The sequence below is a fragment of the Erpetoichthys calabaricus genome, chromosome 3 (genome assembly GCF_900747795.2).
Source record: "Erpetoichthys calabaricus chromosome 3, fErpCal1.3, whole genome shotgun sequence".
In the NCBI taxonomy this organism is placed as follows: Eukaryota; Metazoa; Chordata; class Cladistia; order Polypteriformes; family Polypteridae; genus Erpetoichthys; species Erpetoichthys calabaricus.
The window spans coordinates 15,429,329-16,582,761 of record NC_041396.2 but is presented as its reverse complement, the minus strand read 5'-3'; the positions used below and the strand labels follow the sequence as shown (position 1 = coordinate 16,582,761).

Here is a 1,153,433-nt window from a genome sequence, read left to right as displayed (position 1 = left end):
TTCTTGTGTTTTATAAATATGTTTAGTGAAATTGACGCTTTATTTATGGGTTTTTGTTACCGGATTGCACTCTTTTTTTTTTTTTTTTTTTTCTTGGCTGTGCGGTTCAGCCCTGCTTTACACCCAATACTACTGAAACATTAGCACATTTGTTTTACTTCAATTGGATAAGTATTGAGATAGATTACACATTACTTTAAAAAAATAATCAGACTACATTACTTTTAACGTGTTAACCTGTGTTTGAGATTGTGTTGCTGACCTTAATGCTGTAAGTTTAGCTCATCAGCACAAATTTAAGAATTTCTGAAATTATTTCAGACAGGAGAAACGAATAGTGTGATTGTCCAAACATTTACCTGTAGCAATTTATTTTGTGGGCACTTCTGGCCATGGCTACCGAAAGAGTTTGCAAAGCAAATGCATGCACAGGCTGACAGAGAGCAATTGACATACACAGACTGCAAAATCCTTAAGAGTAACTGGTTTAAGGGTATGTATGAACACATAATCAGATTATACACGAAGAAATTAAGTTTCTCAGAGGCCAATAGCCCGATTTCTCTAATTACACACCTTTCCCGTACTCCCACAGGAACATCGTCTTCTTTATCCGCCACAACGACACATACAAGGTGCTTCCACGCTCTGTGACAGAACTCTGAAGAATATGGCAGTCCTGCCGCCAGTTTACACACTCCGATGTACGCCATTCTCAAACATCTGCATGGTATTCCCATGTGTGCCTCCCTGAAAGAGAAACTGGGACAGTCTTGTTACTTTCCAGTCAGCCCTTATAGTCTGTGAGAGGAATGAACCCCACCTTACAGTTCATGTTGCATCATTCGTAGTGAATACCATCCCACATGACTTCACTGGTTCTTCTAGGGCTGTTTCCATATTTTTACAGAAGTAGTAGTAAATTCGCGTGACACAAAATGAGTCTCTGCAGGCTTGTGGTCAGTATAGCACCATTTGCAGTGAACATCATCCTAAGGTGCTTTGCTGGCACAACTTAGGTTTCCTTATTTCTACAGTGTGGGCAAATGCAGCTGAGGTGGCACATTTAGGGTCATACAGCCAATCAATGCCAAAGGTTGTTTCATAAGGGTTAACACGTAGCAAATTTTCAAGATGAACATCACCCTTTACACATTTCTTTACCAATATAGAATTTGTTTTTCATTTTTTTCTGCATTCTGAATACTAGAAGGTGTATGGACAAGATACAAGTAACAAGGGGTCAGTGTGGGGCAAATAAATGTGGCTTATACTACCACTTTCATAGTGAATTCCATTCCAAGACTGGTGCTTTACTGATAAAGCCCAGTTGTTTTCATATTTCACAATTGGGTCAGTGGTGAATAAAGTGAATCACTACAGGGGACAGTTCTTTAAAACTTGCGTATACACAAAAAGTGGCCCTTAATGTGCATAATCCACAAGTCAAGATTTGTTAAAGAAAACCTGATGTGAGCCCTTGCATATACACCACTCGGAAAAATTAAGAGAACATGTAGTCATCCCAGTCTAACACCAAGTCAGTGGAGCTTCATGGATATCAGTCTGTCCACTTAGGAAGCATAAGCAACTGTGAATCAACTTCACCTGCTTTGGTGCAAATGAAAGTGACAACAGATGAGGCAACAGTAAGACAGACCCCTAAAAAAAGGAATGGTGGACACAGACAGTTGCTCTCTCCTTACCCTTCCTGACTGATTATTCTCAAGTTTTGTGTTTTGCTGGTGTCCTTGTCACTACTGGTAGCATGAGGTGGTACCTGCAGCCGATTCAGGTTGCATCAGTATTCCATCTCCTCCAGGACTACCGCGTACACAACATTACATAGAGACTGGAAGACGACGACACCCTTGATAAAGTAAGGAAACCTGCAAAGTGACCATTCATGTGCACAACCATTCATATCACTGTGCTGTTATTAGACTGGGCATTGATGTTACAAACATTTTACACCTAAAAAGTGATGATTATAATGCACAGACTGTATGTCAGTTCCCTTTTAAGAGGACCAATGTGGCGTATTTGCACCGAAAAAATTATTTTTTTGCCAGGTTATTTCGGCTGCCTGTTGTCACTTTTCAGGGAACTGGCTGAAATGTCAACAATATTTCAGCCAAGCTTCACTCCATCATGCCCACTCAAAACCATTTACTGACCATCGAGGCACTACATCCCGTCTTCATATGACATGACATGTTTTTGTCAACCTAAAACAGCAATTTGCAGCCGTGTCCGGTCCTCCTAATGTAATTGGTGCAATCAGCTGCACTTGTATATCAATAGGGGCACCTAGCAGGAATGAAACTGCTTTTGTTGACTGCAAGCAGTGACATTCCATTACACACAAGCCATCCGTGATGACATGATGAGACTGACAAATGTTGCGGATCGATGGCCTTGGTCAACCCGTGATTCATTTACTTTGAGGCAAAGGACTTTCGACAGACATGAAGGTGCTCTAAGTAGCGAATGGCCTGTTTGTACAGTAACTGGCTAAACACTATGCCCCATGCTATTCATTGTAACAGCACATCACGTCATTACATGTGCCAGGTGATAGTGGCCCCTTATGCCTATCCCCCTACTTCCAGAGCACAGAGTAGAGCAGGAGTGTCCAAACTTTTTTCACTGGGGGCCGCATACAGAGAAATATACAAAGGGCTGGGCCACCCACTAGAGTTGAGGTATATTGCCTCGCCTCCTGTGTATTAAGCTAGCAAAATCAATCAAATATTGGTAAATTTTGCTTCATATTTGAATATGCTTAAAGAAAATACAGCATCACAGCTCTCCATTAATGGGTTTTCATTTATTGTATTACAAAGTGCTCTCATCTCATGCAATCGAATAAAAATCAAAAGCACAAGCTTTATCTGACACTTGATGTTTTAAGTTCGTTAGCTGACACATCTCCAATTTGCCGCACAACTGCGTTTCTGGACTTTGTTGAATTCCTGCATTTTCTCTGGCACTTTAGTGAGGCACTGTTTTATGAAATCACCATCTGAGAAAGGTGTCCCATGTTGGGCAGTGAGTTGTTCTACCTCGTAACTGGTTTATGTGGCATTTTGTTGTGTTTTGTTAGCACAGAAAAAATCCTGTTGTTGAGCTAGCAGACTAGCTGCCATTTGCTTAACCTTCTGTACTTGCTCGGCACCAGTGTGGGACGTGTAGGTCGAATGTTTGGTTTGGTAGTGTCGACGCACATTATACTCTTTCATCGCTGCAATAGTTTCATTGCAAATCAAATAGACACACTTGCCCTTGACTTCTAGGAAGAAATATTCATTTTTCCACCATGTCTGAAATTTTCTGTACTCACTTGCTAGACTGCGTTTCTTTCATTCTGCTAATTTTTGGTCACCCGTAGCAAAATTGTTCTTTGGTTGTGCTTGTTTATGAAGAGGCTGTCTTGATCAAGACAATATCTCCACCTATGTTAAACCTAAGAAGTACAATACAGTTAAGAGCAAGTTTCATGTGTGTGGGCTATATTTCATTATACTTTTAGAATTTGCTGCGGGCCAATTAAAAATGGACCGCGGGCTGTAGTTTGAACACCCCTGGAGTAGAGACTGTATAATGTTGTGCATGCCCTTGCGGGCTCAGCTGTATGGCGCAGTATAAGACTCGTTGTGTCAGGTGGGGGAGGCTGCTCTACCAGCACCGTCACTGCATATTAATAAGTTCAATAGCATAGTCCATACAGTGGAACCTCGGTTCATGAACGTCTCGGTACACGTACAATTCGGTTTACGAACAAAACGTTCGCCAAACTTTTGCCTCGGTTCATGACCACACACTCGGTATACGAACAAGCCAGGTCCCCTTTCAGTTTGTACATGTTCAGTCTCTCCCTGTGCATTTTCCTGTTTTCCAAAAAAAACATTTGCACAGTATTGAAGGTTCCCAAGAGCAGAGTGTCCTCCATAATTCTTAAATGGAATAAATTCAGAACTACAATGATACTCTTTCTAGAACTAGTCACCCAGTAAAACAGAACAATCGTGGGAAAAGATGTAATGATAGAAGAGCGGGCCAAGAACCCGATAGTAACTTTGGCGAAGCTCCTGAAAACCTTTGTGGAAATGGGAGAAACTTTTAGAAGGACAACCATCCCTGCAACACTCCAGCTATCTGGGCTTTATGGCAGAGTGGCCAGACAGATGGCTGTACATAGTAAAATACACATGGAAGGCCATTTGGTGTTTGCAGAAAGACTACTAAAGAAATAAGATTAATTGATCTGATGAACGTAAGATTAGTGTCATGTCTGGAGGACCCCTGGCGTCACTCATCGTCAGTGAAATACCAGTTCATTGGTTTAGCATGACGGTGGGAGCAATCATGCTGTGAGGTTGGGGGCTGGTGATTCTGTCAAGCAACAGATATGGAGAAGATTTTTGTTCCCAAGAGCACAGTGTCCTCCATTAATTCTTAAATGGAGTAAGCTGAGAACAACAATGATACTCTTCCTAGAACTGGTCATCTATTGAAACTGAGAAATCATGGGAGAAGGTGTCATCGGTAACAGAGGTGGCCAAGAACCTGATATTCACTTTGGTGGAGCTCCTAAGAACCTGTGTGGAGATGTGAGAAACTTCCAGAACGGCAACCATCCCTGCAACACTCCACCTCTCTGGGCTTTATGGCAGAGTTGCCAGACAGAAGCCTCTCCTTAGTGAAAGACATATGGAGGCTTTCTTGGAGTTTGCAGAAAGACTACTAAAGGTCTCTCAGACTGTGATAAATAAGATTCACTGGTGTGATGAAGATTAGTGTCATATCTGGAGGACCCCTGTTGTCGCTCATCACCAGTGAAATACCAATTCAATGGTTTAGCATGGTGGTGGAAGCATCAGGCTGTGAGGTTGGGGACTGGTGATGCTGTCAAGGAAAAAGTGTGGGGAAAGCCACACCAAAACTTTCGCCTTCATTGACGGTTCTCAAGAACAAAGTGCACTCCATAATTCTTAAATGGAGTAAGTTGAGAACAACAATGATACTCTTCCTAGAGATGGTCACCCGAGGAGAAGGTGCCATCGGTGAGAGGTGGCCGAGATCCCTAATAGTCACTTTGGCTGAACTCCTGAGAACCTGTGTGGAAACATCCAGAAGGACAACCATCCCTGCACCGCTACCAAGTTGGGGTTTATGCCGAGTGGCTGAACAGAGGCCTGTCCTCCATAACAGACAATGGAGTTTGCAAAAAAAAATGCACCTAAAGGAATGGCAGACTGAGAGAAACCAAGTTTGAACTGTTTGCCCTCAATTCTAAAAGATCATGACTGGAAGGAAACCAGGCACCTCTCATGACCTGTATGATGCTCTTCCATGGTGGTAGTGGCAGCAGCATGCTGTGTGGTTGGAGACTAGAAAGGGTCGAAGGAAAGCTGAATGGAGCAAAGTCAAGAAATACTCTTAATGAAAACCTGCTGTGGAGCACTCTGGACATCATACTGGGCTCATGGGTTACTTTCCAATAGGACAAAGGAAATCAGAGGGACAACTCTGTGAATGTCCCTGGGTAGCTCAGACTTGAACACAATCAAACATTTCTGGGGAGACCTGACAATAACTGTCCACCGGTGGTCTCCATCCAAGCTGACAGAGCCTGTGAGGAATCTGGAGAGAAGAATGGCAGAAAAATCCCCATATCCAAGTGTGCAAAGCTTGTTGTGTCATAACCAAGAAGACTCCAAAAGTGCTTGGACTAAACACTAAGTTAAAAGGGTCTGAACACTTGTGTCGATGTGACATTTTAAAGGTTTGTTTTTTAAGAAATTTGCAAAAAGCCTTAAAATCCTGTCTTCACTTCATCAAGCAACACTTGATACCCTTGACAAAGGAGAAAATGAACTGAAATGCACAAGGCAGAACCCTAATATCACTTCTCAATTGATTCTGGAAGGGGATGGTAGTGGGTGTTCCCCTCAAGAGGAGAATACACCAACTTGCCCATACCCAAGCACTAACCTTAAGGTCCGCGGGGAAGGACAGCGGGTGGAATTTGGGAGCCATGAGTTAGATAAGGGCCCTGATGTTAATATTGCAAACCCTAACCCTGAGGTTAATAGCGGGAACCCCAACCCTGATGTTAATGATCTGAACCCCGACCCTGATGTTAATGGCCTGAATTCTGACCAGTGGTTAATATTTTGAACCCCAATTTTAATATTAGAAGACCCCCCTTAAATCCTTATCTTAAAATTTATGGAGTAGGGCATGGTGTAAAAAGGAGCAATCAGACATACCTATATAGGGATAAGTCTTGGGTTTTTCAAGGTATTAGAAGTATTTGGTTGTCCAAAGGTTAAATGAGGAAAATGAAAGAAAGGGGAGAAAAGGTGATGATGGTGTTCAAGGACTGGGAGGTGTGGAAAATAAGACAAGATTTTTATCAGGATATGTGGAGAAGGATGATGATGGTAGAAGGATGATGGGAAATGTGGGATATAACTAAGGAGTTGGAGTATATGCAGATGGGGCAGGAACGGATCAGGGAAGGGATTAGTGTTGGAACAGTGGAATAGGCAACAGAATGGACGGGTACAGGAGGAGGAGGTGAGACAGGATGAGGAACAAAAAACAGAGCAGGTTATCCCTTTAGTATTTACATTTTCAACAAAAGCATGTGAGATAGTAAGGGTGTTGAAGCAAAATTTTGGAGAAGCACAGGACGAAGATGAGGATTTGAAAAAATGTAAAATGGTGGCAGCCTATCGTAAAAATAAAAATTTGAGAGACCTTTTGGGCATCATGCACAATTAGAAAAAAGAATAAGTGCGCATGGAAAATATCATATAAAAATAAAAAAAATGATATGGAATCCGGTGTCAGGGAAGGAAAAGCCTACCTTGCAAGAAATGTCGTTAACAACTAAAAATTGTATATATGTGCAATCTAGTGTAGGAGATGCAATCTGTTGTATATTGGTGAAACAAAAAATACAGTATGAGCAAGGTTTGTTCAACCCTTACGTTTAATAGAGAACTAAGAGAAACAAACGGTTCTATATAGACATTTGGCACAACAGGATCACAGTCCAATTATGTTTCCAATTGAACATCAATCATATTGGAACAAGACCCTGCGTTCAAGAAAAGAGAACGAGTGGATTGAAACTTTACAAACTAAGTTTCCGGGGGGTCTAAATGAGAAATAAATGTTAGAAAAGATAATATTCTTGACAATGGAATGAGTTAATATTTAATTATAAAAAAATACTTGGGGCAGTGAACCAGAGTGCGCCAGTATCGCTGACATCCCCTACCCTAACGCCCAACCCTAACCAGACGCTGTTCCTAAGAAACTATAACACTGACTACAACTGCTATGCTGACGACACCCAAATCTATCTTCCTTTAAAATCTGGCGACCAGGCGTCAATAACTCCTCTTTTCCAGTGCATTATGCATATTAAATGCTCTCCGACTAAATGACTCCAAGACAGATGTTATTCTTTTCCGGTCCTTCCAAATCTACCAATGTAGTTGCAAATAATCTTATAGCAGTGCTACCGTAGGAAGAACTCCACTTCCCAGCAGCCCAAGGGGGATTACCCGCATAGGATGACTAGAACAGAAGTAGGGGCTGCTGGGGACAAAAGAGGCTAGCGGGAAAGTTAAAAAGGGGGGCCTAACGGAACAACAGGAGATCAGTTTTTTTGTGTATCCTGTCCAACATGTCGTCTGAAAAGTTAATTGTGCCCTGGATCATTTCCCGTTTGGATGAATGGACTGTCTCGTGCCTGCATGTCGTATGTATACATATGTGTCTTGATTTCTTATTTTTTTTGCATGTTTGTCACACTTAAATGTTTCAGATCATAAAACAAATTTAAATATTAGACAAAGATAACCCAAGTAAATACAAAATGCAGTTTTTAAGTGATGATTTTATTTATTAAGGAAAAAAATCTATCCAAACCTACATGGCCCTATGTGGAAAAAGTAATTGTCCCTTAAACCTAATAACTGGTTGTGCCACCCTCAGCAGTAACAACTGCAATCAAGCGTTTGTGATAACTGGCAATGAGTCTTTCACATCGCTGTGGAGGAATTGTGGACCACTCTTCTTTGCAGAATTGTTTTAATTCAGCCACATTGGAGAGTTTCCGAGCATGAACCACTTGTTTAAGGTCATGCCACAGCATCTCAATTGGATTCAAGTCCGGACTTTGACTAGGCCACTCCAAAACCTTCATTTTGTTTTTTGTTTTTTTCTAAGCCATTCAGATATGGACTTATTGGTGTGTTTTGAATCATTGTCCTGCTGCAGAACCGAAGTGTGCTTCAGTTTGAGGTCACAAACTGATGGCCGGACATTCTTCTTCGGGAGAGCAGAATTCATGGTTCCATCAATCACAAGTCGCCCAGGTCCTAAAGCAGCCCCAGACCATCACACTACCACCACCATGTTTCACTGTTGGTATGATAATCTTTTTCTGAAATGCCGTGTTACTTTTACACCAGATGTAATGGGACACACACCTTCCAAAAAGTTCAACTTTTGTTTTGTCACTCCACAGAATATTTTCCCAAAAGTCTTGGGGATTCCCAAGATGTTTTTTGGCAAAAGTGAGATGTGCCTTTATGGTCTTTTTGGTCAGCAGTGCTTTTTGCCTTGGAACTCTGCCATGCGTGTCATTTTTGCCCAGTCTCTTTCTTATGGTTGAACACTGATTTTAACTGAGGCAAGTGAGGCCTGCAGTTCTTTAGATGTTGTCCTGGGTTCTTTTGTGACCTCTTGGGTGAGTTGTCTCTGCTTTGTTGGGGTAATTTTTGTAGGCCGTTCACCCCTGGGAAGGTTCACCACTGTTCCATGTTTTCTCCATTTGTGGATGATTGCTGTCACCTTTAGAAATGATAGATAAGATAGATGCCAATTATTTTGTTTCTCATCTTTTCCTGCATTTCTTTAGATCGCAGCATGGTGTCTTCGTTTTTGGGACCTTTTGTCCTACTTCACTTTGTCTGACAGGTTATATTGAAGTGATTGCTTGATTCAACAAGTCTGGCAGTAATCAGGGCTAGTGAAATTGAACTCAGTTCTCCAAAAAATGTAATTAATCACAGTTACTTCATGGTTAGACAAGGGGGGCAATTACTTTTTCACATAGGGCCATATAGGTTTGGATAGTTTTTTTTCCTTAAGTAAAATCACTTAAAAACTGCATTTTGTGCACTTTGTCTATGTTTTGTCTTGGTAGAGTAATATATATTGCTCTACTTTCCCCTATTGTATTATTAATATGTAGCCTTAGAATGCCTAATCTCACAGACTTACCACTGTTTATAAGGTACTATTGTATATAAATTATCCCCACCTTCCCTACTATATCTATAACCTTAGGCAATTAGATGCAGTAAAAGACAAGCAGAAGTTAAGTTACAGTTTAAACAATGTATTAGTATTATTGATAATATTCATAAATAATAACAAAATGCAAAGTACATTTGAATATTGGCAACCATGCAACCTGATTAAACGATGATATGTAGTTCAGGTGGCACACAATCTTCTGGTTACTTAAATGTCTCTAGTTAAGGCATCATTGATGCTCAGCTTTCAGCCACATGTCTGTTCAAAATGGCTGCTGAGCTGTGCTGTTCATTGTGTTCTCTTCATCATCACAGGTTAGCAAGAGAGATGCTTCTTCATCATATGTTGGTTGGTAAGAGAGAGATACTGAGGTTAAACACATACATTTATAGATGTTCTGTCCAACCTCAAGAGCCAATAGCACATCATGGTACTTAAAGGCTTCTGAACCAAGCCAATTCCAAACAGCCATACTTCAGACCAATGGGGGAAATAGAACATCTTAACACCTGCCCCCAAACCATATGTTAAAGTACACCTTAGCCCATTTGCGGGGGTAGAAATGACTTTAGCAAAGAAACACTTGCCAAACTGGTTTAAAACACACATCCCCCAAATCCTGTCGTAAAATTCAAACAGACCCATTCCTAAAGGGGGGGGAGGGGTAAACACTAAATTACACTGCTTTGTCTAAATTACAAATAAAGATATACAGTACAAAATATTCATCAAGTTATATGTAAAATCTCACATCACAACAGTCTAATATTTAAATTTGTTTGATGATCTGAAACAAACATGCAAAAAAAAAAAAAGAAATCAGGAAGGGGGCAAATACTTTTTCACAGCATTATAGTGGTGGATTAATCGTTGTGCATCTTCAAAAGGAGCACTCCTTGAAATCTCACCCTTCGCCACTCTGGAATACCGGTAGGACTGTTTCACTCATTTTTTACCGAAGCTGTTCTCGGGATTTTCATCTTCACACCAAACCATTGCTTTTAGATAGATAGATAGAGAGATAGATGTGAAAGGTACTATATGATAGATAGATAGATAGATAGATAGATAGATAGATAGATAGATAGATAGATAGATAGATAGATAGATAGATAGATAGATAGATAGATAGATAGATAGAGTGAAAGGCACTATATGATAGATAGATAGATTATTAATCCCAAGGGTTTTGCTGTATTGGGCTATATGAGGACATTGTTGTGAGTGTTTATTGTTGTTCATTGTTATGTTACAATTCTATCGCCGTAGGGGAAAGGGGGGGGTTTGTCTGATTGTTGTTGTTGTGTATTGGGTTTTCATTTAATATATTATTTATTAATTTGTTGGTTTTGTGTCTGTGGTTGTGTGTGAGGGTCGGGCCAAGGCTGGGTGTGTCCCTGGAATCTCCACCAAAAAAATTAATAAATCACCCCCTCTTCGACAGTATGAATCTTAGCGGCACTGGACCACTACACACTGACCCCATATATTAGGTCACGTGTGAGAAATCTTGGTGTAATTTTTGCTTCCAAACTTAAATTTGACAAACAGATAAATGCTGGTGTAAAGAGCTGCTGCTAAACTCAATCCTTTTTTGTCATACAATGACTTGCTTTTGTCTCCTCACGCCTGGATTATTGCAATTCTTTTCATGTTGGTGTCTCTCAAGCGTCTTTGTCTCCCCTACAGTTAGAGCATATTACACCTATTCTGGCTTCCCTGCACTGGCTTCCAGTAAAGTTTAGGGTGAGTCTGAAGTATAAGGCACTGCGCGCGTCTGCTCTTTCATATATTGCTGAGCTTCTTACCCCATATCTACCAACCAGGGCGTGCAGGTCCTCAGATCAGTTATTATTACGCATTGCGCAGACACGTCGGAAGCTAACGGGTGACGGTGCTTTCACAGCAGTGGTCTCGAGGCTTTGGAAAACCGTGCTACAGCTGTTCCCCCAATTTATAGTTTGAAATCTAAACTTAAAGCATGTTTTTATTCACTGGCTTTTTGCACAGAGTATGGGCTTATTCTTAAAATGCATCTAGACTTATATACCAATGCTGTGTGTAGCCTTTTAGTTATTTACTTATTTGTTTTTAGCTTCTGTGAACTGTATCTTACTAGATATTTCTTTTTATTGTACAGCACTTTGGTCACCTTGTAGTTGTGTTAAATGTGCTCTATAAATAAAGCTGCCTTGACTTGTACAGATCAGGTTGGGGACCATGCACTGGAACAGCGTGTTGGCACATCCATCAGCTCGTGGTCCCGGTCAGCAACCCCCCAGGCAGACACGCGGTCCAGTCCCACCCTCCAGAAATGACCATTTATCTGCCACATCCAGGTGTTACATGGGCGTCCCTTGGCCTGGTTCAGCCACTCTTCAATAATGAGGGTCCTGCAAGTCGGGTCACCCTCTGGGAATCGCGCCTCATGGCTGTAGTGCCGTAACTCACAATGCAGGTAATGCGCCTCATTTGTGACTCTGTGAGCAACACAAAGTCAAACCACTGGTACTCAAGGATTCTCTGAAGAGACACAGTACCTAGGGAGTCCAGCCTTTATCTTGGGTCACTGGATAGCGTCCATGTCTCGCAAACAGGATGCACCAGGACTCTAAAGACTTGGACCTTCAACCTGTTGCAAAGATTTTGGGAGCGCCACACACCCCTTTCCAGCAACTTCATGACTCCTCCATGTTCTCCCAATCCGACTACTGACTTCATAGGTCACTGGAGACATGAATGTCACTGCTGAGGTAAGTAAACCTTTCAATGAGGTCAACGCTGTCTCCACAGACACACTGCTGATGGCTGTGCCCAAGAGGCCATTAAAGCGCTTTGGTTTTTTATCCAGGACACACAAGCCCAGACACTCAGACCCCTCATTCAGTCTCTTGAGCACCCCAATCAGAGCCTCCATTGACTCCACAACGATCACAGCATCGTCTGCAAAGTCAAGATCAATGAATCTTTCTTCACCAACAGATGCCCCACAGCTGCTGGACCCCACGACCTTGTCCAACACCCAGTCCATACAAGCATTGAACAGAGTAGGAGTAAAAAAAACACACGGCTGACGGACCCCAGAATCAACTGGAAAAAACGCAGAAGTTCTGCTTCCACTCTGCTCAGCACTCACAGTAACAGGGTAGAGACCGGCCATGATATCCAGCAACCTTGAGGGGATCCCGCAAAGTCTCAGGATGTCTCATGTTGCGGCGTGATCAACTGAGTCAAACACTTTATGAAAATCAACAAAGGCTGCAAAGAAACTCTGCCGATATTCGCGTTTGTGCTCCACAAGAGCCCTCAGTGCCAGGATGCGGTCAATGGTGGACTTCTTAGGTGTAAAACCAGACTGCTCTAGTCGCTGGTAAGTGAGCAAGTGATCACGGATCCTATTGAGGACGACCCAAGCAAGGACCTTACCAGGCACTGAGAGGAGTGTTACTGTATACCCCTGTAGCTTTACCATGGCTGAGAAGCAGAGCAGAACACTCCGGAAAATAGCTGGGGTACCAACCAGGTCACTCTGTTTAGTTGGAACAAAAAAAGACTGCCATTAAGGCCCAAAAAATAAACGTGATAGAAAAGGCACAATGTAGTATATACTCATGTATATATTATATATATATATATATATATATATATATATATATATATATATATATATATATACACACATACACGAGGGTTGTCTGGGTTCCGCGCGGAATCACTTGAAATAAGTAGCCAAGGATTTTTTTTTCTATTTTTCTCATGTACTTCGATCCTTTTTAAACTTTTTCCAAGTATTCACCGCCAACATCAATGCACTTTTGGGCTCTTCTGACCCACGCCGCAAAACACTCGCGAAAGGCTGTCTTTGGGAGGTTGTCCAGCTGTTCTTTGACAGCTGCAGTCAGTTCCTCTCGAGTTTCGAAGTTGTGGCCTCGCAGGGGTTCTGTCACCTTCGGGAAGAGCCAAAAGTCACATGGTGCAAGATCAGGCGAGTAGGGTGGCGGGTTCAAAACGTTGACACCACTGTCTTCAATGACATGCTTCGTCGCATTAGCCGTGTGGGCTGGCGCATTGTCATGGTGCAAAAAGTGCCTTCGCAAATTCTTGGACCGGCCTCTAGCCATCGCAGAAAAAATGTCAGGCACACACTGAGTGGTGTACCTCTCAGATGTCACAGTTTTCCTCTCTATCAGCGGAATTGACGCGACAATGCCATCGATGTTGAAAAAGATGGCAAACATGGTGCGTTCCACCGAGCGGATTAAACCATCAGAAAAGTTGTAAAAAATCATCACTCGAAAGTCACGCAAGCACGGAGTCGGTGGCTTCGCTGCTAGTGCCGGCTGCGCACTCTCAGTTCGTTTGCTTCTCGTGTTCATTCTGAAGGAAGAGAGGGAGCAAAACATCTGAACAATAACATGCAACCACTTGAATAATCCCTCAACACAGCAGAACAGGTTTCGACAGGCTGACCTCGACAAACGATAAAATTCCGCGCGGAACCCAGACAACCCTCGTATATGTATATGGTTGCAATAGTTTACTGTCAAATAATGCAAAGAGTACGCGACACGTGTTTCGCCCTAATTCTGGGCTCATCAGGCGTATACACTCACTGCACTCCCTTATGGGAATCGAACCTCGGACATCAGCGCTAGAGTCGAAGCCCCTAGCATTGCGCCACGGCGTGTAGTTCGTTTATTTGACAGCATGTAGATCGGGGTAATTACATTCACGGCATTCATAATTTGACAGTAAACTATTTCAACCATTCTATGATCTGCTTCTCACAACTGAGGGCACCGTGGCGGATGTTAGCTGACTTGCTGACCAAGCACAAGCGTTACCTGGTAGGTAACCACCCATATAATCAGATTGTGATTCAGACTACGAATGCCGTGAATAATATATATACAGTGCATCTGGAAAGTATTCACAGCGCATCACTTTTTCCACATTTTGTTATGTTGCAGCCTTATTCCAAAATGGATTAAATTCATTTTTTTCCTCAGAATTCTACACACAACACCCCATAATGACAACGTGAAAAAAGTTTACTTGAGGTTTTTGCAAATTTATTAAAAATAAAAAAACTGAGAAATCCCATGTCCATAAGTATTCACAGCCTTTGCTCAATACTTTGTCGATGCCCCTTTGCCAGCAATTACAGCCTCAAATCTTGTTGAATATGATGCCACAAGCTTGGCACACCTATCCTTGGCCAGTTTCGCCCATTCCTCTTTGCAGCACCTCTCAAGCTCCATCAGGTTGGATGGGAAGCGTCGGTGCACAGCCATTTTAAGATCTCTCCAGAGATGTTCAATCGGATTCAAGTCTGGGCTCTGGCTGGGCCACTCAAGGACATTCACAGAGTTGTCCTGAAGCCACTCCTTTGATATCTTGGCTGTGTGCTTAGGGTCGTTGTCCTGCTGAAAGATGAACCGTCGCCCCAGTCTGAGGTCAAGAGCGCTCTGGAGCAGGTTTTCATCCAGGACGTCTCTGTACATTGCTGCAGTCATCTTTCCCTTTATCCTGACTAGTCTCCCAGTCCCTGCTGCTGAGAAACATCCCCACAGCATGATGCTGCCACCACCATGCTTCACTGTAGGGATGGTATTGGCCTGGTGATGAGCAGTGCCTGGTTTCCTCCAAACGTGACACCTGGCATTCACACCAAAGAGTTCAATCTTTGTCTCATCAGACCAGAGAATTTCCTTTCTCATGGTCTGAGAGTCCTTCAGGTGCCTTTTGGCAAACTCCAGGTGGGCTGCCATGTGCCTTTTACTAAGGAGTGGCTTCCGTCTGGCCACTCTACCATACAGGCCTGATTGGTGGATTGCTGCAGAGATGGTTGTCCTTCTGGAAGGTTCTCCTCTCTCCACAGAGGACCTCTGGAGCTCTGACAGAGTGACCATTGGGTTCTTGGTCACCTCCCTGACTAAGGCCCTTCTCCCCCGATCGCTCAGTTTAGATGGCCGACCAGCTCTAGGAAGAGTCCTGGTGGTTTCGAACTTCTTCCACTTATGGATGATGGCGGCCACTGTGCTCATTGGGACCTTCAAAGCAGCAGAAATTTTTCTGTAACCTTCCCCAGATTTGTGCCTCGAGACAATCCTGTCTCAGAGGTCTACAGACAATTCCTTTGACTTCATGCTTGGTTTGTGCTCTGACATGAACTGTCAACAGTGGGACCTTATATAGACAGGTGTGTGCCTTTCCAAATCATGTCCAGTCAACTGAATTTACCACAGGTGGACTCCAATGAAGCTGCAGAAACATCTCAAGGATGATCAGGGGAAACAGGATGCACCTGAGCTCAATTTTGAGCTTCATGGCAAAGGCTGTGAATACTTATGTACATGTGCTTTCTCAGTTTTTTTATTTTTAATAAATTTGCAAAAACCTCAAGTAAACTTTTTTCATGTTGTCATTATGGGGTGTTGTGTGTAGAATTCTGAGGAAAAAAATGAATTTAATCCATTTTGGAATAAGGCTGTAACATAACAAAATGTGGAAAAAGTGATGCGCTGTGAATACTTTCCAGATGCACTGTATGTACTGTATATATATATTATATGATGGGTCTTGAAACCCAAAAAATCGATCATAAAATCATACCCCGACTTATAAGCTCGTTCAAAAATACGACACTTAAATTATTTTTTCTTTTTTACATCTTCTTGCCTCCTCCAATCTCTCATCAGTTTCTCAGACACATCAAATTTTGTTTCAACAGCGCAGTTACCAATTTCTTTCGCCACTTCAACAACTTTTAATTTAAAACCAGCTTCATATTTTCTTCTGATCGAATGCTCCATCGTAGATAAGAGATGCTCTTACGATATAGATGTATGAGGGGGTGAGATACAAAAAAAACAAAACAGTGGAAACGTCGATTCAGAATAGTTCAGGTATTACCATGTGGTCACGTAGGCACAATACATAGAAACCAAAGGCCGTGTGCTCCGTGGTTACTCTCTCAGGTGGGCGTTAGCATATCATAATCTCTTAGACCAATAGCATGAGTTTACCGCATTCGACTTATATGACCGACATTATAAAATACCAGAAATTATACGGTAAAATCAAGTCCCGACTTATCCGTGGGGAGTGTATACGGTAGATAGATAGACAGATAGATAAAACATTATTTATCCCCTGGGGGAAATGTGGCTTTTTACCAAAGCTATTTAAATAAATCAGTAGATTAGTAAATAAATCAACAATACTATAAGGCTGGAGCTCTGTCCTTGTTGACCGTCCTGCTAGAATGTGACGTCACCTTCCGGAAGCGGCTCCTTTTCATATTGTTGGTCGTGTAGGGGGCGGAGCCTTCTCTAAGCTTTGTGGGTGTGGCAAGGCATCCCCTTTGGGTGGCTGTTCAAAGCTGCTTTTAGAGGTAAAGTTATCTCTCATCCCAGGCTCAGAGCCTGAAAAGGTGGTCTCCAGGCACGCATGAAAACACGAAAGGGGTCCAAATACTTTCTGAAGGCTCTTTATATTATTGCTCAATTCACTTCAGGGTCAGCCTGGTGAAAAGTAGGAAGCAACACTGGATGGGGTGCCAGTCCATCCCATACTTCACACAATGTTCTTAAGCCGACTTTGACCAGTTGCAGGGTGAGATGGGATTGGGGGGGTGGAGCCTATCTGGCAGCACTGGGTGCAAAGCAGGAAACAGCCCTGGACAGGGGAATCAGTCCATCTCAGGGCCCATTACAGCATATTGTATTATGTTATATTTTAATCAGTCCATTTGGTAAAACAAAGGAAATTAAATCAAAATAAACATCTTTTCAATATAAAAGTTAATAGATTTTTAATAAAAAAAAGATTTTTCATTCATCACTTTAAGTCAACATGAGCTGCACTTTCTTCCCCTAATAGGAAAATTGTTCCCGGCTCACCCAGTGAATGGCTGTCATTAAGTCAAATTATTTCCTTTCCTTTCCTTTGCAGAAACAAAAAAAAAAAAATCTTTTGGCCAACTGCCCCGTTGGTTTGGCCCGGCTCTCGCATGTGGGATTTAAAGCGCCACTAGAAATTGTCACTTTATTTTAAAGGCGGTCACATTTACAGGTTCAACATTTCTGGAAAACAAATCAGTGCGAAGCTCGGCGAGATAGCGAGGATTGGCCGCGGTCAACCAGATTGTTATCGTGTGCTTGTCAGGCCCATTAAAAAGCCTCCCCGCACTCACCCAGAGGAACATTTACAAAGTCTGACTTTGCATGACACGTCTAAATAATGCGATGGCTCGGCGTCGCTCGTCTGTCTGCTGTGTAAAGCCATTTTACTGAGACGCTATACGCTGGGTGGTGTCTCCCTCAACCCAAAACTTTCCCCATGGTCTTGTGATGATGATTGTGAAAGATGCTATATCCAATAAGAGTCTGATCGATGATTGGGGGGGGTCCTAGGGCTTCACACAAGCTGTCACATGGCCTGGCGTGGCCCACAGCTCTCCTTGATCTCGGTAGCAGGGAAGTTGTGTTAATTATGGCATTAAGGAGGCCGGCTGGCCCGTGCCACAGTGAAGAAAGGAAGGCTAACTTATTAAAGGTGTAATGAGACGGCCTAATGACGAACAGCTGCGAGGCGGCCCCCCGAAAAAAACGCACACGCTGAATGTCTCTCCCCGCTTCCGGGTCTGCACATGTCAAGAGACTTCCTAGGGAGTGAAAACTTAAATCAATTGGTAGCACGTTGGTCGCACCGGTGCCAACTTTCAAGTTATTGATAACCGTATATTAGATTAAAAGAAATCCATCCATCCATCCATTTTCCAACCCGCTGAATCCGAACACAGGGTCACGGGGGGTCTGCTGGAGCCAATCCCAGCCAACACAGGGCACAAGGCAGGAACCAATCCCGGGCAGGGTGCCAACCCACCGCAGGATTAAAAGAAATGCACAATGGAATTTTCAGTTTACTAATATACAGAAGCAAGTAACAGGATTGACAGAACACACCATTGAGTTAATTTGTAGAGAACATGTCTGGGACCATCTGTCATAAGACTTTATTATTAGGCTGGCGCCTTATTCCAAGGTGGCACACCACATTTGAGAGACAATTGGTTGCATTTGTTGTGTTTTTTCAAGTTGGAGCCGAGGCAGCTGAAGTGACCCCATAGTGGTGGGATTTGAACAGACTGACCCTCATGGCTTGAAGTGCAAAGGCTTTACTACAACATCACACGGCACTGCACTGCCGGCCTCTCACATCTGTCCATACCTGCCCATGTTTCCTCACACTTTTCTATTTATGTCTGTGCATGATTGAGATGCCTACGTAGGTTTACCATCCTAAATAGATTTGAAAAGCACAATGGACAAATGTGCTGGTAACCCTTCATGAATTAATGAGGACCCCACAATCGTCTCTGAAATAGCTTGAAACTGACCAACATCATTGGCACCCACCATTTGTTTATTCTGTATTAACAAAAATCCGACACTTGCTTTCGAGTTTTAATTCAACAGAATATTTCAAATAATAAAACAAATGAAATAGGTGTGGAAAAAAATGATGGGAGTTTTAACATATTATGTTGCAAAACCTCTAGAGGACATCACTGCTAACATGTGATTCCTAAAGCTCTCCAGAGTGACACATTATGAAGTGCAAAATATGGAGGAATGTGGGGAAAATTCAACTGGCTAAACTTAAGCATTATTCTTTTTATATTACTCTTATTTGTTTTTAGCGTATGTGAACTGTATTTTACTAGATATTTGTTTTTATTGTTAATCACTTTGGTCACCTTGTAGTTGTGTTAAATGTGCTCTATAAATAAAGCTGGCTGGACTTGACTGGTACAGGTCAGGTTGGGGAGCATGCACTGGTAAAGCGCGTTGGCACACACACCACACAGCAAAACAGCTTGAGATCCTGGTTGGTAACCCCCCGAGGCAGACACTTGGTCCAGTCCCACCCTCCGGAAATGATCCACCTATCTGGCAGAGCCAGGTGTTACATGGTCTGGTCCAGCCACTCTTCAACAATGAGGGTCCTACAAGCCAAATCACCCTCGGGTAATCATATTCAAATGGCCGTAGTGCAAAACTGATGCTCCCTCACAGTGCAGGTGATGTGCCTCATTCGGGACTCCGTTAGCAACATAAAGTCAAACCAGCGGTACCCCAAGGATTCTCCAAAGAGACACCGTACCGAAAGAGTATATGTATATATGCCAAAGGAGTGTGATATATATGCTGTATATATATACAGTGCATCCGGAAAGTATTCACAGCGCATCACTTTTTCCACATTTTGTTATGTTACAGCCAAAATGGATTAAATTCATTTTTTTTCACACAACACCCCATAATGACAACATGAAAAAAGTTTACTTGAGGTTTTTGCAAATTTATTAAAAATAAAAAAATGGAGAAAGCACATGTACATAAGTATTCACAGCCTTTGCCATGAAGCTCAAAATTGAGCTCAGGTGTATCCTGTTTCCCCTGATCATCCTTGAGATGTTTCTGCAGCTTCATTGGAGTCCACCTGTGGTAAATTCAGTTGACTGGACATGATTTGGAAAGGCACACACCTGTCTATAGAAGGTCCCACAGTTGACAGTTCATGTCAGAGCACAAACCAAGCATGAAGTCAAAGGAATTGTCTGTAGACCTCCGAGACAGGATTGTCTCGAGGCACAAATCTGGGGAAGGTTACAGAAACATTTCTGCTGCATTGAAGGTCCCAATGAGCACAGTGGCCTCCATCATCCATAAGTGGAAGAAGTTCGAAACCACCAGGACTCTTCCTAGAGCTGGCCGGCCATCTAAACTGAGCAATCGGGGGAGAAGGGCCTTAGTCAGGGAGGTGACCAAGAACCCAATGGTCATTCTGTCAGAGCTCCAGAGGTCCTCTGTGGAGAGAGGAGAACCTTCCAGAAGGACAACCATCTCTGCAGCAATCCACCAATCAGGCCTGTATGGTAGAGTGGCCAGATGGAAGCCACTCCTTAGTAAAAGGCACATGGCAGCCCGCCTGGAGTTTGCCAAAAGGCACCTGAAGGACTCTCAGACCATGAGAAAGAAAATTCTCTGGTCTGATGAGACAAAGATTGAACTCTTTGGTGTGAATGCCAGGCGTCACATTTGGAGGAAACCTGGCACCATCCCTACAGTGAAGCATGGTGGTGGCAGCATCATGCTGTGGGGATGTTTTTCAGCGGCAGGGACTGGGAGACTAGTCAGGATAAAGGGAAAGATGACTGCAGCAATGTACAGAGACATCCTGGATGAAAACCTGCTCCAGAGCGCTCTTGACCTCAGACTGGGGCGACGGTTCATCTTTCAGCAGGACAACGACCCTAAGCACACAGCCAAGATATCAAAGGAGTGGCTTCAGGACAACTCTGTGAATGTCCTTGAGTGGCCCAGCCAGAGCCCAGACTTGAATCTGATTGAACATCTCTGGAGAGATCTTAAAATGGCTGTGCACCGACGCTTCCCATCCAACCTGATGGAGCTTGAGAGGTGCTGCAAAGAGGAATGGGCGACACTGGCCAAGGATAGGTGTGCCAAGCTTGTGGCATCATATTCAAAAAGACTTGAGGCTGTAATTTGTGCCAAAGGTGCATCGACAAAGTATTGAGCAAAGGCTGTGAATACTTATGGACATGGGATTTCTCAGTTTTTTTTATTTTTAATAAATTTGCAAAAACCTCAAGTAAACTTTTTTCACGTTGTCATTATGGGGTGTTGTGTGTAGAATTCTGAGGAATAAAATGAATTTAATCCATTTTGGAATATGGCTGTAACATAACAAAATGTGGAAAAAGTGATGCGCTGTGAATACTTTCTGGATGCACTGTATATATATATATATATATATATATATATATATATATATATATATATATACACACTAGCCGTCCCCCGTGACTCCGCCCACATAGTAGTGAAAGAGGAGAAACTTTAAAAATCAATAAACAAATCAGTATTACTAGCTAAGTGGAGGTAAAGTACACTCCAACACGTGGCCAGAGGTAAACTGACTTGAACGGAGGCTGGCGCGTGAGCGTGAGCTCCCTTCGGCCCACAGCCTCTGTCTCAGATTAGCACCAATATATCACTCCTGCAAGCAAAGTATGATTCTTAGCACAATGAGAGAAGTCGCAAAATCAACTGGAATGTTAATGTAAATTATAGAAAAAAACCCGATCTAAATCCATTAAATAGTTCTCTCGTGAAAAGTGGACAGACAGACAGATGTTGGATTTTATATGCTTGCCCACCCCTGGGTATGGTTAACTGAATATACAATTTAAAGAGATTATTTTCATGGGAATTGTTACCTACTCTTTCGATTCTATGTCATAAATATTCACCTCACCGAATCGTGGTTTCTTCAAAATTAAACTTGTCGTAGCTTTAATTGTTGCGGGACCACAGATCCTCATAGCGTATGGTCCATTTCTGTTTAAATCTACGTTTTGAACATTGAATGATGCGAACGCGAAAAGATTATTGTAGACTCAGATATTTTGCCTGCAGTGTTTGTGGATTTCACTTTCACCAAACAACAAATCTTTTAATTCTCGCGGATACGCCCTTTTCCCTGAAGGCAACACGAATTAGATGATCTACAAGTCTCTGATTTAAACTTTAAAGCCTTACAATATCTACATACTTCTGTCCTATCACCTATGTCCATATATTCGATCTCTTTTTGCTGTTCCGTTATTTCACCGAGTAATAATTTCCGTTTGTTTGTGCTAATGCGATCTTTATTATCTTTTTTTTTTGATAATTTCGAATTTTCCTACTTTCATATTCTTTAACTCGATCTGCATGTGTATCGCTCCAACGTTTCTGAACGTCTTCATAAAGTCTTTTATTTCTGTCCTCGATTGGACCTATGAGCTTTTCAATTCCACTTGGTCCGGGCTGATTATTACTTTCCTTATTTTATGAATTTGCACACAGATTATTATTATTCTTATTTGCCTTCTTTTCTCTCCCACACTTTTGTATCTCTTTTCAATGCGCTGCTCTTTCTTCTTTGCTTTGTCGTTGACGTGCCATCTAGAACGTATAAAATTTTTAAGAGCTAAGAGCACATGAAGTGTGTCTGCCAAACGCATTCCAACAACTGAGATGTTAGATGTCCATGATCTTGTTTTAAATTGTTTGTAATTAGGGTGTGACGTGCAAAAGTCACCGTCTCACGGGTCTTGCTTCCAAAGGTTGTAAAGTCTAGTCTTGCAAGACATCAAAGTGTCTTTCCAAGATGATCACATCTCGACCCAAGATTTTTTTATTATAATGGAGATTTTATATATATATACAGTTGTGTTTGAAAGTTTCTGAACCCTTTAGAATTTTCTGCATAAATATGACCTAAGACATCATCAGATTTTCACTCAAGTCCTAAAAGTAGATAAAGAGAAACCAGTTAAACAAATGAGACAAAAATATTATACTTGGTCATTTATTTATTAAGGAAAATGATTGAATATTACATATTTGTGAGTGGCAAAAGTATGTGAACCTTTGCTTTCAGTATCTGGTGTGACCCCCTTTGTAGCAATAACTGCAACTAAACGTTTCCGGTAACTGTTGATCAGTCCTGCACACTGGCTTGGAGGAATTTTCGCCCATTCCTCCGTACAGAAGAGCTTCAACTCTGGGATGTTGGTGGGTTTCCTCACATTAACTGCTCACTTCAGGTCCTTCCACAACATTTCGATTGGATTAAGGTCAGGACTTTGACTTGGCCATTCCAGAACATTAACTTTATTCTTCTTTAACCATTCTTTGGTAGAACGACTTGTGTGCTTAGGGTTGTTGTCTTGCTGCATGACCCACCTTCTCTTGACATTCAGTTCATGGACAGATGTCCTGACATTCTCCTTTAGAATTCTCTGATATAATTCAGAATTAATTTTTCCATCAATGAAGACAAGCCATCCTGGCCCAGATGCAGCAAAACAGGCCCAAACCATGATACTACCACCACCATGTTTCACAGATGGGATAAGGTTCTTACACTGGAATGCAGTGTTTTCCTTTCTCCAAACATAACGCTTTTCATTTAAACCAAAAAGTTCTATTTTGGTCTCATCTGTCCACAAAACATTCTTCCAATAGCCTTCTGGTTTGTCCACGTGATCTTTAGCAAACTGCAGACGAGCAGCCATGTTTTTTTTGGAGAACAGTGGCTTTCTCCTTGCAACCCTGCCATGCACACCATTGTTGTTGAGTGTTCTCCTGATGGTGGACTCATGAACATGAACATTAGCCAATGTGAGAGAGGCCTTCAGTTGCTTAGAAGTTACCCTGGGGTCCCTTTGTGACCTCGCCGACTATTACACGCCTTGCTCTTGGAGTGATCTTTGTTGGTCGATCACTCCTGGGGAGGGTAACAATGGTCTTGAATTTCCTCCATTTGTACACAATCTGTCTGACTGTGGATTGGTGGAGTCCAAACTCTTTAGAGATGGTTTTGTAACCTTTTCCAGCCAGATGATCAACATCAACTCTTTTCTGAGGTCTTCAGAAATCTCCTTTGTTCATGCCATGATACATTTCCACAAACGTATTGTGAAGAGCAGACTTTGATAGATCAAAACTCAGGGTGCCCACTCACACCTGATTGTCATCCCATTGATTGAAAACACCGGACTCGAATTTCACCTTCAAACTCACTGCTGATCCTAGAGGTTCACATACTTTTGCTATACACAAATATGTAATATTTGATCATTTTCCTCAATAAATAAATGACCAAGTATAATATTTTTGTCTCATTTGTTTAACTGGTTTCTCTTTATCTACTTTTAGGACTTGAGTGAAAATCTGATGATGTTTTAGGTCATATTTATGCAGAAATATAGAAAATTCTAAAGGGTTCACAAACTTTCAAGCACAACTGTATATGAGGGGAGAACCAAAAATCAGGAGAATGTTTTTCAAAAAACTCGTATACTTCTCAGAACATTTCCAAAACTTAATTATCCTCAAAATACTCCCCCTGAGACACGATACACTTGTCCCACCACTTTTTCTATTGTTCAAAACTGTTGTGAAGCTCTTGCAAAGTGATAACCTTCAGTGCTTCTGTCGTTTGCTTCTTGACCTCCTCTACATCCTGAAAATGCTTTCCTTTAAGGTCCCTCTTCATTCTTGGAGACCGCAGGGTGCAAGTTCTGGGGAGTAGGGGTGGTTGGAAACCGTTGTCATCCTCGTTTTTCATGCAAAACTGCCACACACTCAATGCTGTTCCCACTTGAATCCCGAAAGGGGACCACATCAAGCTCTATGCTTTGCTGTATGCATATCCTGCCGCTCAGAACGCCCAGGTGGGGACAAACCCCCACCAAAACCCTATTAAGAAATCCATCTTAAACACTTGCAGTATGTGTCTCTCTACTTCAGGGACTGGTGACGAGGGCTTGAGGATTTTGGACCTTGCAAACTGAATTACTATGCGCAGCAGCAACTTTCACTCAAGAATTCACAATTAGATGTCTGCATCTGAGGGTAGCATGGTGGCACGCTGGTACCGCTGCTGCCTCGTAGTAAGGAGGAGACCAGGGGTTCACATCCGGAGTCCTCCCTGCATGTCTGCATGTGTTTCCTCCAGGTGGTCCGGTTTCTGTCCTTAGCCATGCAGGTTAGGTGGATTGGCAATACTAAACTGGTCCATGTGTGTGTGTGTCCTTTAATGGACTGGCACCCCGTCCAGGGTTTGTTCCTGCCTTGCGCCTTATGCTAGCTGGGATAGGCTCCAGCAGACCCCCACACACCCCATTCAGGACTAAGTGGGTTACAGAATGACTGACTGATCACTCCTCCTTATTAGAGAGGCTGATCAGCCTAACGCGGACACTTTTCAAGTTATATGAAGAAGCTGAAGTACCACAGAGAAGCCCGTGAAGACTCAGTAATGGAGACCGAAATGAAAATTGAACAAATATTTCCTAAAGCTGTATAAAAAAAAATGCAGCCCTCACCTTCTGTGCCCCATTTTAGCCCCAATACAAACAAACAAAACAAAATCAACTTTTAATTTATATAGCACAAAATAAAAACAGAACTCTCACCTACAGAAAGAAACGGTGAACTAGCAGAATGAGTCACATCTAAATGTAATGAATTATTATTATTATTATCTGGGAGCAACAGTCGGTGCAACAGGTACCGTGCATCCGGAAAGTATTCACAGCACATCACTTTTTCCACATTTTGTTATGTTGCAGCCTTATTCCAAAATGGATTAAATTCATTTTTATCCTCAGAATTCTACACACAACACCCCATAATGACAACATGAAAAAGTTTACTTGAGGTTTTTGCAAATTTATTAAAAATAAAACAACTGAGAAATCCCATGTCCATAAGTATTCACAGCCTTTGCTCAACACTTTGTCGATGCTCCTTTGGCAGCAATTCCAGCCTCAAGTCTTGTTGAATATGATGCCACAAGCTTGGCACACCTATCCTTGGCCAGTTTCGCCCATTCCTCTTTGCAGCACCTCTCAAGCTCCATCAGGCTGGATGGGAAGCGTCGGTGCACAGCCATTTTAAGATCTCTCCAGAGATGTTCAATTGGATTCAAGTCTGGGCTCTGGCTGGGCCACTCAAGGACATTCACAGAGTTGTCCTGAAGCCACTCCTTTGATATCTTGGCTGTGTGCTTAGGGTCGTTGTCCTGCTGAAAGATGAACCGTCGCCCCAGTCTGAGGTCAAGAGCGCTCTGGAGCAGATTTTCATCCAGGATGTCTCTGTACATTACTGCAGTCATCTTTCCCTTTATCCTGACGAGTCTCCCCGTCCCTGCCGCTGAAAAACATCCTCACAGCATGATGCTGCCACCACCATGCTTCACTGTAGGGATGGTATTGGCCTGGTGATGAGCAGTGCCAGGTTTCCTCCAAACGTCACGCCTGGCATTCACACCAAAGAGTTCAATCTTTGTCTCATCAGACCAGAGAATTTTCTTTCTCATGGTCTGAGAGTCCATCAGGTGCCTTTTGGCAAACTCCAGGCAGGCTGCCATGTGCCTTTAATTAAGGAGTGGCTTCCGTCTGGCCACTCTACCATACAGGTCTGATTGGTGGAATGCCACAGAGATGGTTGTCCTTCTGGAAGGTTCTCCTCTCTCCACAGAGGACCTCTGGAGCTCTGACAGAGTGACCATCGGGTTCTTGGTCACCTCCCTGACTAAGGCCCTTCTCCCCCGATCACTCAGTTTAGATGGCCGGCCAGCTCTAGGAAGAGTCCTGGTGGTTTCGAACTTCTTCCACTTATGGATGATGGAGGCCACTGTGCTCATTGGGACCTTCCAAGCGGCAGAAATTTTTCTGTAACCCTCCCCAGATTTGTGTCTCGAGACAATCCTGTCTCGGAGGTCCACAGACAATTCCTTTGACTTCATGCTTGGTTTGTGCTCCGACATGAACAGTCAACTGTGGGACCTTTATATAGACAGGTGTGTGCCTTTCCAAATCATGTCCAGTCAACTGAATTTACCACAGGTGGACTCCAATGAAGCTGCAGAAACATCTCAAGGATGATCAGGGGAAACAGGATGCACCTGAGCTCAATTTTGAGATTCATGCAAAGGCTGTGAATACTTATGTACATGTGCTTTCTCAATTTTTTTATTTTTAATAAATTTGCAAAAACCTCAAGTAAACTTTTTTCACGTTGTCATTATGGGGTGTTGTGTGTAGAATTCTGAGGAAAAAAATGAATTTAATGCATTTTGGAATAAGGCTGTAACATAACAAAATATGGAAAAAGTGATGCGCTGGGAATACTTTCCAGATGCACTGTATGTGAAGGTCAGGGGCCTCGTTTATAAAAGTTTGCATGGATTTGAGCCTCAAGATACGCGCACAGCAAATATACAGGAAAATGCATATGCCAAAAAAAAATAAATCGGAATCATAAAGTATAAGGCAGTATATATCACCTCATAAATATGCAAACGTGAACACGTGTCAAACTCCGCCCTGAAGCATCCATTTATGGAGCATGCTAATCAACCTCATACATTGCTGTAGAACTTCACTGGCTGACTGACATGGCAAGACTCCGGGGGGGTGGGGGGGGATTGAGGGCGGCTCAGGGTAAGGAATAAGGCACCAAAATCTGAGTGGGTGGCCACTATCACATGGCACAGGTAACTTAACTATATGAAGCAGTGAGGGTCCAGCTAGTTACTTTACCAACAAGCCAGCCAACGCACACAGCACCATCACATCTGTCAAAGCTACTCTGCCTCAAATTGAATGAATCACGAGCAGACCCAGGGCACGGGGACACATCTTGGCATCACAGATGACTTGTCCTTTAATGAAATATCACTGCTTACAGTTAACAAAAGGAGCTTCATTCTCGCTAGGTGACCTCATTGCAATATGAGTGCCGTACAGTGATCCGATGACATTAGGAAAACCGGACACGGCTGTAAGTTGTCTTTTTTTTATGCTGTCAAAAAATGCATGTTGTGCACCTACACCATCCCGGCCCGCACCTAGGGGGGGACAACCATGACACTTGTCAGGGACCCGCCCTTTTTCGAGGTTTTTTTTTTTTCTCGAAAGTTCCTTTATTATCAAGAAGGGGTGCGTCGACGTCATACAGCGGTCGCCCGTGGGTACGATCTCGGATCTAGCTGCTTTGAGTTTGAACTCCATTTCCATCGTCCGTCGAACCGTGGGAAAATGCAAGACCGAAAGCTTCAGCGGCATTCTCATAAAGGCTGTCCCGTGTCCGTCATCAAGATAACATACGCAAGTCGGAATGAGTGCCGGTGGCGGTGCGGCAACTTTTGCCTTCGCGAATCGCGGAAGTTACTCATTCAATGCTGGATAGTCGCACTCGCAGTCGTGTGAGTATTAAGAGTTAGGGCCTACTGTTCCGTGCACGCTTAGAGTTAGACTTTACAAAAGCTTATAATTTGGCATTATTTCATTATTATGTGAACAGTGAAGAGAAGCGCCTATCTGCGTTAATTTTGTATTTGGACTTTTGGTCTTAACAGCGGCTGTCATCAGACTCACTCAGCATTCAGAGACAGGTACGCGCGCTATTGTACAATACATGCATTGTAATTTAATTTTGTTTAGTTCACCAGTCCAGTAACACGGACATGATATAAATTGAACTAGCGTGTTTTGTTTACAATATATTTCTAATACCGCCATTGCTTATCGTTATTTTACATATCCGAGTCCTGCGGAATTTTGATTGCCAAATACCCAAGTGATCTGACTACTGACTTGAAAGGAGAGTTGCTTCACATCAAAAATGTGTATGATGCGACTTTCAAAGATTGTGGTAACAGTTGTCTTGATTTACTAAACTCGATATTTGAGCTTGGACTTGAAGGCATATATCCAGAACTATGCGTAGCGTTGAGGATATTTTGTTGTCTCCCTGTCTCTGTGGCACAAGAGGAAAGATCATTCAGCAAACTTGCAATTATAAATAATCATTTGCTTTCGACTATGACCCAGCAGAGGCTGAATGGTCTCGCAACGTTATCCATTGAACATGAACTTGCAAATACCATAAGCTTTGATAAAGTCATTGATGATTTTTCAAATATTAAAATTAGAAAATGGTCAGCAAAGCGTTAAGCGATTAACCCACCAGCCAGTAACTGCTGATTACCATGATGTTTACACAATATGGAGAGATATTTTATATTCAGAATGAGTTTTTCAGAATAAACTATTCCTAGTTAACCATTGACTTTCAAAACCCTTTGTCAAAAACCAGGTTTTCGAAATTAAGTGGCGTTCTAAAATATACGCACATATTTGAAACACGAAAGGGGCCCGAACTCTGTCAGCTGCCTGGGGCCCAGAATTTCCTAGGTGCGGGCCTGCCATGCCAAATGTGGATATAGCACCTTGTCAGTTGGTTAATGGCTTCCAGCACAGCACACATGATGGAGTGAAGCTTGGAAAAGATGCTCCTGACCTGTCAATCATTTCAAAGGGAGGTGACAACAGGTGGCTGATATACACGTGAAAAAAAAAAAAAAAAAACGTTCTTCAGTGCAAATACGCAGCATTGGCCCTCTTAAAAGGGAACTAAAATGCAGTCCGTGCGTCAGCATCATTACTTCTGAGCTTTAATATGTTTGCCACATCAACTCAAATCAGAACAACAGTTCAGTGGTATGAATTACAGTAATCCCTCCTCCATCGTGGGGGTTGCGTTCCAGAGCCACCCGCGAAATAAGAAAATCCGCGAAGTAGAAACCATATGTTTATATGGTTATTTTTATATTGTCATGCTTGGGTCACAGATTTGCGCAGAAACACAGGAGGTTGTAGAGAGACAGGAACGTTATTCAAACACTGCAAACAAACATTTGTCTCTTTTTCAAAAGTTTAAACTGTGCTCCATGACAAGACAGAGATGACAGTTCCATCTCACAATTAAAAGAATGCAAACATATCCATCCATCCATCCATTTTCCAACCCGCTGAATCCGAACACAGGGTTACGGGGGTCTGCCGGAGCCAATCCCAGCCAACACAGGGCACAAGGCAGGAACCAATCCCGGGCAGGGTGCCAACCCACCGCAGGACGCAAACATATCTTCCTCTTCAAAGGAGTGCGCGTCAGAGAGAGAGAGGAAAGCAAACAAATCAATAGGGCTGTTTGGCTTTTAAGTATGCGAAGCACCGCCGGTACAAAGCTGTTGAAGGCGGCAGCTCACACCCCCTCCGTCAGGCGCAGGGAGAGAGAGAGAGAGAAAGAAAAACAAACAATCGAAAATCAATACGTGCCCTTCGTGCTTTTAAGTATGCGAAGCACCGTGCAGCATGTCGCTTCAGGAAGCAGCTGCACAGAAGGTAGCAACGTGAAGATAATCTTTCAGCATTTTTAGACGAGCGTCCGTATCGTCTAGGTGTGCAAACAGCCCCCCTGCTCAATCCCCCTACGTCAGGATCAGAGAAAGTCAGCGCAAGAGAGAGATAGAGAGAGAGAGAAGTAAGTTGGGTAGCTTCTCAGCCATCTGCCAATAGCGTCCCTTGTATGAAATCAACTGGGCAAACCAACTGAGGAAGCATGTACCAGAAATTAAAAGACCCATTGTCCGCAGAAATCCGCAAACCAGCAAAAAATCCGCGATATATATTTAAATATGCTTACATATAAAATCCGCGATAGAGTGAAGCCGCGAAAGGCGAAGCGCGATATATAGCGTGGGATTACTGTATTATGAGCCGCTATTTAACTGGTTTGGCTGCAGTTCCCTACTTGATCAAGGGTGTCGCCATTTCCTAGTTTCTCTCAAATGTTGCAAACACATCAGCCGGAGTTGCCATAAATATCCATGTTTTCTTTTACAAATCTCGACAGTTGCATGTTAAGTTGCATTCACACATTTCAAGACTCTTTCTGAGCAGACTTTATAAAGAAAACCTCAATCAGGTCCTCAGTGGTCCTACACACCTACTACATTGTAAATGTAATTTCAGCTCTGTGGCTCTAAACAGATTCTTACAATGTCGAATAAAAACTTTTGAGATTCATCACATCATTTGTACCCTTTGCAATTGGGCTGTTTAATGAGCGCATGTAACTGGAATTCATGTCCTTCACTGACATGGCAGAGTCATTGTGTTGATAGACTTAAAGTTTTTGTGCATTAATATATGAATTTGCATATATGTTTAATTTAAGCAAGCATGTTGGTGTTCGGGGGCGGCACAGTGGCGCAGCGGTAGCGCAGTTAGGAGACCCGGGTTCACTTCCCGGATCCTCCCTATGTGGAGTTTGCATGTTCTCCCCGTGTCTGCGTGGGTTTCCTCCGGGCGCTCCGGTTTCCTCCCACAGTCCAAAGACATGCAGGTTAGGTGGATTGGCGATTATAAATTGGCCCTAGTGTGTGCTTGGTGTGTTTGTGTGTGTTTCCTTCGGTGGGTTGGCACCCTGCCCGGGATTGGTTCCTGCCTTGTGCCCTATGTTGGCTGGGATTGGCTCCAGCAGACCCCCGTGACCCTGTGTTCGGATTCAGCGGGTTGGACAATGGATGGATGGATGGATGTTGGTGTTCAGATATGAGGTTTCCTTATTCTGTGTTTTCTCCTTCCTTGTCTTTTTATATTTTAAACCCTTGTCTATGTAAGGTTATTGCTGATACACAAACCTCTGTGGCATAATAAAGTCAAAGTTGACTTTTATTGATAACAGAGTCAGCTAGCAAGTCCACAACATAACGTGGCCGACCAAACCCGCTTCATTACGGGGCGCTGCGTTTTTTCGGTTGACGCCATTTCAAGCTTCGGCTGTCAGAATGTCGCCCAGGAACACCCTGAGGTTGGACCCAACAAGCTAACAAACCTAGAAATGGAGGAAATGTGTGACCCCAAATCTAAAAGCGTGCTGTCCGCCCCGAGGGATCGCGCTGCACAGGCCGCACTCGAGACAAAATAAAAACAGCGCCACCCACAGTCGGCTGCTTGATTTGAAAACCTCATCTTTAATCAGATTTTTTTTCCCCGAAGCAGGAAATTCCATCGGCTGCATTTTTGGAGGTTTCATTGAGAGCTTCTTGGTGCCCAGTGGTGGCGAAGGGCTCTCTTGGGTGTTAGAAAAAACACGAGCGGCAGGTGGACGGGCGCCATCGCGTTTAAGCTTGGACCATCCACAGAGCGGTTAGGGTGGCCTTGCAACATGTTTAATAATAATAACAAAAAATACTCAAAAATGTACAAAACTGAAAGAATGAATCTAAACAGAAATCTGCGGAATAATTAGCAAAGCAAGGACAGGCCTGAACGTGCACAACCGACTCGTTCAGCAGTGCCCGAGTCCGCAGCGATGTGTGCGCGCACGCGCGCCCCGGCTCTCGTCGTCTTCTGGAGAGCGTCGCCCGCTGACCGCGGCAGCAAACACTGCGGCTTTTGTGGGGATCTCTCAGGATTGGAAAAGCCGTCGGAGGCCGAGGTGTTGTTGTGTGGTCTCTGGCTGGCATTTGAAGCACATTCACCGCCTTCTTAACACACACAGGCGTCTCACCTCACCTGCGGCACGCGGAGATGTGGAAAATGGGAGAAGACCAAGCGGCACCTTCTTCTCCAGGTTCACCCGGCGGAATTTTGAACCCGCGCAGTTAAACAGTGGGTGTTTTTTTTTTTCAAAGGTTACATTTATATAGCATCATTCATCTTGAAGCAGGTTATATGAGGAGTAAGAAAATGTGAATTACGGGACAATGAACCGTTATTTTTTATAGTGCCTCACACAGAAAGAGCTACCACGGATAAGCAAGCAAGACAGTGCAGTCTTCTTATACTTATAGCGCCTTTTACATCGAACACCACCAGAAAGCGTTTTATACATGATAGCAGTAAACGTACTTGATCTGCCATTACATGTAATTTTTAATAATGAGTAACACATAGTGTTATTGTGCACCTCAACAAGAACAGAAGTCAAGAAAATCGACCTTTGTTTTATAGATAGATAGACGTGAAAGGCACTATAAGATAGATAGACGTGAAAGGCACTATAAGATAGATAGATAGATAGATAGATAGATAGATAGATAGATAGATAGATAGATAGATAGATAGATAGATAGATGATACTTTATTAATCCCAAGTGGAAATTCACATACTCCAGCAGCACCTTACTGATACAAAAAACAATATTAAATTAAAGATTGATAATAATGCAGGTAGAAAACAGGCAATATCTTTGTATAATGTTAATGTTTACCCACCCCGGGTGGAATTGAAGAGTCGCATAGTTTAGGGAAGGAAACGATCTCCTCAGTCTGTCAGTGGAGCAGGACGGTGACAGCAGTCTGTCGCTGAAGCTGCTCCTCTGTCTGGAGATGATCCTGTTTAATGGATGCAGTGGATTTTCTCCATAATTGAGAGGAGCCTGCTCAGCGCCCGTCGCTCTGCCACAGATGTCAAACTGTCCAGCTCCGTGCCTACAATAGAGCCAACAATAGATATATAATAATATATAATATAATATATAGCGCCTTTAACAAAACCACGAAAGAAAGACGCATTACGATACCAAACAGACTTTGGTTTGATACACTGCCTTCAGTGCAGAGCTTCACCTCTAGTTACAGTACACTGTAAACAAGAATACACAATAATCAACCTTTGTTCACTCTCTTTCTCCCTCATATACAGTACTGTGCAAAAGTTTTAGGCAGGTGTGAAAAAATGCTGTAAACAAAGAATGCTTTCAGAAATATAAATAATGATTGTTTATTGTTATCAATTTACAAAATGAAAAGTGAGCGAACAAAAGACAAATCTAAATCAAATCAGTATTTGGTGTTCCTACCTTTTGCCTTCAAACCAGCATCAATTCTTATAGGTCCACTTGCACAAAGTCAAGGATTTTGTAGGATTCTAGTCAGGTGTCTGATCAACCAATTCTACCAAACAGGTGCTAATGATCATCAATGTCACACGTAGGTTGAAACACAGTCATGAACTGAAACAGAAACAGCTTCAAACTGGGTGAGGAACAGCCAAACTCTGCTACCAAGGTGAGGTTGTGGTAGACAGTTTCATGTCATGGCAAGATTGAGCACAGCAACAAGACACAAGGTAGTTCTACTGCATCAGCAAGGTCTCTCCCAGACAAAGATTTCAAAGCAGACTGGGGTTTCAAGATGTGCTGTTCAAGCTCTTTGAAGAAGCACAAAGAAACGGGCAACACTGAGGATCGTAGACGCAGTGGTCGGCCAAGGAAACTTAGTGCAGCAGATGAAAGACACATCAAGCTTATTACCCTTCGAAATCAGAAGATGTCCAGCAGTGCCATCAGCTCAGAACTGGCAGAAACCAGAGGGACCCAGGTACACCCATCTACTGTCCGGAGAAGTCTGGCCATCAGTGGTCTTCATGGAAGAGTTGCAGCCAAAGAAGCCATACCTCCGACGTGGAAACAAGGCCAAGCGACTCGAGTATGAGTCACGAAAACATAGGAACTGGGGTGCAGAAAAATGGCAGCAGGTGCTCTGGACTGATGAGTCAAAATTTGAAATATTTGGCTGTAGCAGAAGGCAGTTTGTTCGTCGAAGGGCTGGAGAGCGGTACAATAATGAGTGTCTGCAGGCAACAGTGAAGCATGGTGGAGGTTCCTTGAACGTTTGGGGCTGCATTTCTGCAAATGGAGTTGGAGATTTGGTCAGGATTAATGGTGTTCTCAATGCTGAGAAATACAGGCAGATACTTATCCATCATGCAATACCATCAGGGAGGCGTATGATTGGCCCCAAATTTATTCTGCAGCAGGACAACGACCCCAAACGTACAGCCAAAGTCATTAAGAACTATCTTCAGCGTAAAGAAGAACAAGAAGTCCTGGAAGTGATGGTATGGCCCCCACAGAGCCCTGATCTCAACATCATCGAGTGTGTCTGGGATTACATGAAGAGACAGAAGGATGTGAGGAAGCCTACATCTACAGAAGATCTGTGGTTAGTTCTCCAAGATGTTTGGAACAACCTACCAGCCGAGTTCCTTCAAAAACTGTGTGCAAGTGTACCTAGAAGAATTGATGCTGTTTTGAAGGCAAAGGGTGGTCACACCAAATATTGATTTGATTTAGATTTCTCTTTTGTTCATTCACTGCATTTTGTTGATTGATGAAAATAAATGATTAACACTTCCATCTTTGAAAGCATTCTTTGTTTACAGCATTTTTTCACACCTGCCTAAAACTTTTGCACAGTACTGTATATATATACAGTATACACCTTATATACTCCCGTTTAAGTTCTCCCACAATAAGTCAGGACTTGATTTTATTGTATAATTTCTGGTATTTTATAATGTCAGTCCTTTAAGTTGAATGTGGTAAACTCACACTATTGGTCTAAGAGATTACGATATACTAACGCCCACCTGAGAGAGTAACCACAGGGCACACGGCCTTGTTTTCTGTGTCTTGTGCCTACGTGACCACACGGTAATACCCAAACTATTCCAAAGACAAAGTTTTGTATTTTTAAGTATCTCACACACCTTTATCTTAAGAGCATCCCTTATCTACGATGGAGAGTTCGATCAGAAGAAAATATGAAGCTGGATTTAAATTAAAAGTCATTGAAGTGGCGAAAGAAATTGGTAACTGTGCTGCTGAAACAAAATTAGATGTGTCTGAGAAACTGATGTGAGATTGGAGGAGGCAAGAAGATGTAAAAAAAAAAATTAAAGTGTCGTATTTTTGAACGGGCGTATAAGTTGGGGTCTGATTTTATGATCAATTTTTCGGGTTTAAAGACACGACTTATACGCGACGATATACGGTACTATATACTGTGGGCGCTAGGGGTCGCTGTTGCCCCGTGAAACCCACCAGCCAGACGTCCAAGACACACTTGTAAAAAGCACCAAGAAGAATTTTAATATTTTTCTTCAAATACAGTGCACAAAGCACCACACTCGCCACAATTCTCCAATGATAATACAATAAACAATAATCAATAATCCTGCGGTGGGCTGGCACCCTGCCCAGGCTTTGTTTCCTGCCTTGTGCCCTGTGTTGGCTGGGATTGGCTCCTGCAGACCCCTGTGACCCTGTAGTTAGGATATAGCGGGTTGGCTACTGGATGGATAATCAATAATCACAATAATCCTCCGCTCCTCCCAGCAGCTCCGTCACTTTACCACCCAACTCCAGCTCAGCTTGCTGGGTCTGCACCAGTCCTTTAAATAGTCCATGACCCGGAAGTGCTCCTTCTCTTCTTCTGGGTCAAACACCACATCATCCGCCCTCAAGTAGCCCAGAAGTACTGCGGGCTTCCATCCTCGTGACTCCGAAGTACTTCCGGGTTGTAGCAACAGTAGGAGCTTTATGAGTTCCCCCTGGCGGCACCCACGGCACCCAACAGGGCTGAGGAAACAGACTCCATGTCCCAGGATGCCCTGAGGGAATCCGGGGAACCGTTGCCGTACAGGGGAGCTGCCACCTAGCGTCCCGGGGAAGGCAGTGTCCTGAAAAGGCTGCTGTTCTCCCTTCTTCCCGTTCTAGGACGTCCCGACCGGACTGAACCGCCGGCCGTCCTTCACAATATACAGTGCATCCAGAAAGTATTCACAGCGCATCACTTTGTCCACATTTTGTTATGTTACAGCCTTATTCCAACATGGATTAAATTCATTTTTTTCCTCAGAATTCTACACACAACACCCCATAATGACAACGTGAAAAAAGTTTACTTGAGGTTTTTGCAAATTTATTAAAAATAAAAAAATTGAGAACGCACATGTCCATAAGTATTCACAGCCTTTGCCATGAAGCTCAAAATTGATCTCAGGTGCATCCTGTTTCCCCTGATCATCCTTGAGATGTTTCTGCAGCTTCATTGGAGTCCACCTGTGGTAAATTCAGTTGACTGGACATGATTTGGAAAGGCACACATCTGTCTATAGAAGGTCCCACAGTTGACAGTTCATGTCAGAGCACAAACCAAGCATGAAGTCAAAGGAATTGTCTGTAGACCTCTGAGACAGGATTGTCTCGAGGCACAAATCTGGGGAAGGTTACAGAAAAATTTCAGCTGCTTTGAAGGTCCCAATGAGCACAGTGGCCTCCATCATCCGTAACTGGAAGAAGTTCGAAACCACCAGGACTCTTCCTAGAGCTGGCCGGCCATCTAAACTGAGCGATCGGGGGAGAAGGACCTTAGTCAGGGAGGTGACCAAGAACACCGATGGTCACTTAGTCAGAGCTCCACAGGTCCTCTGTGGAGAGAGGAGAACCTTCCAAAAGGACAACCATCTCTGCAGCAATCCACCAATCAGGCCTGTATGGTAGAGTGGCCAGACGGAAGCCACTCCATAGTAAAAGGCACATGGCAGCCCACCGGGAGTTTGCCAAAAGGCACCTGAAGGACTCTCAGACCATGAGAAAGAAAATTCTCTGGTCTGATGAGACAAAGATTGAACTCTTTGGTGTGAATGCCAGGCGTCACGTTTGGAGGAAACCAGGCACCGCTCATCACCAGGCCAATACCATCCCTACAGTGAAGCATGGTGGTGGCAGCATCATGCTGTGGGGATGTTTTTCAGTGGCAGGAACTGAGAGACTAATCAGGATAAAGGGAAAGATGACTGCAGCAATGTACAGAGACATCCTGGGTGAAAACCTGCTCCAGAGCGCTCTTGACCTCAGACTGGGGCGACGGTTCATCTTTCAGCAGGACAACGACCCTAAGCACACAGCCAAGATATCAAAGGAGTGGCTTCAGGACAACTCTGTGAATGTCCTTGAGTGGCCCAGCCAGAGCCCAGACTTGAATCCGATTGAACATCTCTGGAGAGATCTTAAAATGGCTGTGCACCGACGCTTCCCATCCAACCTGATGGAGCTTGAGAGGTGCTGCAAAGAGGAATGGGCGAAACTGGCCAAGGATAGGTGTGCCAAGCTTGTGGCATCATATTCAAAAAGACTTGAGGCTGGAATTGCTGCCAAAGGGGCATCGACAAAGTATTGAGCAAAGGCTGTGAATACTTATGTACATGGGATTTCTCAGTTTTTTTATTTTTAATAAATTTGCAAAAACCTCAAGTAAACTTTTTTCACGTTGTCATTATGGGGTGTTGTGTGTAGAATTCTGAGGAAAAAAATGAATTTAATCCATTTTGGAATAAGGCTGTAACATAAGAAAATGTGGAAAAAGTGATGTGTTGTGAATACTTTCTGGATGCACTGTAGATACTATATACGCTTAGATCTGAGAAAACCAAGAAAGTACAAGTTTGAGTACAGGAGCAACATATTTTATCAAAGACAGATTTGTTGGAGTAGTGCAGTATGTTCACTAAGGAATATCTGCTGAGTGCCCGTCTGGTACAGGACTTGATGTGACGGAAATGAGTAAAGACGGGAATGCAGTGAGGTGAAGGTTTAAATCACAGGAAACACATTAAGTCATTAACTTCATATAGAGCAGTGTTTCTTAAACTAGGGCTCACGACCTATGTTGGGTCACGTGATGTCTGAACTTGGGTCGTGTTTGAGCCGTGAAAGGCATTATATAAATAAAATTTATTATTATTATTATTATTATTATTGTGAAACCCAATAGCACTGAATGGGAAAAGGTTGTGAACAGTTTGCGGAATGCCTTGCGATGGGTCACTGCAGGGAACCGACACAATCCAAACAGGATGATGATCGATGATGATTCACCAAGGGGGAGACCCCACCCCAAAACCCAAAGAGATGACAATCAGCGATGATTCACCAAAGCAGACAATAAGGGTGGCAATGAACAAGTGTTTCTCCAAACTGGATGGATCCCCTTGATGACACTCCATAGAAATTGTGAGTCGCAAAGACACAAAACTGGCAAAAATTGGGTCACAAGAAGAAAAAAGTTTCAAAACCACCGGTTTAGAGTGACCAGGGGTGTCGAACTCCAGGCCTGGAGGGCTGCAGTGGCTGCAGGTTTTCATTCTCACCCTTTTCTTAATCAATGAGTAGTTTTCACTGCTAATTAACTTCTTTTCCTTTCATTTCAATAGTCCCGTTTTTAAGGAGTCAGTCCTCTGAACTGATTCCTTTCTTCATTAAATGGCAGCCAAACAGAAATGAGACGTGAAACGAGCCGACAGATGAGCAGCTAAACTGGGATTTCAAACTCCAACCAATTTCATTCCAACCAGTCCCTTAATGAGAAGCTGATTCTTGCTGTTAATTAAGCCCGTTATTTAATTCAATGGCTTGTTGCTGCTGCTCTCATTTCCAAATCTGTTGACTTTTCTGTTTTTTTCTAAGAACATTTTCAAAATGTTTTGGTGACCTGAGAGATCAGCCTTACTGAGTCCTTCACCTTTATTTATTTTCAGATATTGTGTGATGGGCACAGGTGAGCTGGTTATATGGTGGCTTGTTTGAAGTCTCATTATTGTTTGGCTACTAATTAAGGAAATGAGACAATTAAGGGTCCCGAGTCAAGTTAATGAAAACTAAAGCAAAAAGAAGTTAATTAGCAGAAAAAACGGCTCACTATTGAAGAAGATGGTTAGAATGAAAACATGCAGCCACTGTGGTCCTCCAGGACCGGAGTTCAACACCTGTGGTTTAGACAATACGCAGCGGGGGGCATCTCTTCGGTGGGCACACTTACAAACACCACACCAGTTTAGAGGTGCCAGCCAATCAGGCTAATTTTGGTTATGAGAGGAGAATCAGGGGTATCTGAGTAAAACCTTTAACATGACATGACATTCCATGTGCTGGTAGCCATGCCAGGGCCGTGGAGCTGCTGCTGTACTCACCAATAGGTTGCCAGCTGTTATGATTTTCCCGCACTGCACTCCTTAAACTAAAGAGGTACAAATCCTCTAAATGGCTTTCAGGAATTCTTAGCAATCCAGGCCAGTTTTCTTTTCCACGTTTGGTGACTTTGAGAACCACGGCACAGATAGAAGATCCAGTGGGAATGTCTTTCTCTCCGTTTCTTCATCCCTCATTTTTCTTTTCAGGCTTTGAGTTTCTAATTGGCGGCCTCTCCCAGCAGCAGGGCACACAGTGGAGTGGGATTCCGTGCCAAATGCTAATCCTCCCTCAACCGCCACCCATCCCTGGAATCCAAAAGTTAAACATGAGGACACAAGGAAAAATAAATAAATAAATGTGGAGAATCAAACATGGTGATGAAAAGCGACAAGCTCTGGGGTCTGCTTTTGGTGCCTAGGGGTCATCAGGATCTCGTTGGAGACGCGTAGCCATCAGTCAGAGAGGCAAAGGAATCTTTTCCAGGAACTGGATGCCAGTCCCTGTTGAGTGATGTGCCCATCATCTAGTAAAGCTGACAAATGAGCAATCTGTCACTGTGACTGACGTGAAAGGAGCTATATGAAATAAACAACTAGGGGGCAGGGGGCTTATGTTATTGAGGGGCCTCACGTAAAATAAGAAACAATGGGGGTTTCCCACTTTAAAGAGGTTTAATAGAGCGAGAGACGCACCCCTCACGTTAACATAGCATGACGAGATGATGGAGGCTCACTTTAATAATTTTCCACCCGGAAAGCAACTTATGATCGCAAGCACTGTGAAAGGAGCTTTATAAAAAACAATCATTTGATTAAAGATATTGTGAGGAAACGCTTCCCAGTGTAGTAATTTACAAGTACTTTGATCCGTTTTTGTTTGTTTGCATGCACCATCCTTTTGTTACTTACTGGTTTGTTCTTCGGGTGCACAAGTGGAGCGGCCGCGGGTTGTTGGTTTTGGAACGGACGGGGTGGTGCGTGTTTCCATGCGAAGGGCCTTTGGGTGGCCTGTCATGCTTCGTTCTGGTGTTCGTCTGGTGCCACCATGGTGTTTGGTGGCTGCGGAGTAAATGGCAGATGTCAGTCACATGCATAAGAGAAGGGTATGGTACGGAGTGTTGGCAACGTAGGCGCAGTTGGCTCAGATAACGTTTAGGCGAGGCGCGTGATTATGAAGTGTGAGCAGGGACGTGTGGTCAGGGGAGGCAGGTGAGATGATGAAAAGTAAAAAAACTAATAAAGATAACATACACAACATGTGTCCACTGGTCTGTGCTATAAATTTGTTTTCTGTATAATTCCAATAATTGTGATCGGTTTTATAGTCAAAATCACTGAATTGGCACACTTTCTGTTCAAATACTGAGAAGAAACACGAAGGTGCTACAGACCCGAGCCGAGCCTCACTTAGACTGCGCTCTCCTCACACACTGGGCTGATGCCTAATTGGTGCGTGCCTGTCGCAGTCTCTCCGTACGTCGCCAGTGTTTGCAGACACGTTTATTATGCACCCTGACTTTCCACAGTCTGGCTAATATCTTTAATGAATGTGTGTGACATATTTAGCCTTGCTGATCGGACATAAAACCGCAGTGAAAAGGCACAAGGTGAGGCTGACAGTACCGTGCCGTCCTGAAGGGGGCGCATGTGAGCCCAGTAGGTGCCTGTTGCTGCTGTTCTTCTACGCAGAGGCGCCAATAAGTCAGAGACCTCAGAAAGTCAAGGGCACTGCAGCGCTCCGTTTATTTTTATTTTTTGTTCCAAATGACTGAAAAAATGGAAGATTAAGATTTTTTAAAACTAAAGGAAAATAAGGAGGACTTTTACCAAAAAGTGACGGAGATTTTCGTGGAGAAGGACAGGCGCATGGACTTCACTTACAAATAAAGGTAAGTCCTACAACGGTTTTCAATTTTATAAAAAAAAATGGGATCAGACTAAGAAAAAAAAAAACAATCCAATATTAAAAACTAAATTTTGACCTTAAATAAAATATCCCTTTGTTTTTCTTGTTATCCTTTTGTTGAACAGTCTGTATTAAAATTGATTAAAGCATCAGAATTAAAAGCTTTTAAAAACAGCTAAATATTCCAGGTCCGTGTACCTTTTAGTATTTGAAATTTCGTTTCAGAAAATATCATTTAAAAAAGAAAAAGACACACTTACTTGATTTTCAGCTTAAAAGGGAAAAATGAAAAACTCAATTACTTTTGTTCTTTCGCACATCAGAAAAGAAAAATGCAAGAAACGAGAACAAGAAAACGGCCTCTGTTTATTTCGCAGTAAGTAACAACGATAACGTTCGTTAAAGAACTGCTACATCAATGAAGCAAAGTTTGCAAAGCTCATATTTTTACCTGAAAGATGCGACTCAGTTTTTCTGCAGTCATGTCCTCGTTCCCGGAGTGTCGCTCTTTTACTGTTCCGAAAAACAATGTACAGGTACAGTAATCCCTCCTCGATCGCGTGGGTTGAGTTCCAGAACCCCCTTTGAAAGGTGAAAATCCGCAAAGTAAAAGCCATATGTTTATATGGTTATTTTTATATATTTTAAGCCCTTATAAACTCTCCCACACTATTATAAACATTTCCCGCACAATTATACAGCATAAACCCTTTGTATTCTCTTAGATATTAGGTAAGATTCATTGAAATTATGTATGTAAACACACTGTTTATATACAGTAAAACCTAAATGTTATTTTAAAGATATCGAGCGTCTCCAATATCACATATGTTACAGCCATTACGATAGACAGGCCACCAGCAATAAATACGTACAATGCAAGAAAAATTGTATACAGTAAAATGTGTGTACAGTGACACTAAACGTATGTACATGTACTAAGTACGTAGAAAATTAATTATGTTACTCACCAACAACGACACGACGACTAAAGGAGCCTCTTCAGGCGACTGTGTAGCACCGCCGTTGTTCTTCAATCCAGATCCCTAAAGCAGATTCCATCCAGACTACCGCCTTATCACGTCCACTTACAACTCGTTTTGCGCCCTGGTTAAAGGACACTGCGGCCGTAGATCTTATATTCTTTTCCTCCTTTTTAAATAAAAAAGAATCGTGGACTCATTGATGCCGTAATGGCGTCCTGCAGCGGTGTAGCTGTTCCCTTCCTTCAACATATCCAAAACTTTTACCTTTTCGGAAATCGTTAGCATCTTCCATTGGCACTTAGGCAGGGCCCCTGAAGCAGTAGCAGGAGCACGTTGATGCTGAATGAGCGAGACGAGACTTCCTGGTTAACGCAGCGGAATTGAATTCTGTGCTCCATCGCTGAGCCAATCAGCACACAGGAACTTAACTGCATGCTCTGATTGGGTAGCTTCTCAGCCATCCGCCAATAGCGTCCCTTGTATGAAATCAACTGGGCAAACCAACTGAGGATGCATGTATCAGAAGTAAAAAGACGCATTGTCCGCAGAATCCAACGAAGCAGTGAAAAATCCGCGTTATATATTTAGATATGCTTACATAAAAAATCCGCGATAGAGTGAAGCCCTGAAAGTCGAAGCGCGATATAGCGAGGGATTACTGTAGTCCCCTGATTATGGACACTCGACCTGTGACACATGCACCTCATTAACTGCTGCTCTGTCATCTTTGGTCGGAGGACGCTGCAAGTAGTGGCTGGAAGGGTGCGATTTCGCTGCTCGTGCAGTGTAGTGTCCCTGTGTCCCTCGGGCGGCTCCCGGCAGCAAGCGAGCGGTGACTCGTGGTCCATAGTCACTGGGGCCACAGCTATCACTCGTGTGCAGGACGAAGGCTTAATGGGGCGGTTCGCTGTCTGCCCACTACACACGGCTCCCCCCTTGAATTGTTTTCGGTGGGCGGCTGGTAATGCTGCAAGCGGTGACCCGGTTGTGGCTGAACGGAGGGCATTGAGGGTGAACGGGGCGGTGGGGGGCAGCATTGTAATGTGCTTCGGGTGGCTGCCTTTTGAATGGGGGCGGTGGTGGGAGATTCACTACCCGTCTTTGGCCGCACCGTGTTCATTCTCGGTGGGCGGATGCTGCAGACAGCATACTGTAGTGGAGGTGACTGTGTGGTGGGTGAGTGGTGAATCACCCCTTGCTACTCCCATTCATTCTCAATAGCAAGCCTGCTTGTACTGTTACACACATAGCAGGAAGTTGTCTCTTGTCAGTACATCAGACGTGTTGATGACGGGTGCCTTCCAGTGCTGTGCAGAAGAGCTCATCGTAGCCTTTTGTCTTCACCCTTCAAGAATGTCTCTGAAACACAAATCTGATTTGATGCAAGTCCTGGTGATACAGTAAAGAAGAGAAAAACCATCACCATGGAAAATAAAGTAGAAATAATCAAAAGTTCAGAGAGAGGTGAAACTCCATCATTCATTGGCAGAGCACTTGGTTACGGTCAATAATAACATTTATTAAAATAATGTACCTGTTCCGCCTTACATATAAACTCAACTTGAGTATGTGAAAGATGAATGTTCTCTTCGTTCCCTTGTACTAATCCTTGTCTAAGAAGTTAAGCAGAAGTAAGCTTTAAAAACAGGCTTTGCTGAGCAAACAGAAAAATATTTGTCAAAAGGACTCAAGGTCTAAGCATTCCACACTGAGACTGCCTTATCACGTTTTCCCTTAGTTTACATCTGAACGCCATAACAAAGGAGCCAAGAAATCAAGTTGCAAAAGGGGTGTTGAAGGGGCTCAAGGATTATGTATAATAAAGTGTCAACTGTTGCATTTCATAATGATATTAAATCACGCATTCTAGGGGTATAAAACTTTGCCCCACCCAACAGACGGGGTTCAGAAGAGCCCTGACGCTGTCAAGTAATATTGATTGCCTGCTTTTCTGAAACTCTGCTCACTGTGACAATGAGAAAATAAAGCTGCTATATGACCACACCTGCTGTCTTGTCTGGTGTCTTCGTCCACAGTTACAACCCTACAGTCCCTATTTCGTACGTAACCTGGGGACTGTCTTGTATGGTCCATCCTCTGCTGATGCCAGTGTAACTTTAAGGCCGTTGGTCGATGTGTTGTGAGGAGGACTGTTCGCACGTGTTGTCAAAAATCTTGCAGAAGAAGAAGTACTTCCGGTCTCAGACAACGAAAATGCGTCTGTTTTGTTGTTTTTGAGTTATTACAATTTTATTATTTGAATCACAAATAACTCCAGGAAAGTATGTGTAATTTTAAGTTTATGACTACTATTTGTTACCATAGAATTAAAAAATACCTCATTTTCCCTCATTGTATTCTTTAAGCAAAAATCAAAATCTGAAAATTCCTTTCATTTTCGATTTTTCGTTTTTGCTTCTAAAATGGAATTTCAAATACCAAAAAGTACGCGGACCATTTCAGATTTTGATTTTGATTTTTGATCAAAGAATGAAATGAGGGAAAATAAGGTATTTTTTAATTCTGTGGTAACAAATAGCAGTGATAAACATAAATTTACACATACTTTTCTTGATTATTTTGTGATTCAAATAATGAAAGTGTTATAGCTCAAAAACAACAAAACAGACGCATTTTCGTTGTCTGAAACCGGAAGTACTTCTTCTTCTTCTGCGCGATTTTTGACAACATGTGCGAACAGTCCTCCTCACAACACATCAGCCTACGGCCTTGAAGTTACACTGCATGGCATCAGCAGAGGATGGACCATTACGTTGTTTTTCGGAACAGTGAAAGAGTGACACTCCGGGACGAGGACATGACTGCAGAGTCGCATCTTTCAGGTAAAACTACAAGCTTTGCACACTTTACTTCATTGATGTGGCAGTTCTTTTATGAACGTTACCGTTATTACTTACTGTGAAACAGCTAACATTTGGTGATTTCATTTACTAACACTAAGTCTGGCAATTTTTATAGTGCTAGCATTTTGAATGTGTGTAAATGTGTTACACTTGTCAATGAGCAACCATTCACACATGTTAAGAAAACTTTCTGTAAATCACGTTGCTCTCCTAACATGTTGTTATATTTGTGCGCACTGTTAATACTCGAAACGTTTACTGTATAGTAGCCGGTAAAAGTCAATGAGCAACCATTCAAAATGCTAGCACTATAAAAATTGCCAGACTTAGTGTTAGTAAATGAAATCACCAAATCACCATACTTGTCATCAAAAATCGCGCAGAAGAAGAAGAAGTACCTCTGGTTTCAGACAACGAAAATGGTCCGTGTACTTTTTGGTAGCTTGTATTTTTACCTGAAAGATGCGACTCAGTTTTTTTGCAGTCATGTCCTCGTCCCGGAGTGTCACTCTTTTACTGTTCCGAAAAACAGTGTAATGGTCCATCCTCTACTGATGCCATGTAGTGTAACTTCAAGGTCGTCGGCCGATGTGTTGTGAGGAGGAGGACTGTTCGTACGTGTCATCAAAAATCGCACAGAAGAAGAAGTACCTCCGGTTTCAGACAATGAAAATGCGTCTGTTTTGTTGTTTTTGAGCTATTACACTTTCATTATTTGAATCACAAATAAATCGAGAAAAGTATGTGTAATTTTAAGTTTATCACTGCTATTTGCTACCACAGAATTAAAAAATACCTTATTTTCCCTCATTTCATTCTTTGATCAAAAATCAAAATCTGAAAATTCCTTTCATTTTTGTTTTTTCATTTTTGCTTCTAAAATGAAATTTCAAATACCAAAAAGTACACGGACCATTTCATTTCACTTAAGGTCAAAATTGAAATCCGTTTTTTTTTTGTACACCACTCTATACTTTCATTTGTATTGAATGAGTGTGAATTGTGGAATTGCAACGGCAGGTTTGGAACACATGGAGGGTGAGGAGCAAATGCGCTCTCTCCGCTCTCACTCTCGTCGCTATAAACGTAACGTTCTTTCTTATCCAGATATGAACCTTACCTGTGTGTGTGTGTGTGTAAAGAATGCCGATGAGATATGAAACATAACCAGTAGTCAAGGTGCATACTGGCTGCCAGTTGAACAGCCAATAAGCGACTCCGTGGGGTTCATCTATTTGTAAATCTGACTCTGAAGGACTCACCAGCCATGAACCTCACGGCACGTCACTGAGCGCGAGGGGCGTTAGAGCCCAGTCAGGTGATGCTTGACCCAGAATTAAAGCCACTCCACAAACAGAGGAGTTCAGTTCAGACCAGGAGAAGGTCAAGACGTGAGCTGCAGGGCGAGTGATGTACCAGTAGGGAATAGGCTGGTATGCCGATTTGCCAGGACAAGTCACCCTGAGTTTTTCGATACAGGAGAAAGCAGGCTTTTTTTTTACTGCAGAGCTTATTACAAAGGGGGTCGATCCTTGGTTTTTTTTTTTGATTTTGGAACATTTTTGTGGTGTGTGCCGTGTGTTGAATGCCATTTTTGGAACGCTCTTTTTTTCATCTTAATTCATCATTGCAGTATTTGTGTGCCTTTTTATAATTTCTTTATGGACTTTTTTCAATAAATACACCTTTTTAGATGTTACATCAGCTGTGTCTGCCTCCCTTATGGTCCCACTGCCTCTCTGTCCTGATACTTCATGTCCCCAGGTTCCTGATATGACTGGGACTGTGGGGCATGACAGACATGTCAGAGCTGAAAGGCTGCTTTGGGGGTGTAATAAAAAATAAGCAGCAGACAGAAAAAGGTTTGTGGATGGCCACCCCGTATACTGAGAAATCAGAAAAATAAAGCAAACACGTCTTAAAAAGGCCGAGTTCAAAACCAAACTGACTAACAGGATGAGTCTCGGCACTTAATATGGTGGATTAGAGGAAGAGGTGGAGTCATGGAGGCCAAAACAGGAACTGATGTGGCAGGGAGATGAATTCTGGGTACTGGAAGTGATGTCATCAAAAGGTGCAGGATGTGCTGTCATGAGCAGGTGGAGCAGTGATGATGTCATTAAGAGGCAGAGTCTTTGGCTGGTCTGCAAGAGAACAAAGGATCAGATGACAGCGCCAACCACTGGTCTGGCTGAGAAATAACACTCTTTGAGCCTGTAAACCGCCCCCCATGTGCACGTGTGTGACAGGGGCACCGCCACAAAATACGCAGGTAAGGAGGCACAATGAGGAGCAGTATAAACAAGATGTCCCGGATTGGAGGAGTGAACACGACTCCATGAACGCTACTGGGATCCCAGCTAGCCAAGTGCTGTGCGGACCCCACCAGGCCACCCCACATGTCTTTACCAAATGTCGGATGTGTGGCATGTCTGTTACTCGCCTATGACAGTTAAGCCGTTCCCATCTGTTCATTTTCAGAAACAGACTTACAAGGGGGGGTGTCCATCTATTCATTTTATAGCGTCTTCCTTCACTGTTTTACACATTATGTGATGTTGCAGCCTTGTGCTAAAATCACTTCAGCTCATTTTTTTCTTCTCATCCAACAACAGTCAGTACCCCCAGAGTGACAAAATGACAACAGGATTTTAAGACATTTTTGCAAATTTAATAAAAACCCTGAATTGTCACACGGACACATTCAGAGCCATTACTCCATATTTCGTTGAAGCTCCTTTGGAGTCTTCTGGTGTCCGATGTGACGAGCTTCACACACCTGGATCTGGGTGCCATTCTTCTCTGCAGATATTTACAGGCCCCAGGCGGACCATCGGTGGACCCCATTCAGATCAGACTGTTTTTTTCTAAGCTTCCATTTCTTTCCAGAGGTCTTGCAGCAGCTCCAAGGGTACCTTGATGCAAATGGCATCGGCGACGTTTCACAGTCTGGCTGTAAAGTTCATCACAGCACCGAAACAGCACTTCTCCTTATAACAGATACAGGCCAATGGGGGGGTGGGGGGAGTGGCTTTTATTTCTCCTTGACGTCTCTGTAGCATTAAACACGGCAGATCGCCAGGTTCTTATTTCTCGTTTAGAACTATACGTTGGGAATTTGGGGTGGTGCACTTGATTGGTTCAAATCTCATCTGCCTGGTAGAACGTTCTCTGTGAGTTGTTATGACCTGCTCTACATCTATAACTTGGTAAGCTAAGGTTGTTTTCTTTAATTTGGTGCAGATGACTTAATTGAGGCCTGCCCTTACCCACCTATTGAGTTGCCCACTGTTATTCAGTCACCTGGGTTTGTGGGTGGGGTCCATCCATCCATCCTCTTCCGCTTATCCGAGGTCGGGTAGCGGGGGCAGCAGCTTGAGCAGAGATGCCCAGACTTCCCTCTCCCCAGCCACTTCTTCTAGCTCTTCCGGGAGAATCCCGAGACATTCCCAGGCCAGCCGGGAGACATAGTCCCTCCAGCGTGTCCTGGGTCTTCCCCGGGGCCTCCTCCCGGTTGAACATGCCCAGAACACCTCACCAGTTAGGCGTCCAGGAGGCATCCTGATCAGATGCCCGAGCCACCTCATCTGACTCCTCTCGATGCGGAGGAGCAGCGGCTCTACTCTGAGCCCCTCCCGGATGACTGAGCTTCTCACCCTATCTTTAAGGGAAAGCCCACACACCCTGCGGAGGAAACTCATTTCAGCCGCTTGTATTCGCGATCTCGTTCTTTCGGTCACTACCCATAGCTCATGACCATAGGTGAGGGTAGGAACATAGATCTACTGGTAAATTGAGAGCTTTGCCTTACGGCTCAGCTCCTTTTTCACCACGACAGACCGATGCAGAGCCCGCATCACTGTAGATGCCGCACCGATCCACCTGTCAATCTCCCACTCCATTCTTCCCTCACTTGTGAACAAGACCCCAAGATACTTGAACTCCTCCACTTGGGGCAGGATCTCGCTCCCAACCCTGAGAGGGCACTCCACCCTTTTCCGGCTGAGGACCATGGTCTCGGATTTGGAGGTGCTGATTCTCATCCCAGCCGCTTCACACTCAGCTGCGAACCGATCCAGAGAGAGCTGAAGATCATGGCCTGATGAAGCAAACAGGGCAACATCATCTGCAAAAAGCAGTGACCCAATCCTAAGCCCACCAAACCGGACCCCCTCAACGCCCTGGCTACGCCTAGAAATTCTGTCCATAAAAGTGAGTGGGGTGTAAGTTATAAAAAGAAGAGAGAGAGCGAGCAAGCGAGTGTGTGTGTGCGCAAGTCACAGGAGGAGGATTTGGGTTGAACAGAGCGAGCTATGGAGAGTTAGGGTGGGATGGTCTGGCTTTGGGTTGTTTTTTTTTTTGTTGTTTCTTCCTAAAACAAATGTAATTGTTATAAGCCAGCCATCCTGGTGATAAATGTGGAGGAAGAGTGTCCCGCTGTGTAAACTGGGATTAGCTAGATAGCTAAGTTAGTGTTGTGCTCCTGCCTTGCTTCTGTTTTGTGTGTATCTGTCTCCGTACTTTGTGAGGTTTTCTTTTTACTTTCTTGTATACAAAGTATAGAGAAAGTATAGGAATCGTGAAAAAAAAATTAGACATCGAGCTTTTAATGAATCTCGACGTTTTAGACCTTCTTGAGTCCGAAAATACCATTTTTACTTTCTTGTGTAGGAAGTATAGGGAAGATATTGTAATCGTCCAAAAACTCAACCTCGAGATTTTGATTAACCTTGACGTTTTAGACCTTCCCAAGTCCAGAAATGCCATTTTTACTTTCTCGTATATGAAGTATAAGGAAAGTATTGTAATCGTCCAAAAGTTTGACCTCGAAATTTTGATGAATCTTGATGTTTTACACCTTCCTCAGTCAGAAAATACTATTTTTACTTTCTTGTGTATGAAGTATAAGGAAAGTATTGCAATCATCCAAAAATTTGATGTCAACATTTTGATGAATCTTAACATTTTAGAACTTCCAGAGTCCAAAAATACCATTTTTACTTTCTCATGTACAAAGTATAAGGACTGCCAATACTGATGCTCTGTGCAAGAGAGGACAGAGCCGACTATACTTCCTTAGAAGGCTGGCGTCCTTCAACATCTGCAATAAGATGCTGCAGATGTTCTATCAGACGGTTGTGGCGAGTGCCCTCTTCTACGCGGTGGTGTGCTGGGGAGGCAGCATAAAGAAGAGGGACGCCTCACGCCTGGACAAACTGGTGAGGAACGCAGGCTCTATTGTAGGCACGGAGCTGGACAGTTTGACATCAGTGGCAGAGCGACGGGCGCTGAGCAGGCTCCTGTCAATCACGGAGAATCCACTGCATCCACTGAACAGGATCATCTCCAGACAGAGGAGCAGCTTCAGCGACAGACTGCTGTCACTGTCCTGCTCCACTGACAGACTGAGGAGATCGTTCCTCCCCCATACTATGTGACTCTTCAATTACACCAGGGGGGGTAAACGTTAACATTATACAAAGTTATTGTCTGCTATACCTGCATTGTTATCACTCTTTAATTTAATATTGTTTTTTATCAGTATGCTGCTGCTGGACTATGTGAATTTCCCCTTGGGATTAATAAAGTATCTATCTATCTATCTATCTATCTATCTATCTATCTATCTATCTATCTATCTATCTATCTATCTATCTATCTATCTATCTATCTATCTATCTATCTATCCTGTTAGTGCCTTATCTATCTATCTATCTATCTACCTACTTCAGTCTGGTCACTCTATCATAAATCCCAGATAGGTGGTGTATCACATTGATGATTCTCCTTCTGGAAATTTCTCTCATCTTCACACAGCTCCTCTGGAGCTCGGTCAGAGTGACCATCACCTCTCTCACTGTGGTTCTTCTCTCCCCAGATTGCTCAGTCTGACCTGACAGCCAGCTCCAGGAAGTGTCATGGTTGATCCAAACTCCTTCCATTTAAGAACTATGGAGACCACTGTGTTCTTGGGAATTAGCAATACTGCTCAAAGTTGTTGTGGCCTTCCCTAGATCTGTGCACTTGACACAATCATGTCCCGAAGTTCTGCAGGAAATCCCTTGAACCTCATGACTTGGTCTTTGCTCAACTGTGGGACCCTCTATAGACAGGTGTGTGTCTTTCCTATTCATGTCCGGTCAACAGAATTGACCACAGATGGACTCCAAACAAGGTGTAGAAACATTGCAACGATGATCAATATGATTGATGCACCTGAGACAAATTTCAAGTGTCATAGTAAATGGTCTTCATACTTGTGTCATTGTGATTTTTAATTTTTGTTTATTCAATAGATTTCAAAAATCCTACTCTGGAGGTCAGAGAATTATGGGTTCTTGGTCACCTCTCTTTCCATGGTCCTTCTCGTGTGATGGCTCAGTTTGGCTAGACTTCCAGCTCTGAGAAGAGTCATGGTGGTCCTGAACTTGTTTTTGACAATCAGAGAGTCTTTAGGTGCCTTTTTCCAAACTCCAAGTGAGCTTCCGTGATATTTGTTTTACTTAGGAGGAGAGACTTCTGTCTGGTCACTCTATCACAAATCCCTGATCGGTGGTGTCTCACAGTGATGATTCTCCTTCTGAAAGTTTCTCTCATCTTCACACAAGTTTTCTGGAGCAAAGTCACCATCACCTCTCTTACTGTGGTCCTTCTCGCCCCAGAATGCTCAATTTGATCAGGCAGCCAACTTCAGGAAGTGTCATGGTTGATCCAAACTCCTTCCATTTAAGAACTATGGAGACCACTGTGTTCTTGGAAACTGTCAATACTGCTTGGATTTTTTGTGGCCTTCAACAGATCTGTGTACTTGACACAATCCCGTCCCGAAGCTCTGCAGGAAACCCCTTCAACCTCATGACTTGGTCTTTGCTCATCTGTGGGACCTTCTGTAGACATGTGTGTGTCTTTGTTATTCATGCCCGGTCAACTGAATTGACCACAGATGGACTCCAAACAAGGTGTAGAAACATCTCACTACAATGATCAACAGAATGGAATGTACCTGAGACAAAGCAAAGGGTCTGCATACTTGTGTCACTGAGATTTTCCATTTTTATTTTATTCAATAGATTTCCAAAAAATCCCAAACCCCAGTTCTTGATTTGTCATTTTGCGGTATTGAGTGTTGCTTGATAAGCGAAGAATTAATTTAAGCAATTTGAGTAGAAGGCTGCAACATAACAAGAAAAAGTGAAGGGTCTGGACACTTTCTGAAGGCTCTCTAAGCAAAGTGAGTCCAGCATTTTCTGTCAACAACAAAGTTAAAGGGCACTGATAGAGACCATTGGTACTAATAAGAAATAGGGGTCATCTTGAACAGAATGTAATGACCATGGACCAGTCAGGAGAGACAGACGCATCACTCAGGTATCTGCAGTCTGTCACCAAGATGAAGTAACCTGGAGAACTTGAACATCAAAGAAGCCCATGCAGAATATGGCAGAGAAGTCTGGGTAGACAACACTTACCTGCGAGAATTTCTGAGGTCCACTGCTAAAATTCACTGACCTGGGCGTGTGGCCTCTGGTGAATTTCTGGAAGGGTCCTGGCTTGGATCGGCTCACAGAGTTGGGGAACATGAGGCAGATGGTCTTGGCTCTGAGCCCAGACATGCATGGAAAAGCTGGCAGCAGGAAAAGAGGAGGATGAGGCAACATGGAATCACCTGGAAGAAGCTAAGACAAAATCAGGCAATTGGCAGCAGCATTGCACAGTGGCTGAGGAAGGACATAGGAGACAGCAGTTAGAATGTGCCCTGCTACACCCACCCAGACCACCGCTCTTTGTCATCCCTACTTGTTACAACACATATCCATATTTCTCCTGTGTTGTCTACGACCCCAAAGTGAGTGACGAGAGCTGGAGCCGGTGGTGTGATTGTGCAGGTATGGAATGAGGCAGACAACAGCATGTGGGCAGAACTGTGAAATATTAGAGCAGCTGCCCCCAAGGACCCAAAACTGTTGAAGTAGGCTGACCACCAACACTCGACCCCCCCAATCCTATTACTATATTAATTGCTTATTACAATGGATGGTTGCATTTTTATCTGATAAAGCAGACACTGTGCATATTTATGAAGCCATGAAAAACTTGACAGCAGGGACAAAATTATGGACCTCAGAAAGGGAGGTGTAGAATTTTGAACACCATACTGTTATGATGAGGTTGAGCAAATGATGATGATGATGATGATGATGAAGGTTGAGCAAATTTGTCAGAATTGTAACTTAATTTATGTTGTTCTGCAGCCTTCCTTTGGTTATGTCTTGTCATGTAGCAGTGACCTCCATAATGCGTGGGACCCAGCAATGTCAGAATGTCAGAATGCAAATGGTCGGTGAATCCTTCCTTTTCTATCTTCCTCTCCCAACTCCTCTGCCTCCTGACTGCAACTCCCTTTTTTAAGCGGACCCCCAGCAGTACTTCCGTTGTCTACCCTGAGTCCAAGGGAAGTACTGCTGGGTCAGGCGGAAGTCTCTAGAAGGCTGGGATGGTTACTTCCTACACTATGGTACACCATAGGGGCTGTAGAATGGGACTACAATTCCCAGCATGCCTGTGGGTTGAAAAATAAGGGCAGCGACACAAGAACGCTGCCCTCCAGTGTTTTGGAGGAGTATAGACTCCGGGAAAGCCAACTTTCATCCTTTGGGCCTCCATCCTGGCAAGTGATCAGTTCTTGACCTGGTCGGGTTATCAGGCAATCCCTGACGACACTTTCAATATTTATAACGTATATCAGCAGTCCCCAACCACTGGACCGCAGACCGGTATCAGGGTCGCACAGAAAAATTTTAAAACTTTTTTTTTGTTGTTTTATTGCCATGCTATTGACTATTGGAGTGTGCAGGGTCTTTTGTTTTGAAACGTGACCCATTCATCTCCGTTAGAGCGGTGACTACAGAACGTTCAGTTGTTTTTGTGCCTTGACAGCCACTGTAGTTAAGGAAGTAGGAGGGTCGGTGGTTTGGTTGTGCGTGCAGATGGATTTGTTTGTGGTGCACAATAAACTGTTGATGGCTTTCAATAAGTGCGACCACTCGTCCATCATTCATCCATCTCCCCAGCACTTCCGTCTCTTCCCGTTTCCCACACTCATCTCCTTCACGGTTTTGATGCCTGACAAATTAAGGCCAGAAGCCAACCCGTCTAAAATGAGGAAAAAAAAACAAAACAAACCGAACAAACATCTCTGGAGAGCGTCTTTGAAAATGGGGAGAGACCCAATGATGAGACAGCAGAAGAGTCTAAGACTTCCAACAAAATGAGAGCTGCATTTCAAAAGAAAACACAGAGGGTCCTAATTCAATTATGGGTTCATCACGACAGATGCCCGCTCAGAAAGAAAACAAAATGTGAACATGTAGGACAGAAGTATTGTAATTATCAAAGACCATGACATCCACAAATGTGAGCGTCACACTTAGCGCCTAACCGCTGTCACACACGGCAGCTAAAGGGCTCAGAAGAAGGTAATTCCCAGTGAGACCAGGGGGTGGCAGAGTGCACTAATCCTTTCTCTTATCTCTCCACAGACCAAATGCGGGAAATTCCACCTGAGCCCTATGATGTCACTTCCTGTTCCGTCCCAGCAGACATCACTTCCGGTCCAAGAGAAGAGCTCACCTCCTAAGAAGTCGCAGTTGATGACCTCATTTCCAGTTCCAGTCCCAAGATCCCTCCTCTTCCTGCTTTTTCAACTGTATATCCACCATGTTTCCTAACCTGTTCAGCTCTGTTGTGGACTCTTGTCTGTGAAGGCCTTTGCATCAACCCTTTTTCTTGCAATCAGCAGCCAAATCCCATTTTTATGGGAGGCTGTCCCAAACCTCTTTATCGTGTCAAGGCTTGATGATTACCACACCGCATTGCCATTTACTGTCGGTGAAGAGCTGATTCTGCCTGGTGAAGTTTTAGGAGAGAGTGCAGTCACAAAGGTAACACAGGTTCCTCTTTCGGCAAGCACCATCACTAGATGAAGTTAGGACATAGCAGAGGACCCCGAGGATTAACGCATCACCGTGTTACACAGTCCAGGATGATGATAAGGCAATAACGTGCGTTTCTGTGAGACCTCCCTACCTTTCAGGAGGGAGTGCATGAGGATACGTTCTGGGGCATGGTCAGTGCCAACCAACACCACGGCTGCAGAACAATAGATAGATATAATAGATTGATAGAAATGAAAGGCACTATATGATAGATAAATAAATAGATAATATGAAAGGCACTATATAATAGCTAAATAGATAGATGGTATGAAAGGTACTATATAATAGATAGATAATATGAAAGACAGCATATAATAGATAGATAGATATGAAAGGCACTATATAATAGATAAATAAATAGATAATATGAAAGGCACTATATAATAGCTAAATAGAAAGATGGTATGAAAGGTACTATATAATAGATAGATAGATAGATATGAAAGGCACTATATAATAGATAGATAGATAATATGAAAGACAGCATATAATAGATAGATAGATATGAAAGGCACTATATAATAGATAAATAAATAGATAATATGAAAGGTACTATATAATAGCTAAATAGAAAGATGGTATGAAAGGTATTATATAATAGATAGATAGATAGATAGATATGAAAGGCACTATATAATAGATAGATAATATGAAAGACAGCATATAATAGATAGATAGATATGAAAGGCACTATATAATAGATAGATAATATGAAAGACAGCATATAATAGATAGATAGATATGAAAGGCACTATATAATAGATAAATAAATAGATAATATAAAAGGCACTATATAATAGCTAAATAGAAAGATGGTATGAAAGGTACTATATAATAGATAGATAGATAGATAGATAGATAGATAGATAGATAGATAGATAGATAGATAGATATGAAAGGCACTATATAATAGATAGATAGATAATATGAAAGACAGCATATAATAGATAGATACAGTGGTGTGAAAAACTATTTGCCCCCTTCCTGATTTCTTATTCTTTTGCATGTTTGTCACACAAAATGTTTCTGATCATCAAACACATTTAACCATTAGTCAAATATAACACAAGTAAACACAAAATGCAGTTTTTCAATGATGGTGTTTATTATTTAGGGAGAAAAAAAATCCAAACCTACATGGCCCTGTGTGAAAAAGTAATTGCCCCCTTGTTAAAAAATAACCTAACTGTGGTGTATCACACCTGAGTTCAATTTCCGTAGCCACCCCCAGGCCTGATTACTGCCACACCTGTTTCAATCAAGAAATCACTTAAATAGGAGCTGCCTGACACAGAGAAGTAGACCAAAAGCACCTCAAAAGCTAGACATCATGCCAAGATCCAAAGAAATTCAGGAACAAATGAGAACAGCAGTAATTGAGATCTATCAGTCTGGTAAAGGTTATAAAGCCATTTCTAAAGCTTTGGGACTCCAGCGAACCACAGTGAGAGCCATTATCCACAAATGGCAAAAACATGGAACAGTGGTGAACCTTCCCAGGAGTGGCCGGCCGACCAAAATTACCCCAAGAGCGCAGAGATGACTCATCCAAGAGGTCACAAAAGACCCCAGGACAACGTCTAAAGAACTGCAGGCCTCACTTGCCTCAATTAAGGTCAGTGTTCACGACTCCACCATAAGAAAGAGACTGGGCAAAAACGGCCTGCATGGCAGATTTCCAAGATGCAAACCACTGTTAAGCAAAAAGAACATTAGGGCTCGTCTCAATTTTGCTAAGAAACATCTCAATGATTGCCAAGACTTTTGGGAAAATACCTTGTGGACTGATGAGTCAAAAGTTGAACTTTTTGGAAGGCAAATGTCCCGTTACATCTGGCGTAAAAGGAACACAGCATTTCAGAAAAAGAACATCATACCAACAGTAAAATATGGTGGTGGTAGTGTGATGGTCTGGGGTTGTTTTGCTGCTTCAGGACCTGGAAGGCTTACTGTGATAGATGGAACCATGAATTCTACTGTGTACCAAAAAATCCTGAAGGAGAATGTCCGGCCATCTGTTCGTCAACTCAAGCTGAAGCGATCTTGGGTGCTGCAACAGGACAATAACCCAAAACACACCAGCAAATCCACCTCTGAATGGCTGAAGAAAAACAAAATGAAGACTTTGGAGTGGCCTAGTCAAAGTCCTGACCTGAATCCAATTGAGATGCTATGGCATGACCTTAAAAAGGCGGTTCATGCTAGAAAACCCTCAAATAAAGCTGAATTACAACAATTTTGCAAAGATGAGTGGGCCAAAATTCCTCCAGAGCGCTGTAAAAGACTCATTGCAAGTTATCGCAAAACGCTTGATTGCAGTTATTACTGCTAAGGGTGGCCCAACCAGTTATTAGGTTCAGGGGGCAATTACTTTTTCACACAGGGCCATGTAGGTTTGGATTTTTTTTTCTCCCTAAATAATAAAAACCACCATTTACAAACTGCATTTTGTGTTTACTTGTGTTATATTTGACTAATGGTTAAATGTGTTTGATGATCAGAAACATTTTGTGTGACAAACATGCAAAAGAATAAGAAATCAGGAAGGGGGCAAATAGTTTTTCACACCACTGTAGATATGAAAGGCACTATATAATAGATAAATAAATAGATAATATGAAAGGTACTATATAATAGCTAAATAGAAAGATGGTATGAAAGGTACTATATAATAGATAGATAGATAGATATGAAAGGCACTATATAATAGATAGATAATATGAAAGACAGCATATAATAGATAGATAGATATGAAAGGCACTATATAATAGATAGATAGATAGATGTGAAAGGCACTATATAATAGATAGATAGATAGATAGATAGATAGATAGATAGATAGATAGATAGATAGATAGATAGATAGATAGATAGATAGATAGATAGATGTGAAAGGCACTATATCATAGATAGATAGATAGATAGATAGATAGATAGATAGATAGATAGATAGATAGATAGATAGATAGATAGATAGATAGATAGATAGATAGATAGATGTGAAAGGCACTATATCATAGATAGATAGATAGATAGATAGATAGATAGATAGATAGATAGATAGATAGATAGATAGATAGATAGATAGATAGATAGATATGAAAGGCACTATATAATAGATAGATAGATAGATAGATAGATAGATAGATAGATAGATAGATAGATAGATAGATAGATAGATAGATAGATAGATAGATATGAAAGGCACTATATAATAGATAGATAGATAGATAGATAGATAGATAGATAGATAGATAGATAGATAGATAGATAGATAGATAGATAGATAGATAGATAGATAGATGTGAAAGGCACTATATAAAAGATTATTTGTGCCAGAATGAACTTCGTGATCACTGCATTGCAATACAAACACCCACACGTGGGCTATTCAGGGCTCCATTCCGTGTTTTACGGGGTCATCATTTAAATCAGTGACTGATTCTTTGTCACTACGTCATGCAGTGTTTGTTTCGATTTAAAATGCAATAGAAAAGTGCACTGCATTCTGACGCATGTCCACAGATCGCGTGTCGTAACTAGATAACTAGATGTAAATGTATGGCAGTTCACTCTTCACAGGAATACTTCCATTACTTTGTGTTATAATATTTGGAATTAATGTGGAAAACTTTTCAGAGATCAGTTTTCACTTTGACTCTCTTACTGCTGATGGGGGTCAAAAAAGCCAAATGAAACCCACCGGGACTCAATGTTGTCTAACAAGAAGCTGTTAGAAACGTCCAGGTGGGGGGGCTGAACACATTTCACAGCCGCTGTGCCATTTCACCCTGGGAAAGCATGGAGCCCAAGTGCCATGAGAAGTTCATTCCCGTTACATCATCCCTCATTAGAAAACACAGGAAGGAAGCAATTCCCTGGCAGACGGAGATCGGGCCGACTTATCGGAGGAAACGATCAGCTCCACGCTTCCGGCCATCCTGTCGTGTCTGCAGCAACAGACGGCAAAAAACTCCCACCGCCACAGCTGAGCCACACGCAGGGTCCCCAGGACTCCAGAGCCACTCCAATGCAGCTAACGCAACGAGCGGACGCACAAGTGATGCGGGGAACTTGTCTCCCAGGAAAAGAAAAATAAGAGAGAAACAAAGAAGGTCAGGTTACCAGCAACCTCCTGGAGATGAGATGTTAATTTTTTCAAAACAGATTCCCAGTGCGAATTATGAACTTCATTGGTCTAAAGCCAAAGTCAGCAGATTCTTCTTCTTCTTCTTCATCTTCTTCTTATTATTATTATTACTTGGCTTGTCCTTATCCAAGGTGACTTACAATGTTTGAGATACATTTGCTTACACTTCTTTTGTTCTTCCAATTGCAGCACAGGTAGGTGGAGAGACCTGCTAATTGCTTTCATGGTGTCAGTAGTGGGATTTGAACACACAACCTCAGGGTGGGGATTAAAGTGGATGCTACTGCACCTTCGTAAAACATCTTATAAATGTCAAAGGTTTTAAATCTGTAAGTGAAGACCACATAGAGGTTGAAGTAAATTAAAGTGTCACAGAGCTGCATGACATTAAGAGCATAAGAAATGTGACAAATGAGGGAAGACCCTCCAGTCCATTAGGCTCGTTTGTTTAGCTAACAGCTCACTTGCCCCAACACCTCATCCAATCCCCATCTTAAAAGCTGTCAAGCTTTCTGCTTCAAACTCCATGTCTCTGTTATCTGTTCCAGAGTTCCATATCCAGTGCTTTCTGCCTTCTGTCCTAATTAAACTTTTTCCGTAATTTCAACTGATGTCCTCAAGTACGTGATCTACCTGTACTGGGGTTGGAGCAAAGGCAGGAGACATGACTTACGTTTGGTCACATGGTGTCAATAGTGGGATTTAAACACACAACATCAGAGGTCTTTAGGTCTTAACCACTACGCCACAACACACATCTTAAAACTTGACTTGATCTTGACACCTGGCATGGGGGCTTCCCATCTGACAACCTTCATGTTCTCTCTGTGCTCGCTCTGAGATGCCCACAGTCCAAAGCACGCATGCCAGGTTCTAAACTCATGTGGTGTAACTGAGAGGAGAGTCCATTAATGGAGGGACATTCCCTACAGGGCCGATTCCTGCTGGACTTTGCTACCCAAGACACAGAAAGCCGGTCAGAAAATAAATGAAGAAACTGATTAGGACATCAAAGTGAAAAAGAGGCTCTCCATTATTTCTAACATAGAGCTTACTTTATAAATTAGTTACAATAGCAGCTCCATATCTCGAGAGGAGTTGTGGTATTGTATGAGGAAGTCGGGAGTGGCAGAGAAGTACGTAAGAGTGGTACAGGATATGTATGAGGGAACTGTGACCGTGGTGAGGTCTGCGGTGGGAGTGACGGAGGTGGGATTACATCAGGAATCGGCTCTGAGCTCTTTCTTATTTGCAGTGGTGATGGACAGGTTGACAGACGAGATTAGACAGGAGTCCCCGTGGACTATGATGTTTGCTGATGACATTGTGATCTGTGGTTGAGGAGACCCTGGAGAGGTGGAGATCTGCTCTAGGGAGGAGAGGAAAGGAATGAAGGTCAGTAGGACCACCAAGACAGAATACATGTGTGAATGAGAAGGAGGTCAGTGGAATGGTGAGGATGAGGGGAGTAGAGTTGGTGAAGGTGGATGAGTTTAAATACTTGGGATCAACACTACAGAGTAATGGAATTGTGGAAGAGAAGTGAAAAAGAGAGTGCAGGCAAGTTGGAGTGGGTGGAGAAGAATGTCAGGAGTGATTTGTGACAGATGGGTATCAGCTAGAGTGAAAGGGAAGGTCTACAGGACGGTAGTGAGACCAGCTATGTTATATGGGCTGGAGACGGTGGCACTGACCAGAAAGCAGGAGACAGAGCTGGAGGTGGCAGAGTTAAAGATGATAAGATTTATATTGGGTGTGATGAGGATGAACAGGATTAGAAATGAGGACATTAGGGGGTCAGCTCAAGTTGGACGGTTGGGAGACAAAGTCAGAGAGGCGAGATTGCGTTGGTTTGGACATGTGCAGAGGAGAGATGCTGGGTATACTGGGAGAAGGGTACTAAGGATAGAGCTGACAGGCAAGAGGAGAAGAGGAAGGTCTAAGAGAAGGTTTATGGATGTGGTGAGAGAGGACATGCAGGTGATGGGGGTAACAGAACAAGATGAAGAGGATAGGAAGATATGGAAGAAGATAATCCGCTGTGGCCACCCTTAAAGGGAGCAGCCGAGAGAAGAAGAAGAGCAGCTCCATGTCTTACATCAAGTTGACTGTTCATTTCCAAAACCTGAGGATTTATATTAAAGAATGAGAGAACAATGAAGCTGACAGCAGACAAAGTAAGAGCAGGGCAGAAAACAAAGGCTGTATGGGACTGCAGGCGACTGGAGATTCTGTTATAATTATTATGATATTTATTACATAACATCGCTGTTGTAACAAAGGAGATAGATAGATAGATAGATAGATAGATAGATAGATAGATAGATAGATAGATAGATAGATAGATAGATAGATAGATAGATATGAGAGGCACTATATAATAGATAGATAGATAGTGTCACAGGAGGCTGGAGGACAGACCCAGCCAGGCCACGAGGGGGCAACCGCCCTGGATCCTGAGGGGACCACGGGAAAGGAGCAAGGAGGCTCAAGCCCATTGGGGCCCATGGCCACCACCAGGGGGCACCCCAAGCCTCATGGAGCCCGGGAAACAGGTACTCCGCCACACCTGGGAAGGTAGAAGAAGATCCTTCCTGGGACACCGGGAGTGCTTCCAGGTGCAAGCACTTCCGCCACACCAGGAAGTTCTGCCAGAAGAATGTCATCAGGCATCTGAAGCACGTCCTGGTGGGAATAAAAGGGGCTGCCTCCCTGCAATCGGGGAGCTAGAGTCGGGAGTGGGAGCAGGATGCAGCTCCGTGAAGAGAAGAAAGGCGGCCCACGGACCACTGTGTGCTGTGCGGGACTGTGTTACAGTAATAAATGTGTGCTTTTTTATAAAGAAGCAGTGTCTGTCTGGTGGTGTTCGGACCAGGGTCTCACAATAGATAGATAGATAGATAGATAGATAGATAGATAGATAGATAGATAGATAGATAGATAGATAGATAGATAGATAGATAGATAGATAGATAGATAGATACGAAAGGCACTATATAATAGATAGACAGATAGACAGATGGATGACATGGCTGAACATTTTGACTGTCTTGTTTGTAGACGACGACTCGAGGACTTGTTGTCATGATGGTTCTGACATAATGATGACAAACATTTTCTTTTGAGAGATAAATTCAGGATTTTGAGCACTTTTGCAATCCAACAAGTGGCGCTGGTTGTACAAGCTGTGTCGAGGAATGTTCTACAGATGCTATGGATGATTTGAGAAATGTTCCAAAGTGACCGAGAAAAACTTTAATTGGAGCAGTTGAGGGAGAAGGGCCTTGGGAAGTGAGAGGTGACCTAAGACCCCAGTGGTCAGTCTGGCTGAACTCCAGAGAAGATGTGAGGAGATAAGAGGAACTTCCAGCAGGACCACCAAAACTGTAACATTTCACAGATGTCGACTTCCAGCATGGAAGCTCACTTGGAGTTTGCCAACAGGGCAACTGTGACTGAAACAAGATTCTCTGGACAGAAGAAACCAAGATTGCACTATTTGGCCTCAGTTCTAAACGTCATGTCTGGGGGAATCCAGCGGCGCTCATCACTTGAGCAGTTCCATTCCATGGGTGAAGCTGATGCTTGAAGTCTGTGGTGGCGACCGCAGCAGGCTGTGGAGTTGTTTTTCAGAAGCAGACTTTGGGAGACTAGACGGGGCAGAGGGAAAGCTGAATGGTGCAAAGTACAGAGATAGTCTTCATGAAAACCTTCGTCAGCCTCAAAACAAGAGGGGCACTTGTAGCAACATGTGTGATGCCACCTTGGTTGAAATTATCCTGAAAGCAACAAAATGGGCTTGAAATATAAATAAAAATTAACTTAAACATTAAGGATAATAAAACAAATCCATGGTAGGCTTCAATAGCTGATCATCATCATGACAATGTAATGTAGAAACAACACTAACCGTGTAGAGCAGTAAGCAGCCACAGGTCTGAGCACTGAGAACAAAATGTCACCTCTCTTAACAGACGGTCTGTCAAAGCCACTAAACAGCCACAAAGTCCACACACAGAAATTCATCAGCTCATCACTGCAAGGTCACAGGGAGCTCAACCCAGCCACCACTCCAAAGTGCCAACCCATTGTTAAGGAAAGAAACCAACAAATAAAATCAAAGGGAAAGGACGTGAAGATTGCACAGCACTCAACACTAGGAGGCGACGCAGCCTGTCAGCCAATTAATTCAGCACGGCGCCCTTGGAACTCCGTCTTTATTTACTTGAGCCAAGATGGTCGACGTAAAACGTCAAAGAGTCTGCTTTATTAAACTCCTCACTTCTGAAGTTGTCGAGGGCTCCAGCATGAAAGTTTGAAGGAAGCTAACAAAAACAACATGAAAGGGAAATCACAAAAAAAGTGGCACATCAGTTTCACGAGAGAACGTCTGTAGGGACGCTAATAAAAACAGCTATATTCTGGATCACAGCTTTGAAGCGAAGAATAATAAAAACAGAACTTCATTCCAGTTTTCCACAACCAAGAGCTGTCAGACAGCACAAAACTGACTTGGTGGGGAAAGGAATGGAAGGAAGGTGAAGGTGCAGAAACGGACCGCTCTCTGCTCTGGCGCTGGCTGGGATGGATAGGCATAACGGGGGGCTTCACAGTCCTGGTAGATAGATAGATAGATAGATAGATAGATAGATAGATAGATAGATAGATAGATAGATAGATAGATAGATAGATAGATAGATAGATAGATAGATAGATAGATAGATAGATAGATAGATTGGTTTAGTCTTTGTAGCCTAATTGTGTCTTATCACCATACTGAAGTCAAAAGAGGTCTCTGAGGCCCACAGGAAAAAGGTGACAGATGTCTTTTAGTCCTGTAAGGAATTTAAAAGCAAATCAAATTAACCAGTCCATTGTCTTGGAGATTATCTGCAAGTGAAGATTTCAAAGAACTGCCAACTTGTCCAAGCCAGGCAACACCAACAATTTTGCCCAAGAGCAGAACACGATGTTGACAGAAGTCTCTTTAAGAAGTTCAGAATTTTATTGTATGACCTATTCTTTCTATCTATCTTCTATATAGTGCCTTTCATATCTATCTATCTATCTATCTATCTATCTACTATATAGTACCTTTCACATCTATCTGTCTATCTACTATATTGTGCCTTTCATATCTATCTGCCTATTATATAGTGCCTTTCATATTTATCTATGTACTATATAGTGCCTTTCACATCTATCTGTCTATCTACTATATAGTGCCTTTCACATCTATCTGTCTATCTATTATATAGTGCCTTTCATATCTATCTATCTACTGTATAGTGCCTTTCATATCTATCTGCCTATCTATTATATAGTGCCTTTCATATTTATCTATCTACTATATAGTGCCTTTCACATCTATCTGTCTATCTTCTATATAGTGCCTTTCATATCTATCTATCTATCTATCTATTATATAGTGCCTTTCATATTTATCTATGTACTATATAGTGCCTTTCACATCTACCTGTCTATCTACTATATAGTGCCTTTCATATCTATCTGTCTATCTATTATATAGTGCCTTTCATATTTATCTATCTACTATATAGTGCCTTTCACATCTATCTGTCTATCTTCTATATAGTGCCTTTCATATCTATCTATCTACTGTATAGTGCCTTTCATATCTATCTGTCTATCTATTATATAGTGCCTTTCATATTTATCTATGTACTATATAGTGCCTTTCACATCTACCTGTCTATCTACTATATAGTGCCTTTCATATCTATCTGTCTATCTATTATATAGTGCCTTTCATATTTATATATCTACTATATAGTGCCTTTCACATCTATCTGTCTATCTACTATATAGTGCCTTTCATATCTATCAGTCTATCTATTATATAGTGCCTTTCATATCTATCTATCTACTGTATAGTGCCTTTCATATCTATCTGCCTATCTATTATATAGTGCCTTTCAAATTTATCTATCTACTATATAGTGCCTTTCACATCTATCTGTCTATCTACTATATAGTGCCTTTCATATCTATCTGTCTATCTATTATATAGTGCCTTACATATCTATCTATCGACTATACAGTGCCTTTCACATCTATCTATCTACTGTAGAGTGCCTTTCATATCTATCTGTCTACTGTATAGTGCCTTTCATATCCATCTGTCTATCTATTATATAGTGCCTTTCATATTTATCTAGCTACTATATAGTGCCTTTCACATCTATCTGTCTATTATATAGTGCCTTTCCTATCTATCTGTCTATCTACTATATAGTGCCTTTCATATTTATCTATCTACTATATAGTGCTTTTCATTTCTATCTACCTTTCCACTTAGTTTCAAAAGACAGCATCAGATGGGGTCCTCTCTAATGAGGCTGTCATCACGTCCACCTGCTTCTAGTTTGAGATGTATGAGTTAGATGATAAATAGAGGGGTACACTTGTGCTGTTGTGAAGAGGGGGGCTAAACGCACCCCAAGGAGACACGGTTGTTCCTCAGAAACCCCCTCTTAACTGGTGATGCAATAGGAAACAAATACGTGTTTTTAATCTCCTCTTTGCTCAATCAGCTTCTGGCTTGCTGCTGCTGCCCTGTTATGTGATCTGCATCTCGCGTGGCGCTTCGAACATTTAAAAGCCTGAAGAGCAGCTGTCCTTTTGTCTCACTGCCTTGTCTCTCTCTTCTCCCCTGGCATCCTCAAAAATTATTCGATCTATTTTCGCTGTTCCGTTATTGAACCGAGTTTGCTTGCACTAATGCGATCTTTACTCTCATTTTTCTGAGACTTTCACATTTTCCTACTTCCATTGTGTCTAACCGGCTCTGCGTGTGTATCACAGGACGCTTCCAAAGGCTGTAAGTATGACGTGACTTGACGTCTCTCTGTCTCTTCAAGAGATCGTCTCCTCGCTGGAAAAAAGTCTCGTATCGTCGCAAGATTTGTTTTTATAATAGATATGATGGACTACAAAATGTAAATGTTAGGTGATGTTTGTTATATCATCTTTATCTTTAGATACGTAAATGAAGATCAAAGTGTGGCATGTCCACAGATGTTACATTTCATGGGGTGACTCTCCAGACTGTACTGTATCTGCGGATCACATAAAACATCAGCAAGCTAAATGTCTCAGTTGACACTCATGGGCAGACACTGGCACATTTCTGGATGCTAATGGTAGCAGGGGTCCTGCTGGTGTGCTGTAACCCGGCGGGTGGCACTGCCCACACTTAATGACCAGTGGGACTCACTTGTCAACAGAGAGTCACTGAGGAGACCTGCTGAGGCAACCGAGACATTTGAGGTAGCAGCAGCAGCGCCTTTTGGAAGTGACGGAGACTTTTGGGGTCGCAGTGGCTCCTGCAGGGACGACCGAGTCTTTTGGGATAAGAGCAGCAGTCAGGACCACTGAAAACCCGTGTGACCCTAAAATGTGTTTGCGGATTAAATCCCCCATTCAAGCGTCACGCCCTACTCCTGTTTCTTATTTTTCACTGTCCGCCATCCCCCCCCCACCTCTTCCCCCTCGTCTGTGTGTAAATGGCAGACGGGACTCCTCGGCAGCGGCTCCCTTCCTGGGAGGTCAGCCTGCAAGCGCCGGCACTCATCATCCAAGGCTCCGCTCGCTGCGCTCCCACACAAATCGGTCACGATGTGGGCCCCCGAGTGCGCTGCTCATGCGTGTCATAATTTCAGCTGACACCGAATTGCCCCCAACACGGCGGGGGGGGGGATGTTCTTTCTGTTTTCTAATTTAGCGAATCGCCAGCCTAGTAGCAGACATCTAAAACTGTCACTGGAGAGACTAAGAAAGAAAGAAAGAAAGAAAGAAAGAAAGAAAGAAAGAAAGAAAGAAAGAAAGAAAGAAAGAAAGTGCGGATCTTCAGCTTCCGAGGGACTTCAAAGAAAAGTTAACAAACCGTAAACCACAAAATAAAGCCAACCCAAAATGGCAGCGGAGCAGAGCTCCGTGTGACACTCGGTGACTTTTATTAGCTGCTGCTGCTGCTGTTGTGGCGGGTCGACGTGCCGTGTGGAGACGCTCGAAGTTAGGAAGCACGTCGCTCTGCACTCATGTGTTTGATGGCTGCACCCATCGCAGACGTGCCAGTTCTGTGTGCTGCGGTATCAGGGTCATGTCCACTTGTTCTGCCACCCAAATTCCTACTCGGTCTGTCTCGGGTAGCCCTCAGCGTTGTGATTTTAGTGAAAGACACGAGGACACAAAAGGGTTTTGTCCAACACGATTGTTTAATTCGCTGAAATACACAGCATGGAGAGGGTCTCGCCATCATCTCATCCTCTCACAACATATATTTACTTTTAATAGTAACATTAAAATCTTTAAATTAACAAATTAAACGCTATAGGAAACCAAAAGAAAAACAGACCTGAGGGATGGGACGTCCAAACGAAGCTGTAACTACCTTTACATTCTGCACTGTTTCCTACTTAAATGACACAACAGAATATCCCCGGGCTTCTGGCATCTAACAATCTAATTGCAATAACCGAAGCATGGAAGGCTACTTAACCTCCGTTACGTTTATTACACCCTTTTGAGTTTGAGATGGGACCCAATACAGCCACGAGTGTAAAGGTTTCAAAATGAAGCGATTGGCAGTGGAAAATCGACTCAAAATCAAGCTGGCATTCACTTCGCTTAAAATAAACTCAAAACAATGAAACCATTGATGGCTGTGCCACCCAAAGCCACACAGCTGGCAGATACAAGTGGATTCTCTGGGTCCTTCTACTGCAGGAGATTTCTTAAAAGATACTGTAGCTCTCATGTTCTGAAATCTGGGACACCATCCACACCAACAACTTATACCTTAAAATTAATATCAATCTGCACTTTATATAGTGCCTTGCATTCAGCACTCCACCATAATTCAAATGTTCTCTACAGCATCTTTCATGACAGGGTGCCTTTTAAAACAAATTTGTGCAATACCACACAGTGATCTACAGTATTCCTGGTTATTTTCCAAACTCCAATCAATTTTCGACTAAGGTGTATTAGATAGATAGATAGATAGATAGATAGATAGATAGATAGATAGATAGATAGATAGATAGAGTGCCTTTCATATCTATCTATGATAGACAGACAGATAGATAGATAGATAGATAGATAGATAGATAGATAGATAGATAGATAGATAGATAGATAGATAGATAGATAGATAGATAGATGTGAAAGGCACTATATAATAGATAGATAGATAGATAGATAGATAGATAGATAGATAGATAGATAGATAGATAGATAGATAGAGTGCCTTTCATATCTATCTATGATAGACAGACAGATAGATAGATAGATAGATAGATAGATAGATAGATAGATAGATAGATAGATAGATAGATAGATAGATAGATAGATAGATAGATAGATAGATGTGAAAGGCACTATATAATAGATAGATAGATAGATAGATAGATAGATAGATAGATAGATAGATAGATAGATAGATAGATAGATAGATAGATAGATAGATAGATAGATAGATAGAGTGCCTTTCATATCTATCTATGATAGATAGATAGATAGATAGATAGATAGATAGATAGATAGATAGATAGATAGATAGATAGATAGATAGATAGATAGATGTGAAAGGCACTATATAATAGATAGATAGATAGATAGATAGATAGATAGATAGATAGATAGATAGATAGATAGATAGATAGATAGATAGATAGAGTGCCTTTCATATCTATCTATATGATAGATAGATAGATAGATAGATAGATAGATAGATAGATAGATAGATAGATAGATAGATAGATAGATAGATAGATAGATAGATAGATAGATGTGAAAGGCACTATATAATAGATAGATAGATAGATAGATAGATAGATAGATAGATAGATAGATAGATAGATAGATAGATAGATAGAGTGCCTTTCATATCTATCTATGATAGACAGACAGACAGATAGATAGATAGATAGATAGATAGATAGATAGATAGATAGATAGATAGATAGATAGATAGATAGATAGAGTGCCTTTCATATCTATCTATGATAGACAGACAGATAGATAGATGTGAAAGGCACTATATAATAGATAGATAGATAGATAGATAGATAGATAGATAGATAGATAGATAGATAGATAGATAGATAGATAGATAGATAGATAGATAGAGTGCCTTTCATATCTATCTATGATAGACAGACAGATAGATAGATAGATAGATAGATAGATAGATAGATAGATAGATAGATAGATAGATAGATAGATAGATAGATAGATAGATAGATAGACATGAAAGGCACTATATAACAGATAGGGTTCTATTCAATAAGGGCGCGCACAAAAAGGCGACCTTCAAAAGGGCGACCTCAATTGAGCGCCGAATAAATGCGCGCGCAAATAAAGGAGCGCTTCAAAAGGGTGACCTTCGGAGCGAATTAAATTAATTGTCCTTGATTATGCTAATAGACCGCATCTCGAATATCTACGTGGCATTGCACATAATCTACAGCTTCAAGTGTAACTTGCTTTCACCCTTTTTATACATTCAGTCATTGCCTTAATCTAATTTTCTGTAATTTTGAAAACAACGAAATATAGAGAGCTTTAGAAATAGTTCGTTAGAAGTTCATGCATTAATTAATTGGATGTTTTAATATTCTTGCTTTCACCTTTTTATACGTTTAATCATTGCCTTTATCTAATAAATTTTCTGTAATAATTTTGTTGCGTTTGCCTTTATTTGCTGCGCCCAATTGACGTCATCCTTTTGAAGCGCTCCTTTATTTATGCGCGCAGTTATTCGGCGCTCAATTGAGGTCGCCCTTTTGAAGGTCGCCTTTATGTGCGCGCCCTTATTGACGGATACCAACAGATAGATAGATAGATCTCCCGGTTCTGGTCTACAGATTACCTGCCAGCTCGCTCCAACCGCATATCCACTTTGTTCAGAAGCAGCTTCTCTGGGTTTGCTCTCATCTGATCAGTGGTGTTGTGTTGGGCCAAAGAAGAAAAGGATTGTTTTGTTTGGTAGGGTCCCAGAGTGTCCCTGTTTACCCCTTTGCACTGTTTATTTTGTAGACCTTAACGGAATTCCACCATTCCCATATTCCTATCTCACTAAGGTTGACCCCCGTTTCTTTTATATGTGTAAACCCAGGCAAGTAGACAGAGTACCATAAAGAAAAGCAAACTAAAGTGTTATCACCGTATGCCTGGTGCTGCCAGATGTTCTTGTGTTGTCCACACTGATTCTTGGACTGACTTTTCTCTCCTCTTTTCCTCATCTTATAAAGCTAATAATCTATTGATGATGTGCTCATCCCTTCTGTATGATAACTTTGCCTTTTTTATTATCACATTTCCTGTACCTTAACAGTACGTCCAGAGCTCAAACCCTTCTGCCATTACAGTCAGGTGCTTATAGTGACGTGTGATCGGCTGCTGTAGTTTCTGGCATCGTAAATGGAAGCTGATAGCACAGTGCGTTTGTAAGACCTCGAGGCAGCTGTTACACTACACTGAGGCTCACAATATGGCTGAGCTAATTTCACTTTCTGGCCTTAATGTAAATATCAAACATTCAGGCCATTTTTAGGTAAACACCACAGCACACTAACATAAGCAGTCTTTTAGAAAGACAAGTACCTGCAGACTAGAAAGTTGCAACTGTGACTCCAGCCTACAAGAAGGGAGACAGAATCAATCCTATATTAGAGATCAATAAGCCTTACTTCTGTGCCATGAACAAATATAGATACTATAATAAGAAATAAATTATAAAAGTATCTATATGAAATCATACACTAAATAACAGCCAGTATAGGTTTATGAGAAGAAGATGCCGCCAAACCAATGCTTTCGATTTTCTGAACAGGCAACTGCACGTGTCGACAAAAGCCAAACATACAACATTAAGTTTCACAAAGCCTTGGACTCGGTCGTCTCTCACCAACGATGAATTCTGAAATGAGAATCTGAAGACATCAGAGATAACCTGCAGAGATGGACCTCAAGTTGGTCAATCAGCAGGAGACAAAGAGCAAAGGTAAGAGGAGAATGAAACCATCAGTGGAGACCCTCAGGGGTCTTGTCCTTGGACTGTGACTTTTTCTGATTTACATGAATGACTTTGATTTTGGTGTAGTTAGTAAACCTGTGAAATTCACAGATGACGCTAAATTGGGAGCCATCAGAGGCTGTGATAAGCCAAGTTCAGTGGCTGTAAATAAAGCAAGTATTGAAACAGCTGCTTGGCTTGTCATGGACCTTGGGAGAAAAAATGTTTAAGAAATGAAGATTTTATTTACCTGTTTTAGCGCCCCTTCCCAGATTAACGAGGCAGTGGCACAAAGTTTCACCAGCGTTTGAACACAAGGGTTGCTCAAAGGATTTCCTGGATGCCTACAGGTGCGCCGAGAGTAAACCGGGGGGCTCGCACTAGCCAACGCGGTGCACGCATCAGAAGCCATCTTTCGAGTGCGTCTGCTAAACTAAGGTAACTCAAAGGAATGCCTCCTAAGTACTTCCAGTAAAACCTGTGAGGCTATTGCTGTATTTTTCAATCAAAAAATGAATATTAGAAATAACATAGTATATCTCCCCAACACTGAGCATCCTCTTAAGCCCCAGTATTCCATTACAAACAAATTAAATTCTTTCACCAGGACAGATTTACCTGATTTACATAAAATAATTTCTCAACTGAAACCCTCCACCTGCGTCCTTGACCCAATACCAACAAGTTGCTAATTGATAATGTTCTTGACATAGTAAATTCGTCATTAGATATGGGGGTCTTCCCAGACTGTCTTAAGACTGCTGCAATTAAACCCCTACTTAAGAAAAATAATCTCGACCCCTCTGCTCTTGAAAAATTTAGACCCATCTCTAACTTGCCTTTCTTAAGTAAAATTCTAGAGAAGGCAGTCATTATGCAGTTAAATGAGTACCTCAATAAACATGCTGTTCTTGATAAATTTCAGTCAGGTTTTAGAACAAATCACAGCACAGAAACTGCACTCGTTAAAGTAGTAAATGACTTGCGGGTAAATGCAGACAGAGGCCATTTATCTGTTCTCATCCTCATCCTCATTTGACACCATTGATCACAATATTCTTAGAAATCGCCTTAGTCAATGGGTTGGCCTCTCTGGCAGTGTCTTAAATTGGTTTGAATCCTACCTGGCAGGGAGAAAATTCTTTGTTAGTTGTGGTAATTACAACTGAAAGACACCTGATATCCTATATGGTGTCCCACAAGGCTCAATCCAGGGTCCGCTGCTCTTCTCAATCTACATGCTTCCGTTAGGTCAGCTTATCTCAGGGCACAACGTGAACTACCACAGCTATGCTGATGACACACAGCTGTATTTATCAATAGCACCTGATGACCCCGACTCTCTTGATTCACTAACACAATGTCTTACTTGTATTTCTGAATGGATGAATATTAATTTTCTAAAGCTAAATAAAGAGAAAACTAAAATTTTAGTGATTGGCAATAATGGATACAATGAGGTTATCAGAAATAAACTGGATGCATTAGGATTAAAAGTCAAGACGGAGGTAAAAAGCTTAGGGGTAACTATTGACTGTGACCTGAATTTTAAATCGCATATTAATCAGATCACTAGGAGAGCATTTTTTTCACTTAAGAAACATAGCAAAAGTTAGACCTCTTATATCATTGAAAGATGCTGAGAAATGACTTCACACTTTTGTTTTCAATCGTCTAGATTACTGTAACGCACTCCTCTCAGGACCACCCAAAAAAGACATCAATCGTTTGTAACGAGTGCAGAATGCAGCTGCTAGAATCCTAACCAGGAAAAGAAAATCCGAACATATCTCTCCAGCTTTGATGTCACTACACTGGTTACCTGTGTCATTCAGGATTGACTTTAAAATACTGCTTATGGTTTACAAAGCCTTAAATAATCTCGCCCCGTCTTATATATTGGAATGTCTGACATCTTATATTCCAAATCGTAACCTCAGATCCTCAAATGAGTGTCTCCTTACAATTCCAAGAGCAAAACTTAAAAGAAGTGGTGAGGCGGGTGGCCTTCTGCTGTTAGGCACCTAAAATCTGGAATAGCCTGCCAGTAGGAATTCACCAGGCTGATATGGTGGAGCACTTTAAAAAACTGCTAAAAACACATTACTTTAACACGGCCTTCTCATAACTTCACTTTAATTTAATTCTGATGCTCTGTATATCCAATTCATTATAATAACTATTCATGGTGGCTCTAAAATCCGTACTAACTCCTACTCTCTCTTCTCTTTCTTTTTCTGGTTTCTTTGTGGTGGATCTACTCAAAGCGTCGTGATGTTCCAACATTGATGGATTCAAAGCCAGAAGTCTGCATGACCATCATCATCAAGTCGTTCCGTGAGAACCCTAACTACAAAGAGGACTGTTTCATTTATGTGAGGTAGGATGCCCAGAGGGGACTGGGTGGTCTCATGGCCTCGGACCCCCTGCAGATTTTATTTTTTTCTCCAGCCGTCTGGAGTTTTTTTTTGTTTTTTCTGTCCTCCCTGGCCATCGGACCTTACTCTTACTCTATGTTAATTAATGTTGTCTTATTTTAATTTCTTACTTTGTCTTTTATTTATTTATTGTGAATTTCCCCTTGGGATTAATAAAGTATCTATCTATCTATCTATCTATTTTTTCTTTTCTTCATTATGTAAAGAACTTTGAGCTACTTTTTTTGTATGAAAATTTGCTAGATAAATAAATGTTGTTGTTGTTGAGGCACACTCCCATAAAAGCTGCAGGCGAGAAGGTGAATGTGCTCTGTTTAAATTCAGAGGAACAGGTCAGAAGGATAGAGAGCACAGTTTCAGAGTAGCTGGCAGAAGGGAATAGAAGTGAAAGTAGGAGAACATAAAACATCACTCACTAACTAACTAACTGACTAGAGGCTGAACAAGGAGTGTCATGTCACCAAGACAGAAGGGTATGTGCGCACTGACACTGAGTGCGAGAACGTTTAAATAGGACGGGCTGCACCTGCGCAGCTGTTGACGAACGGCGCACGTCCCAACGTGACGGTTTATTGGAAGTCCGCAAGTGACATAAATGAAGATTGAATGGGCGAAAGGTCTCGCCATATAAAACCATGGTCTGAACGCCAGGGGTCGTCATTTGACCAGGTCTTTGGGCTTAGGTGTAGATGTGTGTTACTGATTTGCTTAGCTTAGTAATAGAGATACGTATTGACCTTTGTGCAGATAGCAGGTGCTTATAGTTTCTCGTTTTTTTATGATTACTTTTTCAGTCTGTCTTTTGTGAACTGTCTTTTAGTTGGATGAAGGAGGAGGAAGAGTTTTTTTTTTCGTTGTTGGTTTTTTCTTCACTTTTGTTTTGGAAGCCACTGCAGTAAATATTATAAGTAGCACCTGCACTCATTTTTTTTTTGCTTTGGAAGTGTCTTTGCATTGGACACTAAATATTTTTGCAAGACATTTGTTCGTAAAATAAAGGGTGGTCCAGATCTAATTATGCAACTTTTAATGCAATGCAGGAAAACAATGCAAGACAAAATTGTTCGAAATATTTTGTAATAAACGAAAATGGACTTACATTGAATGAATTCACTGATTTTCCATGTAATGTCCCACTTGTCCTCCACTCAGTTGGATATAGGCTCGGAGTCTTCTGGCTACAGCATCACATGCGTCTCAGCATATTTGCAGAGGAACTTTCCCAAACTCCTCAACAATCACCAGGCACAGATCCTCCAAACTGTCAATAGGATGCGCGTGGACCTTGTTCTTAAGATATCCCCAAAGAAAAAAATCTGGTGGGGTAAGGTAAGGTGACCGTGGAGGCCATTCAACAGGCCCTTGATGTCCTAACCACCGGTTTGGAAACTGTTGGTCAAGGAAGTTCCTCACATTTATCGCAAAGTGAGGTGGAGCCCCATCCCGTTGTCACCACATATGGTCAAAGTTCTGTCTGTTCTGCAGTTCTGGGATGACATCGTTCATAAGCAGGTTGAGGTACCTGTCCCCTGTGACATTTCCTTCAAGGAAATACGGGCCAACGATACCATCATAAGACACACCAGCCCATACCATCACTCATGAGGACTTGTGTTCGACTTCAATGGTAATGTGGAGGTTGTCTGCATGCCATGCTGCTTTGTCTTTTGACAGAGCCAGATGTGTGGAAAATGGCCTCATCAATCCACACCACATTTTGAGCCAGTTCCGGATCACCATCCAGTCTTGCCAGACATGATTCCGAAAACTCAATCCTCCTGTCGAAGTCGTCCTCGTTGAGAGTATGAAGAAGTCATGGATGGTAGGGCGTATGTTTCATTTCATGCAACATCCTCAGCACACTGGTTTTACCAATGTTCAGCTTTGCAGACAATCGTCTGGATGACTTTGATTTTATGCGGGGATGATTCCAGTTCGGCGCGAAGACGATTCTTCATGTCGTCAGTTCGCACACTTTTCGATGGTCCGGGATTTTTTGGGTGATTGGTGCTACCAGTCCGGTTAAACATTTTGTTTATGTGGGAGATCGTGTTCCTATGCACTGCAGGCAGTCCAAATTCCTCCAACATCACTGCGTTGCACCTCAGAAACATTGCCCGTTCTCGAGAAAAGTCGAACACATCACACCCACTGTTCGACTGACAACCGTCTCCCCGCCATTTTGGAATGCAGGACAGGTGCTGCCATCTATCGGCAACAAAAAGAATTTTTTGTGAATTCTCTATGTAATAAACTTAATAAGTTATAGCGTAATGAATATTGCATAATTAGATCTGGACCACCTTTGGATGAACTCTTGGGAAATGGAGTTTAATGTAGAAAAATGCAAAGTGCTACAGGTGGGCAACATGAACATCAATAATTAATACAAGATGGCAGACAGAAAGTAACCTCTGAAAAAGATTAGAGGGATTCACGTTGACACACCGTATTCATCTTCTAAGCAATGTGCAGAAGTGATTAAAAGGTCAAATAAAATGTTAAGTTATATCACAAAAATTGTTGAATATAAATTGAGTGACAGACCATATGACACACTGGTAAGACCACATCTGGAGTCCTGTGTGCAATTCTGGTCACCACACTTGAAGAAAGACATAGCAGCACTTGAGGCTGTGCAGAGGAGAACAACCAAGTGCACCTCAGAGCTCAAGGACACGTCCTACTGGGACAGACTGCGAGAATTAAACCTGTTGAGTGTCGAGTAGACTGTGTGGAGACCTCATCCAGGTCTTCGGAATCTTTAATAAAGCATGTAGATCCAGAAGAATTCCATCCATCCATCCATCCATTTTCCAACACGCTGAATCCGAACACAGGGTCATGGGGGTCTGCTGGAGCCAATCCCAGCCAACACAGGGCACAAGGCAGGGAACCAATCCCGGGCAGGGTACCAACCCACCGCAGGACACACACAAAAACACCCACACACCAAGCACACACTAGGGCCAATTTAGAATCGCCAATCCACCTAACCTGCATGTCTTTGGACTGTGGGAGGAAACCGGAGCGCCCGGAGAAAACCCACGCAGACACGGGGAGAACATGCCAGAAGAATTCTTTCAACTAAATCACATACTCGACGACACTGGTGGAAATTAAGGATAAGTGAATTTGGGACTAAAGCAAGGAAGGGCTTCCTTACAGAAAGAATTGCGGAAATCTGAAACAAATTACTGAGAAGTAGAAACCTTGACAAACTACTAGGACAGCTTAGCTATTAGCTAAACATTTGACAATGGCATAGTGAGCTAGAATTGTACACTTGGAAGGGATTAGGGGTGTAACTGAATCTCCAATTCCTTGCAATGCTTTTATTTTGAAACGACTGCCAGAAGTAATGTGGACACAGGAAGGACTTTTATGTTGATGCAAAGTGTAACAGGAAGCTCATCATCCTGAGGAAGGTGGAGATCCTCCATCTTGGGAAATAGGCCTGGAGAGTAGACTGCTGGGACTGGTTTTAAGGATTACAAAGTGGTTGTGGAGTTCTTGGTGGAATGGAGAAGCTTCCAGATAATTCATTTAACGGTTTATTCTTACTTGATATTCCCTGACTTTAGAAAAAGAAATAACAACCAACATTGGATGGAGTTAAGAAGGTCCACATGTGATGGGTGAGATCAATCCTATTTTATAAAGAAAACAGAGACTATTCCCTTGTTTGGTGGAAAAGTTGAAAATAAGACTCATTTTTTCTTGAGCTTATTCTAACATTTTACTTCTGTATACATAGATATGTATGTTCCAGTATCTGTAGTTGTTGGTGAGCCAACTCTAAATTCTAAATATATTTTGGTTTTGTCACACCATCAATTAAAGGGGTATAGTTTTTTCCTGTGGAACATTCAAGAATTCAACCTTGGTGTGTTAGTAACTCAACTTGGAGACAGCTGATTGTTACAAACCGGCGAGCTTGATGGACTGAATGGTCTCCTCTTGGTTTTCAAATTCTTTATATATCCTAAAGTAGCTTTGTAAGAAATGAAAATTTCTCCAACAAGGACCATCCAAGCTGTTATCAGCGTCAGGTATCTGTCATGGTATGGGGGTGTGCCAGTGCCCATGGCATATGTGAGGGTATCATTAATGCACAAAGATAGGCATACTTCTTGAAGCAGCATATGTTGCCATCCAGACACCGTCATCTCCGGGGATGTCCCTGAATTTTTTCAACAGGACAACACCAAACCACATTCAAGTGATGGCTGCATAACCAGAGAGTCTGGGAACGAGATTGGCAGTCCTGACCTGAGTGACGCATTATGAAGTGTAAAATATGGCAGCAAAGACCCCGGACAAGTGAAGATCTGCATATTAGAGGAATGGGGAAAAATTCAACTGGCTAACTTCATCAGTGTGTGTCTTCGGTGCCCAGACACCTAATTCTTCTTCTTCTTCTTTCGACTGCTCCCATTAAGGGTTGCCACAGCGGATCATCTTCTTCCATATCTTTCTGTCCTCGTCATCTTGCATTGTCACACCCATCACCTGCATGTCCTCTCTCACCACATCCATAAACCTTCTCTTAGTTCTTCCTCTTTTCCTCTTCCCTGGCAGCTCTATCTTTAGCACCCTTCTCCCAGTATACCCAGCATCTCTCCACTGCACATGTCCAAACCAACACAATATCGCCTCTCTGACTTTGTCTCCCAACCGTCCACCTTGAGCTGACCCTCTAATGTCCTCATTTCTAATCCTGTCCATCCTCGTCACACCCAATGCAAATCTTAGCATCTTTAACTCTGCCACCTCCAGCTCTCTCTCCTGCTTTCTGGTCAGTGCCACCATCTCCAGCCCATATAACACAGCTGGTCTCACTACCATCCTGTAGACCTTCCCTTTCACTCTTGCTGATATCCGTCTGTCACAAATCACTCCTGACACTCTTCTCCACCCACTCCACCCTGCCCGCACTCTCTTCTTCACTTCTCTTCCACAATCCCCATTACTCTGTACTGTTGGCCCCAAGTATTTAAACTCATCCAACTTCGCCAACTCTACTCCCCTCATCCTCACCATTCCACTGACCTCCCTCTCATTCACACACATGTATTCTGTCTTGGTGGTCCTACTGACCTTCATTCCTCTCCTCTCTAGAGCAGATCTCCATCTCTCCAGGGTGTCCTCAACCTGCTCCCTACTATCACTACAGATCACAATGTCATCAGCAAACATCATAGTCCACGGGGACTCCTGTCTAATCTCATCTGTCAACCTGTCCATCACCACTGCAAATAAGAAAGGGCTCAGAGCCGATCTCTGATGTAATCCCACCTCCGTCACTCCCACCGCAGACCTCACCACAGTCACACTCCCCTCATACATATCCTGTACAACTCTTACATACTTCTAATATGTGTCATTAAAAGAAATGGGGATGTGACACATTGACAACCACTCAGCTGTCTCAACTTTTTTGAAATGTGTGTTGCAGTCTTCTGATTTGACAAGTGTACAGACGTGGACAAATGTGTTTGTAGCCCTCCATGAGAAAAGAAGACCCCACCATTGTCTCTGAAATAACTTGAAGCTGACAAACGTCTTTGGCACCCATCATTGTTTATTGCGTATTTAACACAAATTAGACGTTGCTTTCGAGTTTTGATTCAACAGAATATTTCAAATAATAACAAAAATGAAAATGGTATGGACAACAATGATGGGACCCTTGACCTCATATTTTGTTGCACAACTTTTAAGGCCATCACTGCACACAAGCAATTCCTGGAGGTCTCAGTGAGACTTCTGCTCCTGTCCATAGGTCATTCGGCCCACTTGTCCTGAGCAAACTGCTCCAGCGGTGTCGAGTGTGAAGGGGTCTTCTCCAGACTGCGTGTTTCAGTTCTTTCCATTGATGTTTGACAGAATTCAAGTCAGGGCTCACAGACGGCCACTTCAGAACAGTCAGTGTTTTCTTCTTAGCCATTCTTGGGGGCTTTTCACTGTGAGTTTTTGGCTCCTTATCCTGTTGAAGGGTTCTTGACCTGCGACTGAGACTGAGCTTTCTGACACCGGGCAGGACGTTTCACTCAAATGTCCTGATAGTCTTCATATTTCATTGTTCCTTGCACAGACTGCCAGATGCAGCAAAGCAGCCCCCAATAACATAACCGAGCATCCTCCATGTTTCAGAGTAGCTCTGGTGTTCTTTTCTTTGAAAGCTTCATTTTATTCATCTGTGGATGTAGAGCTGGCGAGACTTTCCATAAAGCTCCAGTTTGGCCTCATCTGTCCAAAGGACTTTCTCCCTGAAGAAGCATTGTGGGTTGTCAATATGCATTTGATCAAATTCCAGTTTGGCTTTTGTTATGTTTTTATTTCAACAATGGAGTCCTTTTGGGTCTTCTTCCATTGATCCTACTGTCACTCAAAAGGTGACAGATGGTGCGATCAGACACTGATGGACCTCGACCTTGGAGTTCAGCTTGTATCTCTTTGGAAGTCATCCTTGGCTTGTTGTCTCCCATTCTCACTCTCCTTCTGCCCATTCTGGGGTCGATTTTCCTCTTACATCCGTGTCCATCAAGGTTGGCTACAGTCCCATGGACCTTAAACTTCTTCATAATATTTGCCACTGTGTTCACAGAAACATCAAGCTGCTTGGAGATGGTGGTCTTCTATCCTTTGCCTTTAACATTGGGACAAATGTAGAGGGCGTAGCAGCCACTCAACCCGACACAGACAGACCAAGAGGCACACTAATAAAAACACAAATGCTTTTTTTAATTTTCTTTCTTCACCTGTGGGCATCGCCTTCCCCATATCCTACAGGCACACACAGTCCCAGTAAGTAGAACAACACAATACACAATACTTTTTCCTTCTTCTCTTTCTTATTCTCCTTTGCTCCTCCTCCCGACTCTGGCTCACCTAGTACTGTCTGCTGGCTCCTTTTATATGTTACCCAGAAGTGCTCCAGGTGCTTGATGACCTTCTTCCTGCAGCACTTCCAGGTATGGTGAAAGGATCACCCATACGAGCTCTGGAGCAGCTGCAGCGCCCCCCCTGGCGGCGCCCCTGGATCCCAACATGGCTGTAGACAACTCCATCTCCCATGAAACCTTGCACCACTGCAACTCATAGGGGGCTGCCATCTAGCGTCCCGGGGGAGGTACTGTTCTGCCCATATTTGCTCCCCCAGTCCTCTCAGCGAAGAGCCATCCTGGCCGGGCAAGGACCCTGGCCGTCTGTGACAACCTGCTTGTCTGTCATTTTCTTTCTGATCTACTCAGATAGCAAAAACCTGGGGGTTGGTGGCAGCCACCATAAAAACCTCCCACTGGTTCCATTCCATCTGAACTTGTGTGGTGCTGAGGTGTCACCCATTGCATGGCTACACTCGGGTCCCAATCTGGTTTGTCATGTGGTGGGTGCGGCAATGCGCAGTATCAGCGTATGCTCCTAACTTCCTCCTCCTCCTCCTCAGATAACTCTCTTCTTGTTCAGTGTGGGACATACGATGACACCAAACAGCAGAGTGACGACTTTTCTCCATTTAAATCGGCTGAATGACTGAATTGGAGACACATGTGAGGTACAAATTCAAGAAAACAGCGAGTTTCAGAAATCCAATTATGGTGATCTTTTCTAGGGGTCCCAACAAATGTGTCCAGGTCATTTTAGAAGATCTTTGTAGAATAAGCAACACTTGATCTCTTGTCACACTTGCCTTGCTTTACTCGATGACATCTCAAAGGCATGCTGGTACACAGGGGGCAATCGCTTTTCATTTTCTTCACATCCCAGGGGGCGCACAGCACTTTGTCAATGAGGACCAACACATTTCTCCACATCTGTATACAGTAAATCAAACCAAATGACGAGTTTCTGTGGTGTTCCCAGTACAGTACAAGGTGAGAAGAATTTACAAATCACTCCTTTGTGTTCCTATTTGTATTGTCCATAATGTCCCAACATTTTTGGAAAAAAACTCAAACGTGAAAAGGGTTTTTTTTTTTTTCTTGAGGACTTTCTCCAAGGCGCTTTATTCTTTTGTAGATTAAAAGGAGTCCGAATGCAATGCAAAAAGTGCCCTGGAAGTTAAAAAAGAGAAAATGGAAAGCCATTGATGCCAGTTTTTGCTATCTTAGACTTTTCCTTTCTTCGTTTTCCTTGCTCCCCTTCTCAGCTTGTCTTACTCTTTCCAGTTTCCTCCCCTTCCCGTTCGAGAGGACAGGCCGCTCTGATGACTTGTACGCTCTCTGGCAGGCTGCTGAAAGCGACCCGGGAGAGCAGCGAGGGCCGTCGAGATCACAGGGCCTCGAAATTGGCGGCCTAACACGTGTCAGGGTCGATTGGTCCGAGTGACGCCGAATTGAAAGTGGCTGCCAGGCCTCCCAAAGCCGTGACTCGCTCTGCTTCCTCTGTGATCCTCTGCGTGCCAGACCACGGGAAAGGCTGCCCTTCCTCACCAAAGCCCACCCACCCACACACCACTGCGAAATGTCAGCCAGTACACAGCACCTGCCTCCATCGGGCACCCAGTGAAGGCACCTGCAAGACAATTCAGGAAGAACAACATGGCATGTGCAGCATCTGAAACACAAATCATGATGATTTCGTGTGCCCTCACTACAAAAACTGGGATCTGCCTTCTCTCTAAATCTTTATCATTTGCCTTGGGACAATTCTGCTAAGAATTACAGTCGTGTGAAAAAGTAAGTACACCCCATGGAAACTGTTGGGCTTTTCCAGTGTATTTGAAGAGGCAAAGAGCAGATCTTCATGCAGACAGGGCCTACAGATAAAGGTGACATACTGTGCCTGCTCAAATATGTTGAAAATATCATCAGTGCCCGTGGGGTGTATTTACTTTTTCACATGACTGTGTATTGCATCAGTCAGCAGGGGTGCGGAAATCCAACGGCCGATTCGTCCGACACGGGTAAATTGACCGTCGGACAAGCGTGTTTTTCTGGTTTCAGTTGTCCGCGGACAAGTGCAATTTTCTGGAGAAAAAAATATTATATGTGCTGTGCAGGGCACATATTACCACTACTTTCACATTTTAAACATTTGGGTACGTACTTTGTGCGGAAACAATCTACTTAGGCATGTTCTTCATGTCTCAAATTGGTCTTCAATATTGTTTACAAAATGACGGCTGATTTTTCAAAGGGGAAGCACTCTTATGGTCTTACATAACTATTTTACCCTAATATTTACACGCTTGGAGATGCAGTCATTTTTTTCATGCCGATATTACGATGTAATCTGATGATTTTTCATTATAAATCGATAACTTTTATATATTACCAGTAACAGCGCACTGCACGATAACATGCAGTGAATACACTTGACTTGAGCATTCCTAGTTCTCATCCTTTTTCTCTGTACGTTTATCATTCGTTTGCTCAGAGGTTGATGCGCTTGCTGCTTCCTGAGCAGCTCTTCTTTACTCCACCCTAGCAGCCCGCTGCTTCTCTTCTTTCGTTGGCATCTTTTCGCGTTAAAACTGATTTAGTTTTTGTGCTGCAATTACTTAGTACGTTTTCTTTAATTTTTCACTTAAGCTGGCACTTAAGTCTTCAATCTGCCTCAAGGATGATTAGCGAGGGTGGTGAGGAATGAGAACGGCTCCCATACGCATGCGCCGCCCTGCTGCGCGGTGCCAAGAGTTGATTCAACAATAAAATAAAAATAAAGAGTAATACAAATCATCACTCCGAAAGCGGATAGTAGACATCACGTAGTATATGTGTACCAAATTTCAAGTCAAAAGGTGAAATGGTTTGCGAGCTACAGGTGATTTAAAATCCTGGACAGACAAATGAACAGCCACGGTAGCGTATTATAGGAGAAGACTGATAAAATTCATTGTTTCTACATAAAAATGCAGTCATTTTACTTACAAATGTTTTCACCACATAACAAAGCTTGTTTTGGCAGTTAATCTTTCCTGAAATTTGCGATTTCGTGTAGGAGTTAAGAGATTTATTGCGTGACATCAATTTTGATGAGCTGTCAATAGATCGTTTTTAATTAGCGAATCTATACTAATAAAAGGCAAAGCCCTCACTGACTGACTGACTGACTGACTGACTGACTCACTCACTCACTCACTCACTCACTCACTCACTCACTCATCACTAATTCTCCAACTTCCCGTGTAGGTAGAAGGCTGAAATTTGGCAGGCTCATTCCTTACAGCTTACTTACAAAAGTTAGGCAGGTTTCATTTCGAAATTCTATGCGTAATGGTCATAACTGGAACCTGTTTTTTGTCCATATACTCAAATGGAGGAGGCGGAGTCACGTATCGCGTCATCACGCCTCCTACGTAATCACGTGAACTAAAAACAAGGAAGAGATTTACAGCACAAGTCAAACGCGGGAACAAAGGTAAATGACGTTAATTTTTGAGTGTCTTTTAATACTGTGTAAGCATACATATTAACACATGTGCAAGTAAACATGTGCATTTACGGGGTGATTTCTCAGGTTTAAAAGCTCGCCTTTTATTAAAAAGGTAAATGCTAACTGTTTTCATTCTGAAGCCCCTTTCAGTCAATAGGCCTTAAAAACAGGTGTAAAGCTAAACTTGCAGCACCGCTATTCAATTACACTTGCCTAACACCACTCCTAAGGGGAGATACTGTGGGATCTGGGCATCCGTCAAAGCACCAATCACAGGCCCGATTAGAAAGCAGGAAGCTGTGATTTGTCGTCTCCCTCCCATGTAACAATCACAGCCCGTGTTACAACGCACTATGTATGTATGTGTATATGTATATATGAAGAGGATGGATGGATGTATATGTGTGTGTTTATGTATGTCTGTATATGTATGTGTATATATATGTTGATATGTGTGTATATATATATATATATATGTATGTATGTATATATATATGTGGATGTGTATATGTATATACTGTATATATATATATGTATATATATGTATATGTAGATATGTGTATATATGTATATATGTATATGTATATATATGTTTACATAACCTCTTTAACACACTTCTTCTCCGTTGCGAAGCACGGGTATTTTGCTATATGTCAATGTATGTATGTATATATGTATGTCTATATTTATATATATATATATATATATGTGTATATGTATATATATATTTATGTGTATATATATGTACATATGTGTTTATATATGTAGATGTGTAAATTTGAATATGTATATATATATATGTACCGGTATATGTGGATGTGTATATGTAGATATGTACTGTATATATATGTATATGTATATATATGTTTACATAACCTCTTTAACACACTACTTCTCCGCTGCGAAACACGGGTATTTTGCTAGTATTTCATATAAAACAAGTTGATTTTGTGCTGTCAGTTTATTAAAAATATAGAAGAAAACATTCTAATGGTTTCCAAAGGTTATGAAATATCTATAAAAATCTTCACTGTAACTATAGTATGTGAAACAGAACTAGTGTAGCTATAATGAAGGCATTGTTTATTAGTGAGTTAAAATGACAAGGGAATCTTTTATATAATGTTCTAGAGCAAGGTGGCAAAATACTACTGCCTGAAAGAACTTTTTTCAGTTTTAAAATGGAAGGCAGTTTTGGTATCAATGAAACAGATCAGAAAAAATAAACTATTTTTCACTTTTGTTATTTGTTTATGGACAAGTGAATTTAACTGGCGGACAAGTGGATTTTAATAATAATAATAATAATACATTTTATTTATATAGCGCCTTTCCCATGCTCAAGGCACTTACAGAATATAATAAAGAACGGCAGCGTATACAGTATATAGCATTGTACAAACCAGATAAATAAATAAAGAAGATTAAGACAGTGAATTCAGAGAAAAAAAAGAAACAGACAACATAATTGATGGTCTCGCACACACACGCGGGTTACATGAGCATCTTGACAGAGAAGTAAACTGAGAGAAGGGTAATAAAGTCAAGTAGAGCTAAAAGCCTTCCTGAACAGATGAGTTTTGAGTTGTTTTTTAAAAGAATTCATGGAGTCAGCTGACCTGATTAATTTTGGTAGGTCATTCCAGAGTCTGGGCGCTATACAGCTGAAGGCCCTGCTGTCACCCATGGAGTGTAGATTAGTGAGGGGCACAACAAGATTGCCAGAATCAGAGGACCTTAGTGGGCAGGCAGGCACATAGTGATGGAGGAGGTCACTGATGTAGTTTGGTGCGAGGTTATTTAAGGCTTTGTAGGTTATTAGTAGGATTTTATATTCGATTCTGTAGGACACAGGGAGCCAGTGAAGACGGAGCAGGATGGGTGTGATGTGCTCGCTGCTGCTGGTTCGAGTAAGGACTCTTGCAGCTGAGTTTTGAATAAGCTGGAGCTGTGATATAAGATTAGAAGGGGCGCCTGCCAGTAGGGAATTATAATAATCAATGCGGGATGTGATAAAAGCAGGGACAAGTTTCTCAGCGTTAGAAAAGGAGAGGAAGGAGCGAACACGGGATACGTTACAGAGGTGAAAGAAAGAAAGTTTCTTAATGTGATTTATGTGGGCGGAATAAGAGAGGGAGGAATCAAAATTTTCTAAGTTTACTTGTCTGTGGACAAGTAGAAAAAAAATTGATTTCCACACCCCTGGTCAGTTTTGTCAGTCAGCATATTTTCATATGCAGTAAAACCTTGGATTGCGAGTAACTTGGTCTGCGAGTGTTTTGCAAGACGAGCTAAACTTTTTAATAAATGTTAACTTGATAAACGAGCGAGGTCTTGCAATACGAGTAGTATGTCTATGCTTTGTCTGCCAAGCATCACGTGATCACAACTGAGCCGACGGTTCTTCTCTCTCTCTCGCTGTGGGATTGTGGGTAATCATCTCCCATTCTCGGTCTCAGTCGGCGTGCCTCACTCATATAGTCAACATCTGTATGAGCGTATACTGTTTACTATAGCATGGTGACCACGTGTGTGAGTGTGTAACGTGTGTGTCCCTGTCATGCACGAGGCTGAGTCTCAGTACTTTAGCAAAGCCAACTTTATTCAGCGTGAAACAGGAATAGCACAGTTATTTATTGTAGCGGGATCTGCCGCTCTCCTATACACAGTCACAGCAGTCAGGCAGGGTCGTGAGCAGAGACGAAATTGGGCCTGATGCTGTAGCGCAAAAAAGGCCTACTTTTTCTCGGCATTGGTGCACGTGGATTCGACATTCACTGTACACGCGCTCTCAGACCGACCAAGGAGCCTTAATTGCTTGCGACGCAACCAGCCAGCCTTTATTGAACATGAATAATAATAACGACGTAATATCGTAACAACTCGAGATTAACATCAAACTATGTAACATCAACATTCAATAACAATTGTCTGAAAAGTGCACTTAATGCAGAAAAGGCTAAACCAGATCAACTTAACCTTGGCATATCGTCACCCTTGCAAAAAACTCAGCTAAATTACTAAGTAAACTGCTTAATGTAAAATTGACAGCATTAACTTGAAATCTTCGGTTAACAATAAACACGACGACGTTATAGTTATGTCACAGCGCAAAGAACAATAGTAACTGTATAATAAGTAACGCTGTGTCTAGGCATCCGAAAGTCGGACTCCAAATTTCATTCTAAGAATTATTTTGAAGTTAATATAGCAAAGGAAAACTGTTCAGCTTCTGGAAGATTCTCGTCTGTTTTCATCTGGGCCTATTTCAGGAATGGGCTTAATGCTGCAGCATCAATAGCACCCACCTTAATCCGGCTATGGTCGTGACCAGGTTTGTGGCCATGTAATCCTGTGCCCTGCATTTATAATTTTCCTTGCATCACCCATCGATGGCGGGCGCTTATAGCATGACCGCAATCTTTTCTGATTTGCTTTTACGGCAAACTGCTACAGCGCTGGGAGCCTGCGGTTGCTTCGGGATGCTCTTCTACGTGTTGTCCGATTGGGTGGAATCCCAACAGAGTTTAGAAACCTTACAGTGCGTAAAGCATTTTCTTATTTTGTGTCCAAGTGTAGCGACTCTTCAGGCAAAAGCAACTGTCATTGGAGAGGCTCCTTGCTAAAGTCGCAAAGAAAGAAGAAGATTCCAGTGAGCCAACAGGTAGCAGGCAATCCGTTAGTTTGAGTGAAACTCGTCCTGCACAATAACCCTCCTCATCCTCATCTCTCGTCTCCCTCACACCAGCCACGATTCTTATCAAAAGTAAAGTGCAGCTTAATTTGTTTTATGTATTTTTACTTTATATTTTGTCAGTCAGTCAGTCATTGTTCAACCCACTATATCCTAATGCAGGGTCACAGGGGTCTGCTGGAGCCAATCCCAGCCAGCACAGGGCGGAAGGCAGGAAACAAATCATGGGCAAGGCGCCAGCCCACTGCAGGGCACACACACACACATCAAGCACACACACTAGAGACAATTTAGGATCGCCAATACACCTAACCTGCATGTCTTTGGACTCTGGGAGGAAACCCACACAGACACGGGGAGAACATGCAAACTCCACGCAGGGTGGACCTGGGAAGCGAACCTCAGGTCTCCTAATTGCAAGGCAGCAGCGCTACCCACTGCGCCACCATGCTGCCCCCTAAAAGAGTTAATATGCGTTATACAGTTATATGAAAATGTTTAGGAACCCCTCTCAGCCTGCATAATAATTTACTTTCAGCAAAAAAGATAACAGTGGTCTGTCTTTCATTTCCTAGGAACATCTGAGTACTGCGGTGTTTTACAAACAAAGATTTTTAGTGACGCAGTATTTAGTTGTATGAAATTAAATCAAATGTGAAAAACTGGCTGTGCACAAATGTGGGTCCCCTTGTCATTGTGCTGATTTGAATGCCTGTCACTGCTCAATGCTGATTACTTACAACACCAAATTGGTTGGATGAGCTTGTTAAACCTTCATAGACAGGTGTGTCCATCATGAGATATAAAGGTATTTAAGGGGGTCAATTACAAGTTGCTGTGGTGGGTTGGCACCCTGCCCAGGATTGGTTCCTGCCTTGTGGCCTGTGTTGGCTGGGATTGGCTCCAGCAGACCCCCATGAAGTTGTGCTTCCTTCCCTTTGACTCTCCTCTGAAGAGTGACAGCATGGGATCCTCAAAGCAACTCTCAAAACATCTGAAAACAAAGATTGTTGAGTCTCCTGGTTTAGGGGAAGGCTACAAAAAGCCATCTCAGAGGTTTAAACTGTCAGTGTCAACTGTAAGGAATGGAATCAGGAAATGGAAGGCCACAGGCACAGTTGCTGTTAAACCCAGCAGGTCTGGCAGGCCAAGAAAAATACAGGAGCGGCATATGAGCTGGATTGTGAGAATGGTGACAGACAACCCACAGATCACCTCCAAAGACCTGCGAGAACATCTAACTGCAGATGGTGTATCTGTATATCGTTCTACAATTCAGCGCAATTTACACAAAGAACATCTGTATGACAGGGTGATGAGAAAGAAGCCCTTTCTGCACTCACGCCACAAACAGTCGCTTGTTGTATGCCAATGCTCATTTAGACAAGCCAGATTCATTTTGGAACAAAGTCCTTTGGACTGATGAGACAAAAATGGAGTTATTTGGTAAAAACAAAAAGCGCTTTGCATGGCGGAAGAAGAACACAGCATTCCAAGAAAAACACCTGCTACCTACTGTCAAATTTGGTGGAAGTTCCATCATGCTGTGGGGCTGTGTGGCTAGTTCAGGGACTGGGGCCCTTGTGTAGCGGGGCTACATAGTTTATAGTGTTGTCAAATGTCAGTACTGAGTGCGTCTCGTTTCCATTGTCCCATTTGCTGTTTATGTGTGTGTATCAGTAAATGGATGATGGAAGAAGACCACAGCCTCAAACCTGGAAAACACCTGTTCACTATTAATCAATTACAGCCGTCACAGGACTATTTAAGCAATCAGAGGGGAGAAAACAGAGAAGGAGACTTTTTCATTTTCACGACCATGAGCCATCTTTACCTGCTGTATTCCACATCGCGCATTTTCATCCAGTTTGTTTTTCAATCCGCCGGACTTACTTCAATATCCTCATCACAAGAGACCCCGGGGTCGGACTTCATCATCCACCACGCACCGAGGATTCACGGTGAGGCTGCTCCATTTTGTTACGGGAAAATCAAACGACTCATTTATCGTTAGTTCAGTCAACCGTATTCAGGACAGTTTTTATAACCGGACTCAAGTTCACGATCATTTCCGTATCTCATTCATTTTGTGTTATTTGTGTTGTTTGTTATATGTTACAGGGGCAAGGGAGGGTTTTGTTGTATTTCTATATGGTGGTGTCTCGTTGTTGATGTGGTGGAGGGATATTTATATTTATATATGTTTCTTTCTACTTTTGCATTTGTCTTGTTGTTTCATTTAATACATTTAATCAGTACAATTTTATATATCTGCTTTTGTGAGTTTATATTTACACCGTCGATTGTTGGGAAAAGTGTACTTTGTTAGAAGTACGGCTTGATAGTTAGATTCCTTCTCAGTAAATAATCCAGGCCACAGGTCTTGCAGGTGTAGCTGCCGGCTGGGTAAAGGGGTCGGCCATTACACTTGTTAAAGTCGAGGGTCGCATGAATTCAACCCAATAGCAACCAATTCTTCAGGATAATGTTCAAGCATCAGTCACAAAGTTGAAGTTACGCAGAGGGTTGGATATTCCAACAAGACAATGACCCAAAACACAGTTGGAAATCTACAAAGGCATTCATGCAGAGGGATGAATGTTCTGGAATGGCCGTCACAGTCCCCTGACTTGAAGATCATCGACAATCTATGGGATGATTTGAAGCAGGCTGTCCGTCAAATTGAACAGAACTGGAGAGATTTTATATGAAGAATGGTCAACAATACCTCCATCCAGAATCCAGACACTCATCAGAGGCTATAGGAGGACAGCGTCTAGAGGCTGTTAGATTTACAAAAGGAGGCTCAACTAAGTATTGATGTCATATCTCTGTTGGGTGCCCACATTTATGCACCTGTCTAATTTTGTTATGATGCATATTGCATATTTTCTGTTAATCCACTAAACTTAATGTCACTGCTGAAATCCTACTGTGTCCATAAGGCATGTCAGATATTAAAAGGAAGTTGCTACTTTGAAAGCTCAGCCAATGAGAAACAGAAATCCAAAGAATTAAGAGGGGTTCCCAAACTTTTTCTTATGACTGTATATGAGCAGTGGTCTCCTTAGACTGTCGAGGACAAGTGAAATATGAGTAGTGGGTCAATTCCATGCAGAAACAACAGGGGGTCCAGACTGTCCGGTTTGTGGATTTTTGGGAGAAGGTAACACTGAGATACCGGGGTGTTTTCAACAATGAGGTGGTTAACATTGGGTGGCAATTCCTTTCTGATTTCCTGCTGGGAACCAAAGGTGCTATATGAATAAAATGCTTTATTACTATTATGAATTATTATTACTAAACATCTGTCAGATCCTGTATGAAATGAAGTGAGGGGGCTTATACAAACCTCCAGAATGACCAACAAAATGGAAAATATCCATTATTGGACAAATTCACAGCAGGAAGTCTGAAGTACCCTCAGTGGTGACCCGTTACATGTTTAGCACATACAAGGTACAATCCCACCGGATTCTGTACGCACGACAGTAACGACTCTATAAAGCTACGCCTTCCCGTCGCTCGCTGTTCTCACTGGGACCACCTGTTTACTGGGGGTATTCCAGTATTTTTTTTGTCTTATCCGCCGCCTGCTTCTCGTCAGGCCGCCCGACACCCAGGTGCTCTGTGAGCAGGCCTGGTGCGCAGTCAAGCCCACCAGATTGTGCTTTCAAGGGGTGTCGAGTGTCGAGAACTGCCTCTAAATGTCAAACGATGCGGAAAGAGCTTTCCTAAAGATGAAGAAGTGTGTTGTTTCAACCTGGCTGCTATTTTTAAATAATTAGGCAGACAGTGTTCCAAAAAAAAAAAAAACAAAAACAATCAGCTAGGCCTGCGCCCTCCGTGCCATCCACGTGAGGAGAATTAATGGAGGTCGACTCTGACCCCGCCGAGCTCCCTGGGACTTCAGATTGATGAGTTCTCCTTGGAATAACACGGTGATTTACAGAGAGCCGAGTAATCCGAGAATGAACTCGGCACGCGCGCCCACTTAGTCGACGCCTGCTTTAGCTCTTCATTTGGGGGTCTGTAAGCGTGAAGGCGTAAAAACAACACCAGCATGTCACCTCTGACCAGCCAACTAAATGTTTGTCAAATCCTTCGGCCCACTTTTCATCTGCTGATCCCTGGGCCTTGTGGACACACAAAGAGAGGCCTGATGTGTGCGTCCGCAACTTTCCACTCAAATGTCGGAATTTATGAAAGGAAACTTGACGGGGTGAATGTGAGGATATTTAAGGTAACTTTGACCCGGGCCTGCGCAACATTTCAGATAAACTGGAAAATGGCGTCCCCCTTGATCACGTACAGCCAAACCAGCTCAATGACGAGTCACGCATATAATAATTCACATCACCAATCCATTATTATTATGTGAGCCAAAGACTCAAAAAAATTTGGTGGGTTCGAGGGGTGGATGGCCGCAAACCCAATTTTACAAACGAGCTCAAAACAGAACTGAATACGCAGGTAAACAGAAGCCTTCACATGGTGGAGACGGGAAGGGGATGGTCCAGGGTAGCCGGAAGAGGAGATGACGTCTGTGGTAGGTGGGTTCTGAAGGAAGTGACATCATCAGAAAGTGGGTTTATGGTGACGTCACTGCTTGGTTGATTCTTCGGCGGGACTGCAGAGGGACAAAAGGAGAGATGGTTAAATGATAGCGCCAGCCCTTGGTCCAGCTGAGTAAGCACATTCTTTGAGCTTTACCAACCTTCTCCTAAGCCCATGTGTGTGACAGTGCATTGACATGACAAACATATGTCACCTCAACAGCAATGACTATGATATATAGACTTTGTAAGAAAGTCATTGCTGCGTATTTGCACTGAAGAACTTTTTTTGTATTTTTGCCATTGTACATTGGCCACCTATTGTCACTTCTTAGAGGACTAGCCAACAGGTCATGAAAATCTCAGCCAAGCTTCACTCCATCATGCCTGCTCTGCTGGAAGCCATTGACTGACTAGTGAGGAATAACATCCACTTTTTGTATGGTGTGGATGCACAAACAAAAAAACACAATATGTTGTTACCAACATAAAAAGTCGTGTCCAGTCATCCTAACGTAATCGGAGCAATTTGCTGACCTCATGGTGCAATGAGGATACCTAGCGAGAATGAAGCTGCTTTTGTTAACAGTAAGCTGTGATATTCCATTAACATAAAAGTCATCTGTGAGGCCAAGATGAGACTGAGAAACGCTGTGTCTCTGTGGCCTGGCTCTCTGTCCGTGATTCATTTATTTTGATGGTGCCATACATGATGGCTGGCTCGTTGGTAAGGTAAACTATCTGTACCTTCAGCATTTCATTTGACCTGCTCTATTCATTGTGACAGCAGTCATGTCATTATATGTGCCAGGTGATAGGGGCTACCCAATCAGACGCTGGTACCTTACGCCTTTCCCTGACCCCCAGAATGTAGAGGAGAGGTGCTATAACGCCACGCATGACCTTGAGCACTCAGTTGCAGAGCGCAGTCCGATACTCTGATAGGGGACAGGGTCTCGACAAGTCAGGAGGGAGCTGCTCTGTCAGCCAATGAAGTCCTGTGGCACCGTGACTGCATACGTATGAGGCTGATTAGCAGGCTTCATATATGGATGTTTCAAGGCGATGTTCAACACGCATTCCCATACTCATATTAACAAGATGATGATTGTGATATATAAAGGGTCAATTGTGTAGAAATGTGCATACGCCAGGTTTTACAAATCTGATTACTTTTTTTTTTTTTTTGCCATACGAAATTTTTTTGACGTGCGCATATCTTCATAAAGTAAAGTTTTATAAATGAGGCTCCTGGTGAAGGTCATGGTGGCAACATGCCAGCCTAGTCAGGCAATCCTACTCTCAGCTCCTCATGGAGGTTTCCAAAATGCTATCGGGTCAAACTGTGCTAAAAACTGGGTAAGCGGCATCACGACATGTATTATAGTTTCAGGGCCCCAAAGCCATGAAGTGGTCTGCCTGCTAATATATCTGTCTATCTACCTATCTATCTATTATATAGTGCATTTCACATTTATCTATCTATTATTATATAGTGACTTTCACGTCTATTTATCCATCTATTATATAGTGCCTTTTATATTATCTATCTGTTATATAGTTCCTTTCCGATCTATCTACCTATTATATTGTGCCTTTCACATCTATCTATCTAGCTATTATTATACAGTGTCTTTTATATTATCTATCTATCTATTATATAGTGCCTTTCACATCTATTATAATATAGTGTCTTTTATACTATCTATATTATATAGTGCCTTTCACATCTATTTATCCATCTATTATATAGTGCCTTTCACATTTATCTATCAATTATTATATAGTGACTTTCACATCTATTTATCATCTATTATATAGTGCCTTTTATATTATCTATCTATTATATAGTTCCTTTCTGATATATCTACCTATTATATTGTGCCTTTCACATCTATCTATCTAGCTATTATTATACAGTGTCTTTTATATTATCTATCTATTATATAGTGCCTTTCACATCTATTATATAGTGCCTTTCACATTTATCTATCTATTATTATATAGTGACTTTCACATCTATTTATCATCTATTATATAGTGCCTTTTATATTATCTATCTATTATATAGTTCCTTTCCTATCTATCTACCTATTATATTGTGCCTTTCACATCTATCTATCTAGCTATTATTATATAGTGTCTTTTATACTATCTATTATATAGTGCCTTTCATGTCTATTTATCCATCTATTATATAGTGCCTTTCACATTTATTATTGTATAGTGTCTTTTATATTATCTATCTATCCATTATATAGTGCCTTTCCTATATATCTATCTATCTATTATATAGTTCCTTTCACATCTATCTACCTATTATATATGTAGTGCCTTTCACATCTATTGATCTAGCTATTAATATTTAGTGTCTTTTATATTATCTATCCATCTATTATATAGTGCCTTTCACATTTATCTATTATTATATAGTGACTTTCACATCTATTTATCATCTGTTATATAGTGCCTTTTATATTATCTATCTATTATATAGTTCCTTTCCTATCTATCTACCTATTATATTGTGCCTTTCACATCTATCTATCTAGCTATTATTATATAGTGTCTTTTATACTATCTATTATATAGTGCCTTTCACATTTATTATTGTATAGTGTCTTTTATATTATCTATCTATCCATTATATAGTGCCTTTCCTATATATCTATCTATCTATCTATTATATAGTTCCTTTCACATCTATCTACCTATTATATACGTAGTGTCTTTCACATCTATCTAGCTATTAATATTTAGTGTCTTTTATATTATCTATCCATCTATTATATAGTGCCTTTCACATCTATCTACCAACACTTCTATTGCTGTGAACTGTTGTAACTTAAGATGTCAAGAGCTGGTAGTTCAAGCTTTTAGTTTCAGGGCCCCAAAGCCGTGAAGTGGTCTGCCTGCTAATACAAGAGGTGCCCCTTCAGTCTCAGGCTGAAGACACTTTGACTTTAGCCTGGCACACCCTGACTAGAGCTGCCTATTAGCTGTGCATCTCTGTTTGTTAGTCATTTGTATAAAAATACAGGCTGAGTGTCCCTAATCTAAGATGCATGAGACCAGAAGAATTTTGGAGATTTTCAGATTTTGAAATATTTGCATATACATAATGAGATATCTTGGTGATGGGACCCAAGTCTAAATGCGAAATATATTTATGTTTCATATACACCTTGTACACATAGGCTGAAGGTAATTTTATATATTTTTTTAAATAATGTTGTACATGTGTAAGTGAAAATAATGCCTAAAAGGTCTTGGAGATGAATTAATGTAGTAAAAGAAAATATGTGGTGGGAGAGGAACAAAGTCGTAATACATAATAAGAGAATAACAACTGAGAGACTTTTACAGAAAGGCGAAACAGAAATGTTTGGAGATCAAGTGATAAAATGTACATAGGAGAAAGAGAGGTAATGGCTTTTTAGACTATTTTTGTTTGGAAGGCCCTTAAAAGTTTAAAAATATAAAAAAGAAAAAATCAGAGATCATGAAATGGTGATGGGAGGCGGTGGATCCACGATCAGACCAGAGTTTGTGTGTGGTCAAAGGTGAAACACTGTACATAAATGAATAAATGTGACATTAGACAAAGGATAAAGTGTTTGGTCAAAGTAATGGAGTTTAGGCCAAATTAACCCTTAAACTGCCACACACTTGGGGGTTAATGCAGCCCCTCCACCACCACCGGGTGCCAAATACTTTTTTGCTGCACTTTATAAGGAAACGTCACAATTCACCAAGAAAAAGTGAACTTTTGATGGAACACAAAGAGCATCACAATTACTGCAGCACGGATCATTTTACACCCTGCCAATGAACTGTAAAAACTATAAAAAACAATACTGCAACAATCAGTCATTCATGTCTTTGGACTGTGGGAGGAAACCCGCACAGACACGGGGAGAACATGCAAACTCCACGCAGGTCTCCTTACTGCCAGGCAGCAGTGCCACCACTGCGCCACCCCTAATTGTTAATATTTTAATAATATCAGTAAAACATTATTTAAAGCTGTAACTGAACTCCTGCTTGTCTTTTCCTCTGTGTAATTGCCTGAGGTTATGGATGTGGAAGGGAAGGTGGGGAGAAGTTATGAAGTACAATACGTTAGAAACAGTGCTAGGTCTATGAGATCTGAGGCCTTCTGACAAAGGCCACACAATAAAGAGGACCAAAGGGGACAGCAGAGTCTCAAAGAACTTCTCCAAGACAAACCAACTGCTCTCTCGGATGCCAGACTAGAAGGAAGCTTACAGTGGAGGCCCCAGACTAAACACCTCTCGACGTCTGCGATAATGGAGTTTTTGCACCAAGTAGCCAAAATGGATTGTGGTTTCCTCGGTCAGTCAGTTCTTGTTACATTCCTGAGTTCTCATAAAATCTTTATCATTGTCTGGTGAACCGAAGAATGGACTCCATTTTTCAGGCCAAGAGCAAACAATATCATACGCTGTTAAAATGGACGCATTCTTCTGGAAGGTTTTGCTTTTAACGGTGGGGTTTGGGATGGGTGGGGATCAAAACAGAACAGCGGTGGTTTTCAGACTGAAAGAGAAGGACGAATAGAAAGTCAACTGCGCTCAGGTTTCAAGGCACAAAAACAAACTTCAAATGAAGCTCTCTCCTCGTGGCAGGGCTGAGTGTAAATCCTTGGTTTCCTGTGTTTTGGTTTTCTAAGTGCCCCATAGTGGTGGTCTCTCCCTCTCCCTCTCCCTCTCTTTCTCTATGGAATGTTTTGTCTTTTTTTTTTCCTTTTGCTCATAGGTGGGGCAGCACAGGGTCTCCATGAAGCAGCAGCCCCTTGTCCTGATTCTCATCAGGGCTTTGACCTCGTCGTCCCATCGTCTTCCCTCGTCTTTCTGCCTTCTTGTTCATTTTTCTCCTCCAAGTCATTTTTGGTCTCCCTCTGTACTTTGATCCCAGCGGTTCAAGTTCATGGGCTTCCCTTTCAAATGCCTGGACCTCCTTCTACAGCCAGTGCTCCGGACACCTCCATTTCCTTCTCCTGATTTGCACTTCTTTGCTTTCCTCATTTGTTTACAAGAGAAGTTCCTTGTTGTTTATTGTCTGAGGACATCTTGTGTTTGGTATTCTTCCTAGACATCTAGTATTGAACATCTGCACATTCTGAATTATTTGACTTGTAAATTGCAATGTTTCACAGCTGCATATTGAATACGGTCACTTCTGCCTCTCATATAGTGCCTTTCATAGCGTATCTATCTAACTATTGTGATGGATGGCCAAAGCCATTACCTGCCTGGGATGCCTTCTTAAAGGAAGGACTGGGGGAGCAGATATGCAGAGGTCACTGCCTCCCCCAGAGCTCTAGATGGCAGCAGTGTCTTGGACTCACACAGGGCTTCATGGGAGTTGGAGTTTGCCACAGCCCTGTTGGGTTCTGTGGGGGCCACCATGGGGAGCTGAAGAGGCCTACTTTGTTGGGTTTCCACCACACCTGGGAGGACTTCAGGACCTTGCTAACAAACCACCTGGAGTACCCCAGGTGCAGCATAAAGGGATTCGTCTGCCTTCATTCGGAGAGCCAAAGTCAGGAGGACAAAACTTACCGGAGGAGATGTGGAGGAAGAAGAAGAGAGAGAAGAAGAAGACAAAGGGCTGTCTAAGTGTCTCTGCTTTGGTGCTGTGTGGGGAACGAAGGGAAAGAGTTTACCACACCTCAGTGTAAGCCTGGGGTGTGTCTGTGTCGGGTTTGGGGAGCTGGTGTGCCCCCCTGGTGGCCACACTATCTATCTATCTATCTATCTATCTATCATATAGTGCCTTTTACATCTATCTGTTATATAGTGCCTTTCATATCTATCTATCTACCTAATCTGGATCCTGAGTTGGTTTGTCATGTGGTGGGTGCAGCAATGCTCTGTATCAGTGTGTGCTCCTAACCTCTCCTCTCTGTATCTATTATATAGTGCCTTTCACATCTATCTATCTATCTATTATATAGTGCCTTTAATCTATCTATCCATCTATCTATCATATAGTGCCTTTCATATCTATCTATCTATCTATCATATAGTGCCTTTAATCTATCTATCTATCATATAGTGCCTTTCATATCTATCTATCTATCTATCTATTATATAGTGCCTTTAATCTATCTATCCATCTATCTATCATATAGTGCCTTTCATATCTATCTATCTATCTATCATATAGTGCCTTTCATATCTATCTATCTATTATATAGTGCCTTTAATCTATCTATCCATCTATCTATCATATAGTGCCTTTAATCTATCATATAGTGCCTTTCATATCTATCTATCTATCTATCATATAGTGCCTTTCATATCTATCTATCATATAGTGCCTTTCATATCTATCTATCTATCTATCATATAGTGCCTTTCATATCTATCTATCTATTATATAGTGCCTTTAATCTATCTATCCATCTATCTATTATATAGTGCCTTTAATCTATCATATAGTACCTTTCACATCTATCTATTTATAGTGCCTTATATATCTATTTACAAATCTGTTATATAGCGTCTTTCATATCTATGTCTCTCTCTCTCTCTCTCTCATACAAGTGCAGGCACTACACACCACATGACTCCATTAGCCTTTTTAATCTCTTTGTCTAACTGTGGCTTCTTACTTTTTTTCATGAAGTACAATTTCTAGCTTCAGATATTGTACTGCCTAATTAAACTTAATATTTCACCAGCTCTATGTTAAGTTACACAGTACATTTTTATATTACACTGTTATATAGTGCCTTTCTTATCTATCTATTGCTCTGAATGTTATATAGTGCCTTTCACATCTATGTATTTCTGTATTATACTGGATTGTGCCTTTCCTATCTATCTACCTACTTGTCTGTTGTTATATGTTTTGTCTCACATATCTGCCTGTCTACAATCTTAACATATAAAAGAAATGAAGCTCTGCATTCAACAAATTGATCAGAAATATAACATTATCACACAAAGACCAATACAATAACTTCCAATGACAAGTCTCATTATTTTGTCATCATATGTGCTGCCTTTCATCTCTGTCTATTGATATACTGTATCTGTGCCTTTCACATTTCTGTCTCTCTACCTACCTACGTTTATAACATGTTGTCTTTCACGTCTGTCTATGTATATTTATTCACCTGCAGTATTTGTGAAGATAGATAGATAGATAGATAGATAGATAGATAGATAGATAGATAGATAGATAGATAGATAGATAGATAGATAGATAGATAGATAGATAGATAGATAGATAGATAGATAGATAGATAGATAGATACTTTATTAATCCCAAGGGGAAATTCACAAAATAGAAATAGATAGATAAATACATAAATAGATATGAAGGGCACTATATATTGACCGATAGATGTAAAAAGGCACTCTGCATCTATTTATCTATTGATTATATGATGTCTTTTATATCTACACACACTCATTGAGCAAATTCTCTGGACCACTATACTAATACTGGGTAGGCCTCTTTAAATCTCATGGGCAGTGCCAGCATGTTATAAAATGCCACATGACACAAGATATATTTTTACTGCCCATTTCCCACCCTCCTGCCAAACTCAACCAACCCTGCACCATATCCATTGATGGCATGAAATGATGCACGTAATTTACATACAACACGTATTTCTGTACAGGCTTTGTAATACAATCCATTCTATGAACATACGACAGAAAAATGTTATCCATTGAAATTAATTTTAAAATGACAAAGCACACAATGTGCATTAAAAACAATGCCAATGTGTAATATGAAACGGAATGCAAACCAAACAATAATAATAATAATGCATTTTATTTATATAGCGCCTTTCCCATGCTCAAGGTGCTCCTCAGTTGTGTTGCTCTTCCTGCACGCTTCTCTAAATACCTCGGCTGTTTAAACTGAAGTTAATAACATGTGTGTTTAAAGACTTTTAACAAGACATTCTGACTGTCACCTAAAAGAGATTTGAGAAATTAACACACTTTTACAAAATGGCATCATCCTTCTGATGATCTTACATTAATAACTGTGTTCAAACTCCACAAATCCAGTCCTCCGTAGCGCACCGCCATCAGTGACTTGATGATCGCACTCCTCACGTTTGTTCCTGGCGCCCTGTTTTCCCGGAAACGCTGATGCCAAGCATTGATTGGATGGTGAAAGTGCCTTATTTGCATGCACAAGTGAAGATCAGGAACAGGTTTCCTGGGTAAAAGATTAGTGATACGCATTATACTTCAGTTTCATTGATTTTAGCTGTTATATTGGGCTATTTAGATTAGATCACCAGCCTCACTTATTTATATGGTTACAGTTTATGTGGCTGCAGAATAAAATATGATTGAGTTGTTACCACCAGTGTAAGCTCCCTGGCGGACTGGTGATTTAAATATATAATTACTCTCGCTATAAATTATGTGCATTATTGCTCGTACTTTAACTCGTGTGCAATAGATTTGATATTTTATCAAAAGAAAACAAATAAATAAAGAAAGTCTGCCAAAATAACCCTATTGCCACTTTCTTTTCCTACAATGTCATGACTCAAACTCGTATTTTTAACAAAGTATAACTGCAGTCCATGGTACTTATGATGTCACTCCACATCCCAAAACGCCCAACGAGTCCCCTCATGCAACAGGAGTGTAATTGCAGACTGCAGTGCCTATGAGGTCAGTCACGTGACGCCCCAACATCACCAAACGCCCATCGCATGCCCCGTTCCGCTGTGGTGAGGGTCATCTGACCGATTCGTGACTGACGTTGTGGACTCAACCTGACCCACGTCACAGGCACGGCAGGCTACACTGGTGCTGCCTTCACGTACTCTCGAGTTGTCGAGTTGGAAATATCACACGAACGCTCGAGAATCTTGGAAATGCAACTGGAAAAATTCGGACAAAACAGAGCTGCTGGAGTTGTAACACTGATCTTTGACCTTAGTCAATTGTCACTTATCTATGATAAAAAAAATTCTGGGACAAGGGGAGACTTTTTAGCCTGCGACGAGACGTGACTTTCTCAGAGAGCCAAGTGATTTAACCACACCCGGGGGCAGAAATAAAAGACAAAGTATAGGGTGGTCCATATCCATCCATTCATTATCCAACCCGCTATATCCTAACTACAGGGTCACGGGGGTCTACTGGAGCCAATCCCAGCCAACACAGGGCGCAAGGCAGGAAACAAACCCCGGGCAGGGCGCCAACCCACCACAGGGCACACACACACACACACACACACACTAAGGACAATTTTGGATGCCAATGCACCTGACCTGCATGTCTTTGGACTGTGGGAGGAAACCCACGCAGACACGGGGAAGCGAAATCGGGTCTCCTAACTGTGAGGCAGCAGCGCTACCCACTGCACCACCGTGCCGCCTGCACATAAAGATTTCACTTAAAATTCTTTTTGTTGCCCATAGATGGCAGCACCTGCCCCGCATTCCAAAATGGCGGAGAGACGGTTGTCAGTCGAACAGTTGAATAATTAGATCTGGACCACCCTGTAGAATGTCGTAAAGAATTAAAAACGTTGGGTGATACAAATGCAGAGCAGGTTAAAAAAAAATAATAGAAGTAGGAAAATCCTAAAGTCTCAAAAAAATGATAGTAAAGATCGCATTAGCACAAACAAACGGAAATTATTACTCGTGAAATAACGGAACAGCGAAAAGAGATCGAATATATTGTTCGGATTTAAACTTTAAGCCGGAGACTTGTACATTATCTAATTCATGTTGCCATCAGGGGAAAAAAAGTAGCGTTTCTTCCCAATGAAGAGGCGTATGCACGAGAATTAAAAGATGTGTAGTTTGGTGAAAGTGAAATCCACACACACAAGTGGCAGAGACCTGAAGTGGCTGGCAAGTAGTGCAGGGGGTATGGGTTGTCGAGCGAAGCGAGCAGGGGCGAAGCCCCCTAGTTTCAAATAAAACTTGTAACTTGGTCAAGAATCAATTTACTTATTATTATTATTATTTACATTTAATACAGTTAGGTCCATAAATATTTGGACAGAGACAACTTGTTTCTCATTTTGGTTCTGTACATTACCACAATGAATTTTAAATGAAACAACTCCGATGCAGTTGAAGTGCAAACTTTCAGCTTTAATTCAGTGGGGTGAACAAAACGATTGCATAAAAATGTGAGGCAACTAAAGTATATTTTGAACACAATCCCTTCATTTCAGGGACTCAAAAGTAATTGGACAAATTAAATAACTGGAAATCAAATGTTCATTTCTAATACTTGGTTGAAAACCCTTTGCTGGCAATGACAGCCTGAAGTCTTGAACTCCTGGACGTCACCAGATGTTGGGTTTCCTCCTTTTTAATGCTCTGCCAGGCCTTTACTGTAGTGGCTTTCAGTTGCTGTTTGTTTGTGGGCCTTTCTGTCTGAAGTTTAGTCTTCAACAAGTGAAATGCCTGCTCAGTTGGGTTAAGATCAGGTGACTGACTTGGCCATTCAAGAATTTTCCACTTCTTTGCTTTAATAAACTCCTGGGTTGCTTTGGCTGTATGTTTTGGGTCATTGTCCATCTGTATCATGAGTCAATTTGACTGCTGTATTTAGCTGGATTTGAGCAGACAGTATGTCTCTGAACACCTCAGAATTCATTCGGCTGCTTCTGTCCTGTGTCACATCATCAATAAACACGAGTGTCCCAGTGCCACTGGCAGCCATCACACTGCCTCCCTCCACCGTGTTTTACAGATGATGTGGTATGCTTTGGATAATGAGCTGTTCCACGCCTTCTCCATACATTTTTCTTGCCATCATTGTGGTAGAGGTTGATCTTGGTTTCATCTGTCCAAAGAATGTTTTTCCAGAACTGTGCTGGCTTTTTTAGATGTTCTTTAGCAAAGTCCAATCTAGCCTTTCTATTCTTGAGGCTTATGAGTGGCTTGCACCTTGCAGTGCACCCTCTGTATTTACTTTCATGAAGTCTTCTCTTTATGGTAGACTTGGATATCGATACGCCGACCCCCTGGAGAGTGTTGTTCACTTGGTTGGCTGTTGTGAAGGGGGCTCTCTTCACCATGGAAATGATTCTGTGATCATCCACCACTGTTGTCTTCCGTGGACATCCAGGTCTTTTTGCGTTGCTGAGTTCACCAGTGCTTGCTTTCTTTCTCAGGATGTACCAAACTGTAGATTTTGTCACTCGTAATATTGGAGCAATTTCTCAGATGGGTTTTTTCTGTTTTCGCAGCTTAAGGATGGCTTCTTTCACCTGCATGGAGAGCTCCTTTGACCACATGTTGTCTGTTCACACCAAAATCTTCCACATGCAAGCACCACACCTCAAATCAACTCCAGGCCTTTTATCTGCTTAATTGATAAGGACATAATGACAGACTTGACCACACCTGCCCATGAAATAGCCTTTGAGTCAATTGTCCAATTACTTTTGAGCCCCTGAAATGAAGGGATTGTGTTCAAAAAATGCTTTAGTTGCCTCACATTTTTATGGAATCGTTTTGTTCACCCCACTGAATTAAAGCTGAAAGTCTGCACTTCAACTGCATCGGAGTTGTTTCATTTAAAACTCATTGTGGTGATGTACAGAACCAAAATTAGAAACAAGTTGTCTCTGTCCAAATATTTATGGACCTAACTGTAGATAGATAGATAGATAGATAGATAGATAGATAGATAGATAGATAGATAGATAGATAGATAGATAGATAGATAGATAGATAGATAGATAGATACTTTATTAATCCCAAAATCCCAAGGGGAAATTCACATGCATCCAATCAGTAAAGTAAATCAAAATGCCCATCACTGCGCCACCCCACCCTACGGGTTTCTCCAGGTATTCCTGCCCCCTTTAAGATGGCCCACCTCCACCTGAGGAGCTCCAGATGCTGAGATGCCGCAGCACTCGCACGTTTTCTGCTGGAGACTACCGTGTATACTTGTCGATAGTTGGGCGCAGGTGACTACAGTGACTACCGTGTGACTACAGTGTGACTACAGTGAGACTACAGTGTGACTACAGTGACTACCGTGTATACTTGGCGACAGCTGTGCGCAGGTGACTACAGTGAGACTACAGTGACTACAGTGTGACTACAGTGACTACCATGTATACTTGTCGATAGCTGGGCGCAGGTGACTACAGTGACTACCGTGTGACTACAGTGTGACTACAGTGTGACTACAGTGACTACCGTGTGACTACAGTGACTACCGTGTATACTTGGCGATAGCTGGGCGCAGGTGACTACAGTGTGACTACAGTGTGACTACAGTGACTACAGTGTGACTACAGTGACTACCGTGTATACTTGGCGACAGCTGTGCGCAGGTGACTACAGTGACTACAGTGAGACTACAGTGACTACAGTGTGACTACAGCGTGACTACCGTGTGACTACAGTGAGACTACAGTGAGACTACAGTGTGACTACAGTGTGACTACAGTGACTACCGTGTATACTTGGCGACAGCTGTGCGCAGGTGACTACAGTGACTACAGTGAGACTACAGTGACTACAGTGTGACTACAGTGACTACCGTGTATACTTGTCGATAGCTGGGCGCAGGTGACTACAGTGGCTACCGTGTGACTACAGTGTGACTACAGTGACTACCGTGTGACTACAGTGTATACTTGGCGACAGCTGTGCGCAGGTGACTACAGTGACTACAGTGTGACTACAGTGAGACTACAGTGACTACCGTGTGACTACAGTGTATACTTGGCGACAGCTGTGCGCAGGTGACTACAGTGGCTACCGTGTGACTACAGTGTGACTACAGTGTGACTACAGTGACTACCGTGTGACTACAGTGTATACTTGGCGACAGCTGTGCGCAGGTGACTACAGTGGCTACCGTGTGACTACAGTGTGACTACAGTGTATACTTGGCGACAGCTGTGCGCAGGTGACTACAGTGACTACAGTGTGACTACAGTGAGACTACAGTGACTACAGTGTGACTACAGTGACTACCGTGTGACTACAGTGACTACCGTGTATACTTGGCGATAGCTGGGTGCAGGTGACTACAGTGTGACTACAGTGACTACAGTGTGACTACAGTGAGACTACAGTGTGACTACAGTGACTACCGTGTGACTACAGTGACTACCGTGTATACTTGGCGATAGCTGGGCGCAGGTGACTACAGTGACTACAGTGTGACTACAGTGACTACCGTGTATACTTGGCGATAGCTGGGCGCAGGTGACTACAGTGTGACTACAGTGACTACCGTGTGACTACAGTGACTACCGTGTATACTTGGCGACAGCTGTGCGCAGGTGACTACAGTGTGACTACAGTGTGACTACAGTGAGACTACAGTGTGACTACAGTGACTACCGTGTATACTTGGCGATAGCTGGGCGCAGGTGACTACAGTGTGACTACAGTGACTACCGTGTGACTACAGTGACTACCGTGTATACTTGGCGACAGCTGTGCGCAGGTGACTACAGTGTGACTACAGTGTGACTACAGTGAGACTACAGTGACTACAGTGTGACTACAGTGACTACCGTGTATACTTGGCGACAGCTGTGCGCAAGTGACTACAGTGTGACTACAGTGACTACAGTGTGACTACAGTGAGACTACAGTGACTACAGTGTGACTACAGTGACTACCGTGTATACTTGTCGATAGCTGGGCGCAGGTGACTACAGTGTGACTACAGTGTGACTACAGTGACTACCGTGTATACTTGGCGACAGCTGTGCGCAGGTGACTAGTGTGACTACAGTGTGACTACCGTGTGACTACCGTGTGACTACAGTGTGACTACAGTGTGACTACAGTGACTACCGTGTATACTTGGCGACAGCTGTGCGCAGGTGACTACAGTGTGACTACAGTGTGACTACAGTGACTACCGTGTGACTACAGTGTGACTACAGTGAGACTACAGTGTATACTTGGCGACAGCTGTGCGCAGGTGACTAGTGTGACTACAGTGTGACTACAGTGACTACAGTGACTACCGTGTGACTACAGTGTGACTACAGTGACTACCGTGTATACTTGGCGACAGCTGTGCGCAGGTGACTACAGTGTGACTACAGTGTGACTACAGTGAGACTACAGTGACTACAGTGTGACTACAGTGTATACTTGGCGACAGCTGTGCCCAGGTGGCTCTCTGCCTTCAGACACCGCGGCGGCCCCTAGCAGTCGCTGCCGTGCTGCGTGATCTTACCAGATCTTCAGTTATTCTTCGGTCCCCGCTAATCACTTCTCTGTTAAGTGTCCAGGATTTCAAAAAGCCTAAGGCGCCCCCGTCCCCGACACAAGCCTATCAAAAGGTTTAAACTCTTCTCAGAAATGAAAAAAACAACACTGCATTGAAAAATGGAGAAAAAGTCATGAAAAATGCTTCTGGATGCCAAGACTTTTGGGCACCGATACGCCGTTATTATGGCTGCATAAACTAAAGCAGATGCTGTAAAATGAAAAGGATGAAATAACTCAGACGATGAGGTAAAGCAGCGAGGCAGCGCATCTGTTCATTAAAATCCGTGCAGCAGCATGTCGGCATGTTTAATGTGACAGCTACTGGGGCAGCGAGAACAACAACAAAAAAAACCCCAAATCCTCATGAATCAGCACTTCTGCGTTAAGCCTCGGATGAGCGCGACATTCGGCAACGGAGAAGGCAGCAAATATGTGGGAGCAAATCTTTCAGTATCAGCGTCTTGATAAATCGCCCCCAAAAGCGAGCCAGGCAAGCCATTAGGCGACCGCCTAGACTGCCGTCATCTGACGAGGGGCAGTTTATGTGATAAACGTGGTCGCCGAACTCTGATGATCCCGGGTGGGCCCTGTCACCTGCTGGCCGCCGTTTATAAAAGTTAAGGGGCGCGCACTCCTCTTAAACTTCACAGTGTATTATAAACAACCGGCCGGGGGACCACCCTAAACTCCCCAATCCAGGTGGTCGAAGTCTAATAATATGTACAACTAGCGGGCGATGACCATCCACCCTGCCTAGATCTCCAAACGGCTTTCGACTGGCACTACTGCCCATAAAAGCAGGGACGCGACCCCCACCTCCGGATCACGCGAGGGAGCACTTCGCCGGTTTCTTTGGCATCAGGAAAAGCTTAAACTTCGCGCACTGGCATCGCCTGCGCCACTTGAGACCAAATCACGTTGGAATGGCTGAGTGCTGAGACTGCGGAGAAGAACCAGAAGTTCATACAAGTCATAGTTAGGAAAAAAAGAAAGAAAATTTGCATGTTCTCCCCGTGTCTGCGTGGGTTTCCTCCCACAGTCCAAAGACATGCAGGTTAGGTGGATTGGCGAGTCTAAATTGGCCCTTAGTGTGTGCTGGGTGTGTTTGTGTGTGTCCTGCGGTGGGTTGGCACCCTGCCCAGGATTGGTTCCTGCCTTGTGCCCTGTGTTGGCTGCGATTGGCTCCAGCAGACCCCCGTGACCCTGTGTTCGGATTCAGCGGGTTGGAAAATGGATGGATGGATGGATGGAAGAGTGGTGCCCAAAGACAACGAAACTTCAAAGGCCCTAAACTACAAGAAGTATTAGCACATCGCATAACAACAGAGACGGCGTTTATTTTTATCGATTCATTTTCTTAACCCGCGTTTTTGCGGCGCAGCTGGACCGTTAAAAATTAATTTGGCTGAATGGCATACAAAACACACATTTTTGTAAATAAATACTAAAAAAAACTGCAGAAGGGAATGACAACCCAAATATTTTTAATTCAAACTCTTAATAAAAAAAATAAACGTGTTAACGATTCATTTTAAAAGCTCCAACTTCTCAACTTCTAGAAAACTGAATTTGTCACCTAATGTTTAACAGAAATTGGGAAATCCCCTCCGTAAAAAAACAAAAAGACTAAAGGGTGCCTCCTCACCGAGCAGCTGGCACGGCGTGCCACCCTCACAAGAAAGCGCCGCTCCTCACGGCGCTAGGCGGCTCCAGATTTCGCCTCCTCAGAGGGGCTACGGCCGCTCAGCCGCATCAGTGGGAAGCTTTGTTGGTGGAGTCTTTAATTAAACAAAGAAGCTCACGCACGGCACCCCCCCGTGTACGTCTGCCGCCCCGTTCTGCCCCGAACAAGCAGCACCTGCACGTTTAAGCCGCCGCCGCCGCCGCTCTTTCGGGCGGTCACTGCTAATTTGGTTTTATTGCGTTTGCTTAGTCACAGCAGTGTGAAGAAGTCATCATTTCCAGGATTTCCTTTCACTGACTCAGTTTATTGGAAGTTCAGATCGTTTTGGTGGGGGGTATTACTGGCTGATGAATGTGCTTTTTAAGCAAAATTCGGCATTTTTGTCCAACACACCCAGTGACTTCTCCAGCATCGTTTTTGGCCACATCAGATGTGTCATGATGCAAGGGACCGTTTCACATTTATTGTGTCTAGTCGGCTTTAGTCAGTCACATGGGAACATCTTATAAAAGTCAGTGCAGGGAGAAAAGTCAAAGAGGAAAACAAGCAGAAAAACTGAATCTGCTATCTCTGCAGCCTGGAGCCTCCACACTGGAGCTCCAAGTAGGCGGGGCGAACTTACCTGACGCGGCTTGGCATTACTTGAATCGGCTACCCCGCCCACACCCCTAACCTTAACCAATAGTGTAAAAGGGCGGAGCTCTAACGGTCTACAGCTGCAAACGGAGCGTCTCAAGCAGAAGTTACCTGGTAGTTTGACTTTATTGTATGGAAGGTTACTTGCTTTCAGTAATTTCAATTAAAATAAAAACATTACCTGATAATTAGGTGGAACTGCGAAACAGGCGCAAACACAAACCCACAGAGACATTGAACTTAAATTTGATAGACACCTCACTAATAAATGGACAAATGAAAGTTTGACTGATGTGTACTAGCAACCACATGATTCGCCAAAGTCAAATTCGATTGGCATTAATCCTCCCCACCAGATCCGCCCATAATGGCACGTGCTGCAGCAATGCCCTTCTGTCTCCATTCCCTGCATTACGTAGCAACTGCCCCACCGCTAACCCTATTTGAAGATACGCACGCTTCCGGTGATTTTTATTTTCACTAGAGATATTTACTTAAATACTAAATAGCTGACAGATGCATGCAGAATTACTGCTTAAAAATGCTTCAATTTATTTCTCTTTTTTATTTGTGAAGCAAAACGCTAACTGCTGTTGTGAATTCACTTTCACGCGAATCGCTACACAGGTCAGCAAAATTAAACTTGTAAGAATAATTTATTTGTGAAGTTATTTTTGTTTGCATTCAGCAACGCAAAAAAAAAGCATAATTAGAATGTTTCCATCATGTCCAGAGGGGGGCTGGGTGGTCCCGTGGCCTGGTACCCCCTGCAGATTTTATTTTTTTTCTCCAGCCGTCTGGAGTTTTTTTTTTGTTTTTTCTGTCCTCCCTGGCCATCTGACCTTACTCTTATTCTATGTTAATTAGTGTTGTCTTATTTTAATTCTTACTTTGTGTTTTTTTCTCTTTTCTTCATCATGTAATGCACTTTGAGCTACATTATTTGTATGAAAATGTGCTATATGTCACAGGTGTCTGGTCACACTTATAGGTAATCTAACTTAGACACCATTAAAATATCCGACTACGCCACCCAGTTTTATTAAGAGACTGGGAACTCCTGAAATTTACCAATAACAGCACACAGGTTTCTTTAAATTGGGCGGTGAGTAAACACACAATGAAAGACACAACAGTAATTTAGAAAAAAGCAACAGTAAGTTCTATTGTACAAGACAATATAAGGTACATTAAACAGATAAACGAACATAACAGAACCTAAACATATCAGGAATTAATTTCCTTTTTTTTAAAAAGAAAACACACAGTCCACACTCTAAAAGTCCGTAAAAACAAGAATAGGAAGATACAACCTTTAGTGGTGCAGAGTCCAGTTTGGGCACTGTGTTACCCCAACACTTAATTGTTCATGGATGCACTCTGTTCCCCGGCAGAAGTTGTGTCAAATTGTTGACTCCCTGTCAGTGTCTCTTCGTTGTCCCTTTTTCTTCCACTCTGGGCTCCTTGTGTTGCTGGGACCTAGGCACGCCTCATTTCTCATCTGTCAGCTTTGCTGGGTCCTTTCATGCAGATTCCCTCTCTCGCTGAACCCACATCCGGCGTCTCTTTGTGGAGCTGTCTCTTCCTCCCTGGAAGTGTTGCCGTCCTTGTGCCTCACGTCGTGCCAGCCAGGTACCCTTGTCTGCCTGCGAGCCCCTGTGCCCTGTCCGAGTGTCTTGGCAGCGTTTCCTGTGGACTGTCCCTCCTGCCTTCTGCTGCCCAGGAGTTTATATTTACTTCAATCCCTGCTGTTGTCAGTCCTGGACAAACAGTTTAATCAATGACACATCTAAATTGCCTGGGTTTAACAATTAATAAAAACACAAGTTAACAAAATGTATGGTTACCAAACATTAATAAGTACAGATATGCTGATTAGGAACCAAAATTTCCAAGCCAGGTAAATACAGGCATCCTCCAAGGCCAGACTTCAAAGCAGTGACTCCCTTGCAAGACAGCAAATACCATTAATAAGTACAGACAGCCTTTTAACTTCTCACCCCCCAGTCCCAACAGTGGGTGCCTAATGGAGCCACCCAGTGCACAAAAAAATGTAAAAGTGTCCCCCTCTGACATCTAGAAATAAATGTTGCTGTTGTTGATGTCACATTTAAGTACAAAATTGAAAAGAAATTAAATTAAAATTTAACAAATTACAAAATATATTCATGTATACAATATTTGTTCTAAACCAGTATTCAGTCACTCTAATATTTGTATATTATGTACAGTGCATCCAGAAAGTATTCACAGCTCATCACTTTCTCCATATTTTGTTATGTTACAGCCTTATTCCAAAATTGATTAAATTCATTTTTTTCCTCAGAATTCTACACACAACACCCCATAATGACAACGTGAAAATAAAAATAAAAAACTGAGAAAACCCATGTACATAAGTATTCACAGCCTTTGCTCAATACTTTGTCGATGCACTCAAGGACATTCACAGAGTTGTCCTGAAGCCACTCCTTTGATATCTTGGCTGTGTGCTGAGGGTCGTTGTCCTGCTGAAAGATGAACCGTCGCCCCAGTCTGAGGTCAAGAGCGCTCTGGAGCAGGTTTTCATCCAGGATGTCTCTGTACATTGCTGCAGTCATCTTTCCCTTTATCCTGACTAGTCTCCCAGTCCCTGCCGCTGAAAAACATCCCCACACCATGATGCTGCCACCACCATGCTTCACTGTAGGGATGGTATTGGCCTGGTGATGAGTGGTGCCTGGTTTCCTCCAAACGTGACGCCTGGCATTCACACCAAAGAGTTCAATCTTTGTCTCATCAGACCAAAGAATTTTCTTTCTCATGGTCTGAGAGTCCTTCAGGTGCCTTTTGTCAAACTCCAGGCGGGCTGCCATGTGCCTTTTACTAAGAAGTGGCTTCCGTCTGGCCACTCTACCATACAGGCCTGATTGGTGGATTGCCGCAGAGATGGTTGTCCTTCTGGAAGGTTGTCCTCTCTCCATAGAGGACCTCTGGAGCTCTGACAGAGTGACCATCGGGTTCTTGGTCACCTCCCTGACTAACTCCCTTCTACCCCGATCACTCAGTTTAGATGGCCAGCCAGCTCTAGGAAGAGTCCTGGTGGTTTTGAACTTCTTCCACTCACGGATGATGGAGGCCACTGTGCTCATTGGGACCTTCAAAGCAGCAGAAATTTTTCTGTAACCTTCCCCAGATTTGTGCCTTGAGACAATCCTGTCTCGGAGGTCTACAGACAATTCCATTGACTTCATGCTTGGTTTGTGCTCTGACATGAACTGTCAACTGTGGGACCTTCTATAGACAGGTGTGTGCCTTTCCAAATCATGTCCAGTCAACTGAATTTACCACAGGTGGACTCCAATGAAGCTGCAGAAACATCTCAAGGATGATCAGGGGAAACAGGATGCACCTGAGCTCAATTTTGAGCTTCATGGCAAAGGCTGTGAATACTTATGTACATGTGCTTTCTCAGTTTTTTTATTTTTAATAAATTTGCAAAAACCTCAAGTAAACTTTTTTCACGTTGTCATTATGGGGTGTTGTGTAGAGAATTGTGAGGAAAAAAATGAATTTAATCCATTTTGGAATAAGGCTGTAACATAACAAAATGTGGAAAAAGTGATGCACTGTGAATACTTTCCGGATGCACTGTAGATATGCAAAAATACAACAAAAGATATTGTGAGTATCACAGGCGTCCCCAAGGGGATGGAGGACGATTCCTTGCCCGGCCAGGATGCCATAATGAAGGAGAACAGATGGACAAGCTTTCCAGCTAGCAAGGAGCAGGATCCCTTAGCCCAGGGGTGCCCACACTTTTTCAGCTTGTGTGCTACTTTTAAAATGACCAGGTTGAAATGATCTACCTACATTAAAAATGATATACAGTATATACTTTATACATAAAATATATGTTGGCGTACCTTACATAACTGAATAACCCTTATGGCACAATAACAATTCAATACATTTATGGTCACTACAGTATTTGGACTTAATAAACTTCAAGTGGGAAAAGGCATAAATAAGTCACTATCCTGCTCCACTGACAGACTGAGGAGATCATTCCTCACTCACACTGTGCGACTCTTCAATTCCACCCGGGGAGGTAAACGTTAACATTATACAAAGTTATTGTCTGTTTTTACCTGCATTTTTATTACTCTTTAATTTAATATTGTTTTTATCAGTATGCTGCTGCTGGAGTATGTGAATTTCCCCTTAGGATTAATAAAGCTTTCTATCTATCTATCTATCTATCTATCTATCTATCTATCTATCTATCTATCTATCTATCTATCTATCTATCTATCTATCTATCTATCTATCTATCTATCTATCTATCTATCTATCTATCTAAGTAGAGCCGAATAACGCAGTCAAGGAGGTAGCACATTTCCTCATGTTTGGGTACTTTTCCTCTGTAAGTTCCAAAACTGTCCAAGAGCCCCAGACTTCAGCTGAATGTTATCCTGTAGTGTCAAAATCTCATCCTCCACTGTAGAGGAGTTTTAGGTGAAACAGTGTTGCAATTTTTGATGCGGGTGAATCCCCCTCAACATCTTCCCTAAATGGATAGCACATAAATGTAGCGATTGGCTCAAGTAAAGCTGAGTCTTGAAACCGTCTGTCAAAGTCTGACAGGCAATTTTCAATCTGCTCTGTGTAGCGTATGCTGTCAAGTTGCCCACACGCCTTCCATTGCGTCTCCAGCTCTGACGCGAGGTTTTGGATGTTCCCCAAATCAAGGCGCTGCAGCTTTGAGGACAGGTGTTGCATTTTTTGTTTGAAAGCATTAACTGACCTAATCATATTGACCATGGAGATCTCTTTTCCTTGCAGCTGTAAATTAAGCTCATTCAACACGTTGGTCAGATCGGAAAAAACATGCCAAGTCTAGCGGCCATTGACCGTTATTAAGTTGCTTGTATTCTGCATGTTTAATGACAAGGAGAAACTCATTTTTCTCCGTGCCAGGGGTCTTGAAATCTCAGCAGGAATTTCTCCCTAGCCATCTGTCTAAACGAAGGCCTCTTTTTATCATCTCTCCATCTTGGAAGGACTTCTTATGCTTAATGATCGAGTGACTCACCCGGAACGATGCTTCGGTGTGTCTGCCTTTGCTTTTGAATTCAGCCGAGTGAAAAATGATGGCTGTCTGATTAACTGAGATTTTAGTTCCCTCTCCTTTCTCTTTCTCAGATCGCTTTTCGGAAGGAAGTCAGTTTCGTAGTTTTTATGAACAGTTCAAAAGTGCCTTTCCACATTTTCCTTCTTTGGAATAGCAGTGATAGATTGACAGATCAGACAAACGCACTTCGATTGTGACATTGTGAGAAAAGAAATCCTCTTCCAATTCCACATCCAGCCCATACCCTCCCCAAACAAATTTTTGTTTTTAAATCCCTTCTTTATTCGATATAAATTGGAAGGCTAACTAGATCATAGCCGGAGTTTTGCAGTAGCTCTTGCGTTTGATCGTGTGTGCGGGATGACCAGTGTGTTAGAAGAAAAGAGATCTCAGACTGGCCGCCCTGTATGTCAATCAAGTGGCAAATGCCATAGGGAGGGTATATGATAGACTAACGTTAATTAGATATTATATATTACTAGACAAAAAGCCCGTTTCAACAACGTAAGATGAAACGGGCACGAGTTTGTGCCAGTAGTGTATGAAGAACAAATGATAAGTAAGAAATAAATAAGAAAGTGATGTAAGTAATGATAATTAACTAAGAGGTTTGGGATATGTATGACTTTATCACGGCAAAAAATACTGTACACTTAAAAAAGACATGCTATCTATGACAACGTTTTTTGTTTGTATACTGGAGGCCTGTCAGTATGCAACTAATGTTGTAAAATCTCTCTGTAGACTGCATTTTTTGTGAAGACACTCTCACTGTTTGGTAGTAATTTCCCTTGATGTGGCCCATCTTTAACTTGCACCTTCATATCATTCGCCCGCTGAAAGTACTTAATAATAAGATGTTCTTACGTATTATTTTGAGTGTGAGGGTTGGCTGTGATTGGGGCTAATATCCTACGCCTGGGCGGAAGGATTTGGGATTTCAGAATAATAATCCCGAAATGCGTAGGCTAAATCCACCGTCTGCCGCGATGTTGGGGTTGGATTTCGGTCTCGTAAGGTTTTTCGGGCAGCAGAGCAGAAGGCAACTGCGCATTTGGCTTCGGACAGATGTGAGTGAGTGAGTGAGTGAGGAGGCAGGCGAATTATGTATTAAGATTATTATTAGATATTATATATTATTATTATTAGATATTATATATTATTATTATATATTAGTTAATTAGATAGACTAACGTTTAAAAAAATGTTTTTTTGAATGCAACGCGATCTACCTGCACTACCTTTCCAATCTACCAGTCGATCGCAATTAACGCATTGGGCACCCCTGCCTTAGCCAGCCAGGAGGCCAATGTAATGGAAGGACCAGTATAGACAAGAATGTTTGCACCCTTTATCCTCCAATGCACCAGATGGCAGCATCCCTAGGTGAGGAATTCCACTCAGACACACACACAGAGCATGCTGGGACCTGCAGTTCCATGGGGGCAGCTCTGTTGGGTCCTGTGGAGGCCACCAGGGTCACGGCTAAAAGCAGCCACACGACTTCATCCAGGCAAGTTAGAGTCAGGAGGCAGAGGATAACATTGGCTTGGAGGAAGAGGAGCAGGACGGAAGAAGGAGGAAAGTCTTAACTGTTGTGGTGTGCGGTATGGAGGATTCTAGAAGAGTCTGTGAAGAGACTGGATAGGATCAAATCATTATATTTGAATCCATGACTGTGTCTGTGTCAGTTGTGTCCAGGGTCTGGTGCTCAGTGACGCCCCCTATCTTTCATAATATTCTTTGACTTTATTTGAACTTCTCTAGTATTCCACCACTTCATCGTTTTTTTGGTTGGTGGCCCGTTTGTTTGTCCAATAAGCATCCCTATGAACCCTCCAGCAGTGGTCCACCTGCCATTGTATACTGACATCCCCAACGTCCCTGGTGCCTTCTTCTTCTCATGTCCTTGTCACTTCTCACCCTGCTCTCCCATCACCTGTCCAAGATTTTCAGTGAAAAATTCCAAATGCAGCTCCAAAAAGTGAACTCCTTAAAGTTAATATTTTTTTTTTTCACAGTTACTTTATATTTTGGATTTTTACAGTTGCCTCAAAACGAAGAAATTCGTTCTTCGAATGACTCACAAACTGTATGTTCCTGGTTGTTCATCGCACCGTCAAGTTCTTCATCAGAACTCAGCTTTCTAATATCAGGTCTCTCTTTCAGGTTGGCCTCTGAGAAAACCTCCAGACTTTGGGCGTGAGGACAGCAGACGGGGGTTTTTCACAAAGCGCTGCGTTAAACCAACGGCGGCGGCCGCAGCACTTGGGCCGGGGGGTCTCTGGGGGTCAAGCTGGAGCTTCTTAATAGTCCTTCTGAGCCCAAAGTCACTCCTTGGCTATCTTCACATAAAACTCCCACATGTCAAGTCGAATTAACATTTACTGATATTTCAGATATCTTAAAATTCGGTTTACTTTTGAAGATCTCTGAAATTCGTCTCTAGATGTTTCAAAATATATTTGTGTCCATTTCAAGATCCCTCTAATACTTCACATATCTGGAAACGACTTCCTCTAAAATTATCGGGTCTTTTAATGGGACTTCCTGTCTATTTTAAGATGTCATTAAATGTGTTTGAGATCTCTGGACATGAACAGCACCTTATTCTGAGTCGTCTTCAAATGCATTTCAGATAACATACACCTGACAATGGAGAGCAAGCTGTTCAGAAATATCTGGAAATGTATTTGAGAATCTGAAAATAAATATTTTACATACCTGGAAATGCTACTCAGATATTCTGAAGTAATTTCGTGTCTTTTTAAAGATGTCTTGAAATGCATTTTAAAATATCTGAAATGGAACAGAGAACAATTCTAAGATACTGTATCATAAACTGAATTTGAGATATCAAAAAATGAAGGCTAGACATCTGGAACATGCGTCAGTATCAAGACTTCTGAAGTGCTTTTTAAGGTATCTTAATTATTGTTTGAGATATCTAAAAATAACTTCACACTTATTTTAAAATATCTCTTATACATTTTCAGATATCTGAAATGCGTTTTCACATATCTCAAAATAACTCCCTGCACATTTCAAGATAACACCAAATAACCTCCTGTGCATTTCAACATATCTGAAATTCATTTAGATAGATAGATAGATAGATAGATAGATAGATAGATAGATAGATAGATAGATAGATAGATAGATAGATATGAAAGGCACTATATAATAGATAGATAGATAGATAGATAGATAGATAGATAGATAGATAGATAGATAGATAGATAGATAGATATGAAAGGCACTATATAATAGATAGATAGATAGATAGATAGATAGATAGATAGATAGATAGATAGATAGATAGATAGATAGATAGATAGATAGATATGAAAGGCACTATATAATACATAGATAGATAGATAGATAGATAGATAGATAGATAGATAGATAGATAGATAGATAGATAGATAGATAGATAGATAGATATGAAAGGCACTATATAATACATAGATAGATAGATAGATAGATAGATAGATAGATAGATAGATAGATAGATATGAAAGGCACTATATAATAGATAGATAGATAGATAGATAGATAGATAGATAGATAGATAGATAGATAGATAGATATGAAAGGCACTATATAATAGATAGATAGATAGATAGATAGATAGATAGATAGATAGATAGATAGATAGATAGATAGATAGATAGATAGATAGATATGAAAGGCACTAAATAATAGATAGATAAAGAGATGTGAAAGGCACTATATAATAGATAGATAGATAGATAGATAGATAGATAGATAGATAGATAGATAGATATGAAAGGCACTATATAATAGATAGATAGATAGATAGATAGATAGATAGATAGATAGATAGATAGATAGATAGATAGATAGATATGAAAGGCACTATATAATAGATAGATAGATAGATAGATAGATAGATAGATAGATAGATAGATAGATAGATAGATAGATAGATAGATATGAAAGGCACTAAATAATAGATAGATAAAGAGATGTGAAAGGCACTATATAATAGATAGATAGATAGATAGATAGATAGATAGATAGATAGATAGATAGATAGATAGAGAGATAGATAGATATGAAAGACACTATATAATAGATAGATAGATAGATATGAAAGGCACTATATAATAGATAGATAGATAGATAGATAGATAGATAGATAGATATGAAAGGCACTATATAATAGATAGATAGATAGATAGATAGATAGATAGATAGATAGATAGATAGATAGATATGAAAGGCACTAAATAATAGATAGATAAAGAGATGTGAAAGGCACTATATAATAGATAGATAGATAGATAGATAGATATGAAAGGCACTATATAATAGGTATGAAAGGCACTATATAATTGATAGAGAGATGTGAAAGGCACTATATAATAGATAGATAGATAGATAGATAGATATGAAAGGCACTATATAATAGATAGATAGAGAGATGTGAAAGGCACTATATAATAGATAGATAGATAGATAGATAGATAGATAGATAGATAGATAGATAGATAGATATGAAAGGCACTAAATAATAGATAGATAGAGAGATGTGAAAGGCACTATATAGATAGATAGATAGATAGATAGATAGATAGATAGATAGATAGATAGATAGATAGATAGATATGGCACTATATAATAGATAGAGAGATGTGAAAGGCACTATATAATAGATAGATAGATAGATAGATAGATAGATAGATAGATAGATAGATAGATAGATAGATAGATAGATAGATAGATAGATAGATATGGCACTATATAACAGATATTTCATAATGTAAAGCGTATCATTTTAAGATAAAAGGACATTTCTTTCAGACAGACTAAAGTTCATTTCAGTTATTCGTAATTCTCTACATTCTGAGATCGCTCTAAGTGACTCCTGCTGTGTTTTTTTCTCATATTTTAAGATACCTTGAAATGTATTTGAGTTAATTTTGTAGGCCTTTTCTAAAATTCAATTCCAGATATCTTAAATGCCTTCCTGTTTGTTTTCAGTAGTACGTGATGTCTATTTTGAGATATCTTGAAATGCATTTTAAATATCTGAAAATGGACAGGAAGCTAATTTAAGGCAGCACGAAAACCCGGCTGAGAAGCCTTAGTTACAGCGCACTTCAGATCTCACAATGGCCTGGATGTTATTGTAAGTTGTCTTTAACGAGATGCGCACGGATTTCCAAATACCTGATTAGCATTTTCGGGCCCAAGCTCAGGCTACTCAAATCCATTTCGAGTTTTCTCAGGGCAGCTTCTTGTCCATTTTCGGATATCTCACATATGAAGTCCCATTGAAAGTACAGGCAGTTTTACAGGAAGCGATTTCGAGGTTTCCTGAACTGCATGTCCGATATTTTCAAATAAATGCAAGTTCATTGGGAGATATCTGAAAACGTGTTTGTGATATCTTGAAATGCAGGTGAGATGTCTCATAATGTACTACAGATATCTTAAACTGTTAATGGAGCGGGTTTCGGATGTTTTAAAAAGTCAAATGCATTTTAAGATATGTGAAATTCATTCTAAGACGTCTCTAAATGTTAATTCTCCTTTCCAGTATCGACAAGTCTGCGCAGCACACACGTCATACTGGAGGAGCGACTGCCGGTCTGAACTCTCCGTTTACGTGTGTGAACCACTAGAGGGCCCCGTCGAGCTGCTGTAGTTGTATGGATGGGTCGCTTGCCGTCCCGTTAAACTCGAGGAGTGTGTCCCCCTCCTGCAGGGTCTCTTATAGTGCACCATTACGACAGGCATAAAGAATGGCAGGTGTGAATGAAACGGCTCACAAAGAAATAGGAAAAAGGAACCATCTCTGAAAAACTTTTATCAAATGTTAATGGCATCATCCTTCACAAACTAAAATCAATATCTTGTGTATTGTTGAAAAGTTTCTATATATGTGCCCACTACTTGGGGTACTGTGCATAAGAAATATACTGAGGAACAACAGTAATTATTTGAAAACAGACAAAAGCATTGTCTTTCTTAGTAATGTCCTAGTAAAGATCAACTCACGGTTGACCAAACTGAACATTGGCTGCCTTAGGACAGCCCGGACCGAGGGGGTGACGAGCACCAGGAAGGATTCTTGTGTGTTGCTGCCATATCACATCTGAGCAAACATCACCCGGGTGTCTTTTTACTTTTATTTCTTACAGCATTACTTGTGTTGCACAGATTAGCCACCGGGTGGCACTGTGGTATACACCTCTGCTAGCTGCACTCTCGCTTCTATGGCTTCCTTTCTGCAGAGCCTTGGCTTAAATCAATCAACAACGTGGTACAGAGATAATAATCATTCTTTAAAAAAGAGTTTTACAAACACAAGGAACACAGTGGAAGCCTCAAACAACTTTCAGAGGAAAAAAAAAAAAACAGTTCTCCATTCACATGGACACAAGTGGCCTTAGTGAAACAAACAAGGAGTACAGAAGTGCTGCATACAGGCAGCATATCGATCCATGGAGGGCAGGGTGGCGCAGTGCTCAGCACTGCCGATTCACAGATCAAGTGTCATATGTGGTCATCGTCTGTGTGGAGTGTGGAAATTCTTCTCACATCTATGTACAGTAGGTTTCCCTTCAGGTTCTCCAAGGATGTAAAGGTCTAAACTGGCTCTGTGGTCCTGTGCCCTGAGATTTCAGGATAGGTCCCAGTCCCCTGTGACCCTGATTTGGATTAAATGTGCTTGAGAATAGTACACTATTTCACAAACATGCTTATTACTGTTCATGGACCTTGGAATCCCGTCCATCAACATGTAATGCAAGGCAGGCGTTGAGTCTGTATGGTAGGGGTGGAAATCAACAGAGACCTCCCAATTCGATATTACATTGGTTTGCAATTTAATTTGTATTGTGATCCCATATAGAGGATGGAGGCTCTAAGAGGATGGATATCCTGACTGAGATGGCTGGTGCTTCTTTTCCTGGGTGGGACAGCGAAGCAGAAGGACAAGGGGAGATTCCCTATTAGAGCTCCATACTCCCCCAAGGCACTAGGTGGCAGTGTCCCTTTACTGGATTGCACGTATGCACACCTGAGGGGTGTTTTGGGAGTTGTAGTCCCACTGGGTAGCCCTACTGGGTGCTGTGAGTGCCGCCAGAGTGGGCTGCCGAGAGTAGGTGTTCCTATTTTGAGGGTCTTCCACCTTAAACTCAACTGCTTCTGCCATGCAGTGCTGCTCCTCCAGAAACACTCCTGGGTCTGAATGAATAATCTTCAGTCGGGGAGTCCGAGTCAGCTGTGTAGGAAGGACAAAGTTGGAGGAGTGAAGGAGAAAGAAAACAAAACTGAAAGGAATTGAATTATTGATTTAAAGGAAGACCTGTGGCTTAAAATAAAAGGTTTTCTTGAACCGGGGACTGTGTTTGTGCAGCTGAGTCTGGAGCTCAGTGATGCCCTCTAGTGACCACAACGTCATTATAAGTGTAAATAGTTTTATTACTAATACAAATGGATATGAACAGAGCCCAGCCAAGTGATGGTGATCACCTCAGGAGAGGACCACCGAATCAACAAGTTAATTAAAAGGGCCGATTCAGTTATGGGACGTACTCAGGACACCCTGGAGGTTATAGCAAAGGAATGAATGAAAGCAAAACTAAGTGCCATTATGAACAATTCTGCACTATCTATCTATCTATCTATTATATAGTGCCTTTCACACTATCTATCTATCTATCTATCTATCTATCTATCTATCTATCTATCTATCTATCTATCTATCTACAGTGCATCCAGAAAGTATTCCCAGCGCATCACTTTTTCCACATTTTGTTATGTTACAGCCTTATTCCAAAATGGATTAAATTCATTTTTTTCCTCAGAATTCTCCACACAACACCCCATAATGACAACGTGAAAAAAGTTTACTTGAGGTTTTTGCAAATTTATTAAAAATAACAAAATTGAGAAAGCACATGTACATAAGTATTCACAGCCTTTGCCATGAATCTCAAAATTGAGCTCAGGTGCATCCTGTTTCCCCTGATCATCCTTGAGATGTTTCTGCAGCTTCATTGGAGTCCACCTGTGGTAAATTCAGTTGACTGCACATGATTTGGAAAGGCACACACCTGTCTATATAAGGTCCCACAGTTGACAGTTCATGTCAGAGCACAAACCAAGCATGAAGTCAAAGGAATTGTCTGTAGACCTCCGAGACAGGATTGTCTCGAGGCACAAATCTGGGGAAGGTTCCAGAAACATTTCTGCTGCTTTGAAGGTCCCAATGAGCACAGTGGCCTCCATCATCCATAAGTGGAAGAAGTTCGAAACCACCAGGACTCTTTGTAGAGCTGGCCGGCCATCTAAACTGAGCGATTGGGGGAGAAGGGCCTTAGTCAGGGAGGTGACCAAGAACTCGATGGTCACTCTGTCAGAGCTCCAGAGGTCCTCTGTGGAGAGAGGAGAACCTTCCAGAAGGACAACCATCTCTGCAGCAATCCACCAATCAGGCCTGTATGGTAGAGTGGCCAGACGGAAGCCACTCCTTAGTAAAAGGCACATGGCAGCCCGCCTGGAGTTTGACAAAAGGCACCTGAAGGACTCTCAGACCATGAGAAGGAAAATTCTCTGGTCTGATGAGACAAAGATTGAACTCTTTGGTGTGAATGCCAGGCGTCACGTTTGGAGGAAACCAGGCACCACTCATCACCAGGCCAATACCATCCCTACAGTGAAGCATGGTGGTGGCAGCATCATGCTGTGAGGATGGGAGACTAGTCAGGATAAAGGGAAAGATGACTGCAGCAATGTACAGAGACATCCTGGATGAAAACCTGCTCCAGAGCGCTCTTGACCTCAGACTGGGGCGACGGTTCATCTTTCAGCAGGACAACGACCCTAAGCACACAGCCAAGATATCAAAGGAGTGGCTTCAGGACAACTCTGTGAATGTCCTTGAGTGGCCCAGCCAGAGCCCAGACTTGAATCCGATTGAACATCTCTGGAGAGATCTTAAAATGGCTGTGCACCGACGCTTCCCATCCAACCTGATGGAGCTTGAGAGGTGCTGCAAAGAGGAATGGGCGAAACTGGCCAAGGATAGGTGTGCCAAGCTTGTGGCATCATATTCAACAAGACTTGAGGTTGGAATTGCTGCCAAAGGCGCATCGACAAAGTATTGAGCAAAGGCTGTGAATACTTATGGACATGGGATTTCTCAGTTTTTTTATTTTTAATAAATTTGCAAAAACCTCAAGTAAACTTTTTCATGTTGTCATTATGGGGTGTTGTGTGTAGAATTCTGAGGAAAAAAATGAATTTAATTCATTTTGGAATAAGGCTGTAACATAACAAAATGTGGAAAAAGTGATGCGCTGGGAATACTTTCTGGATGCACTGTATAGTGCCTTTCCTATCTATCTATCTATCTATCTATCTATCTATCTATCTATCTATCTATCTATCTATCTATCTATCTATCATATAGTGCCTTTCCTATCTAACTATTAATGATTTATTATTATTATTATTAAATAGTGCCTTTCACCTATTATATAGTGCCTTTCCCATCTATCTATCTATCAATTATAGAGTGTCTTTCCTATCTATCTATCTATCTATCTATCAATTATATAGTGATTTTCCTATCTATCTATTTATTTTATAGTGCCTTTCCTATCTATCTATTATATAGTGCCTTTCATCTATCTATCAGTCTATCTATCTGTCTAATTCATTCAGAATATATTCAAACCCTATCACTTCCTGCACTCTTTATTGTGTTGTAGAGTTAATTTCAAAGTAGCGGTGCTGCCTGCTAAAGATGGTTAGAAGCCTGGTAATCAGCGCTGGTTTTGTCGTATATCATTCTGATACGGATCCTCAGAGGGAAAGCCCACCTGACCTCATTTCCAGGTTCAACATGCACACCACGCCTCTTCCTGCCTACTAGACCACGGGTGTCGAACTCCAGGCCTGGAGGGCCGCAGTGGCTGCAGGTTTTCATTCTCACCCTTTTCCTAATCAGTGACGTGTTTTCATTGCTAATTAATTTCTCTTCCTTTCATTTTCATAGCCCTGTTTTTAAGGATTCAGTCCTCTGAATTGATTCATTTCCTCATTAAATGACAACCAAACAGAAATGAGACGTGAAACGAGCCAACAGATGACCAGCTAAACTGGGGCTTCAAACTCCAACCAGTTTCTTAATAATTGCTGTTAGTTAAACCCGTTATTTAATTATTGTTTCTGCCACAGCAGACATTTCCAAAACTGATGATTTTATGTTTTTTTCTAAGAACACCATCAAGATGTTTTGATGACCTGAGAGATCAGCTTTACGGAGACCTCCACCTTTCTCTGTTTTCAGATTCTGTTGTGATGGGCACAGGTGAGCTGGCCACGTGGCACCTTGTTTCGTGTCTCATTATTGTTTGGCCGCTAATTAAGGAAAAAGAAACAACTATGGGGCCTGAGTCAAGTTAATTAAAAGAAGTAATTAGCAGCAAAAACTGGTCACTAATTAAGAAGATGGTAAGAATGAAAACCTGCGGCCACTGCGGTCCTCCAGGACTGGAGTTCAACACCCCTGCTCTAGACAGTAAAACCTCCATTTCTTTGTATTCAAATCAGTTCCTACTTGGACTCAGTCTCGGAGGTTTACTCGTCGTGTTATTTTCAGGTATACGGGGTGGATCACCAAACCTTTTCTGAGTTTTCTTGCCTTTCTGACAACATGCACATACATAATAATCTGTTTCTTACGCAACCTTACGCTGCAGCGCAGCCCTCTTCCCTTTTTACACAAACCCCTGACAGATTAGCTATTAATACACAAAGAACAGATACATAAAAAGCGATAACATACAATTTAAAAAGGTCCTCGTAATGTCCACAGGTCTGACTGTTAACCCCTTGAAGGTCGTGCTAGCGAGGGTTTCGCCGAGCCATACCTTAGACCAGCTGACATGACTTCCACCTTCCCCAGGGTCCATCCTTGCTCCTCCAATCATTCCTTCAACTTTTCCGAGGTCATCTAATGGCTTCCTGCAGGTGGTGAATTTCCTATCAGGCCACCGCTTTCTCTTTCTTTTCTCTGGCGCTGCCATCTCTTATTTATGGCCTCCGGAGTCAGATGGTCCCTCCAAAGCAGTCCATAGGTTTAAAACTCCCTTGAGACTAAATTAACGCATTATTATAAAAACAATGAAAGGTACCAACAGACAAACAAATACGTCTGACAACCGTTACACCCCAAATTCCTCATGGATGTCAACATCTACAAGCTGCGTTTTCTTCATATCTCTTCTCACCTCATCAATCCAATGTTACTTTGGCCCACCTCTGGGTCTCTTAGCATCCTCTGAAAGATGAAGACTTCACTCCACCCAGTCATCTTCATCCTGTCACATTCCATAGCTGCTCTTCTACGGCACGGTGCTTATTGGGATGTAGAAGGTGTGCGGGGGGGCCTAGGGCTGACCAACCCCACACGGGGCCGACTACATTGTTACCGGTATTTGTGGACTGTATAAAGTTGCGCGTGACGTTATAAAAATAATGTTAACATACAGTAATCTCTCGCTACTTCGCGGTTCACTTTTCGCGGATTTTATATGTAAGCATATCTAAATATATAACGCAGATTTTTCGCTGCTTCGCAGGTTTCTGCGGACAATGGGTCTTTTTACTTCTGGTACTTGCTTCCTCAGTTGGTTTGCCCAGTTGATTTCATACAAGAGATGCTATTGGGAGATGGCTGAGAAGCTACCCAATCAGAGCACGCAGTTAAGTTCCTGTGTGCTGCTGATTGGCTCAGCGACGGAGTGCTGCATTAACCAGGAAGTCTCATCTCACTCATTCAGCATTAACGTGCTCCTGCTACTGCATTCAGGGGATTATCACCTTCATCGTCATCATTTTTACTGAGCAGCATATTCATCACCATCATCACGTCATATATAGCTACGTGTACTTCGCTATACAGTAAGTGTAAACTTATCTACCGATTTCATATTGCTTAGCAGTTGTCCCTGTTATTAATAGAGTAAAGGGTGGGTTGTAAGCAATACAGGGAGGGTTTAAAAACGTCCAAATACACGTTAAATAATTAAATAAATATGGTGTCCCTACTTCACGGAAATTCAGTTATCGTGGTCGGCCTTGGAACCTATCTCCCGCGATAAGTGAGGGATTACTGTACACCAGATTTTCTCATTACAGTATTCAGCTAAGTTTTTGCAAGATAACAGACAGATTTAATCAAAATATAACTTGAGAACATAAACTGACAAATCCGGTCGAACGGGACACGCGGACCTCAAAAGCAGGGCCCCCTTAGGTGCGGGACCTTTTGCCCCACTTGCCACCCCCAAACACCGCTCTTGCTTGGATGGCACACAGGCCTGGGCAGGCCGGTTCAGCACTACGCTCAGCTGACGCAGGTACTTGTCTTTCCTTTTCGATTTCCAGATCATTTGTATCCAAATCAGAGTTCCAGGAGTGTCTGCTGTGACCACAAGAGGGTGCCAGAGAGCCCTAAACCACCGCCCACTGACAGGGTAACATAAAGAGGTTTTATTCCTTTCCCAGGCTCCTCTTCACAATCCTCCCAATTACAAGCCACAATTATAACACAAATCACACAAGTCTTCCTCCTTCTCTCCTCTGCCGAGTGTTGCCCACTGCCTCCCGACTCGTTCATATGGAGCAGTGGACTTCCTTTTTATACTTTCTTTTCCGGTGCCATTCTGTCCCCTCTATAGGAAGTACTTCCGGGCCATAGACAAAGTTGAGTGGTCCTTCCCCAACAGCACCATCTGCCAATCTCAAGGGACCCCTACAGGACTGCACATCCAGACTCTATTTCCCAAGCAGGTGTCCTGGATAGATTTTCATAAGAGGACCACTGTTACCTAGCACATGGGGGATGGAATCACTCCCAAGTTGCAGGCTTCTGTTGGTCCATCCGTCGTTTTATACCGGCTGGCCACAAAGTCATCTTTTCATCCAGCTGGTCCATCCCTCCGTTGTTCATCTTGGGCCTACCATCTGGGTAATAACCAATGCTCCTCCCTGGCCGGGATGCCCGTTCTCCACCTGTACCGTGTAGTCCTCAGAGGTGAACATCGCCATAGGCACATCAGCTGTATGACCACCCGGGAACCGATTAGCTGATGGAGGTACCTGACTTTCATTTTCCATCTCCAAATTACTTGCATCAAAATCGAAGTTCAAGAAGTCAGAGTCACATTCAGCAATAACACCCAAAAAATAAATAAATATTAAGCACGGAGCATTTTGCTTTGCACATTCGCTTTGCTCTCTTGCCTAAAGTCAATGCCAGTCTAGACGCTGCTTATTCTACGCTACTCATGCATACGCAGGGATTCAATGTCAGGTCAACAAGTCTAACAGTCCTCCCAGCAAAGAGGGTCTACTGAAAACACAATGGTGAGTTTTATAGACTGTCACAGGTGGCTGGGGGGGACGACCCAGCCGGGACACCCCAGAGGACTGGAGGAGGGCTTATGCCGACCGCCCTGGTGGCTTTGGGGACCACGGGTACAGAGCTTGGAAGCTGAACCCTCTAGGGGCCTGTGGTCACCGCCAAGGGGCGCCCCAATGCCTATGGAGCCCTGAAGTGCTGGGGGGAAGAGGATCGGGGACACCCGGAGTGTTTCCAGGTGCGCATCCGGCACTTCCGCCACACTGAGGAGTGCCGGCAGAAGATTGTCGGGAGGCACCTGGGCGATTATAAAAGGGTGCTGCCTCCCTCCATTCGAGGGCTGGAGTCGGGTGAGGAGAAAGACAAGGTGTTGGAGAGGCAAGGAGGCGGCCTGAAGAAAGTGAGGCATTTGGTTGTTGGCCTGGACTTTTGGGGACTTTGGGGTTGCGTGTGCACTTAGGTAAATATGGAGAAGGAATATAAACATGTGTTGGGTGATTTAGACGTGTCCACCTGTCTGTGTCCGGGCCGAGCTCCACAAGACGTTTACTGCTTTTATCGCCCTCTGCCTCTGCATGTCGACTTTAGTCAACATCTGCCTTCAACCCCTTGTGTCGACAAGAGTTAAGGAGGCCAACAGAATGTCAGGTTATATAGCGCCTTGATGTGTGCAGAACAAGTCACAGGAGGTTCTGCTCAGTCTTTATAACACACTGATGAGGCCTCGTCTGGAGTACTGGGTGCAGTTTTGGTGTTTGAGCTACAAAAAGGACATAACAGCACTAGAGAAGGTCCAGAGAAGAGCGACTGGGCTGATTAGAGGACTACAGGGGATTACAAGCTTGGTGAATTGGCAGATAATCAAGAATCTGTTGAATGATCACAGAGGGACTTGGACAGCAGGCAGGCTTGGGCAGACTTGTGACAGATTAAATTTAATGTCAGTAAATGTAAAGTGTTACAAGTGGTAAGGTTTGAATACACAACGGGAGGTCTGAAAATTGAAAGTCCACCTTAAGAGAAGGATTTAGGAGTCGTAGTGAACACAACACTATCAACTGTCAGACAGTGTTCAGAAGCCATTAAGAAGGCTAACAGAATGTCAGGGTATATAGCGCCTTGATGTGTGCAGTACAAGTCACAGGAGGTTCTGCTCAGTCTTTATAACACACTGGTGAAGACTCATCTGGAGTCCTGGGTGCAGTTCTGGTCTCCAGGCTTCAAAAAGAACATAACAACACTAGAGAAGGTCCAGAGAAGAGCGACAGGGCTGATTAGAGGACTACAGGGGATTACAAACTCAATGGATTGACAGATAATCTCAAATCCATTGAATCATTACAGGAGGACTTGGACAGCAGACAGGCTTGAGCAGATTTGTGGAAGATGAAATTTAATGTCAGTAAATGTAAAGAATTACACATAGGAAGTCAAAATGTGAGGTTTGAATGCACAATGGGCGGTCAGAAAATCGAGAGTCCACCTTATGAGAAGAATTTAGGAGTCATAGTGGACTTTAAGCTATCGATTTCCAGACAAGCCATTTAGAAGGCTAACAGAATGTCAGGTTATATAGCGCCTTGATGTGTGCAGTATAAGTCACAGGAGGTTCTGCTCAGTCTTTATAACACACTGGTGAGGCCTCGTCTGGAGTACTGGGTGCAGTTTTGGTGTTTGAGCTACAAAAAGGACATACCAGCATTAGAGAAGGTCCAGAGAAGAGCGACTGGGCTGATTAGAGGACTACAGGGGATTACAAGCTTGGTGAATTGGCAGATAATCAAGAATCTGTTGAATGATCACAGAGGGACTTGGACAGCAGACAGGCTTGGGCAGACTTGTGACAGATTAAATTTAATGTCAGTAAATGTAAAGTGTTACAAGTGGTAAGGTTTGAATACACAACGGGAGGTCTGAAAATTGAAAGTCCACCTTAAGAGAAGGATTTAGGAGTCGTAGTGAACACAACACTATCAACTGTCAGACAGTGTTCAGAAGCCATTAAGAAGGCTAACAGAATGTCAGGGTATATAGCGCCTTGATGTGTGCAGTACAAGTCACAGGAGGTTCTGCTCAGTCTTTATAACACACTGGTGAAGACTCATCTGGAGTCCTGGGTGCAGTTCTGGTCTCCAGGCTTCAAAAAGAACATAACAACACTAGAGAAGGTCCAGAGAAGAGCGACAGGGCTGATTAGAGGACTACAGGGGATTACAAACTCAATGGATTGACAGATAATCTCAAATCCATTGAATCATTACAGGAGGACTTGGACAGCAGACAGGCTTGAGCAGATTTGTGGAAGATGAAATTTAATGTCAGTAAATGTAAAGAATTACACATAGGAAGTCAAAATGTGAGGTTTGAATGCACAATGGGCGGTCAGAAAATCGAGAGTCCACCTTATGAGAAGAATTTAGGAGTCATAGTGGACTTTAAGCTATCGATTTCCAGACAAGCCATTTAGAAGGCTAACAGAATGTCAGGTTATATAGCGCCTTGATGTGTGCAGTATAAGTCACAGGAGGTTCTGCTCAGTCTTTATAACACACTGGTGAGGCCTCGTCTGGAGTACTGGGTGCAGTTTTGGTGTTTGAGCTACAAAAAGGACATACCAGCATTAGAGAAGGTCCAGAGAAGAGCGACTGGGCTGATTAGAGGACTACAGGGGATTACAAGCTTGGTGAATTGGCAGATAATCAAGAATCTGTTGAATGATCACAGAGGGACTTGGACAGCAGACAGGCTTGGGCAGACTTGTGACAGATTAAATTTAATGTCAGTAAATGTAAAGTGTTACAAGTGGTAAGGTTTGAATACACAACGGGAGGTCTGAAAATTGGAAGTCCACCTTAAGAGAAGGATTTAGGAGTCGTAGTGGATTCAACACCATCGACTACCAGACAGTGTTCAGAAGCCATTAAGAAGGCTAGCAGAATGTCAGGTTATATAGCGCCTTGATGTGTGCAGTACAAGTCACAGAAGGTTCTGCTCAGTCTTTATAACACACTGGTGAGGCCTCATCTGGAGTCCTCGGTGCAGTTTTGGTCTCCAGGTAATAGAAAAGACATAACAGCATTAGAAAAGGTCCAGAGAAGAGCGACTAGGCTGATTAGAGGACTACAGGGGATTAGAAGTGTGTTGGACTGGCAGATAATCTCAAATCCATTGAATGATCACAGATGGATTTGAACAGCATACAGACCTGAGCAGATTTGTGGCAGATGAAATTTAATGCCAGTAAATGTAAAGAATTTCACAAAATAAGTACAAATGTTAGATTTGTAAATAAAACAGGAGGTCTGAAAATCGACAGTACACCTTATGAGAAGGATTTAGGAGTCGTAGTGGACTCAACACTATGAATTGCCAGACAGAAGCCATTAAGAAGGCTAACAGAATGTCAGGTTATATAGCGCCTTGACGTATGCAGTACAAGTCACAGGAGGTTCTGCTCAGTCTTTATAACACACTGGTGAGGCCTCATCTGGAGTACTGGGTGCAGTTTTGGTCTCCAGGCTACAAAAAGGACATAACAGCACTGGAGAAGGTCCAGAGAAGAGCGACTGGGCTGATTAGAGGACTACAGGGGATTACAAACTCGGTGGATTGACAGATAATCTCAAATCCACTGAATCATCACAGGAGGACTTGGACAGCAGACAGGCTCGGGCAGATTTGTGGGAGATGAAATTTAATGTCAGTAAATGGAAAAGATTACAAGTGGGAAGGTCCAGAGAAGAGCAACTGGGCTGATTAGAGGGGTACTGGGGATGAGTTATGAGGAAAGATGAAAAGAGCTGAGCCTTCACAGTTTAAGTAAACGGAGACCTGACTGAAGTTTTTAAAGTGATGAAGTGAATCAGTCCAGTGGATCGAGATGCTGACTTTAAAATGAGTTCATCAAGAACACGGGGACACAGTTGGAAACTTTAGGAAGATTTTCTACACAAAGAGAACCACCATAAGGCAAATATGCCAAAGAGCGTTTCTTTTGTTTTAAATTACTGGACAGTAAAATGCGACAACCAGGCTGTAGGCCCAAATTTTTCCTTTTGTGACCTGCCACAATGCGTAGTTCAAATACACCATAGTGCTTATGTTTGTCTTAAAAAGTACTCAAGCGGGAAAAGCCATCCATGTGCCACCTTGCTGGAGGCCTCCTTAGCTCTGTCACACTCTCACAAGCGTGGGGTATAAATGTGTGTGTGTGTGAACAGAAAATAAAAGCAACGCTGCGTATGCCGGAGTCTTCAACCATCTCATTGTTCTTTAAAATTCAGCAAACCTCCCTGCGGGACTTCTAAAGAGTGAAACTATGTAAATGGCTGCTCAGAGACACATGCCAAAGACGAGAAGAATGTCTTCTTTTATCAGGCGTTTATTGAGCTGTCAGATTGCCTCGAGACCAAACAATCTGCTGTCCAAATTCAAATAATACACGTACAGTGTTACATACGGATTTGGTGGGTGGGCGGCAGTCAGATCTGGCACCACATATTGTGCTTTTCATGGCCGTCGACAGCCCGCCGCCACGTACTGTAGCTTCGAGTTTAAAGAAGATGAAGTGGCTGAGTAAATTTATAATGATCCTTCTACTGTCTGGACGGTTTCTCCAATTCAGGGTGGCGGTAAGCCAAGAGGCCACTCTGGCAGGATTGAGTGCGAGGCGGGAATGGACCCTGGGCAAGATGTCCGTCCATCACAGGGCTCCCTCACGCACACACCTGCTGTCAGAGATTACACTGGAGTATAAAATGACTGCTAGACAGTGTGGGGCTTTTCACGCTGGAACGGCCATCATGACTTTGTGATTCCACGACACGACCTCATCGACGATGGACTTCAGAAAGCATTGAGACTCTGTCACTTTTCACATTTTGGTATGCTGCGGCCTTCTGTTAAAGTCATTTAAATGTATTTTTTCCCCCATATCAAGCAACACTTCATACCCCAGAATGACAAAGTGACATCAGGGTTTAGAATTGTTTGCCAATACATTTCAAAAACTCATTGTTCAGACCTTTTGCTTTGGCTCATCCCATTCTATTGATCGTGACTGAGATGTTTGGAGTCCACCTGTGGTCAAATCCATAGATTGGACCTGATTAGGAGAGGCAGACAGCTGTCTACAGAAGACCCCCCCCCCCCCAATTACAATGTCTATCCAAGTGAAAAGCAAGTCAAGAAGTCGAAGGTTAGAGACGGGGTTGTGTTGAGGCACAGATCTGGGGATGGCTACCAGAGCACAGAGGCCTCCAGAACTCTTAAATGGAACAACCAGCCGTCCACCAAGTCAAAAATGAGCAATTGAGACCCCTTGGGGTGTCTTAGTAAGGGAGGTGACTGGGAACCCGATCTGACACTCTGGAGCAAACTCTGGTCCTGCTGGGCCGCAGTGGCTGCAGGTTTTCATTCTCACCCTTTTCCTAATCAGTGATCAGTTTTCACTGCTAATTAACTTCTTTTCCCTTCATTTTAATGGCCTTGTTTTTAAGGATTCAGCCCTCTGAATTGATTTGTTTCTTCATTAAATGGCAGCCAAACAGAAATGAGACGTGAAACGAGCCGACAGATGAGCAGCTAAACTGTGGGCTTCAAACTCCAACCAATCCCTTAATGAGAAGCCGATTCTTGTCGTTAATTAAACCCGTTACTTCGTTCCATGGCTCGTTGCTGCTCTCATTCTGCCACAGCTGGCATTTCCAAAACGGCTGATTTTTCCGTTTTTTTCTAAGACCACCGTCAAGATGTTTTGGTGACCTGAGCAGACCAACATGACCGAAACCTTCACCTTTCTTTATTTTCAGATATTGTGTGATGGGCGCAGGTGAGCTGGTCATGTGGCGGCTCGTTTTGTATTTCGTTTTTGTTTGGCTGCTAATTAAGGATAAAGAAACTGCAGTAGGCGGCACGGTGGCGCAGTGGGTAGCGCTGCTGCCTCGCAGTTGGGAGATCTGGGGACCTGGGTTCGCTTCCCAGGTCCTCCCTGCGTGGAGTTTGCATGTTCTCCCCGTGTCTGCATGGGTTTCCTCCGGGCGCTCCGGTTTCCTCCCACAGTCCAAAGACATGCAGGTTAGGTGGATTGGTGATTCTAAATTGGCCCTAGTGTGTGCTTGGTGTGTGGGTGTGTCCTGCGGTGGGTTGGCACCCTGCCCAGGATTGGTTCCCTGCCTTGTGCCCTGTGTTGGCTGGGATTGGCTCCAGCAGACCCCCGTGACCCTGTGTTCGGATTCAGCGGGTTGGAAAATGGATGGATGGATGGATGAAACTGCAGTAACACTTTACATTAAATGTCTATAATTACACTGTAACTATAGTAACGCTATAGTTAATCACTCAGTTGTTGTTATTCCACAGTTTATATAATTACAATGTAACTACAGTAATCCCTCGCTACTTCGCGGTTCACTTTTCGCGGATTCACGACTTCGCGGATTTTATATGTAAGCATATTTAAATACATAACGCGAATTTTTCGCTGCTTCGTGGGTTTCTGCGGACAATGCGTCTTTTTACTTCTGGTACTTGCTTCCTCAGTTGGTTTGCCCAGTTGATTTCATACAAGGGATGCTATTGGCGGATGACTGAGAAGCTACCCAATCAGAGCACACAGTTAAGTTCCTGTGTGCTGATTGGCTCAGCGACGGAGTGCTGCATTAACCAGTAAGTCTCATCTCACTCATTCAGAATTAACGTGCTACTGCTTCAGGGGCCGTGTCCAAGCGCCAAAAGAAGATGCAAATGATTGCAGAAAAGGTAAAAGTTTTGGATATGTTGAAGGAAGGGAACAGCTACACCGCTGCAGGACACCATCACAGCGTCAATGAGTCCACGATTCTTTTTATTTAAAAAGGAGGAAAAGCATATAAGATCTACGGCCGCAGTGTCCTTTAACCAGGGTGCAAAACGAGTTGCAAGTGGACGTGATAAGGCAGTAGTCTGGATGGAATCTGCTTTAGGAATCTTTGCAACAAGGTCGACGACGTCATGACCGCCTACAAGCTGCTACGTGTACTTCGCTATACAGTAAGTGTAAACTTATCTACTGATTTCATATTGCTTAGCAGTTGTCCCTGTTATTAATAGAGTAAAGGGTGGGTTGTAAACAATACAGGGAGGGTTTAAAAACGTCCACATACATGTTAAATAATTAAATAAATATGGTGTCCCTACTTCGCGGAAATTCAGTTATCGCGGTCGGCCTTGGAACCTATCTCCCGCAATAAGTGAGGGATTACTGTACTATTTTTCCAAAGTTTATCGTCCGTATATTTTGTTTAAGTGATACCTTTTTCTTTTTTATTTCTTTCCATATATTTTATGAAAACAGTGTGCTGAATCCTTAATAACAGAGCTATCAAAATGAAGGAAAAAGAAGTTAATTAGCAGCAAAAACTGATCACTGATTAAGAAGATGGTTAGAATGAAAACCTGCAGCCACTGCGGCCCTCCAGGATCAGAGTTCGACACCCCGTCTCAGACTCTCCACTTTACACCTCCGACTGCAGGCCCCTGAATGACATCACAGGGTCCTGTGGCTGGAGCAGACACAGAGGGGTCTGCCATTGGAGGTCTGCAGCGAGCCTCTATTGGAATGAGAAGCAATCTGTACAAAACAATCAAGTGCTTGTGAACATCTTTTTGGGGGGAGAATAAGGCATATGAATTAGTAAAAAAATGAAAGTGAGATATGAAATGAGTGAGGTAAATTGTTATGGTTGCACAATGGCTGGAGCTGGGATCTGCATTTTGTTTTCTCCCATTGATGGCTAGTGTGGACCCCAGCCGGGATGCCCCTTCATTAAATGTTTACGGGGAGCAGCCATGGACTGTGCAATACCTCCACTTGGATGCTAGATGGCTAACCCCCTGGGTTGAAGCGGTGCCTCGGTTTCCCACAGGGCTCCATGGGAATTGGAGTTGGGTGCAGCCCTGTTGGGTCCCACAGGCGCTGCCAGGGGGTGCCATATGGGCAGCATATTCACCACACCTGGAATTGCAGCCGGAACTCAGCACTCAACCACCTGGAGCACTTCTGGGTGGACTATAAAAGGGTCCAGCAGCCACCACTCCAAGGGGCAGAGTTGGACTACACTTGCCTGGAGGAGTGGTGGTGCAAAGGAGAGTGTGTTGTGCTGACTTTCTTTCGGGTGTTTTGTGTACTTGGGACTGTGTTGTGCCCGTGGGGGTCACGGGGAACACATGCCCCACAGGTGAAGAATAATAAAAGGTTCTTTGTTTTTATATGTGCCACCGGTGTGAGCCTGCCTCAGGTCAGGTGCCTATATAGCGCCTTTTGTTACACTAGGTTGATCGGTGGTTCCATTTTGTCTTGAGAGGATCTGGTGAGCAGATCCTGGTGTGTGACGCTCATCACCAAAGAAGACTCTACAGGGTCTTCAGCTACGTACTGAGTAAAGGGTCTCGCTCTTTTTTGTCAGTGGATCAAATCCCACTACTGACACCAATGTGATCCGAAGCAAGTCGCTCGACCTGCCTGGGCTCCAACTGGAAAGCCAATAGAAACGGAACCAACTGTATCATAAATGGTGCGAGTCGACCTTGGATAAAAGTGTCAGCCAAATAAGTAAATACAAGTTAAATGCTATTTCAGTTTTTGCACTTTTTATATTGCTGCAAAAAATTCTAAAACCTTCGTTTCACTTTGTCACTCTGGGGAGTTGAGAGATGCTTGAGAGATGAGGGAAAAAAATGAATTGAAAAGATTTTAGCACAAGATAGATAGATAGATAGATAGATAGATAGATAGATAGATAGATAGATAGATAGATAGATAGATAGATAGATAGATAGATAGATAGATAGATAGATAGATAGATAGATAGATAGAGTGAAAGGCACTATATGATAGATAGATAGAGATAGATAGATAGATAGATAGATAGATAGATAGATAGATAGATAGATAGATAGATAGATAGATAGATAGATAGATAGATAGATATGAGAGGCACTATATAATAGATAGATAGATAGATAGATATGAGAGGCACTATATAATAGATAGATAGATAGATAGATAGATAGATAGATAGATAGATAGATAGATAGATAGATAGATAGAGTGAAAGGCACTATATGATAGATAGATAGAGATAGATAGATAGATAGATAGATAGATAGATAGATAGATAGATAGATAGATAGATAGATAGATATGAGAGGCACTATATAATAGATAGATAGATAGATAGATATGAGAGGCACTATATAATAGATAGATAGATAGATAGATAGATAGATAGATAGATAGATAGATAGATAGATAGATAGATAGATAGATACTTTATTAATCCCAATGGGAAATTCACAAGAATGCAACTTAACAAAATGTGGAAAAAGTGAAGGGGCCTGAAGACTTGCTGAGTGCACTGTGTGGATTTCACTTTGTTAGGAATCACTGCTGTTATTATCAGTGTATGCTCCGCACCTAACCTCCCATTATGTATATTGATTCTTGAAATGATTCACTGCTAGTTTTTCAATTCTACAGGTGCCATCTGTTTGAGTTCCCATTGCAGTAACTCGTCGTACGATTGTTGGGGACGTGTCCTCGAGAGTCACACAGGGTGACGTCAGCAGTGCACTACTTTATAAACCAACAAACTTTGTCCAAGTGTAATTGTGAGAAGGAATAATAACCAGGGGGCTTCATTTAAAACATTTTGCAAGGATTCAAATGTGAAAATTTGCACACACCAAATAACAGGAAAAAGTGTACACCAAAAAATAAAATAATGCACATTTCTACACAATTGAGCCTTTAGCAATCACAATCACCTCATGAATATGCATACGTGAACGCATCCCGAAACATCCATATATGGAGTATGCTAATCAGCCTCATTAATATGCAGTCACGATGCCGCAGAACTTCATTGGCTGGTAGAGCAGCCTCCCACCTGATGCATCGAGACCCCGCCCCTTGCTGTCAAGAGTATCAGGCTGTGCTCCACAAGTGAAAGTGCAAGATCATGTGTGGCATTATAGCGCCTCTCGTCTGAGTTCTGGGGGTCCGGGAAAGTCATAAAGGTGCCAGTGTCTGAGTGGGTAGCTGCTCTCACCTGCGTGTAGTCAATACTTGATTTTGGGTTCTTTCCACCTCAAATAATGTTAAGAACTTGGAAGATTTCCATTTTTCATTTCAAATATACTTTAAATAATAATATTCTGAGCACTGCGGTGGGCTGGCACCCTGCCCGGGGTTCGTTTCCTGCCTTGCGCCCTGTGTTGGCTGGGATTGGCTTCAGCAGACCCCCGTGACCCTGTAGTTATTATATAGCGGGTTGGATAATGAATGGATGGATATTCTGAGCACGAAAAATACAACAGTGGTTCTCAAACTGTGGGGGGGGGGCCCCTAGGGGGGCGCAAAGTAACAAAAAGGGGGGGTGTGAAGATGTGAAAAAAAGAAAACAAGAATCGAAAATATGACAAATCCATCTATTGAAACCAAAACAAATGAACTTAAACTACATTCTGATATTAGAAAATAAATACAGAGTTAGATGAATGTCGATAAAAGTTAAGTAGGTATAATAAAATATGCATCTATGACATATCATTAATTAAAAAAGAACAAATTGGTATTAGTGGGCTCCTTTCAAAAAAATGTTGGGGGGGGGGGGCGTGATTAAAACTGTTATGAAAACTCAAGAAGTTACAAGAAGTTTTTTTTAATAAATCAATCGTTTTTTTCACCTGATATCTCAGTTTGTGGTAGACAATTTCCTAAACTCATAAAGTCTGCCGATTTCGTTTTGCACAAGAGGACGTTGGTGCAGACTGACCAGTTTTCTAAGTGTTTCAGGGTTCAAACTGAGTCTACGATTAACCACCGCACTTTCTGATGATTTGGGTTGTCGACGTTTTATACGCACAACAGGAAGGACAGAGTTTTCAACTTTAGCTCGTTCTTGGCTTTGTTTCTTTCTTCTGACGTGTCATTAATTGCCCATATGGTGTCCCTTTAATACATCTTGACAGCATACTGATTATACCAATCTTGGAGAACCGAGGCCTGTCCTAATAACATGGAAAACAAGGTAAGACGAAACCTTAGAAAGATCACCACTCCGCTGTAGGGTACATTCACTTATAAACTGCTCAACAAAATGAAAGGAACCCTCTGAAAACCCATCAGATCGCAATGGGAGCAAAACTCCTGCTGGCTGTCTCTACTGCTATGGGCTGATATGGTGATGTGAGAGGAATGAAAGGATGGAAATGAAAATGATCAACCGACAGAGAGAGGGCTGAAATCAAGGACACCCCGAAAATCAAAGGGAACAAAATGATGATGAGGCAGGCAGGCGAGTCCATTTGGCCGAAATGTCATTGCAGGAACTCCAAATCGTACTCAGTAGTTTTCACAACGTCCTAATGAGACGACGGATGGTGTCCTGGGGGATCAGATGGACCCAAACATAATGTCCCACCCAGAGGTGTTCTATTGGATTGAGGTCAGGTGAGTGAGCGTGGTGGGAGTGACAGTCAATGGGATCAATTTCTTCATCCTCTCATCACATGACGCCGGGCATTGTGGTTCACCAGGAGGAACCCAGGAGCCACTGCACCAGCATAGGGTCTGACAATGGGGCCAAGGATTTCATCCTGATACCTAATGGCAGTCAAGGTGCCGTTGTCTAGTCTGTAGAGGTCTGTGCGTCCCTCCATGGATATGCCTCCCCAGATATACCATCACTGACCCACCACCAAACCGGTCATGCTGAACGATGTCACAGGCAGCATAATGTTCTCCATGGCTTCTCCAGACCCTTTCACGTCTGTCACATGTGCTCAGGGTGAACCTGCTCTCTCGTCTGTGAAAAGCACAGGGTGCCAGTGGTGGATCTGCCAATTCTGGTATTCAATGGCAAATGCCAATCGAGCTCCATGGTGCCCACTAGAGGACATTGTCAGGTCCTCAGGCCACCCTCATGAAGTCTGTTTCTGATTGTTTGCTCAGATACATTCACACCAGTGGCCTGCCTGCATGCTGGAGGTCATTTTGTAGGCTCTGCCAGTGCTCATCCTGTTCCTCTTTGCCCAAAGGAGCAAATACTGGTGGGTCCTGCTGATGGGTTAAGGACCTTCTACGAGGGCCCTGTCCAGCTCTCCTAGAGGAACTGCCTGTCTCCTGGAATCTCCTCCATGCCCTTGAGACTGTGCCAGGAGACACAGCAAACCTTCTGGCAATGCCACGTATTGATGTGCCTGCCATCCTGGAGAAGTTGGACTGCCTGTGCCACCAAACTCTGTAGGGTCCAGGTATGGCCTCATGCTACCAGTAGTGACACTGACCGTAGCCAAATGGAAAACGAGTGACAAAACAGATGAGGAGGGAAAAATGTCAGTGGCCTTCCTCCACCTGTGAAACCATTCATTCCTGTTTTGGGGGTCGTCTCACTGTTGCCCCTGTTGTTCATTTCATTAAATTGATTAACAAGCCCCTCTGCTACTTAACTGACCAGATCAACAGCCCACGAGTGTCACTGACTTGATGCTGTACTCTCATTCAGAAGTGCTCCTTTCATTTTTTTTGAGCAGTATATAAGCGTTCATTCACTAGATCAGGATATTCCAATTATCGAAGGCAAAGTCTGTGCTGGTAGCACTGGCTGCAAAGCAGAAACCAGTTACAAGAGGGCACGTTCATTCATACCCTCAGACCCACATACTCACTCACTGAGTGTCAGAGATGGTGGTGTGTCACACTGGAGCACCTCAGAGAACTGTCCTGTCTCCCTACCTGTTCACCCTCCACACAGGAGACCTCCATCACAATACCAGCACGTGACATCTGCAGAAATCCTCAGATGACTCCTCCATCATATTCTGAAATGATAATGGAGACAAGTCAGAGTACAGGAAAATTGTGGAGGACTTGTGAAGCAGGAAGAAGAGAATAGAGCTGCTGGTGGACTTCCAATAGGACCAGTCACCATTCAGGGGTAGGATGAGGTGCAGAGCTACAAAGACCTGGGGGTTCACAAGAACAACAAACTGGACTGGTCTGACAACACAGTGGCACTGGACAGAGCAGACTGGACTTGCTAAGGAGACTCTCAGGTCTTTTGATGTGTACAGCAAGCTGCTGGAGATGTTCGACCAGTCCATAGTAGCCAGTGTGGCGTTCTGCGCGGTGGTCTCCTAGGCAAGCAACTTTAGCACAAAAGAATCACAATATCTGAACAAACTTCTCAGGAAAGCCTGCGCCATCACAGGGCAAACCCACCCTGGGCACACTGGAAGCTGTTGTGGAAAACTGGATGCCATCATGAAAAACCCTCTCCAGGAGGTGCTCTCTAGCAGCACTTTTAGCTCATTCCAGTACGGTGGGCTAAGAAATACCTCTGGGGGTCTTTTCTGCCCACTGCTACCAGGCAGTTCAATGCTTCTACCTACGTTTACTTTAATTGATTGATTGATTTATCGATTGGCTGTATTATTTGTCCACTGAGTCTGCATTCTTGTATTTTATGTTTCTGCTGCTCTATGCATTTGAATTTCCCGTTAGGAATCTGATGTAATAAAAACAAATTAATTAATTATTTCATTCATTTTCTCTACTGACTTTCCTGAATTGCAGGAAGCTGTACCTGGAGCCTATCCTAGCAACGTCAGGCACAAGGCAAGGACAGACCCTTGTAGTGGACCACCAGTCGGTTACACATTGTATTCACTCACATGCATGGGAAGAAATTCGTCATTTAATTGAGTGAAGCCTACGCCTATCCTGGGCACACTGGGCACAAGGCAGGAGGTGGTCCTAGTGGGGTGCCAATCCATTAAAGGATTCATTCATATAATCACATGCACTCATTCATTCCTTCATTTCACAAATCATCTCCTGGGAACCCCAGATGAGGAGAGTTTTGAAAAGTTGATGAACCGATGGACTTGACACAGTTCACAGTCTACATCTCGGCAGATTTTATAATTGACAGTCTGGGGGTCCCGTCTAAGGCTGATGCCCCCCTCGCGCCCTTAGTGAAAAGAGCAGGTTTGGATAATGGATGGATAACCAGATGGGAAGCTGAACTCCGGCTGTATAAAGGTTCAGGTCAGACGAGAGAGAAAGCTGACAAATCTGTGACTGAAGAAGTGAGGCACGTCACTAATGGTGGCGCTCAGACAGTTTCAAACGTGAAGCAACAGCTTATGAACTTCAGCTTTTCCTTCCCAAGCCTCCTAGTCCTGGCGTGTCTTGTGACGAGGCCATTTGTGTCTCCTTCAGCCTGAGTGGTGCTGATTCAGTAAACTTTCACTTCATGCTGACTGATGAGCTGAAGACGACATCACGGATTTCACAGCCAGTTCCGATCGCGGCCAAAGTCTGCTTGCTGCCCTCATGTGGCTCCGCTTCCACAAAGAGCTGCTTGTGTTTCCTTTGGCTTTTGCAGTCATCAGAAATAGATGTCTTGTCTGTGAAGTGCCAGACACGGAGACTGCATCCCTGTTTCACATCACCATGGTAACCAGCAGATTTGTGTTTTTTATTTTAATTATTTATTTTTGTCTAGTGACATCAGGTGCAGACAGCGGGAATGGCAGGCATTGAGTCCAGCTGGGGTGGGCCTTTGCAGAAATGAAGGGGTCCCTTCTTGTGTACTTCACTGTGGCACAGTGGTTAGAGCTGCTGCCCTCAGATCTAGGATTTCTGTGGAGTTCGTATGTTCTCTGTGTTCATGTTATGGAGTTCCCTCCGCGGCAAAATAGGTGTGCTGCCTCCCAAAGCTGCAGGCCAGGAACTTCAAGGCTCTGACCAGCAGAGTCTCTCTTTAAACCAGTAAGGCACCAAATACTACCTGCTGGCTTTAACTGGAGCAGGCCCAGAAATGGGGAGCTGGAAATACAGCCCCAGAAGGGGAGGGACGACCATAAACGCTTGGCTTGGAACTGATGAAGTCGATCCAGCAACATACTTTCATCTTAGTGGGGGAAATCGCATACTCGGGGACATCCGTGGAAATTAAGGGGAGCATCTTCTCCAAGCTGTGGGTGTTAAGAGAGATATGAGAGTTAGCCATTGCACCCTTGGTGTATCTCAGACAAGCCTTGAAAATGAAACACAAATATATCCATAAACATATCTATCTATATACAGTCGACCCTTGTTATACGACCGGCCTGACATGCGAACAACTTGATTTACGACCAAAATTTTTGTTTTGATTTACGACCAACGTCTTGCGTTACGACCTGAATGCGGTCACGTGTATCCGCTTGTGCGATTGTAAACAAACAGCCGAGAGCGTTTGTAAGCGTCAGTCAGAGCCCAGATACGTGTGTTTGTGGATGTAATTTCAGTCAGTGCAGTGATTTATATAATTCATTTCGATAATTGCTAAGGAAGGAAGAGAAGGTAACGAAGGTAAAGAAAGCGATCACAATCGAAATGAAGAAGGAAATTGTGCGGAAATATGAGAGTGGCGTTCATGTGACCGATCTCGCTAATATGTACAGCATGTCGAAATCCACCATCTCGACAATTTTACAAAGAAAAGATTTGTATAAGGAGGCTCCTTCCAAATAATAACCACCTTCCGTTTCATTCTCCTCCTCCTCCCTTCCTGCAGCCCAAAGATGTCAACTTAAATGGCGAGTACAGTATGAAATTGTTGTTTCTGGTAGGCTGGGCACTTTTTATAACTTTTTGGTTAGTACATTAGAAAAATTATTGGTGTTTTGGTAAATTATGCACATTATACAACCCTTTTATATTATGAAAAGGTTAAGTAAGTGTTGCTGTGGGAGGTTTGGAACGCATTATGGGTATTTCCATTATTTCTTATGGGAAAAATAGTCTTGACTTACAACCAACTTGAGTTACAACCAGCCCTCGCGAACGAATTGAGTTCGTAAGTCAAGGGTCCACTGTATATCTATAAGTCCAACGTCTGTCTGTCCGTTTTTCACCAGAGAACTACTTAACGGATTTATATCGGATTTTTTCCCATAATTTGCTTATACATTCTATTTGATTTTGTGACTTCTATCATCGCATTAAGTATTTGGTCCAAGGGGAGGGGGAGGGGGAGGTGGGCGGGGCTCTCCTCACTCACACGCCCGCCTCCATTCGTGTCGCTCTTCCTCATCATCAGATGCAGTGCCAACGTTGACGTTACAGCGTACCTACCTTCCGCTTGGCCAGAATTTTTACATTTTTTTTAAATTGAATTTTAAAGTTTGACCTGTGTCACTACTACGTGGGCAGAGCCACTGGGAACAGCTAACATATATATTGTGAAAGGTGCTATATAGGCGCCCGAACTGACACAGATGGACACAGAGGCACACGTAAAATAAAACACAAATTTATTTTTCTTCAGCTGGAGGGCACATTTTCCCCGTGTCCCCCAGCCACAGCACAGTCCCAAAACACCAACACAATACCATAGAAATATCCTCCACTCCTCCCAGGCAGCTTCGTCGTCGTCGTCGTCGTCCTCCTCCTCCTCCTGACTCTGGCGCCTTGTGTAGTGGCTACAGGCTCCTTTTATAGCCCTCCCGGAAGTGCTCCAGGTGGCAATCGGCCTAATTAGGCTGCACTTCTGGGTGTGGCTGCATTCCTGCCCACATGGGCTCGTTAAGACATGCAGCTCCTCCGGGTGGTGGCCACGGAGCCCAACAGGCCTGAGCCACAATGTAACCCAGTAAGGCTGCCACCACGCGTTCCAGAGGACATAGTGTGCTTCCCATGAGTGCTCCCCCAGATCCAGTGTCAAAGGAGTGTCCCGACCAGGCATGGGTCCGGGCCATCTGCCACAGTATATATATATAAACACTAGGGGGCTTTGCCACCTGCTCGCTTTGCTCGCCAACATCCCCGGCTTGCGCTACGCACCAGCCACTTTGCATCTCTGCTGCTCGCATTGTGAAGAGGGGGGCTGAACGCACCCCAAGGAGACACGGTTGCTCCTCCGAAACCCCCTCTTAAACGGTAATACAATGGGAAACAAATACAGTTTTTTCTGCTGCTGCTATATATATATATCTTTTATATAAAAAAATCCCTCAACGAGACGAGACTTATTGGAAAAGATTTTTTCAAGTCTTGTGAGACGAGACTTTGGCCATGAGATTTTTTCAAGTCACACCCTCCTCTCAACCATATTGAACCACGTCCACGGTCCTCTCACCTCTCATTTTTGTGAATGCTTTTGTCAGATACACTTCCTGCGCTCTCAGCACTTATAAATTTTAATATTTTCCTCACTTTAAGTTCCCAATTAAAGAAGATGTATTATGTCCAAATCTTATGGAAGAATTTCATCACGAAGGGTTATCAACAGAAGAAATGAGTACACGGGCAATCCTAGCACGAGAAACGATGAAGTCAAACGAGTTAACGTGAAAATTGTCAATCGGTTACACGGCAAATTGGTTAAATTCGTATCAATAGACTATGATGGAACAGTTGGTGGTGATGGTGCGGAAGATGAAAACATCAACTTACAATATCAGGAAGAATATCTACAACCATTAACACCATCTGGTCTTCCACCAGCTGAATTACTGTAGAAAGAAGGATGTAACTAAGAAAAGTGACAAGAAAGGTAATGTAGTCCATCTTCACTAATGACATTAGACACCAAAGGAGATCTCAATATGCCATTCGTATTAAAACGTTTACAGTTTCCCGTGAGAATAGCTTTTGCTTTGACAATTAACAAATCACAGGGACAAACATTCAAAAAACTCGTTTTATTTATTAGAGAGAAAGAAACGAAATTCACTCACGGGCAGTTATATATTGTGTTGTCACAATGAAAGTTCAAACGCTGAATCAAAATTCAAAGCGATATTGACGAAAATGTAATTAAAAAATTGTTTTTACTCAAGTTTTAAAGTAAAAGTGTAAGTTTAATAAGTATTTGTGTGTTAATTTCAAAGCCAAACAGAACAAAATCGTATTACGCAACAGATACCTCTAACGCAACATGAAACATAATTTACTTTCAATTTATTACATTTGACTATTTTTTAATATGTTTAGTCACTTTCTGTAATGTAAAATAGTTAGTTCTATTATGCATATGTAACAATACCCATGAAAATAACAATCAGTTTAAGTTGTACATTTGCATCCCCATATGCGAGCGGCTGAACCGCAAAGAGGCTAGCGTGTAGCGCCCACCTGGGGATTGGCGAGTGCAGCAAGTAGAGGGCAGAGCACGCAAATAAGAAATCTGAGAACTGAAGAAAATGTGAGGTGTCAACCAGGCTACCCAGTTTACTGTTAATGTTCCAAATACTGAACAAAAGCAGGCACACAGTGGCGCAACAGAAAATAGGAGTAACAAGTGGCTCTTCAGTCACATCAGCTTCTCAAAATAGTCATCTCAAGCATATCAAGCAGGTCAGTGTCTGGGAGCTCATTCAGATGAGATGTACTTCTACCAACTGTGACACGATCTTCTGGAAGCCCTTGGATTTCAAAGTCAAAAGTTAAAGCGAACTTTATTGTCATCTCAACCACATACAAGTATACAGATAGACGAAATTGCGAAGCTCAGGGTCCACAGTGTAACAACATGACATGCATATAATAAATTAAAAATAGAATTAAAATTTAAATTCAAAATTAAAACACAAACAAGACAAGACAAAGAAGTAGCAGCAACATTGACGTGCAGTAAGCAATAAGAACATTGATGCACCGATTCTGTTCATAACTTTTATGGACAGAATTTCTAGGCGCAGCCAGGGCGTTGAGGGGGTCCGGTTTGGTGGGCTCAGGATTGGGTCACTGCTTTTTGCAGATGATGTTGTCCTGTTTGCTTCATCAGGCCGTGATCTTCAGCTCTCTCTGGATCGGTTTGCAGCCGAGTGTGAAGCGGCTGGGATGAGAATCAGCACCTCCAAATCCGAGACCATGGTCCTCAGCCGGAAAAGGGTGGAGTGCCCTCTCAGGGTTGGTAGCGAGATCCTGCCTCAAGTGGAGGAGTTCAAGTATCTCGGGATCTTGTTCACGAGTGAGGGAAGAATGGAGCGTGAGATCGACAGGCGGATCGGTGCGGCATCCGCAGTAATGCGGGCATTGCATCGGTCTGCCGTGGTGAAAAAGGAGCTGAGCCGCAAGGCGAAGCACTCAATTTACCAGTCAATCTATGTTCCTACCCTCACCTATGGTCATGAACTATGGGTAGTGACCGAAAGAACGAGATCGCGAATACAAGTGGCTGAAATGAGTTTGCTCCGCAGGGTGTCTGGGCTTTCCCTTAAAGATAGGGTGAGAAGCTCAGTCATCCGGGAGGGGCTCAGAGTAGAGCCGCTGCTCCTCCGCATCGAGAGGAGTCAGATGAGGTGGCTTGGGCATCTGATCAGGATGCCTCCTGGACGCCTCCCTGGTGAGGTGTTCCGGGCACGTCCAACCGGGAGGAGGCCCCAGGGAAGACCCAGGACACGTTGGAGGGACTATGTCTCTCGACTGGCTTGGGAACGCCTTGGGATTCTCCCGGAAGAGCTAGAAGAAGTGGCCGGGGAGAGGGAAGTCTGGGCATCTCTGCTCAAGCTGCTGCCCCCGCGACCCGACCTCAGATAAGCGGGAGACAATGGATGGATGGATGGTATTATGGAATCTAGATACATAAATACAGTATAGTCAATAGATATGTAATATAATAAATAAATAATAAATAATAGATATAGATAATACAGAAATGATCAGTGTATGGTTGTTTAAGACATGTAAACAATGACAGGTCAGAATGTTTCAGAGCAGACGGATATCAAGAGTGTCAAAATCCTTCAAGGTCAGTAGGAGATCTTCAGTTCTTCTCTACCTGAACACTCGTCTCTGCAGGACAGTGGCTCACACATATAAAAGTTCCGTTTCTCGAGGTGGTTGATGCCATGTGGAAGGTCCCAGGGGGCAGCCTGGTGTTAAGGAGTCTGACAGCTTGGGGGTAAAACCTCTCCTGCAGCCTGGCAGATCTGGCTCTGATGCTGCAGTGTCTTCTCTTGGATGGCAGATGTGTGAAAAGTCCATGTGAGGGGTGTAAGGGGTCCTGCGGACACTGCACTTGTAGAATATGTCCTGTAGTGAAGGGAGAGGCACCCCAATAATGTTCTCTGCTGTCTTCACTATCCCTTGCGGTCGGATATGTTGCAGTTGCCATACCAGACAGTGATGCAGCTGGTCAGAACGCTCTCAATGGTGTCTCTGTAGAACATGGTGAGGATGGAAGGGGGAAGACTTGCTCGCTTCAGCCGCCTCAGGAAGTGTAGTCTCTGCTGGGCTTTCTTGATTAGTGATGAGGTGTTATGTGTCCACGTAAGTTCATCAGTTATGCGCACACCGAGGAACTTGGTACTCCTAACAGTCTCCACATCTAAACCGTTGATGCTGAGTGGGATGTGGGCAGGATGTGATTTTCTGAAGTTCACGATTATCTCTTTTGTGGACATTGAGAGATAAATTGTTGTCTTCACACCATGCAGACAGTCGTTCCACCTCATCTCTGTATGCTGTTTCATCATCCCTGCTTATCAGTCTCAGCACCGTCGTATCATCTGCAAACTTGATGATGTGGTTGGTGTTGTGCGTGGCTGTGCAGTTGTGAACAGCAGAGGACTAAGCACACAGCCCTGCGGTGCTCCAGCACTCAGTGTGATGTTGCTGGAAGTGTTGCAGTCCATCCGAACTGACTGGGGCCTCTCTGTCCAATTGCAGAAGGTGGTGTTCAGGCCCAACCTGCTCAGCTTTTGAGGGATGATTGTGTTGAAGGCAGAGCTAAAGTCTATGAATTGCATCCTGACAGATGTGTCTTTTTTATCCAGATGTGTCAGGGAGAGGTGAAGGGCAGAGCATATGGCATCCTCAGTTGACCTGTTTGAGCAGTATGCAAACTGAAGAGGGTCAAGGGAGGCAGGGAGATCCGTCTTTATGTGTGACTTGACTAACCTTTCGAAGCACTTCATGATGATTGGCGTGAGTGCAACTGGTCAGTAGTCATTCAAGCATGCCACTGAGGACTTCTTCGGCACTGGTATGATGGTGGTCGACTTGATGCATGCTGGGACTGACGACTGGCTCAGAGATGTGTTGAAGATGTCTGTGAGGACACCAGCCAGTTGACTGGCACATGCTTTGAGCACACGACCAGGTATGTTGTCAGGTCCTGCAGCCTTGCGTGGATTGACTCTGGATAGAGTCCTCTTCACATCAGTTATGGAGAGACGGAGTACCTGGTCAGTGGAGGGAGGTGTTGCTTTTCTCGCAGGCTCTTCGTTCTGTGCCTCAAACCGTGCAAAGAAGTTGTTCAGCTCATTTGGAGGCATCACCATCGCTGCTGTGTGAGTTGGACTTGTCGTTTGTAATTGTCTGAACGCCCTGCCACATACGACGTGTGTCTCTGGTGCTGCTGAATTGTTTGTTAATCCTCTGCACGTAGGCCCACTTAGCTCTCCTTATAGCGTGAGACAGGTTGGCTCTAGTCACCCTGAGGGCGACCTTGTCTCCAGATCTGATCTTGAGCAGCTTGTGCACTTCTCTCGTCATCCAGGGCTTTTGGTTGGCTCTTGTGGCAACATCCTTGGTAACAGTAACATCCTCTATGCATTTGGAGATGTAGCCAGTCACAGAGTCTGTGTACTCCTCCAGATTGATGGAGTCACCATCCATAGCAGCCTCCTTGAAAATGTCCCAGTCTGTCAATTCAAGGCAGTCTTGAAGAGCTGAAACAGCACTAACCTGCCACACTCTGATGTTCTTGCAGGCTGGTTTAGTGCGCTTCAGCAGGGACTTGTATGCAGGAACCATAAAAACACTGATCTGGTCCGAGTGGCCAAGGTGGGGGCGGGGTAGGGCCTTGTAGGCGTCAGGAGCGCTCGTCTAAGCATCTTCCAGACAGCTTCCCCCTCTAGTAGCAAAGTTCACATTCTGGAAGATTTTGGAAGAACTGACTTCAAGTTGGCATGATTGAAGTCTCCAGCAATAATGAAAAAGGCCTTGGGTTGCGTCATTTGCTGATGATCTCGTAGAGTTCCGCTAGTGCCTGGTTAGCATTTGTACTAGCTGGGAAGTAGACGGCAACCACTAGCAAATGTATTCCCTCGGCAGGTAGAAAGGCCGACACCTTACTGATAAAACCTCTATCAGCGGGGAGCAGTGTTGCGCAACTGAGGGAGCGTTCGTACACCACTCTCTGTTCACATAAACACACAGTCCCCCAACCCGGGTCTTACCGGACAAAGAGGCGTCTCTGTCCGCTCGGAACATGGTCAGTCCGTCTAGCTGGATGGCCGAGTCTGCAATGTTTTCCTGGAGCCATGTCTCAGTGAAAATAAGATGCAACAGTCTCTCATTTCCCTTCGCTTGGCCCGCTGCAGCTTTATATAATCCAGCGATCGGACATTCGCAAGCAGAATAGACGGTATCGCAGGTGTGGTGGGGTTAGTTTTCAGCCTTGTGCTAACACCGCTGCGTTTACCTCGCTTCTGCTTCCGATGGCTGCGCTTGCGTTTTTGCCAACTCAGCTTCTCAGGCTGCCGAAGTAAAGCAAAGGCTGTGGAGCGTCTCTGTCACCTCACTGGATATTTCGGAAATCAAGCAGGATTTGCCGCCCGTAAATGTATGTCTGTGTACTACTATCACTTAAATCTACTTCTTTTCTTATACTAGCTGACAAAGACGAACAAAGATTACCACTAAACACCGCGGACTCGGGAGCTCTGTAAGCCGCAGCCTGCACGGGCGCCGCCATACTTGACAGGAAGGGGCGTGGCTCAATTGAGTGGGGGCGTGGCTGGCCTGCCCATCTTCTTGGCTTCTTAGAGCTAAGCAGAAGACAAGAGAGATGATATGGTTAGCTTTGGTGCCCCCTCTTGTCCTGGTGGGTTATTGCATACTTTATGATTATGCATACTGCATGACCATCATCATCAAGTCCTTCCGTGAGAACCCTAAAAACAAAGAGGACTATTTCATTTATGTTAGGTAGAATGCCCAGAGGGGCCTGGGTGGTCTCGTGGCCTGGAACCCCTACAGATTTTATTTTTTTCTCCAGCCGTCTGGAGTTTTTTTGTTTTTTTCTGTCCTCCCGGCTATCGGACCTTACTCTTTTTCCATGTTAACTAATGTTGTCTTATTTTAATTTCTTATTTTGTCTTTTATTTTTCTTTTCTTCACTATATAAAGCACTTTGAGCTACTTTCTGTATGAAAATGTGCTATAGAAATAAATGTTGCTTATCAGAGCCTGGAATGTGATCCTCAAATCCCCATGCCCATATATATATATATTGTGGCCAGGTACAGGAATGACAGACCATAACAACTCGGAATAGTTGGGGTACCATCCAGGTCATCCCTTTAATTGCAGTTCTTAAATGAAATTACCCTGAGAGAGCCAGTGAGGGGACCCCCCAATGCACATGTGTGACAATATATATAGTAATATATATAAATATATATATAGTAATATATATATATATATATATATATTGTGGCCACCAGGGGGCACACTAGCTCCCCAGACACCTGACACAACACACACAGGCACAAGTCCAGCAACACACAAGACTTTATTCTTTCGCTAGCTTTCCCGTCGTTCCCCACAGAGCACCAATGCAGAGTACAGTAAGCACAGTCAAATAAACAGCACTTTGTCTCCTCTCTCTCTGTCTCTCTGTCTGACTCCATCCTCCTCCTCCCAGCTCTGGCTCCCTGAATGAAGGCAAGCGGCTACTTTTATGCTGCACCTGGGAGAGCTCCAGGTGACTCGTTAGCGAGGTTTGGACGCACTCAAGGTGTGGTGAAAGCCCCACAAAGTAGGGCATTGCAGATCTCCATACACCCCCTGGAAGTGACCGGGGACCCCAACCGGGCTGGGCTTCCAAGCCCATGGCAGTGTAATCAGCCAGGGGGACTGCCCTCTACCATTTCAGGGCAGATATTACTACATGCAAGCTCTTTCCCCGGGACCTTCCATGACAAAGGCATCCCAGCCGGGTAAGAGCCCCAGCCATCCATCACATAGATATATGTGTGTGTATATCTATCTACTCTCTATATATGAAATCCTAAGCCTGAAAGTGTGACGTTTTTATGTCACTTTTTTGTCAACTTTAAATCCGGCTTATTTTAAAACCTACATATTATTATTATTATTATATATGTTTGGTATCATTGTTTTCAGAATTTATCGAAGTTTAAAGTGATGTTGTTAGATTTTCAGATTCTTATTCTGTTTTTAAATTATAAACTAAAAAATATCAAGAACTCACATCCCACGAGACAAGACTTTGTGCCAAGAGATTTAAACATACCCGGGGCCGGAAATAAAAGACAAAGAGTAGGACAGCAGCTGTACAGACTTTTAAACGTTTGAAGAGAAGGGCGACATGCAGAACACGCAGCTCAGTGGCAGCAGCAGCAAATCGAGCAAAGAGGAGGTAAAAATAAAAAACTGTATTTGATTCCCATTGTACCACCGCTTAAGAGGGGGTGCATACAGCCTCCCTCTTCACAACACAAGATACACAAAGTGGCTGATGCATAGCGCAGAAAAGGGGGGTTGGCGAGCAAAGTGAGCAGGGGGTAACCCCCTAGTGTATATATACACTGTATATATTATATATATATATATATATATATATATATATATATATATAGTATATATACACAGGGGGTCCTCGGGTTACAACTTCTCAACATACGACGTTTTGAGTTTACAACGCTCCCTCCCATAAAAACTTAAAATAATTGAGACGTGAGCGGGAATAAAGGTAAAGATTTTTTTTTACACTCATTTTTTCTGTTACTACAGTACAGTACAGTATATTTATGTCCTTTTCCTGTGGCTTAGTTATGTGTTTTTATGTTCTAGATTATGATTTTGCAAATGTGTTAAGATAGGTAAGTGACTTAGGCTAGGATGTGTTTCAACTTACACCAAAATTCGGGTTACTTCACTGATGTACGAACACAACTGTGTCGTAACCCGGGACCCCCTGTACACTGTATATATTATATATATACATATATATATATATATATATATATACATATATATATACACAGTCATATGAAAAAGTTTGGGAACCCCTCTTAATTCTTTGGATTTTTGTTACTCATTGGCTGAGCTTTCAAAGTAGCAACTTCCTTTTAATATCTGACATGCCTTATGGACACAGTAGTACTTCAGCAGTGACATTAAGTTTATTGGATTAACAGAAAATATGCAATATGCATCATAACAAAATTAGACAGGTGCATAAATGTGGGCACCCAACAGAGATATGACATCAATACTTAGTTGAGCCTCCTTTTGTAAATCTAACAGCCTCTAGACGCTGTCCTCCTATAGCCTCTGATGAGTGTCTGATTCTGGATGGAGGTATTGTTGACCATTCTTCATACAAAATCTCTCCAGTTCAGTTCAATTTGATGGACAGCCTGCTTCAAATCATCCCATAGATTTTCGATGATATTCAAGTCAGGGGACTGTGACGGCCATTCCAGAACATTGTACTTCTCCCTCTACATGAATGCCTTTGTAGATTTCCAACTGTGTTTTGGGTCATTGTCTTGTTGGAATATCCAACTCCTGCGTAACTTCAACTTTGTGACCGATGCTTGAACATTATCCTGAAGAATTTGGTGATATTGGGTTGAATTCATCAGACCCTCGACTTTAACAAGGGCCCCAGTCCCTGAACTAGCCACACAGCCCCACAGCATGATGGAACCTCCACCAAATTTGACAGTAGGTAGCAGGTGTTTTTCTTAGAATGCAGAGTTCTTCTTCCGCCATGCAAAGCGCTTTTTGTTCTGACCAAATAACTCAATTTTTGTCTCATCAGTCCAAAGCACTTTGTTCCAAAATGAATCTGGCTTGTCTAAATGAGCATTGGCATACAACAAGCGACTCTGTTTGTGGCGTGAGTGCAGAAAGGGCTTCTTTCTCATCACCCTGCCATACAGCTGTTTGAATTGTAGAACGATGTACAGATACACCATCTGCAGTCAGATGTTCTTGCAGGTCTTTGGAGGTGATCTGTGGGTTGTCTGTCACCATTCTCACAATCCTGCTCATATGCCGCTCCTGTATTTTTCTCGGCCTGCCAGACCTGCTGGGTTTAACAGCAACTGTGCCTGTGGCCTTCCATTTCCTGATTCCATTCCTTACAGTTGAAACTGACAGTTTAAACCTCTGAGATGGCTTTTTGTAGCCTTCCCCTAAACCAGGAGACTCAACAATCTTTGTGTTCAGATCTTTGGAGAGTTGCTTTGAGGATCCCATGCTGTCACTCTTCAGAGGAGAGTCAAAGGGAAGCCCAACTTGTAATTGACCACCTTAAATACCTTTATATCTCATGATGGACACACCTGTCTATGAAGTTCAAGGCTTAACGAGCTCATCAACCAATTTGGTGTTGTAAGTAATCAGCATTGAGCAGTGACAGGCATTCAAATCAGCAAAATGACAAGGGGACCCACATTTGTGCACAGCCAGTTTTTCACATTTGATTTAATCTCATACAACTAAATACGGTGTCACTAAAAATCTTTGTTTGTAAAACACCGCAATACTCAGATGTTCCTAGGAAATGAAAGACAGACCACTGGTATCTTTTATGTTGGAAGGAGAGTCGATTATTATGCAGGCTGAGAGGGGTTCACAAACTATTTCATACGACTGTATATATAAAACATAATTCACATTCAATAATAATAATTATAATAATACACAAACTCAGGCTGACTCATAACACGGAGGTCTTGTTTTGTAATGTTTCTTATGTGTCTGTTAGTTGCCTGTATTTATGATTTGATCTGATCTGTTAATTGATGGATTGTTTTATAAATGGTTTGTGAAGATGCTTAATGTGAAAGTCTCTCTATGACTTTCACATTTATTTCTTTAGTGCCTTGTGCTCTCTGTGAAATGTGCAATATCAATTAAACATAAAAAGACTTCCTTATAAGTTAAGAAACGGCTTTTGAAGGTACCGACTTGAATGACAAGTGTAAGCATAAGGTCAGAGTGGATGGAATGGCGTCCCAACGGGGGTCGAGGGGTTGACTCACTGCCTGACTGGGAGGCTGTAAAAGAAGGTTGTAGATGGACTGGCCTCCCGGGTCGGGTTGGTTGCTGGTACCTTTCCTGGTCAGGAGGCAGCTGGATGATAAATTAGACTGGACTGCCAATACTGATGCTCTGTGCAAGAAAGGACAGAGCCAGTTATACTACCTTAGAAGGCTGGCGTCCTTCAACATCTGCAATAAGATACTGCAGATGTTCTATCAGACGGTTGTGGCGAGCGCCCTCTTCTACGCGGTGGTGTGCTGGGGAGGCAGCATTAAGAGGAAAGACGCCTCACGCCTGGACAAACTGGTGAGGAAGGCAAGCTCTATTGTTGGCATGGAGCTGGACAGTTTGACATCTGTGGCAGAGCGAAGGGCGCTCAGCAGGCTCCTATCAATTATGGAGAATCCACTGCATCCACTAAACAGGATCATCTCCAGACAGAAGAGCAGCTTCAGCAACAGACTGCTGTCACTGTCCTGCTCCACTGACAGATTGAGGAGATCGTTCCTCCCCCAAACTTTTGGGGGGGGGGGGGGGGGCGGGGGGGTAAACGTTAACATTTAACATTATACAAAGTTATTGTCTGTTTTTCACCTGCATTATTATCAATCTTTAATTTAATATTATTTATTGTATCAGTATGCTGCTGCTGGATAATGTGAATTTCCCATTGGGATTAATAAAGTATCTATCTATCTATCTATCTATCTTGAAGGACAGAGGGAGGCTGCTTCCCGGTGCCATGTATTCCCCCTACACACAGGGTGGCAGCATCCCTCTATTGGAAGTTCCATTTGTATACCCACAGTGCATGTTGGGAGTTGTAGTCCTGAGAGGCAGTCCTGTTGGGTTCCTCTGGTGCCACCAGGGGGGAGCTGCATGGCAATGCTATTCCTTCTTTGGGGGACTTTTGCCTGACCCAGAATTGCTTCCAACGTGCAATGCTTTGGTTCCGAACTGCCCACAGATCGGGCATAAAAGACGCCACCTCATCTGCATCAGAGAGCCAGGGAGGAGGTGGAGAGTCGGGAGGAGGTGGACGACACTCTGGAGGAGTGTTGATCGGAGTCCACTTGTGTGTGTTGTTATTGCACCTGAGGGATTTATTCTTGTAAAGGAATTATCGTACATTAAACTGCCTTTTATTGTACCTGAAATTGTGTGTGGCTGAGTTGTATGTGGTATTAGAGCTCTGGGGCGCCCCCCGGTGGCCACACAATGTATAGCTTACATATTGAGCTTCAGTCTTGTAAACTTCTTTTGTTATCCAGAATCTCTAGAGATCGTGTTCACTGTTAAAAGTGTTTGATAAATGAATTCAATTGAAAGTGATAATCTGAAATCCCCCTGTAATGTACATACTGATTTTCAGTCATATAAATACATTTGTTATATAAATTGCCTTTTGAGAAGTGCTCACTATGTAAGTCGCCATATAAACTAAGAATGAAATGGCTTATTGTATTTTTTATATTTATATAGTGCATTGTGGGATTGCTTACTTTAAAATTTTCCACCTGAAGAGGGGATATCACATAAAACAAAATTCGGCTAAAGAACACTTCCTACAAACAGACCCCCTGAACTGTTTTGCCGCTCTCCTTAGATTTTTTTTTAGTTTTTTAAAACAAATGCAATCTAAAAGAAACCACAGACTGAAAGACACACACCCCCCGCCATCACCCCCACATTGGCCTTATTTTTCTTTGGGCGAGGAAGTTGACTTTATGGCTCGTTTTGGATTCATTGGCTTTATTGGTCTATGAAGACATTTCACAGTGGGGTTTCCTGACTAAAGATCCACCTTCAGAAGCGCTAGGTGGGACAATCCCATCTTTCTCCTTGCGAGGCGCAGCACGGCAGAGCAGCTTTTATGACTTTGCAATTCAAAACAAAAAAAAAATGCACTTAAGTGTGTGAAGACGGCTTCATTTTATGTTTGCCCACCAGAGAGAGAGATGGACTTAAAAAACACAGATGGTCAGCAGACATCAGGAGGTCCAAGAGCTAATGCTGGGGGGTGGGGGTTCATCTCTTTTACCATTAAGTGAGCAGAAGCTCAGTGTGTGTGTCAAGAGGGGGGGTTCAGGGGGACAGGAGGGTAATCTAGGGTATTAAAAAGTTATTTCTAGCCTGTCACATATTCCAAGAGTAGCAAGCAGTGGACATGTAATCTCCTCATCCTCTGTGTATTATCGTGATATTTCCCTCTACTTATCCACTTAAGGTAAGTGTACTCGTCAAGTTCGTTATCAGGTTGGCCTACTGTTGCACTTTAAGATGAACACACACATACATAGCTATACAGGTGCTGGTCATAAAATTAGAATATCATGACAAAGTTGATTTATTTCAGTAATTCCATTCAAAAAGTGAAACTTGTATATTAGATTTCATTCATTACACACAGACTGATGTATTTCAAATGTTTATTTCTTTTAATGTTGATGATTATAACTGACAACTAATGAAAGTCCCAAATTCAGTATCTCGGAAAATTCGAATATTGTGAAAAGGTTCAATATTGAAGACACCTGGTGCCACACTCTAATCAGCTAATTAACTCAAAAGCCTTTAAATGGTCTCTCAGTCGAGTTCTGTAGGCTACACAATCATGGGGAAGACTGCTGACGTGACAGTTGTCCAAAAGACGACCATTGACACCTTGCACAAGGAGGGCAAGACACAAAAGGTCATTGCTAAAGAGGCTGGCTGTTCACAGAGCTCTGTGTCCAAGCACATTAATAGAGAGGCGAAGGGAAGGACAAGATGTGGTAGAAAAAAGTGGACAAGCAATAGGGATAACCGCACCCTGGAGAGGATTGTGAAACAAAACCCATTCAAGAATGTGGGGGAGATTCACAAAGAGTGGACTGCAGCTGGAGTCAGTGCTTCAAGAACCACCACACACAGACGTATGCAAGACATGGGTGTCAGCTGTCACATTCCTTGTGTCAAGCCACTCTTGAACAAGAGACAGCGTCAGAAGTGTCTCGCCTTTGGACTGCTGCTGAGTGGTCCAAAGTTATGTTCTCTGATGAAAGTAAATTTTGCATTTCCTTTGGAAATCAAGGTCGCAGAGTCTGGAGGAAGAGAGGAGAGACACAGAATCCACGTTGCGTGAGGTCCAGTGTAAAGTTTCCACAGTCAGTGATGGTTTGGGGTGCCATGTCATCTGCTGGTGTTGGTCCATTGTGTTTTCTGAGGTCCAAGGTCAACGCAGCCGTCTACCAGGAAGTTTTAGAGCAGTTCATGCTTCCTGTTGCTGACGAACTTTATGGAGATGCAGATTTCATTTTCCAACAGGACCTGGCACCTGCACACAGTGCCAAAGCTACCAGTACCTGGTTTAAGGACCATGGTATCCCTGTTCTTGATTGGCCAGCAAACTCGCCTGACCTTAACCCCATAGAAAATCTATGGGGTATTGTGAAGAGGAAGATGCAATACGCCAGACCCAACAATTCAGAAGAGGTGAAGGCCACTATCAGAGCAACATGGGCTCTCATAACACCTGAGCAGTGCCACAGACTGATCGACTCCATGCCACGCCGCACTGATGCAGTAATCCAGGCCAAAGGAGCCCCAACTAAATATTGAGTGCTGTACATGCTCATACTTTTCATGTTCATACCTTTCAGTTGGCCAACATTTCTAAAAATCCTTTTTTTGCATTGGTCTTAATTGATATTCTAATTTTCCGAGATACTGAATTTGGGACTTTCATTAGTTGTCAGTTATAATCATCAACATTAAAAGAAATAAACATTTGAAATACATCAGTCTGTGTGTAATGAATGAATCTAATATACAAGTTTCACTTTTTGAATGGAATAACTGAAATAAATCAACTTTGTCACGATATTCTAATTTTATGACCAGCACCTGTACACATACACACAGACCCTAACCAGAACAGTGCCCCATGAATGACACACAGACACACGCTGATTAACCTTTAGCACTTTAAACCACACAAGTGCTTTAGGAATAACACAGCCTGCCACTCAGCACTTTGAGAGACTTACTTATTATCGGCACGAACAAGATACGATGTTTTAGTGATATCTCAGACCTAAATATTACTTTTGTTCTACAAGAATACATTTAAACATACAAAGACTCAGTTGGGAGGCCAATATTATGGAAGGATCAGGGGAGACAACAGGGTTTGGATGCTTTATCCCCCGATACACTAGATGGCAACATTCCTGGGTTTGGATTCCCACGTACACACCCACAGGGCATACTGGGAATTAAAAATGTGAGGTTTGAATAGACAATGGAAGGTCTGAAAATCAAGAGGACACCTTATGAGAAGGATTTAGGAGTCGTAGTGGACTCGACAATATCAATGGCCAGACAGTGTTCAGAAGTCATTAAGAAGGCCAACAGCATGTCAGGTTATATAGCGCCTTGATGTGTGGAGTACAAGTCACAGGAGGTCCTGCTCAGTCTTTATAACACACTGGTGAGGCCTCATCTGGAGTACTGGGTGCAGTTTGGGTCTCCAGGCTACAAAAAGGACATAACAGCACTGGAGAAGGTCCAGAGAAGAGCGACTGAGCTGATTAGAGGGCTACAGGGGATTACAAGCTCAGTGAACTGGCAGATAATCTCAAATCCACTGAATCATCACAGGTGGGCTTGGACAGCAGACAGGCTTGGGCAGATTTGTGGGAGATGAAGTTTAATGTCAGTAAATGGAAAGAATTAAACATAGGAAGTAAAAATGTGAGGTTTGAATACACAATGGGAGGTCTGAAAATCAAAAGTCCGCCTTATGAGAAGGATTTAGGAGACGTAGTGGACTCAACACCATCAACTGCCAGACAGTGTTCAGAAGCCATTAAGACGACTAACAGAATGTCAGGTTATATAGCGCCCTGATGTGTGCAGTACAAGTCACAGGAGGTTCTGCTCAGTCTTTATAACACACTGGTGAGGCCTCATCTGGAGTACTGGGTGCAGTTCTGGTCTGCAGGCTACAAAAAGGACATAGCAGCACTGGAGAAGGTCCAGAGAAGAGCGACTGGGCTGGTTAGAGGACTACAGGGGATGAGTTATGAGGAAAGATTAAAAGAGCTGAGCCTTTACAATTTAAGCAAAAGAAGACGAAGAGGAGACCTGAGTGAAGTGTTTAAAATTATAAACGGAATCAGTCCAGTGGATCGAGACGGTGACTTTAGAATGAGTTCATCAAGAACATGGGGACACAGCTGGAAACTTGTTAAGGGGAAATTTCACACAAATATTAGGAAGTTTTTCCTCACACAGAGAACCACAGACATTTGGAGTAAGTGACCAAGTGGTGTGGTGAACAGTAAGACTTTAGGGACCTTCAAGACTCGACCTTGTGTTATTTTAGAAGAATTAGGTGGACAGGACTGGCGAGCTTTGATGGGTTGAATGGCCTGTTCTCATCCCAATTGTTCGAATGTTCTGCTTATCGCGTCACCAGTCAGTTTTGGCCTGCTGCATTTAGCAGTGACAGTACATAAAGAGGTAGACATTTGGATAGCACAGAAAAGCAGAAGACGTGTCCACATTTCTGAAACACCCCTTCATAAGCGCTGACAGTCGTCCTTGAAGTCAGTTTTGGCTTGCCATATCTAGCAGTTACACACAGCTATTTAATGCTAATAAAGAGCCTAGAAATATAGAAAGTGGGTCCTTGTTAGCAATTACTCCTCCACCAGCCTTCGAATTATGTGACAAGTGACACACAATCATTTAATAACCTTAACCGCAGAACTGGACGATTCTGACCGATTGCATTTAGCATCTAAACACAGCCGGTGACTGGAGGTGACAAAGGAGGACCTGAGAAGTGTGTGAGGGAGTGAGGACTCGGGTTAAAAAACAATCGTGGGGTAACAGACAAGACCCCAGTTAGAGGAGGGTCTGTACCAGGGGTCGTCTTGAAGTCCTGACTTCATTGATCTGGTGATGGATGTGTCGAGTCCTGGGGTGAAAGACCAGGCAACCCTCCGGTGCAGGCTTTGTGTTGATGCCATTGTGTTGTGTAGCACCAGAAAGGAGGAAATGGAGAGGACGTTGGAAGAATGGAGACGGCCTTTGGATGACAGAGGGTTGAAGATATATAGGAAGATGAAGAAGAAGACATACATGAGGTTTAATGATACCCGGGATTCTGAGGTTAGCCTTCAGGGGGAGCTTCAGTTTAAATATGGCTGTGCTGGAGTGCTATCTGGAATGTAAGTTGATGTCTTTATTTGTAAACTAGACAAAGCAAATGTAATGCAGTAAAACCTCGATTATCCGTCAGGGCAAAAAAAACCCCACAAAAAAACAGAATGCTCCTCCAGGTTGCACTAATAAATTTTAACTCCTTTCTCCATAGTGTCCTTCAACAATCAGAACCCTTGAGCCAAAAACGCCAACTCTAATTTACCATTGGATCACACATGTGTTGAAGAACTTCAAGCACACACCACCCGATATTTATAAAGTCACATGTTTGCAGAGAAAAGATGTCTGCTTTGACAGTTTATTAAACAAATAGGTGTCATCAGCTTTTATTGTAATTGGTAACAGGTGGGTGTATGACTGTATTATCGTGGGGTTAAGGGGGGGGGACTCACTGAGTTCATTATGGACTGGCCTGTTCTCCCACCCTCAGGTTAGCATGCATACGCACAAACACTGTGGTCGGGCGGTGGAAGGACGGACTGGAAACAGTCGGAATGTTGCAACGCCAACCGGGTTGTCCCTTTTAATCGTTGCGAGACGAAACAAACAAAATAACGTAAAATAGTGACAATGTGCTATCCCGATCAGGGATTTCTTTCTCAGGATGAATCTTTTCGAGAGTCAAGTGCTCCACCGTGCGGTTCGTTCCGGTCTCCTGGCAAAAGATGCCTTTTTCCTTGCTGGCACTTCTATTATAGCTCCACTTCAGGAAGGGGCGGAGTTAAGTGCCCTTACTGGGCGGCTTCTCGGAGCTGTGAAGGAAGAAGACCAACAGGACAAAGTCAGCGGTAGCCCCCCCTCGTCTTGGCGGGTTATTGTGTACCTTTCCCTGGTCCTTAGAGGAGTCCTCCGACGACCATGCGTGACAACACACAGACGCACGAACACAGACGCGCACACACACACACACCCTATCCACTTGAGCACTGCATACGAGTGATGCCTATGATGTCCGTCACAGGGACTCGCTAGCTTTGGCACAAACAACACAAGGGTGGTCCCTGGATATGCCCTACACCAGGGGTCCCGAACCTTCTCTATTCCCCCACACCCCTTAGAAAACATTTGATTTCTGTTCGCACCTCATAATAAAGTAAAAGCACATTTGAAGATGAAGAAGTCAAATTTCGGGTACTGCAAGTGAAGAAACTGAACTTAAAAAAAGAAAATTTAAATATGAATTGTGCAGTTTACTTTTATAAATCTCAATAATCTTGTAAATGTGGTCCCTTGTTAAGCTTAGACACTTGATTAACAATTCGGGGGTGTTGGGGTATCCTGCAAAAGCATCAAGTGGGGTTAGGAAATGGACACATGATCAACGATCGAGGGGGTTTCGGTGCTTGAAGCCCCCCGTGATGCAATGGTTGCTGGTGCGCCACTCAGCAATGAAACACAGTCGACGAGCTTTGGGCCCCAATGACACCTGCACTGCGGTTCATAAATTGATGCTCTGCACACTTCAGATTGCTCTGCTACTGCCAGGACCACCACCAGGAGAGGTGGGCTGAGTGTAAGCAGTAGGTGTTTTATCCATTTCAATCTCTATTGTCCCCCCCTGACAAAATTTTCAATGAAATGTCAACATCAGTGATGTTTCACGATCAGAGCTTACACAGAAATCAATATTGGGATTTCACCCTTCTCTACGGATCATTGCAGGGTCCAAATTCAATTATCTTACAAAATGTTTTTCACCTTTATGAACGCTCCACCAGAAGCAAGAAACTCCTGAGAGGTCGCATTTCTCTGGCTTATTCACAGGTGACACTTGTGCACACAGAGCTCGATTCTTTTTATTTCATTCACCAGGAGCAACGACTAATCAATGACCTACAAATTACAGCAACACTGCAAGTCAGACCAAGCACCAACTCACTCAATTTTGGTGAATCGCGACACAGCCTTCCTCTTTGTCAGACCCCTGCCCTAGATGCTAAAGACTTTGATTAATGTCACTTACGCACCAATGAGGTGTGACTTCCGCCATGCAGTCCTCTGTTGCAGGCGTCTCCCCTTAGCCTGCTAATCCTATGAGAAAGAAATTGGCCACCTCGTTACGCCAGGCGCGCTGCATCTACTTTATTAGTTCAATGACTTAAGATATGCAGACAAAACGTGGACATTTAAAAGCACAGCATCATTTACTACTTCTTCTTCTTTCGGCTGATCCTGTTAGATGTTGCCACAGCGGATCATCTTCTTCCATATCTTTCTGTCCTCCTCATCTTGTTCTGTTACCCCCATCACCTGCATGTCCTCTCTCACCACATCCATAAACCTTCTCTTAGGCCTTCCTCTTCTCCTCTTTCCTGGTAGCTCTATCCTTAGCATCCTTCTCCCAATATACCCAGCACCTCTCCTCTGCACATGTCCAAACCAACACTATCTCGCCTCTCTGACTTTGTCTTCCAACCGTCCCACCTGAGCTGACCCTCTAATGTCCTCATTATCCTCAGAATTCTACACACAACACCCCATAATGACAACATGAAAAAAGTTAACTTGAGGTTTTTGCAAATTTATTAAAAATAAAAACATGGAGAAAGCACATGTCCATAAGTATTCACAGCCTTTGCCATGAAGCTCGAAATTGAGCTCAGGTGCATCCTGTTTCCCCTGATCATCCTTGAGATGTTTCTGCAGCTTCATTGGAGTCCACCTGTGGTAAATTCAGCTGACTGGACATGATTTGGAAAGGCACACACCTGTCTATAGAAGGTCCCACAGTTGACAGTTCATGTCAGAGCACAAACCAAGCATGAAGTCAAAGGAATTGTCTGTAGACCTCCAAGACAGGATTGTCTCGAGGCACAAATCTGGGGAAGGTTACAGAAACATTTCTGCTGCTTTGAAGGTCCCAATGAGCACAGTGGCCTCCATCATCCATAAGTGGAAGAAGTTCGAAACCACCAGGACTCTTCCTAGAGCTGGCCGGCCATCTAAACTGAACGATCGGGGGAGAAGGGCCTTAGTCAGGGAGGTGACCGAGAACCTGATGGTCACTCTGGCAGAGCTCCAGAGGTCCTCTGTGGAGAGAGGAGAACCTTCCAGATGGACAACCATCTCTGCAGCAATCCACCAATCAGGCCTGTATGGTAGAGTGGCCAGACGGAAGCTACTCCTTAGTAAAAGGCACATGGCAGCCCGCCTGGAGTTTGCCAAAAGGCACCTGAAGGACTCTCAGACCATGAGAAAGAAAATACTCTGGTCTGATGAGACAAAGATTGAACTCTTTGGTGTGAATGCCAGGCGTCACGTTTGGAGGAAACCAGGCACCGCTCATCACCAGGCCAATACCATCCCTACAGTGAAGCATGGTGGTGGCAGCATCATGCTGTGGGGATGTTTTTCAGCGGCAGGGACTGGGAGACTAGTCAGGATAAAGGGAAAGATGACTGCAGCAATGTACAGAGACATCCTGGATGAAAACCTGCTCCAGAGCGCTCTTGACCTCAGACTGGGGCGACGGTTCATCTTTCAGCAGGACAACGACCCTAAGCACACAGCCAAGATATCAAAGGAGTGGCTTCAGGACAACTCTGTGAATGTCCTTGAGTGACCCAGCCAGAGCCCAGACTTGAATCCAATTGAACATCTCTGGAGAGATCTTAAAATGGCTGTGCACCGACGCTTCCCATCCAACCTGATGGAGCTTGAGAGGTGCTGCAAAGAGGAATGGGCCAAACTGGCCAAGGATAGATGTGCCAAGCTTGTGGCATCATATTCAACAAGACTTGAGGCTGGAATTGCTGCCAAAGGCGCATCGACAAAGTATTGAGCAAAGGCTGTGAATACTTATGGACATGGGATTTCTTAGTTTTTTTATTTTAATAAATTTGCAAAAACCTCAAGTAAACTTTTTTCATGTTGTCATTATGGGGTGTTGTGTGTAGAATTCTGAGGAAAAAATGAATTTAATCCATTTTGGAATAAGGCTGTAACATAACAAAATGTGGAGAAAGTGATGCGCTGTGAATACTTTCTGGATGCACTGTATGTTACAAAGGAAGCCTCAGTTAAGTTCATCTCTTTATTATAATAAAAAAATCCTGGGATGAGACGTGACTTTTTCAGAGAAACACTTTCACGTCCTGTGAGACGGAACTTTGTGCCAAGAGATGTAACCACGCCTGGGGCCGGAAATAAAAGACAAAGAGTAGATGACAACTTAGATCATAATAAAGAATTCAAAAACGTTGGCGTGATACACATGCAGAGCAGGCTAGAGATAATAGACGTACTAAAATTCAAATGTCTCAAAAAAAAAATGATAGTAAAGATCGCATTAGCGCAAACAAACAGAAATTATTACTCGGTGAAATAACAGAACAGCGAAAAGAGATCGAATATATTGTTTGGATTTAAACTTTTAAGTCAGAGACTTGTAGATCATCTAATTCATGTTGCCATCAGGGAGAAGTAGTGCTTCTTCCCAATGAAGAGGCGTATCCACGAGAAATAAAAAGATTTGTTGTTTGGTGAAAGTGAAATCCACAGACGCGAGGTGGCTGGTACATAGCGCAGGGGGTTGGCGAGCAAAGCAAGCAGGGGGCTTATATTATATTATATATTAATATACTAACATTTTTATTTGAACTGGAACTTGTGTTTGGAGTTTTGGGTGCTGCAACACACCCTAGTGGTCACACACTGTACTCACATTCACGTTTTGAACCCTTCTGTGGTTTATCTCCCACCTGTTCCTCTCCAGCAACCAAACCACCTGAGGGGAATGGTGACCTTTTGGAACCCTGGAGACTGACATTACTGTTACATGTGCACCTAAACAGGCTCATACACTACGCCCTGGTAGGCATCTGGGTCTTCAAGGATTAGGGTGTCATTACCAAGAATATCTCCATGAATCCCATCAGCCACACTGAAAACATTCTTAAGGCAGGTGAGCAGTAAACACGAGGTGGCACAGCAGCAGCAGAAGCAATAAAAGTCCAAGCACGGAATCCACATCAGCATCTAGACCCTCCCAATAGTGACCAGTGTGCGTGTTTCAAATGTCCCAAGTCACTCATAAAGGATGTCAGGCTTTATTAGTCCACAGCCTCTACGTTAGCGAGCAAGAGAAGCTCATTTGGGGCTCAACTTAACTGCAGCACTGCACCGTAAGTCACTCTCCAGATGTCACTAGCAGGGAGGGGATCTCCTTGGGTCCGACAACACAAGTAACACGTCATCCAGAGCCGCCGTCATCCTCAGAGAAACACACAAAGGCTGCTGTCTCTGATGTATGGATCTTGCTGTAAACAGGACAAGTCAGCCATATAATCATCCCTCTGACGCACCATGAAAGAAAGGTGGTGTTATAAAGTCAGCGTGTTATGTTTAAAATCACGGCAGTGTATGTGAAGAAACGAAGGTGGGGAAGTGAAGTGCTCATCGGCCAAAGAAGGGAAAACCAACTCTGAGCTCTGCCACAAAGTCAGCCATTAAAAAGCCATCAGGAGTTACAAAAACTTCAGCATACGGCAGGACTGCAGTATACTGGGGTCACGCTGCCACCTCAGACCCTCGGGTCCTGTCGCTGACTGATAGATATGAAAGGCACTATATAATAGACAGACAGACAGACAGACAGACAGACAGACAGACAGACAGACAGACAGATAGATAGATAGATAGATAGATAGATAGATAGATAGATAGATAGATAGATAGATAGATAGATAGATAGATAGATAGATAGATAGATAGATAGATAGATAGATACTTTTCATAGTCAAATAGCAAGGACACTTCACAATATGGCCAATTGCAGGATTAAGTGACCTACTTTAGTCACACAGTGAGCTAGTCATGGGGATTGAACTGGCAGCCTTGTGCAGCTAGAAGACCACACTAATTGTGTGTGCATGCACATTCACACACACATGCACATTCACACACACATGCACATTCACACACACAGACCTGCCTTGTAGGTCCCTCTAGGAGAAAGTTTTCCAGATGCAACTGCAAAGGCTTGAATTTTTAAGCAGACCATTTGTGCTGCGTGACAACAGAGATGGCTGCCTTCAATTTGAACAGTTAATAAGAGGTTACTTTATTTAGAGACACACAGCTCCAAAGGATTCAAATTTGCTGAGCTCTTCTCACACAGATCTGAGGCACCCTGTTGCTCTGGGAGCCCAGCCACATATTATTAGATGGGATTTGTATCCGGCGCAGACCAGGCGGGGAGCTGACACTCCTTTGTTTTCACTCAGTTTTCATTTGCACCCGGGGCCCAGGCAGCAAACCCACACGCCTGCTTTCTCATCATCTTCTCACGTATCACCCTCCCTGTGCAGTCATAAATTACACATTTTCTGAGCTCACATGTGCTTAAAGAAGCCACTGCAGTTCATCCTCCTCCTCCACACTGGGATGCACATGGGCCAAGTGCAGCAGCATCTTGTTTTGTTACCTTATATCATATGATATGGTGATAAATATACTTTATCATACACATACATACATACATACATACACAGGTAAAGTGAATATCATGGATTATCTTGCTATAATGACACCTGACAAAGGGTGGCATATATTAGGCAGCAAGTGAACAGTCAGTTCTTGAAGGTGATGTGCTGGAAGCAGGAAAAATGGACAAGCATACACCCTACATGGCAAAAGTATTTCCTGATGACAGTGACTTCGCTCAGCAGGATAATGGAACTGCCACACTGCTAAAACTGTTAAGGAATAGTTTGAGGAACATGATAGAAAGTTCAAGGTGTTGCCTTGGCCTCCAAATCCCCTAGATTTCAATCCAGTCATGCTAGAAAAACAAGGCCGGTGTATGGAGGCCTCAACTCACAACTTAACTTACAGGACTTAAAGGGTCTGCTGCTAACGTCACAGGACACCGGCAGAGATCTTGTGGAGTCCACACCTCAGTGGGTCAGAGCAGCTTGGGTGGCATGAGGGGGACCTGCACAATGTTAGGTAGATGGATTTAAGGGTGTGGCTGATCGGGGTAAACGCACACACACACACACATATATATATATATATATATATATATATATATATATATATATATATATATATACACACACATATGCAGTTTACACATATACATACTATATATACAGTATATATATATATATATACATAAACATATTAATTATATCTAAAATACACACACACATAGATATATATACGCACACCATATATTTATATGTATATCTATACAGAAATATAATAATTTAAGTAGCATCTGTTTTTACCTTTATAAATGTATCTTAAGGTAACTGGTATTGGATTGGGTAAGACAGAATCTGGCTTTATTTACAAAAGCGTTTTAAATAAATAAATAATATATATATACAAAATAAAAATAGATACATACATACATAAATAGATATACGAGGGGGGACCCAAAAATAACCGGAAATAAATAAATAACCTAACAACAACAAAATTCCGGTTATTTTTTGGGTCCCCCCTCGTACATACATTATGGCCTGAATGCACGCCAGAATGACTAAAAAATGAAAATAAAATTTTATAAAAGGAAAGAAAACTTGACAGTTTCAGTCACAGATCAATTCTTTAGCATAAAGCTCACTGAATTGTATTCAAAGTATGAAAAAGGCAATATAAACAAGCTGATTATTAATATTAACATCAATAACAATAATAGTAATAACATTAACAATAATAACAATAATATTTATAACATATAAGCATATTGTATCTTTATACATAGAATTAAAGATAATTGTTATTGTAATAATATTTTTGTGTAAAGCACATTCAGAGACAAAATATTCTACATAAATAACTATTATTCTCATTATTATTATCACCATTATTATTATTAATAGGCGATTCTAAATTGGCCCGTGTGTGTGTGTGCCCTGCGGTGGGCTGGCGTCCTGCCCGGGGTTTGTTTCCTGCCTTGCGCCCTGTGTTGGCTGGGATTGGCTCCAGCAGACCCCCGTGACCCTGTGTTAGGATATAATGGGTTGGATAATGGATGGATGGATGGATTATTATTATCATCATCATGTATGCCCCAGCACCCTGGTACCTGTTTTCTGCCTTGTGCCCAGTGCTGCTGGGATAGGCTACAGCTTCACTGTGGCCCTGTGATCTTGCTATGGATGGATATTTTATATAGAGACTTGTATATACACACATACCCCCATCAGCCACTTTATTAAGTACACTTGTTCAAATATCTAATCAGCCAATCACATGGCAGCAACTCAATGAATTTTAAGGCATTTTAAAGTCATATTAAAACCAAACTTGAGTTTAAGTAATATAAACAAATAATAACAATACACTCAGCGGCCACTTTGTTAGGTACACCTGTTCAACTGCTTGTTCATGCAAATCTCTAATCAGCCAATCACACTGTAGACCTTGTCAAGACCACCTGCCAAAGTTCCATCTGAGCATCAGGATGGGGAGGACAGGTGACTGAAGTGACTTTGAATGTGGCATTGCTGTTGGTGTGCCAAACGGGCTGCTCTGAGTATTTCAGAAACTGCTGAGCTACTGGGATTTTCATACACAACCATCTCCAAGGTTTACAGAGAATGGCCTGAAAAAGGTCAAATATCCAGTGAGCAGCAGTTTTCTAGACAAAAATGCCTTGTTGATGCCAGAGGTCAGACTAGAATGCCAGACTGGTGTGAGCTGATAGAAAGGCAACAATTACTCAAATAAGCACTCGTTACAACCTGAGGTGTGTAGAAGAGCATCTCTGAACAAATAACACATCAAACCTTGAAGCAGGTGGACTACAGCAGCAGGAGACCTCACTGGGTGACACTCCTGTCAGCTAACAACAGGTAACTGAGTCTGCAATTCAAACGGGCTCCTCAAATATATATGGACAATAGAAAATTGGAAAAATGTTGCCTGATCTGACGAGTCTCAACTTCTGCTGCGACATGCAGATGGTAGGCTCAGAATTTGGCGTCAACAACATGAAAGCAGGGATCCATCCTGCCTTGTATCAACACTTCAGGCTGGTGGTGGTGGTGTAATGGTGTGGGGTATATTTTCTTGCCACACTTTGGCCCCTTAGTACCAAATGAGCAAACCATCCCTTTGTGACCGCAGTATCCCCGTCTTCTAATGGCGACTTCCAGCAGGATAACTCGCCATGTCACAAAGCTCAAATCATCTCAAACATGACAATGAGTTCACTGGACTCAAATGGCCTCCACCATCACCAGATCTCAATGCAGTAGAGCACCTTTGAAATGTGGTGTGTGGGGAACAGCCCAGACACAGACAGGTAGACATGATGGTTTCACCACACACACGTTTATTTACAATATTTACACTAATATTGTGCCACAAACCCAGTGCCTCAGCACCTATGACCCCCTTCAGTCCTGGCCACACAACACAATGCCTTCACAGTCTCTGGTCCACCTCCACTCCTCTCCACCGAGCTTCGTCCACTTCCACCCGACTCTTTCCATTGAATGGAGGGAGGTGGCCCCTTTTATACACCCCCGGATGGGCTTCCAGGTGCTTCCCGACACTCTTCCGTCGACACTCCCTTGTGTGGCGGAAGTGCCGGCTGCGCAACCGGAAGGACTCCGCGTGTCCCTGCTCCTTTTCCCCCCAGCACTTCCGGGTGTGGCAGAAGTGCTGAGGTCCAGGGCTCCCAAGGCATTGGGGCGCCCTCTCGTGTTCTGCAGGAGGCACAAGCCCTCCTCCGGTCCTCCTGGGCTTCCCAGCTGTGCATGAACCCCAGCCGGGTGCCACAGGTGGGACAGAAGATTTGCATCATGGATGTGCAGCTGACAAATCTGCAGCAACTGCATGATGCCATCTTGTCAATATAGACCACATTTTGAGGAATTTTTCCAGCATCTTGTTAAATTGATACCATGAATAATTATGGCAGATCTGAAGGCAAAGGGGGTCTAACCCGGTACTAGCAAGGCGTACCTAATAAAGTGGCCAATAAACAGTACAGTATATATAGAATAACGTACCCCGTGGTCTTTGAGATTGCGCTTTGGCTGGCTGGAAACTTTGTGCACAGAGTTCACAATATCCTTCATTACCTGTTAGTGCACTCCTGCTGCCTGATGGGATTTGTAGTCCCAGCATCTGTGCTGATCATTGGAATGACACCCTCCTATTATAACAGATCCCCCTGATATGAAGTATAGATTGTTTTAGTTTAAGTCAGAACAACAACAGGGCAGAAGCAAAATTTAATAAAAATCAGTTCAAATGTTTTTGCGTGAGTAGTGAACAAAGAAACAGCTGTCCAAATAGCTTAAGATTTCACTTTTATACGTATAAAATCTTTTTATATTGTATCAGTAGCATCTCTTCTTATCTTTATATATGCAGTACAGTAATCCCTCACTTATCGCGGGAGATAGGTTCCAAGGCCGATCGCGATAACTGAATTTCCGCGAAGTAGGGACACCATATTTATTTAATTATTTAACGTGTATTTGGACGTTTTTAAACCCTCCCTGTATTGTTTACAACCCACCCTTTACTCTATTAATAACAGGGACAACTGCTAAGCAATATGAAATAGGTAGATAAGTTTACACTTACTGTATAGTGAAGTACACGTAGCAGCTTGTAGGCGGTCATGACGTCGTCGACCTTGTTGCAAAGATTCCTAAAGCAGATTCCATCCAGACTACTGCCTTATCACGTCCACTTGCAACTCGTTTTGCGCCCTGGTTAAAGGACACTGCGGCTGTAGATCTTATATGCTTTTCCTCCTTTTTAAATAAAAAGAATCGTGGACTCATTGATGCTGTAATGGTGCCCTGCAGCGGTATAGCTGTTCCCTTCCTTCAACATATCCAAAACTTTTACCTTTTCTGCAATCATTTGCATCTTCTGTTGGCGCTTGGACACGGCCCCTGCAGCAGTAGCACGTTAATGATGAATGAGTGAGATGAGACTTCCTGGTTAATGCAGCACTCCGTCGCTGAGCCAATCAGCAGCACACAGGAACTTAACTGCCTGCTCTGATTGGGTAGCTTCTCAGCTATCCGCCAATAGCATCTCTTGTATGAAATCAACTGGGCAAACCAACTGAGGAAGCAAGTAAAAAGACCCATTGTCCGCAGAAACCCGCGAAGCAGCGAAAAATCCGTGTTATATATTTAGATATGCTTACATATAAAATCCGTGAAGATGTGAATCCGCGAAAAGTGAACTGCGAAGTAGCGAGGGATTACTGTACATTGTAATATAATTGGTGTTATAATAATTGTTATTGTGTAAAGCACATTTATTCAAAGTACACAAGATGCTATGTAAATGAACTGATGAATTATTATAACTAAATTATTATTATTATTATTATGTAGGTCCTGGCACCCTGGCACCATCCTTTTCCTGCCTTGTGCCCTGTGCTGCTGAGCTCAGCTCTGGCCCCCACGAACCCTGAACTGGATTAAGGGGGGTTTAAGAATATGACAGAATGTTACAATATGCTATGTTATTATTATTATTATTATTCTGGGAAGCAATGTGAAAAAAAAGATAAAAAAAAATAAAAGACACAAGCTTCCCAAGCTGTGGTTGGCGACGTCCCCTGAGAGACATCAGACTGCTCATCAAGTGCAGCTCGTCTCTTTTTTATTTTCCCACTGCAATCATCTCCTCCCTGGCTATCTGACCAGAGCACATATTTGTCAAAGCAGACACTAACTATTCTCATTGTAACCAGCAGAGACTTGAAAACTGCCTAAATGAAGTTATAATTTCACTTACCCGTCTCCTGTTAGGGATTTTCTATTTTTACTTTCTAACTATAATTTTCTTTCACCGTTTGCAATGCACTTTGATCCACACATTTTCTATGAAAATGGGCTATAGAAATGGATGTCGTTGCTGTTGGATGTTATTAAAGATGGATTTAAAACGTCTCTCACGTCATTAGGATGTGCACTTCACTTTAAACACAACGCACCTCCTTTAAGATATTCGGTGTCTTCCAAACATCCGTCGGCCCGAGTGATAAGCACTGCTGTTACAGCAGATAAACAAGCTGCTGCTTTGTGTGCGTTTGTCTACGTGTGTGATCGTAGTGTTAACTGGCCCCTTGCGAGTGGGTAGGTTTACATTGTAACCACTAGGGGTCCAACTTCTGGTGACAATAAAAAAGGTTCTGCAATCCCTGCCAATCAGACAGCCAGAAATCCTGCCAGCTATGCCAATTGTAACCATTAGGGGACACTACTGAGCCCCAAACCACAGCCACAACAATACCCAACACAATTCCTAGTTCAAATAAATAATTTTTATTTTACAAAACACCTTCTTCATACACTAGGGGGCTCCACCCCCTGCTCGCATCACTCGCCAACCCCTGGTCTTGGGTAACCCAAAATAGATTTGAAAGAGATTATTTATCTCCGTCAGTTGTGGTCTTTCGTTTTGAACCCATGCCTGCTTTGCTTCTGCAGTTTCAGACGCGCGTTGTAGGCGCCTGCGTTCATTGATCTTATCCAGGTGGGCTCGTGTTTGTATCGTTGAGCTGTATTGTGTTTGAATTTGGTGTAAAGCATTCAGCGGTTTGTACAATCTCATGCAGCACATTATTCCTAACTTCACTCCGCAGTAGTGCCACTCACAATATGGCGGTGACGCCTGCGCCTTCACTCCGCAGTAGTGCCACCCACAATATGGTGGTGACGCCTGCGCCTTTCGTACTATCTTTGTGGACCTGTGGGGCCTCCGTAGCCTCTCACGTTTGACTCTGGGGTGCAGCGCAGAATCCTCTTTTCTGTGTGGTTGTGTCGTTAGTGGTAGCTATGGGCGCGTTGTTGCTTCATTTGTCATTCACGTTAGTTGAGCTCTTTCGTTCTTGGGCCGTGACTCCTTCGTTCACAGTGAATACGACTTCGCTTGCGGTGTATGAGACGCGCGCCTGCGCAGTACATCTCATGGTCCCATCGCCGTGTCCCTGCGTCCATATCCGGTTTATTCTCGGTTAGTAATATGGATACTGCAGCAAAAATATACCATTCACCATCCTCCTCCAAGAGAGCATTGCCCACTAGCCTCCCAACTCGATTTAAGTGCGGCGGTGAGCTCTCTTTTAAAGTCAACTCAGAAATTGCTTCTAGCGTCCAAATCACTTCTGGAGCATTCAATAACCAGGGCAGTCCTCCCCTGGCAGTGCCATTTGGCAGTCCAGAAAGACCCCAACAGTGCTGCATCTCCGGACTCCAATTGCCATTGAGAAAGCAGAAAAAACATTATTAACTATAATGATTATAAATATCCATCCATTGTCTGACCTGCTGTGTCCTGGCTACGGGGTCTGCTGGGGCCGGACCCGGCTGGCATGGGGCACAGGGCAGGAAGCCAGACCCCAGGCAGGGCTAGCCCACCGCAGATGATTATAAGTATTTAACTCACAAAATACCAATGACTATATTTTGTATTAATCATGCTGCAGAGAGCTATATGATTTATTACTTCTATATGATTTTGTTCTTCATTTAGGTAGAAAAGAATTAAGCTTGTGCACAGAATTATTAGAACACTTGCATTCTTTTATGAGAAAATGTTGATCTTTTCATACTAACAGAACACTCGGTGATATTATAAATCAATGTGATAGTTTCCAAATTCTTGCTTAAAACCATAAGAAACATGTCCCTTATGGATTAATAAATGAAGATTTATTAATCTAACCAAACAAATTCTAATGAAGACATTAAAACTATAAGAATGTAATTTCTTTATAACTAATGTACTATAAGAAATTGCTTTAAACTGGTCTTGTGTTTGCTGATAAGAGCGTATTTCTTAGGAACGTGAGCGCCCTAATAGCAACGACGCACCTGCTGAAGATACTGCACCACCTGAAGACTCTCCTACTGAGCTCGTGCCTTCATAGGTTAGTGGTTGTGTGTAAGAACTGTGTGTGTGTGTAATTAAATGCTCAGTACAATAATAATGATATGATATTTGTAACGTCTAATATGTCTTACTAGCCATGTGCACACAACTACGTTGCGCATATTAAAGTTGTCTGTGAAGGGCTCCCTGTTTAAACGCGGCTGCCAGGCGTGAACTGGGCCCTTCGTCGCACAGCATTATGATTTTTTATAAGGGAAACAAAATTACAAAACAAAACCCTTGGACATTGATTCGATAGGAACGGCCTACTCGGAATCACTGTCCGAATAGTAATTATGGTGGAGGAGCATTTCTGCTTCTCTCCGTTCAGAGTCCGTCTCGTTTTCATGACGCTGTCGTTTCCTCTCACGATCTCTTCTCAACCTTTCTCCAATCTCGCAGGTTGCTTTTTGGCAATCCAAAGAGTAAGGAGGAACCAATGCTTCTTTCTTGAACTCCAAACGCCGACTGATGGAAAATCACAGAAGTGTGTCCGACTTATATACTCTTACTGCCGACTCCAAGAAGTGGGTGAACATTCGATTTGGACGAAGTGCTGCCAACAACGGTCGATAGAAACACAAAAAACCACAGTCTCGACAACGAAGCAAGTGTCGACGCCAGATCTAAACACAAAGAGTGGTGTCGACGCTAGATTTAAACACAAAGCACGGTGTTGACGCCAGATCTAGAAACACAAAGAGTGGTGTCGACGCCAGATCTAAACACAAAGAGTGGTGTCGACGCCAGATCTAAACACAAAGAGTGGTGTCGACGCCAGATCTAAACACAAAGCACGGTGTCGACGCCAGATATAAAAACACAAAGAGTGGTGTCGACGCCAGATCTAAACACAAAGAGTGGTGTCCACGCCATTTCTAAACACAAAGAGTGGTGTTGACGCCAGATATAAAAACACAAAGAGTGGTATCGACGCTAGATTTAAACATAAAGAGTGGATCGACGCTAGATTTAAACACAAAGCACGGTGTCGACGCCAGATCTAAAAACACAAAGAGTGGTGTCGACGCCAGATCTAGAAACACAAAGCACAGTGTCGACGCCAGATTTAAACACAAAGCACGGTGTTGACGCCAGATCTAAACACAAAGAGTGGTGTCCATGCCAGATTTAAACACAAAGAGTGGTGTCGACGCCAGATCTAGAAACACAAAGCACAGTGTCAACGCCAGATCTAAACACAAAGAGTGGTGTCGACGCTAGATTTAAACATAAAGAGTGGATCGACGCTAGATTTAAACACAAAGCACGGTGTCGACGCCAGATCTAAACACAAAGAGTGGTGTCCATGCCAGATTTAAACACAAAGAGTGGTATCGACGCTAGATTTAAACACAAAGCACGGTGTTTCGACGCCAGATCTAGAAACACAAAGCACGGTGTCGATGCCAGATCTAAACACAAAGAGTGGTGTCGACGCCAGATCTAAACACAAAGAGTGGTGTCGACGCTAGATTTAAACACAAAGCACGGTGTCGACGCCAGATATAAAAACACAAAGAGTGGTGTCAACGCCAGATCTAAACACAAAGAGTGGTGTCCACGCCAGATCTAAACACAAAGAGTGGTGTCGACGCCAGATCTAAACACAAAGAGTGGTGTCGACGCCAGATCTAAACACAAAGAGTGGTGTCGACGCTAGATTTAAACACAAAGCACGGTGTCGACGCCAGATATAAAAACACAAAGAGTGGTGTCGACGCCAGATCTAAACACAAAGAGTGGTGTCCACGCCAGATCTAAACACAAAGAGTGGTGTCCATGCCAGATCTAAACACAAAGAGTGGTGTCCACGCCAGATCTAAACACAAAGAGTGGTGTCGACGCTAGATTTAAACACAAAGCACGGTGTCGACGCCAGATATAAAAACACAAAGAGTGGTGTCGACGCCAGATCTAAACACAAAGAGTGGTGTCCACGCCAGATCTAAACACAAAGAGTGGTGTCCACGCCAGATCTAAACACAAAGAGTGGTGTCGACGCCAGATCTAAACACAAAGAGTGGTGTCCACGCCAGATCTAAACACAAAGAGTGGTGTCCACGCCAGATCTAAACACAAAGAGTGGTGTCGACGCCAGATCTAAACACAAAGAGTGGTGTCGACGCCAGATCTAAACACAAAGAGTGGTGTCCACGCTAGATTTAAACACAAAGCACGGTGTCGACGCCAGATATAAAAACACAAAGAGTGGTGTCGACGCCAGATCTAAACACAAAGAGTGGTGTCCACGCCAGATCTAAACACAAAGAGTGGTGTCCACGCCAGATCTAAACACAAAGAGTGGTGTCGACGCTAGATTTAAACACAAAGCACGGTGTCGACGCCAGATATAAAAACACAAAGAGTGGTGTCGACGCCAGATCTAAACACAAAGAGTGGTGTCCACGCCAGATCTAAACACAAAGAGTGGTGTCGACGCCAGATCTAAACACAAAGCACGGTGTCGACGCCAGATCTAAACACAAAGAGTGGTGTCGACGCTAGATCTAAACACAAAGAACGGTGTCGACGCCAGATCCTAAACACAAAGAGTGGTGTCGACGCCAGATCTAAACACAAAGAACGGTGTCGACGCCAGATCCTAAACACAAAGAACGGTGTCGACGCCAGATCTAAACACAAAGAGTGGTGTCGACGCCAGATCTAAACACAAAGAGTGGTGTCGACGCCAGATCTAAACACAAAGAGTGGTGTCGACGCCAGATCTAAACACAAAGAACGGTGTCGACGCCAGATCCTAAACACAAAGAACGGTGTCGACGCTAGATCTAAACACAAAGAGTGGTGTCAACGCCAGATCTAAACACAAAGAGTCGTGTCGATGGCAGATCTAAACACAAAGAGTCGTGTCGATGGCAGATCTAAACACAAAGAGTCGTGTCAACGCCAGATCTAAACACAAAGAGTGGTGTCGACGCCAGATATAAAAACACAAAGAGTGGTGTCGACGCCAGATCTAAACACAAAGAGTCGTGTCGACGCCAGATCCTAAACACAAAGAACGGTGTCGACGCCAGATCTAAACACAAAGAGTCGTGTCGACGCCAGATCTAAACACAAAGAGTGGTGTCGACGCCAGATCTAAACACAAAGAGTGGTGTCGACGCCAGATCTAAACACAAAGAACGGTGTCGACGCCAGATCCTAAACACAAAGAACGGTGTCGACGCTAGATCTAAACACAAAGAGTGGTGTCAACGCCAGATCTAAACACAAAGAGTCGTGTCGATGGCAGATCTAAACACAAAGAGTCGTGTCAACGCCAGATCTAAACACAAAGAGTCGTGTCGATGGCAGATCTAAACACAAAGAGTGGTGTCAACGCCAGATCTAAACACAAAGAGTCGTGTCGATGGCAGATCTAAACACAAAGAGTGGTATCGACAGTGTTTGTAAAGAAAAGTAACAACCAAGGTGTTGTGTATTCAGCCAATACAAACAGCACGTAGTCTCCTTTAGTTCAATCCTCTTTAATCACCACACTCCAACCTCATCCAACGATCCTCTCCCTCACTTCCTCTGCTCCTCCATCACTACTGCCCTCTACTGAACACAGCAGGAACACCACACAAGGCAGTGAATTCACGGACAAACAAAGATCAAGATCCAAATGAAGATTATATATAAAGATTTTCTCTTATTTTGTCTAATATATTGGGTAATACGAGTGTAATGGTGACTAAAGGGTGTTATTTCATGCCTAGAGGGCTCCAATAATGTTAAAAAAACGTATTTAGAAGGTCGTAAACAGGGTTTCTATACTCTAACTGCAAAAATATTCGATTTATAAATAAAGAATCCTACTTCGCGGAAATTCCTTTATCGCGGTAGAGTCTGGAACGGATTAACCGTGATAAACGAGGGTTCACTGTATGACCTTAAAATGAACTGTCATGCGTTTTTCTCTTTGGCTAATGGATAGGATAGATAGTAAAAAGAAAAGAATTTTTCTTTCAGGAGGCTGTTTGATCTGAGCAGGCAGTGGCACTGAGCTGGGGGTTCTGCAGTCTCTTTAAACTCACCAAGAATAAAGAAATTGCTTTTAATTTAAATTGATGCTTTTGTCTCCCATCGTTTTTCGACTTCAGCGTCCACACCATGCAACCCTGCGAGTGTCTTAAACTGGTCCAGCTCTGAGGAACGCTGCCACCTGTCGTGTGAGGGAATGCCTGTTCACCTGATCCTCCCATTATGGCCTCCTAGCTGGGTATGAATCCTTCCTTAGTCCTGGACGGGATGCCCTGTCCTTCCTCCCTGGCACATTAAAAGGTGTACTTTTGGGACATATGAGGGACATTCAAAAAGTTTCCGCACTTTTATATTTTTGTTGGAAACGGTGAAGGCGGGAAGAGCAGTGATTGGTCGTGCCCGAGAGTGTCATGTGACTCCTTCTGTCTGGCAAGTCGGCTGTCCTTGCAGTTTAGTCTAAGAGTTGTCACCCTGTGGTGACGATGGTTGTGTTAAACTTGCACCAAAGAGGAACGGCGTTCTGTCTTACGCTTTTTGTGGGCAGAAGGTGTGCCAGGAGCACACATTCATCTCCGTATGTGTGCTCAGCATGGGAATAAAGTTCTCTCTCGTAGAATCGTCTACTGTATGAGTGGATTGAAATGTTCGAAAAAGGCCGTACTAGTGTGACGGCTGCAGAGAGCTGGACATCCAGCTCCGGCCATGTGATGATGATGATGATGTGAAAGCAGTGGTGCGTCAGTGGCTACGCGGCTCAACCAAAAACATTTTTTGCTCATGCAATTAAAAAGTTGGTATGACGCTGGGAAAATGGCATCGCAAAGGACAATGTAGAAAAGTGCTGTCATTTGTTTTAGAAATCCTTAATAAATAGAGTTAAAAAGAAGTGTGGCAACTGTTTGAATGTCCCTCGTACAACCCATGTGTTTGAGGACGGCCATGAGTGCATTTGGCTTAACAGTGGGTGGGGATAATTAGACGGTTCACTGAGTGTCACATTTCTAAACCAATCCAACGCCTCCTGAAGGCGGAGCCGAGAGGATCGGAAACAGTTAAAGCATGGCCTGAGCAAATATGGATGCCAGAGGCCATTCATCACCCCACACACAATAGGTGGCAGTGTCCCTCCAGGATGGTCCCAGTTAGAACTCCTGTAGGGTTGCATAGGAGTTGGACTGTAAAAGAGCAGCACTGTCAGGGGTCCTTGGGTGCGACATAAAGGGGAAGACTGCTGTGGTTTCTGTATGAGCAGGATGTGCCGCACCCAGAACCATTTCCCAGTACCAGTTTAAAAGAAGCCCACTGCGTGTCCTCGGGGAGTCGCAAGGCAGTGGGTGACACTCACCGGGAGGGCGGAAGGAGCAGCAGAGCATTGTGCTGCAAATTTAAACTAAACATCGAGTCGTGTTGGGTGACGCTGTGTCTGTGGTTTAGGGCCCCCTACTGGTTAGAATAAATTAACAGAATTGAAACAATGGACCAAATTGATGTCACGGATTCAGAAAACCAGGAAAGTTGGCCAACGCTAGATTACAAAATTGACCAAACGTGCCCCAGTGGTCACAAGCAGCAGGCACACGTTTTGAATTCAAACCCAAAACAGTGACGGGTGAAGAGCAGGAGAGGGGACAGGATTGTCACACCCCACCATTGTTCATTTTCAAAACAATTTAGAGTGACGAGCAGGAAAATAAAAATGAAATAATTAGCCGCGGAGGCCATAAGTGCTGATCAAATTGCAGCATCGCCGGTCAAAAGCAAACCCTCAATGCTGCAGGAAGTTTCATTTTCCAGTGCCGGGGAAAGAGAAAGCGGAGTGGAAAGTAGTGTGGTTTAAATAAAAAAACAGGGAGAAGGAAAAACTTAAAGGTCCAACAAGCATATCCATTACATCTTTAGGTACTTAGCCTTTTAGAATTACTAAAACATTTACTTTTCATTTTTTTGGAAGGAGAGCAGCATTGTGTAAAGGAGCTGATAAGAGCAACAAGCCTGTGCCTGGAGCCACCGCCGGCACACTTGAGAGCCGCCTGTCGGCTCCGCAGTACACAGCAGCCAGTAGGCCCTGTGACCCAGTTCAGCTTCAAGTCTCAGATGATGTTTATTGGAAAAACGATTTTTTTCTTTCCTAAACTGTTGGAGTGGCGAGCCAAAAAAACTCTGAGCAAAAAAATTCAGCACACACAAGCAGCGAGATTGAAATCTTCCGATTGTAGGATTTCTCTCAGCCTACAGCAACAGCCGGAACACACATGAGAAGGAAAAAATGTCATCTTCTGAGTGCATTCCCTATAGCGAAAGGATGTGAGGCCTATAAAAAAAATAAAAATAAACTAGGCCTCACCCCAGATATTCTGACCCCAAACTCCATTGGCAGGCCTCGGCCAGCACAGGCCTAAACCTTGGGGTGGGGGAGGGATTTTAAAAGTCCTTGTCCTGAAATCAATCAAAAATTCCCCACAGATAGAGGAACCAAAACCAAAACCTCTCAGGCTTGGAAGACTAAGGCCAACGCAGAACCTTTATAAACAAGGATATTTATTGCATTGGGTGTGACGAGGATGGACAGAATTAGAAATGAGGACGTTAGAGGGTCAGCTCAGATTGGACAGTTTGGAGACAAAGTCAGAGAGGCGAGATTGTGTTGGTTTGGTCATGTGCAGAGGAGAAATGCATGCTGGGTATGCTGGGAAAAGGGTGCTAAGGATAGAGCTGCGAGGGAAGAGGAGAAGAGGAAGGCCTAACAGAAGGTTTATAGATGTGGTGAGAGAGGACATGCAGGTGATGGGGGTAACAGAACAAGATGACGAGGACAGAAAGATATGGAAGAAGATGATCTGCTGTGGCAACCCATAATGGGAACAGCCGAAAGAAGAAGAGAACACGAAAAAAGGACACAACGATCAAAGGAAAAAAGGATTTGCCTCAAAGACATTTCAAAGCAAATAAGACCCAAAATGTAACCCAACTGTCAGAATCCACAAAAAAAAGAAGCATCAATACTTCTAATAAATGGACTTTAGAACACCAATGAACTCACAGTATACAGGCTGAGGGCGGTCCTTCGGCAGTGATGTCAGGGTAGCCCCACCCCTTGGTCATCCACCCACTAAACATAAGGAACATAAGAGAATATGAGAAATGAATTCTTACAAATAATGAAATAATTGAACAAAACATAAAGAAAAAAAATGATATAAAAAGGCAAATACAGCGGGGAAAAAAGTATGGAATGTGTCGAGGATTTTCTCAGTAAATATATTTCTAATGGGGCTACTGACATGAAATTTTCAGCAGATGTCAGTAACAACCCAAATAATCCACACATACAAAGAAATCAGAACAAATAAGTTATGTGTGATAAAGTGGAATGACATGGGGAATAAGCATGGAACACGCTTACTGAAATGTATTTAATACTTCGTAGAAAAGCCTTTGTTGGTAATAACAGCTTCCTGTATGGAGAAACGAGTCACATGCATTGCTCGGAGTGTGATTGTGGCCCATTCTTCCACACAAACTGTCTTCAAATTTTGAAGGTTCCGGGGGCTTCTTCTATGAACTCTGATCTTCAGTTCTTTCCATAGATTCTCAATTGGATTCAAGTCGGGTGATTGGTTTGGCCATTCTAGCAGCTTCATTGTCTTTCTCTGAATGCAACTGAGAGTTTCTTTGGCTGTGTGTCATTCAAGATAGATAGATAGATAGATAGATATGAAAGGCGCTATATAATAGATAGATAGATAGATAGATATGAAAGGCGCTATATAATAGATAGATAGATAGATGTGAAAGGCACTATATAATTAGATAGATAGATATGAAAGGCGCTATATAATAGATAGATAGATAGATATGAAAGGCGCTATATAATAGATAGATAGATAGATAGATGTGAAAGGCACTATATAATTAGATAGATAGAGATAGATAGATATCTATCTATTATATAGCGCCTTTCATATCTATCTATCTATCTATCTATCTAGATAGATATGAAAGGCGCTATATAATAGATAGATAGATAGATAGATGTGAAAGGCACTATATAGATAGATAGATAGATAGATATGAAAGGCGCTATATAATAGATAGATAGATAGATAGATAGATGTGAAAGGCACTATATAATTAGATAGATAGATAGATAGATAGATAGATAGATCTCATAAATTGTCCTCTTCAGTTACTGCAGCCAAGCTGCTTAGGACAGAAGTGGAGGTGTCTGCACAGACGTCTCTCTCCAATCTGATCAGCAGATCTTAGGGCTCGCATTTCTAAGGTTATTTTCCATTTTTGTACTTTGAATATGACAGGAGTGCACTTTGATGACACACTGACAGCACTGCTGCCTCCCAACAAATGGACGGGGATTGAGGTCCTTGGTCCACCCTGTGTGGAGGTCTGCAGGTCCTCCCTTTGTCTGTGTGGGTTTCCTCACACAGTCCAAAGATGCACAGATGAAGCTGGCAGTGCGTCTTCTCCCCGTGATGGCTGACGTCTTGTCCTGCGGCTGTTCCTGCCTTGTGCCTGATGTTTGCTAAGATTGGCTCCAGCTTCCCTGCGATGTGGCTGTGGATAAGCAGCTTAGGAAAACGTTTGGAGTGATGTATGAATACGCCAAGTGATGTGCTCATCTGCTGTTTGCAGTGGCGTACTCGTATAGAGCAGCAGATTTCCACTTTGCCGCCGGCGTCCCATGTGCCTTTTCACCTGACCCTACATGAGGCGAGTGACACGGCCTTGTAAGAATGGAATCCCACCAGTGTCCCTGAATAAACACTTTTGCCCTTAACATTTGCAGCTCAAATGGTGAGTCCCGTTCCCTCTGCTGACATTTTCAGATGCTATCACCACATCCTCTGCCTGCCGCCCGCCGCTCACTTTATTTGCACAGCCTCTCCGCTAGTGTGTGGCTTTGTGCCCGCTGACACAAGATGATGTCCCACTGTGTCCCAGTGCTGCGTGGGAGGTCTGCCCGTGCTCTTACTTCGACAGACACGCCTGTTGCCGATTACAGCATGTAGACGACCATAGAGCTTTCAATATACTTGGGGGGATTTACAGCAGAATGGGCTTTTGTGTAGCAAATGGCACTCTGGGAGAATGCAAGCCCAGCTATGTGAGCAAAGCCAACCCAGTGGAGCGAATTACAGAACTGCAAAGCAGCCGACTTGCTAAGGAAAGCCACAGACATCCTTCTGCATTTGAAACCCTTCTTATTGTTAGTATTACATTTTTTTTTCTTTCTAAATGTAAAGCAGAATGGCACTGACAGGACGAGTGCATGGCGGACGGCAGGAGCCACAGCAGCTCCCTAAATCCTCACCACAGCAGTGCCAGCGGCGTCTCCTGAAAACTCAATGGTTTATGTTGTTGCTTCCAACTTTGAGAGGCTTGGAGGACAATGGCAAATCATTCCCTACCTCCAGGGGGTCCTCATCTTCCCACACGAACACCCTGAGGGCTCCATGAGGCCTCCAGTCAGGTCCTTAGCTGCACGTAGAGAAGTGGAGGGCTGGATCTGTGGAAAAGACAGCAATGTGAGAAGATCACGACATTGGGATCTGAAGGATGGAAAAATACGAAAGACTAAACAGAGCTTCGAGCTCACATCCTACATGTACAGTCGTGAAGGGCGAGACAAACAGATAAGCCAACTGAAGAAGCAACCAAGAAGTCTAACATCACCGACATTCAAGTTGAAAAAGTAAGCAAAAAACTGAAGTGACAAGAAACCCATCAAATCAAGAATTGCAACCACAATACACACAGTTTATGCCATCTTGGATAACCACGGGATGCGTGCGCCGAACTTTATTTAGTCACTGCGTTGACGTCACACGCAGCACACCACAGGACCAACAAATGTGAAAATGGAGGCGAGTCACAGCAAAACAAAATGGCGGCATGAAGCAACAGAAGTAAGGCTTCAGATCTTTAAAGAGACCATCAAGAACAAGACGAATGTAGATAAACCCATAATATGATGTATCACCTTTAATATAATGTGTACAGAATAATTATTAAAAATGAAAGAAATCACCCCCTATAACGCTGCTTATATTAACATATGGACCTCTGAAGATAAAGGCCTCAGATTTTACAGCGCCCTTCATGATTAGGACACAGGCACTTTATGATTTCCCCCTCAGCTCCACGGTTTAAAATTACAATTCCAACAATTCAGACATCGTGATTAAAGTGCACATTACAGACTTTCATTTAAGAGGACTTGCAGACATTTCAGCCACACAGCACTTTTTCTACATGGTCCCGGCATTTGAGGGCACCCTAATGTTTGGGACACAGCAACGGCAGGTCTATTAAAGCAGCTGTCATATTCAGAACTTTGTCGCATATCCCAGCATGCAATGAGTGAAAGTCTGTGATTCACAGACATCACCAGGTGCTGAGGGTCTTCTCTGGTGATGCTCTGCCAAGCCTCTAATGCAGCCATCCTCAGGTCCTGCTTGTTGTCTCCTTAATGTTTCTCTTTAGCATATGGAAGGCCTGCTCAGTTGGATTTAATTGAATTTCCATTTGCCAGCTTTGATAAACTCCTGGGTTGCCTCAGCAGTCTGTTTGACTCTTTATCTTCTTGTAGGGTGAAGTGTCGTCCATTGAGTTTGGTGCCCTTTACAGGAACCTGGGCAGATCAGATGTTTCTACATACCTCAGAATTCATTGTGCCGTCAGCAGTTCCATCATCAATGAAGACAAGTGTGCCAGGACCTGTGGCAGCCGTACATGCCCAAGCCATAACACTCCCAGTGTCACCATGTTTACCAGATGAGGTGGTCTGCTTTGGATGTCTCCACACTTTGCTCTCGCCATCACTCTGATCAGGTTCATCTTTGTCCCGTTTGTCCACAAGACCTTTTCCCAGAATTCTGCAGGCTCTTTGAAGTCCTTTTTCCCAAACTGTAATCTGGCCATCCTGTTTTTGTGGTTTCCATCTTGCAGGTGTCCTCTGTGTTTCTGTTCATGAAGTCTTCTGCTGATAGTCATCTCTGACACACACATACACATCGGCCCACTGAAGTCTGTTTCTGATCTGTCACCCAGGTGTTTGTTGCTTTTTCTTGACCATAGTGAGGATTCTTCTGTCATCAGCAGTGGTGGTCTTCCTTGGCCCACCAGTCTCTTTATGATCACTGAGCCCACCAGTGTGTTTTTTCTTCTTCATGATATTCCAGACAGTTGGTTTTGGCCATCCTAAGGTTTTACTGATGTCTCCAATGGTTGTATTCTTGTTTTTCAGCCTCATAATGGCTTCTTTGACATCCATTGGCACAGCTGATGTCCTCCATGTTGAACAATGGCAGCTACAGACTCCAAAGGGTAGAAGCAAGCTGAAGTATCTTAGGAAGCAATGAAACCCACTTGAGAAATCACAAACACCTGTGACACCAAACATTATGGTGCCCTGAAACGGGGGGCCATGTAGAAAACGTTTTGTGACCAAAATGTCTGCAAATCTCCAAGAATGAAAAGTCTGCAATGTGTACTTTAATCACGATGTGTGAATTGTTTGGTTTGTAATTTTAAAATGTGGAGTGGACGTGTAAATCAAGGAGAAATGTGCCTTTGTCCCAAACATGATGGAGGGCACTGTATACATACAATGCCAAGGGTTGTGTCTGTCTGTCACGACTGTCACATGATTACTTGCAAACCAAAGGGCCCTGAACCTCAATCTTGGTCCTAATCGAAGGCTTATGATGTGACTGGCGCTGGTTAAGCAAACAATGTGACTGAAGGCACCCCATGCCATGTCATCTGGTTTCTTGACTTTCTTACATCAAGCTACATAGGCAGACTGATTGAGAAGGTCACAAAGCAGGGAGACAAATGAGAGTAGGGACATCTCTTGAAGTAAACGATGGTAAAAAGAATGACTGCCCCGGCATCGGCTGCATGTCACTTGCTGACATGTGGCTGGTAGCAACCTCCGCAAAGTCCTCATGGTTCACGTCTTTCAGTATCGTCAGACTGCTTGGTAAGGTGGACAAAGCCAAGAAAGAAAGATGAGCAGCGACATCTGTTGATCGTGAAGCACATTGCAGAAGCCACTTACAGAATACAAACTACAGATCGGCCACCACTAAGCCTCAAGCATATGCTGTCCGGCATGGCCACCTGCTGGTACTGGATCCTTGATCATGGCTGGACTGGAGGTCTGCGCGTTTCTCTTTTATATATATGTAGTACTAGGGTGTTGTACCGTGTTAGCCATTATGAATGTAGAGAAAAGCCAAGCAAAATGACACCTTTTATTGGCTAACTAGAAAGATTACAATATGCAAGCTTTCGAGGCAACTCAGGCCCCTTCTTCAGGCAAGATGTAATTACAGTCTATAAATCCTGTTTGGATGTCTGCCAGTGCCCAGAACTCATGGCCATAGCTGAAGATGGAAATGAAGAATGACCAAAAAATAAGTACTTAAGACTTTCCAACAACTTATCAACTTCTTCAGCATCATGGTCCAAACCAATGACTGCCAAGCTGCTGCCAACTGGATGATAACCTATGAACAAGGCCTGCGGTCGCTGAACTCTTGCATTTCGATCATCTGCTACCTGGAGGTGCTCATTTCCATACAGTTGTATGACACTTAGCTTTGTACCATGCCAGGGTGGGCTGCATATCATAATCTGAGGAGGCCAGCATTATCTGCAAACAGCAGAGATGCAACCCTCTGCCCCCCCCCCCCCCCTCCACCCCCAAACTGGATACTTGCCAAGCTTCGGCTGATCCTGTCCATAGAAATCATAAAGAAGAGAGGAGACAAGAAACACACACCCTTGGCAGGCTTCAACTTCCACACTGAATGGTCTCGACTTAATGCCAAGTATGTGAATCAGCTTTTGCTTCTCATGAACATGGACTGAGAGTTCATGCAGCAGCAGCTACAGAATCTCATAATCCTGATACTACAGATACCTGGGCTAGGATGGGATTTGCATCGACCTCACTGGATCTTGGGTTCAGCTGTTAGTTACAGGGGCACAGGGTCACTACTGTGGTGTGTACAGAGTCCAGTCTCTTGCCACATGCTGCCAATCTGGAACTATCATACCATAAAAACTTCTCTCTTCCTTATCTTAAATATGGAGTTACTGTTCCAGGAGGTTTAGCTTCAGGCTTCCCATCGTGAATGACTGACATCAGTTCAGGCTGTCAGCCCTGAGCTACTGTCCCCATCGTCTTTGTGACACTAAAGTATCTTAGCCAAACCCCTACTCCTCCCTCCCCACCAAAATTTAATGATTTCAGTATTTCTGATCATCAGGTCACATCCACATCTACAGCTCTGACACTGCAGGGCTTTTTGAATCATCTCAGCAACCTCAGCCCCAGGGGTACCTTTGGGACCACCTCTGAGAGGGGCATAGCCACCACACTTAGGAGCTGCTCTAAATTGTCTTTCTCATCTTTCACTTGAGATCAGCATTTCTCCGCACTTGCTAAGAGTAACCCGAGTGCTCGTCTCGTCGATGCCACATGTAAAATCTGCACGCTTGGAGACAAGCAGGAGAGAATTGTGCTTAATAGTGGGCGGGAACAATTAGACAGCTCACCGAATGCCACATTTCTAAACCAATCCAGCTCCTCGTGAAGGCGGAGCTCAAAGTAGGGCGGGGATTTTCAACTGTAGAGTTTAGCGGTGTCCTCATTAGCCTGGTCTGACAGACAGCTAACTTCTGATTACAACTGAACTGTCTACAATCATAAAGTCTCCTAAAAAAAACCCAATTAGACATTGTCATGGGCAGCTGGGGTGCTTGCCTGGCCAGGATGCCTCCATGCCGGAAGGAGCAAGGGAGGAGATGTGGCCAGAACATTACCTCCCCCGGAACGCTAGGTGGCAGCCACCCTGCAAAATAGTGGTGCCTTGGGCTCCTGCAGGGCTCCATGGGAATTGGAGTTTGATACAGCCCTGTTGGGTTCCATGGGCGCCACTAGGAGGTGCTGCAGCAGACTCTGAGCCCTGGACCACAGCACCGCCGCTACACCCGGAAGTCCTGCCGGAAGTCCATCACTGAGCACCTGGAGTACTTGCGAGTGCCGTATATAAGGGGCCAGTAGGCACTACTTGGTGAGCCAGAGTTAGGAGGAGGGAGACAAGGCTTGCCAGTAGGAGTGGAGAAGAAAAAGAAAAGAGAAGAAGTAGTAGTATTGTGTTTTGTAGTCCTTGTGCTTTGGACTGTTATACTTGTGGGAAGCGGGGAAGCGTTTCCCACAAGAGAAAGAGAAAATAAAAAAACCCTGTGTGCTTTGGAGTTGTGCCTTTGCGTCTGTCTCTGTCGGGTTGGGTGGCTAGTACGCCCCCCTGGTGGTGCCACAACACAGCACATTACACGTCTCTCTATTATAATAAAAATCATCTTTGGAGAAGAGATTTTTCATTCTGCGACCAGACGTGATCTTTTGAAGAGAGATACTTTCGTGTCCTGTGAGACGAGACTTTATGCTAAGAGCTTTAACCACGCCCGTGATGGAAATAAAAGACAAAGAGTAGATGACAAAGTAGAACGTTGTAAAGAATTCAAAAACATTGGCGCGATACACATGCAGAGCAGGTAAGAGATAATGGAAGTACGAAAATTCAAAAGTCTCAAAAAAAGGATAGTAAATATTGCATTAGCACAAACAAACGGAAATTATTACTTGGTGAAATAACGGAACAGTGAAAAGAGATCGAATATCGGAGACTTGTAGATCATCTAATTAATTTGTGTTGCCATCAGGGAAAAGTAGTGTTTCCTCCGAATGAAGAGGCCTATTCGTGAGAATTAAGAGTTTTGTTGTTTGCGAGTGGCAGAGATGCGAAGTTGCTGGTGCGTAGCGCAGGCAGGGGGGCTGGCAAGCAGGGGATGAAGCCCCCTAGTTTTAATAACAAACATAACTTGATGCAAGGGAAAAACCCCTCTCTAGCTTCAGATTATACATCAGCATTCGACGGCATGGACCATGGAAATTGTGTGGAAGTCATCCAAGTTTAGCATCCACACTAAATTAAAACTGCATTAAGAACTGAGTCTTGTTTACAGTGCAGGTTGGGTCAGAATGCTGGCGCATGACAACAAACAAACATTCCACACCATAAGCCTAAGGAAGATATTGGGCTTTTTCTGGGCCAGAAAGATCTCCCACCGTGACCTCCTCCTCGAATATCAAGAAGACGACATGGGTACTTTCATAAAGAAGAGGTGCTGGAAATTGTTGGGCCATGTGATGAGGAGAGGTGCTGATATCATCATTAAAACAACACTCCACTGGACAGTAGAAGGCTGTAGGAAACGTGGGGGACCAAGAACAACCTGGCGACAAACAGTGGAGGACAAGATGAAAGCTATGAATTAGATAGATAGATAGATAGATAGATAGATAGATAGATAGATAGATAGATAGATAGATAGATAGATAGATAGATAGATACTTTATTAATCCCAATGGGAAATTCACATTCTCCAGCAGCAGCATACTGATACAATAAATAATATTAAATTAAAGAATGATAATAATGCAGGTGAAAAACAGACAATAACTATGTATAATAATGTTAAATGTTAACGTTTACCCCCCCGGATGGAATTAAAGAGTCGCATAGTTTGGGGGAGGAACGATCTCCTCAGTCTGTCAGTGGAGCAGGACAGCGACAGCAGTCTGTCGCTGAAGCTGCTCCTCTGTCTGGAGATGATCCTGTTCAGTGGATGCAGTGGATTCTCCATAATTGATAGGAGTCTGCTCAGCGCCCATCGCTCTGCCACAGATGTTAAACTGTCCAGCTCCGTGCCAACAATAGAGCCTGCCTTCCTCACCAGTTTGTCCAGACGTGAGGCGTCTTTCCTCTTAATGCTGCCTCCCCAGCACACCACCGCGTAGAAGAGGGCGCTCGCCACAACTGTCTGATAGAACATCTGCAGCATCTTATTGCAGATGTTGAAGGACGCCAGCCTTCTAAGGAAGTATAACCGGCTCTGTCCTCTCTTGCACAGAGCATCAGTATTGGCAGTCCAGTCTAATTTATCATCCAGCTGCACTCCCAGGTATTTATAGGTCTGCACCCTCTGCACACGGTCACCTTTGATGATCACTGGGTCTATGAGGGGTCTGGGCCTCCTAAAATCCACCACCAGCTCTTTGGTTTTGCTGGTGTTCAGGTGTAGGTGGTTTGAGTCGCACCATTTAACAAAGTCATTGATTAGGTCCCTATACTCCTCCTCCTGCCCACTCCTGATGCAGCCCACGATAGCAGTGTCATCAGCGAACTTTTGCACGTGGCAGGACTCCGAGTTGTATTGGAAGTCCGATGTATATAGGCTGAACAGGACCGGAGAAAGTACAGTCCCCTGTGGCGCTCCTGTGTTGCTGACCACAATGTCAGACGTGCAGTTCCCGAGACGCACATACTGAGGTCTGTCTTTAAGATAGTCCACGATCCATGCCACTAGGTATGAATCTAATCCCATCTCTGTCAGCTTGTCCCTAAGGAACAGAGGTTGGATTGTGTTGAAGGCGCTAGAGGAGTCTAGATACATAATTCTTACAGCACCACTGCCTCTGTCCAAGTGAGAGAGGGATCGATGTAGCATATAGATGATGGCATCCTCCGCTCAAACCTTCTCCTGATATGCAAACTGCAGAGGGTCGAGGGCGTGTTGAACCTCTGGCCTCAGGTGGTGAAGCAGCAGCCTCAATTATACTTGGGGCAACCTACACGCCAAAGGACGTAAGGGCAGTAAGTAAAGTATTCAATGGCATCGATGGACGAGTGGTAAATGTGAACAATGTGTTGTGTCTGCTCTCTGTTGTTCATCGTTACAATGATAGCGTAGGAGTCGATGTAAGTGTGAAAGAACTGGCAGCTACAGTAATGAAAATAAGAACTGCAAAAAATGCAAATGGTGTGTCACACAAAAGGACTGCCGTTATGAGAGCAGATAACGAAGAGCTGGAGGAGATGCAGATTTCAGTGCTCAAAACACCCAAATTGACAAATCTGCTGTGGCGAGTGGCTGGGGGTGGTACCCAACTGGGACGCCCAGAAGGACCGGAGAGAGGGATTTCGCCTCCTCCAGACCATGAGGGGGCGACCGCCCTGGTGGCTATGGGGACCATGGGGAAGGAGCATAGAAACTCAACCCTATAGGGGTCAGTGGTCAACGCCAGGGGGCACCCTGATGCCTGAAGAGCCCTGGCCCTCAGCACTTCCGCCACACCCGGAAAGTGCTGGGGGGACAAAAACCAGGGACACCCGGAGTGCTTCCACCACACCAGGGAGTGCTGGCAGGAGCTCGTTGGGAGGCACCTGGAGCACATCCGGGCGGATATAAAAGGGGCCGCCTCCCTCCATTCGATGGCTGGAGTTGCGAGGAAGAAGGACAGAGCTCAGGAGGAGAGGAGTGGAGGCGGACCAGAGAGGAAGGCATTATTGAGAGGCCTGGACCTTGGGGGTGAAAGCGGGTTGTGTGCTGTGTTTCAGTGTAAATATGAAGAAACGTGTGCTGGTTTTGAAACCAACGGTGTCCGCCTGTCTGTGTCAGGGCCGTATCCCACACTGCCTAATGACACCAGTAGATGCACAGATGAGGCTGCACAACATCCACCTTCTGACTGCTCATCTAAACGAGCTCCCCCAGGCAGTACGCAAAAGGTTTTGCAACACAGCACACAGTTTATTGCCTTCCACAGCACAAAGTTAAGCACAGAGCACAGTCCCTTCTTTGCCGCCAGTCCTTCCACCTCCACTCCTCCTCAGGCTTTGTCTTCTTCCTCCCAACTCTGGCCGCTGACTTCTTGTGACTGGCCCCTTTTTATAGGTCACTCGGAAGGACTCCAGGTGCCCAACAAACAAGTTCTGGCCATACTTCCAGGAGTGGCAGAAGTGCAGCCAAACAGAGCCCTGAAAACATTCATGAGCCCCCTACAGGTGGCCACGGGCCACAGCAGGGTTAAGTTCCCGTGCTCATGACCAGTGGCCCTGCTGGAAGCCAAGGGGGCTGCCCTCTGTTGGTCCAGGGGAGAAACTGTTTTAAAAATACACTCTCGCCCAGTCCTTCCCTGATGAGGGTGTCCCGGCCAGGTAAGGGCTCTGGCCATCCACCACAGACAATGCTTATCTAAACTCTACGAACTGTTATGTCATAAAGTGACGGAATAGTCCAAATGACAGAAACATATCGTAGCAGACAGAGGCACTTATCAAATGTGTGCAGCCCAGTAGCTGTGGTGGTCTACATCTGTGTCTGCCTGTCCGTCTCCACTACTGCTGCGCTCATCACAATGTGCAGATTAATTATTAAGCTTTACTTTTCTTGTGCTACTGAGCTCTTGTAATGGATGCTTTATACTCTCTCTCAGCATCAAGTCTTTTCTTCAGTTCCTGTTGCTCTCACGATAGCAATTGACGAGAAGAATTCATAATGAACTTCAGAATTACGGTATTTGAGGGTTTCTTTGGAAAGCCTCTTTCTCTTGCACAAATTGGCTGAAAAACTAATCAGCACATCGTCATCTCAGAACAGGCTTAAGTTTCGAGTTTTTATTTTTCCATCCAGCCATTTTAGCTCTAGACTGTCCTCAAGAAACTGGGACACGCTGACAGACACACGCATCATCGAGATATCAATGTTTTTTAGAATCGGGGGACCCTAAATTATCGAGATCAGTTGAAAACCGGAGATTGAAACTTTTGAACATTTCTAAAGCTTTCGCTCCTCCCCCCCCCATAGATGACAGGTTATGATGGGAGGGGGTGCAAGGCAAAAAAAAAAACACATTAGGGAGTCCACAAGCTCACTCCTCAATGTCCATAAGAAGACATTACATTAGTTGAAGTTCCTCTGAAACAGGAAGGACAGGCGATACAAAGAAAAAAGAGTTTGTCCCCATCAGATGTTACTATGCAGCACCCCCACAGTCTGATGCTGCCGCCTCCATGCTTCTTGGTGTCGTGTTTCAGCCACCTTTTTCCCCCCTTGGCTGTTGTTCATACTTGTCTATCATATCTGTCTCATTTAATTGCATTAATGTTCATTTTATTTATTATTTATATTTTTCGGTGTGTATATTAGAAAAGGGGGAGGGCCTTAGTTATGTCCCTTGTGGGTGGTTCCTGCAAGGGGCGGAGCCACCTGTCCATCAATGGCCTAGGAATGGCCCTCCATCTTATTTACTGTTCACTGAATGCACTAGGAGTGGAGAGGTCTTTTGATTTTGCTGTGCTTTGTCATTGCTTTTCAATTTTCTGGTATTATAAACCCCTGCTCTGTTTTTAGATTTCGTATCGGGACTGTGATGATTGATATTTTCTAAACTTCTGCTCTTTTTTCAACCTCGAGTTTTGGATTCACTACTGGGACTTTAGTTTACTGTGTTATGCCTAGCCTTTTCAGGCTTCTCCTTGTGCTCTCTGGAACCTTCTTCGTGAAAATAAACCTATTTAAGATTCGTATTTTGATGGTGTTCTGCTCCAATAGTGGGCATTTATTGGAAAAGTTTTGGGCAGCTGAGCTTTTGAACCCAATCAACTTCATGATACTTAATGAGGATGATGTGTTTTTGATCAAGTGCAGTGTAACACGGTGTCTGGTCTGATGGACAAAAAGCTCAATTTTAGTTTCATCAGACCACAGAACCTTTTTTTCAGCAGACCCTCCCGTGCATCTTCTATTAAAATTACTCTTATTTATTTTTTTAGCAGGCACCTTTACTCTGAGGCAATTTATAATACACACAAGAATGAAGGTACAAGCTTCCCTCGATTTTCTCGTATACTCAGATATGGGGATGGATATTTGATGATTAAACCGCAAGACAATGATTATATTTTTATGTTATGTACATTAAAGAACTATCAACCACAAATCAAATAAATAATATATTAAACAATTAGGGCGGCACAGTGGTGCAGTGGGTAGCGCTGCCGCCTTGCAGTTAGGAGACCCGGGTTCGCTTCCCGGGTCCTCCCTGCGTGGAGTTTGCATGTGTTTCCTCCCACAGTCCAAAGACATGCAGGTTAGGTGCATTGGCGAACCTAAATTGTGCTTGGTGTGTGCCCTGCAGTGGGCTGGCACCCTGCCCAGGGTTTGTTTTCTGCCTTGCGCCCTGTGTTGGCTGGGATTGGCTCCAGCAGAACCCTGTGACCTTGTAGTTAGGAAATAGTGGGTTGGATAATGGATGGATGGATTAAACAATTATTATAAAAGTACAGTTGAACAAGTTGTACTTTGCAGCTGCATGAATAAAAGGTAAAGTACCACCTCCGGTTAGCAGAAATAGCCGAAAAGTTGATAGAAATCTACATTTTGTACCTAATACTTATATGTAAAATTTGGTTGACCGAAGTGAAAGCCTACTCACGTTATTGTATTTACACACACACACACACACACAGATATTTCAAAAATGGTATTTTCGGAGTCAGGGAGGTCTAAACAGTCAAGATTCATCATTTTCCAACCCGCTGAATCCGAACACAGGGTCACAGGGGTCTGCTGGAGCCAATCCCAGCCAACAAAGGGCACAAGGCAGGAACCAATCCCGGGCAGGGTGCCAACCCACTGCAGGGCACACACCAAGCACAATTTAGGTTCGCCAATGCACCTAACCTGCATGTCTTTGGACTGTGGGAGGAAACCGGAGCGCCCGGAGGAAACCCATGCAGACACGGGGAGAACATGCAAACTCCACGCAGGGAAGACCCGGGAAGCGAACCCAGGTCCCCAGGTCTCCCAACTGCGAGGCAGCAGCGCTACCCACTGTGCCACCGTGCTGCCCTTCATCAAAATCTCGAAATCAAAATTTTGGACGATTTACAATACCTTCGCTATGAGAAAGTAAATCAGAGGTCTAAAACATTGAGATTCATGATTACAATACTTTCTCTATACTTTGTATACGAGAAACTAAAAAGTAAGCACAAAGGAGTAGAATGACTACATAATCGTACCTACAGCTCGACTGAGATAGAAGATGCCTAAACATCGGGTGAAGCATGAACAGACAAAGGAAGATCACTTCACAGCTCTGGAGCAAGAACGAGAAACACTGACCAGCCATGGACATCACATAAGAGGAGGGACGGTCAGAGGCAGAATGAAGACATCATGAAGGGTTGTATGAAGAGACCAAGGATTGGAGATCTTGAGGAGCAGAACCATTGAGAGATCTGCAAGTCAAGAGAGGAGTTTTGAACTGGATTGTTACAGTACCAGGGAGCCAGTGGAGCAAACGAAACAGAGTAGTAGTAGGAATGAAATGTGGAACCGAGAACAGTAGTCGAGCAGCTGCATTCTGGAGGAGCTGGGAGGTCTGATAACAACTAAAGGAAGTCCTGCCAGGAGAGAGAATCAGTGCCTGAACAAAGAGTTGCGTGGCATAATAAGTGAGGGTTTGTGATAAAGAGGTCCATGGTGTTGTGCGGGTTTTTTAAATGAATAATCAAGTCCCGGGACCATGCAGGCGGCCGTATGTCGGCGTAACTCTGGTGTGGATTGTGATGTTTGGCTGATGATCGTGCTTTCACATGCAAAATGCAGGTGGATCAGTCAAGTGCCTCATTCATTTCTCGGAGAGAGAAGAGGGGCTCATCTGCACCCGCTTGGGTGATATAGAGAGGCCTGCACGGCAGACAGACAGGGAAACAAAAATGGAAGCAGGAACAGATGGAGGTTAAAGAGAAGAGAAAGAGAGAATGAATGACAGCAGGATTAGGAGACACCAGGGTGCTAAGGAGAGCCCCTAGGACGAGTGTGGAGCTGAAGAAGGGCACAGCAGCTAAGCATTTGTTTCGGAGTAGGCAGAGTGACCCGATGCTCATAGCAGGATCCTGCATAAGTCCCAGGAGTGGGACAAATAAAGAGAGAGGCTGAGCTCGGTGTGGCACCCTGCTGGATGACAGCAGGGACCCGAGCCTGGTCTTGAAGACTGGCTGTGCCTCTCAGGAAGACATCTCCTCAGCCTGCAGGATCTCAACTGGGGTGATCAAAAGAGGTTTTAAACCTCGTGGAGGTTTTAAGGAACAGATTCCTGCTTTGTGGTTTTATCCTCGTTTTTACTGGAAATATTTATATGGACTATTTAGTTAACTAGAAGAAGACCTGGATGCACTGTTTGGCGGGAATTTTAATAAAAGCACTTGACACTTTTTTGCCCGTAACCCTTGCTGGATGTGTGTTTTCTCATTTGCCTGGCTAATCTCGGCTCATGATTATTGACAGTTCGGGTTTTCAAACTGTCACAACTGTTTTGCACCTAAAATCTGGAATAGCTTACCAATAGAAATTCGCCAGACTGATATGGTGGTGTACCTTAAAAAATTGCTAAAAAAACCCCGTTATTTTAACATGGCTTTCTTATAGCTTCATTTTAGTGTAACCCTGATACTGTATTCTGTTTATGCATTGAATTATTGTTTTTATCATGGCTCTGCAGTCCGTACTCACCCCTACTTTCTCTACTGTTCTTATTCTGGTTTTCTGCGCCACCACCACCTGATCAGGGCACCATGTAGACCCTACATTGATGGACTAAAGGCCAGAGCTCCACATAACCATCATCATCAAATTTTTCCACGTGAAAGCCTGAAAACCATGAGGACTGATTGAGATCATTGATGTTTGGTAGAATGCCCAGTGAGGGGCTGGCTGGGTGGTCTCGTGGCCTCGGAACCTCTGCAGATTTTGTTTTCTTTCCTCCTGGCAATCAAACCTTACTTTATTCTTTGTTACATAGTATTGCCTAATCTTATTTTTCTTTTTTCATCTTGTAAAGCACTTTGAACTACATCATTTGTATGAAAATGAGCTTTAGAAATAAACTAGTAAGCCTGCGATTCGCTAGCGAATCGGAAATCCAAGAATGGCAATCAGTTTCTGTTCCGTCCGATATCTCGATGGATGACATATCATGGAGGGTGGGTGCGTCTGGGGACATGTCACCTAACTACATAAGCATATCTGTAGTAAAGTGATCTCGTTTTGTGGAGACGTGATTCCGTTGCCTTTGCTGACACCGACTGCTGGCAGAGTTTTGCACAGCAAGTTCAGTTTACAGGTTGTGGTGTTCGTGTGCCAGCCACTGAGCGTGGGAAGCCGCTGGGTTAGAGTCTGTGACCGTTATGTGATCTATATTACTGGCACAGTGGATTAGAGCAAGTGTGGCTCACACGTTGTGTTGTTTGGGCGCCACGTAGTGACTCTGGGAAGCCGCTGCATTTTGGGAAGCTGCTGCGTTTGACTCTGGGGTGGGCGCCACTGCGCATTACGTTGTGTTATTTGGGCGCCACGTACTGACTCCGGGAAGCTGCCGTGGTTTGGGAAGTCGCTGCATTTGACTCTGGGGCGGGCGCCACAGCGTTTGACTCTGGACTCTGGGTTGGGCGCCAAACTGAATGACCGTTATGTGATCTACATTACTGGCACAGTGGATTAGAGCAAGTCTAGTTTACAGGTGGTGGGCTCGTTGCAGTGCGCGTGACATCCGGTTTACAACCTTCTCTATTCTGTGTTTTCTGTGCAGTGCGCCTCGATGCGTCCATATCCAGTTTACAACCTTCGGTTAGTAATATGGATGCTGTTGTCGTCAGAGGGTTCAATCCTCTGAATATTTTGAAGAAAAAAACAACAGGACTGGGTCATTGATATTCAGTGAGTGAAAGCAAGGAGTTCAGGGTCACACCAATATTCCTGACTGTAAGTGAGGGTGAAAGGGATCTTCAAGAGTAATGCCTGGAGACAAATGTAAGGAAAGAGAATCAGAAGGGCAAGTACAAGATATCTGACTTTGAATGTTTAAATTTAAGGTGATGACCGTTCAGCCATGATGAGACAGCACAGAGATAGTGGGAGATCTGGGCTGAAACCGGAGGGTTGTATGAAGGAGGCGAGAGGAAAATCTGTGTGTCATCAGCATAGAGGTGGCAAGATAAGCCATGACACAAAATGACATTGCCTAAAGAACGAATGCCAGAGAGAAACGAGAAGAGGAGCCGACACTGATCCTTGACGTGGCGTCCAGTGTGGTTTTTTCACTTTGCCACTAAAGCCTCGATACAATTGTTGTCTGCGCTGTGTCTTCAATCTCCTCCATTGTAGTTTGTCACTTCTTCAGAGATAGAACCCCTACAGATTTTATTGGAGTTTTTTTTTTGTTTTTTCTGTCCACCCTGGCCATCGGACCTTACTCCTTTTCTATGTTAACTAATGTTGTCTTATTTTTCTTTTCTTCATTATGTAAAGCACTTTGAGCTACTTTTTGTATGAAAATGTGCTATATAAATAAATGTTGTTGTTTAGAAGTCTTTTGATGCCCTTCCTCACTCTTCTTGTTCAGTTTTTGTGTTTGGCCTGTTCTAGGTAGATTTACTGCTCTGCCATACTCTTTCCATTTCTTCATGATTGATTTAATTAGATGCTCAGTGATTTGGATATTTTAATGTCCACTCCCCCTTTTAAACAGAGTTCATTGTTAGGCTCATTTGTCTTCATTGTGTCGGTTAGTCCACCTTATGAACCAACCACAAGTTGGTCCCTTCCACATTCAGGTACATTTTGACTACGATCAACTGAAACCACAGACAGATGACCTCAATTGAACTTATTCTAGAACTTCTAAAACCAACCGGCTCCAACAGAGGGGGTTTAGGGGTGCCGTATTAAAGAGGGTGAATACTTTAAAATGTTATGTTGTTTTTTATATTTGTAATTCATTTAGACCACTATTCACAGATCTGTTTTCACTTTGACCTTAAGGAATGTTTTTCTGTTGGTCAGTGTCAAAAAAAGCAAAATTAAATCCCATGGCATTCAACGTTGTATGATAATAAAATGTGAAGACTTTCAAGGTGTGAGTACTTTTTATAAGTGCTGCACACCTGCCGAGATGTGGTTTACCAGGGTTAATTGAGTGGTGAATTAGTCAATAATTGGTAACCACTAAATGGCTGAGACTTGTGCCTTAAATGTCTCTGCTGTACTCACATGTATTTGGCTTGGAAATTAATCATTTTGTACAAAATAAAAAAGCATCAAATTGGAGACTTTATAACAGAGAACAGGTATGGCAGGATACACAATGTGACCTAACAGTGCAGTGGACGGCTTTCACAGATCCAACATCCTGGGTTCAAATTGCACATCTGTTGTTCCTCACACAACGCTGTACTCACGTGGGTTGAGAAATTCTGAGAACCCAAATTGGCCCTGTCTAGGGTTGAGGTCTATCTTATGCCCGATACTGCTGGTATAGTTTGCAGCCCCCTGTGACCCCATATTAGATAATGTAGATTCTAGAATATTATGTCATTATGCTCTAAAACGGGTTGAAATCTACAATTAATAACCAAGGTAGACCTCAGTGTTAACATTTGCAGTGCACCATGTAATGAATGTGTCTCTATTATATGCCATTTGGTATGGGATTCATAAAAGCAGTGTTAATGCCAGCGATGTGCCATCTGTTGGAATGCCAAATTAATTTTATTCCAACAAATGTTTGAGATGTGGCATCTGTTGGAATGCCAAATGCATTTTATTACTGCAAATGTATGTGATGCGCCATCATTTGGAATGACAGAGACATAGCAATCGGGCAGACACAAACACAGGCACTTACTGTATCCTTCCATTAAGGTGGATTGTTCCCAAGAAAACCTTCCTTTCTAAGTAGAAAAAGGAATTGAGGAGGGAGAAAGTGATGTTATTTAGCTATTGAAAAATAGAGCAAAAGAACATATTATACTTGTTAAAAACAGTTAATAAAAGATCACCTTGAGCTATTTACTAGTATTGGTAATAAAAAAAAATCATAGTAACATTAATACATTCAGTTTAATTTATGCACACAACTAGGTGCACGATGATGAATACAACAAACATGCATCAAACAATCGACACGTTTAGTAACCACCATGATACAGAGCAGAGCCTCTACTTTCTGGTTTGGGTCCGTTCACATCACTGTGGCCAGGCATCAAACTCAGGCTTTTCATTGATTAGCACTCATTTTTCCAGTCGCTACTGCTGATACAAGGCATTATGACTGATAGCTCACAGAACGCCTATAATTTTTCATGGAAGCCTAAGGTCCCACAGAACACAGTTTAAAAAATGCTGCCCTGATGGCAGTTCTGTCACGTCTGTGGAGCAGTTTGTACATAAAGGACCTGAGAGCCACTGCTGATATTGGGCTGCCTTTACCGTCCATACTGGGACTCAAGGGTGCCATCTAGTGGCTTGGCAGTCTCTCAAAGCCCAACTACAGCTATGTTTTGTCATGATAGGTGACCCTATTTTACTTTTTACATTCTTTTTGTGAAGACATAACTAAAATGCCTGAAATCCCACACACTTACCACTCTGTTGTCAGATACACCACTTCACTTCAGCACCCCCCCCCCCCCCTCTTTATCAATAACCTTAGGCCATCAGAGAGAGTGAAAGAACAGGCAGAAGAAAGAGCAGTACCTGTAACGTACGTATTATAGGTAATAAACTTGATTATAACTTGTGCCACACGAGCAAACAGAATGTGGCTGTGTAAACCAAAAGAATACAACCTGATAATGCCAGATTGTCATTTCAGGTGTCGCAGTAACATACAGGTGCTGGTCATAAAATTAGAATATCATGACTAAGTTGATTTATTTCATTAATTCCATTCAAAAAGTGAAACTTGTATATTAGATTCATTCATTACACACAGACTGATGTATTTCAAAGGTTTATTTCTTTTAATGTTGATGATTATAACTGACAACTAATGAAAGTCTCAAATTCAGTATCTTGGAAAATTAGAATATTGTGTAAAGGTTCAATATTGAAGACACCTGGTGCCACACTCTAATCAGCTAATTAACTCAAAAGCCTTTAAATGGTCTCTCAGTCGAGTTCTGTAGGCTACACAATCATGGGGAAGACTGCTGACTTGACAGTTGTCCAAAAGACGACCATTGACACCTTGCACAAGGAGGGCAAGACACAAAAAGTCATTGCTAAAGAGGCTGGCTGTTCACAGAGCTCTGTGTCCAAGCACATTAATAGAGAGGTGAAGGGAAGGACAAGATGTGCTAGAAAAAAGTGGACAAGCAATAGGGATAACCACACCCTGGAGAGGATTGTGAAACAAAACCCATTCAAGAATGTGGGGGAGATTCACAAAGAGTGGACTGCAGCTGGAGTCAGTGCTTCAAGAACCACCACACACAGACGTATGCAAGACATGGGTTTCAGCTGTCGCATTCCTTGTGTCAAGCCACTCTTGAACAAGAGACAGCGTCAGAAGCGTCTCGCCTTTGGACAGCTGCTGAGTGGCCCAAAGTTATGTTCTCTGATGAAAGTAAATTTTGCATTTCCTTTGGAAATCAAGGTCCCAGAGTCTGGAGGAAGAGAGGAGAGGCACAGAATCCACGTTGCTTGAGGTCCAGTGTAAAGTTTCCACAGTCAGTGATGGTTTGGGGTGCCATGTCATCTGCTGGTGTTGGTCCATTGTGTTTTCTGAGGTCCAAGGTCAACGCAGCCGTCTACCAGGAAGTTTTAGAGCACTTCATGCTTCTTGCTGCTGATGAACTTTATGGAGATGCAGATTTCATTTTTCTTTTGGTTTAAGGACCATGGTATCCCTGTTCTTGATTGGCCAGCAAACTCGCCTGACCTTAACCCCATAGAAAATCTATGGGGTATTGTGAAGAGGAAGATGCAATACGCCAGAACCAACAATTCAGAAAAGCTGAAGGCCACTATCAGAGCAACATGGGCTCTCCTAACACCTGAGCTGTGCCACAGACTGATCGACTCCATGCCACGCCGCATTGCTGCAGTAATCCAGGCCAAAGGAGCCCCAACTAAATATTGAGTGCTGTACATGCTCATACTTTTCATGTTCATACCTTTCAGTTGGCCAACATTTCTAAAAATCCTTTTTTTTTGCATTGGTCTTAACCCATTGCGGTCGTTAGGCCAGAAAACTGGCCTTAGTAAAAAGTGCGCTATAGGTCGTCAGGCCACCGCTGGTGGCCCTGCAAGTTTCTGACCGATTTGCACAGTCGCCTGGTCGAGAAAAGTGGCCTGTGTTATTCCTACGTGCTTGAAAAAAATAACTGCTGTAATTATTGGCGTTTTTTCAATAATTAATTACAACTAATGTAGCATGACGTTGAAAATTAAATACGACTGCAAAGGGTTAATTGATATTCTAATTTTCCGAGATACTGAATTTGGGACTTTCGTTAGTTGTCAGTTATAATCATCAACATTAAAAGAAATAAACATTTGAAATACATCAGTCTGTGTGTAATGAATGAATCTAATATACAAGTTTCACTTTTTGAATGGAATTACTGAAATAAATCAACTTTGTCACGATATTCTAATTTTATGACCAGCACCTGTATAGTTACATTAGATCCATCCTAGTCAGCTCATTGTCTGCACAGGCTCAAACAGCCTGCTTTCCTCAGGTCATCATCTGGTCCACACGGCAGCAGGAGAACACACCTATGCACGCCTCTCTTTTTATTGACCTGTGCCACACACAATTTCCTGGGCCAATCACCAATGGAATAGCTCAGGCACAGCCCCCCAACTCAATTTTGTTTCTTGTCAGCATCATTCAAACAAGAACCAAAATAGGAAATGCATGTCACTAAGCAATAAAACGTGGCCGGTCTGCCACAGGTGGCGAGCAATTCAGTCATAAAAAACAGCATTCCTAAAGTTTTGGAAGTACAGGAAAAAACTGGTATGTCTATTTTCGTGGCTTTTTAAACATGATAACAAGTAAAATGCTCATTCTAAAATAAAGACATGCAAAATATTTATGAGCTGTATATGCAACTTATCACTCCGCCTCAACCTATAAATGTCCAACAGTGAAAAGCTGCCTTATTGGACTGCTAATGCCATAGTGCAGGCTGGGGACCCCTAGTGGCGCCATGCTATCTATACTACACAATTCGTAACAGCTTTTGGACATTAAATATTCAGTGTGTGGGACATTCTTGTATTTGTGCCTGTTCTATCTACTATATGTCAAGTGGGTATCAACAGTGCACAAAGAAAAGAGAAATTTTAGAGTATTATGACTGTGAAATTAGTTTTTAAAAACGAAAAAAAAAAAAAAACTGTCAGACAAAATTCCACTGGCAGCATCTGGCAGCAGTCAGGCGGTATTAGGGGTTCTTTGAAACTCAATGTGTAGGTCTCCAGTTTCACTCAATCGCTGGCAAACAGGAGTTCTTTCAAAGTGCAGCTTTTCTGTAATATATGGAGCCCAAAGTCCATCTGTCTGTACAGTATGTTCCTTTAAGAATTTAGAACGGTTAAGCTGTCCCATCCGGAGTTTAGATGTGCATTCATTAGTTACTGGGACAAAAAAAAAATGCCTTTATTGTCTATCTACTGATAGATAAATAAATAATCTACTGCATACTGTGCTCTTCATATCTATCTTTATTATTTATTAAACAATTTCACATTCACTGTACATACAGTATATCCTTTCGTAACTATTTGCTATTTCATGTAGTGACTTTTGTATCTAATATACTGCCTTTCCAATCTATCTACTACAATTTGTAACTATAGTGCCTTTCAAACGTATCCATTCACAAAATATGAAAGGCCAATCAAGATTTCATTCCCCTTTAAAAGGGTGACCAGCTGAAAACTGGGCTGACAGCATATAACAAATGTGAAACACTAAAACAAGCAAACCCAGCCCATCACAGGTCAGTTCACAGTTTAGGACACAACTGACAAGGACTTCATAATAAGCACATAAGCAGCACTGCTTGTCACCTCTTGCAGTTTCAGTCACAAATCACTCATTAATATTAAAATGATGATCATCCTGAATCTTACTTCTAGACAGCCATCATAACAACACAGCGCTCAGTTCTCTACTTCTGCTCAGTGTCTGCAGCCATCTCCATCTTTTGGGTAAAGCTGATTACTTTGATGTTGTTCACCTCATGTCAAAATCTCATACGGTTGTGTGAAATTATGCGATTACTGCACACTACATGCTGCGAGCAGGGTTTACAAAAGTTGGGTGTGGATCCTCAGGGTGACACGTGCACACAAATGGGCATACAGAAAATATTCCTTTATATTATTATATCATTATTAGATTGTGTTTTTTAGTGCTGGGTTTTACACCGACACGTGGCTTTTCACTTTTGTTACTAACTCTGTGCACTGTGAGTTTGTATTCTATGCTACTGCTGGAGCTTCCTGTTTGTGGACTACTTTCAGATGTTTTCTCAGTAAAAAATGTGTTTTACATGTTGTGAGTTTATGACTGGATGTTTGACACGTGGATTATGTGATATGAGTAATATCAGATTTTTTTTTCATGGACTTTTTGATATTGTTTGTTGTTTTCCAGTGGGTTACCATAGGTTCCCATTCTATCTGAAAACTTTGTAATCTCCTTTCTCCCTGAAAACAGGACATTAAAAATTTTTCATGACTTTTACTACAAACCACATGGGGGGAAAATAACTTAAAAAAAATAAAATAAATAATTTTGGGAAGCGGGTGCGTTATTTAAAAAACTTGAACACATTGCACAGTTAAATGTTAAAACACAACTTAATTTTCCCAAAAAATGTGAAGAAAAACTGATTTAAAAATGTTTAAACCATAAACAATATTGCAGTTCTACGACTTACTGTCAGGTGGTTTGGCTGAGTGAGCGTGTGGTGGACCGGGCCCCCCTGTACATTAAGTTTCAGTTGTGTACTGGCTGCTGCTGGGTAAAGTGGATACAGGAATTGAATGAACAAATAGAAGGACAAAGTAAAAGGTGAAACAAAGCAAATACAAATAGAAACACGTCACATATAATCAATCACAACAGAGCTTTAGAAAATGGGAAAGTCTGTAAACTCTTTATTCATGAAAAAAGAAGGCTTAAATGTGCAAGGAAACAATACAACTTTTCATTTTTGTTGCCATTCAGTGTTTCAGTGTGATTAACAACAACTAAAGGCGTCATTTCTCACTAAAATTCGTCCTCATAAGCTGTCATCTTCTGTGACTGAAAGACAAATCTGGCAGAGTACTGATGATAGAAATGGCGTCTTGGTTTCTGTAATATTGGCAGTTACATCTGGTAGAAAGAGATAAAAAAAGATAAAAAGTCAGTTACTTTTCTTCACATTTTTCCATGGGTGTAGGATTTAGCAATAATCACCACTGTTATTTGATATTTGGACTTCAGAAAAAGTTTGTCTTTAAGATATGTGTTCAATAATTCTTGCATTTCCTGTCATCCTACACTTACATAGATCTTTGTAGACACGGAGCACATGTGAAATGCATGTGTTCCAAATAACGATATATTTTTTTAGCCTTACAGCTCTAGGTACTACTTCATTCCCTGATACACAAGGCTTGAGCTGGGAGAGCGATTTTTGCTGAGTTTGTGGTGGTGGGAGGATGGTATAGCAGGCTGCTTGCTGCTTTTGCTTATCAACACATTTACAAGACAAAAGATACTGACGGAGAGGTGCGAGCAGATTTAAGATGGGCTGAATTTACACGTTTTTTCGTAAGCTTTGGTAATTCTAGTGTTAATGTGCTTTGAAGCCTCAATTTGAGAAGCCCTGTAACACTGGATTAGTTATCAGTTAAACTGCAGGTAATGGCAGTTCCTCATTACTGTATTGCATTGCTTATCAATGCTGGCTGACGGATCCAGTGAGCTGGGTCTGCAGTCTGACCTGGGCAAAATCTGTTTGGAGTCCACACGTGTGTCCCGACAATGTCACATTTGCCTGGGCTGTGCCTTTTCCAGGCTTGGCTCCTGCAGCTTATGTCTATTGCTGCTGAGGTGACACTGGCTCACCAAAATTCTGAGGTGTGTACTTTGGCTATAGAATTAATTTATGCTAACTGCAGAAGGAAGATTCAATTCCTTGAAAAGTGTGTGTTCTGTACTACAACTCGGGGTACGTTTGATTAAACATTGTTATTATAACTTTATACTGATTTTTCACTACAACTTAGGGTAAGTTTGATTTAACAATTTTATTACAAGTTTAGGGCGGCATGGTGGTGCAGTGGTAGCGCTGCTGCCTCGCAGTTAGGAGACCTGAGTTCGCTTCCTGGGTCCTCCCTGCGTGGAGTTTGCATGTTCTCCCCGTGTCTGCGTGGGTTTCCTCCCACAGTCCAAAGACATGCAGATTAGGTGGATTGGTGATCCGAAATTGTCCCTAGTGTTTGCTTGGGGTGTGTGTGCCCTGCGGTGGGCTGGCGCCCTGCCTGGGGTTTGCTTCCTGCCTTACGCCCTGTGTTGGCTGGGATTGGCTCCAGCAGACCCCCGTGACCCTGTAGGTAGAATATAGCGGGTTGGATAATGGATGGATTACAAGTTTATACTTATTTTTCGTTTATTGCTTTTAATACAATACCGCCACTAATGGTAGGAGAGCTAAGCCAAGGTCAGTGAGGGTGGGCAGCCCCAGTGTCTTGAATTACTAACTATATGACCGGACGCAGTTTGTAAAGCTAAGGCTAGTTGTGTGTCAGAAGAAGTGTTCAGCACTGGAGGCATCATCCCCCAAGGGTTAGTCCAGGCTTCTCTGTATCAGACTCCAAATGTAATCTGGAAACATGATACACACAGAAGTTACCCGATGACTTTTAAATCATGGAGTCTAGAAGTGGTGGCAGATGGTTAACTAAGTGGTCTGATGGATGAGTTAATTGACTGGTGCTTGTTGAACTAACCATAGGTCAATATTAGCACAACAAATGAGATGCTGGTGGACTCTGCTTTGCATTGAGGGAGTATAACTTGAAATGGTTCGTACTGTATGTATATATGGAGACACACAAATGAGTGCCTGAGCTGACTGGATTTCCTTGAGCTGTGGAGGCCTTTTTTCTGTGTGAGGACAACATTTCCATATGTGTCCCATTATTTTACGTTTGTAAGTTTGCTCTTCTACACAGTGGGATGCTGGGACAGCATTATAAGAACAACAATCCTTAGTTATCTATCTTTCTTATTTCACATTCTTGACAGTTTTTGTGTTTTGGCTACAGCAGTTTCTTCTTGGCATCAAAAAGTATAAAGAGTGCCAAGCAAAAGTATTCAGTCTCGTAAAAATCATCACCATTCTCTGGATTTCAAAAGATCCAAAAATAACCAAATAATAAGTATTTTATTGACAATCTAATTGTTCTGACAGCTTATTTTAAAGCTAAATTAAATAAAATGTTAAAGGTAAGAGTATATAACTAAAAAAATAAAAATAGGAAAAATGTGGCTTGCATAAACATTCAAATTTTACACATCAATATTTAGTAAGGTCTCCTTTTGCCACAACAGCAGGCTTAAGTCATTCAGGTTGGTTGGTTCAAAGAGTGCTACAAATTCCTAATGGGGTTGCATTCAGGACTTTGACTAGGTCATGGTAGGATATTATTTATTTACTTTTAAAAATTCTGAGTCACTCCAGAGTTGCTTTGGCCTTTAGCTTAGGACTGTTGTCTTACTGGAAGGTGAACCTTATCCCAAGCCTCAGTTTCTTGGTCAACTGGAAAGGTTCTCATTCAGTAGTTCCTCCTTTACTATTAACAAGATTTCCAGTCTCTGCGGATGAAAAGCATCCACATTGCACTGTCCTGCTGATGGCTTTTGAGGTATGGGCAGTGTTGGGTCTGCATCATGCAGTAGATTCAGAAAGTAGTTGGATTCCTCCACATTCATCATGACTCAGGCGCTGGCCGTGAGTGGCAACCTTTCCAGCAGCTCTGTGTATGGACGTTATCTTTCTACCTTTTCTCTATTTCACTAATCATTACTACCATTTCCTTTTATGTGGACTCGTTCCCTGGACACTTTTTACTACTATGTGAATTTTCCCCTTGGGATTAATAAAGTAATCTATCTATCTATCTATCTATCTATCTATCTATCTATCTATCTATCTATCTATCTATCTATCTATCTATCTATCTATCTATCTATCTATCTATCTATCTATCTATCTATCTATCTATCTATCTATCTATCTATCTATCTATCTATCTATCTATCTATCTATCTATCTATCTACTAGCAAAATACCCGCGCTTCGCAGCGGCGAAATACTGGCTGAATATTTAAATTAAGAAAAAAGTAAACATTTTTAAACTGAGGGAAAATATACAAATAATTATTTGTTAAGGATCTCTTTGTAAACGACGTTGTCAGTTCGTCCCTCCGGTTGTAATATGACCAAGCTGTGTGCTGAGCTTACTCTTGAGCATGCAACATACAGTTGGCCATGTGAAAAGCAATCCTGCCTCAAATCAATGCCAACCTTTTGTAGTGTTTGTCCTTGAGACTTATTAATTGTCATTGCGAAGCAGAGCCTTACTGGAAATTGAATGCGTTTGAATTGAAATGGGAGATTAGATGGTATAACGGGGATGCGAGGAATAAAAACTGTGTCACCCGAGGCACTGCCAGTAAAAATAGTTGCTTCAATGAGGTTGTTTTGTAGAGATAGAGAGATAGATAGATAGATAGATAGATAGATAGATAGATAGATAGATAGATAGATAGATAGATAGATAGATAGATAGATAGATAGATAGATAGATAGATAGATAGATAGATAGATAGATAGATAGATAGATAGATAGATAGATAGATACATACTTTATTAATCCCAATGGGATGTGACCTGAAGTCTCGTGCCGTTACAAAGTTTTGGTGGCTGTAAGTTTCTCAGTAACATTATTGGTGCCCCGACCTTCAAAATGAGATTATGCTCAGGAGTGCCTGGAGGATTTAGAGTGTTGAGAAACTCTATCGGATAATGCACCGCGTCTTCTACTTCTACAACTGAATCAACAGATTGATATGTTTTTGGTTGTGAAGGTAGTTCTTGAAGTAAAATGTGGTTTATAGTCGTAGTCATGTCATTTTTTGGTGTCAGGATAGCTCTCTCTCTTAACCATGACACGTTATTTTGGTGGAGATTTCGTAGATCGGGGTAAACATTTTGAAGAAGGCTTTGTAAGGTATTCACGATGAGACAGAGATTTGTAGGAATATTTATTTTACGATTTTCTTGTATGAAGGTGCCATCACCTATACTCATCAGAAGAGCAGAGAACTCCTCGGCTTTTTTGTCGCCTTTCAAATGAACTGTCATGTTTATTTTTAAAGTAACAACATTGATTTGTGGCCATAAGTATGAAGATTTCAGAGATGCTTTAACTTCATCAGCGCGTGTTCCTCTGGGCACGACTGGTAGGGTTTGGCGGAAGTCTCCAGCTAGTAACACTGTCAAGCCTCCCATAAGTTTGTTGGTGTTTCGGATGTCTTGGAGGGTCCTATCTAAAGCCTCAATACCTGCTCTGTGTGCCATAGTGCATTCATCCCAGACAATAAGCTGACAATGTCGCAGCACTTCAGCCATGTTGCTTTGCTTTGATATGTTACACATGGGGGATTCAGTATGGTTGAGGTTCAGAGGCAGCTTGAAAGCAGAATGAGCAGTTCTGCCACCCTCTAGAAGAGTTGCAGCAATGCCAGAAGAAGCCACAGCTATGGCAATGTTACGTTTTGCTCGGATTTTTGCAAGGAGAAGGTTTATTAGGAATGTCTTACCAGTTCCTCCTGGAGCATCAAGGAAAAACACTGTGCCAGTGGCTGACGCAACGCTGCTGATGATTTGGTCATAAACTGACTTTTGGTCACTATTTAGCAAACGCTCGTTATTTGTGACTATATTGGCCAATTGCGAGGTGTTGTAAGATGTCTCTTTCAAGTACTCGGGATTTGACGTAAGTTGTACCAGTTGTGTTAAAGGTGAAGGCAAACCGTAATGATGAAGAGATTGACCTCCAATACCAATTACGTAGTTTTGAAACAACTGTAGACAGTTGTTATAGATCAAATTTAACCACTGGTGGACTTCTGTTCGTATATGATCTTTTTCAGTCTGTCTCCTAATATCATCGGCTATGCTGTCTTTATGTTTTTCCCATAGGTTTAAGGGGTTTTCCATTTGGCAGAACACCAACATGACAGCAAACAGTTCACGGATCTTTTGAGGTGAGCGAGACAGAGCAGCTTCCTGTAGAGTCTCGTCCCAGTTGATATCGTCATGTAATAAACCGAGTGCCCTGCAGGCTGACTTATAGGTCGGATGTAGGACACCATCAACTGTTCTGAGAGATTTGAAAGATGTGGGACCTGTGATTTTGTTCAGCAGCAGTCGAAGATGGTAGCATTCAGAGTTATTCGGGTGTACAGTGTAGACCCGTCCCAGCACATTATGCTTTTTCACTCCCGAATGTCCTGATACAGGGTTGCCTTGTTTTCTTCGACGAAACATGTTGTTTGCCCACACATAATATGATGGAATTTCATTATAATGAAGTTGTTTTGCAAAATCATCGTGTTTACAAAGGTCAAAGAATGCTAAAAGGGTGGTTTGTGGTGGATTGTGTACTTTATCGGCAACGTTGGCTTCTGTGAAATAAATTCTTTGTCCGTTCTCAAGATGCACAGCAAGATGAACGACCGGAGGGTAACGTTCGTGAATGGGAAAACAGAAAATGCGCCAGGCAGCTTCAGAGCTACTAATGTAACGACCAGCTTCGTATCGAGATACTTCGTCATTTTCATTTTGTATTGTAAATACTGCCTGGTCACTTCCCTTGTTAACATACTTGCAGATGTATTTGATTGATTTTACTGAAGTGCAAAATTCGACATTGATGTGAGCATTGAAGAAGCGGGACAGCACAGGACTATAAGGGACCACCCATCTGTTGTCGATATCTACTCCTTTGATGTTAATTGTATGACCTCCATCAGCAGGTCCGCGCCGGCGGTACTGAGGGTAACCATCTTCTCCGGTCTGAGTTTCTGAGATGAACGGACGCGGGTACTTCTTAGTGCATATTCTGTTGATCATGCAGGGTGAGTTGATATTATGAGGTCCACATGGGCCGTGAATCATGGTGGATTTTACTATTTTGTGTAGGGCAGGGTCAGTCTGTGGATCAGGAATTTCCGCACGGATGACTTCATCGATGAGAGCTGGTTTAATCCTATCTTTTAACCACAATAGAATGTGTGCATGGGGAATACCTCGCTTTTGCCACTCTATGGTGTACATGTAGCAATTTGTACAGCCAAAAATGTTACTCTTCGTGAGCAAGTCTACGATTTTGCGAATCTTGAGATGAAATACATGACTGATAAGGTCGTGGCGATCGTGAGGTTTTTGACGTGGAAGGAGAATTTCAGTGATCTCAGGCCATTTAGGATTGCAAGTAAATGTGATGAATAAGTCAGGGCGGCCATAATGACGTACGTATGTCATTGCGTCTTGTGTACGCTCGTGCATATAGCGAGGTCCTCCAGTGAAGGAAGATGGTAATATCACAGCTTGACCAAGTTCTATTAAATCAGTGTCTTTTTTGTGAATAGCATCTTTTAAGTGAACGTAATTTTCAGCTCGTAGTTTTTTCTGATTTAGTCTGATATAATTGAGTCGTTCGGATTCAATTTTTGCATACATATCAACTAAAAACTGATTTAATAAAGTTCGGAAGAAAAGGATAGTATTATCATGATGTTGTCTGATCATAAGGCGGTATGAATAGAAGTTTGCTGCAGAGACGGTTTTGTTCATAGGTAACTTACTGGTAGCATGAACTTGAGGTATAGACACAGAATAGCCGTCTTCACCATAGCAGAACATGAGAGGATATTGAAGTGCATCATAGGATCTGTGGGTTTCCTTAATGCGTTGTAGTTTATTGTCTCTGGTTTTCAAGACAATATCTCTACTGTTGAACGTTTGCCCAACGATGACAACACCAACTTGATGAACTGTGGTTTTATTAAATCTGCCTTTGTGTGCATGTAATGGTTTTTTGTCTGCGTGAATGACAACTTTGAAGTGTTTGTCATCATCTGAAATACTGTCCATTGTGGAGTGGAAGTCCTGGATGTAAGTGTTACAGTCATGGAGCATTTTTTGTAATTGCTTGACCAGGGGTATGTTAAGTCCAGAAAAATTAGCGCAGCGGATTTGTGCTTCCTTTTCATCATCCCCGACAAAATAAATTTGCAAAAATTTGTGTTCCTCTCTCGGCATAAGTAAAAGACTGCCAATCAAGTGATACACTTGTCCCTGAACTTTAAATGAAGGCATAAAATTTCCCTCAACAATTTGTTTAGCACCAAATGACGTCATTTGAAATGCGCTGTTGTAGTTTCGAATATTGTTCAAGAAATGCTCAGTTTGAGGATGTTCGCCATTTAGCAGGCTCTCAAGAAGGTCAGGAAGCTTACGTAAAGGAGTGAGAGAGACTTTACCACCATTACAGCACAAACCAGGAGACTCGCATTTCCACTTCTGAGCCTGACAATAGTCACAGTGAACATCAATGGATCCAATGTGCACTGTTTTGTCAGACTCATAATGTATGTTTGGGTCATACGCAAATCCACAATTGGCTTTTTTGAGCCAAACTTGTTGTTTTCGTATGAGCCGCTTTTCATTATTGGGATCGTATCTAGAAACAGAAGCTCTATTAACTTGTGGATTTGCCTCCGTGTATTTAGCGACAGCGTCTCTATGAACTTGTGGATTTGCTTGCGAGTATTTAGCGACAGCGTCTCTATGAACTTGTGGATTTGCTTGCGAGTATTTAGCGACAGCGTCTCTATGAACTTGTGGATTTGCTTGCGAGTATTTAGCCACAGCGTCCCTATGAACTTGTGGATGTGCTTGCGAGTATTTAGCCACAGCGTCCCTATGAACTTGTGGATGTGCTTGCGAGTATTTAGCCACAGCGTCCCTATGAACTTGTGGATTTGCTTGCGAGTATTTAGCCACAGCGTCCCTATGAACTTGTGGATGTGCTTGCGAGTATTTAGCCACAGCGTCCCTATGAACTTGTGGATTTGCTTGCGAGTATTTAGCCACAGTGTCCCTATGAACTTGTGGATTTGCTTCTGAGTATTTAGCCACAGCGTGTTTATTAAGTTGTGGATTTTTGTGCGAGTATTTGGCGGCAGCTGCACGAAGTTGCTTCTGTCTAGCTGCATCAGAAAATCTACCACGACGTCTGATACGCCTCCTTTTTACTGTGTTCTCACAGCTTGGATTGCTGCTGTCATAATCGGCTCGAGCTGGATTTGTGTTGAACTGACATTCCGTATGTGTCAATCGATATAAGCATACAACTGGCTTCATCAATAACTTCGCATCCATGTTTTGAGAGTTGAAATATTCATAAACATCAAAGTGTCCACTACTCAAATCGTCACCTGTGAATCTAAGATGTTTAAGAGGCATTGACGGTTCTCCAAAGGTGTAAAATATTTGGCCATTTCGGTATACTTGAAAGCGACAACCAAACAATTCAGCAGCAGCCATCAACTCACATGCAGAACCATAGGTGAAGGGCTTAAGCATTTCAGTCTTATACTGCTCCTGTGTAGTATAATTATCTCCTGTACCATCATCAGTCCACACTTTGAACCTGTCCCAGTCATTTAATACATAAGACACAATGTCCCTGCGGATATCAAAAGAGAGCCTGATATGTCCGTGCAATATGTAACACACAGAATGGAAAAGGCAGGCGCCATCTCCGGGCATACACACCACTCGGTAAGTGATAGTTCTTTGACTGATGGTGATCACCTCGATAGACATTTTAATAGGGGTAGAGTTGCAAGAATAAAGGGAATGGGTACTTGATGAACAGCAGAGAAGTCGCGGATTAAATAAAGAAAATGGGTACCTGAACACTAAAGTTAGTGTAAAATATCTATACAATAACTATAACAATCTTAACAAATGAACAATAAAACAACGGAGAATTCGTGGATTAAATGTGCCTTATAAATTGCGCAGCGCCTTATATGGGTAGGCAGTCAGGCAAAGAAAGGGATTCAAATATATAAACGAAGAAAACAGCACCAGAGAAGTCGCGGATTAAATAAAGAAAATGGGTACCTGAACACTAAAGTAAGTGTAAAATATGTACACAATAACTATAACAATGTTAAGAAATGAACAATAAAACAGCGGAGAAATCTTGGATTAAATGTGCTTTATAAACTGGGCAGCGGCTTATATGGGCAGGCAGTCAGGCAAAGAAAGGGATTCAAATATATAAACGAAGAAAACAGCAGCAGAGAAGTCGCGGATTAAATAAAGAAAATGGGTACCTGAACACTAAAGTAAGTGTAAAATATCTACACAATAACTATAACAATGTTAAGAAATGAAGAATAAAACAGCGGAGAAATCGTGGATTAAATGTGCCTTATAAACTGCGCAGCGGCTTATATGGGCAGGCAGTCAGGCAAAGAAAGGGATTGAAATATATAAACGAAGAAAACAGCAGCAGAGAAGCCGCGGATTAAATAAATAAAATGGGTACCTGAACAGTAAAGTAAGTGTAAAATATCTACACAATAACTATAACAATCTTAACAAATGAACAATAAAACAGCGGAGAACCCGTGGATTAAATGTGCTTTATAAACTGCGGAGCGCCTTATATCGGCAGGCAGTCAGGCAAAGAAAGGGATTCAAATATACTGTATAAACGAAGAAAACAAAAGTAGAGAAGCCGCGGATGAAATGTGCCTTATATGGCGTTCGTTTATAACACAGCGAAAAAGATGTGTAAAGACCGCTTCACAAAAAAACTGTACAGCGCCTTATCTTCGTTGGCGAAGCAAGGAAAAAGGACGGCCTTATATCTCGCTCGTTTATAACACAGCGAAAAAGATGTGTAAAGACCGCTTCACAAAAAAACAGCAGAGCACCTTAGCTTCCTTGGCGAAGCAAGGAAAAAGGACGGCTTTATATCTCGTTCGTTTATAAAACTGTGGATAAGCTTTGAAAAGAATGCCTCCTTGGCGAACTGCAGAGCGCCTTATGTTATTTAGCGAAGCAAGGAAAAAGGACGGCCTTATATCTCGCTCGTTTATAACACAGCGAAAAAGATGTGTAAAGACCGCTTCACAAAAAAACTGCACAGCACCTTAGCTTCCTTGGCGAAGCAAGGAAAAAGGACGGCCTTATATCTCGCTCGTTTATAACACAGCGAAAAAGATGTGTAAAGACTGCTTCACAAAAAAACTGCAGAGCACTTTAGCTTCCTTGTCGAAGCAAGGAAAAAGGACGGCTTTATATCTCGTTCGTTTATAAAACTGTGGATAAGCTTTGAAAAGAATGCCTCCTTGGCGAAGCAAGGAAAGGAATTCACACACCGCAGCGAAGAACGGCTTTATATGGGCAGGCAGTCAAGTACGTGAGGGGCGTGGTGATTTCCGCAGCAGCCGCGGGGAGGCGTGATGATGCAAGACGCAACCGCCTGCGGGGAGGCGTGATGATGCAAGACGCAACCGCCTGCTATGGCCGTATACAGTATAAGAAAAAGGTTCCAGTTATGACCGTTACGCTTTGAATTTCGAAATGAAACCTGCCTAACTTTTGTAAGTAAGCTGTAAGGAATGAGCCTGCCAAATTTCAGCCTTCCACCTACACGGGAAGTTGGAGAATTAGTGATGAGTGAGTCAGTCAGTCAGTCAGTCAGTCAGTGAGGGCTTTGCCTTTTATTATTATAGATCGATCTATCTATCTATCTATCTATCTATCTATCTATCTATCTATCTATCTATCTATCTATCTATCTATCTATCTATCTATCTATCTATCTATCTGCTATGTTGCTGCCTTGTGCTAAAATAACGTAAATTCATTTTCTGTCATTGCACAAAACTTGATACACCAGAAATATGAAATAAAAACAGAATTTTAGATTTTTGTTTCAGATTTACTAAAATTAAAACAAATATATTATTGACATATGGATTCAGATCTTTTACTACATGACACTTGGTTTAGGTGCATCTGATAATATTGCTCATCACTGAGATGTTTTTATGCCTTCTACGGAGTCAATCTGTGGTCACTTCAATTGACTGGACATGATTAGGAAAGGCACACATCTATCTATAGAATGTGCCACAGGTCAGCAAAAACCAAGCCATGAGATCAAAGGAATTACCTGCAGAGTTTAGAGACAGGATTGTGCCAAGACACATATCTGGGATAGACTACAAAAAATGTCAGCAGCATTGAAGATTCCCAAGATCACAGTGGACTCTATAGGGAAACGGCTGACCGCCTGGCCAAAATGAGCGACTGGTGGAGAGGGGCCTTGGTAAAAGGGAGACCAAGAATTTGATGTGCACTCTAGCTGAGCCCCGAAGAAGGGAGAAACTTCCAGAAGGACACTCTTCATAGCAATACTTTACTGATTTGGGCTTTATGACAGAGTGGCCAGGCAGAAACCTCTCCTCAGTAAAAGAAACACAATACCCTGTTTGGAATATGCAAAAAAAACCATTAAAGGACTTGCAGTCTGTGAGAGACAAGACCCACAGGTGTGATGAAACCAAGTTTGAACTGTCTGACCTCAATTCTTAGTGTCATGTCTTTAGGAAACCAGGCTCTGTAATACCATTCCAACGGTAAAGCATGGTGGTAAGAGCACCAGGGCCTGGGAGACTAGTCAGGGTAGAGGGAAAGCTGAATGGAGCAAAGTATAGAGATACACTACATGGGCAAAAGTATTGGGACACACCTCTTAATTATTAAATTCAGGTGTTTCAATCAGATCCATTGCCAAAGCTGTAAAAATTCAAGCACCTAGCCATGCATTCTCCATTTACAAACATTTGTGAAACAAAATGGGTCATTCTGAAGAGCTCAGTGACTTCAAGTGTGGTACTGTGATAGCCTTTGCAATAAGAAAGTTTGTGAATTTTCATCCCTGATGTATTCCATGTTCATCTGTAAGTGGTATTATTTGAAAGTGGAAGAGTTGAGGAACAACAGCAACTCAGTCACGAAGTGGAAGACCACATAAAGTCGCAGAGTGGGGTCAACAACTACTAAGGTGTAAAAGTCGCCAGCACTCTGCTGATTCTATAGTTGAAGAGTTCCAAACTTCTATTGGCATTAATGTAGGCACAAATACTGTGCAGTGGGAGCTTCATGGAATGGATTTCCGTGGCTCAACAGCTGCATGTAAGCCTCACATCACCAAGTCCAATGTCAAGCGTCGGATGGAGTGATGTAAAGCACACCACCACTGGACTATGGAGCACTAGAAATGTGTTCTATGGAGTGACTAATCATGCATCTCTATTTGGCAGTCAGATGGGTGAGTCTGAGTTTGGCAGATGCTGGCAGAACCAACTGTGAAGTTTGTTAGAGGATAGATGGGATAATGACATGGGACTGTTTGTCAGGGTTTGGGCTAGGCCCTTTACTTCCAGTGCAGGGCAATCTTAATGCTTCAGTACACCAAGACATTTTGGACAACACTTTGTGGAAACAGTTTGGGCCCTTTTCTATTCTAGCATGACTGTGCCCCAGTGTTCAAAGCAAGGTCCACAAAGACATGGTTGGATGAGTTTGGTGAGGAAGAACTTGAGTGTCCTACACAGAGCCATGCCCTCAACCCCATCGAACACTTTTGGGATAAACTGAAACGGAGCTTGCAAGGTAGGCCTTCTCATCCAACATCAGTGCCTGACCTCATAAATGCTTTACAGAATGAATGGAGAAAAGTTCCTACTGGTACACTACAAAATCTTGTTAAAAGCCCTCCAAGAAGAGTGGAAGCTGTTATAGCTGCAAAGGTTGGGGGGGGGGGGGGTCCAACTCCATATTAAAGTCTATGTATTTGAATGCAATGTCATTAAAGTCCCTGTTGGTGTAATGGTCAGGTATCCCAATACTTTTGTCCATATAGTATATCCTTAAAGAAAACCTGCTCATAGCCGTTGTCAAAGGTGCTTCAACTAAGTACTGAGTCAGGGTCTGAACACTTGTGTCAATGTCATATTTCAATTTTGTATTTTAATAAATCTACAACATTTCTAAAATCCTGTTTTCGCCTTGTCATTCTGGGGTACTGAGTGTTGCCTGATGAGGGGAAAAAAATAATGTAAACAATGTTAACAAAAGGCTGTAACAAAAACAAATGTGAAAAAAGTGAAGGCAAAATGTGAAAAGTGAAGACTTTCTGAATGCACTGTACATAAATCAGTGAATTCTGGCTGAAAAGCTCCACAGGTGCTGGTCATAAAATTAGAATATCATGACAAAGTTGATTTATTTCAGTAATTCCATTTAAAAAGTGAAACTTGTATATTAGATTCATTCATTACACACAGACTGATGTATTTCAAATGTTTATTTCTTTTAATGTTGATGATTATAACTGACAACTAATGAAAGTCCCAAATTCAGTATCTCGGAAAATTAGAATATCAATTAAGACCCAATGCAAAAAAAGGATTTTTAGAAATGTTGGCCAACTGAAAGGTATGAACATGAAAAGTATGAGCATGTACAGCACTCAATATTTAGTTGGGGCTCCTTTGGCCTGGATTACTGCAGCAATGTGGCGTGGCATGGAGTCGATCAGTCTGTGGCACTGCTCAGGTGTTATGAGAGCCCATGTTGCTCTGATAGTGGCCTTCAGCTCTTCTGAATTGTTGGCTCTGGCGTATTGCATCTTCCTCTTCACAATACCCCATAGATTTTCTATGGGGTTAAGGTCAGGCGAGTTTGCTGGCCAATCAAGAACAGGGATACCATGGTCCTTAAACCAGGTACTGGTAGCTTTAGCACTGTGTGCAGGTGCCAGGTCCTGTTGGAAAATGAAATCTGCATCTCCATAAAGTTCGTCAGCAGCAGGAAGCATGAAGTGCTCTAAAACTTCCTGGTAGATGGCTGCGTTGACCTTGGACCTCAGAAAACACAATGGACCAACACCAGCAGATGACATGGCACCCCAAACCATCACTGACTGTGGAAACTTTACACTGGACCTCACGCAACGTGGATTCTGTGCCTCTCCTCTCTTCCTCCAGACGCTGGGACCTTGATTTCCAAAGGGAATGCAAAATTTACTTTCATCAGAAAGCAGCAGTCCAGTCCTTTTTGTCTTTAGCCCAGGCGAGATGCTTCTGACGCTGTCTCTTGTTCAAGAGTGGCTTGACACAAGGAATGTGACAGCTGAAGCCCATGTCTTGCATACGTCTGTGTGTGGTGGTTCTTGAAGCACTAACTCCAGCTGCAGTCCACTCTTTGTGAATCTCCTCCACATTTTTGAATGGGTTTTGTTTCACAATCCTCTCCAGGGTGCGGTTATCCCTATTGCTTGTACACTTTTTTCTACCACATCTTGTCCTTCCCTTCGCCTCTCTATTAATGTGCTTGGACACAAAGCTCTGTGAACAGCCGGCCTCTTTAGCAATGACCTTTTGTGTCTTGCCCTCCTTGTGCAAGGTGTCAATGGTTGTCTTTTGGACAACTGTCAAGTCAGCAGTCTTCCCCATGATTGTGTAGCCTACAGAACTCGACTGAGAGACCATTTAAAGGCTTTTGAGTTAATTAGCTGATTAGAGTGTGGCACCAGGTGTCTTCAATATTGAACCTTTTCACAATATTCGAATTTTCCGAGACACTGAATTTGGGACTTTCATTAGTTGTCAGTTATAATCATCAACATTAAAAGAAATAAACATTTGAAATACATTAGTCTGTGTGTAATGAATGAATCTAATATACAAGTTTCACTTTTGAATGGAATTACTGAAATAAATCACCTTTGTCATGATATTCTAATTTTTATGACCAGCACCTATATGTTGATTAGGGCCTTTTCCCACACTGTGGCATTGTCCTGAGTAGTGGCTACTTTCTAGAAAGCCTGATCACCCACCCTTGTCCCCCAATTCAGCACCAGTATGGAGAGAGCTCTTGAATTTGTGGACTCATGCATATGTAACCAACTTTCAGCAGCTGAATTCTGTACTTCCTTCAAAGTGCTGGCTGGCTTTTTTTTGTTGCTTCCCTCACCAATCTGCAGTACATCCTGCTTCGGCACTAAGTTACACAGCGACTTTTACTTCTGGGGTCTGCTGTATAGTCTTCATTTTCACATTGAGTTCACTGCCTGGCTAAGGACCCCCACACAGGGTGATTTTTCTATCCAGAAAACGTGACTTTTTATTCTAATTACTCAATTAGATCCAAATGAATCTTTTTTGGGAAGCCACTTTATGCTTTGGCAATGTAAAGGGTTTGAATACTTATGCAGGCAGTGTTGTTTTTCAGTTTTTATTTTTTCAAAATATACTTTTTAAAAGTATTTAGTTTGGTTTTGAAAAGTAAATTGCTACAATACTTAGGTTGCCAATAAAAATACTGACAGGTAGAATATGTATATCTTTTGAAATCCAGAGAATGGTGATGACCTTCAAGGGGATTGAATACTTTTGTAAGACACTCTATATATGTATGTATATACGTATTTAAGTAACAATACCATTGAGACCACTGTGTTTGTTTCCAAATGCTGTCTGTCTTATTTGCTTTTGTATAAATCCCACATTTGTGAAACCTCCACTTCACTAGGAGTCCTTCTCTTACACTTCAAGTGATTCTGCCTGGACTGTAGGCTCAGAGAACAGCACTCCTAAATTATTTTTCATTTTCCTGTTTGCTCTTGTCCACTGGAGGCTTTGCTCAGCTTTTAACAAATGGTTAGTTACTTCATCCTGCAACACCTTCTACAATTTCTAAAATTTATTACTTAATGTGCGGATGCATGACCCACTCAACTCCCACCTTACCATAATCCAGAACACTGCTAATATTTGTTTTACATAATAATCATTCGTGTTTCTGAGAGGCCAAACAGATTGGCACACACTAATATGGGATTTTACTGAAATAAAATAACAAAAAACGCAGCTTAACTGTTGACTATCCAAAATATAAATAGAAACTCCAGCTAAATAATTGAATCCAGCTAACTACTACTAGAGTCAGCCAACTGAAATAAACTCAAGATTTATTTTCAAAATCTTACATTCTTATCCACCTACAAATATCCTGGTGTTAATGACCCAAGGGTTTTAGGCAGTAAACAAGATGACAAAAAATCCTCCATTTGGGGAGGCTGCAGACATAAATCATCCTACTTTGGAATTATGGCCTCCTTTTTCATTTTCATTTATTTATCAAACTCCCCTATTTGTTAGAGCTGGGGATTTACCTTTAGACGGCGTCTCTATATTTACTGTTCTTCTTCAGATCAACAGGCTAGAAATGTCATCCCATTTCTGCAGTAGGCACTCTGTCAAAGAGAGAAGGGGTGGGGAGACAGAGAGGAGGAAATCTGCAATGAATTATCACTTCAGCTCCAGAGAGGCAGGACGCTTTCCGGTTTTGTAGACAACGCTGGCTGGAATGTAATATTTTGTATAATCTGAACATTTCTGGTGGTAGTTATGAGCAACCACTTTGTCTATTAAAAATCTTCAATGTGGTTAACAAGTGGTTTCTAGTACTATTTTGGGAAAACAGTAGACAGCAGTATAGGATTTAACTTGATTCTCTAGATTCGCGTAATTGTGCTGTCTATTAAGGCTGTTATGGGGCTTTACCTCTCTTGAGATATGTATTGGTTCACTCAAGGAACCTGACAAGTCCAGGAGGAGCAAACTCACATATAGTCACTACTACTGACTGAATGTGTTAATGAAATCATTAAAGAAGAGAGCACAATTGAATTAAGACTTTCATTTTCTTGAACAGAATGCGGTTATTTCAATCTTTCTTCACAAAATTTAGACCCAAGGGAAGCCAGGAAAAGGCCGAGTTCATCAAGCCGTCAAGTTGACAAATACAAACCACTTATCTCTATGGGTGGCTACAGTTGCTGATGCTGACTCTTCAATAGGGGGAGCAATGGTGTCATAAATGTGACAAATGCACAAATGTGAAAATTCCACTCAACACATTTCAATATACAGTCCAGAGCGCCATACAAATTTACAAATAGAACAGTTAAAATGCAAAAACATAAAGCAGAACCCAAACACACCTCAATATTAATAATGCAAATAAATAAATGTCACATAACTATTCAATGTCACTATTCAATCCAAGGGGCCCAGAGCCTATTCCTGCAATGCCAAGTACAAAGCTGGCAACAACCTTATTAGATAGAAAGTGGAGCACAAGCACACAGAGCAAATCAGAGAAGCCAACTCACCAAATCCACTGTTTCAGGATATGGGAATCAAAAAGGAGTAAAATGGCTGACACTGATGCAGGAAGAACATACACACTCAACACAGACAATGAGCAGCAGGGGGTGGCACAACGGAAAATCATAAAATATAAATAAAGGCCAGGTGGCAACAGAGTATATATCAGGAAAAAACAGTCACAAAGAAAAGGAAAGCTAAAAGTTCTCTGGCCCTTGCCTACCATCCACTCCAGATATATATATCTATGAAAGAGCCAAAGAGTACATTAGAACATTCTAGACGAGAACAGGCCATTCAGCCCAACAAAGCTCGCCAGTCCTATCCACTTATTTCTTCCAAAAAACATCAAGTCGAGTTTTGAAAGTCCCTAAAATCTTACTGTCTACCACACTACTTGGTAGTTTATTCCAAGTCTCTATCATTCTTTGTGTAAAGAAAAACTTCCTAATGTTTGTGCGAAATTTCCCCGTAACAAGTTTCCAACTGTGTCCCCGTGTTCTTGATGAACTCATTTTAAATAACAGTCTCGATCCACTGGACTAATTCCCTTCAGAATTTTAAACACTTCAATCAGGTCTCCTCTTAATCTTCTTTTGCTTAAACTGTAAAGGCTCAGCTCTTTTAATCTTTCCTCATAACTCATCACCTGTAGCCCTGGAATCAGCCCAGTCGCTCTTCTCTGGACCTTCTCTAGTGCTGTTATTTCCTTTTTTGTAGCCTGGAGACCAAAACTGCACCCAGTACTCCAGATGAGGCCTCACCAGTGTCTTATAAAGACTGAGCAGAACCTCCTGTGACTTGTACTCCACACATCAAGGCGCTATATAACCTGACATTCTGTTAGCCGTCTTAATGGCGTCTGAACACTGTCGGGAAGTCGATACCTTAGAGTCCACTACGACTCCTAAATCCTTCTCATAAGGTGTACTCTCAATTTTCCGACCGCCCATTGTGTATTCAAACTTAACATTTTTACTTCCTATGTGTAATTCTTTATAGTTACTGACATTAAATTCCATCTGCCACAAATCTGCCCAAGCCTGTCTGCTGTCCAAATCCTTCTGTAATGATATAACGGATTCCAAATTATCTGCTAATCCACCTATCTTGGTATCATCTGCAAACTTAACCAGCTTGTTACTTATATTCCTATCTAAATCATTTATATATATTAAAATTAACAGTGGCCTTAACATCGGCCAATTCTGATTTGGTTCCTCATACCATCACCCTCTGCTTCCTCTGTTTCAGCCAATTCTGTATCCATCTAAAAACATTACCCTAAACTGCCACTTCTTTTAGTTGATGCCCAACCTCTTATGTGACACCTCATTAAATACTTTCAGAAAGTCAGAGATAAATAATGGAGGAATATGAAGGAGTGTGGAGGAATACAACAATGTCTGCCTCTGGTAGGGACACATCCATTATATGGTCCTGTCCTAGAGTCATTAAGCCAAACACAATCTGTTATAAAAATATAAAAATTAACAAAGCCTTGTGTGAAAGTATGACTCTGTTGTTGTTTGTGAATTTGGAAGTTAGAAATGCACATATAATGCCTAAGCGCTTGTAGAAACTTCAGAAAATCTGACCACAAATCAAATTATTACTATGCGGAGAAGAGTTGACACTACTTTGGGAGTTAAAACTATTACTGGAATGAAGCCAAACTAATGAATTTAACTTTTTTTATTTCCAGAGAAGGGTATCTCACTTCTAACTGGCTGTGATCTCTAACCAGAAGCCAGAAGTATGTGGCTGAGAAATTGTAAAAACCTCAAAAGTGGAGCCAAGAAACTCTTCAGGTAAGTTAAGACATCAGAAATATTAACCTCCAAAATGCTGATACATTCTCACAGAACCATGGCTAACATGTCTGTAGTGTGAGGTAACATAGAGGAAAAAAGTCACATAGTACATACACTTGTGCTTCAGGACACTGGCCTAGACCCCAAAATTTACGGCAAACAAAATATACTAAATGAATATACTTTTTGATTGGAAGCATCCTATTTCACTGTCATTGTCTTCATTGTTCTCCTGACTCAGGCATTCAAGAGTGACACTGATAAAAAGGTTAAGAAAAATCTATACCATTTCATACAGTAGACTGACTGTAGAGGTAAATGGTGTAAGATGGTGGCCAGAGGTCATAAAACACTGTTTGGTGGGTTTAAAAAACAGTTCATGGGGCGAGTAGAACTCACAAAGCTTGTCTTTGAATTTCTCTACTCTTGCATCTTAGGTTTAGCTCCAACACAGACCATAGCCACAAAAGCACTTACTATAAGTGATGCTTCCACACCCTACAAGTCCTCTGTACTGCACATAGGGACTCACTAGCTTCAGCGAGAACAACACACATTTGTCCCTGGATATAACCTAGGCCTAAAGTCCCCGACAATATCCTAGGCACTTAGAGGCTAATAAACATTCACAGGTGTTCTCAAACATGACTTAAACCTAAAAGCTGATACACCTCTGTCCCCATGAATAACCTAGATACACCTTGATTAATGCCACTTACAAACTAACGATGCACTTACTCCCAACTTTGTTGTTCTTGTTCTCTGTTGGGGACGTCTAACTCAGCTTGCAAATTTCTTCACACCAGCTCTCCTGTATTAACTTTATTACTTTATAGTCACTCAAGATATGCAGCAGAAAAGTAATTTATTAAGAATAGAGAAATAGCAGTAGAACAAAATAGACTCCACCTTAATAAAAGGCCAATTGCCTGTACATCTGTGTATCTGTATGTGCATCTGGTTGCTATGAACCTGTCATTCCAACAGAAAGTTCATCACACACATCTGAAGTTCCCTTTCTAACAGATGGCACATTATAAACATGAAAACTGCTTTTACGAATCCTAATCCAAATGGCACATAACAGGGACATATGCATTGTTATTTGTCATTTTAACAGATGGCACATATATTTTACCACTACAATTGTTTGTGATGCGCCATCTGTTGGAGTGACAAATGCAATACATTTTATTGCTACATCAATTACAAAATACATTCCAATAGATGGTGCACTGCAAATATTAATAATAAGGCCTATGTTGATTACTTAAATTTCAACCTGTCTTAGATAGGTGGCACAGGTAGTAGAAAAATACAAATGGATAGTAAAATCTGGATGTTGTAAAAAACCAGCCCGGCTACAGACAGACATTGAGGCAGAACGATGTCCAAAAGCACACACAGCACACAAACCCCACAAATGCTCACTGTCCTTTTCTTCTGCCGCCTCTACTCCTCTCCTCACAAGCTCTGTCTTCTTCCTCCTGACTCTGGCTCCCCTAATGAAGACAGGCGGCCCCTTTTATAACACCTCAGATGTGCTCCGGGTGCTTCGCAATGATCTTCAGGCGGCACTTCCTTGTGTGGCAGAAGTGCTGCATGAGCAGCTGGAAGCACTCTGGGTGTGCCTGGAACTTCTTCCGACAGCACTTCTCGTTGAGGCAGAAGTGCTGCAGTCCAGGGATCCATAATCCTCCAGGCGCCCCCTGGTGGTGGCCACACGCACCAACAGGACTGAGCCTCTAAGCTCCGATCCCGTGGCCCTGACGCAGACCAGGGCAGCTGTCCTCTCATGGTCCAGGAGAGGTATTATCCCTCTCCCGGTCCTTTCCAGGCATCCCGGCTGGGTAGGGTCTCCAGCCATCCGCCACAATACATAATCCTAAACAAAAATGTACACTTGCTTTAAATTCAGAAAGCTTCCATTAAGAGTAGAAACAAAGGAAACATCTTTGTCAAATGAGAGTGTTATTCCAGACAGCTTGTTTAAATTCAGCAGTTGAGCTGATGCATGGACAGCATCTTTGACTAAAATGTAGTCTCTCTCTATCATGTCTTTGGGACGGGACGTAATCTATTCCAAAAGCCACCTAAGGTCCTACAACTTGTGATGTTAACTGGCTAGTTATTCTGGTGATGGACAGCTCTGCTTTATTGTTTCCAGTTCCTTTTTCTGTTAGGTTGTAAACTGCCTGGTCATTCTAAACTAATATAAAAAAGAAGGAAAGTTTGCAAAGATTTAGATGGCACACAACAGCATTATTCTTAGCAAAACGGTCTTAAGAAGTGAATTTACAGTTCATTGGTCGGTTTGAGCAAAAAACTTGTAACAGAGACAGACTGCAGTATGCTTTCTTAATAAACTTTGATGATTTTATCCCTCCATGACAAAGAAGCTGCCCAGGTGGGTGTGATGCCTAACAAGTGTAGAGGGTTCCCGTTTTGTTGTTCTTTGTTGAACTTCCTGCCCATGCTCCAACTACGGGTCCCAGTGGCTGCAGGTTTTCATTATAACCATTTTCTTAATGAGTGACCTGTTTCTGCTGCTAATTAACTTCTTCTGAATTAATTTTATTTGACTCGTTCTTGCGAGACTCAGACCCCTTAATTGTTTCTTTTTTCTTAATTAGTAGCCAAACAATAATGAGATACAAAATGACCAAAACATGGCCAACATTGTTGATTATACAATATCTGAAAATAAAGAAAGGTGAAGGTCTCAGGAATGCTGATCTGTTCAGGTCCCCAAAACATTTTAACAGCGCTCTTAGAAAAGAGAAAATCAACAATTTTGGAAATGTCTGCTATTGCACAATGAGAGCAGCAACAAGCAATAGAGTTAAAGTATGGGTTTAATTAACAACAAGAGTCAGAGACTAATTAAGCAACTGGTTGGAGTTTCAGGCCCTGACTAAGTTGGTCTTATGTTGGCTCACTCATTTCACATTTCATTTCTGTTTGGGTGCCATTTAAGAAAAGAAATCAAACAATTCAGAGGACTGATGAAGAAATCCAGGGGAACAAACCTTAGAAAACAAGTCAATTAAAATAGAATTCAAAAGAAGTTAATTAGCAGCAAAAACAGTGCACTAATTAAGAAAAAGGGTTAGAATGAAAACCAGCAGCCACTGGGGCCCTCCGGGACCGGTGTTGGGGACCCCTGATATACATGATTCCACATGTTATCTTAATGAGTTTCACTTTATGTAAAACAGGAGGGACGTCAGATTTTTGTTACTGAATTTGATTCTAAGTGAAGCAGCAGCTGAAATGAACAGGCTTAGAATGTCAGACAACATTAAAATCTACGATTGAAGTTAGGTTTTGCTGTTCGTGTCATTTCTCATAATCCTATGAAGTGTAAACGTAAATGTTTGTGATCTACAAGAATACAACAAATAAGATCAAGGTGGGGTACTGGTAATAGCCTCAAATTAATTTTTCAGTCAAAACTATGTTTTATTCAAAAGTGTTAAAAGTGGTAAGGTGAAGAGAATCAAGTGTTTTATCCGTAGCAGGACTTTGGACCAAATCTACTTGTACAGATGTTCACGGAGCTTACTGGAAATATTAAGTTATTCAGCTGTTTATCCTTATAAGATGCTCTACCCATTGCACCTCTTCTGTCTACACAATATGATTCATGATCTTCCTGAGATTGACTCTACTTGATATTTCCTTTTTTTGATGCGTCTCAATGGAGACACTCACTTCACAGTGAGGTTGACTTTGGACCTACTGTTAAATTCCAGGTTGGAGTTAATTAGTCTTTTGTTGACTGATTGGCAGAAAATACCCATTTTGATTACATCCTCGTTCTTAAATATATGTCTTCTCTCACCTGTGTTTCAACTGTAGCCACCATTTGGGACCCAGCTTAACAAGCAAATTAAAATAAATATGTATATCGGCTGGCCTTAGGGTGTGTTTGCTGTGTGGGTATGTGTGTTAGGAGTGTGTGATATGTATCATTTATGATGATTTCTTAATTATTGTTTTAAAGATGTGCTGAAATTATCAAGTATGTCAATCACTTTGCAAAAAACAATCAAATGCACGCCTTGAGAGTCCACACATTCATAGGTCTCATGTAACCTAACAGGATAGACTACTGTTTGCGCTCAAAGTGGGCACATAGGCGTGATCTACTATGGAGCCCTGTAGGTGTCAGGACAAAACAAAAAAAATCCATTCAAATGAATTATTAATTAGTTTGAATAAATTATAGAATTTGGTTGAACTGATTATTTTTATTTCTGTAAGAAGCATATGCTTAGTGGGCATGTTTTACTTTGCAAGCTGCTGGTGGTCCTCGAATTCCAAAGCACATTTGTTTCTTTCATTATTTAAAATACTCGCACAGATCCCTGCCTCCTCACCCTGCTCCATCCTGCCAGGAGAAGTTAGAGTAGGTGATGACCCAAGTGAGGGAGTAAAAAAGAAAAAAGGTCTTTCAGCAGCTATTAAAAAAACAAAAAACACACAGGAATTCAGAGAAGGCGAGTCCCTGCCATTAAAAAAGAGACCAAGGGTTACTTGATGATACCTGAGGTCGACAGAGATGTAAATCCACTTGAGTGGTGGAAAATACAAGTAGTACATGAAAAGTACCTGTGCATCCCTGCCTCAAGCAGCCTTTCTGAGAGGGGTTTCAGCACCGGAGGAAATGTTGTAACAGGTAACCGTTCTGCTCTGAAGACACATACTGCGGACACACTGCTGTTTCTGTCACACATCTTGATGTTTCCGCAGTAGGATTTTAGAGTTGTTTTGTTCTTTCTGATATCTTTGTGCAATATTGGACAGAACTTGAACTTAGTAATTTGTTTCAAAATGTAATTTTTTTTTTGTATCTTTGTGCAATTTACGACAGAACTTGCTTACAAATGCTAGTTTTTTTCCTGTGCAGTACTTAACAGAACTTTGCATTTTTTTAGTACAGTGTCTTAAATATTTATTCTTGCTTGTATGCCGCACAATTCACCTTACAGCAGAGCAGTTTATGTTTATCCAGACTGTAATGTTCATGCTCTATAGTGCAATTATGATTAGCATTACTAGTATATTTTGTTTATATCTGCGGTGGGCTGGCACCCTGCCCGGGGTTTGTCTTCTGCCTTGAGCCCTGTGTTGGCTGGGATTGGCTCCAGCAGACCCCCGTGACACTGTAGTTACGATATAGCAGGTTGGATAATGGATGAATGGATTTTGTTTATATTAAGGGTAATTGTATGTTTAAAATGCTCTCATTATAATAGTTTTGTTGGTCTTGGTGCAATTTTTTGTGTAAATTCTGTAGGCCACTTTGAAATGGTTTACTCATACTTGCACTGTTTGATCTCAATAACATTTTGTCTGGTGATTTTAATGTTTTTGTGTTATTTTACTTCAGTTTTAAGTAAATAAACAAGGCCAGTTTTCTTTAACTGTTATTTCCATTAATCGTATTAGTAAGCTGCAATTAATGTCTTATTAACAAGACTAAGCTAGATCAATAAGACTTTTACAGACATGTTTTTAAAGGATGCAAAATATAGTCTAATTATCATTATCGTCAAAGTCCCAGAAAATATTGAGATATCATTTTTTGCCAATATTGCACACCCCTAGTGTGCATGTGTGTGTTTGCCCTGTGATGAACTGATACCATTTCCAGAGTTTGCTCCTTGCCTTGTGCTCTCTGGGATAGACTCCAGAAGACCCCCGCGACCCTGTTCAGGACTAAGCAGGTTAGGAAATGACTGACAGACTGGATTGGATCACGGATGTTACCATGATGTGTTCTGCTTATGATTGTAGTAGTAAATGGTGCTGTTTGCAAATGTGGTAATAAGAATGGTGCCGTTGCTGATGTTTCCATTCCAGAGATACAGTAAGTATCCTTTTATAACTCACACATTGCAGTCAAGGTGAAGGATACGTTTGCATAGGACTTAGACATGACAATGTCATGGAAATGGCCTTTTTTACAATAACATTGCAGTGGGGAAAATAATAAAACTGACCAAATGAAAGTGAAAAGCTTTCTGAACCTGGCTGAATGAAACAAACATAAGCATAGGACTTTGATTAAGATTGTGGTCAGCAGGAGACCCTATAACATAAAATAACTGTGGTATACAAAAATTACTAAGTAATGTGCACCGTCCCAACCCCATCTTAAGTCATTATCCATCTATCAATATTCTAACAGGCTTATCCAGCCCAGGGCTGGATGGTGTCCATGCACTTTTATTTTAGTGGCACTCGACAAATTATCAGAAAAGGAAACAAGACATTCAATAATATGGTGCTGATATCTTATTATATTTCTCCTCAGCTTCAACAGATGGGTATTAACAGAAATTAACCTTTTGACAAGTTTTAAATGTACTAAGTGCAGGCGAGATATGGATGTTCAACATCACATTAGAATAAAGCACTTCACTTTCTATCCATAGCACAACAACAGACGTCTTGGCAGCTTCTTTTCAAGATATGCATTTCCTTTCCTACTTACTTACTCCGCAAGAACTGGGAAATCTGATCACATCATTCCAGTTCATTGTTTCCTTGTTGGCTTCCATTTAAGTTTAGTTGTGGTTTCACCTTTTGACTTAAAAACTTTGAAAGGAAGCTTATTGAATATATTACGTACAAACAAGCCTTCTTGTAATTCTTTGGGTCACTACCAGTACTATCGGTGGGAGAGTCTTCACCCTTAAACTTTACAGTAATCTGCTAAACCCTGCTTCTCCTAGAGCTGCACATTAAACTCTTCATGTCGCTTTATGTTCTTCACGGCCTTGACCTCAACTGTGCATATCATTTTATAAAAACTGAATTCTCTTGGTGTCCTGGGCACCACTTTCATCTCTGGAAAGGGCAGCCATGAAGCACATTACACACGTGGCTGAAAATATTGGTACCCTTTCACTTAAAAAAAAAACCTAAGCTGAAACTGACAAACGTATTTGGATTCCATAGTTCACAGACTGAATTTAAAAGAATAGAAACTTTGATTTTGATTTAAAACCAAACAAATTATTTTAAATATTTACAGAAATGAAAATGGCATGAACACAAATATTGGTCTCCTTAACCTAAAATTTCGTAGCACAGCCTTAGGAGACAATCACTGCCATCAAGCTCTTTCTAGAACTCTCGAGTGAGATTTCTGCTCTTCTCAACTGGTAGTTTGGCCTGTTCTTCTTCAGTTCTCTTAGGTTCTCGTCTCCCAAGCTTCAGCTTTTTCCACAGATGTTCTATGAGATTCAGATCAGGACTCACAGCAGGCCACTTCAGAGTTTTCCAATGTATTCTTCTCCTCCAATTTCATGTGGTCTTTGAGGTCTCTTTCAGATTGTTATCCAGCTGGAGGATGCATGATCTGTGACTGAAGCACAGCTTTCTGAGACTGGTCTGTACGTTTCACCCCCAAGTGGCCTGATAGTCTTCTGATTTTATTGTGCCCTGCACAGATTCAAAGAGGCAGCAAAGCAACCTCCAAGCTTTGCTGAACCTCCTCCATGTTTCACTGTTCTGTTCTTTCCTTTGAAGTCCACTGCAGGACTCAGCCACATGCAAATGCAGGTCCAGTGTGGAGTAACCAGTTACCCAAGCTGCAAATCTTTGGAGATCTGAGGGGGAGAATATGAAAACTAGATTTGAACCTAGGACCTTGAAATCGTGAGGCTGCTGTGCTACACACTGTGTTGTCCCCTATGACAATGTAATTCTACATTCATTCCGTATTGATTTTTTGTGATTCATGCTGATGACTACCTTAGAAAAATTACATCTAACCACATTTTCTCTCTTCACAAGGTGTTTGGACCAAAGCTAATGCAAGGCCACTTTCAGTTCTGTATGGTGTTATGCATGGATGTGTGTACCTTCCCTGGACAGTACAGACATTTTTTTAGCAGATGTTACAATAAAATATGTTGTCGAGCTGGACACTCTCCGAGAATATTTCCCTTCAATGTGTTAAGTAAAGATTTCAAGCAATAAAGCAGCTTCTGCTGAGCACAACACAGTGTTAGTGTTGTTGAGCAGTGGCCAGCAAAGAGGAAATAAAGAGAAGCCTAAAAGAAAGAAAATCCTGGGAGGGAATGGGAGGACAACCATTAAAAAACAAAAATAGTGCACACTCATATCCTGTTTGTGTAACATACTGTGTTACAGTTATTTTTTTCCTTTAAACCTTTTATTTTTTAAGATCTTTTTTCTCCTTTTCCTAAAACAAACCAGATGCGCTTGAAATGCCCTTTGAAACTATTTTTATGTTTTAATCCTTTATTTTATTATGATTTTTTTAAATCATCATTGTATTTTTCCAGATTCTGAAAAAATAAATCAGCCCATGAGACGAGCCCCAGACAGAACAAGGCTTTATTTAAGAAGGCAATCTGGCCCCTTAAAAAAGATCCATTACTGGAACGGCGGCTGGAAAAAGGAGAAAGAGACAGCAGAGAGCAGCAAGTTTTACTGCTTTCCAATGGACTTGGAAACTGTAACAGAAAGATTCCCAGCGCGAGGGTGTGCAAACATGAGGCCTTCCCTGTGGTAGGCACATGGCTACTGTCTGAGAAGGAAGCCTGTCGTATTTCGGCATTAACACTGGTGTAATTACAAACAAGGCATCGTTAATTTATATAGCGTTTTTCAAAGTAAGCACCATCGAAAAGCCACAAGGTCCAGCAATAAATGAGTAAGGCTGTACAAGTTCGGCTCAATGAATTTCGTTAACGCTTTGTCTCATCTGCTTGAAATTTCCACTTTTTCAAACTTAATTTAATATGGAATCACTCTTGCCAAACACTGTAAACTTGATATTTTATGATCACAGGGTCCTAACGATTCAACAGCTTCTATATTCTGGCTTATTACAAAACAGTCGAGACAAGCTTCCCTTCTTGAAGGTGATTTAAGTTGCTGAGTTAAATAAATAGTAATTGACTGCGATGTTGATGTTCTCTTTTATTTTTGCTCCACAATTTGTTGGATTTCTTTGCCATGACATTCTATTTCAATTCGCCTTTTTAATATTCACATAAATCTGTTTATTTACTTACTGACCCTCTGTGTAAGGGGATCTATAAAACACTCCTATTGTCAGTCTTCTATAATTTCAGTTTTCTTTAGGTAGTAGTTCCCAAGGAACTGTAAGGGGCAAAAACTCCAATAGGATGGCAGAGAATGGAGAAAGCATCAGTGCTAAGATCCCAAAGACTGGGAAACTAACAATGGCAGCTTCTATATGCTAGTGAAGAAAAGTCAAGAGTTGTCTTCTGAAAGTAAAGACTCAGCATCAGAGAGGCTGTGGCACACTCAATCCCTGACCTCAATCCCTCACTGTTTGTTTAATTTTGCATGTTCAGTTTTATTTTTAATGACTAAAATACACGTGCCATTCAGTAGTCTTGGAGGCAATGGCTAAAACCTTCACCCAACCTGGCCCATAACCTCATTAAAATAAAAAGGCATGTTCATGCCTCTGTGTTTACTACATTATTTACATGGCCACAAAATTGTTAGTGCCCTTACGGCTCATTGAAAAAGTGCTGTATGCCTCCTGATTAAATGAAAAACACTTGTCCCATGAAGACCTGCATTATCATTGATATTTCATCGAGTAAAGAGAAGCAAGTATGAAAATAAATCAAGTATTGCTTATTTTACAAAGATCTTCTCCAAAGGCATGGACACATTTGTTAGTACCCCTAGAAAAGATCACAAATAATTGATTAGAGTGATTTTTCAAACTAGCTGTTGTGTTCAATTGTGCAGTCATTAAGCCTATTTAAATGGAGAAAAGTAGTCAATGTTTGGTATCTTCAAGGTTGCAAACTGAACATGGACCAGAGAAAGTAAAGGTGAGAGTTGTCTGAGGAGATCAGAAAGAAAACAACAGACAAGCATGTTAAAGGTAAGGGCTAGAAGACCATCATCTCCAAGAGGCTTGATGTTCCTGTGCTAACAGATGAAAATAGTATTAAGAAGTTTCAGGTCCATGGGACTGCGGTGAGTTGGTGCCCTGCCCTGGATTGTTTCCTGCCTTGCACCCTGTATTGGCTGGGATTGGCTCCAGCAGACCCCGTGACCCTTTGTTCGGATTCAGTGGGTTGGAAAATGGATGGATGGAGGTCCATGGGACTGTAGCCAACCTCCCTGGATGCGGCCATAATGGGCAAAAGGACAGTAAGAATGGTAGACAAAAAGCCAAGGACAACTTGAATTCCAAGATCAAGGCCCATCAATGTCTGATAGTACCAACTGTCTCTTTTTGAGTGACAATGGGCTCAATGGAAGAAGACCCAGGAGGTTTCCACTGTTGAAAGAAAATAAAAAAAAGCATAAAAAGGCCAGACTGGAATTTGCTAAAATGCATATTCACAAGCCACAATGCCTCTGGGAGAATGTCCAATGGACAGATGAGACAAAACTAGAGCTTTTTGGCAAGTCCAATCAGATCTATGTCTACAGATTAAAAAACGAAAGCTTTCAAAGAAATGAACACCAGACCTACTGTGAAAAATGGAGGTGAGCTTATGTTTTGCTGGTGCATTGCAGCATCTAGCACGGGTGTATTGAGTCTGTACAGGATCCCAATGAATCCCAATGAACATCTATGAAAAGAACTGAAACATGCAGCCTGAAGAAGACCTTTTCAAACCTGACAGAGCTGGAGCAAATTGTTCAGGAAGAGCTGGCCAAACTACCTATTGACAGGTGCAGAAGTCTCATGGAATCACTTGTTTGCAGTGATTGGCTGTGTAACACAATATTAGGTTAAAGTTAGAATGAAATATCCAGAGGAATGAAATATTTAAAGCAAAGTCTGATTTTGGTTAAAAATGGAATAAAAAAATGATGGATGCCAATGACGTTTGTCAGTTTGAAGTTATTTCAGAGACAATTATGGGTTCTTCTTTTTTCATGGAAGGTTACCAACAAATTTGTTCACTTCTGTAATCCAGGCAGTCTGCAGCACCAACAGTACAATTAATTAGCATTCATATTACAGCCCAGAAGGACAGTGTCTTTTCAAAAATTGTGATATACTGCATATTAAAAACACATCACCAGTCATATTAGTGCATTTTTTCCAGAGTAATGGGGCTGCAAATGATTCTTACCACACACATGCTCCAAGCACTGTGGAGGAAATGTACTTAGTATTATCTTCTGCACATCTTTGGGATTGCAACCACCAAGAACAGCAAAGCACAATTACCAGAACATTCGCAATACAAACCCATGGTACAACAAATATCTGTATAGAATATAAAAAATAATATATATACAGTACTGTGCAAATGTTTTAGGCAGGTGTGAAAAAATGCTGTAAACAAAGAATGCTTTCAAAAATGGAAGTGTTAATCATTTATTTTCATCAATCAACAAAATGCAGTGAATGAACAAAAGAGAAATCTAAATCAAATCAATATTTGGTGTGACCACCCTTTGCCTTCAAAACAGCATCAATTCTTCTAGGTACACTTGCACACAGTTTTTGAAGGAACTCGGCTGGTAGGTTGTTCCAAACATCTTGGAGAACTAACCACAGATCTTCTGTGGATGTAGGCTTCCTCACATCCTTCTGTCTCTTCATGTAATCCCAGACACACTCGATGATGTTGAGATCAGGGCTCTGTGGGGGCCATACCATCACTTCCAAGACTTCTTGTTCTTCTTTATGCTGAAGATAGTTCTTAATGACTTTGGCTGTATGTTTGGGGTCATTGTCCTGCTGCAGAATCAATTTGGGGCCAATCATATGCCTCTCTGATGGTATTGCATGATGGATAAGTACCTGCCTGCATTTCTCAGCATTGAGAACACCATTAATCCTGACCAAATCTCCAACTCCATTTGCAGAAATGCAGCCCCAAACGTTCAAGGAACCTCCACCATGCTTCACTGTTGCCTGCAGACACTAATTATTGCACCGCTCTCCAGCCCTTCGAAGAACAAACTGCCTTCTGCTACAGCCAAATATTTCAAATTTTGACTCATCAGTCCAGAGCACCTGCTGCCATTTTTCTGCACCCCAGTTCCTATGTTTTCATGCATACTTGAGTCGCTTGGCCTTGTTTCCACGTCGGAGGTATGGCTTTTTGGCTGCAACTCTTCCATGAAGACCACTTCTGGCCAGACTTCTCCGGACAGTAGATGAGTGTACCTGGGTCCCACTGGTTTCTGCCAGTTCTGAGCTGATGGCACTGCTGGACATATTCTGATTTCGAAGGGTAATAAGCTTGAGGTGTCTTTCATCTGCTGCACTAAGTTTCCTTGGCCGACCACTGCGTCTACGATCCTCAACGTTGCCCGTTTCTTTGTGCTTCTTCAAAAGAGCTTGAACAGCACATCTTGAAACCCCAGTCTGCTTTGAAATCTTTGTCTGGGAGAGACCTTGCTGATGCAATAGAACTACCTTGTGTCTTGTTGCTGTGCTCAATCTCGCCATGACATGAAACTGTCTTCCACAACCTCACCTTGGTAGCAGAGTTTGGCTGTTCCTCACCCAGTTTTAAGTCTCCTACACAGCTGTTTCTGTTTCAGTTAATGACTGTGTTTCGGCATACGTGTGACACTGATGATCATTAGCACCTGTTTGGTAGAATTGGTCGATCAGACACCTGACTAGAATCCTGCAAAATTCCTGACTTTGTGCAAGTGGACCTATAAGAATTGATGCTGGTTTGATGGCAAAAGGTAGGAACACCAAATATTGATTTGATTTAGATTTTTCTTTTTTTCGCTCACTTTGCATTTTGTAAATTGATAACAATAAACAATCATTATTTATATTGCTGAAAGCATTCTTTGTTTACAGCATTTTTTCACATCTGCCTAAAACTTTTGCACATTACTGTATATACATATATACATACATATACACTGTGAAGGACAGCCGGGTCCCATGCCCGGCAGGGACACCCCTACTGCATCTGTTCCGGGGGAGCTACCATGGACAGCTCAATACCTTCCCCGGGACGCTTGGTGGCAGCTTCCCTGGCAGACGATGATTCCCCAACCGGGCGCATGGCTCCATGGGAGATGGAGTCCTCCACAGCCTGGTTGGGGGGCTCGGATGGCCGCCAGGGGGAGCTGCATGGAGTCTGCAGCCCGGCTGGTCAATTCTTCAGCCGCACCCGGAGATGCAATTAGCACCAGGTGATCAAGCACCTGGAATGCTTTCGGGTGGGGTATAAAAAAGGCCAGCCACCACCACCCGAGAGAGCCAGAGTCGGGAGGAGGAGGCCTAAGCCTGAGGAGGAGTGGTGGTAAAGAAAGAAGAGAGAATTGTGTTGTGATATTTGGGAGTGTTTTGGGAGTGTGTTGGGCCTGTGGGACACGGGGAAGGCGTGCCCTACGGCTGAAGAAAATAAAAAAGAATTCTATTTAAGTACGTGCCTCTGCGTCAGTCTGTGCTGGGTCAGGTGCTATATAGCGTCTTTATTACAACACATATATACACACACACATATATATATATATATATATATATATATATATATATATATATATATATATATATACACACATATATACAGTATATATATGTATGTATATATGTGTATAAATGTATATTATATATATATATATATATATATATATATATATATATATATATATATATATATATATATATATACACACACACACACACAGTGCATTCGGAAAGTATTCCCAGCGCATCACTTTTAACACATTTTGTTATGTTACAGCCTTATTCCAAAATGGATTAAATTCATTTTTTTCCTTAGAATTCTACACACAACACCCCATAATGACAACGTGAAAAAAGTTTACTTGAGATTTCTGCAAATTTATTAAAAATAAAAAAATTGAGAAAGCACATGTACATAAGTATTCACAGCCTTTGTCATGAAGCTCAAAATTGAGCTCAGGTGTATCCTGTTTCCCCTGATCATCCTTGAGATGTTTCTGAAACTTCACTGGAGTCCACCTGTGGTAAATTCAGTTGACTGGACATGATTTGGAAAGGCACACACCTGTCTATATAAGGTCCCACAGTTGACAGTTCATGTCAGAGCACAAACCAAGCATGAAGTCAAAGGAATTGTCTGTAGACCTCCGAGACAGGATTGTCTCGAGGCACAAATCTGGGGAAGGTTACAGAAACATTTCTGCTGCTTTGAAGGTCCCAATGAGCACAGTGGCCTCCATCATCCGTAATTGGAAGAAGTTTGAAACCACCAGGACTCTTCCTAGAGCTGGCCGGCCATCTAAACTGAGCGATTGGAGGAGAAGGGCCTTAGTCAGGGAGGTGACCAAGAACCCGATGGTCACTCTGTCAGAGCTCCAGAGGTCCTCTGTGGAGAGAGGAGAACCTTCCAGAAGGACAACCATCTCTGCAGCAATCCACCAATCAGGCCTGTATGGTAGAGTGGCTAGACGGAAGCCACTCCTTAGTAAAAGGCACATGGCAGCCCGCCTGGACTTTGCCAAAAGGCACCTGAAGAACTCTCAGACCATGAGAAAGAAAATTCTCTGGTCTGATGAGACAAAGATTGAACTCTTTGGTGTGAATACCAGGCGTCACGTTTGGAGGAAACCAGGCACCGCTCATCACCAGGCCAATACCATCCCTACAGTGAAGCATGGTGGTGGCAGCATCATGCTGTGGGGATGTTTTTCAGCGGCAGGGACTGGGGAGACTAGTCAGGATAAAGGGAAAGATGACTGCAGCAATGTACAGAGACATCCTGGATGAAAACCTGCTCCAGAGCGCTCTTGACCTCAGACTGGGGCGATGGTTTATCTTTCAGCAGGACAACGACCCTAAGCACACAGCCAAGATATCAAAGGAGTGGCTTCAGGACAACTCTGTGAATGTCCTTGAGTGGCCCAGCCAGAGCCCAGACTTGAATCCGATTGAACATCTCTGGAGAGATCTTAAAATGGCTGTGCACCGACGCTTCCCATCCAACCTGATGGAGCTCGAGAGGTGCTGCAAAGAGGAATGGGCGAAACTGGCCAAGGATAGGTGTGCCAAGCTTGTGGCATCATATTCAAAAAGACTTGAGGCTGTAATTGCTGCCAAAGGTGCATCGACAAAGTATTGAGCAAAGGCTGTGAATACTTATGGACATGGGATTTCTCAGTTTTTTTATTTTTAATAAATTTGCAAAAACCTCAAGTTAACTTTTTTCACGTTGTCATTATGGGGTGTTGTGTGTAGAATTCTGAGGAAAAAAATGAATTTAATCCATTTTGGAATAAGGCTGTAACATAACAAAATCTGGAAAAAGTGATGCGCTGTGAATACTTTCCGGATGCACTGTATATATATATATATATATATATATATATATATATATATATATATATATATAATATATATATTTATGCGCTGCTGGAGATCCACAAAGGGAGAAAATGAATGACGTATCATAAAGTAGTTTTTATTCCTGAGCTTGTAGCCCCTACCAGGGGCCTTCATCAGAGGATAATGCTTAGACTTACAAGAATCAGAAGAAAGGACTCATGATCACTGATCTACACGCATACTAAATCAACAGGACATACATTTAACTGGGACTATGTACAAGTAAGATTTAAGGCCAGTACCAAAAGTGCCAGAAAGCTGGCTGAATCTTGGCTAGCAAATGAGAATGCCATCAACAGACATTTGGACATAAACCCAGCATATGCAAACTTAAGAAGAACATGCTCATAATAAATAAAATCTTTACAACCAATAACCCCCCCCCCCCCCCCCCCCCCACTGTTCACACTGACTTAGCCGTAACTTTGGCTATATATTGCCTTTGATTCTTGTAAGTCTAAGCATTATCCTCTGATGAAGGCCCCTGGTAGGGGCTGAAAGCTCAGGAATAAAAACTACTTTATGATACGTGATTCATTTTCTCCCTTTGTGGATCTCTAGCTGCAAATATGCAAACGGTATCACAGACCTTCTCTTCCATATATATATATATATATATATATATATATATATATATATATATACACATATATACAGATACACAGTAAAATTTCATTTTAAAGTAGCAGCTGGGATCCACTGTACTAATTGCTTTCATTATTTAACCATTTCAGTCGTATCACCTGTTAGTCTCTGTTTGCTTAAACTGAAAAGGTTCACTGCTGTATGGTTATGAAAACAACCCATATGAAGAAAAAGAGTTCAAACTCACAGTCCTGAACTGTGAATTAAAATATATATACAGTATGTATGTATACAATCATGGCCGAAATTATCGGCACTCCTGGAATTTTCCCAGAAAATGCACCATTTCTCCCAGAAAATTATTGGAATTACAATTGTTTTGGTATACACATGTTTATTTCCTTTATGTGCATTGGAAAAACACAAAAAAAACAGAGAAAACAAGCCAAATCTGACATCATGTCACACAGAACTCCAAAAATGGTCTAGACAAAATTATTGGCACCTTTTCAACAATGTCGGTAAATCGTTTTATTTCAAGCATATGATGCTCGTTTGAACTCACCTGTGTCAAGAAACAGGTGCTGGCAATACAGCAATCACACCTGAAGCCAGTTAAAATGGAGAAAAGTTGACTCAACCTTTCTGTTGTGTGTCTGAGTGTGCCACACTAAGCATGGAGAACAGAAAGAAGAGCAGAGAATTGTCTGAGGACTTGAGAACAAAAATTGTGGGAAAATATTAACAATCTCAAGGCTACAAGTCCATCTCCAGAGATCTTCATGTTCCTTTATCCACTGTGCACAACATATTCAAGAAGTTCACAACACATGGCACTGTAGCTAATCTCCCTGGACGTGGACGGAAGAGAAAAATTAATAAAAGACTGCAAAGAAGGATAGTCTGAATGGTGGATAAACAGCGTCAATCAACGTCAAAACATATTGAAGCTGTTCTGCAGACTCAGGGTGCAACAGTGTCAGCTCGAACTATCCGTCGACATCTGAACGAAATGAAACGCTATGGCAGGAGAGCCAGGAGGACCCCACTGCTGACACAGAAACATAAAGAAGCCAGACTGGAGTTTGCCAAAATGTACTTGAGGAAGCCAAAATCCTTCTGGGCGAATGTCTTGTGGACAGATGAGACCAAGGTAGAGCTTTTTGGTAAAGCTTATCATTCTACTGTTTACAGAAAACGGAATGAGGCCTACAAAGAAAAGAACACAGTACCTACAGTCAAACATGGTGGAGGTTCTAAGATGTTTTGGGGATGTTTTGCTGCCTCTGGCACTGGATGCCTCGACTGTGTGCAAGGCATCATGAAATCTGAAGACTACCAAAAGATATTGGGGTGCAATGTAGGGCCCAGTGTCAGAAAGCTGGGTCTGCGTCAGTGGTCATGGGTGTTCCAGCAGGACAATGACCCCAAACATACCTCTAAAAGCACCCAGAAATGGTTGAAGTCAAAGCGCTGGAGAGTTCTGAAGTGGCCCGCAATGAGTCCGGATGTAAATCCGATTGAACACTTATGGAGAGATCGCAAAATTGCAGTTGGGAGAAGGTGCCCTTCAAATCTGAGAGACCTTGAGCAGTTTGCAAAAGAAGACTGGTTGGAAATTCCAGTTGAGAGGTGTAACAAGCTTGATGGTTATAGGAAGTGCTTGATTTGTTATTTTTTCCAAAGGATGTGCAACCAAATATTAAGTACAGGGTGCCAATAATTTTGTCCAGCCCGGTTTTTGAGTTTTGTGTGAAATGATGTGAGATTTGGCTTGTTTTCTCTGTTTTTTTGTGTTGTTCCAATGCACATAAAAGAAATAAACATGTGGATACCAAAACATTTGTAATTGCAACAATTTTCTGTTAGAAATGGTGCATTTTCTGGGAAAATTCCAGGGGTGCCGATAATTTCGGCCATGATTGTATACATACATACTCAATATATATGTTAATTCACAGTTCAGGACTATGAGTTTGAACTCTTTTTTTCTTCATATGGGTTGTTTTCATAACCATACAGCATTGAACCTTTTCAGTTTAAGCAAACAGAGATTAACAGGTGACACGACTGAAATGGTTAAATAATGAAAGGAATTAGTACAGTGGATCGTAACTGCTACTTTAAAATGAAATTTTCTACAATACACAGGTTCACAGATACAAAGTGCTTAAGGGCAATTCATTTTTCTTTTTGTTTTTACAAATGTTAGAAAGTTTTTCTTCACACAGAAAACCACAGACACCTAGAATAAGGCACAAAGCAGTATGACATAGTAGATCTTTACAACATGACATTAGGTTAGTCTGGAGACATTAAGTGAATAGGAGTGACAAGCTTTGCTGGGCTGCACGATCCTCTTATTCAAAATTGTTTCAGTTTTCTAAAGATCATAAATGTTAGAAGTTCAAAAAAACATTGTCACATTGGTCTTGCTGTCCTCCCACTCATATAGCAGAAAAGGATGCCAGGATAACTTGCTGTCTATAGAGACGTAATGACACACCTGGCTAACAACACAAGTAAGAGGGAAATTGATACACAGATTACTCTACAGAGCCATCAGAAACAGCATATGGCTTTTCAGAAGGAGCAGGCAGTATGTACTGGCATGAGAAACCTTAATGGTATTAAAAAAAAAAGTATCTATGTTTGAAAAATTCAAAATAATTCTACAAGTGCAATAACACAAAATCTTTAAAAAAAATAATTAAATGGTCAATATGATAATTCAAAAGACAGCTACATGTGCCTATCCTTATAGTCATGTCACCATGAATCTGACATAGTCATCCTCATTTTGCAACTGCTCATGTGAGCCACAAGAATGCCAGAGAAAAATCAGTTGACTGCCAATACATATACTTGATGCTTTACACCTTAACTTACAAAACAACTGATTAGATAGATAGATAGAGATAGATAGATAGATAGATAGATAGATAGATAGATAGATAGATAGATAGATAGATAGATAGATAGATAGATAGATAGATAAAGAAAGGCACTATATCATAGACAGACAGACAGACAGACAGACAGACAGACAGACAGACAGATAGATAGATAGATAGATAGATAGATAGATAGATAGATAGATAGATAGATAGATAGATAGATAGATAGATACTTTATTAATCCCAAGGGGAAATTCACAAATTTAATTTATAATTTAAGATTATAGGACAGAACAAAACAATTTGTGAACTCTGAATTAGCAGATTTACAGGATAATGCATATTGCTTTGCAGCCTTGCTCATTTATATACAAGTTACAGATTCACTTTAATATTTTTTGACATGGTCCTAAGTGTATGTAATTACAATTCATGCAATGAAAATGAAAACCAACCCAATAACCTATGAAAAAAATACACAATCATGAAGTAGAAAGAAAAGTAGCATAAAAAATAAGCAGGAATCAGAAACTGGTAGAAAAATAAATAAAAATAGACGACTTGGAAAGTCTTGAAAAAAAGAAATCACTGGTAGTGTTAGCAATCTTCCATTATCAGTCAGCCAAGGAAAACATTTGCAATTGTTGACAGACAAACTGTTAAGAAAAACAGTAAAGCAAGTGTCAGTCAAATCAGCAATAATCTCCAGAGAACGTGGATGAAAGTATCAAAATCAACAGTCTGGAGATGAATAACAAAGCAGGATTACAAAGGCAAAAATTTCCTTAGGAAAAAATGAACAAGGAGCCTCACAAAGGAGCCAGTTAACTTGTAAACTGACACAATGGGGTTTGTAATGGGAGCTTAGTCCATGCCTGGGCACAGAAGCAAAGGTCCAGCCACCCACTGAAAAGTAAAATGTCAGCTCTGCAGGGTTATGAGTTGTCACATCTATAGAGAAAAGGGTAGCAGTGAGGTCACTGTGCTGCCACACTGCACAAAAACATATCCAATATACAGGACTAAGTGGCTTCGTCTGCAATTTTGAATATTTCTATGTGCAGTTTAGTTGCTATATTGCCATATAGAATTTCATTTTCCTTATAAATTAACTTTTGCTTTTTAAAATGCTCTGTCATCATGGGCACCGACTTGTCATAAACACCGAAAGAGCAAAAAATTATAGGCTACAGCGTAAATGATAAAAATTCAATTTGGCAGCATTCATCAGTCTGCCACTGACAACACTTACTTCTTGAGTTTAGAGATTTGTCATTACAGGACTGTAATACCACTTTAATTTAAATGAAGCATGCAAAACACCAATGTTTTTTAGGAGGCTGGTCTCCAGTGGAGTGGAGGTTTTGAACAGGGATACTCGGGACTTTTTTTAACCCATTTTCCATTTACAGAAAACTTTCTGTGCTACGTGGAATAACAAGACATACCTTTCCTACTGTGATTAGGTTGACATTTTGGTATTTACATGTTACTGTTACATGTTAAAATAAATTCAACAATTTTGGCTTGTTTTTCCAGGGGTAAACATAACACTAAGGAGGTTAATCAAAAAGCACAATAATAATTAATGCAAAAATAAGCCCCCAACTGGAGCATCATAGGAGACATGACAAAATAAATAGGCTTTGATTGATAAAAAGTGATTTTATTCAAAGTCAAAATATACAGTAAAAGTCAACTTAATGGCCTTACATTAAACTTGCATAACTTAAAATTAGCAAATATTGTCCTCTATTGTTTACTACCATTAATGAATAAATTGATTCCACTATTGACATACACACGTAGATTGCCTAAAAGTTCTTGACATTTGGCTTTTCGCTTGACAAACTCCCTGATATCATGGACAGTGAATGAAGTTGTTCAAATCACACAAAGCCACTGTGTGTAAAAAATGCAAAAAACAAAGGTTTTATCTTTCAAAAACAACAAGTCAAGTCATGTTGGGGAGCATGCACTGGTACAGTGCATTGCCGCTCCCACTACACAACGAAACAACTTGGGATCCATGTTGGCAAACCCCCCAGGCAGACATGTGGTCCAGTCCCACCATCTGGAAATGACCCTCTATCTGCCGCAGCCAGGTGTTATGTGGGTAACCCCTTGGCCTGGTCCAGCCACTCCCCAACAATGAGGATCTTACGAGCTGGATCACCTTGGAGAAACGCGCCACATGGCCGTGGTGCCGTAACTGACACTCCCTCACAATGTAGGTCATGTTCCTCATTCGGGACTCCATGAGCAACTGCTCATTCGACACAAAGTCAAACCAACGGTACCCAAGGATTTTCCGGAAAGACACAGTACCAAAAAAGTCCAGTCGTTGTCTCAGGTCACTGATTAGCGTCCATGTCTCGCAACCATATAGCAAACACAACCAAAAATGAAAATGTGCATTTCCTCTGTTTAGCATGTCATTTAATGTAGGTAGAACAAAAAAAGCCTCAATATCCACCTTCACAAAAGGACAAGTGTCTGTGTATCTCTGTGTCTATCTAGGTTTAGGAGAAAATTGTAAAAATTTGCAATAGAAGAATAAGGGTAAAATAAATCAACAAGAAGAATAAAAAAGCATTTTAAGTGTCTAAAAATAAAAAATGTACAAAATTAGTCTTTTCGACCTATTCTGATGTCCTACATTATACAACGTTAACAGCAGAGTGATAAGTGACTTTCTTGCACCCATTTGGGCCACATGAACGAGGTCTATAGCTGTACAGTAATCCCTCGCGGTTCACTTTTCGCAGATTCACGACTTCGCGGATTTTATATGTAAGCATATCTAAATATACAACGTGAATTTTTCGCTGCTTCGCGGGTTTCTGCGGACAATGGGTCTTTTTACTTGCTTCCTCAGTTGGTTTGCCCAGTTGATTTCATACAAGAGATGCTATTGGCGGATGGCTGAGAAGCTACCCAATCAGAGCACGCAGTTAAGTTCCTGTGTGCTGCTGATTGGCTCAGCAACGGAGTGTTGCATTAACCAGGAAGTCTCATCTCACTCATTCAGCATTAATGTGCTACTGCTTCAGGGGCCATGTCCAAGCACCAACAGAAGATGTAAATGATTGCAGAAAAGGTAAAGGTTTTGGATATGTTGAAGGAAGGGAACAGCTGCACCGCTGGAGGACACCATTACAGCATCAATGAGTCCACGATTCTTTTTATTTAAAAAGGAGGAAAAGCATATAAGATCTATGGCCGCAGTGTCCTATAACCAGGGCGCAAAACGAGTTGCAAGTGGACGTGATAAGGCAGTAGTCTGGATGGAATCTGCTTTAGGAATCTTTGCAACAAGGTCGACGACGTCATGACTGCCTACAAGCTGCTGTGTGTACTTCGCTATACAGTAAGTGTAAACTTATCTACCGATTTCATATTGCTTAGCAGTTGTCCCTGTTATTAATAGAGTAAAGGGTGGGTTGTAAACAATACAGGGAGGGTTTAAAAACGTCCACATAAACGTTAAATAATTAAATAAATATGGTGTCCCTACTTCGCGGAAATTCAGTTATCGCGGTCGGCCTTGGAACCTATCTCCCGCGATAAGTGAGGGATTACTGTAATGTTAATGACTGGGGAATGAATGAGTGCAAATTATGATAAATCTATGCACATAATGGGAACCCAGAGCCCTAAAAGGAGTAGGCTAAAGTCACTAAACCACCTCTGCACTATCCAAGCAAAACACTTTGACTATAAAAGTGGTCAGTTCAACGAGTGATGCTAAGAGGAAGCAACAAAAACAGGCAGCTCTAACTGCCACAAGGGAAAGAAGTCAGGTGTGTATTATTATACCAGAAGAAATGGACAACCCATTAACATTAAGATCTTACAGTAAAGTAAGATTGACCACAAAGTCAATCTCATAAAATCAAGTTCACTTTGCTTTCCCTACTCCAGAGAATTCATTAATACTGTGGTTCTAACAGTCCAAACTGTCCTTTTATTTTGAAAAGTATGGCAGGAATCTAAAATGGGTCATAAAAATAAAAAGCCAACATACCTGTGCTGCAATACTGTCAACACTCTTTACAAACTGGGCTCTACCACTGTCAGTCTGCCACATTTTTATTTTTGGTCTGTCACAGAGATGCTGCATTTTCCAGCAACTCATCTAAACTTTAATTTTTTAAATTATCGTTGGACAAAAAACATTGAGCTTCAAAGTCAAAGACAATTTTATTGTTCTTTTACTGTGGTCAGATATTGTAAGCACTGGCCCCATGATGTGCTTAAATTCTCTTAAGAGGAATTTTTATAGTGCCCAGAAATTACATATTTGTTAAACTTTGGATTTTTAGTCTCAGACTAGCACTCAATACAAAACAGCAAACTGGTTTTATGGAAGCAGTGTAAATAATTATATTTTGAAAAATAAAACACATTTATAGATGTTAAGATTATATTAAAAGAAAATTTACATAAGTATTTAGCTAATTTGAACAGAATGTAAGTTTCTCATAGCTATAATAGTACAATCTTTTACCGCTGTGAGCTAACATGCAATAGAACCACCACAGCTATCCACATTACTAACCGAGAATGCTAAACCGGATGGATGCAGGGACATCCGGCCATGGGCCGTAGCCGCAAAAAGACGTACCGCGCAGGCGCCCCAAGAAATGAGGCGCCGCGAGAGGCGGCCAAGACCACAGAAAAAAGGAGTGAGCACAGAAAAAAGGAGTCAAACGCACGCGACGCACACAGCGCTGCACGAGCAAACACCCCCCCCCCCCCCACACACACACACAAGCAACGGACGGGACACACACAAAGAGGAGGATTGAATCCCATTGCACACAAAACGGGACGCACACAAAGAGGAGGATTCAACAAGCCCCTAGCACACAAAAAAAAAAGAAGCCGCGAGCACCACACAAAGCCCATTGGACACGAAACGGGACAGACTACGGACATAGCACACGAAACGTACACAAAAACGACGATTCAGACCCACGACCACAGTAACATAAATAACAAATGACACACAAAGCCCCATTTCTAAATGAACCGTCCGTATTAAACATACGTCATCTCAACACGTTCACAATATGCAGCATAGGTAGATCTCATTACAATAAGGCACTATTAACCGTTCAACCGCAGAAAAGGCTCCATATTAACAGTGAGTGCGATCCTCCTTATTACTTATCCATATTTCTCACGCTCAAGAACAAATAAGTCATGAATTCACGATCACAGGTACAAAACGATACCGCTCGGATAACGGGACCAAACACAATTCACACTATGCAGCATAGGTGGATCTCATTACAATAAGGCACTATTAACCGTTCAACCGCAGAAAAGGCTCCATATTAACAGTGAGTGCAATACTCCTTATTACTTATCCATATTTATAGAAGAAAAAATGTCTCGGCTCCAAAAACGCAAAGCTCAACTAAAGCTTCTAACTAACGATGCACCTAAAAGTAAAAACATTATGAACTGCATTAGATCCTACAATAGTTCATTTGCTTTTGCATCTACCGGAGTAAATATCAGGCCACCAAAAGGCAATGGCCCATACTGCTTTCGCATATGTGCACAAATACTGCATCACATTGGAACAGTGCACCCTGAAACAAATCAACAACGCAAATATGCACAAATCTACATCCTAGACCAACATGACGCAATCTATCAATCAAAGTGCTGCATCGCAACAGGCACGGATTCAAAACGAAACACCTCCCGTCTCAGACATACGTTAACGGCAGCGAAGGGTACAACGGGCTTCTCACACAGCACAGGCAAATCGATTACAGCTCCAAAAGAACACGTCCCAAATACTACACATGAAACAACGCGCCTCTCAAACGGCACAAGCAAAACATACACCAGGAAAATTCATTCGGATTAATGAATGTCATTTGCAATCATTGTCATTCAGTTCACTTCCCTGAAGAAACAACTGGCAATACAAGTAATACATTTACACGTTGTTGTCAAAAGGGTCAAATTAGACTGCCTCCTTTACATTCATATCCTGAATATCTACAGAAGCTTCTAACTAACGATGTACCTGAAAGTGAAATCTTTATGAACTGCATTAGATCCTACAAATCGATATCCACTATGAATATTAACGGTGGCACTGCACGTGACATCCGTCTTGCAAAACTGTTAATTATTGATGAATGTACAATGGCATCCAGTCACTTACTCAACACCATTCATAAACTTCTACAAACGTTTATGAATAATAATATTCCCTTTGGAGGAAAGGTACTTTTATTAGGAGGAGATTTTAGAAAGTGCTTAGCTATTCTTCCACATGCCATGCGCTCAGCTATTGTTCAGTGCACCTTAAAATACGCAGACAATTGGCATTGCTTTCAAAAGATACAGTTAGTACAAAACATACGATGTCCAGAACCAGATCATAACAATTGCTTATTACAACTGGGAGATGGTACACTCACCAATACAGATGGACTTCACCCACATATTATTACAATTCCTCAAGCCTTTATCTGCGACGACTTAGTTACAGACAGATTTGGAACAGCAATCTCATTAGACCAAATGCCCCTTTTAACACAACGCACTATATTATGTTCAAAAAATATTAATGTGGAAAACATAAATACCCAAGTCATTCCATTACTTCCTGGAGAGACACAACTCTTTCTAAGCTCTGACAAACTTGACTCTGATCACAACAATAACCATCTTCATTGACATTACAAGTTCTGACCTGGAATTACCTTTTACACTTAAACGGCGTGTACAAAGAAATTTTCCAATAAACCTTTACACTGTGCCACACACTTTATTGTTTGCTTTCTATTTGCATCATCTACACCTTCACACTATTCTATATCTCATTCATACATCACGCTCTTTGTCATTCCCAACACCAGGGGTTGGCGAGCGAAGCGAGCAGGGGGCGGAGCCCCCTAGTATTTGTAATAATAGAATGTTCATCAGACAGTTAGGAACACAGTTTGTATGGTAGAAGTACAAACTGTTAGATTTGCTTACGAATAGAAACATACAATGGCATCCAGTTTTCTGACCATACAGTATGTTGTCTAGAGCAGGGTTAGCCAAGTCCGGGTCCTGGAGGACCACCATGCCAGCAGGTTTTCATTCTAATCCTTTTTTTTTTTAATGAGTGCCCTGTCTGTGCTGCTAATTAACTTCTTGTGAATTCATTTTAATTGAATTGTGTTTTTAAGATTTGTTCCCCTGAATTTCTTCATCATTCCTCTGAATTGCTTCATTTCTTTCCTTCAATGGCATCCAAACAGAAATGAATTCCGAAGTAAGTGAGCCAACAGAAGACCAACTAAGTCAGGGCCTCAAACTCCAACCAATTTCACTCCAGCCAGCTGCTTAATGAGGTGCCAATTCTTGTTGTTAATTAAAGCTGTTCTTTAATTTTGTGGCTTGTTGCTGCTCTCGTGGTGCATTAGCAGACATTTCTGAAATTATTGATTTTCTCTTTCTAAGAGCTCTGTTAAAATGTTTTGGGGACCTGAGCAGATCGACATTCCTGAGACCTTCATCTTTATTTTTTTCTTTATTTTCAGGTATTGTACTTTGGACACCAGTTGGTTTGGCTCATTTTGTATATCATTATTGTTTAGCTGGTAATTAAGGAAAAAGAAACAATTAAGGGGTCTGAGTCTTCAAGAGCAAGTCAATTAAAATGAGTTCAAAGGAAGTTAATTAGCAGCAAAAACAGGTCACTCATTAAGAAAATGGGTTAGAATGAAAACCTGCAGACACGGTGGTCCTCCAGGACTGGAGTTGGCGACCCCTGGTCTAAAGAATATAAAAGACATGTAAGCCTTAAACAGAAACACTGTACACAAGAACTTTTCCTTTTTTGTGTATTATCATTTTGTCTCTTCATTTTTGTATGAACTGTTTTTGCATTGAAGATACTTGGACTGTGGAATTTATCTGCATAGGCATAATACTCATTGCTCCAATCTTTCTATAAACCAAGTTGAATCTCCAGAATTTTGGAAACACTGGGCAAAACCAGCTACAGAGGATATGCTAGTTGAAAAGATATTGTACATGTACATTTTCAATGCTAAAAGGTCAGGCCTAAATTTTAAAAACAGAAAAAACATTAATTTACTTGATAACTGAAAGCAGCAACTCTGTGTTACACAACACAATGAAAAGGAAGAAATGAACACTGCCTTTAACTGCAAAATTAAAAATGTTGTGTAAAATTCAGGTTCTTATTATCCTGAAACATAATGAGACTTGTTGATCTGAATGTCAGTGAGTGTTGGTCAGACATGCAATTAAGAATTTACTTGAAAATAATTGACAAGTAAAATGACATCTTTTATTGGCTAACTAAGAAGATTACAATATGCAAGCTTTTGAGGCAACTCAGGCCCCTTCTTACATGTATTACATCTCGCCTCAAGAAGGGGCCTGAGTTGCCTCAAAAGCTTGCATACTGTAATCTTCTTAGTTAGCCAATAAAAGACGTCCTTTTGCTTGACTTCTCACTACATTTATAATGGCTAACATGGTACATGAGTACTACATGAAAATAATTTAAACTTAAAAGTAAAATACTTTTTGTCCTTTTAAAAAGGACACTACCTTCTCGTTGATACAGTATTACCTCATTCATTTTGGATGCCTCATTTTCATGTAAAAACCTAAATAAAAAAAAATAAAAACTGCACAAACAAAACACATTTCAGTGTTTTATTGAACTAAAAATAGAAATAAAATAGTTTATGATAGGAGGATGAAATTGCAGCCTCATGGTGTGCATTCCAGCTCCTCTTTGAGTACAGATTAATGTGGCGCTGGAATGCAGACCATGTGGCTCAAACGTCATCCTCCCATCCTAAACTCTTGTTTTGACTTTACAAATGTCCATTAACTTATACATTTCTTTATTCAGCTTGTCTGTTAATAACAAATATGTTCTGGTACAGTATTTCTACACACTAATCATAGTGCCAGAGAGTGGCAATGTGTTGCATGTTGATTACGACAAGCAAGTACTTTGTGCACATGACAATAATGACCCTGTAAACACGATAATAAAAAATGTAAAAGTGCTATAGCTATAAAGTATTTACTGTAGCATTGCTTACTTATGATATATCCAATCACAGTACAGAATACCAAGAAAAAAGATGAGGAAGAAAAGTTAAATTTAGTTCCAAGTTGTAAAATAAAATGATATAAACATGATGTTTTGGTTGATAACGAGATTCAGCTTTATTTTTCATTTTCTGCAAACCATGAACTATTATTGGCTTTCTGTTCTGCTGACGTAGCTCTTCACTTGTCCACAATATTACCAAAGAGAAAATCATTTTGTCATTTCTCAACATGCTTGCTATAATAGTGTGAAATATGAAAACAGGTGGGGTGTCTCGACGCCCACAGAATGTTTAGGAATATAGTTAACAATACTTGGATTATTCGCACATACGGTTTAATGAACAGTACACATAGAACCCACATGATGGTGAAATTTTTAAATCAAATCATGCAGTTGTACTCTCTCTATAAAAGAGCATTTAGGGCAACCAAGAGAAAGTGAAGGGGGTTATTATTTCATTTCTCACAGATTATGCAGCAATGTGGCTGGTATCATTGGTAGATGATGAGATGACAATATGTTGCAATGAGACCAGGAGAGACACATCAATTCATATTTTTCAGCCTGAAATTGTGCCCTTCGGAACTAGTTTCTTTAGCAGAGGAGCACACTTGGGTAATGCTATATATATGCTGAAAGAAGCATGGAGATGATCGATTAAGAGTAACAGTTTATTCCAGTCTATGTGTTTTAATTAGTCACTGTTCAAGTTTACTGGCAGAAACAAGTCAGACTGCAATTTTTAAAACTTCTCTAACATTTAGCAGGATTTATACTTATTTGTGTATTTCATGGCTGAATTTAATTCAATCATACCAGAGCTTCTCCATGGCAAACATCTCTGTCTGAACCTGGACTATGCCAAAGGTTTCTGGATCTTTGACTTTCCTGATAGTGAAGCTGGGCAAATATCAGTGTCCCAGAACCTTAGAACCAGGTCCCCTCAGGGATGTGTACTGACTCCTCTCCTCTTCTCTCACTACACCAATGACTTCAGCTTTAGTGACTGAAACTGATGAAATTTACTGATGACACCTACCTGAACACAGATGAGGATAAGGCACCATATATAGGAGAGAGGAGGACTGGCTGGTTAGCTGGTGGACTCTCAATCTCTATTTGAATACTTTGAAAACAGTGGAAATGGTCATTCATTTGTAGGAGACATTCCTCACCTGCTACGCCCCTGGTTATAAACAGTGTCACCGTCAACATGTTGAAATCATTCACATTTCTTGATACCACTGTCATTTACAGTCTGAACGGGGATGAAAACATAATTTCTATCATCAAAAAGCCTGTGCAGTGCATGTTTTATCTCTGTCAAGTTGAACGTGTCCCCATAAATGCTAGTAGAGGCTTTATAGAGCTGCTATTGAAAGCATCTTCACTTTCTCCATAACAGTCTGAGATGGCAGTGCATCAACTCACTTCAAACATAAACTGCAGCATGTCATTTGGAAGCATAAAAGACTGTGGGACTGGAATCTACTGAGGAAGTGCAACTATCATAGGTCAGGAAATGTCCCGGAAATATAATCAAAGACTATACTTAGCTTGATAACCATTAATAAAATATTACAAGTCATTAAAAGCAAGAACACATAAGTCACCGATTCCACATCTCCAAGGTCCTCCCTTTGGCACAAATTATAAAGACTTAAATGAAAAAATACTGGGCAGTAGTTCAAATTATACATTGTCAAATTGTGTTATATATCTGTGTTTTGTGCAATATATCATTATTCACTGTACTACTGTATAGAGTATAACGCTGTGATGGTCTCATATGTTGTATATATTGTGTATAGATGTAACAAACATTTCAAGCAAGTGTTTCTGGCAAAGCTCAAATTGAAGTATTCTGCAATTTCAATGATTATTTATAAAGATGTGTTCTCAGTAGCAGAAATCTTGGTGCAGAGAATTCTTGATAAAATGACTGCTACCTTAAATATATTTTATTAGATGCAGGAAAAGTTCATAATTAATGAGGTGTCATTACTGAATACTAACTATGGATAATTATAAAGTCATATCATATGTATCTAGAGGCGGCCTTAGGGGTGTGTGGGGCCTAGGGCTGACCAATCCCACACTGGGGAGGTTACATCAAACGCTGTTACCGGTATGTGTGGACTGTATAAACGTGCGTGCAAATTTAATAAAAATAATGTTAACATACACCGGATTTTCTCATTACAGTATTCAGCTAAATTTTTGCAAGTTAACACGTGGACTTTATCAAAATATAACTAGAGAATATAACTTGACAAATCTGCTTGAATGGGACACATGGACCTCAAAAGAGGGGCCCCCTTAGGCATGGGGCGGTTGCCCCACTTTCCACACCCTAACGCCGCTCTTGTATGAATCTGTGTGCCATGTTCTGACTGTCTGTTGTGTTTGTTTATTAAATAAGCAAAGTCTTCATATGTGCTGTATGAAATTTTCTTCTGCTTAGTATATGAGGAGGTGTGATCGAGACATTAAGTCTGCTAGTATCATTCCGTTCTTAGATATGCTTTCAGACCAGTGTACTGCCATGGATAGTGAAAGCAGAGATTATAATTAAAGAGGACCAGAAGAAGAAACATGAGCGAAAAACCAGACAAAAGCAAAGATTTGTAACTGGGAAATGAAATGAACTCTGTCATCAAATGAGAAAACCAAAACCTTAAACTTATGTCAATATTCATAGCACAGAAGCTGTTTAGCCCAGAAAACCAACAAAGTTAACACACCCTAAACTCTTTGTTTTTTCCTCAAAAAATCAGGTGATGAGGAAGTGCTCAGTGTGACCATTATACTGTCTTGTAGTACTGCGGAGCCCAGAAAAAGAAAGAAAAAAAAAAAACAAAACATGATAACAAAAAGGATGCAAAAATATTGCAAATAATTTAAATACACTTTAAACAGGAAGCCTGTTAAGAAAAATCAAAACCTGCATATTCTAAAACCCAATAGGAGCCTATAAAAGTTAATCAAAATGCTCCAGGGAGACAGAAAAAATTAAATTGTTCAACATATTCATAACAAACAGAACCTTTGATTTATTGTACTTTTAGATCAGGACACGCTAATTTATCAGTGTGTACCGTCATTGGTCTTGCCTAAGCACATCTCCATCTTGGCGGTAATGCTCACTTCAACCTATATCCAAAACATTGCTGTGCTGCTTAAAGACATTTTGCACTTTATGGCAGCAAATAAACCAGGTCTAGCACAGAGTATTAAATTGAAGCAGTAACTTGCTGCTGTAGGCAGAAGCCATGTACACCGAATATGTCGAAAAGATATGGCGAAAGAAACAGTTTTCCTAGATCCCAACCTTGTAACATTTAAGCAGAAACAATAGGACAGCACCCTGTGTAAGTGCATGGAAGAGAATGAAAACCAAAAATAAAACATCTGAGGATGTCTTGGTTTAATTTGTTAAACCAAAATGCTGAGGCAAAATTTATAAAAGGTACTTTAATTTGAGTGTAGAATTAGCCATATATTAAAAGTCTGGTGGGAATAAAATCTGCAACTGCTATGACCCTCTAGGAATAAAGTTTATCACCCTTGCTTTTAAAGGGCATTATGAAGTTTGTGTTAAAAGAAAACCATGATGTTTTTTAAGCAAGTTATATTTTTGGAGAGCAAACTGCACTTCACAGAACTAAACACTAACCAGAAGGAGATGTAAAAGTTCAGATTTACAATACAAGTTCACATTTTCAGAGACTGCTATGCAGCCTACTGTTTGACCTACAATGTCATGAATTGCAGCTGTCATTAGAGCATGGTGTTTAACATGACCCTAATTGACCTGTTTACCACCGCAGACTAACAACATGAGGGATAATTAGGATCAAAGTCAAGTCAAATGTGCCAGTAGGTTTCAAACAAGTGCCAGAGCACAATTCCAGGGGAGTAAGCGGGGAGAGAAAGATAATGACAGCAAGGAGACCACTAGGTGCAAGTGTAAGGGCTGACAGGCAGGCCAAGTGAGTGAGAACAACAGTCATGAGGAATGTTGGCAGACGGGAGACCAACTAGGAAAAGCTTGGTTTGCTGCTGAAAGAAGTGTTGGTGAGGTCAGCAGTGGGCACTTACCCTGTGGGTTATGTGTAGATCTCTATGGCCCAGTGCGGTGACAGGGACAATGGGCTGAATATATGGCATCGTCCTTCGGATGAGACATAAAAAACTGAGGTCCTGACTCTCTGTGGTCATTAAAGATCCCTCAGCAAAAAGAGTAGGGCTTACCCTAATGTCCTGGATAGATTAGCCATCAATGCATGGTCCTCTCATCATCCCCTGTCTCTTAACTCTCTCTCTCTCTCATCCCTTCACCACCTAATAGATAATGTGTGGTGAGCGTACCGGCGTAATAATGGCTGCCATCACATCATCCAGGAGGGTGCTACATGTTGGTGGTGGTTGAGCTGGTTCTCCTCTATCTGTGTAAAGCACTTTGAGTGTTGAGAAAAGCACTATAAAATGTAATAACTACTATTAGTGTTATATTCCAAAAAATATTAAGCTAAGAATTTCCGAAGAGTGAATTAGCCATTAAAGAGCCTTACAGCTTATTTAATAAAATGGACCGGATGAGCACACCAAGCAGCCATTTTCCTTTTATGCCGTGGAGAACCTGGGGAAGTCTGCATGTATAAAACAAAAACAACCACAGGAAAAAATTGAGTCATTTCCACACATTATATAAATAATTATTGCTACTATAAGCATTAGTTGTGGTGGTAATCAGAAGAATATTATAAGAGACACAATATGTCTATATTTGTAATTATAATACTGTGCTATCTAAGGGAATTTATATTTAAAAAAATCAAAAAATTGTTTACAATGTGACAAAAGCAAACAAACTCCAGAGATCGTTTTGATTCAAAGAAGATACAATAAATACCACAATCAAAAACTTAAAACCAGAGCTCTTTCAACTGTACTTTCACTGAGTTTATCTCCAGTCTTACAAAATTTGACATTAAAAGGAAGTCCTTCTAAGAATAAACAACAAAAATGAGAATACATTCTGCATGAGGATACATTCAGTACAGATGCATAAAACAAATGAACAGACAGACCACGTAATTGAGAATACGCTGCAATCCAAATTTGCCTCGTTAAATTTATAATATGCGGATGTCACAGAGGAAGTAATAGAGCAATATCTACACAATGGTTCCTTCCTGACCTGAATGTGTTTTAATTTAGGCTCCAGTCACATTCACAGTTGTGACACTAGAGGAGAACTCAAAGTCTGATTTCCCAGAATTAACTCTTTCTGCTTAGAGACTGGAAAAAGAAAACAAATTATTTGCACATGTTGTCTTCTTCCTTAAAGGAAGTGAAAATTATCTGCCAATACACTCTCCTTGAAATGCATTACGCATCTGTTGATTAAAAAAGGACCTCTCGTTACAAAAAAGCAGAGGGTAAAAAGAAGAAAAATACAACAGCAAACATATGAAGAGGACGGGCCTGCCAGCAATGGGACACCAGACTTGTGTTTTGTCTTACTGTGAAATAACAATCATGTGTCACTCAAGCTCTCTCTTTCTGTCTGGTTCCATATTCGCATGTGGTGTTACATTACAGAACCTTAAATGGTTACTTAAATGGATTTTGTTTTGCAGTGGACATCACACAAAAATCTATAGTCTCAAGTGTATGAACACCGTAAAGATCCATCTATATCAACTATGAGTAAAAACTTCAAATGATTTATTCCAGAGGAATTACCAACTAAACCTCTGACAGACTCTGGTGCAGCCAGTAACATTTAGCAGAACGTGTTTCAGCTGTGTCCAATGAAGCTGTTGCTCAGGAGTACATCACAATCTCAGTAGAGCAGTTAAAAAAATAAGTGATGAAGATAAAGTTAACTTGATGAGGTTATTAAATGGTACAAACAGGATGTTATATTTCAGCCAGTGTTCCTCACCTGGCTAAGGTTCAAACGCTGCAAGTCATTTTTGTTCATTCGTGATTCTTTTCTTTATGTTGTTATTATTTATCATTTACTTATTATGAGAGGAATTAAGGTCAGTAGGACCACCACGACAGAATACATGTATAAATAAGAGGAAGGTCAGTGGAATGGTGAGGATGCAAGGGAGTTGGCAAAGGTGGATGAGTTTAAATACTTGGGATCAACAGTACAGAGTAATGGGGGTTGTGGAAGAGAGGTGAAGAAGAGAGTGCAGGCAAGGTGGAGTGGGTGGAGAAGAGTGTCAGGAGTGATTTGTCAGCCAGAGTGAAAGGGAAGGTCTACAGGACGGTAGTGAGACCAGCTATGTTATATGGTCAGTTGGCACTGACCAAAAAGCAGGAGACAGAGCTGGAGGTGGCAGAGTTAAAGATGCTAGGATATGCATTGGGTGTGACGAGGATGGACAGGATTAGAAATGAGGACATCAGAGGGTCGGCTGAACGGTTGGGAGACAAAGTCAGAGAGGCTTGATTGTGTTGGTTTGGACATGTGCAGAGGAGAGATGCTGGGTATATTGGGAAAAGGATGTTAAAGATGGAGAGCCCAGGCAAGAGGAAAAGAGGAAGGCCTAAGAGAAGGTTTATGGATGTGGTGAGAGGTGACATGCAGGAGATGGGTGTGACAGAGCAAGATGTAGAGGACAGAAAGATATGGAAGAAGATGATCCGCTGTGGCAACCCCTAACGGGAACAGCCGAAATAAGAAGAAGAAGTAGTAGTATCTTTTTTATATTCTGTGTGTTTTGTTGGTGGTCCCTCAAAAGGTGGAGCCACCTGCCCATCACTGAAGGGCTTCACCCTAAGTCCTATTATAAAGACAGAGGAAAACTCATAGTCCTTTGTGGTTCACTGAATGCACTGGTGTTGGTAAGTTTGTGAGATTTCAATTTTTGATTATTCTGTACTTTTGTGAATATTTGGGAATTTTTAACCTTTTACTCTGTTTTTGACATTGCCTTCTGGATTTATGTACTGGGACTTGGTTGCTACAGGATTGCCTATTTTAGGTTCCTGTAAAGCAAAGAACAAGCAGGACTCCTGAAATCTGACTGCATAATCTCAATGGCTATACCTGCACTTACCTATCATGTTAACACAGCAAAGATGGATCCAGTTGTGATTGCCTGATTGGATCAAATGACACAGCTAAGGGCAGATTGTCAGTTCTGTGTCCCAAATTTAAGAAGTTAGGTATTAATAAAGCACTACTTTATCTATTTATGAGATAGATATGCTCCTTTTTTTTACATATTGATGGGTCTCAGCTTTGAGGTTGTTCTGCTCTCCTCTCATAATCAAGAGGACACCTCTGAAATCATCCATAAGCAGTTGGCTGAAGCACGTGTGCAGCTTCTCTCTGCTCCGTTTACACATTATAATACACTAATGTTTCTTGCTATTTAAAGGCCCATTCACACTTAAGCATAGTAGAAGTCTAGTGTTTACTTAGTACTAGACAAAGAGCCCGTTTCGACAACGTAAGATGAAACAGGCACGAGTTTGTGTCAGCAGTGTATGAAGAACAAATGATAAGTAACGAAGAAGTTGTTTTGCAATGATTATAGTCCGCTTTACTCATTACTGTACAGGCTTGTACTGTTAGTTGATGAATTTTCCAGGCCTATAGTATAATATTGAATGATGAATGTTCCAGTACAATATGGAATAGTACTACGTATAAGCACCACAAACCTGATATAGGTGTATTGAATGAATGCGTAATTAGGCCTCGAGTTGTAGTTGAAATCGCCTTTCAGGCCTCTAGAGCTTTAATCGAAGTCGCTTTCTCTTTGAATTTTTGTGGCCGTAAATCTGCCGCCTGCCACGATGTTGGGGTTGGATGTTGGTCTCATAAGGTTTTTCGGGCAGCTGCGCAGAAGGCGACTGCGCATTCGGCTTCGGATGTGCGCAGAAGGCGACTGCACATTCAGCTTCGGACGGACATGAGTGAATGAGTGAGGAGGCAGGCGAATTATGTATTAAGATTATTCACGTTTTTTAGTAGATTTTAATGGATGGGAAGGATGTCATTTATTTCACAAAGGACTAAATGTGTATTCTTAATTGAAATCTACTACTGACACATTTCTTATATTCAGTTTTAAATCAGGTAATAATACTCAGCTAAACACACTCTCTAAAATCCATCAATCCAGAGATGCACAGGCAGAAAGAACATGCAAACCACATACAAATGGCACTGTAAGGCTTGAATACCAGTTCTGCTCTACCACGCTGCCTATATGTTAAATTTTAACTTGATTAAAACTTAATGCTTACCTATAACTTTTGCTTAATTCTTGTCACTTGATTGCAAGGTATGTGCTCATTTGACCTCAACAGCCGCCACTAGACGACAGAAGCATGCACTTGCACAATAACAGCAATATTTCAATGAGCAGCTTCACTCCTGTGACTTCCTGTAAAATACACCCAAAACACTCCTTGTTTTCTTTTACTGGCGTTTTATGAGCGTTACCATTGATTTCAATGGAACAAGCGTTTGGCTGGAAACACTCAAACACTGCTACATGCATGAGTTTTCTAAACCACTCTGTGTTGAAACACTCATATGCAAAAAGGGTCATTGAAAATAATTACAAACAACTTTTCAAGCGGTTTAGCAGCGTTCTAGAGCACAAATGCTAGAAAAACGCTTAGGTGTGAATGAGCTCAAAAAGTTTTCTAGCACCAGTAACATTTGAACAAAGGTTTAGCACTCAGAAGTTGTCCATTAGATTGTATAAGTGTCTTGTTATGTTAAAAAAGCTAAGCTCTTTATTCTTAACTGCTATAGTCCATCAAATGATGTATATATAAATAAAATGTATTATTATTATAATATGGAAAGTACCTCCACAATCACTTGCACTTCAGAATGACTGTTACAACTGTCTCATGAGGTCTTAGATAGATTTCCATCATGGGTGCAAATGCCAGAACACAAAGAGAAGTGGCACACACCAAAGGCAGAATTTGTAGGTACTGGCGATCATGTTGTTTCTTTCATTTGTTGTAGTCAGTCAGACTGTGCTGAACATTTAGGTGTTGTTCTAAAACTATACTTTAACTTTCGATTGCTCCTTCATTTGAGGACAATCTGCCGTTTGTGTCCATGTTAGTGACTGAGGCATGGGTTGTAGAATGCTGGATGAACAAATAGATTTCTAGGTTATTTCTGTCATGTGTACAGAATGCAATAACATTTTTACTCGTAAAACTTTAATTTACAGAGGATGTACCATCTAAATTACTTACATACTTTTTATGATATGTTTGCTCAATAAGAAATGTGGAGGAGGTAGTGGCTAAAATTCAGCAGTTCTTATTAATATCTGACATAGAGAGTCCAAAAGTCTCTCAAACATTGGAGCATGCAAAAAATAGAAGGAAATGTGCCACTTATATCAAAACAACCTCTGCATTCGGTATTGTATTAATATCCATAAGGGTTCCGAAAAGTTGAGCGCAAGTGTGTTTCTTGTTTTTATTCTCATCAAAAAGTGACACCTAGTTAACGACACATATTTGCACGGGGGTTGCTCTTAGGAAAGATGTCAAGACAAAGTTAACTTTGAAAATCCACAGTGAAAAAAGAAAGCACTAGTGATAATACACTGTATGTGTTTGTTAAAATGTAACACAAATTTTGCCATTTCTAAAACATTTAGTCACTACTAAAAAAATAGCATTTCTTAAAAACATTAAGTGTAGCAGTTTTTAAAGAGAGAAAGTAGACAGCAATTACACAGTTTGTCTTTGTACATATTTTTGACAACAACAAAAAGCTACTCACTACTCACTGGTCTTAAGTAATACTTTTTAAATTAAATATGAAATGACCAAATAGTTCTAAAAAAATGACAAACTGAAAGTATTTTTTTAAATGCAGATTTAGTTGCTGCAGATATTTTTTCATAACTTAATAACAGAAACTACTTCATTATCCTGTGGATGCAGCCCTGATGGAGCACTGATGGAGCGTTTCCATCAGTGATGGCACATTTAACACGAGTGGTAATGCAAAAGCCTTTTCTCTCCACATACAACAATAAAGTCTGTGGAAAAGGTAAAAGCATCATATAGGGCAGTAGAGGCAGTCACTTACGCTGCAGAAGTATGGCGAGAGTTCCAGCTAAAGTACATATAGTTACAATCTATATATAAAACACATATTAAAAGGAAGGGTTTCGAGAAAATTAAGTATCTGTGGGCAACATGTAACGTTTTGAATACTTATTAAGCAGGCCATTTTATAAAAATTCAATTAGCAACTCAACTTTGACACTCTATTTGATTTTTAGTGATTTAATTGTTTTGTTCCTATTTTATAATTATTTTCAGTCATCTTGCAGCTCCCCTTGAAGTGTTCTAAGGCATCCTAGTGGGCCGTAAAGCCCCGGTTAAAAACCTCTGGGCTAAATACTGCAAAAGTAAGTCAATTGAGGAAATATGAAAATAACTATTTTCCTGTGGTCTCTAAAAATGGATTAAACATCAAATAAATAGAAAATAGTGGGCCAATGCTTTAAAAATCAACAAATGAAAAGCAGTTCTATCCTAATGTGTCACTCATTGTTCAAAGCACTGGATGATGGATGCATTCTTTAGAACAAATACATCTCTTCATGTTTCTCTAATATTGCAAACTAAAAGATGACAAAACATTTCCAGCTCAACATGGTGAAGATAGACTTCTTGTTATTCCAGCTTATTTGTCTATTCAGCACCCCATCCCTGTTCTACCTGGCTCATTACTGCTAACACTTGCTGAATCTGTATGTTGGGGTGGTGATTGACCAGCTGTCCTTTATTGACCATGTTGTAATGGTCCCTCGGTCTTGCAGATTCACTCTATACATCATTAGCAGGATTAGTCCATATCTAACATAGCATGCAGCAAAATTCTTGCTCCAGGCTTTGGTCTTCTCACGTCTGGACTACTGCAACTCACTGCTGGCAGCAGTACCAGCACATGTCACAAACCGCTGCAGATGATTCAAAATGCAGTGACATGTCTGGTCTTCAAACAGTTGAGGTTTGGAGATCACAACATTGGCTCCCTATAGCGGCACATATTAAGTTAAAATCCTTGAGGTTTGCTTACAGAGCAATCAATGGGTCAGCACTTATAGATATGAAGATACGCTCCTTCTTGACCACTTAGATCTGCTGATCAGCAATATCTGGTGACACTACCTATGTGTGGCATCAAAACTCAATTCAGAATCTTGTCATGTGTAGGTTGTAGATGGTGAAAGAAGCATCCCACCTCCATCCAAACTTGGACTCCCTCAGTATGTTTAAGAAGCATTTGAAGACTCACTTGTTTTGTGAATTTCTGTCTAACTGACCTTAGCGGATAGGTTTTTGTAACCTAGGAAATGTTATTTTGTTTTGAGCTCTCCACTTGTGATGATCAGTGTTCTAACTCTAGTTGCATTTGTTCAGTTTCCAAAATTCTGCAGCTTCATCTTGCATCATAGAATTTTCAGGCAGTAAGTAAATGATTTCACATTCCAAATTTCTTCATTATGAAGGTTTTAGTAAAATTTAAAGCAAAAACATTTCATAAAAAATACTGAGATAGATTGATAATACAAAAAAGTTCTTATGCAAGATGTGTTTGTTTAAGATTTAAATATCTTAATCTTATATATGTGGTCATACGTCAGGACATACAGTCAGAAAACTGCATGCCACTGTCCTATTTGCAAGCACATCTAACAGTACATGTTCCAAACTAAATGATTAGTTGGCATTCTGTTTTTACCAAAATAGATTAGAAAGTTCTATTAGATGTTAGCTTACAGAGGTAAAATATTAATTCATTTATGTAGTAAGGAGAAACATGCATTCTGTTCAAATTAACACTAGGCAGAGTGGTGGCTCTGAGGCTAGGGATCTGCACTGGCAATCGGAAGGTTGCTGGTTCGAATCCCGTAAATGCCAATAGGGACTCTGCTCTGTTGGGCCCTTGAGCAGGGCCCTTAACCTGCAATTGCTGAGTACTTTGAGTAGTAAGAAAAGCGATATATAAATGCAAAGAATTATTATTACTTATGTACATTTTACACTAATATTACCTTTCTAAAATTAGCTCTTACAGTAACCTTGTCATGCAACACTTGCTCCCAAGAAGTCCCCCTGACTAATGTTTACTCGGTTATGTTGACTTCTTTTATAAAAGTCACTTCAGATCAAAGCGTCTTCAAAGCAAATAAATGTAAATGTCACATTCCTGCCCAGAATGGATCCTTACCCAGGAGGTAAAAGGCACAGACGAGAGAGAGAGAGAGAGAGAGAGAGAGAGAGAGAGAGAGAGAGAGAGAGAAGGAAAGACATAGCAAGATGACTCAGTCATTTTCCTCCTGGCATCTTCATAGCAGTCTGCACTGCCATTGACCATGAGTTAGAGAAGTAATCAATGTCTGTTCATTCTATTGTTTCCATCTTCATCCACAAGCTGGGCCCTTAAAAGGTTTGGTCTGTCTTGACAAGGCACAAGGAGCTCACAATAGCTCATACAGTATAGAGCAGGGGTGGGCAATGTCGGTCCTGAAGAGCCGCAGTGGCTGCAGGTTTTGTTCCAACCAGGTTTCTTAATGAGAAGTCAAATATTGCTGATGAAGCACTTATTGCTTTTTGAATTTTGATGCTTCATTTTAATGGTTTTACTTGCTAAGGTTCCTTACCCTTAATTGCTTATTTCAATCTTAAACAGCTGCATTCACTGTTTTAATAGCTCCTTATTAGCAATAAGATGTAAATGACAAAGCAGGCAGCAGTTCACCATCTAGCTTGTTTTGAATTACATCTCTCTGTGTTCATTATGCACTGTTTGATTTATTAAAACACTTAATAGAAAATGTGACAGAGTGAAAATTGTCATTTTGATGATATCCTTGGAAAGTAAAAAAATCTATGATATAAGAACCTTACATTGCAGACTAACAAGCTATAAAATTAAATAAAGTCTGTGACTGGCAAGGATTAGTTTATAATTAAGCAATTGGGTTGGAATGAAAACTTGTAGCCACTGCGGCTCTCCAGGACCGACATTGCCCACCCCTGGTATAGAGGAATGTCAGATTGTGTATATTTTTATCACTTGGGTGCATTCTCAAGTGAAGAGTTTGAGTTTTTATAGTGATTACAAAAGAATCTGGGACACATAATAAGGATGGGTTTTCTTAATCTGAAAAAAATTCATAGCTAGAATAGAAAAGAAAACTGATGCCAAAGAGTCAGGAATATACAGATATGCTTTGTTTTCTCAAAAACTCTCAGTTTTCTTTGCCCTTAAAGGATCTTTTCATTGTGCATAACCTAGTGCAAAGATGATTATACTTTCTCCTAAATACAGTCTCCAAAACACAAAATTTTCTAAAACAATTCAATCATTCCAAAATGCACCAATTTAATGAAAAATAAAACAGGATCCCAAGAGTCCTTAAAAACCAGAGGAAAACTGATTGTCTTTATTAGGAACAAGTTTCCTGCAAAGAAAAAGATAATAGCCTTAGCAGTAAGACTTTGCCCTTGTGGGAAAGTTGATGAACTGTAACAGCACAGACTTAGTAATTCAGCTCACCATACCTCAAACTGGGCACTTTACAACTTTTCGAAAGACACTTAATCTGAAAACACCATAGCTGATGTGGAAGCTGATTTGGATTAAAAAAAAAACCACTGTGAAAAAATGTAAGATAATACAGAAGAAGAAATAATACACTCCAGTAAACATGTACCCATTCATTATTGAAACCTACTTATTTTATTAGAGATTCATGAATGGCCAGAGCCTATTCCATCTGAAGCATCATGCACACTGCAAAATCTGGTTGTGGACATGTTAGTGAAAGGTGCAGCTGGATCATTTAAACTTTAACAAACAGGCAAAAGAGTAAGACTTGAGTAGGGGGTAGCAAGACTATTGTGGGTAGAAAGTAGTCAGTTAAGCCAATGTTATATTAAGTGACTTCTAGTTGGAGGGGATGCCAAACTTATTGGCTGCAGTTGCTGATTTTTGCCACCAGAGTATGTCAATTTACACGACTAGGTATTTGCAGGGTACAGTAATCCCTCGCTATATCGCGCTTCGACTTTCGCGGATTTTATATGTAAGCATATCTAAATATATAACGCGGATTTTTCGCTGCTTCGTGGGTTTCTGCGGACAATGGGTCTTTTTACTTCTGGTACATGCTTCCTCAGTTGGTCTGCCCAGTTGATTTCATACAAGGGACGCTATTGGCGGATGACTGAGAAGCTACCTAATCAGAGCACGCAGTTAAGTTCCTGTGTGCTGATTGGCTCAGTGACGGAGTGCTGCATTAACCAGTAAGTCTCATCTCACTCATTCAGTGATAAGGCAGTAGTCTGGATGAAATCTGCTTTAGGGATTTGGATTGAAGAGTGCTGGAAGAAGAACAACGGCGGTGCTACACAGTCGCCTGAAGAGGCTCCTTTAGAAGAGCTGTAACGCTATCCTTTGTTGTGCAGTAAAATTAAACTCATCGTTATCAGACAAGTCGTCGTGTCATTGTTGGTGAGTAACCATAATTAATTATCTACGTACAGTACTTATTACATGTACATAGTTTAGTGTCACTGTACACACATTTTACTGTATACAATTTTTCTTGCATTGTACGTATTTATTGCTGGTGGCCTGTCTGTCGTAATGGCTGTAACATATGTGATATCTGAGACGCTCGATATCTTTAAAATAATATTTAGGTTTTACTGTATATAAACTGTGTTTACATACATAATTTCAACGAATCTTACCTAATATCTAAGAGAATACAAAGGGTTTATGCTGTATAATTGTGCGGGAAATGTTTATAATAGTGTGGGAGAGTTTATAAGGGCTTAAAATATATAAAAAGAACCATATGAACATATGGTTTCTACTTCACGGATTTTCACCTTTCACTTTTCACCAACGCAACCCCCGCGATGGAGGAGGGATTACTGTATGTCAAATTCTGTGACTGATTTGAGGACTTTCCAGGACAGTTTACATTTGAAAAGTATTATGAGCTCGCTCCTTTTTTCTGACAACCAGTGGCCATGCAAGGGATTTACAGGTATGGCAAGTTCTGCTGCAATTTGTCATGATACGTTAAACATGAGACAATGCACAGATGAGCCTCTCTTCTGTTTGCGAGGACCAGAACACCTGTGTTCCTTATTTCTTGTTGCTGCATTAAATGTATTACACTTTCAGGTGAGTGCTCATTGGGTGTCAGCCCTTTTGCATACAAGACCTGCCCCTACAACCAAGGCAAAACCAAAATCTGTTCAATTTTTGTCATTGCGAGTTGCAGGCTAGTAGGACCGAGTTGTTGAATTTAGTTTCTCTTAAGTTAAAATATAAAAACAGGACATAAATCAGTACAAAAAAGAAAGGATGCCACAATGCTTACAGTAACAAAATGGTCACCTAACTGAAATAATAATAAATCTCATGCATTAGGAAAAAAGAAGACAGTAGATCTGTATGGTGGTGCAGTCGTTTGTGCTGCCTAGCCAGCTGGAATGGAGTGTTTGTGCATTTTTCTTTATATTCTTTTTTTCCCATATTGCAAAGATGTATGAATTAATTTAGCTCTCAGCTCTATATTGGAGAGTGTGGCTTTGTGCACGACGGTCTGTGATTGACGGAAGACACTTCCAGGGTTAGTTCGTAGATTGTGTTCAATTCCCCACAAGATAAGTCAAACATACCATAACTGCTTATAAGGTCTACTGGTTCACATATAATCTGGAACCTTTGCTTCTTCATTATGTAATGTTTACATATTCTACCTTCTTGTAAAGGTATTGGACAGTAATCCTTGTTACCCTGTTCTGGACAGGATTGGAAGGCAGTACTAAAGAAGGCAGGGAAGAAAAAAAATGAATGAGTATTTAAAAAGGAAAATCAGTAATTTTGAATTGTAGTGTGAAAATGAAAAAAAAAATATTTTGAATTATTTAAAATGAACACCTAATCACAGACTAGAGCCGTGGTCTAGTTACAAAACGGTGCTATAATTAACCAAAAAAGTTAAAGAATTATGTAAATCCTTGAACACTTAAGATGTCTAAAAATATGCTTAGTTGCACATCACTCATCTAGACCATGCCACATAGACATTACGTCACAAGTAATAACTAGTCTGATAAACAAATCGTGACGATTTACCTTTCAATTTTGTTACATGAATAACTGAATTCAAGGTGCATTGGAAGGTGAGCCATTCCATGGCACCCTACACAAAATCTCAGCATTATAGAAGCACAGGGGGGAAATTAAGAATTTCCAATCAAACTAACTTGACGTCTTTGACTGTTGAAGAAAACAAGTAAAACATAGGGAGAATTTTAGCAGGGACTCGAACTCCAGCTTCAGCTACAGCTTCTCTGTCACCCAGCCAGGACAACACTGAAGCCTCCATGACAAAGACTCCTGCCTTCTTTAACTGCATCGCGTCTCCCTCCCCCATCCAAAACTTGTTACAAAAAGCAATGTCAAAATGGATTTAGGATGCAGGAAAATGAGCTCGTCCAGAAGTTTCATGACCACTGAATCAACAGTCTGTACTCCTTTTACTTGGCCTGCCAAATATTCAGGAAGAGAAAGGGATGAATAAGCTATCAGGAAAAGATGTTTATCTAACAGCAGAATCACGAATGTCCTCTGTTTGGCTGCAGCAGCCAAAACGTTAAGCGTGTCTGAAAGACAGAGAGTCTCTTCTGCAAGAGACGACTTTCTAATTACAATGCCTCTGCCAGAGGGAACTCACACATGCTAACCATTATGTGAAAACGCTGCGCAGAGGAACTTTAGTGCAACAAACATTATATCAAATATGAAAATAAATAGTTTCAAGTATTCTATGGAACTATTCAGCGTTCTAGTATGCATTTTTTAATTTGAAATGTGGTTAAGGGAAAGACATTTTTATTATATATGGTTTTGAAATTTTCCAAAGGCACCACATGTAGTTCTATTTATGAGATATTGTTCTTTCCTATTTACTCATTTTCAAGGTTTAAATTCATCAGGCTTTTATGTTATAAACCACATTTGAATGAAAAGACTTTCTCTTTGCACAAATATGAATTGTGAATAATAAAAGGAGAAAGCTGTTTGTCTTATGGTCCCCAGAAGTATACTACACATCATAAAAATGAATTTAAATGCTACTGCTGGCATACCAAACCTAACCATAGCAGATGAGACGGCCTCTAATTTGATTATATTCAACTCCATTGACCGAGGTCAGTTGAAGGCTGACAGTTATACACATCATATGAAAGAAATTGGTTTACGATTGTTTCGTTTAAACTTGTAAGTGACAGAAACTCAGCATTTCCCAACCTACAGGCATTAAAGAGCCCACAAAGGCATACTGCATACGTCGCGGTGATGTACTATACAGTAGCAGCATACAATCCTTATTTCCAGCCTTAGAGATAAGTGTGCAAAAGCAGCAGAGATGCAAAGGCCCTCATAGGTCTTGGGATTCAACTATAAGGGGAAATCAAATCATAACGGCATCAGATGTGTCAGAACACATTCTCAAGCTCATCATGCTCTAGTGTACTATTAGGCACATTTATACTTATCTTTCCAGTAGCCTGTGTAATAGCTAATAGTGTAAGAATGAATGAATTTCAGGAGTGAAATTTGTAACTAAGAGGCCAAACTTTCTCAGATTTGTATTCTGTTACTTAGGTACAGAATGAACACTTGCCAAAAGAAAAAAAATAGGTGTAAAGGTTTCGAAAACATCAAATCATGTGTGGCTGACAAAGGCTGCTCATGTCAACAATGACTATCAGTAATGGCTAGTGATTTTGACAAATAGGAAACAAACTTAAAGAGGATTAATTTTGTGGAATGGCATGAGTTACAGGGTCACTGTTGGCACGTATACAGTGAAATCTCCAGACAGAAGAGCAGCTTCAGCAAGAGACTGCTGTCACCGTCCTGCTCCACTGACAAACTGAGAAGATCGTTACTCACCCAAACTATGCGACTCTTCAGTTCCACCCGGGGTGGGGGGGGTTTGGTAAACGTTAACATTATTCAAAGTTATTGTCTGTTTTTACCTGCATTTTTATTACTCTTTAATTTAATATTGTTTTTTGTATCAGTATGCTGCTGCTGGAGTATGTGAATTTCCCCTTGGGATTAATAAAGTATCTATCTATCTATCTATCTATCTATCTATCTATCTATCTATCTATCTATCTATCTATCTATCTATCTATCTATCTATCTATCTATCTATCTATCTATCATATAGTGCCTTTCACTCTATCTATCTATCTATCTATCTATCTATCTATCTATCTATCTATCTATCTATCTATCTATCTATCTATCTATCTATCTATCTATCTATCTATCTATCTATCTATCTATCTATCTATCTATCTATCTATCTAATAGTGCCTTTCACATCTATCTATCTAAATTCTTACTGTCATATGCTAATTAATGTGTGCCACTCTCTTCAGTCCTCTTTTACCTAAAAAAACCTCAGCACATATTTAAATAACCTAGCAGCATGAAAAAGAGCAGACAAATATCTTAAACACTTAAATAATTACATGAATTTATTTAGCATTTTTAATCCAGTTAACATCTCGTTTGGAGAGGAAAAGCAGCATGCTAAAAATTCTTGCAAAATTTGTCTTGTATACCCTCATACGATGGCTGAGCTTATCTTGATTTGAATAAATCCTGAAAGTTTTGTTAAGCAAAATACAGTAAGGTGAGGATCACATACAATAAGCATGTCAGACAAAATATAAGTTCACAGGTCCTAAAGTGTGGAAAACATAATAGGGAATATTAGAACAACGGTGACAAGAAGCTTTTCATTCCTATCACAAAATAATATCAAGCTGAGATGTGCAGGTCCATAAAGCCCTACTCACCACCATACTACTTGGTCATTTATTCATTTATATTTATATATGCATCTGTGGTTCTCTGTATGAAGAAAAACTTTAACATTTGCGCAAAATCCGCTAATCATAAGTTTCTAATAGTTCTTGTAGCAAAGTTTATTTTTAAGAAACTGCTGAGAGCCATAGTACAAATTCCTCTCATTATACTTCAATCACGTCACCTCTTAATTAGCTTAAAACAGGAAACAGAAAATATTACCAAAACGTTACAGCTTGAATGTTTTCATGGACTTCAGAATTCTTATTTTGATTTATAAAGCTGTGAATAGATGTGTTCTGTTTTACTTTGTTGAATGCTATACATCTATTCAGCAGTTTTCTCTTTGCGTTACTACCTCATTATCACTTGATTATCTGCTTTGTAGTTTTTGCTGCCCATTGTATAGTTGAAGATATAAACTGACAGACTCCTGTATGGATGGCAGTCTTTCAAGATCAGGGATAGGTGCCTGGAAAGAAGATTCCCTAAAAGGTAGCTGGGTGGAGAGCTGTGCTGAGGATTCCAGATGTTGAACTTTTAAAAAAAAGGATGCTGGGTCCTTATATGTTTACATTTTCCATATTTCAATTGAATTCTAAAGTTGTCAATTGATTTTTCCACCATGGCACTTAGCATTAAGAATATTTTCTTACTTAAAATGTCTTCCTAAATAATTAAGATTAACACTTTCTTGCTGCGTTTTGCATTTTCTGTGGAGTGGTCCGAGTTTGAAAATCAACACATAACTACATATAAAATTAACTAAGTGATCTCAAGCATTTAAAATAAGACATATTTTATAACTAAAAAACTTTACCGATGATTTAATTGGTCAAAAGCTCCAAATAATGAACATTATTTGTTACTTATTCTGAAAAATAAAGAAGGAAAATGTTAAACAATAAGAAAGAAACAAGTCAATACCCATTACTAACTTGCAAGAACATTTCCCATGGAGTTATAGTATATTTAAACTGATCTTCTATGTTGAAACTACAGTTGTTGGCCTTCACCAATAGTAAAGAGTTCACTAACTGTAAAAAGAAGCCAAGTGTGCTGGAAAACATGGAAAATACATTTAGACTAGCATATTGCAGACAAGGCGAAATACTGTCCCAAGACACTGGAAACATGGCCATTGTGTAAAACACTGCCAAAGTACACTAAACATTTGGGCTCCAGGTAATCTGATGATCTTGAATATAACAGGAAGAGAGACACAAAATGCTGATAATATCAATCAGCCTAAGGCAAAAGCTACTTAGAGGTACAAGCTACTGTAAATATACATAACAAAGCACTGATGTGAAAGCTATCCTGACTTACTGTACAAACAGGCTTTATACATTCGATGTTTGGTGAATGAAGAGTCAGTAGGTGGCAGCATACACATTATAAGAAAAATCTAATTTATGATTCTCAAATGCAATAATTCAATTCAAAATAAAAGATTCCTCAACCAGTAGGTGACCCTAAAGAAAAATGTAAATACACAAATAAATACAACACATTAGTCCATCAGCTCAGGTTTTTGAGTGGTAACCATAACAAAAGGGATTCAACTCTACTCCTATGCAAACTATGACTATGTACAAAATACTTGATATAAAAAAGGCAAATGTGGGAAAATATATGATAGTCCTGATTTATAAGCTGCCTTGGGTACACGTTTTCATTAAAAAAAATTAAAGGTAAAATAAAAATGTCTGTGAGGCACCTTGATCTGTAACTCAGAGGTTTATAAGGAGTGCAAACTGACACACAGACACTGAGACTAACTTGAGGGCACTGGCTGTGCACTGGCTGTGATGGAGGTGACTGAGGTGTCTCCTTTCTATTAGTGACTACACAAATAGAATGTGAGCTGCTGTACAGCTTCATACTGTACACACCTTTTGTCTTAAACCTACCTCCTTTATTTATTGTATTATTAAATTTTCCACTAAAAAGATTTGTTGATTCATTTTGTACAGTGATGAGGTGGGCTTTCTAAAATGTGCAGTGATAACAATCTACTGTATTGAGCGTCACACAAAACAAAAACAAACTGAAGCAATAAAAAGGTTGATAATACTGAAATGGTGTACTTTGCACATCCTTTTATAAAACACATAAAAGTGATTTTGCAAAACAACACTATACATTAATTAACTCCACTTATCCAGGGCAGGGTCATGGGAAAGCTGGTGCTTATCTCAGCAACGAATGGGTGCAAGGTAGTAACAACACCTGGACAGGGTGCCAGTCCATCACACGGTGAATCTAACATGCATGTTTTATGACATTTGGGAGGTAACTAGAGCACGCAGAGAAAACCCACCCAAACATGGAGAGAACATTCCAAATCTAGAGAGGGAGCACGTTGGGTGTGAACTGCGGTTGCCTTGTTGTGCAGCAGCCACAATAACACAATTGTTGTTTATATACATCAAAGCTGCTAGTTTGAAGGAGAAGTCAACTTCAAAATTTTATAAGTTGAACATCATCTTATTCTTCTTCCTTGCCACTCCACTTTGTTACAATCCAAGAAAAAAATTACTTTTAAAGGATTAATTTGTTGTATGTGTCAGCTGATCCTACATGACAGCAAATGTGATCAATGTTAAAAACAAATCAAGCCAAGGATAATCCTTCATCTTAGTTTTATAGAATTATAGTTGTGTTTTGGGAAACGCATACTGCTTGGCAACCAAATGCTATTGTTTAAAAAAAAAACCCCAAAACAGTACCAACTCCTGCTGGACTGGTATTTACTAGGAGCTGGTCACTAACTCATATATGATAACTAAATTATTAGGGCTTTTCCACCCAGAAACAAAAGCATCTAGTCACTCCATCATTCATGAAGATCCAGAAGAAATTACACACTAGTTTTTACACTAGCTACCCAAAGCTATTTGACCACCAAGCAAACACACATCATTGCTGGCAGGAAGAATATAAATTCTCTTTCTGGAACACCAGGCACTATATTTAAAGGTAAGCTACAGATTGCCCCTTCTGTAACATGTTCAGGTGCTGTTATGAGCTGAACTTGAACTGCAAACCATTGTTTTATACACAGAGCAACAGCTATGGAACTCTGCTTTATTTTCTTTTTTTGTCTCAGTGTCTAACTCACATTTTAATCCTAGGTTAGAGAAAAGCCAAGCAAAATGACACCTTTTATTGGCTAACTAGAAAGATTACAATATGCAAGCTTTCGAGGCAACTCAGGCCCCTTCTTCAGGCAAGATGTAATCACTAATCCTAGGTTAGAATTACCAGTTAGTTTATAACTCAAAAACCAAGTGGGATGTACCTGTTCCTAGAAAACTAGATACAATACACATAAACACCAGTCCAAATAAGGTGTTCAGCTCAAACTTTTATGACGTTCATCATCGGAGAAGTTAGCCAGTTATCTATGTATAATATCAAGAGGTACAGAACGGGGTATTGGGCTAAAGGGGAGAGAGAAAGGGAGGGGGAGAGAGAGAGACTCCATCTAAATGGACCCAAGAGACACTGATCATTCATCAGCTTGACTCCTGAATTTCAATAAACCGCCTTCATGGACTCCACCTTGCACAGGTGCTACTTCTGGCGTAGTTCTTCAACTTTCTTATCTTTATTGAAAGTATCCATCTTTTTATTCACCTAGTGTGAAGCTTTTGGATGGCTATATATCCACACGTTACATCCAGACTTTGCTACTCATTTACTATTATTAATTTATAAGTCTACATTATTCATTGCTTTTTAATATTATTCACAAGTCTTAGTAGATTCTGTTTTGCTTAAAAACCATTCTACTTTGTCTGCACATCTTCCGACATTGAAGTTATAAAGTAAATGTACAGCACCCGGTGTGGGTAGATTGCCACTTCATTCTCAGAAGGTTAGAAGTTGAAAAGGGGAACCTTCAATAGTGAGCAGCACAGAAAGGTGTAACCTGCTTTGGTAATTACCCTGTAGGTAATGTGTTATCAGCCTCCAGTGTCCAGAGGACACCCGTCTGGGTAGCACAAGCCCAATCTGGTGAGTTCCTATTTGGACTGCTGAGGAGCGATAGGCTGTGCAGGCATCACTCACAATTAGGGCTTAAGTGGTCAGTGTGTGTGTATTCATGCGTGTATGTATTGAATTTAGCACGCATGTGAACAGGCTAATCCAAAACATACACAGTAATTGCCACTTATTCCACGGTAAAACAGGGGTGACTCCCAGGGTGGTCAGAAACGGCAGTATATGGTGTTAGCTCTCCTTCTCTGGGCAATAGTAACAGGTGACGGGAAAAACTGAACCCTTGGAGAGACTCTTATCTGACACAGGCAAACAGTTCCAGCAGTTCCTTAGAATCAACTTTCCCAAACCATTTTCACCAATTTCATACTGAAGTCTCTTTTCTCCGCCACTCTTTTTGTTTGCGATGATCCCTTCTTTTGCTGACATTCAGGGCCAGGCTGGATAAGGAATACAGCCACATAGTTACATTAAAATACATGAAAGCCTTCTTTCCTCATAACCAGAAAGAAGGAAAGGCTAGAAGACTGCAACCACTGCCTCAGATTCTGCTCAGAAGTACACACTATTAAGTAATTAAATAAACTAGATACAACAACCAAAAAATAAGAAAAAAAAGAAAAGAAAAATATTTAAAATACTATCTTAAACCAGTGCCTTATTTATGATTTTAAATACAAGTATTAAAATATTCTTCCACAATAGAGTAGAGCCTTGTCCAGTGTTGGTTTCTGGTTTGTGCACAGTGACCTTGTCATGGACATGATGGATGAATAGATGGATGGATTATAACAATACAACATGCTCAAATGGTAAATCTGCCAACCTCACCATTTTCTTATGGTGTTACCTCATCTGTGGAACTCCCCGGTGATGTCTGTTAATTGTACCTATTTTCCCTGTCTTCTATCATCCACAATTCACAGTTATAGTGCTATCTGGGCTGTGTCTTCAAACAATCAAACAAATTATATTCTCCAGGCTGACAGTTTTCACGGTTAAAATTTTGGCAAACTCAATCCGGTGTTTCAGCATTCTCTCATTAAAACGTTTCTACCATAGTTTTGTATATTTTTAATTTCTGTCATTGGTGCTTGCTAAGAAAGAAACAATATAAAACAAAGATTCACAGGATTCATGGTAGAGTCACAGATTACAGTATGCACTTTCTGTTAACATTTCTCTGTTCTCTTTCCACAATCCAAAGATATTTTTGTTAGACCAATTCAGACAGTATGAACAAGTACACTCTCACTGGCATCCCATTCTGTTTTGGTTACAGCTTAAACAGAATGTGGCTAAGCCTCTTACAAAAATTCATAAAACCTGACTATTAAATACGAACAAGTGTGGGCAACGCCTTTGTATAATTTTTTTTTACAATTGTCTACATGTTGCTGCTTTAAAAATTTGATATCCAAATCTTTAAAAGTAATTTCTATAAAATATTCTGTTCCTGTGAGTGAAACACCACTTTATTACACTTTTCAAAAGTTAAAAAAAAATGTATTATACGTTTTCTTTGACTGGCACAGTAAATCTGGACACAGAGAAAGAATGTTCTTAATTAAGCCAACAGTTCTATTAAATAAAGGAAATAGTCTCTGATTAAGAAAGTGGTGGGAACAAAAACCAGCGGGTTTGGAAAGCCTTGGGTAGAATCTTTTGAAACAAAGTCAGATGTAAATAGAATTCCATATTGCACTCCTCTTACTCTACTTATACTTTTATATGATTCTAAAGTTGATCAATCATAGATTAATGAAGTTTAAAAAAAATTACACTTTTTTAACAATATTGAAAACACAGCCAAATGGTATAAGGCAACAGTCTAATAACCTGACATAGCTGGGAAAATTGGTTACACCACAGTTGTATATTCTGAACTTCCTAACCATTTATCGAAGCAATTTGCGTATTATTTTTGAACTTAAATCCAGGAATGCTTTCATATGTTTCACTTGGAAGTTTTTGAATTATTTCTTTTCATATAAATAAGATAGAAGGATATAAAATGTGTTTTCAGGCTGGAAGAAACTTTTTAGCACTCTGATTACACAGTGAAAAGCAGAATTTTGGAATAGGCCGTGGTCCTCCTTTTGTGAATCAGTAAACCAGTCTTCAGAAACGTGGTTTGTATGTACTTGTGTGGTTGGATGGGAGCACGCTTTCATATGTTTGCCATTTTAAACTGTAATTTCTCGTAATAGAACTCCAGGGATCTCATTCATACTTCTGACACAACATATTGGCTATGAAGAAAGCTTAAAAGAACAAAATAAGCAAAAGGTCAAAAGACTGGAGAATCTGCAGATATCTATGATCCATAGACAGTCTGTCAGAAAGCGCCCATTAGGGCTAATTCATTCTTGCCGCCTACACAGATCTGCGCTCATGTGCTCAGAAAAAACAATGTCCTTGTGACATCAACCCATATGACCAATTCCAGAAAGCTCTCTGTGTACTTTCAAATCCTTGTGTACAAGAGTTCTTCTCTGAATCGACTATTTGTTTCCTGCATATGATATACACACTTCATATATTATTCATTCCAACAGAAAAGACAACCACCTGCTTTACATGCACATATAGTTGGGTGTGCATCACATGTTTGGGGAGCCCTTAGCTACGTGGTATAAAACAATATGAAAATGAATGAATGAAACAAGTTCTTAATCATAATGTAAAATAACCACAACATATGCTCCATTTCTATCCAGAAATAGTGCAATATATGTCCAGCATGACTGTTTCAACAATTTTCTATCACAGATGGCCCAAGTCACAGAGCGATTTGTATTATGTCATGGATACCAATCTATTGCACTTCTTCCAATCCACAGTATCAGAAATCTGGCATCCAGAGCACAGTGAACTTGCTGTGTAATGATAGAAAAATGGTGACCCAAAAGACAACATTTCATGACGACAAGGAAATGAACAACAACAACATTTATTTCTCTAGCACATTTTCATACAAATAATGTAGCTCAAAGTGCTTTACATGATGAAGAGAGAGAAAAAAAAGACAAAATAAGAATTAAAATAAGACAACACTAATTAGGTCTGCTGGCCAGGGAGGACAGAAAAAACAAAAAAACTCCAGATGACTGGAGAAAACATAAAATCTGCAGGGGTACCAGGCCATGAGACCACCCAGCCCCCTCTAGGCATTCTACCTAACATAAATGACATCAATTAGTCTTCATGGTATTCATTGTATTCAGGGTTCTCACGGAATTCTCATGAAGCTCAAATATTGTTGGTCAAAAAACAAGGAACGGTCTTAGGCCAGAATATCAAGCAACCAGGTACAAAATGATCACCAAAAAAAGACCTAGCGACCTAAATTTGTTTGAATCATAAAACAATTCCCAGTAGAAGTCTCTTATGAATCCAAAAATTAGATGCTGAAGACAGCATGTTGCCATCTTACAAAATAGTAGTGCATGTGCTTGAAAACAACAAAGAAATGGTGGGTCAATAAAAGTAAAAAAGCTAAATATAACATCAAAATTACAATGTAATTACAAAATAAGCACAGAAATAAAATCAGCAACTTCCAATATGTCCAAATCATGACATATGCCCAGTAATGACGCAGATGAGCATCTTACTGTAAAACACCACAATTCTGGCTTTCTCTTTATAATGTTATTTCAGGCAAATATGTAACACACTTTGAATGTCAGAGTTAAATACACCAGTTTCCAAACAAAAACTAGCAATATTTTTAGGCGTGTTCACATATACAGTAATCCCTCGCTATATCGCGCTTTGACTTTTGCGGCTTCACTCTATTGCGGATTTTTTATGTAAGCATATCTAAATATATAACGCAGATTTTTCGCTGCTTCGCGGGATTCTGCGGACAATGGGGCTTTTTACTTCTGATACATGCTTCCTCAGTTGGTTTGGACAGTTGATTTCATACAAGGGACGCTATTGGCGGAAGGCTGAGAAGCTATCCAATCAGAGCACACAGTTAAGTTCCTGTGTGCTGACGGAGCACAGAATTCAATTCCGCTGCGTTAACCAGGAAGTCTCGTATCGCTCATTCAGCATCAACGTGCTCCTGCTCCTGGGGCCGTGCCCAAGCGCCAACGGAAGATGCTAACGATTTCCGAAAAGGTAAAAGTTTTGGATATGTTCAAGGAAGGGAACAGCTACACCGCTGCAGGACTCCATTACGGAATCAATGAGTCCACGATTCTTTTATATTTAAAAACGAGGAAAAGGATATAAGATCTATGGCCGCAGTGTCCTTTAACCAGGACGCAAAACGAATTGTAAGTGGATGTAATAAGGCGGTAGTCCGGATGGAATCTGCTTTAGGGATCTGGATTGAAGACTGCCAGAAAAAGAACAACTGCGGTGCTACACAGTCGCCTGAAGAGGCTCCTTTAGAAGAGCTGTAACGCTCTTCTTTGTTGTGCAGTAAAATTAAACTCATCGTTATCGGACAAGTCGCCGTGTCATTGTTGGTGAGTAACATAATTAATTTTCTACGTACAGTACTTATTACATGTACATAGTTTAGTATCACTGTACACACATTTTACTGTAAGCAATGTTTCTTGCATTGTACGTATTTATTGCTGGTGGCCTGCCTGTTGTAATGGCTGTAACATATGTGATATCGGAGACGCTCGATATCTTTAAAATAATATTTAGGTTTTACTGTATATAAACAGTGTGTTTACATACATAATTTCAATTAATCTTACCTAATATCTAAGAGAATACAAAGGGTTTATGCTGTATAATTGTGCGGGAAATGTTTATAAGAGTGTAGGAGAGTTTATAAGGGCTTAAAATATATAAAAAGAACCATATGAACATATGGTTTTTACTTCGCGGATTTTCACCTTTCGCGGGGGGTTCTGGAACGCAACCCCCGCGATCAAGGAGGGATTACTGTAATGCAAAAAAAAAAAAAAACACTTACTGTCATGCCTGCCTGTTTACATTAAATAACTTGTCTCCCAGTGGACTGATGTTGTTCAAATTTGGTACTCTTATTCGTTAAGGAAATCTGATGCAAAAACAAAATTTCTTTTCAAATATCTCAAATAAATGCAATATGCAAATTTTTGAAATTTCAGAAAGCATTGGCGATTTTTCAAATGAGTCTGTTAAAACAGAGAAACATTCTATGCAGATTCTAATATGGATTAGTTAGCCGTTTCAAATAGATCGAGAAAAAAGTTAAAATATGCTTGCTATTTTCCTGTTTTAATCATTCTATTTTATAACCATTCCTGCCAGCTAAACAGATATTCAGTATAAGGTAGTGAAATTCTAGCACACTGTTCTGTAGGTAGCTTACATCAAACTAACGTTTTGTATTTTTCTTTCCACTTTATTTAAGAATTTTTTTCAATGTTGCCTGTCTTGATTTGCCACCAAACCTCTGACATGCCTGTCATGTATTTGACTGTATTTCTATTTTGGAGTATGGTTTAGCATCTGGTGATCTAAGCATTACCCAAAGGAAGTTCTTTGTAAAAATGCTGTAGCAAAAATAAACTGTTGTTGCTGGTGTCTTTCTCACACTTTTTACACAACACACGCAATCATTTTGTTTTTAATAAGCTTTAAGGAACCACCCAGTTCCTGGACAATTCCCACAGACCCACCTGATTACAATTAGTATGATATTTTAAAGGCAGCTGAGAACCTTCACACTGCAGTCAGTTTGAAACAACCATGCTACATTTTACCAGTTGGAATTTCTTTAATTAGTGCAGTTCTTAGCTACTATACAAAGTTAGTTTACTCTTATAATTTGCTGAAAATGGCTGCTAAAATGCTGAACTTCACATGGACAGACAGACAGATGCACATTTTCTCCATGGATACCTCTTCAATTACACAAATGTAGAAACAGGGAAATATCTGTTGTATATCTAAAACAGGGGTTCTTAACCTGAGGTCCGATGGATTTCATGGGGTCCATGAGGGTCAGATAAAAATTAACATTTATATTCACTACATACCCCGGTACTGTTGATTTAGAGAAGATGTACTAGTAGTAGTAGGAATGGTAGTAGAAAAAGTAGTAGATAGATAGATAGATAGATAGATAGATAGATAGATAGATAGATAGATAGATAGATAGATAGATAGATAGATAGATAGATAGATAGATAGATAGATAGATACTTTATTAATCCCAAGGGGAAATTCACTTTTACTTTTTCTACTTTTTTTTTTAGTAGTAGATCTGTTTTAATTTGCGCAAGAGGATTATATTTCATGATTATAATGAGTGGCCGTTAGTTTTTGCATAAAAACGGGAGTGTTTCTTTTTAGATTGCTTAAAGTTTAATACTACTTTGTGTATGTCATATATGTATGAGACAATCAAATCTCGATAAATAAAGTACATTATATTCATTGCACTGCGGTGGGTTGGCACCCTGCCGGGGATTGGTTCCTGCCTTGTGCCCTGCGTTGGCTGGGATTGGCTCCAGCAGACCCCCGTGACCCTGTGTTCGGATTCAGCGGGTTGGAAATTGGATGGATGGATGGATATTCATTGCATGGCAAAGTTGTGTTTATGTGAATATTTCTGGGGAAGGGGGTCCATAGCTTTCATTAGATTCTTAAAGAGATCCTTGACTCAAAAAAGGTTAAGACTCACTGCTCTAAAATGTCTTGGGAGTGATTTTCAATACAGTAATCCCTCCTCCATCGCGGGGGTTGCGTTCCAGAGCCACCCGCGAAATAAGAAAATCCGCGAAGTAGAAACCATATGTTTATATGGTTATTTTTATATTGTTATGCTTGGGTCACAGATTTGCGCAGAAACACAGGAGGTTGTAGAGAGACAGGAACGTTATTCAAACACTGCAAACAAACATTTGTCTCTTTTTCAAAAGTTTAAACTGTGCTCCATGACAAGACAGAGATGACAGTTCCGTCTCACAATTAAAAATGCAAACATATCTTCCCTCTTCAAAGGAGTGCTTGTCAGGAGCAGATCATGTCACAGAGATAGAAAAAAGCAAACAGATCAATAGGGCTGTTTTTCTTTTAAGTATGTGAAGCACCGTGGCACAAAGCTGTTGAAGGCGGCAGCTCACACCCCCTCTGTCAGGAGCAGACAAAGTGAGACAGTTTGTTTTTCAATCAAAAATCAATACGTGCCCTTCGAGCTTTTAAGTATGCGAAGCTCCGTGCAGCATGTCATTTCAGGAAGCAGCTGCACAAAAGATCACAACATGAAGATAATCTTTCAGCATTTTTAGACGAGGGTCCTTATCGTCTAGGTGTGCAAACAGCCCCCCTGCTCAATCCCCCTACGTCAGGATCAGAGAAAGTCAGCGCAAAAGAAAGAGAAAAGTAAGCCGGGTAGCTTCTCAGCCATCTGCCAATAGCGTCCGTTGTATGAAATCAACTGGGCAAACCAACTGAGGAAGCATGTACCAGAAATTAAAAGACCCATTGTCCACAGAAACCCGCGAAGCAGCGAAAAATCCGCGATATATATTTAAATATGCTTACATATAAAATCCGCGATGGAGTGAAGCCGCGAAAGGCGAAGCGCGATATAGCGAGGGATGACTGTATAGCAAAGAGCTGCAGAATATAATTTTGTTGTTTGTACATAATGAAATATCCAAGTTACAATAATTGTGCCAATAAAGCTAGTGAAAGACAAGAGATAAAGGACTTTAATGCATGCTAATGTTGAGGATAATGCTGAAGTCTATTCTTTTCCTTGTTCTAAGAGATGGTGCAGAATCCTCCTAGAGTTGATCCTCTTACTGAAAGGAATGAATAGAATTTTTTGTTTCCCCCCTCATGGGAAAATACTGTGCCATCTTTCTTTAATTTTTATTAAATCTGCTTTTTATTTTCTTAGTTGAGAAGTTGCTCTCTCTCCCTCTTTCTTGAGATTGTCATCCTTTACAGTGTATTTTACTACTTTAAGAAGAGCCAGCTGTAAACACTTTTTTGTATCACAACACACATTCAGATCATTGCTGATAATCACTCTGAAAGAATCTGTTTGTGAAAGAGGTTTCCTTTAGGTTGAGTAATTATGTCTTTAACAGGCCCACATGCTCGTTATTTATATTTCCAGCTGTGCCTCTTAAGATAGTGAAAATTGGAAAAATCCACAGATGACTTGAATGTTCACAATAAGGCTGTAAGAGTACAGAAGTGGATTTTATAATCTCTCTAAACCACATTAAATCATCACAATTTAGGGCTTTTTTAATAGCTGAAGACTTTAGTTTTGGAAATTATCCCTTTGTTTTTTAATAAAATTAAAAAAACATGTACAATGAACATTTGATGTGTAAACAGAAAAAAAACCAAATACACCTAATCTGCTGGATACAGAAATTTTTTTTTTATTTTTTTTTTTACATAAGCACAATTACTAAAAGAAATTATTTTAGAAGAATCAGGAAGATAGGGAAGCTTTGTTGGGCTGAATGGCCCGTTCTCATTAAAATGTTTCTGATGTTCTACTTTGATAACTTTCATCCAATATGAAAAACAATATGATTAATGATTTTTAAGTTGACATATAAAATGAATAATTTTAGTGAATGCACTAGAATTCTAATAAATTTTTTTTTATTAATTTGGGATACTGAATGTTTTGCCATTCTGGACAATGCTGATGAGATTTAACACTGACTAATCAATATGAGGAAACACAAGCTCAAACCAGAGGCTTACTAGCACAACTGTACTGAATCCCAGTTACTTAAGTAATTCAAAAGAATACAAATGAAGATGGCGTCTGATACAAATTAAAGGCACTGAAACATTTCCAGATGTACCCATATAAAAAACCATTTGCACAAAAAAGGTGTCTTTCATAAGAGCTATTGTAAAAGCTAGTTTTTGGCTCCACTTGTCATGTTTACGGCATATTTCACATTTCTGTGATATAAGATATACTGTATAGTATCAACAAATAAGAACTGATGTTTCTTCCTCGGCTGTTTGTTTTGGCAAATGAGACTAGAGCATTCCAGAACAGAAAAAAATACGGATTTTTCTATATTTAATTTATTTAACAAAGAATTAAATTATTAGATACTGAATTATTTAAAAATATATCTAAAAGTCAGATTTTCTTTTCTTTCTGTTCTTCAAAGTGAATCGGTCTCTAATTTTGCTAGTGTTTCATTTTAAAGTAAAAGCTTAAAACTTGCCTGGATTGGCAAATCTTTCCTCACTACTCATGAATGCTGGCTGACACTTGGATTAAACTGCAGGACCTCAGGATATTTGGTTTTGACCACAAATTGCTAAACCGCTGCTTCACCCCACACATGACAGATTACTTTTTACGTCTATCTAGATCGGCATATTGTACAGCTAGTACACTTTTTCTGAAACGGGTAATGGCTTTAATTTGGTACTCGCTATAAATAGCAGTCCAACATAATTTTGCATTCAAATAATAAAATGTAGCCTAATGTATGACAACATTTAATATTTTACAAAAATACAGCAATGAGCTGTGATTAAAATTTTAATTCAGCCCAAAAACTCTTAACACCTTCAAAGGAAAAAAAAATTCCCCCAAGACAAGTTGCTTTTTCTAATCCAGAATAATTCAATCCAAACTATTCAGAACCTAGGAGTGAATCTTTCCAAACTCCCACTTCAGAACTCAGTAAAGTGTCTTACAAATCTAAGCAACCGTAGGGCTGTAAAACCCGATCCATGATTTAGAATCCAAATAACCAAATTACACAGAAAACATACAACGTACCTCAAATATACAGACGGCCTAGACACTGATCTTCTTTAGATTAATCATCCCTCCCCCAATCCCATGAGGATATATGTTATAGTAACACAAAATTAAATAAGTTGCAACAGAAATCACTGAGAGCAGTAATTGGAAACAGCTGAAAATCAATGCAATTAAAACAACTTTTCTAGTATTTCCACAATAAATGCTACATGTTGAAAAAAAATGGCAAAAATCTGTCTTAAGCTGCCTCCCTTTAACCAAACATGTGCTGCTTTAAAACTCTTCAAATGTGAATTACAGTCTACAACACGTCAAATCAAAAAAGGGCAGGCTAATATGATAAAGATTCCACAATTATTTCTGGCAGGTAACTTACGAACAGATTTTTCGATAATTATTTGACACAGAGTACAGTATTTTTGCAACTAGTAATTTTTTTTTATTGCTCATAGACTGTCTTTTTGAGACTGTAATGTGTACTCCAGTATTTATGTATTGATATATTCTTATAAATAAGACAGGCTTAGGCCACCTTGAAAGCTTTACATTTAAGAAAAAGGATTTTGAAAATAAGCCACAAGGTTAACTGGAAGCTAGTATAACAATGTAAAAACTGGGCTTATGTGGCCATATTTCTTAGCTTTTGCAATGATTATAGAAATCTGAATTAAATGAATGAATGCTATTAACAGCAATGATTTTAAGCACTACTGCAAATAAAATACTGCAAAAGTCAGTTCTGCTAGAAGTAACTGCAAGAATTAATTTAACTGTATCATGCAAACCTTGACAATGTATTGATTTTTGTATTTTTATGCTGGAGTAGTAAAATGTGTGGAAAACTCCGACTACTGCCAAAGATAATGACTAAATTGCTTGCCGATTCAGTAAAGTGAATGTTTAGTTCTAATGAATTAAAAAGTCACAGGACCTCCTGTTTTGCTGTCTGCATCATTCCCAACAATTTATAACATTTCTGTTTTTTTTTACTCAAATACAGGCAGTTAATGAACATCTAGTATTTTTACTTGTCGATGCAATTAATAAATAACATATAAAAGAAATGCAATTTGTTCCTATCATCTGCATGTATTAAAAGTGAATATTACGTTATTTTCAATCTCTCTCTCAGGAGCAGCGTGTAATGTATGAAAAGTGAAAGCATTAACCATCTGAGTACTGAGCTCTGAAAGACACCGCATCAAAACCGCTTTGGAAACTAATAACTGAGTGTATCATCCAGTTTCTGTACAAATGGGTATCTAGTTGCAAGGACTGTGTACAAGACCCCAGAAATAATTTTTAAGCCTGTGCAACAGAACAGAAAGTACAATGAAGTCACAGGCTGTGATTAAATCTAACAACATTTAAAAATATCCTTCATCAAATTACATCAAAAGTTTGAAAACGTGCATTAATGCTGTTTTGATACTAAGAAGTTCTAAAGTCAAGGTGACACTTCTAAAAGTATGCTGTAATGATTAAGGTGTGACTAAAGCTGAGTGGCAACTACTTTCTCAGGCACTTTAGAGAAAAAGATATATTTGATATTTGATAAAGATATATTTCTTTTTTTATATTTTCAGTGTAATGGCAATTGGTTCAGCTAAAAAGATGTAGTTAGAATGTTAAGAATGGGCACTGCCTGAACAGTGATTGAATCTTAAACTAGTTTTACTGGGACTGCAATTTAAAGGACAGGTTATGGCTTTCATTTTAGAAGTTATGAAGTAATGTTCTATTATAAATTATAAAATCAAGTCAAGTTTATTTTCATATGTACCTAGTACAATGAAATTCTTAGTGGACAGATCTACAACTTCAGTTTGAGCCTGAAGCACAGCTTAGCAGTGGTTGAAGTATAGCAAGTGTCACTTTCAACTGTGAAGAGAAGACTTCGAACTGCAGGTTTGATAGATTGAAAGGCAGTTAGAAAGCCATTGCTAAAATTGTAAAATAAGAAAAACAGACTTATTTTGGCCAGAACCTATAGCCACTCTCAATGTACTCCAAAATTAAAGCACAGGATAAATAAACAATTGGAAATACAGATACTATACAGCTATGACACAAGCTGCTAAAGCTCTTCCAGACCTCTTCCGTCAGAATTTCCTTTAGTTTCCAAGTTCCTTTTGATGGCATAGAAAACTAAACCTACAGACACATTAGCTTTCTTTACAATTTTATCTAAAGGAAAGAAGTACACTTTTAAGGGTTTCAAAGGCCTCTCTTTGTTAGTTGCCTTTTCTCACCATTATAATATCAATATCTAGTATAATACAGGCTACAGGAACACTTTGTTCCAACACTGCTTTTATGCAGACAGAGGGTTTGTAAGTAATACACAAAAGTCGGGTCACATGCTGGAATTGTTTGCATTAATTTTAAGGCTTAATTATCTTCCATTGCTGCAGAAAAGCTGCAAGTTGTTTAACTATTACTTGATCTCTCCAAAAGGCATTTTTGTATTAACTCAGAAAAATACATTATTTTTCTGTTTTTGTTAACAAACTTATTTATTTTATCTCTGGCAATTGAAAGCTTGCCTTTGTACCATTTCAGGTTATTCAGTGGACCTGAACTGCTTAAATTTCAATAATATGGAAAAATGGGGGTGTTCTCAAATTTTTGAGTGGTAGTATATATATGCACACAGTATGTAAGATGAGGAATGTCTATACCTATATAAAATGAGGGTTAAAGTGAGAATTAGACTGAATATATCAAAAAGGGGAAAAAAAAAACTTTATTTAGTATATTAATAACATTCTATTGTAAAGCTTACAACTCAAAAATTCAAACAGATGCAAACTATTTTAGACAAAAGATTCAGCTAAATAAGCATGTGTCAAAATTAGGTAGTTTTACTCACTTGCCTTTGTTAAGAATTCTGGTAATAAAAGTTTTAAACTCATTACTCTTATACAAAACCTACTAATTAAGCCTGTCTTTACCATATATAAGGTTCACTAACAGTATTATTATTTTTCTTTTTTAACTTTATGGCAGAGCTAAATAAAATGGTCTAACTGTCTTTATGTTTTAAAGAATTGCAATAAAAAGTGGTATCGGTGGTTCTAAATGTCATGAATGTTAATCAGTTATTTAATCTGTAATAACGGTTTTTGAGTTCTTGACTGTCACATCTCTGATAAGCTATTCTTCACTGGTACTAGATACACATGAAAGTATCTCCAAGAAAAAGGAAACTTGGGCACTTAATTGCTCTTTATTGAGTAAAACGTACAAAAGTTTCAAATATTTTACACAACAAATTAACTTTAGGTTCCTGGGGCACCATGCCCTTAATTTTGCTATTTCTAGAACCATACCCATATTTAATTCTCTGTATGAACTTCATAGGAATAAAGTAAAATTATACATAAGTATTTTCATATATATTTTTTTAAATTTGTCCTAAAGTATGCACAAAGTTGGTCCTGCAGGGCTGCAGTGATTTTTGTTTCTGCCCAATTTCTTAATTAGAAACGAACCCTTCCCAATACCAGAACTTATTTAATTTTATGGCTTGTTTGAATTTTCAGTCTTCCAAGTCAGGTGATTTGTATACTGAAGATTTTTCTGTCCAAGAATATTAAAGAAATCATTTATGGACTACAGCAGATTAGTGATTCTTAGACCATCTCTTTCATTTCCTATCAAACATTTTACTAAAACAGATGGAACCAAGTCTTGGGTTACAAATGGGTTCTATTGCTGCGAACGTTGGTTGTAACCTAATTTTGCATGCAAGTTGGAACTTACCATGAAAAATGTCCACTAATGGGAATTTGCCAAAATGCTTTGTCACTTACATTATTGACAGACTTATTAATAAAATGATACTGAAGCAGTATTTCTGTACTTTAAATCACATACCATAGTAATTTAAACTAAACTGAAACTGAAGTATGTGCAACATAAAGGCATAATGACAGCAAGAAAATCAACAGCCAACTGATGACTTTAAGACATGTGGTGTCTCCATTGAGGGTTTGCTTTCCCTTCCTAGTCAGTGGCTATTTTCCCTGAAACAGTACAGTTGAGACACGTGCTTAGGATCCAAGGAATTACAAGCAACAGCTTCTGCTTCTCATTTAAATAGGCAGCTATATATGTATTTGTTTACCTGTGATGAGGGTAATTGTATGGCTGCAAACGCTGCTGACTACATTAGGTGGCATGGGCATATGAAAGCACGATCCACTGCATCCATTTTCCAAACCACCTCCCCAAGAGTAGGAAGCTGGAGCCTATAACAGCAAGAATTGGCCACAAGGTAGGGACAATCGTAGGACATCACAGGGTGAACACAAAGTAGTACTGTACTACACTTCATTGTTAGTGACAGCTGCTAAATTCTCAACCATGTCAATGCTAGTTTGCTTCATTTGTAACTAGAAAAAATAAACAATTAAAATCAGAGAATATGGCTATTTAAGATTAAAAGAAGCAAAGGCATGGAATCTTAACAAGTGAGTTAACCAAAACACAAAAATGCTGCCTGAGCCATATTTTCTTCAGCAGCAATAGTTTGCCTCTAATTAGATAATTGGTTTGGAGCAAAAACCAGCAGCCACTGCAGCTCTTCAAGAACAAACTCGGGCAGCTCTGTCCTAAACATTAACATCTAAACACTAGGGAAAACTTGGATTTTTAACATTCTCACAATCCGTTTTTGTCATAGCACATTTTTCAGTAATAGTAATTAAATAAATAAAATGAAACACCCAGGTGTTTCCCAAAATCCAACAGATGTTACTGACCCATACGCTATGTCACCAGTTCTTTTAAGATATATTTATTTCTGCAGTGTAACAAAGGTGTAATATTCTCACATGTTTAGTGATTTTCAAACCAATGACATATCAAGAATACAAATACATTAAGAAACACATATTAGGCAGCAAACCCATTTATCGTCCATCCTACTTGACAAAAGAGTTTATTAAGATCACTGTAGTGAAATTTATTAGAGTGGATGACCTTTTTGTTTGACTTAATTCCCCTGCTACCTTTGACATGGCTAATAATAATAAATTACTGCAACAAAATGAAGCATTTCAAATTATCAGCAGGATTTACATGATAAGAACTACAAATATTCTTTGTGTCGTAAAATGTCAAGCTTTGATGTCAGCCCCTGTAAACAGCTGCAGACGTTGCTACTTTTTAGTAGTAACAACATTGAGACAAGATAAAAGATATTTGTAATTAATTTGACAAAAATAAACATCTGAAAAAAAATCTTACATTTCCTTCATAGCATAATAAAAAAAAATTTCAGAAAGTCATGAAATAAACCCTGGTCGATCTTGTATTAAATTGTTCACAGTACTGGACAGCCTTCAAACAGAGCTAAAATTATTCTTCATATTATGACCCTCTTTCCATTACAGGATAACAAGGAGCTACAACCTATTCCAAAAGAGTCGGGTGCTTAAAATATTTTATGCACCCACAAATATTTCAACTAACCAAAGGCAGGATACTAATCCTTAATCTGTACTTTGTAATATAATTAAATGAAACATAAACTCTGAAAAATATCTAGTATCTACAAAGTTCACACTGGAGCAAGGAACTGAACTTTATTAAAAAATAGAAATTCACAAAGTTAACTGAATTATACTAGTAAAGGCTAAAAAAAGGTCTTTATAGTTTATTTAACTTAATTTTTAATTTTAAATTATTTTAAAATTAAGTCTGCACTAGCTGTTTCCTGCCTAAAATAAGTAGCTTTTCCAAAAAAAAGTGAACTATCTTAAAATGTTGACTTTCACTAAATTGTCTTCATGACTGAACTGAGATACAAAAGGCTAAAGGCTGCTGAGTTCTACACTCATAATTACAGCTTATCAAGTGACCTTTTACCTTAATTGGGATGCAGAGCCTTAATTTTGCCTTAAAACATGAAATCCACTTCTGATTAGGCTTTGGCAGTTCAAAGCTTCTCAAGAGTTTAACCAACATTTAGGCAGACCAAAATATTTAAGAAATTAAAACGACAGCCAATGTTTTCACAGTAAAAGTAGAAATAATATAAACTTAAATTACTTTCAGAAGCTGGATAAGTATTTAATTATGGAATAATCTGCATCCTTTCTGTGAGAAATAATTAAATACTGATGGCAAAAAAATTTACACAGCAAATAAATTAATTAGTGAAAAAAAAAAACTGCATGCCATTTTACGAGTATAGATTTTACCAAACACACAAAGCCAAAAACTTAACATTTTTAAGGTTGCGCAGCTTTTGTATTAACCTTACTCTTTGTTTTAACTGCCAGTAAACAAATGAAATAAAAATGAGGTGAAAATCATTTAAAGAGCTGAATTTGGTTTAAAGAAAAACAAACTAAAATATGGATACATAGTTGGCCAAACTGTATACAATACTGTGTAAATAACTGTATAACTGTACTGTATTATAAACTATGTGTGTGCATATACAGTGTATGTGGTGCATGTGTAGTATATATATTAATTTATATTATAATATGTGTATACTGTATATATATCTATATATATATATACACATACATACATACACATATTCACACAGTACACATTATAAACAGTATACCATTATAGTACAATGCTATTTGTATAAAGAGGTTTAAAAATTTAGGGAAGATATAAGTACAGTAAGCTCATTTTCATAAATATTTTGCTGCCCCTCATCTTTAATCAGTACACCTAAAATGGTCATTACAGTAAATCACCAACAAAAAGCGTAAATGCTATTCACATTGTGATAATGAGGTAATTGCACAGAACCATATTTTCATTTAAGTAAAAAAAGAGAAAAAAACAACAACAAACAAACAAAAATAAAAGCACCCTATTTGAAAAAAAAAGTACATTAAAGGAAAACTGAGTATGCGTTTCGCTATCTGTATTTATTCAAACCTAGTGTTTATATTTTATTTCTTTCCCCACTCATATTATTTGTATTCAGCATTATATATTTTAAAGCTGAAAATCAAATAAATCAGATAAATCAAAAGAAAAATAAAGCCTGCTTTCTTGGATAATTTCTGTGTATAAGAATCATACATCTAAATATTACAAAAAGGTTTGAAAACATTAGTGAAATTTAAAATTGCAATTTAAAGAAAATTATGTTTGAAAGAGAAAACGTCTTTTGTGTTTCCAAAATGGACAAAAATTACCGAGTTTTATACCCCTGTAGACTCATGCCACTTTTACAGAGAAAATGACTGTGACCACAAATTGCTCTCAACAATTCCAATACTTTTTAGCTTGACCACTTAAAAATCAGCCTTCTCAAAGATTATAAATATAACTTTTTATAGCTCTGTTATTACATACTGTGAATGGGGAGAGTGGGCCAATCTTGTGGCTGTACCGTCGGATTGCCTCTCTGATGTGGGCGGGCTGAATGGCATCACTTTGAGCCGGGAGACCACAGGCTGCAGCGCTCTGCAACAGAAAAACACATAAATTGTTACTAAATCAAAAACACTGCTGCTTTGCACAGCAGACCCTTGATACACAAAATCAGACAGGCAAAGCCTCTGAAGACCATCCACACGAGTCTTGTGTCAAAACCAAAAGGGTGGGAGGCTACAGCCCTCCTGAATTTTCTTTTTTTCCCCTCCACAGCCACCATCTCCTTGTTCCCCATAGTATCACACATTGCATAATATGCTGACAGATAATTTAGTCAAAAATGACTTTTTCCTTCATTTATTGATAGTCTTCAAAATTGCAGATGGTTTTTGGGTTAATTTCAATAAAGTCACCAAAAAAAGCACTCCAAAATAACATAAACCTTTCACTGAATGTTTCTCTGTATGCCCAAGTAAACAACCCTCTCCCAAATTTATTCTTGGAAATGACAACATTCTGAATAGTGAAGCAAGCTTTATTTTTCCTTCATCTTATAGTCATTAGGAAGGCTGGAGCATGTAGAAATCCCCACTGGCACAAAGTGTACTGCATTTGTATCGCGCTTCACACACTTTAATCCTCCCTCTACCAATGTGGTTGGTTCAGCTCTAAATCATGAGACTTCTATCATGCTTTATGTTTATTTATAAAATTCTGTTTAGACATTTATGAGACTGGTAGAACAAGTCACACTGTAAACTCTAATACTTAACAATGCTGCTAGCAAAGCCGAAGATAAGCTATCTCCATAATAAACAGTTCAAATTAAAAGCATAACATTTGTCTGATGGTTCATATCTTTACATGTTGCCCCGTGATGGATGGGTCTACAACCGAGAATGCATTCCTGCTCTGTAATTAGTACCTAACAGCCACTCCTTATAACAGCAAATTCACAATTATTTTATTTAACCAATACATTTATCTAAGACAGCATATAAATTACAAGGACATTACACGCTTCCAAATTTGGAAAGTTAAGTGCTGGCAGCTTACGTGATTTCTGTATGGTCATCACAGGAAGTCTGGGACAGAGATGGAAACTTCCACTCTGGATTTAGCAGCATTTTGCTTTAGCTTTTTGGTATTTCTTTTAATTAATAAGTCCTATAACCGGAACTGCACTTATTTCACACATCATTATTTAACATTCAAGCTATTTTGGTCAAATCTTGACAAATATTATTAGTAGCTTTCAGACAGCAACTATTAAACCGGTTTCAAATATATCTACCACATGCTGCCTCAGTAACTACAGACCTGCCACTTTCTTAATGATAGAATTTGAACATAGTTGATAGTAAACAAGTTAAACACTTCATTGCAAAAACAGTAAATTTGCACAATTAGATATGGTAAAGTTCCCAAAACTAAAACATCAATACAAACACAGAAAATAAGAACAAGAGGAACCTTCATTCTTTTAGATAGATAGATAGATAATAATAATGCATTTCATTTATATAGCGCCTTTCCCATGCTCAAGGCACTTAAAGAATATAATAAAGAACGGCAGCGTATACAGTATATAGCATTGTACAAACCAGATAAATAAAGAAGATTAAGACAGTAAATTCTGAAAAAAAAAGAAACAGACAACATAATTGATGGTCTCACACACACACACAGGTTACATTAGCATCTTGACAGAGAAGTAAACTGAGAGAAGGGTAATAAAGTCAAGTAGAGCTAAAAGCCTTCCTGAACAGATGAGTTTTGAGTTGTTTTTTAAAAGAATTCATGGAGTCAGCTGACCTGATTAATTTTGGTAGGTCATTCCAGAGTCTGGGCGCTATACAGCTGAAGGCCCTGTCACCCATGGAGTGTAGATTAGTGAGGGGCACAACAAGATTGCCAGTATCACAGGACCTTAGTGGGCGGGCAGGCACATAGTGATGGAGAAGGTCACTGATGTAGTTTGGCGCGAGGTTATTTAAGGCTTTGTAGGTTATTAGTAGGATTTTATATTCGATTCTGTAAGACACAGGGAGCCAGTGGAGACGGAGCAGGATGGGTGTGATGTGCTCGCTGCTGCTGGTTTGAGTAAGGACTCTTGCAGCTGAGTTTTGAATAAGCTGGAGCTGTGATATAAGATTAGAAGGGGCACCTGCCAGTAGGGAGTTACAATAATCGATGCGGGATGTGATAAAAACATGGACAGGTTTCTCAGCGTTTGAAAAGGAGAGGAAGGAGCGAACACGGGATATGTTACGGAGGTGAAAGTAAGAAAGTTTCTTAATGTGATTTATGTGGGCGGAATAAGAGAGGGAGGAATCAAAAATGACACCAAGATTTTTTTACAATAGAGGCAGGTCTGATGAGATCACCGCCAAGATAGACTGTGAAGGAGCTCATTTTATTAAGTTGCATTTTAGTCCCAATTTGCAGGAGTTCAGTTTTATTGCAATTTAATTTTAAAGAGTTCTGCTCCATCCAGGTTTTAATTTCACTAAGGCAGGTTGTGAGCTGAGAAAGCTCTGATGAAGTTCCACTTTTAACATTGAAGTATAGATAGATAGATAGATAGATAGATAGATAGATAGATAGATAGATAGATAGATAGATAGATAGATAGATAGATAGATAGATAGATAGATAGATAGATAGATACTTTATTAATCCCAAGGGGAAATTCACTTTTACTTTTTCTACTTTTTTTTTAGTAGTAGATCTGTTTTAATTTGCGCAAGAGGATTATATTTCATGATTATAATGAGTGGCCGTTAGTTTTTGCATAAAATACTGTAGATAGATAGATAGATACTTTATTAATCACAAGAGGAAATTCACACACACACATTATATATATATATATATATATATATATATATATAGCTTTTTTTGGTGAAGTATTCCTTTAAATATATAATGGTACAAATGGTAAAACCAATAAGAAATAAACTTGTGGTTACTTCTGCACATCTTTACACACTACACCATTGCTGTCAAATGTTTTGGCCATTTATGTTTTTTTAAACATTTTTATACCAGTAAAGAGTTATGGAAACATTTATCATATTCCAAAGCAATAGGAATAAGGCAGAGACCAAACTCTCATATTCACACTCACACTTAGGTCAATTTAGATTCACCAGTTAATCTAACCTATACATATTCAGGATGTAGGGGAACACCAGTGTAGCAGGAGAAAATCACTTACAAAATCAGACAGTTTCTGGGTCCATGGAGTTTTAAGGAAGGAGCCCTCCCTCCCTTCTGTGCCACCATAATATGAACTTCTGGTATAAAAAAAGCAAGCTTTGGGTGCAAGGAAGGAACTAACACTCAACAGGATAGCAGTCCATCAAACAGCACATTCATTCATTAATGTTGATTTAGAATCAGTAGTTAACTTAACATGTATGTGTCAGGATGTGGGAGGAAGCACCCAGAGACCATTTGCGCTAGTACTATGAAGTTCTTATTCATGCATGTTCTTTTAATAACATATTAATATTAGAAAAGATACCAGCATTAGGAAATTACTAAATAAAAATGCTCTTTTTTACTTTCTGTTCATTCAATTCTTTTATTGATATGATAATGTGGTTTGGCAACAGTGTTGAGCCAGTGTTTGAATGAATTGATGCTGATCTGGATTTTATTTGCCATGGTTTCATTATAGTCTAGAGGTTTCACCATCTTTTTTTTTCATTTTTTCTTATTAGATTGACTTAATTTATAGTAAGTTCCTGTTACACCAACACAAGATATGCAGATAGTATTACTCAGATGCTTTTTGTGAAGTTCCCATAAATTCTTCTTCTGATCTACTTGGATCCACACCACCCACAATCATTTGTCAAACATATAAGGACAATCAAAGGCTGCATTTTCTGATGTGCCCGACTACTCATCTGAGAGTTCACCATCAACTTTTAAGTTGGTGATATGAAACTGCAAGTCATCAACATGGATCAATTGCCTGTCCACCTTATGCAATTTGCTTGATTTGCTGCAATCAATATCCCTTCTCTTCATTTCTGTTTGATTTGAGGGACTCAAGCATATGTGTTCTATTTAACTGCAAAATGCCACATTATTCTTTTCTCCAACAATACTTTCTTTGCTTCTGGGCTGCTGAAACAATTATCTACTGTATATTTTATATATGAGTCTCCCCAGAAAGCCTGTCAGCATGTGGACTGTTCCAACTGTGTAGTCTGTACTAATCTTTTCACCAGTGTGCAAATCAAACTGATAGAAACTGCCTGATAGCAAATTACAGTTACACAATAGCTTGAAACATAATCTGTTTATTTTTTTTGCATTGACAGCTGAACTTGACTAAGGGTTTAATAAAAGAATTAACAGATGTTAAAAGTTTAAATTTTATCAAGAGTATAGAGACAGCATGAAGACAAAAGTCATAATTATACGCAAAGCAAAAAGGTTTAACTATACAACTACTGTAAAATAAAATGAATGCAATGACAAAGAGAAAAGCAATTGTACATTCTATTAGAGATAAGTAGATTACCTTTAACCTTAAAATGAAATTTATAGGGTAAACTTAAAAATACTACCTATGATTGTTAAAAGTACACATATTCTTGAGATATTTTCTTAAAGCCTAAAGGGTGCATGACCAAGAAGTGAAAATCCATTAAGAGGAATATTGAGTAGCAAGAGTAATAGATGTAAGAACAAAAGGCAATGAAATGATACAAAAGTGAAATGAGAATCCTGTAGAAGAATGGGCCATAATTAATCATCAGTTTGGATTATAGCAATAGGGGGAATGATTACTTTAGGTAACATTGGTAGCAACTTTCTTTCTGAAACAAATTCTTCCATTCATGTTCCAACCTGGTTATCTAATTAAGGGATGGGACACAAGGCAGGAATCAATCTTGGACATTTCAGAGCAAAATCTCAAACACAAATCCCACCTACACTTGTATCAGGAAAACATAAGAGTCATCAGTTAACCTAATCTTCAGGACACAACATAGTGTGTACCTAGAGAAAACCCCACAAAGTAATAAGAAGAATGTGCAAATTTCACACAGGCTGTTGTCCACTCAGGTTAACAATACATGAATGAATATGAAATGCACAATATCAAAATTGTGAGCTATTTGTTCACTTAAAACCATGTCACATTGCAGGTTATTTTTACATTTTCTTTTTATTTTCCTTATTCATTTTTGTGGTTGGTTAGAATTGTAACTAGATAGGTTTCTTGATTGAATTATTATTTTAAACAATATTGACTTCACACCATCTCTACATAGGTATTCTAATAGGTATTTGGTTGGCTTATTAAGACTGTGTTAAATATCCTCCATTACCAGACTTTTCCAGCCATTTTCAGTCACAGTGTCAGTCCAACCAGTCTGTGACTCCCAGTCAAATAGGTTGTAGTGGTGGGATTGTGTGTATCTGAGAGCTGACAACCTATAAGTGCTCGCCCTAAAGTGCAATCAATATAATGCAGCTCTGAGGAAAAAGGAACATGGGTGTTTTAGACCTGTCTCATGTCTGGTGTTTAAAGTACACCAACATAATGGGGGGAAACAAATGGGTTCAGGCTGTGGCTGAACTTACCATACCTGTAAAGCTTTCACACAGACACCAACTCCGCCAGGCAGCATGTTATTTGCTGTGGGGTGGGGTCAGCTTGCTGTGCTTTGGAAATGTGAAATGGAGCTGGAAAGTTGTTACACAGTCATCTAATTTGACATAACCTGTGAATTTTAGTCTTGTAATATTACAAACTCGGGCAACAAGGTCAGCAAATTCAGTTGTTAAGACTGAATCTCCATTAGGTTTTCTACTGCTACTTATCTCTGCACTTTTCATGAATGTTGGAAGACAATCAGTGTCACAATATTGTGAAGATTTCCAAGACCTAAAAATGGATGTTTCACATTAGATTTAAGGTCTATTGTACTTGCTGCTGTAGGTAAGATAAATACATACTAGATATACTTGCGGATACTTTCTCCCAAGGATAAGTCGGGACTTGATTTTACCATATAATTTCCGGTATTTTATAAGTCGAATTATGATATGCTAACGCTCACTGAGAGAGTAACCACGGAGCACACTGCCTTTTTTTTTCTATACATTGTGCCTACGTGACCACACGGTAATACCCAAACTATTCCGAAGCAACGTTTGCACTATTTCGTGTTTTTTGTATCTCACACCCTCATACACCTTTATCGTAAGAGCATCTCTTATCTATGATGGAGCGTTCGATCAGGAGAAAATATGAAGCTGGTTTTAAATTAAACGTTGTTGAAGTAGCGAAAGAAATTGGTAACTGCGCTGCTGCAACAAAATTCGATGCATCTGAGAGACAGAGAGATTGGAGGAGGCAAGAAGTTGCAAAAAAAAAAAAATGTAAGTGTTGCATTTTTGATTGGGCGTATAAGTCGGGGTCTGATTTTATGATCGATTTTTTGGGTTTCAAGACCCTGACTTATACGTGAGTATATACGATAACTAACATTAATTTGGCCACTTAAGGATCCCTCATCCATGATTATGAGATGTGGGCAACGAAAGGACAAGATCGTTGATATAAGTGGATGAAATGTGCTTTCTCTGTAGGGTGGCTGGGCTTTCCCTAAGAGACAGGGAGGGAAGCACAGACATCCAAGGAGGGGCTCAGAGTACAGCTGCTGATCTTCTGTATCGAGAGGAGCCAACGGAGGTGGTGTGGGCATCTGATACAGATGTCTCCTGGATGCCACCCTGAAGAGGTTTAAAGGGCACGACCAGCTGGAAGAAGACCGCAGGTAAGACTGAGGATTATATCTCCCAGATGACCCAGTAATACCTTGGGATCCTACAGCATAAACTAGCAAGCATGGTTGTAGAAAGGTATGTAAGGGCCTCAGTGCTGAGATTGCTTCCACCTTGACCCTGTCCTAGAAAAGAGGTAGAAAATGAATGAATGAACTTAAGGGTTATGACAATACAAATATTCAGATAATTCAATACTTGTAGGGTAAAAATGTAGTCTGGTAACAATTCTCAAATGAGACACTGCTCCACAAGATCCACTGGTTAATATCATAAAATTGTTCTTGCACAATCCCACAGTGGCTCATGAAACGTTTTGCATACTGCACTAAGAGTAGGCTCTCTCTTTGCTCATTTTAGCTACACTCACGGTCATTCACATTCAGATGCTACTGCTAGTACCACTACTTTAGTCAAATTTAGATAAAATGCCTCCCCATGTGTGAGGTAAATACATCTAAATGAAAGAAATAAAACACAATTTAAAGCTTTAAGGCAGCCGTAGGAAACCTGTGTCTGTAATGATTCAAGTGTTAACAGTATGACACTCCAAGATGGCCAAACTGTACACTGTGGATGTAGCTCCAACACGACTGAGGCTTTAGTCTTGGATTTTAGATGACTTTAGATACAACCAATAGGAAACTGCAATCCTGCACACTACTTTTGTCTTTTATTTTTTATAACCTTTACCTGCTTTCCACCAGCCATGCATTGTTGCATAGTAATATGCTGCTCTAGCCAGCCACACCAATTAGGTTTCAAAATACGGGATGAGGAATTAAATCCCTTCTCACTCACAAAATGACACTGTGTTGAAAAATATCACAAAAAATTAGCATTTTCCTGCAAAATACCAAATGATGATCAATATATAAAGAGTAATGTCAATATATTTTAGCATTCCTTGATATGAGGAGTATCCAATAATTTATGCACTTGAGTATGAAAGAAAGTAGCAAGCATGTTGAAATAAGTCTGGGTATGTTGTGACATGTCTCAAGGTTACTCATGCATAGTTGTGGCTCAGTGCGAGTCTAACATTCCAAGATTTGAGGAGAGTCCTCGTGCGAATCAAGTAAGCTTCTTTGCGACAATGCGCTGGTTCACACGTCACGTCAACCACAGGCCGCCATCCGAGAATGTGGGTTCCAGCAGCTGAACCATCCACCCTACAGTCCTGACCTGGCTCCCTCAGATTATTTCCTGTTCTGAGTTTTGAAGAAATCTCTCCATGGACAGGGGTTTTCAAGTGTTGAAGACGTCAAGGCAGCTGTGACATCCTGGTTTGAAGGTCAAAGAGAAGATTGTTATTTCAAAGGAAAAGTGGATGAAGTGTATGGAGCCCTCAGGGGACTATATTGAAAATAGAACAAAAATATTTTGAAAACTCTTTTTTCCTACCGAGGTAGATAAATTATTGAATGCCCCTCATATATGGATTCAGCAGAAGTATACCATTGATTGCCCAGCTAGAAATGGTACACACACTGTGCCCTAAAATATTAAGTGGACCCATTAAATTTTGAGGTCAGTTACTAATTTTCTGAAAAAAGATGAGAAACTGTAGCTCCACATTTGCTTTGAAATTGCATTAAAAAAAAAAAAAACTTTTTATCAATGGTGGAGGGGTAATAACGGAAAACACATTCTCATCAGACCCTGAAGCAATCAGACAAAAGAATTTTTTTTAAATAAATATTTTATTGATTCTTAGAAGTCCATTAAACTCTGGCAACAGCCCATGAATGTGTAAACTTCAGAGTTATTTATAATGGGACAATGAAACTGGCTTGAAGCAGCTAAGAGAAAAAGTCCTTGGTATCAGTGAACATGTGTTCAATTATAATTTTTAACCATTTTTCAACACAGTTCTGACTTCTTTAGACTACATGAGCAATAGCAGCAGATCTGCCAATATTAATACATCAAGCCTTTCTCTCATGGACTCACCTCTTCAATTGATGAATTATGTTCTAGTTATACATATACTCTCTGCCTCTGTGTGTGTGAGTGTGTATATCTATTAAAATAAAAAAAATCTTGGGTCTTCTCAGAAGACACTTTGAAGTCCCGCGAGACTACTTGCACAGAAGACACTTTGAAGTCCTGTGAGACTACTTGCACATCATGCCCTACTTACAATTTCTCGGAGACACTTTAACGTTTTTTGAGACAAGGAAGTGAGACAAAAGGACAGCTGCTATACAGGCTTTTAAATAATCGATACGCAGTGTGACATGCAGATCACGCAGCACGGCACAAGCAGCAGCAGCTGTTGTACAGGTTTTTAAATGATTGACACACAGATCACGTAGCACGGCAGCAGCAGCAAGCCAGCTGATCGAGCATAGAGGAGGTAAAAAAAATGTACGTATTTGTTTTCCATTGTATCACCGTTTAAGAGGGGGTTTCTGAGGAGCGACTGCATCTACTTAGTGTGTGTTCAGCACCCCTCTTCTCAACGCGAGAGGCAGAGACGCGAAGTGTGTACACAAATGCTTTATTAATATATTATTAGCATGACATCCTTCTGGTGCCCCCTTCAAGGGTGCTACAAATACTAAAAGTAGGTACTTATTTAACTACAATATGTAAAGAGAACTGGTAAGGGGCCAATAACAAGAACATCGAGAAAGAGATAAACAAAAAAAAAAGAGCTCATAACATACCCTAGTTCACCCTGTTTCTGAATTGAAGCCTGACCTGACTGGAAAGAACAAAATATGAGCAAATCACTCATTTCTTCTCGCCTCACTGTTTCAAATAACTTTAGCACCTTTCTCTTTTAGGAAACCTTTACCTTAATTCTGTTTTCAACTGCACACTCATAAAAGCCTTGGACTGAAAAGGCTGTAAAAACCGAGATCTCTTTTGGTTTTGAGATGTTCTTTCGCCGGCTTCAGGGATACCAGGTTAGAAGTCGCTCTTATGGAAGCTGGTGTCCCTAAACCCTTGTTGCTCTCAAACAGATGTTGTTTTTTTTTCCTGAAGAGTCTCAAATGTGTTGTCTCCTTTGACCAGAATGGATAGTACTGGCCTTTGCCAGGCATTTATAGCTTAGCCCTTCTGCAGGCAACATTGTTATATCTTTCTGAATGAACTCTTCTTGTAGCCTCATGTCAACACATCCAACCAACTAAACACCCCCCAAACTGAACTATAAAAGGTGTTTGACGTTTTTGTCATATGCCAAGTTGCATTTCTCTAGTATCTTAGGAGAATCTTTTTAGTTTTCAGCACTGGTGCTGTTTTATCCCTCTTTGCTGCATTGATGCCCTAGAGTTTTTCCTTCCGTGGTTGCCACTAACAACAAAAAGTACCACCCTGTGATGCATCATACACAATCAATACATCGTATGTCACTGTGATTTAGGATTCAAGTAATTATGCTTGCACACTGATACATACAAACAAAAATTACTTTAGGTTTTACTGGGAATTGTCACTGTTCTGAGTAGATATGGAAGTAAGAATTTCTTTGTACTATGTAAATGATGCAAGTATGAAAATAAACTTGAATTTAACACTTAAATATTAGACGCTACACAAGTTTGGAGATGCGGCCTCTTTCAAATGTAAACATGAAGAGACAAAATAAAAAATATGATACGGCCGAATGCTGAGCAACATCTTTTTTACAATCAAGAACTTGCTAAAATTCTCTGGTAACAGCATGTAAAAGAAGGAAAAGATCTACCTTGGATATGTAAATCATTCAGAGGACTTATTTTTGGAAATAATTATTGAATACCACAATACGAAGAGCAGTTATCACATCCTTGGGTTAGTTGTTTGCTTCTTTGTTTAAAAAAATCAAGAGTTTTACTGATAGAAATTTCATATTACATTTATTTCTGAATGTGAGAACTTGATTTGACCTTATTAAGAATTAATTAAGGACACACAAACCTTATATTGAAGTTTATAACATTAAGAGACATACTATCACAAGTTAAACCACCAAAGTGAAATTATTTAAGTGTGCCACAATGTACAGAGACACAGAAAATAGCTACTGCATTGATGCTTTGTTGGTATATTAGGACGTCAAGCTTTTTGGACGCAGCTTAGACACAGAGCCGGGTAGGCAGGTGAGCTGGATATGCAATTTTCTTTATGTCAGTTTTCTTGAAGGAGGAGTGGTACACTCAGACATTCTCATTACTAAGGGTAAATAGTTTCAATTAATGAAATAAGCTTTTTAAGCACTCTCTTTTTATGGGCATTAAGGACTTGCATGATTGATATTATAGCATTATTAGAAGCTTCACTTAGAATACCAGTGAGAGCTCATCCAGTATGACAAGCATTAGGTTCCCCCCATCAATGGAAACTCTGCTGAAGGTCTACTACAATGGTTAAAAATACGTAAAACTTTGTTTTTCACTTTGTATCCATTGATATAAGCAATCCGCTTAGAGAAGAGGACCTCCTTCGAGAACACTGGGTTTCCAGAATCTATAGGTATGCTTTACTTTTAATTTAGAATGCTAGTCTGATGCAGTCACAAAATATATTCATCAATCCATCCATCATCATATAGTTCCTTTCCTATCTATACAGTATATTATCTATCACACAACTCATATTACATATTTCTGTCTTCCATTACAATTTTGTCAAATATTTATTTAGTTATCTATCAAATACTTGGCTCAAAAAGATCTATTCATTATGGTAGTATAGGCCAAAGGATGATGAAAGAAAGTAGAAATCTCACACAGATGTTGCGGCTTATGAAATTAAAACAGATTATTCATTCATAAAATGAACATAAGTAAAAGAAACAACCAATATCTTAAATCAGTGGCTGGGGTATACCAATAAATTAAGTACTATTAAAAGTAAATGCACTGCTCTTTAGTGGCACTTAATAGCAATATTTGGAAAAACACTAAAAGATTGATTCTTCCAGAAAAATACCTAAGAAAGGATTTTTTTTAGCAGTGTTCTTCTTTGTGCCTTTACCTACACCACGTCAGTACATAATGCATTGCTAAATTTGTTGAAGTTACAATACAGTATTACAGAATCACTAACAGCTCTTGAAATCATAAAATAATAAGAAGTAAATTCCTCTACAAAGTAGGTAACACTTCAGATTAGGTACTACCCTTCTAATGCATCTACTGTATTAGTCATATAATGTTATGTAATAAGGCCTTAATAATGGATTCTTTTGGTTTTAATGACACTTATAAAGCATTGACCTTATTAAGCTTTAATTAAGGATTCACAAGACAGACTACCACGAGTTAAACCATCCATCCATCCATTTTCCAACCCGCTGAATCCGAACACAGGGTGTCGGGGCACGAGTTAAACCACCAAAGTGAAATTATTTAAGTGTGCCACAATGCACAAAGACACAAGAAATTGCTACTTCATCGATGCTTTGTTGGCATTACTAGGAAAACAGACGCCTGTATAAATGTCTTGTTACATAACAGTATGTGACTAATACATGCCTTATAGGTAGTAACTAATCTGAAGTGTTACCCAAAGTAAATTTAACAACATTCAAATCTTTGCCTGTACATCTGAGTATGGTACAGTGATCTGAATATGAATGTAAAAGCCTCAAAAGATGAATACTGTACCACTTAATGAATTAACTTCCTGAGTATGGCCCTGAATCGGACTGAAACTGTACTTTGTCAGGCAAATTGAACTCACACTCACAGCTGGATACCGCTAAATTATGATTTTTTGGGAGGAATGTCAAATATGTCATTTTCTACTTTATGTGTCAGGCATCATAAAGATAAAACAAAACAGAGCACAAGTGTGGCATGTCTGTTCCAGTGGTTCTTAGGCCGCTTTCTACTGTGATCTCCCTATGAAAAATATACCACGTGGTAGCTCTGTTGGCTTAGACTTGATTGTGCAGCTTTGAGAATGAATACATATAATATCTTAAAACTCTGATCCTTCTTGATGGTTTTTTACAAGACAGTGTACTCCCTAGGACCACTCTACGACTTCAGATAAAGACTTGATCAAGACAGTTAGGATGGATGAACCCTGGGTATTTTATAGTCAAACTCCTTAAAGGGCAGGACAACAGCTTTTAAGCACATTTATAACTGTGAAGCCAAATTCATTTTCATCTTATAAACGAGGTTACAGTAATTGTCTCAGGGGTTAGTCATGCTGCTGACATAGCTCTGGCTTGCTTCTGAAGTGCAATAAGTAGATTCAGAACATTGATGGATGGACATTCTACCTTGATGGGAAGTGATGTATACAAACCTAACAAAGTATAAGGCTCAGACTATCCAATAGATAAGAGATTACACTTTAATCCATGCCTAAGCAGATTTTAGAGCAGCTATCCAAGACTTAGGAAATAAGAAAGAAATAATTTCAATTCAACATATTTCACATTATTGTGTGTTTTTTAAAGTAACACCCAATGGTCTAATAAAGCTTTGTCATAGTGAAATAACAGTATTTTACATCTTCCACAGCCAACATCTTGGTGATAGTGTATGGCAGCATGTTAAAATGCTGCATTTGCAGCCTGATGTCATTTGGCAGACAAAGTACAGTGTTTGTTTAGCAATAATTTATGGAAATATTACATAAGTCTTTAAATCAGCAGACTACTGGACATCTTGTTTCTAACTGCTAGCACTCTTTATACTGCTTTTTTTCCCATGTCAGCAGATTGACATGTTAACCAATTAATGAGTCATTAATGTTGTACTGATAATAATTTCTAGTGACATTTCCTGGTGTCATAAAGCTCACATTTAACACAATGGTAAAATACAATTAAAAAAAAATTCTGCATAATGAATACTTTGTCAAAAACAGAATACATCAGATTACATCTTGCCTGAAGAAGGGGCCTGAGTTGCCTCGAAAGCTTGCATATTGTAATCTTTTTAAGTTAGCCAATAAAAGGTGTCATTTTGCTTGGCTTTTCTCTAAAAACAGAATACCAAATTTTGCCTTATGCAACACTTTTCAAAATGAACAACATCTTAAGGTTCTTTACAATCACACTGAAAAACTATATACGTATTTCAACATCTGGATTATCAGCTATTTAGACATCTTGGAGAAGGTAACACAGGTTGGCAATTAAATTAGACATTTTTTTTATACTCCAACTCATTAAGATACAGGCTGCACAGTCTTCTAAAATTAATGCTGAGTAACAAAGTTCTACATTTTAATGTTAATTCTGCAGTTGTGCACTCTTTACACCTCTAAGTACATACTTGCTAAGCTGCTGAAAAGTGGAAGAAAAAAGAAAAATTGCATAATAAATTACAACTGTTTCAGACCTTGGAGGGCTTGTTATGGATGGCCTATTTTGGGTCAATACTGATTACCGGTAATCTTTTCCAGAATCAGGTCAATACTGATAATCAAGTCTTTTCTGTTGTCGTATGTGATGAATCTGATACAGATATTAATCTTCATTCTTTCCTGTTATTGTTATGCATTTTGTTTGCACTTGAAATTGCAACCAAAGCATTTAATAAATTAATGACTTAAATGAATACAAACTACTTATATAAAGTCATTATTTGCGATCTTTGTTAACTGTTTCAGAATACATTTTTAACAATTTAGGGAATTTCTTACCTAAAACTGAAACATGGTGTACTAAAAGCTGTAAATATCAAGCTAAATGATTTTGTGCTTAGGCTGTTTTGCTTGAATGCTTTAGCTATGTCAAATAACGGCTCAGCTAAAAAATGAATAGCAGGCTGTGGTACAGAAAAGTCAGGTTTTTCCTCCTTTACTTTTGAGGTTGCATATGTATGTGTGCAGGTGGTACCCTTTTAAATTGATACTTCAATTTCTTATAATTTTTTACTTTACTTTTTTTTTTTTTTAACCAACGGTGTTGTGTACTGCTTCTGGCATTCACTGTAAAATTAAACAAAACATGGCTGACATTACACCATGAAATGTTGGATAAAATTCAGTCTTATGTCTGGCCCTTTCAATTAATACATCACCATGTCAATCTGGAAGTAATTTTGACCTTGAACCAGATACTTATACATTTTCTTACTCCAATATCGAATGATAAAAATGAAAGCTCTAATATATCATGAATCACTGGGACCCATTACTTCCTCAGCCGAGCATGCATTGATGGAACCTATCATTTTATAAGTTAAGCATGCATCATTTGGACCCATTATTTCTACAGATCATTAAGAACAGTTACATAACCTATACTCAATGCTTTGAAAAAGCACAAGACTATTAACACCTAGAACACAAAGAAATTCAGGATAAATATGAAGAAGCTATTACACAGTTGTACCATAGAGACTATTATGGGTATGCAATATATTTACATAAGACAGAAATTCAATGACAAGGTTTATTATATACACTCAAATTAAACATCTAAATAATGCAAACAAAATAAAGCTTGGGCCATCGTAAAGAATGCCAAACATTTTATGCACAACCTCTAAAGCAGGGCAAACGGTTCTAAAGCATCAAAGTTCTGAATAAACATCTGCTATCTTACAGTTCAATGTAATGTTGTCAATACAACACACTGTACATTTTATTTATTGATGTATGTAGTGTTGTTTTTCAATAATCTACATATATACATTTTCATGCATTTATAGTTTTGTCATGTTTTATTGAGAAAACAAATTTGAATAACAGTGCTTATGTACTGCTTACATGGACAAGTACATCTTCAACCTGGACCCTAAATTATCTCTGAAAAGGAGTTCATATTGGCAAAACATTTAAAATTAACGTTTATGTTTAAAGAGTTTACCATAGGAGGATACAGTACATAGGATCATTTCTGTCATGTATAAAGGACAAGTGAAAGTCTTACTTGCATATGCTAATCAACACACAACATGTAGCCACTTTCTCGTGCCATAACTAATGTGTACAGGCTTCACCTATTTTTACAACGCTAATCTCTTCCCAAAAAATATTAATGTGAGCACCTACTTACTATTAATTTTGCATTTCCTCACCATAAAAATCACTCCTTTTTGTGTTCTAATAACACTGAAATACATGAAAATGTATAGATTTAGTTTAATAATAACATTAGTCATCAAAACAAACCCTAGTAAGATATTTCCCTTCATTAAGTACTGGTTAATAAAACTGTTTACCTTAGTGTTGTCATGTCAAGTTCTATAGTCAAAAGAAAGGCTTTTATCTTGGGCTTTCTATGTTATTCCATGATCTTTACTGGAATCATGGTACTATACAAGTGACAAGCTGACTGAACTACAGCATATGAATGCAGAAGTTCACCTTGCTGCAGCCTGCATATTCAGCTTTGACTCTTTTGGCAGGCTGCTGTGAGGACAGTTTCTGAATACAGCATCAACTTGAAGAATGACTGAGCATGTAATTGCAAGTCACCAATATCCAGTTGCACATTGTTCTGTAGGTTGCGGCAAGGTGTGCATGGAATGACTATGAAGATGACAGTGTTAGGAGTGTGCGTCTGAAATCTGGTCATTGTAACCGTGAAAATTCAGCTTCGGTGCATTTCATAAAATGAAAAGGAATACTGAAAGACTTGCTTTGTATAGTAAAAATTTTTGCAAAGAACTTGTTTATAATTTTGAGAAGACTAATAATCTTACCTAGATTATTGTAATAAGGTGAGCGAATTAAGTGCCACACCTTCTGTGATTATTGTCTATGTAATGCTTGGCTTAGTGTTATTTACTGTGATTATTATTAATATTAGATTTGAGCTATTTCTCTTCCTGATATTTAATGTTGATTATTGTGTCTACAAGGAACATTAAGCAAGTAAGAACTTCACTGAACATTGTACATGTGACACTAAACAAGACCCTGAAATTTATGATTTTCTTGCTTGAAATATCACCGAATTATTGGTCATTAGGGCACTGATCAACCTGAAGATCATTACATCAGGTCTACATGGTATGGTAATGCTCTTATGTATTAGTTGTGCATCTTATTTTAATATACTAAAAAGTACATAAAGTTGTGGTGATGTCATATATTTTATTGTCAATTACATTTCCCCAATGTTATATCTGAAACTTTAACCAAGAAAAATTAGAGTGGCACAGGGTTAGTTGCTACTAACTCACAGCGCCATGACTGAATCACAATCTCAGTCACTCTCTCTGAGGCGTTTAATAATAATAATATTTTTTATTTACATAGCTCCCTTCTCATGCTCAAGGTGCTTAACTATATATATAATTTAAAAACAAGCACAAAAAGTGTAAGAAGTGCAAATTAAATCCAAACTTTAACAAATGGGTGTGCGAGCATCCCCTCCCTTAAACAATCCATTTGTGCCTGTATCTCCAAGCGATTAAGTTTTCCATCCACATCCCAAAGATATAAAAGGTTAAGTTAGTTAGTGGCTGTATCTGTATTACTGTGTGCATGTGAATGTGCCTTGTGATGGACTGACATGGTACTCAAAGAGTTGTTTTCTGCCTTGCCCTCGACCCAAAACCACCATGAACTGGATAATCAGGAATGGAAAATCAATGAATAAATAATGACTGTTTATTCTTTATGGAATCAATAAAACAACCACAAAGACAATTTTTTTAATTATCAATGGAGTATATTACCTGGGTGGTACTGACTGTTAGCTAGGAAGCTTAACTATAATGCATAACGGTGGAGGTTTAAATTTCCACCTTCAAATTAGGCCCCAAATTTGCAAAGCCAGGAGTGAAATACTGCATAAATAAGACCCAGCTAGATTATATAAACTTTTTGTTTAAGTGAAATGATTTTATTTTAGTTGTAAACGCACCAAAAAGCAAAAAATACATTTATCTTTAACCACCATTTTCGTGGTTGCATGTGACTGAATAAAATTGTGGGCTGCACATAAATTAATTGATTCAAACAATTTTTGAAACTTGTTTAGCATGGTGGTGAATTACAATATTGTTGTTTTTTTATATTTTCTGATGAAAGTAGCTATTCTATTAATTGATTGAATGAATTAATTTATGTGCGTTGCACGATTTTATTTAGTCACATACAACCACAAAAACACTGGTTAAAGAAAAATTTATTTTTTGCTTTAGTTTTTTAAAATAAAATTATTTTACTTAAAATTTTTTTTATATATTTTATTTCTTACTTTTTAGTTTCTGAGTATTTTGCAAATGATTTTTCTTTAATCATTTTCATGAACCGGAAGCTTCTTTAAAGTATTACATACTATATCTTGTTTGCAGATTATTTGAATACTAAAGAAAATATTATATTTTGGTCTCTATTTTTCTGTTCAGGCTCTTATGGGATTAGCGCTCGGTCGCTGTGAAAAAAAAACCCATCAACAACAAAAGAGCAAGCTTACGGCAATACTTTCTCACCGTGATCATCAAGGCTACTGCATTGCAAGAGTAAACAAGTCGGCACGCATATTTACCTACTCCACTCACTGGAAGAGGCAAGTGGGGGCAATCCCATGCGTCTCTCACTTGTATGCTCCTATATCGCACTATATTCTCTCTCCGTCATTGTTGTGTGTGCGCTAATTGGAATTGCATAAACACTAATTACGGCGAAATTTGTTATGTAATTGCATTGGTTTTGACGGATTACTGTACTGTCATCGATACTGAACATGTTTGCAAAATTTGAAGAAATTCGCTTTGCCAAAAGTGGGTTTAAAATCAGTTGCAAAATTTGACCCAGACAAACAAACAGACAGACAGAGGAGTCAAGTTAAAACAATCATTTAAAAAAAAGATGAGATGTATAAAAAATTAAAGCTTAGATATTATTTCTCAAATCCTGGGATAGAAGTGAGAGAGTTTTTGTATGGTGCTAACAAGTACACTTACTGTATGTGTGTCAAATGATTGAGAAGAACTGTTACAAAGTGATGTGTGAACCCTTTTGGAACGGAGGACAAAATGAATACCAAAATAACTAATTTACAGCCTATCCCTGACAGACGTTTACTAGGCCATCTTCTCTGCATAAAGTAGCACAGTGAGAGAGCTGAACTGGAAGCTAAATAAAAGGGTTCAATTTATCCTCAGAATACTAGGCATTACATTTGGTAAGAAAAGAGTGTCAAATTTAATTCTGGCCAAAATCAGAAACCTACAACAGCTGAAATTAACTCCTTCTGCCAATGTTTAGAACAAAGGCACTTTAGAGTAGTTCACATACAGTAAACAGGGTGGCATTTTTGTATTTAAAGAAGGCTGCAAGCATAAAGTGCCATCTGACTTTGAGAGTTCTTGATTGTATGTTACAACTCAGAACCACTTAACCACACTGCCTTTAGAGGAGTCAAGGAAAACAGGCAGAAAATATGAGCATGGAATGAGAGGGAAAATGCAGTATGTATTCCATGTTATAAAATCCAAGACCACATGTACAGAAAGGAACTACCAAAAACTAAAATGAGAGAGAATATTTGGATTAAATAAAAAAATAAAACTGTTGAAAAGAAAGTGGATGAAAATAACAATCAGGCAACAAAATTAATTCACTAGTGTAAACTTATTGCTAGCCTGGGTCCTGGCCTAATGAATGTCTAACATAAGTGAAAGAAAGATGACTCAAATCAAATGCAAGAAGATGACAACTAAACATCTCTGACTGCATCTTGTTGATCCCTACTGTTACATGTGTGGCCACTGGGAGTCTCATACAGAGACCCACTTCATGGTGCAAGTGCCATGGAGGACAGATGGACAACCCAGCTGGACGACGGCATGACCTCAAAATGGATGGACAAGCAGAAGCCAGAGGCAAGGAGCAGTTTCATCCCCCATACGTTAAGTTGCAGTGGTCAGCTGGAGGCGTCCCAGGGGAAATGCAGTTCTATAGCTAAGACCTGTCGGGGTTTCTAGGTGGCACAAGGGGGCCCTGTTGGGGGAAGACTTCCCTGGTTCTCAAACATCCCAGAAGTATTCCCCACAAATGATCTTGGGTCACCAGAAGCCGTTTCGGGTCCAGCATTAAAAGAGCCCGCTACCAGAGTCAGGAGGCAGCGGGCAATACTCAACTGGAGGTGGAAGGAGGAGAGAGAGAGAGTTTCTTTATTTGTATGGTTATTGGTCATGTTTCACTGTACTTTATGGTATTTACTGCTTGTTTTATTAACAAATCTATTATATGAACCCATGTCTGTGTTGGACTTTATGGGGTTTGGGGTTCAGTGGCGTCCCCTTCTGGCTTCAAGGGGAAATATTTGGATCTGACACTGTCGCTAACCTAGTTTTCTCTTCCACACTTAACCTTGAAGACCCACAAGGAAAATCAATGACATCACTTCTGCCTCACTCCTAACTCCTCCTTTTCCAGTGCTATCCTGTAAACCCAGGAGGAACAGGAAGTCACCTTCATCCTTTGACCTGCACAAAGAAAGAGACACTGGTGCTGGCCCCCAAGTTCTGACACTTTTTGCAGCTATATTTTTTTGTTGTCTTTTTGGCAATTAAATGGTGTTTCTGACCATCTCAGACCCCCAAATCCTTTACTGGGCCTGTCTAGTCTTTTATTTACACTATCTTAAACAAAGTATTAACCAAGACTCTAACAGGATCAGTAATAAACTCAATGTGACTCCCTTGTTCAAATTCCTTTTGTTTTTCCCAGGATTTTGGCCCTTGTACAAATTCAAATCTTTTATTTTACCCAGGATCTTGGCTGGAACAAATAAAGAAAAAAAATATAATTTACCTAGTGTGCACCACCTGTAATTACTATCCTATCATTTAACACCACATTCTTAAATCTACTTAATCCAATTCCGGATCATGGGGTACCAGAACCTATCCCTTTAGCACTCAACACAAGTTAGGAAATAACCCTGGGCATGGTGCTAGCCCCCACAAAGCCAACTTACACAGACACAGACACACAGAGCCTCATTCCCGCTGGCTGTCAGTTAACTTGACCTGCACATTTTGCTAGACGCGGAAGGAAAAGCTAATGGAGAAATATAGAGAGCATGCAAACTCCACACAGACAATGTCCAGACATGGAGTTTGAACCAAGGAAGCTAGTTTGGTAAGGAGGCCACATTTACCACTGCACCTTTATGCCATCCTATACAAATCTATCCATCCATCCATTTTCCAACCCGCTGAATCCGAACACAGGGTCACGGGGGTCTGCTGGAGCCAATCCCAGCCAACACAGGGCACAAGGCAGGAACCAATCCTGGGCAGGGTGCCAACCCACCGCAGTCTACAAATCTATATATCTACAAATAATTATTATAATCACCTCCTATTATACAGAAACTTTAACTGATATGCTCTGGACTACTTTATATGCCAGAAAAGGTGAATAAACACATTCTTCTGATCATATGTGTTAATCCCTAGGTTTCACTATCACTGTGAACACTCTAATGTATATATATATATATATATAACACAGCCACAAAATATAAATGTAAATAAAATTATACAGGTGTACTGCATATTTTACGTTGTATTAGTATAGGTTTGTCTTAGTATCAACTATATATATGTGCGCAAACCTGGCCATCCTCACAAAATAGACTAAATACACTAAATATGCAATATTTAATACCAGTCATAATGACTGTAAAATAATGTGCATGCATAACTGATAGTGTAAAAACTCAAAATACTATTTAAATTTGTCATTATTTTTTGTGTACAAATATGGTGCACAGGTGGGGTACCATCCATCTGACAGAGTATACAGTATACAGTAAGGATTAAAACTCTCCCACTGTGTTGTTCATAACAGAAGGATCACATAGTACAAATGTCTTTTATGTTCACACATTGCTCAATACCCATTTCAGACAATGACACGTCAACTTTGTTTTGAAATAATTTCAAAAGTAATATCTTATGTTTGCTCCAGACTATGGATTATCATTACTTGTTCAGGGTAACTTGAGTAATTTGTATAATTTTTTTTTTTTTTTAACCCATATTAGGTGCTTTGTTTTATTCTCAGAAGGGAACATACTGTATCACACCATGGCTCTTCAGATAGTGCAGACAGAAGGTGTGATATACTGGACAATGGGCCTTTTATGGCCTAAAGGAGGACAACAGCAGCCACTTGAGAGATTTCTTTTAGGATGTACCAGAACAAACAGACGGTCACCCCTCACTCAAGAGGTAACTCCTGGGTTTGGCTGGAAATTATGCTGCAATGAAGTTTAAAGCCACTTCACAGCCATAGACAAACTGATTGCAAAGTTGGGGGGATAGAGGGAAGAACACTAAGCTGGTAGAAAGAAAAGAGCTCAGGGTATGGGGAGATTTCTGAGAGGCAGGTGGGGAGGAACGGAGTGCTGTGGTACAAAGCTGTAGTGGGCAAAACAACTTGTGGATAGCTGCGGTTCAAAATCCACTTAGGCATAACCAGAGAGGCAGAAAGAATTATTGCTTTCATTTAGTTTATTTGTACTTTATGGTTTTCTTTTCTGTTTCCTTCCCTATGGTTAGTTTGTTTAATATAAGCAGTACTATATTCTTGTACCTTTCAACTTCTATGTGGTGTTTCTTTTTGTGGAGGGCTGTCACAGGGTACTCCTAATGTCATGGGGACAACTGGGAATGAGAAGGTTGGTAAATGACATTGTACTGTATAAAAGCTAATACCAGAATCACAAACACCAAATAAATAAATAACTAGTATGCAAATATTGGTCATTACCAGAAATGAGTAAACAAAAATAAAATATAAAGGAATACAATAAAGTGAGCAAATAAAGTGTAGTTATACCATAAGGACCTGAATAAAGACAGTGAACTGAGAAAGAATGCTAATTTTAAACGTTAAAAGACTTCTTTAACAGAGTCAGCAAGCTGTTAGTTTCACTGTTTACAAACTTAGTAAGGGGGTAAAAACGAGATCTGTCAACTTTAGTTCCTCTCATTTGCTCTGCTCAAGTGATTTCATTCAGCCACATTATTTGATTTGTCACTCTTTGACAGCTTTAAGAGGACCTGCCGCCAATGATGGTGCTAATGGCTCTTTTCTCCCATGTCCATGGCTGTAGTGTACTGTATAATCATTGGTCATCTTTACATTTCTTCTAATATTGTGCCCTTGATTGCCTTGATTTGGTGCACATCATATCACAGTAACTGATCACTAAAGCATAAAATTATGTGTAAGTGTGCCAGTAAAGTGAAATGAGGTTACACTTTTTTTTTTTTTTTAAATTGCCAGACTTTGAGTTTCACACTGCATTCAGTATGGCAGTGGACATCAACCCCTGCTGACCCTCCCTCGTGGCTGCTGCTTAAGTCCAATAGGGTACACCCAGGTTCTATTCCCAAACTCCCCTTCTGTTTGTAATCTTAAGGCTTCCAAGATGAGTCCTCCGATCACTAACACTTAACAAATACAGCATAAGGTACAGAAGCACCTTAAACTTTGTCCAGTCTGGCCCACACACTTTCCTGTTTTTCACAACCCAACCCCGTACAATGAAAATTGTCTCATTACATTACAGCCCCAGTCTAGTAAAGCTGTTCACACACTGGGTGATAAACTTGACGAGTCCAAACTCTAAAATCTTCATTTTCTATCTCGTTATTTTTCTTTTTCTTTTACTTACAACATAAATCTGTCTGTAAACCTTATAGGGTTCCAATTTTTTCTGCCCTTGCTTCTCACCCTTTGTATAATTTCTCATTTACTCTGTCCCCTGGTCACAAAACAGTATCTACATTATATGCAATCCTTTTTAAGACACCATATCACTCACTATCCATTAAGTCAGTGTGGCTCAGAAACTTTTTTCCCCACTCCTTACATTTCATGGAATGTAGTTCTTAAAAACTAGGGGGCTCCGCCCCCTGCTCGCTTCGCTCGCCAACCCCTGGCGTTGGGGCATGACAAAGAGTGAGATGTATGAATTAGATATAGAATAGTGTGCAGGTTTGGATGATGCCTATATAAATACAAAATAGAGTGTTTGGCATAGAGTAATGTTTTATTGGAATATTTCTCTGTATACAACATTAGTAGTAAAGATGGTGTCTTGTCTTTGAATGAGTCTTCCTTGGCATGGATCATTTTTAATTTTAACTTTATTGTGAGATGAACGTCGAACACATGAGAAGGCAAAATAAAGTTGTGCATGTCCAAAAACGGGTTCAGAGAGGTAGATGCCAACCTTGTCCATGGTTTGTTCTTGTGATTTTTTGCTGGTCATGGCAAATGCAGGTTTAATGGGGAACTGTCGGTGTTTCAATGTAAAAGGTAATTCTAGGTCAGAACCCGTAAGGTCAATTCCAAGAATGAGAACAGTATTGTTAGCATGTGAATCTGAAAGAACTGTTGCTTGAATAACATCGTGTGTTATGGTGTTGACGACTAACCGTGTGCCATTGCATAAACCCTGTTTAGTGTTAAGGTTTCTTAATAGCATGATTATTGTTCCGTTTTTAAGGGTAAGGTTGTGTTGTGGTCATCCATCCGGGTTAATAGTGTTCAAATATTCTAATGGGAAATTCAGATGTTCATTGTCGTCATCAGAGTCAACTTTGTCAGAGCTTAGAAAGAGCCGTGTCTCTCCAGGAAGTAATGAAATGACCTGGTTAATAATGTGATTAACATTAATATTTTTTGGACATAATATAGTGCGTTGTGTTAACCACATATGCGAAAGCAGTATGGGCCATTGCCTTTTGGTGTCCTGTTATGTCTCTGGTAGATGCAAAAGCAAATGAACTATTGTAGGATCTAATGTAGTTCATAAAGTTTTTACTTTCAGGCACCTCCTTAGTTAGAAGCTTCTGTAGATATTCCGGATATGAATGTAAAGGAGGCAGTCTAATCTGCCCCTTTTGACAACAACGTGTAAATTCATTACTTGTATTGCCAGTTGTTTCTTCTGTGAAGTTAAGTGAATGACAATGATTGCAAATGACATTCATTAATCCCAATGAATTTTCCTCAATAGTGGACTCATTATTGAAAGCGTTGTCAGCCAACTGGCGTAAGCGTTTAGCAGACGTCTGGTGTTGATGTCTGCGACGGGCATGTTTTGCTTGTGGTGTTTGAGTGCCGCGTTGTTGCATGTCCATTATTTGTGACGCGCTATTTTTGAGTTTTAATTGATCCTCCTCCGCTTTGCGCAAAGTCCGTTTCACTCTACGTCGTGCATTGTTTGTATCGTGCCTTGTCCGTTTTTGTATGTCGGTCAGTTGAGGTTTCTGCTTTTTGAGTCCTGCTTGCTTGTTTTCTGGCCGGTCATATGCGCGTTGCTTTGCTCCCTTTTTTGTATGTCTGAGACGCAAGCTCTTTCTTTTGAAATCGTGCTTGTTTTGATGCAGCACTTTGAGACGCGCGCTGTATGCATCTACGTTCAATGTGTCTGTTCATTTGGGCACGTCTCTGTAACGGGGTTACTTGAGCTTTGCGTTTTTTGATCCAAGACATTTTTTCTCACGTATTTTCCGAAGCGCATTGTATGCGCCGCCGTGTATTCTTTTTGTTTCATTCGTGTTCGTGTGTTTTGTTCCGTTATCCGATCCGAATAGTTTTGTACCCGTGACCGTGTATGCATGACTTGTTTGTTCCTCAGCGTGCGTAATATGGATAAGTATTTAGTAGGATCGTACTCACTGTTAATATGGAGCCTTTTCTCCAGTTGAACGGTTAATAGTGCTTTATTTTAATGAGATCCACCTATGCTGCCTAGTGTGAAGGTTTTGAGATGACGTATGTTTAATATGGACGTTTCCTTTAGATATGTGGCTTTGGGTGTCACTTCTTATTGATTGGGGGGGGGTGTGTGGGTGAGGATTGTTGTTGAGCGAGCGTCTTCTTTCGTTTTGTGTTCCAGGGCTTGTTGAATCCCCCTCTTTGTGTGTGTCCCGTCCGTTGCTTGTAGGGTGTGTGGGGCGGTTTTGTGTTCTTTTTTTTTGTGTTCCAGGGGCTTGTTAAATCCCCCTCTTGGTGTGTATCCCGTCCGCCCTTTCTTGCGCCTGCGCAGTACGTCTTTTTGCTGCTACGGCCCATGGCCGGATGTGCCTGCGTCCATCATCCGGTTTAGCATTCTCGGTTAGTAATATGGATACCTCACTGGTTTCAAGGAATCCTCACCATTAATGTTGTTCACCAATTATATGTTACCCCCGAGTAAACTATTTGCTCGGAGATTGTCATCTAACCCAAACTATCCCTTTTGCTCCCTGAATACCCCAGGTACATTTATGCACATGTTTTGGGACTACCCTTCTGTGTTTAGTTTTTGGTCTGATTCTTTTACAACCATACTGTCTATTAACATCCCCTTGCCCACATTTTCCTACATCTAGACTTTTCCTTACTTAATTTGTTTATCGTCCAGAGGAGACTATTTCTGTTAGGACAATCGATGATAAAACTGCCCTTGCTTCTCACTGGAATTTTCCTTATTTTTTTTCTATCTGGAACTCTTCCTTTCTTAACCTGATCATTTTGGAACTGTCAGCAGTGACAATCATCTGGCTGTTATATTGATAAATGGATGGATATGGTACAGCTAGTCTAAGAATGGATGCACCCTGGTCCTGGCAACACCTTTAACCCTTAGCTCTTCTTGTTCATAATGGGGTCGATGCTGTGCTGTTCTGCCACCTGTCGGTCTTTATGGGCTCCTTTATTCTTTTCCTACTTATGTTTTAGCTACAAATTTTAATGTAGCAGGTTTGGGTTAGGTTGGGTTGGGTTTTGGGGTGGTAGGGGGCACTGAGCATAGGATTTTACCTTATTGGAATTCTTGTCAGAATGGATAATGTTCTCCTTTAAAGTGTTTGCTTTGTATTTCAGTAAAAATTTGATCACAAAAAAAGTTAAAATAAAATTGCCATCAGAAGAAGCCATGTAATTAAACAAAATGCAGGAACTGCCCACCTATTTAAACAAATACTTGCGGTAACAAGGCCACGGACACATGTTTACTGTAAACATACTGCAATCAAAGTAAATACTGTCAACAGCCCACAGAAATGTATGAAATGCACATATACTTAACTTATTAGCGCCATGAATTTAAAAACCACAATGTTCTGTTTACAGGTGTTAGGAATGTGATTAAAAATGGAATAAATCAAAAAATAATATATTTCTACAATGTCCCATTCTTTCTTCACAAAACCCATACAGAATGTTTTAGGTAATTATTATTTCTAGGCTGGTTTATTGCAACTCCCCATTGACTGGGCTACCTGTAAGCACCATCTGATCTCTTCAACTCCTTAGAATGTTTCTATTGTATCTCTTGCTGCTATAGAAGAACTCAAATTATACAAGCCTGCTGCAGAGAAAAGACACTCTCACAGACAGAGGAGTGGGGACTTTAATGCCCTTCCCAGGTGCCCAGCAGGGACAGCTCAGGATGGCAGCACCACCCATGTGAAGAGAACCCAGATACACTTCACTCACATTGCTTCATTATCTCCACTGCTTTATGCAGCTGCTATGATTCTGCTCAAAACATATCTGCAAGCCTTCAGCACCCTATTGGGCTCAAGTCTTGCAAACCCTGGATTTTCTGTTTGCCTATAAACATTCATCAGTGAAATAGGTTTGGGTGATCAATATAATTCTCAGGTTAGCTAGCTTTGTAGGGCAGGCATCGACCCTTTTAAATAAGGCAACACTGCTGTTCTTCACTTCAGGTAATTTTCAGTTTGGCCACAGTGTGTCATTAACAGCCATGCACTATAGCAAAGATAAAAATGGCTTGGATGCAGAAAAGAACAGATGGAAGAATTGGTGACTAGAAGAAATAAGCCTCGCCAATTTGTCAATATGTTCGATTCAAAATGAATGAGTGTGGCAAGCCAAAAGATTTAACTGAACTTATTTGTTAACTAAGCAGAATGATGCACAAAGAACTTGCAGTCATTTACCCGTATAGCATCCAGCTGACCAGCCATTAATTACTGAAGCGTCTGATTTTCAATAAGTGCAAAATACAAGCAAGGTGAGATGAGAACAATGGGCCAATGCCATTTTACGCTAACTTTGTGAATAAATGTTAGCATGCTGGCTTTATCTATTCTCTCCAAAGTGTCATTTTAAGGCTTAATAATAATTTGTTTTTGTTATGCCATAAAATGGCAGCCTTCATCTCCTCCAAAAAGGCAAACTTACAGGTAGAGAAGATGATCAGTTTTATTCCCTGTTGGTTAGGATGATCTTTTTGGGGACATTAGAGTTATATGACCCAACAGCTGTAGTTCTTCATGGAGGAATCCTCCCTCTCCTTTCAAAGTCGGCACTGGTGACAGACTGATGTATGTCTCCTGCAGTGCTGATCTGACAGCACAACACTTTCAACTGTACAAGCTGATTGATAGTTTGCTTATTCCAAAATGACTGGATAAGGTGTTAAAGCCAGTAGCTGTGGCAAAATGGCAGAACAACACCGTGACATTCAGGTATACATTTTTTTTACCAGTACAGGCTGCACTCTGCACACGACAAATATAGAAAAAGTAAGGTGACTCATATGGAGACTGGACACCCAAGTGCGGTCATTTATTGATCCAAGCAGGACTTAATCTCACCAATTATGACTCCATTCACACATCCAGACTGGCTGTTGCACAGCTATTATGCAGCACACTTTCAGTATTATGGAACATCGTCTACCTCTCTCTTGTCTTCTCTTAACAAAAAGACAGCTTCTTCTGAGGGCCTTTATGATAGGTAAAAATGTATAAAGCATACAAAAGTCTGTCTCACTCAAAAGGTTGAACCCCACAAGAAAGGAAGTTGTCAGACTCTTACTTTTCAAGGGAAAAAGTTACCAGATTTGTATCTCTCTGCTAAAGATGCATTCAAAGTTTAAAGTGTAAATGCAATGAGTGTACGGTGCATTTACAGCCTAACTACATATAATTGGGATATGTTTTTTATTTTATTGTAATCACACAACATTCCATACAAATAGGTCAATTTTTACAAAAATAGGATCGAAAACAAATCAACCCCCACCCCTTCAATGTTTAAATCATGTGGATCAATTCATCAGCAAAGTAATGTCCATTGTCCATGATGTAAGTAATCAATTTATCAATTACCATTGATATCATGCATTAGTACAAGCCAGCTTTGAGGCTTCATTCTTATGTCCATTTCTCAATGTGAGATTTGCTTTACCACCACAGCTGTTCACATTTTATGTACTTCTTGAAGACCTGCCTGTTTACAACAAATATATTAAATGCAGAATCATTTTAATTAATACATGAACAGAATTGTATAATATTTCATTACTTATTTGTTTTTCTGTATCTTTTTATCAATTTTTATTAATTAGATCCAGACTGACAGACAGACAGACAGCTAGAACATTATTTGCAACAAGGGGGAATCTACATTTTTACAGAAGTCAAATAAATAAACTAATTAATTAATAAATAAAATATTATTAGCAAAATACAACCATCCCCCTTGAACACATGTTAGAACTATTAAAAAAAGGGAAAACCTATGACATGGCTAAAGATAAAAAGGACAGTCACAGTGAGGTATTATACAGGTGTGCTGCCATTGGTATAAAGGAGCCCCAGTAGCACTTCTGCTGAATAACTCATTGGCTAAAAGTACTTAATGATAATGTGTGCCAGAGAAAGGATGTGCAGCATTGTTTACAATGGCACTCAGTTTTGTTTTAGTCACAATTTAGCTCGAAACTATGCAGAAAATCAAAAAAATTCTAAAGGGCTTATAAACCTTACCATACTTAACTAATGACTCCAATGTTTTAATGTATTCTACTTTTGTAAGAGCAATAAGTACAATACATTTTTTGGGCAGCACATTGGGGCAGTGGTAGAGCTGCTGCCTCACAGTAAAGAGACCAGGATTTGCGTCTCACGTTCTCCCTGCTTGATGTTTGCATGTTCACCCCGTGTCTGCATGAGTTTCCTGAGGGTGCTCTGGTTTCCTACCACTGTCTGCAGACATGCAGGTTAGGTGAACTGGTGACACTAAATTGGGCCTGCTGTATGTTTGGTGTGTGTGTGTGTTCACTCTGGGATGCACCAGAGCCTTGTCCAGGGTTTGTTCCTGCCTTGTGTCCTATGCTAGCTCAGATAAGCTCCAGCCCTTACAACTCCCCACCCTCAACCCTGGTGTGGATTAAGTGGGTTAGAAGGTGTCTTGAAGAAATTTCTTAATTTTTTTTCCCTACTGCAGACATTTTTATGTAATGCAGGGTATTACACTTTTGTGATAAAATGCAACAATGTATGAATATGTCATGTTTTGCACGAACACTTCATATTTAGAGGGCATACACTCCACATTAGGATGCATGTGCACAGCCATCTACTGGAGTAATGTGGTATTCAGCATATGTTATGCATTTGTATTCTCATCTTACTTTTGAACAAAGAGTGAAACAGCATCCTGCATATTTATGAGCACGAATTTTGTGTATTATTCAGTGATTTGTTACGCTCTGAAAAAAAAATCCACTTGAGATTGTTTTATCTACCACGAGAAATGCTCAAAATGCCTTCTCAAATGATTTCTGTATGCATACATGATCATCAGAAGAGATTATCCTTATATACGGTAATAGTAGCTGGGTCTACAAAAATCCTTTAGCATAATCACAGCAATTGCAGTTGGCAAACCTGAATGATGTTTCAAGAGAAAACGTGTGCAGGGTGTCTTATTATATCAGTTACAAAAGAATTTGGCAAGCAAGCCACACTGTCTTATGTGCTCAGCTTGTTACTTGCATGTGGGTTACACTAGTGCACACACTTTATTACAATAATTTTACTGGTATCTGTGTTAACCATTCTATTTGGGAGTCGGGAAATGTTGATAGGTGTAGAAGGCAGGAAGTTTGCACTGAGTGTATACTTGGTAAATAAGTTTAACAAACATGATATTTTAAAAATTTTATACGAATAAATTAGTAATTTAGTAATACATCATTTCTTATAAAAATATATTTTTGTCTTTGTGACATGTCCAGGTTGCCTAGTGACTCTTCAAAACAGAAATTTAGGGAAGACAGCTAACAAATTTTGTAGTCGTTCCAGAACTGCTGGACTTGTCATTCATGGTTATCTTTCAGAACATCACCTTGCAAGTAACAAAATCTACTGCAATAAATGAAGACATTTTCAAAGCAAAAAATGAGGATGCACACTCATCAAATCACTTAGAAACAATGTTAGTTCAACTCACAAACATTAGCACATAAAAACATACACTGGTAAAAGACTGGAGACTATTCCATCTACCAAGCTGTTTTGGTACCTTTTTTCGTTTTCTCTGTTTAACTTTGCTGCATAAATCTTGCCCAACACCTCCATTTCCAAGATTGCCTGGGTGAGTTTTCACTCCATGCTGGGGCCCTGAGGCTGGGGTGGTGGGTGTGGAAGGAGGGGTGTTCTCAGGGGAATCCATATGGGTCTTTACAGATACAGACAGCCCCTGAAAGGAAAAGAAAAATAAATTAATCACTAGTCTTTCTTGGGACTTATTTTACTGAAGTGTTTACTTATTGAGAGTGGATAAGAAGAAATAAGATACTAAAAAAACAAAGAAAAATGGTATTCAGGAAATACATTTTGAATAACATCTTAACAACCCAGAAATGTAATAACTAGTACCCCCATTCATAAGTGACCACTACTTGCCATTTGAGATGGTAAAAACAAAAGACCCTGACTACATTTTTCATCTTTTACTCCTATCTGCATTATCACACCTAGACCAAAGAAGGAATGTCATTTTCTTGGAAGACAACTACTCCTTGATTTGCCCTTCTCAAATTTCTTACCAACCAATTATGTTTCATATAGTAAAATACTGTATTTGCAGCAAAACAGGTTTGGAATTCATGTGTCAATTTTTTGTTCCATTTTCATTTTAAGACATTAAAATTTTTGATATGCAAATCAAATATTCTAACAGGTAATTCTTTCACTCATAAATTAGCATTAAATCACAAGAGAAAAGTGAGAAAAAAAATCTGTGTTGAGTACATGTGATTTTCCTTATGAAATGCTAACACCTAAGGATGTCACAATGGCAACCTTTTTCTATTCCATACCAACATAAATTTTTCGGTTTGTGTGACATCCATACTGACCCCACTATATTACTTTCATAAACATATATCTTGATACTGTACACAGGTACTGTTCCCTGGGGACTTCAACAAGGTTCATGTGACCTCTCCATTCCTAAGAAGTCCTATCTGAACTCTTCAGCTAATGAGCATTACTGTAAAGCCTCAGTGCTGCCATTTCTTTGAAAGCACCAGAGTGCACAGTTCTCAAACAATTCTCCTTGTTTCTTTTGGACAACACACTTTAAGATACAATTCAATGGCCAGTCTACAAAGACAGCTCAGCTCTCAGTTTCTCTTGGCTAAAAGATGGAGTTTTAATTTTATAATAAAGTTTGCTTTACTGATTTCAAATATGTGTACTTGAAATGAAATCTCAAAGGCATAAAAAAACACAGCAAATGTTAGTGTTTCAGGAGTTGATCTCCTCTATAGTTTTCACCCTTTCATCAGATTTTTGTTAAAATGTACTACTATGAGAAGAGACAAGCAGAAAGTAAACTTTGAATTAGAGGTTATTTACTGGACCATTTTAAGTCCTTCCTTCTTAACTGATCCTTGTATGGCTCATGGTCCTGCTCTCAGTTTCCATCTCAGATAATCTTACTAGATATGACTCTGTGATTGGTGCTGAGCCCTTCTATGTACATTCCTTCCTTAGACAATCAATTATTCTCATGATTATTCTATCAAATTTATGCTAACAATGCAGAGATATTTTTTGTTTCCTTCTTTTAGTCTACATCAGCCCAAACTGCCTCTGTGCCATCTCATCACAGATATCACAGATAAATAAACATCATCCTAAACTTAACCTCACCAAGTCAGATATCGTTTACCTACTTTCATCTTCTCCATCCACAGATCTTTTTCTAAGAATTGCTTACAGTGACATCCACTGCTGAACATACACAATCAGAAGTTAAGTAGTTTTGTTTTTGTATGAGTTCTAGTTTTTCACTTATTTAAGTATGGGACTAGCTGTAGTGTTTTAACTATTGGACTCTAAGATTTGTTAATTCTGTACTTTCTAATCACTAACATTTTATTATACATATAATGATATCCGGTACCTATAAAAGGAATGCACCACCTTGGAAGTTTTCACATTTAATTATTATACAATTCTGAACCAAAGTGGATTTTTATCTGAAATTTTTATATTGATGAACAGAAAAAGACAATGTCATAGTGAAAACAGATCTCTGCAAAATGGTCTAAATTAATAACAAACATAAAACACAAAATAATTGATTGCATTAAGTATTGCTCAACTCCAGTGCCTGCATTTTCAGAAGTACCCCTAAATAAATGTGTCTGCTAATTAAAAATAACAAACAAGAACAACTGTAAACATACAGCACCACCACTCTTTCATCAGTTATTAGTTGTTGCTCCCTTTCCTTGATCAGCCACTTTCATATTCTACACATCTTATAGCTGAACAAACCTGCCCAAGACTGCATTAATCTCTGGACTTGACATCTGCATGGCACATATTCAAAGGCTAAATTTCTAACTTAAGACACCCGTCTAAGAGTCATATCATACTTTTACATAATTTGCTTTTGAAAAGCCTTAGTTTCTTTACCATTACTGGTACCATTATTTGTGTAGATAGATAGATAGATAGATAGATAGATAGATAGATAGATAGATAGATAGATAGATAGATAGATAGATAGATAGATAGATAGACAGACAGACAGACAGACAGACAGACAGACAGACAGACAGACAGACAGACAGACAGACAGACAGACAGACAGACACTTTATTAATCCCGTGTAGCACCCTAAACTGTAAATCTGACCGAGCAAAAACCACACTCATACAAAGTATCCCAAGTTGTTTAAGCATGGGATATTTTGAACCACTACAGCAAAAAATCACACATATATCCATGTACTGCGTATAACAGGACAGCATAACTGGTTAGCCTTGGAAAGGAAATCCTACTCAAAGTCTTTTCTATATGCTTTGCTCTGTGCACCTGGCATTACTAATTTAGCAGTAATCAAGCAATACATCATCCACTTAAAATATGGTACCACTGTAAGTGACAGCTCAAGGCCAAGATGTCACTGTTATGCAAAACAATACTCTTTTCCTGCCATCCCCAACTTACACAATATCTAATGCATGGAAGTAATTTGGTATCTAGACCTTTGGGCATCTTTATGTTATGTTGACAATATGTTCTAATTCTTTGAACAATTACACCTCCACCACAATTTACTAGTAGCACATTTTGTTTTTATTATGTTCATGTTAGAAACTCTGCTAAAAGAAACTAATGTTGAAACTAAAGTATCTAAGAACGACATAGACAGCATCTCCAAAATTTACTTCAAAGAGTTCACCCTGAGAGGATCTTTAACATTAGAAATGTTACTTGCTAAATTGAATCTGAATAACATATTCAACTCTGTCAAGGACAAGATGTACTCCTAATCAATTTGTGCACAGCATGGTTTAATTCAGATAAAAATTGTACATGGCACAGAGCAATCTCTACTAAAATAATGACATATTCAGAACAAGTTCTGTATTTTGAACAATGTCATAAACCAATAGCCTCAATTGAACACATAATTTGTGAATGCCCTGTGATTATATCATGTCTGAAAAAAATCTATCCTTTTTTGTCAAACAGGTTTGGATTTAATATTATTCTTAATAGCATTATTTAAAATAAAGACAGGACAACATTCTGCACAAGTAATCTACTGTGACATTTTATACTGTACTACACTTCACCTCTCTCCTAATTAAAAATAGAAGGGAAAAAAAACATTAGCTCAATGAAAAACAGAATATTGTAAGAATTAATTAATAACATTTTATAACCTATATAATCCAATTTAGAGCTATAGAGCAAGGCAGTAAACAGCCCTAGACAGAAACCTCTCACGTACGTACCTAGTCTAATGCTGATTTAAAATAAAAATGGTGGGCCAATGTTAAGGTTTATGAAACATCTATGAGAGGTTACTTCATATTGGGTTTTGTGCTCACATGGCTCCCTAAATGGGTAGAGGAGGTGTGTTGAGATGAAACACAATCATATAGGATGTAGCACTAATTGCATCTTTGGATAAGCTGTGTCTCATTAAATATAATGCAATTTACAAAACAATAAAATAAAAATTAAGAAAAGGACAGTATAAGCACAATGGGTAAGAAACTTGGGGGAGATGCTGCGTGTTTTACTAAATGAAGTGCATTAGATTTTAATATAAAGAATTTACAAAAAAAACAAAAAACAGACCCTTACAGTGTAAAAGGTCCTATTCACTTTATACACTTTCATTTTGCACTTTAAACACCTTTAATATTAATTTAACAATATACAAGTTAACAGGTCACATGATATGCACATATGCAGCTCCATATAGAGTTAATTTTCTTTTAATTGTCCAATCCATCCATCCATCCTCTTCTGCTTATCCGAGGTCGGGTTGCAGGGGCAGCAGCTTGAGCAGAGATGCCCAGACTTCCCTCTCCCCGGCCACCTCTTCTAGCTCTTCCGGGGGAATCCCAAGGCGTTCCCGGGCCAGCTGAGAGACATAGTTCCTCCAGCGTGTCCTGGGTCTTCCCCGGGGCCTCCTCCCGGTTAGACGTGCCCGAAACACCTCACCAGGGAGGGGTCCAGGAGGCATCCTGAACAGATGCCCGAGCCACCTCATCTGACTCCTCTCGATGCGGAGGAGCAGCGGCTCTACTCTGAGACCCTCCCGGATGACTGAGCTTCTCACCCTATCTTTAAGGGAGAGCCCAGACACCCTGCGGAGGAAACTCATTTCAGCCGCTTGTATTCGCGATCTCGTTCTTTCGGTCACTACCCATAGCTCATGACCATAGGTGAGGGTAGGAATGTAGGTCGACTGGTAAATTGAGAGCTTTGCCTTACGGCTCAGCTCCTTTTCACCACGACAGACCGATGCAGAGCCCGCATTACTACGGATGCCGCACCGTTCCGCTTGTCTATCTCACGCTCCATTCTTCCCTCACTCGTGAACCAGACCCCGAGATACTTGAACTCCTCCACTTGGGGCAGGATCTCGCTACCAACCCTGAGAGGGCACTCCACCCTTTTCCGGCTGAGGACAATGGTCTCGGATTTGGAGGTGCTGATTCCCATCCCAGCTGCTTCACACTCAGCTGCGAACTGATCCAGAGAGAGCTGAAGATCACAGCCTGATGAAGCAAACAGGACAACATCATCTGCAAAAAGCAGTGACCCAATCCTGAGTCCACCAAACCGGACCCCCTCAACGCCCTGGCTACGCCTAGAAATTCTGTCCATAAAAGTTATGAACAGAATCGGTGACAAAGGGCAGCCCTGGCGGAGTCCAACTCTCACTGGAAACGGGTTTGACTTACTGCTGGCAATGCGGACCAAGCTCTGGCACCGATCGTACAGGGACCGAACAGCCCTTATCAGGGGGTCCAGTACCCCATACTCTCGGAGTACCCCCCACAGGATTCCCCGAGGGACACGGTCGAATGCCTTTTCCAAGTCCACAAAACACATGTAGACTGGTTGGGCGAACTCCCATGCACCCTCCAGGACTCTGCTAAGGGTGTAGAGCTGGTCCACTGTTCCGCGACCAGGACGAAAACCACACTGTTCCTCCTGAATCCGAGGCTCGACTATCTGACGGACCCTCCTCTCCAGGACCCCCGAATAGACTTTTCCAGGGAGGCTGAGGAGTGTGATCCCTCTGTAGTTGGAACACACCCTCCGGTCCCCCTTCTTAAAGAGGGGGACCACCACCCCAGTGTGCCAATCCAGAGGCACTGTCCCTGATGTCCATGCGATGTTGCAGATGCGTGTCAACCAAGTCAGTCCTACAACATCCAGAGCCTTGAGGAACTCCAGGCGTATCTCACCCTCCCCCGGGGCCCTGCCACCAAGGAGTTTTTTGACCACCTCGGTGACCTCAGTCCCAGAGATGGGGGAACCCACCTCTGAGTCCCCAGGCTCTGCTTTCTCATTGGAAGGCATGTTGGTGGGATTGAGGAGGTCTTTGAAGTACTCCCCCCACCGACCCACAACGTCCCGAGTCGAGGTCAGCAGTGCACCATCCCCACCATATTCAATCTTTGTCTCATCAGACCAGAGAATTTTCTTTCTCATGGTCTGAGAGTCCTTCAGGTGCCTTTTGGCAAACTCCAGGCGGGCTGCCATGTACCTTTTACTAAGGAGTGGCTTCCGTCTGGCCACTCTGTCATACAGGCCTGATTGGTGGATTGCTGCAGAGATGGTTGTTCTTCTGGAAGATTCTCCTCTCTCTACAGAGGACCTCTGAAGCTCTGATAGAGTGTCGATCGGGTTCTTGTATGTGTTCAGTCTCTCCCTGTGCATGCCCTGTGCAGCGAGAGAGAGAGACAGTGCGAGAGAGCCAGACACACACAGACGTGAGAGAGAGAGAGAGGGCTGGCCGCATAAGGCCGAGAAGGCAGTTAAAGAATGCACCGGGCTTGTTTTTAATGAGACTGATTCGAGTATTGTTTTAACCTCATTGTATTTAATGAAGACTTTTTTCTATTGGATTTTAACCTCCACTTCACTTCTGTTTACAGCGATCGGTTCGTAGCGTGCATTGTTGCAATGTTACTTTTCTTGGTTGTTTATTAAATTATGGATTTTTCAAATGTTCATTTTTTTCCCTGTGCTTAAAACTCATTAAAAAAAGTGTTTTTAGCGAGCAGTTCGTAGTGCTATAGCGCGAACTCTTGCAATGTTAGTTTTCTCTGTTGTTCAAGGTTTTCTCAGTGTTATTCAATGTTTTTACATTGAGTTTACTATTACGCTGTGCATTCTACGGTGTAATTAACTATATTTGTGCTTAAAAATCTTTAGAAAAATATATGTACATACAGTTTGTACAGTCTGGAACAGATTAATTGTATTTACATACAATCATATGGGGGAAATTACTTCAGGTCACAACCAAATCGGGTTACAACCAGAGTTTTGGAACAAATTACGGTCGTGACCCGAGGTTCCACTGTATAGGCCACACATATCTTATATATAAACGTTTACACGTGGAAGTGTGTGTGTCTGTCAGGCCCGGAAGTGAGAGGTGGAGTCAGAGTAATGGGTCCGTCTCCGAGGAAACAGAAAACTCGCTTAGCCGCTAATAACAAAAGTGAGGCGAGCACATCAGCAAAATGAAACCTCCGAAGAAAGTCTTTTAACTGCTAACATCGACAAAATGGTATCCCTTTTACTTTTCCTGCCATCGCTAATGCACAAGCAAGGCGAGCACATCGGCAAAATGAATCCTCCTAGAAGAGAGATACCCAGAGTAGTTCCTTTCAATTACCTGACATCTGTACATTTCAATTTTTTTTCTGACGATTACAATAGTTTCTAGGACCCTGGGTTTTTTACAGCAAGGGTTTGCGCAGCTAGTATACAATATTATTATATTGACATAATATACTTTTATCTCTCATATAAAAGTAAGGTCCGATAGCCAGGGAGGACAGAAAAAACAAAAAAACTCCAGATGGCTGGAGAAAAAAAAAAAAAAATCTTCAGGGGTTCCAGGCCACGAGACCACCCAGCCCCCTCTAGGCATTCTACCTAACATAAATGATCAGTCTTCATTGTATTCAGGGTTCTCATGGAAGAACTTGATAATGACGGTCATGTGGACTTCTGGCCATGTAATCCATCAGTGTAGGGACATCACGGTGCTTTGATCAGGTGGTGGTGGCGCAGGTCGCCACCCCAGAAAACCAGAAAAAGAACAGAAGAGAAAGTAGGCGAAACATAACACAACATATACTGTAAGCTGCACAACTCTTGCTTTTTTTTTTTTTAACATTGAAATGTAGAGAGAAGCCAGAAAAAAAATGACAGGTATAGGCCGAGAACTTTTAAGGAAGGGAAAAAAGAAAGAATATTTAAAATGTACTGGTTATTCGGCACGTGCTATAAACAAATGAAAAGGATGATAAAAAAGGACAGTTAAAATATCTTGTTACTTCTATCTATTGTGTTTTCATGCTGGACATCTTTGGAGCTTTTCCCAAAATAAGTTATCTGGATTCTGCTGAAAAGCCAGAATTAAAACTCAAACTAAGAAGAAACATGTCTACATTGCTGATATACCAGAGATTCATTTTCTGACAATGAGAATGATATGCTCAATGGCTGAATGTATTTTCCAAGTTAAACCAACAGTAAAAGCCAACATATATACTGTTTTATTTATTTATTTTTACTTTTTGACTAATAAGATAAAAGAAATGACTTTTAAGGAAATGTTTGCCACATGCAAAATATACATGTATCATGCCCTTATTATTTAACACTGTGGTTTATCTAATTGTGACGTAAGTAACTTTATGTGTAAACATAACATTTTTCTCACATTTGTGGTGCCCATTACTTGAATTATCTGGTGTATGGCATCAAATTCTTGACTTCTGACAACACCCATAACATATTTATTTATTGTCTTGTAAGCTGCTTAGGTCAATCAAGACCCGAAATACAGTAACAAAATTCTTATCCAGAACTGTGTGATACATTAAGATAACTTTTAACCTTGACAGTCTTCTACACTAATTTGAAGAATGTCCAAGTGTTTGAGAATGTTTACTGTTGTCTTTAAGTTGTACAATTGTACAGATGTTTATATTATATGACCTTCAACAAACCCAATTCCATGCTTTTGTTGTTATTATTGTAGTAAAGTAAAAACAAACAGATTTTCCATTACCTCTCCTGGAGTATTATAATGTTGTATATAAGTTGCTGAAATAACATGGCTGAATGGGTCTCCTGCCTTTGTGGCCATGTCTTGCTTCACCAAAAGTGCAAGGTCAACCAGCTAAAAATAAATGTGAAAAAGAATGTATTATTAAAAGCAAACTACAACTTGGAAAAATTAAATCAAATGCAAAAAATGTTGTGATCCTAGGTATACTTGGGAGGCTTAACAAAGAGACTTCTGTTCCCCCAAAATATTAAGATCTTCTATAAAAATGTGGAGATGAAAAGACAGAACATGACAGATATGGATATAAAACTGATGCAAAATGAAATTAAGTATAAAATACTTGTCTATTTTTTGCTAGAAAAAACCAAAGTTTTCATAGAACTTTTTGCTATTACAAAATGAAATCCACAGCATCTAACTTGCGTCTTCACAATTGTGGTTAATTCAGCAGTATCATATAATGAACTTAATCTAGCATATCAGTAAAAGCATCCTGACAACCCATCATTCATTTATCTATCTGTATCTTTTCAAGATAAAGACAGCAGAAACAGACAAAGGTACAGCTGGGAAAAGAATACCTGAGCAACTGTCTCATAGGCCAGGTAGGACAAGATTTCCATGGCAACAGCATTAGGCTTCACTTCCATACTGCTACAGTCGAGCCACTCTCTAAACTTGGATGCCTTTTTTGCTGATGGAAGAACAGTAGATAAATGGAAAAAACTGAAAACATCGAGTTGCACATTTCACCATTACTAAGCAGTGCCACATGAAGGAAAATACTATAGCATATTTATCACATATATATTTTAGAGTAGAAGTACTACTTAAATTGTTAAATTATACACACAATTATATAAAAATTCAGAATCTCTTACACTATTTAACCCCAGTACTAGGGTGTTGTACCGTGTTAGCCATTATGAATGTAGAGAAAAGCCAAGCAAAATGACACCTTTTATTGGCTAACTAAAAAGATTACAATATGCAAGCTTTCGAGGCTTACATCTTGCCTGAAGAAGGGGCCTGAGTTGCCTCGAAAGCTTGCATATTGTAATCTTTTTAGTTAGCCAATAAAAGGTGTCATTTTGCTTGGCTTTTCTCTACTATTTAACCCCAGAAATTTGTAAACAAGTGAGAAGGAGATAAGAGTGAAAACATGCCTTGCTTTTTTCAATCACAGTTACAGGCTACTTATTATCCAGTTTCCATGTATAATGTAAAAGCAAACATTACAAATTAACAAAATGATGAACACTTCAAGCCAAAGAATAAGCAGCAGAATGGAAGACAGCTACATAAGAACAGTTACAAGCATATATTTCACTTAGGAAAAGTCATGTATTAGCAAGCAAACTGTATCTGCTATTAAAATCATGATGAGTGGCCAACTCCTTAAACGTGAGTCATGAAATTCTATTTGCCTGGTATTTTAAAGGAAAACAACAAGTTATGAGCTATGGATAAACTCTGACTCCTCCTCACATGAGGTAAAAGAATATACACAGTAATCCCTCCTCCATCACGGGGGTTGCGTTCCAGAGCCACCCGCGAAATAAGAAAATCAGCGAAGTAGAAACCATATGTTTATATGTTTATTTTTATATTGTCATGCTTGGGTCACAGATTTGCGCAGAAACACAGGAGGTTGTAGAGAGACAGGAACGTTATTCAAACACTGCAAACAAACATTTGTCTCTTTTTCAAAAGTTTAAACTGTGCTCTATGACAAGACAGAGATGACAGTTCTGTCTCACAATTAAAAGAATGCAAACATATCTTCCTCTTCAAAGGAGTGCGCGTCAGGAGCACAGGCTGTCAGAAACAGAGAGGAAAGCAAACAAATCAATAGGGCTGTTTGGCTTTTAAGTATGTGAAGCACCGCTGGTACAAAGCTGTTGAAGGCGGCAGCTTACACCCCCTCCGTCAGGAGCAGGGTGAGAGAGAGAGAGAGAGAGAGAGAGAGAGAAAAACAAAACAGTGAAAAATCAATACGTGCCCTTTGAGCTTTTAAGTATGTGAAGCACCGTGCAGCATGTCGTTTCAAGAAGCAGCTGCACACAGAAGGTAGCAACGTGAAGATAATCTTTCAGCATTTTTAGACGAGCGTCCGTATCGTCTAGGTGTGCGAACAGCCCCCTTGCTCACACCCCCTACGTCAGGATCAGAGAAAGTCAGCGCAAGAGAGACAGAGAAAAGTAAGTTGGGTAGCTTCTCAGCCATCTGCCAATAGCGTCCCTTGTATGAAATCAACTGGGCAAACCAACTGAGGAAGCATGTACCAGAAATTAAAAGACCCATTGTCCTCAGAAATCCGCGAACCAGCAAAAAATCTGCGATATATATTTAAATATGCTTACATATAAAATCCGCGATAGAGTGAAGCCGCAAAAGGCGAAGCACGATATAGCGAGGGATCACTGTATTGGTTTTTATTTAGAAGAGGAAAATCTACAAACACTTCAATGGATCAATCAGACAGTGGGAGAAATTGTATAACTACGATGTACAACAACAATAATCAATATTAGGGCTTAAGACACACTTGGTGGTGACTTATAAGTCACATGTATACATAGAAACATGCAAGCGTACAAGTTATTCATTCATTTCCTCATTCTTTTTTTGCGCTTAAATCTGTAAGCTCTGTCCACTGGTCCAGTATTATAGCCTTTCCATAGCCAGCAGGGTGTGCTGTTATCACCTGTTATGTTAAACTGGAAACAGAAGCGAATGAAATGATTCTGAAGAGAAAACATTGATCAGTTGAATTATCCAATGAAATACTTTTCTTGTCAATTCAATGGCATTGTATGATCTGTTTTTAGACCCAGCCTACCTAAATTAAATTTTTGTTTATCTACAATATACTTTTAGAATGTGGCTAATATTTGGGATTTTAACTTGAAACCACCCCAAATATTTATATACACATACACAGTGGTTAGCCCTGCTGACTTCAAGGATGCAGAGTTCTGGTTTTGCATCTTATGCCTAGTCGTTGTCCATATGGATTTTTCACTTTCTCCCTGGGTCTATGTGGGTTTTCCTATCACCGTCCTAAAGATATGCAGATTAGGTTTGGTGAACACTCTGAACTGGCATGAGTGGTCCCGGCAATGCAGTGGCTACTAGTGCAGAGTAGTTTTATTGCCTCATGCTTAGTGCAACTTGGATGGGCTCCAGTGCCAAATAAACCTGAATTGGATTAAGAGGTTTAGAGAATGTTACATACTGTATGAATACTGCTCTAACCATTTACTTATATTTGTTATTACTGTATAGTAAACTTAAATCTTAAGTAGAAGTGTGTGTAGTAAGAGCAAATTGAAATGAACGTTTTAACTGAAAAGTGCATGGTAGGGGAAAACAAAAGATGACACATTTGCTAAATAATTATGTTGATTTCTACAGTGAGGCACACCACGTTAATGTCTCTTGTCAATGTGGAAAGTAAGAGGAAAAAAAAACAATAACTTGATGATCACTGCTGAAGAAAGTTGTAAGCTTTGCAATAGCATCAATAAAGAAGCAGCTGATAGATAGATAGATAGATAGATAGATAGATAGATAGATAGATAGATAGATAGATAGATAGATAGATAGATAGATAGATAGATAGATAGATAGATAGATAGATAGATAGATAGATAGATAGATAGATAGATAGATACTTTATTAATCCCAAGGGGAAATTCACATTTGGCAACCATCTGGAAATTTTGCTTTGGCCTTTTGAACAGTCGCACAATTATTTGTTTTGGACCAGATAGCTTAGATGTCATAAGTATTAGTCAATCTAGTTCATGGATCTTGTGAACTTGGAGAAAGCTTGAAAACCACATATCTTGTACCATCTTGGAAGAGTTTCTATTGACAAGTGTCATACATATTCCCAAACTTTCATCTTCATCTTCCTTTTATATATACATATATACACTGTAGACTACCGGGGGTGTACAGCTCCCAAAACCCAGATACAAACAGGCACAGAGGCACAAGTCCAAAGCAACACAGGTTTATTTAACAGGGGAGCACTTTTCCTTTGCTGTTCATCTCAATAGAGAACAACAACCACAAAGCACATAATGCTCAGTCATCTTCTTCCTTCTCTCTTTCTCTACTGCCTCCACTCCTCTCCTAGCAAGCTTTGTCCACATCCTCCAGACTCTGGCTCCCCGAAAGGAGTAAGGCAGCTTCTTTTATTCAACACCTGGGAGTGAGCCAAGTGGTTCATCAGGAATTACCTGGAATCACTCCCAGGTGTAGTGGAAATCCACTGAAAGGCTCTGCAGCTCCTCCTGGTGGCTCCCACGGAACCCAACAGGGCTGTTCCAAACTCCAAGTCCTGGTGTGCCCTGCCGGAATCTGTGGTGCCACAGCAGCCCAGAAATGCTGCCCTCTAGCGTCCCAGGGGAGGTAGTGCTGGGTAATCCTGGCTGGGTAATGGCTGAGGCCGGCCATCACAATATATATATATATATATATATATATATATATACACACACACACACACACACACACGCACGCACAGTACAGTGCAAAAGTTTTAGGCAGGTGTGAAAAAATTCTGTAAACAAAGAATGCTTTCAAAAATGGAAGTGCTAATCATTTATTTTCATCAATCAACAAAATGCAGTGAATGAACAAAAGAGAAATCTAAATCAAATCAGTATTTGGTGTGACCGCCCTTTGCCTTCAAAACAGCATCAATTCTTCTAGGTACACTTGCACACAGTTTTTGAAGGAACTCGGCTGGTAGGAAGTTCCAAACATTTTGGAGAACTAACCCCAGATCTTCTGTGGATGTAGGCTTCCTCACATCCTTCTGTCTCTTCATGTAATCCCAGATACACTCGATGATGTTGAGATCAGGGCTCTGTGGGGGCCATACCATCACTACCAGGACTTCTTGTTCTTCTTTACGCTGAAGATAGTTCTTAATGACTTTGGCTGTATGTTTGGGGTCATTGTCCTGCTGCAGAATAAATTTGGGGCCAATCATACGCCTCCCTGATGGTATTGCATGATGGATAAGTATTGGCCTGTATTTCTCAGCATTGAGAACACCATTAATCCTGACCAAATCTCCAACTCCATTTGCAGAAATGCAGCCCCAAACATTCAAGGAACCTCCACCGTGCTCCACTGTTGCCTGCAGACGCTCATTATTGTACCGCTCTCCAGTCCTTCGACGAACAAACTGCCTTCTGCTACAGCCAAATATTTCAAATATTGACTCATCAGTCAAGAGCACCTGCTGCCATTTTTCTGCACCCCAGTTCCTATGTTTTCATGCATACTTGAGTCACTTGGCCTTGTTTCCACGTCGGAGGTATGGCTTTTTGGCTGCAACTCTTCCATGAAGACCACTTCTGGCCAGACTTCTCCGGACAGTAGATGGGTGTACCTGGGTCCCACTGGTTTCTGCCAGTTCTGAGCTGATGGCACTGCTGGACATCTTCCGATTTCGAAGGGTAATAAACTTGATGTGTCTTTCATCTGCTGCACTAAGTTTCCTTGGCCGATCACTGCGTCTACGATCCTCAACGTTGCCCGTTTCTTTGTGCTTCTTCAAAAGAGCTTGAACAGCACATCTTGAAACCCCAGTCTACTTTGAAATCTTTGTCTGGGAGAGACCTTGCTGATGCAGTAGAACTACCTTGTGTCTTGTTGCTGTGCTCAATCTTGCCATGACATGAAACTGTCTTCCACATCCTCACTTTTTTTCCCCCTTTTATTTATTAATTTTATTGTAATCATTCCATACATATACATTAATTCATAACAAGAAAGAATTAAAGACCAATCAAACCCCACCCTTGAGAAGGAGAGCTTAGCCAAAGGAGAATTACTTAGGGCTTTTTAATAGGGTAAAAATAAACAAAAGAAAGGAAGAAATATATATAGGTAAATAAATAAAAAAAATAAATAAAAAAAAATGGAGAAGAGAAATAAAACAGTAATAATTATTTCTCTTATTCTAAAATATTAAATATTAAAAGTTGAAGTTACGCAGGGGTTGGATATTCCAACAAGACAATGACCCAAAACACAGTTGGAAATCTACAAAGGCATTCATGCAGAGGGAGAAGTACAATGTTCTGGAATCGCCATCACAGTCCCCTGACTTGAATATCATTGAAAAGCTATGGGATGATTTGAAGCAGGCTGTCCATCAAATTGAACTGAACTGGAGAGATTTTGTATGAAGAATGGTCAACAATACCTCCAATCCAGAATCCAGACACTCCTCAAAGGCTATAGGAGGACAGCGTCTAGAGGCTGTTACATTTGTAAAAGGAGGCTCAACTAAGTATTGATGTCAGATCTCTGTTGGGGTGCCCACATTTATGCACCTGTCTAATTTTGTTATGATGCATATTTCATATTTTCTGTTAATCCAATACACTTAATGTCACTGCTGAAACACTACTGTTTCCATAAGGTATGTCATATATTAAAAGGAAGTTGCTACTTTGAAAGCTCAGCCAATGATAAATAAAAATCCAAAGAATTAAGAGGGATTCCCAAACTTTTTCATATAACTGTAATTATAGGCCAGCAAGCTTAACGTGCATCACAGCTAAATTAATGAAATGAATTATTAAGGAAAAGATTGAGTAACACATGGCAAGAACAGGAGTTTTACTGAACAGTCGGCATGGGTCTGCAACAGTCAGCAAAAGGATTTAATCAAAGTGGTGCATATGATATTATTTATCTTGAGAGGTTGGGCATCAGACCAAAAGAAGTACACGTTCAGGGTGTGGTGTGTAGAAGGGTGCAGAATTGGCTAAAACACAAGAAACAAAGAGTGATGGTGCAAGGAAGAGTAGTGTCCATCAGGGGTCAATGCAGGGCTGGTTTTATTTTTAATATATATAAATGATTTGGTAAGAACATAAATAACAAGTTAGTTAAGTCTGCAGATGATACCAAGCTAGGAGAACTGGCAGATAATCTAGAATATGATAAATCATCACCGAGGGACTTGGACAGCATACAGGCCGGGTCAGATTTGTGGTAGAGAAAATTTAATTTAATTTAAGAAAGCTAACAAAATGTCAAGTGGCAAGCTTTGTTGAGCTGAAATGGTTTATTCTCATGTAAATTTTTCTAATGTTCTTAGTGACTAGGTAATGAGCATGACAATCCAAAATCACCTTTAAGTGGATCAGATAAAGTGTTTTAGGTATCTAGTGAGAGTGCCCCTCCCCTCAAGAATGACTCCCATGGGAAATACGTTGGGCATGCTGGATGTATTATTTCTTCAAACTAGCCTAGGAGCACCCGAGTATTCCTAAAGAGTAGAATTTGGTAGAATCAAGTTTGAGCTACTCAGCCTGTTGCAATTACAACAGGGGAAACCGTGAAACCTCAACTTGTTGGAAGTCACATTATCATTTTTAAGCTTTACTTTTTTTTATTTTAATAGTGTCTGTTACTTATGTTGAGTGTTGACCAACAAGCTTGAGGGTTTTGTGAATAGCTGCTAGAGGTTTAATGCAGGAACCCAAACAATGATAACACTGCAACTGATAAGAAGTCTGGTTAATTTCTTGTTTATGACAAAGAAAAGTAATTTACAAGAAAATGTTTAGAATAATTGAATGAGCAAGAAAAGTCAATATCAAATGTGAAACCTATTTATATGTTTGGCTTGGTGCGAAACAAGCAAAGCATATAAAATGCTGAGTCTTATCAATTGTAATGCCAGATGCTTTCCAGTGACATGGCCCAAACATAAATGTTATTATAAAATACATCTAGGATATATTTTATATATTACTGTACTTATTTAGTTGAATATACATTTGAGACATCACTGTGCTTATTTATTAACTATATGCATTTGGTGTATGGATTTTCCAACATTATTTAATAAGATCTCAATAGGACTTTGCCTTAGTTCTATTATATAGCCTCATGTTCATGCCATTGTATGTTTAAATACTATTATAGCTGCATTACATTTTTTTGAAAAAATGTATTGTTTATTTGTGTACCTATAAGGAATATGCTTCTATAGGAATAGATGACTGATGGTAAGCAGAGCAGATGAAATTGAGTTGATGGGGATGAGAGCAGGCAAAAAAAAAGGATATGTTGGTGATCAGATGGTGACTGAGGTTAAAATTAAGAGTGAACATAAGACTGCAAATAACATTTGTTTGTACTGTATCTGTCTCAATTGCATCCTCCTAAATGATAACTAGCTTTTTAGGAATTATACGAATTCATATAATAAAACCCACAAACAATGGAGAACACAAGAGACTATATTAATAGCCAATGCAAACTAGTGTCCGCTTTTAACACTAGAATTACCAGAGCCTACGAAAAAACTCGTAGATCCGGCCCACCTTAAATCGCTTCTTAAATCCGTTCACACCTGTCCGCCAGCATCCTTTGTCCTCTAAATGTGCTGATAAAAGACAACCTGCCAGCAGCCGGCTATTCCATCTGTCTGTGTGTTATGGATCTTAAAAATAAGTTATAAGGACAGTTGTTCATGTTAATTGCAGTCTCATTTGTTAAAAAAATATTTTAAAAGGAGCATCCCACATGAAAATATAATGATCTCATTAACTGACAGTGCATGCCAATTTGTAAATTTTATGTCCGTTTGAGGTTAAAAAGAAAAAAAAAAAGCAACACTTTATCCCCAGCAGGGAATCGAACTCCGGTCTGTGAGGCATGACAAAGCTGCTACGCTCTGAGAGGCAAATCTTACCACGCTACGCCATGGAAACTGGTGTAGCATCCTTGAAGCTTTTGTGAAAGTGTTTATTTGATCTCTGGAACTTGGGCTTTACACATTCAATAGTTTATGCCTACATTTAGTAACATTTATTACTAAAACTAGTCATTTAGATAGATAGATAGATAGATAGACAGATAGATAGATAGATAGATAGATAGATAGATAGATAGATAGATAGATAGATAGATAGATAGATAGATAGATAGATAGATAGATAGATAGATAGATAGATAGATAGATAGATAGATAGATAGATAGATAGATAATTTAGCCCGTTACAATAACGGGCACTAGAACAGTAGTGCATAAACATTAGTAGGAACAGTCTATATTAAATGGTAAGGGCCTTTGACCTCATTCTTTTTGTTGGTCGTATTTTTCTTTCTTTCAGCCTTTCTTTTGTTGATGTTTACTTGCTGAGCTGACCGTTCTTCGTGGGCTGCCGCCATGTATTGTGTGTCTTTAATTTTCTGTGACAGTAATACTGTCTTGTACGGCTCTATTCAATAAGGGCGCGTAGATAATTTAGTTCAAATGGCTCTGGAATATGTGAAGAGCAACAGGTGCAGATCTTTATTTACGCGCGACCTTTATTCGCTGCACCCAATTGAGGTCGTCCTTTTGAGGCTCGCCTTTTTGTGCACGCCCTTATTGAAGGATGTCTGTGCGCGCCCTTATTGAAGGATACCGTCTTGTACGTCTGCATGTCCGTAATATACCTTTAATTTTCTCTGGCGGTAATACAGGCGTGCGCGTCGGTAATATGCCTTTAATCTCCTCTGACAGTAATACTGGCTTGTATGTGGCTGTAATATGCATCACTGTATTGTGTACCTTTAATTTCCTCTCGCAGTAATAGTGGTTTGTATTTCCGTAAAACGCCTCTAACTTTCTCTGACAGTAATATCACGCATAGCACCGTGCCCCACGCATGCGCACTTCACCAGAAGATACCCACACACGGACACCTGGACGCACATAGGGATTTTATATATATAGATATGAAAAAGTTTCTGTTTTAACAATGTGTTTACACAGATTACTGTAGAAACGGAACACGCATGAAATGCGTGTGTTCCAAATAACGATCTATTATTTCCACTCTAAAACTCCACTTTACTCCCAGATAATCAATCAAGGCATGAGCTGGGAAAAGTTCGTGCACGTTCTAAGTCGGAGGGGGGATGGAATAGCCGGCTGCTGGCAGCTTGTCTTTTATCAGCACATTTAGAGGACAAAAGATGCTGGCGGAGAGGTGTGAACTGATTTAAGAAGCGATTTAAGGGGGGCCGGATCTACAAGTTTTTTCGTAGGCGCTGGTAATTCTAGTGTCAAGGGTAAATATAAGCAGATGTTCTTAACTACCTGCCAGCACCTGCTGTTTCCACCAGCTTAGGATTCCTTACAGTTGAAAATGGTTTGTTTACCTGGAGAAAATGTAACATTCCAGACAGACTTAGATTAAAACATATTTGGATAATGAATATATTGAAAACACGTATATACTATATACTTTATTAGAATTGTGGAAACAAATAATTTTGTAATGAATAAACTCTAACATCAGACTTTAATATGGGTTAATGAATGAATTAGAAAACATGTACAATAGAAAACGTTTTAGATTAACAAAAAGTATAATTTGAACAAAATGATTAATAGAAAGAACAGTTACAGTGTATCCTAGGAGCAATGGACCTCAGAACAAGAGAGTATGGGAACAAAGAACAAAAAATTAAATATATGGTTATTAAAAAAATAAAAGAAATTATTTTAAACACTGCGCACATGAAGTAGGCATTAAAAATAAAATGTATAGAAGAGAATCAGCCCCCCTTAAAAATATTCATATTTTGTAGCCTGAAAATGAAGATACATACAAAAAATATTTTTCCAGCTGTATTTACTCCATGCAATTTATAACAGCCAAGTGAAAGATATAATAGAAACAATTTAGAAAAAATAAATAAATAAAAATAAACTAAATCATTGAGATGGTTCAAGAGCCACTCCCTCCTAAAAAGATATTTGTAAACTCAATCAGGTGTAACTAATCACCTTCTCCATTGCCCACCAAGCTAATTGGCTTCTACCTGTGATCAGCTGTAATCATTCTGATTTATTCAGCTATTCCTGGTGCTAGGAAGTGCAACTGAAAGCAAACAATCTATTATGGCTGGCAAGGCACTGTTAAAAGATCTCAGGGATGAAGCTGTGGACAAGCACAAGTCAGGAGATGGATACAAAAAAAATCTCAAAGGCTTTATCAGTCAGTAGGAACATACAGTAAAGTCCATAATCAAGAAGTTTAAAGTGTTTGATACTATTAGGACCCTTCCCGGATCAGGATCCCCCTTCAAATTGGATAGAAGAACGAGGAGGAATCTAATCAGTGAGGCTACCAAGAGGCCTATGGCAATTTTGCATCAGTTACAGGAATATTTGGCAAAAAGTAGTCGTTGTGTGCATGTGACAACAATATCACAAATGTTCTAGAAATACAGCTTAAATGGGAATGTAGCAAGAAAAAAGCCACTCCTCAAGAAAGGCCACATTAAGTTTCGAACCTTGAAGGTTCTGAGGCTAAGTGGAAAAAGGTGTTATAATGAGATGAAACCAAAATTGAACTATTTGGCCTCAATGAAAAACAGTATATCTGGTGGAAAGCCAAACCAGCTTACCATCCAAAGAACCCACCAGACCTACAAGTAAGGCATGGTGGTGGTAAGATCCTGTTATGGGGGTTTATCTGCAGCAGGAACTGGAGCACTTGTCAAGACAGAAAGAAAAATGGATGGGGCAAAATGCTGTCAAATTCCTGCTGCCCTCTGCCAGAAAGTTGAAGATGGGAAAACGGTTCACCTTCCAAAATGACAATGATCCAAAGCACACAGCCGAGTTGACCACTCAGTGGCTGAAGTAGGAACTGGTAAATTTCCTTGTGTGGTCCAGTCAGAGCCCTGACTTAAACTTGTTTGAAAATTTGAGGAATGACTTGAAAGACTGCAGTCTACCATCAGTCACCATTCAATTTGACTGAGCTTAAACAGTTCTGTAAAAACGAGTGGGCAAATACTGGACAGTGTAGATGTGCAAAGCTGGTAGGGAAGAACGCCAACAGACTCATGGCTGTAATCAAAGCAAAAGGTGGTTCCTACAAAATACTGTCACGGTGGAGGTGGTGTTTGGGGGGGTATAATCCTTTAACCATCTTAGTGATTCTGTTTTTGAATTTTTTTTTCTGATCTGTTATATCTTTCACTTGGCTGTTATAAATGGCACTGAGTAAATACAGCTTGAGAAATATTTTTTGTGTGTGTCTTCATTTCAGACTGCAAAGCAACAAAATGTGAATATTTTGATTGGGGGGGGGGGGGGGGGGATTCTTTTCTATACCCACTGTAAGTAAAAGCACGTATAAATACAAATATAATACATTTTGCACAACATGACTCATGTAATTGCCAGTGAATCAGAATAAGCTTAGCATCTGACACAGGCTCAGAGACACTTTTTCTCTAAGTTTGCTTGAAATCAAGTTGATCAAACCTCATACAGTGGTGGTGAGAAACAAAATAGCAGTGCCCTCTGCTAGGACAACAAATGTGTCAGATGGCCAAATCTCCTAATTTGTCTTCTAAACGCAATTACTTTCAAGGTATTATTCTGACAATGGTGTCACATTTAAGGTGTACAGTAATCCCTCGCTATATCGCGCTTCGACTTTTGCGGCTTCACTCTATCGCGGATTTTATATGTAAGCATATTTAAATATATATCGTGGATTTTTCGCTGGTTCATGGGTTTCAGTGGACAATGGGTCTTTTAATTTCTGGTACATGCTTCCTCAGTTGGTTTGCCCAGTTGATTTCATACAAGGGACGCTATTGGCACATGGCTGAGAAACTACCCAATCAGAGCACGTATTATGTATTAAATAAAACTCCTCAAATATATTGTGAGCAGGGGGGCTGTTCACACCCCTAGAGGATACGGACACTCCTCAAAAAACGCTGAAAGACTACCTTCACATTGCTCCCTTCCTTGCTGGGCTTACTTATGGCTGCTTTGTTGCGCGATATGCTTCCCATACTTAAAAGCCCAAACAGCACCTATTGATTTTTGATTGTTTGCTTTTCTCTCTCTCTCTCGCTCTGACATTCTCTGCTCCTGACGGAGGGGGTTTGAGCAGGGGGACTGTTCGCACCCCTAGAGGATATGGACGCTCGTCTAAAAAATGCCAGCCAGGAAGCAGATCGTCTCAGGGAGCATGTTCGAGCCATTAAAGTCAAAGACCTTATAAAATATGTGGTGGAATATTTCACATCTCTTGATGATAGCCTCACTGATCTCTCTGATTGTGTACTTTCACATGGCTTCAAAGACATTTTTCAAAGAAAAACAGAAAAAGCTCACCTTATTCTCAGACTGGGATAACATATTTCTCCTAATCTTAATGACAGGCAAACTTTTTATTCTTTTCCCTCATCCTTTCCAGTGGGAGCTCTTTCTCATCTACTCTGACCTTTTCTCCTTTCATCTGCCCTATTTTGTTATTGCATTCCCCTCCTATACATGTTACCCGCTCTTCCTTTCCAGTTGCACACCTGATGAAGGCTATATAGTCGAAATGTTGTGTCTTTAACCTGCTTTGCCAAATTATTGCGGTCAAAGGAGGCTGGATAATAAGAAGAAAGCAACATTATTTAAAGAATAGTGTAAAAATTAATGGAAAAATGTATAAATGCAATGAATGACCTGAAATGGTGAAAAGGTAAGCAGTAAACTGCCAAAGGTTTAAATTTAAATTTCAGGTTAGCAAAAAACTGGAAAAAAGGAAATTTCAGAATATTACAAATGGGCTTTCTTCAGGAAACAACTAATAGGTTACAACCTATAGACATTCTGCATCGATTAAAGTAAATTAAGTCTTTTAAGTTGAAGCAAACAATTTGCAGAGGTGTCCTAACTTCTGTTGATTGCTTAAAACCATCTGTCTTAAAGCAGAGTTGGGACAGACTATGTTACTACACCCTCTGAAGTACTACTTGGACAATATTACAATGATAATGGCAATTTTCCAGAGGGAGCAGATACAAGGGGAATGTTGGTGACATATTTGAACTGCCTTTCCCAAGAAGGTTTTTTTTGGGAGTTTTTCCCTGACTTCTTAGAGAGTCAGGGCCGGGGGGCTGTCAAGATTCAGGGCCTGTTAAAGTCCATTGCGGCACTTCTTATATGATTTTGGGCTATACAAAAATAAATTGTACTGTATTGTTTTGTAATTAACAAACGAAATGAGACAGAATCGTTACACTTACAAGCATAGGTCTGTCATTTAGAGAGATTGCACACAAAAAAAAAAAAAAAATCAAAGTGTTAGTGAGTCCAGTGGTGTCCTACATAATCCAAAGGCAACTGGAAGAAACTCTGATTGGAAGAGATTTGGCAGACCAAAAGTCACAACCCAATCAGAAGACAGGCCTCTGAGGGTCACCAACTTGCATGATAGATGCCTCACAGCACAACAGCTTCAAGCACAGCTTGACAGTGGTCCAAAAAAAAAGCAAGTCTGTTTCTACTGTGAAGAGGAGACTTTGTGCTACAGGTTTGGCAGGGCGAGTGGCAGAAAGAAAGCCAATCCTTAAAAGGACAAAATACGACCTGGAAATACTGGCTGTGGACTACTGCCGACTAGAAGAAAGTCTTATGGATCAATGAATCAAAGTTTGAAATATTCAGTTCATCACAAAGGGCATTTGCACGCCATTGGGATGGTAAAAGGATATTTCTCAGTATGTGACACCAACTGTCAAACATGGAGAAGGAAGTGTGATGGTCTGGGTTTCTTTTGCTGGTGGCCGAGTTAGTGACTTGCACACACTGACTGGTGTTCTTTGATGAATCAAAAATTTGAATAAAACTTTGTACTCTTAATGATTCTTATTTTTATTTACCATTGTTTATTTGTTCTATGCCTTGATTTAATGAAACATTAAGACATTAAACTGTGTACATTTCAATAAAAACTGAGGTTCCAGTTTGACAGGTAGTGTATAACAAGTGTACTTCTAAGTAACAGCATGGCAAACAACTTTAATCAATTACATTTTTTTCATTATTTACTAGTAGCAAGTGTAGCTTATAAATAATACCACCATTTAATTTTAGAAAATTAAAAAAAGTAAACTAGATACCAAGTAAAATGTCAAAAGAAAGGAAAAGCAATCAAAAAAGTCTCAGTTGTTCTGAAAAAGGACAATCAGTTCACACTGAACATTTTTCTCATACTCAAATTTAATGAACTCCCTTATTTTCACTGTGACTACTCATCACTTTGCAGCATCTGGAAGAATGGCTTTGCCACTGGACCAGGCTTGCTAATTTATTCTGTTATTGTGAGAGCCACAGACACTTCCAGTAAGTAGGTTTGTGTGCCGGTAAAGCTTTCAATCTGTCAGCATGTTATTGGTGTTGGAAAGCTGCAAAACGCCCAATGTTTGTGCTTTATGAATGGATAAAGCAGCAGGGGTGTAGCAAGACTTAAAGAGAAAAAGTGCCTTTCATGGATAAAAATAGCTGCCAGCATTGTGCTGTTTACTGAGTCATTCGACAAGTGGGAGAAACTATTATGGTGTGTACTTCAGATAACACATTTTGCCAGGACAATAAACTCAAACCCACTTCATACAATGTTAATAATGGTGTGCCGTAGACACAATAGGGGCAGCCAAATTTGTAAATACTTAGTATAGGTCAAAAATGATCACTTGACCACATTTTTGAAAGCTGAAATTAGAGCAAACTAAAAGGATAATCATAAGACTCCTTGTGTTATGTGAAAAGTAGAGATAAAGTAAAATCCAAAACAAGACTGTGTTCGTAGGCAAAAAAATAACAAATAAAACACTATCTTCCAAAATAAAAAAAAAACTGATAATCAGCTTAAATTGTCTGAACATAACAGTACTCGAATGATTAATAACCAGTTTGGAAAGGGATGTAGAGCAAAGCTTAGAGTCACACAGATACGGCACATGACACACTGAGTTTTACTTCATCGTTCAACAAATACAACATCAGTGACCCTTCTATATCCTACAAGACAAAAAGAAACTAAAAGCGGTTCTTCAACTCCAAGCTATGAAAACAAACTTGCTGGCTAGCCCAAAAACTAAAAGTATGGATCTTTCTCTAGAGATCCCAGAAAACTAAGTAAAACGGTGAAAATGTTAAATTGAAATGGAAACATAATTAGAGAAAGAATAAGAGAACTGTTTCCAATTGAAACAATGAGAGAAAATTTCAACATCACCCAAGAAAAATAATAACACGATAACACAAGATGCAGTATTGCAGATGCAGTATTGTCTAATGAAACATTTACTACAACTTAAGGATGCAGAATGGCTTGTGCCTCTCATGGGCAATATTTTTTACTTTCACTAATATGTTAAAGCAGAAAAACAAGAGGGCTAACTGAGCAAGCCATCTCATTAAAGAAGTAAAAGAGAGTGACTGGACTGAAAACCAAGGAGATGGATGTGCAGACTCATGAAATAATCCTTTCTATACTATAATCGAGAAATGAGAATTCTATCTTGAAACTTTCAAGCAAGTTTTACAGGGACCAAGCATTTTATAGTCAAATGAAGCACTAAAGTGTGTTAATAAATGTAATACAGGTAAAATTCCATTACAATGAAATTTTCATTACAACAAAGTGTTTTTATGGTCCCGACAGCTTTCCCATATTACAAGAGTCTATAGAAATCTCGTTACTATGAAGCACATTCAGCAGATACTTTCATTACAACGAAGTGCACAAAAGGCCTTAAAATGCTTGAATGAATCATCCACAGAGCAGTTAATTCTGTGGCTGCAGCTCAGTTGTGTACAATGATCCCCAAACAGAAACACTGTAATTTTTTTTTTTCTTTCTTCGAACTTTCCTTGTACTGTTTTTTTTTTTTGCCTTTTTTATATCCTGCGGTTTTCAGTAATACCTTTTGCTTATTGCTCGTCAACATTTGAAAAACATCCATTGGAATTTAACTCATTGTCACCCTCCTACAGAAACGGCAGACACGAAAAATGATAACAGTTCATATAAGAAAAAAAAACTTTACATTTTTGCTGCTCTCGATTGCCAGTGAATTCGGAATTTCGCCATCGATACTGTCAACTTTCTTGAAAGACAGCAAAAAAAAAAAAAAAAAAAAAAAAAAAAAAAAAAAAGAAGAAAAATTTCGGGTTGCAAACGTTGTATGTACTGCTGCATTTGAAGACGTTGAAAAAGCCGTTTTTATGTGGTTCAGTGATGCTTGTTCAAGAAGCATTCCTATTAATGCGGCACTCATTCAAGAAAATGTGAGGTTTGTAAACTCTCTTGGGACCTCGAAGAGCGTCCCGAAGTGTGATCTCCGCATCTGTACAGGGCAATAGCTGACTCAAAGATATGCTGAGTCTCTCCGTCAAAGTAAACAGAAAAGATCTTGATGGGTGATGCAAGGTTAGGAGCATGTACATTGTAAATGCAGATAACAGGATTACTTGATCACTGACCTGCATGACTCTGCCTGACTGCTGTGTCTGTGTATAGCAGAGTGGCAGATCACGATACAATAAATAAGTGTGCCGTTCCTGTTTCAAGCTGAATAAAGCTGGTTTTGCTAAAGTACAGTAATCCCTCCTCCATCGCGGGGGTTGCGTTCCAGAGCCACCCGCGAAATAAGAAAATCTGCAAAGTAGAAACCATATGTTCATGTGGTTATTTTTATATATTTTAAGCCCTTATAAACTCTCCCACACTATTATAAACATTTCACGCACAATTATACAGCATAAACCCTTTGTATTCTCTTAGATATTAGGTAAGATTCGTTGAAATTATGTATGTAAACACAGTAAAACCTAAATATTATTTTAAAGATATCGAGCGTCTCCGATATCACATATGTTACAGCCATTACGACAGACAGGCCACCAGCAATAAATACGTACAATGCAAGAAAAATTGTATACAGTAAAATGTGTGTACAGTGACACTAAACTATGTACATGTAATAAGTACTGTACGTAAATAATTAATTATGGTTACTCACCAACAATGACACGACGACTTGTCCGATAACGATGAGTTTAATTTTACTGCACAACAAAGGATAGCGTTACAGCTCTTCTAAAGGAGCCTCTTCAGGCGACTGTTTAGCACCGCCGTTGTTCTTCTTCCATCACTCTTCAATCCAAATCCCTAAAGCAGATTCCATCCAGACTACTGCCTTACAACGTCCACTTGCAACTCATTTTGCGCCCTGGTTAAAAGACACTGCGGCCGTAGATCTTATATGCTTTTCCTCCTTTTTAAATAAAAAGAATCGTGGACTCATTTATGCTGTAATGGTGTCCTGCAGCGGTGTAGCTGTTTCCTTCCTTCAACATATCCAAAACTTTTACCTTTTCTGCAATCACTTGCATCTTCTGTTGGCGCTTGTGCACGTTAATGCTGAATGAGTGAGATTAGTACTTCCTGGTTAATGCAGCACTCCGTCGCTGAGCCAATCAGCAGCACACAGGAACTTAACCGCATGCTCTGATTGGGTAGCTTCTCAGGCATCCACCAATAGCGTCCCTTGTTTCAATTCAAATGCGTCCCTTGTTTCAATTCAAATGGGCAAATCAACTGAGGAAGCACACGTACTGTAGACCGCAGACATCCGCGAAGCAGTGAAAAATCCGCAATATATATTCACATATGCTTACATTTAAAATCCGCGATGGAGTGAAGCCGTGAAAGACGAAGCGCGATATAGCGAGGGATCACTGTACTGAGACTCAGCCTCGTGTTTTGGGGTTCAAGACAGGGACTTAGAGCACAACCCCGATCTTTTATGATTTGCTTCTGTGGCGCTTCACTGCAGCGCTATGAGCCTCCTATTGCCTTGCCCCAGCAACGGACAATCTTCTACAGACGCTGGGTGGGGGGGTCTCAAAAGAGTTCAGAAACCTCACAATATGAAGAAAAAAAAAAGGATGATTTGGTTTCTGATTGATAACTGTGCTGCCCACAACATGCTTCCACATTTAGATAATGTTCACGTTGAATTCCTCCCACCCAATGGCACGGCAGTGCTTCAACCATTGGGTTTGGGCATCATTCGCACCCTGAAAGTGTATAATCACAAGGAAATGCTAAGAAAAATTCTCATCAGCATAACTTGTAGGCAGGAGGAGATTAAAATTAACGCGAAAGAAGCTATTGAAATGATTGCAAATGCCTGGACGCAAGTAAAAGAAAGCACTATAGTAACAAATACAGAATCTCATTACAACAAAATATTTTTTAGGTCCCTGGGAGTTCATTGTAACGGAATTTTACCTGTATATTAAAACAAGTTTGAAATATACTAATAATCAACATTTTTTCAAACCTGTTTAACCATTTAAGAAGCTAGTGGAGCAGCAGTTCTGTGATATTTGGTGCACTTAATTCTAGTTAATTTCAGTCCATATTTACTCACACCAGGGCAATTAAAAGTTGGCAGTTAAACTGTACATCTTAAGGATGCACAATGAAAACTACAGTAGAGTACCAGCATGCATTTTAGGAGGCAGTGTGCATGGCAAAAGCAAAGCACACTCTAGTCTAGAGGAACAAGGCACAAGACAAGCCAGGCAGTAAACACAGTAAAGAAACATGCCGACATTAGAAAAATTCAACTAGTACCAGGCTTGACTTGAAGTATAAATGGTTATAGACTTGTGTAAAATAGGCAAGATAATAAAATTAGGCAGCAACACAAAAATAATGGGACAGGGTAATCACAAACTGGCCTCTAGTAATCATTTATTTCATGGAGAGAAGCTGTACTTACTTGAGATACACTCATATTCTTCGGAGAACACACTTGGAGTGTAAAAACTTAGTTCTTCATTTTCAAAAAATCCTACGTTATGTTCACGATTAAAAATGTAAGAAGCATAAACAAATGCAAAAAAAGGTAACCAACAACATTAGCCACCAAATTATGGTATGGTGGTGTTTGGATATTAAAAATGACCTTAAGCGGTATGGAGTAGCACATTGTAGCATTGCAGCAGCAAAGGAAACAGAACTGCATTTAAGTTATAAAAGTATACAATTGATAAATCAGAAATGAAAAGCCATTTTAGAAAGGTGGAAGGGTGACTTAATGTTAGAGAAAATGAAAAAAAAAAAGACATTGTCAACCCGGTGAGGAAATATGAAATGTAGTAGTTCATCGAAATGAACCACCAGGAACTGTGGAAGACCCTCTGGATTTATGGGACAGGGAGCAATTCTAGGCAGTGATTGGCAGGTGGCCTCCCTTCTTGGGGGACCAGCCATAAAACACACAGAACACAGCACAGGCATAGAAAACAAAGCAGAACAAAAGTAACTTTAACATACCTCAACTACTCAAAACCTCAGCCAGGGGAGAAACCCTGACTTATATATAAAAGCAAGTAGTAGAGAGAAAAAAAAAAGAATTGCTTCATACAACCTCAAAAACCTATAAAACCCTTTAATGATTAATTACTGCATATAAACATGTCAAAAATGTTACTGAAGTTTGGATAGTGGTATGATAGTGATGGATGATATAAGTTGGGGCTACTATTAACTATTGTAGCGGGCGGCCAGGTCCCATACCTGGCCGGGACTCCCTTTCTACATATGTTCTGGGGGAGCAGCCATGGGCATCTCACTACCTCCCCCAGGACGCTTGGTGGCAGCCTCCCTGGCTGATGATGGCGCCTCAGTTTCCCGCAGGGTTTCATGGGAGAGTTCTCCACAACCCTGTGGGGATCTGGGGTGGCCGCCAGGAACCCACCTGGACATCTCTGAAGCCCCACCCGGAAATGCAATTAGCCACAGGTGATCAAGCACCTGGAGCACTTCCGGGTGGGCTATAAAAAGGGCCAGCATCCACCACTCAGGAGCCAGAATCGGGAGGAAGAGGACGAGGTTGCCTGGGAGGAGTGGTGGTGCCAGAGGAAGGATATGTTGTTTGTTTGCTGCATTAAGAGCTTGTGGGACTGTGTTGGGCCTGTGAGTCACAGAGAAGACGTGCCCCATGGCTGAAGAGAAATAAAAAGTTTGTTTATTTTACACGTTCCTCTGTGTCAGTCTGTGCCGGGTCGGGTGCTATACAGCACCTTTTACACTATGAAGAATCAATTAATATTGGAAAGCCAAAGCAAAAAAATGCTGATTTGCCTTGTGAGGATTTTTAAAGATTCATAAAGTGCATTACCTTAATATTTTATAAGAATTTTAAAAAGCCAGAAAAATTAAGAAAACTCTCTTTCCTACTAAAAATCATATGGTAATGTTATACCTGAGACCCCTGTTCCAACACCATAACAACTCTTTTTTAAAAGCCAGCATTAAAAACCAAGCTACAGAAAGTGACATTTCTCCTGGGACTTCTGACCTTCACAGCCTTTTTCTGAGGTGATTATTTCTACATAGCACTATGCTTCATCTTCTTTTGGTCGCTCCAGTTAGGGGTTGCCACAGCGGATCATCATCTTCCATATCTTTCCGTCCTCTGCATCTTGTTCTGTTACACCCATCACCTGCATGTCCTCTCTTACCACATCCATAAACCTTCTCTTAGGCCTTCCTCTTCTCCCCCTGCCTGTCAGCTCTATCCTTAGCATCCTTCTCCCAATATACCCAGCAACTCTCCTCTGCACATGTCCAAACCAACGCAATCTCGCCTCTCTGACTTTGTCTCCCAACCGTCCAACCTGAGCTGACCCTCTAATGTCCTCATTTCCAATCCTGTCCATCCTCGTCACTCCCAATGCAAATCTTAACATCTTTAACTCTGTCACCTCCAGCTCTGTCTCCTGGTTTTTGGTCAGTGCCACTGTCTTCAACCCATATAACATAGCTGGTCTCACTATTGTCCTGTAGACCTTCCCTTTCACTCTTGCTCATACCCGTCTGTCACAAATCACTCCTAACACTCTTCTCCACCCATTCCACCCTGCCTGCACTCTCTTTTTCACTTCTCTTCCACAATCCCCATTACTCTGTAATGTTGATCCCAAGTATTTAAACTCATCCACCTTCGCCAACTCTACTCCCCTCATCCTCACCATTCATTCCACTGACCTCCCTCTCATTTACACACATGTATTCTGTCTTGTTCTTACTGACCTTCATTCCTCTCCTCTCTAGAGCACATCTCGACCACCTGCTCCCTACTCTCAATAAAGATCACAATGTCATCAGCAAACATCATAGTCCACGGGGACTCCTGTCTAATCTCATCTGTCAACCTGTTTATCATCACTGCAAATAAGAAAGGGCTCAGAAACGATCCCTGATGTAATCCAACCTCCAGCTTGAATGCATCAGTCACTCCTACGTACATAGCACTATGCTGAAAGATGATAAAAAAAAAAAAAACAAAAAACAAACTAACTGCCAAGGAGTGTGTAACCCCCTGCAAAATACAAGATGAAGACCAGGAATGATGTTAAACCAAATATATCCAGTTTTCCCCCAGCTACAGTCTTCAACGTGACTTTATTATTGTAAAGTACATGATCTTTTTATTTTATGTTTCAATGTACACAGTATGTTATCAACTCCAAGTTCCTCCACTTTATACAGTTAGGTCCATAAATATTTGGACAGAGACAACTTTTTTCTAATTTTGGTTCTGTACATTACCACAATGAATTTTAAATAAAACAACTCAGATGCAGTTGAAGTGCAGACTTTCAGCTTTAATTCAAAATGATTGCATAAAAATGTGAGGCAACTAAAGCATTTTTTTAACACAATCCCTTCATTTCAGGGGCTCAAAAGTAATTGGACAAATTGAATAACTGGAAATAAAATGTTCATTTCTAATACTTGGTTGAAAACCCTTTGCTGGCAATGACAGCCTGAAGTCTTGAACTCCTGGACATCACCAGATCCTGGGTTTCCTCCTTTTTAATGCTCTGCCAGGCCTTTACTGCAGCGGCTTTCAGTTGCTGTTTGTTTGTGGGCCTTTCTGTCTGAAGTTTAGTCTTCAACAAATGAAATGCCTGCTCAGTTGGGTTAAGATCAGGTGACTGACTTGGCCATTCAAGAATTTTCCACTTCTTTGCTTTAATAAACTCCTGGGTTGCTTTGGCTGTATGTTTTGGGTCATTGTCCATCTGTATCACGAAACGCCGCCCAATCAGTTTGACTGCATTTAGCTGGATTTGAGCAGACAGTATGTCTCTGAACACCTCAGAATTCATTCAGTTGCTTCTGTCCTGTGTCACATCATCAATAAACACTAGTGTCCCAGTGCCACTGGCAGCCATGCATGCTCAAGCCATCACACTGCCTCCACCGTGTTTTACAGATGATGTGGTATGCTTTGAATAATGAGCTGTTCCAAGCCTTCTCCATACTTTTTTCTTGCCATCATTCTGGTAGAGATTGATCTTGGTTTCATCTGTCCAAAGAATGTTTTTCCAGAACTGTGCCAGCTTTTTAAGATGTTCTTTAGCAAAGTTCAATCTAGCCTTTCTATTCTTGAGGCTTATGAGTTGCTTGCACCTTGCAGTGCACCCTCTGGATTTACTTTCATGCAGTCTTCTCTTTATGGTAGACTTGGATATCGATACACCTGCCCCCTGGAGAGTGTTGTTCACTTGGCTGGCTGTTGAAAAGGGGTTTCTCTTCACCATGGAAATGATTCTGCGATCATTCACCACCGTTGTCTTCCGTGGACGTCCAGGTCTTTTTGCGTTGCTGAGTTCACCAGATGTTGTCTGTTCACAGCAAAATCTTCCACATGCAAGCACCACACCTCAAATCAACTCCAGGCCTTTTATCTGCTTAATTGATAATGACATAACGATGGACTTGCCCACACCTGCCCATGAAATAGCCTTTGAGTCAATTGTCCAACTACTTTTGAGCTCCTGAAATGAAGGGATTGTGTTAAAAAAATGCTTTAGTTGCCTCACATTTTTATGCAATCGTTTTGTTCACCCCACTGAATTAAAGCTGAAAGTCTGCACTTCAACTGCATCGGATTGTTTCATTTAAAATTCATTGTGATAATGTACAGAACCAAATTTAGAAAAAAGTTGTCTCTGTCCAAATATTTATGGACCTAACTGTACCTGGACAGAGACACTGATCTGGACAACTGGGTCTTTAGACCTGGGGCATGCACATCTTCTTCAAGCTTGGGTTTTTTTATTTTGTGCAATAATGAAGAGAAGATGCTCCTTTTCAAAATTTTGTGGATAAAACTGGTTGATTCTATTCTATCCAACAACATTTCTTAACATTTGATTTTATATGGCTGTGTGGTGAAATATATATTAATTATAAAAGGAACAAACTAATGGTCTTCCCAGGTCATCCATTAGCTGTGCACTGTTGATTTAGATAGTTGAATGAAACTATTCAAGAGGAACAATGCGGATTCTGTCCCGGCTGTGGAACACTGGACCAGCTCTACACCCTGGCCAAGATCCTGGAGGGGGCATTGGAGTTTGCCCAACCAGTCCATATGTGTTTTGTGGATTTGGAGAAGGCATTCGACCGTGTCCCTTGAAGCATCCTGTAGGGTGTGCTCCAAGAGTATGGGATACAAGGCTCGTTGTTACGAGCCATTCAGTCCCTGTACAGGAGGAACAGGAGCTTGGTCTGCATTGCCAGTAATAAGTTGAGGTTTTATGGACAGAATTTCTAGGTGCAGCCAAAGAGCGGAGGGGGTCTGGTTCGGTGACCTCAGAATCTCGTCTCTGCTATTTGCGGATGACGTGGTTCTGTTGGCTTCATCGGTGGAGCGGTTCACAGCCGAGTGTGAAGTGGCGGGGATGAGAGTCAGCACCTCTAAATCCGAGGCCATGGTTCTCAGCCGGAAAAGGGTGGAATGCTCTCTCCGGGTTGGGAACAAATCACTGCCTCAAGTGGAAGAGTTCAAGTATCTCGGGGTCTTATTCACGAGTGAGGGAAGAATGGAGCGGGAGGTTGACAGACGGATTGGTGTGGCATCCGCAGTAATGCAGGCTCTGCAATGGTCCGTCGTGGTGAAGAGAGAGCTGAGCCAAAAGGCGAGGCTGTCGATTTACCAGTCAATCTACGTTCCTACCCTCACCTATGGCCACGACCTTTGGGTAGTGACCGAAAGAGCAAGATTGTGGATACAAGTGGCCGAAATGAGTTTTCTCCGCAGGGTGGCTGGACTTTCCCTTAGAGGTGGAATGAGGAGTTCAGTTATCCGGGAGAGACTCGGAGTAGAGTCGCTGCTCCTCCATATTGAGAGGAGTCAGTTGAGGTGGATTGGGCATCTGGTTAGGATGCCCCCTGGACGCCTCCCTAGGGGGGTGTTCTGGGCATGTCCCACTGGGAGGAGGCCACAGGGCAGACCCAGGACACGCTGGAGGGATTATATCTCCTGGCTGGCTTGGGAACGCCTCGGGATCCCCCCAGAGGAGCTGGAGCAGGTGACCAGGGAGAGGGGGGTCTGGGCTTCCCTGCTTAGGCTGCTGCCCCAACGACCCGACTTCGGATAAGCAGTGGACAATGGATGGCTGCAATGAAAGTATTATCTGTTGAGAAAACCTTGAAGAACACAGAGAGAACAGACCAATTCTATGCAGGAAATACCCAAAAAAGGATGAAAGCAGTGTGTAGATAAGTATTGACTTGTCATAGACAAGTTAAGAAACTGAGCAGAAAGCAATTTTTTTTTTTTTTTCATAGATTTTTGTACACACATATGATAAAAAACAATGACCAACAACATATTACTGACTTAAAAAGAAAGAAATGTAATACAAGTAAAATGTGACATGTAAGCATTCACCTTATGTTTTCCAAGTTGGTTTGCCAGAAACACAAGCAGAAAATTGAATGAGATACTTGAAATGGAAAATCAAAACACTTTGAGTCCAGAATCAACACTTTACAGCACATAGCTTCTAATGTAAAAGGAAAATGCCTTAAGAAAGCAACTTTTACCATATTTAACAATTCATTCCAGAAAATGAAAGCATTCAGCACTGTACTTCACCAGAAAAAGTTGAAAATGAATCTTACTACTGCATATATATCACCAAGTAAAGCTTGCTTTCATCAGATTAAAACTATTGTGTGGGAAAATTTGAACTGAAATCATTGTTATTTCATGACAAATACTTTTTTCACTTTGTTTATTAGTATTTCATTCCAACTAACTGATCGGATACTCTCATCTGTTAAACTCAGGCTTGGAGTTGAATTCTAAGCATATTCCAGTCTGGCCAGTACTTGGATGGGAGGCCATTTAGTAAAAGGTTAGATTGCTGCTGGATAGGCCATCAGGTGGCACTCATCCTGTGGACTGTGTGTGGATCCCAATGCCCCAGTGCAGTGACGGGGACATTGTGCTGTAAAAATGCCACTGTCCTTTGGATGAGATGTAAAGCCGAGGTACTGTCTCTCTCTGTGGTTATAAAAAATACACCTGGGCATCCTTCACAAAGATTGGGTGTTCCCCGATCTCCTGGTTAAACTGCCTATCACGGCCTAGTCATTCTGGCCTGCTAACCATCCCCTGTCATCTAAATGGCTAACTCTCCCTCACCACCTAGTAGCTAATGTATGCACACTGGAGCCAGAATGGTTGTGGATGGACGGTATTCTGCTGCCATCTTTTAGATGGAATAACATCAAGTTGCAAAAAATTAGGAATATTTCTATGCGTTTTGCCACTCATTAATAATAATGAGTGGGGCGGAGCTTCCAACTAAAAACACAATGTAAAATTGTAAAGGCAGTTTTAGAATGAACTGAAACTGAACAATTGCTTGAACCGAGTGATAATGATGACAATGTTAATTGGTTATCAGATGCTGACAAGGAAAGTGAAAGAGATGCGTAATATGGCACCATACAACCTAACCTCCATGATATGTCTTGTGAATTCAGTTGTGTGAAGCTTAAGCATGGTGCGACAGTAGCTGCATGACAAAAAGGCCAAATAATTGTGATTGAGCACAAGGACAAGCAAGATGCTAGCCCCCTAAGCACTGTTCACAATGCAAAAGCTGAATGTTTCTGTCAGGGGAAATTTGGAAGTCACTAACCCTTGCAATATGGTAGCCTGCAATAAAATAAAGGGTGTGTCGATTGTGCAAATCAGGCACTGAGATTCTACCTTCTCATGTACAAGCAACACAAAAGATATAAGAAAAGTGTGCAAAGTTGCACACTTCTACTGTCCCGATTGAGCTGTGCTCTGGTAACTGTCTCAAAGGTATCACAGAAAGGACGTATATTAAAATCTGAATCGGCAGTGGACACTAGGAATACCTTTTCTATTGCATTTATGCTGATGTTTCTCATGTACCCGTTTATATTAAATGTGATAACATTTTTTTCTTTTGCGTGTTTTTGCCTTATTTTTCAATTTTCATGATTTTTTTCCTAGTTTTGTACATTATATTAATAAGGCTCATCCAACTGCTATTTCCTCAGGAATTTATGAAGTGCAAAAAAAATATCCTATTCAATCAAGTCACACAGTGGAAAACCTAATGTGGATTAATGTACAGTAGATGGCCCCCCTATAAAAGATTTAGAATACTGAAACAGTGTTAAGAAATGCTTTACAGTGAGCAATGAAACTGTAAGTCTTGGTCTCAGAAGGACTGATTTACAGCATTAGGATATTAACTGCAGATGGGTCTTTTGAAATATTTGCTGTGAGGGTGAAGTAAATGGTCATGTCTGTATTATGCTCTGTGCTCATTCTTTACTTTTGGTGGTACTTAAACGTTTCCTGAATGCTCCTAACTCTCAAAGCCAAAAGATAACCGAGAGTCCAATAATTACACAATGTGGAATGTGTATACCTTACAAAATTACTTTTGAGTCCTTGTGGACTCATTACTTTAACAACAGTAATAATTACTTTAAGAGTGTAAATTAAGCAATTAAAAAAAAGCTAAAAGGATGCTGAGTTACAAAGAATAATGCATTACATGGAGTAAATGTCTAGAAATATTCAGAGAGAGCTATATAAGCCACATCAGTAACACCCTGTTCAGCTTTAATTGCAGTTAATAATAATAATAAAGTTGAGAAACCCAGTGTATATTGGGGTTGTAGGCTAAGAGTTGTGAAGAGTTAATCCAGTGTAGACAAACATACAATAGACTAATTTTAACCGGGTTCTATTTGAATGGGCTCTGCTCCCGTTGCAACCCACTGGGTTAACAAGGACATGAACTCAGAATTTTCCCTTCCATTCCCAGAGGTGCTACTGCCCATGGGGAGCCTTGGCTGCCTTCATTTTTCTGCTCTATTGCTCTTTCTTTCTTGATTTTCTTACCATCCTCTCACTTGGGAGTTCCCAAACCCGCAGTATTACGAGTTCAACTTCCGTTACACGGTCTATGTTCTTATATCTGGGCAATTTCATTGTTACTTTATGAATTTTCTATTCACTGTCGTACTCATTCCCATAGCAAATCAATCAGCCTAGTGTCATTATCACTTGATGAACACTTTCTGTTCAAATCATAGGCCTGAAAGATTTTTTCTTTACCTATCTGTGCATTCATATCTCACAAAAGGAGATATTTAGGCAGTTTTCTAAAGGTTTCTTCTAATTTTTCATAAAAAAAGTTTTTGCTCTCTTCATTTGTTTCTTTAGTAGATACATTATTCTTATCGTACAGAATCTTTTTCTAATTGCTTGGAATCCAATTACTTTTCTCTTAAAGTCCTTACAAAATGCAAATCCAGTGCTAAATGTGTTCTGTCCATGCCTACTATAAAACACAGTGTATCCTCCTACAACTAAGATGGTGGTTTCTTTTCATTCGATTTTCTGCAATGAGGGTGATTCAATTTTATATTTACTCAAGTCAGCTTTTAAGTTTCTTATTGCTCCTGGTTTATAGAGGCTTCTCACATTCCATGTTGTTAAAAAACAATTTAGCTTTCCTTTAACTCGCTTGGTTTATTTCCAGGCTTCTGTTCGGCATGTTTCACTATTTGGCTTCCCTATATTAACTGTTTTCCGAGACTGGGTAGTAAGACCTGTGGGACTTTGATTTTGGGGTGTTTTTCTACTAGACAGCTGCCTTCACTATAGCTGTGGAAGTGACTATCCCCATTCAAGGTAAACCTTATTTGGTCTCTGTATGCCACTGCTGACTGATTCATCAGCTCCTCTATCCTCAGGATGGATATTAACCCCAGGCTGCCCTAAACAGGCCTTCTTTCTCTTGTCAGTGCCTGCCAAAGGGGTTGGATACCACAATCTTGGGATGGGTTTCTTGGCTTAACAGGACCAAACAACGAGTGAGTCTGGAGTTGAGATGGAGAGACTAAATGATTTATCTTCTGGAGAAATCATATGAGGTGCATCACGTCTCCTTAGTTAGAAGAGTGTGAAAAACAGCAATATTTTAAAGCTGAGCTGAAGGAGTACTCTGTATGCTCAAGTGCCTATTCAGACTTTTGACTGTAAGAGTGTCTTTTCTTAACAGGCAGTTTGTTCCATTTAAGCTCTGTTACTAAGTGGAAACATCACAGAAGGATATGATCATACAGGAAGACATAAGATAGAGATTTTCACTTCTCAATTTAAATCCTCAATCAGATAAAGCATCACTAAGAGTATAATTAACATAAAAGCATGGTTTAATGTTTAAAATTAGAATCTCACATAAATCATTTTTCACAGTTGAAAATATTTCCCATAACTGCACTTGCAAAGCTAATAATACAGTAAAAGCAACTCTGTCTATTTTTATTTCCAGGCTTAGAACGTTTCCAGAATTTCTTGCCTCTTTACTATTTGTGTTTTTAAAAATGGTAATATTGGTCCATTGCATTCAGCTTTGACTAATCATATCAATTACAAAATGACTACAGATGTGCCTGATTTGTCTGTGTAGGAGACAGAAAAGTGTCTTCCAGCAATTAACTGGGTTGTAGGTTGCAGCTTGGTGCAGTATATGATCTCCTGCACAGTGAAATAATTTACAAAGACTTTATTTTTAGTCAATCCAGTACCAATTCTGCTTTTTATGCCACTGCAGTTGTCTGGAACTACAGTCCTTTCCTTATTTGCTTCACAAAAAATTCTGTAATCTCTCTGGGCATGTACTTGACAAGTAGATATTGCTAAGAAAATAATAGCTTACAGAATGATGCCATTATATAAATAAGCCCTAATTGTGAATAGATGCAGAACACAGCATAAAAGTATATAATGGCACAATGTCTGAATTTTACTGAGGCATTAGATTGGCTAGCAACTTCAAAATGCCAGTCACAGTAGACATCTGCTACAACAAATTTCAAATCTAAAACTGTAGAGTCATTTATACACTTCAGGATATGCAGTCACGATAGCTTAGAGATCAGAGAGGTCTATTCTTTCTTAATTTTTACCCGTATTTTAATAATTTGCTTTACATTAGGAGAAATACAATACTTGTTGTCTATGTATGGTGTCCAGCATTGCTGCGACCCTGCCCACCCTGCACATAGGCTTTTTGCACTGTTGCCATCTAGCCAATGGTATTGCAGCAGTCAAGCAAGATCATCTAGATTGTGTAACAGCTTTTTTCCTCTCACGGTATGACTCCTCAATACACAGACATGCCCTTTATTAGCACTATAATAATGAACCATAGTCTAACTAAAAACAACCTGGACAAAGCAGTAGAAATGCAAATAACATAATTACCATTTCACCTATAGATGGGTACTTTATTAGAACTATAGCAAAAGATTATAGATTAAGTAAAAATTCTGCACAAATCAGCATTAACACTAATTTAATTACAATTTCAATCGGCCATAACACTTCCCATTCAGCCCTGCTTTTACGAGACATAAAATGTGGAGCATTAACCAGCAACACTTTTTACATTGTTGATCTTATTAGTGACAGGAAAATCTACTTTCTTACATTAAGTGAAATGTGGCTCAGCTCTGATGGTGCAGCAGTGTGAATTCAAAGAGTACCTCCAAATTAGAGCTTTGTTCAATCGGTTCACCAAGGCAAAAAAGGCAGCGGTGTAGTATTTACTTGAGCTGATTAACGTGTAAAGATGCCGGTTTTGGTACCTTTGCACCTTTTGAGTATTTTCCCATGGTTATTCATGCCACAGTCTCTTATAATGACCTTCTAAATATAATGCATCTGTTTTTGAGGAATTCTCAGACTTGGAATCTATAATAATAACTAACTATGACAGGTTCCTAATTGTAGAGCAGTCTATCTTGAGAAGCAGTCCTATTTCTCTAAAATTATAAATGATAATGCTGATAATCCAAGAGTATTATTCTCAACTACTGATCCTAAGAGTCTTACATCATGACATTGTATATAAGGACGCTACTCTTCTACTTGATATTTACCTGTTTTTAAGATTGTTTAGATTCATTTTTCTTTTTTCCTTTCTTTGTTATTTAATCTTTAATATTATTGCCTAATCTTATTTTTTTTTTCTTTTAACGTTCTCTTTGACATCTTGTAAAGCATTTTGACCTGTGTTGTTTGTATGAAAATGTACTATAGAAATAAATTATGTTGTTCTTGAGAATCTGTGCAACACTCTGAACTGTGTGCAGTATTATAAACAACTTTTTGAGATTAGATCACACACCCCTACACCTTGTATAAAAAAGGACATATGAAACATATTCAATCTTTAAACATTAAAAAATGTATCCAGTAAGGCAACAGTCATTAAAAATTGTTAGAAAAGTTAAATAAGACCTTTTGGTCTTGATTGAGACAATGCATGCAGAAACTACTGTATGAAATAAAATATTTATCAAGTATTCAAAATTAATAAAGTGATCTCTAAATAAGAAAACTGTGTAATGCAATTTATAGCTACCAGTCTAAAAATTATTCACCAAATGAACATCACTAAGACAGGGCCGGATTAAGAGCTTTGGGGGCCCATAGCACATTTCAAATTTGGGGGCCCTTTTGGCCTGCATCATCTGAAGTTTAGATTCTGAACAGTTCAAACCGGACTAAATAATTATTTTACTCTCAATTATAATAAGAATCTTATAATATTTATGTGAATTTTATGTGTTGGGCCCCTAAAGTTTTATTGTGTAAGAAATTTACAGTTTAAAAACGTAAAGATAATATTTTTAAAGACCAGTTTTTCAATGCTACACTTTTTTTCATTAAATATTGGGTCCACCATTTGGGGGCCCCCGAAATTGCGGGGCCCATAGCATATGCTACATGTGCCTATTGGTTAATCCAGCACTGCACTAAGACCATCACAAATTCACATTACTGTAATCAATTTAACTTTTGTGTCTTTCTTCTTCTTCTTTCAGTTGCTCCTATTAGGGGTTGCCACTGCAGATCATCTTTTTCCATATCGTCCTGTCCTCTTAATCTTGTTCTGTTACCCCCACCACCTGCATGTCCTCTCTCACCACATCCATAAACCTTCTCTTAGGCCTTCCTGTTTTGCTCTTACCTGGCAGCTCCATCCTTAACACCCTTCTCCCAATATACCCAGCATCTCTGCTCTGCACATGTCAAAATCAACGCAATCTTGCCTCTCTGTCTCCAAAGTGTCCAAACTGAGCTGACCCTCTAATGTATTCATTCCTAACCCTATCCATTCTCATCACACCCAATGCAAATATTAACATCTTTAACTCTGTTTTTTGGTCAGTGTCATTGTCTTCCACCCATATACAGTAACACAGCTGGTCTCACTACCATCCTGTAGACCTTCCCTTTCACTCTAGCTGATAACTGTTTGTCACAAATTACTCCTGACACTCTTCCCCACCCATTCCACTGACCTTCCTCTCATTTACACACATGTATTCTGTCTTGTTCCTACTGACCTTCACTCCTCTCCTCTCTAGAGCATTAATCCAGCCTACAGGAGATGCACAAACCAGTGTGTTTCTTCGTGCCGGTCGTAAGCCCAGATAAATGGAGAAGGTTACATCAGGAAGGGCATCTGGTGTAAAATTTTGCCGGATCAATATGCGGGCATCAATCGATTTAACTATTGTGTCTTATATATAAATATAAGGCCATAAAACAGTATTTTTTTCACTTGTATAAAATTAACAGTATCTTGTGTTGCCAGAGCAAGCAATATTTAGTTTAGATTATGCTGATTTTTAATTTTATGGTAATTATAACAATGCGTTTTAGTCTATGTGAAAACCATTTAAAACTATTGCATTATTATTAAACCAAGAAAGGGTAAGACAAAAAAGACAAAGGATCAATCATTTAAAATGATAATCTTGAGAATTCCTATCCACAAAGTCCTAAACTATGACTTTAGTGTGGTCAAGTGGCTAAGGCTTTGGACTGTAAAGTACAAGACAACTGGTTCAGTTCTCACCATTACTTATTTGAGTGTCCCTGGGGGAGTCACTTACTGTTCCTACCAGTGTTTACACTGAAGACAAAGGGGAAAGGTTGTTACTTGAGAAACGTTTGTCACTTTACAGAAAAGCAAAAGCTAAATAAATAAAATAGGAAATACTGAATGTCAATAGTGTGTCCCCAAACAAAACACTGCTGGTTCATTTTCCACCATGGAATTCAGTGTTTTCTTTAAGCAAGTCATTTAACCTGCCAGAGCTCTGGCTGTGGAAATATGGAAACAATGCTACTACACATACTTTAGCACCTAAGAAGCTACATAAAATACAGTGTGGATATTGCTCGTCTGAAAAAGTAGAACAAACAAGCAAAGACGAGAATGAGAGTTGATATGGCATTTCCTTATTAATCCTTCTACATCCTAGTGGCACAAGATTTTTAAACTGTAATATTATAAATTAAAATAATTAGTGTTTATATTGGGTCTGTTATAACAAGCCTCATCTCATTTATGGCAGCATGGCCCACTAGTGTCTAAGATACGAGTACTAAACTGCAAAGTGAAAGCCTTCCACTTCACTTCTCACCAATGACTTGCCATGTGATACTGAGCAGATTACTTAAAACTGTAAAATAATTGTACCATACTGATGGTCCTGAAGAGGTTAGCCTCAGGTTTTTGTTGTAAACAATTTTATTATTATTTATCCAGTTTATTCAGTAGAATGCTTGTGCTTGAATTCAACCTGTCATGACAAATTCCTATCAGTGTTTCTTTTACATTTGTAAGAAACTCCACAAAACTTTTGGTATGGTCTAGTATCACCTGATTTCTTAGATTTTCCTTTTTTTTGTTTATGATTTTCGCACAAATGGTGAACCGATAAATTATTTGCCGCCTTATTTGAACTTCACTTTAACTGACTGAAGATTAAATAAATAATAAGAATTAAAAAAAAACTGATAAAAATAATAATAAATGATTGGATTACTGTGATGACAATAAACATCCTTTTAAGTTTCACCAATTAGTAAACCCAAAGAATATACTCATTGGCAGACAAAAGGTCAATGCAAAATTAAAAACCTTATCAATTCACAACAGGTTTAAAAAATGGCTTTAGCAAAAGCATGAAGCCATTTCTTTGCAAATCAGGCTGGATGAAATAATTGGTAATATGAGAACCAAGGGATTTAACAACTATAAACTGTTTTTAAAACAATCACATAACATATTCAAATTATTGCACACTTGAAATCAAGTGAACTTCTCATCTAAATTAATGTAAATGATACATTTTAAATTATAATGATATGTAATATTAACCCACTTTCTCATTAATGATCAGAGCGAGCAGGTGCTTATCCCTGGAGCACTGTGCACAAGGCAGAAACCAGGTGTGGATAGGAATCCAATTCATGCACTAAAACTATCATCCTTAGTCATGCCACTGTCATTCCAAGTCACCAGTTCACCTAACTTTTATGTCCATGGAACGTGGGAGACAATACTATACGTAATTCAAAAATACTTTGCAAAAACAATAAGTGGGCTGGCAGCCCAGCCACCAAAAAAAGGAAAAATAAGAAAAACAGTACATCCCAAATCAATGAATGAGATGTAGACAAAGGGGGTTTTTGGCACTTGGATAAACTCTCGGGCATTGACAAAAGCTTGGTTTCAAACTACTAATCACCAGCTTAAGAAGTTAAAGTCACAATCATGGCCTATTCTTTTACTCAAAAAATGCTCAAGCCTAGCAAGGGCGGTTTAAAGAATCTAAAGATAGCTCCAGAAATAAAAGTCCACGTTGTTTTCGAAATATCCTCTGCATATGAAGAATGTATGTGACTTTAAACAACCAATTTTTGTTCACTATAATAAAGTTTTCATCATCTGCCATTTTGCTTTTTTTTTTGCAGTGACTCTGTATTTAGTTTGCAGTTTACCATCTTGTGGGACTTAAATACCCACTGCAGTAGCCAATTATTACTTTCATAAACTGTTTTGTAGAATTATCTTCACATTAAAAATTCATTACGACTTTAATCACCAGTGAGCTTCTGGTTAGGAAATTTTGTTAGTAAGGGTTCCTACATAAGAGTTGCACAAACTACGTTACATTATTGTGATTTCTGCTATCAGTCTTGGTCATACTGGGAATAAGGTAGAATACAGACTTTGAAGACATTGAAATGGTTTATAAACCACAAGGTTGCTGGGTCAATTGCCATAAGCGTGTCACTTAACATGATCTGTAAACAGGGGGAGCATAACCTGTTCTTTAAAGTCAAATAGGATAAAGGCTTTAGAAAAAAGTAAAATATTAATAATAGCATATTGGAATTTTTATTGAAGTGTGGTATCTCAGCTACTGGAAAAAAGGAAAAACTCTAAATAAGGGTATCTGAAATCATACACTGTATTCATTCAACAGGCAATTAAAAAAAAAACAGCAAAATGTGCAATATGTACTTCACAAGTATGGCTTTTGATAGCCCTGGTATTCAAGGACTACAATTTGGCAAAAAGAATGTTTTAACTGTTCATTATAGATGTCACTTTGGGGTAAAGCTCAGTAGTTCTAGGCTTTCATGCTTTGTTACCAACTGCTAGACCACAGAGCTAAGAAAAATTTGCGCCTGGGATAGATTTAATCCTATGATATGGCCCAGGTTTTATTGAATATGTTTTGGTATGGATACCTATAAATGATTATTACAGATATCACAACCCTGTCAATGGCCTTTCTCTCCCATGTAGCTGTGTTAAGGTATATAACATGATGATGCAACCAGTCAATACACTTCTGATGATGCAGTTATAAGAGATTTAAAGAACCATCTTATTTAGTCTGCATTTTTGCCAGCGCCTCTGACAGTGGAGGCATTCCAGTATCTTTTGTCAGTATGAGCTCAGCATCTTGAGACCAACATTAAAACTTCAGTCTAAGCCATATATAACATATGTTGCCTTAGAAAGCCGAACGCTTTTATTAAAAACCTTAGCCATTTTGTCCTTTTGTCAATCCTTCATTCTGAAACATTAGCCCTTATGCCCTCAGATGCTGAGACAGTGTTAATAAAGCTATGCAATAGTGCTCTTTACTGAGAAATGCAAAAGTTAATCTGTTGTGTACTTTTATATCTGCTGTCTGATGGTGAAGCTGTTTAAAAATCTCCATTTATAGGGGTTGAAAATGCCAAGGTAGAGTGAATGAAAGACAAAAACTGGAGATTTATGTTGGCATTTTTAAACGAAAATGTAGTAGTGTGGATGGAGCCTTAAATATCTTTGCCCCCACTTGAAGTAACAAAACTTACTAATGTATGCATTCAACAGCAAACCTTACAATTTCAAGATGAAGGTCTTTTAAAAACTCGAAGGATGACATAAACAATTTCAGAGCCAACAAACTTAAATATTCAGCCTGCATTTAAAACCAGAATGAAAATCCACTATACCCAGACCAAGAGATATGAATACATTCAATTTCCACTGACATTTGTAACTCAATGTTGTATGGAAGTCAAAACTAAAAATGTCAGCTGATGGAAAAATCAGTAAAAATGCATTATACTTTATTGCTTATTTTACAGAAAAAAACTTATTAATACAATCACAGCAAAAAATATTACTGTACTTTAAATCACAAAACAAAAAAACTTGAATCAAACTGGACTATGGGTATGTACGTTATATCAACCTTATGCTTAAACATCCTACAGTCTTTGATAATGATACGTCAAAGTTGGTAAAGGCATAATGATGTATGGAAACCCATCACTATATGATATCTTCTCCCACCCAGGTAAAATGTGCTGTCTTAACTGAGGGATTGCTAAGAGTGTCACCTCTGTGTCCAGCTGCCATTCTCACTAGGACAACATGACTTTGGTGTATTTAGGACACAGGGAATTACAAATAGTGGATTCATTCAATCACTTAACTAAAAGGACAGCTTCCAATCTAGTGGCTTATGTGTGTTGGAGTTTATTGCATGGCTGCATGTGCCACAAGTTATACTGGGTCACTTGTGCAAAAAATGACTGAAAAAGTTGACCAAGTATGTACTGTACTGCTGTACTCTTCCTCTGTGTTAATGAATGCTACTACTTCTTCAACTGACTCTAAATTAGTTTGCTTTGCTTTTAAATAAGAGATAGAAGTCACTAGATGAAAATCAACTGAAATTCAGTTTATGAGAAAAACTTGCTGTGTCACATGTTTGTTTGGATCTGAAGAATTGCCATAAATCTCCACCTATGAAACCTGAGACCCCACTTGTACAATTACAGGTAAAATTGCAATTTTTGAAGTAATTTTTCCAGAAATAAAATTTTGAAATCATTACCAGCTGTTGACCACAGTTTTCTATTCTACGACTCTTCTTGGCATCGTGTTGTGGCACTTAGTTCAACTACAACTTTGACCTAACTAATACCACCAGCTGTTGAACAAAGTGGCAGAGTGGTTTGGAACTTTTGGTGATTTTTGTATAGCATTCTTCAATGATACAGGATCAGAGCTCTTAAATTTATAACTACAGTTTAAAAATCATGGCTATTTATACGTTTTAACCAAACACAATGACTTTTGCTATTATTGATTTACAGTCATATGAAAAGGTTTGGGAACCCCTCTTAATTCTTTGGATTTTCGTTTCTCATTGGCTGAGCTTTCAAAATAGCAACTTCCATTTAATATATGACATGCCTTATGGAAACAGTAGTATTTCAGCAGTTACATTAAGTTTATTGGATTCACAGAAAATATGCAACATGCATCATAACAAAATTAAACAGGTGCATAAATGTGGGCACCCCAACAGAGATATGACATCAATACTTAGTTGAGCCTCCTTTTGCAAATCTAATAGCCTCTAGACGCTGTCCTCCTATAGCCTTTGATGAGTGTCTGGATTCTGGATGGAGGTATTGTTGACCATTCTTCATACAAAATCTCTCCAGTTCAGTTCAATTACATGGACAGCCTGCTTCAAATCATCCCATAGATTTTTGATGATATTCAAGTCAGGGGACTGTGACGGCCATTCCAGAACATTGTACTTCTCCCTCTGCATGAATGCATTTGTAGATTTCCAACTGTGTTTTGGGTCATTGTCTTGTTGGAATATCCAACCCCTGCTTAACTTTAACTTTGTGACTGATGCTTAAACATTATCCTGAAGAATTTGTTGATATTGGGTTGAATTCATCCGATCCTCGATTTTAACAAGGGTCCCAGTCCCTGAACTAGCCACACAGCCCCACAGCATGATGGAACCTCCACCAAATCTAACAGTAGGTAGCAGGTGTTTTTCTTAGAATGCAGTGTTCTTCTTCCGCCATGCAAAGTGCTTTATGTTTTGAGCAAATAACTCCATTTTTGTCTCATCAGTCCAAAGCACTTTGTTCCAAAATGAATCTGGCTTGTATAAATGAGCATTGGCATACAACAAGCGACTCTGTCTGTGGCATGAGTGCAGAAAGGGCTTCTTTCTCATCATCCTGCCATACAGATGTTATTTGTGCCAGTTATGCTGAATTGTAGAATAATGTACAGATACACCATCTGCAGCAGGATGTTCTTACAGGTCTTTGGAGGTGATCTGTGGGTTGTCTGCAACCATTCTCACAATTCTGCGCATATGCCGCTCCTGGATTTTTCTTGGCCTGCCAGACCTGCTGGATTTAACAGCAACTGTGCCTGTGGCCTTCCATTTCCTGATTCCATTCTTTACAGTTGAAACTGACAGTTTAAACCTCTGAGATGGCTTTTTATAGCCTACCCCTAAACCAGGAGACTCAACAATCTTTGTTTGCAGATCTTTGGAGAGTTGCTTTGAGGATCCCATACTGTCACTCTTCAGAGGAGAGTCAAAGGGAAGGAAGCACAACTTGTAATTGACCCCCTTAAATACCTTTTATATCTCATGATGGACACACCTGTCTATGAAGTTCAAGGCTTGACGAGCTCATTAACCAATTTGGTGTTGTAAGTAATCAGCATTGAGCAGTGACAGGCATTCAAATCATCACAATGACAAGGGGACCCACATTTGTGCACAGCCAGTTTTTCACATTTGATTTAATTTCATACAACTAAATACTGCTTCACTAGAAATCTTTGTTTGGAAAACACCCCAGTACTTAGATGTTCCTAGGAAATGAAAGACATACCACTGTTATCTTTTATGTTGAAAGGAGAGTCAATTATTATGCAGGCTGAGAGGGGTTCCCAAACTTTTCCATATGACAGTAAATATATAAAGTCATTAAAATGTCAATGACCCAAACTGCCTTGGCAAATTATATTATTTATATTCATTATTTGGTAGACTTCTATACTGAAAATTACTTACAAAAATCAAGATAGATAAATGCACATTATATATTTGAATGCCTGGTAGTACACTTTGAATATCCTTGATTATTTACGTAAATAATCATTAATACTGAAAATTAATTACTTCCCTCTCTTTTTCTGATAAGTAACCAAATGTTAATGAATATAAAAGTGTAACTGTAACAGAGGGCATTTAAGTTGATGATAATAATATAATTTTACGTACCACAGCACAATATTTAATTTATTTATTTAACAAAACAAACCATTTTTTTCTGTTTGAACAATTCTTTCAAATCTAGAAAACAAATATTGTATTCTGTGGCAAACATTTGATGTGGATTACCAAACTATTGTATTTCAGCCTCTGAAAAATCAAGTTAAACTTTTCAAAAAGCCACAGCAAGTCATTTCAGCTGGTGACAGGAACTGATAGTGCTCCTACTTGTCTCACTGGTGTCAGTTAAAAACATTTTCAGACATTGAAACTTGAGGATGCCAAACTTTTAAAGCTAAACATTTATTCTCATAAGTGAACAGCATTTATTTTTACAAGAATACTAAAAAAATGAATTTGGCAATCCTGTCAATGTGAATTGCAGGGTTCAACTGCTTATGGGTACTAATCATTAAAGTCATGACTGATGAAGTCTGGAGATGGTGCTTATTTCAGACTGGACAATTTCACTGCATTAAGACTTTTGTCACTTAGATTTCCATTTAACAACATTGGTTAGTAAATTGCTACATTAAAAAAAGAAAAGAAAAAAAAGAAAAAAAAAAACAAACACAAGCTGCTCAAGCCTTGTTTTAGTGACAAGATAAAATGAAATCTACCATTATTCTAACTATTGTATACTGATGTACAGCTCAGACAAGGCAAGTGAAGACATTACTTGTATCTCCAGATAAGTCATCTAACATATCTTATGTGCAAATCCTGTTTTCCCATGTGGAGTTTACACTTTTACTTTGTCTGTGTGAATTTTCTTCCACATCTCCAAAGAGATGCAGGTTGGATTGACTAGCAGTTCCAAACTGGGGCTGTGTTAAGTGTGAGTATGCATGGTGAGTGGGGCCTGCCTAGGGCTGTTCCCTGCCTTGCATCCAGTGTAGCAGGACAGGCACTGAGTCCCCACAACTCTGAAATGGATTAAGAGGGCTTGATTATTTTATGTTACTAGGACATGTTTCTCACAATCTACAAGTTTACACCATAAGTTGTAAATTATTTATTGTTTAACGGAAACTATCGGAAATGATGAAAACAAATCGATCATGCCAGATGAAGAAGGATAAAATTGTTTGCCTTTTGTTATCTCACTTCAGCTTAGACAGCTGCGGACGTAACAATATCAATCTGCAATGCTGTTGCTAGATCTGCCTGTCATAATTTAAAATTAGAATGCAAGTAAAGTATTGTTGATCATAAGAAATACACCCCTGCTGGCAACAAAACTCAACAGTCCAGCAAAAGAGGCAATTTTCTGTTAGACAAAGATCTCTGTATAACCAAACTTGTAATCATGTTATATTATTCACAAAGGAACCAGCTAAACCAAGTGGTGCTTTAATATTAAAGGACGGAAAACTAGTCATTTAGCACTTTGTATGTGAAGTCTAGTATGTTTTTGCTCATATTTCATGTAGCTCCCAATGGAGGGTGCCATTATTTAAAAGAAATGGACAATGCACACTGATGAAGCAATGATAACAGAAAGACCACTTTTTCAGTTGAATGCATGTGTTCCAATTAAAACGATTCACATTTAACTGTACAGACATAACACACATGCATTTCACTACTGTATACAAGCTAGCTGAAAAAGAAAAAGCCTCTCTATTTGCATTTCACCTTTGCCATTTACCCAACTTAAACAGTTGAAAGGTCCATCTGTTTTGTATAAGGCTACTGGATCTAACAAAGGTGCAAACTACTTACAAAAACTCAGCTGCCGGCTTTCACAGAATTCTGCATATTGAATTGGGTCCATCATTCTGGTCTGTCGTTCAGCTCTCTTCAACAACAAAAAAGAAAAAAATAGCAGTAAGATAAACTATCTGAAATAATACAGACAAAAGATCTTTTTGTTTTTAAATGTTGCTGTACGCCACTGCACAAGATACGAGTTATATAATGAAGGGCAACCTGAGTTTTCTTTTCTCAACGTAAAACATCTGTGCAGCTATGTAGATTGCCAACATTTGCCTTCTGCACAAAGCTGCTGCACTTAGGACTGTTCTTCTTGCTAGCCAAGTTGCTGCCATGTGTTATTGGGCAGAAAATCTTTGCTTTAATCAGGTGCACACTGCAGGAATTCTGTAATCCGTATCAAAGTGTTCCAAACATCTCTCTTGCCGCTCAAAGGCTTTTTGTTAAATCCTCTGGCATGTGATGGTAAAATAAAGCAACATTTACAGTAAATGCAGTTAATTTATTAGATAATAAGTAAGCTTACATAAAAATATTTAAAAACCCCCAGGGTCTAAAAGTTATTAATGGCTTCCTAACATGACAAATAACATTCTTCAGTGATGTTTAAGTGCTTAAGCTTTTAACTCTTCCAATAACAGTTTATTTTAAACAAGCAGTCTAAATAAAAGCCCAATAAAATACATTCTTATAACAATAAAGGAAACTTGTTTTTGACACTACAAGTGGAAATGAAGCCAACTTGTATTCTACTAAGAAAGCACATACCTCATAAGCTACTGAATAACACAGAGATCCAGTCTTGGATTTAATTTGTAAACATTTGCAAAAGATGAAATACATCAGTATTGTATTTTGTCATACACACTTTGTATAAGCATCAATTTGGCTCAAAAGAAAATGCAAAGGCTGTAAATTAGATACAGCTAACATTATGAAAGAAACAATTATTTGTTAAACAACCTCACTAGTGTTTAGCGTCAAATGTAGAAGTTTCTCAAATTATCACTTTTCATCTGAGGATGACATCTCAAAATGACAGTATGATAGCTTGCCTGGCATGCAACAAATGCTGATAATGTTTTAATATCCATGCTCTCTTGGATTTGCAGTGGCTGATGGAGTGAAGTATGTGTTTAATTCATTGTTACTTGCAAACTTCTCTCTTACAAAAAAGAATTTCAAGAGTCAAAAGTATTACAGGCAGTCCCCGGGTTACGCACGAGATAGGGACTGTAGGTTTGTACTTAAGTTGAATTTGTATGCAAGTCAAAACAGGTACATTATTTTATTAAATGCTATTTTTGACCGACTGTAACCAAGTGCTCTGCCAATGAATGATGAAGTTTCACCTCTCTCTGACCTTTTTATTATTTCTACTTTATTTTCCATGGTGATGGTTTTTCTCTTCTTTACTGTATCACCAGCACTTGCATCAGATTTGTGTTTCAGAGACATTCTTGAAGGGTGAAGACAAAAGGTGAAGATGAGCTCTTCTGCACAGCACTGCACACGCGATCACAGCAGGAAGGCACCCCTCGTCGGCATGTCTGGTGTATTGACAAGAGACAACTTCTTGCTATGTGCGTAACAGTACAAGCAGGCTTGCTATTGAGAATGAATGGGGCGGTTCATCACCAGCCCACCTCACAGTCACCTCCACTACAGTATGCTGTAGAACGAACAGGGTGCGGCCAAAAGCGAGTAGTGAATCGCCCAACCCCAATTCAACAGGCAGCCATCCGAGGCACACTACAATGCTAACCCTGCCGCCCCGTTCAGCCACAACCGGGTCACCGCTTGCAGCATTACCAGCAGTGTGTGCTGGGCGGGCAGTGAAATGCCCCCCTCCGCTCCGAACCTGGGTCTCCTTACTGCGAGGCAGCAGCACTACCACTGCGCCACCATGCCGCCCTTCAGCTGATAAACGTTTACTCATTCCTCTTTGTAATTATAGTTGGAGGACTACATGAAACTGAGCTGATTTTGATTCATTTATGTACTTCCAACTGGGATTGTGAATTTGTTTTTATCTACTGTTTCCTTCTCCCTTTAAATATCTCAAATACTGTGTGAAGTCCCCTTCACTTTCTCACATTTTGTTATATTGTTGCCGTTTGCTAAAATCATTTAAATTATTATTTTCCTGGCATCAAGCAACACTCAATACCTCAAAATTAACAAAGCAAAAACAGGATTTTAGAATTCTGTACAAATTTATTACAAATAAAAAACTGAAATATTACATTAGTAGTGATTACAGCCTGAAGTCTTCTTGGGTCTGATACAACAAACGTCCCACACTTTGAATTTGAGGATTATCTGCTATTCTTCCCTGAGGATCCCAGTAGACAGCTAATTTCAGGTTTCTCTAGAGATGTTAAGTCCAGGCTCAGTCTGGGAAACCAAAAGACATTCCCAGAGTTCTCTAAACCATCCTTGTGTTGTCTTTGCTTCGAGATTTAGGCCAATGTCATGTTGCAAGTTGAACCTTCAGCCCAGTCTGAGGTCCAGAGCACACAAGAACAGGTTTTCATTAAGGACATCTTTGCACTTTGCTTTGTTCATCTTTCCCTCAACCTTCTTTAGACCCCCCAAATCCCTGCCACTGAAAACCAACTCCACATCATGTTGTGCCACCATATTTCACCACTGGAATGGTATTGCACAGGTAATGAGTGGAGGTTTCATCAGACCAGACAATCTTGCTTCTCTTAGTCTGAGAGCCATTTAACTGATTTTTTGCAAACACCAAGTGGGGCTTCCATGTTGCTTTTACAGAGCAGAGACACCTGTCTGGCCACACTCTACAAAGCTCAGATTGGTGGAGTGTTACAGTGGTGGTTGCCTTTTTTTTTAGTCCTGGATAATGGACTACCTGTAAGGCAAACCGCAGTTTGTGAAACTCAAGGACTGTGTTTCTGATATGGATGTGTGCAACACTGAAGCACTACAAGGAACAGTCCTCTCTCCTTGTTCTCTTCACTCTTTACACCTCAGACAATTAATATAACAGCAGAACATGACACTCGCACTCCTAAAAGTACTTGGACTGGGCTGGTAACATCACTTCAAAAGAGGCCCACCAAATCAACAAGCTGAATAAAGAAGCAGGCTCTGTACTGGGATGCACTCTCGACTCTCTGGAGGTTTTAATGAAGGAGAGAATTAAAAACAAAACCCTTATGCCATTATGAGAATGCTGCATTTTCGCTTGATGAAACAGCAACACTGAGGACTTTCAGCCAACAAATTATTCTGCAGAAGTGGGTCAGGAAATGGTACTGGGGCTCCTTTATACCAACAGCATTATGCCTCACTGGGTCTATAACTGTCAAGTCAGATGTTTTCTTCCTTTTTAATTTTCTTCACTTTTAGTCATTCAGTTGTATGTGTGTGTATGTATGTTTGTGTATATATATTTATTTAAAGAGGGTGAACTGGCTCACAGGATCCTCAATGAACCTCAATCCCCCAGGCCAAGGGGATACTCACGTAACACTTGGCTGCAACAGATAGTAATTTCTGGGGGGGCTTTGGGGTTACTGGACCAGGTATCTGCTAACCAGGATCCTGAGCTGTTTTGTCATGTGGTGGGCGTGGCAATCCGTTGTACCAGTGCACGCTCCCCAACCTGACCTGACCTGTGAAAAGATAAATTGCCCCCTGGGGACAAGTTTAATACTACCTCTCTAAAGTTGGTCCTTCAGAATTGTTTCAAGAAAATAATGAATCAAGTACTTGAGAGCAACAGTGGAAATGAAGATGAAGTGCGTTTAAGACATGCTAGGAAGCACTTCGTTACACAAAGGTCCACAAAAACCACAGCCTTCTACATTTACCACGTCAATAAAATTTAGATATTTAGGTGCCTTAATTATGTAAAATCTCAAAAAACTATTTAAAACATTTTCAAATTTGCTTTTCAGGTCAACATTTTAACCACTAGGATCACACCTTTTTAAAATGCTTTAAGAGAAGCAATTTTGGCTTAGAACTACTACCATGCACAATACAGGGACAGGAGGCACAATTGCCCTGCTCTTTTTGTTGAATGTAAACACACAATCTTATGATAAAATACAGGGTGAATCAAAATTATGTTAACATTTGAATGGTGGAAACAATTTATTCACAAAACTTACTTCAAATGTGCAAGATGATTTACAGGAATGTCTCAACCTGTTTGCCATCATGTTCATCACACAAAAACCAACAAGCAACAGTACCATTTAAAGCCCAGATATTGCGGGGAATAGATGATACCACAGTCCATATTCTGTCCTTCAGGTCATTGATATCACAAACTTTCCTGCTGTACATGCACTCCTTCACCATACCCCATAACCAGAAATCAGAAGGTGTCAAATCAGGGGAGTGTGGAGGCCATGGCAATGGTCCATCATGATCTATCCATCAACCTGGAAAGGTGTGGTCAAGATAAAATAATAATAATAATAAGTTGCATTTATAGAGCGCCTTTCACAATCCCAAGGTCGCTTTACATGCAGAGTGTTAAAAAAAAAAAATTACACAGAAGTCAAATGTTCATAAAAGAGGAAAGTTTTCCGTTGAGATTTCAAGGTGGAGAAAGAGGAGCAATCTTGGAGAGAGTGAGGAAGAGAGTTCCAGAGTTGAGGGGCCATAACACTGAAGGACCTGCATCTCAGGGTGGAGTGTCTGGTGTGTGGGACAATAAGGATTTTACTGCTCAAGAACCTGAGAGAGCGACAAGGAATGTAAGGAGCAATGAGCCGAGTGAGGTAGAGGGGGGCAAGATTATGTAGGGCTTTGAAGGTGAGAAGCAGAACCTTGAATTTAATCCTTGATGGAACTGGTAACGATTGAAGCTGGGAGAGAACAGGGGGGAATGTGAGCAGAACACTTTGTATGGCTGCAGAGTTCTAAATGTACTGTAGCTTCTGTATAGCTTTTGCATGGAGGCCGATGAAGAGGGAATTGCACTATTCAATACGAGACATTATGAAACAATGAACCAGAGTTTCAGCATCATTAAAGGACAGAAATGGATGGAGGCGGGCAATGTTACAGAGATGACAGAATGAAATTTTGGAAAGAGAGAAAGAATGTGTATCTCAAAGTTAAGTGATGAATCAAACAAAACACCAAGATTTGTGAAAACAGGAGCAGTTTTGACAAGTGTACCATCAACAGAAACAGAGATATTGGATGCCTTAGAAAATTGTGAGTTTGGGCCTACCAGTAACACTTCAGTTTTATTGGCATTAAGTTTGAGAAAGTTATTTTCCATCCATAGCTTAAGATCAGTGATGCAGTCAGTGAGCGTGCTGGGAGGTGAATCTGTAGGGGAGTCTGTACTAAGATATAGCTGTATATCGCCTGCATAACAGTGGAAGTTAAGGCCATGTCTGCAAATAATCTGACCCAAAGGAAGGATATAAAGTAGAAGACGTAATGGCCCAAGAACTGAACCATGAGGGACACCACGTGACACAGGTGAGGTGAGGATTTATATCAGCTGAGTGTGACAAACTGTTGCCTATTAGAAAGATATAATGTGAGCCATTGAAGGATTTAGCTAGATATCCCTACAGCAGAGAGATGTGACAGGAGGATTTCATGAATAAAAATAAAAATAATCCATTAGTGTTAACATCATTTTGACTCAACCTATATATATTTATATAGTTTACTGCTGAACTTCTGTGTTTTTATTTTTTAATTTTGCGTTGTAGCAACTTCCATCTTCATAAAAGAAAGGATAGGGAATGCACACACAACTAAACAAATGATATGTGTGTGTTGCTAGACTGAGCTGGTTTCTGCTCAGTTGGACTGTGCAGGTAATATGTGCAATCTGGCAACACTGAATTTAAACAATTGGAACCATGACACTCAATGAAAAATTAACAGAGTCTGATTTTGAACGAGAACAAGTAAGCTACATCATATATGTGAATTGTGCAGGTGTTTGTATTGCAAAAGTTAATGTTTTACATCAAATAACTTATTTGTAGCTAATATACCCTAAACTATTGTCAACTACTTTACGGTATGTATTTAGAGAAACACAGTAAGATAAATAACCTGAAAATGATTGCTATATGATGGTTTTATACTTCTTGTAAAACATTGTAAAAGTAGTGGAGAAAAAAAATGCTAAAAGTAGAACAAGCACAATAGTTTGCATGTTAAACTTGTGAAAGTGCATGAACCAGCAGCTACTATTTTCTAGGTTGATAGCAAAACTAGATTTTATTAATTTGGACTATTAACTTCCCCTGCAGACTTAAGTCTGTTTGGCATTAATCCTGAGGTCCAACTTTGATGCTCCCTACAGTCCACTTGCAAAGGTTGTCCTTGCAACAAGGGGGAGTACCAATTTCCTATTACCAGTGACTCAGACTCCACCTTTAATGATATTAAACATTATAGTGGTGGCTGATTACTTCTAAGAAAAAACAACAGTGATTGTAGTCAGCAGTCTGCACTGGGAACAAATATCCAGAAGTCCGGTTCACATTTTTAATTTATCTATGGTGAGGAGTCAAAATTATACCACAGCTCTGGTGAGGAGAGGATTTCTGACCCATTTCTCTTACCCATTAAAAAAGTCACTGTCATAGACATTGAGATATTTAAACAGAACTTTGTTATAAATCCAGAAACAGCTTAAACAATGAACAGAAAAGTAAACAACATGTTATATCCTTTGCATACTATTACAGTATATAGGGTACATAACAATTTGCTTTATATTTTGTTAATTATAATTAATTTCAATTATATGTTAATTTCAAAAAAAGATTCCCTTTGATGTCTTGAAAAAAAAAGAATAAACAGTTTATTATCAAGATTTCTGCATTAGATCATTAATATTAATTTCAAAGACTGCTAACTACAATGACAAGATTGACCACATAGGAGTATAATTACATGAAAGTTCAAGAAATTCTTTTAGTATAGACTTTAGCTAAATTTACAGAATTTCTAGAAAACCAGTTTTTCCGCTGCCCCTCTAAGTGTCTGCACTCCACTACTGAGAACTATTACATTACTTGTAAGATTGCTAAAATTAAAAAAAAAAAAAAAAAAAAACAACAATATTTGCTGTACTGGGAATATGAGACTGCAAAACTTTTTTTTTTAAAATCAATAACACGTTTAAGGTAAGGAGTACTTCTGGTTTTTGATAATGGCTGCTAATCAACTGGTTTAAAAAACTATGTCACCTTTTGCTCATAAAAGAGCAATATGGTGATTAAAACTACTTGCAGAACACTCCTACTAAGGCATATACTGTAGCCAAACAACTAGACAGCGACCCACATCAAAGTTAGGCCACAAATTAGCCAGACCTCAAGCAGCACTGCCATTACCACCAATAATCACCAATCATTGTGCACATAAGCCCACATTTCACAAAAAGCAGGGTCCTTTCCAGGCCACACATTATTGTAGTTAGATGACCCTTCAGCTTCTGACAGGCTTAATTTATGTCAGCATTATTTTTTCTTTAGCCAGCACCTGTAATGAGACATTTCCTTTCTCTTATAAAACAGTTATTTTTTTAGAAAACGTACAAGCAGCTATAAATTACCTGGACTTATTTTTATATAAACAATAATAGTGTTCAAATTATCACAATTTTTTTTATAATTTAAGAATTCCACCTTCTATTCTTAATGGACTCACTCTTTCAACCAAATATTATTGCAGTTAAAAAATGAACTTAGTATGTGCCATCAGTTTCAGAAAAAAAATGTTTTTTTGTTTTGTTTCTATAAATAGTTCAATTATTTTTAATTGCCCAGTACAGGTAGTTATTATTATATATTTCCAAGCAGTCAGTAAATGGGAGTAATGCAGTGAGATGTATTGTTAGATTATCTGATAATGTTTATAAAAAAAACAAAAAAAACAAAACATGGTTGCTGATAAAACTTTGATTAAGAACTGCATGATACAAGTGGAACATTGCTTCATAAAGGTTTTATCGCCAGGATTAGCTATGAAAGACATAAAAATAAACACTATTTTATGACAAAAGCAACTGTTTTAATAAATAAAACAGACAGAATATTAAAAGCAGTTATGCATAGGCCACAGATTAGTATCTTATGATAAGAAATGATAGAAAATGCTCCTGCGCTAATATCCTGGAAGGGATTCTGTTAGTTTTAGGATGTTATATTAAAAAAAAAATTCATAAAGCAGAATTTTACAGTGCACTTTCCATTACTTAGCTTTACCATAAGGAAAAATCCCTGGCCTTCCCAATTCTTAGGAATGTAGTGTAGTATCTGTGAGGGATATGAGACTCAGAAACACACAAGGACATGCTAAAATGCCCACTGTAGTTTTCTTTCTTTTATTAATCCATTCAATGGCTTTTCTTCCATTTTTCTGTTTCTCTTGAAAAATAAAAAAAATAATTAAAATTCAGTGCTCGCATAAAAATAAGGGGAAAAAAAACTGACATAATGCTTTGGCATTTTATACACATTAAACCAGCTGCAATGAAGAAAGTGCTAAGTGCCAGTCGCACAGCAATGTTAGTGTACTGACAGATTGCAGTGGAATGCTTCATAGCTGATCAAAAATGAAGTGTAAACAGATCATTCTTATTTTTTAAGTACACTTATTAAATGACCATGTATGGTTTAACACATGAAAACAGCTTATTTTAGAATAGACACTTTGCTATCATGTTCTGATGTGCATTATAGATTGTAATATTTTTGGCAGTTTTGAAAAGAACAAATTCAAAACATGAAGGATTACTGGAGAATACACTGTACATAGATGTAAAATAATTGAGATTTCACTTCATAAAATTCTGTTGAAAATTCCACAACCGTACTTTTTAAAGCAAACTACACACTTCATGGCAAAGCCCATTCTGAAAATATTTAGCAAAAAAATAATACTCAAATATAAACTATTTAATTTATGTTATGAAGTTATAATTTAACTAGACATTAAGCCCGTTACAATAACGGGCGCTAGAACAATAGTGCATAATTTTTTCTTGTCAAAAATATTTTTGCAAGAAGCCTAAAGTAAAATAATAATAAAAATTATATAGAAACGTATGACAATACAGTAAGTATAATTAATATTACATTTATCCTCTCCTCTGTGGCTGTTGATTGATTTGTTGTGTCTGTTTGAAGATCTCCTATCCTGCCTCTCTTTATTTTAGCTTGCTGTGGCATCTCTCCAGCAAGTACTGTGCAGTTCCCCAGCAAGTATTTTAATCTGTGCTGGCGTGCAACCGATTATTGTATGTGTGGCGTCTCCCCAGCAACGAATTTTATGTGCGCGAACATAAATCTACTTTTAAAAGTCATCCTATTGTAATATCATGAAAATTCGTATATTTAGGAAAACCCCTTCAACGACTGACACTTTACCGGGCCAAGCTTCTTAATCGCAAATCTGACATCCTCAGAGTGAACACTTGCACAACAACAAACGCTAATCCCACCTCTTTGGGGAAGCTGGTCTCCGCGTCTCAGTACCCGATTGGATTTTTCATGCCTTATGTTTTAGGTGTTACCTCATTTACCGAAATCCGATTGGATCGGCTGCGCAATATTTTATAGGTCCCACCCTCTCTGTCTTGTGTGACGCGTCAGGCGGCCTTTGAAGCATCTGTTAGAGGCCGGTGACTCTGCCACTCATTCCGCCCTTCCCTGTACTTCCGCCTTGTCCGTAATACGAATTTAATTTTCTGTCACAACAATGGGCAATCAGCAGAGTCTCCCCAGGAACTGATGTAATGTGTGGCATGCAGCTGATAATCCTGGCTGTGGCGTCTCTCCAGCAAGTACTGTGCAGTTCCCCAGCAAGTATTTTAATCTGTGCTGGCATGCAGCTGATTATTGTATGTGTGGCGTCTCCCCAGCAACGGATTTTATGTGCGCGGCCACGAGTACCCAATCAGCACTCTCCCCAGCAATGAGGTGCTTTATTAAAGAGTGCCCCGCGCATGCGCACTTCACCAGAAGACAAACACATACGGACACATGGACGCACACTGGGATTTTATTAAAGAGGATACTATGTAAAAAAAAATAAAAACTTCTGCCACCAATATTAAAATGAGGTACTGTAATCTAATCCCCAACCAGGGTTGGCTCCTGTCTTGCTCCCAATGAGACTGGAAAAGATTGAGACCCCCTCAATTGGATTATCCCCACTGGGGAATAATTTGCAAGTAAATATGGTAACACTTTAGTTTAGGTACTGCAGAAATGCATCTATTACTTATTTACTCCTTAGGCCTTAACAAAGGGTTCTTTGGTATTTATGACACTAACAAAGCCTCAGTAAAGCATTTGGTCATCTCTGTGCAGTATGGCATTTCATATGCTGGTAAAATTATGTATGAATATGAAGGATTCACAGACCAAACTATATATTGAACTGTGGAATATTAAAAGAAATATGTCTCACTTAAGCCACTTGTGACTGCACAGACGAAATAACAGAGTGATATCCATTTAACAATACTGATTCCACATTAAGCATTGTATTTCTGATGCTTTTTATCAATACTGTTTCTCTGTAGACAAAGAAAACAGAAATCATGAGTAGCACTCAAAACACCACATGTTCTCCTGCTGCATTACCAGTCTGAGCCAGTGGCAAGAAATAACACTGTGTGATCGTTGACAAAAAAACATCACCACACATGTGATGGTGGTATGATGGTTAAAAATCAAACATTTTCAATAATTTCCCCAATACTTTTGTCATGGAAAGAAGCTGCTGTGGAGTTGGACCATATTTTCACCAGTTATTTATTGTAATTTAGTGTTGCAAATGTCATCTCTCACCATTACAACCAGCCTGGCACTGTTTCTTTGCTAGATGTGAAGCTGCAAAAGTCAGATTTTTCACATATAACTTTTGGAATTGATGACAGGAGCAGCCTAGGGCTAGACTGAGTGGTTGCAACCCCACAGCTGACTCAACACTTATAACAAATTAGGATTACTGATTGTATCCCCACCTGCCCCTTTGCAAAGTTTAGAAATTAATATCCAGGCAAAACTGGGAAGCAGAGCCCACAAACAGTGAGTGGTATGAAATACTACAGTGTGATCTATGAACAGAGAAACAGCCACACAGGATATGAGGGTTAGTTAGCACATTTGCCTTTCATCCAAGAGAGTCAGGCTTAATTCATTATCATTATTTGTTTTAACTTTTTCTTTTATCAAGCATTTTCCTCACTATTTTTGTCATGGCTCCAAGCCATCCCAAGTGGAACCGTAATTTCTACAGAGATGCAATTTGGGATTCTTTGTAAACAAGGAAAAAACAAGAATATTACATACAAAGAAGCCTTCCAATACTAACAATAGTTACACTATGTACTAAATGAAATGTGTTTAACAATAATAAAGTGTGGTAATATAAAATTTGTAATTACTTACCACATTATCTTTCAGCTTTCTCATATAGGCAAATCTCATATGCACTTTAATGCATGAAATGATACAAGCTGAATTTGAATATAAAGTAGAATGTCTTTTTTTTAGGTTCCTAGATTGTGTCTGGTGTTCTACCTATAATGGTCAAGTTGCCAAGAAACAGATTTTCTTCTCTTATAATTTAATTCCCCTATTAAAGATTATGATCCTCAAGTTGATCTCAACAACAACATTTATTTATATAGCACATTTTCATACAAACAGTAGCTCAAAGTGCTTTACATAATGAAGAAAAATAAAAGACAAAATAAGAAATTAAAATAAGGCAACATTAGTTAACATAGAAAAGGAGTAAGGTCCGATGGCCTGGGTGGACAGAAAAAACAAAAAAAAAACTCCAGAAAGCTGGAGAAAAAAATAAAATCTGTAGGGGTTCCAGGCCATGAGACCGCCCAGTCCCCTCTGGGCATTCTACCTAACATAAATGAAACAGTCCTCTTTGTAGTTAGGGTTCTCACGGAGTCACTTGATGCTGATGGTCATACAGACTTCTGGCTTTTAATCCATCCATCATTTTTGGAACATCATGGTACTTAGAGTAGATGTGATGCTTTGCCTTTTTTTAACATTATTTTGCAGGTGTTTCCCCATTTTTAGTCAGCAATAATGCTAATCCACTTTACAGCATGTCCCTAAACTGTAGAAGAATCTCTGGGAAATATGGAGACGATGAACCATAGCAATAAACCAAATGGAGCTAACCCACCCTACAGACTCTGATGCTGGATTACGTTAGACTCCAACTCTCAGTGACTACAAAGTAAACTTGGCCAGCATATCACAAATGACCAAAATACAGAAGAGAAATGCATTTAAAAACAAAGCAAAAAAAGAGTTGTAGTTTTGCATCATGCCCATAAAAAAGATTTTTTTAGCAAAGAAAACATACATTTAATAATAATAATTTTTTATATTTATATAGTGCTTTTCTCACTACTCAAAGCGCTCAGCAATTGCAGGTTAAGGGCCTTGCTCAAAGGCCCAACAGAGCAGAGTCCCTTTTTGGCATTTACGGGATTCGAACCAGCAATCTTCCGATTGCCAGTGCAGATCCCTTGCCTCAGAGCCACCACTCCGCCTATTTTCAGTCATAATGATTACAAAACTCTCACAATACTGTTTTATTCATATTAAAGTTCTGTGGAATACTTCCTTACAGTATGTGCATTAAGCTCATTATTAAGAGCTGTCAGTTTCCTGTTTATGATATGCGCTGATAATTTTGGAAGTATCTAACATTTTTTGAGCAGAAAATACATGTGTTTTGCACATTTTGAGCATACAACTGGATAACTGACAAGTGGATTATGCAACGCAAGTAACATGAGATTTTTTTTTTCCATGAACATTTTTCACATCATTTTCCTGGTAAGTTATATAGTACTTGTGATACATCTGATTTAATCAACTCACTATAACTGAAATCCATTGACTTTAAACATTTCTCTTGTGAAAAGCCAGGTGACACAGCTAGTAGAATGTTAATTGATTGATTTGATTTAAATGATTTTCATTCACTTTAGACCTTCATGCACCTGAAATATAAAGCACTCATTAGATAAAGATTTCTTCATTCTTTTGATCACTGTATAGTTTTTTTTTCCCCATTATAGATAAATAGATGCATGGGAACCTGCAGTGTTGCAGTAATCATCATATTATAGAAGCATTCAGATGCACAGAAAAGCTGCATTCAAGTACCAACATAAAATAAGTAATAACATACATACAATTACTGTTTTCTCAGAAATACATTTAAAGGACTATCCTCCCAACAATTATATACATTTACTTTCCCCATGGAGTTTGCAGTCATGGCTGAAAAACTATTTAATCTAATCTTTTCATGTAGAATGGGAAGAAAAAAGTTTGATGTAATATAACTCAATGGTGACTAATGCTGTACAAAATTACACTTCATTCTGTTCAGTTGTGGCTTGGTTCCAAGGCTTACTTTGCAGTTTGTGTGTGTGTGTGTGTGTTTTCTCTTTCTTTTTGTGCAATGTGCAGGTGGACAACAGTGTTGACTTATTCAATAATGCAAGTCTATGCTGCAAGTAAAAAAAAATGTGTAATCAGTTTATCTCAGATTTATTGTCACATTTAGTGGACACGGTAAAATGAAGTATATGTATGGTTAAGTGCATCACACCACCATGGAATGTCTGCCTGAATCTTGCTTTGTAGATTATATCCAATAAAACATCACATGATAAGCAAAACATGTGGGTTTCCTTTGGAATGCATTACATTTCATGCAAGAGTTTACAATAGCAAAAAAGGAGATTGAGTGCCTTGGAATGTAGTACTCGTTAGAGAATTAATGACAGATATTAACAAATTAAAAAAAAAAAACTCAGCTAATTTTTCTACAGTGTCACCAAATTCCAATCAAAACCATCAAGGCCCTATATACCAATATATCGAAATGTCCTTTTCTTAGTGCATACCTACAGCTATAGATGGACTATCCCACTATATATCAGCCACTTTATTCGGTACACCTTGCTAGTACCGAGTTATGAATTGTGGCCTCAGTTGCCTGTTCTTAGCTGTCAGGAGTGTGGCACTGGTGTGGTCTCCTGATGCTATAGCCCATCTTCTTCAAGGTTCAACATGTTGTACGTTCAGAGATGCTCTTCTGCATACCTTGTTTGTAACGAGCGTTTATTTGAGTTACTGTTACCTTTCTATCAGCTCAAACCAGTCTGGCCATTCTTCTCTGACCTCTGGCATCAACAAGTCATTTCTGCCCAGAGAAATGCTGCTCACTGGATATTTTCCCTTTTACGGACCACTCTCTGTAAACCCTAGAGATGGTTGAGCATGAAAATCCAAGGAGATCAACAGTTTATGAAATATTTAGACTAGCTTGCCTGGCACCAACAACCATGCAACGTTCAAAGTCACTTAAATCACCTTTCTTCGTCATTGTGATGCTTGGTTTGAAGTTTAGCAGGTAGTCTTGACAAGGTCTACATGCCTAAATGCATTGAGTTGCTGCCATGTGATTGGCTAATTAGATATTTGTGTTAACACGCAATTGAACAGGTGTACCTAATAAAGTGGCTGGTGAGTGTGTGTGTATTATATATATATGAAATATGTCAAAGGACCTGCAAGGAAAGGTGGTAGAATTGAATAAATGAGGAAAAGTTATAATAATATATCCAGAGATCTGAAAATGCCTGTCAGTAGTATTCAGACTCTGATAAAAAAGTGGAATGTTTGGGGTTCTGTAGTTACCAGGCCACAGTCATGTACACCAACCGAGATTCCAGCCACAATTTCCAGGATAATTTGTCGAGATGACAAGAAGAACCCACAAGCCACTTCAGCTGAGATACGGGCTTCTCTACAAACAAATGCCGTTGCTGTTTCAAGATGCACAATATGGAGGTACTTGAACAAAAATGTGCTGCACAGTTGAGTTGCAAGAAAAAAGTCTTTACTTTGCCAACGCAACAAAACAGCCCACTTACAATATGCTAGACAACATCCAGACAAGCCTCACAACTTCTGGAACAAAGTCCTTTGGAATGATGAGACCAAAAGTGAACTTTATGGTCATAAACACAAACATAAGGCCCATGACACAAAGTACACCATCCCTACTGTGAAGCACAGTGGTGGATTTCTGATGTTCTGGGGGTTTGTGAGCTACAGAAGCACAGTTAACTTAGTGAAAATAGCATGCTACTGGAAAATACTGGAGGACAACTGGCATTCATCAGTGCAAAAGGTGCGCATGTGATGCACATTGATCTTCCATCATGATGATGCATCAAAACATAAGGCCATGTCAACCCCTTCAGTGGCTGCAGCACAAAAAAGTGAAAGTGCTGGAGTGGCCATCACAGTCTCCTGACCTCGATATCATTGAGCCACTTTGGGGAGATCTGAAACATGCAGTTCATGTAAGACAACCCAAAAATTTACGTGACTTGGAGGGTTTTTGCCAAGAATAATGGACAGCTCTACCACTTTAGAAAGTCAAGGGCCTCATCCACAACTATCACAAAAGACAGCATGCCATCATTGATGCAAAAGGGGGCAATACATAGTATTAAGAACTAAGGGTATGCAAACTTTGAACAGGGACCATCTCGGTATTTTTTTATTACTATGTTTTGTTTAACGACTGTGCTGCTTTGTGATGCCTCATTGTTTAATCTGAATTCCATTAAAAGTAAGTGAAATGTATTTTGCCTGATAGTCATCTTTTCTTCAAAGTATGGTACGCATTTTACAAATTCTGCAAGGGCATGTAAGCTTATGAGCACAACTGTACATGCCTTTTGATAATAAAAGCTGTAGTATTTTTATTCTTATACTCTGCTTATCCTTTATAAGGTACAGTATGGATAATTAAAGATATTTACTAATATAGATTTTTTTTTTCAACAGTAAATAAATTGTACTTTTACTTGAGCAATTTTTTTCAGAGCCTGCATTTTTACTTTTATTTAGGAAGATTTCACATCATATACAGTGCATCCGGACAGTATTCACAGCACATCACTTTTTCCACATTTTGTTATGTTACAGCCTTATTCCAAAATGGATTAAATTCATTTTTTCCTCAGAATTCTACACACAACACCCCATAATGACAACGTGAAAAAAGTTTACTTGAGGTTTTTGCAAATTTATTAAAAATAAAAAAACTGAGAAATCCCATGTCCATAAGTATTCACAGCCTTTGCTCAATACTTTGTCGATGCACCTTTGGCAGCAATTCCAGCCTCAAGTCTTGTTGAATATGATGCCACAAGCTTGGCACACCTATCCTTGGCCAGTTTGGCCCATTCCTCTTTGCAGCACCTCTCAAGCTCCATCAGGTTGGATGGGAAGCGTCGGTGCACAGCCATTTTAAGATCTCTCCAGAGATGTTCAATCGGATTCAAGTCTGGGCTCTGGCTGGGCCACTCAAAGACATTCACAAAGTTGTCCTGAAGCCACTCCTTTGATATCTTGGCTGTGTGCTTAGGGTCGTTGTCCTGCTGAAAGATGAACCGTCGCCCCAGTCTGAGGTCAAGAGTGCTCTGGAGCAGGTTTTCATCCAGGATGTCTCTGTACATTGCTGCAGTCATCTTTCCCTTTATCCTGACTAGTCTCCCAGTCCCTGCTGCTGAAAAACATCCCCACAGCATGATGCTGCTACCACCGTGCTTCACTGTAGGGATGGTATTGGCCTGGTGATGAGCGGTGCCTGGTTTCCTCCAAACGTGATGCCTGGCATTCACACCAAAGAGTTCAATCTTTGTCTCATCAGACCAGAGAATTTTCTTTCTCATGGTCTGAGAGTCCTTCAGGTGCCTTTTGGCAAACTCCAGGTGGGCTGCCATGTGCCTTTTACTAAGGAGTGGCTTCCGTCTGGCCACTCTACCATACAGGCCTGATTGGTGGATTGCTGCAGAGATGGTTGGCCTTCTGGAAGGTTCTCCTCTCTCCACAGAGGATCTCTGGAGCTCTGACAGAGTGACCATCGGGTTCTTGGTCACCTCCCTGACTAAGGCCCTTCTCCCCCGATCGCTCAGTTTAGATGGCCAGCCAGCTCTAGGAAGAGTCCTGGTGGTTTCGAACTTCTTCCACTTATGGATGATGGAGGCCACTGTGCTCATTGGGACCTTCAAAGCAGCAGAAATTTTTCTGTAACCTTCCCAAGATTTGTGTCTCGAGACAATCCTGTCTCGGAGGTCTACAGACAATTCCTTTGACTTCATGCTTGGTTTGTGCTCTGACATGAACTGTCAACCGTGGGAACTTATATAGACAGGTGTGTACCTTTCCAAATCATGTCCAATCAACTGAATTTACCACAGGTGGACTCTAATTAAGCTGCAGAAACATTTAAAGGATGATCAGGGGAAACAGGATGCACCTGAGCTCAATCTTGAGCTTCATGGAAAAGGCGGTGAATACTTATGTACATGTGCTTTCTCAGTTTTTTTATTTTTAATAAATTTGCAAAAATCTCAAGTAAACTTTTTTTCACGTTGTCATTATGGGGTGTTGTGTGCAGAATTCTGAGGAGAAAAATGAATTTAATCCATTTTGGAATAAGGCTGTAACATAACAAAATGTGGAAAAAGTGATGCGCTGTGAATACTTTCCAGATGAACAGTACTTTTACTTAAGTTAATATTTGTCTAAGTAATACTTTTTCCCACCTGTGTAACTTTCAGACTAAGACTACTGCTTTTTCCTGTCGTAACAATTTGTTTCTACTCTCTGCCATCTCTTCCACTGTCACAAAACAGTAGTGGAATGGATGAAGTCCTTAGTTTTATTGTTTGTGTTTCTAAGGCAGTGCTTGTTATAGATAGATAGATAGATAGATAGATAGATAGATAGATAGATAGATAGATAGATAGATAGATAGATAGATAGATAGATAGATAGATAGATAGATAGATAGATAGATAGATAGATAGATAGATAGATAGATAGATAGATAGATAGATAGATAGACAGACAGACAGACAGACAGACAGACAGACAGACAGACAGACAGACAGACAGACAGACAGACACTTTATTAATCCCAAGGGGTAATTCACGGACATTGACAGCAGTCTGTCGCTGAAGCTGCTCCTCTGTCTGGAGATGATACTGTTTAGTGGATGCAGTGGATTCTCCATTATTGACAGGAGACTGCTCAGTGCCCGTCGCTCTGCCACGAATGTCAAATTGTCCAGCTCAGTGCCTACAATAGAGCTTGCCTTCCTCACCAGTTTGTCCAGGCGTTATTGATGTCCCAATCAGAAGGGAGCTGCATGAAAGAAGTATTTTCAGCTGAAATTCAATTGTAATTGTAACTGTATTTAATTAACCTTTTCAAAATTCAAGAATTTCAAGAATATCTGGAAGTTTAACCTTCAGTTACTAACAAAATTGAAAACATTATTGGAAAAAATGGCCAATAAATAAAAAGGAAAGAATATGGAAAGACATTCATTGAGTATAAATTTAAGAAGAATATTACTGCACAATATAACACTGCATTACTTTCTGTAATTCAGAGTTCAAGACTAGCTCTGGATTTCACACCTGGACCTAGGCCAAATTAGATGACAATATATATTTATCCATCGGTAATCAGCCATCCATCCTTCCATTTTCCAACCCACTTGTCCACTTTAGAGATGTGAGAAACTTGTGAATATTTCAACCGCACTAAACATACAGTGGAAATCATCTCTGGAGGAGGTTCCAGTCCATTACAGGACTTACTCAAGCAAACATATACACTCACTAATGCAAGTCTAATTTTAGGTCAACACTTCACTTAACACACACTGTATGTCTTTGGAATGTGAGATGGGAAAAAGCAGAGCACCCACAGAAAAAGACAGACATGTGAAGAGTGAATAAACTTTATACTCCTGGACTGTGGAACTGTGAGACAGCAGCGCTAACCACTTCTACATCATGCAGCCCTTTTAATCATTTAGTTGAATTTTTTTTAAACCCCAAATTCATGGTTACAATAAAGACAATGAAGTAAACGACAGTAAAGTATTAAAAAAATAAGTACTAGTAGTAAAAGTATTCAGGAAAATAAATCAATGGTACTGTGCAGAAAAGTTAATTAATGTACGATGCACAAAAGAAGGGGCTGGCCTTGAAATTCTTTGGTGAAAACATTTCTGGAATAATATATTCCTCTGTTTGAGTCTACTACATCAGTTAGTATTTCATCCCAGCAATATCACACCATTTTGCATTTATACAGCCAATCATCTGGAAATAATCTCAAGTCAAAGCATTAAGCCACCCCTGACTGTGCTATTTTTGCTGTTTTGGCAAGGATTTTATTTTTGTAGTTGGCCAGAGCAAAGGCGTCTAGTCATTGACTTGTAGATCACTACAGGGAGGCCATTCTCCACATCTATTATTAGCCTTTCTAAATGAAGTAGTTCAATGGTGCAAATTGTGTAAGAGAACAACACAGACCTCTGCTGGGCCAAAGCCCCTTATGTTGGCCGATGGGCGAAAAAAATATACAGAAAAATATACAGAAAGGCTGGACACCACATGCCTAAACCAAAATTTCAACAATAAACTTCAGTTGTATTGTGCCTTACATATATTTTGTTAAATTCACACCATATAACTGCACTTATCTTTTCAAATAAGCACTTCTGAAATTACTTTAAGTAAAAATACACTACTCTTCATTTAGTTTTCATTTCTGCATTGTCAAAATGAACTCTTAATTCAAGCTATTTCTGGCTCTCCTGTGTATAGAAAAGCTTATTTTTTTATCTTTAAATTGTTTATTTTTGACTTGTTAAATGGGCAAGAGAATGTTGTATCTCAAAAATAATCAAGAATATCATTCAAAACTGTACCAAACACTGTATGTTTATGTTGGACTTTAGGAGATTATTTGTAACAACAACCTAAATGTCATCTGCTACTGAGAGTACAATAATGAACTTGCCATCTTTAGTCACATTTATAAACTACTGCTCAATCTAACATTATTCAATTAAGGCTGAAGTTTACAGGGACTAAGAGTGGTAAATGACATTATTGCCATTATAAGAATAACCTTCTAATGTAATGTCTAAATAGTGAGAACTTTATTTGTCCCCATGGGAAAATTTGGCTTTTTACAGAAATTCAATAATTAAATGACCGATTCCGATCACTGATTTCATGTTACTTGATCGTCCGATTCTGATGTTTTTTCTTTACCCATTTGAAAAGCTTTTTACACTAATCGCCTGTATAAACAGACAAATAAAAGTTATGTTCTTTATTAAAGTGTGTTTTTATAATTAAACTATAGACCACAGGTGTTATTAAAAAAAAAAAAAAAATTCTATCGGCTTATGATTCAGTAACTATTGAATTCTAAAATAAATAAAATTTCCTTAAAATACATACTTTAACTAATAAAATATAAATAAGTATAAAAATATTCATCCATAATGCATATGGCATAAAAGAAAATGTTTCTCATATTGCTTAGTTTTTTTCTGTAATGTACCTATCTAAAACAAAGCTTAATCAAAAACAGCTGTTTTTCTCTAACAAAATATATATGTATAAATATATTCTTACAAATAAATAAATAAATAAAAGAAAATATACATGCACTTATACGTTGTAATCATTTTAAATCATTAATTCCACTACAACTTTTTGCTATTAAAATATAAAGTTACTGTACTAGACATTTGTAATTTTTGAGGTGTACTTATAAAATATGGAGTACTATTTTAATTATGTAGTAGTTGTTTCTTAACAAAACTTATGCTGTATGACACACAGTAACAAATCTTTAAATACGCCTATTGTTGACTAAGTAGCAATTTCAAATTTGTCTATTTTTTTTTCTTTCCAATTAAATGTGTAAGCTTCTGAATTTTAAGCAAGTATACTATCCAAACTTAAGTGGTGTCCATTAAAACTTAACGGACTACATAAAAGTCTAAATTCCGTGAAGTAGCTTTTCTTGCCGTTTGTCTAATTGCACAGGATGACTTCTCTGATTACTTTTTTTTCCAGTTTATTACTCCATTGTCTTTAACGTAAAGACTAACATACCATTCACCTCTCGTTCACTGGTAAAACAAGCTTTAGTGGTCCTGCTTGTTAAGGTTCCCAACCCTTAATTGCTTATTTCAGTCTTAAACAGCTGCATTTCCTGTTTTAATGGATCCTTAGCAAATATCGAAGGAGCCAGAAGTTCTCTATCTAACTTGTTTCCATTTACACCTGTGTGGATTCATCATGCACTATTTGGTTTAATGAAACACTTGAAAAATGTGACAGACTGAAAATGATCTGTTTTACGCTTCAAATCATTTAGATGATTTTCTTGGAAAGGAACACAATCTAAGATATAAGAACCTAACATTGCAGATTAACAAGCCATAAAATTAAGTAAGATCCGAATTTGGTAAGGATTGGCTTCTAATTAAGCAATTGGGTTGGAACAAAAACCTGCAGCAACTATGGCTCTCCAGGACCGACATTGTCTACCGCTGCCCTAAAGCTTAGAAAAAAAGGGAATGAAAATATCATTTTCTGTGATCAGACTTTTTACTGATCACAGATCAAGTCTTTTTTTTTAGTGAAAATTGGACAATTATAATTGGTGGCCAATTATACTGTATATATGGAGCTCTATGACAGGAACTGTACCTCTCCTCAATAGGCACAGAAAATGCTTACTACTGTATAGTTTATTCTTCAAATAAATTTACTGGTAATCAAGTTCTTAATATTAGTCTCATTTGGCAAAGCGAGCCATCTCTACAGATACTGATTTTTCAAGCCTTAGAAGGAAATATAACATGAATATGTTTCTTGTTTATTCAACTGAAAATGGAAGCATTAAGAATTTAAAACAGAATTAAAAAAAAAAATACAGGTGTACTAAACCATAACAAAAACGTCACAAAAAGACATAAGGCTTAACTGAAAGTTGGGTCATTATTTGCCTTTTGGGCATATTATATATATATATATATATATATATATATATATATATATATATATATATATATATATATATATATATATATATATATACACACACACACACACACACACACACACACAGGATCATGTTTAAATTGTGCAGAAAAGCTGTGGCACTTTTTTAATATGAGAAAGTTAACTAATATAATAATATACTGTATATAAAAATGCAAGATATCAATCCAGATACAGCCAAAAATATGGATAGATTTGTTCTCATGCATTAACTGCGCGGCTGATATTATGTTCTGTACTGTGCATCACTTAGGAAGACTTCTGACATGGTCAAAATACTACAACATGGGTCAAAGTTGACCACTTATATCTTCAGGAAATTGAAAGTTTTAGAGTTTGTTTTCAGTAGTTTTAGAAGATATAAATAATTAGAACTTATACATTTCAAAGAAAAGTCTAAATGTTGCACAGTCTCATGTATTTTTAGACCAATGATGCATTTACTTCAAGCAATCTGCCAGTCCAGCACAAAACTCATGTTTCTATGTACTTGAGTAACCAGAGCAGCCACTAGATTGTTAATTAGGTGAACATGTGCCGGATAAAACAAAAAGTAAATCAAAGCAATTAAGTCATGTTTCAGTCTTTGAGTAGATGATGTCTGGAACAAATTGTGCTTATTTCAAAAGCTTTTAAATGTATATCCCAAATATTTGTTTATCAGTTGTCGTGGAAACAAACAGTCATGCTGCAACAGAACAAAACTAAATTGTCTACATGTAATGTTAAACAACAAGTATCGGTAATTTTAGAGCCTGTTTATTTTTCAAGTCTCCAACTATTCCTGACAATAAAAGATTTGCAGCTCCTCTTTCAGCCAAATATCCAGACCCTTGCTCTGTAGTTCCCACCCAGAGACAGGCTTCATAATGAGGCTCAATTTCTCATCAGTCTTGCTTTCAAAAATACTAATCTTGCCGAGACAGCCTCTCTGCATGTGTGGTATCGACAAAGTTCTTTAGTTTATTAAAAGGAGATGCAGATCACATTTTTGTCAATAGAATGTTTTTTTTAAGGGAATAAGCCGCATGGAAAAGATACCAGTAACTGAAATGACAGATTTAAAAAAATGTATAAAACTAGTAAACATATGGCTTTATTGTTTACTCTGCCTATTGTTGCCAGTTGGGAAGAACTTTTCATCAATACTGGACTATCCAGCTAATAGTTTTGACTGGATAAAATTTACACTCCGACTGAAAGTGGAAGCATATTGTTCTTATTGTTCTTCAACACCTAAAATGAAAACTGCATCCTGTATGATTAAAGGTAATTTAATTCAATCAAAATGGAAAGTGGCATATAAAAAGAAGGGACACTTTTACCTATTGTACATTGTAACAATAATAGCTACAAATATTAAACAAGGGGAAAAAATAGTGGGTTGAGTTAGAAGTTGCAAAATATGAAAATGTAGTCTTATAATTTAAACCACATAGCTTGCAGGATGTAAAAAAGAACTGTTACTAGCATGGATTTTATAAATTTGTGCCAAATTTTCACACGTTAAAAAAAAAAGCTCAACTTGTTGTTGAAGTAAAAGAGGAAAACCTTATCACTGATTGGCACACAGTTTAACTAAGATTAAGACAAGTCACTTTAAAAGTGATTGGAAACTTCTGATGACAGGAATGTTTTAAAGTGTGTTTTAAACTTCTCTCCTAATTTCCCTCTTTTATGATATTTTCTTTGCTAAGATTCCTGTGTTTGACACACAGTGTAAAAAGAGAAAGAATTTTAACTTAAAAGTCAGTAACCAACTAGAGAAAGTAGAGTTATTTAATCATGGAAGATTAAGGGAAATCATTGGGATATTAACCCATTATTTTACTGAAACCATTTAGAGTTTTATAATAATGTAGTCGCAACAGCTGTATATCACAGTGGACCTGTACTGTCAACCCTTGATCTCTGAAGAGTTGTTACAGGGTTTTTATAAAATTACAATAACACCAACATCATACTTATCATTTGTCATTTTTCATATCATGCTATGATAAGCTTGGAAATTAACATTTCAGTTTTCAATGGCACACAAAAATCAATAAAGAAAAAAATGATGACTGTTTGCAGTAATTACAGTACAATTCAATGTCTTCATATCAAAAGAAAACGTGTATACATGTTATGAAAGGCTGTTTCCTCTACTAATACATGCAGCCCAGGAATTTGTTCCTTAAAGCACAAAAACAACAACTAACAGTCCTCCATCTATCCCCTTCAAAAAAAAAAAAAAAAACTCAAAAATATTTTCAAAAAGAATACTCAAGTGTATACACAAAAAGTGCACCAGAACTCAATAAGTATAAATACCTCCACTAAACCTTCTCAATGACTAGGAGCTATCTATAAAAAGCAAAAAGACAAATATTAACAAAAATAGGCACAAGCCATCTGCAACTATTGCACACTGAAATGCTCTGCATTATTGCCACCTCGCTCTCCCTAGTCAGTCTAAAGGCAGAACCTAACGAAAAGAAAGACGACTCCTACAGGCAGAAAGTGCCTTTTATACTGGGGACTGTTACTTTCAACCAACCCTGCGTCATGCCTTTTACACTGGCGAATGCTATTTTCAACCAATCCTGAGTCACAGCACTCTCTTCCTCTAACTGCAGCTGATGTCCGAATGCTCTACTTTTGCGCTACACCACACCACTGTTAGGCCTGTGTTAAAATATATGGCAGCCTCGTATCCACGTGTGAGCACACTCACAAAGTGCTTTAGCTGGCCAAGCCAAACCTTTATCTGGACTTGCTATAGTAAATTGCTCTTTCATAGTTTTACTCGGGATCACCTTCTCTGATATAATGCATGCATTAAACTAACTCCCCCCCCCACACTTCTTATTCCACAGTGGCAGGTGGCTATGAAGAAGCTCGCATTTTGAGCGGGCACACATTAAGTCCTTTAGGCCTTTCCTGAACCCATATATGCCCAGTTGTTAATGTCACACAATGCAGTCCTGCTGAAACAAAATTATAACGTTTACAGAAGTGCACGCTCACACTTCAACTGTTTAGAAAGATTAAGTAAGTGCCTACACTTTATCAAGTGTAAGTTGTTTTAAATTAGTCTTAAAACGTTTTCCTTTGAACTGGTAATGCCAGGCAGACGCATTACCAAACTCACTCACTCTTCAGCAAAAACACTACTTCCTATGCAGTTAACTTCCCACCACAAAAAAAAAAAGAAATACACCAATATTTCAAAAATGCTTTTACTGATTTGGTTGAATTTTGCTGATGTTATAGAGTACATATCACTGTGGATTTTTACCTAAAATATGGCTGTTTTATAGCTCCCCACATGTACAGTCTTATCTTTACAAGGACAGCTGCTTTAAGCAACGAGACTTACTAGCTTAGCATAAGCAGACCAAATGGTTAAGCTACACCTGTGCCAATCATCAAAGCAGGTGCCCGCTCACCACACTGCAACTATTGGAAAATGAGTTCTCCTCAGCTGCTACCCCTTATAGGAATATGGCAATCACTGACAACTGGTTCTGTTATCAATATACTTTGACCCAGTCAAACAGCAATATTATTATAAAGCAACACTATTAAATCCACAGTAAAACCTATGGTAGCAAAAGTAGAATATATTTGAAAAGAGACTTTAAAAATTAAGAAATTTATTTGAAAAAGAGTTTTATTAAAAAAAACTACAAAATGAAACTGATAGATTAATCTTTTAAAGTGCAAAGTTACTTCAAATAGGTGTTCAGTCTGCAGGGATCCTTGTAAATTTCTTTGGGCCCTTCTCCTTTTCGACTCTCCTGCTCTGCTCTGCCTGACTCCTTCCTTCCCTACTGACCTGCCTGGTCTGCCCATCATGCACACAAAATTAAAGACCTAACTTTACCTCGAATTAACAATGATTACAAGAATAATCAATCAGTGTTTGCCTTTCTTACACTGTTTGTCCATTCCGATCCTAATTACCACAGGTCTAATAAATTAATCTGTTTAAGATTCTAAAAGATATAAGGTTCACGTCAGTAAAGATACAGAAATTAAAATCAAGCTACAACTGTTGTTTAAAAATATACACATAGTGTGCTTAACATGAAATAAAAGAGTCCAGAGTTAAAATGTCCAAGGAGACTCCGTTCAAATAAAGTCAAAAAGTGTAGGTTTTCTACTTGCTGGCTGTTTAATCAGGTGTCCTTATATTGCTGGCAGGTTAATTAGTGTTAGTTCACACAGACTTCTTTTTATCAGTCAAATTTCTTATTTTATAAACTGATTAAAGGACAGTTCAGTATTGTGAGTTTTGAACCTTAATATTTTTGTATGACTTATTTTTTATGCCATTACATTATAGAAAAAAGAGAATTATCTGTATGGTGGTTTTCTATATTTTGCAATTTTTTAAAAATAATATACTAACATACATGATCTGCACTGCAGGCTTTATGCAGAATAACGACAGAGCAGAAATGATTGTCAGGCCGAGCCAAAAGCAGCAATAACCAAATGAGTGGACAGACAACTGAAGAAGATCTGGACGTTCTGGGCTGGAAAAAAGAGTGATCAGGTTTGGCTTATAGAGTGTGGTGTGAAATGAAAGGACAAAGTATAGTGAATCTCAACAAAGATGCAAAGCTTAGTGGTTAGCAAGTGCACTACAAAAGCTTCAGTGATGGTTCCAGGCTTTTTGGCAGTGACCATTCAGGTAGGTGTTCTTTGTGGAGAAGCAAACAGGGAGGAAGAGAGAAGCAGTGGTGTAAGTGGTGTCCTCCTGTCCAAGACAAGTCTGCATGAATGGCATCAGTTTAAACTTAACAGATCCTCCACCAGCTAGTTATAATATACATTCACATCTATGAACTTTGAAAGGGGCCCCCACATCGCCCTCTAAAATTGTTTAAAATTACGTCTGTGTCTGCTTCCTTTGAAGGGGGATGCCCCACCACTTTGCTCTCCAAAATTCTTTACATATACATTCACATCTGTGGACTTTAAATGGGTGCTACATACAAATAACGAAAAACACAAAAAGAAATAATTGAGTAAATGACACAAAACAAATGAAAATGATAAACATTTAATAATGATAATGATATCTACTCAAATTCCACATTATTCCTATTCATTATTCTTTTTTTTTTTTGTTCTTTATTTCGCCTTATACAATTTCTTGTATTAGGAATTTGTTAGTTTTCGCATACCCCATGGGGTCAGAGCGCAGGGTCAGCCATTATACAGCGCCCCTAGAGCAATTGAAGGTTAAGGGCCTTGCTCAAGGGCCCAGCAGAGTAGGATCTCTTTTGGTAGTGACGGGGATTCGAACCGGCAACCTTCGGGATACCAGCGCAGATCCTTAGCCTCAGAGCCACCACTCCGCCCTGTTTCAATTCAAAAGAATACACTTTCTTGTAAAACTGATGATCATCAAGAAAAGGCACATCACCAGGAAAAGCAGGAATTGATCTAATGCAGGAATATTTTATTCATGGACAATTGTGTATAGCAGGTTCAAAAGTAAGCAGCTCCAGTGAACTAATATTATTATTATTACTCATTATTTGACTGATACCTTTATCCAAGGTGACTTACAACATTTGAGATATGATTGGTTACAGTTCTTTTGTTCTTTAAGTTGGAGTACAGGCAGGTAAAGTGACTTGCTGATGGTCAAACAGTGTCAGTGCCAGGATTTGAACCCACGACTTCAGGGTTTGAAGTCCTACACCCTATGCCTTAAGCACTACTAGCATGCCAATAATATTAGGTAACTAAGTTCTGATACATCCGATTACCAATGAGACTTTAACTGAGGCCCATTTTTTTTTTTTTAAGAAATTTCCTGGGCCAAGCCAGGTAACACAGCTGATATATATTAAACCACATCAAAGAAAAGACTATAGATGCAAAGCCAGAGATCAGTATTCATGAATTCTTGATAAATTGTGCAGAAAGTTTACACCGTGTCTCATACAAAAAAAAATGCCTTTTCGAGTTTTAAAAAACACAAAACATCATTTTTGCATTGTATTATGGAGAGTGGGATAGGATACTTACAGTTAAACACATGAGCAGTTTAGCATAGAAAATCAAATTTGACTTTTTCACTGCATAATCTTAATCCTGTATTACTCCAATTTGTGATATTAGGGTCAAGTTTCATTTTGATCCAAACATTAGCTGTCTAAATGTAGAATAATCACAAAACATAAGGCCTAATGAGACCAAATCATTGATGACATTATTTATAGATTCTGATAAATTTTAATCTTGAAAGATGTGTATGATGCACAATGTGACCATTTAACTGAGGGTGATAAAGTAAAGTGAGGTTTCTGACACAGAAGGACTGCCAAAACCGAGAAACAAACTGAAGACTAATATGTAAGTTCTTTTAGATTAAGAAAGCTTCTTCAGAGGGATAAATTAGGCACCTTTAGAAAAGCAATCAGTGTTGTTACGTGAAGGTGATAAATCTGTAATGAAATTTATGCTGATAGACTCCCAGAGTCTAGTAGCAACAGGCAGGACCTGTAACACAACATCTGGTGTGGGCTTGAAGTATTCTTCATCCTCGTACACATTTGACACACCATGGTATAGTCATGGATATCTTTATACATATTACTGCAAGTGAATTACCTTTGCAGCAGCTCTAGTGTGTCTGCTTGTGTTTTAGAACGGTTGCATATATGTTATACATAAGTAAGCAAAATATAAAAGTCTTAAAACTAAAAACAATTCAAAGTTGGGGAGTATTATATGTGGTGGGGTTGCTTGTGTGCACTGAATACTTTGATTTTATGGAATTCAATATTGCAAGCAGACAAGTGAGCAACAAACATATCCTTATCTCAAAAAAATAGTAACAAGGATCTGTGCTAAATGTATTATTCCCAGTTCACTTTTGTTGTCACAAAAAAAACTCAGAATCTTTGAGGACACTTTTTCTTAAATTGAAATCTTTTTTATTTTAAAGTACATATTTGGCAAGTTTTAATTCCCTTTTTTTTACACTGGGACCCCGGTACGGTACATTAACTCTATTATATAAATGCAAGAGGCGTCTAGTTGTGTTTTTTATTTTTTTTTTCAATAAAATATGCATTACTTTAGAACAAAATTTCATGTGGTAAATTAATACGTACCATGATTTTGAAGAAATAGCTTCAACTTGAAAAACTCCAGACTTCTCTTTTTATACAGCTTGGCTAGGAGGTGAAGTGATTTACTTGGAGACACAGCATGCTAAGGCAAAGGTCACTGTTAAGTTTATTATATCACAATGGGAAATGTAGTGGTTCATGCGAGTAAAAAGTCAAGAAAAGAAAGTAATATGCCACAAAATGCAAATAAATATAGCACACAGGTAAATTTATTTTCATCTAGTTATTCCATTGGCATTGTTATTTGAGATACTCTATTGTTAAGAATGTAACTGCTGAATTTACAGCTCATTTTTCAACACTAGGCCACACTGTAGACAAACTTACTTTTGCTGATGCCAAAATACAATGTGTGATGTATTCAGGAGTACACAATTGAACAGTTATCTCCCAACAATTAGTTTTGCAACTGAAGCAAAATGTGGATCTTAGCAAGGATGTAGAGAGGAAACTAATTCATTTGAACCCAACAAAATGAAAAGTGTTTCATCAAAAGCCATCTGATATTTAAAAAGTCATTTTGAGTGGGTAGCCAATAAAAAATATCATAGGGTTGTGCTGGTTAAACAATCTGGGAATCCTAAAAGGAAACATCATTTCATGCCCCCCTGCTGTTCTGATAGCTTTAACACAACCCATCAGATGCTTACTTGGAAAACAGTTCAGAAAACCACTGTGACTTTGGGTTTCATCCAGAAGAGCTAGAACTCTTGAATTTTGTGAGCACAGAATTAGGAAATACCCAAATGTAACCAACCAGTTATTATTTTTTGCTAATTGTTAAACAGTGTTAACACTATTTACTTCATTTATAATCATATTTAGTTTTACTTTAAAAAAAAAAAAAAACAAGTAACAAAAACATAAAACTAGTCTGTTAAAAAATAAATAAATAAAACATTGAACGCTTTATTCATACTTTTCAGTAGTAATAATAATACAATATACCCAAGTTAAACCAGTTTACTTCATTTATTACATTCTCTGTAAATCAGGCAAGTTTATTGCAGAATAATTGATAAAAGGAAGTTAAGAAGAATACATTTAAAAGCTTACATACACACATGAACGAAAAATGCCCATACACAAATCTTTGATCGTGGTATGAGCATCCCAAGATGACAGCTTCTTGTAGTAACAGTAGTTTACCTGAACAAACAGCTAAAAATGTAAGCATAATGAGACTGGTATTTATATCATAAAGACTTAAACCTACTTATACACAAGCTAATTGTAAGATCATTCCATCTAGTTACTGATTTTGTTACTGATCTGACACATTTGTCAACGGCAATTTATGATAACAAAGATAATGGTACAAATGTTTAAATTATTCTACATTTGGAGCACTGATAGAGTAGGTGTCACAGTCAGTGTCATGCAGGATTCACAGAGCGGGGGATTCAGCCTGCTACAGAGCTTTCAATGTTGTTTTTGACTAGATGACACATGACATACTATATACTAGTGGGACAGACTGTTCTGCTACTCCAGTGTAAAGTAAAACAGTAGTAAAATGAATGAGATGCTCTTACTTCTTTAAAAAAAGAAAAAAAAACTTTCATAACAGAATTCTGCTTCAGTCAAAGAGGAACATATTTAGATCTTTTGTGCATTAAATGCAATAATGTTAACATATAGTACATTATAAATATTGTCTCTCAACCAAAATGTTCCTGAAAATTGCAATATTTTATTCACATTGGGAATGTACACCAGTTATTCACACTCTAATTCATATTGTCAATACATACTAAATGAAACTGGTTATGAATGATAACACTGCAAAAATAGCAAGTTTCTTTGAACTCCTTAACAATAAGCAACTGGCTTAATAGGATGGTGAGGCAAAAAAAAAAAACAAAACCTTGGATAGCAAATGTAATAATAATAATAATTCATTACATTTGTATAGCGCTTTTCTCAATACTCAAAGCGCTATCCACACAGGGAGGAACTGAGAAGTGAACCCACAATCTTCAACAGTCTCCTTACTGCAAAACAACAGCACTACCACTGCGCCACCTGTGAGGTAATCTGCCCAGTGTTATACTAATGATTTCTGATCATGAAACGCAATTGTAAACTACAAATATTGCTAAGGCAGTCAACCATAAAACAGGGCTATAGAACACCGGAGGTATTAGAGGTATACCATGACTCAAGAGACTCGGTTTTTGTTTAATAGAGGAAGCAGTTAATACTGGCTTAAATTATGTAAGTTGAATATTTAATTTAAACAGATACTCAAGCATTTTATAAAATGGAAAAATAACCAAATTCATGCACATACACAAAAATAAACAAACCTCTTTTATAACTTGTATTAAAAGTCTGGTGGGGGAAAACTTCTGGTAGCCATGACTATAACATTTGAGTGCTCCTAAACATGTCTGACAATGTATACCATTACAAGAGGCTCTATAAAGTCAAACTATTTAAAAAAGGCTGCCAACCAAAAACTAAAATGCTTTATTTCAATGCCACAATAAATACTCACTTGCACATAAATGACTGTTGCCTTTCATAAACCATCTAGTCACCCATTCTATTAACATACAGCAATGGATAGGGGCAATTGCCTCTTAATGATTTGACATTTGGATGCAGCATTCACATTTTCATGTGTTTAGTAATCAATGAACAACATACCATTTTACAACTTTCAAGACTCTTTGCTTTAGGATGGCAAATAGGATACGACTTGGATACTGGCTTCCAAACACCCATTTGTTACTTGGGTAATGCAGAGGCAATTGTTCTGTTTTGTTTAAATGCAAGGGCAAATCAAAAAACATCAGAATAAGCAGCAAACTTGGTTCTTGTTTATAATGTGGACTTTTAAGGTGTTGTGTTATCTTACCATGACATCCATTAAGACAACAATGGATTCAAAGCACTAATCTGCCTTTGACAGGACACTAGTCCACCACAGGGCCCATTCATGAACTGAAGAACCAAGCATACTCACGTTGGACAAATTCAGAATTTGTATTTAACCTAACCTGCATATCATAGAGAAGATGTAGGAGAAAAACCCACGTAGAGATGGGGATAATGTGCAAACTCCACACAGCCTTCTGTACAGCAGCAGTGCTAATGACTATGCTACCATGTCACCTTCTCTTTGCAGCAATTATGAAAAAAATAAAAACAGACAGCCTAAAATGTTTTTATTTTCTGCCACATTCCGGTTGACAGTGCTCATCCACATAAAAGCAGTGTCAATTTAGTGCACAGACTCCTAAAATTGCCAGTCTGTAAACTAAACACCACTGTGTCATTTATCCTGTTAGATCTACAGTGTTTACATAAAGCACACTTCTCAGTAACTAGTCTCATAGCATTTGACACATTCAAAAATTAATTGCTGTTGAACAAAAAACACTGTAAAATATACCAAATTTTTTGAAGGTCTTAATGAAAATTAAGGTGAGATTATCTTTGGCAAGCTGTATAATCTCTAAGTAATATATTTTACATTACAAGGTTTACGATCATTTTATTGGGCCTCTGCCAGCTCAGATTTCATGACCGTTCAACCGATGATGAATACAGGTCATTTAACAAAGCATTCAGTGCATGTGCTGCAAAAAACTACAGAGCTTATATTTAACAACTCAAATACAGCATGATGAAAGCTTAACTAGCAACACTGAGCAGGGAAGAGCTAATCTCCCACTTACTGACCACAAAACCACAAATATAAGCCAGGCTTCTTTTTAATATATTCACTGTGCAGACTTGGGGGGATGTCATCTTTATCTTAGGAACTTTAAAGAGGCCCCTGTTTCTATTGTTTATCACTCACCTCCAGTCTTTCCTGTTTAATTTCATCAATTTCAGTGTCTTCCAGTAGTGCCAGAAATTCTCCTGTTTGATCAATAGAACTGAGAAAGTCCTGAGCCAACTTCTGCCTCTTGTTGACATTGCTGCAGCTGAATTTGTCTACATGTGGGTGAAAAGAGGAAGGAAAGAGAGTTACTGACATTATTTTTGCACATCTGCAGCACAGCTGGGTCTGTTTACACCTGACCCACACTTAAATCTGCACCATGCATATACTTGCTTCTGCTCTTTCATTTTAGTTTAAATTGAGGAAAACAGCTCCTGGTCTCTGAATAACTTGTAAATCTGGGTGTTTTGCTTCCTGTTTCAGAAGTTCTTATATTACAGCAAAAGTGAAAATCTAATGAAATACTTTTAATAATTCTAGATTTGGAAAAAAAAAATTACACTTGCAGAACATGGCAGTCTTCTGTGTTTTAAAACTGCAGTGATCATGCTACATGGGCCATACATGCTACAAGGGCCACTAAAGTCATGATCTGAATGACAAACAACAAAATGTCAAAGACTTCAATATCATGTATTTTCAGATTTTCTTAGCCATATTTTAATTAAATCTTACTCAATATTTTATATTTAGCATTCTGTTTATGTGTGAATAAAGTGGACATACCTCAGTATATTTCAGTTTTATGGTTAAACTGTAGTTGTCCAGTAAAATGGATGACTATAACAATATTACATTTTATATGTAAAGTTTTACAGAAAATATAGTCTTACAACTCAAATCCTCTATTAAGTTAGGATTAGGATGTTTATGAGAGACCTCTGTCCGAAATTAATCTCAGTCACAGCATAAAAAATGTTCAATTATTCTGCATTAAAATTCTAATCTATGGTTAAAGATTGCCTGCCCTCACAATAGGGCAGCATAGTAATAGCGTTGTTGCCTCGCAGTAAGAAGACCAAGGTTTGCATCATGGGTCCTGCCTGCATGGAGTTTGCACGTTCTCTCTCGGTGTTTATGTGGGTTTCCTCTCAAAGTCCAAAGACATGCAAGTTAGGTGGACTGCCAATACTAAAATGACCTTAGTGTTTGGTTGGTGTGTGTGTGTGTGTGTGTGTGTATTTGCCCTGTGATGGACTGCACCCTATGCTAGCTGGGATAGGGGCTCCAGGACACCCCGCGACCCTGTTCAGGACAAAGTGGTTTAAAAGATGACCAACTGAATTCTATTACAATGCATTTTGACAGGTTTTGGCATTACCATTCATCACAACTTTCTGCTACACATTTTAGAGAATTTAGCTGGCCTCCCAGGACCTGTTCGTTGATAATTTACTTTGTAGTTTTCAAATCAGGTTCAATACATACAGAAGTCTGAAGAAAGTCCACCCTCAATCCCTTCTGCAGTCAAACATGAAGTCTCTCAATATTCAGTCCTTGGACGAATTTAGCATTTTCTCTAACACATTGTCAAAAGGGGATGTAATACAGAAACACAATATTACCTGTGCTTCATACAGTGTGTTGATGAAACACAAAAGTTGTATGTCCTTTAAATAATGTTTCTGCTACATTATTAATAAAACTATTTTATTGATATAAAAGTGTGTAATTATTTAAATTTAAATTTAAAACAAAAAACAGAGATCTATGTGAATAGTAAGACAATGCCGTAAAAGTTAGTAAAGCACAAAGACACATTAGAAGAATACCATAGTCCCAAAATATGGGGAATTCATTTAACACCTAGGCATTCTTAAAGTAAACACTTATCAACTTTAAGCATTTTGTGCTTTGTGTGAAGAATATGATTTAGTAGCTAAAAAATCTTTAGCAGGATGAACATATGTAAGTAATAGAAGAAGTAAAAAGGTTGGGTCATCTTGAATAAAGACTTTCCTTTACTTGCTGTTCCCCTGCCTTATGTGACTCAAATGAGATAGTTTATCCATGGTAGTATCTTCTCATGAACTGTTATATTCTAGTAATCAATGTTTAATGCAGTGCCTTTCTAATGGCATGTAGAAATGCTGAAGATTCCAAGTTTAACCTTGATTTGTTTTTTTCATGTGGTATTTATGTTACCCATATACATTAACTAGGAATGCATAAAGTATTTTGGTCAGCAGAACCTGTGCATCAAGCTTATATGCCCAATCCAGTGAAGCTGGCATTGGTTAACAGAGATGAGGCTTCTGAGGAAGGTCTCCACTAATTTAATGTAGTTGGTATGGCTTTCATATGAGCTGACGCACAAGATCTTTTGGGGCATTTTTTTTAAGCACTTTAAAGTTTCAGTGGTGGGATGTTCATTTCTCAGGACCTCAGAGGCCAGTAGGGAAGAGAACAGTTTTAAACAGTAGGAATTTAGTACTGATCAAAGGTCTATTTTTGCCGAGTCTAACAAACACTCTACTGGAAACTCTCAGTTAGTAGTGATTTCTGGGGTAATATCTGTGTCAGCGGCGAGAAGGCAGCTAAGGCAGGAACACTTATCACAATGTCAACATTATTACTTTTATTATACCTTTTAGTTAATTGTGTCTTTTAAAACACCCAAAGACACATTAGAAAAAAAAAATAAAACACCAAATATTAAACACTATAAAAGTAACCTAAAATAGACTAAAATATTATAGACATAACAGGAAAAGACATAGAAAAAACAAGTTTGAAAACATACGTTTTAAGTAGGATTTTAAATTTAACAATCAAATCTGAAGTCCTACTACACAGAGAAAGTGAATTCCAAATTTTGGGAGCAGAAAATCAAAAACCTTACCCTCACATTACAGCATCAGAAGAATAGCACAAGTAAGAAGGAATACAATCCTTAAAAAAGTGAAACAAGTACACTGGGGCAAAATTACAGAGAGCTTTACATGTAAGTAACAGAATCTTATAATTGACCTGTTAAAATACAGTGATCTGTTTACCAGCTTGTTAAATTTAAGAAGGTGCACAGTAAGAATCTTAATCCTTTAGTAATCCATCCATCCATCCATTGTCTCCCGCTTATCCAAGGTCGGGTCGCGGGGGCAGCAGCTTGAGCAGAGATGCCCAGACTTCCCTCTCCCCGGCCACTTCTTCTAGCTCTTCCGGGAGAATCCCAAGGTGTTCCCAGGCCAGCCAGGAGACATAGTCCCTCCAGCGTGTCCTGGGTCTTCCCCGGGGCCTCCTCCCAGGTAGACATGCCCGGAACACCTCACCAGGGAGGCGTCCTGGAGGCATCCTGATCAGATGCCCGAGCCACCTCATCTGACTCCTCTCGATGTGGAGGAGCAGCAGCTCTACTCTGAGCCCCTCCCGGATGACTGAGCTTCTCACCCTATCTTTAAGGGAGAGCCCAGACACCCTGCGGAGGAAACTCATTTCAGCCGCTTGTGTTTGCGATCTCGTTCTTTCGGTCACTACCCATAGCTCATGACCATAGGTGAGGGTAGGAACATAGATCGACTGGTAAATTGAGAGCTTTGCCTTGCGGCTCAGCTCCTTTTTCACCACGACAGACCGATGCAGAGCCCGCATTACTGCGCACCGATCCGCCTGTTGATCTCACGCTCCATTCTTCCTTCACTCATGAACCAGACCCCGAGATACTTGAACTCCTCCACTTGGGGCAGGATCTCGCTCCCAACCCTGAGAGGGCATTCCACCCTTTTTTGGCTGAGGACCATGGTCTCAGATTTGGAGGTGCTGATTCCCATCCCAGCCGCTTCACACTCAGCTGCGAACTGATCCAGAGAGAGCTGAAGATCACGGCCTGATGAAGCAAACAGGACAACATCATCTGCAAAAAGCAGTGACCCAATCCTGAGTCCACCAAACCGGACCCCCTCAATGCCCTGGCTGCGCCTAGAAATTCTGTCCATAAAAGTTATGAACAGAATCGGTGACAAACGGCAGCCCTGGCGGAGTCCTACTCTCACTGGAAAAGGGTTCGACTTACAGCCGGCAATGCAGACCAAGCTCTGACACCCATCGTACAGGGACCGTACTGCCCTTATCAGGGGGTCCGGTACCCCATACTCTCGGAGTACCCCCCACATGATTCCCCGAGGGACACGGTCGAACGCCTTTTCCAAGTCCACAAAACACATGCAGACTGGTTGGGCAAACTCCCATGCAGCCTCCAGGACCCTGCTAAGGGTGTAGAGCTGGTCCACTGTTCCACGACCAGGACGAAAATCACACTGTTCCTCCTGAATCCGAGGTTCGACTATCTGATGGACCCTCCTCTCCAGGACCCACGAATAGACTTTTCCAGGGAGGCTGATGAGTGTGATCCTTCTGTAGAAGGAACACACCCTCCGGTCCCCCTTTTTAAAGAGGGGGACCACCCCCCCAGTCTGCCAATCCAGAGGCACTGTCCCTGATGTCCATGCAATGTTGTAGAGACGTGTCAACCAAGACAGCCCTACAACATCCAGAGCCTTGAGGAACTCCAGGCGTATCTCATCCACCCCCGGGGACCTGCCACCAAGGAGTTTTTTGACCACCTCGGTGACCTCAGTCCCAGAAATGGGGGAGCCCACCTCCGAGTCCCCAGGCTCTGCTTCCTCACTGGAAGGCATGTTATTGGGATTGAGGAGGTCTTCGAAGTACTCCCTCCACCAACCCACAACATCCCGAGTCGAGGTCAGCAGTGCACCATCCCCACCATATGCACTGTTGACACTGCACTGCTTCCCCCTCCTGAGACACTGGATGGTGGACCAGAATCTCCTCGAAGCTGTCCGAAAGTCTTTCTTCATGGCCTCCCTAAACTCCTCCCACGCCCGAGTTTTTGCCTCAGTAACCACCAAAGCTGCATTCTGCTTGGCCTGCTGGTACCGATCAGCTGCCTCCAGAGTCCCACAGGACAAAAAGGTCCTGTAGGACCCCTTCTTCAGCTTGACGCCATCCCTCACCGCCATTGTCCACCAATGGGTTCGGGGATTGGTGCCACGACAGGCACTGACCACCTTATGAGTCGTAATAGACCCCTACGACTCAACAATAGAGGCACGGAACATGGCCCATTCGGACTCAATGTCCCCCACCTCCCTCAGGATGTGGTCGAAGTTCTGCCAGAGGTGGGAGTTGAAGCTGCTTCTGACAGGGGGCTCTGCCAGACGTTCCCAGCAGACCCTCACAACACATTTGGGCCTACCAGGCCTGACCGGCATCTTCCCCCACCATCAAAGCCAACTCACCACCAGGTGGTGATCAGTTGACAGCTCTGCCCCTCTCTTCACCCGAGTGTCCAAAACATGTGGCCACAGGTCCGAAGACACGGCAACAAAGTCGATCATCGAACTGAGGCCTAGGGTGTCCTGGTGCCAAGTGCACATATGAACACCCCTATGCTTGAACATGGTGTTCGTTATGGACAATCCGTGACGAGCACAGAAGTCCAATAACAAAACACCAGCACCATCTCCAGGGACTCCAAAAAGGGTGGGTGCTCCAAACTGCTGTTTGGCGCTTACGCACAAACAACAGTTAGGACCCGTCCCCCAACCTGAAGGCAGAGGGAGGCTACTCTCTCGTCCTCCGGGGTAAACCTCAATGAACAGGCTCCAAGTCGGGGGGCAATAAGTATGCCCACATCCGCTTGGCGCCTCTCACTGGGGGCAAATCCAGAGTGGTAGAGAGTCCAGCCCCTCTCAAGGAGATTGGTTCCAGAGTCCAAGCTGTGCATTGAGGTGAGCCCGACTATATCTAGCCGGAACCTCTTGACCTCGCGCACTAGCTCAGGCTCCTTCCCCTTCAGAAAGGTGACATTCCACGTCCCAAGAGCCAGCTTCTGTAGCCGAGGATCGGACCACCAAGGTCCCCGCCTTCGGTCACCACCCAACTCACACTGCACCCGACCTCCTTGGCCCCTCCCATAGGTGGTGAGCCCATGGGAAAGGGGACCCACGTTGCCTCTTCGGGCTGTGCCCGGCCAAGCCCCATGGGTGCAGGCCCGGCCACCAGGCGCTCGCCATCGAGCCCCACCTCCAGGCCTGGCTGCAGAGGGGGGCCCCGGTGACCCGCGTCCGGGCAAGGGAAAACGTCATCCATCATTGGAGGTTTGTTGAACTGCTCTTTGTCTCATCCCTCACCTAGGACCAGTTTGCCTTGGGTGGCCCTACCAGGGGCATAAAGCCCCGGACAACAGAGCTCCTAGGATCATTGGGACACGCTAACCCCTCCACCACGATAAGGTGGCAGTTCAAGGAGGGGTCCTTTAGTAATGAATGCTTTAATCAATACTTCATTCAAGCTATATAAACAGGAATGCAATAGAGAAATGTTGTAAAGATGATAATAAGAAGCATGAAATACTTAATTAATGTAATATTCAAAAGAAAAAGAACTGTCAAGAATCACACCCACATTTTTAACAAAGAGCCATTGTAAATAATCAATTGTAGTTTATTTTCTGAAGTTATATACTGTACATACAACTTGATAAATATTTTGTATGTCTTTATTTGTAACTTAGGCAAATTAATGTAATATTAGTGTTACTTTAGTGAGAAGCATTTATGTTTACCCCTGCCATTTAGGAATGGGTCTCTTTGAATTTTACGATAGGGCTGATGGGGAAGTGCCTCAAACAAGTTTGGCAAGTGTTTCTCTGCTAAAGTCTCTCTCTCATCCCTCACACAAAACCAGGCTTCCTAACTGCCAAGCATTACCTTAATATATGGTTTGGGGGGCAGGTGTGAAGATGTTCTATCCCCCCCATTGGTCTGAAGTATGACTGTTTGGAACTGGCTTGTATCATAAGCCTTTAAGTACTATGACCCCCTATTTGCTCTAGGGGTTGGACAAGAAAACCTATAAATTTGCTCACTGCCTCACTTTCTCTCTCTTACCAAACTGATGAATGACCATCTCACACACCATGAACTGAAAAGGACAACACAATGAAGAGCACAGCTCAGCAGCCATATTGAGACAGGCATGCGACCCGTTCTGAAGAAAACTGACCGCAAAATGATACCTTAACTAGACATTTTAAATAGCTAACAAGTCTGTGTGACGCCTGAAACTACACATCACCAATTATCAGGTTGTATGGTTGCCAATATTCAAATGTACTTTGCATATTGTTATTATTTATGAATATTATCAATAACACATTAAATTGTAATTTAACCCCTGCTTGTCTTTTACTAAACCTAATTGCCTTAAGTTACAGATGCAGAAGGGAAGGTGGGGAGAAGTTATATACTATAATACCTTATAAACAGTGGTAAGTCTGGGAGATTTGAGGCATTCTGACAAAGACTACTTATTAATAATACAAAAGGGGAACGTAGAGCAATATAATACTCTACCAAGACAAAACAATAATCCTGCTGGCTATGCCAATTGTTTTGTCTTGGTAGAGTAATATTTTACTGGACTGGCATGAAAAATTTTTGAAAGGAAATGCTTGAATTAGTACATAATTATGTGTGTTCGTAGATACATATTTTATATACTGTATCTATCAATTATTGTCACACACGCACGATTAGGGGGCAGCCAAAGGGCTCAACGGAGCACGAAAACACACCAGAGCGGGGTTTATGACTGTGTATTAATGCTTTTCTCTTTTCCTCACTAGGAAAAAGGAAGAACAAAAACATCACGCACCTTGAATTCTACGCACGAAAACGCCATCCCGACACATGAAGAATTTCCGTGTTTTCATCTGTTCATTCCTGATGACTTCACTTCCGGTCACCCTCCAGTGATATTACCTTCATCACACTCTGCTCACATCACTCCCTTCCTTCCACCTACTTCTGGTTCAGATTACATAAATTGCTCTGTTTGGCCTTGCTTGGTTGCCAACTGTCTACATGAACTTGACCATGATATCTTAACTGTGATACGACAGTATATGGGGAAGGCTTCCCAACCCTTAATCTGTCTTTTTCACATTTATTTCTTCACTATATATCCATCCATCCATTTCCCAACCCGCTGAATCCGAACACAGGGTCACGGGGCTCTGCTGGAGCCAATCCCAGCTAACACAGGGCACAAGGCAGGGACCAATTCCGGGCAGGGTGCCAACCCACCGCAGGACACACACAAACACACCCACACACCAAGCACACACTAGGGCCAATGTAGAATCGGCAATCCACCTAACCAGCATGTCTTTGGACTGTGGGAGGAAACCGGAGCCCCCGGAGGAAACCCACGCAGACACGGGGAGAACATGCAAACTCCACGCAGGGAGGACCCGGGAAGCGAACCCAGGTCCCCAGGTCTCCCAACTGCGAGGCAGCAGCGCTAACCACTGCGCCACCGTGCCGCCCTTCACTATATATATATATATATATATATATATATAAAAACACATACATATACACACACACACACACACATATAATTATGCAATGCTTGTTTTGAGAGATTGTTTTATGTAAAAAAGACTAAATGTTTAAAAAAATGGGATACTAAATGTTTCCAATGCTATGGGATATGAAATCTAAACTAGCTCTAATGATAGCTGGCAGGTTGGGGCACAACAGAAAATTGATTCAAGGGTTGTATGTCATAACATACATACTGTACTCATTTTGGGGAGAAATTCCTAAAATGTCTAATTTGTGTTTTATTTTGTTGATACTGGCACGAATCAAAGTTTTTATTTATATAAAAGCAATCTTTTAAACATTTGCAGTGTTGTCCTCACTACTCCCACTACTCATTTGAAGCTCCTTTATTACATAAGCAGAACAACAGCTGTTCATGTTTGGGTATGTAATTTAGGCACAACAATGCCAAAAACCCTGTAGGGTTGACATATAAATTAATTAAAACACTTAACAAGGACAGTGTTAACTAAACCTTTTTTAACATCTTTTAAACTCATTCAACATTAAAACCCATTTTACTTACCTTTTAGTATTCTGTTCCTCCCACTGCTACTAAAGTCTTTTTGACCATCAGTTGATGTTTGCCCCCATAAAATATATCAGTAGTTTAAAGGTTGGTCATATATTCTGTTTTTTACTTTTTAAATCCAATGAGAGCAAAACATCAACACTGACTTCCAAAGAGGGAATGCTACATGATGTACTAGGCTGAAAATAACTTGTTATCTGGAAGAAACACACTATTTTATACTTCCAGGTTACTACTTAAGTCATTACTTCTAAGTTGTAGTGAGACATGGAGTAACTCATGTAATCTGCCTGTGTTCAACCTTAAAAGAAAAAAAAATGCCAGTAATTGTACAGCATCATTGTAATTAGAAACATGTTAAACGTATCAAAACTCAGAAATCTTCTTATTTTTCAGTTATTTATCAGGATGTATAACTTTTCAGTTATTTTTCAGGATGCATATCCTGAAATTGTAACTGTCGCTGTTACCAGAATGTCTGGTCAATGTAGGAAATAATAGTGTCAGTGAAATAGAGATATTATCATAAACTTTACATAACTGAGCTGTGAGTCTGGTTTAGTGTAAGGTAAATACTTAGTAAAAGTCTATTTGCTTTGTGCACAGTGACTTGCAAGCCATATGGTACTTCACGGATCTATTTTACTAAACCACAGTTAATATATGCATGGCGGACGCACCGAGGCGCATGCGCACTGCGGCCTTAGTGCCCGCCCCAGAGTCCAGAGTCAAGCGCAGCGGCTTTCCAAAACGCAGCAGCTTCCCAGAGTCAGTAGGTAGCACCTGAACAACACAACCTCTGAGCGCCCAAACAACACAACCTGTACAGTCAAACACAGCGGCTTCCCAAAATGCGGCAGATTCCCAGAGTCAGTAGGTGGCGCCCAAACAACACAACCTGTAAGTGCCCAAACAACACCACCTGTAAACTAGACTTGCTCTAATCCACTGTGCCAGTAATGTAGATCACATAACGGTCATTCAGTTTGGCGCCCGCCCCAGAGTCCAGAGTCAAACGCAGCAGCGTCCCAAAACGCGGCGGCACCCGCCCCAGAGTCAAACGCAGCGACTTCCCAAAACGCGGCGGTTTCACAGAGTCAGTAGGTGGCGCCCAAATAACACAACGTAATGCGCCGTGGCGCCCACCCCAGAGTCAAACGCAGCGGCTTCCCAAAACGCAGCGGCTTCCCAGAGTCAGTAGGTGGCGCCCAAACAACACAACCTGTGAGCTACACTTGCTCTAATCCACTGTGCCAGTAATACAGATCACATAACGGTCACAGACTCTAACCCAGCGGCTTCACAGACTCAGTGGCTGGCACACGAACATCACAACCTGTAAACTAAACTTGCTGTGCTCCACTTTGCCAGCAGTCGGTGTCAGCAAAGGCAACGGAATCACGTCTCCACAAAACGAAACCGCTTTAGTACAGATATGCTTATGTAATTAAATGACATTTCCCCAGACGCACCCACCCTCCATGATATGTCATCCATCCAGATATCGGATGGAACAGAAACTGACTGCCATTCTTTGATTTCCGATTCGCTAGCGAATCGCAGGCTTACTTGTATCTAGATAACCTTCTGTTTTCTGAGCTTACATTTTATACGTTTACGGTTAGGAAAGTTATTTAACTTACTTGTTATAATGCACCTAGAGGACTGAGTTGTTGTTGCACTGCTTCTCTTTTATTTGTGCACAAGCCATTTGGAAGACTTCATAAAGCAAAAACAACCTGCTGAAAAATAGGTTTCCCTATGAATGCCCATCTCTGATTGCTAATAGAGGATTGTTGCCCTGTGTGCACAAGCAGCCAGTGACAGTGACTTCCTACCTGCACACACAGTCTGCTGGTCTTTCATTAACTTCTATTGGGGATCTGTTTGCCATCAGTAGCAGTTATCATGGGTGAAAAAGAGTTAAGTATACAAAATATACAAGTTGGTATATAATCACTGTAAATGTACAATTGAGAGAGTACAATAATACATAGCTGAAGTCAAACAGAACGTTTCTTTGTTTTAAAATGGATGAGCTTGCAAATTCGCCAATGCTTTACAACGGGAGATTTGAAATTTTAAAACTGTGTACAGCGCGATCTTTTCAAGATATCTCAACGAAAATCAAACTGTCTCAACAGATTTCCTTTAAGAGTAAGCATGCCACATTTCAACAAACCCGGGGTGGGGGATGAAGTTGTTCAATGCAGACAGACAGATGGACAGACACAAAAAATTCAAAAGAAGTTAATTAGCTGCAAAAACAGGCCACTTATTAAGAAAAGGGTTAGAATGAAAACCTGTAGCCACTACAGCCCTCTAGGACTGAAGTTTGAGATCCCTGTTCTAAGGTGTCAGTACTTACAATGTTTTTACATACTTAACACAAGGAACAAACATTATACAAATAAGAAAAGATGAAGCATCCCTTTTCTATTAGCCTTTGCATTCCTGCTGCACTATGCCTGAACAGTGAAACTGTGCTTGATTCAATTTTTGATAGATGCTCCATTATATCTTTTAAATAACCTGGCTCTAAAATGGCATTTACATATAATTTTTTAGGTGAATAAAACTTCTTTATAAAGTAACAATATGTTGATTAGCACATACAAGTAAGAATTTCCCTTCTTTGTACATGTGACAATTATGACACTATACACCTTTTTAGAAATATAAAAATGTAGACTATTCAATCTGCTTCTATTTTCTTGCTTTGAAGACTAATAGCACACTTGCTAAATGTATGAACGAGAATAGCTACCAAAGGTAATTAAGCAAGAGGGGAAAAAAAATGATGTCAACATTTAATACTGTACACTGTTAGTTGTATGGCAACTCAATGACATTTTTAACAAACTGTAGAGAAGTTTGAAAATAAGAACTTTAAAGCACAATTTAAGTTACAATTTAGAAATTTCAAGCAGAAGTTATAAAAATGCTTTGGCTTACTGAGAGAGGGGCAGCTATTTTTAATAAGAAGTCCTTAAAGGCTTTTCAAAAAAGAAGGCCCTCCCATATAAATGATTCAGGCAAGTTTGACACTGAGCATGTAGGAATTAATTGCACATTTGTGAGTATGAAAACCACTTGTTTTCATGGGTAACAATGACAAGAATTGACCATGTGGATTTCTGTGTTTTGGTTATATATAATAAATCCAGGTATTCACTTCTGAAGTACTGTGAAATACTGATACTACATGTAGACTAGCTTCCATGAAAAATAATGATATAGAAAATATGCAGAAAAGGGCACTTTAGAACATTTTTATTTTATGAATGCTTGAGGGTGGCAAAATGACAGTGCTGCTGCCTTGCAAAAAGAAGGCCAGGATTCAAGTTCAAGTTTCATGTGCTCATTACATAGAGTTTGTATATTCTTCCAGTGTCCACATGGGTTTACTTCAAGTGCTCCATTTTTCTCTCATAGTCCAAAAATATGTAGATCAGGTGAATGGATGATAAATGGAGTGTGTGTGTGTTTTATTTCTTCAGTGCTACTCAGCCCTATCAGTTGGAAGGTTGGATTATTTGCTTGTGTGGTGTATGCCTACCAGCTGCTTCTCTGGGGCGGCCACATGTAACTGTGAAACAACATGGCTCCCAAATCAAAGCCCAACAAAACAGGAACTAGCTGTGAGGAAAATGAATACTTTGGAATTAAGGGAGACAGAAGAGCCAGGGAAACATTAGTGGAGAAAAAGAGATATGAATATACAAATGAAAAGATGACAGTCTATTTACCCTATGACAGGCTGATGCCCTATCCAGGGATTGTTCCTGGATTGTGCCTAGTACTTGCAAGTGAAAGGCTCCAGCATCCCCATGACTCTACTCTGGATAAGCGGGTTTAGAAAAGTGAATGGATTGATGAGTATTTGGAAAAATGAAATGTTTATGATTTCTTGCTATATTATGTTTCTACATCATTGACATGAATGTCAGTCACAGATGTCATAAATTAGCTGCAAAATATGTGGTGACCTCCAAACATAGATGACAGTTCATGATAGTTCTTCAAACTTCTTCACTGGATTTTCAATGTTTACAGCCACTTTTTTGGGAGAAATATAAAGACCAAATATTGAAGGCAGAACCCAGATGTGGCAGCAGTTGTTGTAGCAGGTGAATTAGATTCACTGCATGAAAGAATAAGATGATACTGGTCTTCTTGGCTTCTCTAACCTTTCTTTTATAAAACTGTCTGTAGCAATAGAAAAGTCTACCATAATTTTTCTACCTGCAAAGGAGATGCCCTGCAATCCAAAAAAGGGTCTCAAATTATACCCTACATAAATGCAAAAACTTTTAACTCAAATCCTTATATGTTGGGGGAATCCCACACACAAAAAATTGTGAAAATGGTTGTGGATATTATGCAACATCCATCTTTTCTTACACCCCTGGTTATAAATGGTGACACTGTCAAAGGGCAGAATTATTACAATTTTTTGGCACAATTATTACTCAAATAAGCTGACATAAAACATAACTTCAAAAAAGCTTAGCAGTGTAAGTTTCTTCTCTGCCGTCTTAAAAAGCCTAATCAGCGCTTGTCTAGTTTCATAGGGTAATCATCGAAAGCACCCTCACTTCCTCTATAATGGTGCAGTCTGGCAGTGTGTTTCCTCATATAAAACATAAACCGTAGTGTGCTGTTCAGAGAGCACAAAAAATTGTAGATCAGAAACTTAAGTACAGTTGGCCCTTCGTATCCTCAGGTTCCACATGTGTGGATTCAACCTACTGTGGATTAAAAATACTCACAAGTAAAAAAAATCCAGAAAGTTCTAAAAAGCAAAACTTACATTTTCCACGTGTTAAGGACTATGCTGAGTTCACATAAATGAAGTGATTTGAAGTCAAACCCTGCTGTAGACTCCAGTCACAGCAATTGAATAAAATGGTTCATAGAAGTAAACTAACAGTTTCTATGTGTCAGTTAATTGCTGAGCCAGCACTGTGCTGTTCAATTGGCTAGCTCTACTGACATACAGTAAAGCACCTTTGATCTATTCTGTAGACTGATTGACAATGCTCTTTTGCAGTCGCCGCCTTTATAAAACGAAAGCTCTTTCTCGTTTACCTATCCCGTCTTGGCTTCTGAGTGCTAACAAGTCACCAAGGTGCAAAACGGTTTCCATTTTTACTCCTCCTGTAGTACTGCAGCTCTTAAACAGAACGAAAAAGACATACACATATTCCTGAAAATAAAAATACTCACACGTAGAATACTATACAATCACTAACCAAAAAAAACTGAAATTGGACTTCCTTAAACCACTGCTCATGTCTAAGCCAATCAAACTGAATCCATCCAATAGTATGCAGACACCTGTCCAGGGCACCATCTTTAAACTTAGGTAAGGTTATCTATACAGATCAGAAAGCTGTGCAGGCTGGAAATGGTTTTGACATACTCAAGACTGTCTGTAGGTAATCAGTACACTATAAATTGCACACTAAATTTTCAACCGAAACAACCGTTATTATTGAAGTGAACACACACACACAACAATATTGTAGTCTGCAACAGTCTTTCTCATTCACATGATTTAAAATTAACTACTAATGGTCAAATTTACTCTAAATTTAGGCGTGCTTGATTTAACATTTCTATTAAATGACCGTCACATCAAAATGAATTGACTGAAGCAGAGATGCTATCCATTAAGATATTAAGATGTGCCGTGGGAAAAGGTATGCAAATTTAAGCAGAAAAGACAGAAGCTCAAGGGACAAATCAAGCAGAAAACATGTAAGAAATATAGGTGCAATGGAACTGACTGACACTAAAGCTTTTTATTAAAATTCTGAGTGATAACATTAAACAAAACCCAGAAACTGAAAGTGCATATTGTTTACCTGATAATTGCTCCTAGAGGGCATTAATCATCTGATCTGGTAGACTCCCAGAAAAGAAAATGCGATATCCCATATCAGAGAAAAGACAACTGGCGTCACGTTTTTCCAGACTTCACTGTTAAGACAGTAAGGACTAGAGATTTATTTTTTGATGCAAAGAAATGTGTGTGCACAGTGGGCATCAAGTACTGTTACCAACTACACAGAATGTTTGTTTATGGTGACACATACATTTAAAACTCTTTACAAGAGAAATAGAGTACAAATTTTATTAAATTATCTTCCTTAAGTAATACTGGTATAATGAAGATATAGGTAGTATTTCCAGATTTTATCAATGAAAATTTAGTTGTGTCTTTCTATGCTACACTGCTTTCACAAAGACTCTTCTTGCTTAACAGGAAAACTCATAAATTACCTCTCCTAACTCAATGAAAACAGAACATTTTACATTAATCTTTATTTGGAAAATATTAAATTCTTACTCTGAGTAATAGTACATGAATTCTTTAGAAATTAACAAGAATTAATTTATGATGTAATAAAATATCTTGCTGGATTATTGTTTGCCCTTGCTGTTGTTTTAATAAACTTAACTAACTATTTGTTAGTACTGGAAAGTTTCTTTACATACAATAGGGATGTATTTTCATTGTGTTACAAATAACTCTAAGTTGCAATAAATAACTTTGGAGACATTATAGTACCAGCAGCAGCAGCTTAGTGCCATGACAAAAACAATTAGGGGAAACGTTTGATTTAAGAAAAGCAAACAGCAGTGTGCAAGCACAGTGTCTTTTTTAGATACAGTAAGTCACACTGTATATTTGATCCTGCACCCATGAATAAAATTCTCTAAATTTTTGTCACACACCTGACGTGAGGTGAGAAATACCTTTGTGTCAAATTTAAATCTGTAGCTTGAAAAACAAGACTATGAATAAGGAAGAAACAAACAGAGATTGTGCACTGTGGATACAGTGATGAAGAAGAGACACTGGGCTTTTTTTGGTTGTACAGCTCTACAGTGTGGGAAATGGAAGAAGGTTGTGTTTGTGAATGTGTACTTTTTTTGCTTAATGTAATTTAGGTTTCTTTTGGAACACAGTGGGTATATTGCTGTACTGTTTATGTGAGTGCATCATTGACTGAACTGTGTTTTATTGTATGTGTTTAGTACTCTTAAAAAGTATTTTAAAAAAACGAAGATAGGTTGATCAGGAGTTCAACTTCTTTTAATTATTTAGAGAAATAACAGAATTGTGCTGGTTATAGTACTTAGACTATGCTCTGTTGGGCCCTTGAGCAAGACCCTTAACCTGCAATTGTGGAGACTCAGCCGCCACGATCTTCATCCCCCAACCCTTGCCTTGGCTGCCTCACTGCAGCGCAGCCAGACTGTTCAAGGTGGGGACTCCTCCTGTCATTCTTCATGCTCCCGCAGTTGTACCTCGGATCCCTGGGGATGTCATCAGCCATGCTCGCCACACTCCATACCATTGATCAGAGGGGCGAATCAGCCCCTAGAGCGCCACAACCTACGCTCCTTTGAAGGGCCCCTCTTCGTGCTGCCATTCCTCGTTAGACAGATCGTCCTCACCAAGACTGCTCTTCATACTCTTTTTAACCTCTCCGTCTTTTCCCTGTCTATTTTTCTCCTTATCCTTTTTTTCCCCCTCTCGCAATTGCATTTCTCTTTTTATATGAGGACATGGCACAGGTGTGGCGGCGATTAGCACCTCCCGGCATCAATTATGGACACAGACAATTCCTCACCTGTGCACTTGTGCAGAAAAGCCCGCACCCCATCGCGCCCAGGAACCGCTCCTGCCACACTACCACTCCCCCTCCTTAAAGCCGCGAGTGCGACCATTACTTATTTAACAAGGCGATCAGCCGTAGACCTTACTTTACCACACTGTGTAACTAGCATGGTCTTTTCAATAAAGATAATTTATTGAAACTCTGATATTTTCCATAATGCCCAATCTTGGCATATTTCAAATGAAAGTGAAGTATCAAATGCTGATTTGCAAAATATTTTGCTTTTCCAAGAAATACATCCCAATCCAAGTGAAATGAGAAATTGAGTAAAGACAGAATAAGATTGAATCACATAACTTCAACAGTACTGAAATTAAAACGTATATATATATATATATATATATATATATATATATATATATATATATATATATATATGTGTGTATTAAATAGACATGCACACATGCATTTACAGATAAGTATCCTATCATTTACCATAATGTCTAGACTTTCTGTATCTTATTGCTCTGCCAAGCAGCTCTCCAAAAGTTTTGCAGCACAGACATTTTATATTCAACTTACTGAAAGAAAGGAAACTGAAGACCAGACATACAGGCTCCTACGCTATACTCGCTGCTAGGAATCTCTTTCCAAATGCTACATTCAGCATTAATATCCCAATGCTCAAATTACTTAACAGAGATGGAACAAAATACTTGAGAAAAAAGCATTACAATTTAGCAAAATACACATTGCCTCTCATTCTTACATAATTACCCATGGCAGATGATTCCTTCCATCTGTTGCAACAAATTACTGAAATGATAAGCTATGTTTTATTTGCTATTTCTGTGATATGTTTTCAGACCTGGCTTGGCAAGAAACCATTTCCAGAGAAATCTGATAGAACCACCGGGGCGCGCTGTCGCATGTGTTACACAACCACATTAGTAAGTCTGGACACAAATTACGGTATACTGAAAAATGTCATGAAGTTATTTAAAATTATTTCCACAATACAATGTAAAAATCTGAAAACCATATCTTTCAAATCCAACTGATCACAACAAATCATGTTTTTTATAACCTTATGCAATTTTACTACTTTTAAAAGAACAGCCAACATATCAGCTACATTTGAAACTGGTTGTATTTAGTAAGTGAAATTAAACTGTGGGAAATTGTTTTGCTTTCTGCATATGAGAAACATTCTGATGTACATACCAAATGAAATTAAAAGGGAAACAACAAAATGAATGCTGACTGCTAAGTTAATTCTGAATGGTATTTTGAAATACAACACCTTTCTTAATAAAAATAGAATTAATATCAACTATGTGCTGTTCTAATAGGATGTGGGCAGATATAGATAGATAGATCTTTATTTGTCCTCTGGGGGTAATCAGCCTTTTTACAGAAGCTCTTTAAATAAATAATACATACATGGGTAAATAAATAAATATATAAACACACACACATATACAATGGTTTGAAAATACATCAGAATGACTAAAAAGCAAGAAAATTGGAAAGACAGAAATATGCCTTGGCTATCACAGCCACAGTGAGATTTTCTATAGCCATATTGCTGTTTGTATAAAGGAGAACCCCTTACCCCCAAACTCAAAGTGCTTCTTGACACAATTCTGCTGAATGATTCGTTGGCTGAAAGTAGTCAGCATTAATTTGTCAGAAACTGGATGTGCAGCATTGTTTATAATGGAACTCAGTTTTGCTAAAATTCTCTCCTTTGCTACTACCTCCAGGATGTCCAGAGTGTGTCTATAACTGAACTTGCCCTTTAAATCAGCTTGTTGGTTCAGTGGGCCTCTTTTGTAGTGATGTTACCAGCCCAGCATACCACACAGCAGAAAATTGCACAGGCCATCACAGAGTTATAGAAGATGTGAAGGATGTCACTTCCCACATTAAAGGAACACAGTCTCCTAAGGAAAAAGAGTCTGCTCGGTGGATCCCCAAGTACTTGTAGGAGTGGACTACCTCTACATACACTCCTTGAATAGTGATCAGACATAGAGGCTTTTTGGTGTGGTGAAAGTCAATAACCAGTTCCTTGGATTTGTTGATGTTAAGATGCAGACAATTCTCTTTGTATCAAGAAACTAAGTTATCTACCTGACTCCTCTCCTCTGTCTCGTCCCCCTTATCAACACACCCCATAAGTGCAGAATCATCTGAGAATTTCTGCAAATGACATGACCTGCTATTAAATTATAGTCGGAGGTGTAAAGAGTGAAAAGAAAATGTCACAGGACTGTTCACTGAGGTTCTTCAGTGTTGGTCACTTCCATATCAGAAACATAGTCCTTGAGTCTCACAAACTACTGTTTGCCCAAGAGATAGTCCATTATCCAGGACACCATATGCTCATCCATCTGCACCTAAATTACATACCCAAAAATAAACAGCTACTACCCTGCTTATATAGTAAAGAAGCTGCAAATGGCTGAAAAGTAACAAGTACAACACTTCAAATTTTAAATGAAAGTGCTTAAATGATTGAAAACCTTTGTTTACACCAATATAAACTAAATAAAACAAAAAAAAAATGGTGCTTCAGTGATTTCGCTCGATTTTACAGCACATAACCAAGACATTTTATGATCAATTTTAGTTCTGTTTACCACTAGAGACAGGAAACCTTACATTTTGAACAACAAATTGGGGTTTTTGTGCTGCGTCTCAGAAATCTTCTCCTGGCTTCGGTTGCAGTTGCCCCATAGAAGTTCAGTGTGTTTTTAGTTGTTTTTTTTTTCCCTGATGCTGTTGCCTTTTTCTTGCAATTCACTTCTGGAATAAACTAAGTGCATATTCATTTTCACACTAGCTTCTTCCAGTACTGTATTAGGGGGTTGGGGACAATGCCTTTTCTGGCATCCCTGGGTACACGCCAGGAAACAGGTAGCTGAGCGCAGAGCTAGTCATACAGACATATGCACCTAAACCAGTATTTCTCTGCCACTTTTGAGCTGCATGTGGCAGTTGCTGGGACTGCTTGCCGCCACCACCACCACCACCACCAATGGCCACTGTAACTGAGCTCTACGAAAATTTATATCCCATTTCTAATCATGCTTCATCATCCCACCAGAACCATCCCAAAGGCAATACTTCAATTTTATTTCCCTATTGTAATTAAGTTTTACTGATTTCCGGGGCTGGGAGGTATGGGGTATGGGTTTTAGCAGAGGGTATTGTTGCATTGGTTTGATCTCAATTAAAAGTGGGTTAAAAAAAACATGACATTGTGCAGTTGATCACTTTATGGAGGGATGGGCAGGGAATTATACCATGAAGAAACCACTAAATGAAATGCCTTTCTTTTTTCTCTCATGTGTTTATGACACAGTGATGTGAGCAGCGTGATACAGTAACATTTAATCGAAGGCGGGTGGTTCTCATATGAAACTTTGAAAGGCACACATACAGCATAATAGTACTCAAAGACACACTACGAAACACTGCCTGTACTCGAAGTTGAAACTGAAAGAGCACTGCTCAGTAAGCTAACATAGAGAGAACATGCAGCAGATGGTGTCCAGGTATGGGAAATTAACCAATGATGCTTGAATTGTAAAACTGCACACCATAACACTTTAAAGTTACACTAAAAGCAATACTTACAAATGAAGCATAGCATCAAGTCCATCTTGAAATGCATCACTCTCAATAGAGTCAAATTTTGATTAGAATCTGACTCAAGCTTTGTGCCTAATGATGCCTAAAGATGAGCTGTCACAGAAGCCATTTAGTTCCCGTATTTTACACAAAGCTGTGACTTAATATAAATAACCAACAATTTACTATATAGCATTACAATTGGCTGAAACTCAGCTATCCAATAGTATAAAGCCTTTCACTATATGAGGCTCAAAGTGGGTGACATCTTTGATAAAAGCAGATTCACTCAGTTGTGACATGTTGCTTACTGTGTGCAAATCGCATTTTTTAATAACAAAAGAAAGAAGATAAAATGGAAACTTACGGTTTATTTGAAAGATGGCACCAAAGGGTATTTAAAAATACCATTATTGCTTTTAATGAAATTGTGGGATTTCTACAGCTTATACAAACAACTTTGAAATATGGCTGTGTCCCACTGGTGGGGCACCATGTGCTACGTGGCTACTTACAGAATGGATTAGAAAGGGTTCTGACTCTCTGATGTTGCACCATAAGATTCCCACATTGGTAACAGAATTCAGCTAAAAAGTATTAGGAGCAGGACTTGCACTGGCATTGGCTGCAAAGATGTTGCTGAGCAGAGTCAATACTTGCAAAGTTTGACTGCTGTGGATAGTATGGGTACGGACAATCCTGAGCAAGCTATACTGAGCAACACCAAAAAAGCTCTAAATTATTTCTTTTGGCTCTTTCTGTGCTATGTTGTGTTTTTTCTGTTACCTGCCATGTGTTTATATTGCTTATGCATAAATGTGCTGTTTGCCCTGGTGATGTCCTATTCTAGCATTAAATGTTTGAGTAACATAGTATAACATTTTACTAATAAACTGTTTGATTAATATTGTCTTATATTACATCAGTAGCTCTCACTGTGGTGTTCAAAGTTTTTAATATGCTTTTGACTGGTTGATTTTTATTTTATTGGGGCTTAATGTTGTTTTTTGGTTAACTTTATTTTGGCATATGTGCAAGAGTGTTGTTGTACTGATTTCTACTCATTTGCTTAGGTGTAGGATGTCTTCTCATATTTGCACTGACCTCTTGTTACAGTCTATTAAAACCATTATTAGAATAAACACCAGGATTAATTTAAATGAATGTTGCAAGATGGTTTTGACAAGTGCCTGCCCACAGAAATGCTATGATTTCACATATTGTATTTATTAATGTTATAGTGTGGAGGTAAGAGATAGGAAGTAATGTCAAATACATCATTGTTCTACTATATTAAAAACATATAATCAGAATACTGCAAGCATTCATGTTAACTCTCTAAATTTCTCTATACAGTATATAAGAATTCATAATTTCTGCTTTGGCTATTCTAATATATCAACCAACCAACCTAGTATAACTATTATGAAGCATAACATTAGAGAAAAGAATGTATATTTGTGCTCATTAGCTTTGAAGTCTAATTTTCTGGTAATCATTTTTATGAGATACAGCATTTATGATTATGGTCCACTGATTCAGTGGGTTGTCACTTCATTTGTGCAGGATTCACTGTCCTCTTCATGCAATAGTTCCTTACCTTTGGACTTCTTTAGTATACTGTCACAAAATAGCATTGGCAGAAAGTGAACATGTAATACTTGTACAAGAAGAAGATATTGGTATGCTGTCTAGTAGGACAAATGTGGCACATTGAGCCACAGTAACCTTAATAATCACTTTGGCAGATTCACTCAAAGTAAACCATGGGACATAGCTGCTGTCCGGGTTAAACTTTCATTGTATATCACTTCCACAGCTACATAGATGTGGTTCCACTTTTTACATTAGTAAGTCACAAAAATAGCTTCCAGATTTAGTGTCAAAAATGGATGGAAAAATAGTGCTTTGTGAAATAAGCAAGGAATTTACTCATTGCAAATTGTAAGAAAAGAAAAGTAAAAATGAAGTGGTGAATTACTTGTGTTGAACAACAGATGACACCATATTGTACAGTATACTGAACTTAACAGAGAAAATAAATCAGAGTGGCAGAAACAGGTCTATAATTCACAAGAAAGGGAAAAATGAGGGAGGTGATAAACAATTTAAAAGTAAAGACAGCAGTTGTAGAAACAGGCTAGAAATTAAAAAAGCTCAGAAGGAAACGATGAATAAATTAAAAGATCCCAGTATTGATAATAACCGCCTACCGAAATCACAACCAGATGAGCAACGCATGTCCACTTATCAATATTAGAAATGGATGACCGTGATGTAGAAAGTGTGAGACGAACCAAGTGTTAGAAATAAGACTTACAGAAATTACAAGAGACAAACCTAGGACAAATTCCAGTGAGAGGCCACTGCCAACTTGGCTATAATAGTACTTTAAGGTGAAAAACCTCCAAAATCTCTACGTCATGTCAAATTTTAGTACTGTAAAAGTTGCTGTTTTATTAAAAGCAGAGAAAGGAAATTAAGAACCAAGGCTGATTGACTTTTTTTAAAATTAAATCACAATGAACATGTCACCATCTTTAAATAAACATATAGTATCTGAAAGTACTGGCAGTGAAATGTCAAAGCACCAATTCTGATAGCTCTCTCCACTAAATCTACCCTGGAATGTGGTACCATTCTTCTTTATGGTGAAGAATTGTGTCTGCTTGAGTAAGTTTACACTGGAGTCGTGAAGTTTATTTTTTCTGAAGGAGTCAGAGTCACTAAATTCTTCTCCAACTCCAGGATTCAAGTCTCAAGTGATTTAATTAGGAAGGCTATTAACTCCACTTGTGACATCTTTTAGTATTTTAGTAGCTAGCAAACTAATAACAACCCAGGGAAATGCAACAATGTTGACACCCACACCAAGTTGGGCTGCAACAGTTAGACAGAGGGACGCCTTGTGATCTGAGCTACGCAGCATAAGCAAGATGTGCAAATTAAATTAGGCAGCGTGAGTTAGTGCCAATGCAGCTCCAGAATGTACATGTATGTAAATTACTGCAGTGTACCAAACAGTTTTTTAAAGCCATTCTCATAGATAACTATGACTGCTCCCATCTGTTCTCTACATTGTTTTCTAATGAACTTGTTCCAATCCCCCAAAATAAATAAATAACATTAAGATTTTAAAATTAGTTAACTGAGCTTTTTATTTTAATAAATAGATAGTGACACGTCAGCTCTTACGATTTAGCAAAGGATTTCCAGCTCTACTTGGAGGAAAAAAAAAAACAAAGCTGATGGACACTTTAGACTTCATGGTGGGAAAACAGCAAGGAGTGTGGCTTTATGGCTCATGGAGACCCACTGGTCAATTAGACTTTACTTGCAGTAAACTGTTGCAAAATTAAGATTCACAAAGCAGGTATGAGCCGTTAACATGAATAAACGTTTTCATTTACTGAAAGTGCACACTAGGCTTGAGACACCAAGTTCCTCTTTTGCTTGCTAAGGAATGATACGGAATTTGAGTTGTAGCAGTTAGACCATATTTATGATGAACACACAAGTATCAAAGACATAGCACAGTACTGTATTATAAAATCTACATTTTGGAGGTGCTGGCAATTAAATGAGAAAAAAGTATGTGGTCATGTTTTGGTTTACAATATATTTAGATGTACTATGCACTTGGGGATATAAAAACTGTTGCATATTGCAGCCATGTCAGCAAAATATTAAACACGCAGCACAAAAGTGTTTGCCATCTACAAAATCATAAAGACAAATGTCTTCATATACAACTTGAAGACAATTTGCCATATTTTCTTGGTTAATGCTAGCAGGTAGCACATATTGTTTCTTAGTTTGAAAAAGTTTAGTTTTTGGTGGGGGGATTATACACATCTCAGATTGTTCACCAACTTTCCATCTGAATCTACAACTAGGGAAAATCTGCCCCTGGTCTCTGACTTCCCTGTCCTTTTTTTACTGCTAACTACTGGCCAGTTTTACTTGACTTTTACACATCTGTCTGTTCCACTTCCTTAATATGGTAAAAGATAAAATCATTAAAATAAATACATTATGCTCTGATTTTCAAAATGTAAATACTTGAATATGAGAAAAAAACATTACAAGTAATAACAGTTTGAATGGTGTTTAATTGAACATTACAGGCAATTTGTCAATCTGCATTTCTCAAAGCTGACCTCTAATTCTTGCTCAAATGTGACAAAACTCCTTTTGTCCCAATGACCCCAGATCCAATCTAACACACATCCTCAGTGTCATAATACTGTATGAGGTGAGTGGGTGTGTCATTATTTATAAAATTAAAAATTAATAATTATCAATCAATCAATATAATAAAGTCTTCTACAAACACTACAGCTAGAAACTTGGCATATACCAAAGCTTGAATCTGAAGTTTTTTTTTTTTTTTTTTGTTACAACAAGTCCACAAGTTTGGTTTAAACTAGAACCTAAAGGGGGTCATGGAGTAATACAGTATAGAAGGGTAAGGAAGATTAAGACTTTGACCTTCATTGTGAAAGTACAGAAGCAATGTGCCTTGTAAAGTAGAAGGCTGTTAGTCTGTGATGTGCAGAAGCGACAGTGTGGTCATGGGCATGTCACTTAACCCGTTAAGAGAATAACACTGTAGAAATAGGGGGGAAAAAAAATATGTACTTCAGATTTACAGTATAAATCACCAGAAGAAATACCTACGCTGGGCATGGAGGAGTATTGTTATAAGAAAATACCTGTTTCAATGGGTTCCTCTTCATCAATACTTTTGACAATTTTGGATTTATAATCCCTAAAAGCCATGTATTTCAACAATCTTCTAAGCTTCTTCTGGAAAGGGAAAAGTAAATAATATTTAAAAAACGGAATACTTTTTGAATATAACAAGTTTGTCTGCATCTAAAATGCCAGAAATTCATTTTAGTTGCTGGTTCCTTCACTCTAAACTAGTGATAATCTGTCTTTAAGTAAACACAGTAAAAAAAAATCATAGTACACATTTGCCCATTTTAGTAAATTAAATAATAGGCAGCATACACTATATGAAAATGTTGTCCACCTTCCTTTAAATAGAAAAATACATCTGATACAGCTGAACTATAGGGAACTATTATCAGTACATCTTTAAATGCAAAACACCACGGCATATAATTTGCAGGTCATACATGATTCAACAGTCAAAATGCTTAATTAAAATATTTTGAATACTAAAAACATTTGCTGATTGAAAAAGTTTCTTGATATGTTGCATTATTTCGTAGAACTTGCCTTATTTCAACATCGTTAGCATTTTTATTACAACTAAAAAATTTTAAATATCGTTTGAAGTATCCCAATTCCATTCATCTAAAAACAGTAAGAAAGTACCTGTACTTCTAAAGGAAATAAGTGGTTTATGTAGAGTAAGACAAGCACATAGCAAATGTTTCATTCATTAACTATAACTACCCAGGGGGAAATCTGTGTTATCCTTTACACTACCAGCTTTCAAAATACAATTGAAATATTGATTATATTTATTCCCTACCTCTGAGCATCAGACACACAGTCCCACCCCATAAATTTAATTCTAAATCATAATTACAGTACCTTATCTTTACGCATAAGAAACAAGATGTCTTCAGCAGATATAACTCTAGCTCCTCTTAACTGAGATATATCTGCAGCTTGCTGCAACTAAAACAAAGAAACAAAGTTATTATTTGTAAAAATTTTAAATAGCATGAAAAGTTGATGGAAAACAGGCAGGCATATGTTTAAATTGGGTAAAAAAATATTTTCCATTAATAAAGCAATAATTTTGGTAAACCTGTGGCCAGACCATGTCCAAAAAGTAAAAGTAGTAATCTACCCATCTCTACAAGTTTATACACACACACGTGCACACACACACACACACAGTACTGAGGATGTAAAGTTGAGACCTCAGGAAAGACTAAATAGAGAATAAACCACCAATGTATATACTGTATGGCATCTAATTCATTATATGCAGATGTTTTATGGCTTTTTTGGTATCACTGTAAGATTCCATGATGCTACAATGTAAACTGTTGCTGCTACTCAAACATTTTCCTGTCAGTAACAAAAATAACCAATAATAAAAACAGTATTTAAAGAAAAAAAATTCTTGTCTACTCTTATTTACTTTCACTGATTCACAATACTGAAATACAAAGACACTGAATTACTGCTGACTACATGCTTACTTTTATTCAATGCTGCTAGTAATTATTTTTTAAGCAAATCTTTAATAATGGCTTTGTAATAAACTGTGTTTCAAAAATGCTTGTCATCATTCCTTTGTGGCTAAATGTTATGACAACAGAAAGGAGTAAAATAGTTACACTATACACCATCATTCTTAACAGGAGCAAATACTTTATATTTTTACAAATCAATGCCTACAGACAAATTAGCTATATTTTATCATAAAGAGATAGACCAAATTTTAATAAACAGAAAATGATCTTAAATACAGAAGTATACAATTAAAATTAAACATAATACATGTGTTTTATGCAGGACACTTGCAAGCTCTTTTCAGAGTCTCAATATGCAGTGAACTTGATTTTGAATGTGCTTAGTTAACCAAATGTCGGCATGCTAGGTAACAAAAAGGTATATTTTTCCTTTTTTTCCAAATTCTGCTCTGTCCAGCTTTAGTTCATTGTTCATTCATATTTCACAGAAATATGTATGTCACCTCTATATGTAAGCATTTCTTTATACTGTTGAATCAGTTTGTAACCCTCTCATTTACTTTGCTACGTGTAATAAAATTGATTTGGTGTTCAGTTAAGCTATTACTTAAAAGTCTATTTGCGCAAGTAAAAAAATGTAAGAATTAAAACAGCCAGAGCTGCCAATCATTGTAAAAATGTACACTAAGAGAAAAAATTATGCTGGTAAATGTAAAAACATTTACAAAAATGGAGGAGTGGACTATCCAGAAAAATGCTAACAATTACACTTTAAGGAGTCTCGTTTGAGACTTTGATCAAAACAAACCAAATGGCCAAGAAAAATAAGGAACCAAAAATAACTTCCCAAACATGGAATAAGAGATAAATCACACCAAACAAATTTAGTGTTATCTTATGAAGGCGACTTACTGGCTTCCGAGGGAATGATCTTTCCAAAAGCCTGGCAGAACCTAACCTAACACGTATAAAGCTGCTCAAATTTCTAATATCACAGACTAGGATACTTTTATTTGTGAATAAATCTGATGCTTTATAAAGAACACCAGGGAGTATGTCTGTGTTAAACAAACTCCCTTGACTTGTACTACATGCGGTAACTGCAGTATGAAACAATCAAATGTTTTTATTAATTTTTCAAATAAGGATTACATTAACATGCAGAAAGACGTCTACAATGTATAAAGAGAAAATACTCCTGATATACCTGTCACATTAACTTGTGAGATATCTCTCAAATATGTATTTTTTATATCTCATTTAATTAACTGCCATGGAAGAGCTATTACTTGAAATCAATTTATTGCAGTTTATAAAGTAATATACTAATTTACTTAGGGAGTAGATCATTTAAATAATTTTCATGTATTTGTACTGTAGTTGCAAACTCTTACTGTACAGTTTATACTTTATTTCTAATTACATACATAAACCTATATATATATATATATATATAGAGAGAGAGAGAGAGAGAGAGAGAGAGAGAGAGAGAGAGAGAGAGAGAGAGAGAGAGAGAGAGAGAGCGTGTGTGTGTGAGTGAGGAACAGAAACAAACTTAGAAAGATTTTTCACTCCACCTTACCGTGAAGCGTAAGAATGGGGAAAGCAATACAAAATTGAACAAGGAACAACCAGATGCCTCAGAGCATGTTCTGCTTTGCTTTCAGAAGAGGACCAGAAACATTTCATGAAGGATATGACCATGTTGTGAGCCAGAAAAAATAAATTAAACCCTGGCCCAGTTCAGCAAGGTCAGTTCCACCAATACCAAATTACCTTTTAATAAAATAATTTTAATAACTTTACATTAACATTCAACAGTTAATAAAAATGATTCACTTTTTAACATTTATTTTGCAAAAGTAGTATCAGTATTTAAAAGATAACAGATGCCTATAGTGTAATTTGTTGGGTTTATTTATTGGTTGCCAAAAATTAATGAAGTTTGTTCCAAACCTGATTAATTAAAAATATTTATTGACATTAACAGAAAGACAAACACTTTTATAAAAGACACATATTTTGTACAAAGTGTAATGGTATGTGTAATTGTCTGAAATATGATTTTCAATCAAATGCATGTACTTGTGATCCTAAGGCAAAACAAGAAAAATTAAAATGTATAGTATACAAGATCTGTTGACATAATGTAGCATAAAAATATCCGTTTATTATATATTATATAATAAGAATATCATACAACTAACTGATGCCCGGCGGTGTAAGAATAGGAATGGAAAACAGTGAGAAAGGAATTTAGAAACCAAGAAGACATAAATACAGTGGTACCTCGGTATACGTCTGCTTTGGAATAAGTCCAACTTGGTATACGTCCTGTTTGGACGTGAAAAAATTTGCTTGGTATACAACCTTTGTTTGGAATACAACTTGCGTGCTAGAACACCGCGTGTGGTATAGCGGGTCCGCGGCTTCAAAAAAAGGGCCAGGTTTTAACCCGTATAGCTGTATCATTCTCTGTGGGTGCGATAATGAGGTACTTGGAGCGAGTCGCACCTGCACAGGTGGGCTGTGATCGGGAAGAGTGAGACTACATTTTTAACCTTGGATTTTATCGGATTTATTTATTGTTGTTTTTATCCCACTGAACACTTGTTTTTATGGATATTTACTAAATAATTATTTATTGAAACCAGATGCACTGCACTTTTTGTTTGGACACTGATTTTTGTTTTAAATAAAAGAACTTGGCATTCTTGCACTATCCCCTGGCTTCATTTGAGAATTGTCCTCATTTGTCAGCTCATCTCGGTGACACTACCGATGCTGTTGGGTTCAGGACTCCCCGTAAGGATGTATGGGAGCGTGGAGTGGACCTGCATCGTCACACCGCGCGCTACCCTTCGCTGCCCACGAGCGGCAGCACACCAGTTGCTAGCATTCAGTGAACAACCCGCGTTATAACTCTATGTGAACTTTCACGTGATTTTGTGTTTTTTTGCGTAAATTTGAATTGATTGTTGAAAAGTACGAAGGTGGCATGCGTATCCGGGACATGGCTGCTGCATACCGTATGCTGAGAATGACGGTATCTACGATTGTGAAAAACAAAGACGTTATTAAAAAGTAAAGTGAGGTTAAATTTTCATTCATTTCATCTAATTGCTTTTGTATTTATGTATTTTAGTATTAAGCAGTGTTTAAATTATTTTATACAACCCCATCAATGTTTAATATGCCAATAACAATAGGATTTCTTTTTCATGGGAACGGATTAATCATTTTCCCTTTATTTCTTATGGGAAAAATTTGTTTGGTATACATCCTGTTTGGTATAAGTCAAAGGATCTGGAACAGATTAAGGATGTATACCGAGGTACCACTGTACTTCTTGAAAGACGCAGTTGTGAATAGATGTTGCCATGTATTACTCCCGATAGTACTATAGGAGATAGTACTCCTGACTTGTTGTGATAACTTGACTTGCGTTGGAAAGAACAACAGGAAGAATGTCTCCAAATCTGTCCCAATGTGATGCAATGAAATCTACTGCCCTATGTCGTAGTGAGAGTGCATTGCCTTCGTCAACCGTTTGTGTCAAGAAATAACCCACTGATAGGAACAGGCAGTTGCCGGATCCCGGAATAGAGATGATGTTGTACAAAAACCTGTCGACAGAGAAGATACTGTCTTTCATTTTATAACAAAGGCTTAGGAAACAACCGTCGCAGTATAATGAAAATACGAAGGAGCAAAACCAATAGCAAGGATCGAAACCAATGGCAATGGTCGACACAGTACCTTTCTGTAGCAGGCTACAGACAAAGACTCCCAGGCGCACATATGGCTGAAGTGAAAGGTCATGCGGTCAGTCTAGATATAGGGCAGTGATGTGACACCAACGGGGTCATGAGATAGGAGCAGGGAACGCAGTAGTCCAAAGGAGGAATAGGAATCGAGAAAAGCGGCGTGGGAGTGTATGGGAGGCCTCAGGCAGCGTGGAGAAGGGTTTGAAAGAGCAGGAATAGGAATCGGGAAATGCTGTGTCGGCTGTGTGTGGGCAGGACCGCTTTTGAACATGAAGCAGGATGAACCAGAAGAGAAATATATATAAGAGATATATATATTTTGCTTGGCTGATGCATTTATTAATAGGACCTTATTAAGTTCAGCAGAGGCTACAAACAAGTACAGTTTTGTTATTTTACAGCTGGAAAATATGTAGGTCAAGTTACTTGTTCAGGGTCACATAGTGAGGGATACTGTAAGAAGTACATGAACAATCAGCTTTGGGCTTAAAATCAGAGTGCCTTAGCCAATTCACCACACCAATATCTAATCTAATCTCTCTATTATATAAAAAAAAAAAGTCTTGGAAGGAGACGAGACGTGATTTTCTCGGAGGCACTTTAATGTCCCGCGAGACAAAAGGACAGCTGCTGTACAGGCTTTTAAGACGCGATTTAAGGTGGGACGGATCTACAAGTTTTTTCGTAGGCTTTGGTAATTCCAGTGTTAAATGTTCACAGCGCTGCGCGGCATGCAGATCACGCACCACGGCGGCGGCAACAGCAGCAGCAAGCCAACAGCAGATCGAGCAAAGAGGAGGTATAAAAAAAAAAAAAAAAAAAAATCAATTTGTTTCCCATTGTATCACCATTTAAGAGGGGGTTTCAGAGGAGCGACTGCATCGGAAGGTTGCCGGTTCGAATTCCGTAAATGCCAAAAGGGATTCTGCTCTGTTGGGCCCTTCAGCAAGGCTCTTAACCTGCAATTGCTGAGCGCTTTGAGTAGTGAGAAAAGCGCTATATAAATGCAAACAATTATTATTATTATCTCCTTAGCATGCGTTTAGCCCCCCGCTTCACAATGCAAGCAGCAGAGATGCGAAGTGGCCCGTGTGGGGGGGGGGGGGTTGGAAGAGGTGTTGAGGGGGTGGGCGAGCGAAACGGGTAGGGGGCAAAGCCCCCTAGTCTAATCTAATCTACTACAATAACAGGTAATATAATAAATTTTAAAATATTTAATATTTCTTGCCCTCAACAGCTTTCCTTGGTATTCTCATTTGTCTGAACCTGTAAGACTCTGTTATTTCGAAGAACAGTGCCCAGTGCTTGCTTCCTGTCAGCTAGAATACTTCCTTGAAGGTGACTCTCAGAGTGCCTCGTACGGCTTTCTCCCTACTTGTGTTTCTCACAATTGCTCTTCCTCTTTTGATCGCATTACTTTAGCCAAAATGACCAATCACACCAAAGTCAGGCTGACCAATCAATTTGTTATAAGTGACTCGACATACATACAGAGACCTTAACATTATATAGCAGATCTAAATAAAATATGTAAAAATGAAAGAGGTCATAAAGTCAGTACTCTGACTTTAACAGTGAAATTGTGTTCAAAGTCGTGGTTATTACAGAATAACTGCTAATGCTCATTAGTGACCTAATGTAAATAACTCGTATTGAAAAAAATCAGTGGAATACCTAAAATTTGTAAATCAAACTTAATAATAGTCATCTCATCTGAACAAAGCACATTAATATTTGCCATTTTTAATAATACTTCTTCTCTGGGTAGCAATTCCAGTAGAGCAGAACAAGCCTTGATCAAAAAGCAGACATCACTTTCAGCTTTCTTGCTTTCCTAAAATAAATATACTGCCACATCAATCAATAGCATCTACCCTTCGTATATAGCATTATTAAAAGTATGCATCACGGCAATGCATATTAAAATGCAAAAATAATTGCTAAAATTACTAATTGCAATAAATTTTAAAATTACTCGTACAAAAATAATTGTAATGTGCTGTGTTAAATACTTTGGGGGGGGGGGGGGGGAATAAAAAAAACAAATTTCAAGTTTCTCACAGAACTGTAAAAGTACAGAAGCACATCATTTCAACCAGCTATTTTTCAGCTTAGTATAAAATTACTATGGTGAAGGGGAATTTACAGAATTTACAACAAATGCATGAAATGGCCTTGGAGGAAGACATGCGGGAGAAGAGAGTCATGTAGTGGGAGGCATTTTATCGCATGAAATTCTGTATACAAAAATAATCATTAAAAGATAACTCTTCATCTATTTCAAAACAACATCTGTTGAGAAGGCTACAAGGTCTCATAATTATAAAAAAAATAAACAGCCACATCAGACAAAAAGAGCAGTGAAATTCTCTAACCCTTCAATTGTTCAGGTAGGGCAACTGATTTGCTATTGATGGCTTTACACAGCAGGTCTTTTGTCATAGCACATGGATATTTTTTTAAAAGAGTAGGCAGTGTGCCCCCCAGTGGCAAAGGCTGCAGACTGTATAGCACAGTGTTGAGTTTCAGTTCCCAAAACTGACTTTCTGTGTAAATTATTTTACCTTGCTAGTACCTAAACTGTTAAAAAACTGAAAGAATGATTCTATGCTGCACCTGTGTCCAGGGATAGTACTTCCTAACAAAAAGGTCCATACACAGTTCTAAGACTTTTGGTTTAACATCTAACAACGATTCATCTCATGACCCTGAGTAGAGTGCCATTGCTCCATCTAAGGAAATATAGAAACAAGTCTAAATTTTACTTTCAGAAAGTACATCTACCCATTTTATAAACTCATTTGGTCATAGGGAGTCAGAGATTATTGCAGAAAGCATAACAGGAACAAAAATTTGACACAACACCAGTTAATTACAGGTTAAAAAGATGTACACAATATGACTCATAAATAGTGAGCTAATTCAGAGGTACCAAACCAGTCATGTGACATGTTTTTGGACTAAACAGAAACTTGGGGTCCACAACAAAACTCAAATGAGCCAGAGGACAGATTGAACACTTCAAACAAAAGGCAGTCAAGGCAGGAATTGAGTTGGGTCCTTGCTTTATAAGGAAGCTGAACTATTTACTATGATATGGTTCCACCCTTGCATAGAGCAACCAGATAAATAAATAAACAGAAATGCTTACAGCACAACAAGATAGCTACATCCCAGACTGAATACTTGTAAGATAAATAATCAGACTTTTGTCTCCATGCACTTCACTGAATATTAACAAACAACACTTTCCTTGTTTGGCTGTCTGCCAGGTTGATACACTTCTGAAGAGGTCTGCAAACTATTTGAAGAGGAATTATTTACTTGACAATTAAAGTGTCACTCTAGCATACAACATAAGCATTATTTAACATATTTAGGAAGTATGAAAATAAATGGATAAATTAGAGCTGTCTCAAGCTAAAACAAGTTTTGGTGATTTTCACCAGCAGGAGGAAGTGTTCCCAACTCTTAGAGATATTTATTATGAGGTAGGGAGAAACAAGTAGAGCAGCTCGCACATTACCTACTTTCTTTTTGTGAAATGATTCTTACAAAATATTCTGTACCTGCTACATCTGATATCCTAATACTCTGTAAGGCTATGAATTGCAAAGTGTAGTTTTTAAAATTAAACTCATCCAAATGGTTTGAAAAATATTATGTCTTGATTATGTGTATTAGATTCACATTCACTTTAAAATTCAATACTTTTTACATAATGTGACTAGCACTTCCATTTTTTATAGAAGCTTCTTAAGAAAAGTTTAAGTAAAGCTCAAAGAAACATTCAAAAATACCAAGATTAGCCAAGCACTCCCCTAAAAAGGATGCCGACAGAAAAGCCGGAAAGATAAATAAAAAAGATGTCTTTTAAAAATTGTTATAAACAGAATTTTTTTCCTTCTATTACAAAATCTAATTCTTTTTGTTAGAATGAGATACATTGTTTTGAAACTGATAATAGCAACTGAAATGCCACAACTTAGACTTTTCTCATATTTTGGATTTGCTATATTGCTTATTTCACAATTGCAGGTCTATTTTTCTTTCACATGCTTTCTGTTGATATCACTTCCATAGCATATTGGTTAACTACACTAGAATGAACCCCTACCAGTATACTGATCTCCAAGTCAAACTTGCTCCACTGCTTCATATTTTAATCACTGCTGAAGTCTTTGATACTATTCTGTGCTGCATAGTGAAAAGCTTGCCAAACATTTACTAAGAACTAAGGGTCTCCAAAGATTTTCTTTCTTTCTTTTTTTTTTGATTTCCTTAGTTTCATCATGTCTTTGGCATGTGCTGTACACATTATACTTTAAACATTTTTTCTTGATTAAATTCCGGTTTAAGTTGTTTTTGTTTGTTAGACCTTTTGTAAAGGTTCACCTTTTCAAACAGCATTACCTAAAAAAAAAAAATCAATTTATCTGTTTCAAATGGTTTTCATTATTGCCAAGTTTCAAAGACCTGGAGCCAGCATAAATCAACCCTGTATAGAATGACAGTCTACAACCAAAAAACTCCCATACAATTGCCTACGGGCCCAAACTAAGAGTTACAAATAAAACCAATAGTGTTATTAAAGTATGGAAGGAAAGAGCAGCACTGAACTAACAGAAAACAAATCTGATAAAATATACAACATGAAAAGTGAACAAAGACAGCGAACAGGTTAGAAATCAAACCCTGACTCCTCGAACTACTGTTAAGTGTCACCATAGTACCTGACTACACCGATCAGTACTTGCCTCAGGCTTGCACAGAATGCAGGAAACAGTTTACTAGCCCTGTCTTCCAAACCGTACCACTACTGATTGACTGAGTGTTGAGCTGTCTTAGCTCTTCTCACACATTTGTAGAGCCAGTGGGGGTCATGTTTTCAATGGGGATCTGGCTTAATGTTCATTGATGGTCTAATCCACTGATGTTTTGTTTCTATAAAAGACAAGTTCTTCATTAAGGGTGCACATTTACACATATGTGGATTGTTGTTATTTCACGGTTAAGCAGTAGCCATATAGATTTCATAAACATTTTTGATGCTTCTCTGATGAGTTGCTGTTGTTTGCAGAGTTTTTAACCCTGTAATATGGAATTTGAAACAGGGGTATTAAATGTTTATTTTATGAATTATTGCAATTTAAGTAAATAAGAAATTTGAAATCTGTATCATGTAAACACAAGAAATTCAAGCTTTTGTAGAGTTCTTTAACTAATACAGTGATGGGTAAAGTGTCACTATCCCACTAGCATGTGCACTCCTTGTGCTTGTGGAAGATCCTATGACTTCAAAAATATTTAATGTGCTTGGTGGTTTAATTTTTTTTTTAAATAATTTAATTTTTTTCAACTTTTTATTTTATACCCTTAGCATTACACAAATATTCCCTGGAGAATAAAATCAGAGAGCTATATAGTGAAATAATACAAACATAATACATAAATCTTCAAATACACACATTCTCCATTACCTTCCACTCACTATGAAAAGGTGAATAAAGTGTGTGGTAAAAAAAAATATGATATCTGTATTTCTTATTTTTTATGTTTGCAAATTATAAAGAATGTGTGACTGAATTTTAACAACTGAAGTTAATTTTAGTTTTAACTGTTCTATTAATGGTAATGCACATTGGTTGTTGTTATAATAATAATAATAGATTATACTTATATAGAATCTTTCAAATGCTAAAAGTTGTTATGCATGTGCAACTCACATTGCATGCAGTCTTGGTACAGTACTCTGAAAAGTTTTATTATGTCTTATTACAGTTTCAATTAAAGGATGTATAATGTTGCAGAAAAGAGCACTACTGTGGCATGTACTCCAAATACATTTTAATTCACCTCAGGTAAAGTTTCTCATTTCCACATTCTATGAAAGATACTAAAAGAAACAAAGCACTTGTTATTTATAAAGAGGAACGATTATTAACAAAAATATTTTAAGAGGACTTTTTTAGAGTGAATAAATTGTTTCTAAAAGTGCAAGCCTACACACAAATCTCAGACTTTGAAGCGTCCTAAAGCCCTCTGGTCACTACATTTCCTATTTTTAAGTTTTCTTTTAAATTTAGCTTCTGCATTAGGGAGAAACTATCTGATGTTTTAATGTGGCTAAGAAGTGCTGTCCCTATTCCACACGTGTCTCGTTCCCCTTGTCCAGTATCCTGTTAGGTGGCATGTGGCTGATCAGGGCGAACACCCACACAGCAGACAGCAAGGCTCTGTGCAAGCAGAGCTGTGTCTGTCTCACAGATGGGGGTCTGATTCACAGCCAAAATGCACTAACGCGGACCTTTCCTATCCTGCACATACTGGAACAATACTTCATAGACTATGTAAATGTGACATTTATTGTCCTTCCAAAATCATTAAGAAAAAATATTAGTTCCTATATGTTTAATATTATTTTTAAAAATATTATTGCTTCTGCCAAAGCCTAATAAAATAAAACAAATACTCATGCGTATTGTACATACATACACAGTCATACTGTACATATGAACACAGACTTGGGATACCAACTATATTTGCTGGATACCCATATAAAATGGCAAGTAATATGCTGAAAGGAAACATAGTTAATGTTTGTGTACATTTGCCTATGCTGATGAAACAATATAGAATTTTAACCATGTAAAAGTTTAAAATATGTATAGCCCTCTCAAGTATATCACACACATCTAGGTAATCAAAACAAGAACGCTCTTTTGGTTTTCTCTGATGCTCTTCTCATAGGTATAGAGTAGCATTTGTTGTTAAATGTTATTAATTTGTTTCACAAAAAAATCATCCAAATGATCCAAAAGATCCACACAGTAAAGGGTCAAATCATTAAATACAGTCACTTTATTTAGAGAGATAAACTATTGTAACTGCGTTTGTACAAAATTAACAAAGTTCTGCAGCTTTTAGCTTGCTTCATAGGACAATTCAGGCAATAGTGTGACGCATTTTCAAATAATTCCACAATCCAAATATCTTCATTTCAAAAGTTTTAGTAAAATTCAAAGCAACATTGATATTACAAGGAAAAGTTCTTGTTTAAGAAAGGTTCTGTTTAAGGCTTACTTATCATGTTTCATTTCTCTCTATGTTTGGTCATACAGTCATAGTTTCAAATATTCATATCAAAATAGTCAGAAAACTGTATGCTAATACCCCATTTGCAAACTAACCTAACAGTCCATGCTTCTTGAAGTGTGACTATTTCCTAACTGGCTTATTTAACACTGTGTTACACAGGGATAGGTAAAAAGTTCAATTTCATGTTAAATTACAGTGGGTAAAAGATTATACCATAATCTATGTAACTATGTGAAACTGATATTCTATTAAAATAAAGTGAATTTAACATTAACACAGAAATTTAGAAGGGTTTTGTTCAAACAAAAATCAAGGAAAATAGGGCTGTATCGACTCATCTTGGTAAAACTGAAGTTATGTTCACACTCTATTATATATAGTATTACACAGTTATATTTATAACAAACAATTCAGTTTTCTATTTTATATAGTACCTTTATATAGTGGGTAGCGCAGTGGTTTGCATTTTCTCCCCATGTCTGCATGAGTTTCCTCTGGGTGTTCTGGTTTCCTCCCACTCTCCAAAGACATACAGGAATCAGTGGATTGGTGATACTAAATTGGCCCTAGTGTGTGATTGGGGTGTGTGTGTTTGCCCTGCGAGGGACTGGCACTGTATAGTAAACATCATCCCGAGGCCCTTTATCAGTATCAATCAATTAACATTTTTTTTTTTTTTGAACAGTGGTTGCATGACGGGACAAAAGAGGGGATTGAACCAGACACAATGTGGTTTAGAGTCCAGTTCTTTTCCCACTACAGCATACTCTAGAACATAAAAGCATCATGGGATAATAATCAATATAGAAAATGTTCTGCATTAAGTAAAACTTTTTAATATTGTGTAGGTTTAACAAGTTCAGCCTCCAAGTTCCTGCAACTATGCAGTATGTTAAATGAAATTATTGCTTTGCACCCTCCCCCACCATAACTTATCATCTATGGGGGAGGTTTGAAAACTTTTTAAAATCAAAAATCTTGATCTCCGGTTTTCAATGGATCTCTAAGTGTTTTAGGATCCCCTGATAACGAAAACATTGATATCTTGATGATGGGTGTGTGTCTTGAGGACAGTCTAGAGCTAAAACCGCTGGACGGCAAATACCAAACTCGAAACTTGACGTGTTATGAGATGACGATGTGCTGATTAGTTTTCTTTGAGGCACTCTAGAGGAACCCTTAAATACTGTAATTGTACAATTAATTATTAATTCTTATCGTCAATTGCTTTCGTAATGACCTATTTTATGATCAGAAAGCTCAGCATCACAGCAGTAAATAAATACTTAAATGTTAGAGAAGAGTTCTGGTAACTTGGTTCCTAGTACTAAGTCAAAAGGGCAATAGATCTCTAAGACTGGCCTTTTGTATGACTCTTGTATAATTCACCAAACCTGCCGGCAATATTACTGTGCACATAAAAAATACTGGGATTGTCATATTGTTGAATATGAGAGGTCTGGTCAGTAAATCTAAATGCATGACTGACCCCCAAGCAATTTTCTGTGGAAACACAGAGCTGTATACAGTATATGCAATTTATAAGAAATTTTTTTTGGATAAAAGAGACAGCTACAAAAGAAAATTAGAACAAAAAATTCAAAAATGAATATTGCTCTACATAGCTGAGATGTAGTCTTTATTTTACAACTGGTAATCTGTACTGCCTTAAATGAAGCCATTTATATTTATTCTGTTGTTTAAGTTTTTTATATATATATATATATATATATATATATAAAAAAAAGCTTTCTTAGTACTTGCTATGCAACTCTTGTTTGCAGAGACACTATTAGAAGTAACAGAAATATGTCACTTGAAAATGTATTATACAGCAATTAAAAAATTAAAATAACTCTTCACAAAGCTGTGACAAGTCTCGATTCTTGACTGAATGTATAACATTGCAACAGAAAGAGAAGGTTTCTAAGAGCTGGTATTTTTAATTAATTTTTACTTCTGTCGTCTGTTTTTTCCAGTGATTTTTACGAATAGAAGTATGCATGCAAGTCCTCTGGGGTTGGAGAGAGGGGCTTAGGAATTGAAAAGAAAATGCTGTCTTTTTCTCAATTAAACACTACAGTACATTAAAAGTGATCTGACTGGCACAAGAGCTATTCAGGCGTCTAAATGCTTGAATGTAAAATAAAAACAGCAGAAGAGCACAAAGGAATCATTGAAAATGTCATTGCAAGGCAGAACTTAGTGAGAGGGAGTACTGCGCCAAGTAAAACAGCACTTATAAGTTTGCAGATCCTTTTGATAGCAGATTTTTTTAGACAGACTGTTTGCATTTCTCAATTAAGGTATAGTGTCGAACAGCAAAACTGTAAGTTAAAATCACCATCTGTACTGAAAGACAAAGTCCAGATCAACAGCCACACGTGTCTGACATAAAGACCTACTGCCGCCCAACCGCACCAGCATGAGGGAGGCCGAAAGTTCTCAGTCCTAATTAAATGAATACTTTCTAATTATAACACAGCTCAACGTGACACTAATTTCACACTCTGTAAGCATAAGCAGAACCACTAAGCAATAGAACACTAAATCAACCTGCTCACTATATCGTCTTCTTTTTGCTATTGAAGCAGACTGAAACAAAATCTGTTATTTCATTATGCAGAAGGAGGACAAAGAAGGTGAATTTCAGTCAGGACCTTAGTGTAAAGACTAATTACACAAGTTCCAGGGCCAAGGAAATGGCAAATAATGGCAAGAATGCTGGGCCACAGGTGTGAAACAATTCTAGCACAAAGCACCGATAGAGTACAGCACCTTCCAGTCTTGACGGCAAAACTTAACAGCTAATAAAAATTAAATAGTTATGCAAAAAAAAAAACAAAATGAAAGTAGTATGAATATTTATAGTTTAATTCATGTGAAATGTTCTCATTCACTTTGTCAGTCCGTTGCTGAGAAATATGCTCTCCGACAACCTAGAAAGCTAAAATTTGAACAGTTATGGAGAACTGCCCAAAGACATAAGACAGAATTAAAAACCATAATTTCCACAATATAGTCTTAAACATTCCAATGCTTTTGAAAAAGATATTTCATATTTCTTGAAATCAACAAAACTATGAATCTTTGGTGAAATTTAAGGGTTACATTAGTTGGACACTAAAAATTACAGCCATTCAAAAAATCTTTAGCCAGATTCATAATTTAATGCATCTGAAAACCACCCAATACTAATCTTTACTGAAAATAAGACTGAAATGTGTTGAGGAAAAGCTCATAACAGCAAAGACTGGCAGCACCCCTTTGCTAGAAAATGAAGTTTATTGTAAAGATGGGTCAGGAAGTGAAAAATAAAAAGAGACATAGGCAGAAGTTACTTGTCCTCAGTGTATTTTGAAGGCACATCAGCAGTGGCCTTGTACATATGGATTTATAGTATACAAGGTGCATTTGTCACACCAGTTTACTATAAATTAAGTCCTTTATGTTCATCTGCATTTAACTGTCAAGTTTGGAAAGTACAATGAGGCCATTTCTTATTAAAATATTAAAAGCATGCAGTAAACTTTGGGCTTATGGGAGATAAATACAGCAATAAATCAATGCACCTTCCACTCTGAGGTTATTTCTATGCACTACACACAACATAAACATATAAGACTTCTAACAATAGTTGTAAGTATAAATTATCTCAGCTCACAAAAATATCCAAATTGCTTTTGCTAGTAACATTTTGACTAACTTTTGCTGATTTTCAAAACTAACAGCAAAGTGAAGGAAGAAAACCATAGACAAATCACAATCAGTGCAACAACACTTGCAGCTGATCAAAATATTTTTGCAAACATAACTGTTTTTTCTTTTAATGTGCAAATTTTTTGTCTTCATAAGCATGTTTTGCAGCAAGATTTATCATTGTTTTCAAAAACACTGCGTCCCTGACTACTATGATTTAATGTGTTTGTACAATAAGAACATTCTACTACTGATTATGGCTCAAGATGCCAGAGAGAAATGGGGGTCGAGGGACAAAAAAGAGCTTTCGAGCTTCCACAGTACAGTTAATGTCTCAAAGTCAATATAAGCAGGACTCCTTGGAAATGGTTTTGTATTTTTTGCATCTCAGTATGAAACTACTTGAACACTTGCCTAATAAATTAATTAAATCAAATAAAACTTTTTGAAATCAAAGTTCAAACAGCGGAACCTGCTCCATTTTTAAGCAGTAAACTACAAAGAATCTCTGCAGGTTCCTCATTCAAATCCTCCTGGATGAACTATCATGCTGCTCCAGTTCTACGAAGAAAACATGAAGCAAAAGTTGCTTTATTGAGTAAAGAAGAATACGATGCCAGAACAAAACTGAAAAAAGAAAAAAACAAAACAACAGAATTGAAACAAGAATCTATTAGGACAATAGACAAGACACTGAAAAGAAATCCTTATCTACAACTGGTAATAAAAACTGGAAGCCGAGTACACTCCAGAACTGACCCTATGCTGTGGTCAGGGACCCTAACTTTCAGGTTTTTGAAAATTCAGCTTTGAACTGGACAATGATCTTAAACAAAAATTCAGTGGCTCAGAATAAAGAAAATAAATACCCTTAAGTAGCCCACTCAAAATCCTGACTTCAGTCAAATATAACATTCTCTCAAGTAAACTATAATAATATAGTAATAGCAATAAAAATACATTTTATTTATATAACAGCTTTCCCATGCTCAAAGCTCTTATTTAAACAGCAGGGTATATGTAACATTAGGTACAAATATTTCTACATAGAACACTAAACAGATAAATACAGGAGATACAAAGCATTACATAGAATAAAAGACAATAAACCAGAGTAAAATACTACATTCAATACTAAAAGAAAAGCCTGAATAAATAACATCATTTCTGATATAACACACACACACACACAGATTATCCAGAGCATCTGGACAGAGAGGTAAACTGAAAGAAGGGGCAGAATGTCAGGTTAAGTTAGAGATAAATGGATGATGGATTTATGTTAGTTGAATTATTTAGATCTTTAATTTTATTGCAGTAAAAGTGGAGGAATTTTTCACAGACTTCGGTAGAGGAGGTAATTGGCCCAGATGCAGGTTGAAGTAGCTACAGTAACTACAGAGAACAAAACTCTCAGGCTATCATGGCCACTTTCTCTCATTCTGCCATAATGTGTGTTCTTGGCTGCAGTTGGTGCATCCCTGTAAGCCCTTTGGTGGTCAGAGAAAGCCTGGATATGCACAGTGAGGCCAGTCTTACGTTACATTCTCTCAAGGCACCGGCCAGCTGCTTTCATAGACTGTAATTCTGAATTGTACCATAGAGTCGAGTGCTTTAAAGAACCCTCCTTATGTTTTAAAGGAGCGGTTTTAGCTAGTGTTAAATGAACGGCTGTGTTATAATAGTCAACAACACTATCTAGTGTTGATGAAACAGGGGAAGACAGAAAAAGATCAGAAATGGATCCAGCAAAGATCTAGGGACAGATATTTTTAAGGTTTCTGAAAGATATTTGACGTTTACAGGTAAGAGGAGGGAGAGGTAATGAGACAGTGAAAAGTACTGCTTTATGGTCAGAGAGTCCCAAATCACTGCTATAAGTGTTGCCAACAGATACGCCAGATGTACAGATCAAGTACAAGACCACCAGAGGGAGTAGGAAAATCAACATGTTGCACCAAGTTAAAACAGTCCAGTAAGGATAGAAACTCATTTCTCAGCTTAAATGTAAGCTTAAAAAGTTGCTGTGAAGAATGACTCTCTGGGAAAGCGAATATCAGTGGGTTAAAAGTTCAGTCAGATCTGTTAAGAAAGACCCATTGTATTTTGGGGGATGATAGACAATAATAAATACGACAGGACCAGATTTTATAATTATACCACTAAACCATGACTGTAACTGAGGATCCACAAAGTACTCAGACAAACTTTGAAGACTTGTTATTATTACAAATATTTAAGTACATTTGTTTTGTAGTTTTGTGTCAGAAGTCCTGACTTTGAATTTTGAATATTTTTTTCAGCAACTTTATGAGTATATGTAGTCTGAGAAAATGAAAATTATATCTTTATGTGACCGAAATCATAGGGCAAGAGGGGGAATGAATGAATCTTTGACTATTACATTTTAACAAATAACTTCTAAAGTATTTCTGGAACCCCCACTAAACAGTGATAAAATATATCAGAGGCCTCTCTGGACAAAATGATAGACTGAATTCTGGTTAAAACAGTTATAATTAAATATTTAGTAACAATATTAATGAGCATAATTACTATTTAAAGCTTATTAAAAGAAAAGATACTTGATTCTCCTAATTTTCCTGAGCTTAAGCTGTAATAGGGAAAACAATGGAAGTTTCAATTTGTTTGAAAACAATACTGTAGATGAATTTTTCTGGAATATCTTGGACGCCACTTGTTCTAAAATGTTCAATATTTGCTGAATGTAAGCGTGTAGAAGCTCTACCCAACACAAATAAAACCAAAAACAACAAAACTCCCCACATAACTTAGTGTTGAAAACGGACATTTTAAGATATGAAAGTCAATTTTGATTTTCCACAGACACATGCCCATACGTGCCCACACACACACTGAAAGACATAATGCTAAAGTCAACTTTCATTGACAATATGAACATCATAGAATCAGAATCTGAACTTAACTTGATAGCAAATTTTTGACCCCATCACCAAACTTCCAGTTACATGGAAGTAAAAGAATACACATAACAATAACATGCCATCATTTTTCTCCTTTCCATTTCATGGGCTAATAATTAGGCCTCCCTGGGCACTATTTAAAATGGGCGTTAGCCATTGGATTTTTAAGACCACACAGAATAAAGCTTACTTAAACTTCCAAAGATAAATAAAACTATAGTGTAAGGCACAGTCTTTAGCTTCATCAGTGAAGCAAAAGAAACACATAAGGAATTTGTGGTGATTGTTTAACTTCAGTGTTTTCAATCATAATAAGCAGCGTGGGCTGTTTTTTTTATTCCTTAAGTAGCAAAACAGCACATTTCAAAAATCCCCCAAACGTATGGAAGGCCTATCAAAGAGCATCAGTACTGGAACACGTCCATCCATCATTTTCTAAACCCATTTATCTAGTACAAGGTAGCAGGGAAGTCATTAAATGAACAAATATAGTTTCAAAATTACGTACTAGAGCACATTCCAGTTAATTATGACCTAATGAAGCACTTATTTGCATAGAACAGGTGTGAGTGCGTGTTTGATTTTGTGTCCAGTTTCAGTATGCCAAATTTAAAACAAAGACCAAATGTAAATGATTTTCTACAAAATTTCCTCCCACACTTTCTGCATTATAAAATTATTCATTAAAGTGTTAATATTAGCTTAATTCAATGCATGTCTTTCACTGCCTTTTTAGTAGATGGTATGTTCATCCAATCTATAGTTTATCTGTAGTTACTCCATCAATTCATTTAAGTTCTGTACTAACCTCCTGACCTTCTGCTGTGGGTAACTGCTGTGGCAAGCACTGCATTCAAAAGCATAATAGAGCCATGAACATCCATACTATTGTCACACCATCTAAAGAACACAGATAGGAACTACTTGTCAAATGATGCCATTGTTGAACTGTAGCAAATCACCTATTTACGCTTCTTTTTTTCTTCTTTTTTTTTTACACTAGTTACAGAAGAATGTGAATAATACTTATAAACAGGACTACTGTATTTATTATGCATTATGTATTTGTTTGAGTGAAGCTAAATAAATAATCAGGCAAATTAAAACATTCACACTGTGGGCCTAGTACAATGTCTTCTTCATTTACCTGCATCTTTCATGAATTGACCTAGAATGTACAGAACAAGAGCTAAAGCTATAATTAAACTTACGAGTTGTAACTTCCTCACAACAAAATGAGCAAGCAATGTGCTAGAAAATGTAAAATTTAATTACACAAAAATCAACAGCAAACATTGTAGGTAAGAGTAGATACCTTCTGTCTAAGAAGATGCATTCTCTTAAAAACAAACTACATTTATTAAATCAGGGGGTGCTAAAATTATCTAGCAGTCCCCTGATGTTATTTTGGATATTTGTTACCTCTCTTGACCTTACCAAAATGTTCAGTCAATGAGTGCTAACTACGTATGGTGTTTTTGGTTTAAGACCTTCTTCTTATCTTTGAACATCTGTGTTTCTAACCTTAACAGATCTCAGCAGTTATGGTTTTGCTTATGTATTTTCTTGTTTTGATTAGGTTCTCATGTTTATTCCCAATGGTTTGCTATAATCATCATTTTCTGATGAAGAGACATGGGCAACTGCCTGTTAGTCTCACATATATAAATCCATCCTTGGTTATTTCAGTCTGGTAGTTTAGTCCACCTATGCTCTGATGAGATCCACAAGTTCAAATAAACCCTTCACAACACTAAAATATACAGATGGTACTGAATGGTACCGAGTACTAAAGAAGGGGTAGAACTCCACTGTGTAGTAGATAATGTGACATAATACAATTTGTTTGTAACATTGTACCCATATGTTAGAACACAAATTAAAGAATCAATTCTACTTCCTAGCCCATTATCCACCCAGGGGGTAAACGTTAACATTATTCAAAGTTATTGTCTGTTTTTACCTGCATTTTTATTACTCTTTAATTTAATATCGTTTTTTGTATCAGTATGCTGCTGCTGGAGTATGTGAATTTCCCCTTGGGATTAATAAAGTGTCTGTCTGTCTGTCTGTCTGTCTGTCTATCTATCTATCTATCTATCTATCTATCATCTTCATATATAATACGCTACCGTGGCTGTTCGTTTGTCTGCCCAGGATTTTAAATCACCTGTAGCTTGCAAACCGTTTGACCTAATGACCTGATATTCGGTACACTTACAGTCATATGAAAAAGTTTGGGACCCCCCTCTTAATTCTTTGGATTTTTGTTTATCATTGGCTGAGCTTTCAAAGTATCAACTTCCGTTTAATAGATGGCATGCCTTATGGAAACAGTAGTATTTCAGCAGTGACATTAAGTTTATTGGATTAACAGAAAATATGCAATATACATCAAAACAAAATTAGACAGGTGCATAAATTTGGGCACCCCGACAGAGATATGACATCAATACTTAGTTGAGCCTCCTTTTGTAAATCTAACAGCCTCTAGACGCTGTCCTCCTATAGCCTGTGATGAGTGTCTGGATTCTGGATGGAGGAATTTCTGACCATTCTTCACACAAAATCTCTCTAGTTCAGTTAAACTTGATGGCTGCCGGGCATGGACAGCCTGCTTCAAATCCTCCCATAGATTTTCGATGATATTCAAGTCAGGGGACTGTGAAGGCCATTCCAGAACATTGTACTTCTCCCTCTGCATGAATGCCTTTGTAGATTTTGAACTGTGTTTTGGGTCATTGTCTTGTTGGAATATCCAACCCCTGCTTAACTTCAACTTTGTGACTGATGCTTGAACATTATCCTGAAGAATTTGTTGATATTGGGTTGAATTCATCTGACCCTCGACTTTAACAAGGGCCCCAGTCCCTGAACTAGCCACACAGCCCCACAGCATGATGGAACCGCCACCAAATTTGACAGTAGGTAGCAGGCGTTTTTCTTGGAATGTGGAGTTGTTCTTCCACCATACAAAGCGCTTTTTGTTTTTACCAAATAACTCAATTTTTGTCTCATCAGTCCAAAGCACTTTGTTCCAAAATGAATCTGGCTTGTCTAAATGAGCATTGGCATACAACAAGCGACTCTGTTTGTGGTGTGAGTGCAGAAAGGGCTTCTTTCTCATCACCCTGCCATACAGATGTTCTTTGTGCAAATTGCGCTGAATTGTAGAACGATGTACAGATACACCATCTGCAGCAAGATGTTCTTGTAGGTCTTTGGAGGTGATCTGTGGGTTGTCTGTAATCATTCTCACAATCCTACGCATATGCCACTCCTGTATTTTTCTTGGCCTGCCAGACCTGCTGGTTTAACAGCAACTGTGCCTGTGGCCGTCCATTTCCTGATTCCATTCCTTACAGTTGAAACTGACAGCTCCTAAACCAGGAGACTCAACAATCTTTGTTTTCAGATCTTTTGAGAGTTGCTGTGAGGATCTCATTCTGTCACTCTTCAGAGGAGAGTCAAAGGGAAGCACAACCTGTAGTTTACCACATTAAATACCTTTATATCTCATGGATGGACACACCGGTCTATGAAGTTCAAGGCTTAAGGAGCTCATCCAACCAATTTGGTGTTGCAAGTAATCAGCATTGAGCAGTGACATGCATTCAAATCAGCACAATTACAAGGGGACCCACATTTGTGCACAGCCAGTTTTTCATATTTGATTTTGATTTAATTTCCTACTACTAAATACTGCGTCACTAAAAATCTTTGTTCGGAAAACACCCCAGTACTCAGATGTTCCTAGGAAATGAAAGACAGACCACTGTTATCTTTTTTGTTGAAAGTAGAGTAAATTATTATGCAGGCTGAGAGGGGTTCCCAAACTTTTTCATATGACTGTATACTATATGATGTCTACTAACCGCTTTCGGGGTGATGATTGACCTCCAAGGTTATTCCTCTTTTTATTTTATTGTACAATCAACACTCAGCAGTGGCCAGCAGGGCGGCCGTGCGGTGCATGCGTATGGGCGCCATTCTCATCCCTATCACCTTTGCTATCACTTCCCCTACCCCTTCATATCTTAAATCATTCTTGAGGCAGATTGAAGACTTAAGTGCCAGCTTAAGTGGAAAATTAAAGATGTACTAAGTAATTGCAACACAAACACTGACTTAATCAGTTTTAACACGAAAAAATCAAGACGAGAGAAGAGAAGAAGCAGGCCGCTAGGGTGGAAAAAAGAAAGGCTGCTCAGGAAGCAGCAAGCGCATCAACCTCTGAGCAAATGAATGCTAAACATACAGAGAAAGAGTATGAAAGCTATGAATGCTCAAATCAAGCGTATTCACTGCACATTATCATGCAGTGTGCCATTACTAGTAATACAATATGTTGCAATCCCATTTTTGTGGTCTTAGGAGATACAACATTCAAATAAAGTTAGCAGAATATGAAAAAAAGCATATTGTACAAGTACAAGAAAAGATGTAAAGGGCCTTTAAAAATGTATATTTTTTTTCAAAATTTAGGTTTCTTTATTTAATAAAAGTATACTCTAGGAAACTCAATTCTCTCAGTCTATTTCAGTAAACATGGAATTGCAAAATTTGTATAAGCATTATAAATGAAATACATTTTCACCTTAGACCTATCAACATTTCAAATCTATTATTTTAGCACACATTCATATGAAAGATCCACACTAATTCATTTAATTTTTAGTGATGACCTGCACAAAAAAAAAAAAAAACTGCAGCAGTTGCAGAATAAAGCCCCCATGGGCTGAACCAGGAAAGGCCTTTAAAAGAACTGCTGACTCCTGCAGATCCAGCCAACTTTTACACCTGTGGTGCTAACAGGAGCGCCAAGTGAACTCTTGTCCACTACCCCTGTGTCAGCCCAGCATGACTTCTAATTTTTTTCTCTTTTTTCCCTAATATTTGGTTTTCTAAAATCAACATACAAGTAGATTGAATTAAAAGCCACTCAATCAGCAGTCTTACATGAAAAAGAAATTACAAATCGGACCTCCCACTAATTTTTAAAAGTCAAAATATACTCTGTTAATATAGAAAGCATACTGGTGGAAAAGAAATATGTCACTTAACAAGACACTTCTGTTATATTTTAAAACATAACCTACATGGCTATAGTTCACCATAATTGTGTGTTTCCATTTTAAAGGGCACATTCAAATCTGGCAAGCATCCCTATGTTCCATGTGTGTGAGGGGAGTTATTAAATTCTATTTAACACTAGAATTACCATAGCCTACGAAAAAACTCGTAGATCCAGCCCACCTTAAATCCGTTCTCACCTCTCCCTCAGTGTCTTTTGTCCTGTAAATGTGCAGATTAAGACGAGCAGCAAGCAGCCTGCTATTCCATCTCCCACCGCCGCAGAACGTGCACAATGTTCTCCCAGCTCATGCCTTGATTGATTATCTGGGAGTGAAGTGCTGGAGTTTTAGAGTGGAAATAATAGATCGTTATTTGGAACACATGCATTTCATGAGTGTTCCGTTTCTACAATAATCTGTGTAAATATATTGTTAAAACAGAAATGTTTTTCATATTTTAGTAGTAAATGACAAAATGTTGGCATAAACTATATAGTGTGTGAAGCCTGAAGTCCAAAGATCAAATAAACACTTTCACAAAAGGTTCAAGGACGATACAACAGCTTCCGTGGCGTAGCGGTAAGATTTGCTGACTTGTAATTAAGAGTCCCCGGTTCGATTCCGACTGCCTCCTATATTTGCTGTTTTCAGTAGTGAGCTGCTCTTATTGTTAACATTATACAGTACACACATACATTTGGTTTGCGTCTGTAACAGACGGTGTACATTTAAAGGACTTGTAAAAGTTACCGTGTTTTTTTTTGTGTGGAGTCAGAAAGTGAATCCAAGTCAATCCAAGACTCACTCAAGCATTCATGTCTTTGGAGTTTGACGAAGAGCAAAACAGTTACAAACATGTAACATGTAAGATATAATGCAATAAGATTAAAAGATAAATGATATACTAAAACAAAGTAAGTGGTTAATCGTTAAAAACATGCAAAAACATTCTAGACAGTGTATCTGTTAAACCAGTTTTCCCATGTTATGGTGTCACATTTAATGTACCTTGCTGATCACACAAGGAGGGCATGCTTTTGAAAACAAGTGTCCTAAAAGTCAGTTAGGTCCTTTATATCTTGGACTTTCCCCTGCTGCTGACTATTAAAAGAGCTATTGATTATCCAAGCACTGTTGTTCAGAGAATGTTACCATTGCCTAATATTTTCCTCGCTTTTCTTGCTCTCAGAGAACTCCCTATGCCCAGAATTATAAGGGTCCATGTAGTATATCAATGCTCATTGCTAAAAGGTGGTGCACATTTTCTATAGAAATACTCAATGTTTCATTAATTCAAACATTTTCTAATGTCTTCATTAGTGCAAACATTTTTTGTAGAAAAACTTGACTGCTTTTATTAATGCAAACATTGTCAGTAGAAATATCAATTGCGTTCATTAATGACGAAGCTCCAGTACAGGCTCTGTGTACTTTCCTTGCATTTAGTTATAGGGTCCTAGTTCTCATCAGCCTCTAGGCCTTTATATCAAAACAGAATGCACTGTTAACGGTTTAAGTAACTGCACTGCCATTTGCAACTATAACTATTCACATACTGTATGTATATGAGTAAGAGACACAAAAAGAAGATCAAAAATAAATTAAATTATCCATCCATCTCCTAAACTTGGTTTATCCTGAGCAAGGTCAATGAGGAAGATAAAATAATCTTCAAAGAAAAGTTCAGGCCATTTTGTAAATCTTTCACTGAAGGCTTTTTATAATAAGTACAGAAGTAGAATCTAAAGAAAACACTTTACTGCAGGTTACATAGAGTGTCGCAACGGCATACAGGGTACCAGACCTTCTAACAAACCTTTTTCTTGCTTATGGCTGAGATGCTTAAATGCCATGTGCACGTGTGTCTTCCATAAGGACTCTGAGTTGCTCTCACCATCCGAAGGAATAAAATGAATCAACTTGATCTATGTATCTAAACTGATGTATAAGTTATATTTGGGCACTAGTTATGTTTATGTTAATGCTGGGATGAGCTGGACTGCAAGTTATGAGCAGGTTCTTGTGTTGTGTTCACTGTTTCTTGGACAGCCTTCAGGTCTACTTATCCTTAAACTATTTTAGTCAAATAATGAATTACATGAATGTTCTTAATGTTTCAAGTACTTCAGATTAAACCTGTGAGTAACAGCTTCTTGAAATATTCTTATGTCAGCATTAATTTCTTTAAAACTACAAAACTATAGGTATGTGTGCATATATGTCAGCCACTTATACAGATATGTTGAGACAACTTGGCTATAAACAAAATATGATAACATCTTGGAATACCCCATATTATTCTCTATACAGCACTTATTAATATTTTACTATGTTTAAATATGAAACATTTTTGAAGTCTTTTACATTTTTTGCCAGTGATAAACAAAACACATTTGAAATATCCAAGTGAAAACAACATTGTACAGCTCAAGGAGGGATTCAGGGATTCTAGTGTTAATACTAAACATCTGAACATGATTTGGTACAAATAGCTGCATAAATATATCACATAACTGATCATTGATTAGGATAAATACACCTTTATGGAAAGTGTCAAATTGGTTAGTAGTAGACTGGATTTGGACATTAGCTGAATAAGCCAGAGCTTTGGGCTTCAGAGTCTGAAGCAGCTTCTCTCTTTTTTGTTTTTAAATTGTTTAATTGTCTCAGTTTTTATATTAATTGCATATAAATACCTCCATAAATTAAGTCTACCGTATGGTTCAAATCACGTTCATTAACTGCTTTGCTTCTGTAAGCATACAGTACATACCTTCTGTTCAGAAAGATAAGTACAATACGTCGCACATGTTGACGTAACACTTAGTAGGGATATTTTTCTGATAACAAGTGAAACATGAGACACTCATTACTTTGTACAAGTACAGCAAGATGAATATCACATACTGGATGCAAGTATTTTATTCTTAAGGATGACTATAATTGATGTCCAACTCATCACAATATTAAAAATCAAAAGTTTCTTATTGGACAAAATATCTTGATCAATAAAATGTTCCTATTTAAAAAAACTGTAATAGATAGATAGATAGATAGATAGATAGATAGATAGATAGATAGATAGATAGATAGATAGATAGATAGATAGATAGATAGATAGATAGATAGATAGATAGATAGATAGATAGATAGATAGATAGAAACTTTATTAATCCCAAGGGGAAATTCACATACTCCAGCAGCAGCATGCTGACAAAAACAATATTAAATTAAAGAGTGCTAACAATGCAGGTATACAGACAGACAATAACTTTGAATAATGTTAACGTTTACCCCCCCGCGTGGTACTGAAGAGTCGCATTGTGTGGGGGAGGAACAATCTCCTCAGTCTGTCAGTGGAGCAGGACGGTGACAGCAGTCTGTCGCTGAAGCTGCTCCTCTGTCTGGAGATGATCCTGTTCAGTGGATGCAGTGGATTCTCCATGATTGACAGGAGTCTGCTCAGCGCCCGTCACTCTGCCACAGATGTCAAACTGTCCAGCTCCGTGCCTACAACAGAGCCTGCCTTCTTCACCAGTTTGTCCAGGCGTGAGGCGTCCTTCTTCTTTATGCTGCCTCCCCAGCACACCACCGTGTAGAAGAGGGCGCTCACCACAACCGTCTGTTAGAACATCTGCAGCATCTTATTGCAGATGTTGAAGGACGCCAGCCTTCTAAGGAAGTATAGTCGGCTCTGTCCTTTCTTACACAGAGCATCAGTATTGGCAGTCCAGTCCAATTTATCATCCAGCTGCACTCCCAGATATTTATAGGTTTGCACCATCTGCACACAGTCACCTCTGATGATCACGGGGTCCATGAGGGGCCTGGTCTTCCTAAAATCCACCACCAGCTCCTTGGTTTTGCTGGTGTTCAGTTGTAGGTGGTTTCAGTCGCACCATTTAACAAAGTCCTTGATAAGGTCCCTATACTCCTCCTCCTGCCCACTCCTGATGCAGCCCACGATAGCAGTGTCGTCAGCGAACTTTTGCACGTGGCAGGACTCCGAGTTGTATTGGAAGTCTGATGTATATAGGCTGAACAGGACCGGAGAAAGTACAGTCCCCTGCGGTGCCCCTGTGTTGCTGACCACAATGTCAGACCTGCAGTTCCCGAGACGCACATACTGAGGTCTGTCTGTAAGATAGTCCACGATCCATGCTACCAGGTATAAATCTACTCCCATCTCTGTCAGCTTGTCCCTAAGGAGCAGAGGTTGAATGGTGTTGAAGGCGCTAGAGAAGTCCAGAAACATAATTCTTACTGCACCACTGCCTCTGTCCAAGTGGGATTGGGATCGGTGTAGCATGTAGATGATGGCATCCTCCGCTCCCACCTTCTCCTGGTATGCGAACTGAAGAGGGTCAAGGGCGTGTTGGACCTGTGGCCTCAGGTGGTGAAGCAGCAGCCTCTCCATGGTCTTCATCACATGTGACGTCAGAGTGACAGGCCGGAAGTCGTTCAGCTCACTAGGACGTGATACAACATGTTTTCCAAAGCCTTGGGACTCTCCCCTGTTCCAGGCTAAGGTTGAAGATGCGCTGTAGAGGACTCCCCAGCTCCAACGCACAGGATATGCAATATGCAACAAGAGTTATATTTAAGACTTTTCACATGGGATGATTCTGCAATGTTATATTCAAGATTCAAAGCAGTTTTAAACAGATTAACCATAAATGGAACCCAGCAATTAATTAATGGACAGATACTTCTGGGCTCCACTTATGTTAATCTGTTTCAAATTACTTTGTTTTCCCATCTGTTTAAACAAATATGTGCATTCATTTGTACATATTATGTAAATAAGGTGAGAACTTGTCACTGTGCTCTATGCCTGTACTCTGAAAAGTACTATACAAAAATAAACTGAATTGAATTTTTATATTAAATTATTATATTATGTCCTACAAATAAGTAATTAAAGGCATAGTTTTAAATTTGTAATGGAGAAATCCTTTCCTAATCTTTGCATGGGTGTGCTATTCATCTTGGCAGCATCTTTGTTAAGTTCATTTGTTACACAAATTCTTTGTTAACACTTGCCAAATGGGGTCTTTACAGCTTCCCATTGCTTTGGGTCTTAATATATCTAAATATGGCTGTGTTCTTCATCATTAAAACAAAGCTATAATATAAAGAAATGAAAAATGGCAAAAAGTGTCCATTAATATGGAGGATTAGGTGAAAAGGGCAATAGTCAGGCACACCAAAAAAAGGCCTACTGCAACTCTAGGAATTAATGTCTTCCATGGTTGAGATGGGAGAAACTGTGATTAGCATAATGGAAGACACAAAGCAAAAGCTCAAATTTATGAAAAAATGTTATACTAGATCTGTAGTACAAATTGCCACAAGGCACATTTGAGGCTCTTCAATACATTCTAAAAACAATTCTATGTACAAATGAGAGTATAACTGATGTGTTTGCCAAAGCACTATGCCTGGTGCAAGCACTACAATGCATATCATACTGAAAGGACCACAACTACCGTAAGGACAGTGACGGTACCATCAACCTATGGCATTTTTTTTGCTTAGTAATTTATATCTGCTGTATTATGATGCTGAACCACACACTGTATTGTCACAGCATTTTTAAGGCTTCTGAATCAGTGGCACTTTCACAAAATACTTTTCAAATCACTGTAAGATATAGTGCCTATACATTGAACCGATGGTCACATTGTTTGGTTTTCAAGCTTCTTCAGACAGCAAAGGCCAGTCAAAACCAATCAAGAACAGAAAGTCTAATATTACTATTCACCAAGGCCCCTAATATTCTTTTTTGTGCTAATAAAACTTGGTAAAAACAGGCATAAGAAAGAATATGACACTGATAAAGGTTTCTCCTAAAAACATACAGGTAGATTACTCACCAAAGCTGCTTTTACCAAATATTAGATCTATAAACAATGCTGCACATCTTCTCTTTGATACATTAACAAAGAGTGCTTTCAGCCAATGAATCATTCAGCAGAAGTGTGTCAAGAATCATACCAACAGCAATATTAGAAGTTTTCTTTCTTTTTAATTTTCCTGCTTTTCAGTCATTCTGGCGTTCAGACCATAGTGTGTGTATTTATTTATTTATCTACCTATGTATGTATTCATTTATTTAAAGAGCTTCTGTAAAACAGCCAAATTTCCCCCTGTTATTGAGTGCCTTATCTACATATCTATCATACAGTGCCTTTCACATCTATCTATTGAAAAAACACCCGATCTAAATCCATTAAGTAGTTCTCTCATGAAAGTGGACAGATATACAGACGTTGGATTGTGTGTGTATATATATATTGTGACAGACGACCGGCTATAGACTCCGGTCGTCACCCCCAGGCCGCTAGGAGGAGCCCTCCGGACAGCATATTTGCGCCCCGAGTTCCAGCAGAGCCTCATGGACTTTGTGGTGTTTTGACACAGCCCTGCTGGATACCTTGGGGGCCGCCAGGAGTCGCTGTAGGGGGGCTAGTGGGCTCTGGCATGCCCTATATCCCGGGAGTGCATCCCAGTCACGTGACTGGAAGAAGCGATGTGCTCCCGGGATGAAGAAAAGGACTTTGCCCTGACCCGGAAGGAAAACGGACTTGTGGGTTTGGCTTGGAGCCACTTCCGGGTCAGGGGATATAAAAGGACTATGGGTAAGCCCAGACACTGAGCTGAGCTGGGAGGTAGGGTGGCGACGTGTCTGGGAGAGGAGGTATTGGTTATAGAGAAGAGTATTGTGTTTATGAGTGTGTGGAGGAGAGTGCTTGGTGCACTACAGTATAATTATAAAATAAATATAATTTATACATTCACCTGGTCATCAGAGTGGTACCTGAGGGTTCGAGAGGTGGACACGAGCATCAACCGCTACACTGGCGTAGTTGGCAGGATACTCTGGCTGTCTGGAGGCAGAGGATCTGCAATTCAAATTAAATTGGTTGTGGCAGAGAAACTCTAAGAAGGTCCCTCTAGTAACCGCGGAGGTGAATACTCCACCCGCGACCAAGAGCGCTGCAGCTGAGAGCCGTCCTCCAGAGCAGGCAAGCATGAGGAAGAAGACTGGGAAGAAGGCTGGAGTTGTCCAGAAGACTTCGGTCCCAGATCCGATGGAGACGCTGTGGACTTACCTGACGGGCAGTGAGGAAGATTGGGAGCAGTTTAAGGCCACGCAAACCCGAGCAGGGCAGCAGTCGGAACGTTGCCGGATGGCGACTCCTGAAGATTACTACAGGGAGTTGGAGCGTGATCGCCAACGTTCCGAGGTATGTGCTGGGGCAATGCCCGAAACGCCGGGAGTATTTGTTTCCTGTTTTGCAGGGGCCTGTCTGCACGAAGCGGACAAAGAACGCGCCCGCCTCACACCTAGACAAGATGGCCGCGAAGAAAAAAAAGCAAGCCAGTCTAGGCGTCCGCAGAAAGGGAGTCCATTGGCGGAGAATGTCCACGGGACCTCGCGCGCCGGCAACCAGGAAGAAGAGCAGTTGGGAGCCGTCGGCGAGGCGAATAATTCCCCAACGCGTCTGCGCTCCCTGAAGGGGAAGGGGGCGGCGAGCGAAGCAGCGCCACCACTGAACACAGGTAAAGAGGGACGGGACGTGACTGTAGTGTCTGCCGGCAATATTAAAAAGGCAGACCGCAGCCAGCCGCAGGAGGCTACCCGTCCCTCTAAAGACTCCATATCCCAGGAGCCCTTGCGCTCATCAGCAGAGCACGTGCCAGGAGTGGACGTGCTCATTGGTTCCCGGTCGGCAGATGATCAAAATAAGGAAGTAGCCTTACTGCCGGCCGAGACAAATAACTTAACAAACTATATGATACGGGATCTCGAAGAGATACTCGAGCCCGTACTGGGTTTCTTTCAGGGAATCGAGGACCTGAGGAGACGGGTAGAGGAGCTGGGAGCCACGGTCGAAGCGCCGCTGAGGAAACTACAAGTATACCTGCGACGATTAGGCCGTGAAGCCCCGGCCTCGATTGATTCGGCGGTGCAGGTGAGTGAAATCTGCGCCGTATATAATAAGGGGACGCAGTGTGAATCGGCACCGCGTTTAATAAGTTGCGGTTGTCAAAGCGCTGTGTGCCCGACAGTAGAGTGTGGTACAAATACGGAGTGGTTGGGCAGCGATCCGATGGAACCGGGGCGGCGATATCAGACGCCGCTCCGGGATAACGCGGACCGTAAGAGCCCGACCCGCGTGATAAGGGGGTTGCCGTTGGTTAATGAAGGGGCGGGGGAAGCACCGATCGTCCCTGGACAGCTGAATAGTGCTGTTACCCGGAGCGATACGGTACTAATGACGCCGCCTCCGAGTTTACATAGGACAACGGGCGTGCAAACAGCAAAGAGGCTCTCTCTCTTCCATAGAGAGCCTCACGTTGTGCACAAGCCCCAGAGAAAGCAGGAGATCCCCACACAGAAATGCGGGTCTCCTAACAGGGAAAAGAAAAGGGCTGAGAGCAACAAAGCGGCCGTTAACCCCTCCTTGGCGGAGGACAGGGTGGAGCTGACAGAATTCCCGAGGTGCTTCAGGTCTCGGGAAGAGAGGCCACCAGGAGGATGTCGGCGGTGCTATAACTGCCGGCAACCGGGCCACGTGTGGAGGAGTTGTCCCCGGAGGACAGGGGAGCGGTGGGATACCAGATACACCGTTCCCCCAAGGTTCGCTGGAGGATCTCGACAACAGAACCACGGTCCGGATAAAGCATTCTCCTGGAGGAAGACGTCCCTCGCGGGAATCAACGCTCCGCCCCACTGGTCGTCGCTAAGGGGGAGGGACTGTGACAGACGACTGGCTATGGACTCCGGTCGTCACCCCCAGGCCGCTAGGAGGAGCCCTCCGGACAGCATATTTGCGCCCCGAGTTCCAGCAGGGCCTCATGGACTTTGTGGTGTTTTGACACAGCCCTGCTGGATACCTTGGGGGCCGCCAGGAGTCGCTGTAGGGGGGCTAGTGGGCTCTGGCATGCCCTATAACCCGGGAGTGCATCCCAGTCACGTGACTGGAAGAAGCGATGTGCTCCCGGGATGAAGAAAAGGACTTTGCCCTGACCCGGAAGGAAAACGGACTTGTGGGTTTGGCTTGGAGCCACTTCCGGGTCAGGGGATATAAAAGGACTATGGGTAAGCCCAGACACTGAGCTGAGCTGGGAGGTAGGGTGGCGACGTGTCTGGGAGAGGAGGTATTGGTTATAGAGAAGAGTATTGTGTTTATGAGTGTGTGGAGGAGAGTGCTTGGTGCACTACAGTATAATTATAAAATAAATATAATTTATACATTCACCTGGTCATCAGAGTGGTACCTGAGGGTTCGAGAGGTGGACACGAGCATCAACCGCTACTATATATATATATATATATATATATATATATATATATATATATATATATATATATATATATATATATATACACACATACACATACAGTATATACTAGGGGGCTTCTGCTCGCTTCGCTCGCCAACCCCTGTGTTTGGTTAATCGGATATAGAATTTTACATTTTTTTTTCTTTGGAATTGTTTCAATTTCATTACTTGCACTTTTACTTTAAAGCTTCATTAAAAACAATATTTTTTGGAGACACATTGTGACAAAACAACGTATAACTGCCCGTGAATGAATATTGTTTCTGTTTGTCTAATAAATAATGCGTCTTTTTCTAATGTTTGTCCCTGTGATTTATTGATTGTTTTAGCAAAAGCTATTCTCACGGTAAACTGTGAACATTTTAATACGAATGGCATATCACGATCTCCTTTGGTGTGTAATGTTATTCATGGAATATATACATTACCTTTCTTTTTGCCTGTTAAAATTTGCATCGCTTCTCCGTGATTAGCAATATACACCTGATCGAATTGTGTATTCTTTGAAATTCAACTTGTCGTTGCTGTAACTGTTCCGGGACCTCAGATTCTCATAGATACTGTAGCGACTGACATGATAAATTGTCACAAAAGTTTTACTTGAACAATCGCCGACTTCCTAACCCCAAACGCAACTTTCTAGCAACCCTCTCCAACCCCTCCTCCCCCGGGTCTCGCCCCCCCTTACCGCATCAATCAATACCCTGCTATCAGTCTTCAGTACTGTAGTCTGCCCTCCCTCAATCAGACCGGACAGTCACTTAAAACCAAAAAGGTCTCAACCTGGCTGGGACGCTTCAACACTTTCGAATTCCACTGCTTTCATAATCTCTTATCTGCCTTTTTTTCTCTCCAACGCCTTTGGGTCTTTATTCTCCGTATTGTCCTTATACGCTTTATACGCAGCCGTCATGTGCACATGATATGTGTGTACTATGTGCTTTTACACTACTGACTGTTTTAAGATGGGTGTGCTGTTATATGATATCTTTTGTAAGTAGGGCGTGCCTTGCAAGAATCTCATGTTTCACGTCCCTGCAAGACGGCCCTGGGACAATCTCTTGGCACCAAGTCTCATGTTTACAGTCCCCACGAGACACTCCGTGGCAAGTCTCTTTTGTCTCGCGGGTCTTTTAAATGTCTTCCGAAAACTTCCGAGAAGTTCACTTATCGTCGCTTTGCTTTTGCTTCCCAGGATTTTTTTTTATAATAGAATATATAGAGTATATATATATATATTTTTTGCAGCTGGAGATCCACAAAGGGAGAAAATGAATCATGTATCATAAAGTAGTTTTTATTCCTGAGCTTTCATAGACATTTATAAATGTCTATGTGTGGAAGTGTGTGTTTGTCCGGCTCGGAAGTGAGAGGTGGAGTCGGGGTAAGGGTTCAACCTCCAAGGATATGCAAGCGACGCCAGCACATTGGCAAAACGAAACCTCCAAAGACAGTTACTCGCTTAGCCGCTAAAACAGAAGTGAGACAAGCACATCAACAAAGTGGTATCCCTTTTACTTTTCCTCCCGACGCTAATACACAAGTGAGGGGAGCTCTTTGACAAAACAAAACCTCCGAAGAAAGACAAACTTGCTTAGTCGCTAATACACATGCGATTTGAGCACATCGGCAAAATGAAACCTCCTAGGAGAGAGATGCCCAGAATAGTTCCTTTCAATTACCTGACAACTGTACATTTCAAGTTTTTTCTGACGATTTCAATAGTTTCTAAGACCCTGTGCTTTTTACAGTACAAGCTTAGATAGATAGATAGATAGATAGATAGATAGATAGAATTTATATGAAAAGAAAATAATTATTTTTACTAAAGTATCAAACCAGTCATTCTTAACTTTTCATTTAGACATTTATTACAGAATCAGGTTCAATCAAGCTTTTCAAACATGAAGGTTAATATGCATTTAAAACATTTCCCTACACAGTGATCATTAGAAGAAGCACCAAATAAAATAATAAACTAAATAAAACAAAAATATTTATGCTTAAAACTTTAGCCATGCAATACAACAAAAGCCAGTAAAATCTTATTAAATGGGGTTAAAGTCTTATCCTGATGATATAAAATGATACAGCAATTTATAAAAATATATAGCAAGTAAAGCAATAGGCACATATGTAAAATGGGTGATATACAAAAGTAGACGTACAAATGAACATCTATATGGTATTATGAGATAACAGAACACATTTTTCTTCTTTTTCTGCTATACGTGGCACACTTTCACAATGGCATTCAAGCAGTTTACTCAAATAAGCCTCAATTATGCAGCTATCAGAGTAACACAGCCTAATGTGGTTTTCAATGCCAGAAGACAAAAAAGTAGAGGTTCCACAAGACCTACTGAATCACAGGATGGAAACAATCTTTTGGCTAACCCATCCTGATGCACAGTCACTCTGAGTAAATACTAGTCAGCAAAGCGGAACATTTTTAGTATAAATGAGTTGGACATCTGGCAAACATTTATTGTGTAATACAGTTGACTACTGCTACCGTTTTCACTTTCATAGTCTGCACACCTGGACAAATGCTGCATGAAAAAAGCTGACTGTGCAAAAAAACCAACAGGAAGATCAAACAATTAGTTTGTGAAAGCAGTGCCCCCTTTAATATTTTTATAGGAAATAAAAGGGATAATGCATAACAGATTGTACTTTTAAGTCCTATACCATATTTTAACATTACAAATTTAATTATCTATTTAGAAAAAACTGAAAAACCCTTGGGTGTAGGAAGTCTAAAAAATCAAAGTCTAATTAAACAACAGGTTTAAGAAGACACTCAAATTAATTTTTAATTAAGATACTTAAAACAATGCATATCTGCAAGAACTATAGTCCTTAATGGTCTAACAGACAAGCTTTATCGTATGAAAACTAAGTCATCCCTGTTCTCAGAATATCCTACCCCTAGAGAAAGATATCTGTCATATCTATAATTTTATGAACACCATTACTTTCCTTCCCTTGTGTATAATTACCATAACACAACTCTCCCTCTGTTTTGATGAATGAAAGATTGTTTGCATTGCGTGCTGTGAACTGCAGGATTTAAAAAAAAAAAAAAAAAGTAATACATAATAACTGGCAAGTTTGATTACCATAGTCTAAAAGGCCATGTTGATATAAAGCATATTTTAACCAACAGGAAATAAACACCATTCTGTTTAAAATGGGCATATAGCACACAATTATGCTACAAACCTACCTGTTAAGCTATTTAGTGAGATACCATATTACAGTAAATTAAAATAAATATGCTTATTTTTGGCTAAGGCTAAAGTATAATTTATTTCTACTATTAAAGTAATTGGAATGCAAGTCTATTAACAGAAGGACTGCACCAAATTCACATTCATAAACATTATGCTCCTGCTTTAGACCTCAAGTCAGGTTCACCTCACTGACATTAAAACGGACTTGATTTAAAAAATGTCTCACCTTGACCAAAAACATTTCCAAATGAGAGTAACTATGATGACAAGTTCAAATTCAACTTTATCCCCAATAAGTAAATTCAAATTATTTTTTGAATAGCCTCACATATAAGAAAACAGCAGTGGCAACAAAATCACAAATGATAACAAAAGTAATGAAATTATCAGATCAATACAAGTATTTACAATATAGCAAAATATAAAACTCAGTTCCGGGCAGGGTGTCTTGGTTTTTTTTAATGATGTTAAGATTTAGTATCTGGTTAGTTACTATAACTTACTATATTTTTTAAATACAGTTTTAAATGCAGACAAGCTGTGAACTTGAGAGATGTTAAAGGGAAGACAATGAAGATCCAAAGCCAACCTAATGTCCAGAACATCTGCGAATGTAAGAGACTTTGAGGAATATAAAGTGGGATATATTAAATATTTGTGTACTCAGCATATCACTGCGATCACTACTGCCAAAGGAACTATCTCACATCATATCGGAGGAACAGCTCATCCAAGGATGGCAAGAGCAAAGATCCAGAGCAAGAACAAACGATTCAAAACTAGCCAACCTCAATCGTTTTTTTAAAAGTAAGTTGAAAGAAATATTACATTTCATAGCAAGCATTTTGGCCACTGTGGAGAACCAGCTTAAACCTCTGAATCCATTTTTTATTTTGTGATGTTTCAGCATTGCCTTCAAGAAACTGCTTGAAGAGGTCTTGACTAAAATTATTAGGGTGCTTTGGGGTGCAAATATCCTTGATAAAAGAGCACTGCCATTGCCATCCCAGTGATATTTCTGCACCAAAATAACAACTTACTAAAACTAGGGGGCTTTGCCCCCTGCTTGCTTTGCTCACCAAAATGCCTGCACTACGTACCAGCCACTTCGCAAATCTGCCGCTCGCGTTGTGAAGAAGGGGGCTGAATGCACCCCAAGGAGATGTGGTCGCTCCTCCGAAACCTCGTCTTAAACTGTGAAACAAATAGTTTTTTTAGTTGCACCCCGCACTTCTGTCATATCACCTATGTCCACAGATTCAATCTCTTTTCGCTTTTACCTTTTCATCAATATTGCATTGAATTTTGATTTCGTGTTTGGAATTACATCGTAACAATGCAACGTATAACTGCCCGTGAGTGAATATCGTTTCTTTCTCTCTACAAGAAATGTGTCAGACAATAGCATTCACACAAATGAGAAACAATTGAACCCTGTGCATAGTTATGTGATCAGGACTTTTCCAAATCTCTTTGCATAAGCTCTTGTCTGGCGTGGCTTGAAATTAGAAGTTGAAGACTAAACTTCAGACAGAAAGGCCCACAAACAAACAGCAACTGAAAGCTGCTGCAGTAAAGGCCTGGCAGAGCATTAAAAAGGAGGAAACCCAGCATCTGGTGATGTCCAGGAGTTCAAGACTTCAGGCTGTCATTGCCAGCAAAGGGAATTCAACCAAGTATTAGAAATGAACATTTTATTTCCAGTTATTTAATTTGTCCAATTACTTTTGAGCCCCTGAAATGAAGGGATTGTGTTCAAAAAATGCTTTAGTTGCGTCACATTTTTATGCAATCGTTTTGTTCACCCCACTGAATTAAAGCTGAAAGTCTGCACTTCAACTGCATCTGAGTTGTTTCATTTAAAATTCATTGTGGTAATGTACAGAACCAAAATGAGAAAAAAGTTGTCTCTGTCCAAATATTTATGGACCTAACTGCATATATTGCCTGTCTTGTTACAGCTATATATTAATTAGGTATTTAAAAGGAACACCATTTGCAGTGTTAATTTATTAAAAAACACAGCCAAGAGACCAGTGTATTTGCAGCTTCACACAATGAGATTCCCCTGCCCAGATACTGTACAACTGAAAGATCACAGAAGTGCAGCATTAAACACCTCTGATGTGCCGCATAACAGAGTAGCAATCAACATCCCTGCTGTGCCATCTGAAGACCCACACAAGACCCCTGCTGATCTGACAATGCCACCAGTCATATGACAACAGTGAAATTAAAGACAACCCCACCGATTCGAAAATATGCCATTATAAGGGTTGAAAGTGGTCACTGGGGACAAAGTCTTCTAAGGGAGGGCTATGTAATGGCACTGTCAAGTCGCATCAGGCTGAGAATAAGTCACCAACAGTATGAACTGGCATTCCATCATGGAAATGAGAAGTTTCAGAGCCAACTGCAGAAGGTCTTTTAAAAACAGCAATCCTAACAAAGTCACATATGAATTCCAACTACTGCGGCAACTGCAAATCACCTAAAAGAGTGATATGAAGAACAAAAATCCACTGGTAGTTGGTGCCAGCTCTACAATATAAATAAATTTTAATTTTAATTACCAGCTTTAATTATAGCAGTAGGGTTCCACAAGGCTCATTTTAGGGATAACTGATCCTTCAAATTTGAACAAATTAGAAAATGTATGCATGGGCTAAAATTCAGGTATGACTGTATAGGTCAACAGATTTCATAGAGAGCACATTACAATTCAAGGGATGTAAAAATGGCATTGATTAATGTTCTGTTTTTAGTTGCTGTGCGTGGAGGATCTGTGATTAACTGTAGTCCAAATTTCTCAGACTTAACATTTTTGAAATACTCAAAGAACAGTTAAAATCTATTTAAGTCTAAAGGTAAAATTGTTGGCTGCTTCATACCACAACGGAGAACAGATCTAGAGGATAGTTGATAAATAACAGTCTCCAAGAAACACTAAATCATCATAATTTGCAGATAATACAGCTGTTAGGTTGTTTAAACATAACATTCTGTAAATACTAAGTATACACTTGTTTACTCCATGCTTACAATTAATTTCTGGTCAAGTGACTTTTTTTTTTTTTTTTTAAATAGTTTAAGCGGCAAAAAAGTTGGCTGGTGTACTAGAGGTGCCTACCTTAGTGTTTCACTAACTTGTATTAGGGATGCATTATACCATCAGGAGCAAACTGTCAGACTAGGTAAAAAAAAGGAAAATATACAAAATGAACATGTTAAAGTGACCTTTTCTCAAAGTAAATGTGAAATAGTAAAATAATCCGTAATTTAAGTTGTCAAAAAAGTTTCTCAGTTTTAAAGCTGAGCAGTACAATAATTTGCCAATGTGTTTTAATAGGAGATTTTGAAACTTGTAAACTTTTCCCCTCTGCCCTAGAGCATATCAGACAATAAAAAAGGTCTGAGGGGAGGATATCTGTACTTTAAAGCAGAACAGTTACTGCAAATTTAAAGTCTGTGTCTATCAGTGCATTTAATCAACTAATTCAAAGTGTTTTTAGCATTACAAGAAACTTTAATTACACATCTAGCCTATCCAAATTGAACATATAATGTTTCAAGAGGAGATGAAGATTAATTTCTAACATGACTCATTCGGGACTGAAACTTTTCCCTTCCCTATAGGTTACTCACTTCTGATGCTAGATAACAGCTAAAAAAATTCCCTGTTTGGCTAAACTGCAAAAAAGATGGTCGCTTTGACTGAAGCTATAGAACCTACGTATATAATGGTGAAATAAACAGGTTCTTTGTTATAAAAAGGAAAATTCTCTTTAAGAATGAAACATTGTTTTATTTTTGTACAATCACATTGAAGTTTAACACTCTGGTAAGCAACTGCATCTCCACGACTTAACAATGACAAAATGCACAAGACATTGTCTTAAAGTAATTTCCAATATGTTTTGAAAGAGCAATTGCCAATGTGTGAAGCAACACGCCATTTTCTAAACTGCCTAAACCAGTTCAGAATTGTAGGCAAAATGGTCTGGTCTGCCTTATTACGTACAGTACTGCTGACCTGGATTACACAAACACACTTTGTACTATGGATCCCAGCTTAATTCCAAAATTTCACAAAACCATGCAGCTGACTAAACAGATACAGTCAATACTGTAGAAAGCTTTAATCCCAATTAGGAAGTTTGAAGAAGAAGAAAAAAAAGACAACTACATTTTAAGATTACAAACATATATAAAAATGTATTTAGAGAATATTTAAAAAATATTTATAAATAATCACCATTACATATACATTTATACGTGCATATATATTTTTAATTATTTATTGTGTTATCTTTTAAACTTTATTTTATTATGTCCTTCTCATGATTGTTAGTAGAGTAGAAATAATTCTAAATACTATCGCATGCCAACCAACTGTAAATTCTGTTTTTTTTCCTTGTGATCTCAAAGCTTGGTTATACATCCTTTGAGAATAGTTAGTAAATTGCTTTCGGCTGTCTATACTTTATATAAAGATTGGCAAGTCGACTCCATAATGGAGTATAACATCAGAATTTAAAATAGCAGTTTTTTGTTCACATACAGTATGTCTGTAACTCTCTGTGCTGTAAATTTGACTGAGGTAACTTTACTGTAAGCATACACAAGTGGCTGCTAGTACTCACTTTACTTCTGGCAATGCAATTTACAGTGTTAAGGAGGTAAAGTTTTTCATAGAAAAGCACGGTAGGGACAGGTTTCTCATAATGAAATAGAAAACTCCAAAGTGCTAATCTAAAAACAATTTAATATATTCACCTGTTATTACCAAGTGCATATACATAAGAGGAAATTTCTAATGCTAAGAAATGACAAAATAACTGGCTCAAAATTTGTGATAAATAAGTTCAGAAGCCAAGATCCAAAACTGCTTATTTTTACTATTTGCACAATTTTTTCTTGAATGTCTGACAATATGAAAAGCAAATGGTATGTAGTTATGAAATTTCACATTAAAAATATACAGTGTGAAACAATTTATATTAGTTGTTTTTTTGTATTTCTTTTTTATTTGGTATCATTCACAAACATCTAAGGTGACATCAAAACATTGTGATGTACTGTATAATTTCACTGTCTTTAAGGAGATAGCAACAGCAATTTTTATAAGAATTCTTATTTCTTATAGCTGGAGCATAAATAAAACATAAAACATGATATTTTAAACAAAACTATAAAAATATTCAACAAATGCATGGGGAGTACTTCACTGTACAACGGTAGGATGAACAAGACTGGTGAAGCATCTAATAGGATATTAGCCATATTAAACATGCACGCATCACACCTGTCACTTTTTCCCTACTGTGCATAACTACAAATCCAGCAATTGTGCATGAATGCCAATGCAAAAGTAAAAAAAAGAGGTTGCCAAAAAAAAAAAAAATGAGCGATTACTCGGAAGTCCATCCATCCATCCATTATCCAACCCGCTATATCCTAACTACAGGGTCACGGGGGTCTGCCGGAGCCAATCCCAGCCAACACAGGGCAGGAAACAAACCCTGGGCAGAGCGCCAGCCCACCGGAGATACTTGGAAGTCACGAAAGTTAAAATGTGCAAATGCTGAGGATTGACTGCATTTCTTTTTGTGTTTTACATTAGTTGTATGTGGTACATCAACGGATGTAAATGTTTACACCGATTGGCCACACCACCACTAACTACCACTAACAGTTGAAATGAATAACATTGGTCAACTCATTACAATGGTACCTGTCATGGGGAGGATACATATATTAGGAAGCAAGTGAACAGTCAGTCGTTGAAGGTGATGTGTTGTAAGCAGGAAGAAACAGGCATGTGTACAGTGGGGGAAATTAGTATTTGATCCCCAGCTGAATTTGTAAGTTTGCTCACTTACAAAGAAATGAACAGTCTCTAATTTTTATGGTAGTTTCATTTTAATGGAGAGAGAGACAGAATATCAACCAAAAATCCAGAAAAAACACATTACATAAAAGTTATAAATTGATTTACATGTATTTGAGAGAAATAAATATTTGGTCCCCTACAACCCAGCCAGGATTCTGGCTCCCACAGATTGGCTGTGTGCCCATGTGGCACACAGATTACAATCAATCAAATCAAGCAATCAATTACAGATACTCCTGATCTCAACTCATTATACTGTATGCATAAAGCCCACCTGTCCACAGAATCAATTTCTTCCATTCCAACCTCTCCACCAACATGGGCAAGACCAAAGAGCAGTCAAAGGACGTCATGGACAAGATTGTAGACCTGCACAAGGCTGGAATGGGCTATAAGACCATCAGCAAGAAGCTTGGTGAGAAGGTGACAACTGTTGGTGCGATTATTTGGAAATGGAAGAAATATAAAATGACCATCAATCGTCCTCAGTCTGGAGCTCCATGCAAGATCTTACCTCATGAGGTAAGGATGATCATGAGAAAGGTGAGGGATCAGCCCAAAACTACACAGGAAGAGCTTGTTAATGATCTGAAGGCAGTTGGGACCACAGAACACCATTGGTAACACACTACACCGTAATGGATTGACATCTTGCAGCGCCCGCAAGGTCCCCTTGCTCAAGAAGGCACATGTACAGGTCCGTCTTAACTTTGCCAGTGAACATCTGGGCATGTAGAGGTTATTTATATCCCCTCTTTGAAATATTCCCATTTTTTTGCTTTACAGCTTTAAATGAAAACACACCCAAAAAAATTTCTTCCCAGCTTTGCTTACTCAATACCACCTCTAACATCCAAGTGAAAGATATCACAGTTACAGTTCAGAAAAATGATAAAAAATCAAAAACAAGACCTACTGAGATTAATAAAGGATCACCCTCCACTGTCAATGTCATTTTGTTGACTCACCTTTTGCTTTAATGACAGTCTTGAGTCTGTTGGGATACTTCTCTATCAGCTTTGCTCATCTAGATTAAACAATATTTGCCCACTTTTCTTTACAGAACTGTTCCAAGTTTGGTCAAATTGAATGACAAGCGTTGGTGGTCTGCTATCTTCAAATCTTTCCACACATTTTGAATGGGATTTAGGTCTGTGCTCTGACTGGGCCACACGAGGACATTCACTTTTTTCTCTCCTTCAGCCACTGTGTGGTCCATTTTGCTGTGTACTTCGGGTCATTGTTGTGTTGAAAGGTGAACATTCTGCCCATCTTCAACTTTCTGGAGGAAAGTGGCAGGTTTTCCTCAAGAATTTGACAGTATTTTGCCCCATCCATTTTTCCTTCTACCCTAATGAGAGCCCCAGGCCCTGCGGCAAAGAAACACCCCCACAACAGGATGCTGCCACCTCCATGCTGTACTGTAGGTATGGTGTGTTGTGGATGGTGAGCTGCATTGGATTTCCGCCAGGTGTACCATTTGGTATTGAGGCCAAATAGTTTGATTTTGGTCTCATCTGACCACAAGACCTTTTTCCACTTGGCATCAGAATCTTCAAAGTGCATTCTGGCAAAGCTCAAACAAATGGCTTTTTCCTTGCGACCCTCCCGAACAAGCCACAATTGTGGAGCGCTTGTGAAATTGTTGTCACATGCACACAATGACCACTCTTTGCCCTAAAATCATGTAACTCCTTCAAAGTGGCCATTGGCCTCTTGGTAGCCTCTCTTACTAGTTTCCTCCTTGCTCTTCCATTCAGTTTGGAGGTACAGCCGGGTCCAGGAAGGTTCCTAGTAATACCAAACACTCGCCACTTCTTTATTATGGACTTTACTGGGCTCCTTGAGATTGATAAAGCCTTTGAGATTTTTTTTGTCTCCATCTCCTGCCTTATGTCTGTCCACAACTCTATGCCTGAGATCTTTTGAAAGTGGCTTGCCACCCATAGTCAGTTGTTTGCTGTCAGTTGCACTACCAAGCAAAGAAATGAATGGTCCAGGAACAGAATCACTAATCACACTGATTACAACTGATCACAGGTGGAAGGAAGCCAGTAACCATGGTCTGCAATGGAAATGGTAGTTACTTACACCTTATTGAGTTTTTTTTTTTTTGGGGGGGGGGGTGATCCTTTATTAATCTCAGTATTTCTTGTTTTTTATTTTTCAAAATTCTTCTGAACTGTACCTGTGATATCTTTCAGTTGAATGTTAAAGATTGCATTGAGTAAGTAAAGCTGAAAAAAATATTGGTTTGTGTGTTTTCATTTAAGGCTGTAAAGCAAAAAAAAAAAAAGGAATATTTCGAAGGGGGGGGGGTTCTTTTCTATACCTACTGTATATATGGTATAGATATGTGATAAATAAATAAATAACAGTATAAAATAATTTTTATAATAGGGAATCAAATAGATCTAAGCATTATTTAAGATTCAGAAGTACTGTGGAAAGAAGCTCTTCATCAGTCTCTCTGAAATGGTCTTCAGGCACCAATATCATCTTCCTGGTCGCAGCACAAAGTATAGGCCATGGTTGGGATGAATAGTATCTCTGATCATTTTGTTTGGCCTGCTCCAACATTGCTTGATATAGACGTCCTGGAAGTTGGGAGGGCAGTGTAAAATCCCTAAGGCATCTGCGGTGATAACGATGTCGTGCCTTCTTCACCCAGAAGTTGATGTGCTTGGACCAGGGTCAGGTCCTATGTAATAGGACACTGAGGAGTCTGAACCTGGTAGTGCCTCTGCTATTTTCTTCTTAAGTGCACAATCCAATTTTTTGTCTTGCGAACGTTCAAGCAGTGTGACAGGGTTTTCACTTCATACAGGTGCACCTGATCATTGTTAGAGATCAGGCCTGCTACAGTTGTGTCATCAGCAAAGTTGACAATGACGTTAGAACCATGTGTAGCCATGCAGTCATGTGCATGATGGATGAGGGCTTCGGTTGAGGCCTGTCTGTCAAGAAGGTTAAAACTATGAAAGTTAATCAAACTAGAAGCAGTCAGCCTTTCCACAGTCTGCATCACAAGGCTGGTTGTATTTTGTGACTCTTTGTAAACTATTTGTTCTAGCTGCTTGGCCAAGCCTTCATATTATTGGGTTTTTACTGAGCAAGTATTATGTCATTCTCAAACACACACCCTGTAAGCTTGCGTACAAACTAACCACTTACTGATATGGAATAAGTTTCATAATTCAATTGATCAAAATGTAATACTACCATTTTGCATGACAGGTGTACATGCAGGACATGTCCTGAATCAGCTTAGGCTATGTTATAGCAAGCATCCCATGACATTCACAGAATGAAATATGTGTGTTCACAGCATGCAAATTCCCCGTGGATCTTTTTAATCATTTTCCATTCTCTCATCTAAACTAAGAGCTTGTTTCTTACACAAAACCCAGCTGCCAAGTGAATTGCGCAGACATAGGTCCTTTAGCGTGGTGATAGATAGATAGATAGATAGATAGATAGATAGATAGATAGATAGATAGATAGATAGATAGATAGATAGATAGATAGATAGATAGATAGATAGATAGATAGATAGATATGAAAGGCACTATATAATAGATAGATAGATAGATAGATAGATAGATAGATAGATAGATAGATAGATAGATAGATAGATAGATAGATAGATAGATAGATAGATAGACTTAATTAATCCTAAGGGGAAATTTACATGATGGTGATGAGTTCAGAGGAATTTATTGTGTTAAATGTCTAACTCAAGTCTATAAATAGTATTCACACATAATTCCCTTTTCTGTAGTCCAGATGGGCCAGTACAGTATTTAGGATCAAGGTGATGGCATCATTGGTGGATCTACTTCAGTGAAAGGTGAACTAAAATGAATCTAGCTCTTTGGACAGTAAAGAGTATATTTAATTCTTGATAAAACGTTTAAAACACTTTATTACTATAAGTGTTAATGCAAGAGGATGGTACTCATTCAGAGAGGCTGGATGAAATTTTATAGGTACATCAACAATGATGGACATTTAAAGCATGTTGCTATGACAAACTGAGTTAAGGAGGGAAGAAGTATTACCATGAAAACTGGTGCAAGCTGATCAGCACAGATCTAAAATACACGTCCTGGAATGCTGTCTGGACATGCTGCTGTTCAATTTCCTGAAATCTCTCCTTAAATCATGTTCCGAGAAAGTGAGTGCGGGTTCCTTGCTGGGCGTTAGCAGCATTTACATCAAAGAGCACATAGAAGTTATTAAATTAATTTGCCAGAGTGGGGTCTGTGCTCACTATGGAGGGGGCATTCATTATATAATTCATTATTGTCCTTAGACCTTGCCATATGCACCTAGGGTCAGAAAGTTGAAATTGTCATTTTATTTTCACCCCGTATAACCACTTAGCATCTTTCACAGCAATACTCCACTTGTATGATGCACCTTTGGTATCGTCCACATTCACAAGACACAAGACCTGAGTTGCACTCAGCGGTTATCACAAATGGTTTTATCCACCCATGGCTTTTGAGTTGGAAAGGTCCTGATGGTGACTTTCTGAACGATATCATCCACGAGTTTTCCAGTGAAGTATACCACTGCTTCTGTAAATACATTGTAATTTCTGGGGTCTAACATGTGGTAATACTGAGTCAACACAAAAACTTTAGTATATGCACAATAATTCAGACTTCAGATAAAAAGATAAATATGAGACAAAAATACAAAATTCATCCATCTATTTTATAATCTGCCTATCCACTACAAAGTTGCAGGGAGACAGTACTAATCTTGGCAGCACTAATGCAAGGTGGAAAATAACCCTGGATGGGACACCAGTCCATTGTAGAATCTGATAAAACATACCTCCAAACAGGGTCAAGTTAGAATTGCCAGTTATCCTTTACTACTGTGCTTATATACATCAAAATTTTAGAATTCTACAATGTATTAAAATAATTAGTTCCCAGGTGTGTGTGTGTGTTTTTTTTAAACTGTCAGATGTTTCCAGTTGAAGAGTTTGTGCATACATTAAAGTGCCGCAAATACACTGCATATTGCTGAATTTAGACTCTGCTCTGCCCTTTGGTGTCTGCCTTTGAAGTAAAAAGGCCAAAATCAACATGAACAATTGAAAACTAAACATAAAATAAAACCTACCATTTCAGTCAGAACCTTAGCAGACAAACTGGGCATAGAAAAACTAACAATTTGAAATATTTGGAATATGAAAGAACCCACAGTTATACTTAGCAATCAGCAATAACCAGATTGGTTGTGGAAAACATCCTCAGTTGCTGACAGAAACATTACCAGAGACGTGAAGAAAAACACTAAAACAAATAATGCTGAAACCTCCAATACCATACACGGTGCAGGAGTGACAATTTACTAACTGCAGAAGTCTTCAGCAGTAAAATTATCAAGGCCACACAGCAAGATGCAAGGTTTAGCACCAACAACAGAACGGCCTGATTTTCATTTTCTAAATAGCAGATTTCTGGAGCAGTTTTAGGTGCAGAAGAGAAAAAGGTATAAACTATTAGCAAAGCGATGGCTATTAGAAAGAGTAGACAGTAAGTTTAAAATATATATATTAATTGTGGTTAAAGAAAAATGTATTTTTTGCTTTTAAGTGCATTTATAAGTAAATAAAATCGTTTTACTTAAAAAAAATTTATATTTTTTTACTTTTTAGTTTTAGAGTATTTTGCAAATTATTTTTCTTTAATCATTTTTCATGAATGGGAAGCATCTTTAAAAGTATAACATAATTTATCTTCTATGCAGAATTATTTGAATACTAAAAAGAATTATATTTTGGCCTCTAAGTTTCTGTTCATGGTTTTTATGGGATTAGCACTCAGTTGTTGTGAAGAAAAAAAAAATATCAATGACAGAATGGCAAGCTTAAGGCAATACTTCCTCTCGTGATCATCAAGACTACTCCTACGTAAGAGTAAACAAGTCGGCATGCATATTTACCCAGTCCACTCACTGGAAGAGGCAAGTGGGGGCAATCTGATGCGTCTCTCACTTGTATGCTCCTATATCTCACTATATTCTCTCTCCGTCATTGCTGTGTGTGCGTTAATTGGAATTGCATAACCACTGATTATGGCGAAATTTGTTACGTAATTGCATCAGTTTTGATGGATTATTGTATTGTCATCAATACTGAGCACATATGCAAAATTTGAACAAATTTGCCTCTTCAAAAGTGGATTTAAAATCAGTTGTAAGATTTGACCGAGACAAACAGACAAGAGGAGTCAAGTTAAATACCACTACATTTGTTAAATATGACAGAGATAGAGAAATGGCGCTCTTGTGAAATAATCGCTTGTCTTTATTTATGATCTTTGGCATGGCAGAATCACTTCACAAGTGGACAAAATGATTAGCTGTCTATAAGAAACAAAACAACACCAAATTCATTGGCCAGTGCTTAATCATGCAGTAAGGCAATGACACAAACAATACTGCCAACACAATCAAGACATTCACTGGGGGTGGTTTGGGAGTGATGAGTAATAGACTGGATAGGTCAAAGTCCTGCGATGAAGCCAATTAAGTATGCATTTCACTTGTTGAATGTGACACTAAACTTAGAAACCTTGTATTATTATTCCTTACTTAATAGGAATATTACCCAGTATAATGTGTATAATAGGTCTGAGAGGGTTTACAAAACGTAAAAGTACAGATTTAACAGGCAATGGAGAATTAAATTACATAACAAACTAAGAATTGCAGCTTACTTATCAGACAGTATTGAAATTACAATAACGTCTTATCTTCTTACTGTCATGGTTGGGGTAATACCAATTGGATCAACTCAAGAACTGATGAGTTGCTTTAGCAGATGGAATCTGCTTGCCCAATAGTTATGTTTTTGTGACCCACTGATCAAAATTACTAAGAAACTTAAAATAAACCCAGTGATATCTTTTTCAGTTTAACAAAATGATCAAGAGGCAATACTGCTTAGAAAGGAAATTGCCCAAACTCTTCTTTTGGCATACAAAAAGAAAAATGTTTACACTGGTGACCAATTTTTTAAGAAGGACATAGCACACCTCCAGTTTTCTAAACTAGAGATCATTGGTCTAGGGTTTCCTTTGCCCTGGTAACATTAAATATATATGGGATGTGATGTCCACTCCAAGGTGGAGGTGGTGAAGTGTTATAAGTACTTGGGGGTCCACATCAATTACAAACTGAATTTTAACACAGGGGAACTATATAAGAACTATGTAAGAAAGGGCAGAGCAAACTTTTTTCTTACGAAACTGTGTTCCTTTAATGTGGGTAGTTACATAATTTACAGTACATGTTCCACACCTCTGTGGTGGCCATTTTCTACACTGTGGAATGCTGGGCCAGTGACATCAATTCAAGAGAAGCTCAACACATCAACAAGCTGATTAAGAAGGCAAGTTCAGTTACAGGACATTCACTGGATTCACTGGAAGCAGTAGCAAAGATGAGAACGAAAACAATGCTGCACATCTTCCCTCTGACACACTAACATTGAGGACTTTTAGCTCAATGGGGCTCCTTTATATCAACGGCAATACGAATTTATAATGCCACACTGTGGCTGTTACTGCTCTTTTTATCTTTAGCCAAGTCAGACATTTTTCTTTCTTTTTAATATTTCAGGAGGAAGTTGTTGTCTGTTATAATATTTATTTATCCTTTGAACTTCTGTAAAAAGCTAAATTTCCCACTTCGGACAAATAAAGTACTATCTGTCTATAAAACCATTGAAATAACTGTTTATATAATGTGATTTGTTTAAAAGTCCTACTTCAGCGTGAACCTTTAGCATAAATAGCAGGACTCTAAAGCCATTTGACTGTATTACTTTTAAAAAAACACATTTGCTTGTGGGCAGCAAGATGGTACAGTGATAGCACTGCTGCCTCGCAGAAAGGAGACCAGGGTTCACGTTCTGGGTCCTCCTTCTGCGTGGAGTTTGAACATTCGCCCCATGTCTGTATGGGTTTTCTCCTACTGTCCAAAGACATGCAAGTTAGGTGAATTGGTAATGGCGAATTTGTCCTAGTGCATGTATGTTGTGTGGGTTTCCCCTGTGATGGACTGTTGCCCTATCCAGGGTTCCTTCCTGCCTTGTGCACTGTACTAGACGGGACAGGCTTCAGCTCCTAGCCGCATCTTATAAAGATGCACTGCCAAAAGACAGTCAGTTGTGTGTCACCTGATTAAGCAGGAGAAAGTAAGTAATTGCAGCATGGGTGTGTGTATCTGTGTTTGTATTTATTCTGTGGTGGACCAGTGTTACATTCAGAGCAGAACTGTGATTGTGCTCAATGCTTTAGGACCAAATTATAAGACAAATTTCAATGAACCAGAAAAGAACTGAACAAATGCCAAAACACATCTCTTGCATCAATTAGTGACTTTCAATGTCATCCTGAAATATTTCTTTGCTTGTAATACAACAACACTTTCTATTTCTGAAAAGTCTCGAATTAAACTTATTTACTATATTGTATAGTAAATAAATGCTTTAGATACCCATGCCAAGCTAAAGCCAAATGTACACTGATTTCATGTGATATCAGCAGTTAACCTCAAAGCATCATTGCTTATATAAACAGAAAACAGAAACTATGGACAGAAGTCTCTCATTCTATTATTTCAACTTAACCTTTAAAATAGTAAAAACCTTTTTTTTTTTAAAAAAAAACAAAAAAAAAAAAAACAAACTGCTACTGCACCTGAACTGGACAGCTTGAAGGCGCCTCTTCAAGCAGTTTCTGTATCTGCCCACTTTTAAACATCCTATGTTAAAGTCTAGTTATGAAAAAGAAATGATTATTAAAATAGTCTCACCAAGTGAATGAGCTGGCTATGCACTATGTCTTCTACTAATGCTGCAGTTTCCTGAAGAGGTCGACGGACATCTCCGAGAGCAAATCTGAAAAAGAAAACATACTGTTATAAACAGATCGCAAAAATGTAAGAAAAAAAATTTAATTCAGGTAATACAAAATATTTCAAAACAACTTACAACTCATAATGCTACATTTGTTTCCTACAATTATAACAATGGTAGGTGAAACACCAGTAACAACTGTAACTCTAGTAAAAACTGAACCAGAAACATCCTGGTTTACAATCAAACACCATACACACTAAACAACATTAACACAATGCATAATGAATGAGCACTTAATGGTCCAGGGTTTGACACGCACCTATACAGTTCTCTGAAACTGTTCGGATTAATGTGAATAAATATACAGCAAAGAATATTACCTATTAAAAACTACAGGATGGAATTTACTGAACAGAATAAAAACAGCAATTTTTTCAGTTTTTCTATATGTAAATACTGTACTGTATGTAGTGTGAATATGTGTGTGTTTGGGTGATGGCACATTATAAATTCACAACCAAAACAAGAGTTGAAATTCACATTGATAATAATCTGTCCTGTGGCCTTCAACAGCTTTCCTTTTCATGGGGTTGTATAAAGATAACATGAGCTTTCCCCTTGGGATTAATAAAGTCAGTCAGTCAGTCAGTCAGTCAGTCTGTCTGTCTATCTATCTATCCATCCGCATGTTGTTTTATCCCCTGAAGAAAAAGAATACCTAAAAAAGAAATTAAAAGAGGTGCCATAAACTTTGTTAAAAAATAAACATTTCATACACCAATTGCTACTATTAAGGCAGTGATTCAGAAATAGAAAAAGAATGAAACATATGCACCTCTAACTCACACAAAAAAATATTTAGAGAGATGAGCTGATTTGATTAACTTCCTGCAGAGTGGCTTTTACAGTAGTCGGGAAGTGACGGAAAAAGAAACAATTTCAGACCACCAGTAAAATATGGCAGTGCGTTCTGAAAAATCTTTACAGTGGTCCTGAGGTCCTCACTAAGGTCAATAGCACCATAAACTGAGTACCAAGGTTACAATAATATTTAGGTCTAAAACTTGGGATGCCTTTGCAATGATGCTCAAAGCTTCTTGCAAGTACATCTTCCTAGCAAAGGATAAAATGTCACATTATTAAAATCCACAAAAAATGGTTAAGCAACCACAAATTAAAAATTTTGCAATAACCATGTCAGATTCAGAGCTTGAACTTCTTTGAAAACCTGTGGCTTGAATTTAAGAAGACAGTCCATAAATGGTAGAAAAAAGGATATGAAAATTGTACAAAATTTCCTCATGAATGGTCTAAAACATTGCCAATGTAATCTTCAACCTCATAAAACATACAGAAATAGTTTCACTGTCATTATCGTTACAAGAGGAAAAATGGTTCACAAAGTTCTGAGACCATGTGTTTCTATTACAGTGACACTTACATTCTTGGAAATAAATTTTTAATTTGAGACATGTGTAATTTTGGTTAATTCCACTGAATGATTAATTAAGTAAAATGTATTCCACATGCTAGAAACGCACAATCTAGGGCAGTACAGATATTACTTATTTTGTAATAGTTATCAAAAGGTGTTAATTCTAGAAGTGATGTATATTATTTAATAAATAATGACAGCATAAAAAACTTTTAAAAAATTGCATTAAAAAACAAAAAATATGCCCATATTTCCAAAACAGCAAAAACAACTGTACTTTTTGACCAATAACCCAAATATAGTTAGAGAACTATGAGCACCACATACAGGCAGATACACTTCCTCGAAAAAGTACTTAAAATTGCAAATGAAGTTACAATTTTAGAGGCAGACATGTAGATGTGTAAGCATTATTTGTAAACCAGCAACTTTTGAAAGCATTTAAGGAGTCTGAAACACTTTTGTAAGACAATGCATATTATATTCTATCACTGTTATGAGGTATCACAAAAATATGAAAATATTAAATTAATAATATTAATCAGTGATTTACTTGAAATGTGTGGCCAGGACCTTGCTTCTGCCTTTGGTGTATAGAAAAACGGGATGTGCTGTTGTATAGTACTGGAGCTTTAAGTGTCCTATTAGTCTACTGTGTTTTATAATTTAATTCATATTTGATCATACATTTTCATCAGCAGAACTGCTCATACTTTACCCATACTGTTTTTCTTGGTAAACCTGTTCTTTTATTCTTGACACCATGCATAGTTTCTGAATGATCAGAGCACGGACATTAACAGACCTCTTGTGATCTAAAGGGTATTAGGAAAGGCACAGAATATATTTGTAGGGCTTATAAAATATCAGTAATAACAGTTTTTATTCACCCATTAATTATCGAAGCTGCTTTATCCACTTCAAGGACAAAGCAGACAGCAGAATCTTCATCTGCATCACCTAAAGCAAGGCTGCAACCAGACCTGCCAGAAATACCAGGTCATAGCAGGGCACTCTCATAAACAAATCCAAAGTCACTCATTAAAAGCTAACTAATAATGGTCAATCAGCCTAACTAGTATATCTTTGAAAGTGAGAGAAAAACGGTTCTATCCACGAAAAACACAAGAGCAATATATAAACTATACTAAGACTGTGCCCCATTACAAAAATCACACAATAAAAAGGTTTGGGGTGGAGGTATTCGTTTACAGCGTACTCAGTAGCAAATAAAGCAGAATAAGTGACCTATTTAACAGACCTATGTGAAAAGCTTACATCCTTTGTAACTATAAGGGAGAGCCAAAAATTAAAAGGAGAGACAAAAGCATTATGAGCAGGTGAAGCCACCTGGCATATTTAGCATCACTTCACTGAATAGCTTGCATTTTGCATAGTCTCCAAGACCCTAACTTGGCGTTCTTTTTTCCCACACTAGTTGAGCCAACTAGTTTCCCACACATAGAACGCTTGATATCAACGTGGTGGTTTCTACAGTAAGAAGTGAAAACCACGCCATAGCCACAGCCACTTCCTCTTTCCCTACAAAGTTTACAGTATTTCAAAGATACTGAGAAATGCTACTTGATGTTTTAACTTAATCTTTATACTGCTTTATTTAAGAGAATCTAAAAAATAACATTCTAATACAACAGTTTCATACATTAAGAATACAATTAAATGATTTCTTCCAGAAACAAATCATTTATAAAGTTCACCAGCTGTATGTGAAACACATATATTTAAATAAGACTTACCTAAATGTGTCTACCAAGTTGTGTTAAATTTTACTATTTGCATCACAGGTTTTTAAAAAAATCCTTCAAACCAAAGAAAAATTACAGACATCATTTGGGAATTTCGTAATGTAAGAACCACCTGTAATGTCTGTTCTTAAACTTACATGAAAGGCAGAAGACAATCCAATAGTTGGCACCACATTTGGCCTATGACAATAAGGAAACTGGGGGCTGTATTGGAATGATGGGAGGCCAGCATGCTTACAAAACAGAAACGGATGTAAGTGGTGATGAGTCTCACCAAAGTAAAGGTTATGGGAATTTGGCAGCCTGAATAAATCTAGATAATGGTAAATAAGCTATTTAACATTTTTAAAATACAAAAAACCTACTACTATATTAGAAAGTCAAACTACAAAAATATTTTTGCAAACATACTGATCTTTTTCAAAGGTTTTTTTTTTGTATTACACTATATGACAAAAAGTGTGTGGACATCTGACCATCACACCTATATGATGTTTTAGACATCCCATTCCAAAACCACGGGTATTAATATAGAGTTTCACCCATCCCCTTTGCGGCTCTTCTGGGAAGGCATGCCACAAGATTTTGGAGTGTGTCCGTGAGAATTTGTGCCCATGTAGCCAAAAGAGCATTTATGAGGTTGGGTACTGATATTGGATGAGAAGACCTGGCTCACAGTCGGGGTTCCAATTCATCCCAAAAATGTTCAATAGGGCTGAGGTCAGGGTTCTGTGCAGGCCACTCGAGTTCCTAAATACCAAACTATACAGTTATGGCCTTGGCTTTGTACACAGTCACGCTCACGCTCGAACAGAAAAGGGCCTTACCTAAACTGTTGCCACAAAATTGGAAGAGCTCAATTGTATCATGTCTTTACGTAGCATTTACATGTAGCATTAATAGTACCCTTCACTGAAACTAAGGGGTTAATACCCAAAGCTTGAAAAACAGGCCCAAACCATTACCCCTCTTCCACTAAACTTTACAGTAGGCACTAAGCAGTCCAGAGGACAGCACTCTGCTGCTATTCACCAAACCCAGATTCATCTACCAAACTGCCAGAGAGTGAAGCATGATTCATCATTGCAGAGAACACATCGCTTCTACTCCAGGATGGTGTCATGCTTTACACCACTTCAGCTGACACTTGGTTTCCCAAGGTCGAGTAGCTAAACACAAGCCCAAGATCACCATGTACAATACCATTTGAAGAAGTTCCCGACACACAGTTCTTGTGCTAATGTTGCTTTCAGGAGCGTTTTGGAACTGTTGTGAGTGATGCAGAAGAGGATCAGCAATTTTTACACACAGTATGCTTCAGCACTCAGCAGCTCCATACTTTGCATAGTCTACCACTTCATGGCTGAGTTGTTGTTGCTCCTTGACACTTAAATTTTACAATAATAGCACTTACAGCTGACTGGGGGCAGATCCAGCAGAGCAGAGATTTCACATACTGACTTGTAGTAAAGGTGGCATCCTATGACAGTGCACATTTAAAGTTACTGAGCTCTTTAGTACAACACATTCTACTGCCAATATTTGTCAATGCAGATTGTGGGGTTATGTGCTTGATATTAAGTTACTGTTAAGAAATGGTGACTTGAGGTGTTTTAATCGTAATAATTTGAAAAGGTGTCCACATACTTCCAGCCATGCACTTTTTTTATGTACAAATTCTTGACTACCTGAAGATGATACATTACTTCTGAGATGAGAGGAAACCTTGAGCTAATTTAGAGCTAGTCGTACAATCAGTTGTTAGGTTTTAAATGTAACATTGGGTCTAAATAACAGAGAAGTCACATACTTCCAAAACCGTGCGCCACAGCCACACAGTCTCACACACAAAAGAGAATCAAAGTTGTGACTAACCAGATTAACAAAGACATATAAATTCAATTTTCCTGATTCTTAAAGATACACACACATTAAATCTTTCATTAATTTTCTGGTCATGCTTAGTTTTACAATCAGAGATTTCACCAGATCTTGTCTGCATAAGATGCAATGCAAAAATCACCTCTAAACGAAACTGTCTTGTACAAAGCCCTCACTTATACTGATATGAAAACAATCAAGAACCTTGCAAGCTCCATATAATCAACCATCTAAAACTGAATGTTGTTCGCTGAAGCTGTGAAGCGGCATGGTTAACCAAACACTAACTATACATTCTTAACATTATGATGTCTGATTTTAAAATGTAGAGATTGACTTTTACTGCATGTGTTCTGTGGCTGCACAATGGTGGGGGAGTAAAGATCAAGCCCTTGTTACTGTATGCCAGCAGTAGGTTCACTTTGTGTGTAGTCCTGGAAATATTATGTCGAATGGTTTGACCCCTATTTTTTGATACCAGCTGGTAGTGATCTTTTTACAGCTCTGTGACCAGATGTGAAACTGATTTTTTTGTAAACCTTGTGTAAAGTCATAAATGGAATTTTGAAATGCTGAATTAAGCAAATGAACCAAAAGTCGATGACACGGTGATGGAATTCAAGTGGAAGAAGGATTTCAAAGACGAAGAAGAGGCAATGTTCAACTGATGAAGAGATGAAAATACTTGAAAGCTGATGCAGAACTTTGGGAGATTTTAAGAGTGCTTCAAAAAAAGAACAGAAGATACCTAACCCCCAAGTAGCCATCAGATGTGGAATAACAGGTAGGATCTCAAAATTATTTTAAAAGCCCTCATTTGTTACTGTTACTAAATCTTTTCCTGTCCCGTAATTGATGATATGTATTTTTCCAACAGGATGATTAAACAAGTTAAAAAATGTGTGCATGTTGCCACCCAAAGGGCATGTTCCAGAAATTAGTTGACTGATTGGAACGTTTAAGCATATTTAATTATTCTTTAATAACTTCATCAAAGATGGTGAAATGAAATTTTTGTTAATTAAATATCAAAAAACAACAGACATAATACAATGTATTACATGTATCAGTAGAATGCTTATATGACTTTCAAGAGTTTTGCAATATCAATATGGAGACCACATAGGGCCTATGCAGTTATTATATCTTTCACAGATTCTGAAGATAACAGAAATTAGATTAAGATTTGCTGTCCAATTTGATGTCCAATGTTCAGATGCTGGTTGTGGAAAACTACCCTGACTAACAGTGGTTAATATATTTCTTAAACATAAAATTTTTAAAAACAAGCACATGATGGAGAGTTAAAATCTAGTCCATCTGCGTGCAGATGTGATGATAATGACTTGGCATTTCAATAACTTTTACTGTGGACTTGTTTTCTAGTCAGCAACTACAATCGTACATGTGAAAATAAAATGAACGCTAGTTGGAAAAGCCTTCATCATGGTAAATTTAAAAAGATAAATGAATCAGTAATTTAGACCATACAGAATGCTTTTCTCTCTTAGAGAGACGTTTTTAAATTTCAAAAATTACTAGTTTATGTTATTCACAATATCACAACCAAAATAGAACTTTCCCAAAAAAATGTCTGTGAAGAACAAGTGTAACATATGTGTTTCAATGAAATTGGTCTGTTGGAAGCTGAACTGTTTCAAGCAGATTAACACAATTACAGCAATGTGTACTTTCAAAATCTATGCAGTGTATCTAAAAAAGGGACAAAAGATTTAGACCTAGAGGGAAAATGTATAAATAGAAGAGTTGGATGTTTGTAGGTTTCAAGGGTCATTATTGTTACAAGTACAGACTTTGGCACCACTAAGTGCACTCAAGTCTATTAAAATCTCCATGCCTGATGGGATCTGTAGTACTAGGGAAATTAAATAACTGATTTATAGACCTTTAGAAAGCATACACTGGCAGTCACTTAAGAATGGGAAGTTCCTCATGAATGGAAAACTGCCAGTGTGACTCATGTCCACAACAACTGCAACAAAAAGCATTGCAGTAATTATAGACCAATATGTCTTATATCTATTTCATTTACAACTGGAAAAATGGAAATGATATTCAGAAATAAAATGGACTATTTATAGTGGGGAGGAGGGAGGTTAAGAGCAGGCACTGATACAGAGCATTGCCGCACTTACCACACGACAAACCAACTCAGGATCCCAGATTAGACCCGAGTGCATCCATGCAACGGGTGACACCTCAGCACCACACTAGTTCAGATGGAGTGGAACAGTGTGAGGTTTTTTTATGGTGGCTGGAGTGCCAGTTCTGCCACCAACCCCCAAGTTTTTCCCTACATGCAGGGATGGATGCAGATTAACATCATACCCAGGACGGGGCAATTGCAGATTAAGGGTTTTAATAGGACATATAGCACAAAATGTTGAAAACTATCGAAAAACTTTTGATATGTTCAATTCGTTTTTTTTGTAGCACTCCTCACTGAGTGCAGGCTCAGAGTGCTATAACAATTTCACAGGTAAATACAATTACACAATTTTGTATGCATGAATTATGTAAAAAATAACCTGCGAAGATACAGATTAATTTAAACATGCGTCAGTTCTAATCTGGCTACCATAAATACTAACATGAGCTATGGCCAGTTAACAACAGAGCAGCAGCAGGAGTAGAAAACAAAAACTGCATGCAGTAGAAAAAAATCCTCTAGCGGGTCAACTGTCAGCCATATTACAAATTCTGAAAGCCTATGTTAGCTATCTGTCCACTCCTTTTCTGTCTGTGTTGGGCAGTCTAATAAAATAACAGAATCCTTTCATCGTACACTTAAATTCTAAAGTTTAATCCTGAACCTAGGGAGCGATTGCCATAAGAGGAAACATACAAAAGTTGATTTTAAGACCATAGATAACAGAAGACTGCCTCCTATGGGTTGAAGTCATCAGTGGAGTCCTAGGACTACAATTATCTTAATTTATATTAAAAGATACAGATTCTGGTATTTTAAGTAAACTTGGGGAATTTCAAAATTACATCAATACTGAAGGACTAGGAAAATTAAAAGACCTGGAAATGTTTCAAAAACTGTTAAAATACTTGAAAAATGCAGTTAAATTACAAATGAGTTTGGTTTGTAAGCTTGTGCAGAATATGATGTGTAATTTGTATTAGTTCTTTAAGAATAATATGACAATCTTCGCCTAGCTGCTTTTAGACTCCCTGGGCACAGGCAGTTAAAGTGAAAAATGTGAGTCTGCATTCCAATAATAGTTCTTGTATGAAAGTAATATTAAAGTTAATACTGAATGGTATACATTTTAAAATTACTGTATTGAATTATTTATAATGTACTTTTGTAATTAAATGTATTTTGTTATGAAATGTATTTAAGCTAAACAATAACCAATAACAAATAATACATTGTTACATATATGTATTCTATGTTCCTTGCTGCACTAAGGACAATTGTGGAAAAAGAATTCAACTATCTTGTTGACATAAAGTGATTTACAGTTCTCAATTAGCAGGTTACTTGGGGGGAAAAAAGAGTAATTCTATAATGAAAAGAGCACCAAGTCTTATCAACTGAGTGACGTGCTATCATAAGAGTAATACCATTAACAGCAACTGCCAAATCACTGTTCGTTTCAGTGACACATCTATTGTCACACTTGCTGCCTAAACATTGGCCTACAGTACCTGCAATATTGTACGGATGATTTGATTCTTCAGCAGGCATAGAAGCTGGGTAGAAAACTCTAGAGGCAAACGAAATCCATGTGTTTAAGCTATAATCAATCAGGCAGCTTATTTAACTAATTGTCTCATTAGCCCAGTTCAAAAGGGCAAAGTTATATAAGGCTGTTTCCTGTCTTGTGCCTGAAGCAGCCAGGATGTGCAGGACATGCATTTAATTTGCTGAAGACAAAAATGATGGCAGAAAGTCCAACGACCAAGCAGCAACTGAAGACAACTGCAGTAAAGGTCTGGGAAAGCATCAGTAGAGCATTGACTGGAAAGAAATTTTAACCAAATATTGAAAATGATCATTATAATTATTATAGTAGTTTGACAAATACTTTTGAGCCCCTGAAAATAGGGAGACCATGTATAAAAATGTTTCTCATTCCTAAATGGCTCATACAATGTTTTTGGTAAACCACTTAAATTAAAGCTGAAAGTTCACACTTCAATCAAATAATGATTGCTTAATTTCAAATCAATTGTGGTGGTGTACAGAGCCAAAATTATGAAAACTGTGTCACTGTCCAAATACATATGGACCAGACAGGAGGTCCATGGCCACAATAAGCCTGAACTGGATTAAGCAGGTTTGAAAATGTCACACTGTATTTTTTTGTAATGCATACTGATTTTCTTTTTTCTGCATTTTAAAAGTACTTATTATACATTAAATGTCTGTTGGCATTAAAATCCAGAAACTTGGTAGATTGTGCGAAAAAGAATTGTTGTATGTAAATGGGCTGTAGAATTTGCACAAGTAAAAACTCTCCATTCACTGCTGAAAAACTTTATTTTTCCCCAAACAAAAAGGAATTATTGGTGCTCAAGTGGCATCTTAATGTGGCAAGGATCAAAGACTGTAAGAGATCTTGAAAAAGTTGCTACGCTCTGCTTGTAAAAGATACAGACTTCTTACTTGACATTCATGGTTCAACCTACCCTTTAAGTGTGGTGTCATTTGGAAACTCATCTTCTATGGAACTGTAATGACTGACAGAACCAAGACTGAGGTCACACAAACATCTTTAACATTTTTGTCAACAGGATGGGTAATGGCTTCAGGTGACTACTAAATAATTGGAGTAGGAGATATGAGTAGATGGCAAGTAAACTTATGAGCTTATGACACGACAGTAGGTTGCACAGACACATCATCAAAGACAATAATGGGGGGGGGGGGAAGATAAAACTACAACATAACTGCAGATTTAAAAACTATTGTACTGAAGTAATAAAATGTACAAAAAGAATATATAAAATTTTACAAATACAATTAGATAACTTATATAAGTTTAAAAAATGTATGCAGAATATAAAATTTGTTTGTGTTCAAGGACTGATTTGCAGATAAATTATCAGCGAAACATTGAATAAACATAATCTTCAAATTACATCTGTGTGGCAAGGGTAACAGAACTCAAACACTGAGTAATATGTTGATTCACTATATGAAAAATGGCTTACAGAACCACTATTTAGAACCTATTTAACAATTTCATTCTTTTCTAAATAAGTCACTTTTCATTTTATTTTCTTGCCACTTTTACTTTTATAGTTATGAAGATAATGTAACTTTTCTGGTACAACTTCAAACAGCAGAGGTAAGTTAGTGTTCTCGTAAAAGTTCACACAAGCCTCTGAAAGGACATTAAGGTACTACCTCCATGCAGGACTTTGCTGGTATTTAAATAACTTCTACTGGGGATCTATTTGCTGTCAGAAACAACTAAGGGACATATACAACAGGAAAATATATAATGTGAAACAGCTTCTTTCAGGGTAAATTAAAACCAGTAAATTAATCATTAATCAAGGTTGAGCAAAATGTTTTATTGTTTGAAGGTGAATAATTAAAAAAAGCCAATATCTTTAAATGGAGGTGCTTCTCCAAACAGCATTCTCTATTTGGGATATTTAATATATGTGACTTTCCCAATAAATTTCCATAAATAACTGAATCGATTTAAACTATATTGGGTCCAGTGTTTCATGTTGTTTATTGTTGACAGACTGACATGATGACGACAACAACGGGCCCATTATACATTTTATGCAAAAACATCTAAAAGGTGACTGATGCAACCCTAATAAATTCAGGCTAGTTGTGTGTATCACAGAAAAATAAATGGACGTAATTATTAAAAAAAAAAAAAAGTCTGGGAAGCACATTTCCAGTACAAGTGTAATATGATCTTGTCATCTCTGTACTACGGTAGGCTCTCTTTGTTTACATCAAAACTATCATGAGGGTCATTACAGGACTGTTCTTTGTTTGGTACCTGCTCTTAACCCAATTTACTACGAGAAACCCTATCAGGATTAGACATGGACGACAAAATCTACTCCTGGAGCTATGGTTGGTATTTGTTAATAACTGCTTGGTGTTCCTGACATACAGAATATATATCCTAGATATTCTCAGTTAGAAAAAAAAAAAGGAGAGCGGCCAAGTGGACTCACTACCCACAATCTGAAGGATGAAAATCACGTGAAATCCAGGCATACTAGACCTTAGCAATGAAAAGTTGCTCTTGGATGTGTAATGCAACTTTGCTGCTAGGAAGGAATGTAGAGCTCAGGTAGAGTCTGGAAAATGCTGGCTACATACATAGCTGAACTTGCCTTTTCTGGAGCACTGGATCAGAAACTAGGTTTGTTAAGGCTTATCTTCTACTTTGGAGTTGCCTCAATGGAAAGCCCCCATGCAGGTGTCGGAATACTGACAAGCTCCAGGCTGGGAGCTGAACAGTTGGTGTTTGTTTTGGTGGATGAATTGCTCATCTCAATGCAACTTTGAGTTGCCCAAAGAAAAATATCTATGAGTGTTGCTTGCATGTGTTCAGCCAACAGGTATTCTGAGTATTTAGTGTCATTACATTCGGTACTTAAAAGGATGCATCTACCTACTCTGTAGTTCTACTGAGAGGCTTTAACATTTGTAAGAAGAATAAAGTACCGTATGAATTGGAGGGATACAACTTGGAGGAACAAACTGTGATTCAAACCCATATATTCAGTAGTTACTGGATTTCTGGATTAGTAATAGATCATCTATAACAACCATCATGTTCAAACAAAACAATGCTCAGAAGTGTATCTAGTAAGGTACTTTAGAAGAAGGCTTAATGATTAACTTTATACTTGTGCCGTCTGACCTGACACCATAGGTTTCAGGACACTCGGTTAAAGGCACATAGTGAACTGTTCTCTTTATTGGTGAGCTGGCTCAGACAGTTGCTGATTAGACCTTGCATCCATAAATGAAGGTATTGAGGGTTTGCAGGGAATGTTCAATTAAAGCCTTTGTCTGGGATGAGAGCAATTCAAATTTCTAGAAGAGCGACACCTGCATGTCTGAAGAAGTCAAGGACATAGAGTCTAAATAAGAGGTGTTTAAGAATTTGGTTCTGGAAGTAGCTCCATGAAGAACATAAATTCCCTAGGGAATATTGTAAGAAGTTGTGGAGGATAGAGTGGGCTGGTCAGCCCAGTTCAGTGTTACTACATGAAAAGTCATCAGGATAAACAAAGTGAAAGTCATGATGATAATTACATTTCAAACAACTTCCGAAGATACGTTGGGACCCTGAGGTTTTGCCCCTTTTAATCTGTAAATCCACAAGGTTTCATTTCAGTACCTACACCACCTAATAGGTATTATCATTGATTACAGACTAGATCATATGTATCTTCCTGAAGAAAACCACTGACAATGTTGGGAGCTTTTTTTAATTGTTCTCTTGGTTGTTCATCTCTAACCCTGTCATCTTTCCGGTTATAGAAAATGATTATTTTTCAGCAGCAAAGATTGCAACAGAATAGGATAATAATACTGTATAAAAGTGTATAAAAGGATAAAAAAAACTTTTCTGATGCACAGCACCCCAAAGCACTTCCAATTAACAGTAAAATACAAGATCCAGATGTTCACACTCACAAAATTAAAGTGCAGAATTTGAACTGCTCATCCAATTTAGTATTTGAGAGGTGATTAAAATCAGACTGGCAATTCAGCAAAAGTAATAACTGTTTAATAATGCTAAATTTTCCTCACATCAGTTTTACAACATAATTTTTATTTGTTTTTTACTTCTACTTCCATCCCCCAATTAGCAGTTTCACCCAGAATAGTTCCCTGCTGCTCATGTCATAGCTTAAGGAAAGAGTCCTGATTTTGTGGTCACTAATCTACAGCAGGCATGTGAAGAAAGCGGTCAAATAAATGTTCCGTGCTAATCTACAGCTCTGCATATTAATCTTTTGGGCCCATAATCGGTCTCTAAATGAAAACATTAAAGTAATAGTGCAATTAATGTGCATTATTTCTTTATTATAAAGGTGATGTGATGTTACATATATTGTATGGCAGTTTACAGTATATTTAAAATAAGTAGTTTATAAAACAATGTTCATATTACATGTTCTGAAGTTATTTCTTGCTGCATGGTAAGGTGTTAAGCATGATTCCTATTCCCTGTGCCATATTTTCTACTTTTTCCTTCTGCTCTTGTGGTTTCTTTATCATATTTAGCTGATCATGAGAAAACCTGTACCAGGAAAGCGCTGGTTGAGTCTATTTGGCCTGAAATTTTCTCTTCTCTCTAAAAAAAAAAATATATTGTTAAATAAACTGTATGAGATTTTAAACAAAAGTACAAATAAATATTCTACATCTTGAACCCTGAGATGAATATAGTGAGAGTAAGAATGCAAATATTCTAAAGGAATACCATACACAACAACAATAGTACAAATTACAAGCATTCCATAAAGGCCCTTATGTAACATTAAGAAATTTCTTTAATGTTAATGTTTTTAATATATATGATGATATTCAGAGTAAAAAAAACAGTTTTCCCTTTATTATTCAAAAACGTCTGTGCTTATCTTACCGTCTGTTTTCTTTAGATGGACTCTGCAACAGTAAAGCAGTGCACTCTGGTGGATGTAGGCTTAGGCAGAAAATAAAGCATGTCTATAGGATCTGACCCTACTTGTGCAGTTGGTTGTCTGGGGAAATTGGTAAACAGTAATCTTAATAATAATAACAACAATACATTTGATTTATATAGTGCCTTTCCCATGCTCTTGTAATTTCAGATGGTTCAGATTGTGCTCAATTCTCATTTTACATTGTACATGAATTGATGTGAACAGATGTGAACAACCACTCCTGTTCAACATTAAGGGCATTCATTCCCATAAGGTATAGAGTTCATTACTAGCTTATAATGTGAAGACTGAATGAGAGAGAAATGTACAGGGAGTTCATAAAACTGGCCATGAGACTACATATTCTGGGAGTAGGACTGTTCTCTGATTTAGATATTTTTAGAACTAAAATAAACCTTTTTTATATATATATATATATATATATATATATATATATATATATATATAAAGAGTGTCAAAAATTCTCCTTGCATTAATCATATGAAATGCTGACCAACAATGGGTTGACTTTAAATTGGTATTTTGCTACAGTCTGAGTTGGTGATTCACATTTCTGGTAAAGTATCAGAGGAAAATGCAAAATAATTTAAAAAATGCAGCTTATAACTGCATCTGAAAGGGCTTTAACAGCTGGCAGATGGTCTATACAATGGGTAGTAAAGCAGATTTTACATAACACAAAAAGTTATTAAAAATCTCCACAGGGCAAAAAAACAAACACTTAAAAATATTTTATTTGTAGTTCTTGATAATCACTACTGTTCTATTAGCCACGTGAACAGAACCAACTATAGCAGATGGCTCCTAAACTGCTTGCTCCATCAAAGAGGGCTGAGTTCCTCAAAGTTTCCTTCCACTTTCCAAACAGTTAGAAGGAGTTAACCTTCCTTGCCAAGGAACGCCTTGGAGATGTTCCACCTACCACTTCTGGGTCAATTAATTGTTTACCATAACCTTTTTGAGGATTCCCAAAAGGTATTCTCTTAGATTTCTCTCACACACAGGCTTTCATTCAGCCAATGCAACAGCTTTGTTACTTACTTATACATCTTCACCTGGAATTCTCCCTGCTACTATTTCATGGTAAGCATCTTTCCTCAACCAGATGACTTCCATCACTATTAGTGTATATAATGGCAGCATTCCTTGGCATAAATATGTTCAGTCTACTTTTTTTTTTTTAATTACAAGAATATGGTAAGCCACGGATTGGCCCAGAAGTATTAGACAAGACACAAGACCACTGTAAAACAATCCATCACAAAACTCATTCATATAAAGTTTCTACAGAGAACTTTAAATTTTAAATTAAATTTACATTTTAAGAAACAAATGTCATATTATATTAAACCTTAGGTCTGATATGCCACTGTTAATATTGAAATCATTTCAACAGACAAAGTCTCTCATAATATAACTTAGTCATTAAAGATTTCCTCAGAATAAGCTGTTCTCTATAACCTACTCATTGGCTAAAATCTTTTGTAGGATGGCACTGGGACATTTATATCATGGAGTGCTGAATAAATGAGTGAACAGCAGTATCTAAACAAAAAATGGCCAGATTTAACAGTTTACTGTATATTAGGGTCATTATTATCACATATTAAATTAATGAGACTGACTGAAAATAGCCAAAGAGCCCTGACAAATTTACTGATAGACCCGACTAAAGGCAAATTCCAAAAATGCTTTTGCAGAGGAAGTGCCAACATGTAATGACACCTACTAAAATATTTGTCTGCTTTTTATTATGTTGTTAGGATGTAACAATTGTGTTTTGAGATATTCAGGTAAGAAAGGCACAAGTTTTGAGGTAGGTTAGTTCTACTCACTAATCACGTTGGTGGAGAGTGACAACGTGTTGAATGTTGATTAGAACGTGCAAGTATGAACATCACTTTACTCTGTACATGTAACTGACCTCAATGTATTTAAAATTAATTAAAAAAAATTGTATGCAAGGTGACAAAGTGAAATTTGAAATATCTGATTTAAGAATTTCACATTGAGAAAATACTCTGAAAATAGCTCATCAGAATTTTAGACAAAGTAAGCTCTCTTCTAATTTACAGTATTTACAGTAATTTTTAAGCATGATGTCAAGATGCAGAATTGCTCTAATGCCCTTCACTCTGGAACACTCATACGGCTAGCTGGGAGAAACACTAGACTAATTAGCTAGAGTTTACCCTGAAAGTCACCTAAATTCTTGATTTTGTTTTCCTTCAAAATAAAACGGTTGAAGATGTTTGAAGAAGGGTTGCTATCTCTCTTTTGAATACACTGTTAACTTTTTTCCTTTATGTATATAAAGCTGTACTTTTTTTTTTTTCTCAAAAGCAACAAATCATGACTACTGCCAAAGGAAAATCTATAATTTACTCCAGTTGCGTAATTTATTCCATTTGTTTAGTCACAAAGGGCTCCAGTTCTGACCAGGAAACTATCGAGACAACTGTCTTTCTAGAGCTTACAGACTGGACAGTGATCAATCATTTTTCCCCCAATGAAATAAGGAAAAGTTTTTCTGTAGTCTCAACAACGCCCCCAAAATAAAGTGCAGTTTATAAGGCTGAAGGAAATTTAGTTTCAGAGCCCCATCAAAAGACTTTGATAAAAGGCAATTAAGGCAAATGGAAAGGAAAACATGAAATGTATCAAATATATTGTGCAATAAACATGAGCATAATTGTGAACATACGAGACGCCCTACACAAATGCTGACAAAGTTCGGTCTTTAAATAAAACGGAAGAAAGGAAAAACAGACCTACTGAGTATGTTGTTAATGTATTACTAGACGACTAACACACTTATTTTTAAGTCTTATATAAATTAGAATTCTTTCAACTGCAACGGTCTGCTTCTGAGCTTAAAAACTTCAGAGCTATCATTAACTATAAAATATGACTTATTCATTCATCCATCAACTTTGAGGCTTCCCTCACTTATCCTAATTGAATAGAGAAGTGGGTTAAATAGGTAGGAGGATGGATGGATTATTCACATAACACACCTACATCATATCTGTGTAAGTCTTAACTTCTGGCATCATTCCAAATCAATTTAACATTTTCACAAGTTTCACTGTAGAAATCTGCCGGCATCCAAAGCAAAACATTTTAAGTAAAGCAAAGCAAAGCAATCTGGCGTGCTTGCAATGGAAAGACCACATGAATTACGGTATTCAGAAGACAGCAGAACTAAATTCATAACCTGCTTATTCTAGTACTGAGATGTGGGAAGCCAGACCCAATCCCAGCACTATCAGGCACAAAGCAAGAACCACCATTAGACAAACTGTGACTCCATCAATGGGCCCACTCAAGCTCATATTCACATACTCTCTCACACAGTTACACTGGGGCATCTGCAACTGCCAGTTAAACTACCATATACATCTTTGGAGATGTAGAAGAAAAACTGGAGTACCGGTAGGAAAAACCATAAAGATACAGACATAATCTGCGAATATCAAAAGTAATAATGACTGGGCACAGGACTGCCACACTTACCATGTGCCACCGTAATGCTATTTTTATGATTAATGCATATTTATAATAATATTGTTTATTTTTGTATATGGTTACTATTCTTGCATTGTAATGTGTGACTGTAGGTTCAGCAGAGGCCTTTAATGAAAAAATTGGGATCCATTAAATAAAACTAGAGAACAGACGGGTTAAGGGATTTGCTTCCCTCATGCAGTAAATCACAGTCAGGATTTGCACTAGCAACCTTGTGGCATGAAGTCCAGACGTAGCATTAAACCGTATCACAAATGCGTACTTTCTGTTTCTTGCTAACAAGCATTGTCAATTATATTTTCTAGCTATTTCTTCTAATCCTTTAAGTTTATTTTTAAATCTGCAGTTGAATATATTGTAATATAATGCAATTAACAGAATAAATTCTGCATAAATGAGTGTTTTGTTGCTTAACTTACAAAAAAATGCTTAAGAATAGTTGTACATAGTGTTGTACATGAAACAATAAGGCCTTGGACTAGAAGTGGTACAGCCAAACTTTAAATGAACCAACTAATTTTGCCTTCTAACTGGAATTCTTTTAACTTGTAATTACTCTAAATAAATCACAACAGCATGGTACAAAATTAACTCCTAATGAATTGAAGTACTACTAGATTCCATTCCCGCTATATATTTAAAAAAAACGTTTTTGTTCCTTCACACCTTTAATAAGGCCTATTATTTACCCAAATTCCAAAAAAGTTGGGACGCTGTGTAAAATGTAAATAAAGCAGAATGCAATGATTTGCAAATCTCATAAACCCATATTTTATTCACAATAGAACATAGAAATGTACCATTTTAACAAAAAAATAAGCTCACTTTGATTTTGGTGGCAGCATCATGTCTCAAAAAAGTTGGGACAGGGCCATATTTTCCACTGTGTAGCATTCACTCTTCTTTTAACAAGTCTATAAACATTTGGGAACTGAGGAGAGCAGTTGCTGAACTTTTGGGAGAGGAATGTTGCCTCATTCTTGTATGATATAGGATTCTAGCAGCTCAACAGTCCTGGGTCGTCTTTGTTGTATTTTTCGTTACATAATGCAGCAAACGTTTTTAATTAGTGAAAGGTCCACACTGCAGGTAAGCCAGGTTAGCACCCGGACTCTTCTACTACAAAGCCATGCTGTTGTAAGACATGCAGTATGTGGTTTAGTTTTGTCATGCTGAAATATGCAAGGCCTTCCCTGAAAAAGATGTCATCTAGATGGGAGGATATGTTGGTCTAAAATCTGTATATACCATTCAGCATTGATTGTGACTTTCCAGATGTGCCAGCGACCAAATCCATAGGCACTAATGCACCCCCATACCATCAGAGATGCTGGCTTTTGAACTGAGCACTGAGAACAAGCCAGATGGTCCCTCTCCTGTTTAGTCCGGAAGACGAAGTGTCCATGTTTTCCAAAATTAATTTCAAATTTTGATTCCTCTGGCCACAGAACAGTTTTCCACTTTGCTCTCAGTCCATTTTAAATGAGCTTTGGGCCAGAGAAGATGGGATCATGTTCACGTATGGCTTCTTCTTTGCATGATAAGAGCTTTAACCTGCATTTGTGGATGGCAAGGCAAACTGTGAAAACAAATAATGATTTCTGGAAGTGTTATTGAGTCCATGCAGTGATTTCCATGACAGAATCAGGCCAGTTTTTAATGCAGAGCTGCCTAAGTGGCAGAAGATCACGGATATCCAATACTAATTTTCAGCCTTGTCCCTTGTGCACAGAGATTTTTCCAGATTCTCTAAATCTTTTGAAGATATTATGTACTGTAGATGATGAGATAATCAAAGTCTTCGCAATTTTACGTTGACGACTATTATTCTGAAATTGTTCCCCAATTTGCAGATTGGTGAACCTCTACCCATCTTTACTTCAGACATGTTTTGCCTCTCTAAGTCGCCCTTTTTATACCCAATCATGTTACTGACCTGTTGCCAATTAACACAATTAGTTGCAAAATGTTCCAACTGTTTCTTTTTAGTACCACTTGGTTTTCTAGCCTTTTGTTGTCCCTGTCACAACTTTTTAAAGACGTTTTACTGCTTGTCAAATTAAAAATGAGCTAATATTCTTCAAGAAATAGTAAAAGGTCTCACTTTCAACGTCTGATAGGTTTTCTATGTTCTAATGTGAATAAGAAAAGATTTGCAAATCTTTGCATTCTGTTTTAAATTACATTTTACACAGCATCCCAACTTCTTTGTTAGAGAGCAGAGAAATACATTCCACAAAGATTTATCTTGTTAGTAAGAATACTCCTACAGGAGGGATCATATGGCTTACTTAATAACACAGAAGCAAGCATGTCACATTGGCTGGTGATTACACACAATGAGCATCTTTGCTTATCTATCAGAAATTGGCTGTATTATAAGGAACAGTGGTATTTAATTTAATATTACTGTACATAGTACATTCCATAACAAAAGCCCTGAAGAAATACAATACAGATTGATGTGATAAACTGAAAATGTAAAGACAACAGTATTTTTTTAACCCATACTGCATTTATCGATTGTAATTCCATCTAATTGGGGAAGGGGTACGTTTAAGATCACAGGTTCACTGGAAGCAGTCTGACATTTCTCAATTCAGACACTCTTTAAATCTGTACAAACTATAAAAAAAAAAAAGGAACATCCCCGTGTGAATTTATATTTTTTTCTGCTCTTATTTAATTCATGTTCTTAAAGACTGGAGCCAAACCTGTAAACAAGATAGGTACAGTTGATGGAAGCCACATACACAATGATAATCATAAAGTTCAAGATACTCAAAGAGAAAATTAACATAAGTAACTGACTACAGAGCCTTTTATTACGTGCAATGTGAATATGACAAGAACATCAAAACTCCATACAGAAGGCTACTAAATCTTACGAAATTGTCAGGCTTCAGTGCTAGGAGACCACATTTGCTTTAGGACCTCTACTTAACTATCCATATTTAGATAATATTGAAACGAATAACAGAAGCCACACTTCAAAATTTACACTGTAGCATACAAATTGTAAATTCTCCTTTGACAATTAAATAACTACATTTTTTACACAATATGCATTTCAATTCTAAATGTCAAATCAATACACATAAACTACCAACCAAACATGTAGTTAACTAATATAAAATAGAAAACAGCACCACAATTTGATGGCACTGCAGTAAAGCTCATGATCCTGACACAACTTAACTTGGCACAAACTTGGCAGAAAACAATTACATGAAAAATAATCAGTACTAAACAAAAGCTGGTCACTCAATGTGGCATCCATTCTTCCTGCGATGAACACAAATAAATCTAATCAGCAGATAGGCACATAGGAAGGAAGCATTCTTGTCTTCATGATCTGCTAATTAAATGCATATGTACAGTTATGTATGTCTAATACAGAAGATGAAAGAAATGTTAGTGATGAAACAAGACTTTGAAAAGTCCAGTCACACATGTGACAGGAAACCAAAGGGTGACATTATCTGGAAATTGTTCTTCCCAAAACTTACTTACATATGCCCAGCCATATTATAAAAAAGGTTCAGTGCAATTAGCTAGTTAAGATGATCTAAAGAACTGAGAAAAAGTGATAAAGCATGGAAGAAAAAAAAGAGGTCTGAGCCAGAGTCAAGATGCTTGTCAGCTGCCACACACATTGACATATAATAGATGAATCGACACAAATACCACTGACATTCGGGAACAATACATCACTCACAAAGACACAGGCAAAGTCATTAATGACAGCTGCCTATTTCAACTTATCTATGTCTCTCCTTGGGTATTGCTGATATATATTCAATATGATCGTTTACAAACCAGCAAAAATCAGTTTTTAGCCCACACTGCATAAATGTAACATTTCCTATACATAAAAAAGAAAAAAAAAGACAAGACTTTTTCTAGTTAACACAGAAAAATAATCTACAATGAAGGCTCAATTAACTTCTACAAAATATTTCTGAAATGAAGAAAAAAAACACAATAGGAAACCCAATTACTGGAGAGCTTAAGTGTTAATGTAATATGAGATCAACTTATATTGTAAAATAAACTTATTATTTAATCTGGTAGCCTGTCTAAGCTCTCCACTCATAATTTTAAAAGATTAAGAACAGTATGGATTTTTACTTTAGTATGAAATTTACAAAGTTGATTATTGCCATCATGTTTTTTATTGCATCATTAACTTCTTCAGACCTTTAAATCAGTAGACACTCAAGAGCATTGCACAAACAATAAGGCTTCCAGAAGCAAAACATAGTAATGCTAGCATATCTACAGTACAGTATTTGGACAGTGACACAAACATTGAGTGACAAATGTCGAGTAACAGCACCTGTAGACCTCTTAGCAGGTTAATTGTGCCTGACTTGATGATGAGATAAAGCACACCTGTCAAAGGAACAGCTAAGTTGACACTTTTCAAGTTACTTTTTGTTCTTTAGAGTAAGAGGTTTTGCATATACAGCAGTGCCTGAAAGTTAGTGAACCCTTTAGAATTTACCATTTTCCTTCATAAATGAGACCTAGATCTTTACACACTTGTCCTAAAAGTAGGTGGAGAAAACATATTTGAACAAATGAGACAAAAACATCATACTTGGTTATCACATTGATTGACAACACTTGACTCTAATATTCTAAAGGAAAATGTCAGGACATCTGTCTGTGGACTAAATCTCAAGAAAAATTGGGTCATGCAGCAAGACAACGACCCCAAGCACACAAGTTGTTCAACCAAAGAGTGGTTGAAGAAGAATAAAATAAAGGTTTTGGAATGGCCAAGTCAAAGTCCTGACCTTAATCCAATAGAAATGTTGTGGAAACACCCAAAGTATGTAGTTCATTTGAGAAAACCATAGCAAAATCCCTAAGTTGAGGCAATTCTCTATGGACGAATGGGTTAAAATTCCTCCAAACCGATGTGCAGGACTGATCAAGACCTACTGGAAACGTTAAGTTGCAGTTATTGCTACAAAAAAGGGTCACACCAAATACTAAAACCAAAGGTTCACTGTTTAGCTGAGTTCTCCATATCTACTTTTAGGATTTCAAGTGATATTTATGTAGGAATATGGAAAATTCTGAATGTTAGACTAACTTTCAACCACCACTGTAATTAAGAAGAACTCCAATTCCTATACCACTCATGTTTACCCATTTATACTAATTTTTCATTTAAATCCCTTCAGTTTAATGCTTAGAAGTCTACACCTGAAGTTAATATCCTTGCTTCACTGCAATATCAATATGCTCATACAGAGAGATGCACTAATAACTAGTCCATATTTATGGACTGCTCTGTATGTCTCTATCATCGAGTACATTGTTTTAAATGAAACATTTGTAAAAAGGCACTCGCAGTAAGGAGAGCAGAGTTTGCATTCTGGGTCCTCCTAGTGTGGACTTAACATGTTTTCCCTGTGTCTGTGTGGATTTTCTCTGGGTGCTCCAGTTTCCTTCCACTGTCCACAGACATGCAGTTTAGGTGAATTGGTGTCAGTGAATTGGCCCATTTGCATATTGGGGTGTGTATGTGGAAGTGTGTAGTCGCCCTGCCAGCTGAGATAGGCTCTTGCACCCTAAATAAATGCAGTAAATGAATAAACATCAACTGGCAAGAATTTCTAATGGCCATCTAATCCAATGGCATGATCAATTAGCAGCAGGAACTGGCTTCCAAATAGGAAAGTTATTGGAATATTTAGCTAAAGTGGTACCACTCCACCCCACCCATCAGTCCCCCAAATGGACCAAGGCTTCTGTTCTCCATAATAACAAACATTAAATGGTCATTTATTCAAAATGTATTACAATCAGTTGGAGGCATTAAGTGGGCCATTTGTTGGAGTCTAGCTAAGGACAATCAGGAAGCTAACAATTACCATTTTCATATAAGCGAGGTATGTCAGGCATTTTACTGTTGAGTTCTCAAGACAAGGCATATGTAAACAAATGTAATTTAAAAATCCCAGGAAAGCAAAACTGGCAATTTCACACATCAAGACCAAGTATAATACCCAGGAGTTTTCCAGATTTGTTTATGTTTGAACAAAACTAGAAAATTGCCAGGTAAAGCATGCACATCACTCCTTTTTAATTTAACAAATGGCCCACTAGGTGTGTGAAAGTTGCACATCAATAAAAAAAGGTTTGTCTTGAGCTTTCTAATGAGCTTTATCAGAGCCATATAGTTCTGATAGGAAAAGATTACAACTCGTAAGAAACCACTCCAAATCATTATTTTTATGCTGTCCATGATAAAGAAAAGTGCTTAAATCTCAAGGAGAATCTTTTATTTACAAAACAACTTTTTTGAAAATTTCTAGAATTAAAATGGATTGACCCATGCAAAATATCAAGGCATCCTCATATACAGTATGTACAGTATGTAAGATGACCTCTATTCCAAGTAAAAAACGTTAAGACATTTGAGAGACTAGTTAGGTGGTTTCTTGGAATGGTTTTGCTTTTTAACAGATATAGTAAATATTTCATTAGTGTTTAGAAACTGATACGTATAATTTAAATGTACACTTGAAAAAATAAGGAAGGCCCCTATGGGGGGCCCACTACCTGTTAGTGGAATAGGGGCTGGGTGTGATGTGATATGGCCGGCAGACGAAGACAGGGGTTTTGGCAGATTAGAACCCAGACACATAAACTGACTCTTGGGGTGTGGAATGTCACCTGTCTTAGATGGAAGGAGGTGGAGTTAGTGGGTGATGCGAAGTACTACCAATATAGAAGTAGCTGGGCTCATGTCCACCTACTCACTTGCATCTGGAACCAAACTTCTTCTTTAACCTGGTAGGTGCCCAGGGGAGAGGTGTCAGACAGGAGTGAGCTTCTTATCGAGTCCCTGCCTGGTCGATGTCATGTTGGATTTTGTCTCAGAAAAAGAGAGGGCTGCCTCTATGAGGCTAAAGATCACGGAGGGGAGGACTCCGATTGCTTTATGTTATTATATACCAAATGGCAGATTGGAGTACCAGGCCTTCTTGCAGTCACTGGAGAGAATTCTGGAAAGGTTCCCAGGCTAGGAACTCCATAGTTCTGCAGGGTGAATTCAACACTTATGCGGACAATGATGGGGGCACCTGAAAAGGCATGATTGTGAAAAACACCCTTCCTAATTTAAACATGACCTGTGCTTTGTTATTGGACTTCTGTGGCAGGCATGATTTGTCCATAACACATACCACATTTGAACATAAGGTGGCTGATAAGTGTACATGGTTCCAAAGCACCATAGGCCAAAGATCTATGACCTATTTCATTATCACATCATCAGATCTGTGGTCATATGTTCTGGACACTTGGGTGAAATGATCACTAGTGATATTCCAATTGATTGGTCACCGATCTAAATCAGATGATTTTCACTACAAAAGACTCAACTGGTGATCTGTAAATTAGAAGATCACAAAAATCGATTTTTTCAGTATCTGCTTTTCTAAGCTTTACACTAATTAAGTTGTGGTGCTCATTTACGCAAGGTATTACAGTAATTGAGCTAGTGCATGTGACTCTTTTTTGCTGTGAACTTCCAGTGAAAATATAGTAGCAAGGAAAACTTTACGAGAGAGAGAGAGATGATTGAAATATTAGCTTTAAAATTAAAGAATGCAGAGTAATAAACTGTGAAAAAGAAATCAAGAGAGTTGTAAGAGCCAATCTTAGAAAGTTAAAGTTTTGAGTTAAACTCATATTAATGTTTGCTTAATTTGAATAGAATATAATTTCTTCCATAGTCATAGACAATGGTATAGTCTTTTCCCCCTATAAGTTAGTAAGAGAGAGGACCTTCTTGCTATAACTGAGAAACAGTGTGATAATAAGTTCAGTTGTGTTTAGAACAGGTCCCAGTACATAGGGACTTAAATGACCCATTTTCTACTCAGAGATGGGATAACCTAACAGTTTTCTGACCGTTTTGAAATGGTTCAGAAATGATAAGTAAATACTAACGATTTGAGATGTAACAAGATTAAGCTTTGAACAGAACTTTTCTTTTTTGCTATTTTAACTTTCTTTTTTGTGTGAACTGTTTTACTTTGAATTTTAACTAAACTTTTAAAAACAAAGATATTTTGTCTGTGGAATCATTTCTGCGCATCAGGATTTTGTTGAATCCCATTTTTTGACTTAGAGCTGCTGAACTTTGGTAACTTTGGAAAAACGCAGCTACAAGAGTCATTCTGTGCAAATCGACAAATGCCAAGAAGAACTACTTTAATGAATTCAGAACTTTTTTTTTATGTCCTTTCATTGATTGATAGATAGATAGATAGATAGATAGATAGATAGATAGATAGATAGATAGATAGATAGATAGATAGATAGATAGATAGATAGATAGATAGATAGATAGATAGATAGATAGATAGATACTTTATTAATCCCAATGGGAAATTCACATTCTTCAGCAGCAGCATACTGATACAATAAATAATATTAAATTAAAGAATGATAATAATACAGGTGAAAAAAACAGACAATAACTATGTATAATGTTAAATATTAACATTTACCCCCCCTGGTGGAATTAAAAAGTCGCATAGTTTGGGGGAGGAACGATCTCCTCAATCTGTCTGTGGAGCAGGACAGTGACAGCAGTCTGTCGCTGAAGCTGCTCTTCTGTCTGGAGATGACATTATTTAGTGGATGCAGTGGATTCTCCATAATTGATAGGAGCCTGCTGAGCGCCCTTCGCTCTGCCACAGATGTTAAACTGTCCAGCTCCATGCCAACAATAGAGCCTGCCTTCCTCACCAGTTTGTCCAGGCGTGAGGCGTCTTTCCTCTTAATGCTGCCTCCCCAGCACACCACTGCGTAGAAGAGGGCGCTCGCCACAACTGTTTGATAGAACATCTGCAGCATCTTATTGCAGATGTTGAAGGAAGCCAGCCTTCTAAGGAAGTATAACCGGCTTTGTCCTTTCTTGCACAGCGCATCAGTATTGGCAGTCCAGTCTAATTTATCATCCAGCTGCACTCCCAGATATTTATAGGTCTGCACCATCTGCACAGTCACCTTTGATGATCACTGGGTCTATGAGGGGTCTGGGCCTCCTAAAATCCACCACCAGCTCCTTGGTTTTGCTGGTGTTCAGGTGTAGGTGGTTTGAGTCGGACCATTTAACAAAGTCATTGATTAGGTCCCTATACTCCTCCTCCAGCCCATTCCTGATACAGCCCACGATAGCAGTGTCATCAGCGAACTTTTGCACATGGCAGGACTCCGAGTTGTACTGGAAGTCCGATGTATATAGGCTGAACAGGACCGGAGAAAGTACAGTCCCTTGTGGCGCTCCTGTGTTGCTGACCACAATGTCAGACGTGCAGTTCCCAAGACGCACATACTGAGGTCTGTCTTTAAGATAGTCCACGATCCATGCCACTAGGTATGAATCTAATCCCATCTCTGTCAGCTTGTCCCTAAGAAGCAGAGGTTGGATTGTGTTGAAGGCGCTAGAGAAGTCTAGAAACATAATTCTTACAGCACCACTGCCTCTGTCCAAGTGAGAGAGGGATCGGTGTAGCATATAGATGATGGCATCTTCCGCTCCCACCTTCTCCTGATATGCAAACTGCAGAGGGTCAAGGGCGTGTTGAACCTGTGGCCTAAGGTGGTGAAGCAGCAGCCTCTCCATGGTCTTCATCACATGTGATGTCAGAGCAACAGGCCGAAAGTCATTCAGCTCACTAGGACGTGATACCTTTGGGACTGGGGTGATACAAGATGTTTTCCAAAGCCTCGGGACTCTCCCCTGTTCCAGGCTCAGGTTGAAGATGCGCTGTAGAGGACCCCCCAGCTCCGATGCACAGACACTGTTTGCCTGAGTTTGTACAGTGAATGAGATTGTGTTAAGTACAGCAGCTGACATTAGGAACAGATAAAGAAGAATTTGTTATTGCTGCTTAGCAAACAATTGGCTTGTTAACTTAACAGCAAAATGTATCCATTTTATTTGTAAAATTGTTAAGCATGTTAACCTTGCATCTTCTTGAAAAACATCTTATGAGAACTGATAGATTTGCGACTTTTTACTGTGTTTATTACTTGTTTGTGTGTGACATACAAAAGGTTTCAGTAAGAAACAAGTACTGAATAATAAAAATGGTAATCCATATTTAAAATTACACCACAAGAATTAGGAATATCTAGCTGGTACAGTGAAAAAAACAAAATGCCTGTTTAAATATAGTAAAGATATATTTTAACAGCAAAAAAGCTGTTAATGACTAAAATGATTAAAACCAATAAGTTCTCTCTTGCTAAATGAATCTTAGGTTGGAGAGGTCTGTTAATATTGGACACTAAAGATGTCTCACAAAAGGGTTTTAGAATCATGTTTCTTTCCTAGTGTGTATATAACACAGGTAACTACAGTTTCTATATTACATCCTTGCCTAAGAGATGAGGCCAAAGCTGCCTTGAAATCTTACATATTATAATCTACTCAGTTAGCCAATAAAAGGTGTCAGTTTGCTTCACTTTCTTTGCATCCATAAATAGCTAACATGGTACATCACTCTACTACTATCATTCCTCAGAAAAATGCCACAGAATGCAAGCTATTTTGATGATAAAATGTGTTTCAGCATCCGAATAAATGACTTAATATGTTTTTCTACCTTTTTTGTTACTACCTGTATATGCATTAATATTTCTGGCTGATATTTAAAACAAGAATTAAAAACAGTATCTAACAAGCAACTACATACAGTAATTTTCCATAAAGATGACATTGGAAATCGTGGCTACCTTCTCTTGTAGGCCATACAACACATTTTTAACATAGTTGAGTGAAGCAGTAAATTATTTACACATGGCTAACATCTATAACCTATTTATAGATGCATCCTTGAGAGCTATGTAAACTAACATTTTCAGCATCTTTAAAGCAAACTCTATAAAAAAATCATAATTAGAAAAAAAGAAAAAAAAAAAAAAACAAACAAACAGGAAAACCACTGGTGCTCAACTGGCTGAGAGCATAAGACTTCCTTTAAATACTGCCGACCTACAGCATCTAACTTCACATCAATGCTCCCCACAGTAAATTAATTCAGACACCTCTCTAGCCAATTCTGCATTCAAATAAGCAGTGAAGGCTTCAAATGAAACACACACACCATTTAGTCAATTGGCAAGAATACTTAAGGTTTACTGAAAATCGTCAAGCTGCGTGTCCCCTGCCTAGCATAATGTTGTCACGTTCAGCCAATTCAGAATTGTTGTGCAAACAAAATAATGCAATAATGCTGAAAACAGTTAAAAAAAGAAAACTTTAAATAACTTTTTTTTTTTAAATAAAAAGAAAAATGTCTGATCATATGTAAGGTGATACTGAAAGTGTGTCCTACACTGAATAAGGTTACATTAACATTTATGATTATGATTTTTTTTTTTCCCCCAGATACAGTACCATCTTTTTTGAGACCATGAAGACTTCCTTTTGTTTGTGATCCATATCTAATCCTAACAGTTACACAAGCAGTGTTTTGAAATGACCAGCATGTGCAAAAACATGAGACCTTTACTTTGGGTATAACGTGACAACACTAAACAGCTACACTGCATAGAAAGTAATGAGGGATGGGTTGGTGTTAGGGGGGGTTGTTAATGACTTCAAATTAAATCTGCGAATGTTTGCTGTGTCTGAATTCTTAGATTGAACTCAATCAAATTTCAGAGTCTGAGACATATCAAAACTGAAATTTATGTTGTACAGGATAAAACAAAGTTTCCATGTAACTATCAGTGCAAGTAACAAGGTTGCAAAGATACGTAAAACAAAAGGTGTGAACCACTACAAACTCAACGCATTCAGAAAATAAAGCACAATAGCAGTGGAGAGGACACTGTAAATAACAGCACACATTTTGTTAAGTAAGGTGAGACTATTCAGCACATTACACTGATGTAGTTAACCAATAGTTCAACTATCTAAATAGCACATGAATGTCGATGGATCAACAACTGCACTTTGGTTCAAAGGTTTCATGTTTTTGAAAAGAACTGAATTTTTTATTATTATTGTTTTTAATCAAGATAACATTAAATTGATTTAAAAATATAGTCAAGCTATCATTAATGTTGCAGATCTACACTGAGCAAGCAGGCATCGGCAAAAAAATCCTTGACGGGATGGCAATGAAATTTATTACAACACTATGGTGACCTGTAAATTATTAGCCTTTTGTGCTGTATGCAGAATTCAAACTGTACAACACGCAACTTAGATTCATACAGGTAAGCAACACAACAATCACAATGGAAAGCAACTCCCCTATGTCTGAATGTGAATTTATTTTATTCAGGGCGATCGATCGGGGAATGAGACGTCGTAATGAGTGGGATCCAACCAAAGAATTGATAAGCGATACACACTAATAAATCAGAATGCAATTATAGACTGTTTTTAAAAGTCTATGTTTTAACCCCAAAACCTTTAAAAGAAAATGTAGTAGTGTGAATGTAACCTTAGTTAAAGTGTTCCAATTCTAACTTATTAGGAGAAATTGTGTAATTGTGTTAGCACAGCTGAAGCCTGTTGCGCTGTTCAATTAAGCAAGTAAATTCTCACAAAACCTGCTTTGTCCTTTATGTCTTATTTATTATCATATGCCTTCATGTACAAATTTCCCTAATTAGAAGGGCTAATTCAGTTAGATCAGGTGGATTAGGCGCAAGGATAGGTTTGCAATATTAATTCCATCATCAATAAACAACTGACTTTACAAACTCACCCTCAAAATCTCCTGTAGAAATTTTACGTTCTGGCTTCCATACAGATATGAGTAGTATTTCAAAATTAAATAAGTGCTTTGATAAGAATACATCTCTAGATAATTGGTGGCAAGATGAGGATCGGTACCTTAAACTAGACTTTCACAAAATAAATGTAAGTCAGTCTGTGAAAAAAAATTCACTCTTCAATTAATGCACGGGCTAATACTGTATAAGGGGTTTTCAAATTTGGTCTTGGGACTCCTCTGTTTGCAGGTTTTCATCCAAAGTAATTTAACAATTCATGAATAATTTTTACTTTAATTGATCTCACTGTTAAATCAGCTCATCTTTTTTTCCTTCTCTTATTTTGCATTCAGAAAAGCACAGCAGTGTGAAATTATATGAAATGAAACTTTTATCATTGCTTTAAATGATTTACTCTCTGTTGTGTCATGTTCTTTTCTCTGTGGCACTTGCACTAGAAATCCAAATACTAACAATTAACGATCAGCAGTGTGTACGCAGGTGCAAAAGAAAATAGATGCAAACAGGGAACAAACATTTCAGTGTAATCCACTTATACTGTATGCTTATTAGCAAATAATGATATAATAACCTTAACAAAGAACAAAACATTAAACAACAAAATAAAAAAGAATGAACCTGTTCATATCTAAACACATGCATGTTTGCTTCATCTAGTAATCATTTATCATAACTACTTTTTAATTTCTGGAGTAGCACACAAAAAGACAGAAAATGGGAAGTAACAGCTTGCTTAATTATTAGAGGAGTTCAATTAAATAAGACATTTGCTGGGTTGAAAACTAGCAACAACAGGACTGAACGTAAAACTCTGGTCTAATTTAAGACCAATACGTATTCAGGTTAACAATTTTGAATAATGTTATCAAGCACAGCCCCTCCTCGAACCACCACCTTATCGTGGTGGAGGGGTTTGCGTGTCCCAATGATCCTAGGAGCTCTGTTGTCCGGGGCTTTATGCCCCTGGTAGAGCCACCCAAGGCAAACTGGTCCTAGGTGAGGGATGAGACAAAGTGTGGTTCAACAAAACTTCCATGATGAATAAAAAAATTTGGACAGCGTTTTCCCTTGCCCGGACGCGGGTCACCGGGGCCCCCCTCTGGAGTCAGGCCTGGAGGTGGGGCTCGATGGCGAGCGCCTTGTGGTTGGGCTTACATCCATGGGGCTCTGCCGGGCACAGCCCGAAGAGGCAACGTGGGTCCCCCTTCCCATGGGCTCACCACCTGTGGGAGGGGCCAAGGAGGTCAGGTGCAGTGTGAGTTGGGTGGTGGCCGAAGGCAGGGACCTTGGCGGTCCGATCCTCGGCTACAGAAGCTGGCTCTTGGGACGTGGAATGTCACCTCTCTGAAGGGGAAGGAGCCTGAGCTTGTGCGCGAGGTTGAGAGGTTCCGGCTAGATATAGTTGGGCTCACCTCGACGCACAGCTTGGACTCTGGAACCACTCTCCTTGAGAGGGGCTGGACTCTCTACCATTCTGGAGTTGCCCCCGGTGAGAGGCGCCGAGCAGGTGTGGGTATACTTATTGCCCCCCGACTTGGAGCCTGTACATTGGGGTTTACCCCGGTGGTCAAGAGGGTAGCCTCCCTCCGCCTTCGGGTGCGGGGACGGGTCCTAACTGTTGTTTGTGCGTATGCACCGAACAGCAGTTCGGAGTACCCACCCTTTTTGGAGTCCCTGGAGGGGGTGCTAGAGGGCATACCTTCTGGGGACTCCCTCGTTCTGCTGGGAGATTTCAATGCTCACGTGGGCAATGACAGTGAGACCTGGAAGGGTGTGATTGAGAGGAGTCAGATGAGGTGGCTCGGGCATCTGATCAGGATGCCTCCTGGACGCCTCCCTGGTGAAGTGTTCTGGACACGTCCAACCAGGAGGCGGCCCCGGGGAAGACCCAGGACACGCTGGAGGGACTATGTCTCCCAGCTGGCCTGGGAACGCCTTGGGATTCTCCCGGAAGAGCTAGAAGAAGTGGCCGGGGAGAGGGAAGTCTGGGCATCTCTGCTCAAGCTGCTGCCCCCCGCAACCCGACCTCGGATAAGTGGAAGAGGATGGATGGATGGTTATCAAGCACCTACTTGAATAGTGTCAACATTTTGGTATTGCTCCCTGGTCAAACATTGCTGAAATCAAATCTTTGCTGAAAAAATGTGTTGTAATTCATCAGACAGTCTTAGATTCACACAAATATCTAATCCTCCAACAGCTCTGTATGGGGGTAACACCAGATCGGACATTCCTGTGATAACTTAACATAACACTGCTGTTTATCTTGCTGAACTAGAAGAAGAAGAATCCCAACCCACCTACTAAAACACAATGGGAGAAGAATGTTCTATTTAACTCAAGAGTGGAAAAAATTGAATTCACTTTACAATCAACATTTTAAAGTTCCATTAGAATCTGGCTGGCACTTACTACTGTCCTCAATTAATTAAGTACACCAAACCACTGCTAACCTTTTGGATGCCCCAGTAACACAGACTGATCACTTCACATGAAATTTTCCTTTTTGCTCTCTAGACACTTAGGGGATTCACTCTGAGATGTAGCACTGTATGCCTAACTAACCTGAAACTTATTTGCTGCAATGTAATATAATCTTATAGTCTTATAATCAATAAATGTTAAAAAAAAGAATAAGAAAGAAATGTATTGACAGCATCCACTTCTAATATCCACAAATGGCTTTAACATAATATCTTTTAAAATGGATGCTACTGAATTCATGGGCTAGGAAATAAAAAGTCCTACTCATTGAAAGATTGTTAGTCTGTTATAAGAGGAACTTTATACTGCGATTTGTGTTGTAAAAAGTTAAGGAGGTCACCTGCTTGATTTGTCCGTTCTGAACTTTATGTCTTTAGTGCCATATTTCTCTTATTGTAAGACTGTGCTTTTAATTATACTCACTGCTTTCCATGAAAAATCCTCCTCCAACGTACCCATACATAAATTTTACAGGAAGAAAAGAAAACTCATCTCTAAACTTTCCTTAAATAAGCTCTTCTGTTGAAGACTGAAAAGATTTAATTTCTGTAGCTTAGTTTAGTAGGCAAGTCTCTTTCGTTCTCAAATTAAACTGGTTGTTATTCCCAGAGAAGCTTTTAGTGATGCTATATTAAAAGTGATTAATCTCTATCAAATCAATGTCATTACTCGTCTATTGTGTATAAAGCAGGATTGGCAGCACAGGATAACACAAACACACCAGTGAAGTAAAACTACAAAATGGATTAATGAAATTTCATTAAATAAAATAGCCGTACATCCCTTCTTATATTCAAAACTGTAATAGTAATACAGGCACTGTAGCAAAGAAACATAAAACATCATAAATGATGAATAAAATTAGAGGAATGCCTAAGTATTATTTTATTGCCATCACTGGAAAGATTAGTTGAAGGGTGCAACACAGATGACAGGGGCTACAATGATTCATTCCTATTGTGAAAGATGTTTAGTTTAAGAAATGTAAAATGCCTAACTGCATGTCTCTTATGAGGGCTCCTTGGAGACTCACTAAGTTTATTACATAATCAAGCATGCTGCTGAGACACCCCTTGTAGAACTCAAGCTTAGACATTTCACAGTGGGGATAGAACATGCCTTTTTCTTCTTAAACTGCTGTAAATGTCTAGAGGCGATTCTAATTTTAAGGGATTTAAAATGAGACAAATGATGGACCAGTCTATTTTATAAACCTACTTATAGTATTTATTAGTCATTGTCAGCAATCCTAAGGAATCAAAAGGCTACAAGTTATTACTGAAACCACTCCTTATTTAACACGTCATTTAATTAAGGGAACTGCTCTGCTTTTATATTTACCATACCAAAAATGCTAAATGCACTTTAATTTGACTTTAATTAGTAACCCTTTTTCTTCAACTCTTTTCTGTCAAATGTCTTTCACAATATTGTAATAAAATAGTTTAATATTACATTAATACTATATTTGAATGTAGTACAGTGAAATCCAAAAATTTCACACAATAAAAAATCCATGAATCTAAGGCCAGTGTTTACAAACAAATCATCTAGGTATCATTTAGGTATTGCATATTATATATATATATATATATATATATATATATATATATATATATATATATATATATCTATATATATATATATATATATATATATCTATATATATATATATATATATATATATATCTATATATATATATATATATATATATATATATATATATATACAGTATATCAGGGATGGGCAAGTTAATGCATTACTATCGTGTTAATGCATTAATGAATTAAAGCAGACAATAATTTTATTGAGAATTAACACAGCTTTTATTATTGTTACTTTGAAAATCTCAGTCTCGCTAGTGATTGACAGAGATCAGTGATCTTCTTGTTACAGCGCTTTTCGATACGCTTTTGCTAGAAGGAAAGTTATCTTTGTTGATTTGACCTCGATTCCCTGCACGTGCATGAGTAGCGAAGAGCAAACAGCTTCTAAAATGGTATGTGGAGAGATACCAAAGTGAATGCTAAAGGCAAAATAATCCACGGATGACTTTTTTTTTTTGTATTGTCTGATTTTTTCGGACTCCGATTTTCATAAAAGTGATCTGGAGATATAGATGAAAAACTAAAGTGAGGTACCAGGATTAGCTGATCAGTCCCCAGCTGATTGTGATGCTGAGCAAGTTCGTGTAACTGATGCACCTATGGTAATGTTCGCTGGGGAGAGCAGACACTTAAGATGACAAACCATATTGCGTCTCACTGCAACTGCCACCCCAGTGCACCTGTCTCACAAAGAAAGCCCTGGAAGCCAGCCTACCGTGTATTCCTGCTGGCTGCCCCCCGTGCAAATAGGCGCAGACAGCAGGTACAACAGGTGGAAACAGACGTTTTATGTTGATTTATTTGTGAAACCATTGCTTTGTGCGCTGTTGAGAAAACTGAGTTTTTTGGAAAAATTATTAGCCCTCAAAGAGTTGCTACTGAACATGGACTGTTTATGCTGCACCCTGATAAAAGAAAATGTTTCTGCTGGTATCTGTTCAAATAAAAAAGAAAACAGACTTAGAAATGTTAACTTGCTGTTGCTTGGAAGGTGCCTGTTATAATACTGTGATCGTGCCTCAGGACTCTGAGGGTAACTTGTTTTTCTATAACAAACTACATAAAACTTTAATGCCTTGGCAGTGGCAAATAGCTTTGGTTTTATATTTGATTTGATTACATTAATGTTTAAGTTGAGATTTATTATATTTTAACTGCTACTATGTAAAGGGATTACCGCTGTTAAAAAGCACCTTTTTTGTTTAAAGTGTTTGCAAACCAAATACACGCAATACACTACTTTTGAGTTTATTATTGAATTTTGTGCATAACAATATGATTGTCAGCGATTAATCACGATTAAAAATTTAAATTGTTGCCCAGCACTAATATATACTATATACAGTATATAGTGTGTGTGTGTGTATGTATATTACACTCATATATGGTTTGTAAGCGCTGGCTTTTCTTCACACATACTGTGTATGAAAGGAGGAAGATACAATTTAAGGATAGGGTGAGTCCCTTACAGGACCAGGTGTTCCTCCAGTATACTGGGTCATAGCATCCCATTTGGACAGCAACAGGGCTGCAAAGCAATTGTAGGTCTGGAGAATAGCCCTGGTGTGTAGTGATTAGCAAAACCTGCAGAGTTCACTTTACCATGACTTTAGCAAAATCATGGAAATGTTTGAAAATTTTGTTAATGGGGAAGGAGGAACCAAATTAGTTTTGAGTGGATCATAAGGGAGCAATGTCTTATACGTGTTCCGGAGGGTTAGGGAAGCATCTGCCAACTATGCTGGACCAATTTTTGTGGCTAAATAGCTGATCTGACCTGACCTTTGAGTCAGCAGTGCTAATCACTGCGTCACCATGACACAAGCAACAAAAGACAGACTGAATGATAACTTATGTGGGACGCAAATGTGGTTTGATTGCTAGTAACAGTACATATGCTCAAGTATATCACGCAGCGATCTTACAGTATGCATGCGTTAAAATTCAGAACATGGCTGCTACAGCTCTATGAGGTCAAGATGGCCTTGCAAAGCATCATAGGCGCTGGGGAAAAATATTGCCTAAGGAGGTCACATGGAGAATTTCCAGAAAAAATATTTGGTGGTCAGAGGTAAACACTGCATACTGCTGCAAAAAATGCTTTGCCAAATTTTACTGATCATCAATACAGGTGGTGGTTCCACCTGACCCAGAAGTGCTTCATCACTACAGTGCTGCCACATCAGAAGTACTTCCAGTTTAAGTTAAACAGAGCCCTCAGCCACACTCAGGAGAGTTGGAGTTAGGAGAGGAGAAAGACAAAACTTGCCTGGGAGGATTAAAGAAGAAGAAAAGAAGAAAGTAGGACAGAGAATTGTTTATTGTGAATAAGACTGTTTAAAGGTATTTTGCCTGAATTTGGGCCTGAGTTTGGTCTCGAAAGCTTGCAGATTGTAATCTTTTTAGTTAGCCAATAAAAGGTGTCATTTTGCTTGACTTTTCACTACATTCATAATGGCTAACATGGTACAACACCCTAGTACTAAAGGTATTTTGATTAATACAAATACATCTTTTGAACCCGAAACTTGTGTCTGTGGTTTGAAAATCTGAGGTGCCCCCTAGTTTTCACCATATATATCTATGTATGTATCGGCATATATCTATATCTGTATATAACATAGTAATACAAAAATATATAAAAAATAAATAATTTTTAAAATGCTGTTTATGACATATATTAATGAAAACCTAGCAATGTAAATAGATTGCAGATGTCTACCAAAGTGTTGTTCTGTGATTAAGTGCAATGCCACTTTGGTATGTTTTGCATTATTCTCTGGCATTGACTTGCATTTAAACAGGGTAAAGCAAATTTCACATCCATATTTCACACGTACAAGTTAGATAAATTATATCTGATGTCACACTCTATTACATATTATATTTTATTTTTCTTCAAGAAATGTCTAACATGTAATAAGCTTGGCACATAGGCACGTACATGCTCCAAGCCACAATCTATGAGGATCTTGAAATTTTTCTTCTCCAGCAGAGATGAAGACATTGGCTTGTGGCCAAAAATCAAAAACTCTTAAGTATCTGAATTGTGCTAATGAACATTAAGAATATTTCCAGCATCATAACATCAAGTGTATCTAATTAATCTTGGATGAGAGGGAAAACCATATACTCCGTAATTCATGCAGATTATGACAGTTGACCAACATCTTTATGTATGAAATCCAGATCAAACGGAGGCCCTTTAAGCCGCTTAATCATATAAATATCTGCAGCATCCAGAATTTTAAGAAGAGAAAAATAATTATAAGAATGTTCATTGAGCAAAGTCATCAAAAACTGAAAACATACATGCATGTTCACTTGATGCAGGCAGCATAATAATGTAAAGCACAGAATAACATTTTTAGCATTCATACAGTACACAGAATGATACAATAGGAGAGGATTTTCATATTTAACTAAAGCGTTTTTGTTACATATAGAAACAAAAATAAAATATATACTGGAAAGTGACACTCATTCAGTTGAAGCAAAAAATCCAAGAAATCGTTACACATGACCTCTGAGGAACACAGGATAAACAGTTATAAATATTAATGCTTGATATTTTGATACTGCACTTTTCACGTGAGTTTTGCCACAAAAGTATAGCTGTAAGCTATATCTGAGGTCTCCTATTCTTTTTTAACCTTAAAAATAAATGATGTATTCTCTTTTCTTTTTTCACTATGACTCTGCTTAGTTTTAAAAACAGTTGGGGTACAGTTTCTTTTTCTTGCATTTCATTATATCAACTTTCACTATCTTTCCTATTGAAAAGGGTTTTATTCTCAAATGTATACTTACTAGACTAGACTCTCATCAAACAAACCTCGTCCTCCTTTTACAATCTTGGAGCATAACCTTCCTTCTGATAAGCTGCTTCAAGAACATTCACTTATGCTGCAAGAATCTCAATCATTACTGCCACCGAGTGAATTGGACCCCGCACCACCTTCTTCTCCTTTCAGCTGCTCCTGTTAGGGGTTGCCACAGCGGATTATCTTCTTTCATATCTTTCTGTCCTCATCATCTTGTTCTGTTACACCCATCACCTGTATGCCCTCTCTCACCACATCCATAAACCTTCTCTTAGGCCTTCCTCTTTTCCTCTTCCCTGGCAGCTCTATCCTTACCCTCCTTCTCCCAATATACCCAGCATTTCTCCTCTGCACATGTCCAAACCAACACAATCTCACCTCTTTGACTGTCTCCCAACCATCCAACTTGAGCTGACCCTCTAATGTCCTCATTTCTAATCCTGTCCATCTTCGTCACACCCAATGCAAATCTTAACATCTTTAACTCTGCCACCTCCAGCTCTGTCTCCTGTTTTCTGGTCAGTGCCACCGTCTCCAACCCATATAACATAGCTGGTCTCATTACCGTCCTATAGACCTTCCCTTTCACTCTTGCTGATACCTGTATGTCACAAATCACTCCTGACACTCTTCTCCACCCTCTCCACCCTGTCTGCACTCTCTTTTTCACTTCTCTTTCACAATTCCCTTTACTCTTTACTGTTGATCCCAAGTATTTAAACTCATCCAACTTCGCCAACTCTACTCCCTGCATCCTCACCATTCCACTGACCACTCTCTCATCTACACACATGTATTCTGCATGTAGAACAAGCCAGAGGCTTCAATCATGACAAGCCACTTTGAATTTTCTGCCTTTAAAAGATGTACATAATTTTTTCTGACTTATTACTACAATTTCGGCATTTCCGCTTTGTTTTGATGAAATATATCATATGTGTCTCTGACTGTGTTCTTTTTTCTTTGATCTCATAGAGGCATAGTGGCACAGTGATTTGCACTGTTGCTGCACAACTCAGGTCACCTTTTTGACCACAATGATCGGTCCAGTATAGTTGGCAGACATTTCCCTAGTCCTTAGGGACACTTTAAAGATGACAGCACTATTATAGTCCAGTCAAATATAGTTAGTCCTTCCCCATTGACTTCAATGCATTTTGCCGAGTTCAGCGATATTTGCGAACACTTCTGTGAATTCTCCGAACTCAAGGTGAAGTGAACACCATAGAGTTATGTATTAAAATTTCAAACATAAGCATATGGAGTATCATTTTAGACTATTTTAAGCTTGGTGAGTATGAATTTTTGAAACCTTTACAACCTTTACCTGCGTGAAAGCAACTGACACGCAGGTAAACTGACTTGAGCTGAGAAAACTGTGCGGCAGTGGGTTGATGTGATAGCAGGCTGCTTATTGACACATTTACAGGACAAAAGACGCTGCTGGAGAGGTGCGAAGCGATTTAAGGTGGGACGGATCTATGAGTTTTTTCGTAGGCTCTGGTAATTCTAGTGTTAAAGACAGGTTTGTTCTCCAAGGAATTATATAACTAGTTAGAAAAGTTACAGTGAAAGTTATGCTGCAATGAAAAGCAAAAGAAATATTTCCATTTATGTTTTGCTATTTTTAAGAACATTCTGGACTTACACAAACATTTTAAACATGTTATAAAGGTAGCACAAGGCCAATTTCTAACTTGTTACTTACTAAGGTACAATATTTTATTTTTTTAATGAAAGCACTACAAAAATTTACTAGTTCACAATATTAATAAAGAAAATTTTGATAAATGATTATAAAATTATCTTGGAAAAAAAAAACTGATCAGAACACTCTCTACCACCCACCCCATAATAAAAGCAAATTATATAGGGAAAAATGTGTTCCTGCATTGAAAGAAAAAGAGGCAGGAGAATAAATACATATATTATCTAAATGCACCAGTTTGCATGTGTGCAGATATTTTGAGCCTTGGTTTCCATAAGAGATGCTCTGTACCATGTATGGTGAAATGCACTAGTACACTGTTAAAACAGGATGTGGTTGGAACTCACAAATAAGTGTGTGCAGTGATACTGGACTTGTATACATTTAATGAAACTATGTTATTTTGTTCAATGTCATGCCAATATTTGTACAGCATAAATTGATTAGTCCAATTTTGTGAACTTTACCTACAGTTTACAAGCCCAAACACTGCATTCCTGTGGCAATCTGGTAGATTGATTTTATGGATGTCGAACAAAGAAAATTATTCCCACTGGATAAAGGGCAAAGGATGGGTCTTGGTGCACTGCCACAATATGTGTTAAAAGAGTGTAAAATAAATTAATGCTTTAGTTATAGCTTCTGAAGAAAAACCATGCCACATTTACAGGTGTCAGTTTTACATTCAGTCATATCCTGATTTTGAAAGTAGTGGCATTATTAAATTAAAAAACAGCCACATGGTAAAGTTAAAATGGAATTAACTAATGTTTACAAATACAGCCCTTTTTCTGGAACTTCATTTGAATATACTTTGAATGCCAATTAATTCAGTCCAGCCAGGAAGTTTAAAGTCAAAATCAGGTTAAAAAATAAAAGTGAAGTGCAAACACACCTGGCTCTTTTAAAGACAAAAGACGTAAATGAGACATTGCTGGGGTACCTATAGATCATAAATTTGCTTAAACAAATACATGAATTTATCATGATAGAAAATAAGTTAATTAGGCAACACTAGTTTCCTATACATAATACATATTGTATTTTCCTGGATATAACTAAACTTTAAATGGATGCACAATGACATAATCACTCATCATGATAAAAATACCCTCATATGAAGTGCATTCAGAAAGTATTCAGACCCCATTTTTTTTTAATAATATTTTTCCATTATTTTGTTATGTGGCATCCTTATAATAAAATAATTTTTATTTATTTTTTCACTCACAATGAACTATTCAAAACCCCAGAATGTCAAAGTGAAATCAGATCTTTAGAAATGTTTGCAACACTTTCATGATCATCACAATGCTTTTCATTTTGCTCTTCCCGGTGTTCGTGTTGTTTAATATACTAAATAGTTTAGTAGTGGTTCTGACATTGAAGTAGTTGTAGTCTTCATCTATTCAGTATTATTTGCAGGGGGTTCTACTCTGCTTGTTACTAATTGTCATTGTTAGGATACAATTAAGGAACTAAACTGCACAGAAAAGAATGGCAATTAATAGGAAAAAACTACATTAAGAATTTAAAGCTACAGCAAAAATACAAATATATCAAAATGTCTTATAACTATAAAAGTCACATTGCCGTGGCTTTTCTGATTTAAGAATAGCACATGAGAAAAAAAAAAAACAGGCTAATTACAGAAATCATTTAGAAATAAAACTGGTTAGGATGAAAAGCTGCAGCTACATGGGGTTCCCAGGGCTAGGTTGAGAACTGCTGCCATAGGGGTTACCCTCCGGACCATCAGAGGAACACATTTCAAACCGAGCCTAAAGCAACAAGTTTTCCAAATATAATTCTCTGAGTCAACGTAGCAACGACACCCAATCCATGAAGCTAGAGTAAAAAAACAATGAATGCCTTCCCCAAGTACAAACTCTTTTCCTGCATTAATATTTATCGTTCATTTGTGTACACTTCAAATTGATACAATACCACTACAGCAGAGCATCTCTGTGGTTGTTTCATAAACAGTAATGGTACTCTCAAAAACTAAAGACATCGCCACAAAAAAAGAAGTACTTGAATTGCTGTAATATCCATTTCATATCACAAAAGGCTAAACATAAGGGGATGCAGAGGACCAGACACATGTCAGTTTAAAACGGTGCAAATACATGTGTAAAAAACAAACAAAAACAGAAAAAAACAGGCCTTAACACAAGCAACAAAATATGGGTAGGACTTTGTGTTCTCGTTGCACAGACAAAACCTTTTCAGGATGACATCTCACACTATATAATACTTTCCATTTCTGGTGAAATTTAGCATCATGGAATAAGCCAAACTTGACCTGATATGATTGACTAAAACATTATTTAGGCCAATTCCAAATTGGCAAACTTTCTCCATGATAGTATGAGACAGCAGAACTCCAAAAGAATTTCTGCAGGATAAATGACAAATTTCCTTACCTTATGGTAAGTGTAGAAAAAGAAAAAGAGAGAGACTCTAAAAATATACAGAAAATTTTATAAAAACAAAACACATTCAAGGTAGGACTAAATGAGAATGCACAAATATAGCACATAAAATAGTTTGAGAATGTCTTTATGTGTTGGCCTTCTGCATCTTTTGTCAGCTGCCTGAGGAGTATAACCGATGCAAGATTTAACATAATGTGGTGAAACAACCACTAAAACTAGGCAAACACTGTTAAAGGTTTGCTCAGCAATGTCGTGTTATGAAGAAAAATTTGAATGGGACACAAAAAAGGGACAGAGCCAGAGGGCACTAGGCTTAATGCTGTTGGTCCAGCCTCACATGGAATTAACCACGGAACATGCACATCATTTATAAGGTGATCTACCACCACTACAAATGACTAGAGAGGTATGATGTGTATGAAAGAGAGGGAAAGAGAAATACTGAATGAAGAAGACCCCAAGCTCATTTCACTGGATCTACAGTATACAATCCCTATGAAAGAAGAATGCCCATTAACATTTTATTCTTCATAATTCCAGCTACATAATAAACAAAGGGTTTCTGCCTCCCCAAAATCTTTGCCAGTTTCGGAGTGTTTTCCTACCAAAGGATGTTCAGCATGAAATCGCCACATTTTATACCACTAAATTTTGCAGAAAAGGTACATGAGTTAGAGGAGAAAAAAATGAATAAAAACATGCATGAAATACCTCAAAAATACCCTAAGAGCACATTATATATAAATTTAACATCTGAAAATCTATCATTAGGCTTATAAACAAATAAACAATATATGTAACTCTGCAGCTAACAGATCTAATGAAATACATTAGTCTTCTTCAAGTTGTTAAATAATCTATATATATGGAATAAAGTGCTTAGAAGCACTGAAAAAAATTACAATAAATTAAAATAAACAGATTTTTAGAAATATTCAGGAGTATTCATGGCACTAAATATGATGTTCAACTAGAATGAACAGCATTACCTTTAACACAGTAATGCATTAATTGAAAAATTTGGAAAGTAACAGTGGACCTGCAAATTATGTTATATTTATTTTCATTTTTAGAATAAGCAAATTTAAGAATGTTTTGTTCCTTAACTGCAGAAAGAAGACTTATTTATTTCTAGTTATTTTGAAGTATTATCTCTTTTTTTAACATCAAAACTTCGCACAACATAATCTGCATCTATTCTTCTAACTTTGCTCCGGTCTTCTTATTGAAGTTTTCAGCAATAAAGCCTCTAGCATTATTACACTGGACTATTACGGTTATACAGCAATGCTATGAGAATCCTATTTCCCAACAGGAAATATTTACTGGTTTTGAAATTACGCATATACACTGCTGAAAAGTCAACCACATCTTCCGTTTGTCAAAATTTCTGGTCAAGCCACACCAATTGTAGGGAATTCTAATTCTTAACACTTCCTGTTGTGTTTAACAATAAATTCATACTTGCATCAAACAGAGTAATGTGGTCTCTTCAGAAGAACAGTTTTTCAAATGCTGCCCTTCTCATGCATTGCCTTGCCTTTTCTAGTGAACAGACTTGTATACTGTGTTTACTGTGTATCAAGACAGTCCCACTAATAAGACACTTCTTATTTATGATTCCTATAGTCTTAGAATGGATATTGAAAGATTAACAATGTTTCTGTGAATAATTCACCATTCTGTGTTCTGTGACAGCATGCTGCAATTTGTTTTGTGTTACTTCTATTCATACCATTTTGAATATACTTTTTGTGCTAAAATACAAATGAATGTTATTTATTTTGTCAAATTACTTGTCTTTGACATGCTCCAACTGAATGTGGCACTTCGTTTATTTTGAAAGAGTGCCATATGCTCTAGGAAAATGTTGGTATGCAATCATTTTAAATGTCAGTCAGCAACATTTGTATGGAACAATGACAAACTCCCATCACTACATGTGATGTTCCACTCGAAGGCACAACAAGCTAGACCTGCTTTATTCAAATGTCCAAGATGCTTGACAGTGTAAACATGTGGCATTATTGGGTACAGTAGATATGACCATAGTGTGATCCATCATATTCCTACCTACAAGATAGTGAAGAACTGGACTCTTAAAGCTGAAATGTCTCTGAGTGACTATTTGTAACAGACAAACTGGAATATGACTGCATTCATTTGATGTGGGAAGTGACATCCTTTCTTTTTGTATACTCTGTGATAGCCAGTTTGATTTTCTATGCATTGGTGTTCTGAGTTGGTAGCACCACTTCTCAAGAGACCCACCAAATCAACAAGTTGATAGTATACTCGGTTAATGGAAACCACCCTCACCTAAATTTCCCCTTTGGATTAATAAAGTTTGTTCTTTCATCGGTTTGTCTGTTCATTTGTTTTTTCGTCAGTTTGTTCATTTTTTTTATTTCCATCTCTCTACTTATCTACCTAACATTTACACCAAACAAAAAAATGAAACTTTGTATATTTTTTCAAAATGCTAACCCATGAATAACCCTTAAACAATGCAAAAAAGCACAATGAAAAGATAGATAACTAAACCTTGTACCAACTAGGCAGTTATCATTAACTTCCATTTAATACACCTTACTCCAGTAAAGTTACAATGTTTAAAAGCATTATTTAGTTGTGATTTTCAGTTGCTTTTTAACATTGCATTAAACATACATGTATAAACCAAGTAGTATGCATGTCTGTGACTATCAGAAGGATGTTACTGAGTCAGAGACACGATGTGTAGTTTTGTTCATAATGGCACTCAGTTTTGTTATAATTCTCTCCTTCGCTACAACCTCCAGGGGTTCTGGAGTGCGTCATATAACTGAGCCTGCCGTTTTAATCAGCTTACTGATTTGTTGGGCTTGTCTTGAATTAATGTTACCAGCCCAGCACACTATAGTGTAGAAATTTGCACTGGCCATCACAGAGCTGTAGATGATGGGACGGAAGTCAATTCCCACATTAAAGGAACAGAGTCTCCTAAAGAAAAACAGCTTGATCTGTCAGTCAACGAATTACTCTGCAAAGGTGTGCCTGCATAATGCCTCACTGTGATGGTGACAAGCCAATTCAGAAGTTTTCTTTTCTTTTTCATTTTCTTCCTTTTTAGTCATTCTGATGAGTGTTCAGACTATACTGTGTGTATATGAAATTATTTATTTACTACCTATTTATGTATTTATTTATTTAAATATCTTCTGTAAAAAGCCAAATTTCTCTCCGGAAACAAATAAAGTTCTATCTAAGGTCACTCTTTGGCTAATTAATGGCGTATAAACCCTTCAGTTTATGTAGGTGACAATAAACTGAATCATATTTAGGCATATATTGTTAACTTAACAAGCCTTCCTCAAAAAACTGGGGATTATATGTGTGTGTGCAATTATCTTTGTTGCAATACTGCGTACTGTTTGTATTTTATTTTGCATAATATATATTTTTAATTGTGTGGAAATCCAGGGTTTAAAAAGTCACACAGCATGAAGTAATCAAATCTTTTTGCTTAAGACATAGAAAATAGAAAGAAACTTTGCCAGATGTACATACATCAAAAACACTGCAATAACTAACTACAATACATAAAATTACATGATATACTATGCAAAAATGTGCTTAAAATTCAGCACTAATTGACTTTAGTTTTGGGGAAATGTAAGCCTTCTACCAATGCCTTTGAACAAAACTTTTTTTCTTTTTTGTTAATTTTTACAATGTGATCACAGCCAATAACAACTATGCAATTGCACTTTTAATAATTACCTTGACCAGACATGCTAGGAAAGTGCTAGTCCCAAAACAGAAGAGTAATAACATAGCCTGCACTGTTCAGTCTGATTACATTCACTAACCAGAATGCAGTTTTTTGCTTATAAATGAGCAAGATCATTGGGTACAACTAAAATAAGCTTTTAAAAAAAAAACAAAAACTGTATGCCACAAACTAAACTGCTTTCTCATTAAAAAGTACTGACACAAGAACTGCAAAAAGTGGTAGTAACATAAAGAACGCTATGTGATCATTTAGAGCTCTGGATCAGTTCTCTCCAGCATAATATCAGTACTCAGAATAAGACCCGGCTTCAGGGCAGCAACTGCATCAGTCTGATGACACTAACTGCTGAAGGTAAGTAAGTCCTTTATGATTTAATGAAGTTGTCTGTAGTCACTCAACAAGGGAGCTGTAATGAATCCTGAGATTAGATCCCAGGCGAAGGACAAACTATGGCTCAGACAAAGAGCAAACCCAATCCTGCATACATTATTTTTCAGTGATATAAACAAAGTATCACTTACTGTTAACCAATTTACTTTTAACCCTGCTGGAACAGGATTATCTGCTGAGTGACACAGTGGAAAGTCCTGTCTTTTCCATATGTTTATTCATTTACTAGATACTAAAATTCCCCTTCTTTTGTGTCTTAGGGTGCATAGCTTTCATATGTGCCATAACTAAAGAAGGTTCTCAGAGTTTTCATGGTGTGTGTATGTGCATGTGAGTGCACACCTTATGTGGAGATGTTAGATATCAAAATTCACAGCAAAACCCAATAAAATCTGCTAATGATTGCTAAAAGAAAGGCCAAAATCTGTTCACTTAAAAACAAAAAAGTTTGACCATGTAATATGAAAAAAAGACATTATTCTACAAATTAATAACTTCAATCCACCATTTATGTAGAGACTCTATGCTCACCCCCAGTGAAGTTTTTAAAGTACAGTCTAAAGGCAGTTCTGCTTCACAGACTCTTAATGCTAACTTTACAGAGTGAAAATTTAAAAAGCTGGATGGTATCTGAAGGCAGTTCTTGATTTTCTGGTAGTTATAGTGATTCCCAAGTGCCTGCAGCTTGATATCTTCCCACTCCTAGTCATGAGGACGGACTAGTGCAATGAGGACACATAAACAAGCAAGGTTGGTGCAAATGTGCTCAGTACATTTTTATTTCCAAGTCACAAAAACCTGTGTCCAGTGTCCAAAATAAAAAGTGTTGTACCATCATTAAATAATCGTCTTTAACTTAATAACACATAAATAATCCAATAAAAACAAGTGCTTATTGTGGGAGTTAAAATTCAATCAATAAATAAATAGTGTCCAACATGGGTTACAATCAAGCCTAAAAACCAAAGATTTAAAATTAGGTGCCTTTTCTTTCCCCCTCTACCCTTGGTTATCCATCGAGTTTCCTCCCAGGGCTGAAACACCAGCAAATGGCTTGTGTCCTATCCAACTCAGCTGAGACAAACAAGCCCAGCACTACTGTACTACTACTATCCATTTGGCATCTGAATGGTGATTCCTCATAGCCAATTGGACGCTTCTGCTCCCTGGATGTTCCTCTAGCTACATGGACGGCAACGTCCTGAACGCCATGGTTCACTCTATGCTTTGACGTTTATCTCCCATTTCCTTTTGTCTATCTTTCCCTCTTCCTTTTATACCCAGTGAATACAAGGGTGCCAAACAACCCGTGTACCTCTGCTGAGGGACAGCTGCACCAACTGCCAGCATGCATGTTAAGCAAATTAGCAAATTTCCTTATCCAGACTGCCATGACCACGCGACTTTGCAGCAGCATGCACTGACACTCACCAAGCCTGAGACATAACTGTTTTTATTTAAAAACTGTGCACAGTCATGGACCCCTAACATGCTTCATCACAGCTACTAGCTTCAACTCTTCAGCACAGCAGCTATAACATATGGTTTCATTGCAGGTAATGCTATTTTTGAAGCCTGTGTACAGGATAAAATAACTGGATATGACAACTTTTAAAAGGCAACAGGGAATGACAGACAATTCAAGACCAACGAAGGCAGCTGTTCTTCTATGAAAGTGCTTTGAGTAGTGAGAAAAACGCTACATAAATGTAAAGAATTATTACTATTATTGCGCTGGATAGTAGTTTTCTGGGAACCTGTCAAGGTAAACTAAAATATCCCACAACGTAAAATATGGACACGCTGATACTACTCATTGGTATTTATATTAGAATGATCCCTACCCCACTTTCATCGTCTTCATCATATACTGTATTTTTCTCCATGTCCAAGATGAGTACTCTACCTCATATAGCAAGTAGTACGTGAACATTTAGACAGACAGACAGACAGACGGACGGACGGACGGACAGACAGAACTTTATTAATCCCAAGGGGAAATTCACATACTCCAGCACCACCTTACTGATACAAAAAACAATATTAAATTTAAGATTGATAATAATGCAGGTAAAAACAGACAATAACTTTGTATAATCTTAATGTTTACACCACCGGGTGGAATTGAAGAGTCGCATAGTTTGGGGGAGGAACGATCTTCTCAGTCTGTCAGTGGAGATGACACTGTTTAGTGGATGCAGTGGATTTTCCATAATTGATAGGAGCCTGCTGAATGCCCGTCGCTCTGCCACAGATGTCAAACTGTCTTGCTCCATGCCAACAATAGAGCCTGCCTTCCTCACCAGTTTGTCCAGGCGTGAGGCGTCTTTCTTCTTAATGCTGCCTCCCCAGCACACCACCGCATAGAAGAGGGCGCTCGCCACAACCGTCTGATAGAACATCTGCAGCATCTTATTGCAGATGTTGAAGGACGCCAGCCTTCTAAGGAAGTATAACCGGCTCTGTCCTTTCTTACACAGAGCATAAGTATTGGCAGTCCAGTCTAATTTATCATCCAGCTGCACTCCCAGGTATTTATTGGTCTGCACCATCTGCACACAGTCACCTCTGATGATCACGGGGTCCATGAAGGAACTTGTATAACCTCATTAAGCACCACAAGAAAATTGTCTTTTTTTATAAATGTAAATGAATTTCAAATAATGAAAAAATAAAAAACAATAAAATGAAGCATTACTTTTAGCATATGGACTTGCCAAACGTAGTCCCTGCTAAATGTATAAAATCTCATAAAGCAACAACTAAACAACCTAAACTCTATAACTAAAGGACAAATATAAAGAAACAACTTAAAATGTCAGAAAAGAAATAAAAGTATACAGACATCAGTGCTCTTGTTAAACAGGAACGGTCATATTTGTCTATATTTTAGTATCAATGAGAAGTCAAACAAAATGACATCTTTTATTGGCTAACTAAAAAGATTACAATATGCAAGCTTTCGAGGCAACTCAGACCCCTTCTTCAGGCAAGATACCGCGAAAGCTTGTATATTGTAATCTTTTTAGTTAGCCAATAAAAGGTGTCATTTTGCTTGACTACTCATTGCATCCATGATGGCTAACACGGTACAACACCCAACTACTATATATTTTAGTATCAAAAAGTAGTTTTTCATTTGGGAGCTTTTAGAAAATGGTAGGATCAAATGATGAAGTTGTTTTAGTTACAAATCAAAAGAGAACAGTGGACCGATGACACGACTGGTTTAGTACCAAGTTGATAGAAAAACTCAAATCACAAGAATCAATGCAGTGGTCAGGGCAAGTGCCGGCCACAGCTAATGCTGCCACACTGATTCTTAGGATTTTGTGTTCCCCCACCAGCTCAATCCTAAACCAGTAACATCAGTGTTCCATTCTTTCTAACGATTCATATGAAAACTGCATTGTTTCTTTTTTTTTTTTTTAAATCACACACATGAAAGATCATGTCTTCCACTATTAAAGGATAGATAAACTTGACTGTTCCCCTCTAATGTAAATTGGACAGATTACTCTACAATGCAGTTGGAATGTGTCACTTTTATGTCGTAATAAAAATAAAGGTGATTTAACACAAAAGCAAGATGTAATAAGATTGCTTATAATGATTATAATATGTAACTAGGGGGCTTTGCTTGCCAACCCCCCCGGCTTGCGCTACGCGCCAGCCACTTCACATCTCTGCCACTCACGTATGTGGATTTCACTTTCACCAAACAACAAATCTTTTAATTCTCCCAGATAAGCCTCTTCATTGGAAAGAAGCACTACTCTTCCCTGATGGCAACACGAATTAGACCACATGCAATCTCCAACTTAAAGTTTAAATCTGAACAATATATTCGATCTCTTTTCGACTGTTCCGTTATTTGACTGAGTAATATTTTCCGTTTGTTTGCGCTAATGCGATCTTTACTATCTTTTTTTGAGACTTCTGAATTTTAGTACTTTCATTATCTCTAACCTGTATCGCGCCAACGTTTGTGAATTCCTTACGACGTTGTACTTTGTCATCTACTCTTTGTCTTTTATTTCCAGCCCCGGGCCGTGGTTAAATCTCTTGGCACAAAGCCTTGTCTCGTGGGATGTGAAAGGCTAAAAAGTCTTGTTCCAGGATTTTTTTTATTATAACAGAGAGATGTAATAGTTATTTAATTAATTCATGTGTTCATGTTTTTTATTTTTACTGGCTCAAGAATTAAAACTAGGCTACTGATTTTAGATTAAATATGTTTTTGTTGAAATAGTTTGGGTCTAGTGCAGGTTGACCATTACACTGTATAAAGTGCATTCAGGAACTACTCAACACCCTTCACTTTTTAGTAGATCTTGCCATGTTGCAGGTTGAAACATGAAAAAGAAAAAACTTGAAAAAGGTGAAGGGGTCTGAATACTTTCTGTATATATTTACTGGTACGATATGCACTGCATATACTTACAGGTATATATTTATACATTTTATTTAAAAAACCCATGCGGTTTTACTTAAAGATGTAAAATTTCATGGCAATTTAAAAAAAATAAATCAATGCAAATTTTACCTGGTTATTGTAACAGTTAAGAAATAAAACACATGATCTGTGCATGCTTAGAGAGTGTGATGATATGACCAGTCAATCAGCTATTAGCACTTACTTTGGGTGTCTATCATAGTGCTTTCCAAAATTTTTCCATGTCAGGTCAAATGTAAGACAATTACCATTTTTTCATCAAGTATTTATATATTTTTTTATATAGAGAATCACATTTGTGATATTCCTTGCTAGCTTGACATACAATGCATAAAACACAAAGGAATACTGAAAAGTAAATACTAAGCTCATGTGTATTGCATTTTTGTTGTAACTGTAAAGAAGGAAAAAAGAAAGCTTAGTGTAGTCCCATATATTATTAACTGGCCAACAGCACTCATTTGGCATTACATGATGTGTAATACCAAACTTAGACGGTCCCTCTCACTTAATTTGTTGCCCGCAGGCTGATTTTGCTCATGTTTTTTTTTTTTTAATTGTGCTTAACATATTTGAGCAATCACAGGTGATATGTTGTGGTTTTACATGTGTGAACTGTGCAACATTCCGCCTTCTCTTTGATCACTTCACTTTGTATATGCAGAGAATCTCATTTTTGTGAAGGGTTAAACTTTCAAGTGTCAAATTTGCTATAGATTTGTTTTCTCTGCATTGAAGGTTGTAAAAGTAATTTTAAATTCAAATTTTAAAACAAATTAGAGTAATGCCTTCACAAGTCATGGTGCAAGACCCAGTTTGGAACGTTAAATCTAAGCCAAAAATGACAAGCCGGTATAATTAGCAATTAAATCTTAGATCCTTGGATTTTAAAATCCACACTACAAACAATCCCCCCCCCCCCCCCCCCCCCCCCCCAGTTCAATAAAATCTATCAATTTGATGTTAGAGAGATAATTGCCCTCACCCAAACCTAAATTCAGGCTGTGATTTGCAATTTTGTTGTCAATAAATTGTAATGAATGTATTAAATTATTAAAATCATAATTCTTGTTTTTGATTTTTGAAAATTTAGCATTATTATCTTTTTAATTAAGGTACTTGTATCAGCCTATGCTGTGAATAGAGTCACCGGCATTGGTTATCAGAGAATAAATAACTGGAAACTCATTTGGTCATGTCTGTTTATAAAGAATTAGCAAAAAACGTTACGACAGTAAAACAGATACACTGTCAACCATAAGAAAGAAAAAAAACAAAAACTCAGCTGCATAAAATAAGCATTTAAAATTTCAAAACTACTAGTTAACACAATAAATTTCTTGCTTGAACTATTATTCCATGTTAAGAAGGCTTTTATCTAAATTTTTAACACTTTATTGCAGGATTCTATAACTGTGTCAAACAAGGGAATGCACACTGGAGAGAATGAACAGGATACTCAAGGATTCAAGTAACAGTTCAGTCTGCTTGCTACTTTAATCACGAATTTAATGATATTTAACTTCATTTCAAACAGCCATGTTTTCAAATACACAAATCAGATGCAAAACACATGCAAAACAAAATCAGTCAAAGTTGTAAAGCAATTCTCAAGAACTTGATACTTGACACACAAAGATCTTGCTTGATAATTACATGCCATCTTTCAGAAAAAATATACTTGATCACAGTTTACCTGCTATAATACAAGTAGTATTTATATTCAATCACAAACAAGTTGTCAAAATCATAGATTTCCTCATTGTTAAAGAAAATAATCCTCTTTTCAGTCTCACAATGGTATATTACATCATAAGAAAAAGTTTGGGAACCCCTCTCAGCCTGCATAATAATTGACTCTCCTTTCAACAAGAAAGATAACAGTGGTCTGTCTTTCATTTCCTTTGAACACCTGAGTACTGCGGTGTTTTCCGAACAAAGATTTTTAGTGACGCAGTATTTAGTTGTATGAAATTAAATCAAATGTGAAAAAGTGGCTGTGCACAAATGTGGGACCCCTTGTCATTGTGCTGATTTAAATGCCTGTCACTGCTCAATGCTGATTACTTACAACACCAAATTGGTTGGATGAGCTTGTTAAGCCTTGAACTTCATAGACAGGTGTGTCCATCATGAGATATAAAGGTATTTAAGGTAGTTAATTGCAAGTTGTGCTTCCTTCCCTTTGACTCTCCTCTGAAGAGTGACAGCATGGGATCCTCACAGCAACTCTCCAAAGATCTGAAAACAAAGATTGTTCAGTCTGATGGTTTAGGGGAAGGCTACAAAAAGCCATCTCAGAGGTTTAAACTGTCAGTTTCAACTGTAAGGAATGGAATCAGGCACAGTTGCTGTTAAACCCAGCAGGTCTGGCAGGCCAAGAAAAATACAGGAGCAGCAAATGCACAGGATTGTGAGAATGGTTACAGACAACCCACAGATCACCTTCAAAGACCTACAAGAACATCTTGCTGCAGATGGTGTATCTGTACATCATTCTACAATTCAGTGCAATTTGCACAAAGAACATCTGTATGGCAGGGTGATGAGAAAGAAGCCCTTTCTGCACTCAGGCCACAAACAGAGTTGCTTGCTGTATGCCAATGCTCATTTAGGCAAGCCAGATTCATTTTGGAACAAAGTGCTTTGGACTGATGAGACAAAAATGGAGTCATTTGGTCAGAACAAAAAGCGCTTTGCATGGCGGAAAAAGAGCACCGCATTCCAAGAAAAACACCTGCTACCTACTGTCAAATTTGGTGGAGGTTCCATCATGCTGTGGGGATATGTGGCTAGTTCAGGGACTGGGGTCCTTGTTAAAGTCGAGGGTCAGATGAATTTAACCCAATATCAACAAATTCTTCAGGATAATGTTCAAGCATCAGTCACAAAGTTGAAATTACACATGGGTAGGATATTTCAACAAGACAATGACCCAAAACACAGTTGGAAATCTACAAAGGCATTCATGCAGAGGGAGAAGAACAATGTCCTGGAATGGCCATCACAGTCCCCTGTGATCCCATAGCTTATTGAAAAGCTATGGGATGATTTGAAGTAGGCTGTCCATGCTCGGCAGCCATCAAATTGAACTGAACTGGAGAGATTTTGTATGGAAGAATGGTCAAAAATACCTCCATCCAGAATCCAGACACTCATCAAAGGCTATAGGAGGACAGCGTCTAGAGGCTGTTATATTTACAAAAGGAGGCTCAACTAAGTATTGATGTCTTATCTCTGTTGGGGTGCCCACATTTTGTTTGTCTATTTTTTTTTAATGTTATGATGCATATTGCATATTTTCTGTTAATCCAAAAAACTTAATGTCACTGCTGAAATACTACTGCTTCTTATAGGCATGTCATATATTAAAAGGAAGTTGATACTTTCAAAGCTCAGCCAATGATAAACAAAAATCCAAAGAATTAAGAGGGGTCCCCAAACTTTTTCATATGACTGTATATTAAGGCTGTTATTAAAACAACATTTGCATATGTCTTAGCAATTAAGACAATAGTCTTAGAGCATACTTTCTAAATGGTGAAATGAAACTAGGGTAGGGTTTTAATTCATTGGATAAACTGTGAAATATAGCACAGTACAGGATGATAACAAGATTTCACATATATTAAACCTGGGATTAAAGTGACTTGTTTAATGTGTTAAAAAATATTGTTGAATCCAGGGCTGGCAATGAGGCAAACACCTAAGGCAGGGCTTTGGTCAGTGTGGTATTTTCATGTTTGTTTGTTTTTTTTAACATTACGAAACAATAATATAAATAAGCCACTTGTGTACCTAAAGAATTACACACAAATCCAGTAACATATTTATATAGTGCCTTTAAGATTTTTATGAAATAAAATTTTCACTTAATGGTTTAACGTTTTATTATCACGGGGTTCACAATGATATGCCAAATGTCAATACATGGCACTGGTATTCAGTTTCTTGATTTATACCTACTGACAAGTGCTAACTAAGTTATCTTTGAGTAGCACTAAAACCAAAAAATGGCTCTAGTACTTCTGTATTTAGCTCACCAGTCTGCTAGCCAGCTTGCAGTGCTGACTGTCCTAAGATATTGACAAAATTCTATGAAATAGAAGTGTAATGATTAAGTCTGCACTATCTTTACTAATTTATGCAAACAATTCATCATAACCATCCATGTAATGCATGGTCTCAGTTTTTAAGTGAGATAGCAGCTATGGGGAACTTTTTTTAACAAGCCAGGAGCAAAGTTGTAGGTAGAACAGTGTTTTTCCAACCATTTTTCTGTGGTGGCACACTTTTTGTAACCCAAAAAATCCCAAGGAACATCACAATTATACAAACCACAAAAACATTAAATCTATACACGTGCTAAAATGTCTGAAGAGGCGGGAGGGGGGCAGCACAAAAAAGCTGCTCTGAGATTGCCTTTTGCAGGCGCAGCATTTGGTGAACACTTTGGATGCATTTTTGCTTTGTCCCTTTCCACACTTATACAGGCAGTCCTCCCTCTGCCTCACTCCACTGACCCGGGTCAGAGGCAACTTGTATGCCTACTGTCCCTTGGCTCTGCAAGAGTCTCTGGCAAACATGCACCCAGGCAAATGGACCCCCGACACGTCTCCTGGCTGCTAAGTTCTTTGTCTCTAAAACGCCGATCAGAGAACTGCTTTTATGTTGGCTTCTCCAGGTAGTCTTGTCTTCTTCAAACAGGTCTCGACCACCTGAAGAGCAGGTCTCTCTCAGGTCTGAGCCCAGGAGCTCTACATTGTTATTTCCACAGCACACCATTTGAAAAACACTTGTCTAGAGTATAATTATCAAGTCATTGATGGTGAGGCACAATTGAGGATAGTATTTACAATGTTTTAACACAAGTTTTAATGTATGCCCATTTAAGAGATGCTTATTCTTTCATTTAAATTAGTCTTCAGCAGTGCATTCAATGTCAACAGTCATTTTGATTGTTTAATTTCTACTTTGACATGTCTATGTCTCATATGCTACACCAATTTGATAACTAATACATTGGTCTTAATTCCTTACCACCTTCTTTTCAACTTGCCTTTCAGGAAGACATTCAAATTCAGGTTGTAATTGCTCAAGTAGTAATTTGTTAAAAGTTTAGGTTTAAAGTCATTTTTTAAATTTAAACTATGCCATTAATTTTGTTTTAAATTCTTTTGGGTTGATTCTACATTAAATTTGTGATTCAGTGTGTATTTACTTCATGATTTATGTATTCATTTTATAATTATATGTTTGAATGTTAAATGCGATTACATACATTTATGATATTAATTAGTTAATTTATCTAATTTAGGTATATACACAGTTAATTTGGAAGTAACAGAACACTTTGAGTAAGGCCTACTAATGAGCTAGTAATGCTAATGCCAGCACTTCTTTTAAAAATATCAATAATCAAAGGATAAAACATGAAAGTTAAAAAAAAAAATAAAACTTTTTTTTCTCCAGAAAGTAAGTGCACTGCACTATGTGGCCTTTTCTTGTGTAACTGTCTTATTATTTAGTCAACTCAAAATTAAGCTAAATCACACATGACCACAGATGGTTGGGGAAAGTAAACTAGAATGTGGCAGTCCAAGAACATAAAAAGCTGGAGAGATATAACTGGGAAAAACTGTATGATTGAAACTGTGAAATGTAAACATTAACAGAATATGCATGCTCTAAATTGTACTATATTGCACGAGTTATGTAATATTTCAAAATATTTCAAAGAGGCAAACTACTTAAACAAAGAAAGAAAACTTTGTGCAGATTGTGAAGTTTAAGAAAGAAAAAAGGTCTGTATTTTAAATCTTAAGATTTATGTATGAGTTATTTTATTTGCAGGCACTGCTGAATGTAGTAAAATGAGACTTAAGAAGGATATAGCAAAAAGATAAAGGAAAGGCTAGAGTAGAATGAATCATCAGAACAAGCTCATAGTGATGTTAAGAAAATTTGTACCATCTGTCAAATCATACAGCAAAATTAAATTTAAAATTCTGAAGACAGTATGTTACTAACATATATTGTAGACTTAGTTCTATACAATATGGTCTTTTAATAAAATGGCATATATTTATCTCTGGCGTTTCATCCAAGTCTCGCAAAGCAATTTAATCATATGTGGTGGGATACACTTCGCTTCACCCACTACTGCAGTGCAACACACACCCAATCAGCCTCAACCACATGTGACCAAAAATGAGGCACAAAGCTGACGTGATGTGGTTTGAAACTGATGGTTCATTCATGCACAGTACTTTGTGAAATTATTTGAGACAGAGAACTGCTGATGTGTAGTTGTTTTGTTACACAAGACATTCTTCATTGGTCTTTCTGGGACTTCTCACTGAGAAAATGGTGAGATGCACCCTTTAGTTTGTGGCTTGGCATTTGACACACAGATGCTTCCTGTTTCTCTTAAAAACAAAACAAGTTCAGATGCTACATATTTAGGACAGTTGCACTAATATGTTAGCAGCCATGGCATATTATTAGTTGTAAAGAACTATTATCTGTTTTTAAAATTTGAGTCACATTACTTTCTTACTGAATAGGGCAAAAAATCATTATCTGACCTCAAATATTGCATTAGAAATTTTACCTTTTCTTAGTTTCCTGGGTCATCTGGTGTATGATTCTTTAGTTTTTAAAAATGAGTGCATCATTTGTTCCATTTCTATTCAAAATAAAAAACTAAAACCTACGCCATAAGAACTAGATAAAATTTTCAGATTTAAAATTAAATGTGTACTCTGATGTACATATGCAGTATATGTTGACAAGGTAATAACAGTTTTTAATAACCACTAGAGTCAGTGCACTTCTTTCACCATTCTGGAAAATACCTTATTATGGTCCACATCACTTGATAGCCAAGAAGGTCTCAGAGGCAGGCACTTACTTTTAAAATGGAGGACACTATCTATCTATCTATCTATCTATCTATCTATCTATCTATCTATCTATCTATCTATTAACAAACAAAATAATCTAACAATAGATAAAGACTGAAAACTAAAACATAGAAAAATTTAAAGTTTAAATAATACAAATGTATACAAAGAAATGAAAACTGTTTACACAACAATACTGGTTTTGGGTCTCTAACTAACAAATGTGCTGACATAAAATAAATATAAAAATTTCCCTCTTTCTTTACTATTTGCCATTAAATTAACACTACTCAATAAAATAGCTGTCTCCAGCTAACCCCCACTCTGTGCTTTTAGATTTGTGTAGAGGAAAATCTGAGAAAAACCACTGTGCAGTCACTTCTGGGATCATCATAACCAAAGATCGAGATGCTTACAACTGTCCCTGAGCCACTTCTCAATCTTTAATTAGTAACTAATCACTGTAAACAGACTGATGTGGGATGACTACATTATTTTGGGAACAGTGTTAGAAACTTACACTCAGATGGAGTGGCATATATACATATACTACCATCATCCTGGAAGCAGACAAAAATGCTCTGCCCAAAAGCCAGAGACTGTACAAACCTTTATTAATATTTGAGAAAAAAATTAAATGGACTCCTCCAGCTTTGGACTCTATGATTGCTGAGATAGGCGTCAGTATCCCTGCTCAGGATAAAGCAAGTTTAAATGATGGATGGGTGGTTTACTACATTTCCTGGCATTATCATAAACATATGAAACCCTTCCATATATATATATATATATATATGTGTGTGTGTGTGTGTGTGTGTGTGTGTGTGTGAGAATGGAAGAGAAGGTGTGTGATACGGTTTGCATGTTTGCAGCTAGATGTCCACAAAGGGAAAAATGAATCATATATCATAAAGTAGTTTTTATTCCTGACCTTTCAGCCCCTACTAGGGGCCTTCATCAGAGGATAATGCTTAGACTTACAAGAAGCAAAGGCAATATATAGCAAAAGTTAAATAAAATCTTTATAACCAATAACCCCCCCCCCCACCCCGTTCACACTGACTTATATATATATATATATATATATATATATATATATATATATATATATATATATATATGGCCATAAGTTTCCATACATATGGTTTTTAACATTTTATCAATACCCTAAAAAATGCGTTTGAATAAAGAGCAACGAGTGGCCTCCCAGATCCCCAGATCTCACCCCACTTGATTTTTATCTTTGGGGTAATTTGAAGACCATTGTGAATCAGGAAAAGACCCGAAACATAAATCATCTTTGGGAATGTATCACCAATGCCATTACAAGCATAACGGCAGCTGTGCTAATACGTGTTCATCAGCAGTGGCGGACACGTATTGAAATGTATTTTCAAAACAATGGCAATCATGTAGAGCATCTTCTTATATTATACGCTACCGTGGCTATTCGTTTGTCTGTCCAGGATTTTAAATCACCCGTAGCTCACAAACTGTATCACCTATTGACCTGAAATTTGGTACACGTATACTACGTGACATCCACTCCTGGCAGCGGCCAGCGGCGCATGCGCATGGGCATCGTTCTCATTCCCTACCACCTTCGCCATCACTTCCTCTACCTCTTCATATCTTAAATCATTCTTGAGGCAGATTAAAGATTTAAGTGCCAGCTTAAATGAATCAGTTTTAACGCGAAAAGATGCCGACGGAAGAAAAGAAGAAGCAGGCAACTAGGGTGGAGAAAAGAAGAGCTGCTCACAAAGCAGCAAGTGCATCAACCTCTGAGGAAACGAATGCTAAATGTACAGAGAAAGAGGATGAAAACTACAAGTCAAGTGTATTCACTGCACGTTACCATGCAGTACGCCGTTACTGGTATTTTATAAATAAAAATGGTTTTTCATAAAAAAAATGTTTATTTTCCTATGTATGGAAACTTATGGCCCATATATGTATATACATTTATATATATATATATATATGTATGTATATACATTTATATATATATACATTTATATATATATATATATATATATATATATATATATATATATATATATACACACACACACACACATACATATATATAACATGCAAAGCTAAATGACTGATTGACTCACTGAAAAAAATCTGTTTTCTGTTCTGTTAAAATGCTTAAATTTAGCAGGGAGGTACATCTAGGCCAGTAGGTGCCCGCAAAGAATGGTCATTTCGATATAAAAATATTCAGTAGTAGCCCAAGAACCTAATGGTCACTCTAGCAGAGCTTAACAAATCCTCAGCTGGCACTGGAGAACTTGTTGATAGCCATCTCAGCCACCTTTCATCAATCAGGCATTTATGGCTAAGTGGCCAGGTGGAAACTACTCTTGAATAAAAGATATACAAGGACTTTGTGAGCATAGGAAAAATGTTGTGGTCTGAATAAGACACAAATTGAACTTCTTTGGACACAATTCTAAACATTATATCTCACAAAGAACAAGCATTGTGCATCACCTGCCCAATACCAACCCTATCGTGAAGTATGGTCATAGCAAAAACATGCTATGGATGTGCTTCTCAGCAACAGTGACAGGCAGACTGGTCATAATTGAGGACATGATGAATACAGCCAATACAGAGAGGTCCCTGAAGAAAACCTGCTTCAGAGTGCAAAACAGCCACATATGGTGATGACGGTTCACCTTTTAGCATAACAATGATCTGAAGCATACAGCCAAGGCAATGCTGGAGTGGCTTCCGGAGAAGTGCCTGACTGTCCTTGAGTGGTGTAGCCAAACTCCAGACTTAAACCTCAAAAAATATGTGTAGAGAGGCCTGAAGATGACAGTTTAGAGTTGCTTCCCGTACAATCTAACAGCACTTAAGAGGATCTGCTAGGAAGAATAGGATAAACTGCCCTAATTCAGGTGTGAAGAGCTTTCAGAGATTTACCAAGAGGAGTCAAAGCTTGAATTGCTGCCAAAGGAGCTTTAAAAAAGTAATGAATTAAGGGTCTGAATACTTATGAGAAACGTCAATTTTTAATTTTTAATATATTTGCAAACTTATCTAAAAACTTTGATATACAGTACTCATATCAGGTGACTCAAACTAAAACTAAAAAAATGAATCTGCAGTTCTTTTCCATATTAAGAATTTTAATATCAGTCAACAGCAGACAAAACCACAGGACCGGAAAGAAGATTAAGCTGGCTTTTCATGAAAAGGCATGTCCTCCACAGCAAACCTGAGCAGAGAAGACTAAGCAGCATCTCTTGCTTTGCATATTCAACTTGCTTCCCCATGACTAGGAATCCAACAAAGAGGGAAAAAAAAAAAAAAAAAAGGCCACATCCGAAGCCACAGACTGCTAGCACCTGGCCCTCACACACAGCAGGGTGCTATAAAGCACTTTCCATTTAGTGTGGTTGACTGCATGACACCCTGATGACTTGTGGAGCTTTTTCATTAGCAAAATTAACATGGTATATAACTGATATGGCAGGGAGCTTTGCATTTGAGTTTTACTCTCCCAATATTCAGAAATAGGTGTTTCACCTGAAGGTGGTAGTTTTTCCAGATCAACTGTCAGGTCTAAAAGTGTGAAGAACCCAAATCATCAAAAGTAGACTTAATTTATAAATACAAAGTTCATTATAATAAACATGTAATCATTAAACTTAAGATGAAGATGGAAAAAATCAAAAGTAACAATATTGTGCAAGTTTCAATTATCAACCAACAAACTCCCCGTGTACAATTAGACTATTACTAAATATGTATTGTTTATTTGTATATATGAAAATGTCAACAAATAAAAAATTAATTTATAGTATGTAGTGTGGTGTCTCAGTGGTTAGCACCAGTGTCATTTTTGCCGTGAAAATTCTGGTGGAGCCACATGGCCCTGAGAGTTAGACACTGCATAGGTGCCTATAGGCTATCAGAAGCCATCCATAAAAGAGGACCATGTGTGTTTGTGCATTTGGTGTGAGTGTGAGGGGAAAAAGAGAACATAAAGAGCAGCACTTATGAGCTTTGTCCCTCTACTTAAATCCATTGCCCTGGGTACGTGGCCACCAGAGACTCTTGGGAATGTTCCTGGCTTGAATGTACTCATGGAGTTAGGGAAAGACAATCCAAATTATGTTTTCTCTGAGACGAAGCTAGCAGCAAGTATATGAAGGAAGTGGATGTGGCAGAGAAAAAGATCATTGGAGGTGCATGGCAAGAGCTGTTTAAGACTGGAACAGCAGCAGCAGTGCTGGAGGGTGGACAAGGAAGAAAAAGGCCTACAGTAAACTTTGTGAGTCACTGAGGGAAAGACGCTGCATTTTACAATGTTTTAGGCTACCAGCACCAGTGATGAGAAAATGTAATGTAACAGTCACCCAAATTGAGTCTATCAACATATCATTTTCTAATACACAACAACTACAAAAAATAGTACTAACAGACATTTCAAAATTAAAATTTGATGCTCAACAATGTAAGCAAAAATGCAATCGGATATTCATAAACATGTTTTTGTTCAGTGAGCATAGTGCTAAGTTGTACATAAGTAAGTGACATAACAGAGGCTAACAATGATGAAATAAAGGTTACAGCCCCTTTAAATTGCATCACAAAAAAAAAATCAAAATATATATCAAAATATCAATATCAAATATCAAAAATATCAATCAACAGTTTGCTTAAAAAGGCTTTTAAACCTTCATTAAAAGAATGCAAACAATAAGCTGGGCTGGTTTTTACATTCTCTCAAGCTGTCTTAGAGTTTCTGTAGCTTTTGCAGTTGGGATAGAATAGATGTACTAAGATACTGTATACTATCAGCATGATTCAATGATGGTCTATTAGTAAAAACAAAATGATTCAGACACCACCAGCGCAGTCATTGCAGTTATAGTGCTGAAAAAAATGTGTGTTAGTTCTTGTACTAGGGGGCTCCGCCTCCTGCTCACTTCGCTCGCCAACCCCTGGTCTTGGGTAACCCGAAATACATTTGAAAGAGATTATTGTCTGTCTCGGTAATTGTTACATATGTATCATATCTGTAGGTCCATGTAATATATGTAAATGACAATAGCAGTGTAATTGTTATGTTATGCAAGTATAGAATGTCTTTGAGTTTGCGCAGATCTATGTATGAGATATATTGGACTGTAAAGGTGTAGATGACGTACATAGGATATCTTTATACACAACATTTGTAGTAAAGATGGCGTTATGTCCTTGAATGAGTATTCCTTGGTATGGAGTTATTATAATCTTAACGTTAACGTCACATGAATGCCGAACTCTTGAGAAGGCGACATAGAGTTGTCCATGTCTAAATACAGGCTCAGAGAGGTAAAGGCCGACTCTGTCCATGGTCTGTCCTTGGGATTTGTTGATTGTCATGGCAAAATAATAGCATGACTATTGTCCCGACTTTAAGGTTAAGACTGTGTTGTGGTAATCCGGCCGGGTTAATGGTGTTTCTCGTTTTGGAGCCGTGACCGTGACTCCATTAGTTATACGTTGTTTACTCTTAGTAATATGGATAATTGCACTTACTGTTAAAATCACTTATTTACGCTCCTTTGCTTGCGGTGTATAGGCGCATGTGCCCTCCGTACTATCTCGGGTGTGACTATGCAGTGTTTTGTGGACGTCTGGGGACTCTGTACTTTCTCTGGTTTGACTGTGGTGCGGGACGCCGAAGCCTCTTCTGTTTGTGTTTTCCGTGAGTACATATAGTATTGTATTACTGTAATGTGATTCACATATGCTATGGAGTCCGGATCTTTGGGGCTTCTGTACTATCTCGGGTTATTGCTTGCGGTGCTTTAGAAGCGTGTTGTAGGTGCCTGCACCTTCCGTACTATGTCGGGTTTGACTACGCTGTGTAGTGTGGACGTGTAGGGTTCTGTACTCTCTTTCTTTTTGGAGCCGTGCCTGCTTTGCTTGCGGCATTTGCGTTGTAGGCGCTTGAGTTCATTGATTTTATCCAGGTAGCTCTGTTAGTCGAGCTGTATCGGTTTGGAGCCGTGACCGTGTCTCCATTAGTTATACGTTGTTTACCGTTAGTAATATGGATATTTGCACTTACTGTTAATACGGAGCGTTTTCTGTGGTTGTACTGTTAGTAATGCATCACTGTAATGTGATTCACATATGCTGTGTAGTTTGGACGTGTGAGGATGCCGTATGTTTAATACGGAGCGTTCGTTTATTCTTATTACCCATCTGGTGTCGTGCCTGTGTTTTCTGTGGTTGTACTGTTAATATTGTATTACTGTAATGTGATTCACATATTGTGGCATCCCGCCTCTTCTGTTTTCTGTTTTCCGTGAGTACATATAGTATTGTATTACTGTAATGTGATTCACATATGTTGTGGAGTCCGGATCTTTGGGGCTTTTGTACCATCTCGGGTTTTTGCTTGCGGTGTTTCAGACGCGCGTGGACCATGCTGTGTAGTGTGGACGTTTAGTTCAGAAGCGCGTTGTAGGAGCATGCGCCTTTCGTACTATCTCGCGCCTTCCGTACTATCCTGGGTTTCACTACGCTGTGTGTTGTAGACCTTTGTGGACTCCGTAGTCTCTTCCGTTTGACTCTGGGGTGCAGTGCAGAATCCTCTTTTCTGTGTGGCTGAGTCGTTAGTTGTTAGCTATGGGCGCATTGTTGCTTCATGTCTTATTTACGTTAGTTGAGCTCTTTCATTTTTGCGCCATGACTCCTTCGTTCGCGGTGGATCAGACATCGCTTGCGGTTTATGAGACGCGTGCTGTAGGCGCCTGCGCACTATGTCTCCTGGGTCCCCCGCCGTGTACCTGCGTCTGTGCCTTCCGGTTTACCATTCTCGGTTAGTAACATGGATTAAATCCATTTTAAGTTTGCAAGTGTTTATATAGGAGAAAAAGAATATAGGAGCCACAGTTAGAAAGTGTTAAACGTACTGTATTTAAACAGCGACATTGCTTTATTATCTAGATATGCATTCCATCCTTCATGTTATAATGGGTGTTTTAGTGTCTATTAGAACATTAGAACAATTTTGACTAAAACGAGCCATTTGGCCGAACAGGTTTGTCCATCCAATACACTATATTAGATCGTCGAAAACAACATCAAATCAGGCTTGAACGTCCCTAAAGTCCTATTCTCCACCACACTACTTAATGATTTATTCCATGTGTCTATGGTTTGCTGCATGAAGAAACACTTTCCAACATTTGTGCAAACTCTGCCCTTAGCAGGTTTCCAACGTTGTCTCTGTGTTCTTGTTGAAGAGTTTACTTTAAAGTAACAGCTGGAATCAGCGTTTATAATTTTAAAATCTTCAATTATGTCACCTCTTAATATCCGTTTGCTTAAACTGAAAATGTTCTGTCTCCTTCAATCTCTCTAATAGCTCACTTCCAAAATCAGCCTAGTCACCCTCCATTTGACTTTCTGTAGCGCTTCTAATTCTTTTATGCAATAAAGAGACAAGAACTGCACACAGTACTCTGAGTTAGGCCATACTAGTGTATTATATAATAACCTTTCTTGACTTGTACACCATACATCATGATATATAACCTAACAATCCTATTAGCCTTCTCGATCACTTCTGTGCCCTAGGTCCTTCTCATAAAGTGCACTTTCATGCTTTAGACCCCCTATTGTTTATTCAAATGTAACATTTCTACTACCTATGTTTAATACTTTGCATTCACTTGCACTTAATTTTATCTGACACTAATCTGCCTAAGCCTGTATGCTGTCCAAGTCCCTCTAACAATTTACCTTAATCTATAGTATCTGCCCTCACACCTAGTTTTGTATCATCTGCAAACTACACCAGCTTATTGATTGTGTTCTTGCCTGGTATATTAAAAACCATTGTTTATATTATGACTATTTGCTAATGTACCTGTTCTAGAAATGTGCTGTTCAATCTTTTCCTTAATTGTTTCTTTTAATATATCTGTGATGCATGTTGAGCTTTCTGGGTGAATGTGACTTGGGTCAGCCCGATCATTCTTTTAATATGATGGGATAATATTTGTTATCCTCCATTCTTAAGGAACGTCCCCAGTGTGCACATTTTTGAAAAATGTGTGTGAAGGTAGGTTAGATAGGTACCCTCGAAATTCCTCAAGCACTTGAAGATAAACATTACCTGTAAATCAAGGGCTTAGCTCCCACTTCACCGCCGTAGCTTGGTACAATATCCATAAAACTGCTGCCACTCTTAATATTTCTTTAGTCAATTTTACCATCATCTCTATCCTCACTCATAAATAACACATTATAGTACATGACCTCCTCAACTTGGGCAGTTACTTTCACCTTACCTAATGAGAATAAGCAAATCATTTCCAGTCAGATCTTGTTCATTCCTGGATAGGTTTTTAATCATCATAAGAACTTTGTACAAAGAAGACCTTTTTCAACTTCTCAGCTTCCCTTACCACTAGTGAACACCATTAGATCCTAGGGTTGTCACCATGACAGGTACCAAAAACAATTCAAGTGCTCTCTGCCCCTGTATTCTCCTAAGATGCAGGGGAAGCTTTTCTGGAAGTGATAGCTGAACTCATTCTGAAAAGAGGCACTCACTAGTCATAATCAGCAAACCCTCAGTACTCATTTGGGTCTTATCTTATCCAATGAGTGATCCACTTGTCTAATCCAGCTCACCATTAACTTGTAAACAGTTGATAGCACCTCTCTTTAGCTGAATGTTCAGAATATACAGCCTCAGACCAAATAAGAGAACTACAGAATGCTCAAGGCATTGAAACACGATCTCTAAAAAAACAGTGTATTCTGAATAGTCTTGTAGTGGTCACATATATACACAACTGTCCAACACTTTTGTTCCTTGTACGTGCACTTGCATTGAGCCATCTTCTCTCCCAGAACAAAATCCAACTGTAAAGCACCCAGTTGAGGGCTTCACAGCTTTCCCATAACAACAAAGGAGCTCTTCTCTAAAGCTATCTCCAGAAAAAAAGAGATACCATCCTTGATTAATAAGTGTAGATCCAAAGCCAGTACTGTGCGTACATAAAAGTTAGAATATATCTAGCTTGTGTAATTCATTCCCCCATGCAAGTTCTGGTTTCTTCTCTGCAAGACAAGTTACGTTCCACATCCCTTGGAACAATGAAAAACAAAATTCAATTAAGCATCATGGACTGCACTTCGCGTGTTTTGTTTTTTTTTAATTGTTCACTGATATTAAACTTTGCACAATAACAAAACAAAATAAATGGTGGAATATTTTAAACAGGAAAAATAAATAAAAAAAGGGAAATTAAGTAAAAGAACTGAAGACAGCTGCATCTGTCTTTGTTTGATTAAAAAAATGTGCTTTTGACAAGACATATTTAAGGTCTTTTCAAGTAAATTATACCAAAATTGTACTTTTTGCTGCTAAAATTTCATGAGTAAGACCAAAAGCAAATTATGTTTTGTTTTGGCCAAATGTGGCCACACTAAAGCAATTATGTTTGAACTAGAAACTGAAGTTAAAACATAAATAGCAACTTACCCTGCAATTTAACTTTGTTTATATGATGTGCATATATTTTTTTTGGGTGGGGGGATTTTGATGAAGTATAGTCAAAGCAACTATTATATTACTAGAAAAAGAACACAAATGTAGGTCAATGGAAAAAAATATTAAATTCAAAGAGCATTAAGAACTGAAACAGAGGTCAAAATTCAAGATCTTAGTAGCCCACCAACTTTTCACTATATTGAGATCTCAAAGTCAATAACCTAAACTGGCTCAGTTAAAGTCCTAAATAGTGAACACAATTTGAAATGTGCCTTCCATAACTTATTTTCAAGCAACTCTAGAGCAGCTTATCACATCTGAAAACCAAGAAGAATGGTGATAGGCACCTTCAAATATTGTCCTAAATGTAAAAATTCCTATAAACATAAAGAAAGATGCTCCTGTCAAATATCAAGAATTCATTTGCAAGAACCTGTTTTCAGATTTACTTTTCTTTCAAATTTTTACTGATGTGCATTAATTTTTCCTGTAAAATCTGACACACATGAATCTGGAATTTTGGAAATTTGGATATTTTCTAAATGACTATCGACATTTAGACTATAAACACATGTAAATATCGCACTAGATCAAGAAATTATTGACCAGTTAATTCAGAATACAGTGATCCCTCGCTATATCGCGCTTCGCCTTTCGCGGCTTCACTCTATCGCGGATTTTATATGTAAGCATATTTAAATATATATCGCGGATTTTTTGCTGGTTCGCGGATTTCTGAGGACAATGGGTCTTTTAATTTCTGGTACATGCTTCCTCAGTTGGTTTGCCCAGTTGATTTCATACAAGGGATGCTATTGGCAGATGGCTGAGAAGCTACCCAACTTACTTTTCTCTCTCTCTCTTGCACTGACTTTCTCTGATCCTGACGTAGGGTGTGTGAGCAGGGGGGCTGTTCGCACACCTAGACGATACGGACGCTCGTCTAAAAATGCTGAAAGATTATCTTCACGTTGCTACCTTCTGTGTGCAGCTGCTTCGTGAAGCGACATGCTGCACGGTGCTTCGCATACTTAAAAGCTCAAAGGGCACGTATTGATTTTTCACTGTTTGTTTTTCTCTGTCTCTCTATCTCTCTCTCTCTCCCTACTCCTGACGGAGGGGGTGTGAGCTGCCGCCTTCAACAGCTTTGTACCGGCGGTGCTTCGCATACTTAAAAGCCAAACAGCCCTATTGATTTGTTTGCTTTTCTCTATCTCTCTGACATGCTCTGCTCCTGACGCGCACTCCTTTGAAGAGGAAGATATGTTTGCATTCTTTTAATTGTGAGACAGAACTGTCATCTCTGTCTTGTCATGGAGCACAGTTTAAACTTTTGAAAAAGAGACAAATGTTTGTTTGCAGTGTTTGAATAACGTTCCTGTCTCTCTACAACCTCCTGTGTTTCTGCGCAAATCTGTGACCCAAGCATGACAATATAAAAATAACCATATAAACATATGGTTTCTACTTCGCGGATTTTCTTATTTCGCGGGTGGCTCTGGAACACAACCCCCGCGATGGAGGAGGGATTACTGTATTCTTATTCTTTCAGTAAATCAAATCTTCCATACATATAAGGTTCTTGTTTATTACTTTGCAGAAAGAAATATTTGGCACACAGATTTATATATAAACATTGCTTAAAAGCAGGACACAGACATACTGTAGATTTCTTTAAATGAAAAGACTGTAAACCATTATCATTGATCTGAGATCTTCCTTATGTACTTTAAACTGCATGATCCTTAGCTGTCCAGCATGAGAGCTAAAAAAAATGGGAGAAAAGATCATCATAAAAAAGTACAAGTCCAGAAACATTTACAGTACGTTGTTTCTTCCAAATCATCATAAAGACTGTACTACAGGGCAGTGGTCAGCACTGCTACCTCACTCCCTCGAGAAAGAGAGAGAGGTTCAGAGCATGTACCAATAGCCACATGGCACCACAAGACGAACAACCTGGATTGGGTTTCGAGTTTTTGTTTTTTTTATGTTTTACAATGGCTGGTGAGCCAATCCTGCCACCAACCCCCAAATTTTCCCTGTAAATTGGAATAAGTTGCAGATTAACGTCATACCCAGGATGAAGCAATTGCAGGTTAAGGGCCTTGCTCAAAGGACCAACAAAGTAAAGTTACTTCTGGTGTTTATGGGATTCAAACCAGCAACCTTCCAATTGCTGACACAGATCCATATCCTCAGAGCCCCCACTCCCTTAGGGACCATAGTTTAACTTGTGATGGGTCACTTTCTGTGTACAGTATGGGTAAATTTTCTTCAAATGTATGAATGGGGGTTTTCCCACATCATAAAAACATGACGAATAGAAGCTCTAAAAACGGATTTATAGGAGTGAGAGTGTGTGGGCATTATCTTGAGACAGACCAATGTCAGTTCCTTAGCTGTTATCTACATTCCACCTGATGCTGTGGGGTTGGGCTCTAGCAGGTCTCAACTATTTGATGTAAAAAACAAGCTTAGAAAATGTTTTGTTTGATTATATGTTGTGAACAGGCTGAATGCACCCCCAAGGAGACATGGTTGCTCCTCGAAAACCCCCTCTTAAATGGTGATTCAATTGGAAACAAATGCAGTTTTTTACCTCCTCTTTGCTAAGATCAGCTGCAGGCTTGTTGTTGCTGTCGTGCCATGCGATCTTAATCTCGCGCAGTGCTTCAAACATTTAAAAGCCTGTACTGCAGCTGTCCTTTTGACTCACTGCCTTGTCTCTCTTCTCCCCCAGATACCCTCTGCTCCTGTTGGGGCTCCAGCTCCCGGGGTGTGCTCCTATGAAGTGGAAGATTTTCTGTTCTTTTAATTGAGAGACTGAGCTGTGTCCTCTGGGTACACACAGTGCCTGAATCACTCCTGAAAAAGACTTATGTTTGTTTGAAGTATTTAAATAAAGTTTTTGTCTCTAGAATCTCCTGAGAGTATCTGTGCAACTGTGTGACCCAAGCGTGACAATGTATACTGTTTTACCATAAATCAACATGAACTGTAAAGACATTTTTTAATTAATATGCTGGGCTGAGCTGCATCTATGACTGTTGCTCACCCTAAGTAGGGAAAAAATAAGTTCTGATCCAAGGTTTTGTCTGTAGGCTTGGCTTGCAAGTATAGTAACCAGCTATTTTCCAACATACTTATCCATTTGAGGGTCACATACAACTAGCACCTTTCCCATCAGTCCAGGATACAAGGTGAAAAACAGTCCTGGAAAGGACACTTGTTTGTGGCAAGGATTGCAACTGCAAAATAGAAATTATTATCATTTATGATGAACAGCATTGGGAGTTTGTCCAGATAAAGTATATCTTTGATAACTTTATCACTACATTTGCTTTTTGCAATTATGTCCAGGAATTATTGCTGCCTTATGCACAATGTTTGCTGGGATAGGCTCCAGCTTCCCTGAGACCCTGCTAAGGATTAGCTGGTTTGGAAAATGGATGGACTGTGAGAGTGGGAGGAAACTGCATGGTGGCAGTGCTACATTTGTTAATACCAAATATAATATTTTCAAGCGCAAAGCAAACTCATTAGTAATTAGACATATATTTTGTTAACAGAAACACATTGCAGAGACACAGTTATTGCAATATGGACAAAACAGTATGCTGAATATTAATCTAGAAATGCTAAATTTGTAACAGTCATTTAATTTTTGAAGTATATCCCAGTATAACGATGTGGGTAGCACACTTTTTTTTGCCATCAAGTTTACTATTTTGATTAGTATAGTTTTAGATAACAGCAAACAGTTCAATTATAGGTTTACCACTACTTGCAATTTGTGAATGCATATCTGATTTGTGTTTTTCTAGTCTTGAAATACACAAGTGAATCTGTCCTCAACTAGATTTTAACAAAAACGTCAAAACGGTGTCTTGAAATATCCTCTACCACAAGCAAGTACTGCTATCTATCTATCTATCTATCTATCTATCTATCTATCTATCTATCTATCTATCTATCTATCTATCTATCTATCTATCTATCTATCCATCCTATCTGTTTTACCAATGAGTAGCAAAGCTGCTTGTCTTACCGGCTATAATAGAAGTTAGAAACTTTAATACCGACTGAGTTGGTTGCTCATAGATATCAGACAAATCCATGACCTGGTCGATCCATTGACATACAGGCAGCCGGGTGCTTGTAGATTTTCCAGCACACATAGTAATAGCATTAATAACACATTCATTACTAAAAAAGACACAGCTAGAGGCAGGTTTTTCACTTGTCACTGGGGCACTGCTGAAATGTTTAGTGCCCTGGCATCTCACTCTGGCATTTTTTGCACTTCTGTTTGTTTCCTTTTGCTAATAAAACCTAAAACGGCTATTTGTCTGAACATCATTGAAGTTACCCTCCAACAAGACATAGCTCAACAGTAAAGTGATGGGCGACTAGAATTGATTGAGTGGAGTTCAACACGGGTTCTAAAGTAACTTCAATAAGTTGTTTGTTGATAGCCTCCTGTTAATGTCACATGTTTTGAGTAGCTGTGATTGGTAACATTTAAACTTAATCTTATTTTGTAAACCTTGCTATGAAGACATATGTTATATAGTTACCATCCATATATGTGTTTTCCAAATTAACTCCTTTAGTGATAAAGTTAACACTAGGCAGGGGTAAAAATATTGATTTTCTGATTAACCATTATTTTTCATTTAAACGATTCAATATCAATTCTTAAAGTTTTAAAATCGATCTTGTGAATCTCTATGCTGCTTAATTACTATATGTAGATTTTTGCTTATATTTGTTTTTTGGCTCTAATCCTAATGCACCTGTTAAGGCTTTCTGCGAAAAATGCACTTTATTACAAGAAGCCCTTGCTGCAAGATGTGGGATGGGGTAGAGACAGAGCTCATGCTTAAGGGGTGCAGACATCTAACTATGCAAATGCAGATAACTTTACATGGGCGGATCTGAAACCCTAACCCCGCCCATGCATATGCATGCCCCTCTGAGCTCTGCGCCTTTACCCCGTGAGCTCCAGCAGCCCGAACTTGCAACAGCTCAACATCCAGGGCAGCTGATTCCGACGTGACAGTCACAACTCACTAAATTAAAAATGACTGGGCATCTGTGGCAGATGTTTGCAGACAAGCGAGCTGCAGACCAGGCAAACCGGGAGCAACCTTGCTGCATATACAGTTTGTACAGCTCCTGAGATGGATGGATGGCTGGCTGTTGTTCAAAACCTTACTGGCATTTCCAATACACTGTTCCATCGTGGCTAGCTGTAATCTTAAGGTGAAAAGTTTACAGCGCCACTCACCTAGCCAGCCTGCTATACCAAAATAAGCATGTGCGGGAAAGCAGCTGACGTGAAGTAACTGCGTAAGCTGTATTGTAAGGTTTATATTAGCACCGTTATCAGTCACAATGCTTGGTTGTCTTTTATATTAAATTCATCCAATGCTGCTGACAACAAGCATCAGCTCTAGATCAGCATTTTAAAATGCTTCCTTTTAGTCTGAGGAGGAACTTTGGGGACACACTTTCGAGATGGATTAACGTGACTGCTGCATGTGAGAAACTGAAGCTATGCAACTTTTAGAATTACATTATGTATGAGTCTTCTTGCTATATCTTTAATTTCAACAAATTGAAAATTATTTAAAATGTTCAATAGGGGAATAACTGTAGCTAACAGTTTAGTTGAAGGGTGTCTATGTGGAGAATCATAACGCATGAACAGGTTATTGAAAAACATTTATTATTTAAGAAACAATATATGATTACTTTATAATAATATTCACAAGATGATATAGATGTTTTATAAAGTAGATGCCATTACATGATATGTGTGGACTCTAGTGTGGCAATATATGTTGGTAAAATTAAGGTGAATTTTGAATGAGTGTGGTGCTTTTTTTTTTTAAGAGCAATAATATTTTGTTCCTCATCTTGCAAATACTGATGTCAACTGTTGATTACTAATCAAGTATTTCTTCTTAAATGTCATTCCATGCTTATGCATATGTTATGAAGTCACTATGCAGACACCCTTCAAATGAAGTGTTTTTGAAATTTGTCAAAATTAAGCAATCTCAAAAAAAAACACCACTTCAAATATATCAGTGCACGCTAATTCAGTCAAGATATAATCAATATCAAATCAAGACATTGTGAATTGAAATTGAATTGGCACATCAGTGCTAATACCCAGCCCTAGTTAACACTGGCCTAAACATTATGGCCCCCTAATCATCCCCTGTTTCTAACTGACTAAGTGTCTCTAACCACTTCATCACCTAACAGTTAATGTGTTGTGGAGAGTGTACTGCAAAAATGGCTGCCGTCATGTCATTCAGGTGGATGCTACACATTAGTGGTGGTTGAAGTGGCTCCCCACTCACTATGAAAAGCACTCTGAGTAGTGAGAAAAGCACTAAATAAATGTAAATTAGTATTATTATTAATGACATTAGGAGTGACAAGCTGAAACAGAAATGGCTGGAAAAGGAATCAAAATGTTGAACAAAATTAAAAGACGAAAGTGTGCAGATATGACAGTTTAACCTTCATTTTTTCAATTCTCACACCATGGAATGAATAAGTACATCAACAAGACACAAGATGGTTGTTCTGCATTAACAAGGCCTTTGCCTAAAATGACACGTACAAAGATAACAGCCAAAGATGAAGACCATAAGACAGTGATTGTCAATCAACACTGAGTGCAACAGACAAAACATTCGACAAGCTGATGTCCTTTAAAAACTGACAGTCCAGCATCACTATGAAGCTCTATACTTAAAGAAACCATTAAGTCTTATAAGAAGCAGTATATAAGGTAAAGTTGCTGACAAAAAGTCATTCCTCTGAAGTTGCAAGAATCTCATCTACATAAAGAAATACAAGAACTGGGGTGCCAAACAATGGCAGCAAGTACTCTTGGACTAATATTTTTGGCCTAAACAGGAGGCAGTTTTGTCTGTGGATGAGCTGGGAAGTGCTACATGGATGTGTATACAAAGACAAAATTTAATATAAATAAATTGTGAAGTATTACATTTATTGACATTAAATATCAGATATTACACATTGTTGTTAGGTGCCGTCGAGTCGGCCCTGACTCATAGTGACCCTGTGTACAACAGAGGGAAACATTGGCCTTTCCTTTCTTGTAATGCATGGGTTTTCAATGGCTAGTTTTTTGGAAGTGGATTGTCACATCCTTCTTCCTAGTCTGTTCTTAGTCTGGATGCTCCAATGGAACCTTTCCACCATGCGTGACACTACTAGTATTTGAAATACCAGCAGCATAGCTTTCAGCATCACACCAACGCTCAAGCCACCACAGTACGACAAACTGACAGACGAGTGGTGGATTACTCATTAGGTGGTCTGAAACTTGAAAGCATATCTTGTGAGAATGACTGAGGACTCATAGTGGACTTGTTACAGTCCACATTCATACATGTACAGAGACAATTAACAGGGCTAAAAGGATATTACAAGTATATATCAAAGAAGGTGTATTTAGAATTGCATTACTTATGCCTCGTTTAATCGTTTCGATTTAAGCAAGAGAGCGATTAGAAGAAACATGATGGATGTGCTCAAAATTATGAAAGGAATTCATATGGCAGATGCCAGTGATTAGTTTAAAATGGGTTCTTCATCTAGAACATGGTGACAAAAATTGAAGCTGATTAAGCATAAATTTCATAAAAACATTAAAAAGTTTATCCTCACACAGTGGACCATAGATTCTCCATACGGAATAAGTTACCCAGTACTGCAGCGGACACAAAGTTTGTCAAAAGTTATTGAATAATCGATAAGTATCAATTTTAACATTTTAAAATGACTTCAATACTCATTTTTTCATGGTATCAATTCTACATCCTAAATTACAAATGTACTATTAGAGCTGGCTATGGCTCAATTTGCAGCCCTGTTTCCAGCCACTCACAAGTGTTAAGATGGTAATTTCAGCAGCCTCTGCGCCTTCACCAGCATGCTTAACAGACAAAGAGGGCAGCCAGAGTGGCATCTGGAAATACTTCGGCTTTATAGCAAATGGGGACGGAAAACCACAAGATACATGCAAGATTGTATGCAAGAACTGCAAGCGAGTCAATGCAAAAATTTTGAGAGGTTATCTTATTTCTAAATTATGGAAACTTTAACAAGTATAAATCTCAAAACTGGCACATCTGAAGTAGGAATGTGACATTTATTTTTTTCTATAGGTTAAAATGTTTTTTTGTAGCCAGTTAAACATTTAATGCATCAAGACAGGGTCCCTGCAGGTCACTTTTATCTTGTGCTGTTCATAATGAGGTACTGCTTTTTAGCACTATAGGGCTCCATTGCTTCCTCCATTTTCAAACCCTCGCCATGAAGTCTGCTGCCACAGCACATTACTTTTATTTCATGCAAATGCCATTTTAAAATTATATTTTATCACATTTATTAGATAATGTTAAGGTGCTGTAACTTTTCAGTGCTCAACTGTATAATCAGTGGCGAGACACTTCCTTGTGCCTATATACTTCTAGCCGTGTTTCAGTTAGTCTTTCCTGCAAAAAATGTGGAAGTTGCAAAGACATCATAGCTTATTTACAGAAAAATGCAATGTGCACTTTTTGAATTTATGCAAAGTCTTTAAAAATGTTAGTGGTCTGTGTGTGTGTTGCTTTTCTAAATAATTGTTCACAACATTTTCTTGAATGTTTACTTAATGTTTGTTTTAATATTTTATGAGTGTGTTTACAAAATACTGCAATAGTTATTCAATTAAATTTAATGACAATATTACATTTCATGGTACTACCTCAGTACCAATATTTGTGATCACCATTTTCAAAATTAAAAAAAATAATAAAATTGTTGACCAGATTTAAACTTCTTTATTTTTTATGGTTTACAGAACTTCATGCTTGCCTTTTACAAAAGACTACACTACTTGAAGTATTTGTATTAAATTATTAAAGTTGCTAATATTGGTCTTTTTAATTGTAATACAGAATTGGAATTTAATTTATTTTTTATTGAGTTACCTTATATACTGTATTGAGTATCAACAATGGTATCAAATTTCAATACTTTTCTTAATATCGAAGTATTACTTTTGAGTATATTGAAGGCTTGACTTCATGGTATTTTACAAAAGACAGATAAACAGGAATTAACAAAGATATGATGAGATATCATGCCTAAAGCAATCAAACTTTGTTAATTTCGGCTAGATTCATATTACCAGGCTGAAGCGACTCAAATCAGATTTTTTGCCTTAACGTGACACACAACTGATGTTTTCAGGGCTGTGTAGTCACAGAAATCTGATCTTTTAAAATCAAATTTCAGTCACTTTCATATTTGGTCCCTGATTGGATATGTATCCATGTATCCAATTTGTGGCCATGCGACATGAATGAGAATGGTCAGATTGGAATTTGTGTGGTTTTATTCCATACACGGGTGGGCTTAACTCTGCTATCATCAGCCAGCACCTGCAGAATGGCAAAACTACAATGGAGGAAAGCTACAGCTGTGACAACAGTAACGGTCCCATCATTGCTGACTTCTTTCCCACATTTCTTGGTACAGCAGTGCCAGCAATAGCCCCGAAAACAGCAAAAGCTAGCCACCTGGCTTTATTTTGTACATCTGACTAACACCTTGCCATTCTCCAGAGAAAAATACGATGCACACTCACGCTACTAGTACATTCATTTTGTTGTTCATAATCCCACAAGTCATCTCAGAAATGGAACTTTTTTTGTTGTTGGCAATGCAAATGATAGGGGCTCAAACACATCAATGTGTGCATGCATAATGTTTCGGTGAACATTGTGCTTATGAATGTGAACTGTCAAGATAGGCAAATCCAATTTGTGCAAAAAATTGGAATTGAACAAGGAGTCTTGTAATATAAATGTATCCTTACAATATAAAGCGAAGTAGGATACACAAGGATCATCAGGATAATGCCCAATAGTGGATCTATATACTAAACAGCCTCCGGACTGGCCTTTTATCTAGGATGTTTAAGAACAGAGTTCACTTAACCCAGCATCTTAACAAAGCTCCATTTTTATCAAAGAACATGTAGAAGTTTAAACACTGTTCACAATAACTTTCAAATGCTGCATATAAGACAACCTGATATGTATATTTAGAGATGAGATTTGTTCCTATAAACAAATTTTATTGCAAATAATGCAATGTACACTACATCTCTGAATATTTTGGTTAATATTTAATATTTTTCACACTGTAACTTGGAAACAACACTTTTTATCAGTTTAATAGAGAATATTAATGTACAGGAGCTGGGCAAAGATGCATGTAAATGCATCTGTAAAGAAAAGAAAATATATCTGACGAATGATATGAACTTTTGCTACAGATTCTGAGTAGACAAAATACTGTCTATATGCACTATCTTGCCAATCTAAAAATACTATAGCACAGCTGTTTGAAATTTAGATTTTAGACCGTAGCAACAATGTTTGGTTGTTTCCAATTTTTAAAACCACAAATAGTAAAAGTGTACTCTGTATACTGTGAACATAAATAGCATATGCATGTTTCAGCATTTTTAATAGGATTTGGAAATCAGCAACTGAAAAAAGTAATGGTACAGTATATTTCTGAAAACTTATTTGACCTTACAGAGTTTTAATGAAATTAATGTTATGCTATAGTGCCAGCACTGATATTTAACTTTCTGTGAAAACAACATGTTTACAAATTCATAAGCTTCCACTACCATGATCTGAAACTATGAATGATTATAAACTTGTAAGAGATTTAAAGAAAGGCCTTTCTTTCTAAATAATGAGTTGCATTCTGTTACCCAAGATTCTTTTTGTGATCTAACTTTAACTGAAACAAAACAATGTAGGCAGCTAATTTTGGAATGAATAGATAAAAAAGTAAAACCCCAACATTAAAATATAATAGGCCAGAGAAGCAATGAGGGAAGGCAGCATTGCAGAAGAGAAAGGGAAAAAGTTAGCAGAACTGTGTTTCGTTGACCACCAGTCACCCAGCTACTGAACTTAACAGCAGACAGCCATTAACTGATGTTGGAACTAAATGACTCATTAATCTGAGATGCAAAGAGTTAAAAAAAGAAAGCTGGGCAATAGAAAATTGACTTTCAGATTAGAAAAGAGAGTGAGTCAGGAAATTTACACAGAAAGGCCACAGACAATCTGCCCAGAATAGTGCCCAACAAAAAAGTAAGAATAAGAGCAAAGAAATCTGGAAGAAAATAGATTTGACTGGAGAAAGGGGTGTTGATAGAGAGGATGAAGGACAAGGACGATGACATGGGGACAATTCCACAACATGTGAAGTGAAGCAAAGTAAAAATCATTTAGAAAACAGAATTATCATAAACGGGGGACTATCCAGTCTCATAATTACTATAAGATTTTCTGTTAAAGCATCAGTTTAGAACCTCTACAACATTAAGGACCATGTGACTTAAATAATAAGCTGTTCTCAAAGGCTGAAGAATTTTGTGTTTTCAGTAACTCTGCTGGCTTTATTAAAAACAAGCAGGAAAGTCAACAACTAAAAAAATAAAATATTAGTTTTAAATATTAAACTTAAGGTGAACAGCAATTCAGACAAAATTATAAGGAGAAAAATATTCCCCAATGTCATCTCTGAAAGTACATTAAAATTATCTGGTTGGTCAATTCAAATCCCCAATACCTGAAAAAAGAAAGTTGGAATTTTGTTTTACTTTTTCAATGTATCAGCACCTTGCCAATAATAATTATGAATGATTAAGTCTATTCAAGTGGAAAACGTGTCATCTAAAAAAGTGGCACTAAAAGTAATTAAAATAAAGCAACAAAAGTGTGACATCTGATGCTAAACACAACCACCACATGAATAAATTATATTGCAGGAAAAGACTGCATTTTGAAAATAGCTACAACTTTCCACCAGACTGGGAAGGAGTTAACCAAGGTGACACCTGTAGTTTACATGAAAGCAACTCTGCTAATGTTCACATCAATTTAAACTACATATTTATTAATAAAAAATTCAAATAAAATATTACTTGCCCACTGCCCTGCCATAGTCTGTACATCAATTCTACTTCATGTACCATTATTTTATGATTTGGACCATAACAGGTTAATAAAAAAACAAACACCCGTTTCTGTCTGTGGTAAATCACTTGCCATACTATAACGCATAAGGTTGCACTTGACCATTCACTTCTATAATTTATAGCATGTGCCTTACAGAAGAGGTAAACCAAGCCAGGGATTAACTGCCGCCACTTTCAAACTGATACACTCCCACCTGAAGAAGCTTACGTGATACTTAAGAAAGATTTCAAAATTGCTTTGCAACACAACTGTACTATTTACTGTGATTATGAGGAATGTTAGGCAAAGTAACTGGCATTAAGAACTATAAACCAACAGGAAAGGGTTTAAAATATTATCATAAATGCTGTGCTGCAGCTGAAAGTAATCTCATCTTTTTTTTTCCTAGAATTAATACAACTCCTATAAAAAGGGCTTTTTTTACAATTATTTTCATGAATTGTGTGTATTTAATCATGATGAGAAAACATTTTAATAAAGTTCTACTACAACAATACACATCCCATATTTCAGTGAAAATGCAGTAAAACAAATTAAAAATAAGGGGAAAAGACCATCAAAAGGAACGGCATGTGCCTGGTCAAATGACATAATTCATGAAAACTGGAGTCAATTAAATACCATACAGAAATTCTGCTACTGTCATGGAACCATGCTTACTATGTACTCATATTTTTTGCATTAGTGCCGAGAGAGCAAAGAAGGATTCACAGTGAGGCTACATTGGGACCATTATTGACACATCAGAAGTAAAGCTTTAAAACATATTTAAACAAAAACAGTGCAGCACAGTGAATAATGTATTCAACTTACAAACAAGCATGGTAAATTTTTATCAAGATAGCACTAGATTAAAAATAAAGGTCATGTAAAGTACTGGAGAGAGGGTATAAGAAAAGTATTTAAAGCATAGCTGTATGAAGTTAAGAAAATGCAACTACATCTCATACGATATAACCACTAGGTCCACATGCTTGCATGTGAATACAGTTTATATGAGGAACAATCATAAGGCCTAGAGCCTGAATGTGAAAATTGTATTCCAGGATTCTGGTTTTCTGAGTAGTCAAAGTTTAGCTCCTGCTGAATAAAATGTGTGAATGACCAGTTTCAAGCAATTGTGGTTTATAGTGTATGTTTCCTGGTTTAGCGCCAAGACAACGGATGATGAGCAGGAATTGTGCTAGCACTCAGCTTCTAACAGTAGAGGACAATATGGCTTTGGAGATTCATTTCCACACAGTCAGTGCTTAAAAGGACCTGCCCCCTTCATATGCCACACACAAGAGGTCTGCAGTGGAAATACATCTCTGTGAAAAATGTGTCTGTCTAGCCTTCAAGTGCAAAATGTTTTCACCATGGAATCATAATAATTAATCTAAGAAGAATGGTGGTAGACAATATGAGGTTAGTCTACTCTCCATGATCAGTTAAACACGAGAAAACTCTGAACAAGCTATGTGTACACAATGTTGACTCCTGAAATGAAGCATCATCGTATCCCATGATCCAAAGTGGATCTTGAACTAATAAGTTCAAAGAGCTACATTTTTAAGAAGTGTTTTATAACTGTGGGTGAAATTTGGATACTCCACTATGATGTTCAATTGTTTATGATTTGAAGGGCATAGTACAAGTCTAAAAAAGCCCCTGAAGTTCTCAATATGATTCTGACCTAAGCCCCTTGCTATTGCCATTTACTCTCCGAAGTAGATTTCTTCAATTACGTTTTATTCTATACTGGGAATGCCCCCCTCTGATATGTACTCATTTTAATATATTTCTATAAATTTAGTAAATGATATAAAATGAACTGGTCAAAAACTACCCTTTTTTCATTAAATCTCTGTGACCTTATTATAGCATGTAGTTTTACAGTTCAAGGACCACTGGATCAATTACCATAATCTGGATGCTGTCTGCTGCATGGTACCCCTATGTTAGCTTTCTAAGCAGTGCTCTTCCAAATTTCAACTTCTTAGCTTACCTACTCAAAGTTTCACATTAGGAGTCTTTGATCGAATGTCACTGGCTGTGCAAACTTCTGGGGGGACCAGTCTTCAACTGAATATATTTGTATCGCGCTGCACCACACTACTCGCAGTTTCACGTGGGGACCCCTATCTGTCCACCAATACCGAATGTTACTCAATCACGCTTTGTTTTGTCGCGAACAAGTGAGGGGAAAAAAAGCTGTTTCAGCTATTGCTTTGTTCATGGTATAATTCCCCCATATACCAAAGGGACAGACAGCACATGCAATATTTTTTATCCCATTTCTGATCAAGCTCGCAATGTCCAGGATTCCAGTCGTATATGAGACCAACATCTGTGTATTGTTTTCATAGTTTCGTAGCGTAGTTGAAAGGAACACCTTTGGAAACTTCATTAATATTATTTTTAAAAAATTAGATTAATAGGAATTTGATAGTTGTTTTCTGCTAAACAACTTGTTATCTTCAAAACATTTTCTTACGTTCCAATGTTTAGAATAGGTTGGTTTTTATGTGTTTAAGAAAAGAAATTTGTTTATAAGAAAACTAATGTACATGACATAACTAGAGTCTGTTGCTTTCCACTAAGGAAATGTCACAGATCTTGGCATGAATAACAAAATGTTATTTTTAACTTCTAGTCAAAATCACTATTACATTAGAACAGTAGCCTCTTTCACACTAACACTCCATCTTAGATTATAACACTATGCAGTGTAAAAGTATGTATCCAGGAAAGTAATGTGAAAAGCTGCAGATAAGTAACTTAGTTATTAAAATAATAATAAACACACTCACACCACCACTTTTCCAGGATTGCCCCTGGGTTGGCCATTTAATGTTTAAGCATCTGTAAAAGGATCTGGGATATCAATAAAATAATTCAATGAAATAGTAACATGCCATCAGTGTGTTTCAATATTACATTTTGACTGGGTTCTTTATCAGACTTTGGAAATTTTAACGTACCCAGTTTATTCATATTCAAGCAATTTAACATTTTTATATTTTATCATGAATATCTATTAAAAGCATCAAATAACTAGGGTGACGAGACACCGTTGAATATTAATTTTAAAAGAGCTTAGTTCACTTAAGAAAATAAAACAGTCATCGTGATTGAGTTGAAATTAGTAGTTTGCCAGCCCCTTCTCCACAATGACTTTCTGCCAATGAAAACTTCAATCCCTTTTCTGCACTGGTGAGGAGTCCAAACTATCTTTATATAAAGCTAATAACTGACTATATTCCATGCAATTAGCAAGATTAAACCACGGAAAGGTTTATTTATAACTGAATGTACCGAAATAAGATGCAAACTCAGCAAGGGTGCTTTGCTGGTAATCGGCACAAAAGAACATCTGAAGAGTAATAAATTAACATATAAGTATGGAAACAAATCAGCCCAAGCTGCTCCCATAAGAAAAACAAAGACCAAATTGATGCAGTGTTTCAGCCAAATGAAATTTTTTGTTTGATCATTCTAAGACTACATACATTTTCTTTGCTGACTATGTTTAACTCTCCCTCTTAACAACTAGACTATTTGTTCAGAGACACATTGTGAAAAGCAAGAGGTCTACATCATTGATGTTGAGGGCAGCCCTGGTTTGTATTCCATTCCATTTCTTTAATTAAAAGTCAATTTCTGCTGTATTTGAGAGCCACAACAGATGCAAATTGTACTGCAAAATCTATCAAAGTTAGAAGTTGAAAACAAAGGGCAGTATTGCGAAGAACAGTAGTACAACTAACCTTACTTAAGTTCAAGTTCTTTGCTATGTGTACACCGAACTCTTATCTACTTATCTCACTATTATCTGATATTTTAATAAAAACAAATAAAAAATAATGAAAACAAAATGACAAACAAAATAAATCCTGTATATTTGCAATTAAGTAGTGCTGTTACAATTGGTAAGTGACCTTGGCATGGACCAGCCAGCCAGATCCTGCCATAGTGCAGCCTTTCAGTTTCTCCATACCTTTGTCTGTGGTCAATCCTTTCCTTAGATAACAGGGCAATATATCTATCTGTTCCAATTTACTCATTGTTTTATACTGTAATTAACTGATTTATGATTTTAGAAGTTGGAAACAATTGCTTACCGAAACTGGGTCTAACAAGATTTTCTGAAGGAGTTTCTGGAGGAGTCAGAAGAATGGAGCCCACAATTAAACACATGATGAAAGGTGTTAACATTACAAGGTTTCATGATTATGGGTCCTTTAATTAAAAATTAGACTATTGGAATATATAGTAGGCTGTTCTTTCTTCTAGTTCACTATAAAGGCAAATTTCTATCATATAAATCGGAATGATAAATAACACAATAAACTGCAGATGAAACAGAGTTCACAGTCCAAAACAAAAGTGCTGTCCAGCCATGAGTTAGCTTATTGCCTAAAGAGACTAGGTTCAGCTCTCAGTCTGGCCAAATTCTACATGGAGTTTGCACATACTTCCTATATCTGTACAAACCTTTCTGCATGTGTTCCAGTTCTCTCAATGTCCAAGATATATGATTGGGGGGGGGGGGGTTAACTAGTCTTTTTAAATTGGCCATGTGTGAATGAGTGCAAGTCGGTGTGCCTGTGTGTAGTAAAGAACTATACCCAGCTTTCATCTGCAGCACAGATTACTATCACATTCATGTTAGAGGCAACACATCAGCTATATAGCTGCAAACAGAATTATATTTGATGAGGTCTATATCTACTACTGTTAAATACTTACTTTCAGATTTTTATAAGTTTAGTTTATTTCAAGGCAAGGGTCACATTTAGCTTTTAGTTTAAGAACAGAAACAACAGACCAACTTTACCATTATAACATACAGTTAACAAAACCAACAACATTCACTGAAAAATGTATTCCCTACACCTACAAACTCAGGTAATTCATGGCAAGACAAACTTTTTGAATTAATATTTCACTTTGACTTTCTTCCATTCATCCTAAAGCCTGTGGTCATTCTTCAATTTGCAGTAAAGTGCCTTTTTATTTGAAGGAAAGAATGCAATTTCAATCTGCCCATCCTTCCTAATTATCCACAGCTATAACTTGAACATTGAAGAAAAATCCAAAAGATTATTACAATGAGGTGTTATGCATGTTGGTCAGGAACTGTCAGCCATTCTGATGCACAGGTTGTCTAAACAGGTGCTCAGCCAGGGAAAGCCATAATGTATTAATTAAATAGATACTCAAAGGTAGGTGAGAGTGACAGGTGCTCGAATCCTGCAGGAGGCACTGATGAGGTGTCATAACTAATTTAAGAAGTGACTACACTGTGAAGTATTAAGATCACACTCTGTGAAAAAAACTCAAATTTGTGTGGAATCATACAAAGGAGTATTGTGTTCGGAAGAAGGAAACAGCAATGGGTGTCTCATCCATAAGGACTAATGTTATTTTCAATAAATACTGAAAGTTAATATATTTTAATTTTTATCATTTTTTTCTTCTCACCTGTTACAATAATCTATCCACAATTAAAACTTACTCCAGTGCTGCTTCACCAGCTGTCAAAGGCAGAAAGGATAAACTTGGAAGAGAAGGCAGTCCATCGAAACATACACTCACACAAAAACCCAAGCAAATTGAACCGTGACAGGAAGCTCCACACGAATAAAGTCAAAACATACACACTCCACACAGAGGATAATCCAGCCGAGGATAAAACCAGTGTCAAAGGTTTGTGAAGGGTCAATGCTACCTGCTGTGCAACTCTTTCTAGCAAACTTTCAGCAGCTGTTTCAGTCCATTAAATAAAAGTAACTTTTTGATAATTACTGGAAGTTAAAAAAGAAAGTAATAGCAACGACATCTAACTAGTAGCCATATTTATCATTCTACATACATCTGCATATTGAAGCTTTACATTGCAAGTAATTAAATGAAAGAAAGACTCTAGCTAATAAATGTGGCCGTAAACACAGGCATTTCTGAAAGCTGCAGCACTCATCATTGACCACCCAAGTACAGTGCTGTGCTCAAGTGTCAGGCCATTTCCTTATAAAACAATGTGAGGCGCTCAAGCCACACACAGTCTGAACAGGGAAAAAGGAAATAACGTAGGAAATAATTCAACAGTTTAACTTATAAATAAAATGGTTATGAAAGCTGCCACTTCCTGAGTCTCAACATCCTACAAGGTTTGTGTTTCCAGCAGTGGTGGGCTCAGAGCCCAAGGGTAGAAATGATTTAAATCTAAATGTACCGTCTTTTATAAATACTGCCTTTCAGGAAAAATGAAGAAAAAATAATTCACAGATACATGCAATTTGCATTAAAATTTTTATTTAAAAAATGTTAAAACTGACAGTATTGAAAATGTAGAAAACATTTTTTTTTTTAAATTAAAGCACACTTCTATAGAAAGATTAAAATTTCAGACATTTAGTCTGGAGTGCTAAGAACAGTTGATTCACTAATGCAAGAAAAATTACAGGAACAAAACAAAAGTCACAAGGTTATAGGGCTGGCCATGTAATTTTTGAAAATCACTCTTCCAAGAGAGCAGGGGCCTAAACATGACAGCATTTAGTGCAATGCAGAAGCCAAACCTAAAGACCATATTCACATTAACCTAAAGGATAAGTCTGGTATTTTTCGAGTCAAAGTAATATACGTGCATTTACCGCACAAAATTGTGCTGTCAAGTCAAGTGTTTTCTATAAAGTTTTAAAAAATACATAGACAGTCCTAGCATTTAACAATGAACCCTATGGGGAACAGGGTTCCAATGGAAAATAAAACCATAAAACTACAACCAATTTTCATGTCATGATGGTTGCAGAGCATCAGCCTCCTTAGTGTTAGATCAGAGCGTCACTTGGGCTGTAAAAATATTTCTAAAATCATTAGTCTCAAGAGTCACTTGGGCAACTATATACATGCGTCTCATGTAAAGTGTTAGACCAGAGGATTACTCAGGCTGTAAAAGTGCCAACAGTGTTAGTGCTGAGCGTGCCTTGCATAAGCGATAGGCCTGAGTGTTACCCAGGAAACAGTGCAGACACGTCTTCTCCTAGCCTCATAATGGCGTCTTGTAATCGAAAGAAACGTTTTTCAGCAGCCCAGGTGTTGCACGCTCTTGACAGTGATACGAGCAGTGATGACGTGATTATTTGTATCTTTATCATACTTGCTACACTTCGGACTTTTTTACTTTTAGTGTTTTGCATGTATTACAGTAGAAATATCAGATTTCATAAATATGTTTATTCAAGAAAAAATGTAATACTAAGGAGGTTAATCCATGTCTTGTGATTACACACATATTGTAAAATAGTTTGCACGTGATTTTTGAACAAAATACACCAATATTATGAGATTCAGCCATTTTAAAAGAAGATCAGCTGTGCTTGCTACCTCTGCATTTGTCTTTCTCTGCAATAACTTTTCAATCCCCAGGGTGTGGTTTTCTCTGTGTAAGAAAGGACAGAGCCGGTTATACTTCCTTAGAAGGCTGGCGTCCTTCAACATCTGCAATAAGATGCTGCAGATGTTCTATCAGACGGTTGTGGCGAGCGCCCTCTTCTACGCGGTGGTGTGCTGGGGAGGCAGCATTAAGAAGAAAGACGCCTCACGCCTGGACAAACTGGTGAGGAAGGCAGGCTCTATTGTTGGCATGGAGCTGGACAGTTTGACATCTGTGGCAGAGTGAAGGGTGCTCAGCAGGCTCCTATCAATTATGGAAAATCCACTGCATCCACTGAATAGGATCATCTCCAGACAGAAGAGCAGCTTCAGCGACAGACTGCAGTCACCGTCCTGCTCCACTGACAGACTGAGAAGATCGTTCCTCCCCCAAACTATGCGACTCTTCAATTCCACCCGGGGGGGTAAACGTTAACATTATATAAAGTTATTGTCTGTTTTTCACCTGCATTGTTATCATTTTTTAATTTAATATTATTTATTGTATCAGTATGCTGCTGCTGAAGAATGTGAATTTCCCATTGGGATTAATAAAGTATCTATCTATCTACCTGCATTATTATCAATCTTTAATTTAATATTGTTTTTTGTATCAGTAAGGGGCTGCTGGAGTATGTGAATTTCCCCTTGGGATTAATAAAGTATCTATCTATCTATCTATCTATCTATCTATCTATCTATCTATCTATCTATCTATCTATCTGTCTGTCTGTCTGTCTGTCTGTCTGTCTGTCTGTCTGTCTGTCTGTCTGTCTGTCTGTCTGTCTGTCTGTCTGTCTGTCTGTCTTCTCTCAAAAGACAAAATGACAGTAAACCGTTTGTGCCACTTGGTCTGTTTGGTTGTGCTGTACTTTTGTATTTATGTGAGAACTCACTCAAGTGAACAGAAAAACAGTACCAAGAATACAAAATAAAAATGATTATTTCCAGGTCCCTTCTGTTACCACAAACGTGTCGGAAACATTGAAGGCATGTATTCTTTTAGCGAAACGTAAAGAGGACATATTCGATTCCGTTGCAGCCCTGTACCCTATAGGGTTCATTGTAAAACACATAACAATTTTATAGAAATAGAAATGTATAGAAAACACTTAACAATTTTGCATGGCAAATGCATATACTGTATACCATGTTTGTGAAGAAATAAATTAGGCAAAAAGGAAAAATATACTCTAGTAAATTATGTTCATGTTAAACAAAAGCATACCAAAAAAACACTAAAATTGCTTTGATTCTTTTACCATCACTTGCATTTTTGTATTATAATTAATATGAGAAAAGAATTAAAAGGTAAAATCATTCAATTTAGACTATGTGTCAATGTTGCCTGCAACTGTCTAGTTTTCATTATGGTTTGCAAGTGCTCCATTTATAGTATCATAACTGAAAGAAAATCGTAAGACTGCAAACCTCAGTAAAGCATTTAAAAGACTCCTATCTCTCTCTTGGTTGTTAAATAAACAGTAACTCAATCTGGCTAATGTTTCAGGATACATTTCAGCCTTTTCATTTAAATTTAGAAAACTCAAGTTTAAACTGTTTACCAAGCAAACACAAGAAATTCCAAAATTATTTTTAGAGATGCTCAATTCTTCATACATTCAAGAAGAAAGAGATACTGTACACAGAACTCTGGGCATTTGCATTTCACCGTTGACATAAATGACATGAATTTAAACAGCACTGATTCTAGACTAACATTTGGGTGTGCTTAAAACACTGCTTCAGCTTTTTATGCCAGACAGATTGGTTAACTGGGAAAGGCCTTTTTGGTTGATGAGAGTTCTATTTTTAGTATTGTAAATATATTTGTTGGACGCCAATGTGAAAAGTTGTCTACGCAATTCACGCAACTTGTTTAATTATCCATAAATTCTGTCTCCTCGATGTATCTGTTATTTTCTATGGAATTTCATCAATAAAGAAGAAAATCGGGAAGCACAATTAGCTTTCAGCTCATTCAAAAAGGTTACAAATGTGTGTTTTTCTTCAATACTGAAAACTGAAGAAAACATTATGCTATTTTTCAATTTAAGGACATGTACCAGGAGAATTTAAATCTTTATTAAAAAAGCTAAATCAGCAAAATTAGTACAAAATTTTTTTATGCATGAAACCAACAAAACTTTTGCAGTGAATTAACACACAAGTACCAGTCTTGCCACAATATATTTTAACTGATTTCTTTAAGTAAAAATACCTAAAAGCAATAAAACAATTATTCAAATAATAAAACAAAGCTGCAATGGAGATGACAATTTCCAGTATTCATGTAAAAATGGATTCAGTCATAGACCCAGAGCTGAATTAAAGATGTTATTGAACCAAACCCATGGCATTGTCTGATAGAAAAAAAAAAAACTTGACCATAAAAGATTAATTAATGACTTGAGATACTTTGGAACAATTATAGTAATTTTTAAATAAGTCTTGTGTGGATTTTAATCAGTTCAAAATGTTACCCTGAAGACAGAAGAATGAGAATTCATACTATAATGCCCATGTTTACACAAACACTAATATGTAGTCTAAAGCAATTTGTGTTACTACTTTTTAAATTATTAACAGTTAATTTATAGAAGTATATAGCCACAAACAGTTAATACCTTCAATTTAAATCTTCACAATTATATAGCACACTGCACACAGAAAACTCAAATTCAACTAGAAAGCACATTACATATACTGTACCTGGGACAGTAATGCACAAACACAGACTGGCAAATATTAAACATTGTGTCATATGAATTTTCATATCATTCCTTTTACTTTTAAGTTTGGAAAGATGTGGCAAATCCCCATAGTAATGTAAAAAGGAGAGTCATTTTAGATATGTCTTATGTTAACATAGGCTTGAATACATGCTCATGACTCTGTTTTTAAAGACAGCAATGGGTGTGGAATCTACATGTGTAAAAACACCTGTACATTTACGTATATTCGCTTGTAAGCCTACAGTATATGCTATAAGAAAATCCTGACAAATCTATTTAGCCTTTTTACAATAGTGAAGTCTTCACAAATTTACCAAATGCTACAGAAGAAAGCATGTTTGTCAAGCATACATAATGGTTAAACTAAAATCCTTCTCCATCACACTAAAATTGATGCAAATAACCAGTTCCACACTTCCTGACCACATCCTTGAGTTAAACCTGTGAAACAATAAAGCTGTCAAACTCATTTGCCTTATTAAGTCAATTTGAGTTTTCAGTTTGTATTGTAAAAATGATGTTAAGAACTGTGCCTTTTCTTTATTTTTTCCTTCTAATATTATTTCAAAGTACAAGGCACTGGTTCAATTTCTTCACTTTAATCACTCTAAAATACAAAACACATAATAATAATAATTCATTAAATTTATATAGCGCTTTTCTCAGTACTCAATACAGTTTCATTTGGTCTTTTGTCTTAAATGAGTACTAAACTGAGATTTTAAGAAACAGGATGATAACTCAATTGTGACATACACACACACCCACCCACCTACCTACCTTCAGGTACACACTTGGACAGTCCAAAGTGGTACTTGAGGAAACAGTTTGTACTGGCAAATTTAAAAAAAAAAAAAATTATTCCACATTTCATACTTACTAAGCAAGTTAGGCTTTCATATTGTGTTATTCTCAGTAATGACATACAGTGCATCCAGAATGTATTCACAGCGTATCACTTTTTCCACATTTTGTTATGTTACAGCCTTATTCCAAAATGGATTAAATTCATTTTTTTCCTCAGAATTCTACACACAACACCCCATAATGACAACGTGAAAAAAGTTTGAGATTTTCTGCAAATTTATTAAAAATAAAAAAATTGAGAAAGCACATGTACCTAAGTATTCACAGCCTTTGCCATGAAGCTCAAAATTGAGCTCTGGTGCAGCCTGTTTCCCCTGGTCATCCTTGAGATGTTTCTGCAGCTTAATTGGAGTCCACCTGTGGTAAATTCAGTTGACTGGACATGATTTGGAAAGGCACACACCTGTCTATATAAGGTCCCACAGTTGACAGTTCATGTCAGAGCATAAACCAAGCATGAAGTCAAAGGAATTGTCTGTAGACCTCCGAGACCGGGTTGTCTCGAGGCACAAATCTGGGGAAGGTTACAGAAAAATTTCTGCTGCTTTGAAGGTCCCAATGAGCACAGTGGCCTCCATCATCCGTAAGTGGAAGAAGTTTGAAACCACCAGGACTCTTCCTAGAGCTGGCCGGCCAACTAAACTGAGCGATCGGGGGAGAAGGGCCTTAGTCAGGGAGGTGACCAAGAACCCAATGGTCACTCTGTCAGAGCTCCAGAGGTGCTCTGTGGAGAGAGGAGAACCTTCCAGAAGGACAACCATCTCTGCAGCAATCCACCAATCAGGCCTGTATGGTAGAGTGGCCAGACGGAAGCCACTCCTTAGTAAAAGGCACATGGCAGCCCGCCTGGAGTTTGCCAAAAGGCACCTGAAGGACTCTCAGACCATGAGAAAGAAAATTCTCTGGTCTGATGAGACAAAGATTGAACTCTTTGGTGTGAATGCCAGGCGTCACGTTTGGAGGAAATCAGGCACCGCTCATCACCAGGCCAATACCATCCCTACAGTGAAGCATGGTGGTGGCAGCATCATGCTGTGGGGATGTTTTTCAGCGGCAGGGACTGGGAGACTAGTCAGGATAAAGGGAAAGATGACTGCAGCAATGTACAGAGACATCCTGGATGAAAACCTGCTCCAGAGCGCTCTTGACCTCAGACTGGGGCGACGGTTCATCTTTCAGCAGGACAACGACCCTAAGCACACAGCCAAGATATCAAAGGAGTGGCTTCAGGACAACTCTGTGAATGTCCTTGAGTGGCCCAGTCAGAGCCCAGACTTGAATCCGATTGAACATCTCTGGAGAGATCTTAAAATGGCTGTGCACCGATGCTTCCCATCCAACCTGATGGAGCTTGAGAGGTGCTGCAAAGAGGAATGGACCAAACTGGCCAAGGATAGGTGTGCCAAGCTTGTGGCATCATATTCAAACAGACTTGAGGCTGTAATTGCTGCCAAAGTTGCATCGACAAAGTATTGAGCAAAGGCTGTGAATACTTATGTACATGGGATTTCTCGGTTTTTTTATTTTTAATAAATTTGCAAAAATCTCAAGTGAACTTTTTTCACGTTGTCATTATGGGGTGTTGTGTGTAGAATTCTGAGGAAAAAAATGAATTTAATCCATTTTGGAATAAGGCTGTAACATAACAAAATGTGGAAAAAGTGATGCACTGTGTATACTTTCCGGATGCACTGTATATAGTGTAAATATGGATTTATGTGAAATTCTTAGTACCTTCCCTGCCTTTCTCAAGGATTTATCACAAAAATTGAATATATGTTTTGCAGACAACAGAACACACAGAGAACAAGAAGCCACCCATTATCTGTTCACAAAAGTAACCCGTACTAGTAGAAGTTTAATTTATTTTAGCTGACAAATTTCTGAATTTCCCAGTGGAATTAATAAAGTTTATCTAACCCTAATCCAAATTGAAAATGAGTGGTTATGCAGAATGATGCTTGATTAATGTGAAACTTAAGTCACACAATCTATGGGTAAGTCATTGAAATGGCACACACTTGAGTAAAGATATTTCATTAGCCAGATAGGCTTGTAAACTTATTATTACAGTTTGTATATAGTGCAACATCACTCTGAGCACGTATGCCACTAGAAGTAACAGAGAAAAATAGAAACAAAGACAAATGATGGAAAATGTGCTCCTACAGAGTACAGTGGGGACACTCAGACTTTAGTTTATTAGTCCCTTCTGCTTTGTAGGGATGTCACAATACCAGAATGTTTGTATTTGATATCAATACCAATGAAATCTTATGATACATTGATACCACACCAAAAAAAATCTACCCAATGGCTTTTGAATTAAGTACCTATATTTATTGAAATGTACAATACTGTGCCTTTTTCTGTAATACAATATAAAAATTATAAAATATTATTAAAACTACAGTCATTTTAGCTTTATCCTTGAGTGGACATGCCTTACATTATATTTGGACATACTGTAAATGAACTCCTATAGTGCATATGTATATTGCTAATATGCAATTTCCAGAGAATTTATCCTAAAGCAGCCACACTGTACAAAAAATACAAGCCAGATTTTGTTCATGCCAGGGGCACAACTACAAAGAGAACACAATTCACCTTAGATCATCTAAGCTAGGCCTCCTACCTGCTCCTAAAACAAACCAAATACATGACATCTGGGTGAGACTGGCCATCACTGATTGAATCGATGACAATCATATTCATCACTCTAATGATGTTAAACTCTAATGGATGAATATAGTACTTCTATTTTACTTCAGTCTCAAACTGAGAGCTTTGGAAACGAGCATTATACATTCACTGATCCTTTATGACATGGTTCTGCATTTTGTAATTAGAATTTACAACTAGATCACAAAAACAAACTCTGGCTGAATTAAACAAATTTACATCTATCAATAGCACTTGGTATGTAAGTAATGTGAGCTCCCCATTCATATTTAGTGTAACCATCTTCTACTGCATGTTTTGGGGCATGTTAACCATTTTTCTTGGCAGATTTATTACAGTTTTCACAAGCAGCTTGGTCATCCCTTATAAACTGTTTAAGATCCCAAAGTTATTGTCATGTGTAACTAGTCTATTTAAATTCTTACTAGCCTGTCTTCTACAGACTAAGAACTGTAATACAACACAAATATGAGATACTGATAATATCACCAAACAAAGCTTTAGATTAAAAAATACTCATTTAGTATGAGTGTCTGTTGAGTTTGAACATTATGTCCTGTGAATATATACTGTCCAGAAATGTACCTCAAGTGTGGATCCTCAACAGTTTTCTTGAATGTAGGAGGGAGAAAACTGAAGGGGCAAATTAGTTAATGACTTTAATAATAATGTTTGCTTTTCAAATTCTATTATACTGTACATGTCTTTAATAAAAGGTAGCTGCATGCCAGTAACATTCCCCACTGATTTCCCCAATCATTGTAGTGCTTTGCAGTCCTGACCTGAACAGGTGGTGTACCAGAATGTATTACGCCATTGAGGATAAACCCCACTATTTGACCACAGAAGATGGTAAAGTTAGGTGGAGATGCCAGGCTTTCCTCAGACATCTAAGAGGGTGAAGGCCTATTTTTATATATTATACAATATATATACTGTATATACACAATACTGTATGTATGTGTATATTATATATATATATATATATGTATATTAATATATATATATTACATAGTTTACTGTCAAATAATGCAAAAAGTATGCAACACGTGTTTCACCCTTATTTGGGCTCATAAGTCGTACACACTCACTGCACCCCTCTCGGGGATCGAACCTCGGACGTCAGCGTCAGAAGCGAGGCCTCTTTACACTGCGCCACGGCATGTGGTTCGTTTATTTGACAGCATGGAGATCAGAGTAATTACATTCATAGCATTCGTAGTCTGAATCTCGATCTGATTGTATGGGTGTTTACCTACCAGGTAACGCATGTGGTTGGTCTGCCAGTCTGCAAACATCCGCCATGGGGCCCTCTCAGTTGCGAGAAGCAAATCATACAGTTTTCATTAATTTAAGGACCTGCTGACATGAAAAGTAAGTTTAAAAAAACAAACAAACAAAAAAAAAACCTTCCAGCTTCAGTTAGGAGGTTTCCTTCTGAGGAGGACAGTAAAGGCTGGGAGCATACACAGAAATTTTTTTTTTTTTTTTTAAGCGTGATGCCACACCCTGAGGTAAAGGACCTTTTTTTTTTCTAAAACTGAATACTGCACATCCTCAAAGCTTTTATTTGTATTTTTACTTGAATGTTGAAAATATACAACAAACTGCAAGTGCTACTGCTTTCGTAGTCCATCCGGAACTAACTTTCCATAGCATATTATGGGCAGCTTAAAGACATTTCATTGTGAACTGAAAATCTGATGGAAGTATTTTCAGATATATCATTTCCTTGTATGTTACTTTCTGAATGAGGGAAGTATTTGATTAAAGTGACGAAGCAATTCTAGTGGCTCACCAGTCACCCTATAACAAACCACTGGCTCAGTCAAGAGCATCCACAAAACCACTTATTACTACAAGCACAGTTTTACGTGTTGTTACCACTAAGGTTTATTCTGCAGTCTATGGTTTCCTTTCACTGAGCCTCAGTTCATATTTGCCTGAGACATGTTTAGTAGTAACCAAAAGCATCACAAGATGTCCCACAATGGGCTAACCTCAATTAACCACATTATGTTTGGAAGCAGTGACCAAAAGAAAACAAAATGACAGAAACTCTGATAAGGGTGCACCTGTGACACATTTTGTTAACCTCATCAATGCCATTGGAAAAGGTATGTTTTTGCTTTGTGGTTATCAACACACTCACATTAAAAGAAATGATATGGTGTAGCAGCATCAACTTTGAGTATCTACTGGTATCTACTGGTCAGGAACCAGACCACAAATTTACAACTCAACTAACTGAGACTGAGTATACTGTGGGCTGCACTACCTTAAACAATCTCACAGGGGTAACTGACTGTTAATATATGTTAAAGAGAAATTACAAGATTTGACATGTCTTGTCAGGTAAACATTAGCTTTGATATAAAGACCATTAAAATGTTTCATCAAAGATAATTCAAAATCAAATTTTAAAAAGACAATTTAATACTGTATGTATATATCATTTACTGAGTAAAATATTTTTCATAGAATATTTAACTAACTTCAAAGTATTTTAGTAACAATTATTTTTTAAATCAGTTACTCAGCAATTATCTAGTCAATAGACTAAATACTTATCTGAACAATGTCTGAACAGACAATTTTCAAAATGTCTTTTTATTTTTGGCTTATATTTATTTTTTGTAGTTCACAGCACCAAATAAAATGCCTTTTAAGAGAGACAGCTTTTCAAATAAGAAAAAACTAAATATGTTCTTAAGAGAAGGATTTATGGAGGCTATTGATTCTAGATTTGTATTACTGACTACATGAAATCAGCAAGCACTGCAGTTTAAAAATAAGAACATATATTACGTATATACCTTTTGTTGAGGTAAGCTTTTTCTTTATATAGATGCAATGTTTCAAGCAGATGAGAAGGTGCCTTCTGAAGGCTTAAATGTAGCAGGAAAAACTATTCTGGCTTGGCTACAAAGGAAAACTCCTCCTTGCCAATACAGCTAAGTTGTTTTTATTAATAGTACTTGTTCTCCAAAGACTGAAATTTTTTATGCTCAGAGGGTAAACCTGCTACTCTATTTACCATTTATGTTTTTTTTTTCTCACTACATCCAGAAATAAAAATATTTTCAGTTTAAGTTCTTTGTCGTGCAAAATTATCTTGACTTATTTGTAGCAATGAATATTCAGTCTCAAAAAAATGTCAAAACCTAAAATGATCAAGGTTAAACCTCTTGGTTTTAATTGAAAAAGGCATTTTTGACACAAAACAAACACAACTCATCACAAAAAGATCATGAAGACTACATGATGTAAAGCAAGGTGATGATAGCATTATACTGTAGGATGGTTTCTCTTCAGCAGATCTAGTTTGAGAAAGTAGTTGAAGTCAGCAGAGAGCGCCACTGGTTTAATAGTTATTTTTGGGGTTAACCAGGTTATCCTATTACCCTCCAAATCTTTTCATACATTCTCCAAGATCACAGGCATCCTTTGTGGCAAGTCCCCTTCTTTCATATTATGTTATCACTAACCACATCTTCTTCAGCCTCCCTCTTGGCCTCATCTCTTCTACCTAATCATCCCCACCCTTTCTTTTTACATGCCCAAACCCCCTTAGTCTGTTTCTCCTCAGCACAACACATACTTCCTACACACACAGTATTTCTTAAGTGAGTATTTGTCTTCCTTTAGCTCTGTAACATACCATAAATGCTAAAAACAAAAATGGTTAAAGGTAATTTCCATAACTGAAAGGAAAAGAAGGTTAAAGTAATTAAAATTTCAGTTGTAAAGCCTTGATCAGTTGTGCATCTTAAAAGGAAAGAGCACCTTATATAGGCGGGGAAGGAGGTAACAGAGCTGATGAAGGAAAAAAGCAAGAGGAGATTGAGGAAAAGCTGCCATTAGAGAAGATGAAAGAAGAGATGAAAAAGCTGATCTTCCTAAAAAGTTATACTAATTCTGAATATAAGTTAAATTTGCTCACAGTAACCCTGTAAAGCATTAAGTATGTCTGACACAGGAGATTTTTTTAAAAGATGCATGTGAAAACATAAGCTTTCAAACAATGTAAAAATGTAGCCCTTCACAAAACAAGATCAACTACAAGTACAAAGAGTTGCAATCAAAGAGAATTAAATACCCCAAAATCAAAAAAACACTTTGATAAATTTGATTAGAACCTGATACAGTATAATTACTACATTGCTTTCAATTTATTTTGACAGTTTATGAAACAACCCACGTTTCACACCAGATTAAAACTCAACTGTACATACTGTAACGATGTGATCACTATGAGCATGTAGTAGACACCTGTCGCGTGAAAACGAGGTATTGCTTGTGTTGGTGTGTGGCGCAGTTCACCTGTACAATACAACAAAAGTAGGCAAAAAATCCAAAAAACATTACTAATTCTTTTCACGTTAAAGTAAGAAAGAGGGTGCATACAATTAAAGCCTTTTTTGTATTCCACAAAAAAAAAAAAATCATCAAAAGCCATTCACTGGTCCCTATACCATAACAAAAATCATCATTTTTGAGAATACATATTTAAACGCATCAAGAATTTTTGGGGAAAAAGTGTAATGTTTACTTGCCCACTGTCATTTTCCATTAATACAAAGTGAAAAATGCTGAAGTTTCACTATAATGTAAAATTTTTTGCTGAACTGTTATGTTAACATTATAATAAAGAAAATATGTAAATGCTGCCAAGCCAAGCAATATCATATAACAATTGACTCATAGATTAACCATTACACGGGTTAACACAATATTTCCGCAGATCAAGAAAAGGAGATGATGCGCTAAAACTGCCTACAAGACTTAAGTCATCCTTCAGACTGAGGCCATCTAAGCAACCTGGAAAGTGTGTGCTGTATTTACCACATCTGACCAGATGATGGATTGCTAGCTCACTGCAGTCATTCTTAATTGTCATTTAATGAGGCTATTTCAGTATTTTTTCAGCTGTGAATATATTCAGCCTTACACACACAGCAGCCATCCATTTTCTGTATTCTCTTTATTTAATTTAAAATTACTGAGGCATTCAGAAGCAACAAATGAAGGGTACAAACTAATTCTGGACAGGACAGAACACCTGCATCATGTAAATAAAATGTGGCTTCACTGAGCAGGGGTGCTGCTTTTGTCTTCTGGCAGTACAGCCCAGTTTTTGAATTGGCTTGAATCTGATGCTACAAACACACTGACTCAGGACACACTAGATTGCACATCTATAAGACAAAAGGCAGAGCAGACTTTTTTCTTTGTTTCACTGTGGCTAAAGACATCCTTCAAATATTGACCAATGTGATTTTCAAAGGTGTATTGTGCTGAACCGGTAACATCACTTCAAGACAGGCCCACTAAATCACCTAACTAGTTAAAAGGACAACCTCACTTATGGCACACAATGTGGACCTCCTAGAGGCAGTAGCAATGGGGAGAATTAAAACACAACTGAGATATGTTATGAACAATGATGCACATTCTCTTTCTGACACACTAACACAGAGTACTACTAGACAATTCATTATTCAGCAGAATTGTGTCAAGAAACGCTACTGGTGCTCTTCTATACCAACAGCATAACACCACAGCATGATGCCTTATTGTGATTGTAACTGCCAAATATATATATATATATATATATACAGTATATATATTTGAAGAGCTTCTATTAAAAAGTAATATTTTCTCACATGGACAAATACAGTTTTTGATTCTTTCTTTTCATATAATAACTTTCCTATCTTTCTATCCATCAACCTATCTTTTTTATAATGCAGGTCCTATCTATCTATTTGTCTATCTATCTAAGAACAAGAACATGAAGATATAATGGATAAATTGTCACCAAGAAGAATGTTCTTCTTTCAGCCACTCCCATTATGGGCTGCCACAGTGGATCATCTTTATCCATATCTTTCTGTCCTCTGCATCTTATACTATTACACCCATCACCTGCATGTCCTCTCTCACCACATCCATAAACCTTCTCTTAGGCCTTCCTCTTTTCCTCTTACCTGGCAGCTCCATCCTTAACATCCTTTTCCCAATATACCCAGCATCTCTCCTCTGCACATGACCAAACCAATGCAATCTCGCCTCTCTGACTTTGTCTCCTAACCGTTCCAACTTGAGCTGACCTTCTAATGTCCTCATTTCTAATCCTGTCCATCCTCGTCACACCCAATGCAAATCTTTGCATATTGATTTGGCAAAATTTTACACCGGATGCCCTTCCTGACGTAACCCTCCCCATTTATCCGGGCTTGGGGCCGGCACAAAGAAACACACTGGCTTGAAAATGTAGCCTCACCTAATGAATCAATATTTCTGGTGAGGTAGGCTGACAGAAGGGTTGGAATTACGAGTGAACAGTAAAAATCAGTGGGCCATTCTGTCTTGTATCAGTAGACAAGGACACCAGAGGTACTGCAATGGTGTGCACATGTGAAATGTTTTATTTACACACATTTTGTCTCTTGTTAACAGCGCATTTTCTCCAAATAGTATAACACCCCATGTCACTCAAAAGACATCACAAACTGGTCCCATGAAAATGACAGTGACTTTAAATTACTCCAATTGCCTGGACTGTCCCGAGATCATAATGCAATACAGAAAGATTGGGATAATGTGGAAAGAGAGGTTCAAGGTGGGGAAAAAACCTCAGGACCAAAATCCCTAAGAAATGTTTCCGGCACCATGTTAAATCCATTCATCCTTTAAGAATTCAGACTGGTCCGGAGATAACAAGTTAACCTAACTGACAGACAAACATTTTATATATATATATATATATATATATATATACATATATATATATATATATATATATATATATAATATATATATATAAAACACAAAGTTAACCAATTTTTATACCTGGAAAATTGTGCAAAATCACATCTTAATTGAGATATTACTTTTTCATCCGTATACATTTCATTTTGTAAATTATGACATAACTTTTTTTAATGACAGCAAAATACACTAGTCAGCAATAGCACATTAGAGTGCAGACAAGGAAAATGTGTCTCATGTTTCAGGATTACTTTCCATTATAGATAAGTGTGGAAAAAACAGCAGGCAATAATGGGAAAAAAAGACTAATGATTATGAGTCAAGGATATGTATAAGCAACTCTTAAAAACACAAACACACACATATATATGTACTATTAAGTTTAAGGAGGTTATGAGGTTACAAATACTAAAATTTTTAATTGAAACATAATAGAATAAAGAACTGGAATATTGAAACACATCTTCAAGTACCCGGTGAGTTCATTCACATTAGGTTTACATGAACCTATCTCATTTACTATCAAAGGTCAAAGTTCCTGTCTGTGAAAAGCATAAATATGGTACACTGTCTTTCCATTCTCATATTGTGTTTAATCTAATCAATTCCATGTCACAGGAGCAACAGTTAATCTAACATCCTATTGTAGGTCTTTTAGTGGCAGCAAGTTTCATTGGCACACCTGTGGGTCACTGAGCCTGTGGATTTGTCTCTGCAAAGCTTTTAATTTTGCAATGTCAAAAAAAAAATTGTCATGCCAGTTCAGATTCAGTTTTTCTATGGTCAGATAACAGATTTATTTAAAATATTTTTCCTCAATGTACTACTAGTAGTGTTTCAAGACTGAAATTATTTTCTTTAATTTTGCACCTGCTATTAAAGGTGATGTAGAGTATTTTAATCTGCATTTAGAAGAAGTTTAATACAAATGACTGAAGGTAGCCTGGCACGGGAAAAGTAGTGAGATCTTCAGAGCTTAGTAATGACAACAATTCAGTGGCACTGTCTATAGCTAAGCAAAATTATAACATAATACAGGGCATACATATCACCAGTGCTTCTGAAATAATATGAACAACTCCCCATTTGTATCTCTTGTTGAGGAATTCATTTTAAAATAATGTCTGGTATCAGCTTTACCACTAGCATGTCTCATTCCAGTCTTTGTTAATTTAAGACCTATTACAGTATATGGGAGCAGATGAAAAAAGCACTTTGGTTATTTGTTGTACAATGTGACCCTATATATTATTTTGGAACATGTATTGAATACAAGCATACAGTAAGTACCACAATGCTGATAATACTTGACAGTTGTCTTGACTTGGCTGTAATGTATGGGTATGTTTACTTCTTTCTGCGATATCTACTAGAGTAAAAGTAGTTTAAAATTTTGGACTATGAAGGCAATCAGACAAACCAATGTTTTAAGAAATTATAGTAAATAAAAAGTCTGAATACGAGAGTCACATTAGAATCAAATCATTAGACTGTAATTAAATTGAGATTGTTTTGTCTTTTGTTTCAAGTTGAAGGCAACACACTAATTGCTAAATTTACAGCATATCTAAAATTACTGGTCTTTTCTTCAACTGTTCAGCATCAACAAAGAACAGAGCTTAGTGTGCGTGGTTTTTTTTTTTTTTGCATCAACAGTTACACAAGCAAGCACTAGACTCTGCCTGACCACAGACGAGTCAACAGGCACAATTATTCATAGTATTGCTAATAATCATGTCTACATATTTGGAGTCTCAACCTGCAATTACACAGGCAGGATACCCTGAAGGCTTGGGAATGTTCTGTATACATATTAGTCTATCTTTCAAGTGCAACATTTTTTGCTAAAATCTTTAAAAAAATCTTTGCACTCACTTTCAATAATAGATGGAAAAAAATTCAACTATGATTGTTATGTAATTGATGCAACAGTTAATTTTGAATGTGAAATGCTACTAATTCAAAACAAAGTAATTTGTAATATGTTTAGCAAGCCACAAATGATATTTTTTCAAGATCTAAACCCCAACGTGGGAGCATATTTAACCTCTTGAATACTGCAAAGAGCACATTCTCTTAATTCTATTTTTCAATAATACAAAAATAATAAAAAGACACAATTTTTTGAAATGTCACAGTGCAGATTACCAACACAGTTTGCATAGTTATACATTTCTAAAGGTTAACTGGTGCAGTTTGACTTAAGCATCAACTCAGATAAAGCTTATGATGCACCAACTGTTGGAACATAAAAGTAATGCATTTTATTGGTACATGAATAGCAAAATAAGCCTCAATAGATGGTGCACCGAAAATGTTAGCACTTTTACAGAGATTCCTATGTCAAATATTCTATAATTTAGTCAAGGGCCTGGATTTATTTTGATTTTCATAATACAGGTTAAATTCCATTATAGGAAAAACCAAAGCATCAAAATTTTCAGAATAACAAATACTTCTTGTGAGCCTGGACAAATGTTCATAGAACATCATGTTAAACAAATTTTGTTTTAGCAAAATGTAAATCTTAGTATAACAAACTTATTTGACCAAAAATGGCCACCAAATGTAACAATGCAATGCAAAAAATACATAATGCCGTTCCTATACTTTCTGCACCGAGTCTCATCATACACATAGCCGAATTTGGAGTCAGTACTCCACCGAGCGAACATGTGGGTAGTTGTGTTGTGTGAGGATACTGCACTGTTCGAGTTTCATAGTGCTTCTCAAAGTTTTCTTTGAGGAGAACAAAAAAAAAAGTGAGAAAGTGTCAGTTTATGCTGAAAGAAAAATTTAAAATTCTGGAAAAAGTTGTTTCCGGAATTAAGAAAAATGACGTGGTAAAAGCATTTTGGAAAAGTGCGCCGTCATCTTCACCTAATGTCTCATTTTCATTCTCTTCATACCTGTATTTCTATAAAAAAGTTACATCTAATGTCTCATTTTCATTCTTTTTTCATCCTTATATCTCTCTGTTATAAAAAAAAATCCTGGAGAGAAACAGTAGGGCATCGAGACGTGATCTTAACGTTAAGATCACGGAAGACAGTAAAAAGACCCGCGAGGACCTTAAACATGAGACATTGTGCCAAGAGATTGACCCAGGACCGTCTCACGATGACGTAGAATATGAGATTCTTGCAAGACACGCCCTACTTGCAATCAGTATCAAATAAGACAACGGGGCAGCAAAGCATTCAGTCTTGTGAAGGATTTGAGCACACACAGATCCAGGGTCTCAGCGTATATAAAGCGTATAAGGACAATACATTATAAGTAAAATGTTGACTAAGCGAAGAAGAAAGCAGTGCGGAGAAAAGAGACTCAAAAGCATTTGAGAGGAAAAAAAGAGCAAAAAAGAAAAAATAATCTAGGTGCAAATTCAGAAAATAAGGAAAGTAATTATCAGCCCGTGACAAGTGGAACTGAAACAAAGCACATCCAATCGGGCTCCAAAAGTAAAAGACTTCATAAACACGTTCACAAACATTGGTGCTATACACATGCAGAGCAGATTATGAAAGCAGTGGAATTCGAAAGGCTCAAAAAAAAAAAACAAGTAAAGATCATAGTAGCGCAAAGATAAGGTGTCACTGAAAAAAAAGCAGGACAAAGCAAGGTCAGAAATAAAAGAGTAGCAAACAAAGTAAAACGTCATAAATTAGTTACAAAACAAAGGGGCTAAACACATGCAGAGCAGGTTAGAGATAATGAAAACTGGAATTCAAAAGACTTAAAAAAAAAAAAAAAAAAAAAAACGTAGGTGTGAAACACAAGCAGAGCAAGATACAGAATATGAAAGCAGAAAAAAAATGACTGTCAAAAAAAGAAAGTAAACATCGCATTAAGCGCAAAAAAAAGAGAAATTTTTACTCGGAGAAATAACTAAAAGGCAAACAGAGATTGAATATATGGACACAGGTGACATGTCAGATGTAAGTAAATATTATAAGGCTTTGAGGTTTAAGTCAGAGAATTTCAAAAACGTGTTTTACCTCACATGCATTTATTGGTTACTTTGCAAAAAAAAAAAAAAAAATTATTAACTGCTGATGATGTAGATCACTTTGTCTGTGCTGAAATTCCAAACCGAGAAACCTATCCTGAAATATGGTACAAAGCCATTAAACACATGTCTCACTGACCTTATTTAAGATTCAGCATATTGGAACTCGAAAGATTCCAAATATTGTTTTTACTTAAGTTCTGAAATAAAAGTGAAACTAATGAAATAGCAACAATTCAAAGAAAAAAAAATCTTAAAATTGTATATCCGGAAAACCAAACACGGTGGTTGGTCACAGCATCCTCAACAGCAACGGCCTGCGTCTCCTGCCCTTTGCTACAGTCAACAACCTCGTCGTTAGTAATAGCCAATTTCAACATTCACTGAAACATCAAATTACATGGTAAAATCCGTTTCTGGTTCCGGTCATCAATCAAAGATGCCCATTCAATGCTTGGCCCAGACTGCAGATTGGACCACTACCTTGTGTGCTCTGTGATCAAACTCCAATTCCAAAGATTTCAAATGCAAATCATGCCCAACAGCAAAGTTCGACTGGAAAGGCCTGCTGGATTCTGTCCGGGAGGAGGAATTCCAACTTGCACTCTCAAATCGCTTTACGACATATGCTGAATAAGAGGATGCTGACGTCAAAGAGAAACAGATCTTAGATGCTATCAGGGGGAACACAAGGGTATTATGCCCACCAATCCAACATCAAATAGAGCCATGGATATCTGATGCATGCTTGGACATGGTGGAAGAGTGAAACTGAATCAAGCTGATTGATCACGAGAGAGATATCAGCAGCTCAACCAGAAAATCCGACGATGAATGACAGAGAATGAGAAGTGCACTGGAACCATGTAGCGGCAGTCTTGGAAGAGGCTGCCATGAAACACAAGTACAACATGCTTTATTGAACTCTCCAAAGATTTAGTGGAAAGGCGAAATTGACAAACAACAACATCCGTAATGCCGACAGGACATTCATTTGATCAGTCACTGAGCGTTTACAATGGAGAGAATTTTTCCAAGGTCTATACAATCATGTTTGCCCCCCCCAAGAGACATTAGCAGAACCGCTATGCATAAACCAACCAGAGACAACAATGTTCAACGATGAACCAACCATTAAGGAGGTAAAGGGAGCCGTCCGAATCTTTAAAAATGGCAAGTCATCAAGGAAGCAGTCAAGGCGCAGGAGAAGACTTTCTGCTTCATTGCCTCCACCTACATCTCAGGACCACTTCGAGAACTGATCAAGTACCAGTCACATGGAAGAAGGCCATCATCGTACCCATCCACAAGAAAGGTGGCATCTGTGATTGCCAGAATTATCACGGCATCAGCCTGCTCTCCATCATAGGCAAAGTTTTCATGAAGATCATCCAGTCAAGACAATCAAGAACAAGCAGGCTTCCAGGCGAATCGTGGATGCTTTGACTAGATTTTTACCATCCGGCAATTGATGGAAGAAAGATTTTGAAGCCAGAAACGAACTGTCATCGTCTTTATCAAATTTTGATCAGCATTCGACTGCATTCACTGGCCTGCCCTATGGAAAGCACTGGAGACTGAACTCATCACTCAGGAAGTGATCAACCATCTCCAGGCGAACTACATCCAGGCATCCAGTCAAGTACAGATATAGAGTGAGCTTTTCAAGGCATTTACCATCCAAACTGAAGTCCACCAGGGAGAAGTGGTCTCTCCGCTGTTCTTCAACATCATAATGGATGCCATAATGAGACAAGCATTCCAGAACAGGCAAGGAGTCCAGGACCATTCCATGAAAGGTGACATTGCCATACTGGCCGACGATGATGCCAAGGCCATGGATATCCTTTATATCACTTGCGTCACCCAACCATACGGACCCAATATCAATGCAGACTAGAGGAAAGGGCTGACAAGGGACAGATCACTAGCCATTGTTCAACTGAACAATGCCCAAATTGAACAAGTTCAATAATTCAACTACTTGGGCTTGATGGTATAAGAGAAGAAAGCAGCGTCCACAGCACACACCCACACCCATATCGGTCACTCAACCGCTGCATTTGCTTACTCTACTGATGCATGTGGAAGTGAACCAACATTTCCACCAACACCTCTATGGATTGAAAACTTGGATGCTACCCAAATCAGACCTGACTAAACTGGAGGTCTTCCAAATGTGCTGCCTACACCATATTCTTCAAGGTTTAATTTACGACCGCCTTTAAAATGAGGACATTTGGCGCAGTTGTGAAAACCAGCCAACAATTAAGGAGCAGCTTCAGAAACAATGATTACAATGGTTCAGACACAGTTGTAGAATGGATAACAGCTGGATACTAAGCAAACATCTCTGGTGAAAGTGACCCATGCAGTGCAGAGTCCAACAAACAGCGCCAAAGAAAATGTGGATCAAACAGGTTGAAGAAGGCATAAAGAATCAACAACTTTTTAAGATATAATGCAAATAAATGTGTCAATGTGTGCAACATGAAATGTTCATCTAAGGGGAATACTCTAGAAGTAATTAAACCTTACTGCACCCACTATCTTGTTCCCCACCTTGCATGTTAATGAACCTCATAGCAAAATGTCACCAGGTAAGTCATGCACCTTTATTCATGATCTACTTACAGTTCTAGGAGTAACTCCTGCCAATTTAGTTTCAATGACATTTTTTTTTTAGCTTCAAAGGCATATTTTTCCAACATCCTTCTTACCACATGGCCCTCCTTTAAATCAGACCTCTACCCTCTACTTATCAGACACAAGTCAATAAGAGCACTTAACAGGATAAACTATTCTCCCTCATTTGGATATTAATAAAATATTAAAATATCATCTTTTTTGCTTCTTAGCTCCTCTGTTTAATTGCTAGACTACATACAGTATTTCTGTCATTTTTATATATCTGAAGTTTCTAGTAGAATAACTTACCAGCTACTCACACCAGCTTTTTGAGTAGTGGATAAAAGAAATAAAATTGCTAATTTGCCCATCCTATAAAGTAAGCTGTAAAACGGAAAATAAGGAAAGCCCGCAATGGAAATACCTTAATAGATTAATGCTGAAACACTCAGTGAGGTCTCTGTATGAGATATACTTTAAGGAATGCATTACCCACAGTCTCAACATTTTTTTGGCTAAATGTCAATTCCTAACTTTGCATTTAATGTCCAGGTTTCATTATCCATTCATAAGAAATATATCAAAGCTTAGAATAACTACCACAGAGATCACAGGCACAAATTTTGTGCTACATTTATATAAATAAGTCTTCCTATTAAGTACAAATTAACTAAATCACTGACTCTTGGATGAAAAATAATGTTTGGAGCAAATCATAAACTATGATGACACTAACATTCAACTAATCAGGAAAACAAAATTAATTATATATAAATTGCTTGCTAAATGGCTTAATATTACTGTTAGAAACAATTACACAAAATCAACTGCAAGATCATTTCTTTTCTATCACTGGTTCAGTCCTTTACCAAATAGATCAAAACAGCCTCTTCTGAAAAAGGTTAACTAGCTGCTACTGTAGTAAGTATAGTGCATTTAGATAAATGTGTCTTTTCCAATTATAATAACACAAAAAGTAAAGAAATAACCTTTAAAAAGTTACTAAATTAAAAGCTGGCTGCTTAACAATGAATTCAAATTATTTCTATCCACCCACTTATCTTCTGGAGAGAGACCAAAGGTTATCCTAGGATCATTAGGTGCAAGGCAGGAACCGGCTGTGGACTGGCCACGCTGAAACACTATAGAGAGTTATCAACTAATCAGGATGTTGCAAGAGTGAGAAATGAAAGGCAGCTGTACACAATACAGGTTCAGCAGAACACAGTCACTCTAATTTATAATTAACAATAAAAACATCCAATGTTGAGAATCACTTAACAAAATGTAGCAACCATAAATAAAGAAACAGCTTCTGCAAACATTAATGTACAATAAACAAATAATCTTTAAAAACCCTCTTTTAGGCGGAAAGAAATTAAGAAAACATATCAAAGCCAACCTTGCCATTGTGGTTTTTAAAGAAGTCACTTTACAATATTTTTATAATGTTGGTATTATTTTCATTTTAATTAATTTTATTGTTACGTGGTAATGTTACCATGATACTGGTGCATTTTTTTTTGTGGCTAAGGACACATAGTTATGAGCGACAACAATTTTTCTCAGTACGTGATTTGTTAACATTTCGTGCATGATATCATACCATGTATGTTTATCAAAGATGCCGGCATCCTTTCATCAACGTCCAAACTTTAGAATCTCAGTACTTGGATAAAGACTTTGTGAGTTTTGGTAGGGATATATATATATATATATATATATATATATATATATATATATATATATATATATAATTGCTTGCTACTAATTGCGTACTAGACAAGTTTATAATTCATTCGCCCTGCTTTTTGAATAGTTTTTTATAGTGATGCTCAGCAGCTGATTGAAATAGGATTTTCACCCCAAATGACTCCACTGGTGAACAGTAAATTAGCTGAACTCAAAAAAAAAAAAAAAAAAAAAAAGATTTTTTTTAAGAACCCGCTAATTTAGTTGTAGGGAACCTTTATGCAAGTCATTACAGTAGTCAAAGAATCGCATGAGTCGATTTGTTGCCGAACTTTCTATAAACAGGCAGCCAGCAGTCAAACTTTTAGAGCAAGTCAAGGCAGGAATATTATATTCACATTGAAGAAAGTGGAGTACTAATCTGAGAAAAGGGAATCCGAAGAGTCGTGCTGTGCATATAGACAAACAGTAGAGTGTAAGAAAACTGAGTCACGTCTTTGGCAGAAATTAAAAACAGACTGTGTTTAAACTTTTTCATTTTGTCATGTAATTAAAACAGACACTCCCTGATTGTGGATGGTGAGCAAGATTGCGTTTAGTACAGCAGCTTAGAGTGTTAATTAGAAAACCAACAGATAAAGAAGAATTTGCCCTTGCTGCTTATTAAACAATAGGCTTATTAGTTTAAGAGAGACTGCATTGATTTTACATGTTAACTTGTTAAGCACACTTGTGACCAAGGGGCTAACTTCATATTGTAAAAGAAAAGACTGTTGGTTTAGCTTGTCACTTTCACCTAGAAATGTTGAAACTGTAAAAATGTTGACATGTTGAACTGTAAAAAGACTGTATAACACATTGGGATGATGTTCACCACAAAAAAAAATTATATGTGTTACAATCACAATCTAAGGAATCCAACTTTAAAATCTGCAACTGCAATATATGATTAAGCAAAAGTACTAGTAATCCTTTGACATAATAACACATTGATTATTAACCTGGAATAAATTAAGGAAAGATATCAATATCCATCTCTGGTGATATGTATAAAGGATCCGTGTTTGCGTGCAAGTTTTTTGATAAAACAGTGCGCCTCAGCTCTGTGGGTGTGTATGGTGCAGGGTTGCTATATTTTCCAAAATTACAGATAGGGACAGCCACCATTTTCAGCGGCCAAAAAAAAAAAAAATGTTAATGAACAAAGGAAGACAAAAAAATACATCACTTTAATTAAATTATAATTATAGATATATAAGCATGTATAATCTAAACATACAAGTATATGTAAAAAAGTATATATATATATATATATATATATATATATATATATATATATATATGAGAGAGAGAGAGAGAGAGAGAGAGAGAGAGAAATGAACATGTATAAAGTTGTCACAGAAGTATGGTTATGTTTGAAATAACCAGTAACAAGTTTTATGTTTCATATAATATGACAAGATATATGTATATAGAATGCAGATATGACCTATGTTTTAATCAAGAAGTCTTTATTAGTATCACTTCACTTTCAAAACAAATTACACACAAGCACCCATAATGAGCACAAGTAATGTATGACAACACAAGCACATGATGTACACAAACACAGATGATTCAAACACTCAGATTCAGCTGACAGTTACAAATTTTATTATTAAAAGGTGTAACTCCAGGCTGTCTACAAAAATTCAGAGACCCTCTTTAACTAGATATTCAATAAAAAAAAAAATGTAACTAAGACTTTTTTTTCTACATACAATAATTGATCAATCAGTATTTTCAGAAGCAATGCAGGACTCAGGATTTGTCTGTTGAACTCGGGACAGTCCCGCTCAAACTGGGATGTCTGGCAATTCAGGTGTGGTGGCAAGTTAATTACCTGTTAATGTGCAGGTCAGGTCAAGTCAGGTAAGGTCAGGTCAGCTGTTCCACCTTGGCACTTTGTGGGTCTTAATTCAAGCACCACACCCACATGATAATACAGAGAGCTTAAGTAGAAAAGCACGGAAAGGAAAGGGAAAAAGAGAAAGAAGCCAGAGGTTAAAGCAAAAACAGGAGGACCAGGATCATGGCAGAGCTGGCACTGTTGGGAGGAGGCAAGCAGTCAGGGAGAATGCTCCATGTGGAGTGAGCAAATGGCACTTGCAGGATAGAATCGCTCCTACTGAGATCCAACAGACAATGAGAAAAGGTGGAAGGGGGAGAAGGGTGTTGGCTCGCTGGGTCCCAGAGGATGCTGAAGTGATGGCGATGGAGACATGAGCCAGATAATAATAATAATAAGGATAATGGTTGACTGTGCTTGCTGGAGAATGTTTCCCCTTGCTGAAAAGTCATTACAGGGTATGCAGAGGAGATGTCATTTTAGATGGATGCACTAAAGCTCATAATGGCTTTTATGGCTAGATCCTGCCCATGTTTAACATTAAAATTTAATCTATTTTTTGGATTACTGGCATCAAACCATCTATCCAGCCTATCCTGCTACCACTGGGTAAGAAGTTACAAACAAACCGTCCCTTGACATGGTACCAGACCATGGTAGAGCACACTTATTCACTTACTCATGCTGGTCCAATTTAGATTTGCTAATTAACTTAAAACACACAAACACTCATCTTTGGAATAGAGGAGGAAAAACACAATGAGACATGGGAGAATGTACAATGTTTAATATGCAGTTTCTTATTAAGAACTTGTTTACAGGATTATGGAGCTGTCAGACAACAGCACTAATTACTGTTATCGTACAATATAAAAACCAAATACTAGAAGTGAAAATATTGAGACAAAACATAATATTAAATGAATCGATACAATAAAAGCAATAAAATGCTATTTTCTTACATAAAATTGTAAACTACTTTAAAGGAGTATATCTACTAGTCTGACCTTAAAATGTTAGGGAGGTATCAATGTAAAATGAGATATTTTCTGTTCTTAGCAATTCATTTCTTTTTTTTTTTTAATCTCAAGCAAATGGGAGACAGTCATCTTTTTCCTAGTTTAGGATTTGCATTTATAATTATTCTTATGGCTATTCCCTGTATTTGCTCAAAATATTTAGCCATTTAAAATTACAGTGTACATAAACTGAATAAGAAAAAATACTTGTAGTCAGCTGTGCAGTTTTATGCATTCAGCCTGATCTCAGCCTGGAATAATTTACTACTTCAAGTTCTAATTATTGTTATTGTTTGGAGTTATTATATTTTCCCCGTATAGCTGGTGCTTGTTGATACAGCTACTTCATTATTTCTGTTGCTGTTATTTTTTTTTGCTATTGTTTGTATTTCTGCTGTTACTAGTATTTCAAAAGCAACATTCATTGGTTGTTGCCATTTTTTGAATCAATGCTAATACTTTTGCAGTCACTTTGAAGCAGCACCTCCATGATAATATATTCATTTTTACTCCGATATAGAAAGCTCAGGGAGGTACAGTAATTAACTAATTTAAAAGATGGGCATTTCAAAATTTTAGCTAGTTTATTGAACAGTCAGTTATTTCTGTTTATTGTATTTTCGAGTGCTCCCTGCATGGAGTTTACATTTTCCTCCAGGTGCTCTGGTTTCCTAACACAGTCCAAAGACATGAAAGTTAGGGGAATTGGCAATGTTAAATTGTCCTGTGTGCCTACTGCCTCATCCTGGGATTGTTTTTTATCTTGTGCCCGATGCTTGTTGGGTTAGGCTCCCTCTTCCCATTTAAAACACCCTGGATATGCAGATTAAGGAAATAGATGAACATTTTTGCAACAGTGAGTCACATTATAAATAACAACTATAGCAGAATGCAATTACATGTGTTAATAAATTACATTAAATGAATAATTTTTAACAGTGCTTTACAATGTCAAGCAGTAATAAAGGTATCCCAAATAGACTTGTGCCAGCTCAATAGCCTTTACTGATAACAGATTCTAATTCTGTAAGGTTTATAATTAACTGTATATTAAATTGCTTAAATGTATGATTTTTTGAAAGAAATACCTGATGGAGAGTTGAAATCACTGTTGAAGACTCAAAGTAAAATTGTTGGCTGCTTCAGACCACGATGGAGAACAGTTCTGTTGCTTTTCTGATACATTACAGTGTGATGTTGTTTTTACCATAATGTAAACACTGCATAATAATGCTTACATAATTCATTTTCTTTTGTATTTATTTCTATACAAGTGATCTTCTTTTCAAAATAATTACTAGGGGGCTCTGTTCTATGGGGTGGGCGCTACACGCTAGCCACTTCACGGCTCTGCCGCTTGCGTATGGGGAAGCGGAAGTACAATTTAAACAGATTGTTATTTTCATGGGCATTGTTACATATGCATAATAGAATTAACTATTTTACAATAAAGCGAGTATTTAACCATAGTAAAAAATAGTAAAACATAATAAATTGAAAGAAAATTATGTTTCATGTTGCATTAGAGGTATTAGTTGCATTATACATTTTTGTTCTTTTTGGCTTTGAAATTAACACACAAATACTTTTTAAACTTACACTTTTATTGTAAAACTTCAGTAAAAACAATATTTGGAATTAACTTTTCGTCAATATTGCATATTGAATTTTGATTCTGTGTTTGGACTTACATCGTGACAACGCAACGTATAACTGCCCATTGGTGAATATCGTTTCTTTCTCTCTGATAAATAAACCGACTTTTTCGAATGTTTGTCCCTGTGATTTGTTAATTGTCATAGCAAAAGCTGTTCTAATGGGAAACTGTAAACGTTTTAATACGAATGGCATATCAACATCTCCTTTGGTATCTAATGTTATCCGTGGAAGATGTACTACATTACCTTTCTTGTCGCCTGTTAAAATTTGACATGTCAGAATTGTTCGACCAATTCTGAATACAACTAATCTTGTCCTATTGCACAGCACATAGCTCATATATAAATTCCGCAATAACATTATGATACATCCTTCTTTCAACAGTAATTCGGCCGGTGGAAGACCAGACGGTCTTAATGGTTGTAGAAATTCTTTGGGATATTGTAAGTTGATGTTTTCATCTTCCACACCATCACCACCAACTGTTTCAGCATAGTCTATTGACACACATTTAACCAATTTGCCGTGTAACCGATCGACAATTTTCTTGTTAATTCGATTTACTTCATTGTTTCTCGGTGTTAGGATTGCCCGTGTACTCATTCCTTCTGTTGATAACCCTTCGGGATAAAATTCTTCAATAAGATTTGGACATAATAAGTCTTCTTTTATTGGGTACTTAAAGTGAGGAAAATATAAAAAAATTATAAGAGCTGAGAGCGCAGTAACTGTGTCTGACAAAAGCATTCACACGAATGAGAGGTGAGAGGACCGCGGGCGTGGGCCGTTAACCAGAAATGGTTGAGAGGAGGGTGGGACTTGAAAAAATCTCTTGGCAATAGTATCGTCTCAAGATTTTCTTTTAAAAAAAGAAAGAAATGTACAGCAGGAAAAGTGAGCTGGTGTGTACGTGCCTCTCTAGGAATTTGACTAACAGTACTGGGGCTCCGTTTAGCTGCAGAAGTGGGTTTCAGATGAGTTAAACAAGAAACTATACAAAATATACAAGCTGGAGTAACACCTCTCAATTTAAATTTTAAATAGTAAACTAATTCATAATTAAAGTGGAACAGAATGTTTCTCTATTGTTAAGATACATATGTATGCAAATTTGCCAATGCAAAGGGAGATTTTTAAATGTCTAAAATTTGTATAGTGTGAAGTATTGAAGATATCTTAACAAAAACTAAATTTTTTTGACAAATTTCCCTGAATAATAATTGTGCCAAACTTCAACAAAGTCTGTCCACCAGGAGCTAATTTGTTTCATGAAGAAGAGCTAACAAAAGTAGGTGCTTTTCACATTATATGCGAATGCACAAAAAAAAAATTACGAGAAAAACATACAATTAGAAATCTTACTCAAAGACGACCAGAGTATTGTTAAAATTACACTGTTCTATAAACTTTACATCACCTCCATGTTAGAGGGTGTGCAAAATGTACATTATTAACATAAAAGTTCAGGTATGGAAGCTACCATTTCACTAGCTTTTAAAAGTATATGATTTACTCTAATCAGAACTCCATCTGTTACAGCATCTCCAGAAGAGTTTTTTAGGAAAACCTAAAAATACAGATCCTCTGTGGCTGGCAGAATCTTGTAATGTCAATCAGGGGCCTAAAGCTGGAGGTGTGAAGTGGCATAAGACTATCTTGAGAATGTGCTGGTCAGTGGTTCCTTAGGACTAAAACATTACTTTCCTTATAAATGTGTAAAGGCAGATGTGGATGCAGACAATAAATAAATAAATAAATAAATAAATAAATAAATAAATAAAGTAGCTGCACTTTGCTAATAAAGATTTCAATTGTAATTTAAGAAGTGTATGGCTTTAATAACAAAACTGGCTGACTTTTATACCATATCATCCTTCTTTGAGCCCTTCTCATAAGAGTCAGTGATGGAATCCTAAATTTGTTATATTAGGTATTCTCATTCTGTGCAAATTAATTTAATCAAGGTATATAATTAAGTGCAAAGGCCAGTCTTCCAGGTAAGAGGTAACTGTCAGTTTGTTTTTCCTGATTCATCTGGGTAAAGAGATATTTAGTAACGTAACATTTTCAAACACTATTTTTCTATAGCACTTTTCGTCATATACAGGCAGTGAGTGTTAAATACCAAATAACATACAGGCAGACTATATAGTATTTATGTGTATAAAAGGTATCAGTTCCCAAAGTAGTTCCACAATGGCAAATGTTATGCTGAACGTTACTTTGTCCATTACGCAGTACGTAAACATCCAGGAAAACAAATGTAGTAATGTGATTAAGCAAACATTTTAGTTTACAACAGAAATTAGCCCTTGATTACAAGATCAGCTACAATAAACACCTTCTGCAGTGTGTCATCCAACACAAACTAGAGATGCCTTCTCAGTCTGTTATTACCAGGCATGTTAAGGGTTCAGCAATATGGTACATCATTTCAGCTAGACTAAGACATTAAGTGATAACTATGTGTATGTTCAAAGTGCATGAAGTATGGCAAAAATGGTGTAGTGTAATGCTCAAGTTTTCAGGTTCACTGCAGGCTTACTGCACAAGTCACTTTACCTGTCAATGCTCAAACAGTACAAGTACAACTCAGGTGGACCGTACATATAAAACACACTGGCATGGAATATACTAACAAACTTTGGTGTATAAAATAGAGCACAAATTAAAAAATAAAACAGAGTAAAATGGAAGGTTTTCAATCAATTTTCAAGTAATCATGCTGCATCAGAGTAAACAGTTTACAAAGCACTTGGAATATATAAATTGTTCTGGATAAATATTTCAGCAACAGTAAAATGATGTATAGGTTTAGGAAGACTAAACTAATCTAAAGTGAGACCATTACTTAGTATTTTACATCACTGTTCCATTCCAGCTGTTAGAAGACATATCTGATTGAAAAGGTAACCTCATGTTTTTCAATACAGGCTGACCTGGAAGAACATAAGCTAACAAGAGAGTTTGGCAGTGAAGACAAGATTAGGTAACAGTATTTCAAAGTATATATTTTTTCAACAAGAGTGCTGTAAATTTTACAACTGTGCATATATCAGTTAAGACTTGAATTAATATAGACAGGTTGAATAAGAAAAAATGAACTTGAAAAACATTTGAGTTAAATGTTTTGGGTGACAGAATAATGATAATTTGCAATTACAGTAAGCAAAACAATTTATGCTTCAACACAAAACAAAGAAGCAAGCCAAGAAATCCACCTCCCTGCTACCTGCTGAAGGATACACCTATAGGCACATCCTTTAAAATCTGGCATTAAAGTGACCCAATTAATGTGTCTTATATCCACTCCTTGTTAACATTAATACAGCTTGTTGGATATTTACTTTGATATATAGTTGACAAATTAGCTAAAATTAATATTTTATAATATTAACATATATATATATATATATATATATATATATATATATATATATATATATATATATATATATATATATATATATATAGGTTCGATTCCCGAGAGGGAGTGCAGTGGAGTGTGTACGCCTGATGAGCCCAGAATGAGGGCGAAACACGTGTCGCGTACTCTTTGCATTTATTTGACAGTAAACTATTTCAACCATTCTATGATCTGCTCCTCACAAACTGAGGGCACCGTGGCGGATGTTAGCAGATTGCTGGCCAACCACAAGCGTTACCTGGTAGGTAACCACCCATACAATCAGATTGTGACACAGACTACGAATGCCGTGAATATATATATATATATATATATATATATATATATACACACACACACACACACACACACACACATATATATATCGTGGGGCAAAAAAGTATTTAGTCAGCCACCAATTGTGCAAGTTCTCTCACTTAAAAAGATGAGAGAGGCCTGTAATTTTCATCATAGATATACCTCAACTATGAGAGACAAAATGAGAAAAAAAAATCCAGAAAATCACATTGTCTGATTGTAAAGAATTTATTTGCAAATTATGGTGGAAAATAAGTATTTGGTCACCTACAAACAAGCAAGATTTCTGGCTCTCACAGACCTGTAACTTCTTCTGTAAGAGGCTCCTCTGTCCTCCACTCGTTACCTGTATTAATGGCACCTGTTTGAACTCGTTATCAATATAAAAGACACCTGTCCACAACCTCAAACAGTCACACTCCAAACTCCACTATGGCCAAGACCAAAGAGCTGTCAAAGGACACCAGAAACAAAATTTTAGACCTGCACCAGGCTGGGAAGACTGAATCTGCAATGGGTAAGCAGCTTGGTGTGAAGAAATCAACTGTGGGAGCAATTATTAGAAAATGGAAGACATACAAGACCACTGATAATCTCCCTCGATCTGGGGCTCCATGCAAGATCTCACCCCATGGGGTCAAAATGATCACAAGAACGGTGAGCAAAAATCCTAGAACCACACGGGGGGACCTAGTGAATGACCTGCAGACAGCTGGGACAAAAGCAACAAAGGCTACCATCAGTAACACACTATGCCGCCAGGGACTTAAATCCTGCAGTGCCAGACGTGTCCCCCTGCTTAAGCCAGTACATGTGCAGGCCCGTCTGAAGTTTGCTAGAGAGTATTTGGATGATCCAGAAGAGGATTGGGAGAATGTCATATGGTCAGATGAAAAAACTCTACTCGTCGTGTTTGTAGGAGAAAGAATGCTGAGTTGCATCCAAAGAACACCATACCTACTGTAAAGCATGGGGGTGGAAACATTATGCTTTGGGGCTGTTTTTCTGCAAAGGGACCAGGATGACTGATCCGTGTAAAGGAAAGAATGAATGGGGCCATGTGTCGTCAGATTTTGAGTGAAAACCTCCTTCCATCAACAAGGGCATTGAAGATGAAACGTGGCTGGGTCTTTCAGCATGACAATGATCCCAAACACACCACCCGGGTAACGAAGGAGTGGCTTCGTAAGAAGCATTTCAAGGTCCTGGAGAGGCCTGGCCAGTCTCCAGATCTCAACCCCATAGAAAATCTTTGGAGGGAGTTGAAAGTCCGTGTTGTCCAGCGACAGCCCCAAAACATCACTGCTGTAGAGGAGATCTGCATGGAGGAATGGGCCAAAATACCAGCAACAGTGTGTGAAAACCTTGTGAAGACTTACAGAAAACATTTGACGTCTGTCATTGCCAACAAAGGGTATATAACGAAGTATTGAGATTAACTTTTGTTATTGACCAAATACTTTTTTTCCACCATAATTTGCAAATAAATTCTTCAAAAATCAGACAATGTGATTTTCTGGATTTTTTTTTTCTCATTTTGTCTCTCATAGTTGAGGTATACCTATGATGAAAATTACAGGCCTCTCTCATCTTTTTAAGTGGGAGAACTTGCACAATTGGTGGCTGACTAAATACTTTTTTGCCCCACTGTATATACACGCACACACATATATATTATATACACACACACATACAGTACACCCTCAAATTTCACAGGGGTTACATTCCTTGAGCACCAGCGAATTGTGAAAAAACACGACTTTTGGATGTGGTAAAAAAAAAAAAAAAAAAGCCTTTTAAATGCCTATTTTTATAGTTTAAACCCTAAATACAATATGCCCCCAAAGCACTTTAATTTCATTGCAAACTCAGCTTAATACATTAATACCTTACCTAAAAACAGAATGTAAAGGTAAACCCGTATACTGTATAGTACTGTACTGCTATGTCTCCCATGGTGCTAGAATGTAAAATACTGATGTTACCGCTATACGTACTGTAATTCATGCAAGTGCGTTTTCTTTGCTATGCGCTGTCGTTTTCTTTGTTACTAGGGGGCTCCGCCCCCTGCTCGCTTCGCTCGCCAACCCCTGGCGTTGGGGCATGACAAAGAGTGAGATGTATGAATGAGATATAGAATAGTGTGGAGGTGTGGATGATGCATACAGAAAGCAAAAAATACAGTGTTTGGCACAGAGTAATGGTTTATTGGAATATTTGTTTGTACACAACATTAGTAGTAAAGATGGTGTGTTGTCCTTGAATGAGTCTTCCTTGGCATGGAGCATTTATAACTCTAACTTTAACGTCAGATGAACGTCGAACACGTGAGAAGGCAACATAAAGTTGTCCATGTCCAAAAACGGGCTCAGAGAGGTAGATGCCAACCTTGTCTATGGTTTGTCCTTGTGATTTGTTGATGGTCATGGCAAATGCACGTTTAATGGGGAACTGTCTGTGTTTCAATGTAAAAGGTAATTCTAGGTCAGAACTCGTAAGGTCAATTTTAGGAATGAGAACAGTATTGTTAGCATGTGATCCTGTAAGAACTGTTGCTTGAATAACATTGTGTGTCATGGTGTTGACGACTAAACGTGTGCCATTGCATAAACCCTGTTTAGTGTAAAGGTTTCTTAATAGCATGATTATTGTTCCGTTTTTAAGGCTAAGATTGTGTTGTGGTAATCCGGCTGGGTTAATAGTGTTCAAATATTCTAAGGGGAAATTCAGATGTTCATTGTCGTCATCAGAGTCAACTTTGTCAGAGCTTATAAAGAGCCGTGCCTCTCCAGGAAGTAATGAAATGACCTGGTTATTAATGTGATCAACATTAATATTTTTTGGACATAATATAGTGCGTTGTGTTAAAAGGGGTATTTGGTCCAATGAGATTGCTGTTCCAAATATCTCTGCAACTAAGTTGTCGCAGATAAAGGATTGGGGAATTGTACTAATATTTGGGTGAAGTCCATCTGTATTGGTGAGTGTACCATTTCTCAGTTGTAATAGCCAATTGTTATATTCTGGATCTGTACATCGCATGTTTTGTACTAACTGTATTGTTTGAAAGCAATGCCAATTGTCTGCGTATTTTAAGGTGGACTGAACAATAGCTGAGCGCATGGCATGTGGAACAATAGCCAAGCATTGTCTAAAACCACCTCCTAATAAAAGTACTTTTCCTCCAAAGGGAATATTATTATTCATCAACGTTTGTAGAAAGTTTATCAATGGTGTTGAGTAAGTGACTGGATGCCATTGTACATTCATCAATAATTAACTGTTTCGCAAGACGGATGTCATATTTGTCCACATATGCGAAAGCAGTATGGGCCATTGCCTTTTGGTGGCCTGATATGTACTCTGGTAGATGCAAAAGCAAATGAACTATTGTAGGATCGAATGCAGTTCATAAAGTTTTTACTTTCAGGCACATCGTTAGTTAGAAGCTTCTGTAGATATTCAGGATATGAATGTAAAGGAGGCAGTCTAATCTGACCCTTTTGACAACAACGTGTAAATTCATTATTTGTATTGCCAGTTGTTTCTTCAGAAGTTAAGTGAATGACTATGATTGCAAATGACATTCATTAATCCCAATGAATTTTCCTCAATAGTGCACTCATTATTGAATGCGTTGTCAGCCAAGTGGCACAAGCGTTTAGCAGGTGTCTGGGGTTGATGTCCGCGACGGGCAGGTTTTGCTTGTGGCGTTTGAGAGGCGCGTTGTTGCATGTCCAGTATTTGGGACGCGCTATTTTTGAGGTGCATTCGATTCGCCTGTGCTGTGCGAAAAGTCCGTTTCAGTCTACGTCGTGCATTGTTTGTATCGAGCCTTGTCCGTTTTTGTATGTCGGTCAGTTGAGCTTTCTATTTTTGGAGCCTTGCGTGCTTGTTTTCTGTCAGTTCATATGCGCGTTGTAGACGTCTGCATTCATTTATGCTGTCTCTTCGCTCCCGTTTTTGTATGTCTGAGACGCAAGGTCTTTCGGTTTGAACTCGTGCCTGTTTCGATGCAGCACTTTGAGACGCACGCTGTATGCGTCTACATTTGGGCACGTCTCTGTAACGGGGTTAGTTGAGCTTTGCGTTTTTGGAGGCGCGAAATTTTTTGCTCCCGGAGTTTCAAAAGCGCGTTGTATGCGCCGCCGTGTATTTTGTTTTTTCATGCGGGTTCGTGTGTTTGTTCCCGTTATCCGAGTCGAATCGTTTTGTACCCGTGAGCCTGTATTCATGACTTTTTTGTTCCTCAGCGTGCGAAATATGGATAAGTAATAAGGAGGATCGCACTCACTGTTAATATGGAGCCTTTTCTGCAGTTGATCGGTTAATAGTGGTTTATTGTAAGGAGATCCACGTATGCTGCATAGTGTGAAGGTGTTGAGATGACGTATGTTTAATATGGACGGTTCCTTTACAAATGGGGCTTTGGGTGTCACTTGTTATTGATGTTAGTTTGTTTGTGGGTCTGATTCGTCGTTGTTGTGAACGTGTCGTGTGCCATGTCTCGTCTCTAATGGGCTTGGCGTGGCGGTCACGGCTTCTTTTTTTGGTGCATTAGGAGCTTGTTAAATCCTCCTCTTTGTGTGGGTCCCCTTTCGTGTGCAATGGGATTCGTGCGGCGCTGTGTGGTTTTCCGGTGTCTGAGGTTGGGAGGATTGGTGGGGCGCGAGCGTCTTCTTTCTTTTTGTGTGCCAGGGGCTTGTTGAATCCTCCTATTTGTGTGTGTCCCGTCCCTTGCTTGTAGGGTGGGCGGGGTGGTTTTTGGTTCTTTTTTTTTGTGTGCCAGGGGGCTTGTTGAATCGTCCTCTTTGTGTGTGTCCCGATCGGTGCTTGTAGGGGGGGTGGGTGCTTGCAGGTGGGCGCGAGCGGCTTCTTTTTTTTGTGTGCTAGTTTCGTGTGCAATGGGTTTCGTGCGCCGCTGTGTGCGTCGCCTGCGTTTGACTCCTTTTTTCTTTGCTGACTCCTTTTTTCTGTGTTCGCGGCGCCTCATTTCTTTGACTCCTTTTTTCTGTGCTCACTCCTTTTTTCTGTGGTTGCGCCCGCCTCTCGCGGCGCCTCATTTCTTGGGGCGCCTGCGCAGTACGTCTTTTTGCGGCTACGGCCCATGGCCGGATGTCCCTGCGTCCATCCGGTTTAGCATTCTCGGTTAGTAATATGGATAAGCAGAGTAAATACATAATAATTTCATTTAATTAAAATGCAGTAAAATGTACGGGTACTCACCAGTGATGAATGATATTGATGATGATGATGAAGTAGCTGTGCAGTACGATGCAGAGTATTCAAAACTCTTCGGGTTGTGCCTCTTCTTCAGGCGCTTCAGGAGGAGTTGTATCATTGGACGGGTCTTCTTTTGGTGGGGTTTCGTGCTGGCTTTTGTTTATAGGTTTCAGGAACATTGTGATGGGAAGTTGCTACATTGTCTCCCGTAGCGAACTGCTGGTACAATTTCCGTGCTTTCTCATGGATGATGTTACCGTCCAAGGGGATGTTCTTCTTCCTGCAGTCGGTGATCCACATTGCCAAAACAGATTCCATCCTGACGATATTTTTATTCCTTACGGTCGTTACCTTTTTGCCACTATCACAGAAACTTACAGATACAGTACTCCAGATCGCTGCTTTGTTCTTCATGTAGCATGTGGTGCATTCATTAATGCCATAGGGGTGCGCTACTGCAGCATAACTTTTTAGTTACGGGAGCAAATCCAGTAGTTCAACCTTCTCCTGGAGTGTTTTAAACTTCTTCTGGCACTTACGCTCAGTGCCAGAAGCCTTAGAAGGTGCAGGGCGTTTCGGCGACATCTTGTGCGTTTAACCATGACAAAATGGAAAACACGAGGACACTCAGATGGAGACGCGTCACAGGGCAGCAGTCAATCAGCAGCAATGAGAAATGAATAACACTCTTGGATTGGCTACTTTCACCATTCCAAACCGCGGTTGCTTCCTGTTCTCTCTACAGCACAATATTGCCACGAAAAAAGCCATAAAAAATTGAGGAGGATATTTGCGCTTTCTGCTAATAAATAATAGTCAGGTTCCAAGGAAAAATCCACAAACGACTGAGTCTGCGAACCCTGAACCGCGACTTCTCGGGGGTCTACTGTGTATGCATATATATATATATATATATATATATATATATATATATATATTACACACACACAAATAGATTTACTTTAAATATAGGTTAAATTATCTTGGTGCTACTTATAAATTTGCACCATGTTATTTTTGATATTATATTATATATATTATTATTAACTTTTTCTCATGGTATGTCTGTAAAGCATGAACTGCTTATGATTCCTGCATTATTGCATAAAAGTCCTCAATTTCTTGCATTATTTTTAACTTTCTTGAGAACTACTATCCCTTTTTAGTGTTCGGCTTTGATTTCTGCCTTGCTTCTGATGCTGTCAGGTTAGGCTCTGGATAGGCTGATAATAATTCTGGCTTTAGACTCTATACAGTTGTGATCTCCATCATCTCCATCAATTTTAAATCAAATCTGAATTATTTTTTTAATAATCTACTTGCAAACAGTTCACTGTTCTAAAACAGGTACATTGTCAAGTTAAATGCATTTTGCTTCTATTTGAACTTTAATCTTGACTGAAAAACAGCATATCTATTAAGACTCATGACTAAATTAATCAATTATAACCTGTATTTGCTTGAGTAGTTTAAATAAACATACTGTATTACAGGTTGAGTATAATCCAAAATTCCTAGGGTAAGATTACTTTGGACATTTTTGTATTTTGGAATATTTGCTTATATATAATGAAATATCGTGGGGACACCCTTAATCAAGTATGGAAATAAGCCAAACCAGCTAAATGATGACCACTCAGGTATAATAATACATATTAACGAGCCATTATTATTGTAGCAATTACTTCCCAGGTAAAGGAAAGGAAGATATGTGAACCAGAGAATGCAATTTAAAAACAGCAGTTTATTAGAGTAGGGGGTTCAAAAAGAGGGAGGCAAGGATGGTGAGGGACAAGGATGGTGAGGGACAGAACTGGTTCAGAAGAAACAGCAAACTGAAGTTTATAGGTAGCTTCTTCACCGAGCTGCACTGGAGGGGCCATTGTACATGGTAAACTAAAACCTTGACTCTTTCACTCTCCATTCACTCTCACTAACAACATTCTCCATGTCTGCACTACCATACCGCTGCTTTCCCTTCACCACACTCCTCCTCCTTTCTCATCTTTCTCCAAACGATTCTGGTATCCCTCCACTAATTGGTTTGAGCCAGCTGCTTACCTGTCGCTCCTGCTGGCAGACCTCATTTTCATAGTCATTTTGCATTGTCGCAATCTTTATCCCATCTCAGCGCTGCGCCACGGCATGCACGGCAGTCATAGCAGAGATGCTATATTTTAATACATTTGTCATGTTGACACACATTATACCACAAAAGTGATGAAAACAATGCACAGAATGTATACTAGTTCCCTTTAAAGAGGGCCAGTGCTGTGTATTTGCACTGAAGAACTTTTAACCTGTTGTTATTGCTTCTCAGAGAGCTGGCTGACAGTTCAGGAATATCTCAGGCAACCTTCACTCCATCATGACTGCTTTACTGGAAGGCATTAACCAGTTGACTAAGGTGCTAATTCAGTTTTCGTATGGTGTGGGTACATATACATAAAACATGTGTTTGCTAACATTCAGAGGGAATTTGCACTAGTGTCCGTTTTTTTTGACGTAATCAGAGTAATTTACAAGACTCTTATCCCAATTAGGGCACATAGCAAGAATTTTGTTAATCATAAGCAGTGAAATTCAATTAATTCCCAGAACACAGAGAAGATGAGCAACAATTTTAATGGTGTGCAGCAGTTTTGAACTGTGGTACAGGTGTTATTGTTTGGCTTCAGGGGGAACAAAGCTCATTGACTGTGTTTCATTGCCTAACAGTGCTCAATGCTTCATGTAATATCCCAATCCCTGAATCAACAACCGTGGTTCTAAGCTTAATGGACGACACATTTACAAGAAGACTGTGATCTACATAGGTAGTTACATATACATTTTGCACACACCAGGATTTATAAATCTAATTTTTTTTAGCTTATTTGTTTCTTCTTTTCTACCATATGCATATTTTAATGTTTGAATCCAAGCAAAGTTTTATAAAAAGAGACCCCTAGTGTGGAATTTTCTACTTGTGACATCATTTTGATGATCAAAAAGTTTTGGCTTTTGGAGTATTTTGGAACGTTGGATTAGGATGCTCAGCCTGTAATAAATGCTTTTTCAAATATGCTCTGTAATGCATACAGATGTGAATGACATCATTATATCACATAATATAAAGTAGTGCTCACTGGGTAATGTTGCTGAAAGTTTTAGCTCACGCCAATCCCCTTCCTAAAGAAAATACTGGTTGAAAGCTCTTCTCAAACTTATATAGTATTTATAAGCTATAGGTTAAAAAAAATGAGATTTTCTACTCAGAAACACTTGTAATTATTAAACTATAAAATATATTTTATCATTACAACTGTATGCAAAATTGAAGTGTCCACTTTCTGTTGACGTGTACAATAATCAGCCACAACAATAAAGTGAATAACATTTATCATCTCATTTCAATGGCACCTGTCAAGGGGTGGCATACTGTAATATTAGGCAGTAAGTGAAAAGTCAGTTCTTGAAGGTGATGTGTTGGAAGCAGAAAAGTAAGGGTCCATAACAAAGACCTGTTTGTTCAAAGGACACCAATCAGACTGACAATGGTTTTCCAATGTGATTTAGTTTTATTACAAATAACTAACTAAAATCTACAGTTTTGTGATGGGGTGTTTTTTTTTTTCATTATGATATTTTTGCTTTTTTTTTTTTTTTAAGTTTCCTTTAGAGATTAAAATAAAAGCATCTAAACACTTATCCAAGAAGAATAAAAGCTGTAATTGTGGCCAAAAGAGCTTCTACAAAATACTGAATTAATGGGCTAAATAAATGAAATCTACAACACAATGACATGTACAGAAAGTGAAGGAGTCTGAATACTTTCTGAATCCACTGTACATATCAAGCTTTATTCTGCAACTGCCTTAAATTTATCACTATTATATTTACCTACAGTGTATTTTTTCTTCCTCTATTGTGCATTTATTTAATACTGATCAGTCTGAAACTATAAATCACACCTGCAATCTACAATATTTTAATCCCACTGCCTCTGAATGAAATTATAAGTTTAATGAGGAATAACTCTTCCATCTACAAAGTATTCTTGTCTGAGCCTGTCACTGTTAATGTGTGTCTCTCTGGACAAATGCCAAAGTAAAGAGACAAACACTACTATGCACTTTCTCCAGGTCATGTTTACAGTCTGCTCTACTGGATCTTTGCAAAGGTGTGTGCCCAAGACACATTACCTCATACAATACCAGACAAAGCAAAACAAATAAATAAATTGGGAGGGTCACATTTCTCAGATGTTTTGTTGCTATCAATTAGCTACTGTAAAACAGCAGAAAACAATCTTTGTTTTGAGAAGTGAAATGCTGTCTACTTTTGAAACATGTGTAAAGCTAAAAAATACAGAGTAATAAAGAAATGTGATAAAACTACCATATTATAAGCACATAAATGTTCATGAAAGCAATCTCAGCAAGTATGTTTCAACTATCCTGTCACTCAATTACTGAAGTATATATTATATAGAACCTTTATTAGGTTACAAAATGCTTAGGTCTTCTTTAGAAATGTATAAAACTTGAAAAAATGACAATGATTAATATTACTGCTGCCTCATAGGTCTAGTGTCTAAGGTCCTAATCCCTTCTTGGCTTTTGAGTGGGAAGTTTGCCTGTTCTCCAATATCTTCATAGTTTTCTCCATGTACTACCACATTCCAAAGAAATGTGTGCTAAATGGACAATTCTAAATTTCCACAATATGAGTATGTATTTGGATGTGTGTGAATCAATGGGCTATGTGATCAGCAAATGCAGTATTTCTGTTTATAGCAGGTGCTGCCAGGACAGGCAATAAGCCCCTAACAATCCTGAGTTGGGTTAAGCAGATTTGGGAATATTATGTTGACACCCTACACTATTGCTACCAGTATAACCTACAATTTACTATAACAAAATGACCAAACTAAGAATGTACTGACCATCACTGTGAATCGGTCCATAAAAGACTTCAGGGTTTCCTGAAAAACAAGGAAATGTATACTGTCCTTGCTAAAAACCCAATATAGCTATTAAAATGCAAATGCAGTTATGATACACACTTTTATAATCTTTTAAAATGTGGATGTACAGATTGTTGCTGGCAGCAGGGATGGAGAGAACAATAGACATATAGGTTTTTATATTTCACTTCAAATTTTACTTAACCAATTTTAATTTTTTTATATTATTCAAAGTAAAAAAATGTTATTAAGCAAAATCATCCTCAATGAAAAGAGGTTTTAGAAAAAAAAATAATTGCAATATGAAAGAAAAAACTGATAAATAATCCAAGTTATTGTAGGTAATCTGTCATGCTGCTGACAGGAAAAGGAGCCATGCAGTCTTGCGGTCTGAAATACCATCTTAAGAAATTGATTCATACATAACCTGAAAGGTTCAGCTGTATTCATTATTTAGTCCCTTACTCGCTGTTATACATGTAATAATATATCAATGCTTCTTCTAGATTTTTTTAAGCAGACGTACAGTGGTAAGAAAAACACAAAAAGAAACATTGTTAGGTAAAAAATAACAGGCCAACAACAAAGTTTCACACCACGTATGCCGGAGTACAACAAAAATGGATTTTCTTATAAAGAGTAGGGTTAGGTTTATAGTACTACACACAAAAAAACTACTCAATAAAATACACAAAAAAAATAAAATAAAATAAAATAAGAATCCAGTGGCCCTTAATATATAAATGGAGAACCCTCACCACCATGTGGCATGGCTGATTTACTTTCCTACATAAAAGGGATCACTCCTTTCTTATCTCCCTCTAAATACTGTTTTTATCCAACACACTCTCCTATGGGGCCAGCTCTTGCCTCTCACTCCACTTTTAACTCCAAGACCACTTCTTGGTAAATCACCTGTTACTAATATTGTGCAGGAACCCTGAGGTCACATGCCTACAGCTACTTCTAGAGGCCTCAGGTATTCCTTCTCTGCTGAGTCCCAAATATTATTTAAATTGAAAATGCATCCTGAGGTAACCTGTCCTTCAAATTATCCACTGAGGGGCCATGAATAACAAGAAGGAACACCCTACTGCTTTCTAGTGGATTTGAGAACTCTTGTCCAATAGGCAGCCATTTCCGTTTGTCTTTCCAGGGCATATGTTCGACTGTAATAATATATCTGTGGGGTTTTCCATATTATTGAAGTCTTTAATGCCCACTTTCAAAACAGTCACATAACAAAAATCTGCTTGGTTCTTGCTTCCAGAACCTTGCAAGGTCATGTACAATGCCATAACATCCTCTATTGATTGCTACCCATCAACAAAAACATTATTTCTCATTTAGTTAAAATAGTGAAGTTTGGCCGGAAAGTACAACTAAACCAGTGCTTATTTACTGAAAAAAGACATTTTGATGCATCAATATTTAAGAGTATCCCTCCCCACAATAGTCAAACTAAATACCCCAAAATCTCAAAAACTATGTGACAAATTAATTAAAACATCATTGAATAAAGAAAATCATCCAACACTTTTTTTTTTTTTTAATGTGTTGATATTTTCTGGTAATAATGTTGATACAAGAGACATACTATTAGGTACCATTTCCTTCTTCCATATCAGCACAGAGAAATAGGGCTTGCATATCATGCAAATGAATGATGCCAGCACAACAGAGGCCCTGACCAGGCTGAGGCTGTAATCGGCCAAGAAATGGGACTGTTGCTTTATACAAATAAGCACCACTACCAGAAGCAAAGTTGAAGAAAGTTTGGCTAATCTCTTAGGACACATGCTTAATAAGTTGCACTATTGGGTATGTGTGGTACTCCCTATTCTGTTGGCTTCTTCTTACTCTTCATGATGCAGTATAAAATACAGATTCAAGCTGGACAGGATTGGCAGGCACGCTTATATATATTTGCTTTGAACAACAGGGTAGGAGACAACAGGCCTTTAACGGTGAAATGAGGTTAGTCGGCAATGTGCTGCTATGCTCCAGTTTGCAAAACAGAAAGAGGAAAGTGTTGGCAAAGCATATCAGCCAGCTTCAAGCCCTGGGTACAAAACAAGCCAGGAGAAACTGCATGTCTTAGTAAGTTTAAACAGTTAAACAACTCAGTATAGTGGTCCCCCACAGACAGATCATGTAGGACATTCCCATTCAACGCGTGGATCTCAGGACTATCTATTTTCATCATTACATTTCATCCGTTGCCATTTTCATGATTTACTGTGTGTGTTTTGTTTGTGCTTTGTTGTATTTAATGTGTAATCGCCATAAGGGGAACAGGGGTGGTATCGTTATTTTCATTTATTTCATTTGCTTTCATTACATTCTTTATTTGCTGTTTGATTACCGGTTTGCTTTGTGTTTGTCTCTATTTGTGAGTGCGTATGGGTCGGTCCAAGGCTGGGTGCATCCCTGGAATCTCCTCCATAAAAATAAATAAATCGCCATCTTCTCAACGGTGTGAATCTTAGTGGCACAGGACCACTACAGCGTTATTCAATTCTCCTTGCTGCTGATTGACTGTGATGCATCCCCAGCTGAGTGTTCTTGTGTTTTCCGTTTTGTTCCTCTTAACCCTTAAACTGCCAAAACCGGTTACAGTCGTTTCCCAGTGCCATTACGAGCATGCAGGAGCTGATTGGTCAGTGCCGTACATTCGTTGAGCAGCCAGCTCATGACCACTGCCAACCCCTTGTGAGCAGGGGGCTGAACGCACCCCTAGAAGACATAGACGCTCCTCAAAAAAACCCTCTTAAAATTGCTGATAGACTACTTTCACATTGCTCCCTTACTTGCTGGGCTTACTTGTAGATGCTCTGTCGTGTGACACTACGCATACTTAAAAGCCTGAAAAGCACCTGTTTTTTTTGGCTGATTGCTTTGTTTCTCTCTCCTCCCCCAGACATCCTCTGCTCCTGTTGTGGGTCCCGCTCCCGTTGTGCTCCCTTATGATATTTGTCTATTCTTTAATCGAGAACTAACTGCATACTGAGCTCGTTTTACTTCTGAAAGAGACATGTTTGATTGAAGTTTTTGAATAAAGTTCCTGTCTCTAAAATATCCTGTGTTTCTGTGCAATTCTGTGACCCAAGCATGACATCCTGCAGCCTCACTGTCTCTGGGATTGAGCCACTGCACTAGACTAGCCTGCCAGCATCAGTGCTTACCTCTGTGTGCTTGAGTGCAGCCAGTTCAAGCACAGTTGACTGAATTTCATCCATTGCGTCATGCACCTTGTACATATTGTTCCAGTAGTTTTTAAAGTAGTTTTTACAGTTCATTAGCAGTGTGTAAAATGATTAGTGTTGCAGTAATTGTGATGTTCTTTGCATGAAAAAAAAATACATGTTCCATTAAAATTTCACTTTTTCTTTGTGAATTGTAACGTTCACTTAAAGTGCAGCGAAAAAGTATTTGGCGTCCAGGGACGCATTAACCCCCAAGTATGTGGCAGTTTAAGAGTTAAAACCCCAAGATGCCGCCGAAACGCCCTGCACTGTCTAAGGCTTCTGGCAATGAAAACGCACTTACATGAATTACAGTACATACTGTATAGCAGTAACATCTGTATTTTACATTGTAGCACTGCGGGTGACATATCAGTACAGTACTGTACAGTATACAGGTTTACCTTTACATTCTTTTTTTTAGGTAATGTATTAAGCTGAGTTTGAAATTAAAGTGTTTTGGGGGCATATTTAGGGTTTAAACTATAAAAATAGGCATTTTTTTTAACCACATCCAAAATTCGCAGTTTTTCACAATTCAAGGGTGCTCTAGGAACGTAACCCCCGTGAATTTTGGGGGTGTACTGTACACCCAAAATTCCAATTCTCAGGTTAAAAACCTGTTTAAATTCAATATACAGTTAGGTCCATAAATATTTGGACAGAGACAACTTTTTTCTAATTTTGGTTCTGTACATCACCACAATGAATTTTAAATGAAACAACTCAAATGCATTTGAAGTGCAGACTTTCAGCTTTAATTCAGTGAGGTGAACAAAACGATTGCATAAAAACATGAGGCAACTAAAGCATTTTTTTAACGCAATCTCTTCATTTCAGGGGCTCAAAAGTAATTGGACAAATTAAATAACTGGAAATAAAATGTTCATTTCTAATACTTGATTGAAAACCCTTTGCTGGCAATGACAGCCTGAAGTCTTGAACTCCTGGACGTCACCAGATGTTGGGTTTCCTCCTTTTTAATGCTCTGCCAGGCCTTTACTGCAGCGGCTTTCAGTTGCTGTTTGTTTGTGGGCCTTTCTGTCTGAAGTTTAGTCTTCAACAAGTGAAATGCCTGCTCAGTTGGGTTAAGATCAGGGGACTGACTTGGCCATTCAAGAATTTTCCACTTCTTTGCTTTAATAAACTCCTGGGTTGCTTTGGCTGTTTGTTTTGGGTCATTGTCCATCTGTATCATGAAACGCCGCCCAATCAATTTGACGTCATTTAGCTGGATTTGAGCAGACAGTATGTCTCTGAACACCTCAGAATTCATTCGGCTGCTTCTGTCCTGTGTCACATCATCAATAAACACTAGTGTCCCAGTGCCACTAGCAGCCATGCACGCCCAAGCCATCACACTACCTCCACCATGTTTTACAGATGATGTGGTATGCTTTGGATAATGAGCTGTTCCACGCCTTCTCCATACTTTTTTCTTGCCATCATTCTGGTAGAGGTTGATCTTGGTTTCATCTGTCCAAAGAATGTTTTTCCAGAACTGTGCTGGCTTTTTTAGATGTTCTTTAGCAAAGTCCAATCTAGCCTTTCTATTCTTGAGGCTTATGAGTGGCTTGCACCTTGCAGTGCACCCTCTGTATTTACTTTCATGCAGTCTTCTCTTTATGGTAGACTTGGATATCGCTACGCCTACCCCCTGGAGAGTGTTGTTCACTTGGTGGGCTGTTGTGAAGGGGTTTCTCTTCACCATGGAAATGATTCTGTGATCATCCACCACTGTTGTCTTCGTTGGACGTCCAGGTCTTTTTGCGTTGCTGAGTTCACCAGTGCTTGCTTTCTTTCTCAGGATGTACCAAACTGTAGATTTTGTCACTCGTAATATCGGAGCAATTTCTCTGATGGGTTTTTTCTGTTTTCGCAGCTTAAGGATGGCTTCTTTCACCTGCATGGAGAGCTCCTTTGACCGCATGTTGTCTGTTCACAGCAAAATCTTCCACATGCAAGCACCACACCTCAAATCAACTCCAGGCCTTTTATCTGCTTAATTGATAATGACATAACGACGGACTTGCCCTCACCTGCCCATGAAATAGCCTTTGAGTCAATTGTCCAATTACTTTTGAGCCCCTGAAATGAAGGGATTGTGTTAAAAAAATGCTTTAGCTGCCTCACATTTTTATGCATCATTTTGTTCACCCCACTGAATTAAAGCTGAAAGTCTGCACTTCAACTGCATCTGAGTTGTTTCATTTAAAATTCATTGTGGTGATGTACAGAACCAAAATCAGAAAAAAATTGTCTCTGTCCAAATATTTATGGACCTAACTGTAATACAGTTTCCTGTAAAATCAGGTTTTTCCAATAACCATCAACAAAAGCCAAAGTCAGTAAGCAGGAAAAGAAGGAATTGATCTATGGTAAGAGTAAGAGTGTTTTACCCTCCAGTATAAAAATTTTTAAAAAAAATATACAGGAAAATACTTGTTTAACTACATACTATATTTGATACAGCCACTTAACCGAAAGCATTATAACTAAGGACCATTCTCTAAGGAAATTTCCTAGGCAAATGCAATTAATTTAACATATGTTACTGACACTTTCGTACTAAAATTCAGCTTTGACACTCCAATTCCATGTAATTCTTTTATAAACTGCTTGTATGTGCTTATTCCTCCCCCACCTACATAAACACTCTTGTTTGTAAAATAAATAACTTCATTGTACAGCTGGCTAATGAGAAACCTGCTGTAAACATAAATGAGAATAATACCACCACCAATACAAAACTATTAAATTTTACCAACCACTGAAAAATTAAAGTTATTTTTGGCAAAAAAAAAAATGTATGCTGACAAAATGCCTTGCTTTGTAACGCAAAATTTGCCGAGCTTTCTATCATAGTACAGGCAGTGTTGCTGGTGATTTAGTGATGGACAGCAAAAACATAAAAAATATGCAGTTGGAAACTTAGATAAGTGGTTCTGAAAGTATGGCCCCCAAGATATCAGTTATTGTGCTAGGGCAATGTGACTTTAAATATTACCAGAGCAGCCAGTTCATTAAATATGTGACTTGTTTAGTTATAAGAGGGTATTGTCCAACTTCCACATTGCTAAATAAACTTGAGTCCACTAGGAACAAGATCTATACTCCTGGACACATTCTTTGCATGCAAACGTACTATAGAAATAAATCGGGGAAGAACAAACAGTAAATGTGTATGGTAGTCTGCTGGGTTACCAGCCTTGCAAACCTTTCAGGTAGCCCAGCTTTACATACTGGAACTTTACATACCTGCAACTTTTTTACAGCAACATTTATTTGTAAAGTTTTGTTGTACACATGTGCATACCACCCTTCTACCGCAATATGAAAACAGATGGCCACTTGGAGGATTTGGTCAAGGTAATGCACGGTCTTTTTCAAACATTCATAAAAATATTTTAACAAAAGTGAAGGTAAATACTGCATTAATATTGTATTCTCAAATGTTGTTTTCATAGCTAATCACGAGCCCCCCTTAGTTTCTCTGTCAAAAATATCTTCAGGTTGACATTCATGATTATTATCCTTTACAGTGCTATACATACGCCTTTATCAGACCGCAGCCAAGCTACATAATTTTCTCACAACCCTAATCTTAAACATAGTGTAACCAGGTGTATAGCCCTTACAGTTGCTGTAGCCTGACAACTGTCTCTACCAATGGGGTGGAATGGGGCGTGATATGTGTAGATCGTGGGCGGAGTTAAACATCTAATTAAGTGTAGATTATGGGTGGAGTTTAATGTTTAACTTAAACCATGTTTACCCAAGCCCATGCATCATTCTACACACTGCAGCGAGTGGTACTTGTCAGACTTAGAAAATGCAGCAGATGTTTCCATGTTTGACATCATTATTGCTGTGCTGCCCGTGCAAACAAGGCAGATTTGTCAAGTATAAACCAGGCTTTAGGGCTTGTTTTTACATCCTGCATGAAGCCTGTGTGCATGCAGTCAGCAACCAAAACACATTCACACTTGTTGTAGCAGTCAGTTTGGTCAATGCACTAATATTCCCCTAGTCAGTAATTGAGCATGTTTTTGGTCATTGTTGCATAACTAACACTGTCAGAACTGAGGACGTGAGACTGCTGATGGAAGGAGAGTTGTGCTTGTTATTATTGGCTTTGACAGGGAAAAAAAAAGAGAAGGTGGAGTACCAAAACAATAAAGGACTGGAGTAATATAATATTCTTGTAAGTGGGGAATTTATATGATGAACAGATGCACTTCAAATATTTTTGCAGGTCTGTCTTGGACTTTGATGACCTCCTACATTATATTCAGCCCCTTATGCATCACTCTGGTGTTCACGTTATGTGTCTCTCATCCAAAATCACTACTTTGGATCCATGGCATCTCGTCAGCATTGCCGCGTAGTTTGAAAGAATTCCATGTGCAGTATGCAGCAAAAACCAGCATGCCTGGAAGTCCTTCACAGACGTGCCAAGTATTAAGCAACCTTTGGATGGGAGTTACAGCAGTCTGGCACACTATAATCAGCATTCTTTAAAAGCAACACCAAATTTAAAGAACTGGGTCTGGCTGAATCAGTCATGTTAGTGACTTGCTTTTTATTAACTATGCATTTTCTGTATCTGTAAAGATTAAGGCATCTTTTACCTTCTATCACGCAAAAATAACAATGGGTTAAAGCAATCCTATGCAAAATAAAATGATGGTAAACACTGTTCTTTTCTGTGGGAAAGAAATGTTCCTAGTCTTTTCTCATATTTTTCTTAACCTTTTTAGGTGTGGTGATAAATTACTAGATGGAGTAAACATTCCCATCTCTGTAATTTATAAAGCAATTGCAGATCCTGCATAAATTGGTCAAGAACATTACAGACTACGCTCAAATTACCAGGCTGAACTGACTCAAATCTGACTTCTTGCCTTAATGTGACACAAATCTGATGTTTGCAGATCTGTGTGGACACTGAAATCTGCTCTTTCGTGTCTCAAATCAGATCTGAGCCATTTTCATATGTCGTCCTAGATCGGATTTGTATCCAGATTCATGTCCACATGACACGAATGGAGAAATCAGAATTCATATGTTTTTTGCCTATATACATGGGCTGAGCGCTGAAATCATCAGCCAGCATGGGTAGCGTGGAAAAACAACAATGGAGGAGAGCTACATCTGTGACAACAATCATGATCTAACGGGTTCCTTTTTCAAACCCACAGATCTCTTGGCGTAGCTGTGCCAGCAATAACTCTAAAAACAGCAAAAGCTACCTATCTGTTTTTTTTCACCTTCTCAACCTAATCATGTACAGCTGACAAACTGTTAACCATCTGACAGAACAAAATACATAGTAGCTACTAGCATGTCCATTTTATTGGTTTAAGTACCATGAGTCATCTTTCAAATTTTACTTTTGTGCTGTTGGTGACGCAGATGTCTTGTGCAAAAAGGTATTGGCTCTTAACAATAGAATAAAGGGGGAAACTACAATACTTGAAGAAAACCCATCCAAGTACAAAATTCAGATCTGTGATGCATGTGCACTCAGTACTCTGCCCTCATGTCACTCATTAGAAAACATACATTGGATGTAGAAAGTAGTCAGACCCAGTTACTTTCTATACACTTGACTGGGTTGTATATTTAATTTTAAATGAATACATTTATCATCAATCTACACTCAATAACCTTGCAACAATGCCCAAACATCCATCCATCCATTTTCCAACCCGCTGAATCCAAACACAGGGTCACGGGGGTCTGCTGGAGCCAAACCCAGCCAACACAGGGCACAAGGCAGGAAACAATCCTGGGCAGGGTGCCAACCCACTGCAGGACACACACAAACACACCCACACACCAAGCACACACTAGGGCCAATTTAGAATCACCAATCCACCTAACCTGCATGTCTTTGGAATGTGGGAGGAAACCGGAGCGCCCGGAGGAAACCCACGCAGACACGGGGAGAACATGCAAACTCCACGCAGGGAGGACCCGGGAATCGAACCCAGGTCCCCAGATCTCCCAACTGCGAGGCAGCAGCGCTACCCACTGCGCCACCGTGCCGCCTAATGCCCAAACAGTAATGGTTTATATCAGACATCTATTGTTATAGAAAAATTATATAGTATAATGCCCTATGCAACAATCCAGTGAATGCTCTGCAATAACAGAGCGCAAACCTTGGGGAAATAAATGCTATGAAAGAATTCACGTAAACACATATTGCTGTAATTTCAAGAATATGATTAAATGTTTCCAAGAGCTTTGCATTTTTACTAAAGGAAGTGCATTTGATTCAATAACCACAAAGAAGCAAAACCCAAAACAGTACCAATTCTGAAGCAAGCAGAACAAAATCTTAAGATTTAAAATAGAAAATCCACCTTGAAAACCCCTTCCTTTAATAGCTATGTTGTCCAATTAATGTCAAATTGTCTTAAAAAAAAAAAAAAAAAAAAAAAAGGTCCATATATAATCATGCACCTTGCTTTAACCAAATTATTCTGAACAATTTAAGATCACTAACAAAAAACTAGAACTGTGTACTAATACACATAAAACTCTCAAGGTGAAATAAAATTATGACAGAAGTTAATAAAGCATTATTACCAATAAATTCCACATAAGACTAATGCATAAAGGTGCGGAAATTGAAGATAAATGTTATGAAGAGGTTTTGTATCTCCACAAGTAAAGAATACACTTTCACCTCACATTCCATAAATTAACTTAATAGTAAATGTGATTGGCTAACATCCTGTCCAAGATTGTCTCCTACCATGGACCCAGTGCTGCTGGGACAGGCTACACCACCAGGTAATCTTGACTTAGATTAAATTGGTTTGACACTGTCTTGTTACATTGCAACAATGCTTTATTTGCACACTGCCTAAAATCTAATGTAAAATTGCTGTTTGACAGAACCATATTCAATCAGAGAAATATATGTGCAGAATTTTTTTAAGAAAAAAAAGAGAAAGACTACATTGTTCTTCTTTACTTTTCCTAAATAAATTAAGATCTGGGTACCATGCCCTTATAACTCAAATATGTGTTTCCAATTTCATTTTTATTTTATTGTGTGAATAACATTATTGAACTACTAGCAGTCAAATGTGGTTATACAAATCAAAAACAGAAATTGAGTTCAGTCTTGCAAATCTATGATTTGTACCATACACATCTAATCTGTAATAAATGCTTCAGTATGATGAATGTCTGTGAGCTTTATTTTTTCTCAACTAAAGCTGTTTGTCCAAGCTAGTAAGAAAGAGTTCCAAAGTACTAATGCATACATACAATAATATACTTTAAACTTGCTTCAAGGAAAGTGTGCAGAAAAGCTGGTAAAGTTCATTGATGGAACTAATTTGAATTTAATGAATTTTTTAAAGTAATTTGACACAAAAAAACAAACTTAAAAAATTCATCAATAACTGTGCAGAAAAAAACAAAAGACATATCTCAAGATTGCTAAAATATGGAATGTAAATAGTTTTTCACTATCTTTTCGGGTTGTCAGCTGGGAACATTGATTCCGTGGAAGGTGTAACAATTAAGGCTGCACTGTGTTTGCTTTATTCCCACTCCCACCCCATGTTTAGAAGAAGCAGCTCTAGAAAAGGAAGGCCAAGCCCAAGTCACCTTCATCTCTCCAGCCCAACCGAATGAGCATCAATTTGTAGATCTCAGCTTTTTTTCTTCTTTGCCAGATAACCTTTAAGACAAACTCATCATCAGAGACACTCCATTGATCATAACCTGAACTGTTGTCCATCTGACCACAAAACCTATGTATTCTGCATTCATGGTGACTGTGTTCTAAATATTGAAAATAAATCTCTGTCAGCCTTCAAAAAGTACAGGAACACTAGGACTATAATGCTGTCCCTTTGATAACACTAGTGGAGATTCTTACATTTTCAACACTTAAAACATTTTCTAATCTGTGTCCAGGATTAAGAAACCTAATATAAGCTCTACCTTCTATATTATTGCAAGATGCTGAAAAATTAATACATGCTTTTGTTTTTTTCAGCCGAACAGGTTATAGTAATGCAATAGTAATAGGAATACTATGATAAGATATAAACCAGCTGTGGCTTGCTCAAAAGGCAGCAGCAAAAGTTTTAAACAAAAAAACATCTGAACAAATTTCACCTTTATTATCATTGACTGGCAACTTGTGTCTTTTCAGATTGGTTTAAAAAAAAAAAAAAAGCAGCATACATTTTATGAATTCTTTTTCTTGGACTTAATATAAATATTTCTTATTTTCCTTTTTATTCATATGAATATTTGCTAGTAAATTAGCAAAAGTTTGAGCCTATACTAAGAATTGGTCTTACAAATTGAACTCTTTCTATAAATAATAAATAATAATGAAAAAAAAAATTAAAAACATTGCTTTTGGCCAGCTACTCACTGAGGAGAATAAAAACATATAGATCAGATACATATTTGCATAACAAACATTTATAATAAAGATGACAAAAATATCAGCTAGATTTGACAGGAACAGTGCTGAATTTTGAAAACTGTTGTTGTTCCATCCTTGAGGAAGATCTTAATAATATCTGGTTTTACTGTTACTAACTTCAATATATAACTATCTTGGTAAGATATATATAAAGCATCTGGACTGCAAACTGTCAGCATATAATCAGGAAGATCGATGGCTCTATAGGGATAGAGAATCACAGAGGCTTAATCTTTTAACAGTGGTCTGTGGTCATGACAAAAGATTAAAGCATAACTCACCTCTGAAAAAGAAGGTCTCTTTAAAAAGATAAATTTAAAAAATGAATACGGTATATTGGAAAGATTTCAGTTTTAATAGGTCTAAATAAATAAAATATTTAATGGCTAAAATGCAAATATTCTATTCCTTTGTGATACCAGCACTATCTATTTCTACAGCAGTATGGCTAGGATCACCTGTTACATGATGGTACATCCTAGTTCTAGTAAAGGTTACTGCAGCAATATTTATAACTAATTGAAAGATACAAATCAAACAATTATTGAACAATTTTTGAACAGCCTGTGAAGGCCATCCAGTCTTGCAAGCAGGTCCTCCAACTTATAGGGAAAACTTGAAGGTTGGTGTCAGGATTGGCACTCCAGCCACCGCAAAAAAAAACAACAAAAAAAAAAAAACACACACCTCTGCACACTATCAGTGCATACCCACAACCTAGCCAACCTGTGAAAAAAACACTTGGCAGTAACCAAGTTTACTCCATACTCCGTACGTACCATTTACGTTGCGCTTCTGTTCACTTATGACCTACCTAGTTCTACTTCTCTGGTTTGGAGTCTCTTCCTCCACTATCTTGGAGGTTCATGCTATGTCCTTAAATGACACCTGAGCAAGAACTGCCAGTTCAATACTATCATTTGGCGTGCTACCTCCTCCTCCTCAAGTTGAGTGATTCTAAGCATGAGGTGCTAGATCAGCTGGCACCTCCTCATATGTACTACCGTTTTACTATTAGCCACTACTTTGATTGTTATTTATTTACTGTCCACTTGGCCTCTACTCCCAATTACACTGTTGCTTGCCTGCCCTGAAAAGTTTCAACAGAAGACCTTTCTTGGCTGCCCTTAAAGATTCAGTTACCTTTGCCCCTATGCAGGTGAAAAAAAGCAACAAAAAAGGGAAAAATGCCACACAAGACCTGCATGGCCATTTAGTTGTAACTGGAAACAATGTTTTTAGGAACAAATATTATATTTTGATTAACACACACATATAAGTAATAGGCAACACTCAAGCTTTTGTCAGCACATCCCATGGACACATCTCCTTGCTATAGTGGTTGTCAAAGGCTTAATTAACAGGCTTAGTGTAAAAATCATGGCTTGTATATGAGAAAGGCTGTAACGAATACAATCTAGGGTTGTTCAACAGCTATTTACCTTAATTTAATAAAATAATGAAAATACAAAATATAGAAGTTCCAAATAATTAAAACCTTACTGCAGTGTGTTTCACTGCTAAACTTAAGGGCAAAGACAACTTTTCTTCTTAGTTTGTAAACAAACTCAATAAAACATGATTTACACAAGTTCAAAGATTAATGTTCTATGACTTGTTATTTTTTGCTCAATAATGATACCAATTAAATACATCAATAATCATTTCAGTTGCTAATTGTGCGTTTGTATCATCAGATAATGTTTTTATGATGACGTCAGCAAGCATGTGACCCAACACACAAGTTAATTTTCTATTGCAGAACAGAGTGAGGGGCATTCTCTTACCTCTTCACCCCATGGCTGCCTTTAGAAACCACCTTTCAGCACTGAATAAACATGGCTAATCCAATGAAAACATATACGGTACAGAAAGATTATCACGTTGTTATTGTGAAATTATAAAATCTTTTTCGGTGTATCCCAAACAAATCCCCCCCACACCCAACCATAGCCCATCATCTGGCATCCAAAACTTTAAAAATATCAAGCACCAAATCTACCAAACACCCATACTTTACTCTGCATTATTTGTGGGATAATCTGAGTTGTTGGTGTTAAAAAAAGAAAACAAAAAAAGATGCTCAAATAAAGAACTACAGTTCTCCCCAGAAATTTTTTCCAGGCAGGTGGCATGAAAAAGTAGCCAGGTGGGGCGGGACAGGGAAATTTGGTGGTGGGGAAAATGAAATGTGCACTATTTTTATTAGTTAATTATTATTAATTATTTTCCAATGCTCAATATGACTTCCTTTTTTAAGGTTTGACACTTGTGCCAGAATATTTTTATTAAATTTAAGAAGTAATTAAAAAAAATTTAAATAACAATTGTTATGACATAAACCAAGAGGCACAAGTATTGTTGCTGCCGGGAAGAAAAGTGAAAACAATGGAAAAAAAAAAGTATGGGAAACCTAATGAAGAAAAATTTTAAAATATTCTTCAAAGCTAACTTGCATATGCAGAAGGTGTCTTCAGTTAAATATTTATTCTTCTTTTCTTCCTAGAGGCTCAGTTGTCTGCAGCTTTCCTATAATCAAAGTCCCCAGGATCTGGGCCCTCCAAGGAAATCAGCATGAGATTATTTAGCGTGCTTTGATTCATGCGCTTTCTCAAACATGTCTTGATCCTTTTAAGGGCAGAAAACCCCCTTTCACATTCAGCTGTGCTCACTGGGATCACTAGCCCAACATGTGCTAGTTTGGCTAAATTTGGAAATGACTCAGAGCTCTGATGTCATTGCCATTTTTAGTAAAATCTGTTTTGGACTGAAGTCTTTGTATGATTGACTCCTGATCATTTTTGACGCAACTGTCCATTCTTGCCTGCTACTTTCATATTTTAAAATTGGAGGGCTACCATTTTTGGAGTAATGATCGAAAAGAATTTCAGCAGACTCACTTGAATCGTGAGTTTATGCACTGAAAACCTGGAAATAATTGGCATGTCAGGGAATCTTGCATCTAGGTGCTTGAGAGCTGTCTCTAGCTATTTATCATATATTGCAGTTTTGAATGACATCACATCACTCTGTGTATAAACAATGCGGAGATCTGACCATTCTTCTGCCAGACAATGATGAAGGCTTTGAAAATATCTCCCAAGAGTGTCTTTCAACTCCATGATGGACAATTTTGTGGCGAGCAAAATTGGCTGAATTTCGGTAAGATTGACATCTTGCCTTTGCCAAGCCTTAGATAAGTTGGACAACAAAGGTAATACTGATGATGCTTTCAGACGAGAGGAAACAAAATTGTACGTTTTAATACATATGCTTAATCCTTCAGCTGTGATGTCATTTCGTTCAGTGGCCTCAGCTATGACACTCCTCATACACTGTCGTAGTGACTGTACAGCAGAGTCATGAGACAGCCATCTAGTGTCACTGAGCATTTTCAGCTCAATCTGGGGAATGTTCAGAATATTTTGGATTTCTGTTAAACCAGCCATCCTAACTGAAGAATTTTGGAAGAAATAGAACAGCTGCCTTAAGATGTCGTTCAGTTTTGTTAAATAAGGTACAGCAGCTGCTGCTTGGACACTTGCAAGGGCCAATCACAGTGGCAGCTGACCAAGAGTCCAGATGTTTTATCTTTAAGCAGTTTTGCCACACCATTCTGTTTCCCAATCATAACAGCCACTCCCATCTGACCCTAGTCCAACCAGATTACCAGTTTTCAAGCCAAGAGTATCCATAGTCTCACTCAGTGTGTTGGTTATAGTCTCCGCTTTGCCATCAATCATATTGCGGGTTGATACAAAACTAATTCTAACCTCTTTAGTGACCTGGCAAACATATTTAATGTAAATAATCAATTGTTTAACAACTGAGATGTCTGTGGTTCCATCACACAGAATACTGAAAAAAATTTCAGCGAGTATATTTTTCAGTATGTTAGACTTTATTTCTGATCCTAAGACATCCAGCAGCTCTTGCATTATTTTTTCAGATGTGTAATGTGCATTTTTACCAACAAGAAACAACCCATTTCTTTACAGTGTTCCAGCAACGCTTCAAACAACAATGCATGTGGCAACTCATCATACAGAGAGATGCCTTTGTGGGAGCTTTAAGTTATTTAACACAGATACAGATCATTCAATTTGAATGATTCCAGTTTGCTTTAGTACACGCTTTCCTAAAAGGTCAGCAGAAGACTCAATGTGTGTTTTACTTTTTTCATGGTCCAGCAAGCTTTCTTTTCGAATTCTTGCACATGGCACATTTACCCAAGGCAACTCCCTCCTTGGGGGGTGTATGTTTGAATATTTCATGCACAATGAGCACCACATACCATTAGCCAATGAAAATCTTTAAACCATTGTTTGTTTGTGCCAGATAAGTGGTACTTAGATTTATCAATTGGCAGAGTGTGTGCTGAAGAGATTTCCCGTGATGGAGCAGCTTCTGCAATGTCTTTGTTTGAAATTGCCACATCAGGAGTTGACGCTGCACCTTCATTAGTTTGTGGCATCTATTTTCTGAAATAACTGAGCAGTCTTGTTTTCTGAACACTTTTTTTTACTCATGTTGGTAAAACGTTTGGAAAAAATTAAAAGTACCTATGAATAAGACTTTTGAGTGGGAAAGTGGGAGCCTGTTGGATATTCAATGCACACTTGCACTACAGCAGAGAAAGATATGAACAAAAAAAGGAATGGCAGATGGGTCACTTTAACAAAACCCTCAGCAATTCAGTGACAAAACTTTTACTCAGGACACAGTGTGCACTGCAAGGGTTTCTGCACACTTTTTGCAATATGGACGCAGGTCCAAATATAAGAACGGCAGATGGATTCAATTTAACAATACCCTCAGTATGAGCAAAAATAAAAACGGCAGAGGGAGTCACTTTAACGGGAACCACAGAGTGCTACAAGGATTTTTGCACACAGAACACACCAAATGCTTAAACAACTGTATATATTATATTATATATATTGGTTTGCTATGTACTGAACAAGAAGAGAGCAGCTTTATGCTCAGCAGCACTACACAGACTGCACTGACACTGAGAACAGAGACGTCACTTCCTGACGCCCTTTTTCTGATATCTGACAGGCTGGTTCCACTAGTCTTTTTTTTTTATTTTATCAGTCCTCCTCTTACCTGCCCACCTCCACATCCTCTTTGCTTGTGAACTGCCGCTCCATCCCCGCTATTAGCATGTACAGACCCTCTCACCCGTCCACCTCCCCATACTCTTTGCTGCTGTATTAAGCTGCTACGCCCCCGTACCATGTACAGCCCCCTCTAGAAAGTCCACCTCCCCATACTCTTTGCTTGTGAACTCCGCTCTGCCTCGTCCCCGCTATTAGCTTGTTCAGCATTGAGTAATCGGCAATATCCCACTCTGCGCCACTCCCCTTGCCACTTGTAATCCTGCTTCAAAAGTATTTGCCCACCCGCCCACTCATCCCTTGTCATCTCTGCAGATCATTAGATCTGCCTGTGCCTGTAGATCTGTGGCTGTCATCTCACAATGTCATGCAAGATGACAGCAGGGCACTCAACTAAATTAGCCGGGCGAAAAGACATTAGGAAGAACACAGGAACTATGTAAAATAATGATAAATGTCTGACTGAACAAATATGAAAACAACTACAATATCATTGTGTACATCCCTCCTCGGGCAGACGTGGAGACAGCAAGTGACATCATCCATTCTGCTGTTGCTAAGTTACAAACGCAGCACCCTGAGGCGCTTGTGCTAATCGCGGAAGACTTTAACCATGTGACGCTGGACAAAACATTACCTGCCTTCTCCCAGTATGTGGACTGTAACACCTGGGGAAATAAGACTATTGATTTACTGTATGCAATCGTTAAAGACACATACAGCGCCACCCTGCTGCCTGCGCTTGGGAAAGCAGATCATAACCTGGTTCTGCTTCAGCCTCACTACAAACCAAAAGTGAGGGTCCTACCTACAACCACATGATCATTCAGGAAGTGGACCCCGGAGGCTGAGAAGGCTCTGAGAGAATGTTTTGGAACTACAGACTGGAATATCCTGCAGGGATCACATAGTGAGAACATTGAGGAAGTTGTTGACTGCACTACTGACTACATCAACTTCTGTATGGACATTGTAGTTCCAGTAAAAACTGTGCGCTGCTATGCTAACAAAAAGACATGGATTGCAAGTGACATCAAGGGCCTTTTAAACAAGAAGAAAAGGGCTTTTAAAGGCGATGATCAGCATGAGCTCAAGCTTGTGCAGAAGGAACTCCGAGTCCAGCTCAGGGCAGCAAAGGAGCAGTACAGGAGAAAGCTGGAGCAGAAGTTGCAGAATAACAGCATGAAGGAAGTGTGGGATGGGATGAAGATCATCACTGGCTGCAACTCGAAGCGGGGTACCACCATCGAGAGAGACGTGAACAGAGCAAACCAAATGAACAACTTTTTTAACAGGTTTGACCACCCTAACCCACTCTCACCTCGGAGTACTGCACCCTCCACACATCCTTCTGCTGATACCAGCATAGGAGAGACATCCCCACCCATAATTACAACAGTGCAAGTGAGCAGAGAGCTGAGGAGACTTCATGTCAGCAAACAGCGGGTCCAGAGTATCGCCACGACTGCTGAAAGTCTGTGCATTGGAGCTGGGGGGGTCCTCTACAGCGCATCTTCAACCTGCGCCTGGAACGGGGACGAGACTTTGGAAAACATCTTGCATCTCCCCAGTCCCAATGGTATCACGTCCTAGTGAGCTGAATGACTTCCGGCCTGTTGATCTGACATCACATGTGATGAAGACCATGGAGAGGCTGCTACTTCACCACCTGAGGCCACAGGTTCAACATGCCCTCGACCCTCTGCAGTTTGCATATCAGGAGAAGGTGGGAGCGGAGGATGCCATTATCTATATGCTACATCGATCCCTCTCCCACTTGGACAGAGGCAGTGGTGCAGTAAGAATTATGTTTCTAGACTTCTCTAGCGCCTTCAACACAATCCAACCTCTGCTCCTTAGGGACAAGCTGACAGAGATGGGAGTAGATTCATACCTAGTGGCATGGATCGTGGACTATCTTACAAACAGACCTCAGTATGTGCGTCTTGGGAACTGCACGTCTGACATTGTGGTCAGCAACACAGGAGCGCCACAAGGGACTGTACTTTCTCCGGTCCTGTTCAGCCTATATACATCGGACTTCCAATACAACTCGGAGTCCTGCCACATGCAAAAGTTCGCTGATGACACTGCTATCGTGGGCTGCATCAGGAATGGGCAGGAGGAGGAGTATAGGGACCTAATCAATGACTTTGTTAAATAGTGCGACTCAAACCACCTACACCTGAACACCAGCAAAACCAAGGAGCTGGTGGTGGATTTTAGGAGGCCCAGACCCCTCATGGACCCCGTGATCATCAGAGGTGACTGTGTGCAGATGGTGCAGACCTATAAATACCTGGGAGTGCAGCTGGATGATAAATTAGACTGGACTGCCAATACTGATGCTCTGTGTAAGAAAGGACAGAGCCGGTTATACTTCCTTAGAAGGCTGGCGTCCTTCAACATCTGCAATAAGATGCTGCAGATGTTCTATCAGACGGTTGTGGTGAGCGCCCTCTTCTACGCGGTGGTGTGCTGGGGAGGTAGCATTAAGAAGAAAGACGCCTCACGCCTGGACAAACTGGTGAAGAAGGCAGGCTCTATTGTTGGCATGGAGCTGGACAGTTTGACATCTGTGGCAGAGCGACGGGCGCTCAGCAGGCTCCTATCAATTCTGGAAAATCCACTGCATCCATTAAACAGTGTCATCTCCAGACAGAAGAGCAGCTTCAGCGACAGACTGCTGTCACTGTCCTGCTCCACTGACAGACTGAGAAGATCGTTCCTCCCCCAAACTATGCGACTCTTCAATTCCACCCGGGGGGGTAAACGTTAACATTATATAAAGTTATTGTCTGTTTTTACCTGCATTATTATCAATCTTTAATTTAACATTGTTTTTTTGTATCAGTAAGGTGCTGCTGGAGTATGTGAATTTCCCCTTGGGATTAATAAAGTATCTATCTATCTATCTATCTATAGCACATATCAAGGTCAAGTTATTTTTAGAAACCACATTTAGGGGTTAAATTACCTGACAGTTTCTTTCCCTCCATCCTTCATATAGGTTAGAGAATGGGGTACTTGGAATTAGAAGAAAGATAAAACATACAATAGGCCTAACAGTCCTGCAATTTAAGGTTAGTATACTAACACAAAAAAAGGAACAAATTCCTTGTTTCACTTCAAAGAATTCATATCTAACACTGACAGGACAAGAGAGAATGTACACAAGCTCACAGCCACACAATTAATTTCCCAGCAGTTGAAACTATGAAAATTACCAACTAGACTTTGATCAAATTCTTTTAACCTTATCTACAAAGGCCTGCATTTATGGAATAAACTTGTATTTCAAAAGCTCAGAAAACAAAGAAAATATCAGTCATCCAATAAAAAGGCATCCATTACAATTACTCATCCTAAACCAATTCTGGCAGAGAAATAACAAGGCTGATTAACATAGCGCTATATAATTACACACTATAATTTAAAGTATTGTAGAAAAGGCTAAAATATTTTAAAGAAGCAACTAGGGTTATTTTTAAATCCAAACATGTGTTCCTTCTGTTTATATCTTAGGGAAAAAACACTATGTATAATGAAAAACACCACCAATTCTTCACAGAACTGCAAAAAGAACCCTGTAATTGTCTATTCCAATTGGGTTTCATTCTATCTATTTCTGTCCTATTATAGAAAATAACAGTATGGTGGTAAATACCAAAGTTTTCACTACATAAAAATATTCCCCAAAATCTCAATGTTGCTGAAGTTTCCATCAAAATGAAGCAGACATATCAGATGGCAACCAGAAAGGTTTAGGGTTCAGATAGTTCCAAGTAAATTCTGTTTACTTAAGAGAATGGAAGGAGACTTTCAGGTTTGTAAGGCAATCCAGTTTTTAGCTGATGAAATAAATCCACATATACCACCTGAGTATCTTGCTGAAATCACCACCTATTCTTTACTTTTGAAGTATGGTGAATAAATATACCAAAAGTGAATCTAATGATAGGTATCACAAAGAATTAAAAAAATAAACACAATTTTTAAAGCTGTGCAGACAAAGGTCAACAAATCATGCAATATGTAAAGCAATATCAAACCATAGACAAGCTACTACTTGAAATAAACAAACACCTAACAAAAAGTACCATCTTTGCCAACTTACAGCACCTAGGCTCAAGTCCCTGAAGTCATGTTTACAATTCGCATGTTCCTTCCTAGAGTCCAAAGACTTTCAGTGCATGCTGACGGGAACTTCAGTGTGTGCCATTGTGTAACTTTATTTCTGTGTTTTGCAATGGACCTTTATCTTTTTACTGGTTTCTGATTATCCATTTATAACACAGTAGCCTTTGGATTCCCAGGAATGTGATTGGGAAAAATGGACTAAACACTGGCTAATTGACTAATTAAGAGACTATTTATATATATATATATATATATATATATATATATATATAAAAACAAGGCCTATGAGCATGTAATACTTTTTTACAGGTTAAAATAATCTCTCTACTCTAGAAAACAGAAGAATATGTAGGGACCCAACATAGATTTTAAAAACTACAAAATGGCATAATATAAAACACTGAGTGGAGAGTAAAACACAGTACATGGCCAACGAAACTAATTTGCACAGCAAGGATTAGCCTGAACCCTGAAATGAAGGGGGTGGGGGTTATGACTTTTGTGAAGATATGTGATGGGTTGGGTTGACATATTGTAACATCACAACACTGTAAAATAACTGATTATGATCATAGTTGGCAATACTTTCAAGTCTCAAGTTTATGCAGAAACGCCAACTCTGCTATCATGCATAGCAGGTAACCCAGCATCACCAGTGGTACAGCTGCATACTCTTAGCTTAGTCATTACAATACAATATAATACAGTTTATTTTTGTATAGCCCAAAATCACACAGGAAGTGCCGCAATGGGCTTTAACAGGCCCTGCCTCTTGACAGCCCCCCAGCCTTGACTGTCTAAGAAGACAAGGAAAAACTCCCAAAAAAACCTAGTAGGGAAAAATGGAAGAAACCTTGGGAAAGGCAGTTCAAAGAGAGACCCCTTTCCAGGTAGGTTGGGCGTGCAGTGGGTGTCAAAAGAAGGGGGTCAATACAATACAATACACAGAACAGAACAAATCCTCAATAAAAAATAAAATATTTTTTTTTTTTTTTTTTTTTTTTTTTTTTTAGAAGTACGGAGCAGAATTTAACAGTAGATGATATTACATACTGCGGTGGGTTGGCACCCTGCCCAGGATTGTTTCCTGCCTTGTGCCCTGTGTTGGCTGGGATTGGCTCCAGCAGACCCCCGTGACCCTGTGTTCGGATTCAGCGGGTTGGAGAATGGATGGATGGATGGATGATATCACATAATAAGATTTGGATAATTTTAGACTCCTAGAGACCTCATCCATCAAGCTGCCTCCCCCATTTGGCCATTCCACGGCTGAAACAGTGTTGGGCCAGCCAATCCGATGAAAGGACCCCTCTTTCTCACGATTCCTGCAATCCTCCATCAGGGATGACTTTACCTTAGGCAGGCAAAACAACTTGGCAGGTGGGCCATGGCACCAAGTGCCACATTTGAATACCGAGAAGAGAAACAGTATAGGTGAGGGTTAGTATCCAATTCTAACTATCATGTTACTTATGTTTTAGTGCTAATGACTAGCAACACAGATGCAGTCTGTACAGTTAATCAGCAGCTCTAGTCAGGATATGCTAAACTGAAGTAGTGAGTCTTCAGCCGGGATTTAAAACCTGATATCGAAGGGGCATCTCTTATAGTAGCAGGCAGACCATTCCGCAGTTTAGGGGCCCTGTAACTAAAAGCTCAACCTCCCATTCTTATTTTATTAATCCTTGGAACCATAAACAGACCAGCATCTTGAGATCTTAATGTGCACTCTGGTTTGTAAGTCATGATAAGTTCAGACAAGTAAGCCGGACCTCGGCCATTTAATGCTTTATATGTTAAAAGGAGGATTTTGAAATCTGCCCTAAACTTAACCGGGAGCCAGTGTAAGGATTTAAGAACTGGAGTTATGTGTTCGTATTTGCTTGTTCTTGTAATAATTCTTGCAGCCGCATTTTGGATTAACTGGAGGCTGTATAAAGAACAGTTTGAACATCCAGTGAACACCGCATTGCAGTAGTCAATCCTACTAGAGATAAATGCATGAATTAATTTCTCAGAATCCTGTTTATTTAGAAAGCGCCTTAATTTCCTAACATTTTTAAGATGGAAGAAGCATGTTTTGGACAACTTTGTAATATGCGCTTTAAATGACATGCTAGAGTCAAAAGATAACTCCTAGATTGCGGGCTGATTCAGGAAATTAATTCGGATTCCAACTGAGTTAAATGATGACAAAATATTGTAATGATCAACGTCATTCCCTCCAACAATTAACATCTCTGTTTTATCTGTATTTAAAGACAAGTAGTTCTCATTCATCCACGCCTTTAATTCGCTAACACAACTAATTAAAGACAACATCGGAGAAACTTCATCTGATTTAAATGAAAGGTATAACTGGGTGTCATCTGCATACGAGTGAAAATTAACATTATGTTTCCTAATGATAGATCCCAGTGGAAGCATGTAAAGTGAAAACAGTAAAGGTCCCAGTACTGAGCCCTGCGGGACACCATATTGAACTTCTGTGTATAATGATGGAGTACTGTCAGCACATTTCTGTACATATTGGAATCGATTTGATAAATAAGAACTAAACCAAGTGAGCACGGTGCCTGTAAGCCCAACATCATTTTCTAGCCTGTGTAGTAAAATAGAATGGTCGATGGTGTCAAATGCTGCACTTAAGTCCAACAACATAATTACAGTGGAGTTTCCTTCATCAGAGGATATCAGAATGTCGTTTACAACCCGCGTTAATGCCGTTTCTGTACTATGACCAGTGTGAAAACCAGACTGGAATTTCTCAAATAAATTGTAATGCATAAGGTGTGACTGAAGCTGATTGGCAACTACTATTTCTAGTATTTTAGAGAGAAACGGTAGATTTGTAATAGGCCTATAATTATTTAGTAATTTACTTTTTAAGTAATGGTTTAATGACTGACACTTTTAGTGTATCAGGTACTGTGCCATGCAATAATGAACTACTGATAATGTTTAGAATAGGCGCAGCAAGAACATTCATTGCACTTTTTACTAGTTTTGTTGGCACTGGATCTAGGAAACAAGTAGTGGGCTTCATTTTAGAAATTAAAGTTAAGACTTCCTGCTCAGTTACAGGATTAAAATTACTAAAGTGCTGAATGCAATGTGAGACAGGGTCTGCTAAGCTAGTATTTGGTTTGTAGTGTGATGCAGAAATCTGGGATCTTATATTTTTAATTTTCTTTTTGAAGAAGTTCATAAAGTCTGTACTGCTAATATCTGTTGGTATTTTGCACTGTTGATCTGAATTTCCATTTGTTAATTTAGCCACTGCTCTAAACAGTACCCAAGGATTTTTATTACTGTTATCTATTAATGTTGAATAGTATTCTGAGCGAGCTTTAAAGAGGGCTTTTTTATATTATTAACACTCTCTGTCCATGCAATTTGAAAGACATGTAGCTTTGTTGTTCTCCATTTGCGCTCCAGAGCTCGAGTGTTTTCATTAAACCAGGGAGAGTTTCTATGTGCTTTGATCACTTTTGTTTTAAAGGGAGCCACTGTGTCCAGAGCATCTCTCAAGGTCACATTATAATGTGATGTTAGCTGATCTAAATTGTTTTCCACAATTACACTTGACTTACTCAAAGTACCTATAAATTTTGAAGCAGAATTAAAATCTAGATGTCGCACTGTAGTGATCGGAAATAACTTCATTTAATGGAGTGATATTTAAATTTTGAATTTCAACTTTGTAAGTTATAATTAAATCTAATGTGTGGTTATGATTATGAGTTGGACCTTTGACAATCTGACAAAATCCTACTGAATTTAACAAATAAGTAAAACATTTGCTAAAAGTGTCAGTTTCCACATCAATGTGTACAATAAAATCCCCCATCAGTACTACGTGATCATAATTTATAGCCAAATCAGATAGAAGGTTGCTAAACTCAGTCATGAACAATGAATAAGGCCCTGGTGGTCTGTAGACTAGCACTATAATTGTGTTGGAATCTGTTTTAATATTTAAAATGAATGCCTCAAAGGATGTAAAGTTGCCTAAATTTTTAGAAGTGATTTGCATTTTGTTACGATGAATTATTCCAAGGCCTCCTCCTCGACCAAAATCTTTAGACTTGTGAAGGAATGAGTAGCCATCTGGTGATGCCTCAGCTAGGGGGACAGTGTCACATTTACTAAGCCAGGTTTCAGTGAGAAAGCTGCCCATTAGTCAATGTATCACCTTAACAAGCAACAGATGGAACCACACACAAGTTTCCATCTCTTTTTGCAGCTTGGAGTTTGAAGGAGAACAACATTCTTCATTGTTCAGTTACAACATTTAGTTCTATTGCATGTGACCTGTACTGTTCATTAATCCAGTCAATACTGATTGAGAGAATATGCAAGATATTTCATCAATATTTAGCTTCTCTGGTGATGCTACAAAGCCACACAGCAATGTACAAACATCAGGCAGTTCAAACCAAAACCATCAGACCAGGGAGAGTGGTTGTCTGTCAGCAACATGAATTGACAGCGTTAACTGCACATGCAAAAAAAGGAGAAAACAAAGTGGCAAGATAAAGATGACAGAATCCTGCTGGACTCTCTGTTCCAAGAAATTATGTTAATATTAGCAGTGGCCCTGTTTGCAAAATTGCAAATCACTGCTTGTCACCATGTCAAGACAAACAAGCAAGGATTAAAACAGTTCAGGATTAGAAATGAGTACATCAGAGGGTCAGCTCAAGTTGGACGGTTGGGAGACAAAGTCAGAGAGGCGAGATTGCGTTGATTTGGACATGTGCAGAGGAGAGATGCTGGGTATATTGGGAGAAAAGTGCTAAGGATAGAGTTGACAGGCAAGAGGAAAAGAGGAAGGCCTAAGCGAAGGTTTATGGATGTGGTGAGAGAGGACATGCAGGTGATGGGTGTAACAGAACAAGATGCAGGGGACAGAAAGATATGGAAGAAGATGATCCGCTGTGGAAACCCCTAATGGAAGCAGCCAAAAGAAGAAGAAGAAGAAGAAGCAGGAAACCACTTACAAACTGCAAGCTGGATGGTTAATATTTTCACTATGCACACTGCTAATGATAATTTGCTTTAATAAAACACAGATTGATAGGCGTTTTGCATTGTTATTTTGAGAGTGTTAAGTAAGTGTTTGCAGGTATGGGTCCTCCTAAGTTTGTGTTGTCATTACTCAAAGAGGGTTAGAAGATTTGTGATGAAATGTGACTAGAAGGGAGGTGCCAAATTAGCATGACATCATTTATGGATGACCCCTAATAACAAAATATTAGATGCTCTAAAATTTGCAAATTATACACTTCTAGCATTTGTGATTATGGACTATGTTTCTTGTTTCATGGTTGCATGAGCAAGACACAGGTTTATTTGAGTGGCCTACAAAACCTTTGTGAACGCAATAATAAGTGTATTAGTTTTTATGGGAAATTATTAATTTTTTTTCATTTTACAATGTTTCTCTTAATAGATCATTACTCAAATGTTTTTGATCAACCCTTGAAATTGCTCTTCTCTCTTGGCTTTACTTCACACAGTTATCATCCAGCTATTTGCATACCAATCCCTTCTCTCCACTCAAAACCCGTAGGTCTCTTCCTCAATGTATTCAATTTATTCTCGACCCTTTACAGTTTTGTTTTGTTATGCGTCTTCATTTGTTGGGAATCTCTCACAGAAGCTTTACTATTATTCACTCAAGTTCATTGCCAGAAGCACAGCTTAAAAACTCAGGATGTAAAACATATCTCAAAATATTTTCCATGCACATTGCAAACTTTGCAACACCACCAAAGTCCCTATCCCACGCAAGTTTATCAATGTCATACATGCTACCTGTATAGTGAACCTCAAATTACAACAGAACACAATAAAAAAAGAAATGGATAAATAAAAGCTCCTCAAAATATAATATATGAAGATGAAACATCATATTTCAATTTATAATTGTTTAATACTAAGAGGTAACATTATAAATATAGAGTGGGATGGACCCCATGAACTGTCCATAACAAGAGGCACAGAAAATTTCACATTTGATTCAATACTAAAAAATCATCACCATTAGGAAATAATTTTACTGTCCTTAGTAACTGGACAATAACAAAGTAAAAAGTGCATACTGAGCAATCCTACATAACAAAATGCAACTGCGCCAAAAGAACCACCAGCTCTTCACAAGAATCTTAAGAAATTCAGAGAATAATGAAGCATGGGCAGCTTGTGAAAAAGTACAAAAGAGTGCCTGTATTTTCAACAGTGAAGAATCAGCATTATGCTATCTTTATGCAAATAAGAACTAAAATTAACCTCTTGTTGATGAGGGTTTAGAATTTTGGTTATTTCTCCCTCTTAAAAAGCCATTTTAGTTAAATAGTGTTCAGTTTCATATTTGTTTTGATTTAAAGGCAATACAATGCATTTAAGATCCTTAAAGCTTTGAGTATGCCAAAGGACTGATCCCAAAACCACAAACTAAAACCTAGAATTATTTGTTATTGATATCTAAAGTTCCTCTACCCAAGACATACAAATTCTTTATAATAGATGCATTTACAGAAATATAGTATTTTCATTTCATTTATAATGCTAGTAAAAATGGAGGTTCCACATGAAGTAACACATTCATAATAAAGATGTTTGTATTAATAGCACCTGTACAAAAAAACTGTAGTGACCTCATAAATTGCATAGTAAAAAAAATGGGTATGAAATATAACTAGCAGCATTGAGAATAACTTCATGACATGCAATTTTCAGTGACAAAATAAATAAATAATGAAATCAATGCTACTGCCAAGCAACATCTGAAACCTGGGTTCAATTTCTGGCCCTGTCACTTCTACAAAGACATGGATTGTCTTAAGAGACATCGGTTTCACTCATATCCCAAAGACATAAGTTAATAGGAAACTCTAAAATATTTTTAAAGTAATTAATGTGGTATGCGCCGGATTGTACTTGTGTTCTGTGCAGGATTGGATCCTGCCTAACACATCATACTCTAGAATTATTATCCACCTATATATAAACTTCAAAGATAATTTCTTTCAATTTAAGTAAAATTGTGTAATGTGGCACAATCTAAACCTTAAAATAAAAAGTTTAAAGAAATTATTAAAAAAAAACTCAACGTATCTTTCAATGCAGAGCAAGTAGGAATGTATCACTTTACTTATATTATTAGATGACCTCTGAAAGTGTGACACTAATACGGATGACCTTTTCTTAAATGCTAATACAATATACAAAATTAGTAACTATTAACTTCACTCACTTTAACAGAATTTACAGATGGCAGACTGCTTATACAATGTGGCCCTTGCAGATATGAACTGAAAAAAATATGCACCAAGTAAAATGAAAGACAGAGACCATAAAACTGTTTTGGAATGAGACATTACTTTTACTCCACTATTTCCCCATATTTAGGTGACTTTCTTGGTGGTACTAAATTATTATACAAGTGGGCCCAAAACTAGCATAACACTGCTAGTACAAAGTATTCTGTGTTGACTCATTATGCGGTTATCCACAGGAAGAGAAACAGAAGATGCATGCCATTAAAGTAAGCCCCCTTTTTTGAATGAAAATGCAAATTAATGGCATGAATAAATACATCCAAATCAACATTATTGCTACATATTTGCTTTAAAATGCCATAACATATGGCAAACTCAATTAACATTTACAGAGATTTTAGAATGAATTTCAGGTATCTTAAAATGTGGTTCAGCTTTTCAGATATCTAAAGTTTTCTACAAGATGACTCAAAAAAGGTTAGCTGTATTTTGTGATATCTGGAAAACATGTAGTGATATCTGAAATGCAATTCAATAATCAACACTGAACTCAAAATTGAATTTTCAAATATATTTGACATTCAATACTCAACATAACCAACATTTATAGATTCAATGTATTTTATATAATAAAATAACTTCTTGTGCATTTCAAGATATTGTAAATGCAGTTTGAGGTATCAATGGTATCTCACAATAAGTTCCTTTTTACCTAAAAAAACATCTTTTTAAATTTAGTTGTTTACAACAGATCTTTCTCTCTATCTTAAGATATCTCAAAATGAACTTGAGATATAATAAAATAAAACAACAAAATGATATTTGGATATGTTTAAAATAATTTCTGATATACAATATACATTTTGATATATATATATATATATATATATATATATATATATATATGTTTCTGATATATAATATCTGACATATCTGGATATATATAATATTTTGAAAAACATTTTAAGACATACTGTAGCATACCTCAATTTTAAGATACCAAGAAATGATCTTGACATATTTAAAAGTGCATTTTACACATTTCAAATGTAAGTCAGCTTAAGATATCTGAAATGTCCCACTCTCATAAAGTGGACTGTAATTTGTGCCTTTCAAAATTTCTGAAATATATTTTGAAATATCTTCAAATAACTTTTGTCGCTGCAATATAACTCAAATGCATTTTAAGATATTTTAAAATGACTGGAAATCCTATTTAAAATAAGACAATTTATAAGAACTCATTATGAGATATCTAACATTACATTTCAGATATGTCAAGAAGGGACACCAGCTACCTTCTCCCTTTCATTGTACATTTTTGTTTCATTTCATTGTACAGACTGACTGCTGCATTTCAACCTAAGTTGCAGCTATGCCTTAACAATTTTCAGTGACTAAAAAAAAAGTCGCTGTAATTTTTTGCAGACACTTCTAAACCTGGAGAGGTCCTGTATGCCCATCTGGAACTCTATTTACTGAACATCAAAAAATATGTACATTAGTTACATGCAAAAAATAGTGCACAACAAGGAGAAACAAGAACTGAACAGAAAACGAGATAATTGTTGGTAACATCAAATAATATTCTGATAGATAGCCATTTCAAGAAATAAGAGTATTACAGGGGACAATGCTTGGGCTTGAGCAGTTTTCAATGTACTTTATTTTGTAATGTCAATCATAGATTTGCTTCTATTGGTTTTCTTTTAATATTGCTTATGGCTTTACTTAGTCTTTCACCTTTATTGTTGTTTGCTTTATCCACAAAATGCTTCTATCCATATCTAATTCTATCTCTGTATTAATAAAAGTTTATTGTTGGCCAAACATACAAATCTAGATTTGCACTAATTAACTAGTTTCTGAGCAGTTACTGAAATTCAAGCATTAATAGTTAATGGCACTTTCCTTTATTTTTTCAAATATTCAACCAGAATTCTCATTTCTGATCTTTCTTTTGATACTTTCCACTCTACCTGGGCATCAAGAATAGTTCAGGATGATGAATCTCCTTGAACAATTGGCTCTGAGGCTAAGGATCTGTGCTGGTATCCAGAAGGTTGCCAGTTCGATTCCCCATCACTGCCAAAAGAGATCCTACTCTGCTGGGCCCTTGAGCAAGGCCCTTAACCTTCAATTGCTCCAGTGGCGCTGTACAATGGCTGACCCTGTACTCTGACCCCAAGCAGTATGCGAAAACGTAACAAATTGCTAATATGAGAAATTGTATAAGGCGAAATAAAAAACAAAAAAAATCTATTTTTTTGGTTACATTCTTATGTTGTTTTATGAAAAGTCCTTTATCTCTCAGTTTTCTTCAATACCTATCTACTTGTTTGATATGCTATCCCAAATGAGTGGACTTTTTCCATTTTTCACCACAACCACATCTTTAACTCCACCAATTTTCTGATTCCTTCTTTAGCACTAGGGTGTTGTACCATGTTAGCCATTCTTTCTGTATGGTCAACATACCTGTTGCATACTCTAGACAAGAGACCTTACCACTTGAGTTTATGGATTGCTGATGCGGCTGCACTGATCAGTTCCTTCCGTTCATAAAGTGTTATTTTTTTCTTCTGAGATTTCTTTATAATAGATGATAATGATTTTTTTACAATTATGATTTTAAAAGTATCAGATCGCTTTTTTCGGTCCTATACTTAAAACTTAAAATATACAATTTAGAACACAAAATTGTGTATAAAACTGCTACTTAGTGAAAATTCAGTTATATTAATCACTACATAATTCATATTATCATGTTATCAAATGACAATAGTTACAATTTAGATTAATTATGGCTTTCTCAGCAAACATAAAAGAGACTTGAAAAATTACTTTTTTAATCATATGACACCCCTTTCGTTTCCTCAAATGAACACTTAAAGTGCTTGTAAAAAATTTCAAATAAAAATTTAAATAAAATCTTTATATAAATTAAGGAAAAAATTGGCAAAATAATGAATTACACATTGTAATATATTATTAGCAAGCAGATGACCTAGAGATTATTTCTCATTTAGATGAAATTGGCCAAATTATCATTAATCTAGCTTTCCATTAAAATTATGTCATTTAATAAAGTGATGTCCATTTGTATGCACCCTGTGAAAACATTTATACCTGTACATGAAATTACCAAACAATTTGTGATATATGAAAAATTACATTAAAAATATACATTGCTAATGTATATGGCTATTTGAAGGATGACTGCTACCCAGGAAATAAAAAAAAATATCAATAAATGTATACAGGAGACTAAAGAATTACTAGCCCCTTTGAAAAGGATGAACAAAAAATATTACAAAAATAAACAAGATTTATAAGATAAACATGTTTGCACCAGTATAGAAAAAGTGTGGGCTTTATTTGCAAGAAAAAAATGAATGTGCTCAGATAATCAGCACTTTTTCCTCAAATTTGTACTTAAGTGTGGACTAGTTCTTAATTTAGTAATAAGTAAAATCTATACTTGGATTTTAACTGGGAATTGTTCACAGCACAGTTATAACCCTCAGTACAGGAAGATGACACAAATGTTTCTCCAACATAACGCACAACAAGAGAAACAGAGAAAGACTCATTAAAAAAAAATCAAATCCTACACAGACTTAGAGAACTGTGGTATATGGTTGCACTCAATAAAACAACATGTCAGCAATCTATTTAGAAGGGCTGCCAGAAAACATCCTTACAGAAATCAAGCATAAATAAATTGGTGGAGTCTATTAAAAGAATATTGGTACTTTACCTAGGACAGGGTACTGTGGTAAGATGAAATCAAAATATAGTTTCTATATCAAAAGTACATTTAACACCAGAATAGGAATGCTTACAAAAATAAGAACCTGATGTTCATAATGGAATATAGTGGTGGATGGTTAGGTAGGGTAAATATTTTATATCTGGAACTTTTAAAATTAGGACCAACAAGCTCTCCACTAAGTGTAAAATATTCTGACAGTCCAAAGACATGCAGGTTAAGTGCACTGGAGATACTATATTGTTTCTAGTGTGTGATTGGTGTGTGCGATGATTTGGGTTAGTTCCTGCCTTACATCCTGTGCTAGCTGGGAAAGGCTCCAGCAACCTCAGAGACTGACTGACAATATATGTATGTCAAAAATCTATGACTTGGTCACAGATAGACAACTAAATGTGACAACATGTGTAAAAACAAAAGATTAACAAAGAAACAGCATACTGAAAATAAGTTGGAAAATGGATGGATGGATGAATATGGCAGCCTATAAACATAAGCCAATTAAGAATCTTTTTGCATGAAGTGATAATACATGAACAATGCAAACAACTTCTTCTCCATTCTTAATACATATTATTCAAAAAAACAAAAAAAAAAAACAAGCATTTTTTTGATCCTTGCTTGACTAAAAACTAATACTGATATATACAATATTAGAAATAAGCAAATCTCACTAGATTAAATGGAATACAAAACATCAAAATTAATAGTAATTATAAACCATGTAGAAATGTAAAATAAAATAAATTAAGGAAATCAAAAATTGAAAAATGCTGTACTTCTCTAAACGAAACTGCTCAGTCTGCTGACAAGGACCATGTAAATAAGGCTAGCAAACAACTCCCTACTTTTAAACCAAAGCTGGGTTGAATATTGCATGGCTTTAAATTTTTTTAACCTCAGCGCATGCAATCTACTGCTTTGTATGATTTGTCATCTCCTACTGTATTCATTCACAAAAACCCAACAAATAAATATATATTCTAAAGTATAACAACCAGAGTGTCTTTACTACAGGCTGTTAAAAGCAGTTGTTATGTTTAATTATAAAACAGAGAAATAAAAAAAATAATAATAATCACTACTGAGACTTCACCTACTAATAAGCAAAATGCACTCTGATATCTCATACAGACTCAAATAAGCTGTGGTCCAATAGGCCGCAAGATGTGAAAGAAATCAAGAACAACTGCAAGGCCACAAATGAGCAAGTGGGAGTTAACAAGGAACCACATATAATCAGAGAGGGCATGACTTTCTGAAGAAATCCATTACACCTCAGCCTACTGAACATTCATTCAGCCATTTCTGAAAGCCCTACAGAATGAGTTGTCAGTATAAGGTTTCTAAAATGAAACTCTGGGTGGTGTGAAGAGAAAAAGACAAACTAGAGAGTCTTTTAATCCAAGGCCAAAGCCACACACTGAAACAATGTGGGGTGGCCAAATGCAGAATTAAAAAACAGGGAAACAGATTTACATAGGTGGCTTTTTTTCTTGCTTGCAAATAAAACAAATTCACATCCCAAGACCTTGAAAAGCATCTCGAAAGAGTCATACGACCCTGGTGTTTGAACTTCAGTGTAGGTAGAGAACTGTTTACTCTGGATTCACTTCTTGATTATAAGGGAGGAAAAAGAATTAATGGTCAGCCACCAAACCATAATATCTTTTTTAACAAAATAATGTCATTGTAGTTGCATCCAACAATCCCACTAGCCGATTTAGAAATTTGTTGCGATCACAGATTTTCTGTTCTATTTATGAGCTCTGTTTTAGTTGAAGGAATGCCATTTAGTATTAAAAGACTGCTTCTCAAAAAGATTTCTTTTTTTTATATCACATATCCTATAAAATGACCCATGCCAACTTAACAACCACAAGGGAAATAATGGAAATAATTTTTGTAATGAAAGAAAAAAAGTAGCATAATGCAAAATGTGGAGTTAATCACGTTACAAATAAATATTAACCTTGTATAGATATATATATGCATATATATATATATATATATATATATATATATATATATATATATATATATATATGCATATATATATATATATATATATATATACACACATATATACACATTAAAACACACGCATATATAAATGTAGCATTACACTGCATAATTCTAATTAAGATGTGTGCCACCTGACCTAAAGCATTTCCACATAATACCTTCTTTAAAAAGTTATTAGTTCTGCTATTAAAAATCTTAAATTAGGCATAGTGCTTTTAAACGTTACATATCCACAGTAGCATCACACATAACCCCTACCCCTAATCCTAACCCTGGTAGATGACCTTACTTGACAAATTACTACCTCCATAATCAAGAAGGCACAGTAGCATCTGCACTTCCTTCTGCGATTATAAAAGCCAAATCTACCTCCCTCTTTCTCACTAAGTTCAATACTATGTTCACTAAATTCTTACCAGATACATCACTGTCTGGTTTGGGAACTGCAGTGTCTCTGACCTACAATGTCCTACAATGGATACTGCACATAGTAGAAAACATCAATGTGACATCTCTGCCCTCCATTAAAAACATCTTTTTAGAAAGTTTTGCATCTGCAAATAGTACATAATTGTGAAGGATTGCTCCCACCTCTTCCACAGTCTCTTTGTCAGACTTCCATGCAGCAGAAGGTACTATATTACTACCTACTTTAAATTATTACAACTATTCACTTACCTATTATATGTACTTATATGTTGCTCCACCATCCAGGGCAATGTTATTTCGTGCCACTCTATGCTACAGTATGACATATGAATTGTACAACAATAAAGCCACTTGACTTGACATTACCAGTGAAACATTCTATCATGGATGCTGGAATGTTCCTGGTACCAATACGTTAGTTCGTCTGCGTATAATAATTGATTTTTATTATGAACATGATGTCATAATTTACAGATGCTTGGCATTTAGTCTGGGCAAGTTTTTTTTTTTTTTAAGCAAGGCTATCACTGCCACTAGTTTTATAAATGAACACTTAAAATATATTTAATTTTCAAATACTTATTAGTGATTCCCAATGCTTCCTTTCAGTGTTTAACACAAGTCAGAAAATTTCATTATTCAACAATATTTATGATAAAATGCTTCAAACCTCTTGCTATTTATGGTTTAAAGTAAAGCCAGCCTTGCCTTTATCTTTATGTGGTTTAAATTCTCTTGCCATTTTTTACTCCACATCCCAAAAACGTGTTTTAGCTTAATGTGCTATGAAATGAACTTTCATCTTATTCAGGGTTGGTTTCTGTCTAGCATGCTGTGCAAGGTGCTGGCACCCCATGATCCAAGAAAAATGGAAAATAATAAATGGCACATGGTAGGTAGAACCAGCTTTGGCTGTAATTATAGTTGCAAGTTCTCTTTGGGCATTTCTACCTATTTTTCGAGATAAAATTGCTCAAGTTTTATTAAAATGGATGGGGACCATTTCTAAACAAGTAATTCCAGAAATGATCACTCGGACTAAGTTAAGGGCTTTAGCTAGGCCACTACAGTATAAATTAGCCCTTTCTGCACTAAGCAACTCAAAGGTGGCTTTTAAACTGGTCTTTTGGCACTTTAACACACTTTCATAACACAAAGAATCAAGGCTACTGAAGAAAACATGTGAAAAGACAACTTTTTTTAATTAATAGCAATATATCAATTAATCTTTATTTTCTATAGCACAATTTATAGAATATACCAAATCAATGCTGCATTTGCATGGGTTGAGCAACTCTGTATCAAGATCATGATTGTAAAGCACTTTGAGCTATATCCTTTGTATGAAAATATGCTATAGAAATAAATGTTGTTTTAGATGTAATAAACTATATTTTCCCTTATATATATTTTTTTATGCCTAGTGAAAGGTAAGAAATGCTTCTTGAGTTTACACCGTAATAATTTCTATATAAAAATAAATAGTCAATGCAATATACATGCTTTAAGAAGGAAATAAATGTGCTGGGAGTGAACACAAAAACATTCAGCATATTAAAAAGATTTATCATGTTAGTGCAACATATTTTTAAATTTCTGTCACAAGCGGAGTAGGAGGATAAAGATGGAGAGAAAATTTCAAATGAATTTTAAAAAGTTGGGGGCTACCTCTTGCATTATTTAGAATGAAAATGGGCAAAACCTTATTGAAACATAAGCTATGTTAATAAATCTGGCTTCAGGCATGGAATTAAAATTGATTTAAACAAGACAAGACTTTTCTCATTGCGCTAAGTATAACAGTTCAGTTGCAGCACCGATTTATTCATGTGAATCTGTGAGTCAGGCTGTGGGCAGAAAGGAGGAGGAGGTGGAACCTCAGGAGTAGGGAGCCGGGTAGGGGCATCCTCACTCACGCACCAGCTTCCGCTCGAGTCACTCTACCTCAAGCCACGTGTTAGGGAGTACTTTGCCTCCGCTTAGCTAGCGATACCTGTTTGTTCAGCAGACTAGAGATTGTTAAAGAGTAACGTTTGACATTTTTGAGAGAGAGATCACAGCTACATTCATTTTACATTGTCAGAGATATCACGGCCACGTGCTCTTCTCCCCACGCGGGTGACACTCTCCTGTCAGAGCTGAACACAATCAGATACAGTGGCAATGCTTGACGTTGGAGTGTACCTACCTTCTGCTTGGCCAACAACCTTGTCAACTTTTTACACTTTTTGGCAAAGAGATCACAGCTACATTCTCGCCCCGATAGCATAACTAAAAATATTATATATCAAGATGCCCTCGGATGCGAAAGCTATTAATATAAATTCTTCTCAATACAAATTATTACATTTTTTTCATTGATTTTTAAAGTTTGTTCTATAGTAGTGACAAAGCTGAATGTATGTGGTGCCATAAACAGCCATGCCTTCTTAAACTTATAAAATATCACTCTTCAGCAAGGACAAATCTACAATTAGGGCACATGCTCAGTGACGGCAAAGGGCCTATTCACCAAGCCCCACTCATTTCTCCCCAGCTCGTTAAATAAATAGCCAAGTATCCACATGCCAAAATGACCAAGAGGGATAACAAACCAACCCACAATGGACGGGAAGATGTGGCGATCAAGACTCATGTCAAAATCAACAGTGAGAAATGTCGCACTGCATTAAACGACCCAATGTCAGCACACTGCATTTTTCTTAGTAGAATCAACTATCTGTTAAGGAAATAAGTCAGCAAGGTGCCTGTGAGGGTCTTAATTGTGACATATTCTGTAAATGCTTAAAGCTGTTTTAGTATTTACAAAAATTAAAAGACAGGAATAAATCAGAAACTAATAAAAACAACAGGCACTGGTATCCACCTAGAAAAACTAGACTATGGCAAAAGCTGGTGCTTATATATATATATATAATTTCTTTTAAAATAAAATAAATAACATCAGCATCTATCCATCATTTTATAATAAAGTATTGTGCACAATAACTATAGCATTACACAGATAAGACTTTGAACAGGATTTACTGTTTATAGTTAACCAAGCCAGTATAGCCACTTTCTCCTTACTTTTAAAGTCACAACCAAATAATAAAATTAAGACGTTTGGCAGTGCTATGCCTACCACCACCCAATCTAATTTTATATCAACAATAGTATAACAACTACTACAAGTAGTAATTTGCTAAAATTAAATTTAAACATGGCCCTTTTTTTTGTAATTGTGACTCCTAGATATTTGTTGTGAGACAGTCAAAGAACACTAGTCCAATTTAAGATGAAGAGCAACAGTGTTGACTTGGAATAACATGCTTTTATTTAAAATAATCTTTAATCCAGAGATTCTGTGCAGTTGTTAAGGGCTGGTGGCAGTATTGGCACTCCAGCCACTGAAGAAAATAAAAAAAAAAAACCTCATACTGTTCAACTCCTTTTGAACTAGTGTGGTGCTGAAGGTGTCACCCATTGCACAGCTGTGCTCAACCCTAATCTGGGATCCGTGTTCTATCAGTGTATGCTCCCAAACCTTCCCATACATCTATTACGCATGTAATGATGAATATAAATTAATAATATACCATATCACCTACACAACAAGATACTTTTTGTTTAAATCCATCCTTTATGATCCCCCCATGTCTGTTTATTTACAGATGCAGATGGCAAGAGGTTCAACAGAACAGGCAAATTGGAGTGGTGATATAGTGCAGCCCCGCTATTTGCTAAACTGAAATGTTTATTTGTCTATTTACACAAACAGATGTTTAAAGTCTAGAAAATAACAATTTAGTCTATGCACATATCTGAAGCCAAACCCAAATTTGCACAGTACAGTAAACAAACATCCTCATATGCATGTCTTTGAGATGTGAAAGGAAACTGGAGAGTGGGGAGAAAAACCAATATGATCATGAGGTGAATGTGCAAACACAACTATAGTAAGTGAACTGTGAGACACACTGATAAATGCTGTACCACCATATGACACCAGTATATTTTACTTTTCTGCTAAAGTTTGGAAATCTGTTAACAGAAACCAAGCATAAAAGGACCAAAACTCAAATTTGTCACATACAATTATACACAGTATAAAAGGTTGTGAAATCCATAGTTGCTAAACTCCAAGTTAAATTAGAAAATAGAATATAATAAAGACAACAATAAATACACAAATAATAAATAATAATATTATAACAATGTAAATAAACATAAAAAATGACCAAGGATACATACACATTTTCATAAGTAACACGACATATGAGAATCCAAGAATGTAAACACAGTGGAAGTGAAAAAGTCAAGTGTGAGAAGAATAAAACAAATGTTACGGCAAAGTTCAGTCATTGTAAGTCATATAGTCCTAGACATGGTCTTATTACACTGCACTGCAAAGCATTTTCACTGAAAAAGAGTTACTGCTGAAATATTTCTGGCCACAATGAAAATGCACAGTGGTCACCAAAGTAAAAATAACTAACTTTCCATGCTTAGTTTTGTAAATAAATAAACCGTCAATGACTTATGTGCATATTATAATGGCTAAATGTCTGTTTAAGATTAATAGCTTAAGTGCTGGTTCGAATCCTGTAAATGCGAGATGCGATTCCACTCCACTGGGCTCATGAGCAAGGCCCTTAATCTGTAATTGCTCCGTCCTGGGTATGATGTTAACCTGCATCCAGCCCTGCAAGCAGCTCCTCCAACTTTAAAACTATAAAAAACTTCACACTGTTCCATTCCATTCAAAATAGGGTGGTGCTGAAGTGTCACTTGCTGCAAGACTACGCTCAGGTCCTGATTTGGGGTCCTGAGGTGTGTTGCTCGACATGTGGTGGGTGTAGCAATGCCTATATAAGTGCATGCTCCCAACCTCTCTCATCTTTCCCTCTCACGTGTTTTAGTAATTAGCTTGTTGCACTTCACATGTTTCAATGGTATGAAAAATTTGGTTGAAAAGCCTAATCAGCTTAGCATACAGAGTATACTCAAAGAATCTTCAGTATTCCATGCACCTCTGATTAAAATTGCACATTTGCACTCTGTAATCGGTTGGTGATCAATCTAGTGAGATGTCTATTTTTCACTTGATGCTGCCAGGATAGACTGACCCCCTACTACTCTGTATGAAACATAAATAAATTTCAAATATTATTTAAACATTATGAGAAAAACATACATTTCAGGAAATAGTTCATTAAAAAGAATTTGTAAAATAGCTCTGTAGTTATACAGAGATGTGCAATATGAAGGGTACTTGCTAGTTCATTTGTTGGCTTTATTTTTTGTAAATATTTTAATAAAAAGTTACTTAATAACTAAAACATACATTGGTGCAAACATTAACAACTATAGTAAGTAGGTGTGGGCTACCCTTGGTATATTAACCTCAATATAACCTGCCTGCTAATTAAGGAAAAAGAAAATGATAAAGAAGTTAACATTCTTAATAAGAAACGGGATTAAAAGCTATTCTACTATTCATTTCTGAAAGTACCCAGTTTGGTTACCATCCAAGAGTAAATTTATAATAAATAAAGCATTTATTTAAAGTGGTAGCTGTGTTTACTGGCTTCGCCCAGAATATTTCATAATACAACCGGCCTCAGTTATAATGCCATTGTAAAATAAGGTGTATCAGAAGTACTAGAGATGTAAGTATTTATTTATTACCAAGGGCTAATATTATTAGCAGGTACTGTGGTTTAATGGTTACAGCTTTGGATGTAGGACTTCAAACCCAGAGGTTATGGGGTTAAATCCTACTGCTGACACTGTTTACCATGAGAAAGTCATTTCATGTCATTATTTAGTAATAATAATAATAGGTCACTAGAGCCACTTACTCTTGTACATGCCATACACAATTGCCCAGGAGTAATACATTCCTGCATTATATCAATTTCTGTTTTTCCTCCTCCTCCTAGCTTTCATTGAAGGTCATTGCAAAACACAATTTAATGGGAAAGTGCATTCTTTTTAATTGAAATGGCTAATTCATAGGAACAATAAAAATATTTATTTCTAGAACGTTTATTATACAAAGTAGCTCAAAGTGCTTTATATTAATGTGAAAGTGTATATTATTATCATTATCAGCTGTTTACCATCTCATCTCTTACCAAATCAATTTTCATTTGATTTACATTGTCCACTCACATACAGTACCTTTTTCATGTTTTTGGCAATTATATGGGGTTCCCCATTTAAAGTCCACAGATGTGAAAACATATGCAAAGCAGTAAATGTAGTAATTTACAGTACATAAGTACCACTACCCTATGTGTTGCACTTATTTATTAATGTGAAGAGTGAGGAGCATGAAGCAGTAGCTTCCAACATCAAGACACAGTTTTGGTAGCTTCCCCCATTAGAAAGTGTGACAATCCCAGATTGGCTCTGGGATATTGAACAATTTAAGCGCCATCACTGTAGACCAGGGGGAGGGGGTGGTTTATGCGGAGAGACCCCCTTTAAGTTTTCAGAATCGTGATCATAGGGTGGTGATGGTAAGAGTGGAGGTTGAGTCCCCTTTGGAGTTACCAGCACCATGTCCAGGGTCTGGAGGTAGATGGAGAGGAATGATTAACCATGATGAAGGCCAATACATATCTAAGAGTGCTGGTATTCAAAAGCAATAACACTAAGAAATACTGACCAATTCAAGCACTGATGCAATGCATTTTGAACAGCAGGGGAGTGGGCATCCCAGTTCAAAGTAACAGACACAAAAGTAAATTTAAAGATTTCGGAGGTAGATGTAGATGAAATGAACATTACAGTGAGTGGAGCAGCTTGTGGGGAACTCATTAAAATTTAAACTGTCGTGGTTCATCCAGGCTTGTCCTGCATCAGAGAACACCACTTCTGCCTCTACTTCTCTCTCTCCCTCTCTTTTTGCTTCTGGAGATAACAATACGTACACTCGCAGCACCTGACTCTCTCACTAGAGCAGGGGTTCTTAACCTGAGGTCTGTGGACTCCTAGGGGGTCCACAGATGGGTTTCAGGGGGTCCGTGAGGGTTAGATAAAAATTAACATTTATATTCACGATACGGCCCGGTACTGCTGATTTAGAGTAGATGTAACAGTAGTAGTAGTAGTAGTAAAGTAGTTGGAGATCTGTTTTCATTTGCACAATAGGATTGTATTTCATAATTATAACTGAGTGGCCATTACTTTTTGCATAAAAAAAAGAATGTTTTTTTTAGATTGTTTACTTGGAAGTTAAATAATATTTTGTGTATGTCATATATGTATGAGACAATCAAATCTCAATAGAGTACATTATTATAAATAAATAAAGTACATATATTCATTGCATGCAAAGTTGTGTTTATGTGAATATATCTGGGGAAAGGAGTCCATAGCTTTCATCAAATTCTTAAAAGGGTCTGTGACTTGGAAAGGTTAAGAATCACTGCACTAGACCTTTGTAGCACTTGCTGATCACTGAGCTTTGCATCTTCCATGAGCTTTGCCAAACTTTTTTTGTCCATTTCATATCTAACTGTGCAAGGCAAACATGATCACGTCTCTTTTTTGCAGACCAGGACACTGCCCCTTCTTGAGTTACCCATCCAGCCTATTGGTCAGTGCTGCTGCTGACTTGGCCAGTCAGTCGCTTCTGCTACGTCCTTCATTTGCATAAAGCCACCTGTCAGCGTAGCAGATGTACGTTAGCATAATATTAATACATATTGACAAATATAAAAACGCTACTTTGTTTTTTTCTATGACACACCAATTTTCAATTAAAACAGTCAAAGCATTTTTGAGATTTTGGGGTATTTCATTTTTCTATTGTGGATGGGTGGTTTACTACTAAATATTGATATATTGCAATGTCCTTTCTTGATGGGTACTTAGTGCCTTAGATGTACAATCCTGCCAAATTTCAGCTTTTTATCAAAATGGGAAATAGTGAACTTTGCATTCTAATTATATTTATATATATGTTAAGTATGTGTGTCTGTGTCTGTATGTAACATAAATATTATGATTCAATTATTCCTTAACATGTATTCAAATATTTAAACCACTTACACCCATTTAGTGTTTATATTTTAAATGATTCAGACGTTGAAAAAAGCTAAAATTAAAAAAGGATAGTCCCACAATTAATTCTTTAAAATAGCTGGCACAGGTATCTGATATTATATAGGATTAAACTGTCACATTTGCATTAACTTTCACTATGGCAAATGATAAGATGTTGGTTTCATTTCCCATGAGCTTAAAGAAAACAGTCTGTAGGGAGGCTTACTTCAAACATGTTTATTTATCATTGTCCACCCTTCACCCCTAGATGGTTATATTTATAAAAATTAATCTGTGGTACAGCACTATCTTTATGAAAGAGACATAAGTACATTTGCTGTATAGAGAACTAAATACAGGTAAAATGCCATTATAGAGAATACCGAAGCAACGAAATATTCAGAATAATGAATGTTTTTTGTTGGCTCAGACAAATGTTCATACATCATGTTTAACGGATTTAATTTAAAATTTCAGTATAACCAAAAATGGCCACTGAAGATAATAATGCAATACAAAACTTTTAATGTCATGCCTATATATTCGCCAAATCTATGGAACCCTGCAATAGGCTGTTTCTTTCTTGTTAAATCAAAAGAAAGAGATAGTCTGTTGTGAAATTTCCAGCGTCAGGCAGTCTCGGAGAGAGTGTATGAGTGATATCATACAGGTATAGCCGAATTCTGAGTCAGAGTTCACAGCTTCTCAGAGCGTTCACATGAATAATTGTGTCATGTGCAGATACTGCACAGTTTGAGTTTCATGGTGCTTCTCAAAGTTTTCTTTGCAATAAACCAAAAAAGTGAGAAATGGAGTCAATTTACACTGAAAAAAAAGTACATCTAACATTTCATTTTCATTCTGTATTCACACCTGTATTTCTACTAAAAAAAAGTTACATCTAATGACTCATTTTCAAATAAAATATTTTTTTCAGTTTAAGAAGCCCTGTTTTTTTTTTTTTTTTAAACACAGGTATTGTCAAGCTTGGGTAACAGAATTGCACGAGAGATAGGAAGATTAGTCCACATTTGAAAAGAAAACGCAGGTACTTTATCAGTGTATAGAGAATGCATGTGTACTCTCAATACTTCATTCAAAATAGGAGCTGTTACTTCAGCACTTAAGCACACAAGATAGAAGCTGTGACACAGGGGAAATCGTCTTGCTTTAGCTGTCACCTTCAGATTAGAAGAACACCGGTGGTGCGGAATCACCTCTGTGGCAGACCAGGGGCCTCATGCATAAAGCTGTGCATAGAAGTCGCACTATAACATGACATAAGCACAAAAGCAGAAATGTGCTTACGCACAAAAAAAATCCAGATGCATAAATCTGTGCGAACGGCAACTTCCATGTTCTTCCGCTCCATAAATCCCAGTCAGCGTGAAAACTAACGCACATGCCTGCTGTCCCACCCCAACTCCTCCCAGAATTTCACCTCTTTGAATATGCAAATCAATATAAATAGCCCTTAAGATCAGCCTTCTGTGAAAAGACAATGGCAAAAGTACAAGGGAAAATAGAAGGATTTCAGCGAATACCAAGTGGAGGCATGGAAAAACGTACCATTTGTTGGTTTAAACAGTGGTATAAACAACAAAAGGAAGTTGATCGAGTGACATAGCGTGTCGGAGAAACTCGAAAGCTCAAGTTCACAAAGTCGCACAGTGCCCGAAATAAAAAAAAGAAGTTGTCACATATTAAAGTCGCCGTGAAAAGGCGATTCATAGCCCACCGTCTGAGTGTCATATGAAAGCTTATTAGGGTACATAGAAAAATAACAGGCACACAGTGGGGAAAAAGCACGAAATGTCAACTTTAATCTCGAAATTTCCACTTTAATCACGTAGTTTATTTTGTCATTAAAGTAGAACATCATAAATTTCATCTTAAAATCGTTTAATGTTTAGTTTCTCAAATCCCATCGTAACTAAAGTAGCAAGTTAAATGCTTTGTTTTGTATTTGATCTTCTATGCGCTCTGTGTGTATGTGAATCACTACGTGCTTCCGGGCTTTCTCTTCATCCGACAGGACACAGAATCCATTGCATTCGTAATATTACAGCTCTCTGAATAATTAAAATACTGAGATGTATACGTGATATCATTTTCAAGATGACAGGAGTTAAAGCATGTTATTAAACATGGGAAAACGGTGGCACAGTGATTGTTCATGTCTCACGTAAGATGCTTGCTGCGCCATGCGCGACCTTCAATGAAATACTTTATTGTAGCAGTAGTGTCTCTTTCAAACGTACTAACCCCCAATTCCTGTCCTTATGTTTCTTTCTCCAAATACCCAATCGCCACACAATCAGCTCTGTAATAGACGTTAAGCCATCTATAAGCTTAGAACGCCGATTCTTCAAAACGTTTAAGGAACATTGAAATATCTTCGTAGTATGTGTTTAATTATTCTATCCATCTATCCTTCCAGCTCCAGCAAGAATACAGAGCGAGGCAGGAACAATCCGTGAATGGAGCGCCAGCTCCTCGCTAGCGCTGCTGCACCGTGTCACCACATGTTTCATTATTAACAATATAGATTATTTAAATGAAGTTAAAGTTTTATCTGTATAATAAACATATTTTGCTGCATTTCATCTTAAAAATGATATTGTCATCATATGTAAATACGCGCTTTATAAAGTAGCTCAGGTTGTGCAATATTATAACTGTATTGCAAGTTTACAGTGAGGTAATTGTACTTATAGGTACAAACAGTTCTACAAGGAGCACTTGATGGACTGATTGAGTGTGTTTATAGTTCTTGGGATGAAACTGTCTCTGAAGCGTTTGCCGTGTGAGAGCAGTTCAATAGGCAGCATGTGCTTGATGCTGTATACCGATGATTCTCTTTCTGATCAGCTGCTGTACAGCTGTGATTCACACTCAGATACAGTGATATAAATACTCCAAGTAGTGCAGTGAGAGTAATATGGAAAAAGATGATCCGCTGTGGCAACCCCTAACGTGAGCAGCTAAAAGAAGAAGAAGAAGAAGAAGGTGCAGTGAGAGTAACAACGCTAAAGCAGCTATGGTATTTACAATAGTTTGACCATTTTGTGGACCATTATATTGTTACAGGTTAATTACAATCAGATACATTAAATTAATAAACAATATGCGGTTAATTTCAGTGTATTTATAAAGCCGCGTCAGGGATAATAAACAATATGCGGTTAATTTCAGTGTATTTATAAAGCCGCATCAGGGATGTGGATCTAAAAAAGAAAGGGTAACCACACAGGAACAGTAGCACTGCTTTGATGCTGGGTGCCGCCAATCTGCAAAACTGAGCGCAGAACTTACGTACGCCAGGATATGAGCTACTGTGGAAATATGCGTGGCTTTACGCCAAGTTTAGGTTTTATACATCGCGATTTGAACATGGAAACGTTCTTACACAACATTTTTGTGTGTATGCACCGTTTATACATGAGGCCCCAGGACAGTGCGAATAAGAGTCAAAGCCCGATCTAAACAACAAGCATGTTACGCAGTCATCCTGATCCTGCAAATGACAACCAATTGCTTTGCCCTTGGTTTACTGTTTACCAGACAAAGCAGAGCAGCTACGGGGCTGTCCTTGCACCGCTGGCATTAGGGATGGCGAATCACCAGCAACCCCAGTCACAACAGTATACATATTTTTCCCATATTCATTATGACAAAATATCTGTTATAACAAAATATTTCTATGGCCCCATGAATTTTGTTACAACAGAATTCCACCTGTACAATGTGTCAAGTCAATGGTAAATAATTATCTTCAAGCTCAAATTGATACTAAATGTAAAATACAAATTCAGTAATTATTTTTCAAACGTAGAAGTAGAACTGCTGAATCTAATGCCAGTCTTCAGAAACAACTGAAAGCTAACAGTACCTCATTCACCTTTAAGATTCTCTGACACATCCAAAATGGGTTATTACACTTTTCTTTGCCTTTAAACTGTTGTTACACTTATGCAATTTGTTGAATTTGTCTGCACTTGAGAACTGACTGCACCATTTTAACCGTAGTTTTACTTATTTTGTAATGTTCCTGTAATTTATTATTTTAGATTTTAATACAGAAATTATATTTGGTGCTTGCTTGGTTCATGTACTGTATACAGAAATAGAAGTAAAGATACCTCACTGTCATACAATTGCATTTACTTTAAACTTTTTTCTTTTTCAGATGGATGCTGACATAAGCCTTCTATAACTTATTCATGCATTTCTGATTCCAAAGTCTATTTGGATTTAAGTGCCTGCTGAATAAAAATATTAAATTTATTGTGTGATTAAATATTGAATAATTTTGTCCTATACCTGTTTTAATTTCTCAGTTTATTAGTGGACATCATAAGAAGAATTTTAATGTGATTATTTGACAAGCATAAAATATTACTAAAATTAAAGTCTAAGGGCTTGGCGTTTTGGAAGGCACTCTATAAATAAACTTTAATATTATTATCATCCATTTAAAAAAAAAAAAAAAAAAACCCTACCTTGCAACATTGTTTGTCAGGGAAGTATAAAGTTACCAAGCACACGTCTAATCAAAAGGCATTTTAAGAATGTAACTTGTTTGAAACATAAATATTCACTTTAGCCAAAAACAAGAGGACAGGGAAAAGGAAAAATTTAAGTGTGAGCACTGGATCAACAGATTATAAAAATCAGAACAAGACAGCAAATCCTTAACACAAACTTAAATATGTTGAATAATATTGTCAGAAAACTGAAACATATTTCCACAAAAAACAGATGTGTTTTTTTTTACGTTTATTTTAATAGAATCTTGTATGTTTTACTTGGAAATCATTGTGGCCGTTTTATTTTTAAAAGCTCTTTCCAAAGTTTAACTGTGTATATGATAATTATAACTGGCCACCTTATCCTGTCTTGCCAGATAATAATGTACTGACTGAAAGCTTCACCTTACACAAATACTGCAGATGCAGTCATCTATAATAGAAGGACAGTGAATTTGCTATACTAACGCATACAACCGCTTAGTCACCTTTCACACTTCTGTACCTTGCACAACACAATCTGGCTTTTTTTTTTCAAGCAAACATGTAATCACAGCAGGCAGACAGCAGTGACTTCCCAGACGGACATCATCACAACATTCTGATGAAAAGCCTATTTTGGAGACGCACACTCATTTAAGAAAGCCAACCAAGTAAATCAACATTCAGCACAATTCTGGTAAAAGAACTGATCACTACAACCTCTACCTCATGTCACCCAAACTGGCGAAATTCTTATGGTGCATGCCATGTGACACAATGGTTTCTTCCTGTCAAATGAAACTGACAAGACTTTTATTGAAGTTGAAAATTTCTACATTGTCTATCTTTGTACAATCATCTGTCTCTAGCCATTACACTCTCCCCTGTGTGCCTGGTTGCCAAGAAAAGCATTAGTGCCAATTCACAGCCAGCCAAGCGTTGCAAGTGCCGTTTGTCAAATTAGCCTGCTGCCATATTCATTTACTAGTGTTGACACAAAAGCATCCGGAGTGTGCATGTTGCTGCCAAAAGCGTAAAAAAAATTAAATTATCGGACAATGCAGTAAGCAGCAAGTGATCACCACCAATAGCATTTTCAGATTATTACTGTACTTCCAAACATCACATGTAAACGTATGCAGTAAAACAATGTAGTAAAGAAGACCCAGAACACAGACATAATTTATACTAACAGCTGATAGTCCGTCTTTATTCTAACAAGGAGAATCAGCATAAATGTGGCCAGCAGCTGCATATTATGCTAACTGCTGTAGTGAAAGTAAATAATCTCTTCTGATATCAGGAATAACTGTGAAATTATGTGTCACATATCTTTGCTGAATTGTTGAAGGGAGTAGGTGGAGTGGGGTGGTAGAATTGGCTTAGCCTTACTGCAACTTCTATTTCCCCTCCAAGAAGCAATTATTCTCTGCTTCAGACAGAAGAAAAATATAGACTAAAGCAAGCTACCTATACTATACAAATAAAATCAGAAGTAAAAGCCAGTAATAACTTTTCTAATGTATGTGTGGTCCTGCCCACATCTCTTGCTGGCAGGGCACACTTGAATTAACCACAACTAGGCTTCATCCAGAAGCAGATGTACTAGAGATCTTCTGTCTCACCTATCAAAGTGAAAGGTCATTTTTCAGTAGACCACCAAGAAAAACTGACTGGACTGTGGTCTTAGTGAGAAAGCAGCCGCTTGTGAAGAGACTAGATGAGATACTTACAAATTGCCTATCGACGACGGGTACAATAAATGAGCCGGTGTAAATCTAAAACTTTAACTGTTTAAGAAATGAAAAACCAGTTTCCACACTTAGCAGACTTTAGGCAAAAAAAAAAATAATGTAAAGTTAATTTCCCTTTTATCAGACCAAGACTTTAATTTAAAATTAACTTACAAAATACACTAACATTTTTTGAATATTTCTACAGTGTGACAACTGGCAGTGTAACTGACTATGTCAAGTTCACACACTTAAGCAGTAGTGGAGATAATCCAGCACTATATATAGTGCCTTTCCACAGTAAGTACTGTCTCAGTGTGCACAGTATAATTGTTTCCATCTCTACACTTTGGACCATTAGCAGGTTAACTGACAAAGTAAGAGTCCCATAGAGAACCATTAGTGGATGTTGAACCAAAAACCTCATGGTTAAACAGAGCAGCTATATTAAACACAAAACAAAAATCATATTTAAAATATATACTTTTCATTTATTATTTTCCTGAACATTTAGACTTCACTACCTTTACAAATCAACTCTATGTTGTATAAACACAAAAAATAAGACAGATGGTGGTTTTCACAGATGTACTATTATTTTAATATTTCCCAAAAAGGTTAAAATCAGCATGCTGGTTTAGTACAGCTTTTAAGCACTCATTTTTATTAAGTGATGGATCTGTGAGTACTGCATCGCGAGCATGTTTCTTATTTTAGCTAAGCCACATCCCTGCAACCATTTAAGAGCAATTTTGAAAAGAAAATAAAGACAACCATTTCTGTTTGAAAACAAAAAAGACAAATCAGTTATAAAAACAAAAGAAAAGCAGAAACTCAAATCTTTATATACAGGACACTTTGTTTCAAATACAAAGCTTTGCTCTTCTATTGAGTTCAGGTTATAATAAAAAAAAAACCCTAAGACTATTAAAAGCAAAAAATTAAAGACATTATTGTAAAAGCTAAACATCTGCCAAATGCAATTCTATATGTTTATTTTCAAACTTTCACTTGCATAAATCTATTCTGTCAGCTGTTAAATTTGTCTTTATACTAGCTATGTTCTGAAAGCTCTTTTCTTAGTGCTGTGGGGAAATTAGTCCTGCTCTCTTTAAACTTTTTTTTTTTTTTTTTTTTTAATTACAAAAATGACAGGCAAAACATGAATTGTTTAGGTTCCGGTGGTTCAATTTTCTAAGATAAGTTTAATTTTAATACTGAACATAAATTATTTCATTCTATAATTGCTTTGGAAAATTACCAGTTTACATTAAAAATGGCATACATACTACATTACCATAAACACTGCCTTGCAAATGTTTGTATGAGTGTGTGTCTGTATCTGTGAATGCTGTAATCTGAACAATCAAATGTGGTGACTACAAAAATAGCCTTTTCTTTTTATTATATTGTTCTGTTCTGCATTTAAATATACAACTACATAAATAAACACAAATATAAGAAGATGACAAAAACCGTAACTAAAAATTTGATGTACTTTCTAGTCAAACTAAAATGTTACGAAAATAATAGTACAAGCTTAGTAGATGGGATCACAAATTGTATTGTATGTATAATTTGTATGTGACAAAATTTGATTTGATACATGTGTACATTTGTAAAACTCCCTTAATAATGATATCTGCATCCACTTGTGCTTAAAATGTCTACATTGAGGGTCTAACACTGAAGATTCTTTGACTTGCTATTTACCATAATGTCCCAAAAACATGTTGTTTTCTTTTCAGCTAATGTACTGTACAAACTTTCAAAGCATATTCAGACCATGTTTGATCGTTACAATTCTTTCAAATGTACTCGAACTAAGCAAGTTAATATGATACAAAACAGTACTAAAAGTTACATAGCATGCAAACAATGTGCTTAGAAAATCCAAATTAAAATCTTGATCTTCAATTTCTGAATAACACATGTATATGGAATTTTTAAAAATCAAAACTTTTTTACACTCATACCAGACTTAACCAACTACAGTATTAACAAATGGTCTTTCATTTTGATAAATTTACCTTGCTACGAATTCTGGCCAGTCTCCTTTAGGGGAAAACACGCTTGTAAGTTAATCTACTCTAAAAGTGTAGTTGATGGGTTATCAGCGTAATAGGGAAATTAATGGTAGCTCAGAAAAAGCAGTGAACATGGTGACTGCAGCTGCTGATTAAGGCTTACATAAAATAAATGTACGTGCTTTAGTGAAACAAACTGTATCCTTTCAAAAGATATTATTGTGCAATTACAAAGCTAGTAGAATATACAATTCATAAAGCAGTGTTAACAGCAAGACTGACACTCTGATCTATCTGTAGGACACCTCTTAGTTTAATATGCTTTAACAGGTTTAGTCTGGGGCTGAAGAGGGGTAAAAGCCTAATAAGAAAAGCTTTTTAAGGCAGGAACCACTACAGTTATTTTATGAAAGAGAGGCTGTGCTAGATTGGAAGCAGGTATGGATGAAGTCCTAGAATAGAACGTAAAGAATTATTTTAAAAATTAAATACAAATATCATTGTAAATGAAAAATCAGTAATGTTCTAGTTGAATGATTCAGAGTTGGTCCAGAAACAAAATGCTGGAACACACATTGCTAATCACAACAGTCCATTACACATTTTGTATGTTCAAAGTAGGCCTAGCAGTCACAATGGAAGCAATGCAAGAGAAAATGAACAATTAAACATGTGCAATAAAACTCAGAGAAAAATTAATTAACATACAGCAAAGGCAGCATCCATTGGTAATTTTTCTGTTTGATAAAGTTAAAAGAGTTCGAGCCTCTTTGAAAAGTGAACTCTCTCACAATTCTCTGGCCAGATGTTTGGCTTCAATTAAGGAGTGAGACCCATCTCAGCTAACAACAAATGCAAGGTGACACAGCACAGTATGCAGAATGCCAGCCAAACACAGGGCACCGACTAACACATAGACAATTCATAAATCGGACAATTTTATTTTAAAAATTTTAATGAGCCAAAGTATTGTGAAAAAAGCCGCACAAAACAAATTCCAGAGGTACACAAATTTTCACACACTAAACACCTTTCGGGGGCAAAAAAAAACTTTTCATAATGAATGCTAAGATTAAAAAAATGTAATTTTGGAATACTTGAAAAAGATTTTTAACCAAACGTTATTACAAAAAAGTACTGTGGTACTGAAAATGAAAAGTATTAAATTCTGAATTAGTTTGTAATTAAAAATGATGTAACCTTCATATGTACCTCTGCCTATATACAACAAGAAAATGTTAAATGCGTACAACTTATCTGTGAGCTATCATTTGTAATGCTTTAAATATTACAATCAAGGTATGGTTAATATTATAGGAAATTCAAAACTGTTCTTCACAGAATATTCTGAGGTAGTTTGAATGAGCAAGGGGGAACATAGTGACTAGTGCCACTGCTTCTCTATAAGAATGGGTTTTAATCTCACCTTGGAGCAATATAATGTGAATAATGTTCATTTATCCCATGTCTGTATGGGTTTGTTTCTATGTTTTTGCTCAAGTCCAATGCATGTTACAATAACCACGGACTTTAATGTGACAAAGTGTGAGTGCATAAAAGTGTACTGTTTTTGATTGGCACCTCATTCAGTATTGGTTTCTGCCATGCAAACAGTCCTACTGGGTTAGCATCCAACACCTGACAATGGTACAGCTAAATTCAGCAAGTGTGAAAATACATGCATCAGCGGTTTTGGGGACATAAAACAATACTTAAATTTTCAGATGTTATACTATTTTTCATTTTCTTTTTTACTTGGATTACAAATTTCATGAATTTTAGCAGGGTGATATACTTCACTAATTATCCAAAGTAACTTACATATCAGTCCTATAATTTTTGAACTGTGTATCAATAATCTGTGCTGAGTAAGATGAAGAGACTTCCTTGTATGACAAAGCAAGTCAGGCTAAAGACTTATTTTACACCCCAAAATATTTTTGCATTATGTTATGTAGTGGTGGATGAGAAATATTTATAATCACATTTTTTCATTTGGAACAGAGATAACACTGGCTCTGACTGTTATCAATGTGTTGTACTCTGTGTCACAGGCTATCTAATAACAAACGCAGCTGAAGTTGATTGAGGAAACTGATCAATGAGCAACTCCATGTATCATTTGGTATTGACGGCAGGGCAAGCGTTAATTAGCTCATGGGCTTTTAAAGCAGTTAGATCTTTGAAGAAAAAGAAGGCAGTGATGGACTGGAGACTACAAGGAGGATGGAAGGTTGAGTGCAAGGACAGCATCGACAGACTAGCGAGGGTCCCGATACCAGAGAAGCACCAGTGTCCATATCTGCTGATCTATTTTACTGTAACAGAGAAGGCCAGGGGCCTCATGTATAAACGGTGCGTACGCACAGAAATGTTGCGTACGAACGTTTCCACGCTCAAATTGCGATGTATAAAACCTAAACTTGCCGTAAAGCCACGCACATTTCCACGGTACCTCATACCCTGGCGTACGTAATTTCTCCGCTCAGTTTTGCAGACTGGCGGCACCCAGCGACAAAGCAGTGCTACTGTTCCTGTGTGGTCACCCTTTCTTTCTTAGATCCACATTCCTGACGCGGCCTTATAAATACACTGAAACTAACTGCATATTGTTTGTTAGTGTAATGCATCTGATTGTAATTAACCTGCAGCAATATAATGGTCCAGGGAATAGCCATAGTATTCCAAATACCATCATAACTGCTTTAGCGTTGTTACTCTCAATGCATCATCTTCTTCTTTCAGCTGCTCCCGTTAAGGGTTGCCACACAAGATCATCTTTTTCCATATTACCCTCACTGCACCACTCGGAGTATTTATATCACTGTATCTGAGTGGGGAATCACAGCAGCAGGTAATTGGAAAGAACTATAAACGCACTCAATCATTCCATCAAGTGCTCCTTGTAGAACTGTTTGTACTTATAAGTACAATTACCCCACTGTAAACTTGCACTACAGTTATATTGCACAACCTGCACCACTTTATAAAGCGCATATTTACTTATGATGACAATATCATTTTTAAGATAAAATGCAGCAAAATATGTTGATTATATTATACAGATAAAACTTTAACTTCATTTAAATAATCTGTATTGTTAATTATTAAACATGTGAGGACACGGTGCCGCAGCGCTAGCTAGTTCAGGGATTGTTCCTGCATTGCGTTGTATTCTTGCTGGTGCTGACACGACACTGGAAGGATAGACGGATAGAATAATTAAACATGTACTACGAAGATATTTCAATGTTCCTTAAAAGTTTTGAAGAATCGGCGTTCTAAGCTTACAAATGGCTTCACATCTATTACAGAGCTGATTGTGTGGCGATTGGGTATTTGGAGAAAGAAAATTAAGGACAGGAATTGGAGGTTAGTATGTTTGAAAGAGACAGTACTTCTGTAATAAAGCATTTCATCGAAGGTCGCGCATGGAGTAGCAAGCCTCTTGAGTGAGATATGAACAAGCACTGTGCCACCGTGTTCCCATGTTTAACAACATGCTTTCATTCCTATCATCATGAAAAAGATATCACGTATACAATCTCAGTATTTTAATTATTCAGAGAGCTGTAATATCACGAATGTAATGGATTATGTGTCCTGTCGGAGAAAGAGAAAGCCCGTTTAAGAAGCAGGTAGTGATTCATACACAGAGCACATAGAAGATCAAATATAGAACAAAGCATTTAACGTGCTACTTTAGTTACAACGGGATTTGAGAAACTAGTAAATTAAACGATTTTAAGATGAAGTTTATGATGTTCTACTTTAATGGCAAAATAAACTACGTGATTAAAGTGGAAATTTCGAGATTAAAGTTGACATTTCATGCTTTTTTCCTACTGTGTGCTTATTTTTTTTGTCTGTACCCTAATAAGTTTTCATATGACACTCAGACGGTGGGCTACGACTCGCCTTTTCACGGCAACTTTGATATGTGACTTCTTTTTTATTTCGGGCACTATGCGACTTTGTGAACTTGAGCTTTCGAGTTTCTCCGACACTCTGTCACTCGATCAACTTCCTTTTGTTGTTTATATCACTGTTTAAACCAGCAAATAGTACATTTTTCCTTTCCCTCCACTTGGTATTCGCTGAAATTCTTATATTTCCCCCCGTGCTTTTCCCATTGTCTTTTCACAGAAGGCTATTTATATTGATTTGCATATTCAAAGAGGCGTAATTCTGGGACAAGTTGGGACGGGACAGAAGGCGCGTGCACGTGCGTTACTTTTCACGCTGATCGGGATTTATGTAGCGGAAGAACATGGAAGTTTGCGTACGTACAGATTCCTGCATCTGGATTTTTCTGTGCGTACGCACATTCCTGCTTTTGTGCTTACGCCATGTTATAGTGTGAGTTCTATGCACTGCGTTATACATGAGGCCCCAGATGATTTTCCTGATGGGTTGGCCCTGGTGGAATGATGGAAGGGGCAGAGCTGTATAATGGTGGGAGGAGCTTCACTGAGTATGGGTGACATTTGCGATGGAGGAAGTTGCTGGATTCTTTCCTGACTGATGATGAAAAAGGCAGGAGCACAGTGATTGTTGCTGTTTACTTAGAGTTACCAGGGTGTATACCTGGTGAGACCTAGAATTCCACTTAACTTAATTTGGATCCTCTTGTGCCTGCTCGTGTGTGTGTTTATTTTTTTTTAATCTTTTAACAATATTTATGATTTTATCCAAGACAGTTTATTTACTGACTATTTGTAGTTTTTTTTTTTTTTTTTAAATTCCAAGCAACTGTCTATGACTCTTTCCTTCCCACTGACTCATCCTGGGTTATGCACTAATTGGTGCTCCATCATTAAGCAATGGCAGGGACTGATATCATGGGACATCACACTATGGTGACCAGCATTAGACAACAGAAACCCATGTCAAAAACAACCATGAGGAAAATTCTTACATTACTCATGGTCATAATCCACATGTTATGCTATCCAGCCGTATGTTCACAACATTCAAATCATATGCATTTTTGCTACAATATTCAATAAAATCACTTCTGGAAAACTTTCTGTTGAATGAGCTCACTCATTGGCTAGCATTGGTCTCTTCATATGATATGAGCACTGTAAAGTGCACCAACAGTCAAGTACAACTAAAGATTAAGGGTTAAAGAAAAGCAAATGGAAACATCTGAGTACATCTAAGAGGCTTTAACGAACAGAAACTCAGTTTACCTGTGCAGTTTCACAGACAGCTCATAATAAATCATGGGATACTCCATTGTGGAAATAAATACAAATGCAATGACTAGAGGGTTAGGGTTAGGGTTACAATTTACAATTTAAATGCTCATTTGAATTTAACAATGTTCAATTTGTATTTAAAAGAGTGTCTTCCAGAAGTGGTTTATTTAACAGTATGTCAGAAAAAAATACATGCGTGTGGAAATTTTTAAGAATACAATTTGATGACTTGGCATGTGGATTATGCAAGATACCATTATTGTCACTGTACAATACAATGAATTATCGTATCAGTTTCAAATATACAAAGTGTAAAAGTAAAGGTAAGTATGTACGCATAAATAGATAAATGTGTGTGGTTGATGCAGAAGTGCAGCTCAATCAGTGGTGGTTTGTTATAGGAAGTGGCAGTGATAGTTGTGTATTAAATAGGCTGATTGCTTTGGGGTAAAAGCTGTTCTTCCGCCTGGTAGTGCAGGCATGCTTGGCTCTGAAATCCCTTCAAGAGGGCAGAGGAGTAAAAACACTATGGCCGGGGTCGGTTGGATCTTCACAATCATTCTTTGCTTTTCTGCTGCAGTGGGTAGTAAAGATATCTTACAGTAATTGTAGCTGATTGCCAGTAATTATCTGAGCCATTTTGATGATACACTGGAGGGCCTTACTGTTCTCAGAGGTTCAGCCAGCGTACCACACTGAAATGCACTACATGATGACAGACTCTATGGTGCACCTGTAGAAGTTAACCAGCAGCTATTGTGGGAGTTGTGCTGTCTTCAGACTCCTCAGAAAGTGAAGCCTCTGTAGACCTTTCTTGGCCGTTGCGGTCACGTTTGTTGTCCATGACAGGTCCTGGGTGATGTGAACTCCCAAGAATCTGAAACTCAGGACTATCTCCACCCCCTCGCCTTTAATGCTGATGAGATGGTGACCGCTATAGTTCAGTCACCTGAAGTCCAGAATTAGTTCCTTTGTTTTCTTCTACAACTCTGCAGATTCTCAACCACTTCTCTATAGGCTGCTTGTCATTATTGGAGATCACGCCTGTCACAATGGTGTCATCTGCAAAGTATATTATGATGTTAGTATCATAAATAGATTTGCAGTTGTTTGTAAAGAGGGAGTAAAGGAGAAGGCTCAGTACATGGCCCTGCAGTTCCCCAGTGTTCAGTATTATGGATGAAAAGAAGTGCTTATCTATGAGCACAGTTTGTGGTCTGTCACCGAGAAAATCCAAAATCCAGTTGCATAGGTATGAGTTGAGACCCAAGATATTTAGCTTTATAGCCAGCTTGTTAGAGGGAATGGTGTTGAACGCAGAGCTGTAGTCGATGAACAGCATCTGCACATAGCTGTCCTACTGCTCCAGGTGTGACAGGGCAAGTGAAACAATGTCCTCAGTTGATCTATTTTCCCTGTATGCAAAGTGGTATTGGTCCAAGGATGAGGGGATGTTGCTCTTAATGTTTCTGAAGATAAGTCGCTCAAAGCACTTGATAACAGTAGAGGTCAGCTTTAAGCAACACGAGTAATACAAGATTTTTCGTAGATGGTTTGGATATCTCCAGCATTGGTCAACATGGCCTATTCTATAAGAAAATGTGTTAATCTCTGTTCTGCATGAACACATGAGGTAAAAATTTTCCTCAGCCATCCCTACAAGTGTAAGTAACATAAAACAAAAATATTTTTTGGATTGAGAAGAAAGAAAGAAAGAAAGAAAGAAAGAAAGAAAGAAAGAAAGAAAGAAAGAAAGAAAGAAAGAAAGAAAGAAAGAAAGAAAGAAAGAAAGAAAGAAAGAAAGAAAGAAAGAAAGAAAGAAAGTTTAATAAACATTATCACATACTGCATCAAAAACAAGGGGAAATAAATAAATGTATGCACCCCACATGCCTTTACTAGAAAAAACAAGTTCATAAAACGGTTGAATGAATAGAAATATGTAAGCACTGACTTAGAAATATTCCCTTCCCAGGCACATTTCCAAAGAGGATAAAGGTGTTGCCAGTTCAGTTCACACCACCATCTCAAGTGTACCCCAAGTGACACAATTAGAATACCAATATTATAAAAATATATAAACTACTCTACTTTATTCAAACACATGTAAATACAATGACACTGTGGCCATCCTTCGGCTATTACAATATACTACCTAAATGTAGCTGCACATTTTTCAATCAAAAAAGGAGAACTAGCCTGAGAATCCTCAGCTTTGCCTGCACAAGTAATCTTGCACTCTAGCAAGAGCCCTGTTACCTGCCTAACAAACACACCAAGCCAATAATCAAGAGAGTTAGTCAAGGGCTGCCAAATAAGAGCTTCTTTGTGGCAAAGGAAACAGACTGATGAATCACGGCTTTTAAAATTCATTATTCAACAGTGCCAGCCGCTCCTCAAGGTAGTTTTCAAGACAGACATGATTTAAGGCTTCTCGCAGACTGTCACTTCAGCGAGAGCCAATTACAGTACAGACTGGAGCAGCAGCAATCAGACCCCACAATGAATAACAGAAGCAGCAGGGAGAAAAGACTGCAGAAATGAGAGATTGGAAAGACACAGAAGGAAACCATCCACCCAGCAAATCTGAAGCAGACTCTGCATTGTGGAACAGTCCAGAGATGTAATTTACTGTAAATCATCACTGTTGTTCAGAATTTTACACAGCAATGGGTGCCAGCCACTTTTTTTCCTTTTCAATGATATGACAGCGCAGAAAGGGATCGACTCTGAGCACACTGCTAAGGTCCTGCTCTCCATATGCTTCATCTGTGAATGAGAGTGAGCTCTTTTACCATTTGTACTCTCTCCAAATCCTCATGACTCATTTAAATTAAAAAGTTACGTCCCTCTGGATGCCAGGAAGAGCCTGTACCACGGGCCCTTTGACAAAGGGGAGGGAGGGAGAGAAAGAGGGAGAGAAAGAGTGAGAGAGAGAGACAGAAAAGCCACAACGGTAGGCAGTCCCACTTTAGTTTTGTACTCTGATGTCACTAAACCACATGATCCAGCCTCTCCAGTAACAGCACATGAAGGGAAAAAAAGAGAGTTTTAAAGCTTATGCTTTTTTGGATTGTGTGAATACTTCATTCGCCTCACAAACAACCACAGAACCACAAGTGCGGTGCAAATTTTCTCTAGGACGACAGCAGATCAGCCTCTGGTTTGTAAATGGTTAATCTCCGCAGGTCACTTCCAGTCACAGAAACCGACCAAGTCAGTAAGTACTCACTAACCACAGCCTGTGCAGCACTGCTGGTCCATCAAATATTTGTTCACTCTTTTCCATGTAAGCTGCTTGTGGCTATGCTGCTTTTCTGACAGCTAACAGCTTACACTGGTGCTGTGGGCAGAAATCACAGTTTTCTCCGCTATGGTCTGTATTTGCAGTTTAAGACTTCGAGGGTCAATAATACCACAAAAGGTGGACAATCTATTGGCAACAAAACATCTCTGAAACCATGGCATCGAACAGTCTATTCAGCTCAGTTACCCCATGCCAACAGAACTTCTTCTGGGGTAAGTAAATCTGTCTTTAATATTTTTTTGTAAATGAAGCACATGATAACAGAAAGCATCTCTGAACTCTGCCTTTTGCTGGTTTCTCTATATACTAGAAACACAGGTGTCACACACACACACACAATTAAAAAGAAACAAAAAAAAAACCGCATTATTTGTTAAAACTTTGAAACACCACAAAAAATAGTTCTCCGAGAGTACAAGGTATACAAAAAGGTTATGATATACAAATAAAGTGGAAAGCCGCAGTAAGCAGAGATTATTTTTAAAGTGGGTGTTGAATCCTCAGAGTTACTATTATCTTGCTTCTGTGGTTTACAACCAGAATATGCATGAAAAAAAGCATCTTTGATTGGAAGGTTTGAAGATATGGTAGGCAAACGTATGGCAAACCATGGATGCACGCGGTGTGCTTAAAATGGGGAAAGTTTTAGGGATGCAGTGCAGGGCATGCTAGGTACTGAATGAACTCATAGCATTCAAGCAGATATTGCAGCATGCAGGAGCAAGTGTTAAACTAGGATAAGAATTCCATCTCTAATTTCAATAGTCTATTTCACATCAGATAGTCAGATTGAAACATTTACAAATGTAACATTAAAGGGAACTGGCAATACTTGCATGTTTTGTGTTGATTCTCTATACAATTGCAGTTTAATATTCAGAAAAGTATTACAATGCAGGCTAATTTAATCTTGACTGTGTTGTATGTACCACTTAAAGGAATTCTAAAACACATTCCACACATTTAGTTTAAGTCACAAATAAACTGGACAAAAGTAAATATTAGAAAGGTAAGAGATAAAAAAGCATCATCTGAATGCTCAAAAGCAACATGCCTGAACAGCTAAAGCAACTGTAGCAGAGACTTTATGGTGCAGCACAGGCAACTGCCTCAAACAGCACAGACAAACAGAAAACACTTAAGCTGATTGGGCACTTACAGAAGTTTTGCAATGATGTCCTTCATGTTATAAACTGTCAACTACATCAGCATGCTTAAAATGCCTCTATCAGATACCTAGTGAAGAGCCAGGAAATAGGTGAATTCTCAGCACTAGCCTGTTTGGTTAAAATACAATTTTCTCCACCTCCTTTTTGCCGTAATTGGCCGGGCATCCCCCCACTAACTCTGTCGTCAAGTCAGATTTAGGATGTAGGAAAGTCAGGGGAATTGAAGTTAAAAGCTGATCTGAGCATGCCGACTACTTTTAAAGCGCTGCACGCCGCACTAAGCTCGAAACACCCCTTGGGCATTGGCAGCGATATGCTACAGACACAAGGAGAAAAGCCCTTCTTCAGCTGTCAATGAAATTAATTATAATGTTATATAAACTGAATGGCAAAAACATTGTTTCTTTAAGATTTTTTTAACCAATATTTAGTTTTATCCATAATAAAATTGCTTAAATTAATTTTGCCAATGATAAATTTTGGTCTTTGATAATTCAGGGAAAATGCACAGAAAAAGACCAGCAAAGGGCTGATTTATTTAAAGAAAAATTCTTTATTATCAATCAATACATGATGGACATAGGAATGACTGCAAGAAGGTGTGCATTTATTTCCTGGTTGAACATCAGCAATGGGAGAATTTGATCTGAACCATCTCCATATTAAAACTGTGGCAAATGCATCTGAGAAAAAATAAAGCAAAGGTTTTGTTTAAACTGATAGAGAATTTAGCCAACAAATGAAAAACGTTTAACAATTCCAAAACTGTGTATAAAACAGAGCAGTAAAATTACAGTGAATTCTACTAAAAGAAAGATTACAAAAACACCACTTGAAAAATAAACAAGTTCAGAAAACGTCACTGAAATCTTAAACCTGATTTAAGGTCGGCAATGTTTCTAATCAATTTAAGGTTATGCTGTTATCTTTTAAATAATCCTTATGAAAAGTGCATTTTATATTACATATTAAAAAAATATTTTCAAAAGGATGAATAATATTATTACAGTTACATTTCCCTGTTAACTTTGTACTATTTTATCAGCAACTCAAATATTCAGCATGCCTGTACATATATAAAATTTACACTTTGGTGTAAAAGCATTTACTAAATGAATAAAAATAAAAGTACATGCAAACAAAAAAGAATTGCATCTCTAAAACACGTAGATCCAAATGACATTCTCTTCACTTGCAAGATTGCTTTGTAAATAATTTTTAACAATTACAGCATAAAATATGCTGTTTCAATAATCAATTTTCAATACTACACGAAAAACATACATAATTACATTTTAAAGTTCATTATTGACGTCAGCCAATCACTTAATACAAGTCAGTCTCACCAAGAACACGGAGTCTTGGGATCCAGATTTCTGCCTGAGGCATTGATAAACATGCTTTAAGAGAAAAGGACACCACAGATGTTAAATGAAGTCTCTCCTGTGATTTTCACCAGTGCTAATCAATTAAAAACTTGATCCAAGAAGTCCATGTGTTTCCAATTTAATCATGCATAGGTCTTCAAGACTCAATAGAGTGGGCTAATTCATGTAATTTGTAATCACAACTTTGCTTTAGAAAAAGAAAACAAAACTGATCGAAATAGACCAAGAGAGCAAACTGTCTAAAGGCTGCCATGCCCGCAAGATACGCGAGAAGTTCAGAGGTTAATGAAACGCTACCAGCTTCTACAACTGGACCTCAGATTGATGTAAGCACGAGAGACATTACTACAGCACCACACTTCACAGCATGCTAAAATCGTTTCTGACAATCAGGTGGCTCTTACATGTAAGTTTAAAAGAGCAGATTACTTTTTCTCTCAGCATGGAGAAAAAAAAAAACAAAAAAACAGAAGACCCAGTTATTCAGACTTTTTCAATAAACTTGAATGTATCTTCCCCTAAAACTGCATCTTTAACTGCATCTGAGGTCACTGCTTATGAAAAGTGAAATATTACCATCTCTATATCTAATCTAGAAGTGGAAAATCACCGACATTAAAAATCCTCATTTAAAAACAAGGTCAAAATCCATCCTAAATAGACACCCAGCTGAGCTAAACATGGAAATATTACTAGAAAAACAAGGCCAGTTTTAGTTGGTAAAGACAAACATTTCACCTGGTTAAATTTAACTTGGCTGAAAGATCAGGCACAGCTATCATACTGCTGGATTTTTATAACTTTGAATGTCAGCATCAGGAATGTCAGAAAACAACATGTGTGGCCTTTTTTGTTTTTATATTAAACCAAAAGCCAATACTGCTGATCAGATGTGTTTGCAAATCTGGCTTGAAACTAGGCAGCTATAGTTTTTCCTTGTCATTCCACCCTTTTAAACAATTAGACCAAGCGCCGACAGTATCAATACGGAGAGAGACACAAACAAAAAAAGTCATATAGAAAACAAATAAGATTAAAGTAACTGGGGTCTGTCAGCAAATTTACCCCCCTGCCCCACCAAGTTTCAGAGTAACTTGATATACACAACCTGAAAGAGTGGTTCAATTGCAGTTGACCAAATCTTCAAACATTCAAACATATCCAGAAATCATAAAATTACAGACTGAATTTCAGATGAAAGACAAAAATGTCACAAACACAGTGTGGTTTATAGAGCAAAAAAGATCAAATTCAAATTTTATACAATGTGTATATATACACACAAGACATATCCTGGATACACTGGTATACACAGCCACATACTCTGTACCAACTTGCATAAATGCATATTCTTATTATATACACCTAAAGAACTTAAGACAAATGCTATGTCAGCATGCGTCTGCAACAGAATAAGAAAGAGGGTGATGTTAATTTCACACAGAAAAAAATGTTTTGGCTGTTCAGTTTTCATCACATTTATATACACACTTATATTGTTAACTGTATAAATGTGAATAGGTACACATTTAACATGTCTTGTTCAAGTGAAAACAATTTATGTGCACGTGAGTTCAATGCCAAATTATTTTATTAAATGTCAGACCGATAGTTCCTATCAAAGACTCCAGTAATGTATGCTGTACTTGAAATAAACCACTTGGGAATTTTAATTAAAATGACTACATGCACAATAGCAAAACCTGGTTTGAGCATAAAAAGACAAGCAGCTACATATATTAATTATGTAAATGTCCACTGGTATTGACACTCAGGAAAACAACTACAGAAGCAAATTTGTTAAATAAAAATGTTCAGCAATTAAGCAATGTACAAACCGCAAATACAGTGAAATTTCCACCTCAGAAGGCTCATATTACTGAACACTTACTGGACGCTGCTAAAGCTGAAGCTGTTTATTCTAGTTAAGATGCAGTTTTTAAAGTATACTACTGCCCATTTTTCTATGCTATATACATTATACCCTATTTAACTTTCTAATTGACAAATTATATAATGCCCTGCTAGCAATTCCATCTTTGTTATAATGTTCAAAGGGAAGTACTTCCACTACTTTTTGCATAATTTTATAACAGTCTGCTTAATTCAATTATTTAGCTTAAGTACTCTATTTTATTTAGTTAACAGTTATTTAAACTGAAACACATTAGAGCAACACTTTACAAAATCAATAAATAAAGACCCAAAGTCTCTCTTCATGTACTAAAAATCACATACTCTGTATCTATGTATAAATTAGATAAGGGTACTCAGCACACTGTTTGCTCACTGATCTCTTTAATATTAATATTAAAAAAAAACTGGGTTAACTTAAAATCTAATCAATGCAACACTTACAGCAAAAACTACATATTCAATTATAAGTTGAGTTTAAAACATAAAACAACAAGAAGTAGATGTTTAATTTTCATGACTTTCAAAAGATTAAAAAATGCCTCATCTGCAACAAATGCTATCAGACACTTATCTGCAGAGTTATACATTCTATAAATACAATGATATTTAGTGTAATCTATTTCATATCCAATACTTAAAATATTTAAATTATTTTTATTTATTTAATAAAAATAAATTTTATGAAATAAATAAGTATTCTTACATCAGTATTTGTATTCACTTCGATATTTTAGACCCTTTTTTTCTTAAAGTTACTGTGTTTACCTTTAAAACAATAGACTTTTATAATATGAAACATTTTGAAATATTTAGCAAAAGTTACTTAGCAAATAATTATAGGTCAGGCAAGATTAAAGCAGCGGTTTATACAGTCAGCTGTCTTCTTTTAAAAAAAAAATCTTTTTAAGAAACAAAAATCTGGCTTCAAAGAAAGAACTGTAATAACACTCCTAAGGGGTCGTAAAGATGTTTTTTAGTTGTATCATGAAAATTTCTAAATAATAATGTGACACCTACTTGAGACCACATCCTGCAAAACAGCAAATTTAAAAAGAAACGGTATCCAACTGTATAGTTCTAGACCTTCACAATGCTGGCACTGCACTTCACCAGGCAATCTTTGTTATTATTGAAAACAGCACATAATATATCTTTTTGAGTTTTTTTTTTTTTAAAGCCTTTGCTGAGAAAGGTTACATTTACAAAAACAATGACTGAAGCTAGATACAAAAATGCTAATTCTGGCTTGCCAAGCAGACCAATTTACGTTAGAATATTACAGACATATACAGTCCATCCATAATTAATGCAGATGAAAAAAAACTGCAGAAAAAAAACAGGCATGTCTTATTTCTTTATTTTCATTCTTACATTTATGACTAATTGCTCATTGCCAAATTTTTACCAATTAATTATAAAAGATTTATGATAGAAACTTCATTCATCATCAAATGTTTATTGATTAATTACAACAGAGATATTTTTTGATATAATTAGCTCTTGGACAGTTCACGGCTACAGTGCAGCAAGAAATGATTGTACAATAAAATTAAGAGAAATAAAACCACTTCAAGGCCAGAAATTAAAATTAAATGAACAAGAAAATATTTTCATAGCTGTTAACAGTTAGTTCTGGTTTTTACACAGAAAGGTAAAACAAAGAATCCTTGATTAATAGATTATTTAATTTTACATTACTCTAAGGTAGCATCATTTTTCAGAAAATTTAGGAGATCAAAAATACATGCATACAGTTAAGACTTTTACTACACATATTCTTTGGAAGGTTTTTATTTCGAAGCATTTGGGGGATTTACGCTTAGTATGTAATTTGAAAAATTAAAACCATATTAGCTCTGAAGCAGAATACTGTTTGAGAAATGTCACAGTTACTTAAACCTTATATATAAATTGGGTAATTCTGGCATCAGAATGAATGAAATGCCTCTCTTAAAACCTCCAATAAACACACCATAAGTAAGTTGCATTATGTTACCTGTATATAACAGTAAAAAAAAAAAAAAAAAAAAAGCAAAGCTTTGCAATTTCAGTGTAAATATCAAGAAAATGTGTTTTAGTACAGCTCCTAAAAAATATTTAAACATTGTGCATGCTGAAACATTTATGTGCAGCATGTTTATACAATACATGTAAACTAGTATAGACACTACATTCAAAGATTAAGCACACAAAGAAATGATAAGATACTGACTGAGTTCCTTACTCAGAAAAACATTTCTATCAGTGACCCAAGTCATATAATTCATTATGACCATATGGTTGTAGTTTAATGTTTATGAAGAAAGAAAAGAAACATTTTAGTAATCTGTGGGTAGCTAGTCTGTTACAGAAAAGATGAACAAAGATCTTAAATTAATGCATACAAGTGCTCTGAAAATGTCTAGATAGGGCCCTACCTGTTTAGGATAAGCAGGAGAATATGCAAAAATTATGTTAATGATTTAACCTTTACTGCAGTGCTATAGTATATGTATATCTTAAACTTGCCATGATAAGTTTTATTTAACAAAAGCCTGGAAAATTTGTGTTTTAAACATGAATCTCAAACTCTTGGATGTTTCGGCTTTGCCATTGATACACCTAAATTGTTTCAATAAAATATGGACTAAACAAATATAATTCAACTTGTATATTATCCTAGAAAAGTAAAATGTACAGTAAGCATGTCACAAGTTAGGAAAAGCTTAATCAAATGCTTTTCTAAAATAAACTTAAAAATTAACTTTTCTCTTGTTTGACAACTTTAAAAAAATTATGAAAAAGTGAAATGCATGTATTACATGTGAAATAAGGGGATTTTTTTTTTTTTTAACCAATTGGGTAATTACCTATTATCTAACAAACCTATTATTCAATTGCCCGTTATCTCCACCATTTTTTAAAACTTTCGAAAAAAAAAAAACTGCGGACATGCTATACTGTATTTCTGATCCTTTTTTTTTTTTATCATTGAATTGACCTTTGCCTATTTTTTTTCATATGCATATTCAGGCTAACACAGTTCTTCTCTAATTTATAAAATTAAACTAAGTGAAAAAACTGGTGATCCTTCAGGGAAAAATAACAGATTAGAACCACCATCCAGTATCAGTGCTTTTAAAAGAGCGGCATCTCACAAGCATTTCTTTCTTTCTGCCTTTATTTCAGCAGTCTTTTACCTCGTAGTTTGTAATAATGCCAATTAAATTAAGCTTGACAACATCCACACACAGGAAAATTGCAAAATTTCATAAAGCTTTATTTGTAATATACACAGTGTTTTCACAAATTACCCTTTATATCTATAAGCATGCCTCTGATGACACATTTAAGAAAGTAGAATATAACAAAGTACCTTTTTAATACTACTACAAATGTCATTCCTATAGATCACAATAAATTCTACTTTGTCCCAACATAAGGAAGAAGGGCATAGAACCAGGTTAAACATCTTTTTTTTTTTCTTTAAGAGTAAGGCAATAAGCATCAAATAAGTCTCAGCCATTCATAAAATCATTGCCATGGCCTCAAACAGCATGTGCCAACAAGCAAAAAATTTCTTTTTAAATTTGAAGACAACATTAAAAAAGTTACCAACACAGAACTAAGATAATGAATTGACGTGTGGGATATACACCATTTAAAGCTCACCCTGCAGCAGTTGTTAAATATGCAAGAGAAAATGACTTTTATATTTCTCCTTAAATAGAGACAAACAGATAGATAAAATTATAAAAATTGTGCAAGCATTCTGATCTATACTCAGTGAAGAGTGTAGAAGAAAAATAAACTGAAGATGAGCTGTGTGAGGAGAAGTCAATGGTCCTAAATTCTATGAGAAAAGGAGGTAAGCTACTAACAGCAAAGTCATTCTAATGTATTCTTGTATTGTGGACTATAAGCTACTGTGGAAACTATAAAGTTCAAGTCATTTCTCCTGGCTCACTGACTCTATTAATTAACCTTCACGTGCTCTAAATTTCTAAAATGTGTAAACACCTTCTAATGAGGTGCAGATAACTCAAGCTGGATGTCGGCTTAACTACAGCCATTTCATGGCTTACTTTATTTAATAATGTCTCCTTACAAAAGCAGATTTCTTTTCAAACTTTTAGCGTTTCCCTCCTTCAATTTCTTTTTTCAGCTGTTTTCTTGCTTTACATTTTTTTTTATCATTGGCTTGCATGTATGTTAGTCAGTACCTTTATCAGTCTCCTTAACACTTGCAAAGAAAGGAGAATACTGATCTCCCAACAAAGTCCTAATGAACTATGATTATTAGCATGAAATGCTACATTCTGGAATTGTCTCCACAACAATTTCCACAACTTTTATTTTACCTAAACTATAAGTAACCTTTACTTCTCCATTTAATTTTACAAAACCAAAACATTAAGGATATCATTATCTTTTATAAATAAGAAAAACAGAGCATTAAAAACATATCAACAAAAATTAGCATGTCCTACACATGATCTCATTTGCTAACAAAATAAATTGGTCCTATAATTAACTTCTGCAAAACATCATATTTAATTTGAGAAACAAAATGCAGGACCACTGTATCCAGCCTTTTATGCATACTATTGTACACCTTTTAATTTTACATAACTCAGATTATAAAGGCATTTCCAGCACAGAAGAGCCAACAAAACCAAAATGCACAAAAATCAACAGTTTATAAAGAAGACAAAAACACAAAATACTAGATAGATAGATAGATAGATAGATAGATAGATAGATAGATAGATAGATAGATAGATAGATAGATAGATAGATAGATAGATAGATAGATAGATAGATAGATAGATAGATAGATAGATAGATAGATAGATATGAAAGGCACTATATAATAGATAGATAGATAGATAGATAGATAGATAGATAGATAGATAGATAGATAGATAGATAGATAGATAGATAGATAGATAGATAGATAGATAGATAGATAGATAGATAGATAGATAACTTTTTTAATCCCAAGGGGAAATTCACATACTCCAGCAGCAGCATACGAATACAAAAAAAAATAAGTTATAAAAACTATAATAAAAATAATCCAGTGCAAGAGGAATGGTGAAGTACACCTGGAAGTTCAGAAGTCAGCACTTAAATATAGCCAGAAAGCTGCATAAAACTCTCCATCTCCATCTGCAATCTATCTATATGTGGACAACATCCAGCCTGTAGCCAGGCAGTGCACCTTAATGGCAAAGGTATTATATTTTAAACGTCAATGCTGCCAGTTCAATTCTTGCTTCTGGCTGCCTACCTGACCCTGAGAAAGTTATTTAACCCACCTGTGCTCCAACAAAAAAATAAATTAAAATATTTCTCTATGCCTTAATGTAATGTTTCACAATAGAATGAGGATGTACATTAAAGACTGAAGCCAGGAAGCACTTCTTTACACAAAGCATACCTTTACACAAAGGGTTTTGAGAATCTGGAACAAACTGTCAAGCCACAGTTTTGGCAGATATCTTGACACAATTTAAAATTTTCCTGGATGAGACTTTAGGAAAACTTAACTATTGGTTAACCATTTAAGCTCAATGAAGTGAATGATCTCCTCTCATTTATGAAACTCATATTCTATAGTGAGATGCTATGAAAAATAAAGGTTGTAATTTATATATTAAAATGAAAGAACAAGCGAAAATAGGAACATTATGTGAACTGTTACTTTTTATTTGGCACATACTCTGTAGAATAAAGCTGTATGTCAACTGACAGTTCCCTTTTGTGAAGTCCCCCTCCCTTTTCATACAAAATAAACTAACCTTTTGTTTAACCTACAGGCAAGAGACAACTTACAAATAATATTGAAGCATGCTATCTAAATTAATTTCAGAACTCAGGAAAAAAAGCTATTAACAACAAGACATTTCAGTGATACCATGTTGTGTTCATACATGTCTGGCAATAAAGACCCAAACTGGCAGTCAACATATTAAGTAATCCTGTCATGATTTTTAGCAGCTAGATGGAAGCAGAGAGCTGTTACTTAAAATTCCACACACATTATGTTTAAATGAATCTGTATTCAGTTGCATGCATTTGTGCATTAGATTTTTATAACATTTTAAAATATAAATATCACATCATGTCTAGCTGTCGAGATATGTCAACTGCATTAGAAGCTGATGTTTCCAATTCTACTATGTATTTACTCTTATCAGATAAACAAGTTCATCTGTCTCATTAGCTTCATAGATGATTTTTTAAATGATACCATCTCCTGCTGTTACCCAGATATACTATGATGATGGTTAAGTACAAACCTGGTTACAAATTGATTATCTGAAGTGAGAAATTTAATAAAAAAAAACAATATGCAGATCACAATAGTTATTCTAATACACTTAACAGAATGAATTGTACTTTACCGTCAAATGTTACAAATTCCTGCAAGCAACATTCACATGATCTTTCAGTGTATAGATGTAAAGAGTGGTGGCAAAGTGGCTAAGTGTACTGAATTGTTAACCACAGGTTTTCCAATTCAGTCTCAACAACCGACTTACTGTTTGACTCTGAACTTGTCATTTCACATGCCACTATTTTGGTTATAGAGATATGGAAACAAACACAAGATTTCAGGGTTATTTTAGATAAATTAATTACACAACCTTTCAAATAAGAGTAAACCATGAAAATGATTTACAGATTTATAGTTTACTCAGTTGTTAGAGAAGACCGCAGTGCTTTCTAATGTGTTGGTCATTTATCCTCCAGTACTAACCTATATAGTTTAACATAAGACATTTTTTATTGATCTATATGGTAATAAAATTTAAATCTAATGCTTACTAAACATTTCATTTCTGCTGAACACAATATAACCCTATGCAGTTTTATAGAAATAAGACAAGTTCATATAATGTTTTCATGAGCTGTTTTTAAGCAACTGTATATGCAGCACACACGTGTTATACTTACATGCATTTCAACCAAAATATTAGTCAAAATTCACTACAGATTAAAAGTTGTTAGTAGTGTTATTATTATATACATTCATTTGCTTGAAAAACAAAGAGACCATTTACTTCATCAAGCTCATTTGGCTCCCTGAGATCTATGCTGTTTGAATATCTATCTCTCCTACAGGTTTCAACTTTAACTACATGACTCTGTAATTTGTTCCAGATCCCCTATGCATAAAAAGTGCTTAAACTTGAATATACCTTTTTTAATTTGTATCACTGTGTTTAAAAATGTGATTCTCCATTTAACTGAAAGAATTCTGCTGGATCAAATTTATTGGTGCATTTTAGAGTTAAGAACTGAAATGGTTTCAACACCTTGATGTTAATGTTGTTAATGTTGATATTGTATCCACATTTCATGAGTTTATTCACCAAATTAGAATCCATCTCTTTAATATAAATTAGAAAGTGTAACAATTTGAGGACAAACAACTGAGGGATTGCACTTGTTACTTTATCTCATGAGCCCCTTGTCTGTGCTCATTGACTATTGACTGATTGCCCACCTTGAAATAGAACTACCATTACTTTTTAATATCAATGGCTTCAGGGTTCAGAATTAACCTTCAGTAGAGAAGCATATCAAATCCTTTTTTTTTTTAATCTAACTACATAGTTTTGTATGCTTTGCATTTGGGCACTACTGCTGCTGCCTTTTCAAAAAAGTAAAACTGGTTTGGCAGGATCCTTCACTTAGCTCACAGTGACTGGTATCTAGTTCTGCATGTTATTTTCAGACTGCAAGTCTTTCAATTTATTTCTGATATTACACTCTCCATAATCTTACATGAGCCAGAATCAAAGATCTATTGGTCTGTGATTAGTGAAATAAAGTTTGTCTCCTTTCATGTGGATTGGTGTTATACTGGCAACTTTGCAGTCAACTGGTAGTTCTCCAGTCTCAAGCTATTGCCAAAAAATACTTACTATATAAACAAGGAGTTTAAGACATATTAAATCCCTCGATAAAAACAAACAAAGAATCAATAACAAAACAACAGAGATATAGAGGTATAGTGTATACCCAAGGCTAATAAAAATAAAGACATCTAGTATAAAACAATTCTCTTGAAAACACTTATTTTATAAGCCTTTTGTTTATCTTTATCAAAGTTGCAAATTCTCTCCAAGTAACCTATATGTTGCCTAGGCAATGAAAGGCTGTATGTGTATAAGAGTAAGGTAATCATATTTCTTAAAAAGTCAGTATATTTGGTTAACCTATGAGGACTGTGAAAATGATAATGGTTATTATTTGACTTGTTAAAAAAAGCATAATTTCCAGTCATCTTTCTAAACTGCATCTTCAGTTGCGTCAATACCGATAGTATAATTTGTACCCCACTTCCATCTCAACTAAATCTGCACTACTTCTGACTTCAAGAAGGTTATAAGTTTTAACTATTTTATCTCTATACATACGGTACTCTCATCAGTTAAAAGCAGTATACCCAATTAATTTTCTTCCATGTACTTAGCCCTTTAGCTGTCTTTCCTCTTATTTACTGTTTGGATCTAACATAGTTCATAACAACATATTTCAAGGGTCATCTTTACTCTTGTTAATAAGTAAATTCTGCTAATCATGTTATCCAGGTAGTTTAGCCCAGCAACTAAAGCAGCGGACTGTTAACAATGCTGTCAGTTCATTCTCTACAACTGACTCATTGTGATACTGGCCAGTATTCCAGATATCCAAAAATAAAAATAAACAGTGGTAAGATGTTATTGAATTGTCACTATGAATAAAATAAATAATTGCACTGTAAACATAATATGCTATAAAACTTAAATATCTAAAACTGAATAACAGCATGTGAAAGAAGTAAATGTAGATTGAGGCATGTTTCTACTTGACTTTATAATATGTCCCTGATAAAAATATTCAGGTTTGCCCACTGATGTTAGCACAATACCCATAATTTAGTGTTTGAACAGCTGACTTGCATTTGTGTTTAAGCATCCAAAAGCTTGTAACATAAACCTGCAGTGTCCCATCCATAACAATTAGAATATGGAAATATATATTAACTTGTGATTTGTAAATTACTTTGGAAATGTTAGCCATTGGAGTACATGCTGCAAGCCAAAATTGTTTTGAGATCTGTACTTGACAAACAGAAATCCACTGTAGGTTACTTTACCTTACTGACTCGCATAATAGAACTCCATGTCTATTGCTTAATTATGTCAGCTCTACATTTTGAAAGTAAGCTTTTATGGTTCAGAAATTACGTGTCCAATGCTCCTTATGGAATAAAATCTTCCCTCAATCCCTAGTCTAAATGCAAACCAGGCATTCAACCACATTGGAATCATTGAGCTAATGTTGCTGACTGGAGATTGTTAACTGCATAATGAAAAAAAAACAGCATAAAACAAAACTGTACTTTATTATAATACAGTGAAGCATACTGCATTTAAAATAAAGGGCAACTGGCTCTTCAGTTCTTGCTTTCAGAGATAAACAGACAAACTATGCTAATGAATCAAAAACCCCATGATAAAGAGGGTTTATGGTGTACATTATTTTCCAGAAAAAGGGGTGTGATTATGAAAGTTTCACCAGTCACAATAAAGTGACAAAATAAAATATCAAATACAGACTTCAAACTTGACGGCATCTGGAACATCTGAAAATGAGAGGTTAACTCACTGCCACTTTTGAGGTGCCGCAATTACAAATAAGGAACTGATTTCTTTTTCATTTTACTCGCCTTTACATAAAGGCTCTCAAATCTTTAATTGTTTTACTTCAAGTGATTCTGAATCACCCACAAGATGAACAAACCTCTTATTCATAGCAAATAAAACAGCAACATTTCTTTGTTTCAGACTGTGACAGTGAAAAGGAAAAACAGTAAATATTAAAGGAACCATACATTCATTGACCATTACGGCAAAGCCTTTGAGTCTTGGTTTTAAAGCTGGCATTATTTAAATTAATGACTATGAACATGAAGTGTGTATATATCTAATAAGAACCACTCAGGCAAAAGGAACAAAAGGAATGCTTCTTGTTTACAAGCTATGTACAACCTCTGTATTTGTCCTACTTAATTACACTACAATGGTAAATGACATAAGAAATCTTAAATACATCAAAAAAAAATATGACAGTACAAAAAAAATCAATAAATACAATTACAAAAAATGTGTTTACAGTTCAGGTTATTTTATTGTTGATGACTGTATCAAGCAAATATTTGAACTTTGTAATTTGTTAAAAAAAAAAGTGTTACGCAATGTATTTACTTTTAAAAATATAATTGCCCATAATCAGAAAGGGGTCACAAAAAATAAATTAGAGCTGTTGTATACCTGTTTGCCAGTTTATTCCCAGGTCCTGCCATTCTAAATATTTAAGTGCATGTTGTTGTTTTTCTTTTGCTCATGTCTTGCAAACAGAACAAGCCAGCCTCAGATAATTACGAAAGGGATATAGACATACCTCTATTAACTAAGTAACCATTCTAATTACCTGAGATTGAGGGTTTTACTCTGCTGCTTCTTATTTGTTATTGCCTAGCTGTCCCACAAATGGTGCATTGCCTAATTTCAGTGTGGGTTTATCTGTGAACATCATATTTTCCTGTTACAACATGTACTGGAATATTCTTTCAAAAGACCTACAAAATTCTCTCCACATTTTTTCATCTTGGGCTTAGAGACAAAGAAATAAAATTGAAAACTGTTTTGGAATAGTGTTCATTATTGAAAACTGTTACACAAAATAAACACTGATGGCTTCAGCGCAAAAAATAAGGATCCAAGCTCAGTCTCCAATCCTGACTCACTGTATCATCAGTGTCAAGTCACTTCATCAGCACTGTGTTAAAACTGCCAAAAAAATTGCAGTAAGAAGCCTCAAATTGTGTTTACTATAGAAATATACAACATAAAATAATGCACTTTTTGAATTTTTCTGATGTTCATATATCCTACTAGGTGTGAACTTGATCTGGTAAAATATCTACATGTACAAGTACCACACATTGCAAAAAACACATAGTAGCCTACTTTATCTCCACTCATTTCACTCTGTGACCTTACAAAAAAATTGCATGACCAAAATAGTAAAATAATAGCAGTATCCACTTGTGGTGTGTTTGTCATTTTGACTAAACAAACATTTCTTAAATAAATTAAAAGAGAAAAGTTAAAATCCTCCCAGCCAAAGCATTACTCAGTATTATATCAGCTAAGACTAGCCAACTAAAAAGAAATGTAATAAAATAAATTGTTAATAAAAGTATTAATTGTGTCTCAAACTTTGCTTGTCAAGCCAACAATTGGTAAGGTGTAATTAAAACTTCTAAACAAATATTTAGTGGTCAAGAGTTTACTCAAATCATTTTTTTTAATTATTTACTTTGCCCAAATGTAGCTGAACAGAATACTCTTAAATAGTTAACTGGTTACTTAGGCACTGTAGCCTCAGCAATAAGGAGTAAAAAAAAAAATGTTCTGTAAAATCTCTGGTAAACAAATACTCAATAGCACTGAGAGGTTCCTTTCAGTCCCCAAATTACAGTCTGGTTAACCAGAGTGTCCACAAGCCAGATCATTATTGCTGTTTGTTTCCAATGTGACTTGTCCTGACTCAACTCTCCAGAAAACAATCAGAGAATAAAAAAAGAGAAAAAGAAAAAAAAAAAAAAAATCACAGGCGCTAGACAGTAGCAAAAAATCACTCATAAAAATAGCTGAAGGCTATGAAATCAAGACATAACTTCTAAACAAGCACTCAGTTCTGATAATTACTCTTAATGAGTTTGGCTGTGTGATGTCATCACTATATGAAAACCTGTGTCTTTTCTTGTTCCCAACCACAAAAGCCTTTGACTGCTTGCTGCTATAAATGACACTATATTCAATTACATGAAATAACCATATTGCCATTTGCTTATTTACTATGTAACTGTATAATTATTTTCAACATCTATTAAACAGCACCACTTATTCAGTATGTTGCCAGTAGTTTTAGAATAAATAACTGAAGTGACTAAGTGAAATGAGAATTCATTTCTAAGACGCTTTCTGCCCTTGGCTGAAACTCATTCTTCTTTAATTTGACTTTGCTTTTAAATTAGGGCATAATTTACTGCCTCTTAGACATTGAAAACAATTTGAAGCACTGGATTCAATAAGTCAACAATTACCTTAAAAAGCAGAACATGCTCTATTTTTCCTTTTACAGTTTTACATTCTCAATTAAAAAATCTAATTTATTATTGGTACATGACATTGATTTGGTTTCTCGCTTATACAATGAACACAAATATACTTCTCAATTTGAGCATAATGTTAATACAGTAATGTTAATTAGAAGAAAGAAAACTGAAATCTTACAATTCATAAATATTGCTTTTGTACTGTACACTTTTATGTTATCTTTACCCCTGTCCTGCTGTAAAATCTATTTGAGAGAAAACATTCATAAAATTTTTTTGAGGGGAGTGGGTGTCTTTAATATATTAAAATGCAATGTTATCCAATCAGGCAATTCTCTCTATCAGGTGAAATTACAACCAAAGATACCCATAATCCTTAAAGGTTAAATTCAGTATTTTTCTTTGTAGTAGATATTAATTTGTCACATGAAATTTTATCAGATTCTTGGCACGATTTTTCTTCAGGTTAGGATACATTTCCTGTTCATATGTTTGGTTACCGTTGCCAGCATTGGTGAAGCTTCAACATTGTCCACATTGCTACATATTTTCCTTCTTTGTATGTCCAGTTCTGTTTCGTCAAATTTTATACCATAGCTTGCAACAAATGCTGCTCTGCACAGAAGACTGGCAAGTGACATCAAATCAACTGATCGAAGTATAACATCATCTACCATTAAACCATCGTGACTATACATGGTTCAAAACATGTGCTAACGGTGTACTCAAATTCTATGTTTTTCTTATGCCATGTCTACTCAAATCATATTATTATAAGCAGTCCTGGCGCACGCACGCACGCACGCACGCACACACACACACACACACACACACACACACACACACACACACACACACAGACAGACAGACAGACAGACAGACAGACAGACAGACAGACAGACAGATAGATACTTTATTAATCCCAATGGGAAATTCACATTCTTCAGCAGCAGCATACTGATACAATAAATAATATTAAATTAAAGAATGATAACAATGCAGGTGAAAAACAGAAAAACAGACAATAACTTTGTATAATGTTGAATGTTAACGTTTACCCCTCTGGGTGGAATTAAAGAGTCGCATAGTTTGAGGGAGAAACGATCTCCTCAATCTGTCAGTGGAGCAGGACAGTGACAGCAGTCTGTCGCTGAAGCTGCTCTTCTGTCTGGAGATGATACTATTAAGTGGATGTAGTGGATTCTCCATAATTGATAGGAGCCTGCTGAGCGCCCTTCGCTCTGCCACAGATGTCAGACTGTCCAGCTCCATGCCAACAATAGAGCTTGCCTTCCTCACTAGTTTGTCCAGACGTGAGGCGTCTTTCCTCTTAATGCTGCCTCCCCAGCACACCACCGCGTAGAAGAGGGCGCTCGCCACAACTGTCTGATAGAACATCTGCAGCATCTTATTGCAGATGTTGAAGGACGCCAGCCTTCTAAGGTAGTATAACCGGCTCTGTCCTTTCTTGCACAGCGCATCAGTATTGGCAGTCCAGTCTAATTTATCATCCAGCTGCACTCCCAGATATTTATAGGTCTGCACCATCTGCACACAGTCACCTTTGATGATCACTGGGTCTGTGCCTCCTAAAATCCACCACCAGCTCTTTGGTTTTGCTGGTGTTCAGGTGTAGGTGGTTTGAGTCGCACCATTTAACAAAGTCATTGATTAGGTCCCTATACTCCTCCTCCAGCCCATTCCTGATGCAGCCCACGATAGCAGTGTCATCAGCGAACTTTTGCACATGGCAGGACTCCGAGTTGTATTGGAAGTCCGATGTATATAAGCTGAACAGGACCGGAGAAAGTACAGTCCCCTGTGGCGCTCCTGTGTTGCTGACCACAATGTCAGACGTGCAGTTCCCAAGACGCACATACTGAGGTCTGTCTTTAAGATAGTCCACGATCCATGCCACTAGGTATGAATCTAATCCCATCTCTGTCAGCTTGTCCCTAAGGAGCAGAGGTTGGATTGTGTTGAAGGCGCTAGAGAAGTCTAGAAACATAATTCTTACAGCACCACTACCTCTGTCCAAGTGAGAGAGGGATCGGTGTAGCATATAGATGATGGCATCCTCTGCTCCCACCTTCTCCTGATATGCAAACTGCAGAGGGTCAAGGGCATGCATACATACTGAATCACACTCAGACAACAACAAATAATCATTCAAATCATAGTTATTTTTTCCTAAAAAGCATCTCATATGCAGTCAAGTTCCACCCGTCCTAGCCTCAGTGAAATCTCAGATACATGCCAGCATCAAGCAAAGAAAACACAAACTAATTATTGTCACTTTTTTATACACTGTGAAGACTACCATGACTGATCTGTCTTCCAGCATTATTCTCTTTATGTGGGGCATGTTCCTTTTACCCTATGTGATGTCTTGTTTTGTTTGGTTCGTGATGTGTATTAATTGCTCCAAGCAGTGTGAAAAACACTGTAATGTCATTACCACTGCTTATATATATGGGTTTACCTAACTTAGGCATGAACCGCAGAACCCAAGGTGTAGGGCAGTTGTGTCAAGGGCTATTTATCGTGTTTTACATGCTATGTTGAAATATTTTACATAGCCTTCTAAAACAGTGGCAGCATGGTGCATATTGGTGATACATGCACATACGAGTTTCACTGTATTTTGCACATACTGTATTACAATAAATAACTGATTAACCAATTACACTGCATCATATTTTTTATTATTATCATATAATATTTTTTTGACCCTTCACATCGAGAGGAACCAAATGAGGTTGCTCAGGCATCTGATATGGATGCCTCTCGGACGCCTCCCTGTGGAGGTTTTATGGGGATGACTAGCTGGGAGGAGACACCAGGAAAGACTCAGGGATCGCTGGGAGAATTATATCGCTGGCTAGGGAAAGGGACGTAATGGCATCACAGCTAAGACTGTTGCCCCTGCGACCAGCTTTCAGATAAGCAGTGAAAAATGAATGAATAAAGGAATTTTTTAATCAAGCCTTAGATTTCTGAAAATCCAAAGTCACCTGGTTGTCAATACTAAGTTCAAAATGCCAATCATTAATTAGCATTATGCACTTTCTGTGGTGGGTCTAATGTATGCCATAATAAAATACATTGGGGAAATGAAAAAGCCAGATTATGAGATAGAGCTAAGACATGATAAAACAGAATAAAGAACCACAAATCAATTATCAAATGTTACAAGCCAATACTGTGTCATCTTTGCTGACTATATAGTAGTAACAGCTGAAGATGTTTTTTTAGTGAGCAAAAGTAACTAATTAGTTAGTTTTATGATTTCTTCTTATTATACATTCACTCATGCCAATAATATTACTGAGAATCAAAACTAAAATAAGTGGAGCTCAAACAGGTGTTTTAGATTTGTCTATGTTCTCCTTTATTATACACAGTAAAAGAGTGTAAGGTATTGTAACTAACATTTTTGGTAATTATTGTCTAGCTGTCTATAGAACAGACAACAATTCATGCACAGGAAGAAACACTGAATAATGTAAATAATAACAGTGGAAAGAAAGAAGTTTTCAAGGTGAATTTGATATGTTTGAGAAAGCCAAGTGGACCTGTGGGAGTGAGATAAGCAATGAGGTAAAGAGCACAGCCGGTCTCCTTTTAAATTGGCTAAATTTTGCAAAAAACTTTATTTTCTTCAATAAATGATATTTTTATTAAGAAAGATGTTTGTTAAGTATGCCAGTAGAGTTGAAAAGCAACTGTAACCGCTAAACCACAGAGCATATTACAATAATATGTTGATCTGATTCTATGAAGATCTGATCTGATTTTATGCTTCCAGGCAGCATCCAATATTTGTGGACTTCACCGTTTCACATGGAGTCTTGGAACTGACTCCTACAAAGAGACAGTGATGACTGTATGTGCAGAAAAATAAGTTAATCAGCAATGTGCAAGTGTTATCAGAAATTAATTGTTTATTAATCCACCCCATGAAGCTAACAAATAATTAATGTTTTAGAAATGTAATACATTTTCAAAAATATTCAATTAAAACTATGTATGAAATAGAAGTATACTTTTATTAATATCCTTCTTTGATTAAAAAAAAGCACTGAACATGCCACTTGTTATATCATCTATTAAAAATGTCTTATTTCTCTATTATAAAATAAAATCTTGAGACAAGACTATTGCCAAGAGATATTTCCAAGTCCCGCCCTCCTCTCAACCATTTCCGGTTAACGTCCCATACCCACGGTTCTCTCACCTCTCATTTGTGTGAATGCTTTTGTCAGACATAGATCCTGAGCTCTCAGCTCTTATAAATTTTTATGTTTTCCTCACTTTAAGGTCCCAATAAAAGAAGACTTATTATGTCCAAATCTTAGTGAAGAATTTCATCCAGAAGGGTTATCAACAAAAGAAATGAGTACATGGTCAATCCTGGCAACCGAGAAACGATGAAGTCAAACGAATTAACGCGAAAACTGTCAATCAGTTACACGTCAAATTGGTTAAATGCGTATTAATAGACTACGCTGAAACAGTTGGTGGTGATGGTGCAGAAGATGAAAACATCAACTTACAATATCACGTAGAAAATCTACAATCGTTAACACCGTCCGGTCTTCCACCAGCCAAATTACTGATGAAAGAAGGATGTATCGTAATGTTATTGCGTAATTTATGTATGAGTGATGGGCTATGCAATAGGACAAGATTAGTTGTATTCGAAATTGGTCGAACAATTCTGACATGTAACATTTTAACAGGCGACAAGAAAGGTAATGTAGAGACATCTTCTGCGAATAACAGACACCAAAGGAGATCTTGATATGCCATTCATATTAAAATGATTACAGTTTCCCCGTTAGAAGAACTTTTGCTATGACAATTAACAAATCACAGGGACAAATATTCAAAAAAGTCGGTTTATTTATTAGGGAGAAAGAACCGATATTTACTCACGGGCAGTTATACGTTGCGTTGTCACGATGTAAGCACAAACACGGAAAATAAAATTCAACGCGATATTGACAAAAAGTTAATTCCAAATATTGTTTTGACTGAAGTTCTACAGTAATAGTGTAAATTTAAAAACTATTTGCGTGTTAATTTCCAAGCAAAACAGAACAAAAACGTATAATGCAACAAATACCTCTAACTCTACATGAAACATAATTGTCTTTTAATTTATTACGTTTTACTACTTTTACTACTGTTAAATACTCGCTGTAATGTAAAATAGTTAGGTCTATTATGCATATGTAATAATTTCCATGAAAATAACAATCTGTTAAAAATTGTACATCCGCTTCCCCATATGCGAGAGGCAGAGCCATGAAGTGGCTAGCGAGTAGCGCCTGCCCAGAGGATGGCAAGCGAAGCGAACAGGGGGCAGAGCCCCCTAGTTTTCCAAAAAAATATAATAAGGAAGCTATCCATTATGTTTGTTGTGGTACAGTAAGTGAGTGATGCTTGTTTTTTGTTAGTTGCTGTAAAAACGTTTGCATTTATGAAATGGCAATGCCAAAATATGTAGACTAGCAGCATCACTTCATCCACACTAATCATTAACACAGGTATACCTAAGAGAAGTGGGAAGATCTCCAGTTATACTCCTTGCTTACCTAGGACAATGTGGTTAGACACTAGGGATGTCACGTTACCAGAATTTTAGCATTCAATACCACACCGGTGAAATTTCACAATATTCGATACCTTTCAAATACATGGCAAAAACAGATATCCCATTCATCTGCTTCTCATTAAAAGTTCCTTGATTATTAAAGTGAACAATAATTGCACCTTTTTCTGTAATAGAATATAAAATATATATAGTACTTGTAATATATAGTACTTGTTTGGCTGATGCATTTATCCAACATGACTTACAATATTTGAGACTCATGTAGTTACATTTCTTTTGATTTTCCAAGTGATCTGCTTGTGGTCACATATTGTCAATAGTGCAATTTAAACCCACTACCTCAGGGACTGATGTCCAAAGCCTTAACCATTACACCACACTGCCTGCCAAAAATTCTGCCACACTGCCATAGTAGTAACAGCAGTTTAAAAACACTGTTATATCTATCAAAAACTTACCCATTCATCATTTAAATAACTAGTTTGGACATTCATAAATATCAAAATACAATGCAGGGTTTGAATTTTAATGTGTGATGGACATGGGGATCCTCCTCCCAGTGTAGCCACAAAGGGGGACATTTTATAACCTGGAGGGGATTTCAGCATAGGTTTTATAAAGGATGATATCAACATGAACTACCTGATTTATCTTACTATGTGCACATTCCAAATTTACTCTCTGAAACTTTCCCTCTAGTAAATGAAACATACTGCTTACTAAACATTAAAATTCAAATATTATTATACCTTTACTGTGGAATTAAGTGAATTCCAAGTTATTTCAAGATATTTTCTGTTTACACAAATTCTTTAAAACAGTTTATGTAACAACATGCTTTTAATATCTGGTTTGTCAGAGAATTACTCTGTTAGGTTTGCAACATTTACTATTTTTTTTTTTTTTTTTTTTGTTCTTTGTTTCGCCTTATACAATTACTTGTATTAGGAATTTGGTAGTTTTCGCATACCCCTTGGGGTCAGAGCGCAGGGTCAGCCATTGTACATTGTATTTGCATCATTAGTTGGTTAAAAACAAACTAAAGAGTAACGTATGAGTCAAACTTGTTCAATTTTGAATTATCACAAAATCCTGGAGCTTTAATTTTCCAAATCTGTCTTTCTTTTTTTATTTTACATTTGTCCTTACTTTAATTTCCTGCGTGAAATCAAAGCTTTACATGAAATTTACATGAATTATTTCAGAAACCCTGTAAACCACACTTTGTTTTGCTGTTTTCAAAATATTTTGAAAATGAACTGATATGACTTTGTTATTTCTTACCCCTTGTACCTTGATTAGCCCTTGTACCAACCTAAAATAAGGATATTAACTGGACTTGCAGTTTAACTCATAGTCTGCATTACATTCACCAATGTACCTTGAAAATATAGGACATCTGTGTTTTCATTATATTTGTCCTGTTTTGGGGATTATATTAATGGACATTAGTTTGTTCATTACTTAGGACACAAAGCACTAAGTAATATTTATTGTGATATTAACAAATGGAGCAGTTAATTTAATCACCAGTGAAGGTGGTTTGTTTAGAAACTTGCCTTGAGTTTTACTTGCTACAGTTGTTCACAATGCCAGTATGCACGGTCCTATATGCATAACAGTGCATGGTGCATGCGACACTTGTCTATATAAACCAGCTAGAAAATGGATGAATGCTTAAAAGCACATCCATGGATGAGTTTGATGTAATCAAGATAGTGACTGTGAAGCATCCATTCTATTCTATGGTGTGTGTAGGACACAGTGATGCCATTATTTTGTCTTCTTACAATATTGTGACACAACAAGTTGAACAATTAACACGCACATCTTATCATTCACATCAGTGCACTTACAAAGCATGCATGAAGCCATTTATGGATAGAATCTGTAATGGGATAAAAGCGGTAATAAGGAAAGCGTGTGTTTGTGTTTTGAGCATGGTTCTTTGGTCTTAAATACAATGAATTTCTAAACATTACTTCTGTTTTCCTTTTCAACATGTAGTTCTATACTACCATCACCATGAGCCATTTTAAATACAGCTCTTATTCATATTTTTCTCATGTATCACTTTGCTGTCTATTTGTAGTCAAGTACGAGTCCAGTACCAACTGTCATTTGGTACTACCGATACTGAAAAAAAAAGCTAATCTCATTATGTTTATGGAGCATTGGTGTCGTACTGAAAGTATTGGCTCTTTTCACTTCTCTATTACACACAACTCCAACTTTAATTCACTGATCACAGCACCACTATACATCTCATTACCAAAATAAGGCAGCTTACAATATGTCCCTTTACATCAGCAAAATCAAGAAACTGACTATATAAACTTCAAGTGGGAGACTACAATCCCATCTACATCAGATGGGAAGCATCTTTAAATATCTTCAAGTGACCATTACTGACAACCTAATACAGTCATTTACACAACTCCACACTCCTTTAGAAGATTCCCAAATGCACTTACTTCTTCAGACATTTGATGAATGCCAGGATGTCTCCATCCATGCTCAGCAACTCAGATGCAGTGTACAGTGCAATCTGTCCTCACTGGCTGCATAACATCCTAATATGACACCTACTCAAGTCAGGACCACAGAGCATCAGCCAGTCTGCACAGTCAGCTTTATCTCTCTTCTATTCTGGCAAATTGTTCAGGACAGGCCATCAGACTAAATAAAGGACATTTTTTTTTAACTTTAGTGATAATCAAGACCTATTCATACTTAGAACTGTATTTGCAGTTGATATGCGGTTACTATGTATATAGTCTGATGTTCTATTAAGCATATGTTGTTGTATCCATTGTCTGTTATTTGTATTATTATTGGACTAGTGTACATATAAAATACAACGAACCTTGTAACCTAATGAAGGAAATTTTAAACAGAAAAAAAGATAAGAAATAAAAAGTGCTGATAGAGTAAGAACTAATTTCATTATAGCCAACTTACTGTTACGCACAGTGAAGCTGCTGATGGTCTGACCATGAGGGAGTCAAACTCGGGTTCTGGGAGGCCAGCATGCCTTCTTTATAGATGTTAATGGAATCACGATTTACTTCTACTTTCATTTTTCTGTATCAGTGAGGGTATATCACCAGAATGTTTAAAGGACATGACTGAGAGCTGAAGTCCTTCTAGCAATCTTTTTCATTTGTTATATTTGGTCAATTTAAAATTTTCTTTATTAAGATAGAAGATCAGTTTGTCTATTACCTAGATTATATGGCATCTGGAATAGGACTGTCAATAGTAGTGCTAATGTTTGCATTCCACCATCTGCTGATCTTAGACGTAATGCATTTTATTCTTATATGCATTACAAAATACTTTGCAGTAGATGGCGTACCCCAAACAGTTAGGCACTATTTTACATATTTAACGTTCTGGATCAGAAATTTACTTATGCAGACTGATTCAGAAAAGCTAATCAAGCTCTCAGAGTTAAAAATTGTCATTATCGTGGTAATGTTTGAAGCAGATCCACCAACTAGGCAAATTTTATTTTTAATTTAAAGACATGTAGTAACTCATTAAAGCAAAGAATTTTAGACAGAATAATAGCAATGTCACTTACCATAACACATATAGCTTAATGTCATCTTGATATGAATGAAACTATACATTACATTTTTGACCTTTAACCCAAACAAGTAGTATATGAAGTGAACACAGTACAGTCAGGCACTTCATATCTGTGCATTCTGTATTCATGGATTCATCCAACCACGGATTGAAAATATTCAGGAAAAAAAAAATTCAGAAAGTTCCAAAAAAGCAAAACTTATATTTGCTGCACACCAAGCTCTATGCTGAATCCACGCAGATTAAGTGATGTGTATGCATACCCTGCTGTAACCTCCTGCCTACCTGAAAGATTAGAACACACCAATAACCACTAAAAGATTTGTATGATGATGCAAAGAAAAAGAAAAAACAGTTTCCTGTAACAAAGTATTTACAATTGTTAAGCTTCAACCTACAATGCTTACATCCTGCCCCTCCACAGATCCTGAGATTAGTACTGTAGCAATTTCAGGGTCCGGACCCATGGGGGATACTTCTATGAGTGAGAGGTAGGGAACAGCACAAACACAGCACTTAAAAAGAGCACTTTGATCACATCTCCTGGCTGCTGTAGCCCATTGTGAATTTCCCCTTGGGATTAATAAAGTATCTATCTATCTATCAGGCTGGGTTGGCTTCCAGAAAGCCAAGAGAATAATGTGGCATGTGAGCTGCCTCTGACCAATGTATTAAGGCACCACTGAAGACCTGAAGAGCATGGCAGAAACTGCACTGTGCTGAAAAAGCCAAACAGTCCTTTTTTGGGCCACTCATAAGTAGGCCTGGGCAATAAAACGATAAAGAGAATTAGCATAAAATTAACTTTTCCTTACTAGAAATATAAAACATGGTCGATAAAACTTATTCCATCCACGTTTTAACAGACAACACGAAAAGCCAATGATAATGAGAACAGCGGCATGCCGAACCAATCATGTGGCTGGAATACAGCTACAGCCACGTCAGGTTAGCTTGGTGGACACAGTACTGAGCGGGCTAATGTATGGGCTGCAGCAGCCACGCACTATGGAGTTAATTTACACTTGTAAAATGCGCTCAAAATGTCACTTGCGCATACAAAATAAGTTTTCCTTGCACAAGGACTTTTGGCAGTACTTTAACTCCAGAGTACATGCCAGTATGTCAGGAGTGGGGGCAAGACAAAAAAGAGAAAATGACAAAAGAAAATGTTAATGAAAACTCGATAAAAATCAGTATTACCAAGGAAGATACCCCAACAAACATAACCCAAAGCTCAAAAGATGACGGCGCTGTTGAAAAGAAGTGTCTGAGGAATTTGGTAGTGTGCAGATATTTTGGCTATTTAAAGTCTGACAAGCAAGAAGCAGAGTAGCGCGCACTGCAAATTGTGTCGAAAGCATGTTCCCACAAAGACAGGTAATACCACAAATCTTTTGTGCCAACTGAAACAGTGCCAACCTTTAGAGCACGCACAATGTACGATTTTATAGTCCCAGACCCAAATAAGTGCTGTAATGGGGATTTCCTGTGCCTTTTTTTTTTTTACTTTGACCTTGGAGTAGAGGTCTGTGTGAGATTGATGGACTCATTTTTTAAACCCGTGCCCGCCTACTCCCACAGTGCATCATCCCGCGCCTGCCCACTCTCACATACACTTGGCCTCATTTGTCCCACTCCTGCCCAAAGAAACAAATTGCTTCCATTAAAAAAAAAAAAATCATGTATGGTTGATAAGCCTGTTTATCATGGTCTTGTACAAGGAGTTGGCTGAAGTTTTCCCCTCTTAGGCCCAACTGTCCTTTTCATTTTTTTGTGACAATTCTTCTTCATCAATGTTTAATATAGCACTTCCGATGGGATGTAAACAATAATTTCTGGGTACAAGTTTGCACATCTTTTTCACATATATATGTAAAAAGCAGTGTAGCCAACATGTCTTGTTAAAGCTTTGTAAGTAGGCAACCAATTACTATTCTATATTGAAATAAAGTATGATCTGTTTTAATAATTGCTATTCATTCCACAAAAATGTGGAATGCACACGGAAGGTAGGTGACGTCCAAGTACAAGTCGTATATATAAGTTTAAAACATACACTTTTCTAGTTGGCATAATACTGGTAGCTTAAGAGACTCTCCATTTTCTCACAGTACTTTTTGTTTATCAATACAAGCATAATTTAACCAAAGCAAAGCACTGTGGACATACAGGCATCTCCTCATCTGCTCACAAGCTCCGGGATGAAAGAGGGTGTTACTAAGAGCTGACCAGTGAACTACACTGCACCCTTTGATTTAGTGCAATATCATTAAAACACACTTACTGTATTACAAATTTTTATAAATCTCTTTTTGTTACTGCACCTTTATGATGCTCTTAAATAAAAGATATACAAACAGAAGGTTTGGGCTGAAAAATATATCTACTTTGTAGAGCATGTGGATAAGACCTGGTGCTGAACAATTTGTAGACAAGTTCTTCCAGTAATATCAGATTTTAAATCAGTCATCTGAACGGTTTCGGAAAAGAGACCACAGTTATCTTTTTGCTGATGCAGCCATCAAATTGCTGCAACGCTGAATTCAGCACTATATCTTCTCTCCACACACCTGTTTGAGTGGCCTCTTAAACTTGCCTTGTTGTCCAGAATGATTAAAATATCTGACTAACTTTTTTACACTAGCCAGAAACTGTGCAACCTCGGGTGCTTTTTCCATCACTGCTGATGTAAAAGCACTTGAGAGAATCGTGTTAAGAATGTGGGCACTACAGTTTGATTTGGTGTAGCCATGCAAGGACAGCAATTATGTTTGCTTCTCGGTCAGTAACAGTCAATTCTAGAAACTTTTTTAAACAGTAAAGCGCAAGTGTTTTCAGCTGTTTAAATCGTGCTTGCTTCAAACAGGGTCACAAAAATGCACCCTTGACACAAGATTGTAGCTATCATTAACATAATTGATGGAAGTTTTCAGTCCAACTATCAGTTGTGACAACATACCCATAATTATTAACGGTCTCTAGCATGTCATGTACAATATCTTTTATTAGTTTTTTGGTTGCACACATGTGGCACTTTAAACCTGAGGTCCCCGACTTAATGTCCGCTGTATGTTAGCACATTTGTCAGAACAAGCAAACTGCACTTAGTTGCCATCGCTGTCGATAACAATTGAAAAGGTCTGCCAAATGTCAGACTTCTCTTTATTGAGTTTTGCAGTCTTGTACTCTCCTTTGTTAATGCTGTCCACTATGGATGCAAGTCCGTCTCTGGGCTCTGAGATCTTGAGAAGGCTGCATGCGACACAGTACATGCATGCGTCCCAATTCATTTTAATTATTACCACTGACCGTGGTGATGTTCTTTTGTACACACCACGGCATTTACTATATTTTTTTATTTGCGAAGTACCCACTTGCATGCACTTTTGCCCAAATAATTTACAGTCTTCAATTAACAGAAAACAACTATCTTTGGGAATGTAGAAATAAAACCGGTGTAGCCAGAGAAAAATTCTTAGAGAGGCAAGAAAGAACATGAGAGCTGAAAATATACAGTGACTGGGCACAGGATTAGAACCCAGGATGCTGGATCTATGAAACAGCAGTGAAAACCACTTCATCACCAAGTTCCCCTTAGTTTGTTAGTAGTCTTTGGTTAAATTTAATTCAAATCAGTTAAATCTATTGCCATTTCATTTTACAGTACTATAAAATGCTCTCTATTTGTCTCCACTTCTACTAATGAAGAAACACTGGCACTTAGCAACTATATACAATTGTATGTGATACAACATGTACAAATCAAGTACCATACAGACTATGCCAAATAAATGACCAGCAGAATGATTAGTAACAGGAAAGTTAGTGAAAACAACTTTGCACACTGAACTATTAGTCACATGCAAGTAAAACTTATGAGGATATTTGCAGTTAGCAGTTTGATGTCTGGAGGGAAATAACTGTTGGTGAGTCGAAACTGAATCATTGGATGCTATCATATACTGTACACCTCTTACTGGACGGCAGTCGAGCAAAATGTTTGCCAAAGTGATGCAGTCATTTAGGCACATGACTTCAGATTTTTTTGGCACTGAAACAGTGGTGGTTGTCTCAAATCAAAGGGATATACTGTATATTCCTATATTCATGTGTCCACTCCATGGCTGGTTTTTGAACTATTTTGAGTGCTGATTTTATCTCAACTCTATCACTGCTTCTGCTTATGATTTGACTAAATTTACACTCCAGCATTTATGCAAGGCACAAGTACAAAAAGATAATGCCCTTAGTTGCATGTGTCTGGGATATTTGTGTGATCTTTTAAGTGTATAGGGCACAATGATGAAATGTTGACAAAAATTAATATTACATTTGTTTAATAAAGAAAGACTATTAACAATTTAACTAGTAGTACAAAATTCAGCTGATGATGACCAATTGCTAGTTGACTGGTGCACTGCTGGGTACGAGCTGCTAAAAAAGTGCAGAAGGCGATACTGATATTACTATAGATAAAAATAAATAGAAGAATGTTAAGAGATTTAACCAAAGTTTTAGGCTTGTGAAGGAGTTTGCAAAACTATTAAAGATGAAGTCTAGAACGAGGAGAAACAGCCTGAGGTAGTTTAGACATGTGGAGCAAATGTTGGACAATAACTGACTGAGGAAACAAGTTGAGATAGAAGGGAATAGTCCTAAAGAACAGCCTAGGACAGCTTGGATAGAAATGAAGAAGGTGGAAATTTTATAATGTGTCCTACTTCTTAGGATAACCAATACCAACTTTCTAATTACTAGCCTAACAACGTTAAAACATAGAATTCTGTTTTTCAGAACAGAAATAAGTATTTTGCTAAGTTTTAGAAAAAATACAAAAAGAAATTGATTCCTAAAGTTAACACTTTAATATATTTTATTAAATTCTTTAACTAAAAGAACATACAACCACTACTTTAAATAATTTAAATTTCTCATAGGGTTGTTTTTTATGCACATTTTTCAAAAGAAGAAAGATGACAGATCGTAGGAAAAGAAAAACTGTGGTTTATTTTTCTACACAAGTATGGTTACTTGAGTTATTTTCAAACATACTCGTTCGGCAGCACTACCAGCCAGGCTCAAATTAAACCTCCCAAGATTTAAATTAAACTCCAAAGTCTGCCATCAGTTTAAATAAAAGGATGAACTTCTCACTGACACTGAAGATGACAGAGTCCAATATCCTTTGAAACATCAAAAAGTTGACATGTGAAACTTTACCACAAATTATTAAAGCAAAGACAATAAACTAAATTCATGAAATGATCTAACAACCCTTTAAATAAAATTAATTTAGGACTAACATTAGTTATTAGTGTTAACAAAATAGAAGAGTTATAAATCAATGCTACTGGTTTATTATAGTGGTGGTATTTAAAAATAATAAACTATACAACACATACTGACTGTTAAAGTGGAATAAGTACTGTAATACAGTGATGCTGAATAACTCATAGTGATAACTAGTTAAAACATCTGCAAACTACCATATTTAGAAATCTCATGAATTCCTAAAATCACATAAGTATTTGTAGAAGTATGAATCATTAATAGATATAACTATATAACTTCAAACACAGTGCAAGACTGTCCAGAGGTAGCTCAAAATAAGTTGACTAGGCTTGCTTGATATTATGATTGAAAACTCTCTCTCGCTCTCCCTCCCTCCCTACTTAAAAAGCAAATAAATTGAATCACAGAAAACTGAAGTAAGCTTCTAATTAATAAATTTAAGTCAATACCCAGACATGAACCTTCTCTGTCAGGTGATGTTAGGTAGTCAAAGGTGTATACCAGGAGTTGTAACACATAGTAAAATGTAGACAGGTTGAATGTGTTCTTACAGTATATTACAAAAGATAGTTAAGCATTTAACTAGGCTCTATTAAAAAATGTAAAAAGTACAAATCAGAACTGTAAATATCTTTAGCGCTTTAATAGTTATGCAGACGTATTCAAGCACTTTCTCCTCATTATATTTCTTATACATTTCATACATCATAAGTCTGGTGAAATTATGTTTGAAAATGAAGGAATGGATAACATTTCCCATCCCTTGTTAAGTTCAAATGAAAAGTCTGGGCCACCAAAGTTTTCCTTTATGCATGCTTGTGTGTGGCTCTACAGAGAAAGCCCAAGTCTTTACCATTAACTTCATATAACATATTCCTATATTTGAACAAATTATGCTTCACCTCCTTGTTAACTGTAAGACAAAGAATGCAATATAGAAAAATATATCTTTTAATACTTTTCTTCTTTAATAGAGTAACTATGACAAATATATACTGTATAAGAAATCTGTCATAGCTGCACTATTCATCTGGACCATACACAAATAAAAAGCTCAGCTTTCTTTGGATGGGCGAGTGTAAAACAGAAGCTTTTTAATGAAAGTTTTTTTTTTATTTTACTGTTTCATGTTTCTCCCATGAGCCTTTGAGATTCCTGCCATACATGAGTACAAGTGATCTCAATTAAAGACCTCCATGAAGGCATATGAGCAAGGCTGATATGGGGAGGGGTGCTAAGAAAAAAAAGGGGGGGGGGCAGAGAGAGAGAGAGGAAATAAATACTACACAAAGCATTCAAAAGACAGCCAATGATTAAACACACAGTATTATGACTATAAGTACTACTGTCATGTCTCTACCTTTTTTTATCAAAAGAAAATCAAAAATCACTTTGTATTACCATAAGGCTCTACTCATTGCTTTCAGATACACATATTCTTATTTTAGATGTCAGTTTGCAAAAAAATTGTCTGGTCTCTATATCAAATTATTGATACCACTGCATAAGAAAATAAACTATTTTTCTGTCTCCAGAACAGTGACAAGGATAATACTGAAAACAATAACTATGTATTTAGATCAGCCTTTTTGTTAGATTTGGAGCCAGGCAAATGTTGAGCGCCTCTTGGATGAAGTAAGAATACTATTTCTTGGTATCATCATTCAGCTCCATAGAAACTTTGCCAAGGGTGGAAACTAATCTTTTAAATTGGATTGAGTTTATGCTGCTTTCAAAAATGCCTCCTCAATAAAGCTATAATTAAGTGTTTTGCAAAATACAGGACTGTGAAAACAGATACAGAGCCAGTACTTTAAAAGGTTTATATACAGTTCTCAGTCAGGAGAAAAGAAAGTAAAATGGACAGATTAGACTTTCTTTAGGTTTTTTTATATAAGCATGAATAGAAACAGACATTAAAGACAAATAAGTTATTACAAAGAAATACTGTATTCTGTGATCGAGAAATACTAGCTGAAAAAAAATAGAAATTAAACATAAAGTTTCCTAAATATTTAGATCTCCAATTTCTCTGAGATTATAAAATTTAGAAGGCCTGCAAATTTTTTAGAAACCAACCCTATTAATTATTCATAAGTAAGTAATCCTTGATCATAAGGGTTCAATTTTTAATAATAAAGGAAAAGGAAAACGCTCTTGAGACTTGCCAGGCCAGTTCTTGGCACAGCTTTACTGACAGACGAAAGTGTTTTGCCTTTGACAGATTTTTTAATCTTCAATCATACGTCAGCACCACTTTAAATGGGAAGCATTACTGAAGCAAGAAATGAGCAATTTTATGATGACCCAGCAGAGTCACTGGAAAATGCTTTGGGAGATTAGCATAATTATAAGGCAAGGATGGACTTGCAAGCTTCCCTCGGACAGAACAGGCATACTGTATACATTGTTCCTTTTTAAAAAAAGAATAGCAGTTTCATTCTATGTTGCACATAGGATTTTCTTTAGCTCAAGAAAGCTCTCCGGTGTAAATCTTTCTTTACAGATTTTCTGCAACCCACAAAATGAAGTATATAACCTGGTTTTAGATGTAGTATTCCCAGTTTACTGTCTTACTTCTTGAGTACTGATATACCAATCCCACTCTCACAGAACAGTAGGTGCTATACAGAAAACTAAGGCACACATGGCTAGAATAGTGATGGGATAGACAGACAAAATATTTAACACTTTCAACTTACAGCATTGTTTGCAACTCAGGAACAAAGCTTGCAGACTTTCCAGTTCCTCTTCCGGAACTTAAAGACGCCACACCAGACATTGGGCTTGCTGCGTTACTGCTCATCTGTGAAAATGAAGAACAAATTTCTGAAATACAACCAAAATGGGTCCAAATAAACCAAAAAAATTAAGGAATGCTAAATCATTACAGCACAAAATTCTGGCTTCACACACAAGGCTTCTTGTCTACTAAATAAAGCACACTTCTGCAAAACTAACCCAGTTGTAATCAGGTGGGCATTAATTTGCTGCTTGCTAAACACAAGGTGCATATAGATCAGTGTTTGCCGAGTCTATACTTAGGCTGAAGCACATCATCTTCTTCACAGCCAATTGGGAGCAACAAAGTATAAAAAACATAATTAAATACTATACAACTCCAGTTACTTGAAGCAAAGCAAATGTTTACAGACAAAATCTAATTTCTTTGAGAAATAAAGGGCATAAAACTTGATGCTTTCAATCCTACAAAAACATACAACAATGATAAAGGTTTTTCTTGGTGGTTTTCCATTTTCACCTTACAGTCCTACCTTGATTGACCACTTTAAGACCTTTAATGAAAAATATGATTTCTATTGCTATAGACAGCCACAACGGTCATGTTCAAATCTGGTCAGGCAACAGGTCTTGACTGTATTCATAATAGTGTTTCTGTAGCATTATTAAATTAAAGTGGCTTGAAAGATTTTAGGCAGTTCAATTGTCTGCCATTTATCAGGCCAAGAATCACTATAGGAAGGGCAAAATTGGTTAGTTTTTTTACAGTAATCCTGTGCTTAATACATATATTTATGTTCCTCCTAGAAAGATAGCTGCTGTAAAAGAGACTGCGGTTTTATAGGAACACACTGAATTGAAAACTGGAAACTTGACTCATTCTTTTTTTGACTTGCTTTAACAATAAAACTGACTTTCTACCATACAAGGTTAAATACATAGAATACTAGTGTTTATTATTTGGAGAAATTGTAAAGCATTGGAGCTTTACAAAAATGGGTGGAAAATATGCTGTGTATACTACGTGCATGTATCATCCTTCACTAAACACTGTGAAGGATTGCCGGCTTTCTACTCCGGCCCTCACCCCCAGGCCGCCAGGAGGAGCTCTCCCGACAGCATGAACGTGCCCCGAATTCCAGCAGGGCATCATGGACTCTGTAGTTTATATGCACAGCCCTGCTGGATACCATGGGGGCCTCCAGGAGTCACTGTAGGGAGGTTGTCGGACTCTTATGTGCCCTATAACCCGGAGGTGCGTCATGATCACATGACAGGAAGAAACGACGTGCCTCCGGGGTGAAGAAGAGTTTTTATATGACCCGGAAGTGTCCCTAGTCACGTGGACAGAGGGCGAAACACTTCCGGATCAGGACTATAAAAGGACTATGGGAAATCCCAGACATCGAGCTGAGCTGGGTGGAAGGGTGGCAACGCGTCTGGGAGTGTGGAGGATTATTGTTATTATTATTATTATTGAGTATTGTGGAGAAGAGGGTGCTTTGTGCACAATTATTATTATTAATAAATCATTATTTGGACTTTTACCTGGTGTCTGACGTCTAATCTGAGGGTTCAAGGGGTCACGGAGACCTCAATCTGTCACAACACGTAACATTATTTTTTTTTAAATAATGAGGTTCAGAGTATTTTTTGAGTGAACATGTGCTGGGTCAGGTGTACACCAGAATTTTACCCATAATAAGCAATACAGTAATCCCTCCTCCATCGCGGGGGTTGCGTTCCAGAGCCACCCGCGAAATAAGAAAATCCGCGAAGTAGAAACCATATGTTTATATGGTTATTTTTATATTGTCATGCTTGGGTCACAGATTTGCGCAGAAACACAGGAGGTTGTAGAGAGACAGGAACGTTATTCAAACACTGCAAACAAACATTTGTCTCTTTTTCAAAAGTTTAAACTGTGCTCCATGACAAGACAGAGATCACAGTTCTGTCTCACAATTAAAAGAATGCAAACATATCTTCCTCTTCAAAGGAGTGCGTGTCAGGAGCAGATCATGTCACAGAGATAGAGAAAAGCAAACAAATCAATAGGGCTGTTTGGCTTTTAAGTATGCGAAGCACCGCGGCACAAAGCTGTTGAAGGCGGCAGCTCACACCCCCTCCGTCAGGAGCAGACAAAGAGAGAGAGAAAGAGAGAGAGAGAGAGAGAGAGAGAGAGAGAGAGACAGACAGAGTTTGTTTTTCAAGCAAAAATCAATATGTGCCCTTCGAGCTTTTAAGTATGCGAAGCACCATGCAGCATGTCGTTTCAGGAAGCAGCTGCACAAAAGATAGCAACGTGAAGATAATCTTTCAGCATTTTTAGACGAGCGTCCGTATCATCTAGGTGTGCGAACAGCCCCCCTGCTCAATCCCCCTACGTCAGGATCAGAGAAAGTCAGTGCAAGAGAAAGAGAAAAGTAAGCTGGGTAGCTTCTCAGCCATCTGCCAATAGCGTCCCTTGTATGAAATCAACTGGGCAAACAAACTGAGGAAGCATGTACCAGAAATTAAAAGACCCATTGTCCGCAGAAACCCGCGAAGCAGCGAAAAATCCGTGATATATATTTAAATATGCTTACATATAAAATCCGCGATGGAGTGAAGCCGCGAAAGGCGAAGCGCGATATAGCGAGGGATTACTGTATACACTAAATGAAGTGCCCATATTATGGACCAATTTTCTGAAATGAATTAGGCGTGCACTGTCAAGTGGAACCAATGAGTACTAAAAAAGTGTTATACATTAGATACATGAATCACAGAATACCATCGGTTCTAACCTATCTTTTCTCTCTCTTGTGATAATGGAAAGGCTATCAACAACTTGCATTTTTTTGTATAAGAGGAGCAATGGAAACATTTTAACATGGATGTAGAAATGCGGATACTAAATGATTTGTCCTTGTGTAAGTTGAATATTTGGGTAATTTTTTTCCTCACAATGTTACACAGAAGAAACAGCCAACAGTTTATAAGTATTGACACATGAAAACAAGTACTACGGCCATCACATGTACATTAAAAAGTGATACATATTCAAATAGAAAATAAAGTCTGCATATTCAAAAACTGAATTAAAAATTCAAACAGGTAATAAACTCTGAATATTCAAAAATTGAACTGAAAATTTCTAACACATTCAGCCAGCATCATGTTATTCCTGACACAGTATTAAACACTGTTTGTTTTTTGATGTTTTATTTACACATATCTCTTACAGCTGTTTTCTAAAGGTTTAAAAAAAACCCTGTGGCCCTAAAATTGCAACCAGTGTTAAGTCTGACCTTCTGGATATGCATCCATGTAAATCATAGTTAGGAAGTTTGTATTCAGTTGTGTTATAAATGACAGCATTATGTTCCAGAGAACAGTGTGGCATTAAATAGTCAAATGAAGTTGAAACCGTATTTATATTTATTGTAGTGGCGATTTTCTGCACACACAAAATGATGCCATCAAAAAAAACACAGAGGAAAAGCACACACTTTGAACTCTGGGCCTCTCTATTCCTGTAGCATAAAGTACAGTTACAAGAACTTTCTGCATAAGAAAGTTTAAGTGAAATCAGTTATAGCATGTGTTTGCAGTTTTCACACAGATTCTGCAAATACGTGCACTTTGTTTGCCCCACCTTCATTATCTACATTTTGACTTCATGTGAAGTGTGTAAATCTACCCTATGCTACAACGAGGTTCCATGAACAAAATAAGAGAGAGAATGTTAAAAACCCTTTAAAAACAAAAAGAAAGCGGATTATTTATTGTAAATACAGCAGGTTAATGGGTTCCCAGTAACAGTACATCACATGGCAAGGAACAGCAAGAGCCCCTCAGAATTGTGACTTCAAATTTGTATATATTCAACACAAATATACAGAATATATCAAATATTCTACTTTGAATTATTTATTCACAGAACTACTGCAAACATAGAGGTTTATATCACAAGGCATCATCAGGACGAAACATATATAAATTTATCTTGTTGAACCTATTGAAATACAGGAAACCCTTCTTGAATAGTTAAGGGATATTCTTATTAGATTTATCAGGTTGATCCATTCTTGCCTATAGTAATATATACTACAAGTACCTAAAGTAATAAATGCATCATGGACAGCCTTAAGCATAAAAAAATGATAATTCAATTTAGATTTAAATGATGACACCAATAGGCATCTGAATTAATAATGGCACAACGATCTATATTACTGACCGAGAATAAACCGGATATGGACGCAGGTACACGGCGATGGGACCATGGGACGTACTGCGCAGGCGCGCGTCTCATAAACCGCAACCAAAGTCTTATCCACCGCGAACAAAGGAGTCACAGCCCAAGAACGAAAAAGCTCAACTAACGTGAATGAGAAATGAAGCAACAACGCGCCCATAGCTAACGACTAACGACACAGCCACACAAAAAAGAGGATTCTGCACTGCACCCCAGAGTCAAACGTAACAGGCTACGGAGGCCCCACAGGTCCACAAAGATAGTGCGGAAGGCGCGGGAACATACGAAAGGCGCAGGCATCCAAAACGCGCTTCTGAATAGGACATGAAGCAACAACGCGCCATGAACTCTCCATATTAAATGTACGGCATCCTCACACGTCCAAACCATGTAGCATATGTGAATCACATTACAGTGATGCATTATTAACAATACAACCACAGAAAACGCTCCGTATTAACAGTAAGTGCAATTATCCATATTAAGTAAGTAGACAACGGATAGCTAATGGAGTCACGGTCACGACTCTAAAACAATCCATCTCAACTAACGGAGCTACAAAAGCGAGCCCGCATGGATAAAAACAATAGACGTAGGCGCCTACAACGTGCGTCTGAAACCGCGGAAGCAAAACTGTCTCGGCTCCAAAACCAAACAGCTCCGCATGAACAAATACAATGTACATGGACGCCTACAACGTGCGTCAGAAACTGCGGAAGCAAAGCAGGCACGGGTTCACAATGAAAGACCACAACTGACGGAGATACAAACACGAGCCCGCCTGGATATAATCAATGAACGCAGGCGCCTACAGCGCGCGTCTGAAATGCCGCAAGCAATGCAGGCACATATTGCATACATTCATCAATGTACAGTATTTCGGGTTACGCCGACAATAATCTCTTTCAAATCTATTTCGGGTTACCCAAGACCAGGGGTTGGCGGGCGGAGCCCCCTAGTTATTCCAGAGAACAGAAGTCCTGTAGCTAGAACAATTTTATTAATCTTTTGAATTTCCAGACAACCTGCATTTTGTGACTGCAGTATAGCTGGAACTGTCACATAACTTCATATAAACCTTGACCCAATTAGGCTGTTTTCTGTAAGAAATGAGGAGCATTTCTCTCCATGTTCATTCAAATTGTAATAAATATTTGGAAAGCATGGTATTGGGATGACAGTTGTATCTGGTGCCACATTAACACTACACTAATATAGACAATTCATTTTCCCCCTACATCTCATCTTTTGTTTAACTTTTCACACTTTTATTGGAATGGGACAATATATGTAAAATAGGAGTATTAATTGTAAAAAATGAAAAGATGGTTATTTATTTCACCACTTAGGCTTCTCTTATTATGCTCACACTACAGATATAATCTCCTAAAGCCCACGACACTCACATCAGCAAATATTTCAAGAACAGGGATATTTATCCGGCATTGTCTGCACTAAGATGCACTGTCCTACACAGAGTTAAACATGTCACTTTTCTGGTGTCCCAACACCGACTATTGTGAATCATACAGTATAGCTTTAGATACACATTTAGGCACACTTTGTTGATGCTAATCATATATGTTACACACAATGGTAGGATAAGTTCCATTTCAAAATTTAAATTACATCTTCTTTACATAGGTCACTTTCTAAAAATCTGTATGGTTCCTAAACTGTGATCCACATACAAACACAGATCTAATGTTGAGTTTGGTATTATGCTCCATATGGACTAGCTTCCCAACCTGGACAGATTCCTTTTTTATGTCAGTTTTCACAAGAGCTGCACAAATGGGCGAATGGGCATGCAGTAAATGGATAAAAGAAAATAAGCCCATTAACAAATTTAAAGTTTACAGTATTTTCCCCACATTCAGAAGGTTTTCCTCACTTTCAAAGTTTATCCTCACTTCAATATACTGAATTGGAAAAGAAAGGCTGACCAAAACAAAAGTGTTTAAACTTAAGTTTTTTATCCCTACTGTAAGACAATAATGAACTATACATATGTGGACCATCTTGATTGAGCTTTACTATATTCTTACATCCGTTAACATCAAACGTGACAAGTAAACCACAGATTAACAAAAAAATAACAGAGTGATGTCTTCCTAGTCAGCATAAAAGTAATTGAAATTATGCATTCCAACTTCATTTCTCATCCTGGACCATGTGTTCACTATAAATGTTATTGTCTGTTAATTGCTAATGAAAACATATAACAATTAAAACTCAATCTTAGTATGAAGAAGAGCCAAAGATACCTGTCACTTACATCACACAGGTGTATAGAATTTTACTTGGCAAAAAGAGACAATAATTCAGATGGCTCTTTTCTGTAATTACTTCCCCAGCCTACAGTTTGTTTGATGGTTTAGATAATTAACTTCTTTAACACATCAAAGTAGTGCCATGTGAACACTTTATTTCCTTTCTTCCGGACATTAAAAAGGAAAAGAGAGGAAGAAAAGGCAACTCAAAAGCAGAAGCACTCTCCAGTCAATTTTCTCCAATAAATACAGTTAACATGAAATTGAAATCCTACTGTAATCTTCCCCTATGGGTTAAAGTTCTGCAGTTGTTTTACTTTGAATTGCAATGCAGATGGCTGCCATACTGCATAAAATGATTTCAGATGTTCGGAAAGACAGAAAGATTATTTCAACATGCTAAGGTTTAATATACTACTTAACATGAGTGGGTAGCACAAGGCAACATTTTATTATTGCTGTTTTTTCATAATTAAATTGACTTTTATGCTGCATTACTTCTTGGTTTCTTTATTTTTCTATTTGATACACCTACTTAATTGAACAGATTTTAAACTAGGACAATCAACTGATAAAGCCAAATCTAGAGTACCTATCAAATGTGTTCATTTGTTAAAATCCTATTTACTGTGGAAAAAAATGACAAATACTAAATGAGGATATCTCAAAAGAACACATTGTTAAATGAATACATTTTTGAGGCACAAACCTTTGCATCCAAAGTAAAATTGAACACATGCCATTAACCTTCAGTGTGGATTAATACATCAGAGGTAAATTACATTTTTCACAAATATCAATCACTTTACAAGACTGAAATTTCATTTTAAGGAAATGAAAAGCATATATTGTATTGCACTGAATGCACGAGAATATAATTCAATCTCTTATTAATAAAATGATGCGACAAAAACGCACATAAGCGTTTCAAGAAGTGGTCTCAGATAGAAATATCCTCACCTTAGGAACCACAAGAACATAAAACTACTAATTTTTTTTAATATACACATATATACACATACTGTATATAAATATTTTCCACTATTAAGTAGCTTGCCTATGTTCAAAACATAACTAAAACAGGGTAAAGATGGGATATATATATCAATTTATTAATTAAATAAAGTTATGTGCTGTATAGTCCTTAAAGATTGTGTTATATAAGGTCAGTAGTGTTTTTAAATATATTTATACAGTTTTCAGGATGGTTCAATGTGTGTGATAATATGATGTTATTCTTATCCTGTGTCCAATTGTATAGTACAAACATATATATGTCTTTTACCAATAAATGGTTATTTGATATTTAATTAATTTCTTAAAAACAATGAAAACATTAAAAAAATGTACAAATTAGCATCTCACTTTACATTCAAGAACTTTATTCTATTAAGTAAAAATCTACCAGTACTTGTCATTGGTAAATTTTATTACTAGATAAAGCAGTGGAATAACAATATAAGTACATCTGTTAAGGACACAAAGATGGGTGAATACTACCATGAAAGAAGGAGAAATGCAACAGTAAGTCTTTTATATTCCTCAGTTTGAAACAGACTGAAAAGTACTTGCTCATCATGTATGCAAACTTCAGAAATAAAAGCAGGAAAAATATCATTTTCAAGGCTGTCACATAACCTAAGACCCTAGTCTAGATAAACCAATCAATACTGGATCTTGGAAATTCTTTCTAAAGGCCTACCATTTGGAGTCGTCCATCATTCTGCAAATGCAGGAAGCCAAAGTCAAGCATCCCTAGAAATTAAGGATGTGCAACAAGCCACAGAGTGTTACCAGATAAATAAATATTTCTAATAATCACTTGTATTTTTGACAGAAAAAACAGTATATTCTACAAGAGAATGGAAGCAAGCAAAAGCAAACTTTTGACAATATAAATGAGTCATTGCAAATTCCTCAAGTTAATTTTTAATCAACAACGTTAAATTTTTTTTTTGTTACCTAATATTTTAGGCCTGAGCTATCCGTGCATGCCCTCTCTCTCGCTCTCTCTATACTCACACCACTTAAATTACTATACATTGCAGTGCCCCTGCAATATAAAGCGACATTTATTTGACTATCAAGTATTATAATGCATTAAATATAAATAAGGGAAATGGAAGTTAATGAGTAAAATGTTAAGGAAAGCTCAGGAGGTCTGTTTTTGATCATTTCTGGATTTAGTCGTTTCTAACTATTTCAAGTCACTAAAAATGAACATAGCAATAAACCAATCTAGCACAATTAATTTTGGCAAATAAAATATTACTTTACTGTAAGGAGAAAGGCCTATGGATCTTAAGTAAATTACCCTAGAATGGAACGATAGGTCAAAAATACTATCAATGTCCTAATAAAGACTAAAAAGTAACTTGAAATACTGAATATCCAAAAACTCTGATTGCTATACCTCCTAAATCCAGTATGGGGCAACAAAGAGCCAAAAAGTATACTGCTAGTTACAGTTTAGTGCTACAAGTCCTCAAATACAGTTCTGGAGGGCTGCTGCGGCAGCAAGTTTTCACTTCAACCAGTTTCCTAATTAGAAGAAAATCCTTGCTGATAATGTAACTTGGCATTTAATTATATGTCTTGTTAGAGCTTTCATTCTTCAAAAACAAAACATACGTCACACTGGAGAAGATTCCTTAACAGATGTGTATTTCTTGGTCCTTCCCTTTTCCCTCTCATTTATTTCTAAACATTTTTATTAACACAGATACTGTACTTCATGATGCCTACACACCATTTTAGATGAAACCAAGCTGGAGAGCTGTTGGGTCCTTGGTCATCTGAATCTCATTATTTATTGGTGGCTGATTAAGAAAATAGAAATCAATTAAAACATAAATGCAGCTGTTTAAAACTAGAATATGCAATTAAGGGTTTTGAATCATAGCAAATGATTTAACTAAAACAATCTGGCCTAAAAAAAGCATACTGCTTTGGCAGCAAATGGGTTTTAATTAAGAAATTGACTAAAGTGAAAACCTGCAGCCATTGCGGCCCTCCAGGGCTATACCACTAAACCAGGGGTTTTTGGTTACTACAGCCTCCTGTATTTGTCTTCATGCATGTGAAATTTCTAAGTCACTTCTGATAAAATAACTAAATAAATACACAAATGCATGTCACCCTGAATTAGATTAAGTAGATTTGATACTGTACATACAATATATATGTAGTATACAGTAAACCCATGAAAATGTAAATGTAACAACAATGACACATTCCTATACAACTGGATGGCAGTCAACAACGATGTAAAATCAAGTACATTCTGAGTAATCTACAATTGATAACTGACTTATCTGCATATGGACTGTTGGTAATAGACACAAACAATGCAAGAACATGTGAAGTCCACAGAAAGGGTATTCCAACCAGGAATTAAACAAAGTAGTAAACTGCCACAGTACAACTTGCTTGATATATTAAGCTTCATTTGACCACATTTACATTTTCAAATGTTGCTCTATTTAAAAGATGTTATTACTTGAAAATTTTAATTTTTTGTAAACTACACCATTAAAATGTGACAAGACATTTTTATTACTTTATAGAGGTTTTGTAATTTATATAATTTTCTTAAACCTGCTTAATCCAATTCAGAGTCACAGGCGACCACAGTCTAATATAAAAATATGCATATAGGCTTAACAGAAAATCTGAATAGAAAACAAAAAACCTAACTGAGGAAGTTATCAGAAATAAATAAAAAATTAAATAAAAACGTCCATGTATTGTGTAGTGTTTTCACCTGTGCTGTCATGCAGTACAAACTTACATTAATAAATAAAATGAGGTCATCTGGAAATGGTAAAAACAAACTTAGACATCTTACAAACAATATGTTCTGATATTATCTTCAGAAAGCCCTCGCTATGCTAGAAACACTACATTTTAGTTTAGACAGACACTGAAATTCTTGCAGCCAATTCAAACACCAGATTAATGAGACAAGGATTTAAAGAAAGACCTAAAACAAGAAAACTGGCAAAAGCAAACAAACCATTCTCTTTACGTTTTCAGTAACATGTTCTAAATTTCTTTCTATGCCTCAACTGTATTAATCATTTATAACCACATTTACTACAAGCTTTAATTAGTGAGCAAGTCACTCAATACATTACCTCAAAGCTACACTTTCATGCATAACGTTGTAGGTTCATGAATGTGAAGGAAATTAACCGAAGTACGTGCACTACTAATACAACACACCAAAGGATTATGTCAAATATTCCTCATTCTGTTATGTTTGGTATGGTGGGTTTAAGAAGTGGTACTAATGCAACATAATTTTGAAATTATATAGGAACTTATGACATCAACATAGTGCATTGTATTTGGGCCCAGTTCTATTATATATGCTTTCAAATTTCCTGAATTCACATTTCTCTCATTTTTGAAGCAGATATTGAACGGAATGGAAAACAGTGGAACGAGATCACTGTAATTAAAACATCTTCAAACCATGATTAACTGTTTCAACAAACATTTTTAAATATGTTAATCCCTACCTTTTTATTTTTCTGTAAATATCATAGACCTGTACCATTTCACGGCAGCATGAATTAACTAATCCATGGGAGATTTCTTAGTGAAGATGTGAATTACAAAAAAGCCATGAAGACCACCAAAGAGGTTTCTTAACAAAAAGGCAATACTGATTTTTTTTTCCTTTTTATTTTATTTATGAGTCAATTCAGGATCAACAATGCGATTAACAAATCACATGTAAGTTTATGGGAGGTGTGTCCGTGAACTTGATTTGTTTAACCTTTGAAGTAATTAAACATTTTTACTTTAACCAATTACAAAGCTTAATAATTCTTTCCTGCACAGGAGTTTCTTTTAAAATAAATTATAGTGTACCTCATACATTAGTTCTCTCAATAAACTCTCGTTCCATTGTAAAAATACATATAAACAGATGATCAGTAATCTGCAAGCTCAATGACTGGCTGGTCCATTGGTCCTGATTAAATTTTTGACAGCAACACACTTTAATAAGTTGTGTTATTAGGTTTTAAGCTGTTACATTGACTCAATTAGATAGATAGATAGATAGATAGATAGATAGATAGATAGATAGATAGATAGATAGATAGATAGATAGATAGATAGATAGATAGATAGATAGATAGATAGATAGATAGATAGATAGATAGATAGATTATTAATCCCAATGGGAAATTCACATTCTTCAGCAGCAGCATACTGATACAATAAATAATATTAAATTAAAGAATGATAACAATGCAGGTGAAAAACAGAAAAACAGACAATAACTATGTATAATGTTGAATGTTAACGTTTACCCCTCTGGGTGGAATTAAAGAGTCGCATAGTTTGGGGGAGAAACGATCTCCTCAATCTGTTAGTGGAGCAGGACAGTGACAGCAGTCTGTCGCTGAAGCTGCTCTTCTGTCTGGAGATGATTAGGTAAATAAATAAAAGTAAGCTATTAAGAATTTTACTTACAGTATAATAAAGGTCCTTATTATTAGGTTTGAAAAGCCATAGTTGTTATACATTTAAAATTGCAAACAATCTGAATTTATTGTAAACTGATTTTTGCTCTTAACTGATTTCATTATTTTATTGTGCAAATACTCATTCTAATGGTTCCGCATTAATCCATTACTTCACGATTCCCTGAACTTGACTTTTCCACTTTCAGAGTGATATATACGTCTATGTACCAGAATGCAAGTCCATGGACTTGACAAATCTCATAAGAAACGCTGCATCCAAATGAAAGTTGCCACAGCTATCAGCATTGTAAAATGATAAACGTCTATGAATTATGAGCAACACTGCTCCAGCTAAATTTACTCCACAGATGTTAATAGTTATACTGCAGTTATATATAAAATAGCACAAATACTGAGACAATGTAAAAATTTCAGACTCGCTGATTCTGTAAAAGTTAGTGTTCTATTATATCAAACTTTTTTCTCTTTCCATTCTGCATAAAATCTGAGATTGAAACTGTTTTTCCACCATCACTACAAACTACATGGGTTAAGTAACATATAAAAAATATATATACAGTATATTATTTTGGGTAGAGTATTTCTTTAATGATGAGAGGGAGCTGGAGCCACCATCCAAAAAGGAATGAGCACAGGGTTGTAACCAATCCTCGACTATATACTGGTACACCAGAAAGAAAGTAAGCCTACAAATACACACTGAAACCATTTAGTTAACAACCAACTCAATCAAATTACTGTTCTGTTATTCCTGACAGCTTAAACCAACATTATAGAAATCCATGGGTAATCAGTATTGAAATTAGACCTGTAATCATTCGCCCTTTTCTCTATCATATAATGACAGAATTGTAAATACCCAACAAATCTTGAAAGATCACCACTATTGTGAATTCAATTTATTTTAAAATATTTCGGAAATAAGTAAAAAATAGTAATGTAGTTTGAAAGTAACATTGTTAATTAATTTTAAGATTGGCGGGAGCCAGTCCTAGGGTGCAATACTTATTTTTTCAAATGGAATTGAGATTTGGTGTAGCCAACAGGAAAATACACTCACAAAGCCTTAATTTAAACTTAACCAATAATCACAAGTAGGGTACAAAGGAGGAATAAAAGGTTTTTAACCACAGAAACACTTCAAACTCATGCTGTTGCTTCCTTGAAAACAATATACTGTAAATGGTGATTTTAGACATTTTAAACAGTTTAGGCTAATGAAAAAATGACATCCCACACAATCAAAGAAAGCATTCAGAAATGTATAATACGCATGTTAGTGAGTGCCATAATATAATCCATAAATCTAACAAAAAGCTGATGAAATTGTATAATCAGTGACCATCGGTGAAAACATGAAAAAATATCTCAGTGAGCATTGTGGCAAAAAAATTTTTTTTATTAATTTAGCACATGTTCGTTTACAGAAAATAAAATCAATATAGTTTTGAAAACTGGTTATAAAATCTGCAATGGTAATAATCTTTTGTTTTTTTTTTAACAAAAAAAATAGGTTGTTTCATGTTAAATGTACAGGAAATCTAAAGTGGATCCCAAAGTGTTTCATATCTGTTACTGATTAATGCCAAATTTTGAAATGCAAAGCCTAAAAGAGATGACACACTGTTCAATAAACTGCACAATTGCTCGTATTCTTACATTAATAAAAACATTTCCCCCATATGATCCACTGCACTAAAACATGTTCTCCAAAACTCAACTGTCATCAAACAGTACAATCAATTCTCTGGGACAACTACTCAATTCACAGAATAAAAAGGAAGAAAGGTAGACATGTTTAGGTATATAGTCATTCTATCAATCTTTATTTAATATTGTGTCTTTCTTACAGAAAACCATCAATACAAAATAATAAAGATTCTTGACAAATAACAGGGCAATAAATACTGCAAAGAGATTATGAAAGTAAACATAAACCAAATTTAGTACAATTTACTTAGCTGTAGATTAACAATAAATGATGAAAAAACATAAACCACTACTGAAGTCTAACTCTAGTATTTTTACAAAGCATAACTGGCACAGATATAGCCAGCGAATATAAAATGCAAGCAAGAACAGGCGAATACTCAGTTGCAATTTGAATGTTTGAATGAGTCCTGCCAAGCCAAGCCAATGAAAAATTCAATATAAAGCAAATGAATTACCTACTTTTTCTGATCAGAGCTTATTGTGGCAAAAACAAGGGCAAAGCAAAAAATTAATCTTTATATTATCTCAATCCAATGCAAAGGAAAAATTGTGTTCAGAAAATAAACAGATGGTTATTTTGACTTAACGGTCTTTTCAGGCACTGGCACATCTTCAGGTAAACTTAAAATAGGTATGTTGGAGGGAAGAATAAATATATAATTATTCTGACCAAAAAATGACTGTCAGTTATAGTTAAGGTGATTGAAAATTCCGATGTGGCTTGGGGAACAGGTGAATGTGTACATGAAAAGTGGCTAAAAATATTAAAACTCATTAAAGAAACCGAAACCACTTAATTACTATTTCACTGCTACTGCCTCAAAGCTTCAGGTGACTGAGTTCAAATGCCCGCTCTGTCACTATAAAAAAAGCTCCATATGTTTGCTTGCATTTTTCTCCGTGTATTCCACTTTTCCACCCACATTCTATAGTCATGTATGCTAACAGTCAAAGTATTTGTGGGAATGTGCAATTATGCATTGGAATGGTCGGGCACCTCATGTTGCCAGAATAGATTCCACCTCCAGAACTGGAACTGGACAATGTGGAACAGAGAGTGAATGAAGTGTAGGAGATTAGATTAGATAAAATTAATTTTAATAAACGCAAGAGGAAATTTAGATGCAGACAGCAACAGAAACATAAAAAACCAAGGACACAAACTCACAGGACAAAAAACACAATCGATAAATAACTAAATAACCAAATAATAAATCAACACTGTTGTTATACTGTATTCCTTTTCATGCCGTGCACCTATAATATCTGTAGCCTTATTTTTTTTTTCTTTTTATGCAAGTACAGTGCAACCAGAAAGTATTCACAGTGCATCACTTTTTCCACCTTTTGTTATGTTACAGCCTTATTCCAAAATGGATTAAATTCATTTTTTTCCTCAGAATTCTGCACACAACACCCCATGATGACAACGTGAAAAAAGTTTACTTGAGGTTTTTGCAAATTTATTAAAATAAAAAAACTGAGAAATCCCATGTCCATAAGTATTCACAGCCTTTGCTCAATACTTTGTCGATGCACCTTTGGCAGCAATTACAGCCTCAAGTCTTGTTGAATTTGATGCCACAAGCTTGGCACATCTATCCTTGGCCAGTTTTGCCCATTCCTCTTTGCACACCTCTCAAGCTTCATCAGGTTGGATGGGAAGTGTCGGTGCACAGCCATTTTAAGATCTCTCCAGAGATGTTCAATCGGATTCAAGTCTGGGCTCTGGCTGGGCCACTCAAGGACATTCACAGAGTTGTCCTGAAGCCACTCCTTTGATATCTTGGCTGTGTGCTTAGGGTCGTTGTCCTGCTGAAAGATGAACCGTCGCCCCAGTCTGAGGTCAAGAGCGCTCTGGAGCAGGTTTTCATCCAGGATGTCTCTGTACATTGCTGCAGTCATCTTTCCTTTTATCCTGACTAGTCTCCCAGTTCCTGACGCTGAAAAACATCCCCACAGTATGATGCTGCCACCACCATGCTTCACTGTAGGGATGGTGCCAGGTTTCCTCCAAACGTGACGCCTGGCATTCACACCAAAGAGTTCAATCTTTGTCTCATCAGACCAGAGAATTTACTTTCTCATGGTCTGAGAGTCCTTCAGGTGCCTTTTGGCAAACTCCAGGCGGACTGCCATGTGCCTTTTACTAAGGAGTGGCTTCCATCTGGCCACTCTACCATACAGGCCTAATTGGTGGATTGCTGCAGAGATGGTTGTCCTTCTGGAAAGTTCTCCTCTCTCCACAGAGGACCTCTGACAGAGTGACCATTGGGTTCTTGGTCACCTCCCTGACTAAGGCCCTTCTCCCCCGATTGCTCAGTTTAGTTGGCCGACCAGCTCTAGGAAGAGTCCTGGTGGTTTCGAACTTCTTCCATTTACGGATGATGAAGGCCACTGTGCTCATTGGGACCTTCAAAGCAGCAGAAATTTTTCTGTAACCTTCCCCAGATATGTGCCTCGAGACAATCCTGTCTCGGAGGTCTACAGACAATTCCTTTGACTTCATGCTTGGTTTGTGCTCTGACATGAACTGTCAACTGTGGGACCTTCTATAGACAGGTGTGTGCCTTTCCAAATCATGTCCAGTCAACTGAATTTACCACAGGTGGACTCCAATGAAGCTGCAGAAACATCTCAAGGATGATCAGAGGAAACAGGATACACCTGAGCTCAATTTCGAGCTTCACGGCAAAGGCTGTGAATACTTATGGACATGTGCTTTCTCAATTTTTTTATTTTTAATAAATTTGCAAAAACCTCAAGTAAACTTTTTTCACATTGTCATTATGGGGTGTTGTGTGTAGAATTCTAAGGAAAAAAATGAATTTAATCAATTTTGGAATAATGCTGTAACATAACAAAATGTGGAAAAAGTGATGCGCTGTGAATACTTTCCGGATGCACTGTAAGTTAGAATAAGGGCAAATAAATATTGCAATGTATTTTAACAAAGTGAAATAAAATTTGACCTTCAGCTTAGGAATTCTCTACATATTGATATCCATGTCAGTATGTATTTTAACCTAGACACTTACAGTATTTTATATTCAAAACAGTTAAATGGCTTTTTGTAGATTAACAGGAGAGGCACTACAAGAATTCATATAAAGATATAAAAGTCTCTGTATTATAAAGTGTTTTATCAAGTTTTCAAGGGGAAATATTTGCTTTAGCTGAGACAAATAACATAAAACATAACACAAAACACTATAATAATAACCATAGAAATAAATCCGTGCGTCAGATGTTTGCAGAAGATGAAAGTGAAAACTTAACGTTTCTGGTTCACATGCCATACTTCGCTTGCACACTCAGGATTCTCATTGGTAAACATACTAAAACAGACCTTTTACCTAATTAAGAAAATTACTTTCTAGTTCTCAGAATGTCTTATTCCTCTTCTCAGCAGATATCGCACGCGTGAACGAATTGTCACTGCCGTTTATAAGCAAACATGCAAGCAAAACAATAGCCCACGTTGAATTTCGGCCGTGGGGTCATTCGTTGTTTAAGCATGTGTGTAACAAACAAACGACTCTCTCTTCTTCGTCCACGAATGCACTGCCATCGTCTTTCCATTGCTTACCTCTCTGTGTTGTTTGTATTTTTTAACTCGTCGCCTGTTTCTTTCGCATCACTCAATTCCTCCTCCCACTTCTCGCACTAAAACTCCTGTCAAAGAGCGCGCTCGATCCTCTCGCACGCATGCCTCAACGCGCGTCAATGACGTAGGCGTCTGTTGACTTGTGGGAATTGAAGTCCTTACTTTCACTTACTTTCACGCACTTCTTTCGTTCTTGAATTTGTAGTTTTTGTTTAATTCCGCCACATCGTCTGCTGCTCTCGTACGCCCCCTTACTCTGGAGGACCTTTGTCTTTTTACTTTCAAAGCCTTTTAGGGTTTCTGCATTGGCAATCTTAGGGACGCCGAAACCCCTTCTGCTCTGCTGTTTGCATACATTCATAAAATTATGCAGATCTATGTAAGTGTTTTTTACATACTTAAAAAAGTTAAATTAATTTTGATAATACCCTAAAGTTACTTTGTCTGTGAAAAGTATTCACAAAGCCAAGACCATAAACTCAAAACTTAAGTTTATATAGTTCTCTAGTGAAGTAGAATTCCTGTTTATGAGTATAAAAAGAATGTCAAGGCCAATAAAGAGCAAAGATGCTAAAACATATCATTTACTTAAAACTATTGTTGAGAAGTTATTTATTTGATTTTATGTGTATTTGTATTGTATGCATAATGTATGTGTATGTGTCCCCAGTCTAAGTTCTTTTGCTTTTTTATTTTATTTTATTTTTAATAATTGTTGAATATGTAATTCTGTTCTTATAATACTTTCATTAAGGAATTTATGATGAAGAAATTCCTATCTATCTGAAATTAAAAAAAAGACAAAAATATTTTGTAACTGGTGGTTAGTAAAATTGACCAATAAGAGCTTTCAACATCTTTTGCAGTAGTTTATAAAAAGGCTAATGTAATAATTTAATTGTATAAGGATGGCACTGTTACAGAGTCTATAGCGGTATACAACTAGCAATATCATTTCAATACCCATGTTTTAAATATGCAGCTGGCATGTTTTCCCCATGTTGACATGAGGTTATTTTTACAACTGCACAGCTGAGAAATTTAATAATACTGCTGTTTTAGAGCAATACAAAATAACGCTGATAAAGCTGTATTTGCTTTATTGTATGTTTAATAATCCATATCAAGACAATTTACATTTCATGTTAAATGGATCTTTACGGATAGTTAACTCTGAAAACCAAATGAAATAAGTTAAAACCCTATATGGGCAGGGTGTAGGCGTCATTGTTTATTATTTCCATTAGGCTTATGAATATTTACTGAGATAAAATTTGTATATATATATATATATATATATCAGACGCAGGTGAAGTACCATGCACAAAGTCACACAGTGCCAATAGCGGGGTTTAAACCCACACCGTTTAAAGTCCAAATCATTAACCACTACGCCACCCTGCCTGCCCTTTGGTGTTCTGGGTGGCGTGTCTCCCATGTGGAATCTACTAATCCTGGCCCTGTGCGTGTGGGTTTACTCCTCCTGCAAACCAGAAGTTGTTAATTGCAAACTGACATCTGTAAAAGCGTGTGCCATCAGAAACTCTGGGGGCGTCCCGTCTAAGGATGGTCCTGGTTGACCGCTATTTTCGGTGTAAATCGGGTTTTAAAAAGTTGACGGATGGATGCCTGGGGTATTAAGGCATTACTGTAGCAGTTCCGTTTTACTACACCTTATTAATTGGCTCACGTGTATAACGCAGCGTCTTAGTCTAACCTCCTTGGTCTTTTTTATTTGCTTTAACAGTAAAAAGGGGGTTCAGTTAGTCTAGTGCAGCCCCCATTCCTAACCAGTGAAGATCGGGGCAGGATTAAATACTAACCTTCTTCCCCAACGCAGTTTCTCCAGTGAAAACATAACTTCCTTCAAGGTCTTTCTTCTCACTGCGCCTTGAGTTAGATTAGTCAAAAGGAAGTGACTCATTTCTCCTAAAACTGCCAGTTTGCGCGTTCTGTGCTTCTCGTAGTGCTAATAGAGGAAGACATTTTGCACCCGGACGTGTTGGGGACCGTAAAAGCTTGTTCTTTGTTGTTTTTTGTTTGCTTTGTTGTTACAGCATCCATTCGCATTACGTTGCCTTTTTTTCTCGTTCTCTTCGGTGTTTTCTCCTTAACCGGTACTGTTATGAATAGGAAGTGCCGCCTGAGGCTGACAGTGCATTGCAGATGACCGGCTTTCGCCTCATGTCTGTATCCCAGATTGCAAACCGGGGCCCAGATCGATGCCGGATCGCCAGGAAAAGTGTAAAATATAAGATCTCAAATGAAGATTCCGAATCGAGCACGGGTAGGCGCCTTTTCCCTCTGTCTTTCTTTCTCTGTTTCTTTTAGGATGTAAATATAATACTTAACAAACCTGACTGGCACCAATGAATAATAAGTTTGGGAGTCCTTACAACTAATCATTTTCTGTGCCCGTTTTTTGTTATCAGGGCAGGCTTAGCAATAGTTGTAACTTTAAGGCGTATCAAAGCGGGGGAGACTATTGTCCCCGAACAGTTCGACTATGTGTCATTAGACCCACAGGAATACGGGTAGAACATGCAAAAATCATACAAATGCCATCTAGCCAGTAAATGAACCGGGGTTCGACCGCAGTAATGCGCAAACACTAATCGTTGCCGCTTAACGAACTTATTTTGGATATTTATTGTAAAACTGTACACTCAACTAGTGACGATGTGGGAAAGTTTACCATTAAAAATAATAATCCGATGCGCTCGGTATCTCCCGTGGGCTGAAACCGTAACGTTCATCGCAAGAAAGAAGGTGGCTTCTAACCACGGGAGTGATCAAAGAGGGACGGACGGACGGACCTCACGCGCGGCGCAGGCTCACTTGCTTATTTATTTTGAAGGCAGCGGCGTGATGAGTGGCTTCGCACCACGTGTTGGAGTCTCATCAGCATAATGACTGTTTGGGACCGTATATATAAACCACAAAAACCTGATCATTAGGAATTCATGCCTCCAAAGTCCAACCGCATTTCAGGACAAAAAGGGCTGTGGTTTTTTGAGCTTCTTCATTCTATCGACCGCAACTTAAAAAAAAAGACCCAGAGAGAGACTTGGGGGGTATAGGGTTAAGTCTGTTAACCCTATAGAACAGTTTATTTCGGAATATATTGTGGAAATTTGTTCTGTAACGGAGATTTAAAAAATAAGCAAATCATATTAATGTTTAAGAACTTTGTGATATTAAAACGTGACAGAGATTCCAAAGGATGGTTTTTTTTTTTCATTTTTGAATAAAAACAAAAGTGTTTGATTTTGGGGGGGATTTTTCTACACCATGTATTTTTTTAATTAGTTCTGAGATTTATTTTTTTTTTGCCATTACGGACTCGAGTAATTCAAACGGCTTTTCAAAAACTGATTTTTTTCCGCAAGAAGAAGGTTCCAAAATTCTAGTTCAAACAGTAAAACAAAATACATTCCGAAGCGTACGATTGCAGAGAGTCGGAGTTTATCAAGGCAGCAACGGGGGCAAGGCAAGAACCGATCCTGGACGGGACGTTAGTCTTTCAAATCAAACATCAACGAGGGAATTCTTTTTTGCATGTTATATTAAAATGGTTTCGCTTTTGTCTTGCCGGTCGTTTCTGTCTTCTTTAGATAGTGTACAAATGTGATCTGAGCCTACATGCCTGGCTGCCTATGCGTACAGAACGCGGCAGACAGTTGGACCAGAGAGACTTACCGCTACTAGCGGAGCGACTTTCCGATTTCCTCCGTGGGTTACTGGTGGGGACGCGCTGGAGCTGAAATGCTGCGCCCCACTTAGTGCCGCGAAGAGCTGCTCGGTACCGGTATCTCGCGCCCTGCGCCCCTGCCTTTTTTTGAGTCCCCTGTATTTTTTTTTATTTTTTTTTTCTAATTGTGGTTGTTGTAATGCGCATTCCTGTAGATCCGACCACCAGCCGGAGGTTCAGCCCCCCGTCCAGTAGCTTACAGCCTGTCCCGGGAAAGATGAGCGAGGTGAGCCCGGCGGCAGCGGTGCAACAGGATGCGACAGCTCCTCGGCTGCGACCGCACGACAACCGCACCATGGTGGAGATCATCGCCGACCACCCGGCCGAGCTGGTCCGCACCGACAGCCCCAACTTCCTGTGCTCAGTGCTCCCGTCTCATTGGAGATGTAACAAGACTCTGCCTGTCGCATTCAAGGTAGGAACCATGGCTCTGTTTACTACTGCTCTTTTTCTGTGTTGCTTTTTTTTCTTCTAACTGCTTGGCAGTCGTGCTTCAACTTGTAATTATTATGCAGCTACAATACAGTGAGAAAACTGAGGGCAGACGTGACGGAAATTTCCAAATATATATTGCTACCCAAACTGCAACCCCCACATAGTATTATGATTCGGGTTACACATTCCTTGTGAATTGCCGCTACTGTATGAAAGGCGCTATAAACGCAACCTTTGCAGACAACATCAATGTAAAACCACAGAAGCCAAACTTGCTGCATTTTAATTGAGTTTAATTAAACGTCTGGATTTGTTCCCCGAGTTTTAAATAAGCGGCGTTAACCTCTTCGCTATTTTTAAAGGGTACGATACTGAAAAAAATAAAAAGAATCGCCAGATTAATCTGTCTGGGAGCGACGCCCCGTCAGGTAGCCCAAGGGCTTTGTGGTCCAGTAAAAGAACACAGCAAATGTGAAAATGAGCGCGCTTAACTAAGCTAAACTTGTCTCGGAATGAGAACGCAGGAGTTGTAAAGTGCGGCTTATCACGAAACTTAACTGAAACTGTCCTCTCGCCGCAAAGGACGAACCTGAAACATTGCGAGACCTTTCATCGTTGTTATGAGGCTTTAAAGACGGAGGAGAGCTACTATGATCGCGATCGGATTCGTAATGCCGCCGCGCTTGTGGCACACTTAAATATAGTCCGTGATCAATAGGAAGACAATAAGAGGCATGTGAGTATACTGTATTTCTGTACTTACCAGTACGTAATGTGCGCTCAAGGCAAGTGTGTGATACTGCAAAAGAACAATAAATAGTGAACCATGCGCGCGTCGGGGTGGTATGCACAGTTTAGTTAAAGCTCCACTCTGTATACTCCGAATAACCTCTAGATTAACTACAGTAAGTAATATTAATAAGTCAGTGGCAAAACGAATCTGTGTAATAAACATTTCTCGTTTCTGGAATCAACAATTTCAACCTTTCCTACAAAGTCATTAGAACTAGAGGAACAATACAGCTTTTAAAATAATAATAAACTAAGCAAGCAGATTTGTTAATCTACAGATGTAGAAAACGAAACACCAAAGAAAAGATTTTATGCTTTTATATACTTTAATAAAATATTATACCTATAAAATATTTGTATATTCAGTATAATGCCTCACCGTGACTGCGAAGTCAGTTTTCTTATTTCTTTTTAAAACTTTCTTCCTCTTTAGTCATTCTAGTGTGTTCAGACCAGTTTATATACTGTATATACACTGCATATATATATACTGTAGATAGATAGATATGAGAGGCACTATATAATAGATAGATAGATAGATATGAGAGGCAGTATATGATAGATAGATAGATAGATAGATAGATAGATAGATAGATAGATAGATAGATAGATAGATAGATAGATATGAGAGGCACTATATAATAGATAGATAGATAGATAGATATGAGAGGCACTATATAATAGATAGATAGATAGATAGATAGATAGATAGATAGATAGATAGATAGATATGAGAGGCACTATATAATAGATAGATAGATAGATAGATATGAGAGGCACTATATAATAGATAGATAGATAGATAGATAGATAGATAGATAGATAGATAGATAGATAGATAGATAGATAGATAGATATGAGAGGCACTATATAATAGATAGATAGATAGATAGATAGATAGATAGATAGATAGATAGATAGATAGATAGATAGATAGATAGATAGATAGATACTTTATTAATCCCAAAGGGGAAATTCACATACTCCAGCAGCAGCATACTGATAAAAAACAATATTAATTAAAGAGTGATAAAAACACAGTGCAAGTTTAAAAGTGCAAGGTGGAGAGCTATATATATATATATATATATAGCTTCTGTTTTATTTTCTGTTCTATGTATCTATTGATCCATTAGACAGATATGGAGACATATATTAGAAAACCAGAACTTTGCAATAGCATGCAACTTAATCAAACATGTAATAAATACATAAAACTGTGTTCTCATCCTGGGGGTCCCTGTGGCTACAAGTTTGTGTTCCAACCAGTCCTTCAATCAGCGAGTCATTTTTGTCTGCCATTGATCTCATTGTTTAATGAGCTGGTTTTTTTCTATTTACTGTCTTATTTTGCATTCAGAAAAGTGTATTATTGTTAAATTTACATTTTTATGAAGTATTTCTAGTTTTTCCCGTACCTTTAGATTCTTACCTGTTATTTTCTTTTATTAAGTAACATTTTCTCCTCTTAAATGTGTGCAAATGCTGAGAATTATTGACGGGCACATTCTTAAAAACCACTGGGTTATGTGGTTCCTCTTAGAACTATTGCTTGACAAAGCCCCATTTCATTCTGGGAAGTTTTCCTTTTCGCATTTGAAGTTGGTTCTTTGTGCCTTGAAAAACTTCATAATATGAAGAAAAAAAATGAAATCTTTAATATAGAATTCTAACAGATTCAGAAAACATGGACTTAGCCCTGTGTTATTGTATGCAGTGAGAGTCCTTTTAAAATCATGGCCCATTGGTATTTCTCAAATCTGTTACCATCTGTTCATGGTTATTTACTGTATGGAGCCTGTTATTGATGTACAATAAAATACAATACAATATGGTATTGTATTATTGATGTAAATAAATAAAGGGTCTTTCTGGATCCTTCACATGGATGGGCCTTTTAGGAACCAAACATGGTTCTCCTGTAGCATCTCTCTGAAGAATCACTAATAATAATAACAATAATGATGATATATTTTATTTATGTGGCACTTTTATTTTTTTAAGAGTCCATAGCAGACACCAGAGCAAGTGGCATTGGCTGCTGAAGTGTGGCTGTTTTAGGGGATACCCAATTGTGTGCTTTATATGGTAATGAATGGAATAAATAACCAGAAAACTATAAAGAACAAAATGCTAAAAAGGAAGAAAGGGTTCTTCTGCACCTAAATTCCTACTTTGTTCAGTAAACATTTAGCATAACCAGTTTGTAATTTCTGTTATTGATACAAAAAAAAAATGGAAGAAGCAGATTGCTTAATTATTACATGAGGCCAATTAAAAGAAGAAAATGGTTGGGATTAAAGTCTGCAGTTTCTAGGGACCTCCAGGAGGGAACTTTGGAATTACTGACATAACAGATACAACCATTTACTTTAAAATGAATACAGAGACAATAAAGGAAAATAGAAATACAAATAAAAAGATTCAACCCCCTAGAAAAGGCTTTGTAATAATATTTAAAAGTGAAATAACACCAGAGTGAACTATTGTATAGGCCCATGAAAGTTAGTTTGAGAATGGAAATAACAAGTGACATCAGGCCACTAGAAAAGAATATTGGTAATAAATCACAAAAAGTTCATAAAAAGTGTGTTTGTAATAAGAGGGATACTTAAGAAAATGTGACATGCAGAGTTGGTATGAACAAGTAATCAGAAAATAATGTGTTGTATGCCATAACATTCTCAAACCCCCTTAATCCAGTAGAGAGTCATGGGATGCCAGAGTCCATACAAACAGCATAAGCCAGTCCAGGAAAGAGTAGCAATCCATCTCCACTCTTTAAAAATAAAGGTGCCAAACTTGTTCATTAGAGCAATGCATGGTTCCCAACCAAGCCATCCACTTGAAGCTTCCAGAAAGAACCATTTTAATCCGTAACAGGTCCCATAAATAAACCACGAAAAAAATGTATGGAATACCAACAGGTTCATGATTTTTCTGCACATAATAATAACACAGGTTAGGTTCTGGTGTTCTTGATCTGTCAGCCTCCTGCTAGGTAGTTGAGAGTTCTGTTTTGTCCACATATTGGGAACCATTTCAAATCCCAAAGAATCAATTTCATTTGCAAAGTATACAAAGATTGTTTGTCCAGCAATGGTTCTATGAGGAGTTACACAACCCAGTAAAGTGCCATTAAAGAAACATATTTTGAAGAATGTACCCTTAAATGTATTTTTCTGATTTTTTTTTTTTTTTGTGAAGAGGTGAACTGTGTTTGCCAGTAGCTACATTGTATTAAATGCCAGTATTTGAATATAATAGAGAGTGAAGAGCTACTATGATTAAAAAAGCATAAGTATCAATAGAATAGACTGGACAACATTCAATCAGATTTCTACAGAACTTACTCTCCATCCATTTTCCAACCCGCTGAATCCGAACACAGGGTCACGGTGGTCTGCTAGAGCCAATCCCAGCCAACACAGGGCACAAGGCAGGAACCAATCACGGGCAGGGTGCCAACCCACTGCAGCAGAAGTTACTATTTATTTATTTATTCATGTATGTATGCAAGCATGCATGTGTGCATTTATACAATATACATATGTATTTTATTGCTCTTATTTTTTAGGAAATCACTACATTTGGTTTAAAATTTCTGAAAACTATCAGTTGTCAAATGTTAATTTATATACAGAGTTCTGACTTACCTTATAGGTCACTTCCTGAAGCTCATGTACCAAAGAGAAAATAAGTTAAGCAATTATGGCATATAAACGACAAACAAGCAGCTAATCCTCAAAGCTGTGTTAAGCAGACAGGTACCATGCATTTACACAGAGAAGGCCTTGTTTCATTAATGTGCTGACTGGCAAATAGTTCATCAGACTGCAAACTATTTACTTGTTTTATTAATATGCTCACCAGCAAATAGATCATTAGTCCGTAAAATATTTACTTTTAAAATTTTTGATATGGTAACCCTTGAAGAGCTAGTCATTAGACTTCAAGAAGCAGAAACTGGAGGATATGGAGGATTGACTTGAGCATAGAAAATAATGGATGAATGATCAGGATTTTCCTGGATCAAGTGATGTGAAAAGTGGGGTTCTTCCTAGGCCAGGGTTGTGGCCAGCAATTCTTTTAGTCTTATATAAACAGGAGAGTGTTATTTGCAGACATTCCTAAATTAAGACAATTTTTTCTAGATATCCTTGAATGTGTTTCTGGAAATAAAAAAAAACTGCAGATTTTCATTGAAATTAATTTGAAAGCAGATTGACGTTAAATCTTAAAAATAGCAAGAATTTTACATTCTGTTTTGACGCAGTGGAGCTACAGGTATGCCTTCTGATAAAACTGGGACTCCTAGTCCTAGTGGGCACCACACTGTTCTAAAAAGGCCAAAAGATTGCTGTAACATATAACGCCTTCACTATGGACAGTTTATGCTTAACTGCAACCAGTCACTGAGGCTTTGTGAGACCGCTTTAAGTCTCCATGTTACAAAAATCGGGAATGGTCTCCCCTCAACTTTCTCATTTACTCAGATATGGGGATGGATATCTGAGGAGTAAACCACAAGACAAATGATTATAATTTTATATTATGTACATTAAAGGACCATCAACAATAAATCAAATTAGATGAATAATATATTGAACAAATGAACACTGGTCATCAATCAGGGATGACTGCACGTGCTTCTGTCATGATTCATTATAATTTGCTTGATTAGGGTGTGAAAATTCACTTCAACCATTTAGTTTTCTGCGTCACTGCATTCTGGCCATTAGCTCCACTCTAAACATTGCCAGGTTCTGTTATGTCATTTTTGCTTTCTCGTAAAGTTGAATAAATCGGACTCTGCAGCTGCATGAATAAAAAAGTACCACTTCAGGTTAGCGGAAATAGCTCAAAAGTTGATAGAAATCTACGTTTTGTACCTAATACTTGTATGCAAATATTGGTTGACCTAAGTGAAAGTGTACTGAAGTTATCGTGTTTACAAACACACACAGAGACAGATTCACAGACATAATTCCAAAAATTGTATTTTCAGACTCAGGGAGGTCTAAAACGTTGAGATTCATCAAAATCTTGAAATCAAATTTTTGGAAGATTACAATACTTTCCCTACAAAAGAGTAAATCGGACTCAGGGAGGTGTAAAACATCGAGATTCATTAAAATCTTGAAATCGAATTTTTGGACGATTACAATACTTTCCCTACAAGAGACTAAGTCGGACTCAGGGAGGTGTAAAACGTCGAGATTCATTAAAATCTTGAAATTGAATTTTTGAATGATTACAATACTTTCCCTACAAGAGAGTAAATCGGACTCGGGGATGTGTAAAACGTCAAGATTCATTAAAATCTTGAAATCGAGTTTTTGAACGATTACAATACTTTCCCTACAAGAGAGTAAATCGGATTCAGGGAGGTGTAAAACGTCGAGATTCATTAAAATCTTGAGGTCGAATTTTTGGACGATTACAATACTTTCCCCATATTTCATACACAAGAAAGTAAAAAGGACATAACAGAACGTGGCATTGTTTAGGGTCGAGCCAATGGCCAGATTACAGTGTCACAGAAAATTGAATAGTTGAAGTGAATTTTCACACACTAAGCAAACAAATTATGCTGAATCGTGACAGAAGCATGTGTAGTCATCCCTTCTTGATGTCCAGCGTTATTTTAAAAATCAGCTCTTCAAAAAGAGCATATGAGTACAGGTGGATGGTGGTTCTGGGTAAATTTCACAATATCTCTCCACGCAGAATTGTGGATGAGTAGGACAAGTGACAAAATGGCGTAGATGAAATTGGAACCTTGGGGACCCTCCAGTGTTGACTTTACAATCTTTTTAAAACATTAAGGAAACATTGACAAAGTATATTAGACTCAGTGGCCTGCTTTCATTAATATATATGTTGTTGCACAGTATTTTTGATTATCGTATGTAACATGCTAAGGGTGATGTAGTCTATAGATAATTATGTATATAATATGCGCAGTATTATGCTTACAATATATGAGTATAACAGATCTACTGCTATGCCTGTTTGTTTACAGTAGATATGTCTATATGTCCAATATCACATTCTCAAACTTGATTAATCCACTTCAGGGCTGTAGGGGGCTACCCTGACATCACTGGGTAAAAGACACCAGTCTATCGTGTCACCCACAGTCACACTCACATAAGTCCAATTTAGTATCATCGCATCGTATCATCCACATGCACGTCTTTTTGTGAGTTTTCCACCCACATCCCCAGACACAGGAAGAAATGGAAATACAATGAATGTAAATACTAGCAGACAAAATGTTGAACACTGATGAACAAACCAAGAAAAGCCTGCATAATCAGAAGATGAAAACAGCTGCAATATCAAATTTTGAAGACAAAGTTTAATAACCATGGACATAAGGCACAATGAAGTAAACTGGTATTGGGCTCTGTTAAGTAAATTGTAACTATCTAGACATTTATGCCTCATTTTAGGTAGTGTAACATGGTGTGGTCACTCAAAATGTATTCAAATTAATATTTATAATCTTCAGTAGTGAAACATTACCCAGAAAACCCCCTGCACATATATTAAGGTTTGCACATAAGCCAGCAAAGCTGAGGCAGTCCGTGTTGTAGGCCTTGTTCAGTTATTTTGCTTATATTTATCAATAATTTAAAGTTAACGAGGAAAACGTTTAGAGCCCACAATTAAAATCACAGTCCAGACTTGAATATATGATTAAAATAGAGGCAGTATAGAAGTATAATGTATGATGAATGTAAGAACAGACAGGTTTTTTCATTTGTACTGTATGTGTATAAAGTAATTCTTTTGCTTCTAAGAAGTGAAATATAACAAGGCTGGAAGACAAGGTGTATTGTCACTATGATAATAATAATAATAATGCATTTTATTTATAGGGGCACTTTACATTAGCAGTAAATTTCAAAGTGCAACATAAAAAGTTTAAACAAAGGCAAAGCAAGATAAAAACAGAGATAAAACAACAATAATTATAGCATTCTTGTTAATAAGCTTTCCTAAATAGAAAAGTCTTTAGCTATTTTTTAAAAGAGCCCACAATCTGCTGTGTTCTTAGGCTCTCTGGTAGGCCATTCCAGAGCCGTGGAGCAGCGACTGCAAAGGCTCGGTCACCCATTGTATGAAGTTTGGTCACAGGGGCCGAAGGTGGTAGGTATTTGTAATATACACTATAAACACGTGACATTGCATTTAAATTAATAAACGTGTACGTGTGTGTGTAATATAACAAAGGCAGTGTGTACTGATCTAAGTAATGCTAACGTAAAATAGTTTTTAGACAACAGCATTAAAATAAAGGAAAAGCTGAGATGTACTGTATATGCTGTTTACAGATAATAAGTAAGAAACCAACTGAAGATGTGCTGATTTTATACGTAATCGGATGAGGCCTCTTTAAATTAGATTTGTGTACTGTGTACATTATATGTGTGAGCAAACAATACAGAAAACAAAGCCCTTGTCCTCATCTGGGGGGTTGGAGATTAAATATTACATTGCGAATCCAGATTGAGTTTTGAAAACCACAGTGCTCTGTTTAACTTTGCAGCTTACTGAATTCAGATTACATTCAAACACATATACGTGTGTGTGTGTGTGTGTGTATATACACATGTATCTGTGTATGGGTGTATGAATGTGTGAGTATATATGTGTAAATATGCAGGGTGGTCCAGATCTAATTATGCAATTATTGCATTGCATTGCATTAAAAGTTGCATACTGTAGTTAGATCTGGACCACCTTATATGTATATGTGTATGTATGTACAGTATGTGTGTATATATATATAGTGTAACAGTAGGTTGCGCTAGTGCTCCCTTGAACCCTCAGGTACCACTCCAAACACCGGATAAAATTATTATTATAATTTATTTTATAATAATAATGTGCATAAAGCACCCTCCACTCCACACTACACATATAAGTACACTACAATAGTCAATAATTACCAATCCTCCACTCCCAGACACTTCGCCACCCTACCTCCCAGCTCAGCTCCGTGTCTGGGCTTTCCCACAGTCCTTTTATATTCCCTGACCCGGAAGTGTTTCCCATCCTACAGTCCATGAGATTTCTTATCACTTCCGGGTCAGACAAAAAGTCCTTCTCTTCAACCCGGAAACACGTCGTTCCTTCTGGTCATGTTATCATGACGTGCTTCTGGGTTATAGGGCACGTATAAGTCCTTGAGCCTCCCTGCAGTGTCCTCTGGTGGGCCCCACGGTGTCCAGCAGGGTTGGGAATAAAAACTCCATTGTCCATAATTCCCAGCTGGTCTTCGGGGCACGTCCATGCTACAGGGAGGGCTCCATCTAGCAGCCTGGGGGTATTGGCCGGGATGAACAGCCGGCCATCTCCCACTATATATATATATATATATAGTATATATAGTTATCAACAGAGGGTGCTACAGAGCCCCAGATCCCAAGCATGAATGCACAGACAAGTCCCGGGTTCAAACCAAAGGTTTTAATTTTAAAAAATTACCTCCATACTACAATTTCAAGCATATTTATTTTTCCCTCTTCTTTTCACTGCTGCTTTTCCCAGTCAAGTGTTGCCTGGACAGAGCAGCGCAGTTTTTTTTATTGAAGACCCAGGAGTGCCTTTGGTGTCAGGGCTTAGCTCGTTGGAAGTACTTCCATGTCATACGGTCTTCCCATAAAGTAGGGAGTGTAACTCCCTGTAGCACCGCCTTGTGGCACCCATGGACCCCAACAGGGCTGTGCTACTGGACTATAATTCCCAGCACTCCCTGTGGGTGGTACCGAAGCCCAGAGATGGTGCCATCTGGTGGGCAAGTGAAGCATACAGCCTTGAAACTGAGCCTCCCCTGATCTCTCTGTTGTATTGGCCTACCTGCCTAGCTATATACACATATATTTACTGTTACGTACGGGACTGTAGGTTTGTTCTTAAGTTGAATTTGTATGTAAGTCGGAACAGGTACATTATTTTAATAAATGCTATTGTTGACTGACTATAACCAAGTGCTCTGCCAATGAATGATGGAGTTTCACCTCTCTCTGAACTTTTTATTATTTCTACTTTATTTTCCATGGTGATGGTTTTTCTCTTCTTTACTGTATCACCAGCACTTGCATCAGATTTGTGTTTCAGAGACATTCTTGAAGGGTGAAGACAAAAGGTTAAGATGAGCTCTTCTGCACAGCACTGTACACGCTATCACAGCAGGAAGGCACGTCTGGTGTACTGACGAGAGACAACTTCCTGCTATGTACGTAACAGTACAAGCAGGCTTGCTATTGAGAATGAATAGGGGCGGCGAGGGGCAATTCACTATTCGCCCGCCACACAGTCACCGCCACTTGCATACAGTATGCTGCCTGCAGCATCTGCCCACCGAGAACGAACAAAAGAAAGTGCGGCCAAAGGTGGGTAGTGAATCGCCCACCACTCCTCCCATTCAACACGCAGCCACCCGAGGCACATTATACAATGCTGCCCCCCACAGCCCCATTCACCCTCAATGGCCTCCTGGGCTCCTACAAACTATTGAAAATTTTTTGAATGACAAAATTCACAACCATGATCCTTTGATCCAAAATAATGCTCAGCTAATCGTTCTTCATTTTCTTGAAATAAGGCGGAATGCATATTTCTCTCACGTCGGAAATGGTGCTGTTCAGCTATTTCATTTTGTCAAGGTGTTCATCTCGCTTGTGTATTAGCAGCTAAGTGAGTTTCTGTTTCCTCAACGGTTTTCACTTTGTCGATGTGCTCACCGTCACCCTGGCTGGATAGACAGACAGTCACACTTCCATGCGTAGACATTTAATATATATATACCAGTAGCAGCACACTGCACGATAACGTGCAGTGAATACATTTGACTTGATCATTCCTAGTTTTCCTCCTTTTTCTCTGTATGTTTAGCATTCGTTTGCTGAGAGGTTGATGCTCTTGCTGCTTCCTGAGCAGCATTTCTTCTCTTCTTTCGTCGGCATCTTTTCGTGTTAAAACTGATTATGTCAGTGTTTGTGTTGCAATTACTTAGGACGTTTTCATTCATTTTTCACTTAAGCTGGCACTTAAGTCTTCAGTATGCCTCAAGAATGATTTAAGATATGAAGAGGTAGGGAAAGTGATGGCGAAGGTGGTACGGATGAGAACGGTGCCCGTACGCATACGCCGCATGGCCGCCCTGCTGGCCGCTACCGAGGGTAGATTTTACAATAAAATAAAATAAAAAGAGGAATAACCTTGGAGGTCAATCATCACCATGAAAGCGGACAATAGAGGTCACGTAGTGTATTTGTACCAAACTTCAGGTCAAACGGTTTGTGAGCTAGAGGTGATTTAAAATCCTGGACAGACAAACGGACAACCACGGTAGCGTATTAAATTTAAGAATATATATATATATATATATATATATATATTGTAGCAGATATGCCCTCGATACACCTCTCGGACCCTCAGGTACCACTCCAAACACCGGGTAAAAGTGTAATTATTATTTATTAAATAATAATACTGTGCACCAAGCACTCTACACACCACACTATTCATAAACAATAAACTCTCTCAACAATACTCTTTCCTCCTCGCCCAGACACTTCGCCACCCTACCTCCCAGCTCAGCTCAGTGTCTGGGCTTTCCCACAGTCCTTTTATACACCCTGACCCGGAGGTGTTCCTGTCCAACAGTCCACAGTTCCTTATTCCTTCCGGGTCAGGGTAAACAGTCCTTTTCCTCAACCCGGGAGCACGTCGTTTCTTCCTGTCACGTGATGATGATGTACCCCCGGGTTATAGGGCACATAAGAGCCCACGAGCCCCCCTACAGCGACGCCTGGTGGCCCCCAAGGTATCCAGCAGGGCTGTGTGTAGAAACTACATAGTCCATGAGGCCCTGCTGGAACTCGGGGAACGTTCACGCTGTTGGGAGAGCTCCTCCTGGCGGCCAGGGGGTGAGAGCCGGAATCGAAAGCCGGCAATCCACCACAATATATATATTGCATAATTTACTGTCAAATAATACAAAGAGTACGCGACACGTGTTTCGCTCTTATTTGGGCTCACCAGGCGTACACACTCACTGCACCCCTCAAACTATACCACATCAAATAAAACATAATTCAATCAAATATACAAAGTTAAAAATATCCATAAAACGAACATACCATCCATTAAAAGAACAATCAAAACTTAATTGCCCTACTGCTTGATTCATGGAGCCACACAGACCCACACCCGTTATGAGACTTATTCCTCATGTATATTTATCAAACGAAAACTACACGTAGAGCCCAGTAAGCTATTTTAGCATTATTGAAATGTTCGCTAATAAGAAGCTTGTCATTACCATTACATTTTTTTTCCTATAGCGTTAAATATTCTAACACATTGCTTCTCCGTTAACTTCTGAAGAATATATTTGGATTCTTACACTGGATAATTCAACAACCAGGCATTGTTGTATGTTTTCATAATCTTATCTCCTCTTCTGTTTGTCCAAATAATTCTATTTTGTAGGAAACGGAGTGCTAGTCACACACTCACTGAAGTTTGCCAGATGACATGTTTTTTATTCCGTTGGTTACGTTCGTCTTCAATTATCAGAGTATATTAAAAATAATTTATAGGATTGTTTATATTTGCACGATTGCTTCATTTGTGCCCCAAAACCTCCCAAAGACCTAAATTAGACCTATTCTAACAGTTTCATCATGTCAGCCCGGTGAGCCTCTTCTGCTGTAACGAAGTGCGCTTGTCTCCTGCAAATGGACATTTTGGGGCATGTGGCTCTCGAGTCGCACGGCGCAGTTTGTCGTTTTGTGATCTCACTTAATGCGAGATAAATCTCTAAAATTATAGACGGCAGCGTCAAGGTTGGTCAACATTAGAGTTCTCCGGAAAGTCATGTAGAGAAAGTCAGTGAGAACCAGTGTTCTGCATGCAAAGTTTTCTTCTGTACGCGGCTTTACATGTCTGATTTTCTGGGGAGGTGTGTTTAAGTCACTACTAATTGCTTTGTACTACAGGTTCAGTATTTCAGTATTTTCTTACCTATTGCAGTTAAATAATGACGTGAGCATTAATGCTGCTTCTGCTAAGTTATATGGCCAATGCTTGACTAGTAACTTGACAATATTTAAAAGTATTTGGGGAGGCATAGTGATCAGGTGTACTGCACTGTGTCCAGTTGTTCAGTTTCTTTTTCTAGTCAGCATGCAAAAATCATATCAGTTTTTCTTTAACGCTCTGTAGACATAATGATGGGATTTTTGACAAGTATGCATTGAGTGTTCCTGGTGATGGACGTGCATCTCGTGCAGAGTTCGTTTCTACTTGAGCCCAATGCTGTCACCTGACCATGTTTCACTATTTAGATTGTAGATGTAAATTAATGAATGGGTTTCAAATGCAGGGCCGAAGTGAAGCGGGTGCAAGGCAAGAACAACACCTGTACAGGGCACCAGTCCATCCCAGGACAAGATGGACAAGGACACTCACAATAGGAACAATTTAGCAAAGTCAATCCACACAATCTTTGGACTGTGAGACTGTGGTCAGAAAAAGTGGGTTTGGAAAATATGTTTCAGATAATATTGTAATAAAACTTATCAACCAATAAAGACGGGGTCAAAAGGCTGATTTTCTGTTGTGTAATGTTTAAATGGAACAGTGGTCTGCATTACTGTTAAGTAAAGATTAAGTACATTTGAAAATAAATTGTGTAGAACACATTGCACAAAGCGAGCTGTTGCAAAATGACTATGCCTGCCCCAATTTCAAGCACCCACCTCTCTTTAAAATAGAAATATATGTGTGCAGCAGCCGTGCTATTTAACAAATCTCCTACCTGGCCTCATTTTGAGTCATGCCATCATGCCAAAGCCTACACAAGAAACATCCAGACCGAGTTACAGCACGGTTATTTTTCATATTGCCAAGATTGCAGCCGTAGATGGCTAACAAGAAAAGAGCTTAGGGATAAACATTTTAATTTTAGAAATATTTCACAAATATTAACATCCATATGCACATCACTGCTATAATATAAAGTAACACATTTCTGCATTTGAACGCCAGTCCCAAAAATGGAGAAAAGACAGCGTTAAGTCTGTTTTTGTAAAACTGACCTTGGCAGTGTGTGGCAGCAAATATGCATACCACCGTTTAAGACAGAGCTAACCTCTTCATACAAAGGCGGGACGCAGATGTTGGGTGGATTATTTGGGTATGTTAAATAAGCAACTGGATCCTCTGAAAACAAGCATGGCATTGTTTTCAAAGCAGCTTAGAGGAATATGGATGATCCTTTGTTGTTTTTTTATGTAAAGTGTTTCAGTATACAAAAAGATTTCAAAGTCTGTTGGCTCCTGAATTGACATATCCAAACTCAAGTCACTTCTCATCGGCTTTCTGGTTGGTAGAATTTACCTCGTCCTTTAGTTGCTAATTTGTTTTAACCTGCTTTTGTTCTTCATCCGCTAATCTTTGATTTTTGAACCAATGTGGGACCAGCTGATGCATAGGCCACCAGTTCAATGGCGGGCATAAGCAACTGCAACGGTAAGCCCCCATCACTGATGTATTTAGTGTTACAATTTTATAATTATGCAAAGATGAAATGTAATAAAATCTACAAAACAACAATCTTTATATATAATACGCTACCGTGGCTGTCCGTTTGTCTGTCCAGGATTTTAAATCACCTGTAGCTCACAAACCGTTTGACCGATTGACCTGAAATTTGGTACATCTACTATCCGCTTTCGGGGTGATGACTGACCTCCAAGGTTATTCCTCTTTTTATTTTTATTTTATTTTATTATAGAATCAACTCTCAGCAGCGGCCAGCTGGGCAGCAGTGCGGCGCATGCGTATTGGTGCCGTTCTCATTCCCTACCACCTTCGCCATCACTTCCGCTACCTCTTCATATCTTAAATCATTCTTGAGGCAGAGTGAAGACTTAAGTGCCAGCTTAAGTGAAAAATTAAAGAAAACATACTAAGTAATTGTAACACAAACACGGACTTAATCAGTTTTAACGCAAAAAGATGCCGATGAAAGAAGAGACGAAGCGGACCGCTAGGAAGCAGCAAGCGCATCAACCTCTGAGCAAACAAATGATGAACGTACAGAGAAAAAGGATGAAAACTATGAATGCTCAAGTCAAGTGGATTCATTGCAGTGCGCCGTTACTGATCTTCTATAAAATCACAGGGGCAAAAGAGATGTAACAACATTAAAAGTTCTGTAAAGCAGGGGTCCCCAACTCCAGTCCTGGAGGGCCGCAGTGGCTGCAGGTTTTCATTCTAACCCTTTTCTCAATTAGTGCCCTGTTTTTGCTGCTAATTACGGTAACTTCTTTTGAATTCATTTTAATTGACTTGTTTTTTAAGATTTGTTCCCCTGAATTTCTTCATAATTCCTCTGAATTGCTTCATTTCTTTCCTTAATTCGCCCCCAAACAGAAACGAAATATGAAGTGAGTGAGCCAACAGAAGACCACCTAAGTCAGGGCCTCAAACTCCAACCATTTTCACTCCAGCCAGTTGCTTAATTAGGCACAGAGTCTTGTCGTTAATCAAACCCGTTCTTTAATTTCATGGCTTGTTGCTGCTCTCCTTGTGCAATGGCGGACATTTCTGAAATTGTCGATTTTCTCTTTTCTAAGACCACCGGTAAAATATTTTGTGGACCTGAGCAGATCAGCATTCCTGAGACCTTCATGTTTCTTTATTTTCAGATATTGTATGATGGACACAGTTTGCTGATCGTGTTTTGTATCTCGTTATTGTTTGGCTGCTTATTAAGGAAAAAGAAACAATTAAGGGGTCTGAGTCTTCAAGAGCAAGTCAAATAAAATTAATTCAAAACAAGTTAATTAGCAGCAAAAACAGGTCACTCATTAAGAAAAGGGTTAGAATGAAAACCTGCAGCCACTTGGGCCCTCCAGGACCGGAGATGGGGACCCCTGCTGTAAATAATTAAAAACATTAGATCAATTAATTAAAATTTTTACATCTCAATTATAGCAAATACACCAGTATATACACTACTGGTCAAAAGTTTTAGAACACCTCAGTTTTTCTTCAGATTTAATCAGTTGAAATACAATGCTTTCCTCCGGGTACTCCGGTTTCCTCCCACAGTCCAAAGACATGCAGGTTAGGTGCATTGGTGATTCTAAATTGTCCCTAGTGTGTGCTTGGTGTGTGTGTGTGTGTGTGTGCCCTGCGGTGGGCTGGCGCCCTGTCCGGGTTTTTGTTTCCTGCCTTGCTCCCTGTGTTGGCTGGGATTGGCTCCAGTAGACCCCCGTGACCCTGTAGTTAGGATATAGCAGGTTGGATAATGGATGGATGGAATACAATGCATGGCCTAAAATGGTGAAAAGGTAAGCAGTAAACTGACAAAGGAGGAGGAAGTTGGGGGGTATGCAATGTTTACAGCTCATTGCTGCACCCACCATGCAATGAACCACCCCGATTGGGACCCGAGTGCAGCCGTGCAATGGGTAACAACTCAGCACCACACTGGAACTGCTGCAGTGCCAATCCTGCCACCAACCCCCAAGGTTTCCCTGCGAGTTGGAGGACCTGCTTGCAGGACTGGATGCAAATTAACATCATACCCAGGACAGAGCAATTGCAGGTCAAGGGCTTTACTCAAGGGCCCAACAGCGTAGAGTCACTTCTGGAGTTTATGGGATTTGAACCAGCAACCTTCCGATTGCTGGCTCAGATCCCTAGCCTCAGAGCCACCCCTTCTGTCCATAAACTGACAAATGTTTAAAATGAAAGTTTAGGTTAGCAAAAACTGAAAAAAGGAAATTTCAGAATATTACAAATGGGTCTTCTTCTGGGAACAACTAATAGGTTACAACCTACAGACGTTCTGCAACAATTCAAGTAAATGAAGCCTTGCACGTTGAAGCAAACAATTTGCACAGGTGTCCCAACTTGTGTTGATTACTTAAAAACCCCTCTGTGTGTATTAAAGCAGAGTTGGAGAAGACTGCGTCACTACACCCTCTGAAGTTCTGCTTGGATAATAGTCCAATGGTAATGGCAAGAAAACAGCAATTAACTGGAGGGACAGCCTTCCCCAGTAGCTCCTCCCTGTCGACACCCAGGGAACTCAGCAGGGCTGCCCCAAGGGGATGAATTAACCGTTAAGCAAAATAAGTACATGCTTAGGTCATCAAGGCAAGGGGGGGGAACCACAGAAATTTTACATTGCCAGGTTTACCATGGTCCGTATGGTGCCAAACTGCAAATGGTGCGGCTGAACCAGGTTCCACAAAAAGGGACTCCCACATTAAATTAAAAAAATTACAATCCCATATCTCTCAATTAGAAAAAAAAAATCTTGGGACGAGATGTGATCTTTTGAAGAGAGGCACTTTCACGTCAAGTCACGTCATACTTACAACCTTTGGAAGCAAGTCCCGCGAAACGCTGACTTTTGCAAGTCACGCCCTACTTACAACCATTTTCAAACACAAGGAGTAGAGTTTCTTCCCAATTAAGAGGCGTATCCGCAAGAATTAAAAGATTGGTTGTTTGGTGAAAGTGAAATCCACATACGCTGTCACACTTGGGTCACAGAGTTGCACAGATACACAGGAGATTTTAGAGACAGAAATGTTGTTCAGACACTTCAAACAAACCTAAGTCTCTTTCAGGAGTGAATCGAGCTCCGTGTGTAGTCAGAGGAGACAGCTCCGTCTCTCAATGAAAAGAATAGAAAATCTTCCTCTTCATAGGGGCGCGCCCTCCTGAGCGGGACCCCCAACAGGAGAAGAGGATATCTGGAGGAGAAGAGAGACAAGGCAGTGAGACAAAAGGACAGCTGCTGTACATGCTTTTAAATGTTTGAAGCGCCGTGTGAGATGTAGATCACGTGACATGGCAGCAGCAGCAAGCCAGCAGCTGATCGAGCTAAGAGGAGGTAAAAAAAATGTATTTGTTTCCCATTGTATCACCATTTAAGAGGGGGTTTCAGAGGAGCGACCACGTCTCATTGGGGTGCCTTCAGCCCACCTCTTCAAAACGCGAGCGGCAGAGACGCGAAGTGGCTGGCACGTATCACAGAACTGGGGGGGGGGGGGTTGGAGAATATTGGTGAGCGAAGCAAGCAGGGGGCAAAGCCCCCTAGTATATATAAAAAAAATAAAAATAATAATAAAATAGTAATAATAGAGGTTAATGAATTTTGGTGCCCCCATGTATACCTAATTAGATATATATGGATGCACCAAGGTCTTTTATGTGTTCAGGGCCTCTAAAGGTCTTAATCTGGCCCTGGCTGTCCTGCGAGACCACAATTCCCAGTGGAATGGGCATACAGGCTCAGGAATGCTGCCATCCAGTGTGTCGGGGGAGCATGTACTCCTGAGAGGCAGTAAACCCTGTCAATCCATTATACTGGCCTCTCTGCCAGGTAAAGTACGGGGTTTGTACCAGCTGGGATATCAGCCCAGCTCTGCCGTCCATCACAACTTATTACTGTACGTTATCGTCCGAACATCTTCCTTACAGAATTCGTTTTTCAGCTTTCTCCTATTGTGCTGCTTATGGATTTGCATGCATTGAATGCAGGCCTAGAAGTTTTGTACCCCTAAAGGTTTCCCTTTTGTTTTGTACAACTGCCATCATTCTCTTTTAGGCAGGTGTTTACAGTCTAGAATTTTTTAGTTTTCATGCTTCAAGCACTTGAAAACTCAAGACATAAAGATGGCGTAGATTTGGGGCTTTTCAATGCACCGTGGAAGGCAGTTTCAGTGCTAAAAATGGATGAATTTAAAGCTTGGGGCACAGCATCTAGCGCCTGGCCAGACAGCTCGTCCTGCTAAAGAGATCAGTGTTACATCAGGCTCTAAAATTAGAAGGCGGATATTGCACATCATATTGGAGGAGCTTAGTAACTGTAAATTGTTGTCTTTTTAATTTTTTTTGCAGATTACGTAAGTGCCTTTTTTTCACAAATATGTTGCTCAAGATGTTTGTGAACTAAAAAAAAATAAAAGAATAAATTAACATGTTCCAGCAAGGGTTTTTTTTCCCCTAGAGTGATTTGCATTCATAATAATTTTCTAAGTAATAGGTACAATATGTAGGGCAATATTTTCTCATTAAGCATGAAACACGCATTTCTGTGGCTTTTGTTTTCATATGCCTTGAGCAAGGCAAGCGCGTCTGATGAAGTCCAATGATCGTCTCATCCTGTGGAGCACAATTTGCTCACATCTCCAAAAAAGACAGCATGTAGAATCCATGGTGGACTGATGCCCACAATCATGGTCATAAGTATGGCGTGGTGGCACGGGATGACGTGGGAATGTGTAGGGGCACCCAGCCTCCTGATGAGTCACAAGCAGGGCAGGATTAAGACGTTTAGAGGCCCTAAGCATTTTAAGATTTGGGTGCCCTCCCAACCTCTACAACAACAACAACAACAACATTTATTTCTATAGCACATTTTCATACAAAAAGTAGCTCAAAGTGCTTTACATAATGAAGAAAAGAAAAATAAAAGACAAATAAGAAATTAAAATAAGACAACATTAGTTAACATAGAAAGGAGTAAGGTCCGATGGCCAGGGTGGACAGAAAAAACAAAAAAAAAACTCCAGAAGGCTGGAGAAAAAAATTAAATCTGCAGGGTTTCCAGGCCACGAGACCGCCCAGTCCCCTCTGGGCATTCTACCTAACATAAATGAAATAGTCCTCTTTGTAGTTCGGGTTTTCACAGAGTCACTTGATGCTGATGGTCATACAGACTTCTGGCTTTTAATCCATCCATCATTGTTGGAACATCATGGTGCTTTCGGTAGATGGTGGTGGTGCACGCCACCACCAACAGGACACCGGAAAAGGAAACAGAAGAGAGAGTAGGGGTTAGTACAGATTTTGAATGAATAGTTATTATAATGAATTGGATATACAGAGTATCAGGATTAAATTACAGTGAAGTTATGAGAAGGCCATGTTAAAATAATGTGTTTTCAGTAGTTTTTTAAAGTGCCCCACTGTATTAGCCTGGCGAATTCCTGTTGGCAGGCTATTCCAGATTTTAGGTGCATAACAGCAGAAGGCCGCCTCACCACTTCTTTTAAGTTTTGCTCTTGGAATTCTAAGGAGACACTCGGTTGAGGATCTGAGGTTACGATTTGGAATATAAGGTGTCAGACATTCCGATATATAAGACGGGGCGAGATTATTTAAAGCTTTATAAACCATAAGCAGAATTTTAAAGTCAATTCTGAATGACACAGGTAACCAGTGTAGTGACATCAAAACTGGAGAAATGTGTTCGGATTTTCTTTTCCTGGTAAGGATTCTAGCAGCTGCATTCTGCACTAGTTGCAAACGATTGATGTCTTTTTTGGGTAGTCCTGAGAGGAGTGCGTTACAGTAATCTAGCCGACTGAAAACAAACGCATGAACTAATTTCTCTGCATCTTTCAATGATATAAGAGGTCTAACTTTTGCTATGTTTCTTAGGTGAAAAAATGCTGTCCTAGTGATCTGATTAATATGCGATTTAAAATTCAGATTACAATCAACGGTTACCCCTAAGCTTTTTACCTCCAATTTGACTTTTAATCCTAATGCATCCAGTTTATTTCTAATAGCCTCATTGTATCCATTATTGCTAATCACTAAGATTTCGTTTTTTTCTTTATTTAATTTGAGAAAGTTACTATTCATCCATTCTGAGATACAGGTTAGACATTGTGTTAGCGAATCAAGAGATTTGGGGTCATCAGGTGCTATTGATAAATACAGCTGTGTGTCATCAGCATAGCTGTGGTAGCTCACGTTATATCCCAAGATAATCTGGGATTATTATCTCTGTTATTACTGTTATTGTATATATATATATATAAAACTGCTCAAAAAAATTTAAAGGAACCCAGTCGATTGAAGTGACCACAGGTGGGCTCTAAACATCTCAACGATGGGACGTCCTTGAGCAAAGGGTCTAAATACTTGTGCTAATGTGAGATTTCACTTTTTTTTTAAATTTTGAATAAACTTGTAAAATTTCTCAAATCCTGTTTTCGCTTTGTCCTTCTGGGGTATCGAATGTTGTTTGATGTGGGGGTGAAAAATTCATTTAAATGATTTGAGCACAAGGCTGCAATATAACAAAATGTGAGGGGTCTGAATACATTCTCTATGCATATTTTGCACATTAAAAGTAACACACACACTCGTTCCATTTCTTCTTTTCAGTGTAGGTAACATATTCATATATATTATGCATACGAGGGGGGACCCAAAAATAACCGGAAATATTTTTAAAACGTGTTTAATTTAATTTTCTGTACAAACTACAATTAGTCTCCTTCAAAGTACTCTCCATTGGCGGAAATACACTTATCTAACCGTTTGTTCCATTGTTCAAAACATTTTTTAAATTCGTCTGAAGTAATGCCCATTAATGCTCTGGTCGTTTCTTGTTTTACCTCTTCGACGTCAGCAAAACGCCTTCCTTTCAAGTCTTTTTTCATCCGAGGGAACAAAAAGAAGAGTAGGGTGGGTAGTTCAGGGTTGTCATACCGTTTCTTGCCAAAAATTGGTGAATGCTGAGAGCAGTGTGAGATGGAGCGTTGTCATGATGAAAGAACCAATCGCCTGACTCCCACAAATCAGGGCGTTTCCTTCTCACACTGTTGCGCAACCTACTTTTACAAAAAAATTCACTGAACACAAGCACAACCTTCCAGACTGATGGCACTTGGCAGACTGACTTGTGAGGAGTGTAACTAGATCGCCCTAGCGACCCAACCACGTACTACAAGTACCAACCTAACAACAACAAAATTCCGGTTATTTTTGGGTCCCCCCTCGTATGAGGGTGTGGTGCTAAGGTGGGAAAAAAAAACATAGTACGAGATGAGAATGGATCTGGAGAAGAGACGTCATTGGAAGTCGTAACTGGGAATTAGGTGGATCGAGCACCAAAACAGTAAGATGAGAATCAAAGAATCAAAGTCAAAAAGGAGAGCCAAAGGGTTGTTCAAGTCCAAACAAAAGTAATTGCAAAGTAAAGCAATCTCAGACACCTTAGAAAACCTCCCACTGTTCCATTGTGGTGCTGAGGGTCCCAATCCAGGTGCTTCATCGTGTGGTGGGTGCGGCAACGCACTATCGACGTCTGCTCCCAGCCTCCTCCTCCTCTCAGACAGGGACATGTCTGAATTAGTGTAACCTTTTATCCTGTCACCTCTGTGTCATTATGTCTCATTGTCTCCTGCAGGGAGCACTTGCTCTCTGGGATTGTGTTCTTTATAGAAATGCAGGACATACTTAAACTTGTATATACACCCCTTCTGTAACCATGACGGAAATAGTTAGATGACAGAAATATGGTACAAAAAGGTATATGTATATAATACATATGAGTTATGTGCGGTGAGGTTCATGACTGGTGACTCCTTCAGCGTCAGATTTACAAATATATGAACCCCAAAGAGTAGCTTATTGACTATTCAGTTGGCAAACAGCATGCACATTGACTACTGGTTATGTTTCACATCTCATCAGCATTTTTTACACACACACAGGTAAGGCGCATACAGGTCAAATTCCGTTATAACGAATATCTTTATAACGAAATTTTCATTACAACGAAGTATTTTTATGGTCCTGACAGTTTCCCCATATGACGCGAGTCTATAGAAATCGCGTTACTACGAAGTACATTCAGCAGATACTTTCATTATACCGAAGTGCCCAAAAGACCTTGAAATGTCTGAATGAATCATCTACAGAGCAGTTAGTTCTGTAGCCTCAGCTCACTTGTGCACAACGATCCCCAAACAGAAATATTGTAATTTTTTTTCTTTTTTCGAACTTTCCTCGTACTGATTTTTTTTTTTTGCCCTTTTTTTTTCCTGTGGTTTTCAGTGATACCGTTTGCTTATTGCTTGTCAACATTTAAAAAACATCCATTGGAATTTAACTCATTGTCACCCTCCTATAGAAGTGGCAGACACGAAAGAACAATAATGGTTCATATTAGAAAAAAAACTTTACATTTTTGCAGCTCTCGATTGCGGTAAAAAAAAAAGACGTTGCCAGTGAATTCGGAATTTTGCCATCGACGCTGTGAACTTTCTTGAAAGGCCGAGCAAAAAAAAGAAAAAAAAATCTCGGGTTGCAAACATATGTGAACTGCTGCATTTGAAGACGTCAAAAAAGACGTTTTTATGCTCGTTCAAGAAACATTCCTATTAATGCGGCACTCATTCAATGTAAATGTGAGGTTTGTAAACTCTCTTGGGACATCCCCTAACCGCACGACACACCGAAGAGCGCCCCGAAGTGCGATCTCCGCCTCTGTACGGGGCAATAGCAGGCTCACACATATGCTGCGTCCCTTCGCCAAAGCAAACAGAAAAGATATCGATGGGTGATGCAGACTGACTGCTGTGTCTGTGTATGGCAGAGTGGCAGATCACGCTACAATAAATAAGTGTGCCGTTCCTGTTTCGAGCTGAATAAAGTTGGTTTTCCTAAAGTATTGAGACTCAGCCTCGTGTTTTGGGGTGCAAGACAGGGACTTACAGCGCGACCCTGATCTTTTATGATTTGCTTCCGTGTCACTTCACTGCAGCGCTATGAGCCTGTTTTTGCTGTACCCCGGCAAGCGGACAAACAATCTTCCACAGACGTTGCAATCGCGTTTCGGGAAAGTGTATTATCGCAAGGAAACGCTGAGAAAAATTCTCGTAAGCATAACTTGTAGGCAGGAGGAGATTAAAATGAACACAAAAGAAGCTATTGAAATGATTGCAAACGCCTGCACGCAAGTTAAAGAAAGCACTATAGTAACAAATACAGAATCTCATTACAACAAACTTTTCGTTATAACGAAATATTTTTTAGGTCCCTGGGAGTTTGTTATAACGTAATTTGACCTGTATTTGGCTAAGAAAGAACGTTACGTTTACAGCAGCGACAGAGAGTGGTGAGAGAGGGCATTTGCTCCTCACCCTCCATGTGTTCTAAATTTGCTGATGCAATTCCATAATTCACACTCATTCAATACAAATGAAAGTATAGAGTGGTGTACAAAAAAAATTAGATTTCAATTTTGACCTTAATTGAAATATTTTGTTGTTTTTAAAAGCTTTTAATTCTGATGCTTGAATCAATTTTAATACGGACAGTTCAACAAAAGGATAACAAGAAAAACAAAAGGATATTTAGTTTTTGAATATTGGATTGATTTTTTCTTAGTCCGTTCCCATTTTTTATAAAATTGAAAACCGTTTATGGTCTTACCTTTATTTGTAAATGAAGTCCATGCGCCTATCCCTCTCCACGAAAATCTCCGTCACTTTCTTGTAAAAGTCCTCCTTATTTTCCTTTAGTTTTAAAAATCTTAATCTTCCATTTTGGCAGTCAGTCGGAACAAAAATTAAAATAAACGAAGTGCTGCAGTGCACTTGACTTTCTGATGTCGCTAACTTATTGGCACCTCAGCGTAGAAGAACAGCAGCAACGAGCACCTGTTGGGCTCATATGCTCCCCCTTCAGGACGGCACGGTACTGTTAGCCTCGTCTGGTGCCTTTTCACTGTGGTTTTATGTCCAATCAGCAAAACTAAATATGTCACACACAGGAGTGGACTGGGTCTCAGAACGGGCCCGGGCATCCTTCAGTGAGTGAGGTCGACCCACTCAGCCCATTATTCATTGTAATTTTCTTAAAATTTGTGATAAGTATGCGGCTCCATACTATATGAACTCTATCTAAACTTTTACCAAACTTAATCTGTACGCTGTTGTTTAGACACAACTTAAAATTTGACAACATGCTTAGAAATAAAATTTAATGAAAAAAAAAATTTAGTAACACGGCTTACACGTTATTAGAGTACATGTCAAATGTCAAAGTCATGTCCAAGTGCCAGTACCCTAGTAGGCTAGTAGCTTACGCAGTTCCCTGCTTTTAGCAGCCACGTCATCAGCAATACTGTTAGTGTTAAGTTTGGCTCGGATACTTTTCTCCACCGACATCAACATGAACGCCTCAAGATGTTCTTGCATTATTGTGCTTCTCAGGCGGCTTTTGATTCCATTAACTTAACGATAAACTAGAAATGTTCCGTCCTAATATGAAAAATTCCTATCCTGCGCTTTATAACTTTATTTCTTCATACTAATAATCGCAACTGAAAACCACTAATTATCACTCACGCCGACAACCAGAGAACAATAAAATGCATAATACATATTCAAAACTAATTATTATAACAGCAGCAACAAGCACCTGTTGGGCTCACATGCGCCCCCTTCAGGACGGCACCTGCCTCACCTTGTGCCTTTTCACTGCGTTTTTATATCTGATCAGCAAGACTAAATATGTCACACACATTCATTAAAGATATTAGCCAAGAAAAAATTTGTGCTTGAGTGCATCAGTAAAACTTATGGCTGCTCTGTTTTTCGACTCTACCATTCCTCTAGGTGGTGGCTCTTGGAGAAGTCCCAGATGGCACAGTAGTGACTGTGATGGCTGGCAATGATGAGAATTATTCTGCTGAGCTGCGGAATGCTTCTGCTGTTATGAAGAACCAGGTCGCCAGATTTAACGACTTACGATTTGTGGGCAGGAGTGGACGAGGTATGTTGCCGTTTCTACAGATGCTATGAAGAAATTGTTGCTCCATTGACTTGGATCTCTCAATAATCCTTTCGCACAGGTTCACCAAATCCAAATGAAAGGAATACTTCACATAATAATGATTTTTTCTTATATGTTACTTACCCTAGTAGTGATTTTTCATTTAATCTTCTAGCCAACTTAGCCCTGAACAGGGTCACTGGGGGTACTGCACAAAGCAGGAGTAAATTCTGAGCAGGCTGGTCCATCACAGGGTGAACACACACAGGCCAACTTAATATCACCAATCCACCTAACCTGTACGTCTTTGGACTGTGGGGGGAGACTAGAACACCCGGAGAAAATCCACACAGACACAGGGAGAACATGCAAACTCCACACAGCCAGTGACCTGGCAGGGATTTGTACAACAGCAGCACTTTTGGGGTCACATAGGACAATGAGGAAAGATAGAAGGAGTTTAATTTTTTCCTTTTGAGCAAACAGAACTTAAGAGATGACATGATTACATATGAGGAAAATATTCGTTGTTCCCCTTCCATCTCATTGAAAAAGTGTTGTATGCCCCCTGAAATGAGATGAAATGTAAAGCAATTGCCTCCTGTAGACATGCATGCCTTTGATATGTCAAGTAAAGCAAAGCAAGTGTGAAAAGAGATCAAGTATTGCTTATTCCACAAAGATCTTCTACACTGCACCATCACACCACCCTCTTTTGTAGTGATGACTGAGAAAAAATTTTAATCTCAAATTTTCATGGGGAACAAAGATTGCAAAGTTTACATACAATACAAGCCAATTGTGACCCGTGCTGTACAACAACAAAAGATGTGAAAAATGTTGAGCAAAAAAGAAACAAAGGAATCCCCTGTTGCTCGTGTCACATAATGTACATGTCTATTATCCAGTCATTTGCTCTGAGCTTGCAAAACACATGCAGTTTTTGTTAAAAATTTGCAGAGTGGACTCTTCTGTGTTTAAGTAATGCTGAATTTTTGAATTGAATAATAATAATAATAAATTATGTAATAAATAAATAAATACATTTCTAAGTTCCTCTTGGGCACAAATAAAGTATGTCTATCTATCTATCTATCTATCTATCTATCTATCTATCTATCTATCTATCTATCTATCTATCTATCTATCTATCTATCTATCTATCTATCTATTATATATTGCCGTTCACATCTATATATCCATTATATAGTGGCTTTCATATCTATCTATCAATTATATAGTGCCTTTCAAATCTCTCTATCTATTATGTAGTGTCTTTCAAATCTATCTATCTGTTATATAGTGCCTTTCACATCTATCTATCTATCGATTATATAATCCATCCATCCATCCATTTCCTAACCCGCTGAATCCGAACACAGGGTCACGGGGGTCTGCTGGAGCCAATCCCAGCCAACACAGGGCACAAGGCAGGAAACAATCCTGGGCAGGGTGCCAACCCACTGCAGCGATTATATAATGCCTTTCACATTTCTCTATCTCTCTATTATATAGTGCCTTTCCTATCTATCAATCTATCTACCTCTAAATTGTATTTATATAGCACCTTTTCCATTGAAAACAGTACTCTTGACCAATGAATGTGGGGGAGAGGCGGACCTTCATTTCAAAAGCTGTAAAGTAAAGGATCGTGTCTGGTTGGAGTGTTCCTTTAAGATTTTTCCTCTCTTATGTGACATGCTTCTAATGGCATACAAAACGTTGGATTATGAGCTGCATAAATAACTGGTGGCTCTAAACTCTCCCTCCCATGAATGAAAAAGTTTCTATTTGGCTTTCATATTCATGAAAGGATTGTTGCTCCATGAATCACTGCAAATGGAATTTCTAACTGGTTCAGCAGTGTCAAAATGCTAGAACTCATTTAAGGATTTCAGACATCCCAACTTTGTAGAATTGAATTCAGGGAGGGTTTTTTTCTGCTGAAAAGGGTGGGGCAATTCAGGGTTGCCCCTCCCCTTCAGATCAATTCCAGGCATATAATTAAACAAATAAGTGCTGCATCACTGCTCCAAATAGCATTCTTTATAATTATATATAGCATGTTTAGTCAAGGGCGGCACGGTGGCGCAGTGGGTAGCGCTGCTGCCTCGCAGTTGGGGGACCTGGGTTCGCTTCCCGGGTCCTCCCTGCGTGGAGTTTGCATATTCTCCCCGTGTCTGCATGGGTTTCCTCCGGGCGCTCCGGTTTCCTCCCACAGTCCAAAGACATGCTGGTTAGAGGTGGATTGGCGATTCTAAATTGGCCCTAGTGTATGCTTGGTGGGTGTGTTTGTGTGTGTGTCCTGCGGTGGGATGGCACCCTGCCCGGGATTGGTTCCTACCCTGTGTTGGCTGGGATTGGCTGCAGCAGACCCCCGTGACCGTGTGTTCGGATTCAGCGGGTTGGAAAATGGATGGATGTTTAGTCAACTTTAAGAGATCCTCAGATACCTCAACCCCATAGCAGTTTCCGTTGATTAATTTGTTGACTTTGTAAGATAACAACAACAACATGTATTTCTAGAGCACATTTTCATTCAAACAGTGTAGCTCAAAGTGCTTCATAAGAAATCAAAGAGAAAGTTACAAGAAAAGAAAAATAAATAAGATAACAAAAGAATTTTAATGAGTAAGTAACAAATAAATATATACCTTATCATTTTTTAATTTATGCTGTTAATCCCTCAGGGGAAATTGTCTTTTTACATGACCTTTTGGGGTTTGAGTGCAGGGTCAGCTGTTGTAAAGCAAGCACTCCTGGAGCAATTTTTCAGGTTATGTGCCGTGCTCAAGGGCCCAATGGAGTAGTGTCCCTTCTGGCGGTAACAGGAGTTGAATTGGCAACCTTCCCGATACCAGCACAGATCCTTTAGCCTCAGAGCCACCACTCCACCCTTTAAAACCCTAGCTATATAGGGTAGTGTCTTTGTATACAATATCATGATATATGTCTCTAAAGATGAGTCAGCAATAAGGTCAGACAAATTCACCAACATTTTATGGGCAAGCTGACCTCTGAATTGTGTCTTTATGTGAAAGGGCGGGTTGTGCTCTACAATAGAAGATGTCAACTATAGCTCAGCTCTGGTCACTTTATCCTTTCAGACTTTCCTGTTGCTGTATTGTTCAAAAATAGTCATGCATTTCACAAAATTATACTGTAGTTTTTACTTTCTCGTATACGACGAATTGTAATCGTCCAGAAATTCGACCTCGAGATTTTGATTGACGTTTTAGAACTCACTAAGTCTGATTTACTTTCTTGTAGTGAAAGTAGTGTAATCAACCAAAAATTCGATTTTGATGAATCTCGATGTTTTAGACTTCCCTGAGTCCTATTTACTTTCTTGTAGTGAAAGTATTATAATCGTTCAAAAATTAGATTCCGAGATTTTGATTAATCTTGACATTTTAGACTTCCCTGAGTCTGAAAATACCATTTTGGGAATTATGTCTGTACGTCTGTGTGTGTGTGTGTTTGTGAGTGTGGGTGTGTGTGTGTGAACATGATAAGTTGAGTACGCTTTCACTTAGGTCAACCAAATTTTGCATACAAGTATTAGGTACAAATCAACTTTTGAGCTTTTCCGCTAACCGGAAGTTGTACTTTACCTTTTAATCATGCAGCTGCAGAGTCCGATTTATTCAACTTAACTTTTATAATAATCTCTTATACTGTATAAATTTCTCTTCTGGTTCATCCTACTTCCTGTTCAAAAGCAGTCCCGCCCACACGCAGCTGACACAGCATTTCTCGATTCCTATTCCTGCTCTTCCAAACCCTTCTCCACGCTGCCTGAGGCCTTCCATACACCCCCACACAACTTTTCTCTTTTCTTATTCCTCCTTCGGACTACCATGTTCCCTGTTCCTCTCCCATGACCCCATTGGTGTCACGTCACCACCATATATCTAGCCTGACCACGTGACCATTCACTTCAGCCATGTGTGCGCCTGGGAGTCTTTTCCATAGCCTGCTATAGAAAGGTACTCTGTCGACCATTGGCATTGGGAGGCTCCGTTCTCTACTCTGCTATCTCAGGAATGAGATAACCCCTGGCAGGAGTGCCTCGACTTTATAGTGGCTGGAATGAAAGAGGTGGAGTCGGTTTCCCTGATTGGCTGAAGAGATGATGTCATCAGCGACAATGCCCCCTGGTGTGCTGGAGTGGTAGTGTTTACTTGTGATGAGCCTCATGCACAATGTAAAAACCCTGTGCAAAAATACAAACAAGTTTGGGAGCAGGCACTGATGCACCATGTTGCCGCACCCACCACATGATGAACCACCTCAGGACCCTAAATTAGGACCCAAGTGCAGCTGTGCGATGGGTGACACCTCAGCACCACACCAGTTCAAATGGATTGGAACATCCATCCATCCATCCATTCTCTTCCGCTTATCCGAGGTCGGGTCGCGGGGGTAGCAGCTTGAGCAGAGATGCCCAGACTTCCCTCTCCCCGGCCACTTCGTCTAGCTCTTCCGGGAGAATCCCAAAGTGTTCCCAGGCCAGCCAGGAAGCATAGTCCCTCCAGCGTGTCCTGGGTCTTCCCCGGGGCCTCCTCCCGGTTAGATGTGCCCGGAACACCTCACCAGGGAGGCGTCCTGGAGGCATCCTGATCAGATGCCCGAGCCACCTCATCTGACTCCTCTCGATGCGGAGGAGCAGCGGCTCTACTCTGAGCTCCTCTTAGATGACTGAGCTTCTCACCCTATCTTTAAGGGAGAGCCCAGACACCCTGCGGAGGAAACTCATTTCAGCCGCTTGTATTTGCGATCTCGTTCTTTCGGTCACTACCCATAGCTCATGACCATAGGTGAGGGTAGGAACATAGATCGACTAGTAAATTGAGAGCTTTGCCTTGTGGCTCAGCTCCTTTTTGACCACGACAGACCGATGCAGAGCCCTCATCACTGCGGACGCTGCACCGATCCACCTGTCGATCTCACGCTCCATTCTTCCCTCACTCATGAACAAGACCCCAAGATACTTGAACTCCTCCACTTGAGGCAGGATCTCGCTACCAACCCTGAGAGGGCACTCCACCCTTTTCCGGCTGAGGACCATGGTCTCGGATTTGGAGGTGCTGATTCCCATTCCAGCCGCTTCACACTCAGCTGCGAACCGATCCAGAGAGAGCTGAAGATCACGGCCTGATGAAGCAAACAGGACAACATCATCTGCAAAAAGCAGTGACCCAATCCTGAGTCCACCAAACCGGACCCCCTCAACACCCTGGCTGCGCCTAGAAATTCTGTCCATAAAAGTTATGAACAGAATCGGTGACAAAGGGCAGCCCTGGCGGAGTCCAACTCTCACTGGAAACGAGTTCGACTTACTGCCGGCAATGCGGACCAAGCTCTGACACCGGTTGTACAGGGACCGAACAGCCCTTATCAGGGGGTCCGGTACTATGGATTGGAACAGTGTGAGGATTTTTACAATGGCTGGAGTGACAGTCCTTCCACCAACCCCTGAGTTCTCCTTGTGAGTTGGACTGAAATATACAAAAACTAGGCCTGCTCGCTTCACTCTCCAATACCCAGGCCTACGCTATGCACTAGCCTCTTTGTGGTTCTGTCGCTTGTGTATGGGGATGTGGATGTACAATTTAAACAGATTGTTATTTTCATGAGAATTGTTACATATGCATAATAAAGCTACCTATTTTACATTACAGCGAGTAATTAACCATAGAAAAAAATAGTAAACCGTAATAAATTGAAAGTAAATTATGTTTCATGTTGCGTTAGAGGTATATGATTTTGTTCTGTTTGGCTTTGAAATAAACACGCAAATACTTTTAACTTACACTTTTACCATAAAACTTGAGTAAAATTTTTTTAAATAAATTTTCGTCAATATCGCATTGAATTTTTATTCTGTAACGCCCGAGACTGAATTTAATTTCTTTCTCTCTATTCAATAAAACGACTTTTTCGAATTTTTGCTATGAGATTCATTAATTATCTTTGCAAAGCTATTCGGGAAACGGGAAACGGTTAACATTTTAAAACGATTGGCATATCAAGATCTCCTTTGTTGTCTAATGTTATCCCCTGAAGACGTACTACATTACCTTTCTTGGATACAGCCTTTTTTCTGCAGTAATTCGTGCAGAGGAAGACTGGATGGTGTTAACGGTTGTAGATATTCTACGGGATATTGTAAGTTGATGTTTTAATTTTCCGCACAATCACCACCAACTGTTTCAGTATAGTCTATTGATACGCATTTAACCAATTTGCAGTGTAACCGATCGACAATTTTCAAGTTAATTTGTTTGACTTCATCGTTTCTCGGTGCTAGGATTGCCCGTGTACTCATTTCTTTTGTTGATAACCCTTCGGGATGAAATTCATCAATAAGATTTGGACATAATACGTCTTCTTTAATTGGGAACTTAAAGTAAGAAAAAACGTAGAAATTTATAAGTGCTGAGAGTGCAGGAAGTGTGTCTGACAAAAGCATTCGCATGAATGAGAGGTGAGAGGGCTGTGGGCGTGGTTCAACATGATTGAGAGGAGGGCGTGACTTGAAAAAATCTCATGGCCAAAGTCTCGTCTCACAGGACTTGAAAAAATCTGTTGAAAAATGCCTTGTCTTGTCCTAGGATTTTTTTGTATAATACTGTAGAGACATACATATGAGGGGGGGATGTAAAAATAACGAGAATAATTTTTTAAATATTTCTCTGAACATTTCCAAAATGTAATAACCCTCAAAATACTCTCTATGAGACACAATACCGTTGTGGCCAAAAGATAGATAGATAGATAGATAGATAGATAGATAGATAGATAGATAGATAGATAGATAGATAGATAGATAGATAGATAGATAGATAGATAGATAGATAGATAGATAGATAGATAGATAGATAGATAGATAGATAGATAGATAGATACTTCTGTCAGCAGGGCAGCCCTCTACATGGTTTGGCCATTCTTCTCTGACCTCTGGCATCAACTGCCGCTCACTGGATATTTTTACATTTTTCAGACCACTCTCTGTAAACCCTACAGATGGCTGTGCCTGAAAATCCCAGTAGATTAGCAGTTTCTCAGATACTCAGACCAGCCTGTCTGGCACCAACAACCATGCCACGTTCAAAGCCACTTCAGTCACGTTTCTTCCCCAATCGGATGCTCAGTTTGAACTTCAGCTGGTGGTCTTGACAAGGTCTACTGGCCAAAATGCATTGTGATTGCCAGATTAGATGTTTGAACAGGTGTAGTAAAGTGGCCAATGAGTGCATCTCTTCCACTTTTTCTGTCCCTCTGATTGGTTTATTTCTTATTCTGCCCTTTTTTGTAACTCCACACATCCATCTCCACATTCTCATGTGACCCCTTTACTGCCCATGTCTCAGATCCATACATCACTGCTGGTCTCACCACTGCCTTAAAGACCTTAATGTTAACGTTTGCCAAAGATTAAAAAAAAAAAAAAGTTCCCTTTTACAGAAGCTGCATCTTGGTGGGTAGAGTTAGCAGAAATCTTTTACATAGTAGGCCAGTTGAGCTACTTTTAAACTTTGTCTAGAAAGATATGACAACCCCCTTCCTTTTTTCTTGCACACGTGCAAGCAGCTAATGGCAGAAGCCAAACTTCCTCTTTGAAGCAGGCCGGCTTGGTGGAGGATCAGACTCTCGACTGCTGCCAGAGGCAGGAAGGATTGGAGAGTTTAGTCCAGACTTGCCTCTCAGAAATGCCGGGGCCTAAAGGACGTCTTTCACATCACTCAGTTCAGGCTTGGGGGTATTGACCAGAAACAACTGGGAGCTAATGCACTAGGAATGAGGCGAGGAACGCCAGAGTGCTTTATTCTGGAGGGATTTGAAAAGAAGTTATGAAACTTGAATTTATCTGGTAATTCCGGGCTTTGATGTACATCCAATGCGTAGTGGCACCCTTGGGAATGAGTGCCAGCACTTCTCAGCGACTGGTGGAGCCATGCAGGGTGTATTCTGGGCTTGGGACTGAAGGATTTGGAGTCTGTCCTTTTCGGAGGGGGGGTGGAATTCGTCAACATTTTATTTACAAGCTCAGCACACAGGCTCCTCAATACAAGTAAATAGGCCTTTTAGTGTGAGGGCTGAGGCTCTACTGTGTGCTACAGTAGATTCAGAAAGTATCCAGACCCCTTCACTTTCCACACACTTTGCTGTTTTTAGTGGATTTCATTTTAAACGGATACATTTGCCATGTTTGCCCATCAGTGTTCTCAGTGTCAACTTATCATGACAAAGTGAAAACAACTTTTCAGAAGTGTTTAAAGACACTTCATTGTGTACTTTTTAGAAGCCCCTTACAGCCTTGAGTCTTCTTGTTTAAGTCTCCCCAAGCTTTGCACACCTGGCTTTAGTCAATTGATCCCATTCTTCCTGGCATATCCTCTCAAGCTACGTTAGATTGGATGCAAAGCGTCTGTAAACTGCCATCTTCAGGTCTCTGCACACATGTTCGGTGGGGTTCAAGTCCGGGCTTTGGCTGGGACACTCAAGGACACACAGTGTCTTGTCCCAAAAGCCACTCCAGCGTTGGCTTAGCTGTGCACTTCTTATCATCGTCTTACCCAATGATGACCCCTCGCCTGCACTCTGGAACAAGTTTTCTTCAAGACCCTCTCTGTATTTGACGGCATTCATCCTTCCCTCCATTCTGGCCAGTCTCCTTGTCCCTGCTGCTGAGAAGCATCTCCATAGTAGGATGTTGCCACCAACATTCTTCACTGTAGGGATGGAACTAGGCAGCTAATGAGCAGTGCCAAGCCTTTGGCCAGCATAACACTTGAAGTTCTCTTCAAAAAGTCCAATTTTTGTTTCATCAGAGCAGAGAATATTTTTCCTTCCACTCTCAGAGTCCTTTAAACTGTCATATGCCCTTTCGCCGAGCCTCTCAATAAACAGCTGATCGATGGGGTGCTGTTGTGATGGTCATCCTTCTGACAGGTTCTCCCATTTTAGCAATGGACTTATGAAGCTCTGCTGGTTTGACCATTGAACTCTTGGTCACCACCCTGACCAAGATCCATCTTGCCCGGTTACTCAGTTTGGCTGGGTGGCCAACTCTTGAAAGACTCCTGGTGATTCCAACTTCTAACTCCACACTGCAGTTAGCTACTCTAGAATAAGGAACTTATTGATAGAGTGCTGCTAAGAGGATCATCTTTCAGACAGGTTTTCCCATCTCAACAAAAGACTCTTAATCTTCTGCTAGAGTGACCATTGAGTTCTTGGTCACTTCCCTCACCAAGGTTACTCAGTTTAACTGGACGGCCAACTTTTGGAAGAGTTCTGGTGATTCCAACTTCAAACTCCACAGAGCAGTTAGATACTCTAGAATAAAGACCTGATTGATGGAGTGCTGCTGAGAGTATTGTCCTTCAGACAGGTTCTCCCATCTCAACAAAAGACTAATGTTCTGTTAGAATGACTATTGAGTTTTTGGTCACCTCCCTCACCAAGGTCCTTCTTGCCTGGTTACTCAGTTTGGCTGGACGGCCAAATCCAAAAATAGTTCTGGTGGTTCCAACTTCTAACTCCACATGGCAGTTAACCACTCTAGAATAAGGACTTGATTGATGGAGCACTGCTGAGAGTATTGTCCTTCAGACAGGTTCTCCCATCTCAACAAAAGACTAATGTTCTGTTAGAGTGACTATTGAGTTTTTGGTCACCTCTCTCACCAAGGTCCTTCTTGCCTGGTTACTCAGTTTGGCTGGATGGCCAAATCCAGGAAGAGTTCTGGTGGTTCCAACTTCTAACGCCACACAGCAGTAGCCACTCTAGAATAAGAACCTGAATGATGGAGTGCTGCTGTCCTTAAAACAGGTTCTCCCATCACAACAAAAGACTAATGTTCTGTTATAATGACCATTGAGTTTTTGTTCACTTCCCTCACCAAGGCTCTTGTTGCCCGGTTACTCAGTTTGGCTGGATGTCCAACTCTTGGAATCATTCCTGGTGATTCCAGCCTCTAACTGCACATGACAGTTAGCCACTCTCAAATAAGGACCTGATTGATGGAGTGCTGCTGTGCTTCAGACAGGTTCTCTCATCTCAACAAAAGACTTTAATGTTCTGTTAGAGTGACCATTAAGTTCTTGGTCACGTCCCTCACCAAGGCCCTTCTTTCCTGGATACTCAGTTTGGACAGATGACCAACTCCAGGAAGAGTTCTGGTAGTTCCAAACATCTTCCATTTCACAATTATCGAGGTTACTGTGGTTCTGGAAACATTCAGAGCTTTAGAAAAGATTTTATCCCCTGTCCTTGATCAAATGCTGAGGTCATCAGAGAGTTCCTTGGACTTCATGGTTTGGTTTTTGTCCTGAATTGTTGGACCTTCTATACACAGATACATGTGTGCTTTTCTAAAATGACGTCCAGTCAATTTAGTTTGCTAGAGGTGATCTCCAATCACGTTCTGTACACAAGAAGATAAACAGGAAGAACCCAACCATAATTTGGAGTGTCACAGCAAATATTTATAGAAATGAGAGATTTCAGTCTTTGAATTTTAATAGTGTAAATTAAACACAAAGACAGCATCAAAAGTTTGGGGACCCCCCCCCCCCCCCCATATACTGTAGATGTCAGGCAAGTGAAATACGTCTTTACAAATTGGAGTCCAAAACAGAACTGAGAAAAACAAAGAGTAGGCAGTATATATGTTACCGGCAATGTATGAAAGGCATGCATTGTATAGAATGTCTAGGCAACATATAGAATGCCGAAAATTGGACGTCAAAGTATGAAACGATTAATTTGTCGCACATTTCCTAGGCATTCTATGCAATGCCAAAAGACAAGCCGGCAAAGTATAAAATACTCCCGCTAATGACGTTTCTAATGTCACGTGGCAAGGCTCGCCTCAGACGGAGAATCCCCCATTTGCATTTCAGTGCAATTTAAAATAAAACTCTTTCCTTCCTTTCTGCAACAAGTAGGTTCATATTTTATTTTCTCTTGTTTTCCTCAATAAGAAAGTCCTATACTTTATTTTGTATTTTCATATACGTCTTTTCAATAAAAGCCTTTTCATGACTCTCTTTTAATACTTTGCCTAAATAGCATTTGTCATTCTATGTAATGCCTAGGTATTACATACAATGCCTAGGGAAAGTATATATAATATTAAAATAATTCGGATATTTTATACTTTGCCCAAAAACACCAAGCATTGTATATATTGCCTATGAATTCTATACAATACCCAGCATTTCATACATTGCCGGTATCGGCGGAAGGAAATGACATCATGAGTATATGACATCCCGGATGTGACATCAGGAGGAGGCGGGATCTGCTGGACCAGAACAGGAAGTGATGTTGTCTGGGGACCGGAAGTGATGGCTAGGCTGAATCAGAATCAGAATATCTTTATTGTCATTGTAACAAATACAAGAAATTAGGTGCAGTCCCTGCGGTGTCAAAATATAAATAAATATAATTACTAAAGGATAGGAAAGGATAAGAAGAAATAAGGTAGAACACAAACATACAACATAAGACCTTAATTGCACATGAAACTCTATTACACAGATGTCATCTATTGCACTGTTGCATTGAAAGTGATTAGGTGGCATTCAGTGGCCTAATAGCAACAGGGCAGAAACTGTTATTCAGTCTATTAGTTTTTGTTTTGATGCTCCCATATCTTTTGCCTGATGGCAACAGTTGGAACATGTCATGAGGCACAATACAGACATTGCTGTTGGCATAAAGGACCCCCCCCCCCCCCCATAGAGTTTCTTTTAGATTAAGTTAGATTAGATTATTTATTTATAAAACAACATTTAAAACAACAGAGGTTGTGCCAAACTGCTGTACAAATTTCTTGACACCTTTCTGATGAATGATTAATTGGTTGGAAATCCTCAGTGTTGGTGTGTCACAGAGAGGATGTGCAGCTTTGTTCATAATGGCACTCAGTTTTGTTTTAATTCTCTCATCCTCCACAACCTCCCAGGGTCCCTTTAACTGAGCCTGCCTTTTAAATTAGTCTGTTGATTTGGTGGGCTTCTCATGAAGTGATGTCACCAGCCCACCACACCATGCAGGCCATCAAAGAGTTGTAGAAGATGTGAAGGATGTCACTTCCCACGTTAAAGGAGCACAGTCACCTAAGATCAATGGGCCCGCTCTGCGCTTTCTGCTATAGTTCCTCTGTGTTCTGAGACCAGTCCAACCTGCCATTAATATGGACCCCCGAGTACTTGTAGGAGTGGACTACCTCCACATCTACCCGCTGAATAGTGACCAGACACAGAGGCTGTTTGGTGTGGCGAAAGTCAATAAGCAGTTCCTTTGGTTTTGCTGATGGACTATCTGTCAGGCAGACCACCGTTTATGTGTGAGCAACACTGATGTTAAGATGCAGACAATTCTCAAAGTTCTCCTCCTGACTCCCCCTCTTTTGTCTCATCCCCCTTATCAACACATCCCCATAAGTGCAGAATCATCTGAGAATGTCTGCAATTGACATGACCTGCTGCTATATTTATAGTCTGAGGTGTACAGAGTGACAAGAAACGGAGTCAGGCCTGTTCATGTGGTGCTCCAGTGTTGCTCACACGTAAATGGTGGTCTGCCCGACAGACAGTCCATCATCAGGACACCTCAGGCTCATCCACCTGCATGTCTCAGAGTTTACCCCTTAACAGGGATGGCTGGATGGTACTGAAGATGCTGGAGAAATCAAAAAACATCATCCTCACAATGCTGGCAACTTTGTCCAGGTAAGTTAAAGCCTTGTGGAGCAGACAGAGAATAATTATATTCTTTGCTTTGCTTGCAGTGAAATGCACCACATTAAAACAAAGATCAGTCGATGACTCTTATCATTCGTTGCAGCACTCATAAAGACATGCACCATTATCACACGATCACCTTCTTCAAAAGTGTGAACTTCACTCAATGCACGACCGGCTCAGCTAATGGAAACCTTGTATGAGTCAAGCACATAGACATTAGTACTGTAGTGAAAAATGTGCAGTGAGTGGGGCATCCCCCCCTCAAATCCCCTACCACCATCACCACAACCAGCCTGTCTTAAAGTCTGTCACACATGCGTTGGCTTTTCTCTGGAGGATACTCTGTGAGAGCGGAGGCTAGCAAGGAGCTGTCATCAGGCAAGTATGCAGCAGTTAGTCACGTCAGATAGCGAGCGAGCGGAGAAAGAGACAGGAAAAGGTAGGAGGAAAGCGATGACTCAGTAAACAGTCAGCAATCTGTGTGTGTGTGTGTGTGTGTGTGTGTGTGTGTGTGCTCCAGAGCTGCGTCTCAGCCAGCATGAAGTGACCACCATCTAATATACAGTACGATCCACATGGCTTGTGAGGTGGAGCTAGTGCTGCAGGGTCCTTCAGCTCGTACTCAAATGCAAGAAAAGGTCTGTGAGTCCCAGGAGCCTTTGGAGTAAATGCTGCCATTCTGAGTGCTGCTTGTAAATGAGCTCTTTGGCTCCCCTTGAGACTTTTGTTTTTTTTAAGCAGAGGCCGATAGCAGCCAATCAAAGGCAATGTGAAACTTCGTTAGAGAGCCAAAATGCACAACACTTTTCAAAAGAGGTCAGACCCTCGACAAACCGTCTAATGTTACTGAATGTTAAAAACTACCCTGAAATTTTGTTTTCGGTAAATTTTATTTTATTTCAAAGCTTCCGAAACTAAAAATAATTTTCAATGTGTTTCTAAAAACCTTAGGAAAAAGAAAATCTGCAGGGCAGATCTATCTATCTATCTATCTATCTATCTATCTATCTATCTATCTATCTATCTATCTATCTATCTATCTATCTATCTATCTATCTATCTATCTATCTATCTATCTATCTATCTATCTATCTATCTATCTATCATATAGTCAGGCAGTCATTTTCCAACCCGTTATATCCTAACACAGGGTCGCGGCGGTTTGCTGGAGCCACAGATCTATCATATAGTGCATTTCCTATCTATCTATCTATCTATCTATCTATCTATCTATCTATCTATCTATCTATCTATCTATCTATCTATCTATCTATCTATCTATCTATCTATCTATCTATCTATCTATCTATCTATCTATATCTATCATAGAGTGTCTTTCCTATCCATCTACAGTAATCCCTCGCTATATCGCGCTTCGCCTTTCGTGCCTTCACTCCATCGCGGATTTTATATGTAAGCATATTTAAATATATATCGCGGATTTTTTGCTGGTTCGTGGATTTCTGCGGACAATGGATCTTTTAATTTCTGGTACATGCTTCCTCAGTTGGTTTGCCCAGTTGATTTCATACAAGGGACACTATTGGCAGATGGCTGAGAAACTACCCAGCTTACTTTTCTCCCTCTCTCTCTTGCACTGACTTTCTCTGATCCTGACGTAGGGGGATTGAGCAGGGGGGCTGTTCGCAAACCTAGACGATACGGACGCTCGTCTAAAAATGCTGAAAGATTATCTTCACGTTGCTACCTTCTGTGCAAGCTGCTTCCTGAAGCAACATGCTGCCCGGTGCTTCGCATACTTAAAAGCTCGAAGGGCACGTATTGATTTGTGATTGTTTGTTTTCCTCTCTCTCTCTCTCTCTCTGCTCCTGACGGAGGGGGTGTGAGCTGCCGCCTTCAACAGCTTTGTGCCGCGGTGCTTCGCATACTTAAAAGAAAAACAGCCCTATTGATTTGTTTGCTTTTCTCTATCTCTCTGACGCGCACTCCTTTGAAGAGGAAGATATGTTTGCATTCTTTTAATTGTGAGACAGAACTGTCATCTCTGTCTTTTCATGGAGCACAGTTTAAACTTTTGAAAAAGAGACAAATGTTTGTTTGCAGTGTTTGAATAACGTTCCTGTCTCTCTACAACCTCCTGTGTTTCTGCGCAAATCTGTGACCCAAGCATGACAATATAAAAATAACCATATAAACATATGGTTTCTACTTCGCGGATTTTCTTATTTCGCGGGTGGCTCTGGAACGCAACCCCCGCGATGGAGGAGGGATTACTGTATCTATATTATAGTGCCACTCCACCACTGGAGTCGATTTGGTCACATAATCCTCCTGGTTGCCACACTAACATTTTGTTTTTTATATATATATATATATATATATATACTAGGGGGCTTTGCCACCTGCTCACTCCGCTCGCCACCCCCCGGGCCTGCGCTGTTATAAACTAGCCTCTTTGCGGTTCTGTCACTCGCATATCGGGATGCGGTTGTACAATTTAAACAGATTGTTATTTTCATGGGAATTTTTACATATGCATAATAGAACTAACTATTTTACATTACAGCGAGTAATTAAGCACAGTAAAAAATAGTAAAACATAATAATTTGAAAGTAAATTATGTTTCATGTTGCGTTAGAGGTATTCGATGCGAAATATGATTTTGTTCTGTTTGGCTTTGAAATTAACACGCAAATACTTTTTAAACTTACACTTTTACTGTAAAACTTCAGTAAAAACAATTTTTTTAATTAAATTTTCTTCAATATTGCATTGAATTGCGATTCTGTGTTTGGATTTTCATCGTGACTATGCAACGTATAACTGCCCGTGAGTGAATTTCATTTCTTTTTCTCTATTAAATAAACCAGACTTTTTGGAATGTTGTCCCTGGGATTTCTTAATTGTCATAGCAAAAGCTATTCTAACGGGAAACTGTAAACGTTTTAATATGAATGGTATATCAAGATTTCCTTTGTTGTGTAATGTTATCCCCTGAAGATATACTACATTACCTTTCTTGGTTACATCCTTCTTTCAACAGTAATTCGGCCGGTGGAAGACCGCACAGTGTTAATGGTTGTAGATATTCTTCGTGATATTGTAAGTTGATGATTTCATCTTCCGCACCATCACCACCAACTGTTTCAGTATAGTCTATTGATATGCATTTAACCAATTAGCTGTGTAACTGATTGACAATTTTCACGTTAATTCTTTTCACTTCATCGTTTCTCTGTGATAGGATTGCGCTGTGTACTCATTTCTTCTGTTGATAACCCTTCGGGATGAAATTCTTCAATAAGATTTGGACATACATCTTCTTTAATTGGGAACTTAAAGTGAGGAAAACATTAAAAATTTATAAGAGCTGAGAGCGCAGGAACTGTGTCTGTCAAAAGCATTCACATGAATGAGAAGTGAGAGGACCATGGGTGTGGGCTGTTAACCGTAAATGGTTGAGAGGAGGCTGTGACTTGAAAAAATCTAATGGCCAAAATCTCAACTCATGAGGCTTGAAAAAATCTTCCAAAAAGTCTCATCTCGTCACAGGATTTTTTATTATAATACAGAGATTTTCATGTGACCCTCCTGGTTGTGACACTAACGTCTTATTTTTTGTATATTTGGCAGGGAAGAGCTTCACTCTGACAATCACAGTCTTCACAAACCCTCCGCAAGTGGCAACTTACCACCGAGCCATTAAGGTTACAGTGGATGGACCTCGAGAGCCCAGACGTGAGTACTCAAAATGCATATGGGGGTGGATTTGGTTTTCTGCCTGTAGCACACTGGTGATGTAGTATATGCTGGCTTTTACTGTGCTAAACATGACAGATGTGGGGACAGCGGTGGAGACTGGCACTTCTAGAACATTCCCCTCCCACCCCTTCCTTCCCTTTGCTTCATTGTTCATTCTTACTGGAGCGCAGTCGCATATCCTACATTCAGCCAAATAAATGTGCGGCATGTGCTCATTTATTTTTGGGTCTCACCTGGGGTCATCTTGCAAACAATAGGAGCCCACATTGAAAGCACAAGCACGGCAGGTCAGTTTAGCAACATCAGTCTGAGAGCAAACCGACATGCGTATGGTACGTTCCTATTAGTTACAGCAAGATGCGCCCCAACAGCCATACTTCAGCTTGCGAGACAGTAAAGCTGCCCATCATGCCAATGTGCCATCTCACAGGAGCTCTCGTTTGTCACATCCCTAGCTGCAACTTTCCTTTCCAATAACAGAACATATGTTGGCGTCCATAATCACACCAGAGCCAGTTTGGATTTGCCAGTTAACCGGCATGTCTTTGGAGATGTGCGCAGTAAATCAGAGGGCATGGAGGACACACAAACTCCAAAAGACAATGACAACAAGTGACATTCAGTTCCAGGAAGGTAAGGATCTGTAAGGCAGTAACTCTAACCACCATGCCACCATTCCCCCACCAATATCTCATCTCAAGGGGCCAGAGCCTATTTCAGTAGCATTAGGGTGCCAGGCAGGGCACCAATCTATCAGGAGGACTACTAATACAGACTCCCATACTTGGAGAGGTTTAGAAACTCTGAATATCCTAAACAACATGACTTTGGTGATGGGAGAAAAAAACTGGATTATTCTGAGGAACAACCACAAGGAGAACATGCAAACTCCACAAAGACAACGAACCTGGGGCACTGGATCTGGGAGGCAGCTGCACTAACTGCTGTGCCCTTTTTGTTTTTAATGCAAGACGTAGTACTATTGTGATAAAGGTAAATATGAGGTGTGACAATTTAATTCCCGGAATGGCTGCGTGATGTCACCCATGACGTAATTGTATCGAAATAACATGACTATTCGTGTTTGAACTAATTCGTGTGTAAATTGCAAGTGCATAGAGCCCGTTGTTAATTAGCTATTGGGAAGGGAATAGATATCTGCGTGTACACTTTGGCGTAAAAATGGGTGATCGAAATTTAGAGCAACATACGAGAATTAATATTAGATTTTGTGTGAAAAATCGGCAAATGTGCTATTAAAACATTACAACTGTTGCACGTGGCATATGGTGATGATGCTATGAAAAAGTCGAGTGTGTGTGAGTGGCATAAGAGGTTCAAAGATGGACGAGAAGACGTGACAGATGACCCCAGAAGCAGACAGCCAATAACAACAATGATAGACGTTAATATTGATAATGAGTTCCAGGCCTCTTTCTAGAAATGGGAACACCGTGTCAGACTGATGGACAACGATATGAATATTCATTGTTGGAAGCTTTAATTCTGGACACTATGATTAGTTTGTCTCTCTGGATTGTTTTATCTTATATATAAACATCTAAGCGTGGAAGTGTGTGTGTCTGTCTGTCCGGCCCGGAAGTGAGAGGTGGAGTCGGGGTAAGGAAACAGAAAACTCGCTTAACCGCTAATAACACAACCGAGGCCAGCATGTTAGCAAAACGAAACCTTTGAAGAAAGACAAAGTCGCTTAGCCGCTAACATCGGTATCCCTTTTACTTTTCCTCCCACCGCTAATACAGAAGCGAGGCGAGTACGTTGGCAAAATGAATCCTCCTAGGAGAGAGACGTCCAAAGGAGTTCCTTTCAATTACCTAACATCTCTACATTTCAATTTTCTTCTGACGATTTCAGTAGTTTCTAAGACTCCGGGCTTTTTATGGCACAGGTTTACACATCTAGATTATAAATTAGGGTGTTTGACCTAACCTGGTAAATGTTTTTATAACACGTTTAAAATGTTGGAAGACTTTGTGCTCGAGTTGTGTAATGTTATCTCTCTATTATAAAAAAAAATCCTGGGAGAGAAAGACGGGAGACGAGACGTGATCTTCACGTTAAGATCACGGAAGACACTTAAAAGACCCGCAAGACGAAAGATAATGGCCACGGAGCGTCTCGCAGGGACCTTAAAACTGAGACTTTGTGCCAAGAGATTGACTCAGTACCGTCTTGCGATGACCTAGAACATAAGATTCTTGCAAGACATGCCCTACTTACAAGCAATCCATATTACTAACCGAGAATGGAAGGCACGGACGCAGGTACATGGCGATGGGACCAGGAGACATAGTGCGCAGGCGCCTACAGCGTGCGTCTCATAAACCACAAACAAAGTCTGATCCACCGTGAACGAAGGAGTCACGGCTCAAAAACGAAAGAGCTCAACTAACGTAAATAAGACATGAAGCAACAACGCGCCCATAGCTAACGACTAACGACACAGCCACACAAAAAAAGAGGATTCTGCACTGCACCCCAGAGTCAAACGGAAGACACTATGGAGACCGCAAAGGTCCAAAAAGATAGTACGGAAGGCGTGAGAAAGTACGAAAGGCGCAGGCGCCTACAACGTGCTTCTGAACTAAACATCCACACTATACAGCATGGTCCGGGTAATGCTCAAAAACGAAAGAGCTCAACTAACGTAAATAAAACATGAAGCAACAATGCACCCATAGCTAACGACTAACGACACAGTCACACAGAAAAGAGGATTCTGCACTGCACCCCAGAGTCAAACGGAAGACACTACGGATACCGCAAAGGTCCACAAAGATAGTACGGAAGGCGCGAGAAAGTACGAAAGGCGCAGGCGCCTACAACGCGCTTCTGAACTAAACGTCCACACTACACAGCATGGTCCGGGTAATGAGAATAAATGAACTCTCCGTATTAAACGTACAGCATCCTCTCATGTCCAAACCATATAGCATATGGGAATCACATTACAGTGATGCATTATTAACAGTACAACCACAGAGAACGCTCCGTATTAACAGTAAGTGCAATTATCCATATTACTAACGGTAGAAAACGGATAACTAATGGAGTCACGGTCACGGCTCTGGCTCCAAAACAAAACTTTTTAACTAACGGACATACAGAAACGAGCCCGCCTGAATACAATTAATGAACACAGGCGCCTACAACGCGCCTCTCAAACAGCAGAGGCAATAGATAAATGGCAAAGAAAGGAACGACAAACAGCCGCTAAACAATTCCGCCAATTAGCTGACAACGCATTCTGTAATGCGTCCACTATTAATGAACATTCATTAGGATTAATGAATATCATTTGCTGTCATTGTCATTCACTTAACTTCCCTGAAGAAACAACTGGCAATACAACTAATGAGTTTACACGTTGTTGTCAAAGGGGTCAGGCTAGACTGCCTCCTTTAGATGAATATCCTGAATATCTACGGATCTTTCTAACTAACAATGTACCCGAAAGTAAAAACTTTATGGGCTGCATTAGATCCTACAATAGTTAATTTGCTTTTGTATCTACCGGGGTAAATATCAGGCCACCAGCTGGCAATGGCCCATACTGCTTTCACGTATGTGGACAAATATTACATCGGATTGGAACAGTGCACCCTGAGCCAAATCACAAACGCAAATATGCACAGATCTACGTGTTAGATCCAGATGACGCAATCTATCACCAATTTACTACAAATGTTGTGTATAAAGAAATATTCCAATAGATCTTTCTATTGTGCCATGCTATGGGTTCTTTACTTCCTTTGTTCGTCATCTACACCTTTACACTCCAGTATATCTCATACATTCATCAATGTATTTCGGGTTACCCAACCCCGGGGGTTGGTGTGCGAAGCGAGCACGGGGCAGAGCCCCCTTGTATCAAATAAGACCACTGGCAGCAAAACATTCAGTCGTCTAAAGGATTTGAGCACACACAGATTCATGGTCTCACTGCATATAAAGCATATAAGGACAATACGTTATAGATGAAACGTTGATGACTAAGTGAAGAAGAAAGAGCAGCACGGAGAAAAGAGACTCAAAAGCGTTGGAGAGAAAAAGAGCAAAAAAGAATAATCGAGGTGCAAATTCAGAAATAAGGAAAGTAATTATCAGCCCAGAACAAGTGGAATTGAAAAAAAAGCACGTCCAATCGGGCTTAGAATTAAAAGACAAAGTAGAACTTCATAAAGACGTTCACAAACGTTGGCGCTATACACATGCAGAGCAGATTATGAAAGCAGTGGAATTTGAAAGGCTCAAAAAAAACAAAAAATGTTGGCGCAATACACATGTGGAGAAAGTTAAAGAATATGAAAGTAGGAAAATTAGAAAGTATAAAAAAAAGAAAGTAAAGATCGCAGTAGCGCAAACAAACGGAAATTATTACTCGAAAAAGGGAAAATAATCACCACGGACCAGGTGTCATTGAAAAAAAAGCAGGACAAAGCGAGGTCAGAAATAAAAGACAGAGTAGCAAACAAAGTAAAACATCATAAATTAGTTACAAAACAAAGGGGCTAAACACATGTGGAGCAGGTTAGAGATAATGAAAACAGTAGAATTCAAAAGACTCAAAAAAAAAATGTAGGCGCGAAACACATGCAGAGCAAGATACACAATATGAACGCAGAAAAAAAACGACAGTGTCAAAAAAAGAAAGTAAACATCGCATTAGCGCAAAAAAAGAGAAATTATTACTCAGAGAAATAACGAAAAGGCGAATAGAGATCGCATATATGGACACAGGTGATATGTCAGAGGGCAGCACAGTGGGTAGCGCTGCTGCCTCGCAGTAAGGAGACCTGAGGTTCGTTTCCTGGGTCCTCCCTGCGTGGAGTTTGCATGTTCTCCCCGTGTCTGTGTGGGTTTCCTCCCACAGTCCAAAGACATGCAGGTTAGGTACATTGGTGATCCTAAATTGTCCCTAGTGTGTGCTTGGTGTGTGGGTGTGTGCCTTGCGGTGGGTTGGCGCCCTTCCTGGGGTTTGTTTCCTGCCTTGCGCCCTGTGTTGGCTGGGATTGGCTCCAGCAGACCCCCGTGACCCTGTAGTTAGGATATAGCAGGTTGGATAATGGATGGATAATATGTCAGAAGTATGTAAGTAAATATTACAAGGCTTTGAAGTTTAAGTTAGAGAATTTCAAAAGCGGAGTTTACCTCACATGCATTTATTGATTACTTTGCAAAAAAAATTATTAACTGCTGATGATGTCGATCGCTTTGTCTGTGCTGAAATTCCAAACAGAGAAACCTATCCTGAATTATGGTACAAAGTCATTAAACACATGTCTCACTGACCTCATTTAAAAGATTCAGCACGTTGGGACTCCAAAGATTTCAAATATTGTTGTTACATAAGTTCTGAAATAAAAGTGAAACTAATGAAATAGCAACAATTCAAAGAAAAAAAAATCTTAAAAGTGTGTATCCAGAAAAACAAACACAGGGGTTGGCGAGCAAAGTGAGCAGGGGGGCGAAGCCCCCTAGTATAAAATATGTTGTAAATGTGAATGTGTAATACAGGGTTGGGTTAACTAAATATACTTATTTGACAATTGACCTGGCTGCTTCTTAATTGGTAGTCTGATTGAACTTTTGCAGCTGGTTTAGTATAATTTGGTGTTTTTTTGTAACGCATGAGAGAATATGACAGGAAGAACGGAATGCAGGTGTGCAAAGCTGGTAGAGATTTACCTAAGAAGAGTCAAAACTGGAATTGCTGCCTCAAGGGATTCTAAAAAGTATTGAAAGAAGGGTCTCAATGAAGGAGCGATTTTAGGTTTTGATTTTTAGTAAATGTGTAGATCTTTCTGAAAATGTGTTTTCACTTTGTCGTTATGGGTTATTGAGTTTAGGCTGGTGGGCAAAAATGGCAGATTTCTCCATTTTAGAATGAAATGTACAACGCAGAATGTGAAGGGACTCTGAATACGTTCTGAATCTATCTTATTTATTTATTTTTTCAACTTCTTGTGATGTCCGCTTGTCGATGCATTGCCTGTGTGCCAGTTGTGGCTTTTTTAGCCTTGCCATGTTCCTCTCGGCCCAGGACTTCTGGTGTTTCCGCCTTGCATATTTTTGGAAGAATCCCATGAAGGAAACAAAACCAAACACTTGTTCCTATTAACAGCGTGCTAAATGTTTATGGTGTCCTCCAGTGCCAGTTGATCTGGGCTGCAGCTGCTCCAATGTGCCTTTTTTTTATTCTTAATATATTTGTATTTTCATTTTTTGTCGGAGCTATCAATGCTATCACATCACAAACAACTTTTGTTCCCTTAACCTCCCGCCCTGCCCAATAAACTGCATCCGGCCTTGGCAGTCACAGTTGTCTAGCAGTTGATCGTCATTCATTAGCAGATTAAAAACTACCCGTGGCATCATTGATGTGCCTCACTTTGATCTTCCTCGCTTCTCATTCATCTGCTTTGTTGTGAAACTTTATTTTTGTTATTTTGCAAGAGGACATCCAAAGGCTACATTATGGCGTAGTAAAACATGAAGGGGATGACGGTTCCCCAAAAGAACAAAGCAGGCCCACTTACAGGAGGAAGGTTTCACGTAATAGCAGGTGCTTCTTATCTTCTGCTGTGACCTTCCATTGATACCATTACACTGTGCTGTGAATTGGCATCTTTACGTGGAACAAACCTGCAGTGGACAAGAGATTCCATTGCAGTTAGAAGCTTGATCAGTCTCTTGGGCAGGTAGAGCGCTCTTTTTTGGCTGAGCTGGCTGTTTAATGTCCACACTACTCCATTTTAATATAAAAACTGGCCATTATTCTTCATTTGTCACCTTTTGTCCACACCGCTCTGCTGTTTTTAACCTTTCAAAGTGGAGATTTCGGAGTTGTATATATACTGCTCAAAAAAAAATAAAAGGAAGACTTTTTAATGAGAGTATAGCATCAAGTCAGTGACACTCGTGGGCTGTTGATCTGGTCAGTTAAGTAGCAGAGGGGCTTGTGAATCAGTTTAATGAAATGAACAACAGGGGCACTAGAGGGGCAACAATGAGACGACCCCCAAAACAGGAATGAATGGTTTAACAGGTGGAGGGAGGCCACTGACATTTTCTCTCTCGTCATTTGTTTTGTCACTCGTTTTCCATTTGGCTACGGTCAGTGTCACTACTGGTAGCTTGAGGCCATACCTGGACCCTACAGAGGTGGCACAGGCAGTCCAACTTCTCCAGGATGGCAGGCACATCAATACGTGGCATTGCCAGAAGGTTTGTTGTGTCTCCCAGCACAGTCTCAAGGACATGGAGGAGATTCCAGGAGACAGGCAGTTACTCGAGGAGAGCTGGACAGGGCCCCTCGTAGAAGGTCCTTAACCCATCAGCAGGACCCACCGGTATCTGCTCCTTTGAGTAAGGAGGAACAGGATGAGCACTGACAGAGCCTACAAAATGACCTCCAGCAGGCAGGCAGGCCACTGGCGTGAATGTTTCTGACCAAACAATCAGAAACAGACTTCATGAGGGTGGTCTGAGGGCCCAACAATGTCCTCTAGTGGGCACTGTGGAGCTCGATTGGCATTTGCCATAGAATACCAGAATTGGCAGGTCCACCACTGGCACCCTGTGCTTTTCACAGATGAGAGCAGGTTTACCCTGAGCACATGTGACAGACGTGAAAGGGTCTGGAGAAGCTGTGGAGAACGTTATGCTGCCTGTAACATTGTTCAGCATGACTGGTTTGGTGGTGGGTCAGTGATGGTCTGGGGAGGCATATCCATAGAGGGACGCACAGACCTCTACAGGCTACACAACGGCACCTTGACTGCCATGAGGTATCGGGATGAAATCCTTGGCCCTATTGTTAGACCCTATGCTGGTGCAGTAGCTCCTGGGTTCCTCCTGGTGCACAACAATGCCCGGCCTCATGTGTTTGCGAGAGGATGAAGGAATTGATCCCATTGACTGGCCCCCCGCTCGCTCGCCCACTCACCTCAATCCAATAGAACACCCCTGGGTGGGACAGTATGTTTCAGTCCATCCGACGCCTCAGACTGTCCAAGAGCTCAATGATGCCCTGGTCCTGATCTGGGAGGAGATCCCCAGGAAACCATCAGTCGCCTCATTAGGACGTTGTCAGGCATGCATACAAGCATGGGGGGTTATACAAACTACTGAGTACAATTTGGAGTTCCTGCAATGACATTTTGGCCAAATGGACTCACCTGCCTGCCTGCCTATCGTATCATTTTTTCCCTTTGATTATCATGGTGTCCTTGAATTCATTCCTCTGTCGGTTGATCATTTTCATTTCCATCCTTTCGTTCCTAACACATCACCGTATCAGTCCATAGCAGTAGAGACAGCCAGCAGGATTTTTTCCCATTGAGATCTGATGTGTTTTCAAAGTGTTCCTTTCAGTTTTTTGAGCAGTGTATTTCTAAAAATGCCATCTCAACATTGCAGTATGGCGAGGTGAAAATGGAGACTTTTGAAAGCTCAGACTTTCTGATTGGTTCATGCTTGTTCCATGAGCCATCCCCTAGTTGGGTCCTGCTCACTACCGCTTCTTATTTCCTGATTGGTCGCCCTTCATGGAAGAAACCCATATTTCAACATAGCAGATGCAAAGGAGTTCCCTTCCATAGCACTTGTTGTGTTGTTTACCTGTTGGTATCTAAATGACCTTTTGCGCGGTTTGAATGGCAAATAATTTACTGGCTGGTACAGTTTCGCATAGCCATCCCTCCGAGGAGGACACTGTCTCTTCTTGTTTTCGCCGATGTGCACATGCTCAGCTGTAGGCGAATGGCTGTGTCTTAAAACGTTTTCAGTCATTTTAGTGTAGGAGAAGATACTTTGGTAAACAAAGTGAAAATTTTAACATTGATGGAGGTTTTAAATGAAAATGTAGTACTGTGGACGCAGCCCAAGGCTGTTGCCTTTCATGCTCATCGTGTAATGAAGACCCAGGTGTCCATCCATGGAGTCTCAAATGTAAAATGGTTGGTGAAGTCAGGGCTGCCTGTGCAAAAAAAGAGTCCAGTTTAAGATGCATGAGCAATATTTAGAATGATTTATACAATGGCACTATGGGTAATGCTGCCACCGATGTTCTGGGTTCAAATCCTCTGCCATGTCTGTGCCAGCCTTCCTCTGGGTGTGTCTGCGGCTGTGAACTTAGTGAAGTGAATTTGATTACTTTATGAGGTCCACCTGCCTTCTACCAAGACATGCCCATTTCCATGGAGAACAACTTGAATTTCTTGAGGCATGGCCCCTGCTTCTTCTTCTTCTTCTTCTTCTTCTACCTACAGTGCCCTCCATTTACTTGGTTTTGCACAACCCCAGATTTTATGCCATATTCCTTCCTAAGTCGCCTCAGCTAGTTGCACCTCCATGTCTTTAACCACCTTTTTGTTCTCATTTTATTGAGAATGAGGTTGGGTGCCCTTGCTGTGACTCTGCTGTGGTCTGTTCAGGGCTTCCATGGCTTCTTTAGTGATTGGCATCACTGCTAGTGTGTGATATGATTGTGTGTGTTGGCATTTTTTTGTAGACATGTTTAAGCTTTTTTACTTCCTCGTATACAAAGTATAGGGAAATTATTGTAATCGTCTAAAAATTCTATGTCGAGATTTTGATGAATCTCAACATTTTAGACCTCCCCGAGTCTGAAAATACCATTTTTGGAATTATGTCTGTCTGTGTGTAAACACGATAACTTGAGTATGCTTTCACTTAGCACAATCAAACTTTGCATACAAGTATTAGGAACAAAACGTAGATTTCTATCAACTTTTGAGTTATTTCCATTAACTGGAAGTAGTACTTTACCTTTTATTCATGCAGCTGCAGAGTCCAATTTATTCAACTTTATGTTTATAATTATTATTCAATATATTATTAATTTGATTTGATTTGTTGGTGATGGTTTTTTAATGTACATAATATAAAAATATAATCATTGTCTTACGGTTTACTCCTCAAGTATCCATCCCCATATCTGAGTATACGAGAAGGTCTAGGGGAGACCACTCCCGATTTTTTCCTATCAGATCCCATTATTGGTACATTTATGGTCATAATGGAAATTGTTTCCATTTATTAGAAATTATTTTGCATTGTTTCGTCACCATTTCATTTTTCTTCCAGGAGTTGCATCATTTTGTGTCACAATCGTCCTGCTGTGACAACAGTTGCTATGTAACAAGCTCCTGCAAGTTGGGTTGGCAGGATTAGCGCACTGCTATAAGGATCAATGCGTCCGAGTTTGCGGATTTTCAAAGTAAATAATCTCCATGCTTATATTGTGTTTGCTCTTTAGACTTCCAGGTTCTTGACTTTTTGCTTGCAAATTCCATATTATGATTCTCTGGTCTTCTGTATACACAAATGATAGAATGGATATTAGGTTTTGACTCTCGGCTGGTTTTACATTTTCTGTCCTCGTTATCCCCTGTAAACTGGGCTAACAGCATGTCCCATACTGCATCATTTGGGGCCTTGTCCAAGCATGTGATTCCCACGTTATTCCTAAGCATCACCATTTCCACCATATGGAGTAATTGTTCATGTCTCTTAGTCACTGGGCAGTACTCTGATCCATCTAACGCAATGCTGGTAAGTTGCTTCCATCTTACACACATGGTGGGTATTCTGCTCTTATTCTCTTCTATAACGTTTGCTTCCATGTCAAGCATGGAGCCCAGATATGGACATTTATGTGTCCATAATGTAGCACAAGGATGCCAGTTCATGTCGACTTTGATGTGTCCCGTGGCTGTTTTGTCTCTCCACTCAGCATATCTATATCTTACCCAACACCTGCTCAATTAGGTTGGTATCTGTTGACTGAAAAGGCCACTGCAGTAAGCTCAGCTCACTTTCATCTTCCTGGAGCCATTCCAGGGATCACTCGGTCTTATGGCATATTGCACTGTCATACTAAAAAAGCTCATGTGGGACAACTGTTGCCAAGAGGGGAGACACCTGCTCAGCAAGGATATCCCGTGGCTTTTGAACAATACTCTGATTCTATCAAGAGACCCTGCCAGTTTCATAAACACACACCCTACATCGTTATACAGCCACCACCACCGACACCACCATGCATTGTTCACAGCCGTTAGGATGGATCCATGGACTTGCAGGTTTCTCAAACCAAAAAATGTTTTTTTTCCAATTCTCTTACTATCCAGTCTCTGATTTCTTTGGTCCACATTACTCCAACAAGCAGTAACAGTTGTTAGATGCCCCCATGAAAGCTGGTGTTCGGCTGGTGTTCCAGCAACAAATGCTAAGTAATATTTCTATAGAAGAAGAAACTGATAAAAAGATTGGATTACTTGTGTTCTGTTCTGTGTGTTGTGTTGTATTGACCCCCTTTTTTGACACCCACTGCATGCCCAACCTATTTGGAAAGGGGTCCCTCTTTGAACTGCCTTTCCCAAGGTTTCTTTCATTTTTTTCCCTAAAAGGGAGTTTTTTCTTGTCTTCTTACTAGGGTCTTGTACCGTGTTAGCCATTATGAATGTAGTGAGATCATTTTCCTGCAAATCATCTAATGTGGTCTACCTAATTCTCTGCATGAAATGTCCTGACACTGCACTCTATGTGTGAGGAACTGGACAAACACTCCACCAGAGAATGAATTTACACAAGCTTCCACATTAAACATGGTAACACAGATCCTCCTGTAGCGGCCCACTTCAACAGCCATGGACACTGTGAGAGGGACTTTAAAGTCACAGTGCTTATGGGCAACTTCAGAACACAACAAGAGAGAAAAGAATGGGAAGTCAAACTCATGCTAAAATTTAACACATTACAACATGGCTTGAATAGAGACATGGGTCTTATGGCCAGGTATGAGGATTGTTTGCATCGCTCAGACTGACACAGACAACCTGTCTACAGACCCACATTGTATGGAAAAACTCATCAGAAACTTCAAAAGACTTTGATGGACGGTCATCTTATCCAAAGATCTTGACCATAAATTGTTCTCCTCTCTTGCTAAATGAATCTTAGCTTGAAGATGTCTATTATTTTTTTACATTTAAGATGTCTCACTTAAAGATTTATCAATGTTGTTATTTATCCTAGTGTGTATATAAACACAGGGAACTCCAGTCTCTGTATTACATCTCGCCTGAAGAAGGGGCCTGAGTTGCCTCGAAAGCCTGCATTATTGTAATCTTTTTAGTTAGCCAATAAAAGGTGTCATTTTGCTTGACTTGTCTTCTTAGAGAGTCAAGGCTGGGGGGCTGTCAAAAAGCACGGCCTGTTAAAGCCCATTGCGGCACTGTGTGATTTTGTATATTGTATGTATGTATGTATGTTAGTCTGATGAACACTCCTGTTCATACACTGCACTCAATGGTCGCTTTGTGCCATTTGTTTAATTGCAGCTTCCAAGGAGAAATAGTACTATTTATTGTTGCCTGGAGCATCAAAATATTTTTTATCGGTTTCTTCTTCTATAGAAATATTACTTAGCATTTGTTGCTGGAAAGCCAGGAAAACACCAGCTTTCATGGGGTGTCTATATTCACAGGCCACTTTATTAGGTACACCTGTTCAACTGCTTGTTAACGCAAAATATCTAATCAGCCAATCACATGGCAGCAACTCAATGCATTTCGGCCTGTAGACCTCATTAGGACCACCTGCTGAAGTTCAAACCGATGGGGAAGAGAGGTGATTGAAGTGACTTTGTCATGGCACAGTTGTTGGACTGAGGATTTCAGAAACTGCTGATCTACTGGGATTTTCACGTTCAACCATCTCTAGAGTTCATGGATAATGGTCAGAAAAAAGGGAAAAATATCCAGTGAGCAGCAGTTGTCTTAGCTAAAAATGCCTTGTTGATGCCAGAGGTCAGAGGAGAATGGCCAGACTGGTGTGAGGTGATAGAAAGGCAACAGGGATTCAAATAACAACTGAGGTGTGCAGAAGAGGATCTCTGAACACACAACACGTTGAACCTTGAAGCAGGTGGGCTACAGCAGCATGAGACCCCCACCTTGGTGCCAGCTCCTGTCAGCTAAGAACAAGCAAATGAGGCTACAATTCACACGGGCTCCCCAAAAATGGACAACGGAAGATTGGAAAAACGTCACCTTGTCTCATGAGTCTCAGTTTCTACTGCAACATTCATATGGTAGGCTCAGAATTTTGTCGTCAACATCATGAAAGCAGAGACCCATCTTGCCATGTATCAACAGTTTAGGTTGGTGCTGAAGGTGTAATGATGCGAGGATATTTTCTTGGCACACTTTGGACCCCTTAGTACCAGTGGAGTATCATTTAAATGCCAGAGCCTACCTGAGTATTGCTGACCATGTCCATCCCTTTATGACTGCAGTGTGTCCATCTTCTTCCAGCAAGATAAAACGCCATGTCACAAAGCTCACATCATATCAAACATGACAATTAGTTCACTGGACTCAAATGGCCGCCACAGTCACCAGATCTCAATCCAATAGAGCACCTTTGGGATGTGGTGGAACAGGAGATTCACATCATGGATGTGCAGCCAACAAATCTGCAGCAACTGCGTGATGCTGTCATGTCAATGTGGACCAAACTCCCTGAAGAATGTTTCCAGCACCAGAATCAACGCCACAAACAATTACAGCAGGGGGTCCAACTAGCAAGGTGTACCAAATAAAGTGGCCGATGAGTGTATGTTTACTTTCCCACTTGAGTAGCGCAAAGGTCACAAATGACACAAATGGAACTTCAGATTTCCCAGCTCCGCTGTATAACAACACTGGCTGTTGCTACTGATGACTGGATGGTTTAATGAGGCCCTCAGATCAGCCCTGCTGTGGTCGCTTATGACCTCTGGTGGAGTTCCTACAAGATAATTGAGCCTTACTACATTACGTCCTGCCTGAAGAAGGGGCCTGAGTTGCCTCGAAAGCTTGCATATTGTAATCTTTTTAGTTAGCCATTAAAAGGGGTCATTTTGCTTGACTTCTCACTATAGAGGAAGTAAAAGTCTTAACAAGGTATCTGTACAGGAAACCGTGGAAGGATCATTACTGAGCCTCGAGGGGTGAGAGCAGGGGGCCGGCAAATCCCCCCGATCCCGTCTCTCCTCTCTGGTCCTTCCCCTTTAGCCGGCGTCCTGCCTGAACCTAGCCCTGTTTTTCCCAAAGGATCGATGCTTCAGTATCCGTGGTCTTTCCCAGGAATGTAACGAGAACTGACTATGTACAGTGCCCACCATAGTGTTTGGGACAAGGACACTTTTTTCTCCTTCATTTCCCCCTCAGCTCCACAGTTTAAAATTACAAATCAAACAATTCAGACATCGTGAGAAAAGTGCACATTGCAGACTTTCATTGAAGGGGATTTGCCGACATTTGAGTCACACAACACTTTTTCTACACGGTCCCCTCATTTCAGGACATGGCAATGGCAGGTCTATTAAAGCCGTTGTCATATTTAGGACTTTGTCGCATATCCCTTCACTGTTTGAAGTGTGCGATTCACAGACATCACCAGGTGCTGAGGGTCTTCTCTGGTGATGCTCTGCCAAGCCTCTAATGCAGCCATCTTCAGCTCCTGCTTGTTTCGGGTGGGCTTGTCCCCTTCAGCATATAGAAGGCCTGCTCAGTTGGATTTCAATCAGGTGACTGGCTCAGCACTTCAAGAATTCTCCATTTTTTAGCTTTGATAAACTCCTGTGTGTCCTCAGCGGTCTGTTTGGCTCTTTATCTTGTTGTAGGATGAAGGGCCGTCCACTGAGTTTGGAGACATTTACTGGAACTCGAGCACGTCAGATGTTTCTACACACCTCAGAATTCATTATGCTGTCAGCAGTTCCATCATCAATGAAGAGAAGTGTGCCAGTCAAGACCTGTGGTAGCCATACATGCCCAAGCCATAACGCCCCCAGCACCGCCATGTTTAACAGATGAGGTGGTCTGCTTTGGATCTCAGGCATTTCCACACTTTGCTCTTGCCATCACTCTGATCAGGTTCATCTTTGTCTCATCTGTCCACAAGATCTTTTCCCAGAATTATGCAGGCTCTATGAAGTCCTTTCACAAACACCTGTGACACCAACTGTCCCAAAAATTATAGTGCCCTGAAATGGGTGATGGTTGTGGGGGGGGAGGACGTTGGGGGCATGTATTAAAAGTGTTGTCATTTCTGGATGGTGTCAGTCAGTCATTGTCCAACCCGCTACATCCTAACACAGGGTCACGGGGGTCTGCTGCAGCCAAGCCCAGCCAGCACAGGGTGCAAGGCAGGAACAAATCCCGGGCTGGATGCCAGCCCACCACAGGGCACACACACACATACCCACACACCAAGCACTCACTAGGGACAATTTAAGATCGCCAGTGCACCAAACCTGCATGTCTTTGGACTGTGGAAGAAAACTGGAGCACCCGAAGGAAACCCACGCAGGGAAGACCCGGGAAGGGGAAGCGAATCCAGGTCTCCTTACTGCGAGGCAACATCTGGATGGTGTGAGTGAAATATATGCCCTTAAATGACAGTCTGCAGTGTGAACTTTAATCAGGAAGTGTGAATTGTTTGATTTGTAATTTTAAACTGTGGAGCCAAGGGGGAAATCAAAGAAAAAATGTGTGTTTATATTTATAAAAGGATGATGCTGGAATCCAGAAAGGTTAAGTGACTTGATTGAAAATTATGGTGGGGGCAAAAGACGGGCACCCAAAGCATGGGCAGAGGCCAGTGCCAGACGTTTTTGTGAAGTTTGCCATTTGTGGCTTCATTCTGTAGTTAGTCGGGGTGTTTAGTATGCCCTACAATAATAATTGTTACATCCGATTCACATTAGTCAGGACTGCAGGGGGACTGGAGCCATTACCGACAGCACTAAGCACCAAATAAGAATAACCCTATACAGGATGTTAGTTCATCACAGGATTTCCTTTAACTATGCCTTATAAAAATTAGAGCAATAAAGAGCCATTGCAGTGATGTACAGGCCTTCTTGCTTAAATGCAGCAGTCACACGCTGCGCTTCTCAGTGCTAAAATTTCACACAAAATGTTAGCTTCCAGTACAGTAATTCTGTGAAAACAGTGCGTCTTGAGTTAGCCAGCATTGATGTCTCACCTCACAGATTAGTCCGGAGCAGTGCACTACACACGCAGTAAGTACACTCAGTTAGCCTTTTGTTCTCACTCACTTAATTGCATTCTGTGCAAATAAAGTAGCCAATGAACATCAGCCTTCCACTTCTCCAAAAAACGCTGACTAGCACTTCACATGACCGCGACAAAGTGGGAAAGTGAGACGTCACAAGTGGTATCTCTGAAAGTCCCCAATTCATGTGAATGCAGCATTCTTCTCCACCAGCTCTGGCATTCCAGCAGGGGATGTGCAGATATTTGTTTGAAAAAGGGGATATTTCAGCAAAGTAGGGAGGCTTTCATTGTTTTCTTTCTTCTTCTTCTAAATCGCTCTTGATGACCTGGCTGATTAATGAGTACTAAATATCAGGAGTGGCACTCCAACCTCAAGGTAGTCAGTGAAAAATGTTATGACTGATGACCAGGAGGAAAGGACACGGTCAAAAAACAAGCATGGGTCAAAAACCAAAAGACAGAAAGAAAGTCTAAGGGTCCGAATCTCTAGTCAAAAATCCAAGTCAAAAGTTCAGCCATAGATTTTGTTGACCGGAGTCACAAAAAAAATAAAAATAAGGAGTGAAAATTTTTATTTACTGCGGTGGGCTGGCGCCCCTGCCCAGGGTTTGTTTTCTGCCTTGCGCCATGTGTTGGCTGGATTGGCTCCAGCAGTCCCCCCGTGACCCTGTAGTTAGGATATAGCGGGTTGGATGATGGATGGATGGATGGAAATCGATATTTAAATCGATCTTGGATAATCTGGGAATGCGTGCAGTGACCTTTATATGGTCACGCTGATTACATCACCCATTCCACACTCCCGGTGTATCATGGGAAATATTGCCAGAGCAACGACCTCACATCTATCCCACAGCCAATTCAAAATGTTGGCGCTTCACAGTAAATAGTAACCAAAAAGAAAGATGTGCCATTGAATTCATAAACTACAAAAACCTTGAAATAAGTTGTGTTTAAGTTCTCCCATGGATTAGTCAGGGCATTATTTTTCCATATAATTTCTGGTATTTTATAATGTTGGTTGTATAAGTCGAATGCGGAAAACTCACGCTATTGGTCCAAGAGATTACGATATGCTAACGGCCACCTGAGAGAGTAACCACAGAGCACACGGCCGTTGGTTTCTATGTATTGTGCCTACGTGACCACACGGTAATACCGGAACTATTCTGAAGCGACGTTTCCACTGTTTTGTATTTTTTGTATCTCACACCCTCATCCACCTTTATCGTAAGAGCATCTCTTATCTACGATGGAGCGTTCGAAAATATGAAGCTAAAAATACGTTGTTGAAGTGGCGAAAGAATTTGGTAACTGTGCTGCAGCAACAGAATTTGATGTGTCTGAGAAACTGAGAGACATTGGAAGAGGCAAAAAGATGTAAAAAATTTTTGAAATGGGCGTATAAGTAGGGGTCTGATTTTATGATCTTATACGTGACTTATACGTGAGTATATATGGTAATACGTCCATGAAAAAATGAGTTCACATAATCCATACATCACATATCCAGTCGCATGCTCACAATGTCCCAAACGCATGCATTTTTGCTAGAATCTTCTTCTTCTTTCAGCTGCTCCCATTTAGGGGTTGCCACATCAGATCATCCGTCTCCATCTCTCCCCGTCTTTTACATCATTTTCTGCCACACCGGCTGCCTTCATGTCTTCCCTCATCACATCCATAGACCTCCTCTTTGTTTTTTTTAAACATTTTATTAATTTTATTAAAGTCAGCTAACATTCCATACATGCAAGTCTAAGTTTAACAAAACTAGGTTCGAAACAAATCGACCCCCACCCATAAGAAAGAGAGCTAGGTCAGCAGAGTAAAACTTTAATAATAGTAAAAATATGTAAGTAAATAAATGAATAAAACAATAGAATAAAAAAAAGAGGGGAGAGAACCCACTTCCTCTCTATAATGTTATTGATCAGATCCTGACAGGTTTTGAAGAAGTTTTGCACAGATCCTCTAAATGAGAATTTGATTTTTTCCAATTTCAGATAATAGCTAACATCAGTTACACAGTGAATTAACAGAGGCGAGTTAGGATTCTTCCAGCTGAGCAAGATAAGTCTACGTGCTAATAGTGTAGTAAAGGCCATTACAGTTTGTTTGTCCTTCTCCACTTTAAGCCCCTCTGTAAGCCCACCAAACACAGCTGTTAGTGGATTAGGAGGGATTGTGACAACAAGGCTGTCTGACAGGCATTTAAAGATTTTCGTCCAGAATGATGAGAACATATGACCCAGTGAGGCTGGAGCTCGATTGCAACGTTTACAGGTTGGATCTTACCCTGGAAACATTTTGGACAATTTTAAATGAGAGAGATGCACTCGATAGATGATTTTAAGTTGAATAATTGTATGCTTTGTGCATATGGTGCACCGAGTGAATTCTGTGCATGGCTACCTTCCACTCCCTTTTCAAGATGTTAAGTGAGGGATCCTTTTCCCACTGTGCTCTTGTATCTTTGAAAGGGAGAGGGACTTTAAAATGTTTTTATATAATACAGAAATGCTGACCTTCTCTTTGGCCTTCCTCTTTTCCTCTGGCGGTTCCATCTTCCACATTCTTTTCCCGATGTACCCCTCGTCTCTCCTCTGCGAGTGCCCAAACCATCTCACTCTCGCCTCACTCACTTGGTCACCAAATGGTCGTACCTGTATGCTCCCTCTAATATACTTCTTCCTAATGCTGTCTACCCTCGTTTCTCCAATCGAAAATTGTAGCATCTTCAGCTCTGCCTCCTGTCAGTGCCACTGACAACATACAACACAGTTTAATTCAGTTAAGGGTCACAGAGGCCAACCGTGGAAGCAAACCCACCCACACAAAGGCCAGTTTCAGAGTTGCCAGTTAACCTAAGGTGTACATCTCTGGGGGATATGGAAGGAAAGCCAGAGAACCTGAAGGAAAACCCACACAGACATGGGAAGAACAAGCAGAGTCCACACAGATGACAAACTAGCGGCAGGATCCAAGCCCAGGACACTGGATACCATACTGGCATAAGGAGTTACAGTGGCATGCAAAAGTTTGGGCCCCCTTGCTTAAAATGTTTGTTAAGTGAATAGCTGAGTGAGCAGAAGATGAACTTGTAATGGTCTGAACAACCCAGTTAAGGTTCACACCACCTGTTGCCGGTGACTTATTTATTTATTTTTGGTGGGAACCCCAAGAACACACCCAGCCCTAGCCCGACTCACAACTAACAAAAGCCCCACACAATGAAGTCCATAGGAAATGGCAACCAATGTAGTGAAAAATGGAGACTGAATAATCCAGAGATCAGCTCGCTGTAAGTAAATGTAAAGAACAGTCCTACCGTCATATCCTGATGATGAAGAGTGATGAGATCGGGAGCGCTCCTCCTCCAAAGGTTGACGAACAATCCAATTCAGTCCTCATGCAGCAGGCAGACACCAGACAGTCCATACACACGAGCAGGAGGTCATCCAGGACAAGAACAAAAATCCAAAGGCAAGGAACGGGAAGACAAAACAGACGGGTAACTTCAGACACAACATAGCTTCCCCTTTCTGTATAACCGACCTCCTTTTAAAACTCGCGCTGACCTTCTGCACCCTTGGGAGGCGTCCAATCCGAGCCATTGCAGGGACTGCTGGGAGATGAAGTTTTTGCTCCCCGGTAGCACTGTTACAAACTGATCACCAAAAGACATCAAGCTAAAATGCTATTCAGCATTTTAGGCCAGATTAGCACATTGTAGTGTATTGTACAGTGAAAAAAGGGAAGGAGCAACGTGCAAAAGTTTGGGTACCCCAAAATATTTGAGGTCTCAGATAACTTTTCCCAAGGTGGTCCCAGACCTTCATTTGCTCATCAGTCATCATTAGGAAACCCCAGGTGATGCATTTGTCAAAGCTGTAGAAATTCTTGGACTCTTGCACCAACAATCAGCAGCCATGGGCTCCTCTAAGCAGAACTCTGCCTAGAACTCTAAAAAATAAAAAAACTGAGGCCCACAAAGCAGGAGAAGGTGACAAGAAGATACCAAAGCTGTTTCCTCAGTTCATGTTTTTAAGAAATGGCAGTTCACAGGAACGGTGGAGGTCAAGTGGACGTCTGGAAGACCAACAAAACTTTTTGAAAGAACTGCTTGTTGGATTGCTAGAAAGGCAAATAACCTCCCCCCCCCCACCCCGCTTTGGACTGTAAAAGACCTCCAGGATGATATAGTAGACTCTAGAGTGGTGGTCCACTGTGCTACTGTGCAGTGACTCCTGAACAAATAGGACATTCATGGTAAGAGTCAGCAGAAGAAAATCTTCCCTGTGTCCCAGCCACAAAATTCAGGGCCTGAAGTTTGCAAATGAACATCTAAACAAGCCTGATGCATTCTGAAAACAAGTCATGTGGACTGATAAAGTCAGAAATAGAACTTTGTGGCCACAATTTGCAAAGGTATGTCAGGAGAAAAAAGAGGGTCCGAATTCCAGGAAAAGACCACGTCTATAACTATTAAGTATGGCGGTGGATTGATCAGACTTTGGGCTTGTGTTGTAGCCGGTGGCACAGGGAACAGGTCATTGGGCGAGGGAAGAATGGAGTCAAATAAATACCAGCAAGGTCTGGAAGCAAACATCACACCATCTGTAAAACGGATGAAGTTGAAAAGAGAATGGAGCCTACAACAAGGTAATGATCCGAAACACACCTCCAAATCTATAATGGGATACCTCAAGAGGTGCAAGCTGATGGTTTTCACAAGGCCCTCTCAGTCCCCTGACTTAAACATCATTGGAAATTTGTGGAGAGATCTCAGAAGAGAGATCCATGTATGTAAGACGGCCCAAGAATCTTGCAGAATTAGAAACCTTTTGCAAGAACGAATGGGCAAAAAGACCCCAACTAGGAGCTGAAAGACTCTTAGCTGGCTACAAAAGGTGTTTATAAGCTGTGATTCTCGCCAAAGGGGGTCTTACTATCACAACAACAACATTTATTTATATAGCACATTTTCATAAAAATGATGTAGATCAAAGTGCTTTACATGATGAAGAAAGAGAAAAAAGACAAAGTAAAAATTAAAATAAGAGAACACTAATTAACATAAAATAAAAGTAAGGTCCGATGGCCAGGGAGGACAGAAAAAACAAAAAAAACTCCAGATGGCTGGAGAAAAAAATAAAAATCTGCAGGGGATCTGAGGCCACGAGACCACCCAGCCCCCTCTAGGTATTCTACCTAACATAAGTATTCAGGGTTTTCATGGAAGGACTTGATGATGACGGTCACATGGACTTCTGGCCTTTAATCCATCAATAGAGGGACATCATGGTGCTTTGATTAGGTGGTGGTGGCACAGGTCGCCACCACAGAAAACCGGAAAAAGAACAGAAGAGAAAGTAGGGCTTAGTACAGATTTTGGAGTCACCATGAATAGTAATGATAATTAATTAAATATACAGAGCATCAGGATTAAACTAAAATGAAGTTATGAGAAAGCCATGTTAAAGTAATGTGTTCTCAGCAGTGTTTTAAAGTGCTCCACTATATTAGCCTGGCGAATTCCTACTGGCAGGCTATTCCAGATTTTAGGTGCATAACAGCAGAAGGCCACCCGCCTCACCACTTCTTTTAAGTTTTGCTCTTGGAATTCTAAGCAGACACTCATTTGAAGATCTAAGGTTATGATTTGGAATATAAGATGTCAGACATTCTGATATATAAGATGTGGCGAGATTATTTAAGGCTTTATAAACCACTAGTCATTTAGCCCGTTACAATAACGGGCGCTAGAACAGTAGTGCATAAACATTAGTAGGAGCAGTCTATATTAAATGGCAAGGGACTTTGACCTCATTCTTTTTGTTGGTCATATTTTTCTTTCTTTCAGCCTTTCTTTTGTTGATGTTCACTTGCTGAGCTGACCGTTCTTTGTGGGCTGCCGCCGTGTATTGTGTGTCTTTAATTTTCTGTGACAGTAATACTGTCTTGTACGTCCATAATATACCTTTAATTTTCTCTGGCGGTAATACAGGCGTGCGCGTCGGTAATATGCCTTTAATCTCCTCTGACAGTAATACTGGCTTGTATGTGGCTGTAATATGAGTCACTGTATTGTGTACCTTTAATTTCCTCTCGCAGTAATACTGGTTTGTATTTCCGTAAAACGCCTCTAACTTTCTCTGACAGTAATATCGCACCGTGCCCCGCACATGCGCACTTCACCAGAAGCCCCGCACATGCGCACTTCACCAGAAGACACACACACACGGACACCTGGATGCACAAAGGGATTTTATTAAAGAGGATAAGCAGTATTTTAAAGTCAATTCTGAATGACACAGGTAACCAGTGTAGTGACATCAAAACTGGAGAAATGCGCTCGGATTTTCTTTTCCTAATTAAGATTCTAGCAGCTGCATTCTGCACTCGTTGCAATCGATGTATGTCTTTTTTGGGTGGTCCTAAGAGGAGTGTGTTACAGTAATCTAGTCGACTGAAAACAAAAACGTGAACTCATTTCTCAGCATCTTTCAATGATATAAGACGTCTAACTTTTGCTATATTTCTTAAGCAAAAAAATGCTGTCCTAGTGATCTGATTAATATGTGATTTAAAATTCAGGTCACAGTCAACAGTTACCCCTAAATTCTTTACCTCCGTCTTGACTTTTAATCCTAATTACTACTCATCCACTCAGAAACACAAGTAAGACATTGTGTTAGTGAAACAACAGAGTCGGGGTCATCAGGTGCTATTGATAAATACAGCTGTGTGTCATCTGCATAGCTGTGGTAGCTCACGTTGTGCCCTGAGATAATCTGACCTAACGGAAGCATGTAGATAGAAAAGAGCAGCAGACCCAGGATAGAGCCTTGTGGACCACCATATAGGATATCATGTGTCTTTGAAGTATAATTACCACAACTAACAAAGAATTTTCTACCTGTCAGGTAGGATTCAAACCAAGTTAAGACACTGCTAGTGAGGTCCACCCACTGACTAAGGTGATTTCTAAAAATATTGTGATCAAAGAAGAGGGAAAAGCTTATAAAAAATAAAAATTAAAAAATAAGATTAGGCAATACTAAGTAAAGAATAAAGGAAGGACGATAGCCGGGAGGACAGAAGAAAAACAACAAAAAATAAAAACTCCAGAGGGCTGGAGAAAAAAAAAACCAAAATCCGCAGGGGTTCCAAGGCCACGAGACCACCCAGCCCTCACTGACCATGTCGGGGTCCCAAACGTTTGCTTCACACCCTTTTCATTTTTTTGGTATTTTGTACCTGTGAATAATGGAAATAAAAATGTAGTCTTGCTTAAAATATTAAAGGAATGTGTCATCTTGAACTTGATGCACTTTGGGTGATCAGTTCATTTTCGGTTCACTTAACTTTTCACAGCAACAGACATTTTAAGCAAGGGGGCCCACACTTTTGCATGCCACTGTACATGCTAATAAAAATACCAAATTGAAAAAACGTTAACGTGTAGTTTAAAACATGAAGACAAGTGGTGTGAATTTCCAAGTATGAGTCATTAACCGCTGATCTCATGTGTCATTGGCACTAGTATTTTAGACACACGACACCTCATCTGTAACCTTGAGTTCTATTTTGGGCGGATGAATTAATTTTTTATACGGAGCATTGCACATAATTACAAATATGGATACATCATGTTCATATTTGTCAATATCGTCATGTCCAGTGAAATTCTTCCTTACATCTCTTAATCAAGCATGTAACACCTCACCACTCTCTTGCGTCAGAAATTGTGAGTATAACAACATTACCTGGAAACTTGTCTTCCTCGCCTATTATAGACAAACTCAAAATATAAATAAAGAATACATCGATCAACCACAAAATTTAAACTACTTGTCTAATATTTGTGTAGTTCCCCCTCGTGCCGCCACATCTATTAACTCCTGCTTGACGTGAGGAAAAAATGAAATATAAAGGATTTTAGCACCGAGCTGCGACATAAGAAAATGTGTAAGGAGTGAAGGAGTCTGCACACTTTCTGAATCCACGGTAGATGGACTCTTGTCTCATAGGAGTGGACACCTGTGTTGTGCAGGGGACCTGCCGTGACCTCTTTGCCGTGACTCTGTGCAATCTGTTGTGGCTGGCACAGAACCTTTGGTGGCTTTCCCTACCATCACGTTCATCATTGTTACATCGCAATGCCCTGCTGCTGACTCCTATGGAGTTCATTACTCAAGCCTGTCATGCTGCCCTGCCCTACCACGCCTCGCTATAGTGAATAACAGGCGACACGCAAATAATCATTTCTCTCTCTGTCACAAAGTGACTATAACTTATGTCCTCAAGCTAAATATACAAGTGAACTGTGAGAATACGCCAAAACCAGATGAGCAGAGAGCCACATTGCCGTCTGCCAGTGACGGTTACCCTGATTTGAATGTGCCCAGCGAAGCCTGCTGGTGGACTTCCTCTTTGAGAGCTGCACAGCACTCCCCTCTGGGTCTGTCGGTTTGCGTGAGTCTTCAGCATGACATCATGCTGCCTGTCTGGGAAAGTGTCCAGTTCTTCCTCTTTCTGTCTCTCTCGTCTCGCAGATCTTCTTGTTGTTGTTTATTGGCTGCTCAGCCATATGCAAAACAAATGACAATGCTCGATTCCTGGAATCTGTGGCCTTGTGAAGCACCAGCCGGGCCTTGGGCTCGCATTTTCAGATCAGATGCTCCTTATGTGGCAAATTGACAGTTGGAGGCGAGTGCCCTCTGGGGTGCAGTTCTTTGATGGGCACCCTTACAGAGCCAGCCTGGTGAAACACTGCGGCCCCTACAAGACGCTGCTCCAAAATCTTTTTAAATGTTGCCGCCAGAGCTCCTCAGTGCGTCTCCGGCCAGCAGACAGTCTTGTCAATTTACGAAAAGAAGCTTGAGAATGTGTGTGTGTGTGTGTGTGTGCGTGACTACACGTGGGCCGTTTCCTGGCCTGCTTTCCTTCTTGCAGCCTGGAACACATGGACCACCCACACTGCTGGCACAGGCCCAGAGCGGCTCTCTGGGACCCCTTGTCTCGCAGTTCTGCCTGTGGCCGTCTTTATAAGCTCTGCCAGTGCAGGCCTTGAGCATAAAGCTCTCCGCTGATCCTTTAGCCAGTGCTCCTCCATAGTGTTCATAGGCACAACGGCTTTCCTTTGTGTGTGTGTGCTCTTCTGGGATTTGTCTTATGTAGAAGTTTTTATTTTATTTTTTTGCATCATGACTATGATCTATGAGTTAAATAGTGCATTTCATATTCCGTGGCTATCCATGAGTTATATAGCGCCTTTCATACTGTTTATCAGTGAGGTATAGAGTGCTTTGCATTTTCTGTGTTAAACAGTGCTTTTCAAATTAGTGGTCTTTCTGTCTGTCTATAAGTTCATCAGTGCCTCTCCTATTGGGTATCCATCTATGAGTTATATAGCACCTTACATATTGACAAGCTACGAGATGTATAATGCCTTTCATAATTTGTAACTGTCTGATTCATGTAGTGCCTTTCATGTTGCATGAGTTTTATAGTACAGTTTTTATTTGACAACATGTTTTTAAATGGATGTTATAGAGTGCCTTTCATAATGACTGTCTGCATCAGCTATATCGTGCCTTTCATAGTGACTATATATGAGTTATGTAGTAACTTTAATATTATCAGTCAGTAATATACTGCCTTTATTGTCTATGTGAATTGTTTGGAGTGTCTTTTGTATCGTCCTATGTGTTCTGTTACATACTGCTTTTAAATATTGCTGACAGTCTGTAAGTTATATACTGGCTTTCAAGTTGCTGTATATAGTGCCTTTCATATTGTCTATCAATAACTTGTTTCCTTTCATATTATCTATTTTAGATAGTTAGAGGATGGGCACTTTATACCTTACAGACCAACAATATGAAAGGCACTATATAACTCATAGATAGAAAGAAATATGCAAGGCATTACATAACAGAATTCAGACAATATGAAAGGCAACATTTATCAAGGAATAGATAGGAAAGGCACAATATAATAGATAGATAGATAGATAGATAGATAGATAGATAGATAGATAGATAGATAGATAGATAGATAGATAGATAGATAGATAGATAGATAGATAGATAGATGTGAAAGGCACTATTAGATAGATAGATAGATAGATAGATAGATAGATAGATAGATAGATAGATAGATAGATAGATAGATAGATAGATAGATAGATAGATAGGAAAGGCACACTGTAATAGATAGATGTGAAAGACACTATTAGATAGATAGATAGATAGATAGATAGATAGATAGATAGATAGATAGATAGATAGATAGATAGATAGATAGATAGATAGATAGATTATTGATTATCAAGGATTTGGCCAATGCCATTCCTTTCAGTGATTTTCAAAATCAACATACATCAAAACTTTTGACATTTTTTACAGCTGGAACATAAGACAGGTTAGGTAACTTGCTCACGTTCACAATGCACCATCTGTTGAAATGCAATACATTTTAACACTAAAGATTTTGTTTCAGTTGGAAAGAGAAATGCAATATATTGTAATACTACAAATTTTGGTTTCACATTCAGAAAGTGACCCAGCGGACTTGGGGTTCAAAGTCTAAGTGCCCCAGCGCCATATGACCCCACTTTTTTGCTTCACTGGCCTGCTACCTCCCAGTTCCATGATTTGAGGTCTTATAGCCTTTTCCTGTTATGGAAGCCATTTTTGTGTACCATTGTCAGGGTTGCATCCCATGTTTCTAGGGGGCGTGGTCTCTGGGGTCATAACCTTGAATGAATTAACAGATGGGATAAAAGGCCAGCCTTTTAACTTCTCTTGTGGTTATCTTTCGTGTCTTGCCTGGTTTTCGCCTCATTACCTGATTATTGACTGTGATTTGTGCCTCTCGCCCAGGTTTTGGTCGCTTCATTTTCTTTTTATTTCGCCTTTCACATGCATCTCGACTCAATAAACTCGTTGTCTGTTTTCCGGCCATGACAGAACACCCAGCCTCCCAATTCTATTGCTCCTCAACTCGTCTATTAACTTGGTTCCTCTTCCGTCTCTCTTCCTCCTCCTCGCTTTTCTACTTCTTAACTCTTCTTGTGGCTCTTGTGTGTTCTGCCTCCATCTGCTCACTGCAGCCCGTCTTTCTGTTTGTGCCCGCGTCGAGTCTTTTGTTTTGTGTTCTCTGGGATTTCAGGGACTTTCCTCCAGCTCACCAGACTCATTTCCTAAAACAAAAGTTCTGACTGATCCTGTGATGTTACTCACTCAAGCATCTCACTACAGTCTCGTCTTTGTGCCTAAAGAAGCTGCCGACGTCAATTGTTTGCTGGTGACAGCACGGCCCACTGCAGCTGGCATCACATTAGCTGAGACTTCTCAGTGTCTGCTGACATAACTCACCTTATTCATATTAAAGCAAGCTCTGGTGGCATCATGCAGCGGTCAGCACTTTCAACATCTTCAATTTACTTAAACCAATAAAAAATGCCCACTCGTGTGCCCACTGGACTTAGGTGTGACAGCTTCTGGCCGCCTCTTGGCCTGCATGCCTGCATCACATTTGCTTAGGATTCCTTATTGTCCTGCACTGATTCTTTAAATTGGTCTTTTTTTCTGTAGTGCCAAGTATGTGGAACTCAGAGTGCAGTGAAGGGTGAAAGGCAGTAAATATAATAATAAAAAAATTAAACTGAAGTGAATGAATAGAAACCTTTGTAAAACACTGGTGTGGCTGCATCTTAGCTTATTATTTCTTGCCTTGTAAAGCGTGTTGAGATGGCACTCACTGCTTAAAGGGTTTTATAAAATAAAAACAAATTGGACTGGCTATGAAACGTCACAGAGCATTGTATCTGTGTGTGTTTGTTTAATGTATGTATGCCATGAAGGACAGACGGGCATCCTGGCAGGATGATGGCATGACCTCTGGACAAAATGGAAGGTGCCAGGTAATGGATAAGCAGAAGCTGGAGGACAGGAGCATTTCTATCCCCCATATGTTAGGTGGCAGTGGTCCTCTGCCAGCATCCCAGCTTGGGAACCTGCAGGGGTTCATATGAAATGGAGTCTGGGAGTCCCCAGGGTAACGCAATGGGCTCCTTTTATCTTGGACCCAGAATGGCTTTTGGTGACCCGCCATAGCTTGTGGGGTCTGTTTCTGGGTTGTTTTGGGAACCAGAGTAGTCCACTCCCACCTGTACCCCCTTGTGGCACCCTGGGACCCTGAGGGGTCTGAACTTCCAGCAGGTGTCCAAGTTGGTGTGCCTCCAGCAGACCACTGCCACCTAACGTTTGGAGGATGGAACTGCTCCTGGCCTCCGGCTTCTGTTTGTCCATCCACTGGCATCTTCAATTTTGTCCTGTTTCTCCTCCATGGCACTCACTATATATATATATATATATATATATATATATATATATAGGATTATATATATATAGATATAATATATATATATATATATAATATATATATATAATATATATATATATATATATATATACATGTAATATATATATATATATATACATACTAGCTGTGTAAGTCCTTTTAAAATGACAGAGACTTAGCAACCAGACAAACTGACACATATGCTTTTATTAAATATATATACTGTATATACATGTCACCGTCAATGTGTGAAATTAGGCATTGTATATAATGCCAAAAATGGAAAGAAATCTCACTACGGCATGTTGTTCAACAAAGGTGCAATCCCACATCAGAGCATCCATCTTCATTTGATCTTGGCTTCAACTAGACTAATGGCAGAGTGCTGCGCTGTGCTGTGCATGTTCAGACTACCCATAACACATTGTGTTATATAGCGGCAGCTTCTATCCATTGTTGTTGTTACAGCAAAATTTTCAAAGTGCTTTTTCTTTTTGATTTAGCCTTGTATAATAGACAGACAGACAGACAGACAGACAGACAGACAGACAGACAGACAGACAGACAGACAGACAGATAGATAGATAGATAGATAGATAGATAGATAGATAGATAGATAGATAGATGTGAAAGGCACTATATTAGATAGATAGATAGATAGATAGATAGATAGATAGATAGATAGATAGATAGATAGATAGATAGATAGATAGATAGATAGATAGATAGATAGAAAGGCATGTGAAATGTGATGTGAAAGGCACTATATTAGATAGATAGATAGATAGATAGATAGATAGATAGATAGATAGATAGATAGATAGATAGATAGATAGATAGATAGATAGAATAGGTACTATATAATAGATAGATAAATACATTGCTTGTGTGTATAATCGCCAGTTCTGCTTGAAATGACTGATTTTTAATTTATTATTCACAAATGACCTCAAAGCTCCATTTTCCGCAGCCATTACTCCATTAGCTTATCCTTAACGTGTCATGTGTTAATGCCAATTGGTTATTAGAGAAACCTTTGTAATTGCAATTGCACACATTAAATTAGCCTGGATGGAAACGCAGGCAGGCAAAAGGAGAACATGCAAACTCCACATGGCCGACTACCCAGGATGCTGGATCTGTGAAGCAGCAGCACAAACAAGGCCACCCTAATTATATTTTTAAGATTTTATTTTTAAGTTCATATAATTAAACAAATCCACAATTTAAACTTTGACACTTTAAAAATGTTGTGACCCCTGTACTCAGTGAGACACCAGCATAGCCACATATCATATTTGTTAAATGATATGAATTATAGCAGGTAGTTTGAAAGCGCTTCTTCGTTAATCCCCCAGCCTTCCTCCTCCTCCTCTTCGCTAGTTAAGCTCTGTCTTCTACTCTGAATGAAGTGGAGGACCCCGTATATAATGGTAGTACCAGGATAGACTTCAGCCCTGCCATGCCACACTTCCAGGTAACCTCCAGTCTCTCAGAGACTCTAGTAAATTCCACACTTCCTAAGAGCCTTTGCATCAAACTGGGTCATTGCAGCCGTATGACGCTGCTGCCCATTTGCACCCTGGGAGGTAGTGGTGGGGGGGGGGGTGTCTTTTACAGGTGCATGTTGGTGTGGCACCCAGCCCAGGTAATGCTATCCCACCCAGGCTAGGAACTGCCTTGTGCCATTTTGCTCTCAAATACAGGACACGGGATCACTAAGGCAGAAGTGCCAACCTCTCCACCACCATGCCGCCCTACAACAGTGTTGCTCTTTGAAAGTACCGTTTACCTCCCGTGAAACAGCACCTTGTGAGTTTGTGTTTAAATACCCTCCATAAGTCAAATGTTTGTTAAATGAATGTGTAGCCATTGTTCTTTTCTCTTTATTACTGCTCCAAAAAGGTCCCTAGCATGATTTGACTGGCAGCCAGCATTGTCTTCACGCTAATATTTCTTTTTTATTGCAAGCCTGCTGCTCATCCAGCTCTCAGTGGCAATCATTTTTTAAAACTTTTGGCGGGACACCTGCAAGTGTCATAGGGGGATCTAAATGGGAAAGCCACGGGAAGATGTGTAGTTTCTTTCTTCTCTGATGATAAGAATTGTGTGCTAAGAGACTCCTTCCCCTTCTTCCCCCCCTCTTCCTCTCTCTCTCTCTCTCTCCTCTCTCCTCTCTCTCTCCTGCGTCTGCAGGGCACAGACAGAAGCTCGACGACCAGCCGAAGCCTGGTTTGTTTTCCGAGCGCTTGAGCGAGCTGGAGCGTCTTCGACAGTCCACAATGAGAGTCAGTGTTCAGACACAAAGCCCCCGCCCCTCCCCTAACTCAGCGCCGGCCCCCTTTAACCCACAGGGCCAAACCCAGATATCAGGTAAGGGCGACAAGGGGGACACGGGTCAAGCCCCTCTGTCAGGGAAGCCTGCTGGAGTGAGAGGAGTGTGAGTGTGAAGGGGACAGCCAAAGTGTGGCTGTGGTCAGGATTAGGATCAGGGCAGCCTGTGGGGTGGTCTGTGGGAAGTCAAATGTAAAGTGGAAATGAAATGCACTAAGATGAAAGTTAGCAAAAAAGAGATAAAATGTTAAGAAATGGAGCATCTCCATTGGAGGAGGAAGGAGGAAATGGGCAGTTTGGGTCAAGACGTTAATGTCACAGCCACACTGGGTACTAATCTTACACATTCAGAGCAATGCAGTGGCATCTCGAAATGGTCAAAAATGGTGGTAAGTTACAGGACTAAAACATTGGGTTTAGTGGATAAACGTATTTGTACATGTTGTGGCCAGTAGAGGGCGTACCTGCAGACACAATTGCACCATAACAGTCCCAATTGAATTAAAGTGCTTTTAACTTGAATAATACATTCAGCCAAACTCGCTCTTCGTCCTCTTCCTTTTCTTTTGTTTACACCTCCACACTCTCCTCCACTCCTCCCAAGTTGAATGGAGGGCTCTCTTTTAACTCCAGTACTTCCGGTGCTTAATCTATTACTCACCCGGGTCAGGTAGGACCACCACAGTCCTTGTAACATCTGTATGTTAGAGCTTCCTTCTGATGCCCCCCACCACAAAACCCAACAGGGCAGGCCCAAGGGATCATAACTCTCAGGCTGCCCTGCAGGTGTGTCCATACTAGGGCTGGCTAGACAGGATGCTGCCACCTAGTGTACTAGCAGGGAGTTGACCACTGTGTAGACCTTCCAAATTCCCAAATCCATCCCGGATGATGCTTAATCCATCCCGATGTAGCCACTGTAACATCCTGGTATAGAAAAAGGATATCGACCCCTTCCCTGGCCTTCCGCTACCAAGGCCCCCCTAGCCAGGTAAGGTAGCGGTGTCCATACCTGCTGGGACGCCAGTTCGTCCCTCTCAATGTAAAGGTAGATATGAATGTTGAACATACATGCACAAGTGTAGCTGCATTTCACTAATAAAACCTAATATCATCATTTTTTTTCCATTTATGATTTTATTTGAAAAAAATAACATTCCATACGATCAAGTCTAACTTAGACAACAAAGAAAATAACGTTACATACTGTGAAAGATCAGACTCGACACACTTAGAAAGATTTGGGGCAGCCACCCGTATATTATCCCTGCTGCAATGAGTTGAATTGTTTGACAGAAGTGTCTTGGTTGGAGTCCAGGCATGAACTGACTGAGGTTTAGGAAGATGACGATTTTTTAAGTGGGAAGACAAGAAGTGGCGAATGGGAATCGGAAGTGACCTTCTTCTGACATCATCATAGGGGCCTCGGAACTGGAAGTGACCTCGGTCTAGGCACCCGGAATGTGACATCACCACACACATTTGTCGAAACCAGAAGTGACAACATCTCACGCACCGGGAAACAGAAGTGATGTCTTCAAGGATGGGTCAGACAGGTTTTCCCCGCAGCTGGTATGCTAAGACAATGGAAGAAGGTTAAGTGCCTACCCCTGCCACACCTTCACTTGGTCCATACAACATCGTCCTCCTACTCACACGGTGTGTGACAATACAAACAAGTCAAACTCTAACTAACTAGAATTATCGTAAATTACCATATATACTTGCGGATAAGTTCTCTCATGGATAAGTTGGGATTGATTTTACCGTATAATTTCCAGTATTTTATAATGTCAGTCGTATAAGTCGAATGTGGAAAACTCGCTATTGGTCCAAGAGATTACGATATTCTAATACCCACCTGAGAGAGGAACCACGGAGCACACAGCCTTTTTTTTCTATGTGGGTGCAACAATGCGCTGTATCAGTGTGTCCTCCTAACCTCTCACTGTCTGTGTTGTGCCTTCGTAACCACACGGTCGTACCCAAAGTATTACGAAGCGACGTTTCCACTGATTTGTGTTTTTTGTGTATCATACCCTTATACATCTTTATCGTAAGAGCATCCCTTATCTATGATGGAGTGTTCAATCAGAAGAAAACATGAAGCTGGTTTTAAATTAAACGTCGTTGAAGTGGCGAAAGAAATTGGAAGCTGTGCTGCTGCAACAAAATTCTCTGTGTCTGAGAAACTGATGAGAGATTTTTGCCGCATTTTTGAACAGGCGTATAAGTCGGGGTCCATTTTTCAGGTTTCAAGACCCGACTTATACACGAGTATATACGGTAACAAAGTGTTCGACATCAATAACAAAAAATCGTTTACTACTTATACATTTGTACCGTAGCTTAAAATTATTTACGTTTCATGGGTGTTTAATGAGCTAATATCAGAAAGTACTCTCATGTTAAATAAACTGTAATGGATAATGCGATGGAAAGACAGTGCCAGACGCGCACACACACACCGAATAGCAATTAAACCCAACAACAGGTGTATTTATTTAACAAGAATAAATCATCTGTCTGTACCGCGGGAAGCCTTTACAACCCAAAGTTGCATTTTCTACTTTTACATTTAAGCCTGTTGTGTGCACAAATGGCACGTGCTGATAGATGTTTGTTCCTTCCACAGTTCCCCTGACTGGTCAGAATGATTCATCATGGAAATGTTGGTAACAGAGGGAATCTTAATACACATGAACAAGGATCTCATATTTTTCTCCTTGTGGACAAATTCAGTCACTTGTTCAATGTCTGGATTACACATTTTAGTTCTAATTATAATGTCCTCACTTTTTTTTTAATTACCATTAATTAATTACCATAACTCATTCACATAGATGTCCAGTCCAGCTCCTGGATTTTCCACTCCCTCTGATTCTATCATATGAAACCTATCCAGCATTAAAATAGCATTGTCTGAAATAAGCCAGTTCTCTGCAGTACCCAAAATATCACAGTACCTTAGCTCTCCATGAGATGTGGCTGGTCATCCAACTTACTTAAAAGCATCCATCCATTTTCCAACCCGCTGAATCCGAACACAGGGTCACGGGGGTCTGCTGGAGCCAATCCCAGCCAACACAGGGCACAAGGCAGGAACCAATCCCGGGCAGGGTGCCAACCCACCGCAGGACACATACAAACACACCAAGCACACACTAGGGCAATTTAGAATCGCCAATCCACCATGTCTTTGGACTGTGGGAAGAAACCGGAGCGCCCGGAGGAAACCCACGCAGACACGGGAAGAACATGCAAACTCCACGCAGGGAGGACCCAGGAAGCGAACCCAGGTCCCCCAACTGCGAGGCAGCAGCGCTACCCACTGCGCCACCGTGCCGCCCATTACTCTGAAACCTTTCCACTTTACTCTTATTGTCACTCCAGATCTTTGCGCTTTCCATCACTGGATGAGCTGCTCCTCTGATTAGATGGTGGTGATTGCAATGCTACCAGCTGAGCATGGGAATTGTTAATATATCCCACTTATAAACAGGATTAATTAGTGAAATGCAGCTACTCTTATCTGTTTAGTTATGCTTAACATCTGTACCTGCTTTTTAGTAGTTTGAATAGCGTGAGAAGCACTATATAAATGTAATCAATTATTATTATTATTATTTACCTGCAAACATATGTTTGTCCACTAAAAACCAGTCCAGGGGTGTTGAACTCCAGTCCTGGTGGGCTGCAGTGGCTGCAGGTTTTCATTCTAACCCTCGTCCTAATCAGTGATCAGTTTTCACTGCTAATTAACTCCTTTTCCTTTCATTTTAATAGCCCTGTTTGTAAGGATTTAGATCTCTGAATTGATTCTTTTCTTCATTAAATGGCAGCCAAACAGAAATGAGAGGTGAAACGAACCGACAGATGAGCATCTAAATTGGGAGGCTTCAAACTCCCAACAATTTCACTCCCACCAGTTTCTTAATGAGAAGCCGATTCTTAACGTTAATTAGATAGATAGATAGATAGATAGATAGATAGATAGATAGATAGATAGATAGATAGATAGATAGATAGATAGATAGATAGATAGATAGATAGATAGATAGATAGATACTTTATTAATCCCAATGGGAAATTCACATTCTCCAGCAGCAGCATAGTGATACAATAAATAATATTAAATTAAAGAAAGATTGGTGAAAAACAGATACAGTCATAAACCTGTTATTTAATTCCATGGCTTGTTGCCGCTCTCATTCCGTCACAGCAGACATTTCCAAAACTGTTGATTTTCTGTTTTTTTCCTAAGAGTACTGTCAAAATGTTTGTGTGGCCTGAGAGATCAACCTTACTGAGACCCATCACCTTTCTTTATTTTCAGATATTGTGCAATGGGCACAGGTGAGCTGGTCGTTGTGTGGCGGCTTGTTTTGTGGCTCATTATTGTTTGGCTGCTAATTTAAGAAAAAAGAAACTGCTAAGGGGTCTGACCTCACTTTAATTAAAATTAAGGCAAAAGTAATTGGGATGCTCAAGTTCAGTCCAAGGATGGTCACAGTGGCTGCAGGTTTTTGTCATGGCCCAGTTTGTCAATGAGATGCCAATCCTTGTTTATGATGAACGCTGCCACATCAAGTCATTCCTACATTGTAGATTTGTTTTTCCCAAGTTTATCATCCATATATTTTGTTTAAGTGATTCCCATTCCTTTACCTTTTTCTGTATTTCTTTCCATATATTTTATGAAAACAGTGTGCTGAATCCTTAATAACAGAGCTATCAAAATGAAGGAAAAAGAAGTTAATTAGCAGCAAAAACTGATCACTGATTAAGAAGATGGTTAGAATGAAAACCTGCAGCCACTGCGGCCCTCCAGGATCAGAGTTCGACACCCCTGTCTCAGACTCTCCACTTTACACCTCCAACTGCAGGCCCCTGAATGACATCACAGGGTCCTGTGGCTGGAGCAGACACAGAGGGGTCTGCCATTGAAGGTCTGCAGCGAGCCTCTATTGGAATGAGAAGCAATCTGTACAAAACAATCAAGTGCTTGTCAATGGTTTTGGGGGGAAAATAAGGCATATGAATTAGTAAAAAAATGAAAGTGAGATATGAAGTGAGTGAGGTAAAGGGTTATGGTTGCACAATGGCTGGAGCTGGGATCTGCATTTTGTTTTCTCCCGTAGATGGCTAGGTTGATTGGTGGTTCTAAACTTCCACCCATTTCTTTGATTTTTCTTTCTCTCCTCACATATTTCTTCTCTTAGTGCCAGGATGCTCAAGTTCAGCCAAAGGATGGTCACAGTGGCTGCAGGTTTTTGTTCTGGCCCAGTTTGTCAATAAGATGCCAATCCTTGCTAATGATGAACGTCACCACATCACGTCATTCGTACATTGTATGTTTCTCCTTCCCAAGTTTATCGTCCATACATTTTGTGATAGTGATTCCCATTCGTTTACCTTGTTGCTCTTCCATCACTTCCATGTATTTTATTAAAACAGTGTCCCTTTCTGGGGTGCCCTTGAGCAGACCCCCAAAGCCGGAGCACAGCTGGAAAAGCTCAGATCTTCAACCAAGCAATCTGAGCAAAAGAAGTACAACAAAGAGTATAATGGAAGAATTAAGAAAAGAGCGATTACAAATGACACTCACAAACATTATGCCCCTCTTGGTCTTGGTCTCCTCAAACATACCATCACTAGCAGTGACAACCTCTTTGCCCTTACCTCCCCTCGACACCTTCCAAACTTTCCTACACACAATTTAATACGCTGGTCTACTCTCCATCCTCCTCCGCTCCACCAGGTGTGCTCCACTCCTGATTCTTGTTAAGTTTACCCCGCAGAAAAATTAGCAAAAAAAACCCTGAAGAAGATATGTGATTACGTGTAACAGAAACCAAAAACGTCAACAACAATCCAGTAGGAAGATCTGTCGAGGGTCCACTGATGTGCTGGTGCAGATTTAGTATACGGCCTTCATGTGACATGTTTTGAGACTGTCACCAACTTACAGCCTGACGTTGCAATCAGGTGTGGAAGGCGAATATAGAAGCAGTGTCACGGGTCAGCCCGTTTACTGCAAGCATCTGAAAACTAAAACAAAATGGTAGCAAATTCTCAATTGAGCGGGTGTGCGTCTGGGAGCTCATTCATGCGGGGCATCGTTCCTCCAACTGAGATGCCATTTTCTGGGAGCCCTTGGATTTATACTGTCCTGACCTGAAGGGGCGTGGCTTAATTAAGTGGGGGGGGATATGTGTAACTGGGGTTCTTCTCAGAGCTAAGGAGGAGAAAAGAAATTATATAGTTAGCATTGGTGCCCCCTCTTGTCCTGGCAGGTTATTGCATTCCTTATCAGAGCCTGGAGGGTGATCCTTAGACGCCCATGCGTGACACAAGACAGTAGAAGCGGGTTTCTTTGCGTATTCTTCTTACAATATTTTTTCTGTTGCTTGCACGTTAGCTGGTATAATGTCAGTGTCTGATCTGCATGACCGATGTACCATTTGCATTATTATGGGCTACCACAGTGCATTGGCTGTGTGACTTCCACATTTCCACTGACACAAACACTGACAGTTGTTGCGTTGTTTTTAGTGTTTAGTGGGCTAACGTCGTTCTTGTACTTCCTTTTGATCGCAATCACTTTGCCTTTTTGCCATGAAGCAGAAAACATTTAGGCGATCAAATTCACCAGCGATATCACGGTGGTTCAGTCGTACAGCGCCATATACATGTGTTTCACTGTCCGTGTCAGTATCTGATGACCTGTTCACATTTTCATCAGTACCACTTGATTCAATTAATGGTTCAGTCTCAGTTTGTTCTAAAACTGGCTTTACATTTTATTTTGTATACACACCATTGTGTTTTTTGGTTGAAGGCTCCACACTTTTCATGAATATTTATGAGTTACTATGAAGTGGTATGCATAGAATTTTTTTGCAGCATGACGTTATTTTACTACCCACTAGATGGCAACAGAATACTCTCCCGAGTGTTATTCAGGCTTAACGCTGTATATTGGATCATAATAACGTACCCCGAGAGAAACTCGGGCTTAACCATTGTTACATAGTATTCTGAGCCCAAGATACAAGGAGGTTAAAGGAATAGTCTACCCAAAAATGACTATTTTGTTACCTTTTTCTTACCGTGTTCTTATGACGGGAATCAGTCCAGTGGATCGAGACTGTTATTTTAAAATAAGTTCATCAAGAACGTGTGGACACAGTTGGAAACTTGTTAAGGGGAAATTTCACACAAACATTAGGAAGTTTCTCTTCACTTAAAGACACTTGGAATAAGAGACCAAGTAGTGTTTTAGACAGTAAGACTTTAGGGAATTTCAAGACTCGACTTGATGTTTTTTTGGAAGAAATAAGTGGACAGGACTGGTGAGCTTTTTTGGGCTGAATGGCCTGTTCCCGTCTAGAGTGTTCTAATGTTCTAATGTGTGTTGTTTGTAGTGAATGCTGAGAAAAATCATCATATTTTTATTGAGAACGAAGTCAACAAAATTCTTGATACGAGTCAATGGGCACCAAAAATTTGAAAATGTCCATGAAACAACTCAACTCAAATTACTCACGTCACATAATCTACCTGTCAGGTATTCAGTCATATGCTCCAAACGTGTATTTTGGCTAAAAAAAAGTTTGTCATGTACAACAAGAGTGCATTACAAAATCGAGACCCGCCTCTCGTCATTCATTGTTCGCTAAGCCACAAATTCAGTATTTCCAGCATTTCCATCCCGTGTTTGTGAAATGTCAGCGTTCAACTGTTTGTTGAAGCCCCTCAGATATGCACAGACGTGACACAATACTGTCCACCCGACCATGTTTTCACATACCTTTCTTGAACTTTTGATCTCTAGTTGTGCACATCAGTCCAACCACACTCTATAATGCTGATATCACGTGAAGCGGATGGTAGCCAATGAATGAGCTGTTACTGGGCAAGACTCCTGACCAATAGATGAGGAGGGAGGCGGGCCTTCAATTCAGAAGCTCAATATCCTTTGAGCTCTCTGCTCTGTCATTCACGAGAGGATTTTCCAGAAGTGGTTTATTTTACAATATTCTAGCAAAAATAGCTGGGCTCAACAGTCCAAAGCAACAGAGCGTGCAGCAGAGAGGTGAAGAAGAGTGTGCAGACAGAGTTGACTGGGTGGAGACGAGCAGTAGGAGTGATTTGTGATAGAAGAGTATCTGCAAGAGTGAAAGGGAAGGTCTAGAAAATGGTGGTGAGACCAGCTATGGTGTTTGGTTTGTAGACGGTGACGTCGACGAAAAGACAGGAGGCAGAGCTGGAAGTGGCGGAGCTGAAGTTGCTATGATTTTAACGAGGATAGACAGGATTAGGAATGAGGATATTAGAGGGGACAACACAGGTATAACAGTTTGGTGGCCAAGTGAGAGAGGCGAGATTGAGATGGTTGGGGCACATGCAGAGGAGACATGAGGGGGACATCGGGAAAAAAATGTGGAGGATGGAACCGCCAGACATGAGGTAAAGAGGACGGCCAAAGAGGAGGGTTATGGATGTGACGAGGCAGTCAGTATGGCAGAAAATGATGTAAAAGACAGGAATAGATGGAGATGGATGATCTGCTATGTCAACTACTAAATGGGAGAAGCCGAAAGAAGAAGATTCTAGCAAAAATACATGCGTTTGGGACATTGTGAGCATGCAACTGGGTATGTGATGTATGGATTATGTGAGTTTAGTAATTTGAGTTTTTTTTTTTTCATGGAAGTCTGAATTTTGAGTGCATCTCCTGCCTGGAATAAAATCCATATTGACTTATTTCAAGGTTTTTGGACTTTACACCTTACTGTTTTGATCAGAGTCTTCTCTGAAAAGTTGGTTACTATTTACTGTGACACGGCAACACTTTGATTTGGCCGTGGGACAGATGTGAGGTCGTTGCTATGGCAATCTTTCCCATGATGCACTGGGTGATGTAATCAGCGTGACCATATAAAGGTCACCACATGCATTCCCGGATTATCCAAGATTGATTTAAATAATGATTTTTTCAATCCTTATTTTTATTTATTTATTTTTTTCTGACTCCGGCCAACAGAAACTAGCTCTGAACTTTTGACGTGGATTTTTGGCTAGAGATTTGGACCCTTAGATTTTCTTTCTGACTTTCAGTTTTTGACCCATGCCTGTTTTTCGGCCGTGTCCTTTCCTCCTGGTCATCACTCATAACATTTTCCACTGACTACCTTGAGGCTGGAGTGCCACTCCTGCTGTTAAGTACTCATTAATCAGCCAGGTCATCAAAAGTGATTTAAATGTCAATTAGCTAACTAAGAAATTATATGTTCTAGGGCTAATAGACCATTAACATTGTCTCATAAATAATATCGATGGCAAGAAAAATATTTTAACTTTTGATTTTGATACTTTGTTAATCCCCGAGGGGCAATTGTCCTTTCACATTGTACATTAAGTGTAGCAATCAAATCCGTCCCTCTGTTTTCAAGTCTGCTTACCCAGAACAGGGTCGCAGATAAGCTGGAGCCTATCCCAGCAGGCACTGGACGCAAGGCAGGAACAAATCCTGGACAGGATGCCAGTCCATCACTGGAAGATCAATCAAACCATGAAAGAAAATGTGAAAAAGAAATGACCAGAGTATTGAACAGAAAGTCTGCCAATTATAGTCAATGTGCCAGCATGCCGCAGAAGGCGTAGCCGTGAGGCTCTTAAATGAATATAAAGGCTTAAATCTTGTTAATTATTATAAGCTCTTGCTTGATAATGCCCTTCACTTTCAGTAGAATATGAATTATTATTTATGAGTGTTATCATTTATTAAAAGTATAGCTGAGCCCTGCTGTTTGAATCCCATGACCACCATAGACAGACCCTGGCAATAATCAGACAGGAGCCCAGACGAGCCAATAAACAGCGTCAAAGGATCCCACAGTGTCCACTAATGACTTGGAGCTCCCATCATAGCATCGGATGTTCTTTAAACGCACTATATGGCCAAACGCTTGTGGACACCTGACCATTATATCTTTATGGACTCGTTGGATGTCCTGTTCTAAAACCATGAGCATTAATGTGGACCCAGCCAGACCCCCATAACAGCCTCCACTCTTCTTTCCACAAGATTTTGACATGTGTCTGTGGGAATCAGTGTCCATTCAGCCCAAAGAGCATTTGTGAGGTCAGGTACTGATTGACATTCGATGAGAAGACCTGCCTCACAATCGACGTTCTGATTTCCACACAAAGGTGTTCAGTAAAGTTCATGTCAGGGCTCTGTGCAGGCCACTCAAGTTCCTCCATGGCTTCATGGACCTGGATTTGTGCACAGGACTAGAGAAACTGGGCCTTCCACCAACTGAAGGGCATGATTGTCTGAAATGCCTTTGTCTACTAGAGCATGAATGATACTCTTCACTGGAACCAAGGGGCAAAGCCCAAACCCAGTGATTATCTCTCATCTACCCAACTTTATAGTAGGCACAATGCAGTCCGGAAGGTCATGTTCTTCTGGCATCCACCAAATGCAAACCGCCTGATAGTGAAGTGTGATCCATTACTCTTCCTATGAAGTCAGTAGATGGATTGGGAGAGCATGGGGGGGGCCATGAGGTCGCTAGAAAGGGGTGTGTGGCGCTCCTGATATCTCTGCAAAAGGATGAAGGTCCAAGTCTTTAGAGTCCTGGTGCTCCCTGTTTGTAGGACGTGGACGCTATCCATTGACCTGAGATGAAGACCGGACTCTTTCATGTGTCTCTTAAGAGAATCCTTGGGCACCGCTGGTTTGACTTTGTGTCGCTCATGGCGTCCCGAATGAAGTACATGACCTGCATTGTGAGGAGGCGTCACTTATGGCACTACACCATGTGGCGCGATTACCCAAGGGTGATCCAGCTCACAGGACCCTCATTGTTGGCCAGCTCAAATAATAATAATAATTACATTTTATTGATATAGCGCCATTCCCATGCTCTAATCATTGTGCCAGTGCACTCCACAGTTACAGTATATACAAGAAGGAAACTAAAATGCAGGTCTTTTAGCACAGTCTCCACTCCACTAGTCTGCTTCAATGAGGTGGGCTGTTCGTCCATATTTAACACTCGCACAAACTGTGAAAGTTCAAACAGCGGGGCACATAGCGCAGCACTGCCAGCTACCCAGGCTTGTGGCTTCATCAGGTTAATCCAGTTATCCATCTGAAATAAATGAAATACTAAAGAGTTTTTCTCCTCTGTGCCTCCCACACTCAGTCCTTGCAGACCCCACTGTGGCTGCAGGTTATTATTTTAACCAAATTCACAATCAGTGACAGTAACTGATCTCGTTTAATTAGCTCGTCTTTTTTTTTTTTTTTTCTGGACCCCAGTGGCTGGACCGGGCCGAGGGGGACGCCCATGTAAAACGCCTGGCTGTGGCAGATAGAGGGTCATTTCTGGAGGGTGGGACTGGACCGCATGTCTGCCTGTTTTCCAACCGGGATCCTGAGCTGTTTCGTCGTGTGGTGGGTGCAGCAACACGCTGTACCAGTGCTTGCCCCCCAACGTGACCTGACCTGTGCAACCCTGTAGAGGTTTGGTTCCTGCCTTGCACCAAGTGCTGCTGGGACTGGCTCCCATAGCGCTGAACTGGATTAACAGTATGTTATTTTATAATAGTACTTACTATATAGGGCGGCACGGTGGCGCAGTGAGTAGCGCTGCTACCTCGCAGTTAGGATACCGGAGGTTCACTTCCCGGGTCATCCCTTCGTGGAGTTTGCATGTTCTCCCCATGTCTGCGTGGGTTTCCTCCCACAGTCCAAAGACATGCTGGTTAGGTTCATTGGCGATTCTAAATTGTCCCTAGTGTGTGCTTGGTGTGTGTGTGCCCTGCGGTGGGCTGGTGCCCTGCCTTGCACCCTGTGCTGGCTGGGACTGGCTCCAGCAGACCCCCGTGACCCTGTGTTAGGATAAAGTGGGTTGGACAATGATTGACTGACTTACTATATAGTCGTGATAAAGTAATAATAATATGTTATTTATATAGCGCCTTTCCCAATGCTCAAGGTGTGCAAATCCAAACCTAATCCAAAGCTTGACTTTAACTCGCATGGCCAGCCTCAGTAATATGTTGATGAGAGACGAGAAAATTCAAAGCAATTGAAAGCAAATGAGTGTTTTGTACGGATGGAAATTCACATGAATATGCAGGATGAACGAAAACATTTCTAAATCTGTCAGAAATCTAATCTCTGCTGTTTCAACATGTGGTGTATGAATTCTATCACCCAAATGCAAATGTAGTACCGTGTAGTACCAGGGGGGGCGCAAACGCCCGAGTGCCCCATTTGCATGCCAGAGCTGACGTTCCTCTGCAGAGAGCCGCTGCTGTGTGCTGTGAAAGGCCAAAGGTGCAGGACGGGGTCTGTTTGGCCGCCATTTGCATTCATCACGCCAAAGCGTATTGGCAGAACTGTTTGCTAAAGGAGGTTCCCCTGTCTTTAGAATGGAGCTGCCTGTCTTGTGTGTGTGTGTGTGTGTGTGAGTGTGCAAGTGCTGACTTTGGGGTCAGACGGAAGGCCATCAGTCGTACCTGCTGCTTAGTAGTCTGTTTGATTTGCTCGTCTGTAGACTTCAAAGAGGAAATCATTCAAATGCCCTGAGCCGTCAGTTAGCTTTTGCTGTTTGTTTAAAGTAAAGCCAACGTCTGTCTGGTGGGAAGTGAATAAGACCTGGCAGGGCAGCCTGAGCCCCTCATTGTCACTTTTCATCTGCTCTCGTTTTACTGGTCTGACAAGCAACCGAGGAGCTGCTGCCAGCTGTCAGAAATGATGTTGGCACGGGACAGGGCCGTTCAGAAGGAAGAGGAGCATGGGGGGCAGTGAGGGGCTGCTGGAGCGACATCAACCCTGTGAGTGAATTGGGGGGCATTCTAGACAGAGGTCATCAGGGGAGGTCTGCACATGTACAGTAGCTGATGGCAGCCTCCTCTCAGTCTGGCGATGTGATTTCTCCTACCCTCAGACTGGCCCCCGTCTCTGTCCCGTGCCAACGTCATATCATTTCTAGGAATGAGAGACTGCAGTTTTTCAGTCTTTGACAAATCTGAAAGCCTTTCTGGTCACGTTGCCACTTTATCATGATGGCTTATTGAGTGTAGACTGACGGGCAAAAGTGGCAGGTTTCTCCATTTCAAAGGAAATCTACAACACAATTAAAGCGTGCAGATCGGTTGGGGGGGTCTGAAGGTGGGGTCTGATTCCGCTGTATTATGTTGCACTTAAGCTCATCAGGTCCTTGTTAAGGAGAAATCCGGAAAGAGCACAAAGCCAGCCCCCCAGAAGGCTCTGCCGGCAAATAACTGAGTGGGAGTCTAGGATCCTTGGATGGCCAGCTCTATTAATAATAATAATAATAATTGGGCTTTTTGGGCCATGGGGTCCCAAATGAGGCACATTACCTGCAATGTGAGGGAGCGTCACTTACAGCACTACAGCTATGTGGCGCGATTCCCTGAGGGTGATCCAGCTTACAGGACCCTCATTGTTGGCCAGCTCAAATAATAAGTAATAATAATATATTTTATTTGTATAGTGCCATTCCCATGCTCTAATTATTGTGCCAGTGCGCTCCACAGTTACAGTTTATACAAGAAGGAAACTAAAATGCGGGTCTTTAGCACAGTCTCCACTCCGCTGGTCTGCTTCAATGAGGTGGGCTGTTCGTCCATATTTAACACTCGCACAAACTGTGAAAGTTCAAACAGAGGGGCACATAGCGCAGCACTGCCAGCTACCCATCCTTTTGGCTTCATCAGATTAATCCAGTTATCTGTCTGAAATAAATGAAATACTAAAGAGTTTTTCACTTCTGTGCCTCCCACACTCAGTCCCACTGTGGCTGCAGGTTATTATTTTAACCAAATTCACAATCAGTGACAGTAACTGATCTCGTTTAATTAGCTCATCTTTTTTTTCTCGTCTTATTCTGTATTTAGAAAAGTACAACAGTGGGATTTCTACATTTATAAGACGTTTAGAAATATGCCTGTTTTTGTTATAAGTGTAAAAGCTTAACTCTGTTTTGTAGTTTTTCCTATTATTTTGCCCTTTTTCTGTGTAGTTTGTTCCCTTCATTGTTGCCTAATAATGACAAATAAACACAAGCAAAGCAGTCACCTGGGCCAACAACACTGACTGGCTGCAGCTACTTCAGTGTCAAACCCACTGATGTGCTCATCCATCTAAATATATTGATAAGTGACCGTGTGTTTGTGTACTGTCTCTGTCATTCCAACAAAAACATTTGTAGTAATGAAGTGCACTGCATTTTGCATTCCAACAGATGGCACATAAACATTTGTAGTAATGAAATGCACTGCATTTGCCATTCCAACAGATGGCACATCTTAAGCACTTGTAGTGATGAAATGCATTGCATTTATCTTTCCAATAGATGGTGCATCACAAACATTTGTAGTAATAAAATGCATTGCATTTGTCATTCTAACAGGTGGCGCATCACAAACATTTGTAGTAATGAAATCTCTGCATTTGCCATTCCAAACAGATGGCACATCATAAGCACTTGTAGTGATGAAATGCATTGCATTTATCTTTCCAATAGATGGTGCATCACAAACATTTGTAGTAATAAACATGCATTGCATTTGTCATTCTAACAGGTGGGCGCATCACAAGCATTTGTAGTAATGAAATGCATTGCATTTGTCGTTCTAACAGGTGGCACATCAGAAACATTTGTAGTAATGAAATCACTGCATTTGCCATTCCAAGAGATGGCACCTCATAAGCACTTGTAGTGATGAAATGTATTGCATTTATCTTTCCAATAGATGGTGCATCACAAACATTTGTAGTAATAAAATGCATTGCATTTGTCATTCTAACAGGTGGCGCATCACAAACATTTGTAGTAATGAAATGCATTGCATTTGTCATTCTAACAGGTGGCACATCAGAAACATTTGTAGTAATGAAATCACTGCATATGCCATTCCAACAGATGGCACATCATAAGCACTTGTAGTAATGAAATGTATTGCATTTATCTTTCCAATAGATAGCGCATCACAAACATTTGTAGTAATGAAATTCATTGCATTTGTCATTCTAACAGGTGGCACATCACAAACGTTTGTACTGATGAAATGCATTGCATTTGTCATTCCAACAGATGGTGTATCACAAACATTAATATGTCATTGCAGGTGTACACTAGCAGTTTCACGGTGGAAGTGACATTACCACATATTCATTGTACACGCTAACCTCACTAACCCCTAACCTTGACTTCTGCCATCAAACTGCTGGTGTAGAACTGCAGTGATTCATGGTGCTGCCACCCTCCAGTTAGGTCCTTCTCTTTATAAAGGAATTTTCATGTTTGTGATGTGCTATCTGTTGAAATGGCAAATGCAATGCATTTTATTACTATAAATGTTTGTTATGTATCATGGCGATCACAAACATTAACATTCCTTTATGAAAAGATGGATCCAGCTGCAGAGCTGTGTCACCATAGGTCTACACCAGCACATTAGCCCTAATTTTAATCATTTATACTACACACTAACCACACTAACTCATAATTTTAATTTATCCCTAATATTAACCATAATCTTAACCACACTAACCTCTGACCTTAACTTCTTTATGAAACTGCTGATGTAGAATTGCCGGCATGGTCCTGCAGTGAAGTATGGTGCTGTAGCTCTGCAGCTGGATATTAATGTTTACGATTCCCATACCAAATAGCATATAACTGTGAAATAGGCATTGCATTTTTCATTCCAGCAGATGGCGCATCACTAACATTTGCAGTAATGCATTTTATTTGTACAAATGTTTGTGATGCGCCAAAGCACCCGATTTTGGAATAACAAATGCAATGCATTTAATCACTACAAAGGTGCCATCTGTTGAAATGACAAATGCCAATGCAATGCATTTTATTACTGAAAATGCTTGTGGTGCTCCATCTGTTGGAATGACAAATGCCAATACAATGCGTTTTATTACTGAAAATGCGTGTGATACACCATCTGTTGGAATGACAAATGCCAATGCAATGCATTTTATTACTGAAAATGCTTGTGGTGTGCCATCTGTTGGAATGACAAATGCCCAATGCAATGCATTTTATTACTGAAAATGCTTGTGATACACCATCTGTTGGAATGACAAATGCCAATGCAATGCATTTTATTACTGAAAATGCTTGTGGTGCGCCATCTGTTGGAATGACAAATGTCAATGCAATGCATTTATTACAGAAAATGCTTGTGGTGCTCCATCTGTTGGAATGACAAATGCCAATGCAATGCATTTTATTACTGAAAATGCTTGTGATACACCATCTGTTGGAATGACAAATGCCAATGCAATGCATTTTATTACTGAAAATGCTTGTGGTGCGCCATCTGTTGGAATGACAAATGTCAATGCAATGCATTTTATTACTGAAAATGCTTGTGGTGTGCCATCTGTTGGAATGACAAATGCCAATGCAATGCATTTTATTACTGAAAATGCTTGTGATACACCATCTGTTGGAATGACAAATGCCAATGCAATGCATTTTATTACTGAAAATGCTTGTGGTGCGCCATCTGTTGGAATGACAAATGTCAATGCAATGCATTTTATTACTGAAAATGCTTGTGGTGCTCCATCTGTTGGAATGACAAATGCCAATGCAATGCATTTTATTACTGAAAATGCTTGTGATACACCATCTGTTGGAATGACAAATGCCAATGCAATGCATTTTATTACTGAAAATGCTTGTGGTGCGCCATCTGTTGGAATGACAAATGTCAATGCAATGCATTTTATTACTGAAAATGCTTGTGGTGTGCCATCTGTTGGAATGACAAATGCCAATGCAATGCATTTTATTACTGAAAATGCTTGTGGTGCGCCATCTGTTGGAATGACAAGTGTAATGCATTTTATTACTACATGCATTACAAAATAATTTCCAAATAGAAGGTGAACTGCAAATGGTAACACTGAGGTCTATGTTGATTAATGTTTAGATTTCAATTTCTCTTTAAACAGGCAGCGCATCTAGTTAGTAAATAATGGATTAAATAACCAGAACACCTGGGAAGGCAGAAGGAAAATCAGGATGAAAATATTGTTAAAAAGTAAAAAAATACGCACATTATCCCCATATACTGTAACTACTCAGTACTTCTTAATTAAAAATTTACCAGACTTAGTTTTGTAGTTTCTACATCGAGCCCAAAACACAGAAACTGGGAAATAACAGCTGACTTCATCAGGCAAGGGGTTCAATTAAAAACAGACGTGGGTTGGAACAAAAGCCTTCAGCCACAGGAGGGTCTCCAGGACTGAGTCTTAGAACCACTGCTCTGTCATCATTGCTAGTCAGTTACTTTATAATGGGATTCATGTAAAAATGTGTCAGCTAGACAATTGGAGGAGCCAGTGCATAGAATAGTCAAGATAATGGCACACCTTCCACATTTATTTATTTATGTATTTATTTATTTATTTATCTTTAAGTATGGTTGTGTTCCTGTCTTATTAAGAAAAATGTCAGCAATGCTTAAGCCTGAGTGACTGAGGATTCTGGGAGTGCTAGACCAGAGTGATGACACTGTGGCACTTTCTGCGGCTGTTTGCTTTGAGGAGCTCTTCTCTCTTCTCCTCTCATCTGTCTTCTTTCTCTTCTCCTCTCATCTCTTTTCTCTTCTTCTCTCTTCTCTTCTCTCTTCTCTTCTCTTCTGTCTTCCCCTCTCCTCTGTTCTCCTCTCTTCTCTCTTCTGCTCTCTCTCTGTCTTCTCTCTTCTCCTGTCTTCTGTCTGCTCTCTTCTCCTCTCTTCTCTCCTCTCTCTGTCTTCTCTCTTCTGTTTTCTCTCTTCTTCTTTCTTCTTCTCTGTTCTCCTCTCTTCTCTCTTCTCCTCTCTTTCTCTCTGTCTCTCTCTTTAATTATATGTTAAGAATCCCTGTCTTTCCAAAGGCCCTAGCGTCTACTCTTGTATCTTCACAGACCCCAGGCAGGCCCCGTCATCACCTACCTGGTCATATGACCAAACATATAGCCCCTATCTGAGCCAGATGACGTCTCCATCCATACATTCCACTGCCCCTCTCTCCTCCACCCGCGCCACGGGGCTTCCTGCCATCAGTGACGTGTCAAGACGCCTGCCAGGTAAATCATTTTTGACTCCTGCACACGCAGCTGTGCTGCTTTTTGTGAACTGTTTCTTTTTGTAGGAGGAATAACTTTGGGGATTCTGCAAAAGTTTGATGAGCATTGAGCAGAGTGCTGGGAGCTCAATGCGTGAATGAATTCAAGTCGCCTTTGTGTTCTTCATTTACACCTGAGCAGGATTGCAGAGAGGCCTTTGGGTTCTGCACATCAAAAACAACCAGCAGGTCTGCTGTTTATCAAGTGTTATTGAGGAGCGGGATTGGACGCAACTTTTAAGAGTAATGATAATGATGGTTCCGCTTTCTGTTGTGCTAACAGTGTATGGGGGAATTGGCAATACAATGTGAATGTGCAGAAAGGCCAACTTGATGTTCTGTACGGCTGACAGGAGTCTACACACTTTGGCTGAATATCCTTAGACCAAAAACTGCAACAAATGGGATGAATTTGCAATTAAACTGAAAACTCTGAGGTTCTGATTTCCTTTAATGCTAACAACAGGATGTGTGCATTACGTCAAGATGGGTGACACTGATGGACTGTACCCACTGTCTTGAATGTCCCCAAAGTGACAGACCAAATAGATGATATTCAGCATGCTGAGGTACATTTGCACATGCTTAAAATAGTTTACGCCTAGATAATCCATAGTGGGTGAGAGTGATGGTCTAGATCAGGGGTTCTCAGGTTCGGTTCTGGGGACACCCCAAGTGTTTGGCCAAACTGGTTTCCTCTTTTAATTAGACTCATGTACAGAAACCTTGTTGCGACTTTTACTTCCTCCATAGTTTCACCAGAAATCATGATGGGCAACAACAGCAATCCAATCAGTAGAGAAGGGTTGTGTATACAAAAGCCAGGGACTTAATCAGTGCGAGCATATGACCCGTACTTACCGGGAATTCATGATTTGAGAGGAACAATTGCAACGCTCAATCCCCAGCATAAATGACATTCAAAGACTTTCCCACAACTCTCTGCACCACATAGGCACATGATGATCTATTCAGCGTAGCGCGAGATCAGCCCCGGACATCTAAGGGCTTCACAGACCTGTTATTGGTCAGCCTCACATTTCACTGCTGCACAGTAGGACTAGGCCAGGATCACAATTAGGTAAGAGTCAACCACAAAGTGGGTAGATAAGTGAATCCACATGAACAGAACCATAGACACTATAGCAAGGATTTACTCTACATAGACAGACAGATAGATAGATAGATATGAAAGGCACTATATAATAGATAGATGGATAAACGTGAAAGGCACTATATAACTTATAGACAGATAGATATGAAAGGCACTATATAACAGATAGATGGATAAACGTGAAAGGCACTATATGATAGATAGATAGATAGATAGATAGATAGATAGATAGATAGATAGATAGATAGATAGATAGATATGAAAGGCACTATATAATGGATAGATGTGAAAGGCACTATATAACAGATAGATAGATAGATAGATAGATAGATAGATAGATAGATAGATAGATAGATAGATAGATAGATAGATAGATATGAAAGGCACTATATAATAGATGGATAAACGTGAAAGGCACTATATAACTTATAGACAGATAGATATGAAAGGCACTATATAACAGATAGATGGATAAACGTGAAAGGCACTATATGATAGATAGATAGATAGATAGATAGATAGATAGATAGATAGATAGATAGATATGAAAGGCACTATATAATAGATAGATGGATAAACGTGAAAGGCACACTATAACTTATAGACAGATAGATATGAAAGGCACTATATAACAGATAGATGGATAAACGTGAAAGGCACTATATGATAGATAGATATGAAAGGCACTATATAATAGATAGATGGATAGATGTGAAAGGCACTATATAACAGATAGATAGATAGATAGATAGATAGATATGAAAGGCACTATATAATAGATGGATAGATGTGAAAGGCACTATATAATAGATAGATGGATAGAATTGAAAGGCACTATATAACAGATAGATGTGAAAGGCACTATATAACAGATAGATATGAAAGGCACTATATAATAGATAGATGGATAGATCTGAAAGGCACTATATAACTGATAGATAGATAGATAGATAGATAGATAGAAAAGGCACTATATAATAGATGGATAGATGTGAAAGGCACTATATAATAGATAGATGGACAGAATTGAAAGGACTATATAATAGATAGATGTATAGATGTGAAAGGCACTATATAACAGATAGATGTGAAAGGCACTATACAACTGATAGATAGATAGATAGATAGATAGATAGATAGATAGATAGATATGAAAGGCATTATATAATAGATAGATAGATATGAAAGGCACTATATAACAGATAGATGGATAGATATGAAAGGCACTATATAATAGATAGATGCATAGATGTGAAAGGCACTATATAACAGATAGATATGAAAGGCAGTATATAATAGATACATGGATAGATGTGAAAGGTACTATATAATAGATATGATGGATAGATGTGAAAGGCACTATATAACAGATAGACAGATATGAAAGGCACTATATAATAGATAGATAGATGTGAAAGGTACTATATGATAGATAGATATAGATAGATATTAAAGGCACTATATAATAGATGGATAGATGTGAAAGGCACTATATAATAGATGGATAGAATTGAAAGGCACTATATAATAGATAGATGTGAAAGGCACTATATAACAGATAGATATGAAAGGCACTATATAATAGATAGATGGATAGATGTGAAAGGCACTATATAACAGATAGATAGATAGATTTATATGAAAGGCACTATATAACAGATAGATAGACAGATATGAAAGGCGCTATATAATAGATACAGTAGATAGATATGAAAGGTACTATATAACAGATAGATGGATAGATATGAAAGGCACTATATAATAGATGTATAGATGTGAAAGGCACTATATAACAGATAGATATGAAAGGCACTATATATTAGATACATGGATAGATGTGAAAGGTACTATATAATAGATATGATGGATAGATGTGAAAGGCACTATATAACTGATAGATAGATAGATAGATGTGAAAGGCACTATATGATAGATAGATAGATAGATGTGAAAGGCACTATATGATAGATAGATAGATAAATAGATAGATAGATATGAAAGGCACTATATAACTGATAGATAGATAGATAGATGTGAAAGGCACTATATGATAGATAGATAGATAGATAGATGTGAAAGGCACTATATGATAGATAGATAGATAGATGTGAAAGGCACTATATGATAGATAGATAGATAGATAGATAGATATGAAAGGCACTATATAACTGATAGACATGGACCCCTCGTTCTTTTAGCAGTGCACCACTACAAATAATGGGCAGTAGACCCTTAAACAGGCGCCCATGTGTGGTACAAATTACAGCCCATTAGGCAGATGGAAGCTCGTAGTCAGACCCCCTTGATTTGAACGTGAATGACGGTCTCAGCTACGAGTCGAGAGTGCTGCCTTGGTGACCTCGCCATGTCACTATCCGTCTGTGACGTGTCACTGCCATTCAGAACGGCACAGCTGAATTGTCAGGCAGTTTGACGACTACTAGAAGAGACTGAGGCCGCTTAGGCGTGCCTGCCTGGCTTCATACATTCGTGCGGGGAGGAGGACCAAAGCTAAAGTGCCTTACACCCGCCCCCGTCCCCCTCACCCCCTGCTGCAGGCCGACTTCAAAGGACAGGCTCCCCCCCCCCCCCCCCCACCCTGTCGGTGTCTCTCAGATGGATGCCCAGGTGGCTTCTGTTTTCTTCAGACAAAACTCATTCATGTCTTTATTGAACGAACAAAACATCTAACTTTGAGTCACAGCTTGTTTCCACAGTAAACGCACTTTTAATTTTCCTCACCTATTCATTCGGGAGGGTGGGTGGAAGGGGGCTTGACATTATTTCTAGAGGAAACGTTTAGTCTTTTTTTTTTTTCAGATGGCTTTTTATGGAATAGTTATGTGCTGGCCCGCTTCCATAAACCTGCTGCTTACAGCTGAGGCCGTGTCACTTTTTTTTTTTGCTTTGAAGTTCTTTCTGCCATTCTTGTAGCCTTCAAACAGGCTTCTTTTGTAGTATTTGCTGGCTACCTTATTCACCTGGGCCTGTCGGACCAAGCACAAAGATCGCACACTGCATTTCTTTCTCTTTCGCGGCATTTCCGTGTCTGCCCGGTCCCTCGGTAGATATCATTTGCTCTGTCGCCGCCACTTCATTTCTCGCCCCATCGTGCCAGGACGGTGGTTGTGGTTTGGCACGTTACTCACGAGTTCTGTCTGGCAGCCCCAGCCGCAAGTCCTTCTGTATGCTGGCTTTCATGGTGAGGGCTGCAAGTGGGGAAATGTTTGCACTCCCTCCACAGAAAAGACGAAGTACTTATTTATGTAGCGGATGCTTTAATCCAATGTCACTTCAAATGAACTGTCAACAGCTGATTCTATATTTTTTAAGCGGCGCACCGCCAGGTTAGGAGCCTTGAAGAGCCGTCATTTTATATAGCACCTTTTAAAGTGAGTTTCATCTGAGGCGTTGTATGGGGTTCAATGTACAGTGAATGTAGAAAGTCTCCCGACCCCTTCACTTTGTACACATTTTGTGCTAAAACTTATTTTTTCCTTATCAAGCAACACCAGAATGACAAAGTGACAACTGCAGCATAGAAAGTCACACTGACCACCAGAGAGCTAAAGAACATGTAAAGCAGGGGTCTCCAACCCGTCGCTCGCGAGCTACCGGTAGCTTGCCACCCTTTTCCAAGTAGCTCGCCAAAGGGTTAATGAATCGTACATAAATTTGAAAACTTGATTAGTCAAATTAGGGGAGGGCGATCTTTCCAAACAATCATATCACGATCCTTTTAACACAAAATCACGATCCACAATCTGAATTGCAATCTATCTTTTCAATGTGGCAGACACTTGAGAGAATATCCGGACTCAAACTCATCAAGACCTATGTAACATTTTATTTTAAATATCAAACAAAGTTGAATCCAATTGTTCTCTCGTTCGCTAGCTAAGCGGAGTTAAAGACCACGCCCCGAAGCTGGCGTGTGAGTGAGGAAGGCCCCGCCCCTTTGCCCGCCGCGTGTTTCTTGTAGTGATGAGAAGTTCGGATCATTTTACCGACTCGGACCTTTGAGTCTCGTTCAGCAAAATGAACGAATCCTATTTCGAGTCATTTCGTTCATTTTAGCAAAATATAATTAAAATGTTACCTGTTACCTCCCTAACACATCTACTGCTTACACAAATGTTGATCACACTACAAACAAGACAAAACTATAATGCTATAAGAAACAGAAAATATTAATTAATTGTTTACCTGGGTCTTTAGTCTATGATTCGCTCACCTCGCCTCTTATCTGACAAGTTTTCAGGTTTGAGGCGTTCGTTCATCACGTGACAGCCCAATTAGCTAACCAAGGCAGTCTGAGCCGGAAACAGAATTGATTAGTTCATCTCTCGAGTCTTTCGAGTCGTTCGTTCTTTTGTCACGTGACCACTTACCGGCTCAGTACCTCAGTCAAATACTAACGTAAAATTCCATTTGTTGTATGTTGGATTGTAAATGACTTTAACTCTCCAGTTTTTATTTCATTTTGGGTTACAACTTGAAGTTTAAGTTATCATAACCTTAATATTTTAAACTAACCTTATTCATTCAAATTCAAAATGTTATTTGCTTTTACTTTGTCATTATGTCCTTTTTGACCAATCTTTTTATACAAATATTAGATCAATATGTTAAGTCTGCATAGGAAAAACAATTATTATACCAGGAAACTCAAAATTGGAGTAAAAATGAACACTGCTATAGAATAGTGTACGATTATTAACTATAAGTACTTTGTAATTGTAGGCTTGGATTATTTTATTATATAGCCTAGGGTTTGTTTACTTTACTGATAGACAAAGACAATAAAAGGACAAATTAATCAATAATTTATTTGTAACAGGATTATTTATTTATAAAATAACACACCACAGATCCTCAAGAAACAGTAACAAAATCATAGTGACAGAAATTGACAGACCTTTTTTATTTATAAGAAAATGCGTTTTAGATATTTTTTGATAATTTTATGATAATTTCTCAATATGATCCAACATACAACAAATGGAATTTTACGTTAGTATTTGACCGAGGTACTGAGCCGGTAAGTGGTCACGTGACAAAAGAACGAACGACTCGAAAGACTCGAGGAATGAACTAATCAATTCTCTTTCCGGCTCAGACTGCATACTAGGTTAAGCTTATGGGGCTGTCACATGATGAACGAACGACTCAAACCCGAAGACTCGAGTGATGAACTAATCAATTCTGTTTCCGGCTCAGACTGGTTTGGTTAAGCTTATGAAGTTGCGCAAATGCGCATGCGCAACTGAACAAAATCACTCCTACGAGACGACTCGTTCTTCCCGAGTCACATTAAAGATGAACGAATCGTTCAAGAACGACCCATCACTAGTTTCTTGGATACGCGCTAATAAATCGAACTCTGATACACAGCGAAATGAGAGAAGTCGCAAAATCAACCGGAATGTTCAAGCAAATTCTAGAAAAAAACCCGATCTAAATCCGTTAAGTGGTCCTCTCGTGTAAAGCGGAGAGACAGAGAGACATTGGATTTTATATATTATATCAGGCATGTGCATCCTTGACAGGACTATGGGCCGGATTAGAAAGTAGAAAGATTACGCGGGCCGGAGTACTTCAGGATATATATGTATTTCTGAAAATCGAAAATGCAAGAAGGCCAAAAAAAAAAACAACAAATATTTATTAATATATTATTTAATAAAAACTCTTTATTAATGCGACGATTGAGATTGCATGGTGGTCACAAGCTTATCAATATTAGAAGATATTGTGGACGTGGAAACTTGCAACGTGTTTTCTAGGTGCTCATCAGTAATTCGCGTCCTGGTTTTGGATTTTACGAAGTTCATCCTTCGCATTTATAGGTGCTGCCAAATAGAGTCATTCTTTTCAGAGCAAAAGCTGTGAGCTTTGGAAACTTGTCACGTGGGAAATAGTTTTTATAAAAGTCAAGTAATTCAATATCATTGAATTTTGATTTCAGGACAAGGTTCTCTTGTAGTTCAATTAATTCCATTTGCAATGAAAGTGAAGGTAGTTCGACATCAACATCAAATGGACAAGAGAAAATTTGCAAGTTTGCTTCTTGATTTTTAAAATCACGGAACCTAGTGTTGAATTCTCCACTCAATGAATTTAATTCATTCGCAAACGATTCACAATCAAAATCTTCGTGGTTCGCAAGTGTGGGAAAATGATAAGTATTGCCTTCCTTTAATTGGCTTTCCCAGAGTCGAAGCTTATTTTGAAATGATTTTATGTGTCCATAAGCTCATGAATCATTTGTCCCTGAGTTTGTATTTAGCATTAAGTTCATTTAGATGTGTTGTTAGGTCGACAAGAAATACAAGATCACACAGCCAGGGTTTGTTTTCTAGCTCAGGAATAGGTTTTCCTTTCATTGTCCATGAAAAGAGATAGCTCATTTCTCAAATCATAAAAACGTTTCATCATTTTTCCCTTGCTAAGCCAACGCACTTCACAATAAAATGTAAGATCTTCATGGTCAGAAAGAACATCAGCCAGAAATTCTTGAAATTGGCGGTGATTTAGCGCCCTGGATTTAATGGAGTTTATACATGCAGTTATTGTGCCCATCACATGTGCAAATTTAACTGATTTTGCACATACGTTTTGCTGGTGTATAATGCAATGCAATACCGACAAATCTTCGGTATTGATTTTGTTAGTTGATAATTCAGTTTTTATTTGGGCAACAACTCCGATGTTTGGTCCAATCATCGATGGAGCTCCATTGGTGGATATTCCGCATAACTTTTCCCACTTTAAATCAAATACAGTAAAGACAGTTTTTACTTCCTGGAAAATGTCTTCACCCCTTGTTGTATTCTTCATTGGTTGGAGAGCAAGCAATTCTTCCATACAATTGAAGCTAGCGTCAACTCCGCGAATAAATATAGCCAATTGAGCGGTATCGTTGGAGTCTGTACTCTCATCAAGAGCAATGGAAACTGCTTCAAATTTTGATGCAATATTTTTAATGCTTAATTTTATGTCACTGGCCAGTTCGTCGATTCGTCGGGTTATTGTCCAACGAGAAAGACTTATCTTTTCCATTTTATGGCTTTTCACTGGACACAGATCTTTCGTGACTGCAGTAAGGCATTCCTTGACAAACTCGCCTTCAGAATATGGTTTTGAGTGCTTCGCAATTTTTTCGCTAACAATAAAACTTGCACGAACAATATTGTCAGCTACATCAGTATGTTTGCGGAATAACATCTGTTGTGCCGATACACATTTATTCAAATTTTGTATCTTATCTGTTCTTAGTTTACCTTTGTAACTGTTGTAATTAGCATGTTTTGTATTGTAGTGTCTTTTTAAATTGTATTCCTTTAAAACTGAAATAGTTTCCAAGCATATCAAACAAAGAGGTTTTTCTTTCTGCATTATAAAAAAATAATCGTCAGTCCATTTCTCTTGAAATGTACGACTCTCAGCATCCACTTTTCTCTTTTTTGTTGAAGCCATCTTAATTAGGGTTTGATCAAAAATTCACAAGTATTTGAAAGTATTGAAATGTAGGCCGATATAGCGTGAAACTCGAAACAACATGCAGATTGGTACAGCACTAGCAAAAACCATGAAAAGACTGCGCTATGCTACACACGACAGCAGAGCAGAGAGATGCAGCAGAGTCAACGACTACGTGACTATGAGCTCTTGCACACTTTATACGTGCGACAGTTCCGGACGTGCCGTAAAAGAGGGGGAAGCACGATATAAAGTTCTTCAGAAAGCACTGGCCGCATCATACTATCAAAAATAATCCAACAATACTACAAGAACAAACAGGCATCACCAAGAGGGTTAACGGGCCAGATTCAGTGATATTTGGAAAAGTCGTCGTGGGCCCGTATAAAATCAGTACCCGGCCCGCAGGCCGTAGGTTGCACATGCCTGTATTATATATTAGTAAATCTTCAAACTAATGTGCAGCTAAAGTCTCAACAGCATTCTCAGCATTTCTGGAGCTTAGTAGCGCCAGATAACTAGAAGAAACTTCACCAAGCACCTCTGAAAATGTCTGCTTTGTTTGGGTCTCCATACCTCTGTGAGTCTGACGTGAATGTCATGAAATCAAAGTTCAGCACACGACTGACAGACGAACATTTAAATGACTCCAGGAGAGTGAACCTCAGTGGCTCCACTCCACCAGACACCTCAGTGCCAGTCATCTGACTAACTGAAAAACACATCACACATGTGACTGGACCTGTGAATAAAGTGACACAGTGACATGGGATAAAATGACAAATGAAGAAGTCAGATCTGTGGATTTGGAATTGCATTGTTTTGTTTTGACAGCATTCAGGTTTTAATTCAATAGTGTGAGATACACAAGAAAATGCATACAGACATACAGAATGCACTTGCAGGTGAACTCAATATTTTGTTGTGAGGTTTCAATGCAAAATGACTGATGGTGAGTTGTGAGTTGTGGACACCAACATTTTGTAAATGTTCAGGCAAAACAAGCGTATTCAGTTTGTTTGGGTTGAAATAAGTTATGAGAAAAAATGTTAGAAAACACGAGTAGCTCTCGGCCAGTTTCATTTTGTAAAATTTGCTCTCGGTGAGAGGTTGGTTACCCCTGCTGTAAAGGATGTCACTACCCACCAGAGAACAGAGAGTCTGCTGTGCCCCTTCTTATGTAATTGTTTTGTATTACAATGCCAGATCAGCCTGTCATTGAAGCGGACCCCATTATATAGTACCTTTCATAATGTTTGGGACAAAGGCACCTTTTTTCCTTGATTTCCCCCTCTGCTACACAGTTTAAAATTACAAATCGAACAATTCAGACATCGTGATTAGAGTGCACACAGCAGACTTTCATTTTGCGTGCATTTCAGTCACGCTGCTCTATTTCTACACGGTGCCATCTTGATGTGACATTAATCTGCAGGCAGGTCCTCCAGCATGCAGGGAAAACCTGGGTGTTAGTGGCAGGATTGGCACTCCAGCTACCATAAGAAACCTCACACTCTTCAGTGTGGTGCTGAGGTGTCACCTGCTGTGCCGCTGCACTTGGATCTCAATTTGGTGGTTCGTTGTGTGGTGGATGCGGCAAAGCACAGCATAACCTCCTCCTCCTCCTCATCCCCCAATTCAGGGCACCCTAATGTTTGGGACACAGCAATGGCAGGTCTGTTAAAGCAGCCGTTATATTGAGGACTTTGTCACATATCCCAGCATGCGATGACTGCTAGAAGTCTGCGATTCATAGACGTCACCAGGTACTGAGGGTCTTCACTGGTGAAGCTCAGCCAGGCCTCTAATGATAGACAGATAGATAGATAGATAGATAGATAGATAGATAGATAGATAGATAGATAGATAGATAGATAGATAGATAGATAGATAGATAGATAGATAGATAGATAGGATTATTAATCCCAAGGGGAAATTCCCATACTCCAGCAGCAGCATACTGATAAAAAAAACAGTCTGTAACTGAAGCTGCTCTTCTGTCTGGAGATGATCCTGTTCAGTGGATGCAGTGGATTCTCCATAATTGATAGGAGTCTGCTCAGCGCCCGTCGCTCTGCCACAGATGTTAAACTGTCCAGCTCCATGCCAACAATAGAGCTTGGCCTTCCTCACCAGTTTGTCCAGGTGTGAGGCATCCCTCTTCTTTATGCTGCCTCCCCAGCACACCACCGCATAGAAGAGGGCACTCGCCACAACCGTCTGATAGAACATCTGCAGCATCTTATTGCAGATGTTGAAGGACACCAACCTTCTAAGGAAGTATAGTCGGCTCTGTCCTTTCTTACACAAAGCATCAGTATTGGCAGTCCAGTCTAATTTATCATCCAGCTGCACTCCCAGGTATTTATAGGTCTGCACCCTCTGCACACAGTCACCTCTGTTGATCACGGGGTCCATGAGGGGTCTGTGCCTCCTAAAATCCACCACCAGCTCCTTGGTTTTGCTGGTGTTCAGGTGTAGGTGGTTTGAGTCACACCATTTAACAAAGTCCTTGATTAGGTTCCTATACTCCTCCTCCTGCCCACTCCTGATGCAGCCCACGATAGCAGTGTCGTCAGCGAACTTTTGCACGTGGCAGGACTCCGAGTTTATTGGAAGTCCGATGTATATAGGCTGAACAGGACCGGAGAAAGTACAGTCCCCTGTGGCGCTCCTGTGCTGCTGACCACAATGTCAGACCTGCAGTTCCCAAGATGCACATACTGAGGTCTGTCTTTAAGATAGTCCACGATCCATGCCACTAGGTATGAATCTACTCCCATCTCTGTCAGCTTGTCCCTAAGGAGCAGAAGTTGGATTGTGTTGAAGGCGCTAGAGAAGTCTAGAAACATAATTCTTACAGCACCACTGCCTCTGTCCAAGTGGGAGAGGGATCGGTGTAGCATATAGATGATGGCATCCTCCACTCCCACCTTCTCCTGGTATGCGAACTGCAGATAACTGCAGTTAATGCGGCCATCTTCAGCTCCGGTTTGTTCCCTTCAGTTTTCCAGCATGTAGAAGGCCTGCTCAAAATTAAAAATCAAACAATTCAGACATCGTGAGAAAAGTGCACATTGCAGACTTTCATTGAAGGGGATTTGCTGACATTTTGGTCACACAGCCCTTTTTCTACACGGTCCCCTCATTTCAGGTCACAGCAATGGCAGGTCTATTAAAGACGTTGTCATAGTTAGGACTTTGTCGCATATCCCTTCACTGTTTGAACTGTGCGATTCTCAGACATCAACAACAACATTTGTTTCTATAGCACATTTTCATACAAAAAGTAGCTCAAAGTGCTTTACATAATGAAGAAAAGAAAAATAAAAGACAAAGTAAGAAATTAAAATAAGACAACATTAGTTAACATAGAATAAGAGTAAGGTCCGATGGCCAGGGAGGACAGAAAAAACAAAAATAAAATCTGCAGGGGGTCCAAGGCCACGAGACCACCCAGTCCCCTCTGGACATTCTACCTCACATAAATGAAATAGTCCTCCTTGTATTTAGGGTTCTCACGGAAGGACTTGATGATGATGGTCATGCAGACTTCTGGCTTTTAATCCATCAATGTAGGGACATCATGACGCTTTGAGTAGATCCACCACAAAGAGACCGGAAAAAGAAACAGCAGAGAGAGTAGGGGTTAGTACGGATTTTAGGGTCTTCTCTGGTGATGTTCTGCCAAGCCTCTAATGCAGCCATCTTCAGCTCCTGCTTGTTTCGGGTGGGCTTGTCCCCTTCAGCATGTAGGAGGCCTGCTCAATTGGATTTCAATCAGGTGACTGGTTTGGCCATTCAAGACTTTTCCATTTTTTTTAGCTTTGATAAACTCCTGTGTGTCCTCAGCAGTCTGTTTGGCTCTTTATCTTGTTGTAGGATGAAGGGGCCGTCCACTGAGTTTGGAGGCCTTTACTGAACTCAAACAGATCAGATATTTCTACACACCTCAGAATTCATTGTGCCATCAGCAGTTCCATCACCAGTGGAGAGAAGTGGGCCAGTCAGGACCTGTGGCAGCCATAACACCCCCAGCATCGCCATGTTTAACAGATGAGGTGGTCTGCTTTGGATCTCCGGCAGTTCCTTGTCGTCTCCGCACTTGGCTCTTGTCATCACTCTAATGTGGTTCATCTTTGTCTCATCTGTCCACAACACATTTTCCCAGAATTCTACAGGCTCTTTAAAGTCCTTTCAGAATTGTCAACAATTGTCCCTAACATTATAGTGCTCTGAAATGGGGGGGGGGGGGGGGTGCATGTATTAAAAGTGTTGTCATTTCTGGATGCTGTCATTGACGTGTATGCAGATGCCCTTAAATGAGGGTCTGCAGTGTGCGCTTTAATCAGGAAGTGTGAATTGTTTGAATTGTAATTTTAAACTGTGGAGATGAGGTGGAAATCAAAGAGAAATGTGTCTTAATATTTAAACAAGGATGATGTTGACGGCGGCACGGTGGCGCAGTGGGTAGCGCTGCTGCCTCGCAGTTAAATAGTAAAAAAAACTAAATATTTTTAGTTTTTCTGCGGTGGGCTGGCGCCCTCCTCGGGGTTTGTTTCCTGCCTTGCGCCCTGTGCTGCCTGGAATTGGCTCCAGCAGACCCCCGTGACCCTGTAGTTAAGATATAGCGGGTTGGATAATGAATGGATAGCGCTGCTGCCTCACATTTAGGAGACCCATCTGGGTTCGCTTCCCAGGTCCTTCGCAGGTCCTCCCCCAGTCCCTTTGTGATTATTGAGCCCACCGGCGTGTTCTTCCTTCTTCATGATATTCCAGACAGTTGATTTATGTTTGCATGTTCTCCCCGTGTCTGCGTGGGTTTCCTCCAACAGTCCAAAGACATGCAGGTTAGGTGCATTGGCGATCCTAAATAGTTCCTAGTGTGTGGTGGGTGTGTGTGTGTCCTTCCCGGGGTTTGTTCCTGCCTTGCGCTCTGTGTTGGCTGGGAGCAGCAGCAGACCCCCGTGACCCTGTAGTTAGGATATAGCGGGTTGGATAATGGATGGATGATGTTGACGTCCAGAAAAGTTAAGTCCTTTTTCCCAAACTGTAATCTGGCCATCCTGTTTGTGTGGTTTGTGTGTCCTTTGTGTTTCTGGTCATGAAGTCTTCTGCTGATAGTCATCTCTGACACACACACATCGGCCCCCTGAAGTCTGTTTCTGATCTGTCAGACAGGTGTTTGTGGCTTATTCTTGACCATAGTGAGGATTCTTCTGTCCTCAGCAGCGGAGGTCTTCCTTGACCTACCAGTCCCTTTGTGATTACTGAGCCCACCGGTGTGTTCTTCCTTCTTCATGATATTCCAGACAGTTGACTTATGTCATCCTAAGGCCTTCCCAATGTCTCTGACAGGTTTGATTCTTGTTTTTCAGCCTCATGATGGCTTCTTTGACTTTCCTTGGCACAGCTCATGTTGAACAATGGCAGCTACAGACTCCTAATGGTAGAGTCAAGCTGAGGTATCTTAGGAAGCAGGGAAACCCACCTGAGGAATCGCAAACACCTGTGACGCCAAACATTATGGTGCCCTGAAATGGGGGGATCATGTAGGAAAAGCGTTGTGATCAAAATGTCTGCAAATCCCCTTAAATGAATGTCTGCAATGTGCACTTGAATCATGATGTGTGAATTATTTGATTGGTGGCTCCAGCAGACCCCCATGACCCTGTGTTCGGATTCAGCGGGTTGGAAAATGGATGGATGGATAGTTTTAAACAGTGGAAATAATGGAAAAGTGAGTCTTTGTCCCAAACCTGATGGAGGGCACTGTATGGCAAAATGAACTCTGTTGCCAGTTGCCCATGATTCATCCAATAATTAATGAACAGATATTGTTGGGCTCCTGTTTTTTTTTAAATGTGTTTCTACTTACGGATTTTGCTGACTTGTATAGGCAATGTCACCGTATTCCCACGCATTTCCTTACATCAGGATTTTAAGACGATGCCCATTATGTAAGAGGCAGGCTGGCTCCTGTTTCCTATCCCACCTTTGTTTGTTCTTTCACGTACTGAGGTTCGTACTGTCAGAAAAACAGCTCCTACAGCCACGTATGACGTAAGTCAGATAAGAGCAGGGAGGATTTGCGTGGTTCTTGGTACCTTAATATGCTGCTGAAGGATCACAGGAGGCATTCGGGATTTCTTTAATAGTTCTGGATCCACCACCTTCTTTTATTTATTAATATCATGGCTTATTTTTCCTTCCACACCTTGAAAATATCTCAGAACTTGTTATAAAGCTTTTCTCCTTGTCACCTGTGGACTACTGCAACTATCTACTGGCAGGAGGACCTGTGTGTGCTACCAAGCCGCTGCAGATGGTTTACAGCTGCACAGCACTTCTTAGATTCATCTGGCCGAGACGGCCGCATGTCGCTTCTCTTTTTAGGTTACTCCATTAGCTTCCTGTCGCAGCACGTATTAAATTCAAATCCTCAGTGCTGGTCTACAGACTAGTCGATGAGTCTGTTTAATGGAGACCCTTGTGACAAACTAGTTTTGTGTTCTGTTAACTCTTCACTTCTGATTTTTTTTTTCATTTTGATATACCTTTGTTTAATCCTCGAGGGGGAAATTCTCTTTTCGCATGACCTTCTTTCAGAGTGCAGGGTCAGCCATTGTACAGCGAGCGCCCCTGGAACCATTTTTCAAGTTAAGGGCCTTGCTCAAGGACCCAACAGAGTAGGATCCCTTCTGGTGTGTGATAAGAAAGACACATAAAATACCGGAAATTGACTTGATTTTTTTCCGTATAATTTCTGGTATTTTATAATGTCGGTCGTATAAGTCGAATGTGGAAAACTCATGCTATTGGTCCAAGAGATTACGATATGCTAACGTCCACCTGAGAGAGTAACCATGGAGCACACGGCCTTTTTTCTCTATGTGTGTGTGGCAGTGCGCTGTATCAGTCTGTGCTCCTAACCTCTCTCTATTGTGCCTACGTGACCACACGGTAATACCCAAACTATTCCGATGCAACATTTGCACTGATTTGTGTTTTTTGTATCTCACGCCCTCATACACCTTTATTGTAAGAACATCCCTTGTCTATGATGGAGCATTCAATGTCAATGTCAATTTATTTATATAGCACATTTAAACAAACAGTAATGCTGTGGCCAAAGTGCTTACAAAAATAGAACAAATTAACATAAAACATAAATAGAAATAAAATATATGAACATAAAATAAAATACATAATAAATAGAAGTAATGTTATATACATAAAAAATAGAAGTAATGTAATATAATCACAAAGAGGAAGCCATCAGTATTACTGAAGGTAACTGAATGCAAGTGAGTAGAAAGGAGTCTTTAATCTCGTTTTAAACAGTTCAATTGTAGACGACTCCTTTATGTGATGAGATAAAGAGTTCCACAGGCGAGGCGCTGCAGCTGCAAAAGACCTGTCCCCCTTGGTTTTACACTTGGTACGAGGAACAAACAGAGACAACTGACCAGAAGATCTAAGCACTCTAGATGGCTGATGTAAAACACACAGTTCAGATAAATAGGCAGGAGCAAGCCCATGTAAAGATTTAAAAACTAGCAGCAGGATTTTAAAATCAATTCGAAAACTGACAGGCAGCCAGTGTAAAGAAGCTAAAATAGGAGAGACAGAGTCAGACTTTCTTGCCCCAACCAGAAATCGAGCGGCAGCATTTTGTACCAACTGTAACCTGCGTATCAGAGATTTGTTAATCCCAGAATACAGCGAGTTGCAGTAATCGAGGCGAGAAAAAATAAACGCATGAGTAGCTATCTCAAGATCCCTAGAAGATAAAAAAAGGCTTTATCTTACCTAATAGACGAAGTAATAATACAGTAATCCCTCCTCCATCGCGGGGGTTGCGTTCCAGAGCCACCCGCGAAATAAGAAAATCTGCGAAGTAGAAACCATATGTTTATATGGTTATTTTTATATTGTCATGCTTGGGTCACAGATTTGCACAGAAACACAGGAGGTTGTAGAGAGACAGGAACGTTATTCAAACACTGCAAACAAACATTTGTCTCTTTTTCAAAAGTTTAAACTGTGCTCCATGACAAGACAGAGATGACAGTTCTGTCTCACAATTAAAAGAATGCAAACATATCTTCCTCTTCAAAGGAGTGCGTATCAGGAGCACAGAATGTCACATAGGTAGAGAAAACAATCTCTAGCAAACAAATCAATTGGGCTGTTTGGCTTTTAAGTATGCGAAGCACCGCGGCACAAAGCTGTTGAAGGCGGCAGCTCACACCCCCTCCGTCAGGAGCAGACAAAGAGAGAGAGAGAGAGACAGAGTTTGTTTTTCAGTCAAAAATCAATACGTGACCTTCGAGCTTTTAAGTATGCGAAGCACCGTGCAGCATGTCGTTTCAAGAAGCAGCTGCACAAAAGATAGCAACGTGAAGATAATCTTTCAGCATTTTTAGACGAGCGTCCGTATCGTCTAGGTGTGCGAACAGCCCCCCTGCTCAATCCCCATACGTCAGGATCAGAGAAAGTCAGCGCAAGAGAGAGAAGAGTAAGCAATCTAGCTTCTCAGCCATCTGCCAATAGCGTCCCCTTGTATGAAATCAACTGGGCAAACCAACTGAGGAAGCATGTACCAGAAATTAAAAGACCCATTGTCCGCAGAAATCCGTGAACCAGCAAAAAATCCGCGATATATATTTAAATATGCTTACATATAAAGTCCACGATGGAGTGAAGCCGCAAAAGGCGAAGCGCGATATAGTGAGGGATCACTGTAATAGACATTTGATCAGAGAAGCTGGTTTTTAAATTAAATGTTATTGAAGTGGCAAAAGAAATTGGTAACTGCGCTGCTGCAACAAAATTCGATGCGTCTGAGAAACTGACGAGAGATTGGAGGAGACAAGAAGATGTAAAAAAAAAAAAGTGTTGTATTTTTGAACGGGGTCTGATCTTACGATCGATTTTTCAGGTTTCAAGACCTGACTTATACGCGAGTATAAACGGTAATTGGGAGTACAGTACACCCCCAAAATTCGCGGGGGTTACATTCCTAGAGCACCCGCAAATTGTGAAAAACCATGACTTTTGGATATGGTTAAAAATGCTTTTTAAATGCCTGTTTTTATAGTTTAAACCACTGTCGGGCAACCAGTGCGTGCCGTGGAATTTTCTAGGGGCGCCGCGAAAACTTTTGTAAAATATTTAAAATTGCTAGTGTTTTGAACTTTTGGTTGATTAAAAAGATAATGTTTTAAAAAAAATATTTTATGTGGAAAAACAGATAACGGTTAATCAGATTGTTGAATAAATGAATGTATTTATTTTGAATGCAAGTTAAAATTTTCGCTGTTCACCATTCATCATAATATCAACACCAATGGTGTCAAAAACAAAAGTCTCGTTGTTAGAAGATCTCGCTCACTGTACGGATAGAAGAAGACGGAGCAAAATATCAGAATGAGAAAATACAAACGCTAACATTTCGGCTCTTGCCGACGAGAGAGTATCGCTGTAAGCTGCAGCTCTCACCACTTAATCGTCCCGAGTATTACTATGGAAAAATTAACCTTATTTTCGCTCCTGACACCGCTGATCAACACAGTAAACTTTGTAAACTCAGTGACCTTTTCCAGTTTACCATTTGGAAGCTCTTATCTCTATGAGGAAGGTTTTTCAACACTTGCGGAAATGAAGTCTAAGAAACGCGAGAGACTTCAAATGATCGACAAGGAAATGTGCGTCTGTCTTTCGAAAATTGATCCTCGCATCAATCTCATATGTGCTGAAAAACAATCTCAACGTTCACATTAATTAAATTTAAGATTTATCCTTTGATTCCTTTATTAATAAAATGTCTTTCAAACTTGTAAAATGAACTGTTTTTATTGGCGATTGTCCATAGATTGTGTCGTCACGACTTTATTTATGGGCAGTCCCTCAGGTGCGCCGCAAAAGAAAATTTTTGGACTTAGTGTGCCGCAACTCGAAAAAGGTTGCCTTTCACTGGTTTAAACCCTAAATACAGTATGCCCCCAAAGCATTTTAATTTTGTTGCAAACTCAGCTTAATACATTAATACATTACCTAAAAACAGAATGTAAAGGTAAACCCGTATACTATACGGTACTGTACTGCTATGTCTAGAATGTAAAACACTGATTATACCGCTATACGTACTGTAATTCATGCAAGCACCTGAGGGACTGCCCAAAGAATAACAAAATGAATACAATAACAAAGTAGAAAACACGAGGACACTCAGCTGGAGACGTGTCACAGGGCAGCAGTCAATCAGCAGCAATGAGAAATGAATAACACTCTCGGATTGGTTACTTTCACCATCCCAAACCGCGGTTGCTTCCTGTTCTCTCTACAGCGCAGTATTACCACGAAAAAAGCCCTAAAAAATTGCGGAGGATATTTGCGCTTTCCACTAACAATTAATAGTTAGGTTCTAAGGAAAAATCCGTGAACGACTGAGTCCGCGAACCCTTAACCGCGACTTTGCGGGGGTCTACTGTATAGTTTAATAAGAGTAACCACAGAAGATGTGATTTGAGAGAATCTGTATTGATGTTCGGTTCATATGGTGGCTAGTGAGGAGTGAACATGCAACACCATACAGTTCAATGAAGCTCACTTGACACGTCTACTCTCATAAACTCAAAAACCTCGGCAGAACTTCCCATCTATTTGACACTCAGCTATCGGAAACGTGAACTAGTAGCGCATCATTTTTAAGCGTTTTCCCGTTATTCGATAATAGCTGTTTTACTCACACAGCCGTGTTTAGTAAATAAGCAAATAATTAAGGAAAACGTGGCATGTTTGAGCACACACAACTGTTTTCGACACTCTGTAATATGTTATCCCCCAGGAAAAAAAAAACAAAAAAGTTTCTGCCCAATGAGAGAAGTACATGGGGTGTTTACCTGCACGGTTAGTTCCCTTGAGGATACACATGAGTATATAAAGTAGATTAGCATGGGGCCCCTATGCTCGTGGGGCCCCAATCCCCCCGGGCAACTGCCCAGCATGCCCATTTCATTAAAACGGGGCCCTGAGTGTTGGGACTTCATGCTTTTCCTGTATTTTCATATCTTCTGGCTTTTGATCTTCTCGCCTCATCCCTTTGACTGTGAATTTGCCAGGTCCATAAAGATGCCTTTCATCTCCCATTTTGCTCTTGCACAGGGGTCACCAGCTTCTGGTCCTGGAGGACCACCGTGGCAGAAGGCTTTCATTCTAACCCTTTTTTAATGAGTGCCCTGTTTGTGCTGCTAATTAGCTTCTTGTGAATTCACTTAAATTGAATTGCTTCTTTAAGCTTTCTTCCTCGTTTCTCTGAATTGCACCCAAACAGAAATTAAATGTGAAGTGAGGGAGTCACCAGAAGAACAACTAAGTCAGGGCCTCAAACTCCAACCAGCTGCTTAATGAGGTGCTAATTCTTGTCGTTAATTAAACTCGTTCTTTAATTCTGTGGCTTTTTGCTGCACTCATGGTGCATTAGCAGTAATGTCTAAAAATTGCTGATTTTCTCTTTCTAAGAGCACCGTTAAAATGTCTTGGGGACCTGAGAAGATCAACATTCCTGAGACCTTCATCGTTCTTTATTGTCAGATATTGTGTGATGGACACCAGTTGCTTTGGCTCATTTGGTATCTCATGATTGTTTGGCAGCTAATTAAGGAAAAAGAAACAATTAAGGGGTCTGAGTCTTCAAGAGCAAGTCAATTAAAATGAGTTCAAAAGAAGTTAATTACTGCGGTGGGCTGGCGCCCTGCCCGGGGGTTTGTTTCCTGCCTTGTGCCCTGTGTTGGCTGGGATTGGCTCCAGCAGACCCCCGTGACCCTGTAGTTAGGATGTAGCGGGTTGGATAATGGATGGATGGATGATGGCATTATATAATAGATAGATAGATAGATAGATAGATAGATAGATAGATAGATAGATAGATAGATAGATAGATAGATAGATAGATAGATAGAAAAGGCACTATAGATAGATAGATAGATAGATAGATAGATAGATAGATAGATAGATAGATAGATAGATAGATAGATAGAAAAGGCACTATAGATAGATAGATAGATAGATAGATAGATAGATAGATAGATAGATAGATAGATAGATAGATAGATAGATAGATGTGAAAGGCACTATAGATAGATAGATAGATAGATAGATAGATAGATAGATAGATAGATAGATAGATAGATAGATATAAAAGGCACTATAGATAGATAGATAGATAGATAGATAGATAGATAGATAGATTAGATAGATAGATAGATATAAAAGGGCACTATAGATAGATAGATAGATAGATAGATAGATAGATAGATAGATAGATAGATAGATAGATAGATAGATAGATAGATAGACATGAAAGGCACTATAGATAAATAGATAGATATGAAAGGCACGATAGATAGATAGATAGATAGATAGATAGATAGATAGATAGATAGATAGATAGATAGATAGATGTGAAAGGCACTATAGATAAATAGATAGATATGAAAGGCACGATAGATAGATAGATAGATAGATAGATAGATAGATAGATAGATAGATAGATATAAAAGGCACTATAGATAGATAGATAGATAGATAGATAGATAGATAGATAGATAGATAGATAGATAGATGTAAAAGGCACTATAGATAGATAGATAGATAGATAGATAGATAGATAGATAGATAGATAGATAGATAGATAGATAGATAGAAAAGGCACTATAGATAGATAGATAGATAGATAGATAGATAGATAGATAGATAGATAGATAGATAGATAGATAGATGTGAAAGGCACTATAGATAGATAGATAGATAGATAGATAGATAGATAGATAGATAGATAGATAGATAGATAGATAGATAGATAGAAAAGGCACTATAGATAGATAGATAGATAGATAGATAGATAGATAGATAGATAGATAGATAGATAGATAGATAGACAGATAGATGTGAAAGGCACTATAGATAGATAGATAGATAGATAGATAGATAGATAGATAGATAGATAGATAGATATAAAAGGCACTATAGATAGATAGATAGATAGATAGATAGATAGATAGATAGATAGATAGATAGATAGATAGATAGATAGATAGATATAAAAGGCACTATAGATAGATAGATAGATAGATAGATAGATAGATAGATAGATAGATAGATAGATAGATAGATAGATAGATATAAAAGGCACTATAGATAGATAGATAGATAGATAGATAGATAGATAGATAGATAGATAGATAGATAGATAGATAGATAGATAGATAGACATGAAAGGCACTATAGATAAATAGATAGATATGAAAGGCACGATAGATAGATAGATAGATAGATAGATAGATAGATAGATAGATAGATAGATAGATAGATAGATGTGAAAGGCACTATAGATAAATAGATAGATATGAAAGGCACGATAGATAGATAGATAGATAGATAGATAGATAGATAGATAGATAGATAGATAGATAGATAGATAGATAGATATAAAAGGCACTATAGATAGATAGATAGATAGATAGATAGATAGATAGATAGATAGATAGATAGATATAAAAGGCACTATAGATAGATAGATAGATAGATAGATAGATAGATAGATAGATAGATAGATAGATGTAAAAGGCACTATAGATAGATAGATAGATAGATAGATAGATAGATAGATAGATAGATAGATAGATAGAAAAGGCATTATAGATAGATAGATAGATAGATAGATAGATAGATAGATAGATAGATAGATAGATAGATAGATAGATGTGAAAGGCACTATAGATAGATAGATAGATAGATAGATAGATAGATAGATAGATAGATAGATAGATAGATAGATAGATAGATAGATAGATAGATCTAAATTGTTCCTAGTGTGTGCTTGGTATGTGTGTATGTGCCCTGCGGGTCTGAGTCTTCAAGAGCAAGTCAATTAAAATGAATTCAAAAGAAGTTAATTACTGCGGTGGGCTGGCGCCCTGCCCGGGGGTTTGTTTCCTGCCTTGTGCCCTGTGTTGGCTGGGATTGGCTCCAGCAGACCCCCGTGACCCTGTAGTTAGGATGTAGCGGGTTGGATAATGGATGGATGGATAAATTAGCAGCAAATACAGGTCACTCATTAAGAAAAGGGTGAGAATGAAAACCTGCAGCCACTGCGGCCCTCCAGGACCGGAGTTGGTGACCCCTGCTCTAGCCCATATTTCTGAAGCCCTGTACCTTTCCAATCCACAACATTTTTCACAGGTCTTTTTTGACCTGAAAGGCACTATATAAATAATAGCGCTCTTCTGACTTCCGGCGGTTCAAAGTTGCGTTCAACTTTTCTCTCCCCGAGAGGCGGATGCGAAACTTGACTCGAGGTAACACTGGGCACTGGAATGCAAAGCACACCGTCTTCTCTTACAAGAATAATCACTTTGGCTTTTAATGTCTCCCTTTTTTTTTCCTCTTCCTGTGCACCTGTTTGATAAATTGCCAGGTGATTTTCATGAGGATTTTATTTTTACACAAAGCCTAGAGCAAATGTTAAAGTTGAAATGACTCCTTGGTGCGCTGGTTCATTGGCACTCTGAACGTGAGCCAAGTGCCTTGTAGGATTTGATTAGTTTAGATTTCTTCTCTCTTTTATATTTTACAGAAGGGGGGAGGGAGGTCGGTGGGGGGCTTTGTTCTTTTAAGAAACGGTGGAGTGCACCCCCTGGTCTTAATGCCCACCAGGCTTACTTCCTTATTGCCATTTTATGAGAATTTCTTCTCTTATGGTGGAATTCTCCAGCTGTGATTTGATAGCTTGAGTGCCCCTTCTGGCTCATGAAATGTGTTGGGATCCCAAATGCAGATGCCATTCAGCGTCTGAGGGGCTTGTAGAACGCGGCCGCTGGCTCTCCCTAAGGGTGCAGGGGTGCTCATGTAATGGATATGCTTGACTGATCTGCCAGCAAAGAATTTTTCTCCTGATGTAATCGAGTGAACTTTATAGTACGTTTTTGAGGCCGGCTCACTTGCCTTTATAATTACTCATCTCTGAATGAAACTTTATAGTGCCTTGCAAAAGTATTCACCCTCTCCTCTGTGTTTGTCCGTTTTGGTCGTGTTACAACCTGGAATTAAAATGGATTTTGGGGGTTGGCACCATTTGATTTACACAACATGCCTACCACATTGAAGGGGCAAAATATTTTTAATTGTGACACAAACAATACAATACAATACCATTTATTTTTTTGTAGCCCAAAATCACACAAGAAGTGCCGCAATGGGCTTTAACAGGCCCTGCCTTCTGACAGCCCCCCCAGCCTTGACTCTCTGAGGAAGAACTCCCAAAAAAACCGTAGCAGGGTATAAATGGAACAAATCTCAGGAAAGGCAGTTCAGGTTGGGCATTCAGTAAATGTCAGGGGGTCAATACAATACAATACACAGAACAAAACACAAGTTATTCATCAATACAATATAATGTGCAATAGAAATATTACAAGGACAGAGTCAACAGTAGATGATATCCCATAATACGAGTCCCGGAGACCTCGGCCATCAAGCTGCCTCCCCCAATTGGCCATTCCAGTGCTGGGCCTGCCAATCTGATGAAAGGACCCCACTACCCGATGATTTCTGTGATCCTCCATCAGAGATGACTTTACCTTAGGCAGGCAAAACAACTTGGCAGGTGGGCAGTGGCACCAAGTGCCACATTTGAGTACCGAGAAGAGAAACGGAATAGGAGAGGGTTAGTAACAAATTACAGTGATCCCTCCTCGATTGTGAGGTTTGCGTTCCAGACTCCCCCGTGAAAGGTGAAAAATCCGCAAAGTAAAAACCATATGTTTATATGGTTATTTTTATATATTTTAAGCCCTTATAAACTCTCCCACACTCTTATAAACATTTCTCACACAGTTATACAGCATAAACCCTTTCTATTCTCTTAGATATTAGGTAAGATTCGTTGAAATTATGTTTGTAAACATACTGTTTATATACAGTAAAACCTAAATGTTATTTTAAAGATATCGAGCGTCTCCAATATCACATATGTTAAAGCCATTACGATAGACAGGCCACCAGCAATAAATACTGTGGTACGTGGCTGGGGGTCAGACACGGCCAGGATGGCCTGGAAGGACCAAGAGGTGGCACAGTTGTCCTCCGGGCCACGAGGGGGCAGCCACCCTGGAGGAAAAGAGGCCCACGGAAGGGGAGCAGGGAGGCTCAAACCCATTGGGGCCCCTATCCACCACCAGGGGGCGCCCCGAGCCTCATGGAGCCCGGGACATATTTATTTCCGCCACACCAATGGACGTTGCTCCTTCCAGGGACACCCGGAGTGCTTCCAGGTGCTCTCCTGATGCTTCCACCACACCAGGAAGTGACGTCAGGCAGAGCACCTGGAGCTCATCCGGGTAAAGATAAAAGGGGCCGCCTCCATCCACTCGGGGAGCTGGAGTCAGGAGCAGGACGAAGCTCCTGGAGAGAGAGAAGGAGGCCCAGGGACAGTAAAAGAAAGGCCCAGGAGAAAGGTGACTGGGGCTAGAGGCACAGTGTTGTGTGCGGGACTGTGTTGTGTGTGAGTAAAATAAAGACATTTTGTATAAAGATGTGGTCTCCGACTGGTGGTGTCCGGGCAAGTCTTACAATACATACAATGCAACAAAAGTTATATACAGTAAAATGTGTGTACAGTGACACTAAACATACGTACATGTACTAAGTTAATAGAAAATTAATTATGGTTACTCACCAACAATGACACAACGACTTGTCCGATAACGATGAGTTTAATTTTACTGCACAACAAAGAAAGGAGAGTGTTACAGCTCTTCTAAAGGAGCATCTTCAGGCGATGGTGTAGCAGATTCCATCTGGACTACCGCCTTATTACGTCCACTTACAACTCGTTTCGCGTCCTGTTTAAAGGACACTGCGGCCGTAGATCTTATATTCTTTTCCTCCTTTTTAAATAAAAAGAACCGTGGACTCATTGATGCCGTAATGGCGTCCTACAGTGGCGTAGCTCTTCCCTTCTTTCAACATATCCAAAACGTTTACCTTTTCGGCAATTGTTAGCATCTTCCGTTGGCGCTTGGGCACGGCCCCTGAAGCAGGAGCAGATCGTTTTGGAGACATAACGAAGGGCTTGACTATGCACAAAAGTTAACTCTTTACACAGCAAAACATATTGATGCTGAATAACCGAGACGAGATTTCCTGGTTAACACAAAGCGGAATAGAATTCGGTGCTCTGTCGCTTAGCCAATCAGCACCCAGGAACTTAACCGCATGCTCTGATTGGGTAGCTTCCCAGCCATCCGCCAATAGCGTCCCTTGTATGAAATCAACTGGGCAAACCAACTGAGGAAGCATGTACCAGAAATAAAAAGACCCATTGTCTGCAGAAATCCACGAACCAGCGAAAATTCCGTGTTATATATTTAGATATGCTTGCATATAAAATCCACGATAGAGTGAAGCCACAAAAGTCGAAGCGCGATATAGCGAGGGATTACTACTACGATCATATTACTTATGTTTTAGTGCTAATGACTAACAACAGAGATGCAGTCTATACAGTTAATCAGCAGCTCTAGTCAGGGGTGTGCTAAACTGAAGCTGTGAGTCTTCAGGCCGGGATTTGAAAGCTAAGACCGAAGGGGCATCTCTTATAGGAGCAGGCAGACCACCCTACAGTTTAGGCTGTCCTGTAACTATAAAAAATAATAATTAAGACAGCAAAACAGGAATCCCAAGTGTGTGTAGGAATTCTCCCACCTGAAGTCAATACTTTGTAGAGCCCCCTTTTTGCTGCAAGTCTCCTGTTGGATGTCTCCATTAGCTTAACACTGGGATTGTCTCCCATTCTTGAAAGGCCAAGCTATCCAACTCCTTAAAGTCAGACGGGTTGTGTTGGTGTCTAGCCATCTTCAAGTACTGCCACAGATTCTCCATTAGATTGAGGTCTGGGCTTTAACAAGGACATTCCAAGACCTTTCAGTGTTTCCCTTTAAGCCACTCCAGTGTCACTTTAGCAGTGTGTTGAGGGTCATTCATTGTCCTGCTAGAAGGTGAACCTTTATCCCAGTCTCAAATCTTTGGCTGACTCAGACAGGTTTTCCTTAAGAATTGCCCCATGCTTAGTGCCATCCATCTTTCCTTCAGTCCTGACCAGTTTTCCTGTCCCCACAGCCTGATGCTTCCCACCTTGATTCACTGTGGGAATGAAGTTCTCAGGGAGATGGGAAGTAATGCGTTTTTGCCACACGTAGCATTTCCCATAATGGCCTAAAAAGTTCAATTTAATCTCATCTGACCAGAGAACCTTCTTCCATGTGTTTATGGAGTCCAACACATGCTGTTGGGCAAACTCCAAGCTGTGTTTTCTTATTTTTTTTATTAAGCAATGGGTTTTTTTGGCCACTCTTCCCATAAGGCTCCACTCTGTGGAGTATACGGCTCAAAGTGGTCCTATGGACAGCGACTCCCCATCTCCGCCGTGGATCTTTGTAGCTCCTTCAGTGTTATCCTTGGTGTCTTTGTTGTATCTCTGATGCCCTCCTGGTCCATTCTTTGAGTTTTAGGTGGTCGGCCTTCTCTTGTCAGGTCTGTAGTGGTGCCATATGCTTTCCATTTTGTTGTAATGGATTTAATGGTGCACCATGGGATATTCTTTGATAACCCAACCCTAATCTCTACTTCTCCCCAACGTTATCCCTGACCTGTTTGCAGTGCTCCTTGGTCTTCGTGTTGCCTGCTTAGTGGGGCTACAGAGTCGGGGGGCCTTTCAGAACAGACATCATGTGACAGATCACATGACACTTTGATTGCACACAGCTAATCATGTGACTTGAGAGGTTCACTGGTTGGACCAGATCTTATTGAGGGGTATCTCATAGCAAAGGGAATGAATACAAATGCACTCCCATCTTTACATTTTTTACTTGTTTTTTTTTTTATATTAACTAGGGGACTGTGCCCCCTGCTCGCCTCGCTCGCCCACCCCTGGGTTTGGTTTACCGGATATACAGTAATCCCTCGCTACTTCGCGGTTCACTTTTCGCGGATTCACGACTTCGCGGGTTTTTAAATACAAGTGATTGCCTGCCTATCGCGGAAGTTATGTTCCAGACCCATCAGCAACAGGAGAAAATCCGCGATATAGAAAGACCATATAAATAAACGTTTTTATAGTTTAAGCCTTAAAATACCCATCCCACATGCTTTAAACACATGTAAACTTATAAAACACACTTTGTTAACACATATGATATGTGGATGTCGGGCTAAGGATATGAGTAACATCTCACTATTATAAAACATTTTAACTTCACGCAAGACAAGACAGTGAGACAGGAAAATAGGTGCTGTATAGGCTTTTAAATTATTGACACGCAGAGCGACAAGCAGCACAAAGCCAGCACAAAGTCCACTTCTCCTTAGCGTTCATTCAGCTCCCCACCCCCTTGACAATGCGAAGTGGCAGGAGCGTACTGCGCCTCTGGGGAGGGGGGTTTGAGCGAAGGTGCCTTCAGCCCTCACACACCCCCACTCCTCCTCCTCCTTCCGAACGCACAGAGCGATATGCAGGCATTTTGGCAGAAGCAGCACAAAGTCCATTTCTGCTCAGCGTGAGTTCAGCTGCCCCCCTTCACAAAGCGAGTGCAGACACATCGACGTCTGATCGCTGCGTGCAGTGTGCAGTGTTGGTCTGCGGTGTTTAAGAATGTAGAAAGTGTTTAAGAGCATAGAAAGTGTTTATAAGAGTGTGGGAAGGGTTTATAAAGCCTTAAAATATGTATAAATAATAAAATAAATATAAGTCGCTACTTTGCGGATTTTCACCTATCGCGGGGGGCTCTGGAACGTAACCCCCGCGATAGGTGAGGGATGACTGTATACAATTTAAAGAGATTGTTGGTTTCATGGGAATTGTTACATATGTATTACTTTCACTTTTATTTTAAAACTTTTGTAAAAACAATACTTTATTTCCAGCCCCAGGTGTGGTTACATCTCTTTCTCACAGGACATATAACGCTACTCGCGTTGTGAAGGGAGTGCGGCTGAACACACGCTAAGGAGATGCCATCGGATCATCTGCTGTCTTTCTGCTGCTGGCGAGCTGCCTGTTCTGCTTGTCTCACTGCCCGATCATTTCAAAGCCTGTACAGCAGCTGTCCTTTTGCCACTTCGCATCTCTGTCGCTCGCGTTGTGAAGGGGGTGGCGAGGGTTAGGTTGTCTAAAGGAGAAGCAGTCTGATCATCTACAGGCTTTTTGCTGCTGGCGAGCTGCGTGTTCTGCTTGTCTCTTGAAATTGTTTTAAGAGCTGGGAGCACATGAAGCGTGTCTGCCAACAGCAATCCAACAACTACTAGATTAGATGTCCGTGGACTTGTTTTAAATGCTGTCTCTCTGCCTTGTCTCGCGTGACGTTGTGAAAACAATACTTGTCCTTTATTTCTGGCCCCAGGCGTGTTTAAATCTCTTTCTCAGGACATATAATGCTGCTCGCGTTGTCAGGGATGGGGGGGGTTTTGGGCAGCTGAACGCATGCTAAGGAGGTGCCGTCGGATCATCTGCTGTCTTTCTGCCGCTGTCGCGCTGCTATCAGTCTTCCATGCTGTATTCCGCCCCTCCCTCAATCGGACCTAACAGTCACTTAAAACAAAAAAGGCTTCAACCTGGCTGGGACGCTACAATACTTTCGAATTTTACTGCTTTCATATTCTTTACCTTTCTCTGCATGTGTATCGCGCCCACTGCCTTAGTAATCTCTTATCTGCCTTTTTTTCTCTCCAAAGCTTTTGGGTCTCTTTTCTCCACGCTGCTCTTTCTTTTTTGCTTAACATATTGTCCTTAGGGCGGCACGGTGGCGCAGTGGGTAGCGCTGCTGCCTCGCAGTTGGGGGACCTGGGTTCGCTTCCTGGGTCCTCCCTGCGTGGAGTTTGCATGTTCTCCCCGTGTCTGCGTGGGTTTCCTCTCACAGTCCAAAGACATGCTGGTTGGGTGGATTGGCGATTCTAAATTGGCCCTGGTGTGTGGGTGTGTTTGTGTGTGTCCTGCAGTGGGTTGGCACCCTGCCCGGGATTGGTTCCTGCCTTGTGCCCTGTGTTGGCTGGGATTGGCTCCAGCAGACCCCCGTGACCCTGTGTTCGGATTCAGCGGGTTGGATAATGGATGGATATTGTCCTTATACGCTTTATTTGTGCAGAGAGCACAGGATCTGTGTGTGCTATGTGCCTTTACATGACTGAGTGTTCCGTGCTCTTATTTGATATTGTAGTGTCTTCTGAGAACTTCCGAGAAGATCATGTCTTGTCACCCTGCGTTTCCTTTCCAGGATTTTTTTTATAATAGAGAGATATTCGTGCAAGGTATTTTATTTCCATTCCACTTCAACAATTTGGACTATATTGTTAAGACCGTTACATAAAGTCCAAATGAAAACCCAGGTTGTAATGTGACAAAACAGGACAAACACCGAGGGGAGATGAATACTTTTGCACGGCTCTCTATATAGTGAACTTCCCAAAGAGGACCTTCTTATTCTTCCGTAAGGCGTCATCTCTGCATTCTTAGTGTCTGATTACAGGCCATGTAAAGTAAAGCACTCAAGTGCAGCTCTTATCACTTAAATATGACTTATATTGACAACATTTTTCAAACTTGGTGGTCACAACATATTATCTCGATCCAATAGCATGTTACATAATACGCATGTTGTGTCTGGTAACTGCTGTGTATAACGTTCGCTCGTCAGTGTAGCTTTGAGACCACCAGAGATGAACTAGCATCTGTAGAGAGGATTTTAACAATGACTTCTTGACTCGTTATTTCACTAAGCACAAGAGTAAGTCCATAATTATCCACACTTTTGTGTTCTTTTTGTTTGGGTTGGCTGTCCGGCTTTTTCCACGCACATTTGTGAACATGCGGCCTATCTGTGGTCACAGTGTTCGAGTTTGGACCCTGACCAGTGACTTTCTCTTGTTGTTTTCAAGGAGTAAGCGAGGCTGCTCCACTCTCTGTTTGCGTCAAGGACGAGCAGCAAGCAGCGGTCCGCTGAAATTACTAATAATAAAATAATAATTACCCCGTGTCTGCGTGGGTTTCCTCCGGGCGCTCCAGTTTCCTCCCACAGTCCAAAGACATGCAGGTTAGGTGGATTGGCAATTCTAAATTGGTCCTAGAGTGTGCTTGGTGTGTGGGTGTGTTTGTGTGTGTCCTGCGGTGGGTTGGCACCCTGCCCGGGATTGTTTCCTGCCTTGTGCCCTGTGTTGGCTGGGATTGGCTCCAGCAGACCCCCGTGACCCTGTGTTCGGATTCAGCGGGTTGGAAAATGGATGGATGGAAACCTACACCAGGGAATAAACTCGGTCTATAATGTCACAGTTATGACCATTTATTTTAAGAAACCTTAAAATTATCGCAAATCGTGATGCCATTGAGACTGGAAGTGACGTCATCCATAACGCCAGAACTGGAAGTGACATCTTTGGAAGTGACATCATCCATGGCACCAATGCCAGTGAAGTGATGTCATCAATAGCGCTGGCACCTAGTGGGATTTCCCAGAAATAGTCTGCAGAGGACGGAGAGAGAGAGAGAGTTAGTGCAGCTCGCCACCCCCTGGTCTGGCGTGGTACTACTGTTATTTAGGTGCTCTAGCTGCCTCCCAATCGCACTTGTGTGACAGGTGGTAACCAGTTTTGAACCGTCAACCTTCCAAGGAGTAAGCATGGCTGCTCCACTCTCTGTTTGCATCAATTTCAAGCAGCAAGCAGCGGTCCGCTGAAATTACTAATAATAAAATAATAATTAATTACATTTATAAAAATACAAAAAGCACAATGAAAGATAACAACTCAAGACCACAAAAACACCAAAGGAATTTAAACCTGCACCAGTTAATAAACCCTGTCTGTAATGTAACAGTTATGACAATGTTTTTTAGAAACCTTAAAATTATCGCAAATCCACAAAATCATTAAAGACAGGAATTCTGTATGCCCAAAAAACTGCAAGCATTGTAGAAAACATTGAACATGACTGTAGAAAAATAAAATAAAAGGCATAAAATCATAACACAGGGCCATCGTGTGGGTACGCAGTCAGCCTTTCAGTACCCCCTAGTGTCCACAATGTGAACTGCTAGTCTCGGTCTTGTATTTAAATAACCGGGTAAGCTTGTGGATTGTAGCCCAGTGACATGGCCTGTAGTGGGCTACACTGCTTTCACCTTTTGAAAGTATGATAAGATTAGAACCTACTGGTCTGACAAGCTTCAAGGCTTCAATAATCTGAAGATAATGGTGACGACATCTTGACCTTCATAGCTTCTTAGGAGAAAAGCTGGTTTGTACTGGGCTTGACTGAGATGAAGCCTGATGTCTGCTTGTTGGAGTCTTAGGAGATGAAGTCCACTGTTTGATTGTTGGAGTTTTGAGAGATGAATCCCGATGTTCAGTTGTTGGAGCCTTAGGAAATGAAGCCCGATGTCGGCTTGTTGGACCTCTGAGAGATGGAGCCCGATGTCCACTTGTTGGAGAGATGAAGCCCGATATTGGCTTGATGGAGCTTAGAGAGATGAAACCTGATGTCCACTTGTTGGATCCTCGGGAGATGAAGCCCGATGTTGGCTTGTTGGATTTTTGAGCGATGAAGCCAGACATCTAAATGTTGGAACTTTAAGAGATGAAGCCCAATGACCTCTTGATGGAGCTTTGAGAGATGAAGCCCAATGTCCACTTGTTGGAAAATTTGGAGATGAAGCCTGATGTCTGCTTGTTGGAGTATCAGGAGATGAACCCTGATTTCCGCTTGTTGGAGCCTTAGAACATGAAACCCAGTGTCTGCTTATTGGAACCTTGGGAGATGAAGCCCGATGTCAGCTTGTTGGAGTTTTGATGGATGAAAGTCGGTGTCCACTTGTAGGAGCTTTAGGAGATGAAGCTCGATGTTGGCTTGTTGGAGTCTTGGCAGTTGAAACCTGATGTCCGCTAGTTAGAGCCTCAGGAGATGAAACCTAATGTCTGCTTGTTGGAAGCTAGGGAGATGAAGCCTGATGTCTTCTTGTTGAAGCCTCGGGAGATAGAGCCCGATGCCTGCTTGTTGGAGTTTTGAGAGATGAAGCCCGATGTCCACTTGCTGAAGCTTTAGGAGATCAATCCCAATGTCCTCTTGATGGGGCCTTGAGAGATGAAACCCGATGTCCACATGTTGGAGCCTCGAGAAATGAAGCCCGTTGTCTGCTAATTGGAGCTTTGAGAGATGGAGCCCGATGACCACTTGTTGGAGCTTTAGGAGATGAAGCTGAATATCTTCTTGATGGAGCTTTGAGAGATGAATCCCATTGTCCACTTATTGGATCCTTGGGAGATGAAGCCTGATGTCTACTTGTTGGAGCCTCAGGAGATGAACCTTGATTTCCGCTTGTTGGAACCTTGGAACATGAAACCCAATGTCTCCTTGTCTGGACCTTGGGAGATGAAGCCGATGTCTGCTCGATGGAGCTTTGAGAGAGGAAGATCGATGTCAGCTTGTTGGAGTTTTGAGAGATGAAGGCCGGTGTCCACTTGCTGGAGCTTTAGAAGATGAAGCTAGATGTTGGCTTGTTGGAGTCTTGGGAGATGAAACCTGATGTCCGCTGATTGGAGCCTCAGGAGATGAATCCCAGTGTCTGCTTGTTGGAACCTTGGGAGATCAGGCCTGATGTCTGCTTGATGGACCCTCTGGAGATGGAGCCTGATACCTGTTTGTTGGAGCCTTGGTGGCAGAAGCCCACTGAAAGTAAAACAAATGAACACATTCTGTGCTTGGCATCTGGGGAAGCAGGATGTCATTAGACTCAAAGCACCACTCACTGTTTAAAAAGCCAAGCTGGTTAAGTAGAGAGCTTTCATTTTCCAGATGTCACCAGATGCAACTATTTCTGCAGAATTGCGCTATTTAAATATTAATTCTCCGGACAGGCTAATTAAGCTCTGCATTGGAGAGATGTTTTCCCTTACCTGTCAAATACAGGATAGCATATAGATGTAAACTGTACTGCTCAGGACTTCCTGTAGCACTCGGAGCTGAAGGCAGGGAGCTTTCTGGTTGTTTATTCAATAATCTCCTGTTTCCTGCTTGCAAGAGAAAGTCGGAAAATAGCCAGAGAGTCCTTTAAGCCTTACAAGATTATATTTGTTTTCCAAAAATTCCTAAAATGCTTATTTCAAAGTCATGAAGAATGGGACCGCTTGCGTTTTTAAGATACCCGCTTGCATGTGAGTGTAACATCTCTCATGAGAAACGTGATTTGAAATAGCAACTTACTGAAACGACCTTTCTAAAAAATTCTCGTACTGTTGACATTATGGGTCAAGACAGACCACCGTGGAGTGGGCCACATCACATATTCTGAATCAAAGTGTTTACTTGTGAACGGGACTTTAATGGAGGAGCTGTGATGAGTCTGATCATTTCAGTGGCAGGACTTCTACTGTATACCTGCATGAATGTGTGTGAGGCTGGAGGAAAGCAGGTGCCCAAAGTGTGAGAGTGGGAGCGCCATGGCAGAGCTTAGAGTAACCTGCTGTGTTTAGCACCTCTCATGAGCCCATCCATCCATCCATTGTCCACCGCTTATCTGAAGTCGGGTCACGGGCGCAGCAGCCTAAGCAGGGAAGCCCAGACCTCCCTCTCCCTGACCACTTCCTTCAGCTCCCGAGGCATTCCCAAGCCAGCCAGGAGATATAATCCCTCCAGCGTGTCCTGTGGCCTTCTCCCAGTGGGACATGCCCAGAACACCACCCTAGGGAGGCGTCCAGGGGGCATCCTGACCAGATGCCTGAACCACCTCAACTGACTCCTCTCAATGCAGATGAGCAGCGACTCTACTCCGAGTCTCTCCCTGATAACAGAATTCCTCACCCTATCTTTAAGGGAAAGTCCAGCCACCCTGCGGAGAAAACTCATTTCGGCCGCTTGTATCCGCGATCTTGCTCTTTCAGTCACTACCCAAAGGTTGTGGCCATAGGTGAGGGTAGGAACATAGATCGACTGGTAAATCGACAGTATCGCCTTTTGGCTCAGCTCTCTCTTCACCACGACAGACCGTTACAGAGCCCGCATTACTGCAGATGACGCACCGATCCATCTGTCAACCTCCCGCTCCATTCTTCCCTCACTCGTGAACAAGACCCCAAGATACTTGAACTCCTCCACTTGAGGCAGTTATGTGTTCCCAACCCAGATGGAGCATTCCACCCTTTTCCGGCAGAGAACCATGGCCTCGGATTTAGAGGTGCTGACTGTCATCCCTGCTGCTTCACACTCGGCTGCGAACCGCGCCAGTGAGAGCTGGAGGTCACTGCCCGATGAAGCCAACAGAACCACGTCATCCACAAATAGCAGAAATGAGATTCTGAGGTCATCGAACCAGACCCTCTCTGCTCCTTGGCTGCGCCTAGAAATTCTGTCCATAAAACTTATGAACATAATTGGTGACAAAGGGCAGTTCTGGTGGAGTCCAACCTCAACAGGAAACGAGTCTGACTTATTACCGGCAATGCGGACCAAGCTCCTGCTCCTCCTGTACAGGGACTGAATGGCTCGTAACGACCAGCCTTGTACCCCGTACTCTTGGAGCACACCCCACAGTATGCTTCAAGGGACACGGTCGAATGCCTCCTCCAAATCCACAAAACACATGTGGACTGGTTGGGCAAACTCCCATGTCCCCTCCAGGATCCTGGCCAGGGTGTAGAGCTGGTTCAGTGTTCCACAGCCAGGACAGAATCCGCATTGTTCCTGTTGAATCCGAGATTCGACTATCAACCAAACTCCCTTCTCCAGCACCCCTGAATAGACCTTACCGGGGAGGCTGAGGAGTGTGATCCCCATATAGCTGGAGCACATCCTCCGATCACCCTTCTTAAAAAGGGGGACCACCACCCTGGTTTGCCAATCCAGAGGCACTGCCCCCGATGTCCATGCGATGCTGCAGAGACGTGTCAACCAGGACAGTCCCACAACATTCAGAGCCTTGAGGAACCCAGGATGGACCTCGTCCACCCCAGGGGCCCCACCACCTTGGAGCTTTTTAACTACCTCGGTGACCTCAGTCCCTGATATGGACGGGCCCCCCATGGATTCTTCCAGCTCTGCTTCCTTTAGGGAAGGCATGCTGGTGGGATTGAGACGATCCTCGAAGTATTGTTTCCACCGGTTAATAACATCTGCAGTTGAAGTCAGCAAGACCCCGTCTCCACTGTGCACAGTGTTGGTGGAGCACCGCTTTCCCCTCCTGAGGCGCTTGACGGTTTGCCAGAACCTTCTCAGTGCTGACCGAAAGTCATTTTCCAGGTATTCCCTAAACTCCTGTATACAGAGTATATTGGCCTAAAGTTCGATAGAACTTGATATGTCCTCAGGGTGGAATTAGGCTTAAAGTCGTAAAATCAACCGGAATGTTCAAGCAAATTATAGAAAAAAACGATCTAAATCTGTTAAGCACTTCTCTCATTCGCTAGCTAAGTGGAGGTAAGAAATGCCCTGAGGCCCCGCCCACCTCCCCTCGGCCTGCTGCATTTCTCTCGGATTTGCGCAAATGAATCAGTATCTAAATCCGCTAAGTTGTTTTCTCGTGAAAAGCGGACAGACATACAGACATTGGATTTTATATATAGAGAGAGAGATTTAGAAATAGTTCTGTTTTTTCTATAGCTTTAAATGCTTGACTCTCGTTTGTTGGTTTTATTATATTTTGTCCTTTTGCTGTGCAGTTTGCTCCCTTCATTGTATCTTAATAACAAGCAGAGCAGACAGTCAGGCAAACAGCACTGGATTGTGAAAGGCTGTAACTACTTTAGCCTCAGACCTTCTAATTAGTAAATACTGAATTAAATTAAACAATTAGAACACCTGGAAAAGTAGAATTAAAAAATCAAGATGAAACTATTGTTAAAAAGGAAAAAAAATACATTATTCCATGTAACTGCTTATGCCATTGTAATATATATTTCTTTAACCAAACTTAGTTTTGTAATTTCTACCTTGTTTCCAAAACACAGAATCTGGCAAATAACAGTTCACTTAATTAGCCCAGGAGTCCAATTAAAAACAGAAGCTGGTTGGAACAAAAACCTACAGCCACAGGGGGTCTGCAGGACTGAGATTGAGAAACCCTGCCTTAGAGGATCAGCTCAGGTTGGACAGGTTGGGAGACAAAGTCAGAGAGGCGAGATTGTGTTGGTTTGGACATGTGCAGAGGAGAGATGCTGGGTATATTGGGAAAAGGATGCTAAGGATAGAGCTGCCAGGTAAGGGGAGAAGAGGAAGGCCTAAGAGAAGGTTTATGGATGTGGTGAGAGGGGACATGCAGGTGATGTGTGTGACTGAACAAGATGATGAGGACAGGAAGATACAGGAAAAGATACCGTCTTGAATCGACGACCACCCAGATGTTTTTTTTTAGCCGTCCAAAAAGGTGGAAATCACATGGTGCCAAATCTGGTGAATAAGGAGTATGTGGCAATACCTCCTACTTCATATTCTCCAGACAGGCCTTGGTGTTTTTAGCAGTGTGTGTCATTGTCTTGCAGTGAAATGACCCCTTGAGACCGCAGTCCCCGCCGCTTGGATCGAATAGCAGGCCACACATTGGGTCTCTAGCAAGTCACGGTAACTTGCACTAGTGACTGCAGTACCCCTCGGCATGTAGTGTTCGACAACAACTCGGGTGCATGAGTGGTGGCACGGACAAGACAAAACCTTTTATTCTGCTGGCACTTCTAGGCAGGTGGCACAAGTGCAATGAGGAGGGTGGAGACGACATTGAGAAATGATCAGTTTTGTTAAGGTTCGTTACATTTTCTGATAATTCCCATTTTCTAACTTTAGCTTGACTCCCCCTGGTATGTTAAAAAAAGAAAAAACAATTAATGGGGTGCAGTTACTTTCTCATATGACTTTATTCATTGTAATGTTGTTTATGAAATCAATAAAATCTCTCTATTATAAAAGAAAATCCTGAGATAAGACAAGACTATTGCCAAGAGATTTTTTCAAGTCCCGCCCTCCTCTCAAACATTTTCAAAGACGCCCGCGGTCCTCTCACCTCTCATTTGTGTGAATGCTTTTGTCAGACACACTTCCTGCACTCTCAGCTTTTATACATTTTTACGTTTTCCTCACTTTAAGTTCCCAATAAAAGAAGACTTATTATGTCCAAATCTTATTGAACAATTTAATCCTGAAGGGTTATCAACAGAAGAAATGAGTACACGAGCAATCCTAACACTGAGAAACGAGGAAGTCAAATGAATTAACGCGAAAACTGTCGATCGGTTGCATGGCAAATTGGTTAAATGCCTATCAGTAGACTCTGCTGAAACAGTTGGTGGTGATGGTGTGGAAGATGAAAACATCAACTTACAATATCCTGAAGAATATCTACAACCGTTAACACCGTCTAGTCTTCCAGCGGCCGAATTACTATAGAAAGAAGGATGTATCGTAATGTTATTGCGTAATTTATGTCTGAGTGATGGGCTATGCAATAGGACAAGATTAGTTGTATTTAAAATTGGTCGAACAATTCTGACGTATAAAATTTTAACAGGCTACAAGAAAGGTAATGTAGTCCATCTTTAGGGGATAACATTAGACACCAAAGGAGATCTCGATATGCCATTCATATTAAAACGTTTACAGTTTCCTGTTAGAACAGCTTTTGCTATGACAATTAACAAATCTCATAGACAAACATTAGAAAAAGTCGGTTTATTTATTAGAGAGAAAGAAATGATATTCACTCACGGGCAGTTATATGTTGCGTTGTCACGATGAAAGTCCAAACACAGAATCAAAATTCAGTGTGATGTTGGTGGAAAGTTAATTCCAAATATTGTTTTTACTGAAGTTTTACAGTAAAAGTGTGAGTTTAAAAGGTATTTGTGTGTTAATTTCAAAGCCAAACAGAACGAAAATGTATAATGCAACATCTGTATATATAATTCACTAAGCTGACAGGGCAAGCAAGACAACCATGGGATACGCACGACATAGCCACGCCCGCAAAATCACAGAGACCCGCCCACCAACTCTAAGACCATGGGATACGACGACAACACACAGAGCCACGCCCGCCAACTCTAAGAGCATGGGACGAGAACGCCTGCCCGCCCGCCTGCCTGACTGTTACTAACGTTCACCACAATGTACTGGAGTGTAAAACCATCGCAGCTTTTAACTCACAAACTGCAACAACTCACCAAACACCGCCACCCAGTCTCTCGAGGCATTCACACTGCCGCAAGACAACCATGGGATACGTAAGAAATAGCCCCGTCCGTCAACTCACAAAGCCCCGCCCACCAACTCTAACACCGCATCAGACACTTTCTATATCTAAGAAGATAGATAGATACTCATTATTCCCTGGCACGCGTCCACCCACGCTCTCAAGGCATTCACAGTGCCTGCTCGTGTGCCCGGACACAACAACTCACCAACTCGCTTTCGTCTCTGCTACAGTGCACATGCACCACTGAGCCACGTTGAGTTTTCATTATTCTTTTCGGTTTCGGCTGTATTTCTATATATAATCCACCAAGTCGTCCAACCATGGGATATGAATGACAGAGTACCGCCCAACAACTCGAACTGATACAGAGACACGCCCACGAACTCTAAGAGCATGGGACGAGAACGCCTGCCCGCCCGCCCGCCTGACTGTTACCAGCATTCACCGCAATGTACCGGAGTGTAAAACCATCACAACTGCTAACTCACAAACAGCAACAAGTCACCAAACACCACATCAGACGCTTTCTATATCTAAGAAGATATACAGATACTCATTATTCCCCGGCACACGTCCACCCATGCTCTCAAGGCATTCACAGTGCCTGCTCATGTGCCCGGACGCAACAACTCACCACACACAAATTTCGCTTAATTTGACTCAACACAGGAAACCTCACCCGGCCCAGACACGGAGAGGATTGACAGATTGATAGCTCTTTCTCGATTCTGTGCGTGGTGTTGCATGGCCGTTCTTAGTTGGTGGAGCGATTTGTCTGGTTAATTCCGAAAACGAACGAGACTCCCTACTGCTAAATAGTTACGCAACCCCTGAGCGGTCGGCGTCCAACTTCTTAGAGGAACAAGTGGCTTTCAGCCACGTGAGATTAAGCATTAACAGGTCTGTGATGCCCTTGGATGTCCGGCGCTGCACGCCCGCTACACTGAATGGATCAACGTGTGTCTACCCGGCGCTGAGAGACGTGGGTAAGCCGTTAAACCCCATTCTTGATGGGGACCAGGGCTTGCAATTGTTCCCCACGAACGAGGAATTCCCAGTAAGTGCAGGTCATACGCTCGCCCTTTGTATACACCAACTACTACTTGGTGGATTATATATAGAAAAGCAGCCGGAACCGCAAAAAACAATGAATGGTGGGGGGGCCAGGACGGAGGGGGCGGAAAGGGCATCCTTCCCCTCTCCCCCCGTTCCGCCCTCCGCGCCCGAGTGCCGTCCAGCCCCGTCCCTCGCTCTGGGAGGTGGAGGCACGACGGCGGTCCTCCAGTTTTCAGTCACGGACAATTGTATGTTGGTTCGTTCATTGTTGCAGTGTTACTTTTCTTGGTGGTTTATTAAATTACGGATTTTTCAAATGTTCATTTTTTTCCCTGTGCTTAAAACTCATTAAAAGAACGGCGTGATTATGTGGTGTATGCTACGCCTCGGGTTGGCTACTGAAACATAATTTTCTTTCAATTTATTACGTCTTACTATTTTTTACTATGGTTAATTACTCACTGTAATGTAAAATAGTTAGGTCTATTACGCATATGTAACAATTCCCATGAAAATAACAATCTGTTTAAATTCTACATCCACTTCCCCATACACGAGAGGCAGAGCCATGAAGTGGCTAGCGCGTAGCACCTGCCCAGGGGTTGGCGAGTAAACCGAGCCATAGAACAGAGCCCCCTAGTTATTAAAAAGAACAAGAAATCCCACACAAGTGAAAATGTTCACGCAGTCATTGTAAGTTCATCATATGGCACGGCATCCATCAAATTAGCAAACATCTTTCATAAGAAAACCTTTGGAAGTGAAGCCCGGGTGCCCAGCACTCACTGCAGCACCCAACACTTGGCTTGACGTCTGTCCTGAGTGGCCATTTGATGGTGGACTCAAAGAGCAGCTCTTTGCACTCGCTGACACGTCTCCTGAAGGCGGGGAGAGAGAGAGAGAGACCCTCGTCCCATCTACTGAATGAAAACGTTTCAGAGGCCCTGGCTGCAGCTTTAATTGTTCAGTGTATAGCCGAATTAGTGACTAATTACACATGAGTCAACAGACATTATCAATCATGGCGGGATGGGGAATAATCTGGCCAACATAAACAGCTTTCTCAAGCTTCCTTGGCCAGCCATAATCGGAGTGACTTCCAGTTTCTTTAATTAGCTCCTCCGATGTGAGCGACTTCCAATCTTTTTCAAAGACAGGACGTTGTAAATTATACTTGAGCCTTTGGAAACTGTTAAAGATGCAGACTGATAAGCAATTCCAACTGTGCAGTCATCCAGCCTGCGTGAAGGGCTCCGAAAGGCCACAAGGGCAGGACGGCTGGGACACACTTTGACATGCTGCATGTTCTCTTAATCACCTTTAGACGGGTGCTTTGGCCCATTTTGGAGGTTTGATACATTTGAGTTTATAATGTTGTTTTTGGTTGACCATTCTGGGTTCCGTCTCGTTATCTCGATTGTCGTTCGTGACGTCATAGCATGAGACAGTATAAATATGGCACGTGGATACAAGAACCATTTCACATTTCTAATGCTAGTCAAGCAGGTGGTAGGATTGTTTGTTTCAGTTACTTTTGAAGGAAATTATTTTTTTATGTATTTCTTTCTACATCTTTATATGTATTTGGTAATTCTGCCAATAAATGAAAGCAGAAAATAACAAAGGGTCGGAGACCAGCCAGGGACCCCAACTAATTCAAAGGAATAAAAACGAAATGAGAAAAGGTTCAAAGGAAATGGACGGCTCACATCCTGTGGGTTTTCTGCCATGGAGTTTTCTTTTGCTAAGCGAGTGTAGTCTGAATGGTCACCTACCTCTCGTGCCTTCACTCTTTAAATAGCTCCCCGGGGGTAGAAAAGGTGGGTCCTCCAGGGTTAAACTGGAAGTAACATCACGACCCGACCCGGGACAATCGCTTCTGCTCTGGCACTGTGGCTGATTGTTCAAATGCTCCCCAAATTCTCACCTGTGAGGCTCTGCCTCTCTCCTGTATATACACACATAGGGGTGGGCAAAAGTAGGTTTACAGTTGTGAGTATGTGAAACTAAGAGTTTATTCTTGCATTATTATCAATTTATTAATTATAGTATTTATTTGTATTATTTTCTTCTTCTTCTTAAAGCTATTGAGTTAACAAAGTTATTGTAATAATCATAACCTGCATGTTTTTGTCCATATGAACAACTGTAAAGCTACTTTTGCCCACCCCTGTACATATATATACAGTATATATATATATATATATATATATATATATATATATATATATATATATATAGTGTCACAAGAATGGACAGGAGAAATAAAAAAGGTTTGGGGCAGCCACAAGTTTTTTGGAGGATTTGTGTGTGGTTCAATGTCCAAAACAGAACTGATGACATACAGTATGGCTAAGATGGTGGCTTTAAAGGTCTGGGCAGGAAGTGATGTCATCATGGGTGCCAGAACCCTGTTGAATTTCCTGTGAATGGTCTGCAGAGGATTTAGAGAAAAAGTCACTGCACCTCATCACCCCCTGGTCAGACGTGGAATTGACACTATTTGAACACTTTAGCTGCCTCCCATGCACACATGTGTGACAATATATATATATATATATATATATATATATATATATATATATATATATATATATATATATATATATATATATATATGATACAGTATTTTCCAAATAATACAAATAGTACATGGCATGTGTACGAGGATGAAAGCTTTAACGTCAGCACAGCACCTGAGGCGAAGAAGGGTGAAGATCAGAAGCAAAGCTGTGTATACCTAAAGAGCCCCCAATTATGGCAAAACACGTGTCATGTACTCTTTGGATTATTTGGCAGGTACTGTATCACATATCTATGTTCTGCTTCTCGCAATTGAGAGCATGTGGCGTTACCTGGTAGGTAACCATCCAAATAATCATTGTGATTCAGACACACACACATATATATATATATATATATATATATATATATATATATATATATATACAGTACTGTGCAAAAGTTTTAGACAGGTGTGAAAAAAATGCTGTAAACAAAGAATGCTTTCAGAATATAAATAATGATTGCTTATTGTTATCAATTTACAAAATGCAAAGTGAGCGAACAAAAGAAAAATCTAAATCAAATCAATATTTGGTGTTCCTACCTTTTGCCTTCAGACCAGCATCAATTCTTATAGATAGATAGATAGATACTTTATTAGGTCCACTTGCACAAAGTCAGGGATTTTGTAGGATTCTAGTCAGGTGTCTGATCAACCAATTCTACCAAACAGGTGCTAATGATCATCAGTGTCACACGTAGGCTGAAACACAGTCATTAACTGAAACAGAAACAGCTTAAAACTGGGTGAGGAACAGCCAAACTCTGCTACCAAGGTGAGGTTGTGGAAGACAGTGTCATGTCATGGCAAGATTGAGCACAGCAACAAGACACAAGGTAGTTCTAGATAGATAGATAGATAGATAGATACTTTATTAATACTGCATCAGCAAGGTCTCTCCCAGACAAAGATTTCAAAGCAGACTGGGGTTTCAAGATGTGCTGTTCAAACTCTTTTGAAGAAGCACAAAGAAACGGGCAACGTTGAGGATCGTAGACACAGTGGTCGGCCAAGGAAACTTAGTGCAGCAGATGAAAGACACATCAAGCTTATTACCCTTCGAAATCGGAAGATGTCCAGCAGTGCCATCAGTTCAGAACTGGCAGAAACCAGTGGGACCCAGGTACACCCATCTACTGTCCAGAGAAGTCTGGCCAGAAGTGGTCTTCATGGAAGAGTTGCAGCCAAAAAGCCATACCTTCGACGTGGAAACAAGGCCAAGCGACTCAAGTATGAGTCACGAAAACATAGGAACTGGGGTGCAGAAAAATGGCAGCAGGTGCTCTGGACTGATGAGTCAAAATTTGAAATATTTGGCTGTAGCAGAAGGCAGCTTGTTCGTTGAGGGGCTGGAGAGCGGTACAATAATGTGTGTCTGCAGGCAACAGTGAAGCATGGTGGAGGTTCCTTGAACGTTTGGGGCTGCATTTCTGCAAATGGAGTTGGAGATTTGGTCAGGATTAATGGTGTTCTCAATGCTGAGAAATACAGGCAGATACTTATCCATCATGCAATACCATCAGGGAGGCGTATAATTGGCCCCAAATTTATTCTGCAGCAGGACAACGACCCCCAACATGCAGCCAAAGTCATTAAGAACTATCTTCAGCGTAAAGAAGAACAAGAAGTCCTGGAAGTGATGGTATGGCCCCCACAGAGCCCTGATCTCAACATCATCATCAAGTGTGTCTGGGATTACATGAAGAGACAGAAGGATGTGAGGAAGCCGACATCCACAGAAGATCTGGGGTTAGTTCTCCAAGATGTTTGGAACAACCTACCAGCCGGATTCCTTCAAAAACTGTGTGGAAGTGTACCTAGAAGAACTGATGCTGTTTTGAAGGCAAAGGGTGGTCACACCAAATATTGATTTGATTTAGATTTCTCTTTTGTTCATTCACTGCATTTTGTTGATTGATGAAAATAAATGATTAACACTTCCATTATTGAAAGCATTCTTTGTTTACAGCATTTTTTCACACCTGCCTAAAACTTTTGCACAGTACTGTATATATATATATATATTATTGTGGCGGGCCGCCAGGTCCCTTGCCCGGCCAGGACGTCCCTTCTGCTTATGTTCTGGGGGAGCCACCATGGACTCCTCAGTACCTCCCCTGGGACTCTTGGTGGCAGCCTCCCTGGTTGACGATTGTGCCTCAGTTTCCCGCAGGGTTCCATGGGAGATGAAGTTCTCCCCAACCCTGTGGGGACCTGGGGTGGCCGCTAGGGGGCTTGGCAGAGATTGTTAAGCCCAGCTGGTCTAATCATCAGCCCCACCCGGGAATGCGATTGGAAACAGGTGAGCAAGCACCAGGAGCACTTCCGGGAGGGCCATAAAAGGCGCCAGCAACCACCACTCTGGGCCAGAATCAGGAGGAAGAGGACGAGGTTACCTGGAAGGAGTGTTGGTGGTGCCAGAGGAAGAGTGTGGTCTGTGACTAAAGTGTTTTGGGGACTGTGTTGGGCCTGTGGGACACGGGGAAGGCGTGCCGCACAGCTGAAGAAAAATAAAAGATTTCTGTTCCTTTGACACGTGCCTCTATGTAAGTCTGTGCCGGGTCGGGCGATATACAGCCCATACCACTATATATAATATATATATATATTGTGGCGGACAGCTGGGTCCCATGCCTGGCAGGGACGCCCCTTCTGCATCTGTTCTGGGGGAGCAAGCATGGGCAGCTCAATACCTCCCCCAGGACGCTTGGTGGCGGACAGTGATCCCCCAACCTGTCACATGGCTCCATGGGAGATGGAGTCCTCCACAGCCTGGTTGGGGGCTCGGATGGTCGCTAGGGGGAGCTGCATGGAGTCAGCAGCCCAGCTGGACGAATCTTCAGCCCCACCCGGAAGTGCAATTAGGACCAGGTGGTCAAGCACTGGGAATGCTTCCGGGTGGGCTATAAAAAGGACCAGCCACCACCACTCCGGGAGCCAGAGTCGGGAGGAGGAGGACTAAGCTTGAGGAGGAGTGGTGGTAAAGGAGAGAGGATTGTGTTGTGTTGTGGAATAGTGCTTGTGGACTGTGTATTGCCTGTGGGTCACGGGGAAGACGTGCGCCCACAGGTGAAGAAAATAATAAAGTCTGGTTGTATTTGGTACGTGCCTCTGTGTCTATCTGTGTCGGGTCGGCCGCCTATATATCGCCTTTGTTACAATATATATATATATTGTTTTGTAATTTTTTTTATTTTTTATTTTGTACCGGATCCCTTACCTTAAAGCATGGCCTCTTCCTGAATAAGAACTCTCAGTGAGCTGCAATCATTAGGACTGCAGTTACCCGAGAGGATTATAAAAGACTCCTATTTGTTTCTAAGTGTTACAGGAGTAGCAGTAGTAGTTGTATTGTCATGAGTGTAGAGTATCATAAACTTGCAACATGGCAGCACTGTTCAACACCATGATGATTATGAGGTACATACATGTCTGACTATTGTTTTGAGATAGGAACTAGGATATAGCGCCTTTCATATCTATCTATCTATCTATCTATCTATCTATCTATCTATCTATCTATCTATCTATCTATCTATCTATCTATCTATCTATCTATCTATCTATCTATGTTATATAGTGCCCTCCATATCCATCTATCTATTTTTTAATTTAAATTAAATTATGTGTTTTAATGCATTCTTGTTCATCATTTACTCAGAGAGTGGTGATGTGTAGCATGTTGGTTGGACATGCAAGTGAGAATTTCAGTGTACTTTGTAAATGTGACAATATGGCAGCTACTGCTGTTTTTTCACTGAGGGCTGTGGCAAGTAGATGACTAAGTTTATAAAGATAAGATCAGGATTGGAAGATCTAATAATTTTTAAGGTCAAATATTGCTGCAAAGATTTTTCTTATATTTGTTAGTCTGTTTTGGGTGTAAAGTAAATTGCAGCACATTTTTATCACATGCTTTCACTGAATGGAGTCTCACGCTGGAAGTTCTCAGTGTAAATATAGACATGTAAACTGAATTATCTGTTCTTTCAGCTCCTTCCGCCTTCGGCTCCTCCTCCTCCTTCTCTTTCTTTCTTGGAAGGTTTTCTCTTTCAGTTGCATCTGTCTGATAAATCAATCGTAATTGACCACACATGTTATCAGCCGAGCGCCGGTCCCAAACTTGCAGCACTTCAAACACTGGATTACGCCTCTCCTTGCAGACACTGTGACAGGAAAGACGCCTTTTGATTTATGATAAGAGTTCAGTGATGGAGGCAACCATTTCTAAAAAGGAAGGCCTTTTTTCCTTTGTCCCCCAGTGTTCTGGTAGCCACAGCCCCATTAGCGGTTTTTAATTTTTTCACAAAACCAATAGAAGGGCTGAAGAAGCAGATTTGCCCTCTCTCTTTGGCTAATCAGAGGCACGCAACCACATCTGAGCGGGCACTTGGCTCATTATGAATTTCATGGAGACTGTTTTACTTGAAAGTGTTTCCATATGTGTCCCTCTGATTTATCCCAGTTTTTTTCCTTTCCCCCCAATCAGAATGTAAGCACACAATGTGCACACACGCATATACAAGTGCTGATTAGAGCTGTGACAGATATGTCACATGATCACCCTGCGGCACGTGTGTGGCCTCCGCTTAAAGAGACATATCCAGGATTCCTGGCTTACATCCGGTTTTAATATCTGATTTCAAAAAGAGCCCTTTGGGAGCGAGGAGGCTGGGGGTCCAACTTTGTGATACCTTAGTCAGTGCAAGGTTGATTCCATTGGTCTTGAAAATCAAGTTCAGGGCCATAATTGGTGTTTGTGCGCTGGGGCAGAAATTGTAACCTACAGTACAGGCAATGTGATTAGCAATGAAAAGAAGAGTCCATGAGAAAAGAATCAAAACTGAAAGAGCCCCCTGTGCGGATGAAAAAATAGTAAGGTAGCCATATTTATGTGTTGCATAATCTTATTGGAAGAGTTCTGGGTTTCCTCAAAATAAACACATATTTAAAAAAAGTCAGATTAATAATGTAATATGGCATCTACAGTGGATTCCTATTTATTATATAGTACCTTTCCTATCTATCTATCTATCATATAGTGCCTTTCATATCTATCTATCTGTCTATTATATAGTGCCTTTCACATCTCTCTATCTATCTATCATATAGTGCCTTTTCTATCTATCTATCTATCTATCTATCTATCTATCTATCTATCTATCTATCTATTATATAGTGCCTTTCTTATCTATCTATCTATCTATCTATCTATCTATCTATCTATCTATCTATTATATAGTGCCTTTCACATCTATCTATCTATCTATCTATCTATCTATCTATCTATCTATCTATCTATCTATTATATAGTGCCTTTCACATCTATCTATCTATCTATCTATCTATCTATCTATCTATCTATCTATCTATCTATCTATCTATCTATCTATTATATAGTGCCTTTCACATCTATCTATCTATCTATCTATCTATCTATCTATCTATCTATCTATCTATCTATCTATCTATCTATCTATCTATCTATCTATTATATAGTGCCTTTCACATCTATCTATATCTATTATATAGTGCCTTTCACATCTATCTATCTATTATATAGTGCCTTTCACATCTATCTATCTATCTATCTATCTATCTATCTATCTATCTATCTATCTATCTATCTATCTATCTATCTATCTATCTATCTATCTATCTATTATATAGTGCTTTCACATCTATCTATCTATCTATCTATCTATCTATCTATCTATCTATCTATCTATCTATCTATCTATCTATCTATCTATCTATTATATAGTGCCTTTCACATCTATCTATCTATCTATCTATCTATCTATCTATCTATCTATCTATCTATCTATCTATCTATCTATCTATCTATCTATTATATAGTGCCTTTCACATCTATCTATCTATCTATCTATCTATCTATCTATCTATCTATCTATCTATCTATCTATCTATCTATCTATCTATCTATCTATCTATCTATCTATTATATAGTGCCTTTCACATCTATCTATCTATCTATCTATCTATCTATCTATCTATCTATCTATCTATCTATCTATCTATCTATCTATCTATCTATCTATCTATCTATCTGTCTATCTGTGCCTGAAGTCCCTGTTTCCCACATGAGTTATTAAAGCCATTTTAAGGCCCTAACTGTTTTCTTTGTCCACTCTTCCTTTCCAGGAGCATCAGAGTTGAGCCCTTTCTCGGACCCCAGGCAGTTTGAGCGGCAGTTCCCTGGTCTGTCCTCTCTTACTGAGAGCCGATTTTCCAGCCCCAGGATGCACTACCCACCGGCCTTCACTTATACACCTACCCCGGTGACATCGGGGATGTCACTTGGCATGTCAACCACCACTCATTACCACACCTATCTGCCGCCTCCTTACCCTGGCTCTACCCAGAACCAAAGTGGACCCTTCCAGACCAGTAGCACCCCCTATCTCTACTACGGTACATCCTCTGGATCCTACCAGTTCTCCATGGTCCCGGGCGGCGACCGCTCCCCTTCCAGGATGCTCCCGCCTTGCACTAGCGCTTCGACTGGCAGCTCCCTCATCAACCCCAATCTCCCGAATCAGAACGACGGGGTGGACGCCGATGGAAGTCACAGCAGCTCGCCGACCGTCCTGAACTCCAGTGGGAGGATAGATGAATCCGTCTGGAGGCCGTACTGAAAAAAGAAAAAAGAGGGTCAACTCTTGGAGTCGACCACATGACAGACAGTCAGAAGGAGCAATGAAGAGCAGCAACATATCATTGAGATTATAGAGGAATGGTTCGAAAAGCACAAAAATTTCACGAAAAATTCCTAATGTTGCCAAAAGTGAACTACCGCCTTAATACGATGCAAAAAAAGCCAAAGTGAGAAATGGAAGTTGATTTTGTATTTATCAGCAATAATTCCTAGTTTGGAAAATACTTGTTTTTTTGTTTTTATTTTTTCCGCCAGAACAAATGCCGGAAATGTTTCAAAACTTTTGTCGGAAATTCCCAGCAATCCTCGTCGAGATTAGGATACGAGGAACGGGGCTGTGGGCTCACTTTGTGAGAGCAGAACCCAAAAGTTTCTGGACGAGAACGGATTTCTGCTTCTTTAATGCAGTTTGGTGGAGCACTTTTTTTTTATATATATATTTTGTATCTAAATTTTATGCTGCAAATTTAGCACTGATTGCCAGTCTTTTTGCTTGTTTTTATATGTAATGGCATTTTTTTAAGGTACTAGTCGCACGTTTTTTTGTTTTTTTTTTGTCCTTATTTTCTTATTTGTGTGTAAGTTTTTTGTTCAATTGATATTATTTTGTTATTTAAGTTGAAATTTGGTACTTTAAGAAGGGTGAAGCCCCTTTCAAAGCCATACGTAATATAATGTATTTGATAATGAGACTTGGAATATTTTGAAGCATCTTCTTTAAATGAATAGCTTATTTTCTTATGTAATTTAAAATCTATTTTTATTGTTTGAAGACCCAAAGAAACTATGAGTAGCACACCAGCGATGCCTTAAGTTTCAACGAATTTTTATTCTTTTTAAGCAGGGAAGCATTTGTCAAGGAGGAAGCCGGTCCTCTGTTCGCCCACTCGCTGTTTTAGACGCTTTGATTCTCCCTTTTCCGATCTCCATGACCCACCGTTTTATTCGATGAGCGCCTCTTTTATGGCGAACACCATCCCACGGCACTTTACAAGCACATATCTACCATCGGTTAGCCACTGTGGAGATCTGCTGCCCAGGGCCGGACGTTCACCTACACGGCCACACTTCCTGAACTTTCACAATGGTGCCTATGTTACAACACAATATTGATCAATGTAATTAATAACCATGTCTGAAATGACCGACAGTATATTTACGGTACAACTCTTTCTGTATTTCTATGTTTGGAGCGCTGCCAGGCAACGCAACTCCCTCAGGGTCGCACAAGAGTCAATGACGGGGACCGAAGCAATAATAAAGTAGTTAGAGTTTGATGCCTTAGCCACTAGTGGGCCGCATTGCCTCCTTCTGTAATGAAGACAAAATAGACACATTCCGAGAATTTATTTAGTGGCAAACTTCTCAGATATATTTGTCAATGTACCGACATTTGGATCTTAGCAATTGATGCGATTCTCCTAGGTTCACATAGGCAGTCAGTGATGAGGATTAGACCAGTAAACTTCACAATTCACCCCTTTATCTACTGGGTGGCCACACTAGCCAGGACCTTTACATGGCAAAGAATGCTAACAGAAAGAAGGCTAGAAAGCTAACAACGTTACCCAAGGAACCCACAATCAGCACGGTACAACTAATTCTATATTTTAACAACCATCTGAATCCCTCTTGATCCTAAAGCCTTGAGATTTTCAGTTCGGCACCTTAGCTACTAACTGTTATGTCTGCCAAAGCAAATGGAAAACGTTTAGGATGATGGAGGGGACTGGGAAAATAGGTGTCAGACATACAAACCAAATTGGACGTAACCGAGAATCTGTGTCAGTCTGCTGTGGATCCTAAATATCATGTCATTTTCTAACCCACTTAGCCCAGATCCAGGTCGCGGGGGTATAGGACATAAGGCAGGAACAAACCCTAGACATCACAGGGATCCTAAACTCTAAACCAAAAATCAATCTTGAAGCCAGAAGAAGAGTCTAAAGCACTAACAGTGCACAATTACAACCATCACTCAGCAAATTCTTTAGGGTTATCCGCAACTTCGGATAACCGGAAAGTCCACCGTGCCAATTTTTGTATCCTTTCACGGCAAGATGTCGGCACCATGCGCCTCCAAGGGTTGTCGAATAGCAATGCCATAACAACTGATGCTCAATAGGCCGACAAAAAATTTACAACGATTAGAAAACGATTTCCAGTCAAAAAACCGATGCGTAAATTGAGTTCTGCATCTCCAGAAATGTAAACATGCGATATGTTACTAAGAGAGCCTAAGGAGATGACAAAACAATTTTAAATGAACCCAAATTGTAAGTCTAGGGGGCCACACCACAATGCTCACTTCTGTAATGAAGATAGAATGCAAAATGGAAACATTCCACTTGTATACTGCCAATGTCTCTATTAAATATTATCACAAACTTTTTGTAATTTTTACCCTGGATTTGCACAGGATAGGATGTGACTGGAAAAATTACAACGATAGGTTACTCAATGTTGTCAGCCTCAAAGCAGCCACACGAGTTGCAGCTACGTGTCACTCCTCTGCTTAAAAGAGAAACGTATCATGGCAGCAACCAGGGTGAAGAAAGGCCACAGCTGGAGCAGGGCTCAAACTCTGTGCCTCATCTCGCATAACCAAACCCAGTTTGAGCAAATGGTACCCAACCACTTCGTTTAGGAGAACATATTGAAAGAGTTGTGTGAGAAATCTTCTTTTGTCAAGCAGTCTTTTAGAGACCGGACAAAATGTCGAGATTGCATCAAAAACCTGAAATGAAAGTACAGGGACTACGTTAAGCACAACAACTGAAATGAAGTGAACCCTTTGCCATTTTTATGGAAAATAATGTAATTTTACTGATGTGTCAATTTGCATGGTCCAATTTAACTGGACGTTGTATTTTTAGACTTTGTATAGATGGGAAAAGGTTGTGTAATCTTCATGGAGAAGTGAAAAGAAACTGACAGGAGTGATTTGGACAGGACTAAAATATGTTCGGTAATAATTACTTTACCCCTCCTCTCGGTGTAAAACTAATTGTGTAAAGATTACAAAGCCTTTTACCTTGTATAAAAAGCCAGTAAAAAAATAACCCCAGGAAAAACAAGTTCCGTGCCAATGGACATGTCAGTAACATTCTGTTATTTGAGTGATTCAAATGCGACTAAAATTACAGAGGTCCTCCGGTAATAATTACATTACCCAGTGCTATTATGTGGGGAAAAAAAAAGAACTGGCGGTACTCCTTGTTTTGGGTACTGAATAACAGTGGGGTGGAGATCTGAAGGTGCGTAAATATCCACAATTATATTTGGATATGGGGGGGGGGGGGTCCCCCTTGGGGGTGTGAATGAACGTATCGATGTTATAGATAAAGACTGCTAATGTGGTCCGAGCTGACGTACATTAACTACCGGTATTCATAAGGCAAGAGTAACGAAACATCGGTACAGGGTACCCACTTCAAACACTGCCTTTATCCCACCTCCCAGTGTAAAACTAATCCCATCAGAATAGGGCTAAAAAAATAATTAACTTACCCAACCTTCTGGTGTAAAACTAATTCTGTCCGAATAGGACTGAAGTGAAAAGCGAAACAAGAATACTAAATGAACCGCTAGTCTTGTAATTTGCAGTTCAGTTGTCAAGCAGTATAACGTCAGTGTTGGGGTCGCCCAGTGTGCCGGTATCTAAAAATCACCAAAGAAACCCAAATTTTAAAACAATTTTCAGTACCGAACGTAAACGACAGCTTTCCTGTCCATGTCCCATTACCCCCTTCCCTTGATACTTGCCATGTGCTTGGACACAATCGGGTCTTCTTAGGACACGCCCCCAAACCCTGATTGCCTTGAAGTGCTCCACCCCTTATTGGTGAAGTCCCCCTTATCGGAAATTCACATGGAACTAGAAACCCCTTTGACGTGATTGGGACTTCACAGGGAATCCCTTCTATCTCTACCCTTGTTGCTTTGACAAGGTCGGCTTCAGTAGGGTAGTGGTGCCTAGTGCTGTGCAATGGCATGGCACACCGGGGAGGATGGAGTAAGACGTGGGGTTTTGGAGTTAACCAGTATTTGGAGTGTATCAGTACCGGTACTGGCCTTGTTATCGAAGTCAGCATTTTAGTAATGGTCTATATTACTGAGAATAACAAATTAGAGAATTTATGTTGATTTGCTCACATAACGACACTAGTATGGCTACTTGTATGGTATTTTACATTTAGAGAACTATCAAATGAAACAACTCCCTCAGTGTTTTATTAATAATGGGGACTGAACCAGTAACCTTAGATTTCACAGTTAAGCACCTTATAAAATGGATCAGTGTGGCCCCCTAGTGGCTAATGTTAGTTTCTGCATTGCCGAGGATACCAGAGTAGCAACGCCGCTATCCAAAGGAACTTGCAATCAGCATGGTACGGCTATTCTTATCTTTTGAAATTCTTCACGCCGACAGGTGACGGGACCCTCTAGGCCACAAAGGGGCTCAATAATGGGGAGCAGGGCACATTGTGGTTTACATCTCAAAAGCATACCTGCGCAAATCTTGACACGTTAATTCAGGGAACCGAGCAGACGTTTCGCCGTCCAGGCGTCTTTTCTGCTCAGACGACTCAAAGCAGGTCAGTTTGCCATCTTTAAATGTTTGTGTTTGTTCCGATTGCCCATTCTGATGCCACTGACCACATGAGCCAAACTTGGGTGGTCCAGCTGTTGGAAAACATTCCAAGGGAGGGACCAAAGGTATAAAAGGCGCAGTTTTGTGTGTGTTTTCTTTTTGGGGTGGTGGGGAGTTTATTAGTCTTATGATTATTCCAATAAAGTCGAGATCAAAGATCTAAATAAAGCACGGGCCAAGGCTGTCTGGGAGACCTCTTCATTTTGGGAACAACGTCACATTGTACCGATAAACTTGTAGACTGTGCGTCCATGTGATTTCATAAAAAGGAGCTTTGTGCCTCACTGAAGAGCAGTGAAATGCTTTGCATGTTTGCCTAAAGCGTAGCTGCTTACTTGTTGTTGAGGTGCGCTTCTTGCCAGGCCAGACCTGGTCCTTGTAGACGTCGGTGGGTTGAGCCAACTTCAAGGGTGGCACAATTCAATTGAGTACCCTAAAACAAAATCCGAGCCCCTGCCGTTCCTTAAAATGAGGGCCTACAAGGCAATGCCATCAAAAGCTCTTCGAACTGCCACCTGATTTGTCGTTGGACATTGTGGTGGAAAATGTCAGTTAGACGGGCTTGGACAACACAGGTCCTCTCTGCCTATGTCAGTATACGCGTTTGGGTGAAACGTGGTACAAAGTCTCGGTGACTGCCATATTGGAATTCACGCCAGTTCCCATGTGATCAAGTTCAGAACTCTGTGATGCCCCCAACCCAGCTGCCCGTGAAATTGTATAGCAACAAGGAGACACCGCTGAAAATTTCCCACAAATGTTAGAAAGGTTTTCTTCACACACAGAATCGCAGACCAGACCATATCGTTTGGTGGCCAGCAGGGCATTATGGACCTTCAAAACTCGACTCGAGTTTTTCTGAGGACATTAGGTGAGTGGATTGGATTGGTGAGCTTTGTTGGGAGGAATCGTTCTCATCGAGATTGCAACCTCTGTCACAATCGGCGTTCACCATACCTCATTACGGTTGATAAATGGCGAAAGAGCACCCCCCCATATCTTGTACTGATGGCTAAGATTAGCGCAGACCGTGCCTCTTTTGGTCAAGAAATACCAATATGGAGCGCCAGCATTGCTGCTCTTCACAATGTAAGAGCACCAGAGATCCAGGGTCAAGGGGGCGAATGCCACCTCTGTGTATTTTACGGGTACGGCCATTGTAACAGAGAAACTAGAGACAGCAGCGGGGTTTTGGTGTTCCTGATTGATAAACAGAAAGTTCTTTCAAAATAAGTTAGAAAATGGTCCTGAAAAATCATAGCGCCCAATGGTCCATCGTGTGTGGCATGTCCTGTCCTCGGTGGGGTCAGTCAGGGGGGTCCAGACTGAATGCTGACTTGTCTGTTCATGCGGTAGACGGGACTGTAAGGGTGGAGCTTTGGTATGAAGGGTGGAATGGGCGGGGTTTGTGTGTGCGGAGCAGAAGGGGCGGGGCCAATTACCCCCCACCCCCTTTCATTCAAACAGAAACAGCACAGAGGCAGTCAGTGATGGCGTTACGCTGTTACCCTTCTCCATGTTTACCTGTGGCTCCCGTGACTTGCCTTGCGTGACACCTTATCGTATTCCACATTTCTAGCACTGTCACAATAAAATCAATTCATTCTGGGAGTTCTGCGGTGGGCTGGCACCCTGCCCGGGATTTGTTCCTGCCTTGTGCCCTGGGATTGGCTCCAGCAGACCCCTGTGTTAGGATATAGTGGGTTGGAAAATGACTGCCTGACTGGCTGAATTCTGGGAGTTGGTGATTTATATGGCGCCCTTCCAGACTCTGTAGTAATAGAAGGCCATTGTTTTCCATTATTTCTATAATGTAAGTTGATGTGAGATGTTGGGACTGAACCTTTCATATTTTGATCTGATAAAGTGCCTTTCATACGGAATCCTCTATGTCGGAATATTTTGGACAAAATGAAATAATTAAATTCACAAATAGATAAATGTATTGCAATAAGTGACAATAAATGTAATAAAACTCAGTGAATGTAATTATCTGTTTTGTGCCGCTTATTTCTTTATGTGTTTACTTCATTATTTCTTCCTTAATTTATTTCAGTGACACCGCATGCGACATGACATACACCTTGAAACGAAAACGTCATCATTGAAAGGGTGGGCTGTAGGTGGTACTCTGTGTTCTGGATTTGATGAACGCTCAAAGTGGGTATGTATGGGGTGCCCGAAATGAATGTGCAGAGCAGTTACTTTAATTGAAGAAGTAGATGTGGCGCTTGATGGCCAAAGGGTTACGTCCACTCTGCTGACGACTCACCAATCAAAACACAGTACTCGCTAGAGCCCGCCCTCTCGACTTTGACGGGTGAAGGTGACAGTTTCCATTTCACGGTGTACTTCAGGTGTCACAGAAATAAAAGAAGTGGAAGGAAAATCTGAATCAATACATAAAGAAATGAGCAGCAGTATTTCATGACACGTTATGCTTACAAATTGTTGTGTTGTCCATCTAAGATGAGTTGAAATCTTAGGAATTAGGGTTAGATTTGGGGTTAGGTCTCTGTTTTTGGACAAACTTTATTAAACCACTTGACACGTGCACAAAAAAGAAACGGTTGGTTGATTAGCATAATTTAAGATGAAGTGCTTAGATGCTGTTTCATAAGTAAGGGGGAATGAGGAAAATTAAAAGCTGATTGAAACCAGGTAGGGTGGCATGGTGGCACAGTGGTAGCGCTACTGCCTTGCAGTTAGGAGACCCAGGTTTTCTTCCCACGTCCTCCCTGCGTGGAGTTTGCATGTTCTCCCCATGTCTACGTGGCTTTCCTCCCACAGTCCAAAGACATGCAGGTTAGGTGCAATAAAGTGTGTTGGCGTGTGCCCTGCCCAGGATTTGTTCCTGCCTTGTGCCCTGGGATTGGCTCCAGCAGACCCCTGTGTTAGGATATAGTGGGTTGGACGATGCCTGACTTTATTAAACCCTGTGTGGGTATTGTCTTTTTGTATGACGTTGGTGGGGGTTAGAGCACAGGGTCTGCCATTATACAGCGAGCACCCCTGGAGAAATTTTCAGGTTAAGGGTCTTGCTTAAGGGCCCGACAGAATAGAATCCCTTTTGGCAGTAACGGGATTTTTACCGGCATCTTTCAAGATTTGCAGCACACTGTCTATTGAATAGTGTATTTTGTAATGCATGAAGTCATTTCAACAGACGGTGCATCTGTTATATGCCATTTGGTATGGGATTTGTTAAAGCAGTGCTCATATTTGAGATGCACTGTCTGTTGGATAACAGAGACCTAGCAACTGGATGGACACACAGATATTTATCCTTGTATTAAGGTGGACTGTCACATTTTACAATACGTTTCTTTCTTTCTTTCTTTCTTTCTTTCTTTCTTTCTTTCTTTCTTTCTTTCTTTCTTTCTTTCTTTCAATTTTGCCAAAAATGTTCCTTCATAATCTTCAGGTATACATTCATACGGGGGGTATACGGGGACTATCTAAAAAACTCTGTGCCTTACAGTCCACGGTGGGCCGGATAGTGTCGGGTTTCCGCCGTCTCTGGAACCGCATCAATGTTGCCGTTCCAGGACAGCCAATCAGCTTTACAGCAGGCCGCTGACATCACAAAGTGGCGACTGCAGGCACACAATTTCCGACCCTTGAATAACAGCGTAAACAAAATGTGCTTATCTTGAGAACTGAAATGAATACGGGAAGCTTGGAGGATTTTGCACGCATTTCCACGAATGAAGAAATAAGGGGATTGGGGGGGGGTAATGGGGGGGGTCGGCGTCTTTTTTTTTTGGTTTTTTTTCTCCAAACCGTGGATTCTGTGTGCCTTTTTGTGCAATTCCTTCTCCGTGATGACCGGAAAATTGGGAAGTGGGGTTCAAAATAGACAGACAGATACTGATAATAATAGAAGTGTTCTTATTTATTGTAAACATTTCCACAATTTTAGCAGGATGGACTTATCCTCATAGGACTCTAAGGTGTAAATTCTCAGTTAAGCACAATTTTTTTTTTTACTGCTACCTTTTTTTGTATTAAAAAGTATTTCATAAAATTTGGCCTTTTTTTTTAAATGCGCTTATTTATTTTCTGTGAAAAGTTAAGTGTGTGTATGTTATCTTATTAGCACTTAAAATCAAGTGTCGGGTTACACAGGTGGGGTATTAATGGTCTACTGCCAAGAAGAAGTACTCTTACCAATTCTGAAGAAGAAGAAGACAGGAAACAAAACAAAAAATGGGCTTGTGAAGTCAATGGTTTTGTAGACATAGAAATATTATTTTGTATAACGTAATTTAAAAATGTAACAGCTGCAGGCAGCAACCTGGGAAGCAGTTAATTTCGTTTTGTACGGCTTTCTGGGTCAGTGATGCCCGGATTTCCTGGGAGGTGTAAAAAAAAAATTTATTAAAAAATAACTCGTTGGGCTTTTGTGTTTCCGGCCTTGAGTGTCTCGGCAGTCGATTTTTTCAGATTGTGCCGGAAATCCAAAGGCCAAGCCGTGGCTGCCCGGGTCACCCAGCCTGAAGCACCGAGGTGACGACGAGCCATCCAGGTGTGGCACATGCAAACGCCACAGTCTGCCATCGGCACTCTGAAATTTCAAATTCTGTCCCCGTCATTGGCTTCTTTTACTTTTGGGAATACGTTTTTTTTTTTTTTTTTTTTTTTGTGAGGAGGGCTGAAAATGTTTACATTGTGTTTACAATTTGTATTCGGATTATCGAAACAGAAGCATCTCTCGCCATCAGCGTCCATTCCAGCTCATGCTTCATTTCCTACGGCTTTATTTAATAGCTTTGCTTACTGTTGTTTTATAAAAGGTTGGTGGGGGAGGGGGGGAATGGGGGGGGGGGCTTAAGAAAGCATATTGTGTTGCCTTCTTGTAAACGTCAGCTTTATTTTTTAAGTGGCTCTCATCATGTTATCGCTTTGTTCCATGCACATACTGTACATGCCCTGCGTCTGTTGTTGAGCTCCAGTCTTCAGTGACTGCGAAAAAGTCATCGAGGACTTGGAGTGGTCGGTGGGATCCTCATTGTCATTTCTTTCACAATTGTAATGTTTATTTGAAGATCGGTAATAATAAAAACTGCTTTTTTTTGTTATTGTTTTGTATCTTATTATGTATCACACTTTATTTTGTACAGCATGTTATCAACAGGTACCATCAGAAGACACCAACAACAGGAATAAGAAAATCACAAAGAAATACAATTCACTGAAGTTGAAACACAAAATTACCTGCCACAAAAAAAACAGCCTTGAATGCAAACCAACATACAATACACGGGAGGATCAGCCGAAAACTGAGACCTCGCCTTTAGTGCTCAACCCATGTTGAGTTTTAGACCAATAACAATAGTGATTGGGCGGCAAAAATGAGCAATTACTGATAAATAACATACCAATTAAAATGGCATGTTCACGTATTACAAAGGTGGGGACTGCAGGCGCCAGGAGCACAAGTGTGTCTTTATTAAATTAATCAAAGAGAAGCAACAAAAAGGGGACATCTTTTTCATTTCACGTCTCTGCTCTGTAAGGACATTTGATGTTCACAAAGAAACACCAGACGAGTCCAAATAAATTCACAGCCAGCTAGCAAGTTTGGAAGAGAAACGTGTGGGGCTTTGTCGAGAGCAAAGGATTGCATTTACTTCTTTGGAGACAGACGAGGCGGTTTGAAAAATGACAAAGAACAGGTTGGCATGCATTTATTGACAAATAAAACGTCCTATCAAGTTACCTCTGAAATTTACAGATGCAGATATACATAAGATAGATAGATAGATAGATAGATAGATAGATAGATAGATAGATAGATAGATAGATAGATAGATAGATAGATAGATAGATAGATAGATAGATTTTAGTATAGTCGGCAGGATAGATAGAGCGATAGATAAGAAAGGCACTATATGATAGATAGATTTTAGTATAGTCGGCAGGATAGATAGAGCGATAGATAGGAAAGGCACTATAAGATAGATAGATAGATAGATAGATAGATAGATAGATAGATAGATAGATAGATAGATAGATAGATAGATAGATAGATAGGAAAGGCACTATAAGATAGATAGATAGATAGATAGATAGATAGATAGATAGATAGATAGATAGATAGATAGATAGATAGATAGATAGATAGATAGATAGATAGAAAAGGCACTATAAGATAGATAGATAGATAGATAGATAGATAGATAGATAGATAGATAGATAGATAGATAGATAGATAGATAGATAGATAGATAGATAGATTTTAGTATAGTCGGCAGGATAGATAGAGCGATAGATAAGAAAGGCACTATATAATAGATAGATAGATAGATAGATAGATAGATAGATAGATAGATAGATAGATAGATAGATAGATAGATAGATAGATAGATAGATTTTAGTATAGTCGGCAGGATAGATAGAGCGATAGATAGGAAAGGCACTATAAGATAGATAGATAGATAGATAGATAGATAGATAGATAGATAGATAGATAGATAGATAGATAGATAGATAGATAGGAAAGGCACTATATGATAGGTAGATAGATTGATTGATTGATTTTAGTATAGTCGGCAGGATAGATAGAGTGACAGATAGAAAAGGCACTATATAATAGATAGATAGATAGATGTGAAAGGCACTATATGATAGATAGATAGATAGATAGATAGATAGATAGATAGATAGATAGATAGATAGATAGGAAAGGCACTATAAGATAGATAGATAGATAGATAGATAGATAGATAGATAGATAGATAGATAGATAGATAGATAGATAGATAGATAGAAAAGGCACTATAAGATAGATAGATAGATAGATAGATAGATAGATAGATAGATAGATAGATAGATAGATAGATAGATAGATAGATAGATTTTAGTATAGTCAGCAGGATAGATAGAGCGATAGATAAGAAAGGCACTATATAATAGATAGATAGATAGATAGATAGATAGATAGATAGATAGATAGATAGATAGATAGATAGATAGATAGATAGATAGATAGATAGATTTTAGTATAGTCGGCAGGATAGATAGAGCGATAGATAGGAAAGGCACTATAAGATAGATAGATAGATAGATAGATAGATAGATAGATAGATAGATAGATAGATAGATAGATAGATAGATAGATAGGAAAGGCACTATATGATAGGTAGATAGATTGATTGATTGATTTTAGTATAGTCGGCAGGATAGATAGAGTGACAGATAGAAAAGGCACTATATAATAGATAGATAGATAGATGTGAAAGGCACTATATGATAGATAGATAGATAGATAGATAGATAGATAGATAGATAGATAGATAGATAGATAGATAGATAGATAGATAGATAGATAGATAGATAGATAGATAGATAGAATCTATTACAGTAATCCCTTAGATAATTGCAGGGTTACAGCAGCAGACATTAAAGTCACAAATGCACATGTAACATGCGGATCATCGGTGATTCCTTCAACAACGTGTCGGTACTCACGAGGTGTAAAGTGACTCATTACAGAGCCCGATGGCTGAGGGTACCGCTGACCTCACATGGTACTGGGGCAGTGCAGTTTGTCTCAGTCTGATACTGAAGCCGTTATTATATAGTGCCTTTCATATCTATCTATCTTTCTATCGTAGACTATCATAAAACCCTGAAAAGAAAGGAAATTTCAGAAATATTACAAATTGACCTTCTTCAGGGAAAAACTAACAGGTTACAACCTACAGACGTTCTGCAGCCTTGCAAGTTGAAACAAACAATTTGTACAGGTGTCCCAATTTGTGTTGATTACTTCAAACCCCTCAGTTTGTCTTAAAGCAGAGTTGGAACAGACTGTGTCATTACACCCGCTGAAGTCCCACTTGGAGAATATTCCAGTGATAAAGACAAGAAAGCGTCAATTAACAAATGAAATGAGACGGAATAATTGTTACCTTTAGAAGTGTAGGCCTATCATTTAGAAAAATTGCAAAGCAAATCCAAGTGTCAGTGAGTCCAGTGGTGTCCCACAGAACCCAATGGCAACTGGAAACTGGAAGAAACTCTAATAGAAGAGATCTGGCAGAGCCCATCAGAAGACGAGTTTCTGAGGGTCACCAGCTTGAGTGGTCGTCTCTTCCAACTCTGCTTTCAGACAGAGAGAGTGTTTTCAAGCACGACTTACATTTGAAGGCTGCAGCGTCCACACAATATTGTCTTAGCCGCTTCATGCCTTACAGACGCATCTCAAGTGGACACAGTAACGATGTGAACGCTAATGTGCGCTCTTCATAAGTACTTAGGCTCCTTTGCACAGCTGATTTCATGGCTAGCTCTCCTAAAAGGTTCTCACCCACCCAGCCATCAATTCTAGACTGCAGACAGGATGGCTGATTGTCACAGTACACATTAATTTCTGTAGGGTGTAGTGTTTGAAACTCTTTTCAGAATGATTTGTAATTATTTTATTTTTCCAATTTATTATTTAGGCAAGAAGATTTATGGGCGGGCGGCATGGTGGCGCAGTGGTAGCGCAGCTGCCTCGCAGTTAGGAGACCCGGGGACCTGAGGTTCGCTTCCCGGGTCCTCCCTGCATGGAGTTTGCATGTTCTCCCCGTGTCTGCATGGGTTTCCTCCGGGCGCTCCGGTTTCCTCCCACAGTCCTAAGACATGCAGGTTAGGTGGATTGGCGATTCTAAATTGGCCCTAGTGTGTGCTTGGTGTGTTTGTGTGTGTCCTGCAGTGGGTTGGCACCCTGCCCGGGATTGGTTCCTGCCTTGTGCCCTGTGTTGGCTCCAGCAGACCCCTGTGACCCTGTGTTCAGATTCAGCGGGTTGGAAAATGGATGGATGGATGGATTTATGGGTGAGAGGACCACGGTCGTAGCATCTGTAATGCCACCGGAACTATAAATACGGCCACGGCGTGAATTGAGATTATCCTTAAGTTTAATAAGAACCATACAACAGTCTTTAGTGTTAGGGAGTTTCACGTCTGCATAGGCCAAGTGCTCCGTTTGTTTCGGTTTTAATTTTTTCTTTGCCATTGGCTTTGATTTTGGGTTTGCCCCAATTCTTTGGTCACTTGATATATTTTTGATTTCCTGGTTTGGACCTTGCCTGGCACCTATTACGAGTCTGGTACATGTTATCATGTCCTGGTCCTGTCACCACTCACAATAAATCTGGAGACTCTGTCTCGTCACAGCTGTGTAGACGCTTCTCTTCCATAGCGTGCACCTCTACACCAGTCAGAAAGACTGGCATAACCTGTGGCTAGAAGCCACGTAATGTGACATCGGCTTAAAGCAGTTCCGCTTCAGACATCTAACAGTGTCACACATGCGTGTCAAAGGACCTCCTCGCAGGATGTTTCGAGGTATCTAAATACGGGACGCTGTTGTTAACACGGACTTCTCCTACTTTCCCCACTGTGCCCGCCCCTTTCAGTTCATCTGCCAATAAACACTTGGGCCTCTGAGAAGGAGGGGTCATTATTGGCATGAGCAACCCACCGGACAGAACTCCGCGACATCAGTGTGACAGAGGGCACTATCGCTAACACTGTCTTCTCCTACTTTCCCCACGGTGCCGAGTGAGGACAACTGATCCCCACCCCTTCCAGTTCAGCCACCATTAAAAACCCGGGCATCTTTTGTCACACACATGCGCATGGGAGGCAGCTAAAAGGCTCAAAGGGGAAGGAATTCCATGCCAGACCAGGCAGAAGACAGAGTGCACTGATCCTTACTCTTTTTCATTGACAGACTGACCATGGGAAATTCTGCCTGGGTCCGATGAAGTCACTTCCGTTTCCAGCCCCACTTACATCACTTCTGGTTCCTGTCCTGATGACATCACTTCTCCTGCCTGACTTTGAAGCCGCCATGTTTCCCTATCTGTTTGTTCTTGTTCTGCACTGAAGTCTGTAAACTTTGAACCACAGCCTTCGCTTTTGGCAGCCAATGGGTATATGGGAAGCTGCCCCCAAACCTGTTTCTGTGTTCGTTTGAGTCCTTTCACAGTGGCGTAGTCAGGCCCAGGAACCGGAAATGATGTCATCGGCCCCGAAACCGTAAGTGACGCCATCGGGCTCAAAACCGGAAGTGACATCATTGGGCCCGGGAAACGGAAGTGACATTATCAGGCCCAGAGCCGTAAGTGACGCCATCAGGCTCAAAACTGGAAGTGACATCATTGGGCCTGGAACCAGAAAGAGGTGTCATCAAGGCCCAGAACCGGAAGTGATGTCATCGGGCCTAGAAAATGGAAGTGATGTCATTGGGCCCGAAACTGTAAGTGACACCATCGGGCTCAAAACTGGAAGTGACATCATCAGGCCCGGGAAACGGAAGTGACGTCATCAGGGCCCAGAACCAGAAGTGACATCATCGGGCCCGAAAAATGGAAGTGACGTCATCAGGTCCTAAACCGGAAGTGGTGTCATCAGGGCCCAGGTAGAATTTCCCATGGTCGGTCTGTCAATGAAAAAGAGTAAGAATCAGTGCACTCTGCCATCCCCTGGTCTGGCGTGGAATTACCTCCCTTTGAGCCTTTTAGCTGCCCCCCATGCGCACACGTGTGTGGCAGTTATTACTGGCGCTCCGCTACCTCAGTGACCTTGGCTAGTCATCCTGAAAACCTCTCTTGTTTAATTGAAACCAGCATAATGGGAAGAAATAACACGTGGAAGAGCGTTACGTTTTGTTTCGTTTTTGTGATTTTTTTTGTCTTCGGACAATTAGCGGGACGTCCCAGATAGCGCCCCAAATTTTCTGTCATTCCTGCCACAACCGATTTAGACTTTACTACCTTTCTACTTTTTCTTTCTTCAGGAATCCGAATTTCTTAGATCTCTGTGATTGAAGCTCATATTTCTCATTGCATGTTTACAGCTTCTCCTTCTTCTTCTTCTTCTTCTTCTTTCGGCTGCTCCCGTTAGGGGTCACCACAGCAGATCATCTTCTTCCATATCTTTATGTCCTCTTCATCTTGTTCTGTTACGCCCATCACCTGCATGTCCCCTCTCACCACATCCATAAACCTTCTCTTAGGCCTTCCTCTGTTCCCCTTGCCTGGCAGCTCTATCCTTAGCACCCTTCTCCCAATATACCCCTCATCTCTCCTCTGCACAGGTCTAAACCAACGCAATCTCGCCTCTCTGACTTTGTCTCCTAAGAAGTAAAAAAAAAAAAAGGGATTGAGTTCATGCTTTGTTTTGTTTTTGTTTATTTGTTCTTTTGTTCTTTTTTATTTGTTCTTTTACATTCCTTTTCTCTGACCAAGGCTTTAAGGAGTAGAATTCTGTGTTTTCCACTCCAAAAAGCTTTAAAATTTCCAAAAAAGCTCTCTACAGTGAGTTTTGACTTTTGCCTGTGAAACGTTTTCCGGTAATTTATGAGAATCAACACGTGGCTGTTTCGCTTATCGCTTGCCTTTGTGTAATGGAGGTGTCAGTGTGCAGGGGCATTGAAGTTGGCCTATGAGCTCCTCCAGAGCTGGGGCCTCATGTATAACGCCGTGCGTAGAACTCACACTATAACATGGCGTAAGCACAAAAGCGGGAATGTGCGTACGCACAGAAAAATCAGGATGCAGGAATCTTTACGTACGCAAACTTCCACGTTCTTCCACTACATAAATCCTGATCAGCGTGAAAAGTAACGCACGTGCACGCGCCTTCTGTCCCGCCCCAACTCCTCCCAGAATTACGCCTCTTTGAATATGCAAATCAATATAAATAGCCTTCTGTGAAAAGACAATGGGAAAAGCACAGGGGAAAATATAAGAATTTCAGCGAATACCAAATGGAGGCAAAGGGAAAACGTACTGTTTGTTGGTTTAAACAGTGATATAATCAACAAAAGGAAGCTGATCGAGTGACAGAGTGTCGGAGAAACTCGAAGGCTCAAGTTCACAAAGTCGCACAGTGCCTGAAATAAAAAAGAAGTCACATATCAAAGTCGCCGTGAAAAGGCGAGTCGTAGCCCACCGTCTGAGTGTCATATGAAAGCTTATTAGGGTACAGACAAAAAAAATAGGCACACAGTGGGAAAAAAGCACGAAATGTCAACTTTAATCTCGAGATTTCCACTTTAATCACGTAGTTTATTTTGCCATTAAAGTAGAACATCATAAACTTCATCTTAAAATCGTTTAATTTACTATTTTCTCAAATCCCATTGTAACTAAAGTAGGACGTTAAATGCTTTGTTCTGTATTTGATCTTCTATGTGCTCTGTGTGTGAATCACTACCTGCTTCTTAAACGGGCTTTCTCTTTCTCCGACAGGACACAGAATCCATTACATTCATAATATTACAGCTCTCTGAATAATTAAAATACTGAGATGTATACGTGATATCTTTTTCATGATGATAGGAATGAAAGCATGTTATTAAACATGGGAACACGGTGGCGCAGTGCTTGTTTATGTCTCACGCAGGAGGCTTGCTGTGCCGTGTGCGACCTTCAATGAAATGCTTTATTACAGAAGTACTGTCTCTTTCAAACGTACTAACCTCCAATTCCTGTCCTTACTTTTCTTTCTCCAAATACCCAATCGCCACACAATCAGCTCTGTAATAGACGTGAAGCCATTTGTAAACTTAACACACCGATTCTTCAAAACTTTTAAGGAACATTGAAATATCTTTGTAGTACATGTTTAATTATTCTATCCGTCTATTCTTCCAGTGTCGCGTCAGCGCAAGAATACAACGCAATGCAGGAGCAATCCCTGAACTAGCTAGCGCTGCGGCACCGTGTCCTCACATGTTTAATTATTAACAATACAGATTATTTAAATGAAGTTAAAGTTTTATCTGTATAATATAATCAACATATTTTGCTGCATTTCGTCTTAGAAATGAACACCGTCATCATATGTAAACACGCGCTTTATAAAGTGGTGCAGGTTGTGGAATATTATAACTGTAGTGCAAGTTTACAGTGAGGTGATTGTACTTATAAGTACAAACAGTTCTACAAGGAGCACTTGATGGACTGATTGAGTGCATTTAGAGTTCTTGGGATGAAACTTTTTCTAAACTCTGAAGTCCGTACAGGAAAGTCTCTGAAACGTTTTGTCGTGGCTCAGGCAGCATCTGCTTCATGCTGTGTACTGATAATTCTCTTTCCGATCAGCTGCTGCTGTGATTCCCCACTCAGATACAGCGATATAAATACTCCGAGTGGTACAGTGAGAGTAATATGGAAAAAGATGATCTGCTGTGGCAACCCTTAACGGGAGCAGCTGAAAGAAGAAGAAGATGCATTGAGAGTCACAACGCTAAAGCAGTTATGGTATTTGGAATACTATGGCTATTCCCTGGACCATTATATTGCTGCAGGTTAATTACAATCAGATGCATTACACTAATAAACAATATGCAGTTAATTTCAGTGTATTTATAAAGCCGCGTCAGGAATGTGGATCTAAGAAAGAAAGGGTGACCACACAGGAACAGTAGCACTGCTTTAACGCTGGGTGCCGCCAGTCTGCAAAACTGAGCGGAGAAATTGCGTACGCCAAGGTATGAGGTACCGTGGAAATGTGCGTGGCTTTACGCCAAGTTTAGGTTTTATACATCGCGATTTGAGCGTGGAAACGGGAGTACAGTACGCAACATTTCTGTGCGTACGCACCGTTTATACATGAGGCCCCTGGTCCTTACCATGCTTACCACCCTGAATTGCACTAAATGGATAAGACCTTAGACGAGCACCTTATCGTGATGGAGGGGTTTGTGTCTTTGGACAATAAATGGGAGGACCCAGTCGTCCCCCCCGAATCTTCTGTCATTGATCTGAGGAGCTGAGTTGTTGGGGGCAGTTGTCAGTGTTAGGGTCACCCGAGGCACACTGTTCCAAGGTGAGAGACCAGACAGTGTGGTTCATAGTTACCTTTGTGAAAAGGGAAACTGGGGCCCTACAATAGATCTAGGCATGGGGGTGGTGGGCAGTGCGGGCTCATTGGGAACTGCCTGCTGGTCAGGCCTTTACTCATGGGACCCAGCCAGACACAACAAAATAGGTCCATCCTCGAGTGGGCCCACCACCTGAGTCAGGAGCCATTGGATGTCCAGTACCCAATGGGCAGCAGTAGAAGACAAGTGACTTGGTGATCTGAACCCCAGTCTACCGAAACTGACTCTATGGACATGGGATGGATTGGAGAATGTTGCGTTATTCTGCAAGTTTCCTCTTCTACACAGTGTGACACACGTGTGCATGGGAGGAAGCTAAAGGGCCTGAATGGGGGCAATTCCACCCCAGACCAGGGTGTGGCGACATGTGCTGATCCTTTCTCTCTTTCCACTGTGAACTGCAAATTCTGCCTGGCCCTGATGACATTACTTCCGGTTCTGGTCACAATGATGTCACTTCCGCTTTTCCGGCCCGGATAATGTAACTTCCAGCTCTGGCCCTAATAACGACACTTCCAGTTTGTTGCAATGGGGTGGAAATTTTGTGACATAATCCGTCTGGGTTTAACTAAGGGATGGTTTTGCCCTCCCTGATTGCGAGGCCGTAGATATTTCCACAAACTTCATGAGCTCTGCCATGTTTTGGAAGGGTTGTCCCCAGACAGGCTGGGTGAAATATTCCAGAAGACTATTTAGCAGTCGGTAGCAGGCATCCTGCTTCACTATTTGTAGGGCAGTGTTTTCATCTGGCCATTGCCAGCACCCTGTCTTTGCCCATAGGGAGTTTGTGGATTGGCCGCTCTGGGTCAAACCTCACCTGCTGGTCTGGGACACCATCACGTTTAGCCAAGGGCTTTTCCTTGGTGGGGAGGAGGGCACTCTCCTCCGAGAGAGCACAGTAAGCCCCTTTTGTCTGCCCCATCTGGACCAGCTTAATCCTGATAGCCCCTCCTGCACACTCCCCGTGGAATTTATTTCACCGAGTTATGTGTACTGGAGACGGAGCCTGCACCTGTTTTTTCTGAACCACAGTTATGTACTCCCTACTCGGAAACTTGGCTACGGTACTTTCCCATCTTGATCAGTCATGTGAAAAAGTTTGGGACCCCCTCTTAATTCTTTGGATTTTTGTTTCTCATTGGCTGAGCTTTCACAGTAGCAACTTCCTTTTAATATCTGACATGTCTTATGGTAACAGTAGTATTTCAGCAGTGACATTCAGTTTATTGAATTAACAGAAAATATACAATATGCATCATAACAAAATTAGACAGGTGCATAAATGTGGGCACCCCAACAGAGATATGACATCAATACTTAGTTGAGCCTACTTTTGTAAATCTAACAGCCTCTAGACGCTGTCCTCCTATAGCCTCTGATGAGTGTCTGGATTCCGGATGGAGGTATTGTTGACCATTCTTCATACAAAATCTCTCCAGTTCAGTTCAATTTGATGGACAGCCTGCTTCAAATCATCCCATAGATTGTCGATGATATTCAAGTCAGGGGACTGTGACGGCCATTCCAGAACATTGTACTTCTCCCTCTGCATGAATGCCTTTGTAGATTTCCAACTGTGTTTTGGGTCATTGTCTTGTTGGAATATCCAACCCCTGCGTAACTTCAACTTTGTGACTGATGCTTGAACATTATCCTGAAGAATTTGTTCATATTGAGTTGAATTCATCTGACCCTCGACTTTAGTCCCTGAACTAGCCACACAGCCCCACAGCATGATGGAACCTCCACCAAATCTGACAGGAGGTAGCAGGTGTTTGTCTTGGAATGCGGTGTTCTTCTTCCACCATACAAAGCACTTTTTGTTATGACCAAATAACTCAATTTTTGTCTCATCAATCCAAAACACTTTGTTCCAAAATGAATCTGGCTTGTCTAAATGAGCATTGGCATACAACAAGCGACTCTGTTTGTGGCGTGAGTGCAGAAAGGGCTTCTTTCTCATCACCCTGCCATACAGATGTTCTTTGTGTAAATTGCGCTGAATTGTAGAACGATGTACAGATACACCATCTGCAGCAAGATGTTCTTGCAGGTCTTTGGAGGTGATCTGTGGGTTGTCTGTCACCATTCTCACAATCCTGCTCATATGCCGCTCCTGTATTTTTCTTGGCCTGCCAGACCTGCTGGGTTTAACAGTAACTGTGCCTGTGGCCTTCCATTTCCTGATTCCATTCCTTACAGTTGAAACTGACAGTTTAAACCTCTGAGATGGCTTTTTGTAGCCTTCCCCTAAACCAGGAGACTCAACAATCTTTGTTTTCAGATGTTTTGAGAGTTGCTTTGAGGATCCCATGCTGTCACTCTTCAGAGGAGAGTCAAAGGGAAGGAAGCACAACTTGTAATTGACCACCTTAAATACCTTTATATCTCATGATGGGCACACCTGTCTATGAAGTTCAAGGCTTAATGAGCTCAACAACCAATTTGGTGTTGTAAGTAATCAGCATTGAGCAGTGACAGGCATTCAAATCAGCACAATGACAAGGGGACCCACATTTGTGCACAGCCAGTTTTTCACATTTGATTTAATTTCATACAACTAAATACTGTGTCACTAAAAATCTTTGTTCGGAAAACACCGCAGTACTCAGATGTTCCTAGGAAATGAAAGACAGACCACTGTTATCTTTTATATTGAAAGTCAATTATTATGCAGGCTGAGAGGGGGTCCTAAACTTTTTCATATGACTGTATATGTCAGGTCCTGCTCCAGGTTCTTCTGGGAGTCCACCATCCTGCCGACTACGCCAGTTGTCATAACAAGGCAAATGAGCCACAAAAAGGTTTTGGGCAGCCACCCATATATTGTTCCTGGCTGCAAATGGATAAAAATGATGTATAGATGGGTACAGGCCAAAAGAGAGTCCAAAACAGAACTAATTTGATAAGGAAAAGATGGTGGTTTCAATGGAGAATATAGGAAGTGATGTCAGTGGGTCCGGAGCCGGAAGTGATGTCATCAGGGCCAGGTGGAATTTCCTGTAACTGGTCTACAGTGGAAAGAGAGAAAGGATCAGCACATTTGGCCACCTACTGGTCTGGTGTGGAATTGCCCCCATTGACGCCCCTTAGCTGCCTCCCATGCGCATGTGTGTGACAACAAACAGTCGCAAAGCAGATTTGTCCTCCTGTACCCACAGTTAACAGGTCTGTTGAAGCCATTATGACAGATCAGCACCATTTGTTTCTTTCGTGACAGATCGGCACACTTCCTTAGCTTTCCCCATTCAGTATTTGAGCCCAAGTGGGAATGGACTTTAATTTATGACGACGAAAACTCACAAGATGCTAAAACTGGATGAGCCAGTAGATGGAGCAAGATGGCGAGTGTCAACTTCTTCATTGCTTTCATTGTGTCTGTCAGGAGTGAAGAGTTAAAACCTGTTTTGTATCATTAGTGCCATCTGTTGGACATTTGTGGAATGGCAGCACTAATGATCTTCCAACGTTCTTTGTACATCAGGTTGAAGTCTACTCCATGGCACAAACAGAAGAGAAAATAGTAAATGCCAGGGCTGAAGACATTTGCTTTGATATACTTTTTTAATGCCCAAGGGTAAATTGTCTTTTTTCATGACCTTTGCAGGTCAGAGTGCAGGGTCAGCCATTGTACAGCACCCTGGTTATGAAGTGAAGGACAGGATTTGGGAGATAAGGCTCCATGATGGTGGATAAAATTGCAGAATCAGTTGGTGTCGTTAGCTAGTATAACTAGGATGTCACCATCAACTAGGAGTTCTGGGATCCATAAAGTGTCAGGAGAAAGCAGTTAATCACAACACCACAAGGGGGCAGTAAGAGCAATCCCAGTGAATGGCACTTCTATGGTGAAGTAAAAAGGGTTTGTTAGATTGTGGAGCAGAAGGTTAATTAATTCATTATTGTTATATCATCCATACACTGCATTGCAGCGTACAGTGACGAGTAATAATGCAAAACAGGACGGCAGTGTAAAAAATACAAAAACACAAGACAAGTGTAAAATTGGTAAAGAGCTATACCGTACTAGAAATTCATCCATCCATCCATTTTCCAACCCGCTGAATCCGAACACAGGGTCACGGGGGTCTGCTGGAGCCAATCCCAGCCAACACAGGGCACAAGGCAGGGAACCAATCCCGGGCAGGGTGCCAACCCACCGCAGTGTACTAGAAATAAAATAAATAAATAACAGGTGAGTGAACAGATAGTGAGGTAATAAAGAAATAAATAATAACAACAACTAATACAATAGTAGTAATAGTAGTAATAAGTGCAGCCAGAGAGGTACAAGCTGCTGCAGAACCTGGCAGAACTGGTTTGGATGTTACAAGACCTTCTGCCAGATAGAGGTGGGCAAAGAGATCGTGGGAAGGGAGCTGCCGTAGGCTTTGGGGATGCAACATTCGATAAAAGATACCCTTAATGGAGGACAGAGAGGTCCCACTGATCTTCACTGCTGTGTGCACTAAATGATGTAGGACCTTAGGGTCAGAGACACTGCAGATCCCAAAACAGACATTGATTACCTTTACATTACAATTACATTTAGATAGATAGGAAAGGCACTATATGGAAGGTCAAGGTCACTTCGTTGTAATGAAAACATCTGCTGAATGGACTTCGTAGCAACGAGATTTCTATAGACTCGTGTCATATGGGGAAACTGTCGGGACCATCAGAATACTTTGTTGTAATACTCTCTCACTGAGTATGTGAATTTCCTCTTGGGATTAATAAAATATCTATCTATCTATCTATCTATCTATCTATCTATCTATCTATCTATCTATCTATCTATCTATCTATCTATCTATCTATCTATCTATCTATCTATCTATCTATCTATCTATCTATCTATCTATCTATCTATCTATCTATCTATCTATCTATCTATCTATCTATCTCACCTCGGTCTCTCTCCTCTCTCTGCGCCGCTGCAAAGCCCAGCCCGTCAAACATTCTGAAAAGTCCAAGTGAGTCTCCGTTGCCGGCAGTTCTCTCACGACCCGGCTGTGGGGCCGCGGACCAGGGGTTTGGGGGACCCCTGCGCTATACCACATGTCCATATATTCAATCTCTTTTTGCTGTTCCATTACAGTAATCCCTCGCTATATCGCGCTTCGATTTTCGCGACTTCACTCTATCGCGGATTTTATATGTAAGCATATTTAAATATATATCGTGGATTTTCGCTGGTTCGTGGGTTTCAGTGGACAATGGGTCTTTTAATTTCTGGTACATGCTTCCTCAGTTGGTTTGCCCAGTTAATTTCATACAAGGGATGCTATTGGCACATGGCTGAGAAGCTACCCAATCAGAGCACACATTACGTATTAAATAAAACTCCTCAAATATATTGTGAGCAGGGGGGCTGTTCGCAACCCTAGAGGATACGGACACTCGTCTAAAAAATGCTGAAAGATTACCTTCACGTTGCTTCTTTCCTTGCAGCTGCTTTGTCAAGCGACATGCTTCCCACACGGTGCTTTGCATACTTAAAAGCCTGAAAAGCAATTATCGGTTTTTGATTGTTTGCTTTTCTCTCTCTCTCTGACATTCTCTGCTCCTGACACGCACTCCTTTGAAGAGGAAGATATGTTTGCAATCTTTTAATTTAACTGTCATCTCTGTCTTGTCATGGAGCACAGTTTAAACTTTTGAAAAAGAGACAAATGTTTGTTTGCAGTGTTTGAATAACGTTCCTGTCTCTCTACAACCTCCTGTGTTTCTGCGCAAATCTGTGACCCAAGCATGACAATATAAAAATAACCATATAAACATATGGTTTCTACTTCGCGGATTTTCACCTTTCACGGTGGGCTCTGGAACACAACCCCGTGATAGGTGAGGGATGACTGTATTTCACTGAGTAATCATTTCCATTTTCTGTGCTAGTGCAATCTTTACTTTCTTTTTTTTTTTTTGATACTTTCCAATTTGACTTCTTTCATATTCTTTAACTTGCTCTTCATGTGTATCGCACCAACGTTTTTGAACGTCCTTATGAAGTCTTTTATTTCTGACCCCGATTGGACCTACGAGCTTTTCAATTCCACTTGGTCCGGGCTGATTATTACTTTCCTTATTTTATGAATTTGCACACAGATTATTATTTTTCTTTTTTGCCTTCTTTTCTCTTCCACGCTTTTGTGTCTGTTTTCGACTCGCTGCTCTTTCTTCTTCGCTTGGTCGTTCAGGCGCCATCTTGAACGTATAAAGTTTTTAAGGGCTAAGAGCACATGAAGTGTGTCTGCCAACTGCGAGGTTAGATGTCCGTGATCTTGTTTTAAATTGTTTGTAAGTACGGCGTGACGTGAAAAACTCTCCGTCTCACGGGTCTCACGGGTCTTACTTCCAAAGGTTGTAAAGTGTAAAGTGTCTTTACGTCTCGACCCAAGATTTTTTTATTATAACAGAGAGATTGATCGACTGACTGTACAAAGTCCAGTTAGTGTACATACTTGCATTGTGTATTGTGTACCTTTTATTGAACAACTGGTTCAATTACTTTCTTCTTTCGGTTGCTCTCATTAAAAGGTTGCCATGTTGGATCTTCCGTATCCATCTATCCCTGTGTTTTATATCATTTTCAGTCGCCACATCCAAAAGCCTCCTCTTTGGCCTTCCTCTTTTCCTCTTGCCTGGCGGTTCCACCCTCAACATCTTTTTCCCTGATGTACCCCTCATTTCTCCTCTGCCCCTGCCCAAACCATCAATTTCACCTCTCTCACTTGGTCACCAGACTGTCATACCTGTGTGGACACAAAGGAGGGCAAGCTGTTTCCTGCTCTAGCATGCCAGTTTGCAGGTGGGCACATTGGCTTCCTGGCAGGGATTGGCCAAAGACCCTTACCTGGCCAATAGCATGGAAGGACAGCAGGAGACAACCTGGCAGGGTTACTTACTTCCCTCACACGCTAGATGGCAACCTACCTGGCTGACGCTACCTGTGCGGACACCTGCAAGGCATGCTGGGAACTGGAACCTTGTCGGGTTCTCTGTGTCGTACCCAGGGGTGTGTTGCAAGAATACGTGATCCCTACTTTGTGGACCCAGAAGTGTTGCAGACGGGCTATGCCCGGAAGTAAAGCCTGAGTCAGGTGGAAGAAGGTCGAAGTTCACCTGGAGAAGTGGAAGGAGAGAGAAAAAGAGAAGGAGAAGAACTGTATTATGGGTAATTTGTAAAGTATTTCTAAAAATAAACCTTTTTTATTGCATCAGGATGTGTTGTGGTGGTTGTGTCTGAGCTCTGGAGATGCTGCAGCACCCCCTAGTGGTCACAATATGTATGTGAATATTCAGTCTCCTGCCCCTTCTTCTTAGCTCAGCTCCCCTATAGGACTCCTTTGGTTTTATTCACTGAACGTTTTTTTCCTTTATCGATAAATTTATGTTGATGAGCTGAACCTACAGTGCTAAGATGAGCAGGAATGGGGCTAATGTGTTAAAAGTAACGCGTGACTTCTTAAAGTGTCGAGTAACCTAACACAATACTCATTTTACTCAGTCAGTCAGTCATTGTCCAACCTGCTATATCCTAACACAGGGTCACGGGGGTCTGCTGGTGCCAATCTCAGCCAACACAGGGCACAAGGCAGGAACAAAACCGCAGGGCACACACACACCAAGCACACACCAAGCACAATTTAGGATCGCCAATGCACCTAACCTGCATGTCTTTGAACTGTGGGTAGGAAACCCACGCAGACACGGGGAGAACATGCAAACTCCACGCAGGGAGGACCCAGGAAAGTGAACCTCAGGTCTCCTAACTGCGAGACAACAGCGCTACCCACCGCGCCACCATGCCGCCCCATACTCATTTTATTGAAATAAAAATACCTGCTGTAATGGATGGCATAGAGAGACTGGCATCCCGGCCGGGCCTGATCAAGGGATTCTTACCCAGTCGGGAGGCCAGTGCAGCGGAAGTACCGGCGGGAGACAATTTTTTCGGGATATTGTCTTCCCCAATATGTTAAGTGGCAGCCTCCTTGGATTACGATCCCCACGTGGACACCAGCAGGGCATGCTGGAACCTGTAGTCCTGAGAGGGTGGCCTATTGAGTTCCAAGGGGTCCTCCAGGGGGCGCTGAAGGGATCGACAATCCCTACTTTGACCTGTAAGTGCTTCCATCAGGCTACAATAATCCCTCACTTATCGCGGGAGATAGGTTCCAAGGCCGACCGCGATAACTGAATTTTCCGCGAAGTAGGGACACCATATTTATTTAATTATTTAACGTGTATTTGGATGTTTTTAAACCCTCCCTGTATTGTTTACAACCCACCATTTACTCTATTAATAACAGGGACAACTGCTAAGCAATATGAAATCGGTAGATAAGTTTACACTTACTGTATAGCGAAGTACACGTAGCTATATATGACGTGATGAATATGCTGCGCAGTAAAAATGATGACGATGAAGGTGATGATGACTTTTACTGCGCAGCCTATGACTGTATTTAACGTCTCTTCAGACGGCGGTGCCATTTCCTCGAGCACCTCCTCCATGGTTTCCGAAGGTGTATCCGTAGTAGTAGTAGTAGTAGGAACTGGCTCTTTTTTGCGAGGCTGCAAAAACATTGTGATCGGCAGTTGCTGCCGCTGCTTATTTTTCCGGTCGAAGAGCAGCTTGTAGGCGGTCATGACGTCGTCGACCTTGTTGCAAAGATTCCTAAAGCAGATTCCATCCAGACTACTGCCTTATCACGTCCACTTGCAACTCGTTTTGCGCCCTGGTTAAAGGACACTGCGGCCGTAGATCTTATATGCTTTTTCTCCTTTTTAAATAAAAAAAATTGTGGACTCATTGATGCCGTAATGGTGTCCTGCAGTGGTGTAGCTGTTCCCTTTCTTCAACATATCCAAAACTTTTACCTTTTCTGCAGTCATTTGCATCTTCTGTTGGCGCTTGGACACGGCCCCTGAAGCAGTAGCAGGAGCACGTTAATGCTGAATGAGTGAGATGAGACTTCCTGGTTAATGCAGCACTCCGTCGCTGAGCCAATCAGCACACAGGAACTTAACTGTGTGCTCTGATTGGGTAGCTTCTCAGTCATCCGCCAATAGCGTCCCTTGTATGAAATCAACTGGGCAAACCAACTGAGGAAGCAAGTACCAGAAGTAAAAAGACCCATTGTCCGCAGAAATCCGTGAAGCAGCGAAAAATCCGCGTTATGTATTTAGATATGCTTACATATTAAATCCGCGAAAAGTGAACCGCGAAGTAGCGAGGGATTACTGTATATCAATGCACCGGAAGTACTCCGGGGTGCAAGATAAAAGAGACCACTTGACCTCATTCAGACGAGTTGGAGTCGGGGGGACGGAGGACAAAACTCACCTGGAGGTGTGAAGAAGAGGAAGAGAGGGGAAGAATAGTGCTGCATTTGGTGTATGCCCTTTTTAAAGCCTTTATACAAGGTGCTGGTGTAAATGAAGCTTTGATTCATACTGGGACTTGAGTCTGTGTGGTTATGTCTGGACTTGCTGCAATGCCCCTTAGTGGTCACACTGGGTTATTATTTTCCCAGCTGCACTGGGTGGAAGGTGAGAAGCACGTGCTTCGGTATGCCGGTCCCTTCCAGGGCTCAAGCATAAAACAGTGTGCTGCATGCAATCTGTTAGCAGGAACCTATTTGTATTGATATGATGAAATGGTGTGATCAGGTGGTGCAGCGTTCAGTGTTGATACCACAAATCATCTGTGGCTCAGGTCGAGGACCTAAAAAGGGGATGGATGTCACTTACTTCATCTCACACGAAGGACTAAATGCATTTGAGAAACACGAAAATTATTACCGCCTCCATGCTCCATGCATCAGGAATGGGCTGGAGGAGGAGTATAGGGACCTAATCAATGACTTTGTTAAATGGTGCGACTCAAACCACCTACACCTGAACACCAGCAAAACCAAAGAGCTGGTGGTGGATTTTAGGAGGACCAGGCCCCTCATGGACCCCGTGATCATCAGAGGTGACTGTGTGCAGAGGGTGCAGACCTATAAATACCTGGGAGTGCAGCTGGATGATAAATTAGACTGGACTGCCAATACTGATGCTCTGTGTAAGAAAGGACAGAGCCGGTTATACTACCTTAGAAGGCTGGCGTCCTTCAACATCTGCAATAAGATGCTGCAGATGTTCTATCAGACAGTTGTGGCGAGCGCCCTCTTCTACGCAGGCAGCATTAAGAGGAAAGACGCCTCACATCTGGACAAACTGGTGAGGAAGGCAGGCTCTGTTGTTGGCATGGAGCTGGACAGTTTAACATCTGTGGCAGAGCGAAGGGCGCTCAGCAGACTCCTGTCAATCATGGAGAATCCACTGAACGGGATCATCTCCAGACAGAAGAGCAGCTTCAGCGACAGACTGCTGTCACTGTTCTGCTCCACTGACAGATTGAGGAGATCGTTCCTCCCCCAAACTATGCGACTCTTTAATTCCATCCGGGGGGGTAAACGTTAACATTTAACATTATACAAAGTTATTGTCTGTTTTTCACCTGCATTATTATCATTCTTTAATTTAATATTATTTATTGTATCAGTATGCTGCTGCTGAAGAATGTGAATTTCCCATTGGGATTAATAAAGTATCTATCTATCTATCTATCTATCTATCTATCTATCTATCTATCTATCTATCTATCTATCTATCTATCTATCTATCTATCTATCTATCTATCTATCTATCTATCTATCTATCTATCTATCTATCTATCTATCTTGTTTATTGGATTCACGGCGGGCGGTCTTGACATTTAATTCTTCTTGCACAGTTTGATGATGTCGGAGAATTTTGCCAAAGTAGAACTCCAGTACTTGTAAATTTCTGGTCCCCTTATCCCGTATTTGTGTGTGCAGGTAAAGGCACTCATTGTGGGTCACCGCGCTTGACAACAACTACTGCCACCTAGTGGCCACTGACTGCAGCAAATTCCTTGCTTTTGACCTGTGCAGTTTTCTTTTTCACTGACCTCTACCCGTCTCCATTTTGCCAACCGAGTCACAAAGTGAGGATGGTCATATGCTGGAGTCTGCAATGAGATTTTATTTTATTTTATTTTTTTTTTGTATACTCCCGATTGGGAAATGAGGGGAAACAAACCCTCCGGCTTAAAGAAGTGGAACAGAGTAAAGAGTGTTTGTTCAAGCTTTTCAGTGTAGCAGCACTTCATGATGGAGCCTTTGGGAGGTTTGAACCAAATTTAACCGATGAGCCAGAACAATTAGCTTTTATATGGCAGTGTTTTACTGCATTTTCCAGATGGACTTGGTGAGGCAGAGGTCTCGTTTTGCAGAGGGAACTGTAAAATGTGAGCTGTTTACTTTTCCCAAATTAATCTCCTCTCAGGAGAAGTCCCATCCATCCACTTCCTGAGCCTGCAGAGTCCAATTCATAATTCTACAGTTAGAGTTCTGACAGGATGATGAGACTTCACCAGGGTGACTCACAAAAACTCAAAAACTGCAGATGGAAGAGACGTGCGCATTGCATTGCAACATCCTAGCCACTAGGGGGCCACACTGTAAAAAAATACTAAGCCCATCCAAGTCATCTGCAAACACACTCACCCAGTATCTGGTGGACGTGGCTGGGTCAGGGTGTTAATTTGCATGACTGTCTCCTAGATCAGGAGGATAACACTGCTCTCTGTGCCGGGTAAGGTCCTCGCTAGGGTCATCCTCAATAGGATCTTTTGATCACTTGCTTACCTACCAACAACCGGAAGAGTCTGGTTTTACGCCTAAGAAGTCTACCATCGACCACATCCTGGCACTAAGGGTTCTCATGGAGCGCAAGCGTGAGTATCGGCAGAATATCTTTTGCAGCCTTTGTCGATTTTCATAAAGCGCTCAACTCAGTTGATCGAGTTGCCCTGTGGGACATCCTGAGATTTCGCGGGATCCCCTCAAGGTTGCTGGATATCATGGCCGGCCTGTATACTGGTACTGTGAGTTCTGTGCAGAGTGGAGGCAGGACCTCTGTGTTTTTCCCAGTTGATTCTGGGGTTCGTTCTGCTCCTACTCTGGTCAATGCTTGTATGAACTGGGTGTTGGGTAAGGTTGTGGGGTCCAGTGGCTGTGGGGCATCTGTTGGTGAGGAAAGATTCGCAGATCTTGACTTTGCTGATGATGCTGTGATCTTCACATAGTCAATGGAGGCTCTGATTGGGGCATTCGAGAGACTGAGTGTGGGGTCTGAGTGTCTGGGCTTGTGAGGGTCCTGATAAAAAACAACAGCCAGGCCTTTAATGACCACTTGGGCACGGCCGTCAGCAGTGTGTCTGTCTGTGGAGAGAGTGTCGACCTCATCGAGAGGTTCACTTACCATGGCAGTGTCGTTCATGTCTCTGGTGACTCTTCCTATGAAGTCAGTAGACGGATTGGGAGAGCATGGGGGGGGGGTCATGAGGTCACTGGAAAGGGGTGTGTGACACTTCCGACATCTCTGCTAAAGGATGAAGGTCCAAGTCTTTAGAGTCCTTTCTTGCTATATGGTTGCGAGACATGGACACTATGCAGTGACCTGAGAGGAAGACTGGACTCCTTCATGTGTGTCTCTCCGGAAAATACATGGGTAGCGCTGGTTTGACTTTGTGTTGCTCATGGAGTCCCGAATGAGGCACATGACCTGCATTGTGAGGGAGCGTCAGTTGCGACACTACACCCATGTGGCGTGTTTCCCCGAGGGTGATCCAGCTCGTAAGATCCTCATTGTTGGGGACCCAAGTGGCTGGACCAGGCCAAGGGGTCGCCCACGTAACACCTGGCTGCGGCAGATAGAGGGTCACTTCTGGAGGGTGGGACTGGACTGCGTGTCTGCTTGGGGGGTTGCAAACCAGGATCCTGAGTTGTTTCGTCGTGTGGTGGGTGTGGCAACGCGCTGTACCAGTTCATGCCCCCCAACTTGACTTGATCCAACTAATCTGCAAACAAGCTCACCCAGTATTTGGTGGACGTGACTGGGTCAAAATGTTGCAGTAATTAGTAGGACTGTCTCCTAGATCAGGGGTCGCCAAGTCCAGTCTTATAGGACCACCGTAGCTGCAGGTTTTCATTCTTACTGTTTTTTTAAAAATGAGTGTCCTGTTTGAGGCGGCACGCTGGCGCAGTGGGTAGCGCTGCTGCCTCGCAGTTGGGAGACCTGGGGACCTGGGTTCGCTTCCTGGGTCCTTTTGCATGTTCTCCCCGTGTCTGCGTGGGTTTCCTCCCACAGTCCAAAGACATGCAGGTTAGGTGGATTGGCGATTCTAAATTGGCCCTAATGTGTGCTTGGTGTGTTTGTGTGTGTCCTGCGATGGGTTGGCACCCTGCCCAGGATTGGTTCGTGCCTTGTGTTGGCTGGGATTGGCTCCAGCAGACCCCCGTGACTCTGTATTCGGATTCGGCGGGTTGGAAAACAGATGGATGGATGGATGTCCTGTTTGTGCTGCTAATTAACTTCTTGTGAATTCACTTAAATTAAATTTGTTCCTCTGAGTTGCTTCATTTCTTTCCTTAAAAGGCATCCAAACAGAAATTAAATATGAAGTGAGTGAGCCAACAGAAGACCACCTAAGTCAGGGCCACAAACGCCAACCAATTTCACTCCACCCAGTTGCTTAATGAGGCGCCGAGTCTTGTCGTTAATCAAACTCATTCTTTGATTTCGTGGTGCATTAGCAGACATTTCTGAAATTGCTGATTTCCTCTTTTTCTAGTGTACTGTTTTGTGGACCCGAGACCTTCATCTTTCTTTATTTTCAGATACTGTGTGATGGACACCAGTTGTTTTGGCTAATTTTATATCTCATTATTATTTGGCAGCTAATTAAGGAAAAAGAAACAATTCAGGGGTTTGAGTCTTCAAGAGCAAGTCAATTAAAATTAATTCAAAGGAATTTAATTAGCAGCAAAAACAGGTCACTCATTAAGAAAAGGGTTAGAATGAAAACCTGCAGACAAGGTGGTCCTCCAGGACCGGAGTTGAGGACCCCTCTGCTAGATTAAAGGTCCTGGGTTCAAATCTTTTAGTGGCATGGCAGATAACCAGGACCCTTACCTGTCTACTGGGAGGACCGGGGGAAAGAACAGGCAGAGGACATTACCTCCCATCGAGCACTAGAGGGCAGCCCTTCCTGGGTTACTGCAGCACCACAGACTCTCACAAGGCTTCATGGGAGTTGGAGTTTGGTATGGCCCTGTTGGGTTCCATGGGTGTGTGAAAGAAAATTTAACTGCTTGCAAGCTGCTAAGGATTAAAAGTTCATACAGGCATCTGTCATAAGACAAGGTGAAGTAAGCTGAAGTAGGGTAACTTCCTTCTTTAGGAACACGTCTGTCAGACACAGGAAAGATGACCTTTCCTTCTTTGGGGCCCCTCTTGACACGTGCACAGAAAAGAAACAGTTGGCCGATTTGCGTAATTTAAGATGAAGTGCTTAGATGCTGTTTCATAAGTAAGGGGGAATGAAGAAAATAAAAATTAAAAGCCAATTGAAACCGGGTGGCACAGCGGTAGCACAGTGCCTTGCAGTAAGGAGACCCATCTGGGTTTGCTTCCCGCCTCCTCCATGCGTGGAGTTTGCATGTTCTCCCCGTGTCTGTGTGGGTTTCCTCCCACAGTCCAAAGACATGCAGGTTAGGTGCACTGGCAATCCTAAATTGTCCTTAGTTAGTGCTTGGTGTGTGGGGGTGTGTGCCCTGCGGTGGGCTGGCACCCTGCCCGGGGATTTGTTCCTGCCTCACGTCCTGTGCTGGCTGGGATTGGCTCCAACAGACCACCGTGACCCTGTAGTTAGGATAAAGCGGGTTTGAAAATGACTGACTGACTGACTGACTGACTGAAACCGGGAAGCTTTGCTCTTCTGCCTTGCAACGTGGAATCCATGTACTCATCTGTGACTGAATAAAGACTGACTGAATGAGCTATTCCTGCCTTGCTCAGGGGTTACTGCCAGGGGGCACTGCGGGGATTGCAGAGCCACTACTTTGTCAGGCTCCCACCTCATCCAGAAGTGCATCCGGACCACGCTAACAGGTCACTGGAAGTACTGCGGGGTGTGGCATAAAAGGAGCCAGCTGCCACTGCTGGAGGAGCCAGAGTCAGGAGGGAGTGGAAGCGGAAGGAGAGATGAAGAGAGAAAGAGCAAGAAGACAAAGTGCCACTGTTGCTGTGTACTGTTTATTGTGCTTGGTACTGTGCTGTGGGAAACACTTGAAAACACTTGTATTGTGAAAGAATGTCCGTCTGTGTCGGGTTTGGGGAGCTGCAGCGGCCCCTGCAATCCACAGTGGTCACTGACTCAGCTGAGTTTCCATGTATCTGTGTGAGGTTCTACCAGGTACTCCAATTTCCACCCACACCCCCAAAAAATATGTGGGTTCAGTTGATTGGAAACTGTAAATTGACCTGATATGGGGACTATGAATAATGACACACCGTGTGCTCTTTATGTCTTATGCATGTATTGATCAGTCACATCAGTCACAAGAACATGGGAAACTTGTCTTTGCAGACAATAGTTCTACAGCAGGGGTCTCCAACCTTTTTTCCACCCTGAGAGCTACGTTTACAAAATGAAAATGGCCGAGAGCTACTCCTGTTTTCTAAGCTTTATTCTCATAACTTATTTCAACCCAAACAAACTGAATAAGTTTGGTTTGCCTGAACATTTACAAAATGTTGGTGTCCACAACTCACACTTTGCATTAAAACCTCACAAAAAATATTGAGCTCACCTGCAAGTGCATTCTGTATGTCTGTATGCATTTTCTCGTGTATCTCACACTATTGAATTAAAACACGAATGCTGTCAAAACAAAACAATGCAATTCCAAATCCACAGATCTGACTTCTTCATTTGTCACTTTGTCACATGTCACTGTGTCACTTTATTCACAGGTCCAGTCACATGTGTGATGTGTTTTTGAGTTAGTCAGATGGCTCAACAAGAGAGGCAGGTGTCTGGTGGAGTGGAGCCACTGAGGTTCACTCTTATGGATTCATTTAAATGTCCGTCTGTCAGTCGTGTGCTGAACTTTGATTCATGACATTCAGAAAATCAAAGACCCAAACAAAGCAGACATTTTCAGAGCTGCTTGGTGAAGATTCTTCTAGTTCTCTGGCTCGGCTAAGCTCCAGAAATGCTGAGAATGCTGTTGAGACTTTAACTGCACATTAGTTTGAAGGTTTACTGATATATAATATATAAAAGTTTGGGAACCCCTCTTAATTCTTTGGATTTTTGTTTCTCATTGGCTGAGCTTTCAAAGTAGCAACTTCCTTTTAATATCTGACATGCCTTATAGAAACAGTAGGATTTCAGCAGTGACATTAAGTTTATGGGATTAACAGAAAATATGCAATATGCATCATAACAAAATTAGACAGGTGCATAAATGTGGGCACACAACAGAGATATGACATCAATACTTAGTTGAGCCTCCTTTTGTAAATCTAACAGCCTCTAGACGCTGTCCTCTTATAGCCTGTGATGTGTGTCTGGATTCTGGATGGAGGTATTGTTGACCATTCTTCATACAAAATCTCTCCAGTTCAGTTCAATTTGATGGACAGCCTACTTCAAATCATCCCATAGATTTTCGATGATCTTCTAGTCAGGGGACTGTGACGGCCATTCCAGAACATTGTACTTCTCCCTCTGCATGAATGCCTTTGTAGATTTCCAACTGTGTTTTGGGTCATTGTCTTGTTGGAATATCCAACCCCTGCATAACTTCAACTTTGTGACTTATACTTGAACATTATCCTGAAGAATTTGTTGATGTTGGGTTGAATTCATCCGACCCTCGACTTTAACAAGGACCCCAGTCCCTAAACTAGCCACACAGCCCCACAGCATGATGGAACCTCCACCAAATCTGACAGTAGGTAGCAGGTGTTTGTCTTGGAATGTGATGTTCTTCTTCCGCCATGCAAAGCGCTTTTTGTTCTGACCAAATAACTCCATTTTTGTCTCATCGGTCCAAAGCACTTTGTTCCAAAATGAATCTGGCTTGTCTAAATGAGCATTGGCATACAACATGTGACTCTGTTTGTGGCGTGAGTGCAGAAAGGGCTTCTTTCTCATCACCCTGCCATACAGATGTTCTTTGTGCAAACTGCGCTGAATTGTAGAACGATGTACAGATACACCATCTGCAGCAAGATGTTCTTGCAGGTCTTTGGAGGTGATCTGTGGGTTGTCTGTCACCATTCTCACAATCCTGCTCATATGCCACTCCTGTATTTTTCTTGGCCTGCCAGACCTGCTGGGTTTAACAACAACTGTGCCTGTGGCCTTCCATTTCCTGATTCCATTCCTTACAGTTGAAACTGACAGTTTAAACCTCTCAGATGGCTTTTTGTAGCCTTCCCCTAAACCAGGAGACTCAACAATCTTTGTTTTCAGATCTTTGGAGAGTTGCTTTGAGAATCCCATACTGTCACTCTTCAGAGGAGAGTCAAAGGGAAGGAAGCCCAACTTGTAATTGACCCCCTTAAATCCCTTTATATCTCATGACGGACACACCTGTCTATGAAGTTCAAGGCTTAATGAGCTCATCAACCAATTTGGTGTTGACAGTAATCAGCATTGAGCAGTGACAGGCATTCAAATCAGCACAATGACAAGGGGACCCACATTTGTGCACAGCCAGTTTTTCACATTTGATTTAATTTCATACAACTAAATACTGCTTCACCGAAAATCTTTGTTCGGAAAACACCGCAGTACTCAGATGTTCATAGGAAATGAAAGACAGACCACTGTTATCTTTATTGTTGAAAGGAGAGTCGATTATTATGAAGGCTAAGAGGGGCTACCAAACTTTTTCATATGACTGTGTATATATATATATATATATATATATATACAGTATATGAAATCCAACGGCAGTCTGTCTGTATGTCTGTCTGCTTTTCATGAGAGAACTACTTCATGGATTATGTTCGTTTTTTTTTTCTAGAATTTGCTTGAACATTCCGGTTGATTTTGTGACTTCTCTCATTTCGCTATGTATCAGAGTTCGCTTGCAGTATCAATTTCCTTGCGTGAATCCAAGAAACATGCAGCGGGCTGAGGGGTGGGGCCTTCCTCATTCACTTGCCAGCTTCGGGATCCTTAACTCCGCTTAGTTAGTGAACGACAGAACAATTGAATTCAACTTTGTTTGATATTTAAAATAAAGTGTTACTTGGGTCTTGAGGAGTTTACCACATTGAAAAGACATATTACAATTCAGATTGTGGATCGTGATATGATTGTTTGGAAAGATCGCCCTCCCCTAATTTGACTAATCAAGTTTTCAAATTTATGTACGATTCATTAACCCTTTGGCAAGCTACTTGGAAAAGGGTGGCAAGCTACCGGTAGCTTGTGAGCGACATATTGGAGACCCCAGGTCCAGGCTGAAGTGGACTGGGTCAGTGGTCCTCTTGAATATGTACAGTGCATCCGGAAAGTATTCACAGCGCATCACTTTTTCCACATTTTGTTATGTTACAGCCTTATTCCAAAATGGATTAAATTCATTTTTTTCTTTGAATTCTACACACAACACCCCATAATGACAACGTGAAAAAAGTTTACTTGAGATTTTTGCAAATTTATTACAAATAAAAAAATTGAGAAAGCACATGTACATAAGTATTCACAGCCTTTGCTATGAAGCTCGAAATTGAGCTCAGGTTCATCCTGTTTCCCCTGATCATCCTTGAGATGTTTCTGCAGCTTCATTGGAGTCCACCTGTGGTAAATTCAGTTGACTGGACATGATTTGGAAAGGCACACACCTGTCTATAGAAGGTCCCACAGCTGACAGTTCATGTCAGAGCACAAACCAAGCATGAAGTCAAAGGAATTGTCTGTAGACCTCCGAGACAGGATTGTCTCGAGGCACAATCCACCAATCAGGCCTGTATGGTAGAGTGGCCAGACGGAAGCCACTCCTTAGTAAAAGGCACATGGCAGCCCGCCTGGAGTTTGCCAAAAGGCACCTGAAGGACTCTCAGACCATGAGAAAGAAAATTCTCTGGTCTGATGAGACAAAAATTGAACTCTTTGGTGTGAATGCCAGGCGTCACATTTGGAGGAAACCTGGCACCATCCCTACAGTGAAGCATGGTGGTGGCAGCATCATGCTGTGAGGATGTTTTTCAGCGGCAGGGACTTGGAGACTAGTCAGGATAAAGGGAAAGATGACTGCAGCAATGTACAGAGACATCCTGGATGAAAACCTGCTCCAGAGCGCTCTTGACCTCAGACTGGGGCGACGGTTCATCTTTCAGCAGGACAACGACCCTAAGCACACAGCCAAGATATCAAAGGAGTGGCTTCAGGACAACTCTGTGAATGTCCTTGAGTGGCCCAGCCAGAGCCCAGACTTGAATCCGATTGAACATCTCTGGAGAGATCTTAAAATGGCTGTGCACCGACGCTTCTCATCCAACCTGATGGAGCTTGAGATGTGCTGCAAAGAGGAATGGGCGAAACTGGCCAAGGATAGATGTGCCAAGCTTGTGGCATCATATTCAAAAAGACTTGAGGCTGGAATTGCTGCCAAAGGCTGTGAATACTTATGGACATGGGATTTCTCAGTTTTTTTATTTTTAATAAATTTGCAAAAACCTCAAGTAAACTTTTTTCACGTTGTCATTATGGGGTGTTGTGTGTAGAATTCTGAGGAAAAAAATGAATTTAATCCATTTTGGAATAAGGCTGTAACATAACAAAATGTGGAAAAAGTGATGAGCTGTGAATACTTTCTGGATGCACTGTAGGTCTTTGGCAGGAAGATGAGGGTCTTGGGAGGGCAGAGAACAGAAGTTCTCTGTACCTCCATGACCTCTTCTCAACACACAATATCTCTTAGCTTCCTTGGGCACATTCCTTCTTGATGGGAGCTCCAGCACATCAGGTCCATTTTCCACGCACAGACTCTCTCCAGCTGCATGACCATCACACACCTTTGGTAGTCATAGCACTCTTATTTACCCCCAGTGGGACTGCCTGCAAAGAATCTTGCAGAAGGATGTGGGAAGGCTTCTCATTTCCATCTGGATTATTCTCTGTCACTCCAGGTAGCTGGCCCCACTCCAGCCGTACAGGCTTGGCCGACCAGCCTGCAGCACTGACCACTCCAAGTAGGAAGCGGGCCAATTTGTAGAAGCTTTGTCTGTCAGCCACTACATTATGTTAAAGTGCACTCAAGGCGAAGCGAGTTTTGTTTATCCTGTGGAGCCAGTAGTAGATCATAATTAGAACACAGTGCACGTTTATGTGCTCTTTTTATAGGTTTTGGACAGTAGCCTCTTTCAGAAAATTTCATATCTTGGGCTAAATAATAATTTTTGCCTAATTGAAGCAAATAAATCATAAATGAAAAAATTTGTAATAGATATATTGTAATCTAGCTATGTTACTGGTCTAAGATGGGTTGAAATCTAAGTAATCAACATAAACGTTAACAATTAACATTCACATTCGCAGTGCACCATCTATTGGAGTGTACAGTCATGTGAAAAAGTTTGGGACCCCCTCTCAGCCTGCATAATAATTGACTTTCAGCAAAAAAGATAACAGTGGTATGTCTTTCATTTCCTAGGAAAATCTGAGTACTGCGGTGTTTTCCGAGCAAAGATTTAGTGACACAGAATTTAGTTGTATGAAATTAAATCAAATGTGAAAAACTGGCTGTGCACAAATGTGGGTCCCCTTGTCATTGTGCTGATTTGAATGCCTGTCACTGCTCAATGCTGATTACTTGGTTAGATGAGCTCGTTAAGCCTTGAACTTCATAGACAGGTGTGTCCCATCATGAGATATAAAGGTATTTAAGGTGGTCAATTACAAGTTGGGCTTCCTTCCCTTTGACTCTCATCTGAAGAGTGACAGTATGGGATCCTCAAAGCAACTCTCCAAAGATCTGAAAACAAAGATTGTTGAGTCTCCTGGTTTAGTGGAAGGCTACAAAAAGCCATCTCAGAGGTTTAAACTGTCAGTGTCAACTGTAAGGAATAGAATCAGGAAATGGAAGGCCACAGGCACAGTTGCTGTTAAACCCAGCAGGTCTGGCAGGCCAAGAAAAATACAGGAGCGGCATCCATCCATCCATCCATTTTCCAACTCGCTGAATCCGAACACAGGGTCACGGTGGTCTGCTGGAGCCAATCCCAGCCAACACAGGGCACAAGGCAGGAAACAATCCTGGGCAGGGTGCCAACTCACCGCAGGACACACACAAACACACCAAGCACACACTAGAGCCAATTTAGAATCGCCAATCCACCTAACCTGCATGTCTTTGGACTGTGGGAGGAAACCCACGCAGACACGGGGAGAACATGCAAACTCCACGCAGGGAGGACCCGGGAAGCGAACGCAGGTCCTCAGGTCTCCCAACTGCGAGGCAGCAACGCTACCCACTGCACCACCATGCCGCCCCAGGAGCGGCATATGAGCAGGATTGTGAGAATGGTTACAGACAATCCACAGATCACCTCCAAAGACCTGCAAGAACATCTGGCTGCAGATGGTGTATCTGTACATCGTTCTACAATTCAACGTAATTTGCACAAAGAACATCTGTATGGCAGGGTGATGAGAAAGAAGCCCTTTCTGCACTCGCGCCACAAACAGAGTCGCTTGTTGTATGCCAATGCTCATTTTGACAAGCCAGATTCATTTTGGAACAAAGTGCTTTGGACTGATGAGACAAAAATGGAGTTATTTGGTCAGAACAAAAAGCACTTTGCATGACGGAAGAAGAACACCGCATACCAAGAAAAACACCTGCTACCTACTGTCAGATTTGGTGGAGGTTCCATCATGCTGTGGGGCTGTGTGGCTAGTTCAGGGACTGGGGCCCTGTGGAAGCAAAAAATTTGCTGTAGATTCTCACTTTAAATGAAGGCTCTAGGAATCGAAGGATAGGCAAACAGAATAATTAGATGTATTGCAATAAACAATAACACGGACTCAACCCAATTAGGCCAAACTGAGCTGAGCCCCGAACAAGCCAAAAATCACAGTTTATATAATCGTTTCTTATCATGCTGACCTCACTCAAGACAGCTCATTCGCTGCTCCTTCTGCAGCTGGCTTCCCAAGTTTTCATGGGAACCGCTATTATCTCTCATATTTTATTATTCGCCTTCACCCTTTGCTTTGCTTATTTTTAGGTCGGCATTGAGCTTGCAGGTGTTCCCCCCTCTTCTGCTCTTGGCCTGTCACTATCCACCATCTTCCCCCTTCTGTGTCCCTCAGGTTGATAAGATATTGGTGGCTACAGCTAAGCTTTAATTAAAAAGAAATATGACATGCGCCTTTATTTAACCATTTGTTTGATATGCCTGACTTGTATTAATACTTCCACTAAGGTTAATACTTATACGTTTTCATATTTATTTCTGCTAATACATGAATATACTAATTTCTTATTTTCCATAGCCCTTGTTAAAGTCGAGGGTCGGATGAATTCAACCCAATATCAACAAATCCTTCAGGATAATGTTCAAGTATAAGTCACAAAGTTGAAGTTACGCAGAGGGTTGGATATTCCAACAAGACAATGACCCAAAACACAGTTGGAAATCTACAAAGGCATTCATGCAGAGGGAGAAGTACAATGTTCTGGAATGGCCGTCACAGTCCCCTGACTTGAAGATCATCGAAAATCTATGGGATGATTTGAAGCAGGCTGTCCATCAAATTGAACTGAACTGGAGAGATTTTGTATGAAGAATGGTCAACAATACCGCCATCCAGAATCAGACACTCATCAGAGGCTATAGGAGGACAGCGTCTAGAGGCTGTTAGATTTACAAAAGGAGGCTCAACTAAGTATTGATGTCATATCTCTGTTGGGTGCCCACATTTACGCACCTGTCTAATTTTGTTATGATGCATGTTGCATATTTTCTGTTAATCCAATAAGCTTAATGTCACTGCTGAAATCCTACTGTCTCCATAAGGCATGTCAGATATTCAAAGGAAGTTGCTACTTTGAAAGCTCAGCCAATGAGAAACAAAATCCAAAGAATTAAGAGGGGTTCCCAAACTTTTTCATATGATTGTAGATTATCCAGAGCACCTGGACAGAGAGGTAAACTGAAAGAAGGGGCTGAATGTCAGGTGAAGTTAGACGCCTTCCTCAGCAGAAGAGTTTTACGGTTTTTTTTAAAGGAGTGAATGGAGTCAACTGATCTCATTAAGTTCAGGAGGCGCTACACAGCTGAAGGCCCTGCTGTCACCCACAGAGTGCAGGTTAGTGTGGGGCACAACAAGATGGGCAGAACCAGAGGAGCTTAGTGGGCAGACAGGAGCAGAGTGATGGAGGAGGTCACTGGTGTAGTCCGCTGTCAGGCCATTTAAAGTTTTGTAGGTCATTAATAGAATTTTAGGTTCAATCCTGTAAGACACAGGGAGCCAGTGGAGCAGGATGGTTGTGATGTGCTCGCTGTTGCTGGTTTGTGTAAGGACTCTTACAGCAGAGTTTTGAATCAGCTGGAACTGTGATGTAAGATCTGAAGGGACACCTGCCAGTAGGGAATTACAACAATCGAGGTGAGATGTGGTAAAAGCAGAGACAAGTGTCTCAGCCTCAGAAAATGAGAGGAAGGAGCAAACACAGGATATGTGATGGAGGCAGAAGTATGAAAGTTTCTTAATGTGGTTTATGTGAAAGGGAGGAATCAAAGATGACCCCACGATTCCTTGCATCAGAAGGTCTGATTAGATCACCGTCAAGAGGGACTGCGAAGGAGCTCATTGTCTTCAGTTGTGCTTTAGTGCCAATTTGCAGGAGTTCAGTTTTGTTGCAGTTTAATTTTAAAGAGTTCCACTCCATCCAGAATTTAATTTCACTGAGGCATGTTTTGAGCTGAGAAAGCCCTGACGAAGTGTCACTTTTAACTTTGAAATAGAGTTGAGTATCATCTGCATAAAAATGATAAGCCAGTCTATCGCTACAAATGATATGGCAAAGAGGAAGCACACAGATACAGAAGAGCAGAGGGCCGAGGACTGAGCTCTGAGTGACTCCTTGTGTGACCGGCGCTGAGCTGGACCTGCTGTGGCTGAGACCAACAAACTCCTGCCTGTCACTCTGATGGGAATTTAAACCACTGGAGGGCAGAGCCAGAGACACCCAGCATGTTCTCCATTCTAGACAGCAGAATGTCATGTGTGACAGTGACAGAGGTCTAACAGAATTAATATGCCAGTTTGCCCAGAGTCTGCTGCCATAGGCAAATCATTGGTTACCCGAAGCAGAGCAATATAAAATACACTAAACACTAACAGTCTGTTCACATAAAGGAGAGACGAGACATTCAGCACAACACAGTACATCAATTTCTACTCCTGCAGTTTTCGCAACACATCACCACGTGAAGAAGTAAAGAAATCAATTGTGACAGTCAGCTTGATTAAAGGAGGAGAGCAGGCAGGGAGCGGGCATATCCAGTGACAGAAATACTGGCTTGAAGGGCATCCATTGAGTGAGCATTTTTTCAGTTTTCATTTTATGATTTTCAACGGGATATTTAATGATTCACAGGTTTGAAATTCTCTGAGGCCCGACATTTAATACCAAACGACAGTCACACGGCATTCCCAGAAGCGTCCCGCTCGCATTCCCTCCAGCAAGCCCGGGCCCAGGCTGCATAAAGCCTGCATTATCCACATGCCACTGGCTGCAGTGGGAAACATTTATTTCTTTCAGATAGATTTCATTCCTTCCGGGCCCCTCACACATGGCCCACTTATTCCGTCTTCATGCCAACTTGGACTCAGAACTTTATCCGGTGTGTGCATTTGTTGAGATTTAAAAACTTCATTTGATATCAATGATAACCATTCATGCTATGCCACCACTGATTCTCACAGCTCTGAAAGATTTTTCTATTAAAATATTCAACCACCTTGGACGAGTTCAGATTTTATTGTTGCACGACATTGAATTCCAGTGGATTAAATTTGACATTTTTGACACTGATCAACAGAAACAGTCTCTTTAGTGTCAAAGTAAAAACAGATCTCTGATAAGTGGTCTAAATTAATTGCAAATATAAGACAGAAACTAATTGATTGCATAAAAATTCAGTCAGTGTTTAGATGGCAGCCATGATAACTTCGAGTCATTGCGCTCAGGTCTCTCTTTCTGTCATCTTTGCAAATTGGCCATTTTTCTCCATTCTGTGTGTTGGTTTTGATGGTGATGTCTTGCTATTCCCCTCTCGTCTTGCTGATGGGTCCGTTGTCGTTCAGTGTGATGGACTCCTTCATCACTGTCCGTCTCCCAAACGCGCAGCCCCCAGCAAGTGTCTCAAGCTGCATACGGTCATAAGAAAAAGTTTGGGAGCCCCTCTTAATTCTTTGGATTTCTGTTTCTCATTGGCTGAGCTTTCAAAGTAGCAACTTCCTTTTAATATCTGACATGCCTTATGGAAACAGTAGGATTTCAGCAGTGACATTAAGTTTATTGGATTAACAGAAAATATGCAATATGCATCATAACAAAATTAGACAGGAGCATAAATGTGGGCACCCCAACAGAGATCTGACATCAATACTTAGTTGAGCCTCCTTTTGTAAATCTAACAGCCTCTAGACGCTGTCCTCCTGTAACCTGTGATGAGTGTCTGATTCTGGATGGAGGTATTGTTGACCATTCTTCATAAAAAACTCTCCAGTTCAGTTCAATGTGATGGACAGCCTGCTTCAAATCATCCCATAGATTTTCAATGATATTCAAGTCAGGGGACTGTGACGGCCATTCAAGAACATTGTACTTCTCCCTCTGCATGAATGCCTTTGTAGATTTCCAACTGTGTTTTGGGTCATTGTCTTGTTGGAATATCCAACCCCTGCGTAACATCAACTTTGTGACTGATGCTTGAACATTATCCTGAAGAATTTGTTGATATTGGGTTGAATTCATCTGACCCTCAACTTTAACAAGGGCCCCAGTCCCTGAACTAGCCACACAGCCCCACAGCATGATGGAACCTCCACCAAATCTGACAGGAGGTTGTCTCATCAGTCCAAAGCACTTTGTTCCAAAATGAATCTGGCTTGTCTAAATGAGCATTGGCATACAACATGTGACTCTGTTTGTGGCGTGAGTGCAGAAAGGGCTTCTTTCTCATCACCCTGCCATACAGATGTTCTTTGTGTAAATTGAGCTGAATTGTAGAACGATGTACAGATACACCATTTGCAGCCAGATGTTCTTGCAGGTCTTTGGAGGTGATCTGTGGGTTGTCTGTAACCATTCTCACAATCCTGCTCATATGCCGCTCCTGTATTTTTCTTGGCCTGCCAGACCTGCTGGGTTTAACAGCAACTGTGCCTGTGGCCTTCCATTTCCTGATTCCATTCCTTACAGTTGACACTGACAGTTTAAACCTCTGAGATGGCTTTTTGTAGCCTTCCCCTAAACCAGGAGACTCAACTATCTTTGTTTTCAGATCTTTGGAGAGTTGCTTTGAGGATCCCATGCTGTCACTCTTCAGAGGAGAGTCAAAGGGAAGGAAGCCCAACTTGTAATTGACCACCTTAAATACCTTTATATCTCATGATGGACACACCTGTCTATGAAGTTCAAGGCTTGACGAGCTCATCCAACCAATTTGGTGTTGTAAGTAATCAGCATTGAGCAGTGACAGGCATTCAAATCAGCACAATGACAAGGGGACCCACATTTGTGCACAGCCAGTTTTTCATATTTCATTTAATTTCATACAACTAAATACTGCGTCACTAAAAATCTTTGTTCAGAAAACACCGCAGTACTCAGATGTTCATAGGAAATGAAAGACAGACCACTGGTATCTTTTATGTTGAAAGGAGAGTCAATTATTATGCAGAGTGAGAGGGGGCCCCAAACTTTTTCATATTACTGTATGTTTAATTTGCGTCCTTTTCTCTTTTTTTTTCACTTTCATTACTTTTGATTGTTTTCTACTGTTTTGTTATAAGTTTGTTCTGTTCATTTACTATTTGACTAAGTATCTATTATCTGTTCATTTTGTTCTATTTAGTTATTATGTAGTATTTATTGTATGTGTGTTTTAAAGCCTCTCTTATATTCCTTGCATTTTAGGGGTGGATCCCTTAAGAGGCGGAGTCACCTGTCCATCACCATTAAGGGGCCTCCTCCCCCCTCCAGCCCTTTAAAGGCATCCTGGGAATTGGTGGTCTGGTGAATTTGGGTGGGATTTGTGAGTATTATATTCTCTATGATTATGATCTCTGGCTCTCAACTGCTTCTGTTCCCTAGAGTTTCTTTTGGATTTCATATTGGGATTCCTTTAAATTGGACTGTTTCTTAGGCAAGTCTTTTATTATTTATATATTTATTTATTGCTCCTGTCAAATATTTTGTTGTGTCTTTCATATTCCTCCAATACATTCTCCTTCTTTTATGAAGTTTCTTTGTAGTCTTGCTCTGTTCAGCCCAGGGGTTGATGGTGATCCTCTCCCTTGTGAGTCACTTTTAATGCTTTTTTGGACATTGCACTGTATATATTTCTTTCTAAATTGCATTTTGGCCTTGTGTAGAATGAAGGCAGCCACTCTAGGGGAAGTTAGGTTGCCTACTGGTGCACCTCCACTGGGCAGGATGGTAGGATTCAGGCCACTTTCTCTGACTGTTTTTTGAAGGCCTCACACCATTTGACTAGATTGTGAGACAAATTATAACGGTAGTGGATTACTATCTTAAATACCAATTGGCACACTCTGTCACACGTTATTCATTGCCTTGGTCACATGGTGGCAGCACGGTGCTATTGCTATGAACAACACGGCCGTGGCCACACAAAACCAAAAAATACAGCAGAATTTATAGCCCAAAAGGACAAACAAAATGGCAGCACAAAATCAAACATAATGAAAAAATTAACAACAACAATGCAAAAACATAAGTAATACATACAGAAAATGTATTCAGCCGATTAAAACATTCAGACTTTGATGCTCTGTCTGCAGTGGGTCATAGCAGATTAAAATCAAAAGCGAATCAGAAGAAGTCAAAATAACCAGACGAAGGTCAAAATTGTGATGTGACGATGCAGGTCCTGCTCCATGCTCCCTTGTCTCTTTTGGGATCTCCGCTCCGCACTCGCGCTCCTACTATTTATAATTGGGACGTGTCACAGGTGCGGCGATTAGCAGCTCCCGACATCAATTACAGACACGGGCGATCCCACACCTGTGCACTTCAGTGCGGAAATGCCCATGCCCACATTGTGCCTGGGAACTGCTCCGGCCATGGTACCGCACCCCTTCTTTAAGCCACGAGTGCAGCGATTATTTATTTAAAAACTGGCCTTTCCTTCTGAGCTGCAGACCCGCTATATCACACTCCTCCCACCCTTAAGCCTCTAGTTGCACAGGAAGGCTCCACACCACTACCAACCCAGTGCAATTGGTGGCCCAGGTCTGTGGCCTAGCCCTAAAACTGCACTAAAAACAATAAAAGCACTAAAACAATCCCACACTAAAACCAACCCAAGCCCCTCTTGTTAGGCGGAGTGGTGGCTCTGAGGCTAGGGATCTGCACTGGCAATCTGAAGGTTGCCGGTTCGAATCCCGTAAAATGCCTAAAGGGACGCTGCTCTGTTGGGCCCTTGAGCAAGGCCCTTAATCTGCAATTGCCGAGCGCTTTGAGTAGTGAGAAAAGCGCTATATAAATGCAAAGAAAGAATGATTAAAACAGGACATTAAGAGAATAGGAACTTTAAAAAGACAATAAAACCAATCAATAAATAAATGTCCATTAAAAAGTTCAGTCCCTAAAATTACTTCTTTGACAAGTCTGGCACCTATCCAACTTACTGATCCATCTTCTTCTTCAGTCCCCTCTGCCAGCTTATCCCACCGCTGCCACCATATGTGAGGATGCGGGTCCTGCTCCATGCTCCCATCTCTCTTTTGTGATCTCCCCTCCGCACTCGCACTTCTACTATTTATAATGGGGACGTGGCACAGGTGCGGTGATTAGCATCTCCCGACATCAATCAATGGGTGACCCCACACCTGTGCACTTCAGTGCAGAAACACCCATGCCTGCATGGCACCCGGGAACTGCCACACTACCATGCAGCCACTTTAAGCTGTGAGTGCGGCATTTATTTATTTAAAAACTGGCCTTGCCTTCTCAGCCACGGGCACACTATATCGAATGTGATGACACGAAATAAACAAAGCCCAGGATGTAAATCAAATATCAGAGTTGGGATTTCATGCCCAAAACAGGTCACACATCCAGAGCCAAATCAAGCAGATTTTAAATGAACTTATGGAACAGACAAAGAAATTTGAAAGGACAAAATCAATATGAATGAGCACTAAAAAAGGAATCTAGATAGATAGATAGATATGAAAAACAATGTAAGATAGATAGATAGATAGATATGAAAGGCACTATATAACAGACAGATAGATAGATGGATATAAAAGGCACTATATGATAGATAGATAGATAGATAGATAGTTAGATAGATAGATAGATAGATAGATAGATAGATATGAAAGGCACTATATAACAGATAGATAGATAGATATGAAAAACACTAAGATAGATAGATAGATAGATATAAAAGGCACTATATGATAGATAGATAGATAGATAGATAGATAGATATGAAAGGCACTATATGATAGATAGATAGATATGAAAGGCACTATATAACAGATAGATAGATAGATAGATAGACATGAAAGGCACTATATAACAGATAGATAGATAGATAGATAGATAGATAGATAGATAGATAGATAGATAGATAGATATGAAAGGCACTATACAGTATGATAGATAGATAGATAGATAGATAGATAGATAGATATGAAAGGCACTATACAGTATGATAGATAGATAGATAGATAGATAGATATGAAAGGCACTATATAACAGATAGATAGATAGATACTTTATTAATCCCAAGGGGAAATTCACAATCTGAAATCTTGAATCTGAAATTTCAGATGACTGGAAAATGCACAAGCTGATCTTTATACAGTGTCATTGCTGATGTCTTATGTCACAAACTGGTCCTGTATGGAGAACTCACTAAAGAACCCCAACCTCAAGTTGGACCGAAGAAGCACTACTTGAAGCATTCTCTCAAGGCCTGCTCTGCTCCACATACAGTCATATGAAAAAGTTTGTGAACCCCTCTCAGCCTGCATAATAATTGACTCTCCTTACAACAATAAAGATAACAGTGGTCTGTCTTTCATTTCCTAGGAACATCTGAGTACTGCGGTGTTTTCCGAACAAAGATTTTTAGTGACGCAGTATTTAGTTGTATGAAATTAAATCAAATGTGAAAAAGTGGCTGTGCACAAATGTGGGTCCCCTTGTCATTGTGCTGATTTGAATGCCTGTCACTGCTCAAAGCTGATTACTTACAACACCAAATTGGTTGATGAGCTCATTAAGCCTTGAACTTCATAGACAGGTGTGTCCAATCATGAGATATAAAAGGTATTTAAGGTGGTCAATTACAAGTTGGGCTTCCTTCCCTTTGACTCTCCTCTGAAGAGTGACAGTATGGGATTCTCAAAGCAACTCTCCAAAGATCTGAAAACAAAGATTGTTGAGTCTCCTGGTTTAGGGGAAGGCTACAAAAAGCCATCTCAGAGGTTTAAACTGTCAGTGTCAACTGTAAGGAATGTCATCAGGAAATGGAAGGCACAGGCACAGTTGCTGTTAAACCCAGCAGGTCTGGCAGGCCAAGACAAATACAGGAGCGGCATATTAACAGGATTGTGAGAATGGTGACAGACAACCCACAGATCACCTCCAAAGACCTGCAAGAACATCTTGCTGCAGATGGTGTATCTGTACATTGTTCTACAATTCAGCGCAGTTTGCACAAAGAACATCTGTATGGCAGGGTGATGAGAAAGAAGCCCTTTCTGTACTCAAGGCCACAAACAGAGTCGCTTGTTGAATGCCAATGCTCATTTAGACAAGCCAGATTCATTTTGGAACAAAGTGCTTTTTACTGATGTGACAAAAATTGAGTTATTTGGTCAGAACAAAAAGCGCTTTGCATGGCAGAAGAAGAACCTCACATTCCAAGACAAACACCTGCTACCTACTGTCACATTTGGTGGCGGTTCCATCATGCTGTGTGGCTGTGTGGCTAGTTCAGGGACTGGGGCCCTTGTTAAAGTCGAGGGTCGGATGAATTCAACCCAATATCAACAAATTCTTCAGGATAATGTTCAAGCATCAGTCACAAAGTTGAAGTTACGCAGGGGTTGGATATTCCAACAAGACAATGACCCAAAACACAGTTGGAAATCTACAAAGGCATTCATGCAGAGGGAGAAGTACAATGTTCTGGAATGGCCATCACAGTCCCCTGACTTGAAGATCATCGAAAATCTATGGGATGATTTGAAGCAGGCTGTCCATCAAACTGAACTGAACTGGAGAGATTTTGTATGAAGAATGGTCAACAATACCTCCATCCAGAATCAGACACTCATCACAGGCTATAGGAGGACAGCGTCTAGAGGCTGTTAGATTTACAAAAGGAGGCTCAACTAAGTATTGATGTCATATCTCTGTTGAGGTGCCCACATTTATGCACCTGTCTAATTTTGTTATGATGTGTGGGTTTCCTCCGGGCGCTCTGGTTTCCTCCCACAGTCAAAAGACATGCAGGTTAGGTGCATTGGCGATTCTAAATTGGCCCTATTGTGTTCTTGGTGTGTGGGTGTGTTTGTGTGTATCCTGTGGTGGGTTGGCTTCCTGCCTTGTGCCCTGTGTTGGCTGGGATTGGCTCCAGCAGACCCCCGTGACCCTGTCATGGGTTGGAAAATGGATGGATGGATGCATATTGCATATTTTCTGTTAATCCAATAAACTTAATGTCACTGCTGAAATCCTACTGTTACCATAAGGCATGTCAGATATTAAAAGGAAGTTGCTACTTTGAAAGCTCAGCCAATGAGAAACAGAAATCCAAAGAATTAAGAGGGGTTCCCAAACTTTTTCATATGACTGTAAGTCAGAGGAGGAATCTGTGCTCAACAGTAAAAATTGCTTGTTTTTACTCAAGTTTCTAGATAAATAAACAAACTTTTGTAGCAGTTTTGCTTCGTTTCACACTTATCTTCTGAAGACAGTCCTTTTGGTTTTCCAACACATATTAGGTTGTGGTATTTTTGATAATATTTGACTTCTGGCTATTGACCTTGGCACATTTTTTGGCTCCTCTTCCTTATCTTCAATTGGCCTTCTACTATAACTTTGAATATTTTTTCCAAGTGTGTATTCAGATCTTTCTTTGTTCTGTCCTATGTGCAATAATTCATATTTAACTTAACATTAAACTTCATTTACCACAAATATGCCCAGGTCTGAATTCTGTCCAATGCACTTTTGATAATTGGCATGCACCATTGTTTAGTCGATCATCATGTTGATCCAGGCAGAGACTGAAACAGTTATATACTTCTGGTGTTCGGGTGGAGTCCCGATGGGACGGAGTGAGTCCAGAGGCAGATGGTGCAGGAGGGGGAGACAATCCACCGAGAACGCTATCAGTGCAGGGACTTGCGGGCAGATGAGGGTACGTGGCTGACATGACGCAAGGCAGACGCACGGTGACACCTCCAGGGAGGACGAAAGAGTTTCACCAGAGAGACGCCGAGCGAACAGGAAGCAGGACTTGTGATGGGAAACAAGTGTTTGGAGAACAGAGTGTTTTAGTGGGACAGTTGGGAGATTAATCATTGTGTTAGCACGGTGGGCAACTTGGACTTCGCAGCACCAAAGGTTGTACCCTCAGCTGTATGTATGGACTGTGTGCTCTCTTTTTGAAAAGTTTTTGCTCCTAATATTCTTATGTACTTTTATATCCTTGGTAGATTTTATATTGTCTGGTGTGATACAAGTTGCTATTGTATTCCTTGGAATTACTGTTTTGTCTTTCATTGTGTGTTTACTCACCGCCCAATTTAAAGAAACCTGTGTACTGTTATCTTTAAAGTTCAAGTGTTCCCAGACCTTTAATAAAACTGGGTGGCGTAGTTCTATATATTAAGTGTGTTTAGGGTTAGATTACCTATAAGTGTGACCAGACACCCGTCACATTAACTCTTTGAGGGCTGAATATTTTTTCCTCACAAAGCAATGACTTCACACCAAGATCAACATAACACATCGGTCGCTGCATGCTGTGGCTGCTGTCAGTGCCTGTTTGCCATCGCTGGTGGTATTGGCTGCACGTGGGGTTGTTGCTGTTGGGGCTCGACAGCCAGCAGGAATGCGTGGTGGGCTGGATACCTGGTGTGGGATATGGTCGGCCATTCATCCTGGCCAATACCTCCAGGCCACCAGGTGGAGCCCTCCCTGTAGTGTGGAAGTGCCCCGAATGCCAGCAGGGAATTATGGGCAGTGGACTTTTAATTCACAGCCCTGCTGGATACCATGGGGGCCACCAGAGGACGCTGCAGGGAGGAGTAAGGACTATTTTCCCTACACCCCGGAAGTACGTCCCAGTCACATAGATAGATAGATAGATAGATAGATAGATAGATAGATAGATAGATAGATAGATAGATAGATAGATAGATAGATAGATAGATAGATAGACATGGACAGAAGAAATGCGTGCTTCCGGGATGAAAAAGAAGAGTTTTGATCTGACCCAGAGGTGCTAGGAAGTCACATGGACTGAAGGTTCAGAAGCACTTCCGGGTCAAGGACTATAAAGGACTGTGGGAAAGCCCAGACATTGAGCTGAGCTGGGTGGAAGGGTGGCAACGCGTCTGGGTGAGTGGAGGATTGATTATTGTAGTGATTATTGATTTTTTTTGAGTATTGTGGAGTGGAGGGTGCTTTGTGCACATTTATTATTATAATAAATAACATTCTGGACTTTTATCTGGTGTCTGGCATGGTGTCCGAGGGTTCAAGGGGACGACAGCGTCCTAATCTGTCACACTGGCTGTCTTTGTGCGATGCAATCTGATTTGTATCTCTTGTCATCGTACGTGGCTGTCCTTCCAGGCAAACGATGCCATCGGCGCATCAGCTACAAAAAAGTGTTGAGCATCACAATCAGCTGATGCTGGTACCTCACTTTCATTTTCGCTCTCCGTCACCAGAATCAAAATTGGAGTCCGACAATTCAGAGTCTGATTCAGCGATAATATGGTAAACGTCATCCATGGCGTACTTTGCTTTGCGCATTTGCTTTGGTCTCTAGCCAGACGTCGATGCCATTTTAGAGGCTGTTTGCTCCTTGCTACTCACGCACGCAGAGGCAATCGAAGTCAAATCAATGAAGCAAACTTTCCTTCGAGCACAAAGAGTTGAACTAAAACGTAATGGCGAATTTTGTTGCGGTTTACAGCAGATTATCGTCCTCTGCCCCTGAATTTCAAGAAAAGTTGACACCCGCCCTGAAAGAGTTAAGCCAGTGTGGAAAGACAGACAGACAGACACCAAATGTCCAGAAATGTATTTGTCTTAAACACGTCTACACCCATAATATAGTGCACAAACCCCAATAGTCTCTCATCTCTTTCTCTTCTCTCGCCTCCACTCCCCTCCTCACAAGCTCCATCTCCTTCTTCCTGACTCTGGTTTGTCTAATGGAGTGATGTGGCCACCTTTACAGTGCCCCGGATGTGCTCCAGGCGCTTCCTGATAGTCTTCCGACGGCACTTCCTGGAGTGGCGGAAATGCCGTTTGAGCGCTCCGGGTGTACCTGGAATTACTTTCTGGCAGCACTTCCGGTTGTGGCGGAAATGCTGTATTCCAGGGTTCCTTAACCCTCTGGGCGCCCCCTGGTGGTGGCCACAGGCCCCAACAGGGATGAGCTTCTGTGATGATGCGGGTTCTGCTCCATGCTCCCATCCGCTGTTCGGGAGTCCTTGTACCCAACACCGTCGATAGTTATAACTGAGATGAGCTGAGCAGTGAGGCAACATAGCAAGGGGATGATGAAAAAGTACAAAGTGTTTTATTCAACAAACAACAAAAACAAAGTGCAACAGTGCAGTGTCCAAAGTTCAATAAATAATCCATAAAAGAAATGTGTAGGTTTAAAATAATTACAAAAACAATCCTTTAAAAGACAATGAGGTTAAAAGAATGGTGGAAGCAGTCCTTTAAAATACCATATAAAGCCTGGTGCTTCGATAGATAGATAGATAGATAGATAGATAGATAGATAGATAGATAGATAGATAGATAGATAGATAGATAGATAGATAGATAGATAGATAGATAGATAGATAGATGGCGCTGTCGTCCTCTTGAACCCTCTGACTTGACTCCAGACACCAGGTAAAAGTCCAAATATTATTTTTATTTGAACAATAACATGCACAAAGCACCCTCCACTCCACAATACTCGTAAATCACCAATAATCACTACAATACTTAATAATCACAATCCTCCACACTCCCAGACGCGTTGCCACCCTTCCACCCAGCTCAGCTCGACGTCTGGGATTTCCCATAGTCCTTTTATAGTTCTTGACCCGGAAGTGTTTCGCCTGCTCTGTCCACGTGACCTGGAACACTTCCGGGTCAGATAAAAACTCTTCTTCTACACCCCGGAAGCACGTCATTCTTCCTGTCGCTATGACTATGATGTACTTCCGGGTTATAGGGCACATAATAGTCTCTGGGCCTTCCTGCAGCGTCCCCTGCAGGTCCCCATGGTATCCAGCAGGGCTGTGATGAAAAACTCCACTGTCCATGATGCCCTGCTGGAACTCTGGGCACCTCTATGTTGCAGGCAGGGCTCCACCTGGTGGCCTGGGGGTATTGGCCGGGATAAAAGGCCGGCCATGTCCCACGATAGATAGATAGATAGATAGATAGATAGATAGATAGATAGATAGATAGATAGATAGATAGATAGATAGATAGATACTTTATTAATCCCAAGGGGAAATTCATATACTCCAGCAGCAGCATACTGATAAAGAACAAAATTAAATTAAACAGTGATAACAATGCCGATAACAATGCAGGTATACAGACAGACAATAACTTTGTATGATTTTAACGTTTACCCCCCTGTGTGGAACTGAACAGTCGCATAGTGTGGGGGAGGAATGATCTCCTCAGTCTTCACCCTAACGTCTGACCTGCTTCTCCCGTTTGGGCCCTGCAGCAGGCGAGATGCTCTCTCTCTCTCTGCAGCTGTCCGTCTTTCCTTTCCAACACAGGTCTGGAGACCTCCTGATCCTGGCTTCGGTCGCGCTCTCATCCCAGGCCTGAGACTTGGAGTCCTTGATGACCAGGACGCTCACACCAAGGACTTCAACACCAAGCCTGCCCATTGCTGCCGTCCCGGCCTTATGTGGACAGTCTCTCTTCTTCATTGGTCACTCAGCGGGAGCGACCATTATTACAACTCCCGGGTGTCGGCCTAACACCCAGGCTTCCCATACAGCTGCTTGCGAGCATTCACTCTCTCGCTCGCTCGCTCACCCGCACTGGCTCTTTCTCTCTCTCTCTCCAGCAACCTCCGTCTTTCTTTCCTTTCTTGTTCTTTTCCATTTTCTTTTCTAGCCGACTCGCGCTTCTAAATATGTCGAGAGGGCATAGCAGCTGCAGCACATTAGCAGTCTCAGGAACATTCACGGATGCTGGCAGTCTCTCACCTGTGCACTTAGGTGAGAAACGCCCACAACGCAGATTGCCCTGAGACCCGCTTCACCAACAACTACCATGCCCCTTTGCTAAGCCGCGAGCGCGGTGGTTATTTATTTTAAAAACTGGCCTTTGCTGAGAGAGCTGTGGACCCGCTATACCATAGCTTCACAGCTCTGTTCCTGTGCCCTACCGCAGACCAGGGTGGCTGCCCTCTTGTGGCCAAGGGAAGGTATTGTCCATCTCGTGGTTTCCCAACTCAGAAACTCTGGGCTGGTGTGTCAAGTCAGACTTTGTCCGACTTCAGATCTTGATGCGGGTCCAAAATGGTGACGTACACCTCAAACTTTAGTGAACGCTGTAGTATTCTACTGCTTATTGTCTTTCTGTGTCCCATTAAATCAGTCCTGCCCAACTTCTTTCCGTGGACATGTGGCTACAGTGTTCGGATATGCAGAGTGAGGTATCCTTCAATAAGGGCGCGCACAAAAAGGGGAGCTTCAAAAGGGCGACCTCAATTGGGCGCCGCGAATAAAGACGCGCGTAAATAAAGTCGAGCTTCAAAAGGGTGACTTCAATTGAGCGAATGTTTTAATATTCTTGCTTTCGCCTTTTTATACGTTCAATCATTGCTTTTATCTAATAAATTTTCTGTAATCATTTTGTTGCGTTTGCCTTTATTCGCCGCGTCCAATTGAGGTCGCCCTTTTGAAGCTCGCCTTTATTTACGTGCGTCTTTATTCACCGCTCCCAATTGAGGTCATCCTTTTGAAGCTCGCCTTTATTTATGCGCGCCTTTATTCTCCGCGCCCAATTGAGGTCGCCCTTTTGAAGCTTGCCTTTATTTACGCGCGCCTTTATTCGCCGTGCCCAATTGAGGTCGCCCTTTTGAAGCTCGCCTTTATTTACGCGCGCCTTTATTCGCCGCACCCAATTGAGGTCGCCCTTTTGAAGCTCGCCTTTATTTACGCGCGCCTTTATTCGCCGCACCCAATTGAGGTCGCCCTTTTGAAGCTCGCCTTTATTCGCCGTGCCCAATTGAGGTCGCCCTTTTGAAGCTCGCCTTTATTTACGTGCGTCTTTATTCACCGCTCCCAATTGAGGTCGCCCTTTTGAAGCTCGCCTTTATTTACGTGCGTCTTTATTCACCGCTCCCAATTGAGGTCGCCCTTTTGAAGCTCGCCTTTATTTACGCGCGCCTTTATTCGCTGCGCCCAATTGAGGTCGCCCTTTTGAAGCTCGCCTTTATTTACGTGCGTCTTTATTCACCGCTCCCAATTGAGGTCGCCCTTTTGAAGCTCGCCTTTATTTACGCACGCCTTTATTCTCCGCGCCCAATTGAGGTCGCCCTTTTGAAGCTCGCCTTTATTTACGCGCGCCTTTATTCGCCGCGCCCAATTGAGGTCGCCCTTTTGAAGCTCGCCTTTATTTACGCGCGCCTTTATTCGCCGCGCCCAATTGAGGTCGCCCTTTTGAAGCTCGCCTTTATTTACGCGCGTCTTTATTCGCCGCGCCCAATTGAGGTCGCCCTTTTGAAGCTCGCCTTTATTTATGCGCGCCTTTATTGAATAGAACCGCAGAGTAATGCGTTGCCATCATCTGCTATTTATTCCAATGGAGCAAGCGCAATAACGGTTTTCCTGGACGTGTCCATATTGTTTTTCTGAATGTTTTACTGAAATGCACTCAACTTAGGTGTGACAGCATTCCCAAGTGCCGGCATCCGACTTCGGAGGTCAATGGAATGCAGCACTAGAGTCATCTAAGGGAACTGCCATTCCCAGGCTGTGGAAGGAGATGTGAAGAAGACTTGAGCTGAGTGGCTTCAGTCGCTGGATTTCCTTACTGGCTTGTCATTGCTTTTTGAATGATGGGCACCCTTAGCATCTTCATCCATGTTCTCCTCATGACTCCATCCTGAAATGAATTTAATGGCCTCTTCTCATTTCCCCTTTGCTTGAAATGCAAAGTGTTGTGTGCTGACTTATTATTTTTGAAAGATCCTGTCTATGATAAAAAATGTCTTGGGCCACACCTAAGGGGCTCAGGCTCAAAAAACCTGTTTGTTTGCCCATAACCCAGCCTGCCTGGTTCCTTAGGGGGTCTGCAGAACAGGCCGTTGCTGCTGCACTTGCTAACAGGCACACTGTGTATTTTCCTCTTTACTCTCCTCTGTTTATTTTAGCAGTCCCGATTCACATATCATTTCCAGAATAATTTTCTGAAATATGAGCAACGTCTCGGGTTTCCCCCGAAAATTCTTAGAGGTGGGCCATTTTTCATACTTAAGCCCTTTTTAAAGCATTTCACAACTAGCTGCATTCTGCCTTGTGCCGTCCACGTCTGGCTTGGGGCCAAGGACAATCTTCAAAATCCCTTTACAGTGGAGCTTAGAAAAATACCGCTCCTTATTTGACACACAGTGTAGAACCCCGGGTGCCCCCCCAACACCCTCCTCCAGCAGGCGGGGTCTCTGCTCTCGCCTGCACGGCCTGATTTATGACGGCGGTGCCACGGCCAGTCCTGGTGAAATATTTGCTGCTGCTCGGAGGGACCTGGACAAATGAAGTGTGAAGCTCCACAGAGAGTGCAGGCGGCAGCTCTGGAGTCACTAAACACTTACAGCCTGTTGGCAGAGAGCGGGGCTGCGGTCAGCAGAGCTCCGTCTCCCAGGAATACAGGAGCAGGAGCGCGGCTGACAGCTCCGGAGCTCTTCCGTGCGGCGTGCCAGCAAGGACCTTTCATTCTTTTCCTTTTTATATAAAGTTTGACTGTTTTTCTTTTTTTGTTCACGTACCCCCATTTTATTTTTTCACTTGAAGTTTGACTCCTTGGGGGTCAGCGTAATGCAGACTGATTCCTACCTGGCATAAGATTGGAGGTCCCAGCCTGGCCACCCAAGGACACACAATAAGTCCATATTTGGACCACTGTTGTATTTCACAGCAAGGTTATTATAGTTTTGCCTTTTTAGATTAGTTTTTATTTCTATATTTTTTCTGACTTTACTTGGAAACTCAGCTTAGTTTTAGTTTGCCTTCATCGTGTATTTTTAGTTTTAATTTCACAAAGACATTTCTATTTTATTTTGATATACAGTTAGGTCCATAAACATTTGGACAGAGACAACTTTTTTCTAATTTTGGTTCTGTACATTACCACAATGAATTTTAAATGAAACAACTCTGATGCAGTTGAAGTGCAGACTTTCATCTTTAATTCAGTGGGGTGAACAAAACGATTGCATAAAAATGTGAGGCAACTAAAGCATTTTTTGAACACAATCCCTTCATTTCAGGGGCTCAAAAGTAATTGGACAATTGACTCTTTGGCTATTTCATGGGCAGGTGTGGTCAAGTCCGTCGTTATGTCATTATCAATCAAGCAGATAAAAGGCCTGGAGTTGATCTGAGGTGTGGTGCTTGCATGTGGAAGATTTTGCTGTGAACAGACAACATGCGGTCAAAGGAGCTCTCCATGCAGGTGTAAGAAGCCATCCTTAAGCTGCGAAAACAGAAAAAACCCATCTGAGAAATTGCTACAATATTACGAGTGGCAAAATCTTCAGTTTGGTACATCCTGAGAAAGAAAGCAAGCACTGGTGAACTCAGCAACGCAAAAAGACCTGGACGTCCACGGAAGACAACAGTGGTAGGTGATCGCAGAATCATTTCCATGGTGAAGAGAAACCCCTTCACAACAGCCAACCAAGTGAACAACACTCTCCAGGGGGTCGGCGTATCGATATCCAAGTCTACCATAAAGAGAAGACTGCATGAAAGTAAATACAGAGGGTGCACTGCAAGGTGCAAGCCACTCATAAGCCTCAAGAATAGAAAGGCTAGATTGGACTTTGCTAACGAACTTCTAAAAAAGCCAGCACAGTTCTGGAAAAACATTCTTTGGACAGATGAAACCAAGATCAACCTCTACCAGAATGATGGCAAGAAAAAAGTATGGAGAAGACGTGGAACAGCTCATTATCCAAAGCATAGCACATCATCTGTAAAACACGGTGGAGGCAGTGTGATGGCTTGGGCGTGCATGGCTGCCAGTGGCACTGGGACACTAGTGTTTATTGATGATGTGACACAGGACAGAAGCAGCCGAATGAATTCTGAGGTGTTCAGAGACATACTGTCTGCTCAAATCAGCTAAATACAGCAGTCAAATTGATTCATGATACAGATGGACAATGACCAAAAACATACAGCCAAAGCAACCCAGGAGTTTATTAAAGCAAAGAAGTGGAAAATTCTTGAATGGCCAAGTCAGTCCCCTGATCTTAACCCAACTGAGCAGGCATTTCACTTGTTAAAGACTAAACTTCAGACAGAAAGGCCCACAAACAAACAGCAACTGAAAGCCGCTGCAGTAAAGGCCTGGCAGAGCATTAAAAAGGAGGAAACCCAACATCTGGTGATGTCCAGGAGTTCAAGACTTCAGGCTGTCATTGACAGCAAAGAGTTTTCAACCAAGTATTAGAAATGAACATTTGATTTCCAGTTATTTAATTTATCCAATTACTTTTGAGCCCCTGAAATGAAGGGATTGTGTTCAAAATATACTTTAGTTGCCTCACATTTTTATGCAATCGTTTTGTTCACCCCACTGAATTAAAGCTGAAAGTCTGCACTTCAACTGCATCGGAGTTGTTTCATTTAAAATTCATTGTGGTAATGTACAGAACCAAAATTAGAAAAAAGTTGTCTCTGTCCAAATATTTATGGACCTAACTGTATCTATTATACACACACCTGGAGTGCGCAGTCGGTACTTCTGCCACACTGGGGAGTGCCGGCAGAAGCTAATTGGGAGGCACCTGGAGCACATCTCACATCATTCGATGGCTTGAGTCGGGAGCAGAGAAGGACGGAGCTCGGGAGGAGAAGCAAGGAGGCGGCCTGAACAGAAGAGAGAGGCATCATTGTGCATAGAGGCCTGGACTTTGGGGAAAGTATTGGGGTAGTGTGTGCCTAACTGTAAATAGTGTTTGCAAATAAAGTGCGTGCGGTGACTTAAATGATGTCTACCTGTCTATGTACGGGCCGTGCTCCACACTGCTTTTTCTCTTTGATTACAAGTGCTGAGGGCCAGGGCTCCTCAGGCATTGGGGCGGCCCCCTGGTGGTGACCACTGACCCCTATAGGGTTGAGCTTACAAGCTCAGTTTCCGTGGTCCCCAAAGCCACCAGGGCGGTCGCCCCCTTGTGGTCTGGAGGAGACGTAGTCCCTCCTCCGGTCCTTCCGGGCATCCCAGCTGGGTGCCACCCCCAGCCGCTTGCCACAGCAGTCTTAAACAAATGAGTTTTAAGTTTAGATTTGAAAAGTGAAAAGCATTCAATATTTCTAAGCTCAGATGGTAGTGAGTTCCAGAGCTGGGGAGATATAATAGATATCCATCCTTTATCCAATCCTCTATATCCTAACACAGGGTCACGGGGGTCTGCTGGAGCCAATCCCAGCCAACACAGGGCACAAGGCAGGAACCAATCCCGGGCAGGGTGCCAGCCCACCGCAGGGCACACACAAAGCACAATTTAGGATGCCAATGCACCTAACCTGCATGTCTTTGGACTGTGGGAGGAAACCCACGCAGACTCGGGGAGAACATGCAAACTCCACGCAGGGAGGACCCGGGAAGCGAACCCAGACGGGTCTCCTAACTGCGAGGCAGCAGCACTATCCATCCATTATCTAACCTGCTATATCCTAACTACAGGGTCACAGGGGTCTGCTGGAGCCAATCCCAGGCAGCACAGGGCGCAAGGCAGGAAACAAACCCCGGGGAGGGCGCCAGCCCACCGCAGAAAAACTAAAAATATTTTTAGTAAATTAATATTTTATTTCTGTTAGTGGGCGGCACGGTGGCGCAGTGGGTAGCGCTGCTGCCTCGCAGCTGGGAGATCTGGGGACCTGGGTTCACTTCCCGGGTCCTCCCTGCGTGGAGTTTGCATGTTCTCCCCGTGTCTGTGTGGGTTTCCTCCGGGCGCTCCGGTTTCCTCCCACAGTCCAAAGACATGCTGGTTAGGTGGATTGGCGATTCTAAATTGGCCCTAGTGTGTGCTTGGTGTGTTTGTGTGGTTCCTGCCTTGTGCCCTGTGTTGGCTGGGATTGGCTCCAGCAGACCCCCGTGACCCTGTGTTCGGATTCAGCGGGTTGGAAAATGGATGGATGGTTGGATTTCTGTTAGTCTTTCCAGCTACTTTAATAGTTTAGTTTTAGTTTACTTTTAGTTTTTCATTTCAATTTTGTTCATTATTTTATTTCAGTTTACGAAAATGTTTTTTTAATAATAGTTTCAGTTTTGATTTTAGTTTCCGTTAACTATAACCTTGTTTCACAGGACAACATCTGACATCCAATAAATCAACAAAAATCTTTAATAATAATTCATTTCATTTATATAGCGCTTTTCTCAGTACTCAAAGCGCTATCCACACAGGGAGGAACCGGACCCACAATCTTCTTACTGCAAAGCAGCAGCACTACCACTGTGCCACCTGTGAGGACAATGTATATTGTTTAATGTATATAGTGCCTTTTATAGCCCCCTACATTACTTTGCACGCAAAGATAAACTGACTACATAAGAAGATGGAGCGGAAACCACTTAGTCCATCCAGCTTGTTTATTAGTTAATAACTCAGATGTCCCAAAATCTCATTCCAATATTTTTTAAAAGTTGTTGAGGTTTCTGCTGCAACTCCAGGGGATTCAGAAAGTCTTCAGACCCCTTCACTTTCTGCATTAAAAACTGTGTAAGTTCGAAAGGGTGGAAAAAGGTGGTCATCATGTAGAGGTGCCACACATAAAATATTCTCTAACTTAAAGTGCTTCCTGCATTGGTTCCATATTCTGAGTGAATGAAGCACAATTGGGTGGTTAGTATACAGTAATCCCTCGCTATATCGTGCTTTGACTTTCGTGGCTTCACTCTATCGCGAATTTTAAATGTAAGCATATCTAAATATATAACGTGGGTTTCTGCGGACTTTTTATTTCTAGTACATGCTTCCTCAGTTGGTTTGCCCAGTTGATTTCATACAAGGGATGCTATTGGCGGATGGCTGAGAAGCTACCCAATCAGAGCACATAGTTAAGTTCCTGTGTGCTGATTGGCTCAGGGATGGCGCGCCGAATTCGATTCCGCTGCGTTAACCAGGAAGTCTCGTCTCGCTCATTCAGCATCAACGTGTTTCACTGTGTAAAGAGTTAACTTTTGTGCTCTTTTGTGTTTATCTTTGTGCGTAGTCAAGCCCTTCGTTATGGCTCCAGAACAATCTGCTCCTGCTACTGCTTCAGGGGCCGTGCCCAAGCGCCAACAGAAGATACTAACGATTGCCGAAAAGGTAAAAAGTTTGGATATGTTTTATTTAAAAAAGGAGGAAAAGAATATAAGATCTACCGCTGCAGTGTCCTTTAACCAGGGCGCAAAACGAGTTGTAAGTGGACGTAATAAGGCGGTAAGGTTTATAAGAGTGTGGGAAGGGTTTATAAAGCCTTAAAATATATATAAATAATAAAATAAATGTAAGGTTGCTACTTCGCGGATTTTCACCTATCGTGGGGGGCTCTGGAACGTAACCCCCATGATAGGTGATGGATGACTGTATTGGTGATAACTCCTATTTACTGGGGCACAAAGCAAGGAGTATGAAGAAGTGCAGGATTTCATTTCTAACGCAGACCGAGCCTGTGTGTGTTCATCTATTTGTGTCCATGTCCAGGTTTTTCTACCTTTATTGCACTTCATTGTGCAGAGGAGAAGAAATAAAGACAAAGCTATTAGTGACAGCGCCCCCCTCTTGCCCCAAATGGGTATTGCATACCTATGAAGAGCCATTATGCTGCAGTGACGCACATGTGTGACAATGGGAAGCATCTGTGAATTGCCAGCGTAAAGCCCGAGGTACGCTTGGCTCATCTTGTGATGCTTTTCCCTGTGCCGTGTGTGCAGAAAGTTTTCTACGTGGTGCACCGGATATCCAAAGTGGTGAATTTCAAGGGCAGGCTGGTTAATTGGCTGCCAGAATGATGAACAATGGGCAGAATATAATAATACATTTTATTTATACAAGGCGCCTTTCTGAGAACTCAAGGACACCGAACAAACAATAAATAAATAAAAGATACATTATAAGCAACTTAAAACATCAGAAAATATCAGAAAATATAAAAAATAAAACCAAACAAAACCACCGTAATCATAAAGTAAAGGCCATTTTAAACAGATGCGTTTTAAGTTTACATTTGAAGGATCAAAATTATTTGATATTTCTAAGCTCGGTAGGTAAAGAATTCCAGAGCTTGGGAGCAGAACAGCTGAACGGTCTGCTCCCCATGGAGGTTAGATGGGTGAGAGGGGCGGTCAGATGGATGGAGGAAGAGGATCTAAGGTTACGGGAGGGAATGGCAACATGGAGAAGGTTGGACAGATATGGAGGGGCGAGGTTATGAATGGCCTTAAATGTTAATAGCAGAATTTAAAAATCAATTTGAGACTTAATCGGGAGCCAATGAAGCTGCTGCAAGACCGGAGTAATATGGTAAATAGATGGGGTTCGAGTAATGATACGTGCTGCAGAATTCTGGACAGAATTCAGCACAGATTAAAATACTTGCTGGGGAACTGCACCGTACTTGCTGGAGAGACGGCATAAGCACGATTATTAGCTGCACGCCACACATTACATCAGTTGCTGGGGAGACTCTGCTGATTGCCCATATAACTTCTCCCCACCTTCCCTTCTACATTCATAACCTCAGGCAATTAGGTGTAGTAAAAGACAAGCAGGAGTTAAGTTACAATTTAAATAATGTATTATTGATGATATTCATAAATAATAATTAGCAAAGTACAAGTGAACACTAGCAACCATACAACCTGATAAATGCTCACACAACAAAGGCGGCACACAGACTTGTTAGATATTTAAAATGTCTCTAGTTAAGTCCTCATTTTGTGGTCAGCTTTCTTCAGAACGGGCCGCATGCCTGTCTCAATATGGCTGCCGAGCTGTGCTCTTCATTGTGTTGTCCTTTTCAGTTCATGGTGTGTGAGATGGTCATTCACCAGTTTGGTAAGAGAGAGGGGAGGTAAAGCAAGCAAATTTGTAGATGTTCTGTCCAACCCCTAGAGCCAATAGGACATCATGCTACTTAAAAGCTTCTGATCCAAGCCAATTCCAAACAGCCATACTTCAGACCAATGGGGGGACAGAACATCTTCACACCTGACCTCCAAAACCACATGTTAGGGTAAAGTTTGGCAGTTCGGCAGCCTGGCTTTCCTGTGTGGGTTGACTAAGAGACTTTAACAGAGAAATATTAGCCAAATTTGTTTGAGGAACTTCACCCCAACCCTGTCGTTAAGATCAGTCCTAAAATGAGTGAAGGGGTTCTTTACCATCACGCCATTGCTGTTGTTATCAATAATGTGACACTAATATTACGTTGCTTTGTCTAAGTTACAAATAAAGACATACAAAATATTTATCAAAGTGTATGCAACATTTCACATCACAACAACTGCAGACTTCTTGTATTAAGTTTGATCAAATGAACCAGGATGAGCTGAATTTGCAGGACTGTAATCACAAGTATCCATTCTTGTACATTCTTCCTGTCTCTACTAGTGAATTAGCCACAGGGCCACAGAACCTGCTTCAATTAGTTCATACCCTGGGAACGGATGGATCTTAGAGATCAAATCAAATGTATATTATTATTATAATAGTAACGGCGCACTGCACGTTACACTTGACTTGATCATGCCTAGTTTCCATCCTCTTTCTCTGTGCGTTTAGCATTCGTTTGCTCAGAGGTTGATGCGCTTGCTGTTTCCTGAGCAGCTCTTCCTTTCTCCACCCTCGTCTCTTCTTTCGTTGGCATCTTTTCACGTTAAAACTGATTGAGTCCATGTTTGTGTTGCAATTACTTAGTACGTTTTCTTTAATTTTTCACTTAAGCTGGCACTTAAGTCTTCAATCTGCCTCAAGAATGATTTAAGATATGAAGAGGTAAAGAAAGTGACGGCGAAGGTGGTAGGGATGACAACGGTGCCCGTACGCGTGCGCCACACAGTAGCCCTGCTGCTGAGAGTTGATTCTACAATAGAATAAAAATAAAAAGAGGAATAACCTTGTAGGTCAATCATCACCCCGAAAGCGGAGAGTAGTAGTCACGTAGTATATGTGTACCAAATTACAGGTCAATAGTTCAAATGGTTTGCGAGCTACAGGTGATTTAAAATCCTGGACAGACAAATGGACAGCCATGGTAGCGTATTATATATAAAGATAATAGTAACAGCAATATCCACTACCACTCAAAGCGCTAAATGTGCGACGGACCTGGATCAACGTCTTGATCATGTTGCAGCAGTTCTTATGCTTGCACCGGCAAAAAGATATCTGTGAGACCGCCATGTTTCCACTGTCAAAGACGCAAACACACACAGGCATGCAAATGTCTTTACGTCGTATCGATTGATACACTGATTTCATATATGAAATCGGAATTAAGCCGCACATCAGGTTTTTGACAAACACATCATTGACGTTTTGACACTTGAATATCAATATAGGGCGCAAGGCAGGAAACAAACCCCGGGCAGGGCGCCAGCCCACCGCAGACATAGTGAGTCCCTATGTAGAAAATCCTAATATGGAGTATTGTGGAGTGATTGGCATGTGGCGCCACTCAGGACTTTGTCTGGCTAGGATCTCTATATATACAGAGCATCCGGAAAGTATTCACAGCACATCACTTTTTCCACATTTTGTTATGTTACAGCCTTATTCCAAAATGGATTAAATTCATTTTTTTCCTCAGAATTCTACACACAACACCCCATAATGACAATGTGAAAAAAGTTTACTTGAGGTTTTTGCAAATTTATTACAAATAAAAAAACTGAGAAATCCCATGTCCATAAGTATTCACAGCCTTTGCTCAATACTTTGTCGATGCACCTTTGGCAGCAATTCCAGCCTCAAGTCTTGTTGAATATGATGCCACAAGCTTGACACACCTATCCTTGGCCAGTTTGGCCCATTCCTCTTTGCAGCACCTCTCAAGCTCCATCAGGTTGGATGGGAAGCATCGGTGCACAGCCATTTTAAGATCTCTCCAGAGATGTTCAATCGGATTCAAGTCTGTGCTCTGGCTGGGCCACTCAAGGACATTCACAGAGTTGTCCTGAAGCCACTCCTTTGATATCTTGGCTGTGTAATTTGGGTCGTTGTCCTGCTGAAAGATGAACCGTCGCCCCAGTCTGAGGTCAAGAGCGCTCTGGAGCATGTTTTCATCCAGGATGTCTCTGTACATTGCTGCAGTCATCTTTCCTTTTATCCTGACTAGTCTCCCAGTCCCTGATGCTGAAAAACATCCCCACAGCATGATGCTGCCACCACCATGCTTCACTGTAGGGATGGTGCCAGGTTTCCTCCAAACGTGACACCTGGCATTCACACCAAAGAGTTCAATCTTTGTCTCATCAGACCAGAGAATTTTCTTTCTCATGGTCTGAGAGTCCTTCAGGTGCCTTTTGGCAAACTCCTGGCGGGCTGCCATGTGCCTTTTACTAAGGAGTGGCTTCCGTCTGGCCACTCTACCATACAGGCCTGATTGGTGGATTGCTGCAGAGATGGTTGTCCTTCTGGAAGGATCTCCTCTCTCCACAGAGGACCTCTGGAGCTCTGACAGAGTGACCATCCGGTTCTTGGTCACCTCCCTGACTAAGGTCCTTCTCCCCTGATCGCTCAGTTTAGATGGCTGGCCAGCTCTAGGAAGAGTCCTGGTGGTTTCGAACTTCTTCCACTTATGGATGATGGAGGCCACTGTGCTCATTGGGACCTTCAAAGCAGCAGAAATTTTTCTGTAACCTTCTCCAGATTTGTGCCTCGAGACAATCCTGTCTCGGAGGTCTACAGACAATTCCTTTGACTTCATGCTTGGTTTGTGCTCTGACATGAACTGTCAACTGTGGGACCTTATATAGACAGGTGTGTGCCTTTCCAAATCATGTCCAACCAACTGAATTTACCACAGGTGGACTCCAATGAAGCTGCAGAAACATCTCAAGGATGATCAGGGGAAACAGGATGCACCTCAGCTCAATTTCGAAGTTCACGGCAAAGGCTGTGAATACTTATGGACATGTGCTTTCTCATTTTTTTTTTATTTTTAATAAATTTGCAAAAACCTCAAGTAAACTTTTTTCACATTGTCATTATGGGGTGTTGTGTGTAGAATTCTGAGGAAAAAAATGAATTGAATCCATTTTGGAATAAGGCTGTAACATAAGAAAATGTGGAAAAAGTGATGCGCTGGGAATACTTTCTGGATGCACTGTATGTGCATGAAGGGAATCCTGTGTGGAAGATTGCAGGGTGACAGGTAATTGACGTCATTTGAGAATTTGTCCAGATTGGATCTCTGAGTGTATGTGTGTGTGTGTGCTAATCTTCATACTGAGGTGCAGGAGGGGATCAAACCGAATAACACAGCTGGTAATCTTACAATAATGCGGCAATTTTCCACTGGAGCCAGCCCTAGGGTTGGCATTCATTGGTGAGCAACTGGTGGTTCGACAAGCCACATAACCCAGCTGGACTCATCCAGAAATGGTGATGTGGAGATGTCTTATGGGCTAAGCCACCGCAAAACGAAGGGTGAGGGTTGGGTGTGATGCCAGTGTAATGGCAGGCATAGGTGGGAAAGTCCTAAACGGGGGAACTAAAGCCCTGGCAGCCGAGAAATTTGTGAAATGCTTGTGTGCAATGCCACAAAATGCTAAACAAAGTGGCCAATTTAGTTTTGCACATAGAACAGAAATGTGTGGGAAAAATGGGACGACAGAGCCTAGAAATGACATTGGGTTCAGAAGGAATGACCAGCCTGATTAAAAGCTACAGCGTTGCACTGAAAACAACATCAGACCTTCATGGTCAATAATGAAAATAATAATAATAATAATAATAATAATAATAAACTAGGGGGTTCTGGCCCTGCTCGCTTCACTCGCCAACCCCCGGGTGGGCACTATGTGCTAGCCACTTCATGGATCTGCCACTCACGTATGTTAAAGTTGATGTACAATTTAAACAGGTTGTTATTTTCATGGGAATTGTTACATATACGTAAAAGACCTAACTATTTTACATTATAGCGAGTAATTAACCATATTATTTTGCTGCCAATACTGATGCTCTGTGTAAGAAAGGACAGAGCCGGTTATACTTCCTTAGAAGGCTGGCGTCCTTCAACATCTGCAATAAGATGCTGCAGATGTTCTATCAGACAGTTGTGGCGAGCGCCCTCTTCTACGCGGTGGTGTGCAACATAAAGAAGAGGGACGCCTCACGCCTGGACAAACTGGTAAGGAAGGCAGGCTCTACTGTAGGCACGGAGCTGGACAGTTTGACATTTGTGGCAGAGCGACGGGCGCTGAGCAGACTCCTGTCAATCATGGAGAATCCACTGCATCCACTGAACAGGATCATCTCCAGACCGAGGAGCAGCTTCAGCGACAGACTGCTCTATCTATCTATCTATCTATCTATCTATCTATCTATCTATCTATCTATCTATCTATCTATCTATCTATCTATCTATCTATCTATCTATCTATCTATCTATCTTTCTATCTATCTATCTATCTATCTATCTATCTATCTATCTATCTATCTATCTATCTATCTATCTATCTATCTATCTATCTATCTATCTATCTATCGTGCCTTTCATATCTATCTATCTATCTATCTATCTATCTATCTATCTATCTATCTATCTATCTATCTATATTAAAAAATAGTAAAAACATAATAAATTGAAAGAAAATTATGTTTAATGTTGCGTTAGAGGTATTCATTGTGTTATACATTTTCATTCTGTATGGCTTTGAAATTACCATTTTTACATTACATTTTTACTATACAACTTCAGTAAAAACAATATTTGGAATTAACTTTTCTGCAGTATTGCATTGAATTTTGATTCCGTGTTTGAACTTACATTGTGACAACACAACATATAACTATCCGTGAGTGAATTTCGTTTCTTTCTCTCTAATAAATAAACTGACTTTTTCGAATGTTTGTCCTTGTGATTTGTTAATTGTCACAGCAAAAGATATTCTAACGGGAAACTGTAAACGTTTTAATACGAATGGCATATCAACATCTCCTTTGGTTTCTAATGTTATCCCCTGAAGATGTAATATGTTATCTTTCTTGTCGCGTGTTAGAATTTCAGATGTCAGAATTGTTCGACCAATTTTGAACACAACTAATCTTGTCCTGTTGCATAGCCCATCACTCAGACATCAATTACGCAATAACATTACGGTACATCCTTCTTTCTACAGTAATTCGGCCCGTGGAAGACTCAACCGTGTTAACGGTTGTAGATATTCTTCAGGATATTGTAAGCTGATGTTTTCATCTTCCTCACCATCACCACCAACTGTTTCAGCAGAGTCTATTGATATGCATTTAACCATTTAGCTGTGTAACTGATTGACAGTTTTCGATTTAATTCGTTTGACTTCATTGTTTCTCACTGCTAGGATTGCCCGTGTACTCATTTCTTCTGTTGATAACGCTTCGGGATGAAATTCTTCAATAAGATTTGGACATAATAAGTCTTCTTTTATTGGGAAGTTAAAGTGAGGAAAACATTAAAATGTATAAGAGCTGAGAGTGCAGGAACTGTGTCTGACAAAAGCATTCACACCAATGAGAGGTGAGAGGACCGCGGACGTGGGCTATTAACCGGAATGGTGGAGAGGAGGGCGGGACTTGAAAAAAATCTCTCGGCAATAGTCTTGTCTCGTCTGAAGATTTTCTTTTATAATAGAGGACAAATTTGTCCTCTCTACCCTTCGTGGGCTAAAAAATTGACATTAATGGGATCCTGGTTCAACCCTCAGCATCAGTCTGTAATTTGTGGTGGCATCTTTGATCAGCTTCTTACTTTTCAATCACACATTAGCTCAATAGTACAGACAGCCTTTTTTCATCTTCGCAACATTGCTCATCTGCATTCTTTCCTCAGTGTGAAGGATACTGAGACACTCATTCACGCTTTCATCACCACCCGGCTGGACTATTGCAATGCTTTGTTTTATGGCCTCCCGACTAAATATGTCAATAGATTACAGTTTGTTCAGAATTCTGCTGCTCGTTTACTTACACACACTAAAAAATCTGCTCATATCACTCCTGTCCTCTATGATTTACATTGGTTACCAGTTTCTTCAAGAATCAAATATAAAATTATTCTTCTCAGCTTTAAAACCCTTCATGGGTTAGCTCCTCATTATCTGTCGGAGCTGCTGCTTCCTTACACTCCTGCCTGTGCATCACGATCATCGGACACTAAGTTGCTCACTGTACCTAAATACAGGTTAGTAACTATGGGTGGCAGAGCTTTCAGAGTAATTGCCCCTAAAATTTGGAATTCTCTCCCTCTCAGCCTTCGCGAGGAACAATCTATTATTAATTTCAAACTTCTGTTAAAAACACATCTTTTCATTGAGTATTATTCTTTTTCGTGTATGTAAAGTTCGCTGACGACACTGCTATCATGGGCTACATCAGGAGTGGGCAGGAGGAGGAGTATAGGAACCTAATCAAGGACTTTATTAAATGGTGCGACTCAAACCACCTACACCTGAACACCAGCAACACCAAGGAGCTGGTGGTGGATTTTAGGAGGACCAGACCCCTCATAGACCCCGTGATTATCAGAGGTGACTGTGTGCAGAGGGTGCAGACCTATAAATACCTGGGAGTGCAGCTGGATGATAAACTGGACTGGACTGTCAATACTGATGCTCTGTGCAAGAGAGGACTGAGCCGACTATACTTCCTTAGAAGACTGGCGTCCTTCAACATCTGCAATAAGATGCTGCAGATGTTCTATCAGACAGTTGTGGCGAGCGCCCCCTTCTACGCGGTGGTGTGCTGGGGAGGCAGCATTAAGAAGAGGGACACCTCACGCCTGGACAAACTGGTGAGGAAGGCAGGCTCTATTGTAGGCATGGAGCTGGACAGTTTGACATCCGTGGCAGAGCGACGGGCGCTGAGCAGACTCCTGTCAATCATGGAGAATCCACTGCATCCACTGAACAGGATCATCTCCAGACAGAAGAGCAGCTTCAGCAACAGACTGCTGTCACCGTCCTGCTCCACTGACAGACTGAGGAGATCGTTCCTCCCCCAAACTATGTGACTCTTCAGTTCCACCTGGGGGGTAAACATTAACATTATATAAAGTTATTGTCTGTCTGTATACCTGCATTGTTATCACTCTTTAATTTAATATTGTTTTTTATCAGTATGCTGCTGCTGGAGTATGTGAATTTCCCCTTGGGATTAATAAAGTATCTATCTATCTATCTATCTATCTATCTATCTATCTATCTATCTATCTATCTATCTATCTATCTATCTATCTATCTATCTATCTATCTATCTATCTATCTATCTATCTATCTATCTATCTATCTATCTACTGTCTTGTTAATGTGTTTATTGAATTGTAAAGTGTCCTTGAGTGTATGAATTTCGCTACATAAATAAAACTTATTATTATTATTATTAGGGTGGCATGGTGGCACAGTGGGTAGTGCTGCTGCCTCACAGTTAGGAGACCTGAGGTTCACTTCCCGGGTCCTCCCTGTATGGAGTTTGCATGTTCTCCCCGTGTCTGCATGGGTTTCCTCCCACAGTCCAAAGACATGCAGGTTGGGTGCACTGGAGATCCTAAATTGTCCCTAGTGTGTGCTTGGTATGTGTGTGTGTGTGCCCTGCGGTGGGTTGGCGCCCTGCCCGGGGTTTGTTTCCTGCCTTGCGCCCTGTGCTGGCTGGGATTGGCTCCAGCAGACCCCCGTGACCCTGTGGTTGGGATATAGCGGGTTGGATAATGGATGGATGGATTATTATCATTAGAGAGATATATACATATAGGTGGAGTCTTGTTGTAACGAAATTCATAAAAATATTTCATTATAACGGAAATTTTGTTATAACGAATATGGAGAACATACATATACTACTGTGACCAGAGTCGCTGGTGATTCGCCATCTCTAATGACAGTGGCACAATGGCAGCCCCGTAGCTGCTCTGCTGCGTATGGTAAACAGTAAAGCAAAGGCAGAGCAATTAGTTGTCATCTGCAGGATCAGGCTTCCCGCATAGCGTGCTTGTCACACAATCTTTAAAATCTTTAAAATCTATCAGCTGTTCTTCCTTCCTTGCACTCTCCTGGTTTGCCACAGAGGTGATTCCGCACCACCGGCATTGTTCTCATCTGAAGATGGGTGCTAAAGCAAGACGACTGCCCCCGTGTCACAGCTCCTCTTTCGTCTGCTTGGGTACTGAAGTAACAGCTCCTGTTTTGAACGAAGTCTTGAGACTACGCATGCCTTCTCTATACACCGATAAAGTACCTGCGTTTTCTTTGGAAATCTGGACTCACCTTCCTGTCTCTCATGCAAGAAACTGTTACCCGAGCTTGACAAATCCTGTATGAAAAACGGCACTTCTAAAACGGCAAAAATATTTTATTTGAAAATGAGAAGTTTGATATATTTTATTTCCTAGAAATACAGAATGCAGAATGAAAATGAGACAATAGATGTAACATTTCTTTCAGCATAAACAGACGCCGTTTCTCACTTTTTTTGTTCATCGCAAAGAAAACTTGGAGAAGGGCTCTGAAACTCAGGGAGTACACGACACAACTAGCCACTCGGAGAAGCACTGACTCAGAGTTCGGCTAAACCTGTCCGATATCAAGTATACCATCTCTCTGAGAATGGAAATTTCATAACAGACTCACTTTCATTTGATTTAACAAGAAAGAGACGATCCCAGAGACTTGGCGAAAATATAGGCGTGGCATTAAGTATTTTTTTTTGCATCACATTATTTTCGTGGCCATTTTATAGTGAAAAAAATGTTTATTATACTGAAATGTACATTTTGTTGAACTGCAATCTGTTAAACATGATATTCTATGAACGTTTGTCTTGGCCAACAAAAAGCATTCAATATTCTGAAAATTTTGTTCCTTTGGTAATTGTTGTAACTGGATTCCCAAAATAAGATACGGCAGGTGACTCCATTTGGCTGAAGTTTCATTGCAGCAACTCCAAATCGTACTCAGTAGTTTGTATAAAGTGCCTGACAACGTCCTAATGAGACGACTGATGGTGTCCTGGGTGATCTCCTCCCAGATCAGGACCAGGGCATCACTGAGCTCCTGGACAGTCTGAGGTGTCGGATGGACCCAAACATACTGTCCCACCCAAAGGTGTTCTATTGGATTGAGGTCAGGCAAGTGAGCGTGGGGGTGACAGTCAATGGTATCAATTCCTTCATTCTCTCAAAAACACATGAGGCCCGGTATTGTGGTGCACCAGGAGGAACCCAGAAGCCACTGCACCAGCATAAGGTCTGACAATGGGTCCAAGGATTTCATCCTGATACCTAATGGCAGTCAAGGTGCTGCTATCTAGCCTGTAGAGGTCTGTGTCTCCCTCCATGGATATGCCTCCCCAGATATACCATCACTGACCCACCACCAAACCGGGTCATGCTGAGCGATGTCACAGGCAGCATAACGTTCTCCACGGCTTCTCCAGACCCTTTCACGTCTGTCACATGTGCTCAGGGTGAACCTGCTCTCTCGTCTGTGAAAAGCACAGGGTGTCAGTGGTGGACCTGCCAATTCTGGTATTCTACGGCAAATGCCAATCGAGCTCCACAGTACCCACTAGAGGACACTGTTGGGTCCTCAGACCCCCCTCATGAAGTCTGTTTCTGATTTTTGGTCAGAGACATACACACCAGTGGCCTGCTGGAGGTCATTTTGTAGGCTCTGCCAGGGCTCATCCTGTTCCTCCTTACTCAAAGGAGCAGATACCGGTGGGTCCTGCTGATGGGTTAAGGACCTTCTACGAGGGGCCCTGTCCAGCTCTCCTCGAGTAACTGCCTGTCTCCTGGAATCTCCTCCATGCCCTTGAGACTGTGCTGGGAGACACAGCAAACCTTCTGGCAATGGCACATATTGATGTGCCATCGTAGAGCAGTTGGACTACCTTTGCCACCTCTGTAGGGTCCAGGTATGGCCTCATGCTACCAGTAGTGACGCTGACCGTAGCCAAATGCAAAACGAGTGACAAAACAGATGAGGAGGGAAAAATGTCAGTGGCCTCCCTCCACCTGTTAAACCATTTATTCCTGTTTTGGGGGTCGTCTCATTGTTGCCCCTCTAGTGGCCCTGTTGTTCATTTCATTAAACTAATTAACAAGCCCCTCTGCTACTTAACTGACCAGATCAACAGCCCACGAGTGTCACTGACTTGATGTCAATGTCAATTTATTTATATAGCACATTTAAAACAACATAGGAATGCTGTGGCCAAAGTGCTTCACAATAAAAGAAGAAAAAAACATACAATTAACATAAATAACATAACTAGAAATAAAATAAATGAATGTAAATAAAATAAATAATGAATAGAAGTAAGATTACAGAATCACAATGCTATACTCTCATTAAAAAGTGGCCCTTTCATTTTTTTCAGCAGTATATATATGTACTGTATATATAATAATAATAATTCTTTACATTTGTATATATACACACACACACACCCTATCAGTCAGTTTTAGAACACCTCAGCTCTTAAAATGCAATGAATGACATAAAATGGTGAAAAGATAAGCGGTAAACTACCAGATGTTTAAAATTAAAGTTTAGGTTAGTAAAAAGGGAGAGTAAAAGGAAAATTCAGAATATTACAACTGGGCATCCTTCAGGGAACAACTAATAGGTCACAACCTATAAAAGTCAGTCAGTCAGTCAGTCAGTCAGTCAGTCAGTCAGTCAGTCATCATCCAACCCGCTATTTCCTAACACAGGGTCATGGGGTCTGCTGGAGCCAATCCCAGCCAACACAAGTCGCAAGGCAGGAACAAATCTCTGAGCAGGGCGCCAGCCCCCCGCAGACCTACAGTATACAGGTGCTGCTCATAAAATTAGAATATCGTGACAAAGTTGATTTATTTCAGTAATTCCATTCAAAAAGTGAAACTTGTTTATTAGATTCATTCATTACACACAGACTGATGTATTTCAAATGTTTATTTCTTTTAATGTTGATGATTATAACTGACAACTAATGAAAGTCCCAAATTCAGTATCTCGGAAAATTAGAATATTGTGAAAAGGTTCAATATTGAAGACACCTGGTGCCACACTCTAATCAGCTAATTAACTCAAAAGCCTTTAAATGGTCTCTCAGTCGAGTTCTGTAGGCTACACAATCATGGGGAAGACTGCTGACTTGACAGTTGTCCAAAAGACGACCATTGACACCTTGCACAAGGAGGGCGAGACACAAAATGTCATTGCTAAAGAGGCTGGCTGTTCACAGAGCTCTGTGTCCAAGCACATTAATAGAGAGGCGAAGGGAAGGACAAGATGTGATAGAAAAAAGTGGACAAGCAATAGGGATAACCGCACCCTGGAGAGGATTGTGAAACAAAAATGTGGGGGAGATTCACAAAGAGTGGACTGCAGCTGGAGTCAGTGCTTCAAGAACCACCAGGCACAGACGTATGTAAGACATGGGTTTCAGCTGTCGCATTCCTTGTGTCAAGCCACTCTTGAACAAGAGACAGCGTCAGAAGCATCTCGCCTGCTGAGTGGTCCAAAGTTATGTTCTCTGATGAAAGTAAATTTTGCATTTCCTTTGGAAATCAAAGTCCCAGAGTCTGGAGGAAGAGAGGAGAGGCACAGAATCCACGTTGCATGAGGTCCAGTGTAAAGTTTCCACAGTCCATGATGGTTTGGGGTGCCATGTCATCTACTGGTGTTGGTCCATTTTGTTTTCTGAGGTCCAAGGTCAACATAGCCGTCTACCAGGAAGTTTTAGAGCACTTCATGCTTCTTGCTGCTGATGAACTTTCTGGAGATGGAGATTTAATTTTCCAACAGGACCTGGCACCTGCACACAGTGCCAAAGCTACCAGTACCTGGTTTAAGGACCATGGTATCCCTGTTCTTGATTGGCCAGCAAACTCGCCTGACCTTAACCCCATAGAAAATCTATGGGGTATTGTGAAGAGGAAGATGCAATACGCCAGAGCCAACAATTCAGAAGAGCTGAAGGCCACTATCAGAGCAACATGGGCTCTCATAACACCTGAGCAGTGCCACAGACTGATCGACTCCATGCCACGCCGCATTGCTGCAGTAATCCAGGCCAAAGGAGCCCCAACTAAATATTGAGTGCTGTACATGCTCATACTTTCATGTTCATACCTTTCAGTTGGCCAACATTTCTAAAAATCCTTTTTTTGCATTGGTCTTAATTGATATTCTAATTTTCCGAGATGCTGAATTTGGGACTTTCATTAGTTGTCAGTTATAATCATCAACATTAAAAGAAATAAACATTTGAAATACATCAGTCTGTGTGTAATGAATGAATCTAATATACAAGTTTCACTTTTTGAATGGAATTACTGAAATAAATCAACTTTGTCATGATATTCTCATTTTATGACCAGCACCTGTAAAAGTTCTGCAGCAAATGAATCCTTGCAGGTTCATGCAAACAATTTGCCTACGTGTCCCAAATTGTGTTGATTACTTAAAAATCCTTTATGTGTCTTAAATCGCAGCTGGAACAGACTGTGTTACTGTGCCCTCTGATGATTTTTATTTGGTAAATGCCCAATGATGTCCGCGGGCCTCCCGCCCCGAGTTTGTTATTTCTGTTTTTGTGTTATTTCAGTTTTGCTTGAACGTTTGCCTTGTGAAACGTAACTGAAATAACTGGACACTGAAAGAAAGTGAAGAATCATCTCCTGATTCGGCAGAAAGCCAACGGGACTCGGAGTGCGAAAACATTTCCTACCATCGAAGGACCAAAGCCCACCGAGCAGGCGGCCGATTTATTACCCGTCAACGATCGATTAGAACGCTTGGATCTGTTTTAAAACGCTTCATCAGACCACTTACGGTTTATTTCCTTACGGGACAATAAAACACGCGTGGCGTTGCTCCCTGAATCCTAAACTTGTTGGCGCCCGGTGAAAGTTCCATAATGTACCTGAGATCTGTCAAGCTGTCATATGGGAGACACGGTCGCGGCATTTTAAATGTGCCTGCCAGTCCCTATGGATCTGAGTGACTGGTGACATTTACCAGAAAATGCGGAGCTTTCTGTGAACATCACGCTGCTCTGCCGCACAGCGTCTCAAACGTGCTTTGCGGTCTTTTCGTCGTATTGTGTAATGCCGAGTCTCCCGGTTCGTGTCTTTCAGCAAGTGCGCACAAATTACAGACGAGGACGAGCTGTTTATGTTTTTTCCCTGTTTTTCTTTTAGATCCACTAGCTTTTCCAATTCACTACCAAGCCTGGATGTCTGGTTTATTTTTGCTGCACCTCGCCAAAGTTAACAGATTTTAATAATCAAATAATAACTTCATAACTTCAATAATTTCCCGGCCAATCCAGCTGTAATATTTAACAGACGTGAAATAAATTCCCAGCGAGGCTGGAGTATGCTTTCTACCCTGGGGGTGTTCTAGGTTTTCTAGATCAGCAGATTATGATTTATTGCACACTTTTAAGTTTTTCCTGTTTTCGCTCTTAACCTCATTTGCTCCCATTTTTATGTACCCCCCAAAAAACAGCCCTGTTCTTCAGCTGGTTGGTGGTTCTGCCAGAAGGAAAGCTGAAATGCAAAGTTCCTCTTCTGCCTCTGAGTTTTATTTAGCACATCGTGAAGCACAATATTTAAAAACGGCTTATTTTGTGCACATTAACGTGGAATACATGAAAGACACTATAAGAAGGGGCGAACCCTTCCTGCTCTGACATGCGCTACATGGCAATTTTCTAAGATGGGACTGCTGACCCGGTGTGCTACACAGAGCCCCACACAAGAACCAATGGTGCTCATTATACAAGTGCCTAATAACTGTGCAATCACAGCTGTTTTCTTATTGTTAATTATTTACTATTTGGCTGACGCCTTTATCCAAGGTGACACACAACATCTGAGACACAACTGGATTCATTTATTTTGTTTTTCCAATTGGAGCACAGGCAGGTGAAGTGACTTGATCAGGGTCACACAGTGTCAGTAAGCAGGATTTGAACTCACAACCTCAGATTTTGAAATCCAAAGCCATAACCTCTATGACACAGTTACATTTGACTAGATTCAATTAGATTACATTAAAGTAGATTAGGGAAAATTAAAATTTTATAGAAGCCAAGGTGAATAAATGGTAACTAATTCACTAATGTGACAAAGACTCAATCTTAAAAGTGAAGTGCAACAATCAAAGAAAGCCTGAAAATACAGCCTGACTGTAACAGACAGACAGACAGACCGACCGACAGATAGATAGATAGATAGATAGATAGATAGATAGATAGATAGATAGATAGACAGATAGATAGATATGAAAGGCACTATATGATAGATAGATAGATAGATAGATAGATAGATATGAAAGGCACTATATAATAGATAGATAGATAGATAGACAGATAGATAGATATGAAAGGCACTATATGATAGATAGATAGATAGATAGATAGATAGATAGATAGATAGATAGATAGATAGATAGATAGATATGAAAGGCACTATATAATAGATAGATAGATAGATAGATAGATAGATAGAAAGAAAAGGCACTATATAATGGATAGATAGATAGATTGATATGAATGGCACTCTATAATAGATAGATAGATAGATAGATAGATAGATAGATAGATAGATAGATAGATAGATAGATAGATAGATAGATAGATAGATAGAAAGAAAAGGCACTATATAATGAATAGATAGATAGATTGATATGAATGGCACTCTATAATAGATAGATAGATAGATAGATAGATAGAAAGAAAAGGCACTATATAATGGATAGATAGATAGATTGATATTAATGGCACTCTATAATAGATAGATAGATAGATAGATAGATAGATAGATAGATAGATAGATAGATATGAAAGGCACTATATAATAGATAGATAGATAGAAAAGGCACTATATAATGGATAAATGTATAAATAGACATGAAAGTTGCTATATAATGGGTAGATAGATAGATAGATAGATAGATAGATAGATAGATAGAAAAGGCACTGTATAATGGATAGATAGATAGATTGATATGAATGGCACTCTATAATAGATAGATAGATAGATAGATATGAAAGGCACTATATAATAGATAGATAGATAGATAGATAGATAGAAAGAAAAGGCACTATATAATGGATAGATAGATAGATTGATATTAATGGCACTCTATAATAGATAGATAGATAGATAGATAGATAGATAGATAGATAGAAAAGGCACTATATAATGGATAGATAGATAGATTGATATGAATGGCACTCTATAATAGATAGATAGATATGAAAGGCACTATATAATAGATAGATAGATAGATAGATAGAAAGAAAAGGCACTATATAATGGATAGATAGATAGATTGATATTAATGGCACTCTATAATAGATAGATAGATAGATAGATAGATAGATAGATAGATAGATAGATAGATAGATAGATAGATAGATATGAAAGCCACTATATAATAGATAGATAGATAGATAGATAGATAGATAGATAGATATGAAAGGCACTATATAATAGATAGATATGAAAGGCACTATATAATAGATAGATAGATAGATAGATAGATAGATAGATAGATAGAAAAGGCACTATATAATGGATAGATAGATAGATTGATATTAATGGCACTCTATAATAGATAGATAGATAGATAGATAGATAGATAGATAGATAGATAGATAGATAGATAGATAGATAGATACTTTATTTGCCCCAGTGGGAAATTTGGCTCTTTAAATATATACACAGATAAAGATAAGTAAATTAAAAAATATACACACAGCAGAATAACTAAAAAGCAAAAATATTAAAAAGAAAGAAAATGTCTGACTTGGTTGTTGTCATCACAGTTAGACCCTATATTGATGTATTGCTTTTGGTATAAAGAAGCCCCCAGTAGCGTTTCTTGACCCTTTTGCTGAATGATTCGTTGGGTGGAAGTCCTCAGTGTTGTTGTGTCAGAGACACAATGTGCTGCACTGTTCATAATGGTACTCAGTTTTGTTTTAATTCTCTCATCCTCTATGGCCTTCAGGAGGTCCAGAGTGTGTCCCATAACTCAGCTTGCCCTTTTAATCACCTTGCTGATTCAGTGGTCCTCTCTTGATGTTGATGTTACCACACCAGCACACCACGGTGCAGAAAGTTATGGTGGCCACCACAGAGTTATAGAAGATGTGAAGGATGTCACGTCCCACATTAAATGAACTCAGCCTCCTAAGGAAGAAGAGTCTGCTTTGCTCTTTCTGCACTAGTTCCTCTGTGTTATGAGACCAGTCCCACTTGTCATTGATGTGGATGCCCAAGTACTTGTAGGAGTGGACCACCGCTACACCGGACACTCTTTGGTGCGGTGAAAGTCAATAAGCAGTTCCTTGGTTTTTCTGATATTAAGTTGCAGATAGTTCTCAAAGTTGTCCCTCTGACTCCCCTCCTTTGTCTCAAACTGCTTATCAGCACACCCCGTACAGAAGTGCAGAATCATCTGGAGAATTTCTGCAAGTAACGTGGCCTGCTGTTATATTTATAGTCTGAGGCGCACAGAGTGAAGAGAAAAGCAGAGAGGCCTGTTCCTTGTGCTGCTCCTGTGTTGCTCACACACAGACTGCCATTTGCCTAACAGAGAGTCCATCATCAGGACACCCCAGGCTCCTCCACCTGCTTGTCTCTGAGTTTACCACTTAACAGGGATGGCTGGATGGTACTGAGAAATCAAAAACCTCATCCTCACAATGCTGCTGGCTTTGTCCAGGTGAGAATAAGCCTGGTGGAGCAGCCTATTGACGTGTTGTTTTCTGAATCCGTCTGTCTGAGTTGCTGTTCTTTCGTGCCCACTGGTTTCTATGTGCATATCTGACACTAATGATTCCACCTGAATCGTCTTTGAGAACTAGCCCATTGTGACCTGAGAAATTCCCAGAATCCTGCAGTGTAAATCATTTTCAGTTAACATGTCGTTGGTAGGGTGGCACAGTGGTGCAGTGGTAGTGCTGCTGCCTGGCAGTAAGGAGACCTGAGGTTCACTTCCAGGGTCCTCCCTGCATGGAGTTTGCATGTTCTCCCCGTGTCTGCGTGGGTTTCCTCCCACAGTCCAAAGACATGCAGGTTAGGTGTATTGGCGATCCTAAATTGTCCATAGTGTGTGTGTGCCCTGCGTTAGGCTGGCACCCTGCCCGGAGTTTGTTTCTTGCCTCGCACCCTGTGTTGGCTGGGATTGCAGACCCCCGTGACCCTGTAGTTAGGATATAGCAGGTTGAATAATGGATGGATGGATGGATGTCGTTGGTATTGAATGTTGTTTTTCAGGTTGCACCTGTCTGATGAATTCATTTGTATTAGTTGTGCAGATTCAGGGTAGATGTCCGTATACAGTCATATCAGATTCAAATCATTCACAAAATGAATTTAAACAGTCAAAGAAAATATTAGGATGAGCCAAACATCGGAATAGATTTACTAATTTACAGAATGCAGCTTTTGGAAAAATATGTGGGCTCAAACGCAGCTGGAATGGACTTTTCAATTCATTTTTATTATCTAGCATCGCTCTGCCATGCTGCCCCGTGTCCCCCTAAGGTTTGTAGCACAACCATCAAAACACGGTGATGGGATTTCTAATGAAAGGATTGTGTCCTCGACACTCGAAGAGGCCCGTCTGACAAACGCCTAACGCCCTGATGAAGCACTTGAGGTAACATTTTCTTCCGCCATCACTGACTGGCACATTCTGCGTTCATAAAGGTGTTTTTATGATTTTGTCCCTTCCCTGTAGGCAGATGGAGGTTTTGATTTTTTAGCCGTGTGCACTCAAATTGCTCCTTTATTCTCAGACGGGCTTTTCCCGTTGTCTTTTATTTTTGGCTTTGACCCCCCCCCCATGTCTGAGACGAATTACTCCGGATGTGTACAGTCGGAGTCACTCTAGCCAGATCTATGTTGCGGTATGGATTACTGTTATGGCAGATGGGGGCAAGGTGGTGGTGGGGGGGGCTAGAAAACTAATTTGAGTTTCAGAGGAAGTCTAGCCTCCAGAAAATCCACATTCAACAATTTGAGAAGTGGAGTTTGGCGCATTTGGGAACGTTGTGTGTTTTATTTGGCTTTGAATGGAGGCAAAAGGTAAGAAATCCACACTGGAACAGCAGAGATCGTCAGGATATCGGCTCACAAAAGCTCCTTGGTAAGCGTCTGGGATTGTGGAGATTTAGGATGCTTTCAAGTGTGAGTCTAAATGTGTGTAATAGCTAGAAATGTACACTCACCGGCCACTTTATTAGGTACACCTGCTTGTTAACGCAAATCTCTAATCAGCCAATCACATGGCAGTACCTCAATGCATTTCGGCCTGTAGACCTTGTCAAGACCACCTGCTAAAGTTTAAACCGAGCACTGAAGTGACTTTGAACATGTCATGTTTGTTGGTGCCAGACAGACTGGTCTGAGTATCTCAGAAACTGATGATCTACTGGGATTTCCACGCACAACCATCTCTAGGGTTTACCAAGAATTGCCTGAAAAAGGGAAAAGATCCAGTGAGTGGCAGTTTTCTGGGTGAAAATGCCTTGCTGATGCCAGACGTCAGTGGAGAATGGCCAGACTGGTGCCAATAGAGTCCAGCTACAGTTTAAGCCTTGGACAGAATCAGCGACCTGAGACATTCTGAGGCCCCAGTCAGCTGCATCTCTTTTGACTCCACCCACTTCCCATGCCCCCCTGCCCACCCCCATGTTAGCGGTACGCTTTTGTGCTAAATGGACTGTTATGGTAATGGTGGCAAACTGGCAAAAAAAAATTTATTATAAATAACAAAAAAAGCTTCACCAGGATAAACTATCATGCTAATGTAATAAATGTCTCTTCGTACTTGCTGTGAGGTCGTGAGCCATCATAATAATAATAATACATTTTATTTATATAGCGCCTTTCCCATGCTCAAGGCACTTACAGAATATAATAAAGAACGGCAGAATATACAGTATATAGCATTGTGCAAACCAGATAAATAAATAAAGAAGATTAAGACAGTAAAATCATGACCAATGGGCACACAGAGAAGGTCTTAGGTGGGCAACTCAAACGACTACTTTATACCTCTTCGTGCTTCTGAGGGCGAGCGCGTCATTCCTCTTGAGCAGGGGTGGGCAGTGTCGGTCCTGGAGGGCCGCAGTGGGCTGCTGGTTTTCATTCCAACCCAATTGCTTAATTAGAAACCAATCCTTGCCAATCTCAGACTTTATTTAATATTATAGCTTGTTAGTCTGCAATGCAAGGTTCTTATATCATAGATTTTTTTCCTTTCCAAAGATATCATCCAAATGATTTGAAGCCTAAAACTGTTGATTTTCAGTCTGCCACATTTTTCTATTAAGTGATTTATTAAATCAAACAGTGCATAATGAACACAGAGAGATGTCAATGGAAACAAGTTAGATGGAGAACTGCTGGCTGCTCTGTTGTTTAATAGGGTTAGGGTTAGGGTTAGGTTATTGTTAATAAGGAGCTACTAAAATAATGAATGCAACTGCTTAAGACAGAAATAAGCAATTAAGGGTGGGGACCCTTAACGAGCAAGACCACTAGAATGAAGATTCAAAATGTCATTTAAGCAATAAGGGCTTCATCAGCAATAATTGATTTCTCATTAAGAAGGTGGGTTGGAACAAATACCTGCAGCCACTGCAGCCATCCAGGACTGACATTGCCCACCCCTGCTCTGGAGCATGAACTCCGCCACAATTAATGCATCGTTGATATAAATATTAAAATTTTGTACACCAGTAATGTCAAAGTGAACTTGTCAAGTTGTCAAAGTGAACTTTATTGTCATCTCAACAACATACAAGTATACAGATAGACGAAATTGCGAAGCTCTGGGTCCACAGTGTAACAACATGACATGCAAATAATAAATTAAAAATAGAAATAAAATTAAAATTTAAAATTAAAACACAAACAAGACAAGACATTGTGCAAAGACAAGACAAAGATGTAGCAGCAACATTGATGTGTAGCAAGCAATAAGAACATTGATGCAATGTATGGTATTATGGAATCTAGATGCATAAATATAGTCAATAGATATGTAATATAATGAATAAATAATAAATATAGATAATACAGAAATTATCTTTGTATGATAAGAGTTGTTTAAGACGTGTAAACAATGACAGGTCAGAATGTTTCACAGCAGACAGATATCAAGAGTGTCAAAATCCTTCAATGTCAGTATGAGATTTTCAGTTCTTTTCTACCTGCACACTCGTCTTTACAGGTCAGTGGCTCACACGTATAAAAGTTCTGTTTTTCGAGGTGGTTGAGGCCGTGTGGAAGATCCCAGGGGGCAGCCTGGTGTTAAGGAGTCTAACAGCTTGGGGGTCAGAACTCTCCTGCAGCCTGGCAGATCTGGCTTTGATGCTGCAGTATCTTCTCTTGAATTGCAGATGTGTGAAAAGTCCACGTGAGGACGTGAGGGGCAAAGATCAGGCGAGCAGGGAAGGTGGCAAGAACTCCAAGGCACACAAGTCAATTCTTAAATCTCTTCAATAGTCCGACGACGATCTCCATAAATTGCATTGCGAACATTTTTGAGATTTTCGTCATTCCTAATTGTGGAAGGTCGGCCAGATCTTGGTTGCTTTTCAAGGGACATTTCCCCCTCCCACCCGTAGACCTGCGTTTTACTTAAAGCGTCCTCTTTAAAAGCAGTTTCAAGTAGCACTACAGTTTCAGCAGCCGTTTTCCAAAAGAGAAAAAAATTCACGCAGACTCGCTCTTCTTTATGATCACCCGTCAAAATAATCGCAGAACACGTTTAATAAGCACCGAGAAAAACCGACACGGAATAGCGTACAAACAATAAGGAGCAACGCCACTTGGTAGACGGACACAGGATACTGTAAGTGTGCTACACCGAGCGGTCAAATTTTACAACTAAGTCGAGAATGAGCACCAAGTACAGATTCCGGTTATTTTTGGATACCCCCTCGTATTTTTACAATATGTATACTGGATTATGTATTATATTCTGCAAATAAATGTTGTAGAAAGCCTACATAACACTACAAGTGGGTTTGCTTTCTGGACTGGCCGTCGCTGTATTATATGGTCTGGATGGGGAATGTGGGGAATTGACTAAGGTGGGGAGTTGTCATGGAACCGGTCTGGATATTGACAAAGAAATATCACTTCAGGCGTTAATGTGGACGACCAAGTTCTGGTAAGACCCCACACAGTAAGGATTCCAGCTGCTTAGTGCAGGCGTCATGTTGCTATGACAACTAAGCAGGAAATGGACGTTTCCGCGGGAAACTTTTCTTTTTAAGGGGAACGGCGGTCCGAGAAAAGAAAAAGGGAGAGAAGCAGAAGGCAAAGAGCCCGGCTATCGATGCCTAAGAAAACAGCGTGATCTGACTTAATCCCTGGGGATGTCCACTATTTGTGGGTGGCTACCCAGAAGTTGGAAACAATGAGATGAATCCACGAGAGGAGGCAAGGGGTGGCGGGATATGGACCAGTGGTTCTCTGGGTGCTACCGTTGGTAAGTTAGACTCGTGTTTCTAAAATCTTCAGGATAGCAAGAAGGCAGCCGTATTTGCCTGAGGTCCTTTTTTTTTTCTTTCATCCATGACAAGTGTACGACTGGATCTTTAATCTTTCTCCTTTTGATTTGCCGCTTATTTTATGTGTGTTTCGTACCAGGGATTAAGATTTGGCCACTGAGGGTAGGGAGGCGAGGGAGAGCGCCAGGAGGAAAATGGGATCACGAGCGAGCAAACAGTCACCTTTCACGTAAATGCATAAATATTGTACCCTGAATTACAATACACTTGCTTATTTAACCAATCCAACTGCCGTCTGGGTTTCTGGCAAGCATTTGGCGGGCACAAAGAAGTGGGGAAGAGGGTTCGATGACCAAATATTTTTTAATGCTAATACAGTCGACCCCTGAAATTCACGGGTGTTACGTCCCAAGAGCACTCATAAATTGTGAAAAACCGCAAATTTTGGATGTGGTCAAAAAATGCCTATAAATGCCTGTTTTTATAGTTTAAACCCTAAATATGCCCCCAAAACACTTTAATTTCATTTCAAACTCAGCTTCATACATTACCCTAAAAAAACAAGAATGTAAAGGTAAACCAGTATACTGTACGGTACTGTACTGCTATGTCTCCCACAGTGCTACAATGTAAAATACCGATGTTACCTCTATATGAACTATAATTCATGCAAGTGCATTTTCTTTGGTATGTGCTGTGGTTTTCTTTGGTATAAGTAGGGTAAATACAGTAATAACTTAATTTAACTTAAAATACAGTAGGGTGTCACGGTGGTGCAGTGGGTAGTACTGCGTGGAGTTTGCATGTTCTCCCCGTGTCTGTGTGGGTTTCCTCCCACAGTCCAAAGACATGCACGTTAGATGCATTGCCGATCCTAAATTGTCCCTAGTGTGTGCTTGGGATATGTGTGTGTGTGTATGTGTGCCCTGCCTGGGGTTTGTTTCCTGCCTTGTGTTGGTTGGGATTGGCTCCGGTAGACCCCCATGACCCTATAGTTAGGATATAACGGGTTGGATAATGGATGGATGGAAAAATGCAGTAAAATATATGGGTACCCACCAATAACGAATGATATTGATTCAAGATGATAATGATGAGGAATTAGCTATGCAGTACGATGAAGGTATGTAATGAAGATAATGCACAGCAAAGTAGAGGATTTACGGCTCCTCGGGTGGCACCTCTTCTTCAGGTGCTTGGGCGGAATCTTAGGGCTTTAAGAAGAACAAAGCGAAAAACACGAGAACACTCGGCGAAACACTCAAGATAGCTACACGGGGTAAACTGCTATGATGCGCTAATGCTGGGCTGCATCTGCCGGAGATGCGTCACAGGGCAGCAGCCAATCAGCAGCAAGGAGAAATGAATAACACTCTGGGATTGGCTACTTTCAAACCTCTCGCCTCTGAGTACAGGGGTATTTCACCATCCCAAACTGCATTTTCCTCTACGGTTGCTTTGTATTCTCTCTACAGAACAGTATTGCCACGATAAAAGCCACCAAAAAATTGTGGAGGATTTTTGCAGTTTCCTCGAACAATTATTAGTTAGGTTTTAAGAAAAATCTGCGAACGACTGAGGCTGCGAACTCTGAACTGCGAGTTCGCGGGGGTTAACTGTATATCCTTTAACTATCATCCACTTCCCTCGCGGATGGTGAAGTGTAGCGATCATGTGCCGTCTTTCAGTTGCGAGAAGCAGATCATAGAATGGTTGAAACTGTTGCCCCTAACGTTGCGCCACGGCGTGTGGTTCGTTTATACCTCGTGTCTTCTCATTAAACTTTTATCTCGCGAATATGTTATTGCAATCCGGAGCGTTTCTATAAACTTAATTTAAACTTAAGTTTTACACCGTGCTTTGTTTCCCTTATGAACATGCTTGTATGCTTAACTCGCTCCGTTCTCAATTGTTTAATTAATTTTTTGCTCTTCGCTGTTTGCGGCTCTTCCTCCATTTCCCCCTACTTCGTTCTTTTATCTCGCGAATATGTTATTGCAATCCTTAACGGGAGCGTTTCAATAAACTGATTGAAAATAGTTTTGCATTTACCTTTTTAGTAAAAGGCGAGCTTTTAAGCCTGAGAAATCACCCTGTAAATGCACACGTTTAATTGCACATGTGTTAATATGTATGGTTACACAGTATTAAAAGACAGTGAACAACGTCAGTTACCTTTGTTCCCGCGTTTGATAAAAGGTGAGCTTTTAAGCCTGAGAAATCACCGAGTAAATGCACACGTTTAATTGCACATGTGTTAATATGTATGCTTACACAGTATTAAAAGACAGTCAAAAATTAACGTCATTTACCTTCGTTCCCGCGTGTGACGCGTGCTGTAAATCTCTTCCTTGTTTTTAGTTCACGTGATTACGTAGGAGGCGTGATGACGCGATACGTGACTCCGCCTCCTCCATTACAGTGTATGGACAAAAAATATGTTCCAGTTATGACCATTACGCTTTGAATTTCGAAATGAAACCTGCCTAACTTTTGTAAGTAAGCTGTAAGGAATGAGCCTGCCAAATTTCAGCCTTCCACCTACACGGGAAGTTGGAGAATTAGTGATGAGTGAGTCAGTCAGTCAGTGAGTGAGTCAGTGAGGGCTTTGCCTTTTATTAGTATAGATAAAAAAACTGAGAAATCCCATGTCCATAAGTATTCACAGCCTTTGCTCAATACTTTGTCGATGCACGTTTGGCAGCAATTCCAGCCTCAAGTCTTTTTGAATATGATGCCACAAGCTTGGCACACCTATCCTTGGCCAGTTTGGCCCATTCCTCTTTGCAGCACCTCTCAAGCTCCATCAGGTTGGATGGGAAGCGTCGGTGCACAGCCATTTTAAGATCTCTCCAGAGACGTTCAATCAGATTCAAGTCTGGGCTCTGACTGGGCCACTCAAGGACATTCACAGAGTTGTCCTGAAGCCACTCCTTTGATATCTTGGCTGTGTGCTTAGGGTTTCATCCAGGATGTCTCTGTACATTGCTGCAGTCATCTTTCCCTTTATCCTGAGTAGTGTCCCAGTTCCTGCTGCTGAAAAACATCCCCTCAGCATGATGCTGCCACCACCATGCTTCACTGTAGGAATGGTATTGGCCTGGTGATGAGCGGTGCCTGGTTTCCTCCAAACGTGACACCTGGCATTCACACCAAAGAGTTCAATCTTTGTCTCATCAGACCAGACAATTTTCTTTCTCATGGTCTGAGAGTTCTTCAGGTGCCTTTTGGCAAACTCCAGGCGGGCTGCCATGTGCCTTTTACTAAGGAGTGGCTTCTGTCTGGCCACTCTAACATACAGGCCTGATTGGTGGATTGCTGCAGAGATGGTTGTCCTTCTGGAAGGTTCTCCTCTTTCCACTGAGGACCTCTGGAGCTCTGAGAGAGTGACCATCGGGTTCTTGGTCACCTCCCTGACTAAGGCCCTTCTCCACTGATCGCTCAGTTTAGATGGCCGGCCAGCTCTAGGAAGAGTCCTGGTGGTTTCGAACTTCTTCCACTTACGGATGATGGCGGCCGCAGTGCTCATTGGGATCTTCAAAGCAGCAGAACTTTTTCTGTAACATTCCCCAGATTTGTGCCTCGAGACAATCGTGTCTCGGATGTCTACAGACAATTCCTTTGACTTCATGCTTGGTTTGTGCTCTGACATGAACTGTCAACTGTGGGACCTTATAGAGACAGGTGTGTGCCTTTCCAAATCATGTCCAGTCAACTGAATTTACCACAGGTGGACTCCAATGAAGCTGCAGAAACATCTCAAGGATGATCAGGGGAAACAGGATGCACCTGAGCTTAATTTCAAGCTTCATGGCAAAGGCTGTGCTTTCTCAATTTTTTTATTTGTAATAAATTTGCAAAAACCTCAAGTAAACTTTTTTCACGTTGTCATTATGGGGTGTTGTGTGTAGAATTCTGAGGAAAAAAATGAATTTAATGCATTTTGGAATAAGGCTGTAACATAACAAAATGTGGAAAAAGTGATGCGCTGTGAATACTTTCCGGATGCACTGTATCTATATTACTAAACCACAGTTTAATTTATGCACGGTGGACGCACCGAAGCGCATGCGCACTGCGCCGTTGCGCCCCGGAGTCAAACGCAGCGGCTTCCCAGAGTCAGTAGTTGGCACCCAAACAACACAACCTGTAAAGTAAACTTGCTCTAATCCACTGTGCCAGCACTATGTGTGGCATGTTTGAATCGCATAACGGTCATTCAGTAACAGAGAAACAAAAACGAGACCGCTTGGATAAAAACAATAAACGGAGGCTCCTACAACGTGCTTCACAAACACCAGAAGCAAAGAACTCACGGCTCCAAAACGAAACACCTCAAGTAACGGAAATACATAAACGAGCCCGTATGGATAAAAACAATGAACGAAGGCGCCTACAACGCGCCTCTGAAACAACACACGCAAAGGAGTCACGGCTACAAAAACAAAGAGCTCAACGGTTACAAATACAAAACTGAGCCCGTACAGATGAAAACAATGAACGAAGGCGCCTACAACGCGTTTCTGAAACACTACATGCAAGAGAGGCACGGATCCAAAAAGAAACTGCACAAGGGCTACAAAGTCGTTCAGTATTCCAACAAAGAAAAAGGCAAAGACAGGAATGATGGACAGACGCTGAACAATTCCACCAGGTAGCTGAGAACACATTCTATAATGATTCCACTGTTCATTTACAGTCATTGTCATTCACTTAACTTCCTTGAAGAAAAAACTGGCAGTACAACAGTAAAAGCTTTATGGAATGCATTAAATCCTACAATAGTTCATTTGCTTTTGCATCTACCGGGGTAAATATCAAGCCACCACCTGGGAATGGCCCATACTGCTTTCGCGTGTGTGGACAAATATTGCATCGGATTGGAACAGTGCAGGCGGACGGTGTAGCACCAACTAAAATTGCCTTAGTGCTAATAAAGGACAAAGAACACGATCCGAGATGATACAATGTTCCCATCGTTAATGAAGTGGCAATTGTGTTTCAAAGTAGAGACGGTGAGCCTCCGTTTCACCGCGATATTGTCATGCATTTACGTCCTGATGGAACCAACCAACCTAAATTCCAACGCGTGGACATTGGTGTACTTATATGTGCAACGACTCAAAGACCTTTTGGACTTGCATGATGTGACAATTACAATTCCATTTTTGTTTTAATAAATTGGTTAATGTTAGTACAAATATCTATAATTCAATGAAAACTTTACCAGGACGCTCCCACCCTCCATCACTTTTCATTCCAGATGCAGGACGCACCGAGGCGCATGTGCACAGCCCCTCAGCGCCCCAGAGTCAAACCCAGTGGCTTCCCAGAGTCAGTGGGTAGCACCCGAACAACACAACCTGTAAACTAAACTTGCTGTAATCCACTGTGCCAGCAGTCGGTGTCAGGAGGGGCAAAGGAATCGCGGCTCCACAAAACGAAACCGCTTTAGTACAGATATGCTTATTTAATTAAATGACATTTCCCCGGACGCACCCACCCTCCATGATATTTCATCCATCCAAATATCGAAGGGAACAGAAACTGATTGCCATTCTTGGATTTGCGATTCTTTCAAGAATCGCGGGCTTACTGGTATACTATAATACCTTATAAACAGTGGTAAGTCTGTGAGATTAGGCATTCTAACAAAGGCTACTTATTAATAATACAATAGAGGAAAGTAGAGCAATATATTACTCTACCAAGACAAAACATATGCAAAACGTTGTCTACCGACTATTTTGCTTTGCACATTCGGTTCACTCTCTGTTCTGCTGTGTATTCTTGCCAGCCTCTGAAAAAATATTCAGCACTCAAAAAGTTAAACAAGGATACATTTTGGGGCATCCAATCTGATGTCCCCATGTACTTAACGGTTTAAACAAAAATAATGCCTGCTGGCGTGAAAATGAAACAAAAACTGCTGCCACCACACTATCATGGCTACAATAACAAAGACTGCTTCACCCGCTGTCAGGTTGGTGAGGAGCACCTTTGGTCTTGTTGCTTGGGTTAAGAAGTGACGCCTCCTTCTGGGCCGTTGTGCTACTAATGGCCTAGCGTCCAGAAGGAGTGGAGTTAATTGCCCTCATTAGGCAGTACAAGAATACATGACAGTTAGTAGCAGCGCCCCCTAATGGTCCAGGATGACATCACATTCCATGGCGGAACTTGGAGGGATGTTTCCTCCTACATCTTACAGTTAATAGTATTTGACTTTGTGTATGTGTGTTGAGTGTGCCCACTGATGGCCTTATGGCGTGTCCAGATTTGGTTCCCAAGTTGGCCTTCAGTAGATGTTGTGGCGGACGGCCGGAGTCCATGCCTGGCTGGGACGCCCCTTCGGTATATATTCAGGGGGAGCAGCCATGAACTTTGCAATACCTCCCCCTGGGCGCTAAATGGCAACCCCCCTGGGTTGAAGCGGTGCCTTGGTTTCCCACAGGGCTCCATGGGAGTTGGAGTTTTTTGTACAGCCCTGTTGGGTCCCGTAGGCATTGCCAGGGGGTGCTGAAGCTGGGACCCCTGAGCCCTTATGGGCATTGTTTTCGCCACCCCCGAAAGTGCAGCCGGAACTCGGCAATCAGGCACCTGGAGCACTTCTGGGTGGACTATAAAAGGGGCCAGCAGCCACCACTTGGAGTGCCTGAGTCGGGAGAAGGAGGAGGACTACGCTTGCCGGGAAGAGTGGTGGTGCAAAGACGTACTGTGTGGGTTTTGTCTGGTGTGCTTGGGACTGTGTTGTGCCTGTGGGTCACAGGGAAGACGTGCCCCACAGTTGAAGAAAAATAAAAGTTTCTTTAGTTTTATTCGTGCCTCCAGTGTCAGTCTGTGTCCGGCCAGCGCCTATATAGCGCCTTTGTTACAATGTGTATGTGATTGTCATCACGTCCATCCAAAGTGAATTTCTACATAATGCTCAAAGCGGTCAGGAGACGGTCTGGCACTCTAGGACCTTGATCTGGATGATTAGGTTCAAGAATTGGCCGGATGGGTCCCGAGATATCAGAGCTTTACCTGGAAGCAATGGTCACAAGGCAGGATTCAACCCTGGACAGGATGCCAGTCACACTCACCCACCCACACACACACATTTGCACCAGGCCGGCTACAAATCATCAATTAAACACTCATAAATAATCTTGAAATACAGGAGAACACCAGAGGAATCAAATGGCTTTTCAATCTTTCTCAGTAGTACGGGACAGCAGCGTCGAATGTCATCACCTCCAGTGGAGCCATTCCAGCCATATCTTTTAATATCCGCTCCTTCCTGTGGGAAGTATGAACGTAGTCTTACTTTTATTCCAAGTTAATGACCTGAAGAGCAGCCCGCCGCTGTAGTCAAGCGCCATTATTGAACGGTTTCAAAATAACGAGGCACAAGACACAACTTTTTCAGATGTTTTTCAAAAGCAGCAGATGTAGACCAATAAAAAAAAAAACGAGCTGAGCTTCCCAAGCAGCTGTGAGGCCATGTGTGTGATGGACAAAAAACTGAGACGCTCGTCCTGGCTGACCGCCTTTATCACATCACTGGGGCGCATTCTGGTACCCCCTGATTCACCTAAAGGCTTTTTTTTTCTTCTTCCTTTTCAAAATTAAACAAAGTCATTTTGTAGGCTCTGCCAGGGCTCATCCTGTTCCTCTTTGCCGAAAGGAGCAGATACCGGTGGGTCCTGCTGATGGGTTAAGGACCTTCTATGAGGGGCCCTGTCCAGCTCTCCTAGAGGAACTGTCTGTCTCCTGGAATCTCCTCCATGCCCTTGAGACTGTGCTGGGAGACACAGCAAACCTTCTGGCAATTCCACATGTTGATGTGCCTGCCATCCTGGAGAATTTGGACTACCTGTGCCACCTCTGTAGGGTCCAGGTATGGCCTCATGCTACCAGTAGTGACACTGACCGCAGCCAAATGCAAAACGAGTGACAAAACAGATGAGGAGGGAAAAATGTCAGTGGCCTCCCGCCACCTGCTAAACCATTCATTCCTGTTTTGGGGGTCATCTCATTGTCACCCCTCTAGTGCACCAAAGCAGCTGAAACTGATGAACAAGCCCCTCTGCTACTTAACTGACCAGATCAACAGCCCACAAGTGTCACTGACTTGATGCTATACTCTCATTCAAACGTGGACCTTTAATGTTTTTGAGCAGTTTATACAGTCATATGAAAAAGTTTGGGAACCCCTCTTAATTCTTTGGATTTCTGTTTCTCATTGGCTGAGCTTTCAAAGTAGCAACTTCCTTTTAATATCTGACATGCCTTATGGAGACAGTAGGATTTCAGCAGTGACATTCAGTTTATTGGATTAACAGAAAATATGCATCATAACAAAATTAGACAGGTGCATAAATGTGGGCACCCAACAGAGATATGACATCAATACTTAGTTGAGCCTCCTTTTGTAAATCTAACAGCCTCTAGACGCTGTCCTCCTGTAACCTGTGATGAGTGTCTGATTCTGGATGGAGGTATTGTTGACCATTCTTCATACAAAATCTCTCCAGTTCAGTTTGACGGACAGCCTGCTTCAAATCATCCCATAGATTTTCAATGATATTCAAGTCAGGGGACTGTGACGGCCATTCCAGAACATTGTACTTCTCCCTCTGCATGAATGCCTTTGTAGATTTCCAACTGTGTTTTGGGTCATTGTCTTGTTGGAATATCCAACCCCTGCGTAACTTCAACTTTGTGACTGATGCTTGAACATTATCCTGAAGAATTTGTTGATATTGGGTTGAATTCATCTGACCCTTGACTTTAACAAGGGCCCCAGTCCCTGAACTAGCCACACAGTCCCACAGCATGATGGGACCTCCACCAAATCTGACAGTAGGTAGCAGGTGTTTTTATTGGAATGCGATGTTCTTCATCCGCCATGCAAAGCACTTTTTGTTCTGATCAAATAACTCAATTTTTGTCTCCTCAGTCCAAAGCACTTTGTTCTCAAATGAATCTGGCTTGTCAAAATGAGCATTGGCTACAACAAGTGACTCTGTTTGTGGTGTGAGTGCAGAAAGGGCTTCTTTCTCATCACCCTGCCATACAGGTGTTCTTTGTGCAAATTGCGTTGAATTGTAGAACGATGTACAGATACACCATCTGCAGCGAGATGTTCTTGCAGGTCTTTGGAGGTGATCTGTGTGTTGTCTGTCACCATTCTCACAATCCTGCTCATATGCCGCTCCTGTATTTTTCTTGGCCTGCCAGACCTGCTGGGTTTAACAGCAACTGTGCCTGTGGCCTTCCATTTCCTGATTCCATTCCTTACAGTTGAAGCTGAAAGTTTAAACCTCTGAGATGGCTTTTTGTAGCCTTGCCCTAAACCAGGAGACTCAACAATCTTTGTTTTCAGATCTTTGGAGAGTTGCTTTGAGGATCCCATGCTGTCCCTCTTCAGAGGAGAGTCAAAGGGAAAGAAGCACAGCTTGTAATTGACCACCTTAAATCCCTTTATATCTCATGATGGGACACACCTGTCTATGAAGTTCAAGGCTTAATGAGCTCATCAACCAATTTGGTGTTGTCAGTAATCAGCATTGAGCAGTGACAGGCATTCAAATCAGCACAATGACAAGGGGACCCACATTTGTGCACAGTCAGTTTTTCACATTTGATTTAATTTCATACAACTAAATACTGCATCACTAAGAATCTTTGTTTGGAAAACACCGCAGTACTCAGATGTTCTTGGAAATGAAAGACAGACCACTGTTATCTTTTATGTTGAAAGTAAATTATTACGCAGGCTGAGAGGGGTTCCCAAACCTTTTCATATGACTGCATAAAATCTAATGTCTGTATGTCTGTCTATCTGTCTGCTTTTCATGAGAGAACCACTTAACAGATTCAGATCGGGTGTCTTTTCTATAATTTGCTTGAACATTCCACTTGATTTTGCGACTTCTCTCATCGCGTTAAGTATCATTGTTCACTTGCGGCAGCAATATATTCACACAAATCCAAGAGCGTGATCGCAGAGAGCCATAAGTACTGTGGTTGCGTGGATTTGAGGTATTTTATGGATGTTATTCTTCTGTTTTTCAGTTGGGAGAAGAGAAAAGGCATTAATACAGTGAACCCTCGTTTATCACGGTTAATCCGTTCCAGACTGATAAATGAATTTTCGTAAAGTATGATTCTTTATTTATAAATCAAATATTTTTGCAGTTAGAGTATTGAAAACCTGTTTACGACCTTCTTAATACGTTTTTTAACATTATTAGAGCCCTCTAGACATGAAATAACACCCTTTAGTCACCATTACACTCGTATTACCCAATATATTAGACAAAATAAGAGAAAATAAGACATATTAGATGTTACAAATATATTATTATTATTGTACTGTACATTTAATTACACACACACACACAGTTCTTACACACAACCACTAACCTATGAAGGCACGACCTCAGCAGGAGAGTCTTCAGGTGGTGCAGTATCTTCAGCAGGTGCGTCGTTGTCTTCTTCCGCTGAAGGAGTACTAGGAGTAGGCAGTGGGTGTTTGGGTGCGCGGCTGAAGAACATCTTGATAGGCAGTTGCTGGCGCTGTCTTATCATATGCTTGAGGAGGCTTTTGTAGGGTATTGCCATCTTTGATCATATCCAAGAGTTTCACCTTCTCCTGGATGGTAAGCATCTTCCTCCGGCACTTAGTTTCATTGTCAGAAGGCTTAGAAAAAGCAGCACATTTAGGAGCCATCGTGGTGCTTAGATAAAAGTTCTCAGAAAGCGCATGTGTAGTGACGTAAGAGTGTATGAGAAAAAATCGCGATAGAGTGAAGTCGCAAAAGTCAAAGCGTGATATAGCGAGGGATCACTGTACTCTGTTCCGCTCCCCTGTCGTTCGTACTTTCATTCTCGTTTGGGCCACCTTTGGCTGCTCCCTATGTGCGTGTGTGTGACGCACTTTAATTTAGGTAGTGCAGAGATGCACCTGCGATGTCACAAGACCTTACCAGATGATCCTTTGGGTCTTCATAACACTCACAAGGCCTCAGTAAAGTGGTGAGTCGTCTCTGCAATGTGACCTTCCAACAAAATGTCACTTTGGAGAGGTTGGAGGTGCCTTAACTGAGACACAATTCTCTTGATATCACATATCTCTATATCTATAAAATCTGACATCTGTCTGTCCGCTTTTCATGAGAGAACCACTTTACAATATTAGAACATTAGAACAATCTAGACGAGAACAGGCCATTCAGCCCAATAAAGCTCGCAAGTCTTCTCCGCCAGTTCTGTTGTGTTAAGATAGTAGGGTCTTCATCAGGGTGAGTCAGATCCCATTGAGTAGATCTTACCATCTCTCTTGTCTCCAGAAGTGCTGGTGCATGACGACAGCCTCCTCCGGCTGTATTGTGTGAATTACTAACATCCAAGCTCTGTGTGTCATCTGGAATAAAGTGCTTTACCCCAATAAAAGTAGTTAGAAACAGCTAGAGAGTGAAAAAGAAAATCTGTTACGAGTTGTTGAACCGAGAGAAAGAAAAAAGTTTATGTTCCTTCTTCAAAGCCTTTTAATGAGCTGCAATTTGCTCTGCTCCTCGGCACTGCCATGATATCACCAGAAAGATGTTGTGGCTGCGCATCACAGAAAGCCATTCCAGTCTGCCTTCAGAACTCCAGGGAGTTGATGTGCCCGTCCTGATGCGATGCGACAGCCCTTCTGTCCTGCAGAGTGTTTGTTCTAATCATTTTTGTTAACATTTTATTGATTTTATTAAAATCAAATAACATTCCATACAAGCAAGTCAAATTTGACAAAAATAGGTTCGAATCAAATCAACCCCCCACCTATGAGAAAGAGAGCTAGGCCAACAGAGTAAAACTTTAATAGCAGGAAAAATAAGTAAGTAAATAAATAAATAGAATAAAAAAGGGAAGAGAATCCGCCTCCTCAACTTAAATGCTTATTCTAAAATGTTATCGATTAGATCCTGCCAGGTTTTTAAAAAGTTTTGCACAGACCCTATAAGTGAGAATTTAATTTTTTCCAATTTCAAATAATATCTAACATCAGTTATCCACTGACTTAACAGAGGTGAGTCAAGGGATGGAAGTTAGGATTCTTCCAGTTAAGTCAGATAAGTCTACGTGCTAATAGTAAAGTGAAGGCCATTACAGTTTGTTTGTTCTCCTCCACTGTAAGCCCCTCTGTGAGCCCACCAAACACAGCTGTTAGTGGATTAGGAGGGATTGTGACCCCAAAGGCTGTCTGATACGCAGGCAAAGATTTTGGTCCAGAATAATGTTAATTTGGTGCAGGCCCAAAACATGTGGCACAGTGAGGCTGGAGCTCGATTGCAATGTTTGCAGGTCGTATCTTGCCCTGGAAACATTTTGGACAATTTTAAAGGAGAGAGATGTGCTCGATAGATGACTTTAAGTTGAATAATTGTATGCTTTGCGCATATGGAGCTCGAGTGAATGCTCTAATTATTTCAGCCTGAGCGGGCATTGATACTTTTTTCACCTTTGTAAGTACATCCTTGCAGATATTTGTGCTGTCATCTAGAAAGTGGAGCCTATCCAGGTAGCACTGGCTGCAAGGCAGGATCCAGATCGGTTCTCCAGGCACATTTATTCTCATACAAAGTTAATTTAGAACAGTGGTCTCAAATTCCAGTCCTGGAGGGCCCCAGTGGCTGCAGGTTTTCATTCTCACCCTGTTCTTAATGAGTGACCTGTTTTTGCTGCTAATTAAGTTCTTTTGAATTCATTTTAATTGACTCGCTCTTGAAGACTCGGACCCCTTCGTTGTTTCCTTTTCCTTAATTAGCAGCCAAACAATAATGAGATACAAAATGAACCAAAACAGTGACCATCATACAATATCTGAACATAAAGAAAGGTGAACGCCTCAGGAATGTTGATCTGCTCAGGTCCACAAAACATTTTACCGGTGGTCTTGGAAAAGAGAAAATCAACAATTTTGGAAATGTCTCCATGCTGCAACAAGCCATGGAGTTAAAGAACAGGTTTAATTAGCAAGAAGACTCGGTGCCTAATTAAGCAACTGGTGGGAGTGAAATTGGTTGGAGTTTGAGGCCCTGACTTAGGTGGTCTTCTGTTGGCTCACACACTTCACATTTCATTTCTCTGTTTGGGTGCCATGTATGGAAAGAAATGAAGCAATTCAGAGGAACGATAAAGACATTTGGGAGAAGAAATCTTCAGAAACAAGTCAATTAATATAAAAGGAAAAGGAATTAATTATCAGCAAAAACTGGTCACCAATTAAGAATAGGGTTAGAATGAAAACCTGCAGCCACTGCGGCCCTTCAGGACTGGAGTTTGAGACCACTGATTTAGAATGACCAGTTGACCAAATATGCTGGTCATTGTGATGTGGGTGGAAACTGAAAAACTGAAAAACCCAAAATTCAGACATGTGGAATTTATGGCAAGGATGCCTGAATTGTGATATAGCAGAACTAACTACTGTGCCACCAGGCTGCTATACTGGTAGTGAATCTCAAAAATTATAAAGTTGTTAAAAAAAAAAAAACCTGTATTATAAGACTTACAGCTATTATTATTATTATTAATAATAATAATACATTTTATTTATATAGCCCCTTTCCCATGCTCAGTTCTCCTTCAGTCATGTTCACAATGTTGCAATTGCCCTGCTGTTCATTTCGAATTTCTGTGAAGTGTTTTGTGCACATGAACGGTGCTAGATGAATAAAATACACTACAGTATTATTACTTATTAATGAAATACTCCTGTTGAGATACAATCCACTTGTCCCATTTCTCCCATTCCTGATAACATTTCCTATACTCACCTTTAGCTACCTGTGGTGGGCTGGCGCCCTGCCCGGGGTTTGTTTCCTGCCTTGCGCCCTGTGTTGGCTGGGATTGGCTCCAGCAGACCCCCCGTGACCCTGTAGTTAGGATATGGCGGGTGGGATAATGCAAATCTTCTTTACCTCGTTAATTTGTAACAATTTTTAATTTTGGGAAGAACAGAAAAAGTTACAGGGAAAGAGTTTTGGAGAATACAAGGGGTGCAAAGCCACAAAGGCATTATTTTTGGCCTAAACCTCTGACTAATAACAGGTGTGCTGTCATGGTGCAAAATGCTGTGTGCCCACCAAGGGATGCACCAGTTCCTCAAACTTGACATAGACAGGCGGACATGAGACACAAGTCCGGCACAACATAGACATTTATTCAACTGTGGGAAACTCTTCCCATTAGTTTCCCACCTGCACAAATCAGTACACAGCACTCTGTCTTTGTCTTCTTTCTCTCTGTCCACTCCTCCACTCCTTCTCCAGCAAGCTTCATCCCTCTTCCTCCCGACTCCGGGTCCTGGAGCAGCGGCAGCAGGCTTCTTTTATCCTACACCCGGGAGTACTTCCGGTGTCCTGTTAGCGTGGTCCAGAAGCACTACCGTGTGAGGTGGATGCTTGACAAAGTAGCTCTCTGCAGTCCCTGCAGCACCCCCTGGCGGCATCCACTGAACCCAACAGGGCTGTGCCGAACTCCAACTCCCAAGAAGCCCTGTGGGAATCCGAGGCACTACTGCAACCCAAGGGGGGCTGCCATCTAGTACTCCAGGGGATTCAATGCCCTGTGCATGTCCTATCTATCCCCTGGTCCTTCCTTTATGAAGGTAAGGGCCCTGGTCGTCTGCCACAGCAGGTATGCACGCCCCGCTTCCCTGGACGTCTTTTTTTCCTGATACTTTTCCGTATATTTCACGACAGTTCCATGTTACATCACCGATCAACTCTTTTACAGTGGGTATTAACTTATGTCGACACACAGGATTGAAGACGGATGTAATGTTGAAATTCAGGGATAGAGGACGGTAATCAGTTGTAAGTGTCGAGAAAACTCACCGGTTCATTATAAGTAGACTCTCTCTGCTAGGAGGACTGTCAGATCCATTAATGTGATGCCAAGTCCCTGCACGTGCATGAACAGCGTAAACAACATCTAGAATGGCATCGACATCAATGTTTTTGACTTCTCTGTTTCTTAATTATTTGTATGGTATAGAAGATAGCAAATGAATAATGAGACAGATGTGAAGAATGATGTTGAGAATGAAAGCAAGCTCAAAATCGAGTGAGTACTGTGATGGATGGCCGGGACCCATGCCCGGCCGGGACGCCCCTTCTGTGTATGTGCCAGGGGAGTAAGAATGGGCTGCACAGTACCTCCCCCAGACCACTTGGTGGCAGCCCCCCTGGGTGACTGTGGTGCTTCAGATACTCGCAGGGCTTCATGGGAGATGGAGTTCTCCACAGCCCTGTTGGGATCCAGGGTGGCCACCAGGAGGCGCTGCAGGGGTTTCTGGGCCCGTCTGGGCTGTAGTTCAGCGCCACCCGGAGGTGCAATCGGAGGCAGGTGGTCAAGCACCTGAAGCACTTCCCGGGTGAGCAATAAAAGGGGCCAGCAGCCACCACTCCGGGAGCCTGAGTCTGGAGAAGGAGGACACCGCTTGCTGGGAGGAGTGGTGGTGCGAAGAAGAAGAGTAGTGTGTGTTTGGCTTTGCTTGGTGGTTTTGGGACTGTGTACTGCCTGTGGGACACGGGGAAGACGTTCCCCACAGGTGAAGAAAAATAAAAGTTTATTTACTTTTATATGTGCCTCCGGTGTCAGTCTGTGTCAGTTCAGCGCCTATATAGCGCCTTTGTTACAGTACTAACAAAGTCAAATTGTGAGACAAAATCAAAGTCAAATATGGCAGCTACTAAGAGATCAAAATATAGAACAAGTGGAGCAAAAGAATTTTGGAATCCGCAAAAGCAGAGAGACAAAGCAGACCATCATGACTTGGTGTCTTACCAACAGGAGATCTAAATAGCGATGGCCATCAAAACTAAGATGGCGGAAGTAACGATAAGAAATAAAATGTAAAGATCAAAACTATACACGAGAGCAAGAAACTGAATTCATTGCCTTCAAAACCCACAAATTGCAACCTGAATGAAGTAAAACAAATTAAACACATCATACAGCATAACATTTGCTATGTCTTTGGATTTGATTATTGGATTTAATCATTTTTACCTCATTTGTTTGCCTTATTTGTAGTTTTTCTGTATGTAATTTAACAAAATTCGTTATTTTACAAAGATTTTTGGCATGCCTTGTCTCTCAGGCCAGAAGTTTAACCCTTTAACCGCCAACTCCCTAAATATTCCCCATGCCAGGAGAAATCTGAACAATTTTCGTTTTTTTACTTTACATTTATTCAAGCGGTATTTACCTGCTGAAATACCTGCTGAAATGTTTCAAATAAATGGTCAATCAAAGGACGTAACTTGAACAAGCGGTCACGGTTTGGATCTTTCTTATCTGGCTCAGATAACGGGCAGCAGTCCAGTTGAGATGCTGGGGATACACCCACTCATCGCCATCGTCTGATGCGTCGTCATTCACAGTATCATGCAGCGCACGTTGCTGATCATCATTGTCGCTAAAATCTTCTTCAGAACTGCTAGAATCATGATCAGAATTATTGTCCAAAATCGCCTGCAAAACCTCACTTGAAGTCAGTTTACGTTTCGCCATATTCACAGCTTTCACTTTCGAATCACATCACGTGAGCGGCCAATACAACCGCAGAGTTGTCGAAATACAACGTAGTAATAATACCCACGCCAAACTGTCAGTTATACTACGCGCCAGGCATTCACATAACCATAGGAAAATGTGACGGATAATTCCGGCAGTAAGGCGTCAGCAATAACGCTACGATGCCGGATATATCCGGCAGAGGGCGGTTAAGGGGTTAAGGGTTTATCATTTTGTTTCTTTTTTTGTATTTTGAACATTTAAAGCATGCTTTTGAACTTTGGAAGACTAAATCAGATTTTGGGCCTATGAAGGCCAATTCCCGCCTGTTGTTTGGGGGTCAGACTGCCTGAAATGAGGCCTTCACTGGTCTTGTTTTTGGGCCTTTTTCTTACACTTTTTGTCATTTTATGTTTGCAAGTTCATAACAGGCCCTTGGTACCTCCTTTAACAAATCAGGAGAATGTTGGCCATCTACAACAATGAGGGATCCTGGCAACTGTTTAGCCGAATATGGACAACATTAGCCATTGACTGCAGTGAGGGATCTTGGCACCTGTTTATACACTTGAGATCAGGAAAAGTGGATCATTTAACTTTGGTTTCCTTCACTTTGATTCCCTCTCTATGGATTTATCTTTGTATTTAAGAAACCTGAATGTCTCTGTACTCATGTTTGTATTACATTGTCACTGGAAAGTCAAAGAACGTTGGCATGTGCCAGATGACCTGTTGCCACCTTGAATTTCATTCATAAAGTACAGAGAGGTTTCAATGAAAATCCGCTTTCCCCTTGATGTTGTCCAGCTCTAACATTGTGCCCTAAAGGAAATGGAAAAATTGACAAACATGAGCTCATCAGCCCACAGAGCAGCTGGCATCAGCATCTTTGAGACATACAGTAGAGTGAGCTCTGACCTTGGCAGGGTTGGAGAACCATCTCAGCGGGTAAATGAAAGGGAATGGAGAAGAGAGGATTTCCATATTTTTTTGTAAGGCTTATTTTTTCCGTTGCCTGGTCAGATCTTTAAAATACAGTGGAAAATGCCAGGCCACAAGGAGTTGGAGTCAAGGGTATGTTTCGCATTAAGGTTCTAATCTGTTTATCTTGAAACAAATTCAGGAAGGCTGGCATACGCCTGGACTGTTCAGCCTACTCTGCGGAATATGGGGCTTCGGCGCTTAGTTTTTGGAATTTCCTTCTAACCAAAGAAGAACGGAAAAGTAAGAAACTTATAAGGTGGAATTGTAAAATGTGGTCTGCACACATCGTGACCAAGACAGGTGTGAGAGCTGACTGACTGGCAAAGCCGCCAAAGGCGTAATGCTGCCCTAACCACCACCACAGTGGGATGATGTGTAGTGGTCTTCCTAGTGGCACTTCCTATATGAAACAGGAAATATTTATTTTCGGGGGGCAGACAGACAGAAGAGGGATCTGGCACCAGGGGGTGTAAGAATGGCTTTCCCTGGCATGTGGCTCCCTATGTACAGTATGACTCAAAGATGGAAAAATCAGGCCAGCGGGGTTTTGGCTTCTGTTTGGAATGCCAGAGCTTATATGATTTTGTAATACTTAAATATCTGGAAACGATAACAGTCCAAGTGAACACCAAGGGCTCCTGCTGAGTGATTTGTTTCGCTGCTGAGATCTTCTGTTTGCTCTCCAAGATGACATGAATAAAAAATTAAAATCACTAATTATACACCATTTGGAGAAATAATAAGGGTGCACAAGCAAACCCTGGCTTCATTTTACTTCTGCATCCAAAGCCCTAAACGTTAATTTGACGCCCTTGTGCATATGACAGGATGGAACATACAGATACAGCAGCAGTCCATGGTGTCCTTGTAAGGTGACTTCGGGTCGAGGAGTGTCACACAGCCTGTAGCGGCTCAGAAATTGCCCTCTTTAAATAATGAATTTTGTGAATTTTGATGATATGATACACATCATTACTGTCGTTAGGTGTTTGGAGATGGGGCATCTAAATGGATCTTCAAAAAGAGTTTAACTGGGGGAAACGCTTGTGCCTTGTTTTTAGGGGCTTGTTTTGTCCTGGTAGAGTAATATATTGCTCTACTTTCCCCTATTGTATTATTAATGTGTAGCCTTTGTCAGAATGCCTCTAATCTCACAGACTTACCACTGTTTATAAAGTATTGTCCCATATAACTTCTCCCCACCTTCCCTTCTATATCTATAACCTCAGGCAATTAGATGTAGTACAAAGACAAGCAGAAGTTAAGTTACACATAAGATAATGTATTATTGATAAAATTCAGAAATAATATCCATCAATCCATCCATTTTCCAACCCACTGAATTCAAACACCCAGCCAACACAGAGCACAAGGCAGGAACCAATCCCGGGCAGGGTGCCAACCCACTGCAGGACACACACAAACACACCCGGGCCAATTTAGAATTGCCAATCCACCTAACCTGCATGTCTTTGGATTGTGGGAGGAAACCGGAGCGCCCGGAGGAAACCCACGAAGTCACGGGGAGAACATGCAAACTCCACGCAGGGAGGACCCGGGAAGCGAACCCAGGTCCCCAGATCTTCCAACTGTGAGGCAGCAGTGCTACCCACTGCGCCACCGTGCCGCCCAATTGCAATAATATATGCTAAATGAAATGTAGCGGTATCGAAACAGAAATCGGTAAAAGGCAGTTTTGACCAAATTTTTCACTGCAATGTTGTGTACTGACAACTAAAACAACTTGATGACGTAATACAGTATATTATATAGGACTATAGAAATCACAGTACCGCACAGATAATGCTTAGTAGTTTAGAAAAGTAATTTTAATGTCAAACAGTAACCAGTACATAAAATTTATTTTATGAAATAGCAGGCCCATCACCAGACCAGAGTCAACGGCCCACCTGGGCACTGCCTAAATGCCCTAATGGCCAGTCCACCCCATGTCACACACATTCATTAAAGATATTAGCCAGACTGTGGAAAGTCAGAGTGTATAATAAATGTGTCTGCACACTTTATATTGGCGACATACAGAGAGACAGCAACAGGCACGCGCCAATTACAGGCATCAGCCCCGTGTGTGAGGGAGAGCGCAGTCCGAGGTGAGGTGAGGCTCATCTCTGTCGGACCTCGCGTTTCTCCGTCGTATTTGAACAGGAAATGCGCCAATTCAGTGATTTTGACTATAAAAATGTTCAAAGTTATTGCAATCATACAGAAAACAAATTTATAGCACAGACCAGTGGGCACATTTATTTTATGTTATCATTATTAGTTTTTTTTTACTTTCCATGATGACAGGTGAAGCTCTGCCTCACCTGCCTCCCCTGACCGCACGTCCCTGCTACAACTATGGAATCAGCAAAGCATTGGCGACTTTTACCCACCATGCACTTTAACTTTTGTTGACCCTGCTCTGTGACTTTACATGGTCTTCCGCTTTATGGCTGAGTTGCTGCAGTTCCCAAATGCTTCCACTTTCCAATAATATCATTTACAGTTGATCATGGAATATCCAGCAGGGATGAAATTACACGATTCATCTTAGTGGAAAGGTGGCATCCTATCACAGTGCCACGCTTGAAGCCACTGAGTTCTTCAGAACGACCCATTTTGTTTCACAAATGTTTGTAAATGGAGACTGCACGGCGAGGTGCTGATTTTACACACCTGTGGCAAGGGGGCTGATTGAAACACCAGAATTCAATCATTAAGAGGTGGGTCCCAAAACTTTTGTCCATATAGTGTAGCTGCTTTATAGCGCCCCACATGTAGAACCTTACCTGCCCATGGACGGCTGCCTCATTTAACAACTACAACAACAACATTTATTTGTACAGCATAGTATTTTCATACAAATCATGTACTGTAGCTCAAAGTGCTTTACAAGATGAAGAAAAAAGTTTATATAAAACATAAAAATCTAAAAATAAAAATAAGATTAGGTAATACTAAATAACAAAGAGTAATGTAAGCTCCGATGGCCGGGAGGACAGAAAAAAAACAAACAAAAAAACTCCAGAGGGCTGGAGATAAAAAAAAAAAAAAAAACACCCAACAAAATCTGCATGGGTTCTAAGGCCACAAGACCACCCAGTCCCCACTGGGCATTCTACCTACCATAAATGATCTCAATTGGTCTTCATGGTTTTCAGGCTTCACGTGCAGCAAAGAAACTTACTGGCTCAGCACAAGCAGACCAAGCGGTTCAGCTACACCGGTGCCAATTTGCCCTCTGGTCTCTCTAATTATAAAAGCAGGTGGCCATTTACTGTGCTGCTTTTAATTGCAACCCACCCCAGCTGTTAACCCCAGTAGGAATATGGAAATCACACCCACGAAGTGCTCTTATCACGTCTCATCAGACGTGGACAAATTTGTTGGTAGCCTTCCACAAAAAAAGAAGAACCCACAATTGTCTCTGAAATAACCTGAAACTCATTGGCACCAAGTCAAGTCAAGTCAAGTTGGGGAGCATGCACTGGTACAGTGTGTTGCTGCACCCACTACACGGCGAAACAACTCGGGATCCCGATTGGCAACCCCCCAGGCAGACACGTGGTCCAGTCCCACCCTCCGGAAGTGACCCTCTATCTGCCTCAGCTAGGTGTTATGTGGACGACCCCTTGGCCTGGTCCAGCCACTCGGGTCCCCAACAATGAGGATCTGACGAGCTGGATCACCCTCGGGGAAACGCGCCACATGGCCGTAGTGCCGTAACTGACGCTCCCTCACAATGCAGGTCATGTGCCTCATTCAGGACTCCATGAGCAACACAAAGTCAAACCAATGGTACCGAAGGATTTTCCGGAGAGACACACATGAAGGAGTCCAGTCTTCATCTCAGGTCACTGGATAGCGTCCATGTCTCACAACCATATAGCAAGACAGGAAGCACCAGGACTCTAAACACTTGGACCTTTGTCCTTGTGCATAGATATTGGGAGCGCCACACACCCGTTTCCAGAGACCTCATGACCCCCATGCTCTCCCAATCCGTCTACTGACTTTATAGGAAGAGTCACCAGAGTCATGAATGTCACTGCAGAGGTAAGTAAATCTCTTGATGAGGTCGACACTCTCTCTGCAGACAGACACACTGCTGATGGCCACACCCAAGAGGACATTAAAGGCCAGGATGTTGGTTTTTATCAGGACACTCGCAAGCCCAGACACTCAGACCCCTCACTCAGTCTCTCGAGCGTCCTGATCAGAGCCTCCATTGACTCCATCACATCATTCTTTATTGCGTATTTAATAAAAATCAGATTTTGCTTTTGAGTTTTGATTCAACAGAATATTTCAAATAATAGCACAAATGAAAATGGCATGAACAAAAATGCTGGGAGCCTTAACCTAATATATTTATAGGCCGTCACTGCAATCAAGCAATTCCTGGAGCTCTCAGTGAGACTTCTGCTCTTGTCCGCAGGTCGTTTGTCCCACTCGTCCTGAGCAAACTGCTCCAGCCGAGTCATGTGTGAAGGGGGTCTTCTCCAGACTGCATGTTTCAGTTCTTTCCATGGGTTTCAAATCAGGGCTAATTGCAAACTTTTATTTAAGGGGATTTGTGTACATTTCGGTCACACGGCACTTTTTTCTACACAGTCCTCCCCATTTCACAGCACCGTAGCGTTTGTTAAAATTGGCGTCACAGGTGCTTGTGATCACTCAGGTGGGTTTCATTGTGCATGAAAACTGCAGGAGATCAGCGGTTACAGAAATCCTCAAACCAGCTCGCCAGGCACCAGAAATTGTGCTACATTCCAAATCACTGCCGTGACATTTTTTTCCCTATTCTGGTGTTTGATGTGAACATTAGCCCTTTTAAAGTCAGACTCAATTTTGTCCATTTTCTTCCACTTTGATTTTATCATCCTTCACTCAGTATTCATCTTACTCTTTCAGAATATATACAGTAACATATTAGTATAATATATCTCTCTATTATAATAAAAAAAATCCTGGGATGAGATGTGACTTTTTCAGAGAGACACTGTCAAATCCCACGAGATGAGATTTTGTGCCAAGAGATTTAACCACGCCTGGGGTCGGAAATAAAAAACAAAGAGTAGAAGACAAAGTAGAACGTCATAAAGAATTCAAAAACGTTGGTGTGATACACATGTACAGCAGGTTAGAGATAATGGAAGTATGAAAATTCGAAAGCCTCAAAAAAAGGAGAGTGAAGATCGCATTAGTGTAAAAAAACGGAAATTATTACTAGGTGAACAGCGAAAAGAGATTGAATATGTGGACATAGGTGATATGACAGAAGTATGAATATATTGTTTAGATTTAAAGTTTAAGTCGGAGACTTGTAGATCGTCTAATTTGTGTCGCCATCAGGGAAAAGTAGTGTTTCTCCCCAATGAAGAGATGTATCCACGAGAATTAAAAAGATTTGTTGTTTGGTGAAAGTGAAATCCACATACGCGAGTGGCAGAGACGCGAATTATCTGCCATGTAGTGCAGGCTGGGATGGTTGACGAGTGAAGCAAGCAGGGGGCAAAGCCCTCTAGTAATTCATAATATATTATTATTATAAATTATACTAGTCATTTAGCCCGTTACAATAACGGGCGCTAGAACAGTAGTAGGAACAGTCTATATTAAATGGCAAGGGACTTTGACCTGGGCGGCACGGTGGCGCAGTGGGTAGCGCTGCTGCCTCGCAGTTGGGAGATCTGGGGACCTGGGTTCGATTCCCGGGTCCTCCCTGCGTGGAGTTTGCATGTTCTCCCCGTGTCTGCGTGGGTTTCCTCCGGGCGCTCCGGTTTCCTCCCACATTCCAAAGACATGCAGGTTAGGTGGATTGGTGATTCTAAATTGGCCCTAGTGTGTGCTTGGTGTGTGGGTGTGTTTGTGTGTGTCCTGTGGTGGGTTGGCACCCTGCCCAGGATTGTTTCCTGCCTTGTGCCCTGTGTTGGCTGGGATTGGCTCCAGCAGACCCCCGTGACCCTGTGTTCGGATTCAGCGGGTTGGAAAATGGATGGATGGATGGACTTTGACCTCATTCTTTTTGTTGGTCGTATTTTTCTTTCTTTCAGCCTTTCTTTTGTTGATGTTTACTTGCTGAGCTGACCGTTCTTCGTGGGCTGCTGCTGTGTATTGTGTGTCTTTAATTTTCTGTGACAGTAATACTGTCTTGTACGTTCGCTGGCTTGTACGTCCGTAATATACCTTTAATTTTCTCTGGCGGTAATACAGGCGCGCGCGTCGGTAACATGCCTTTAATCTCCTCTGACAGTAATACTGGCTTGTATGTGGCTGTAATATGAGTCACTGTATTGTGTACCTTTAATTTACTCTCGCAGTAATACTGGTTTGTATTTCCGTAAAACGCCTGTAACTTTCTGTGACAGTAATATTGCGCATCGCACCGTGCCCCGCGCATGCGCACTTCACCAGAAGACACACACACACGGGCACAAAGGGATTTTATTAAAAAGGATAATTATTATATTAAATTATATTATATCCATCCATCCATCATCCAGCCTGCTATATCCTAACTACAGGGTCATGGGGGTCTAGTGGAGCCAATCCCAGCCAGCACAGGCCACAAGGCAGGAACAAACCCCGGGCAGGGCGCCAGGCCACAGCAGGGCACACACACACCAAGCACACACTAGGGACAATTTAGGATCTCCAATGCACCTAACCTGCATGTCTTTGGACTGTGGAGGAAACCCACACAGATATGGGGAGAACATGCAAACTCCACGCAGGGAGGACCTGGGAAGCAAACCCAGGTCTCCTTACTGCGAGGCAGCAGCACTACCCACTGTGCCACCATGCCACCCCTTGTCAAATTGTACACATTTGAATGAGGACGTTCAAGAAAGCCAGGTGTATGGTGGGGTTGGGGGCCGGTGTTGCTGTGATACGGCAATTCGACCACGCATGAGGGAAGCAAGAAAAATATTGCAATGTGGTATCAGGGATTGAAATACGACATTTTATGTGCAAAACACTTTAATTACAACAGTGAGGACATGAACGGTTTTGTTATGTTTTTAAAAATTTTGTATTATTGTTTGGTCCCTCCAGTGGGTCTAAAAAAATAGGGCTGAGCTAAAAGGGTTAACTGAAGCTCCTGTCTTATGTCTGCTCTGATTTGATACATTGCACACTGCTGCCACATGATTGGCTGGTTAGATAATGGCATGGATAAGCAGGTGTTCCTAATAATTTGCCCAGTGAGTGTAGTTTATTGAGATGACATGTTTGTAAGAGAGACAGACAGAGACACACAGTTTTGGGGCACCTTCTGGTAAACCCCATATAATAAAAGGAAAAAATAACCCCAAAACATATCGTAGCAATAACATTGTTTCAGACGCAAGAATAATTCTTGACTGTCCAAGATGGCGGATTTTAGTACTTCCAGCAGGAAGAGGCGGGTCCAGGTGGATGGACACCAGAAGTGGCGCCATTGATGTTAAAGTGGTCAATCTGGTCTGCAGAGAGGGGGAAGATAAAAGGTGTTAATACACAGCGCCAACCCATGGAATGGCGCGGAATTACCATACAATACAATACAATTTATTTTTGTATAGCCCCAAATCACACAAGGAGCGCCACAATGGGCTTTAACAGGCCCTGCCTCTTGACAGCCCCCCAGCCTTGACTCTCTGAAGACAAGGAAAAACTCCCAAAAAAACCCTTTTAGGGAAAAAATGGAAGAAACCTTGGGAAAGGCAGTTCAAAGAGAGACCCCTTTCCAGGTAGGTTGGCCGTGCAGTGGGAGTCAAAAAAGAAGGGGGTCAATACAATACACAGAACAGAACACAAGTAATCCTCAATACATAATAAAAAATATTACAAGTATGGAACAGAATTCAACAGTAGATGATATCACATAACAGGATTTGGATTTGTTCAGAGTCCTGGAGACCTCGGCCATCAAGCTGCCTCCCCCTACTGGCCATTCCACAGCTGAGTCAGTGCTGGGCCAGCCAATATGATGAATGAGGACCCCTGTACCCCACGATTCCTGTGATCAGGGATGACTTTACCTTAGACAGGTAAAACAACTTTGCAGGTGGGCAGGGGCACCAAGTGCCACATTTGAGGACCAAGAAGAGAAACAGAATAGGTGAGGCTTAGTAACAATTTATAACGATCATGTTACTTATGTTTTAGTGCTAATGACTAAAAGCAGAGATGCAGTCTGTACAGTTAATCAGCAGCTGAAGTCAGAGTGTGCTAAACTGAAGTTGTGAGTCTTCAGCCGGGATTTAAAAGCTGACACCGAAGGGGCATCTCTTATAGTAGCAGGCAGACCACTCGACAGTTTAGGGGGTCCTGTAACTAAAAGCTCGACCTCCCACTGTTATTTTATTAATCCTCAGAATCATAAGCAGACCGGCATCTTGAGATCTTAATGTGTGCTCAGGTTTGTAAGTCAAGATAAGTTCAGACAAGTAAGCTGGACCTCGACCATTTAAGGCTTTATATGTTAAAAGGAGGATTTTGAAATCTGCCCTAAACTTAACCGGGAGCCAGTGTAAGGATTTAAGAACTGGAGTTATGTGTTCGTATTTGCTTGTTCTTGTAATAATTCTTGCAGCAGCATTTTGGATTAACTGGAGGCTGAATAAAACAGTTTGAACATCCAGTAAACACTGCATTACAGTAGTCAATCCTACTAGAAATAAATGCATGAATTAATTTCTCAGAATCCTGTTTATTTAGAAAGCGCCTTAATTTCCCAACATTTTTAAGATGGAAGAAACCTGATTTAGACAACTTTGTAATGTGTGCTTTAAATGACATGCGAGAGTTAAAGATAACGCAGAGATTGTGGGCTGAGTCAGTTAAATTAATGATGAGTCCAACTGAGTTAAATGATGACAAAATATTGTTATGATCCGCATCATTCCCTCCAACAATTAACATCTCTGATTTATCTGTATTTAAAGACAAGTAGTTCTCATCCATCCACTCCTTTAATTCACTAACACAACTAATTAAAAACAATATTGGAGAAACTTCATTTAATCTAAATGAAAGGTTTAACTGGGTGTCATCTGCATACGAGTGAAAATTAACATTATGTTTCCTAATGAGAGATCCCAGTGGAAGCCTGTAAAGTGAAAACAGTAAAGGTCCCAGTACTGAGCACTGCGGGTCACTATATTGAACTTCTGTGTATAATGATGGAGTACTGTCAGCACATTTCTGTACGTATTGGAAACGATTTGATAAATCAGAACTAAACCAGGCGAGCACAGTGCCTGTGAGCCCAACGTCATTTTCTAGCCTGTGCAGTAAAATAGAATGGTCGATGGTGTCAAATGCTGCACTTAACTCTAACAGCATAATTACAGTGGAGTTTCCTTCATCAGAGGATATCAGAATGTCATTTACAACCCGTGTTAGTGCTGTTTCTGTACTATGAGCAGTGCGGATACCAGACTCAAATAAATTGTAATGCGTAAGGTGTGACTGAAGCTGATTGGCGACTACTTTTTCTAGTATTTTAGTGAGAAAGGGTCAATTTGAAATAGGCCTATAATTATTTAGTATGTGTGGGTCTAGGTCTGACTTTTTAAGTAATGGTTTAATAACTGACACTTTTAGTGCATCAGGTACTGTGCCATGCAATAATGAACTATTGATAATGTTTATAATAGGAACTGCAAGAACATCCATTGCACTTTTCACTAGTTTTGTTGGCAAGGGAACAAGTAGTGGGTTTCATTTTTGAAATTAAATTTAAGACTTCCTGCTCAGTTACAGGATTAAAATTACTAAAGTGCTGAATGCAATGTGAGACAGGGTCTGCTAAGCTAGTGTGCGGTTTGTACTGTGAGGCTGAGATCTGGGATCTTATATTTAAAATTTTCTCATTGAAGAAGTTCATAAAGTCTGTACTGCTGATATCTGTTGGTATTTTGCACTGTAGATCTGAATTACCATTTGTTAATTTAGCAACTGTACTAAACAGTACCCTAAGATTTTTATTATTGCTATCTATTATTGTAGAATAGTATTCTGAGCGAGCTTTAAAGAGAGCTTTTTAATATTTTTTAACACTCTGTCCATGCAATTTGAAAGACATGTAGCTTTGTTGTTCTCCATCTGCGCTCCTGTTTTCGACACTCTAATTTAAGAGCTCGAGTGTTTTCATTAAACCAGGGAGAGTTTCAATGTGCTTTGATCACTTTTGTTTTAATAGGGAGCCATTGCGTCCAGAGCATCTCTCAAGGTCACATTATAATGTGATGTAGCTGATCTAAATTGTTTTCCACGTTTACATTTGATGTTAACTGATCTAAATGGTTTTCCACAATTACACTCGACTTAATCAAAGTATCTATAAATTTTGAAGCAGAATTACAATCTAGATGTCGCACTGTCTTTATTTTAATCTGTGAGTGCGTTGGCAAGGGCAGGACTAAATCAAATGTAATTAAGTAGTGATCGGAAATAACTTCATTTAATGGAGTAATATTTAAGTTTGTAATTTCAACTTTGTAAGTTATAATTAAATCTAATGTGTGGTTATAATTATGAGTTGGCCCTTTGACAATCTGACAAAGTCCTACTGAATTTAACAAATAAGTAAAACATTTGCTAAAAGTGTCAGTTTCCACATCAATGTGTACATTAAACTCCCCCATCAGTACTATGTGATCATAATTTATAGCCAAATCAGATAGAAGGTTGCTAAATTCAGTCATGAACAATGTATATGGCCCTGGTGGTCTGTAGACTAACACTATAATTGTGTTGGAATGTGTTTTAATATTTAAAATAAATGCCTCAAAGGATGTAAAGTCGCCTAAATTTTTAGAAGTGATTTGCATTTTGTTACAGTAAATTATTCCAAGGCCTCCTCCTCGACCAGATTCTCTAGACATATGAAGACTTATCAGAGCTCTTAGACAGTCCCCTATGCACACACACGTGACAATTTACACCTGGCATTAAAATGTGATTCTAGTGTTCGCATCATGTCTGAATAGAGATCAGGTGGACTTCTCAAATACGCCTAGCAGTTTGGAGTTTATGGGGCACAGCACACCTCAAATGCTAACCTGTATTTAGAATGGTAATGGCCTGCACGTAGCGAACCAACAAGAAAGAGTGAAAAGAAGATTTGACAGCTAGCAGGAGGGCTTCAGACATGCCAGTGCCACCACTCCCCTTCACTGGTGGCAGGACTGGTCGACCTCCTCACTGCCGCCACCATCCCATACGATTCTTTTGTCTTTTCTGCTGATTTGATTGTTGTATGTGGATAGCAGATCATTTCTGCTCATGTTAAATGGGGCTGTTTCTGGTGGAAACCCTCCAGCGCTGAATCCTTAGGATAACACAATATCTGTAATTAAATTATGAAAAAATGTCTGCAACAAGTAATTCTGCAGTTTAAAAAATACTTTTGATGTTTTATTTTCAGTAACACTTAACCATTTTATGCTTAATTTAAAAAGTAACTGTTTAGCCAAGTGCGTAGTGAGCAGCTTTTGTTGTTATCAAAAAATATCTGCAGTGACAAATTCTATATTTTTGTAAATGCTGGCTATTATTTATCTTTAAAATAATACCAACTCATTTTATGTTATGATTAAGAAATTCCAGCATTAGTAAAAAAAAACAACAACTTTTATTTAATAAAAACATACAGGCTGTTCTTGAAATGGCCTATGGATTGTGTATTATGGTTTATAAAAACACAGGCACTGTAATAACATGAGCAGCAAATCTGCTTTAGTTAAAAAATGTAAAATAAAAATCAGGCAGCTTCAGCAAAAGTAAATGAGAGTAAATAGAGCGACTTGCAAAAGCAGACAGCCCCCTCAGTGTCTGTCCTGTTTTGTCGCATTACAACATGAATTAAAACGGATTTTCACTTGGATTTTAGGTAATGGACAATATAGTCCAAATTGTTGAAATGAAAATAAAATATGTTTTATATTAAAAAAATATATATATATATCTTTATATATAATACGCTACCGTGGCTGCTTGTTGGTCTGTCCAGGATTTTAAATCACCTGTAGCTTGCAAACCGTTTCACCTATTGACTTGAAATTTGGTACACATATTCTATGTGATGTCTACTACCCGCTTTCCGGTTGATTATTTTTATTGCTGTTTTTGTTTTTATTTTATTTTATTGTAGAATCAACTCTTGGCAGCGCGCAGCAAGGCGGCTGTGCGGCGCATGCGTACGTGCGCCATTCTCATTCCCTACCACCTTCGCGGTCACTTCCCCTACCTCTTCATATCTTAAACCATTCTTGAGGCAGATTGAAGACTTCAGTGCCAGCTTAAATGAATCAGTTTTAACGTGAAAAGATGCCAACGGAAGGAAAGAAGAGTGGGCAGCTAGGGTGGAGAAAAGAAGAGCTGTCTCAGGAAGCAACATCTGAGCAAACGAATGCTAAACGTACAGAGAAAGAGGATGAAAACTACAAGTCGTGTATTCACTGCACGTTATCGTGCAGTACACCGTTACTGCTATATATATAAGTGAAGATCTGTGATACAAATTACATATTTCAGCTTGCATATATATATGTATTGTAGGGAACAGCCCAGACACAGACAGGCAGACATTGTTGGTTCAAACCCACACACGTTTATTTACAATATTTACAAGTGAAAACACAGCATACAACCCAATACTCCCCCAAAGTCCAGGCCACACCACGATGCCTTTCTTCAGGTCCACCTCCACTCCTCTCCTCCGAGCGCTGTCTCTCTTCCTTCCGACTCCAGCCATCAAATGATGTGCTCCAGGTGCCTCCCAATGAGTGCCTGCCGACACTCCCCAGTGTGGCGGAAGTACCGGCTGTGCACCCGAAAGCACTTCGGGTGTCCCTGGTCTTCTTCTCCCCAGCACTTCCTGGTGTGGCGGAAGTGCTGAGGGCCAGGGCTTATCAGGCATCGGGGCGCCCCCTGGTGGTGACCACGGGCCCGTATAGGATTGAGCTTCTAAACTCTGTTCTCGTGGTCCCCAAAGCCACCAGGGCGGTCAACTCCTCGTGGTCTGGAGGAGGTGTGATCCCTCTTCCAGTCCTTCTGGGCGTCCCAGTATATATATTTGAATGACAGTACAGCATCAAGTCAATGAGACTGGTGGGCTGTTGATCTGATCAGTTAAGTAGCAAAGGGGCTTGTTAATCAGTTTAATGAAATGAAGAACCGGGGCACTAAAGGGGCAACAATGAGACAACCCCCGAAACAGGAATGAATGGTTTAACAGGTGGAAGGAGGCCACTGACATTTTTCCCTCCTCATCTGTTTTGTCACTCGTTTTGCATTTGGCTACGGTCAGTGTCACTACTGGTAGCATGAGGCCATACCTGGACCCTACAGAGGTGGCACAGGTAGTCCAACTTCTCCAGGATGGCAGGCACATCAATACGTGGCATTGCCAGAAGATTTGCTGTGTCTCAAAGTCATGAAATAGATTCCAGGAGGCAGGCAGTTACTCCAGGAGAGCTGGACAGGGCCCCTCATAGAAGGTCCTTAACTCATCAGCAGGACCCACCAGTATCTGCTCCTTTGGGTAAGAAGGAACAGGATGAACCCTGGCAGAGCCTACAAAATGACCTCCAGCAGGCCATCCACTGGTGTGAATGTCTCTGAACAAACAATCAGAAACAGACTTCGTGAGGTTGGCCTGAGGGCCCGACAATATTCTCTAGTGGGCACCGTGGAGCTCGACTGGCATTTGCCATCAAATGCCAGAATTTGCAGTTCCACCAGGTGCCCTGTGCTTTTGATGAGATGAAAGATGAGAGCAGGTTTACCCTGAGCACATGTGACAGACGTGAAAAGGTCTGGAGAAGCCGTGGAGAACGTTATGCTGCCTGTAACATCGTTCAGCATGACCGGTTTGGTGGTGGGTCAGTGATGGTCTGGGGAGGCATATCCATGGAGGGACACACAGACCTCTACAGGCTAGACAACAGCACCTTGACTGCCATTAGGTATCGGTATGGAATACTTGGCCCCATTGTCAGACCCTATGCTCGTGCAGTGGCTCCTGGGTTCCTCCTGGTGCACAGCAATGCCCGCTGTCATGTGGCGACTCGAACAGAGGCTGGCGAGTGAATGAGGAAGGCCCCGTCCCCCTGCTCTCGGCCCATTTGCATAAATACATCGATACTGCAAGTGAACTATGGTACTTAGCGCAATGAGAGAAGTCACAAAATCAACCAGAAAGTTCAAGCAAATTATAGAAAACAACCCAATCTAAATCTGTTAAGTAAATCTCTTGTGAAAAGCGGACAGACATAAAGCAGATGGAACACGTTTGGAACACGAAATTTTTTAAAACGTTTCTTAGCGAGCATCTATGGACCAAGGGTATCCTACATTCCAAATTTCAAGTCCCAAGTCCTCAATGGTTCGGGAAATTTCATGATGAGTGAGTCAGTGGTATTTGGCTTTTATATACAGTCATATGAAAAAGTTTGGGACCCCCTCTTAATTCTTTGGATTTTTGTTTCTCATTGGCTGAGCTTTCAAAATAGCAACTTCCTGTTAATATCTGACATGCCTTATGGAGACAGTAGGATTTCAGCAGTGACATTAAGTTTATCGGATTAACAGAAAATATGCAACATGCATCATAACAAAATTAGACAGGTGCATAAATGTGGGCACCCCAACAGAGATATGACATCAATACTTAGTTGAGCTTCCTTTTGTAAATCTAACAGCCTCTAGACACTGTCCTCCTATAGCCATTGATGAGTGTCTGGATTCTGGATGGAGGTATTGTTGACCATTCTTCATATAAAATCTCTCCAGTTCAGTTCAATTTGATGGACAGCCTGCTTCAATTCATCCCATAGATTTTCAATGATATTCAAGTTAGGGGACTGTGACGGCCATTCCAGAACATTGTACTTCTCCCTCTGCATGAATGCCTTTGTAGATTTCCAACTGTGTTTTGGGTCATTGTCTTGTTGGAATATCCAACCCCTGCGTAACTTCAACTTTGTGACTGATGCTTGAACATTATCCTGAAGAATTGGTTGATATTGGGTTGAATTCATGCGACCCTCGACTTTAACAATGGCCCCAGTCCCTGAACTAGCCACACAGCCCCACAGCATGATGGAACCTCCACCAAATCTGACAGTAGGTAGCAGGTGTTTTTCTTGGAATATGGTGTTCTTCTTCCGCCATGCAAAGAGCTTTTTGTTCTGATCAAATAACTCCATTTTTGTCTCATCCGTCCAAAGCACTTTGTTCCAAAATGAATCTGGCTTGTCTAAATGAGCATTGGCATACAACAAGCGACTCTGTTTGTGGTGTGAGTGCAGAAAGAGCTTCTCTCTCATCACCCTGCCATACAGATGTTCTTTGTGCAAATTGCGCTGAATTGTAGAACGATGTATAAATACACCATCTGCAGCAAGATGTCCTTGCAGGTCTTTGGAGATAATCTGTGAGTTGTCTGTAACCATTCTTACAATTCTGCTTGTATGCCATTCCTGTATTTTTCTTGGCCTGCCAGACCTGCTGGGTTTAACAGTAACTGTGCCTGTGGTCTTCCATTTCCTGATTCCATTCCTTACAGTTGGAACTGACAGTTTAAACCTCTGAGATGGCTTTTTGTAGCCTTCCCGTAAAGCAGGAGACTCAACAATCTTTGTTTTCAGATCTTTGGAGAGTTGCTTTGAGGATCCCATGTTGTCACTCTTCAGAGGAGAGTCAAAGGGAAGTAAGCCCAACTTGTAATTGACCACCTTAAATACCTTTATATCTCATGATTGGACAGACCTGTCTATGAAGTTCAAGGCTTAACGAGCTCATCCAACTGTTTTGTCTTGGTAGAGTAATACAGTATATTGCTCTACTTTCCCCTTTTGTATTATTAATATGTAGCCTTTGTCAGAATGCCTCAGATCTCACAGACTTTTTTTTTGTTCTTTATTTCGCCTTATACAATTTCTTGTATTAGGAATTTGTTAGTTTTCGCATACCCCTTGGGGTCAGAGCACAGGGTCGGCCATTGTACAGCGCCCCTGGAGCAATTGAAGGTTAAGGGTCTTACTCAAGGGCTCAGCAGAGTAGGAACTCTTTTGGCAGTGACTGGGATTCGAACAGGCAACCTTCGGGATACCAGCGCAGATCCTTAGCCTCAGAGCCACCACTCCACCCTACCACCTTAGCACTGTTTATGAGGTATTATCTCTATATATAATCTTCATTTGGATCTTGATCTTTGTTTGTCCACGAATGAATTAGAAGAAGAAGCACTAGATGGCAGTGGAGAGACAGCTAAAACATAGGCATTGCATTAAGAATCTCCTCCAGGCTTATAGTACTGAAGACTGTAGTACTCCAGTCACACCTCAAAACACAGACATTCAAACTAAACAAATTGTTGTGCTTTAAATGAACTAATCTTTATATATAATCTTCATTTGGATCTTGATCTTTGTTTGTCCGCGAATTCATGTTCAACCGACACGGTATCCTTCAATAAGGGCGCGCACAAAAAGGCGATCTTCAAAAGGGCGACCTCAATTGGGCGCATCGAATAAAGGCAAACGCAACAAAATTATTACAGAAAATTTATTAGCCAAAGGCAATGAATGAACGTATAAAAAGGCGAAAGCAAGAATATGAAAACATCCAATTAATTAATGCATGAACTTCTAAGCGAGACGAACATTTTCCAATCCTATATTCAGTGCATTTCCAGATGTGTTTCCCGTTGATAGTTTTCTCCTTTCTGAATGTGTAGCCTTCGACTACGAGTTGATCTGCACCTTTGTTGCTCTTCACATATTCCAGAGCCATTTGAACTAAATTATCTACGAATGCCTTTATTCGCCGCGCTCAATTGAGTTCGCCCTTTTGAAGCTCGCCTTTTTGTGCGCGCCCTTATTGAATAGAACATATAAGTCGGACACACTTTTGTGATTTTCCAACAGTTGGCGTTTGCAGTTCAAGAAAGAAGCATTGGTTTTTCCTTACTCTTTGGATTGCCACAAAGCAACCTGCGAGATTGGACAACGTGAAGACGCCGCTTATGATTAACCATCCATAAGTCGTGGGAAGAGAACCAGAAATGCTCCTCCACCACCACATAATTACTATTCGGACAGTGATTCCGAGTAGGCCGTTCCTATCGAATTAATGTCCAAGGGTTTTGTTTGTAATTTTGTTTCCCTTATAAAAAATCATAATGCTGTGCGACGAAGGGCCCAGTTCACGACTGGCAGCCGCGTTTAAACAGGGAGCCCTTCACAGACAACTTTAACATGCGCAACGTAGTTGGGTGCACATGGCTAGTAGTATATAACTTCTCCCCACCTTCCCTTTTACATCTATAACTTAAGGCAATTAGGTGTAGTAAAAAACAAGCAGGAGTTTAGTTACAATTTAAACAATGTATTATTAATAATATTCATAAATAAAAACAATATGCAAAGTATATTTGAATATTGGCAACCATACAACCTGATTAAATGCTGATGTGTAGTTTCAGGCGGCACACAGACTTGTTAGTTACTTAAAACGTCTCTAGTTAAGGCTACATTAGTGGTCAGCTTTCTTAATAACAGGCCGCGTGCCTGTCCCAATATGGCTGCCGAGCTGTGCTCTTCATTGTGTTGTCCTTTTTAGTTCTTGCATCAGTTTGGTAAGAGAGAGAGAGGGAGTGAGCAAATTTATAGATTCTCTGTCCAACTCCTAGAGCCAATAGGACGTCATGGAACTTAAAGGCTTCTGATACAAGCCAGTCCCAAACAGCCATACTTCAGACCAATGGGGGAATAGAACACCCTCACACCTGCTCCCAAAGCGATATGTTAAGGTAAAGCTTGGCAGTTAGGCAGCCTGACTTTCCTGCGGGGGGGTTGAGTGAGAGACTTTAGCAGAGAAACACTTACCAAACTGGTTTAAGGCACTTCCCCCAAATCCTGTCATAAAATTCAAAGAGACTCAGTTCTGGTGGTGAGGGGTTGTAAACATGAATGCTTCTCACTAATGTAACACTAATATTATGTTGCTTTGCCTAAGTTACAAATAAAGACATACAAAATATGTATCAACTTATATGCAAAATCTCACATCACAACACCAGCCAATTTGGTGTTGTAAGTAATCAGCATTGAGCAGTGACAGGCATTCAAATCAGCACAATGACAAGGGGACCCACATTTGTGCACAGCCAGTTTTTCACATTTGATTTCATTACATACAACTAAATACTGCGTCACTAAAAATCTTTGTTCGGAAAACACCGCAGTGCTCAGATGTTCCTAGGAAATGAAAGACAGACCGCTGTTATCTTTTATGTTGAAAGGAGAGTCAATTATTATGCAGGCTGAGAGGGGGTCCCAAACTTTTTCATATGACTGTATATAGATTGGGCGGCACGGTGGTGCAAGGGGTAGCGCTGCTGCCTCGCAGTTGGGAGACCTGGGGACCTGGGTTCACTTCCCGGTCCTCCCTGCGTGGAGTTTGCATGTTGTCTGCGTGGGTTTCCTCCGGGCGCTCCGGTTTCCTCCCACAGTCCAAAGACATGCTGGTTAGGTGGATTGGCGATTCTAAATTGGCCCTAGTGTGTGCTTGGTGTTTGTGTGTGTCCTGCGGTGGGTTGGCACCCTGCCCAGGATTAGTTCCTGCCTTGTGCCCTGTGTTGGCTGGGATTGGCTCCAGCAGACCCCCGTGACCCTGTGTTTGGATTCAGCAGGTTGGAAAATGGATGGATGTATATAGATTAATTAATGATGTGGAAAGCAGCCTGGACACAGACAGGCAGACATTGTTGGTTAACCCACAACACGTTTATTTTTCAAATATATACAACTAGCCATGTGCGCCCAACTACGTTGTGCGTGTTAAAGTTGTCTGTGAAGGGCTCCCTGTTTAAACGCGGCTGCCAGTCGTGAACTGGGCCCTTCGTCGCACAGCATTATGATTTTTTATAAGGGAAACAAAATTACAAAACAAAACCCTTGGACATTGATTCGATAGGAACGGCCTACTCGGAATCACTGTCCGAATAGTAGTTATGTGGTGGTGTAGGAGCATTTCTGCTTCTCTCCGTTCACAGTCCGTCTCGTTTTCACGACGCTGTCATTTCCTCTCACGATCTCTTCTCAACCTTTCTTCAATCTCGCAGGTTGCTTTGTGGCAATCCAAAGAGTAAGGCAATATACACGGAGCAATGGTTATAAAAGGGGGACACATAGGTATCCAGGCTCTTTAAAGCATAAATAGGGATCACTTCACTGACATGTGAGCAAGCCACGGTACAACTGTGAGACGCGCAGCACTTGCTGGCTATAACGTAACAATAATAATTTCTGGAACGTGCTGCTACGTTGTCATTCATTTTACCCACTGTCTATCTCATTCTCTAGCCAGGCCTCAGGATCTAACCAGCATAACGCTGTCCACCACCCCTTTCGTTATTCCGGCACATTGTTGACATCCGTGAGTAACAACAACGCACTAACCTGGAAGGTGGTCTACGCATATGTGGAATTCGTGGACAAACAAAGATCAAGATCTAAATGAAGATTATATATAAAGATAAAGTGCACACACAACCCCCAAAAATCCCCCAAAGTCCTGGCCAACAACACAATGCCTCACTTTTCAGGCCGCCTCCTTTCCTCCTCCAAGACCTCGTCCTTCTTCCACCCAACTCCAGCCATTGAATGGAGGGAGGCGGCCCCTTTTATACCCACCCGGATGTGCTCCAGGTGCCTCCCAACGAGTGACTGACGGCACTCCCAAGTGTGGCGGAAGTACCGGCTGTGCATGTCCTTGGTCTTCTTTTCCCCAGCACCTCCTGGTGTGGTGGAAGTGCTGAGGTCCAGGGCTTCTCAGGCATTGGGGTGCCCCCTGGCGGTGACCATGGGCCAGTATAGGGATCAGCTTCTAAGCCCTGTTCCCCAAAGTCACCAGGGCGGTCGCCCCCCACGTGGTCTGGGGGAGGTGTGAGCCCTCCTCCGGTCCTCCGGGGCGTCCCGGCTGGGTACCACCCCCAGCCACCTGTGACAGTGATAATAATCCAAATCAATGTGGTATATCTTTGTTTTTGTTGATTAATGTAAAGGTGCCACATAAATAAAATTCTGCGGTGGGTTGGCACCCTGCCCAGGATTGGTTCCTGCCTTGTGCCCTGTGTTGGCTGGGATTGGCTCCGGCAGACCCCCGTGACCCTGTGTTCGGATTCAGCGGGTTGCAAAATGGATGGATGGATGGGTAAATAAAATTATTATTATTATTGAGGTAAAAACACCTGCATTATTTTTAATTATTGTTATTATTATGTGATTATATTCATTTTCATCAGTTGAACAGTCGTCCCAACTCAGGCAGATCCAAATGTGAGTTACTGCAATAAGGTGTCAAAATTGGAGTGAATGAGCACAGTAGGCTCTAGAATATGGACGGCACGCTTACGTTGGCTGTTATGGACGGGTGTCTGTAAGACGTGCACACCAATAAATTTCAAAAGTTGGTATCTATGCCTCTAGGGCATCCCCTAAATGTACTGCCTACCCCTCGGTAATGCCCTACCTCCCTCCTGCACTGGAATGAGATCCAGTGTAGTCTTTGCTGGCACACAATTCTCTTGCCATTCTTATTAGGACCCCCACTCTGTGTCTTCCTTTCCTGTTGATGCTCCCAAGCACATTTAGGAGAGAAAGATGAACAGATGGATACCTAATATAACTTTGACCCAGTATGAGTGAATATAGGTGTGTGTGCCTTGGATTGCCACATCATCCCAGTCTCGTTCCTGCCTCTGTGCCCCCTGCTTCAGGGGCCCAATCCAGCTCTGCCAAATAATTGGTGGTAGAATAAATGGCTTTGGAAAATGGAATGCAAGTAAAGTTTTTAGGAACTTCATCTCAATCCAGCTCGTCAGTTACTATTCCCTTATGTCTTTCTAAGACATGGGGTCCTGGAGGAAAGCTGGTTAAAATCGAGTTCATTAAAGCACTAATTAAAGGCCGGTGCCTTTATAATAATACATTTCATGCTGATATTTTTAAACAGTTTCTTTACACAGGGGGCTACAGAATCCTGAAACCAGTTATCAAATGGCGTAGTCGGCAGGAGCCCCTTGGGAACCTTCAGATCACAATATTTATACATGTTAGGCAACCAGGCCTCGGACTGAATGGCGTGATCTCATCTAAACTTTTTTCTTATGTTAAAAAGACCCCCCCCCCCCCCCCACCACCTCCCACAACAGAACAATTACAAGAATTTCAAAAAGAGATCAAAGCTTCAATGTGAAAAAAGGCTGCGAACAACTGGGGAGACTCCCTGACACATCTGTCAGTGTCTTGGCATTCTGTACAAGGAGGACTCCTGCCAGAGGTGCAGGAAACTGGGGCAGCATTACTCACTGCAGTCTTTCCCACACTTTAATGAGAGCTCTCTCATCAGCCTCTTTCTGTGGTGAGCAGAAACCTGGAAAATAAAGTCGCAGACACATAATACAGTCGTCACACTGTAGGTCTAGTGCGGAGAGATTTGGCTTCTTGTTTCATCTGCTTTAACATCCTTAAGCATTCACAGACTATCTGCTGACTTCGACGACTTGCACCTTGCTGAGCTTTGCAAACTCTTGTGCCAGGGTCCTACCAATGAAGCTGTCAGCTCAGATTTGTTTGGTCATGTTTTCCGTAATTTATTTAAAATCAAACGTTGAGCCATCGCTTACGTTTGGTGTAATACGATTGGTCTTTCTCGGTTTAATTGTTAGCCTTGCTTCTTATAATTAGGGCAACATGGTGTGTTAACACTATAGATGCCACCCCCGGGAGACCTGACTTTCTAGGTTTAATTGTTAGCCTTGCTTCTTATAATTAGGGTAACATGGTGGCTTAACACTATAGATGCCACCCCAGGTGACCTGACTTTCTAGGTTTAATTGTTAGCCTTGCTTCTTATAATTATGCGAACATGATGGGTTAACACTATAGATGCCACCCCCGGGAGACCTGACTTTCTAGGTTTAATTGTTAGCCTTGCTTCTTATAATTAGGGTAACATGGTGGCTTAACACTATAGATGCCACCCCAGGTGACCTGACTTTCTAGGTTTAATTGTTAGCCTTGCTTCTTATAATTAGGGTAACATGGTGGCTTAACACTATAGATGCCACCCCAGGTGACCTGACTTTCTAGGTTTAATTGTTAGCCTTGCTTCTTATAATTAGGGTAACATGGTGTGTTAACACTATAGATGCCACCCCAGGTGACCTGACTTTCTAGGTTTAATTGTTAGCCTTGCTTCTTATAATTAGGGTAACATGGTGGGTTAACACTATAGATGCCACCCCCGGGAGACCTGACTTTCTAGGTTTAATTGTTAGCCTTGCTTCTTATAATTAGGGTAACATGGTGTGTTAACTCTATAGATGCCACCCCCGGGAGACCTGACTTTCTAGGTTTAATTGTTAGCCTTGCTTCTTATAATTAGGGTAACATGGTGGCTTAACACTATAGATGCCACCCCAGGTGACCTGGCTTTTTAGGTTTAATTGTTAGCCTTGCTTCTTATAATTAGGCGAACATGATGGGTTAACACTATAGATGCCACCCTCGGGAGACCCGACTTTCTAGGTTTAATTGTTAGCCTTGCTTCTTATAATTAGGGCAACATGGTGGGTTAACACTATAGCCTGACACCCCTAGTAGACTTGACTTTCAAATCCAGGCATGGATTCCGTGTGCAGTTTACCCAACCTTCTTATATTCTTTGTGGATTTTTCTCATAGAACTCCATTTTTGCTAACAACAACATTTAGATCTGCAGCACATCATATAAATGCTTTGCTCAAAGTGCTTTACAAGATTTCAAAAGAACAGCTCCATGCAAAGAAAAAACAAATTAGATAAGAATAGTATAATAATCAATAAATAGTATACAAGAAATGAAAAATGCACATTTACCATCCATCCATTTTCCAATCCGCTATATCCTAACTACAGGGTAATGGGGGTCCGCTGGAGCCAATCCCAGCCAACACAGAGCACAAGGCAGGAAACAAACCCCAGGCAGGGCACCAGCCCACCGCAGGGCACACACACCCACACACTAGGGACAATTTAGGAAATCTCCAATGCACCTAATCTGCATGTCTTTGGACTATGGGAGGAAACCCACGCATACAACATGCAAACTCCACACAGGGACGACCCGGGATGTGAACCCAGGCCTCCTAACTGTGAGGCAGCAGCACTACCACTGTGCCACTGTGCCACCCCACATTTACATCAGATAGATATGTAATTAAGAGGAGTAGGATTCTTAAATATAGAATTGATTTTTTAGTCTCTAAATGGAACTTGGATGATACGTGGAGCAGACTAATAACATTTATTTGCTTCAGTTAAGCTGGCGTGAATTTGGCATATACAGGAAACAAGTGTACCTTTCATGGCACCTTGTGACAGCGCTGATGGTGAAAAGTACATTATAACATCCAGTTTGATTGACTGATTGCCACCATTAACAGTGGATGTCCTTCTATATTCTTACTTCCTCCCCTGAATGCCTAATCTGGTGATTACCACTAACACCCTGGACCGGACAGAAGAGGAATCTAAAGAATTTAATGGGGAGGTCTGCTAATGTGCTGGAAAAGAGCAGACACTCCTGCCCTGACACCCCCTACAGTGCGGAGAATGAGGGGATGCAGTTTTATTTTATTTCAGAAATGCAATTGCTTTGAAATGTACATGTGGACCTTGTGGAAGACTGGCAGGTTCCTTAAAAAAAAGGTATGGAAATTGAAAAAATGAAACCCTTCTATAAAATCTGTTAAAAACCTGAACTTAAAACAAAGAAGATGACAAAGGGAATGTTCAGACAGTTCATAAAACGATCAATCATAAGACATCACTTAGTCCGTGGGCAGGCTGGCAACTCCTTCTGGATACTCAGCCTCTCAAGATGACGTCGTTGCTCCTCTGAGACTGCACGGCGAGTGCCCATGATGAACTACAATCAGGGTGTGTGCCCGACTGTCTCATGTCAATCAATCAATCAATCAATCAATAGAACCTTTCCTAGGTGGCCTGATTGGGAGCATGCACTGATTACAGCACGTCGCCACACCCACCATACAGCGAACCACTCGGATTCAGATCTGAGCACCACACCTCAGCACCACACTAAACAGTGTGAAGCTTTTTCACAGGGGCTGGAGTGCCAATCCTGCCACCAACCCCCAAGTTTTCCCTGCAAGTTGGAGGACCTGATGCTATTAAAGAATCAAAATCAAATCAAATCACACAATGTGTCACACACGTGCAATTTTGAGGCAGCTAGATGGCCCGAATAATAGTAGTACCACACCAGACCAGGGGTGGCGAGCTGTTCTAACTCTCTCTCTCAATCCTCTGCAGACCATACATGGGAAATCCCGCTAGGTACTGGTACCACTGATGACGTCACTTCCGGTACCAGTACCATTGCTGACGTCACTTCTGGGTCGGGGGGCCACTGATGATGTCACTTCTGGTACCAGTACCAATGCTGACGTCACGTCCGGGTCGGGGGGCCATTGATGACGTCACTTCCGGGTCCGGCACTATTGATGACGTCACTTCCAGTCCTGATGACATCATTTCCTGTACTGGCCTTTAAAGCCGCCATCTTGCCTGTAAACTATCAGTTCTTTATTGAACTCCAATCTATGCACATCAATGGCATAACTTACACCCTTTTTGCAGCCAGGGAACAATATATGGGTGGCTGCCCCAAACCTTTTTGTTGACTTTTTGTCTACTTATTGTGACAATTGTAATCACCCAAGTGACCTCACAACATGCCAAGGAACAGTTAGGGAGTAAACTGGGCAACCCCATTTAATTTATGTGCTCAAATAAACAAGTGCACGATGGCACTACATAAACGTTGTCACACACATGCACATGGGAGACAGCTAAAGGGCTCAAAGGAGGGTAATTCCATGCCAGACCAGGATGGTGGCAGAGTGCGTTAATCCTTTCTCTCTTTCCAGTTACGGGAAATTCTGCCTGGCCCCGATGACATCACTTATGACCCTGGCCCCGATGACGTCACTTCCGATCCCAGGCCCGGTGACATCACTTCCTCTGCTTTGCTTTAAAGCTGCCATCTTCACCTCTCCCAAGCAGTTCTGTTTTGGACTTCTATCTGTACACAACTGTACAATCTATTTATCAATTCTTTGCTGCCAGGTTCAAGTATACGGGAGGCTGCTCCAAACCTTTCTGTGGCTCTTTTGTCGTTCTTTTAGAATGTACAAAACAAAAAATGGCAACTCTGGCTCCTAGTTAATCTCTTTAATTCAGCTCGTCTAAGAGCAGGTCAGTAAATTGGAGCTCCATCCTCATAGGCTTGGGTCCAAGAAATGACACCTCTCTCCGTGGTCAATCGACTTTTATAATGCTGGGATTGAAAGGGGGGTGGGTTCTCTCTTACATACGTCATGTGCCCTCACCCAGTGTCTTCTCGAAGACTGATTAGATAGCAACAGCACCCCCTCATGTCACAAAATAGTATTACCTGCTTGGTCTGTGCAGAAGACTTCATGACCGGAGGACACACTGCAAGATGAAAAGCACACAAACAGGATGGCCAGATTACAGTTTGGGGAAAAAAGGACTTTAAAGAGCCTGCAGAATTCTGGGAAAAGGTCTTGTGGACAGAAGTGGCAAAGATGAACCTGGTCAGAGTGATGGCAAGAGAAAAGTGTGGAGACCAAAAGGAACTGCCCGAGATCCAAAGCAGACCACCTCATCTGTTAAACATGGCGATGCTGGGGGTGTTATGGTTTGGGCATGTATGGCTGCCAGAGATTCTGACTGGCACACGTACCTAAACTTATGATGGAACTGCTGATGGCACAATCAGTTCTGAGGTGTGTAGAAACATCTGATCTGCACAAGCTCAGTAAAGGCCACCAAGCTCAGTGGGCGGCGCGCCATCCTACAACAAGATAATGAGCCAAACAAACTGCTGAGGCAACACAGGAGTTTATTAAAACTACAAAAATGGAAAATTCTTGAATATCCAAGCCAGTCACCTGATTTAAATCCAATTGAGCTGGCGTTCAATATACTAAAGAGAAAAAATGAAGGGGGCAAGCCACCGAAACAAGCAGGAGCTGAAGATGGCTGCATTAGAGGCCTGGCAGAGCATCACCCTCAGACCCTCAGCACCTGGTGATGTCTGCGAATCACAGGCTGCTAGCAGTCATTACATGCTGGGATATGATGGCTTTAATAGACCTGCCATTATTTTGTGTCCCCAACATTATGGTGCCCTGAAATTGAGGGGAATATTTAGAAAAAGTGTTGTGTGACTGAAATGTACCCTAATATTCCACCAAATCATGAGGTGGTTCTGTCTAATCACGATCTCTCTTCTCCTCCCTAAGCAGAAAGGAAGATTGACACCTTTCCATTCATGACATCACTTCCAGGGTTCGAGCACCTGGAGCCGCCTCTTCCTCCCAGAATCCATCATAACTGGAAGAAACACCATCTTGGGCAGTTTGCCTGATTGAAAACATGTCTACTGTTTCTTGTTTATGCAGATTCGTGCTGTAGAACATCCACAAGATCAGACCTTATCTGACAGAGTATGCAGCACAACTGCTGGTCCAGGCTTTGGTCTTGTGACGTCTGGCCTGCTTCTGCCAGGAGGACCTGCATGTGCTATGAAGCCAGAATGCAGAAGCCCATCTTGTATTTAACCAGCCGAGATGGGCACACATCACTCCTCTATACAGGTCGCTAAATTGGCTCCCTGTAGCAGCGCACATTAAGTTCAAATCTCTGATGCCTACCTACAGAGTAGTCAATGGGTCAGCACCATGGAGTATATGGAGATACTGGTGAGGTTCTCTGCTTCTTCTCACCCACTCAGGTCTGCCAGGGAACAGCATCTGGTGATGTCACCGCTGCGTGGCATCAAGTCTCAATCCAGACTCTTTCGGAATTGGTGGCATAAAGTGCCCACCTCCATCCGTACTGCTGACTCCCTTAATGTATTTAAGAAATGACTGAAGGCCCACCTGTTATGTGAATTTCTGTCGAATTGATGAGGGGAGAAAAAGAAACAAACAAACTTTGCAATATTTTATAATCTTGGTGAATTTGTTTTGTAGTACTGCCACATAAATGTATTTTTCTTTTGTCACTCTGTTGTTTTATTACCAATGAGAACCCTGATTCTCTGTTTGAGGACATATAGAATACAGTATAAGGCCTAAAATGGGCGGATTGGGTATACGTCAATAGGGAGGACCTTTGTGAGGTTAGGGTCTTCTGCAGCGATTCCCGGGAGGGTGCCATGGAAATGGACATGGATGTACTGTGTGGGAAAAGCACAAAATCAAACAAATCACCAGGACCAGATAATATTTATCCTCGAATTCTTAAGGAGGCTAGTGAGTACAGATATAAACCCTTGACACATATTTTTAGGAAGTCACTGCGCTCTGGAGTGATTCCAAAGGACTGGAAAATGGCAAATGTCATCCCATTATATAAAATGAGTGACAGGGCAGATCCAAGCAACTATAGGCCAGTAAGCTTAACATGCATCACAGGAAAATTAATAGAAGGAATTATTAAGGATAAGATTGAGCAACACCTGGCAAGGACAGGAGTTATTAGGAACAGTCAGTGTGGGGTCAGAAGAGGGAGGTCGTGTTTTACTAACAGGCTGGAATTCTATGAAGAGGCAACAAAACAATATGAGCAGAGTGGAGCAGATGATATGATTTATCTTGACTTTCAGAAAGCATTAGATAAGGTGCCACATGACAGGTTGGGCATCAAATTAAAATAAGTGGGAGTTCAGGGTGATGTTTTCAGATGGGTGCAGAATTGGCTCAGACACAAGAAGCAGAGGGTGATGGTGTGAGGAACCAAATCAGAACTGGCCGATGTTAAGAGTGGTGACCAGCAGGGGTCAGTGCAGGGGCTGCTGCTATTTTTAATAAATAGAAATGATTTAGATAGGAATATAAAGAACAAGCTGGTTAAGTATGCTTTTGATACCAAGATAGGTGGATTAGCAGATAATTTGGAATCTGTTATATCATTACAGAAGGACCTGGGCAGCAGACAGGCTTGGGCAGATTTGTAGACGCATGAAATTTAATAATAATAATAATTCTTTGCATTTATATAGCGCTTTTCTCACTACTCAAAGCGCTTAGAAATTGCAGGTTAAGGGCCCAACAGACCAGAGTCCCTTTTTGGCATTTTACAGGATTCGAACCAGCAAACTTCAGATTGCTAGGGCAGATCCATAGCCTCTGAGCCACCACTCTGCCTAATGTCAGTGAATGTAAAGAATTACACATATAAAGTAAAAATGTGAGGTTTGAATACACAATGGGTGGTCGGAAAATCGAGAGTCCACCTTATGAGAAGAATTTAGCAGTCGTAGTGGACTCTAAGGTATCGACTTCCCGACAGTGTTCAGACGCCATTAAGACGGCTAACAGAATGTCAGGTTATATAGCGCCTTGATGTGTGGAGTACAAGTCACAGGATAGATAGATAGATAGATAGATAGATAGATAGATAGATAGATAGATAGATAGATAGATAGATAGATAGATAGATAGAAAAGGCACTATATCATAGATAGATAGATAGATAGATAGATAGATAGATAGATAGATAGATAGATAGATAGATAGATAGATAGATAGATAGATAGATAGATAGATACTTTATTAATCCCAGGGGGAAATTCACATACTCCAGCAGCAAAAAATATTAAATTAAAGAGTAATAAAAAATGCAGGTAAAAAACAGACAATAACTTGAATAATGTTCAACGTTTACCCCCTCTGGTGGAATTGAAGAGTCGCATAGTTTTGGGGAGGAATGATCTTCTCAGTCTGTCAGTGGAGCAGGACAGTGACAGCAGTCTGTCGCTGAAACTGCTCCTCTGTCTGGAGATGACACTGTTTAATGGATGTAGTGGATTCTCCATAATTGATAGGAGCCTGCTGAGTGCCTTGAGGTTCTGCTCAGTCTTTATAACACACTGGTGAGGCCTCATCTGGAGTACTGGGTGCAGTTTTGGTCTCCAAGCAACAAAAAAGGACATAACAGCACTAGAGAAGGTCCAGAGAAGAGCAACAGGGCTTATTAGAGGACTACAGGGGATGAGTTATGAGGAAAGAATAAAAGAGCTGAGCCTTTACAGTTTAAGCAAAAGAAGATTAAGAGGTGACATGATTGAAGTGTTTAAAATTATGAAGGGAATCAGTCAAGTGGATCAAGACTGTTATTTTAAAATGAGTTCATGAAGAACACGGGGACACAGTTGGAAACTTGTGAAGGGTAAATTTCGCACAAACATTAGGAAGTTTTTCTTTACACAAAGAATGATAGACACTTGGAATAAGCGACCAAGTAGTGTGGTAAACACTAAGACATTGGGGACTTTCAAAGCTCAACTTGATGTTTTTTTGGAACAAATAAGAGGGTAGGACTGGCGAGCTTTGTTGGGCTGAATGGCCAGTCCTCGTCCAGAGTGTTCTAATGTTCTAAAAGACCCAAAAAAAGGTTTAGGGTTTGGTTTAGGTTTAGGTTTATTTGTCATATATAGGTTAACACAGGGTCAACATACAATGAAATGTGTACGATGAGAAAAACAAGTCACTCAGCCTAGATCCATCCATCCATCCATTTTCCAACCCGCTGAATCCGAACACAGGGTCACGGGGGTCTGATGGAGCCAATCCCAGCCAACACAGGGCACAAGGCAGGAACCAATCCCAGGCAGGGTGCCAACCCACCGCAGGACACACACAAACACACCCACACACCAAGCACATACTAGGGCCAATTTAGAATCGCCAATCCACCTAACCTGCATGTCTTTGGACTGTGGGAGGAAACCGGAGCACCCGGAGGAAACCCACGCAGACACGGGGAGAACATGCAAACTCCACACAGGGAGGACCCGGGATGTGAACCTCAGGTCCCCAGGTCTCCCAACTGCGAGGCAGCAGCGCTACCCACTGCGCAAAAAAAAAATTACAAGTTAAAAATAGACTAGCCATATAAAATAAAATGTGTACGTTTTAAAAGAAGTTATACAGCAATATGAGTTGAATGAGCAGCAAGTACAAATGACAGTTATTGCACAGATAATGTTTTCTAAGTACAGATGCATATTCCATAAAGTACAGATGCATGTTCCAGTCAGTATTCTGAGTGTGTGCAGGTACAGTTTGTGTGTGAGTAGTGCAATGTAGATGTAATGTAAGTGTATGTAAGTGTTCAGGTGTTGCTGTTGAGGAGTCGAATGGCCTGCTGGTAAAAGCTGTTCTTAAGTCTTGTAGTCCGAGCAGCCAGACTCCTGTATCGTCTGCCAGATGGTAACAAGGAGAACAGCTGGCGTGCTGGATGGCTGTGGTCCTTTATGATGCTGCTTGTCTTACGCAAGCACCGATGGAGGTAAATGTCTTCAATGGCAGGGAGACTCTTGCCTGTGACGTGCTCTGCTGCCTTCACCACTCTCTGTAGTGATTTCCGGCTGCTGGCAGAGCAGCTCCCATACCAGACGGTAATGCAGCCCGTCAGCAGACTCTCGATCGCACTCCTGTAAAAGTTTACAGGTTCCACCCTGTATATTACCAACACAGTCTTAGAAAAAAGAATAGAGCAAGAAAGTAATCTCCAAAGACTGAGACCAAGATGTTGGCTTTATATGTAGGGGGCAGGAAGAGAAGTGTCCAACAGGGCTAGGCGGAAGTGAGGTCAGTTAGAGGGTGTGGTCCGGAGGTGGAAGTGGAACCTGGTTAGGTTTTAAGCATTATTTCTTTCCTGTTGTCACATATGTGTGCTTAGGAGACAGCCAACAAGCCCTGAGGTGAGTGAACGATCACGAGACAAGAGGATAATATTGGGTATTAACGCCTCTTTCCTTCTTTCACCAGAATTAACGAAGAAAAACAATAAATGAATTCACTGACCAACACTCCTGGATTCCCAAAATGGCTCCTCTTCTGTTACATCACTCCCGAAAATGACGTCACTTCCGGACGCTCCCCGATGACATCACTTCCGACCCCTACCTGATGCCGTCACTTCCGCCTACATCACCATTCCACCTCTTTGTGCTTGTGCAGCATATATACCAGGAAACCTATTTGTTAACCAGTTCCATTTTGGATTCCGTTCTGCATAGACGTGTTTTTTGTTTTGTTTATACTAGCTGTCCCCTACGGCTCCCCCCATGTAGTACTAAAACAGGACAGTGAGGAGGGCCCTGCCTGGCTCCTCACTCCTGACGTCATACTTCCTCCTCCCCTCGGCCTGTAGCCTCTGTCTCGGATTAGCGTGAGTATATTGACCTCTGCTAGCAAACTATGATTCTTAGCGTGATGAGAGAAGTCGCAAAATCAACCGGAATGTTCAAGCAAATTATAGAAAGCAAACCCGATCTAAATCTGTTAAGTAGTTCTCTCGTTCACTAGCTAAGTGGAGGTAAGCAATGCCCTGAGGCTGGAGCATTATATAATGGATATACAGAATATATATAATACAATATATTACAAACTATAGAACGTACGTCATGTATGCGCACCACGGGGCTCCTAGATCGGATCAGCTGAGGTAAGCTCTTCCGCCTACATCACTTTCCGGTCGCTCCCTGATGACATCACCTCCGGTCGCCTCATGATGATGTCACTTCTGGCCGCACAGTCATGACGTCATTTCCACCATTACTTCCTTCCGGTCGCCATTTTCTATTTATACTCACCTTCAACTGCTCTGTTTTATCAACTGTTATGGTTTTGATCACTTTTTTACGACTCCAATTTTCTCAAGATCGCCGGACATTACACAAGGACAATTCCCCAACTTTTTATTTGTGTCTCTTGTGAGATGTGATTTCCTACACTGTGATCTGCACAGGTGGGAGAAGAGATGTTTGTACACTTTGTCACCCCTCTGAGTCAACTTTTTTACTCTTAGTTAAGCCCCTTGACTGCCTCCCATGCACATGAAAGTTATAGGTGTGAGCTCCTCAAAACCAGAAAAGAGATTGGCCAGACGGAGCGCCAAAACCCTACATAGACTGGAGGAGGCCTCCGCAAAGAGCTTCCTGGTATGCCAAAAAAAAATGGATGGGACAATTAAGAGGATCAAGACTGAGTGTGAAAATAATAATCTTTTATTCTGGGATAGCACATCTGAGGACTTGGAAGCATTGTGGGATATTTTATTTTATGAAGCAACAAAACTGGGTGGGCATTGTGAGATATTCTGGGTTTATGTTTTTTCATGTTATTTGTAGGGCGGCACGGTGGCGCGGTGGGTAGCGCTGCTGCCTCGCAGTTGGGAGATCTGGGGACCTGGGTTCGATTCCCGGGTCCTCCCTGCGTGGAGTTTGCATGTTCTCCCCGTGTCTGCGTGGGTTTCCTCCCACAGTCCAAAGACATGCAGGTTAGGTGGATTGGCGATTCTAAATTGGCCCTAGTGTGTGCTTGGTGTGTGAGTGTGTTTGTGTGTGTCCTGCGGTGGGTTGGCACCCTGCCCAGGATTGTTTCCTGCCTTGTGCCCTGTGTTGGCTGGGATTGGCTCCAGCAGACCCCCGTGACCCTGTGTTCGGATTCAGCGGGTTGGAAAATGGATGGATGGATGTTATTTGTATACTGTGTACGCTAGGAAAGGAGTGTGCAGTTACAGAATCGGAAAATAGTTGTTGAAATTGTATGATTTGAATATACAGATAAAATTCCGTTACAACGAACTTCCAGGGACCTAAAAATATTTTGTTGTAATGAGATTCTGTATTTGTCGCTATAGTGCTTTATTTATCTTGCGTCTAGGCGTTTGCAATCATTTCAATAGCTTCATTCATGTTAATTTTAATCTCCTCTGTCCTGTTTACCGATAAAGAGCTTCTCAGATTAAAGAATCTGTCAAGCAGACTGAAGAAACAGTTAAAACAAAATAAGCAATAATGGAGAGGGCAACTGGAACATTTACAAGGTCCTGTATATACTGGGATCTGAGGTTTATCTTAAATATTTTTATACTTTCTGTTAACATGGCTTGCTTTAATGTAGGAAGCTTGAATATTAATGGTGGAAGAAATAATAATAAGAGGTTGGCTTTTTTTGAATTCATAAATCAAAAAGATTTAAAAGTTATCTTTGTACAGGAAACTCATATAGACAGCACAAATCAATGGGAGTGGAGTAGGGATTGGAAAGGGGACATTTATTTCAGTAATGGTTCGAATATTAGTGCTGGAGTAGCCATTTTGTTTTCCAAGAACTGTCAAGTAGCTCTTTGTGATGTTGAAGAAATAGTGAAGGGGAGGCTGCTCAAAGTGCGTGTCAAAATTCAAGGCAATTCTTTCACTTTTATTAATGTATATGCCCCGAACGATGGAAACGAGAAAATTGCTTTTTTTAAGAAGTTGGAGGGTGTTCTGACACAATGTGGCACACATGAAGTTCTAGTTCTAGGTGGGGATTTTAATTGTACCCTTATTACACAAAAAGATAGGAATAACGGGCTGGAGCCGCATACACGCTCAGCACAGGAATTAGAGAGAGTTGTGAGTGGGACAGGACTGGAAGATGTGTGGCGAAATAAAAATGGGGACACTAGGCAATATACATGGGGGAGGATGAATGGGGGGATTATTTCAATGGCAAGGCTCGATCGTGTTTACTGTTTCAAACACCATATCGGTTTATTTAAAAACTGTCATATTACCCCTGCAGGGTTTTCAGATCACAGTTTGGTGTCTTGTTCTGTGATCTTAAGTGATTATAAGCCTCGTAGTGCCTACTGGCATTTTAATACGCTCCTTCTTCAAGATCAAAGTTTTAAAGAGTAATTTAATTTTTTTTGGGAAAGCTGGAAACTCATGAAGAAGGAGTTCACCAGTTTACAGCAGTGGTGGGAGGTTGGGAATACCCACATTCGTTTATTATGTCAGGAGTACACCAGAAATGTCACAAAGTCACTACAGTCTGACATGGAAATGTTAGAAACTGAAATAATTCAGATTCAGCAGCTTTTAGAGCAGGGTCCAGATGTCCAATTATTGGAAACCCTTGGGATTAAAAAGAAGGGCCTTGCCAGCTTATTGGAAACAAGGGCTCGGGGGGCTCTAGTGAGGGCGAGATTCCAACAGATAACTGACATGGATGCACCAACCCAGTATTTTTTTGGACTTGAGAAAAAGAACTCTCAATGTAAGATCTTGCATTGCATAAGACAGGATAATGGTGAGGAGACTCAGGACCCCGGTGAGATAAGGCAGGCGGTACGGAGGTTTTCTGAGACTCTTTTTGCAACAGAGGAAGGTGAGGCTGAGGAACAGCAGACCTTCTTGAAGGATTTACCGCACTTTCGTGATGCAGACTCTGAAGAGCTGGAGAAGGAGTTGTGCCTAAGAGAGCTCACTGCTGCACTGAAGGAGTTGAATAATGGAAAAGTCCCAGGAATTGATGGCATTCCAGTGGAATTTTATAAAGATTTCTGGGATGTTATTGGTTCCGATGTTTTGGAGGTGTTCATCCACAGTATAAAAACAGGTGTGTTACCTCAGAGTTGCCGCAGGGCGATAATAACACTACTGCCAAAAAAAGGTGACCTACAAAATATCAAAAACTGGTGGCCTGTGTCCCTCCTTTGTGCTGATTACAAAATTGTGTCAAAGGCGCTAGCTAACAGATTGCGAACTGTTTTAGCTCAGGTGGTGCATCCTGATCAGAGCTATTGTGTCCCTAATAGAACGATTTTCAATAATATTTTTTTAATTCGAGACATTTTGGCAGCATCTAAACTCTTTCATTTTCAGATTGGTCTTATTTCTATCGACCAAGAGAAGGCCTTTGACAGGGTCAGGCATTCATATTTATGGGAAGTGATGAAGGCTTTTGGGTTTGGGGACCGGTTTGTTAAATATATTCAGCTATTATATAGTGACATTTCTGGTGTAGTTAAGGTCAATGGTGGTTTGTGTGAACCTTTTGCTGTCAGAAGAGGAGTCAGGCAAGGGTGCCCCTTGTCAGGAATGCTCTACGTGTTGGCCTTGGAACCTTTTCTGGTTAAACTGAGAGGAGTGTTGACTGGTCTCTCATTTTCATGTTGCACTGCAGAGCCTGTTAAGGTTTCAGCATACGCTGATGACATCATTATCATCATTAAAAATCAGGAGGACGTTGACATTTTGCTTCAATGCCAGAGATCTTTTGAAATTGTTTCCTCAGCTAAAATAAACTGGGGAAAGAGCAGTGCTATCTTAGTGGGAAACTGGACTGGTTTAAAACCACCACAACTGGTTGGTGGCCTGCAGTGGTCATCTGGAGGGCTGTTATATTTAGGAGTGTTTCTTGGGGATGAACACTTCATACAAAAGAACTGGGATGGAGTACTGCAGAAGGTGAAGGATCGGCTTTCACGGTGGAGGTGGATTCTACCTCAGTTATCCTACAGGGGCAGGATGCTCATCATTAACAATCTCATAGCTTCAGGACTGTGGCATAAATGCATTTGTTTAGAGCCTCCTGCACAGCTGCTTCAGAGTATTCAGGAAGTTTTTATCAACTTTTTTTGGGATGGCCTGCATTGGCTTAGGAGAAGTGTCCTGTTTCAGCCACTGGATGAAGGTGGGCAAGGAATTATAGATGTGGTCGGAAGAGTTGCTGCATTCCGGCTACAAACTATACAGAAATTGTTGTATCCTTCTGAGCACCAACCGTGGATGGATTTTGCACTTCGTTTTTTTGATCACATTGAACACCTGAGATTTGGAAAAAACTCTGCTGCTATGCCAGGTGAATAAATTTGAGATGTCAGACTTACCAGACTTTTATAAGAGTCTTTTTAGAGCCTGGCAGATGGTGACAATTAAAGGGGATGAGGACAGCCTGTCATTGTTCTGGGTTTTGGAAGAGCCCATTGTAAACAATCTGAAGTTCAGTAGTTCAGTGGGACTGTCTCAAACCTTTACTAATCATCTTAAAAGTGGAGGCTGTACAAAACTAAAAGAGTTTATTGACTGTGAAAATTTCTGTTGGTAGAATGCAAAAGAAATTGCACAACAGATTGGAGTGCGGTCACTGCGAGTGGTGCAGACTTTTTTATCACAAATACAGGCTTCACTGTCAGCTGAGAGCTCGGCACTCCTGAGAGACATGTTCAATGAACGGACTCATCCACCTGAGGATCCTGAGTTTCCACCACTTTTGGTATCTCCTGTGGGTGACTGGACAACGGTGGAGCAGAGCAAATTTCTTTCAGTGCAGAGGCTGATGGACTTGCCTTTGCCAATGGCTACAGGGAAACAAATGTACTGGATGTGCGTAAAGGTGAGACACCGAGACTCCCTGAGGACAATACCAGACACTCCATGGAGGAGACAGATCAGATGCACAGAATTCTCAGAGCCAGCCTGGAGGTCGCTATACAAGTCACTATTGACCAGTAGGGTGGGAGATTTACAGTGGAGGGTCTTACATGGGATCTTAGCTGTGAACTCCTTCTTGTCAATTATTATGCCAGGGGTGTCTGACAGTTGTTTCTGTGGGGAAAGAGAAACTGTGTTACACTGCTTTATGTTCTGTACAAGGCTGGAGCCATTGTTTAATTTAATAGAGAGGCTTGTTGGGGGATTGGAAATGGTGGACACCAGGGTGGGCTTTCTGTTCGGGTTTAAAACAACAAAAAGAAATGGAAACAATGTAAATTTGGCAAACTTTATCATGGGGCAAAGTAAATTAGCCATTTGGAAAACCAGAAAGTACAAAATTGTAGAGAGTGGTTTACAAGATCCGATTGTAGTTTTTAAAATACTGTGCATCAGTCGCATTTTGATAGATTTTAATTTTTACAAATCCACAAAGAATCTTGACAAGTTTAAAGCAATATGGTGTGTGAATAGTATATTATGTGACTGTATTAATGAAGAACTGCGGTTTGTTTTTTAGGGGAGGTTTGTGGGTTCAGTTGTGTTTTTCCAAAAATATTTAACATGAAAATGTATTTATAATAATATAATGTGTAAGATGTTGTATAGTTGACTGGTGGTTTTTTTTCTGTCAATAAAGTTTGTTTTTAAAAATAAAAAAAAATATCTATCTATCTATCTATCTATCTATCTATCTATCTATCTATCTATCTATCTATCTATCTATCTATCTATCTATCTATCTATCTATTATATAGTGCCTTTCATATCTATCTATCTATCTATCTATCTATCTATCTATCTATCTATCTATCTATCTATCTATCTATCTATCTATCTATTATATAGTGCCTTTCATATCTATCTATCTATCTATCTATCTATCTATCTATCTATCTATCTATCTATCTATCTATCTATCTATCTATCTATCTATCTATCTATTATATAGTGCTTTTCATATCTATCTATCTATCTATCTATCTATCTATCTATCTATCTATCTATCTATCTATCTATTATATAGTGCCTTTCATATCTATCTATCTATCTATTATATAGTGCCTTTCATATCTATCTATCTATTATATAGTGCCTTTCATATCTATCTATCTATCTATCTATCTATCTATCTATCTATCTATCTATCTATCTATCTATCTATCTATCTATCTATTATATAGTGCCTTTCATATCTATCTATCTATCTATCTATCTATCTATCTATCTATCTATCTATCTATCTATCTATCTATCTATCTATCTATCTATTATATAGTGCCTTTCATATCTATCTATCTATCTATCTATCTATCTATCTATCTATCTATCTATCTATCTATCTATCTATCTATCTATCTATCTATCTATAGTGGACACTCCATTTTCAGGCCCCCATTGTGTATTCAAACCTCACATATTTACTTCCTACATGTAATACTTAAATGTTATCTTCCACAAATCTACCCGAGCCTGTCTGCCGTCCAAGTCCTTCTGTGTGACGATTTCACGAGTCTTTAACAGATTAATACTTTAATCTTCCTATTTTCTTCTTACACCTTAAATGAAAGTCTGCATCGTGTACTTTAATCAGGTCTGAATTGTTCGGTTTGTAATTTTAAACTGCTGAGCAGAGGGGTAAATCAAAGAAAATGGGTCTTTATCCCAAATATCACAGAGGGCACACAGTGGCATAGGAAGCTCTGAGGGGGTGACAAAAAATTGCCAGTTTTGTATTAATGTGCCTTTTTGTTACATAAAATAACATGTCAAATAATTTACATGGGCTTTAACAATCCCTAATTGCAGCAAATTGCGGGTGAACGATGTGATGCTGTAATGATTTAGTATTATTGTGTGGTGCGGGTTTGCGGTTGTTCTGACTCGTGTCTTTTGAACTGTGCTGGTGCTCAAGTAAACAAACCACCGGTCCTGTGACTCCTTGTCTCATCCCTGACACAAATATATCATCGCCCCAAGTCATTCTGTGCAACAAGATGATATTTTTAACCCGAACATCATAATAATATAGTCAGCGTGAAACGTTTTAGACAGTGGGGTGGGTAGGTATTGTCCGCTCTAGAACCGACCATAAAGTAAACGATCATTCTACGCGCGAACGGACAATATCTCCCTCCCCATCCCACTATCTTAAGGCCCCTATATATACGAGCCGGGACACATGACGAAATCATGTGTCACAATTCTGGTTAATTGGCGACAAATCAGAGGCCAAGAAGGGGCAGTATTGGGTAATTATCATTGGCGTTCTCTTGATTTGGCTCGTTATTGCCTTTATTTTACGTCGCCAAGACGGTATTTTTAAGCGTATTTTTTTCTAATTTTTCGACGCTTCTTCGGTTTTTCCTTGAAATTCATGTCGGAAATCTATGGTAACTTAAACGTGTGCATAATTTATTGCTTCCAATTTTGATGTATTTTTCGAGATGTGCTGTTCATAAGACTTCGATAGACATGGGGGTGACAAGTTTAAACTCCGCACCGGGTGCCACCAGACCTTGCTATGCCACTAAGGGCACACTGTGTAAGCCGCCAGGAATCTCAGGTTGACAGTCATATCTGCAGTTAACACAAGTGGAACTATGGTGGAAAATTCCCATCCCTCTCTGACTTTAATGTTCTCCTGCTCTCATGGCCTACCTCTAAAGCACCAAGTCGTTCTCCTCCTCCTCCTCCTCAGATTTTGGACATTTTCAGAAGGCCCTGACCTGCCGTTTTCACTTCCAGAAATGACTTGAAGTGGCAATTTCATTTTCACGATTGCGCTAAATCCAATCCACATGCTGTGTAATTCAAAGCAGAGTTAAGGCGGGGTGGTGGTTGGGGGGGCCCGAGTGGGCCGCCAGCCGGCAAGCGGTACAGAAACATGCTTTTTCCACAAGTTTGCTCCAGGCACTAACATTTCAAATATTTGGGCCCAACTTTTGTCTTTGAGTGAAGCCAACCCTAGTTAAGCTAAATGTGATTTTTTTTATTTTTATTTTTGCATGAAAGCAGTTGTATAAGCTTTACTGATAGAGCGATAATTGAGAACGGATGGACTGGCAGCCTGCACCGGGGGTCACATGACATTGTAGGAGATTATTTTGGATATGTAGCATAAAATTGCTGGTGCCTCACAAAAAAAAAAAAAAAGAGAGCTTATTTTGGACACCGTATTAAAATTGGGAAATAAGTCTAATTTCCAAGACCAGGCCTGTCCTTTAATTAGTGGGTTTATGGAAACGCCTTATCCGACGAGCTCAAAGCTCTGAATGGGACATCTTGTATGAGGCTGGAAAGACACAAGACCCCATGAGTCTGAGGATATGGGTGACAATTTACAATATGAATTACGAAAATAAATGAAAACGACAGATATGGCACATTGGAAACAGGAATCAGGAAATGTAACCGTAGACAAGTATTTCCTATTGCGTGAATTCTGCATTGATATGTTAATACAATATTCAAACATTAAATTTACATCAAAAACCTCAATCGCCCTCGACTTGGAAAATATTGCTCGTGCGTATCTGGTGTAATCATTGCAGCACTGAACGTATTTTTTATTTAGCTTCCACGTATCGGCTGTGAGAAATTGTCATAAGCAGAGCGGCACACAAACGGTTTGTTTATCCCGCAGCTAATTTGGATAAACCACATTTTAACTAGAGGCTGGCACGAAATCCCCCTTTCCCTGGCATTTGTTCCTTCATTAGGGTGATGGAGGAAAAGTTGTGCGCTGCTTCATTCTTCTCAGTTTTTAGTCACTGAATGCAGAAGTTGCCTCAATGAAACATCTAAGGGCAGCTTCGGGTCTTGCTGGTGAATTCCTTCTAGAAGCATGCAGGACAGCAGAGTGGCACACATGTCAGGGGTGATACACCTGATTCGGGATGCCAGGTTAATGGAACTACAAGTGCAGATGCATTATAAAAATTGGAGACGGTTTACAGGCTTAAACAGTGTTATTTATCAGCCGGACCAGGGGTTGGCGCTGCCTTTGTAATACTCTCTCATTTTGTCTCTCTGAAGACCTCCCAGTAGCACCACCTCGGATGACATCACTTCCGGTACCGTACAGTGATGTTCGATCTGGTCCTGAACCCACCTCTAACAGTAATAATAATAATAATAATAATCTTCTTTATATATAATCTTCATTTGGATCTTGATCTTTGTTTGTCCGTGAATTCACTGCCTTGTGTGGTGTTCCTGCTGTGTTCAGTAGAGGGCAGTAGTGATGGAGGAGGAGAGGAAGTGAGGGGGAGGATCGCTGGATGAGGTTGGAGTGTGGTGATTAAAGAGGACTGAACTAAAGGAGACTACGTGCTGTATGTACTGGCTGAATACACAACACCTTGGTTGTTAAATTTTGTTTACAAACACTGTCTATAGCACTCTTTGTGTTTAGATCTGCTGTCGACACCGTGCTTTGTGTTTAGATCTGGCGTCGACACCGTGCTTTGTGTTTAGATCTGGCGTCGACACCTGCTTCGTTGTCGAGACTGTGGTTTTTTGTGTTTCTATTGACCGTCGTTGGCAGCACTTCGTCCAAATCGAATGTTCACCCACTTCTTGGAGTCGGCAGTCAGAGTATATAAGTCGGACACACTTCTGTGATTTTCCATCAGTCTGCGTTTGGAGTTCAAGAAAGAAGCATTGGTTCTTCCTTACTCTTTGGATTGCCACAAAGCAACCTGCGAGATTGGAGAAAGGTTGAGAAGAGATCGTGAGAGGAAACGACAGCGTCGTGAAAACGAGACGGACTGTGAACGGAGAGAAGCAGAAATGCTCCTCCACCACCACATACAGTGGTGTGAAAAACTATTTGCCCCCTTCCTGATTTCTTATTCTTTTGCATGTTTGTCACACAAAATGTTTCTGATCATCAAACACATTTAACCATTAGTCAAATATAACACAAGTAAACACAAAATGCAGTTTTTAAATGATGGTTTTTATTATTTAGGGAGAAAAAAAAATCCAAACCTACATGGCCCTGTGTGAAAAAGTAATTGCCCCCTTGTTAAAAAATAACCTAACTGTGGTGTATCACACCTGAGTTCAATTTCCATAGCCACCCCCAGGCCTGATTACTGCCACACCTGTTTCAATCCAGAAATCACTTAAATAGGAGCTGCCTGACACAGAGAAGTAGACCAAAAGCACCTCAAAAGCTAGACATCATGCCAAGATCCAAAGAAATTCAGGAACAAATGAGAACAGAAGTAATTGAGATCTATCAGTCTGGTAAAGGTTATAAAGCCATTTCTAAAGCTTTGGGACTCCAGCGAACCACAGTGATAGCCATTATCCACAAATGGCAAAAACATGGAACAGTGGTGAACCTTCCCAGGAGTGGCCGGCCGACCAAAATTACCCCAAGAGCACAGAGACGACTCATCCGAGAGGTCACAAAAGACCCCAGGACAACGTCTAAAGAACTGCAGGCCTCACTTGCCTCAATTAAGGTCAGTGTTCACGACTCCACCATAAGAAAGAGACTGGGCAAAAACGGCCTGCATGGCAGATTTCCAAGACGCAAACCACTGTTAAGCAAAAAGAACATTAGGGCTCGTCTCAATTTTGCTAAGAAACATCTCAATGATTGCCAAGACTTTTGGGAAAATACCTTGTGGACTGATGAGTCAAAAGTTGAACTTTTTGGAAGGCAAATGTCCCGTTACATCTGGCGTAAAAGGAACACAGCATTTCAGAAAAAGAACATCATACCAACAGTAAAATATGGTGGTGGTAGTGTGATGGTCTGGGGTTGTTTTGCTGCTTCAGGACCTGGAAGGCTTGCTGTGATAGATGGAACCATGAATTCTACTGTCTACCAAAAAATCCTGAAGGAGAATGTCCGGCCATCTGTTCGTCAACTCAAGCTGAAGCGATCTTGGGTGCTGCAACAGGACAATGACCCAAAACACACCAGCAAATCCACCTCTGAATGGCTGAAGAAAAACAAAATGAAGACTTTGGAGTGGCCTAGTCAAAGTCCTGACCTGAATCCAATTGAGATGCTATGGCATGACCTTAAAAAGGCGGTTCATGCTAGAAAACCCTCAAATAAAGCTGAATTACAACAATTTTGCAGAGATGAGTGGGCCAAAATTCCTCCAGAGTGCTGTAAAAGACTCATTGCAAGTTATCGCAAATGCTTGATTGCAGTTATTGCTGCTAAGGGTGGCCCAACCAGTTATTAGGTTCAGGGGGCAATTACTTTTTCACACAGGGCCATGTAGGTTTGGATTTTTTTTTCTCCCTAAATAATAAAAACCACCATTTACAAACTGCATTTTGTGTTTACTTGTGTTATATTTGACTAATGGTTAAATGTGTTTGATGATCAGAAACATTTTGTGTGACAAACATGCAAAAGAATAAGAAATCAGGAAGGGGGCAAATAGTTTTTCACACCACTGTAATTACTATTCGGACAGTGATTCCAAGTAGGCCGTTCCTATCGAATCAATGTCCAAGGGTTTTCTTTTGTAATTTTGTTTCCCTTATAAAAAATCATAATGCTGTGCGATGAAGGGCCCAGTTCACCACTGGCATCCGCGTTTAAACAGGGAGCCCTTCACAGACAACTTTAACACGCGCAACGTAGTTGGGCGCACATGACTAGTAATAATAATAATACATTTTATTTATTTGTAGGCGCCTTTTTAAACACTCAAGGACACCGAACAATAGATAAAACACAGATTATAAACAAAAGTAAAATACAAAAATTAAAATCAGATAGAGAAATGGTAATCAAAGAGAGTTTTAAGTTTATATTTGAAAAGTGACAATGATTCAATATTTCTAAGCTCAGATGGTAGTGAGTTCCAGAGTAACTCAATGCTCTGCTCCCCATAGTGGTAAGACGGACGAAGGGGACAGTCAAGTGGATGGAGGAAGAGGACCTAAGGGTACGGGAGGGAATGGCAACATGGAGGAGGTCAGACAGAAATGGAGGGGCAAGGTTGTGGAGACCCTTAAAAGTTAGTAGGAGAATTTTGAATTGAATTAGGAACTTAACTGGAAGCCAATGAAGCTGCTGCAAAACGGGAGTGATATGGTGAATAGAGCGGGTTCTAGTAATGATGTGGGCAGATGAATTCTGGACCAGTTGAAGCTTATAAAGAGATTTGAGAGAAAGACCAAAGAAAAGGGAATTGCAATAATCCAGATGAGAAGTGACAAGGCTATGAACAAGGACAGCAGTGGTGTGGGGAGAATATGATTCATGTTACGCAAGTGGAGATATGCAGACCAGGAGATATTACTGATGTGGGACTGAAAAGATAAAGTACTGTCAAGGATGACACCTGTGGAGAAGGGGAGACAGAGGAATTCTCAATAACAAATGAAAAATGATCAGTTTTGGATAATGTTGATTTTATACCAATGAGGAGAACCTCAGTTTTGTCACTTGTTGTTATTTAATTTAAGAAAATTTGAAGAAAACCAGGATTTGATTTCTGCTATGCAATCAGTAAGTGAGGAGGGTGGAAAGGAAGCAGTAGGTTTGCTTGTGAGACAGAGCTGGGTGTCATCAGCGTAACAGTGGAAGCTAATGTTACATTTATGAAAGATATTACCAAGGAGAAGGAGGTACATAATGAAAAGGAGGGGCCCCAGGACAGAGCCCACCTGAAGTAACAGCGGTGGGTTGGGATGTGAAAGTTTTAAGCTGAACAAACTGAGTATGGCCTGAGAGGTGGGCTCTGAACCAATCTAGTGGAGTGTGGGTAACGCCAATCGAAGATCATCTATTGAGAAGAGTCGTGTGACAAATAGTGTCAAAGGCTGCACTCAGATCAAGGAGGACGAGAATAGGAATTAAACCAAAATCAGTTGCCATAAGGAGGTCATTAGTCATTTTTATAAGTGCCGTTTCTGTACTGTGGAGGGGACGAAAACCAGACTGGAACTGTTCATGCAGATTATTTTGAGATAAATGAGAATGAAGTTGAATAGCCACTATTTTTTTTTTCAAGTAACAGCCATCACTTCCTTTTCTGGCCTCCCACACTCAGCAGCCGCTTGTCTGGAGGAGTCTTCCAAATGCAGACTGGCTTTTAATTGGAAATGCCGCGATATAAACGGTGCCCTACCGCCACCTGTTGTCTGGGTCACAAGGACACCTCCAAAATAACAAAAATAACCCTCTTTCGCCCTATCTACCTCTTAACCGTTCGCTCCCTTCTCCACTTTATGTTCACTTCCTTTCGCTCCAGCAACAACTACCACTTCCGACCACCCATTCCCCTTTACTCCACGCACCGTTCATTAATCCTGAGCACGATCACTCAGCTCTTGCTCTAGGAAGGTTGCCCCAAGCCCTTACATAAAGTGTTCCCACCCAAGACTCCACCGCAACACTGCTTCCACGCCCCACAGCCCATGCACTGGCAAGACACGTCACAATATATACCAGGAAACCTATTTGTTAACCAGTTCCATTTTGGACTCTGCTCTGCTGCCTGATATTTCTGCACACAGGGTGGCCATCCCCAACCCTTTTTCTGCCTCCGACTCTTTTTCTGTTACAAACTATAGAACTTAGAATAGTTAGAACAGAATATTTTAGTACTAGGATGCTGTACCATGTTAGCCATTATGAATGTAGTGAGAAGTCAAGCAAAATGACACCTTTCATTGGCTAACTAAAAAGATTACAATATGCAAGCTTTCGAGGCAACTCAGGCCCCTTCTTCAGGTGAAATGTAATAATTGTGAAGAAGGGGCCTGAGTTGCCTCAAAAGCTTGCATATTGTAATCTTTTTAGTTAGCCAATGAAAGGTGTCATTTTGCTTGACTTCTCACTAGAATATTATATACAAGTGCTGGTCATAAAATTAGAATATCATGACAAAGTTGATTTATTTCAGTAATTCCATTCAAAAAGTGAAACTTGTATATTAGATTCATTCATTACACACAGACTGATGTATTTCAAATGTTTATTTCTTTTAATGTTGATGATTAGAACTGACAACTAATGAAAGTCCCAAATTCAGCATCTCGGAAAATTAGAATATCAATTAAGACCAATGCAAAAAAAGGATTTTTAGAAATGTTGGCCAACTGAAAGGTATGAACATGAAAAGTATGAGCATGTACAGCACTCAATATTTAGTTGGAGCTCCTTTGGCCTGGATTACTGCAGCAATGCGGCGTGGCATGGAGTCGATCAGTCTGTGGCACTGCTCAGGTGTTATGAGAGCCCATGTTGCTCTGATAGTGGCCTTCAGCTCTTCTGAATTGTTGGGTCTGGCGTATTGCATCTTCCTCTTCACAATACCCCATAGATTTTCTATGGGGTTAAGGTCAGGCGAGTTTGCTGGCCAATCAAGAACAGGGATACCATGGTCCTTATACCAGGTACTGGTAGCTTTGGCACAGTGTGCAGGTGCCAGGTCCTGTTGGAAAATGAAATCTGCATCTCCATAAAGTTCGTCAGCAGCAGGAAGCATGAAGTGCTCTAAAACTTCCTGGTAGACGGCTGCGTTGACCTTGGACCTCAAAAAACACAATGAACCAACACCAGCAGATGACATGGCACCCCAAACCATCACTGACTGTGGAAACTTTACACTGGACCTCACGCAACGTGGATTCTGTGCCTCTCCTCTCTTCCTCCAGACTCTGGGACCTTGATTCCAAAGGAAATGCAAAATTTACTTTCATCAGAGAACATAACTTTGGACCACTCAGCAGGCGAGACGCTTCTGACGCTGTCTCTTGTTCAAGAGTGGCTTGACACAAGGAATGCGACAGCTGAAACCCATGTCTTGCATACGTCTGTGCCTGAAGGTTCTTGAAGCACTGACTCCAGCTGCAGTCCACTCTTTGTGAATCTCCCCCACATTTTTGTTTCACAATCCTCTCCAGGGTGCGGTTATCCCTATTGCTTGTCCACTTTTATCTACCACATCTTGTCCTTCCCTTCGCCTCTCTATTAATGTGCTTGGACACAGAGCTCTGTGAACAGCCAGCCTCTTTAGCAATGACCTTTTGTGTCTCGCCCTCCTTGTGCAAGGTGTCAATGGTCGTCTTTTGGACAACTGTCAAGTCAGCAGTCTTCCCCATGATTGTGTAGCCTACAGAACTCGACTGAGAGACCATTTAAAGGCTTTTGAGTTAATTAGCTGATTAGAGTGTGGCACCAGGTGTCTTCAATATTGAACCTTTTCACAATATTCTAATTTTCCAAGATACTGAATTTGGGACTTTCATTAGTTGTCAGTTATAATCATCAACATTAAAAGAAATAAACATTTGAAATACATCAGTCTGTGTGTAATGAATGAATCTAATATACAAGTTTCACTTTTTGAATGGAATTACTGAAATAAATCAACTTTGTCACGATATTCTAATTTTATGACCAGCACCTGTATATATATATATATATATATATATATATATATATATATATATATATTTATATTTGTCTGTAAACAAAGAATGCTTTCAGAAATATAAATAATGATTGTTTATTGTTATCAATTTACAAAATGCAAAGTGAGCGAACAAAAGAGAAATCTAAATCAAATCAATATTTGGTGTTCCTACCTTTTGCCTTCAAACCAGCATCAATTCTTATTGGTCCACTTGCACAAAGTCAGGGATTTTGTAGGATTCTAGTCAGGTGTCTGATCAACCAATTCTACCAAACAGGTGCTAATGATCATCAATGTCACACGTAGGTTGAAACACAGTCATTAACTGAAACAGAAACAGCTTAAAACTGGGTGAGGAACAGCCAAACTCTGCTACCAAGGTGAGGTTGTGGAAGAGAGTTTCATGTCATGGCAAGATTGAGCACAGCAACAAGACACAAGGTAGTTCTACTGCATCAGCAAGGTCTCTCCCAGACAAAGATTTCAAAGCAGACTGGGGTTTCAAGATGTGCTGTTCAAGCTCTTTTGAAGAAGCACAAAGAAACGGGCAACATTGAGGATCATAGACGCAGTGGTCGGCCAAGGAAACTTAGTGCAGCAGATGAAAGACACATCAAGCTTATTACCCTTCGAAATCAGAAGATGTCCAGCAGTGCCATCAGCTCAGAACTAGCAGAAACCAGTGGGACCCAGGTACACCCATCTACTGTCCGGAGAAGTCTGGCCAGAAGTGGTCTTCATGGAAGAGTTGCAGCCAAAAAGCCATACCTCCGATGTGGAAACAAGGCCAAGCGACTCAAGTATGAGTCACAAAAACATAGGAACTGGGGTGCAGAAAAATGGCAGCAGGTGCTCTGGACTGAGGAGTCAAAATTTGAAATATTTGGCTGTAGCAGAAGGCAGTTTGTTCGTTGAAGGGCTGGAGAGCGGTACAATAATGTGTGTCTGCAGGCAACAGTGAAGCATGGTGGAGGTTCCTTGAACGTTTGGGGCTGCATTTCTGCAAATGGAGTTGGAGATTTGGTCAGGATTAATGGTGTTCTCAATGCTGAGAAATACAGGCAGATACTTATCCATCATGCAATACCATCAGGGAGGCGTATGATTGGCCCCAAATTTATTCTGCAGCAGGACAACGACCCCAAACATACAGCCAAAGTCATTAAGAACTATCTTCAGCGTAAAGAAGAACAAGAAGTCCTGGAAGTGATGGTATGGCCCCAACAGAGCCCTGATCTCAACATCATCATCGAGTGTGTCTGGGATTACATGAAGAGACAGAAGGATGTGAGGAAGCCTACATCCACAGAAGATCTGGGGTTAGTTCTCCAAGGTGTTTGGAACAACCTACCAGCCGGATTCCTTCAAAAACGGTGTGCAAGTGTACCTAGAAGAATTGATGCTGTTTGAAGACAAAGGGTGGTCACACCAAATACTGATTTGATTTAGATTTCTCTTTTGTTCATTCACTGCATTTTGTTGATTGATGAAAATAAATGATTAACACTTCCATTTTTGAAAGCATTCTTTGTTTATAGCATTTTTTCACACCTGCCTAAAACTTTTGCATAGTACTGTATATTTTGTTAATTTTTTGAAAATATTGTAAGTTTTTCACGTTAATAAACAATTTTGCTTTGCGCCCTTCCCCCACCACACCACACCGCATATAACTATGTGTGGGGAAGTTTGAGGTGTACAGTCTGTATTTATTGATGGATTTTAATGAAACTTGATATCTGAATTCCTAATACGGTCCTTTAAAGCTAATTAGAATTTTGATTAATCCTGATAGGGTGCAAAGTGTTGGACCATTACACCCGGCCAAATTTTGTTCTGTCCTGAATCTTTATTTTTTTTTTATAGGGCGCTTATGCTCCCTTTCGGCACCAGGCGTCATTTTTTACAGCTTTGACTTTGTTAATCCCAGAGGGGAAGAAGCAGTTTTCAGGTTAAGGGTCTTGCTTAAAGGCCCGACAGAATAGGATCCCTTCTGACAGTAATAGGATTTCAATTGGCTATAAATGCTTCACCCCATCCCGGATGATATAGCTGCAAGTCATTGTGCTTTTAGTGATGTATTTGATCTAGATAGCAGGTCAACCCTAAACCTCCATTGGACCCCTTCCTGCGATATTGACCGATTAAATAAGATCATTAAATTATGGAACAATTTGATCCGCTGTGTCAACCCCTAACGGGAGCAGCCAAAAGAAGAAGAAGAACTAAGATAATTAAATGAATTAAGAAAGTGACCCAGCGCAACAGACAAAGAGAAGAGCAAATATAATAAATCAATTATATGCAAATTACAAAATAAGTGAAAGTAATCAGATCTGTCACCACACACCCTATCACTCCAAAACATACAGCATACAATTAACACAAATGGAAAAATCTTTGACAACATGCAACACACAACCTCCACACAGTTCTCTCCACAGGAGAGAATAAAGACAAAACTGAGTGTCAATATGAACAATGCTGCACATCCACTCTAGCGAAATATTCAGCAGAAGTTTGTCAAGAAACGTTACAGGGGGCTCCTTTATACCAACAGCAATACATCTGCATAATGCCTCATTGGGACTGTGACAGCCAAGTCAGAACTTTTCTTTCTTTTAAATTTTTTGCTTTATAGTCATTCTGGTGTATATAATCTTAGAAAACTAATTGAAGATTGATTAGCTGCAGTATCAAAGGAGCATGTTGTCCTGGACGGCTTTTAGTATGTTTTAGTTGGAAACGTGAATCAATCTAGAGAGGTATGAATGTGACCTGCCATGGAACCAATCAAATTACAGTAAATACTGTGTTTGCCATTATGGGAGACATTTCATCAGTTAATTAGTATCTCTCAGTGTAGAAATAAATACAAGAATGCATGAAACGACCTGCACAAGTACCATTCAAGCAGATCAGTCTTTGCACTTGATTCTGCCTCAGAGCTTTTTAATTTCTCTCCTGATTGGATAACATTTGGCCTCTTATTAAATAAAAAAAGGTTTAAATTCACTTTTGATCCGGTAGATGAAACCACATACAGAACTGACGAATAACGACGAATAATAGCTGGCGACTGACGATTAAACTGTCTAATCTACACTAGAAGAGTCATGTGTGTGGGTGTGCGTTCTCTCAATAGGAGAGAGCTCTCTTTAGCTGTGGTGCAGACCCTTGTGGCACAATAAATTTGATGCTATATAGTAAATCTTAATGAAACATTCCAAAATGATCATTATTAACAAATATTTACAGGCCTAAAGTCAGTGGACATGATTTGCGATAAACCGAAAAGAGGTTGTAGCAGGCACTACTTAAAAGGACTGCAAATCCCAGCAGCCCTCAAAGTACTTTGCCACTATGGCACAGACTTTAAAAGTGAGCTAGAACAAGCTGTCAGGAGCTGGATCATCCTGTGTCTTTTTTGTTACAACGCTTCACCTTCCAGTGCATTACAAATGCTATGCACCCACAGGATTACAGTTTGTCTGGATTTATGTTCTTTTTCTGTGCCCGCTTGTATGTGTGGTTTTCATCTGGATTGGAAAATGTCTTTGTCTGGGGGAGAGCTTCCTACCGCTAAAAATCTTCACTTACATCGGTATCCCGGTAGGACGAAACTTTGCATTTCATTCAGTGGGCTGTTTGTCGGGGCGTTTATTCCATTCAACATCTGCATTTGTTGTACTGGAATGTGGTTGGACGTTTGTCTTGAGTGTTTATTGTTGATCTTTTTGTGTTCAGTGTTTTGTCGGGTTTCTTTATTATTTATGTTACTGAAATAATTGTCAGTAATTTGAGTTAAATTTATGTTAATTGTTTTTCGTAACCTCCATTACTTTTTTAATATATTAATTATTGTTGATTTTCTAAGCTGTTGTTTCTTGTGTTTCTGTGTTTGATTGTATAAGCCATGGTAAGGCTGGGTGGGTTCCTGAAGAAATAAATAGATAAAGAAATAAATAAACAGATAAAGAAATCACCAATTAACAGTGGTGTAAATCTGAGCATCCCACAACTGCTACAAGGTGACATTCATATAGTAGGCTACTGGAGAGTAAACGAGCAACATCATACAAGTCAAGTCAAGTTGGGGAGCATGCACTGGTACACTGTGTTGCTACACACACTACACAACAAAATAACTCGGGATCCCGGTTAGCAAACCCCCAGGCAGACACGTGGTATAGTCTCACCCTCTGGAAATGATCCTCTATCTGCCACAGCCAGGTGTTACGTGGGCAACCCCTTGGCCTGGTCCAGCCACGCGGGTCCCCAACAATGAGGATCTTACAAGCTGGATCACCCTCGGAGAAACGCACCACATGGCCGTAGTGCTGTAACTGATGCTCTCTCACAATGCAGATAATGTGCCTTATTCAGGACTCCATGAGCAACACAAAGTCAAACCAACAGTACCCAAGGATTTTCCAGAGAGACACCGAACTGAAGGAGTCCAGTCTTCATCTCAGGTCACTGGGTAGCGTCCATGAATCGCAACCATATAGCAAGACAGGAAGCACCAGGACTCTAAAGACTTGGACCTTCGTCCCTTTGCATAGATATCGGGAGTGTCACACACCCCTTTCCAGCAACCTCATGACCCCCCATGCTCTCCCAATCCGTCTACTGACTTCATAGGAAGAGTCACCAGAGTCACATGAATGTTACTGCTGAGGTAAGTAAACCTCTTGACGAGGTCGACACTCTCTCTGCAGACAGACACACTGCTGATGGCCGTGCCCAAGAGGTCATTAAAGGCCTGGATGTTGGTTTTCATCAGGACACTCGCAAGCCCAGACACTCAGTCTCTCGAGTGCCCCGATCAGAGCTTCCATTGACTCTGTGAAGATCACAGCTTCGTCAGCAAAGTCAAGATCCATGAATCTTTCTTCACCAACAGATGCCCCACAGCCGCTGGACCCCACGACCTTGCCCAACACCCAGTCCATACAAGCATTGACCAGAGTAGGAGCAGAACACACCGCTGATAAACCCCAAAATCAACTGGGAAAAACGCAGAGGTCCTGCCTCCACTCTGCACAGCACTCACAGTACCAGTGTACAGGCCGGCCATGATATCCAGCAACCTTGTGGGGGATCCCGCAAACCCTCAGGATGTCCCACAGGGCAGCTCGATCAACTGAGTCAAACGCTTTATGAAAATCAACAAAGACTGCAAAGAAACTTTGCCTGTACTCACGTTTGCGCTCCATGAGAACCCTCAGTGCCAGGATACGGTCGATGGTAGACTTCTTAGGTGTAAAACCAGGCTGTTCCGGTCGCTGGTAGGTGAGCAAGTGATCACGGATCCTATTGAGGAAGACCCTAGCAAGGACCTTACCCGGCACCGAGAGCAGTGTTATCCCCCTGTAGTTGCTGCAATCCAGGCGATCACCCTTCACTTTCCAGATGGGGACGACAAGTCCAGTTTTCCAGTCAGTTGGGATGATGCCCGCCTCCCAAATGGAAGCAAAGATTGCTTGCAATGTCAGGAGGACAGCCTTACCACCAGCTTGGAGAAGTTCACCACGGATACCACAGATCCCTGCAGCCTTTCCCCCCGTCAGCTGGTTCACCACCTGTGCAATCTCAGTGAGATTGGGTGGTTCACAGCTAATTGGAGGATCAGTCTCAAGAACCGTGGACCCGGAGATATCCAACGTCCTAGGTGGTGGATCAGCTTTGAACAACTGCTCAAAGTATCCAGCCCACTGGGTCACAACTGCAGTGTCATCCGTAAGGACCGTTCCATCAGCGACTCTCTGAGGAACAGATTTAGATGTGCGTAATGCTTCGATTCCTCTGTAAACAGGATGAGGGTCGTTAGACCACAGATGGTGTGTCACTTGCTCACAGATTCCTCTAGCAAATGACTCTTTATCTGCCCTCAGAGCCCTTGCAGCCGTCCTTCTCAGTTCCCGGTACAGACCAGAGTTACCATTAAGCCGTGCGCTGCGACTCCTCTCAGTGATATCCAGGGTGCCCTGTGAGATGAAACACCTCCTTCTGGGAACACCGGTAACACCAACACAACCCTCAGCAACCTTCACGGTCTTGTCACAGAAGGTCTCCCATATCACATGAGGATTGGGAGTTGCATCCAGATCTGCAAGTTCCTCACACAAACTGTGTGCAAACTCATTAGAAACAGCCTGGTCTTGGAGTCTGGCCAAGTCCAGGCTCATTTTCCTTGTAGGTGGTAACCTACTGGACCTAAGCTGGATCCAAAGAGTAGCAACAACAAGTCTGTGGTCAGAATTCACAAACTGGCCACTTCTGTAGACTCTGCAGTTTTGCAAGAGCCTCCAGCGTCTTCCCATGAGGATGCGATCGATCTCCTTCACTGTACCACCAGTATTGGAGTACCAAGTCCAACATCATACCAGGAAATGAAATTCACCCGATAAGGCAATGGTGTAAATGAAACTGAAGGACATCACTGTATACTGTGATATAGCGGGTCCGCGGCTCCGCGGCTCCAAACGAATGGGCAGTTTTTAATAAATAATCCGTTTGGCCGTGTCAGTGGCCATGGACATGCTCGAGCAGCTGCGGGGAGATGATGAAGTAATTGGGATGAGTCACACCTGCAATTGTGGGTGTGATCTTTCTCAATTGCTTCATTGGCTTCCTGAGGTGCATGACTGAGGCTCACGGAGGCTCACGGAGCCGTATAAGTACAGGAAAAAGGGAGAGAAAGAACGGAAAAGAAGAGAAAGGCTTAGAGAGAGAGAGAGAGAACGAATGAACACATGAGCCAGCCGGCTGAAGAGAGAGAGAGATAGAGAGAGAGAGGTCAGTGTAGTCAAGGGTCCCATGTCGGAGAGATGGACTGTCGCTCGACGGACGGATTGTACCCACTGATTGTGTGAGGAGTGGGTACGATCAAGGTGGCGTTATGTCCTGGAATCCAAGGGACAACTGCGTGTGCGAGAAGGAAGGCAAGAGGACACCTGACCCCGAGTGGCAGCCAAGATGGTAGTGAGAGGACCGCAGCTGTTGAAGTCTCCGCCAGTTGAGCGAGTCATGGGTGAGTTGGGGAGACATGGAAGAGAGTTGTGCTCAGCTTGTTTGGCCCAATGACTGTTGCTGGTTTTTAGACTCATTGTAGCCTGGTTTTAAGCACTTGGATTTTCTTCATTTTTATGAATTATTTACGTCTGAACAGTTCGAGCACTGCACTATTTATTTGAACACATTTTACACCATCCTCTTGTTCCATGTGTGATTTGTCCTCATCTGCCAGCTCTTTTGGTTAAATTATTGATGGTGGCGGTTCAAGAGGCTTCCAAAACAAGAAGAGGGAGCATGGAGCAGGACCCGCATCGTCACATATGCCCTTAGTAGAGCTTGCCATCTTCTGTAGAGTCCCCTAGGTTAGGCATGTCATTTCTGTAACATGCAAAGTAACGCATTATTTTCATGTACCCTTCTAGTTAGCAGATATTAGGCATTCTATTCACGGAGCTGTGTTTGGTTAACAAATTATATGGTTACCAGTAACGGCGCACTGCACGTTATGAATTCACTTGACTTGATCATTCCCAGTTCTCATCCTCTTTCTCTGTACGTTTATCATTCGTTTGCTCAGAGGTTGATGCGCTTGCTGCTTCCTGAGCAGCTCTTCTTTCCTCCACCCTAGCGGCCCGCTTCTTCTCTTCAACCGTCGGCATCTTTTCGTGTTAAAACTGATTAACTCAGTGTTTGTGTTACAATTACTTAGTACGTTTTCTTTAAGTTTTCACTTAACTGGCACTTAAGTCTTCAATCTGCCTCAAGAATGATTTACGATATTAAGAGGTAGAGGAAGTAACGATGAAGGTGGTAGGGAATGAGAACGGCACATGGCCGCCCTGCTGGCTGCTACCAAGTGTTGATTCTACAGTCAGACAGTCAGTCAGTCATTGTCCAACCCGCTATATCCTAACACAGGGTCACGGGGGTCCGCTGGAGCCAATCCCACCAACACAAGGGCACAAGGCAGGAACAAATCCCAGGCAGAGTGACAGCCCACCACAGGACACACACACATACACACACCCACACAAGAGGAATAACCTTGGAGGTTAATCATCACCCCGAAAGCGGACAGTAGAGGTCACGTAGTATACGTGTACCAGTTTGTGAGCTACAGGTGATTTAACATCCTGGACAGACAAACGAATAGCCATGGTAGCGTATTATATATAAAGATTGCAGGTACAATGGTGCAAAAATGCAACTGCTGTCAGCCCTCCATGATAACTTTTCCCAGGAAACAAAGTTCTGCCCAATTAAAGACGTCCATGACACGGTTGTGCTATTATGTCAGGTTTACTTGAAAGTCTGCTGTGTGAAATGCAACCAAACTAACTGGCGACTGAAACACATTAACTAATCATCTCCTGATTCTGCACAAATCAAACAAACAATGAAAATGCACTAAGAGTCATTGTTCCTCCCTACTGGTGCCAACCTCGAATTTCAAAGAGAGTCAGCCCACTCAGTTAATTTTAGGATTGACTACCACTTGAATCCTACGTCTTCAAGTAGACATCCCATCTTTGATAAGCTCCTCAGGCCAAACAAAAAACTCAAACCAATCAAACCATAAAATGTCCCAAATGTTAACTCTGCTTTCTGAAATACTTAAAAGATCAAAGCCCCAATAATGACACAAGTACATCATCTCCATCTGGAGAGCCAGCCTGCTGCCCTTCTGGTTATCATTCAAGCCTAAGATCAGAGATTGACCAAATTAATTTGCATATGTTTTTGTTCAGTCTTTACCAGAAGAGGATTAAGAAAAGATTTGCAAAAAGTAATTTCTTCCATAAACCCTGAAGGATCTGGAAAAAGCAAGTTGACTCATATTGTTTTGTACAAAGGCAGCAGATCTCCCCCTGTAATATGCCACATGCAGCAGCATAAAAGTAGAACGATCATTGAAATGTGGCATGGAGACAGAATGAAACTGAGAAGAACAAAATGCACAAATAACAGTAGTAACAGAGATAGCAGGATTAGTGGCAGCATTGTCACACATACAGAGTACAGTGAAATTGTTACTCGCATGTCCTACCGATGTATAGGGTGATTATTATTTTTATCTCAACCACACCTTTCCAGGTCAATGAATAGGTCGTGGTGGACCATTGCCATGGCCTCCACACTCCCCTGATTTGACACCCTGTGATTTCTAGTTATGGGGTATGGTGAAGGAGCGCGTGTTATCACACACGTGCAACTGGGAGGCAGTTAAAGGGCCTGAATAATAGCAGTACCACGACGGACCAGAGGGTGGCGAGCTACACTGACTTTCTCTATCAATCCTCTGCAGACCATCCACGGGAAATCCCGTTAGGTTCCGACGCGTCACTTCTGGTAACGGGGCTATCAACGACATCACTTCCCGTCCCTGGAGACGCCACGTCCGGGGTCCAGTGTTATGGATGACGCCACTTCCGATCCGCCCCGCCAACATCACTTCCGGTTCCGGTCCCGATGAGGTCACTTCATGTCTCGGCCTTAAAAGCTGCTACATTCTCTAACTCAAATCAGTTCTGTTTCAGACTCAAACCTGTGAAGAACTCAATCAAAATGACCCATTTGCAGTCAGGGTATAATACACGGGTGGCTGCCCCAAACCTTTTTTGATGTCTTGTGACTGTTTTTTGTGACAGTGTATAGCAGGAAAGTTTGTGATATCAATGACCTGAAGGACAGAATGAGGACTGTGGTATCATCGATTCTCTGCGAAATGTGTGTTCGGGCCTTTAAATGCTACTGTCGCTCGTTGGTTTTTGTGTGTTGAACATGATGGCGAACAGGTTGAGACCTTCCTGTAAATCATCTTGCACATCTGAAGTATGTTTTGTGAATAAATTGTTTCCGCCATTCAAATGTTAACATCATTTTGACTCACCCTGTATAAAACATCCCCTCTCTCCCTGGGCCGTCTTAACAGCATTATAGGCCCCCGGGCAAAGCAGTGCACTGTGGCCCCTACCTACACAACCACTCAGCAAGTCACAACATACATAGATTAGCATGGGACCCCTATGCTCGTGGGACCCCCAGGCAACTGCCCAGTGTTCCCATGCGTTAAGATGGCCCTGCTCTCTCCAGCAAGATGCGCAAGATACCTTACCTGGGATATATCTGGGCTGTTGTACATCTTAATTTTTGGACATCTGAGCACAGGTTAGTTAGATAGATAGATAGATAGATAGATAGATAGATAGATAGATAGATAGATAGATAGATAGATAGATAGATATAGATAGATAGAATGTTTTTAAATAAAGGTTTTTTTGCACAATAATAAAAAACATGAACACAGCAGTATTATGCAGTTAATAAAAAAGTAACAGTTTCACAAGAAAGCTAATGATTGTATTACTCCACTACTACTGCCCGATACACGCCCCCTACTCCACACATAAATATATATAATTGTCCAAAATAAAAAACAATTCATAATCAGTTTACCACACCACTACTCCCCCTATACACACCTCCTACACCACACATTAAATTTAATAATTGTCTGTCATATATAAACAACTCATAATCAGTTTACTACACTACTCCCCTGTACACACCTCCTACTATGCACATAAGTCACTATTATACACACAGCACTGTATTCCCAGTATGTCTCCTATTCTGCTCATTCAATTATCCAATGTTTAAATGTTTAGATAGATAGATATGAAAGGCACTCTATAATGGATAGATAGATTGATAGATAGAAATGAAAGGCACTATAAAATTAATAGATAGATAGATAGATAGATAGATAGATAGATAGATAGATAGATAGATAGATAGATAGATAGATAGACAGATAGATAGATAGATATGAAAGGCACTCTATAATGGATAGATAGATTGATAGATAGAAATGAAAGGCACTATATAATTAATAGATAGATAGATAGATAGATAGATAGATAGATAGATAGATAGATAGATAGATAGATAGATAGATAGATATGAAAGGCACTATATAATGGATAGACAGATAGAAATGAAAAGCTCTGTATAATAGATAGATAGATAGATAGATAGATAGATAGATAGATAGATAGATAGATAGATAGATAGATATGAAAGGCACTCTATAATGGATAGATAGATTGATAGATAGAAATGAAAGGCACTATATAATTAATAGATAGATAGATAGATAGAAATGAAAAGCTCTATATAATAGATAGATAGATATGAAAGGCACTATATAATGGATAGATAGATAGAAATGAAAGGCAATATATAATTAATAGATAGATAGATAGATATGAAAGGCACTATATAATGGATAGACAGATAGATAGAAATGAAAAGCTCTGTATAATAGATAGATAGATAGATAGATAAATAGATAGATAGATAGATAGATAGATAGATAGATAGATAGATAGATAGATAGATAGATATGAAAGGCACTATATGATAGATAGATAGATAGATAGATAGATAGATAGATAGATAGATAGATAGATAGATATGAAAGGCACTATATGATAGATAGATAGATAGATAGATAGATAGATAGATAGATAGATAGATAGATAGATATGAAAGGCACTCTATAATGGATAGCTAGATTGATAGATAGAAATGAAAGTCACTATATAATTAATAGATAGATAGATAGATAGAAATGAAAGCTCTATATAATAAATAGATAGACAGATATGAAAGGCACTATAAAATGGACAGATTGATGGATAGAAATGAAAGACACTATATAATTAATAGATTGATAGAAATGAAAAGCTCTATATAATAAATAGATAGATAGATATGAAAGGCACTATATAATGGATCGATAGATCGATAGATAGAAATGAAAGGCAATATATAACAAATAGATAGATAGATAGATAGATAGATAGATAGATAGATAGATAGATAGATAGATAGATAGATAGATAGATAGATAGATAGATAGATAGATAGATAGATAGATAGTCAGTCTTTGGGAAGAACTTCAAGCACTATGTCTGATGAAGACCAGTGCGGTGCTATGGAGGGGCTTCTCAGCAGCAGGGATAAGGAGACTGGTCAGAATTGAGTAAAGGATGAATGCAGTCAAATACAGAGAGGCTCTTGAAGAAAACCTGCTCTAGAGTGTACTCAACCTCACACTGGGGCAACAGGTCACATTTCACTATGACAATGACCTGAAGCATAGAGCCAAGACAACACTGGAGTGACTTTAGGACAAATCTCTGAGTTTCCTTGAGTGGTCTAACCAAAGCCCAGACTTAGAACACATGTGGAGAGACCTGAAGATGGCAGTTTACCGACACTCCCCTTCTAATCTAGCAGAGATTGAGAGGATCTGTCAAGAAGAAGAAGGGGATAAACTCCCTAAATCCAGGTGTGCAAAGCTTGTAAAGACTTAGCAAAGAAGACTCAATGCTAGAATTGCTGCCAAAGGGATTTCTGTGCAGTGATGAATTAAGGGTCTGAGTATGTATATGTAAGAGAGATTTCAGTTTTGATTTTTAATAAATTGGTAAATTGTTCTAAAAACAGGTTATCACTTTGTCATTATGAGTTATGGAGTGTAAATTGATGAGCAAAAATGATAAATTTATCCATTTCAAATTAAATTTCAATTTAAAGGGGGACTGAATACATTCTCACTGTGTCTCTAGCTTGACTCAAGAACGCCTCCTCAGTACGTTACACAGCACTTGGGACCCTAGTTGAGCGTAGAGAATGACTGGGGTGAAATCCTGACACCCTTCCTGACAGCTACAAGGTATAATGACAATGAATCGAACTGTAATGACAAACTTGATCGATACTCCATACCCGAGGCCTCATCTCAATTCATCTCAAGGCTCCTTAAATCACCAGACGCACACCAACTGACATTTCCACGGCTATACTTTTAGTGTGCGTTCCTGTCAGTTCCTCCATTCTCTGTAGGCTCAGATGACAGCAGAAGGACGTGTGGCTCAATGTTATCTGCAGAGCTTCAGGAACAAACGTAATGTCAGCCAATTTGCCGCAGTCTGAAAGTAAACGCATTTTCTGCTTCCTTTAATATTAATCGCAACATCTCCAGAAAAATGATTCCTCTATTTGTTGAATGGTATAATAGTTTCCCTCAAATTGTTTCCTCATGCAATTTGGGACAGTTAGGCTGTACTTTAAGGTTACTAAATTAAACAGCTCTGAAGTGCACCAAGTCAGAAGACGAGGAGAGGCCCCAGATATTTTTTTTCCCCTGCGCTTTAAGCATCCATGTTCAGACACACACAGTTTGCTTCCTTATCCCGAATTGATTCAATGTGCGAAATGCCACATGAGCTGATTTTAATTACATAAACAGTAAAATAAATAAATAAATAAAATAAACCATGTCAAAATAAACACTCCAGCAGCAGGGACCCGCCAATGACGCAGCCCGCTTCTGAAACATTTGCTTAAAATCTGGGGGTGAGCCCTCACGGTCTGCATAGCATGTGTTCCAGCAGGCGATTATTTAAATAATATTTTCTACAGATCAGAATTTCTTGGCATCGTAATTGCTGATTTGTCAAGTTTTAAAAATCTACATTTTCACAAAACGTCAAATACAATTATGCAAACGACTTAAGGAGGGGAATTGAAGTTGATCTCCAAAATGGCCGCGCTGGCAGTGTCACATCTCACAAAGCCTGCAAGCAGTAAATGATACCGGGCCTGGGGGGGCCCAAGAAGAAGCACAAACCGACATCAGTATCGTTTAAAAATGCCAGGCGGGCGAGGGGCACTCACTTTGATTCCCTTTAATCTCAATTGTCTGGAATGACTTAACGTAAGTGACACGGTCCTGCCCTTTTATTTTTAAGAAAGTCGCCGGATTACCTGAAGTGTTAAGGCCTTGTCAGCCATCTTTGGGATGACCCTAATGGCTTGCAAGAAAAAAATAAATGTCTGTGGAGTTTTCAAATGTGAATGTCCCCTACTAAAGGTACAATGATGGCTATTGGTTTTTTTAAAATAACTCTGGCATTTCTTATTTAGACTTTCTTGTCTCCACTTCACATCTCATTAGGTAAGCTTAAAGTCGGCTGTCGAGACATGGACGCTATCCAGTGACCTGAGATCAAGACTGGACTCCATCAGTACTGTGTCTCTTCAGAGAATCCTTGGGTACCACTGGTTTGACTTTGTGTTGCTAATGGAGTCCTGAATAAAGCACATGATCTGCATTGTGAGGGACCGTCAGTTACGGCAGTACGGCCATGTGGTGCGATTACCTGAGGGTGATCCGCCTCACAGGATCCAAGCGACTGGACCAGGCCAAGTAACACCTGGCTGCGGCAGATAGACAGTCATTTCTCTAGGACTTGACCACGTGTCTACCTTTGGTTGACAACTGAGATGCTGAGTTGTTTTGTTGTGTGGTGGGTGTGGCAACTCGCTGTACCAGTGTAAGCCCCCCCAACCTGACATAAAATAAAAACGTTGTCGCACACGCACAAATAGGGGACAGCCAAAGGGCTTGATAGAACAGAAGATGGCTGGTTGAAACGGAGCGCTAATACCTTTCTTTCCTTCTCATCAACAGAAAGATGGGAGATCAAAGAACTCCTACCTGAAACAACGTTCACGTCTCCACCGCCATGGCACTGACTAAAGAAGACTTCTCTTTCGTCTCCACTAAATTAGCTCACTTTCTGGTCTCACCATGATAACTTCAGTTCTGTCCCTCAACCCTGATTCTGACGTCATCCCCGGCTTCTACAATCAACGTCACCTCCGTTTAGCTCATTTCCCAGCCCCACCAATTGTACTTCCTGAAAACCCTCTATAAAAGCTTCAAGAAAGCATTCGGTAACTGTCAAATGTTTATTTCGATGTAGCTTATATACTCGTGTATATTTGAAATCCGAAAAATTGATCATAAAATCAGACCCTGACCAGGGCGGACTGGCCATTAGGGCATTTGGGCACAGACTCTGGTCTGGTCATGGGCCGGCCGTTTCATGAAATAAATTTTATGTACTGGTTACTGTTTGACATTAAAATTAATTTTTTAAACTACTAAACATTATCTGTAGGGTACTGCGATTTCTATAGTCCTATATAATATACTGTATTACGTCATCAAGTTGTTTTAGTTTTCAGTACGTTGCAGCGAATAATTTGGTCAAACTACCTTTTGCCGATTTCTGTTTCGATACCACTACATTTCCATTAGCATATACATTATTGCAATTTATTTTATCTCATATCTAGTATTTAAATTCTTCAGTACTAATAATTAGTTTAGGTTTAGGGTTAGGGTTAGGCTTAGGGTTAACCCTAACCCTAATCCTAACCCATTTTATTGTTCTCCAGTCGTCATTGTGAGCGATAATTAATGGCTTTCAGCTGCGATTATTAGTATGATGAAATAAAGTTATAAAGCACAGGATAGGAATTTTTCATATTAGGACGAAACATTTCTAGTTTATCGTTAAGTTAATGGAACATTTCAATCATGTGTGATTTTCATTATAAAGTCAGTTATAATTTATTCCATTGTAAATGAGCAGCTACTAGCCTACTAGGGTACTGGCAATTGGACATGACTTTGACATTTGACATGTACTCTAATAACGTGTAAGCCGTGTTACTAAATTTTTATTTTTCATTTAATTTTTATTTCTAAACATGTCGTCAAATTTGAAGTTGTGTCTAAACAACAGCATACAGATTAAGTTTGGCAACAGTTTAGATAGAGTTCATATCATAACAACAACAACAACATTTATTTCTCTAGCACATTTTCTTAGAAACAATGCAGCTCAAAGTGCTTTACATGATGAAGAAAGAGAAAAAAGACAACATAAATAAGAATTAAAATAAGGGAACACTAATTAACATAGAGTAAAAGTAAAGTCCGATGGCCAGGGAGGACAGAAACAACAAAAAAAAAAAACTCCAGACGGCTGTAGAAAAAAAATAAAATCTGCAGGGGTTCCGAGGCCATGAGACCACCCAGCCCCCTCTAGGCATTCTACATAACATCAATGACCTCAAACAGTGCTCATGGTATTCAGGGTTCTCATGGAGGAATGTGATGATGACGGTCATGTGGACTTCTGGCCTTTAATCCATCAATGGAGAGACATCACGGTGCTTTGATCAGGTGCTGGTGGCGCAGATCGGCACCACAGAAAACCGGAAAAAGAACAGAAGAGAAAGTAGGGGTCAGTACGGATTTTGGAGCCACCATGAATAATAATGAATAATCATAGGCTCATAGCAAGTAGTGAGCCACATACTCATCACAAATTCTAAGAAAGATTACAATAAGAATAACTGCGGTGGGTTGGCACCCTGCCCGGGATTGGTTCTTGCCTTGTGCCCTGTGTTGGCTGGGATTGGCTCCAGCAGACCCCCGTGACCCTGTGTTAGGATTCAGCGGGCTGGAAAATGGATGGATGGACAATAAGAATAATGGGCCGAGTGGGTCGACCTCGTCACATCACTCATTAACTCTTTTAGGGCGGATGTCGACTTTTGTCGACAGGAGGGGTTGAAGGCGAATGTCGACAAAAGTCGACATCCAGGGATAAAGGGCGACAATCAGCTGTTAATGGCGACAAATCTCACTGTCACGTCACAGGCATTCCCTCTGTGTTTAGAGGAATGCTAGACTCGTTGACTCGGCAAATAAACATTGCGTGTGCGTGAGTTGCGAAATGTAAACAAAGGCAAGATGGCACCGACATGTGAAAAGGCAGCGAAGCAAGTGCAGAAAAGAAAACACTTGGCAGACGATGTTTTGCGCATTACCGCGGAGTCGGACTCTTGATTTTTCAGAATCGGATTTTATTGGCAGGAGATCGAGCAAGAGAGTGAGAAGCAGGCATCAGCTGATCAGACACCAGCCGATGCCGCGCCAGCGGATCTGCTGCCAGTTGAGTGCCTTCGCGCAGCCGATGCATCTACGGCAAGGTTCGCATGGGATAAATACACAGACATTGATCCGTTGAGAGCCGATCTGGCTACCGGAGTTTACAAGACGGCATGGCTTGCTGTTGGACACGACAGATCACCAGCTGCTGTACTTCAGGCTGCTCTCTCCTGATGCTGCTTTTCAGCTACTGTCAGACGAGACAAACAGGTAGGCAGAGATTTTTTTTGAATCGCGGGCTGCGTTTGCATCGCATTCTCGTTTTTCAAAGTGGAAACCCACAACGAAAGACGAGATGAAGAGCGCTGTGGCATTACAAATAGAGATGGGACAGAACTGGTGATATAACTTCAGGGAGCATTGGTCCAAACGTGTTTTGTCCCCTGGTGGCTTAGGTACGTGCTGCTGCAAAGTTTTATTCACTTCTGTAATAAACAGAAGCAAATCCCATGGGGTGAGCCAGGCTATAATGCCATACATAAAGTTCATAAAGTTTCAGAAGATGAAAAGAGGTGACAATACGGTTTTCATGCAGGCAGAAAACTTGGTGGCAGTGGCATGGCACGATGGCAAATGGGTGACTTGTCTCTCTATAGTACACACTAACAATATATGTGAGAAAGTGCAGCAACAGACAATTGAAAAATAGGAACCAAAGCAACACGTATAGTAAGGAGTGCAATGTGGCAATGACTGAAATTGGCTGCTTTGAGCGAGATCAGACTTTGCTGTGTAAAATGTATGTGATATGTATGGGAAATCATAGAGTATGCAGGCTCATACAACATGCAAGACAGTAACATTTGTCAAAAGGAAATATTTTTTGTTGATTTGATATGTTAAACAATTGCTTTGTGTTCTTTTTTAAAAAATGTTAGTTTTTGGAAAAATATTCAGCCCTGGGAGAAAAGAAACAAAAAAAAATTAGCCCTAAAAGAGTTAAAGGAGGCCTGGGCATGTTTTGAGACCAAGTCCGCTCCTGGACCCCGACTTATATGCCCATTTAAAAATACAACACTTAATTTTTTTTTTTTACATCTTCTTGCCTCCTCCAATCTCACATCAGTTTCTCAGACACATCAAATTTTGTTGCAGCAGCGCAGTTGCCAATTCCATTCGCCACTTCAACGACTTTTAATTTAAAATCAGCTTCATATTTTCTTCTGATTGAACGTTCCATCGTAGATAAGGAATGTTCTTACGATAAAGGTGTACGAGGGGGTGAGATACAAAAAACACAAAATAGTGCAAACGTTGTTTGGGAATAGTTCAGGTATTACCGTGTGGTCACGTAGGCACAAGGCATAGAAAAAAAGGCTGTGTGCTCTGTGGTTACTCTCTCAGGTGGGCATTAGTATATTGTAATCTCTTGGACCAATAGCGTGATTTTTTCGCATTCGACTTATACAACCGACATTATAAAATACTAGATATTATACAGTAAAATCAAGTCCCAACTTATCCGCAGGAGAACTTAAACGCAAGTGTATCCGGTACTTTGAATTTACTTTGAAAGACTGCAGTCTTCATCCTGTATACGGGGAGGCTCCCCAACCCTTGATCTGCTGTCTCTTTGCTCTTATTTTAGTACAACATACATACAAATTAGAAAATTCAGATATATACATGTAAATAGTAGATGAGTAGCGTCTTTATATACAACTAGACTGTTGTGACAAGAAGAGACATGAGACATGGCAAAGGTCTGGGGCAGCCACCTGTATAATCTGTATCCTGGCTGCAAAAAGTAAAAGTTTGAATGTAAGTCAAGTTTACATGACAGAACTGAATTCCAGAGGAAGGGAGTGAGGCTTTAGATAGATAGATAGATAGATAGATAGATAGATAGATAGATAGATAGATAGATAGATAGATAGATAGATAGATAGATAGATAGATAGATAGATAGATACTTTATTAATCCCAGGGGGAAATTCACATACTCCAGCAGCAAAAAATATTAAATTAAAGAGTAATAAAAAAATGCAGGTAAAAAACAGACAATAACTTGAATAATGTTCAACGTTTACCCCCTCTGGTGGAATTGAAGAGTCGCATAGTTTGGGGGAGGAATGATCTTCTCAGTCTGTCAGTGGAGCAGGACAGTGACAGCAGTCTGTCGCTGAAACAGCTTCTCTGTCTGGAGATGACACTGTTTAATGGATGTAGTGGATTCTCCATAATTGATAGGAGCCTGCTGAGTGCCCGTTGCTCTGCTACAGATGTCAAACCGTCCAGCTCTATGCCAACAATATAGCCTGCCTTCCTCACCAGTTTGTCCAGGCGTGAGGCATCCTTCTTCTTAATGCTGCCTCCCCAGCACACCACTGCATAGAAGAGGGCACTCGCCACAACCATCTGATAGAACATCTGCAGCATCTTACTGCAGATGTTGAAGGATGCCAGTCTTCTAAGGAAGTACAGGCGGCTCTGTCCTTTCTTGCACAGATAATCAGTATTGGCAGTCCAGTCCAGTTTATCATCCAGCTGCACTCCCAGGTATTTATAGGTCTGCACTCTCTGCACACAGTCACCTCTGATGATCACGGGGTCCATGAGGGGCCTGGGTCTCCTAAAATCCACCACCAGTTCCTTGGTTTTGCTGGTGTTCAGTTGTAGGTGGTTTAAGTCGCACCATTTAAAGTCCTTGATGAGGTTTCTATACTCCTCCTCCTGCCCACTCCTGATGCAGCCCACGATAGCAGTGTCGTCAGCAAACTTTTGCACGTGGCAGGACTCCGAGTTATATTGGAAGTCTGATGTATATGGGCTGAACAGGACCGGAGAAAGTACAGTCCCCTGCGGCGCTCCTGTGTTGCTGACCACAATGTCAGATCTGCAATTCCCGAGACGCACATACTGAGGTCTGTTTGTAAGGAAGTTTATAGGAAGTCTGGGGGAAGTGATGTCGTCCTCGGGGCCCCGGACAGGAAGTGATGTCGTCCTCGGGGCCCGGGACCGGAAGTGATGTCGTCCTCGGGGCCCGGGACCGGAAGTGGCGTGTCCCGAGTTGAGGCAGTGACTCCTGGTGGGATTTCCCGGGAAAGGTCTGAAGGGAACTTAGAAAGAGCGCTAGTGCACCCCCTGGGCAGATGTGTTACCATTATTCTCCAAGCCCTTCAGCTGCCTCCTAGTCACACGTGTGTGACACTGTGTAAGCCCGTGCTATAAAAATCCTGGGTTCCTAGAAACTATTGAAATCATCAGAAACAAAATTGAAATGCAAAGTTGGCGGTTTTGGTTTGCAGATGTGCTCGCTCCCCTTGTCTATCAGCAGCTAAGCGAGTTTCTCTCTCCTCTGAGGTTTCATTTTGCAGACGTGCTCGCCCCCCTTGTCTATCAGCAACTTTCTCTCTCGTTTGTTTTTCCTCCTTGGTTTCATTTTGGCGATGGAGTCACTTTCTTTCAGCTTCATGCTGTAGCCTCGTACTTGTTTCTCCTTCCGACTCGTTAACTTGGGGCCGCCTTGCCGGCTCTTTCAGCTTCATGCTTTGCCTCGCACTTCCGGGTTGGACAGACAGACAGACAGACACACTCACTTCCACACTTAGATGTTTATATATAAGATGTCATATTGTAAGTCTCTACAAATGAGCACAATGTTAAAGTCAGATCATCGGGGGGACAGAAAAAATCAAAACCTGCACTGGTTCAAAGGCAAACAGACCACTTACCTCCAACTGGGCATTCTACCTAACACAGATGTCCTTAAATCATTCCTCATTGTTTCCAGGCTTTGTCTGAGAAGATTCAATGCATTCGGGTTTCGTGGACAGGCTGGGACCCCCACCTTCATTCAAGCATCAAAGGTGGCCACACAGGGGCCTCAGTCAGGTGGTGTTGGTGCAGAAGACCACCACAGAAGAGCAGACACTTAATGCTTTGTTGTATTACAGTCCTTTAAGACTCTCTGCTATGCAGACCCTGATCAGAATGCCCCAAATTCCATGTTTGTTCTTACCAGACTGGTCACTGTCAGGGCTGACTGCAACTGTACTTACACTTTTCATTCACAAATTAACTTAAGGTGTCCAATTGTGACAAAAATAAAAGTAAAGAGAAATAAGTGTCAATACACCATTGACGATTAACAGTTGATGTTGCATCCAATAGGCTTACTACCAGGTGATCCTCTGTCTTAGTATGTTGATTTGGTTTCTGATCTGGTGTGGTCTTTTCTCCACCATGGACACTGGCAGAGACAATTGAATTGTGTCTGCATTAATGCAGGAGCAGAGCGACACTGGGAATGCTTTGGTAGCCCAAATGCATCCAATGCTATCATCTTTGACGTGTCTCTTGCATGAGTGGGGGCGTCAAACATTCAGCTCTTCAGCTGTTTTAGATCCACAACCCCACACAAGTCCATCTGCTGGCCATGTCCTTTCATCTCAGTGGAAAGGGAAAGAGTGCACATGCTACTAACATGCAACTTCAGAAGGTTCATAAATTCTCTCCATAGTCACGTTTGTCTGGTTTCCAAAAATTCTGCATCTTCTTCTTTCTGATGGGATTAAGACAATGAGTGTGACTCGTGGACAAGTAGACAAATAGTTCCACAGTTCAAGTGTTTTTGTTTTAAAAGCTTTAGTAAAAATTCAAAGAAAAACATCTGGACAGGCTGAGGCGTCGGATGGACCCAAACATAATGTCCCACCCAGAGGTGTTCTATTGGATTGAGGTTAGACGAGTGAGCGTGGTGGGGGGACCAGTCAGTGGGATCAATTCCTTCATCCTCTCGCCACATGAGGCCAGGCATTGTGGTGCACCAGGAGGAACCCAGGAGCCACTGCATCAGCATAGGGTCTGACAATGGGGCCAAGGATTTCATCCCGATACCTAATGGCAGTCAAGGTGCCGTGGTCTAGCCTGTAGAGGTCTGTGCGTCCCTCCATGTATATGCTGCCCCAGACCATCACTGACCCCCCACCAAACCAGTCATGCTGAACAATGTTACCGGCAGCATAACGTTCTCCACAGCTTCTCCAGACCCTTTTACATCTGTCACATGTACTTAGGGTGTGAAAAGCACAGGGTGCCAGTAGTGGACCTGCCAATTCTGGTATTCTATGTCAAATGCCAATCGAGCTCCACGGTGCCCACTAGAGAACGTTGGGCCCTTAGGCCACCCTCATGAAGTCTGTTTCTGATTGATGGTCAGAGACATTCACACCAGTGTCTTGCCTGCCTGCTGGAGGTCATTTTGTAGGCTCTGCCAGTGCTCATCCTGTTCCTCTTTGCCCACAGGAGCAGACACCGGTGGGTCCTGCTGATGGGTTAAGGACCTTCTATGAGGGGCCCTGTCCAGCGCTCCTACATGAACTGCCTGTCTCCTGGAATCTCCTCCATGCCCTTGAGACTATGCTGGGAGACAAAGCAAACTTTCTGGCAATGCCACGTATTGATGTGCATTGCCATCTTGGAGATGCTGGACTACCTGTGCCACCAAACTCTGTAGGGTCCAGGTATGGCCTCATGCTACCAGTAGTGACGCTGACCGTAGCCAAATGCAAAGCGAGTGACAACACAGATGAGGAGGGAAAAATGTTAGTGGCCTTCCTCCACCTGTGAAACCATTCATTCCTGTTTTGGGGGTCGTCTCAGTATTGCCACTCTAGTGCACCAAAGCAGCTGAAACTGATGAACAAGCCCCTCTGCTACTTAACTGACCAGATCAACAGCCCACAAATGTCACTGACTTGATGCTAGACTCTCATTCAAAAGTGCTCCTTTCATTTTTTTGAGCAGTTTATATAAGTAAGCCCGCGATTCCCTAGCAAATCGTAAATCCAAGAATGGCAATCAGTTTCTGTTCCGTCCGATATCTGGATGGATGACATATCATGGAGGGTGGGTGCGTCTGGGGAAATGTCATTTAATTACATACGCATATCTGTAGTAAAGCGGTCTCGTTTTGTGGAGACGTGATTCCGTTGCCTTTGCTGGCAGAGTGGAGCACAGCAAGTTCAGCCCTGCGCCCTGCGTCCATATCCGGTTTACGCCGTGTAGTTTGGATGTCTGGGGATTCCGTACTGTAATACTGTAATGTGATTCACATATGCGCTGAATCCTCTCGTTTTTGTTTTCTCTGTGGCGGGCTCGTTGCAGTGCGGCAGTGCGTATGTGCCTCGATGCGCCCTGCGCCCAGCGCCCTGCGTCCATATCCGGTTTACAACCTTTTTTGTTTTCTCTGTGGTGGGCTTGTTGCAGTGCGGCAGTGCGCGTGCGCCTCGATGCGCCCTGTGCCATGCTCCCAGCGCCCAGCGCCCTGTGTCCATATTCGGTTTACAACCTTCGGTTAGTAATATGGATTAGTATATCTAATCTAACGTAACGTAATCTAAATGAGAAGAGACCATTCAGTCCATCCAACTCATGTGGTTAGTTAATTGTGAAGACCCACTACATAGTCTTGTCATGAGCTAAGTACTAAGCAATTATACGGAAATAATTGATTTTCATTCTACTTTTCCAGGTGTTCTAATTGTTTAATTAATCCATTAATTACTAATTAGTGGCTCTGACACTAAAGTAGTTGCAGCCTTTCCTGATTCAGTGTTGTCTGCTCGTTTTTAATTGTCCTTATTAACATAGGAGCAAACTGCACAGAGAAAGGGCAAAATACTATGAATTCAACCAAGGAGAGTTAAGCATATAAATCTATAGCAAAATAGAAATATTGTTAAATGTCACATAAATGGAAAAATCACACTGATGTGCGTTGCTGAATGTAGAATAAGAGAAGAGGAAAATACAGCAGCTGATTGAATGAGATCAGTGTGATCAGGTGTTGTCACTGATTATGAATCTGAGCTGGAACAAAAACCTGAAGCCATAGTGGGCCCCCTTGACCGACTTTGAGAACCCCTGCCTTAAATAACCACATTTTAACCCCGCTCACTAGGTTGATTGATACTCCTGTTGGACTTTTTAAATGCGACTCTGACACTTTCCTTCTTTTCCTTGTTCCCATGGTTTGTCAGATAAAGGTCTGCCCCTTTTTTTAATCCAGCTGGGTACATCAACAGGATACTTAGCCTAAGTATTACAATACCAAAATGATTATGCATTAAATAATTAATTAATTGTGTGTTGTAGCCTCTCAGCTCAAAATTACTTAACCTTTAATAATTTCATGGAACCCTTTCAGTTTGGTTTCAGGGTGCAGCACGGCTGTGAAACTGCTCTTCTTCGGGTAACCAATGATTTGCTTATGGCAGCAGACTCAGGACAAACCAGCATATTAATTCTGTTAGACCTCAGTGCAGCATTTGACACTCAGGTCAGACATGACATTCTACTGTCCAGAATGGAGAACATGCTGGGTATCTCTGGCACTGCCCTCCAGTGGTTCCAGTCCTATCTGACTGATAGGCAAGAGTTTGTTAGTCTTGGCAACAGCAGATCCAGCTCAGCGCCAGTCACACAAGGAGTTGCATTGTGTCTTTGTGGATTGGCGATTCTAAATTGGCCCTAGTGTGTGCTTGGTGTGTAGGTGTGTTTGTGTGTGTCCTGCGGTGGGTTGGCACCCTGCCCAGGATTGGTTCCTGCCTTGTGCCCTGTGTTGGCTGGGATTGGCTCCAGCAGACCCCCGTGACCCTGTGTTCGGATTCAGCGGGTTGGAAAATGGATGGATGGATGGACCTGGAGAAAGCATATGACAGGGTGCCTCGAGAGGAGCTGTAGTATTGTATGAGGAAGTCAGGAGTGGCAGAGAAGTACATAAGAGTTGTACAGGATATGTACGAGGGAAGGGTGACATTGGTGAGGTGTGTGGTGGGAGTGACGGAGGTGGGATTACATCAGGGATCGGCTCTGAGCCCCTTTCTTATCTGCAATGGTGATGGACAGGTTGACAGACAAGATTAGACAGGAGTCCTCGTGGACTATGATGTTTGCTGATGACATTGTGATCCGTAGCGAGAGTAGGGAGCAGGTTGAGGAGATCCTGGAGAGATGGAGATCTGCTCTAGAGAGGAGAGGAATGAAGGTCAGTAGGACCACCAAGACAGAATACATGTGTGTGAATGAGAGGGAGGTCAGTGGAATGGTGAGGATGAGGGGAGTAGAGTTGGCGAAGGTGGATGAGTTTAAATACTTGGGATCAACAGTACAGAGTAATGGGGATTGTGGAAGAGAAGTGAAAAAGGGTGAAGAAGAGTGTCAGGAGTATTTGTGACAGACGGGTATCAGCAAGAGTGAAAGGGAAGGTCTACAGGACGGTAGTGAGACCAACTATGTTATATGGGTTGGAGATGGTGGCACTGACCAGACAGTAGGAGACAGAGCTGGAGGTGGCAGAGTTAAAGATGTTAAGATTTGCATTGGGTGTGACGAGGATGAACAGGATTAGAAATGAGGACATTAGAGGGTCAGCTCAAGTTGGACAGTTGGGAGACAAAATCAGAGAGGCAAGACTGTGTTGGTTTGGACATGTACGGAGGAGAGATGTTGAGTATATTGGGAGAAGGATGCTAAGGATAGAGCTGCCAGGTAAGAGGAAAAGAGGAAGGCCTAAGCAAAGGTTTATGGATGTGGTGAGAGAGGACATGCAGGTGATGGGTGTGACAGAACAAGATGAAGAAGACAGAAAGATATGGAAGAAGATGATCCGCTGTGGCAACCCCTGACGGGAGCAGCCGAAAGAAGAAGAAGAAGATCAAAATATTGAAAAGCGAGAAGATGCCTGAGGAGTGAAGAAGAAGTATATTAGTATTAAGTTTCTAGAATAAGGGACATACTGTAGTAACTACAGGGGTATAAAGTTGATTGGCCACACCATGAAGAAACGGGAAAGAGTGACGGATGCTCGGCTGAGGGGAGAGGAGATGATCTGTGAGCAACAATATGGTGTCATGCCAGGACAGAGTACTACAGATGTGATGTTTGCTTTAAGAGTGATGATAGAGAAGTGTAGAGAAGGTCAGAAGGAATTGCATTGCATGTTTGAGGACTTGGAGAAAACATATGACAGGCTGCCATGAGAGGAGTGATGGTACTGAATGAGGAAATCGGGAGTAGCAGAAAAGTACGTGAGGTGGTGCAGGATATGAGGACAGTGTGAAAGTGGTGAGGTGTGCGGTAGGAATGACAGCCTGGTTTAAGGTGAGGGTGGGATTACATCAAGAATCAGCTCTGAGCCCTTCCCTGTGTGTAGTGGAGGAGGTCAGACAGGAATCTCTGTGGACTGTGATGTTCGTGGATGACATTGTGATCTGTAGTGAGAGAAGACACCAGGTTGAGACAAACCTGGAGAGGTGGAGGTAAGCACTGGAGAAAAGGGGCATGAGAGTCAGTAGGAGTAAGATGGGGTACTTGTGCCTGAATGAGAGGGAAGGTGGTGGAAGGGGTGACTGCAAGGTGAAGAGGTGGTGAAGGTTCACAAAGTTATATATGTGGGTTCAAGAGTCCACAGCAATGGAGAGTGCAGCAGAGAGGTGAAGAAGAGAGGTGGTGGATTGGAAGGAGTGATTTGTGATAGAACAGTACTTGTAAGATTGAAAAGGAAGGTCTCTGAAACAGTAATGATGGTGTTTGGTTTGTAGATGGTGGCACTGACAAAAAGACAGGGTGCAGAACCGGTAGTGGCAGAGCTGAAATGCTCCAATTTTCACTTGGAGTAATGAGGGTAGACAGGATTAGGAATGAGGAAATCAGAGGGACAACACAGGTACGACAGTTTGGTGACCAACTGACAAAGACGAGATTAAGATGGTTTGGGCACTCGCAGAGGAGAGACGAGGGGTACATCAGGAAAAAGATGATGAGGGTGGAACCACCAGGCAATAGGAAAAGAGGAAGGCCAAAGAGGAGTTTGATGGTTGTGGCAAGGAAGAAGGTGTGGAAGAAAATGATGTTAAAGGCAGGGATACATGGAGACTGATGATCAGCTGTGATGACCCTTAAATGAGAGCAGAAAGAAGAAGAACAAAAACATAAAAAAATAATACATCAGAATAAATGAAAATGAGAAAATTTATAAAAATAAGCATAAGCCAGGGAGCACACCATGGCTGAAACATAACACTCATTCTGTAAGTCACCATGGGTAAAAGTGCCTGTCAAATGTAACTCTAATAATAATAATAATAATAATAATAATAAAAGGTCTGAGATAACATAATTCATTCTAGGTACTCATAAGAAATGTTATTATTTACTTCATAAGGTAGAAACACATCATAAACAAGAATAGTTGCATCAGATATATGAAATGTTACAATGTGTGCTTCAGTTCATATGGTGTGACGAGGATGGACAGGATTAGGAATGAGGACATTACAGGGTCAGCTCAGGTGGGACGGTTGGGAGTCAAAGTCAGAGAGGTGAGATTGCGTTGGTTTGGACATGTGCAGAAGAGAGATGCATGCTGGGTATACTGGGAGAAGGGTGCTAAGGATAGAGCTGCTAGGCAAGAGGAGAAGAGGAAGGCCTAAGAGAAGGTTTATGGATGTGGTGAGAGAGGACATGCAGGTGATGGGTGTAACAGAACAAGATGAAGAGGACAAGAAGATATGGAAAAAGATGATCCACTGTGGCAACCCCTAATGGGAGCAGACGAAAGAAGAAGAAGAAGAAGAAGATTGAAGACTAAACTTCAGACAGAAAGGCCCAGAAACAAACAGCAACTGAAAGCCATTGCAGTAAAGGCCTGGCAGAGCATTAAAAAGGAGGAAACCCAACATCTGGTGACGTCCAGGAGTTCAAGACTTCAGGCTGTCATTGCCAGCTAAGGGTTTTCAACCAAGTATTAGAAATGAACATTTGATTTCCAGTTATTTAGTTGTCCAATTACTTTTGAGTCCCTGAAATGAAGGGATTGTGTTCAAAAAATGCTTTAGTTGCCTCACATTTTTATGCAATCGTTTTGTTCACCCCACTGAATTAAAGCTGAAAGTCTGCACTTCAACTGCATCTGAGTTGTTTCATTTAAAATTTATTGTGGTAATGTACAGAACCAAAATGAGATAAAAGTTGTCTCTGTCCAAATATTTATGGACCTAACTGTATAGAAGGGAAGGTGGGGATAAGTTATATACTATAATACCTTATAAACAGTGGTAAGTCTGTGAGATTAGGCATTCTGACAAAGGCTATACAGTATATTAATAATACAATAGGGAAAAGTAGAGGAATATATTACTCTACCAAGACAAAACAACGTTCTAGAAGACACGTCAACGACTAAGCGAAGAAAAAACAGCATGGACAAACATTCGAGAAAGTCATTTTATTTATTAGAGAGAAAGAAACGATTTTCACTTACAGGCAGTTTTACGTTGCGTTGTCACGATGTAAGTCTAAACATGAAATCAAAATTCAATGCGATATTGAAGAAAAGTTAATTCCAAATATTGTTTTTACTAAAGTTTTAAAGTAAATGTGAAAATAATGCATATGTAACAATTCCCATGAAAATAACAATCTCTTTAAATTGTACATCTGGTTAACCAAACCCAGGGGTGGGCAAGCGAAGTGAGCAGATGGCAAATCCCCCTAGTTGTTATGAACACAATGTTGATGATGAAATGATGAACTGAATTATTAAAGTGCAGTGCCAGTAGGGGGCAGCAGTGGTCAGGCCCATATGGGTTGCATACAAGTGGCTGACTCTTTGTTTCCACTTCCTTTCATCCCAACATAAATAGCACATTTAATTTTTCAGCCGTTCATAATAAAGTGTTATTTCATTCATCACATGTTTCTTTCCCGAAGCTATAAGGCCTTTGTTTCTCACCAGAAGTGATAAAACGTTTCAATTCCAATGAAAGCAGTTTATTGCCAACAAGTGCATTTGCTTAAAAACCATGTGAAGCCCGGGACATAAAAGTATGAAGATTTGTTTTTTTGTTATTTTAATCTGCTTCCCTTTTTACCGCACACTATGAAAATCTACTGGCTAATTTGTAAATCATGATAAAAAAAACTTTTAATAATCGGCAGATCGGTTTTCTGTTTCTTATTTTGATTTTGTTTTCAAAGTTTTCTGCCGCTCAGCCCTCAAGAATACACTGTAAAGAGAGAAGAATTATTACAAAAGGGGCTCACGTCTCTGGCGGAAAAAGCGTGTTTATTGTTGTTATGGACAAAGAAGTGCATAATGTGCTTTTGACAATGCTAGTCTCACCTGTGGTGGTCTTCTAATGGGGTCAGTAGGCAGTACTTGAGGTCAGCAATGTACACTGATGAGCCACAACATTAAAACCACTGCCAGGTGAAGTGAAGACCACTGGTTATCTCGTTACGGTGGCACCTGTCAAAGGGTGGGATATGTTAGGCAGCAAGTGAACAGTCGCCACTTGAAGGTGACGTGTAGGAAGCTGGAAAAATGGACAAGCATAAGGATTTGAGAAACTTAGACAAGGGCCAAATTGTGATGGCTAGATGATTCGGTCAGAGAACCTCCAAAATGGTCTTGTGGGTTGTTCCATATATGCAGTGGTTACTACCTACCAAAAGTGGGCCAAGAAAGGACAACCAGTGGGGTCATGGGTTGCCAAGTCTCACTGATGTGCGTGGGGAGCAAAGGATAGCCGGTCTGAGATCCAACCCAACAAAAGAGCTACTGGTGCACAAATTAATGAAAAACGTACATTATAAAGCTTCAGAAGAACCTCCTGTGACTTGTACTCCACACATCAAGGTGCTATATAACCTGATATTCTGTTAGCCTTCTTAATGGCTTCTGAAGTCCATTATGATTCCTAAATCCTTCAGGTGGACTCTATTTGCAAACCTCCCATTGTGTATTCAAACCTCATGTATTTATTTCCTACGTACTTTACATTTAAAGACTTTAAATAGATAGATAGATAGATAGATAGATAGATAGATAGATAGATAGATAGATAGATAGATAGATAGATAGATAGATAGATAGATGTGAAAGGCACTATATAATAGATAGACAGATAGATGTGAAAGGCACTATATAATAGATAGATAGATATAAAGGCACTATATAATAGATAGATGTGAAAGGCACTATATAATAGATAGATAGATAGATAGATAGATAGATAGATAGATAGATAGATAGATAGATAGATAGATAGATAGATAGATAGATACTTTATTAATCCCAAGGGGAAATTCACATACTCCAGCAGCAGCATACTAATATAAACAACATTAAATTAAAGAGTAATAAAAATGCAGGTATAACAGACAATAACTTTGTATAATGTTAACGTTTACCCCCCCGGGTGGAACTGAAGAGTCGCATAGTGTGGGGGAGGAACGATCTCCTCAGTCTGTCAGTGGTGCAGGACGGTGACAGCAGTCTGTCGCTGAAGCTGCTCCTCTGTCTGGAGATGATCCTGTTCAGTGCATGCAGTGGATTCTCCATGATTGACAGGAGTCTGCTCAGCGCCCGTCGCTCTGCCACAGATGTCAAACTGTCCAGCTCCATGCCAACAATAGAGCCTGCCTTCCTCACCAGTTTGTCCAGGCGTGAGGCGTCCCTCTTCTTTATGCTGCCTCCCCAGCACACCACTGCATAGAAGAGGGCGCTCGCCACAACCATCTGATAGAACATCTGCAGCATCTTATTGCAGATGTTGAAGGACGCCAGTCTTCTAGGGAAGTATAGTCGGCTCTGTCCTCTCTTGCACAGAGCATCAGTATTGGCAGTCCAGTCCAGTTTATCATCCAGCTGCACTCCCAGGTATTTATAGGTCTGCACCCTCTGCACACAGTCACCTCTGATGATCAGGGGTCCATGAGGGGCCTGGGCCTCCTAAAATCCACCACCAGCTCTTTGGTTTTGCTGGTGTTCAGGTGTAGGTGGTTTGAGTCGCACCATTTAAAAAAGTCCTTGATTAGGTTCCTATACTCCTCCTCCTGCCCACTCCTGATGCAGCCCACGATAGCAGTGTCGTCAGCGAACATTTGCACGTCATCTGTCATCTGCCACAAATCTACCCATGGCTGTATGCCCTTCAAGTCCCTCTGTAACGACTCAACAGATTCTAGATAATCTGACACTCCACCAAGCTTGGTATCATCTGCCAACTGAACCAGTTCTTTATGCTAATCATTTATATACAGTGCATCCTGAAAGTATTCACAGCGCATCACTTTCTCCACATTTTGTTATGTTACAGCCTTATTCCAAAATGGATTAAATTCATTTTTTTCCTCAGAATTCTACACACAACACCCCATAATGACAACGTGAAAAAAGTTTACTTGAGGTTTTTGCAAATTTATTAAAAATAAATAAACTGAGAAATCCCATGTCCAAAAGTATTCACAGCCTTTGCTCAATACTTTGTCGATGCACCTTTGGCAGCAATTCCAGCCTCAAGTCTTGTTGAATATGATGCCACAAGCTTGGCACACCTATCCTTGGCCAGTTTCGTCCATTCCTCTTTGCAGTCCCTCTCAAGCTCCATCAGGTTGGATGGGAAGCGTCGGTGCACAGCCATTTTAAGATCTCTCCAGAGATGTTCAATCAGATTCAAGTCTGGGCTCTGGCTGGGCCACTCAAGGACATTCACAGAGTTGTCCTGAAGCCACTCCTTTGATATCTTGGCTGTGTGCTTAGGGTCGTTGTCCTGCTGAAAGATGAACCGTCGCCCCATTCTGAGGTCAAGAGTGCTCTGGAGCAGGTTTTCATCCAGGATGTCTCTGTACATTGCTGCAGTCATCTTTCCCTTTATCCTGACTAGTCTTCCAGATCCCCACAGCATGATGCTGCCACCACCACGCTTCACTGTAGGGATGGTATTGGCCTGGTGATGAGCGGTGCCTGGTTTCCTCCAAACATGACGCCTGGCATTCACACCAAAGAGTTCAATCTTTGTCTCATCAGACCAGAGAATTTTCTTTCTCATGGTCTGAGAGTCCTTCAGGTGCCTTATGGCAAACTCCAGGCGGGCTGCCATGTGCCTTTTACTAAGGAGTGGCTTCCGTCTGGCCACTCTACCATACAGGCCTGATTGGTGGATTGCTGCAGAGATGGTTGTCCTTCTGGAAGGTTCTCCTCTCTCCACAGAGGACCTCTGGAGCTCTGAGAGAGTGACCATCGGGTTCTTGGTCACCTCCCTGACTAAGGCCCTTCTCCCCCGATCACTCAGTTTAGATGGCTGGCCAGCTCTAGGAAGAGTCCTGGTGGTTTCGAACTTCTTCCACTTACGGATGATGGAGGCCACTGTGCTCATTGGGACCTTCAAAGCAGCAGAAGTTTTTCTGTAACCTTCCCCAGATTTGTGCCTCGAGACAATCCTGTCTCGGAGGTCTACAGACAATTCCTTTGACTTCATGCTTGGTTTGTGCTCTGACATGAACTGTCACTGTGGGACCTTATATAGACAGGTGTGTGCCTTTCCAAATCATGTCCAGTGAACTGAATTTACCACAGGTGGACTCCAATGAAGCTGCAGAAACATCTCAAGGATGATCAGGGGAAACAGGATGCACCTGAGCTCAATTTTGAGATTCATGGCAAAGGCTGTGAATACTTATGTACATGTGCTTTCTCAATTTTTTTATCTATACTAATAAAAGGCAAAGCCCTCACTGACTGACTCACTCACTCACTCACTGACTCATCACTAATTCTCCAACTTCCCGTGTAGGTAGAAGGCTGAAATTTGGCAGGCTCATTCCTTACAGCTTACTTACAAAAGTTAGGCAGGTTTCATTTCGAAATTCAAAGCGTAATGGTCATAACTGGAACATATTTTTTGTCCATACACTGTAATGGAGGAGGCGGAGTCACGTATCGCGTCATCACGCCTCCTACGTAATCACGTGAACTAAAAACAAGGAAGAGATTTACAGCACGAGTCGCACGCGGGAACGAAGGTAAATGACGTTAATTTTTGACTGTCTTTTAATACTGTGTAAGCATACATATTAACACATGTGCAATTAAACGTGTGCATTTACGGGGTGATTTCTCAGGCTTAAAAGCTCGCCTTTTACTAAAAAGGTAAATGCAAAACTATTTTCAATCAGTTTATTGAAACGCTCCCGTTAAGGATTGCAATAACATATTCGCGAGATAAAAGAACGAAGTAGGGGGAAATGGAGGAACAGCCGCAAACAGCGAAGAGCAAAAAATTAATTAAACAATTGAGAACGGAGTGAGTTAAGCATACAAGCATGTTCATAAGGGAAACAAACCACGGTGTAAAACGTAAGTTTAAATAAAGTTTATAGAAACACTCCCGCTGCGGATTGCAATAACATATTCGCGAGATAAAAGTTTAATGAGAAGACACGAGGTATAAACGAACCACACGCCGTGGCGCAACGTTAGGGGCAACAGTTTCAACCATTCTATGATCTGCTTCTCGCAACTGAAAGACGGCACATGGCGGATGTTAGCCGACTTGCTGACCGCAACGTTAGGGGCTTCAAGTATCGCGCTGACGCCACATCTCAGTGCCAACACTTTGCAGACTGTACTTAAAAGACACGCCCTCCTCACTGGACAGTTAAAAACACCAATCAAACTAACGATGACATCAAGTATTACCCAATCAAAAGTAGGAAAGGAGGCATCTTCATAAAATGCGTGTGGGATGATTTGCATGAGACGCTGCTTTAAAAAAAAAAATGATTAAAAAAATACGGGATAAATCCCGTCCAGTATTAATTCAAAACGGGACGCACAATTTCATTGTCAAACGCGCCACGATTCCGTATTTTAAAGGACGGGTGGCAACCCTACAGTGCCAGGTAACCACCCATACAATCAGATTGTGATTCAGACTAGGAATGCAATGAATGTAATTACCCCGATCTACATACAAGGCGAAAGTCTTGCAACATTCAAAGATGATGGTTTGGGATAATTAGTACTTATTAAGTACACCATGGAACATAAAACAGCTTATGAAGCCTTGAACCGAAAAAAGCAACATCTCAGAGATCGTACAAAAAAAAAAGGAGGTAATGTCGTTTTACTCGCTGTAGATTTTAGTGAAACATTACCAGTTATTCCACGAGGGAGACCTGCAGATGAACTCAACGCTTCTTTAAAATCCATGCTTCTCCCACGGTCGGTTATATGTCGCGTGTTCTCGGGTAGGTACACCAAAAAATGTATACATTTAAGCATGTAATGGGCAAAGAAAAAATGAGGTATACCCGAAGGCACTGCAGTAGTACTCAATGTAACTTTACTTCTTAAATGTTAATGTTTTACTGTTTAATAATTTATACGTTTCTTATATATTGTTCAAATTCTTTTATCAAAATACCAGTGACAGCGCAATGCACGATAACATGGAGTGAATACACCATACGCATCTGCCCACGGCCGCCCTGGTGTGCGCAGATAGGAGTTGATTCTAAAATAAATAAACATAAAAAGAGTAATACAATCATCACCCATAAAGCGGATAGCAGACGTGACGTATTATATGTGTACCAGATTTCAAGTCAATAGGTGAAACAGTTTGCAAGCTACAGGTGATTTAAAATCCTGGACAGACCAACGAAAAGCCACGGTAGCAAATTATACAAAAAGATTTTACTGTTTAATTATTTATATTTATATGAAATGTGCTTCTTATATATTACTTCATATTCTCATATGATAATGATGTTAATGTTGTTTATATTGATTTCTATGTTATTGTAAGTGCATCTATGTGTGTATATGTATGTATGTATGTATGTATGTGTATATATATATATATATATAAAAAATCTATATATAAAAAATATATGTGTATATGTATATATAATATATCTGTATATGTGTGTATATGTGTGTGTATATGTGTATATGTATATATATATGACAGCAACACTCATAACAATGACAACACAATTACATTGACAATCATGTTACGTTTTTTTTAAAATGTTTCCTTTACTTTTTCATAACCTCTTTAACACACTACTTCTCCGCTGCGAAGCGTGGGTATTTTGCTAGTTTTTAATAAATTTGCAAAAATCTCAAGTAAATTTTTTTTCACGTTGTCATTATGGGGTGTTGTGTAGAGAATTGTGAGGAAAAAAATTAATTTAATCCATTTTGGAATAAGGCTGTAACATAACAAAATGTGGAAAAAGTGATGCGCTGGGAATACTTTCCAAATGCACTGTATATTAAGAATAGCAGCAGCCCCAGCACTGCCCCCTGCTGGACACCACTCTTAACATCACCAAATTCTGAGAAGGTTCCTTGGACCATCACACTCTGCTTCCTGATTCTGAGCCAATTGTGCATCCATATACACACCACACCCTGAACTGCATCAGCAGAAATTAACGTAAAATGAATTTAGGGCTGAAACCAGAAAGCACTTCTTTACACAAAGTGTTGTGGGAAATAAGAACAAATTATTGAGTTGTGGACTTCAAGCAAACATCTTGACCACCTTTCAGATGTATCTGGATGGGATATCTGGACTGCTTAACTCTTAGCTAAACAAACAAGCTCAATGGACTGAATGGTCTCCTTGCATTTGTTTGGTTTCTTATGTTCTAATGTTCCATTGTAATAAAACGACTGAAAAAATGTTATTTTTACTCAAGATGAAGCCTTAAGTTAGTGGGAGAGAAGAGCATTATTCAGAACTGGGGGCATGTCCATCTAGTACTCATACAGTAAGTCATAGCTCATCAGTTGCAAGCTGAAAACTATTGCAGAATGTGGCACTAAGTAATCAAGCTAGGAAAAAAGTTAACCAGTGGAAAACTGAAGAATAGGAGAAGAGATGAAGACAAATTTAGATACTACAGTGGGTGAGAGAAGAGAAAAAGGAAACAGAAGAGGGCGGATGCAAATGTGGCACTTACAGAGTTAATGGAATGGTGACGAAGAAAAAAGAAACAGCCATCATTATTAATATTACTCATTTAGCAGACAGCTTTATCCACTTTCAAGTTATAATACAGGGTGGCACAGGAGAATGGGAAATTTTGGAAGTATATGTTGGTGACCCTGGGGCGTTGGCAGTTGTTTGGGACCAATGCAACCTCGTTTAGAACCCTTTGCCATTAGTTATAATGGAGCAGTGGAGTGGAGCACCATGAGCGCTCGCTGTGAAAGTCTTTTATAAGAAAGGTGACAGTGTGACTGCTGCGCAAAGAAGGGAAGTACCAGTTAGGGCGTCACAATCGTGTTCCATCTGTTCATGCGATTTCAACTTGGGTGCGTAATTTCAAAGAAACGGGTTCAGCCTTAAAAAAGAAGTCCCCAGGACGGAGCCACTTCGCATACTGCCTGCCCGACAATCGATGGCAGCTATTCGACGATTGTTTAGAAGGCGCGTCATTTCATGCAAAAGGTGACATTCCATGGCCTCCGAGATCCCCAGATCTCATGGTCTGTGATTTTTTTCTGTAGGAGCATCTTCAAAGCCAAGGGTACTGCACACGTCCTGCAACCATTGCTGAACTAAAAGAGGAGGATTGAAGAGGAAATCGCTGGCATTCCTCTTGACATGTTACATCGAACAATGCAGAATTTCCACCACAGGCAGTCAGATGGTGTATGGAGAAATGGACAGCACCTTCATGAGATTTTCTTCAAAACATAAAATAAATATTGAATGAACATTGATTCCCATCATTAATTACATATCCTGTACAATACATTTCATCATTAAATGTATTTTGTAAAGTGTTTATTCGTGCATTGAACGTTAATTGAATATTTCCTGTTTCCCTGCACCACCCTGTACATACAAGCACCAAAATCCACAGAGAATAAGAGGATGTACTAATGCAACAACTGCTGCTATTGCTACAATATAATTATACCTTATCACCATGCTGGCTCTAATCATGTATGTAGTACCACTCCAGGACGAGAGAGGGCACTGTTGCTAACTGCCTTCTCTCCACAGCTCAGAGAAGACGCCTCAGGAAGGTGACTGACCACGCCCTCTTGTCTCCAAAAGGTCCCGCCTCTTCCAGTCCAAGCCATATAAAGCAGCCGTCCCTGGATGGAGTCGTCTCACTTGTGGCCCGAGTCTACGACAAGACGGAGCTCCCCAGTCAGATCCGATGAAATGGAGCCAGATTGGCTATTCAGATAACTTCTCTGCTACTGTGCCTCTGAGCATCTGTTTCTTTATTTAAGGTTTTATTGCTTCTTTTTTTTTTTTGTTGACTCATAATTAAATGGTTTTGGAAGTCTGCAAGTCAATCTGTTTCACAGCCTTCACCTAGACTAAGACACAAATCAGCTTTCAAAACTCTCTCCTGTAAAAGAGAAACAAAGCAGTTCCAAAAATTTTAATGAAAAGGTGCATTTTCAAAAGATGCCGAAGTGCAGTCCGAAAAGACAAAGAAAGATAATTCCAAACTTGTGAGCAAAAATGGTAAGGCACTGTCCAGTCATGGCATGAGGAGGGACAGTCAGTAGACAGGCAGAGGTAGAATGGAGTTTTCTTGAAGTAACCCTATGGAGAGACCAAAGAGCAATTACGAGAATCGTAGATCAGGGCAGGAGATTTGAACCTGATCCTTGCAGCAACAGAAAGCCAGAGGAGTAGCAGGAATGAAATGAGGAACAGAGAACGCCAGTCAAGCATTATGGAGGAGCTGGAGAGGTCTGATACAAGAAAACTGAAAACGCACCAGGAGAAAAAGTTGAAATAGTCCAGGTGAGAGAGAACCAAAGCCTGAACAAAGGGATATGCGACATAATAAGTGAGGAAGGGTTTAATCTTCTGAATATTATGAAGAAAGATATGACAGGATTGGGTCACATAGATAGATAGATAGATAGATAGATAGATAGATAGATAGATAGATAGATAGATAGATAGATAGATAGATAGATAGATAGATAGATAGATAGATAGATACTCAATGCTGGGGGAAAAATAATTAATCTAACAAAATGTGAAAATGTATCACAGTCTAAATACTGTCTGAATCCACTACAATTTTGAAATAGGGATAGGACAACCATAAAACCCCTGGCCCAAAAAAGTATTTAACCCTTATATTAAAGTTTAGATAAACAGATATGAAAAACACTTTATAATAGATAGATAGATAGATAGATAGATAGATAGATAGATAGATAGATAGATAGATAGATAGATAGATAGATAGATAGATAGATAGATAGATAGATAGATAGGACACTACATAATGGATAAGTAATTGAGTATTATACTGTAGGTATTGAATGTTATTTGATGCAAGGGAAAAATAATTAATACAACAAAATGTGAAAATGTAATGCGGTCTGAATACTCTCTGAATCCACTGCATATCTAAAATAGGGTGAGGGCAACCATAACACCCCTGGCCCAAAAATATTTAACCCTTATAATAAAGTTTAGATAGACAGATATGGGGCGGCACGGTGGCGCAGTGGGTAGCGCTGCTGCCTCGCAGTTGGGAGATCTGGGGACCTGGGTTCGATTCTCGGGTCCTCCCTGCGTGGAGTTTGCATGTTCTCCCCGTGTCTGCGTGGGTTTCCTCTGGGCGCTCCGGTTTCCTCCCACAGTCCAAAGACATGCAGGTTAGGTGGATTGGTGATTCTAAATTGGCCCTAGTGTGTGCTTGGTGTGTGGGTGTGTTTGTGTGTGTCCTGCGGTGGGTTGGCACCCTGCCCAGGATTGTTTCCTGCCTTGTGCCCTGTGTTGGCTGGGATTGCATCCAGCAGACCCCCGTGACCCTGTGTTCGGATTCAGTGGGTTGGAAAATGGATGGATGGATAGACAGATATGAAAAGCACTATATGATAGATAGATTTAATTTTCTGAATATTATGAAGAAAGATATGACAGGATTGGGTTAGATAGATAGATAGGAAGGACACTCTTTTCGCTGTTCCGTTATTTCACGAGTAATAATTTCTGTTTGTCTGCGCTAATGCGATCTTTACTATCATTTTTTTGAGACTTTTGAATTTTTGTATTTCCATTATCTCTAGCCTGCTCTACATGTGTATCGTGCCAACGTTTTTTAATTCATTATGACGTTCTACTTTGTCATCTACTCTTTGTCTTTTATTTCCTGCCCCGGGCGTGGTTAAGTCTTGTCTCATGGGACGTGAAAGTGTCTCTCTGAGAAAATCATGTGTCGTCTTCTTCCAAGATTTTTTTTTATAGTAGAGAGATGGAATAAATTAAAATGTGGAATTATTAAAATTACTAAAAAATTTAATGAAATTTTAAAGAAAACCGAAGAAATGTTTGAATTTTACATATATTTCATCACATGGATTTTAATTTTATTTATTCATTTTTTTTGGTTTTATTGATTTTATTAAAATCAAATAACATTCCATACAAGTAACTCAAGTTTCACAAAAAAAAGTTCAAAACAAATCCACCCCCACCCCTGAGATAGAGAGCTAGGCCAGCAGTGTAAAACTTTATGCTAGTAAAGACAAATGAATAGATAAAATAATAAATGAATAAAGATAAATGGAGTAAAAGAGGGGAGAGAACATGCATCCCCAATTTAAATGCTTATTCTAAAATGTTATTGATTAGATCCTGCCAGGTATTGAAAAAGTTCTGCACAGATCCTCTAAGTGAGAATTTGATTTTTTCCAGTTTCAAATAATATATAACATCAGTTACCCACTGACTTTGAATAGGTGAGTTAGGATTCTTCCAGTTGACCAAGATAAATCTACGTGCCAATAGTGTAGTAAAGGCCATTACAGTGTGTTTGTCCTTCTCCACTTTAAGCCCCTCTGTGAGCCCACCAAACATAGCTGTTAGTGGATTAGGAGGGATTGTGTCCAAAATGATGTTAATTTGTAGCACGCCGCCCAAAACATGTGGCCTAATGAGGCTGGAGTTTGATTGCAACGTTCGCAGGTTGGATCTTGCCCTGGAAACATTTCGGACAATTTTAAATGAGACAGATGTGCATGATAGATAATTTTAAGTTGAATAATTCTATGCTTTGAACATATGGAGCTCGAGTGAATTTTCTGCATTGCAATTTTCCACTCCTTTTCTGAGATGTTGAGTGAGAGATCCTTTTCCTACTGTTCTCTTGGATCTGTGAAAGGGAGGGACTGTAAAATAATTTTATATACAGTATTACAGAGATGCTGTCCGAGTCCTCGAGACTGATCAATATTTTTTCTGGCATAGACGTAGGTGGAAAGTGATCAATATTGAACAGGTTCTGTTTAACAAAGTTTCGAATTTGAAGATAGTGAAAGAAATGTGTTGCTGGAAAGTTAAATTTGGAATGCAATTGTTCGTCGGATGCAAAGATGTTGTCTATGTACAGATCTCTAAGTGATTTAATCCTGGATGTTTTCCAGGCATTAAAAACTTGCGTACGTTTGAGAGGGTAAGAAAAGGTGGTTCTCGTGCAGAGGTGCCACAGATAGAAGCTTCTCCATCTTAAAATACTTCCTACATTGGTTCCATATTCTGAGTGAGTGAAGCACAATTGAATTGTTAGTATATTGGCAATGATTTGTACTTATTGGGATACAAAGCAAGGAACATAGAGAAGTACTGCAGGATTTTATTTCTATTGCGGACCAAGCTTGTGTATGATCATCTATTTGTGTCCATGTCCAGGTTGTTATAGCTTGTATGTTTGCCACCCAGTAATAAAATTGAAAGTTAGGTAGAGCCATGCCACCTTCTGCCTTAGGTCTTTGTAAGGTCGCCCTTTGGATTTGTGGATGTTTTGAATTCCAAATAAATGAGATTATGGTTGAATCTAATTTCTTAAAAAATGATCTATTGATGTATATTGGAATGTTTTGAAATAAAAAGAGAAGCTTAGGAAGGATATTCATCTTGACAGTGTCAATTCTTCCAGGTAAAGTGAGATGAAGGGTTGACCATCTATACAAGTCTTGCTTAATTTTTTCCATACAGACCCCAAAATTTTGTTGATAAAGAGCTTTATTTTTACTTGTGATGTTTACCCCTAGGTATATAAACTGATCTGCGATGATTAAAGGGAAGGTGTCCAATCTAACATTGTGTACTGAAGAATTCACTGGAAAGAGCACACTTTTAGTCAAATTAATTCTGAAACCATAAATCTGTAAGTGCTGTTAGGACTGCAGGCACAGAAGTTTGTGGGTCTGATATATACAGTACCATATCATCTACATAAAGAGAAACTTTCTGTTCAAGTCCTTCTCTGATAATCCCCTTTTTCTCAATAGCATTTCGACAGTGGACTGCCAGTGGTTCAATGGCTACTGCAAACAGCAGTGGTGATAAGGGGCATCCTTGTCTGGTACCACGTTCTAGTTTAAAGTAGTCTGAATTGATGTTGTTAATACTAACTGAAGCTTCTGGACTGGTATACAGTAGCTTGTTCCATGCACAAATGTTCAGGCCAATCCCAAATTTCTCCAGTGTAGTGAAAAGGTAGTTCCATTCAACCATGTCAAATGCTTTTTATGCATCCAATGATAATAATATCTCCGGGATGTTTGAGTTTGTTGATGAATATATTATATTAAACAGGCGTCAAAGATTGGAAGCGTAGTGTCTGCCTTTAACAAATCCAGTTTGGTCTTGTGATATTACTGAAGGCAGCACTTTCTCCATCCTTCTAGCTCGGACTTTGGAGAGTATCTTAACATCGTTATTCAGAAGTGAGATTGGTCTGTTCGATCCTGCCAAGTTTTGAAAAAGTTTTGTACAGATCCTCTAAGCGAGAATTTGATTTTTTCCAGTTTCAGATAAGAAAATAAAACATCAGTTACCCACTGACTTAGAATAGGTGAGTTAGGATTCTTCCAGTTGAGCAAGATAAGTCTACGTGCCAATAGTGTAGTAAAGGCCATTACAGTGTGTTTATCCTTCTCCACTTTAAGCCCCTCTGTGAGCCCACCAAACATAGCTGTTAATGGATTAGGAGGGATTGTGTCCAGAATGATGTTAATTTGTAGCACGCCGCCCAAAATATGTGGCCTAATGAGGCTGGAGCTCGATTGCAACATTCGCAGGTTGGATCTTGCCCTGGAAACATTTTGGACAATTTTAAATGAGACAGATGTACATGATAGATAATTTTAAGTTGAATAATTTGATACTTTGAACATATGGAGCACGAGTGAATTTTCTGCATTGCTATTTTCCACTCCTTTTCTGAGATGTTGAGTGAGAGATCCTTTTCTCACTGTTCTCTTGGATCTGTGAAAGGGAGGGACTGTAAAATAATTTTATATACAGTATTACAGAGATGCTGTCCGAGTCCTTGAGACTGATCAATATTTTTTCTGGCATAGAGGTAGGTGGAAGGTGAGCAAAATTGGGCAGGTTCTGTTTAACAAAGTTTCGAATTTGAAGATAGTGAAAGAAATGTGTTGCTGGAAAGTTAAATTTGGAATGCAATTGTTTGTAGGATGCAAAGATGTTGTCTATGTACAGATCTCTAAGTGATTTAATCCTGGATGTTTTCCAGGCATTAAAAACTTGCGTACGGTTCCATATTCTGAGTGAGTGAAGCACTATTGAATTGTTAGTATTTTGGCGATGACTTGTACTTATTGGGATACAAAGCAAGGAATATAGAGAAGTACTGCAGGATTTTATTTCTATTGCTGACCAAGCTTGTGTATGATCATCTATTTGTGTCCATGTCCAGGTTTTTATAGCTTGTATGTTTGCCACCCAGTAATAAAATTGAAAGTTAGGTAGAGCCATGCCACCTTCTGCCTTAGGTCTTTGTAAGGTCGCCCTTTGGATTTGTGGATGTTTTGAATTCCAAATAAATGAGGTTATGGTTGAATCTAATTTCTTAAAAAATGATCTATTGATGTATATTGGAATGTTTTGAAATAAAAAGAGAAGCTTAGGAAGGATATTCATCTTGACAGTGTTAATTCTTCCAGGTAAAGTGAGATGAAGGGTTGACCATCTATACAAGTCTTGCTTAATTTTTTCCATACAGACCCCAAAATTTTGTTGATAAAGAGCTTTATTTTTACTTGTGATGTTTACCCCTAGGTATTTAAACTGATCTGTGATGATAAAAGGGAAGGTGTCCAATCTAACATTGTGTACTGAAGAATTCACTGGAAAGAGCACACTTTTAGTCAAATTAATTCTGAGACCATAAATCTTTGAAATTCTGTAAGTGCTGTTAGGACTGCAGGCACAGAATTTTGTGGGTCTGATATATACAGTACCATATCATCTACATATAGAGAAACTTTCTGTTCAAGTCCTTCTCTGATAATCCCCTTTATCTCAATAGCTTTTTGACAGTGGACTGCCAGTGGTTCAATGGCGACTGCAAACAGCAGTGGTGATAAGGGGCATCCTTGTCTGGTACCACGTTCTACTTTAAAGTAGTCTGAATTGATGTTGTTAATATTAACTGAAGCTTCTGGACTGGTATACAGTAGCTTGATCCATGCACAAATGTTCAGGCCAATCTCAAATTTCTCCAGTGTAGTGAAAAGGTAGTTCCATTCAACCATATCAAATGCTTTTTATGCATCCAATGATAATAATATCTCCGGGATGTTTGAGTTTGTTGATGAATATATTATATTAAACAGGCGTCTAGGATTGGAAGCGAAGTGTCTGCCTTTAACAAATCCAGTTTGGTCTTGTGATATTACTGATGCCAGTACTTTCTCCATCCTTCTATCTAGGACTTTGGAGAGTATCTTAACATCGTTATTCAGAAGTGAGATTGGTCTGTTCGATCCTGTCAAGTTTTGAAAAAGTTTTGTACAGATCCTCTAAGTGAGAATTTGATTTTTTCTAGTTTCAAATCTTATATATAATTCGCCAGCCTCCTCACTCACTCACTCACTCACTCACTCACTCACTCACTCACTCACTCACTCACTCACTCACTCACTCACTCACTCACTCACTCACTCACTCACTCACTCACTCACTCACTCACTCACTCACTCACTCACTCACGTCTATCTGAAGCCGAATGCGCAGTCGCCTTCTGCGCAGCTGCCCGAAAAACCTTACGAGACTGACATCGTGGCAGGCAGCGGATTTACAGCCGCGAAAATTCAAAGAGAAAGGCGACTTCGATTAAAGCTCTAGAGGCCCGAAAGGCGATTTTGACTACAGCTCCAGGCCTAATTATGCATACACCTATATCAGGTTTGTGGTGCTTATACTTATTACTATTCCACTTGCGCCCGTTTCATCTTATGTTGTCGAAACAGGCTCTTTGTCTAGTAAGAAAATAAAACATCAGTTACCCACTGACTTAGAATAGGTGAGTTAGGATTCTTCCAGTTGAGCGAGATATGTCTACGTGCTAATAGTGTAGTAAAGGCCATTACAGTTTGTTTGTCCTTCTCCTTGGATTTTAATTTTAAATGTGTCACATGTGTGACTATATATTTGATGATAAAAAATATTACAGATGCCCCAGTCTGATCCAGACTTGAGCATTTCTGCCAATAGTGCATTCCCAAATTAAAATTTAGTGTTGTTGGGTGAATCTCAGTATAATGAAAAATCTGAAAATGTGCATAAAAACTTTAGGAGGCAGAGGGTTGCACCACAAAAAGCTTATATGAAAAAATGGGAAGAGGTTGAGAAACACTGGATTAGGAGACACAAAAGGATTGGTGTGAAAGGCAGGACTTGAACCTGTCCAAAGCAGAACCACTTATTCCAAGTTAATCAAGGGAAGGAATAAGCAGGGAGTAGTTAACGGTACTGAAAGCTGTTAAGAAGGCATAAGGACAGTGGAAAGAGAAGATGTCTCCAGCATTTGTGACACCTGGCTGAAGAAGATCTAGTATATGTGAATGTGAATTTCCCCTTGGGATTAATAAAGTGTCTGTCTGTCTGTCTGTCTGTCTGTCTGTCTGTCTGTCTGTCTGTCTGTCTGTCTGTCTGTCTGTCTGTCTGTCTGTCTGTCTGTCTGTCTGTCTATCTATCTATCTATCTATCTATCTATCTATCTATCTATCTATCTAGAGGGTTGTCAGAGGGGTAGGATAAGAGGAGAGGTGAATGTTGACTATCCATTCTACAGTCTTGGACAGGGCTAGCAGAAGGGAGACAGGACAGATGGGTTGACATTCCCAATGACTACCATGCCTGAGACACCTGAAGGTGCCAACAAGCATTAGCAACAAGCGTGCAGGCCAGTTAGGTAGCTACAATATTCAATCCTACACCATTTCACTCCCTCCATCCCAGGCCCCACTCACCCCTTGAGATGGCTCTGTGCCCCCCTATTGAGAATATAAAAATATGTAATGAAATCAAGACTTTTAAAACTTTGAACAACACTACATAAATGGAAGCACCGTTGCTTCTGTTTCCACGTAAAATTTAAAACAGCCTTTTTAATAACCTCCTAAGGGCCCCGAGGCCGGAAATTGAACTCCGGTCCCTCTGAGACGGCAGCACTCGACGCTGTGCTACCGTTGCGCAGATCTCAGCTCCTATAAATAGCCCGGTCTCTCTTTTTTGTCAAGTGACTTTGTCTGCTAGACTTTTGATTGTCTGACTCGAACTCCAGTGATAGCTCTTGGAAGGCGCTCACTCAGACTACAAAGCCTCCCGCTTACAACGCTGGCAAGGCACTGCATGAAACATGTGGCTCTGTTAATTAAAGCCGGCCTTGGCAACAACAAATTGCTTTTATTGCGTACTTTCCATGTCCAATAAAAAAAGTTTAAAATGAACCGAAAATATGTTGTTGAGAAAATTAAAGAAAAAAAAAAAACATGCAAATGTCTTATAGGGTATTATGTGCAATTTGGCCAACACATTCAGGTCAACTTGGATGGTGTTTTCTTCATTTGGCCAACATGGTGAAGAAGGCGTGCATCTGTAATGATTTGTGAAACTTAGATTTTTATGACAGTTAATTGAAGTAAACCAAAAAAAAAACTGAAAAAATGAAGAGGTTTTCATAAGAAAGCTTCACATGCGTCAGAATTGCAATTTATAAATAAAGTGCAGGATGTGTCCTGGACTGTAGCCATGACTGGATATAGGACAAGGGTGACAAACTCAGATCCTGGAGGGACACTTTTTAAAATTAGTGACCAATTACTGCTGCTTCTACCATCAGGGCATTCTGGGTGTGTGCCCAGAGGCCCAAGACAACAAAGGGCCTTGTTACCAAAATATGGCCCCGGTTAATGAAACAAGTTGAAATGACCAAGGGGGTCCAATGAAGCGATCGAGTCTCGTGCCAAAAGCAAGAGTGAGAAATACTGCGTCATTGAATGACCTGGTGTGTTCTTGCGGCATTGTTAAAAGTTATGGTCAACTGTTAAAGAGCTAAGCTACTCAGGGGGCTTGTAGGGGTCTTAATCCTGCCTTGTGTTACTGTTAATAGAACTTTCCTTTGCATTCATTTTTAATTGCTTGCTTTTTAAAACTCAGAAAATGTCAATTGTTTCCAGCAGCCATAGAATAATAAGATGTAAATCAAGGGAATTTATGACCAGATAACCTAATTCCATTGGTACCTATCTGTCCATAATGCAACATGACAGAATATAACCAAAACCCGGCTGCCTTCTGCTCAGTAAACTCACCTTAATAAATGGACAAGTGTCTGTGTGTCTGTGTATCTGTGCGTCCATTCAGGTGCTATGTCTCTGTCATTTCAACAGATGGCGCATCACAAATATTTGTAGTAACAAAGTGCATTGCATTTGTCAGTCCAATAGGTGATGAGTTACGAACATTTATGGCAAAGTATTTTATTACTACAAATGTTTGTGATGCACCATCTGTTGGAATGAAAAATGCAATGCATTCATCATTCCAACAGATGGCACATCACAAACCTTTGTATTAACAAAGTGCACTGCATTTGCCAATCCAACAGATGATGAGTTATGAACATTTATGGCAATGTAACTTATTGATGCACCATCTGTTGGAATGAAAAATGCAATGCATTCATCATTCCAACAGAAGGCACATCACAAAAATTTCTATTAACAAAGCGCATTGTATTTGTCAATCCAACAGATGAGGAATTACAAACATTTATAGCAATATATTTTATTACTATAAATGTTTGTGATGCACCATCTGTTGGAACGAAAAATGTAATGCATTCATTATTCCAAAAGATGGAGCATCACAAACATTTCTTTAAACAACATACATTGCATTTATCAATCCAACAAATGAGGTATTACAAACATTTATAGCAATGTATTTTATTACTATAAATGTTTGTGGTGCACCATCTGTTGGAATGAAAAATGTAATGCATTCATTATTCCAAAAGATGGAGCATCACAAACATTTCTTTAAACAACGTGCATTGCATTTATCAATCCAACAAATGAGGAATTACAAACATTTATAGCAATGTATTTTATTACTATAAATGTTTGTGGTGCACCATCTGTTGGAATGAAAAATGTAATGCATTCATTATTCCAAAAGATAGAGCATCACACACATTTCTTTAAACAACGTGCATTGCATTTGTCAATCCAACAAATGAGGAATTACAAACATTTATAGCAATGTATTTTATTACTATAAATGTTTGTGGTGCACCATCTGTTGGAACAAAAAATGTAATGCATTCATTATTCCAAAAGATGGAGCACCACAAACATTTCTTTAAACAATGTGCATTGCATTTGTCAATCCAACAGATAAGGAATTACAAACATTTATAGCAATGTATTTTATTACTATAAATGTTTGTGATGCACCATCTGTTGGAATGAAAAATGTCATGTATTTATCATTCCAACAGACAGCACATTAACCCCCTCGCCTGCGCTACGCGACAGCAACTTCATGTCTTTGCCGCTCGCTTATCTGGATTTCACTTTCTCCAAATAAATCTTTTAATTCTCGCGGATACGCCTCTTCATTGGGAAGAAACACTACTTTTCCCTGATTGCAACACAAATTAGATGATCTACAAGTCTCCGACTTAAAGTTTAAATCTGAACAATATACTCGATCTCTTTTCGCTGTTCCATTATTTCACTGAGTAATTATTTCCATTTGTTTGTGCTAATGCGATCTTTACTATCCTTTTTTTGAGACTTTCGACTTTTTGTACTTCCATTATCTCTAACCTGCTCTGCATGTGTATCACACCAACGTTTTTGAATTCTTTACGATGTTCCACTTTGTCATCTACTCTTTGTCTTTTATTTTACGGTCCCGTGCGTGATTAAATCTCTTGGCACAAAGTCTCATCTTGCAGGAATCACGTCTTGTCTCCTTCCAAGATTTTTTTTTATAATAGAGAGACATTGCATTTGTCAATCCAAAGATGCCGAATCACAAACATTTATAGCAACGTATTTTATTAATACAAATGTTTGTAATGCACCTTCTGTTGGAAATAAAGATGCAATGCATTTGTCTTTCCAACAGACGGTGCATCACAAACATTTGTAGTAATACATTTTATTACTACAAATGCTTGTGGTGAGCCATCTGTTGGAATGACATTTGCAATGCATTTTAATACTACATGCATAACAAAATGCATTCCAATAGATGGTGCACTGCAAATGTTAACACTGAGGTTTATGTTGATTACTAAGATGTCAAGCTGTCTTAGACTGGTAGCACAGCTAGTAATGTGAATAATAAAGACAGAGAAAAGCAAATAGGATTCTTGGAGACCTCAGCCATCCTGCACAGTGACTTTTGTCATAAGCAGTACAGGGCCATTGGAAGTTGCACCCGTAGATTCAGGGATAATTTCTCTCCATAGGTAGTAAGGTTACTGAACAACAATAACATCAACAATTATTTATGTAGCATATTTTCATACATGTAAGAAGCTCAAATTTTTTTACAATAATAATAGCTAAAGAATCATAATGAATACCGTAACGTTCTTGTACATATTGTACATGGAGGATTCAGAATGTCTTCATACCCCTTCAGTTTCTGTTATTTCATTTTTTTTTTTTTGTGTCGTAGATTTCATTTTAAATGTATAAAGATGCCATTTTTGCCCATCAGCCTACACACAATAACTCACAATGACAAAGTGACGACATGTTTTCAGAAAGGTTTCCAAATTTATTACAAATCAAAAACTGAAATCTCTTATTCATAGAAGTATTCAGACCCTTAATTTAGTACTTTGTCGAAGCGCCATTGGCAACAATTCCAGCCTAGCGTCATCTTGCTAAGTCTCTACAAACTTTGCACCACTGGATTTGAGAACTTTATCTAATTCTTCCTTGGCAGATCCTCTCAAGTTATGTGAGATTGGATGGGAAGTGTCCATAAACTGCCATCATCAGGGGTCTCTCCACACATGTTGTCACACACGTGCACATGGGAGCCAGCTAAAGGGCCTGAATGAGGGGAATTCCACGCCAGACCAGGGGGTGACAGAGTGTGCTGATCCTTTCTCTCTTTTCATTGCAGACCGATTACAGGAAATTCCCACCTGGTCCCGATGATGTCACTTTCAGTTCCAGAACAGCTGATGTCACTTCCGGTTTCGGGCCCAATGATGTCACTTCCCGGGTGTGGGGCCTGAATGAGAGTAGTTCCATGCCAGACCAGGGGATGGATGGATGGATGGATGGATGGATGGATAGATAGATAGATAGATAGATAGATAGATAGATAGATAGATAGATAGATAGATAGATAGATAGATAGATAGATAGATAGATAGATAGATAATTTAATTTTTAAAATGACCTTTATTTTAAACAGTGACAAAAACATTAACAAAACAATATACACATTCAATTTACATAAAAAAACAAGCGTCATAATAAATAAGAGAGCCATACATCCGACCCCAACTACTCTCCTTTACACTCCTCCTACTCTGCACATAAATAAGAACTTTAACAGTTAATAATTCATTATGACACAAAGACCACATTTACTCCCCCTTTACACTCCTCCTACTCCGCACATTAATAAGAACTTTAACAGTTAACAGTTAACAGTGGAACTAGCCCCGGACACAGACAGGCAGACATGTTAATGTCACCACCACACGTTTATTTATACAACTAATATTTACAAGTATTGTGCCACAAACCCCAATCTTCCCCAAAGTCCAGGCCAACCACTCTGCCTCTTCGGACCGCCTCCTTCTCTCTTTCTATCACCTTGTCCTGCTTCCACCCTACTCCAGCCTCGAATGAAGGGAGGCGGCCCCTTTTATCCATACCCGGATGTGTTCCAGGTGTGCACCGTCCCAGTGTGGCGTAAGTGCCGGCTGTCCTCCCGGAAGCACTCTGGGTGTTCCCTCTCTTCTTCCCCCCAGCACTTCCTCATGTGGCGGAAGTACTGGGGTCCAGGGTCCTTCAGGCAGGGGGACGCCCCCTGGTGGTGACCACGGTCCCCTACAGGGTTGGGCTTTCAAGCCCTGTACTCGTGGCCCCCAATACAACCAGGGCGGACGCCCCCTCATGGTCTGGAGGAGGAATGAGCCCTCCTCCTGTCTTCCTGGGCGTCCCGGCCGGGCATGAGCCCCATCCAGGTGCCACACTATCTATCTATCTATCTATCTATCTATCTATCTATCTATCTATCTATCTATCTATCTATCTATCTATCTATCTATCTATCTATCTATCTAAAAACGCCATCTTTTTGCCAGCAAGCAAAGTTACTGGACTCCAACGTATTCACATATTTTGTGATTATTTACTCCTTTTGCAGCCAGGAAATAATATATGGATGGCTAACCAAACCTTTTTTTGGCTCTTTTGTCATATGATTTGTGACAATGTTCATTAAGGTTTAAGTCTGGGGTTTTGCTGGGCCGCTTAAAAACAGTTAGAGACTCGTCTCAAAGCCACAACAGCATTGTCCTGACTGTATGGTTTGAGTCATTGTCATGCTGAAAGGTGAACCGTCACCCAAGTCTGAGGTGGCAGGCACTCTGGGGCAGGTTTTCTTTAAGGACCTCTCTGGATTTGGCTGCATTCATCTTTCCCTGTCTCCCTGTTCCCTATACCCCCGTGTCACCACCATGTTTCACTGTAGAGATGATATTAGACAGGTGATAAGCAGCGTCTGGTCTTCACCAGACATAGGACTTGGAGTTCTGCTCAAAGAGTTCAATTTTTGTCTCATCAGATTGGTGATTTTTTTTTTCCTTTTTCGCTGATCATCCCATAAATGTCAAACTCCAGGTACGTTGGCCGCTCTACCATAAATTCCTGGAATGCTGCTGAGATGGTCGTCTTTATGGCAGGTTCTGCTATCACAGTAGAGGAATTCTGCAGCTCTGTTAGAGTGAACGTTGGGATGCTGGTCATCTCCCTGACCAAGGTCCTTCTTGCTTGGTGTGCGCCCCTTTAACACTGGGACCGGGGGAGCAGCCATGGGGTGCACACTACATCCCCCAAAACGCATGGTGGCTCAGATCTGTTGGGCTCCGTGGCCACCACCCAGAGGAGCTGCACGGCCTAATGAGCCCCTATGGGCTGGAATGTAGCCACACCCGGAAGTGCTGCCTAATTAGGCCAATTACCACCTGGGCACTTCCGAGAGGGCTATTAAAGGAGCCTACGGCCACTACTCAGGGCGCCAGAATCGGGAGGAGGACAAAGCTGCCTGGGAGGAGTGGAAGAAGAGTGTGTTGGTGTTTTTGTTTGGTGTGTTTTTGGGACTGTGCTGTAGCTGAGGGACACGGGGAAGACGTGATCCCCCAGCAGAAGAAAAATAAATTTTTTTGTTTCATTTTCACCTGTGCCTCCGGTGTCAGTCTGTGTCGGGTCAGTGTAAACCAAGTGCTTCTGCCACATTGGTTAATCAGTTTGGTCAAAGGCCAACTCTAGGAAGAGTCCTGGTGGTTCCATTTCAAAGTGAGCTCCTGGAAACAGTCAGCACTTTAGAAATGTTTTTTTTGTCCCTCAACCCTGATCTGTGCCTCACCACAGTTTGATCATGAAGGTTTTCCTTGGACTTCCTGGCTTGGTTTTTGCCCTGACGTGAAGTGTGAATTGTTGAACCTTCTATCCACAGACACACTGGGACTTTTCTTAATGATGTCCAATCAATTCACTTTGCCACAGGTGGACTCCAGTCAAGTTCAAGAAACATCAATCCATCCATTATCCAACCCGCTATATCCTAACTACAGGGTCACGGGGGTCTGCTGGAGCCAATCCCAGCCAACACCGGGCGCAAGGCAGGAAACAAACCCTGGGCAGGGCGCCAGCCCACCACAGGGCACACACACACACCCAGCACACACACACGGGACAATTTAGGATCGCCAATGCACTTAATCTGCATGTCTTTGGACTGTGGGAGGAAACCATAGTACCCGGAGGAAACCCACGCAGACACGGGGAGAACATGCAAACTCCATGCAGGGAGGACCCAGGAACCGAACCCGCACTGCTACCCACTGCGCCACCGTGCCGCCCAGTTCAAGAAACATCTCAAAGAAAATTAAAGCAAACAGGACCACCTGAGCATCACCACAGTTTGATCGTGGAGGTCTACGGAGAGCTCCTTGGACTTCATGACTTGTTTTTTGTTCAGACATGCAGTGTGAATTGTGGGGTCTTCTATACACCAGGTAGACGTATGTGTCCTTCATCCACTCTACATATATATTTATCTCTCCGCAACAATCCTCTCCTGAAAGAACGTGACGTCTAAAGGAAATTAACGAGAAAGACCGAATGGTGCAAATGCTACCCTTTGAAGCAAAGGTGGAAGCCTTTCAGATCAATAAAGCGAGTACACAGTAGAATCCTCAAAATGTCATCGCCACTCGCCGAGACACACAGCAGTGCGTTAACGAGGGTCCGTCCTCACGGTCGCAGGGCCTGCTTTTGCAGATGTGAGGAGTTTATTGAATTTTACAGTGTCGTAGACCTTGGCTGGCATGGAAACTCTAACACAAAACAGCAGCCCCCGCCACTCAGACAAAAGCGTGAAGTTTATTCAATTTGAACGGCCACCCTTCTATGAGAGATAATACGCTGGCCAAACAGAGCCTTACATTCAACACTCAAAGAGCTAAACTGTTAAGGCAGCCTGTGGCAAGTCTCTGGGAGTGCTTTATCTTGATCTTCTTTGGGTTATTTGTTCTTGATGTGCCAGCTGTTATAAGTTTAAGAAAATAATGAAAACCTCTTCTTGTACCTTCTGGAGACATTTCCGCCAGCCATAAACTTAAGACCCGCTTGGTTTCCTTATTAGCAGGGTGGTTGATGCAGCTGTGCTTTCTGGCTTCGGTTTGAGGAAAATGGAGCAGCAGAGTTTTGTAGATGTGAGGAGTGGGATGAAACTGCTTTGACCTATCAGGAAGAGCTGAGGGTCCAAGAAGGGGCTGTTCAAAAGCCCCTGGCACTACAATTACTTGCCATTATTTAACGGTCAAGCGTAATAACGAACCGCCTGCTCCTGCTCACCTACTTCTGGTCCACTGTTGAGAACTACAGAAGGTGGACAAAACAGCAGAAACATCGACCGATAGGTTAATATAAAGGATGTGCTAAGGAGGAGGGCCACATCACCTTTCAGAACGGCTTCAGCCCTTCCTGATTGCCGTCATACCAGTTCTGAACTGGATCTACTGGGATATTGCGCCATTATACCAGAAGAACAAAATCAAGTTCTTTAACATTCTTTGCGTTACATTTTTTTTCTCAAAGTCGCATTGCAAGTGATGTGACTGTAACTTTCAGATTCACCAGAATCACTTTTGGTTTCACTGACGGTTTCAATTTCATTGCCTGAAGACAGACTCACCTCATCATCACTACTGGTGAGAGGCACTTCTTACAAGACACTATTATGAGGCTAGGAAAGACATGTCCACACCGCTGCCCGGGTAACACTCACGCCCGACGCTTACGTAAGACACACCTACACTATTGCCCTGGTAACTCAGGCCTGACATTTGCGTAAGACACGCCTACACCGTTGCCTGGGTAACACTCGGACATGATGCTTATGTAAGACACGCCTACACCGTTGCCCGGGTAACACTCAGGCCTGACGCTTATGTAAGACACACCTACACCATTGCCCCGGTAACTCGGACCTGACACTTGCGTAAGACACACCTGAACCATTGCCCGGGTAACACTCGGACCTGACGCTTATGTAAGACACGCCTACACTGTTGCCCAGGTAACACTTGGGCTTGACGCTTACATAAGACACGCCTACACTGTTGCCCTGGTAACTCGGGCCTGACACTTGCGTAAGACACACCTGAACCATTGCCCGGGTAACACTCGGACCTGACGCTTATGTAAGACACGCCTACACTGTTGCCCAGGTAACACTCGGGCCTGACACTTGCGTAAGACACACCTGAACCATTGCCCGGGTAACACTCGGACCTGACGCTTATGTAAGACACGCCTACACTGTTGCCCAGGTAACATTCGGGCCTGACACTTATGTAAGACACGCCTACACCATTGCCCAGGTAACACTTGGACCTGATGCTTATGTAAGACACGCCTACACTGTTGCCCAGGTAACACTCGGGCTTGACACTTATGTAAGACATGCTTACACTGTTGCCCAGGTAACACTTGGGCTTGACGCTTACATAAGACATGCCTACACTGTTGCCCCAGTAACTCAGGCCTGACACTTGCGTAAGACACACCTGCACCATTGCCCGGGTAACACTCGGACCTGACGCTTATGTAAGACACGCCTACACCGTTGCCCAGGTAACACTTGGACCTGACGCTTATGTAAGACACGCCTACACTGTTGCCCAGGTAACACTCGGGCTTGACACTTATGTAAGACACGCCTACACTGTTGCCCCAGTAACTCGGGCCTGACACTTGCGTAAGATACACCTGCACCATTGCCCGGGTAACACTCGGACCTGACGCTTATGTAAGACACGCCTACACCGTTGCCCAGGTAACACTTGGACCTGACGCTTATGTAAGACACGCCTACACTGTTGCCCAGGTAACACTCGGGCTTGACACTTATGTAAGACACGCCTACACTGTTGCCCCAGTAACTCGGGCCTGACACTTGCGTAAGACACACCTGCACCATTGCCCGGGTAACACTCGGACCTGACGCTTATGTAAGACACGCCTACACTGTTGCCCAGGTAACACTCGGGCCTGACACTTATGTAGGACACATGTACACTGTTGCCCGGGTAACACTCGGGCCTGACACTTACATAAGACACGCCTACACTGTTGCCTGGGTAACACTCAGCACTATTCCTGGTGGCACTTTTACAGCACAACTAAACTTCAGGCCTTACGCAAGCCATGCCTACACCATTGCCGGGATAACACTCGGGCCTGACGCTTATGTAAGACACGCCTACACTGCTGCCAGGGTGATTGGGGATGCCATGGAAGGAATTTGAGTTTACCCTGGTGTACGGGGAGGTGTACAGGGAAGTGTACTGGGAAACCACTGAATGTTATGATTCTGGCCTCATAAAATAACAACCTTAAGGAAATAGAATGCTTCAGGCCTGACCAGATTCCAAAATGGGGAACATGATTTTAAAGTTCAAAAATGACAAGAAAGTCAGAGATATCCATCACAAGGATGAGAACGGTAAAACTCTGGCTTGTGTACAATGTCATAAAAAGACAGGACAATTAGAAACAGTTGGGGCACTTTGAAGGCAGACCCCTTGTATCTGATGGCCAAAAATAAATGAAAAGATCAAAAAGGGTGGAAGGTCTTTTCAGATGGTAGTCAGATTTACTGACTCAAAGATGGCCGCACTACCCCTTAAGAGGATGCCAGACCTGAGAGGGCGGGGCTAGGAGACGACAACCCAGAAGTGGCATCACAGGGACTGGCAGCCATCCAATCTGTAGGGACAAAAGGAGGAAAAGCAATAGGCAACAGTGCCAACCCTCTGTTTAGTGTGGAATTACAACTAGATGAGCCCTCAAGTTGTCTCCCATGTGTGTGACAAGAGACAGAGTTAGGTCCAGAAGTATTTGGACAGTGACAACATTTTCATAATTTTGGCTCTGTGCACCACCATAATAGATTTGAAATGAATGCAATCAGGATGTGATTAAAGTGTAGACTTTCAGCTTTAATTCAATAGGTTTGAAAAAAAAAATATTGTAAAAATACCATGAATTTTTACATTTATATAGCACTTTTCTCACTACTCAAAGCGCTTAGCAATTGCAGGTTAAAGGCCTTGCTCAAGGGCCCAACAGAGCAGAGTCTCTTTTTGGCATTTTAGGGGATTCAAACCGGCAACCTTCCGATTGCCAGGGCAGATCACTAGCCTCAGAGCCAACACTCCACCATAACAAACACCTCTTCCAGCAGCTAGCCAAGCAATTCCTAGATGATAGATAGATAGATAGATAGATAGATAGATAGATAGATAGATAGATAGATAGACAGACAGACAGATAGATAGATAGATAGATAGATAGATAGATAGATAGATAGATAGATAGATAGATAGATAGATAGATAGATAGATAGATAGATAGCATACTTTATTAATCCCAAGGGGAAATTCGCATACTCCAGCAGCAGCATACCAATAAAAAATAATATTAAATTGAAGAGTGATAACAATGCAGGTATACAGACAGACAATAACTTTGTATAATGTTAACGTTTACCCCCCCGGGTGGAACTGAAGAGTCGCATAGTGTGAGGGAGGAACGATCTCCTCAGTCTGTCAGTGGAGCAGAACGGTGACAGCAGTCTGTCGCTGAAGCTGCTCCTCTATCTGGAGATGATCCTGTTTAGTGGATGCAGTGGATTCTCCATGATTGACAGGAGTCTGCTCAGCGCCCGTCGCTCTGCCACGGATGTCAAACTGTCCAGTTCCGTGCCTACAATAGAGCCTGCCTTCCTCACCAGTTTGTCCAGGCGTGAGGCATCCCTCTTCTTTATGCTGCCTCCCCAGCACACCACCGCGTAGAAGAGGGCGCTCGCCACAACCATCTGATAGAACATCTGCAGCATCTTATTGCAGATGTTGAAGGACGCCAGCCTTCTAAGGAAGTATAGCCGGCTCTGTCCTCTCTTGCACAGAGCATCAGTATTGGCAGTCCAGTCCAGTTTATCATCCAGCTCAAGGTATTTATAGGTCTGGTAGATGGTCTCCCATCCAAGTACTGGCCAGGCCTGAACAAGCTCAGCTTAAAGGTGGATGACTACTTTTGAAGTCAAGTGTTACGGCTACTGTTAAGAAGAGTTGTGGTTGCTCAAAATCTCTTCCATTTAAGAATTATGGAGGCTACTGTGCTCTTTGGAACCTTCAATACCACAGAAATGTTTTGTAGCCCCCACCTCAGATCTGTGCCTTGACACAATCCTGTCTGCAGGCAGTTCCTTCCTCTGCATGGCTTTGTTTTGGCTCAGCTGTTGGTCCTTCTATGGACGGGTGCGTACCTCCTTAATCAGTCCAATCAATTAAACTGACCATAGGTGGACTCCCAAAAAGGCGCAGAAACATCTGAATGATGAGAAAAATAGAATGGGATGCACCTGAGCCACATTTCAAGTGTCAAAAGGTCTGAATACATTTGTCCATGGGAAATTTCAGCTTTTTTCATTTTTAATAAATGTGTAAAAATTTCTAAACTCCTGTTTTCATATTGTCATTCTGGGATACTGAGTGCTGCTTGATGTGGGGAAAAATGAATTGAAATCATTTTAGCACATGGCGGCGACTTCACAAAATGTGAGACAAGTGAAGGAGTCTGAACACTTTCTGAAGAGGCTGCACATACAGACCCCATGCTGAATTTATTTATGTAGGTGTAGTGGTCCTTCCTTGATCTTCCCAGGGAAGTATTTCAAAAATCTTCCAATATGCAAGCTTTCAAGGCAACTCAGGCCCCTTCTTTGGTCAAGATGGGGCCTGAGTTGCCTAGAAAGCTTGCATATTGTAATCTTTTTAGTTAGCCAATAAAAGAGGTCATTTTGCTTGACTTCTAACTACATTCATAATGGCTAACACGGTACAACACCCTAGTACTACAAAAATCTTCCATAAATGTAAAGCAAGAAAATGACTACTGTCAAATTTGAGGCAAAGAGCCACCAAAAAGGTTTGGGGCGGCCACCCGTATAATTGTTCCTGGCTGCAAAATTGTTGGATTTTAATGTACATTTGTGTACAGGTTCGAGTCCAAAACAGAACTGACTTGATGAGGCAAAGATGGTGGTTTTAAGGAGAGGAGAGGAAGTGACGTCAGCGGGGGCGGAACCAGAAGTGGTGTCATCGGGACCAGAACTGGAAGTGATGTCATTGGAAGCGGAACTGGAAGTGACGTCAGAAGCATTTATTTGTAGAGCACGTTTTCATCCGAATGATGTACCTCAAAGTGCTTTTACGAGTTGAAGAAAGAAGAAAAAGAAAGAACAAAAATATCAACATTTGGCAATGCTAATTAACAAAGAATAAAATAAGGTCCGATTTTTCAGGGAGGACAGAAAAAAACAAAAAAAAAACTCCAAATGGCTGGAGAAAAAGAAAACAAAATCTGCAGGGGTTCCAAGGCCACAAGACCACCTATTCTGCCTAGCAAAGGTCATTGGTGAGGTCATTGGATGCGGACCCGGAAGTGGCTTCATCAGGGCCGGAACTGGAAGTGATGTCAGTGGGCCCAGAGCCAGAAGTGATATCATCAGGCCCAGGTGGAATTTCCCATAATTGGTTTGCAGTGGAAAAAGAGAGAAAGGATCAGTGTGCTCTGAAACCCCCTGGTCTGGAGTGGAATTACTGTCATTCAGGCCCTTTAGATGCCTCCCATGCGCACGTGTGTGACACTACTCGTGATTGGTTAAGAGATTTTACTGAGCTGTGGGGTTAGATCTACTGGTTAGCAGAGGACAGCCTACAATACGACAGAGAGAACGGACTGCATGCGACCAAAAATTGAAATAAATAAATAAGTAACATCAGGGTGGTTTCTGGCCATGATAACAATAGTCAGGGAAATGTTTGATTGATAAGAAATCATTTAAGGTAATGGGTAGGAATTTAAACCAAATTCCCTGTCTGTAAGGCAAGTGTGCTGTGATGGCTGCTTGTTTGTGCAATTGTATTAATTATTTACAATATAATTATTCATTAGTTATTAATTAATTAGTTATGGGAAAGAGTAGTGGAAGCTCGGTTGAGAAGGGAGGTGATGATTAGTGAGCAGCAGTATTGTTTCATGGCAAGAAACAGCACTACAGATACAATGTTTGCTCTGAGGATGTTGATGGAGAAGTTTAGAGAAGGTCAGAAGGAGTTGCATTGTGTCTTTGTGGATCTGCATATGACAGGGTGCCTCGAGAGGAGCTGTGGTATTGTATGAGGAAGTCGGGAGTGGCAGAGAAGTACGTAAAAGTTGTACAGGATATGTATGAGGGAAGTGTGACAGTGGTGAGGTCTGCGGTGGGAGTGACGGAGGTGGGATTACATCAGAGATCAGCTCTGAGCCCTTTCTTATCTGAAATGGTGATGGACAGGTTGACAGGTGAGATTAGACAGGAGTCCTCGTGGACTATGATGTTTGCTGATGACATTGTGATCTGTAGCGATAGTAGGGAGCAGGTTGAGGAGACCCTGGAGAGGTGGAGATCTGCTCTAGAGAGGAGAGAAATGAAGGTCAGTAGGACCATCAAGACAGAATACATGTGTGTGAATGAGAGGGAGGTCAGTGGAATGGTGAGGATGAGGGGAGTAGAGTTGGCAAAGGTACAGTACAGTACAGAGTAACAGGGATTGTGGAAGAGAGGTGAAGAAGAGAGTGCACGCAGGGTGGAGTGGGTGGAGAAGAGTGTCAGGAGTGATTTGTGACAGACGGGTATCAGCAAGAGTGAAAGAGAAGGTCTATAGGACGGTAGTGAGACCAGCTATGTTATATGGGCTGGAGATGGTGGCACTGACTAGAAAGCAGGAGACATTGCTGGAGGTGACAGAGTTAAAGATGCTAAGATTTGCATTGGGTGTGATGATGATGGACAGGATTAGAAATGAGGACATTAGAGGGTCAGCTCAGGTTGGATAGTTGGGAGTATAACAATAAAGATCACAAGACATTGCTAAGGTTTGGGGCAGCCACCTGTATAATTGTTCCTGGAAGCAAAACATCTTAATAATCAGCTCCATGTTCACACTATTCAGTCCAAAACAGAAGTAACTCAATATTATCAAGATGGCGGCTTTAAAGGAAAGCAGGAAGGAATGTGATGTCATCAGGACCGGAACCGGAAGTGACGTCATTAGCTGCCTCAGAGCCGGGCGGGATTTCCCTAGAATGGTCTGTAAGAGATCGAGAGGGAGAATTAGTGCACTTCACCACCCCCTGGTCTGGCGTGGAATTACATGTATTACATGCATTCAAGCCCTTTAGTTGCCTCCTAAACACGTGTGTGTGTGACAGGAGACAAAGTCAGAGAGGCAAGATTGCCTTGGTTTGAACATATGCAGAGGAGAGATGATGGGGATATTGGGAGAAGGGTGCTAAGGATAGAGCTGCTGAGGTAAGAGGAGAAGAGGAAGGCCTAAGAGGAGGTTTATAGATGTGGTGAGAGAGGACAAGCAAGTGATGGGTGTAACAGAACAAGATGAGGAGGACAAAAAAGATATGGAAGAAGATGATATACTGTAGCAACCCATAACGGGAGCAGCCAAAAGAAGATGAATTTACAATTAATTATTGACTTGTTTTGATGGGATATGGAGCATTAAGCCCAATTAACACTTGGGACAATATTCTGCTGTCAAGTTGTAGATGAAATAACATTATGCTGCAAAACAAAATCAGAATATGCTCTGCCACTCTGTGGGACAGACCTTCCATATAAAACACAATGGCGTGCAAATGAAAAAGCTGTAAAGCCAATTTTAGAACAAACCAGAACTGAATTGTAAGTTGAATCGAATAATAGCGATGACAGTGTATTTTCATTAGATGTTGACATGGGTAGCGGACTGTAAGACCGGACCGCCGTGATATACCTGATGAATTTGGTCTTGTGAAGGTTTGCTGTGGTGGTAACTTTGTAGCTAAAAGACAAAATTATTGCGATCAAGTGAAAGGATGGAAAAGACGGTAGCCCCCTATGCACTGCTCACAATGCAGCAACTGTCAGTGTTCGTGTCAGGGGAAATGTGGAAGTCACTAAGCCTTGCGCTGTCGTAAACTGTGATAACACAAAGGATGTGTCGATTGAGCAGATCAGGAACTAACATGCTAGAAAAGATATTACAGTTAGGTCCATAAATATTTGGACAGAGACAACTTTTTTCTAATTTTGGTTCTGTACATTACCACAATGAATTTTAAATGAAACCACTCCGATGCAGTTGAAGTGCAGACTTTCAGCTTTAATTCAGTGGGGTGAACAAAACGTTTGCATAAAAATGTGAGGCAACTAAAGCATTTTTTGAACACAATCCCTTCATTTCAGGGGCTCAAAAGTAATTGGACAAATGAAATAACTGGAAATCAAATGTTCATTTCTAATATTTGGTTGAAAACCCTTTGCTGGCAATGACAGCCTGAAGTCTTGAACTCCTGGACGTCACCAGATGTTGGGTTTCCTCCTTTTTAATGCTCTGCCAGGCCTTTACTGCAGCGGCTTTCAGTTGCTGTTTGTTTGTGGGCCTTTCTGTCTGAAGTTTAGTCTTCAACAAGTGAAATGCCTGCTCAGTTGGGTTAAGATCAGGTGACTGACTTGGCCATTCAAGAATTTTCCACTTCTTTGCTTTAATAAACTCCTGGGTTGCTTTGGCTGTATGTTTCGGGTCATTGTCCATCTGTATCATGAATCAATTTGACTGCTGTATTTAGCTGATTTGAGCAGACAGTATGTCTCTGAACACCTCAGAATTCATTTGGCTGCTTCTGTCCTGTGTCACATCATCAATAAACACTAGTGTCCCAGTGCCACTGGCAGCCATGCACGCCCAAGCCATCACACTGCCTCCCTCCACCGTGTTTTACAGATGATGTGATATGCTTTGGATAATGAGCTGTTCCACACCTTCTTCATCCTTTTTTCTTGCCATCATTCTGGTAGAGGTTCATCTTGGTTTCATCTGTCCAAAGAATGTTTTTCCAGAACTGTGCTGGCTTTTTTAGATGTTCTTTAGCAAAGTCCAATCTAGCCTTTCTATTCTTGAGGCTTATGAGTGGCTTGCACCTTGCAGTGCACCCTCTGTATTTACTTTCATGCAGTCTTCTCTTTATGGTAGACTTGGATATCGATACGCCTACCACTGGAGAGTGTTGTTCACTTGGTTGGCTGTTGTGAAGGGGTTTCTCTTCACCATGGAAATGATTCTGCGATCACCTACCACTGTTGTCTTCCGTGGACGTCCAGGTCTTTTTGCGTTGCTGAGTTCACCAGTGCTTGCTTTCTTTCTCAGGATGTACCAAACTGTAGATTTTGCCATTCAATTTGCAATTTCTCGGATGGGTTTTTTCGGTTTTCGCAGCTTAAGGATGGCTTCTTTCACCTGCATGGAGATCTCCTTTGACCGCATGTTGTCTGTTCACAGCAAAATCTTCCACATGCAAGCACCACACCTCAAATCAACTCCAGGCCTTTTATCTGCTTAATTGATAAGGACATAACGACGGACTTGCCCACACCTGCCCATGAAATAGCCTTTGAGTCAATTGTCCAATTACTTTTGAGCCCCTGAAATGAAGGGATTGTGTTAAAAAAATGCTTTAGTTGCCTCACATTTTTATGCAATCGTTTTGTTCACCCCACTGAATTAAAGCTGAAAGTCTGCACTTCAACTGCATCGGAGTGGTTTCATTTAAAATTCATTGTGGTAATGTACAGAACCAAAATTAGAAAAAAGTTGTCAATGTCCAAATATTTACGGACCTAACTGTATAAGAAAATGATGCAAAGAAATGCGGTTCTACTGTCCCGAATTGTGACATGAAGCTGTGCATTGGTGGATGGTCATATTTCTGATATTTGATTCCTTACTAGTGGTCCTAGTAGGGTTAAAAATGATAAATTTCAAACCTAAGCACAGTTTTGGACTCTATCAAGGTCAGTAACTATGAATATGATGTTATTTTCGATTTTTCCTTTAGTAGAGATTTAGTCCTGTACAGACCTCTAGCATATGCTGAAAAATGATAGATTTCTAATAAAACTGAGAATAGTTCAACATTTAAATTGAAGCACCCATTTTAATATTTTAAATATCTTGTTTAAGATGTTCATCTACCTCATGAAGTAAATTATTACTTTTCTTATGAAGACCCCCAATTTGGGTGGCTTATGCTAATTAGCCCTTTTCTCCTTTTGTATTGATTTTGAGGTTAATAGTTGTATCTGTTGTGTTTATTATTACTTGTTTGATTGAATAGTATGCCATTATAATGTTCTGCTCTTTGAAAAATACAATGAAAATGTATTAAGAAAAACATAATTCAAACTTAGGATGACGTATCCATGGGGGAACTACTGTAGCACACAATTGCAAATCCAGTATCGTAAAAAATGAAACAAATTACATGCGACAAAAATACAAAATGATATAACTGTGAACTCCAACACAGTATGAAATATGCAGACAGTAATGTCTAACTTGAAACATCCCAGATTTGACGAGAACGTTTTGAGCCCGGACCTGAAAGGCGTATTGCGTGGTGCTGATTTCGATTAGCTCCTGTCGACTCAGATATGTGAATTACATCTTTTGAGCATTTGTGGTTTATGGTGCCTGTTTCTTATTTCAGAACCAAATCAACATGGGTACAGGAAACCACAAAATCAAGTATCATGTGGCATTGAATGTCTAACACACGCCTTTACAGATTCATTCTCGCATAGTCGATGTGCCCCAGAACCAGCCCGCTTTTCATGTCACTGTCAAGGTTTGGGCTGCAGAACTCCACCATGTTAGGATGTCTCTTGAAAAATCCTCAATGCCTTCAACATTCAGAACAGAAGAACATTTCAGAAACTATCGTAATGGGGGAATCGAAGAGTGACAGTTTGTGAGATAACAGAGACTATTGGGTGATTTAGTTATAGGCCAGTTGAATCTATTCTTTGTGATCACTTAAACTTAAGCTGTGAATGTTGGGGGCCCTGAATTTGGCCTCCTCAGTTGAAGCATCACAGCGTGTAACATTCCAAGGAAAACATCAAAAGCTAATGAATTCACTCTGAGAGCATTACACCTGGAATATTGTGAACTGTTTTGAACTTTCAAGCTAGATAAAAAGACATAGCAGCACCAGAAAAAGTCCTCGGAGGAGCAACAAAAGGGCCGATCCAAGAGAGCTCTGAGTGAGATTGAACTTGTCAATTTAAAGGAATAATGCAATCAAAAATACAGTAATACCTCAACATACGTGTTACGTCGATTTTGACTTTACATTGGCTTTTTGTTAAAAATAATATGACCTCGGGTGGCATGGTGCCGCAGTGGGTAGCGCTGCTGCCTCGCTCTTAGGAGACACAGGTTCGCTTCCCGGGTCCTCCCTGTGTGCAGTTTGCATGTTCTCCCCGTATCTGCGTGGGTTTCCTCCCACAGTTCAACGACATGCAGGTTAGGTGCATTGGTGATTCTAAATTGTCCCTAGTGTGTGTGTGTGTGTGTGCATGTGCCCTGCCCGGGGTTTGTTTCCTGCCTTGTGCCCTGTGTTGGCTGGGATTGGATCCAGCAGACCCCCGTGACCCTGTAGTTTGGATCTAGCGGGTTGGATAATGGATGGATGGATAATATGACCTCCTCCTTCTCCAACTTCCACGTCATCCCCAGCGTACGACATCACTCATGTAAAATTCTGTTGGTAAAATTTTTCTTTTTCTTTAATTTAGCATTGAGGGCTGAATATTTTTTCAGTGGCTGGCAGGAATGCGCAGCACAGCAGCTGGCGTTTGCTCGAGTTGCGCTAAACGCAGATCTGGCAAGAGAGTGAAGCGAATGCGCAGAACAAAAAACTCCGTGGACAGTGTTTTGTGTATTATTGTTGAATCGGACTCTGACTTATTGGACTCTGATTCTGATGCAATTTATCTGGAGATCGGAAACAAAAGTGATGAGCTAGCATCAGATGATCAGTCCTAGGGCTGATCGTGGCACTGAACTTGTTCATGTAAGTGGCTGGCAGCAGTTGATTTTCAAAGTCAATGTGTCACCGTCCAGTTCATTAATCCTGAGCATGTCATTAGAACATTAGGAAGTCACTAATCCAAACAAGCTCGCCACTCCTATTCACTAATTCCTCCAAAATAACATCAAGTTGAACATAAAAACGCTAACACATCAGAAAAGATATTATTTACATGTAATTGAAATACTGCCCTGGCATTTGCCATTCCAAAATGGCATTGTTCAGTATTCATAGTGCCCTATAGCAGTGTTAAATACAGTCATGGTGGCAGGATTGGCACTCCTGTCCCTCAAAATAACCTCTCACAGTGTTCCCCTCCATTCGAATGAGTGTGGTGCTGAGGTGTGACCTGTTGTCCTGACCTTGGACCTTGAAATAGTTGGTTGTGTGGTGGGTTCAGCAACATGCTGCCTCACCGCCTGCCCTTCCACTCATTACCCTCTCTGATACGAATGAAATTATAAGCGCTACGCAAGTCCAGTTTCTTAAAGATGGTGAATATGTGACAGGACCAAAGCCTGGACCAGGAGTTGTGCTGCATCTTCATGATTTAAACAAGGTGCAGAAGTAAATTTAAAAGTCAGATAAAAAAATAGAATATAAATCGAGGGACGTCACGCTTGGACTTTTTTTTTTTTTTATTAATTTTCATTGTAATCATTCCATACAAATAGATCAATTTATAACCTAACAAAATTGAAGACAAATCAAACCCCACCCCTGAGAAGGAGAGCTTAGCTGAAGGAGAATTGCTTAAGGCTTTTTAATAAGGCAACAATAAACAAAAGAAAGGGAGAAATAAATATATATGTAAATAAGAGATGGAGAAGGGGATTAAATGCGGTAATAGTTATTTCTCTTATTCTAAAATAATATTGATTAAATCCTGCCAGGTTTCAAAAAAATTTTGTACAGATCCTCTAACTGAGAATTTGATTTTTTCCAATTTCAAATAATATAAAACATCGGTTTCCCACTGACTTATCAGAACATTAGAACATTAGAACACCCTAGACGAGAACAGGCCATTCAGCCCAACAAAGTTCGCCAGTACTATCCACTTATTTCTTCCAAGAAAACATCAAGTCGAGTTTTGAAAGATCCTAACGTCTTACTGTCTACCACACTACTTGGTCGCTTATTCCAAGTTTCTATCGTTCTTTGTGTAAAGAAAACCTTCCTAATGTTTGTGCGAAATTTACCCTTAACAAGTTTCCAACTGTGTCCCCGTGTTGATGATGAACTCATTTTAAAATAACAGTCTCGATCCACTGCACTAATTCCCTTCATAATTTTAAACACTTCAATCATGTCACCTCTTAATCTTCTTTTGCTTAAACTGTAAAGGCTCAGCTCTTTTAATCTTCCCTCATAATTCAACCCCTGTAGCCCTGGAATCAGCCTAGTCGCTCTTCTCTGGACCTTTTCTAGCGCTGCTATGTCCTTTTTGTAGCCTGGAGACCAAAACTGCACACAGTACTCAAGATGAGGCCTCACCAGTGCATTATAAAGGTTGAGCATAACCTCCTTGGACTTGGACTTGTCAGAGGAGAATTAGGATTCTTCCAATTTAGATAGATAGATAGATCTTTATTGTCATTGTCACTTTTACAAAGGAACAACGAAATTGAAGGTGCAATCGACTCAGTGTGAAGAATAAGAGTTAAAAAGACAATAAGACAAGAAGACAGAATATAATAACAAACCGAATAGTAATAAATATACAAATTGCACTTGTTGACTTACAGTCTATATTGCACATTGGAAGAATAATATGGAGCAGTTTTATTTTGAGTTCAGGGCCATGATTGCTTTCGGATAAAAGCTGTTTTTAAGGCGGTTTGTCCTGGTTTTCATTGCTCTGTATCTTCTGCCCGATGGCAAAAGCTGGAAGAGGCAATGACCGGGATGTGATGAGTAAGTGAAATGTCTATTGCTTTTTTGCGACATCGGGAGGTGTAGATTTGTTCCAGAGTGGGGAGGGTACAACCAATTGTTCTCTCCGCTATCCTGACGACCCTGTGTAGCGCTTTCTTTTCTGAGGAAGTGCAGCTGCCGTTCCACACACACAGTCCGTACTTGAGCACACTCTCGATGGAACAATGATAAAAAGCAAGGAGCAGATTTTTTGGGAGGTGGTTATTTCTGAGAATTCTCAGAAAATACAGTCTCTGCTGCACCTTCTTTAGCAGCTCCTTGGTGTTGGGACTCCAGGTCAGGTCATCCTCCAGCTCCATACCCAGAAACCTGAACACCGGGACCCTCTCCACACAGGCCCCGCCAATGATGAGTGGCTGGATGTCAGTTTTGTTTTTCCTAAAGTCAATAACAAGCTCCTTTGTTTTTTTGTTGTTGAGGAGCAGGTTATTGACTGTGCACCACTCTGACAGTCACTCCACCTCATCCCTGTATGCTAGCTCATCCTCCTTGCCCGAGATGAGTCCGACCACCGTCGTGTCATCTGCAAACTTTATAATCTTGTTGCTATGGTGAGTGGGGACACAGTCATATGTGTAGAGGGTGTAGAGGAGCGGGCTGAGCACACAACCCTGCGGCGTCCCAGTATAACAGTATAACAGTATAACAGAATAAGTCTGCGTGCCAAAAGCGTAGTGAATGCAATCACCGTTTGCTTGTCCTTCTCCAATTCAAGTCCGTCTGGAAGAACACCGAACACAGCTGTTAATGGGTTAGGAGGGATTGTGATACCAAGGCTGTCTGAAAGGCACTTAAAAATTTTGGTCCAAAATGATGTTAGTTGGGTGCAGACCCAGAACATGTGACCCAGTGAGGCAGGAGCTAACGCTTGGACTTTTTAACGCACTAGTGTAGTTGAAATTTAACGTCTTATTAAAGAAAGAAACATCCTCTAACAGGACAATTCAGTAATCAGGCGGGAGAAAAGCTGTTCATTGCATCTTTTAATGACTCCTTGGCAAAATACCTTGGAGGGAGCATTCATCAAAAGGAGTCTGTTACAGCCTGGTCAGCATGATCAGAATGGTCAGAGAAATAAAGGATAGAGGATCATTTTATAAACTACTGAATTTACATCCAGGCTCAATCAATGCATACGTTTTATTGTGGTTGGTTCATTGGTTTACACCCAAATGATTTACATAAAATAAAAGTCTATTATATTATATTCTGGTTCTTCTTATACCTTTTGAGATGAGACACCACTCTTGAAATTTCTATGCATATAACAACTGTCCATTCTCGTTTATAGGACATCTGCTGATCTCTTAGTCATCTCTTAGTCATCCTTCAGTACATTTTATATATTACATCAACCTTTTTCTGGTACGCTCTTTCTTTACTTGACCATCTCAGTATTTTTCCTAAACCAATTCTTACAGTCATATGAAAACGTTTGGGAACCCCTCTCAGCCTGTATAATAATTGACTCTCCTTTCAACAAAAAGATAACAGTGGTATGTCTTTCAATTCCTAGGAACATCTGAGTACTGCGGTGTTTTCTGAACTAAGATTTTTAGTGACGCAGTATTTAGTTGTATGAAATGAAATGAAATGTGAAAAACTGGCTGTGCACAAATGTGGGTCTCCTTGTCATTGTGCTGATTTGAATGCCTGTCACTGCTCAATGCTGATTAATTGGTTGGATTAGCTCGTTAAGCCTTGAACTTCATAGACCGGTGTGTCCCATCATGAGATATAAAGGTATTTAAGGTGGTCAATTACAAGTTGTGCTTCCTTCCCTTTGACTCTCCTCTGAAGAGTGACAGCATGGGATCCTCAAAGCAACTCTCCAAAGATCTACAAACAAAGATTGTTGAGTCTCCTGGTTTAGAGGAAGGCTACAAAAAGCCATCTCAGAGGTTTAAACTGTCAGTTTCTGTAACTGTAAGGAATGGAATCAGGAAATAGAAGGCCACAGGCACAGTTGCTGTTAAACCCAGCAGGTCTGGCAGGCCAAGACAAATACAGGAGCGGCATATGAGCAGGATTGTGAGAATGGTTACAGACAACCCACAGATCACCTCCAAAGATCTGCAAGAACATCTTGCTGCAGATGGTGTATCTGTACATCGTTCTACAATTCAGCACAATTTGCACCAAGAACATCTGTATGGCAGGGTGATGAGAAAGAAGCCCTTTGTGCACTCACACCACAAACAGAGTCGCTTGTTGTATGCCAATGCTCATTCAGACAAGCCAGATTCATTTTGGAACAAAGTGCTTTGGACTGATGAGACAAAAATGGAGTTATTTGGTCAAAACAAAAAGCGCTTTCATGGCGGAAGAAGAACACCGCATTCCAAGAGAAACACCTGCTACCTACTGTCAGATTTGGTGGAGGAGTGGAGGCAGTGAAGCAAGGGAAGAATCGTTGGAAGGCCCGGACTTTGAGGGTGATTAGTGCAGGGGCACTGTGTGCTGTGCGGGACTGTGTTGGGAACTCTAAATATTGTAAATAAAATGCGTGTGTGTTGGAACCATTGGTGTCTGCCTGTCTGTGTCCGGGCTGAAGCTCCACACTACATATGTATGTTTGCTATCATTCTTTTCAGAATTTATCGAACTTTAATGTGATGTTGTTACATTTTCAGATTTTTATTCCGTCTTTAAATTATAAACTAAAAAATATCAAGAATTCACGTCCCGTGAGACAAGACTTTTTTCCAAGAGATTTAACCACACCCTGGGCCGGAAAGAAAAGACAAAGAGTAGGACAGCTGCTGTACAGACTTTTGAATGTTTGAAGAGAAGGGCGACATGCAGAACACACGACATGGTAGCAGCAACAAGCCAGTAGCTGATCGAGCAAAGAGGAGATAAAAAAAACTGTATTTGTTTCCCATTGTATCACTGTTTAAAAGGGGGTTTCTTTGGAGTGACCGCGTCTCCTTGGGGTGCGTTCAGCCCCTCCCCCCCTTCACAACGCGAGCGGCAGATACGCAAAGTGGCTGACGCATAGCGCAGGCCGGGGGTGGTTGGCGAGCAAAGCGAACAGGGGGTGAACCCCCTAGTTTGTCATAAAAACAAAGAAGAAGCAATGAAAATCCTGCTTTGAATCAGCTGAACGTAGCTTTATTACCTTTACTTATAAAGACAGCTCTCTTGACCAATCAGACCACGTAATCTACGCCCTCAAAGTGGAAGTAGCTGCCATCAAAGATATTCATGCAGAAAAGGAAAACATTTGTTTGTAAGGCAGGATTTAATCACAGTTTTTTCAGGTAAGAATTTATGATAAGATGATTTATGGAACTGAGGCAGTCCGTTCATAATCACAGGTTGTCCACATCTCAGATGTCCTCACCGCCTGTAGATCATATCACATCAGAGGATTCAGATTTGTTCAGAGTCCTGGAGACCTCGGCCAACATACTACCTCCATCCTACTGGCCATTCCAAGGCTGAGTTAGTGCTGGGCCAGCCAATCAGATGAAAGGAGCCTCCTACCTGATGATTCTGGTAATCCTTTATCAGAGATGACTTCTTCATAGGCAGGCAAATAACTTGACAGTAGAGCAGTGGCACTGAGTGCCACATTTGAGTACTGAGAAGAGAGAGTAGGTGAGGATTAATAACAAATTATAACATATAATCATATTACTTATATTTTAGTGCTAATGACTAACAACAGAGATGTAGTATGCACAGCTAATGAGCAGCTCTAGTCAGGGTGTGCTAAACTGAAGGTGCGCGTCTTTAGCTGGAAAGCTAAGACTGAAGGGGGGTCTCTTATAGTAGCATATAAGCGGAAGAAAAAACAAAATCTGCAGGGGATCAAGGTCAAAAGACCGGCCAGAACACTCTGGGTATTCAGACTTTCATAAATGTCCTTAAGTCACTCCTCAATGTTTCATTGTCTTAGGGGAAAGTTGGAGAATCCGCTCTCATTGAAACATCACACGTGACTGCACAGGACTTTGATCAGATGCAGAACAACACCTGAGAAAAAACAGAAAACAATGCAGAGAAAATCAGAGTTTATTAAAGATAATAATATGATAATTCTATGTTTATCTAGATAATTAGGGGTAGAATTAAAATGTAAGAATGAGAAAGGAGAATTAAAAAAGTGGGTTTTAAGGAGTTTTTTTTAAAATTATCTACAGTGTTAGCCTGGTATTTTTCAATTAATAATAATAATAATAATAATAATATATTAATTATAATAACAATTATTATAATTAATAATTATATTATTATTAATAATAATAATAATAATAATAATATTAATAATGCATTTTATTTATATAGCACAATGGTACGCTGGTAATGTATTCCAACTTATTGGTGCACAACAGCAAAAGGCCACCTTATTTCTTTTATACTCAGCTCTTGGAATAAAATGCAGACCACCATTAGAAGATCTAAGGTTGTGACTTGGAACGTAGAGGGTCAGGCACTCCCTTATAAAGGAAGGAGCAAGATTATTTAAAGCTTGAGGTGCCATTAGTAGTTTTGTTAAAGTTCTAAAGGACACAGGTAACCAATGTAACGATGCCAAGACTGGTGTTAACATGCTCAAATTGTCTTTTTCATGTTAAGATTCTTGCTGCTGCATTTTGAACTAACTGCAGTTGTTTTATGTCTTTATTAGGTAGTTCAGCTACATCAAGGGTGATGCGTCCTCCCTAACTGCTCTGATGACCGCACTCAATTCACTAAGAGGAATCCCCCCACCACCACCATTGGTGTGCCACAGAGACAATTACATGGGAAATAAGTAGGTCTTAACACCTGATAGGTTGGGAAACAGTGATCCAGTTGACTAAAAGCAAAAGTGTGAGTTTCTCAGCATCTTCTTTTGTATTTGTTCATCCAGGACCTTCAGTTCTTCATCGAAGGTTATAATCTCGAAACTGCCGTTCTTTGTTGTACGATTTTCAGTGGGATCTTGCAGACAACAAAATGAGAGCTTCTGTACAAGACTATTCAGCACAGGAAGTGGCCTACAAGAAATGTCAGATGATGTGCAGAGGAGAGCAACCATCTCAATGAATAAACCTGTTTAGTCTCAAGCTTGTGTGGGGACCTCATTCGGGTCTCTCTCACACATGATGCATGCATGTACTTTCTTAACTAAAATCGCTTTGCACCTTTCCTTGCCAAAGGCAAGACTAAAGAGACAACCTCCTTTATGACAGCGTCCCACTGCGTGAACCTGCAGAAGACAAAGTTAAAATGACTGCGAAAGCGCACCCAGCACTTAATGACTTAAACAGGTAAGTGCCATCCATCCATCCATCTTCCAACCCGCTGAATCCGAACACAGGGTCAATCCTGGGCAGGGTGCCAACCCACTGCAGGACACAAACACATCCACACACCCAGCACACACTAGGGCCAATTTAGAATCACCAATCCACCTAACCTGCATGTCTTTGGACTGTGGGAGGAAACCCACGCAGACACGGGGAGAACATGCAAACTCCACGCAGGGAGGACCTGGGAAGCGAACCCAGGTCCCCAGGTCTCCCAACTGCGAGGCAGCAGCGCTACCCACTGCACCACCGTGCTGCCACAGGTAAGTGCTTTAATGTTTATTTTGGCTTTACCCTATCCTTTAAATTGGTAATGCGTCGTAGGCGAATTACCACAACGTGACCCTAATCTTCTATCTATATATATAATTCACTAAGCCGCCGCCAGAGCAAAGCAAGACACCCATGAAAGCACGCAGGAAGGAGCCACGCCCACCAACTTTAAGACCATTTGATACGACGAAAACTCGCACAGCCACGCCCACCAACTCGGACGCGACGCCTCGTAAAACATGCCGTCATTTCTGTTTGTTTGTGCCACAGTCCACATGCATCTCTGAGCCACGTTGACTTTTCATTAGTCAACCTCAGTGGAACCTTGGTTCACACAGAGGCACACACAGGCAGCGCCAGAGAGAGACAGCGGCGCACACACACAGGCAGCGCGAGAGAGAGAGACGCGCAATCCTTTAAAACTGAGGTTAAAACACAATGAAGGAAGCAGTCGTTAAAAACCAATAAGCACTGTGCCTCTGTTTCATTAGCGTCTCACCTGCTTCACCAATGCAGGCCCTGCAACAGTCGAGACGCTCTCTCAGCAGCTGACCTTCTCTGTGCCTGACTCCACTACTGTCAGTCGCCTGATTAAAAATGGCCTTTTGAAGGGGAACTATGGACCCGCTATACCACAGGAACACATTGCTTTCGAGCCTGCTCTCGCTCACTCTAACGTACCGGCTTTCTCTCTCTCCTCACTCGCTCGCACACTGCACAGGGGAGAAACGCCCGCAGCACGACTCCACCCAGAAACCGTTTCAGCCACACTTCCACGCCCCTCGCTACACTGTGAGCGCAGTGATTATTTATTTAAAAATGGGCTTTTGAAGGGGAGCTGTGGACCCGCTATACCACAGGATCACCTGTGACATTGCCTTCACATTGTTTTCCTTTTATTTATGATCCCGTCGAGCAGATCAGACACCCAGGCAAACAACACTGAATAATCAATAGCTGCAACCACTTTGCCTGTCCCAACTCCTCACCTGAGTCAGTTTCGTCTCTGTTCAGCAGTGTTTCCCAAACTCGGTCCTGGGAACCCCTGTGGATGCAGGGTTTTGTTCCAACCCCGATTACTGTATTTAAGCACGTGTTCAGCCTCTCCCTGTTCGTTGTTCTCAGTCAGACGTGCGTGCTACACCTGTGAACTGTTTGTGTTCTACAGTATTTTGTGTGCTTTTGCAGTTAACTATGGCTTCTAAGCAAGTGAAGAGTGGTGAGAAGAAAATGTTGCAATGTTACTTTTCTCTTTTTTTCAAATGTTTATTTTTTTCCATGTGCTTAAAACTCATTTTAAAAGAGTGTTTACAGCGATCGGGCTGTAATGCTATTAGCGTGAACTCCTGCAATTTTACTGTCTTGGTTGACTTTTAAATAAAGTTCGGATTTGTTGAAATGTTCCTTTTTTTCCCCCCATGCTATTAGCGTGAACTCCTGCAATGTTACTGTCTTGGTTGGCTTTTAAATAAAGTTCAGATTTATTCAAATGTTCCTTTTTTTTCCCCTGTGCTTAAAACTCATTAAAAAAAAAGTGTTTATACAACGATCGGATTGTAAGGCTATAGCGCGAACTGCTGCAATGTTACAGAGAAAGAGAGAGAGAGAGAGAGAGGGGGGGGGGCTGGGGAGGCTCGCGTGCTGCTGAGAGAGAAGGGGGGGGGGGGGTTTGAGGCGCGTGTGCTGCTGAGAGAGAGAGAGAGAGAGAGAGAGCCTGGGTGTTTGTGTCAGTGTTATTCAATGTTTTACATTACTTTACTATTACACTGTGCATTATATGGTGTAATTAACTATATTTGTGATTAAAAATCTTTAAAAAATATATTTACATACAGTTCATACGGTCTGGAACAGATTAATTGTATTTACATACAATCCTATGGGGGGAAATTGCTTCGGTTCACGACCAAATCGGTTTATGACTAGAGGTTTCGAACGAATTATGGTCGTGAACCGAGGTTCCACTGTATATTGAGTCTAGAAAACATGATCAGCAAGTCTTTGATAGGCTGCAACAAAATGATGAAAGAACGGGCGCATTTTTTTCTCACAAGCTGGGTGGGTGGGTGTTAGTTAGTTAATTAGTTACTCGAAGGAATTCAAGATTTAATATGCACAAGCGGTAACACTGCAAAAGCAGCCCAAACCAGAAAAGATGGCTGGCAAAAAGTGGCCGACAAATTAAATGCGTGTGCATTGTACTTACTGAAAGCAGTGTTACGGATTTTGCAAATGTTAATTTTTTCCCTCTGCTTAAAAAACATTAAAAATGCGGCGTGATTATGCGGCATATACTACGCTGCGGGTTGGTATACAGCGTGTAAAACAGCTTGGCGCGGATAATTTGCCTTTTACTTTAACACGAAGACAATTTCCTGTTACATTTGCCTTTGCGATGACAATTGATAAGGCACAGGGCCAAACTTTCAAAAAGATATGCATGTATCTGCCAAAACCAGTTTTCAGTCACGGACAGTTGTATGTTGCTCTCTCCAGAGTTCCATCTTTTCATTCACTTACTGGTATGCCTGCAGAAACACATGCAGCGAGCGAGCGACACACACATACAGGCGCACGCGAGAGAGAGCGAGCGCTGGACGAATAAGAATACTTCATTACATTGATATACCGGTGTTTTCAGTATTCAAAGCGCTATCCACACAGGGAGAAACCGGGAAGCAAACCCAAAATCTTCCACAGTCTCCTTACTGCAAAGCAGCAACACTACCACTGCGCTACAAGGCAGTTAAAGAATACACCGGCCTCGATTTTGTTTTCACTTCTGTTTACAGCGATCAGGTCGTAGATAGCATTATTGTAATGTTACTTTTCTTGGTGGCTTATTACATTATACGGATGTTTCACATGTTAATTTTTTCCCCTGTGCTTAAAAGACATTCAAAAAGTGCTTCTCAACTGTGACTCCGGAACAACTCAGTACGTAAGCTATATTAAGCGTCAACAACGAAGACTCGCTACACCTTAATGAACAAGTGCTGAAACTTATCCCTACCGATGAAGTAACTTTCACCAGCGTGGCCTCCATCGTTACAGACGATCCCACTTTCAGTCACAGACAATTGTATGTTGCTCTCTCCAGAGGTCCATCTTTTCATTCACTCACAGTGGTATCCACAAACCCACCCCATTTGGACAACTGTGTCGTTCAGGAAGTGTTCACCCATCAATACATAATTATGTGGCGGCATATGCTACGCCGCGGGTTGGCTAGTGTATATATAAAAGCCAAATACCATTGACTCACTCATCATGAAATCTCCTGAACCATGAGGACTTGGGACTTGAAATTTGGAATGTACTGTAGGTTACCCTTGGCCCATAGGTACTCGCTAAGAAACGGTTTTAAAAATTTCGTGGTCCAAGCGGGAAATTTCTTAGTTTTTTTAGTCCCGTTTGTATGTCTGTCCGCTTTTCACGAGAGAACTGCTTAACAGATTTAGATCGGGTTTTTTTCTATAATTTGCTTGAGCATTCCGTTGATTTTGCGACTTTCTTATCGCACTAAGTATCATAATTCGCTTGCGGTACTGATTTATTAGTGCAAATCTGAGAGAGACTCATCCTCACTCAAACGTCTGCCTCGGGGTGTAACCTTATTTAGCGAACGAGAGAACTACTTAACGGATTTAGATCTTTTTGTTTCTATAATTTCCTTGAAAATTCAGGTTGATTTTGCGACTTCTCTCATTGCATAGTTCGCTTGCAGGAGCGATATATTCACACTAATCTGAGGGGAGTGGCAGAGTGACGTCAGGAGTAGAGAGCCGGGCGAGGCCCTCCTCACTGTCCTGTTTCACTACTAGGAGGGTCGAAGCCATGGGGGATGCCTAGTGACTTTATAAACTGTATGTTTTGCTATTTAAATAAGATGGACATTTAGAGCACAGGGTGATCCTAGGAATCACTGGCAGCACTTGAAGTTGTTCAGTGGAGAGCAACCAAGTGCATCCCAGGTTTTAAGGACACGTCCTACTGTGACAGACTTCCACAATTAAACCTGTTTAGTCTCAAGGAGTCTCAAGCAGAGGAGACTGTGTTGAAACCTCATCCAGATCTTTAAAATTCTCAAACGCATTGATAAAGTTGATCCAGCAGAATTCTTTCCACTTAACGGTTATTCACATACTTGAGGACACTAGTGGAAATTAAGGGGAAGTGAAGCTGGGAGACACTTCTTCACGCAAAGAGTTGTGGGACTCTGGAGTAAACTTCGAGACATGGATTTGAAGCCGAAACCTTGTCCACCTGTAAGGAGGATCTGGATGAGACACTGGGGACAGCTTTGCTATTAGCTAAACTAAATGATTTTATGGACAGAATTTCTAGGCGCAGCCAGGGCGTTGAGGGGTCCGGTTTGGTGGGCTCAGGATTGGGTCACTGCTTTTTGCAGATGATGTTGTCCTGTTTGCTTCATCGGGCCGTGATCTTCAGCTCTCTCTGGATCGGTTCGCAGCCGAGTGTGAAGCGGCTGGGATGAGAATCAGCACCTCCAAATCCGAGACCATGGTCCTCAGCCGGAAAAGGGTGGAGTGCCCTCTCAGGGTTGGTAGCGAGATCCTGCCCCAAGTGGAGGAGTTCAAGTATCTCGGGGTCTTGTTCACGAGTGAGGGAAGAATTAAGCGTGAGATCGATCGGTGCGGCATCCGCAGTAATGCGGACTCTGCATCGGTCTGTCGTGGTGAAAAAGGAGCTGAGCCGCAAGGCGAAGCTCTCAATTTACCAGTCGATCTATGTTCCTACCCTCACCTATGGTCATGAACTATGGGCAGTGACCGAAAGAACGAGATCGCGAATACAAGCGGCTGAAATGAGTTTCCTCCGCAGGGTGTCTGGGCTTTCCCTTAAAGATAGGGTGAGAAGCTCAGTCATCCGGGAGGGGCTCAGAGTAGAGCCGCTGCTCCTCCACATCGAGAGGAGTCAGATGAGGTGGCTCGGACATCTGATCAGGATGCCTCCTGGACGCCTCCCTGGTGAGGTGTTCCGGGCACGTCTAACTGGGAGGAGGCCCCGGGGAAGACCCAGGACACGTTGGAGGGACTATGTCTCTCGACTGGCCTGGGAACGCCTTGGGATTCTCCCGGAAGAGCTAGAAGAAGTGGCCGGGGAGAGGGAAGTCTGGGCATCTCTGCTCAAGCTGCTGCCCCTGCGACCCGACCTCGGATAAGCGGGAGACAATGGATGGATGGATGGATAAACTAAATGAGCCTAATGGACTGAATGGTCTCCTGCCGGTTGTCAAATTTCTTCTGTTCTAAATTAGTAGTTCTTAAATGTTTTTTCTTGCAAACCAGTTATGCTTTATTTTAGTCTTCGAGACCCAGAATTGCCATCAGCCATCATCATGGTTGTGGGTTTGACTGGAGAATCACCATTGATTAATCATCTGGGGGAGATCTTGGAGATCCACCCCCAACGCAGGTGGCCAAACCATCATCCTGGTTGTGGGTTGGATTGAATAATTACCATTGGTCATCATCTGGGGGACATCTTGGAGATTCATCACCAACGCAGGTGGTCTAACCATTATCCTGGTTGTGGGTTTGATTGAATAATCAGCATTGGTCATCATCTGGAGGAGATCTTGGAGATCCACCACCAATGCAGGTGGTCAAACCATCATCCTGGTTGTGGGTTTGATTGAATAATCAGCATTGGTCATCATCTGGGGGGGGGGGGTGGCCCCCTTTGGAGATTCACCCTCAGTGCAGGTCATTACACATTGTAACCATTCGTGGTGACCCATCACAAGACACTCGGCAAAGCATGCGTGACTACCCTATTAAGTACTGTTATAAATCATGGACCCAAATTCATGACCCAGAATTGATTGGGACCCACCGTTTAAGCCCCTATGTTCTAAATAGTCCTACACTTATTTATTATAATGGCGCCTCCTACAAACTGCTATTCCTAACACAGCTGGAGCTCTGCTCACATGGCTTTTCCCAGATATTCCAGGTTCCCCACACCTAACGGATTAACTGATAAACTCCAAGGTAGAGATGAGCCTTGTGAAGAAGAGTGGACCCCCCCCCCCCACTCCCCCCCATTCGATCCTCTGCCCACCGGGCCCCTATAATAGAATAAGTGGGTTCAGAGAAGGGGTTAACAGCTGGATGGGTGAATGGATGGCACGTCCACCTCACAGTTTCTACAAAATTGATCTTCTGCCACAGAAAGCCCACCTTTCAAACTTTCAGCTGGCGTCAGCCCTCTGCACTGATGAAGAACACATTTGCGTACGGCTGCTCGGCTCCGGGTGACAATGGCCATGATGTGTGGGGTGTTTGGAGTGAGAAGGCTCCTGCTCTATTAAAGTCTTGACATTCTGTAATTTCAGACCGAGCAGTCGTGCTTGACTGGAGTCAAACAGGGAGCCAACGGTAACTTTGACAGACTCCCCAGAATAAAGTTCTCAGACCTTCTGGCAGATGGTTTAAATTTGAAATGAAAGAGGCGCGTTGGAGGCGAGCGACTCGGCGAGGAAAACTTCCTTCAGAGGAACAGCAGTAATTAAAACCCAAGAGGGCCGACGAGCCCCGAGCTCACGGTTCACACTGACTGGGTCGTGTTTCAACCGGCGGGGCCTGCCAATCTGATTTCCCATTCCTAGGCGGGAGAAGGCTGCCGAGAGATCCGTCTCTCTTTTTTTAAGGGAACATTATATGGATAAATCAGCTGTGGAAAATGGCTATCTGATTAAAATTCAGCCTCGCGTTACATTTCATTGAGGTGACATGTGGAATTGTTAAAATGAATGACAGATAAGCTGCGGAAGACATTGTGTGGGAAAACATATCAGACGAGACGCCCTCCAGAGGGGAGCACAAATATTATTAATGCTACCCCTTATGCGATTACTGGGAGAAATTATAGGCTCGGTATTAACGGTGTCGTATTATTTTTAATATTTTGCCTTATATTGCAATTTTTCATTGGCCGTTAAAGTGGAAAGTGATCACATTTCTCACCCTTGATGGTGTGCAAATTGTTTTCCCAGTATTCATTAATTCCTATGTGGCACACAGGAAAGAAATGCAATATTCTATGGATGCAATGTAATGCCTGTTTTTCCAAATACACATTTCAAGCATAATTTCTTACTTTTGGCATTGGATCATTTTACTTGAACTTTTTTTGGGTCCAACTCTGGCCCAGTCTTTACACTTGTGTGCAAAAAAAAAAAAAATTGTGTTCCGTGGAAGAGGGCGCCTCCTTGTGGGCATTTCAAGTGGAGCAAGCAAACCAGAAATTAAATGCTGGAGGAAGTAATTTATATAAAATCGGAACAAAAGTATAGAGTCCTGAAAGTGTGCGCCTCCTAGTGGACAAAATGAGGAAAGGATGAACACATTAGAGGGTCCTATAACAGAGCGCAACCTAGTGGTCCAAATGTGAGAAGGATGAGCGCATTATTGGGTTCTATAACAGAGCGCCTACTAGTGGTCCAAATGAGGAAAGGATGAGCACATTATAGGGTCTTATAACAGAGCGCCTCCTAGTGGACCAAATGTGAGAAGGATGAGTGCATTATAGGGTCCTATAACAGAGTGCCTCCTGATGGACAAAATGAGGAAAGGAAGAACACATTAGAGGGTCCTATAACAGAGCGCAACCTAGTGGTCCAAATGTGAGAAAGATGAGCGCATTATTGGGTTCTATAACAGAGCGCCTCCTAGTGGTCCAAATGAGGGAAGGATGAGCACATTATAGGGTCTTATAACAGAGCGCCTCCTAATGGACTAAATGAGGTAAGGATGAGCACATTAGAGGGTCCTATAACAGAGCGCCTCCTAGTAGACCAAATGAGGAAAGGATGAGCACATTATAGGGTCTTAGAGCGCCTCCTAGTGGACCAAATGTGAGAAGGATGAGCGTATTATTGCGTTCTATAACATAGCGCCTCCTAGTGGACAAAATGAGGAAAGGAAGAACACATTAGAGGGTCCTATAACAGAGCACCTCCTAGTGGTCCAAATGAGGGAAGGATGAGCGCATTATAGGGTCCTATAACAGAACTCATCCTAGAAGACCTACTGAGGGAAGGATGAGCGCATTATAGGGTCTTATAGCAGAGTGCCTCCTAGTGGAGCAAATGTGAGAAGGTTGAGCACATAATAAGGTCCTATAACAGAGCACCTCCTAGTGGACAAAATGAGGATAGGAAGAACATATTAGAGGGTCCTATAACAGAGCGCATCCTAGTGGTCCAAATGAGGGAAGGATGAACACAATATTGGGTCCTATAACAGAGCGCCGCCTAGTGGTCCAAATGAGGGAAGGATGAGCACATTATAGGGTCTTATAGCAGAGCACCTCCTAGTTGACAAAATGAGGAAAGGAAGAACACATTAGAGGGGCCTATAACAGAGCGCCTCCTAGTGGTCCAAATGAGGGAAGGATGAGCGTATTATAGGGTCCTATAACAGAACGCATCCTAGAAGACCTACTGAGGGAAGGATGAGCGCATTATAGGGTCTTATAGCAGAGTGCCTCCTAGTGGACCAAATGTGAGAAGGTTGAGCGCATAATAAGGTCCTATAACAGAGCGCCTCCTAGTGGACAAAATGAGGATAGGAAGAACACATTAGAGGGTCCTATAACAGAGCGCCTCCTAGTGGACCAAATGAGGAATGGATGTATATATTATAGGGTCTTATAGCAGAGCACCTCCTAGTTGACAAAATGAGGAAAGGATGAGCACATTATAGGGTCCTATAACAGAGTGCCTCCTAGTGGACCAAATGTGAGAAGGATGAGCGCATTATTGGGTTCTATAACAGAGCGCCTCCTAGTGGTCCAAATGAGGGAAGGATGAGCGCATTATAGGGTCCTATAACAGAACGCATCCTAGAAGACCTACTGAGGGAAGTATGAGTGCATTATAGTGTCTTATAACAGAGCACCTCCTAGTGGACAAAATGAGGAAAGGAAGAACACATTAGAGGGTCCTATAACAGAGTGCATCCTAGTGGTCCAAATGAGGGAAGGATGAACACAGTGTTGGGTCTTATAATAGAACACCTCCTGGTGGACCAAATGAGGGAAGGATGAGCACATTATAGGGTCTTATAACAGAGCGCCTCCTAGTGGACCAAATGTGAGAAGGATGAGCGCATTATTGGGTTCTATAACTGAGCACCTCCTAGTGGTCCAAATGAGGGATGGATGAGCATATTATAGGGTCCTGTAACAGAACACCTACTAGTGAACTGAATGAGGGAAGGATGAGTGCATTATAGGGTCCTATAACAGAGAGTCTTCTAGTAGACCAAATGAGGAAAGGATGAATACATTATAGGGTCTTATAGCAGAGTCCCTCCTAATGGACCAAGTGTGAGAAGGATGAGCGCATAATAGGGTCCTATAACAGAGTGCCTCCTAGTGGTCCAAATGAGGTAAGGATGAGCGCATTATAGGGTCCTATAACAAAGTGCATCCTAGAAGACCTACTGAGGGAAAGATGAACACGGTATATCGTCCAATAACAGGGCACCTTCTACTGGGCAATCCATGAAACCAGAGAGGAAAGAAACAACAGGATTGAGGTCTTTAACTAAACACTCCCTAAGTGAGGAAATGATGAATAATGTTTAGGGTCCTGTAGTAGAGTGCCACCTAGTGTACAGAAGGAGGGAAGACTGAATACAATAGCGGGTATTGGAACAAAATGCCTCCCGATGGTCAGAATGTGCAACAAATGCACCCCAAATAGCTTTTTGTTTATTGACCCTTCTTCACCTTGACCACACTGCCAGCTGGCTGAGGTCACCAGGACTGTGACTTTACTTTTGACTTTCTCTTTTACAGTTTGAATCTCTTCCATTGTCAACTGGCCATGCTTCATCGATGAATTAATGGACAGATATCGTCAGCCTCCATTTACGTTTAGCCAGTTTCTACCTCGTTCCCTGTGTGTTTTAAGAATTCTGCATTTATATGTGTACCAGTTGTAATGAATCCCTTATTTGGCTGAGAGGCCAACACCATGAGACACGCAGAAGAGCGGTATCTGCAGACAGCGTTTAAGTTGGATGATTCGCTTAACTGTATCGAACCATTCATCAAACATGATGCTGTTGGAGCTGCGATGCGGCTTGGCTTCACACTGCGTTATCTTGCCACGGCTGAATCCCCGCTTCTTTTCTCGGATATTTTCCGCTTTGCATGGGCATATCCGTCTCAAATACTTTCCACTTTTAAAGAGCTGGCGAGCTGATGCCAGCCGTTCTGACAGGCATGTTTGTCATTATGATGAGATGTTGATAGTAAAAACAAATGTGGACATCAAGCACCAAAACTTGAACACATACACACCACCCAGATTTTTCCTGGTACTGCAACTCACACAAAGACTTATTGTGTTAGTTTCAGACGACGTGCTCAGTGGACACGTCAAAGGAGCTTAGGGAATGTGTGTTAGCGTTCTGAGCGTCAAGCATATCCCAGCCCTTAGCGCCCCCTGCTGGCCTCACCAACACCTCTTCCAGCAGCAACCCCAAACCCCTGGTTGGTCTCCCATCCAAGTACAGGCCAGGCCTGAACATGCTTAGCTACAGGTGGCTGACTTCTTCTGAGGTGCAGGTGGTATGGCTGCTGACACGTGTGATGGTGTGGCATCCTCCCAATAAACTAAACATCATGGCTGTGTTAGAAAGCAGTCAGACTTCTGATGTCTCAGCTGCACCCATAGCTATATTTTACAAAAAATAAAGAAAACTGGGTTAGTTCAAAATTCCTAAAAATAATAATAATTAAATAAAAAACACTACTGGTTATTTCCTTTTTTAATATTCAGCCTTAGACTTTTTGGGAGACTCCCTTGTTTGCAATTCCAGGCCACGAGCAGGTGGCTGAAAATGAGATGATCTGCAAAAACGAAGTAGCAGAGGACGTCGTGTACCCCGTTTGGCCAGGCAAGCAGGAAGTGCAACTTGTGTTTTGGGTTTATTTTTAAACTGGGTGGAGTTGATTTAGATGATGGTGGTCTGGGTGATTTTCCATGACTGCAACATTTCTGAAAAGACGTTCACCTCATCCGGCCGGTTGTAATGAGCGGCCAAATGAGAGCAGAACGAGTAGGCCGAGCTCAGGACGTCAAGGAGAGGGTCGAGAAGGTGTCGGGTCACAAACACTCCACCTTTCTTGCCCTCGTGGCTCTAATCGTCTTGTGGGGAGGAATGGCGCTTAGAGGAAAGCAGGTGTAGGATCATCGTGACATTTCAGGAGTCCACCGTATTGGACAGCATTCATTTAATGTCAGGGGTCCTCAGTCACAGTCCCTGGAGGGCCGCAGTGGCTGCAGGCTTTCATTCCAGCTGGTTTCCTAATTAGAACTCGGGCCTTGCTGTTAATGAAACTTGGTATTTAACTCTATGCCTTGTTAGCGCTTTTTATCATCAAAGAAAAATTGTAGTTACAATGTAGATCAGAGGTCCTCAGTTACAGTCCTGGAGGTCCACAGTAGCTGCTGGTTTTCACTTCAACCAATTTCTTAATTAGCATCCACTGTCACACTCGTGCGCATGGGAAGCCTAAATGACGGTAATTCCATGACAGACCAGAGGGTGGCGGAGTGTACTGATCCTTTCTCTGTGTATCCAGCAGGGGGAGTTAGCTCCCTTGTTGGAATGAGTTCTTTTGTAATTACGGAATGTTACATAACCCGAATCTATATAGATATCATATAAAAAGGTGATACCCCTCCTTTAGTGATACGGCGGTAAGAAATCCATCCATCCCACTATATCCTAACTACAGGGTCACAGGGGTCTGCTGGAGCCAATCCCAGCCAACACAGGGTGCAAGGCAGGAAACAAACCCCGGGCAGGGTGCCAGCCCACCACAGGGCACGCACACAACACACTAGGGACAATTTAGAATCGCCAATGCACCTAACCTGCATGTCTTTGGACTAGGAGAGGAAACCGGAGCACCCGGAGGAAACTCACGCAGACACGGGGAGAACATGCAAACTCCACGCAGGGAGTACCTGGAAAGCAAACCTCAGGTCTCCTTACCCACTGTGGTAAGAAATCCATCCATTTTCCAACCTGCTGAATCCAAACACAGGGTCCCGGGGGTTTGCTGGAGCCAATCCCAGCCAACACAGGGCATAAGGCAGGAACCAATCCCGGGCAGGGTGCCAACCCACCGCAGGGCACACACACAACACACCAAGCACACACTAGGGCCAATTTAGAATCGCCAATCCACCTAACCTGCATGTCTTTGGACTGTGGGAGGAAACCCACGCAGACACGGGGAGAACATTCAAACTCCACACAGGGAGGACCCGGGAAGCGAACGCAGGTCCCCAGGTCTCCCAACTGTGAGGCAGCAGCGCTACCCACTGCGCCACTGTGCCACCTGTGGTAAGAAATCACATAGGAGAAATAACAGCTCTGTTTAACTCTTTGATGGCTGAATATTTTTTCCAAAAAACTAAATTTTCTGAAAAACACACGGAGCAATGGTTTCACACATAAATCAACATAACACGTCTGTTGTTATGTGCTGTGGTTGCTGTTGGTGCATGTTCGGCATCTCTGGCAGCAGTGGCCACGCGGGAGCGCCTTGCTGGTCAGCAGGAATGCAGAGTGGGTCGGCTACCTCTTGTCATCATAAGTGGTGGTCCACCCAGGTGAACACTGCTGTAGGCGCATCAGCTACATGAAAGTGTTCAGCACCACGAGCAGCTGGAGACCGATCAGATGATGCTGGTACCTCACTTTTGTTTTCAATCTCCATCTCCATTAAACTCGGAGTCTGACAAGTAAGAGTCCTATTCAACGAAATTATGTAAAACATCCATGGAGTATTTTGCTTTGCACATTCGCTTTGGTTACTCGCCAGATGTTGATGCCATTTTAGAGGTTGTTTGCTGTTCATTATTCATGTACGCGTAGGGAATTGAGATTGAATGAACAAAGCTATGTAACTTTCCTTCTAGCAAAGAGAGTCGAACTAAAATCGAAGGGCGAGTTTTATCGCAGTTTACAGCAGATTACTGTCCTCCACTCCTGAATTTTGACAAAAGTCGACATCAGCCCTGAAAGAGTTAATGACGGTTTACACTGCATAACAGACGAAGGAAGCCAATGACAAGAACCCAGTTCAGGAGTGGGGGCCCGATGTGTAGAGTCTGCCATTTTCGTAGCCGCGTTGGAAGGATTTTCAGGATCGGATGACGTTTTCTTCCATCTGTCTGTCGGCTTCAAAGGTGTGCCGGGCAATGTGCCAAGGCTTTATACTCTTTCTTCATGTGCAGGCCCCCACTTCAGTGAATCATGCCATTCCAAACTAGGCAAAAGAGGATAGAGTTTCATTCTGAGTTTGACACACAGAAATAGAATACAATGGTCCTCAGTCTGACTGTCCTAGCAGTTCTTATATGGTGAACCCCTGTGCTAAATCAGGCTCTGTGTCAACTGTGCATGTGAGTAGAAAAAGGCAGATTTATAAAATATACTTGCACAAAGAACAAAGACATATTAAACTTATACACTTATTACATTCTGTTTCCATTGCAGACCGATTACGAGAAATTCTACCTGGGTCCAATGACTTAACTTTCCGGTTCTATCCCTGATGACGTTACTTCCGGCCCTTATGACCTCACTTCTGGTTTCCGGCCCTGATGGTGCCACTTCCTTTTCTGACCCATATGATCTCACTTCCAGTTCTGGATTCCGGCCGTGATGACCTCACTTTCCAGTTCCCGGCCCTGATGATGTCATTTCCGGTTCCAGCACTAATGATGTCACTTCCGGCCCTTATGACCTCACTTCCCATTCTGGCCCAGATGACCTCACTTCCCGTTCCGGCCCAGATGACCTCACTTTCCAGTTCCCGGCCCTTATGACCTCACTTCCCGTTCTTGGCCCTTATGACCTCACTTCCAGTTTCGGCCCTGATGATCTCACTTCCTCTGCTCTCCCTTGAAACCGCCATCTTTGCCTCCTTAAGTCAGTTCTGTTTTGGACTCATATCTGTACCCAATGCACTCCCAATTTAACTCTTTTCGCAGGCAGGAAAAATTATACGGGTGACTGCGCCAAACCTTATTGCGACTCAATTGTCTCATCTTTGACACAATTTATTTACTACTATTTTTTGGGCTTAATTTTAGTTATCTTGTCTGTTACAATTCAGAACCCTTAATTGCCTATTTTAGGTTTTAGCAGTGGGATTTAAGTTTTAATTGTTGCCTCTTTCCTTAATCAGACAGTTCATAATGAAAGGCAGATAACCAATAAACCAGCAGCTCCCCAGCTAACATGTATATGCTCCATGAAGTATCTGTGTTAAAAAAATGTTTAGAAATAAATGAGAGGGGAATCAGAAGGAGCATTAAGTGTAAATCTGTTCTGGTCCACAAAACACGTGCAGTATGTTCTCAGAGAAGGAAACTCTACAGTTTCTCTTGGGTGAATGAAAGCACTAACAAATCAAAGAGTTAAATACCAAGTTTCATTATCAGCTGCTGTTACCATTGCTGGATATCATGGTACTGTGAGTGGTGTGCAGAGTGGAGGCAGAACTTCTGTGTTTTTCCCAGTTGATTCTGGGGTCCATCAGGGGTCTGCTCTGCTCCTACTCTTTTCAGTGCTTGTATGGACTGGAAGTGTTGGGCAAGGTTATGAAGGTCCAGCAGCTGTGGGGCATCTGTGTGTAAAGAAAGATTCCCAGATCTTGACTTTGTTGATGATGCTGTGATCTTCACATAGTCAATGGAGGCTCTGATTGGGGCTCTCGAGAGACTGAGCATGGGGTCTGAGTGTCTGGGCTTGCGACGGTCCTGATAAAAAATCAAGATCCAGGTCTTTAATGACCTCTTGGGCACGGCCATCAGCAGTGTGTCTGTCTGTGGAGAGAGTGTCGACCTCGCTGACAGGTTTACTTACCTCAGTAGTTACATTCATGTCTCCAGTGACTCTTCCTATGAAGTCAGTAGACGGATTAGGAGAGCATGAGGGGTCATGAGGCCGCTGGAAAGGGGTGTGTGGCGCTCCCGATATCTCTGAAAAAGGACGAAGGTCCAAGTTTTTAGAGTCCTGGTGCTTCCTGTCTTGCTATACGGTTGTGAGACATGGACGTTATCCAGTGACCTGAGAAGAAGACTGGACTCCCTTCAGTGTCTCTTCGGAGAATCCTTGGGTATCGCTGGTTTGACTTTGTGTTGCTCATGGAGTCCCGAATGAGGCACATTACATGCATTGTAAGGGAGCATCAGTTATGGCACTATGACCATGTGGAATGATTACCCGAGAGTGACCCGGCTCGCAGGACCCTCATTGTTGAGGACCCAAGTGGCTGAACCAGGCCAAGGGGACTCCTACTTAGCACCTGGCTGGAGCACATAGATGGTTATGTCTGGGGAGTGGGACTGGAACGACATGTCTGCCAGGGGTGCCTACCAGGATCCCAAGCTGTTTCATCATGTGGTGGGTGCACCCTAACCTGACCTGATTATCACCAAGGACTGTAATCTATGTTAAAATGCAGACAGTTCTCAAAGTTCTCCCCCTGACTCTCCTCCTCCGTCTCATCCCCCTTGTCAACATGCCCCGTAAGTGCAGAATCATCTGAGAATTTCTACAAGTGACGTGTCCTGCTGTTATATTTATAGTCTGAGGTGTACAGAGTGAAGAGAGAAGGAGACAGGCCTGTTACCTGTGGTGCTGCAGACACAAACAACAGCAGATTACATAAATTAGGGGTCCTCAGTCACAGTCCTGGAGGGCCACAGTGGCTGTAGGTTTTCCTTCCAAATCACATCCTAATTAAAGCAAAACCAAAGAACTACTTATTGACTTTCGCCGCACCAAAGAGCCTCAATGTCCGGTCACTGTTCAAGGAGTGGATATAGAGGTGGTCCACAATAATGACAGATTGGACTGGACTCAGACTCTTTTTCCTCAGGAGACTGTGATCATTTATGACATCCTTCACATCTTCTACAACTCTGTGATGGCCAGTGTGGTGTGCTGGGCTGGTGACATCACTTTAAGAGAGGGCCACCAAATCAACAAGCTAAATAAAAGGGCAGACTCAGTTATGGGACACACTCTGGACCCTGAGAAGTTGTAGAGGAGGAGTGAATTAAAACAAAATGGAGAGAGTTAAAATGGAGCATGAAAAACATGAAAGTGCCAAAGTGGTTCTTCAGAGCGATGCCATCAGAACAACTTGGATGAGATCAGGCCATTCAGCCCAACAAAGCTCACAAGTCCTGTCTACTTAATTCTTTCAATATAACATCAAGTCGAGTCTTGGAGGTCCCTGAAGTCCTCCTGTCCACCACACTACTTGGTTGCTTATTCCAAGTGTCTTTAAGTGAAGAAAAACTTCCTAATGTTTGTGTGAAATGTCCCCTTAACAAGTCCCCAACTGTGTCCCTGTATTCTTGATGACCTCATTTTAAAGTCAGCGTCTCGATCCACTGGACTAATTCCCTTCATAATTTTAAATACTTCAGTCAGGTCTCCTCTTAAACTGTGAAGGCTCAGCTTTTTTAATCTTTCCTCATAACTCATCCCTTGTAGTCCTCTAATCAGACTAGTCGCTCTTCTCTGGACCTTCTCCAGTGCTGCTATGTCCTTTTTGTAGCCTGGAGACCAAAACTGCACCCAGTACTCCAGATGAGGCCTCACCAGTATGTTATAAAGACTGAGCAGAACCTCCTGTGACTTGCACTCCACACATCAAGGCGCTATATAACCTGACATTCTGTTAGCCTTCTTAATGGCCTCTGGACACTGTCGGGAAGATGATGGTGTCAAGTCCCCTAAGATTCCTAAGCCCTTTTCATAAGATGTACTTTTGATTTTTAGACCTCCCATTGCGTATTCAAACCTCACATTTTTACTTCCTACATGTAATCCTTTACATTTGCTGACATTACATTTCATCTGCCATAAATCTGCCAAAGTCTGTGTGCAGTCCAAGCACCACTTCATTTTGGGACGGGTTTTATTGCATATGAAGTTGGTTCTTTCTGTTTATAAAAAAGCTGAACACTAACCAGTTAACAAAACCCGTGTAATGATACAGCAGATTCTAAGTTATCTGCCAATCATCGTACCTTGGGTTTTATTGATAAGGGGAGATGAGACAGAGGAGACGAGTCGGGGGAGAACTTGGTTTCTTGGTACAAAGAGAATTGTCTGCACCTTAACATCAGCAAAACCAAGGAACTGCTTATTGACTTTCGCCTCACCAAAGAGCCTCAATGTCCAGTCACTATTCAAAGAGTGGATGAAGAGGTGGTCCATTCCTGCAACTACTTGGGGGGTCCACATTAACAACAAGCTGGACTGGTTTTGTAACACAAAGGAACAAGAGAAGAAAGATCACAGCAGGCCCATTGATCTTAGGAGGCTGTGTTCCTTTAATGTGGGAAGTGACATCCTTCAAATTTTCTACAACTCTGTGATGGTCAGTATGGTGTGGTGGGCTGGTAACATCAGTTTAAGAGAGGCCCACCAAATCAACAAGCTAAGTAAAAGAGTGGGCTCAGTTATGGGTTGCACTCTGACCCCTGGGAGGTCGTAGAAGAGGAGAGAATGAAAACAAAACTGAGTGCCATTATGAACAATGTTGCACACTGTTTCTGTGACACCATCATGGAGGAATTTCAGCCAATGAATTATTTAGCAGAAAGGTGTCAAGAAACAATACAAACCGCAGAGGATCCCGATGTTCTGAAACCAGGGCTACTGGTTGCATGTTGTGGCAGTCATGCTAATGAAATCTTATTCACAGCATAATGAGTTGAGAGTTAAAATGGAGTCTGAAAAACAAGACAAAGGTAAAAAAATAAAAAATAAAGATGCACACAGATACATAAAGATGCACACAGATACAGTCATATGAAAAAGTTTGGGAACCCCTCTTAATTCTTTGGGTTTTTGTTTCTCATTGGCTGAGCTTTCAAAGTAGCAACTTCCTTTTAATATCTGACATGCCTTATGGAAACAGTAGGATTTCAGCAGTGACATTAAGTTTATTTGATTAACAAAAAATATGCAATATGCATCATAACAAAATTAGACAGGTGCATAAATGTGGGCACCCCAGCAGAGATATGACATCAATACTTAGTTGAGCCTCCTTTTGTAAATCTAACAGCCTCTAGACGCTGTCCTCCTGTAGCCTCTGATGAGTGTCTGATTCTGGATGGAGGTATTTCTGACCATTCTTCATACAAAATCTCTCCAGTTCAGTTCAATTTGATGGACAGCCTGCTTCAAATCATCCCATAGATTTTCGATGATATTCAAGTCAGAGGACTGTGACGGCCATTCCAGAACATTGTACTTCTCCCTCTGCATGAATGCCTTTGTAGATTTCCAACTGTGTTTTGGGTCATTGTCTTGTTGGAATATCCACCCCCTGCGTAACTTCAACTTTGTGACTGATGCTTGAACATTATCCTAAAGAATTTGTTGATATTGGGTTGAATTCATCTGACCCTCGACTTTAACAAGGGCCCCAGTCCCTGAACTAGCCACACAGCCCCACAGCATGATGGAACCTCCACCAAATTTGACAGGAGGTAGAAGGTGTTTTTCTTGGAATGTGATGTTCTTCTTCCTCCACGCAAAGCGCTTTTTGTTATGACCAAATAAGTCTATTTTTGTCTCATCAGTACAAAGCACTTTGTTCCAAAATGTATCTGGCTTGTCTAAATGAGCATTGGCATACAACAAGTGACTCTGCTTGTGGCGTGAGTGCAGAAAGGGCTTCTTTCTCATCACCCTGCCATACAGATGTTCTTTGTTCAAATTGCATTGAATTGTAGAACGATGTACAGATACACCATCTGCAGCCAGATGTTCTTGCATGTCTTTGGAGGTGATCTGTGTGTTGTCTGTCACCATTCTCATAATCCTGCTCATATGCCGCTCCTGTATTTTTCTTGGCCTGCCAGACCTGCTGGGTTTAACAGCAACTGTGCCTGTGGCCTTCCATTTCCTGATTCCATTCCTTACAGTTGAAACTGACAGTTTAAACCTCTGAGATGGCTTTTTGTAGCCTTCCCCTAAACCAGGAGACTCAACAATCTTTATTTTCAGATCTTTTGAGAGTTGCTTTGAGGATCCCATGCTGTCACTCTTCAGAGGAGAGTCAAAGGGAAGGAAGCACAACTTGTAATTGACCCCCTTAAATACTTTTATATCTCATGATTGGACACACCGGTCTATGAAGTTCAAGGCTTAATGAGCTCATCCAACCAATTTGGTGTTGTAAGTAATCAGCATTGAGCAGTGACAGGCATTCAAATCAGCACAATGACAAGGGGACCCACATTTGTGCACCGCCAGTTTTTCACATTTGATTTAATTACATACAACTAAATACTGCGTCACTAAAAATATTTGTTCAGAAAACACCACAGTACTCAGATTCTATATAAATACGCAACATCATAAATTTTAATCTCTTGAGGATCACCATCCAAGCTCTTCCCAGATATGTGATACCACCCCAGGCAGAGAGGGGGAACTGACATCTAACTGTCTTGTCATTTTCTTCCTCCGCAGTTCTAAGAAACCGCCCAGTGAGGGCAACTGACTCCGCCCCTTTCAGTGCCTGTCCTACAAAAGGACGACTGCCTGGAAGGAGGAGGCGTCACTTAATAGGGAGATGCCCTGTGGGAAGGAGTTCAGCTACAGTCGACCCAATGACAGAGTCAGTTAGATAAGCAGCCCCCCTCTATTACTTTTTTACTATTCTTTACGTCATCGAGTGTTGTATTTTTTTGTTTGTGACACAAACTAAATGGGTAGTACTTTGTAGGCATCCTAAAATTTTACAGTTGCCACGATCTTCTCCCACTTGGACGGCCACACCTTGCATATTTCTTTCTTCTCTTGAGCTTCTCTAAAGTTTTAATTTCCCCTTGGGGACACATAAAGTCTATCTAGTTGAACTGAATGTCCTCTCAATATTTAAATCTCTGCACGACGGAAGATGATTAATGTACTGTATATAAATGTCGATTTAATTCTTCATACCAAGTGGGCCTTTGCAATTTCTGAACATGCGTAATAAGATGATGAGAAGCGACTCAGCATCAGCCCTCTTGCCTGCGTCTTTGTCTTCAGCCTTTTTCATTTAAAAGACCCCCCCCACCCTCCAGTTTATTTATGACCCTTGTGACCATGAGGAGAGCCAATGGCATTCATCTAATTGACGTCTTTTATGGCTTTTGTGTGCCTCGGATTGCTGTCCGCCTCTTTGTATGTGTGCTCACCTGTTGTAATGTGTTTTTATGGGCGCTGTGACTTTTGAAGAAGTTTCCTTCGCTTGGCAGTTCAATAAAAAAAAAATTTACAATAAAATCCACAGCTTTTTTTTTTTTTTTTACAAGCAAGCTTTTGTTTTGTTTTCTTGTTTTTGTGCTTGTTTTGATTTCTGTGGGACTTTTCAACTAAAACTTTTTCTTTTGTTTGTTCGATCCACCAGACAGTCTGCTTCGTGACTCACGCTAGACTTTAAAAGAGAGAGAAAAAAAAATAAATAAATAAAATAAAGAAGGTTTTATTTTATATTTCCTGCCAGCATGTGACGGCCGTGATGACAGGGCCTGAGTAATACTGCTCACATCATTCAGCCTCAGCCACCCACTTGGGACGTCGTCTCTGCTATTTACATCAGTAATGATGGACAATTTACCATTTCTGCAACAAGTGAAGCCGGCAGATGTGTCCTCAGGGTGCCCCGCTCCAGCTTTTCGCCTGCTCCGTCGGGCACTTCTGAAGCTGAGTGGCTGCAATGTGGAGGCTCGTCTTGCTAATTTAGAAGGAAAGTTTCCAGGGCTGGATTAAGACTTTTAGACCCTCTAAGCACTTAAAAGATTTTGGTGCCCCATATAGAGTATAGGAGCTGCACTCACTGTCAGTGAGCTACTGAACGGGGCAGCCAATATGACCAAAAATGATGATGTGAGCCTCAATGGTCCGTGTGGTACTTACCAGATTCTAATCCCAAGATTAATATACTATATATCATTAACCTCTATTATTACTATTTTATTATATATATATATATATATATATATATATATATATATATATATATATATATATATATATATATGTATATATATATATATATATATATATATATATATATATATGGTTGAAATAGTTTACTGTCAAATAAATGCAAAGAGTACACGACACGTGTTTCGCCCTCATTCTGGGCTCATCAGGTGTACAAACTCCACTGCACTCCCTTAGAGGCGATGCCCCTAACGTTTCACCACGGCGTGACCCTGTGTTTGGGTTCGGATGGATGGATGGATATATATATATATATATATATATATATATATATATATATATATATATATATATATATATATATTGTCACAGATTGCTGGGGCCCTTACCCAGCTGGGACGCCTGGAAGGACCGGAAGGTGGCCTTTATATCTTCCGGGTCATGAGGGGGCAACCGCCCTGGACTAGGACAAGACCACAGGAGAAGAGTAAAAAGGTTTTAACTTGTTGGGACCCGTGGCCACCGCCAGGGGGCGCTTTAATCCTCGTGGAACCCGGAAATAGTTACTTCTGCCACACTCGGCAAGATGGCGGAAGAACATGCCAGGGACGCCCGGAGTGCTTCCGGTGCAAAGGGCAGCACTTCCGCCAAACCAGGAAGTGCTGCCGGAAGGACGTCATCAGACACCTGGAGCACATCCGGGCGGGAATAAAAAGGGCCGCCTTCCTACAGTCGAGGAGTTTGAGTTGGGAGTGGGAGCAGGACAAAGCTCCTGGGAGGAGAAGAAAGGTGGCCAAGGACTGAGAGAGAGAGAGAGAGAGAAGTCTGAATAGAGTGCACTACGTTTGTGTTTGGGACTGTAATCCTCTGTTTATTTATGTTTAATAAACGTGTGAATTTTATAAAGCTGTGGTTTCCGACTGGTGGTGTCCGGGCAAGTCTCACTATATATATTGTGACAGATTGGGGGTGCTATCGCTCCCTTGAACCCTCGGACCAGACGCTAAACTCCAGATAAAAGTCCAAATAATCACTATATTATAATCATACAGTGCACAAAGCACCACCACCTCCACTATTCCAATAAACAATACAATAACCAATAAATCAATACAGTAGAGTCTTGCTTATCCGACATAAACGGGCCTGCAGAACGTCGGATAAGCGAAAATGTCGGATAATGGGAGGTGTTAAGAAAAAGCCTATTAAACGTCAAACTATGTTATAATTTTACACATTACGAGCCTAATACAGTGGAACCTCAGTTTACGAACATCTCTGAACACGTACAAATCGGGTTACGACCAAAAAGTTCACCAAACTTTTGCCTCTGTGCACGACCACACACTCGGTATAGGAACAAGCCAGTTTCCCTTTCGGTTTGTGCGCGCCGATGATTTCCGCACGTGTTCAGTCTCTCCCTGTGCATTCCCTGTGCGGCGTTAGAGAGAGAGCGCAGGAGAGAGACACAGACAGACACATGCATGCGCAAGAGAGAGAGAGAGACACACGCGCGAGAGAAAGAGAGACACACACACGCGAGAGAAACGCACACACACACGCGCGCGACAGAGACGCACAGACGCACGTATGCACACATGCATGCACGCACGCACGCACACACACACGCACACACACACACACACGCACGCACGCGCGCGAGAGAGAGATGCATGCACACACACACACACGTGAGAGACACGCATGCCAGAGAGGGCCAGCCACATAATCCACTGCAATCATGTTTTACAACAAAACAACAGAAAAATTTAACTGAAAAAATGAACTTAGCAACAAAAAATAGACTACGCTCACGCTCGCAACTTGCAGTTCTTGTTGCTGATTGATGCGTTTTTTGTTTTGTTTTTTTTTTGTTTTTTTTTTTTGCGGTGGGACGTCGGATAATACAGAATGTTGGATAAGCGAAGGTTGGATAAGCGAGACTCTACTGTAATTCACAATAATCCTCCACACCTCCCAGCAGCTCAGTCACCCTTCCTCCCAACTTGGCTCAATCTGCTCAATCGGTTTTCCATCGTCCTTTTAAAGTCCTTGACCCGGAAGTGCTTCTGATCCCTCAGTCCATGTGATTCTTAACACTTCCGGGTCAGGGGAAAACTCAGTTTTCTTCATCCCGGAAGTACGTCACTTCTTCTGTCCCTGTGACCAGGACGTACTTCCGGGTTACAGTGCAAATAAAAATCCTTATGACTCCCTGCAGCGTCCTCTGGCGGCCCCCATGGTATCCAGCAGGGCTGTGAAGGAAAGCTCCAATGTCCATGATGCCCTGCTGGAATTCGGGGCACCTCCATGTTGCTGGGAGGGCTCCATCTGGCGGCGTGGGTGTATTGGCAGGGATGAACGGCTGGCCATATCCCACAATGTATATTATCATTAACCTCTATTATTACTCTTTTATTAGAGCTGCCAGGGAAGAGGAAAAGAGGAAGGCCTAAGCGAAAGTTTATGGATATGGTGAGAGAGGACATGCAGGTGATGGATGTAACAGAACAAGATGCACAGGACAGAAAGATATGGAAGAAGATGATACGCTGTGGCAACCCCTAATGGGAGCAGCCAAAAGAAGAAGAATATTACTAAGAAGAAGGAACGGGCAATATTACGCTTTTTCAAGGATCCCTACAAATGTGTAAAATCACTCTTTATGGTAAAAAAGGAAGGTCTCCTTGAGACGTCAAGGCATGAATTGGAATAGTATCTGGAAAGAATGTATGCGGATGAAAAAAGGCATGGGCAAGTAGCCATTCCAAAGGATATCCCACCAACTGAAGAACCTGAGCACCAGATGGATACCAGTCCTCCAAAATGGAGAGAAGTGGAACAGGTGGTGAAGCGGGCGAGAGCTTCCTCAGCCCCAGGGCCAAATGAGTTCCGTATCGACTTTACAAGAATGCTAAAGATATTCTTCAATTTCTGTGGAGACTCATGAGAGTGGCCTGGGACAAAGCAATCATACCCAAAGTATGGCGCAGGGAAAGTGGAGTCCTGATTCCAAAAGAAAAAGAATCTAAGGAGGTTAGCCAATTCCGTCCCATCAGTCTACTTAACGTAGAGGGTAAGATTTTCTTTAGCGTCATAGCTCAGAGGATGTCCATGTACTTGGAGAGAAATCATTTTGTGGACACAATAGTCCAAAAAGCAGGGATGCCAGGGTCCTCCGGGATGCCTTGATCATACTTGCATGATTTGATACCAAATCCAGAGCGCAAAGGAAGAGTGGAACGATCTTCATGTGGTATTGCTGGACCTTGCCAATGCTTTTGGATCTGTTCCACATAATTTTCTCTGGGCATCTCTTGATTTCTTTAGGATTCCTGAAACTATCTCAAACCTGATTAAGGCATACTGCCATGACCTGCAACTGTGTTTAACCTTGCCAGACTTTATCACTGCATGGCACCTCATGGAGATTGGCATAATGATAGGATGTACCATCTCCCCATTGGTATTCACCATGACAATGGAAGTCATCATACGGGCATCCAAGTGGGTGGTTGACGGCGAGAGGTTAACTTCTGGAGTAAGTCTGCCACCCATCAGAGCCTATATGGATGACATGACAACAATCACAACATCAGCACCATGTACCAGACGCCTATTGGCAAAGCTTCAACAGAACATCACCAAAGCAAGAATGAAATTCAAGCCATCTAAATCAAGGAGCATCTCTATAATTAAAGGCAAGCTAGTGGGGCAAAGGTTCTTCATCGATCAAGAGCCTATTCCAACAGTACTAGAAAAACCAATCAAAAGTTTGGGGAGGTGGTATAACTCAACGCTTAAGCATACCGATCAGGCTTGTGAGCTTCGGGTGGAACTTAGCCTGGTGCTTACAGTTTGGGTTACTACCTCACCTGCTGTGCCCATTAACCATGTATGACATCACCCTCACAAGAGTTGAGAAGATGGAAAGGATGGTAAGCTCTTATGTGAGGAAGTGGTTAGGCCTCCCTCGATGCCTGAGTAATGTAGCCCTGTATGGCCAGGGGCTACTTCAGTTGTCCCTTTCCAGACTCACTGAAGAATTTAAATGTTCTAAAGTGAGAACTTCAGATGATGCTTTCAGAGTCAAAAGATATGGTGATTAGAGCTGCCGCACCAACTCGGGAAACTGGATGGAAATGGAAAGCTAAGAATGCAGTCCAGCAGGCAAAATTTGCACTCTCTCACAGCGACATTGTCGGCCAAGTCCAACATGGAAGATGTGGGTTGGGGTTTGGCAAAGGGCGACCCTACTGGAGTAAGGCAACCCCAGCAGTCCATCGGCATGAAGAGGAGAGAAGGTTGGCCAAGGCTGTGGCGCAAGCTAAACAGGGCAAATGGACAAGGTGGGAGAATTTGAAAAAGCGAAAGATCAGCTGGAAGGACATGTGGATGGTGGAAGTGGGTAGGATATGTTTTCTCATTTGAGCTACCTGTGATGTCCTCCCTACCCCTCAAAACCTCAACCAATTGCTAGGCGAAGATCCATCATGCCCCCTTTGCTCAACACCAGTTACACTGCGGCACATCCTCACAGAATGCAAAGTAAGCCTCTCCCAAAGACGATATACCTGGAGACATGACCAAGTGATTAAATCTCTTGCAGCTACCCTGGAAAGGAAGAGAACTGCCATTATTGGCCTGACATCCAGAGAGACCAACTTAAATGTGCCTTTGTTGTTTGTTTGGGAAGGGGACCAAAGACAACACAAGTTTTCCCTGAAGACCAGATTGGGTGAGATGGAGACAGCTCGGGACTGGCAAATGCTGGTGGACGTGGGCCAACGACTCACAGTCCCACCAGAAATAGCAGTCACCAACCTAAGGCCTGACCTGGTCTTGTGGTCAAGCACACAGTGCAAGGTATACTTTGTTGAGCTCACAGTTCCCTGGGAAGATGCAGTGCAGGAAGCTTTTGAAAGGAAAAAAGTGAGATATTCCGAGCTTGCAGTGGAGGCAAGACAGCATGGATGGAATGTTAAAATCTACACAGTGGAGATTGGATGCAGGGGCTTTGTTGCAACATCCACTGTAAGGCTGATGAGGGACCATGGCATTAGTGGGCATGCACTATGCTGTGTCATTAAGGAAATATCTAGGGTAGCACAATGGAGCAGCCAGTGGCTATGGATTAAAAGAAAAGACCCTATCTGGTCTCCCAAATAAGAAGGCTGGACAAATGCAGAGGGGGTTGGTTCTAGGATGCCAGATACCACTGCTGAGGCTACTGGAGACGTCATGGGCCTAGTCAGCAAAACGTTGATGAAAGTAGGAGCCCACTTGACAACCCCAGTGATGTGGCTGTCCAGCCTCCTCAAAACATTGGAAACATAATGCGATTCCTTCTTTTAGGTATGCTGTCAGGTGTAAGCTTGGCTCAGGGAAGTGGACGGTCCTGCCTTGCACAGTCTCCAGGCACTATGGATATTAAACATCTCATCCTGTGTATTTGAAATATACTGTATATATTATCATTAACCTCTATTATTACTATTTTAATATATATATATTATCATTAACCTCTATTGTTACTATATTATATATATATTATCATTAACCTCTATTATTACTATTTTATTATATATATATTATCATTAACCTCTATATTACTATTTTATTATATATATATTATCATTAACCTTTATTATTACTATATTATTATTATATATAATCATTAACCTCTATTATTACTATTTTAATATATATATATATTATCATTAACCTCTATTATTACTATATTATATATATATATATATAAGTACTATTTTAAAATATATATTATCATTAACCTCTATTAGTACTATTTTATTATATATATATTATCATTAACCTCTATTATTACTATTTTATTATATATATATTATCATTAACCTTTATTATTACTATATTATTATTATATATAATCATTAACCTTTATTATTACTATTTTAATATATATATATTATCATTAACCTCTATTATTACTATATTATATATATGTATAAGTACTATTTTAAAATATATATTATCATTAACCTCTATTATTACTATTTTATTATTATATATAATCATTAACCTCTATTATTACTATTTTAATATATATATATTATCATTAGCCTCTATTATTACTATTTTATTATATATATATTATCATTAACCTCTATTATTACTATTTTATTATATATATATTATCATTAACCTCTATTATTACTATATTATTATTATACAGTATATAATCATTAACCTCTATTATTACTATTTTAATATATATATATATATATATATATATATATATATATATATATATATATATATATATATTATCATTAACCTCTATTATTACTATATTATATATATCCATCCATCCATTTTCCAACCCGTTGAATCCGAACATAGGGTCACGGGGGTCTGCTGGAGCCAATGTGGCAGAGTGCACTGACTCTTTTTCTCCCTTGCCTGTAGACCATTCATGGGAGATCCCACCTGGCCCTACTGACGTCACTTCTGGGTCCGAGCCTATGGAAGAACACCCTGCTGGCTCCAGCCCTGTGATGTCACGTCCGGGCTTGAGCCTATGGTTGAAGACCCTTATGAGCCGAACCCCTTTGACCTCACTTCCTGTCTTCCCCTTTAAAAGCCTCCACCTTTTCCCTATTCCCTCAGTTCTGTTTGGACTCTGTTTTGTGCACATCAGTGCTGTTGATACTTCTGCAACTTCGCAGCCAGGGTACCAAATATACGGGTGGCTGCCCCAAACCTTGTTATGACTCCGAGTGGAGTTTGTGACAATGTCTAAGCATTATCCTCTGATGAAGGCCCCAGGTAGGGGGCTGAAAGCTCAGGAATAAAAACTACTTTATGATATGTGATTCATTTTTTCTCCCTTTGTGGATCTCCAGCTTCTAAAATATAAATAAAATCCACCGTCTGTCTGTCTGAATGTCTGTCCGCTTTTCACAAGAGAGATTTATATCGGGTTATTTCCAGAATTTGCTGGAACATTCCGGTTGATTATGTGACTTCTCTTATTGCACTAAGTATCATAGCACCGATTTATTTGAGCAAATCCAAGAGAGATGCAGCGGGCCGAGGGGAGGGAGGTGGGGCCCTCTTCACTCATGCGCCAGCCTTTACCTCTGCTTAGGTTGTGAATGGGAGAACTACTTAATGGATTTAGATCGGGTTTTTTCTAGAATTTGCTCGAACATTCCGGACGATTTTGTGACTTCTCTCATCGCACTAAGTATCATAGTTCGCTTGCAGGAGTGATATATTCATGCTAATCCGAGACATAGGCTGCAGGCCAAGAGGAGGAGGAAGTGTGACATCAGGAGTGGGGAGCCGGGCACGGACCCTCTTCACTGTCCTGTCTTACTTCTACGCAGGCGGGGGTTGGGTATAGTGTGGTATGCAGGTTGCATCTGAGCTGGCGAGGCAGAGCTGGGCGGCGTACATGAAGGGACATGCAGCTGGTAGCACTGAAGACCTGAGTGGTGGGCGGACAGAGCACTGAAGATGTTTATTCTGTTCACACTTTATTTTAAGGTTTGCCACCTAGCGATCATTTTAAGTATTGACGTTGTCAAGTTGTTCAGTTCACCTTTCTTAAAAAAAGCAGTTTAGTGAAGTGTTCATGTCACCAGTTCTTTCACGTTAAGCCTTGGCAAAGATATGCCTGTAAGTCTCTCTTTTAAATAATTATTTTATAAATGTCTGTTAAGATATTTATCTGCTACATTTAATTCATTTTTATATGCATTTCTTTATTAATTGATCGTTTAGTGTGAACATTGTACTGAAAGCACCCTTTGTATTGTGTTTTGTAGTTTTACAATCAAGAATGAAAGATTTATCAGTAAAAGCCTCACTCTGAACAAGAAACGAGTTTCCTGGAGTTAATGTTCGCTATCTGTCTAGCTTTGTACGGATACGTAATCGCGAGGGCAGAATAATGTTAATGGTCCTTAGTGGGGCCACTCACCAGCAATTTCATTCCTCCGTCTCTCACAACTCACAGGTCGTTACAATATTTTTTCAATTGCTAATTATCGTATACTACTCTAATGGGTGCACTATCAAAAATGCTATGTTTAAAAAAATTAGTCACAGACCCTCCAGCACTAACACACATTCACGTCACTCAAACTGCTGTCTGTTGTGTATGAAAGTCACTGAGCCACCACAAGCCGCTTTGTGCTCCGCTTTTAATGCCACTGTAAATCGTTGTTAGAATTGCGTATTTAATGGAGTCGACTAACAAAAGGAATTGCATTCTAATATCGCTATTACTTTTGAGTGTGACTCATCGCTACAAAACTATCTAGTAAAAGAAATAGTGAATGAAGTCATTCAGAAAGGCAAAATGCTCCAGCTTTCTTAACAGGTGACTAGTCACCGAATGCAAAATCTCAAAAATAAAAGTGCCAGAGTGATTCTTCAGAGCGACGCCTTTAGAAGAACCTGGACGAGATCAGGCCATTCAGCCCAACAAAGCTCACCAGTCCTATCCACTTAATTCTTCCACAATAACATCAAGTCGAGTTCTGAAGGTCACGAAATTCCTCCTGTCCACCGCACTACTTGGTCACTTACTCCAAGTGTCTCTTCTTCTTCTTTCGTCTGCTCCCGTTAGGGGCTGCCACAGCGGATCATCTTCTTCCATATCTTTCTGTCCTCGTCATCTTGTTCTGTTACACCCATCACCTGCATGTCTTCTCTCACCACATCCATAAACCTTCTCTTAGGCCTTCCTCTGTTCCCCTTGCCTGGCAGCTCTATCCTTAGCACCCTTCTCCCAATATACCCAGCATCTCTCCTCTGCACATGTCCAAACCAATGCAATCTCGCCTCGCTGACTTTGTCTCCCAACAATCCCACCTGAGCTGACCCTCTAATGTCCTCATTTCTAATCCTGTCCATCCTCGTCACACCCAATGCAAATCTTAACATCTTTAACTCTGCCACCTCCAGCTCTGTCTCCTGTGCCACTAACTCATATAACATAGCTGGTCTCACTACCATCCTGTAGACCTTCCCTTTCACTCCTGCTGATACCCGCCTGTCACAAATCACTCCTGACACTCTTCTCCACCCACTCCACCCTGCCTGCACTCTCTTTTTCACTTCTCTTCCACAATCCCGATTACTCTGTACTGTTGATTCCAAGTATTTAAACTTCTCCACCTTCACCAACTCTACTCCCTGCATCCTCACCATTCCACTGACCTCCCTCTCATTCACACACATGTATTCTGTCTTGGTGGTCCTACTGACCTTCATTCCTCTCCTCTCTAGAGCATATCTTCACCTCTCAAGGGTCTCCTCAACCTGCTCCCTACTATCGCTACAGATCACAATGTCATCAGCAAACATCACAGTCCACGGGGACTCCTGTGTAATCTCGTCTGTCCACCTGTCCATCACCACTGCAAATAAGTGTATCTAAGTGAAAAAAACTTCCTAATGTTTGTGTGTTTCCAACTGTGTCCCTGTGTTCTTGATGAACTCATTTTAAAGTCACCATCTCGATCTACTGGACTGATTCCCTTCATAGTTTTAAACACTTCAGTCAGGACTCCTCTTAAAATGTAAAGGCTCAGTTCTCTTCATCTTTCCTGATAACTCACCCCCTGTAGTCCTCTAATCAGCCCAGTTGGTCTCCTCTGGACTTTTTCTAGTGCTGTTGTGTCCTTTTTATAGCCTGGAGACCAAAATTGCACCCAGTACTCCAGATGAGGCCTCACCAGTGTGTTATAAAGACTGAGCAGAACCTCCTGTGACTTGTACTCCACACATCAAGGCGCTATATAACCTGACATTCTGTTAGCCTTCTTCATGGCTTCTGAACACTGTCTGATAGTTGATAGTGATGAGTCCACTACGACCTCTATGTCTTTCTCATAAGGTGTATTTTCAATTTTCAGACCTCCCATTGTGTATTCAAACCTCACATTTTGATTTCCTATGTGTAGTTCTTGACCTGTACTGACATAAAATTTTATTTGTCTCAAATCTGCCCAAGCCTGTCTGCTGTCCACATCCCTCTGTGATGATATAACTGATTCTGAATTATCTGCCAATCCACCCGTCTTGGTATCATCTGCAGACTTCATTAGCTTATTTATATTCCTATCCAAATCATTTATCCATCCATCCATCCATTTTCCAACCCGCTGAATCCGAACACAGGGTCACAGGGGTCTGCTGGAGCCAATCCCAGCCAACACAGGGCACAAGGCAGGAACCAATCCCGGGCAGGGTGCCAACCCACCGAAGGACACACACAAACACACCCACACACTAAGCACACACTAGGGCCAATTTAGAATCTCCAAACCACCTAACCTGCATGTCTTTGGACTGTGGGAGGAAACCCACGCAGACACGGGGAGAACATGCAAACTCCACGCAGGGAGGACCCGGGAGGCGAACCCAGGTCCCCAGGTCTCCCAACTGCGAGGCATGTTGATGAGCCACCATGCCGCCCTTAGTTAACATCATTATTATTATTATTATTATTATCATTAAATTAAAGACTATTTTGCTAGATTTCTTGTATTTTAGTGTGTTAAAAAGACTGAGCAGAACCTCCTTGGCCTTGTACGCCACACATCAAGGCACTATATAACCTGACATTCTGTTAGCCTTCTTCATGGCTTCTGACCACTGTCTGGCAGTTGATCGTGTCAAGTTCACTATGACCCCTAAATCCTTCTCATGAGGTGGACTTTCCATTTTCAGACCTCCCATTGTGTATTCAAACCTCACTCTTCACTTCCTACATGTAATCCTTTCCATTAACTTAAATTACAGTTCATCTGCCACAAATCTGCCTGAGCCTTTCTGCTGTCCAAGCTCCACTTCATTTGAATTGCGTATGAAGTTGGTTCTTTGTGCTTAAAAAAAAGCTGAACACTAACCAATTAACAAAACCCGTGTAATGATTCAACAGATTCTAAGTTATCTGCCAGTCAATCTAGCTTGGGCTGTATACAATACAATACAATACAATTCATTTTTGTATAGCCTAAAATCACACAAGAAGTGCCGCAATGGGCTTTAACAGGCCCTGCCTCTTCACAGCCCCCCCAGCCTTGACTCTCTAAGAAGACATGGAAAAACTCCCAAAAAACTCTGGTAGGGAAAAAAATGGAAGAAATCTTGGGAAAGCCTTTCTAGGTAGGTTGGGCGTGCAGTGGGCGTCAAAAAGAAGAGGGTCAATACAATACAATACACAGAACAGAACACAAGTAATCCTCAATACAATATAAAAGTTAAATAAAAATATTACAAGTACAGAGCAGAATTTAACAGTAGATGATATCACATAAGAGGATTTGGATTTGTTTAGAGTCCTGGAGACCTCGGCCATCAAGCTGCTGCCCCCTATTGGCCACTCCACAGCTGAGTCAGCGCTGGGCCAGCCAATCCAATGAAAGGACCCCTCTATCCCACGATTCCTGCTATCCTCCAGCAGAGTTGATTTTACCTTAGGCAAGCAAAACAACTTGGCAGGTGGGCCGTGGCACCAAGTGCCACATTTGAGTACCGAGAAGAGAAACAGAATAGGTGAGGGTAAGTAACAAATTATAACGATCGTGTTACTTATGTTTTAGTGCTAATGACTGACAACACAGGTGCAGTCTGTACAGTTAATCAGCAGCTCTAGTCAGGGTGTGCTAAACTGAAGTAGTGAGTCTTCAGCCAGGATTTGAAAGCTGAGACTGAAGGGGCGTCTCTTATAGCATGGCTGTATGGATAAGGGAGATGAGACAGAGGAGATGATTCAAGGGGAGAACTTTATTCCTTGGTGCAAAGAGAATTATTTGCACCATAACATCAGCAAAACCAAGGAACTGCTTATTGACTTTCACTGCACCAAAGAGCCTCCATTTCTGATCACAATTCAAGGAGTGGATGTAGAGGTGGTCCACTCATACAAGAACTTGGGGGTCCACATTAATGACAGGTTGGACTGGTCTCAGAACACAGAGGAACTATGGAAGAAAGTGCAGAGCAGGCCCATTGATCTTAGGAGACTGTGTTCCTTTAATGTGGGAAGTGACATCCTTCACATCTTCTACAACTCTGTGATGGTCAGTGTGGTGAAGTGTGGCTGGTGACATCACTTCAAGAGAGGCCCACCGAATTAACGAGCTAATTAAAAGAGCAGGCTCAGTTATGGGACACACTCTGGACCCCCTGGAGGTTGTAGAAAAGGGGAGAAGGAAAACAAAACTGAGTGCCATTATGAACCAAGCTGCACATTCTCTCTCTGACAAACCAAAGCTGAGGACATTCAGCCAAAAAATTATTCAGCAGATGTGTGTCAAGAAACGCTGCTGGGGTCCTTTATACCAACAGTAATACGTCTGTATAGTGCCTCACCATGACAGCAACAGCCAAGTCAATACTTTTCTTTGTTTTGAATTTTTCTTGTTTTATAGTTATTCTGGTGTGTGTTTAGTTGATAGTATGTATGTATATTAGCTTATTTGCCTAATTATGTATATATTTAAAGAACTTCTGTAAAAATCCAAATTTTCCCCTGAGGACAAATAGAAGTTTCATCTATCTCTGCATCCCCCCCCCCCCAGACCAAGTTATGCAAGAAGACAATTTCAAAATTCATATAATGTTTTGTAATTGCATGCTGTCCCTTTAAATATATCGATGTATCTTGTTCTTTGTGAGTGGAGCCCCAGGAGGTGGGACCTCCCTGACATCACTACTCCTGATACCCCCCTCAGGTTATTTAAATGGGTTGAGAAGAGTCAAGGCTGTTTTATATTTCCGCATTGTGCATAAGGAGGCCATAGCCCTTGTAGCATTAGTGCGTACAAATGTTTGTGATGCGCCGTCTGTTGGAATGCACACTGTTACATGTCATTTGAGATAGGATTTGTAAAAGCAATGTTAATGCTTGTGATGATAGTAATTGTCAATACTATTTATATGCACACATAGGCATGTTTCAAAATAATGTACAAATTATTAAATAATATATTTGTGGTGCAATCAGAGGGAACACCAACAACTCATCTCCTCCCAGCACATTCCATGTTCTTTCTATTTATTTATATAGTACCTTTTCTATCTACCAAGGTGACAGAGAGTGACGACGTGTTGCATTTTGGTTGAACTTCCAAGTAAGAATGTCACTGTTCTCCATAAATGTGACAAAATTACTGTAATTATTACTATTACTTAATTATACAGCATGTTGATGAGCAAAGAGGGGGTTAAAAGATGGCGAATGGCTCAATCGATCTCAAATTTAATTTTCTTAAAGAACCTGCCGCACTACAAGGAGTCACAAGCACAACACGGACCAACACAAGGCAGGTATTTTATAAAATACCAATGCCGAGACCCCCACGCTGGTCCTCCCACCAAGCCGAGAGCCCCCAGGTCGTCCCAGTCACCCCGCAGCTCGAGGTGAGCAGTCACACACAGCCTTCCTCTTCTAAAGCCCGATCTCCGCCCCGACGCGACCACTCGATAAATCTTCAGCTTGAGCCCCTCGTTGTTTACTTAACGCTCGGCTCGTTTGGGGGGCTCGGTGGTGTCGGTGCGTCCTTTTTGAAGGATCGCAAAGAGCGTTTTTTCAGACGCGGGGTCTTAACTCTCCACCTGCAGCCAGTTAAGTGGGGAAGGGAGCGGGAGCCGCTTCCCTTAGCAGCTCTTTAATCACTGCCTTCCTAATTCACTTTGTCATTTTTAGCTGTACAAAGCAGGAGGAAATTGCCAAAATCTATCTTGTTCACGTCTACCCGAGGCGGCCGGGGCCGCTAACCACTTTTGTCTTCCAACAGCCACTAAATCTAAGCGCGTATAGCGCTGGATTAACCTCTGGGGTCAACAGTAGCGCGTCTCCCGACTTCAAAGCCAGCGCTCAGCTTTGGCCGTTTGTCACTTATCTGCTGGGATGGGGTTCAAAGCCGCGGGGATTTGGGGGAGCGCGCGGCTCGCAGCTCCTTCACTCGCACACGTGCCGACTCGCCAATTGGCCTGAAACTCCCGCCTTCGCCCCGCCCCATTTTCAAGCTTGCATACACATCAGCCTGCAGGCCAGTTGTTAGCCCCGCCCCTCAAAAAACCTGTACGTGATAAGCCCACCCAGCCGCTTCCAGCTCTTGACGTTTTAGTACTGCTTAGTGAAGAAAATCACGTGTGGCCTTTCGACCCCCATAAATCTCGTTGGAAGAGGCAGTGCGCTGAGACTCTCACACGGCCTGCACAGAGCGGCATCTGGTGGGCGATGTGGGAAGGGCAGCGACTAAGCACACGGAGAACAAGGTAGGTGCTGCTGAGCAGACCAGGAGGGGCTTGGCGTCAGGGTTTAAATGCGCAGGTTACGTTGTCGTTTCACAATGAAAGGTAAGTCTGGTTTTCTTGTGCTCGGGTCCACAATTCAAAAATAGGCAGAGGATTATAAGGAGCTGCTGGATCCCCAATGCTGCTCTCCCAATTAGGTAGATAGACAGCACTTTATCTGTCCCAAAAGGTACATTTACCTTATAATGGCAGGTAATTCACACAACCACCAAGATATTCAATGAGTACCTCTGTCAGCGCGCTTTCTCTCTTTTGAGTTGACCAGACTCCAGTCAAGTTAAAGTGTATTGATCAGTGTAACCTGACATTTTATCTTCTTTCAGAGCCGGTCCATCCATTAGACAATGTAGGCAGCCACCTAGGGTGCCATTTATGATACCGGACCTTTACAAAACCCCTTTTTTGCGCTATGGACCCCGAGGGGCACTGTTGTTTTAGTAAATCAAGGGGCGTGCACTCTGGACACTGAGGGGGACTCTTTTCCCCGCCTCGTCTAAGGATCCACATGGGCTTTAATTGGCACTGCCTTAAGAAACATAAGAAATTTGACAAACAAGAGGAGACCATTCAGTCCATCATGCCCATTTGTTTAGCTAATAGTTCGGCTGTCCCAATATCTCATCCTGATTCTTCTTAAAGGTTGTCCACGTTTCTGCTTATACTCCATGTCTTGGTAGTTTGTTCCAGAAACCCACAACTCTTTGCCTTCCTTAGTATGTTTGTGTTTTTTCAGCATGTCATGGTACTCAACCACATTACAAACTTCTTTATAAAAGCAGATTAAGTGTGTTTTTAAATTCTTTGGGTTCTTTCACTTTAATTGAGTTCTAGATACCAGACAGCCATGCCATCAGTTACACACTTGTACTATTTATGACCAACTAGCTGTGCTAATGTGTCTAGGAACAGGGTGAAATCTAAGTAATCAACAGAGACCGCAGGGTTAATATTAATATCGCTATTGGAATGAATTTTGTAATGCTTGTAGTAACAAAATACAGTGCAACATTTGTCATTCCAACAAAATTTCTAGTAAGTACAAATCTATTGGGATGGCAAATGCAATGGGTCTCTCTGTTATCTCCAATTTGGTATGGGATTTGTATAAGCAGTGTTAATGTTTGCAATGTGCCATCTGTTAGAATGACATAGTCAAAGCATTTTATTACTACAAAGATACATAAGAAGTGGAGGGACACACAGATACACAGACACTTTTCCTTTGGTATGGGGGAGCTAGCTGTGCTACCTGTCTAAGACTGTTTGAAATCTAAGTAATCAATGCAGACCTCAGCATTGGCGTTTTCAGTGCACCATGCATAAGTCTCTGTTGTATGCCATTTGGTAGGGGATTTGTAAAAGCTGTGCTAATATTTCTGATGGGAGTGGGATGTATTTTGTAATGCATGTAGTAATAGCTTGAGTGTTTAAATCTTTCTATTTATATTGTTTATACTGTGTTCATTTTATGTATGTATTTTATTTTACATAATTTTACATAAGCTGTTTATGTTTGTATGTTGGTATATGTCTGTTCATGTATGTATAATGTTTTTTCTTTTTAATAATTCCTTTTCTGACTTTTATTTCTTACTGTTAGCCTTTATTCTATGTAAAGCAAATTGGTCAACTTTTAGTTGTTTTAAATGTGCTATATAAATAAATAAAACCTAAACCTAATAAAATGCATTGCATTTGTCATTCCAACAGATGATTAATCGGTTGCTCCATCTGTGGTAAAGACAAATGCAATTCAAGTGTTTGTTACATGCCATTTGGTATGGGATTTGTAAAAGCAGTGTTAATGTTTGTGATGCACCATCTGTTGGAATGAAAGATGCAATTCACTTTATTACTACAAATGTTTGTGATGCACCACCTTTTTTTTTGAATGACAGAGACATAGGAACTGGACAGGCACACAGATAAACAGAGACTTATCATTTCAGCAAGGGGGACTATGTTACCCATCTAAGAATGGCTGAAATCTAAGTAATCAACATAGGCCCCAGCGTTGCTGTTTTCAGTGCACCATGCAATGCATATGTCTCTGTTATATGCCATTTGGTATGGGATTCATAAAAGCAGTGTTAATGTTTGTCATCCTTCATCTATTGGGATGTATTTTGTAATGCATGTAGTAATAAAATGCATTGCAGTTTGTCATTCCAAGAGATGGTGCATTACAAACTTTTGTGGTAACTACAAATCTATTGGAATGATGAATGCAATGCATGTGTCTCTGTTATATGCCATTTGGTATGGACTTTGTAAAAGCAGTGTTAATGTTTGTGATGCGCCATCTGCTAGAATGACAAATTCAATTCATATGTCTGTTATATGCCATTTGGTATGGGATTTGTAAAAGCAGTGTTAATGTTTGCAATGTGCCATCTGTTGGAGTGACAAATGAAATGCACTTTATTAATACAAATATCTGTGATGCTCCATCTATCTGAATGACAAATTCAATGCATTTTATTACTACAAATGTTTTTGATGCATCATCTGTTGGAATGGAAGAGACATAACAGACACAGTTACACAGACACACAGAGACTTATCCTTTAAGTGAAGGAGACAGGCTGTGCTAAGATGGGTTGAAATCTAAATTATCAGTGTGGACCTCAGCGTTAATGTTTTCAGTGCACCGTGCAATGTATGTGTCTCTGTTATATGCCATCTGGTATTCGATTTGTAAAGGCAGTGTTAATGTTTGTGATGCACCATCTATTGGGATGCATATAGTAACAAAATGCATTACACTTTTCATTGCAACAGATGGCGCATCACAAACATTTAACTACAAATGTTTGTGATGTGCCATCCTTTGGATTTACAAATGCAATGCAAGGATCTCAGTTATATGCCATTTGGTATGGAATTTGTAAAAGCGGTGCTAATGTTTGTAATGTGCCATCTGTTGGAATGACAAATAGAATGCACTTTATTAGTACAAAGTGTATGCCTCTGTTATATGCCATTTGGTATGAGATTTGTAAAAAGCAGTGCTAATGTTTTTGATGCACCACCTGTTGGAATGATAAATGCAATGTATTTTATTACTGCAGATGTTTGTGATGCAGCCTCTATTGGAAAGCCAGAGATATAGCAACCAGATGGGCACACAGATGTACAGACTGTTATGCTTTTATTAAGGTGGATTCATTACTGTGAGTCCTTGATTGATAGCATGCACTGTCAAGCTGAGCAGGAACACTGAGTTGTTTTTGCTGCCCCCTCTGTGTCTGTCATTCCTCCAATTTTTGTATGATCTGTGAATTTCACATGTTTAATAACTACACCAAAATGAGTGTCATTAATGTAAATCAGAAAACGTAACAGTACAAAGGCAGACCCCTGATGGACTCCCTCCATCCTCTTATCTGCACCCTGCCAGATGACCAATTTGAGCTACAGGTTTTTTAGGTTCTCCTGATGCCTACAGCTTCTCATTTTAGAATTAATCTTCAGCCTGAGTCAAAGGCTTTTTCAAAGTCTAAGAAAATAGATTGTGTTTGTCGTGCTGCTCCTCCTTTGTAAAATGTGAGCTAAAACAAAAATAGAAAGAAAAATGGTTTATTGATCACAAAGGCTTCCGACCTATTAAACACATTTTAAAATACAGGAAATCTAGCTAAATAGTCTTTAATTTAATGATGATAATAATAATAATAATAATAATGTTAACTAACAGTGCCCAAAGGTCAGTATAGCCATAGTATCCATAGTTGAGATTTCTGATAATTAATATTCACCCATTGTCTATCAGGTCGATGCTTTTTTGGGGCTTTAACCTAACTTTAAACCCCAGAGGTTTAAACTTCATTGGGCCAGACAAACTGGGAACTAAAAATAGACTGTTAACATTTCATTAAAAATTATACAATCCATATTATTTTTGGAATTTTTTGGATGTTTGTATTTTTCATAATATTGTACAACACTCCTCAGGCTAGGAGGTCTTAAGAAGCTCCTAATTTAAGTGATACAGTGCCATCCATTATGGCTATTTCTGGTCCATGTGAAAGCAACACAACTAGCAGGAGATTAAAACAAAGCGTCTAATCATCTCTTGATTCGGCACAAGTCAATCAGAATTGGCTGAGGTTAAGAGTGGCGTCCAGCAGGGGGCAGAGCTGGGGCTGCTGCTTTTTTGAAATAAGTATAAATGATTTGGATAGGAATATAAATAACAAGCTGATGAAGTCTGCAGATGATACCAAGACGGGTGGATTGGCAGATAATTCATAATCAGTTATATCATCACTGAGGGATGTGGACAGCAGACAGGCTTGGGCAGATTTGTGACAAATAAAATTTTATGTCAGTACAGGTCAAGAATTACACATAGGAAGTCAAAATGTGAGGTTTGAATACACAATGGGAGGTCTGAAAATTGAAAATACACCTTATGAGAAGGACATAGAAGTCGCAGTGGACTCCTCACTATCAACTATCAGACAGTGTTCAGAAGCCATGAAGAAGGCTAACAGAATGTTAGGTTATATAGCGCCTTGATGTGTGCAGTACAAGTCCCAGGAGGTTCTGCTCAGTCTTTATAACACACTGGTGAGGCCTCATCTGGAATCAGGAAAAAGTGTCACAAAGACCTTTGTAAGGCTCTGGGACTCCACTGTGCCGCACTGAGATTAACCCCTTATGCCCTAATGGCAGGGGTACTCGACTCCAGTCCTAGTGGTCCGCAGTGGCTGCACATTTTCATTCCAACCTGTTTTGTATTTAGACGCCTGACCTGGCAGGTGATGAAACTTGCTACTTAATTCTGATGCCTTCATCCATCCAAGACAAATCGTCACAGGTGGCGCAGTGGTAGTGCTGCTGCTTTTCAGTAAGGAGATTGTAGGTTCACTTCCATGGGTCCTCCCTGTGTGGAGAGCGCTTTGAGTAGTGAGAAAAGTGTTATATAAATGTAAAGAATTATTATTTATTATGTCATCATGTTTTGGATTTTTGTTTTTCTGAGGACACTTTCTGTATGCTTTGTGGTCCAGAAGAGATTTGTACCCCTTGGTCCTCTCCTCCTCCTCTCATTTGTTTTATAACATTGTATTAACGCGTCATGATACAGGATGGCATGTTGGCACAGTGATAGCATCGCAGTAGGAAGACCAGGGTTTGTGTCCCGGGACCTCCCTGTGTGAGATTTGCATGTTCTACCCGTGGATTGGATTAAGGAGTCATAGTGGGTTTGACACTATCAACTGCCAGACAGTGTTCAGAGGCCATTAAGGAGTATGTCAGGTTATATAGCGCCTTGATGTGTGCAGTACAAGTCACAGGAGGTTCTGCTCAGTCTTTATAACACATTGGTGAGCCCTCATCTGGAGTACTGGGTGCAGTTTTGGTCTCCAGGCTACAAAAAGAACATAACAGCACTAGAGAAGGTCCAGAGAAGAGCGACTGGGCTGATTAGAGGACTACAGGGGATTAGAAGCTTGGTGGATTGGCAGATAATCTCGAAACTGTTGAATTATCACAGAGGGACTTGGACAGCAGACAGGCTCGGGCAGATTTGTGGGAGATGAAGTTTAATGTCAGTAAATGTAAAGAATTACACATAGAAAGTAAAAATGTGAGGTTTGAATACACAATAGGAGGTCTGAAAATCGAGAGTCCACCTTATGAGAAGGATGTAGGAGTGATAGTGGACTGAATACCATCAACTGCCAGACAGTGTGCAGAAGCCATTAAGAAGGCTATCAGAATGTCAGGTTATATAGCGCCTTAATGTGTGGAGTATAAGTCACAGGAGGTCCTGCTCAGTCTTTATAACACACTGGTGAAGCCTCATCTGGAGTCCTGGGGGCAGTTTTGGTCTCCAGGCTACAAAAAGGACATAACAGCACTGGAGAAGGTCCAGAGAAGAGCAACAGGGATGATTAGAGGACTACAGGGGATGAGTTATGAGGAAAGATTAAAATAGCTGAGCCTTTACAGTTTAAGCAAAAAAAGATTAAGAGGTGACCGGACTGAAGTGTTTAAAATTATGATGTGAATTAGTGCAGTGGATCGAGACGGTGACTTTAAAATGAGTTCATCAAGAACACGGGGACACAGCTGGAAACTTGTTAAGGGGACATTTCACAAAAACAGAAGTTTCTCTTCACTTAGTGACACTTAGAATAACTCGGTTATCGTCCCCTCAAAAACGTCAAGAAGTCTTGGTGTCACTCTAGATGAAGACTTGTCTTTTTCTCCACACATCAGCAACCTCTCCAGGTCCTGCAGATATCTTCTTTACAACATCAGGAGAATCTGCCCCTTTCTCACTACAGAGGCTACTCAGCTTCTCGTCCAGACCTTGGTCATCTCTAAGCTGGACTACTGCAACTCTCTGATGTCTGGACTTTCACTAAAGGCAACACGACCACTTCAGTTGATCCAGAATGCAGCTGCAAGACTCATTTTTAATATTCCCAACTTCTCTCGCACTACACCTCTGCTGCGGAACCTGCACTGGCTCCCTGTGGCTGCCCGCATCAGGTTCAAAACCCTAACACTTGCCTTTAAGGCCAAAACTGGAACTGCACCTTACATATCCATCCATCCATCCATCCATCCATTTCCCAACCCGCTGAATCCGAACACAGGGTCACGGGGGTCTGCTGGAGCCAATCCCAGCCAACACAGGGCACAAGGCAGGGAACCAATCCTGGGCAGGGTGCCAACCCACCGCAGGACACACACAAACACACCCACACACCAAGCACATACTAGGGCCAATTTAGAATCGCCAATCCACCTAACCTGCATGTCTTTGGACTGTGGGAGGAAACCGGAGCGCCCGGAGGAAACCCACGCAGACACGGGGAGAACATGCAAACTCCACGCAGGGATGACCCGGGAATCGAACCCAGGTCCCCAGGTGTCCCAACTGCGAGGCAGCAGCGCTACCCACTGCGCCACCGTGCCGCCCACCTTACATATCTGCACTGGTTAAGCAGCGTGTCACTTCTCGCTCTCTCAGAACATCAAGCACTGCTCGTCTCGAACCACCCTTACTTAAAAGAAGAGGACGACATGCACCAAGACTCTTTGCAGTGTTGGCTCCTCAGTGTTGGAACGAACTTCCTCTTGCTGTACGAACAGCGGAGACCCTCACTGTCTTCAAACGTCGTCTGAAGACACACTTCTTTAACTCTTTGAGGGCTGAATATTTTTTCCAAAAAACAGTTTCTGAAAAGCAATGGTTTCATGCAGAAATCAACATAAAACGTCTGTTGCTGCATGCTGTGGCTGCCAGTTCGCCAGGAATGTGCAGCAGGTTTGCTGCCAGGCTGTCTTCGCATGGCTGGGGCAGCAGCAGCAGCGATCACGGTCTCAGTGCACTGCAATGTGGTTTCTACCTCTTATCATTGTTACGTGGCAGTTCTACCTGGTGAACATTGTCAGTAGCACGATTCGCTGGGGACCAATCAGCTGAAGCTGGAACCTCACATTCGTTTTTGATCACTTGTATCAAAATTGGAGTCCGACAAGTCATAGTCCAGTTCAGAGATAGTAGGCAAAATGTCGTCTGCGGAGTATTTTGCTTTACGCATTCGCTTTGATCTCTCACCAGATGTACAGTCCTATTTTTGCCGTTGTTTGCGCCTTGCTACTCATGCGAGTGCAAGAAATCTCGATCAAACCAATGAATCTAACGTTCCTTCGGATGAGAGTCCAACTAAAACATAACAGTTGGTTTTGTCACAGTTTACAGTTGATTACCATCGTCAACTCCTCCTTTTGACAAAAGTTGACATCAGCCCTGAAAGAGTTAAACAGCACTTGGGGGACTAAAGTCCCCATACTTTTTTTCTACCCTTTTCTCAAAAAAAAAAAAAAAATTGTACTAACTCCTAGTACTAACAACTTACTATTTTCTTCTAGCATGGTTTTGTGTACAACTTGGTCAGCGGTAACTTGTTTAATGACAGTAGATTTAATCCTAGCCTTAAAGACTGAAGAACAGTCGTAGACTACTAAGCACTGTTGTAAGTCGCTCTGGATAAGAGCGTCTGCTAAATGTTGTAAATGTAAATGTAAATGACCAAGTATTGCGGCAGACAGAAGGACTTTAGGGACCCTTCATAACTCGACTTGATGTTATTTTGGCATGGTGGACAGGACTGGCATTTTCATGACATGGCACTAATCTTGGTTTCATCAGAGCAGATCTTCTTTCTCACAGTCTAAGAGTCACTGAGGTGCTTTTTTTTTTTTTTTTTTGCAAATTCCCAGCATGCCTCAATGTGTGTTTTACTAATGAGAGGCTTCTGTTTGGCCACACTGTCATAAAGCCCAGACGGCAGCATTAATGGTGGGTGCTCTGGACATTCCTTCCAATTCCAAACACAGGATCTCTGGAGCTCAGTCAGAGTGTCCTTTGGGTTCTTGTTCTTCTCTCTTACTGTGGTGGTCCTCCTCCCACAATTGCTCATTGCTTAGTTTGGTTGAGCAAAGCAACGACCGACGAGTTTAAAAGACGATCAGGAACAGTCCAGGAGTGAACGCGACTTCAGAGCAGGGGCGGACTGGCCATTACGGCATTTGGGCAATGCCATGGTGCCGCGGACTCTGGTCTGGTCACGGGCCGACCGTTTCATGAAATAAATTTAATGTTCTGGTTTCTGTTTGACATTAAAATTAATTTTCTAAACTACTAAACATTATCTGTGCGGTACTGCGATTTCTATAGTCCTATATAATATTCCGTATTACGTCATCAAGTTGTTTTAGTTGTCAGTACGTTGCAGCGAAAAATTTGGTCAAAACTGCCTTTTGCCGATTTCTGTTTCGATACCGCTACATTTCGGTTAGCATATACATTACTGAAATTTATTTTATCTCATATCTAGTATTTAAATTCTTCGGTACTAATAATTAGTTTAGATTATGTATCATGCATTTTATTGTTTTCTGGTCGTCGACGTGAGCGATAATTAGTGGTTTTCAGCAGCGATTATTAGTATGATGAAATAAAGTTATAAAGCACAGGATAGGAATTTTTTCATATTAGGACGGAACATTTCTAGTTCATCGTTAAGTTAATGGAATCAAAAGCCGCCTGAGAAGCACAATAATGCAAGAACATCTTGAGGCGTTCATGTTGATGTCGATTGAGAAAAGTATCCGAGCCAAACTTAACAGTAACAGTATTGCTGATGACGTGGCTGCTAAAAGCCGCGAACTGCGTAAGCTACTAGCCTACTGGCACTTGGACATGACTTTGACATTTGACATGTACTCTAATAACGTGTAAGCCGTGTTACTAAATTTTTATTTTTCATTAAATTTTATTTCTAAGCATGTCGTCAAATTTTAAGTCGTGTCTAAACAACAGAGTACAGATTAAGTTTGGCAGCAGTTAGAGTTCATATCATAGGCTCATAGCAAGTAGCGAGCCGCGTACTCGTCACAAATTTTAAGAAAATTACAATGAAGAGTGGGCCGACCTCGTCACCTCAGTCGTTGAAGGAGGCCCGAGCCGGTTTTGAGACCCAGTCCGCTCCTGCTTCAGAGACGGAGTTGAAGTAACCATGGCTGATTTCGGTAACTTACTTTACAAGACGTATGGCCATAACAGGGGGCAGGTGACTCTTCTGAAAGTGTGGCTGTGGATCGCTCATGTTAAGAACACGAGTCCGTTATCGGGCTTATCTCTCATTCTGTGTCCTTCTCGGTGGCCATTACTGTATTATTCGTGATGATTTTGCAAAATGGAAACGATTCCGTGCAGCCTAGTTCAGTATCATAACATATTATGTTCTCCTTCTTCGTTTACTTTGAAAATTATTGTTGTTATTATTTTCTTTGTGGTGAAGCCTTGGCTTTAGTATCAGAAAATTACAAAACTTGTTATCATGAGTGTCAGCTTGACGCTTGAGGTGCCATAAAATCGCGACGTCATTCATTCTCAGACTCCTCGCGCTTTATAACTGCTTCCCATCTTGTATCTCTGAGGTTGAACAGATTCTTATCCCAGTTAGAATTGTACAGCACTTCCTCGGAGTATTTCTGAGATTGTTGATAAATAAGGGCACCCGATTCTTTTGACTTTATGCTGAATATCCATGTTGGCTGGTGTCTGCTCACAGAATTTCAAGATTTGGTTCAAATCAAGGTTCTATTCAATAAGGGCGCGCACAAAAAGGCGACCTTCAAAAGGGCGACCTCAAATGGGTGCGGAGAATAAAAGCGCACATAAATAAAAGCGATCTTCAAAGGGGCGACCTCAATTGAGCGCCGAATAAAGGCGCGCGTAAATAAAGGCGAGCTTCAAAAGGATGACCTTCGGAGCGAATTAAATTAATTGTCCTTGATTATGCTAATAGACCGCATCTCGAATATCTACGTGGCATTGCACATAATCTACAGCTTCAAGTGTAACTTGCCTTCACCTTTTTATACATTCAGTCATTGCCTTAATCTAATTTTCTGTAATTTTGAAAACAAGGAAATATAGAGAGCTTTAGAAATAGTTCGTTAGAAGTAGTTCGTTAGAAGTTCATGCATTAATTGGATGTTTTAATATTCTTGCTTTCACCTTTTTATACGTTCAATCATTGCCTTTATCTAATAAATTTTCTGTAATTTTGTTGCGTTTGCCGTTATTCGCTGCGCCCAATTGACGTCACCCCTTTGAAGCGCTCCTTTATTTATGCGCGCAGTTATTCGGCGCCCAATTGACGTCACCCCTTTGAAGCGCTCCTTTATTTATGCGCGCAGTTATTCGGCGCTCAATTGAGGTCACCCTTTTGAAGGTCGCCTTTATGTGCGCGCCCTTATTGATGGATACCTCAAATCAAGGGGTCTCAAACTCCGGTGTCTGGTGGGCCCCAGTGGCTGCAGATTTTCATTTTAACCCAGGGATCTCCAACAAGTCGCTCGCCATCCCTTTCCAAGTAGCTCGCCAAAGGGTAGATGAATCCTACATAAATTTGAAAACTTGTTCAAATTAGGGGTGGGCGATCTTTCCAAAACAAATCATATCACGATCAACAATCTGAATTGTAATCAATCATTTTAATGTGGCATACACTTAAGAGAATATCCGGACTCAAACTCATCAAGACCTAAGTAACACTTTATTTTAAACCAGTAACGGCACACTGCACGATAACGTGCAGTGAATCCATTGATTTGATCATTCCTAGTTCTCATCCTCTTTCCCTGTACGTTTATCATTCGTTTGCTCAGAGGTTGATGTGCTTGCTGTTTCCTGAGCAGCTCTTCTTTACTCTACCCTAGCGGCCCGCTGGTTCTCTTCTTTCGTCGGCATTTTTTTCGCGTTAAAATGGATTAAGTCCGTGTTTGTGTTGCAATTACTTAGTATGTTTTTCTTAATTTTTCACTTAAGATGGTACTTAAGTCTTTAATCTGCCTCAAGAATGATTGAAGATATTAAGAGGTAGGGGAAATGACCAGAGCCGGCCTTAGGGCGAAGCGAACAAAGCGACCGCTTTGGGCTCACTGCGCCCAAGGTTTTTTTTTTTTCCTGTGATGCGCGACGCTGCTGCGGAGGGCCCAATGGAGCAACAGACTCCTTCAGTCCAACCTCTATTACTAATTTTTTATATATATAATTCACGGGCAACATATACCATCACCTAATTACTCCACGTGGACATCTCCACTCTGCACTCCCATCTTCATTACACTTCACTCAGGCCCGCGCGCCTGTTGCCGCCACCACGGCGGTAAGTTATTTTATACAGAAATCTGAATATCTCGAAAGAATGAAAACAAGCTTTAAAACCTAATAAAAATGTAAAAACAAAATAAAGTGGATCTCATCTTCATAAACTAAAAAAAATATATATAAAAAATATAAAAAGCAAAAAAAAAAAGGTGCTTGGCCTAGCTATTTACCTCCACGTGCTGCCTGGTGGAAACAGCAAAAGCTGGCTAAAATGTAGTTTTATCTGTTAATGTATCGTCACTAAATACATTTATGCGGGCCCGCTCCAATCTCCATCGCTCATACCCTTCACTCAGGGTCTTGTACGACAATCTGCGCTGACGGTTCTATTCAATAAGGGCGCGCACAAAAAGGCGACCTTCAAAAGGGCGACCTCAATAAGGCGTGGAGAATAAAAGCGCACATAAATAAAAGCGATCTTCAAAAGGGCGACTTCAATTGAGCGCCGAATAAAGGCGTGCGTAAATAAAGGAGCGCTTCAAAAGGATGACCTTCGGAGCGAATTAAATTAATTGTCCTTGATTATGCTATAGACCGCATCTCGAATTAAATTGATCGAATCTCGTGGCATTGCACATAATCTACAGCTTCAAGTGTAACTTGCTTTCACCTTTTTATACATTCAGTCATTGCCTTAATCGAATTTTCTGTAATTTTGAAAACAACGAAATATAGAGAGCTTTAGAAATAGTTCGTTAGAAGTTCATGCATTAATTAATTGGATGTTTTAATATTCTTGCATTCACCTTTTTATACGTTCAATCATTGCCTTTATCTAATAAATTTTCTGTAATTTTGTTGCGTTTGCCTTTATTCGCTGCGCCCAATTGACTTCACCCTTTTGAAGCGCTCCTTTATTTATGCACCAGTTATTAGGCGCTCAATTGACGTCATACTTTTGAAGCTCGCCTTTATTTGCGCGCGCCTTTATTTGGCGCTCAATTGAGGTCGCCCTTTTGAAGATCGCTTTTATTTATGTGCGCTTTTATTCGCCACGCCCAATTGAGGTCGCCCTTTTGAAGGTCGCCTTTATGTGCGCGCCCTTATTGACGGATACCTGCGCGGTTAGCCTGCAAATTTGGCTCCTGTCAGTGTGTTAAGGTTGTCAGTGTCAAACGGAAATTGTCAAAAAGTGATGGTTGTAGATGCCGGGAAAACGCATTTCTGCAGCTCAGAATGCTGGAAATCGCTTGGCGGCTGGAGCTCTGCCCCGGACACCCTAATTGCAGGGGTCGGGCCCCTATCGGTTTGCTTCGGGCCCGAAATTGTCTAGGGCCGGCTCTGAAATGACCACGGAGGTGGTAGGGAATGAGAATGGTACACATACGCATGCGCCGCACGGCCGCCCTGCTACGCGCTGCCGACAGTTGATTCTACAATAAAATAAAATTAAAAATAAAGAGTAATGATCATCACCCCGAAAGTGGATAGTAGACATAACGTAGTATATGTGCACCAAATTTCAGGTCAATAGGTAGAGAAAAGCCAAGCAAAATGACACCTTTTATTGGCTAACTAAAAAGATTACAATATGCAAGCTTTCGAGGCAACTCAGGCCTCTTCTTCAGGCAAGATGTAAACACTTTGCGAGCTACAGGTGATTTAAAATCCTGGAAAGACAAACTAACAGCCACGGTAGCGTACGTATTATATGAGAAGATATCAAACAAAGTTGAATTCAATTGTTCTCTCGTTCGTTAGCTAAGCGGAGTTAAGGACCCCGAAGCTGGCGTGTGAGTGAGGAAGGCTCCGCCCCTCTGCCCGCTGCGTGTTTCTTGGAAAATAAATCGGTACGGCAAGCGAACTCTGATACACAGCGAAATGAGAGAAGTCGCAAAATCATCCGGAATGTTCAAGCAAATTCTAGAAAAAAAACCCAATCTAAATCCGTGAAGTAGTCCTCTCGTGAAAAGCGGACAGACATACAGATGTTGGATTTGATATATTATCTATTAGTAAACCTTCAAACTAATGTTCAGTTAAAGTCTCAACAACATTTTCAGCATTTCTGGAGCTTAGTAGAGCCAGAGAACTATAAGAATCTTCACCAAGCAGCTCTGCAAATGTCGGCTTTGTTTGGGTCTCCATACCTCTGTGAGTCTGACGTGAATGTCAGGAAATCAAAGTTCAGAACAAGATGGACAGACGAACATTAAAATGACTCCGTAAGAGTGAACCTCAGTGGCTCCACTCCACCAGACACCTCAGTGCCAGTCATCTGACTAACTGAAAAACACATCACACATGTGAATAAAGTGACACAGTGACACGTGACAAAATGACAAATGAAGAAGTCAGATCTGTGGATTTGGAATTTCATTGTTTTGTTTTGACAGCGTTCATGTTTTAATTCAACAGTGTGAGATACACTAGAAAATGCATACAGACATACAAAATGCACTTGCAGGTGAACTCAATATTTTTGTGATGTTTTAATGCAAAATGTGAGTTGTGGACACCGACATTTTGTAAATGTTCAGGCAAACCAAACTTATTCAGTTTGTTGGGGTTGAAATAAGCTATGAGAATAAACGTTAGAAAACAGGAGTAGCTCTCGGCCATTTTCATTTTGTAAAACTCAATTGTAAAAAGGTTGGACACCCCTGTTCTAACCGTTTAGTGTCCTGTTTTTACTGCTAATTAAATTCTTTTGAATTTATTGTAATGGGCTTGTTTTTTTCAATAAGTGTTCCTCTGAATTTCTTCTTCATTTCTTTCCTTAAATGACACCCAAAGAGAAATGAAATGTGAAGTGAGTGAGCCAACAGAAGACCACCTAAGTCAAGGCCAACCAATTTCACTCCAACCAGCTGCTTAATCAGACGCTGATTCTTGTTGTTAATTCAAACCCGTTCTTTAATTCCATGGCTTGTTGCTACTCTCATTGTGCAATAGCAGACATTTTTGAAATTGCCGATTTTTTTCTCTTTTCTAAGACCACCGGTAAAATGTTTTGTGGGCCTGAGCAGATCAACATTCCTGAGACCTTCATCTTTCTTTATTTTCAGATATTGTATGATGGTCACAGTTTGCTGGTCATGGTTTTTATCTCCTTATTATTTGGCTGCTAATTAAGAAAAAAGAAACAATTAAGGGGTCTGAGTCTTCAAGAACAAGTCAATCAAAATGAATAGCAACAACAACAACAACAACATTTATTTATATAGCACATTTTCATACAAAAAGTAGCTCAAAGTGCTTTACATAATGAAGAAAAGAAGAATAAAAGACAAATAAGAAATTAAAATAAGACAACCTTAGTTAACATAAAAAGGAGTAAGGTCCGATGGCCAGGGTGGACAGAAAAAACAAAAAAAAACTCCAGAAGGCTGGAGAAAAAAATAAAATCTGTAGGGGTTCCAGGCCACGAGACCGCCCAGTCCCCTTTGGGCATTCTACCTAACATAAATGAAATAGTCCTCTTTGTAGTTATTGTTCGCACGGAGTCACTTGATGCTGATGGTTATACAGACTTCTGGCTTTTAATCCATCCATCATTGTTGGAACATCATGGTGCTTTGGGTAGATGGTGATGGCGCAAGCCACCACCAACAGGACACCGGAAAAGGAAACAGAAGAGAGAGTAGGGGTTAGTACAGATTTTGAATGAATAGTTATTATAATGAATTGGATATACAGAGTGTCAGGATTAAATTACAGTGAAGTTATGAGAAGGCCATGTTAAAGTAATGTGTTTTCAGTAGTTTTTTAAAGTGCTCCACTGTATCAGCCTGGCGAATTCCTACTGGCAGGCTATTCCAGATTTTAGGTGCCTAACAGCAGAAGGCCACCTCACCACTTCTTTTAAGTTTTGCTCTTGGAATTCTAAGGAGACACTCAGTTGAGGATCTGAGGTTGCGATTTGGAATATAAGGTGTCAGACATTCCGATATATAAGACGGGGCGAGATTATTTAAAGCTTTATAAACCATAAGCAGAATTTTAAAGTCAATTCTGAATGACACAGGTAACCAGTGTAGTGACATCAAAACTGGAGAAATGTGTTCGGATTTTCTTTTCCTGGTAAGGATTCTAGCAGCTGCATTCTGCACTCGTTGCAAACGATTGATGTCTTTTTTGGGTAGTCCTGAGAGGAGTGCATTACAGTAATCTAGCCGACTAAAGACAAACGCATGAACTAATTTCTCTGCATCTTTCGATGATATAAGAGGTCTAACTTTTGCTATGTTCCTTAGGTGAAAAAATGCTGTCCTAGTGATTTTATTAATATGCGATTTAAAATTCAGATTACAATCAACGGTTACCCCTAAGCTTTTTACCTCTGATTTGACTTTTAATCCTAATGCATCCAGTTTATTTCTAATAGCCTCATTGTATCCATTATTGCCAATCACTAAGATTTCGGTTTTTTCTTTATTTAATTTGAGAAAGTTACTATTCATCATTCAGCAGCAACAGGTCACTAATTAAGAAAAGGGTTAGAATGAAAACCTGGAACTACTGGGGCCCTCCAGGACCAGAGTTTGAGACCCCTGGTTTAAACGATGGGTGTGGACCTTCCAGACCTCCACCCAGATTATAAAAAACAATCATTTCTGTGCAATAATTCCAGTTGAGTCCTGCAGAGTTTCTGAGAGTTGTGTTTTCTGCTCTTGCTGCAAGCTGCTGTTAATAACGCATTGTGCTCCTGTATGGTCTTAGAGTGCCCTCTAGTGGGTACATTTGAAAACTCCAGGACGGTGAACTTTTTTTTTTTTTATTCCTTTATTCATCATTTAGATTTTCTTAAATTAGGAATTTGTAATTTTTCACATACCCCAACGTACCCTCTAGAGAGTTTTGGGGTCAAAGCACAGGGTCAGCTATGTGTACAGCACCCCTGGAGCTTAAGGGCCCAACCGAGTAGCATTTCTTCTGTCACTGCTAGGATCCAAACCGGCAGGCAACCTTTGAGTTACCCACCCAGGTCCTTTAGCCAGAGAGCCACCACTCCGCCAACGTTTATGAATGGCTCCAGTGGGGGTCTACTTTATTCTAAATAAGAACTTGGTGGGGATGCCACTTTCAAACATTTTCATTGAGTTAATGTGATGCCCAGGTTGCCCACAAAAGGCATACTTCCTTATTCCTGGGACATCAATAGTCATGAAATCAAGGATTGAGCAGGCAATGAGGATACAAAAACAAGCAAGGGTTGGTGCATCAAGTGCTTATGGCTTTTTATTCACCAAACAATAATCCATCCATTATCCAACCCGCTATATCCTAACTACAGGGTCACGGGGTCTGCTGGAGCCAATCCCAGGGCGCAAGGCAGGAAACAAACCCTGGGCAGGGCGCCAGCCCACCGCAGGGCACACACACCAATGACAATTTAGGATCGCCAATGCACCTAACCTGCATGACTTTGGACTGTGGGAGGAAACCCACGCAGACACGGGGAGAACGTGCAAACTCCACGCAGGGAGGACCCGGGAAGCGAACCTCAGGTCTCCTTACTGCAAGGCGGCAGCGCTACCCACTGCGCCACCGTGCAGTCCAAAAATGACGTCAGGTTAAAATTATAAAAAAAAATAAAAAAAAATTGTTTTGCACATAATAAAATTGTTTTTATCAAAAATAATTTAATTCTCTGTTAAATTAATTATGCTAAATGAACATGCCCGTAAAGCATAATATTTCATCCATCCATCCATCCATCCATTTTCCAACCCGCTGAATCCAAACACAGGGTCACGGGGGTCTGCTGGAGCCAATCCCAGCCAACACAGGGCACAAGGCAGGGAACCAATCCTGGGCAGGGTGCCAACCCACCACAGGACACACACAAACACACCCACACACCAAGCACACACTAGGGCCAATTTAGAAACGCCAATCCACCTAACCTGCATGTCTTTGGACTGTGGGAGGAAACCGGAGCACCCGGAGGAAACCCACACAGACACGGGGAGAACATGCAAACTCCACGCAGGGAGGACCCGGGAAGCGAACCCAGGTCCCCAGATCTCCCAACTGCGAGGCAGCAGCGCTACCCACTGCGCCACCGTGCCGCCCCGCATAATATTTTAACAGTTGATTTACAAACTTTTTAAAAAATGCACCTCGCCGAGTTACTTAGCTATAACCTTTTTAGGCTGTCAGTTATACTCGTTCCAGTATTATTTTTATAGTTCATGTTCAAAGTTATTAATAAGAAATAAACAGGTTTGCTTATACCAAAATAGTTTTATTTGGCAAAAATAATACAAACCAACAAAAATAATAATAATAATAATTCATTACATTTATATGGCGCTTTTCTCCGTACTCAAAGCGCTATACACACAGGGAGGAACCGGGAAGAGAACCCACATGCAAAAGATTAGTATTTTCTTGTTATCCTTTTGTTGATCAGTTTGTATTGTAATTAATTAAACCATCGGAATTAAAAGTTTTTAAAAGCAACTAAATATTTCAAAATTGAACACCATTCTATACATTCATTTGTACTGAATGAGTGTGAATTGTGGAACTGCAACGGCAAATTTAGAACAAATGGAGGGTGAGGAGCAAATGCGCTCTCTCCGCTCTCTCTCGCCGCTATAAATGTAACGTTTTTTCTTAGCCAAATATGCGTCTTCCATGTGTGTGTGTAAGGAATGCTTATGAGATATGAAACATAAGCAGTAGTCAATGTGCATGCTCATGGCCGGATAAAGGTGGGTGCTATTGATGCTGCAGCATTAAGCCCATTCCTGAAATAGGCCCAGATGAAAACAGACGAGAATTTTCCGGAAGCTGAACAGTTTTCCTTTGCTATATTAACCTCAAAATAATTCGTAGAATGAAATCTGGAATCCGACTTTCGGACGCCTAGACACAGCGTTACTTATTATACAGTTACTATTGTTCTTTGCGCATTTATGCGCACTCAGAAACCGGTGACTGTGAACGAATCAGCAGAGCTTATCATGTATACAGGCTTTTGTCATCGTTGAATCTTTCTCAGACATTTCCAAACGTCGAGATTGGGTTGCTAATCTATCTGTGCATGGTGGTGTCCAAAGCCTCCGGCGAGCGGAGCTTCTCAAAGTTGGGAATAGTTAAAGGAGAGCTGCGGTCCTCAATGGGGCAGGGAAGGCTAAGCATGCTGGCCCTTATGAGCACTGAGCATTGAGCTCCTGTGCAGCCTTGACTTCACTGACACGATCGAAGAATTCGCGCTTGCTAAGGTTCGAAATACAGCAATATAAGTAAGCAGCACTAGCGCAGTAGTTAGGGTGACGATATGCCAAGGTTAAGTTGATCTGGTTTAACTTTTTCTGCATTAAGTGCACTTTTCAGACAATTGTTATTGAATGTTGATGTTACATAGTTTGATGTTAATCTCGAATTGTTACGATACTACGTCGTTATTATTATTCATGTTCAATAAAGGCTGGCTGGTTGCGTCGCAAGCAATTAAGGCTCCTTGGTCGGTCTGAGTGCGCGTGTACGGTGAGTGTCGAATCCACGTGCACCAATGCCGAGAAAAAGTAGGCCTTTTTTTGCGCTACAGCTTGAGGGCCAATTTCGTCTCTGGTCACGACTCTGTGCATGCTGGCTGCCAATTGAATAGTTCATATATTTGTAAATCTGACTCTGAAGGAGTCAGCACCTCACCGCACGTCACTGGTGTGTGTGTTTTTAACTTTTATTTCACTAACCTTTTGCTCTTAACCGGCGAGAATAACTCAAACCCACAACCTGTTCCTTCTTTGAAAGTCACGTGAATGTGAATTTCCCCATAGGATTAATAAAGTATCTATCTATCTATCTATCTATCTATCTATCTATCTATCTATCTATCTATCTATCTATCTATCTATCTATCTATCTGTTATATAGTGCCTTTCCTATCTATCTATCTATCTATCTATCTATCTATCTATCTATCTATCTATCTATCTATCTATCTATCTATCTATCTATAGTGCCTTTCATATCTATCTATCTATCTATCTATCTATCTATCTATCTATCTATCTATCTATCTATCTATCTATCTATCTATCTATCTATCTATCTATCTATCTATCTATCTATCTATCAGGTGGTGCAGTGGTAGTGCTGCTGCTTTGCAGTAAGGAGACTGTGGAAGATTGTGGGTTCACTTCCCAGTTCCTCCCTGTGTGGACAGCGCTTTGAGTACTGAGAAAAGCGCTATATAATTGTAATGAATTATTATTATTATCTGCTGGAGCCAATCCGAGCAAACTCAGGGCGCAAGGCAGGAAACAAACCCTGGGCAGGGTGCACACCGACACACGAAGCACACACTAGGGAAAATTTAGGATCGCCAATGTACCTAACCTGCATGTCTTTGGACTGTGGGAGGAAACCGGAGGAAACCGGAGCGCCCGGAGAAAACCCACGCAGACACGGGGAGAACATGCAAACTCCACGCAGGGATGACCCGGGAAGCGAACCCGTGTCTCCTAACTGCGAGGCAGCAGCGCTACCCACTGCGCCACCGTGCCACCCCAACAACATTTATTTCTATATCATGTTTTCATGAAAATGATGGAGCTCAAAGTGCTTTACAAGATGAAGAAAGAAAAAATGTAAAAATAAGATTAGGCGATACTAATTAACAAAGAATAAAGTAAGGTCAGATGGCCAGGGAGGACAGAAAAAACAAACAAAACAAAAAAACTCCAGACAGCTGGAGAAAAAAAAAAAAATCTGCAGGGGTCCCGAGACCACCCAGCCCCCCTAACATCAATGATCTCAATCAGTCCTCATGGTTTTCAGGCTTCACGTGGAAGAATTAGATGATGATGATGATGGTCATGTGGACCTCTGGCCTTCAATCCATCAATGGAGGGACAACATGGTGCCCTGATCAGGTGGTGGTGGTGCAGGTCAACCACCATAGAAAACCGGAAAAAGAACAGCAGAGAAAGTAGGGGTGAGTAAGGATTATGGAGCCATCAGGAATGATAATGATAATTAAATGCAAATACAGAGCATCAGGATTAAACTAGATAGATAGATAACTAGATACTTTATTAATCCCAAGGGGAAATTCACATACCCCAGCAGCAGCATACTGATAAAGACCAATATTAAAGAGTAATAACAATGCAGGTATAACAGACAATAACTTTGTATAATGTTAACGTTTACCCCCCCGGGTGGAATTGAAGAGTCGCGTAGTGTGGTGGAGGAACGATCTCCTCAGTCTGTCAGTGGAGCAGGACGGTGACAGCAGTCTGAAGATGATCCTGTTCAGTGGATGCAGTGGATTCTCCAGGATTGATAGGAGCCTTTTGAGCGCCCGTCGCTCTGCCATGGATGTCAAACTGTCCAGCTCCGTGCCTACAACTAAAGTGAAGCTATGAGAAAGCCATGTTAAAATAATGTGTTTTTAGCAGTTTTTTAAATTAATTATTTTAATTTTACAGTGCTCCAGTGTATCAGCCTGGTGAATTTCTATCAGTCAGCTATTCCAGATTTTAGATGCCTAACAGCAGAAGGCCACCTCACCATTTCTTTTAAGTTTAGCTCTTGGAATTCTAAGCAGACCTGCATTTAAAGATCTAAGGTTACGATTTGGGGTGTAAGGTGTAAGACATTCCAATATATAAGATGGAGCAGATTATTGAAGGCTTTGTAAACCATCAGCAGTATTTTAAAGTCAATTCTAAATGGCACCGGTAACCAGTGTAGTGACATCAGGACTGGTGTGATGTGCTCGGATTTTCTTTTCCTAGTTAAGATTCTAGCAGCTCCATTCTGCACTCGTTGTAACCGATTGATGTCTTTTTTTTGGGTGGTCCTGAGAGGAGTGCGTTACAGTAATCTAGTCGACTATAAAACAAAATCAATTAGTGGGAACACCAACACACACTGGTCACACTCTCTCACGCCAGTCACCAATTAACCTGGCATGATGTGTCCGGGTTTGTGAGAAGAAAGTGGACATGGGGACAACAGGCAGTTTCCACATAGACAGTGAGCAGGCGCGTCACTATGCAGCCCAGAAATGATCAGTTTTTCCTTTTCCTAGAGTGAAAGTCCTGACTTTTCCTGTGTTCAAAATCCTCCCTTCTGAAAAAGAAACAACAGGAAATTGTGCTCAAAACGTATTTCCCTATTTGCTGATCTTGAACCCTTTACTTCTGTTTTCCTTCCACTGTGAAACTCCCTCCAGCCTGTTGGCTCTTTCCAGATTCTGTCACTACTACAGTGTTTCTCCAGCCAGTCATCCATCAATTTACTTTCCAAACATTTAGCAGAGACACAGTACAGCTAGACTCTCTCCAGGCAAGAATCCGGCACAAACCCTGGACAGGACACCAGCCCATCACAGGACACACACACACACACACACACACACACACACTGGGCACTAGGGACAACAGGGAAACATCATCTCACCTCATTAGGGTCTTTAAAGGATATGTGGCCGCCGAAGTATAAGGCGAGATCAAGCACGGGTAAAACGCATGCTGAAAGAAATCTCTCAGTCCAAAAGTTTGTTTAAAAAATATTTAGTGAAAATTAAAAGCAAATAATCCACACAAGAATAAAGAAAAAAGTTGTTACATAAGTAGAATAAAAGACAAAAAACAGAAAAATGTATCTTCTCTAACTTAGCCTTTCTTGAGAAACTTTAGTTATTTCTGTACTTAAAAGTTCTTAATTTCTTCTTCTGTACACCTTAAGCATACGGCTCAGCACTTAAATAAGCGCGTTGTCTTACATATTACTTCACACACTCAAAGGGCCCGTAGGCACGGTTTAAAACCATGTGCCCTCTACACCTTACACATGGCAAGGCTGGTCACTAACTGAGAATAATGTTTAGTCAGAGCTGTTAGAAATGGCAAGAATATACCAGTTCAGTTCAACTGATGGGGGTTATAGCAGGGATGTTCTTAGGCATACGCGAACTACACATCCCCGTAAGGCCCTGGCCCGGCCCCTACTTACAATTTTTTTTTTTTTTGTTGTCGGGCTGTGGGCCTGGTGCCCCTGTCATGCCCCTGGCACTGCAGCCATCTGTGCCAGTCCCAGGAAATTCAGTTCAGTGCATCTCTTAGTCTTATTAACAATGGTAATTTATTATCCAGATTGCAATCTTCACCTAAATCCCTAATAATATTGTCACGTCGTCATAACTTTGCCAAATGCACTACAGCAAATGTTAATTTTAGAGATTCGTTTCGGATTCATTCAGAGAGATCCCCATAAAATCATGAAATATCCCTATATTACCGGCCTTTACCAGATCCAGAACAAAATCAATATTTTACCACTCTGCATACACACAAGCGTACATGTAGGCTTGCTGGTCATCTTAGGCCTTTTCTGGATGTTTTATTACAGCACCTTCCTGAGCCTGCACATCCGGGGCCTGAACATTGGGGGCGTAGGGCCCCCAAACTGCTAAGAACGACCCTGGTTATAGGAACCTCCCATAGATTATGCACTATCATCTAGTAAAATATTTATGAATCTTATGTAACTAGGAAATGGCTCTTACAGGATAAGTTCAGTATTTTCAGTTATTTCTTCACAAACATGCTAAACAGCGGCCTCCATAATGTTGGAGACAGAGACCCGTTTTCCTCGATTTTTTGCCCCCCTCTGCTCCGCAGTTTAAAATTACAAATCCAACAATTCAGACATCGTGATTGAAGTGCACATTGCAGGCTTTCATTTAAGGGGATTTGAAGACATTCCGGTCCCACAACACTCACTACAGGGTCCCCCCATTTCAGGGCTACCATAATGTTTGTGATAATTGGTGTCACAGATGTCTGTGATTCCTCAGGTGGGTTTCCTGGCTTCATAAGATACCTCGATTTGCTTCTACCCTTTGCAGTCTGTAGTTGTTCGATATGAGGACAAGACCTGTGCCAATGGAGGTCAAAGAAGCCATCATGAGGCTGAAGAACAAGAATAAAACCATTGGAGACATTGGGAAACCCTTAGGATGACCAAAATCAACTGTCTGGTACATCACAAAGTAGAAAGAACACACCGGTGAGCTCAGAAATCTCAAAGGGACTGGTAGGCCAAGGAAGGCCTGTGCTGCTGAGGACAGAAGAATCCTCACTATGGTCAAGTTTTTAAGCTTTTCCTCTGTGCCCCTAAGGCTAGGTTTATACTTCTCGCGAGTCTGACGTCACATTCCGACTTGATCACACTGCACACTCCGACTTTTTGGTGGTACTGCAACTCAGAGGACGCGTCAAATGAACCCTGGCAACGCGTGTCAGCCATGATGCATGCACATACGCGTTCTGAGCGTGAAGTATAAACAAGCCCTTAGAATACAAAGTAAAGTGCCAGAACAGATATTTTTTCTTTATACAGTCATATGAAAAAGTTTGGGAACCCCTCTCAGCCTGCATAATAATTTACTTTCAACAAAAAAGATAACAGTGGTCTGTCTTTCATTTCCTAAGAACATCTGAGCACTGCGGTGTTTTCCGAACAAAGATTTTTAGTGACGCAGTATTTAGTTGTATGTAATGAAATCAAATGTGAAAAACTGGCTGTACACAAATGTGGGTCCCCTTGTCATTGTGCTGATTTGAATGCCTGTCACTGCTCAATGCTGATTACTTACAACACCAAATTGGTTGATGAGCTCATTAAGCCTTGAACTTCATAGACAGGTGTGTCCAATCATGAGATATAAAGGATTTAAGGTGGTCAATTACAAGTTGGGCTTCCTTCCCTTTGACTCTCCTCTGAAGAGTGACAGCATGGGATCCTCAAAGCAACTCTCCAAAGATCTGAAAACAAAGATTGTTGAGTCTCCTGGTTTAGGGGAAGGCTACAAAAAGCTATCTCAGAGGTTTAAACTGTCAGTAAGGAATGGAATCAGGAAATGGAAGGCCACAGGCACAGTTGCTGTTAAACCCAGCAGGTCTGGCAGGCCAAGAAAAATACAGGAGCGGCATATGAGCAGGATTGTGAGAATGGTGACAGACAACCCACAGATCACCTCCAAAGACCTGCAAGAACATCTTGCTGCAGATGGTGTATTGCTGGAGTATGTGAATTTCCCCTTGGGATTAATAAAGTATCTATCTATCTATCTATCTATCTATCTATCTATCTATCTATCTATCTATCTATCTATCAGCACAATTTGCACAAAGAACATCTGTATGACAGGGTGATGAGAAAGAAGCCCTTTCTGCACTCACACCACAAACAGAGTCACTTGTTTATGCCAATGCTCATTTAGACAATCCAGATTCATTTGGGAACAAAGTGCTTTGGACTGATGAGACAAAAATTGAGTTATTTGGACATTACAAAAAGCACTTTGCATGGTGGAAGAAGAACACTGCATTCCAAGAGAAACACCTGCTACCTACTGTCAAATTTGGTTGGAGGTTCCATCATGCTGTGGGGCTGTGTGGCTAGTTCAGGGACTTGGGCCCTTGTTAAAGTCGAGGGTCGCATGAATTCAACCCAATATCAACAAATCCTTCAGGATAATGTTCAAGCATCAGTCACAAAGTTGAAGTTAAGCAGGGGTTGGATATTCCAACAAGACAATGACCCAAAACACAGTTGGAAATCTACAAAGGCATTCATGCAGAGGAAGAAGTACAATGTTCTGGAATGGCCGTCACAGTCCACTGACTTGAATATCATCGAAAATCTATGGGATGATTTGAAGCAGGCTGTCCATGCTCGGCAGCCATCAAATTTAAATGAACTGGAGAGATTTTGTATGAAGAATGGTCAACAATACCATTCCAGAATCAAGGCTATTGGAGGACAGCGTCTAGAGGCTGTTAGATTTACAAAAGGAGGCTCAACTAAGTATTGATGTCATATCTCTGTTGGGGTGCCCACATTTATGCACCTGTCTAATTTTGTTATGATGCATATTGCTAATCCAATAAACTTGATGTCACTGCTGAAATCCTACTGTTTCCATAAGGCATGTCAGATATTAAAAGGAAGTTGCTACTTTGAAAGCTCAGCCAATGAGAAACAAAAATCCAAAGAATTAAGAGGGATTCCCAAACTTTTTCATATGACTGTATATATTTATAAAGTGCTTAACTTTTGAACAGAATTTAGCATTGCAAATGCATGTATAGCATGTTTGTAATGAAATAACTTTAACTTGAAAAATACCAAACTTATCCTTTAATATCAGATTGTTTAGTGCAGATTTATGATGCTGTGCTGCCCTCTTGTGGAAATACACACTTAATGCAGTGCACTGTGCTTCAATGAGGATATAAAACCTTAGAAATAAACTGTAGACGGCAACGATTTTTTTTCTGACCTCTTCAGAAATAGTCTTTGATTATGGCATCACTCATTGAGCTGGCAACTTGATTCTGATATGGGCCAAAATAAGTAAGGTTTAGATTAAGAAGGACTGACTGTTGTAAAGTCAGGTCAGGTTGGGGAGCATGCACTGGTACAGCATGTTGCTGCACCCACCATATGATGAAAGACCTTAGGATCCCGGTTGGCATCCCCCCAGGCAGTTCCACCCTCCAGAAATGACTGTCTATCAGCCGCAACCAGATGTTGCATGAGCATCCCCTTGGCCTCAGCAGTGAGGATCCTGTGAGCCATATCACCTTTGGGGAATCGCGCCACATGGCCGTAGTACCAAAACTGACACACAATGCAGGTAATGTGCCTCATTCTGGCAACTGCTTATTCAACCCAAAGTCAAACCAGCGGTAACCAAGGATTCTCCGAAGAGACACACATGAAGGAGTCCAGTCTTCGTCTCAGGTCGCTGGATAGCGTCCATGTCTCGCAACCATATAGCAAGACTGGGAGCAGCAGAACTCTAAAGACCTGGACCTTCGTCCTTTTGCTTAGATATCAGGAGTGCCACACCCCCCTTTTCAGCGACCTCATCACCTCCCATGCTCTCTCAATCCGTCTACTGACTTCATAGGAAGAGTCACCAGAGATATGAATGTCACTGCTGAGGTAAGAAAACCTCTCATTGAGGTCGACACTCTCTCCACAGACAGACACACTGCTGATGGCCGTGCCCAAGAGGTCATTAAAGGCCTCTTCAAATTGTGGCACAGGTGTGAACGCTTCTCCCTCTAAGGAATCAATGAGGCACCTGACTGACACTTGCCTTTAAAATCGGCCAGGCCATCCTCGGAGCATAACGTGTTTGAGCAACAACCCACACCCAAATAGAGCCTGCACTTTATGGGGGTAATTATTTAAAATCGGCAAATTTCCGCATTTAAATTTAAATCAACACAATAACGTGTGTAGAAACTGAAGGAGTCTGAATATTTTCTGAATCCACAATGCACTCCAACTGTTCACAGTGCAAAATGTGCAACCTGGGATGGATTGTGGTGTGATTTGTGACCAAACATTTGGCATAGACGGCAGGATCTGTACTTCAGCCAGCTCAAATGGCTGTTTTGCATAGAAAGCAGGGGACTGAGTGAGAGAGGAAGCTTAGCTAACACCCGCAGGACGTACTCTACTGGCAGTAACTTACGGGTGGTCTCTCTGGGGCCGATAATGGTAGTTCTTCTGTTAGCTTGTAGAGACTTCCCATGAAGAGTCAAAGTTGGAATTACTGCCAAAGGAGCTTCTCCAAAGTAGTGAATTAAGAGTCTGAGTAGGCACTATATAACAGATAGACAGATGATAGATAGACATGAAAGGCACTATATAATAGATATGAAGCGCACTATATAATAGATAGAAATGAAAGGCACTACATAATTAATAAATATATATGAAAGGCACTATATATAATAGATGTGAAAGGCACTATATAATAGAGTACTCCTAAGAAGGAAGGATTTCTGTTTTTTATTTTTAATAAACTCTAAAACCTTTCTGAAAATATGCTTTCACTTTATCATTATGGGTTATTAAGTGTAGCTTGATGGACAAAAATGGCAAATGTCTACATTTCAAATGACATCTACAATATGACAAAATGTGCAGGAAGTGAAGGGGACTTTCTGAATCCACTGTTTGGATCCCACCCATCCTTTACATCAGACACGTGGAGCTCAAAAGATAAAGACGGACTCACGGCAGCACAACAAAGTGACTCGCGCAGACTCCCGGGTTGTTTGTGTTCCTTATTTATTTCATACAATAAAATATATTAATTGTGTTCAAATTTTACATTGGTATTCACATTCGCAATAAACCCTCGGCCTCAACCCGTGGTCTCTTATGAGGATACGGTGAATGCCACAGAGCAATAAAAAAAAAAAAATAAACATATCCATTAAAAAATAGAAATCATGAACTAAATGTGGCACCCCTTTCTGTTTTGTTTCTCCGGGTGGGAGGCCACCCAGCGTCATCCCAAAATTAAAAACACAGACAGATTAAAGTGTACAATCTTTCCATTAAGGCCGTCAGTGTGGCAAGTCTAAATTATTAAATGGTGCCAAAGACAAGATCATAAAATACTCCAAAACACTTTTGAAGGCAGAGAAGGACCCAGCAGCCGGCCTGGCACAGCAGAGAGGGGACCCGCCGGCCTCCGGTCTCCCGGGATCGTTACTTCACCAGCCTCTTTGCCACGTCCAGGTATGCCAGCTCAATCTCCTTGTCTGCCGCACACGTGTTGGTGAACTCGTCTCGCGCATACGCGCTTTTCAGGTAGCGCCAAATGCCCGTCAGCTCTGTCGGGATCTCGTAGTTACGGTACTTTTTTGCAACAATCTATGGAAACAAAATGAAAATAGCCATTAGAACCCGTTGTAGGAAAGAAATTAGTACCACATTGACGCAAGCACTGTCATGGAGTCAACCAGGAGAAATCAGCATTGGATCCCTTATGCACTTTGTCTGTCACGTACTTACTGGGGTATCCGGTGCAGGGATACCCCAGTAAGTACGTGACTACTACACCCCTAAATCAGATAGATAGATAGATAGATACTTTATTAATCCTAAGGGGAAATTCACATACTCCAGCAGCAGCATACTGATAAAAAAAACCAATATTAAAATAAAGATTGATAATAATGCAGGTAAAAACAGACAATAACTTTTTATAATGTTAACGTTTACCCCCCCCCGGGTGGAACCGAAAATACGCATAGTTTGGGGGAGGAACGATCTCCTCAGTCTGTCAGTGGAGCAGGACGGTGACAGCAGTCTGTTGCTGAAGCTGCTCCTCTGTCTGGAGATGATCCTGTTCAGTGGATGCAGTGGATTCTTCATGATTGACAGGAGTCTGCTCAGCGCCCGTTGCTCTGCCACGGATGTCAGACTGTCCAGCTCCGTGCCTACAATAGAGACTGCCTTCCTCACCAGTTTGTCCAGGCGTGAGGCGTCTTTCTTCTTAATGCTGCCTCCCCAGCACACCACCGCGTAGAAGAGGGCACTCGCCACAATTGTCTGATAGAACATCTGCAGCATCTTATTTCAGATGTTGAAGGACGCTAGTCTTCTAAGGAAGTATAGTCGGCTCTGTCTTTTCTTACACAGAGCATCAGTATTGGCAGTCCAGTCTAATTTATCATCCAGCTGCACTCCCAGGTATTTATAGGTCTGCACCATCTGCACACAGTCACCTCTGATGATCACGGGGTTCATGAGGGGTCTGGTCCTCCTAAAATCCACCACCAGCTCCTTGGTTTTGCTGGTGTTCAGTTGTAGGTGGTTTGAGTCGCACCATTTAACAAAGTTATTGATGATGTTCCTATACTCCTTCTCCTGCCCATTCCTGATGCAGCCCATGATAGCAGTGTCATCAGCGAACTTTTGCACGTGGCAGGACTCCGAGTTGTATTGGAAGTCCGATGTATATAGGCTGAACAGGACCAGAGAAAGTACAGTCCCCTGTGGCGCTCCTCTGCTGCTGACTATAAATGTCAGACCTGCAGTTCTCAAGACGCACATACTGAGGTATGTCTTTAAGATAGTCCACGATCCATGCCACCAGGTATGAATCTACTCCCATCTCTGTCAGCTTGTTCCTAAGGAGCAGAGGTTGGATGGTGTTGAAGGCGCTAGAGAAGTCTAGAGACATAATTCTTACAGCACCACTGCCTCTGTCCAAGTGAGAGAGGGATCGGTGTAGCATATAGATGATGACATCCTCCACTCCAACCTTCTCCTGATATGCAAACTGCAGAGGGTCGAGGGCGTGTTGAACCTGTGGCCTCAGGTGGTGAAGCAGCAGCCTCTCCACGGTCTTCATGTGAAATTATGCGAAATTATCTACAGATAAGTGCTGTAGCGTGCAGCTGAGACGTCTCCATGCTGGAAGCCAGAGGATTACCTCCCCTGGGATGCTAGATGGCAGCCCTCCTGGGTTGTAACGGTACCTCGGACTCTCCCGCAGGGCTTCATGGGAGTTGGAGTTTGGTGTAGCCCTGCGGGTGCTGCAAGGGGGTGCTGTAGCAGGATCCACTAAGTCTGTTTGGGCAATTCTTCCACCACACCTGGAAGTGCTGCAGGAAACTACATCATCAAGCACCTGGAGCACTTCTGGGGGCGTTACAAAAGGGGCCAGCAGACACTACTAGAGGAGGCAGAAGTCGGGAGGAGGAAGACGAAGCTTGATCGGAGGAGTGGAGGAGAAGAGAAAGAGAGGAAGAGAAGAGTATTCTGTTTGTGAGACTGTGCTGAACTTGTGGGAAACGCGGGAAGGCGTTTCCCACGAGGTAAAAGAAAAATAAAAAACACGTGTGTGCCTTGAACTTGTGTCCCACGCTTGTCTGTGTCGGGTTCAGGTGGCGGTGCCAGTCTGGTGGTCCACAGTGCCCTATACACATCAGATGTTAAGTACAGTTTGTGTACGTGGAGGTGTGCCCTGTAGCGGATGGACCCCCCATTTAGGGTTGGTTTGTGAATTTGCATAAACCCTAACCCTAACACCTAACCCTTAAACTGAACCAAGGTTTTGCAAATTTATTAAAAATAAAAAAAAAAAAACACTAAAATATCCCACTGGCCCTTTGCTCTGACACGTGAAATTTGGCTCAGGTTCATCTCATTCTGTTGATCATCATTGAGATAAGGGGGTGAATGAGGGGGCTCCAAATGCTCACTGACACAATTCTGGCAGCACTTCCAGGTGTGGTGGAAGTGTTGCAATTAAGGGATCAGGAGCTCTCCAGGCACCCCCTAGTGGTGGCCATGGGCCCCAACTGGGTTGAGTTTCCATGCTCCAAACCCATAGTACCACCGCGCTCCAGGGGGTTGCCTTCTACCACTTCAGGGGAGGCAATGCTCTGGTAACGTGTCCCGACCGTATGCCACAAGATGTTTCCACAGCTTCTTTGGAGTCCACCTGTGGTCAATTCAACTGACTGGATTTGATTAAGAAAGGCGCACAACTGCCTGTTTCACAGCTGAAT

General features: G+C 40.1%; 3 protein-coding genes and 3 long non-coding RNA genes across 15 annotated transcripts in view; 2 read left to right on the top strand and 4 right to left on the bottom strand.

Annotated features, from left to right (window-relative positions):
- Nucleotides 1–180,271: 180,271 nt before the first annotated feature.
- On the bottom strand, nucleotides 180,272–184,385 carry LOC127527043 (uncharacterized). Its single transcript, XR_007934407.1, has 3 exons — nucleotides 184,257–184,385; nucleotides 181,871–181,939; nucleotides 180,272–181,141 (listed from the first exon to the last, which is right to left on the bottom strand). It is a non-coding gene; the product is annotated as an uncharacterized LOC127527043 (long non-coding RNA).
- A 21,323-nt stretch (nucleotides 184,386–205,708) lies between these two features.
- supt3h (SPT3 homolog, SAGA and STAGA complex component) lies at nucleotides 205,709–723,991 on the bottom strand. Of its 3 annotated transcripts, none has more exons than XM_028796401.2 (13): nucleotides 723,833–723,991; nucleotides 702,757–702,860; nucleotides 482,988–483,072; nucleotides 432,466–432,552; nucleotides 431,613–431,706; nucleotides 406,760–406,896; nucleotides 373,818–373,893; nucleotides 332,961–333,073; nucleotides 332,380–332,490; nucleotides 323,818–323,994; nucleotides 292,759–292,869; nucleotides 221,971–222,051; nucleotides 205,709–205,951 (listed from the first exon to the last, which is right to left on the bottom strand). In XM_028796401.2, the coding sequence occupies exons 2-12, from the start codon at nucleotides 702,858–702,860 to the stop codon at nucleotides 222,010–222,012; spliced, it is 1,137 nt and encodes a 378-aa protein (XP_028652234.2). In that variant the 5' UTR covers nucleotides 723,833–723,991; the 3' UTR covers nucleotides 205,709–205,951; nucleotides 221,971–222,009. The 3 variants fall into 3 exon arrangements, with proteins under 3 accessions (XP_028652234.2, XP_051780415.1, XP_051780416.1); XM_051924455.1 differs by lacking the exon at nucleotides 723,833–723,991 and adding an exon at nucleotides 720,116–720,275; XM_051924456.1 differs by lacking the exons at nucleotides 221,971–222,051; nucleotides 723,833–723,991 and adding an exon at nucleotides 720,116–720,275.
- runx2a (RUNX family transcription factor 2a) lies at nucleotides 668,376–865,980 on the top strand. Of its 4 annotated transcripts, XM_051924439.1 has the most exons (8): nucleotides 668,382–668,821; nucleotides 668,992–669,120; nucleotides 724,040–724,299; nucleotides 749,585–749,741; nucleotides 766,101–766,205; nucleotides 796,916–797,092; nucleotides 815,044–815,205; nucleotides 863,911–865,980. In XM_051924439.1, exons 2-8 carry the CDS (start codon nucleotides 669,063–669,065, stop codon nucleotides 864,402–864,404), a joined length of 1,413 nt encoding a protein of 470 aa, XP_051780399.1. In that variant the 5' UTR covers nucleotides 668,382–668,821; nucleotides 668,992–669,062; the 3' UTR covers nucleotides 864,405–865,980. The 4 variants fall into 4 exon arrangements, with proteins under 4 accessions (XP_051780401.1, XP_051780399.1, XP_051780400.1 ...); XM_051924441.1 differs by lacking the exon at nucleotides 796,916–797,092 and having other exon boundaries at nucleotides 668,376–668,821; XM_051924438.1 differs by lacking the exons at nucleotides 668,382–668,821; nucleotides 668,992–669,120 and adding an exon at nucleotides 721,451–722,420.
- Nucleotides 865,981–920,488: 54,508 nt separating this feature from the next.
- On the top strand, nucleotides 920,489–921,146 carry LOC127527036 (uncharacterized). 2 transcript variants are annotated; one of them, XR_007934396.1, is made up of 3 exons: nucleotides 920,489–920,543; nucleotides 920,768–920,827; nucleotides 920,948–921,146. It is a non-coding gene; the product is annotated as an uncharacterized LOC127527036 (long non-coding RNA). The 2 variants fall into 2 exon arrangements; XR_007934395.1 differs by lacking the exon at nucleotides 920,489–920,543 and adding an exon at nucleotides 920,544–920,603.
- Nucleotides 921,147–1,068,806: 147,660 nt separating this feature from the next.
- On the bottom strand, nucleotides 1,068,807–1,069,457 carry LOC127527038 (uncharacterized). The gene is made up of 3 exons (XR_007934398.1): nucleotides 1,069,298–1,069,457; nucleotides 1,069,125–1,069,248; nucleotides 1,068,807–1,068,922 (listed from the first exon to the last, which is right to left on the bottom strand). It is a non-coding gene; the product is annotated as an uncharacterized LOC127527038 (long non-coding RNA).
- Nucleotides 1,069,458–1,150,177: 80,720 nt separating this feature from the next.
- The window catches only part of clic5a (chloride intracellular channel 5a), a 1,193,419-nt gene continuing 1,190,163 nt past the window's right edge, over nucleotides 1,150,178–1,153,433 (bottom strand). For all 4 annotated transcript variants that reach the window (XM_051924446.1, XM_051924447.1, XM_028796400.2 and 1 more), the window contains one exon: nucleotides 1,150,178–1,150,785. In XM_051924446.1, the coding sequence (XP_051780406.1) occupies nucleotides 1,150,621–1,150,785 (165 nt within the window). In that variant the 3' untranslated portion in view covers nucleotides 1,150,178–1,150,620. The remainder of the gene's footprint in view (nucleotides 1,150,786–1,153,433) is intronic.

Bases quoted from the DNA above. Each gene is read 5' to 3' on its own strand.
- supt3h (XM_028796401.2), bottom strand. From the start codon at position 702,860: ATGAGCAGTAACGCAGCAAGCCCAATGTCTGGTGTGGCGTCTTTAAGT. The intron at 483,073-702,756 runs GTAAGTTGAAAG...TTTCTTTTTCAG, and splicing joins CCTGAGTTGCAAACAATGCT to ATTTGCTCTCGGAGATGTCC. The intron at 432,553-482,987 runs GTGAGACTATTT...TCTTTGTTTTAG, and splicing joins ATAGCCAGCTCATTCACTTG to TTGCAGCAAGCTGCAGATAT.
- runx2a (XM_051924438.1), top strand. From the start codon at position 722,300: ATGACCGGCTTTCGCCTCATGTCTGTATCCCAGATTGCAAACCGGGGC. The intron at 797,093-815,043 runs GTAAGGGCGACA...GTATCTTCACAG, and splicing joins GGGCCAAACCCAGATATCAG to ACCCCAGGCAGGCCCCGTCA. The intron at 815,206-863,910 runs GTAAATCATTTT...CTTCCTTTCCAG, and splicing joins CGTGTCAAGACGCCTGCCAG to GAGCATCAGAGTTGAGCCCT.